Source organism: Chamaea fasciata, unplaced genomic scaffold (assembly GCF_029207755.1).
Source record: "Chamaea fasciata isolate MVZ Bird 193981 ecotype frontalis unplaced genomic scaffold, bChaFas1.0.hap1 SCAF_24, whole genome shotgun sequence".
NCBI classification, from domain to species: Eukaryota; Metazoa; Chordata; class Aves; order Passeriformes; family Sylviidae; genus Chamaea; species Chamaea fasciata.
Window position 1 is genome coordinate 753,203 of NW_027094109.1, and position 956,545 is coordinate 1,709,747.

At 51.2% G+C, this 956,545-nt stretch overlaps 15 protein-coding genes and 4 long non-coding RNA genes across 46 annotated transcripts; 10 read left to right on the forward strand and 9 right to left on the reverse strand.

Moving 5' to 3' along the window:
- Nucleotides 1-2,259: 2,259 nt before the first annotated feature.
- KCNJ5 (potassium inwardly rectifying channel subfamily J member 5) lies at nt 2,260-23,369 on the reverse strand. Its single transcript, XM_066203540.1, has 3 exons — nt 23,012-23,369; nt 14,366-15,312; nt 2,260-3,741 (listed from the first exon to the last, which is right to left on the reverse strand). The coding sequence occupies exons 2-3, from the start codon at nt 15,303-15,305 to the stop codon at nt 3,395-3,397; spliced, it is 1,287 nt and encodes a 428-aa protein (XP_066059637.1). The 5' UTR covers nt 15,306-15,312; nt 23,012-23,369; the 3' UTR covers nt 2,260-3,394.
- Nucleotides 23,370-39,783: 16,414 nt separating this feature from the next.
- On the forward strand, nt 39,784-59,575 carry KCNJ1 (potassium inwardly rectifying channel subfamily J member 1). The gene is made up of 4 exons (XM_066203378.1): nt 39,784-39,852; nt 40,063-40,166; nt 41,940-42,010; nt 54,705-59,575. The coding sequence occupies exon 4, from the start codon at nt 54,724-54,726 to the stop codon at nt 55,837-55,839; it is 1,116 nt and encodes a 371-aa protein (XP_066059475.1). The 5' UTR covers nt 39,784-39,852; nt 40,063-40,166; nt 41,940-42,010; nt 54,705-54,723; the 3' UTR covers nt 55,840-59,575.
- A 6,156-nt stretch (nt 59,576-65,731) lies between these two features.
- FLI1 (Fli-1 proto-oncogene, ETS transcription factor) lies at nt 65,732-138,040 on the reverse strand. 2 transcript variants are annotated; one of them, XM_066203376.1, is made up of 9 exons: nt 137,632-138,040; nt 103,977-104,185; nt 94,837-94,991; nt 91,425-91,628; nt 85,279-85,344; nt 71,557-71,622; nt 70,293-70,352; nt 69,146-69,193; nt 65,732-68,171 (listed from the first exon to the last, which is right to left on the reverse strand). In XM_066203376.1, exons 1-9 carry the CDS (start codon nt 137,647-137,649, stop codon nt 67,642-67,644), a joined length of 1,356 nt encoding a protein of 451 aa, XP_066059473.1. In that variant the 5' UTR covers nt 137,650-138,040; the 3' UTR covers nt 65,732-67,641. The 2 variants fall into 2 exon arrangements, with proteins under 2 accessions (XP_066059473.1, XP_066059474.1); XM_066203377.1 differs by lacking the exon at nt 71,557-71,622.
- A 2,679-nt stretch (nt 138,041-140,719) lies between these two features.
- Nucleotides 140,720-150,970, reverse strand: LOC136300761 (uncharacterized). Of its 2 annotated transcripts, none has more exons than XR_010723732.1 (3): nt 150,539-150,970; nt 148,589-148,670; nt 140,720-141,568 (listed from the first exon to the last, which is right to left on the reverse strand). It is a non-coding gene; the product is annotated as an uncharacterized lncRNA (long non-coding RNA). The 2 variants fall into 2 exon arrangements; XR_010723731.1 differs by lacking the exon at nt 140,720-141,568 and adding an exon at nt 142,526-143,848.
- A 37,967-nt stretch (nt 150,971-188,937) lies between these two features.
- On the forward strand, nt 188,938-198,323 carry LOC136300919 (uncharacterized). The gene is made up of 3 exons (XR_010723768.1): nt 188,938-189,023; nt 195,875-195,957; nt 198,185-198,323. It is a non-coding gene; the product is annotated as an uncharacterized lncRNA (long non-coding RNA).
- A 19,870-nt stretch (nt 198,324-218,193) lies between these two features.
- On the forward strand, nt 218,194-265,422 carry ETS1 (ETS proto-oncogene 1, transcription factor). The gene is made up of 8 exons (XM_066203656.1): nt 218,194-218,601; nt 241,187-241,306; nt 241,819-242,019; nt 245,256-245,333; nt 246,392-246,637; nt 250,451-250,711; nt 259,696-259,814; nt 260,740-265,422. Exons 1-8 carry the CDS (start codon nt 218,532-218,534, stop codon nt 260,953-260,955), a joined length of 1,311 nt encoding a protein of 436 aa, XP_066059753.1. The 5' UTR covers nt 218,194-218,531; the 3' UTR covers nt 260,956-265,422.
- Nucleotides 265,423-460,948: 195,526 nt separating this feature from the next.
- Nucleotides 460,949-461,512, forward strand: LOC136300723 (snake venom metalloprotease inhibitor 02A10-like). Its single transcript, XM_066203302.1, has one exon. The coding sequence runs from the start codon at nt 460,949-460,951 to the stop codon at nt 461,510-461,512; it is 564 nt and encodes a 187-aa protein (XP_066059399.1).
- A 14,699-nt stretch (nt 461,513-476,211) lies between these two features.
- On the reverse strand, nt 476,212-479,118 carry LOC136300917 (uncharacterized). Its single transcript, XR_010723767.1, has 3 exons — nt 479,033-479,118; nt 478,407-478,524; nt 476,212-476,795 (listed from the first exon to the last, which is right to left on the reverse strand). It is a non-coding gene; the product is annotated as an uncharacterized lncRNA (long non-coding RNA).
- A 15,343-nt stretch (nt 479,119-494,461) lies between these two features.
- On the reverse strand, nt 494,462-498,403 carry LOC136300889 (uncharacterized). The gene is made up of 3 exons (XR_010723761.1): nt 498,094-498,403; nt 497,859-497,961; nt 494,462-494,977 (listed from the first exon to the last, which is right to left on the reverse strand). It is a non-coding gene; the product is annotated as an uncharacterized lncRNA (long non-coding RNA).
- A 2,400-nt stretch (nt 498,404-500,803) lies between these two features.
- Nucleotides 500,804-855,614, forward strand: KIRREL3 (kirre like nephrin family adhesion molecule 3). 3 transcript variants are annotated; one of them, XM_066203572.1, is made up of 17 exons: nt 500,804-501,004; nt 727,389-727,466; nt 754,387-754,536; nt 756,397-756,546; nt 795,833-795,990; nt 799,532-799,682; nt 805,161-805,266; nt 828,048-828,196; nt 828,539-828,666; nt 832,407-832,533; nt 837,707-837,807; nt 837,884-838,082; nt 839,380-839,415; nt 842,210-842,317; nt 845,963-846,072; nt 852,704-852,790; nt 853,708-855,614. In XM_066203572.1, the coding sequence occupies exons 1-17, from the start codon at nt 500,944-500,946 to the stop codon at nt 854,149-854,151; spliced, it is 2,343 nt and encodes a 780-aa protein (XP_066059669.1). In that variant the 5' UTR covers nt 500,804-500,943; the 3' UTR covers nt 854,152-855,614. The 3 variants fall into 3 exon arrangements, with proteins under 3 accessions (XP_066059669.1, XP_066059670.1, XP_066059671.1); XM_066203573.1 differs by lacking the exon at nt 839,380-839,415; XM_066203574.1 differs by lacking the exon at nt 727,389-727,466.
- Nucleotides 855,615-855,789: 175 nt separating this feature from the next.
- On the reverse strand, nt 855,790-874,852 carry ST3GAL4 (ST3 beta-galactoside alpha-2,3-sialyltransferase 4). 11 transcript variants are annotated; one of them, XM_066203581.1, is made up of 12 exons: nt 870,802-870,816; nt 865,402-865,462; nt 859,800-859,930; nt 859,290-859,362; nt 858,721-858,802; nt 858,105-858,188; nt 857,901-857,998; nt 857,467-857,527; nt 857,132-857,227; nt 856,864-857,053; nt 856,623-856,766; nt 856,290-856,526 (listed from the first exon to the last, which is right to left on the reverse strand). In XM_066203581.1, the coding sequence occupies exons 3-12, from the start codon at nt 859,830-859,832 to the stop codon at nt 856,290-856,292; spliced, it is 1,098 nt and encodes a 365-aa protein (XP_066059678.1). In that variant the 5' UTR covers nt 859,833-859,930; nt 865,402-865,462; nt 870,802-870,816. The 11 variants fall into 11 exon arrangements, with proteins under 11 accessions (XP_066059675.1, XP_066059674.1, XP_066059678.1 ...); XM_066203578.1 differs by lacking the exons at nt 859,800-859,930; nt 870,802-870,816 and adding an exon at nt 855,790-855,968 and having other exon boundaries at nt 856,383-856,526; nt 858,733-858,802; XM_066203577.1 differs by lacking the exons at nt 859,800-859,930; nt 870,802-870,816 and adding an exon at nt 855,790-855,968 and having other exon boundaries at nt 856,383-856,526.
- Nucleotides 874,853-877,984: 3,132 nt separating this feature from the next.
- Nucleotides 877,985-894,418, reverse strand: DCPS (decapping enzyme, scavenger). Of its 3 annotated transcripts, XM_066203331.1 has the most exons (7): nt 894,226-894,418; nt 893,630-893,640; nt 892,554-892,720; nt 884,990-885,135; nt 882,362-882,475; nt 879,126-879,236; nt 877,985-878,319 (listed from the first exon to the last, which is right to left on the reverse strand). In XM_066203331.1, the coding sequence occupies exons 1-7, from the start codon at nt 894,412-894,414 to the stop codon at nt 878,053-878,055; spliced, it is 1,005 nt and encodes a 334-aa protein (XP_066059428.1). In that variant the 5' UTR covers nt 894,415-894,418; the 3' UTR covers nt 877,985-878,052. The 3 variants fall into 3 exon arrangements, with proteins under 3 accessions (XP_066059428.1, XP_066059426.1, XP_066059427.1); XM_066203329.1 differs by lacking the exon at nt 893,630-893,640 and having other exon boundaries at nt 892,554-892,722; nt 894,244-894,418; XM_066203330.1 differs by lacking the exons at nt 893,630-893,640; nt 894,226-894,418 and adding an exon at nt 893,739-893,977 and having other exon boundaries at nt 892,554-892,722.
- A 518-nt stretch (nt 894,419-894,936) lies between these two features.
- On the reverse strand, nt 894,937-900,010 carry TIRAP (TIR domain containing adaptor protein). Of its 8 annotated transcripts, none has more exons than XM_066203333.1 (5): nt 899,854-900,010; nt 896,826-896,909; nt 896,313-896,380; nt 895,164-895,769; nt 894,937-895,027 (listed from the first exon to the last, which is right to left on the reverse strand). In XM_066203333.1, exons 2-5 carry the CDS (start codon nt 896,867-896,869, stop codon nt 894,984-894,986), a joined length of 762 nt encoding a protein of 253 aa, XP_066059430.1. In that variant the 5' UTR covers nt 896,870-896,909; nt 899,854-900,010; the 3' UTR covers nt 894,937-894,983. The 8 variants fall into 8 exon arrangements, with proteins under 8 accessions (XP_066059430.1, XP_066059433.1, XP_066059436.1 ...); XM_066203336.1 differs by lacking the exon at nt 899,854-900,010 and adding an exon at nt 897,072-897,746; XM_066203339.1 differs by lacking the exon at nt 899,854-900,010 and adding an exon at nt 896,032-896,086 and having other exon boundaries at nt 896,313-896,428; nt 896,826-897,741.
- A 152-nt stretch (nt 900,011-900,162) lies between these two features.
- FAM118B (family with sequence similarity 118 member B) lies at nt 900,163-910,589 on the forward strand. Its single transcript, XM_066203366.1, is given in 11 exon segments — nt 900,163-900,238; nt 900,573-900,604; nt 904,068-904,146; nt 904,425-904,502; nt 906,425-906,677; nt 907,476-907,703; nt 908,865-908,993; nt 909,261-909,546; nt 910,022-910,096; nt 910,099-910,335; nt 910,338-910,589. Coding segments are annotated over 8 exon segments (1,299 nt in total). The 5' UTR covers nt 900,163-900,238; nt 900,573-900,604; nt 904,068-904,146; nt 904,425-904,431; the 3' UTR covers nt 910,358-910,589.
- Nucleotides 910,590-910,706: 117 nt separating this feature from the next.
- On the reverse strand, nt 910,707-917,002 carry SRPRA (SRP receptor subunit alpha). The gene is made up of 14 exons (XM_066203365.1): nt 916,852-917,002; nt 916,021-916,104; nt 915,046-915,209; nt 914,789-914,949; nt 914,506-914,659; nt 913,908-914,058; nt 913,649-913,755; nt 913,341-913,459; nt 912,971-913,057; nt 912,708-912,880; nt 912,404-912,617; nt 912,163-912,326; nt 911,939-912,037; nt 910,707-911,717 (listed from the first exon to the last, which is right to left on the reverse strand). The coding sequence occupies exons 1-14, from the start codon at nt 916,969-916,971 to the stop codon at nt 911,589-911,591; spliced, it is 1,926 nt and encodes a 641-aa protein (XP_066059462.1). The 5' UTR covers nt 916,972-917,002; the 3' UTR covers nt 910,707-911,588.
- Nucleotides 917,003-917,125: 123 nt separating this feature from the next.
- Nucleotides 917,126-920,937, forward strand: FOXRED1 (FAD dependent oxidoreductase domain containing 1). The gene is made up of 10 exons (XM_066203328.1): nt 917,126-917,312; nt 918,036-918,277; nt 918,362-918,472; nt 918,550-918,668; nt 918,757-918,851; nt 919,031-919,132; nt 919,210-919,277; nt 919,362-919,510; nt 920,280-920,409; nt 920,485-920,937. The coding sequence occupies exons 1-10, from the start codon at nt 917,126-917,128 to the stop codon at nt 920,842-920,844; spliced, it is 1,563 nt and encodes a 520-aa protein (XP_066059425.1). The 3' UTR covers nt 920,845-920,937.
- Nucleotides 920,938-921,687: 750 nt separating this feature from the next.
- Nucleotides 921,688-928,910, forward strand: EI24 (EI24 autophagy associated transmembrane protein). Its single transcript, XM_066203465.1, has 11 exons — nt 921,688-921,754; nt 922,658-922,805; nt 924,271-924,416; nt 925,188-925,248; nt 925,898-925,964; nt 926,365-926,489; nt 926,712-926,831; nt 926,921-927,032; nt 927,800-927,911; nt 928,004-928,078; nt 928,172-928,910. Exons 2-11 carry the CDS (start codon nt 922,764-922,766, stop codon nt 928,344-928,346), a joined length of 1,035 nt encoding a protein of 344 aa, XP_066059562.1. The 5' UTR covers nt 921,688-921,754; nt 922,658-922,763; the 3' UTR covers nt 928,347-928,910.
- A 338-nt stretch (nt 928,911-929,248) lies between these two features.
- STT3A (STT3 oligosaccharyltransferase complex catalytic subunit A) lies at nt 929,249-937,549 on the forward strand. Of its 4 annotated transcripts, none has more exons than XM_066203356.1 (19): nt 929,249-929,301; nt 930,286-930,462; nt 930,593-930,718; nt 930,816-930,876; nt 931,349-931,470; nt 931,643-931,788; nt 932,009-932,099; nt 932,728-932,834; nt 933,208-933,372; nt 933,901-934,081; nt 934,557-934,712; nt 934,881-934,972; nt 935,586-935,741; nt 935,847-936,035; nt 936,111-936,227; nt 936,308-936,410; nt 936,709-936,897; nt 937,011-937,126; nt 937,214-937,549. In XM_066203356.1, the coding sequence occupies exons 3-19, from the start codon at nt 930,631-930,633 to the stop codon at nt 937,250-937,252; spliced, it is 2,118 nt and encodes a 705-aa protein (XP_066059453.1). In that variant the 5' UTR covers nt 929,249-929,301; nt 930,286-930,462; nt 930,593-930,630; the 3' UTR covers nt 937,253-937,549. The 4 variants fall into 4 exon arrangements, with proteins under 4 accessions (XP_066059453.1, XP_066059455.1, XP_066059454.1 ...); XM_066203358.1 differs by having other exon boundaries at nt 930,286-930,449; XM_066203357.1 differs by having other exon boundaries at nt 929,256-929,301; nt 930,369-930,462.
- Nucleotides 937,550-937,551: 2 nt separating this feature from the next.
- Nucleotides 937,552-944,623, forward strand: CHEK1 (checkpoint kinase 1). Of its 2 annotated transcripts, none has more exons than XM_066203361.1 (12): nt 937,552-937,632; nt 938,486-938,709; nt 938,809-938,873; nt 939,051-939,120; nt 939,643-939,831; nt 940,731-940,835; nt 940,970-941,065; nt 941,137-941,245; nt 941,446-941,623; nt 943,166-943,297; nt 943,467-943,568; nt 943,738-944,623. In XM_066203361.1, the coding sequence occupies exons 2-12, from the start codon at nt 938,544-938,546 to the stop codon at nt 943,831-943,833; spliced, it is 1,308 nt and encodes a 435-aa protein (XP_066059458.1). In that variant the 5' UTR covers nt 937,552-937,632; nt 938,486-938,543; the 3' UTR covers nt 943,834-944,623. The 2 variants fall into 2 exon arrangements, with proteins under 2 accessions (XP_066059458.1, XP_066059457.1); XM_066203360.1 differs by lacking the exon at nt 937,552-937,632 and adding an exon at nt 937,692-937,852.
- Nucleotides 944,624-956,545: the final 11,922 nt, after the last annotated feature.

A 956,545-nucleotide genomic window follows, 5' to 3' on the forward strand; every position in this document is an offset into this window, starting at 1 on the left:
AAATGCAGCTTTTGGCTGCTCCAAAGCTCTCATGGATTGCAGGGCAGGAGCACACCCTAGAATCCGACTCCTTCCCTCTTCTCCGTTGCTGAGGGTGTTTGTGCTGTGCCATGAGGGGTCTGGCTCTGTGCTGCTGGGAAATCCTCCCAAAGGTGCATCTTTGCCTGCTGGGGACACAGTGTGCACATTTGTGTGTGTAGAGAGGCACCTGGGCTCATGTTTAATAAGCCAGCCCTCAGGTGCTGTGTTAAAATGCAGGATTCAGGTGGAAATGTTTGCACACACAACACTGGCAGCTTCTGAGAGCCCCTGTTATGCATAAGTGGCTCCCACATGAGTTGTGGATGAATTCTGCTGTGAATTTAGCTTATCAGTGATACATTCATAAAGCAGATGTTTTCCATGTTTTGAATATGTATTTTTAGCTTGTTTACTGGGTCCATTATAGAAATGGTTATTCATGGGTGAATAGCATGCTTACAGGTTATAAATGTTTCTTGTGGAGTATTAGTTAACGGTTTTTAAAGTACACTGATGAGTGTAGAATTTATATGGGATATTTACATGGGTGAATGTATCTGTGTGAGTTATTTCAACTCCCATAAGAGATTTGTATTTAAATGTTCATTACAGCAAGGAATGGATCTTTTATGCTTTTATTCCCGTAGGTTATTGTCCTGCACGTGGTGGTGAACAGCAGGGAAACGGATCCAATTTTTGGAGATGACAATTCTGGAAGAGGTGCTCTCCCTCACTATCAGGAAAGTTCGATACTCTCACTAAATTAAAATTCTTTCAGGAAAAGGTCAACCCTGGGGCCTGCCTGACAAGCTTCAGAAAGGGTCCCCTAACCCCCAGAAGCGGTGGCCAGGCTTCACAACTTGAAAAACATGGTCTGAAAATACAGGAAACACAGGGTGCCCCCAGCCCTGGGGCATTCTCTGCCCTGGATCTGCTCAGCTCAGTGAGGAATGCAAGAGGGCGTTTCTCCCATCCTCCAGAACCAGGGAAGTTCCTGGGCTCAGCTCATGCAGACACAGTTTGAAGCCTCAATTCAGGAAGTCACTGGGGCATATTTGCAGATTCCAAACAAACAAGTCTTGTACTACCGCCCACGCCCTGGGATGGATTTGCACAACCCACCCTCCCGCAGATATCCGGCCAGCAACAACCCGAACTCCTTACATGAGGATATATGAATTCCCAGACTCGACAGTCTTAGGAGGGAGCAGTTGTGTGGGATGAAATCTCGAGGGCCATGAGCAGACTAAAGAGCTTTTTGGATATTTGCAGATGGTCTCCTTCTCTCTGGAAGGCAAGAGCCAGGAAGGAGAAAGGAGCAGAGGGAGGCCAGTGCCATTTTCCAGGCTCTGTCTCTGGCCTCACAGGAGGGACCCATCAAACCTCATGTTCAGCTGAGCTGGACAAGGCAGCTCGTTGGGCAGAGCTTCCGTAACATCCCTCCAAAGGCTCAAACTGCCTCTGACTTGTACAGACCCAGTGCAGATTTACTTTCCATTTCCATCTCCTGCATTAGGAGATCAGCTACAGAGGAGAATCTGAAACCCAGTTCTGATTTTTGACACATAATTATCTTGCAGAGGTTGGATGAGACGGTCTAAGAAAATGAACAAACCATTCTAAGGATCTCATTTTTCTCTCTGTTTTGTTCTCTCTTTGTTCTATCCTCTGAGGCTCAGGATAGAAAAAGAACCTGAGCAGAAAAACAAAAATGAGACCTCTGGAAAAGTTCTGCCTACTCTGAGGCTGCAGGATGCTTTCTAGAACTGATGAGCATTTCCAGTGAGCTTCCTTCCCTTGAAATGTGCTGTATAACTGAGAGGTAATTACTGTACCCTGGAGGCCAAGCTGGCTGCTGCCTCCTGACATGGTTTAAGTACAACACAGCCATGTCATGGTCATTTTTCCACCCCCTCAGAAAAACCCCCACAAATTTCTCTCTTACCTACATTATAAGATTGTATCTCTAAATAAATGGTTTCTCTGACCCCTACAGATGGTATTCTCCTCCTTGTTTCTATGTCAATAGGACCACTGCTTTCTATTTCCAGTTTATCTTGTCTGTGTACTAAAATCAAGAGGTAAAATTGTATTTCAGATCCTGAGTGTGCAGCTCAGTCCAGACAATGTACATTTATTCCCCAGATAAAGATACAGTCCTTTCTCTATGGAAAATAACTCTTGCATATTATGTATTTTTCATTTTGTTTTATTAAAGAAGTAATTCTACAGGTAGCCTGTTTTTTCCACCAAAGTTTGAGGAGCAAGGGAAGAGATTTTCCCCAACAAGGCCATTTTTTTCCTGTGTTGTTGAAATTTGTGGAAATCTTTTATCTCACACACTGCTTTTCTTCATTCCTTTTCTGGATAAGACAATCCTCTTTGGGAAATCTGGTTTTCTGCCTCTTTCTAAAGACCAAAATTGTTGGCTTCAGTTATGTCAGTGTGTTCCCATTAGCTGCAGGAACATCAGCACCTCAACCTTTATTTTAAATATGTGCTTTGCAGAAGAGCAGTGAATTTTGTAAACTGCCACTTACCCAATCTCCCCACTCCAGAGTCTCTGAAATTCCAGAACATTCCAACCCCCAGGGGACAACATCCTCTGTTTTAAATCATCAATCTAAATCATCAGTTGGAACTGCAACATTCAGGCCAGAAAAAAGCCTTCACTGGGGCAAAATCTAAACTTTCTGACCATGGGCAGGCTATGAAATGTGTCAGAGATTCCATGAAAAGAGTACACGAAACACTTCAGCTGGAAAAGACAAAACATTGGATAAACATGTTAAAGGTCTGCAGGGAAAGGTGTCCTGCTCATATCAGACATTTTGCATGAAATAAATCCCAGTGGCTGTGATCCTGGAAGAAAACACTGAAATTTGTTTGTAAAATTCATGAAGGCAAAACACTTCACTACATAGAAGAGAGGTTTTTTCCTTTTCTTTTAATTTAGCTGGAACAATGTCTACAATACATTGACTCACAAATTAAGTGAAGGTATGAAATCACATTCTTCATACTGAGATGGGACATTCTGGACTGGTTAAACACCCTCGCGAGAGGGGCAGACTTCTGCTCGTCCAATGAACACCTTTTGAAACAACCAGTGGTAGGAATTTCGGTTTTAACAGTAATGAGAAGAGTGGGCCTTGTCCATGGAGATCAAGATGCTTTGCAGAGGAGGGCAAAGCTCAGAGCCACAGGAAAAGGGAGGGAAACTGAGGCACGGTGCAGTGCAGTGACTCCCGGGATGAGCAGCAGGCAGCAGAGCTGGACACGAATCCCAGCTCTGGCTGCCAGTCAGTTCCTGGCTGGCCAGTCCCGTGTCCCAGCAGGGTGTGTGGGTGTCTGTGCTCCAGCAGCTCCAGGGTTATACAGGCACCTCTTCCTTCCCCTCTCCCGCTGTCCCGTTGGCTCCGCTCAGTCCTGCTGGCTCCCTGCCTTCCTCCTCCTCCTCCTCCTCCTCCTCCTCCTCGTCCTCCCTGGCTGTCCCTGTGTCCTGGCCCAGGATGGGCAGGTGGCTGAGGAGCTGCCCTTCCCGGCGGGACTGGGCCAGCTCCTTGGCACAGCACACGGGCGTGTGGGTCTCATAGGTGCTGTGGAAGCTGTTATAGTCCACCTCGTAAAAATCCTTCTCCAGGGTGAGCACGGGGGTGAAGCGGTGTCCCCACAGCACCTCGGTGTCCATGTAGGAGCTGCGAGCCTGGCAAGTCATCCCTGGGTGGAAAGAGAGGGATGTTAGAGGCAAAGCTTCCTTATGTGCTTACCCAACCACGCCTGGCACTTAAAAGCACTTTCGTGTCATTTCCATACCTGATTGCTCTGGGACACAGAAAAGTCTTGGTTTAATAAACCTCACAAAAGCCTCTATCATGAACAAGCTGAGCACCCAAAGGGAAAGGATGCATTCACCTCCGCATCTTCCACCTCCTCGTGCTCTGGGGTTGGCAGACTGGGACCTCTAAGCAGCTTCTCTCTGCCTCCCCCTGCTCTGCTGTGGTGTTGTTTGTGTGGCTAACACCAACAGGTCCTGGTGGATCCTGCTGGAACAACCTGCAGCCCGGCAAGTGCTGCCCCAGTCCTGACCTACACAGCCCAGAGCACAAGGAGCCACTGCCCTGCCCTCCTCCGGGGCTGGGCCCATCCCTCCTCCTCTGCACCAGTGCCACCATTCCCCGTGCAGCAGTGCCACCATTCCCCTGCAGCAGTGCCACAATTCCCTGTGCAGCAGTGCCACCATTCCCCTGCACCAGTGCCACAATTCCTGTGCACCAATGCCACAATTCCTGTGCACCAATGCCACCATTCCCCTGCAGCAGTGCCACCATTCCCCGTGCAGCAGTGCCACCATTCCCCTGCAGCAGTGCCACAATTCCCCTGCAGCAGTGCCACCATTCCCCTGCACCAATGCCACCATTCCCCTGCACCAATGCCACCATTCCCCTGCACCAGTGCCACAATTCCTGTGCACCAATGCCACCATTCCCCTGCACCAGTGCCACTATTCCCCTGCACCAATGCCACCATTCCCCTGCACCAGTGCCACAATTCCCCTGCAGCAGTGCCACCATTCCCCTGCACCAATGCCACAATTCCTGTGCACCAATGCCACCATTCCCCTGCACCAGTGCCACTATTCCCCTGCACCAATGCCACCATTCCCCTGCACCAGTGCCACCATTCCCCTGCACCAGTGCCACAATTCCCCGTGCAGCGGTGCCACAATTCCCACTTCACACAGCTGCACACATCTGGATGGTCAGCCCGAAAGGTGAGAGGTTCCCAACCAAGCTGGCTTTTAAATTTCCTAGGAGGGTTCAAGGCTTCGTACTTATGGATTGTGGATACAGTGAACAGTAGCTCACAGGGAACTGATACTTGTCAAGCTGCTTCTCAGCCGCATGGATCAGAGCTTATTTACCTTGGAAAAGTTTTAAAGAGAGACTTTGCAGAGGAGGGATAAGTACACCTGTGAGCAAATCCTCTTGGAATCACCTTGCAGTGTCAAGGGTGTCTTCTCTTCCAGACATTTGTCTTTTCTTTGTCCTAATTATCTTTTGATTTTGGAATTAATTTCCAGTGAAATGTTAACCTCACAAAGTCCTCACCTTGTTCTCTCACGGAGGGTGAGGGACTGGCCTGGCTGGAATACATTCAAAACATGCACTTGATCCAGTTTCTGGCAATACTTTCAAGTCTAATTCCTGCAGCTCAGAGCACAGGCACAGAAATCTAAAGTAATGCATAGGGGGGGGGGAAATCTCAGTGTCAGATGCTTCAGGGAAGAGAATATCACATATTCTCACTCTATGAGCCCATAAGTGACTGAAATCTCAGAGCAATCAGAAAACCCCTTTCCTTTAAAAAAACCCAAAGCTACCTTTGTGAAAAGAGGGGTATTTTGTTCTTTTAATTGCTATAGACCATTAAAAGACACCCACACAGGCAAGTGCTCTGCAAAGCTGAAAGTCTCTTACTGCTTTCCATGGTTTAAAGTTACCAGGCCAGGAGTATTTTGTTCCTTGAAAGGGGAAGAGACAGTGACACACGCAATGCTGAGACATCTGCAGCTCTGTAGCACAGACTGAAAACCCAATCTTTCCCCTCAAGAAGATCTGCAGGAGTGTTTTCTTCTGGGCAGGAACAACAAGTACAGCGTTAGTCACAGTGTTCCAGCGTGCCTGCTTCCTGGGCTGGAAGGAACAGGGAAGTGCAGGGGCTGCCATGAAAAACACAGCCAGGGAATTAAAAATCACCCCAAGTGTTGCTGCCTTGAGGAGAAGCTCTGTGGAACCCCAGTGTCTTTTCAGAAAACTCTCAGCTTTTGCCTTAAAGAACAGGGCGAGGCCACTCCTGACTTTGGTGGCTCTACAACGTGCAGGATCACCAGCCCTCGGGGTGAAGAGGGTCAGCCCTCCTGCCCTGTGCCAGCTCCACACTTCCTGGAAGCCCAAGGAATCCTGCTGATTTCCCAGTCCTGGTACAGGTTTTCCCAGTGGAGCTGTGTCACTGGCACTGATCCTACACTGACTTCCCTGGGCAAGGGCTTTTATTCCTGTTGTTTGGGTGGTCAGGGCTGCAGGGCTAATCCCATTTCCTGGTGCTGCCTCATGCCAGGAGGTTGGAAACCAGCAGCTGGCTACAACAAACCAGTCCTTTTCCCTTTGCACAGAGCTGGTTTGGCACCAGAAATCCCAAAGGCCTCCACGTGCCTCCTCCAGAGCCAGCAAGGAGAGCAGGAGGGGAGACCCTGCAGGCTGCAGGATTGGTCCTATGACTGAACCAGGTGATTCTTATCCTGGTTTTCCAAGTGCTGCATCAAGGTACCGTGAAGGAGTCCCCAGGGCGAAGATGGGGTGCCCTTGTGAAATGTAAGGGCCTGGGTCCCTATAAGGCAACTCCTGCCTTACGGTCTGGCCCTGAAATAGCTCCTTCCCTGGGGGAGCACCTGGGTGAACCTGAGCTCCTGAGACACGGTCTCAGTCCCGCTCTAAGTATTCAATTAGGGCAGGAACAATGGAAAGCTTTCAACAACCAAACACTGCTGCTTCCAGCTTCCTGCAGGAGCTGCTTTCTGTAACCCCAGGGGGACACTGAGCCAGCACAATAAGACAACTTGTAATTGCTCCATAATCCCATTCAAATATTCCTTTTTAGCACATGTGCAGTGGTGTTTAATTGCGTGGGGACACACTGCTTGGCAACTCCCACATCACCCAGTAAACAACACCATTGTCTCTGCTTCAAATTCCATTAAGTGCCTGCTTTGCAGGCTGCCCTGTGCTCTCCAGCCTGGTTAATTAATGCATCTGTAATGTCCCTAGCTAATTATTGCCTCTGTGACTGTGAAAAGATGACAGAAGAGGTGTGGAAACAATAAACCTTATTTTTATTAAGAGCACATGGATGCAGCCACTTGCCACTGGAACACAACGTGAGCCCTCCGTGCTCAGAATATCCCAGTGCCACCTTGCAGTGGGGCACAGAAATCCCCAGACTCAGACCTCTGTGTATCCCTGAAAAAATCACCCGTTTAATTGCAGAATTCTGATTTATCTGAGTCTGTGGGATGTCTTGGGTATAGGGAATCATTTGCCATATGCTCCCATCCATCAAGAAAAATCAGAATTCAGAATATCCTGAGTTGGAGGGAAGCCACAAGGATCACCAAGTGCAACTCCTGGCTGGAAACAGACCCATATCTGGGTACCACACCAGCTGTGACATTACTGCTCTTCTACATCACTCATGCAGCCCTGAAGCACTGACCCTTGAGCACAAGAACTCAAGAGATTCCAGACTCTTCAAATTTCTTGCAGAATTAACCGTAGTATGTATGGCCCAGATAAAGGCTGTTGATCCTTTCCTCAAAGAACATATAATGACACATTTTGGGTTTAAACAGTGCAGATACAGAGAAGTGGTATTTGGGGATTTCATTTAATTCATTCAAACTTCATGCTAAAAGAATACAGAATCGCAGAGTGGTTTGGATTGGAAGGGACATTAAATATTGACACCTTCCACTATCCCAGGCTGCTCCAAGCCCTGTCCATCTTGGCCTTGGACACTTCCAGGGATCCAGGGGCAGCCACAGCTGCTCTGGGCACCCTGTGCCAGGGCTTCCCCATCCTCCCAGGGAACAATTCCCTCCCAATCTCCCATCCATCCCTGCCCCCTGGCAGTGGGAAGCCATTCCCTGTGTCCTGTCCCTCCATCCCCTGTCCCCAGTCCCTCTCCAGCTCTCCTGGAGCCCCTTTAGGCCCTGGCAGGGGCTCTGAGCTCTCCCTGGAACCTTCTCTTCTCAACAATCCCAGCTGTCTCAGCCTCGCCTCATAGGAGAGCTGCTTCATCCCATCATCTTCATGGCCCTATATCCTCATTTTCCTTCCTTCAGTCCAAGTAGAGGTACTTGAAGTCATAGACACGTATTTTTCAACTCTAACGTATTTTCTGGTTTGATAGACTATTAAAAGTTTCATTTTCTCTTAAACAATCTCATTTAAAAATGAAAAAGTATGTTTAATATAGATGTGTGCAATCAGTCTGTTGTGGAAAACCTGGAATGATATGAGAAATCTTCAGATGTCAACTTCTAGTTGCAGCTTTCTCATATCTTAATGCAGCAGCTCAGCTTCATGTTGCAAATAAAACTCAATTTTAATAGAAACCAAAGATAAAACTTGTTCAAAGTTAGAAGCAGATGCATCAAGTTTTCAATAAAGCTGGAACCAGTTCCAGGATTTATAGATGCTGGAGACCAGGCCACTGTGTCCTGTTTCAAGTTGTGCAATAAACATTTCACGGAGTTTGAATGATAATTTCATTACAGCAGAATCCTAAGAAGTGGATTTCTTGTCTGTGGGTTGGAGCCACAGATCAATAACCGAGCTGTGCCTGTTCCTGCTTAAGGCAGCCAGGGATCCTCCCTAAACAGCCTCCCAGCAGATGAAAAATCCAGAATAGATTGTGATGTGTATTAAAGCAGGTGTCTCATCACATCTGAGAGCAGAGGAAACGCCGGGGTGTTAAACAAGTGCCAGGGAACTCTCCAACAAGGCTCTTTCCTGTGGTAACAGTGAGTTATCAAAGAGCTGGGAATGTCTGAGCGTGCTGACAGGGAGCAGGAGCAGCCGGCTCAGCACGGGGCTGCTCAGGCTGCACGGGCAGGATCCCGCTGATCCTGCACTGGAGCAGAGCTCTGGGCTGCCACGTGCTGGGAGAGGGGACCATGCTCCTGGTGCCCAGATAAAAATGGTCCTAGTCACCCCAAATCTGCATCTGCAGCTCTTTGGTTGCCAGCAAAGGCTCTCTCCAGCTGCTGGAGGATGGTGATTTTTGGCAAACGTCCCATCCTGGCCAGGTGACCTCACTGGAGGGTTAATGGGAGAGCACAGGGGGGCACAGAGGGTGCTCTGCCAACCCCGAAATCTCCCCAGGCTTCGATGGGATCCCATCCCGAGCAGAGGCGAATCTTCCTCCAGTGCTGCTCCATGGCCAGAACCTCCTCAGTGGGCAGAGATAGCCCAGCCCCTGGGGCTCTCAAGACAACATTTTTCACCAGGCTAAAATTAACTGTGCTCATTGAAATGCCAGGGAGCTCAGAGATTATCTGCTGGGAAATGTCATGTGGCTGCCTGGGCTGGGCCAGATCTGCTTGGCCCGCTCCGACACGGACACTGCTGGCAGTGATCTCCCTCCTCTGCCCTTCTTTGCCCATTCTGTTGTGTCCAGGGTGACTTTTCTCCTTCTCCTGGATGCTCTGAAGCTGTGGAGCACCCACTGCCCAGGAACTGATGACTTCTGAGGTGCAGTGGGAATGAGGGAGGTTTACGGGTGACAAGGAAAAGGTACAAAAAATTTAAGTTCTATCGCTGTAATTAAGCAATATGTGTCTTTCAATTTGAAATAGCATACGGTAAGTTATAAAAGTTATTAGTTCCTCTGTGTTAATTGGACCAAAGAACACTGTAACCTCCAGAAAGTCAATATTCTTCCAACTTGAAAAGGAATATTAGAAGGTAGGAGCATGGTCCTCCAATTATTTGTGCTTGTCTCCTTTAGAGGACATGGCTGGGCTTGATTCACTTTGATATTTATGCCAGAGGAGACTAATAGGATTTTAATCTATCTGAATGCTCTCCAAGCATGCAAAACCTCCTAGGTAGTGGGAAAAAAATACAATAAAAGGACTTTATGACGTAAAGACCTTGGGTTCAATTGCCATGTCTCTACCAGGTGCAGCCTGAGCCAAGCTCACACCAGGTGACTTCTTCAGGGTTTACAGTGACTGCAGAGGCACCTCAGACACCACTGCCAGCCTCTGCCTCCAGAGGATAGTCCAGCTCATGAACACAATCACCTGAGACATCTCTTCCCTATAATTTTTTAGGCAGTTTCTGTAACAGTTCTGCAAGGTCCTCCTTGCAGAAGAAAACTTATTTACATGCAAAACGCAAAACAACACAAGACAACTCAAACCAGATGATGAATGCCCAGAAACTTCATTCAGTAATTTCACCCTTCCTTTGTGCTCCCATGAAAATCATGATTAATTTCAGCATATCTTTTGTTGTGACTACTCCATTTGGCCCTACAGTTACAGCCAGGAAACTGCGCTCTGTCCTCTGCAAAGGTGGATAAATCGAGGTGAAAACTCTGCTGTTTGCCTACACTCCCACAGGGACAGGATGGGTTAATTACTTCTAATCATTAAATCCCTTTTTATCACACTGACTCTAAGCCAGAAAAATATATACCTGTACTTACATAAGAGTTCATTAAAACTTCATTTAGTGACTGGACTAATCAGGCATCTGGAGTGTCTCTTATGCCTTATTTAATTGTGCTGGGAAAAAGAGGCAATGAAAACCAGGGAGGACCAGGAGCGGAGTAACAAGCTCTGCTACCTCCGTGCCCAGGGAGCAGCAGTGCTGGATGCTGTGCCGAGGGAATGAGGGCAGCAGGAAGCTAAGGAAAAAGCAGGATTTGGATAACTGTCAGCAAATAGCAGAGGACGGGTAAAGCTGGAAAAGAAGTGACTCCCTTCAAATTACTTGCCAGGAAGTCTTGTAGGATATGCAGAGTGTGTCAGCACATGGAGTGATGGCTTACAGAGAAAAACAGTGTTTAAAAAATTGGACTTGCTAATGTTCCCTAACTGGATCAGCTAAATCCTTCATCACAACCCAGCTGACTGCACCATGTGGGAGGGGGGCTGGACCTCCCCTGCTCCTCTCTGTCCCAGCAGCTTTTGAACACTGTTCAGTTTGGGATCAGCAGGGGAAGGGCAGGAGCTTTGGCCAGCAGCAACCAGGAGCTGTCCTGTCACCAGGGTGGCCCGGAGATTTTGGGAAGCAGAGAGGCAGGGAAAGCAAAAATGTATTCACTGTGCAAATAGATTTTCCACCTTTGCTTTGTTCCGTTTTACTGCAGGTCAGATTTGGGGCAGCTGATCTGGACAAGAGTCCCTTTCTGATAAGGCAAAGATAATGAATTCCCTGAAGTAATCCCTGTGCCTAATTCATCAGGGACCCTGAGAGTGATGCTGCTGCCCCCGAGACACCTCGAGACACGGAGCAGCCCTGAGAGTCACAACACTTGTCAGCAACACTCATTTTGTTTTCACAGTGCTTGTTTCACCCAGCAATGACCACAACAGGTCTGCCCAGAAACTCACTCTCCCTTTGGCCTTTTCCATCCGCTCGTGGAGCCACAGTGCCTCACCCATCCCAAATATCGATGGGAAAAGCTACCCCTGGCTTTGTGTCAGTGGAGCAGCCCTGGGTGTCCCAGAGCTCTCAGTGGAATAACACCAGGTTTATTATCTTTTTCAGCCAAATAAACCCACTGCATTTTAGGCTGGCTGGTGAGCTGCTGTTCTACAGTGTGCTGTTACTCAGGTCTTTGAAAAGCCAAGGCAACTTGAACACAAAATCTTTGTTTCAAGCCGCAGTGTTTCACTTTGTAAAAAACTCAACGACTTGAAGGGTGTGAAGTCCTCAGAATTTACTCTACACTTTTCATTTGAAGCTATTTACCATCTTTGCCTTGCACTGGGTCAGAATTAAACTTAAATGTCAGTAAATAGAGCTGCTTGTTTGAGAGGAGACAACACGTTACATTTGTAATACATGTGCGCCTGGTTGAATCTACTGAAAACAGCTATAAAATCACCATCCCAAATTATCAGTAAAAAATATCCCCACTCTAAGCCATGCTTAAATTTCTGTAGTCATTGATCTGTTGCCAATCGCCATTCTGACCTGCTTTACAAACACCTGATGGAAAACAGAGCTGTGTATTCTGACCAGTGGTACTTCTGAACTCTGGGGGTGGATTCTTAATTTTCTGTAGGGGTTGCTAAGGGAACAAATGCTCTGTTGTATTTTACACTGCCCTGAACCTGACCAGGCTGTGACTGTGTCAGGATTTAACAGGAGTCCTGCTGGGAATAAGTATCACACCACTCCTGAGAGCAGATGGGGCTTGAGCAGTGCTGGGAAGAACCTGAAGAATTTGCTTGGAGCAGATTTTAAGGTGTGGAGGGAGGGATTAATAACCCCAAACTGCTTTATCAATATTCCCAAGTGTGAGGATGAAGCAGGAAAGCACAAACATTATCTCTGCAAGCCATTCTTCTTGTGACAAAATATCCCACAGCCCTGGCTGCCACAGGTCCCTCAGGACCCATCCCAGCCTCCAAATCAGATCCTGGAATCATCCAAGGTCCACTCAGCTCTGAGTTCAGTGCAAAATGCCTCCTCCACCTCCAGTGTGGGACTTCCCAAGCTGCCTTCAGAGCCCAGGATAATTCATTTCCACAGATGTATGCTCCTTAATATCCTTCCAGCCTGGCCTGTGCAATCCCTCTGGGAGAGGAGCCCATTTGTAAGGCAATATTATCCCTCTGCCATGCTTTTAATTCCGAGGTTGTTATTGATAATGACTTCCTCTCACACATCCCCAGCAGAGGCTGAGCCTTCCTGCGAGGAAGGCAGAGCAGCAGGGGTTCAAAGCATTTATAGTGTCACTGTGCGACGAGGAAAGAGGCTTTGAACAAACAAGGAGCTGCATTCCATGCTCAGATTAGGAGGCTCCAGCCTCTAATAAATGTTTAGGCTGCAGAATAAGTCACTGTTACAAATCCTTGCCTTTGATAGTCTTTTCCACTCACCCCTTCCTTAGCCACATCTCTGCAATGCTCTGCTGGGGAAGAACATTTCCCTGGAAATGCCAGGTGAATTCCACTTTCACAGCACATATTCCAGCCCAAATGGAATGTAATTTATCCATCAACTCCCATCGGCTCTGTTTGGGAAAGTCAGCTACTGCTGATCACCTAAAGAGAGATTCTGGGACATTGAATTACCTCTCCAGACAGCTGCCTTTGGGAGCAAAGGTTTGGGATGCAGGAATTTGAGAGATTTTTCCGCCTCTGACTGTTGGGAGACTAATGAGCAAATCTCCAGGAGGGGATAACATCAACAGTCAGCAAGGGCTAGAATCTGTGAGACAGGGTGCTGACACCACTGAGTACTTGTAACGAGCTGAAAACCCCTGCTAACGACTCAGAGAGAACCTCATCAAGATGGAAAACAAAATCCAGCTACCATCCACAGGAAAACCCTGGGCTCATAACTAAAATCCTGAAACACCAAAGGAGAAAAAACTGCTTTTGAAAGCTCTTTTGGCACCTCTGACTTTGTTTGTCCATTTTTAGCCAGCAGTTCTCTCCTTGGGGCTGACTGCAGCCCTTTCCCCCTGCAGACCCTTACTTCCATCAAGACATTCTGCCCACCCCAGGCTGAAAACCCTCCTGGAAGGGCGCTGAGCATCTCAGGGGCTCGGACATGCTCGCTGTGTCCCAAGTGCAGCAGGAAGAGCTGCCAGCTCCTCTCCAGACCTGGAACAAAGGCATTCATGCAAGCTGAAATGACCCACGGTGCCATGACTGCCAGGTGTAGCCGCATGCCCAGGCAGAGCTCTTGTGGGAGACACCTTTGTGGGAGATACCTCTGTGGGAGATACCTCTGTGGGAGATACCTCTGTGGGATGTGGGAAGGAGCCTCTGTGCCCATCCCTTCCCTCAGCTGCCTCTCCCACTTCGTTGAAACCTGAGGCTTACCACTTTCCCAGATTCACTATACACGGACACAGAGTTCTTTTATCCTGCCACAAATACACCCCTAGGAGGAAACTGGGAATGGGCTGAGGATATCTCCTAATCTCCTATTACCCAGCTTTGCCTGAGCTGATAAACAGCTGCAGGGCTGCAAAAGTCACAAAAGCAGTTTCTGTATTTTTCCTCTTTTAGCTCATTCTGGGAATGTGTGTCCTGCACCACGTGCAAGTCATTCAGCCTCAGCACGTGCTGCTTTATGGGATACAGTGAGACTTGGGCACTTCATAGCCCCCATTAAAATCAACACTACAGCAGTACCTAAAATAGCACAGTTACAGCCAATCTTTAATAGGGAGGAGAAAAGGGAAAAGATTTGCACCATGAATTTTGATGACAGGAAAAAGGACCACCAGAGACTTCAAGAAATCCTTTAATCCATTGCTTGTTTTCTCCCCTGGATCAGTTTTAAGTGATTATGGGCAGCACCAGGGCTGACCCCTTCACCTCAATCCCAGACTTATAAAAGGGCTAAAGGCCCCACTTTTCACTCCTGGTTATCTTAGACACCCCACCTGAGTCAGGCACTACCCAAGGACAAACCTCACCGTGTTCCCAGTCCAGGTGACGTGGACAGTGAAATCCTAATGCCAAACTGCCCACAATGCACTGTGCCCCTTTCCTTCTCAAAACAGTGACTGATTGCTGACAGATCCTTACCTGTGGCTTCCACCATTCCTTCCAGAATGACCACAATCTCAAACTCCTCCTTCTCCAGCTGGGTGCGGGACATCTCCCAGAAGGGGCTTTTCTCATTGATCTCATGTGAGATGATGAGAGGGGACACCAGGAACAACCTGTCGTCTCCGGTGTCAAATCCCACGTTGATGTCCGTTTGATTCAGGGGAATAAACTCTCCTTCTTTGGTCTGTTTGGACTTAATCAGTTTGGCTCGAATGGAAGCCTCGACAATGTGGGAATTGCGGAGGTCCCCGACCCGGAACATGAGGCAGAGCTTCTCATCCCTCATGGAAATGACAGCGTTGTTGGAGAACATGAGGGTCTCCGCCCTCTTCTTTGGTTGGCTGATCTTGACGAACATGCATCCCACCATGAAGGCATTGACAATGGAGCCCAGGATGGCCTGGACCAGGAGCAGCACAATGCCCTCGGGGCATTTCTCTGTGATGACCCTGTGGCCGTACCCGATGGTCGTCTCGGTCTCGATGGAAAACAGGAACGCCGACACAAATCCGCTGAGGTTTTCAACACAGGGGATCCAGTTCTCGTCTTCCAGGTGGTCCAGGTCTCCCCGGATGTAGGCGATGAGCCACCAGATGAACCCAAAGAACAGCCAGGTGATGGTGTAGACCATGGTGAAGACCAGCAGGTTGAAGCGCCACTTGAGGTCCACCAGGGTGGTGAAGAGGTCGCTGAGGTACCGGTAGGTCTCCTGGACGTTCCCATGGTGCACGTTGCACTTGCCACTCTTCTCCATGTACCGCTGCCGTGGCTTCTTGCCCTCGGCAGAAATGAGCCGGGTCCTGTCCGTGGCGATGGGGACATCATCCCGAGCCTGCTTGGGGATCTTCTTGGGCTCCCGGGATGTGACCCCAATGTCCATGTCCTGGTTCATGAAGATCCGGGAATCTCCAGCCATGGCTGGGCTGCACAACAAGGAAAGACAGTTTCAGGCGGAAGGCAGAGAGACAGAAACCATTTTGTTTCACTGTCTGGACCATCAGGACGTTGTTTTTGGAGGGTTCACACTTCTCCCTCAATAGCCACTTGTTAAACACAGCCCTGCGGTGACCTGGAATTAAAGACTGATTTATAACACACAGGCCCTTCAAACATCAGCCGCTACTGGGGCGATGGGCACGCTGTGGGAGCATGGAACAGTTAAATCTTGGAACATTTTGGAGGTTTTCTTTTTGCCCTTAGATTTTTTCGCTCACCAAATTTGCCTGAGATCACAACTCAGAACAAAGTAAAGATACATTGACATCTTTTCAGGAGGGACTGGAGCTTTTTCATGCTTCAGGTTTTGGGTGCATATCAAGAGAAAACTTAAAAATTAAGAGAAAATGCTGAACACCATTGTCTATCTAAATCATGAGTCTAAATTATGCATGAAGGCTTCCCTTGCAGTCAGCAGAGAAAGGCATCTCTAGGGATAATTCAGATTTCAGGAGTGCTGAATCACCTTCTGGAAGTTTATTCGTCAGTCTGGGCTTTAAACGTGAAATAAACATTTAATTGAGCATCTTGAATCCCAAGTGTGAGGGTGTGATGAATCCAGGCCTGCTGTTAATGAGATCTATCAAAGCTCACCCCTTTGCTCCATCTGACACTAGACAAAATCTCTGGGAACTTTTAGGAATGCATCAGAGAGTTATTAAAAAGCCCACTGTTGACATTCAGAGTTTGCTTACCAGGACAGAAATAAGGAACACGAGATGAAGGTAGAAATGCTTTCTGCCAGTTATAATGTAACATCCTGTTTACTGAGATTATTAGATAGTCCTTTAAAAAATGAGAGTCTTGACTCTGGATGCAGGGCACAGACAAAATCTCTGTCAAAGACTACCTAAAGAGCCTTAGGGATATCAAAGACAGAGCAGCAATATTTTCTATGGCGTTCATTCCCTGCATTGTCCTCTGCAAATCCTATTAAAACCTAACTAAATCTATTACTGCTCCCTCTATCTTTAATCTTCTTATGCTCCTGTGAATGAGAAAAGGTGTAGAGATACAATTAAGAGTATCTTGGGAGAGACAATTTTTAAGACTGAGCAAAGTAGCTTCATCTTTTTGGTATTAAAAAGCACAAAGGGTGGGCGGGAAGGAAGCAGAGGCAGGATGAATAAATGAAGCAACAAATTTTCACTTCCATTCGGCTGCAGCCAAGTCTGGTTAACGGCAGAGAATACCTCATGGCCCTTGTCGAAATCACCATCAATCACTGCTCCAACGAAGCAGCCGAGCCTGTTGCTGGAACCAGCCCCGCTGGCTCTGCTCCGCAGGGAGCACAACCATCTGTGCCCAGCACAGCCCGGCGCTGCTCCTGCTGCCACAGCCGCCTGCTCGGCGGGGCCGGGGCGCTGCTGAACCCCGCAGCCACGGCCGGGGGCAGGGAACGGGGATCCGTGGTGCTGCGATGGGAAATCGGGGGGGATCGAGTTTGCCACCCACCCTGGACATGAGGTAGATAACCCCAGTGCTGGGTGTTGCCTTCCCCCAGTGCAGCCAGCATTTTGCCAGAAGAGTCACTCCTCCTCTGTGTCCCTCCTGAGAGCTGGCTCAAGGTGTACTCACACGCATCCTCGGCTGCTTTGCACTGCCTGCTGCAATGGAAACCTCCAGACCCCCTGGCCTGGCTCTCTCTGCACCGTGAAGTTCGTCTCTTTATACGTGTGCAAAGTGCTGCAAGATGTTGAAAAATTGACAAGGGCACAGCTTGACTCTCACTCCCCAACATGTGAAAGCACATGGCAGAACAATCACACACTTTTCCCCCCTCTTTAATAGGGAAAGAAGCCTCCCATCCACTGAGAATCAGGTGGTGAAGAACCTCCTCACTTCCTTCTTACAAATAATATTCTCAATGTATGTTTGCATTGATTGATTAATCTAAAATTACTCCATTTGGACTGAAAAGCTCGTCATCAATCTAAATGTAAAACCAGGCAAGTGTTGCACGCTTTCAATTTTAAAAGACTAGTTTAAAGATAATTTGGTTATAAAAGTAAATTTGAAGCTATCACTGGCACCATGAGAGAGAGAACAATCCAGTTCCAAACTTCAATCTGGAGCGGAAGACTTCATCTTCTAGATTCACACCAAAGAGACCAAAAGGATCTTAAAACTTACTACGAAGAACAGAATAGAGGAAAAGCAACCAAAAATCCTAAATCCCTGGAAAGATCACTCTAGTGGAGCAGGCTTGAGGAGCTGCCCATTAACGAATGCACAGAGGAACCTTTTTAACTAAAACACTCTCAGGGCTGGCAACATCTCTGGTGGTGCTACTGACCTCCAGCAACAGCTCAGCTGAAACATCTCTGCAAACCTTCAGGAGCACCTTCCAAGTGATCGAGTAAACCAGAAAGATTCCTGCTGGATAAGAAGTTCACTGACAGCTTCAGTGGCATTACAATTCCTACCAATATTTCATCTTTAACCCTCCCACTGTAGTATGAGCATAACCTCAGTCTGTGGTGATTGAAAATATTTAAGCATATGAATTTTTGCTTCAGAGTCTTTAAACGGGATGCTCCTGGTTAGCAGTATGAACAGAGCTTTGGATGGCTGTACACTATGGAGCTTTCTGCTCCAAGTGATTCTAGGGTTTTCTAATTCTGAGTAAATCACTACTTTTCCTTCTGCCTTTAATTCCTCAACAGCAAAATTATGGACGTGAATGGTCTGTGAGATCCCAGGCATGAGACTCTTCTAGGAAATTTGCTGTCATTCCTTTATGATTTTAACTGCCCTTGGGAACTTTAGCCCAAATGACAAGATGCTCTGAAAGGAGCAGCGTAACTGTGGAAGGACCTGGTTAACTCTTCACTGTGTAGTGCACAGCCACTGCTGCCATGCATAAACATCTCTGCCACACCATGGTAAATACGTTCGTGCATCTCCCAGAGATTTCAGCTCCTGTCTGTAAATCCCTGCTCCCTCCAGCGCAGAGAGCCATGACGTGAAATTGCCTCTTATAGTCACAGGCACTGTTCTGTTTCTTTGGCATTTACCACCTTTGGTTAAACGAGGCCAGGATAATAAAAATGTCACTTCTGTACAAAGCTGCCTTCCTTCAGGACAGGCTACTGCAAGAGGAGCTGTGAGTCAGTGCATTATCAGCCTTGTAGAGAGGTTTTTATCAGCCCTGCTGATGTTCAGCTCTGCCCAGATGACACACTCAGGGCAGGTGGTGACATTTAAGAGCTGGGATTTGCTGCACAAGAGTCAGGCTGGGGTTAGGTGAGAATCTTCAGGAGGCAGTGTTTGGCAGAGCAGCTCCCAACCCCTGTGACAGAGCTGATGTGCTCCTGGTAGGTCCAGCAATTTGCCAGAGACATCGAGGAAGGCAAAACTATGAAACACTTGAAGAAACTTCCTTCCCTTCTGACCAGGGGGCTTTTTCCATTTGAACAATTGCTGATCTGGCTGCAGTAAACACACAAATTTCCATGGGGATGGGATTTGATGCTGGAAAGGACTAAACTGGCAGGCAGGTGGAGTTCAAAGAGGTGAATTTGTCATCAAGTCTGTGTAAAAGCAGACTTCTTTTTGTTTCTTTTAAACCTGATGCCTATGTTTTCTCACATTAGGAGAATGATTGAGCAACTGTTCTTTATCAAACCTCCCACACTTTCCCAGAAGAATTTTTTTTTTTTCACTTAACCCTGTCTTCTTTTTTTTCCCCAGACAATGAGTCCTGAACTTCTCAACAAGCAACTAATAATACTGAACAGAGATCACTGAAAAACCTGACTTGGTTTTTCTGCTGCCCGTTGGCCCACACCACATAAACCAGGTTACTGTGCCCAGTTCCTCTGGGCCACATAATTCTGCTTTAGGTTACAGTGCTGCAAGGGAATGAAATTCTTAATTGTCAGACAGGAGCAACACGGGGAAGTAGGTGCAGGAACAAAGGAAATTAAAGCAGCACCCGAAGAGAACAAAAGCATTGGCTGCTGAACACAGAGTGCTCGTGGGAAGATGGAGGAAGGAGAAATCTCAGGAGAAGATGGCCTTTGACAATCTGAAGAAAAATTACTTGAGATAGGCTCTGACCGAGATGGAACTTCGATTTCCCTGAGAAAGGCATCTTTCCTCCCTCCTTTTATTTACTGCCTGTGTGTGAGTGAGACTGAACAGCCAACTCCACCAGGCTGCCTTTCCACACACACCTGTGCATGCCAGGTGAGGAAAGGCAGGTGGATTTGGGGTAAACCATGGAATATTCCATCTTTCTGACTTATATAACTAGAAGTTTGGGGTTATGGTGGCTGCCTCTTTGGGAAGCGCTTGAGGATCCACAGGTGGAGGGAAGGCTGCAGGAGAGTTGTGCTGTTGAAAGCCAGGGAAAAAGATTCAAAGGTTCAAAAGTTCCCTGATCCCAGTAATTCCCTCTCCAAGTGTCACTTCACTCAGCACTAAGGTGGGAAGGTGCCTCTCATCTCCTCTGTGAGTTTTTGGTAAGTCTCAGCACCACTTTCCTGACACTCAGGATGTGACAGCAGATTCCTCTGGGGCTGGAGGAGACCTCACCTTGCCGCCAGGTCACAAAGCTGGGTGGCTGCTGGTTCACCTGACGGGCCAGGGTGGCTTTGTGCTTGTCACAGAGCTGGGCTGTGAGAGCTCCTGTGTGCCCAGAGTGCCCCTGGCTCGGAATACCCCAGCAGAAGGTGCTCAGTCTTTTCAAAGAAAATCTCTCTGGCCACGGAGCCAGTCTGAGCCCAAGGAACTGTTTATGGACATTTGCACTTTCCTTTCACCTGTGAGTCACCTCTCAATCCATTCTTCTCCTCTGACATCCTGGGGCCCTTCCATTGTCGGTTGTGAGGGAGGAACGTGACTTTCCCACTCCCAGAGTATCCAAGTGCTTCACAGCACTCAACACAGGTATCACGTGCCGTGAAATTTTATTTATGTATTTTCCGAGATACCAAGGAAGGGCTCTATTTCCCATATTTCAGGATGGGGGAGTGACTCACAAAGAGACTTAGTTCTTCTACACTCAATTGGGAGTCTGTGGCAGGGCAGGAATTAAATTCAGCTGTTCCAAAATCCTCAATGAGCACCTGGAATCACTGTAGAACTCTTTCCTGCTTCCTCCACTCTAGCAGCAGGGAATGCAGTCCCTGTCTGCTTCAGGTGTGTCTGAAGATTGCTCTGCAAAGCCTCCACAGCCTGATCCATCAGATGAATAACCCAGCAAGATGATTTCCAAAGCCAGCGAAGGCAGTTTCTGTTCTCTCAAACAGCTACAGGTTTCAAATACATTTTCCCCTCAACTATGGATTGAAGTGTAAAACCCCCACGCATGACACAAATTCACAGCTGCATTAACTATAATGACTCCATTATATTTTAATGAAAACTCCTTTTAATAAAAACTCCGTAACTTTTAAATATAAACTCCTTTTGTTTCTCCTACACAGAAAAGAGTAGAGCAACGAAACTGTGATGAGGAGAGAGACTGGGTGTGGTTTTTTAACAGAAAAATAAGATGAAAGCTAGAAAATGCTTTTTGAGGCATCATTCAGGCTTTTACAACTTGTTAGAGCACAAGGACTGGAGAATCTGGAGTTTCCATGAGATTGGGAATGTCTCCTACAGCACAGTTCCACTGCACAGGAAGGATGGGAGGATTTAATCCATGTAACTCCCAGGCAATTCTCTTGTACTTCATTGCATTAAAGACCTTGAGCGTGACCAGTCCCTGTGCAAAGGATGCAGCCACAATATTGTGCTCTTAGGTGTTTTCCATGATTTGGAACAGTCAAATGATATTTTCTCTACCAACAACAAGAATGCCTGGAAATAAATCCATGTGATCGTTCCACCTCCAAGGAAGTGACTGCCTGAGGCACTCTGCAGCCTCTCTGTCCCTGGCCTCTCACCCAACTCTATTTAGGGACACCTTACGGTGTCATTGAAAATCTGACCATTGTCTTTCAACCAACACAACTGAACAAAGACAGGGACACCCTTGTCCTGATCAGACACTCCTGCTTTTTCTGCTCCTGGCAGTTTACTCTGAACAGCAAACACTGAATGTTGGGAAAGCAGAATCTCAGCTCTAGGAGAAAATCCTGCCCCAGGAGCAGCAGTGTTCCCATTCTCCACTGTTTAGGAATTCACCATTGCAGCAACAAAGAATCACTCTGTAATCTGCAGCTGCTTTAAAAAAAATACAATAAAACTGTTGAACAAATTCACACTTCTGCAGTACCTTGCACCCAAGGAATTCACAGATGGATTTACCAAACACAGGCTCTTTTTGCCCCAAGGCCTTCGGCAGTGCTTGAACCCACTGCAGAAAGGGGTCAGGAGTCACAGAGGAACAAACCAACCTCATACCAAACTGTTGGGCAAGGGCCAGTGCTTGCCCCAAGTGTCCAAGTGCCTCTCCTGACCTCAAACTCAGCAGAAAGTGGGTGACTTAAATAGTGAAGTCTGGAGATTTGCCTTGGGATATTACTCCAAAGTTCTGTTTACCTTTTGTTTTTTTTTGTTTTTTTTTTTTTTTTTTCCTTTCTTTTTTTGCAAATAATTGGGAAGGAACTTTCTAGAGATGGAAAATATTCTGCTCTGGGAAACAGAAATGATCCTGATCCTTTATCTCCAACTGAGAGAAGAATAAGAAGGGTAGGAACAGTCAGGCAAAGCACTGAATCCCAGAAGTGAAATAACCCCCCGCACACAAACACTGCCCCACACACTCCCCATCTTCTCGGGGAGATCCTGGTTGCTTGGACTGGACAGAGAACCAGTGAGAAAAGCCAGTTTGGTTCCCCCCGAGCCTGTCTTCCAGAAATCCAAGGTCTACTGTAAAGTAAAAGGGTGCAGGAGGAAGGAGCTGCTTGATGACAGTCTCCAAAAGCCAGAGGTAAGTTTTTCGGGACAGGGTCACTTGCTGCCAGTTTTCGGCTGGTCCCTGAAACTCCCTGTTCAAACCCAAGGGAAAGATGCTGTGTAAAAGTTAACCTGGTGCTCCCAACCACCATGTGCTGGCACAAAGAGAACCCCAGGCACCTTTCTGAGTGAGGCAACAGGACATTAAAAAAATCAGTCATGCTTTTACCTCCCAGAGCCATAACCCCCGAGGGATTCCCAGTGCACTGCATTCCCTGTCCCCTCCAAGGGCTGAATATTCCACTTCCTCCTCTGGAGACAGCACTGCCAGGGCTCTGTAACTCCAAGCTGACTGGCAAGTATCCTAATTATGAAAGAATTTAATCTTGGACTCCAGATAACAATTACGGAGTCGCTCCACACAATTCAGGGCTGTTCACAGATCGGTCTCCTGGTGCCCTTTGCGTTCCAGTGATCTCCAGTAATCCTGTATCTGAGCAGTTCCTATTTTTTAAAGTCTTTTCCTGCATCACACCTTTAGATCTGACAATGCTTTTGCCCAACATCAGCATCCAATCCCTGCCTTCCCAAAGAGTTCTGTGGCAGCTGTGAGTTGGGCAGGAGCATGTCCACAGCTCCCACCCGGGCAGCTTTGGGCACAGGAGCCTGGCATCCCGCTGGCCCAACAGCTCCGCGTTTGTCCTGCTGGGCTTCTGATCCTTTGCAGCCAGAGAAGATCGGGAGTGAGCTGGAATAACAAAGGAATCGGTAACTTACTTGCTACGAGCGGCTCCGCATCAGTGTGGCGCCTGGGCTCCGGGGGGCAGCTGGCCGGGGGCAGGACCGGGGCTGGCAAAGGCTGCGGCAGCAGCGGCCGGTCCATGCCATCACCAGGGAGCCGGGATCGTCCTCGGAGCCCCGGGCCGCCTCCTGCCTCCCTGTCGCTGCCCGTTCGCAGCGAACATCGATGTGGCACGGAGGGCGCCCACGCCCCTGTCCCTGGGTGTCCCTGATCTCCCTGCTCTGCTCCAAGCCCTCACCCTCCGCCGCTGCGGGGCCACTTCTGCCTCTCCTTCGCCTGTCTTTCCCTGCTCCTGCCCTCTCCCGTTCCGAGGGATCCGCGGTCGTCCCGAGCTTTTGAAGGGCTGGGGCAGAGGGAGGGCGCGGAGGCTGCGTGTGACGGCGCCTTATCTGTTCTCAATGAGCGCAGGGGCGGGGGGCGAGGGAGGGGTTTGGGCGCTGCCGGGAGAGGGGCTGGGCAGGGGGAGAGGCGAATCCCTGCCTGGGGAGCTCGGGATCGCAGGAGCTCTGAGCTCGGGGAAGACCTCCGAGCTCGCCGGGGCGAGCAGCGAGGGGTTCCCGGGCGGCTCCCCCGGCGCCGAGCGCTCCCTGCTCCTCCCGGGATCGCCTTTCCCGGAGTGCGGGCTGGGCTGGCATCCTTCAGGGGCTGTGGGCTGTCGAAATCACACGAACAGAAAGCAGTTCCTAAAAACCGGGAGGAAGGAAGAGCGCGGAAGCCGCGCATTTCACACGTGTGAAAATCGTCACCGGCACCGTGGAAACTCCGCCGGGCTGGAGCAGGGACTGCGGGGACACTGGGGAGAAGGGGGAGAGCTTGGTTCCCCTGGCACGTTTCCTCTGCCTGGCGCCCATCCGGCTCTGCCATGGTGTTTGCTGACGGAGTTGTGGGGTTTGCCTGGGATTCAGCCAGTCCCCGGGCGTGCTCTCAAACCGCTTCAGTGCTTTGCCGTATTTTTTTGTCTTCCTCTTTTTTCTTTTTCTTTTTTTTTTTTTTTTTTAATTTTATTTTATTATTTTTTCCCCTTTGTCACTGATAATACCACACTGTCTCCCCAGCTTAGTGAAATATTTCCTTTTCTGAAAAGCAAATGTCAGGCCAGCTGCATCTCTCAGGCAGATCTGCCTGGTGACTGCAGGTTACCCTCAGGCTTTGTTGCCCTGTTCCCGCAGTCCTGTCCCCCTGTCCTCCCTAATTCTTTATTCCAGGAGCACACACATTACAGCCCATCAGAAAAGCTTTCACAGAAGATTTGTCTGGTCAGGAAAAGAGAACTTACCCAAACCAAAGCACTGCGCAGGAATGTGCAGGTATTGCAGGAATCTGTGAGCTGTTTTTTGGGTTTTGTTCCGCTTTGAATGATTTTCAATTTTTTCTTTTTTAAAAGTTACACTATTACTAATGACATACATCAGCATTGGAATGATATTTTTATTTTCCTATATAAACTTTTTTTCTTTTCCTTTTTTTTTTTTTTTTTTGAACAGAGGAGAAAGGGAACTAATGGAACTTCATGTAGGTCAGAAAACTTGATTCTTAACCAGCTTAAATCTAGGCGACATAACACCTTATTATGGAGACTAGACTGGGAAAATCAAAGACAGACATGCTGAAGAAAGGGAAATAACCACAGGTTTGAATATTATTAGTAGTCATATTGCCCAGGGACTGGGAGAAACCCATCTCTATACAGACACTCCTTTTATCAGTGCTCTGGTTCTGGCTCTGGTTCTCTACTCTGGATGTCCTGTCCAGATGGGACAGGGATCTGGAGCCAGACCACGGATTTCAGCTGTCAAAAATCAGTTTTGCAGATGTAATTTTTGCCTTCCCACACGTTAGTTCATATTTGACACTCCAGCACAGCATGGGCAGCAAGCTCAGCCCAGCCAGCCTGGCTCCTGTTTCCCAGCAGCAGCTCAGGGTGGCCCAGCAAGGCTGCAACAGCTCAGGACTGAATTCCAATCAGCAGCAGAACCACCTGCAATGAAAGCAAAGGCCATGGTAATGAACTGTCGATCAAATCCGGTGAAATTCCATCGGATCTTCTGCCTGCTCAGAACTGGTAGGAATGTCTTTTCAGCAGAATTTTACCTTCTCGGGGCATGTCTATTATAAAAGTGCTGTTTGGGGAGTACAGTCCCAGTTTGGGTATTTTTAATGAGCATTCAAACTTAAAAAGCTCTAAAGAGTAAATTCATCCGGTGGGAGAGCCAGCCCCCCTAAATCACAGCGTTGGCTTTCAGAGCAGGTCCCTGGATGCTGCTTCCCCAGCACTAAGGACAGTGCCACCTTCAGAATGGCATCAGCTCTGCTTCCTCCTTCATCTCATCTCATCTCTGTTAATAAGATTTGGAATGAATTTTTGTGCTAGGAAATGTGGAAGGAATCTTTGTGCTGCCCAGCCAGGCGCCCTGGAGGAGCGGAGTCTCTGCAAGGCCGGTGTGTCATGGCCAAGCCTTGGAGGGGACCTCCCTTCCTCATCCCACAGGCTTGTCCCGTGTGTCCGCACTGGGAACGCGTGGATGGGGTCCCGGGAGGCGGGGTGGGCTCAGGAGGGGTCCCCGCTGTGGTCAGGGGGTGTCGTGGGTGTCACGGCTCTCATGGCAGTGGAGCACGAGTGGCTCCGTGCCTCGGGCATGTCGCTGACCTTTCCCGGCTTGGGCAGATTCCCGGGGCTCCGGAAATTCTGACAGGCACTGCCATCTGCCGGCACCGCGGCCATCCCTCCAAACCAGCCCCAGAACCACGACACAAGCCGGGTGAAACGGGGGTCTGGATTTTCACAGCCCTCCGCAGTGAAAATCCCAGTTTCCCCAACATTCTACACGGATTCTCCAGCTGGGAAAAGCGGCTTCTCCCCTAAGGACGTTTGTTCATGAGCAGGTGGATGATTTGGACCCTAGCCCACCTTTTGGGATTACACAGCACTGTACATAGCTCTGTGCAGGTGTCAGCCCGGAGCAAAGCAGAATTCCTGACCCCGGATCCATCCAGCACACACTGGAGGTGCATTTCTGTGCCTGTCCCAGGACCTGGGGCACCAAACACCTCACCAAGCACAGCCGAGGTCACACCAAGCTGGGCTCTTGAGGGGCACTGTTTCAATCAGCACTAAAGGCCTTTTAGGAGCATTTCTTTAATCACCAGGCAGGAAGCACCTCCCCCCTGGCCCATGTGAGTCCCTGCTTTTGCTTCCTTATCCCTACACTGCAAACTCTGCTTTGTTTCACGTATTATTTCAACAGACATCTCCCAGTCTCTACGGGTTAAAGACCAGCCAGACCCAAGAGCAGTTTTTCAGCTGCAGACCAACTCCAGTGACATCACTGTGCCCCTGCTGAGGTGGTGAAAAAGTTGTCAATGGCCTCACAGGTTTGAAATATGTTCCAGAGCTGCAGGGATCAGCGGGCTGCAGAAGGGCTGATTTAACACCAAATGGCAGCACAGTTTGGGTATTTTTGGGCTGGGATGGAAACATGGAAATGCAGAGGGATTGATTTTCTCTTCTGGATGGGATTCACCTCAGGCGGTGGCATTCAGGATGCACTGGTCTGAGTCTGAACAGCCCTGCTCCTTCCTTTCCAGCTGATGCAGAGAGACAGGTAGGAGCAGGAGGCAGCCAAATTAAACCTTGTGCTGGAATGGGATGAGTGATCCAATTCCAGGAGCATGGAGGTACAGATTTCACATCAGTGCAACATCTTGATTTTCCATGGGGGTGCTCATAAGCTCTAACAGCTGTACTGTTCAAAGGACATCCAGAGCTGAGTACGGGGGGGGGGGTTATGGCAATTGTGGAATGCTCAGCTCCTGGAACTGCAAGCAGAACAGCAAGCTGTGGAAGAACAAGCTTTAATCTCATTTTGGTATAACTAAATTGCTCTCTGAGGATCTTACCTATATCAAAAGCTTGCCTAAAATGAAGAGTTTGTATTTTTGCAGGTTGCTGTAGAACACAGCAGGGCGGCCCCATTTTTGATCTGTCAGGGACTCAATGGGGAGTTACCTGCATCTCCCTGAGGTTTCATGTCAATGAGCCACCGCCCCTGCTGAGCCCAGACTGGCCCTGACACTCGTCACCCAAAGGGACAGTGAGCCCCAGTGACAGGGGTACCCGCTCTGCAGTCAGGGCAGGCTTTGGCTTTGATAGGAGAGGGAGCAGCGGTGCCTCCAGGGAGCGTTTTAATTTGTTGTGCAATTTGATCTCTGGAATGAGAGATGTCTCTTCCCGTTTGTCAGCCATGAACAGAGCACCCCACTAGAAGAAAACAGAGTTGTAAGAGCTAGAAACAGCTTCTGTGCTGGAAACAGCTCCTAGGATTGCTCATCCACCTCCAGCCTTCCCTGGTACCCGCCTGAACGGGAACTGAGGCTCCGAGAATCCTGACGTGACAGTCACCCACTCTGTCTCGACTTCTTTTTTGTGTTTGGGCCTTATCCAGCCCCCAAGATCAAAATGAGGCTTGGGAAGCAGGCGCAGAGGCAGGCGAGGGGAAGTTTCCTCAGTAAACTCCCCCGCTCCGCGAGGCGCTGTGGAGGAGTCAGCCTGGATGTGCTTTGATGTGCTAATGAGGACGGCATGCAAACACGGGGAATGATGCGCTCCTCTCCCAGCCGCGCCGGGCCGGGGCCGGCCACTGCTTCCCGCAGCCGGCACACCCCGAGCCCTTGCATCCTTTCACTTCGGGATTGCCCGCGAGTGGGTTAGTCCTGTTCTGAGCGAGCTGCTGTGGTAATTAACACTAATTAAGCTCTTGTTTTGCAGGTGCAGCCAGCAGCACCTAAGGCTGAAGGGTGCCCAGAGACTGAACTTCCACGGTAGCTGCAGGGCGAGGAATCCCTGGGAGGGGCACAGCGTGGACTGGTACACGTGTGACATCTCCTCTGTGACACCTCCTGTGTGAATAAAGCAGCATTTCAGCGCCTGGCTTCTCCCTGCCAGGAGCTCAGGAACTACGGAATACAGCAGTCAGAGCACACTCGGATGATGGCAAATTTAGGAAGACAATTTCCTTGTTTGCCTGTCAGAATTCAAAAAGGTTTCTGAAAACCGCAAATGCCTCGGTGCTTTCAGGTGGGAATGTTGTTACATTAACTCCCTCCTGAAACACGCAGCCTTCCCTTTGCAGAAAGGGATGGGATGGGCGGATACAGAGTGTAACCTGGAAGGTACAGTCTAGTTCTCAAATGAGCCACTAATTAACTCCTTCACTGAAAACGGATCTCACCTCCAGCTTGTGGATTCCCAGCACTGGCAGGAGAGAGACAGGAGGTAGAGCCAGCAATTCCTGTGAGGATTCTTCCAGGGGATTTATTTGGTTCTGAGAAATTCCACAAATGTCTCCGCATGAGTGTCAAACACTGAACGTTGCCTTTGGGCACTGGAAGCAGCTCAGCCAAAGCTCTGTGTGCCCCATTCCAGGCCTGGATTTCGTCCCCCTGTGAACCAAAGATCCTCTGGAGAGGGATCACAGGAACCAAGGATGCCCTGGACACAGATCTGCTGCTGGACACAGCATTCCTGGCTGCACTCTCCTTCCCCTGCACGGGCTGGAAATGCTCTACGGGGGAATTTCCTTCTTTGTCACAATTCCAGCCCTTGGGCTGGGCACTGGATCTCCTCTGCAATTAGATTTTATTCTTTTACACGATAGACTTTCAAGCCAATTTTTGAGATGCACCCACACCTTCAAGGGAGTCTTACAGAGCGAAACCAACCATCCCATTTGTCGTGTCCAGGGAGGAATCTACATGCACTGCTTGAATTCAAACCCCATCACTCCAACCATCGCTGTTCATTAGAAAATCCCAGAAACAGTTACACAGCTTGGGTTTCCACATAGTTTACTAAAATTAGCAATATTTTCAGCAGTTTTTCAGTCATTTGCAAGCTTGAGAGAACTATTTCTAGAGTTTTATTTGCAGACCTTGCAGCAGCATTCAATATTTATAAGGAGTTCCCTGTCTTGGTAGCAGCGACTGACAGTTACAGAAAATAAGTACATTATAAAATGCATTAATATTTTAAGTCTGCCTGAGACTGCTGGAGGAAGATATTGCCAGCTTTTGCCTGACTGGCTGATATTTAGTTCACACAAGTAACTGACAAAAAGAGACATATCTAGGAGGGAAAAGAGAGGGTGTATAAGAAACTGCAAGAGCTACAGTGAAAGCTTTGTCTATGTTTACACAATAAATCAGCAACAGAATGAAGAAAAGAACCATTTTTTCCTGTTTTTGTTCCAGCCACTCATTCAGTGCTCTTACGCACTCAGATATTGCTTTTGGGTTCTGAATAAAACCCTTCCTGATCCTCCAAATAAAATGTTGAGGTTGTGCTGAATCCAGGTTTTCCCACAAAAATACAAATATCTCACGTTTAATGATGCAGCTGAGAGAAAAGATAAATCTGGCTGTAATAACGTGCTTTTTCCTGAACCCTCCTGCATGCTGGGTGCAGGCAGTGCTGGCCACGAGCCAGCTGTTTACAGTGCCAGCGTGGCTGTCCCACACTCCTGAGCATCTGCACATTTTGTTCCTGGCATATTTGTGTCTGTGGAGCCAGCTGACCTTGAAACTCTCATCAGAGGGAGAAAAATAAAATAAATAAATAAAAAAAAAATCAGCAGCCAGGAGCTACCACCCTCCATATATTCCAGTTATTATCGGAATATTTTTCCTCTGTTCAGTTTGCACAGAAATGACATTCAATAACACCGAAAATGTTCCCTTTGTCCCAAGAGAGGCATGTTCAGAGTGAAACCAGAGGAAATTAAAGACCTCTCCAGCAATCCCCCAGCACAGGTTCATAAATACAAAACTGCAGCAGTGACTGGCTCAAGCGCTGAGGACAAAGTGTGCCAAAGCTCTGGGGTGCCCCGGCTCCTGCCTCCCCGAATTTCTGGCTCTGCATGGGCTGGGAGGCTCCATGTCCCTTGTTACTCTCGCAGGGCAGAGAGGATGGAGCCTTTGCTGTGGGATTCAGGTGCCTCAGAGCTTCTGGCTGTGACAGCAGGGCCTGGCAGTCCTCTCCACACACACCCTCCTGTCCTCCAGGCTGGGCTGGAGGGGGGACACCCTTGGGAGCACAAGTGAAGGGTGCTGCACTGTGGGTTCTGAATTCCCTGGGAAAAGGAGGGATGCAGGCACTGCTGTTCAGGCCTGCCAGACCCTGCCCCTCTCCAGGTGAGACAGCTGGCTCTTCCTCCTGGAATTCCAGCTGCAGAATGGCTTTTCATACCATGGAATATCGCGAGTTGGAAGGGACCACCAGGACCAACAAAGTCCCACTTTTGGCCCTGCACAGACACCCCAACACTCCCACCCTGGGCATCCCTGGCAGTGCTGTCCAAAGGCTCCTGGAGCTCAGGCAGCCTCGGGGCTGTGCCCATTCCCTGGGGAGCCTGGGCAATCCCCCACCACTTTTGGGGAATCCTTAATTGGCAGACCTTCCTCAAAGGGGTGAACAGATGAGTTTCACTGTGATCTGTGTGAAACCTGATGCAGATCAGAGCCAAGCACCTTTCAGGGAGTCCTGGGAATGAGGCTGTGCTGCTGGGAGGCAAAATGGGTCCTCTGCAACCTCCACTCCTCCTGCAGTTATGTAGGATTCAATGGCACTGGAGGGCTCCCTCCCATGCTGTCACTGAGCAGCAACACCTCTCTAGAGTTGCAGCAAAACTGTTGGATTCACCCCACAGTCCCTCTGTGGGACTTTCTTTTCTGCCTGGATCTGCCTGGGGCTTCTTCCTGTGCCACTCCACGCACCAACTCCAAATTTTACTGCTGCTTAGTGCTAAAATTGTATGAGGAAAGATGCTTCACCCAGATGGATGAAATTTACTTTACTTTCTGGTTAGTCATGAATTTTATCCTCTGTTTGATGTATCTGAGCCCAGGATGAAGGAGATCAGTGTAATCTCAGTTTTATAAAACCTTCTCAGTGTGGAACACAACCACAGCCATAACTCAGCCAACTCCAGGGTCCCTCTGCTCCGAGCAGGAACAGACACAAGGAATTATTGACTGGATTTCCCAGGACGTACCAGTGTAAATGAGGCATAACACCAGAACTGTAGACATGTCAAAAAGCATAAAAATAAGCTTTCCCAGGAAATATGATGCCATATGGACATGGTCTTTGTTCTGGTGAGGCTTCTCACAGTCCCCCAGGCGTTTCCATGTCAGAACGTTTCCAAGCAAGAGCACTGGGTTGTGTCAGCTGAGCACGGAAATTGCCTTGGGCTGTGGTGTTTCCACACTGACAAAATCACTGGAACTTGCGGATTCTGCACTGTCCCATTCATGGAGAATTGATTCATTTGTGCTGATAGCCTGCACACACCTTGTCACCCGGTAAAGTCCCTGAGTTGTCAGAAGGGCCCTCGTTGTTACTTCGGGTGATTTATCCAAGGCTTATGCAGCACTCTGAGCCAAGGCCAAGAAAATTCCCCGCTGTCCCTGATCCAGATGCTGCTCTCATCTGAGCTCTGTTAAATCTGAGACAAAACTGCTAAAGGCAGCAAACAGGGAGTGCTACCACCACCCTTGTTTCGGGTCCTGCGTCCACCCCATCCCCAAAACATCAGCAGGACAAACACATCTGCGTGGAAAGTTCAGCCTCTCTGATTCCATCATTTGTTGTGCAAAAGGATTTTGACAAAAGATTGAGTGGTTTTTTTTAAATTGACGACACTGGCCCTATTTTGAGGAGCCAGATGGATCTTTGTAGGGCTCAGGCAGGTATGGAATGAAAACGCTAAAATATTTCCTGCCCAAAGCTTCACCTTCCCCCTGCTCCCCTCCACCTTTATTTCATGTTGCCCAGAGCTTTTCCCACCACAATCAGCCAGTGTTTCCTCCAGCAGTCCCTGCACAGCCCAGCAGAGGGGAGTGGGCCATCACACTGGTTTTTCCTCTCCTGCCCAGTCTCGGGGTAAAGCCACACATCTCTAGGACACTATTTAACCACACACCCTATTTGCAAAGAAAGATTAAACTTTTTTTTTTTTTGTTAAGCATAACTTTTCTAGTGGAAGGTGCTCCTGTCCATGGCAGGGGTTGGCACCAGATGATCTTTAAGGTCCCTTCCAACCCAAACCATTCCATGACTCTAAGCATGATGCAGATGCTTTACTGAAATAAGGTCCTTGTCCATAATTTGATGGCAAAGACACACTGATTTTAAATTCTCTGCCTGTATATGAGGCCTAGATAAGAGTTCATAGTTTTAGAAAGTACTGTGCAGAACAAACATGTTTTGGCACATCTACGGAAAAGATTGTGCAGGGTCAAGCTTCACCTCAGTGTGAGTGATGGAGACTTCCCAAAAACCAGAGCTGGAGATGCCTCCTTGGGCATAAATCTAGTTCCTCTTCAGAAAGAGTCTCTGTGGAATAAAAACTTTGTAAAGGGGAAACTTTGGCACAAAGAGACCTCAGGGTATGGATCCACTGTAAGAGGAAGGGCAGAGGAGTGTCTCATTTACCCAGCCTGGTAGGCTTTTATCAGGCTGAGCAAGATAAAGAGCCAGCCTGACTCAGAGTTGGCTGAATTCCTGCTTCCCATTCCAGCAGGAAGGCAGAGGCTCTGAAGCCAGCTGCTTCCTGAGGGAAGCTGTGTGGCACCCAGAGCAACCTGGCCCAAACTGAACTAGGAAGAGCCACTGTCACTGCCCCAGTGTTCTGCAGCCTTCCTTTCCAGCCCCCTGGCGGTGCTGATGCACATGGAGCACGGTGAGCGGATACCTGAGGCTGCTTTCTCTTACCCTGGGCGGCAACAGCTCCCTGCCTGTTGTCAGTGCCCTCTGGGGTGACTGCGTGGATGGGCTCACTCATCTGGAAATCAGCCATCCTTTATTCCTCAGGTGCTGACTGCCCAAAGCAAGGCCTGGGTTTTTGCACGGTTCTCTGGGAAATGTGCCCCTGCAAAGGGGGCACTGAGGCATCTGCAGGCATCAGCTGAGGGAAAAAACCTGCTGGATGCTCCATGCTTTTTTCTTCTGATAACAGCAACCACACACAAAAGGAATGGCAACTTTTCTGGGAGCAGTGCGGGACTGCCAGCCCACTCTGCTGCCCTGAGGAACAAGGACAAAGGTGCCACCCAGCTCTGCTGTTCCAGGGTAAAGGGCTGGGAAGCTCCTGAGGGAGGCAGGAATTCAGGGGCTCCATTTCCCCTTGGCACTGCCTTCATGGAGCACAGACTCCTGCAGCTGCCCAGAAGTACAGGCTTGGCTCCTGGATCCAGCTCTTCCTATGGAGGCTTTGCCTAAATCTCACAGTGCCAGGCTCCACAGGCCTGTGAACTACCCTCAGACCCCAACCAGATAACCCCTTTCCCAGGGAAAGAGCAGAACAAAGAGCATAATACATGTGAAGGGGATGTGCTGAAATCCTCACTACCCTGTCGTGTGTCTTTGCAGCCTCTGGGACCTCACTCCTCTCTCGGGAGATGACTAAATAAACAATCATTCCACACAGCTTGCTCACTTCCTCACCCTGCCTGTCACCGTGGGCTCCATCCCAGCCATTATCTGCAGAGGGAATTCGGCAGGGCTGTAATTCCTTCACACAATGTGCTCTCACTTTCTTCATGGCTCCCAGGAGAGATCAGTGCCTGACTTCGGTGGGTCAGGGTATCAAAACAGGCTTTCTCCCTTGCTTTGCCTGTGCCTGCCTTGGTTATCCTGTGAAAAATAGAATGGTGACTGATTCCTGCCTCTTTCTCTCCCTCACCTGCTTTTCCAAGGAGAGGGTGAGTTTCATTTATTAATGCTGATGGAGCCCTTGGGGACCTGCAGAGAAGGAGACTCAGCGTGAGGCACAGCGTGATGTTGTGCCTCGCAGAAGGATTGTGCTGCGCTGCTTCTTTCCAAAGCACCAACTGACACTGTCCTGAGTAAAAGCAGCAATAACAATCAAACCCAAGTAAAACCTGAGTCCAACAGTCTGTGAAATGCAGCTGAGGCCTGCCAGGCAGCCTGTTTAGGGAACAGGTGGGATGAATTCCTGAAAGTGGAAGGAAGGGAAGGCTAAAATGGTCAATTGGACATTGACCTTCGAGTGACCTAAGAGACACGTCCCGAAGGGGACGATGACCACCATCAGCAGGTCCTGCTGCAGAGGAAACCAGAGGCATGACAATATCTGGGAACTTCTGAGGAGCAGCAAGATCAACCCATTGGATTGTCAAGGGACTTCGGGAACAGCAGTACGAGGAGTTCCCGCTGCTGGGCAGAGTGAGGCAGGGTTGTAGCTACAACAGAACTCTTCCTTTCTTCATCTGGGAAGTACGAGGGGTGGAAAAACTCAGGCACAGAAAACAGAGTTACCAGAAGTCCGTATCTGGTTCTCCAGAACCTGTTCTCCAGGACCAGAGATCATATTCTGTTCCCAACTGAATTTTGCTGGTGATATTGAACACAGCCCCTAGAGGACAACTGAAGTAAACCAAACATACCCTAATCTGCTCCTTTCCTGTTTGGATATTCTCCCTCTGGCAGACAGGAGACAGTCCCCACGCCTGGCTGCGCCACCCTGCCCCTTAGCCAGCTCTCAGGCTGGCTCAGGCAAGCAGGATGTCACATACTCCAGAGGAAAACCTGTGTGGAGACACCTCTGTGCTCCCAGAAAAGCTGGATCTGACATCCCAGGGGCTCTCTGGGGTTGGTGTGAGGACAGCACCTCACAAATGGCAATTTAGAAACATCTGAGGCCCTTGAGAACAACTTAACTTCCCTAAATACCCTTTTTAGAGCTTCCAGGAGTGTGTTTATTTGGAAACCAATGAGAGGAAACATGCAGAGGATGAAATGAAGTGTGAGCTCATTTTAAGGCTTCAGAGTGTTTGATCAATTGCTGCTCAGAAAAAACCTTGGTAGGTTGTGTGTACCTGGGACATCTGTGCTCCTTCTTCTACCCAATTAATTAACTTTGTCACTGAGTTGCAGCTACTAATTAATACTTTCATTACCATCATGTACACTGGAAGAGTGAGAGCTCCAGTGTCCTGCAGAAGCCTGATGGTACCAGACAAACCCAGCTGAAAATCTGGAAACAAAACTTCAGCAGGTGTTACCTGCTGACCAGCTCTTCAATGACTCCAAGTACTTTCCTACACACAGGGTTTCAAACTTCTGTTTTCTGAGCTTCAAGCAGAAGAAGATATTTCAGATACCTCTGAGTCAGGTGCCAGTGCCACTGTTCAGAGCATCCATTCATTTTTTTCCCATGGATTTCTTTGCTAGGAGTGCAGGGAAGGTGACAAGGACACAACTGCCAATGCAGAAACCTTATCTTTTCTTCTGTAGGCTCAGCTTAACTCTCTGAAAGGAGGATTCAGTGTCTATAAAAGGGAAATGACCCTGCTGCTTGTGCAGGAGGGGATTGCACACCTTCTACCTGAGGTGCCATGAGGCCCTGATCCCGCTCCCTGCTCTGATTCCTGCTCTGATCCCTGCTCTGATCCCTGCTCCCATCCCTGCTCCGCTCCCTGCTCCCATCCCTGCTCTGATCCCTGCTCCCATCCCTGCTCCCATCCCTGCTCCCATCCCTGCTCCAATCCCTGCTCTGATCCCTGCTCTGATCCCTGCTCTGATCCCTGCTCCCATCCCTGCTCCGCTCCCTGCTCCCATCCCTGCTCTGATCCCTGCTCCGACCCCTGCTCCGATCCCTGCTCCGACCCCTGCTCTGATCCCTGCTCCGACCCCTGCTCCGATCCCTGCTCCGACCCCTGCTCTGATCCCGCTCCCACTCCAAGCCCCATCCTGCGCTGGCGGATTCTCTCTCCACAGCCCAACACTCCGTGCTGCGCTGCAGCTGAGTCCGGGCGCGATGGAGAGAGGAGCCTTTGTGCAGGGCACCCATGCCCTACATTTCCAGGGGAAGTAAGGACTCCCCCGGCGCTCCCTGCTCTGCCGAGCAGCTGAGTTACAAGTAAACACAGGTAAGGAGCTTTGCTCCTTGCAGCAGAAGTCGGGATAATTCCCTCCATCAGCGGAGTTGCATAAGCCCCACTTTCCCCACGTGGCACTGCCAGCGGAGGTATTGACCCGTCAGGCCTTGCCAGGAACCTGGGGACATTCCAGATCACGGTTTTTGGAATGTTTTTATGGCAGCTGAGCTGATCCAGTGCGCCAACCCAAAGATAGTGCTACATTCTCATCATCAGTTCTCTGAAAACCACAGAAAAATGAAGTGTGTGAAAGGGTCAGAAATACACAAAAAGCAACTTGGTTTGTTCAGCCTCTAGAGGAGGAGGCTGAGGGGAGAGCTCACGGTGGTCTTCAGCATCCTCACGAGGGGCAGTGGAGGGATGGGTTTGGACAACATTCTCAGGCACAGGGTGGGATTGTTGGGTTGTCCTGTGCAGGGCCAGGAGCTGGACTGGGTGATCCTTGTGGGTCCCTCCCAGCTCAGGGTATTCCGTGATTATGGGGTTCCCTGATAACTCACCAGGGCATCTCTCATGCTGTAAGTCCGAGGAGGGATTTCCTCTCTCTGAGCCCATCCTCAGTGCCCTGTAAAGAAGAGAGCAGAGAACACAAGGGCCCCGCTGCTGTTTCTGATCTCCAGGAGTCAAATCCCACTGGTCTCTGCCTTTTTGAGCGCTGCCAGCACTACAAACCAGCATTTAAACAGCCTATGCATTTAAATTTTGTCATTAGACTCGGAAGAGGAGGACAAGGCTTCACCAACCTGCTGCCTCAGAACACGCCAGACCGAAGTGATTACAAACCCTTTACTTTCATTACTAGCAAGGCTTGAAGGTGCGGGGAGGGGTGAGGGGTGTAATTTACTCCATCTGTAAGACCGTTCTTCCACTGCAGGAGCTCAGAGATTTACACTCTCTGCAGCCCTGCCTGCCTGCTCGGTTTCTGTAGGGAAGGCTGGCGGGGAAGCCAAGAGGAGCCAAAACCCTGCCCTCACGTTTCCCTGGGCTGTGACGGGGCTGGTTCTCGGAGAAGGAAGCTTGAGAGTGACTCAGAGGCGCTCAGACAGCAGAATGAGTGCTCAGCCCCCCGTCACTGCTGCTCCCGCTGCTCCACCACGGGCTGGAACTTGCTCAGCGCGTGGCTCATCCCCGGAAGGATGGAATCATCTCTCCCAGGACTGCGCTGGAACTCAAATCCCTCCCGTGCTCAGCACACAGTAAATAAGGACTGGGAAGCTGCCAGGATTCCTGCACCGAGGTTAATGAATAAACAACCGCCTGCAGGACTCACTCGCCTCCTATTTTTAACATCTGTATCTTTGATTGCATCTTCGAGAGACCTCTCCATAAATAACCATTCCCAGAGATAAAAGCATTGGATGTTTCCTTTGACAGAACAGAGATTATCAGCATTTAGACAGAAAAGCTGCCGGTAGGCAAGCAAGCTCTTGAACATCTTGCCTTTATTGTGGCAAGCAGAACACTGAAAGACAAGAAAATTCAAATATAGCAAGAGACATTCTGGAAATGGGAGCCCAGTCATGCTTTGTTTTCCCTATTTCTTTCTGGTGGGAGATGCTCTCATCACACACATTTCCAGGAAAATAATGAAGGAAGCTCAGAAAAGTGGGCAATGTTGGAAATGAGGAGAGCTGCCAGCACACCAAGGTCGCTGCTGAAAATGGGATTTTATTGCTTGGTTATGGATGCAATTTTGGGAATATTACCCAAATATTATAGGTGAATAAAATAAACAGTTTCACAAACGCAACCCCTTGGATTTCTGAGAGTGCCTTGGGTGGTTTGGAATGTCCAACATGAGAGACAAAGAGGAGAAATCCTTCTGCACTTTGTGGGAATCCCTGCCACCCAAGGGGGCTCTAAGCACCTTGGAGTCACTTGTGAAAATCTAGGTCATTTACTCCCCTCCTCCTGCTCTGCTTTTTTTTCATGCTAAATATAGAATGTATTTTCTGGCTTCAGACTGAATAAAGTTGTTAATTACACTCTTTCCTAAAAACCTGCAATTGAAATTCACTTGGGGAGTCTCTGAAAGCTGGGGAAGGCTATTCTTTTTTACAATATTCTTTTGACATGTCTTAGAGGAAAAAGGAAGAAAGCCCATTTGCTTTTAATTTCTCAGTTTTGAGGATAATATTTAACAGAAGTAAATCCCTTTAAGGGCTCAGCTATGCTCTTTGAAGCTAGAGGGGAAAATCCCATTGAGTTTCAGTGCAGGAGAGCCAGCCAGATGCTTTGGAAAATTATGTTAAACAATCTGCAGTGTGTTAAGTGATGCAAGAAAATTAATTTGTGCCATCATGAACTGCCAATAGGTGAAAAAGATGGGAATCCTGAGTGTAGTCAGTAGGGTATAAAAATAACCAGGTTCTTTCAGGGTGTAGCTCATCAATCAGCTCCTGGTAAAGGCTCTGGAGAAAATCCATCCTAGTTCCTGGTGCTGTAAAAGCCCAAAGGTGTTGGTGTAACACACCTGCCTTCCAGGAATGTCAGGAGGTGTAACAGATGGATTGACATGCTCTGCAGATGAAAAGGGCTGCCGGAGTGCAATCAAATTTGTTATTAATTACGGAGCTATTAAAACGAAGGGGTGTCTAATAACAGAGTTAATTCCTTGTTCCAGTGCTTTTGTCCTTGAAGTGCTGTGGGGCAAACCCTACCTCCCTGAGCCACAAAGCTCCTCTGAGCAGACCTGGCGCTGCTCAAGTGTTAAAAAACTTTTTTTGAGCGTACAAATCCTGTTCCCAGGTTCCTCAAGCCTTGGAGGATCCCATTTCCAGCTGTCCTTGGTGGTGGCCAGAGGCACTGGGTGCTTGTTGCTCTATCCCCAAGGGAAGAGCAGCTTCCAGGCTGTGGGTTGTTGAGGGAAGAACCCATTCATTTACAGTAGGGCCTCCAAAACTCAGGAATACAACACGCCTCAGCGATCCTCTGCTTATGGAGAGGGATGGGCACCTCTACAAAGCAGTGCAGCCTTGGACACCTGTCTGAGAGAGAGGAGATGCCTCCTGAGCATGGGGGCAACCAGAACTGCCTTTATCAGACACCTCCTTTCTGTGTGTCTGCAGGTGAGTGGGATGATCCCAGGCCTTGGTCCCTCAGGATGCAGAGGACTGAGAACTACGAAAGACGGACAATTCTTTAAGCTCCAAGGTGACAGCAGTGCAGAGAGAGAGACAGCAGCCTCAGTGAGGTCACTCCTGCAGCCCCTCAGCAGTGGGGTCACTCCTGCAGCCTCAGTGAGGTCACTCCTGCAGCCCCTCAGCAGTGGGGTCACTCCTGCAGCCTCAGTGAGGTCACTCCTGCAGCCCCTCAGCAGTGGGGTCACTCCTGCAGCCTCAGTGAGGTCACTCCTGCAGCCCCTCAGCAGTGGGGTCACTCCTGCAGCCTCAGTGAGGTCACTCCTGCAGCCCCTCAGCAGTGGGGTCACTCCTGCAGCCTCAGTGAGGTCACTCCTGCAGCCCCTCAGCAGTGGGGTCACTCCTGCAGCCTCAGTGAGGTCACTCCTGCAGCCCCTCAGCAGTGGGGTCACTCCTGCAGCCTCAGTGAGGTCACTCCTGCAGCCCCTCAGCAGTGGGGTCACTCCTGCAGCCTCAGTGAGATCAGCCCTGCATCACCCCCTCTGCAAAGGGCTCAGATGGACTCAGGGGTTCAGCTCAGATCTGGGGGGCAAGTTAGATCAGGAGTTTGGGCAAGGACACAGCCAGCTCAAAGAGCACAGCCCCATTAGATCAGGCTGCAGAGGGATCTGCAGCATATGGGGAGCATCAGGAGGCACCTGGTTCTTGCCCAAACCATCTCCCCATGCAAAGGAAGGGCTCACAGGTGGCCAAGGCACTTGTGCTGCTCCTGTGCTGGCGAGGTGGGACATGAGCTGCTGCTCTGGCAGCCGAGCTCTTCTGCTGACTTTCCATCCATCCTGCAGCCCATTCCCCTGCCTTCCACATGCCCCGTACAGATGAGGCCCAGCATTAATGAGCCATTGCATACAGATGAGCTGGCAGCCAGTCTGAGCTGCCACAGCCACACATAAAAGCCAAGGAGGGCCTTGGGCTCTCTTCCTTCGATGCAGGAGCTGCTGGACCCAAGTTCCGTGGAAGTTCCCTGGTCTGGGGGACACGGGCAGCTCCTCTCCCATCTCCCTTCTGCAGGCACCTGCACTGGGTAAGACACAAGGTAAGGGGCTATGTTCTACTGTTCTCCCCCCTATTTCCCTAGAGACTGTCCCGTCTGTCTCCTTGCGCAAATTTGCCATGTCAGGACTACAGCAGGGGAACCCAAAAACCCCTTTTGTTTTGTGGAATAGCATGTGTGAATTCTAGTCTGCTTTGTCACTGGCTCACCTCGCCTTGGGCAGTCCTTTGCCAGTTCTCTGCCTCCATCTCTGCTCCCACTAAGCAGCTACTGAGGAAAACACTGCCAAGAAAATCTCTGCATCTGCTGGAGTCACCTCAGATACTGAGTGCAGATGATGGCAATTCAGGCGTTGCTCCTCTCTGGGGATGCTGAGTGGATTTCTGACAGTGACTTGGGGCTAGAAGGGCCTTAAACCTCAGCTCTGTGAAAAGCTGGGGTGGGATAAGCTGGTACAAGCTTAGAGCACTTAGATTTGTGTGGGAACTGCCAGCATTGCCGTCCAGCCCTGTGTTAGCAGCAACCACCTGGGCTTCAGAGTGACTTAAGTAACTTCAGAGTAACTGAAGGGCTAATTAAGTGTCTGAAAGTTAATGAGCATCAGCTCAGGGTTCCCACAGCCCTACCTGAACTGGGAGGTGTTTCAGTTCCCCAGAACCAACAGCTCAGAGCAGAAGTTCCCCCAGCTCAGCTGCAGGAGATGCTCAGAGCTCCAGGAACAAGGTTCTCAAAACTTCTAAAGTTAAAAAAAGTAACTGCCCTTAAATTCTCTTCCATTTTGGGCATGACAATGTGTAGTGCGTGGTTCACTTCCTTAATCTCACAGTCAACTGCTTTTCTCAACCCCTAGAAACATCAGCAGGGAAAGAGAAAAATCTACATATGTGTTAGTAATAAATTTAAAAATCAGGGCATACCACTTAAGGGTTGACTTGTCAGAAAATGGTAATTAAAAGTGTTCCAGCTGACAGTGCTGCTTTAATGAATTATTAGTAATGTTCTCAGAGAACATTTGATGAAAGCCACCATAAGAGCTCTTGCTTAAACAAACCAATTTTCTGCATCATGCAACTTCAGTGCACAAGAGGGGGAAAATCTCCCTTATAGAATTACAAAAATAACCAGGTAATGGTTTGAATGATCATGAAGGAACAAGTGGCCATTTGTACTTGGCCTGTATTTCCTATCCCACAGCATTTTCCATAGGTACTTACCTGACAGCTGCCACTCTTGAGTTAAACTCTGTCCCAAAAGCCCAAAGAGGTGCAGTGTAAGGGCTTCTCACAGTTACAGGTGTTCTCCACGGGCAGTATTCCTGAGACAGGGACAGAGCTGTGATCCCTGCTCACAGCTGGGGCTGCTGGATCCCACCAGGCAGCTGGACAAGGCAACACCGAGCACGAGTGAGGAGCTGGAGGTGGATGCAGAGGGCATGGAACTCTGGGGCTTTTAGGACTTTAGGACTCTTTGAGTACCTAAATCAATTGTCCAGTGGCTCTTTGTGTCTTTTACTGCTTGGCATCTATTACAGCTCCTGCAGGAGGTCCTTAATTCCAGACAGAACCAAGGTTGGCAAGGAGACATTGAGGGGAGAGCATGTGGAGACTTGGAAACACAGCCCCGCTTAGTGGGAGCCATGTGTGGAGTGGGAAAGGATGAGGACAAAGGGCACTAAGCCTTAATCATGGATTTGTGTTTGGCTGTGAAGGAGGTGGTGGTGGGAGGTGGGGGAAACAGGGAAAATGCCTCATTTCCTTGCCATGGGATTCTTGATGGGTTCCAGCTCCATCCAGATTAGTTGTTTGTCCTTGACAGGAGAAATGTAAGAGTGCAGCTCTGGGAATTCACCTGTCTGGCAGAAGACCCGTGGACCCACCCCTGCACTGGTGAGCAGCACATCCTGGGGAACTGCAGGGTTCGTGCAGGGGTGGTGGTGGGAAGGGCACTTCCCAAGAGGAGTTCAGAGTCCAGAGGGCTGTTGTGGGTTCAGCAGCTCACCTCAGCCCCCTTGTGACCAAGGCACATCCCTAAATCTCTGGATTACGGCAGGAATGAGGGAAGTTTGACTCAGGAATGGAACTTCCCCAGCCCAGCCAGGCTGCCCCAGGAGTGCCCGCTGTGTGTTCCCTGGGCACGCAATCCCAAAGCTGCACCAGCACCACACACCCTTCCTGGACCGCAGCTCAGCCTGCCCGCCGAGAAAAGGAGCTTTAGAGCTCAGTTCCAGTGCTCTGGGTGCCCCCAGAGACCTTCAGGAGTCCTGTCCCCAGAGCAGGAGCTGGGAGCAGCACGGGGCTGATGAGGGCACACCCTCACTGCTGAGCCTTACTCAGGTAAGAAGGGTTTGTTCTCTTCTTGCTTTCACCGGTGTGGTGGCTTGAAATAGCTTGGTTTTTGTTGAGGAGGAAAGCAGGGCTGGGATGTGGGAACCTGCTTCCTCTGCAGCATTCCATGAGAAAGGCAAGGGAATTTAACTTGGCTCAGGCTTTAATAAACTCTCCCAACCACTTTCTATGCTGTGGGCAGAACTTGTGCACAGAGGAGCCCAGAATGGGTAACAAGCAGCCAGGTACTGCTTGAAGCCCTTGGAATGCCCGTCCCAAAGGGAAAACCAGACAGTGATAGAAGTGCCATGTACATCACAGGGCAGAGCTGCTGCCACCTGAATGGCCGCCCTGTGTGCGGATGTTTGTTAACGTGGAGAGGAGTCCATCTCACTTCCCTTTTTTTTTTGTTTAAATTTGGGGGCTGTGTCTAATCTTGTCACCCTGGGTGAGAGGATACGCCCTGAAGAACAGCTCCTTCAGCCCTCAGACATAAACTGCAGCTCTGGTGCCTCTCTTAAATGAGCTGCCTGGACTCTTCAAACATTTGAAAGGGTAAAGTGAGGTGAGAGTAAATCCTTCATGGGTTTTACACCACTTTAGCAGGACTCTGAAAAGCTCAAATAACATCCCGAGGTTTGCTGCATAATTGAATCCTGCATAAAGTGACACAACTGATACAAGATTTTTAAAAGCTCATTAATGGCTGAGGTCAGCACTTCAGTTTTGGAAGCAATTTAGTCCCGGGTTCAACTTAGAACAACTGAGTTGTTCTTAGACTTTGAACAACGAATTAAGTCTCAGGTTCAACTTCATAACAGAAGAAGAAACTTAAAATAGGAATCTTGGTACCTAGCAGTGCTTGTCTAGCTGATGATCCAGGGAAGTTTGAAGCAATTCACTTTGAAATGCCAGTTTCTGAGAACTGAGAGGAATTCTGAGGCACCGGAGTTGCTTGAATGAGTTCCCTCAGGTTGGTGGAATGAATCAGCAGCATAGAAAATTCCATCAGGATTTAAGATCCTAAATGAGTGGGAAAGATGTGAGATGCCTGGACAGGTTAAGCTGTTTTTCCCTGGAAATGAAACAGTGGGATATACGTGAAGGAAGTCCAAGAGGTCAACATTGCTCTCACTTTTCTGTCTGGTTCTGTCTGGAACATAAGGACCTCTTGCAGGAACTGCACTAGGTGCTGAGCAATAAGAGACAGAAAGAACCACCCGGCACTTGGTGATGGTGTAATTTAAATACAAAGCATTGCACAGTGTGGGAGCTCATCGTAAATCTAAACTTAAGACTTTAATTTGCAAAAGGATCCACAAATCAGCTTTATATTTGTCCCCCTCCAAAAGCCATTCTGTATTCCCTCTGTTTCACTCCTTGCTGAGAATATTGAGATATTATACACACAGAACTTTTTTCCCTTCACAGATAATAAACAGGTGCCTGCCAATATAACAATGGGGTATCTCCTATTGAGACTCTCCTAAAATCTGTGCTCCATCCCAACACTGACTACCGCAAGCTGATGCTGTTATCAGACCACAGCTCCACACTCAAGAGGTTTCAAAACTTTGCAGTCATTGAATTTTTCCACCCAACTCCCTCGTTCCTCTTCCGTCTTACGAGCTGATGGGGAAACAGGCACAAAGAGGAGAATATTTTTCCCGTAGTACACAAAAAAAAAAAAAAAAAAAAAAAAGTGGAAAGTTGGGAATTCAGCTCAGCTATTTGGACTCTGGGTAATGCTTTATCACTTGACTGCACTTCCTAGGTCCTGCAGCCGAAAACCATTTGATTAGGACAGATTAGTTTGGTTTTGGGTTAAGGCAGAATCTGCTCCCCAAGTTTACTCCTTGCTGCGAAATAGCAAGGAATGAATGTACTGAATGCTGGTCTCTGACCTTGGTAATAAGTTGATTTAATTGGATTTGATTTTTCAAATGTAACATCTCAAGTCAGCCATAAACTCTGGAATTAGCATAGCACATCTCGGCACAGGAGAGATTTTCAAGCGGCAGAAGGAGATGAAGTCCGTGCCCAATGAATTTCAAATTACACTGAGGATGAACTCAGCCATATGCATGTCAAACCCAAATTGTGCAGGCTCTGAGTGCAGCAGGCAGCACAGTTATTAATGGCTTACATTTGCTATTAGGAATGCAAAGTAGCTGCTTTGCACCCAGTTTGTTCTGACGTCTCCTCACATCAATGACCCATGTGACGGGTCAATAATTCACTCCGCGCACTCTGCAAGCCAAGAATGTCTTGCAAGTCAATTACACTCATAGAAATAATTAGGAGCACAAAAGTAACTGTAGGATTGGGATAGAAAGAGCCTTGCTGGTGAAATATTACATATCCCAGGCAAAGCAGAGTGTTCCTGCCTTTAGATCTGCAGCTCGTGCTCCCCAGCACCTTCCAAGGGCACTGAGCATGCCCCTGAGAGCAGGAAATGGCCTGAAAAGAGGCAATTTTCAGTGCCAGTATTTCCGGGAGTAATCGGGTTCCCGTGTAACTAAAAGCTATTTTCTTTCTGCTGGAGATGTATAAAAAAGTAGGACATTAGGCAAATAGCTGCCTGCTGAGATCTGATCCTCAAAATTGTTCCTGAAATTTGTTTAGCTTCCATGGCATTAAATTGTAATAAATCCCAGAAACATTTTAACCAATCTGCTGGGCACAAGCAGACTCTAATCCAGTTGGACAAAATCTGCTTTATCAGACCCTGTACCAGGTAAATGCCTTTACCAGCTCTGAGTTCAGCCGGGAGGTTCTGAAGTCAGGCTTCTCACAGCCTAAATCTTGGGCTGAGTCTAAAGGCCGGGGCAGGGGCTGCAGGTTGTGCTGTGCACCCCTGGAATTAGGGCTGTTATCCGCACCTTGGGGCAGGAGCCAGGGAGAGTTGAAAATTGCTGAGGTGAGGTTGGAATGGGACTAGATGTTGTTGAAAATCATGGGAATCAGGCCTCAGGGGCCAGGGGCAGGACAAAACCCATCAGTCCCAGTCTGGAGCACGTGTGGTGGACAGGGATCTTCCCCACCACTGGTGTCTGATCTGTGATTGTGCAGCCTGGGCTGCTTCAAGGTGGAGCATCAGCCTGTGCCAGCCTGCCAGGGCTGCACCTCAGGGGAGCAGGACCAGGGAGCAACAGGGGAGCAGGGAAAATCAACAGGTAGTGGCTGATGTGCTTCAGTGTCAGCTCAGCTGGTCACATGGGCAGACACTTAAAGGAATTCATAGGGCAGAAAACCTGTATAATCCAAAGGAAAGGTGCATATGTTCAGGAATGCAACGAATCCTTTCCCTTTTGAGCAATTCTGTGGGGTCACCAGAGGCCTCTTTGCTTCCTGGATGTACAGTGAGAATGAAGAGGTTGCATTCTCCCCCCCAGATGCTCCCATTCCCTGTGCGGCCACTGTGGCCCACCTGACTTTGACTGCAGATATCAGGGAGGGCCTTTATGCTTCTGAGGTAAAAACTGAGTTCAGAAGCTGAAGTGCAAAATGTCTGTTAATGGAGAGCAAGTCTGGAATGATGTTCCTTCCACCACATCTGCTGGGAAACTCCTGAAGGAGAGGCAGGACACATTCAGAGGAACTGAGCACATGATCATGAAGCACAGGGTGTGTTAACATTGCTGTCGAAGAGAAACTGATCCTACATACAGAAACTCAGGAAACAAGGACAACTTGATTGGAAAACAAAGGTAAATCCAAGGAACAGCAGAGCCAGGAACAGACAGAACAGTAGTAGAAGAACTATGAGTAGAAAAGCCCGGTGTTAACTACGTATTTGTGGGATTTACTATGAGAGTACTGTAATTTAATGAAGGGAACGAGAGGTGCTAAGTAATGAGCTGCACAGACCTCAGGCAGCCTTTAATCCCTGGCAAGTGAGGCAGGCAGAGCTGGAAAATGCTTCACACATAGTGCAGTGATGTAAATGATCCGAGGGAAGAGCTCCACACACACTTTGATCCTGAGAGAAAGCCTTCCCCACTTTGTTCTGTGTTTCCATGAAGAAAGGGATAAAATGTGAAAGAACTGCCTTCTGCGGGAAACAAATAACAACAAATTCTATTTATAGCACACCAGTGCTGGGGAAAGATCTCAGAATCCCTGACAGCCGTGCCCAGGGATTGCTGCAGATACTATTGAAGCAACTGTAGTACTCCGGCAGGGCAGGGCAGGGGGTGCTGGGCAGGAAAATAACACCTGGTGAAGCCTCAGCCTTAAAATAGCCTCACAGTTGCATGTAAAGTAGAGAAATGATTCTTATTTCCTTTGCAGACAGGGACCAGGAGTTAGAGATGGAAACATCTGAGCCCACAGAGTCAGGGCCCCAGCTCAACAACTGCTGTTTCCAGGCCAGTGAATCCTCCCATGAGCCATCCCAGGGGTCTGGGGAGTGCAGCTACCACCTATCACATCCTACTGCACATCTCCAAGTCTTTCCTCTCCAATCCTGCTGTCTGGGAAGTGCTCAGGGGCTGCCATTCCCAATGGAAACCCGGCAAAGCAGGGTTTGAGCCTGGCTTGTCCGGACCAGCGTGACAGAGCTCTCTGCTCTGCTCGGGTTATTGGCACCGAACCAGCACAGCACAGGTGGAGTTTGGCTAGTTTAGAAACCAAAGTCACCTTGATAAGCACCAAAGGCTGGGCTCCTGGAATTACAGCCTAAGGTGAGGACAGTGCTCCTCACATTCCAGGAAAATATTCCCTGGCTGACTGGCGTTTTCCCTGGTGCCGTAAGCAGGGGAGCGATGGCAGCAGAGCAATGATCCCCAGGGTGGCATTCACACCAGGGGCACCAGCAGCTTTTTGGGCTCTGCGTCCTAAAAACACAGAGCAGCTCTTTGCGCTGCAGTCCCACACAGGGCAGGGGTTTATTTGCCTTTCCCTTACCTTCCTCAGGCTCACACACAGGGAGTATCCCAAGAGCACATCAAATCCTGCCCCCAAGGATGCAGTTTGGTCGTGGCAGGGCCAGCCAGGCTCTTGGGTGAGTTCTGAGGTCCCCATTACCGTGTCTCTGGTCCAGAGCTGGAATTGGCTGCTCTCTGAACTACCATGGGGAGAGTTTCTGTCACTCAACGTTGGCTGTCTTGCTTTTGTCCTTGTGCAGAGCCCATAGAGGGGAGCTGCGATGCTCCTCCTGTGCCCTGAGTATGGAGAACCCTTCCCAACCCACTGAGTTCCCCGGTGCTGAGCTCTCTGGCCCCACCCCTAGAGCTGGGGCCTGTCTGGGGCAGAAGCACACCAATATCAGCTTGAATTCACTGGCACTTTGGAAAGAAAGCCGGTACAGGAACAGTGTTTTTATCTGACAGCTGAGTGCTGGGTGCTGAGGCGTCCTGACAGCAGAGCAAGGTTAGATCTGTCAGGGCTCACAGGTGGCTTTGCCTTGGCAAAGTCTGTCCCCTGCTGTGTCCCCAAGCCCAGAACCAGCTGCTTTTGGGCTCCTGCAGCAACTGGTGACACTTGACATTGCCAGCCTGGAGAAACAAAATGGGAGTTAATGATTCAACCCCTTAAATGCCTCAGCAAAGGACACCAAAATGGGGAATGTGCAGAATCGGCTCACATGACTCTGCCCATTTCCCCTGTGGCTTTTCGGGGGTGTTTATGCTGCATTTGCCTTCCAGCCCTCACTGCTGAGGGTTCACTGCATTCAGATCAATTCCACGTGTCCAGGTGAGAACCCATTTCCATCCCATTCCCTTCTCACACATTCACAGGGCAGTGCCTTCGTCTGGCAACACAGAACAGAAGTAACCACACAAAACCTGCCTTTCTCCATTAAGAAATTCAGCTAAAAGCAAAAGGCTTTATGTTCAAGGCTTCTCAGCCCAACAAAATCAATTCTCTTAAAGTAGAACACAAATCTAGTACAACACTGGGGGTGAGTTAAATCCCTATTTTTTTTTCCTCATGCAACCACAACATGTCACACACAACTCTGCTACAATGAGAATTATTTGTGGGGATTTTTTTGGCCAAATTAAAAATCCCAGAACATATCATTTTCTTGAGAATATCGTCTCTCCTAGACAGCAATTTCCTAATAAACCATGAATGGTTTCAGTGGAAACCTATTTGTCTGAAAATAGAAAATAGTTCTGTTGAGAAATCCTGCTGGAAAGACAGCTCAGCTCCCAGCTCTCTGTTGCCCAGAGGCAACATCCCAGCGTGTCTGCACCCTGAACTGGTGCCTGGGAATTCTCTGTCCCAGCAGAAGGTGCAGTGGGAGATTCAGTCCAAGCCATGGAATTAACCTGGCGCTGCAAAAATATCCAATAATGATGTTTTCTCTGGTGCCTCTGAAGTGGTTGTTGCTGAATGCTGGCAGACGGTTTTGTGCAGCCAGAGGTGTTTCCAAGGGCCACATTCCCAGGGGGATCATGGGCCAGGACAGGAGGAAATGCTGCTTCTGTTCCCCTACCAAACCCTTCCCAGTGTTTGTGTATGGGATGTGTCCTTTGCTCTCAGTCAGCTGAAGCCTTTAACTCTCCCCCAGCAAATTCAGCCCTGGATTAATTTATGTGCAGCACTAATTACAGTATTATTAATTGCTAACAATGACAGTAATGTCCTTATTGCTGTAAATCCTTTATTTATACGTCTGAGATAAATATTTTAACCTTTGAAGACCCCAAACACCCCTAAGCTTTCAGAAAACAAGATTTGCTTGAGTCCCAGTGCTGCAGTGCCTGTTCTTTCATCTATTCACCGGCCTCCGTTCCCATGAGGGAATTATTTCTTCCCCTCAGCTTTGTGGGAGGCACTGCAGCCCCTCCTTTCAAACCATGTGTACGGGGCACAACATTCCTGAGTGGAATTAGTGACTGTTTGTTATCACAGAAATATGATTGAGAGGTGGCCAAGGGGAACCCAAGTCACTCTGGAGCTGCTCAGGAGCAGCACATCAGGTGCCAAATCCTACAAAGCAGGTATGAAGCACAGTGAGGAGATCTCATCTAAGGCAGAGGGGCAGAACCCCAGGGCGGCACTTCTGAGGTGACTGAGCCCCTTGAGCAACCAGCTGCTGCTGTAGAGTCCCTACATCCCACAGATGTCAGAGCTGGCACGGTTCTGTTCCTAAAAGCCAGGACATGAGGAGGGGAAGGGAGGGGACAGTGCGTGTCCTGGTTATGTCCCTGCTGGGCTGGGGCAATCCTGCTTCATGCAGGTCCGAGACAGGAGGATGAAACCTCCGCCCTTGTCCCATCTAAGTGGGACAGTTTGGCACTTCAGGGATTTCTTCACACAGAGCTGTGTGCTCCCACAGAAATCTGAGGTGGGGGACACCTCTGCCAAGGATATTCCATTTTCCCAGTGGATATTATGGACTGATGCTCATCCCCCAGGCAGGCAGGTATCCCTCTGCCTCTCCTGCATGGAAAAGGGCATCTCAGGCACCTCACAGTAATTCTGTTGAGCAGGAGAGAGGGCAAGGCAGGGGATAAGATCCTTCGGGGTATCCACTTGAAATTCCACTTGGGCTTTAGGCAAATGCAGTCACTTGGGCTGGAGCTGTGACAAGACTCCAGCTTAGCACTGAGCCGGATGGAAGGATCACATTTCCCACATGGAACTGGCATTTCAGGCAGCACTCTGGAGGCACAGCCACAGTGCTCAGCGCTCCAAGCTGCTGCCAGGGATAAATATTCCATGGTGGCATTGCCAGGGCCAAGAAGGAACCTTGCCAGTGCCAGCAGGTCTGGTTCCTTGGCAGATGTGTTCCTCAGGAGGATGCTCAGAGAATGGTTCAAATCAGGTTCTGTACAGACAGATCCCAAGGCACACTGGCTGCTTTAGGGACCTTAGATTTTCTTCGCTTAGAATTGTTTCAGCTCTCTGTGACAGTCCTTGTTTCTGATTTTGGTACAAGCAACAAGACAGAATGGTGCAAGTGCTATCCTCTCCCAGCAGGCCCATTCCTGCTTCATCCCATCCCAAGAGGATCATTCCTGCTCTGCCCAGGGCAGCTGGCAAAGGGCAAATGAGCTCTCCTCCCCAAAGGGCTCAGTAGTGAAGCAGCCAGCAGATAATACACCATGAGAGTAAGTGTTAGAGTTTGCTATTCTAATAAAAATGGATTTGATAAGGTATTAGGAATTGGATATTTCCCATACTTTGTTCAGAGAAAGTTCAACAAAAAGAAAAATACAGGAAGGACTGAAAGAAGATCTGAATTTTGCAAAGAACTGAACAGGACTGAGAAAAAATAATCCTTTAACTCTGTATCCCCTTTCTTTTACCTAAGCTGCTTAGAACTTCCTCTGAATCCCTGACAAAGATGTATTTCTACAGCAGGCTGCAGGCTCAGGGAGCTGCTCTGTCTCCCCCTAATGATCCCTTTGTGCCAGCTTGGCTCCCACATCCACTGCTGCCAGGGAGGGAATGAGTGTGGAGCCACAGACACCAGAACTTCAGGGAAAGAGCAGGAGATGGAACCTTGTACCTGTCAGGCCCCCATCAAACATTCAACACCTTTTCCTTCCTTCCTTCCTTCCCCCTCTGATCTCCTCAAGAGCTGCACGTGGCTGGGATTAAAGCCAATTCCCCGGACTGAAATTTACCCAAGGAACAATTGAATGTTGTTATCCCCCACATCCAAAATTTTTCAAAACTGACCGGTCGAAAGGAAGTAAGAGCAAAGAGAAGTGTACTCAGTAACATTCCTGAGGGAGCAGAGGAACTCCATCTGCTCAGGAACTGCAAGGGTTGGTGTTATCCACTTGCAGGGCTGCAGAGAAGAGACAGAAACACAGGGACCAGCTCTCAGAAATTTGGGATGGAGGCAGTGGTTGGAAAGCTGAGAATGGAAACGTGAAAGTTTCTGCTTCCTCTTGTGATCACTGGGAAATACAAGACTGGGCCAGGGAACTGGGACCTCCTTGTTTTCACAGCTAACCTTGACAGGTCATGTTTATTCATGGAGTTTTTATTGGTGAATGTCCCCCTGTGCAGGAACTGGAGCAGTGCACCCTCTATAAACACTTCATGCCTGGGGACAGCAGCGCCTTCCCCAAATCCCACAGCACAGAATTCCACACTCCAGACAGACAGCAGTGCCCTGTTTATTTGGGCCCAACAGGAAACACATCCTGGTAAACATTAGCTAGGATGTAGTCGGCCACTTCGGCTGATTGGAATTAAAAGGCCTTTAATTGCTGTATTATATAACTTGCTTTATATAATCTTCTCCAGACAGTCGGTGCTATACTCACAGCATGCTTATCCAGGAGGGAATGTTTCTCCTGCTGAAGCAAATCAACACATTACAGCTGCGTGTGGGGGCAAGGGATTTGTTGAAAGGAGAATTCCTTTGTCATCCTGCCTGAGGAGAGGTGTAATTCTTCTGCCTCTTTGATCTGCTTGAGGGTAGCTTAAGCAGGGCTTGTAAAGGAGCCTCAGAAGAGGCCATGGATGATTTAAAGAGGCAGGAGAAGAATGGTGGAGCTGGGCACCTGTTTTCAAGGATCCAGGCTGAGCATCTTGTTCCCAGCTCTTCTGTGGTTGTTATCTGTTCAGTTCCAGGTCCAGATCCTCACTCAAATTCCAGGAGATTTCCAGTGGAGGCTGGATCAGTACTATGACAGTAATTTATCATGACCCCTGCTCAGAGGACATGGGCAGATTAGAAACCAAAATTCCTGCAGATTTCTCTCCTTCACACCTATTCCCTGAGGTTAGAAGCCCCTCTATGCCTAGGGAGCGCATGTGCAGCTCACAGTGTACAAGGTGAGGCATCCCAAAATTTCACCCTGCCATTCTGGTAAAGCCAATGTTCACATTCCTGCAGAAGAGGACAAAATGAACACAAGGGCCAGCTGAAGTTGGGTGCTTTCGCACAGTAAGTCTAAACCCCGGAAAATTTCTTGGAATAATGTGTTACACAGGAATATTTAATTTCTGCTCAAACTATGCATTAGCACGGACATATTGAAAGTGCGTCAGGAAAATAAAACTTAAGAATTGTTCAGGAAAGTGTGACCTCATTCCCCTTTCCTCCGATATGGGCTTAAAGTTTAACCTCTGTCAGCTCCATTTGCAACCAATAAATTCAACAGCAAAAGGGTGAAAAGGTACAGTACAAAGTGACCTTCATTTTTTTCTTTTATTGAGCAGGGGAGGAAGGCGATTCAGTCCAAGTGCACAAAGAAGGCAGCTGTAAGAGACATAGAAATAAGTTTATTCTTAGGGCTGCTGATACTAACAAGGGCATTAAATAATGGAGTTACTTCTGGCTTTACAAAATGTAATTAATTTGTACTTAGACTCCGTCCTTGATAGTTTAGTATTTTCTCTTTGCTACTGATTGACACATGTGAAGGTGTTTTCTGGTGCGTGTAACTGGGTCTGATGGGAGGATTTCTGCTTTAGCCAGCTGAGACATCAGGCAGCTTCTCTGAGTTAATATTACAGGGTAAAGGGACATTGCCAAACAGCAATTCTTGACTTCATAAAGCTGTCGGGGTTGCAAGGGGAGTCTCAGAGGGGGCACCTGGTCCTCTCCTGTGTCAGCTGTACAACTGGCACACATACTTCTCCAATGTTTAAATGGAAAAATTTCAGTGTTAAATGAGACAAATTTCAAAATAAACTCCCACTAGTGTCTAATGGCTCTCTTGGGATTATCCTAATTTTGGACATATGAAATTAGAGCTTAGGAGAGGTAAAGATGTCTTGCCACAAATACTTTTGCACATGAAATCAAGCAAAATTTGGGGAGTCCACTTGCCACGAATTTGAGCCCAAACATTATGCTGCTGACCAAAAGGAAGTCTGGGTGGGCTGGTGATAGGAGGCAGGGTTTGAGATAAGGGTGTAGCATCCTTAGCTTGCTCTAAAAAAGTCATTCCTAAGGCTTGTTTTGCTGTCCCTTCCTATTGGAAAGGTAAAGTAACAACAGAAACACAAAACCCTCAACATCTGATTCCAGGTGCACTCACAGGTTTTTCCAAAGGAAGCATCCCCATGGCAGCTGCAGGAACATCAAACCTGTGTGGCTGGGGATTCTCCTCCTCAGAGACCCAGCAGGTTCAGAACACCCCTGTGTGAGTCAGCACTGGGAATATTTTCCCCTCAAGTTCTCACCGTGTTCAGAAGCTGCAGCATTTTGCCCCAGGCAGGACACACGATCACAGCACAACAGCTCATTCAGCCACTCGAGAAGGATTTTGTTCAACAAAAGCTAAATAAAAAGGCACACATGGGTCGAGGCCGGGCTCTCTGTGCACTCTGGCAACCAAACACATTTTATGCTTCAAGGGTGATAGACTCAGAAATCAATTATTTCTAAGAACACCTAAGTTTTGGGTCAAAACCAGGCTCTAGGATGGTCCATGAACATCCCAGGCAGTGTCTGACTCTGCAGTGCATCAGCCTCTCCCCAAACCGGTGTGTCTGAGTAACTCCAAGACTGGGAATTTTTCAGATGTAGGTTGATCTGAATTCTAGTCTGAACACATGTGTAGCATTTTCTCCATCAATGACTCTTATTCCCCGCACCTCTTGTTAACATGGTCAGTCATAAAGGACAAAATAAGAGGGACAGAGAGCTACACTTTCCTTTAAAGGATCAGGTTCAGAAATCCATTCTTAGTCTTAGCATCACCTTTGTGGTGAGTAAACACCCAAATTCTCCTGCTGGAGTTTAATTTTTCTTTTGTTCTCACCTAATAATCCTGTTTGAGATGCTTGTGTGACTGCAGGGTCTGAATTTCACACCTCCAAACCTCGTCTCTAACCACACTAAAAATAACCGTGTGTCTGGCTTAATTATGCCTTCTGCATCTGCTCCCCTTTGTCCCTAAATTTGCTATCCACATTTCATCCAGGCTCTCCTAATGTCGAGATACACACAAAACTGCACCAGCAGACCAGGATTCATCTCCTAAAAGGCAGAAAGGTCTCCAAACTCGGCAGTTTCCCCCACACATGCCCACGATGGAGTTATTGCTGCTCCAGGCTTCACTTACACAGCTGTGCACAGGATGATATTAACACTTGACTGACTCAGTTTATTGAGCAAGCCTAAATGATTGTTTTTTTTGCTGGAATGCTCCTTAGGCAAGGAACTCTGAGTTTCCTCACCAGCTTTCTGGAACTCTTCCCCCCCAACTGTGGGAAAAAATGCAAATTACATAACTTTGTCCTAAACAAGCGTCTTGAGCCTGTGTCAGATTTTCCCCCTGGCCTGCAGGTGGAGATTAAACCCCACTGGTTGTTGTTTCTTGCCCTGCAGAGCCCTGTCAGCAGCGGGGATGTTCAGCTACCTCCGGGAACGCTTCACCAGCCACCTCCGGGAGCGCAGCCGGCGCCGGGCCAGGCTCGTCTCCAAGGATGGCAGGTGCAACATTGAGTTTGGCAACGTGGAACAGTCCAGATTTGTCTTCCTGATTGACATATGGACAACCATCCTGGACCTCAGGTGGAGGTACAAGATGACCATCTTCATCTCCGCCTTCCTGGGCAGCTGGTTCCTGTTCGGGCTGCTCTGGTACGTCGTGGCCTACATCCACAAAGACCTGCCCGAGTTCAACCCCTCCATCAACCACACCCCCTGCGTGGAGAACATCAACGGCCTCACCTCAGCCTTCCTCTTCTCCCTGGAGACCCAGGTGACCATCGGGTACGGCTTCAGGTGTGTCACAGAGCAGTGTGCCACTGCCATCTTCCTGCTCATCTTCCAGTCCATCCTGGGTGTCATCATCAATTCTTTCATGTGTGGGGCCATCCTGGCCAAGATCTCCAGGTCCAAAAACCGAGCCAAGACTATCACATTCAGCAAGAACGCTGTCATCAGCAAGCGTGGGGGGAAGCTCTGCCTCCTGATCCGTGTGGCCAACCTCCGCAAGAGCCTGCTGATCGGGAGCCACATCTATGGAAAGCTGCTGAAGACCACCATCACCCCCGAGGGGGAGACCATCATCCTGGACCAGGTCAACATCGAATTCATAGTGGATGCTGGCAACGAGAATCTCTTCTTCATCTCACCCCTCACCATTTACCACATCATAGACAAGAACAGTCCGTTCTTCCACATGGCCGCGGAAACCCTCCTGCAGCAGGACTTTGAGCTGGTGGTGTTTTTGGATGGCACCGTGGAGGCCACCAGTGCCACCTGCCAGGTGAGGACATCGTACATCCCCGAGGAGGTGCTCTGGGGGTACCGCTTCGCTCCCATCGTGTCCAAGACCAAAGAAGGGAAATATAGAGTGGACTTCCAGAACTTCAGCAAGACAGTGGCCGTGGAGACTCCCCACTGTGCCTTCTGCCTCTACAATGAGAAGGAAGCCAAAACCAAGGAGAAGAAAGGTTATGACAATCCTGGCTTTGTCTTGTCTGAAGTCAATGAAACCAGCGACACAAAAATGTAGTGCCAGCTCTTCATGGGACTGAGTTTCCAGAGAGAATTAAATCTTGAGAGGATTAATAAATAACTCAGTAAAACAAAATAGAAACACATGTTTGGGTTTGCTCTAACCCAGCATTTGTTTTCTCAAAAGCCTCCAATCAAAGAGGAGCAGCATACCCGTGATCACTATTTAACTACACTATATATATGTCATAGAATTTATATTTTTGTATCTATGGGACATTTAACGAAGCTGCTATGTTGGAATGTCCAACTCAACAAAGTTTTCAGGGGCGTGCGAAGGTGTTAAAAAGCCTGAAAAGATGGAAAGAAATTTTAGGACGTTAAAGATACACAGCTGCTGGAAGGAGAACGTGAAAAGGTGAGACAGAAGGCAAAGCTAAAGAAACCTAAGAGACTTAGGAGCCAAAACATCAAAAAAAATTCTGGTTGCCAAAGTCTTCTATGAAAATAGACTCTCTGGCTCTGGAGCTTGAGCACCTTTAAGTGTTCTGAAACAATTCCTTCCCTCTTTCTTTGGGGCTGGTACAGATGCAGGACAGAGCAGTGAGGGGTGAGATAAGCTTAGGAAATAGAAAAGACAGAGTTTGGGCCAAGGTGCAGCATCTCCAACTCCAAAATGTGACTTCTCCTGTCTGAAAGCCTTTGACTCCTTTTAGGGGAAAAGAGTCAAATGGAAATGAAAACTGAAAAACCAAGGAGAAGCAGAGACCTATTCTGGGACAAAGGAAATTTTGCAGCTTATTCCCAACTGTCCCAGCCTTCAGCTGCTCTTCAGTGCCCCAGGAGCTGCCTGGGTGGGGAATAGGGAAACATTTAAAGACAACTCTCCAGAAAGGTGGGGAGGTGGAGAACACATTGATTCCTTCACACCTGGCAGAAAGCACTCCACTGGGAGAAGAGAGGAAATTCCCAGCTCTGGATGTATCCTCCCAAAAAATCCCCAACGCAAACAGAGATTATCTTCCCCTTTGAAGCACAAAGGTCTTGTTCAAACAAAAACAGAGCCCGGGAACCTCCTACCAACATTTGGCTTCAGATTTGGTTCCAAACTCTTCATCTCCCCAGAGCCAAATGTGCATCCCTACGGAAAACGGGTCCTGCCCAGTGGGAGCTGAGTAGCGCTGGACATTTTCTGGGGATGATTTTTGACATAAATATAGCAAGAAGTCTCAATACTTTTTTGGTTAAATTCTAGTTCCTTGCAGTCAGGTTTCCCCCCCTCCCAGTTCATTCTGTTACTGAGAGTTCTAGTGGCAGACCAAAGAGTTTTTGGGAACTCTTCCCAGTGATGTAACTCAGCTCATCAATTTTCAATGCTGTGGTAAAATGGAAATAGTGTTAAAAGCTGCTGGACTAAGTGGTTTTAAAAGAAGGGGGAATTCAGCAGGTCAGATGATGACAAGAGAAAGTTATGCTGCAAATGAGCACAGTGTGAGTATGGAAATCAAACTCTGGGAGCCAGGAGTGTTCAGGTCCCAGTCCCAGTGTAGTGTGAACTCCTCTCTTGGGTCAGAACAAATCACTTCACTCTGTATCTCCAATTTGCCATGCGTAACACGGGACATAAACACTGACATTGTACAGAGAGCAATGTTATGAACAATTATGTCACTAAAGCACTTTAAAAGCCAATTCTCATCTGTGTCAATCTTTCGTTAGTGCACCACTGTCTCACCCTTCTGCACCTCTTGATGGAAAGGTCAGCACACAAAGTTCTGCTCTCATCACACATCAGAGCTACCAAAAGTGGCTGCTCCAGGGCCAGAACTGTGAACAGAGAAGCAGGAGTAAGACCTTTGATGTAACTCACAGATACTGCCTGATATTTTAATTGTACAGGATTGCAACCTTGCAAACCAACAGTATAAAAAATACAGTCCCAATCACCGCAGCACCTTAGTGCCCCTCATATAACCAGCTTGGAAGGACAGTTTTGATCCCCCAAAACAAACATCAAGAAATCAGTGGCCATGTTCAGAAATCTTGGAGGGAGCAGGGAAGTGAAATGATGTGTCCAGAGTCCCAGACTGGTCTGAACCAAAGGGCTGCTCCATCCTTCCCGGGCTGCTGCTGCATTTCCTCCCGAGGCTTCCTGTACAGTTCCCTGGGTGTAATGCCCCCAGAAAGTGGCACTGTCAGTGCTCAAGGCTTACAAGCTACACCTCTTACTCCTGGGAGAAGAGATCATCAAGATGCCTTAAATAGCAGCAGAAAAAGTGTCTCCACTAGACAAAAATAGCAAGTCCAAGGGAACTCCATTTGAAAGGTCAAACCCAGCTGTGCAATGAGGAGCCAGGGAAGATTCCTGCTTTAAATACTGGTTTGGGATGTTAGTGCTAGTGGCAAAAAATAAGTCAAATGCTCTGCAGTGCCTGTCCAAGAGGTGGTGCACACCCTCCAAAGCTGAGAAGGTCCCTAAACAGTGCACTTCCAGGTACTGCTCTAGAAAACCTCCTCAAAATCCTAAATCTCAACATTCTTCCTGACCCAGCGATGGAACCTTTTGCCCTGTCTCTGCAGTGTGAGCATGAGGACGTGTTGTTCCGTTTCTAGAAGTATGAAGTGCTACCACAGCTCAAACAGGAGATGGCTGATCCCCCTGCAGGGCTGGTTGCCTGGTGTTCCCTCTCCTGACAGTCACACCTGCCTCGAAACCTGCAACACAAGGAAGCTGAACCAGGGCAAGGGTTACTGTGTTCTTTTGAGTATTTTGGTGTTACTGGAAGGGATCCAGGACCAGAGGAAATTCGAGGGGATGGATGCACAGCTGACAGAGCCATGGCTGAGCTATCAGGCTCTCTTAGAGCAGGATCATACTGGGAGCTGACTGGGAATCCCAGTGTGAGCCTCCTGCTGGTTGTCACCCCAGGGAGCTCTGCCAGCCCTGCAGCAGCAGCAGATAGAGCTGAGGCAGAGCCCAGCAGCAGCACAACTAGTGGAATTTCCTCTGGCTGTCCAGGGAGAGCTGTTTGTCACCCGGCAGATAAAGGCCCGGCTGGGAAGGAGGTTATCGGGGACAGGCCACTCGGGACACACTCCAGAGGAAAGCTATTTTGGGGGTTGTCACCCCTGCTGCCATTAAAAGAAACTTCAGTTAAGAGGATGAAAATAAACATAATCTTGCTGAGCAGAAGTGGCTGGAGGGAACCACAGAGCTGATACTGGAAGACAAAGGCTGGGTTCTTCACCCTGACAGGGCTTCTGTTCTCCAGCTCTGCTCAAGCCTTGCAGGTCCCTGCTCTCTCGGGGTGCCCGTCCTGCCTTTAGGCCTTCCCACAAACTGGGACACACCATGGAGCTGACAGCCTGCTCCATACCCTGCAAAGGTCTAAGGAGAAAGTCCTGCCCCTTTAGGAGAGCAAATCAGACCATTCCTGCTGGATTAAGGCCTAAAGGATTTCGCTGGGAAAGCCAAGCAGGCAAGCTTGGGAATAATGTCTCTGCAATAAACTTAATTTATCTTCTCGTTTCACAAACAACTTGTTTCTTCTACTGTATTTATTTTAAACATTCATTCAAGCTGTGCATAATATTTCAATCATTTTGAAATAGATTTACCCTCCTGCTGGCAAATGAATAAGGCATCCTGCTGACTGCTGGAGAAAGGGCCATGAATTAAAATAACTGCTTTTGGTAAACTGACATGTGCTGGTTTGCTGTCTGTCTGCACACATGCTCTTGGAGGAACTGGTGAAAAGACACCCCTAAATAATAATAACAACAATAATAATAACAAAAACCCCTGGCACTCTGTTCAGATCCTCCCATTGACTTGCACTGCTGGATCTGGATTGTGGCAGACCACTGCTCACAGGCTGCCAGCGAATGCCTGGATGGCTCCTGCCTGTGCACAATTCCCTGGAAACTCTGCTGCTCACCCACAAACGAGTCAGCAGTGACCAAAGACACAAGTGGCAGCAGCCGAGGTGTCCCATCCCCTTCCCTCTCCCCAGGCAAACTGAGGTGGTCCTACCTTTGGGAATTCCCCTGGGAGCAGCCAGGATTTCCACCTCATTTTTTCCCCCTAAAATCACCCTGCCTTGATCCATGGTCATGATGCTGGCCCAGCTCCTGCTCCCCACAGGAGCAGGGAGAAAACACAGAACCAGGCCAGGAATGTGAGTAGAGAAAGGGAAGCAGAGAAGGAAACTGTGCAAGTTCCTAAACCCTCTGGTGAATTCTCCTGCTGCAGCTCGGGGAACCTCTGTCACCACCATCACTGGCCCTAAATCAAATTTAACCCCGTGACAGCATCACTGGAACAAGCGTGAGGAAGGCTGAAGCTCTCTCCGTGGCTGCTCGAATACACAAAAGATAATTCCTGAGGCCAAGCTGACATTCCTGTGGTGGAAACATCTGCCTGGGGACACTTGCACTTGGACAAACTCACTGCTGCACATAAATTCTGCCTGCTCAGGGGAGGTGGATGAGCGAGGGGAGGCTGGAGATGAGACAGACTCACTTGGAGGCTCCCTTTTTTATACTGCTGGCCAAATTTAAGGACAGAAAGCATTAAGCCCTCGGTCCCCTGGGCAACCACATCCCAACCAGCTGTGCAAAATCACCGCGTTAGTCTGTTGTGACGGGCCAGCACGGAGGCAGGTCGGGATGCTGGGGACCATGGGGGATGCTGGGGGGCACAGCGGTGCTGGGGGGCCGTAGGGATGCGGGGGACCGTCGGGGATGCGAGGGATGCAGCGATCCCCGCGGTGTTTTCTGAGCCGCTGCCACAGGATGGCACCGCTCACCTGCGGATCGGCCGCTCCGCGGCCCCAAACTCCGCACGGCGACCGCGGCAACCTTGAGAAGCAAAGCAAGAATTTATTGGGACTGTTCCGCGTTTTATTACACAAAGTTCAATGCATTGAGTGGCTCGGTGTTGGCACGGGCCGTGCTAACAGGGTATATTTAGTCCCTTCACAGAGGTGTTGGGAATTCTCGGTGGTGAATTCGGAGGAGATGTGTGAGTGGAGGGCTGGGGGCTGGAAACATCGGCTGCTGCTGCGCCCAAAGCGGAGCGAGGGGGATCAGGAACGGCGAGGTTGGGTCTGAAGAGACCCATATTCCATAGGGAACTCTGCTCTGGAACGTCAGAGCACACACTGCTCCCTGCTTTGTGCCTCAGTTTCCCCAGCAGTTAAAACCCAACAGCACAGTGCTGCTGGGTTAATTTATGCTTGGATTCCATGACCTCAGAGGGCTTTTCCAAACTCACGGATTCCATGATTCTACCACAGACCACCTCGGGACGGCCCCGAGTCCTTGCTGTGTTAGTTTTGCAGGCGTGCCCAAGGTTCCTGCTCAGATGAAGCTCCCCCGTGCTCTGGAAGCAGCAGGGAGCAAATTCCCCCAAGGAGTCACTGTCACTGTGGCAGAGCCTGAAATGCCATCATATCCCTTGGGACAGTTCTGAAAGCCCAGATCACATCCCTTTGTGCTGCTGTGCCTGGAGCTCCACAAACACTGCCGTGGAACCAGGCAGAATCCCAGGCTGGTTTGGGCTGGAAGGCACCTTGAAGCTCACCTCCTTCTACTCCCATGCCAGGCCCCCCTGCTCCCCTCTATCCCTCATGGAGCAGGATGCTGCTCCCCAAATCCCCACAGCAAGGCTGGAATGCTGGTACCCCTGGGTCTTCAGACCTTGGAATGTGCTGGCTGAGGATTTTGGGGAGCTGCTCAACTCCCTGTCAGCCTTGAGCCTCCTGAAGGGGAGCGTTAAGGCAAGTTTTAAATCCTCCACAGAAACATCTGCCCCAACCTGAACGCCCTTCTTAATTCGTTTTACTGTAACACTACAGTACACTATTATATCAAATATGTGTATATGCACACACACAATTACATCCAATATGTATTTATATATATCCTGTTCTATGAAATACACATAAATCCATATGAAATCACAGAGTGCTTTAGGCCAGAAGGGACCTTAAAGCTCATCCCGTTCCACCCCCTGCCACGGGCACTATCCCACGTTGCTCCAAGCCCTGTCCAGCCTGGCCTTGAACACTTCCAGGGATGTGGCAAGTGTATAGGTAATAGGTGTAAAAATGTAACATTTAGATGTAATGTATGTAAGGGATGGATGGATGGATGGATGGATGGATAGATAGATAGATAATGTGTGTATTACACATGGGTCCTGAGGGAGACAGAAAACCCAGGGAAGGTGTCCAGGTTTCCACAGGTGCCCTCTGCCAACACTCCCAGCACAGCCCCTGCAGCCGCTGCACGGAGACCTTGGGAACACCACCCCCGTGCTCCCGAGGGCTGGGGATGTCCCTGCCCAGCCCGGCACGGGCTGCAGAGAGGAGGCTCTGCCGGCCTGAGCACGGCGCTCGCAGCAGCAGGGAGGGGAGGGACGTGCATCTAGCACTGGACTTTACAGCTCCGGGAGACAGAAACTTCGGGAGAAGCCAAAGCAAGTAACAAGTTTGCAGCAGTTCCTGGAAAGGAAGGAGCCAGCTCTGGTGGTGAAATCGCATCAAACTGCCAGAGCCCCAGGCTCCTCATCCTCCTTCACCACTGCAGCTTCAAATAAGAACTCCAGGGCTGCATTCTTGGGGTTCCTTGGGGCAGCTCCCCCGCTGTGGGGTGCAGGGCTAATGATCTTACTGCTGCCGTGGCCTCAAAACTGCTCTGCCTTTGGTCTTCACATTCAGTGGGTTTGGTATCAGGCTCTGTTTGCTGCTCTTGGAGCCCGAAGAGCTGATTTTTGCCAAGGATCTCTAATTCTATTCTGATATATTAGAAGAATCTGAGCTTCACGCACAGGGATTTCTACCTTTGTAGTGGAAAAAATCCTAACACACAAGCTAAATTATGTGTTGTCATTCCCCACACGACCTTAATTCTTTTCTGATACAACAGAAAGGTCTGAGCTTTATTTGCCGTGAGTTCTGATTTCACAGATGAACATTTTCATGAGTATGTTATGCTGGGTATTGTGCAAAAATATACAAATAAGGTCTTTGAAGTGAATTTATAAACGCCAGCCCCTGACGTGCCCCTGGACTGCAGCTCTAATTAACACCAAATGCAGCCACGCTCGGTTTGACGTGGGAGAACAGACTTTGGTAGGCAGCAGGCTGAAGTCTCACCAACTAATTTCACAGAAGTTATTAAAAATACTGGATCAGCACAGCAAAGCAGCCTGTAAAAACTCTATTACTGTAATAGGATAATGAAGTAAAGCTGGCTGCTTTCATCCAGCATTTCCACACTGATGGCTCTTTCCCTGTGACGCAGAGGTGGGAAACAGCAGCTGGGTTCATCCCTCCTTTGAGCACAGAGCTTCAGGCCCAGGCATTTACTGCCATGGATGTGGATGAAGCATTGCTGGGCAAGTCCAGCCTCACATTAAATATTTACACCAACAGAAGTTCTGGAAGATTTCCCCCATAATTAATGCCTCAGCTGGGGGAGAGTGCACTTGTTGGGCATGAGTATGAGAAATCTGTCTTTGTCTTACTAAGGGAAGGTCTTGACACAGGGAAATCCCTCTCCGCTGTCCTGGCAGAGGGAAATCCATCTCCTTTGCACAGTACTGTTAGAAATCTGCAGCTGTTTGGAAGCTCATCCTCAGGGCTAAAATACAATTTTTAGGTATATAAACTAGGAAGGTGCCAGTGTGCACAGGGGGTGGGTTCTGGCATGATCTCAGGGACAGGAGTGATCTCAGGTGCTTGGCTCTGGGAGGATTTGTTATCCCCTACTTTAGTGCATCTAACAAGTGCTTAAGCTGGGAGCTCCATCTTCTAGTGGGGATAAAAAGCCTGCTCCAAAATCCAGTTCAAAGCAGGTTCTAAACCCGCTGGCTGTAATTAAGCAGGAGGAATTCATACACACAGAGGCAGGACCAGCTCAACCAGAGAAAAGCAGGAGAGAGATCCAGAACTCTGAGCCTGTAAAGCCATCGCCGATTCTACCCAATGTACAGGCTGCACTCTCTATTTATAGACAGAGGAATGTAGAGTTAGTTCCAGTTTGGCATGTTTGAGCTAGATCCCACTCAGGGTTTGAGGCTGGTGGAACAGAAATCCTGGGGAAATACCAGATCCCTGGAAATCAGCAGCTGAATTTACCCTGATTGCAACAGGAGCTGGGTTTCCTGGGGAGCTCTGTGTCCTGAATGTCAATGTAGAGAAGGTTTTTTGCTGCCCCTGTTGACTCCCAGCTCACAACCATGTGATCCCAACCATCTGTCTGGTAAAGTTTCTGATTTAAGCCTGAAACACTTGAATTCCATCTGCCTTGTCCTCCTGGGAAAAGCAGAAAGTAGCATTAGGGCTGTCAAATTCCTTGTTTGCTTTGTCCCAGTGTGCCCCAGAAACTTGGGATGGGAGGGGAGAGCCCTGTTCCCACCCCTGGCACTTCCAACACGGCAAAGTCAGGCTGATTTTGAGGGGTACAAATTACCTACTCCAAGCTCTGTCTTATTACTCTTTTTCTACATGAGGAATGTTAATTATGAAGATCTTATGAAAATGCTCTAAAAGGTGCCTGGGAAGTGCCCCAGCAGTGTGAGGCTGTCTGGCACTCCGGGTGGAGATCTCCTTGCTCTAATATCTCTGGATTCCATGGGAATGCTTGGAGTGAGAGGCAAAATCTGTCTAAAGCTAAATATTAGCAAATACTAGAAAATAAATTCATATCTAAAGCTAAATATTGGTAAATACTAGGAAGGATTAATGCCAGCAAGTACCCTGAAGGAAAAGATGAAAGGAGGCAGAGAAGACCTGAGCTGGGATGCGGCTGCTCACCTCCCATCTCAGGAGGGCTCCTTTAACACACTGGGCAGCCAGAATCAGATGCTTTGTAAATTGTTGGTTATTTTCAAGTGTCTTCTTTTCCCCCCAAGGTTCCTGCTGGCCAAATTTTGCTAACAGGGGCATCTTTGTACTCTGATAACCTTCAGACTCTGCCTTTAGATGCTTTTGGGCAATCTCCTCTTCTAATTTTCCTATTACTGGCAGGCGGGCAGGACACGGTTTTCAAATAAAATACTTGATATTTCCACTGATGCTGCACAGCCAGAATTAATCTCACTGGTGCTGCAGTGGAAAACAACGGAGATAAGCAACAAACCACTTGCTCTTGTGACTAAATTGAGCAACTCTGGTGGAATCCACAGAGGGAGCGGAGCAGCTCTGGGGTGCTGGAAGTGACCCTTTTCCCGGGCCAATCAAGCTTTGTGCTGGTGCTCAGCAACAAAAGGTTGTGTGCAGGAAGGAAGTTCTGTGCTTGTGCAGCCCTGGCTTCCCAAGGCTTTATCAGGTCTGCAGGAGCTCCAGATATCTCTCAGGACCACTGTGCAAAACTGCAGGAAGTGCCTCAGCCTGACCTTTACCCACAATCAGAAGATTCCTTGGCAGAGCTTGTTTTTGCAGCCTCCACCTCAGGAATGCTGTGGAGCACTGGCTTTCCCTGGGGTTTGGGGATAGGTGGGAAACAGGAGCAGGCTGGGCACACACTGACATTCCTGGGGGGCCCTGGGGCACCCCAAGAGCCACCTTGGCACTTCAGCTTCTGAGCTCTGGCTGCCCTTCCATTTCCTCTGTCTCTCCACGGACAAGAGCCTGGGCTTTAATCCTTTCAACAACCAAATCCAGTCTGATCAACTCTAGCGACAATTTTCTCCAATGAGTGGTCAATACTACAGGGATCAGGATGTGTTGCCACTACTGTGGAGCTGCTTGCTTTCCCTTTTTAGCTAAATTTAATTTCAAGTGCATGCAAGTGTGAGAGGGGAGGGAGAGAGTGGGACAATGTGATGCCTTAGAGAGGAAAGCCACCATTTATTTTGTCACTTTTTTTTTTTGTACATCATCTTCTTCATACAACTGTTTCACTGTAACATTAATACACAAAAAACCAGCAAACCACCAAGATAGCTTGCAAAATTATATATATATTTTAATATCCAAAAAGTACATTGCATATATATAGTAGCAAAAGCCCCGTTTCCATGGGTAGTTCCTTCATACTTAAATTTTGCGATTATTGCAGAAATGTTACTTAAAAACACCCCGAAAGCACTAAGACCTAACTGTATTAGCTTGATCTTCTCTTCCCACTTTGTTAAATAATGGCATCAGTGCTTGTGTTTAACGTTCTGAGCAGACTCCAACGCTCTGGTTTCAGACTCCCCTCCTGCAATTGGATGCACATGGACCAAATCCCACCCCCACAGAGTCCCAGGGGTTGGTCTAGACTAGATAGTTGTGATCCTGTTAATTGGCTGACACTTAATACAAGTCAGCTAATGGGTTGTACACGGAAATCTCGCCCCCCAGATATCTGTTCCAAACCCCAAATGCTTGTGGTTTACCCTCTGTTTATGGCACCAAACCGCCGCTTGTGCAGCGTCACATTCACACGTGCAAAGCTGGGGATGGCTGAGAGTTCTGGAAGGGGTCGGATTTCCACAGAACCCCCCAGCAGGAGCCATCAAAAAGAGGAGTATTTCGTTGTTTTATCTATGAAGTGGTTAAGATCTTCCCAAAGTTCAGGATTTGGGTGAAAAGCGATCACAGAATATTGCAATGGTTGCCTCGAGATGTTGGGCCTGTTTTCAATCAGCCTCACTGCAAACATGGGAGTAAGTGGAGGTAATTTGCAGACAGCCACAACAGACTAATACAGAAAATCCTCTCCTCTAGACAAACCCAAGGCAATCTGGAATGTTTCTGGCCACTTTGGGGGTCAGTCATGGATCCAATTGCAGGACCAAGCCTATCTCCAACAGATACATTACTCATGTCTTTTTTTTTTTTTTTTAGCAAAAAGTACAAAGCTACAGCCCAAATGTACAGATTGAAAAGATGTACAAATTACATTAAAAAAATAAACAAAAACAACCGAGCTGATAGTAAAAAACAAACCTGCATTTGTGACCGAGGTCAACTCGTTTTATTTACTCTTTCTTTTAAAACTGTGAGATATAGGGAAAAATAACTCTGCATAATTTATACAGTAATTTGCCTTCTGGTTTGTTGACCCTTGGTTTGACGGTCTGACAAACGCACAGCGTTCGCGAATCGGTGCTTCCAGAGCCCCGCGGCTCGGGCTGAGCCAGGGACCTGCTGTCGTTTATTCACTTCACTTCTGCTCTCGAGGAGTGTCTGTGCTTGACTTTGTGTTACGCTTTGTTCTGGTTCCTGCTGCTTTCTGAGTTCACACACAGTCGAATGAAGTTGTGGTCTAGAAAAGTTCCTTCAATGCCCTTTACTTCTTAAAATATACATGTACATATATATATATATATATGAATATATATATATATATATATTTAATTTCCAGTTGGGTGAAAATCCTCCTCTGCCTTAGAGCTAAGATTCCAGTTGTGGTTCCCAGCAGCCCAACGTCCTCCACTGAATGGTCAAATGGCCAGTGAGAAAAACCCCATTTTGGTCATCTTTTCCTATGACCCACTACTGGATCTATGCTTTGTCAAAAGCCTTTGAATTCTTAAAAATTCCTCTCATCCAAAAGCTAATAATCATTCCAGGGAATGGTGAACCATCTTCATCGTCACTTTCTACAGAGGACACAAGCCTTAAACACCAAAGAAAATGCAGAGTACTGGCCCACAGGAGCTTCCATCTCTCCGTTCAAGACACAAGAGGCAAAGTTACAAAAGTAAAAGTTTTGGTCCAGGAATAACAAATATCCAGTTTTAATTCTTCCCCAGAAAGGCCACAATTATCCATTAGGGGTCCCCCCAAAAAAACCATAAAAATCCCAGGAGTTAAGAAAAAGTCCAACCAGACTGCTCAAGGCCACTGGCAGATCAAAGCATTTAGTAATAGCTGCCCAAGTGTGGTGTGACGTGGGCGTTGGGGTGGCGGGGCACGTTGGGGTTGGGATAAATGCTTCCTGCAGGGGAGGTCCAATAGGGGGAGGCCGCTCCAAAGAAACTGGATGATGTGACAGGCATGGAGGAGGGGTGTGGGGGCACAAAGTTCACCTTCTGCTGGTGGGCATGGTAGGATGGCATGTAGGACAGATCCGACGGGTACTTGTACATGGAGGACTCGGTGGGGTGGGGCTGCAGGGCCTGGGCGATGCCGTGAAAGTCAAATTTGTAGGCATACCTCTTGCCGTGCACTTTGGTCATAATGTTCTTGTCGTAGTAGTATCGCAGCGCCCGGCTCAGCTTGTCATAATTCATGTTGGGTTTGCTTTTCCTCTCGCCCCAGCGCCGCGCCACCTCGTCAGGGTCCGTCATCTTGAACTCGCCGTTGGTGCCCTCCCAGGTGATGCAGCTGGCGTTGGAGCTGTCCGACAGCAGCTCCAGCAGGAACTGCCACAGCTGGATCTGCCCGCTCCCTGCAGACACGAGCCAAGGGGAAAGGAAATGACTCGGGCCTTCCTGCTCCGGGGCACAGACAAAGGCAGGAAACAGAAGGACTATCTCGATCTCGACTGGGAACTGCTCCTTCAGGCCTTGGAAAGGCGGCCCTAGGAGTGGATAAACTGTTCCCAGCAAACAAGTTACTCAGCCCTTTGTTCTGGGCCTGGGCCTGAGGTCACATTACATTTCATAACGGTTGCCTTTGGCCTTAAAATCCTCGGGCTATTCTTATGAACAAGGTTTTCTGTGAGGACACTGCTCTGCGGAGTTTCCACTGACTGGTTAGCACAGTGTACTTCACCCCTCCACTGCTCACTGTTTGCCATGGAGATTGATTTGGAATACTCCAGCTCTCTTTCCAGTGGGTGATCTGAGTTACACAGGATGATTTGTTCCCCAGATGACTCCTGGTTTTACTCTGTAGTTGTACAAGTAGTTAAGGGTAAGTTAGGAGCCTTACAGGCATCCCATGTGTACAAATTTGGTTAGTTGGAGCAGGATTTGCTCCAGGCTCACTCCCTGAAATCAGGGATTATTTACTGCAGATGATGTGCTAGGGACAGTTACACTGTGACTTTCAGAGATGTTTTGTGCCTTTTTTCTTGTAACCCACAGCAGACAGTGAAAAATTAATCTGTGCTGCAAATCTGAGAGACCAGCACTTCAGTCTCCTATAAAACTCTTCTTAGGGAATGCTGGGTTTGGGTCAGAACATCCAGGATGGTGATTTTGTCCTGACAGAGATGATGTTGCACCACTTTCCTCACTTTTCTTTAAGGATTTTGGCGAAAACACTTGTGAGGTGACAGCTACCGAGTTCAGTGGCTCTCACAGGTCCCCCCATGGGTGCAGGGACAGCAGCTGCTCCCCTAGTGCAGGCTGGAGCAGCAGCTCCAAGGAAAAAATCACCTGTTTGATAAGGGGGGTCTGAAATGTAAAATGAACTCACCTGGATTGGCCAGACGGCTGCTGGTGGGCCCCAGGATTTGGTAGGGATCTAAAAAATAAAATAGAGTTTAAAAATAATCACCCAACAAAATTTAAAGGATGTTTCATCAAAAAGAAACTCTGGGTCGTTATGTTTTTTCTAGAACCTAAATTTTCATTTTCTTTACTCTTTCTGCCCCTTCTCCCAGGGCCTGGAAATGCTCCTTCTTTCTTTCTTAGCAAACCTCCAAGTGTTTCTGGAATCCAGAATGGCACAGCCGCAGTTTCTGACACTGCTCTCAGATCTGCCTGCTTTTGCAGTTTGGGATCTCCTTGGACATACCCTGCACTGTGTGGAAACCAGAATACATCAAATGTGGGAAAAAACCTGTGCGATAGGAGAACAGCCATAAGGCAGGAGCAAACGCATTTCTCCTTACAAAAATGAACTAAATAAAAAAGAGAGCAGATGAGATTTTCAGATTCACTTGTTAGCAGCTGAGCTTGCTGCCCTGGGAGGGCAGGAAATATTCACCCAAGTCTCTCTTTGTGAAGCAAACACGGCTTTAGAGAGATGAGAGTAACAGGAGTTTGTTGCTGGCTCCGCCGAGACTGAGTGGTTCTTGCAAACCTCACAAAGCATTTATTAGGAATGAATTCCTTCCCTTTCTGTGGGGCCTCCTCAGCCCTAATCTCTACACTTCTCCTCTGCCTCTCTCTGGTTGTGGTGATTTGGATCTGCAGCATTTGTTCGTGGATTGAATCGGTGCCAAGAGAGCCAAGCCCCAGAGCAGAGGAAGGGGATGGAAAGCAGCTGTGTCGGGCAGGGAAGGTGGGAAGGCAGCGAGAACACGCTCTGCTCTGCCCAGTGGGGCTGCTTTCCTCCTCTGCTCTGCTCTGGAAGCCCTGCTGGGGTGGCTGGAGACGCTTGCAGCGCAAAGGGACAAGCTGGGATGCTCCACAGGGATCAGACACTGCAGATCCTGGCACAGGGATGTTCCTTTGGCTGGGGAAGGGCAGAGCAGCCACACAGAGCCCGCTGGGAAGAGCTGCTGGCACAGCTCAGTCCCTGTCCTGAGCCTTCCCCTGCTGTCCCCTGCCTGGGGCTGCTCCACACGGGAATTCCCCCAGGCTGCTCCCAGTCCAAGGCTCACAGAATCCACTCTCACCTGGCTGGGGCCGCTGCTGCTCTGTCTTGTTCACATTTTGTGTCCCTGTGACAGGAGGGCCTGGAAAGAGAGAAGGGGTTTATGGGGACGGAGAACAGGTACAAAGTACAAAATACATCCCACAGGAATCACAGCAATTGCAAGGGAAAGGTTTGCTCAGACTAAGAGCTGGTATTTTGGGGATTGCACTATACAATCAAGAGATGTCCCTGGAAATTTAAATTTTCAGTGTAAAATGAAAATACACCAATAAGGACAGCATTATTTAGATATTTATAATTCGCTAAATTGGCAGTGAGACAAAGAAAATATTATGTAGATACTTCATTAATTTTCTTTTATTGCAACTGAACTTCCATTCTAGTTTGCAACCATGTTGTGAACAAAAAATTGGATTATTAAATGTACAAATTCTGACTTCTTTCCACATTGGAGCTTTTCCCTTTTTTTTTTTTTTTTTGCAAATGCAAATTCTTTTCTAGAAAAAAAATAAAAAGGGGGTTATCAAACATTTAGTTGAAAATATCATGGTGATTTGTGAAAATCCCTTCACCAGGAAGATCTGCTCCTCCTCTTTGTATCATTTCTCACAACAGAAAACTGTGACTCAAAGAGCAATTTTCACATTCGGGGTGAGCACAGCTCAGGAAGCTGCAGAACAAAGGGAGGGGACTCTGCCAGGTGCTGCCACATGGATTTACACCAGGAGTACCTTGCTGAGGGTCAGATGTGCCCACCCTGCAGAGGGAGAAGCCCCAGCAGTGGGGCAGGGGACAGTGGCTCAGAGCCAGCAGGCTGTGCCACCACAACGCGGATTTTTAGGGGCAGAGAATTGATCTGGGATATCATCCCCCTCCCGGGGATCCAAGGCACTCTAAACCCGGTAAGAACAAGAACTGGGAGTGAGCAGGGCTCGAGCAGAGGGCCCCATCTGCCTGCTGGACTTTGCCTTTCTGGAAAGCTGGCAGAAACTCTCAGAATGTGCCTGGACTGTCCAGACCTGTCCCTAAACCCGTCGCAGCATGGGACAGGCCTGTGATTAACAGGGTGTCTGTGCAGAGGATTTGCTCCTGGCCCCTTAACCAAACCCTACAAGTATTACTCTGTCCATAACATCATTCTGCTTCTTATCTGTCCCCAATTCTACCTCTTATCTATCCCCAAATCTTCTGCCCTTCTGACACACCTAACACAGGCCAGCTGAGCCCAAGTCTCATTTTAATCTTCCATTGCACAGTTTGTGATTCCCACTGGGGCAACTTACTTTTGGAGAGGCCAGAATTCCCATTACTGCCCCATCCTCCTCTCCTGACTGCATCATAGGAGGGATCTAATGACAAAAGACAACAGGCACAGAGGGGTTGAAATGAACTTTTCCTAGAAAAAAAAGGTGTAAGAATCTGGCTTTGCTTTGTGGTCCCAGCTGGCTTCGCTGCGTTTTTTTCCTCTCCCACATCTCCAGTGCTCCCCTAACCTCTCACAGAAGAATAAAAAGGGGTGTAAATGCAGCAGTGAGGCTCTTTGGGCAATTCTCAAGCCTGACGCATTCTGACCGTGAAATGCTGTCATTGCACTCAGTGGAATTCAGTGTGACCCATCCCAGCCAAAAGGAGACCCCTTTCTCTTATCCCAAAATTCAGAGGACCACAGGCAGAAGAGGAGGAAGAGGTGAACCCTGTTATTATTTCACAGAAATTAAAAGAGGATTTTAAACCTGGAGAGGCCGGGGATTCGAGGACACAATAAGGAGGCTGTTTCCAGGAGAGGGAAAAGGGGGAAAAGCATCCTCCAGGGACATCCCACGTGCCCCTCTGCCCAGCACCTCCTGCCTGTGGGGCTGGGCAGCTCCCTGAGGATCCATCCCAGGCACTGGCACATTCCTCCAGCGCTGGGAAAGCCGCTGAGGCTTTGAAACTACAGCCTTGCAGTTACTGGCATGGGAAGGAAAACAGAGGGACGGGAGAGGGGAGGGTGGAGGAGCCAGAGGAGGAGGGAAGAGAGAGCAATGGGGGAAAACAGAGCTCGTGTAATCTGCCTGTTTTTATTTTTATTTTACTTGTTTATTTTTTTCCCTTTTTGCTGAAACCACAAACCCCACTGCAAATAGATCAGACTGGAAAACAAACCACTGTGGTTTCAGCTGGGACAGAGAGTGGGACGGGACAGCTCGGGAAGAGGGAGGGAACAGCCTCATCCACGCTGTTCCAGCAGGGAAACCTGGCCCAGTCTGGATCCCTGTCCCCAGTCGGGATCCCTGTCCCATTAGGGATCCCTGTCCCATTCCGGATCCCTGTCCCCATTAGGGATCCCTGTCCCATTCCGGATCCCTGTCCCATTCCGGATCCCTGTCCCATTCTGGATCCCTGTCCCATTCCGGATCCCTGTCCCATTCCGGATCCCTGTCCCATTCTGGATCCCTGTCCCATTAGGGATCCCTGTCCCATTAGGGATCCCTGTCCCCATTAGGATGCCTGTCCCCATTAGAAATTCCCTGTCCCCATTAAGGATCCTTGTCCCCATTAGGGATCCCTGTCCCATTCCGGATCCCTGTCCCCATTAGGGATCCCTGTCCCATTCCGGATCCCTGTCCCATTCCAGATCCCTGTCCCCATTAGGGATCCCTGTCCCATTCTGGATCCCTGTCCCATTCCGGATCCCTGTCCCCATTAGGGATCCCTGTCCCATTCTGGATCCCTGTCCCATTAGGGATCCCTGTCCCATTCCGGATCCCTCACCCATTCTGGATCCCTGTCCCATTCCGGATCCCTGTCCCATTAGGGATCCCTGTCCCATTCCGGATCCCTGACCCATTCTGGATCCCTGTCCCATTCCGGATCCCTGTCCCATTAGGGATCCCTGTCCCATTCTGGATCCCTGTCCCATTCTGGATCCCTGTCCCATTCCGGATCCCTGTCCCATTAGGGATCCCTGTCCCATTCCGGATCCCTGACCCATTCTGGATCCCTGTCCCATTCTGGATCCCTGTCCCCATTAGGGATCCCTGTCCCATTCCGGATCCCTGTCCCATTAGGGATCCCTGTCCCATTAGGGATCCCTGTCCCATTAGGGATCCCTGTCCCATTCCGGATCCCTGACCCATTCTGGATCCCTGTCCCATTCCAGATCCCTGTCCCCATTAGGGATCCCTGTCCCATTCTGGATCCCTGTCCCATTCTGGATCCCTGTCCCATTCCGGATCCCTGTCCCATTAGGGATCCCTGTCCCATTCCGGATCCCTGACCCATTCTGGATCCCTGTCCCATTCTGGATCCCTGTCCCCATTAGGGATCCCTGTCCCATTCCGGATCCCTGTCCCATTAGGGATCCCTGTCCCATTCCGGATCCCTGTCCCATTCTGGATCCCTGTCCCATTCCGGATCCCTGTCCCATTAGGGATCCCTGTCCCATTCCGGATCCCTGACCCATTCTGGATCCCTGTCCCATTCCAGATCCCTGTCCCATTAGGGATCCCTGTCCCATTCCGGATCGCTGTCCCCGCTCCCGTGGGGGACTGGGCAGCCCCTTGGTGCTGTCAGGACCTTTCCCCCAGGCCCAGTCTGCAGTCCCTGCTCTAAACAAGGTTCTGTTTTCAGGGGGGCATTTTCCTGGTTGGAAAACCATCGTGTAATCCCGATGTATCCCACAGAGGCAGAGCTCTCCCGGTGACCAAAACCAGGAGAGCAGGGACAGGGTCTGGAGCAGTCCCTGCCTTTTCCCATGTCCTCCCTGCAGCCAGGCTCTGACTTCCATTGCTCCCCTGGGATATCCCTCTGAACTATTACAGCCACAGCTATCAGAGCCGCGTTTGGGGAAACGCTCTGAAAAACCCAAGTTCTGCACTGAGAAAAGCAAAACTTTCAGCAGTGTCCACCAAGTGAGATGTTAATGTACATTTTGTTTCGTTCAACCAAGAAACAGTTCTGTAACGTAACATTAATGGAAATGTCATATGATGATTCTGTCAGAAGAAAGGCAGCAATTCTTTTTCCAACAGAAAAATCCTTTTTAAAATTGGGGAAAATTTCCTTCCCAAAAAGTAATAGAACCCACTGAAAATTTTCAGTTTTCTCTGATTCTTTTTGGGGGCCAGAGCATTGACTCAAGGGAGTCAACTGCTACGAAGGAGTTGCTTGATCCAGAGTCATCACTGTGTTTTGAGTAAATAAATAGGCCATGACTTGGAGAGATGATCTGCCCCCTCCTCTTCATCTTCCTCTTCCTCTTCCCCTTCCTCCTCCTTCAGGTTTAATCCTTTGCCTCAGTTTTTTCTCTATAAATCTGGATTATGGAGCCAAGTGTGGGAATGTATAGGAGCAGCCTTGTGTTGTAGGATGAGATTCAGCCTTGAGCGTGACTTTGCCGTAATAAGAAGGGTTAAATATGATATTCAGCCATACAGGCCCTGCTATTGAAACACTGTGTGCACTCAGCTACTGCAAGTTTCCAACTCTTTCTCTCCCCCTCAAAAAAAAAAAAAAAATCCAAATGCAGGAAGCTATTTTTATTTCACAAAAATCCCTGCAACGTGAAAGAACCACACCAGCCCTCCTGGCTTCCAGGCCCAGGCTCGAAAGCTGAATGTGTTTAAAGCAAAATGGAATAGGCAGAGCCAGGAAACCCGTCCAGAGACTCAGGTTCCTGCAAAAACAGGATCATTCCCAGGACCTGACACCCAGTGGCTCGAAGAGATCCTACAGAACCCCAGCCAGACGGTGACAGGGAGAGTCTTATCTGTCATTTCAACCATTTGGATTTTACACCAAAACTTGCCATGGGATGGAAATTCAATTAGAAGACTTGGACTGGGGTTCTCTCCTGGTGTAAATCAGCAAATGGCTACAGGGAAGAGGGGGCAAATTTATCCCAGAAAGGATCAGGTCCCCATGTCTGGTTTAGACTTAAAAGGCCCCATGGAACAAGAGCCCTATGACAAATGTGTGTTCAATACAAAATGGAATTAAAGAGCAGAAAATAAATCATAGATGCTTTCAAGAACTGTCATTCTGCAGCTGTCTGGTTTATGTCCAGAAATTCCCCAGCCTGAATGCTCAGTCTATTAGGAGGAAGGTAAAGGATATTAATAATGCTTTGCACTTTCACAGCACCTTTCAACTGAGGATCTCACAGCTTTGCAAACATTCACACTCACAGCGCGCCTGGGAAGAAGGTTAAATATAATTTTATTTATTCGCAGCCATAAATGCACTTTCTGCAGGCTTTAGCTGCCTTTTCCAGATGCACTGCCTTTCCCAGAAATCAGGCTGTGTGGGGCAGGCTGCAGCACTGGTCTCTGCACCCTTTTAGCCCTGGGCTCCACTTTCTCACCCCAAACCTCCCTCAGCTTCCCCCTTGCTGCTCTCTGTGCCCGGCTCTCCAGACAGCCCCTGTCCCCTATGGAGCTGTGTCCCCTCCCAGCACCTCTGGGGCATATTTAGTCTGAACAGACTGATAGATATTGCTGGGGCCAGATGGACAGACACACAGACTCCCTTCCCAGGAAACCAGCCTGAATATCCCCAGGTGGATTCCCACACCACGATCCCAAATCCTTGTCAGTCCTTCCAGCCTGAGTGCAGCCCAGTGAGGAAGGCTTTAGGGAGTCTGTGTTTGAGATATGATGTATTAGGGAGCAAACCCTCTCTGATAAGCTTTAAAAGATTAAAAAAAATTAATAAAAAAGCCACTGGTGTTTTATAAATCTGAGAGTTTGGGACAGAGGGGAGGCAAGGGGGGGGGTTCAGTGAACAATGGGCTCACAGTGCCTGTGCTTCCTGAGCTGCAGGGAAGTGCTGACAGCCCCTCCATCCTGCTCCCTCCGGAGGAGCTTTCTCAGTCAGGCCTGAGTCAGGCACCACTTTGTGCTACCAGCCCTGACGAGGCTTTCCAGGAGAGCAACGAGCCTTGGGCCTGGAATATCCACATCTCTTAGGCCTTTGTTTTTCTAGGATGGATACAGTGGGGGTGGGTCATTTATGGACTAAATACTTTACGGGCACCATGGGGGAATTTTATTTGGAATGCCACCCATGCTGGCACTACAGGCAAGACTGGGAAAGAATGGAGAGCCCATGAATTTCTGGAGCTGGTACCTTCAAGAAAATTCGGCAGCTGGAGGGTGGGAAGGGGCTTGTCCTAAGCCATGGAGACTGAGTCAGGAAGGGAGGAGGCAGACCCAGATGTCCTGGGGGATCCAGACTTGTGATGTGGCTAAGTGGTCACTTGGTGTCTGTTTTGTGGCAACCACTTTATAGGGAAAGAGGGAAAGGAGGGTCAGGTACTTGGAGAATCCTGTGGATCTCCTAGCCCACTTCAGATTTGAAACCTTCTCCTTCCTCTTCTCCTGATTTGCTTCACTGAAATCTCCAAGGCCAAGTCCTGCCTGGAAACACCTGTGCTCCCAGTCCAGGTGAGACAGGTCATCCCAGAACAGTTCCTCCTGCATTCCAGGTTTGGGCCATGGGCTCTTCATGCAGAACACAGACTAGGTTTAGCAAGGAGTCCTTCTGCTTCAGGAGGAAGAAAGGACCCTGGCCTGGTGACTGGAATTTAAATTAGCTCCCCTAAATGTGGAAAGCAGACCCAGGTGTCCTGGGGGATGCAGACCTGTGATTAATCCAAGTGGTCCCTTGGGGTCTATTTTGTGGCAGCCACTTTATGGGGAGAGAGGGAGAGGAGGGCACAGGACCCCAGGGCCTTTCCTGCCCAGGTGAGGCTGTGAGTGGTGGCACTTCCCCGGTGCCTTGGCAAAGTCCCAACGTGGGAACAAACCCCAAACCCCTCTTCTACTGCAAGCCAAGCACGTCAGTGAGGTCTGCTCAGGTCTGTGTGTCCAGCCCTCATGCTGCCTCCTTCCTCCTCCTGGAGATCCCATCGAGGAGCTGGGGTGGTGTTCAAAGCCAGCTGGAGACCAGAAACCCAGACTGTGGCTTTCTGCAGGGACCAGGGAGTCAAAACCACCACCTCCTCCTCCTTAAACGGACTGGTTTAAATGGTAGGAGCAAACATTTAAGCAGTGGAGCCCATAAGGTCCCTCCCTGGCTCCATGGACATGTTCTGAGTGCTCCACGCACACAGGACACCTCCTCCACACACAGAGGACACTTCTGACTGCCCCCCACAGCCACAGGACAGTTCTGACTGCCCCCCACACAATGCAAACCCCCCAGGGTCAGCAGAGAGGAGCTCCAGCTCCTCTCAGCACAAAGCTCTGAAGGCTCTGGGCTCCACCTGTCTGTAGCTGTGGGCAGGGATGGTGGGACAGGGACTGGAGCAGGGCACGGTCTGAGGACTCCTGTGGCCTTTTCCCATGACTCTGCCAACCTCCCATCACATTCACCCAGGTCCAGGGACACGAGTGTCACAACTGAGCACACTGAGGCCTTAAAACCCCACAGCATCACTGGTGCTGCCACTTCCTGAGTTGCTTTTCAACTTACTATCTCTGCTAATTAAAACAATTAATTAACACACATGCCACATGTCGTGCTCTTTGTCATTTCTGGCCTGTGTTACTGTGACTGTTCCCACTGTTACATGAGACTTCTCAGTCCTTCAGCAACAAACTCTTTCTTTTCTCCTTCAGGACACAATGTGCTGTTCCTTGAGCTAAGGAACCACCACCCCAGGGGTCAGAGGCGGGAATCAGTAATTCGGAGTCTCTTCACTAAGAGGAAGCAACTCAGTGAGTGCAGAATGATTTCAAAATCCCTTCTATTTTACATTATCAGGCTATTTGATCATTTCACAATTGAAAAATATTATCCGGCTATCTTTTGCGTCCACCTGGGTGCACTGTGGGACTCGATGATCTCAGAGGCCTTTCCAACCTGAGTGGTTCTGTGGTTCTCTGATGTCTACATTGCTGTTAACCTGTTTCACAGATCCCGAATCCAGGCCTGGAACAACAGTGGGTTTTGACCTGAGATCAACTCTAACCAAGTGAGAAGGGACTGACTGCTGGATTTAGGGGAGAAATCTGCTGCAGAGATGGATGTAAAGAACAGATTTAGCTTGGGGAGTGTCTGAAAGTAGCTGAGAGCCTGGTTATGAATTGCTGCCTTTATAGAAGTACAGATCAGAGGGATCAAACATTTCTGGCTGAACTCCTGTTCTAAATCAGTGATGGATTAAAGCCCTGTGGCTGAAGCCCACTTATTTCCAGAGTCAGACACAATCTGGATGGTGTAGGAATAGAACTAGGATTCAGTATTCCTGTCTCTGGAAGTGTCCAAGGCCTGGTTGGACAGGGCTTGGAGCAACCTGGGCTAGTGGAAGGTGTCCCTGCCCATGGCAGGGGTGGAACTGGATGGGCTTTAAGGTCCTTCCAACTCAACCAATCGTGGGACTCTGTGATTTCCAGAGAGGATTTCCTGAGCAGGTCCAGGCAGGGCACGCTCAGGACAGGTCACTCTGTTTGAGCCCTGTCCCTGGTCAGAGCTGGGGTGCAGGGAAGGGGCTCCCACAGGGCAGCTGAGAGCCCCAGCTCTGCTCCCCGCTCAGGCTCGGAGTCACTCCCTGCAGCTCCGAGCCAGAGGCGACAGCCCCCAGTGGTGCCTGTGGCTGGAAAAACATCCCCGAGCCACGCAGCGCTGCCACTTCCTGAGCCACGTCTGCCTCACCCCATGCAAGCCTCACAAAGACACTTTATGAAGAAAAGGAGGAAGTAATGAGAAGATTTTTTTTTTCCCCCTGTTGTTGCTTTTTTTAATATCAGCAGCAGAAATCCCAATGCACAGTGCACAGAGACTGAAGAATGTGTCCTGAGAATCCCTCCCAGAGCCAGCTTGGAAAAGCAGATGCTCTCCAGCCAGCAGAGATGTTCCTGAGCTACGCAGCGCTGCAGGCACAGCCAAGGCACAGCTGCACATCCTCTGCACACCTACAGAACCACCCGAAACACACCCAGCAGTGGGCAGGAATGTGCTCACAGCCCTGCGTGGATTTTACCCCCGGCACAGGGTGTAAAACCAAACCATTCACAGGCCTGGAAGCTGCTTTTGTTGAAAAACACACAAATGCAGAAGTAAAAACACCCCAAACCTCAAATCCGTGGAGAAAAAGGCCACGCACACATGAGAGAAAAGGGAAGACACACATGCACAGCCATGGCAGTTTTACAGCTTTTAAGTCATCATCAGGAAACAAATTAACTCTTGTTTTAGGAAACAGCCCAAGCACTTCCAAGACTTTGGGAGGGAGGGCCTGGCACCCCAGCAGAAGTGTGACCGTCCCCCAGCGCAAAAACACTCCTTGCACTGCACCCCAGGCAAAACAATAATGGCTCTTTTGCTGGGGGAAAAGGAAGGATAATGGTTACTTAGAAAGTGCTCCAGACAAGCTGTCAGGTTGAATTCAGAGAACTGGAGTCTACTCTGGGACAGCGCTGGCTCGGGGTGATCCCTTGTGAGTTGGGTTTCCTGCCTGCTACAGCTTAAAGACAACGATTCTTTGTTTCCAGTTTTTCTGGTGAAAAAACACACGCCTGCCTCCGAAGAGGGTCAGGGAGAAAGCAGACAAAACACTAACTCTGGAATTTCAAAGGAAAACAATTAAAAAAAAGAGAAAGTATAAAAAGCAAAATCCGAGCGCGCTGGCTACTGTCTCCCCTGAACTCATAAATCCCTGCTTGGCCACACAGCCAAAATGAAAGGAGACCTAAAAAGCCTCCCCTTTTTCTGCTGCCGAGCTAAAAATGGGATATTTCATCACCAGGCACACAAAGATCATCGTGAAATGTTTTAGCAAGTACAGACAATTAGGAGGGCACAAAGCTGCAGCTGCTTTTCCTCTGCCACAACTGAAGCTGGAGAGTTTAAAACCTTTGCTGTGAAGAGGGGCCCGCACTGACACACTCAGAGGAGAGTTTATTGAATGTGGTCAATATTTTTCATTGCAACCTTTTAGATCTGAGAAATGGCCTTTCCAGGAGAAGGGTTTTATGCAGGAATTTGAGAGTGTTTTCCTGTGGGGACTGTGCTTATGCAACCACATTCCCTGCGGTCTCTGCCCCTCTCCCCAGTCCCCCAAAATCTGAACCCATTGCCCCAAATTGTCACTCAATTTGACAAGTGGGAGAAAAGAGTTTTGAGTAGTTCCTACCAGTTTAAAGGGAACAGAGGTTGCAGCCCTGATGGTGAGAAAAGCAGCTGCACAGACTCATATTTTGTGAGGTACCAGGGGAATTGGAGTGAGAGAAATTTTAATTGATGCTCCAACACCAGGAAACTCTTTCTTAGGGCCTCACCAGGAACATTGGTACAAAGCCCCAGGAAATCACCCTGGATTTCAGAGTTCACTGGTTTATTTATCTTCTTAAATTTGCCAACAGCCCCACCAAAGGCACAAACACACACCTTGTACACAAACATCCTCATTGTTCACACAAGGACTTCTATAATGTGAACATAAACGTGGGACAGCCACAGAATAAACCCTTAAAATTCCCCCCCTCCATCCCTGTTCATGCATTCACATAGAGATTTCTGCCCTCTTTGAAAGGTTCCACATTCCTTTTTCTTGTGCTCTGCTTGAGTTTGGGTTGGATTTCTGGGACTTTGGGCTGGTTTGTCACTGTTCTCAACCAAATCTGGAAGGCTCAAGAAGGAGCCTATCCGTCTCTGCAACTCCCTGACAAGAGCCAGATGGGGGTTGGGATTTCTCCCAGGAGCAACTACAGGACAAGAGGAAACTCAGGCTGTGCCAGGGGAGGCTCAGGTTGGAATTTCTTCATGGAAAGGGCTGTTAAACACTGGCAGGGGCTGCCCAGGGAACTTTGGAGTCCTCATCCCTGGAGGTGTCCAAGGAACACCTGGAGGTGGCACTCAGTGCTCTGGGCTGGGTGACAAGCTGGGGTTTGGTCACAGGTTGGACTCGATGGTCTGGGAGGGCTTTTCCAGTTTAAAAGATTCTGGGATTCTGTTGCCTCGGGCTGAGCCTGACCTGTGCTGAATGCAGCTTTTGAACCAAGATCCTGGATGACCTGGAGACAAACAGCCCCAGGAACCCCTCTGGTTAATTCTCACCTGTGATGCTGAGCCTTCCTTCACACCCTCCGCCACCTCCCTGCACAAACACCACTTCCCTGGGAGCAGCATGTATTGGAAAGCATCACACATCCCAGCCCAGGCATTCCCACAGGTTGCATGGACACAGGAAACTTCACACATCCGCACACCAGGATCCTGCCATTGGGAGCCCCCAGCCCTGCCCGGGGTTTCAGCTCCCGCACAGCATTTCGCTCGTGTATTAAACACATGAATTACACAGACCCCGACACACTAAAAACATTAAAATTGTGCTGGAGAGAGGCCAGAGAGCTCAGAGTCCTTTGGGGACATGGCCCTTTGGCCTCCCAATGTTGTTGTATGTGAACACTCTATCCATTTCCCTATGGAAACCTGCTCAGCTGACACCATTCTGCAGGAGAGCAGTTTAAGGTCTCCCTGGACCGGGGCAGATCTGTGGGCTCAGATTCCTGTCCCTCTCTCCAGTAACCATAGCAGATCACTCATTGCTCCAAACAGTCCCAGAAAATGACCCAGACCCTCTCTGCAGTGGGAGGGGGACACAGCTCTTTCCATTCAGCCATGAGAGCAGCGTCGTTTCATTTCCCAGAAAATTGCTCTCCAGCCAAAAAATACTGGTGATTTTTATTAGAACAATTTACTCTTCAGAGGCAGCTGAAGACAATTTGTCCCAGTGACGCTCAGTCCCATCCTTTGGAGAGCTGCTGAGGCTGGGAAGGGGCAAAGCTGAGGCAGCAGCAGTCCTTGGAACAGGACAAGGGTTCTACCTGTCCGCTGTGAGAACACTCAGCTGCTCCAGCTGTGGGACTTACAGCATCTGCTGTAAAGATTCCTAAGATTTCTGCTGCAGAGATCTGCACTTCAGCTCCCCTAAAGCAGAGCTGCAGCTCCTTCTGTTTGCAGAGCTGGCACTGCAGGGAGTGAAAGGCCTGAAAACAGAAGGGGAAAAGGGAGTCAAGTCTGCAGCTGCAGCCAGGGCAGCTCTGCCTGCAGAGCCAGGGCACCAAACCCAGCCCTGGGACGGCCCTAGGACAGAGCCCAGGCTCCCTGTGCTCCTGGGGGAGGGAGCAGAGCCATGTGCTGCATCTGGAACATCTGCAGCTGTCTGGGCTGCAGCTGCACTTTTTTTGTTTCACGTGTGGGTTCTTTTTTTCCAGCCGTGGACAGAACATGTTGTGTAAAGCACAGTGTAAATGTATGCAAAGGGCTCCTGCTTCTCTCCTGGAATCTGCACAAGCAGGTTATTTGCACTAGTTATGTAGAGAAATTACAGGAGGAGTGAAGAAAATGGTATTTTTTTTTGCTATCTTTGGCAGGTTTGGTACTATTTCATCACCTGCTTTTGAATCCTCAAGGGAAAGTGGTTACAAAAACCCGTCTGTTTTTATTCACAGGACTAGAGAGAAGAAATATTTACAGGATTGGTAGATTCCAGATGCATTGACATGAAGAAAAATGTTTAATCTTTTCAGAAGTTAAACAATTCTAAAAAACCCCATAATTTTAACCTGAAATTCCTTTTCCAAACGAATATCATCTTTTGGAGTGAGAATATCATCTTGAAGTGAGCCCATTAAAAAGGAAACAAGGAAAATCCTGTTTCCTAAAAAAAACCAAACCAAAACAAAAACAAACAAACCCCCCCCCCAGACTGAGGAATTCCAAGTCCAGTTTTATGAGCATCACGAGTTTCTGCTGTGCTATTGGATGAGCCACTTCATTCTGCTCCCCCAGTTCCTTATCTGCCAGCCTGTCGTGTTCTCCTGTCTCTTTTCCTGACATCTTATCTCAGCAGTAACCTCAGCCAGCTGCAGTGGGTTGGAGTGGGGCAGTTTATGCTACACCAACATCCAATGTGGAAGGAATGATGGAATTTATGCCTTATGGGAAGAAATGGGGGAGGAATAGATGGGATTTCAACATTTCTACGTAGTTCTTAATTTTTATTTGCCTCTCCCCTGAGTGTGCTTGGTGCTTTATTGACACATGATGAAAGTTCCATGTGAAGCTGAGGGCTCCACGCTGACAGCAGTGAACCCAGAGCTCCGTCAGCTGCACTACAGAGACACTCTTGAGGCCACTAAAAATGCAGGGGGAGGGACACTTTCCCCTCAAATTTCCTTCAGCCTGAGCGACTCAAGGCCCAAGTCACAAAGGGTTTAAAAATTCAGAGGAGTGCAGTTCTACACAGAGACTTTCTCTTTAAGGGGAAAAAAAAAAAAAAATCTGACTTTTCTTGGCTTTATTTTTAGCAACTGCCTGGCCTGAGGCAAAATGAGCAGAGGTTTGGGTGTAAGGGGAAACTGTGAAGTAGCACATGTCCCTACTTTATTCACTCAGGAGCAATCCCAGCTCGGATGAACTTTAACTAGATGATTGTTAATGCCAAAGCAGCAGTCAGAGCAAAGCCTGAGGGGCTCTGTCCCTGTACCGCCCCTGTTTTATCAACTGATGCTGCCTCAGAGGAGAGAACAGTATGCTAGGGAGCTCAGGTGGGCATTTACACGCTGGACAAAAGGAGCTGCTGGAGGAAGCAGCCCTGATCTCATGTCCAGGTCCGAGGCAGATGTTGGGGGTGAAATGCAAGGAGAAAGGAGGGCTCTGAGGGCAGCACAGAAAGGAGGCAGTCAGACCCTCCCTGCAGGAGCTGGTTAAATGTGGGGTCTGTTTGCTGCAGCCCTTCAGTGGAATGGAAGGTTTTGTCTCTCCACTGCCTTTCCCCACTGTTCTTTTAAATCTAAACTTGTGGCTCATCCATGAAGCCACGTTCTCCTCAAGAGCAGAGAGGTGTTTGTACCTCACAGTTCACGTGTGACAGTGAGGGGACTGGCATGGGGACAGACTGGCTCCAGTCTGGAGTGGAGGAGATGGTGAGCAGAAGATTTCTCTGGCTCCAGTCTTATGGGCAGGAGATTTCACCCCTTCCCAGAAACTTCTCAAATGAGGAGCTGAACAGAGCACAGGGAACAAAGCCAATGTTCCTGCAGTAGCAAAAGGGAAAACAAAACCCCAGTTAAGGCTCCTGTCCCTCCACACCGAGTTACGGACTCTACACAGGAGTTACAGAGCACAGAGCAGATTTTTGCTCTTTATCACCCTACTTGGCCTTTGTCAATTAACTGCTCTATGTAGGTAAGGGATGTGCTTCAGCCTGTCCCTGCCCAGGGCCATACACTGGAACCAGATGATCCTTAAGGTCCCTTCCACCCCAAACCATTCTGGGATTCCGTGATCACACTCATCACACCAATGCTCACTTTATCATGACTGCAAGTCCAGTTTGTCAATACAAATCAGAACAAGGAGCAGGGCTGGAGTTGCAGAGGAAAACCTGAAACACCTGACTGAAGGACACACAAACAACTCCAAAGCCTGAAGGAGCCTCAAGAGGGTTATTAACTTTTAAACTTCAAGGTTTCTAAGCTATAGCTACATGGTCAGAATTTCTACTAGATTTAAAAAGAAAAAAAATTGAAACAAAAAAGAAAAACAAGCTATTCCAAAAGGAAAATGTAAAAAATATACATTTGGTTTTCCTTGCTGGCTGAAATGAGCTGCAGATCCATGGATGGGTTTGGAACACCTGAGTAGCCTTTACAATAGGGAAATTTATTGTGAGAAGATTTTATCCTTTCAGCTGTGAACATGGAGAGAAACAGTGTCTCAGGCCTTCCTGTCTGTGTGAGATTCCAAACTGTTCACATCAGGAACAGAAAATGTGCCACCAGTTCACCAGCTCAGCAAAACACAATGTGACAGTGACACATTTGATGTCATGGCGCTGGCTGGACAAGCAGAGATGGCATTTCCAGCCTGGGTGGAGCTGCACAAGGGAGAATTATTCCTTTTAAACTGTGCTATGAATGCAGAGTGGAGCAGAACATCGTCATGCCAAGGATATTATTAACAAGGTCTACTTTTAACCCAGTCAAACCCAGGACATTTATGTACAAAACACTGACCTTCTTTGGTGGCAAGACGTGAGGAATCTGTGTGGGATGGAGTGTTGTAGACCAGCAGTGAGCTACCTGCAAGGCAAGGAAAAGGAGTTAGGACAGTCTGTGCACACTGCCATGGGGAACCATGAAGGCAGGTAGGAAATGGTAATGGCATGAAAAAAAAACCCCTAATTTTGCTGCTAATTAGGCACACATTTTGTGTGAAATTAATCTAAAAGCTTGGTAGCTGCAGGTCACACGGGCTGCTGTTTCTTCACTTGCAAAAAATAAAGATATCTGTCTCCTTCACCGAGTGTCTTGAGTCCCCCATTGAGAACTGATCTTAAAGGGTGAGGTTGTACAGGTACAGAATCTATCCCAGCACAGTCTCCAGAAACGCCTGTGGCACAGGCTGTGTGACATGATAAGGAAGAAGCTTTTCGCTCTCTGTCCGTGATAGAGAAATTTCCTGTTTGAGGAACAGGCAGGAGAAAAGAAAGAAAAGACACAAATTGCACTGTCAGGACCTGGCCATTTTTAGAGTGTCACATGCTTGGTCTGGGGCCGGCAGCTGCACAGCTCTCCCTGGGATTCCAGCATCTCCCGTGCTCTGGGGAATTTGGGTACAGCTCTCTTGGTTCAGAGAGACAAGAGAGACTCTCTTGGTTTCCATCCAGCCCCACGTGACACAAAGTGCAGCACAAAAAGGACCCGTTGGAAGGGTCTCTGTGGGGGAAATGTTCCTTTCTAAGCATTTCCCTCTGGTTCTCCTGCAAACTCTCCTAGAAATGGAGGAGGAAATCCTGGGAGTTCAGGGAAGCCAGCATGAAATACACATTTCATGGCTGTCTGGTTAAATGTGCTCACGCCATCCCCTGGGCTGACCTTCGCTGCAGCTCCTTGGAGCAGCTTGTGCAGGGTCAGTGACAGCCCTGTCAAAGCAGAGGGTCCTGTCTGTCCTACTGGTGTGGCTGGAGCAGCAGCAATCCTGCCCCGAGAGTGCTTTTACAGCTCTCCAGATCCCCTCGATGAATGGGATCCTGCCCCTGAGCATCCCCAGGCCCCTCAGCAGGGCAGGAACACCTCTCCGCAGGTATTACAGCACCAGCTGAGCAGGATCTCGTGGCTGAGCCCTGCAGTCCCACCTTCCTCTGGTGCACATGATCCCAAATGACCTCAGCCGCCCCTCAGAGAACCAGTGTCTCTCTTTCCTGTGGGAGCTGAGGTTTAGGCAGTTCTCTGCCAGATTTGAGAGCCATCGCAGGTGCTGGGTCCTGCTGGCCCTCTGGCCTCTGCTGCGGTGGATTTCTGTCCTTCCCCAAACACAAGCAAAGCCAGAGACTGCACGGGCCAGCAAGGACACAGAGGCAGGAGGTGCTGGAAAACAAAGCTGCTCCCAGGGAGGGGAGGATGGATGGTACCAGGTGCTGCAAGTCAGGGGATGTTTCCAAAGTCCAGGATGGATGGTGAACGAGGAGGTAAAGAGTTCAGAGGGATCCCAAGGGCACCCTGGTTCTGAAAGCTGCCAACAGCCCAAGGGATTGGCTGAAATATTTAGAGAGATTGGCTGCGGGAGGAATTGAAACAACTCTGTCCACCTAACTCATGTTTTCATCAGATGGTTTCTGGCTTTGGCATTTCTTTCTTGAATATCTGTGCGGAAACTCCTGTCCACCGCTCTCTCCTTTAAGGTAATTTAAAGCAATCCTGGGTGCAACGCCCACCCCAGCTTCACCCTTGCCAGACAGGGAAGTGTTGGGGAATTCAGAAACGTGGTTTTCTATGACTAAATGGGCTGCAAATGAATGGCTGGGGCGGTGGGGGTGGGGTGATGAATAGCACTGAGCTAGCAGGGTCAACCTATAGCTACTTTAGGCTAAAAAATGCAGCCCAAGCCACTGGAAAGGACCGGCGCCTCCCCCGGTTTAATTGCTCAAAGTTCTCACCTTTGCCCGGCAGTCTGAGGTTTCTGGTGGGAACACCACAGAGAGGGAAATGTGTTTCCTATTAAGGATTTCAATGGAGGAGGGAAAGGGAGAAAGGCAGAGACCCAGATCAGGACAGAGGAAAGCAGACAGACAGACAGACGCAAGCCAGGCTGCTCCTCCCTCTCTCCTTCGGGGGCAGAGCTTTGGCTGTGATGAATTTTCATTTTTGTTCCTATTCCCCCTCCCTGGGTCAGCGACACCCTGGATGGATCAGCTCTCTCTGGTATGGTTAATGCAGTGAGGGCTGCTCTCCCATAATTAATGTTTAAACATGTTATCTTATGGCACCCCCCACCCTTCCCTTTCTTTTATTTCCCTTGCATTCATTACAAAAAGATGGAGATGGACTGGAAACCAGGAGAGGTTTTATTTTCCCCATAAAACCCTTCCCTCTCACAAGACAGCTCATCCTTCAGAGAGGCAGGAACATCTTGGTTCCACAGTCTCAGGGTGTATTTAATTTGAAATCTCTTTCACCCTCACCTTCCCCAGGCCCTGTGGCCCTCCCTGCATGGCTCCTGCTGGGAATCCAGGTCCTGCTGCACTTGGCAGGATGGTTTTGTTGGGCATTAACACATGGCTCAAAACCACTGAGCAGTTTTCTGCTTCTCACCACAGCCTCATTCTTTCCCCTGCAGGCTCTTCTCCTTTGTGCACACCCCACACCCTGGCCCCACCACCAGGGATGGAAAGGATGGAGGAGGCAGCTCAGCTTCTTTTGATCTTCATCCCAAACACAGCATGGATGGGTCCAAAACTCCCTTCCCGCTGCCCAACAGCTGCCTGGAGAGGATTCACCAGGCAAAATGTGCTTGAGAAAGCTCAGTCTGGAGCCCCAAGGTGTGCGGGGATGGACAAAAAGAAGGCGAATCAAAGCATGGCTTCACGGTTTTTGAGAGGGTACTAAAAGAAACGTGCAACGAAAGGTGATTGTTTGAGGAGGTGGATGGAGGGTTCCCTGAAAAAGCCACTGGGGTGTTTTGGGAGGCTCCAAAGGACAGACAGCGCTGCAGGACTGGGCTCTGCACCCTGAAATCTCCTGAGGATCAGAGACGCCAGAAATCCTGGCAGCTTCAATGGCTTGTGGCAGCAGGAAACAACTGCACCATTCTGATCCAGGCCTAAGCCAAAGACTGAAGGTGCTGTGGGATGAGTTTGGGTTACTCTCAACTGCCTTACACAGCTTGAACCTTCCATTGCTAAAACTGAGACTGAGCTTTTGTTGAGGTCATGCAGATGTTGTTGGTTTATTTTTAAGTCTGGACTCAGATATGCCAAAATAATGTATTTCATGGGCAGCTTTAAGGATGTTTTCACCCTGATCAGGAGTGTAAAATGTTGAAAACCTTTTGGGAAAGCTCATTGTCAGGGGGTCTCCTTGTCGGGCGAGCAAACAGCTCAGAAAGTTCTGATCAGCTTTGTTTCTTGGAAAACAAACCCCAAAGTTGAGGATTCATCACATATCCAGCTTAACATCCCGAGAGCACAAACACCTTTAGAGAGCCTGGGCAGAGGCAATCCAGCCTGTAGGTCTGCAATTCCCCCAAATCCTCCTGTGCTTGTGGCCATCACCTATTCCCTACCCTAAGCAGGAGCAGAGCTGAATGTCTGTGGGACAAACACCCCTCCAAAAGGGGAAAACTCGTGAAAACAAAAGCCCACGTCCCCATGGCTCTGAGCTCCAGGCTCGGCACTGAACATCCGCTGGAAGCTGGTCTGGAAAAGCCATCAGCTCCTCTGGAAGGCGTCACTCCATGAGGGAAACACCCAGCCCGCCCCAGAGCAGCCTGTCCTTGGGCTGGGAACAGCTGCAGGGAGGAGGAATGCTCTGCCCCGCTCCAGCAGACAGGAGCTGCTCTAATGAGCACGGCACTCGCAGCACGTCTGGGGCTCAGCACATACAGATCCATCATCCTAAAGCTGGGGATGGACTGGGATTGAATTCCCTGTGAAAAAGGAGTGAGTAATCTGCCTGAATCCAGCAAAGTTCCTTGGGTTTTGCGCTGGCTTAATAGCACAGAAATCACTGCGGGCACTGCCCTGGCAGGACAGGATATTTGGATGGTCATTATTGCAGCAGCACTTAAATATTGCGGCTGCACCAGCGCTCCAGTGCTCGGCTCTGGAGGTGTGAGGCACAGGCCCTGCTCCACAGGTCCACCATTCCAATGGAGGGGCCCAGTGAGAAGGCAGGATGGCTGGTGCCACCCTACAGAGAGCAAAACCTCCTAATTTCAGGTATTTAAAGGCAAGCTGTGGCTCAGGGACTGCTGTCCTGAATGTCAGCGTGCCTTGGTGCTTCCTTGCTGGACATGGAGAGAAACGTGACCAGACTTCAGTATCCAGGGGTAGGTGGGATCAAGCAGGAAGTTGCTTCTGAGCAAATGGGCAGCAGCAGATGGTAAATGCGGCCACTGAACCCAGTTTTTCAGGCTCATGCCATGAGATCAACAATGCAGTTCCCCTGATACTGTCTTTGAACAGCCCAAACAACGGGACACAAACACGGGATGATCCTGAGATGTCACCTAGAGAACTCCACTCCTCTGCCACGCTTTCCAAATATGTGCTTTGAAGCCATACAACTCCATCTCTCTGTCAATTCTCAAGCCTTATCAATAATAAGATTCAAGTGTTGCACTTGTGTGTTTATCTTGTGGGAATTTAGAAGCCTTTCCGGTTACAAAGTGCCTGATTTCCCCAGCCCCAGTCAGCAGGTTTGGCCAAAGCACTGCTGGCTGCACAAAACTGCCTTCCCATTTCCCAGGAAAGTATTTAATTCCACAGGCAAACCTTCAAAAGCTTCCTGTGGACCAGCAGCTCTTTGCTGATGGAACAGAATTAAATTTGCCAATGATTTTGGATGGGAAATTATTTTATTGTCCAGTCATGAGGGACAGAAACTGTTCAAATCCAACAGTTTGGTTTTTTTGTTGTGAATCATTTCCTTGGCTCGACTTCTCAAGAAAAATAAAAAAAGGTGGGGCTTCCAGGGGCACCCATCTGTGATCTAACTCCTGTGCCACTGGAATCTGTGAAACTCGCACTGATTTTAGGCAGAGAGAGATCAACTTTGAAGAAACACCCTAAATTCTGTATCTTTGCTTCTCTGGCCAGTGTAGACATCTTCAGCTGCCTTTTCATCACAATTGGATTTTCTAGTGGAGAAAATACACTTTTTACTTTCCCTCCCTCCTCTTCGACCTTGATTTATGGCACCTTCTGATTTTTGAGTGCTTAAATAATGATACTCCTATGAAAGCTGTTTCACTTGGAAAAACAGCAGAGCACGTGGGGCCCAGCTTCAGTTCTCTGGCTCATCACAGCCCCATTACCCTTAGCACACCTTTGCGAGGAAAGAAAATGCATTTAGCTCCATTTGTAGGTGAAGAGGAGACATTTGGATGCCGTGGATGTGATCATGATTGCACAGAAGTCCTGGAAAAACTGAAATCTGAGACTTCCAGCATCAAGTGCGTGTGCCATCCCTAAGATGATCATTCCTGTTTGGGTGCTGGGATAATGCTTTTCCAGACTGCTCACAGCTCCTGGGTTTGGGGCTTAATAGAGCGAAAAGGGGAATTGGATCCATCCCATTCTCAAGTGTGGGACAGAAAGGAGCAATAAAGAGCTTCCACAGCCTTTTTCTCAGAGTCCTGGGTCATTTGCACAATATCTGCTCCAGAACGTTTATATATGAGGAATCACTCTTGGGTTTTCAACTCTCCAAGAAACCTGGGCCTGCGGGAACACAGGAAATCTTCAGCCCTGGCCAGCTGTGGGTCCTGTTTATGGGGAGGGCACAGCCCTTTTAACTGTAAAGCTATGAAATCATTTGCCTGAGACAAATCAGTTAATGTCAGGTTTAATCTCCACGGCAAATATGTTTTTTTTTTTTATCACACAGCCACAGATGTTGTTATCTGTAAGATTTATCTAATCTCCTTCAGAGCCCTGCTCAGTTCTTCACCTCCCTGATAGTACCAGTAGCTCCATCTGCGTTCATCTGAACTTTCCTACACCATTTTTAGTCCTCGTTTCCCTGCTTGTTCTCTCTGCCTGCCTTTCTCTGTTCATTTCCCTCCCCCTTGCTGCAGGAAGAGCCCTGGGAGTTCCACACCCGGGGCACTTTTTCCCAGCAGTTGTCAGGATGGGGCTGGGATTGGCCAGGGCAATACTCACTTTCCCTGAGGTAACTGAGGTGAGACAGCAGAATTTCTGTGTTGTAGGGGGAGATGGTGCGCAGGAAGTCCTCCTTGTTCATTTTGCAGAGCTCTTTGCCATCCATGTTCTGGAAGATGGTGGTGTCGATCTCCATCAAGCCGTACTCCTTGATAGCCCACTCCAGCCACTGGCGCACGTGCTCCTGCGTCCAGAGGGTGGGATCTGGCAGGAGAGAAGAGAGGATGGGCACACACACACCTCCAGACTCCCTGCAGCCCTGGCAGAGCATTCGCCATTGTTTCCACGAGCAGATATATTGAATTTACTGATCCCGCTTTGCCAGGGTGAACAAGCACCGTGCTGGAACAGGGCTCGGGATGGATAATCTGGCCTGGTCAGTTCTGGCTGTCCCCCACCTGGCCAAACCTCCCTCCTCTGCCTGGGAACAACACTGGTGACATTTGACTCTTCTCTGTCTGGAAAAATCTTCCCCAAGGAAGCTGATCCTTTTGAGAGGGAGTTCCTGTCCCAGCTGTGGCTCTGCAAGGCTGTGCAGTGACATCAGCGCTGTGCCACCATGGGCACTGGGGAGCCCCACAGCTGGCACGAGAAACCCGGAGCATGGGGGTGTTCGTGGGCAGCAAAGGGACTCAGAAAATAAAGTGAAATATAATAAAATAAAAATAAAGAATAAAAATAAAGACTGAAATGAAATGAAGTGAAATGGTCTTGCTAAAACAGAGCAGGTTGCCCTGAGTGTGGGTCAGTTATTCACCCCGGGGCAGGAACACAATTCTACCTCCACTCTCCCTGTAAAGCCACCCCGCTCTGCACGGGCAGGGTGGATTTTGTGCTGTCTGGGCATCCCTGGCTGTCAGCAGAGCTCCAGCTGTGGCATCTTTATTGCTGCTGCTGACGCAAGAGACGCTCTGAGCCTGGCTGGAGCTCAGGCCCCGTGGAGATGAGTGGCTGCATCAGTGGTTAAAAAAAGAAATCAGCCTTTGAATTCTGAAAAGGGCATTAGATCAGAGAGCCCCAGCAAGAGCTGGTGCCACAGTACCACTTGACAGAGTCACTTTCAGAGCATATCAACATTTTCAGATGTTTCCTGTGCTGCTGCTCCCCACATATCCCATTTCTAAGTTTGAGCTGCACATTCATGTTCTGCTGCAGCTGGAGAGGATTGCAAAGAAGTTTAAACTTTGGAGATGTCTGATGTGTCATTAACAGCTGGTCCAGCTCTGAGACAAACTTCAGACACCTCAGATCCCAGGAAGCTGAAAACATGGACCAGGAACACACAGGGCTGCGGGGCTGCTCTGGACAGAACAAGAAATGCCTCTGCCTGGATTTTAGGGGGTATAAAACAATGCCTCAGCCCAGGGCTGGACACTGTTCCCAGGCTGAGGGCATCTCTGGTCACAAAAGGTCAGGAAGTGCCCACACCGGGCATTCCTGGGCACCTGAGTCCTGGAATAATGGCACCAAACGGGGAACTGAGACCAAGGCAACTGAAATTATAACTGAGACCTTTCCCCACTGAATCTCCAGAAAACCTGAGCTGCTGAAAGCTGAATTCAGAACAAGGAATTTACAACCCCGCACTTCTGCAAGTGTGCTCTGGGAACGACACAGGGGTTTCCTTCAGGCTTTGGCAATAGTTAATTGAAATTCTGCTTTCTAAGCACTGGCAAAAGACTGCAAATTTTACAATGCAAGTATTCAAGGGAGGATTCTTTTTCTTTTTCTTTCTTTTTTTTTTTTAATTGAAAGACTTATTTGTCTTGTGTTTTGAAAACAACCCAACATCTAGAGGGCAGAGTGAATTTGTGGCCTCCCTTTAAACGCTGTAAAAGACATTGAATGGTGTCTGAAAATCTGCTTTCTTGAAACATGGCTTAGAGCTCATTATTACTACTATTGTAAGCCTAATGTGACATTATTTTTGCTTATCTTCGCCCTAATGCGCTATAAATCTCCATTCTGGATTAAATTAAAATATCCAAATGCCTTTCTTGGATGACTTGGGCCTCCTCTCCTGCAGCCAGAGATCTGGGATGATGTTCATTATTGTCTTCCGAAGTCTGCTAAATCTCTGCTCTTTCACAAGTATCTCAAGGGCTTGATTTGTGGATGGTCATAAGGAGGGGAGAAGTCCTTTTCTCCACTTTCCTTCAAAGAGGAGATTCCAAACCCCCTCTTCCACTGGGGCCACTGAAAGCAATTTCCTCTGTTTCAACAATGCTCACTTTAGCTCACCCTTGTTTGTTTTTTTTAAGCATCCAGGATAAATCCTCTCCCTGGAACATCTTTAATAACACAGGGACTGGTTGGTGCCAGCTTTACCTTTCCAGGGTGACACTGGATATGATCCTGCTGCTGTGCCCAAGCAGCTCAGCCAGTCTCTCAAACATCAGCTCAATTGGGACTTAGAGATTTTGCCACCTATCTTTTATTGGCTTCTCCTCACTACATTCAGTTCAAGCTTTTCCTTTTCATCCTAAATGGCAAACAAATGCTTGGGAATTGTCATCTGTTCGTGGTCAAGCCACAGTCAGAGAAAGGAGCTGAATTCCACGAGTGCATTTCCCTCTGCCAGAGCTGTGTCTGCCTGGGCTGGCTCCAGCCCTCCCTGCCCTGGTGAAACCCTCAGAGCCAGGGCGAGTTCTGGGATGTGCACTGGGCCAGCACTTGGCTCCTCTGCTGGAAAATTCCTGGCCCTGACTGTTTATAAGGATGTTGTTTATAAACTTCACAGGGAAAGAGCTCCTCACTCCAGGTTCAGGCTTCACCCGTTCCCCCCACAGCAGCTCTCACCCCCAAGTGTCCAAATGCATCCAGAGCATCCTGCCAAGTCTAGGCAGCAGATGTGGATACCAAATACAAACAAAGCTGGACAGGAATGTTTCTGTGTGACAATTTTTGGAAGGATAATGCAGTTCCTGCAAAATAGAATTTTTCTGGATTTCTACTTCTAACAAAAGAAATGGAAACAAAATAGTTCATTTTGAATCAATCAGTATGACTTGAAAGTGCAGCTGGATCCTGAGAGCACCAGGGGAGTTATAACTTGGGTCCACTTCATTCCTCTTTGATCATCCCCTGCATGTCCCAGGAAGCAGATTCTCCTCTAGCACATGACAGGAGATGGATTTGGTTTAGCACACCAAAGCAACACTTCATTCCAGGAAAAAAATTAAAAAGAAAACTTTTAAAAAAGCAAATAAAAAGCACCAGTTATCAGCTGCCTACCCTGATTCAGATCATGCACTGGGACATGGGAATTCCCACCGGCCAGAAACTCTGATATTTTCCTTGTTTTTGTGTGGTTTGTAAGAGAGAAAATTCCTCTGTGAGCGGATAAACAAACTAAACAAAAACCTCTCCCAGGCAGAGCAAGGACAGCTGCCCCGGAGCAGCATGGTGGTACCTGCGGGGACGATGACTCTCCTCTCGTTGGTGGTCATGTTGGGGGGAGGCCCGTTCTTCTCATCCATGTAGGTGCTGTAGCTCATGGGGTTGGACTCGGTCCCTGCTCCCACCAGCTTCCCACACTTGTTCACGCTGCAGTCCACGGGGGACTCCCTGGAAGGCAAAGGGAAAGCTGGGTCACCATCCCTGCCCCTTCCACCCCTGCAGCACAGGAGGGGGCTGGCTCACACACATGGCCACGGGCCCAAGGTGGGACATTCGGCGAGTTCCTGTGTGTGGGAGAGGCCATTCCTGACACGTTGGGTGTCATAAGGGGGTCTGTGGGGCACAAGTCACACAGGGGATCTCTGATAATGCAACCAGGTGGAGTCTCCAAGGGAATGACTTCCAGACAAGGCAATGTGTGCAGTGGCTCTGAAACACCGACATCCCAAACTGGGCAAGGAGCCAGTGCCCATTACACCGGTCTGTGGGTTACACCCCACTCCCTCATCCTGGCTGCTCAGTGCGTTCCAGCAGTCCTGCAGGCAGGCTGGGTGCTCCTGGGGGCCCCTGTCGGGCTGTTCCATCCTTTGTGGTGCTAAAACACCCCTCGAGTTGCAGTGGAGCCTGGCAGTGGCACACAGGTGCTCTGCTCTCCTACCCTGAGGTGTTTCTGCAGAGCTCACAGGAACAGCCCTTTCACGGCGTTGACAAAGAACCCAAAAGACCCACCCAAAGGGACAGGCTGTCCCCAGGGAACACCCAATGGCAGCACAGAGTCTGATTTACACGGGATGGAGCTTGTCTGTTCTTGGAGCCTGCCAGAGCTCCAGGGGCATTTGGAGAACGCTCAGGGACATGGTGGGATTGCTGGGGTGTCCTGTGCAGGGACATGAGCTGGACTTATGATCCTAGTGGGTCCCTTCCAACACAGCCTGTTCAATTATTCCATTGTTCTATTGTTCAATTATTCAATTATTCTTTGATTAATAGTTCACTACGTGGTGGGGAAATCTGGGAATCTTGGATGCCCCAGGCATGAGTCAGGAACCTCAGACCCCAGCAGAGGGTGTGAAAAGGGGTCTGGCCCCAGTTTAACTCCTGAGATGCTGGAGTGATGACGAGGGGGCATCCAGCAGCTCAGGTGGCACCACGCTAAGGCCTGGCCTTCTGCAGACCCCTGTGGCGACTCTCAGAGATTTGGGAGCCTCCAAAGCCCAGAGAGGGAGCAGGGACTGTGCTTTTCTCCAGCTGCAGGAACAGCTCCTGCCTTTAGTCCCTTCAAAGCCCAGCCCTGAGCCTGCCAGGCACACACAACACATCCCATCTCGAGGGACTTCCAGGGAAGGGCACGTCATTGCCCTCACCTTTCCCAGGGGAGAATTAGTGCACAACCCCTGCATGAAGCAAGCCCAGGCTTTAATCCCAGAGCCGTTTCCAGCGCAGTTTAGGCCTTGCTTTAATCCCAGAGCCATCCCCCTCCTCTGCCAGAAGCCAAGAGCTTTGGGAGGGAACCATTCCCCACAGGGTAAGACTGGTGACAGCGCACAAATCCCACCCTCCGAGCTCAGCTGGCAGGAATTCCAAGCAGGACACTAAACAAATTTGTATCTTAACCTGAACTGGGCGGGGGGGAGGGAGAAGTGCCTGAAATTCAGTTATCATGGCTGGGAGATAAATGCTCCGCCGAGATATTCCAAGGCAGACGGTAATTTTTTCCTCATGTCTGACGAAGGGAATGTTGCTCGAAAATGGAAATAAGATGTATAACTTACACATGTTCGAATTTAAGGGTTTACTATTTCGCCTACTGTTTTTCCAGGCAGGGGACCAAAATCCGCCTTCAGAGAGGCAACTGCTGAAGGCTTAGAGGCAGCCGCGAGAGGCTGAGGAGCTGCGAGGACACCGGGATTTCCCAGGGTGAATCAGCAGTGCTGATTCCCTGTGCGAGTGTTCCTGCCAGGTGTGAAGCTCCTGCACTGGCAGGAAAGGGCCCCGGGGCAGCACCGAGGAGCTGAGTCCTGCTGGGCACGGCCTGGGCTGGGGAGGGCCAGGGGGGCATCCGAGATCTGGGTGTGACAGCGGGATCCGGGGTGTGACACTGTGCTCCAGGTGTGACAGAGTGATCTGGGTGTGACACTGTGCTCCAGGTGTAACAGAGTGATCTGGGTGTGACACTGTGCTCCAGGTGTGACAGAGTGATCTGGGTGTGATGATCCAGGTGTGACATTGTGATCCAGGGGTGACGCCGTGATCCAGGGGTGATGCCGTGATCCAGGTGTAAAAGAGTGATCTGGGTGTGACACTGTGCTCCAGGTGTGACCTTGTGATCCAGGTGTGATGCTCCAGGGGTGACACCATGGTCCAGGGGTGACACCACGCTCAGGGGTGTGACCCTGTGCTCCAGGTGCTCATACTGTCCTCCAGCGTGTCACATTGTCCTCCAGGGTGTGACAGCGTGATCCAGGTGTGACACTGTGCTCAGGGATGTGACACTGTGCTCCAAGGAGTCGTACCCTGCTCCAGGGTGTCAGATTGTGCTCAAGGGTGTCACATGATGCTCCAGGGTGTCACACAGTGTCCCAGGCTGTCACACCAAGCTCCAGGGTGTGACAGTGTGCTCCATGGTCTCACATTGTGCTCCAGGCTGTCACACTCTGTTCCAGGCTGCCACATTATGCTCCAGGGTGTGACACTGTGCTCCAGGGTCTCACATTGTTCTCCAGGGTCTCAGAATGTTCTCCAGAGGCTCAGACTGTCATGCTCATTGGTCACTGTCCCTGGTGAGTGACCAGCCTCCTCTCCTGCCCTGCCTGGGGATCAGGGTCCTCTCTCTCATCCTGCTCTGGAGTTAAATTTCCCTGGAAAATGCCCCAGCAGATGGGACAGGCACTATTTATGATCGAATAATTTTCTATATTACACTCATACAGCTCCATGGGGAAATGTTCCAGCACAGACTTCACCTGCAGTTTGGGGTCCAGTTCTGGGGCCCCCAACACAAGAAGGATGTGGAGCTGCTGGAGCAAATTCAGAGGAGAACATGGAGATGCTGCAAGGCTGGAGCCCCTCTGCCCTGGGGCCAGGATGGGGGGGAGCTGGGGGTGCTCGTCTGGAGAGGAGAAGGCTCCAGGGAGAGCTCACAGCCCCTGCCAGGGCCTAAAAGCTCTCCAAGGGAGCTGGAGAGGGACTGGGGACAGGGCCCTGGAGAGACAGGACAAGGGGGAATGGTTTCCCACAGCCACAGGACAGGGATGGATGGGATATTGGGAAGGAATTGTTCCCTGGGAGGGTGGGCAGGCCCTGGCACAGGGTGCCCAGAGCAGCTGTGGCTGCCCCTGGATCCCTGGAAGTGTCCGAGGCCAGGCTGGATGAGGCTCAGAGCACCCAGGGATAGTGGGAGGTGTCCCTGCCCACAGCAGGGTTTTGGATTTGGATTATGTCTAAGGTCTCTTCCAGCCCAAACCTCTCAGGGATTCTGGGACTCTGTGATATCCAGACTTGTTGACTACAACACCTTCTAAAGAGCCTCTCCATATCTCTGCTGGCATGCAATGAACGCAGGGACAGAGCAGAGTCCTCGGCTGGCTGTGCTCCCTGCTCGCATTGTGACCCTCACAGTGAAGTAACCAAAATAACCCCGGGGCTGTGAGATCCCCTTGGTGTTTTTGTGATGATTTTTCACATCACAGACTCTGCCCTGGCAGTTCAGACCCTGCCCATCCCTTGCTCTGTGTCTCAGCAGCCAAACCCGGACAGCCAAGTACCAGAAACATCTGGCAGGAAGGTCTGAGGAGAACTTTAAGGGACTGAGGTGCCCCTACCAGGCACTGTGGGCAGAGGAGCCGCTCCATTAATCCTGCAGGACACTGAATGTGCCCCAGGCGCCTGGCAGGGTCGTGTCCATGTGGCTGCAGAGCTGCCTCCCTTCCCTCTGGGGAAGTTTTCAGGCCGGCTGCATCCAGAGCTAACCCTGTAGGACACACATAGCATCACCCAAGCTGAACTGGGCAGGAGACTGAGCTGTCCCTGAGAAAACACCATGGAATCTTCAGTGAGAGCAAGTGAGAAGATGCTTAACTTTGTGTTCTCTGGAACTCAGCATTTCTTACCAAACACAGACTTTCCTTGGGAACTGAGACAGTTCTGCCAATCTGGGTCACCCCTGCAGCCCCTGCCCTGCCCCAGGTGAGGGATTTATCCCAGCAGGAGAGGAGTGTAGCTGTGGCCACGCAGGGGAGGATTCAGCCTGGGGAACAACAACAGTGTCAGAGGTGAGCAGGGAGCTGTGAGCTGTGGATGGTGTATTCATGGGATATCACTCCTTCCTCAGCTCATGCATCACCTACAGGCAAGCTGGGATTCATAGAAACACTCCCTCATCATTTGAAAGGGTTTATGTGAGGGCTCTGCAGATGCCAGATCAGTCCCTGACCTTTCCCAGAGACTCCAGATGTTCCAGTGGCTCTCCACGCTGGATTTGCTCAGGCTGTGGCAGGAAGCGTTGTGGATGCACACAGGTAAATGGATACAGGCTGATTTCACAAGCTCTCTGGAGCACAGTCCCTGTGGCAGGGGCAGAGTCCAAGGAACGTGAAGCAGAACTCATTCCCACTGTCCAAAGGCTCCGTGTTCCAGCAGCTCTCTCTGGGGATGCCAAGAGTTTGGTGTTTGGGAAAGTTTTTCTGAGACTGGCCAAAATGGACAAGCAGCTCGCCTGGCACTGACCAGTAAATTCTCTGTACAGCTCCAGCCTGGGCTCCAGAGGTGTGGAAATAAAGCAACCACTGTCCCAGGGCTCTGTCTAGGAACCACCTATGGCTTCTGCTTGAAAGAGCAAAATAACGGATTTCGGGAATTTCTGAACCTGACTCGAGGGAATATTTCCTCCTTTCTATCCCTGTTTTCCTATCCTTTCACTCCACCTTTCCTCCACCTCTCTTTTCCTTTTAAATTTGTTACGTTTTGGCGTAGAGCTCCATTTTAATTTGCTGTTGTTGAGTGAAGGAAGGAAGAACAAACACTGGGATTCTGCTTGCGGTTCCCTCTGTAAGAGGGAGCAGTCAGCTCCTCCAAACTCGCATCTGCCTGTGCTTCAACCCTGCTCTCAGGGGTGCCTCGGGAGGAGGGAAACTCCCACTGAAAGAGGCTGTCGAACTGCCAAAAGGATGGCGAGGTTCACGTTGTTTGTCCCAGCCAGGTAAAGGCAAACAGGAGGGAGACGCTGGGGCAGAAGGACCCGGCAAATCCCACTAGAGGGCTCACACGCTGCTCCGCGGGGAGTTCGTCCCTGCAGACGCCCAACAAAGTCCCTTTGGCTTGCTCTGCTCTGACACAGTCCCCGGGGAACAAACACCTTGGGGGGACCCGAACCTTGGCGCTACTTTCATGTTCTGAAGCAAGAGAAACATCGAATCACAGAATCTCAGAGGGGTTTGGACTGGAATGATCCTTCAAGCCCATCCAGTGCCACCCTTGCCCTGGACAGGGACACCTCCCCTTATCCCAGGCTGCTCCAAGGCCCTTCCAACCTGGCCTTGGACACTTCCAGGGATCCAGGGGCAGCCACAGGTGCTCTGGGGTGTCTCTGCAGAACGGCTCCAAAGCACTCCAAAAGCACTGACTTCATTGTTTCAGCTGGATAAAATCCGTGCCACAGCTGGGATTGCCCAGGGAAGTTTGTCCACGTCCATCAGCACAGGAGAACTATCTTTCATATTTGAAGATCAGACACATTTTGAAATATTTTTTAAAAATTGCTCACTGAGTTTGCTGCAAATACAGATCCAGAGAAGCTCAGTAAATACAGTCAAGATCTGGAATTCCTGTTGCTTGGTTCATTTGGAATTTATGTAAAATATAAGGAAACTCTATTATTAACATTGGTTGTAAATTGGGTTAAACTTTACCGAGCATTCCTCTAAATAATCCTCCTCCTTTATTCAGTAAAATTCCAAATGTGAAAGATTTTTTTTGTTTATTTTGTTTTGGTTTTTAAATATAATTTTAAATGGGTGTTGCTCTGAGCAAGGTGCTGTCTTTGAGGGCGAGGGCAGATTTTGAGGTCTTAACCTGCCTCAGGGTTTGATAAATTAATGAAATTTCTACATCTGAATCTTGCAATAATACAGAATTTCCACCTTCTGCCCTAAAACACTGATCCCTGCCTGAGCGTCCCCTACAGACAGTTGGGATGCACTTATCTGGAAAATTCTTTCCAGTTTGAGGGTAAACCAGGGGATCCTGACACGGGGTAGAAAGCTGGGTGGGTTTTCCACGTTGTTTAGCACTTGGAGAGGTCCTTCAAAGACCCTTCCCTCACCCTGCTGAGGGCCAAACCAGCTCAACACACCCTCAGCCCCGCTCCTGGTCTCTGAGAGAAAGAGAAAAGCTGGGCACTGTCCGTGCTGTCCCCAGCTCCGGCACCGCCAGGTCCCTGGAGCTGTGTCCGTGCCAGAGCACACAAACCCCCTCCAGCCGCCGGCAGCACTGCCAGCCCAGGTGACAGCACAACACAGGCTGATCCTGCTGAAGAGGCAGCTGCAACACGGGGACAGGGTACTTGAGGAACAAGAGAGGCAGGGACAGAGGCAGGGGGGCACTGGCTGTTGTTCAGCCTGCAGCTGGAGTTAGGTGGGATTGGCATTGGCATAGGGGCTGGCATTGACGCTGGGGCTGGCATTGTGTGGCATTGTGGGGCTGGCTCACGTGTGTGGGGTTGGCCAGGCAGCTGATGGGCAGGGCAATGAGAGATTGGAGTGGCCCAGTCCATCCCCAAGGACTGGGATGGACATGCAGGGAAGGGAGGAGGGGATGGAGGACTCAGGGGAATGTTCTCCTGTGCTGGGTGCCCTGGAGCTCCCATGCTAAAGAGTTGTCCAGGGGCAGCGTGGGAGCTCTGGCAGTGCATGGCCCTGACATTCACAACAGCCTTTTCTTCTTTCCTGACAGGTGGTTACCTCCCTTTAGGAACAGTGAGCACACATTTTGTGTCCAAGAACCCCAGAGCCTTGAGCAAGTGTGTAGAGGATTTCCTGTTCGCCCAGAACCAACACACTCCGAGGGCCTTTTCCGTGGCTCTCAGGGCTCCTACAGGTGTTCTTGAATCAGTTTGTCCAGGCAGAGCCATTTCCCCTTTTTCTGAGCAGAGGAGGAAATGGGCACACAGAAATCACCACAGAAGGACAGCCCAGGACGTTTCATTCCAGAGCACATGGAACACTCAGACAATTTGGGTGCACAAGTACAGACACACTCAGAATGATAGAGAACCTGTGCTTACAGGACCTGCAGCGCACAGACGTGTGGTTTATGGCAGCTCAGAGGATGTGGAAGGCTCCTTTTCCCTGCCAGATTTCCCTGGGACAGAGGGGTGGAAAGGGACAAACCCCTCTGTGTGTGTGGGTCTGGCATTGTGGGTGTGAGCAACTGCAGCAATCACAGAATCCCAGGATGGTTTGGGTTGGGAGGGACCTTAAAGCTCATCCCATCCCCTGCCATGGGCAGGGACACCTCCACTACCCCAGGTTGGTCTAAGCCCCACCCTTGATTTGGGCAGCCTGGCAATGCTGCAAAGACTCCTTCCCCCTTTTCCTAAGAAAACCATCCTTGGTAGCCAAAGGTAACCCCCATGATTATCAAAACCCCAGGTACTTTCAAGATCCATCCTTCTCTCTGTGGTGTGCTTTTTCAGGACATAATTCATTTTCCCATGTTTCACCCCAGTTCTAAGATTGGGAACACGGTGCAAATGCCCACATGGTTTTCATGAAGTCAAGAAATGCTATTGAGGTACAATCAGGGTGAGATTGAGTTCAGCCTGCAAATGATCCCCACGAGAGAGTTACTGCCACAAAGGCCTTTATCTGAGGGTAAAATCAGCATCTACTGTACACTCACGAGGAAAAAACAACACGCTGCTGTTTGATGTCTTTAACAGCATCATCTGTCTGTAGAGGGCTGAAAGTGCAAGGCTGCTTTCTGTTTCCAACTCTCTGCTCTGTTGTGTTCTCAGAGCCCAGGAAAATGTGCTGCTAAACTCACCTTTAAGTAGAAAAACCCTTGAGAGTTTCACTTGGGAAACACTACAAATGCTAGGGATGTTTGTGACTTTGAAATTCAAATCACATTTAAAATTAATGTGTACTCTAAAGGCTTTTGCTAAAAACCAAAAAGTGTATCTGTATTTTATATCTATATTTAAAATCGAAAAAATATTGAAATGTTTACACTTAAAATTATGATCAAGAAGGTGAAATTTGTTTCCAGGCCGTGGACTTGTAGTAATGTTTCTAAAGAGGCCTACCGAGCTGCTATACCAAAATGTTTTCAGGCCATTCGATTTCCCATTGGCCAGGGAAATGATTCACCTTTAAGAACAAATGACAGGAGCTGGGCTGTCCTTTGGCTGTGAGCTGGGCAGGTTACACCATCCCCAGCCACCCTGTGGGCGTTCACAGCCCTTCTCCAATTACTCCTGAATTCCCTGTGTCACCTCTATCCACTCAGACGGGGTGGGCACAGGCCTTTGGTTTTGTCCCACCCTGCAGACTCCTATAAAGGACTTTAGTCTCCTCCTTCTCCATTCTCCATCAAAGAACTTTCCATTTCCAGAGGTTTGCTTATGCCCTGGTAGAGCACAAATAAGAAGTGTCCTTCAGTGAAGCCCTTGCAGCCCAGCAGTGCAGCTTTCAGTGCTTCACTGGCAGAAACTCCGATTATTGCTGCATGTTCCCCTCTGTGAGGCCCTGGAACCGTGGCACATCCATGGGGTGCTGAACTCAGAGGTGAAATGTGGGATTCACAGCAGCATTTGCAGCGTGAGCTGTGCCCTGGCGGTCTCCTGCCCAGTGTGTGGAGCGTTCATGGAGATGGACACATCCTGCAGAACTGCATGAGCAGGATGCTCAGCCTGTTAAAAATGAGTCACAAAACTCATGGAATCGATTGCAGGAGAGAGGGACATGGTCCTGCACAGAGAAGTTTGTTGATGTGCAGGACGAGAGAACAAATGCACAGTGTGTGCTTTGCCTTTGTTTGGACTCGGGGTTTGGATTCAGGAGTTGGGGTCAATGATCCCTGTGGGTCCCTCCCAACCTGGATACTCTGTGATTCCGTGATTAAGACTCTGTGAGTGTGGAAAGGCTCTTTCCTTACCTGGATCCGTTCATGTGGTCGTACTCCCGTTTGACACTGACCCTCACGGGCTGGTTGATCCACTCCTGCTGGGGGGGCAGGGGGTTGATCTTGTGGGGCTGCCCGAAGTCGGGGCTGCCGGAGGCCGTCATGTCCTTGGGGAGCTGCGCGGCCGCGCCGTACGTGGGGTCGAACAGGGACTGGTCGTCGCTCACCACCGACAGAGCCTCCTGGGGAGAGACAGAACCAGCCCTCAGAGCTGTGACTAAAGCAGGAACTGCCCTCTGGTTCTCCCTGAGAGCTGGGGAGCACCTGCGGGGCCCCACAGCTGCCCCGCACTGGCTGCCACTACCACCTGCCAGGGGAACCAGAGCCCTGGGGTCCAGGAACCCCTATGCAAACCACAGCTTGCTCTGCCCTGCTCCGCTCTGCTGGTTGCAATTTCCACCTGCCAGGGGGAATCAGAGCCTTTGGGGTCCAGGCACCCCTATGCAAACCAGGGCTTGCTCTTCTCTGCTTTGCTGGCTGCTGGCTTTGGGTGGGAGCAGCGTTCAGGTTCAATGGAGCTCTGCAAACAGTGGAGGAGCTGCTGGGTTCTCAGAAACACAGGGCTCTGTCACGCCACTGGGGCTGTGTCACCCCAATGCTCGCTGTGAGCAGCTTCAGCCCCAGTCCCAGTGAGTGACCTGCCCACCTGCTGCACTGCTGCTCCAAACCCAACTAAGGTGTAGTGGCAACACCTCTGGAGCGGCATGGGAAGGTCTCTACATCTCCTTTCGGAGGGTTTGTGTGCTGTTTGTGTTTTGAGGTTGCTGCTGAGGGAGAAGCAGCCAGAGTAGGTCACAGTTATGGGTGTTTGTGGTGGGGGAATAAATGCATTACTTTACAGTTTTTGTTTATTTTGTGGGAAGTGAAGGGCTGGTGTGTTACCAAATTGTGCATTTCTAGAAATGCTTAAAAACAGGAAATTGTTATCCCCCCTTTCTTTTTTTAAAATTTTTCCTCCCCTTGCTGAAACTCCAAATATTGACAAAAAGTTCTGACTATCAATTTCTTTGGGTGGATGTGCTCGGGTTTTCCAAGAGGAGTGCCGGGCTCCTGATGGCTTTGGCACAGCCCTGCCTGACTCAAAGTGCATCTGGCACGGGCTGCCTGTTCTGGAGGGGGCTCAGTTAACCACACACAACACAGCTGCCTTTATGAGTGGCAGGCTAGAAACCGAAGGAGGAGCCTGCTGCACTGAAAGCAGCCCCCACTTGAATGTGAGCTGATGAAGCAGACTCCAAAACAAAGCTACAGACTCACCTACTCTGGGCACTTGGTGCTCAAAAGCCACCCAGCAGTGGCGTGTGGGCTGCAGAGGGTCACTGAACACACAGCTGAAACCTTGTGTGTGTTAACCCGCCGTGCTCAACATTCACAGAGCACAGCCTGAACAGGGAGCTTCTAAAAATAATAGATTATTGCTCTCTCCTCCCCCACCACCCCCCCAGTAGTTGTTTTGGAGGTTTGTTTTTTAAATTCTTCCCTAACCAGGGAGGGAAACAGAAATTCTGAAAGCTTAGAGAAGTGCAGCTCCTGGAATGACACGAGAATCTAAGCACAAATCAAATACCACCAGGCTCATGATATCATCACAAAAAATGTCAATAATTCAGTGTCTGCTGGGTAAACACGAAAATGCCCCTCAGCCTGAAGTTAACCCACTTAGAGAAAGTCAGGCCTACAAAAATCAGCACTTTTCTATCTCTGATCTCAGATCACATAACAAACCCAAACAAGCCAAAATGGCCCAGAATTGAAGTGGGCCTGACTAAGCTTGAATTCAAAGGAACCCTCAAACATCTGCCTAAGTCCTGCTGAGGTTCCAGCATTTGCTGCAATTTGTGGTCAACTTCTCACGCTGGTTACAGCCACTAAACAGCAAAAAGGAGGGTTTTTCCCCACACTGCCCAGTGGCAGCTGGTGAAAGGAACTCGCGTTGTTTCCAACCTTTCCTGCAGCTTTTCCTTGGCGGATTCACAACCTTTCAAAAATAGCCCTCCTTTATTCAGCTTTAGAGTGAGTGGAAGGTGTCCCTGGGAAGGATTGGTGTGAGCTGTGTCAGAAACCCCCCAAAGGGCTGACGTTATCTCCAGGCTGCAAACCTTGCCTGTGCAGGAAAGTACCGGAACAAGAGATGGTTTCTTAGGAGATGGAGTCTTAAAAGGGAGCAAGCCTTTCCATCAGAGATCAGGATTTGCTGCTGCTCTGATTCACTGAGGTCAGGATTCACCCAGGCAGGGGCTCGAAAATGACACATTTTCTGCAGGTTTTTATTTTCTTGCAGCAGGAAAAGTGTCAGGTTCCCTACCTGAGGTGGTGGGTGAACCCCACATTGGGCTGCTGGACTGGCTTAGGGCCCTCTACTCTAGACCCAGTGTCTGCTGGGCAGGGACCAGGGAAACGTGAGTACCACTGCAAATTCATCAGATAAAGATTCTGCATGTTTGCTTTTGGAGATTTCCAGTCTAAAAACATACTCTGAAAACATACACAAAATCGGTTTTCTTTTTAGGGAAACAATATCTGGGAAAATAACTATAATGACAGTTATCCCACAGAATCAGTGTGAGAGGTTGCTCTCAAGATTTTTACTGGCAATTCAGCAGGATTTATTCAGGGGTTGGAGGGTTCTTCTGAATTCAAGCTTAGTCAGGCACTCTTAATTCCAGGCTGCTTTTTCTGCCTAAAGCCATTTTTCTTCTGAAGAAAGGTTCTGGTGGTAAAGCAATCGGAAAGCAAGGATCTCTCTGGCTGTCCCAAAAACCCCCAAATCTGACAACACTCTACAGAACAACCCTGGACCAAGATCAATGGCTGGGGCTGCACCAAGTACAACTTTATATACACAAGCAAGTACACACTGCTCTGTGACACAGAGTATGTGGCAGAGAACCTCCTCAGATAAGGATCTTCCTTGAAAGACGAAGTGGCTGCTCAGACCTGCATGCAACTGGTGTTAACTGGGACAGCAATAACCTCACTGGGGCACTGGGACTGAGCTCTGCCTTGTGCTGCAGGAACAGTTTCAGTTCTGAAAACAGGAGAAGAAATCCAAATGCTCCAGCTGCTCTTGGCAGCTCCTGGGCCAGGAGTGGTTTGAGCTAAACCTGAGCTGGTGGCAGCACAAAGGCTCAGCCCCAGGGGAGCTGAGCAACCCCAGCAGATGAGGAGAGATAGGGCTGGTGACACCTGCTCAGCTCCAGGAGCACAGCACGAGCAGGGCCGGTGACATGCAAGGGAAGTCGGGTGGCACTGAGCCAGCCCCGCCGCCACCAGCTCAGCCCTGTGCCCACATCCACAGCTCACAGGAAAACCATGGGGCAAGCAGCAGGCAGCCTTTGCTGGCTGGGGACCTCCTGGATAAGGCCAGGGCTGGCTGGGGCTCGGGCTAGCTGTCCTGGAAGGGCCGGGGCTCGGCTCCGGGCTGTGGGGAACGTGTACAACCTCCCCTGTGCTCGCTGTGGGGCTCAGCTCCCCCGGCAGAGCTGCCAGGCCCACCTTCGAAGGCTCAGCCTGTTCAGGAGGGGTTTGGCTGAGGAGGAGAGCAGCAGCTCCATGAAATAGCGAGTGTCTCTCCCCTGGAATGGAGAGCTACTCAGTGTTTGGAGACTGGGGAAACACTCCAAGGTGTCCCAGGTGCCAACACAGCCTGCCCAGACAGGGCACAGCCCGCCAGGTCCCCCCACGCCGCTGCCTCAGCCTGTGGCCTTGGGCCGGCCAGCCTGAGGCTGACACAGGGGCTGTGTGTGCTGCTCTGGCATATATGTTACATTATAGTGCCTCTGGGAATAGGCTGGCCTCAGTTTTTCCAGGTTTTAATCACATTCCTGGCATAAATGTGGCCGTGGCAGCTGGCAGCACGTCCAGCTCCCTGGGCAGCCCAGGCCCAGGCTCTCCAGGGCAGCCCACCAGTGACTGCCACAAATGAGGCTCCCAAGGAGCTGGCACACACTCCTGCAATCCTCAGGCAGGAATCTGTGGTGTGGCTCTTATTTATACAGCAGTTTCCAGCTGTAAGAGAGTGAATTATCAGGTTGGCCTTTATTTGGATGAGCCCTCCTGACCCAGGTCCCAGGTGTGAGTGGGACACAGCGGGAGGCACAGTTTGGCTTTGGCCATGAGGGCAGGAACAGCCAGTCTGGGATTCTGGGAGGGCTGACAAGCCATCAGCGCTTCAACCAAGTTTTCCTGATCTCCTTGCAAAGGGAGAAAGGCCAGGGGAACAAGGGCTGGTGAGGTGAGGTGAGCAGTCAGTGCTCTCACCCCAGGTGTCCCCAATAACTGAGGTTATTCCATGTGTGTGCCATGAGATTTCACTGAATATCAACTTTTAGCTCTCTAAATTCACTTTTCTGGCCATAACCACATTTAAAAGGCATTGCTAAAGATCGAAGTTTCATCCTCCTCCACAAAGGCTGACTTAGAAGGGAAGACAGTGCTGAGTACCTGAACCATTGTGCCATGGAGAGATGACTCCACCACTACAGGGGTGGCTGTTTTCTTTCCTTTTTCCCTTCTCCCCAAAATTTCACCACTCCAGGTCCTGTGAGAAAATCACTCCTGAAATATTTTTGTAAAGAGAATGCTGCCAACACAGACCTGAAGAGCCCAGACCTAATGATGTAAAACACCAAAATCCGAGGTCAGCAGCCTTACACACAGCCCAGGGTTTGCACCGAGGAGCAACCCTGGAGTAGAGATGACTTTGGCACTGCAGTGTTACAAGTCAGCATTTCTGCTGCCAGCATCTCATACGAGCACAGAGATAACATCAGACTTACAAGAAAATGAGTCAAATAAGAAATTCAAAAAGAAGCAGAGTCTGTGCTGATCTTGGGGCAGTGTGTTAGGACGGATCAGGCACTGGATTGGGAGATGGAGTGTTCTCATCCCTGCCCCTGATCTTTGGCATCACCTTTAGGGAGCACTCCCCTCTCCCTGCCTTGTTCCTCCTCTATTGCCCTGCACTGTGCACACTGTGAGGCACCGAGCCCTGGCAGTGCTGCCTCTGGACACAGACAGGAATTCTTTGGACACACTCTCAGATATCCGCTCTTCCTTTGCTCCTAACCTAACCAAGAACTTCCTCTGCAGCTCTTCCAAATCACTTTTCCGGAGGTTTGCTCCTGTTATTCCACCTTCCTTACAGGATGTGATTGGGGCAGGGACTCCCCAGAACTCCCCCGAGAAAAGTGTAATCATCAACATTTGGTTGCCAACAACCACAATCCAATCTTGTGCCCTTCACAATCCATTGAAGTCCTGCTTAGCAGCTTTTCCTGGCTGCAGCTGGAGATCCATCACTCCTCCCACTGAGGCCAGCAGGGTGGGGGCTGTCACTTCCAAGGGGCATTGTTCCCTTGTACCCACTTGCAGCACTGCCCGGTGTCCCACGTGTGCTGCTCACAGCATTTCCCCACTGAGCTGGTGGTGGTGGGGCTGGGACATCCCAGCTGCTGGAATGCCCAGCCGGAGCTGTCCCTGCCCCAGGAGGGATGACACGAGATGTGGCCGCTGTTACAGAAACATGGAATGGTTTGAGTTGGAAGGGACCTTAAAGCTCATCCCGTTCCACCTCCTGCCAAGGGTAGGGACACCTTCCCATATCCCAGGTTGCTCCAAGCCCCTTTCCCTGCTGCAGCAGCACTCAGGGTTAAGAAGGCAGCAAATCATTAACACTGTGTCCAAGTCTCAGCAGATCTGAGGATTTCTGTGGGTATAAAGGAGGGATTTCATTTAATTATTTTAGGGCATCCCATCCTGCAGGTTTTGTGCCCCAGTCTGCACTGGGGACTCGCTCAGAGCCAGAGAGCAGGACAGTGACCTGGACAAAGAGCCACCCACTCGGGCCAGGCTGCCTTTCCTTCCCTTTCCTCCCTTTTTCTTCCCTTTCCACACTGGCTACTCCATCCAAGGGCAGCTTGGCAGCCTTGGAATACACCATAATTCCTTCACAATTTAAATTAATGGGAAACCACAACATGGTAACTCATGTTAGGGGAAACAAAGCAGGATTAAGAGCAGCAGAAACAGCAAAAACACTCAAAAACACCAAAACCACACTGAAATTAGACAGCTCAAAACTGGGGCAAAATGATTTGGCAAAACTCCTCATAGGGAAAAAAGCATGCATATCTTTTTCTTTTGGGGGTTGTTTTTATTTTCATTATTCCCATGAAATTTCATATCAAGTGAGTAAAAGAAGGCTGCTAAAATCAATGGTCTCTTATTTTCATCTCAAGATCCCCAAAAACAGATTCAAAAAGGATAAAAATATAAATCATTCTTCTCTATTTCACTTCTCAGAAAAGCACTTCACTTCAGGCACACTTTTATAGGATCTGGACCAATGACATATTTTTTCCTCAGTCTAGACTTCACATTAATGGTTTCAGGGCCTGCTTTGGTTTGTTTCCAGCCAACTGGGAATAACCAGGTGACAGTTTCTCCTTCCCAGCAAGTTGCTTCATTAAGCATACTGATAAGGAGGCTTAAACCAGGCCTGGAACTGTGGGAAATGCCCAGGAAAAGCCTCTGTGAGGTCTCAGCATACACCCAGGGATGGAGGTAGAATTTAAAAAGGACCTGCCCAAAATTATCTCTGTGGTCCCTTGACCTCTGGAAAGTAAATGCGGTGAAAGCTGAGACTGAAGGGACCTTCCCATCCGCATCATATACATCCTAAAATCCTGGAGCATGCTGCAGCTCTTCCTTTGGAACATGAGCAGCAGCAGCTGTGCTTGGAGCAGGGAACAGCCCTGTTAGTCCCCAGCTGGATCATCCCACCCCTGGGCTGTGGACAGGAATTCCCCAAGCACTCCTGCCTTCCCCAGCACTTCCCACCCTGCTGGGACTGATCCTGGGGTGAGGTGTGTGTCCACGGGGACAAATCACAGCTTCTGGCTGCTGTTCCCAGAGAATTCCCTGCCTTCTGTTCCCTGCCTGGTTCTGCCAACCAGGACACATGAGAGGACTGAGGATGAGGGTAGAGTGTGAAACCTGTCCTGAGTGCCGGAAGCTTTAGCTTTGGCATGGCTTGAGCCAGGTTTCTTATCTTGGCAGGTAATTTCACTGTATCACTGGAAATCTGGTATCTGATAAAAGCCAGAAAAATGGCTCTGAGTGGGGTGGGCAGTCCTGAGCTGGAGATTTTCCCAGGAGCCTGAAGTCACACAGAACACAAAGGGATTCACCTCCATGGATTAATCAGCCTGACCCTGCTCATGCTGAGGACTGTATGATCTCACAAGATCTTTTTCAAGTCATGTTCCCAGAAAATCAACTAGCGTTTGCCAGGTATTAACACTCCCCTCAGTCACTTTCCTGTGCTTGTATCTCCACTCTTCTGTGCCCAGAGCTTTTCTCCACCAAAGCTGTATCCCCTTCCCACAGAGACTGACAATGTTGAGTGATTGCTTCCCAGGGCAGAGCACTCCAATGCACCCAGCTCTAGCTCACCTTCTTTTTCATTTCATTTCTTTTCCCCCTCATGCTTTTAAAATAATTGCCTTGCTCTGAGCAGATGTGTTTGTAAACAGAGACACATGGGCCTAACTGCGAACATGCACCCTTCAGTAAATATTATTGTAGCATTTTTATGGTCTTCTCTGCTGAAGAAACAGGGAGGGAAACTGCAAGATGGTTTCGGAGTCTGGCTTGCTGACAAACCCCAAGAATCCCGGAGCACAAATGCAGAAATGCTGTGCTGACCTCAGCTCTGTCCTGGAGCACCCAGTGCCCGGCCCCTCGCCTTGATGTGCTTCCAGGGGCTCTTCCCAGTGGCAAATATTCCATCAGGACTTTGCAGACTGACCCAGCGCCTTGTGTCAGGAAAGCTGAGCTCGCTCCAAGCTGCATCTGCCACTGCAGTGGTGTCACCTTGTCCCTCAAAGCAGAGCTTCTGGGAGGTATTTTCACTTGTATCAGAAACTGAGACTGTAACGATCCTGCTGGTTTTGTTTCCAACATGCAGAGATTAATAGAAGCTTTTCAATAGAAATTATTTGGCCTAGAAAGGAAAACGGCAAATGGAGAACCCCCAAAATACTGAGGGATTGCCATGAGAGGAGGTTTGTCCCATCTCTGGGCTTACTCTCAGGCTGCCTTGGAAAAGGACAGAAAGTCAAAAGCACGAAGGAATAGGTGCAAACTGTGAAACCTTATCTTTTCTCTTTGGGTTCTACTGCCAAAGCACTGGAAACTGTAAAAAGAGTGTTCTCCCAGGAATTCAAGGGGTGGGAGGTGGCAGCTTCGGAGGACAAATATTTCAGGTAGTGACTCAGGGCTCCAGCAGTGCCCATTCATTATTTTTATTTCACTTTGATACCATTGTCCCCGTTACATTCACAACCCCGCCGCCGTATCCTGTTTTGTTCCCTGACACCATTCCCTGCACAATCGCAGGAAGCCCATCAGGAAACGGCCATCGGGGGCTGTTTTGTTTCCATCCGCAGAGAACAAAACAAGCTCCTTCTGCCCAAGATGACTTGTCCCAAACTGAGGAAAAACAACAGCATGAAAGGATCACAGCAGCATCTCCAGGAGTGGGCACAGCCTGCGCTGCTCCCCAGGAGCCTGGAGCACCTCAGCACCTCTTGAGGGAATGCGCAGCCACAGGAAGGCTCGGCTAAAAGGAAATACAAGGAATAATCCATCACTGACATCTGCAGTGCATAGTGAAGGTCTGGACACTCTGTGGGGGAGGCAAACACTAGTCCAACACAGTCCTGCAGCTGAATCCTAAACCAGATGCGGCATGGGTTGTCCAGAGTGAGGGCTGAAGTCTATTTGTGCCCTGAGCCCTCAGCCGGGTTTGCGTTAAATTGGAGCTCAGGTCTGGGTGCCCAGAACATCCGGAGCAGAACCTTGGGGTTTGAGGCCAGAGCTGCGTTTGGGTTAAATCTGAGCTTGGGGTCTGGCTGTCCAAGACACCCAGAGCACAAACTCAGGGTGTGAGCCCAGAGCAGGTTACTTGTGCTGGGTCAGTGCCTGCATCACACGGAGCGCAGAGATAAGAGGAGAGGGGGGAGGTGGTCCAGGACTCACAGGAACCTGTTGGTTCCCCAAGGAGCACATGCATGCTCCTGATCCAGCACCAGGAGCCTGATCTCTGCCCCTTCGCCAGACAAATGGCTCTGACTGGGGAAGAGAGGAGAGAATCTCCCAGAGGGAGAGATTCCCAAGGAGCCTGAAGTCACACAAATCACATTCCCATTAACAGGTGTTGGCAGCCACAGCGCCTTAAACTCCTCTCAAAGATCAGGTTTAAGTCTCGTGATTGCCCAGGTTTGCATTTCCCGGCCCCTGGGCACCCTGAGGTGCCCTTGTGCAGCCCTCCAGCTTCTGCTGGCTCCTGAGCCTGGCAGTGGAGCTGAGGGCTGCCACCCTGCTGGGATAGCACGGATCCATGTTTTCCTTGTGCACTGAGCCCAGCCCCTGTGGCTCCAGTGACGGGATTGTTTCTGCCTACGCCTAGAGCAAAAGCAGAGATTTTGTGAACAAGCCTGCCCGTGGCATTCCAAGGAAAACAGCTCGGCAGGATTACACTGAGATATTTTCTTTGTCAATCTCGATCGAGATATTTGAACAGGAAAACCCAGTTTACACCAGTGGAAGTTCTCAGGGGCTTTTGATTTCTTTACAAAGGAACACTGATGTTTTAACTTTGGTGCAAGAGGAAGGTCTTGGAAAGATTCAGGGATTGCCATCACTCCTACCCCTTGGACAAAAAGGCTGAATCCCATCCTGGCACCTGGGCTGGAACCAAAAGTTAACATTGCCATACATAAAGGAGTTGATAAGGTGTTGTTCTTCATCTTGATATCAAACATGGCAGAGCAAAGACCACCCCACCAACAGTTGCAGGGAGCTGCAGCAGGGAAGGAGTCTCTGCTGCATAAAGGTAATGAAGCTCTTGCTGATGACAGACATTCCCACTAAATAAACTCATCCAAGGCCTTCTCTGGTGTTACACCTACAAGAACCAGGCTTGAATCAGCAAGAAGCTACAAGAATCAGGCAGTGAATTCTGGCTCCTGGCTCACCCGACAGCAGATGTGAGAGTAAAAATGAAAAAAGGGCTCTTTTGCAGCTGTATTAATGTCCCCATGCCTCGCTTTCCCTGTCTGTGTGATGCTGTCCCTCAAAGAGCTCAGATTTTGTAAAGTCATCCCCTGTCCTTGGAAAAGGAAGCCGCAGGGCAGTCAAGTGTTATCCCAGGGGTAGGATTGATAGACAAAGCAAAACTGACTTTTCTCTGAGACTGAGAAAAAACCCTCACCAAAACCTCTTATCAATGGCCATTAACAGAGAGGGTGTTGGCTTTATCAGCATGGTACTGAGAAGGGCTTTGAGCCTGGCTCAGATAAATGAGGTCCCTTGCCACCTTGGGAAGCCCCAGAGTCAAAGTATGGTCCAAGACTGTGCCCAGGGATAGTTTTCCATGCCTGGGAGATCCAATGTCTGGTGCAGCAGGGTGTGTGGATGAGCCCCTGGCAGGGATTTTGGATGTTCTGCTGCAGGAAGGGCTGGCAAGAGGCTCCTGGCGAGTTTGGGAGGGGCTGGGAGCCAGAGCTGCCAGGAGGCAAATCCCAGCCCAGACCCCACTCAGTGCTGCAGCTTTGTTCAGGCCACTCAGCTCTCCATCCATCTCCTGGACTGGAGGTGAGGCTAAAAGTGTGTGTCCAAGGGCCTGTTTGGGGCTGATTCTGCAGGTTTCTGCCATCCCCAGGACCTTTGCTCAGACCTCCATGGGATTCATGTTATCCCTCAGCAGATCCCCACCAGTAAAATCAATGCGATGGGTTTGTTCTGGTTTATTTTATGAATGAAAATCATTCGCTCTGAGTTGATAACTGAAGTAGGGAGCTGTCGAGTTCTGTCACAGCAATGATCCCAAAACACAAAGCCACCATCTCAGGGGTGCCCTGCAGACACAGATGAGGCCGTTCCAGTAATTTTGCAGCACGGGAACCAACACAAAGCACCCAAACACAGCTCCAAGTCGTTGTGTCAGTGTAACTAAACCAAGACTAAACCTCAGGCCACTCCTGAAGATCTCTCTCCTGCAGAGCAGATCTGCCTTTCCCCCTGCACTTTGGGGTGTTTCCTGAGCTAACTGCAGCACGTTTTCCTTTAGATGGAGAGTTTCTTACTCTCAGATCATGCTCTGTAACACAAATAAGAAGCAGAACCCTCGGCACATCTCCATGTTCTCAGCACAGCTGATAACACTGTTCTTATCTCCAGCAGGGCAAGTCCCCTGAGCTGTGTTGAAAAGCCTTTTATCAGATGCAGTGTAAGGAGAATTCTCTCTGAGATGTAGCTCTGCAGCTTTGGCAGCAAAGTGGGGCTTCTGACTGAACCTCCTCTGGTTTTGTTTAGTGTTGAGGTGAGGGAGCAGGACAAGGTCCTGTTTGTGGGGCTGGCAAGACAGGGCTGCTCCTTGGTCTTCCCGAAACAACTCCCCACTCCCTGAGCCAGAGGAAAGCCCTGTCAGAAATGGCTTAACGATCTTCTAATATTTCCCTGCAATTAAAGGGCACATCTGTCTTGCAGACCCTGTCCTCCTTTGCTAAAGCACAGACATGAACTAAACAGTCTGTCGTGTCGGGCCTGGGGTAACAAAGGGGCCCATTCATAACGCAGCACTTGGCCACTTCGTGTGTGTGAAGTGAAAGAGAGTTTGCATTTGGAGAATAACCTGTGCTGGAGTGAGCAAGAGACTTCTACTCTCATAAATCAATCAGCTTTCCCTGCTAATAACCCAGCCTGCCTCCCAGTCACCCTGCAGAGACCCAGCTCTGCCTGCAGGGCTCAAGGGAGAACCTGCTGGCTGTTAAAACTCTTGAGAGGATAAAAAAAATTGGCATCTACTTGGGTTTTTCAAGGCGTGGAGGAGAAGGGGCTATCCCAGCCCAGGGAATTTGGGGGTCGCCTCAGTGGCCTGAGCTGTGTCAGTCATTGGGTTGGCATGTCACAGTGTCCCTGTGGCTGGGTCACAGCCAGGGATGGTTCTGCTCTTGTCCTGGCAGGAGAATGGGAGCACTACAGAGCAAACCAAACCAAACCAAACCAAACCAAACCAAACCAAACCAAACCAAACCAAACCAAACCAAACCAAACCAAACCAAACCAAACCAAACCACCTCTCAAAGACCCATTCCTGATTTTAGTGAAACTGAGGGCTTAAAACCAAAGAAATTGAGGTACACCTTGGCATAATCCTAAGCCAATCCTGAGTTTTGCCCTGATGCAGTGTTAGTCCCTGCGGATTTATCCAGATGCATTGTTTAACATTAATTTGTAAGTGCCTTGGGAATGGGCTCTTATGGGTTTGGTTTTTTTTTCTCTTTCCTGAGCCTGGCACCTTGGTCATGGGCTGTATTTCTGTCTCTTAGTGCTCTCCCCATACAAACAAATAGAGTTCACACCTCAGCATACCTCATTTCCTCAGCTTTTAAGCAAGCAGGAAATGGTTAGGAAGTGCCCACAAGATGGTCCTGTGGTTTCAGTACTACAGTAACATTTGGGAAATGGGGCTCATTTACCATCTCAGCAGCGAAGTTGTTTGTTCAGCTCTAGCCAAAGTTTTCTGTGTAAAATGAGGGGAACAAAGGGTGTCAAGGCCACGGGCTGAGAGATGGAAAAGCCTAGAATGTGCTGGGAGATCCTTGTCGTATCCTGAGAAAATTCTGGAGGTTGGGGGAAAGTTTTCAATCCTAATGTTGGACAGAATGTCAAAACAATTGTCCAAAGAATTCCACCTTAAATTAACCAAAGGTTTTTTGAGTGTTCTGAGTGTTTCGTTGCAGTTTTAACCTTTACAGTTTCCTTAAAATGTTGCAATCAGTTTCCAGCTGAAGTGGAGCTTTAAAGGAAAACTTGCCTGAGAAGGCACCAAGTAGGGCAGCCTGTCTGAACTCAGCCTTTCCAGGGAACAGGAGGGCTTAGATCTATTTGCATCTTTCTGAGGAGAAGACACCACATAGGAAAAGGCCAGACTATCCCACAGGAATCTCCTGTACATGTCCTGGTACAAACACAGTGAATTCTGTCACAGTCTTGGGGGACAGAGCAAAATTAAGGCTCCCCATGCCAGCACAGCCAGTGGGAGCTTTGCCTTTGCCTTTGGGTTGATGTGTGATCCAACCTCCCAACTCTTTGTGTATATATCTGCTTTGTGTGAATGCAAGAATGACTCCAGCTCACACAGGATCTGTCCTGGAAAACTTCCAGTATCCAAGCAGTTGTAGTCTGTAGACTTTTAATTATATTTTTAACACTTTATACAAACACCTAAAATGCTTAGAAATAATTTCAGAAAATCTATTTTGTTTTGGGCTCTGGCTGATGCCATTTGACTACACAGGTACCTCAGTATCAATAACATTTGGCATTTTGATATCATGGGGACTCAAACTACATCAGATTCTTATCTTGGCAGGACAATGGATGTCTCAGAGAGACCAAGGGAAAAGTGGATCCTCCTGGGATACCTGACACAGACTGGCCTGAGAAGCTCTTGCAAACCTGAGCTGAGTTTTCCGGGGGTCTGATTTTCCTCCCAGCCCTCAGCACTCTGAGAGCTCAGTGGGACCCTTTTGAAGGTACAGGTTCTCCTGGGTCGGGAATGTCCCACAGGAACATCCAAGGGAAGAAACAGGAGTGCCTCATGGCAGGTCTGGCAGTCACCTTCCTCATCAGCATCCTCTAGGAGTGAGAGGATTGAATTGTTGAAATCCTCAACAATTCAGCTGTGCCTCCCTGGGGGCTGCTCTGCCTCTTCCTGGGGGTCTGAGGTGACGGTGATGGTGGAATTTCCCTTCCATGGGGACAACAAAAAGATCTCAAACGTTGCTTCAGATGATGTTTATGGGGTTGTCAGGAAAAAAATCAGTCTCACACAGAAGAAAGCTTTGAAAGCACCTGGGGCTTGTTTGGGGACTTGCTGACAAAACACCTGATGGAGCTACTACAAAACAGGGGGAAGAGGGAAAATGGGTAAAGCCCTTCAAAATTAGAATCACAGAGCTACAGAGGGGTTTTGTCTGGAAGGTCCTTCAAGCCCATCCAGTGCCACCCCTGCCATGGACAGGGACACCTTCCGCTATCCCAGGTTGCTCCAAGCCCCATCCAGCCTGGCTTTGGACACTGCCAGGGATGTGGGGAGGAATAGGTTGGAAACAGAAATCAGCTCCCAGGAGAAGCTGGTGGGGCAAAAGCCTCTATTGATCACATTTTAATTACACACATAAATGTAGGTTGGGGGGGCAGAGGCCAGATAATTTTGCCTATCCTACGCTGGTGTAATTGCAGATGTTTTACTCTCCCCTCCTTCTCCACGTCACCCCAGATAGAACATGTTTGGGAATGCCAGGGGAACTCAGGGTTAACCAGGGAAACAGTCTTTTCAGTGTCATCGAGGAAAAAGGTTGGTGGGGATTCTTAAACATGTCAAAATATTGCCTGCCTCTCTCTCACATGCTAAAGGTCACCTTTAGGGGCAGATTTCACTCCTCTTTTCTCATCTCTGAACAACCTTTTTGTAACACACAGTCACAGGAGGCCCAAAGACGTCACACACTGGGGGTCACACAGCACAACTGCAGCAAAATCGGGCTGAGAACACAAGAATTTGGGTTGTCAGGGCACTGCCACAGGTGCTGAGCTACAGTGGGATGTGTAAACAAGGGATTTTTTCAGGGACATCTTTAAAGGGGAAAATCTGAATCAGGTAAGCAAATACATTTTATCCTCCATTTAAATCTTCTCGAATCCTACTCTCTGCCTTCACTCAGCTCATATAAAACAGCATGGAGGTAAAGTCTCAATCAGCCAGAGCAGGGACAGAACATTCTGTCTCTGTTTCATTCATTAGGCCTTTTCTCCTCAGCCTTGCCTGCAATTCCCATTTTCTTCCATGCCTCTCATGCCAAATAGCTCCACTGCACACACCCACTCTGCCTCACTGGTTTGCAGTCACAGGCAATTTGGTTTACAATGATCTTTTAAAAGAATATTCTGCTTCGGAGCATTTCTGTCTGATTTTGTGGACAGGAGCAAAGGGATCAGTTGGGCCCTGGTTCCTTCCCCTGTGGGGAAGTTTCAGTCAGTCCATGATCTCCTGAAAAATTCCCTTCCCATTTGCTCCTATAAACTGAAGGAACAATTTATAATTTCTGTAGTTTCATAAAGATGAGATTGACTCTCTGATTAGAACCAACCACAGAGACAGATCCAAGCTTAATAAGTCTGGACAATGTAAATCTGGGTTTGCTTTTCACTTTGGGAAGGAACTTCTAAAGACTCAAACAGCACAGTATCTTCTTTGGATGTGCCCAAATTATCTTTAATGTATGACCCCAATTTTATAGCTGTATTTGGGTAGAAAGCCTAAGTAAAGTATTTATAACTCAGGCTTCAAATTCATTCTGTTTAGCAAAAAGGACATTGTCAACACTATTAAAAAAAACAAAACAAAACAAAACAAAACAAATTAGTGGTTTGAATGAAATTGCTGAGCTAAAAATTCTGTAGTTGCAGAAACTTTCAGTCCAGTTCTCTAAAGACTTAATTCATACGTGAGGATCCAGGGCCCTCCCCTCAGTTTGTTTCCTTTCTCCTTGAGGTATTTCTCTGACTAACAAGCAGATGGGAGCGCTTTTGCTTCCATTTTCACTGAAATAACAAATCCACCTAAAACACAAAATTCAGTAAAACGAGCCAGGAGGAGTTTGCATTTCTGCTTCTCTCAATTCAGGTTAATGTGCTCCATTTCCTTTGACAGTCAAAATTAAGAATGGGTATAAATTGAAATAACCTGGGATGGAAATGTGGATGAATGTGGCAAACTGTGTCATAGGATCCCTGAATAGTTTGAGTTGGGAGACCTTAAAAATCATCCCGTTCTACCCCTATCCCAGGTTACTCCAAGCCCCACCCAACGTGGCTTGGGACACTTCCAGGGATGTGAAGTGTATATTAAAGTCTAATTAAGTAATGAAGTATAATTAATTTAACTCTAATTAAGTGTATGTAGCCATTCAAGTCAACTCATCTCAATAGCAGGAGATTTTGCCGTTTTGCTGCCCTGAATTCCTTCCATAAAGAATATTCCTGATTCATTAAGGATGAATGTTCAGCTCAGTGGCAGAAACCCCAGAGTGCCTGATTTTAGGCAGAAAAAGCCATTTTCACAGAGTAGGGGCCGTGTGTGCGACTGTGCGGATTCAGTCACACCCTCAGTCACCCCACACAGACACAAACCCTGTGCAAGCTGCAGAAAGAACAACAGGAAATGGCCGGGGGTATTTATAGCAGGATTGTGTTTATCCTGAAGTGATGTTCTGCACAGATTATGATGAAGCTTTTCGTGGGAGAGGACACAGCTTGTGTCAGCTGGAGGTTTGCATGCACTTCACCCCGTGTGCTCCTGCCAGACTCCCTCATCCCCCTCGGCTTTCCTTTGCCTTTCCCAGCTTTGCTGAGCACCAGGAGTCCCCACCACCCCCCTCTCCCAGTGCTAACAGGAGCCCCGGTAAACACCAGGGCTGGCCCAAAACTTGGTTTCTGTAGGTTTGCAAGCCCCCCTGAGCTGGCACGAGAGGAAAACCACCTCCCACACGGCAGTGTCCTGAGCCGCTGAGAAATGCAGGCCCTGCTGCAACCACACAAAAGTTCTCATCGTATTTTGGGTCCTATTAACAAAGAAACTGATGGCACAAAGTGCCTTTTGTCAGAGCTCAGCTCTCCAGCGCAGCCTCCTTCTTTCCTGCAATTCTCTTTGGGAAATCATTTCTGCGTCCTTTATTTGCAAATGGGGTATTGAAGCGCCTCCCTCTTTATCCCTTTTTTTGAGGGGAGGCATCCAGCAAGAAGTAATAATTTTCATGGACAGATCATCTTCATATCCCCAGCCGCACCTTTGCCATCTCTTTCTGATTTGAACACATAAAGAGATTTTTTCTAATTCATTCTCATCACCTAAGTTTCCCTGAAGAGGCAAAAAACCCCCAGATATGGGAGGTGAAGTAGATAATACAGCAACTTAATATCTCTGTAGGGTAAAGAGCCCTCCACCCTCCCACGGAGCCTTTGCAAGCACATGTCCATCCCTGCTGGCAGTTTATCTCAGCCACTGATATGGAATGGGGAACGCTAAAATAATGATAAAAAGTGGATCTCGAGCAGCAAAGAACCTGCTATTACTTCATTGTCAGAACAGTTTTTCCTTATCTGAGTCACATCTCCTGAGGTTTGTTCAACTCATGAGTGCTCAGCTCATTTCTCTGTTTACACCCCATGATATCTGAAAACCTTGATTAAAAGCAATCAGAAAAATCCATCACATGACACTGAGACCGTTTGCAGCCCATGACAGTTATTAGCAAATGTTAACCTTTCCTTTGAGAAAACACAAGGAAATCCTGCCTTAATTTAGGCTTTCAAACATCATCCCCCTCTATCTCTGCAGTAAATCAGAGCATCTCCACGAGGCCATTGTTTGCAAATATAATAAGTCCCGGGTTTGCGTGTTTAAAAAACAAACAGCGAGAGCAAAGCATCAGGAAGTGCCCGTGAATGGGAGCTGCGGCTCGGGATGGGCGCATTAATTACTGCAATTGAGCCAATGCCCCGCGAATGCCGTGCGAGGCATTATCAGTGCCATTAGTGCTTCATTAGGGCTGCAGCGAGCACGAGCAGCTCCCCGCGCTCATTTGCATCCTATTCTGACAGGTGCTGGTCCAGGTGTCCTATTGTCATCCCGAATTAATAAACACGCTCCCACCCCCTGCTCCTTTTATCGTCTGTGAGAGAGAGGGAAGAATAGAGAGCGAACGGGCTGCCGGGGCACGGAGCAAGGCGTCTGACCTCATCTCCCAGAAAGGCTTTTGCTGGGGCTTTGCCAGGTTTGATTTTGAAGTGGTGAGCTCGTACCTGTCAGAGCTCGCTCCCTCCCGGAGCGGGCGGCTGAGGCAGGGCTAACGCTGCCCCCCTGCTCTGCCCCGGGGCTTCTTCCTCCATCCTACAAATTAGTGGGGCTCGAGACACCCCCAGGTGTGGCTGCTTTGGGTCTTAGTCAGATCTCCTTTTTAAAGTCATCCTTGCCCGTCCCTGACCCCTCAGGTTCTACCTCACCCTCCCTTGCCAGTTCATCACTCTCAGGCTACAGTGAGACTCCTAAAGCCATCCTGCCCTTGGTTTTTACACTTCTATTCATGGCAGGTGCAGCTGATCCTTAGTAGGATGCACACAGCAACCCATGAGGGGCTTTGCTTTCCAGTCCCATGCTTTAGTTGAACATAATCTTAATTGAACATGGAACTGTATTTATAACTGGCTTTTCAAGCTTTATAGGATATCATTTCAAGCTCTTCCCAGCAATCTTTAAAAAAAATCAGTTCTATTAAATAAAAGTTAATATTCTTATCCAATTAGAGCGTAATTCAGGCTTCCCAGATGAAAACCAAATCCCACAAGAGCCGGCAGCAGCACTGCCACGTCACCCAGCATCCTTCTTACCATCCTTCTGCAGCAGCCGACTGGCCCCACACTGTCCCTTTTCCGGCTTCTCTTCTGTGTTCCCCGATTTCCCAGAGCCTCCCTGGCCTTGTGGTGTCCAGGTACCATCACCTCTGGCTCCTGCCCTCCCATCACACCGGGGGTTTGTGACACTCCTCCGTGACAGGGGAGCAGTGGCTGCAGAGGCCTTGGTGGCTGCTGTCACTGCCTGATGGCTCCGACCAGCTCCTGAACGTCCCTCAGTTTCTTCTGGCAAACAGGGAATGCATTCCAGCCTCATCCCAGCGCTGCCCTCTGTGCCTTTGGGAGGGGGTGCAGAAGCTTCATTGAATCTGCAATATTATTGTCCACACAAACCGCACAGATTCCAGGCTGTCCTCGTTTCCTTCACTAAGGTAACAGTTGAAGCTCCTGCTGTTTATGTGCATAGAATATTCCTGAATTTCCTAATATTCCAGAAATTCATCCCACACTGCCTCACTCCACTGAGGTACAATCAGAAGGCTTCATGGCACCTTCCTCTGCTCCTGCACTAACAAATGTCCTTGACCTACTGAGATAATGAGCACTTTTATAAAGCACACTATTTCATGCCCAGAAGAGCAGGTGAATGACCTTATCAGGGGACCAGGTCCTCCAGGCTTCAGGTTGCCTGCCTGAAGCACCTTTTTATTTACCCTGGGCATCTTTTTATACAACTTGGGCATCTTTTAATTTACCTTGTGCATCTTTTTATTTAGGATCTGCATCTTTCTGTTTAGCTTGTGCATCTTTTTGCATAACTTGTGAACCTTTTAATATAACTTCAGATCCTTTTCATTTGTCTTCTGCATCTTTTTGTTTAGCCCGTGCATCCTTTTTCCCCGGGGGTATGAAGCAACAGCCTCTCACACCTGCACTCCACTCTTGCACTGCCCCCGCACCCAACCAAGGCTCTGAGCCTGCTCAAAAACCAAAACTCATTTCAACTGCGTTTTTTTCACCCCTTTGTCTTTTAAGAATCAGCTTGCCACAAATGGCACTCGCTAAATGACTGTCCAGGCAGACACAAAGGTGCAGCAGAGGGGGACAGGCCCCATCAGGTGCTGCAGAAGAGCCCCTGGTTCTATGGAGCATTGAGAGACAAGAGCTGTTTCTTGTTACTGCAGCCTCTTGGGAAAATTTGCCTGCCATGTACCCGGCTGTGATCTGGAAGCAGATTTGCACCTGTCCCAGCAGCCCAAAATCAAACAATGACAGCGCTGAGAGAACCAGGGGCAGGGGAGAGGGAGCTGTGCTCCTCTGCTGCTCTCAGGTTCTGACCACCACATCAGCAGAGCACGGATTTTCTGTGCTTCCCAGACACCTCACGCACCTCTCTGCCCGGGAAGAGCAGCCCATGGCTAACGTGGCCTTTGCATCTCTGACTGTCAGGACTGCAAAGAGAAGTGGTGTCCCTGGGGGTGGGCAGGACTGAGCAGGCAGTGCCAGCTCCATCCCACAGAACTCTGGACGCGCTGTGGGATGCACTCCTCCCCTCCCTGCTTGGGCTGAAGGGCTGGCACTGCACAAGCCCAGTACAAATTGTCCCACGGGGCTCCTGTTAATGCATTGGTTTAGGCTGTAGGGCCGCAGAGCACAGACTGTTTCTCGCTGTGCTTCACAAGTACCAGAACACTTTATGTTCTATAAATAGTTCTTTCCTAGTTTCAAAAGCTGCAACTCTTACATCCAGCTGCTTTGAACTGGATCTCAGAGAGATTTTCTGCTGACATTTCGGGCACCTGCACGTTTTTTATCCAGGGCTTACAAAATTCTTCGTGGAGGTTTGTCGCTTCTCAGCTTTACCTCAGAGGAGCATTTCCCGTTATTATTTTACAATTAGGAAAATCAAGAAACTTCTAATAATTGCTCTGGGTTTCTGGCTACGGAGGAAGAATAAAGCCAAGGAGACTCCACTTGCAAGATTTGATTCTACCCAAATTTGAGAGTTTTTAAAGAGGGCCATGTGAACTGCTTGTTATCTGCTGAGCGGAGCAGATAGCAGTGGAGAGATCTCTCCTCATTATCTTCTCACTAAATAATAGATGTCTGATTAGGATCTCACATGCTTAGAAAACTTTGTCACAGATAATGGCAGGTTTCTGAACATGTTTCTCATCTAGAAGCATCCTTATCTCCATTACCCTTTAACTGAGTCATAACAGAAGGTGAATATCCAAGGGCAGGCCTTGGACACAATTCCTGGGGGAATTCCCACCTCCCATTCCAGGATAAGCAACACACATGTTGCCCCTGTGCTTGGTAAATATACCCTGGGGGATGGCTCCTATTCCAAACAGCTCAAGGAATGGGCAGGCAGGGGATAAACAGGGAATGATCAGGCCCGCCTGAGAGTTCAGTGGCTTCTTGAGGCTGCACAAAATGTCACTAGCAGAGCCAGGAATGAATGTCCACTGTCCTGGATCATAAATTCATATTTTGAGACCTTGGCACAGGTTGCCCAGAGAAGCTGTGGCTGCCCCATCCCTGGAAGTGTCCAGGGCCAACCTTGTCTAATGGAAGGTGTTCCTGCCCACAGTGGGGGGTGGAACAAGGTGATTTTTGAGGTTCCTCCCGACCCATCCCATGCAGTGATCCTGTGATATACGAAATTAGCATGGCCTGAGACAGCTAATTAGCATGGCCATGTTACAGCTGTTGGCTTAAATCCACCACTTTACCCTGCTGTTTGCACAGGGTGAGAGCACACCCGCCCTCCTTTAATCCCTGAGCTGATGACACTCCATAGCAGCCCTTTGTTTACTCAGGGCATTGCCCATCCACTGAGCCCTGCATGCACAAACCCTGTGTGTGCCCACCTGTAGCAGACACTGCTGCGTTTGCAGGTACCCCAAACACCCGGGCGGGCTGAGAGGAGCCTGGGGAGGGCATGAGGCGCTGATGGAAACATGAGGGGACCACAGAGTGGTTCGTGTATGCCACGGGAGAGGCTGTGAAAGCAGCACACACCTTGTGGAGGCTCAGCTCAACCAGAATGGAGCCCTCAGGACCTGAAAACAGCTGAGGGCATGACCTGGGTAAGGAGAGACCTTGGTGGCACTTGGAAGAATGAGCTGTCAGGACTTGGAGGGATTTCTCTGCACAGTCAGTTCCCTCTCTGCTCCTCTGCTACCCCCCACCTGTTTCCTTCCCATTTCCCTCTCTGCTGGAGTGCACACACCTTCCACATCCCACATTTCCAAAGGTTTGCCTGGCCACACGACCTCCCCCAGCCTGGCACAGAACTGCACGTGGTGAGCAAAGGGCTGCTCACAAGGTAGAGTTTCTGTGGCTTAGGGTTATGTTAATTAATGAATTCTTTTTTATTTTTGGAAGCCTGCAGCTGTTAGTTTTGAAACGACAGAACCTCACACTGCAATAGGGTAGGAAATGGATGGATGAAAGAGAGAATCAGAGCAGGGGCCTGAGCCTGTGCTGGCTGCTGAGTTTTAAACACATCAGGTTTGGCTCATGCAAGAAGCCAGCTGGTACTTAGACCCTGCTGAAACGCTGGCAGTGCTGTGTGTGTGGATCCATGGAGGAGCTCCACGGGCACACACACGACCTCTGCTCCCTCCTCCTCCTCCAGGGCACTTGCTGCAAGCCCCTGGAATACCTGTAGGCCTTCACACCCTGTCTCCTCCTCTGGAATGGCCTTTGGTCTGTGGGAAAACGCTCCTGCCATTCTCCAAAGCCACGTTGCAAATATGTGCAGGGACCCCAAAGTTTGGGAACTAGGCCCATCCCTCAGGAGAGGCAGAAGGTTGGGGAATGTTAATGAAGGACAATGATGGGAACAACCACTCATCTCTCTGTCCATGTCATGGCACTGCAGGACAGGCCTGCACTGAGATCTCTGCAGCTCCTGAACAGAGCCAAAGTCATTCCCAGCTTGGGAGAGCATCGCTGCAACCGGACCAGAGCAGGCAGGGAGGGAAGAGAGGATTTGCTGAGTCCCACGGATGAGAAGCTGAGGTACAGAGAAGTGAAGTGCCTGAGATCCTACAGAGGCACAACAACTGTCTGAGCCAAGCTGGACACTGCTGACACAAAGACTGGAGTCAATTAACAGCACAGATTTTTCTGATTCACCAGAACTTAAAAAAGCCAAAGCATCCCAATCCCGGGATTGCATCAGGGGCGCAATTCCAGCCAAGCCCTGGGAACAGCATGTGCCACTCCAGTGAGGCTGAGATAAGGCAAGTTCAGATGGGATCAGGTGCAGCTGAGGGCTAAGGAATAACCAGGAGAAGGAAGGTAGGAAGGGATCATAAGGGTTTTGTTTGTCCCAGCAAAAGCAAGGGGGAGGTACAGCAGTGGTCTGTAAATGCACTGGGGACAGAAGTCCTAGGAAGGGAAAGTGCTGCAGTGGTGCTGGCATGAGAAAGGCATGAATCAGTCATGAGCAAATGCCAGCCCCTAGTCAGAAGAAAGTGTCCAAACCTCAGAAGGAGGCAGTTACAGAAATCTTCTTCAATGGGGAGTGGTGGGGGTGGAAAGAAAATCCTTTACAGAAACCTTGGAGATTTTGGGAAAGCAATGACAACACGTGGTCCTGTCTGACAGCAAAGCAGGGCCCTAGAACTGCTCCCACTCTGGAGTTCAAATTAAGTGCCTTAACTTTTCTTCACTGTTCAGGAATTTTGAGGAAGACTCTCCTGTTACACACAGCAGAGACCACACTGGTCTCCAGGCACTGCTGCAGCACAAATAATTCCTCACACTAATGACCAACCATAATTACATCCTTCCTGCAGCAGAGATGACATAAGAGAATACCAAAGCTGAGGAGCAGGGAGCAAACTGTAAGTTTATTCCATCCATTACTGACCAGCCTGTGTCCTGTGGGGATGAGAGCACGTCTGCTCTCGGATGCCGTGGTGCAAATCCAGAGGGTTTATTGCAAGCGAGCTTGAACTTCGGGGCATTGCTTTCCCTTTCTGAAGGGGGTGAACTCTGTCCCTTTGTTAAAGCCTTTGCCTGCTGCTCTGGGAGTGCTGTGCAGGAAAAGCATCCCTGTAGCTGTGAAGCTGGGTTTGGGATGCCCTGTGGAAACCAGCAAAGGGGAGGGACACAACTTTAACGCTGACGGGCAGAAAATGTTGTCCCTGGCAGGGAAGAGTTTGAGTTTGGACTTAAAATTGGATTCACACTTCTCCTGCCACACAAAGGATCATATGGGGCTGCATATCGAGTAAGGTTTTTACACAGCCTTGCACACTCTGACCACACTCCAGAGGATCCAGCCTCATTGCCAAGGGCAGCACAGAGGAAAGGCCTGAGAGGTGCCATGGCAAAGTCCTGTCCTGCGTCTTCTCTGTCCAATTCCTGTGTGGGTAAGAACACTTTTCATCCTGGACCCGCCCATGCTCCTGCTCCTCTTTCTGCAGCCCAGACTGCAGGACAAAACCGTGTCCTGGGAGGTTGTGCACAGAGGCTGGAGGAGGGTGGGCAGGGCAGGAGCTGGAGCTGGACCCAGGCCATCCCGTTTCTCCCTTCGCCTTCTGGAGACACCTCAGATTTCCAGCACAATCCAAGTGTCCAGGGGAGTCCACCATCTCTGGGGTAAAATGTGGCTCACATGAAACTTGCACACACACTTGTCTGGCAGGAAAATGGATTCAGGAGAAGTGTGTGCAGTTCAAAGCAGCCTAGGCCCTGACCAGACATTCTGCACTCTTTGTCCCTCACCTAGGCTCATTCCTTCTCCCATCACTGGAGCTGTTTCTTGTTAAAGACAATTTTGATAATATTTGCAGGATGATACTGAGAGTTCTGGACTAACAAATCACTCCATCGAGTGCTTATTTTAAAGCCTGGTTGGTTCTAACAAAGTCAGATGTATGAGTTTAGAAATATCAGCAAAATATAAATATTTGTGCTGTGGAAAGATATACATGGGCATATTAGATCTAATTAAGGAAGGCTGTTGCGGCTCGTGTCATGTGAATTCTGCTTTGGGTTGGGAGTGTCACTGGCAGAACAACTGTCCCTGCTGCAGCAAAGTGGCCCTGAAGGACCTCTGGCTGCCCAGACTGGTCTGGATCCTCAGTGGCCTTGGAGACACCCACAGCAGCTGCTCAGAGCAGCTCTAAGGCTTCTGGGAGCGATGGTGAAGGGATCTGTCCCCTTTTCGGCTTGTCCTGTATCAATCATTTCTGCCTCTGGTGATTTTTCAGTGGTAAAACCGTGCAAGGTGTTTGAAATCCGCCAGTCCCTGGGCAATTCTAACACCAGGAACTGGTGAACAGAATCTTTGCACCACTGCTGGTGCCTTGCTGAGTGACCAGATGCTTCCTGCATTTCATCTCCTGGTTGTTTTTCCTTTTCCCTTTGCCTGCTTGGCTTTTGGGCTCTTATTCCATCTATGTGCCAGGGTTCTCCTTGATGGGAGCCTCTGGGGACAACTTCCATAATACAAGGAATTAATCCTAGAGCCACCACTTCTGGTTCTAATCAGGAGTCAGTCCTAAAGGCTGAGCTGCAGCACAACCCTCACGGACAAATCCTCAGAATTTAATAGGGACTAAATCAATGGAGTTTTTTATGGAAATTGAATTATACTGCATAGAAATTGTTCCATAAACAAAACACAGCAGAAAAGGCAAAACTTCCTTGATTTTCTCCAGGATTTTACAGAAGGGATATAATTTTCTGATGTCTTTTGCTGGGCATTCCAAAGTGATTTGCTTAAAAATGACATTTTTGACTGTGAAGGTGTATGAGAAGACCTCAAAGCAGTGCACAGAAACCTGCAGAAAGGCAGTTCTGTAGGGAGGCAATGATGTTAATTCTTTTCCTGGATTAAAGTAATGCAGCTCCTGCTGCTTCCTCAGTCTTGGGTGAGCAGGATTCCCTGGAAACTCTGCCTGCCTGTCCCTGGATGCAGTGCAGGAATCCTCTGCTGCCTCAACCTGGTGCAGCCAGTGCCTTGCTGTGCCCACCCTACCGCACCACAGACACGCATTCAGGCATATTCAGGAGACAGCCAATCCCAGAATCTCCAATCCTACTCCATATTCCACCATTCCTGAGTGCTGATGGTTTGAATAAATGCGCCTTGGGTTTCAGCCGCCTGCTCTGGGCTGGCTGAGTTGGCAAATTCCCTTTGCCTCCACACCCGGGTGGCCAAGGGGCTGCACAGCCCAGTTCCCCTTCTCCTTTCTAATCCTGCCGAGCTCTCGAGTTTGGATGAATGGATAAAATCTTAGCATGAGCTCTTTACACTGATTTCAGTGGGAATTTGCAGATATCCCATGTCTATTCCTTGGAAACAGGCCCAGCTTTGCTCTGAACTCTGCACTAACATCAACTCCACACTTTTCCAGTGGATCCTGGTAGTGTTTGAAGGATTTTTATAGGCATCTCCTCAGTCCTGCTCTGAGCTCGTGTTCCTCTGTCTGAACAGGAAAACGTGGGATTCTTGTCAGTCAAGTGAACAAGAACTTGGGATTTTTCTGCAGAAGAAGCCTCAGCTCTGAGATATGGGGGTTATGAAGGGATGGAGCATCTCAGCAGAACAGCTGGGAAGAAGGATCCTCACTGCAGGGCAGAAGTTGGATTTTGCAGCCATAGGCTGTTCCTCGTGTGAATGGCAGGACTCAAGGAGAACTGCAGCCCCTCAGAGCTGAGGGAAAACCAGTGCAAGAAGAGGGTAATCGCCCTTCAGTGAGGTGGTTTGAAAATAATCCAAATTAAAATATAACATACAGGGCTTCTGGTTCCAGTGTGTGCCAGGGCAGTGACTGTGCGTGTGTGACCTTTTTGGGGAGTATTTCCACCAGTGGCCCACACATTTCAGGACACAAATTCCCAGGTTCAAGTATCAAAGTTCACAACATCAACCTGAGCAAATCACTGAGACCTCGACACCTGATATTCGTTTCAGCAGGACATTAAAAATCCCGTATCTCCGGTGACACACGGAGCCTTTGGGTGAAGAGTTTCCCTTTCTGCTTCACTACATTTCAGCTACTAAAAGCTGCCAGTGGTGACGGCTCTGGCCGTGGTTTCCTTCCAATAGCACTGAGTTCTTGCCCCTCTGCAGCTGGCAGAGATGAAGAGGGCACTGGAACTCCAGGCAGAGGAAATACAAGGCAAAGGTTGGATGGTAAGAGTGTGTGGAGTCCCAAGGAGATTGGGAACAGGAGCAGCCGAGGAGTTACAGTTTCCTTTGTTCTGTTAAAAGGAAAAAGGAAACACATCAGGAAACCAGACTGTGGAGCACAGGAAGTCTCACTCTGGCTGATAAAAAGGAACTGATGTGAGGTTGGTTCAGATGCAGTTATAAGTCAATCAAGCTTGGAACAACAAGAAGAGATATTCAGAAGCCAGATAGCCAAATTCTGCATTTAGCTGTAAGAAGAGTATTTTAACCTCTCCTAATCTTTTCCTTATCTTCTTTTTTCTTTTAAGAAAAGCTGCTATAAAAAGCCATTCAAATAAGTATTTTCGCATCATACAGAAGTCAGTTTCCTGAACTCACCACACCTTCCCCTGACCCCACCGTACCTTACTCCAGTTTCTTTCTTTCACTCATCAACCATCTTAAAAAACTGTATTCTTGCTGATTTATCTCTTCCCTTCAGATCAAAACCAGCAGCATTAAGAAGGGCAGGTCTTTTTGCTGAATGAGGAATCAGCAGATGAGTAATGAGAGGCTCTGCTGCTTGCTGGGTTATTTTTCACTGCCTCTGGATGACTGACAAGGATGGTAATGTTCAGTTCCTGGGAGTGCAGCTCTGGCAGGCTGGGCTTAAGGCTTTCTAATTTGTTTTAATTTTTTCTGACTCCTTCGCAGCCCTGGTGGAATCCTGGGTTGGTCTGTGCTGGAAGAACGAGGAGGAGATAAATGCGAATAAAGCAGCAAGCTTATCCATGACACTTCCTCTCCTGGGCTGTGTTTCTTACTGGATTTTAGTGAAAAATCAGGAGAAGAAAGAATACCGGACACACATGAAGGGTCATTTTCTGTACAGCATCCTGAAGAGAAGCAAACGCTGGGGTTTTGCACAACCCCTGTGTGATCGAACCTTCTTCTTCTATTTCCCCTGGCCCTTCTCAGGGTGTTATTCCCAAATTTTGCCTTTGGTGCTGTTTGGAGGAGCAAGAGGTTTGTCAGGAGAGCCTGAACCTCCCACACCCACTGCTGCACATCCCTTTGGTTTGGGGCTCTGCCTCGGGCTGAAGGAAAAGCTTCTGTGGGGGAGGAGGGGCAGGAGGGAGGCACCGTTTGTGGTAACCTCAGTACCAGAGACAGGTTTCCAGGTGGGTGTTACTAGCAGGGGAGATACGCATCAGTAATTATGTGGCCTGGTAATGAGAGGAAGGAAGAAAACAAGCAGAAAACGCATCAACATCTTGAAGGCTTTGATACCTGGAACTCAGCAGAGCAGATCAGGCACTGTCCTGTTGCATACGTTGCTGTACAACTTTCAGGGTGCTAAAGGCACCCTGACTGCCCAAGTCTGAGGTGACACAGCACCCACGACTTGGCTCCACCTCAGACAAATGATTCCCAAAGGAGGCAGAAACGCACATTTGGGGGGGATATTTTAGTCTGTATTTCACACCCAGCTATAAATGTGCAGCCACAGTCTTGTCTGAAAACATTTGTTGGCTCAGATATTGTCTTTGGCCCTCGCCTAGGGTTGTGTGACAGGCCCTGTGACACTGAGGTGAGCTCAGGCAGCTTCTTTTAGGTCCCAGAGCTTCATGTGCAGGGGGCACCTGTGTTCAGGTGTGCACCAGAGCACAGGAGAGGCACAGGCAGGGAAACAGACCTGCTGTCCAATTCAGGTGAGAGATCTGAAGAGAATTTCACATTTCTGGAGCAAATTGGCTTCAAACCAAGTTGTAGAACTAAAGTCGATGTGTTAGACCTGCTTTTTCTAGGGGCACATCCATGCACACCAGGGTTCTGCAGATTTAGGGGTTCAGCAAAGCCACAAATACCTGAAACCCTGAAGGCTCCCTTGGCTCCTTTAATTCTCCTGCTGGTGCACATTTGCATTGAGGTGGGACACAGGGTCTCTCTGTAAGTGCTCAGGTGAACTCAGGCACAAGGAGAGACTTTTGTTTTTCAAGAGCATCTGATGAGGGGCTGTAAAGGAACCTCAAACACTGACGGGTTGTGGGGAAAAAAAAGACTGGGAGATGCTCTATGCTGAGGCTGCACATTCATGTGTTCCAGACCCGACCCTTCGGAGCAGTTGGGAGCTGAACTCAAGAGGAAAAAGCTCCTGTAAGTCCAGGAGGGTGAGACCTGAAGGAAATAAACTCTGCTGCCTGCAAACCTTGCTCGAATTGCCCTTCCCCCAGCACATCTCACCTCTCAGGGTGTCATCTAAGAGCTCATTCCCCTGCAGCCTCCCCTGTGCTGCTCCTGATGGTGACACTGCAAGAACCACATCCTGCACCCCACAGAACTCCCAGTGGAAGAAATGCTGCAAGCAGGGACAGAAGCTGTTCCTTCCCCCGTCTCACAGAAGGAATAGCCCGGAATTAAAATCAATAACTAAAATAAAAGCGTGAAATCCTCAAGACACGCGCTGCTACTCCTTCGAGTGACCACATCCTGTGAAGGTGAAGAGAAACTACACCAGGCTCTCAGCACCTCCTCAAAGTCTCCCAGCGAAACCCCAAGGGCTTCGAATCCAAGCAGTTACATTGTTTTGTTGGGTAAAGGTTTTCTTCAGGGCAATCGTGATTTTTTGAGCAGAAAAAAAATCCACTACAGGCTCGGAAAAGGCATTCCCAGTGTTTGCTGGCAAGTGGGAGTCAGGACTGAACACTCTCAGCTGGCATCACCCAGCAGGACACAGAGGCTGGAAGTTCATGCTAAGGCAGGAGATGTTCCTTTGCACACAGATCTCAAAGGGAAAACGAACCAGCAGCATCAAAATATCCCCATCATAAAACCTTTTGGAATAGTTTTGATGTTAGAAAGTTGTTATGCAATATAAATATCTTTGAACGGGGATTAGGGTAGGAGGGAATATTGTTGTTCATGCCCTGGAAATTCCAGATGGTTTTGTTCCAAATTGCTTTTGAGGGACAGCAACATGGAAAGTTGTTGTCCCTCAAATCTTTGTGATTTATTTATTATTTTTCCAGTGTGGAGATTAGGAGCCTTGCCCCAGGAGTCAACACCCTTTAGCCAGGAAAGGCCATCCCTCCGGGGCCAAAGCCGGGCTGATTAAAAAGAGCCAAACAGACATTAAAATTGCTCCAAAAGGAAACATTTTCTTAGTCTGAGATCCCGATGGCCAAGTTTGAGAGCGAGAGCAAACGCCTCCAGCTCACAAACGACAGTGATTGCTCCAAAACCCGACCCCACCCTTTGCTATGGCAACGCCAACACACGAGCCCTCTATTCAAGGACACGGGTGTCCTGCAGTTGAATAATGCAAAATCCTCACTGAACGTCCCTCAGAGGGGCTCTCATGGCCACAACATCGGGATAAATTTGTTTTCATGGAATGAAGGCAACAGCCACACAACATGTGCTTTTTCACGAACAGGCAAGCTCTGGCAAGTATATTTGCTTTAGTTATTCTCCACGCATAAAGTGGAACTGAAACAATTAAACCAGTTTGAAACCACACCATTTGTTATTGTGAGGAAGGCCATGCATGAGCATCTTGCTGTTGATGAGATGTGTCCTTTTCTGATTTATTGTGAGACAATAAAACCCAAGTCCCCCAAACACAATGCAAGCCAGTCAAAGGAAGGTGTTAACCCAAAGAAGATGGGATTTGAATGTTTAGAGGCGCAATAAAAATGTTGGTGACTATTTAAAATTAGTGCAAACACAAGAATCAGGAGTTTCACTGGCTCCCATCGTCATCTGCCAGGGCTGTTCACAGATTATGAACAGAAGGTGGAAATACCTCAGAAAGGTTTCCTGCACTTCTTCCTCCACAGAGCTCTTGGAGCACTGCTCCAGGGGGCACTTCCCAAGACAGCCAGTTCCACTCATGGCAGGTATTACACAGATTATTTAGAGAATGCAGCAAAAATCATCATCAACCTCCTCAGCAGGTGATCTGATTCTCTTCAAGATAAAGAATCCTTTGTGAATAAATAGAAATATTTTTTCTATAGCTCATTTTTGTGGTGCATTGGCTCAACACTGTCACCTGTGATGTCAGTCAGTGCGTGGTGGGGAATGAAGACTCAAAATCCTGAGCTGATCCTGTGTTCTATATTTATATCCATGGAATTCCCTGTTTGGGTTGAAAGCCTGGGGACAACTCAATTCATGCTTGCACACAATGTCCACAAAGAATCCATGTCCACAAGGATCATCCCACCCACATTTATTCTCTGACCATGCCCTGTTTCCCCAGCGTGGCTCCGAGCCCTTGGGACAGCTCAAGGCTCCAGTGGATTTATCCCTTCATCTGCAGCTGGGCAGGTGTGCAGTTAAATCACTCCAGGGAGGTAAAACTGGCTGTAAGAGAGTCATCAACACTCCTTCTGATAAAATGATGAAGAGGAAAGTACTAGCCTAATATTGGAGATTGCAGGCGAAGAGAGAGATTTGCAAAGTAGGCTGGACCCAAACCCCTGCGTCTGCCAGTCTGCAGTTAAAGCTTCAGCTCAATTAAAACAATTAGTCTGTGGAATAGTATTGCATAGACTTTAAAAAGTCACTTGTCAAATTTAAATTGCTCGAGAAAAAAAATCATCTGGAGGACACAGCTCTGCCCCAAGTCTAGCACTTGTCCTCTCCAAGGACAGGAATATTTCTGAGTTTGGGGTGGGAAGCGCCTTTCCCCATGCCGGAACTCAGATTTCATCTGGGCCCGCCCTGTGTTCTTGCTGTAGATGATGAAAGAACCTTTCTCTGTGTTTTTCTAGCTCTCCAGTCACTGATGTGCATCTTTCTGCCATATTTTCCCAACACAAATGCAGAGCTCTGGGATAAACCAATGCCTACACGGGAGAGCAGAGCTGAGGGCACGATTGCTGTTAAATTGCCTGCTCTGGATGTGCCCAGGTTTGCTTTGCTGTGCCCTCAGAGTCAGACCCACCCGGCAGCATAGGTTAAATGCAGAGCTCAGCACACCAAAAACGTTGCAGGATCTCAAGCCACATCCTCTCGTGCTGCCCTTCACCTGTGAGAAGCCAGGCAAGGGGGTCTCACCCTTTCCCCGAAGCAAATCTCTGTGGGGGGGGCTGGCACTCCCTGGAACCCACTGTTTTCTGCCCAGCATGAAAATTTACAAGAAATCTCAGCTGATCCTTTGGGCAGGACAGGAGCACCGATCTCAGTGCATGGCACACAAAGAGGGTACCTTGCCAGAGGGGACAAACAGGACACAGGGACCTGCAAAGTGCTGCTGATCCTGGAATGGCTCAGTGAGGGAGCCCAGGAGGAGATCCTGTCTCAGGATCCTGTTTGTCCCAGCCCCAACAGTGTCAGGATTCCTGCACTGACAGGGTAGCAGGGCAGTGGCAGAGCTGCTGCAGAGCAGCCCGAGGGCAGGCCCAAGCCCGGGGCAGTGACCTGGGATGTGGCCGAGTTCCTCCTTTGGCCGCAGCCTCCAACGTGACTGAGCCGAGCTCGGAGTGTCGCAGTTCCTCATCCCCAAACCGCAGCCTGGGGGGAGCAGCTCAGTGCAGAGGGGGAGAGGAGCAGCTCCCGGGGGCTCCAGGAGTTACAGGGAGAGGGGAATGGTCCAGCTCTGCTCAGGGCGTGGATGGGGCAGGGAGCTCCTGGCCTGTGCAGGGAGGCAGGTCCATGTGTGCACTGCAGCAATGCGCAGATGGGGAATTTCTGCACTTTCACTGCACAATATTTAGGGCTCCACAAATCAAAGAAAGTTGTGGTGCATTAAATAGATCCTGAATGAGGCCCAGGTTACTTCTGCTACAGATCTGAAGAGGTGAATGGGAAAATCTGTCTTATTCCAGCCATACCTCCCAAATATTGTGCTTTCAACACTCCTGCCTTCTCCCTTCCTTTCTGACATTCACCCTTTCATTCCCTTTTTCTTTCCTCTTTCCATTTTCTCTTCCTGCCCATCTCCTTCCCTTCCCCTTCTCTTTAAGACCCTTCCAAACCATGCACTTGCCACAAGCTGTAATCTAAGGGAGACAGTTTCAGTTCCTGCCCATTTGCAGCTTCATTCTACCCAGGTCAGCAAAATAAAAGAGAAAAAAAAAAAAAAAAAAAAGAAAAAAAAAAGAAAAAATTAAAAGAAGAGGAAAAAAAGCAAAAAAAGAGAGCACTTTTAAGATGAGCACGACACCCCACCCAGCCAGGCGATAGGCATCTTTCGAAATCCTCCAACCCAAACACACCCACAGCGTCTCTCGCTTCAAGGCTCCTCTGTTTGAGATGCTTCTGTTCCGCAGCGCTCCCCCAAGGAGAGCCCGTCAGAATCACACAAGGGTCCCCCAAAGCTCGCCCTGTGCTGCCTGGGCTCGGAGAAGCACCTCAGGGAGCTTGGAAGGGCTCGGTTCATCTTTCCAGGGACTGAAGGAGAGGCCGGTTGGCCAGAGGACAGGAGGGGGAACTGCTCTCCCGGCCCCAGCATCGCCCCTGGTTGCTCAAGGCCACCAGAGGTTGGTTATATTGGTGGTTTATTTGCCACACTCTGCTTCCCTTTCCCCCCAAGCCAGGGTGATGTTTCTCCTCCAGCCCGGGGCTTTTTCCCCGCCAAAAAACCTCAAAAAAAAAGCTGCCGGAGAAAACACACGGGCGACCACCAGAGCCAGAGTGCCCCTCAGCCAGGGCCGGGCGAGGGACCAGGGCCAGGGGCACCCGCACAGCTGGGGCAGCTCCGAGCCACGCCGGGGACAGGAGCTGGCACTGCCACTGCGCCCCGGAGCCGGGCACGGCCCCGGCCCCTCCTCGGCCCCCGGCCCAGGGCCACGAGCCGGCTGCGAAGCCCCGAGCACCGGGGAGGCGACGGGAGAGCCCCGAGACGCGACGGCGGCGGCGGCGAAAGAGGAGGAGGAGGAGAAGAAGGAGGAGGAGGAGGAGGAGAGAGCCCGGCCGGAGCCGGCCCCCAGCCCCGCGCCCCTTCCCGGAGCCCCCCCAGCCAGAGGGGACCCCCAGCCCCTCCTGCCCCCTTACCTTAATAGTGCCGTCCATCGGGAATAACTTCCAGCCGGGACCAGCAATATTCCACACATTGACCCGGTTTAGCCTGCGACTGACGCCTCCTGAAGTTTTTTATCCTTCTCTCTCTTTTCGCTCTTCTCGCTGCCCTTCCAGCGGTTTTGTTGCTCTCTCCGTACCCCCTCTCCCCCTCTCTCTCCCTCCCTCCCTCTCTCTCGGTCTCTCTCTTTTTTTAACTTTGGTTGTTGCAGCAGAGCGAAAAAGAGACAGTTAACCGGATGAAACGTTTTTTTCTGCTAATTTTGGGAAGTGAAGTCACTGAGGAGGAAACCTTCGTCTCTACGCTGGTCCTGCCTTCTAGATGAATATATATATATTTTACATACAGGATATTTGCTCCATTTAGATAAGAAGGGACAGAACAATAGCCACCTCTGTCACAGCTCTTGTTTGTCGCTGGGACAGCCCGGCCAGCGCAGACCTTGCCTCGCACCCCAGCCCGTGTTAGCCAGCCTGTGTAATCCCACGGTTTAGTTTAACGTGGGGTTTTGGTGTGTTTTTTTTTTTTTTTTCTTTCTTTTTTTTTTTTTTTCTTTTGGCTGGAGCAGCTTTAGCCTGACTCACTGAATTTCCGTCTCTTCCCACAGATTTTTTTATTAATGCGTTTTCCAGTCTACGGGAAAAAATTAAGGGGAGAAAACCGTAAACGCAATTCGGTGACGGCAGGCGGAGGGAGGAAAGAAAAAGTCTGGCGATTAAAACGTATTTAAAGCATATTTCGAGCCCGCTCCTTCACGCCTCCCAGCACGGAGCGTGAGCCGAGGGTGCAGCCCCTGCCAGGAGCGAGCGGTGAGTGCAGTAATGCAGGACAGACAGACGGCCCCGGCGGTTGAACACGGGCTGGGGCAAGCCGGGGCTCTCGGCCGCTTTCGCCCCTTCCCCTCACTCGCACTGGTCTCGCGGGGTGGGATATGGGGCTCGGAAGGGAAAGCACTGGGATGGATGGTTTTCCATCACTCCTTTCAGGTGCCCGGAGCCCTTTCCCAGCCTCCTCTCACAGCGCGAGCTCCTCGCTGAGATGTTAAACCCCCTCAGAGCGTGGGGGACACCCCCCCCACCCCCTTGATAAAAATGTCAAAACCTCACAATAATTGTCAGAACAGCCAAATTTACCGCTCCGGTGCCCAGTCCTGACGGGCACAGCAAACAAAACCCCTCAGCCAGCAGCCTAAATTTAAACCTCGCTTCAGACCTGGCGAGCCCCTGACGTGCAATTCTCCCTCTCATTCAAACCGGAGCGAGCAGCAGAGGAGAAACGCGCGTTTTCCTTTTTCCGGGAAAAGCCGAACCCTTCCAAAGGAGCCGGGGAAAGGAGACAATACCCGCCTGTCCAGCTGCCCCGCTCCCCCGCCCTTGCCAAAATAACCACGGCGGAACACATCATGCAACAGCCGGGGCGGCCCTTCTGCCCCGCTTCCACGAACCGGGGGACAGAGCAGAGGGGGAAAGGAGGGTGAAGGCAAGAAAGAAAAGTGTCAAGGCAGGAGGACACCCTGCCCGGCGGCGGAGAGTGTTACCTTGTCCAGTGCCAGTCGTGTCCAGGCTTTTTGTTTCCCCTGTCTTTAGTCCAGCCACGGGGAAGGGGATGAGGGGAAGCAAAATTATATCCAAAGTTATCCTGCCCCTGCCCCTGCCCCTTCCAAAAGGGAAATGCAATAATGCCACCAGTGTTTCTCCCCGGCTGCGGCAGAGATGCTTTATTAATACTTTATTTCTCCAAGCCCGAAGCTGCCAGGAGAGAGCCGCAGATCCCCCTTGCCCCTCCCTCCCCTCCCTCCCTCCCCCTCCTCTGAAATTAGCCTCATCAATTCAGCTACAATTTTTCAGTTCGGATGCAGACACGGGGCTGAACGTGACCAGACCTGGAGGTTTTTGGCTCGCTGCTTGCCAGCGATTGAGGCCGCCTGCAGCCGGGAGGTGAAGGGGGAGCGCAGGGACAGCCCGGCCGCCTCCCCTCGCCCCGCACCCCCGGCCTCTCCTGTCTGCTCCGCGCTCCCGGGGTCTGCGCCGGGGTCCCCCGAGAGCTGCACATCTGGATGCTGCTAGCGGGGTCAGGTCCCCCCTTGCCTAGGGCCACAAAACTGGAGCTCAATTAAAAGAAATCACGGTTAACCCTTTGCTTTCCTCATTCCTGTTGCTTTTCCCTGCCCTCTGCCCTGCCCTCCCCCGGCAATACTCAGGTCCCGGCTCCCCGCTCGGCATTCCCACATGGCAGGAGGCGGCAGCGACCAGAAAAGCGAGAGGTTAAAGGGAAGAGTGAAACGCATCCTTCCAAAACCCAAATGGTTTCCTCTCTAGAAAACGCTCCTCAACAGCCCCGACAAACAACGCGGGTGGGGGGTGAGGGAGAGGACAGGCTGAGGATCTCAACCGCGAAAAGAAGGGGAAAAAAAATCCCCTGGAAGGAGCGTCTGTCACCCACCGACCTCACAGGACACTTTGAGTCGGGGCTGCGGGACCGACAGTGGGGGACAGCTGAGGATCCGGGAGAGGAGGGGGGAAACCACCTGAAAACGTGCTCAGCTCACGGGAGAGGAGCCCAACACCCTCAAAACACCCAGAGCCCAACATCTTCAACCCCTTTTTGCCCAGCTCCGGGCTGAAGGGACAAACAAACTCGGCCCCCGCCTCGCGTCCCCGGCGCTCCCAAAGACGGGAAGTTGCCAAACAGACCCCCCGCCATCCCACCCGGAGATCTTTTAGGAACCCAACTCTGCATTTTATGGCCAGACGGGCACCGTGACCCGCAGGGGCTTATTTTGCATGTCTGGGGATGACTCGAACGGAGCCTGCTCAGGTCACTTGTGATACCGGGTCTGTCACGGATGCTCCGTGCTTTTCCTCCTGTGTTTGCTCTAAAGGAACATTTGGGAGAATCCATGAGATAAGGGAATGTGCGAAGGTGTTGCACACTCTAAAGACAAGCCGAACAATCTGCTATTTTCCTCCCAAATAACGAAAAATAGAAGCTTTGCTTTATTTTTTTTCTGTTTTTGTTTTAATCCCCCACATTCCCTCCCCCCTCCCTAAAAATAAACCACAAACAAATAAACAAACAAACAAACAAACCACAAAAATCCTCAAAACCAAACCCAAAGCCACCTTTGAAGCTATGCCATACTTTTTGGAAAAGGCTGGAATATTCATAACTTCGTACACCAAGCTGTGAATCATCCTAGGTGGTTGTGCCGTGACTCTGGGTATTTAACTGTTATTTAACAATTTAATTGTTATCTAACTGACTTCTGAACTGTTATTGAACTGCATTTAACCAAGACGAAGGGAGCCGAGACAGGCAGGGGAGAGGCGGGCACGGGGCTGAGCGGTTTGCGCCCCTCTGGATTGTTGCTCTCCCTTTGGATGCACATGTACGTACAGCAAAGGAATTAGGATCTGTTTAATGTGGTCACCACCAGACATCTGGAAAATCATTTGATCTTGGCAACCACGGAAGATTTCCGATGCTTACATCAGGACAGGCTGGTAGAAATCGGTTGCTCCTCAATTATTATTAGTGTTATTGTTTTTCTCTTTCACTCCGTTAATGAATGGAACGGAATTGTCGAGCGGCGCTTTTAATTAGTTCAATATTAATTGAACTAATCGAGCGCTTGGCACGTCCCCGCCTCAGTCCCGTCCTTAGGGCTGGGTCCAGCGGCTGCAGCCCCACACGGAGAAGGTGAAAACGCCGCGTTGGGCGCGATCCGAGCCAAAGGAATGAGGAGCCACTAGGGGGATGTGGCCTGGAGCTGTTCCGTGTCCAGACCCGAAGGAGTTAAACCTCGGTGTAGTTCGGTTCCAGTCCCTCGCAGAACCCCAAAGATTTGGATGTTCTCTCTGTTACCCACACGGGATTAGCGGGCATCACCTCATAATTAAAACCGGTTATTCCCTAGGAATAAGCACAATGAAAATCTTTCCGAGCCCCGCTGCAGGTTGGAAACATGACTTTCCGAGGATGGTAGAGGGGATTGGCTTCTGTCACCCCCTCTGACCCCAACATCATCAGCTGAGCTCTCCTTGAGCCCAGCCTGGAACTGTCGCTGTGAACGAACGCGGTCAAAAGGGAGTGGAGCTCAAAAAAACCCCAACATCCCTTTGTGGCTAGAAAGTGCCTCATTTCCCGCTAATTGTGACAAAGTGTCCCCTTTTTAAAAGCGCCTTTCAATACACGTGCATTTACACAACCCGCGCTGGGTACACTGTGTGTATTATGTATCTAATAATACTGCTGTCTAGATAACGCACATTCTATTCTCACTAAAAGTTTGTACAATCCCCATCAGCCCGTACTTGCAGGGGGCCGGAGTTTATCCCGCTCCAGCCTTCACTGGAGGGAAACTCTCCCCCAGCTCCAGTGAACGTTTTAAATTCCCGGCTCTGACTTTCCTCTGGCACCGACCCCATCGCGGAAAGAAAAACGCGACGTTGTTTGTTTATTTTCTAACCCCTCATTCTTACAAGCAAAAAGCCCAAACTGCAGCCCTGGGATTTGATCCCCAGAAACGAATCCGAATTTAGGTCCAACTAATTGGGCAAACCTCCGCTTTTGAGCTGCAGCAATAAAAGGGAATCAGGAGAGTGTTCCAGGCGCAGAACTGAAGGATCGGATCCCTCCTCCCTACAGGAACAGCCCAGGAGATCTGGGAACCTGAAGCCGGGAAGTTATTCCCCGCTAATCGGTACTAAGTAAAATAATGTCTTGAAAGTGGGGTGGAGAAGAGGCAGTAGCTTTGAAGCTGCATCGCAATGAGGGGCGAGCGGGGCGAGCCAGGGGTGTCCTGGCTGCTTTTGAGTTCCATGTCCCAATAAAACAGCCCCCGCCCTCCCTCCCTCCCCCATCCCGCAATTATTGAAAAGCTGAGGCACAAAACCCAAAAATACTGAAGGCCAAAAAAACAGACTGCAGTGCACTAGCTCCGAACGTCTGGCCCCTCGCTTGAGGCCATAATTAATTTGAGATTTATTTTTATTGGAGAACCCAGTCTCGTCTGACCTTAGCCAAACAAGACTTCAGCGAGACCCTTGATGCGCTTGAATGGAACAGAATATTTCTCTCTAACTTCTCTTCAGGCGGCCGTGCCTGCTTTGAATTTGTTCCTCAGACTTCATATATTTGGAGATTTACAGGAAAGATTTAAAGCATTTTTCCCCTTTAGCATTCACTCTCTCTTTTCTTCCATTTCTGCTCCCCTTTCCCTCCACACATCCTCTCCTTCTAAACACGGGGCTTGGAGGGCTGGAATACAAAATTCCCTGGATCCAGCATATTGGGAGGGGGGCGTTTTTCTGTAAATTGCGAAAGAATGGAGCCATTAAAAGGTCGCAGAGCTGGGGAGGGGGGTTGGTTGCTGCTGTCTAAAGACGGAGGTCCCTAGAAAAGCTCATCCCTTGTGCCCGGTTTATTTTAGAAAGCTCAAACATGCCACAATTCCAGGAGAAAAAAAAAAACTTTTCTCCCACCTCCACTTAAATTCAAGCCGTGTCTTGAAGGTAAAGCGGGGAAGGAACAATGCCAGCCCTTCCCCACTCAGCGCGGGGGCTGAGCACGGGGAAAAGGCAGGACACGGGGACACGGAGTGGGATTTCTCTCTTTAGAAAGCTCGGTGCCAACAAGACCTAAATCCTTAAGCACCAAGTCGTCATAAGGCGTTAATCAACGACTGGCTAAAGCTCGACGATTTAACAGCGTTTGTGGCCCGAGAAATGGGTGTCAGAAAGGGGAAAAAAGAGAAACGATTTGGTATGAACGTAATTAGTGATCGCCGAGGGTGAGTGACGTAGGAGTTCAGAGCAGTTCTGCCCCCGAAGCTACTGCAGACCCCACCCTCTCTGGAGGTGCGTGTCCCGTCCTCCCGAGCCCAGGGGACAAGGACTGGAACCCTCCGGGATGCCAGGAATGGGGAAAAGGGAAAAAAGAATAAGCAGAAACGGATAAAGCGCGGGAGGATGCACTCAGCAGGAACATCAGCACCCGGATTGAGGAAGAACCACTCCAGGGAGGCTTTGGTTTTCCCTTTTCGTTCCGGGCTCAGGTTCTCCAGCTGTTCCTGGGATCACGGGCGGGTTTCTGCCCGCTCCACCCGCGCATCCCTGAGCACCTGCGGGCTGATCCCTCACGGATCCCTCTGCAGCGCCTTCCCCTCGCTCGGTCCACCGGGCACCAATCCCGCTGCAAAACAAACGAAATCCCGGGATATTCTTTCCTGGTGACCTGTCCTCTGCTCCTGTTCAGCGGGAAAGGGACGTGTCCGTGCCAGGGTTTGGCAGTGCCCGCTCCAAAGAAAACTTCACTGTTTTGTCCTTAAAAAAAAAAGAATTTACCCCCTCTCTCTTTAGGGCTTCTGTAAACTTTCCAGGCGGAAGGAGAGCAAGAACAAACCCAATATTGTTCCCAGCCACGCAGCCCCTTTTCCCTCCATGAATATCCCTCTTTGTGCTGCACCACGAACCTTATGGCTGCGTTAAACCCGTGCTTAAAGCGAGAACCCCGCGCTTGCACAGAGATTCTGTCCCGGAGCAAAATCCATCTTCGTGCTGGGGGCCGCTCTCGGCAGGAGCTGGCGAGGGGCAGCAGGACTGCTTGGGACATTCCAGGCACGGCAGAGGGAAAGAGGAAAAGAGGAAAAGCGGGGGTGATGCCGGGACAGCCGCTCCCCACCGCCCGCTCCTTGCCTCCTTTTCCAAGGGACTTTCCCTGGAAAGTCTGGCCTCGAGCTGGCGGGGCTGGTACCTGGAGTGGAAACTCCCCCGGGAGGAGAAACGCCAGGAGCAGGAAGGGGATCCATGAGCAGGAAGAGAGCTCAAGGAACAGGAAAAGAGCTCCAGGAGAAGGAAAAGTGCTCCAGGAACAGGAAAGGGGATCCACGAGCAGGAAAAGTGCTCCAGGAGCAGGGAAAGAGCTCCAGGAGCAGGGAAGGGGATCCTGGAGCAGGGAAGGGGATCCTGGAGCAGGGAAGGGGATCCTGGAGCAGGGAAGGGGATCCTGGAGCGGGGAAGGGGATCCTGGAGCAGGGAAGGGGATCCTGGAGCAGGGAAGGGGATCCTGGAGCGGGGAAGGGGATCCTGGAGCAGGGAAGGGGATCCTGGAGCAGGGAAGGGGATCCAGGAGCAGAGAAGGGAGAGGTTGGCCCCGGCCCGGGCTGCCCCGAGGAGGGCAGGGCACGGGAAGCGAAAGCAGAAGTGCTGAGTGTGCGGGGAGGAGGCGATAAAGAAGGACATGAAGCGTTTTGATGTTGCCCAAGGGCAGAAGAAAAGCGCGGGTGAATAACGAACCCCCCGAATTATCCTTGTGCCGCCTTTACACTCATCTGAAACTACAGACTGGAGGGGCAGGAGGGGAGCGAGGGCTGCTGTGACCTGGAGGAGCTCGTCGCAATGGTAGTAATTAAAAAATCAGAATTCAGAGGTCATGTTGCTTTGCTTATCGCCCTAATTCTTTCCATATCCCTCCAGTCAGGATTCCAGCGCTGTCTCCTTTTAAAATTTAATTTCCCAATTATATTCCATGTTTCATTCTCTAAAGAAAATCCTCTTGTTTAGATGAGATTAGCACCCTCTGATACACTGTGAATTATTAAATACTTGCAGATCAGTCAGTCCCCAATGGTCTGAGAAACAGAAATTCTTCAACAGTAATGTAGAATGAACCACGAAGGATCAAAATATATTTTTATTTCTACGAATTCCCAGACCTCCATTGAATTAAAGCCCCTACAAGAAGTGGGTATGAGAGAGAAGCTTGCGTTTCCCTGTTAGGAGTTTCATGGGATTGGGTTTCCCTTTCCAGGAGTTCTGTGGGATCTGTTATCAGTGCTTTTGATAACCCCTCTGTGCTGTGATGGAAATCGAGGTTATAGCACCGAGAAGCTCCAATCCAAGTGACCCCACATAAAAATTCTTGTTAAAACAAAGCATTTTAGAATGAAATCCTTCTCTGCCTCCTGCAGCTCCCTCACCTCACCTCACCCCTCATCCTGCATTTGCAAAGCCATGACAAGAACCTCGTGGCCTGAAGGTGCTCACAGGATACTTGGTGAATTTGTTCCTCCTGGGAATTCCTGTGGAACACCCTGTAGCCACCCGCTCTGGGCTCCAGCCCAGAGAGATGAGACATTTTCTATCCAAGGCACAGAGTAACCCTGAAGCTGACGCGCGTTGTCCATCTGTTGTGGAGGATTTGTAGAAAAGATCAATCCCAATCTCTCTTTTTCTGGTGGGGGTGGTGTACACATCCCACAAAAGTAATGAAAAAAAAAATACTTCTCCCTTCCATAAGACAGCAAGAAAGGTTTTGTGGAGAAGGAATTACATGAATAATAATAATAAAATAATCAGAATAGACAAAAAAAGAGAGAGGAACTGGGACTCGATCATCTATCAATCTGCTTTTCAAACTTTGTGCTCCCCAGAGGTGGGAAGGCCTCCCAGGTCAGTGTGGGGCAACAGGAAAGGAAGGAAGGCAAGGGGGGGTCTCACTGGGACCTTGTTCAGCTGCACCCACACTCCAAAGATGGGGAAATGCAGCAGTGTACAGTGGACGGGTCCTGCTCAGGAGCACGGAGCTCACTCCACCAGGATCCACACCCACATTTCCCACTGCACGGAACATTCATCAACCCCAGCTCTTCTGTGAAGAAGCCAGACACTGTCAGAACCTCTCTGCTGCTTCTGGATGCATTTGAGTCACTGGAAGCTGCCACCAAACTCAGAGGGGCAGAGACTGACCTCACCCACGTGTTTAAGGTTCAAGCTTCCCTGAATTTCGCATTCCCACCCTCATAAACAGCTCTGAATGAACTGCCCAGGTACCATTTGGTCCCACTGGGACAGAGTTGCCCAACTCAAACCACTGAGAGTCCGTGGCAGATACTTCCTTCGTCTCCAGAAGATTTTGGGTCAGACTTCATCAAAATCCTGTTGATTTTTTTAAGCACAGGAACAAATAATTTCCCCAGTGCCATCGGTGTGGGAGAAACTCTGCAGACAAAATAGCAGAGACAGTATCCTTGCCCAAAATACCAGCAGCCGAGGAGGAAGGGTTGTGGAAGAGTCAGACTCCAGCATCCCACAGCTCATCCCTCCCTCCACACTGCTGAGTCCCACCTGAGGAGCTCTTCCTGGTGCATATGGCACAAATTTCTGGGAAGAGAACTCTGCCCCAGCCTTTTGCCTGCAGGACTGCACTTCTTGAGGAGGCTGCCCCAACACAGACATGGACAGGCTCCCTCAGTCCTACTTGGATGTCCAGTTATTCAGGCCTGGGTCTCAGTTCCACCTGATTCCAAAGGAATTTTGCTCCTAACAGGAGCAGCCCTGGCTCTGCCTCCCAACCCAAGGCAGTGACACGACACTGGAGGATGTCACAGGGCCTTCATCTCTTCATTGCAAACAGAGCATCCTGGGGCATTCCCAACATCCCCCGACTTCAACAGGCCACCGCCAGTCTCACACTGGGGAACATCTTCCTTTGCTTGAACTTGGAGGGGATTTGCCTTCCCCAGACTTGAATTTCAGCTGTTTTCCACTATTTCTGTCGTTATAGAACCTGGTCGAGAGCTATGTGAACTTAATGAGCAAAATTAACTCACCAACATTCCCTGAAACACTGAGATGGGAGTGGGATTTTGGGGGCTATCAGCCCGATGGGGAATCCTGCCTATTCCTGGTTGGATTTGTTGTAGAAATGTAGAGCAGCTGCACAAGCTGACCCAAAGCCACATGACCTGGGATCATCCCAAGCTTGCATTTCCACTGCTGATTGTCCCAAGAAGCTGCCCAAACTGAGCCATAACGTCGGGATTATTCACAGGAATCATTCAGTGGATCATCCCCAATAATGTGGATGCACATGAAAATCCCAGTTGGGGCACAGATCATTGAGAGAGAGAAAGAGAAAAAAAGGGTGACCAAATTCCTGTAATAAATTATTCATTACAAATTATCCACCCAGCTCTAGTTAACACCCTCCTGTGTTTCTTCACAGACAGGAGAGGCTTGTGGTTTAGATTTTCCCTAAGTGCTGCTGCATGCAGGGTTTGCCTCAAACATGTAACCCAGATGTCCCAGGCTTGGTTTATTTACATTCTTGGGAGCTGCTGTGAAAAAAACCCTATATGATTTAAAATATAATATAGAGCTCAACTGAGGTATAAAGGGACAAGGCTGTGCCAACCCTGCTTTGGTTTTTGTTTTAATCTTTAAAAAAGAAAGAGGCAGAAGTGGCCCATCAAAACACATAGTAAGATCCATTTCTTAAGCTATAAATAAACAAGTAAATAAATAAATAAATAAATAAATGCAAACAAGTATTTAGAGTGCAAGATCTGGTAATATCAGTTAAAAACCAAAACAACTGAAGTTAATTTCCCCACTAAATTGCATGGAAACATTCAAGCAGAGAAAGAAACATCAGGAGCACAGAAAAAAATTCCCAGTGTTACACAGCACTGCCCGGTGTGACAATCCATTGCCTCAGCAACTGAGAGAGAGCAGAAAATAGGAAGGAAATCCAAGGAACCACTATGACAGAACTCTGGGATATAACCCGGTAGCACAGCCCCATGGTTGTGTTGGTTCCAGAGCAATAAAGCAGGACCATACTGGAATTTAGAGCAGCCTGACCATAGGATAACCCAGCAAACCCAGCACCAATGAAGGATAAAAGACAAGCCCACTTGGACTCATTGTTTGTCCCCGATGATATAACTTCTGACTCAACCCTGCACACTTCCAAAACAATAAATTCGATATTTCAGTCTCTGACCCTTCTCCCACTGAAGAATAAGGGATTTTTTTTCCTGCTAAATTCAGTAAGAAAGTGAATGAGATTTTCAACCAATACAAATAACCGTGAATCTGGGAGGATTGTAATTTTTGACATTACCTGTTTAAAGATGCTGTCATGTCTTACCTTGACGTAAGACGAAGTGTCTGGTACAGTCTGAAACATCCTTACTTGTTTATTAGATATGTTTAAAGGTCCTAAATTTGACCTGAAATAAATAATAAAAATGCTCTCAGTCATATATATGCAAACAGAAAAATAAAGGAATAAAACCTGGTTTAAATAATAAGATTTGTAATAAAATTTAGAGCAGAATGATCAAGCATTAAAGGGTTACTTTTAAAGGACAGAGAACCACATCAACACAGCAGCTAAAATCAAGTAAGAGACTCACAGAGCAGGGATTTATTTCTCTTTTTAAAACCAGTTCGGTTTTTCCTTTGGGTTCTCCCTCCTCCTCAGGAAAAGAGCCTTATTCGCTTTTGACCAGAGCAGAGGGAAACGTTTGACATTTGATTAACTGAATTTCTTAGCCAACAATTAAAAGCCAGCTGAAATACTCGTGTTTTCATGTCGAGCCTAGTTAACCCCATTGACTCGTACCCCAAGGTTTCCCTTGGCTGAGTGAGGGGCAGTTGCCTTTCCTGGTTCATTGAAACCATCCCGAGCCATTAACCCGCCAGCCCCGACTGATTTAAGGAACCTTACTCAGCAACAATAATTAAACCATAAATTAAAAATGTATTCCGAAAGGAAGCATCGCTGCAAATATTAAAAGAGCTCTCAGGGTTGTCAATCCCGTTTCTATTTCGGGTCCTGCTCAGACTTTACCTCAGACTCAAGGCACCCCACCGGTTTTTCTGTACTCCTAAGACTTGATGAACTCCTGATTAACAGGGTTTTTTTGCCTTCAGCCCCCAAAATCGTCACTACAGAGACGCAGAAATTAACAACGATGGTGAAAAATGTGATGGTGTGTCACAGACCCGCAGCCCCCAAAACATCCGACAAACCGATTTTATTTGTCCTCCCCGACCCTCTCGGGGTGTTCATTCCTTCTGGAGGGCGCAGAAAACAATTAGCTAAGTGTAAGAGGCGCGTCATTAAGGATCACCTTGATTACCCTCACACACATCGCCAGCCTGCCGCTCCACTGCTGTCCCGTGTTTCCCGGGATGGAAGGAAGAGCCAGGCATTCACCCAGGAATTACCAGAGGGAAATGACCCGACAGGAGGAGAAGGATGCACCAGGAGCCGCGCACGAGCGGCCCGCGCCCCGAGGCGTTGGGTTGGGGCTTTTTCCCAAGTTGTTGAGGAAAAGCTGTGGGGTCCTGAGTGAGCCTTCAGCGCGGCCCGTCCGGGTCTGATCCGAGCCAGCCCCGGGGTTAATTACACAACTGCCTTAATGAAGCTGCCCGGCCGCTGGAGCTGAGATCCCGCAAAGCCCGGGGACACCTCCGTGCCCTGGAGCCACCGAACCATCCACGCAGTTAAGGGGAAAAAAAAAAAGGGAAAAAAACCCCCAAAAACAAACAACCAAGAAAAAAATCCCCACAGCCCAACAACTGGAAAATAAAAGTCCGCTATCTGCACGTAACCGCACTTTAATTGATTTTTAAAGTATTTATTGCCCGTCCAGCTGGCACGGGAGGGCAGGCGGCTCTAAAGAGGACAATGTGTTTCTGATAAGTACAATCCTTTTTTTCCCTGTCGTCCTCCCTCCTAACACATTCCAGTTTCTTTTGCTTCTGAACTTGCGACGGGGGGTGGGGGCAGGCAGAGTAGAGGGACAAGGTAATTTTGCCTCGCCAGTAAATTTTCTGGGGTCAAGGATTCCCATATTAGTTTCCCCTGCTCTCCTCTTTACCCCTGATTAGCGTCCCCCCTGCCTCCTCTACCTCCCTGCTGTAATTACGACTATACATGGAAATAAATACATCTGCATATCTTGGAGCCAGTTCTCCAGAGTCTGCAGCGGATTATTTATCAATTGCCAGCGTCAGCCGCGATATAAAAAGGCCTCTTAAACTCCTTTTAGAATCGCTTATTCTTATTGCTATGACTGAAAGGACTCACCTTTTAGACCCTTTCCCCTCAGCCAGTGGCAGAGCAGTTTGTAAAGATCCAGGCTGAGACCAAAGCCAAGCTCCCACCAGCTGTGGAGCGCTGCCTTTGCCGCCGCAGTTTTGCGGGGAGAAGAGAGATTTAAACTTGATGGATTCAAAGCAGCGCTGAAGTTAAAATTCCCAGCCCATCCAGACAGGCTGCATCAAGCAGGCATTTCCTCAGGGGGCTTCTGAGCTGCTCGCAGCTCCAGGACGTGCTTTGCTTTCCTTCCCCTTGCTTCTCTGCCCTCTACTTTTCATTTGATTTCCGTTTTCCCCCCTTATCAATATTCCAGCTGTTCGCTCAGATTATTCGTGGCCATGGGACATCCTCGCCCCACGAGCCCTCCTGGAGCTAGGAGCGACTTTTAAAAACACACCAAAAAGGAAAAAAAAAAAAAAAAAAAAGGAAAAAAATTTCACAACTTAAAAAAAAAATATTGCTGAGGAGTCAAGCCGAAAAGAGACGCTGAGTGGAGCTCAAGCGCTACTTTAAATCCCCCCTTTTAAATAAGGAAGTTTCAAATATCCGTTTTAAAATCATCGTTCCTTATTTTGAGATTTTCTTTCCTGAGTCTTACCTAGAAAAGAGTTAACCCGTTTCCCCCTGCAGCAGGACCGAAAACATAACTGCAGATGCACACGGCTGGGAAAGCGGGATGGAATCGGCTCCAAACAATTCTTTTGGATAAAGAATTCTGCATTTCTCCCTGCAAGCTGAAACCTCCAGCTCTTTATAGCTATTTCATAAGAGCCTGTCAAAGAGTAACGCATTCAGGAGGGAAAAGGAAACACATCTTCAATCCAGGGATGTTTTTTTTCCCCATCGGAGTCACGTTCCTGGTGCATTTTGTCATCTCAGACGCCTTCACAGACAATATTTTGGGATAACCTGGGCAAAAACTTCCAGGGATTTTAATACAACATCAATTTTAAATGCAACTCTCAGAAGGGTAACCGAAACAATTTGGAAAATGTTCTTCCATTCTCTATCCTCTTTCTCTCCTTCCCAGCTTTGCCCCAAATTCCAACATATTGAAACATTTTTCTCCTTAATAAGAGGAACATATAAAGTGAAGGGGTGAAAGGGCAACCTGGGAGCCGTGCCTTGAGCTCCGCACACAATTTACTCCCTGGTAGACGAGGCGTTTAGCATTCCTCCCAATTTCCAAGGAAAACAGACTCAGACCTGGACCCAGCGACCGAGGACCTCGCCACTTTTTAATATAGAAATTCTTTGGATTCTTTGTTGTTATTGTAATTGTTGTTGTTTGTGGCGAGAGAAACCCTTTCCTAAGCAAGGTGAGGGGATGGGGATTTTAGGGAGAAGCTTCCTTGGGATGGAAGGAAAAGCAAAGCGGCGGGAGAGACTCGCGAGGTGCGCAGGAGAGAAGGGATCGGGGGAACAATCAGCACAGAAAGGGAGTAGGGAAAATCTCTCAAAAATCAAAAGCAGCGTTGTCGTCATTAAAAGTTTTTCAAAAATCGCGTGCACGAGGTTAAAAATGCCCTTTCCAAGGTTTAATCTCATTATTCTGCGAGGATGGGAACAACTCTCTGCACAGCCGAGCCGGCCGGGGACCGAACGGGCTCACGTTTCAAAGTCATCGCTCATTCTTTTCTCACGTTTCCACGTGTGAATTACACAGAACACGGCACAGGAGGAGCCCCGGGGGCTCCGCTCTTGCGTTCACTGACGCCTCTTCCCGTTTTCCTGGCGGGGCAGGGAACCCGCGAGTGCATCTTTGCCCCGTCCTCTGATTTTCCTGCACTTTTTAAGCAAGCCCAGCCTGGCTCCGCCAGGGATCCCCGAGTACACGCACAACCTGCAGTGAAATATCCTTTAAAGGTTGGCTAGAACAGGAGTTTGGGATGCAAAGCTCTCCCAAGTTCAGGGGAAATGCCTGCCCCGATCCCCGAGCTGGGTTTGCTGCCCCTTGTAACCAAACCCCACAGCCGAGGGGAGAAACCCATGTGGCCAGTTCCAGCCATCCTGGGAGCTTTACTGGCCCAAAAGAAAATTGCTGGCAAATTGGAAACAGCTGTAGCGTCGGAGACTGAAAAAAACCCCCAAGCCCAGCACCCCCTGCTCTGCTGGGCAGGGAAAGTTGCGGGAGTTTTGTTTACACGAACATCCCGGAGGCAGAGCCCGCATTTCAACTTTTCCTGCCCGAACCGTGGGTGAGTTGTTTGTAAGCAACATTTCAGCGTCCATCGGCGGCGGTGATTTTTTCAAGATGCCAATGAAATCCTTCCCTCGGCAGCCGCAGCCGCCCGTGCCTCTGTCCCCTTTAACGGGGTGCGAGCGACGCTAAACCAGCGACTTCAGCCCCACGATGGGTTTTATCCTGGGCGCGGGGACCTGACAAGTGCCGCGCTCCCGTCAGCCCGGCAGACAACTGCTGGAACAAACGGAACGGTGGAAAAGCTCCGAGCCCTGCAAAATGTGCTCTTTTCATGTTTTCTATTTATTAGCTATGTTAAGAGAAAACAGACTCATATGAGTCCCAAATGGAGGCAGGGTATTAAAAGAGGCATGTGAATGCTCCAGCAATTACAGCTGAATTTGATTAAAAACGTCATGAGGGCTGCAAAAGCAGGAGTTACCTGATACACTCACCCCGAGGTTGCTTTAGGATGAATTATAACACAATTCATTTTATTTTAATAGGTCACTATAAGATTAACTGTTTAAGGATGGAGCCGCGCTATAAATGTTTACATCAAACCGGAGAGAAGCAAGCTTTCCTTTCGGCTTGTTTGGAAATAATGTTTATTACATTTTAAAATTCCTCAACATGTTAATTAGGAATAACGGGAAGGGCTGGGAAGGCAGATGGAGCTGCAGTGCTTGACATAGAACCACACACACACTGCTGTGCTTCAGTTTCTCTTTCCTGGCAGGGAAATGTGCCGTTTTTAACTGGTCACCACCGTTCCCACATGCTGTGGGGGAAATAATGACAACTTGGTAGCCCCTGCTCCTCTCCCAAGGCTTGGCCCATGATTCGATGGCACCTCAAAACCTGGGCCCGTGGGCAAGGAGAGCAGCCACAGGTGAGGTGACCGCTCTGTCCCTGTGAAATTGGCCACCGCAACACTCAGATTTGGGTGTTTGGGAGGGAAAAACAGGAAGATCCATCAGTGACCAAGGGCAGAACCTCACAGGAATGAAGGATTCCAAGCACCTTCCCCATCCTGCCCCCACTGCAGGGACTGCCACTTTGTGCTTTCAGGGGCACAAGCTTCGTATCTCACAGGTGAGGCCAGGAGCTGTAGTAAAACCAGGCTCCTGAATTGCCCTGAATTCCTGGATTCAGGGAAGAAAAGGTGAAGCAACTGCCATGGAAAGATGCCCATCTGGGTTTGCATTTGCTGTGCTCCTGGGGAGTTTGGGGATGAGATAAAAACCCTCTGTGACTGCAAATTCTGCCTTTTCCCTGTGCTATCTTGATGCAGCATCTGACACAAAGGTACTTTTGCATAGCTGGAGCTGCAAGGAGCAGTTAAATTGAGTTAAAATTAGCCATATTCCCGAAATTAAATTATTAGTCTGAAAGAAAAATCCTCCCTGTTAAAATTTATTTTCATTTTCCATCGATAAGGACAAATTTAGAATTTTAGCATGAAAAATATTTTCTGTCATAAATTACCAGTGCAAAAAGGTTTCTTTTAGAGAGTTCAGAAAGCCCCATTTCAGCAAGGATCTGCACCTTCATTTCCACTAATTAATTTAATCGTTAAAGGCACTTTGATGAAGTCCACTGAAAATCAGCAAACCCACTATAAATATTTTTGGGACAAATATTTCAGCTTTGCTGAATTACTCTCTAGCAGGAAAAACACCTTTGAAATAGAATACTCTTCACCCTAATATTATTGATGGATGTGATCAGCGTATTCAAATAAATAATCATAAATTATTGATAAAATCATTATCACAACACAGGGGAAGCTTCAGTTCCAGAGATAAAATGAGGGCATAGGGAAAAAGGGATTGCTGTCATTGTTGAATGCCATATTATTCCTGAAAAAGGAATGTTAGGTGAAGGTTCATGAATGCTCCAGGAATTTTAATTTCCTTGTTTCCCTGGCTGTTTAATGGGGATGAGAACCTTTCTCTTTTCACTGTCTGGATTTGAGGACATGTTTGGAGTATTTATTTTGAGGAGTGTTTTTTGTGAAGTTACGAGAAGTGGCAGTTTGGTGTTGTTGTTAAAGTCCCGATCATTTACAAAACGTCAGAGTTTCCACTCCTGTTGTTTGTAAACATCCAAGGAAATGATTTACTGTCTGTAGGATGTCGTGGAACTCCCATAAAACCGGTTTGGGTTGGGGACTGGTGTGAGCCTCAATTCATGTGGGTTTTTACCAGTCCCTAGAGAAATCCTCCTGAGGTTGTGTGGGGTGGGATAGGAGGGTGGCAGTGACATTTCCTGGACAAAGAAAGCTCCACGGACAAAAGGCAGGAAGGAAAGTTTAGGGATGGGGTGATAAGACCTCAGACCCCATGGCAGTGGGATGGGCAGAGGAGGGACAGGAATCCCAGGGCAGAGGGATCTAGTCCTGCAGGGGCAGAGGGAGGACAGGAATTCCTGTAGCAGAGGGATTTAATTCCGTAGTGGCAAAGGTGGGACAGGAATTTCATTCCTGTGCAAGAGGGATTTAATCCCTGAGTGGCAGAGGTGGGACAGGAATCTCTTTGGCAAAGGGATTTAATCCCTGTGGCAGAGGCAAGACAGGAATTCCTGTGGCAGAGGGATCTAGTCCCATAGAGAGAAAGGTAGAAAAGGGATTTCATCCCTGTGGCAGAGGGATTTAACCCCTGCGGGAGAAGTGGGACAGGAATTCCTGCGGCAGAGGGATCTAATCCCGTAGTAGCCAAGGCAGGACAGGAATTTTATCCCTGTGGCAGAGGCAGGACAGGAATCCCACAAACCCTCACCCCACACAAGCTGTGCCCCTCCTGAGCAGTCCCCAGCAGGAGCCTCCACTCTCCTGGGATCTCTCCCATGGACACATGGCCTTGGAGACTCCCCTTTCAGCCCAGGATTTTTGTGTTCAGGCCCTTCAGCGTCCATTTAGCGAGGGAACACCCTCACTGAAGTGAGGTGGGCCATGATGTCACACCTCGCAGTGGCACCTGCAGGGGCCCACCTGGGTGGCCGTGGCCCCTGGTGACAGCACTGCCACCCCTCCGAGGGCCTTCGCCACAGACATCCCTGGCCAGCTGATGCTGACTAGAAGAATAGAAGAAAAGAAGGAAAATAAATTAAAAGGAAATCCCTTCCTCCAGCAGAGTTTTGCCTCTTCAGAAAAGAGAAGTGGCCGTGACCCCAAGTTCCCTGCAAGATTCGCTGCTGCTTTGCTTTTTAGTAAATTTTGCATGAAGCACCTCTTCTAGAAGAGATAACAATCTTTTTTGAGATATAAAACTCGAGGTTGTCCTTGCCTCTGGAAAAGCTTCCCCTCCTTGTATAGCCCAGCTCCACAGCTTGAGGCCTTTGCTTACTCTGGGATTGCTTCTTTCCTCCTTTTTTTTAAGCAAAACCCTAAATTCTTGTCCTGATTCTCCCTTGAAGCCTCCCTGGCCAACCTGGACTTGAGCTCTCCAGCTCAGAAGAGACCAGACAGCCCCAGAGACCTTTCTGGAGCTCTAAAGGGGCTCCACCTGCTCTGATCTCCACAGAAAAACAGCCAGTCAAGAAAATACATCCATTGTTTCTTCCCAGAGATTAATTCCTTAAAAATATCTCACCTTGTGAGATCCACTGTGGATGGTACAGGAGGAGAGCAGGAGGGAAGGAAGGGAGAAGAAAGGCAACTCTACCAAAAACATAAACAGCTGGATGAACGAAAAGGATTTTAAAAACCCCAACCCCAAGGTGAATTAAAGGAAAATTAATGGCCAAAGCAGGAGCTTGATGCGATTCCAAGGGTTTGACATGGAAATGTGTTTCCCATTCCACTCCTCCACCGAGAAGGTTTCTCTTTCAATCAGATGAACCATAAAATAAAGAGGAAATTTAGAACAACCCGGGAAAATGGTGTTTCACAGCCCTTCCCACACAGGCCTTCCCTTTGAAGAGCTCTGATACCTCAGCTCTTGTCCCCGCACTGTCCCAACAGCTCAGGGGACTCCAGGCAGATTAAAGGGTTCCCGTGCCCACTGCTCCTGGGGCAGCCTTGCCATGGGAAAGGGCTTTAGGGGGAACAACTGCTCCCGGCTGGAGAGGAGCCACGATTTGGGAAACCTCCCTGGCTAATGTGAAGTGAGAGTTTGCCGCATCACTAAATGGCTCCGTGGGGGTTTGGAATGTGCTGCCAGGGCCTCCCGGGCATCCCGGCTGGAACAGGGACAGCAGGAAAGGCTGAGGGCAACTCTGACCTGCTTATGGGCCAAAGAAACTGTCTGGGACAAGGGAGTGCTGTTCCCTGTGCACAGGAGGAGACGGGAGAAATGCAGATCTCACAGGATGGTTTGGGCGGGAGGGGAACTTCAAGATCGCCTCATTGCAACCCCCTGCTGCGGGCAGGGAATCTTCCACCAGCCTCAGACAGCAAAAGTATGGAGGCAATGAAACCTGGGTTCAAAACATTCACAGGGAAAGGTGTGGGGGTGAAAGAGGAATCTGTAGAAGGGGGAGGGAAGGCTTGGTTTCCTCTGTGCCAATGATGGAAAGCACCTGAGGAATATCCTGGGACTCGTGGATGGACCTGGATGAACTTTCAGGTCCCTCCAACCCGAACTGGGACTGTGTGAATGCCCTCAGAGGTGCCTGGAGCAGGGACACTGCCTGGAGCACTGTTCAGCCCTCGTGGCCTGAGCACAGCAGCCCTGGCACCGTGGGGCTCACAGCTGGAGCTGGATCCGGGCCAGGGCTGCGGCAACAACGGCAGCAAAACGGAACCTGCTGGAGCGAGGAACCTGCAGAGCAGCACCATCCAACCCAGGGGCTGCAGCAGCACATGGGGAAAGCCCCAACAGCAGGCAAACGAAAATGCTGTGAACTCAGAGAGTTCAGACAGTAAAAACTGAACCAGATCAGAGCTGGGGTGGCCCAGGGCCCTGCAGCTGGAGGCTGTTGGACATCAGTGGCATTCTGCTCCCCATAAGGCTGCCTTTCCTCTCAGTAGCTCAGATATGAAGGCTCTGTCATAAATTACAGAGTTTAAGGTAAAACCAGAGCAGCTGCCCCAAAGAACAGAGTTTGCAGAAGTTTTTTGCTTAGAAACAACCATCAGGGCACGAAAGCTTCCTCCAGTTGGTTTTCCAGAGGAGAGCAGACAGCCTCACTTTTCCATTCCACAGCCATGCTTATGACAGTTTTTGGGCTGCCAGAACAATGTGAGCTGCTGTTCTTGGATATAATTAGCCCAGATATTTTTGCGTTTGAAATACATTACAGACGAAGCCCACACGCTTTTCCAGTTACCACCAAACCCCTTGTGCACATGGGGATAACAGGTGATTATAAAAATAACGTGGTGGTTATAAAAATCTCCTGGTGCCCGCGTGAGCAGCTCCTGCCTCGTGCCGTGCGTTCTGAGCCACGCTGGTGGCACATGGACAAAGACCAGGTGATCCTTTGGGGCCCAGGGAGCTTCTAGATTTACACAGCACGTTATAAACCCCAGGTGTGACCCAGTGAGCTGTGAGCTGCTCCTGGGCCCAGCTCCCAATCCTGCAAACCCTAGAGGTTTATTTCGGGGGCCTGCCTATGGGCTGAGGAGATTAAATTTGGGCTCTTCACTGGAAAACATTCCACGTGTGTAAAGAGGTCAGGGTGTTTCCCTTCTCCACGGCAGGCACGGAGCACTCCAGGCGCATCTGCCCTGCTTGCCGGGGAGCTGCAGTCGTGACAGGAGTCGTGACACTGAGTCACATCCTCGGGACTCCGGAGGTGTCCGGTTGCTCGCTCGGCTTTGTTGACTCTGCCCCAGTCCCCAGCCCTATTTCCTGGACTTATCTCCCCCGGCAGATTTCCCCTGCTCTCCCTCCCTCCTGTGGCCCATAAACACTCGCAGTCTCCTGCAGCCCCAATCGGGGCTCGCAGCTTGTCGGGAGCAGATAGCAGCAGATAAAGGGGCCAGGCCACATTGTCTTTTTCCAGGCTGCACCCGGAGTTCGCTTTTAAATCTGAAAATTGTTTGCTTAAGGAAAAGGAAATGTGCCTGTGTGTGCTGGGGGGCAGCGGGAGGGGAGGGGAAAGAGGAAGGGAGCTGGTTCAGAGACCAAATTGGGGCGCACGAGAGGGAGGGTTGATGGAGATTGATGAGGGAAGTTCAGTGAAGGTCCCGGTGCAACAGGCCCTTGGAGCCCCTGTGCTCCCGTTATCCTGCCCTGCTCCCAAACCTCGGGCCATTCCCAAAGGGAGCAGGCGTTCCTGCAGCACAGCCCTGGGATGAGCATCTCCCTGCAGGCTCTCCAAGGCCGAGTTGGCCTGGAGTGACACAGCTCCTCACACCGTGGGAAGGATACCCCATGAGAGGGGTTCTGCCAAGTCCCAAGGTGGGACTTGATCCCTAAGCCAGTCGAAAATTCCAGAGTAAACATATTTATACCCAGTCTTCAAGCTGGGACAGTAAGAAACCTCGATCCCTGAAAGCTGTCACCCTGTATGGCTGAAAAGTGCTCTAAATTCCATGTCCCTGCAGTACTGTCACTTGTTCTCATCAGCAGAACGAACTTATCTCATTTCCCAGGTCCAGAGCAGCTCAGGACTCCCTGCAGGATTTGGGAAGCATGGGACGAGCTCAGGACTCACTGCAGGATTTGGGAAATGCAGGAGGAGCTCAGGACTCACTGCAGGATTTGGGGAGCACAGGAGGTGCTCGGGACTCACTGCAGGATTTGGGAAATGCAGGAGGAGTTCAGGACTCACTGCAGGATTTGGGAAATGCAGGAGGAGCTCAGGACTCACTGCAGGATTTGGGGAGCACAGGAGGAGCTCGGGACTCACTGCAGGATTTGGGAAGCACAGGAGGAGCTCAGGACTCACTGCAGGATTTGGGGAGCACAGCTGATGCCTGGGAAGCAGAGTGGCTCCTGGTGGCTGCACTGCAGTGCTGGGGTGGTTGCAGTGCCTCAGGAAAGGCTTTGTCCAGGTGCACTGAGGGGACTCTGGTTCCACTGCACAGCCCCAGGGCAGAGTTGGAGCAGCTCCGGGTGTGGGAGAACACTCCTGTGCTGGCAGGATGCTCAGGGAGGAGGGGAACTGGGGAGCTCCGTGGCTATCAACCCTTCTATGCAGCGCCCCTGGGTGAGGCAGGCATGTGGCAGTGTGTGACACACTTCAGCAGAGATTTCCAGCACAGGTCTGCTCGCAGTGACAAAGCTCCTGCAGAAGGGCAAGTCAGAGGGAGCACATCCAGCAGCCCAGAATGCTTCTCTCTGAGCCGTGCAAAGTTTCCTTTTGATCTCTGAAGTCCGAGATATCCAAGGATCAGATAATGGCTCAGGGCCCGAGGCAGCCCAGGTCTGAAGGGAATGATAAAGGCAGTTCGTGAGCCCTGCCTGGGAAGGGTTGTGTTAATTCATGGATTGATCTCCTGATGGGGCTGAAATCAACAAACCCCACTGTTGTCTCCACTAGGTGCTAGGCTTAAACCTTCTCTGGGGATAAATTTGCAGATACAGATGGAGATGCATTCCCTGAGAAGTGGGATACAGCAGGGATACAGCAAGCAGCACAGGGAAACCTGAGGGGCTGATCTTCCTCTTGGGACACACTTAAGATCCAGGCAGCTTTAGGGTGCAGGAAACTTCCACATTTTTACAAAGCTCTGGCAACAAACATATTGGAAACAACCAGAAACAGGGGGAAATGATCATGGAATCCCAGAATCCCAGAATGGTTTGGGTTGGAAGAGACCTTAAAGCCCATCTCATTCCAACCCCTGCCGTGGGCAGGGACACCTTCCACACCTCATCCATTATGGGGCCTAAGAAAGCAGAGAAGAAATTGGGCTGGCCATTGATGCCTTCTTTATCAACGGGCTGGGCATGCCTCATTTGGAAAACTCATTTCCTGGGATCAGAGAGGCTCTGATTAAGCTCCAGGAGCCGGGAGGGGAACGTGAGCCGCTGACTGAGCTACCAAGTGAACAGCAGAGCATCCCTGCTCTGTGCTTTCCCAGAGAAACCGGAGCAGGTCTCACAGGGAGCACCACATGGGGTTATTTTAGGAAGGAAGAGCAGCTCAATCCATGGGGATTCGCTGCTTCATCACCTCCCCACACCATCTCTGGCCTCCCCCAGGAAAATCCCTCACCTGCTCATGTTTCCACAGGGCCATTGAAGGAGGAGGGCAATGAGAACAGATGGCAGCTGCAAACTCCCGGCTTTTATGGCTGAGCCATCCAAAAATGGCCTCAAAAATTCCAAGGTGGAATTCTGAAGGGCTGTGGAGCTGCTGAAATACCACCCTGAGTCCCTGGGTGAAGTCAGATGAGGTCTGGCTGGGTTTCCCTGGCTGGACCCTTCTGGCAGAGTGGTTTCAGCTCCCATTCTCCATTTCCTGCTCCCGCTCTGACACTTTGATTGACGGTGCCCGGCCACCTGTGACCACCCAGGGAAATGGGAGCTGGCCCAGGCAGCCAGGGCCCTTCGTGGAACCCCCAGGGGGAGGAACAGAGGCCACGATAACATCGCTTCATTTCAGCCAGAGCCCATTTGTCACTGGCCCATTCCCGAGTGATCCCTCCGGGAGCAGCAGCTCAGCCACCGCCGTCTCCAGCACCCAAACTCTGATGTGACCTCAGAGCCGCCTTTCCTTGGCTGGGTTCCCAGACTCTTCCTGGGGATCAGGTCATTCCGCTCTGCCACAGACACAAGGAGTGGCCCCGTGCCTCAGTCTCCCCATCCCTGTTCCTCAGGACCTTGGAGACACAAACCCATCGGGAGTGTCCAGGTGTCCCAGGAGCCCCGGGAGCTCCCCGTGGGAAGAGCCCTGGGGAGAGCAGGCTCTCTCCACTTCCCATCCCATTATCCTCCTCATAAAAAGGAGCTCCCCTCAGGCCCATTTCCCAGTGTTTGGGTTTGGTTTGCTACTGGAATCCTCAGTGATGAGCAGCAGCCAGATGGCAAAGGCAGCCTGAGCCAGCTTTCCTAGGAGCTTTCCAAGGAGCTTTCCAAGTTCCTGGCTAGGACAAAGACACGGTCGAGGACAAATAAACAGAGAGAGAGGAGCAGAACGCCAGTGAGAGCAGAGCCCCAGGAGGGGGGAGCAGGAGGGGCCCAGCTTGGACTCAGGATCAAAGAGGGGGAGGCTGCAGCCCTGCCTTGGTCCTTGCCCACCCCAGCTCCCAGCAGAAGATGCTTCCGGAAAGGCACCAGGAGTGTCCTGGAGAAGGATGAACCGCATTGCACGGCCATTGCTTTTCGAATTCTTTCTCTGTTACAGGTGTTCTGTGGACAGCAAACTGAGTACAGCCCGTTTTCCTGTGGGATCATATTCCTCGTCCCCTGCTCAACCCCTTCCTTCCACCCTGTCCTCTCCCACCGCCCAGGGCTGGGCTGGCCCTGCTGAGCCAAACAGGTGTCACACCAGAGCCCTGCCTGGCTCGCTCCTCCACCCAGCTGCTGATTTTTATAAAATCTGTAGAAATTTAATCATGATTGGGACATCCAGAATTTGGAGTATGGTTGGAGTTGGTCTAGGAGGTGGAGAGGAGGGGGAGTTAAGGCAGACGGATGAGCAGGGGGATTGCTCCAGGTTCCACTGTCAGGTGCCCAGCTCGGCTTCCCTGCAGCTCTGAAATGCCTCACAAATGTCACTCAGTTTCAGACTTCCTTCCAGTGTTTTCGGACTTGAGATGTCCTGGTTTGGTAACTGTCAAATGCTTTTTTATTTCCACACTGAGAACCATTTGGTTTCAAAAAGCCCTTTAATTCCATGCCCAACAGCACAACAGCTCAGGATTTAGGTGGTTTGATTCTGTCAAAAAGAAATATTTCTATTTTCATGATTCCTTTCTCCTTTTTTTTTTTTTTTTTTAATATCTGGAATAGTCAAAGCTTCAAAATCACTGATGAATCAGAAAGTGCATTTCTCACCCTGCCTGGTGGAGTTGCCTGTCCTGGGGGACTTGGCCCGTGGCTGTTCCCTGGCCTGCTCCCACTGGGATGCTGCTGTTGACTCCCTGGGACCAGGAGACATCCAGGTGTCAGGCATGGGGAACTCTGGGTTTGGAAGCTCAGGGATGGTGAAATTTCTGCTGTGAACACCGAGATGCTGACTCTGGTGCCATAAATACAAAGATTTACCAAAGGCACTTTGTTCCTGAGGCGTCCCCAGTGTCAGAGGGCTTGGCAAGGTTGGGCTGAGGGGTGAGGATTGCCTGGGGCTGAGCCTCGGGCAGGGCAGGGCAGTGAGGGCATGCTGCCCAGGCTCCGTCTGCCTGGAATACAGCCCTGAAGTCACCCAGGGTGGAGATTTGTGTCCATCAGCAGGAGATTTCTCCTGGGCAGCACCACAGGGATGGTCCCTCTCCCAGCTGACGGCTCTGTGAGGGAAACCATCATCTCCCACCCCACACCTCTCTCCTTCCGTTCTTCTCCAAAGCCAGGCCCCAGGCTTTGTCCCGGAATGAACCCAAATCCCCTGAGGGTTTGCTGTGGTGTTCACAGAACCTTCCTGAGCGTGCTCTGAGTGTCTCCTGAGAAAGGGCTTTCCCAGGGAAGCTCTCCATCGCCACAGCTCCTCGCCCCTTCTCTGGGCAAACAGCACCTCCCGAGCCCTGGAGGAGGGTGAATTATTCCTGCTGCTTTTCCTGCCGTGGAGGTCACAGCCTGACCTCTCCTGCTGTGGGAGGCTTGGCACAAGCTGAGGCAGGAGCAGGTGCCACCCCTGTCATGGACACAGCCCTGGGTGTGTCTGTGAAGGGGCTCCTGACGCTCCAAGGTCCCCTGTGCCACGTGCTGTGGCTGCCGGCCGCTCTGGAAAAGGGATCACTGAGCTGGCCTCAATGCCTGCACCACTGAAACAGCAACACCGAAGGGAAAAGTGTGCCGCCTTCTCTCTAGGGCTGCCTCAAATATGGGAAAATCCACATTTCCCAGCATGACTGGGATCACAGCTCTTTTCGATTTCCCCAACCCACTCACGCACTCTGAATTCAGATCCTCTGCTGAGGTGACGAGGACGGGCCCAGCTCCAGAGATGTTCCTGTCCCTGCGCAGGGGCACAGCCTGCTCCTCTGTAATCAGACTTTTCTTCATATTGACAGAAACTCACAGACACCCCGAGCAGGATTCTGTACCTGGTGATGTGTGGAAATACCGGGAAATGCCTTCAGTGAGGCTGGGAACTGAGGCCGATCCCTGCTTTAGTCAGACTCCTGCTCTCACAGCAGCTTCTCAGGAACATTTCCTGATTTATTTATTACTTATTATTTGTTTTACTTTATTTATTACCTTTTATTTATTAATTCATTGTTTATTTATTACTTATTATTTACTTTATTTATTACTTATTATTTATTTTATTTATTAATTTATTGTTTATTTATTACTTATTATTTATTTTTCCTAACCCCTCACTCTGGCAGGATTCAGTGGTGCACAGAGGAGAGTTCTGACCTGGGCAGAGTGGCAAGGAAACCAGGTTTGCTGGGGCCGAGAAATGTCTCTGCGTTTCTGCCGGGGCCTTTTCAAACGGCTGTGGAGGAATGAGCAGGACAGGCTCCAGAGGGCTGGGGAAAGGCTCAGAGGGGACACCTGTGTGTTTCAGCTGGAAGCTGCTCTGCTGTCACCTTTCCATTGCCTGCCGAGGTCACCTGCGCAGCACGTGGCCCCTGTGGGCTCTGGATGCTGGGACACTCTGCCCACGTGGGGGATTTTCCTTTGCCTCACCAGGCCCTGGTCTCTCCAGGAGAGCTGCTGGAAAGCTAGAACCTGTCACCAAAGCAGAGCTCCAACTCTGCCAAGTGATTCATTTCTCCTGACTTCAGACATTAAATGCATTTATAGACATTTGCAGATGTCAAAGCCACCGCCGTGGTGGCTGGGAGGTGCGGGTGTCCTGCTGTCCCCTGGCTCTGCTCCAGGGATCCCTGTCAGGGCTGGGATGGGGGTCCCGTTCCTGGGGCAGCTGCTCTGAGCAGGGTCACAGGGTTGGGTTCAAATCCCAGCTGCAGCGGAGCTCAGCCCAAGCAAGACAAAACATCCCTTCCCTGCCCCAGGCCCACACACAGGGTCAGAGGAGCAGAGCCCACCCTCCACTGGTGTGTGAGCATCATGCAGGAGGGTCCAGACCCTCCAAAGGCTTTTCCAACACGAATGATTCCCTGAGCCTGTGACCCAATCCCAGGCTGCCAGCTGTGGTTGCTGGGCTTTCCTTAACCAGCCACAGGCCCTGGCATGAAAACTGGAAGCAGAATCAGGCCCCTGAAGTGGCCAGGGGTGCTGTGAGCAGGGGCAGGGTCGTGGTTTGATGTCCTGGGACCTGTCACTGATTGCTGAAGTCAGGCTGGGGAGAAGATGGGAGTTTTCCCATGGATTTACACCTGGAGAGCTCAGGGGCTGAGCTTAAATCAACGATTTTGAACCAGTGCAGGAGGTGGGCTGGGGCTGAGGCCGAGAACGGGCCCCATTTCAGTCGGGCTGAGCTCACCCAGGGGTCAGCACCAACCCAGGATGTCCCATTGGGGAGAAAATTGGGACAGGATGTCCCCACAGGGGATTGCCCCAGCACTGCAGTAACCCAGCACATTTCCCTTTCCCTTTCTGGGGCTGTTTCCTCCTGCCTCTGGAATGGGGTTTGATTTTGCTGGGGCTTCCAAGGCAGTATTTGCACAGGCTCAGGGATACCCCATGCATTCACCTGTGCTCAGAGCATCCTGGATCATCCCAGCAGGACCCGGGGCTTGGCTGGACACTCCTGACTGGGTGATCCTGGGTGAGGTTTGGGCCAGGAGCCAGCGGGGCCCTGCCATGCCCTGCTCCCTGCTGACGCCCAAATGACATTTCCCTGGAGCAGCAGCACGGAGCACGTGGGCTGTCTGCACCCTGGGATCAGCCTGCAGGAGGGGATGAGGACACTTCCTCACCCCCAGGGATGCTGGAGGTCCAGACCCCATTCTGTCATGTGCACATGGAAGGGGCCCTGAGTCCATCTAGGGCAGCAGGAGGGATGCAGATCCCCACGGAGTCACCCTTTGGAGTGTCCCAATCCCCCTGGGCCCCATGGCCTGCTCACAGGGCTGGGAGTGCTTTCCCTGCTCACAGGGATGTCTGCCCCAGCTGAGCTCTCCCTGTGCCACCAGCCTTTCCTGGGACGCCCTGCCACGTCAGACAGATCCTGCACCCTGCAGGATCCACGGATGCTCCTCCTTTCCCTTTTTTTTTTTTTCCCCCAGTTATTTTTTGTTGTTGTTTTTGCTTTGCTGGTCTGAGCAGATGTTCTACACATCTGGCCACAGCATGTTTGTTCTGCAGGCTGCTCTGTGCTGCGTTGGTGACGCAGCAGCAGGGAAAGGAGCGGGGATGTCTCTGCCACATCTGCTGCACAATGCAGAGGTTTCGGTGCCTTTGCTGCTGCTCAGGGGCACCCTGTGCCTGGGGGTGCTGCCAGCAGGTCCCAGTTAAACTGGGCAGCCTCCAGGATTCCCAGAGCCAGGCGGCCTGGGTGTGGTACAGAATAATCAGTGGCGTTAGGGCTGAGGTTTGCTCTGGACCGTGACCTGGGGAAAGTGTCTTTCCAACTTGCCACGTACCAAAGCTCTGGTGGGAAGTTTTCCCTAAGGAAAGGTGATTATTAAATCCTCCTTTATTTTCTGAGTGCAAAGACTTCGCAGTCTCAACTGCAGAACAGAAATATTGTCAGGAAACTACAAATCAATAATTTTTGATTGCTTGAAGGAAGAGATAAGTTGCTCTGTAACAAAAATAAATTAGGAGCATACGGTAAAACGTTTGATTTTCCACTCTGGAGCAGAGAAGTCCATTTCATGTGAGTGTGTGTGGAAAAAACATCCATTTCTGAGCATCCCTGTGTGTCACAGGCCAGCCCGGGCTGTCAGCTCCAGCTGAGGGTTTGAGCTGCCAGCCTGTGGTGAGCAGGAAAGGAATTATTGCACGGCCCCATTTCACAGCTCTCTTTTATGGAGACAGCATTGTCTGGAAGCAGTGTCTGCCTCCCTAAATATTCCCTGATAAAGCTGTGGCTTGCTGCTGCAGAAGTGAAACAGGAAATTTATCCAACACCTCTGAGGAGCTGTGGAAAACAGAGGGCTGGAAGACTGGGAAGCATAAAAATCATGGCAAGGTACAAAAAGTCCTTGGCCTGGGCTCTGGGCTGTGAAAATTGAGTTTTTGCTGACATCAATCCCGATTTGCTGTAGTGAGGTGAGGAATTTCATGATTGCAAAGGCAAATTCCCAAGCATAATTGTCCTCCCCTGCCGTGGTCTGGCTAATAAAGCTCCAAACCAGCTGGCTGCCCTCAAATCAAGCGGGGATTTGGGTTTTTAGTACACTGTCCATAATTTCCAATTATCTCCCTTATCCCTCTGGGTGGGAAGGGAGATCCACGAAGTGAGACAAAAGGGGAAGGAGCACATTTATTTATAGAAACAAATACTACAAAACCAAAGGTGTTGGTGCGCCCATCTCCCCATCTCTGGGGGAATGCACAGAGAGGGGGATCAGGACTGCTGGATCCTGCTGGAGAGCTGTTGAGGGGTGCCAGGGGGGGTCCTCCAGCTCACTGCCACTGTCGATGTGCTGTTAAGGTAAAACAGGAGCCGTGGAGCTCCGAGGGTTTCAGCTGCCGTGGGCAGGTTCCTGGGGGCTCATCCCCTGCAGAAGGGATGGGCTGGGAGAGCCCACGGGGGGTTTGGGATGTTTGGGGGATTAGGGGAATTACCCACGGCTTGCAGGGGCTGCTGGTAGACAAGGGGGGAGGTCAGCAGGTTATCGGTGTGAGGGAGGAGCTGTATTTCTTCCACGTCTTTCCACAGGAGGAAAAAAGCTCATCCAAGTTGGAAAAGCGTCTTCAGCTGCTCCTTCTCAGTGGCACCCTCAGGTTTAGGGACATGCAGGAGTTTTGTGCCCCAGGGCAGCGACTCCTGAAGGAGAGCTGGGCCCACAAAGTCATTCTTCTCTGGAACCTGCTGGAGGGCTGAGGGTGGAGCAGGTGGGGCAGGAACAGAACTGAAAGAGAGCTGGGAGCTCCCCAGGGCCACCAGGGATAACTGATACGAGAAAATGGGGAACTGCTTCGTTTGGCTCTCTCTGTTTGGGGAAGTGAGAGGGAAGACTCCCCCTGCGAGTGCCTGTGGATGCTGAGGAAGGATCCAGAGAAGCATGTGCACAGCTCAGGAGGAGGAGGAGGAGGGGGAGGAGGTTTCCTCTGAGCATGGAAAGAGGTAGCCTCAGCCCAGCCAGAGGAACCGTGGCCTTCCCAGGCTCAGGGAGCCCTTCCCGCATCCATAAAGCCCGGGCTGTGCCCCGTAACAGGGGAGCCAGGGCTGGTCACCGGCAGGGAGCTGCAGAGCCTGCTCCGCCTGCAGCCCAGACAGCCACGACTTCCACTCCCAGGAAAGGGCTTTTCTCCATTTCCCAGGAAGATATTTCCCCCCATCTCCCTGGGAAGATGGTTTCCCTCACCTCCCACGGAGATGCTTTCTTCCATCTCTCACGGAGACGCTTTCCTCACCTCCCACAAAAATGCTTTTCCTCCACCTCCAATGGAGATTCTTCCCTCCACCTCCCATGGAGACGCTTTTCTCCACCTTGCCCATCCTCGTCCCCCGTTCAGGAGGGGACGGAGGGGTTCCGTGACATCCCGGGGGGAGCCGGAGGAGCAGAGGGGCTCAGCCCTCCCCGCGGGTCCTCCCGGAGCTGCGCTCCCTCCGCCGGCTCCCAGCTCAGGAACTCTCTGAAATGCTGGCATCTTGTGGCAGCTTGCGAAAACAACATTTCTACTGAGGCCAAAGCCGCTGCTGTGGGAAATCCCCGGTGGTTTCGGATCCCGGTGGATGTGGATGGAATTTGGGGAAGCAAAGAGAGAAACTGGGTGCATTTGTCCGGGGAGAAGAGGCGACGCGGAAGCCCTGCTCCTCCCACCCCCCTATTCCTGCAGCAGCCCTCTCCCTTTCAGAGGATGTGGTTATCCAACAACGAACTCCCCAGATGGATTTTGATCCCCGTTCTTCCTCCATGCCGTATTTTGCCCTGCCTGTGGTCTCTGGGCTGGGAGGTTGTGTCAATCAGCCGAGGAGCTGAGACCACATGAGACATTTTCCCCCATCCTGGAGATCTCTCTCATTTGATTTTGGAAGATCTGAGGGAGCTGAGATTTGATGGCAGCTCTGTCCCTTCCTGCCAGTGCCAGATAGGGGTGAAAAATCTCTGTGGGTTTGGCTCGGATCTTCTTCAACTCCTTTTGCCAGATGGACGGTCCTCCAAGCTCAGCTGCAATGCTGGGAGTACTCGTCCAGAAGGGGCAGGGTTGTTTAATCCATTGGAACAAGGGAGTTGCTACAGCTGCAGTTTCAGGTGGATTCACCCAGGAGCTCAGTGGGTGCCAAATCCCGTCCCTCGGAGCCCTCCTGGATGCAATTTTATAAGATAAAGTCTTATCTCAGGGCATTTAATCACCAAGAGCAGCTCCCCTCCCTCCCTCCCTCCCACTCTGTGCCGCTCCTGGCAGGGACACACTCGGGGATGCTCCAGGAGCTCCTGTGGCCCTCGCTGCTCTGAAAAATGACATGGGGAGCTGGAGCCCTTGAAAAAAAGAGGAAACATCAAATATTCCAGGGATATAAGTAACCCAGGAGAGGCAGACTACAAGAACATCTGGTTCTGCACGCTCCCGTATGTCTGATGGCACCAGGACAGGAACTGGGAGAGATCCCAGCTTTGGTCCACAGCAGGAACACTTCAGGGTGTCAGCAGGGTCCTCTGAGCCTGTCCAAGCACAAGTTCCCTGTCAGCCCCAACAGGAACCCAGGATTGAGTCCAGGGCAGGAGCACAGGGAGGGGACACAGGTCCCACCTCCAAGGCAAGTCCCACTGGTCAGCAGCCCTCCCGGACCCTTTCCCTGCTCCCTCTGCTGAGTGTCCTGTCCAGGTGAGCTGAGCCGTGGCCAGGGGCTCTCCCACTCCCGTGCCGAGGGGTGTGAACTCAGAAAACCTGGGAAGGATGAGGCAGCCCCAGGCGCCCATGTCTGTCCTGATAACCCAGCAGGGCTGCGAGTAGTGGGCTCTTCCCTGCTCCTCCAGGAGGATGGGAAAGAAACCAGAGGAGCCATGGATTAATGGGGATTGGGGGAGTTCTGGGGGTGTTTTCTGCAGGACTTCTGCTGGTCTCACAGCCCACGGGGCTGGAAGGACCAGGGTGGCTGAAGGCTCCCAGGGAAGATGTCTTGTGTGCGTTGGCAAAACGTGCCGGGATTTTTTTCCGGGAAAAATAACCAGCTTCTAAGGAACGTGCTGAGGGAATGTTTTCACAGCCACAATGGGCTCTGAAAGATGATGCTCGTAGAGAAAAGACCAACTTAAGGTACTGCAGCATTGGAGAGAACAGAACACACTTGGGGGCAAATCCTTCTTCTGTGCTTTATGTGAGGGGGGAGGCAGCCTGGGAGCCATCCTTTACCCAGAGACTCTTCTGACATGTAAGCCCAGCTCTAAATCACTTCCTCCTTTATTAGAAATAACCATTGGCACAAGCTGCCACGGGAAGTGATGGATTCTCCATCTCTTGAAGTCTTTAAATCAAGACCGGATGCCATTTTGGGAGAGATGTGGAGCCAGGCAGGAACGGTCGGGCTCAGTGCAGGAGCAGGGGGATGGACTCATCTGGCCTGCGTTAGAGGGGAAGTCAGCCTGCATAATCTACGGTCCTCCCTGGCTCGGAGGGCTGGGGAGGTTCAGATCTGCAGCCAAAGTGGGAGGCTCCTCACGTGCCTTTGCCAGAGCAGCGCCCTGGGGTGCGGGAAAGCCTCTGAACTGCCTGGAAGGCTCCCAGTGCCTGCAGATTTATCCTCGCTGGTACCTGAGGCAGTGTCATTTCCCAGGAAATGATCTCTGCTCTGGACTTAACTTGGTTCACTCTACCCCCAAAACCCTCCCAACGTTGCAGCTTCCTGCTCCCAGGTTGGGCACTCAATGACTGCCAAAGGTTCTCCATCATCCATCCCCTTCCCAGCTTCTCAGCACTTGGAGGTGGCTCCCTTTCACCCTCTAATCCCAAGCAAACTCATAGTAATTAAACTCGAGCTAATTACAGCAGCAGGGAAAGCTGGTGCACACTCCCCAGCCTGCAATCCAGTGGCCAAAAGGAGACAAGCTTGGAGAAATGATTTTTGGCTCTTTCCAGCACTCAGAAGATGGATGTGGAAAACAAGCCAGGAAAGCCAGGAGGGAAGGAATCCACTGAGCTCAAAATGAAGATGAAAAGCTCAACCCAGGCCTGTTAACAACGTTAACTCCAGGTCTTGCACAGGTGAAGTGAAAAGCACAGAGACCAAAGTTTGGAAGATTTAATCCTTGGACAAATGTGCCATGATTTAATAGGAAAGGAGCATCTCACTTGTGACTCCTGCCTCCCTGGAGGAGAAAAGGGAGAGAAAAGGAGCCTTTATTCAGCCCTGACACTGTCTGCACCTGCCAGACCTCATGATGGGAGGTGGTTTGTGCTGCCCTTGGCTGGGCTAACTCATCCCTCCCTTCCTGGAGAGCGGGGGGCTCCAGCTCCATCCCTCCCTTCCCGGGAACTCGGGGGGCTCCAGCTCCATCCCTCCCTTCCCGGGAATTTGGGGGGCTCCAGCCCTGCCTTGCAGTGCGGCCGGACAGCGGCAGGCGGCTTCCAGGGATGCTGCTGGCTGCAGGCTTTAAAAAACCCCAGAAACACAGGGGAGCGGAGAGTGTCACTTCAGAGAAAAGCAAAATGTGAACTCCGTGCATACATTTAGTCCTGGAAAAAAAGGAAAATACAGCAAAAAATAAGGAGAGATGCTGGGAAATGCTGCAAGTGATGAGACGCACCTGGAGCTCTCCTGGCTTTGCTGCAGCTCGAGGCTTTTCATGTAGGATTAAGTCTTTAAAGTGAAGTCAACAGTTTAAAACTGCCTTAAGGAGCTCAGATCCACCTGAACCTTCCAAACAAGCAGCTCCATCAGCGGAGAAATGCCTCTACATTTCCTCCTCTTTTTCATTTAATTTAAACAAAACCATAATGTTGTAAGCCAACCACTCGTGCTGATGGATGAGAGGTTGGAAGTGGCACTGACGGAATGCTGAGAGCAAGGGGAAGGGAAAGGGGGTAAAATGTGTTATTTCATACCCTGGGGGGAGAGAGAGAGAGAGGAGAAAAAAAGAGAGAAGAGAGAAGAGAGAGAGAGAGAGAGAGAAAGAGAGAGAGAGAGAGAGAGAATGAAAGAAAGATTCTGATTTTTCGGTGTAGGAATGGAGAGGCTTTGCTGTAACACCGGTGGCGATTTTTTTTTGTTCTTGCTTTGAGTTGGAAAATGGGCTTTTAGCACAATTCAAACACATGTCAGCGAGGTGTGTGTGTTTGCTGGAGGGGGAGCACTGGCAGCGTCCTGCACTGAGCCTGGGGGGGTTGTTGAGCTCAGGGAACTCAGCAGCGACTCTGCCAAGCCACAGGTGACAGAGGACAAACCCTAACCCTTTCCTTGTGCTCCAGTTTCCAGCTGAATAATGAGGATAACAAAATCCGTAAAGGATCAGCTGGCTTGTGCTGGGGATGAGGATTGCAGCAGAACTGGAGCTTTGTCCTGTGCTGTCCCCGTGCATTCTGCTCTGTATGAATGCCCTGCATGGACCTGGCCAAGTCAGTGGATCCCTGGCAGTGTCCAAGGCCAGGCTGAACGGAGCTTGGAGCACATGGGACAGTGGAAGGTGTCCATGGCAGGGGTGGCACTGACTGGGCTTTAAGGCCCCCCCCCCACCCAAACCCCTCTGCGACTCCGTGATCCCTCGACGAGCTGGGGTGCTCCAGCACCTGGAGGTGCCTGCCCTGGCACTGCTGTTCTCGGAGCCAGGCTCTTGACTTCTCCCTGCAGCTCAGCTCCCCACGTTTGGAAAGTCAATCCCCTCCTTTCCGACCGAGGGGTGAGAGCAACCCCTGCCCTACAGATGTGCAGCGGAGATAAACAGCCCCAAGGCTCTGCGCTTCTCCAGATGCTGCGAGGGGGAAAAAAACACCCCAGCAGAGCAGGACAAAACCCCACCTGGGTGCTCCTGACCTGATCCCCGCGAGCGCAAACCTCAGGGCAGCACAGATCGGATTTTTGCCAAAGCCGGGATCGCCTTGGGCACAATAAATTTCTTTTGTCGCAGGAGTGCGGAGCCTCCTTGATCAGCCGCGGGGAGCTCAGCGGAGAAGCCTGGGCGAGGATCGCCTTCGGGAGGCGTCCTTGTGCTTCCCGAGCTGCTCGGGAGGCGCGGCACGGATCGCTGCTGCTCGGAGCAAAGCCTCTCCCGAGCTCCGGAGCTCTTGGCTTTCGGGGGAGGCGCTGCCGCCCCGCCGCCGTGAGCTCAGCCAAAGAGCAGCATTTAGTGGGCAACGACAAAGGTTTGGGGCTTGGAAGATGCAAAGCCAACTTTTAGGATGGCAAAATGGGAGCAAACTCTGCCAATAGCCGCGCTGAGGATCTGAGCTGGCTGCCTGTGGGATGCGGGGTAACCCCGACCCCAGCGGGGTCTGACCTGAGGCGGGGTCCCTAAAAGGATGTTTTTTCCTCATTGAGATGGAGGCTGGGGTCATGTCTGCCCCCCCGGGGTGGTTTACAGGGCTCTGGGTGTCTCTGGGTGTCCCAGCAGTGGCTGCCCTCTCCTCACTCACACCGTGGAGGGAATACCTGCCCCGAGTGGAGGGAGGGGAAGTGGGAGTGCCTGGGAAGGACTGAAGGGAAAACAACAATAATTTGGAGAAAGTTTAAGTCTCAGCCCCAAACGCCCTTATTCCATTCCCCAGGGCTACATTCCCTCTTGGCATCCCCTTCCCCAGCTTGGGAAGCAGCTCTGGCAGTGCTTGGATCCTTGCTAGAGCCTTACAAATTTGTGATGTTTCTGAGCAGGATCACAGAATTCCAGAATAGTTTAGGTCAGAAAGGACTTAAAGCTCATCCAGTGCCACCCCTGCCACGGGCAGGGACACCTTCCACTAGCCCAGGCTGCTCCAAGGCCCAGTGTCCAGCCTAGCCTTGGATACTGCCGGGGATGGAGCAGCCACAGCTTCCCTGAGCACCCTGTGCCAGGGCCTGCCCACCCTCACAGGAAGGAATTTCCTCCTGACCTCCAATCTGAACCTCCTCTCTCTCAGTTTCAGGGCCACTGTGAAAGCACCAGATGGAGCTGAGGGGACACAGCTCTGGCTGAACTCTGCCCTTGATGAGAACCAGTGGGACTCTCACCAGTGAGGCAGAGTGAAAGCAGGGCCTCGGCGTTGGCTCCTCGTTATTAAATTGCTTCTGATTCTCAGCAGTGTCCCAAGGGCTGCCAAGGGCTGTGTCCATCACACAGTGAGATAACAGCCATCATAATTAATGAACTCTAATGGGAACGCACAGAAACCAGAGCACAGGTGAATGGCAGGGGCACGGGAGCCTTTTAACAGCCCCAGGACTGACCCTTCACTGCCCTCAAAGCCACATGCACCAGAAGTATTTTCATTAAAGCCAGGAATGGTTTGGGTGGGAAGGGACTTTAAATCCCATCTCATTCCACCCCTGCCAGGGGCAGGGACAGCTTCCACTATCCCAGGCTGCTCCAAGCCCCATCCAGCCTGGCCTTGGATGCTTCCAGGAATCCAAGGGCAGCCACAGCTTCTCTGTGCCAGGACCTCAGCCCCTTCACATTCCTTGCCAATCTCCCATCCATCCCTGCCCTCTGGCAGTGGGAAGCCATTCCCTGTGTCCTATCCCTCCATCCCTTGTCCCCCGTCCCTCTCCCGCTCTCCTGGAGCCCTTTAGGCCCTGGAAGGAACTAAAAGGTCTCCCTGGAGCCTTCTCTTCTCCATGCTGAACAATCCTATTTCTCTCAGCCTCTCCTTGCAGGAATCTAATTTCCACATTCCCTTGCACTGCAGCTCCACACAAACAGGGCAGTTGAGATTCCCAGGGATGCCCCACTGGGAGCATCCACGGATTTGCTGTTCCAGGTTAGCCTGGAGCGGGTCAGATCCTGCTGTGGTGCTGGGTTGTCCTCTCCTTTCCGGCCAACCCCATCCCAGAGCACCCCCGGCCTCTGTGTGAGCACGGCCAGAGGAGATGGGGAGGAAGGGAGGGTTGGTGGCCACTGGGACTGGGAGAAAAGGGTCAATCAGGGCACTGGAAACAACCCCAATCCACAGTGAGTGTTATTGCAGCCGTGCTGGGTGAGGCCGCGGTTGTGTCCCTGGAGAGGAGTGCTGGCTGCCAGCAAAAATCCTCTTAACAACAATTAATGGCACCTAATTACTCTTTCTTTTGTCTTTTATTTAGCAACGGGGCTCAGCCCAGGAAGCCCCGGCTTCCACTGTCGGAGTGTTTTGACTCGGGACTGCAAAGGGCTCATTTCTTGCACAAACAGGACCAGAAAGGTCCCCAAGCTCCTGAAGGTCCCCTCCTGCCCCTCGGACCCCCGGGGTGTCACAGGGACATACCCTGCGCCACCAGCACCCCCTCCACTGCCTTGTGTCTTGCCACAGCCCGAGATGGAAAAATTCCCTGCCTAGATCCCTTTATCCCAGAGTTCTGTCCCATGGAAGAGAGCCCCCAGCTCAGAGGGGTGTGGAGAAATGGTTCTGCTAAGCCAAACCAGCAGCTCCACTCTTGGCTCCTGATCCATCCCCGGGATCCTCTCCCAGCTCCAAGAGCCACAGCACTGGGATTTCCTGACCCAAAGCTCCTTTCTTTAGTAGCCCTGGGTGGATTTTTCTCCCTTGAATTTCTCGAGCTGGTTCCTGTTGCCATGTCAGCCTTTCATCTCTCCTGGCAGTTTCCAGCAGCATCTGTTTTGTTGTCCTCCTGGGGTGGACAAGTGCCCTCGAGGAGGAGCAAGATCTGGCTCCTGGCACAGCATCACTGCAGGTCAGGGACGAAAGACTGGGAGCATCTCCATGCGGGGAGGGGACCACAAGGATCTGTTTAAACTTGGAACGAGCAGCCTGAGGCTGAGCATCAGTGTGGCCAGCACGAGCAGGAAGAGGCGTCTGGGATGTGGAAATGGGTTTTTTTGGGAAATGGTGAGGGATAACCACAAGCCACTCCATGCCAGAGGAAAAGGCTGCAGGGACTCCCCGTCCCTAGCAGTGTGCATGGAAAAGGGGGCGAGAAGTTCTGCTGCCAGGGACTGGGGGTGAAGCAACATTTGGGGAGGATGGGAGGCAGAATGGGGATGAAAACGGGGCCAAACTCTGCCCTGGAGCTGAGGGCGGGACAGTGACCCCTCCTCTGCCACGCACCAGGGCAGGGCAGCGGCCACACGAGCAGGCAGGAAGAGGCAGCTAAAATAAGCGGAGGGGTGGAAAAGGCAGGAGAGAGTATCAGGGAGATAACAGAAAGGTTAGAGAGGAAAGGCAGAGGAAGTGAGCTGAAAACAGCCTGGATGTCATGGAAAGGTGAAGCTGCGCCTCCCGCCCAGCGCCGTGATCAGCCCAGCCCTGTCGTGATGCTCGGGGCTGCGTCAGACACACCGAAATCTGCCCTCTGCCCTCCCCCTGCCCCCGGCAGCGACCCGGGGGCACCTGGAAATCATCCGCGCTGTCCCCTGGGCTGCCGAGGGCAGGACGCAGGCAGGGGCACCGCCTGTGCCGGCCAGGCTGCTCCCCTCCCGAGGGAATGCCTGTTTATTCCCTCCAAAGGACACGCAGTGTGTCACTGGCATTCGGGAGCCCATCCCAAATTAATGATTGGCTCCAACCCTTTTTACGTGGGTTGTTTTTTTTATTTCCACGGCTCATCCCGGTGTGGGAACAGAGCCGCTGCGAGCTTTGCCGCTGCTGCCACCTGATTGCGAGCCAGTGAAATCCTCGGGGGGCATTTTTGCGTTTGTGAACGCGGAGCAGGCTCAGGGCTCAGCCCACAGGTGCCATTACCTCATGGCTGTTTGCTCGGGCTGGGAATAAGCCGGCAGCTTTTGGAGTCAGAGCCCCGCTAGACACCTTTTCCCTGGCTGCGATCCCGGCGGCAGCACCCCAGAGCCGGGGATGGAGGGGGAGGATGGAGGGGGAGGATGGAGGGCGGAGGATGGAGAGTGGATGATGCTCTTTGGCCCCCACGCTTTACTCCCATTTCCTGGCTGCCAATCTTGATTTAACTCCTCGGGTTCTGCATCACGACACGGCCCGGGGGAATGAGGCTCCTGGGCTCGGAGAGGGGCCGGAGCTGCAGCAGCTGGAGGGAAAGGAAGGGGAGAGGAGCGGAGAGATAAAGCCCCCTCCCCAGCAAGGCTGTGCTGCAGCTGATAAGAGCCCTGACGGGCTGTAATGGGAGCCCTGGCTGGCTGCTTCCTCACAAAGTCATGACTCAGGGATAATGTTCACATCCTCCAAACGGCGAGGGAGCTAAAAATACAGCCAGGAAAATGAGAATGAGAATGAGCGAGCATGAATGAGAGCGTGAGTGAGAAATGCACTGGGGAAAAGAGAGAGGAAGCATGAATGAAAGAGCCTGGGAGAGAGGGAGGAAGAGAGTGAAAACAGCCGGAGCCGTCCAAGTTTCCAAGCTGCAAAGCTTTGCTTGCAATCAGCGCTCTGGCAAAGGCAGCCTGCAGGAATGTAAACCCAGCCCGGGAATCGGGCTTTGCAGGCAACGCTCCTGGCATCACCTCCCTGTCACCTGGGGCACGGGACACGGCGCTCCCAGCGCGGGGGACACCCACGGGACCCCTCATGCCACCCGTGCCCAGCACGGGGTGTCCTGCCCACTGGGGTGCACCTGAACATACAAGGACGTGCTTGTCTGTCCGTCCACAGATCCAAACTCATTCCAGTTCTCCTACAGACCCTGGGGACATTCCGTGGGAAGGAGGGATGCACCTCTGCCCTCGGTGTGGTTCCTCACCAGGGTGGGGTGGCCCTGGGGAACCCCACTGCTCCCCCAGCCCTGTTTCTCCATCAATTCCTGTGGTTTTCCCCAATATTGCAGTGAAAATACCTGCACACTGCCCCGAGCTCATTCTCCTGGAAAGACAAACGACTTTGCCCCGCACCGCTGCCCTCTCATCTCACAGACATCCCTTTGGGGCTGAAATGTGTTTCACGGATTTATCCCAGTGCTGGGGTTCCACCACAGCCCCTGGCATTGGGCTCTTCCCCCATCCCCAACAGCTCCCCTGCTGCAGAGCCAGGACTGATAAAGGGGCCTTGGAGCAGGTCTTTAGGGTTTGGAGACCCCCTTTGCTGGAGGAGAAGGTGTATTCCAGAGCAGGACGGTAAGAAGTGGGTCTGGGTGCTTGGGAAGTGCCTGAAACGCTGTTTGTCTCCGGCTTTGGTGGGATTGAGAGGAATCTCTGGGGGAAAGCAAAGCCCCCTCCGTGGAGACTGAGCAGTTGAGGCACAGAGAGGTTTTTCTACCAAAACACCATTTTCTGGTGTCTCCTCTCCCTCAGCCTCTCGTGGGCTGGGGCAGGGGAGTGGCTACTCCTGCCTGCAGTGCCCGGAGAGGGCTGGCAGGGAACGATCCCCCGGCACATCCCATCCCCAGCACATCCCATCCCCGGCACGTGCCGGAGCCTTGTTCCAATTATTTCCTCCTGGGGATCCGGCTGATCTGACACAGGCCCTCTCCTGCCGCTTCCCCGCTCCTGGATTTTGTTCTGAGCTTCTTTTGTCCATCATTTCCCCGGCCGGGCTGGGCCGGGCTGGCAGAGGGATGCTGGGGGGATGCTGCTGAATGGGGCTGGGAGCCCGGGGCAGCCCCGGGCTGTGCCAGAGCCATCGGACACACACTGCCCGTGTTGGACACCCCCCTGGGAGCAGCTCTGCGGTGTTGTGGGGGTGCTGCGACCAGGAGGATGCTGGGCCAAGGCTAAAAAATGAGGAGAAAGGTTCACGGCTGATGGGAATGTGTTGCCATCCTCGCGCCAGTTCCTGGTGCTGCTGCAGCAGCTTTGGGGCAGAGCCCTTCGTGACAAATGTGATGAGAAACCCCAAGGGACAGGACGGGCTTTGACACCACCTAACTGGGATTTCCTTACAAGGAGCAAATGCACCCCAACCTGTGCTAAATTCATTTTTAAAAAGGGCAATTCTCTGCCCCCCGCCCCCCTCCCTCCAGCCCTCACAGGAGCAGGGATGCACACCCTTAAGCAACTTTTTTAGGGCAATAAACAGAACGGGATTGCTGGCTCCTGAGCCGTGCGGCTCCTACAGGCAGTGCAGGGCTCCTGCCAGCGGGAAGTCGCTCCCGGCCGCTGTCTGGGCTCTGGATCCCCGCGGGTCACGGAGGGACGAGCGCGGCCGGGTTAATCCAAGCCCGATCCCAGATGGGAAGCGAGATTAGGTCCTTCTCCGTCATCGCTGCCGGGCCCCGCGCTCCTGACAAAGGCCCCGGGGGTGAGCCTGGTGCTGATCCAAGGAGCCAATTTTAGAGCCCGCTCTCCGCAGACAATCTCCGATTGTTTGGGCTGGTTTGAAGCTTTTCCCAGCCGCGCCGTCATCGCATCCTGTGACTTGGCAGGAAAGGCTCTGTGCACAGACCCTGCTGCCAAGGAGCCCGCGAGGTGTGACAGCGTGGGCTGCACATCCCTCCAGGGGCTGCACATCCCTCCAGGGACTGCGCATCCCTCCAGGGGCTGCGTGTCCCAGCCGTGGGCTGCATGTCCCCCCTGGGGGCTGCATGTCCCCGCGGGGAGGGGCTCTGTGGTGTCCGGGAGAAGGGGAAAGTAGGGAAGAGCAGGGAAGAACAGGGAAGAGCAGGGAAGAACGGGTTTCTCCAGGCACGGGATGGCCTGAGACTGGCAGGGGACCGAGCACAGATGTGGCAGCTCAGGGCCACCCACGCCCTTGTCGGGGATGCTGCAGGTGGGTGGAGGTGGCTGCAGCTGTGGGACACCCCGAGGAGCTCAGCTGGACCAAGGGATGTTGGAAGGAGCAGGGAATTTTCTCCTGGGCTGGGGGAAAAGCCAGCACAACAGAGCACAACTCTTCTTTCTTTTTCCTGCTAGATAACTTTGTTTTTCCTCCTCCACGACCTCCCCGGGCACCCCCAGCCCCGCTGCACCCCCTTCCCAGCCCCTCTTCACCCAGGCAGATCCAGCCCTGCCTTTTCCCTCTGGCTGTCAGCAGTTCTGCCAGCCCCCTCTTGGAATGGGAAGCAGCCAAAGCAAGCAGAGATACCTGAACCTGCCATCCACCCACTCCTTGTCTGGACTCAAGATGTTTCAAAGCTCCCCCCTTTCTATTTCTATCCTCATTGTCATCCTCCTTTGAGAGGAAGGTCTATTATTCCCCTCCTCCTTTTCTTTCTACAAAAATGGGACATTGTTTCTTCTTTCTTTGATTTAAAAGCCAAAAACAGTTATAGGAAACTGTTCAGCAGATGTTTTACAGAATGAACCTAGAGAAAAAAAAATTAAAGAAAAAATAAAAGCTCTCGGATTTTGCTTGAGGAGCTAAATTTAGCCTAATACTTCCTCCCATTCAGGGTTTGTGTTGGCATAGGCGAGGCATAGGTTTGAGCACTTCGATTGTAGTATTTATTTTATTTCTCTCATTTGCTGCATCCAAAAAAAGCTGGAGCTAATGAAGCTCATTGAGGGAGGAGGAGAATCCAGCCTGTGGTCCCTCTCAGCCCACAGGATGGGATTGAAACAGAATAATTCCTCATCCCATTTGCAAGGCTTATCCATGCCCATGGCAGTGCCCAGGGGGCCCAAATGAGATAAAACTCCCAGCTGAGGTCGGTGAATTCTCAGGGGTGGATTTACAGGCACTGAAGGAGCCGGTGCTGGAGCCCCGGCTGCTCTCGGTGTGCTGGAAATGGCCCTCGCTGACTTCTGGAAACAGCTTCAATCAGCACTGCCAGAACTCATCCCATAAACCTTCCCCAGGACGGGCTCCTGCTGACTTCAAAAGGCCCAGGACGGCACCAGCTGAGTCCTTCCGAACAGGGACAGGGACAATGTCCCCAGCGGGGTGTGCTCCTCCTGCCGCCAGGAGCAACACCCGGAGTGGGGCCCTGCACCCGGAGCTGGGCTCTGGCTGGCAAATCCCTGAGGGCTGGGAAAGGCTGGCCAAGGACAGCATTTCCCCCTGGGAAATCAATTCCCTGGCACCCACCACCATTCCCAATGCTCACAGGACCACTTGACAGGGCAGATCCAGGTGGAAAAAGGGAGGGAAATCATGCTTGGATCTCTCCCAAGGGACTGAGGGAAAGTTAAGGCTGTGTTATCACTGCCTGGTGAATGCTGGGGCAGTTCCCGTCTGGGAAAAGCCTTTGGAGCAGGAGTGACAGCCCTGTGATGCTGCTCCATGATTCCTTCCATCACGTGTCCTGTGGGCCAGGCTCCCCTTCTCTCCCACTCTCAGCCTGAGCCCAAACTTCCATATCCTGCTGCTGGGCATCCAGTTGGAGCTGCCAACTGCGTCTGGGAATATCCAGGGAAAGCCTGGGGAAAAGCTGCAGCTTTCCACAGCTTGGCACTCTGGATATGTGCCCAGGGGTTTGGAGTTGGGCAGGCACCCTGCAGATAGGAAAAGATGGGTAAAGTTTTGGAGTTATGGATCAGGCTGCCCAGAGAATCTGGGAATGCCCCATCACTGGCAGCGTTCCAGGCCGGGTTGGACAGGGCTCGGAGCCACTTGGGACAGTGGAAGGTGTCCCTGCCCATGGCAGGGCTGGCCCTGGATGGGATTTTAAGGTCCTTTCTATCCCAAACCATTCCATGAGTCTATGACTCACCAGCAGAAGAAACCAGGGGTTATTCAAGGCAGAGAAGATTCCTGTTAATGAAGATCCAGATCCAGCAATTAGCCCGGAGATCCACTGCAAACTTTCCCAGTGGAGAGCCAAAAGGGGTCAAAAGTAAAGTCTGTGCTTGCTCTCTTTTGGAAGTTTTCCATCAGGAGAAGGCACGCTGGGATCTTATTTCCAGAGCTGTGAACCCCGAGTGTCTCCCCTGGCACGGGAGGTGGAGGTGAGCAGGGAGGGATTAATCAGCACTGGGACACGGGATTGGATGTGGCACTGGGCATCCCTGGCAGGGATCGGAGCTGTGCACTGGAGTGAGAATCCAGGCTGTGTTTCCAGACATTAATGGCTTATTTGTTGTCTAAGAGGGTGGAAAACCAGAGAAAATCCGAGGTCCAAAGGACCTGTTTGATCCCAATAGGGCACTGTTGGTGCAGCCTGGGCTGGAGAGCCGGGCAATTACCGAGGCAAACTGCCCCAAACCCACGGGCTGGGCTCTGGGGGGCTGGCAGGATAAAGCTCTGATTCATGGACACATCTTTGGCTCCTTTCTTTAGGATCTCTGTATGTTACACATGCAGACAAGCAGGAATGTCATTTTTTCCAGACTGCTTTTTGCATAAATTAGGATTGTTTGCTGTTTATCGGCTCACCCCGCCGTGACCCCTCCCTCCAGCCCTCCAGCCCCATCCCCCTGCCCTGCTGAAACCCCACGGATCCACGCTGGCTGTGGAAGGGGGAAGGCAGGCTGGGACATTGCCAGCCGCCTTTTTTGGGAGCTGCACTGAGGGTGGGCAGGTTGATGAAGCACCCAGAGCAGGCTGTCGGACAGCGGGAAGGGTTTTCCTCTCCGGGATGGGTGTGCCTGCCCCTGCCATCCCCGAGGACAGATCCTGGGATAGGATCATGCCCTTGGGGTTCTGCAGTGCTGCCTGGGAGATGTGGAGAGCTCCATGAGGCAGCCTGGATCCGGGAAAGCTGCTCGGCCTCGGGAGCGCTGATAAATGGGATGCTGCTGCTTCCCCTCCCACCCACACACTTCCACTTTCACTTCACATGTGGGACCCAGCCCTTCAATTCCCAGCCCGGCCATAAATAACCCCTGCAGCACCAGGCAGCCGCGGGGACGGTGTGGATTCAGCCAGAACGTGCCTTGTTTATCCCATTTCTTCCTCTGGAGCTCTGGGTGTCCTTCATGGAGGGGATGTCACACCCTGGGGATGTCACCTGTGTCCTGTTATCCTGCCTGAGCTCCCCTGACAGTTGACAGAGGAGACAAAGGAGAATGTGTCCAAAGACCCTTGGTGCAGCTCAGGAATTAAATATGAAAAGCTACAGCTGTTCCCAAAGCCTAATCCTTGTCACAGACAAACTTTCCTTGACCTGGAACCGTGTGGAAAATAAACAGAGAGGTAAAGGACATGTTAATAACTCATTTCCACAAAACCCGGCCTCACTTTTTTGCTACCGGAATTTTTCCCTCTGCTGCTCAGTCCCGTAACAAAAAGCGTTTATTAAGGTACAGATCATTTTGCACTGGTTTAGATGATGCAAATAAAGCATTGAAAAATGTCCGGTTTCTGTTCCACTGGGAACATCTCCCACCTTCCATGCCCTATGGGAGAGCCAGGACAACATTTCTTTGGCTGAGGGTATCCCTGCCCTTCCTGGGTGGATGGTGAGACCCAGGAGGGCTCAGCTGCCACCTCAGCCCTGCTGAGGTTGTGGCCCCAACCACTGAACCCTCGCTGTCCTTGTGTCTGTCAGCTGATGGAGAACACAAAGGTCACTTTGAGACTGGGAAAAGGCCTCAGGAAAAGGAGAATTTCCCAGGTTTATCAGCTCCTCACGGAACCCAACGCAGAGAAATCTCTTCATTCCTACGTCATCCACATCCTTTCTCCTCCTCCTCCCCACACAGTGGCATTTCTGACGGGAGGAGATGTGAACCATGGAAGGAGAGCCCAGGGATTCAAAGGGTGAGCTGAGCTGCGCTGGAATTGAGCCATGAGTCCTGAAAAATGGAGATGGAGCCTGGGATCACCCCTGGGGAGCAGGAGCTGGTTCATGGGTCCAGCTGAGACCTGTGCTGGCCACTGCTCCCGGGGTGTCCCCGTCCTGGGGGGAACAGACCCCACGAGGCCTCCAGGACCACCCTGAGTGAGCCACATGCAAAACCTGAGCTCTGCCTTTGCAGCCCCTCCTCCAGATGCTGCTCCAAGGCCCTGGCTCAGGGAATAAGGGATCATTTGGGTTGGAAAATTCTCTGTGACCATCCAAGTGTTCCCCCAGCACTGCCAAGGATCCACCCCTGACCTTGTCCCAGGTGCCACATCCACTCTGTTAAAGCCCTCTGGCAAGGGGACTCCATCCTTAGGAGCTTTATCACTGCTCAACCCTTCCCCAATATTTTTGGAGTCGCTGCTTGCCAGGAAGGCGGAATTCCGAACCCAGGACACCGAAGCCACCACACTCCGCTGTCCAGGCAGGGCCACCTCCACCACAGACACCTCTGGGGACACAAAGCTTGGAGATGTGTCCTCAGAGAACCGCCAGCAATAACAAGAATTCCAGCTTCCCATTCATTCCCATCCTAGCTCAAACCTCATAAGCTGCTGATTATTTTCTGAATGGGTTTTATGTGACATCCTCAGTGCAGTACCAATCTCATTTTTTGAACAAGAAGATGCAAAAGGAAGCAGCGAAACGATCTCAATTCACCCCCTGCATTATTACACAGGCTTGAGAAGAAGTTGACTTTTTAAAGATGTCCTGATTTTTATCAAGGCTTTGAATTCCACCCTGCCAAGATGCAGGGAATATTTTAACAGATAAAAGAAAATAAAAATATCTCTTGGGGTTTTTTTTTTGCCCCCAATGCTAATAGTAAGTTAAGTAATAAAGAGCAAGTGATTAACTGGTTGCTGAATTGGTTTTGAAATCTGGCCAGATGTGTTCAAGAAGGAATTGTTGGCTGATAGCATTTTTATAAATCTGATCTCTATTTATGTGCCTGCCTGGGAAAAGAGCACTTCTGAAATCTGGCTTTATAGTCCTCGATTAAATGATTCTGGATGAGGATTTTAATTTACAGTTTGAAGAGGGTGTGTGTGATGAAATCCTCGCTGTTTTTTTGTCTGAGTGTATCAGACTAATCAAAGATCCTTCTTCCAACAAAGAAGCCAAATTCTTCTTGCAATGGGAGAACTTGTGAGTAAGGACTGATTTCCCAGTTAATATTGACAGAAATGATAATTAATTTACCTCGTTCTTGCAGCTTTCAGGACTTTGTTAATGGTGTGAGTAGGGCAGGCACCTGCACAGAGCAGTTTGCAATGAAAATGTTCACACTGGCCTCTAGAAAACGGATCGGGTTTTGTGCCAGCTACGCAAAAATCCACAAGTTTGCATCTCAAGGGCGCGGGCTGGAGATGTTCTGCTTGGAACTTCCCCAGAGATGTTTCTTAACAGCAGAGTTAGAGCTGAGTGGAAACTTCTCACTTCCCCTTCCAGAGTGAAAACAGGACCAAATCTCAGAATGCCAGAATGGATTGGGTGGGAAGGGACCTTAAAGCCCCTCAGTGCCACCCCTGCCATGGCAGGGACATCTCCCACTGTCCCAGGTTGCTCCAAGCCCCAGTGTCCAACCTGGCCTTGGACACTTCCAGGGATCCAGGGGCAGCCACAGCTTCTCCGGGCACCCTGTGCCAGGGCCTCCCCACCCTCCCAGGGAAGAAAATGTTGTTATCAGTGTGATTTTGGGTTTTCTCACCTCTGTACACATCCATGTATTTTTATCCATGTGGACAGATATGAAAATGGAATTTTCCCCCCTGTTGTTTCTCACCCAGTCCTGACACCTTCAGATACCCCCTGTTTAAAGCCCATCTTTACATGGATCTGGTCTCCCTTAGAAAAGTGGGATAAACCACAGATCGGCCAGTTCATCACAGTTATCTTGGTTGATGTGGAGGAGATCCACGTGCAGCAGCTCCCAACCGAAAAGAGCATCACAAAAGTCACTTTTGGGCCAGTTTAAGTATTCAGGATATTCCTGTGCACCCCAAATTTTTCTGGTTTAGTGCATACCCTGCACCTTCACATCCAAAGTAATGGACATCCAAGATCTGAGCTCCTGTCTGATCCAAGGGTAGAAAAAGCTCCTTCCCCTGCTTTGGCGGGCAGAAATTTCCCCTTAGCTCGGACGGTCAGCACCCTTGGGCTACATACAGGAGGGAATTCATTGGGGTTGGTCCAGAGGGATGAGCTCTGGTGCTGTCCTTGTTGGCTTTTGTGGCCAGGCAGCTCCAGAGGGTGTCAGCGCCTGGATCCCAGATGTGCCCAGCTCTGGGACCACTGAACATCTGGGCACAGGCTGTGAGTCACGCCTGGGTTCTGAGAAGGGGCAGAGGGAATGTTTCCCTGGGCAAACCTGCCATGGATTTCCAGGCACAGGCAGCTCCTGATCCGGCTGTGTCACCTTCTCCCAGGGCAAACACTGGGAAGGTTCCTCCAACTCAGGAGGAACTCCCTTGCCCTAGGGTAACACCAAAAGCAGAGATTTGGGTGCTCAGGATCCTTTTGTTGGTTCCTTTCCTGTTTCCCCAGAGTAAGATGGAAATGGTGATCCATGAAGGGCTCTGGAAGCTCATGACATGCAGCTTCCCCCCTTTAGTGGTTTGTGATCCACAGGCAGGAGCACAGGGACCTCTCCCTGGAGAGGAACCTGGGGGCTGCGAGGGGTGGGTGAATTGGGGTTAGGTAACAGACCCAGGACTGGGCCGAATTTTGCCCAGATGATCCACGCTCACTGCCCAGCTCCAGCAGACAAGCCAGGACCAACTCCAGTTGCAGCCACTCCCCCAGAGATGCTGCTCTGAGCTCCCATCCCAAATGGTGATGAGGATTTCCCCGGTTTCTGGGAAAGGGGCTGTTTCTGCCAACACCAATGGGCTGTACCTTTCAACAGGAGCCTGAGTGCCCCCAAATTTAAGCATCCTATGAATGCAGAACCTGTGAAACATCCCCAAGACATCTCCAATTTGGTGAAACCATCAATAACTGCTGCAGGGAAACATTAAGGGATCGCTTCATTTTTTTATGAGCACAGTGCAAACCCAAAGCAGCTGCCATGAAAAGTGCAATGACTTTATGATCAATTCCATGAGCTGCCCGAAATTTAACCCAACTTTTTGTTTCAAGCTGAAGGAACTGCTTTGGGTGACTGATGTGAAACAGTGAACCTGAAACCAGGCGACCACGTGGAACCTGGTGATCTTCATGGTCCCTTGCCACCCAAAGCATTCCATGACTCTGTGATTCCATGTCCCAACCTCCCAGCTGCCTGCACAGCCACTCCACAGAGCTGTTCATGTCTGGGTTGCTGCATCCCAGCACCCTCCTGAGCAGAGCATCCAGGCAAGGACATCTTGCTCGCAGCTGCCAGCGGGGTTATCCTAGGAAGAGTTGCCCAGATAAAAATTGATGGCTGAACACATTCCACTCCTTTGGAGCTCAGATGTGGCAGAGCCTTTGTAGCAAAGCCCCAGGAGGTTGGAAACTTTCCTGGGGAGATGGAACCCTGTAAATGATTTCCTGTGTTAAAACAGCTACAAGAGGGAGCCATGCCTAGCAAGTCCAGCAGGTAACGGATTTGGGCCGCCTGGAGCTGTGTGTTTCTAAATCGGGGCTAAAGGAGGGATTCATTCATCAATTGGGAGCTCCTGAAGGACCTGGGAATAGTTTTATGTGCATAAATAATGGGGCTTTTTGCTATTTGTCACTTTGTGCATTTTAACAACCTCCTGGTCTGGGAGAGGGGGACAGGAGGGACCTTTATCCTGTGAACACTTGTTTGGCACATCTGATTTCTCTGGGGAACATTTGGCAGCAGGAGATGCCACAGGAGCCCTGTGCAGGCAGAATTTATCCACGTGGGAGCAAACACAGTCCTGGTTAGCACTTTGCAAATGTCCACTGTGCTGAGAGTACTCAAAATACCCAGGGTTGTGCTGGGGAAGGAGTCTCCAGGGATCATTCCTCTCCCCACACGCTGATCCTTCAGCAGTGACACAGCTCAGATGTACAGGCTGTTTTGTTTTATTCGAGAGCGTGCTGCTAAATTCCCCGCAAATCACCCCTTCCTGCACAGACTGCAAGTAGGACTTCATGGTGTCAGTGCAGCCAGGCAGTGAGGGCTGAGCCCCAGGGCTGGGGGCTCTTTGCTGCTGCTCTGGTACAGTTCCCTGCCGGGATCTCCAGGGAAAATCCCAGCAGCTGCTCCCAGCCTCCCGTTTTGTCCTGGAGCAGCACACAGGGAACCCTCGGTGCCTGGGCTTTGCCCCTGCCAGGGGCTCGTCCAGGGCTGCTCAAGGAGAAAACGGGATGGGATCCGTGCTGGAGCCGGGTAGGATTTCCAGCCTGGAGCCCTCTCCTGGAGGAAAAGGCAGCTCTGCTGTCTGGAGAGCGAGAGGGACAGGCGGGATGGGCACGTCCTCCTGCACCCGGGATTTGGGGGAGCCGCTGGCGTTTGGAGCTCCCTGGCCAGGCTGTGGAGAGGAAGACAGGGGTGCTCGGCAAAGGCAACCCCAGATCATGCTCTTCCCAGAGCCTCTGGATAATTCACAGGGGCGTGAAAGGAGCGAGATCACTGCAAGCTGTGTTTCTGCCCCACTCGCTGTCCTGGCCAGCCGGGAATGTTCTCTCCTGCCCTTCTCCTGTCTGGAGAGGCCCCGGACACTTTGAGCACCTGCCTTGAGACTGGGCATTGGAGAGATGCGGGCTGGGACCATCCCCCCCTCTGAGCTGATCCGGAGGCTCCCAGCGCTGCCCCAGCGAATTCCCTCTCCAGTCCTCACGGAAGGACGCTTCCTTCAGCCTTTAGGGTTTTAAAAGCAAGCAGCGGCTGCCAGGGCGTATTTCTGGTTCCAGAGGTACACGCCAAGGGTTTGCAGGATTTGCAGCGGGCCGGATCCTTCCCAGGGCTGGGGGTAAGGCACGAAGCGGAGAAGAGAGCCCTGGAGCCGGCGGTGCCCTGGGACACGCACGGGATCAGGGTCGGTGCCAGGGGCCCTTTAGGAGGGATTTCTGCCATGAGGCACCATCCGGGCTGGGATTTGGGAACCAGGGCTGTAACCACCTCACCTGGCCGTGCTCTGCGAGCCTAAATTTGGTCCCTGGGCAGGAATAAACTCTGCTCACGAGACTTTGGGGGCTGCAGCAGCTCTGGCTGGGCAGGCTGGAGCCTCGGATGATTTTCCAGGGCACGGCACCCAAAGGCCACTCCACAGCGGGGCTGGCAGGGCGCGGTACCCCATCCCCACCTCCGGGCAGCGGCTGTTTTGTTTCCCCAGCGCCGTGACAGCGGCCAGAGGTGGCTCTTTCCTGGCTGGCGGCGTTCGCAGCGCCCTGGGTGCGGGGCTGACCACTCCCCCTCCCTTTGAATAGCAGCCCTGCCTCAAACACTATGGTATTTCCATCCTCCCCGGCTCCAGCGCGGAGAGCACCAGGTAGTTGGGAGGAGAGCGGACACAAGTGTGGGACGCCGTGGAGAACATAAAGCTTTTCCCCGGGTCCTTCAGCTGAGCCGTAAGTGGTGTGGGGAGAGGCTCTTGGAACTCTTTCGGGGGTTGGAGGTACCTGTGGGCATTTTCAGGACAATCCGATCTGGTTTGTGGTGATTTACTTCTCCTCTCTCCATTTCCAGCTTCCCCCAGTGATTGATTTGTGTATTTGCTGCTGCAGGATCTTCTGTAAATGTCTCAGATGACGCTTCCCTTCAAAACTTTACATATATATATATATATATGTAGATATTTGGTACATAGATTTTATATGAAGAATTAGGAGAAGGTTATTATTTTCCTCATAGAGGTGGAAGGCTGTGCACTGGCATTAGGACAGTGAATTTAATTTGCAGTTGTTTTGGCGTTTTGAATTGTAATTTGGTTTCGGTGTAATTTGGTTCGGTTTTGCTGTGAGGGAGGGGAGATCCGAAATGCCTGGGGTTGGACAGACAGACCCAGAGCCGATTCCTGCTTTGCAGGGACGATTGGAAGGATTTGCTGTGACTCCTCCAGGTGTTTTCCGTGGTGCTGTCATCCCCTCAAGGGCCCTGAGTGCCACAGGTGCCAGCATTTGCCTTTGGGAGAAGCTGGAGTGTGACAGCTGCAGGGATGTGCTGCCGAGCCGCTGCCATTCCTTGGGAAGAGCAGAATCCTGTCCACCCAGCCCAGGCAGTGGGAATTGTGAGTCCCTGAGGAGTCCAGCCAAGGCCTTCCCCCTTCCCTTTCGCCTGTAAATCATTGTTCTAACACACTCACTCGGTGTTAGAGTCACCATCAACTTCCCATCCTGCACTGTCAACTGTCGCCTTTGGGGGCTGTGGGCTGGGGCCGGGCCGCTCTCCTGCTCCCGCCCATTCCCACTGCCTCCTGTTCCACTGGGTTTGCACCTTCCCCTGCCTGCCATGAAAATAATGTTCGGGCAAGCCTGATTTTTTGGGGCATTTTCTCCTTGCCCAGGGGCTGGGGGTGTGTGGAAGCCCGAGGTGCTTTTTGTACCCGTGCGCTGGGATGTGTGTGTCCCTTGTCCTCGGGTTCACCACAGAGCTTTTGGGGGGAACCGTGTGCCCCTCCAGATCACAGAACTCTTTCCCAAGTTGAGGGACAAAGACACACAAGGCAACCCCACCTTCCCCAGTGGTTTGGAGCCCTACAAAGAGCGGGGTTTGGTGGGGTTTTCAGGGTGGGTTTGGGCAGACTGGTCCAGGTGTCCTGCTGAAGGTCCCACAGGGATCCTGGGGGACTCCCAGCTGGGCTGGGCAGCCCTGCCCAAGCCCCTGTGCCACAGGAGAGGCTGGGCTCTGTGAGATGGGGTCAGATCCCACCCCGGGGCAGGGATCCCTCTCTGAACAGTGGGACACTGATCCCGTTCTTTCCCCTTTTGCTCTGCCCCAGCTGAGGGCCTGGCCCATGGCACTGTGCTGTGAGTCTACGGCTTCACGGAGGCAGATTCGTGAGTGAAATAACAGCTGACCAAATTAACCCCCCTCTCACATCCTCCTGCAGTTGCCAGTGGCTGCTGTGAGCCGGGGCAGAGCAGGGTGATTTAATGGCAACAGCTCTGGCATCCCACCTAAAGCCTCTCCTGCCTGACCCGTGCTGTCAGCTCGCTGTGCATCTGCTGGGGCATCACCTTAGCTGAATTAGCAGCTGAGTAATCGATGAAAGAGCAGAGAGCAGGAGAAACGTAGAGAAAAAGCAGTTTACTAAAAGCACAGAGAGCGAGGGCTTTGTGAGACTGGGTCAAACTTCAACCACCCTGGCGCTCTCCCACGGCCGCTGTCATACATTCCAGCCAGAGTCTGTCCAGGCAAACGGGAAGGCTCTTGAGATCCCATCATATCCCCCTCAGATCTGCCAGGCACCGGGGGAGGGAAGAGCCCCACGTTGGAGCAGCCAGGGATGCGCTGACAGGCAGTCCCTGCCCCATCCTCCCCAGCCAGCTCCTCACCGGCTCTAATCCCCCGGCAAACAGCGCCCTGCAGCTCGGACAGCGGCCCGGGGGCTCCGATCCTCGGCCTCGCCCCCTCACTTTCCCTGGGTGACCTTATCCCGGCCCTTTAACCTCCTGGAGTATTTACAGCGGGTGCGGAGGGGCCATCGCCGCTCTATTGTTTACTGCAGCACCACCTACTGCCCCGCCCGCTGGCCCTGCAGGAAATCGGGTGCGAACTCTCTGAAGTTATAAAATCGTAAGAAATGTGAGATTTAGTGTGGCCCATCTGTTAAAAACCATGGTTGTAAGTGGAAAAAGCACTCTCCTGTCCACTGCTCCGCTCCTGCCTCATGGATGCTCCTTTTGTCCGAGCCGGCTGCCAGGACTGATGGACGGGAGGAGGTTTCTAAGATGCCAACAGATCAACGACGCCTAATTCCGCCGGGAACGGGGCTGGCAGGCGGCCTGGAAAGTGCCCGGACCGCAAGGGTTAAAGCCTGGCGGAAGGATGTCATTTCCACCCGCTCTTTGCCCCACCCCCTCAAAGATGATAAATTATTGCTCGATGCGAAAATGAAGTGGTTATCACTGAGCAGCGCTGGGTCAGACAGGCCGCCCGGGGAGGGTGCGGGTGTGGCAGGGGCTGCTGCAGGTTTTTAAAGCCTTGATTCACCTTCTTGAAGCCAGAGATACTTTGGTGGGGTTGCTGATGCTGCCCCATCCTCCTGGCTTCTCGTCAGAGCCCACGGAAATGCAATTTTCTCGGTTTATTGGGATGGAGGAAAGCACCCCAACAGTGTTTGGTGGCTGTTCCAGGTGTGCCACCCTGCGGTGACACCTTCCCTGGGTGTCCAGCTGCGCCTGAGGGATGTGGGATGGAGCTGAGCGTGGTCCTGCAGCTCAGAAACTGGGGAACAGTCTGAGCCTCGACTTTGCAGCAGAGCCATGGATGGAGCATTAAACTGGAAAATAGAGATGGGACTTGTCTCTGCCACTGGGAAGTCACTGTGGCATTGCTCCATTTCCTTCTTCCTATCCTTGAAAAAACCATAAAACCAAAACATTGCCTGAAAATACTCTGAAATGTCTTTATATATCCATCAGAAAAAAAGTTCACTATATTTAAAATTTAATGCCACCCCAACTTCTGGAGGGGTGTGTGTGTGTTAATCATGAGCACTAACAGCTTTTCCCTTTTTAAACCAAGCTTGGTAATCGACTTAAAATTAAAAAAACCCTCAGCCTTGTAAAGGAGGAGGGATGGATGTTGAAATGAAATTAAAATTTTAATTTAGTTTAGAAATGACCCAAGAGTGTAATAGCTTTGACTGGTACTTGATCAAGTCCCAGAATAAATGCTGGTTCTCCCACACATGTTTTCACAATAGGACAGGAATAATAAGAGCAAACAATAAGGCTGAAGTCAAGCTGTTAAGTCATTAAGGATTTTACCAAATGGTTCTGATTCCCCTCTATTTGCTAGCAGCTCTCAGCAAGCTGTGGCTCTGGATTATCTTGATGTAAATCTGCAGTGATTTCCTCAGTACCAGCCAAATTACCTGCCCAGAGAGCTCCAGCCTGCAATGGAGCTCAGCTGAGCCCCCGACAGCATCCAGCGGAGGAGAGGAACTCTTTAGTCTCTTATTAGAGGAAGCTGAAGAGAAGCAAAATATCACTCAGCCATCAGGGAAACTTGCTGACAGTGAGAGATGTTTTGGGCTGTGAAGTAGTTTCCTCTGGGAAGTGGTGGAAGTTCTGTTAAAATTAGCCTGGACAAAGCACAGCAGAGCTCCCTCTGTCCTGTCTCTGCCTCCTCTTCCACACTTGCTTTTCCAGAGCACAATTATTCCATGCACAGGATCTGCTCACTCGCCTTTTCCAGCAGAGATTGTCACCTGCTGGGTGCCATCCCTGCCCACACTGGGGGCTTGGAATGGTCCCTTCTGGGGTTCCTTCTTCAGAGATTCAATGATTCCTGGTCCTTTTCACAGCCTCCAGCCTGTGTTTCTCTGTCCTTTAACCATCGTCACCCACAAAACCGGCATCAGATTGGGGAACTGGTTTAATTTGTGTTTAACCAGGACTTCTCTTGAACCCACAGATATGGGGATGCAAACTGTTGCTGAGTTTTGTGTTGTGTTCCTGCCTCTCTCTTGTGCTTTTTAACAGCTCAGCTTGGAGGGGAAGAGAAACCAGAAAGCAGACTGGTTCTAAATGTCTTGGAGCTGCTGTCTAGAGATGCTAATTCACCTCTTGCAGGCTGGTGTGGGAGCTGCTGGGGCTGCTTGGCGGCTCTGGTTAAATCCTATTGCTATTCCTTGTTGCATGAAGCCTGTCCTGGGTGTCAGGAAGGGTTTGGTGCTGCTGATGTCAGTGCACACCCGCGGCCTCGAGCAGCAGCGTGCGGTGCCTTGCTGGAAGGTTCAGCCTGAGAAAGATGCAAACGACACCCAGCGAGGCATGAACGTGGCTCTCGAGAGCTGCTGTGAGTGAGCTGCCTCGATCAAAGGGGAAAAAACCCCAAACCAAACCCCAGCTGCCACTGCACGAGCTGCAAAGCAGAGAACAGAGCTGCTCCTGGGGCCTGCTGTTTGACTGCTCTCTGGGGCTGTGCCGCCTCACTCTCGGACACGTGGGTGTCACTGCGGCAGGTGAACAGCCCCCAGCCCTCGCTGGCTCCATTTCACCCTGTCTGTCTTGCTTTGTTTGGCAGCATCAGCCTTTGCTTTAGGGTGAGATCAGCCCATGTTTACCTGAGATGGTTCCCATGTGCTGAAGGCTGGGGTCGGGTGTGTGATGGGCTGGGGTTGAGCACCTTGCCCTGCATTGGGGGATGCTCTCCATGCAGGCACTGGAGCGCTCTGGAAGTGCTCAAGGCCAGGTTGGACAGGGTTTAGAGCACCCTGGTCTCATGGAAGGTGTCCCAAAGGCTCTGTGCTCACTCAGGTTGCAGCAATGGGCTGCATGCACCGTCTTTGTCTGGCGCAGCTGCAGCTGCCCCAGCTGCAGGGAGATTTAAGCCAAGGCGTTTTAACGCCTCGTTGGGGTGGGCTGGCAGGCTGTGCACAGATGCCGAGGTTAGTTAAGGCTTCTCAGCCACAGTAACTCGTACTCAGTGTGGTTTGGGTACAAAGAGAAACAAGCTGGTTGTTCTTCCACCATGTAGGGGTAGTTTTCAGTCTCGTGAATTAAAAAAGAGAAGTTTGAAAAAAAAAAATCTGTTGGTGTTTGAGGCTGAGTTAGTAATAACCAGCAGGAAATGATGATGATAATTTAATACTGTGCACATGCAGGTGTTTTGTGTTGGGCCATTACTCACAGGGCGCAGGGGAGATGCTCCGGGGGTCCCTGTTTGCTGAGGTGCTGAGTGAGACACAGCCAAAGCAGCTCTGCCCTTCCCCGGGGGTGGAAAGCTGCAGAGAGCTCCGGCAGCAGCAAAGCCCCCGGGGAAGGGGCGGAGGGAAGGCTGGGAGAGGATCCCAGGGCCTTCAGGAGATGTTCAAGAGTCCAGGGCAGCAGTGGAGGCTGGAGGTGGCGTGGTTGCGACGGTTCTGCTGAGGAGAGCTGAGCACCAAACATGTGGAGCACGAGTCTGATGGGGGAGCTGGGGAAGGGGCTCAGCCTGAAGAAAAGGAGGCTCAGGGGGCCCTTCTGGCTCTGCACAACTCCCTGTAAGGACGGAGCATCCAGGGGGAGTTCAGTCTGTTCTCCCAGGGAACAAGTGATAGGAGTAAAGGAAACAGCCTTGGGTTGCGGCAGGGGAAGTTTAGGTTGTGTATCAGGAAAACTTCTTCACTCAAAGGTTTGCCAAGCACTGGCACAGCTGCCCAGGGCATGGTGCAGTCATCTTCCCTGGAAGCGTTCAAAAAATGTGCAAAGTGACACGTGGGGTAGTGGTGGGCCTGGCAGAGTCAGGTTAAGGGTTGGGTTGGATGGTTCTGGGATTTTGTTGTAAGATAGTACAGCCAGGTGTTTGCAGCTGCAGTGGTCACAGCCCAGGGCTCTGCAGGAATGCAGAGGTGTTCCCCAGGAGCTGGAGCTCTGTCCTCAGGGAGGCTAAAGCAGTTCCTCTGCATCCCCAGGCTGGGAACAGCCATTCCCTTGGCTCCAGGTCCCATCCTGCCCGAGCCAGCCCTGCTGAACCCAGGCTATTCCCCATCCCTCTTTCCTCCCAGCACCTTGGAGTCACGTCCCCCAAAGCACAGACAGTGCCGTGGCCCTGCGCTTTCCATTGGCACTGCAAGGAGAGAGGGAGAAACATCCAGACCTCTGATAACACAGACACATTGCAGCTCCTCTGCCTTAGCCACACAGATGGGTTCATTGATGATTAAAAATCTCAGCTAATGAGCAGCTCTGGCAGGATGACTTGCTCAGGGGAGTGAATCCCGTGTGAGGAATGCCATGAATTGCAAGGCAGAAATTCAGCCAGGGAAACCGAAGCTCATGTGCAAAAACAGAGAATGTGTCCTGAAAACAGCAAAGTTCTTTGTGAGACAGACTGGGCCTGACAAAGCTTTCACAGGAAAGGTGTTGATCTCAACAAACTGCCTTTTTTCTTTTTTTCTTTTTTTTTTTTTTTTTTCCTCTTTCAAAAGAAAAAAAAAATTGGCAGCAATTTCCCACCTATTCTCCAGCAAAGGAAATATGATCTCATCTTCCATCAGAGCAGCTCTCTCAACTTGCAGGTGATAATTCATTCCCCATTGTCAGGCTCTCCCCTGGTTACACTCCTGCATCTGGGTGCTGCATTGTTGATCCGACCCCTCTAATCACAATATTTCCTATTAATCCAGATATTTTTCCTCTCCGCTTTTCCAGCCTAAACTCGTTAAGGTGACAGTCTGCTCCAAGCTTTACACAGCTGTGGAAAGCATGGATTTAGCTGGTGCTGTCAGTTTTTATGGCATGGAATCTAATGCCCATCTCCATTCCTGCAGGCACCTCCAAGATGATGAGTTACTATATGGACACAACCATTGGCAACACAGCTCCTTATCCTTTGGCTCGGCCTGGAATGATGGTAAGAAATGGACAGGACAAGGGGGAATGGCCTTGCACTCAATGAGAGTGGGCATAGATTAGATTTTAGTAAGAAATTTGCCCCTGGGAGGGTGGTGAAGCCCTGACACAGGGTGTCCAGAGAAGCTGTGGCTGCCCCTGGATCCCTGGAAGTGTCCAACACCAGGTTGGACACTGGGGTTTGGAGCAGCCTGGGACAGTGGAAGGTGTCCCTGGCCATGACAGGGGCTGGAGTGAGACAGTCATTAGGGTCCCTTCCAATCCAAATCTTTCCATGACCCTATAAAAGACAGGAACTGGTGCCCATTTCCTACCCCAGCAGTTTTCTCTCAGGTTGATGTGTTTTCTCCAGCCCTGACCCAGCTCGGTGCCATCTCCTGAGTATCCAAGGTTTTAGGTAGTTCAGAGCAGCCCTGAATTCCAAGTGTTTACCCAGAGCTTCTCTGACTCTATGGAGCCTGCAAACCTCTCCTGGATATGGGATCCTGTATCAGATTTCCTGTGCTTGTGTCAGGAGGATTGTCAGGGGGAGCATTGTCTCGCCGCCTGCTCCCCCTGCTGACCTTCACCTGGGATCAATGGGACCAGCGCAGAGCAGGGCAGCATTTGGGAAAGGTTCCCGTGTTTTCTGGAGTTTTGGGACCACTTCAGTGCTCCCTCTCCCGAGCCAGCTCTGTTCTGTTTGCACCTGGTGGGTGGTTGTGTATAATAAAGGTTGGAGTGTGATCCTGGGACAGGTTGGGCAGGGATTTGAGCCTTTTTTAGGAAAATCAGATCCATATTTAAGGAAATCTGATCCATATTTAAATAAATCAGACCTATAGTCAGGGAAATCAGGCCTCTTTTTAGAGAAATGACATTTTTAGCCATTTTTTTCCAAAGAACTGCTGAGCGTTAGAGGTCAGATAAGCTCCGGGCTGACACCTCAGGCTGCACAGAACTTGTGCTAAAACCCAACATTTTCCCCAAACCGGGAAGAAAAGCCCACCCTGAGCCATGAAATATTCCCAAGGCAGCTCCATAGCTTTCCTTTAAATGGTTCCAAGCAAGCATTTGGCTTTTAAATATTGATTTGCCATCAAGGAAATCTATTCCCCCACAGGGAAATGGTAACAATGATAAAAAATTCAAACATCCTGCATTTATTTATAGGTATGTGCATGGTATTGTCCTCTTCTAGGGAGACAAACGAATGCAATGTATTTACAATATGGTATATATGGATATGTGTGTGTGTCCATGGTAAATATATATATAATATATACACACAGATGCACAAAATAAACATGGTGTGTACATGTGAACACACACACTGTATACATAAATGAACATGTATAGAAATAGGTGTACAGAATAAAATGAAAATTATACCCTGAGATCATTCATTAAAGCTTTGCTCCCAATCTAAACAAATCTATGTTTTTAAATACCTCCATGTCTGTGTCTAATAAATATATATTTTTTATAAAATATAAATTTGGCTTCATATGCAATAAAAATAAATGTGTAATTTATACTGAGTTCTAAGCTAGGATTACATAGGTGTGGGTGTACAAATGCTCATATCACACATATAATCAGTAAATCTATAATATATGGTGTGTTAACACATAATAATATAGTATATTATGTAAGGTTTGGGTAATAATACATTATATGATACACATTATATGTGCACCTGTGCATTTCATATGAGGTGTATAATTCATATACCCATGTGTGCAAACCACATGTGTAAATATGTCTGTGGACACAACAGTAAAACCAATATAAATATAAATACCCAAATATAAAGAAAATAATCCCAAATACTATCCCTATAAATAGGAACATAAATATGACAGCTGGGACCAGGCTCCCCCACAGTGCCTGGGCAGGGCTGTGGCTCTGCACCCCATGGTGACCCCCCCACATTTTGGGGGTTTTGGGGCCTTCTGCTACCTAAGAATGACATTCCCAGTTATGGGGAGTGGAACAAACCCCTGCCACAGAGGGTGTTCCCATGGGAGAGCCCTCAGGCTGAAATCCTGCCAAGCTCAGCCTCACTCTGACCTTCACTTTTCTCCTCATTTTGGTTTAAAAAAGGCCCATTTTGGCCCCATCCCAACACCCCTCAGCCAGACGAGTTGGGATCTGCCAGAGCAGGACTTTCTGCCTGACTTTGGGGGCAGCCCCACCGCCCGTTTCGGGGTCCCGCTCCCCTGACAGTTCCCCTCTGCTCCTTCCAGAAACAAGGAGTTCCCGGTCCCTGCGAGGATCCCTGGGTGACGTGTGGCTTCCAGGCCTCCTGCTGCCCACCCCGGCCGTGCTGCCCGCTGTGGGATGAGCCCGCCACGCAGGAGGTGCCCACGGGGCTGGAGCACTACAGCACGGGTAGGACACGGAGGTGGCACGCTAGGACATGACATGGGGGTGGCACCTTCCCTGTGCTGGGGGGCTCGGAGCAGCCTCAGCTGGAAAAACGAGCCTGAATCCCCACCGGGCTCTGTTTTGTTGTGTCCCCCCCTGGTGTCCTTCCAGATTTGCTTTCTGCCCCAGTTCTGCCTTCATTTACTGGGGTTTTTGCCCTTAGTGCCTCCCTCGGGCACAGCAGCACAAGGTTGGTACCTGCCCTGATGGTGTCAGGGGTCTCCCTTAGTGAAGACTGGCCCAGAAAGCAGAAAAAACCCCTTAAATATGGGGTTCTTTTGTATCTATTGTCCTCCTTTTGAAGTGATGCTGAAGGGTGGGAGCTTCCTTCTTCCCTGCCAAGGTGTGGGAGAACTCCTCTCCCCTTTCAGCTGGTGATTTTGCTGATTTGTGGAATTTTGAAGTTGTGTGTGCACCTCCCTTGCATGTAGGGGCAGAAGCAGGGTCTCTGGGGGGATCCCATGGGCAGGGTGGACCTGCCAAGCTGCAGGTTTCATCCTCTGCATCTCTCCTGGCATTTGCAGGACTGATGTCCCGGCTCCTGGTCAGTGACTTTGGAAAGTGGTGTCCATGGAGGCTTGAAAGGAAACAGGGATTCCCAAATTTCCATTCCACTCTGGCGGTAATTTGGGGTCTCTTCTCACTCAACGCTTCGCACTGGCACAAGGTGCCCAGACGACTGGCCCAGCCCTGGAAGTGTCCAAGGGCACTTGGAACAACCTGGGATAGTGGAAGGTGTCACTGCCCATGGCAGGGGGTGGTACTCGATGGGCTTTAAGGTCCCTTCCACCCCCGCTCTGGGATTTTGTGATTCTTTGGGAGGTTAGTGGTCACTAGAGCTGGAGAGGAGAGGCCACGCTGGGCCATCAGCTAAAGCAACTCCCTGCCCGGGTGTAGGGAATGTCTTCCCCACCCAGGCAAAGGGAATGTCTTCCCTACCTCTGCCTAGCTGATGTCTCATCCTACACTTTTATAGTTCGGAAGTTGGTAGAAAAGCACCAGTGTCTGATTCTTGCCCCAACACATGAATTTTCATGCTGAGCTTGCACTTTGGGTCGCTTCTTGTGATGTGGAAGGTGGGGTGGAATGAGATGAGCTTTCAGGTCCCAAGCCAGACTATCCTGGGATTCCAGAACTCCTGTACGAGCAGCTGGCAGGGCAGATGTTCTCTGGCCTGGGGTGGGTGAGGAGGGAGCAGCCCGAGGCTCAGGCACAGCCCGGCCACAGAACCAAAGAGAAAGAGTTCAAGTTGCACAACGGTGACCTTTGCCGAGGGCCAAGATGAAGTTTATGTTTCACTTCAGTCCCACATAAGCCTGTCCTGAAGCACTTAAATCCCATGTAAGCTTTCCCGTGGTATGTGCTGCTCTCCTGTGAGCGGTTCCTGCTCGTTAGTGGTACTCATTGGCCCCTGGGGAGGGAAAGCCCTGATGTTCAGAGACTTTCTGCAGCTGAGGAGTTCAGCAGAACCAGTGACTGCTGCGGTCAAATGTACAGTTTGAAATCTCTCCTTGGCAAAGGTTCAGGCATTTGAGTTTTTTTTTCCCTCTCTGCCTTGGTGAGCGCTTGAGTGTGAGCAGGAGATGGACACAGAGAGCTGTGCCTGTGGCCGGAGCAAAGCCCCTCTGCTATTCCCAGGCGTCCTTATTCCAGCTATTTGCTCAACTCCTGTGAGTGACCTCTCTCAGCATGATGTCAGCTCTGCTCTGATGAAATCTGCCCTGGCAGCATTTGGATTTGCTCAAACATTTTGCAAGTCTGTGCCTGGAAAGTTTTTTTAGGGCTTTTTTTCCCCAACCCTCTCCCGTTTTCTGTGAAAGTGCTCTCTCCAGGGACCAACATATCTGCAACCCAGATCTTCCTTACTCCAGGATGGCTCTGTGAACTTTCTTGTTGCAGAGGCTGGAGCCTGCTTCAAACATTAGTGAAGCCAGGGAAAGAAATCCAAGCTGCTGCTGTCTTCTACAGGTTTTGATCCAGCTTCTAGTGAGCTGGGATGAGCAGGACAGGCCCCTGGGTCTCTTGCAATACCTAAAAATTACTTTTCAGTTCTTCCTGTTGAAATGCAAGGTGCTCTTTCTCTGATTTGTTTTTTAATGTTGCTGGTTCTTCAGTCTAGAGCAGTTTCTAATTTTAAATGAGAGGAAACTCTTATTTGTATATGGGGCCAGGAACAGCCTTTCATTTCTCCTTTGTGTCTCGGCTGCACATGAAAACCATTTGTCATCTATTCTTCTGCTGAACCAGAGGCTATTTTGGTTTTCATGGTCTTGATGTTGGTGAAAGAAACAAGTCAACAAGGAAAATGCAAGTGTGAATATATCCTCCTGCAATAGAAACCCACAACATTTCTAAGAGCTTGAGGGCTGCTTATGTTTAGGGAAGATGCTTTGCCTTTGAAGTTTGGGCGAGTTTATTTGCATTGTGCTTGAAGCTGATAAGATTATTCTGTGATATGGATAAAGGAAAGCCTGATGTGGATTTAGCTTACAGATAAAGCAAGAAGGGGTGGAGTTTTTTTGCTTGAAAGGCCAACATTTGAAAATGGAGTGGAGTCAGTTTTATTTGTCAGCTTGTACCACAACGTGTGGCGCACATGTTGGGAATGTCACTGCCCGGGGATCGCCACAGCGAGGGAAAGGCCCGTCCCAGAGGTGACAGGACAAGGCCATCCAGAGGGGAGCTGCTGGCTGCTCATGGACAGGAGCTCTGCTCCTCGCATGGGTGCCATCAGGACTGTAAAGGCACCTTGGCTGCTCCATCTGCCACCCAACCGCAAGTGCCCCACGCCTGCCCAAAGCATTGCTGAAAGGACGCTGAAAGCCACACTTAGCACCTTATGGTGAATTCATAAGAAAATAGGATCCTAAGATTCCTCCCTAGGAATACTTTTTGGATTATACAATGTTAGCTGGAAAACTGGAGTGGAAGAACTGATTTGCTAGTGGGATTATCAAATTAATGTGGGGCTCTGAGCAACCTGATGGGGGGGGGCATCCTGCCCGTGGCGCAAGGGTTGGAATCAGGATGATCTTTAAGGTCCCTTTCCACTCAAACCACTCCGGAATTCTGTGATTCCATTACAATTTCAGCACGGACACAGTGCTGGCTGCGCTGCCTTTAGGAGCCGAGGCCACTTTAACAGCCCCTTCCACTCAGAGTGGGTTTGTTTTCCTTACTGATAGGGGAGATAAACCTGTTGTTAATGGCAAGTGAGGGGTGGAACAACTCTGACTCCAGCAGAAGAGGTTTCTACAACTGTTGTGCTGAATTAGCATCCTTGGACTGAAGGTATTCCCAGCCTTTTGGATATTTCTGGAGCATTTGGGGGATTGCTCCTGGCTTCACCGAGAAATTAATCACAGAATCCCGGAAGGGATTGGGTTGGAAGGAACCTTACGGGTCATCTCATTCCATCGCCCTGCCACGGGCAGGGGCACCTTCCACCACAGCAGGTTGCTTTAAGCCTGGTCCAGGCTGGCCTTGAACAATTCCAGGGATCTTTCGGACAGCAAAAAAGCAGAGCTGGTACTTCATGGGCATCAAGTCCTCACAGCCTGGGCTGCCCTGGTGTTGAGCTGGTTCGGCCAGGAGAGCCAAGCCCTCGCAGCTGGAGAAACCCCTCGGTGTGCTCTGTCCCCACACAAAGCGGGGTGGGCGCTCTCCCCGTGCCCCCACCCTGCTGACCCTGTGATCCTCCTTCCAGCCCGGCTCCCAGCCCTGCCTGGGCCACAGCCGGGGTCCCACAGGGCCGCCCGCATCCGTGGCCAAGCCTCCCTGCTCTTCCCCACGTGTCCCCCTCCTTTGCCTGCTCTTCTCCCGGTGGAGAACCCCGCAGGAAAAGGTTTTCTGTGGGCGGTTTCTGGGCCGTCTTCCAGGCCCACGCTCAGAGGAAGGGGGCTTGGGGAGCAGGAGGAGAAGGGGGGAAGGTAAAGCTGACCAGGCTCAGCCCGATGGCTTCTCCAGCTGCAGAGCATTTTCCAAGCAAAGCTTTTTTCTTTCTTTTTTTTTTTTTAATCTGCCTTTTTTTTTTTTTTTCATGTGCTTTTATCCTATTTTTAACTGCGGCCTCCTTCCTTTTCTCAGCCTCCTCCAACACTTCCCCCTCCCCTGTGCTGTGCTGCCTCCCCCGCATACTCTTGCAGAGATGAATGGGCGCCTTCTCACAGGGCACGCACAGCTGCTGCTCCTGCCTGCAGGATAGCCAGCCCTTCCCTGGGCCAGCCAAACCTTCCCTGGGCCAGCCAGACCTTCCCTGGGCCAACCAGGATCAGCCCTGGGCCAGCCAGGATCAGCCCTGGGCCAGCCAGACCTTCCCTGGGCCAGCCAGGATCAGCCCTGGGCCAGACAGACCTTTTCTGGGCCAGCCAGGATCAGCCCTGGGCCAGCCAGGATCAGCCCTGGGCCAGCCAGACCTGCCCTGGGCCAGCCAGGATCAGCTCTGGAGCAGCCAGTCTCTCCTCACCCTCTTTAACAAACCAGGAGCAGGCAAAGGAAGATGTGCAGGAAGGTGAAGGGAAGCAGGACGAGGGACAATCGGGGTTTGCCCCCACGGGGAGGGATGCACTGGATGGGAATTCACTCCATGGCTCAGAGAAAGCCCTGCACAAAATCCTGCCCCTTCCCGACCTGCTGCAGCATTCCCTGGTCCACAGCTCTCCCTGGCCCAAGGGCTCAGTGATGATTCTGGGCTCTGTTGTCACCCTCTGGCTGCTGAGGTGACACAGCCTCTCTGGGCCTGGAGCTGTTTAGGGCCTGGCTGGAATGGGGGTTTCTTTTCCTTTTGGGACCTTTGGGTACTCCACTGGCTCCAGTTAAAGGCCAGTCCCAGCTGCTGTGCTGGGACAGTCTGGGCTGTTGAAGGACACACATCATTTTCTCTGTTCAGGGCACTTTCCAATCTATTGGTGGAGACAGGAGATCCCTCTGTGCCTTGGGAGTGAATTACAGGGCTGTGGGATGCCAGAGGTGTGTTTGAATCTGCTGGGAAGGATGAGGCATCCCTGCTTTGCTCTCAGGTCAGTGGGAGCTGGAGTGCCTTGTTCCTGTGGATCCCGTTGTTTCCCAGGTGAGAAAAACACACACAGGCGTTCCCATGACACTCAGTGATGCTGGGACCTGCTGCAGCTCAGCACTTGGAGAGGATTATTTGCACTGAGGCAATAGAATGACAAAAATCCAGACTTTCACTTTTCCATTTGTTTCCTGCCTGACTCTGGAAAGTTCCCTGTGTCGCCTCCCCAAGGCAAAACCCCAGGGAGCTCCCTGTGCCTTGGTCATCAGCAGAGAATGAGCTCAGAGCTCTTTTCCCACTTGGGCTGCAGACTGGAGTCAGCTGGGGATGAGGGATCATGCCCAGGGCGTTGGTCCCTGGGATGAGGCTGGGAAAAAGCTGGACTGTTGGTTTTGGGAGAAGCCTGGAGATGTGTTGGGATTCTCAGGTGCAGTAGGGGGGTGGGAGCTCTGCAAGACAGGAAACCCAAGTTTGGGAGCTGCAAAAATGAGCAGCAGCACCAAGAGCTCCAGTGTGTCTTGAGGAAGGGATAATGGGATATGGAGCCCAGGAGGAAGGGAACTGAGCCACAGCCAGTCCAGGGCTGCTGTGATGCCTTGAGGCTGCTTGCAGAAGAGGTCTCGTTTTGGGGTGCCCTTGGAGCAGGACTGACTCCTCTACAGGAAGGGAGTGAGCTGGATGTACCTGTTTGGTTTTCCAGAGGAGGAAACCATCCTGCACCACCAAACACTTCAGGCAGGCCACACAAAGCGAAACTGGGGGGGGGGGGGGAGAGGGGGGTGTGGTGTTTGAGCTTTCTCGAGAAAATTCCTCGGAACCATGACCAGAGGGTTTGGTTCCCCATGGGCAGTCCTTGTAGCAGCACTGAGGAGGGTTTGCTGGGCTGGTGAGGGGCGGGGAGGGCAGCAGAAGTGAGGAGAGGTATTTGGAACAGGCTTCCCAGAGAAGTGGTGGAATCTCTGTCCCTTGAACTGTTCGAAAAATGTGTAAATGTGGCACTGGGAGACACAGTTTAGTGGTGGACCCGGCAGTGCTGGAGGATGATCTTAGAGGGTTTCTCCAGCCTTCAGGATTCTCTGATTGTGTTTTCTCCCTGGATGGACAGTGGGATGCCAGGAGAGCACAGCAGGGCAGGCAGAGGGGCTGTGAGGAGCGGGGAATCCGGGACCCTGCAAACAGCCTGATCCTTTCAGCTCCTGGCAGCTCGGAGCACCTCTCTCTCCCTCCAGATGTTCCTTGTGTTTATGGCTGCTGGAGCAAGAGCCTGAACTCTCTCATTAATGCGTTTCTCTCTCTCTCTCTTCCTCACATCGAAGCCAGAAGTCTCAGCTCTGAGGCTGCAGCTGGGAAGGAGCTGGGGTGAGGGGTGGGAGAGGGGAGGGAGGTGTGCGCCAGCCTCCCGTCCCATTCAATCCCCCTCCGCTTCCCTCCCCCCGAATCCTCCCAAAATACACATGCCCTGCAAAAAGAAAAACACTGGCAGATTTTTTATTTCAGAAAGTAAACACTTAGGCCATGGGGGTCTGGAGGTTATGGGAAAAGAGGAAACCATTGGGCTAATCAGGCCGGGACACACTTCCCCTGCTGAAATAAAGCAGAAATCGCTGCCTCGCAGGGCGCTGCTGTGGTTAACCCTGGGGCTGCCAGTGCCATCCATGGAGCATTTTCCCCCAGTCCCTGGGATTTGGTGCCTTCTGGTTCACTCTGGTGCTGGAAGCCAAACTCTGCCCTCTTGTTTTCCATCAATCCCTGGGATCTGGTGCCTCATGGTTAACCCCATGGTTAACCCAGTGCCGTGGAGCATTTTCCCTCAATCCCTGGGGTTTGGTGCCTTGTGGTTCACTCTGGTGCTAGCAGTGCTGGGAGCTGGACCTTGCCTGCAGGTTTTCCCTCAGGCCCTGGGTTTTAGTTCCTCATGGTTCACCTGGTGCTGCCAGTGCTGCAGAGCCCTGGGAGCCCAGACCTGCCCACGTTTTCCCTCAGTCCCAGTTTTCTGGCCAGGGTGAGGCGCGGGGTGGAAAGTGGAGCCAGCACTCCACAGCAGTCCTGTGGCCCTTTGGGAATGGGCCGCTGGGAATTTTTAGTAGGAAATGAAATTTTTTTTCTCCGGTTTATGAGCCATCCTATAGAATTTCATCGTTATTCTTGCTTGAGAACTCTGCCTGCCGGCTGCAAACCTCTGCAGAGAGGAAATCTCTCTCTGCTTGGATCAGCGGGATTTGGGCAATTTCTGCAGAGCTTTGGAAGGTTTTCAGAAAGCTCCATTTTCCCATCCTTGCCAGATTTGCATGAGGTGTATAGATGATTAGATTGTGGATTTTTATGGTTGCAAACCCTCCAGGGAGGGATCCTTCTTGCTCTCTTTCACTCCAGTGTCTGTAGAGCACATGGAATATGGGATCTGGCCAGGAGATGGGAGATCCTTGGCGCTCCCACGGGACAAGGAATGGTCTTAGCCCAGGTGAGCCCAGGGGCCTTTGTGCCAGCTTACAAAGAGATCCAATTATCCTTCTGGGAGCCTGGCCTTGGAGTTCCCAGCTCCTTTCCCAACCCAAGCTGTGCACTAGGAATGGATGTCACTCCCAGGTCTCATATCTTTTGCAGCTCTGTGTGTTTATGGAAAGACTGGATCTCTAAGCAGGAACGTTTATAAGTGAATATCAGAGACTGGTCATTGCTGGGAGTCAGGTTTGTTCCATCAGACCCAGGAATTGCTGACTCTGCATCCTGCCAGGCCGGGATTGTCAGAGAACCCGGGAAGACTTTGCACCCAGATCCCTGTTGCACCCAAGAACCCCAAATCTTATCCCGATGCCCACAGTGCCATTCCTGAGGGAATTCCCAGCACTCTGAGAGGTCCCACAAGCCTTCCCTCTGCCTGGAATCACTGAGCAGAGCCTGGAAGCAAAAGCCAACACGGAACATTCTCTAGCCAAGGGAAAGTGATCTTTCCATCAGAGCAGAGAGGGTTTTCCCTCAGTCCTGGGAGTGTGAGCAGGGGTGGTGAAAGGGGCCGTCACCGGTTCCTTGAGCCATCAGCCCCGCTGTTGCAACATTCCCACCAGGAGGCAAATCCCAGATAGCCGCAGTAGGGGAGCCGCAGACCTGCCGGGTCCCACCCTGCTATCTCAAGAATGCATTTGAACAGGAGCTGTTTCTGTAGTCTCTGGAGGTCGGGGCTTCAGATGGAAATCAAGCTCCAGAGACAGTCCCACGGGGCAAATTTCAGGAGTTTTGGAGTTGGTGTTCAGCTCAGATAAGCCCTGGAGAGCACAGATACTTTATCTGAGCCTTATCTGAGCTATTTGCATCACTTCAGCCTGAGAAACTGCTGTCAGACGTTTGGGGGAGGAGGGGGGCAATTAGAATGGTCTGTCGGTTCTTTTAATTGCTATTTCCAACACAGAGACACTTCCAGGAGGATGGGACTATCCTGTGCCCCAGCGCAGCTCTGGGAACTTGTCCAGGCTGGAGAGAGGAAGAGCAGGAAGAAGTGCCAGGCTTAGAGAAATAAGGATAGCATCAGGAGAGATATTCCTTGAAAGCCCTGTAAGGGATTGTGTCTCTGCTCTCCTTCTAAATGAGATAGAAATCAGCCCGAGCCGCCCCTGCTGTCAATTGGGAATGGAAATAATTCCTCCTTTTCCGAGCAGAGCCAGGGCTGAGCTTTCCAAAGGAGCTCTCTGCACCTTGTTTTCCAGAGCCTGCTTTGTGCCTGGGATGTTTGTCACCTTACCTGGAGCCTCTGGGGGAAATGCGGGGTCCCTGATCTCTTGCTGCTCTCCAGCTCTCCTCCTCATCCCAGCTCTGCAGCAATCAGCTGCTGGACTACAAGGACCCCGCAGTGCGACCTCCTCTTCCCACAGGGTGGGGGGTTCATTCACCCAAGCTCCCAGTCCTGGTGACTCTTCCCAGCACCCATGGTCATGGAATCAGAGAATCCCACAATGGTTTGGGCTGGGGAACCTTAAATCTCATCTCGTTCCCTGGTCAGGGACACCTTCCACTGGACCAGGCTGCTCCAAGTCCTGTCCAGCCTAGCTTTTTGTGGGAGAAGGGTTCTCAGGGATAAGATCTAGGAGACCAGACTAAGTTTTACAGCTGAGGTTTGGAACTTACCAGAAAGTCTTTAGGCATCTAAACCTTGCTGCCTTCCATTGGAGTGAGATCCCTAAATCCCTGCAGCCGCTCCTGTGAGCCCCTGCACAGCAGTTTCTCACGTTGGAGATGCAGATGATTAATTCAGTGCACATTTTATTGCCATACTTAATTCAGTGAGGTCAGAAGAGTGGCTGAGGGTCCCCGGAGAGCGGGGCTGTGCAAGTGCTTCAGATTACACACAAAAAGAGACGTCTGAAGTGATCCTTGGCTGCCGGCATGGCCAGCCCTGGAGCTGCCCGCAGCCTCCCCAGCACGTGCTGGAGTTTCCCAGCCCTCCAGATGGACCCTCCCCTGTGGGCTTTGGGATCAATAGCTTGGAAAAGCAGCAGTGGGTCAATTCTGAGCTGTTTGACCAGAGCTGGAACGTGGTTTCTCTCTGTGCAGCTGGTCCTGGGGAGAGATGGGCCTCTGTGGAAGCAGGCAGGGATAACGAGGTCCTGTGTGCGTTGGGATGATGGTTTCTCTGGGGGACAGTCATGGGACACTCGCTTGCCTTCTCCAAAACGGCTTCAGTGAGGTGTGGGAACAGCTTGGGATGGAGGCTGGACTTTGCACATGGGCTTATTTCCAGCTTTAGGCTCACAAAAGGAGCTTCTCCGTTCTCTGGCAGTTGCCTTTGGAGACCTCCTCTCCCCGCTCTGAGACAGGGCTTGTCTTTTGTTGTTTTTCCTTCCCCTGTGATGCTGCAAGGGCAGGTTGGGATGCAAAGCTGGGGTCCCCGCAAATCCCTGTCGGGAGGGTGGAGCCCAGTGGGGGTTGGTCTTTTCCCAGGGCTAACAAGGGACTGGACAAGGGAGAACAGCCTCAGGTTGTGCCAGGGTTTAGTATTCAGGAAAAATGGAGAAAATAAACTGCTCCACCAAAGGGGAGATGTGATTTCTAAGGAGATCGAGCCCAAACTCCTTCTCCTTAACTCAGCAGCAGTTCTTTTTCAGGAGTCAGGAAAGTCTTTCTCCCACGTCTGTGTGATTTACTCTCCGCATCTGAGGTTCAAGTGGGGCCAGGGGGGTCTTGCTTGGTCAAACTGATGTCAGTGTTGAGGTAGAAAAGGAAAAAAAGGAAGAGACGCCGCAAGGGAGCCTGTTCATGGAAAAAAAATTCTAATTTGGTCAGTTCTAGGCATCTTGCAGAAGAGTCTGCACTGGGGAGATTTCAACCCAGTTTTCCAGACTCCAGAGACAGGACTAATTCTGGAAGGCAGTGATGGAAATAAAGCTGGCATCTCCCCCTGCCCTGGATCAGCTCCTCACCACGAGCAACCTTAGGGGATCTGAGACATCTCCAGAGGTGACCAGACCTGCTGCTCCTCTGCTGTGCATCCAGCCCCTGCCTGACCCCAGGAGAGCAGAGGCCTCCTGTGTCTGGCAGCTCTGGCTGTGTTTCCACCCAGGCAAACAGCCACTCCATGGAAGCAGGAGCAGTTTTCCTTGCTCTGCAGTAATCAGACTGACAGGATAATGAGGCAGCCCAGTAGCTTTGCTTTGCCTTCCCCTTGTGTCGAGTCCCAGGCTGGGTGTTAGCTCAGACCCCATATCTTGAGGGAAAACCTCTCTTTTTTTCCACTTTTCTCCTTGTTGCTGCCAAAAGTGACAGATTGTTGGGCGGAAATCATCAATATTTTGTCAAAACCAAATCCAAATATTTCCAGCCAAACCTCAGCGTTTTCTGGTGCTGAAGCAAAAACAAATCTCCATGGGAAATGCCAGCAGGGAGAGCAGATGGAGCAATGGGCTGGAGCGTTCTGCTGTCCTGGCTCTCTGGTTGGGATGTGTGGCTGAGGGGCTGCCAGGCGCGGGGTGGTTGAACCCAGGAGCTAAATTTGGGCTGCTCTGTGTTTATTCAGAGCACAGTGGTGTAAACAGCCGTGCTCTGCTGACCTGCACGAGCAGCCCGGCCTGGGCGGTTCATCCCACAGAGTCTGGAGCGCAGCAAGCACCAAAATTCCCTCCCTCCTTTCCAGGAGCAGGATGTGCTGCTTCGCCCCAGCCACACTCTGAGCTCGGGGAATGATTTTAGAGGTTTCACCCACCTGCTCCTGCCTGGCTGTGATCACCCTGCCCTTCTCCCCGCACATTTGATCCCAGCCCCTGTGTTTAGCACAGCCATACTTCCACAACAATCTCTCTTTCCAAATCCCTGCCCCAGGCCCTCACAGCTCCAGTGGCACTGCATCTTGGTGGGAGGACTTTCACCTCCACAACCACCTGAAGTCAGGGTTTTTGGGGCTCTCCCACGCCTGCCAAGAGCACCTCACCCTCACTGGCCGTCACTGCCGCTCCTCACTTCATTAGCACCAGGGATGTTTATAAATGGCAGGATAATATTTTTCCTTTCCAGTTTGGGTTTCCAGGGCAGCCACTTTCTGAAGCACTTAGGAAGTTTAGAGAAGATGAGGTTATATAAACGGTTTTTTCCCCCTGGGCCCTTATTAATCAAGTGGCTGTGGAGCCATTCCCAGAGCTTGGGGATCGAGGGCACTGGCTGGGTGAGGGGAGGCAGCTTTTTCTTGGCTCCTGCCCTTTATTTGGGAGTTTGGGATGAATGGAGCTCTCAGACCTGGCTGCAGGGTTTGAAGGCTGCTGGAGGGCTGAGGAGGCTGCTCCTGCGTTGTGTTAAACTGTGTTTGGGGCTAGACTCTGTGTAGCCCCTACGTGTGAGCCGTGGCACATCTTTTAATGGTGTTTCTCCTGGCCCTGTGGATGCATCCCTGTAAAATTTGGTTATTTGGTGTAAAACCTTTGCATTTCCTGAGTGCAGGGCAAATATGATTTCAACAACAGTGTGCATCAAGTGATCCATTGCCTTTTCCAATGAAACCCCATGGGTGTGCACATGCACTGATTAATAATTCCCCGATGCATTCCTAAAGCTTCTCAGCTTTTCCCACCCAATCTCCACCAGCAGCTGCTCCCCAGGGTGGGTTTGGAAACCAGGAGCCAGCTTTGGTTCACAGTAGAACGAAATAAAGCTCTGCCTCCTCCTCCTCTGTGTCCTTCCTCCCTCTGCCTCCTCCCCACAAGGGATGAGGAATGGGGATTTTCTGTTTTCCTTGGGTGGATGGAGCTCTGTCTGCAGCAGCAGGTCCAGCTGCTTCCAGCCTGGAGCCACAGGTCCACAGGAAATCAGCTCATTAATCTCCTGCCCCACCTTCGCAGCCCTCCAGCCAGGCTCTCCCAGTGTGAAAATGATGATTGAAATAGTCAGGGGTGGGAAATGATGATTTAAAGGGGGTAAAAGGGGTATTTGCAACTTTTGCTGACTGGGAACTTGACAGAAAGAAACTGAGTTTCTTCCGGGTCTTGGGAGTGTGTGAGGAAAGGTGCTGAACATCTGGAGTGATTTAGGAGTTCTGGGCTGTTGTGCTGGAGCTCAGCCTGAGGAACTGGGCTGGGATGGGGAGAAAATCCTCCTGTGGCTTTTGGCTCGAGCTGGTGGAGGCTGGGTGTTCAGAAGGTCCATGTCCATCTCCCCCAGAGATGCCTGTGGTGGCCCAGGACATTTCAGGCAGCCCTAAGGTGTTTGATGCATCATCTGAGGGGATTTTCTTCACTTCCCAGAACTTCTTTTCAGATTGGAAGGAAACTCCAAGCCCCAGAGGTTATTTTATCTCACAGAACACAAATCAGCTTCCCTTTGGCCTCATCCTCATCCAAGACCTTCCCCTCCCACTGAACCCTCCTTGAAGAGGTGAACTAACTGGGTGAAAAGACCTTGTTAACAAATTACTTTTAATAGACCATCTTTTTTTTTTTTTTCTTTCCATTTTGCAATCCCTTCCCATATTAAAAGTGCAAAAATAGAAAGTTTTAGTTCTGGTTGAATGACACAACATTTTCCTTGTTTATTTTCTTCCCACTGCTTTAACCCAACAAGAAGTGTGGGAAAAGGAGAAAAAAAAAAACCCTACAACAAACTGGTTTGTATCAGCCAGGAACATATTTAGAAAAAATATTTGCATCTGATTTTTTTGTCCAGCCACCAGGAAAACATGAAAAATAATAAATAAATCATCTGTTTTCACGGCTTTTGCTGCAGGCAGTTGGGAGGTGCATAGGGAGGCAGAGTGTGCTGAACCCTCTTGGATCCCAGGATCTCCGTTCAACAGCTTCCTGAGAATGGGATAAGGGAATGGCTTCAAATTGGAAGAGAGTGGGTTTAATGGGACATTGGGAAGGAGTTAATCCCTGTGTGGGTGGGCAGGCCCTGGCACAGAGAAGCTGTGGCTGCTCCATCCCTGGAAGTGTCCAAGGCCAGGTTGGACGGCACTTGGAGCCCCCTGGGATGGTGTCCCTGGTGCCACTTGGTGTCCCTGCCCATGGCAGGGGTGGCACGGGATGAGCTTTTAAGGTCCCTTAAAGCCCTGAAATGAGCCCGTGGCTGTCCCGCGGTGACCGTGTCCCCTCGGGAGCCGCAATTCCCTGCCCAGCAGCTGCCTGTTCCCATTCACACCCGCAAGGATTTAGGACCTCGGCGAGCTCATCAGGAGACGCTCCCGGGGAGAGAGGCGTGTTATTTAATTAGCTGCACAATGGGCTGGCTGGGAGGCACGTGGTGGCTCTGATGGCAGGAGATAGATGTCCTTTTAGCCGGGCTAATTGTTGGGAAATAGCGGGGGCTTTGTTCAGCCCCAGCGTGGGCTCTGTGATCTCGCAGAGCCCGGGGGCTGCCCGCTTATAATTTTAGACAGATCTATTCAAGCCTGCCCCGCAGCGCGGGGCCGAACAAGCCGGGCATTGTTGCAGAGCCAGGAGCGGCGGCCAAGAAAACCACCCCGAAAAACCCAAACACGTGTAGGGAGGAATATTTCCCTGGCGTTTATTCACTGCCAGGCCAGGTTGCCAAGCGCGGACAATTGCGGGAGAGGAGGTTTCCAGCTCCGGGCGAGGGTTTCTCCTCTTTGAGACGCATTTGCAGGCGGGTCCCTCATCCCAGGAGCGATGCTGGGGGTGTCTCTGCTGGCAGAGCCTCTCAGGGCTTCCAGGCCTGGGAGTGTCACCCTGGAATTTCCGTGCTCTGGGCACGGTGTAGATGCGATAACCGTGCCCACCCCGGAATTGTCTCTCTAGACTGACTGTGTGCACCTGTCACCGCGTGGCCTTGGCAGGACAGTGGTTTGGGGTGGAGGGACCTTGGCTGTTGGATCTTGGTTCGTTGTGCCTCCCAGGGTGCTGTGGAGCAAGGGATGGAAATCCCAGTTCTCTCTCCTGAGCTCTCCCCTCAAATCTCTCTCTGGTGAGACCCCATCTTGGTCCCCAGCCTCTGAGCTTTTCCTTTGGGACTGCTGAACTCCCAGCTCCAAGGGAAGGGTGAAAATGTCATTTAAAAAAGGGATGGCAGCCCAAAGGTGGAAATATTGACCAGGAATTAAACTTCCATCACTTTAACCCCTCTGTCCTGGCCCCAGAGTTAACCTGGGGGTCACTGCAGTCCTGTGGTTTATTTTCTTGGGCTGATAACTTCCAACTGGCTGCGAGCATGGATGGGATTTTCCTGGTGGCTGCCACTTCTCAGGATGTGGATTCTATTCCAGAGCTTGGAGCTGGACTGACCTCCCTTGGGAGATGCTTGTGTGTCTTTTGGACCTTGATAAAGTGAAATGTGGCTGTCCCTCGGTGTTTGGTGAAGCAGTGGGTGGTGTTTTGGTGGTGATGGGTTTTTGAAAGATGGAAACAGCAGATAAGTGTCAGTGATCACAGTCTGGCTGTCAGGAGATCGTTTCTGAGCAATGATTCCTTTGCCTCTCCTTCGTAATTCCTCCGTGTATCCCAGGGAAGGGAATTTCAAGGGCTACCAGGGATCAGTTCAGTACGGAGAGACTGGTGAACGCCAGGAGTGCAGCCACAAGCAGAGCTGTGCTCCTTAAACCTGAGCTGCTTTTGTTTGTGCTCTGAAGGAGTGAGAACTGAGGCCAGAGAGATGCGAGCAAAGCAAGAGAGATCTGAGCAAAGCAAGAGGTGTCCTGCAGGTGAGATTCGATGTGTACTGGCTGCACGTGCTCGGCGTCATTAAGAATATCGGGAGTTCAACAGCAAAAGCCTTCAGGATGTGTTTACCAAGAGCTCAGTGCTGTGACCTGAGCGGAGTGGGGAAATGTCCGGAGAGCAAACAGTGCTGCAGGGCGGCCTATGAGGATTTTCCACCTAGCTACTCCTTCCAGCAGGGACACGAGTGAGTGAGAGCACCCGCGCCAAGGGAATTCCCGTCAGGATGGCATTGCAGGAGCCCGGAGCAGCCCCTCTGGTGAGCCAGGAGCGGGAGGCGCTGGGAGATGCTCAGGCAGCCCGGGAGGGTGGCTGAGGGTGGCTCGGGGTCCCCCGGCAGGCGTGTGACGGGGCCGTGGCTCCCGCAGCCACGCGGGCTCTGCGTGCCGAGCCCTGACCCCCGCTGGCCACAAAGCGGCTTTTGTGAGCCCTCCCCGCCGGGACTTAATGAGAGCAGGAGCCGCGGAGCCCGGGGACAGTCACTCACAGGAGGGCATTGTGGCAGCCACGGCTCGGGGCTGGGCCGGCCCCGGGCTGGAGATCCCAGCGGGAACACTGCCCCGCTTTTCCTGCCGCCAGCGCCCAGGCTGGGGCACTTCCAACGCCTCCAGCCTCGCAGCGAGGGGACCCCAGGAGCCACGGAGCAGCCCCGCCCGGGGCACGGTCATCACCTCCGGGACCCCTGCGCTGGGTGTGGGAGCGGCCCGGCTCCCGCAGCCCGCCCGGGGCACACGCAGGATGTGCCACTAACGGGTCCTGCTTCCATGCCCGAGCCAAAAACGGGAGGCTGGAGTCAGCAGGGCTGATCCGGCCTCCTCCCTCCAAAATACTCCAATACTTCCCAGCTATTACGGCGCTTGAAGGAACTTCTCGTATCATTTTAAATTCCAGGAAAGGTATCTCCCGGGGGAACGGCCGTGGCAGCTGCCTGCTCTTTCCTCTCATTGCACAGGGCCACCTCCACACCCAGGGCCACCTCCCTGCTCTTTCCTTTCTTGGAGTGGTGGCTGCTGCTCCTTCCAACAATGTCCCCGTTACGATAAATCCTTTCATGTCTCCGTTTCTCCCTGGAATTGCAGGACAGTTTTTTTTTTTTTTTCTTTTTCCTTTCCCCTTTGCTCCTGATTTTTGTCTCATGCCCTCTGGGTATTGTTTACTTGACAAAACATCAAACCCAATCCCTGACCGCTCGCGGTCATTAAAAAATCCCATGGCAGTTTTGGGGAAGGCTCCAATTTGGCTAATTACGTTCTGCCATAAATATCCCCCTGCAGTTTTAATTGGATATGGTGTTCTTCATTTCCTGGCCATTACAGCTGGGTGGATGCTCCATGTTATTACGTGGCCGTTGTATTTCACCCCATGTTTTGGTAGCAGCAGTGCTCGGAAAAGCTCCCTCTCCAGACCAGAAGTTACACCTAATTCCTGCTGGAATGAGAATGAGGAAATGTGAGGGAAAGGAGAAGCTGTCCCAGCTCCATGACATCTGAAGGAGAGCCAGCAGCTGCCCTGGGCTGGGACAGGAGTGAATTTGGCTGTGGAGAAGTGAAAGAGCCATCCCAGCCAGAAGAGAGGTCAAGGAAGAGCCGTCCTTGCATTCGGAAATCACAGCAAAGGCTCCGCTCTCCTACCACCTTCCCTTAGTGCTAAATGAATAATTGTTGTTGTTCTGTTAACCCAAGGTTAGTCGGTGGCCCTGGGAACAATGGGGCATTACTGCCCGTCCTTTCTTTGTTCCCAGCAGTTGCAAACAGTGGGGCTGCACTGCAGAGGGAGGGCAGATGGTTATCGCCCAGCTTTGGGCTGCGGGGCCGCTCTCCAGCCCGCCAGCCTCCCTCCCCGGACAGAGCCTGAGTGGGTATTAACGTTCGGGAACGACGCAGTGGAAAACGAGGGTGAGACTTGGATGGGTAAGAGGAAAGATTTTCTTAAAGCCTGTGAGCAGCAAATAGGAACCAGTTGCTGAGGCGAAGTCATGTTTGGCAGGTCTTGGACTCGGAATGGTCACATCCCAGCTGAAGAAACTAATCAATGGATTCCTTCCATGCCTTCTGCGAACACTGAGCCATTGAGCGGCTCAGCTGGAGCTCAGAGCCAGGGCTTTCATGTTGCAGCTCTGAAGTGAACACAAATTAAAGCGGCTGCTGGGATGGAGTTCGAAGGAGAGATTCAGCTGCCCTGGGAGGAAACCTCTGTCCGCAGCCTCTCTGTTCTCTTCCTCCCCTTTGGGGATTGTTGCCCTAGTGTTACTTTTGGAAGCATTTCCAGTTTCCCTGTGTGTAGGGGTTGCCGTGCATTGCACCAGCAAAATGGAACACACATTTGGGGAGGCACAAGAGGGTGAGGCCAAGCTCAGAGCTCCTCTGCAGCCACCCTGCGCCAGGCTGGGCTCAGTGTCATCAGCTTTGTGGGATCAGGGCTCAGCCGGGATGCCAGGAGCGTGTGGATCTCTCCTAATAAAAACCACACAGGCTGTGAGAAAAGTCTTTAGCAGAGCCTCTGTCCTGGTCCAGAAGAGAAGGATCTCCAGTACAGGTGCCCTGGAGTCCAGCCAGTCCCCAAGACTGTAACAGTGCAGGAGAGGCTGAGCCAAAAGCATCGGCCCAGGGGAGCAAGGCTAAAGCAGAGACACCTCAGGGCACCCGCTGCCTCCTCGGTTGCTGCATCCCAATCTGTGGCAGCTCCATCCAGGGCCTCTGCCCAGGAGAGCCTTGTGCTCTGAGCCTTGTGCTCTGTGCCTGTCCCAGTCTGTGTTCGGGCGAGTCCCGGTGACCTTGCCGCGCCTCCTCCTCTGTTTCGGTCCGGGGCTTGTGGTTTGCTGCAGCCGCGCTCCGAGCGCCTGAACGATCCGCCCGGGGGGGTCATTTCCATACGGTTGGGACCGCAGGTGCTTTCTGATGGCTCCGTCAGGCAGCTGCACAAACCGGCACCCCCAGGCAGCCCCCTGCTCTCCCTGCCGCGGGATCCCAGCCCGGCCGAGTGCAGGAAGGGAACGACTGGGGGCTCTGATAATGCATCGGGTTTCTCTTCCCAAGCCTGCTCTGGAGGAATCAGAGATCAGACAGAAAGGCAGCTGTTTCTCCTGAAACCCCTTTTGATTTTCAACTAGAAATGTTCTGCTAAATCTCCTCTCTGTAGTTTCTTCCTTCAATCGTTGCTGTACGGGGAAGAAAGAAACCCAAACCGAGGGCAGGTGCAAGCACATGATCCTGTCTCGGGGAGGGACCACATTTTATCCTTGCACCATCCTTTTTCCATCAGGGCTCATTCCTGTGGTAGGTTTCAAACCACCAACCCTGTGCTTTGCCTGAGCACGGCTCAGGTTCTCCCGAGCCCTCGGGAATCAGTGGAGGGAAGTTTTTCATCACGGCAAATTGCTGGTCCCACTCCACTGCTGCAGGAATAGGTTGCCCAGAACTGAGCTTGCAAGTAAATTGGAAACAACATAGACTGTAAAACTGAGAATGTGAGAGGTTGTCACTGGGTGAGGAAGACGAACTTTGGGCTGGAGCTCCCTGCCCAGCTTTACCAGCTCTCAGCCCTCCTGCTGCTCGATCTGCCTGCCTTGGCAAAGCTGTGTGTGCAGCCTGAGCCGGCTCTCCTCGTCTGGCCCCAGCACCTTGCAGCTTCTTTCAGTTGCACAAACTCTCCTGCTATAAATACGCCCATGGTGGCTGAGAAAGGCCCCGCTGCAGAAGCGAAATAATCTGAGCTGCAGCGTTTGCATCTGCAGTTCATCTTTTGGGGTCTTGGGAGGTTTCAGAGGTGTTTGCAAGCAGGACCCTGGTCCTTCCTAAAGGCTGGGCAGTGACCGTGACCCCGGGAAGCTGCTCCTGTGGGCCTGTGTTCACTTGAGCCCATCTTTGATGAGAGCAGCCTGATCTATGCCAGAATCGGAAGCTGTTAAAGACTTTCAGAGTGACAGAACCACAAGAGCTGGTTGCTAATGACTTTTTTTCTCCGTACCGGTAAGCTGACATCTGTGAGTCATACTCTCGTTCTGCTGTGCCGTTTGTGGTCTGAAGTTTGTGCTACTTAAATACAATCAAAAAGATTTCATGTGAAAACCAATATTCTTCTGCTAACTCCATGCCACGCTGGCATGACACTCATCTTGCATCTTCAAGATGCTTTTTATCCAGTCAGTTCCCAACTCTCTTTGGCCTCCCACCTCTTCCAAGCAGGCCTGGGAACAACCACCCCTGGCTGTCACCCACCACAGCACGATGTGCAGTGCTCTGCCCGAGCTGTGCCCCGAGTTTGGATGTGCTGTGGGTGGGAGAGGATCAGGCAGCTCGGGGCAGGACGATGGGAATGTGAAGGGGTGATGGAAATGTGAGGAGATGATGTGAGCATGAAGGGGTGACGGGAGCTGAAGGGGTGAGTGTGAAAGGCAGCGGTTCATGTCGAGACAGGCAGGGTGAAGACAACTGGCCTGGTTTCAAGAACCATTGGTTTTGGGCAGCGGCTCCAGCCAGGGCTGCCTGCGGCCAGCGTGCTCAAACTCTTTATCCCGTCGTGTTTGGGGGCCGGGATGCGGGCAGAGGTCGAGGCGGAGGAGCCCTGGATGCGCTGCTCCCCCTCCGTGCCCGGACCCCCGTTCTCCCCGGCAGCGCCGGCTCCGCTCCCCGCAGCGCCGGGGCCCGGGGCCGCCTCCGGGGCGGGGCGGGGCGGGTCCCTCCCGCCGCTGTCACGGCTCGGGGCCGGCCCAGCGCCCTCCCCTCGGCTCAGCCCGGCCGGGGCGGCGGCGGCGGGGACGGGCGAAGCGGAGCGGAGCGGGGAGCGCAGCGCAGCCGGGAGCGGAGCGAGGGAGCGCGGAAGGAAGGAAGTAAGGAAGGAAGAAGGAGGAGGAGGAGGAGAAGCAGGAGGAGGAGGAGGAGAAGGAGGAAGGGCAGCGGAGGAGGGAGGCAGCGCCGGCCGCGCTGCCCCGGGCGCCCCGCTCCGCGCTCGGCGGGGCTCAGCCGCCGCCCCCCGCTCCCGGCGCGACGCCCCCGCGGCGCTGCCCCAGCCATGAAGGCGGCTGTGGATCTGACCATCATCAAGACGGAGAAGGTGGACATCGAGCTCTTCCCGTCCCCCGGTGAGCGCCGTGTCCCCTCCGCGCCCCGCTCCGCGCAGCCCCGACCCCTTCCCCCTGCGAAGGCGGCGGCGGGAGAGATTTGCCTGGGGGGGAGAGGCTTGGCCGCTGGGGAGGGGGTCAGAGAGGTCGCTGTGGGGTGTTTTGGGGGTGTCTTTTGGCAGAGAACACGGAGCGCACCCCAAGTCGCAGCGCAGCGGCGCCGCCCGGGTTCTGCCCGCTGCCGAAGGCGAATTGACTTTTCCGAGCGCTTTTATGACTTTCCATCCCCCTCCTTCTCTTAAAATCCATCCCGCCGCCCCTCCAACCTCCTTTCCTCATGCTCCTGGCATCCTTGCCGGGATGTAGGGGAGCCCGTCCGGCGGGGAGGCAGGAGAGATGCGCTCCCCGGGACTCCCCGCCCGTTCCCATCGTTAGCTGGGATGTGCGTTCCCCCCATCCCTCGCTGGAAATGTCTTGTGTGGTCCAAGCCCTCGTGGTATTTGGGACACACAACTCCAGCGGTGACTGCTCTGGATTTAGCACGTTTAATCCAGGAAAACCCGCCGCTTTGATTTTTTTTTTTTCCTCGCCCTTCTGGAGAAATGGGTGGAGGGAGGGTGCAGAGAGCAACACGTTACTGAAGGGAGGCAAGAAGGTTTTTTTTCTTGTGTGTGTTGTAGCGGTGAGTTCAGCTGCTGCTGGCTGTGGTTACTGCTCCGAGCCGAGCCCTGAGCAGAATAAGAGCTGCTGTTCACACACTGGTGGCGTCTGGCTGCTCGCTGACCCCAGGCGCTCGACTCCTCTCTGCCCTGCCCAGGCGAGGTGGAGGATGGAGCTTGGAGGACCCGCAGGAAAATAAAACAAGCCTTTTTTTTTTCTGCATAAAACTAGTCATGTTGCTTCATCTCTCCCTACTGCAGTTCCCACGCTGCCAAACTGGAAGTTTGCTGGATTTTGTGCAGCGCCAGTGTGGCAAAGAAAATCAAACTAAAGATTTGAGTTGTACGTTTCTCTGCGGGTTAGGAAGTTTCTAGGAAAGCCAGAAGGGAGGCACAGCTCCTCCAGGCATTAGGATTTTGGACTGCATGTGGAAATAAAATGATAGATGAGGGCCGCAGCTACACAGGGGTTGGTGCTTAGACTGCAGTAGATGCTGGTGCAGCATCAGCTGGGCTGCAGAGAGCTCCAAAGTCAGCACTCGCCTGGGCATCAGCCCTCCACGGGCTGTGGAGTGTCCAGTGCAGGAGTGTCTCCCTTGGGATCCCTCCTCCCGTCCTCCCTGGCCGCAGGGAGCACCCTGGGCTGGTCAGAGGGTGCCAGTGCTCCCTGCCTCGGCAGCAGGGCTGAGCCTGGCTCCCAGCCGTGGGCTGGAGAGCACCGGGCTTCAAAATGCCTGAGAGATGCTGAGGATGCACCTAAACAGCTGAAGTGGGAGGCTGGAGTGGAGCTGAGTACCTGTTTGTGCCTATTTCCTAAAACTTTGATGAAGGCTCATTCCTGCCCTTCAGACCCTGAGGGCAGCCTGGTTGCTTGGAGGGGAGGAAAATGGGATCGGAATAAACACCTGGACCATCAGGGTGGGATGGGGTTTGCGTTTCACTCCAGAGTAAAGTATCTGTTTAAATTAGCACTCTCCTGGTGTGGGTGGGAGCTCTCACAGAGGCTTTGTGTGCTCCGGGTGTCTGAGCCCCGGAGCAGTGGAATTCCCTGGTGCCTGAAGGGAGGACTCAGAGTTTCACCCTGCCTTAAGTTAATTTTCTTCTGTCCCTGAAAGCTCTTCTGCAGCTGATGTCAGCAAACAGTTCTTAGAGCTGACCCCAGGTTTAAACTTGGGCAGGAAGAGCTCTGAAAAACACAACCCCAAGAGGTAGAACAGAGCTGCCCCCCCATCGGCCTCAGCTGCAGCCGCTCCTGTGCTGGTGGCTGCGCTCGCTGGGAGCCACAAAGGTCAGTGCTGTCAATTAGCTGGCTTAACCTCATTTCCCCTCCAACTCGGAGAGAGTGCTGCTGCTCTCTGGTTTGGTGGGATTGATGGTGAGGGAAGGAGTGTGGATGCTGCTGGGCTGTGTTCCTGGGATCCAGCCATGCGGCAGGGAGGGAACATCACTTCTCTCTGCTCCTGGAGGACTCATCTGCTCCTTGATAGCTCCTTCAGCCATGAATCTGCCACCAAACGTTCCCGTTGTCCTTAATTCCAAAATGGGCTGAGAAGGACTCCAGCCCCTTGTCCCTTCACAAAGCAGCTGTGCCGATGTGATCCACGGGGTTAACCTCGGGCAGGGAGGGTCCCTGCAGCCACAGGATTTCAGTTGTGCAGGACGTTTGATGTGCCAGGTGCCTGATGTCCCATGAAACTGCACCTCTGTCCCGTCTCACCCTGCTCCACCCCACACCTCTGCCTGCAAAACTCCGGGGAGATTTGTGGTGTGTCTGAAGGGTTTAAAAATAACCTGGAGGGGATGTGGAGTTGTAGAAAGCTTCCAAAGCCAAATCCAGCCCCCACCCCCGCTATAAGCAGCAGAAGTGTGTGAGTGAGATGGGCAGGTCAGAGCCAGAAGCTCATGGGAGTGGGTTCTCCATCGAGATTCAATTCTCTGTGTGTGGATATTTTTAACAGGATGTGCTGGAGAGGGTGGTAACATCATTCGTGGTTGTAGATACATAGCTGATCCACAATGGCTTGGTGGGACATCTTCTGAGACAGTAAAACCCCAAACCACGCAAAATTCAACCCCAAGGGGAACTTCACCTGGGGGCTGATGAACACTGCCCTCCACAAATCATTTTGTTTCCTGCAGCTCTGCCAAGCTGCGCTTGTTGGCTCTGGGTAGAGCGGGAAGCAGCTCCCCGGCCCTTGCTGGGAGCTCCGGGGTGTAACTGGGGCTCCCAAGTGCTCCTTTCTTGCTAAGGAAGCTGCGGAGTTGCCGCCCCCGCTGTACTAGAGCAGGGCTGTAATCCCAGGTGTTGTTCCTGGGCATCCCAGGTGGAGCAGGGATGCTCCTGCATCCAGCCCTTCTTTTGCCTTCTTTCCCTGGAGGTGTGTTACAGGAGCAGGGGTGGATTTGTTGCTGGCAAAAGGATTGGCTCCGTGCACACGCAGCACAGAAATCCGGACTTTTCGGCTTTTCAGCTCTTCCCATGCCTACCCTGAGGACAGCTGGGACATGGACACGTTGTTTCCATTGGCCTGTGCGTGGGTGGCATCCCAGGGGTGTGTTTTTATCTGGCAAGAACCTTTCCCTCTGTTTAGGATTTGGGACATCAGTTAGAGCTGAGGCAAGATTTTCCCTTCCAACCCGGACCTCTGTAAGATCCTGGTTCTCCTGCCGTGGTGGTGCAGGGTGCAGGAAAGGCCTTACACAGCTTTCGTGCTGCCTTTGGATGTCGGACCTGCCTGAATCGTGCTTCTCCCCCTTCCCAAGCCAGGTCAGGCTTTGCTTTCACTTTCAGCGCAGACAAATAAGGGAGTTTGCATTTAAAGCGAGCCTGGGAAGCGCAGAGCTCCTCCACAGAGCCTCGCCGCGGGCAAGCGGCAGAGAAAATCGTTCTGCTTTAGGTTTTAGGAGGAGATCCTTCATTCTGTCCTCTACCTTGTCTAGGGAGGACAAGTTTGCAGCCATCCCTGGTTCCCAGGGGTGCATGGAACGGGGTCACAGCTGGATCAGCCCCACCGACGGGGGTCAGTTTGCTGAGCTGGTGGGGTTAAAAGCGCTCAGGGACTTGGGACATTAGTCTCGTCCAAAAGAAAGATTTGATCGTGCATTATCCCCTCAGGACTGAGCCCTCACGCTGTGTCAGCTGCTGTGTGACTCAGTTTCCCTGCTGCTGACCGGCGCTGGCTCCTGCATGGCCACGTTTTCTTTCCAGGCGGGATAAAACACAGCAGAGAGCACCGACATTTCCCTCCCTGCTGTGGCGTGTTCTCTGTCCCTCCCTCTGCCTCAGTGGCGCTGGGAGGGCGCTCACCTGTCCTCCCGGGGACACACAGGACGCCAGAGCCTGGGAAAAGGAAAGCACTGATTGGTGTTTCCAGGGATGCAGGGAATTGCACCCGGATCTTTTGGAATGCTTTGCCCTGCAGTGCAGCCAAGGTGAGAGCTGGGCTCGGCTGGGGATGCTCTGTGGGGGCTGGAATCATCAGCAGCGAGGCTGAGGCTCAGAAATGGAGGACTTGGGGCTGCTCTCGCATTTTCGGTGCTGATTGCCTGCGGAGGAGGTGAGAACTCAGCTGAAGAAGAGCAATTACCTCTGTATGCGCTGACAAAATGCCCATTACTGTGGTATCCAGCCGGGATGCGGGAATGAGAGGTTCCCAGGAGGGGGGACTGGCTGCATTTGGATGCCACCAGCTTCAGCTTTTTTAGTGTCAGCTTCACACCAAAGCTCTGAAAAGGGGTGGAAAGAGGGCAGCTCACGGAGCTGTCCTTCAGGGACACATCCACCAAAGCGCATCCCTGGTTTTTAAGCTGGGTCCAGGGAGGGAGATTTCCAGGGAACGGGAGCAAACCCCCGTTCCTTTCACGTTTCCATCCCGAACTCCCCTAAGCACGCACCAAGTGTGTAATTACAGTGTCGTTACATGAAGTGGCCCCTAATTTGCCATGTAATTACAGCGTGCCATGCTTTGATGGGCCTTACAGAATGCAGGGATAACACAGGCTCAGGCTGGAATGCTGCACTCCAGCTCTCCAAAGCAGCTGCTGAGACATCCTTAGATTTCCTGCACTCCCAAATCCAGAGCAGACTGCTGGCAGGCAGGCAGCGAGTGGCTGGGACTGCCGCGGCACTGTGGCACGCTGAGCTTTGCCACGGGGTTATCACAGAATCCCAGAATGGCTCGCGTCGGAATCCCTAAAGATCTCATGATTCCACCTGGGAGACCTCCCACTAGCCCAGGGTCCTCCAAGCCGCGTCCAACCTGGCCTTGGACACGGCCAGGGACGGGGCAGCCACAGCTCCTCTGGGAGCCAGCTCTGGATTTGCTGCTGGCAGAAGTGCAGTGGCTGCATCCCCTGGAATGGATCCTGCTGTGTGAGGAGCTGGGGGCAGCTGGATCAGGCTTAAGGCGCAGAGGTTGTCCCATAGATTAAACCCTCAGGTGGGTGTGAGCAAGACCAGACTGTCTGAGTTCATGTCAGGGATGTGAACTGGCAGAGCTGTCACCCTAAATGGCTCTTGTCAGTTGTGGCACCAGGATCTTCCCCAGGATCCACTGGGGCGTTGGGGAAGAAGGGAACAAATCCAAGTAAATCTGTCCCAGATAAGGCAGGAGAGTCTTTTCCTTTTTTCAGTGGTCCTTGCATGGCACAAGGTGAGCAAATGGCATGATTTAGGACAGCAAGCGTCACTGCTGTCCCTGATCCAAAGGATGGAGCTCTGGCACCCTCCAGGCTGACAAATCTTGTTGGTGGAGCACCTGTGCTGGGTAGGAGCATGCCAGGATGCTGAGGAGGTGCACAAGGAGGGGATGATCTGCTTCACTTGAGCACTAAAATTCCCCTGGAGCCAGGGCCTGGCTGTTCATCCCACTGTGACTGGGGATCCCTGTGGGAACTGGGATATTCCGTACGTGCAAGGTTGTGCCTCTGTAGGCCAAGCCCTGACTGCCCAGTTTGCTTTTTGGCTGGGAGTTTCTGGTGGATCCCAGTGTCTCTCCAGTGCCTCCTGGTGCAGCTCCAAGCCCCATCCCAGCAGGAGCCAGTGGCACTATCTGCAGCTGATCTGAGCAGCACAGCTGTCTCACAGCCAAAAATCAGGCCTGCAGCCCTTTTTTTGTAACCCCATGCCACAGTTATCCATCTCAGCTCTTTTGTTCCTCTTCCGTGACTAAGCTGCTCGCTGGCTGTGTTTCTTTTTCTTCCTTTCATTGTGTAGTTTATAATCTTCCAACGAGATACAGACAAAAATTTGTTTGCAGCGCTGGCCAAGAAGGCTCTTGTTTCCCTGGCACAGGGCCATGCTTACATCTCCAGTCAAAATACTGCTGGTTAAACAATAAATATTTATTGATTCTCCTACGAGCTCCTACATTTTTCCCAGGTGCAGTGGAATTTGAGGGGGGGAAGCACTTGAGTGCTGCCCATGGCAGAGCTAGAAGATGGCTCTGGAGATAATGGGCCTGGCCTGGATCTCCTCCTGCAAAGGTGACCCTTGGAAAGCTGGGATGGGTCCTGCTGGGTCCTCTCATCTCTCCAGCCCAGCTTTCCCAGGTTTGGGGATTTGTGCCTGCCGGTTTCCGTGGCAGTGATGGGAAAATGTGGAAATCTAAAGTTGCTTGATTGTGCCTGAATATCTCCTGGAATAGGGGAGGGACAGTCTGGGATGGACACAGAGCTGGAGGCCAAGTGCACAGGGTTGGCCAAAAAAGAAATGAATCAATCTCTGAATCCCAGAATGGTTTGGGTTGGATCAGACTTTAAAGCTCATCCAGTTCCACTGCCTGTCATGGGCAGGGACACCTCACACTGGACCAGGTGGCTCAGGGCCCTGTCCAGCCTGGCCTTAGGCACTGCCAGGGTGGTTTCAGTTTGTAATGTGGTGAAAGGCTCAGCTGGTGTCTCAGTGCAGCCACCCCCGGAGCACTGGAGCCATTCACGGGCTGCAAATGCTGCCTCGAGGAGTCTGAGCCCTGCACGGCTGTGCTGAGGGGGAGCAGGGCCCTCGGTGCTGTTCTCAGAGCTGCTCCAAGGGGTTCCGTCCTTCCTCACAGGGGTGGCTGGCTCAGAGTAGCCCTGGATGGGTCAAACCCTGCTCTCTCACTACCGTCTCTTTCTGAACTGAAACTCTGCATTTTGATGTTGAGGTTTTTGGGGGTTTTTTCACTCAACCGCCAAAAATCCATGACCTGATTTGCTCCTCTGTCCCACGAACAGCACCAGTGCATGGAAGCAATACCCTCTGTGCAGAACCAGGCAGGTGACACGTTTTTCCCTGTCCCCTCCCCTGGCTGTGCTGACCTTGCAGTTTCCTGGCTCTCCAGGCCGTGTCCCGCTCCGTGCAGGGCAGGTGGACCCGGTGTTTGCAGGAAAGCAGGAAGCTGGTGCAGCACAGCCCCTGAGTCCCACATCTGGTTCCTGGAGCCTGTGGATAAATATAACCTGCCAGAAAAATATCACAAACACACCGAGAAACAGCAGCTTGCTTTCCCAAAGAGAAAAATCCCCTCATTTCTGTGGCTCCCTCTGCCTTGGGAATGAGGATTGGAGTAATTGTGACAGCCCCGGTTTGTGGATTGGGATGTGCAGAGTCACAGGGCTCTGTCTGGATCTGAACTGGGCTCTGGGGCTGTAATTCCCATTCACTGCTCTCCCAGTTGCTGCTGGGCACAACAGCAATACCTGCTCCAGCAGTTCCCTGCTTTCCAGCTTTTATCCTCACGTTAAACCTTCCCTACAAAGTCAGAGGAGGCAGAGACCTCCAGCTCAGGTAGCTGGTGCAGGAACTCTGGGGTTATTTGGGCTGGAACAGATGTCCTGGGAGGGTGTGCAGGGAGCACTGCTCTCCTCTGGGCTCTAGCTGTGTGTAGGATATCTTCCCACTGGATCCCATGTTTCTGGGATGGCTGTGGGGCTTGCAGGCTGCCTCCTCACCCCAGCTGAGCATCCAGAGCTTTTTAATGAACAAAATGCATTTTCTTACACGGAGGGGATTCTAAATTGGCTCCACATGGATTCTGTAGGTTGTCGCACTTTCCCGGAGGGTGATGGCATGAGCAGGAATGTGGGATTGATGAAAGAAGCCAGACACTGAGTCAAAAGCTCCCCCTCTCCCCTCGCCGTGCCCCCTCTCCCCCCATCTCATCTCAAATACTTGACGTGATTCCAAGGCATTCTTCACATGGCTGGTGGGGAGTGCAGGAGAAGCCAGCCCAGGCACTGGGCTTTTCTTTAAAAGCTTTTTTCTAAAGGTTTGGGGCCTTTGACCCCAAAAGATGTTGAGAAAAGGCTTGATGAGACCTTGTTTATAGGGGAACTGAGGCACAGCGCTTCCATTCTGCCACATCAGGGAGGTGGGAGCATCCTCATTTGGGTGCTCCTGGTCTCCCTCTGCTTGCAGGATTCCCATTCTCCACGGTCTGTGTTCCACTGTCTAGCTCCTCTGCAGCAGCGGGCAGGCCTGGGCCCATCCACCTCCTGGAATTCCCAGTTTGGGGGTGCTGGGTGACTCGGGCAGGCTCAGCATCCCTCCAGAACAAAGTGTCTGGCACAGCAGGATGGGGCTTGCTGGAATTCCCACTGGGAATCCCACTGCTGCCTCTCCTGGGATGGCCTTGCAGGATAGTGCTGCTGCCTCAGGGAAGCTGCCACTGCCACCAGCAGACCCCAAAAGCTGGAGCTGGACACTGGGCAGTGCTTTGGGGGTTGTTTTCTATTGTTTCCCCCCCGTTGTCAGCACTTTTTATCACAATAATCAAACTGCGGGTTTTTGACCCACATGAAAGTATTTTTCAGAGGTGCCTGCGTGTGTTTGTGCAAAGCCACTGAATTTTGGTCACTGCTCTGGAAGCAGAAAAGGGGATTTTTGTTTTCTTACCTTTTAGTTTTGAGCAATTGTTTACCGAAACCTGAACCCTCTGAAGAAACAACATGCAAAAGCTGAGTAGTCCTGGCTTTTTCCACTGGAAAATTAAAAAAAGCTGGAGTGGGACACGTGAAATTTGGGTCTTTTTTTTTTTTTTTTTCCCCTTCTTTTTTTACCCATTATTGTTAGAAGCAGTTTGGAAATGCAATGCCAAGAGCTTTCTCTTTTCAAGTGCTCGAGGCACGTTACCCAAATGCTCCATCCCTCAGACTGCTCCATGAGGTCAGCAAACGCAGTTCCTCCTGGTCTGCAGCTGGAAATGAGGAGAAACTCCTTTGCTCAATCCCTGGCATCAGCCCCAGGCAGCAGAGGAGCCCAGCAGGTTGGGAGCGGCACCGCGGTGCCCCGAGCCCGTGGCATTTCCCAACCCCGTCCTTGTGAAGGGTTGCCAGGAAGCTTGGGCTCGGTGCCCGAGGTTGTGCCGGGTTCTGGGAAGGCTGGGAAAGTTTCCCTTTCCAGCGGCAGCAGCGAGGTTTGGGATTCGGAGCTGTCCCGGTAGCCGCGGCCCGGCGGGGCCGCTCCTCGCCGGGGCTCTTTCCATCCCTTTAAGCGGCTCCAGATTTGAATTTGGCTCCAAAGGCCGGAACATGAAAGGCCCCGGCCCTGCGCCTGTTTGCCTTCGAGCGGGATGACTCGCACCATTCCTGCTTCCAAGCAGCCGAGGCCGGAGCAGCCGGGGCCATATGGATCCTGTAGAGTGACCCGAGCGCCCGGCAGGGCGGCACAGCGGGAGGGGACGGGAAGGGATCGGGAGGGGCTGCCCCGAGCTGTGTCACCCCCGGGCTGGACCCTTTCCCCCTCTTTGGCGTCTTCAAGGGCTTCTGTCTTCCGTGGCCGGCTGGCTGTCCGTGCCAGGCGCTCACCGAGAGCCAAAGTTCGGCGGAAAGAAATTGAAAAAATAAAAGAAGTAAAAAGCGAGATAAAGCCCCGGAGGAAAAGGAGGGAAGGGAAGGGAAGGGCAGGGAAGGATGATGTGCCTTTAAGCCGCGTGTGTAACTGCTCGCTAATCTGGTGACTAAGTCCGTGCGCGGCTGCCAAGCCGGGATCCATCCCCAGCCCAAGGCTCGGGAGTCATCGGGTCCCCTCCCTGCCCCATCCCGCGCCCCGCCGGGCGCCAGCCCCCCCGGCCCCCCGCACTCCCCGTGGCAATTTATTTACTCATCTGGAGGGCACAGCCCCGGCGGTCTCTTGACTCAGCAGTCCGGGGCCGATGGGAGCTGCGGGAGCAAATTCCAGGCAAGAAATAATCTCATGACTTGTCTCGGAAAAGATTGCTCCGCAAAGATCCCCTGACGGTCACGGAGCGCTCCGTGCCGGCCCCTCCGGCAGGGCCTGACCAGGCTCCCGATTTCCCAACCTCGGGCAGCCGGCCAAGGATCCCGGGGGGACTCGCTGCAGCTTTCTCCCTTGGAAAAGCAGGGATGGATTTGGAGATAGGGGATGGCATGGGGGCTTCGGAGCCCAAGCCTGTCCCCTCCGGCACACAGGGAATGGGGAGCTGGAGCTGGCTGGCAGGGGCAGGGAGCCCAGAGCCTGGGGCTGTGTTGGTTTTTGGGGCAATCCTCCTTCCCCTCCACTTTCCAGGGAAGGTTTAAGCCCTTCCTTCATCCCCAGGCAATTTTGGTTCCTCCATCTGTGTTTTTGCCCAGGCACTGGCATCACCTCCGGGAGGGCTGGCACCAAGGATGACTTTCGAAGCATTTATCCTTCGGAGTTTTTTCCCCTCCTGTTGGCTCTTTTTCATCCTACATTTCTCTCATCCTGGTCTTTTTTCCCCACCTCCTCCCCATTCAGAGTAACTGGAGTTCCATCCCTCTCTGAGGGCTCTTTGGGAGGTCTGGTCCCATACCCAGTGCCTTCCCATGGGCACTGGGAATGGGGTGGGATTACACCGAGTTGGGAATTCAGGATCTTTATAAAGCTGCATTTTTGTGGGAGGAAAGCCCCGGGGGTGGGCAGGGCTGTTGGGCTGACAGCTCCTGTGCCTCCTCCTCAGCTGGGACCAAGGCTTGGGATCACACAGGTCCTGGGCCCATCCCACCTCTTTGGAAGGGAGCTGCTCCAATGCACGGTGCCCTTGGAGATGAAGGGAGAGGAACCAGCCTTGGATCACTGAGGAGTCACTCCTGGAGCACCAGGAGCTCTGGGCCAAGCTCCCAAGGGAATCTCACACCCTTCCAACCACACATCCAAGTCACTGCCAAAGCTCCTCCAGCCTTGTTAGGGTTGATGGAGGATTCCTGGAGTTCCTGGCAAGGGCTCCCAGCTCCCGAGTCCCAAATGCCGCCCCCTCCACCCCCTCCTCCACTGAGCCTCTCCTGAAGAGCCTCTTGGCGCGAGCAGCCGAATTCAATCAGCCCTTTCACCATCTGCTCCCAGGCACTTCTGCCGGGGAGGGCTCGGGGCCAGGGAGGCTGTAATTCCTTAATAGCTTCCGGATGCTTCGCGGGGTGGATGCGAGGCCTGGGAGTGTCTCAGCCTCTCTCCCCCAGCCCTTGCAGAGGTTTCCAAGCTCAGGCTTCCTCTGGGCAGATCCGAGCCCCTCCAGCCACTCGGATTTATCCCTGCCTGCCCTTCAGCCTTCCCAGCTGAGGCCAGGAGGTGACATAATCCCATCCTGGACAACGCTTGGCTCTGGGATGCGGATGACTGAGGCTGATGGGGGAGCCCAGCTCGTCTTTGGCTGCCTTCCCCAGCTCACTCCCACCTTCATCTTCCCAGGGCTTGGTCTGGCCCAATCCCTGCACTGGTCCCTTCCCTGGTGGGAGGTTTCCTAGAAGTAGGAGTTGGAAAAGAAGAACTTCCTGGGGTCGATTGGGAAAACCCTTGCTCCTGTGTCTCTGGATACTGGAAACCTGGATGTTGCATGGTGTAACACATCTGTGCAAACCCTGTGCGCAGCCTGGGATGGAGAGGATTGATCTTGGGCCTCTCCTGAAAATTCCCTTTTGTTGGTTTTCTTGTCTGCTTAAAAATTAATAAAACCAGGAGAATTGTTCCTGGGAAGTTGTGAAATGAAATTACTTTGGCACCACCGTTCCTGAGGCTGGTGTGGGCTGCAGTGCTTTGGTTCCCAGGTTTCTCCCAGGCCCCTTCCTGGCCTCCATCACTGGGGGAGCTGAGCTTGGACAGGGACAGGGGATTGAAATGGTGTAGGGCTGGCAGGAGCATCCAGGGATGGCCTTGTCCCTGGTTCCCTCCTGGTCCCAGATGGGAAGCTGACCCTCATTCTCCTCTTAGCAATCCCTTGGCTTTCACAGCTTCCAGCCCAGCCAGGAAAAGGCTCCTGTCCTGTTGTGGCTGCTGGGATCATCTGCTGCTGTGCAGAGCCTGTCCTGGGGCTGGGGGGATGTGCAGTGTGTGGGACACGAGTGGTGCCTGTGGAGGTGTCAGGTGGTGGCATCAGCAGAGCCACAGCCCCGAGGAGAGCTGAGGAGGTGGAGCTGGCTCAGGTGGCAGAGCAGAAGGAACACTTTTTCCCTCTCCGGTCCAGCTGGTTCTCCCTCCCCTCCCTCCCTGGGAGATGCTGCTGTGCTGGGAGATGCAGCTTGGGAAGGTGCTTGGAGCGTGGGGTGGCTGCTCCCTGTGAGCTGCCCTGGGTTGGGATTCAGCTGCAGGGGGGTGCTGGGTGTATTTGTGTGTGTTCGAGTGAGTGCTTGTGGGCCCTGGCCAGGGACGCCCTCAGAGAGGGTCAAGGCACTTGCGAGGGCAAATCTTCAGGGCAGTAAATCCAAGGATGCAAAGGAGTCAATCCATAAGCACACAGGGGAATTGGAGGCTTGTGGATCGTTACCTGCCATCTCTTGGCAGCTGCCAGCAGAGTTGACTGTTTGCTCTAAAGAGTTATAAATAATTTTGTTGATTAAAATGATTGATTATCCTCGGTCTAATATTATTTAGGCAGCGCAAACAGTGCTGAGATTTACCAGCTGCTCTCTGACCTCCCAACCCTGATCTGTTTGCAGAAAGCCTGTGCAATTATTTGTTTGATTTCAAAGCTAAATATCCTAATCTTCCCCCTCCGCCTTTGGAAACTGCAGCTGGCACCAGGACAGCTCGGGCTGATAAGCGAGGGCAGCCCGGGAGCTCTCGTGTGCAGCGACACTTCCCTGGGCACAGAGGGGTGAGGGGGGACACGGGGACCTGGCGGTCACAGGTGAGGGCAGGGTGAAGCTCTTGGGCTCCTCCTCTTCCTCCTCCTCCAGCTCTGCACACTCTCGCGGAGCGCTGCCCGTGGGCAGAGCCGCAGCGGTCCCAGCTGTGTGGAGAAGGGGGAGAAGCCGTCGGAGGCTGGCGGGGAGCGGGGGCTGTCTGCGGGCACGGCCGCCGCCATCCCCTGCCAGCCGCGGGGACGCGATGCGCCGCGACTTGCAGCTGCCATTGAGCAATCCCGGCCGTCTGCTGGCATTGCCCTGCGGGGAAGGGGTGGCCGGGAAGGCTGCGGAGGAGGGGGTGGGACAGGCAGGAATCTGCAGCTGCCGAGCGGTGCAGGGCTCGCCCAGCGCCCGTCGCCCGGGGCAGCGAGCGGAGGTGACCTGGAGCTGCCGGGCCTCCCTCCTTCGTCATCCTCTGATCCTTCCGCAGCGCCGCCTCGGTGCTGGCAGCATCCCGTGGGGATGTTCTGGGCTTCAGGAAGCCATAGGAACATCCCTAGGGGCCCTCCACTCGGGAGTGCACGGACACACCTCCTCATCCCCACGGCAGGTCCAGCTCTGGCAAACATTCCCGGGGGATGAATGGGAGCTGGTGAGCAGGGCAGGGGCTTTGATGTGGACGGACATATCTGGGGGCTTGAACATCATCCCAGCCCCAGGGCAGTGCCACTGTCCTGCCATGTGCTGCCCTCGTGTCTGGCGTGACTCGGCCTGGGTTCAGCCTGGGGGCAGGGGCGGGGGGCCAGGACACAGAGGGATCAGTCTGTGCAGGGAAATCAAGGGAAGGTTGGGGAATCCCTCGGGACAGACAGATCGGAGGTGCTTGGCTGAGCATCTCTGTGTCTAATCCCTTCCCAAGGCAAGGATAATTGAGGTGCCTGTTAGGACCAGCGATTTCCCAGCAGCGGGGACAGCTCTGGACTCCATCTGCCTCAGAAATGTCTTGTGTCCTGGTGATGGGCAGCACAAATGACGGGGTTTTAAACAGGGCACGGAGTCATTGCACATGGATCATCGGGATTGTGGGATGAAAACATCCCGAGCTGTGAGGTCATGCGTGGCTGCTCACAAAGTGTGCTGGCACAGTTTGTTCTTCAGGTATGTTGGAGCCAGCTTGGAGGGTTGGGATCCTTTGTGAGTGATGAAAGAGCTCAGCTTGAGTGAAGGTTCCTTGGCCCTTCTCCTGCTGCGAGGGGACAGCCCTGCCAAGAGATCTCAGCCTTCCCTTTTCACACTTCCCATCCTGACAGCATCTTCCCCACACAATGTTCTGCCAACTATCCTCAACCTGGCCTTGCTACATCCCTGCTCTCCCTTACTGGGAGACTGTGGTGCGTGATTTGGCAGCGTCAGCCTGCTGCAGCAGCTGGGGGTGTTGGACCTGAATCCCCTTTGTGTCTGTCCCTATTCCTGGATGATGATGAAGGGGAGGCAGATGAGTATCTGCAGAAGAGTCTGAGGGTTTGTTTGGATGGATGGAGAAATGCTCCCTCTGAACTGTCCAGGGAGTACCTTGGGAGCATCCCATGGGTGCTTCTGCAATCCAGGAAAAGTCCACGTCAGGGTTCTGGGATGGGTTCATCCTTCCTTTGGGACAAATCCTCCAGTCCCATCCCTTCTTCCTCAAAGATGTCAGAAATGGCAACATCAGCCAGGGGCTTGAGGAGAGAACAGCAGAATTCCTGGGTTTAACCTGGCTGGAAGGGAATGTGAGCTCTCAGGGACGGTGGGTGTGGGTGACCTGGAGCACCGTGTCCTCCCCGAGTGCCGGAGCCCAGCACGGTGGGATTGCTCAGGCTGGGCTCCTGGAAGCCTCCAGGGGCACAGCTGGGACTGAGGGCTCCTGGCCCAGCCCGGGGACAGGGAGGAATTTCAAGCGGCTTCTGGTCACAGGTGTGAGCCCCGTGAGCACGCCGGGCTCCGTGCCAGCAGCGCGGGAATATCTGTCCTTGTTCGCTCGGTGCTGAGCCTGGGGCTTGGCAGGAGGGGTTTTTCCCTCTTTTCCCCAACTGCTGTTGAGCAATCCGAGCTCTGTGGGGTGCGAGCAGCGAGGTTTGGTTGAAAGGAGCATCTCCCGGAGGTGGGGCAGTGCCACGGGCATGACCCGGGCGGGCTGGTTACACTTGACCTGCTTCCAGGCGGGCTGGGTGTCCATTACAGGATTTTCCAGGCTCCGGGAGCGCGTGTGTGCCCGCGCCCGGGGATTAGAGCTCTTTAGCGGCGCGGTTAGCAGGGATTAGGGCGATTAGCCCGGGGGAAGCGTGGCTCACAGGTTTGCGCCAGCCTGGGAGGGTCCTCCCAGCCCTGCTGAGGAGCGATCCCAGCCTGGAAGTGAGGTGCTAATCCTGCCTCCAGAGGGGACGCCGCTCCTGGGATATTCCATTGGGAAAGAGGGAGGGACGGGCACCAAGGGCCCGATGGCTGCCAGAAGAAGCTTTGCCTGCTGAGCAGGAGGGCTTTGGGCAGGTGGAGGCTGCTGCTCGCTGGCTGCAGCCCCCTGGCCTGGCCGTCTCCAGCCTGGAGCCTGCACAGGGGTTTAATTAACCTGGACTCTGCGCTCAGGCCAGCGGGCTGGGAAAAGGCTGGGGGAAGTTTTAGTCTGTGATGCTGTTAAATGTAAAGGAATTGCAGAGGCCATTTAGAGCTGATTCAAGGGTGGGAGGGTCTCAGGCTGAGCTGGTGGTGCTGCTGGAGCTGGATCACTCCAGCCTTGTAGCCTCTCATCCTAGAACCCTCGGATGGGTTGGGTTGGAGGGACCTTAAAGCTCATCTCATTCCACAGGCACCTTCACTATCCCAGGTTTCTCCAAACCCTGTCCAACCTGGCCTTGGACTCTTCCAGGGCGGGGGCAGCCACAGCTTCTCTGGGCAACAGTGATGGAGTTTTATTGATGACCAATCTTGTTTCTGACTTCTTTGATGGTTCCAGTGAGTGCAGTTAAACCATGGCCACGTTCCCCAACCTCAGAAGTGGTTGAATCTCCCCAGGGTTTGCTTTATCTATCTGTGCTCCTTCCAGCAGCTGAAATGGGAGGATGAGGTGAATCCCCAGGCAAGGGAAGCCCCTGAGCTGCTGAAGGAAGAGGAGCTGTGGGGCCTGGCCCTGCTGAGCTGGGGGAGCTTTCCCATAATTGCAGCGAGTGTTGACTCAGGGGCTGTGGTTTAGCACAGTTTCAGCCCTGGCCTTTCTCTAGCACTTCATTCCCTCTTCTCTCCCACAAAAGCCAAGGACGGAGCGAGTTGCCCACCAGGCTGCTCCCCTGCAAGCTCCTGGGACTCTCAAGGATGCTGCTTTCCCAGGATTGCCATCCAACACCCACATTACAAAGCAGGGAGAGGGAGGGAGGAGAAGGAGCTGCAGCCTGAGCAGGGCGGGCTGTGACTGATGGTGGCTGCAGAATCCTTTCCCCGAGCCTGGTTCCTCACAGCTGCCAATCCCCAGAGCCAAACCCAGCCCTCCCTCACCTGGGGGCTGCTCTGTGCCCACTTTTCCTCGTGGACACCTCTCTCCCAAGCACCCACCAAGCCAGGGTGTCCATGGGACACAGGGCTGAACACCAAAATCCGAGGCTGAGCAGAGCATCCCAGCTCCTCACCCGCAGCGGAACCTTCCCCTCTGGGGCTCCAGGTGCTGAGAGCCCAAACCTGGGGCAAAATGCTTTTATCTGCATTTAGGGAGGACAGTGTTCAGGCCCACTTTTTTAGGGGAAAGCTGGCCCCCATGGCACACCACATCTCCCTAAGAAAACTGCTGAGGGCCGGAAAAAAGCCGGCTTTGTTGGGCTTTCTGCAGCGCTAAGCACTGTGGGCTTTCGGTTTCCTCTCTTGTTTTTCTCTTGAAGCCCAGCTTTCATCTCACAGTATTTATTTTTCACTGCTTGAAGGAGGAAAAAAAAGGACTTATTTTTCTTCTTCTTTTTTTCTTTTTTTTTAAGAAATATATTTATTTTAAATTAAAATAGCTAATGTCTGCACCTTTTGTGCCATCCTTGCAGAGGGAAGCAGGGCTGGTCTCTGGCAAGTTGCTGCAGGAAGGGGACCCAAATCTCCCCCTACCTACTCCCGTCCCATCCTCACAGTCCCAGCAAACACCTCTTGCTGTGCTTATCCCTCCTCCCCATCCAGATTTCTTTCTGGTCCCTTTTTTCCAGCTCTCTGTCCCACTTTCCCTTTCCCCCCCTCGAATCTCGCTGCCCTTTGGGCCCGGGGAGCCCTAATTGGAACAGGCCGGCTCCTCTCCTGCTTCCTGCGTGGGAGTGAGAGGCAACGCTTGTGAAAACAGTTCAAAAGTGCACACAAATTTTTGCTTAATCCTGCCTAAATAACAGGGGGCTCAGCCAGGGTTGTTTGCCCGGGTGTCCCTGCTCCAGGGCGGGGGGGCACCTGGGAAAGGCGGAGCTGCCCGAGGGGCTGGAGGTGCCTGGGGGCGCTGGAAACCCGAGCTGGGCACACGGGGACCTTGTGGGGACGTGGTGGGGACGTGGTGGCTCCGCGGTGCCCGGGCAGCCTCGCTGGGGAGCGTGGGAAGGGTCTCAGCTCCCGGCCCCCTCTCCTCAGCCTCCTCTGATCCTGAGAAAGGTTCTCGACTGCTGAACCCTCCCAGCTGGGGGACGTTGGGAAATGTGTGCTCCAGCTTCCCCCAGCTCCAGCTCTGCCCTGCTTTGGCTCCTGCGGAAAGCTGGGACAGAGGGGGCTCAGGGAGAGGAGCTCGGTGTGGGCTGCAGTGGGAAACTGTGGCTTGGTGGCCACGGACTCAGTGTGCGCTCGTGGGAAGAGGGTGGGAGGGTGAACCCCTCACAGAGCCTCTGGGAAACTCCGGCTCCATCGTCATCCAGCAGTGGGGGGACATCCTGGAGCGTAGGCAGCTCCAGAAGGATGGGATGGGGGCTCCAGGGGGATCTCAGCGGCCTCAGGGCTCAAGGATTGAGGTTTCCGAGGGACACAGGTATGAATTCATGGAGCCCTTGGATGCACAGTCCCTGCAAACGATCCAACATGCATCTTCCCCCCTAATTAAAACATGGAATCCTGGAATGGTTTGGGTTGGAAGGGACCTTAAAGCCCATGCAGTGCCACTCCACTGCCCTCAGCAGGGACACCTCCCACTGTCCCAGGGTGCTCCAAGCCCTGTCCAGCCTGGCCTGGGACACTCCCGGGGATGGGGCAGCCACAGCTTCTCTGGGACCCTGTGCCAGGGCATCACCACCCTCACAGGGAGGAATTTCCTCCTAAAATCTAATCTAAATCTAAATCTAAATCTAAATCTAAATCTAAATCTAAATCTAAATCTAAATCTAAATCTAAATCTAAATCTACTTGGTTTCATTTTAAAGCCTTTCCCCCTTGTCCCCGTGCCTCTGCCAAGCTGTGCAAAGGCCTGGAACCTCCATGACATCCGTGTGCTCCAGGCCTGGGAAGGGGAGGCTGAGGAGACCTTGGGTTCCTGCCCTTGGTGTCCATCCATCCATCAGGGCAGGGACAGGAGGTGCTTGTGGGGTCAGGTGGCTCCACCCTGACCCTCCCCACATCCATTTCCAGCAGCTACTGGGTGAAACTCCACACGGGGACACACTGGGGCTCCAATGGAAAACAAAGTGAGTGGCCGAGGGGAGCTTGGAGGAGTCACTGACCCCGAGTGGAAACTCGGGTGAAAAATGACTTTGCTCCCATCCTTCTGCTCGGAGCATCCTTTTTTCCCCTGCCTGTCATTTATTTTCCTTCTGCAATCAGCTGCAAATGGCTTTGGCGTGCAGAGGAGTTCTGTGCATTTGAAGGTCAAAATCCCTGAAGTTTGTAAATCTGGGTCCTTTAAAAAGATCAGATGTGTGGAAATAGTTTACACATGCAGAGCCTGGTGGGAGCTGAGTGGGAATTTGGCTGGGAGATGAACTTGGTGATCTTGGCCTCTTTGCTCCTGGCTTTCTCTCAGGTTCCACGTGCCCCTGGCTGGGGGGTCTGGGCAGGTCCCCCTTAGCACAGACCCCATCCAGGGCAATGTCAGGGTGTTTTATCCCCTTGTCTCTCTGAAGTCCCGTCCCCAGGGATGTCAGGGAGCTGAAGGGGCCTGGTTGGGAGAAGCCGTGGAGCCCCCAGATCCCTCTTTGCCTTGGAAAGATGCAGCCAGAGAAGAGCTGTCCCCATGCGAGGCAAATCCTGCAGCTCTGCTCTACAGATGCTGCAGATGCTGCCGACATAATTCTCCAGGGCGACTGCAGCTCCTGGCACCGTTTAAAAATCAAACCATAACTCCCTGCCTGCTCTCCCAGGAGGGAAATCAAAGGCGGCGCTGTCGGCGCAGGGCGAGGACATGGCACCCATGCGGCCAAGTGCACGTGGCAGCCGTGTCAGGGGGGCTTTGATGGGCTCGTAAAAACCAGACAGAAATCCCAGTCTGGCCCCTGCTGCTGAGCTTGCGTTTGGGATTAAAGCCGTGGCATTCCTAAACTGGGTTTAGGTGGAACAGCTGGGCCTGGGGCTGGCTCCCGCCCCGGCCCCTGCGCACAGCCCTGTGCTCTGTGGGCAGCACGAAAGGAGAGGTTTGATTGGTGCAAGGTTTGATTAAAATCTTGCAAACAGGTTTCAGATGGCACTGAAAGCTGATACCGGGGCCGCTAAGCCGGGCTTGTTGCTTTTGTTCCTGAAATTCTGCTCAACTCTGACCTTTAGGCATCCCAGGATGGAGGCAAAGGGCTGGAGGACATTGCCAGGGCTGGGCTTTGCCTCCACGGGACAGAATTTCCCTGCACCCAGCAAAGTTCATAGAGAGTTATAGGACATTCCAGGTTGGAAGGGGAATATTCCCAGGGAGCACTAAGTCAGACTGCTGGCCCTGCACATAAACCACCCAGTTTTCGAATAAATACTGAATTATTTAAATAAGTTCAGCACCTCCAAAGCAGAAGAGGCAGAATTTAGGGTAAAAACTGACCATCCACCCCGTCTTTCTCAAGCCACCCAGCCAAGCCTTGTCCCCAAACACGTCTGCAGAGCTTCACACTCACGTTTGGCTTTCCCTGGGTGAGTTTCCCACAGCCCTGGGACACTGCTGACCCAACCAAGGCTTCTGCAGGCTCAGGGCTTTGGGGCTACTTTGTGGAAATTTGAACAAGTGGCTGCAACCTCGCAGGAAGAAAGCAGATGATGTTTCAGTCCTAAATGTGCCGAGCACAACATATTTTGGAGAAGCCTTGAAATGCACATGTGGGTTGATTTGGGTGTTTAAATAGAAACTGTCCTCTGGCATGTTTTTTTTTTTTTTTTTTTTTCATTTGGGAACAGACTGTTTGCTTCCCTGTGACCTCTCCCTGGGAATCACTTTTAAGTCTCTCCTGTTTTGACAGGTTGTTTGTGCAGAGCTCAGCATTCACCTTCCTAAACCGAAATCTTATCCTCCTGCTACTGAAAAATTGATTTGCTGGGTTTGTGCAAAGCCAACCCCATGGATCCTGCATGACCAAACAGCAGGATCAGGGATGGGCCCTTGCTATTGCAGAGATAAAACCACCATTTTTCACCCTGCTCTTGGTGTCTGGCCTGAGGAGCTCACCTCCACACAGGTTTTCGTGGGTGATTCAGTGTTAAAATTTGGGTTAGAACTGTTTTGTCAGCCTGGCTCTGACTCATCTTCCCAGGGCAGGCAGGAGCTGCTGTTGAGGCAGGCGGAGGGAGCAGATTCCTGGGTGGTCCCTGTGACCACAGAGCAGGGAGAGCAGAGCATTCAAATGTAACTTGAGGATGAAGGGAAAGGGGCACTGAGCCACTTTCTCCCAGTGTTATCTCAAGCAGCAGATGGGGAACTGAGATAGCGACGTTGGCTGCTCATTTTCTGTGCCCTCTCCAGCCAAATCCGGTAAATAATGAAGTGTAATTTGCCAAAATAGCCTTTGGATGTGGGATTTGCTTTCAAAGGTCCTGATCCTGCCATTGTGGAGGCAATCCTGGATTTGTGTGGTGGGCTGAGGTCAGGAATTGTGTCCTGAGAGGCTCCGTGTCGGGAATTTCACTGTTCCTACCTGAGCCAAGAGTCTGCAAATCATTTCTTGAGAGCCTTGGGGACTTGGCTGGAGGATGTGCAAAGGGAAGGGGGAATTTTTGAATTGGGGCTGAGAGGTGGAAGGGGCAGAAGTGGGGACAGAGAAATTGCTCTGTTTGGCTTGGCAGTGGAATTGAATTGGGAGCATCCAGTGGATGATCTGGGGATGCTTTGCAGCATTGTCACCCTCACCCTGTGCTACAGAGCTGTATGTGGAGGTTTATCCATGGAATCACAGGATTGTTTAGGTTGGAAAAGCCTTTCAAGATCATGGGGTCCAACCATCCCCCAGCACTGCCAGGCCAACCACCAACCCATGTCCCCAAGAGCCACATCCACACATTTTTAAAAACATTTCCAGGGGTGATGACTCCACCACTGCCCTGGAATTCTATCGACCCAACCCCCAGATTCCCACTTGGAAAAAAAACAGTGTTGGGTTGTTTGGCCTTTAAATGATGCCCATGAATTTGGCTGGGGAGGAGTTGAGTGGAGCAGAAATTCCAGACTGGGACAGGCTGGGCTGTTCCCAGTGGCTGCAGCGCTGCTTCCATCCCTGACTCTGTGCATTATCAGGAATACACCAACACTGCCTGGAATAAACCCTCCGCAGCACTTTGCAGGTGTAATGGTTTATTAAATCAGGAGCTTAATGAACTTGGAGCGATGGGAAACTGTGGTGGCTGAGTTTCCACAAGACACAGAATTCTTTGATTTTCAATGTCTGCGTCCAGATATTCGTGAGAACACCGAAGACTTTGCCCATTGTGTCATTTTTCCACTGAGTTTTCATGGAAAATTTCCACTAGGCTGCAGAGCTAAACCAACCTCAGGTGGAAGATTTCCATCTCTGCTGACCAAGTGCAGTTTTTGGGATGGTGCTTGTTCAGGACGTTCCTTCTCCATCAAAGATGTTTTTCAGGAATAATGAAAGAACGGGAAAAAGAGCCAAACCTCTATCCAGATATTTTGCCTCAAATGATTGCTTTTATTTGTGAGACTCTTTGGCTACAAAGATCCTTCCAAACAAATTAGAAAAAGGGATTAAGTAAAGGAAAGGAAGAGGTTTGGTCCTGGTCATGACTTAGTCCTGGCCTGGCTCTTGGCTTGGCCCCGCTGTCCCATGGGATGGCTGGCGTTGTCCATGACTCACCCGTCGCTCCGTGCTGTGGATGTGCATGACGTAACTCTGGGCTAATGTGGGATTTTCCAGCTCTTTGTTTTCCTTCCCCCCTCAAATGGGTATTCTGCTGCTTCTCCATCCTGTCCCAGCCGGCTGTCAGCTCGCTTTTTCATGGAGTCGCAGAATCAGGGAATGGTTTGGGATGGAAGGGACCTTAAAGCCCATCCCATTCCACCTCCTGCCTTGGGCAGAGACACCTTCCACTATCTCAGGATGTTCCAACCTGGTCTGGGACCCTTCCAGGGAAGGGGCAGCCACATCTCCTCTGGGCAGCCTCTGCCAGGGCCTCCCCACCCCCATAGGGAAGAATTTCCTAGGATGAAGAAATTTCTAGGATTCTTTAATTTTCTCCTTGCTTTTCTTTGGACTGGGATGACAGAGTGGTAATTCAGGGATGCTTTTCTCCCTCTTTCTTGCTCACCCTGGTGTTGGACTCTTTGCCTTCCTCAGTGCCTGGAACTGCTGAGCCATTTCCCAGGCTCCAGACACACCCGGAATGCTGAAGCCGAGCAGGCTGATGTCTGGAAAGGCCTTGATATCATCATCCAGTAGCACATTCCAGAAGTGTAGGGACACCATGTGCACCTGGCTAGCATTCCCTGACATCTTTCCCAATCCTGTGTCCTCATGGCCCTGTTTCTCTCCTGCTTCTTTCAGACATGGAATGTGCGGATGTGCCTTTATTAACGCCCAGCAGCAAAGAAATGATGTCCCAGGCACTGAAAGCCACGTTCAGCGGCTTTGCCAAGGAGCAGCAGCGGCTGGGAATTCCCAAAGGTAAGACATGGCTTCCTGTGAGCAACCACAGCACCCACAGGGGTTGTGTCCTCCTTCCAGGCTGCCCAGAATTCTCCCTGTCTGCCATCTCCCCTGCTGGCTCTCCTCAGGTGGTGCTTCCTTCCAAATACCACCTGAAGTTTCTTGGAAGCTTCAGCTGGAAAAACGTGGACGAGTCATCTCCACTAAACAGAGAAGCAGCAAGGACCATTTACCAGAGGCTGGTGACAGGGAGAAACTGAGAAAATTGGAGAAATGGGTGGGAGAAGGGGGTCAGAGAAGTGATGGGGCTTTTAGAAATCCCAAACAAACCCAAAGCTTGTTCCTTGGATGAAATGTGTCCGTATTAAGGCTGATCCAGACTAGGCACAGTGCTCCTCACACCCTGATGCCAGTGGGCTGCCAGTCTCCATGGATGAGGCTGTGCTAGTGCAGGGCAGCTGGAGCACTGTGTGTGTCCTGGTTTCCTGGGAAAACTGCCTGTGGATGCTCACTGCTGGATCCCTCTGCAGACCCCCAGCAGTGGACGGAGACGCACGTGCGGGACTGGGTGATGTGGGCAGTGAACGAGTTCAGCCTGAAGGAAGTGGATTTCCAGAAGTTCTGCATGAATGGAGCTGCCCTCTGTGCCCTGGGCAAGGAGTGCTTCCTGGAGCTGGCGCCTGACTTTGTGGGAGACATCCTTTGGGAACATCTGGAGATCCTGCAGAAAGGTGAGTCCTGGAGTCTCCCGGGTGAACAATTCGCGGCATCCTGGCCAGCCTGGTCTTGGGGCTTTCCATAGACCAGGAGGTGTTCACCTTGAGCTTTAATCCCAGGAAAAACATCTTCCAAAGCCCAGCTTTTCAGCAGGATTCCAAATGGGCTTCCCAACATCGGCGGGCAAGGCAAATCCTGGCAGTGCCTCAAAGAGTCAGAGTGTTTGTGCTGGCTGCTTGGCAGGGATCCCCAGTGGGCAGGGACTCTCTGCCTGCCTGGAATCCATGGTGGGGTTTTCCAAAGCACTTTTCCTCAGCCTGTTCAGCTCCTGTTGTGAATTTTACTATTTCCTCCACTGGAACTGGGTACAGGAATACAGCCAAAATCCTACCCGATTTTCCCAGTGGCGATTGGAAGCTGTTTTGCTTTGTTCCATATCCCCAAAAAAATGGTGTTTCATGTCCCCAAAACCAGCATTTCTGGGAGGAGAAGCCATCTGTGCCATTCCTTGCATGACAGCATCCAAGGGCATTAACTTTCAGCGTCTGGGAACACACACTTTGATTCAGGGTATTGATTTTCCGTGTCTGGACACCCAGGAGCACTGGGATGGTTTCTAAGGCGCAGGTGAGGAGCTGAGCACCTCTACCTGAGCCACAGGCAGGAGCTGCAGCACACCTGGGCTCTTTTTCCAGCTCCTTTCTCTGCAGAGCTATTTGCTTTCCTGGAATGTCCCCTGTGCAGTCCTACTGACCCTGGTGGCAGGAAGGGGAGGGGGAGCACAGTTATTCCTTCCAGGAAACCATTGACAAATGGATGTTAATTGCCCATTACTAATTTTACTGCTACCTGTGGTTTGCAGAAGGTAAACACGGCTCCTCCCAGGCTCTGGGCAGGCCAGGCTGTTTTGCTGCTCTTGGGCTCTAAATCTGGTCTGCCCCTTTTGTTTTGCGTATTTTTCATGGAGCGCTTGGATCAACACCAAGCAGTTCAACCAAACAAAGCCAAACCTTGTGGTCAGGCAAATTTCTCCTTGCAATGAGCCATTGCTTGCACCTTCCCACAGCCCTTCTTCCTTCCCAACCCTGTCAATGGTTGGGAATAGGTCGTCTTCAAGGTCCTCTCCAACCCAACCCATCCTAGGATTTGGTAATTCTGGGCTTTTTTGGGCTGTGACCACTGGAGAGGGTGGGATGTGCTGCAGGTACTGACTGAGTGAGGCACCAGGGCTGGGTTTGCATCTCCTTCCTGCAGAGTCCCCACACATGGAGCTGGACTTGGTGCTGCAAATTTATGGCAGAGCAGGAATCATAATTTCAGAGAGCACTGACATGTGGGTACTCAGACACTGCAGTATTGATGGTACAAAGGCCTGGGATTGCGAGGAGTTTTTCAAGGAAGCTGAAAATCTTTGTGCCTGCTACAAGTCCTCTTCTGAAAGGCTAAAAATGAATGAAGCTGAATTTCTGTGTCTTCACCCTGTTGGTGTTGCCCTGGGAACGAAGAAATCTCTGTTCCCCGTTTGGTTTCACTGGTGACTTTGCCACTCTTGCACAAGCAGGGCCTGTGCTCCTCTGATGGGCCCTGAACATATTTCCATTGAGGTATTTAGTGAGTAACACAGAGCTTCCAAGAAATAACCAGCCTCCCCACCCAGGACTGGTTTCTCTTCCCTGTAAGTCCTGGGGCTCATCTCCAAGCCTGACCAGAGCTGGGCAGTGCTGGTGTTGTACAGAACAGAGTTGTCCCTGCCACGTCTCTGCCCATGCAGGAGGAGCTGGGGGTCTCCCTCTGCACCTGGATGTGATGTGGGAAGAGATCCAGGTGTCTCCAGGCTCAGCCAGGGCTCCAGCTTGTCTCTCCATCTTCCCCACCATCATCACTGTGGCTTAACCCCAAAGTGCCTCTCACCTGTGCTGCTGGCCCGGGGTTGTGCTGGGACGGGCTGTGACCCCGCTGTCCCCTGTGAGCACTGCGTGACTCACGTACCACAGCCAGCTCAGGGTTTAAAAACAGCATATGGGCACCTTTTCCCTGCATGGATTTAGGTATTTTCAGGCTTATTTTTCCATAATTCTTCCTAAAATAACCTCCTCAGTTACCAGCAGTCAGCAGTGCCCTGCACTTGACTCTAAGCACAGCCAAAGGTTCTCCCCTGCTCTGTGGTCACCCCCTGCCCCTTGGCAGCCACTGTGGAGGGAGGGACAGAGCATTTCTCATTAGTCCTCTGTGTTTGCACAACCCCTCCTTTTGTTAGGGAATATTTTCCAGCCTGCAGTCCCCAGGGGAGAGGGCCAAATTTAGGCTGCTCCAAGGCGAACGTGCGTTATCTGTGCTCCGCTTCTCCAGAGCCTCCAGAAACAAACCCAGCCCAGAGCCGCCCGGGAGCATTGCTTCGGTTAAAGGAAAGAAAATCTCCCATCCCACTATCCCTGCCCAGAATGCCAGGCTGGAATGAGCCAGGTGTTCATGGAAAAACTGCTCAGGGTAGGGGCAGGGTGGCTTTTACATGGGAAAGCAAATTCAGCTCAGCCCAGGAGGAGCAAAGCACTTGGAAAAAGCAATGGGAAGCAGGGAATCCTTGCTTTCCTGTGCTCCATGCTCTTTCCCAGTGAGTTATGCCCATGGAAAGCTGAAATTTGACATTTTGACCATAGAGGAGTCGGTGTCAGGAGCGGGGTCAGGGAAAGTGAGACAAAGCAGTTTGAACATGGAATGTCCTACCTACATCAGGTGCTGCACAGGCTGGGAATTCACACGGGTTTGGGGTTAGAGGAGCTGGGTTTGGGATGGGTTACTCACTCCTTCATACACACCTACAGCTGTTCTAAAAATAGGGCTTTTCCAGGAAAACAACTATCCTTGTGCAGGGAGTTTTTGCAGGAGCTCACACATGGAAGTGTGCTCAGCAACCCCCAGGAGAACAAGAGGCGATAAAGCCTGAGGCAAGCAAGGAAATGATGCGGCTGGGGGCTCAGAGCCTCCTGCAGCCCTGATTGAGAAAGTTGTCGCTGTTTGGGTTGGTTTGGTTTAAGTCCGGCCATACCTGCAGCAGGATTTCCCCAAGGACCCCACGTGCCCCAGGTTTCTGTGGGATTTCAGCTCTGAATTAATTTCTGTTGCTCAGAACGTCCCAGTTTAACCCAGGGAGGAGAATTTGGGAAGTTCAGGGCTCTCCGTGTCACAGCAAGTCTTGCACAGCTCCGTGTGCCTTCAGACTGGTGACATTTCCTTCCTTTCCTCTTTGCAGAAGAGGTGAAACCGTACCCAGCAAACGGAGTGAACACCACGTACCCCGAGTCCCGCTACACTTCAGACTACTTCATTAGTAAGTCTCAATCAGCAGTGTCAATTATCACAATTACCATGTCTGAAAGCACCTTTGAGGAGAGATTTGGCTGCACCACAATAGGACTGCACCATGCAAGGGGTGATGTTGTTTTCCCAAGGGTTTAGGGTTGATTTGGAAGCCTTCTGTATGTTTTGGTGGCTGCCTTGTGTGCCAAAATCTGATTTTTTCAAGCACTATTTGTTTGAAGTTGTAGCTCAGCAGACTTTGAATGTGGCCTCAGCACAACTGAGCATTTGGAATTGTGAAAAACCTTTTAAAAAAGGGAGGGAATGGGGGTGGGGGACAAGGCTTAATTCTGTATTGCCAGGGAGGAGCCTAGCAAGGAAAGGGATGAGTCTCCACCTGCACTCCTGCACTTCCCATTGCCATTGCTTTGGAGATGTTCCTTAAGAGCATTGGAAATCCGGGAGATATTTCATGAACCGTAAACGGCCTAACTGACCTGAGGAGGAGAGATTTAGATGAGGTGCGAGGGAGAAATCCTTCGCTGTGAGGGTGGGGAGGCCCTGGCACAGGGTGCCCAGAGAGGTTATGGACTCTACATCCCTGGAATTGTCCCAGGCCAGGTTGGACAGGGCTTGGAGCAACCTGGGATAGTGAAAGGTGTCCCTGTCCATGGCAGGGGTGGGATTAGATGAGCTTGAAGGTCCCTTCCAATCCAAAACCTCCTGGGATTCCATGATTCTGTGGATTGGGATTCCAGGCTCTGGCACACTGGGGAGAGGCGGCTGTGGAAGGGACTCACCCTTCCCAATCAGCAAGGCAATATTTTTGCCCTGTTGCTCCTTTGCTGAGACTCCACTCCCCAGGATTTTCCAGCTTTTCCCTCTGGCAGCTCCTCTGGGAGGAGTTTGGCGCAATGCACATTGAGGATGGTTGGGGGAGGGGGTCTTATTTTGCCAAATTGCTGCATTTTTTACACCCCATCTCTGTAGCTTCTGGAACCCTTACCCGCAGCAGTGCCCAAGGGTGGAGGATGCTCTGGTTCCTTGGGGCAGGTTTTGGGCGGGGTTTGACTCCTGTTGTGTCCCCAGGTTATGGCATCGAGCACGCCCAGTGCGTGCCCCCCTCCGAGTTCTCTGAGCCCAGCTTCATCACCGAGTCCTACCAGACCCTGCACCCCATCAGCTCGGAGGAGCTGCTGTCCCTCAAGTACGAGAGCGATTACCCCTCGGTGCTGCTGCGGGAGCCGGCGCAGGACTCGCTGCAGACAGACTACTTCTCCATCAAGCAGGAGGTGGTGACGCCCGACAACATGTGCATGGGCCGTGCCAGCCGAGGTAAAGCCGGGCTCAAACGCGGGGCTGGCTTGGATTCCTGCTGTTCTCACCTTCTCTCCCCCGGGAATGGCCCTGGGGACACCAGGGAGCCGGGCAGTGCTAACACAGCCCTCCCCCAACACGTGCTGGATTCCCTGGTGGCTTTGAGCCCTCCCTGCCCTTCTCTCCAGGGGAAACTCCAGGAAGGTCTTTCTTTCCTCTCCTCTGCTGCCTGTTTTTACATCATCTGCAGAAAAGGCTTTGATGTCAAACCTGAGTGAAACTGAACTGAGCTTTCATGTTGTCAGGGAGCAGTTTGTCAACTGCTGGGTCCTTGTAGAAATCCCATTTTTTTAGGACCCAGGCAAAGCCCCACAAATTCTTCACAAGTTGTCATCAGGAATTGCTCTTCAAGGCTCTGAAGAGTTTGGCACTCTGTGATCCAAAGTCTTTATCCATTATGTCCAGGGATTTGACAGCTGCTTGTTTGAAATATTCTGCTGTAGCCAGTTCCTGAGCTTTGTTACGAGGTGCAGATGTCAGGGGCTGCGGCAGCAGCAGAGCTAAGAACCCCCGCATGCTCCTCTCCAAAGAGTTACAGGTACATCATTCCTGTTTGAGATGGTGGGATTTAACCACCTGAACACTTTGGAGGATCTGAGCCCAAATACCTTCCCCATTAACGTTATGAGGCTGGAACACGTGGGGCCCACATGTCTGGTTGCTTTGTGATCACATCCGTGATGCCAGGCTGGGGATGTGGCTCTGTCTCTGCTCAAAGCAAGAGGTTTAATCCACAGAGCTCAAAGTCCCTCACAAGTGGGATCATTATCTCCGGATTCCAGGTAGGGAACCTGAGGCACAGGGAGGAGATGTGACCCACCTGCCATCCCCCTGAATGGAATCCAGGTGTCTCCAGGCCCAGAATTCATTACAGTGACGTGTTGCTGTGAGCCAGGTTTGATGTGGAGCAGATAAACCCATTTATGCAGAGAGCTGAGGATGAGCTGCCTTCCCAGGAAAGCCAGAGCTGCTTCCCAGGGCTGAAATGCACGTGCAGCTCATTTGAACTTTCTCACTCTTTTTCCAGGCTGGGAGAGCTAATTACAGGGAAGTTGCTATTTGTGTTATTGCCTCTCTTTCTGCGAGAGGTGACCTGAGCCAGAAGGGCAGCAGGGTTTTAATTTTGGGTAAACTTCTCTTTTTGGGGTTGTTTTTCTGCCTAAGTTTCAGCAGTGTCTTTCCCTTTTCTTGGCCTTTTCTTTAACACAGGTGATTTCATCATTCCCACAGTGCAATGGTTCAGAAAGGCTTTTGCAACTGTGCCTTGAGCCTGTTCTCAGTGGCAAACCTGAGAATGGTTTCAGGGGAGGGAAGAGAGAGCCCTGGATGCTGCTGGTAGCAAACCTGAGCACTGACTGCGAGAGGCTGTGCTCACACCAGTGCTGCATTTCAGCCATGGAAGGGCCTCTGGGGGACACAAATCTTCCCAGGAGTGGGGAAGCCTGAATATAAAGCAGAACCTGGTTAATTTATATTTATGTCCCTCTTTACCTTGCTCTGTCTTACAAGGTTAGTCTGACACAAAGTCAAGCCCTTCAGCATCACCTCAGGGTGAAGGTTTTCCAGACCTGAGTTTTTCTGTGGGGCCTTTAGGAGGAAATTTTGGGGTTCCACGGCAGTTGTTTCTCTCTGCCCTGTCAGCGAGGGTGGCTGCTTGAGAAGTGGAGCTGCCAAACTCAGTTAAGCTCCTCCTGAGTAAGTGCAGGGTGTGATTGTTCCAGCTAGGTGGAACTTAGGTGAATTTGCAATGGATTGACACAAATCACATCCCTGTCAGATTTGAATTCCTTTTCTAAATGAGCCTGTGCTGCAGGACTGCTCAGGGAATTGGTTATGCCAATTAAGATACACACACACACACACAGAGCAGCGTTGTGTTCCCCTTAGCAGGATCCAGGGAAGGATTGGTGTGTGAAATCCTCAAAAAGCTAAAAGAAAATAGAGAAGGGTTTGAAATAGGGCTGTCCCAGCAGAATGAAGCCAATGGATCCCAGCTCCCAGTGATTCCAGGCCGGCAATCAGGGCAGGGCCTGCAGTAGTTGAGTCTTTTCGCTGCAAGTGCTCTTCAAACTACAACACAACAAATATTTGGGGGCGTGTGCCAGCACCCTTCCACGTTCCCCTTCCCATGGGATTTGCTCTCTGGGCCCAGGCTGTGGGTAGCTCTGCCAATGGAAATTTCTCCAGGAGCTCTTGCACAATCCCAGCAGCTGTTTTTAGCCGGGTTTGGGAAATTAGTGAACTTGAATGATCCTGTTACGCTCGTAGCTTGTCAGGAAAGATGTTGAGCAATCGGCAGCGTAGGGAGATCAGAGGCAGCAATTTCAGTTTGTTCTTTGGGTCCTTTTTTAGCTCTGTTTCAGTACAGAGGCTGCACGGGCTGGCTCTGGGGGGTGTAAATCAGCACTGCTGAGGATCTGGCTTCTCATGTTCTGGCTTCGACTAAAAATACCCCAGAGAGTGACTTTGACACAAACCAGCTGTGCTCACCTTACCAGAGCTGGAAAAAGCTCTTGGAGCTCTCAGCCATTGGCTCTCCTCCTCCATCAAACCTGCTGCTGGCTGGGGATTTGGGGCTGGCTGGAACAGATGGCAGCAAAAGGCTGCTGTGTACTTTGGGAAGAAACATCAAAATTAAAGGAGCTGGGTGTGCCTGAGCAGAGTTTGAATAGGGCTGGCAGATGTAATGGGGGATTTATTGGAGACCTCCAATATCCTTCAGCAGCAAGAGAATCACAGAAATCAAAGAGTCATAGGAAGCTTTGACTTGGGAGGGACCTTAAAGGTGATTCTACCCCCTGCCATGGGCAGGGACACCTGCCACTGTCCCAGGCTGCTCCAAGGCCTGTCCAACCTGCCCTTGGACACTGCCAGAGCTGGGGCAGCCACAGCTTCTCTGGGCACCCTGTGCCAGGGCCAGCCCACCCTCTGAATAAAGAGGTCCTGGAGTGCCCATGTTTAGGCTCCTGAGCTCAGCCTTGAGTATCTAAAGTGAATTACATCTCTGACGTTGCCTTTTGGAAATGAGGGACCATTTCCAGTCTGCCCCAGGCAGCAGTCTTGGGTAGAGAGGCCAGATTTGGGTTTTTCCCCTGTCTCTCTCAGCCTTGCTCTTCTGCCTGCAGTTTTCCAGGGCTCAGCCCTGCTCTGAATGGCAAAGGTAAAAGTATTGCAGGTCTGGGTTACATAGGCGAAGCATCCTGTGCTGGCCAGGTGAAACACTCTGTGCTGGCCAGGTGAAGCCTCCTGTGCTGGCCAGGTGAAACACTCTGTGCTGGCCAGGTGAAGCCTCCTGTGCTGGCCAGGTGAAACACCCTGTGCTGGCCAGGTGAAGCATCCTGTGCTGGCCAGGTGAAGCCTCCTGTGCTGGCCAGGTGAAACACCCTGTGCTGGCCAGGTGAAACACCCTGTGCTGGCCAGGTGAAGCCTCCTGTGCTGGCCAGGTGAAACACCCTGTGCTGGCCAGGTGAAGCCTCCTGTGCTGGCCAGGTGAAACACCCTGTGCTGGCCAGGTGAAACCTCCTGTGCTGGCCAGGTGAAGCCTCCTGTGCTGGCCAGGTGAAGCCTCCTGTGCTGGCCAGGTGAAACACCCTGTGCTGGCCAGGTGAAGCATCCTGTGCTGGCCAGGTGAAACACCCTGTGCTGGCCAGGTGAAACACCCTGTGCTGGCCAGGTGAAGCCTCCTGTGCTGGCCAGGTGAAACACCCTGTGCTGGCCAGGTGAAACACCCTGTGCTGGCCAGGCCCCTCTCACGTGCTGTGCCTCCTCCAGGTAAGCTGGGAGGCCAGGACTCCTTCGAGAGCATAGAGAGCTACGACAGCTGTGACCGCCTGACGCAGTCCTGGAGCAGCCAGTCCTCCTTCCAGAGCCTGCAGCGCGTCCCCTCCTACGACAGCTTCGACTCTGAGGACTACCCTGCCACCCTGCCCAGCCACAAGCCCAAGGGCACCTTCAAGGACTATGTGCGGGACCGGGCCGACATGAACAAGGACAAGCCTGTCATTCCTGCTGCTGCCCTGGCTGGCTACACAGGTAGGGCAGCATCCTGGGAAACCCCCCTGTGCCCCCCAGCCCCTCGGGGAGCACCTCCGCACCCCCAGAGCAGAGCCTCGGGGTGCTGGGGGCTGCCCCAGCTCGGTGTGGCTGGTGCAGGGGTGTGGGGAGGGTTTTGGGGGGTCTCTGGGGTCAGCCCAGGGCTGCATCTCCTTCGAGCGTGGGCATCCCGCACATCCCACTCCTCATGGGGGATGTGGCGCCTGGCTGAGCACGGGGCACTCAGTGCCTTGCTCTCCATGTGCCTCAGGCTGGCTGTGGCAGGAGCTGCTCCGGTTTGTTCCTGAGCACGAGGCGCTGCAGAGCCCCCAGCCCCCGTCGTGGTGACTGGTGGCATCTTGGTTGTGGATTCCCCCCGCGGCAGGAGCAGCCTCATCTCCAGCACTGCTGTGTGTGTGTGGTGGGGATGGATCCTCTCCCCTCCGGCACAGAGGAGCCCTGCTGTGCTCTGTACCTTGGTGAGAGGCAGGGATGGGGCCCTGCCAGAGCCATCCCAAACATTTTCCATTCCCTGCTCTGGGGGAGATGAGAAGGTGATAGGCCACGAAACTCTGGCTCTTTATGACAGCCCTTCGGCAATCTGGCATCTCCAAGGAGAGAAACGTGGTGGGATGGGACTTCCAGCTAAAGCTGAGCTAATCCTTTCCAGCCCTTCTGTGCCATGGCTTTTCCCCGTGCTCTGAGGAAAACTCTGGGGCAGCCTCCTGCCAGCTCCCCTGGCTCTGCACATTCAGATCTGGCCTGCCCCAGCTGGCAGCAGCTGGTGGAAAGAGGTTGTGCTGATAAAGATCATCCCCAGGTTCAGGGCAGATCCCGAGATGTGACTGTCCCTGGGTCTCCTCCCACGCACAGCTCATCTCAGGGCTGACACCGAGCCTTTGTGAGGGTGGGGAGAGGTGCACGAGGGAGGAAAGGTGGGGGGATAATTTTAGGAGTGTAAAAAAGGAAGTGGTTTGTTGCTGTAGCTTTAGTTAGAAAGAGAGCTCAGCCCTTCCTGCTGAATGAGACTCTACCAGCTCCATACAAAATATGAGTGTGCTCTGCATTCCTGAATGGATTGGGGCTTGGGGGTGTGGTGGGGGGGGAGAGGAGGGACTGTGACGGGGGGGTCCTTCTCTGCTGTGCCATGGAAATTGATGTTCCTGAGAAAAGGGACCGCTGAGCACAAGTTGCTCTTTTTATTCCTATTTTTATTCCTATTTTCTCCTGACAATGACTTTCCCTACAGCACCTGGAAGTGCTTTGGGTATTGCAGGAGCCTGGGATGCGTTTGAACAGCTGGGGAAACTGAGGCACGGAGGTGCTGGCAAAATCAGGAGCATTCTTTTCCAAGCTGGATATTTCCCTCCACGTTTGCTCTAGTTCATGGAAAAGAGTGCAAAAGAACCACCCCCGGAGAAAGGCGAGGAACTGAAGTCAGCAGCTGGGCCCTGTGTTTTTCCAAGGAATATTAGCACCCCAAAGGCTGTCCTTGGAGCAGTGCCTTCGGGAAGGGGAGACTTGGGTTCATGCAATGCCAGAGCACAATTCCAAACGCTTTGCTCTGTGTAACATTTTTCCTCCCCTCATTTCCAACCCCTCCTGGAGCTGGGAAGAGAATCCCTTGGCCCAGGCACTTTGGTGGGATCAGTAAGTGGGAACACCTGATTTTTTTATTTTTGCATTGCTCCACTTAAGAGGCTTTAAATGTGGAGAGGAAAATCTGGAATCACTGGGAAATGCTTGAGCTGGAACTCCATTTGTGTGCTCCAAAAGCTGCTGAGCAATATTCAGTGCTCTACCCAGCAGAGCCAGCTTTTGCCATTGGGAAAGGTCCCTGGACAGGTGATCCTGGCAGGCAGTGACTCCAGAGATGTCCTCTGAGCCATTTCAAAGCCCCCAGACCTTCAGCGCTGGGTTTTCCAAGCGAAGGGAGTCGGAGTTGGGTCACTGTGAGAGCAGGTCCTGGGGAGAGTGAGTAGAACGTGTTGGGTTTCCAACTTGAGCAGGTCTGAGCGCCCTCCACTCTCTGGGTTTGTGTCAGTATGAAATACGCCACTCAGGCTGCCCACTGGGAAGTGCTGGAGGTCTGGCCTGGGCCAGCTGAGCTCAGAGCAGGGACTCAGGCAGAGCTCAGGCCTTTTTGCTGTGCTTTACTCTTACTTTACGCAGTGGAGGAAGTTCTGTCTGGCAGCCAGAGCAGAGGAACTCAGAGTCTGGGCTCTGCTTGTGGCCAAGGAGGTGGAGCCTCCCAAGGAGCAGAGCAGGGCTGTGCCAGCCCAGGAGCCCTGGATACCCAAACCTTGGGGCTCCATTTCCCCCGTGAGGACACACCAAAGTGGCCCTGCTAAACCTGGCAGGGTGAGGAGGAACATCTTGTCCCCAGAGCTTTCTGTGCTCTGTAAGGACCTGACAACCTTGTTCAGGTTCTGTTTCCAGGCCCTGTTTCTGTGGTGCCCAGGGAGGTGGCCCCAGCACATCCCTGATGGTATCTGCCCCCGAGGCGCGTTTTGGGGTGAGAAGGTGCATTTTGGCGGAAGCTCCGTTTGCGTTTGATGTGTTCTTCACCCAGCTCGAGCGGCCTTTCAGAGCTGCCTTATCTGCCCCCACATCTTGACCTATTTTAACAAGTTGCCATGGCTGCTCACAGAGAGGTTGATGCAACTTTCTTATCTTGTGTTTGAAGGAGAAATGTAATTGCTCGGGAGTTGGTGAACTTCAGTTTCCATCACTGCAGGGAGGGCCAGCCCTGGACACCTGGGTTTGGGCTCAAAGCTTGGCCAGCTTGAATTTTACCAGAGGGAACAGCTGGAGCTGGGCCAGGGCAGGCTCAGGCTGGGGATCAGGGAAAGGTTCTTCCCCCAGAGGGTGCTGGGCACTGCCCAGGCTCCCCAGGGAATGGGCACGGCCCCAGAGCTCCGGGAGCTTTTGGACAGCACTGCCAGAGATGCCCAGGGTGGGATTTGAAGGTGTTTTGTGTGGGGCCAGGAGTTGGACTGGATGATCCTGGTGGGTCCCTCCCAGCTCAGGAGATTCTCTGATTCTGAGATTCTACATTAAGCCAGGTTTTATTTTTTTTGCCATGACACAGAGTGCATCCATGAGACCCAGGCGAGGGCTATCTCAGGATGTGTGTTCACTGCTAAACCTCACGCTGGCTTAGCTGAGCTCATTCTAAGCTCCCTGCCTCAGCAGCAGAGCTGTGTTTGGTGTGAGTGGGCAGAGTTTGGCTAAAGCAAGCTCAGCTCTGCCTCCACATCCCCTGGGGCTGGATCCTGCTGCCTCTGATGATTCCCATGGCCACCAGCATCCTGCAGGAGCCCTGGCACCACATGGATAAACTCAGCTGGATCTTTGTGGCCTGTGTTGGTGTTTGCAGACTGTGCTGCTGCTCCCCTGGTGCTGCAGGGCCACAGGAGGCTCAGACTTGCTGGTTTGCTGTGGCTGTTCAGCACTGAGCTGGTTTTGGGTTCCCTCGAGCAGCTGTGTGGCTTGGCAGCCAAGTTACGGGGTTTGTTTTCTCTGTGGTGGGCAGGACTGACACCCTGGGGCTTTCCATCCACGGTGTCGGTGCTGCCATGGCCTGGAGCTGCTGCTCCACATCACTGAGCACACGGCAGGGCCATCTCCTCGTGTTCCAGAGGGGAGGGGAGGGGAGAGGGATGGGAGAGGTGAGGTGAGTGCACACCGAGCCCTGACCCCATAGATGCATGGCTGGGGTTGTATGGGTGCTGCTGCCTGTCCTCTGCTCTGGGCCTGCCTAGGGAGGTGCTGAACCCTTTAAAGCTAGTCCCAGCGTTTAAAGAGTTAATGCCTCTTCCTGATGTCACCCATGACCTGAGAGTCCCTCTGAGAGCGATTCCATCCTCATTACCCTGCTGGGCATTGGGAATTCAGGAGGCAGTGCAGGAACAGCCTCCTTCACAGATGTTTTATCCCACCCGGAGCCTCTCTCCACCGAGCTGTGCCTGCCCAGGCCAGCCCTGCCCCTGCCCCTCGCTACCAGCACCCACAGGGCTGTGTCACGGGGCCCAGTGTGCCTCTCAGCCCCCGTGCAGCGTGTGAGCTGGCTGTGCCGCACGGCCTGAAGCCTCCCCAGCCTCTGTTTGTGAGCGATGCTTATCTGTGACCCAGCAGCGAAAGAACAACTGCTGTTTTGCAAGAAAGTCGAGGCAGTCTCAAGGAGAGTTGGTGCCTTTCGGGACAGCTCAGGTGCTGCTGCCCCTCCCCCTGGTGCTCTGAAGCCTCTACAGGTGAGATCCCCCCTGTGCTGTGGTCATCAGCACCCAAAAATCTGCCAGCAGCTGCCTTGCTGTCCCCTTTCCTGCCGCACTCCAGTGGTCTGGCTGTCCTTGAGCATTCCTGGAAGCACCAGCACCCTCCCTGCCTGCACTGCTGGAGCAGAGTGTCCGTGTGGGCGTCTGCAGCCTCGGCACGGCAGTTTGGGAATGCAGGCACCCCCTCCCTGTGCACAGCAGCTCCTCTGGGCCTGCTGGGAGCAGGGCATGGTGTCACCCTGCTCCTCCTGGCTCGTGCCCGTCACTGCCCCTGCCAGTGGGCCCAGTGCCCTTCTGGCCTCCCCAGGGTGGGGACGTGAGGGTGGGAGCAGGGCCGCTTCAGTGGCTCCTGCCCCACCTGCCAGACGTGCAAACGAGAGCAAACCCAGCCCCACGCGCTGCCGCCCAACCGTGGCAGAGCTCAGCTCTCCCCAGGGCTCCTGCAGCCCGGGGTGGGGGTGATGGGGGGCAGCAGCTCTGGCCGCCTCCTCCAGACACCCAGCTGGTGCTGCTCAGCAGCTCGTGGCCTGCAGGACCGTTGTCAGGGGGATGTGGAGCTCACAAAACCCTTGGAGCTTTTCCAGGTGCCTCTGGAGTCAGCCTCTGAGTTCAGGGACAATGCTCTCGGGCACGGGGTGGGATTTTCGGGGCTGTCCCACGCAGGGCCAGGAGCTGAAGTTGATGATCTGTGTGGGTCTCTTCCCACTCATGAGACTCAGAGATCAGCCCTCCCGACAGCCCCTTCCTGAGAGCAGAGGAGCCACAGCAGAGAGGCAGCTCTGGCCTGGAGTGGCCGCCTGGCTGCTCTGTAATCATGGCCATGTTGCTCCCTAAGGAGGGGGCTTCCTGGATCTTTTCCTGCTTTTTCACACCTGTCCTTTGGAGATGTCTCTGTCCAAGCTCCAGCGCTTTGCAGTGTCTGCTGCCTGCAGCAGCCTGGGCAGGAGCTGGGGAGGAGTTCGGGGAACTGGTCTGACCAGGGACTGATGGGGACCAGCACTCCCAACCCTTTGGGGGATTTGGGGACCGTGGTGCCATCAGAGGGAGTGGGCAGGGTGGGCAGGCGAGTGGGGCAGGAGCTGTTTTGGAGACGTTGCCAGGGCCGATTGTTTTGTGGGGTGGGAACCACAAACCGCAGAGCGCCAGGCAAAGGTGCCTCGCTGGGGGTTGGTAGGTGGGGGGTTTTTTGTCTTCTTGTCTTGTTTGAACCAAGAGAAACAAAACAGAGGCCGTTGCAGGGGTGGATGTGTAAAACCGTCCCGAGAGAGGTGCCGGGGCTGGGGTTGTGCCCTCCCCGGGTGGTGCCACGTCACCGCGCCACTGGAACAGCCCCATCCAGCGGAGTCTGGTATCCCAGTGGTTGGGAGGGAGGGGGGGACCTGTGCTGCCCAAGCAAGGATGGAGCAGGGATTGTGTGGCACCAACCCCTGTGCTCTGGGGACACCATCAGGGCTTGGTGCTGAGGAAGCCCCACTGGGCCAGCAGTTCCCAGTTCCCACAATTCCGACTGTCAGCCGGCTCGAGAGGAATATTTTCCCCCTGACGCCACAAAATTCCTGTGGTGTGACAGTCCCTGCAGAAGGACCCTGTTCAGTGCCACCAGGGCCAGACAGGGCCCCCATTGTGGGTGCTATTTTTAGCAGCCCCATGGGCGCAGGAGGTCGTGGCAGGGTGGGAGGACACCCCCTCCCTTCTGAGTCCTCCCCTTGTCTTTTGTGGAGCCAGGGCTGGGTCTGCTCTGGGAAGCCCCTGGATGTGTGTGACATAAAAGCTGCCTTGTGCCTCTCCACCTCACGCTTGGAGCTGCATCCCAACCCAGGCTGCGGGAGCAGGTGGTTGTTTTGGGATAACCAAGGCAGCAGATCCTGTGGTGTGATGCACCCGCTGGCCTGGGACAGCCTGGCTGTGTGTTCTTGGACCGTGGAGTGATCCCAACCTGCCATCCTGATGGGGATTTCCAGCCCTGGCTGGGATGAGGGGAAGGCTTGCAGCAGAAGGGATGGAAAATGGGCACTGCTCCCAGCTCCGGTGGATGAGGAGGTTTGGGGTGCAGGGACAAGCCTGGGAGCTTCCTGTTGCTCTGCGACACTGAGGGGAGTGGCATTGCTGCATGAGCCACCTTGAAATCCTATGGGAAGATATTCCCTGCTCCTTGCTGGCTGCAGAGTGGCTCATTTGTGAAGATCTGCCTCCCAGCACTAATTATATCTGCACAGATGATGCCCTGAGCTCCAGCACTGCTCCCTGCTCTGTTCTCCTCCCTGCCAGCCCTGATTTGGGGCACAGGCCTGGGCATGTGCCGGGGTTTGGCTCCTGCCACCTCGCTGCCATCTCCAGTGTGCCACATCTGCCAGGCTTGGCTGCCTCCCCCTTGGGCAGGGAGGGGGTGTTTACAGGAGCTGGGACATGCCTGGAGCCCTGCATAAACACATTCCGCACATAATTGCCTGTCCAGAGAGAGGAATTTGGGGTTTTACGCCTGTCCTGCAGACAGCTGGGAATAGACCTTGGGAATCCCTGTTCCAAGGATGACACCACTTCCTTGGAAATCCCGAAATACCCAGCAGAGTGGCCCTGGGGGCGGTGGCAGGAGCCCTACCTTGCTTGCTGGAGAGAGGGCAAGAATTCCTGGGTTTCCCAACACCTCTCCCTGCCAGCTGGCAACCGAACAGGAATGGCACTGGCCATTGGCTCAGGGTTAGCGAGGCTGGAACCTCCAAAGATCCTGCAGGGCCAGGATGGGCCGGGGCGGTTTTGAGGGCCCAAGAACCTGGCACCCAGGTGATGAATTTCTGTTCCTCTTATTTTGGGGCAGGAATCAACTAAAAATCCTTATTCTTCAGTTGGGCAGGAGCGAAATCAATGTGGACCTGGCGCTGGACTCCTTGGGCTGTGTCTCTGTTAACTTAATTTGGGTGTTGGATGCTCCCTGGCTGTGTATGGGGAGTTGGTGTAAGGTCAGATGGGCCAAGAGAACTCATCCCCTTGGGAATTCACCTGTGGAAGACCTCAGGCAGCCACAAAACCTTTTTCCCAGTGTTTTCTCTGCACCTAGAGCTCACTGCTATAAATAGACCTGAGCCTGGAGATGTGGTGGCACTTCAGGCCAGGCTTTTCACTCTTCCCTTTCAACAAGAGGCGAAGGCGTCGTCTGAATTTCCTCCCTCATCTTGGCCTGGATAATCCGGCTCCATCCCTACTGGAGAGCGCGGTTGTGGAGTCAACATCTTGGCAAGCTCCAGAGGAGCGACGGGCTGGAGCCTTTCCCTGCCGAGTCCCTTCCCATTTCCAGCAGAATGAGCTGGAGCTCCCTGCCTTGCCCTGCTCGTGGCTGTGATAACCCCCAGGCTTGGCGCCGGCAAACCCCTGGAGCGGTTCCACAGGGATGACAGGAGGGAAACAATTTGGGAAGGGCTGATGGGACATGGCAATTCCTGTGTCCTGGAGCCAGCTCTCTCATTTCCTCCTCCCCAGCAGCTTTTGAGTAATTTTAAACTTTGTGGAGAAGGGGAGCAGTCCTCCCTTCCCTCCGTGGGTTATCCCACAGCCACAGCTCAGACAGCATCCATTGTCATTCCTGGAAACAGGCTGGGCTCCATCCCTTTTTCTGAGTCCATTTTTTCCCTGCTTGAAGCTTCGCTCAGTGCTGTCAGCACTGGGATTACCCTATCTAATTCAGCCTGTGCAATTCCCTGTGGGATAAATAATTTCCTCTCTCCTTTGGCTGTCTCATTATAACTATTGTCGTTATGAGTGATCTATTGCAAGCTGGGTTTAAACCGTGGCAGGGTCTCTCCCAAAACACCTTGCCCACGGCTAAGTGCAATGTTTGGGGCATGGCCACATTTGGAAGCTGCTCATCAAAGAGATTTTAGCTCCAGAGCTTCTCCTCTACCTTGGATTGCAACACAAGCCCAAGGAAGAGATAAGTATTTCAAAATTTCCCCATGACTTCAGCCGAACCCAGCCTCAGGCTCTTACTGAGTGCACTGGGACAAATTGGTGATGGCCAAAGTGAGCGATTGGAGGGGAGATGGAGACCAGGTGTGGAAGGAGAGGTGGAATGCCCATGGCATGGGATGTTCTGCATCACCTCATGCCTCTCCAGCTGGGTCAGGGGAGCAGCAGCCACAGGGAGTTCCTTATGGATTTGCTGAGGCTGTGCCAAGGTGGTAATGAGGAGATCCTGGGCTGGGGAGCTCTGTGTGCCCCCGCCCTCCCCATGAGCCAGTGGAGCCCATTCCTGTAGCAACACGCCCTGGAAAGAGGCCAAGGAATTCTCGTACCTGGGTCCCCCTTATCTGGATCAGCAGCACGGAGCAAAGAGTCAAGGTCAGGAAGCGGAGTCTGCCGGAGTTCAGCCGTGGCCGGCGGCTCTTTGGCACAGAGGGGTTGGTGCTGCTCCGGTGCCAAGGCAGTGGCTCCTCCTGTTTGTGTGCCAGAAAAATAATCCTATTTATGTAACTCCACGTGAAGCATTCCAGGGCATGAATATTCAGCTCTTCCTGCAAATAGGAAGCTCTGTTACCTGTAGGGATTAACTCCCAGCTCAGCTCCTGCCCTGTGGCTGCTGGTGGCTCTTTTTGACAGGAGAATGCTTTATTTTATTCAGTGAGCACCTTTTGCATGGGGATTTTTGCCCCTCTGAGATAGAACGAGCTGTGCTTTTCCTGGCATTAATATCCTGTGTTCCCTTTGTCTTTCTAGGCAGTGGACCCATCCAACTGTGGCAATTCCTGCTGGAACTGCTCACTGACAAGTCCTGTCAGTCCTTCATCAGCTGGACGGGTGATGGCTGGGAATTCAAACTTTCAGACCCAGACGAGGTAAAGTGCCCTGGAATTGAGTGCACAACCGAAATTCCTCAGAAATATTGGTGTGGATAAGCCTCTCCTCCCCCCTTTGGGCAGCCACTTTGTTCTGGTCTTGGATGTGTTGTGGGGAACCAAGGAATCAGAGTCCAAGCGAAAGTTTGTTGAAAACTGGGATGCAGTCACCCTTTGGAAGCAACAGTTTGCGCCCAAAGTTGGTGGGAAGTAGTTAAAACACCTTAGGGAGAGGAGCAGTGGCAAAGCTCTTCAGATAGGCTGGGTACATGAGGGGTGACTGTCCCCTGGTTTGGGGAGCAGATGGGATCTTTGTCCCCTTCCCTGACTGGAAGGTGGGGGTTGGTCTCTTCTGCCAAGTACCGGTGACAGAACAAGAGGATGTGGCCTCAAGTTGCACATGGGGAAGTTCAGGTTGGATATTAGGGAACATTCCTTCATGGAAAGGGCTGTCCAGCCTGGCACAGCTGCTCATGCAGTCCCCACCATGGAGGGATTTAAAAGCTGTGTGGATGTGGCCCTTGGGGACATGGATCAGTGCTGGGGAACGGTTGGACTCCATGATCTTAGAGGGCTTTCCCAACCTAAACAATTCCATGAGTACCTGGAGCCTGCCAAAGTGCAAAAGTGCATTGGGCCATTGCATGTTGGTTTAGAACTGGCAGAAGGTGGAGGGAGGAACCTTGGGAAAGGGATGGAGGACTTGGGATATGAGGACATATCTGAGGTAGGACACAAAATTATCCCAATAAATCCTCACGGAATGCTCTGCCACGTTGTGCCGTTGCACGGAGGTTGGTTATCCCAAGCACCAATTCCTAACGACGAGGAAAATCCTCCCCCTCCCTGGTGGGAAGGTGACATCCACAGGGATGTCCCAACTGATCCAGGCTGACTTTCCCCCCCCTGTCCCCTCTCCCTGCAGGTGGCCCGGCGATGGGGCAAGAGGAAAAACAAGCCCAAGATGAACTACGAGAAGCTGAGCCGGGGGCTGCGCTACTACTACGACAAGAACATCATCCACAAGACGGCCGGGAAGCGCTACGTGTACCGCTTCGTGTGCGACCTGCAGAGCCTGCTGGGCTACACCCCCGAGGAGCTGCACGCCATGCTCGACGTCAAACCCGACGCCGACGAGTGACAGGGACACAGGGACGCCGCCGTCCTCCGGGAGAGCCCACGGGACTTGGTTTTGGTGGTTCTTTTTTTTTTTTACTGATTCTTCGCTGTTCTTCTGCTTGTTTTTGTTCGAGGGCCACGCAGATTCGAGGCTTTGAGGATGTCGGGGGAGAGGGGGGAGGAAGAGGAAAGCTTTTGGGAAGGATGGGCTTTTTGTTGATTTCCTGAAAGCTCCAAGACAGGCTTTTCTGGGGGAAAATTCGGAGTTTTAAGGAGGCCAGAAAAATGTAGCTCACTTAAAAAACCCAACAGTCCCCTCCCCACCCTTGGCTGTTTAGAGAAAAATGCGATCGAATGGATCCCTTTGGTTGCTCACACACAAACTGACAGGTCAGAAATGACAATATTCCTGAGGAGTTGAGGAATTTAAACTTTTTTTCTTTTGGAAAACCAAAATGGGTGAATATTCTTGCTTTGGGGAGGGGCAATATAGGAAAGAAGCCAAGAACTGTTGTTCTTGTTCCATCACCTTTCTGTCCATTGTCTTCTTTTCTATGAGTGATAGATTTTTTCCTAGGAGGGATCAAGACTCTTTTTTTTTTTTTTTTTTAAGGGTTTTTTTTATTATTAAATTTTGTGCCAGTATTTGTTGGGGTTTTTTTTTGTTTGTTTTTGTTCGGGTTTTTTTTTTGTTTTTTTGGGTTTTTTTTCTAAATAGTCTTAAGCTCTAAGATGGTCTCAGTATTGCAATATTGTGTGTGTTTGTTTCTGTTCTGCCAGCAGAGAGTTTTATCCCAGGGAGGAAAAAGAGGAATTCGTTTATGTAGACCCCACTGGAGAATTGGAATGCTGGGACTGGGACGGGAAGGAAAATGAACTCCAGAGTGGCTCCTGCTGATGCTGGCTGGGGGTGCCACTCATGTTCCCAGCCCCACACGCTGTGCTGATAATGCTGGTTGAAATCCCTGCTTTTTATTTTTTTTTTAACGTTTGGCTGCACAAATCCTCTCAAAACGTCTTTTTGCATTTTCCAAATCACTTCTTTTGCTCAAGGAACACTTTGGTGCTTACAGAAAAGTTTTTGGGAGGGGGAAAGGCGAGAAATTCCCATGTTTTCAATGTGGTAAATGGAAAATATGCAAGTTAATTGAGGGGAAAAAATCAGGAAAAAGTTCAAAACCCAAAGGGAAATGTTTTTTCCTTCCTATTTCAAGCAGCTCTGTGTTTATGGCCGTGTGTGGGCACAGCAGAAAGGAAATTGTCCCTGCAAATGGGCTCTTTATGGCTCTTGGGCTGCTGCTCCCACCAATCCTGTCAGGGTGCGAGTGACACGGAGCACTGCCGGTGTCACCAGGGATGGCTGCGGGATCAGTCCCGGGGCAGCTGCTCCCTCTGGCTTCCAAACCCTTCCTGCAGCTGCTTTGCTCTGGAGGGGTCACTCCTGCTGTTCCCAGTGCTCCCTGGGATGCTCTGGGCAGGCTGAGGACAAGGTCCCACCACCCTTGGGTGAGCTGGGTGGAGCTGGAGGATCAGAGGTTGTTCCCATATCCCGATATAATCCCAAAGCCAGCCCCCCGCAGATTTGGCTGCCCGAGGGAATCTTTCACCATCCTGGGCGTTTGCATTTAAAGGCAGAATTTTGTACTTTACCAAAATCCCTTCTCTGTGTGTGCTTTGTCTGTGTCTTTGGGGCACAGAGTTCATTGCAGAGGCACTGTGGGACAGCTCTGGGAATCAGGGGGGCACAGCCTTTCCAGAGGTGCTGCAGAGGGATTCCTGCCTGATCCCAAAGGATCAGGTTGCAGGACAGGAATCTGTGTCAAATAGCCAGAACATTCAGACACAAACCCCCCCCACACAGGGGCAGAGCTGGAGGGGAGCCCAATCCCAAAGTGATGCCCAGAGGTGCTGGGCTCTGCTCCTTTCCCTCTGGAGCTGGGGGGACCCAGCGCCTCTGTATCCTCAAACAGGTCATCCTAGGGAAAGCCAGCCCCAGAACTGCTGTGTCCTAATAAAAGGTGGTGTTGGAGGGGATTGGGAAGGCCAGGAGGGAGCTCCTGCCAGGGGGGTGGAAGCAGAGGGGGGTCCACGAAGGGAGGTTGTTACCCTCAGGTGCTGCGGGTTGTCTGAAGGAAAGGGTGGGATGCAGGGAAAGGAGGGAAGAGGGGATGAAAGGAAGGTGAAGGGAGCCCCAAAGGAGGAAAGGAAAGCTGCCCACTGAGAAGTGGAACTTGGGCTCATCTCCTTGGGCAGGCAGGGAGGAGGAGGATGGAGGCAGCCTGGCCAAGCTGGAGGGAGGAAAGGAAAATTGGGATAGCATGAATGAGACCCCCAGAGGTGAGGCTCTGGGACAGATCCAGCCTGAGCCGAGGCTGGGCAGCTGGTCAGGGAGCCAGGAGAGATGTGAGGGCACAGAGTGCACAGGGAGGAGCCAGTAAAGAGCATCCCAACAGGTAGGGTTGGATTTCCAGCACTCAGATGGAGGTTTTGGGATGTTCAGAGTTGCTGCCAAGTGCCCAGAGCTTGCCCATCATGAGTCACTTAAATCCCCCTTCCACCCTTACAAAGGACTCCCAGACATCCCAGCTCCTGCCCCTGGCAAGGGCCGTGTCCCAGGACATCCCTCCTGCTTTGCTCGGATGCTCCAGCTGAAAAAGAATGGGATAAAATTTCCCTGCAATTGGAGGAATTGCAGGTTTGGCTACAACCCCATCCCCCTGCCAGGCTAAATCCCTCATCCACTGTGCTTATTCCAGGTTTCCAAGCTGAGCCTGTGTGTTCCCAGAGATTTTGGGGAGTTGGTTAAAGGTTAGGAAGGGTGAGCCATGGGAAGCAGCTCTGGATTTTTGGAGGCTGGCGTTTCTTGATCGTTTCTCCCAGCTCTTTGTCCTCCCACCTCACAGCTTGTGAACAGTCTCAGACACATCAGCTCCACCACTTCCTATATTCCTTTGCTTTTATTCCCATTCTAGAGGCCATCCCAGAGATGGGTGCTGTTTATACACTGGAAAAGTGCAGATTTCTCTTTGTTTCTTTTGCTTTGGTTCCTTTTTCCTTCTGCTTTTCATGGCTGGCCTTTGGCGAGGGCTGTGCTGAGCCAGACGAGCTCAACCCAAACCCTCTGAGCTCCTTCAAGTCCACGAAAATTTGGTAAATTCCCACCTGCTGGCCCAGAAGGATGGATTTGGGAGGGATAATGGAGATCTGCCAGGGCCAGGACTCCCTCCTGCGCTGCTTCCTCCGCACAGGAGAGGATTTCCCCTGGCAGACACTGTTGGAAACGGGACCATTTTGTCTTGGTTTGGAATGTCTCAGGTGCTTTGGGTGAGTTTTTGGGATATTTTCTGTGTCCTGCTCATTTTCTGCTGTTTCCGTGTGGGTTGGTGTCCCCTTGGCCCCTCTGGCACAGCCTGAGCCCTACTTGCAAACCGCTTTGGGGGCCTTGACAGTTGCTATTTGAGAACTCAAAAAATAAAGGGAAAAAGCCCCAATAATGAAAAAACCCACACCAATGACAAAAACCACAAGCACTTTCCTGCTGCCAGTCCATCTCCATGTGTGGGATCACCATAATCCTTGGACACTGGGGGAGAAACAACCAAACAGGGCAAAAAATAACGTAAAATTTCACTTTCTCCTGTCTTCCCAAACCAACACCTCCTCCAAAAAGCGGTCCCAGAAAGCACCAGTAAATCCAGATGCTGCAGAAAACATCTCCACCTTCTGAGTTTTGATTTTTGGAGGGGTTTTCTCTGAGGTTTTAGGATTCAACTGCTGGTTCCTTGTGAACATTGGAAAACTGGGATGCCTCGGTGTGCTCTGCTCCCTGGCAGGATCTATGTAACACCCAGGAGCTGTTGTCTACATTCCAAAGAGGTTTAAATAAAGGATAAATCTATGTATACATATATGTTATAATGGAATATCTCCAGGAATTAACTGCCTCAGTAAAAAAAAAAAAAATAACAACAAAAAAAAAGCCAAAAAAAAAGGAAGTCTTTTTTTGTTTTACTTTGGTTTTACACATTTTTTTAAGCTGATATACTTAGAAGAAGTAAAAAAAAAAAAAAAGAGATTGTTATATCGTGCTGTTCGACTATTTTCCAACGTGTATTTTCATATAATTTATATTTTTTAAAAGTGGGGGAAAAAAAAGTTTAAAAGTGAGATTTAAAAAAAAAAAATAAAAAAACCAAGGAAAAAGCAGGTGCTTTTTTAAAAAAAACCTGAGCTGAGGTAGCTTAGAGATGTAGCGATGTGTGTGTGTGTCCGTGTGTTGTGTCTGGTTCCGTTCGTTTTTTTTTTTAAAGGATTCAAGAAAAAAAAAATAAAATCCCTCCTCCACTGAATTCCTAGAGAAGGAGGGGATTGGTTTTGTTTTAATTGCTGATGCTGGCACATCATTTTGCTGGAGAGTTTTTTATATACTGTAGCCTTATTTCATATCGTATTTTAAACCATGTGAAATTAAAAGAAGAATAATTCCTAACTCTTGGCGTCCATGTGATTATTCCTTGCCTTTCCTCTTTAGATTTGGGACAGAAAGTGGGAAAACAATGCAAAAACATAGAAATTCCAGCAATTTCTCTATTTTCCCCGTTATTGAAATTGGAGTTTTATGGGAAAGAAAGGCCTGGCTGACATCACAGCTCATGGTGAGCTGATGCTCCCCATGACTCCCTCTCACTTTGGGATCGTGGATCCACATTCCAGGCTTTCCAAACCCTCTTTCATCCCGAGTCCTCCCTGGGAGTGTGGGGTGTCTGTGGTTCACCAGCCCAAATGAGCCCTGAGAGGGGCATTTTCCTCAGCAGGACCTCAGGGAATGGGTGAGGCAAACCCTCCAGATCCCGTGGCCACCGGCGGGAAGATGTGCTGGGAATTCACTTTGCTCCTGGAGACCTTGGGCTGTGGCCCATGGGGAGGAGAAATCTACCTCGGCACTCTCCAAATCCTTCACACTGTGCTTCAGATATTGGAAAAAAAACCACTTTTGAATCTATTATGGAATATCCTGGGTTGGAAGGACTCACAACGATTCCAACTCCCAAGCCTGCACGGGAGTTCGGATGTTTATTCCAGGGAATTTTACACTGGCTCTGGTGTTTCCTTGTGCCCCTCAAGCCCGGAGGAAAACTGCTGGGGCCCGATTGGAGCCTGAGCCCCTGAAGTGGTGATTAATGAATCCGGCATCTGGGAGACGTTCATGGAGCAGCAGCTGATGCTTATCCATAAGAGTGTGCGTGATGGGAAGTTCCCAAAGGACACCCGTGACGCCGGATTGACTGAGTCAGCACCAAGTGGATCAGACCCATTGCTCAGGAATGTGACGCTCGGGTTTGCTGGATACCAGGAAGAGCGGACGAGTCACGGGGCGGATGCAACGCGCGGATCCAGGAGGAGGAATTCTCTCCATTTACAACAACTTGTAGCCATGCAGGGAACAACATCCCGGGATACTGAAGGATGAGGGTGGAGAATCCTGGTGGTCCTCACGGCAGCCGGGGCGTGGTCCCGGGACATCGCTGCATTCCCGAGGCGATCCCTGCCCTCGGAGGGGTCAGCGCCGGGACAGCGCCCAGCCCGCTCCATCCTTTCCCTGGAGCCGCGGAGCTCCAGGCGGGAGCGGGACTCGCCTTTCCCTTCTCCTCTGGAGCGGCCGCGGGCTCTTGATCCTGACGCGGCTTTTTCATCTCCGCGGGAGCCGCCGGGGCTCGTGTTCGGCTGTCCCGGGAAAATAAACATCCAGCGGCTCCTTTCGGCTCCTTCCCGCTCCTTTCCCAGCGCCGCTCCCAAGGGCGGCCGCTGCGGAGACTCCGGCTGGGGGAGCAGCCAAAGCCCAAAGGGGTGAAGGTGCCCCAGCTCTGGGGATTTTCCCTCCTTGCAGAACCTGTGGATGCCGCAGGTCCCCGCAGCCCGAATCCCGCATTCCCAGGGATTGTAGCCTGTGGAACACTCCCACTAAAAACACCCACGGGCCGGGGCAGCCCCCGCGCACCTGGAGCTCCGCGGGAAGTGACGCCAATTACCGGCCCCGCGTTAATTATTAACCCCATTAACCGCCCTGCTCCCCCAGCGGACGCACCGGGGGGGGACACACGGAGCGAATGTGCCCCCCTTGATGCCCCTGCCCTGTCCCCACGCCTCCTTTTGCCGAGGGTCTCTGTACCACCACCGGCTGCAGTGAGATTTGGGGTGGGGAAGTGGAGTTTGGGGAGGGAGTCGGAGTTTTCCCACAGCACATCACAGCCACACTCTGCTCCCCCAAAATCCGTTCCCTTTGCAGCATCCTGCAACCAAGCTGTTAATAAAGGAACATAAAGGGAATTTGGAATCATAGAATGTAATTATTCAGGTTGGAATTCAGGCTGCTCCAAGACCATCGAGTCCAACTGTTCTGTAGAATCATGGAATAAATGAGCTTCGTGATAGAATTGAGCTGAGAGGAAGGGATTTGCTGGGAGTGATGTCCTCCCCAGCAAGAAAATCCTGCCAGTGTGGGGAATGGCACCTGGAGGAGGATTTTCCCGGTGTGGCGGCCCCGGGTGCTGCTGTGTGGCTGCTCAGGTGTGGGACAGAGGAGAGCCAGAGCGGGCAGAAGGGTTTTCCCAGACTCCAGCATGTGATTATCCAGGGATGCACACATCCAGCAGCACAGAGGAGCAGGAGGCAGCGTATCCCGAGGGATGCCTGCGGAATGGAAGGGGTTTCTGTGCTCCGAAACAGCTGGAAACCCCGTGAGCAGCTGCTCCGAGTAGAGGCCAGCGAGGAAAAGGGACATTTTCAGGTCGGTGTCTTCAAATGAGACACTGAAAGTGGTGTTTGAGGGAACTTGAGATCGAGACGGGAACAGGAATTACTGAAGGCTGAAGGGAGGGAACGGCTCTGGAAATCCCTGAGGTCCCAGGGAGGTGGAAGGAGGCAGTGAAAGAGGAGAGGGGTGAATTCAAGGGGAGGCAGTAGAGGGTTGCAGAGGTGTGAAGAGGAGGATGGGACTCTGAGCAGCAGGGAATGAGCTCGGCTCCTTCCTGGGCGATGTCTTCTGCACGATCTTTAAGATCCCTTCCAAGCCCAAACCATTCCGTGATTCCATGTGGGATGTGCACGCCCTTCCACACATCCCGCTAGTGGTTCCCGGGCACAGCAAGCACTTTCCCCCTAGCAAACGGAGATTTAGGGCTGCTGGGAGGCACCGGGACGCTTTTGGTGCCCATTCCCCGTGCCGGGCTGGCCGTGCCGGGGGTGCTGCCGTGGGATGCCGGGGTTGCCTTTCGGAGTCAGCACTTTCCGCTGTTTGCTTTCCTCCCCCGGCTCCCTCCCGCCGAGCCCCGGCCTCTGAACCTCGTCCAACAGCAACTTTCCGTCTCTTCCAGCGGCCTTTCCCCGCTGCCGGCAGCGCGGCCGTTCCCTGGCCTCGCTTGAAAGCCGCTCCCACAATGAGCCTTTGTGCCAGGCTGCTCCGGAGGGCAGGAATTCGGCATTGCCGGGACACGGGGCCAAACCGCCTGGGGCGGGGGCTGAGGGCCTCGTGGGCAGCCCGGGGCCAGGGGTGCTGCCCCAAATTCTGCATCCCTGGGTACGGATGCTCCCCAAAGTGTGGCATCCCTGGCAAGAGGTTGGTTCCCAAGAGTCCCTCTGATGCTCCCCAGAATTCTGCGTCCCTGGGGTAGGGATGCTTCCCGATTTGCTGCATCCCTACAGTAAGGATGGTCCCCAAGGTGCAGCGTCCCTGGCAAGGGGATGCTGGCCAAGAATCCCTGGCACAGGGATGTTTCCTGGATTTCCACATCTATCAAAGAAGGATGCTTCCTAAAATTCTGCATCCCTGGGGTGGGGGTATTTCCTAAAATGCTGCATCCCTGGGGTGGGGGTATTTCTGAAAATGCTGCATCCCTGGGGTGAGAATGCTCCCCAAAGGTCTTCATCCCTGCGGTCAGGATACTCCCATGGCTGACACACCCCTGGGTGAGGATACTCCCCAGAATTCTGCATCTCTGGCATAGGGATACTCCCCAAATTTCTGCATCCATCAAAGAAGGATGCTCCCCAAAAACATCATCCCTGGAGTGAGGGTACTCCTTGAGATGCTGTATCCCTGGGTGAGGATGCTCCCCAAAATTCTGTATCCCTGAGGTGAGGATGCTCCCCAGATGTTGCATCCCCCTCCTGCCTTCAGTGTCATTTTGGGAAGGGGACACTCCCAGCCTGTTCATGCTGGACTGAGTTTATCTTTTCCTTAAGACAAGCCTATCTTTCCATGGGGTAAATTTCCTGTTCCCTGAGCTTGGCTTGCCCTTGATGGACCCAGGAGAGTCTCTCCCTCCTCCTACATGCTCATGCCTTAACTGCCCTCCCACATTCCCCTTCTCCCCCACCTCTCCCACCATCCCAAACACTCCCTGCTCCTCCCGAGCTCATCCATGGCATCCTCCATCCCACATCCTCCTGCTCCAGCTCCGCCACAGTGGAAACAGCATGGCAGGAACGGTGGATTTTCAGCTCTGATTATTGACATTTCCCAGCTGGAAAGCACGAGGTGAAGCCAGAGCCACGCAAGGCCTTGGCTTGGGGCAGACCACCAACGTGCCCACCACAGACCTCCGGAGGGTCCGCGGCTCCAAGCCCAAATCCAGGCTTGGAGGGAGCTGGGGGCAGGCTGGGAAGGCTGGAGGGGAGAGCAAAGTCTGCTGGGCTCCAGCCCTGCCAGAGAAGGGGTTTCTTTTGGACCAGGGAATCATCCTCTCCAAGAAAAAAATAAAACCAAAATTCCCCACATGGAGGTTTTTCTTCGGGGTTTTTATGTTTTTCCCCTTCCCTGTCCTGGCTGCTCCTGCAAGATTCCCAGCTGGTGCTGCCATTGCTGTCCTTGTGTTGGGGGCTCTGCTCCAGGGGGGATAATCCTTTGCTGAAAGAACCCAGGAAGCCAAGCAGGGGGATCTGGCACCAGGGAAAGACTTTGCTTCCTGTCTGAAGGGCAGGAGGGGCTGGCAGGGATCCCCCAGGGGATGTCTGGGATTTGGAATCTGTGGCTTGGGGAGCTCTTGGGAAGTTTGGCCCCTTTCATCATCTTTGTCTCAGTTTCCCCAAGTGCAATCCCAGATCCCAAACCTTCCCAGCCTGCCTTAAACACACAAACATTGTGGGAGTGGGATGGGATGGGATGGCTGCTCCTTCCAGCTCCACCACCACTGTGATGTTTCATTTTTCCAATCCCCTGAATCCTCAGACAGGATCAACCCAGCACAGCAGAATTAACCCATTCCAACATTGCTGCCACCTTTCCCCACCTCTGCCCCAAATATTTCCCCGGAAAGTGGGATGGGAGACAGTAGGGGATGTTATTTGGGGTTTCCCTGGTGACACCACACCCAAAACCTGGGAGCTGGGACCATCCCTGAGGGGATCAGGATCCTGTGGGAAGCCTGGTGGGACACCCTGCCCAAAGAGCTCGGGGCATTTGCTTCCTGTGAGCAGCCCTTGCCAGTGGTTCTGTGTTCCCAAACACATCCCAAATGCTTTCCTAGGAACATGGGGGACTCTCGGGACATCAACACAGAGGACTAAAAATTAGCCTGGGTCATTTTGGATCTTAATGATGTGCAAAAACTCTGCAGAGCCTCATCCAGCTGGATTTGTCTTGCTCTTTTGGGGTCGGGGTTCAGGGACACTGGAAAAGGGGTTGGTGACAGTGGCTGCACCTCAGATACAGGGAAGGCACCTCGAGGCACTGTGTCCTCATCCTGTGCCCCCAAACCCTGGGACAAGGTGACCCTTTTGGGCCTGGACTGAAGGTGTTTTGCAGCATCTGTTCCCAATTCCCTGCCATCTCCTCTTCCCACACCCCTCCAAGCCCTTCTCCTCAGCACCGCCCAGTCTGGCCAAGTGGAAAGTCCTCCTTGGAGGAGAACTCCCCATAAATCACCGGGATCTGCATCACCACACTGGGTTTTCATCACGAAATCCCCCCAAAAAATAGCAAGTGGGGGAAATCTCACTCTCAGCACGAAGCTGGCACAGCCCTGGCTTGGCTTGTCCCTCCTCCATGAAATCCAGCCTTGGCTCAGCTGCTGGCACAGGGTGAGATGGATGTTTATTTTTCCCTCTCCCCTTTACAGGATCCTGGGGTTGCTCCTGTGAGGTCTCACTTTCATGGCAGAGCCAATTCCTGATGATAAAAATAGAAGGCAGGAGCTTCCTGCCAGCGAGGGAAAGAGGAGAAAGGGGGATGAAATACCAAATAAATGAATAAAAGCGAGTGAATGGCACTCACGGAGCTGCAGGAGGATTTGAGGAACTTCTGGCTGGGTGCGATCAACACAGGCAAAGGGATCAAATGGAGTGATTTTGTCACCGTCCCTGGGTAACGCGGGAAAAACCCCTTTGCTGGTGTGAAGCAATGGATTTATGCCCTTCAGTGTGAATCCAGACCCTCCAGCACCTTTCCCAGTTGGATTTGGAAATCTCTGTCTCTGTCGACCTGTTTAAAGGCTGTTCCAAACTTCGGTCTGGGATGTGCCAAAGGGTTTGGATCCCACGGTGTCCAGCCTGATGTGTTTCGGTGGGATGCCAGCAGCTTCCCAAAGTCCCCTGGGACCCCCAGCACCCATGGGTGCCTTTCCAAAGGGTGAGATGAGATGTGTGAGGTTCAGTTCGGTGCTGCCCTGGGATTTGCCAGGTTTTGGGAAGATCTGTCATGGAATCCTTGAGAATTTGGGCCGGAAGGGACCTTAAAGCTCAACCCATTCCACTCCCTGCCACGGGCAGGGACAGCTTCCACTATCCCAGGTTGCTCCAAGCCCCTCCAATCTGGCCTTGGACACTTCCAGGGGTTTAATGTCTGTGCGTCCTTATCTCCCCAGTAAAACAGGGATAATAACCAAAAAATGGTGCCTGGTCTCACAGGTCTGCCAATAGAAGTCTGATTTTGGGGTGAAAAAGCAGGAATGTGAACCGGGAGCAGCAGGAGCATCCCGGAGCTGTGACAGCTTTTGGGCTCCAAGAGCACCAATATTTACAGCCCAAGAGGAGGAGCTGCAAAATTGGCAGCAGTTCAGGAGAGAGTGAGGAAAATTATTGGAATGAAGCTCTGGGAGCTCCGTTTCCCTCCCTGTGTGTCGGAAAGGATTTATCCAACTCACAGGCTGAAGGTGGCCATGCAGGGTTGGGAGGCAAAAACTGATCAGTGAACAAACAGCGTGGCAATGAGGAAGGTGTTAATTGGTGAGGCTCGTTAAGCTCTGGAAGGGTTTGCTCAGGAATGCTGTGGCTTATATGGAGCCGGGGCTTGATTTTGGTCCTCAGCCCCCAAATATCTTCTGCAGCTCAAAGAAATCATTCCTTGCAGCAGGACACAGCAGCTCCTTGCAGGGATCCCGTCTGGATGCCAAGGCTGAGATGCTGACAACAAACCTGGGATTTTCAAATAAGTTTTGGGAGATTTTCTGCAACTGAACCTTATTTTGAGCTGGAAATGTACCTCGGTGCCAATGGAAAATCCATCCTGGAGTGCTGTGTCCAGCTCAGGAGTCCAACAGCAGAAGTGGAGCTGATGGAGAGAGTCCAGAGCAGCCCTTGCAGCTCCTCCAGGGCTGGAGCCCCTCTGCTCTGGAGCCAGGCTGGGAGAGCTGGGGGTGCTCACCTGGAGAGGAGAAGGCTCTGGGGAGAGATCAGAGCTCCTAAAGGGGCTCCAGGAGAGCTGGAGAGGGACTGGGGACAAGGGATGGAGGGACAGGACACAGGGAATGGCTTCCCACTGCCAGAGGGCAGGGATGGATGGGAGATTGGGAAGGAATTGTTCCCAGCGAGGGTGGGCAGGCCCTGGCACAGGGTGCCCAGAGCAGCTGTGGCTGCCCCTGGATCCCTGGCAGTGCCCAAGGCCAGGCTGGACGGGGCTTGGAGCACCTTGGTGTTGGAACCCTGGTCACTGAGAATTTCAGACTTTCTGTGCTGACGGGCACTGACCCTCAAGCAAACACTGCATTGGACCTGAGGCCGTGGAAAAGGCTCCCAAAATTGAGTGACAGCACTGGGAGTGTGGGTGTGGGGTTTGGATAGAAGTGTGTGAAATCACAGGGTAGAAAACTTAGAGTTTAAGGTTTTAGAATACAGTAATACATATACAAAGCAAGATGGAGGATTTAGGGCAGAGGCTGAGTCCCTCTTTTTCACCTTCTCCTTCATGGGTTTGGGTGGGATTTTGTAATTGGATAGAAAAGTCTGCATTGTGGGCCATGGGAGGTTGGTTATTGGGTTAAAAGTAAAAATAATTTAGGTGTCATTTCTTAATTGGACAGTTTATCCTTATAAGGCCTTGTAGAGAGAGAGATGGGGCCATTTTTACTTTGTTAGCTTGAAGTGCTGTAGAACTCATGGCTTGTGAGAGTGTAAAATAGATAAGAATTAATAAACATCTGAGTCCAAACAAGAAATACCATCTCATGCATTTAATTTCGACTCTGGCACCTTGGGATAGTGAAAGGTGCCCCACTGGAACAAGCTGAGCTTTAAGGTTCCTTCCAACCCAAATCAGGGATCTGATTCCATGATCCCTCACTAATCCCAGGATTACCATGTTGTAGCAGTAGCAAAATGGGATTTTGTGTGTCTCCCTTCCCAACCACTCCATGCTGCTAATCCCAGGATTAGCAAATAGCAATAGTAGCAAGAGCAAAATGGGATTTCGCATGTTTCCCTTCCCAACCACCTCGTGCTGCACCAACCCAACCCAAAGCAGGTGCCCATCCCCAAAACCTCCCAACCTGAACCCAAAATTCCCATCACAACCAGACAGACAGATCAAGAAGAACTGGATCCATCTCTGCCTGGTCATGGTGAATCCTGGGTGGTGGCTGTGCCAGCTGCTTGCTCAGCCACCAGCAAGGAGGGAAAAACTCCAAACCAACCCAACAACTCAACAAAAACCCATTTGCAATTCCTCTCAGGAAGAGCCACTCTGTGTACGCACAACGCTGGCAGGAAAACACGATGCTCTTTCCATAGACATTCCTGATATCAGCCTGGGGATCTGTGCAGTTCTTCTCTGATAAAATTAGCAACGAGGAATGTGCAATTCCTACTGGGACGGCTTATGGAAATGATAAACAGAAACAGAACAAATCCAGGTTTGGTGTGTGGATTTAGAAATCTCAGCAGCTGCAGTGCTGGATTTCCCCTCTCTGAGCTTCGGGACTGTGGGAGAGGGGGAAACTGGAGCACAGGCTGCTTCCAGAAGTGGCACATTTTAGTGAAATTAGTTTAATAAACAGTTTGGGTTGTGATTCAAACTTGTTTAACCACACAAGAAAAGCTGAGAGGAATCATTTGGGGCTGGTTTGCTTGAGCCTAAACCAGGGGTTTGCACAAATCTGCAAGTGGGGCGTCCCTCCTCAGTGTGGAGATGGAGATGATCCCTTGGAGATAAGGGCTGGGTTAGCTCAGGGATCTGGGTACAAGAATTTGAAGGATTTCACCCCAAATCCTGCCTTGGCCATGACCAAAATGAGGTGGCACAGGAGGGACACCAGCACAGAGCAGCTGATCCCAGAGCTGCGTGTCGGGAGGACCTACATCCCTCCCTCTGGAGAGCAAATCCCACCCAGTCTCCCAGCCCCGCTGACAATTTTCTCAGACATTCCTTCTCAACCCTAGTGCTCCTCGTTTGGGGTTGCTGTGATTCCAGAAATAAACACAGGAGGTTCTGCTGGGGGAAAAAAATGCCGTGTGGTTTTCCCTGCCTGACTTCTGTGTGCTCGGCTTCCAGATGCTCCGGAAAGGTCGGCCTTGGGAGAGCAGTGGTGACGTGGCCTGGGAAAAGCAGGGCTGCTTAAAGCCCGGCAGTGGAGTCCCAAAATTCCAAGCCTGCTGTTAGGAGCAGGAGCTGATGGAGCTGTGAAGAAGGGGAGTGAGCTTGGCAACATGAAGGTGCAACGGGAAGGAATTCTAGTGTTCTATGTGCTTTCCCTGTGGATGATGAAGGGTTTTTTCTGCAAAGGTGGATTTGTTCCAAAAGCACCGAATCAGGATAAATCACATCCTGAGAGAGATCAGAAGAGCTGGACAAACATGAGCTCAGTTTTGTTTTCCCTGTTCTCCTCACAAAACACCAGGAGTCATTGGAGACAACTCAGTTCCCGTTTGCTTTCCTTGTCATGCTCTGGTGACATGGACAGGCCCAACCCAGGCATGTCCTGGGTTTTGTGGGACCAACCCTGTCCAGGAGCTCCATCTCACCCATATGTACCCACCAAAACCACTGGCACGGTCTATGACTCAATCCTGAAGCCCCAGCACTGGGATGGGATGGATCTGGAGTCCCATGGTGTCTTCCCGGGAATGGAATCTCAGCCTCCAGCCTTTTCAGGAACATCCCTCTGAAAACCAGCCAGGGAGGAGACCAATAGATCTTCTTGGGAAAAACAAAGAGTGGAGTAGGAAAGCTGGTGGCCAATGAACGGGAGTCCAGCACAGGGACTCTGAGCTGGGAAGATCCCAGCCTGTGAGTGGGGCTGCCTAACCCAATCCAGATTTCCATAGGAAATAACTCCAGGACACTTCCACCACAAACTATGCGCTGCTGCTGCTTGGATGAGTTTGTACATCGTCATCCCGAGCTATTTTTTCCCCATCCTCGTTTCCAAGCATTGTTCCAAGGGTGAGCTGCTGCTGCAGCCAGCTGGGTGCCCTGGGAAAGAACTTTCCCAGCACTTTCCCTGTCCCCGGGAAGGACACGGCGGGGAGCAGACAAGAGGTCTCGCTGAAGCCAGCGGGAAGCACACGGGGGGTGTGGGGTTATTCAGCAGCGTGGTTCCGAGGAGGGAATGCAGCTCTTTATCCCCATCACCAGAGGGACAAAGCTGGGATCCAGTTGGTTGCTCAGGCTCTGCACACGGAAGTGTGGGCTGGGATGGGCTGGGCTGGGAAGCCAAAGCCTGCCTTGGGAAGACAGTATTCCTGTGCTCCCCAGGAATGAGGATGAACATGAGGGACCGTGACCTTCAGCAGGGCTGAACAGGCCAAGGCAGCCCCAGCTTGTTCTCCTCTTCCCAGCTGGATCCTGGGAGCTGTGGAACGTGTGCCCCGGAATGTCCCGGCTCTGGCAGCTCCTTGGAACCTTGAGCTGTCACACAAAAGGAAAGCCTGAAAAAATTCTTCCTGGGAAAGTAAATAATCCCTCAAGACAATTTCCAGGTGAAGAATGGGATTCCTAAGAAGCTGTTTGTAAAAGTTGTCTGCCTTCCATAGAAATTCTGGGATTGGCATTACAAAAGAGGGGAAGGAATCGGCACAGAATTACAAATTGTGTGGGAGTAAAGGAGGAGAGTTTGGCTTTGAGCTGACAAAAACAGTTTTCTAGGGGTGGAGAGAAATCAAATGAAATCAAAACATGTCTTGATCAGCTCTCCAAAAAATTTCAGGATCTTTTTCTCCCAAAGGCTCCTGGTACTGGAGTCTGTAACCAAAGTAGCTTTAGCAGCGTGGCACAAGGGCTTTGGAGGTACCCAGAGGGAGGGAGGGAGGGAGGGAGGGATGGATGGATGGATGGATGGATGGATGGATGGATGGATGGATGGATGGACGGATGGATAAATGGATGGATGGATGGATGGATGGATGGATGGATGGATGGATGGATGGATGGATGGATAAATGGATGGATGGATGGATGGATGGATGGATGGATGGATGGATGGATGGATGGATGGATGGATAAATGGATGGATGGATGGATAAATGGATGGATGGATAAATGGATGGATGGATGGATGGATGGATGGATGGATGGATGGATGGATGGATGGATGGATAAATGGATGGATGGGTAAATGGATGGATGGATGGATAAATGGATGGATGGATAAATGGATGGATGGATGGATAAATGGATGGATAAATGGATGGATAAATGGATGGATGGGTGAATGGATCTCCCTGGGAAGAGCAGGTGACTCAGCCAACCTGACAAGGTTTTGTGGTGCAGTGTTGCCACCGATGTATCCCAAATAATTTGGTGTCCATCCAAGGCTTTGGAGATGCCTGAGAGAGATGGGATAGATGGATCCATCTGTCTGGGTAGAGAGAGCAGATCCAATCAACCTGACCAGGTCTCAATGGAGCGTGGTTCGGCCATCAACACATCCCAAATTATCCATGCACTTCCATGGCCCCCTTGTTTTCCTGGACAAGGAGAAATCCTGTTTCCAGGAGCTGCAAACAGGGCAATCCCATGGGATTTAAAGGCGTTTGGGATTTTTTCCCACAGGTCCAGGCTGGCTGGGGTGAGGGCATCAGGAATGAACTCCCTGAGCATCCCTTGGCCCCTCAGCAGCAGCTGCCCTGGCCTAGAGCCTGGGAAAGGATTTACAGGGACAAGAGCAAAGGATAAATTTCACCTCTGGATCGCTGACAGCTGGAACTACCTGGAAGAGGAAACTTCCCTTTTAGTGTGCTGTTATTGGAACATCTGTTGGAGAAGGAGTTTGGGGAGCCTGGGTATTTCCTTGTGGGGCTGATCCAATGAATCCAGCATTGGGAAAACTGTGAGCACAAGCAGGATAACTGTGGGGGCGGCTCTAAGGTGCCTTTAGCAAGGCTGGTGGAGAGTTTAGCCATCCCAGGGGAGATTTGGCTTGGACTGGACAGCATTGCTTTCATACCAGCTTTTCGGATTCCTCCTGAAATCCCCCGTCACCCAGGATTTGGGAGCAGCCAGCTGTGGTCTTTGGGAACGAAGGAAAGCAAATAAAAATATAAGGAATAAAGAAAAGTTGTATTTAGTGATGCTTTTCCCAGGAAGGAATTGAAGTTAGCTGCGAATCGCTGGGGGGGAGGAAGAGGCTGGTCCTGGTGGTGGTCCCTGGATGTTTCCAGGACTTTAAAGGCACACAGGGGAGAAGGAAAATGCTCTGACCCTCCCCTCATCTTAGCAGTGGCTAAGAACCCGGGATCTGAGCATGGAGAAATCCTTGGCAGAAGGCAGGGAAAACTTGGATTTGAGGATGGAGGAATCCTCAGCAGAGAGCGGGGAAAGCAGGGGGACCCAGCAGCTCTGGGGTTGCCCTGCCCTGCTCCCACCCTCCTGGAGAGCAACTTCCACACTCCAGCTGGAAACCTGACCCTGGCTGCCCCACAGGAATGAAGGGGTTCACCAGAGCTGGTACCAAAATTCCCCAAATCCCTGAGCAGCGTGGAAAGCCTGGGATCTGAGCATGGTCCCTGGCATTAATCACTGTAATAGAAACCAGAGCTGGCTCTGGGCCCACTGAGTCCACGCAGCCCCTGCCGAGGCGTTGGGAAATTCACAGGCTGAGAACGGGCAGCTAAAGAAATTCCAGGCAGGGCTTTGACTTTTTTTTTCTTTTTTTCTTTTTTAATTAAGTGGAATTTCAAAATTGGAAAAACATAAAGGGAGTAAAAATAAAAACAGCAACAGCAAAACCTTCAGCAAGCTGCTGGGCTTGAAACTCCCTCCTCTTCCTCTTCTCCCACCCTTTTCCAGCTCCCTGGATTCTGCTTCCCACTCCTACACAAAGGTCAGCTGGGATGGTGGGAGCAGGGAGGAAGGACCACGGGGAAGAGAAAAGGACAGGTGAGACAGGGCTTGGAGCAATGTGGGGTAGGGCAAAGTGTCCCTGCCCATGGCAGGGGGAGGGACTGGAGAAGCTTGAAGGTCCCTTCCAACCCAAACCATTCTAGAATTCCATGATTCCACGAAAAACCTCTTCTGATCCAGCTGAGGAGGGGTTTCATGGCCTGGGGATCGAAGGAGGGTGGGTGGTGTCAGAGCCACATCATCCTACAAGACCTCAGTGAGTCCCACTGGGATTAATGGCTGGACTTGATGACCTTAGAGGTCTTTTCCAACCAAAGTAATCCCGTGATTCTGTGATTTCAGGTGCTGCTGCTTGACAATAAACATCTCATCCCAACTCTTTGGTCAGGTGAAGCAGAGATGTCACCCAGGGCGACAGGATTGGGTCTAAATCCTTGTTTCTGACCCTTCTCCATCCCTGGGCATCTCACATTTGGATTTTTCCCACTTCCACAGCTGTGTCAGATGGGATGAGCTCAGGTGAAGATTGCTGCAAGTGCAGGGATCACTGCAAAACTTAGGAGAGAAGGATTCTCAAAACACTTAATGAGGCTTCAGTTAATTATCTCCACTCCCCACTCTCTAGGAGCTGGTTGGAAGATGATGGGGAGAGAAATCTCTCCAGAATTTTATTGGATTATGCCAAAATGCGAAAGGATTCTTTTTCAAATCAGTGTCCAGAATCATTTGGAGTCACTGGGATATCTTGGAGCATCAGGGCTTGACATTCAGACAAAGAAAATCGCAATCAGGGAAAAAATCCACCCCAGCTCCCCCATCCTCCCTCCTGCAGCTTTTTCCCACCAGAAGAAAACTTGGATGTTTTATGGAACTGTTTAATAACGTGATGACATTCCCAGCCCCTGCTGCAGCCTCAGGCTGATCCCTGGGGGATGCTGAACTCCAACCAGCTCCAAAAGCCCTGGTCGCTCCTCCTGGAGTTTTCCCTCCAGTAGAGTTTTCCATGTGGAGTGGGGAATTTTCCCTTTTTCTTTGCATTCCTGCTGCCGGCACATCACACGTGGGGGTGGCACGTGGAAATGTCACTTTAAACATCGGAATTTTTGTTAAGCTCATCTGGGCAGCATGTTTTAGCATGTCCCAAAGATAAACAGGGAAACTGAGGCACACGGTGCCTGTATTCCCAGGGATGCTCCTGGGGAAAAAGGCCAAGAGGGATTGCCCCTCTTTTTTCTAAAAAAGAGAAAATTGCCCCTCTTTTTTACCTTCGTCATCACACTCTCCTTCCCAAGAATATGACAGAAAGAGGCTGAAAATCCTCAGTTTGATCAGAGCTTCATTCTTAAAACTGTCCTGAAAGCACAGCCTCGTGTGTTTGCCTTATCCCGGCATCCCGGAGCCTCTCCAGGGACGGGCCTCGTTTATCTGGGATCTGAGAAGAAAAATGGGGCAAAACCCAACAGTTTCTGCCCACGCATGGCAGCGTTGAAAGAGATCCTCCATCCCAGATGGATGCAATTAGGGGCAAGCAGCAGAGAAAATATTCCACAGGTGCCGTGGGAGCTTTGTGGAAACTTCAGACGCTGATTTTCCCAACGCTCCCAGTCCCAATGTCCTGAATTATGGCTGTTTTCCCGTGTGTGCCATCCGGCCTGGGGGTTAAGGAAACACTTGGATAGTGCTGGAGGAGATTTTATCTTTTTTTCCCTTTTTGTCTTCTGTTGTTTTTTCCCAATTTTATGCCCAGCTCCATCCCAAAAACGTGGTTTTCTTGGATTCTCCCTGATTTCACAGGTTTGATCCCAGACGTGCAGCCAAGTATCTCCCTCTCACTACCTGGAATTCCTTTCTCTGGCACTTCTCCTCATAGCTTAGAAATAAGCCCCTTTTTTGTCCCAATTATCCTACATGGATAAAAAATCCCAAGTTTTTCCAAGGAAAGCACCACAGGGAGGCTCTGATCACTGCTGGCCGTGAGAACTGGGGCTTTTAGGAGGGAGTTTTTGACTCGGCTCGTTTGATTTATTTTTCCTTCAGTGGATGCAAAGTGAGTAGGGCAGCCTTGCTCCATGTGGAGAGCATTCCACGCGTCCACGGGCAGCAGCTTTGATTTTGGCCAGGGCTGTGTGAAAACTTGCATGAAATTCCCTGTCTCGTTCCCAGAACATAAAGGGGAAGGCAAACTCCACCCCTGCTCCGTGCCTCAGTTTCCTCACCTGAAAAATGTTATCAAGAATAACTTTTCAGCGCTGTTTTTTGGTGGGTTTTTTTTTTTTTGTTGTTGTTTGTTTGTTTGGTGGTTTTTTTTGGCAGAAGGGATCCCCATGTTCCTTATTTTAGGTCCAGGGCTCAGAGCTGAACACCAATGGAAAGGATGGAAGGATGGGGAGTAAAACACCAACTAAAGTGGGGCCAGGTTTTTTCACGGCCATGCAAACAGCACAGCAAATTCCCCAATTTTTTGCGGGGGCAGGAGGAGCCAGTTTTTTTGTCCCTCCCGGTATTTTGAGCAGCTGCTGCCCGCGGGCAGCTCTCCCCAGTCACTCAGCCCCGTGTCCCTTTGGGGACTTTCGGTGACAAGGCATGGTGCCCAGGGTCATTTCCTGCGGGCACGGCCCCATTGGGAGCTTCTGTTTCCCATCTGCTCCCGCTCCTCCCGTGGCCTCTTGGGTCAGCGGCGCTGCTCCCCTTTCACCCCGGGAAGAGGGACAGGGAGCAGCCTGCCCTCCCATTCCCCCCTGGCTGCCCCAAAGCCCCCACGAGGAGTTCTGGTGTCGGGATGAGCTCCTGGCCCCCACGGGAGGTCACCCACGGGGGCACATTTGGTGACCTTCGATCCATTGATCCCAAAGAAAGCAGCTTTGCCCGCCAGTGCCTGGCTGAGCCTGATGGCATCCACCTTTCCTCTGGGAATTTGGAGTCCAGCAGCCAAATTTATGCTGAGGGTGGAGATGTCGGGCTGCAGCACGAGCTCAGGCCCTTATAAACCACCAGGGAATCTCCCCTGCAGCTTCCAGGAGCCTGTAGGGAACTCTGTGGATCTTCCCTGGTAAAATAGAGGGTTGGGCTTCCTACTGAAAGTGATCAGCTTTCCTCTTTTCAATAAAATGGCTCTGGCAGCGAGATGAGGGGATCCGGTCCTCAAAGGAGCAGCGGGGACGGAGATTCGGCACCAGCAAAGTTCACGGCCCAGGAGCTTTGGGGTTTTACATGAAACCACCCCAAAGCGTCAGGAAAATTTCTTCTCCCCTTTGTCCAGTGTGTGGACTTCACCTTCTGACTGATTGAGTGTCCCCATGTCAGGACAACCAGGTCCCTGCGGGCACTTCCAGGCTCGGGCAGGACGATGGAACATCCCTGGGAAATCCAGCGTGTGGTTTTAATTTTCCTCCTGCTCCAGAGAGAAAAGGAAGCCCAGAAGATTTATGGGCTCCCTGTTCTTCCTGCAGGTTTATAAATAGCCTTTCTCAGGTGCTGGGCACATGGGGGCCTTGGGGGAACGCCGAGAGGGATCAAAAGCAGCATTGGGTCCCTCCTCCTCTTCCCTCTCCACGTCTGATCCCTGCTCCCATCTCTGAAGGGCCACACCAAGCTCTCTGCTTCCGACTGGAGATTCACTGGGATGATTTCGCTGCCTGAAATCCTGAAATCCCAAAACAAGCCCCCTTTGGAGCCCCAGAACTCCCCCTGGCTTTGATGTTTGCCCTGGGAAATTCAGGTTATCTCAACTGCTGTGGGGGAGAGAGGGAGAAGCTCCAGGAGCCCCAGGAAGGGACTCCACCTCCACAGTGCTCACAGTACTGAAAGGGTCTTTGGGTTGAAGAACAGCAGCTCTGGGAATTAAAAAGAAAGCAAAATAAAAAAATAAAAAAAAATAAAAAAAAATAAACCCGAGGAAGTTGATTCCACATCATCATTGCACAGAAGTGGGTCAAAATAACTCTGTCCATACCTTTGGGTTTTAGCATTGATTTTCCCTTGAAACAAAATTTATAATTTTTACTGAGATGTTTTCCCAGTATTTTTTTAAACTGAAAGTTTTTTAGTTCTAAAAGAAGAGTTTCATTTGACAATGAAAAGTTGAACCCCACTCACAACCAACTGCTCCAGGAGAGGAAAGGGAAGAGCTGGAGAAGGCCGAGGTGGCAGAGAGGGGAAAAGGGTTTTGAAAAAGTGAGGAAAATAATTTCTATGTTTTTGTTCCTTCCTCTTTTACCTGAATTTCTGCGTCCTTAATTACAGCATCCAGCTTCTCTGGGAGGCTGGAGAGCAACACCTGGCTTTTCCAAGGAGCTGTTGAAGGAAAGGGAAAAGCAGATTATTCATACCAAAAAGTAAAAGCCTCTAAGGACCCTTTATAAAAAGAAAAGAACAACTTCAAACTACACAGAGCTCAGGTTTTCAGTGACATTTCTAACTCGAGCTCCGGGTTTGCAACACCACCCGATTCCCCCCGGAACTGTCAGGGGCACCAGGACAAACCTGGTGGGGATGTCACCTTTCAGTGAAGCCACCACCACACAAACCGCAACCCCTGGGTGGGGACAAAACTCCCCGAAATCCTCTTTGGGAAAAGTCCCGGCAGCCTCTGGAAGGTGTCGTGCCACAAAAAAAAAGCTCACTGATGGTTTTCTGCCAATGTTTTAATGATTTTTAGGGAAAGGGGAATTTCCCCCCAATGCTTTTTAGGGCATGGGGCATTTTCCCCCAGTGCTTTTCAGGGCAAATGGAGTTTTCCCCCGATTTTTTTTTTAGGGAAAGAAACCCCAATGCTTTTTAGGGTTAAGGGAGTTGTCCCCCAAGGCTGGAGCTGTAACGGGGAATATTTCTCTTTCCCTGCTGCCAGCAATTATCACACGATCCTTATCTCTCACCATTAACGGGAGTTAGGAGCAAACACAGCTCGGGGCTAATCCTCCTCCTGCCCTGCAGCACCCAGGGACACCCCAGCCCAACCCAAGATAACATTTTCCATGGAGAAACAGCTTCCAGAACGGCTGATGGTAAAATTGTGCCAGGATTAACCTTTCCAGACCCCTCTTGGAGTTTGGAAAGTGGTTGGGTATTTTTTTTTCCCGGGAGATGTCAGGCCCAGGAATAAATAGATGAGAGAAGTTTTCCAGCACTCGATGATTCAAATCTCCTTCCCTTCTGCTTACAAAGGATTTTTTTGGTTGGGTTCTTTTTTTTTTTCTTTTCATTTTTTTTTTTTTTCAGATGCCTTTCCTGATTTCAGAGAAGATTCGCAGCAGAGGGGCTGTAAAAGGAGGATTAAAACTCTTCAGTAAACAACGCTGCTCCACACACACTGGGAGAAGATTTCCAGGTGATATAACTCCACCAACGTCAGCAGGGATGGAAAATCCTCGTCAACAGAATTGCAAAACGAGCAGCTGCCGGTTTAAAGTCACTGTTTTACTACCAAACGATGAAACAACGGGGTTTATAACTAATTAGTGTGGTTTAAATCTGAGCTTAAATCCTTTTTATTTGGAGCCCGAGCCGTGCCGGCAGCCCTCTCCCCGCTGCTGGCCGACACACGGGGCTGGTTCGGACGGGCAGGGGCACGTTTGGGCTCAGAGATTAATGACTCCCAGACTCGCAGAGAAAACAGGCTCCTGCACACCCGCTGACCCGGGGGCAGCCGCACTCAGGGATCTGAGCGGCTCCGCCGAGCCCCACGGCCCCTGCCCGGCCTCTGCGGGCCGGGGTCTCCCGGGTTCGCCAAAGACGTTTTCCAGGCGGACACGATCCCTGGGGATGGTGGTTCTCAGCACATCGCGGTGCCCCAGGAACGGGCAGATCCCCCGAAAGCAGCAGCTGAGCCCCGCTACCAAACCCCCTCCCCGGAGCTCCTCCTTGGAGCGCCCCAGGAGCGGTCCGGGCGCTGCCCGCCCGTGCTGCAGCTCCCGCGGGGCCAGCAGCAGCTTTGGGCGGCTCCCCTGGGCTCCAGCCCTCCCGAGCAGCGCGCTGGGAACACGGATTCAGCCTGGGGCATGTCTTGGGATTAGGCTGGAGCAGAGCTAAGGCCGGCCTGGCAGGGGTGATGGAAAGCAGATGCTGCCCTGGTCAGCTCTCCGGTCTGAGCGCCTGCCGGGAAAACAGCACCGGGAGCGGGTCCTGGAGGTTTCCTGCTGGGAGAGCATCCATGGAAGCTGGAGAAGAGAGGGGAAAGGCAGAACCCCCCCCGGGAAGCAGGGAGGGAGAAAAGGGAGAAAGGGAAATAGAGAGAAAAGGGCACAGAAGGATGGGAGCGAGGCACCAGGACAAGGCACGAGAGGCTGATGGAGCAGCGCTTTCCTTGTTGAGAGCAAAAATTTCCAAAATATATTGGTGTTTTCTTGATCTTCTCTGTTTCCCTTCCAAAAATAAGGTGAGTTTCCACCTAACCCCAAAGCCAAACTCCTTCCCCACAAGCACATGTGGCAAACAGGGCCATTTTTAGGATAATTCTTATTTAACCTGAGCATCTTCTTTTTTTTTTTAATATATAAGTCAAAAAATAATCTTACAAAAATGTGGTTTAGGTAAATGGATAAAAAGAAAGAAAAAAAAAAAACAACCAAAAAAACCCCCCCAAAAAAACCCCAAAAAAAGCAGCCATGGAAAATGTTGTATATTCTGCATAATTTTCTGTGTTGGCAGTTTTTCCTGTCTTCCAGGATAAACTCAGGACTCAGGGAGCTCCTGCCTATTTCCACCCCCTGGCTGTCTCCAGCCCCAGTGAATGAACGCTGATCTATCCCGGCAGGAGACCTGGAGTGCAGCCTGGGAATGGGGGATGGAGCAGCCCTGGCCCCGCAAAGGTGAGCAGGGAGAAGCTCAGCTCCTTTTGCTGGCACTCCCACAGCTGCAGTTGTCTCTGCACAAGGTCTGGGTGATCTATTAAACCTCTCAAATCAGGATTTAATTTAGTTTTAATAAGACAGTTTGGGAGATGTTAATTAAATTGAGTTATTAAAGCCACATGGGCTGGACTTGGCTGATACATTTCCGTCTTTATTAAGTCCATTAAAAAATAAGGGAAGATAGAAGGGGGGAAAAACCATTTGGATGCAGCAGCACATTCAAAGAGTTTCTTTTTCCTTTGTTGAATTAAACATGTGGGCATGAATAAACACCAAAAACCAGGCAGGTGAGCTTGAATCCTCCCAAGATCAACAAGGCTTGGCTTAAGGATGAAGCCAAAATGATGAAATCTGTTGAACCCGAGTGTCCAACAGATCTCTGCACACTTAATACCAAAATTTCCTCCAAATTCCATCCCCACTGCTGGATTACCAATGTTGGATTATCATTTCCATCCATCCACACTCCAGCAGGGAAAACCTACAAGAATGCAAGTTTTTGTCATCTTGCTTAATCAGATTTTTCCTACCTCTGGCAAAAAATGCTTCTGGGAATGTCTTCAGTTGCAGGAATTGTCAGGGTGATTGTGTTAAGCTGAAGAAAAACTCCCACGTGCCTTAGAAATGACAAATATTTTATTAGCTGGAAGTGTAAGCAGCTCTAATTAGCTAAACAGGCCTGAGTTAATTGATTTATAAGCTTTAGAGGATGTAATGCACTGGTGAGACAACCCAAAGGGTCCTGGGGAGGAAATCCATCCTGCACTTCTCAAATTGTCCTGTTCTTTGTGTCTGGGCTGAGCACAGAGAGCTCCTGGTCCTGCCCCTCTAGCTATTATTTACGGTGTATCAACACTGGCAGCTCCTGTCCCCTCCCTGCCATTGACTCCTGGCTGATTTTGGTCTTTCTCCACCTTTTCTGTTCAATGCATGGATGGAAAGGGATTAACAGCACCAGGGAAAAATCCTGGGCATCTTTCTATCCACCAGAGCTGGAAAACACAAGGGAAAACACTGGAAAATAACCCAAACCCCCTTCTTTCCATGCCTGTTCCCTAAAAAGGGCTTTGTGCTGGATTTCTGATGGCTCCCAGTGCAGACCCCCTCTGCTGGCCTCTTCTTCTGAGGATTAAGCTCTAAAGAGCTGAAATTCTAGTAAAAATTCTATTAATGAAATGTGTCCTTTGTGCCATACAGATGTTCACTTTACCAGGGTGGAAAAGATCCTAAATCCCAATGGAATTGCTGGGGAAATGGAGGCAGGAACGGGAGAAACTCTCTGTGGATGTTCCTCGTGCCTGATGGCACTGAGACATTGCTGGATATGATGGATCTGTTCCCAAGGACGCTGGATTTAAGCTGAACTTCTCCAGAGCCAGGTTCTGCAGGAGTAGTTGGAATTCCAAAGCCTCAAGCTTTTTCCAACCTGCCCAGAGCCACCAAGTGTTCCTGCTGATGTCCCTGTTCCCTGTGGATAACAGGGAGATGCCAGTCCCCTGTGCAATAATCTGCGTTTCCTGATTCCTCACAGCCAGGATGATCCCACAGGGAATAAAGGAGGAAAGCCTCTGGGCTTGGGGAACTTTCTGTGAGGGCGGGTGAGAAAAGGACTTGCATTTTCCTGGTGTGGGGAGAGGGATGTTGCGACTTGAATGGAAATGAGAGGGTCTGGGAAATCTGAGGTTTTTATTTGGAACCTCAGAGATTTCCAGGGGACTGGTTTCCTTCCTCACCAGAGGAAAAAAGGGAAGGGAAGGGAAGGGAAGGGAAGGGAAGGGAAGGGAAGGGAAGGGAAGGGAAGGGAAGGGAAGGGAAGGGAAGGGAAGGGAAGGGAAGGGAAGGGAAGGGAAGGGAAGGGAAGGGAAGGGAAGGGAAGGGAAGGGAAGGGAAGGGAAGGGAAGGGAAGGGAAGGGAAGGGAAGGGAAGGGAAGGGAAGGGAAGGGAAGGGAAGGGAAGGGAAGGGAAGGGAAGGGAAGGGAAGGGAAGGGAAGGGAAGGGAAGGGAAGGGAAGGGAAGGGAAGGGAAGGGAAGGGAAGGGAAGGGAAGGGAAGGGAAGGGAAGGGAAGGGAAGGGAAGGGAAGGGAAGGGAAGGGAAGGGAAGGGAAGGGAAGGGAAGGGAAGGGAAGGGAAGAGAAGAGAAGAGAAGAGAAGAGAAGAGAAGAGAAGAGAAGAGAAGAGAAGAGAAGAGAAGAGAAGAGAAGAGAAAAAAGAAAAGAAAAGAAAAGAAAAGAAAAGAAAAGAAAAGAAAAGAAAAGAAAAGAAAAGAAAAGAAAAGAAAAGAAAAGAAAAGAAGGAATTTTTTTGATTTACCCACTAAATGTAAATCTCTGCCCAAACTTCCCCTGCTGTAGGGAGTTCCTGAGTGCCCAGGCTTTGCAGCCCTGTTTGGCATCTTTGGAGCTCTGCAAATCCTCCCCACCCCATTCCAGGCAATACCATGGATCACTTTCCCTCCTCTGACCCTTCTTGCTCTTCCTTCCCCTGTCCCGGGCACAGGGAGCCACCACCACCTCACCTTTTGAGTGGAATTAGGGATATTTTATGGGAATCCTGGAATGCTGAGCTGCCTTTGGTCCAGAGCTGCTTCCAGCTGAGGAAGGGAAGAAAGGTTCCTACATGGGAAAAAATGGATGGATACTTGTGGGATTTATCCAGCAATTTCCCAGCTTTGAAATCTCCACAAATGCATGTTCCTGGCTTCTTCCCATCTTTGCTGTTCAGGTCTCCTGTCTGTCTTTATCCCATGTGCTCAGAGCTCCCTCCTCCAATCCCATTCCAAGAAGGAAAACCCATCCCGTAAATGAGACATCTTTTCCTATCATGGGTAAAACTCCTCCCACAGAAAACTCTGGATTCCCCTGGAGAAGCTAATCTCCTCTAAATCCCTTTTCCCACCAAATCCCTGCAGTGATCCTGTTTACCCTGGAACTTCACCCTGTCTTGGAGGGCAGCGGAGCTGCATTCAGGATCTTTTTGCAGGAAGGAAAATCGTCCCATAAACGATACCTCTTCCCCTACCATGGGTAAAAGAAATCACTGATCCTGGAAATATTCCATGGAGCCATCTGGAAACATCTGTTATGGATTGTCCAGGTGTCTCTTGCCATACCTGTGCTGAAGACACCTTTGCAAGACCTGGAGCACAATCCTAAGCATTCATAATTGATGTTTAAAACAAATTAGCACTCTTGGGGAGCAGGAATTGCGGGGCCAAATGTGGGGAGGCTGGGGCTGGACAGATGTTCCTCACAAAGCCTTGGCTCTCTGCTGCACCCAGGTGAAGGTCACAGAGCCAGGAGTGTCACTGAGGAACCGAAACTCTTGGAAAACCTACTGATATTCCAGAAATACCCCAACCAGCCCATGGCCACTGATAGCCAGCAGTCTGGACCCCACACACACAATAAAGGTGTGGATCTAAAAGCGATTCAGGAGGTCAGGCCGGTGTTCAGGCACCCCTGTGTCCCTTGTGACCACAGCCTTGGTGTCCCCATGTGCTGAATGGGTGGCACTGCATGGGCACTGTGTGGGCTCTGTGAACTCAGCCTGGCGCTGGGGATGGCTGGGGCTCTGACCTGGGCTCTGTGAACCCAGCCTGGCATTGGGGATGGCTGGAGCTCTGACCTGGGCTCTGTGAACCCAGCCTGGCGTTGGGGATGGCTGGGGCTCAGACCTGGGCTCTGTGAACCCAGCCTGGCGTTGGGGATGGCTGGGGGCTCAGACCTGGGCTCTGTGAACCCATCCTGGCATTGGGGATGGCTGGGGCTCTGACCTGGGCTCTGTGAACCCAGCCTGGCATTGGGGATGGCTGGAGCTCTGACCTGGGCTCTGTGAACCCAGCCTGGCGTTGGGGATGGCTGGGGCTCAGACCTGGGCTCTGTGAACCCAGCCTGGCGTTGGGGAGGGCTGGGGGCTCAGACCTGGGCTCTGTGAACCCATCCTGGCATTGGGGATGGCTGGGGGCTCTGACCTGGGCTCTGTGAACCCAGCCTGGCATTGGGGATGGCTGGAGCTCTGACCTGGGCTCTGTGAACCCAGCCTGGCGTTGGGGATGGCTGGGGGCTCTGGCCTGGGCTCTGTGAACCCAGCCTGGCGTTGGGGATGGTTGGGGGCTCAGGCCTGGGCTCTGTGAACCCATCCTGGCATTGGGGATGGGCTGGGGCTCTGACCTGGGCTCTGTGAACCCAGCCTGGCATTGGGGATGGCTGAGGGCTCTGGTCTGGGCTCTGTGAACCCATCCTGGCATTGGGGATGGCTGGGGCTCAGGCCTGGGCTCTGTGAACCCAGCCTGGCGTTGGGGATGGCTGGGGCTCAGACCTGGGCTCTGTGAACCCAGCCTGGCATTGGGGAGGGCTGGGGGCTCAGACCTGGGCTCTGTGAACCCAGCCTGGTGTTGGGGATGGTTGGGGGCTCAGACCTGGGCTCTGTGAACCCATCCTGGCGTTGGGGATGGCTGGGGGCTCTGGCCTGGGCTCTGTGAACCCAGCCTGGCGTTGGGGATGGTTGGGGGCTCAGACCTGTCCTTGTTTCCATGTCCTACCCAATGAGGGCAGGGAAAAGCTGCTGAGTTTCCAAAGGCAGCTCTGGTTTCCTGGGTCCCAGCAGGGTCAGGGCAGTGCAGGGGAGGCTCCACATGGCCTTGGGCAGGTCCTGGTGACGGCTTTGCAGGGCTGGACCTGGGACATGGCAGCTCCAAGGGCTTTGGGTGATCCCAGGGGTGTTATGGCCAAGAGCTGAGACTGATTCCTTCCTTCTTTCAGCAAAATGGAACCTGTGTGTCCCAGTTTGTTCCCCAGGGAGCCCAGCCCCTGCTTGTTCGGTGTGGGGAGGATGTGGACATGGGACCAGCTCCTCCCAACAATCCAACGGAGGTTGCAGAGCACTTTGAAACTCCTCCAGCAATTCCATGGATCTGGGAGCCAGGTCTCTGTGCCTCCTCAGTGCAACCACAGTGACCTGCACCGAGCAAGGTGGATCCCACACTTAGTGATGGCCACAAGATAAAGAAACCAACAACTGTCCAGGCCTCATCTCGATGGCCATGAGGGAGAGGAGCCCACAGCTCGTGTGTTTCCTTCTAATGACCTGCATATAATGAAAGGGCAATTCCACTGCCTGTAGCTGCCCCTCACCAGGCAGTGAAATAAAGAGCTGTCCCTTTCCAATCCCTTTAATTCTTGTTTATTCAGATGTTCCATATGAACCCAGCAGGGTTTGATGGCCACGGAGCAGGGATGCTTTGGGAAGCCTCCTCTGGACATGGAGGAACTGTGGGTTTTTCAATCTCACCGTCAATGTGTGACCCTCGTCTGTGTCTGCTTCGCTTTAATAATTAGGGATGAAGTTATGCCCCATCCCTGGCAGTGTCCAAGGCCAGGTTGGACAGGGCTTGGAGCAACCTGGGATAGCTGAAAATGTCCCTGCCCATGGCAGGAGGTGGATCTGGTTGGTCTTTAAGATCCCTTCCAACCCAAACCAGTCATGATTCCATGGACCTGTGACTGCAAACTTCAGGTGAAGGTAGAAATTTCATTTTCCTCCAAATGAGGGAGGGAATCTCTGTCTCCTGAGAGCTCATCCGTAGCACCAGAACCATCCACACTGCTGGAGACTTGTGCAGGAGCTCACCCAGGAAAGTCCAAAGTGGGAATGCAGAGAAAATACTTGGCATAACCCTCCTGGCTGCCATCTGGGAGGGACGTGGGTCTCCAGTTTCACCTCCACCAATTTCCCGGCTCATCTGAGGCAGGTTGCCATCACCATCCTGATTTTGCCCTGAGAAAATCCAAATTTTCCTGCTGGAAACTCCCCCATCTCCCCACCCCACATTCCTTGATGCATCAGTTCTCCCAAAAGCACTTCCAAGGAGCCCCTTCCCCAGCTGCTGCTTTGCAGAAGTTTTCAGGGGGCTGGAGGGGATGCAGGGTGGGATTTGTGCTGGCAAAGCTCAGTTTGCAGTGCCTGGAGCAGGTCTGGTAGAGGAGGGAAGAATCCCAACCCCGAGGAGCTCCAGCCCACACTGGCACAGGCTGTGGGTGGGATGTTTGGATCAGGTTCATCAGCTCCACTTCACAGACGGTGACAGCCAGACATGGGCTTTCCATGGAAAATATTTTGCTTCAGAGTTAAAATAAAATTAAAAAGTGAAAACTAAAATCTATTTTTTTTTAAAATATTTGTTTTTCTTAGGAGTTCTCATTCTGCCAAAACCAACACATCCAAAACCATTCCAGGAGCTGTTTGATCCCATCCCTCCCAGGCATCAGGGAAACCTGTGGAGTGCATGCACCAGCCCTCAGCTTGGTTTCCATCCTGGTGCCATTCCCAGCAAGGGCAATTCAGATCCTTACATGAGGCTGGTGTGATCCCACCGCCTCCTTTATGTGGGATTATTCCTGTTATCCATCCCTCTCCCCATAAATAATGGTATCAATGACCTAACAAATTAGACAGAACATGAGATTTTATTTTTATATTAAATATTGACTAACAGGAGCTGCATGGAATATTAAAATGTTTTCTTTCCTATTTTGGGGGGGAAAAAACAATCAATATTTGCAGGCAGCTGCTCTCTCCAGATGTCCCAGTGCCCGATGAGCTGAGCAAACACTGAACAACCCAAAACAACACTGAAAAACCCCAAAACCTTGGGCTGAGCTCCGGGGTAGGAAACATCTGGAATTCTGTTTGCCTGGCCTGTCAGGGGCAGATAAAGGATAAATGTGGAGTGACAGCCGTGGGCTCTGCACATCTGCCAGGGCTGCAGGTGGGATTTCAGGGGAAATTCTCCCTGGACGGGCTGGGACCAGGAAAAACCCACACAAACCTTGCAGCTCCGTGAGTCAGGGCTATTGTTTGCTTGCACGTCCGAGGGGAAAACACGCCTCGAGTTCCTCCAGGGATGGATGGAGGCCGCGGGTGACGTCCCCACCTGGAGCCGAGGCTGAGGGCTGGGGACAGGCAGCGGAGATAATGATTTATCCAGTTTGGATTAATTAATGAATGGCCTGGAATGGGGGTTTCCTGCAGTGCTGGCTCCACCCGGCTCGTGCAAGGGGGAGATTAACGCTGGCAGGGTTCATGTTTGCCTTTGTTCCATTCCCCGGCTGGGATTGCTGCGGGCTCCAGGGGCTGCCCAGGGTGGTGGGACAGGCTAGAGCTTGGCCCTGGGGTAACCTCTGCAAACTGTGGGGTTAGCAATGGCTCTGGTCACCAAAAACCTGGGGCAATGGGGATAAATCCCCTGTGCAGTGCAGAGAGGAGGGTGGGGATGGGCCACTCTTCTGCCCACCCTGTTCAGAGCAAACCCAGAGGTTGGTTTGCTCCTTTTGGCAATTTTTCCTCTTTCTGGCACGAGTCAAACACCATTTCCCTCTGCCTTGGCTCTCCCTCTGCCGGGACAGCTCTGCAGTCAGGGCTGGGGATCCCGAGCAAGAGCAACTGGAACCAGGGTCAGGTCTGATTTTCTTGCCACACCTTTTCCCATTAAACACTGAGTTCTTTTTTGTCAGGCTGAACTGAAGCCCTGCAGCAGAGAGGAGCCCAAAGCCCATCCTGTTGTGGCCCAGCTCTGTCACAGGTCACCATGAGCTCTTGGCAGCCCCAGCTCTGCCCCTTGCCAGCCCTGATTTACCTCCCCCAACAATAAAAACTATCTGGGAAAAAGGTCTCTGCTGTTGGAATGAACAGTTCTGCACACAGGATCAGCACATAATAGAGATTTTTTCCACTCTTTAAAATATAAAACACATCCAAGGCTTGCCTGTGTCAAGGTGTGGCCATGGCCTACTGAGCTACAACACTGCCTGTCTAGGGGACAAAAAAATCCATTTGGAGACCAAATCTGAGCCTGGATGTGGTTTTGAGGTCACAAAGTGGTTCAGGGAGGTCAAAGAACTTGAGATACCCCAGATTTTATTGCCTGAGCAGTCCCAGGACAAACTCTCCAGGGTTTGAAGCTGGTGCAGTGCCTGACTTGGTGGCAATAGCAACAGGGTGTTTTAGAGCTCATCCCTGCATAGCCCAGCTATTCCCAAACATAGGGGGCTTTATGGTTTTGCTGGATCCATCCCAAGCCACCGTGTGCGTCCCTGCTGGAAGGAGAAGCAGAATTGTGTGGAGGTCTCCAAGGAGGGGCCGGGACTGGCTCCGCCCGAGCGCTGTAAACAGGAAAGCGCGGAAGCGGGGAGCGGAGCCCGGCTCATCCAGGGCTGCGGCACACAATGCCGGCCCGGAAAGGGGGATTATAAATACCCGGGGTCAGGGCCGGGCTGCGGGAACAATGGGCAGCGGGAGGATGGAAAAGGCTGAAGAGGACGAGCGCAGGGCCAAGGCCACCCCGCCGGGTGGTGACGCAGCTCAGCCTCTGGTGTCGGGGGCTGCAGCTGGTCCCTGCAGGGTAATGGGGCTTGTGGGGTGATGGTGTTCCCAAACCACACGGTGAATCCCCGGAAAGTCACTGAATCCTGGAATAGTTTGGGTTGGAAGGGCCCTTTATAGGCTGGGCTCTCTGCAGAGTTGGGTAATTCAGAGGGAGCTGGGAGCTGGGGTTTGGGTTTAACTCTGAACATCCCAACAGGCTGGGGAGGAAGGGTCACACTTCTGCTACACCCCAAACCTCCCAGCACGTCACAAGGACACCCTGAATTTATCCAGGATCCCCACCCCGGGAGTGTCCAAGGCCAGGCTGGACAGGGCTTGGAGCAACCTGGGAGAGGGGAAGGTGTCCCTGCCCATGGTAGGGGCTGGAACAGGATGAGCTTTGAGGACCCTTCCAGCCCAGACCATTCCAGGATTCTCTAGGACCTTACATCAACAGGGGGGTTTGGGAGCTGCTCATGGATGATGTGGGCAGTGGAATTTGCCCTTCCCAAGCTGAGTGGAGGCAGCAGGATTCCCACCCTGCTCCAGCATCCCATGGGATTATCTATGCCCGTGCTTCCCGAGGACACGGGAGACTCCGATCCTCCCCTGCTGCCTCCTCCAGCCCACGGAGCCACCTCTGCTCCGCGCTGGTCCAAAGACGTCAAAGGAAGCGAAATCCACGGAGAGATAAACCCGAGAGCGGGGGATGCTGCAGCCCGGGCTCGGCGGGAAGGTCAGCGATAGCCCAGCCGCAGCACCTCGATAATCAACGCCGGGTCAGGGCCAGCAAGAATTCCAGGAAACATCCTGGCAGCTCGAGAGCCCCGGCGAGAGCACCGGGATGGCTCTGGAGGGGAGCCCGGCCCCTTCCTGCGCCCCGGCCCCGGCGCGGTCCCGGCACGGGGATGCTCAGGAAGCTGCTCCGCTGGGAGCTGCCTCCCGACAGAGGCCCGTGGCTGGAATTCCTGCGTGTGCTGGATTTCCCACCCCGGAGAGGCACTTTGGGAACGGCACCATCCCCTGGGTCTCGCACTCCTGCTGGAAGGGCTCTTTAACCGCTGGCTCCAACGTGGTTGGAGCACTGCTGGAGCATCACCGAGATTTCCACGAATTTGTCCCTGGGAGTCCCCAGATTTAGGTCAGAAACAGGGCTGGGGGTTGCTCTGCTCGCTGGATTTGCCCTCCCCCATCTCCTCCCATAAATATCCCGTTTCCCATCTCGAATCCTTAATGGTGTCCCCGAGGAGCCGCCTGAGCTCTTAGTGCTGTCCCCTGGGAATGCTCAGGGATGGTTCGGGAGGGGCAGAGGCTGCTGGAGGCACAGATATCAATCGGGAATGACAGATAATGGCTGGGAAAATATCTCCTGACATCCCTGCTCGGAATTATCCCTGTTCCCGGGCCTGGAACACCCCCAGAGCACTCCTGGGGGGGCCTTTCTCTCCCTGTTTGCTGAGCTGAAACTCAAATATCCAAGAGAAGAACGGCAGGAAAAGCTGCTCCCTTCCCCATTTAATGGAAAAAGAGTTTAAAAAGTCCCAGGAGGACTGATTATCAGCCCCAGCTGCCAGGAGGGTCCTGCAGCCCCCAGGAATTATCTCTGGCAGGAGGATCACCGTGAGCTGAATTCCAGCCTGGGAAAGGGAATGACATCCATGCAAGTTATATTGATCCCAAATAACTTCAATCGGGTACAAATGTGCCCAAAATACGGATTATAAATAAAATAATGATATTGGCAGCTGCAAACAGGGGCTGAATTGTGTGAGATTTGCTGCTGCAGGAGTCTTGGAGGAGCCTCTGTATATAAATCCTCCCAAATAACTCCTGGGACTTTATTTGGTTTTTTAATTTATTTTTTTGGAAGGGATCGAGTGATGCACGAGCAATTTTTAGGGCACTGGATATTATGATGAGCATAACAAGGAAAGCACCAGCATCACTCAAAGCACTTTCTGGGCCCTCTAGCGGTGCTGGCTGTGCTGAGGGTCAGCTCTGCTTCCTAAAATAACACCAAAAATCCCAGTTTTAACACTTTGCCAGCTATCTTTCCTCAAATAAGGAGAAAAAGGCCAAATGTCTCCTTTTCCCTTCTTTTCTTAAAGCACATCTATGGGAGGAGCCATGGATCTGATGGGTTGGGATCTTTCTCCTGCACTTTTTGAACCAAAACCAAGGAGTGAAATTCATTTTAAAATTGAAAAGAAAACCCTTTGGAAACTCTGAAGGGGGAGAGGTGCAGTGGGAGGGGAAACTGGGCTATGTAGGATCAGCCTCTTTTCCCAACCTTTACTTTTCCCACTTTCCACTTCAAAGGAAAATGATGTTCCCAGGAGCTCTGGAAGCTCTGAGAGATGAGGGATTTATGAGTTTCTTTCCAAGCCATGTTTCTAAAATAAACAAAGGTTGAGTTTGGCTGCAGGGGGCAAAATATTTGAGTTTTATTTCCTGCCTGGAAGCCACAAGCGGTTTAACAAAGGGGAGAATGGGGAAAGGTGACTTGGAAAACACTTTCCTTTGGGATTTGGGAGTTAAATATATGGTAGAAATTAAATATATGAGATGTATAAAATATATGATAGAGATTAAGTATCTATATAAAACTGAGATATAAATAGATGATAAAGTATTCCCCACTCTGGCCATAATATCCTATCTCAGTGTTTAATGGGAAACATCCAGTTTAGTTAAGGACGGAATTTTTTTCTCCCCAGATAGCTGTTTCTAGGGGTTGCAGAGCAGAGGCAGCATTTTTAGTGTGGCCCGGATAAGAATTTGGGGTGGCTGTCTGTGCTTGTTCCCTTCTGGCATCTCCACAGCCTTGGGTGGGGGGTTGGAGAGGAGGATGCAGGGACGATTTGTTGGATATCCAAGGGAATAACTCTTATGGATATCTACAGTCCATCCTCAGAGTGACTTCCCAAAAAGTCCTTCATGCCACGTGGAATCACCAGTGCAAACCCCCTCTCCCATCCTTTTCACACCCTCTCTGGTGAGGAGGGGTTGGGGATGAGCACATGGCATGAGCTGGGTCAGTCCTCAGCAGCTTCCCTGGGTCTGCAGGGAGAGGACACAGGGAATGGCTTCCCACTGCCAGAGGGCAGGGATGGATGGGATTTGGGGAAGGAATTGTTCCCTGGGAGGGTGGGCAGGCCCTGGCACAGGGTGCTCAGAGCAGCTGTGGCTGCCCCTGGATCCCTGGGAGTGCCCAAGGGCAGGCTGGACACTGAGGCTTGGAGCAGCCTGGGAGGTGTCCCTGCCCATGGCAGGGGGTGGCATGGGATGAGCTTTGAGGTCCTTCCCGACACAAACCATCCTGGAATTCTGTGATTCTGTTTTCTTGAGTCCGAGCCTCCCTCTTTCCCCGCTCTGTGTGGATTGGGAAGGACTCACGGCACCCCCTGCATCCTGGGACAGGGCTGTGGGGTGAGATCCCAGCCTGGAGAAGCTTTCCAAAGCCAAGGCTGTCCTTGGGTTGTTCTGGGAGATATTTAAGCTGCAGAGTTGAGGCATTTGGGAAGGTTTGGGTTCAGAATGTATTTTTCCAAGGGGTGCACACCAATGGCATGATCCAAAGGGGTCTGCACAGGGAATCCCCAATTCAGCATCCCCAGTCTGCCCTTTGGAATGTCCTGGGCTGTGCTGAGCGTCCTTCCCTGGAGTCATCCAGGAGCAGGTTTGAACAACCTGACCCAGCTGAAGATGTCCCAGGTCAGGATTTCATGTTTGCCTCCAGCTCAGGGGATCCTGGTTTTCCAGGGTTCTGTGGCCGTGCAGGCAGCTGGGTGGTGCTGCTCCATTTCCAGGGGAATTCCCAGGATGGCAGGAGCTGGGGATGCAGCAAAGGACACCCAGATTTTTATGGCTTTTCCCTTTTCTGGAGGAGAAGGCAGGAGGTGGGGAAGGTGGATCCGGGAGACTGGAGCCTGGGAAGCAGGAGCTGGAGCAGGAGGGGGATCACCAACACCCCCACTTCTTGGGATAAAACATTCCTGCTTCCTGCTGCCTGGAACTGGGGACTGAGTCAGAATTCCAGGTCTGAGTGTGAGGGTGGTGCTGCTGTCCTGCACCTCCTCTCCTGATGTGGGAATTTGGGAAGGTCCCAGGTGGGATCCAATCCCCCCAGGGAGCCTGGGATTCCTGCTGGGATATGAGGCACAGCAAGAAACTCAGAAGTTTGGTAAACATTGAAAAAAGAAAAACAGGATTTTTCCATTTTCAGGTGAATTCTCTCCATCTGCCCAGACACCTGGACACATCTGGGTGGTGGGGAAGAGGTTGACATGAAAACAGACAAAGTTTTTTTTTCCTTTTTATCCCCTCATTTTTCCAAGGAAATACTGCCCAGTTCAGCTGTGTCTCTGGCCCATCATCTCCATTGGAGCAGTGGTTTTTTTGGGAAAAGAACCCAAATCCAGAGGTTGCCAGGATCCCTGTGGGGGCAAAGGTGCTCCCAGTCTCACCTGCCTCATTTTCTAAATTATCCAAGAGTTTCCTTTAAGGAGGTGACCCTCAGGAATGGGGTATTTGGATAAATATTTCTCCAACATTAGATATCCAATATCCAATAAATATCCAATATTTATTAGATAAGATTCTGTACTTATTATTTATTGCTTTTTTATTATTCTTTATTTAAATACATATTTATTCAGCAGATATTTACATATATATAGATCTCCCTGTTCAAGAAAATTTACAATTGTTTAATATTATTTTATAATTTTTATGCATCATAGTATATATTACTTACGAGTATTTAATATATACAATAGATAGGATGAATATCATACACAATATACAGAATACACAGAACGTTTTTATATAAATGGGCATTTGGGCAGGGTTTTCCCCGTCTCTCCATCATTCCAGAGGGATGATGGTGGTCCCTTCCCAGGGCTCTGGGGGCACAGGGAGGGAGCAGCCGTGCTGTTATTTTTGGATTGCATTACACAGCTCCCAGATGGAAAAACCTCCCTCTCCGGGGGCAATAAAATGGATTAAAAAAGGAAAAAAAAAACCTAAAAAAGAAAGGTCTTGACCCCATCAACAAAGCAGGAGCAGCATTTCTTGGGGAGAAAATCCTTTTATGAGGTGGGGAAGAGGAAATTTGGAGCAGGGGGATGGAGTGAGAGGGAAAACGGGGATCAAATGCACCAATTCCATTCATTTGGAGCCTGTGCAATTTTACAGGAGCGTGAGGAGGGGATACAATTCCACCAGGCTTCATTAATGAACCACTTTTCTGTGTGGAAACGGGCAAAAAAGGGAATCCAGACAAAGTCCTTGGGCCCGGGATGCTCCAGCCCTTCCCTGCTTGGAAAACTGGAGAGAAAGGTGGGAGCTCTTTGCTTTTTTGTTGGTATTTGAGTGGAATTGGGCCCAAAAATCTCCTTCTGAGATCTTTAAAACATTTCCTCGTGGAGGGAAAGGACTTGTGGCCAATCACAATAAAAATTAATGGATCCGTGGAAAACAGGGATTTCACAAAATGCAAATTGTCTCAGGGGGGTGGATGCTTCCTTCCCAGCTTTCCCATAGAAACAAACTGGAAAATTTGAATATTTCTGATTCTGGAGGTTCCTAAAGAAACACCTGGATTGGGGGGGAAAGGGACTGGCAGGGAAGGGGAGAATTTATTTTCCTCTGAAATTCCTGCTGCTCCCAGGCATCCTCTGAATTTCACCGAGGGGCAGAAAGGGACCTGCTAAAGATGCCTAAAAATAGCACTTGTTAAACAGATCCTTTAGGATTTATTTATCCAGCGTTTATCAGGATATTTGAACAGGCAGAGAAACTTCTCCTCATAATGAGCAAAACACGGCTTTTCATGGGAAAATGTCCTTTGCCTCCAGAAAAAGGGGAATCTGTCCAAACAAGGGGTTGATTTTTGGAGCTGAACTTGACCTTTCCAGCACAATTCCCTCCCCTGATCCAGCAGTCCAAGTTTCCCTGGACACAGGATTATTTTCTTACTGGTTTATCACCAGCCCCTGGTTTATTCCACCAAGAAATGTGCTCCAAAAATCCTCCAATAAATGTGGAATGTTTGAGCTGGCCAGGATTTTTCAAGTCCTGTGCTGTGCCGCAGTTTCCCTATTTTTTCCAAGCAGGGATTTTCTTTGCCACCGTCCTCTGAAGAAATGATGCAATCCAAGCTTTGATCAGGAAAGAAATTAAAATCCTCCAAAAGAAAGTTTATTTGAGCCTCTGGGTCTGGAGTTTTTGAGTTTTTATCTCTAACCTCAGCCCCTTCCAGTGGATTTGCAGAGATCTGCGAGTTTTTGTGGGAAGATCATGGAATCACGGAGTCCTTTAGGTTGGAAAAGTCCTCGAAGATCGTCAGGTCCAACCATTAGGATTCCTCAAGGAGCAAATCTGGAGGAAGGAGTTGGAGCTCATAAATCACTTTCTCCACCAGCTGCAGCATCCCAGAGGTTTCTCCACCCTCAGGAGCTGGAGCAGGAGCACCAACCCAGGTTCCTCCAACCCCTCCCCCTGTACTGACTCCTGTGGTTCCATCCCCTGAGGTCCCAGCTCCTGGAATGAGAGAAAAAGAGGGAAGATGGAGAGGAAAGGGCTCAGCTGCACGAAGCTGCTCAGATCAAGGAGCATCTGGAGCTGGTTTCAGGTCCAGATTGGAGCAAACTTTTATCAAAGCCTGGTTAAACCCAGACTTTCATCGCTGCAAAGTGAAACTTTGCTGCATCTTCAGGAGCCAATAAAGGACACACCATTTGTGTTATATTCATATAGTTTCTCGTATCTTGAGGAGCCAATAAAGGACACACATTTCACATCATATTTGTATCACATTTTGCATCTTCAGGAGTCAATAATGACCCACATTTCGGATCATATTTTGTACCTTCACGAGCCAATAACGGCCCCACGTTTCAGATCATGTTTGTGTCACATTTCACCCATCACAGGGTGCTCTGTTGCCACGCAACCTTTATCTTGATCTCGAGAGTTTCACTCAGCTCCTGGGCAAAGCAGCTGCAAACCAAACCCCAAAAAACTCAAAAAAACCACCTTTGTGTCTTTAAAGCAGGAGCTGTAACCGAGCTGACCTGCAGGCAAAAGTGAGAGGGGAGCTCTTGTCACATCCAGCCCAAGCTGGTGTCACGCGGGGCTCCGAGTCACTGCTGTTTGCTCAGAGTTTTGGGTGCCCCTGGCAACATGCAGACCCACAGAAATCTCTCCTCTGCATCTGCAGCGTTTGCTTTTTTGGAGAGGTACAACAGAGAGAGAGAGAGAGAGAGAGGTTTGGAGCTGCTCACGTGGCTGGGTGCATCTCACCCAAAACCTCCCGGGCCTCTCTGAAAATGGAGCCAAATATGGCCCAAATTGTGGGGCCTTTGTTGGCTCCTGAAGATGTGAAATATGATACAAACATGACACAAAATGTTGGTCCTTTATTGGCTCCTGAAGATACAAAATCTGATCCAAAATGTGGGTCGTTATTGACTCCTGAAGATGCAAAATATGATACAAATGTGGTATGAAATGTGGGGCCTTTATTGGCTCCTAAAGACACAAAATGTGGTGTGAGTGTGATATAAATATATGGGTCCTTTATTGACTCTTGACGATACAAAATATGATATGAAATTTGTGTCCTTTATTGGCTCCTGAAGATATGGGAAATGATATGAATATAACACGAAATGTTATTGACCCCTGAAGATGCAGCAAAGTTCAATTTGCAGTGATGAAAGTCTGGGTTTAACAAGACTTAGTCTGTTAAAAGTTTGCTCCAATCTGGACCTGAAACCAGCTCCAGATGCTCCTTGACCTGAGCAGCTTCATGCTGCTGAGCCCTTCCTTTTCCCTCTTTTCCTCTTTTTCTCTCTTTCTCTTGCTTTTCTCATTTTCTCTCATTTTTCCCAGTTACCAACCCCCTCCAGGTGCCTTTGGGGTGGCAGCTCTCAGGTGTGGCAGGTCCCTATTTCAGCCCCAGGGCACCCAACGGCTCTTTGGGCTTGGGGGTTTCAGAGGCACCACCCAAAATCTCCTGAACCCTCCCTTCCACCCTGCCCCCTTCCCGTGGTGGGGTCTGTGATGGGAGCCGCACCTGGGTGAGGGTGGAGCTCTGAAATCACCCGGAATCATGGAATTATGGCATCCCGGAATGCTTAGGGCTGCAAAGGGACCTTAAAGCTCCTCCTGTTCCACTCCTGCCAATAGCAGAGCAAAATTCCACTATCCCAGGTTGCATCAAGCCTCATCCAGCCTGGCCTGGGACACTTCCAGATCCATCCAACTTGTGCCAGAGCCTCACCCCCCTCATCCCACGGAAACCCCGATGCTTTGAACCCTATTTTCTTTCTAATATCTATGCTTTATTATTTTATTTCTGTCCTTTTGGTGAACAAATTCCTTCTTTTTTTTTTTTTTTTTATATATATTTTTTTTAATTCTCCCCTGTTCTGCAAATATTTTCCCGGGGCCCTCATTCCAAACCGTGGAAGGGCAGAAGGTGCTGGAGGGAACTGTGGGAAAGAGACATGGAAATAGGAGAGTTTCAGTGCCCTCTGAGGGGATTTTTCCTTCTCTGGCCTTTCCCCACCCTGCACAGCAAAACAAATCCACACATTCACAGGGAGAATTCCTTAATTAGGGAGAAAGATCCTCGGGAGGCGCGTCCAGGGCTGGGGAAGATGGGGAGAAGAGGAGCTTGAAGGTGACACTGCTCCTGGGAATTCCCTCATGGTCTCCTGTGACTCCAATGGGATGGGATGGGATCTTCTCCTGTGGGAATATCCATGTTAACCCTTTCCCTGCTACTGCTTAAGATCCCTGGTTCCCACTGGGGTGCTCGCAAAATTCCCTTTGCCTCAGCAGATGCCAAAAAACCCTTTGCAGATCCACCCCGGGGAGTGTCAGGAACGGCTCCAGCTTGGAGTTTCCTTCCACGCTTTATTCTGATTGAAGGAATTTTCACCCCCCCATGAGTGTGGTCCATACCTGCAAATATTCGCCAAGGAATATCCCCTGGAAAAATGAAGGGGTTTTGGCCAAAGATGATATTTCTGGGGAAAATCCAACAATTCCCCTTTGTCTCCGCAAGATGATGGATTATAGATCGACCTGCGGGGGGTTGTGAGTGACACCAGCCCCTCCCAGCTCCGCCGGGCTGCTGCTCCCGGGGGGGTTTTGTGTCCTGGCAGGATGGGGCTGGACAATGACCACCTCAGAGCCGGGATCTGCAGGACCGGGCCGGCAAATCCCTTCGGCCCCACTGCAGCCACTGCTGGAGGCCCCACGGGGGCTGCGCTCCCGTTTATTGGCAGGGTCCTGACCTTGGCCCGTTTATTTTCCCGCCGGGATCTGGGCATGGAAAGGGGATTTGTAACGTGACACTCACAATAACACAGGGGGGACAGCCGGGACAGGGCTCCCACACGGCACAGCTGCTGCCCGGGACCCGGGATGGACACTGTGGCCACGGGACATGCTCCGATCGGGAAAAGAGGGGGATTCTCCCGCAGTTTTGCTTCCAAGCTCCTCTTCTGTTGGATTTTAAAAGAGAGGAAGCTCCTGGACACCAGGGATGGGAGGGTGATGGGAGGTGGCTGCTCTGTGCTGAGCCACATCAAACAATCAGTGACCAAAAGGAGTTTCCCAGAGGGTTTCCCTTGGCTTGGTGGGAGAGTTCGGGTGGGTTTGAATCTCCAAACACGTTCTTCTTCCCTCCCTTTGGACTGTGGGGTAAAGGAGGGGAAAAATGAGAAGAAACTATGAAGTGTGGGAACGCTGCTCATGGAGAACCCAGCCCAGTGCTGGGTTTGCATCCCTGTTCCAGGCCTGAGGACTCAAGGTGGAGAAAGCAAATCCTGGGGATGCCAGAGGGAAAGGAGAGGGATGGAAAGGGCCTGGAACCCGTCCCCATGCCACGGATCCAACCCTGTTTATGACTACAGCAATCCTGGGACATCCCATACCTCAGGCAGTATTTCCTCACCTGTCAGGATGGAAACCTGGATCAAAAGTTCTCATCCCTTTTCCCCCCATTCCAGATTCCCAATCCAGCCAAACCCTTGCAGGCCTCAGTTTCCCGACGTGTGGCTGTGTGGATCCCATCATCTCCCTGACATTGTTCCCTCATCTGAAATGTTGCCCGGGAGAGGCCGAACGGTGGGAAACACGATGCCCTGGAGGGTTTTCCTGCACTTCTCCTGCTCCAGTTCAAAACTGAAGCCTTCCCATGTGCACTGGGTCCAGCTCACCCCACCCTGCTCCAGTTTGGAGAGGATCTCAGAGCTCCTGACTCTCTTTATGCATCCTCTGGGGATGGGCAGGGATTTTCCAAGCCCTGAGGTGCCTGAGGTGAGGGTTTTGGGATGGAATGAGGTCTGGAAACCTCTTCAATTAAAAGGAAAAGAAGTTGATGTTCATCTGGGGCTTTGGGAGAAGTGTGAGGAGTGGGAGACACAGGAGCAGCTCAGGGGACCTGACATGGGTGGGAACATCCAGTGAGGTAACAGACATGGAGAAAATTCCCTTGGCTTTTATGGCTCATCCCAGCTTCCAGCATTCACTGGAATGAAGCCAGAGGGGGTTTGCTTAGATTTGAATCCCCGCTGAGAGGTGCTTCCTAAACCCAGCCCTTCCACACCCCGGATTTGCAGGGGGGCTGTAATTCCTGCAGTGATGGCCCACGGCCCCACCCCCAGGGGTTTGGGGTCATGGACACCCCCAGATTCCCAGCCTGCTCCTGCCACACTCCCTCTCCTGGCACCCTCCAGGGGCAGCAGGGTCAGAGCTGCCTCTTTCTTTGGGATTGGGGTCAGGGCTCCTCCTCCCGTTCCTCTAGCCTGGCTCCCCCCCTTTGGGAAGCTTTGGGATGCTGAATGTGGGAAACCCAAACCCCAGATGATGGAGAGATTTGGGGAGAGGGAAACTCCATCTCTCCTGCATCACAGGATCCCAGGAAAATGTTTCCAGGTGACCCAAGAGGTTAAATTCCAGTGCACCAGGAATCTGGTGTGAAACACCGATTTTCGGGAAGCACCTCTTTCATTCTTGCCCACCTCCCCCAGCCTGAAAACAAATCCTGTACGAAACTAAATTCCCACTTGGATAACTCCTTAAAATTATGAGGAGGCTGGTTTTTTCCTGGAGTTTTCTGTCCAGAACAGAGCATTCCCTCTTCAACACCTGCACAGCCCAGCCCTCACTGCTTTTAGGGCATCTTAAAGAGCAGAAAAGGGGCTGTTTCCACCATCCTGTGCTGGATCTTTTCCTTCCCAGGATTGCTTCCTATTAAATTAACACAACCCAAACACCTTCCCGTACAGGGGCATTCCTTAGATCCAGTGTTTGCCAATGATCCTAATTTAGGAGCCCCAGGAATAAGGAATGAGGAATGAGGAATGAGGAATGAGGAATGAGAAATGAGGAATGAGGAATGACGAATAAGAAATAAGGAATGAGGAATAAGGAATAAGGAATAAGGAATAAGGAATAAGGAATAAGGAATAAGGAATAAGGAATAAGGAATAAGGAATAAGGAATAAGGAATAAGGAATAAGGAATAAGGAATAAGGAATAAGGAATAAGGAATAAGGCTGCAGCTCTTAGAAGAGGGAACATAAAAAGGTGCTTTGTGCATTTATGGTTTTTGTTTTGGTTTTGGTTTGGTTTGGTTTTTTTTTAATGAAACCTTCAAAATCTGCTGGAAAAAACCCAGTTTCCCTAAAAATTCAGAACTGGAGAGATCACTGATGATTTTTCAGACCCTGAGGATGGATTTCTGTGCTCCTGTCAGGAAATTCCAAATGAAGGAACATAATTCATCTGGAATGGAGAAAACTGCTGGAAAGTTTTAATTTCCAGGACTTTGGACCCCCCCTCTCCATGTCTCTATTTCTTACAGTTCCTAGGAAATTCCATTTGTCCCCAGAAATGTCCAGGGATGCGTTTCCATTGCTGGCACATCCTACAGACACGGAGCCAGTGGAAGCAGCAGCTTCACAGCACCCAGAATTCCCTGGTGAAGACAGAGCTGGGAGTGTTTGTAAGGAAAGGAGATTTTTACACGGAAAATGGGATTTCTGTTGGATCTGAGGGAGAGCAGGGCTGGCTGAGGGATTGCAGGGGAGGAAGGGGATTTGTTGTGGGTCTGCAAGGCATCAGAGGGATAGAGAGGGCTCTGGGGGTGATGGATGTTTGGGGCTGGATCCAGGGTGATGGATGGAGGTGGCCCTGGAGGCTGGGAATGTTTTGGGAGTGTTTTTATCCCAACCCCTGCACTCTCCATAACTCAGGAATGAGCTCCTGTTCCCCTCTGGACAGGGAGATCCGGGGAAGCACCAGAGGAGGGGAGATGGGAACTGCCATCCCTCTGCAATAACAAGGTGGAGAAGAACCTCCATTAATTCCCAAAAAGAGATATATTAGTGGGTCCCAGTGTCCATCCCCTTCCCAGACCTTCTCCTCAACTCCTCCAGGATATTTTTATCAGTCACAAAGTGAGGCAGAAAAAGCCCAATTCTGTCACTTCCTGTTATTCCCAAATAAAAACCAAATGTTGGGCCCGGAGTTCAGATCAGGGGAAAATCCACAAATCTCTTGGCCGTCTGGGATCTTTTGTTTATCACTGCTCTTAATCCCATTTTTTGGGTCTCCCGGGCTCAGGGAAGATAAATGAGGTGCGTCAGGAGCTCACCTGATTAACTTGGCCCATTCAATGGGGTTATTCTTCTCCAAGGCTGGGCTGGAAGGGGAACAGCAGGAATTTGGGAGTGCAGAATCCCAGTCCCACTAAGGCAAAAGAAAAGGGTTTGGGGGTTGGTCTTTTTTCTGCCCAGGACATTCTGCAAGGAGAATGTCAGCAAAAAAACCTCTGGGTAAAGTATTTTTTCCCTGGATTTTCACTGCAGGTCTGATTTGATCTTGTGCTGCCACCCCGTCATCCCCCCCAAATGGCAGCTTTTCCCAAGAATGTCCGTGGAATCTGTGCTGTGGGCAGAGATCACCCATTGCAATGCCATATCCACCCTGTTTCCTCTGCTTTTTCTGAGCTCAGATGGAAAATGAGGGAATTTTGCTGTGCTTTATGGGATGGGAAGGTGGTTCTGGAGGAGCCAGAGAGATGGAGACCTGGCATTCCTGGCAAAGTCTCAAAACCGATCCCAAAATCCTCTCCTGTGTGTCCAAACAGAGCTGTGGGGAACACGGGGGCACTGCTTCCCATCCCAGCCAAGGAAATCCCCACATTTTCCCCAGGACTGAGGCAGCCAGGACTTTTCCTTGTATTTTCTCCATTTGGAAGCCGAGGCTGGCAGAGGCAGGAGGAGGACGCTGTGTCCGTGTCTCGCTGCTGCTGCAGGATCCGAGTGAGGGATGGGGAGAAAACGGGAAGGCAGCCCTGGGATCTGTCAAACCTGCCACGAGCTGGGGCTTGGGAAGGAGTGTGGATTAACTCTGCTTCCCGGCTGGAACGAGCTCTGCCTCCCAGACGTGTTTTTGGGCATCCCTGCAGGAAGATGCAGCAAACCCCGCCCTGCTTCATGAAGCTTAATCCCAAATTTTCTCCCCCGACCCTGAGGCATCTCTGCTCTCTTTCTGCACATGATCGGTTTTAATCACTTTATCTCCCCAGGTCCCTGGAAAAATCTCCCTCCCTTCCCATCTGCTTTGGGTTAGGGTCCCGTCTGCGGGGAGGGCTCCGGGATGCCCCGGGATGCCCCGGGAGCCCGGAGTTGCCGGCCGGGATCGGCCCCGCCGCTCCCCTGCCCCCGCCGACATCTGCGTCCCATCGCTCCTGCATCTGCCCAGCGCCGGGAGAGCCGGGATTTCAGACTAAACCCGCCCTGCCCCTGCTCTGGGACAGCCAGCTTAAACATTCCCACTCCAGCAGGAGCTTCCCTTTCTTTAACAGCAAGCCAAGTCTTGGTAGTCCAGGTAAGAAAGGCAGAGTTGAGATTCCAAAATTATTCAGCTTTTCTCCAGCGCTGATCCTTGGGCTTTGTGGTGGATGAGTGCTGCTCGTGTCCGTGCAGGATTTGTGCCTTTGGAATTCCTTTGGGACAATCCCACATTAAAGGCAGACCTTTAATTCCTGCTCCATGTCCCAACAACCCTTCAAGCTCACCCCGTCCTCAGTGTGGAGCTGAGGCCTGGCAAAGGCACCATCCCAGCTCCTCCCTGGAAATCCTTTCCAGGCCTGGCACAAGAGGGAGACAAAAAACCCAACAGCAGCAACAGATTTGTGTTGGACACCTGGTTTGGGAGGGAAAAAAAAAAGGGAAAATATTGCATTTCTGTGATGAGAACACAAGGTTTTAGCTCCTCTTGTATTGGAGATTGAGTAGGGAAATGGATCCAAACAGGCCCTGGAATTCAATGTTCATTTTCCACTGATGGACTAAAGAGGAATTTTGTCTCTTGGTGAATTAAATCCCTTTTCTGAGCGGCCCAGGAATCTGATCCAACAGGCAGAGCTGGAAAAGGCAGGCAGCTGTGCCAGGGTTGCACTCCTGGATCCCTGTCCTGCACCCCGGGATTTTAGGAGCCCAAACCCGGCCCGGATTCCGCCTCATTCCAGCAGCAGCACATCCAAAAGCACCGTGATCCGTGTCCCTCCCTGATCCCATCTCCCTCGAGCACTGAAAGCTGGAGAGAGCACGGAAGAGCCTTTAAAGCACTCAAGATGGACCCAAAGTGTAGCTGCAACGAGCTGTGAAATCTCTGGGCAGAGCCAGGGCTGGGAAAAAGCAGGGGGAAATCTCTTCCAGAGGTTCTGAAGGGCCAAATCCTGAATTTCGTGGCAAGAAAAGAGCAGACAGTAATTCCACTGCAGGAAAACTCTTCCTTTCCCCCTCCACAAGTGGGATTAAGCTCCGGAGAAAACTTCTGGAGGGGCTGATTGCTAAAATTAGCTTGGAGAAAGTTTGGGAGATGGAGGAGGGAGAAGCATCCACACTGCTGGAAGAGGCTGAGCTGCCCTTGGGCTTTGTGTGGAGGATCTAAGTAGGGATTGAGCCATTTCGGTTGGCAAATTTAGCGCTTTTTTGCCCCAAAATTGAAATGCTGGCAGACACCCTGCCTGTGATCTGGCTGGGAAAATTACTGTGGATATGAAACACTGCCCTTGGTTTCAACTTGCTGACACCGTGAAGATGGTTTTAATTAAAATTCGTTAACAGCAACCTGTTCCTGAAAATGAGCGTGGCTAACCCAATTATGGAGCCGGTTCCTTGGAGATGCTTCTCTTCCCAGAAGCCCAACCTGGACACGGGTGTAAATCCTCACTCTGTTCCTATTCCCAGCCTACAGAGGGGGAGAATCCTGAAAGGAAACAGGAGACTTTGGGGTGTTGCATGACTTTGGAGAGCGGGAGCACAGGGAAGGAGGATTCTGTCACATGCCAAGCGCAATCCTCTCCGCAGGACCCTTCTCCTGGGAGATCCGTTCTCTGTGCAGAGCAGCGATCTGAGCTCTGCCACAGTTAGAGGGGTGAAATGGATATTTTGCGGTAAAATATCAGTTTGTGTCTTGGGCATGAGCTTTGGCCTTGAGCTCAGCTCTGGCGTATGGAATTCCCTCTACAAATCTTTCCTCTAGGGCAGGGTAGGCAGGAACATCACACCCACCCTGGGGAACAGGAAACCCCACTGAGCTGGAGAAACAACTCAGCAAGGTGTTGGCTGCACCCACAGGTGGGCAGGTCCTGAGAGCTGGCTCTGGGGTGCCGAGCATCCTCAGCATCCCCGCTGCCAAGTTCTTTGGGCCCCCCATCCCTCCGTCCCCCGGAGCTTTGGGCAAGGAGCAGGAATTATGAATGGTCCCTTCCCCCGCCGCTCCGTCCCTCCCAGACAGCTGGTTCCCATTACCAGGAGGCTGACAAGGTGCAGGAGCCTCCTTGGCAGGGAATTGTGACGAGAGGCAGAGGCCGGCCGGGTGTCTCTGATGGGTTTCCGGGGCTGTTATCGGCCCGGCGTGACCCCTCCCGTCTGCGCCCGTGCCGGCGGGAGCACGGGCTGCAGGGATGGTGGGATTTTGGGGATTCCCAAACGTCGTCTCCTCTCGCTTCGGTCCCGTGATGAGCGTTTCACCTGTCTGCAGGAAACATAGCCCTGCTGCACCCGGCCTGGATAAACTTCCAGCCTTTTATCTGGTGGCAGCAGAAATAACCCAGCTGTGTGCTGGGAGGAATAATCTCCACAGGCCTTCCTCCATCCCGGCGTTTCTTGTTGTGCCAAGGTCCCGGGGCCCTGCCCTTCCCTTTGGCACGGCATTCCCGCCCCCAGCCAGGGATACGGGCAGGCAGGAGCTGCCCTGCTTTGGGTGGGATGGTTTTTTCCCAACAGGGCACCCATCCATGCAGGAGGTCAGCCAAGGCTTAAGGATTAAATATATTTATTCAATAAAGCAAATAAATAGCTGCCCCAACTCCTGGGTGCCCACAGCTTCTCCTGCGCCTCCCTGGATGAGAGCAGCCCCATGGCCACAAACGCGACCAGCACTTCCATGCCCCCAGACAAATTAATCAGCTCCTTCCCAGGCAGACACATTAAACATCATTTTCCAGCTCAGCCCAGGCGCTGCGAGACGTGCTGGAAGCGGCGGCGGCTGGAACATGCCCCGTGCCGCGGGGGAGAAGGAATCACCGGGGGTCTGGGGCAGCAAATGCGATTTGTCTTCCCTCTTTTCCGAGCAGGCTGTGCGGAGCTTTTGCTTTGTTTTAGCTGGGTTTGTGGGGTGAGGTCATCCCGTGGGACGGCTCCGGGACGGGTCAAATTTGGGGATCGTGAGTCAGAAATGGGATTGTCCTCCCTGGCCTGGCCCAGCAGGGACCTGCAGCCTCCCCTTCCCCTTCCAGCTGAGATCTCGGCGGTTTGGTCTCCCTAGAAACTCCTTTGGTTTTTCCAAGCTCGGCTTATCCATTTCAATTGTCCTTCATTAGGCAGTAATTAGGTAATTACTGCCCCTTTAACTCTGGCCCAGGCTGCCAGCACTGCACACTCCTGTCTCCAGCGTCATTAGCGGGGAGATGCCATCCTTCTCCATCATTCCATCCCTCTCCATCATTCCATCTTTGTCCCTCATTCCGTCCTTCTCCATCATCCCGTCCTTCTCCACCTGCCATCCTTCTCCAGATGCCATCCATCCTTCTCCAGCATCTTTCCATCTCTGGCGACCCTGCCAAGACCCTGCTCCCTCTTCCAGCACCTGACCTGATGGGGCAGGGGCAGATTTTTGGGAGAAGAGATGTTCCTGATCTCAGTAATGGAGGGAATAATGTCATAGAATCTGAGAATCCCAGAATGGTTTGGATTGGAAGGATCCTTAAAGCTCATCTCAGTCCATGCTCCTGCTGTGGGCAGGGACACCTTCCACTATCCCAGGTTTCTTCTAGCCCGTCCAGCCTGGTCTTGGACATTGCCAGGGATCCAGGGGCAGCCACAGCTGCTCTGAAGAACCTGTGCCAGGGCCTCACCATGCTGTCCTGCTCCCTTCCAGCCACACACACTCGCCTCCATTTCAATCCATTTGCATTTTTCCAGTCAAACCCACTGCTCCTGTCCTGTTTAACATCAGCCACACCCCAGTGCCACACTCCTGACATCTGCCAGGGCCTGACAACACCTGCATGTCTGCAAGAGGGAGGAAAGCTCTTGCAACAAGCTCCCAGCTAATTTTTTTCCAAATTTCCTTCATTTTTCCTGGCAATCCTGCCTCAATTTGCATGGATGCTCCTCTGGAGCCTTCCTGGAAACTGATGCTCCACAGTATCCTCCAGAACAGCACAAACTCCTGGTCTGCTGGAGCCAAAAGCATCTTCTCCCACCCCAGAACCTCCCTGGAGTCCAACAGTGAGAAAAACAGGATTTGGGGGCCAGTCACCTCTTTGTGGCAATTTTAAGGAAAACAGCGTGTTAAATTCCTGCCTGGAAGGATCAAGTCCAAGGGCCCCCTCTGAACGGGGTCTTTGGCACCAAACCCTCTCTGCGGCTGCTGTGACCCAGCGCTCTCCTGGGGTTTCCACCCCGGGCTTTGTGCAGTGCTGGGTTTAGCTGTGGGGTCAGGGGTGGATTTGATCCCAGGTGTTTGTTATCGGTTTATTGATAAACAGGGAGGGTTAACCATGTGTCTTGGGCTGCAGTATGTAACCAAAAGCATGGATTCTAGTCCCGATCTGTTGAAACCAATTGAAGAGGTGTTTTTTCTTTCACCTCTGGGGGAGGAGGGGGCAGTGTCTGCTGTAATGGCTCAGCTGTTAAACCAGCAGGGGCAGTGCTCTTTATCCCTTCCAGGACCCATCCTCCCTCCAGGGGATATCTGCTGTTCATGGGCCATCCAGGCTCACTGCAGGGCTGACACAATTCCATCATCCCATGGGGAGAGGCTCCACCCAGGGGGAGGAGCCCAGCATTCCTGCCTGGATCAAACCTGGGATTCAGAACAGCAGCACAGCCTGTGTGCACTGGATTCCCAGAGGGAGACCGGATCCATCTCAGCACCACTGGACCCTTCTACAGGATCATCTCTGCTCCAACAAAACCACACCTGTCACTGCAGGAGGACTGGACTGGGCTTACACCAACAGCCTGACCAACTAAATTGGGCCACCTAATAAAGTGGTGGGGACAGGACAGGGAATGGGTCCCCATGGACAGAGGGCAGGGATAGATGGGATTTTGAGAAGGAATTCTTTCCTGTGAGGGCGGGGAGGGGCTGGGATGGAATTCCCAGAGAAGCTGTGGCTGCCCCATCCCTGGGAGTGTCCGAGGCCAGGTTGGATGGGGCTTGGAGCAACCTGGGACACTGGAAGGTCCCTCCCTGTCCGTGGCAGGGGTGGGACTGGCTGAGCTTTATGGTCCCTTCCAACCCAACATCCCCTGGGATTCTGTGATTCCGTGATCTCCTGGCACTTAGGTGCAGAGATGGAGCTTGGGGGTCTCCAAGGACGCAGAATCCACTGAGCCAGGCTGGGGTTGTTGTGCCTGCAAAGCTCCCTCCTGTCACTGAGTGATCCCAATCAGATCACCATACACCTGGGATTGCACATCTCATCAGTGGGATCACAGGGAGAGCAGGAAATGAGCCAAGTTAATCAAATTAGATGAAAGACGAGTCTGAAAATCCCATCTGTGGAGCAATTTTATTGGTGTTTTGCACTCCTGTGGAATAGTTCTGATGGGCAGTGCTGGGACACTGATCCATCCCAGCAGTGCCAACTGGACTCTGCATGGTCAGAGGGAAGGGGGTGGAGGAGAGCATCAATTCCAGCACCACAGCCCTGTTAATCTGGGCTGTACAAGAAAAAAATCAAGGCATTTCTCACTGCAGTGTTCTCCCACTACTGAAATTCCGGTAAAGCTGCTCTTCTCTTCCTCGCAGCTCAAGGACAGGATTTTGGTCTCTCCTGTCACAGCCCTCGTGCTGCTGTTGCTCTTTGCTTGTATCCAGAACAATAATGAGGAGCCAAATCCCTCCTCTCTCTGCTCTGGGTGGCAGAAATACAAACGGAACGAGCAGGACACCTCTTCCTTTCTTGATCTCACATTTGGTCAATTCCTCCTGCCTTTCTCTGGATCTCCTTGACAGAAGGAATGAATCTTTCCTTACATTCCGTCTGATATAGATATTCTGACTTCTCCTGCAAGTCCCCACAGAAGCCTGGCCAAAACAGAGAGGAGGAATGCAAAGAACTGTGGATGGATCCCATTAATCCCAGAACTTCCAGACCACCCAACTATACAGAAACCAGATGGGGAGCCCCATCCAATCGATGGTGATTTCACCTTTCCCACTCTCTTTGTGGTCCTGCTGTGCCCACCAGCCTCATTGGTGCTCCCTGGGCTTTGACAGAGCTGGGATCTCATGGAGACATCCCAGAGCTTTGCCATCCAATGCCCAGGGTATGTTTAGAAGCCTCTGGAGGAGCCACATCAACCCAGCACCTGCTCCTCTGTCATTTGGAGTGTGGGGTGCTTGTTCTGCCAAGGACCAGATGAGACCCAGCCGAGGTTTGAAGCCAGGCTGGAATGTGTTGGTCCCACAAGGAGGTGATGGTGTGAAGCCAGGCTGGGATGAGTTAATTCCATCTCTGAGAAAATAAAAGGCAAAACTCTTGGAATATCTGTGCCTGAGTGTAAACCAGATTGGTTTTCCCATTCCTGTATTGGAGGTTGTCAAAGCCAGGCTGAGAGAGGGGGAGATCTGGAATGGTTTCATTAATGCCCCCAGGTTCACATGGTGAGATCCAGGGATCCAGAGCCTCGGGTCCATTTTCAGCGGTGACAGGGCTTGGGTTTCCTCCTGCTGCAATCCCCCCACCACGGCTCAGGCTCAACACCTGGGAGGGGCAGGGCTCAAGGAACAGCTCTGAGGTTCTCTGCAGGACCCAGACATTGACATTGGAAAACACCCAGGATTTTCCAAAGCCTTTTCCACCACCCAGACCCCCACCAGCTCCTCCCCTGTCACCCACCATGAACACCCCACCTTCTTCTCAGCCCCCTGGAGCTGCTGGAGCCTCGTTTCCCTCTGGGTGCAAAGAGGGGAGAGAGTTTGACTTGCAAATCTCGTTTCGGTTCCTTATTGAGAATTGAGCATCTCAGCAGTGCTGTTTCACTGATGTTTCTCCAGCATCCTCCATCCCTTTGTGTCCAAAGAGGTGCCACGGGGATTTGGGGATGCAGCAGAGACACCTGGATTGCAAGGGCACAGATAGATCCACTTTAATGACCTTGATCTCCAAATGTCCATGACAGACATTCCCATTCCCAGCTGCTCCACAGCTCAATCTCAACATATTCCCTTTTAATGAGCTTTTTAAGGAGAGAAATCCACACCTGCCTTCAGGACTGGGTAACCTGGATGGGTTTTTCAAAAATTTTTACATGTGGCATCTTTTTGTATAAAATAACACCCCGAGCTCTGTCAGAAAGTGGCGGGTTTGTCACAACTGAAACCATTTGCAGGAAAGGGCTCTCAGACGAGTTTCCTGTTTCAAAAAGAAAACAAAAAAAATGCTCTTTGAATGTCCTGAGATTGTCAAAAACATCCTGTTTTGACATTCAAAGAAAATTTGTCTTCTGGCTGGCAACAAGTTTGTTAAAGAATAAGGATTTTGAGAAAAAATGGGGGGGGGGAAATTAAACACTACCCCACCCCAACCCAAAGTTTGCTTCAAGGATCTGGGTGAGCCCAGTTCCAATTCCAAGCCTGGGGGTTTGGATTTATGGGTTTTGAAACAGAGCTGCTGGCTTTGGGAAGCAACCAGGTGTTTGGTGGCTAAAAATACAGGAAAAAAATTCCAGCGTGGTTGGGTCATGTGCGAGGTTGGCCATTGACACTTCAGGGATCCAGGTTTATGTGGGGAAAATCCAATAACAGCATCATCTACTGCTTGCAGGTCCTGGTGAGCAGTGGGAGCCTGCTTTATCCTTGGAAAGCAATACAATATTGATTTTAAGGAAATAGGAAAGGGCAGGTTTTGAGGGACTGAACGTGGGTCTGTCCAGGCTGCCAGTACTTCTCTTCCTGGAAATGTCCCTGGGATGCTCCTGCCCCAGGGTGCCTTTGGATCACTGGGAACCCTCCAAAATCTTCCACCCACTTCAAATCTGGGTGCTCCCAGCTCCCATTCCAAGCCTGGATGTCAGGGATGTGATCCCAAGGCAGCTGAGCCCGAGGTGTTTGCAGCCATCCCTGGATTTTGGCCCAAGGCACAGGAGTGAGAGCAGCAGCAAGGAGCCAAGGGAAGTTCAGGCCAGGTCAAAGCAAAGGGATTTTGTGCCAAATTATTTATTTTCGGAAGAAGCAAATGGTTCTTTTGACATTCAAGGGGAGTTTTTTGGGTGAGGAGTAAACCCTGCTGTGCTGGCTGCTTTTAAGACTAAAATATCCATAGAAAATTCTTTAAAAACCCTACACCAAACATTCTTCTGGGCAATGGCAAGAAGGAGTAAGGTTTGCCCGGACTTTTTTTTTTTTTGCCAAATTTGTTCAAAATTTTAGGTTCAATCTGAGCCGGTGAACAATTTCCTTCCTGCATCTCCTCCAAATCTGCCATATTTTAGCAAATTTGAGCACAGCAGACATTCAGATAGCAGATTATCCTCATAGCACCAGCCCAGAGTGGTTTTAAATGTCTTCGTGGCTCTTGGGGATTCTTGGTAGAAAATGGGATGCAAAGAGTCACTGGATTTCATGATTTATAAGCCCTGACACTCTAAATTCATTAGGCACCAGTGGACAAAATGCAAATCCAGGAGCAGGGAGGGAGAACACAGCCCTAAGTGGATTCCAGATGATGGATATTCAAGTTCCCACGTGATGAAAGAGCCAAGCTATGGAAGGTGTCTGCAGTCACAAACCAAAGTCTATTAAAGCTCCTTGTTCTAGGAGTATTGAGCAAAGCTCAGGAGAAAAATTGGATAAAATAAATGCTTTTGATTTCCTAATGTGTTTTGAGCTCAGGCCAAGGGCTCAGCTGGTTTTCCTGGGAATTACACTCGGCTGTGTGCAGGGAAACAGCTCTTGAGCCTGGAACACTCTCTGGAGCTGCTGAAATGCGTCCCAGCTGGGGGATGTCACCCTGGCCTCAGCAAAACCTCCCTCCTCTGCAGATGGAAACGGCATCAGCCTGGGACTGCTCCACACTCAGCACCAGCCCTAAAACTGTGGGGTGGTGCTGTTTAAAGCCAAAAGCCCCCTCTGTGGGAGAGGTGCTGCTACAGCTTGTAAGGGCTGAGCAACCTGGGAGCATCTCCTGGAAATGACGGGAGGGGACCAGGAGATGCTGTGGAACAACCCTGCAGGGTTTGCTGGAAAATGGGCCCACAGCAGCTGGGTTTGGGCACCCTGGGGATGAGATTTGGTATCTGTGCCCCTTGGGGTGCCAGTCCTGTGCAGTGGGCTCAGCAATATTGCACCTCATGTCTCACTTCTTCCACGTTTTCCTCTGGAAGCTTTGTTCTTCCCTCAAATTTCTTCCCCCCCCCCCCCCCCCCCCCACTTCTCCCCTTTTGCCAACATTTCCTGCTTGTAAATGAGAGCAAGAAGGAGTTTTTGGGGGGAGCAGGGATCATATGGACATTTTTGGGCTCTGATAGAGGCTGGAGGTGCTGGCAGTTCTGTCAAAGCCCGGCTGATGGCTTTGTGATGTGGGCTCTGGAATGTCCCATCTGGGAGGGAGCTGGGGCCAAGCTCACCCACTCACATATTTTTCCAGGGATGTGTTTCTGCACATATGTTCAGGGACAGGAGAAACCTGTTAAAGAGATAACCCCAGCTCATCCCAGCTCCATCCTCCTCCCAGGCCTGCTCCGGATCCTTCTGCTGCTCCCAGCCCTGGCCATGGACACGGAGCAGCCCTGCCAGGAGAGGAGGAGGGGAAGCTTTCCCTGGAGCCCCGCCTGGGATAGCATCACGCCAGAGCCCTGGTGCAGTGGGTGACAGGAGGGCTCCACGCTGGGAGCAGCAGGTTGGTGAGGGCTGGGAATGCCATCCCCGCGCTGGTTCTTGGCACTAGGGGCTGGATCCCGCCCTCCTGAATGGAATTTGCAGGATTTATCCCCCTACCCTTGAGGAAATGCCATCTGAGGTAGAGGAGAGGCTGGAAAGGGCTCACAGCAGTGCCCCATTCTGCTTTGCAGGGGGAAGAATGGTCCTTTGGTGGGCTCAGGGACACGAGATGTGGCTGAATAGCAAAGAGGATATTAATTATCTATTAATTATCTATTACTTATCTATTAAATATCTCTCAGCCCAGCATCTCCCAGGTCTGGACTAAAACCTTCTCTCCAGAAATCCGGGGCAAACAAGAAGCAACACAATTCCCCCAAAGCCTTGGAAACCCCTCTGTTTCCTTGAGATCCTCAGCTGAGATGGAGAAATCCCAATTCCCAGCAGCCTTTTGCCCCTCCATCCCTCAGTTTGTCAGTGCAGGGAATACCCGAGGACATGGTAACAGCCTGGAATATTTAACCAAGAGGAGGAGAGGAATCCTGTGGCACTGGGGGATCCCCATAGGAGGAACAGCCCAGGCAGGGTTGATACCTCAGAGTTTTGTGGCAAAGACCTGCCATGGATATTTCCCTCCTTGCACATGGATGTTTTCCCATGGATATTTTCTCCTTTGCACACCTTTTGTGCCTGGGTTCACACGCTCGTCTGCCACCCCGGGTGACCCAGGTGGTCTTTTCTGACAGGTTTTATGAGTTTGGGAGCATTGGGAGTTTTAGGTTCAGAGTTAAAGCCTTCAGGAGACCCAAAACTTTGAGTTGAGTTCAGTTGAGTTGGGTTGAGTTGAGTGCCCAGAGAGGCAGGAAAGATGTCAGGAATTCTTCAGCACGTGGATCACACACTGGGGGCTTCATCCTCCTCCCACCCCGTGCAGCTGAGGTGGTGGCACTGCCTTGGTCCTGTGCCAGAGAAATCACCCCATGGCCTCAATGCAGGACATGGGAATGGCTTGGAAATGGCCCTTAGGTGGCTTTGAGGCAAGTTCTCCCGGCTGGATAGCCCAGATGGAGCTGGGAACAAGGGCTTGGTGAAGGCTTTTATCAGCTCTCCTCATCCCAGGGCCTGGCTGCCAGACTGCTCCAGGGTCAGGGACTTAGAGATGGATGTTCAAGGAGGGTCATTTCCTTCCCTCACTCTGTTATTATGGAAAAATGTTCCCCTTGATCCATTTCATTTTCCACCAGGGATAGCCCGGCTGGCCCGGAGCTGGCAGCGACCTCCCCTCAGTGTGCCAAGACTCTTTTGCACACAGGCAATAAAATAAATCACTGGAGGTACTCGTGGTGCAACTCATTCTCCCTCACACCTCAGCACCAGGAGCCTGAAGCCAAAATCCCATGGCCGTGGGAAGCTCAGGCCTGGGCTGCGTGTGGGATTTGTGCCTTCGAGGGGAAGGGCTTTAAACCCCTTGCTACAACCCCCTTGTGCTCCTCCCTTGCTCTTAATTGATGGTAAATTACCCCAAGCTGAGCGTGCAAACAAAGGGTCTGGGGAAGGCGAATGTGATGTTGCAGGTGGGAGGTTGCTGAGGAAAGAGGCTTGGAAAACGTCCCCAGGACTGCATTCCAAGCCACCAGCTTCAGGGATGCATTTGCACTTCAGGCCAAGCCTAAAGAGGATAACACCAGGCACATACCCAGGCCTGGCTTCTCCCTCCCACCATGAGCATCCCTCAGGGAGCCTTCTCAAAGCACTTGGCCAAAATCTGCTGGTGGGAATCCAAACAAGAGCCTTTCCAGAGTTACAAACCCCGGGCTTGTCAGTGGTGATGAGGGGAGAATTCCAAGTGCTCCTGGTGCTCAGGGGTCCCCTCTCCATCCAGGAACACCCAGGAGGGTCCGGGCAGAGACACTGAGGGAGCAGAGCTGGTCCCTTCCCAAAGCCACTTTGGATCCCATCTTTTGGCTCCCCTTCACTGGCAGTTGGGTTGGAAAGCAGAAGCCAGGGCAGGTTTGGTATTTCCTTGCTCTGAGCACTCCCACCCTGCAGCCTGTCCTGCCTCTCCTGAGGGATGCTCCTGGCTGTCTGGGGAAGGATTTGGGCTCACAAACCCAGCCAGGAGTTGAACTGAGGGTGCCACTGAGCAGGTCACCACAGGGGACATTCTCAGGGACTTACATCAATGGGCAGAGGAGCAAATCCCTCATGGGCACTGGATTGTGGGCTCCCAGGACTTGGTGCCCTGGCATCACGTGGCTGCAGTGGAAAATGACTCCCAGTTTCCCTGAAATCATTTCTTTGGTCCCGATGGCTCAGAGGATACAGGCAGGGGCTGTGCTGGAGTGCTGAGTGCCATCCTTCCTGCTGTGGGCAAACCCAGCATGGACAAAATTGATCCTGGTCTACAGAGCCAGTTCTGAAAGCTCCTGATTTCCCACATCAGCACCAGATACTCTCCCAGTTTTCCACCACAGCACATTTGAGCTTCGTCCCTTCACACACCAGAAGGTCCCGGCCCCCTGCACTAGCCCAGCCCACAGGGGCTCAGCATGACCCATCCACCTCTGCTCCCCAAATATCTCCTTGGCTTTCTCCATCAGTCCTGACTTCACGGAGCACCATGTGAAACATCCAGCCTCAGATATTTCTGGAAGAGGAGCAAGAGCATCCATTAATGAAATGCTCTCCAGGCTTTTCCAGCAGCATCCAGAGGAGTTGGCCAGACATTTCCACGCCTTGTGCTGTGCAGGGCAGGGTTTCCTTGGAGCCAGGCGGTGTCCTTGGATATGCCAGATGTTCTGGAGCTCTCTGCTGTGCTAATTGACATGCAGGGAGCGACTGCAGCTCTGGAATTTGTTCCCTTCACCACCTTTCCATGCTGGCCTCTCCAGGCCAAGTGCTGGCACCCGGCGTTCCCTGCGTGTGCCTGGAAGATGTGCAAGGCTGTGCTGGGGCAGGCTTTGATGTCTGCAGCATTTGCCATCATCTGTTTTCTGATCAGCTCATCCTCCATGCTCGGGGGGACTGGATTCAGGGATGCTCCTGCCTGATCCCAATTTCTGCTGGCTTTGTGCCACATCTGGGAATTCCCCACGTGCACAGGAGGGCAGGACGCCGTTAATTGGACAGCGCACATTGTATTAATTACTGATGGTTAATAACAACCTCCTGGCCCCAATATTTATAGAATAATAAAAGCTGTTCAGGACACTGCCCTCACATCTGCTGCAACTGGCAAACACATTTTCCCTTTCCTCCCTTTCCCGAGCGTGCTGATGGCTTTCAGATTTCCAGGGGGGCAACGGGAGATCTCTGGCTCATGGACACATTGCTGGTGGCTCCGGAGTGAAGGGCGAGTTGGGTTTTGCACTTCAAACAGGTCTGAACTCCTCTATTCTTCCCCTTGTCCGTGGTGGCATCACAGCTCCGGGATGAAAAGCCGGGATTTTGGTGTTTTTCTGACTCAGATGTTTACAAACAGTGCAACTCCAGTTTGGAAACTTTCCCGTGCTGTTGCAAAAAACAAAAGCATCCCTGTATCCCTGTACACATCAGTACTGCTAATGCCCATGAGAAGGATGCTGAGCACCAGCTCTGCAGGGTCTGGGAGTGGGTGGTTTAGGTCTGCACAGAATCATGGAATGATGGAATGGTTTGTGTTGGAAGGGACCTTAAAGCTCATCCCATTCCACCCCTGCCATGGGCAGGGACACCTTCCACTATCCCAGGCTGCTCCATGCCCTGTCCAACCTGGCCTTGGGCACTCCCAGGGATCCAGGGGCAGCCACAGCTGCTCTGGGCACCCTGTGCCAGGGCCTCCCCACCCTCACAGGGAACAATTCCCAGTTCCCAATCTCCCATCCAGCCCTGCCCTCTGGCAGTGAGAAGCCATTCCCTGTGTCCTGTCCCTCCATCCCTTGTCCCCAGTCCCTCTCCAGCTCTCGTGGAGCCCCTTTAGGCCCTGGCAGGGGCTCTGAGCTCTCCCTGGAGCCTTCTCCTCTCCAGGTGAGCACCCCCAGCTCTCCCAGCCTGGCTCCAGAGCAGAGGGGCTCCAATATAGACAGACAATGCCCTTCCCATCTGTAAGGAGCACTTTGGAGAAGAGAGGGTGTTCCATTATTTAGGAGAGAGTTTCTTTCCTGTCAGGAACTCTGCTGTAACTTCTGAGAGCTGGGAAGTGGAATTTGGGGTGCTGCAGGGAACAGCAAGGCTGATGCTGCTCTGAGATCTCCAGGGACATTCTCAGGTAGGACCTGAAGGATTCTGTCCTGCCAAAGGCTGGGAACAGAGCCAGGACAGGCTCCTGAGCTCAGGATCTCTCCTGATCCCAAAGAGGGGCTGGAGAATGGCCTATCATGGGAGAACTCCGTCTTCCCCCTCCTGTTCTGGAAATCAACTGTTGCAGAGCCAGGTGAGCTCCTGGAGTGGATTCCTGGCTGGAACACATTAAATCATTGACAAGGCACTTCCCATGTGCCCAGCACTCTGCTCCCCTCCTGGGCTGGGCTCTAAAGCTCTTGGCAGATGCTAAAGGAATCAGCATTTCTGTGCCAACAGCAGGCTGGGGAAAGGTGCTCCAGGGATGCTGAGGTTGTGTCCTTACCCTAAATGAGTAGGGTCCACTTATGGGAAGGTCAGCACAGGGAATAGAATGGTATCAGGTGTAATGCTACAGAATATCTGGAGCAGTTTCGGCCCGAGGCTGATGTGAACCTGCGTAAATCCCAAGGAAATGGCAATTCCTGGGGCAGTGCCTTCCTCCAGTCCTGAAGGATCAGAAAGGCTGAGCTGCCGAGCTCCAGGCCCAGGCTCCCAAATAACCCAAAAGCAATGGAGTGCAATGGTGCAAGTACAGGATCACAGAACACCAGAACATCCCGAGCAGGATCCACAGGGATCATGGAGTCCCACTCCTGGCCCTGCACAGACACCCCAAAAATCCCACCCTGGGCACCCCTGGAGCAGTGTCCAAAGGCTCCTGGAGCTCTGGCAGCCTCGGGGCCGTGCCCATTCCCTGGGGAGCCTGGGCAGTGCCAGCACCCTCTGGGGGAAGAACCTTTTCCCAAAATCCAACTTTTTACTTGCCTGTACCTCTGAAGGACTTTGCTGTCCAAAGGGTTGCTCTTCTCTAAAGCTTTTGGGAAAAAACCTGCCATGGGATTTGGTTTTGTACTTGTTGGGGCAGCACAGAATAAGTTAAGGATGGAGAATCCATAAAGAGCCATCAAAACTCCTCATTTCCTAGGAGATTGTCCAAGCTGTTCCACACACATCGCTGGGGGATGATCCTGCTCCTCTTCCCCTCTCCCCTCCCTCAGACACTAGCTGTTCCCTGGGATGGAGCCCTGGGCTGTGTCAGTGATATCACCCCGCAGGAATTGCAGGCGATGGTGGCGCTGGGGGTGCCCCTGGCCATCACCCTGGGCACGGGGCCAGGGTCCCCTCCAGGCCATCAAAGCCTCTCTGTCTTGCTGCCAGTCGGGAGGGGATGATGTCACTCTGTCACCAAAGCAGGAGCCACGGGAAAGCAGCATGTTTCCATGATCCCCTTGTCTTGCAGTGGAAATCCGTCTGTTCCCTGCAAAACATTTCCCATGGCCATTCAGGGGGTCCCACTGCTGGAGGAGTGGCCAGGAACAGCCTCTCTGTTGGTGCCTGGAAGCACAAAGGGCACTGAGATGGGACAATCCCGTGCACCGGGGTGGGAAACAGCTCCCAGTGAAGCCCTGGGTTTCCCTGGAGTGGCACGTGCTGGGATCAGTTTTGGATTGTCAAAGAGCCGTGGGATAGGTTGGGTTCAAAGGCGCCTTTAAAGGTCTTCTAGTCCAACCCCTTGTAGCCAACAGGGTTTTGCTTGAAGCCTTGAGTGATCACCTGGGAGAAGTACAGAAAACATTTCCATTGCAAAGGGAAGTGCCCAGATACAGCAAAAAGGCCTCTGGGAATGGAGCCCAGCCCAGCCAGTGGTGCCAGAGGCTGTGTGAGCCCCCTCCTGTGCCCTGTCCTGTGAGAACTCCATGGCAGGAAGCTCTTGAGCTTGAAGCCCGTGATGGTGTCAGTGTGGAGGGATATACTCAGATCTTTGACCACGTTTCCCAGAGAAGCTGTGGCCGCCCCATCCCTGGAAATGTCCAAGGCCAGGTTGGATGGGGCTTGGAGCAACGTGGGATAGTGGAAGATGTCCCTGTCCCTGGAATGAGGAGGTCTCTAAGGTCCCTTCCATCCCAAAGCATTCCAGGATTCAGTGCTGATCTCCCACGTTCGTGTCCCTGGTGAGCAGCAGGATGAGGCTCGTGTAGGGAATCACAGAGCACTTTCCCCCAGCCCTGGACCTTCGGGGCTTTTCCTGTCTCAATTCCCCTTTCATCTGCTGCCCTCCCCAGTGCCTTTCCCCCACACACACTTGTCACCACCCCTTCTCCCAGCTCGGAGACATCTGCTCTGCCCGTGGCCTCTGGAAACACCGAGGGGAGGGAGAGCTCCTTGGGAGAAATGTCATGGTCCTCGCTGCCTTGAAACAATAACTTCTGGAAACATCTGAAACGCACATAATTCTCCTTTTTAAGGGCTCTATCAGAACAGCTCCCAAATGCTTGGCTCGGGCTTCAAAGTTGGCGTTTCGCTATAAATAAATAGCTTTTCATTAAAAAAAAAATAAAGGAGAGAAATTAGCCAAAAAAACTTCGACAAGCAGAAGCTTAACCAATGCCAGATAACGGGGCAATATGGGGTTTTTATTTTTATCCACATGGGTCCATGTGCTCTTTATCTCCCACTGTAATTTATCCTTATAAATGAGGCTCATGATATTAAAACAACATTATAGCCTTTACCTACCACAGTGAAAGGCAGCCGAGCCTCATCAAGGGCTGTGAGATCCTCAGATGAAAGGGACAAGGACCTTGACCTATTGCTGATCGTTAAATGCGTGCCAGGGCTTTGCTGAGCAGGGAGAATGGATTTAAAGATGAACCTTAATTGGTCTTTAATTGGCAGATTTGTCCCTAATTGGCAGATTTGTACCCATTAGGCTGATGCTGGGGAAGAAGTCCACAGTCCCCGCTAACATCTGTCCTGAAGCCAAGTTTATCATCCCAGGACAACACTTCTGGTCTCTTTTTCCTCTCAAAGTGTGGCCCTTTTGCTCCTCCCCACCCCAAGGGCTCCTCAGGATTCCTCCACCTTCTCCTGTGTCCTTTAATGATGCCCATTCAGGATCCTCAATAACTACAGGGGGGTGGAAAAATTTATCAAGTACCTGCCATCCCTAAACGACGATTCAAACTCTGTGCTTGGGAATTGCCCTCCCCTCCCATCCAAGACACATCCCCAGGGTCCAGGAGAGCCCTCCTGGAAGCAGGAGCTTCAGGGGTTTTAGCAGAAATCTCTTGGAGTTGGGTCTCTGTTCACAGAAGCCAGTGCTGCTGGGTCACAAAAATAGCACAAGGGGTACAACTCAACCCCCCAGAGCTATAACCTGCCTGTGCCACTGGAATTTTCCTCACTGTGTCGCTCTGGATGTTGGGGCCTGCGTTTTCCTTGTGTTCAGGGGATTTCTTGGCTCGTTGTCTGCTTCTCTGTGTGTGGCACCAGCAGCATTTGAGTTTTTTCTCTGTGGACCCACTGAATGTGCTGCTGCTTTCTCCAGATCCCCTCCAAGCTGAACATCCCCCAAGATCTTTGAAGCACAGGAGCTCTCATTTCCAACGATTTCTGACACGGACATGTCGATTCACGATTTTGCCCTTTCTGATGCCTTTGTCCAAAAGGCACCTCTGATACCTTAACTTTTATCCATCAACTGTGAGAACTCAGAATCAAATCTAGAATAGATTTTTCACAGATGGGTTTAAACTGCTGGACCCTGTTGATCACAGCAGAGGAGATGCACCTTTCGCTGGAAATGCACCTTCTCAAGGAGCTGTGGTTTTCCACTGCGTGCCCAACCCCAGGAGACCCCACACTTTTCCCTCCCCATCTGTTGTTGCTGCACAGAGCCCTGTGAGCCTCTTGTTTCCAGCACAGCTTCTGATCTCTTCCAAACTTCTGGGAACCACAGGTATTTTAACCCTGCCCAGATGCTCACGTGAAATGCATCCACCACTTTCTCCTAAGGAAAGGGATCAGCAGCTCCTCTCTGCAAACACACCTTGGGATATTCACAACCAAACCAGGAAGGTGTGAATGATGTTTTATGGAAGATGGGCTCTCCAAACCTGCCCTGCTTAAAATAGGTGCCCTCTTTACCTTTCTTCCTCTTATTCCCCAGACTTTTGAGCATTTTGGTGCAGGAAAAGCTAAGCAAGGACTCTGTGGTGTCTCAAAGTGTCATCAAATGGTGCTTGAGAGAAGAGCCTCAGAGGATTGATCAAAAGTGTCTGCAGACAGGGGATTTCCAGTGACTCATCTGTGTCAGAAACACTGAAGATGTTGAGGAAAGGGGAGCCTGAGTGTGCAGGGCTGGGTTTTACCTGCATCCACCTCTTTATCACACAGGCCTGGCTGCCAGCGTACAGTTTTTTTGTTTTTCTGTGAATAAAAGTGGGTTTTCTTCAAGCTCGCCACGGACGTGGCTGTGAAAGCCCCGGGTGCTGTGCAAGACACCCGACCAAAAGTGACTCCTGATGTCACAGAACTCTGAGCTTGCCCCCTCTGTAAACCTCTGCATCCTGTACACCCCAAAGGAGAAAAAAACCTGGGTCAAGATGGACCAGGAAATAATCTGCATTTTCTGCTAGGCACAGCCAGCACTTTTCTCTTTGCCCCTCAGACCTCCCATTCCACAAAGCAATCGCGTTTTCTTTACCAGGAAAATTCAGTTCCCTCATTTAATTGAATTACAGCTGCCTTTGACCGTGGCCTTCAGACCTGGAAGTTGAGGGCCACATGCTGGGGGTGCTCCCCTGGCTCCTCAGGGCCTCGGGACAGACACAAGATTAGCGGCTGAGAAAGCGACATCCACCCGGAGTGCACCGAGATAAGAGATAAAACCGCGCCTGCCTCGGGTCTGTGCTGCGCTGCCGGCGCTGATAACGCGGCTGAGTGCACGGCAGTCTGCCAGCGCCACCTCTCGGTCCGGACTGCGGGATGTGCCAACCCCACCGCCTCGGGAACGTGCATCCCACCGCCTCGGGAACGTGCATCCCACCGCCTCGGGAATGTGCATCCCACCGCCTTGGGAATCTCCATCCTACCGCCTTGGGAATCTCCATCCCACCGCCTTGGGAATGTACATCCCACCGCCTTGGGAATCTCCATCCTACCGCCTTGGGAATCTCCATCCCACCGCCTTGGGAATGTACATCCCACCGCCTTGGGAATCTCCATCCTACTGCCTTGGGAATGTCCATCCCACTGCCTTGGGAATGTACATCCCTCCGCCTTGGGAATCTCCATCCTACCGCCTTGGGAATCTCCATCCCACCGCCTTGGGAATGTATATCCCACCGCCTTGGGAATCTCCATCCTACCGCCTTGGGAATGTCCATCCCACCGCCTTGGGAATCTCCATCCTACCGCCTTGGGAATCTCCATCCCACTGCCTTGGGAATGTACATCCCTCCGCCTTGGGAATCTCCATCCTACCGCCTTGGGAATCTCCATCCCACCGCCTTGGGAATCTCTATCCTACCGCCTTGGGAATCTCCATCCCACCGCCTTGGGAATGTACATCCCACCGCCTTGGGAATCTCCATCCTACCGCCTTTGGAATCTCCAAACCACTGTCTTGGGCATATACATTCCAACACCATGGGCATCTTCATCTCAAAATCTTGGACATTCCCATCCCAACACAACAGGAATCTTCATCCAACTTTGGGGGCATCTTCATCCCACTTCCACAAGCATCCCCATCTCACCACCATGGACATTTCCATCCAGCTGCCTTGGACATCTCCATCCCAAAACCTTGGACATCTCCATCTCACTGCTATAGATGTGTCCATCGCAACATCCTAATATCTTTGTTCCACTGCCTTGGGCATCTCCATCCCAACACCATGAAAATCTCCATCCCACAACCATGGGCATCTTCATCCCACAGCCATAGGCATTTCCATCCCAACACCCCAACAGCTCCATCCCACCACCTTAGACATCTCCATCCCCATATCACGGCATCTCCATCCCACTGCAATGGGTGTCTCCATCCCATCACCATGGACATTTCCATTCCAGCATCATGAGCATTCCAACCTCACCACCATGGGCATTTCCACCCCACCACTCTGGCGTCTGCATCCCAGCACAATGGTCATCTCTATCCCACCGCAATGGTCATCTCTATCCCACCGCAATGGTCATCTCTATCCCACCGCAATGGTCATCTCTATCCCAGCACAATGGTCATCTCTATGCCCCCACAATGGTCATCTCTATCCCACCGCAATGGTCATCTCTATCCCACCGCAATGGTCATCTCTATCCCACCGCAATGGTCATCTCTATCCCACCGCAATGGTGAATCTCTATCCCAGCACAATGGTCATCTCTATCCCACCACAATGGTCATCTCTATCCCCCCACAATGGTCATCTCTATCCCACCACAATGGTCATCTCTATCCCCCCACAATGGTCATCTCTATCCCACCACAATGGTGAATCTCTATCCCAGCACAATGGTCATCTCTATCCCACCACAATGGTCATCTCTATCCCACCGCAATGGTCATCTCTATCCCACCGCAATGGTCATCTCTATCCCACCGCAATGGTCATCTCTATCCCACTGCAATGGTCATCTCTATCCCACCGCAATGGTCATCTCTATCCCACCACAATGGTCATCTCTATCCCACCGCAATGGTCATCTCTATCCCACCGCAATGGTCATCTCTATCCCACCGCAATGGTCATCTCTATCCCACCACAATGGTCATCTCTATCCCACCGCAATGGTCATCTCTATCCCACCACAATGGTCATCTCTATCCCACCACAATGGTCATCTCTATCCCACCGCAATGGTCATCTCTATCCCACCACAATGGTGAATCTCTATCCCAGCACAATGGTCATCTCTATCCCACCACAATGGTCATCTCTATCCCACCACAATGGTCATCTCTATCCCACCACAATGGTCATCTCTATCCCACCACAATGGTAATTTCTCTTCCACTGCCTTGGGCATCTCCATCCTGCTGCCTTGGGTATCCCTATCCTGCCATGTCCCCATCCCTCCACTGTGAACATCCCAATCCCACCACCACAGACACCCCAATCCCACTGCTGGGACACCCCATCCCTGCAGGGATGCTTCCCACCTCCCTCCTCTGTGCCGTTTTCCCGGCGGGTTCAGGCTCGGGGTAGGATAACAATACCTGAGGTCTGCAAAGCATTACCGGAGGATCCTGTCAGCTCCATGAGCTCATCGGGGGAGCAGCCAGACACATTTGTTACCGGGAGGAATTCCTGCTGCCGTGACCTGCTCCGAACCTGCTCCGTCCTTATTGGTATCTCTCAGCACTTTGTGGATTCATTTGGAGTCTCTGCCTAATCCTTCTCCTTGACCACTTTCTTCTCCCTGCATCCTCAGCAGCTGCTGTAGGACCTGGAATGTCAGGGAGAAAGGGAATTTTTTCTCTAAACGGTCTGTTCTCTCTCGATTCCACGGCATTATGAAATAATAGTAGTTTCCAAGAATATTTATTCTCCTTGTCATCTCCATCACACCACCACGTGGAGATTTTGGGAAAAAATGGAGATTTATGGGGTTTTGCTTGTTTATTTGAAGGAAAATATCCAATGAAAGCTGAGGCCAGGCTGCTGTAGGAAAACAGGAAGGTCTTGGCACAGCAAGGCTCCGCCTGGCAGAACTGGGATATGGGCAGAGCTGTTTTCCTGGGAAAACTGAGCAAAATCTCTCTGGTGAAGAGGTCCCAAAAGACACCCAAGCTGGATCTCTTGCTGCCATTGAATTTGTGAGCTTGTGAACTTCTGCTGCCAGCTGGGGATGTTCTCTCTGTGTGCTCTGGGGACTCCCTATAGGATTTGGGAGAGGAAAACTCTTGACTCCCTGTAGACACTGGGAAAGGAGTAAAAATTGGGATCCTTCCAAATTTTTGAAAATAAAGGAGGTGCTCGAAGATCTTGCACTACAGTGATGGCCAGATACAGAAGAAGGATGCAAAATTCACTGAGTGATGTGGAACTATGGAGAGAAATAACTGGAAATCAAAACCATGGAATAAACCTGTCAAGCTGTGCTGAAACAGGGAAACTTCTCACTTTACTGTGTAAGTGTTAACTAAGTGTTATCCCTAAGAAACCTGCCCAGGTCTGTGAGCCACAACTGACAGGGAAAAGTGCTTTTTCCATCCATGGAATTCAGGAAACACAGTCCTACAACAACAGACACCAGCAAGTGCTCAGAGATCCACAAAATTCTGAAGATGGTTTTGGGAATGGGTGCATTCCTCAGATTTTGAGTCATCCCTGTCTTTTTGGAGACTTCTTTTCTTCCTTATCCTTTTCCTTTCCTTTGTTCTTGCCTTCTGCATTTTTCTTCTCCAAGGACTGAGCAAAAGGAGGGAAGGGGCAGGGGCTGGTGGGGGTCCAGAGGTGAATTTTCTAATGGATTTGGCTGATGGGAAGGGCACCTTGGAGGATCCCTCGATGGCAATTTAATGGCAATTCCAAAAGGCAATTAAAGCATTTTCCAGCTCTTTCACCCATCACTCTTTGAAATGCTTTTCTGAATTTAGGGTGCTCCAGTCTGGCTTTCATGGCAGTAACTAAATCCAGGGAGAGTCTCTGGAAATCCAGGCTGTGCTCACTGATGCCCACTTTGGGATCTTCCAGCTGCTCAGCCTCACCTGGGGCCTTGGCAAAACAACGAAATAAATAAAATTCACAGAAAATAACAATAAAGAACAAAGGAGAAACTCTCTTTTACCACAGTCCCTTCCCTGGTGGGACCTAAAGGATGGGATTCATTTCGGCAGAACTGGAGGTGTTGGCATCTCCTTAAGGATGCCCAAGGAGGGGAAGGAGAAGGCGTCTGCCTTGTGGCTCTCCAGTTTCTCCAGTCTGCCACCAAATGAACTTCCAACCGGACTTTGGGATCTCTCAGAGCTTGTGGAGGGATGTGGGAAAAGGCTTTGGGATCAGGAGCTGAGCCTTCTGCAGTTTCACCTTCCCAAGGGAAGTTGGGACTCCCTCAGTCCGTGCAAAGCTCCAGCTGCTCCACGGCCTGGTTGGAAAAGTTATGGAACTCTCAAAACTGGGACTGGGATGAGTCAATTCCCCAAAATGCTTACTGGGTTTGGGGTTTCCTCTTTGGGCTGGAAAATGAGCCATGAACACCCCCACGTGTGTGCACACCAGGAATTCATTAATATACATAGATGTGTGTGTATATATATCCATATCCCATCTGTGTGTGCAATTCCTGGTTCTGGAACTGCACCTGAAGAGAGATCCTACTCATCACCATCCCCTAAAACAGTCCACCTCTCCCCAGATAAGGCAAAGGAGACGCAGATGTGGGAGCCATGGGCTGCAGCCCGGGATGGTGCAGCAGGAAATCAAGGGTAGATCCCGATGAACCTGGAGATCAAAGCTGCCTCCCGAGACCCTGAACGGGTCCACTGGTGTGGAAAATCCACCTGTGAGGGGCAATTCCTGCCTTGCTCCCCTGAGCAGCCTCACGGAGCACCCCGAGCTCTCCCCGTCCCGCTGTTCTCCAGGTGCCTCTGGATTTCAAAGGGAGGTTATGACTTTACATGCATCACTTTAATCCACATCTGACCTCCAGATAGGAATCAGCAGGCTTTGGAATACAAAGAATTACAAGTCTCCTGGGATTTTAGCTCTTTTTCTATGAAAAACCCTTGCCAAAATGATTCTCTGGCAGAGAGTGAACTCCTGTGCATAACACATGTTCGGTGTGAAGGGATTTTTGGCAACTCAGGGTGGATTTGGAAGCCTGTGCTCTCCTTCATACTTTCCTCATGGAAAGAGGAACAGGTCCAAGCCTGAGCTCTTGAGCAGCTGCCTTTGGAGTTACAGCAGGGAATGTTTTTGACAGGGAGAAGCCATCTGGGTTAAGGGATCCAGAGGGTGCAGACAGGAATGAAGGGAAAAGGGTTTGGAGCAGGGACCTGGGCTGGAGAAAAGTAACACCTGAGCTCAGGGTGAGATCCTGCAGCTCCCAGGAGACCTCACAGTTATCCATGAAGAACAGAAGATATTCAACACGTTGGAGAAAGCTGGGAAGTGGAGAGAGCATCCCACCAGGAATAAAGCCTGGGTTAAAAGCAAAAAGCAAGAGTTCATTTGAGGATGCTCCTAAAGCAATATGTTGTATTTTGGATTCCTAAACCTGCAGAATTTTGCAAGATGGGATTGGGTAACACCACATTTTTTGAGGATTTTGTGTCTTCTTGCCCTGGAGCCCAAGGCCTGAGCCCAGGAACACTCTCTGGCCGGCTGCTCACGGTTTGCTGAGATCAGGGGTGCTGGGACCCTCAGGATCTCAGCTGTGCAGCTCCCATGAATCCTCCTGAATACAGCAAATAGAAAAAGGAAAAAAGAAAAAAAATTGAATTAATTGGAAGATAAATGACTGAGCTGCCTGGAACCAGCTGCAGACACAGCGCTGGCTTCCAAAGTCAGCACTTTCCCCAGCCTTTACTTCAGGCTATTTTTATTTTGTGATGGCACAAATCAAGCCTTTTGTTTTTTCCTGGTCACAAAGACAACGTGAATGGATGGGGCGAGGTCCAAGAAAGTGAGAGAACGAAATCATGGAAGGAAAAACCCCCTTGAAGAGCAGAGGAGCTGCAGGAGCTGAGCTCAGCACTGACCTGGAGCACGTAGCTCACCCTTTCTTTGCCTAATTTAAACCCGGCTTAGGTGGATTAGGGGGAATATTTGGGTCCCTAATTAAGAGTAATGATGTGAAAGGAAGTGCAGGCATAGTGAAAATGGATCAGAAAAGAATTAATTCATTAATAGGGGTGTTCAGAGCACAGGCTGGATGCTATTTTAGTTCCTCCCTGGGCTGGAACAAAGCCAGGATAGCTCAATGGGATGTGCTGGGCAGGGAGCAATGGTCCCAGTGCACCTCCAGGGCTGATGTCACTGCTCTGGTTGCATTCCCAGGTCATTTTTCCATGTGGATTCAGTTCAACCTCCTGTCCTCAGGCCCTCCAGTGAGCACTGGTAGCATAAAAATCACCTTCCTATAGAAAATCCTGGTTCAAAAAGGGGGGAAAGCCCAATCTCGGGACAATTCATCAGCCACAGGCTGGGGTGCATGGGGCAGGGTGCTGGGGATCCATGCAGGAATAAATCCTGGAGAATCACTGCTCCTAAAGCAATTCTTGATTTGCTGGCTGTTCCTCACTGAGCTGACCTCAGAGCACAGATAATCCTGCAGGACTCTGGAGGTTTCCAGCCTGTGCATTCCCGTGTAATCGGCTTTGGCATCTCCAATGGGTTTTTTCCCTCTTGGCTTCTCCTTTGGGCTCAGACAGAACAAGGTCAGAGCAGTCTTGGAGCAGAGGGATGCAGACACCCCTCACTTCAGAGTACAGAGTTATATCAGCAGTGGCCAGAGGTCACATCCTGCTGTCTTCTGGAGGATAACTCCGTTTCCCTGGATCTGCAGAAACCTGGCTCTCCCCGTTCCCTGCAGCAGCGAAGCTGCACGGAGCAACATCTTGGATTAGTTACGAGCTCCTCAGATGAGCTCCAACTCATATTTCATCTGCTTCCCCCCAGCCCGGAGATCCGAGCCTGTCACACTCACTGGAGGCTGCAGCCCCCACATGTTTTATTCATTTTCTGTCCTCTGCTCCTCACCAAGCACCTGCAACACATTTCAGCCGGGCCGGGATCAGCGGGGCTTCATTAGCCTGACACTTTCTCCCTGCTTGGATGATGGAGCTGCATTTTATCCCTGCACTTCCAGCCTGGAGCACTGCCTGCAGATCAGCACCTTGGAAGACAGCAGGCTCCCAAAAGCTCAGGAGTGAGGTGGGGAAAAGGATTGAGGAGATTGCAGAGCCCAGATCCCTGTGAGCTCAGGGACACGGAGTTGTTTTAGCCTTGGAGGGCCCAGAGGAAAGCAGAGTCCTGATTTACCCACATGGGAATGGAGCTTTTCCGCAGCCTCCAGCAGGGATTCTCCAAGCTATAGGGAGCAGACAGCCTCTCTATGATCTCGATTTGACCAGGAGTTGATGTTAGAGCAGAGGTTCAAAGCTCTTTGCCCACTGCAGCCTCAGCCTCTTCCCGATTCTTCTCTTCTGTCCAGTGAATATTCATTGGATGCAGAACAGAAAAGCTTCACCAGGAGAGGCCAGGAAGTTGTTTCCCCAGCAAAGCTCACAGCTCTGCCTTGGAAATGAGGGAGGAGTAAGTCCCTCCTTGCTCTGAATCAGGCACAGCTGGGGTTGAAGTGTTACTTGCCAAGCTTAAATAACTGAGAAAAGCATCTGGGAATGATATCCAGTGCCAGGACACCTTGGGAAGACCGGGATCCATGGACCACTACTGCCTAAAGGGGTCCATGAGCATCACTTTGATTTTTGGCCATTTTTGCCCCACTCCAGCAGCTCACTTAGACCCTACATCTGTCCTGTCAGCTTTCCCTGGTGCCTGAGCTGCTGCCAGCAATTCCCAAATCCTCCCAAGTCCCGGGGTTTTATTCCTCTCCGTGATCACGTTTAATGCTGTGCTACTCCTTCCACACTGCCCCTGTGCCCCAGGGGCCTTCCTGACGTTGTTTTCCTTTTCATTATCCACAAACATCTTTTTCCCCAAGTCTTTCATCACTTGTCTTCCATTTCTTCCTGATATTCCTGACACGTGCCAAAAAAATGCTGGTTAAATATTCGTGAGGAGAGGCTGATCTGGGATCAGGGAGATGCTGCCGATGAGATGTCTTGCAATGTAATTAAAAGATATCACCGAGAATGTTGTGAGGAGCTCTTTAAGAGGGGCCTGGGAGATGCAAAATCTGATTTCCAAAGCTCTCCCTATTTAAGGTGACAGCAGTTCCTTGTTAAACAGCAGGAAAAGGTGGCCCCAGGAGAGAAGAGTCGATGGCAAAGCAGAGCTGGGGATTTATTCAGTGCTAGTGCTGAAGTGAGCTTGGAAATATTAAAATGTCACTTTCTTTTGGAGGTAAAAGCTGAATTAACCCCAAGAATTACAATATTCCACAGGCTAAGGGCTTTATCTTGACAACAGGACTGAGGGATGCAGGGGTCTGTGTCCCCAGCTCAGGAGCTTCCACGGATTTTTCATGGAGGACCATTTCCTTCACCATTTTCAGCCCTCTGTGATGCCTTTTACACGTGGTTCCTGCTCCTTGCTGGCGAAGTTAAGAATGGAAGGAGAGAAAACTCTGGAATAATCTCTTTGGATATCAGTCCCACCAATTATTCAGCATCTGAGCCCAGCCAGCTCTGGAGAGAAGATGCTGCTGACACAAAATCTCATTTCCTGCTCCCTTTCCAGGCAGGAAAGGGGCATTCCAGGAAGAAAGCTCCACTTTGGCATTGTCCAACAGTGCCTTAACGTCTTTTCTAAGGCTGCCAGGAAAAACCAATGGTGATCTGTTGGCTGAGGAAAGCAGGGAACACATTCATCCATGGCAGGGATTTATCCAGGGCAGGAATTTACCCATGCCAGGAATTTGTCCATGGCAGGGATTTGTCCATGGCAAGGATTTATCCGTGCTCTGGCACAGAGAAACGATGAAAGACCAAAAGCTTTTCCTCTCCACTTTGGTCAACCACCATGCCGAATTCCAAATTCATGGGAAGAGAAGGGCAGGAGAGGAGCTGATCCCATCCCTTTTCCATCTGGGATGGCACAGCGCAGGTTTTGGCGGGAATAGGTGGATTTTCAAGGCGGAGAGGAGTGGGAAGAGCCTTCCTCCATCCCTTCCGTGCCTCAGGCCCGTACCCATGGCCCCGCGGCATTCCCATCGTGTGGCTCCAGCGGGCTTTTCCCAGCTCGCTGGGACGGTGGTTCCCGGTCCCTGAGGGAACGGCTCCATCCGCTCCGAGCCCCGGGCGTTTCCCTCCCATCCCTGACTCCCTCCCTGCCCTTTCCTGCCATTGTCCCGCCGGCCCTGAGCAGATGAAATCCCCAAAAACGCCTTTTCCCGGCCTGTCCCACATTGTTCTCCAAAGGCATGGGCAGGACGGGCCCAGGAGCAGCCCAGGATCTCGGGATAGAGAATTCCTGCCGGTCCCTGCGGCACCGAACCCGGATCGGACACACCGCTGGATTTGCTTTTCCAATTCAACACCAGGGTTGTCACGGACATTTTTTCTTTAGGGTTTTTTCCTTGATTTTTGACTTTCTATTTATTTTATTCTGGTTTTTGTTTTTGTTTTGTTTTGTTTTTTCTCCACATTTTTCCCAATCTTCTTTCTATTTTTTTCCTCCCTATTTTCCTACTTTTTTATTTTTATTTATTTATCTCTTATTATAATTTTTTCTTTCCATTTTCTTTCTACTTTTCTATTTATTTTTTTCTATTTTTTTCTTTTTTTTCTGTCCATTTTGATTCCTATTTTCATTCTGTTTTTCCGTTCTGCTTTTCCCTTTCCTCTTCTTTTTTCTCCCTTTCCTTTTTCTCTAGTATATTCTTTCTTTTCTATTTCTATTTTTCCTTTCTGTTCTTCCCTTCCAATATTTTAACTTCCATCTATTTTTTCTATATTTTTCTTTTTCTTTTCTTTCTTTCAATGCTATCTTGGGGGTTTTTTTTGTTTTGTTTTGGTTTGTTTGTTGGGGTTTTTTTTAATCCCCCTGGATTTTTTTGCTCTCCCCCTGTCCCCCCCTATTTTTCCGCTATTAAATGTGATCCCACTTTTCACAGGCCCCCTGGGAACCCTTTGCCCTGCAGAGCCCTTTGATGGGGACGGTGCTGCAGGTTTATGGTGGCTTGGAGAGGGGATTTTACATCCATTAAGATTTTCTTCTGGAAAACACCTCCCTAAAGGGCTGAGAACTTACTGTGGGTTAATATCAGTGGGATGGGGAAGCAGAGTTTTGTTTTCCAAGGCTTTGGGGTCACACAGGCAGAGGGATGAGGAGTTTATTTATGGGATTTTTTTCCCATTGGCGATGGATAGGACGATGTAATGGCATTTCCAGAGATACATATATTTTTAAAAAATCACTTTTCACCCTCAAACAGGAGGCAGGTGAAGGTTGTTTTCCCTGTTCCTCCTGTAGATGGATCTTCTGTGCCACGCCACAATCCAGGGAGGGGAAACTTCCCTCCAGAGATGACGGAAAACAAACCCCAAATTCAAAACTGTCCCACCCCAGGACACCCAGAATCCATTTTACAACCGTTTCTTCCACCCTCTGTGCAGGCAGGGAGTGGTGTTGGAAATTTTTCATTCCCAGAGCCTGGAGCTGGGATGTGCAACAGGAAAATGTCCCAATGCCAAGGGTCTGGCATGCCAAGGGTCTGTCCCTGGTGTCCTTCAGCAGGGAAGAGCTCTCGGATGTCCTGGAGCAAAGGGATCGGGGCTGGCCCTGCCATTCCTCCCCAGATCACTCCCCAAAATCCCCACATCTCCCCACAGATGGCAGTGGGAGGAGTTTTTGCTTGGAGAAGATAAATCAGGATGGGGAAATGGACCCCAGTGATGTTCTCATTGAGCTGATGAGCCAAAACCTCCTTCTCTTCCCTGTTCCTGCCTCGCCATCCTCTCGTCCTTCTGAGGGACACCAAAGCCTCTCCACCCCATCCTGCTCCTCCACTGGAATGGGCAGCATCCCAAATTCCTCCATGGGTCCTGCTGATCTCCGCAGGGGACTTGGAGCACCCCCACTTCAGGGAATCATTTATCCCCCAAAAAAGCCTTGCAGAAAAACCTGGATGCGTCGCTCTTCCAAGGGGCTCTGTGGTATAAACCCAACCGGGAATGACAATTCCAGCCCCACGGGAAAACCCAGCATTTGTTGCAGCCTTGCACCGGGGACAGGGAAAAAAGATCAAAACCAAAGCTGCTTTTTGTGAAGGAAAGGGTCATTTTTCCCTTTGGAATCACCGAATTGCTTCCGATGGAGCCGATCTTTAGGGCTGCTCTTGCTGTGTGCAGCGTGTGGTGAGCAGGGTATGGAGAGCATCTTCGTCAAAAAACTCCAATTTCTCATTGCACTTCTTCCCCAAAAATGGAAAAGTTTTGCCTTCTCCAGCACCTGTCCAAATCCATGGGAATTCTACAGCCAGGGAAATTTCCTTTCTCACAAGACAAAGCATCCAACATCCCCCTCTGGCTGCCGCCTTAACCCCAGTGCCCAATGAACCCATCTCTCCCCCAGCCCGTGGGTAAATCCCAACCTCCAACACTCCCTGGAGCACTTCCAGGGCTGGACAGCCCTCCCCAGGTTCGTTTTTCCAAGGGGTAAGCTGATATTCCTGCAGCAAGCGCACATCTGCAGGGAAAATGCCAGGAGTGTGGGTGAGTTATGGTCCCGCAGCACCGATCACTTGAGCCCTAATGCTACAAGCACCCTCAGCTTTTCCTGACTGAAGTTCCTGCTAATCGCTTCCATATGATTCCTTTCCCTTTATTTCTTTATTTATCTCTATCACTCTGTTGTTCGTCCTGCCACGTTCGATTTTTCAAATTAAAAAAAGAAATAGAAAATGAGAAGGGAAATGAGTTTATTTCCTAAAATTGCTGATATCATTTAATAATTATTTTATTTGAGCCAGGGTTGATGCTCGTTCACGGGTGGGTTTTTGCATGGAGTTGCTCTCACATGGAAAGGGGCTGCTCTCAACCCTAAGCCAAGGGAAATACAGAGAATTCCATTAAATCCTTGAACGGTTTGGGTTGGAAGGAACCTCATAAACCATCTTGTTCCTACCTAACTTCAGGGACACCTCCCACTACCCCAGGTTGCTCCAAGCCCCATCCAGCCTGGCCTTGGACACTCCCAGGGATCCAGGGGCAGCCACAGCTGCTCTGGGCACCCTGTGCCAGGGCCTGCCCACCCTCACAGGGAACAATTCCCTCCCAATCTCCCATCCATCCCTGCCCTCTGGCAGTGGGAAGCCATTCCCTGTGTCCTGTCCCTCCATCCCTTGTCCCCAGTCCCTCTCCAGCTCTCCTGGAGCCCCTTTAGGCCCTGGCAGGGGCTCTGGGCTCTCCCTGGAGCCTTCTCCTCTCCAGGTGAGCACCCCCAGCTCTCCCAGCCTGGCTCCAGAGCAGAGGGGCTCCAGCCCTGGAGCAGTTCCGTGGCTCCTCTGGATCCTCTCCAGAGCTCCACATCCTCCTGATGTTGGGCTCCCCTGAGCTGGAGGCAGCTCTGCAGGTGGGGTCTCACCTGAGCAGAGTTGAGGGGGATAAATTCAGGAGTTTTCCCCCCTAAATCCATGGACTGGAGTCCCACCCTCCTGCCCAGCCCCACCCCTTTGGCAGAACCTCCTTTAGCCCCTTTTGGTGCCTTCCAGCTCAGTTTTCCCTCAAAGTTGTCTCTTTTCCCCCCAAGGTAATTCCATGCTCTTCATCTGCCTCTGCAGCTCCAGCTGCGCTGTTCCTTTCTCCCGGAGTCCTGCATGTACCCAGGCAACTGGAAACAGGGGAAAAAATACCCCAGTGAGAGGGAAAAAAGGGACCTTGGGGGAGGAAATCTTGTGGATCACGTGAAGAAAGATGAAGACAGATCCCTGGAGGATTTGTAGCCATTTCTTACCCACAAAAGCATCTCCAAACCCACAGTGATTCCCGTGTGTATGGGCAGGAGCAAGGCGCCAGGCTCTGGTGTTTCCCCTCTCAACATCCAAATCTGATTCATTGTGGCCTCAGCTCTGAGTAAAATCCCTGGGAAATCAAACTTGGACGTCTCAGCCTGAGCCTTGGCCCCCTCAAACCATCTGAGCATCGATACAAACCCCACCAAAGAGACAATTCTGCATCCAGGGTTTCCCACATCCAGCCGTGTGAGTCCCAGCAAAGCCTTGATTCTGCCTTCCTGTCTTTTCAAACAGCAGGATATGAATGAGAATTCCCCAAAATTTCTCTTTTTGAAGGCTTTTTTTTCTTTCCTGGGAATGCAGGAGAGTGAAGCTGTGCTGGTCCTTGCAGCTTCCCCCCGCAGAGGTGGAGGGAGCTCTGAGCTGGGGTCGGCTCTTGGGAAATCCGTGCCCTACCCAGCTGTAAAAAAAAAAAAAAAAAAAAAAAAAAAAAAAAAGGTTTTTTAAGGCAAACAGGGCCTCGTTAAGGTTTCTGGAGAGGTCTGAGTTCACCCCCCGCCCGGCACAGCCCGAGGGAGAGGGAGGAGGGCAGAGCAGAGCCCTGAAATAAAGCAGGAGCGCTGGGTGAGGGATCTCGGATTTCCAGCCGGGGCTTTTTACAGCCAGGGCTCAGGGCTTTCCACTAGAGCCCCAAAGCAGCCAAATTAATCAGGCTAATGAAGAACCCCGGGCTGCTGGAGGCTTTGGCTGTGCATCACCCCTTAATTAGGGCTAAATCCCTGACTGGGGGCATGCAGAGGTGCAGCTCCTCTGTCTGGAACATGATTAACCTCAGTGCCGGTGTGGGGGGAACAAAACACAGCCCAGAGGATGGGATGAGGGGATTTGGCTCTGGCTGGAGTTCAGCTCAGGTCAGGCTGCACTGGGGACTGGGCTGGGTCTGATATTCAGCCCCTCCGAGCGCAGCCAGGACAGGTAAAAGCTTTTGGCAGCGGGCGGATGCCCAGGGATGCTGGAATCACCAACATCTGCAGTTGATAAACCAGCTGTTAACAGCGAAATGGGATTGATTGATCCTAAACCGCACAAAATCTGGACTGATTCATTGATTAATTCTGAGCCTTTGTTGCGTCAAAGTGCTTTCCCCTGGGTGAGAGGGGGACTGTGTATCCCAGGGAAATGCTGATCTTTGGAGGGGAAAGTTGGGATGGGAAGTGCAAAAGGCACTAAGGAGTTGAGGCAGGGAATTGATCACGGGTTAATGTAAACCAAAACCATTCCATCACGGAATGTATTTGGCCACCAGGGCTGGTTTTTCATCCACCTGTGCCCGTGTCACTTTGAGCTGCAGTTCTGTCCCCAAGGGTGGCTCAGTGGGGTTGTCTCTACAGACAACTCTTTATTTTTAGATATTCATTATATATAAATTCTATATTCATGTGACTGCATTTGTATGTGTTTATGTCCTCACCAGTGTGCAAAACACAGTTTAATGGAGGACAACACACACAAGAGTGAATTCTTTTCTCTGGAGGGAACTTCATGTGACCCAAGGGAGGGAGTTACCTGAACCCAGAACTGCCCTTCCCAAAGTTCCTTCTCTGATCCGAGAGTGGATTGGGACCAGCTGCATCACCGAGCTCCTCCTTTCCCTCAGTGGAAGCTGAGGAGAGCTGCCCTTGGTTTAGACCAGGCTTATCTGCTGGCCTAAGCATCGAAGGCTGCATTGCAGGACTTAGCTGGACTTTAATTAGCCAGGAGGAAGTTTACCCCGACCAGTCAACCTCAGCAGAGAGGGAATTCATTAAACATCTCTGATTTGCCAAGCACAAGGCTGATTTTGCAAGCCAAAGAAGGTTTTTGTTTTTAATTGCATTTTCTTTAGTGGTTTTGCCAGGAAAAAAAATCCATGCGTGTCCTTTCCAGCAGAGACAGGCACTCGGCCTTCCCAGATTTTGCTTCTTGGCTCTAAATCCAAGAGATTTACTGATTCCCATGTGACACAGTGACATCCAGAGCAGGGAATGTGGAAGGTGGGCTGATTCTGAGCATTGCTGCCCGGGGAGGTTTGCAGGGAAAGGCAGAGCAGACAGCAGAGAGTGGGATTGTTTTGGCTCTCTCCTGGTCCTCCACATGGGCTCCAGATCCCTTTCCAAGGAAGGCTTGGCACAAGTGGTCGGCACCAGGGGGCTGCAAGGTCTGAGCTGCCGTTTCCCAGCACAGGTCAGCAGTGTCCAGCTCTGGGTGCTGCTTTCTGACCTCCCTCATCCCAAACCTCCCCCCAGGAGCTGGTTTATCCTATCACGGAACAGTTTGGGATGGGAGGGACCCTAAAGCCCATCCCATTCCACCCCCTGCCATGGCAGGGACACCTTCCACTATCCCAGGCTGCTCCAAGCCCTGTCCAGCCTGGCCTTGGACACTTCCATGGAGCTTCATTCCATGGCCCAGGTGCTGGGGCTGGGAATGTGCCCTCTTCTTCCTGCTTCTACCTTCTGGTTATTCCCAGCCAGCTCTGCCTAAATTTCCATGGCAGCTGAATAAAGCCAAGCCCGCCGTCATCATCCTCACAGAGCTGAGTTCACTGTCCCTGCAGTTCCACCAGGAGATTCCTTTGGCTCCAGGGCTGGCCTGTGTGCCAGGAGCTGCCGGGCTGCAGGCCCAGGGCTGCCTCCTCCTCTGCAGGGATTTTCTCCAAGAGACTCTGGAAATCCAGTTCCTTGGAGAGGCAGAAGGCAACAAGCTGGTCCAAAGGCAACAACACCTTCATGACTGATGGCTTGGCCCTTCCTGACGCTGGGGCTTCACCAGGTGGGTCTGTAGGGCTTTCAGAGCCAGCAGGATTCCCCTCTTTCCTCCTGGATGATCCACTTGCTTCTGCTTTGCGCTTCCAGTTCCGGCTATAGGAATAAACCCAACCAGAGGCTGGGAAAAACTCATTTCATGTTCCTTCACTTCACTCTGCCGCATTTCCTCTCCAGATCAATTTTCTTGGCAGGGTCAAAAGCTGGTGGTGGCTTCCTCATGTGTTTTTTTCAACAGGGAGCAAAATTACCTTGAGAAATCCAAACATCTCAGGAACACGCTGGGGCAGAGGAGGCAGAAATTGAGGGGGCCTGGAGGCTTGGCCTCAGGACTTTCATTAAATCTTGTCCTTGGGGTCTGACCTCGGTGCAGGGGACATTTTCCAGTCCTTTTTGGGAAGCACCATGGGGGATAAATAATGCTCTGCTGGACAGGTTGAGTCAGGTCACCATGGAGGACCTTTAGGGACACGTTTCCCTGGGCAGCTGCGGCTGGAGCTGAGTCAAAGTCAACAAGAGGAGCCCATCCCACCCTCAGTGTGGGATTTCCCCAGGCACAGGAGACTTTGGAGCACACCCAGGGATTCTGGGAACTGAGGTCACACCAGAGGACCTCAGTATCCAGGGGCCAAAATCAGCCAGGGGGACAACAGTGTCTCCTTTGGGTGATGAGCCTCGGCTTTGGGGCCTTCACTCCTTCAGCCAGATGTTAAGAGAGTCCTCTTGTAAACACCTCAAAATCCCTTTTTTTTCCCTTTTTTTCTCTATTCCTGGAGAAAAACCCAGCTGAATATTCCCATTTTGTGGTGTTTTCACATAGGGAAGGAGAAGTGTGAGAGCTGCAGACAGGCCCTGGCTGGGAGCAGCAGGGCTGGGGTTCTCACAGCAGGAAACAACCCCAAACCTCTCAGCCGAGCCCAGCAGGGAAATAAAACCCACTTCCAATATTTAACCTTCTTCCCTTTTGCCTTTTTTTCCTTGGAAAAATAAGAGATGCGTCAGTTCCCAGGGTAAACCTGGATCCCTCGAGCCCCAGAGCAGTGGGAGCTCAGCCCTGTGCGAAGCAGCCCCGAATGGGATTTATTTTCTGATGGATTTCCAACGCAGGAACTGGATTATCCCTGCAGGCTGAGGAGCCAGCATGCCTCTGTGTGCCTTCATCCCGTTTCCTGCAATTCCCAAGCCTTGTTTTCCAGATGGAGAAACTGAGGCACCGAGCTTGAGCTATTTCCAGGTCAATACAGAGGTCGGGCCTCTGATGGGGCTTGTTGGGTTTTCCTGACGAGGATGTGCATTCATTTAGGCATTTAATACTTGAGTTGGATGGCAAGTGGTCCCATTCCCTCATCCCAGCTTCCTGGGAGAGCCAGCACAGGTCTCAGCGTCAGCATCCCATGGGCTGCACAGTCCTGGGGCTTTGGGAATGCTCTCCTTGGAGAAAACAGCTCCCACCTGCTCACAGGAATGCTGGGAAGTCTTTGTTTTCAATGAAAAAAGGAAATAAAACTAGAAAATTATGTTCTGGAAAATAGCCATGCTGACTCATCTTGCTCTGGGACAAGGGTGTGATGGAACACCTGCCTTGGAACACCTGCCTTGGAATATCTGCCTTGGAATATCTGCCTTGGAATATCTGCCTTTATTCGATGAGATTGAAATGAGTCTGTTTAGACAGGGGTGCACAAACTTGACGTGGGGATGAGGGAAAGCCTTGGATGGTTCAATTCCCTGCACTTCAGGATTTGTCCAAGGGGGAACCCAGAAAACTCCCCTGTGCCCCAGGGCAATGAAAAGAGCCAGAATCCATTCAAAATCTTGACACAAACAAGAACTTGGCCAAATCAGGATTAAAAAATGATTATATGGAATCATTTGCTGAGTGTGGCTGTGCTGTACCAGATCCCAAATGTGGGGTTTGGCTGTAAGGGTTTTGTCACGGGAATTTGGACGGATATTTTATTCCCTTTGGAGTGTAACTGGGATGGCTTCGTTTCACTTAGCAGGCATGCTGGCAGCAAAAGGTTTCAGGATCTTGGAGCAGCTCATTCCCCTGGATTAATCTCATTCCTGAACCCCACACAATAAACCCCCACAACCCAATTTCCATTTTCAGAGTCGCAGGGGATACGGAAAAGAAGAGGAAAACAAGAGTTTGGCTCTTGAGGCTCGTTCCTGGCGTCTCCAAGGAGAGGGATTTGGGATGGAGGGAACGGGCTGGGGATGAGGTTCTCCATCCGAAGGGCTGCACTGCCATCTCCAGGTCTGCCTGCACAGCCCCGGCTGCGGCTCCCACCCCGTCCCCATCACTGTGGAGTTACCCAGGTGTGCCGGCTGGATTTTAGTGCTAGGAAAAGCAGTCAGATGTTTTTGTTGAACAATATTTTAACAATCATTCTTAATTTAAAATCTCGCTCACCTTCTTTTCCCTCTAAGGATTAATCACTGGGAAAATCTCCAGCCTGGGCATTTTGCTCCAGCACAGGTGTGGGTGCTGACAGAGATGGTGGATGCAGGGATCCTCCATCAGGCTGCTCCCAGCCCTTTCTGCATCCCCCAAATCTTAGCAGAAAAACATCATTTTCTAGGAAAATTGCAATTTTTTTCTGATTCCTTTTTTTTTTTTTCTGCGTGCAGAAATTCCCTGCTGGGGGCTGTGTATTGTTCTCTGGTGCCATGACCTCCAAATCCCGGTGTCCCCCAGTGTCGTCCCCCCTGCTCCACTCCATCCAGGCGACCACCTCTCCTCCAAAAGGCTCTGGAAGCGGCCCCAAAAGCTTTGGATCATCCAGGCACGGCCAGGGCTGCAGCATCCCGGGATACCCATGAGATGGCACTGGAGCCGCAGCCTTGGTGCCGGGAAAAATCCACCCGAGGGATTTGGTCCCCCAAAATTTCCTTTGCTCCAATACCTGATACAGGGCTGGGGTTTCTCGTCTTTCTGGGAGCCCAAGTGAGGAGTGGAGTAGCTCCTGCAGGCAGAGGATGTTGGAAATCTCAGGAATTGAGGCATGGGGAATGCAGCAGGTCAGAGTTGCCGGGGAGCTCTTTGCACACTTGGTTTATTCCCAGCCACTGAACGGATGCAGGACCTGCCAGGCTGAGCCAGGAACCCCCAAACTGCCCCCAAAAGGGGCTGAGTGCACAGGTGTGGTGGTTTCACGTTTGCCAGTTTCTGTTTCCCAAAATTATTGTGGTGGTTTGAGTGCTGGCTAAACTAGCACAACGGGGCAGAGGCTGGGAGGGGGATTTGGGCCGCTCAAATGTGAATTAATGCCAACGTTAGTGCCTTTCATCCCATTCCAGGGCCTCTCTATTCCCAGCAGGTGTCCAAGCATTATCCCTGCCGGGTTCCACTCCCCAGCCTCCTGCTGTGGACACAACTGGGATCTCATGGATGTCCCAAAATGCTGCCCAGCCCTGCTGGCACCTTGGAATCTCCTGAGCTTTTCGACTTGGCCACTGGGGCAGGATCTGAGATGGTGCCGTGACCCTACAGGTTGTGGTGTGAACATCCCGTCCCTCTGGGGGGCTTTGGGGCTCACCCTGTTCTGAGGCAAATCCTTGGAGATGGAGAGGTTGGATCATCCCACCAGATGTCAGGTGAGCACAGATTTTGGAGGGATGGACAGGTCAGCACAGACACCTGCGAATGGCTCTTTGTAAAGTCAGGACTTGCAGATTCTTACAAATACCCCAAAACCTTCCCCAAAGTTATTTAGTCCTGTCCTCCCAAGGGGCTGGGGCCAAGGCCACGGAGCGGTGACACCGATGTCCCGCTGTCGTGGCATGATCCCCTTGGCTGTGCTCCACAGGTCCATTTGTGCTTCCCACAGCATCAAATCCCAGAACTGGGTTGGAAGGGGCCTCAAAGCTCTTCCTGCTCCACCCCATAATTGGGACAACTTCTGCTACCCTGGTTTGCTCCAAGCCCCATCCAACCTGGCCTTGGACACTTCGGGGATGGGGCAGCCCCAGCTTTTCTGGATAACTGGTGCCAGAGCCTCCCCACCCTATATCCATGGGGTTGTTTCCCTCAAAATATACCCCAGGGACTTTTGGGAACAGATTTGGCACCCCAGGGTATTAAATTTACCAAGCCCTGAGTCCCACCCTAGGTCACATTTCTGAGTTCCACCTCCTCCCCATCTCTAATCTGAAGGTTGTTGTTCATGGATCCTGGGAATCTGGCTCTTGGGGTCAAGGAGAGGCTTTCCCAGGTGTTCTGGAGCACCTGGCACAGGGATCACCGTGGAAAAGCCTCTCCCCAAAGCCAGGGATTCCCGTATCCTCACATTCCCTGCTCTGCATTCCTGCAGACACTCAGACACAGACCAGTAATGGGATTAACAGACGTTTTCCCACTGGAACTAAACAAATAATGGAAAAACCCCCAATACTGGCACCAAAACACACACATTGACATCACATTCCCTGGGAAACCCCAGCAGGGAACACCCCAGCAGGAGCCCCCCCAGAGAGCCCACGAGACACTCCCTGCTCTGCACTCAACAGCTCCGAGGTTTCCCACTGGCTGCCATATTCCCAAGGGAAAACTAATGGAATTCTGACCAGGCCCCTCCTCTGTGCCCTGTCTGCGACTCAATGCAAAGAAACTGAAATAAAGACAGGAAATGCAAACAGTAGGGAGGGATTTTTTTCTTCCCCAAATCCTCCTTTCATCCCTGTGTTTGACTCCTGGAATTTTTCCAGGCTGCCTGTTCCATCTGGGGCATAAATACATAGAATAAATATATTAAACAAATTAACAGAATCAATGCATGGAATAAATACATAATAACACATATAATAAATACATAGAATAAATGCATACAACACATAACACATACAATAAATACATTTAATAGATATAATACAGATAATAAATGCATGTTAGACCTATATAATAAATACATATACTACATATAGAATAACTATAATAAAATAAACAATCTGGAATAAATATAAAAATAAATATAATAATTTATTACATTCATCTTATTTGTAGTATATGTATTTTATATAGGTATTATATGCATTTATAATAATTTCTTTATTATATTAACTAAATAATGTATTATTATATTAGTTAATATAATAATAATCATTATGGTTAATCATATTATTAGTTAATCATTATAACTAATAATAGATAAGTTAATATAATGAATTCATACAATACATATAATAAATATATATAATGCAGATAGTAAATGCATATAATAAATATATAATAATACATATAATAAATACATCATGGAGATATTTGGGGCATAAATACATCACAGCTTTCACTAGACATACACACATTATATATTTTTTTATAAATATATATATGTTATAGAGAAAAAGATACATCCAGGCTGCTCCACAAATGGAAACACATCAAGCTCTATCTTGCAGATCATGATTTCTGTTCTTGTTTTTCTTTATCAAGCTCAGGGAAAACAATTAAAACTTCTCCCAAATAATAATGATAAAAACAAAAAAACCCAAACAACAAACCCTGCAAGAAATCCGAGCCCACATTTAATCTTGCAGTCTTCAAAAGTTTCTTGGAAAGCTTAATTAAATGGGAATTCATCTGTGCATTGGCTCTGCCTTGTAAAGCCTGATAATGCCGGAATCTTAATTAAAAAAAACGAATGCAGTTTTTGGTTTTTATTCTGCCACTTCAAGGGGAAAAAGCGCCGGGCAGGGCTGTCAATAGAGCTGAGACGCCTCAGCCCCACATTGATTTTGTCATGCTCAAACTCCCACTGTCACTTCCACGGTTCGTATGAAGATTATTCCCGATTTGTTTATTTTGTGGGTTTAAAGGGGAAGAGGAAACAGGGCAGGAGAAGTTTTAGTGCCTGGAAAGGTTTCATCCCAAAAGTTTCATCCCAAAGCTGTAACCCTGGGCTCAGCATCTCCCATGGTGAGGGATATTGGATCCTGCAATTCCTGACTCCATTTGGAGTTTCCCAATAACCTTCAGAGAGCACTCCAGGGCAGGGAAGGGCTCCTTCCCCTTCAAATCAGGTTATTTTTATGGAAAATTGGAGATCAGTGTTCTCCTGACCACTGGAGATGTCCCTGTTGGATTGAAAGGGACTTTTCCCTCTCCTTCCATCAGCAGCATTTCCCAGCACTTACCCCCAAATTCCACCAGCACTGATGGACCCTGGAAACCGCCCCAGGACTTCCTGCCCTGTTCTCTCCAAACCCCCAAACTGCCCTTTCCCCACCCCATTATGGGCACAACCTGCCAGGAAACCAGGAATACGAACGCACCCCAAGCCCGAGAAGCTCCTTCCAGAGTGTGGCCTGGGAAAGAAGTCCTTGGGACAATGCTCTGCTGCCCAAAAATGCCAGAAAAAAGCCGATTTTCCCAAAGCTCCTACTGTGCTCCAGCCCCCAAGGAAGTTCTGGAGAGTCTTAAGTGGATTTGGTGGGTTTAGATAACATTGAGATAACAGCAACAGGGCTTTAAGGCTTCCAGGGAAGAAAAATGTTGTCAGGGAGAAAATCAACTTTGTCCTGGAGATACTTTCCCATCTCAACATCCTCTGGGATGCTGCATTGCTGCATTGCTGCTGGGAGATGGTTTTTTTTGGGAAAAGCCTCATTCGGATGTTTTCCTTCCGCCTTTGTGTCGCATTCCGATGGGGAATATGGAAAAGTTGTGCTGACTTTGCTGCTGGATCCGGTTTCCTTCCAGCTCTAGACAGTGATATAAGGATCTCTTTAATGCTAATTAATGCGACGACACAAGGAATTAATTCTGTATTAGGCAAAGCTGTTAATTATCCCCAAATAAAACAAAGGAAAAAAGGGAATCAATGCGGGGAGAAATGACAACCGATCCTTGGCTTCCCTCTCCACATCCTTCCCAATACCCTATCCCGGAAAAAGCAGCCTCAGGAACATCTTCTGGGCAGCCCTGGGAGCTTCAGGTTCAGTTTGGGAAGAGAAGGAATTCTTCCCTGCCCTTGGAGGGAGCTCCAGGTGCTTGGCCAAGGATGAACGGCATCATCTTCCTTTTATCTACAGGGAAAATGGCAGCAGGGTTTTCCCAGGGACATTTTTCTCCTCCCAGGGAGGAGGTGGGATTCAGGCTCGGATCAACAAACAGCATTGATAAATACAAGCACAAAGGCATGATGGGGAGTTCAGGGCTTGAAATTCCCATCGTCTGAGATTCCCATTGCTGTGAGATTCCCATTGGTGTGAGATTCCCATTGCTGTGAGATTCTCCTTTCTTTGAGGTTCCCACTGCATGGAATTCCCACTGCTTTGGAATTTCCATTGCTGTGAGATTCCCATTGCTGTGAGATTCCCATTGCTCTGAGATTCCCATTTCTTTGAGATTCCCATCGCTTTGGAATTCCTATTGCTTTGAGATTCCCATTGCAAAAGGGAGCCCAACCAAGGGGGTTACAAAAGCTGAGTCTCCCTTCCCTGTGCCTCAGTTTCCCATGGGATGCAGGTCCATCACATTCCCGGGATCCCTCTTTAGCTTCCCAAAATACTGATTAAGATAACATCAAAGGAACTGCTGTGTCTGAAATGCCCCTGACAGGACCGTGGTCCATAGAACACGGAATTTGCTTTAGAAAGGAGAAGCAATTCCTGTTTTTTTAAACTCTGTTCCCCTTTATCCCCTGATATTGATTCAGGAATAATGAGGCTATGGAGATTTAAAGGTGGATTTTCCTCCTTTTTGTAGCTAAACTGAACAGGGATAAAAGATATAAAATTTTTCTGGTGGTTGGGACTTGGTGGCTGCTGGGATCTGTGGATGTGCACACCCTCATGACTTGTCCAGCCGTATTATCCCAAAATTTGGCACAGGCTGGGGGTATCAGTAACAAACTCCTTGATGCTCCCTCCACCCAGGGTTTCTCTCCAACTGGGCATTTCACATTTTGCAGCTCTCCCTCTTTATGGATTAACCTCATCCAGGTTCTTTCACCTGCCTCATGCCCAGGGAAAAGAGCAAAGTGAACACTTTCCTCCTGGAACACAGGATTGGATGGATGGCTGTGCTCCAGGAACCCTGGAATGGGAGAGGAGAGGAGAGGAGAGGAGAGGAGAGGAGAGGAGAGGAGAGGAGAGGAGAGGAGAGGAGAGGAGAGGAGAGGAGAGGAGAGGAGAGGAGAGGAGAGGAGAGGAGAGGAGAGGAGAGGAGAGGAGAGGAGAGGAGAGGAGAGGAGAGGAGAGGAGAGGAGAGGAGAGGAGAGGAGAGGAGAGGAGAGGAGAGGAGAGGAGAGGAGAGGAGAGGAGAGGAGAGGAGAGGAGAGGAGAGGAGAGGCAGCATTCCTCTGCCATCCTGGATGGACCGGGCCCATCCCTTTTTCCTGCCTGGAGCTGCCTCCAAACACTTGAGGATCAAACCACAGAACGAGTAAAGTGCTCATGATCATTGAGACATTCAGGCTTGCAAATAGCAGCAAAAATTTGGGGCTATGGCTCCCCCCCCCCCCCCTTTTTTTTTTTCCTGTCTTGCCTAGTGCCTGAAGTTGGGAAAGGATGTTCTGCACCTTCAGCTGGGGAGGGCTTTAAGTAAATCCACCCCCATCAGAGTGGGTTTTAAGCAGAACTGGGTTCTAACCCTACCTGGATCTACCTGGAAGGTGCAGAGCAGCTCTGGGCCCATTCTGTTGCCCTGGAGCCCAGGACAGTGTCCAGAAGGAGATTTTAGGGTTTCATGGAGGGACAAGGAGAAGATGGATCCCCATCCAGGATCCCAGCAGGACACAGGGAGCAGCACCAGCCAAAATCAGTGAAAGCAGGGGCAATGGGCCAGTTAATGCTGTCCTCAACCCCTCCATCACACCCCCCAAAAACGGTAAAAAAACAAGGATGCAACCGGCTTGTAGGAAGTCAGCTCAACTCCTAAGCTTCTCCAGGCTGCTTTTCCCTCCTCTCCCCTTTTCCCAGCGTGTCTCTCCAGAGATTAGAGCCCTTTAATGATGTCCTGCCCTGTCTATTTGCTGCAGGAGCCGGATGAGCCCCGCTCTCCCTTCTCCCCTTTCAGTGCCATTAAGAACATCCCTTGCCGGCTTTTCTCCCACAAAAGGGGCTTTGGAAAAACCATCTCGTGGCTTATTTCTCTTAACTTGTTTTTGCTTCCCCTCTGTCCGTGAGGGCGGCTGGGGAATGCAATCCTGCTCTGCTTCCAGGGAGGAAAATCTGGGGGGTTTGGGTGCTTTGAGTGGAAGTTGGTGGCTCTGAGGTCAGGAGGATTTGGGGGTGGAGCGGGAAGGGGCTCTGGGCTCTCAGTTTGGATAAGCAGCTTTGGGGAGTCTTAGAGCAGGGAAAATGAAACAGGCCCAAGCTCCTGGGTTTGGAATTAGAGAGGGGATGGCAAGGGATGGAGGCGAGGGGGGAATAATGCTCCTGATTCTGTCTGGGTGGGGATAAGTGCATTAATAATGCTCCTTTTGGTCAAAATATGCAGTGAAATTATGGATAATCCACAAACAAGGAGCTGGGCAGGACAAGCATCCCCCACCTTGTCCTTACAGCTCTTCAACCCTCCCTAAAACCAAGCAGCCTTGAAAGGGTTAAAGAGCACCACTGCCAAATTGGCATTAAACTGTGCTAATGTGGGCTAAGTGACGGTTCAGGGGAACAGAGAGGAGAAAAATGATGTGCCATGTATTTATAAATAATAAAGGGTAATTTATTAATAATCTGGAATTGAACAAAGAGTCTATGAAGCTCAATTAATTATTACTTGTGAAGTGCTTCAGAGATTACTGGATAAAAGCTGCTACAGAAGTGAAAGGTGTTGCGAGGGAAATGGATCAACATCCAGCAGGAAAAACCGCTGGCACCACATTCCAGGGAGCTGGCAGGATGTGCTGCCAACCCAGGGAATGTTTAAATCCCCAGGGATGGAGGGTTTGGATGCAGGGCTGGGATTGTTTCTCCCCAGCACCACGTGCATGGCGACAGGGAAGGTGTCACCCCATCCCTGGGGAAGGGCAGCTGGTGGGGAAGGATGATCCCTGTGGTATGGGAATGTGGGATCCAGCTCCTGGTCCTGCTGGGAACAGGCAGCAGGATGAGGGCTGGGTTCATGCTTCAGCGCTGGAGCTTGGATGAAATTGAAACCATCACTTAAAATTAAACATGTTTTTAGTGAAATGAGACAAAATTGGGAAATGAGCAGTTCCCAGCCTCCTGCTCCCCCTTTTTTGCTCCTAAAAAGAAGAAGAAGAGAAAAGCTTCTTGGATGTTCCAAGCCTGCAAGGGAACAGAACAAATAATTCCCACCTTTTTCTCCCAACAGCACGCTTAGCACTGGTCTCTGTCTGGAGATGATTTCTGAGGACAACCATTTCTGACAGCCCAAAAACACTCCCCTGCCCCAATTAGTTCCCTCTTAAGGCTCTAATTTTATTATAACCCAGAAGAAAACACAACACCAGTCAATTAGCCGGACATTAAATTAATTTCATCCAGCCTTGAGTGAGTTCACATCACGAAACATCTCTCACAAAGAACCTCATGGATGAGACTGAGCTGACCTTCTCCTCCCGTGGGAGCTTGTGAAGTCCTTCACCAGCCGCCAACTGTTGGAACCCTGGAGGCTGAAAACTTCAGGCCTTCTGTGCTAAAAGGTGCTGACCCTCAAGCAAGCACCACATTTGATCTGAGGCCTTGGAACAGGCTCCTGAAACTGAATGATGGCACGGGGGTTGTGGGCGTGGGGTTTGAATAGTATTGTGTGATCTCACACGAGGAAAAGCCGAGATTTAAGATTTTGCTACACAGTGATACATGTGAGTCAAGATGGAGGAGTTTGGGTGTTGTCTGGGTCCTCTTCTTCACCTTCTTCTTCTTTATTCTTTGTGGGTTTGGGAGGTTTTCTGGAACTGGTTGATGGAGCCAGCTTTGCAGACTTCAAGTAGTTAGTTATTGGGTTTAAAGTGAAAATAATTTAGATGGCATTTCATAATTGGACAGGCCGTCCTTGAAAAGACCTGGTACAGATAGAGAAGGGCTCCATTTTACCTCTTTTCCCAAACTTGCTAGTTGGAGCCCATGGCTGGTGAGTCTGTAAATAGATAAATAATAAACATCCAAGTCCGAACACGAACTTCGACTCTGTGTCCTAATCCCAATCCTGGCAGGGAAAGAGCAGCCAGAACCGTCACAGCCAACAGCCTCTGGATGTGCCATCTTGGCATGGAGAGGGGCTGCCCAGGTGTTCCAGGGACCCCGCATCCCCCAGGGCCTCTAACCCCTATGACTGCGGCTGGCCGTCAGCTTTGAAAACGGGCCTGGAGTTTTATTTAAGCCTGTGCACTTTAAGCCTGGCCTAGCTTTTGGCTGGGACACAGTTCATTAGGCCCTGCCTGAAAACTTGTGAGAAAACTGAGTAATTGAGTTAAAAATGCCAGAATTATCCCAAAGTGATCCTGTAGATTGTCCCTAGACAGGGGGCAAAGCAGAAATGTGGTGACCCAGCAGTTTAGGGGCTGAATGTGGTTTCTGTTCCAAACACGGGCAGCCCTGAGCTGTCCATTCCTTCCCCAAAAAATCCCAAAGATTCCACCCCCTGGCTCTGTGCTGGTTCTCCATCTTCCCTGTGCTCTACAGGACCCGTATTTTGCACCTTCTTGTTTCTGTTTTTACTAAAACTTTAAAGCATTTCCCATTTCCCTCTCTCCAGCAGCCTCCTCCGGAAATATCCTCTGGAGAAATGCACAGAGCCATTGTTGGATAGAGCACAAACAACAACTGTTATTTGTTATGACTTTGGAATTATCCAGACCTTAACAGGAAAGGCTTGGTGGAGGTGAGATGAGGGGAAAGACCTCTGCTCCCTGGGAGAAGCTTTGGTTTATGCCAGAGAAGGTTTCTCCAAGCTCTGAGGAGCAGGAGAGAGGTGATGCTCTGAAACCTTTGAAAACTCCCTTTGCCTACAGAAGCTCCCAGTTCATAACCATTGACCAAAACCTTTGGGTTTTACACCAAAAACCACCACTGGCAGCTGCATCAGGCAATGAAGGGTTGGTTGGCCATCACATCTCTGATTTCTGCTACTTTTGTGCTTTGGGTGTTTGCTGGAGAAGAAGCTGTGGATAGGTGGGATCTGTCTTCTCCTTAGCCTTGATTTCTGGAGTAAAATAAGCCTGGGCTTTACAATAATCAGAGTTTGAAATACAGGAAAATCTGTGGAAGTTAATGAAGGCCTCGCAGAAATCCCATTATTGCACGGGGATGGTGACGAATGATACCAAAAAGTGTTGAAGGGCGGCAAATAAACATGGTGACCTCCCTCCCTCCCCACATTCCTGGGAGAAAAGCCCAGTTTGGCAAAGGCATCACATTTCTATCCCCCACCATTCCGTTATCCCGTTATCCCGTATTCAAACAAAAAAACGAGTGTTGGAAAAGAGGGGTTTGCAAGTGATTTAATGCCAGTGTCCATTTGAATGTAAAATATCCAGGTTGGAATTTGTCTGTTGTTTAAACTCCTGGATTTTCTCCATGTTTCCCCATTTCCTCCATGCTCATCAGTGGCTCTGTGACTTCTTCAAGCCTGAACTATCCTGGAGTGCTGAGAAACACCCCGGTCTTTGGCTCCTTTGATTTTTTTTTCCCCTTTTAAATGCTTTTTTAAGTGCCACTGTGTTCTTTTGGAGTCAGATTAACCACGCAATAAATTTGCATAATGTGGATCCATAATGTTTAATCAAAGCCTCTCAGGAAAGCTGTTATTGTCCAGGAGCTCCCATAAATCCTCACGATCACCTCCATGTTAAAGACTAAAGCTGCCCGGGGTATATTGGGCACTAATCACTTGCAACGTTGAGTTGAAAGGAAATTATCCTTTTCCTTTCCCTTCCCATTCCATGTGGAAACCTCAACATCTTCAAGCCCCGCGTGCAGGCATTTTCAGCACTGGACGGGAGCGGGTCACCCCCAGCTTTCTAAACCTTTCTGGGTGTGTCAGGATTAAGTTTGGACTGCTCTAAATTTCTTCTCCAGCATCCCAAGGCTGGGTTATTCATCCCCACCAGGATGAACAAGCAGAGGAGGAGCATTTTGGCGTGCCAGGAAGAGATGGAGAGCCGTGTGTCAAAATCGTTTGCACTTGGAAAATTATAAGACTCAATTAAGTCCCGAGTTTCTCTTTTTTTTCGAGCTTTTAATTTCCTTTAGATGAGTCAGGCAATAAGGCATGACGGGGAGGCTGGAGATTCAGGGTGAGCCCGGAGAGGTGACCCAAATCCTTCCCAAAGGGATGTGGCCAGGAAAATCCCTCCCTGGGGCTGCAGGACTGGGGAAACACAGGGATTCCCTTTTAGGGAAATACAGGGATGAGCAGAGGGGGAGAGCTGCCCCACTGATTCCATCTGCATGATGTCCTTGTCCTGACACTCCTGATGGTCATGGAAGGTCTTTCCCAACTGGAATACTCCTGTCCATTGCCACCACTGTTTAGATAAACAGCCTCTGGGGCTGCCCACACCAGGGTCCCTCTGGAGATCCTTGGTGAACATCCTCAAGCTGCAATAAAATCCACAGTGACACTTGGCTGCCAGCATGGTGGGGAAAGGACTCCAAGTGACAGAGGGGAAAGCAGATTAAATTGGGAATTTGCCTTTGGATGCCTCTAAGAGTGGAATGGGAGTAAAACTGAGATCAAAGGCACAGGTGTTTCTGGAGCAGAAGAGTTTTCCTGCCTTTCCAAGGTTTTGAATAAATAGAGTTCAAGAAAGCCCAACCCCTGGTGTTTCCTAATTCCTGTAGGATACCCAGTGATGGGATGAGCTGAGCTGGTCCTTGTGAGCACATTCCAGGAGGGTTACAAATAATGGCATCTTGCAGGAGGTGACATCTCCAAGCCTCTTAGGAGCCTAATTCTATAACAACATTAATTCAACATAAAGCCTTCATGAATAGGGATCGGGCTAATGCTGGGTTTGGATGTTAGGCAGCTTAGTCTTGCCCGTCTTCATTTAACTGAGTGCCTGGTTCTGAAAGGCAGCACAGTTCCAGCTTATTTCAGGAATTTCCATTGGAAAAAAACCACCTTTTTTAGGGATTTCTCCACTCTTGCTGCTGGGGTTAACTGTCCATCCTAAACCAGCCTAAGTTTTTATTTTATTTGGCTTTAGGCTCAAGCCCAGACTCATCATTCAATAAAATGTGGAGGTGAAAATATTCCTTGTTGCTCCTAGCTGTAATCCAAGAAGGATTTGAGCTGGAAGGGCAGTAGATCAACAGCAAATGCAGGGGTTTTGGGGTTGCTGCTGCTCCACAGATCAAACCCACCTCATTTAGGATCATGACTTGGCAAAAACAGCTCTCTGCCCTTTTATTTGAGGGGTTGGGTATTCTTCCATCCTTCTCCTCTGGTGCCAACAAGGCTTGGAAGGAATGCTGGAGCACGTGAACATCTTCCTGTATCAGGAGTTCTTCAGACACCAGGATCCCTTTGAGACAGTCCCAGACCTGACTGAGCAATCCCTGCCCTCCACAGGAGCACATTTCCATCCCCCATTCCCAGCAAGCAGCCACATGGATCCCTCTGCCCGGGGACCCTCTCAGGAAACCATCTCAGCTGAAGAGCCACCACCAGGCATGGAAGGGTCAAAAGATCTCAAAAATGGAACTAAAATAACAAACCTAATCTAAGAGTGTTGTCCCACATTATTCAGTATTAAGGTCGATTTTGGAAACAAAAATCCAGATCAGTTCTATAGGCTGAGGATGACAATCCTCAAAATATTCCTGTGCCTGTTTTGCTTTCACTTTTTAGAGATTGGCAGCATTTCCTCTTTCACTGCCCTCCCATCGGAGGGACTGAGAATTCCTCGGGCTGCTGCAGCAGCACAAACCTTGGAGAGTAAAGAAAGGAGTGAAAAGGACCTGCCCTACACTGGAACCACCTTTCCGGGTCACCCCAGTCCAAGGGGTTTGTTTTGTTTGTCTCCTTCTCTTTGGCTTTTCAATTCTTTGAGCTTGAATTCCCTTTGGCTTTGTGGGGTCTCAATCTCTGCCTTTGGAAGCCATGAGTGCATTGCTCAGGGATGTTCTGACTTTTTTCTCTTCCTTATCAAGGGTTTGCCACCTCCCAGCCCAGGTGGGGAGTAATTCCAGCCAGCCTGAGGTCATCATGAGCATCCATCAACTGCAAGATGCTGCTTGTCCCACCTGGGGAATCTTTAAAGGTGCTTTCCCCCACCAAAGGAAAGAACTGCCACTTCTCATCTTTGCTTTTCTCCCTTTTCCCTCAAAATTGGGGTAACGCTGAAAATTGGGGTTTTCTCTCCTGAAATAAACTTCAAGAAGTTCTCCTTAAGAATAGAATTCCAGAAGGATAGAGCATCCCAGAACGGTTTGAGTTGGAAGGACCCTTAAAGCCAATCCAGTCCATTCCCTGCCATGGACAGGGACACCTCCCACTGTCCCGGCTGCTCCAAGCCCTGTACAGCCGGGCCTTGGACACTGCCAGGGATCCAGGGGCAGCCACAGCTGCTCTGGGCACCCTGTGCCAGGGCCTCCCCACCCTCACAGGGAACAATTCCCAGTTCCCAATCTCCCATCCATCCCTGCCCTCTGGCAGTGGGAAGCCATTCCCTGTGTCCTGTCCCTCCATCCCTTGTCCTCAGTCCCTCTCCAGCTCTCCCGGAGCCCCTTTAGGCCCTGGCAGGGCCTCTGTGCTCTCCCTGGAGCTTTTCCTCTCCAGGTGAGCACCCCCAGCTCTCCCAGCCTGACCCCATAGGAAATTTTCTACCCCAAAGTCAGTCCAACCTCCCAGTCCCTGCATGAAGAACGGGATGAACAAACTCCTCGGATCAGATTCCGGTGCCACTGGTGCCACAGACAGCAGCTGGAGGCATTTCAAGGTTGCCTCAATGTAAGCAGGAACATATTTTAGCACAGAGTTTCCAAGTGACCTCAGATGCTGCCTTAATTACAGAAGCAGGGAAATAATTCCGAGTGGGGAGGCAGGAGCAGGAGAAGATGAACAAGCAGTGATAAGGCTCTACCTCAAACACAGATAACGGCAGAGATTATCCCAGCAGCCCGGCCGGGTCTCAGCACAGAAGTCAAATAGATGGCTTAATGCTGGCCCCCAACTAAAAAAATGGTATTTAAGGATTTAAATCTTGAAAGACCTCATTTCCCAGCCGGCCTCCTAATGGAATTCCTGTTAGTGTGGGGAGCGGATCCTGCACACAGCACAGCTCATCCTTCACCACAGCATTAATGTAAAGCTCTGCAATGCATCCAGAGCCTTTGGATAATGGGCCTGCGATGGAACGATCAGGAGTGGGGCCAATTTCTTTCTATAAACAGAAGCTTTTTAGAAGATGGAAAGCAAAGGTCTTCCCTGCTGCCCCCTGGACCTTCGGGGCTTTTCAGCTTGTCCCTCTCCTGCCAGGATTGCTGCTCCTGATCCCGTGTCCATCTCTCTGGAAGGCACTGTGTTTCCTTTTCTCTGAAACACCATTTTTGGGTAGTTTTTGGTGGCCCTTCTGCTTAAGGCTTGGGACATGTCTTCCCTCTTCCTATGTGGCTGTTCCAGGTAAGAGTCAGGAGGGATTGGGCCACCAGGGAACCCCTAGAAAGCTTAATCTTGTGAAAGAAAAATGCCTTTATTTTCTAGACTGGCTTTTAAAATGAAGAGTTCCTGGAAGCCTGATTTGCAAACCCATCCAAAATTCTCTATCGGACCATCCACGGCGCCTCTGGCCTCCGTCTGATTAGGAGGCAATGATTCAATTTAGCAATATCTAATTCCTAGTGCAATATCAATGAGGGAATCTGCCAGTCAGCGGAGCAGTTCCGAGCACTGGGAGCGAGAGCAGCCCCGACGCCGGCAATGGGAAAGCGGTCGGGAGCTGACGGCATCGGCTCTGACACCGTGTGAGAGAGAGCACAGCCCTCAGCCAGGGTGGGGGGGTCAGCTGGAAACATCCAAAAGGTTTCTGGGGTGTAATTTAGGGATTTTTAAGCGAATTAGCTGCAAAAATGCTCCGACCTGAGGGTCAGTCTCAACCTGTGCTCCTCAGCTGCCGCCAAAAATGGGCAGATTTACTAAATCCATCCCTTTTCCACCAAAGACCTGAGTTCCTGTCCTGCTTTTTCCTTGGTCCTCCTCAGCATCTCCCTCTGAACCTGAGCCAGGAAGCTTGGCCAAGGTCAGGGAAGAGGATTTGGGGCACATTTTTGAGAGGCACCACTTTTATCTTATCGATGTTTCTTTTATTCCTCTTGACTTGCAGCAAGAGAGGAATGGAGTCCCATGGTCTTGAACTTAGTAAGGTTTCCTCCACACCTTATCCGGCATCCCAAGGGATTTAAAGGATTTAAAGGTACCTGAGTTACGACAGATGAATGGACTTGGATAAAGAGACCCTCTTCATCTCAGGCAGAAGAAATCCAATATTCCCAGAGGCAAAAGGCTTGCTGAATTTGATGGATCTAGTTGGATCTGGTGGAGCAAATCCCAGGAGCCTAAAGGTTTAAATGCCTTACAAGTTTAAATATTAAAAAGCACAGATTTATTACACAGAGTGACCTTTAAAACTTGTCTCATTAAACTACATCTCCTGGCCCTTCTGGGCCTCGGTGCCTGTGAAGACAAGGCTGGGAAGTTCAAAGCAATGAGCAAAAATGGTTAAAAATGTCACCATTTTATGGACTATTCTGTAAAGCTTAACTTGAAAAGGGGGAAAAAAATCCCCAGAGTGTGTTAATGTCCCCATGGGCTTCTCCACTGCCTGGAATATTTTCTGTCTCTGTTATTGTTTTTTTCTTCATGGAACACCCACAATGAAACCATGCAAAAAACAGGGACAATTTTATACTGCCCCCATTCCTGGAGAATCCCACCCTGGGGATGTTTTGGGGCATGGAGCATCCCTCCAAAGCCAGTCTAAACCCCAGGCTGCCACTGTGTCCATCAGAAGAAAAAAAAAAAAGCCGAAACAGATTAAAATGTTTAAATTTCTTCTGTCTGTCTGTGGAGAGGAACATGGACACGATGGAGGCCGGATCCCTCTCGGGCGCTGCGTGTGCATCCCTAACGCGAAGCGAAGGGCGCCATCCAATTAGGGACACGCCGGGAGACGGGATGGAATCAGCCACGTGGAGGGACGGGATAGCTCCTGCCCCTTCCCATCCCTCCCTCCCCAAATCCCACTGAATTATGCATGCTGTCTGCTCGGATTAGCCCGACATCCCAGACCCTCCGCCAGGAGAGGCGGGAGGAGAGCGGCCGAGTGATGCGGGATGGCAGGAGCGAGCTGCAGGAAAACCCCCGGGACACCAAAACCTCCCAAAGAGGTTTTTTAGGAGGAGTTTCACGGCACGTTTCGCTCCCCTTGCTGACCTCCCAAACTTCTCAACTCCACAGAAGGTTTTCAGAACGCAGGGGTTTGTGTGATATCCCAGATGGAGGGTGTTCCAAGCACAGCAGGGAGGTTCAGGCAATCCAGCGGCCAGAATGGGCTGCTCCAACTTATTTCAAATTCTTTTCCCACCGTTTTATGGGATATTTTCTCTAGGACCAAGGTCTCTGTCCTGACCACAGGGCAGGAACCCACGCTCGCACTGCGGTTTGTGCCAAGTGGACTCGAGCCCTCAAAAAGGAGAAATTTGCTTCTTTAAGAGGAGTTTGACACAAATTTGCAGTGATGGGGCCATTTGGGCACTTAACGAGTGAAAAATCTCTTCCAATGTCTTCTTCTGCTCTGATAACATCAAAAAAAAGAATGAATTTTATCACCCTTCAGATCTTCCATTAAGTGTGGGATTGAGTTATGCCATTTGATATTAACACACATTTTTAACACCCGGTGTCATGTAAGTGCCTGTTTCTAAATTGAAGCTTTTTGGAGTCTCACAAATCTCTGACTTCCCTCTTTCTCGCCCTGATTTGGAGCAAAAGCACAGATTTGAGAGGTTGGAATTTCAGACACTCTTGTTTGTGGCTGATTTTAAGGCATAGTTTGCAATGCAGATGGAGCAGGGGTTGGGAGGGGGAGGATGTTTACTTGCTCTTCTCCTCAGGCCCAGGTAAGTCTGTCACTCTCACTAATTAATCTACAATTAAAAAAAAAGAGTTTGCACCAAATTTGCCAAGTGCATCTTCATTTTTATTTCCTCACCTGCACCCAAAAAAAAAAAAAAATAATAATCAGGAGCGTAATAAAATAATGTGATAACTTCCTTCAATGCAATTTGCTGCTCTTCCCTGGAAAATCAATCTAATTATAGAGCCAGGATTAAATGAATGTCACAATCACTGCCGAGGCACCTGAGACTCGATGATTTTGAGCACGGGGGGATCATTTTTGCAGCAGGAAAGGGACCAGTCCCAGCCTGCTTTTGTGACTTGTAATTTGTGCTCCTGAAGTCCTGAAAAGTGGGATTTAAGCCCCGACTGAGGGGCTTGTATCCAGAGCACATCAAGAGGAACTTGCACTGCGAATTTTGAGCAAAAACTTGATGGTTTGGAAGTTTCAATCCTTTTCATGGCTGGGCTTGCAACTGAAAAGCAGAATTCGATGAGTCCATACAATCACAGAATGTCCTGAGTGGGAAAGGACCCACCAGGATCATCCAGTCCAGCTCCTGGAACACCAACAATTCCACCCTGGGCATCCCTGGCAGCGTTGTCCAAAGGCTCCTGGAGCTCTGGCAGCCTCGGGGCCGTGCCCATTCCCTGGGGAGCCTGGGCAGTGCCCGGCACCCTCTGGGGGAAGAACCTTTCCCTAAATCTCCCCTTGCACATCTCCAGCTCTTCCCTCAGGTCAAACTCTCTCAAGTAGGGAAGAAAAGATGGAGAAGGGGGATAAAACCCCAGCCCAAATCCCCAGCCAAGGAGGCTGAAGTTGTCAAATTATTAATGAAAGGAAATCCTGTTCCCCAAGCCCCATTTATCCAAAGAGCCACAGAATTCCCTTTGGCATGGCTCCAGGTGGCTCTGTGGGGGATTAGGTGTTGGAAAACCTTCTTGAGGATGACACCACTTAAAAACGTGATATTCCAAATGACTTCCATTAACATCATGGATCATATGAACAGCGATATTCCATTTCCCCATGGCCTAAGGTGTCCCTGTTAATCCGAGCTGAGCATCAACCCCGGGATGTTCCCAGAAAAGTGGGACCCACAGGGATGCTTGGCCGGCACCAATGACAAATTCCAGGTGATTCCCACCCCTGGAGAAAAGACACAAACACCTCCATCCCCACCTTTCCCTGCCCCTGGGTTTTCCTGAGGACATGGAAGGGGAAAGTTAGGATATTTTTCTCCCCTGGCATCTGTCTGTGGGGGATTTTGGGGTGTTATTCCTGCAAAGGGAGGTTTGCAGGACAGGGGAGGGGACAGAGGACGAGGGAGGGTGGGTGGGAGGATGTAATCAGGTATGGGGGAAAAAAGCCATAAATCCTTTTCCAGCCCAACACTGACATTTTTAGACATGTAGAGAATTTCAACTCCAGAATATTGTTGGAAAGCAGAGGATGGGGGTTGGGATTGGTGCAGCTGTCCCCAAAATCATCTCCAGACCCCAAAATCACCACCAGAGCCCAAAATCTGAATTATCCTAAAAGTGTCCCTTGTGTTGGGATCTTGTGGTGTCACATTATAGGTGAGAGTGGATTCTCCAGTGTCTGATACGGATTGAGCTGATTAGAGACAGATTACCTCATATTATTCCCTGAAATAAGTGGGACCTTTTGGCCAAACTGGAGAAAAGTGTGTTCAGCAGTGAGGCTGCAAAGAACAACCTCTGGAAAGGTGTTTTTTCAGGAAACCCCCACTCTCCACACATCAGCAGTTGCTGAAAACCTCTGGCTCTCACTGAAACTGAAGCAGGTGTTTTGCTCAATCTGGAATTCTTTCATATTTCCTTGAGGTCAGGGACCTGGATTCAGGGGGGCCTGAAGGGACATGTGCAACCTGGTGCTGATTTTTGGGAGAGATTCATTCCACCACCTACACTGAATATTTCACCAGGTTTCTCCAGAGGGAGCAGCGAGAGCCTCCAGACACCTGTAGGAATTATTTGAGGTCTCAGCTCTCTGCTGAGGCAGGAAGGAAAGAGCAGCCTGGCTGAATGCCACACCAACATTCTGGGGTGGAGTTTTTGAGTTTTTCTCACTCCAGACTGATTTGTCAAATCCTTTTTAAAGCCATTTAACCTTTGTGGGGACATTTCCTGCAGAACATCTCGCTCTGCTGCAGGCACAGCCTGTGGGGTTTAAGCTCTTAAATTAATTCAGCTTCTTTTTGTGGTCCTGTTTGTGGGAAGGGCTGCCCAGCCTGATTTTTATCTGAGCTCCCTCTCAGACTTTACCAAGTAATGAATTGCAGGAACACGCAGAGTGGAGAGGGGAGTTAATCGGGCAGGAAGGACACAAGGCCCTGTTCTGAGGAAGACCTTGACACCTGAAACAGGTGATTTATGACCCCTCCAAAACTCTCCCTGTGTGTAATAAACCCCACAGAGCCCCAGCTTGGACTGATTTGTATTTCAGCCACCTGAACAATGTAGAGCATCCAATTCCCTGGGTAGGGATTGCAGGTCCTTCAAGTTTCCCCTTTTTCTAGCTAAAGGTAGGTCAGTCAGGACTTATTTTTCCAGGTTGCTCCTAAAAAGTTGGCTTGTGGCGGTTGTGTACCAAGAGCTGCAGCCTAGATTTTTATCCATTGCCCTTAGATCACCACACACCCAAGCGCTGGGGGGTTCCTGGGGGCTGACAAAATGCTCCAGTCCTGCTGGAGACATCCCACAGGTTTAAAAGGAGCAGGAATAAGGCAAAAAACCTGCCTGGATGTTCTGAACCCATCTCTCTTCCCTTCTGTACCCATCTCCTCTTCCACCTCCATGTCCCCTTGGGATGTCTGGACACGGGTGATGATTTTCTCCCCTTTTTCCCCCTTTTCCCCCCTTTTCTCCCCTTTTTTCCCCCTTTTCCCCCCTTTTCTCCCCTTTTTTCCCTCCACCAACATGTGATAGATTCCCTGCTTTCCATTTGTAGCTATGGCAACCATTGATTGCTGCTAATGAAGCCTCCCCACCCTCCCAGACTGGTTTGCAATGCGAAGGATCCGTGTTGGATGCGCTGGGATATTTTCCAGCAGGATCCCACCCTGGGTTTGCAGTGAGGGCTCTGGTGCAGATTCTGGTCCGTGCACACCCCCCCCAGTGCTGGAACCCCCCAGGGCTCTCCAGCATCTTTCCAGGTCCCTAGGTATTTGCTGAGATGATGAAAATTGGGATGATTTCCACCAAACTCTTCCAGCTTTTGGCAGCAGATTGCTTCCTGCAAGGATTGGGGCAAATCCTGCCTGGTTTGGGGACTCTCTGAGCCAGAAAAATTGATGCACCTCGACAAATACTCACTCAGGGACCAATTAATCCCCAGGAAAAAATCCACTCTGCTCGGATGGGAATTCTGGGCACAGATTCTGGGCACCTCCATCTCAGCTCCTTCAGGATATTTCCACCTCTGTGGTTTTCCACAAAAGCTCCTTCCAAGCCTCAGCTCCCACCTCCCTTCTCTCCCCAGCCTTGCCTCCACCAGCCACTCCAATCTGCAGCTGCTTGCTGGATTTTTAGTGAATCTTCTTTATATTTAAAGCAATTTTGAAAAAAAAAAAAATTAAAAATAAAAAAAAAATGAAGAAGCAAAAAGTTTATGGCAAATTACGCTGCTTTGTAATTAGAGCCAGTGATTAGAAAATCTTTCGCTTCGTGATGGAGTTTTCCTTTAAAGAGGAAAAAAAAAAAAGGAAAAAAACCCAAAAAGGGAATAGAAAAAGGCCGCCAAAAGAGCTCAAAGACTGGAATTAACCAGATTATATCTCATTACTTCCAAATGGAAAGGAAAGTTACAGCCTATTAGAGCAGTTGCATCTGCAGCTGGGCAGGAAGGGAAGCAAATTCCCTCCATGGAAGCAGGCTCGGGCACGGCACTGGGCTGCAATTCGCTTTGGGGCTGATATTTTTCCAGCTTTTCCACTCTTGGAAGGGAATCAATGACTTTTTATTCATTTATCTCTCTTTTATTCTCCTGGGGAAAGGCCACCCTGGTTCCAGCCCCTTTAAAGGCCACAGCTAATTAAGCAGCACATCCTCAGCCTGAGCATCTTCCCTCCACAACGTCATTCCTGGGTGCTATTCCTGCATCCTGGGGAGGAAAAGGAAGAATTTGGGCATCTAAAAAGTAGGGGTTGAACTTCCCTAAGGTGTGTTTTGGTGAATTCCAGAGGGATTCAGGCAAGGGGGCTCCTGTGCACCAGTGTGGATCCGGGGCTGGTTGGATGCTGTCCTTGCTGCCATCCCTCCCGTGCCACCAGGAGTCCATCCCGACCTCATCAGCAGCTCATCCTGATGCCAGGGGAGGGCTCCAGTGTTTATTTTTTCCTGGGAGAAGTTGTGAAAGCACAAAAAAAATGGGCTCAGCAAAGCAGGGAGGGTTTTGTTCCCCGCTCTGGTGCTGCTCGAGCAGCACTTCAACACACAAAGGCTTTGGGGGCTTTCATTTCCCAACTGCATCTCAGGGAAGGCTTCTCATTACATGGGAAGGCTCCCAGGAGATTCATCCTGATGGAAAAGGGTTTTGGTTGAGGGAAGGAGCAGCAGAGCTCCTTGGAGGGGAGGCTGTGCAGCAGAGACCCAACACAATCACTACACGTGGGGGAGGTTGGATGAGGCTTGGATCAACCTGGGACAGGAAAGGTGTCCCTCGTGGTGGAACGGGATAAGATTTAAAGTCCCGCCCAATCCAAATTAATCTGGGATTTTGAGATTCTGTGGACTCACATTGTGGCAGTCCAGCTGTGAAATCACACACGGTGCGCCAGGACTTCTTAACCTTCAGGTTTTGGGGAGTTTTCAGCAGGAAATTTCCTTTTGGGGGGAAACCTGAGCTCTTCTCTTTGCTTTTATCCCAAAAGCATCAGGAGGGAGCTGGGTTGGCACACCTGGAACTCTCTCCCCCCCAAACCAGGGCTTGGTGCCTCAGCATCCTCTGGGTGTCTGCAGTCCTTGGAGGGAGGACGATGCTGAACTCTTGGAATGATGCACAACTCCCACCCTGCTCTGACCTTGCCGGAGCAATTCAGAGCTGCAGACAAATTCAGGGCGACAGGGAAACTCATTTAATTGGAGCTCAGTGTCTTTATTGGCACCATCTTCTCCTTTTTTCTCCTCCTAAAGAATTCTTTCATTAGCAAACAACAAAAATTATTTGGGTGCCTGACATCTCCCGAGTGGTGGTGGATTTGCAGCCGGCATTAGCTGGGAGGTTTATCCCAGCCCTTAATGGGCTGGAAGAGGGATGGATGCATTTTGCCTAAACCAGGGGAGCTGATTGGGACCTCAAAATCTGATTCATCTTCAGAGCAGACACCCTTCAGGGACCGGGAAAGAGGAGTTCCAGCCAAGGTCGTGCCAATGAGCTGTGCAAGAGAGCTGCAGGCTGGGAAACCGGGGGAGAAAACAGCCTGGGATGTACAGGGATGCTTGGAGCTGAAGAGCTGGGCTTGGAGGGGATTTCTGCTCCTCCATGTAGGAGGATCTCCTGTCAGGGGTGCTCCAGGTCAATCCATGACACTGTTACAACAGCTATTTTTAGTGTCGGGGAGGAGAGGCTGGAAGCCTGGAATGGTGTTTGGGAAGTGAAAGGGTTACTTGGGGCTGCCTTGGAAACACTGGAATGAGAGGAGATGCAAAGGCTCTGCTTTTAAAGGTATGACAGAGGAAATGGAACTGCTGAGGATCTCGATGGGTCATGGCAGAAGGGCTTCTCCAGGGTTTTTAGTGCCACATGGAGCCTCCTATCCCCTCCTGGGACAACTCAGCCCGTTGAACTCCACTGGAGCTAGGGGCAAATTTCAGCAGCTTCCAAAGCTCTGCCACAAAGGGGGAAAACAGCCCCAGACAGGATTCAAAGGTCCTAAACCCTGGCCCTGAATTTGCCATCGAATTCTCTTCTTCCCTGGGGATGTTGCAATGAGGCAGGTGAGGAAAGCCCCATGTCCAGAGCCCAGCTTTGGGCAGGAGAGCAGAACAAACCCTCCATCCCGAGGGACCCCAAACCCATCCTGCTGGCCCCAGTCCCACTCTCCACAGGACAATTTTGCCAGCTCAGGTGTGAGCTGTCACTCTGGCAGCCTCCCGTGGCTCCTGCTGCCTCATGGTTGAAGCTTCCATTAACTTACATTTCCATTTTGTTTTATTTTCCTGTTTTTCTTTCCTATTTTTTTTGCTAGAAGCTTTGCTCACCTTAATTTGGTGATTTTTTTTTTCCTTAAGTTCGGTCACCATTTGACAGGTACAAAAGTAGTTGATCAGTTCTGGGGAGTTCCTGCAGCCCCTCTGCTCCCGGCCAGGCTAAAATGAGATGCCCTGAACAATTCCCCCTAGTCTTTGTTTTCTGGGAATTCACTCCAATAACTCCCCTCTGGTGTGTATTTCCAAGATATTTTTCCCCATGGCTGGTGGTCAGCTCTGGAGATTATTCATTTCCCAGGATGGAGACGTGCTTGGCAAAGCACAGAGGGTGGTCTGTAACTTCTCTTACCTGCAAGAGTTGCCTGGGAACAACAACAACAAAAAATCAAAGTAAATGAAACCCTTTCTCGTGCCTTTTAAGAGGGTTTTTCGGTCAAGCTCTTGGGTTTTCCCAAATGGGGACAAGTGGCCTTCAATCTTTGCCTGCTCAGTTTTCTGTGCTTGTTTTCCCTTGGGTTTCTTGCTGGGATCACTCCACCCTTCACAGGACTCTGCTCATCACACTGTGGTGGGAATATTGATCTGGAATTGCAATGGCCAGAGACAATGGTTAAAGAGTGGAAAAAACCTTGGAAATAACCAAACTGGGCTTGCTGCTGGATCCTGGGTGGGAAAATCACGGCTGTGATCCAATAGATCCCACAGCGCAGATCCCTCAAAGCATGAAGAAACTTCAGATTTGGTAAGGGGGCCAAATCCCTCCTGTTTTCACCTAGGAAAAGGTGGAATTGGTCAATTGACAAATTCTGATTTGTTATTCACAATAACTTTGAAAGCTCTGCGAAGGTTTGGAGGGAGGCATTGGGTCCTGTATAGCCCTGGAGTGGTTCATTTTCCACAAACCCCCTGGAAGTGACTGTTCCAGGGATAATAAAACTCCCTCAGTGACCTGGGTTCCCATTTTAATTCACTCTGGAAGAGCACCGAAGCTTCCTCTTGCTCGTGCAGACCCTGCTCAGAGCAGCAGATAATGGACCTGGGAGTTAAAACTGGTCAAAACAAAAATAATGCACAGGTCATGGAATCGTTATCAAGTCCTTCCTCTGGGAATGTAAACTGTGGTTTTCCTGGAGTTCTGGTTTCCCCCATGAGCAGGATTTTCCAGCCAGGCTTTGGATCAAGCAGAGAGGGTGTGTGGGAAGGGAGAAAAGCAGTTAATGGGATTAGATAAGGCCAAACAATTCTGAAGAAATTGGGACGTGGAGGCAGCCACTGGCAGCTCTGGGCTCTCCTCTGCCTGTGGGACTTTTCTGGGGAGACAGAACTGATTTTTTTGGCTGGAAACCAGGAATTTACCAGTCATGGGAGGTCTACTCCATTTATCCACGTGATAAGAGCAAAACTCAACACCCTCGTTGGGCTCCATCACCCAGCCCAATTTCCCAGCCATCACCATTCCATGTTTTCTGCCTTCCCCACTCCAAGAAACACCTCAGTACCTCAGCAAGGATCCAAACCCTTCATGAGCTGGAAGTTGCAGAGTGGGATGGAAGAGTTGTGTTCTTCCATCTTCAACACCTCCTGCTTCCCACTGCCGAAGGAAATGGAAGGCTTTTCCAGAGCGTTGGGATCAGCAGCGAATTCCTAAAAGTTCATTATGTGGTCTTCTCTTTTTGGGGTGTTTTTGAGCTCTTTGAATCTCCCTGGAGATGAATCTCTGTGTTTTAAAGGATAAAGCTCTCAACAGAAAGAGTGGGATTTGGGGTTATGGTGCTCCTGATGAGGGTCATTACAGTCATTTTTAATAAAGATTTATTCTAAGAGAAATAGCACTTATAAAACTTAGATGAATCCACAGAGCTGCTGGGGAAAGGGACAGGTTCTTTGCCAATTATTTTTCTTCAAAAACACTTCAAAGATTAAAAAGAAAAAAAAAAAAAAGAAGAAGTAGAAGAATCAACCCTCTCCATTCACTTATTTATTAATGAATAAAAGCAAGAGAGAAAGAGCAGTTAAAATGCATAGATTTGGAAATCCGGGGGGATTTGGGGATAATGGAACCTGACCTTCTGCCTCGCAGCGTTGGGTTCCAGGGAGGGACTTCTCCACCAGAGCTGAGGAGCTCTGGGGCCGCAGCCCAAGTGTTCTCCAAAGGGATTCTTCACACACACGGGCCTGGGAACCCCCATGTGGACACTTCCCAGCCCAAAAATCCTTCTTTGGGATTTTTTCACCCCTCTTTTTCTGTTTTATTATTATTATTATTTTATCTTACTCAAATCAAAACTGAGGAAAATGGCAAACTTCTGTGTTTCTCTACATAACTCTTCTGCTATTTGGTCTAGAAAAGCTTTTGTGCTTTAAATTCTCTCACGTTCATTAAACCTCCATGTTCAGACAATAAAAAACGCTGTCACGCTGAGCTCCAAAGCAGCAGGGGAAGGTTTTCCCTGTGCCTGGAGCATCTCCTGCCACAGGTGCCTCCTTTTCTCATCAGGATTCTCCAAGGTATTTGGTCTCACCCATTTTGGGAGCAGGATGTGGGGGCTTTGCCCTGCACAAAGGTCTTGTTCCCAGGTTTGTTCCATACAGCTGGACTTTGCAGCTCAAAGATAATCCTTAACTCTCTTTTAAGATTATTTTATGGTGTTGAGGATCTTCCTGAAATGTGAGAAAATGCCACAAATAAGCAGAGTTTGCACTTCGTTTATCTCATGAATTAAATCAGATCTGGACTTTGCTGAGACAAATCAGTCTGTGGAACTCACAAGAAAATAATTAGGAATATTCAATTTATTTTAAACAATTTTTTTTTTCCAATCAGAGAGTTTTGAGAGATAAAAATCCATATTCTGCAGGTTTTAATGCTGGAGACTGGGCTTTTGCCATATCAAATTTCCATTCCATCAGCTGAAGGAGCTGTTTGTGTTTGAGCTGAGGCACAGGTGGATGCTCTTTGCATGGAATGCTTTCCTGACCCTTTATGTGCATCCTGACCTCCGCAAAGGTGCTGAGGAGACCTGGTACCTCACCAAATTAGGGCCAGAAAATCTCATAGGAGATTCTTAGAAGGCAGCCAGCTTGGAACCTGCAAAGCCTTTCCATGGTCACCAAGACCCAGGGTTAATTCAGGACAAATTCCCCTGGGATGTCAGGGCCCACAAGCCTTGTTGGGGAGCTCAGTACCTTGGGCCACTCATTTGCTTTCAATTTTAAGGTAAAGGGAGAAATTTTAATGAAAAGGGAGGAGGGGAGGCAGCAATTGATACCTGGGCCTGAACATCTTGTGTCTCCAACAGGAGATTTCAATCCCAGTTAATTCCCACTCCCCCTTCTCAACAGCTTTCTCCTCTTCCACGCCACCATGGATAACTGATTCCCACCAAACCCTTCTTTATTCTCCAAGCAGGATCCATTTCCCACTGCCTTTTTTAGACCAGGAGGGCAAGGGAAAATAATAAGCACTCATGGCACTGTGTTCAAGTTAAGGACCGTGATTACCCTTTTGGAGTGCCGGAGTCAGTATTTTAACGACACCGGAGGTTTATTTTAAGTGCATCTCTTTTGAGGGCAGAAATAGGTGTTTATGCTTGGAGGAGGTGGAAAAAAGCAGGCAGGGCTGCTTAATCTCCCTGGAAAATGCGGGGCTGCGACCTTGTGTGGGGATCCAATTTAAAACCATCAAGTCCTAGCCATGGGAGAGTCACTCTTAAAACTGAGATGAAAGAATGGCTCAGGATTAGTCAAATAATGGTCAAAATTATTCCAGCTGGTTTCATAATACCTGATTATTTCATAAGGCCTGATTTAGTTTGTTAAAACTGAGCTGGGCAGGTCTACTCTGGCTTCAGCACTGGCTTGTGGCTGCAAAGTCTTGTGAAAAAAAAGCGCCAGTAAGAAGGATATTTCTGAATAAATAACTTGGCTTCTCAAAGTGACTTTGGAAAGATGAACGGAGATCACAGGATTCTTGCTCTAAATCAGATTTGGGTCTGGGCACCAAGCAGGGCACCAGAAATGGGTGCTGAGGGGCAGATACAGCTGGTTCGGGGCTCAAAAACAAGTTGTTCATGCTCGCAGGTCACTTATGGATCTCACCTCCTCGAGGACCTTTTCCTGCATCTTCATCCTCCGCCTCTCCCGGGGGCAGGGAGCAGAACCTCTGGCAGCGGCTCATCCCCTCCCGCCTGCCATTAAAATGTCAATATTTGCAGCCCTGCTTGATGACACTGCGAGGTCCCAGTGCCACCCAGGCTGGATCAACACCTGCCAATCCCACCCTGCCGGGGCGGGAACCTGGCCGGGCTGCACAAAGGCGCCGCAATGAGAATAAATTGCCTTGTCAAAGAGGAGGGCAGCTCTGCTCTTAATGGAAATAATGGTAGATTACACGGGCTTTTGTCACACAATATAATCAAAGACAGGATCAAAGGGAGGGAATACAGCAAATGGTTAGCAGGCAAGACATGCTAATGAGATAAAAACGCTCGCCTTGCCACCTCTCCAAGCTTCAATCGAAGGATAATTGATACTAAATAATGTAATTTTGAGCTGTGGTGAAATGCACTTAAAACCAGCAGACAAGGCTGTGAAAATGTTTTAGTTTTTCTGTTACTTTGCTGTCATTTCTAGCACTTTTTTTTTTTTTCCCCAACGGCTGGTGATTGTGTGTGTGGGAGCTGCTAGAAAGTAAATAGGTGGGAAAAGCCAATTTTGGTGAAATGTTAGTGCATTTTACACCACTTTAACCCCATTCCTGGGCTTGGGGCAGGAACAGGTCACCCTGCTGGGTTGGGTTTGGGTGTGGACAGTGGGACAGTGGCACCGCTCTCTGCAGAGCCCTGGCATGGCAGTGCCACCTCCACTGGTACCAGGAACTCTCAGGCAGCAGCAAATTTTGGCTGCTGCTCCCACCTGCCACTGGAAATGCAGTTGGAAACTGCCCTGATTTAAACAGGAGCCAATGCAGTCTAAAGGATTTGCCAGCAGTAATGCAGTGAAGTGCAAAGGCTCGGTGTGGGGCCGTGTCCAAAGGATGGGATTTTATCCCCTGCAGCCATGTTGGCTGATGCTCCACTGCGTCTCAGGCAGCTCTGTGCAGCCCCAGGAATTCCTGATCATCTGAAACACTTCTCCCCCTGGAAAGCTTCTGCGCTGCCTGCTTTGTGGGAAAATAAAAATGCCAGGTTAGACAGAGCTTAAATATTTCTAAATGCTTTCCCATGGCCTTTTCCTATGTGTTAGGGCAAACCTAAACCCTGCTGCTGGTGGATTTCAGACCTTGCCGTCCATGCTGGATTTAGCAGCTCAGGGGAGACACAGAATTCCCTTCCTCCTTTGCAGGACTCCTCCATGTTTTGCTTCCCAGCTCACTGTGGGGCATGAAAGATTCACAAAGATCATTGAAGTACCAGCTCCAAGGGCCCTTCAATCACCACCCAACGCACCCAGCTGGCAGCAGCGGCTCTCCCGAGAGCATCCCGAGGCTGGAGCAGATGGGAAGATGTTGTAAAGTAATTCCCTGAGATCCAAAGGCAAGGAGCAGTGCAGGAAGCTGGATATGGCAGGGGGACAGCAGAATGAGAGGCCGTGCTTGAGGCAGAGCTCATCCAAGGAGGAGACGTTTATATCCAGCCTGAGAGATCCCACGTGTGGAAAAACTCACACAGGAATCCCAGCCTTCAAGCAATGATTTCATGTCCCAAAATACGAGCATTACAAGAGGGAAAAGCTGTAAATGAAAAAATAGGGAGCTGTAATCCTGTGAGGAGCCTCTCTGGAGCTGGAGGGGAAATCTTATTCCCTGTTATTATAAACAACCACCGGTCCCCATCCGGCTTTCCTGGGTGTATCCATATTTTTAACATGTTCCAATTGCAGCAAGGATCTTGGAGGAGGAAGATCCACGAGTTCTTTGCTGAGTGTGGGTGGAGGAGAGGTTTTCTGGGGTCCAATAACAGCTGATCCATTCAAGAGCATTCCTTGCTCTTCCCAAGGTAGGAAGAGCTCTGTGAAAAATGCAAAGAATGACAACTTAAAAATGAAAATTACTTTGGTAGTTACAGATTTGATTATTTTTTTCTACTTAGAAGTTCCTTGTGGCAAAATTAATCAAATCAGGACGTCCCCCAGAAACTTTTGGTGTTGTTTATTTATTGCATGAGATTGGCTGAGCAGCTTCCCTGCAGAAAGAAAACTGTTCTCTGTCAAGGAAAATAAATAATGAAAAATAAAGGATCTCTCCTCCTGCGTTTCCAACCCCCTCTTTGCTGACGGATGCCGCAGGCAATTACTGAGGATAAATTAAGACTAATTATGCCAGTTCTCCTCTGAAGGTTCTGAAGAACCTTGGAAGCACTTCTTCACATCAGGATGCCCTGCAGGGTTCAACAGCACAGGAGAGCACATGAGATCCAGGTTCATGAAAGGCATGGTCATGGATTGAGGAGATGAGGGAGGAATAATCCACGAATCCAGCTCAGCTGGACTCTCAGAAGCACCAGCAAGGCCTGAATCTGAGCGCACTCTCAGATACAACCACCAACCCTTTGTCATTTGAAACTTTCCGACCCCAATGTGCTGAATTCCTCCCCTGAGAAGCATTAAAATCCCCATTTTTCCTCTTTCCCAGCTCACTGGCGACCACTGCTCCTCTCCTTGCCTCCCTCTCCCCTGGTTCTACACAAACAAGTCACTGCCTTCCATGGCCTCTTTTCCCTTTGGCCCAAGGTTTCGGAACTATCTTGTGTCCCATGAGCTGGAAAACCTTCACCTCATCCACTTGGATGCAGCTGATGGCAGAGGCTGGCACAGGCTGTGAAGCCAACTGCTGCTCCTGGGGCGGAGCTGATCCAAGGAGACCCAGCCCAAGAAGATCCCACATGTGGAAAAACCTCCCTCAGGAATCTCAGATGGGCCCTGAACAATCTGAATTCTGCAGCTCCTCAACATCTCCTCTGGAGTTTTGGGGGAAAGGTCAATGACAAGAGCCTATTGAAAGAATGGAATGGAATGGAATGGAATGGAATGGAATGGAATGGAATGGAATGGAATGGAATGGAGTGGGATGGGATGGGATGGGATGGGATGGGATGGGATGGGATGGGATGGGATGGAATGGAATGGAATGGAATGGAATGGAATGGAATGGAATGGAATGGAATGGAATGGAATGGAATGGAATGGGGTGGGGTGGGATGGGATGGGATGGGATGGGATGGGATGGGATGGGATGGAATGGAATGGAATGGAATGGAATGGAATGGAATGGAATGGAATGGAATGGAATGGAATGGAATGGAATGGAATGGAGTGGAGTGGAATGGAGTGGAATTAATTGAACACCTTTTAAAAATCTGGTCTGGTTTTAAGCATTCATGAGTCAGGTGAGAATATTTTCATACTGGAGCCATATTTTATAAAATCATGGAATTGAAGAAGGGCTTGTGTTGGAATGGACCTTAAAGCCCATCCACTCCCACCTTCCATCACCTTCCACTGTCCCAGGTTGCTCCAAGCCCCATCCAACCTGGCCTTGGGCACTTCCAGGGATCAAGGGGCAGCCACAGCTTCTCTGGACACCCTGTGGTGCCCACAGGGGAGAATTTCTTCCTGACATCCAACAGCATTCCAATGGTTCATGTACCTCCAAAGCCTACTGGGATGTAAAGGAAACAGAGAAAAGTGGGATTTGGGATGGGATGAACTCTTGACCTGAGCACTGTCACCTTTTGGCAAGTCAGTGTTAGAATTCCTCTTTTCTGGATAACACTTTCTGTAGCTGCCTTCATCCTCTGCAGTAAAAAACAAGGAAGACAAAACACACAGAGGAAAATCTAGTGGGGTTCTTACACCCTGCTTGGACAGTCAGTTTGAAGTGTTGGTGCAAATCTGCTCAGGGAGAGGATGAACATCCTGTCCCTTGGGATGCTTTGGCCAAGGCTTTGCAGCCCCTGAAGTGTCTGCACTTCCCAGAACAGAAGGATTCATTCCCTGGACATCTGATTGTATGGTTGTGGTTGTTATGGGGATGCTGAAGTGATTTCTGACAATATCAGAAAGGATCCAAGTGGTTTGTTCCATTTATAGCCTCATGCATGCAGATGGTGGGAGCAGTTCACAATGCCCAAGTGAGATCCACCACCAGCCACGTGCTGAGTGTGTCAGCTGTTCTGCTGAGAGGACCTGACCACTTCCAACAGCCTTTTCCCACTCTGCTGAGCCTGAGAGGGTCTCAGAACTTGGCATTCCTTTTCTGGAGGGAAAAAAAGAGCAGGGAAAAATGGTTCAACTCAGGCCAGAACAAAGAGAAGTTGTCTCTTCCTGAATTCAAAGTAAATCTGGGGTTAAAGGGTGAAACCTTTATAAGAATTTTTCCTCTGCTGCCATTTCCATCCATTCTGATGTGAGGTGATAAAGCTGCAAACCAAACAGGCAGAAGCCACATTTTAATGGTGTAAAAATATGTCCCTTTGAGGTGGTTGATGTCTTCCTTGCACTGTTTTTGTCCATAAGGTTGAGGTGGAATTTGGGATGAGTCAGGGTTTGGAATACCCAGGAGGGCATTTCCAAGTAGATCTACTCCTGTCTGGAAGGTAAAAACACCCAGGTCTTATTCTCAATGCTTTTATTGGCTTTTGTGAGCGGAGATGAGAGCTGGAGGACAACAGAGGCTGCCTGGGCTCTGCTGAGCTGAGGGAGAGAAGCCGAGGTGACAATTTTATATAACTCGCCTGTGGTCAGGAGCGGAGCCGCTGCCAGACGCTGGCTGGGCAAGGTATATTTAGAAATGAGTTAAATAGAGCGTTCAGCCACCTGGGATGGGAGCAGCGGCTCCAAGTGCTGCTGGAATCACACACGTGGGCTTCCCACAGCCATCATCCCCCGTGGCTCCCTGAGTGGAAAAGGGATGGAGACACCAGGGTGTCCTTGCTCCTTGTCTGCTCTCCAGGCTCTTCCCAATGCCTCATCCCGCTTTATCCTCACATGAAGCAAAGCCTGAACCTCCTGTTTTTGAGTTTTGACATTGAGGAACTTTCTTTGCAGCGTGAAGAGTCCTGCAGGAAATGTTTTCAACCCATGGGAGTGGAAGGAGGAGATTAAACATAAAAGAAAGATAAAGTGCTTGCTGCACCTTAGAGCAGCGGTACCTGCACTCAGACAGTGCCTAATGAAGGGATTTGTGCAGAGCCTCCCCGGAGAGGGGCTGAACATTGCTGCTCTTCCAGCCCAACCCTGGAGCCAGCAGCTTTGAACAGCAGCTTTATTCCCTGGAAAGAGGGAATCGAGAGGTTGATGCTGTGAAATAGGGGTTGGGAAAGATCCTGAGGTCAGGGATTACTCAATGCTGCTGAAGAGCTCCCCTTTCTTTCCCATGGCTGGAAAGGGATGGTCCATGAGCTACACTCGTGTGTTGTTCTCCAGGGCACTCCTTTCCTGCTTTTCGCCCTTTTTTGCATACTTTTGGAGGTTTCTGGATGAGCCTGTGTTTATTGATCCAGCTGCTCCCAGCTCCTTTCTCCAGCCCTGCACTAAATATCGGCTTACGCTTTCTGAAGGTCTCCCTCAAGGTTTCTTGCTTGTGGAAGCCAAACGATCACAACTGAGGCTGTTGGACTTGAGACCACACTTGATATTTCATATTTTATTTAGCGCAGAGCAGCTCTATTTACCAGAGGCTTTCTTTTCACACTTGTTTTCCCCTGGCCTGTGGAGTGGGGAGGAAAAAGAAGGCTCCTGAATATCCTTCGATGCCTTCAGTGATCAGTGTATTTTAGGGTTTCTTTCATTTCTTTACAAACAAATGTAAGAGAGATGGAATTTTCTGGGTTTTCCCTTTAAAGCAAAAAAAGGTCACGTTAATTAACCATCCTCATTCTGACAAGCAATGCTAAGGACTGAGTGAAGAATTTCTCCTGTTCCTGCCTTCGTGTGGGAGTTTGGATGATAAGGCTACTCCAGAGCACATAATCCCATCATTGTAATGTCTTTGGACTGTCATGTAAACTCAATAATGTGTCACTCTCTTCCTTTTTCTCCTATTAAATTAAATGACTGGAGTTTGAAAAGGGAAAGTGGGAATTAACTCCTTAAATTCTGAATTCCAATAAGAGGCTTCAGGAAAAGGTCCATGGAAGTTTTCCCTGCCCTCTAAAACAAAGTGCTGAGTGATACCTAAAACAAATCTCCATCAGCAGGAAAAGCCACAGCTTCCTTTGTGTCTTTAGTCCCTTTTTGTTCTGCTCATTTGGGGAAAGTGTTTCATTTGAAAAACACCTGCCCTCATTCAGAAAGGAATGAACTGGCATAATAAATTCCACTCCCTTGTCATTCATTGAACTGGGAGCTCTCGGATTTTTTTTTTCTCCTTCCAACTGTTATAAAATAGACCAAAAGAGGGCTATTTTAGATCAATAATCTTTTTTTCCCCCCTCTCCCTTGATATTCCAGGTCAGCTGGCAAATGGAGAATTGTTCTTTGCACAGTTCTAAAGCGCTCCCGTTATCACCCATCAGAGACGGCCACTTGCCCCAGATAAGGGAGCCCTGTCTGAGCCAATGGGCAATAAAGGGAATTGCCTTTGGAATGAGCAGCTGTCAGGTCTGCCCTTGACAGCGCCTTCTTCCCTGCTGCATCCCAGCCCTGTCTTTGGATGCCTTGGCACAGGGATGAGCAGCCCTCGGTCCCTCCCGGTCCCGCTCATTCCTGTTTGCTGCGCTCGCTTCCAGCCCGAGCTGCTCCTGCCGTGCCGCTCTGTGTCAGAAGTCCATTAAGGAACTTTGCATTTTGATGGGAGACGTGGAAGTGCCATCTGCTACCCCAGGGCTGCGCTTCCTGCGCTGCGCAAATCCTGCCCAATCCTGCCCGTGTCACCGGGAGCGCTCCAGCCGCCCCTCACATTCCCATTATTACCAAATTAAGAGACGCTTCCTGCTGTTGATTTCCTCATCTAAAGGCTGCGCTGGGACAAAAATCCCCCTGTTCCTGGGCCAGGATGTAATTTAGCCGCAGCACTGATCTTTGCTGGGCTGAGACGGGTGTTCTTCCACAGCTCGTGTTGTTCTCCACGGCCGTATTCCTAATGCTGGGAAAGGCATTTCCTTATCAAACAGCTTCATTTAAGTCTAATTAGACAGAGGCCCACGGGTGACTCTGGAATATCCTCCCTTCCGGCGGCGCTCCCTGGAGAACCCTGGGACATGTGCTTGAGGAAATCTGACTGCAGGAAAAACACTCAGCTCCAGCAGGGAAAGAGCCACTTTATTTGGGCATTAAATGCAGCCAGGCAGCGATTTCCATGCTGATGGAGAGCATTGGATACCATAAGGAATAGCACTGGAGTCATGATGGGCTTCCCGTGGAGCGGGATATGGCTCGGGGTAATGGCACCAGCATCTGCCTCCTCGGAAAGATCCGAGATCCCAAACAGTGCCAGAATGTGGGGAGGAGAGGAGGGGAGCAGTTCAGAGCGGGGATTTGATGGTGTGGACAGGGATTTGAAGGCCTCCTGCTGCTTTCTCAAGGTGCAAGAAGCTGGTACAGTGCAAGGGGGGATTTTCTGAAGAGTGGCATTTCAAAGACTTCAAGCACTGGCACAGGTTTCCCAGGGAAGTGTTGGAGTCCCCCTCCCTGGATGGATCTAAAAGATGTGTAGATGTGGCAGCTGGGGACAAGGTTTAGTAGTGGCCTTGGCAGTTCTGTGGTAACAGTTGGACTCGATCTCTGAGAACTTTTCCAACCTAATTCCATGATTCCATGATCCTTTTCGTTTGCCGTGCTGATGTTCATCCGGGTAACAGAGAGAAAAAGGGATTTTAAGGTCGGGAAAACAGTGGCCCCAAAATGCCCCTGTTTGGCTCTGGAAAAAAGGTTAAGGGAGTACATTAAAATCACGGAATCAGAGAATCTCCTGAGCTGGAAAGGAACCACAAGGGTCATCAAAGTCCACCTCCTGTCTCTGCCCAGGATAATCCCAAAAATCCCACTCTGTGCCTGAGGGCACTGTCCCTACATTAGGCTTAGACAACCTTCCTTTGGACCCCCAAGGACAGCAAAGATGGAGGAAGGGCTCGATGGAACTGGCCACCAACTCCCACCCCAGTCTCCCTTCCCTGCTTCTCTGGAGCTGGGTCGTCTTTCCCAGCTCGATCCCTGTCCATCACTCCTGTGCTCTCCTGCACCGGGGTATTGCTGCAGACAGATTGCAGAAGGTTTGAGAGGCAAGAGGAGTGGCAGTTACTTATTTGTATCCTTCTCCTCCCCAAAATGGACTGAATAATGACTTCTGTGAGTGCCGTGACAAGTGGGAGCAAAACTCCCTCGTGCCAGCTGGGAATGCCACTCACATTGGTGGCTTTAGATCAAGAGAAGGGTTTAACCACTCAAATCTCATACAAAATACCCAGGATTTCAATCCTCTGGCTCCTTGGAGGCTCTGATTTCATATGGTGGAGGTTTCTGGGATGTGTCCCTGTCAGATCTCAGCACATCCTGGGGACCAGTGGGATGCGATGCTCCATCCCCACCCCCACGCAGGTCTTGGCAGGTGCTGTCATTGTCCTATCAATGTGATTGGAGAAGGCAGAGAAAGAGAGGGGTATGTTACGAGAAATGACCAGGAATGAGAGTCAAGTTTCCTGAAAACCTATGACTCCTGCTTCCAATCCTGTCACGAAGCCAGGACTTGGAGACTCTGCAGAAACCATTCACGGCTTCATTTGAGAGTCTCATTTTCTTGTATTGACCCAGAAGGGTTTGGGAGCTCAGTGAAATCAGTGCTTTTCTGTCAATTGATTCAGCCTCAAAGAAGCTGCCACTTCCAGCATTCCCCAGCACATACAAAATCCTAAATATTGCTGCTTCAAAGGTTTGGGGCTTTGAAATCCATTTGGATTATTTAGCAGAAGCAAAAGGCTGCCCTGAGTGTGAAGGGACCAGACAGAGATCACAGAGCCCAGGCCAGACAGACACAGGATTTGTCCCTGGAGTCACAGCTGAGGTCAAGACAACCTTGGCCCCCTCCAGAACTCAATTAGCAAAACCAGAAGTGAAATAAGAGGCAGGAGGATAAACCCTGACCCTACTCCCAGCATCAGGCTGTGGGTTATCAGAGGCACAACTGGGCACAGGACCATCCCAGCATGTCACAGCATGCGTCTGACAGAAACCAGACTGCTCTGCCTCTGAGGACTCCAGTCCACTCAGTTGTTACTGGGTTTTTATCCCAGGCAATGCTCACAAAACCTCCCTCAGGGGCCTCACTGTGCTGTGGATCCATTGGACACTCACAGCTATTCCCAATGATTGTGCCCTGAAGAAGAGAGGAGGGAATTCAGCTCCAAAACACCCTGGGCAGGGACCCAGGGAGTTCAACCCAAATTTCCCCATCCCTGGCACCATCTGCCTGGCAAATGCCACGGGACAAGCACGGCCAGAGGAGCCCAATCCCTGCTGATCCCTCTCGTGGGATGATGGGCTTCGAATCCCTGAGCTTCTCCAGAGGAAAATGTCTCTCCAAGGCTCTTTAAAATCCCAAATGTTGCTTCACCCTGGCGGTTGCAGGCAGAGCCCTCCTTTGGCAGAGCTGTCTCCCATCCATGCTCCCGCTGCCTTCCCACCGCTCCCGGCTACCGATCCCTGCCTCCTCCGGCGATAATTTCCCGAGGTCGTCGGATCAAGCGAAGCAATTTGGAATAAATTGTGGTCACTTCAGACTTTTGCATTAAACTCTGAACTTCGGGAGCTTCTCTGCACTGGAACTGTCAGCAACGGGCATCCCAAGGGGGGTTGTGTTTATTTATATCCAAAGCCCTTCCTTGCAGAGCAACCTGCAGGGGCTGAGGAGATGAGGGGGAAGGAGGGAGAGAGGGGGAAGCAGGGAATGTGTCTTTGGCCTTTCTTTCCTCTCTTAAAACCCAAAGGCAGCTCCAAGCTCAATGACCTCGGTTTGTGCAAGAGGCCAGGAGAATGTCAGTGCGGGATCAAATTCAGCAAAAACGACCCTTGAAGGGGATTTTCTGCCTCTGAAACTCCGAACTGAGGTTTGGGCCCTGTGCTATAGCAGGAGGGCAGGGCCTTTGCCCTCCTTGCAGTGAAGGGAACGTGGGAGAACCTCCAAGGACCCCCGAAACCAGGAGATAAAAGGAGAAAACACAGTAAGACTCCAAATATCTTCCTCTTTCAGCAGCTTTTGTTATTGGGAGTGGAGGAGAAGAGGCTGAAAATTGTTATTTAGAGATATTTCATTCCAGCATCTTCTGAAATAGATTTTTAACTCTGTGTTTAAAATCACTTTTTTTGGTATAAAAGCTGAAAAATCATGGAATCATGGGAAGGTTGGGCTGGAAGGGATCTTGGAGATCTTCTGTATCCAACCCCCTGCCATGGGCCGTGATAAATGTCACACTTTAGTCCCCCTTTTTTTTCCCCAGTTTGCAATACCTTGGATCACCCCTCAGCGAATCTACCTCAGAGTTCTGGGAAACTTTAAATATTAATGGCAGAAGGAGTTTATTTTTGACACCTCTTGCTCCAGTGGCTGCTGGCACTGCAGAGTCCACTCCCTCCCAGGGTGTGTTTGGATCAAAGGAATGATGGAATTAGAGTCCAGCTCCATGACAAGCCCATCTGCTGGCGCTGGGCTGACCTATATGAGGTGAAATGAGATGTGCTGAGCTCCATCCAACTCCTGAGGTGGGCACGGTGCCCCATGGCCAGCAGAAAGGAGCACTGTCCAACTGGAGCAATGGAAAATCCCACTGGGACAACAGGCACAACAGACGCCTTTTGGGTCCCTAAATCCAAATTCAAACCCATTTTGCACATGTGTTTGAAAACCCACAGAAAATGGAAATAAAGCATAGACAGGGGATTTATTCCCATTCACCTGAGTCCAGGTGCTGTTTATTTTAGGAAAACTCCAAATAGACTGGATTTAGTGGTGCCTGATCCATGGCTTACACCCCTACTAAAATTTGAAGACCTGCAGATGCACTTTTCCTTCCTCATATTCCCAACCCATGCCTATTAGAGCAGATTGAAAGTTTACCCTTCCCCATCTCGTGCTATCTCTGCATGTAAATGAAGAAATTTGAGCTTAAAACCTGTCAAGCCAACACCTTCCCCCAGGATTCAATTGACTTTGAAATGGTTCGCTTCAAAAAACACCCAAACAAACAGGGAAAGATCCCAAAAGGAAGAGAATTAATAAGGGCAGTGTTTTCTAATATGCACACTAAACAAATCCTTCAATCTAAATGAAATCTATATTGCAGGCGTTTGCTGGTTTTGAGCTGAGGCTGGGCTGCTGTGGCTCCACATCCATCCAAATTTCATGCTTCCCTTTGAACCTGGCTTATCAGAAATGGTGCCTTTCTTTTCTCCCTGCCTTCCGGAGGGTTTTGGAATTCAAGTCAAAGCAGGAGCCTACATAGAAAGGAAGAAATTAATTGTCGTGTGTCCTTGCCCCTCCCACGTGTGTTTTGGTCAGGATGGGCAGGGTTTGGGTGGCACCCTCAGTGGGAACCCACCCTGCCAAAATCCCACTCTTTTCCATCATCCAGGGGAAGAAATCCTGGATTTGTGTGTTTTGAAGATCACTATCAGACAAATCTAATCTTGCACTCCCATGGCTGCTAGGGATTTATTCCCATACCTGTGAAATTTGCATCTGTGACAACAGGTTTCCATCAATTTGGGGTGTTTCATCTCTCTCTGCAAGGAACTCGATCACACATTCCACAGGGATTAGGTGCCCACAGCACTCATTTTCTAATGGATGTGTACTTTTACCTCTTCCGGTGCAATAAATCAAGGTCATTCCTACTCAAAAAGGTTTTTGTTATCTCTGTAGGTAATGCAGGATATCCACACATCTTGACCATCCTGCACATCATCCCCAGTCTGCCAGAGAGGGAATTAGGAGTAAAATTCCTGACCTGTTCAGTTCTTTCTGGGACAATTTTTGCACCAGCCACTGCTCTGCTGTGTTGAGCAAACCAAGCCCGAGATATTTTCTCAGTGGATTTGGTTGTCTTCAGTTTTCTGCCAGAAAATGCAGCACTTTGGATCAGATATTTGGAGATGTGACTCCAGTGAGCACCAAAATTTCACTGTTTTCTGATTCCTGGTGGTGTTGGAGCAGGCTGCTCAGAGAGGGTGTGGATGTCCCATCCCTGGAAGAGTTCAAGACCAGGCTGGATGCAGTTTGGAGCCATCTGGGATAGTGGAAGGTTCCCATGGCAAGGAGTGGAACAACATGAACTTTAAGTCCATTCTCACCCAGACCATTCCATGACTCTGTGACTGATCTGAGTGTGGGATCATCATGGCAGGGAAACTGCCACAATCCATGAAGGACCTTCCAGCCTGTCCCAGATTTTGTCTAAAATTGCCCAAACCTCTTCCCAAATCCAGTGGGAAGCCAGCAGAGATGGACACCCTGCAAACCACCATGAGCAGGAACGGGGGGGAAAGCTCTGCCAAATCCCTGCTGGAGCAGAGCAGGAAATCACAGAGAGGACAATTTTTATGTCCATTATCCATGGCGGGTGGGTTCTGAGCATCTCCCGTGTCCTGCAGACACACCCAGGAATTCCAGCCGGAGCAGAGAAGGTGGCAGCAGTTGTTCCACTGGCTGCCAGCACCTGCCAGATGAGTTCCCTTCCCTTCCCTTCCCTTCCCTTCCCTTCCCTTCCCTTCCCTTCCCTTCCCTTCCCTTCCCTTCCCTTCCCTTCCCTTCCCTTCCCTTCCCTTCCCTTCCCTTCCCTTCCCTTCCCTTCCCTTCCCTTCCCTTCCCTTCCCTTCCCTTCCCTTCCCTTCCCTTCCCTTCCCTTCCCTTCCCTTCCCTTCCCTTCCCTTCCCTTCCCTTCCCTTCCCTTCCCTTCCCTTCCCTTCCCTTCCCTTCCCTTCCCTTCCCTTCCCTTCCCTTCCCTTCCCTTCCCTTCCCTTCCCTTCCCTTCCCTTCCCTTCCCTTCCCTTCCCTTCCCTTCCCTTCCCTTCCCTTCCCTTCCCTTCGCTTCCCTTCCCTTCCCTTCCCTTCCCTTCCCTTCCCTTCCCTTCCCTTCCCTTCCCTTCCCTTCTTCCAAGTGCTCTTGAAAGCAGGAGGAGTTGGCAGCTGGCTGCTCCCTCCCCGTGCTGTGATGGACATGGATTTAGGGAGCAGCCTTGGGGAAGATCAGCAGAGCCACACTGGAGGGGCTGGATGCTGTGGGGGGAAAGGATGGGAGGGGTGGAAGGAGAGGTTTCTTGAAGAGCTGGACATAAACCCCTCTCCCATAACAACGTAGAGAACAGAGGGAAATTCCCACAGCAGTTCTCAAGCCCCCCCTCTTTTGCACCAAGGAGAATCTGGTGGATCTGAGACTGTTTATTCCCTAACAGGCACATTTTGCTCGTCCCAGAGGTCTTGGCTTCCCCACGTAATAAAAAATCAAGATCCCAAACCATCGTTGGTTATTCCTGCAGATATTTCCATGCACACCCTGGCCCTGCTGAAGCTGGGTTTGTTATCAGCGTAATAGGGCCAAGACTTCAATTCATCCTGGCAATAAACTGCAGAAATATTGGTGCTCCTGCCTTTTCTAATCTAATAATATTTTTTCCTTCCAGAGGAGGCCATTCCCTAGCCCTGAGATAGTCTCGCGGCCCAGCATGTGGAATTACAGATACTGCCAGCGCCTATTAACTGTACAAATCTTTGCATTGATAAATGAGGGAGAGATTTATGTCTTGAAATGAGAAATTCTATCCCCAACAACAAAATTGAGCCGGTGGATCAATCCCGATCAGAGGCCGTCGAGGAAGTGACTGCAGCAATTGACATTAATTGCTGTCCCTGGCATTCCAGCAGCCGGCCAGGAACGCTGGGCCAGAGGGATGGAGCCTCTCCCTGGCCCTTGGGGGACTTCTGGCCATGGCCAAGCCACTCTGGCAAATTACTGGGGAATATTTACGGAGTTTTCTTGGTGGTGCATTCTGGCACCTTGAAGGAGATGAATCAAAAATCTCCTCCCAGGGCTAAATGTGCTTTAAGAGCAGCCTCTCCTTGCATATCAATTGCCTAATAAGCCCCAAACTGGATTTGCTCAGATTAATTCCCAAACACTTCATTTACTTGCCGCTTCTCATCCAGCAGCCTTCCATCCCCAGGCAGGATTCCTGTAAATGTGACCACTCCTGGGGGCACCATCCTGCCACATCCTCCCCAAAGCCCCAAAATCAAAACCCTGAGGGCTTGAACCCCAACATAATTCTCAACCTAAACGTCCACGGGGTGTTTTTAAAGGAGCTTTGCTGTTTTTATTTGCATTTTTCATCTCAGAGCCCAGTTCTTGGGATGCCCCTGGGTAACCTGTACGAGCTGGGGATGTCTTGTAGTCTGAGCTCTTGTCCTCAAGCCGTCAAATCCACCTAAACTATTCCTGACAGCTGCTTGTCCAAACTCCTGGATGGAGCCAACGGCCTCCCCAGGTGACTGTTCCCACATCAAAGCCGAGCTCTGCAGGTCCTCTCTTCCTAATGTGCCCTGGAGGAAATTCCGAGGCATCACTAAAACTTTGTAGGTGTTTAATCTTCATGATGGAACAGTCCCGAACTGCTGCCTGGGTAAAAGTTGGGTCTCCAGATCCAGCTCTGCAGGTCCCAGGAGGTTTGGCATGTTCTGCAAAGCCCTATCGCCCCCAGGCGCTGTCTAGGGCAAAAACTCAGGTTTTGTTAAGGAGAAAATCCATTTTTAGGTCTAAAAGTTGCAGGGGAAAAAAAAGGGCTGGAAAGTTTTACCTCATTCCTAAACGCTCAGAATGAAAATTAACCCTGTCCTCCAATTTTCTGTTCCGTGTTTGTGTCAGCCAGCACTGGGGCATTTCCCAGGGAGAAACAAGGATCCTAACCAAGCATCCCTTGGCCATTCGGAAAGGAAACCCAAAAAAATTTAGAAACTCCTTGAGCTTTCCTGGGTATTTTCAAGTGACCCAACAGGACTAAGAGAATCCTCTGGAGCAAACAAGAGGGATTGCTCCTCTCCCTCAGCTCTCACTGGACAGGTTTGCTCCATTTTGCAAAACCAAATCTTCTTTGCCACAAAATGAAAGAGGATTGTCCCTCTGGAGGCTGGAAGGGCTGCAGAGAAGAGCTGTGCCATGAGGGGAGCTTTGTGAGCTGCCTCACGTGGGATGAGGTTTAGGGGAGGGAGCAGGGACAGCCCCGAGCTGGGGATTGCTCATTCCTGCTCCAGGCTCTGGCTATAAATAAAGACCAGGATCTAAGACAAATAATAAAAGGAAGAATGACTGGGTTTATTCTGCTTCATCAGTGACAGGACAGCTTTAAAGAGACACGAAAACAACACAGAAAACGACAAGGCTGGTTTCCTAGAAATGAGGACTGAGCTCAAGATAAACCAGGGTTTTCCCAAATTGTCTCCTTTCTGGCCATTCCCAAGGAGGATTGCTGGGCTTCAGTGCGAAATACAGAGCACGAGGAGGCTCCAAGGAGGGGGTGAGTAGTGTCAGAGATGTTATGGCCTCTCTGGGGCCTCGCCAGGATTTCCCCTCCCGGGCAGTCTGTTCCCAGCTGAGCATTGCCAGAGGGCAGAGGGTTTGGATGTGGCCTGGGCAGGATGGGCTCCAGCAGCCGTAACAAACCCAGGGCAGAACATCTGAGCATTCACCACGTGGAATGGGAAGATCTTGAGACAAGGGGGGTTTGTGGCCACGTTTGTTCCATCCCAGGAGCCGACTGCTGCCATGGAGCTTCCACCCCTCCCAAAATGGCCTGGGAAAGGCCTCGAGCCTGTCATGGGGAGCACATCTGTTATTAGACCCCACGTGCTTCAGAGGGATTTCTGAGGAAAGGTCTGGGGGGTTAAATTTAAAGGGATTTCCAAGGAAAGGTCTCCGTGCAGCCTCAGAGATGGGGTGACTGTGGGACTTTGATAAGGGTTGTCCACCCTTCCTGTCATGCAAGGCCTTTGTCCCCGTGGGCTCTCAGCTTTTCCCTTCCCCCGCACCCACTGATGGTCCCCATTCCTTCCTCCTACCACAGCCCCATATCATGGAATCAGGCTGGAAAAACCCTTTAAGGTCATCCAATCCAGCTGTTCCCCCACAGCTGCCAAGGCCACCACTGCCCCATGTCCCCAGGTGCCACATCCACACAGCTTTTGAGTCCCTCCAGAGACTCCAGCCCTTCCCTGTGCTGCTGCTGCACATTTGGCAGCTCCCAAAGACCTTGTCTTTGCGCTGCAGGTCCCACCCAGCCTGGCAGGGATCGCTGCCACCTTCAGCAACCTTGAAACCCCTCTGGTGGCCGCAGCATCTGTCACTGCAGATGCCAGCAGGGATGTTCCCACTGCAGTCCTGGGGACCTGCAGGGCGGGATGAGCATCCAAGGATGCAGGAGGCCCCATCTGCATCCAGGAGCATCCCTGAAGGTCAGACACAGAGAGGGGACCTGGGGGTGTCACCTGGCTCTGGTCACAGCAAACAGACATCTATGTCATCACTACTTTCTGAATGGGGAAAGCAAATGGAGCCCAAATTGTCCTTTTCTTTATCCAGAGGGGCTGATGTGTGAGCATTTCCATCCACAGCAAGAGCCCAGCAACTGCTGCTCTCCTTATTCAGGGAGATGCTGCGGCAGTTTTGGGGCTCTTTGAATGCGTTACTTGTAAATTCTTGTACCTTTCTGGGAAAAAAAGTGCCTCATCCTTTCTTATCACAAGGTGAAGGCGTTTTTCTCCTATAACAGAAGCTGAAGGATTCTCATATTTTGTTGCACTAGCTGGACAATAGGGATAGAAAGGACATTTAATGTTCCAGGTAGATGTCCAAGAAAAATCAAAAGAGTCCAATAAAAGAAAATTCAGCCAGCTCAGCTTGTCTCTCCCTGCTGTAAAGAGATGAGGTTCAGCAAAGGTGAAGCAACTTATTTTGCTCCTGGTTTTAAAAATACCTGTCTCAACATAAGCAAATCAGCCGTGAGAATCCTTAATTGTTTGGTGCTGTCAGCAACGAACCCAGCCCCCTTTCATTTGCCTGTGGGGAGGACACAAAAATATGGGGGCCTCCACCCTCACCCCTTCTTTGGCATAGCTTTGCCTGGTTAGGTTAATTTAGGGGGTGAGGGGTTCGTTTAGAGGTGCTGCTGAACCAGTGCTGGCTTTGCAAGGGTATGAGCACAACCAGCTTGTGATGAGCCTTGTCACCAGCCAAAAATAGGGACACAAGCTGGAAATAAAAGAGCTGCAGCTTCAGTGGTGGGGCTGTGGGCAGGAGCTGGTTTGGGCAGAGGGGTGTCAGCTCAGCCTGAGGAGACGTCACCCCTCTGGAACACGCAGAGTGGGACACATGGGTTCTACCCGTGGCCCCAGGCCCGGCTGGCACCTCCTCACCTCACCTGACAGAGGAGGCGTCACCCCTGCCCGCTGCCTGGAGGTTACGCTGCCTGGAGGTGACACTGGTTGCTGTTTTCCCAGCAGGGAATCCTCCCCCAGCTTCTTTCTCACCTCTGTGTGTGTGGTTGGAGTTTTTCCCCCATTCCCCTGGGGATGTCAGAGTTAACAAGTAGATGTGAGCAGGAAATCAGTGCCTTTATCCTGGGTGCATTTCCAGGCACGGCTCTCAAGGCTCAGGCACTGAAAACACTCTGGGCACCTGTCAGAGGTCCCTTCGCCCTCAGCATTAAAGAGCCACTTTTCCCACATCTCTCCAAGTCAAGTGTCCCATAACTTGTGGTGGTTGTGGCTCTGATCTACTTGAAGGTCTTTTCACCCCAAACTATCCTCAAATTCTACAACAGCTTTCAAGGCAAAGTTCTGCACCGTGGTTTGCACGTGGCTCAAATTCACAGCTTCGTGCTGATGGGGGGCACTGGAGCCAGGAGATTTCCATCTTGCTGAATTCCTCAGTTCGAAATGAAATTAAATACTCTGGATGAGATAAATACCTCTCCAGCAGTGGTGGGTGGATGGACACTGTCCTGCCTCCATAGGCATTCCTCCTCGTCTTCCCACTGCCCCTCTCACCCATACACATTTATAAAGTGAGATGAAAACAGTTTTAATGTACCAGACCCCATGAATAATGTACTGGAATAGCCTCGGTGCAGCCAAGCGTGTTCCATCCCATCAATATGATAAATGCAGGTACAGTTGTTTTAATTGTCGGGATCGTGTTGGAGTGCAAACACATCTGTGCTTCGCCTGGGGGGACATTAATGTTGTCCTGATCCTGACAAACCCTTTCATTCACACACCAGCATCCCACTGCCTGGAGCTGGAGAGCTGGAAATAGCCAGAATAAATTTGGAATAGCCAGGATGGGTTGGGAACTGGCAGGATGGGTTGGGTCCAGCAAAGGGTGAAGGCATGGACAGCTTAGATCCCTGCTGTTCCAGGGAAACTGGGAGCTGGGCACTGCCTCATGCCCTAATTCCCTTAGTGGTGATCCCAAAGCCCAGGAGAGGCTCAGAGCTGGTGTGAGGTATAGCACAGAGTGTGGGGTTTGTCCAGAAATGTCCTTTGAAGGGTGTCTGTTGTATCCTTCACATCACCTCAGAGATCTTGGCTTGGCCTTCCCAGTCCTGCTGGAGCGACACAGGGAAGCTCATCTCCATCTCTGCCCCCATCCCAGGAGAGGTGGGAAGGGGCTTGGAAAAACCTGGGACAGTAGAAGGTGTCCCTGGCCAAGGTAGGGGAAAGAGATTGGCTTTAAGGTCCCTTCCAACCCAAACCATTCTGGGATTCTGAGATATGGTGACATCAGCCCTGTGGTCTGGACCAACAACAGCCCTACAGGGAAAAGGGCCACACTGGACATGCCAGATCTGCTTCCACTCTGGACTTGGCAGCTCCATTCCCATCCTGGAGTGTGACAACTCTGTTCCCACTTTGGAAAATGACAGCTGCATTCCCACCCTGGACACAGCAGTTCCATTCCCAGTCTGGAATACAGCAACTCCATTCCCACTCTGGAATGTGACAGCTCCATTCCCACTCTGAAATGTCACAGCTCCATTCCCACTCTGTAACTCCACAGCTCCATTCCCAGTCTGGAATACCACAGCTCCATTCCCAGTCTGGAATACCACAGCTCCATTCCCCCTCTGGAATACCACAGCTCCATTCCCCTCTGGAATACCACAGCTCCATTCCCCCTCTGGAATACCACAGTTCCATTCCCCTCTGGAATACCACAGCTCCATTCCCCTCTGGAATACCACAGCTCCATTCCCCCTCTGGAATATCACAGCTCCATTCCCCTCTGGAATGTCACAGCTCCATTCCCATGCCGCTGTGTTTTGCCATCCTGCGGCCGCCGCAGGCTCGGGCCAGAGGCAGCAGTAAAATATCTCCGTAATAAACGGAACCATTTGGCTCTTGAAGCCGGTGCCAGCTTTTATAACAATTTCCATCTTAAGCTGGCTCAATCCATATTTAATGAAATCTTCTATAAACCCTTTAACAGCCCTCAATTCATTTCAAGTGGTAAATGAGTCAGCACTTCGAAATGATGAGCAGGATTCAGACTCTGCTGCCGTTACTTAAGGAGAAGAAGTGATTCTTTTTAAATGCTTTTTCTCCTAAATAACGTTTCCTTTTCATTTTTTTTCTCTCTCTCTTTTTTTTTTTTTTTTTTTGTTGCTGCTGTGATGCTGCTTGATAGAGGTGAGGGCAGGCACAGGGGCACAAATGCCCCGGGTCTGGCACCATCCCTCTGGTGCCTGCAGACAGCCCTGACCACCCCAGACCGATTCATCTGACTATCCCTCATCCAGTCTCCTGGCTGGGTCAGCTCCAAACAGGATTCTTCTCTCCCTGCCTCAGTTTCCCATTTACTTCATGCTACCAACCTCCTGCCAGACATTTTGGAGAGCACTGGAGGGCCATCCCAGCTCTCTGTGCAGCCTGAATTCCTCCAGCATGGAATGTGGAAGCGTTCCGGAGGGAGATATCACATCCACCAAGCGCAGCCCACCTGAGGAGCAATCATCTGCCCTGCTATTCCCATTTTCCCTTGGAATCAGACAGCAAAATCCCCTAAAGAGCTGGAGTCTCAGGGAAAGGCATATACCAGCTGTGTAATCACCACTCCACGGTACCTGCTCATTTGAATAATGAAATGGCATCTTTGTTAAAGGCGAGGAGACTTCCAAGCTGTCTTGTTCTGCAGCTCACCTATAAAAGCCAAGCAAGCTTTGCAAAACATTTCAATTCTCCTGATCACTGTAATTACTGGCCAGGATCCAGCTCTGCTCTCTGCTCAGCTTTGCCAGCAGGTTACACACGAGGGCTGTGGGCACACGCTCTGAAATAAAGTGAATCATGGCTCGGTTTATTTTTGAAAATGCCTTTATTTTGCGTGATATTGATTTTTTTTCTTTTTTCTCTTACTCCACAGCACGCAAAGCAAGCCCTGCCTGTGTGGGGATGTGTCAGCACCTTTCTGGTTGGGGTGAGCTCAGGCTGAAGATGTGTGTCACTGGCTGTAGCATAAAATTGAGTCAGGAATCTCCACAGGGCCTTTAAATACTGCCTTTAAGTGGCACTGCGTGGATGATGGTGGCACTAACGCTGTCCTAAGACTGCCGTGGCTCTGCTGTGGGGGTCGAGTCACCTCAAACAATTCCACGGCAGGCTTTCCAGCACCCCCCTGGCTCCAGTCATTGAGTATTTCCAATTAACTCTGCATTTCAATGGCCTGAATCCTGCTGAACTCAGAGCAGATGCACGGCAGTGCCTTCTCCTTTATTCCAGCACCGCTGGGAGCCAGTGACACAGGGAGCAGATTTCTGGGCAGGTTTGGGCAGGGTCTGTGCTTGGGAGGTTGTGTAAGGAGGTGAAGTGGCCACATTAGGCCTGGCTTGGAGAAGCTGGAATGAGGGGACAGTTTGGGCCCTGATATCTGCTCAAGTGCCAGGGGAGGTGTGGAGCTGTCTGGGAGGTCAGCGCCCCGTGGGACAGCTGAAATCATGGAATTGTTTGGCTGGAAAAGCTCTCTAACATCATTGTGTCCAAGGGCTGACCTAAAATTGTCAACTCCACCGCCAGCCCATGTCCCCAAGTGCCACATCCACGCAGCTTTTAAATCCCTCCAAGGATGGGGAATCCACAACTGCCCCGGGCAGCTGTGCTAGGGCTGGACAGCCCTTTCCATCGAGAAATTTTCCTTAAAAAATAAATTTTCCCATCAGACCTCCTCTGGCACAACTTGTGGCTGTTCCCTCTCCTCCTGTCCCTGTTCCCTGGGAGCAGAGCCCGACCCCCCTGGCTGTCCCCTCCTGTCAGGGAGTTGTGCAGAGCCAGACGATCCCCCCTGAGCTCATTTTCTCCAGGCTGAGCCCCTTTCCCAGCTCCCTCAGCAGCTCCTGGTGCTCCAGGCCCTTCCCCAGCTCCACTCCCTTCTCTGGACATGCTCCAGCACCTCAATGTCCTCCTTGCAGTGTGGTACGTCTGGAAAAGAAAAGAAAATAAAATCCACTTGCTGCCCTCACTGTTGGAGGCATTTTCCTCCAGGAACATCTGGAAGGAGCGATTTCCAGTCGGGATGACGATGGGTTCCTGCTGGTGCGCCAGCCCCGGGTGAGATTGTCCCTGACACCCACAGGACACTTTTAATATCAACTGGAGTGGCCCAGGAACAGCTGCTACAAAGAGAAACCTCACTGTCCTTGAAAAGGGAGAGCAATCCTGGAGGGGGAAGGATCAGAGCCGGGCTCCTCCAGCCTTCCCAGGGACCCGGCTGCTCTCTATAAATATGTCAGGGAAGAGAAACAAAGGGAGGAAATAATGGCTGAAGTTAAAGGCCACGATTGAACAGCAGCTAAATTTAGACTGTGAGACAAAGGAAAAGGCCTAAAAGGGAAAGCAGTTTGGTTCAGAACCAGCTGAACTCCTTGGAAGACTGAACTTGATCTGCTGGAGAATGGGATGAGGCCAGACCCATCCTGATTGTTCTTCCCACAGCTCCTGGTCAAGGCCAAGCCCTGGGAGATGACCAGGAGCCACTGGAGTCCCAACACATTGCAGAGCACTCCAAGGAGCAAAACAGGAGAATACCCCAAATCCAGCAGGGAATCTCCCAATCCAGATTGCCATGTTATTCCAAGGTAATTTCTCTGCAGCTGTTCCAGGAGTGCCCCTGCTAATGAGAGAGGGAGATGTTAACACAAGGGCTGGGTTTAAATTGTTAATCCCGCCCCAAATCCATCAGTGAGGAGCGCAGCTGCCAAAACCAGTTGACTCCCAGCTGATCCCATGCATCTTTCATGTGACAGCAGCGGCGGCCACCGTGCTGGGATGGGACCTGTCATGGTTTGGAGCCCAGGGAGCACCAGGGAGGGCTTTGTTAAACAAAAGCCATCGCAAGCTGTTCCCTTCTACACACATCACCCAGCCTAAATGGCACTTAATGGAATAATGAACCACGGGGAGACACAGACAAGGAAACGTCATTAAATCTGCTTAAAAATGGATCAAATGCTGAATCAATTCCCATTAGTGAACACACGGATATTTCACATATCCTTAGGAGTTTTATCAGGCATTCATGCAGAATCTGAGGTAATGATGGAGATTTCCCCCCAAACTGCTTTCTTTCTAATAAAAATGAGCAGGACCAAGGAGCCAGGACTTTATTCTCTCAGGCCTCTTTTTTTAAAAAAAGCATTTTATGAAATATTTAAGCAATGTCTTTTGCTTCTCATGGTCATGCCCTTATTGTGTCAAGTCAAATTAGTTAAGTATACAAATGAGAGTAAACAAAGGTGACAGATAAATGAAACACATGGTTCCCAAAGTGTCAGAGGTCCCCTCTGTGTGGTCAATCCAGAGGTTCCTCGACGGGCTCTTCGTGCACAGCCCTGTGAGAAGTTGAGAGGAAGAAGCTCCGAGCTTCAAACCAAGTTCCTCAAAGCACCAGATGCCCTCCCTCCCTCCCTCCCTCCCTCCCTCCCTCCCTCCCTCCCTCCCTCCCTCCCTCCCTCCCTCCCTCCCTCCCTCCCTCCCTCCCTCCCTCCCTCCCTCCCTCCCTCCCTCCCCCTTCTTTTCCTTTCTCCCTCTCATCCACACTCTCCAATATCATTTAAACACTGAGTGTGCACTGAGCAGAGCCAAGAAAACAGTGGAAACCAAATTTCCTTGAGTATTCATCTTTAATAATATTTGGACAACAGCAGCATGGAGAAGTTCCTGCAGGATCCGGGACTCCTGGGAAGAGCTGGAAGAGCACGGCACAGGAAAGATCCAAGTCTGGAGCATAAGCAGTTTGTCCCAGAAAGGTGCAAAGGCTGGAAGAGATAAGGTAGCAGGAGCATTGGAGAGTTTGGACTGGAAATCCACGGCTGTAAGGACCAGATATCCCAGTTTGTGCCATGCCCAGCACTTTTCCCCTGTGAGCTCAGCAAATATCTTCAATTCCTTAAACCCAAACTCTACGTGAAGTTTTAATGCATTTTTTCCCTGATTTGTGGCCCCAGTGTGGGACATGCCAATCTCCTGTGAGAGACTGAGCAAGCTTTTAACAAAAGGTGCCTGAGACAGAAAAAAAACAAAGAAGTGGGGATGTGCAGACAGATGGAAGAGCACGGAGTCACACGGAGGCAATATTGGCCAGCATGTTCACCAGGAATCAAGGATGACAGCCAGGGAGCCTCCAGCTGCTGGGCTGGTGTCAGGAGTTTAATAATAATACCAGGCTTGTTTTGCATAACCTGGCTGTGTGCATAATTCATGGATGTAATGAGCTGATTATTAGCAGCAGTCTCAGCTCACCTCGGAGCTGCGTGTGGTCGGAGCGGGATCCGGCAGAGCAGAGCCATTAAGGAGGCATCTGAAAGAGGATAATTTATTCTAATTCCAAAGACAGCTGCAGCTTGACCCTTCTGTGCTCACTCACCTTGAACAGAGCCAGCTGAGCTCTGCCGGCATGAATTTTCCCAGAAAACAAACTTTTCCTCCAGATCTTCCCTGCCGGGGATGTTTCATAACCTCTCCTTGATCACCAAATTCCCGGTTTGTGGTGGGCCAGTTGGGTTTTAGCAGACGTGCTCTCTTGCTTTGACTCCAAGCTTGGTTTGATTTGGAACCCAAATTTGCAAATGAAGGGTCCTGGCTTTGCAAAATCCAAGTGCAGCACTTGGAGTGGAGGAAAATTGTTGGTCCATGGGCAACCACAGTGGGAGAAGCTCCAGAGAGCCAAAGGATCTTCAGCAAAGCTGTCACAAGAGCTGAATGTGAATTAGAAATGTTCAGATACAAATTAAACAGGAGGGGAAATAAACCTCAGCTCGGCCAGTTGCAGAAGGCGGTGAAGTCTTTACCACTTCAAGGTGCTGAATCCAGGCACTGACTTTTCCTAAAAATTGCTTTTTCGGGAAGTTTGAGCAACAACCAACAGATCTTTGGGAAGTCCAGCTGGATGATTTTGTTCCTTTCTAGCTTTAAAAATGACTTTCAGACTCCTTTCTTGTGTATTTATGGTGCAGAAACATCAAAAGGCCATGGCTTGGCCAGCGGGAATTGTGCGACTGGGAATTGTAGATTCCATAATCACATTTTGGACTCCAACTGATCCTCAGACCATGAAGAAATTTGCAAAAATTTTCCAACAAGGAATATGGTGGGGACTTCTCCAATCTGTTTGCAGGCAATTTGCAAACAAAAACCCTTGGCAGCACTGGTTGGATATGGAATTCATGCTGGGATTTGTGTGCCAGGCTCTAATCTCTCTCAGCTTCCCTACTCCATGTTCAACAATTTGGGAAAAGAACAGCTGGTTTGCCTCATGTTCCACATGCACTGGAAGAGGTTGCCCAGAGAAGCTGTGGCTGCCCCATCCCTGGAAGCGTTCAAAGCCAGGTTGGACAAGGTTTGAAGCCACCTGGGATAGTGGAAGGTGTCCCTGCACACTTACACCCCTAAATCCCCAAATTCCTTTCCAATTTGTCTTTTGGATTCGTATCAGTGCTTTAGTGATGCTCAGGATGTGTGGGAAGGGGACACATTGGGGAAATCAGGACAAATCTCCCCCATCTCAAAACATTTGGAGAAAAAAACCCGTGCCTGAAGATTTGATTTGTTTTCCATCAAACCAAAGTTGCTCGCAGCATCCCGGGGTTATTCTCACACAGGGGGGTTTAGAGCCTGGTGCTTGCAATTCTGGCCCATTTCTTCTTCCTTGGGAATGTCCTTGAAAAAAATCAGGACCAATCTCATAAAGTCTGGCTGTAGCTGCTTGAAGAAAAGTGAATTTTCCTCATTTTTCAGTCGAAAAACACATTCCTGAAGAAAGAGAAGGAGGGAGAGAGGCAAAGAGCCTTTTTTTAACCCAGCTACTTCTTCTTCCTGACACAGGCAGAGTATGATTGATACAAAGAGATCCAGCACTGATTTTAAGACATCAGGTAATGGAGAGCTCCCCCAGCTCCTGGTAAGACTTTACTCAGCTCCTCATTTGATTCCTGTGTATCTATTTTTCTTCTTCCTGCAAATGGGGACAATTACATTCCCTATTTCTTGCTGAGTTGTTGTGAGCCCACAGTTATTAAGGTCTGTAAAACATCTCCGAGCCATTAGGGGATTCTGCTTTTCTACCACCCTGCTCTTAGAGCAAACGGTGTTGACTCCAAAATCTCCCTTGCGTTTAGGGGAAAACTGGGATGTCCAGACACAGAGGAGCAGCCTGGCATGTCAGGGTTTTATGTAGGATTCTATAAATCCTTGATTTTCCACAGGCTATTTCAAGACACAATCCCTAACTTGGGGTTCTCAGAGGGAAAACGTGCTTTTGCAGCTGCAGATATGGTGGGGTCCTCTTCTAGGGAGCCAGAAATCATGGAATACCCTGAGCTGGAAGTGACCAACAAGGATCTCCTGGCCCAGCACAGATACTCCAACAATCCCACCCTGGGCATCCCTGGGTGTCCAAGCTCTCCTGGAGCTCTGGCAGCCTCGGGGCCGTGCCCATTCCCTGGGGAGCCTGGGCAGTGCCCAGCACCCTCTGGGGGAAGAACCTTTCCCTAAACCCAACCTAAACCTCCCCTGGCACAGCTCCAGCTGTTGCTCAGGTCCTGTCACTGTCACAGGGAGCAGAGATCAGAGCTGCCCCTCCAATTCCCTCTGGAGGAAGTTGTAGATATCGATGATGTTGTACTTCAAAGGACCATGTGAGATGGAAAGTCATTTCTACCTTCATTTTTACCTGGAAAACTGCAGCCAGGGGACCCCTGCTCTCCCATCCCAGCTCCATCCCCATCACATCCCCATCACATCCCCATCTTTGTTGAACACGTAATTAAATCCATCAATCCAGGGAAGGTAAATCCATTGATGAATCTCAGCCTGTTCACAAACCCCATCAGGCTGACCCAAAATTCCACATCCCCCTCCAAAAGAAGACAGTTTGATAGTGAAATAAATCCCTGGGGGCAAGTTGGCTGCTCCAAAGTTTGCTGGGGAAATCCTGGGATGATGCAATTTGTCTGTCAAACGAGAGCAAAAAGGAATAAATATCCTGGGAGCGGAAACATTTATCCTTTCAAAAAGTGACACGGGAGAAGTGATTTATCCATGCGTGGGTGCAGCTGGGATGGAGGTGAGATAATCCTGAGAAATACCTTTAAAAGAAAAAAAAAAATCCAAATAAAGCATCCCATTTTCCCTTCTGAGCTATCGCTCCATAATCGTGGGATGCTGGGAATCTTCCATAACAGAGTTTGCAGCTGCCTATCAGGAAATATTGATAAACAAAGGGAAAAGAAGGTGAATTATCCCAAAATATCCCCCAGGCTGCTTCCTCACGGTGCTGGGGATTGTTCTTCTGAAGCTCTGGGTCAACTCAACTTGGACAACTCCTTGAAAAAATTTGGAAGCTCCAGAAAATCAAAGGAAAATGTTTTTATCATTGTGCATTTCCACAGGAAAATTTCCCTTCTTCCCTTCAACTCCAGGAGTTTCCAGGGTTCTGATGGGCATCAGTGATTCCAGAACCCCTGTGACTCAGTTTCCCTCTTGGAAAATGCAGATTTTAAGGCTTTTAAAAGAAACTTTTAAAAATTTGCTCATTTTTAGGACAGGTGAAGGGGGAGCATGGCTCAGCTGTTGTAGGGCCCCAAGCAAGGCCAGGGCAGAGCCCCTCGCTCCCCTTCCCTGGCATTTGGATTCTCCACGCGTTTAATTATGCATCATTCCCTGTTCTCATTAGATCTTCAAACAGCCTCGAAAATCTCCTCATTCAGGGCTTACTTTGTCCTCGTTAAATTTTGATCTCAGCTAAAGGAGGAAGAGAATGGCAATAAACCCTGCACAGGAACACAGGGGTGGAAGGGTGGGAGGAAAGATGGAAGGCTGGGACAATGGAAGGATGGGAGAATGGAAGGATGGGAATATGGGAGGATGGAAGGATGGAAACATGGAAGAATGGAAGGACAGAAGGGTGGAAGGAAGGATGGGAGGATGGGAGGAAGGGTGGAAGGCTGTCCAGAGCTGCTGTCCATCAGAACCCTCGGCTGTGCAGATCCCCTCCGTTGGCTTCGTGGCCAAACCGTGATATTTTTAACCTGTTTGGGTAGCCAAGATCCTGAAAACAGCATTTCCGAGCCATAGGCCAGCACCTCTGGGTATAAAACTCTTGGGCTGGACTTCGAAGGAGAAAGGGATTTTTTTTGTTATTTACATTTTTATTACCCCCGTCACCCTTTGAGCCCTGTGCCCCTGCTGAATGCTCATATTTCCTTGTAATTTTTGCACTTTTGGGGCCTGGCTGAACCAATTAGAGCTGTTTGGAGACTCTTGACTCATGAGCTGCTCTTCCTCTCCCTCCCCCAAATTCTCTCCCCAGTGAGAGGCAAGGCAAGGGGAACCACAGGTTTGTGATTGATTGCCTAGAAAGCAAAAGAAAACACAAAAAAAGCCATTTCAGGAGGTATTTCAATCCCAAATACATCAAGAAATTTTCCCTCCATCCTTGCCCAGCTCAGTGCCTTCTCCTTGCACTCCTCTTCACCTTTTCTCCTTAAATAGAAGATTGAGTCTCCCTATCACTAAATTCATAACTGTTTGCCTGGAATTTCTCCCCGGGGAATGTTATTAACAGCAACTTAGTGGCTGATGGATGGCGGCGTTGCCCAGGCTCTGTTTTGCATCCAGGCAGCCGAAGATCCATCACCGAAATTCACGTGGGCAGGCGTGGATTAAATAAACACCCCGAGAAATATTTATTGCAGAGGGGAAATTGGACTGGAGCCTTGTACAGATGTGTATTTATAGTGATTTAATAATCAATTATCGCACTGGCACTCAATACCCGCCTGATTAAATCTTCGCAGGGAGGCGTCTCGAGAACTTTCGCTTAAAAAGGTGATTTTAATTCTATTCTGTAATTGCTTTTTAGGCTCTTTGCTGGCTGCCCAGGAGCTGTAGGTACAGGAATGGACTGTGGTGAGGAGCTTTGTGGTTGGGTGTTAATGGAGCCATGAATTGATTTTATTTTCTGCTCTTTATTCCCTTCTCCCTGCGCTCCCCCAAACGTATACTTTTTTTTTCCCCTGGTAAGGGATAATTCATCTTATGATTGCAAATAGATCACAGTAAACTCGGTGTAATGGAGCAGTAATTACCTAAAAAGTGATGGATTTGGGGGGATTTGGGAGACTAAGCGATCCAACAGGTACTGTACAAAGTAGGAGCAACTATTTTGATGCTGATCAATGAAATGCGAATTTTCCGCTGATTCCTCTTAGAACCAGCTGCCGATTTAACCTTTCAGAGGCACTCGAAGCTCCCCAGGTCTCCCTCACAGTGAATTCTGTGTATTTTATTAACACTTCAGGAAACAGACCCAGCTGTGAGAGTAACTCAGCAAACACCGGGTTGATATTCCAGAGGATCTGCAAACCCAGCATTCCCAGGACATCCTGGAACCTGCTATTTGGTGGGCAGGCCCCTCTTTCCCAGGGAGATCTCAGCAAGACAAGGGTCAGGTCTTGTCCTGGTAGATTTGGGCATCTCTTGGGCTGTAAAGTGACACAAAAAGGCCTTTTTGGGGAGCAGTTTGAGAAGTTAAGCTCTGGTGAAATGGGGTTCCTGTGTTCCTGCTCTGTGCAGCATCCCTGTGCAGCCCGGGGCAGAGGAAAGCAGGCCTGTGGTCCCCCAAATTCCAGGTTGCCTAATTCCAGGCATCCGGCAGGCGAGTGCGTTTGGGAGAAGCCACTAGTGGGAGCCGTGATCCCACAGAACCCCCACAGACCCCGGGAGGGAACGGCCCCGGGCCCCCTGGGCTCGCTCCTCCCTTATTGTCTGGGAATCAGGGAATCAGGGAATACCAGAAATGTTTGAGTTCTTAAAAACGGGATCTTAGAATCCATCTCCTCCCACCCCTGCCGTGATCAGGGACACCTTCCACTATCCCAGATTGCTCCAAGCCCCTTCCAACCTGGCCTTGGACACTGCCAGGGATCCAGGGGCAGCCACAGCTGCTCTGGGCACCCTGTGCCAGGGCCTGCCCACCCTCACAGGGAACAATTCCCAGTTCCCAATCTCCCATCCAGCCCTGCCCTCTGGCAGTGGGAAGCCATTCCCTGTGTCCTGTCCCTCCATCCCTTGTCCCCAGTCCCTCTCCAGCTCTCCTGGGGGTCCTTTAGGCCCTGGCAGGGGCTCGGAGCTCTCCCTGGAGCCTTCTCCTCTCCAGGTGAGCACCCCCAGCTCTCCCAGCCCGGCTCCATTGGAAAGGGGCTCCAGCCTTTGCAGGATCTTCATCTTTCCCATTGCTCCTGGCTGGCCTCTGCCTGCATTCAAAGCTGGGGTTCCTGGGAGGAGGAAGGGAGGAGTGGGAAGATGCTGGGGGAATGGAGAGGTCCCCTCTGCCCTTCCCACCCTGGTGGAGACCCCAGGGCACCAACCGGGAGCACATTCCCATCTGTCCCTGGAATAAGGACAAAGTTTGCTGCTCCTGCTGGGTTGTTTGAGAGACAGAGGAGGATGCAGGACACAGCCAAGCCTGGGAGTTTGATTCACTTGTGGGATGGAGGGAGCTTTCAGGAGCGTCTCTGGAAGACTTTACCCAATCCTGTCCTTTATGGCCTTGCCTGTGCTTCCCCCGTTCTCCTGCTCTCCTCCTCCAGCCCAAAAGCCTTTTCCTATTGCTGCTCCTCTTGGGCACGGGCTCCTTGCCGGGCAAAGCTCTTTTGATGGTGTATTTTGGGAGTTCCTGGCTCGGTGGCTGCCCAAACACCCGGCAGCTGTCCCATCCCAAGGCTGCAGTGCAACAAACCCGCTGGGATGAGGAGCAGGAAAATCTGGGATGCCTCCACTTCCAGCCGAGTGCCTCTAAAGCATGGCTGAAGAAGCAGCCCCACATTGTTTGTTCAGACTTTACTGAGTGGCCTTGAGGAGGAAATGAGATCTTATTAGGGACTCTAATAATGCTCCAGATCATCCTCCGTACGGAGCAGATCCGAAGGATTAGCAAAACAAATGAAGTAATGACTTTTCTGTGAAATTAAAATTTTGTAAGATAATCCAAAGAGGAAATAGAAATTTTATTTCAATTATGCATTAAACTTTCTCAGCTCGTTTTGGGTCAGGGTTTGAACACCAGAGAAAATTTACAGGAGCGCTGGGGCAGCAGGAGCTGAAATCCTGGAGCCTGCTCCGGGCTGGAGCTGTCATGGTGCTGGACTCCTGAGCACCCTGGCGTGTTCTCAGACACGCCCGGCAGCCCCAAACCTGCCTTTTCCCAATTCAAATCCGGGCTGCGGAGCACGGACACGCTGCACGGCCGAGCTGATTTGTCCTCAGCAAGAGCTGCAGGAATAATTGAAATTCCTGGCAGCGCTCTGAGCTCAGGACTCCTGGACAGAGAAACTCTTAACAGATGGACCATCCCTTTTCGTCACTGATCACAGAGCAGAGCAGTGTCAGGAGGGTCTGGGGCTTAAACTGGGACAGAGCACCTCTTCTGAGTTGCTTTTAAATGCTGAGCCCGTGGCAGTGATTCCAGCCCTGCTGGGGTGACTGGGGACAAAACCACCTGGGCAGGGGCAGTTTGTGTTTTACACAAGATGTTTTTATTAAAACAGAATTCAGTCAACAGCTTGGATTGTCCCCAGATGGAGGACAAGGATGTGTCACTCCACGGTGGCCCTGAGCAGCTGAGCCAGGTGGGTCTCCATCACCAAATCCACAAGAAATTGCATCCCAGAGCTCCTTCCCAATGGGATGCTGCGCTGAAATGGGGGGAAGTGAGGTGTGGGAGGGGACACTTGTGACAAGAGCCACATTTGCTGTCACCTAACAGTGCCATAAAAGCCCTTCTGAGGGAGAAGCCTCCAGAAGAGATTTCATCCCACATCCTCGCAACTCCCAGGGCCTACTCACACCCAGGAAGGAAAACTGGGTAAATAAATCAGTAAATAAATTGCAATTCTGGCCCATTTCTTCTTCCTTGGGAATGTCCTTGAAAAAATTTGGACCAATCTCAGAAATCTCAATCAAATAAAGCTGGTAATTCATTAGGAACCACAATCCAGGGAATGTCACAGCTGGTGACACCACAGCCTGAACTGGGAGCCTCCAAAGTGAGGAAATGAGAGGTTAAAGGCATTTCCTTGGTTTTGTGAGCTGCCTCAGACAGGGCTCTTATCTTAATTGATACAGCCCCAGCCTTTCCCTGCACGCCTCCGACAACAAGCGTGGCTCTTTGTCCTCTCCAGTTATTAAAGACTCCGCTCTGGATCACAGGGATAACTGACGGGCTCGCTGAGCACGTGGCTCTCAAGGCAAAGCCCAAAAATCTCCTTTTCTCCATCTTCTCAGGGCAGGAGACATCCCAGGATCACGGAATACACTGAGCTGGATGGGCCCCACCAGGACAGTGACCATATGCCCAGGAGCATTGGATCTCTGGGATTCTGTCAGGCTTGGGGCTGTGACCATTTCCCTGGGATTCAGTCCTTCTGTCCGTGTCTGAACACTTTGCTTTTGTCCTCTGGAGCAGAGGGTGGGGCCCACCCTATCCCAGCCTGTGTGTTGTGGAAGGAATCCGAAAGGCAGCCAGTTTCCCATCCCAGATGGGAATGTGTCCCGGCCATCTGGAGGCAGGTGGCTGTGAGCAGGGAGCATATGAAGCTCACTGACGCTTTGTGTGAAATATCTTGATTTCAGCTTTTTTTTTTTTTCTTTTTTTTTCTTTTCTTTTTTTCTCTTTTTCTCCCTGGGGAGAGAAAAGCTCCACACAAGCAGTGTTGTACTGGGAGATTCCCAGGAGCTGGGGACAGTCCTGGAGAGAGGATGGAGCAGGGATCAGGATATGATGGTGAGGGATCAGCCTTTCCATCAGGGCTCAATAAGGGTGTTGTTCACCTTAATTTAGCCACTCATTCTTAACCTGCCTTGCAGTGTGTCCATCTCCTCCAGGAGGCACAGACAAGTCGCCCTGGACAGGTCATTCCCCACCAAATAGTTAAATTTCCAACGCTTTCTCCACCAACCTAATTTTTATTTTCCCCAAAACTTTCCATTCCTCCAAGAATAAAAATAAATCCCTTGTTTATTTATATTTATTCTTTATATATTTGCAGGGGGGTGCTGACAATTTGGGACCCCAAATCTGCTGATTAAAGTGGAGCTTCCCCACCAAAGGGCATTTCCCAGCAGCTTTGGGAGGACAAGTGTATCCCTGTATGTGGGACAATGGAAAGGGGATTTCTTCCCAATGTTTGGTGACACCCAGGAACTGCTGTGGCTCAAAAGCACAAGGTGAAGATGCTGAGCCAAGGAGGAGGATGGTGGGGCTTTGTTTCTGCATCATCCCAATCCCACAGGATCCCTCACAAGCAGTCAATGGGCCCAGGGTGATCAGGACACACCCAGGGATAATAAAAAAATCCATGCGGGATTGAAATAAAATAAAATAAAGCAGTAAAATAAAATTTAAAAATAAAATAAAATAAAATAAAATAAAATAAAATAAAATAAAATAAAATAAAATAAAATAAAATAAAATAAAATAAAATAAAATAAAATAAAATAAAATAAAATAAAATAAAATAAAAGATAGTAGGATTGCTATTAACCAGGATCTGAACAGGGACATCCAGTGGAGAAATCTGTCTGGGATGTGGAATGGGGAATGGCATTGGCAGCATTTACTGGAACTACATCCCAAAATATTCCTAATGTGCCACGTCAGCACCTGGCATGGAAAGCAGTCCCTGTTGATTCCTTCAGCCTCCAGCAGATCCATAATGGGAAACAAATTGCGTGCGACTCCCAGGGTGGATGATGGCAATGGGCGATTGTGATAATGGGCCTCGGTCAGGAATTCCATAAATCCCATAAATACCCCGAGAGTCGATTCTCTGGAGCATTCCTTCGGAGCTGGCTGGGACTGACAGCTGTCACTGGAGCTGACATCCCTGGGATGAGATGGAGAAGGGCAGCCCATGGATGTTGCATGTCTAAGGGAGCAAAAATCACTATAAGGAACGGGCACCCCCGGAGCAGCCTGGGAAAGGAAGCAATTCCCTATGGATATTTATATTCTAGGAGGTCTGCAAGTCTTCTAAATTCTGTCAGAAGGAGAAAAAAAAACCAAAAAACACTAAACTTAAAAACCTGCTACAAATGGGGCATGTCAGAGTTATTCCAAGAGCAGTCTGGCTCTTCCCTACACATTTCTATTTCTGATGGCACAAACAGTGGCTCAGGTTGTCTGGGAGGTGTCAGGAGTGATCCATGATTTTAAGAAATCCTTACATATCTCCAGCTCCTTTGGTGGGTGGTTTTCATTCCCACCTCCTCCTTGACCCCTCTGCAATTTCTCTTTCCAAGCTTATTCCTGCCAAAGCCACCAACTCTGCTTTTCAATAAAAGCCGGGGCTCCTGAGTGACTCCCGGATCAAGGGATTTGAGGCAAACCCCACCAATTTTCACATTACTTTGACCCTGAGCACCAGCAGTGCCTCAGCTCGGGGCTTTTCCCACCTGAAGTTGATTACAGGGAAAACTGGAGCGCTGGAAATGAGCCGTGAGAAAGGCTGGGCTGAACTTTTCACGGCACTAAAAGGGGAAGTGGCCTTGTGTTGTTATTGTGCACATCCTGGAGTCCCAGCAAGGGCTCCTGAGTGGAGTTGTGCATCCACAGGGAGCCACCCAGGAACCCATTCCTGCATCCAGAGAATAGATGGACTGTGGTATGTTCCCAGCTGGAAAAGCATTACTTAATCTCCAGAAATCCCTGGCATTGCTGCAGGTTTTGGGGAGGCTCCTTCTCCTTCAATCCTCCCTTCCATGGGATGGTATTCCCAGCTCCTGCCTCCTGGACCATCGTCACCTTTTCAGGGAAACAGGGATTTGGGATCATCCTGCAGTGATGCACTTAATGTTTATACACAAACATTTGCAACTCCAGCTCTCTCCAAAAAATATCCATAGCACCAAATCCAGATTTCCTCCTCCTCCTGCTAAGTGCTGTGGCTCTGGGCAGGTTTCAGCCTCACATTTTCTTCTGGAGAGGAGGATTTTTTGGCAGTTTCTGCATGTTGTGAACAAGATTGTGTCTCATTTTGGATAAACTCCTTTTTTGGCCAGGGCAGCCCCTCTCCCTGCAGAGCAATGGGAATATTTGGGAATATTTGCACTGACACAGTGCAACCATTTGAATTCACATGGAGACCGAGGTTTTCCAGAGGAGAAGTTTAATTTCAATTAGTGGCCAAGATTGCTCTTTCTCATCTGCCGCCTCTGTAATCCTCCCCTTCAATTAAAATGGAGTTTATGCAATGCGAAACTAGAAAAAAATACCGACAATTCCATGGAATGGCAGCCTGTGCTTGAGGCCAAGTTGCTGCACATCCCTTTTGGGAAGAAAACTGGGATGGGGGGGGGGGGGGGGGGTCGGTCATCCCCATTTCCTTTCCTTTTCCTTTCCCTTTCCATCCCCTTTTCCTTTTGACTCCCCACACCTTTGGTTCCGAACACACAAGGCTTGATTGAGTTATCCCAGCTCTTCTCCCCTTTCCAGCGGGGTGGGTCTCTCCTGAGGGTTTGAACCAGAACAAATTTCCTCTTTCCCAGGAGCGATGTCCCCGGGGCGAAGCTCTGCGGCAAATTAGGAATTAACATCTGTAGGGCCGCGTTATCCACCACGCCAATCACGGCGCCGGGCACCGCCCGTGATGTCTCCCCTGAAGGATCCCTGCTGTGTGTTTAATAAAACAACCAAACCGGGGCTCAAATTTCCTTGCTCCTATGAAAAATTCATTGCTGCAGCTCCCGGGAATGGTTGATCCGTCGGATTGCTGCGAGGGAAAAGCCAGAGCCCACGGAGGTGCCGCCGGTGGCTCCGTGGTGTTGAGCGGCTCCTGTCCCAGGGCATCCCTAAAAACGGACATCGGGCAGGCAAGGGGGAAACTAAGGCAGGCAAGCAGACGCAGACAGAGAATTTGGGGTGAAATTTGGCTTAGGGATTTGGGCTGGGAAAGTCAAAAGGGCCCTTTCTGCCAGGAAAATTCCATCTTCAGTGGATTTTCCGCTTCCAAAGGGCACAGGAGCAGCTCAGAGCCAGGTCCTCGTGCTGGAGCAGGAGGGAGAAGTCCATCAGGGAAAGGAACTTCCCTTTTTGCAGCATCACGTTGGTGCACATTGACTTTAAATATTCCCCAGTTCCAGAGGCCGCAGCACCAACTCTGCCAAACTCCTGGGCGACTCCAACAGATGATTTCCAGCTCAGCTGCTCAAATATGCACCCGAAAATGCAACATCAATTGTGGTTTTGATTGTAAAAATTGCAGCTCCTGCTGTGCTGCTTGGTGACTTAAATCAGCCAGTGCTGGGGCAGAATCCCAACACTCTATGCTGGCATGGAGCAGCTGAGGGAAGGATTTATCTCCAGGCCCAATGCTGTTCCCAGGAGAGCAGCTTGAGCAATTCTGCAGAACAAACATTCCTGGGCTGTGGGATACAGGGAGACACACACCTTGCTCCCTCCTGACAAACTCTCTGGGAGAGGCTGAGGAGGAGCAAGTTTTCCACCTGAGTTTGTGGTGCTGATGGAGAAACCATTGTGCTCAGGTCCAAAGGCTGGTGTGGCATCAGGACTGGCAGGAATCTGAAATGGAGGGAAGATCCATAGGAAAGTTTTGTTGCAATTGGTTTTTCTTACAGAGCTTTATTTCCTGGCTGGGGCTTGCAGGTTCAGTGTCACAATATCCAAATTTTGGTGGGGGAAACTGAGGCACAGGAAGGAAACATTCCATTGTAAGCTCAGGATGAGCTGGACCCACCAGGACCATCCAGTCCAACCCCTGGCCCTGCACAGACACCCCAACAATCCCACCCTGGGCATCCCTGGCAGCGCTGTCCAAAGGCTCCTGGAGCTCTGGCAGCCTCTGTGCCCATTCCCTGGGGAGCCTGGGCAGTGCCCAGCACCCTCTGGGGAAAGAACTTTTCCCTAAATCCAGCCTGAGCCTGCCCTGGGTGTGGATGAGCCTCCAGGAGATGCTGCACAGAGCTCATCCCTCCCAGTTTGGGGTTTTATCATCCTTTTCACTTCTTTAAATCACTTCCTATGGCAGCACCTGCCTCTGGATGGGCTGGAGCTGCCCTGAGCCCCATCCCTGAAGCTGGCAGCTCCCAAAGGATACAGAAATCCCTGGATGCTTTACAAAAAGGCGCTGGGCTCTTTGAAATCCCCCTCTGCTCTCTGAAATGGCAGGGAATCAGAACTGAAGGGAAATCTGAAGTGAAGGAGGAGATTCTCAGGAAAGCTTTGTTTCCATTTGTTGCTACTAAGGAGTTTTATTTCAGGGCTGGGTTTGCAGGTGGAGCAACGAGCTCCACTTTTTGCTGGAGGCACAGGAGGCCCACCGCAAACTCAGGGTGACTTTGGATGTGGATGAACATCCAGGAGGTGTTTCCAGGAGCTTTATCCCTCCCTTTTTGCCCACCTGGTAATTGTCCATCTGGCTTTATCATCCCTTTCAGCTCTTTAAACGCTTCTCATCCCCCTCTTTGAAGCACTTTATCCCTGGATGGGATGAAGCCACCCTGAAATCCGTCCTGGCGTCTGGCAGCTCCCAAAGGACACAGAAATCCCTGGGTGCCCCACAAAAAAAAACACTGGGCTCTTTGAAATCCCCCTCTGCCATCCCGGGAGCCGAGCAGCCAGCTGGCAAGTTGGGAGGAGAGCTGTGGTTAATAGTAATTAGAGATGTTAATAATTGAACAGATGATGAACCAGGGCGTGGGGAGATTAAAGCGGAGATTTGCCGAGGGGGTTTAGATGCATGAGTCCAATTAAAAAGAACAAGAGGAGTTAGACAAAATTGAGGCTGAGTTCCCAAATCCCTTAAGCCTTGGCAGGAGGCAGGGATGGAGTTTGTCCATTCTCTGCTCCGTCCCGGTGCTGGGTTGGGCCCCTGGCAGGTCCCATTGTGGTGCTCATCCAAGGGCAGAGTTCAGCAGCACCACAGATCAGCAGGACGGGCCATGATTCCCAATGTTCCCATGGATTTGGGGGATGTTCCCAGCCCCAAGGGTGTTCATTGTCTCAGCACGTGCAGCCAGTGGAGTCACCTGCTGCTCCTGCCAAGAGCAGCTCCACAAAACCTCCCTGGGCTCGGCATCTCCGCGGCTCCTTCTTCCCAACCCGCCCTTATCTTCCCCGAGCTGCTTCCTCAGGCGTTGCAAATACCACGATCCCTTTCTGCCCAAACTCTCCACAGGGGAAAATGGGCATTTAATTTCCAAACAAACCCTTTGGATTTTTTTTTTTTCTTTTTTCCCCTGCTGCTCCCCAAGTGGTTGTAATAATAATAATAATTAATCATAAGCAGAGCTGACTCCTCTGAATGGGACAATAGTGACACTGGTTGGCAGCTCTATCGTCCTTCCCAGACAGCGACTCATTAATCCTGGAACAACAGGAGTTGTTTTTAACAGCCCAGTTGTCATGAACAGGGCAACATCCCCGGGATCAGTCCTGTCTTCCTGACCCAAAAAAGTGATGGTCTGGGTGTGGAGGTGGTGGGAGATGCTTGGAGCACCCCGTGGGGCTAGCATGGATTGGATGTATTTAAAATAAAATGAATTAAACACAACCCCCAGGCTGGAAAAGAGGGGGGAGCAGGAGGCTTGGAGCACAACACCCCGAATTTTCAGGGAGGCCCTTCCCACCATGGAGTTGCTCCTTTAAAAATGAATAGTTTATTCCACTTTTCCCCCTTCTTCACTCTAATTGACTGGTTCAGGGTTTATTTTTCCTCTCTCAAGTAGAACAATGGGAGGGTTTTGAAGCTGGCGATGCAATAACGCCGGAATCTTCACTTTCCCCATTATGATTCCTCATTAGAAAGTTATTTCCCCACGATTTGAAATATAAATGACGCCTTTGATGTCTGCCTCCTTGAAATGGCTCTTTCTAATTTCCTTATTTTAATTTTTTTTTTCCCAAAAAGATGCTTTCTCCCCCCCTTTTTCCCCTCCCCAACCCCCAGCACCGCTTAACTCACCCCCAGTGCTCCGATGCGCCGCTGTAAACACGGCTTGGGCAGAATAAATAAACTGCCTCGAATTGCAAGATTTTGCTTTGAACAAATGGGATAATTGGGGCAGCTGGAAAAAAAAATAAATAAAAAAGGGGAAAAAAAGAGAAAAGAAACAGCCTTGGATGCGATTTCTTTTATTATATTTTTTAAAGGAGGGGGAAATAAAGGCTGAGCCTTCCTGCTTTGGCGCGTGGAGCTGTGAGTGGTGTGAGCCCAGCTGGGTGGGCGGTGCTGCCGCCACTTGTGTCCCCACCACCATCTCCAGCTCCTCCTGCCCTTCCCTTCCCCAGTTTTGCTGCTGGGGCGGGACACGGGCTGCAATGTGCTGGTGGAGGCTCCAGATAAGGCCCTGCCAATTTTGCTGGGAGTTAATTAAAGCCGGAGCTCCTCGCACTGGGGCAGTGCCAGCTTCTGCTGTCACATATTCCCCTTTCCTTGAGCATTGTCCCTAGGGCAGCGGGGACAGAGGGAAGGAGGGGTGTGGATAGACAGGGAAAGCCTCTTCCCACCGTCATCCCTGGGTGGACAAGCATCCCACATCCCATAAAGATTTCCTTGGCAAAGCCAGTGTCTGCCCACGAGTGCCAGGCTCTGCCTGCCTGATGCTGGTGATAAAACCCTGATGTCAGAATTTAATTAAAACCCATTCTTTCCCTGGCATGGCAGGATCCCACCCTCTGCTTCCAGATGGATCCAGGGGAGCGGGTTCAGCGGGGTGTGGGATATCCGGAACGGCGACTCGTGGAGTGTGGGACAGAGGGGGAACTGTGGGAGCACATCGGGGAGAGGGGAGAGGAAAAGTGGTGCCAGCCCAGGCTGGCAGCATCCCTCGGGATTCTGGGAGATGGGACATGCTTCCTGAGCAGCAGGGCCGGGCTGGTGCCAAGGCAGGGAAGTCGAGGGAAAAGCCACTGTAGTATTTTTTGTTTCCTTGGTTTAACCTTTCCCTCTCCAGATCCTCCGGCTGAATTTGCAGAGGTGACGAGTCCCATTGGTGCTGAGCATCCCAGGACTGCAGGGGAAGCTTGGGGCCGTCCCAGCTGCACAGTCCTGCCCTGGATTCATCCAAGGCATGCTGGAAGGAAGCATCTCCCTGAGAAATTATGGAGCAGATTATCAATTATCAAATGATCAAGGTGTATTCTTCTACCGTGTAGCATCCCAAAAATCAAGGCTGGTTGTGATTCCAATTGTGTCTACCATGGAAAGGGAGCAATGCCTGGAAAAACAGGCTGGCAAAAGCCTGGAAGCAGAGACTAACTCTGGAAACACCTAGAAACTCATGGGAACCCCCAAACAAATGCATGAAAACTGACAAATAAACTCATGGATCCCTCAAATCCGGGGCAATTTTGTCCCATCTTGTGCAAATCTGGCCCAACTGACAAGGACTGAACACCCCCCTAAGTCACTGGATGGAGAGGGACATCCAGGAGAACTTCCCTGACTTCGTGGGCCATGGATACCTGGACAAGCTGCAAATGAAGATGGGAACAGACAGGACTGCATTTCACATCTACATCAGGCTTGTTTTTACCAGCCCTGTGAGCTGGACGATGATTATTTTATAAAAATAGGATATTAAAGAGAGAATCAGGCTCAGATGAAAAATTCAAGAGCGACTCCGATTTAAGTTTTCATCTCCCAGTGATGTCCAGAGGATGGATGTCTCCAGGAAAAGGACAAACCGAGCATTAAAGTGAGAGTCAGATGATAAAAACCTTCACTTAAAATATACATTTCTGCCTCACGTTATTAATAACATGCGAGATTAATATTTTAAATGGGATGAATTTTAAAAAATGTCATTTCCGAGCCATATTGGAAGTTTTTTTGCTGAGATTATGGCATGAGGGGAGGACCCCTCCCTGTATTCATTGCAAGAGTGTGATGTATATTTAATAGATGTTAAATATAAATATCATATTCCATCCCCTCCTCATCCTCTCCACATTTTCCTGTGTCTGTTTGCACTTTGGAGACAACACTGACCCAGCTACTTTCAAATGAGGCTTAGGGATTTGGGCTGGGAAAGTCAAAAGGGCCCTTTCTGGAAGGAAAAATTCCATCTTCAGTGGATTTCCCACTTCCGAAGGGCACAGGAGCAGCTCAGAGCCAGGTCCTCGTGTGCTGGAGCAGCAGGGAGAAGTCCATAACTCACTGCCGGGCCCGGGATGCATAATTTATCCCCAGCAATTCCCATCAATTGGTTATTAAAAGTGCCCTCCCTGGATTAGGCACGAACAAGTGAAGAGATAAATCTCGTTCCCAAGGTAACTAACTCCCAGTTATGCTCCACAGGGAAAACTTTGCTTAGTTTGCCCATTTTGCAGTCAAAAAGGAGCGTTTTTGTGCAAAGCAGGGCAGCATTCCCATCTATAACCTCCATGAAGGTCCCTGATCCTCATGGGCTCTCCAATGACCATGGGAGTGTGGAAAGAATAATATCTCTAAAAATAAAGTGGAGCTGGATCCGTTGGCATCCAGGACATCGTTTTTGCGGAGCTCAAAGAGTCATTTCCCTGGATGGCCTCTGGATGAGGCACAAAGAGCATCCTGGCATCACTGAGCCAAACAGAATGGAAATAATTAGGGAGAAAAGACAATTTCCTGGAGCAAAGCACCCTCCGAGCTGCCATTCCCTTGCTGCTAAATGCTGAGGATTGGAGCTCAGGGTCTCATTGAGATAAGGACCATGAGCTGCTGGGGCAGGAGGAAAGATTTGGGAGAATAAAACTGGGAAATATTCACTTCTGGAAGCTGCAATCCTGGGAAGTGTCTTTGCTGAGGAAAAGGTGCCCTGAACGCCTGGGATGGAAATGGGGGAGTTGAATTCCCTCCCTCCCATCTCTGGGTGGTTTTGTGCCAGGAGTTTGAGGTTTTTATCCTTCCTGAAGTGACTGTTCGGACAAGACCCACCTTCTCTTGCCCAGGTGTGCTCTTTACCCTGTGAGCTGCAGGTGTGCTGGTCTCTTGGTTGGGTTTTTGGAGGGTGACATGGAGGGAAGAGGTCAAATCGACTCCTCTTTATTTACAGCAATAAATAAAAAGTCATAAATGTCCATGGTAAATATTAAATACAATTAAATCCCAGAGCAGCTGATCTTGCTGCATCCCAACTCCACTGTTTCCTCGTGGAAAGCCACATCCAACAGCCCCGGGCGTAAAAGCTTTGGGTGTCCTGATCCTTGCCTCATGTGGGGTTTATTTCCTTGAGAGATTATGGAATCTCTCCTGTTCTTCCTATTTCCAGGCATTCCATCTCATTTTCAGTCATTTTACTCAGCAATTTTTCTCTTTCTATTTCCTCGAGGTCAGTAACACCCCCTCCAGGTACTGGCACAATCTGGGGCTCTCCACAGCCCCCACTGCTTTGCTTCTCCTTATTGGCATCATGTGAGAACTGAGAAAAACTTGTCCTGATACTGGTGCCATAATAATGACCCCTCTGCAAAATAAAAATAAATAAATAAATAAATAAATAAATAAATAAAAGTGACAAAAAGGCAACAAATCCAATAAAATGGGAGTGAAAGAACAATTTATTCCTTTCTTTCCTGAGGGAGAAATTATTTGGACGCAGAGGAAGAGGAGTGGGTCTGGACACATAGAAGTCTAAGTGGGGATGTTTAAAGAATTCAGGCAGAGGGATGAATAAAAAGCAAGAGGTTGGCCAAGGCAGGGATCGGCTCAGGAAGAGGCAGGTCCAGTCATGGCCGAGGCAGAGGGAATCTGGGCTGGATCCCATGTCTGGGAGGGAACAGGTGGGACCCTGCCCAGCTCCGGGGGCTCTCCTGCACCTCCGAGGAGCGGCATCAATAGATGGCACTCAAGAACTGCTCCTTCGTCCCGTCACACATGTGGGGACGCTGGAGAGGTGATGGATCGGATGGGGAACAACTTTGGGAGCTCAGATGTCCTCCCAGCCCTTCTCGCCTGGCTTGGGAAGGCAAAACTCTGAGCTCGGGGTATTCCGGGTCGCCAGGCGTGACAAGGAGTGTTTAAAATAGAGTGAAAACTGCTCAGGGCTTCCCAAGGACACACGTCCGTGCCGGTGTCGGGATAGTCCCGCATTCCCATCTCCCGTGCTCCCGGTGCAAGGGCAAAAAAACAGCGAGAGAGGGAGGGCAAAACCCCTCCAACCTCCTCCACCAAATTGCTTTTATTTAACAGCTTCGGTCAGCCTCAAGTAGGTCACAAGGCTGTGTGTGTATCTTCAGAATAAAGTCTTTAATCGGCTGATGGATATGAAAAAATAAATTACAGTGGCAAAATGTAATAAACGTTAAAGGGAAAATGATGAGAGTAATATAAGTACATTGATTTAACTAGGATGATATAGAGGAATTGTCTGCTTTATAGGTCTTTAGATGTCTATTAGCAGCTCTGTATTAAGGAATAGGGCTGTTCTCTTGATATACTTAAGAGCTGTCAGTAATTCCTATTTCACACTCCACTGCTTCAATTCAGAGAGCTCCGTGCAGCCCCAGCGACCCCATCCCGGGCTCGCTGGAGGGTGACCGCCTGCCGAAGGTTTCCTTTGCAGCCTCTGGATTATTCAGAGCCCGAGGAGGAGCCGGCGGGGCCGTTTGCCTGAACGACGCTTTCCCTGAGCCCGGCTCTTCCTCCCCTGCGAGAAAACCGGGCTTGGTTTGGGGGAGAAATCCCCCGAAGCTTCACCCTGCAGGATCCAAGGTGTGTTTTCCCTGTGTTTGGGATCACACCTGCATTTCATTTTAATTTTTACATCTGCCTCCATGGGCTTATTTTCACCCCAGGCGTGGGAAACGTGGGAAATCCATCCTGCTTTTTCCTGTTGTCCACTCCTTTCTGCTGTCAGGTGTTTCAGCCCAGCTCCCAGGCCAGCCTTAAGGAAAATACAGAACTGTTTTCTGAAAGCAAAGATAGAGACAGGGAGTCAGGAGCAAATTCACCCTCTGGGTGTGCCTGATCCGTTGGGTTGGTCCTCAGCCAGCTGCAGCAGAGACTCTGCCTCTCCTTCACCTGAAAGGACACTTTAAATATGAAAAATATATTTTTATTTAAGAAAAAACAAAACCTGGCTGAATTTTCTGGATGGAAGAGGCTCTTGGCCTGGACCTCACAGATACTTGATGTTTTTCCTTTTCCCTTTGCTTTTTAGAGCCCCCGAAGGGAGGAGCAGCCCAGCCCAGCAGCCTCCATCTTGGAGACACCAGAAAATTCATCCATCCCACATGGAAACGTCTAACATCATGTCTTAAGGTGAGAAAAAGGTGGATTAGCACATTTTTTTTTCCCCATTTCCCACCACAGAGTAATAAAAACCCTCCTAAATTAGACCTGCAGGGTCCGTGTCCCTGCTCAGGAGAGGCTGGGATGCAGCTGGTGGCAGTAGCTTGGAAAGAGCAAGCATTCCAGTGCCACCAGCCACTTTTCCCTCTGTTTGCTGCCCTCCCCAAAAATAGAGATGGTTTCTTGAAATTGAAATTTTCAGTGGGGAAAAAGCAAAAGGGTGGGAGCACTGAGAGGTTTGCAGACACCTGACACAGCCTGGGGAGGAAAAAGCAGAGGTTTTGGGAATGTTGCGTCTTCGTCCTTCCTGAAAGAAGGCAAAGCCAAGGCTTTCTCAAAATCACAGGGAAAAAAAAAAAAAAAGTGCAACAAATGTTTTTTCCCCGGGGTTAGTAGCTGTAGATGCCATGTGGTTCCTACCAGCCTCAGGATGTTCCTGGTGGGATGTGTTCCATGATGTCCTAGGGAGAAAAGCCCATGTCATGATAGAGCCCATTCCAGCTGGAAACAGAAGGGTTCAACCCTCTGAGGATGGAGCAGGAGGGATGGGACAGAGTTCAACTCCAAAATCCAAATGAAACTCTGAATAAAAAAGAGATAGGATGGGTTTGATCCCAAACTGCCCTTCCTGCTTCTTAGCAGGAGAGAAACATTTTGGAAAGTATCAGAAACATGATAGAAAGTTGTTTTCCTTGATATTTCATAACATTTTCCCCTGCAGCGTTTTGGTCGCTTTCTCTTTCTTCCTTTTTTTTTTTTTTTTTTTTTTTTTTTTTTTTTTTTTTTTTTATGGCTTCCAAGTAAAAGAGGTTATTATCGAAAATCTGTTTTTCAGGAACAGGAAAATCAATAAAAATATGTCAGTTCAAGCCTTTTTTAAAGAACCAGGAAAGGTCCCCCTGTGCAAAAAATAAACCCAAAATGTCTTGTTTGGGTCGGAAAGGGAACTTTTAATGCCTCATTACAAGAGAGGAATCCTGCACTTAACACCGAGGTTTTGCATAGAGTTTGTAAAAATCCCAATGCCATTGTGAGCGATTCCTAAACCAAATAAAAGAGGGCAGAGATCATCGAAGAACTGGTTTGCAATGATTGATTTGGCCAATTCCAGCCCTAACCGAATTTCTGAGGCTTCAATAATCTCTTTAACATCGTCAGGTCGGGCTGTGCACGGGGCCGCTGATCCGATGCCGTTCCCTCCCTTCTCTTTATGGACAGCCCAACGCCAGGGATGCAGCGGAATTCATCTGGCACTTCCCTCTGAGTCTCCTGCCCTCCAAGTGTGGCTGTTTCACCTTTGGGAAGGACTCCAGAGAGCCGGCAGTGTTCTGCATCCCGGCTGGATCCCTGGGAGCCGTTACAGGGATGCAGAGCTGCACTTTGGCTCTGTAAATCAGCAGCTTTTAACCCCCCTGAGCACAAACACAGGGAATTTTCCCCATCCCTCAGTCCAAGCCAGAGAGCTGAAGGACAAAGGTGACTTCGGTATTTTTAATTTATTAATCTCAGCTGCTCTTTGCTTTTCCTTCACAGGGATTTTCACCTCTGTTTTCTTTTTTTTTTTTTTTTTCCTTTTTTTTTCCCCTGGCCATATTGCAGCTGATGCAGGATGTGTTTGATATTGCTGTTCCCATATCAAAGCACTGAATGTGCACAGATTTCAGTGAATTGTGAAGGAAAGCAGGGGATGCTTTTATCTCTGCGCCTCCTCCCAGGATCGCCCGGAGCCCAGACTCCCCTCTGCCTGAGCCACGTGATCCAGCTGTGCCCCAAAGCCTCTGCCAGCCCAGGGAGGGGCTGCTGGGATAGGGAAAGCCTCACACCTCTGGAGCTGGGAACAAGCCTTTGCTCCAGCACGGATTTCTGGACAACCTTCCAAAGGGCAGCAGGCTCGAGCTGTGGTCTGGATCCCAGGAGGAGGGGGAGAGCTCCTGGTGCTCCCATCTCACTCCTGACACTTCCATCTCACCCCTGGGACTTCCAGCTTTACATCTCCTGCCACGTGCTGGCATGTCCCTCCTGGAAGTTCCATCTTCTCCTTGGTGGTCCTCTCATCTCACCTCTGCTGTTCGCATCTCTCTTTGTGTTTCCGTCTCATCCTTGGAGCTTGGACCTCAGCATTCCTGTTTCCATTTCACCACTGCCATTTGCACCTCCCCATTCCTTTTTTGCTCTCCCTCCTGGTACTTCCATCTCCATCTGATTCTTCCATCTCCCTCCCGGTATTTGCATCCCACCCCTGGCACTTCCACCCCACACTTTACAATTCCACCGCCCCTGGTTCCTGTATCTCCCTCCTGGCACTGGCATTTTGCCCCTCTCCTGGTGGCCACAGGGGGTTCGTCATGCAGAGGTGACCAAGCCCCTGAGCCCAGACTCTGCCCCTACCAGGTGAACAGCTCCAGGAGTTTGTATCCTCCCCACAGGAAGGGGCTCAAACATGGGATCCTTTTGGTTTTGTCCACCTTCCCCCACTTGGGTTCCATCAAGGACCATGCACTGAAGAGCTGGAAGAGGCTTAGATGTGCCAGGCACTGCAGGGGTGGGAACAGGCAGGATCCATTCCAGCGCAGCAGGATGGAGGAAGAGGACAGCAGGGAAGAGGTGCAAAGTCACCCCTCTTCAAGGAATGACTTTTAGGTGAACATCCAGAACGTGGATGGGTTTGCTTCACTAAAATGAAAACTCTCTCGCCTGCCATGATTAACTCCACAGAAGGAGACTGGGAATGCTGAAGATTTGCTCCCCAAGTGCTCTGAATCCCAAAGAGGGGGTGGCTCGAGTGACCCCAAACCCCTCACTCAGTGTCCCCTCACCTGCAGCGCAGCTCCTTTGCATTCTCCTCGTAGCTCTAACGATGCCATAATACAGCATTTCTATATAATAACATTTATTGCTGCAGCCACAGAGAAAGAGCATTTCTGAGTGCTCCAGGAGCCAAATGTGCTCAGCACAGATTTGTCTCCATAAGGGTTTTTCCAAGAGTGCTGCAGGAGAGAAAACTGAGGAATTAGGAACAAAAAAATGGGGAGAAAAAGAAACCCTTCGTCTGTCACCAAAGATGGAGGTGGAATGTCATATCTTAATGACAAAATATGCAAACTGTGGAGAGAAAAGACTTCATGTAATGGAAGTATTTATAGATACAAAGGATACCATCAGCACCCAGCTGGTCTTGTGGAATAATTGTCAAAGCTAAGGTTGCATTCAAATAAAAACTTAACCATCACATCAAAAGTGACACTTCATGTCCAAAAACTTCTGGTCCAGGATGCAATTGCTGGGATTTGGGGCTGGACACATGCCCAGGAACTGTTCAGAGCTGGAAATGGAGCTTGTTTTTCCCTGCTAAACAAAGACAAGGCTCCACAACTCTGCTCTGTGCCCGTGTGCCCATCACCACCATTAAAGGGTATCCAGAGGATGAGGAAACCTCTGTGGCAATCCCAGTGGTACCAGCCTGACCCACTCCAGCAGCATCATGAGGTCACAACCAGGCACAGAGGGACACACTCCTGCTGTCACCTCTCATCAGCCCTCACTCCCCAAATGCCCTTTAATTAAGGGTTGTTAAAGACTTTCACTGCTTGGAGCCGGTCCCGAGCCCGGGTTTGTGTCTGCAGTGGAGAAATGGGCAGGGATTTGTGCAGCGAGGAGATGGGGTGAGTGGTTAAAAGTGATGTTGCATTAATGGACATTAATGGACATAAAAATGAAAACAACCCACTCAGGCTCTCTCATCAGCTCCGTGTCCTTCTGGCTCTGCCGGCCTTTGGATAAATAAAATATCAGGCTCTGCCCTGCACATGGAGCTGGGAGAGGCAGAGGCACCACTGGGGGCACTGCCCAACCCTCCCCTTCCCTGCATGCTCAGCTAATCCCAGATGCTGACAGACCCATTGGTTATTGTTAATAATGAGCGATGACCATTAGTGGCAGGGGCTGTGTCTTCCTGCATTTCCTCAGTGTCAGGAGACAGGTCTCCATGGGACAGGGACACTCCTGGTCCTGCTGTTGAGGACATCTCCAGGCTGCCTGTTCTCCATGTGCACCTTCAGGTGTTGTGTCATTGAAGTTGTGGATGCTCCATCCCTGCAAGTGTCTAAGGCCAGGCTGGATGGAGCTGTGAGCACGCTGGGATAGAGGAAGGTGTCCCTGCCCAGGGCAGACGGTGACACTGGGTGGGCTTTAAGGTCCCTTCCAACCCAGGCCATTCCATGATTCTATAATCCTATGGTTCTATGGTTCTGTGATTCTTTTATGACTCCATGACTCCATGATAGGTTCCATGACTCTGATTTCATGAGTATATAATTCTATGGTCCTATGATTCTCTGACTCCATGACTCCATGATTCCATGACTCCATGAGTACATGACTCCATGACTCAATGACACAATGACTCCATGACTCTGCAGGCCAAGCCACTGTAAAGCTGTCATGGAGGTGGCCAGAGCCCTTGGGGAATTGGGGCCGTCCTTCTCCATGGCCAAGAAATTCCAGCTGCAATGGGAAAAAGTCGTGGTGGTGGCTTTGTGTGTCAGTGCAGCTCAGTGCTGGACAAGTGACCTCATGAGAGAAGGTGGAGATGAGGGAAGGGATGGGATGTCTCCTTGCAGGGCATTTTGCCCTCTAAGGAGCTGCCTGGAATAAAATCTCCGGACATCTCAATGCCTCTGGCTGGGAAAGGAGATGTGGGACAAACCTCTTCATTCCGGGCTTTAATCCCTGGGGCCCAATTCCAACCTCATTTCCAGAGACACAGACCAGTCCCAAAAACATCTTTCCTGAGGAAAGGAGTGGAGAAGGGGCTCCAGAGTCTGCGTGGAGAGGAAGGCAGCACTGTAAGCCCAAGCTTCACTGGACATGAGAGTCTCCCCTCCAGCAGGAGGCGTGAGCTCAGAGGAGCTCCTGGAGGGGCTCAGACAGCCATAAATCCCAAAATCTGGGGACTCTGTGCTGATAGCAGCTCATGGCTGGCTGCTTCCAGAGGCATTTTGGGGCTGGGGGCATTGGCAGGGGTGGAAATATTCCCATCCAGGAGCTCTATGGGCTGGCCAGGCAGCAGCCAGGAGCCACCTGCCTGCAGCAGCTGGAATATGGAGTGAGCTGGAGTGAGAGCCGTGCGTGCAGAGGAACATCTCATCCCTGGAACTGCCAAGCTGCTCACAGAACAGATGGCTCCAGGTTAAATGTGAATTGCAAACCTAAAAAATAAAAATGGTGTTTGTGCCCTTCCTGGCACCTTTATGATATATAAAGATACAGCAAGTGGTTTTATTTCCTTCGGAGGAAACGTGGTCAGGTTTTTTTATTCTTTTATTGGGTTTGAGGATTTTTTTTTTTTGGTCTTGCATTAGGGAAAACAAGGCAGGGTTTTCCTGCTGGGAGCCGGGGAAGCTCAGCTGGATTTTGGGGGGTATTTCAGCTCTGGGAAGGGGCAAAGCTTAGGAAAATGCTAAAGCTGTAATGCAATAAGTTGCATGAAATGTGGAAATAATGCAAGTTCTCCCTGCAGAAGACGAAAGGAGAGGAGGGAGGGTGTAACAAGCTCAGAGTGGGACTGGAGCAGGGAAAAGCCATTGGCACCTCCAAAAGAATTCCCAAAGTCAGTTTGTCAGGCAAAGGGTGAAAGGGCCCTCTCCTCCTTCAGCTGGGTGTCACCGTGGAGTTAAGGCACATCACAAAAATTACCTCTCTCAGCCGTGGAGTTTGTCCCTGGCTCAGATTTGTTCTCCCGAAGTGGAATTAGCCAAGAAGTGATTTGGAACCACTGTGTTTTACTTTGGCTTAGAATGAGGCAACAGAGAGGTGAAAGCACTCCTTCAGCCCCACTTTCCCCTTCCTCAGGGCAGGTTTATTCCCTGTGACAATCCCTCTGCCTTATCCCAACAACAGCTTTAAACACAGGTGGGACAATTAAATGGAAAAATAAGATTGTGGTTATTCCATAATCTTTCATTAATGCAACACTCGCTATTCAGACAGAGACAAAAGAGGCTGTGTGTCTTTTTGGAAAATAAATCTCCCACTGCTTATTTTTTCCCCCATGTAGCGAGAAAAAATATATTATTCATATGGAGACAAGGACCAGCTGAAGGACTTGCAGCTGAGGCTGTGGCTGGAGCAGCAGGAATTGTGCCTGGCAGGTTTGGAGCTGGGGACACTGCGAGGGAAAATCAGCATCGGGGTAAGCAGGGAGAAAAAAAAAACATCGTGGCTCAGCCACGTGGCAATTTCCTCCTGCAGCCAGGGAAACGGAGCCTTTGGGCTTGGCTTTGTCAATTAATTCAACTTCTGGTTCACCTTTTGGAGAGAAGGAAAAGGGGGGAAAAAGCTTTTCAGAGCTTTCAAAAATAGCGCAGCAAAATGTTTTGGCATTTGTGAAACAAAGCCTTTCACTTCAGAGGTACCAGCATGAGCAGCTCAGCGTCTTTCAAAGGTTTGCTGCTCTTTAATTCTTTTTTAACCTGAAATTATTCATCTCATTAACATAATCCTGAATTCACACTGCTCCGGTCCTCCTCAAACATCACTTCCAGCAGATGCACAAATTGATCACAAAAACCCCTTCAGAGTGGATTGACCCTGAGGCTGTGGCTTTTCCCAGATTCCCACCTTATTCCTAATTCTCCCATCAGGAAACCCATCTGTGACCTGGTGGTGAGAGCTGCACCTCCATGACAAACCCACCTTCGGTTTCCCACGTGCCCAGGAGGGTTTGCAGCCGCCCCCGGCAGGTTCCAGCTGTGGGAAGGACGGGACTGAGGTGGGGATACACCCTCAGTCACTGAGCTGTAACAGAACTGTGGGAGAGGGGGGCTGGATTATGGGGCTAAATTCAGAGCAAGTTCTGCTGGAGATATGTAACATCAAGACAACCTGTGCTTGCTTCTGTCACAGATATAAATATGGACAGGCATATATAAATATGTGCATATAGTGTATAAATATGTAATACATATATATAATATAAAATATATAACATATATTTTCTATATTATATATAAATATAGTATTAATATAGAAATATATTTATATTACATAATATATAAATATAATATATGAGTATATCATACATATAATATATAATATATAATATATAATATATAATATATAATATATAATATATAATATATATGATACATATATAATACATACAATATATGAATATGTAAATCTCCATTTGGGAGCATCCTTCTTGCTTTCTGTTTGCTCCCATTAACTTTCCCTCCCCCAAGTGTCTCCATGGCCCAGACGAACGTCTGTGGCCACAGCTGGGTGCTCTCCTTCAAACAACACATTCCCACCTCCTTGCATCTGGATATGCCTGTGGGAAGATGAGCCTGGGATTAGAAACTGGGAGGTCTCCATAAATCTTCATTTTGGGCGTGTGGTTTTGGGCACGCACACGCCCAAATCCAGGACTTCAACCAAAATGCTTCAGGCAGGGAGGGTCTGGGGGATTTCTTTCCTCTCCAGTTGGTCAAAGCCATTTTGTTGTCAGCATAATTTCGTGGATTTCATCGGAAATGTGTTGAACAGACTTCCATAAGTGGTGGAGACACTGATTGTGGAGGGATTTAAATGACATGTAGATGTGGCACTTGGGGACTTGGGTCACAGGTTTAACCCCCCTTGGCAGTGGGGGGCTAAATCTTGGACTTGGTGATCCTGGAGATCTTTTCCAGCCTGATCAATTCTATGATTCCATGCAAAAGCCCTCCCAGTGAGGGCAGTGCCAAAGGACTGATGCAAACTGGCTGCCACTGGAGCTGGAATCGGCACAGGGTGATGTTCATCCCTGTCTGGAGCTGTGAGGATTTGCAGTGGGATAGGCAGCTCACAGGGCAGGTCTTTTGGGATGTGAGTTCTTCCTAAAAAGCACAAAGGATCTCTCCTGGGTTCTTTAGGACCCCCTGCCCCGGGTGCTGGCACCTGGACTGTTGTGGAGGAGGGAGGCTCCGAGCCCGTGCCTGTTCTGGAAGGTGCTGAACATCTCGTTAGCTCAAGGGCTGGATCCTCATTTCCACTCCAGCCTCTCCAGGCTGCAAATGCAGCTCCCAGAGCCCTTTAATGTTCAGAGCAGCTCAAGTGTAAATGAGAATCAGGCCCTCCAGTGCCATCTCTTTTCTTCCAAAGAGGAAAAATCTCCTTGACTACAGGGAGTGAAGTGGGTCAGGACGGTTTGGCGTTGACTTAAACCTCTTCAGTGCTGTGCTGGGTTATGGCTGCCCTTCACTGGAGAGCTGGAATGTTTAAGCTGCTTTTGGAGGCAAAGAGAGTTTGCAAACCCAGGCTCGGCATGTGTGCAAGAGAGAAGATGCTCTCCCCAACACACCAGCACCAGGCAGATGGGTTTTCCCAGATTCCCTGGGAGCAGAGGTCTCCGAGGAGGAGCAGACAAGCAGGCAATGGTCAAGGACAAGGAACTCGCGTGGCCTTCACTGCCAGAGCAGTGACATTGCCCAAGCGTGACCGGCACAGCCGTTCTGCTGCTCTGATCTCCTGCATTTTGTGCTCCATTGCTCTACGAGAGGACACAGTGTTTGGAGTGTGGAGACATCAATCTGGGCAATGGCTGGGGCTCCTGCTGTCAGGGACTGAAAGGTTCTGCAGTGGAGAGGGAGATGGATCCATCCACAGGGTAAATACCTGGGGATGGTGTTAATTAGTGCAAAAGGAGGGGGAGGGAAGTGATTTGGCTGGGATACACGAAAGGATGTTCATCTGCCAGGGTAATGAGGCTGGACCAAGTTAATATCTGGGGCTGGAATGTGTTCAGATGAGGACGTGGGAATGAGGATTTTGGAGATGTGGCTGTAAAAGCTATCCAGGATCTTCAGAAACCCAGGATAAGGTCATTCTGACCCTACTGATGATTGTAGGCACCCCTCCCACAGAGGGTGCCAGCAATGTCCCTTCCCCATGTCCCAGCACTGCCACAGCCCCTGGGTGACTTCAATCCCCTGACCTGCAAACCAAGGCAACCTGTACCCACCATCCCCGCTCCCAAGGCAGTCTGGATCTTCCACCCTCCTCCCAAGACTGTCTGGATCTTCCATCCCCGCTCCCAAGGCAGCCTGTATCACCCATCCCTGCTCCCAAGGCAGCCTGGATCCCCCATCCCCACTCCCAAGGCAGCCTGGATCCCCCATCCCTGCTCCCCAGGCAGTCTGGATCCCCCATCTCTGCTCCCAAGGCAGTCTGGATCCTCTACCCCTCCTCTCCTGCTCCCACCCTCCCATGCTGACGGAGCCATGGGATGGGATGGGATGAGTTGCATTTATAGATTCATCGCCTCTCCAGCGACGTCAAAGAGCCCTCTCAGGAGCTTTTCTTGGCACTTCATCAGAGAAGAGCTTGGCTGTGGCATCTGAAGGACTTCTCAGGTGAGGCACATCCTCCCCAGAATAAAATCCCAGTTAATGCACAGGTGTGGAAAGGACAAGATTCCTTTTGGCACCGCATCTCCCAGCATCTGATTGCAGCCTCTCCCCAGGAGGGATGCAGGGACAGGGAATGCCTGTGCTTTGCTGCACAACCTATTTACTGTCTGCTCACCATTCCCACGTCACTAGACCCTCCAGCCTCCTGCAGGATCCCTGCAGGGTGAGACGGGGTCCTCCCCACCACAGGGACCCTGCAGGGATAAGTCAAGGGACTTGTCAGGGGTTGCCATGGATCTCGCTTTGATTTCCCAACAGAAATCACCCTAACAACTGACTTCAATCATCACAGGAGAGATCCAGCATCCTTATCCTCCCTTTACACCGAGGAGAATGTGCCAGGGGAATCTGAAATTCAGATTCCTCCCATTTGAATGGTGTCTGTCCCTATCACTTGTGTAACAGCAGCTTCCAGAGGCTGTGGAAGGGACTCCCCGTGTGCTGGATGCTGCCCACATCCAGCCCTTCCGTTATTATCATCGCTATTGTTACGGAATAAATCATTCCTTAAGCTTCTCTCTTTCACTGCAAATTGTCCATGAAACACTTGCAATCTCTGCAGAGAGACACCTGGCTTGACAGCCTAAATCAGATCAGTAATCAAATCCCGATCCCAGCCCCTGCTACCTGCTCTGAGTTATTGGGACCACAAGGTGTTGGAAAAAAATCAACAATCTCTGCAGCAATAAAAAAAAAAAAGAAGAAATATGTAGGAAAGGTTTCTTCCACTTGGAGCTGGGCTGGAAAGATCTGGATCTCTCTCTCTCATATTTGTTATTTACTCTTTATTTCTAGATGTTTGAGCTCTGTTTCTCAGCAGACCTCAGACTCATGACCTGCAGCAGCCAGACCAAGGAATCCCAGTGTTGACCAACACCAAAGAGATACAGAGCACAGGGAGCAGGGCCAGCAGGGATGGAACAGCATGTCAGCTCTTTAGGCTACTCCTAATCCTGGACAAAAGCTAAATTGTGCGAACCCCGCAATGTTTTAATGACTTGCAAAACTTGTCCTGAGTAAATTCCTACAATTCCCTGACTGGGTATGGCCTGGGTGCCCCATTTGGTGCCTTGCTTGGGGCATCAAGGAGCCAAAATCTGTTCTCAGTGACGTATTGTCAATGATTTTTGGGTTTTTGAGATTTAGCACCTCCTGTCCATATATGATAATGAAAGCTTTGCCCCCTGTACCCAGCACAGCTGTAATGTTGTGGACGAAGGACCCCAGGGATCAGAGCAGCCACAGCTGGATCTGTACCCAGCCTCTGCCTCTGCAGTTGGACTCCTCATAGAGACAGATAAAGCTGGGGGCTCCAAACTGCAGTTGCACCTCCTTCTAGGATTTTTTGGCTCAAAATATCCCTGCCTGGAGAGATCAGATGTTGTTCCACAGGCTGAGAATGGGGAGAGAACAGTGGTCCCTTCCAACCCAAACCTTGTTGCACCCTTGATACCCCCCTTTTAGTTATTCAGTTGCACCAGAAAATGAATTTTTCTTCATTTTCAAGTGGAGCTCCAAGGCTTTGTTTGTAAGATGGGCTTTTTCTGCTGTGTTTGTCCCATTCCCCCAGTGCTTTGCTTGGCAGAGCAGCCAGAGCTGCCTGGGCTTGCAGCCTCCACCTTCCCACTGCTCCAAAAAAGCAGCCTCAGCTCCAGAGAAAGCAAATGGGAGGCTGGAATTTATTTTCTACCCATTTAATCAAGCGCCAGGGAAAGAGTTGGATGCACTGGACCCCGATTTCACATTTGTTTCTTTGCCTGACTGAGCACTAAAGCCTCAGCAAAGGCTTAGAGAAGTCCTTTCACCACAAAAAAAAAAAATGGCTCAGAAGTGGTGGAGGGAGATCAAGCACCCAATTTTTTCTTGCTGGAGAACCAAAGTCACTCATGGAGAGGTTTGATCCCTGCTCTGGAGGAGATATTTCCACCTGCTGGATCCGTGCTGCCTCCCACTGCCTTCCCCACTGCAGCAGCACTTCCCTGAGGATTGTGGCTAAATGGGATTTCAACTCCCCCATCCTTATCGCAGCCTGCTGACAGCTGACCAAGCCTCGGGCTGATTCTTTCTCACTCTTGAAAAGCCATGTTCACATTTATATATCTCCTTTTTCCCAGCCGCTGTGGCGCTGCCTTGATCCTCTCCTATTTGCACTTGCTCATTCTTCCCGGTTTTCTGCCTCGCTTGGCGAGGGCCAGGCGTGTTTTAAACACTGTTTCGAACACTGCAGTGGTGTTGCAGCGCCTTTAACAGGAATAACCCTCCCGGGTATTGCTTGGATCTCGCCCAAGGCTGGCAGGAGGAGCATTTGACAGCCCCAGGGTTGGGGCACGGCCACTCTGAATTTGTAGGAGGGAATTTACAGGGACACAGGGAGGAGATTACATCCCAACAGTGGGATAAGGTCTATAAAAGGAGAAAGTCTTGACTTGCCCCGTGTAGCACATACCCAGCTGTAAAAAAATCCTCTATTTTCTTCTCTCTGCTGGTAATAAAATCACTGGCTTCATGTTCCAAATCCTGCGCTTGGGAAGGCTCAGCCTGTGTCCTGTGAGGGATTGGGGTGCCGGGGGATTTTGGGATGCTCGGACATCAGAGGGTTGCTCTGTGTGCTGATCCTGTGTGTTCATCCCTCCAGCCTCTTTCCTTCACAACGCTCCCACTCATGGAGCGTTTAAACGTCCTTACTGTGACAAAACTGGGCTACAGGGCAGGAATCGGGGTCCCAGCGTTGTCCACTTGGAGCTCCAGGTTTCTATTCCAAGGGCCTGGAGCAACAGGATGAGGGGGAACGGCTTCCAACTGAAAGAGAGTAGGTTTGGAGGGAATATTGGGGAAGAATTCTTCCCAGGGTGCCCAGGGAAGCTGTGGCTCCCCCATCCCTGCGAGGGATCCAGGGCCTTCCATGGGATTCCCTTCCATGGGAATCCCTTCCCTCCTCCCCCTCCGGCTCCTTCTCAGCTTGGGTGAGTACAGATACAGACAGAGACACTATGGATATGGTGAATATGGATATGGATATGGATATGGATATGGATATGGATATGGATATGGATATGGATACAGGTATGGACATACACATAGACATGGATATGGACATGGATATATGTGCTAAGGGCATAGATACAAACATGGATGTTAGGGATATGGATGATATGGATATAATGATAGATACAGGTACAGCTAGGGATATGGATTTCATGGATACAGATACAGATTATATGGATATAGATTATATGGATATGGTTATCAGTTACATGGATATGGATGGGAATGACATGGGTGGAGCAACAGATGCAGATACAGATAAAAAAAAAAGTTGATATGGATATAGATAGTAAGAAAATAGATACTGATATTAAAAAAATTTAAATGGTCACAGACATGGACACAGGCATGGACATGGATGTGCATGCTGAGGATATGGGTATAGACATAGATTTCATGGATATGGATATAAAACCAGATATAGGTGTAGCTACAGGTGCAGACTCTGGATATAGATACAGGTTGGATGAATATGGATGTAAATTATATGGATATGGATACAAATTATATGGATATGGATATGAATGGTATGAAAATAGCTACAGATGCTGATGAAGATACAAATATAGATGATACAGATACAAGTATAGATAAAGATAAGACAGAGATAAAGATAAAGAAAGATACAGATACAGATACTAGAGCAAGGTATAGATATACAGATATAGGTATGGATATAGATATGGATCCAGGCATGATGCCACGAGAAAAGGATGTTATTTTGGGCCACTCAGCCCCTGCTCATGGGGAGAAAACCTCACCCCAAGCCAAGAAATGAAGGAGAGGGAAGAGGAGGGAAGTGGATCTGTCCCACTGGAAGCTCCTGCAAAAGCCCGTGCTGGGACAAAAGGCATTCGTTACATTAATTGGTGCTGGAGATAGTGCCGAACAAATGAAAGTTATTAAAGGATGGGAGATGGATGGAGCTCAAGGCATCCGTTTGTTTTGCCAGCGCCAAATTCATTTCCAGAAAAAGCCCTTATCAATTCCCAGGGAATAGTTTGCCCTGTCAGTGCCGAGCGGGTGTTAATGTTCTTTACGGCCCCGTTCGAGCTGCTGCAGTGACACCAATCTAAATAAGGGAGGAAGGAAGGCTTAATCAGCCTGTCACTGACCAGTTATTAACATTTGAGAACAAGGGCATTAAAGGAGAAAATTCTGAGAGGTCAATTTGTACTTGAGGAGAGAAGCCAAAAAAGATAAGGAGGAGAGCGACCACATCCTCCAGGCAGCGGCCACGGTGCCGGCCATGAGAGCGGGATGGACCCGCCTGCCACAGGGACCCCCAGGAGGCACAGAGGACACAGGGATGGCCCGGCCCAGGATCCACACTGAGGGTCCCCCCAGTGAGGGTTTCCAGCTGCCACCCGGCTCCCCCTATGCCCTTGGCAGAGGTCTCCCCCCTCCCCCTCTGACTCCGGTCCCTGCGCCCCAGAGCGGCTGCGATTGCTCTGACAGCCCCGTGGGATGAAAGCTGTGTGCTTAGATATGGTTTATCCCTTCCAACCCCTGATGATAATCCGGGATTAGTCCTCCCTGGATATGATTACGTTTTGCCCACTCTCTTTGAAACGACTCCGTTCTGGCCCTTTTTGCTGCTGCTTGTCCCACCACCCCTCAGGAAAACCGTTTGCCAGGCTCTGACAAAGCCCTGCTCACAGCAAAGTCCCTCCAGGATCCCAAAAGGCCTGACGTGTGTCCCTCACAGTCTTGACGGGATCTCATCCCTGCTCCAGAGCTCGGCACCCTCCTCCTCCAAACACCCATCACCCTCCTGTCCCCATGCAGACCATGCAGGGACCTGGTGTATAATCCATATATTCACCTTCCATAGTACAAAAGCTCTGCTGGTGCCTCTGGCCCTCACTTCCCCAGGCAGCTGGATCTGTGGAGAAACATCACCGGCTCTGCTGGGGAGCATGGAGCCATCTGGGAAGGCAGCGCTGCTGCTCCATGTTGGATTTATTCTCTCTCTGTGTCGCTGGGCCATCAAAGGAGTTGTGTGGGAACTCTCTGGCTGTTTGCAGGAGCAGCAGCAGAGCCAGCAGCTGTCCCTCAGACCATTTCTCCAGGGGGAAGGAAAAGGGAGGAAAACAAAAAATTCAAAATAAGAAAAGAAAAAAAAAAAAAAAAAAAAAAAAAATCAAATTTGCACCGGAGGAGTCAGGAGGGCCAAAGTTTCTAGTGTGATTCTTTATTTTAAGAGAGAAGATGGGATGGGATGGGATGGGATGGGATGGGATGGGATGGGATGGGATGGGATGGGATGGGATGGGATGGAATATGTTGGATTGGGTTGGACTGGGTTGGAAGGGACCTTCAAAGATCATCCACTCCACCCCCTCTGCAATGAGCAAAAGGGATGTTCCTTTTGTTTTGTTTTCAAGCTCAGTGCTCACAGGGGACCTGATTTCCAGGGCCTGGACTCTGGAAAGGCCTCAGGATGCTCCTCAGGATGGCAGTGCCTCTGGTGGGTAACATAAATCCTACCACAACAACCACTGGAAGGGACTCCTGGCTGGAAGGAGATTTGGGATGCAGTATTTCCACGGTGGAGCTGCCTTCAGCCCCCAGCTGTGTTACACAGATCAGTTCTTGTCACACACAAACCTCCATCTGTGTGATTTGGGGGCTCCAAAGGGTGCAGGGATGCACCCAGGATCAGGCTGTGATGAGAAACAGCCAGCATATTCCAGCCTTTGGGACAGTACCTTGTCCTCTTTTTTAATCCCACTTTTCCTTCTTCCCAATGGGGTCCACACAGCCAGGACCTGCTGGAAGGTTTCACTGTGTTTCACACCATTTTGCCAGGATATCCCTCTTTCTCCCCACTCCCCTTATCTCAGATGCCCAGCCCATAATAACTGACCCAGCACCACTAATAAAGGGAAAATCATTTGATCTGGGAGGGTGCAAAGAACAGCTGTTAATTTTGATGGAATTTTTTGCTGGGGAGCATCCAACCCCTCCAATCCTAGGCTTGGCACAGCCCTGACATCCCTGGATGGGGCTTGGGGACCAAATGAGGATATTTAGTCCTTAACATCTCACAGGAGGGGGGAAAAAAACATAACACCGAGCCTCCAGTCCTGGTCCTCATTTCTCTGATGGCCCCTCTTGGAAGATTTGAATCCATGAAAGATGGTTTTAATACCCGCTGTGCCGCAGGGAGATTTGTTTGGTGACAGCTCGTGTTAGAGTCAGCCAAGCCCAATCCACCCGCTAAATAAACGACACCAAAACTTGGGCTCCCCTCGCCACGCTGGGGGGAGATGGATGGGTTTTATTATTGCCATTATGTCAATTATTATTATTATTATTATTTATTGGGCAAATGGAAGGCAAAGCAATTCCTTCTGCCGGTCCCAAGGCCCAACTGGCAGGGCTGGCTCGGGATGATGGAGGAGCAGCACAATAACAGCAAATTATAAATCATCGCCTTTTGTTTGTGGCTGAGCGCTGCGAGTCAGCATCAGGGGATGCACCCTCCATCCACTCCCCAAAAAACGGGGGCTGGAGGAAAAGTGGCACAGCACTGATCCCAGATCCAGCAGGGAGGCTGTGGCCATCACACCCCAACTGCCTTCAACACACATGGGGTGAAGGAGCCGGGTTTGCCTGCAATGAGCCGGCCCTAACAGCCACTCAAAGTGTGGAATTTGGCTTCCCTTTCCTCATTAGAGCTGATTACACTAATTGACATGTTTGTTTACAGTGGGATATATTTTGTTGTCCTTTTCCTTCCCCAGCTTTGTTATTTGTTGGAGCTAGAACAATGTGGCTGTTGCCAAAGAGTTGGAAAAGGAGCAGATCTCCAGGGAATGGCCACCTCCTCCTGCAAGGCAGGGCTGGGATGAGCGAGACTTTTATACCAAAGGCCCTTGAGCCCAAACCCTTTTATACCAAACACACCTGAACCTTTTCAGCGCAGAACTTCTTTTCCAAAATGCCCCGAGCATGTTTAAAAGGATTAACTGCCTCCTAGTGACCCAGCCATGACTTTCCATGAGGAAATCTCCTTGCACTCCCTGTTTTCCCCCATGGAATTCCACGTCTTGTTCTCACCCCACAATTAGATGTGGCTAGCCTCTATAAAGCAGAGATGCAGGGATGCTGGAGGAACATGGGATATGGTACGCACGTATGGAATATGGTACCCAGAGCAGCCCAGAAATGCTTTTCCCATCCCTTTGATTCAGGCCCCTCAGCCCAAGCACAGCTGCTGAACAGCTCAGGTTTTCCGCCTCTGCAGCAGTGAGACATGGGTGTTCACACCCTTTGATCCTCAAAACTGAAATAAATGATCCCCTTGGACTGAGCAGGGACGTGGCAGTGGAGTCCATTTGGAAGCTCAGCCGGCGGGAGCGTGGAAGTGCCCCCAGCCCGCCGGGGCGCGTCGGGAACAGCCACATTAGCGCCTCAATCAGCGTTAAATTCCCGATCAGCCTGGCTGGGTTCTGAACATCTCCCATCTAAAGGTCGGGCAGATCATCTGCTGTGCAGGCACGGAGAGGGAGCAGCGGGGAAGCGGCGCTGGCACAGAGGGAGCGAGGGGATGCTTTGCCGGCTGCGGAGCGCCCTCGGCTCCCTTTCGGGGGCTGATTCCTGGTGCTCTCTGAGCCCAGGGATTGAAAGGGGCAAGAAAACCCCTGAGGCAATCCCAAATCCAACACATTCAGTTTTCTCAACAACAACAACAAAAAACCCCAAACAAACAAAAAAAAATAGAAAAATCTTAGGGTGATGCAACAGGAACATGGCACTGTCAGGAGCAAAAAGTATGATTGAAGTGGAATCTCTTATCTGTACATCTTAGAGGTGAAATTTAAGGCAAAATGGAGCTGATTTTGAGTCAAAAGCTGAAACCTGAAACCCTTCAGCAGAAAAGGAGCAGGAACACAACCCTGCTTCAGCCAGACCCTCTGCCTTCCTCCTCCTCCTCCTTCTCTGGAAGCATCCTGTATCCAGCCCCACAGCCCCTCTCCCTGCATCAGACACCCCAAAGCCAACCAGGCCCTCAAACCCCAGAGCAAACCAGCCACCAACCTGCCGCCCTCTTCCCTCATCCCCTCCATCCCGGCTGCAGAAGTGCCGGCAGCTCATTCCGGCCGCATCCCGGCTCCTGCCGGGCGGGTGCGATAACGCGCGGCCCGTTCACAGATTAGTCCCATTGCGCCGCCGGCAGCCGGGGAAACCATCAGCGAGGCACTTACGGAATTAGGAGCCAGCATTTAATCGCTTTGCTGGTGGCTGAGTGTTATTAAATTCCCCTGAGTTCAGCAACTTCATAGCCCGGCTCTTTTTTCTTTTTTTTTTTTTTTTCCCTGTAAAGCTCAGGGCAAAGCTCGGAGCTTTGGTTGGGGTGGTTGGATCCAGCACTGCCTCATCCGTACTCCATCCCCGTGCTCCCAAGAAAGGCCAAGGCGGGGCAGCTTCATTTGGAAACCAGAGGAGGAAAAGCAGAGCAGGAGCCCAGACTAGAAGAATATTAATATTTAATCACAGCAGGGCAGAGGTCACCCAGGCAATCACTGTTAAATGTTATTGAAACAAAACATTCATATTCCCACTGTAAGGAGAGTTCAGGAGAGCTGCCTTTCTCCCGTCTGCTCTCAGGACTGGCGCCAGGAGAAAATCCGGGAGTAAATCTTCCTGGGAGAACTTTTCCCCATGGAGGGGTAGGATCCTTGAATAAAAGCAGGGGTTCAAAGCTGCCCTTTTGCAGGAGCCAGTTCTGCATCAGGGATGGCTTTGAGAACTCCCAGATTTCCAGCAAGAAACTCCAAATACACTGAGGAAGAAGGGACAGCCCCAGAGAATCTCAGAATCTCAGACAGGTTTGAGTTGGAAGGGACCTTAAAGCTCATCCAGTCCCACCCCCTGCCATGGCAGGGACATGTTCCACTATCCCAGGTGGCTCTAAATCCCATCCAGCCTGGCCTTGAATCAGAATCAGAATCAGAATCAGAATCACCAGGTTGGAAGAGACCTCCAGGATCATCAAGTCCAACCCAATCCTAACCTCAACTAAACCTGGCACCAAGTGCCATATCTAGTCTTTTCTTAAACACACTCAGAGATGGTGAATCCACCACCTCCCCAGGCAGACCATTCCAATACTTTATTACCCTTCCTGGAAAAATCTTTTTCCTGATATCCAGCCTATATTTCCCTTGGCGCAGCTTGAGACTGTGACATTCTGTCAGTCTTGGACACTGCCGGGACTCAGAGTCTCAGGGGCCGCACATTTCTATACCAGGTTCTCCCAGGGGGCTGTTGCACACTGGGGGTGTACAGAGGCACAGCGTCCATCCCTCTTCTTGCCCTCATCCATGCTCTGATGTCCGTCTCTTCTGGCTCTCCACAGCTCCCGGACAGGAGAGGGCAGCTGGGGTTGGGCTCTGCTCACAGGGAGCAAAGGACAGGACAAGAGGAAAGAGCCTCGTGTTGCTCCAGGGGAGGTTTTTGTTGGATATTAAGGAAAATTTCTTCATGGGAAGGATTGAAACTGCCCAGGGCAGTGGTGGAGTGACCATCCCTGGAGGGATTTAAAAGCCATGTGCACACAGGACTTGGGCACATGGGTTAGTGGTTAGGGAATCATAGGACTTGGTGATTTCTGAGGGCTTTTTCAACCTAAATGATTCCATTATTCTGTTTTATGATTCATGAGCCAGGAAGGGCTTTCTCCACCCAGCTCTGCTGCAAATACCCTCCACCTTCTCTCCTCATGTCTCCCTATTCAATATAAGATTATCTATTTAAAAAAAAAATAATTAACGAAGCTTTGCTGGTATTTCACTCCCTCACTGATTTTCAGCAGCAACCTTTCCTGAACGCTGGGAAGCCCTAGGAAGCCCCATGGACAGGTTTTGGAAGGAGTTTCCAGGGGTGGCGTCCCAGCCCGCAGTTTGGCACCGTGTCTCCAAACCACTGCGCTCAGAATCCCACGAGGGGTCAAGCCTGGGGCAGCAGCTCCTCAGCACCTGCTTTGACAGGTCGTTAGCACGCTTGGTGTCTCACTTCCCTCAAAGCGGGATTTCTTCCCCGAGAATTAATTCCCGTTTTTTGCCCACACACAAATCATTAGCCAGGCTCTCCAAAGTGCTAACGCTTCCTGTCACCTTCTGCTGCTCTGATTCCTCTGAGCTGCTGCAATCAAGCCCATGAAAAGCCAATCAATTAAGGCCCAAAGTATCAAGAGCTCATGAGCAGCAGTGAAGAACCCAACACATCATTAGGGAGCCTGTGAAATTCCTGCCTGGAGAGCAGATGTGTGGGAAGCAAAGCACTCTGCAGCCCAAGGTCCTTTTCCTTCCCCACGGCCTCCACCCCCGAGCTCCCACCTGTGTCAAACCATCCATGTTTTCCCCAGAGCTTCAGGAGAGGACACATCTCCTCCCTGCTGGCATCAGGTGGGAGTTGGATCTTCCTTTACCAACACCTTGAGGGGCTGGACGTGCCCCAGCTGACTCCACAATTCCCACTGTTTGTGAGTTCTTTTCCTCTGTAAAGGACTGACGAGGGTTTTCTTCCCCCTGTTCAATGGAATCTCCCCAAATCCTACGAAACACCCCCCACACCAAAAGAGCCCCTCCGAACAGCTCCAGTCTGAGCCAACATTTTCCCCTAAAGTTAAACACAAGCATCAAAACACCAAATCCAGAGCTTGCCTGCCCTCAGATTTTAGAACAGAACCCTTGTCTCCATGGAAACACACACTTTTGATTTTTTTTTTCCTTTTTTTTTTTTTTTTTTTTTTTTTTCCCAGTTCAGAAAGCGGAGCATCAAGACATGGAGCAATCCAAGGGCTGAGGTGAAAGTGTGGAAGTGTCTGGTTCAGTCCCAGCATTGCAAGAGGGATGCACCTCATTTTTCTGGAGAAGAGCTCTTCCCACCGGACACATCTACAAGCTCTTTCCAAACAGAAAGTTTGGTTAAGGTAAAATTTGTTTCTCCAAACTAAATTGGATGTGGGCTCACAGAGAACAGGAATCGCAGCTGGGCAGCCCCATGTCAGCATGGGGTGAGCCTGGATGACACCTCTGGGCCTCCAGACTGACCCCATTCCAGGTTTTTCCATCTCAAATTCCCTTGGGGAGATGCCGGATTCCCTCCTGAGGGCGGGCATCAGGACCCTGGTGAAGGTTCCTTTGTGCCCTCAGAGCTGCTCTTAAAGCAAATCTCCCCCGGACTTGGGCAGAGCTGAAAACATCAGGAATGAAGCAACAGGGATGAAGACAATATTTCCCCTTTCAAAACATTTTTAGTTTCCAGAGCCAGATATCTTTCCAAAGGGCAAAATCCAAATTTTACTTCCAAAGTACATCAGATGCTGGAGCAAGGAGGTGACAGATGAGCTGTGGCTGGTCTCACTCAGCACCCTCCAGTGCCCTTCCTCAAGGTCGTCCAGCTCACCCAGTGCCTCACATCTCCCTCCAGGCATTTGGCACTTGAGAAAAGACTCCCAGATTTTCATCTGGTGATGGAAAATTACATTTTCAGTAGTAACTGTGCTAATGGGGCTGCACCTCTTCAGGTGAGGCCCGGAGTTACAGCTTCTGTGCATCCTCCAGGTCTCCATCATTAAGGATGATCCAGTGTCTGGCATCCTTTGGGGCTTTATCTGGTGCTCTCAACCAGAAATTTCTGTCCATAACACATCCAAGATGCTTTGTCCCGTCAGGAACCTGGTTTTGAGGCATTATCATTTAAATTATCCCTATATCTGAGGAGGACACTCACTGGTAGAGATTGTGACCTTTGTGATGCTATAGGAGAATTTCTGCCAGCAGCTGTTCCAACATCTGGAACATCTGGAGCTCTCTAGCCTGCTCAGCTTCCTGATGCTTGTGCTCGGTTTTGAGCAGATGACTTTAATAGACACTCGCAAACATCTGGTCCCCAAAGGCCCTGATGTTTTGGAGGCTGAAAGCTGCTCTATATTAATACCATTATCAATAAGTCTGAAATATAGCTGGGCTTCCTAATTATTCCTGGTGACCTCTCAAATGACAGGAGCGAAGTATAAGGTCAGCCGCAGGGAAAAAAAAAAAAAAAATTAAAAAAAAAATGAACAGCAGCTTTTGCCTCTTGAGGGGACAGATGGAAACCACAAAATGGTCTCAGACTTTCCCCAGCACCCTGTGCCCCACTGGGCTCTGCTCCACCAGCACAAAATGTTCTGGAGAGTCTCCTCCTCCCGCTGATTCAAGAAGTTTGCAGTGGCCCTTTCCTGGCAAGGGATATTTACAGGTGAAAATGCAGGAGGGTGTTTAGGTAAGTGGTATTTATAAGTACATCTGCAGGGAAATGTTTACAGGCAAGGTACTCACGAGTAATTATAGATCAATACTTCAAAGCAGAGTAAATAGAGAGGTAAAGGACCTCTGCTGGTGCGCCACAAATAAATATTTAGATATAACAGATGCACATAAGTATGTGCAGGCTACATGGGCGAGATAAAGATTGGGATTTAGCTGGAGCCCTTTTCCCGGGAGGCGAGGCTGTGCCATTAGCGGCGCATCCATAACTCAGCGCCGCCGAGCAGCGCTATCACATCAGCCCCGCGCTCCATCAAACCCGGCGGCCACGGCAGCTCCAGCAGAGCTGAGTGTAGGACTGAAGGACAAAGAAGTCTCCTTCTCCTGTTATGGGAGGCCTGATGTCTCCCCATCCACACCCCGGCACAAAACCTGCCGCTGGAGCCATGTTATGCCTTTCCAGCTCCCTCTGACTCGGCGGATCCAAAACCTCCCTTGACAATCACGCGTCAGTTTGCGTTTCACGAAGTTCAGCCAAGCAACAAGCAGCCTGGAAGGCCCTGAGATCTCGCCGAAATCCCCATCCAATTTATCAAGTCAAAAATTCAGCCAGGTGGGAGCTAAGTGGGATGAAGCTCTGATCAAGGCGAGAGATTAGGGCAGAGCCGGTTACACAAATCGCGGCTCTGGCTGGAAGGGGGAGCAGCAGGGCCAAGGGAGCTTCTCCAGAGCTGGGCAGAGCTGCAGATAAGGGGCTGGTGTTGGTAAATAAAACTGCTGGGGAATCGCGTGTCTGATCAGTGGCCGCTCCCGTCAGGCTGCCGGGAGCTGGCAGCTTTATTTCCAGCCTTTTCCCCGGGAATACTAAGGGCGTTTGGAAAGGCAAGAACAAAGCTACAACTTTATTTGAGAGCAAAACAAAAGCAAACAAATGCATACCCAGAAGACCGAGCGTTGAAAGGGAGCGGGAGACGACTCAGGCAGCATCTGAGGCGGCCCTTGGACACCTCATGACTGTTAAAAAGTTTCCTGAGGAGCAAAGGCTTTTTGTTGGTTGGTTTGTTTGTTTGTTCACAGGGAGAAAACAAAGTGGAAGGATTGCTGATGCCTTTGGTGGTAAATAAAGACAAATATCTCTCGATTGAGGAGATTGCCGGCGTGGAAAAAGCTCTGCTTGCATCATTTTGGGACGAGGCTGAGCAATGCTTTCAGGGTCCTCAGGCTGATTTTTCAAAGACGAGCTCCTGCACCCCAAACCCCGGGGGGATGTACACCCTGCAGCTCTCGGGAAGCTGGATACTGGCACATGTCCCCTTGAGAGACATCCCTTCTTGTTCCCCAGATGTCTAGAGCCTCGGAGAACCCTCCTCCCCTGATGCTTTCACAGCCTCAATATTTTGGGGAAAATTGCAGTTTCTCACTTAACTTTGCTCTGTGGCTGCCTTTAAACTATTTGTTCCCATTCTGCCTTTCTCCGAGGGCTTAAAGAGCCCTTTAGTATCTGGTATTTTCTCCCTGTGAAGCTACTTAGACATGGTAATCAAGTCACCTTTCTGTCTCCTTTTTAATAAATTAAGCAGATGGAGCACTTTAAAGCATTTTTTTTTGGCCAGCCCTTGAATTATTTTCTGTGGCTCTTTCTCAGCCCTGCCTTTACTGGCAGAGCTCAACGAGGGCACAGCCAGCACCTCTGCCCAGCCCCATCCTACTCCCCAGATATCCAGGTCGGGAGGCTGTGCTCTGCCTCCGGGAGGTTTTATGGTTTCAAAACTCTTGCCAGTCAGATCCTTCAGACAATCCAGCTCATTAAATGGAAAGAAAGACTTTAAATTTACAGCCTCCATCAATGTATAAAGCCCTCGGCTTCCCGACGGCCACTGCCTGGCCGGCATTATAACGTAATAGCCTTTTTCTTTATTTTAAAAGCAAGAGATAATAATTAAAGATTGGATTATGAGCTAGCCCAGCATCACAGAAAAGACACAACTTTATCGTATTACACAGCATCAAAATTAATTAGAAGCGCGTTAATCTCTAATCTAGGAAAATATTGCAGGATCTCTGGCCTCAATATCACATCCACCATCCAGTGCCTGACAGCCTGGCCCCTTTGAAAGGCTCCCTGCATCGTCCCTGCAAAGAAACCTTTGCAAAACTGGTGTAATCAATGTTGCTTTGATAGTCAGAGCTTGCAGACACTCCGGCTGCTGCCTTTGTGCTCGGCTCAGTGCTCCCAGGGACTGGGAGTGAGTCAGGTCCCTCTCCTGCCCTGCTGGCAAATCAGCACTGAAAACATTTCAGAGCACAGGGAAGGGGCCTAAACCAGCGCTGATCACTCGATGCCTTTGGGCAGAGCTCAGCAGGGTGAGGATCCAGGCAGGCTGCAGCTCTTTTCTGCTGCTTTGCTCCTTTCTGCTTCTGCAGGGCCAGAGTGGCTTTGGCCCAGCGCTGATGGTGCTGCCAACTTCACCCCATGTTGGCCATGATCTGGGGACTCTACTGAAGCTCCAGACCTCGGGCTTATTTGATTTTCCAGCCCCATGTCTTGGTTATCACCGTCACCCAGGAGATGTTACTGTGAGGCTGGGCAGGCCCTGGCACAGGGTGCCCAGAGCAGCTGTGGCTGCCCCTGGATCCCTGGCAGTGCCCAAGGCCAGGCTGGATGGAGCTTGGAGCACTCTGGGATAGTGGAAGTTGTCCCTGCCCCTGGCAGGGGGTGGAACTGGATGAGCTTTAAGGTCCCTTCAAGCCCACACCATTCTGGGGCTCCACAATTCTCTGCTGAGCATGAGCTCTCACCCATGAGGCGGCTGCATCCCCCAAATGCCAGGTGTGGGTCCACGTTCCTCCTCTCCAGGTGTGCTGAGCACGGATACATCACTTGATGCCATCGTGGGTCATCAGACATGATGATCCTTGTGGGTCCCTTCCAGCTCCAGATATTCTCCAGTTCCATGACTGAGGGATGACTGAGGCCACAGGGCTGCATTTAATTCCGCAGGGAGTTCCCACAGCTGCAGAGACATCAGAGTGTCACACAGAGCAGCAAATCAAGGACAGCAGCAACAATGCAATTTTAGCAACAACTATTCCTAAAGAAACCCTTGATTTGAGCAGCCTGGAAAACTTGCAGTGGGCACAAGAGGGTTTGGGGTTTGTGGGATTTCAGTTGTTAAGGAAGACTCACTGGGAGCTGGAAAAAGACTTGGGACAAGGGATGGAGGGACAGGACACAGGGAATGGTTTCCCACTGCCAGAGGATATTGGGCAGGAATTGTTCCCTGTGAGGGTGGGCAGGCCCTGGCACAGGGTGCCCAGAGCAGCTGTGGCTGCCCCTGGATCCCTGGCAGTGCCCAAGGCCAGGCTGGATGGAGCCCAGGTCCATGGGAGGTGTCCCTGCCCATGGCAGGGGTTGGACCTGGGGATCTTTGAGGTTCCTTCCCACCCAAACCTTCTGTGATTGAATGATCCTGGGAAGGGCTTGGGCCTCAGTTGCTCTGAGCAAAGCTGTGCCCCAAACTCCCCATTTCAGGCCTCAAACTTCCCTTACAAAGCTGAATTCCCTTTGGGATCACAACCTATAGAATCCTGTATGGTCATCAGCCCTTGGGACCCACCCATCAATATTTGTATTCCTCACAATAGCCTGGAAGAAGCCGGGAATTGGAGGTTGCTCAACACCTTCTCTGCAAGAAAGAAAAGAAGCTTTGTGACAGCAGCATTTTCTTCCCTGATCTAAATATTTACATTACTGAAGTGGAAAGGGGCTGGGGGGAAACCAGCCTGGGAAGGCAGGATCCCTGGGAGTTGGGCTGGGAGCTGCTATTCAGCAAAGAGAAGTGCAAGGTAATGCGATGTGGGGAGACCACTTAAACTGTTCCTGCACTCCAGTGGTTTGTGAATTAATTGTAGCCTGGCAGGAAAACACCCAGGCATCCTGCGGAATAACCTGATGGAAGGAGCTGCTGGTAGCCAAGCAGCAATTAGGAGGGGAAACAAGTCATTAAGCTGCATTAAGCCACGGATAGGAGGTTTTAATGCAAGGCTAATGCCCAGCTGGGTAAATTTGTGAAGGATTGACTCCTTCCCTGTTCATCTTTGGAACAGCCTGTCCCAGGACACCAGAGCACTGTGCTCCCCATTGTGCTGAGGCAGGATTGCCTCGTGTTTGATGCACAAAGTTTCAATGCCTGCCAAAAAGATGGGAATAAATCCAAGGTCCTGCAGGCTGCTTGCTGCCATTGAGACAGATGAGGCTGCTCGGAGCTGGGCACATCAGCTCCTGGAACTTTATGGAGTCAGCGAGACTCCCGAGACTCCCTGCACCTCCCCAAGCTGAGGGACAGGGATGGGAGATTGAAAAGACTTAAATTTGTGTCTGCAATTTGGGTTTCGCATTCCCTAAACCACGGGGATCAATTTGTTCTATCTCAGGGAGATCAGACGGAATGGCCATACATAAATACAGATGAGAGCCTGCACATGGCTGCGGGTCCCTCCCTGCTTGAAACTCCCTGTCAGCCTCCTTCTGATCCCAGTTCCTGCTACACATTGGCTTTAGAGCATAAATATCTATTTATAAAGTGCAGGACACCCTCCTGCCAGGTGTGGAGATCCCCTGTGGGTGTCACCTGCTGCCGCCTGACCTTCACAGAAGAAGAAACTGCAGCTTCATGTTGCTCAGCCACCAACCTCGGTGGTGTCAGAGCCTGCAGTGGGTTTGGCCCCAGTTTCCATCCTTCATGGTGCCAGAGACTGCCCTGGGATCCACTGAGGGGGACTTAGTGCTGAGGAGCTGGAAAATCCTTGTGAAGGGTGGGAGAAAGTCGTGGAGAACAATGGTGCTACTTCTGCACAGCATCCCTGAGAGCCCCCTCAAAGGGGATTACTGGACTAAAGGTGAGAAAATCCCTCTTGATTCCCTCCAGCATTCCTCAGGGCAGTTATCCATCCCATCCTGCCCCGTCAAAGTCCCATCCTGTCTCATCTCATTTCATCTCTTCCCAATCCATTTCATCCCGTCTCATTCCATCCCTACCAGTCCCGTCCCTTCCTGTCTTGTCTCATCTTGTCCCATCCCACCCTCATCCCATCCTCATCCCATCCCATCCCTTCCTATCCTATCCTATCCTATCCTATCCTATCCTATCCTATCCTATCCTATCCTGTCCTGTCCTGTCCTGTCCTGTCCTGTCCTGTCCCGTCCCGTCCCGTCCCATCCCATCCCATCCCATCCCATCCCATCCCATCCCATCCCATCCCATCCCATCCCATCCCATCCCACCTCACCCCTTCCTCACTCTCCTGCTCCCTCAATCCCTGGAGACCCATATTTTCCCAGCCAAGGATGGCTCTGATTTCCCAAAGGCAGAGGGCAGCAGCCGCTGCTCCACCCTCCTCGTTCCCTTGGAGCAAACAGGCAAGGATGGAAAAGCAATGGAGCAAGGCAGGGCTGGTGGCAGCAGAAGGGCAGGAACTGCAGCTCAGGGCCCCCCCCAGCACATCCAGCCCTGCTGGCAGTGGGATCCAGCCTCCCATTCCCACTGTGTCCAGAGCAGATCCATAGCAGAGGAGCACGAGCCCAGTTTGCCAGCAGGGCCTGGAAAAGCTGAAGGTGACCAAAATATTGACCAGGATGCTCACAGAGCACTGAAAGTGCAGCTTTATGGATTCCAGTGGCTGCAAATCCCGGCCCTCCCTGCCTGGAAATGCAATAGTCAGGGAACTGCTGCTCCTCCCCTTGGGATTTTGGTCTGTTTAATGAGTCTGAGTGTGAGAGAGTTCACACACCTCTCCCTCCAATCGCTCTTCAATCGCCCTGAATCCAGCACCAACAGAGCCTTCAAAGCGTCCTGCTGGGATGGGAGAGGCTGGATTCAGTCCAAAATGGGATGGATTCAGTCTGGAATGGGCTGGATTTAGTTTGGGATGGGTTGCATTTAGTCTGGGATAGGCTGGATTCAGTCTGGAATGGGTTGGATTTAGTTTAGGATGGGCTGGATTCAGTCTGGAATGGGCTGGATTCAGTCTGGGATGGGCTGGACTCCATCCAGGATGGGCCATTCCCAGTCACCCTCTCAGGCCAGGCCCTGATGAAAAGTCCCTCTCCAAACCTGACCCCAGAGTAAGAAGTGACCAGAACACAGCAGGAGCTTTTCCTCCATGGGATCACCTCTGTAAATCCCTCTTCATTCCCACCCTGCTGCATCATCTCCAGGTCACTGGATCCAGGATGGGCCAGGAGCTGCAGCAGTTGGGCCCAGTTTGGATGGAGGCACATTTTGGGTTGCATTAACTCTCCCAGGATCAAAAGGAACCTCTCCATGGATTTGTCACTAAACTGAGCAGCTCCAGCAGCAAAGCTCCAACCCAGCCTACAGCTCTGGATGGAATCTACTGAATTTCAGGTCACTGCGGGCTCCCAAGTGTCCACTCAGCCAGAGGAGAGCCCCAGCCTGCCTCATGCTGTGTCCCAGCTCCATCCCTGCTCCATCCCTGCTGTATTTCCTTCCCAACACCGAGAGCAAACCAGATCTGCTGTGACTGAGGGTTTGCTCCCTGCAGGGCTTTGCCAGCTCCTGCCAGCTGGAAGTTTGGCCTCTGTTGGATTTAATACCTTATGTCCAATGGATTTTACAATTAATTATTACTACCAACAAAACCCCCCCTAAAGTTACTCATTTCACACGAAGAAGACTGATTTGATTTGTGAATTTTTGATAGCAGATTTATTTTTTTCTTTAAAAGACAATTAAACCCCTGGAGGAAAGGGGAAAGGGGTTTAAATCCAAATAAACAGGCTTTCTGTCAAAAATTACAGCTTCCAAAGGGGGCAAAGGGCCCAGGATCCATCTGCTGAGGGGCCTTGTCAGCAGCTCCCCCTAGTAAGGGATCTCTGAGAAAAGCTGAGCTTAATTAGAGCCCTACATGTTGTTTTCCCCCTTGCATAGATGTTTTCTCCGTCGTTCACTCCTTGTTTCATCCCTGAGTCCAGTGGAAAGTGATGTAAAGCTCCTCTCTGCTTTGGGCGCACGTAACGAGTGCTGCAGACATTTGGGATAAAGTTGCCCAAGGCAACAGATGATGCTTTGGCTGCTCCAGCAAATTTCTCACCACCCTCCTAAGGTCCATTTTGGGCTTTACAACCTCCAAACTGCACCTGTTGGAGTGAAGGTTGAGCTTCCATGGCAACACCAGGGGGTGGGGAGGGCAGAGGGTGGAGAGCAGGAGGGTGGGAATGAACAGGGATTTAGAGTGGTGATCGCATGGAGGAAAAGCTCCTGCTGGGTTCTGGTGAATTCTTACACTGAGGACAGGTTTGGAGAGGGACTTTTGGTAAGGACCTGGAGTGATGGGATGAGGGGGAATTGCTTTAAGCTGAAGAAGGGCAGGGATGGATGGGATATTGTGAAGGAATTATTCCTTGTGAGGGTGGCGAGGCCCTGGCACAGGGTGCCCAGAGCAGCTGTGGCTGCTCCATCCTTGGAAGTGTCCAAGGCCAGGCTGGACGGGGTTTGGAGCAACCTGGGATAGTGGGAGGTGTCCCTGCCCATGGCACAGAGTTGGAATTAGATGAGCTTTAAATTCCCTCCCAACTGAAACCATTCTGGGATTCCAATTAAAAAAGGCAAGGAATGAAAAACATTTGCAGTTTGGATGTGCTTGGGCGAGACGAGTTTGTCTTTATTGGCTGCACTCATTAAAGATCCTGGTGAGAGGAGAAATCCTGACATGAGTGATTGGAAACACAGGTGATGGAAGACCAAAAGGAAAAGGGTTTTTTTTCCCTCCCCTCCCCTGCTGAAGACAGCAGGAATTGGGGAAGGATTGACTTAGCTCTATCCATCAGGAAAAGACTTTCCATCAAAAAGTGAGCAAGAAAAATTGCACCTGGGAAAAAAACAAGAATCCTGCAAGGAGAGCAGCAAACTCTCCTCAGAGGTCAACAGAGTTCTTTTGGGAAGGACTCAGCAGGGCAGGAGACCTGGGCAAGGCCTCGAGGAAGGCAGAAAGAACTTAAAAAGTTCTAAAAGGACATGAAACAGGTGAGGGGAGATGGAAGGAAAGAGGTGCCCCCGGAGCATTTTGGGAAGAGAGATGTTCTCATGCAGGATGAAAGGAGAGGATGTCAGAGCCGTGCCAGAGGCGAGGCCGGGCTCGGAATTGGGAGAGATGTCTGGCTCAGAAGCTCTTTGAAGATTTTTCTGGTCGCTTCCAGCTTGGGGAATGTTGCTGTCTGCTCAGTGGGTCTGCTCTGCCCTGGGAATAACCACCCTGGGAGGCTGCAAGGGAAATATCCTCATTTCAGCTCAAGGCTGGGGTCCCACCTCCTGTTTTTGATCAGTCCCGCCTGAGGTGCCCCACAAAGGCTGGAGGAGCTGGAAGGGTTTGGGGAAGCTGTGCCACTGCAGAAACCCCTGCAAAGAGCTGACACGGCCCAGCAGAGACGGAAAGGCAGAACTCTCCCTGGATCCCAGAGGAGACCTCGCAGAATTTGTTGCCAGCCAGGAAAGCAGAGCAAAGTTGATGGAGTGAGGTTGAATTTGAAGGCAAGGACATGACCTGCAAGGACAGTGAGATTTGTTACCAGCCCTTTCCATCACTCTCCTACTCTATTCTGTCTTTTCTCTGGATTAATCAATTCCTGGGATTAATTGGCTCTGCTCCCACCCAGCTGCACGGCGGGGAAGACACTCAGAGGCTCCCCTGGAAGGACACAGCCCAACCACATCCAGCCTCAACACTTCACCCTGCTCAGGTCCTGCTACAATTCCCACGGAACATTTGCATTATGCAAATTTGGCATATGCAGATCAGCCCTTCCGAAAATAATGTGCAATCAGGCAATTAACAAGAGCCTTGTCTTTAGCTCACAGGTAGGCTCAGTTCCTGAGACTCTTCATTCTGGATTGGCTCTGCAACCTTAATAATGGCATTTTTTTAATTCCCTGGCAGCCTTTTTGGGACGGATTTTCACTTTCTTTTCCTGCCCCGAGCCCTCTCTGCCACCCCTGGCTGGTGGAAGGGAGGGTGACAGAGGGATGCTTTTCTCACAGCAGAGACTACAGCCATAAATTCCACTTATATCCAGTAAAATACAGGCATCCAATTAAACCCATAATCCTATAAACCTGCCAGCAATCAAGCACACTTTTAAAAATCAAGCCCGACAGATACTTTAAATCAATATATCCAAGTAACAACTCACAGCCTGTAGGATCATCCAACACTGCGTCCTCACTAAAAGAATAAATTTTCCAGCCTGTGCGTTGGTTTTATGGCTTTTTTCCCCCACTTTTAACTTCTCCAGAGGAGATTCCTGAATGATGAACGATGGTCAAGGACTGAGGGGAATCAGGAGGACTTTTGGCCATTGCAGCCCGTAGGACACCACCCCTCCTCAGCTCCTTTTGGCTGGAGATGTTGGGGGGACCGATGGTTTGCAATAGACTCTTATTACCCAGGGTTTGGTTTTTTTTTTTTCCAGAGAAGGAAAAAAAAAGAGGATTTAATTTATGAGCAGCTTTCCGATAACAGCTGAGGGCTCTGCCAAATTCCGGAATCTTTTCCACCAGGTGAGGTACAAAGTGTTTGGCACTGGGAAGGGACAGGGCAGGTGATGGATGCTGAGGAGCATCATTGCCACTCATCATCCCAGAGAAAAGAGGAGTCACCGGGTTTGTGGCCATCCATCAGGTCCCCATGGATAAACTGTTGTGTTCTTTCTCCTTTTAGGGAGTTTTTACCCCAAAGATGTCCAGCCTCCTGCCCCCTGATGGTGGCATTTCCCTGGGGCTCTGCAGGCCTTGAGAGGGGCATGGGAAAATCATGGAATTACAGAATCAGAGAAACACAGAATGACAGAACTTGGCAGTGGGAAAGAGAAAGGTTTTAGTGTCAAATCCAGGCCTTTGGGCTGCCACCACCAAATCAACAACAGCAAACCCTGCAACAGCTCCAGGGTTCACTCCCAGGCCATCCAGAGCCCCAGTTTTTTGGGAAGAAGATGCAGTTGTGGCTGGGACAAAACTCCAAGAGCCTCTTTGGCTCTGTCTTGATATGATGCACTTTGAACTTGCTCAAAAGAACTTGGAAATGATGGTTTCACCTTCATTCCTGAGGTCACCTGGGTGAGGCTGGCAGGCAGAGACAGGAAGCAGGGAGGGCAGGGAGGTGGGAGTCAGACAGATTTTCACACCTCCCGTTCTCCTGGGAGCTCCACCTGCTCCAGCTCACATCCACCAACAGCTTTCCAGGGAGAGCAGCGTATTTGCTGGGAGCTAAACCCCGTGTGCAGCAGCAGGGAAGTGTCTGAAGCACATTTCAGAGAGCTTTAAACAGTTTTATAGGGGCTGTTTTCTTTGTGTCCCCTTACCTGTTAAACCAGGTACTTCCAGCGTCGGACTCTGAATGCAATAAACACACAGAGCCATAAAAAATCTCTTAGGCTGCCCTGGAATAGCTTTTTCAGACCTCACAAAGTGGCTGGTGAGGCTCAGAGCCTGCCAGGAGAGCGCTGCTCACCCAGACGAGGGAGCAGCACGTGCCCAAGCCAATGGATGGCACAGTCTTCCTTTTTTTTTGTAAGTCCGTTACGGTGATAAACCATAAACTTGAAATTAATGATCACTTCATGGAGAGAAAATGCAGCCATTGACCTGGGACTGAACCTCAGCCATTCCAGGCACAGCATTTGCTGCTGTTCAAGTGTTCCTTTCCAGGAGTTGTGGAACAGAACCTTGATCTTCTGAATACAAAATGTTCCTGATGCCACTGAGCTGTTTCCTTGCATTCCCAAAAGTTCATTTTTTGTGGAGTGTCCAACAGGTTTTCATTCGTTGAAGACCAAAAGGCAGCCAAAAAAAAATTTCAATTACAAATATTCCATGTGGCTACAGCTCCAAAATATGATTAAGTTGGTGAAATAATTATCCAAGTGAGGCCCATGGTGAGGATCCCAGGATCTGAATCCCAAGATCCACAATCCCAGTATTTCTCTGGTCACAGAAAAAAACCCAAAAACATTTTCTCTTCTCACAGGTTATTTGCACCTGGTCAAAGCATCAGCCCAGTGCAGAGTCCATGGGAAATTATTCACATATTTATCCCAGAGTGTGGCCAAATCCCACCTCCCATCCACCCCCATAAAACACCACATTCACAACAGGCACCATGACGATGATTCACCTCATCTACTGTTTAATTGACTGCAGGCCTGGAGTTAACAGGGAAAAAAACCATAAAACTGTCATTGCAGGAGCCCTGTCTCCTCTCTTGGATAATAGGATTAGACAAAAATGTTTTAAATCAAAATCCCAAAGCTTGGTGCTGGTTTTCAAATGAGGCTGAGGCTTTCTGGTGTGGATCTTTTTTTGATCTTTCTGCTGAATGATGACTGCGAGTCAGAGTCCCAAAGCTCTTTGGGAGTTTTAGGCAGCTTGGAGCCAGATTGTTTGGAAAAAGTGGGGTCTTTGGGGTCAGAAAAATCCATGGTTCTCAATCACAAGAGCCAGGAAAAGCATCCCAGGGGCTGGAGAGGCAGTTTGAGCACAGCAGGGTTGGGGACAACTCTGAGCTGCTCCCGTCAGTCCCAAGGGATGCACCTGGCAAAAGGAAAGGATGCTGAAAAATTGACCAGAGTGCAGAGAAAGGCCCAGAAATAACCTGAGGACCAGGAAAAATGCCTTACAGTGGGAGACTCGAAGAGCTTCACCTCTTTATCTTATCAGGAAGAAGAATGAGAGTGATTTGATTACAGCACACGAGCACCTTCTCAGGGAGAAAACACCGGGCACGGCCAAACCTCTTTAATCCATCAGCCAGAGGCAGGACCAGAAGTAAAAGCTGGAAGCAGAAGCCAAATCCATCCGAACTAAAAATTCGAGAGTGGATTTTTATTTTGTTTTAATTTTTTCCCCCATCAGCAAGATGGATTCACCATCAAAACAAATCACCTGTGAAACAGCACGTCCTGTTCAGACATGGCCCGGTGGGGAGCAGCACAGGCAGAATATTGGGGTTCATCCCAGTGGGTTTGGGGTCTCAAATTCTCTGCCAGGCAGGGGAGGGCTGCAGATATCCCCAAGCCCTTCCCATCTCCTCCACCTTTGGATCTCTGTGCTAGACAGCAAAGTTTGCCACTTCCCAGCCCCTCGCTCTCCTCGCAACCCACAGATGCATCTGATCCACGCTGCAAGATAATGATAGAAAATTACAGTGTAATAAGATAATGGGATTTATTTATAGAATTTGCTTTCCAATCACGCCCACATGATCTATGTATCCCCACACACTCACACACACACACAGGCACTTTCCATGTGTGTGTATTTGCATAAGTGCTTGGCTTTGTGGAAGCAAAATGCCACCTGGGGGATGTCTCAAATGGTTAGATCCCAGCGAGAAGGGTGCTGGCACATCACAAATAGTCCCCTCATCATCATAACAATGACACCATATTTCCATCACACTTTTCTCTCAAAGCACTTGACAAAAAAAAAAAATAGAAAAGAAAAAAGAGGAAACAAAAATATAAAATAAATGTAAACTGCTACCCAAAGCCCGGTGTGCAGAGAGGAGAATTGAAATGCAATGACAGCCTCAACTGGAGACAAATCCTGTCTCCAATAGAAACAAGCCAAGGGAAATTTAAGGAGGCAGCTCATAATTAGCTGGGGATGGTCAGCACAGCAGGGCTCTTAATGAGCTTTCTCCCCACGGGGCTGTGTCAGGTTTGAGCAAACAGAGGTGCAGCAGGTCAGGGAATCCAAATCCCAGCCCGGAGGGAAGCAGCCCAGCAAACCCAAACTGAGAGGGATGAAGCACCACAATAACTGAGCTGAGGATGTGGTGGTTCTGTCACCTCTGCCTGGAGCTTCCCAACCCACAACAACCTGGTTTTACCACCCAAACAAAACTATGGAGCTTTGGGATTCATGTCCTGGGAGGTTTTGCCCTCCTGCCATGAAGTCCTTGGATTTATTATTGCATTTGTTAATCCCACCGCAATCTGCATCCCTAAATCCAGCTACAGAGAGAGGACAGAAGCTGTTAAAAAAGGTGAATGGGCCAGTTACTCCCTGCAAAATAATTCCTGTGGCCTAAGAAAGCCTTGGCCATGGACACAGGGATGTCTGCAGGGAGGGTGATGGCAGAGTTGATGAATCTCACAAAATTATGGAATGGTTTGCTTTGGAAGAGACCTTACAGCTCATCCTGTTCCACCCCCTGCTGTGTACAGGGACACCTTCCTCCATCCCAGGTTGCTCCAAGCCCCGTCCAAACTGGCCTTGGACACTTCCAGGGATGAGGAGTCCACGATTTCTCTGGACAACTCTGCTTCTCCAGGCTGCTCCTACTCTGATCATCCCCATCAGGGGCTCACTGTGCTGGTCTCAGGTTTGGTTCTCCCACCCAAGATTCAGGTGGTTTAGAGTCTTTTGCCCTCTGAAAGCCCTGAGCCAGACACGAGAATGAAACTGAGTCTTCAAGGTCTTGTTTTTCAAGGTTTCTCACGTAGTTTATTGTTTCTTATCTTACAGTGTTCTCTGTGCCCAGCCGAGGTCTGTTCAGCAGCTGGGACACAGGACGACTTCCCCCGCAATGGGAGGTTGCTGCCCTCTTATACAGATAATTACGTGTCTATTATTTACAGTTATGTGTCAATACCTATCACCTGTACTAAAGGGGTCGTCTCTACTCTGACCCAATCTCCTTGAACTACTTTGTGCCACCGTCACCAGAAGATGGAGGCCAAGGGAGACGAAGAAGAACCTAGGGCACCGCCCCAAATCCTCCGTCTTGTTCCCCATTCACCTCCATTCTAAAAAAACCAAAATTACAGATTTTTTTCACCCCGTGATAAGCTACACTACTGTTTTCACACCTTTGTGGTTTGTAATTCTTCTCTCGATCTTGGACGCCGTTCCCATGGGCTGAAGTCAAAGGCAGAGTCCTCCTGGGCTCTGTGCCAGGGTTTATAGCCCCCCTGCACAGATTCCAGACCCCCCGTACAGATCTCAAACCCTCTTGTTTGAGTCCCAGACCTCTCTGCCGAGGTCTGTGACACTCCAAGGCGACCAAAGGAATGCCCTGGACTCCGACATGCTGCAGCCACTGACAGCCACGGCACACTCAGTACCAGCTTTTGGGGTGAAACATCAACTTTTTTTGAAGAAAATATAATCTCAGCACTTTCAGACTTAGCAGCAAACACCTTTTTCCCGAATAGTTCACTAAGAGCACACCAGGATTGTACCTGCCCATCCACAGGGTCTGATTAACCAGGGGCAGGAGCGGGGTGAGACAGTGGGTGAGGATCCCTGTTCAGAAATCCCTGCTCAGAATCCCTGCTCAGATTCCCTCTCCAGTGCCCCTGCTCAGGATTCTTGCTCAGGATCCCTATTCAGGATTCCCTGTTCAGGTTCCCTGCTCAGATTCCCGGTCCAGTGTCCCTGCTCAGATTCCGTGCTCAGGATCCCTGCTCAGATTGCCTGTTCAGATTCCCTGTCCAGTGCCCTGCTCAGGATCCCATCCCATCATCCAGCCCCGTGGAGCCCACGGCAGGAGGCCGTAGCAGACACGTCTCTCTCTCCTCAACTGCAGAGAGGTGCAATTATTTTCCAAGGGCTGCTGAGCATCTCCACCGAGCCGGCTTCTCTGGGGAAGATCAAAGCCAACCTCTGATCAGGAGAGCTGAGCAAGATCCCTGCGCGGAGAGGGAGAACAGGGAGGAGAGGAAAAACATAAAGAACCGGGGGATGGCTGGCAGCGAGGGGAAGTTTTCCATTAGTGGGGTTGGATAAACCCTAAACAAACTCCGCTGGAATTAATGGTCACCTCTACTGACCCGGGCCGGGCGTGGCTGGGCTGTGACAGCCCCCAGTGGCTTTGGGGCGCTGGGCACTCCCCTGTCCTGCAGCATCCACAGCCCACCTCAGCTCGGCTCTGCCGGGGAGAGGGGGCAACCAAGCCTTCGAGGGATTTTTTTGGAAATGCAAAGGACCAAGAGGACCCAGATCATCTTTTATAGATGCTGTTGCCTCTGGCAGAAAAGCCGAAGCAAATTCCAGCACTTCACTCCTCCTTTGATTTCGGCACTTTGAACCAGGGGGGAGGGAAAGCCCCCCACAGGCCAGACCCCAACCCTGCCGGCTGCTGTGGGTGCTCCGGGATGTCCCAGCACCTCATTCCCTCCTCCAACCCCCCAGCAGCAAAAATCTCATCAACAGCACCCAGCTGGGGGCTCTTTCCAGGCTCCGGGGAAGGGAGGGGAGAAGGTGCAGGGCTGGTTCGCTCTCCCTTCAAATGTAGTTGTGCTCTATATTCAAATGGCAGTTTAATGAGCCTTTCCCTATTTCGAGCAACTTTATCACATCATTAAAGCGCAGAAATGAATAATACATCTAGCGGGGGGTTCTGCTGAACTCCAGACCTGCTGCAGCTTCAAACGGAGGCAGAGGAGAGGCAGCTGGAGGACGGGGCTGTGCTGGGAGAGGGCGCAGCGATGCCGGCTCGGGGGCGCCAAGCCACGCCCGGGGACACCTGAGCTCCTTCCCGGAGCGCCCAGCTCCTGCCATTTCACCTCAGCGAGGGGCACCAGCTGCTTGTACCCAACCTGTCCCTCTTCCTTTCCTCTCTGGCCTGAAGAAATAAAGGAATAATGCTTTAAAACTGTTTTAACATGACTGTTAATTGTTGCTTCCAGCAAACTGCCCGGGGGGGTAAAGAGCGGATCCCACACCAAGCTCTATGTGTGGGCCCATCCCCAGCCTGTGTCCATCTCTTCCCGTCCTCAGAAATGAGGCAGAATGGGTAAAAAGGCCTGATCCAGGTCACATCAGACCTCAGTGAGCGCTGGGTGAGGTCTTGGCCAAATGATCCCCTTGCCAAAGTGGAATGTTCGTGGGTGGATGGGCAGGGGAAGGTTTTCCACTCCTGGAGGCAGGATCTGTGCCCAGGCACCCAGGGGTGTCCTGCACCCCAAGGTGGCTTCAACACAGGCTCAGCACCTCAAGGAAAGAAAAATTTCTCATTTATTAAGCTGAAAGCTCATTTAAAACAAGAGAAGAATTAAAAAAAAAAAAAAAAGATAAACCCAAGAGGTCAAAACAAACCTCAGCTCAGGATGCGAAGTATATTCTCCCCAGGGGAAAACTAAGCAATTAATGCTGGAAAAATTCAAAGATTTTTTTTTTATGGTGTGGGGCAGTTTTTAATAAATTGTCCTCATCAAAACTAGTCCGTACGCATTTTTTGGCCCATTGTTTGTGGCCATTGATTTGTTTTTCTCTTATTCTTTCTGACTGTTGTATTTTGGATGGTGCTTACTGATGTGAAAAAAAGCCATCTTGTGTTGCTGATAAGGCTGGAGATAACTGCAGAGGTCAAGAAACAGCTGGGGAAAGAGAAAAGAGGAGGGGAAAAAGTTTCAGCATCTCCAGCTCCATCCTCACTCCCCCCAAAACCTGCAGAAAAATCACATCCAGTGGCCCAGAATGGTAAATGAGATGGATTTTCCCCTGGGTCAGCCCAGAGGAAGAAAGGAAGGAAACAATTTAACTGTATTTCCTCATTATCTGATCTCAGTCGCTTTAATTTGTGCTCTCTTTGAGGCTTCTCCTTTTTTCCTTTTCTCGTGTGCTCATCTCCTCCTGTCGGGAGTGTTGAGCTGAGTAATGGATGACATTGCAAGAAAATGGGAGGGTTTTGCCCAGCCCAAAAAAACACTTCCAAGGTCGCACGTGACAGAGGCAGACGCTGCTTTCAAGGTGAGGCAGGAAGGAGGAGAAAAACCCTTCTCTTATCAGAGCTTAATAAAATAAATTTGCCACTGTATTCCCATCATGAGGCAAGAACAGCCTCATCCTTTTCTATTTCTTCCCCCTTTGAGGACGGCAAAGCCAGTGCTGAGTGACCACCCAAGGGCAAGTAAAAGTAATTGCTGGGTAAGAGAGATCAGACTTTAAGGAGAAAGAATCACAGAGTAATGGAAAGATTTGGGTTGAAAGGGAGTTTAAAGCTCCTCTCCTGTCATGGGTAGGGACATCTTCCACTATCCCAGGCTGCTCCAAACTCCCTCCAGCCTGGCCTCGGACACTTCCAGGGATCCAGGGGCAGCCACAGCTGCTCTGCATACCCTCTGCCAGGGACTCACCACCCTCACAGGGAACAATTCCTTCCCACTATCAAGTCTAAATCTCTCCTGTTCTAGTTTAAAACCTTTCCTTTTGCCCTTTCCGGGGGAGAGATCGAAGGGAATTGTGTTGGAGGCCCAGGAATGCAGAGGGCACATCAGCTGAAAACAGAAGCAGTAAGTCTGGAGAGATGGAGGAAGGCTCTTTACTTGGTTTGAGGGTTATTTTTTTTCATAGCGTTTCAAAGAAGCAATTTGATAAAATGGCTATTAATTATGCTTGTCTTTGTTTAAGCAATTAAGGGGCCGTTTCACTTCTGGGAGAGCCCAAACGGAGCCTAAATGAGGTCAAAGCAAAGCAAAGCCACCTCAAGCTTAATTACAAAAGCAGTTTGCCGCTCTGAGTTTGGCCTCTGGAGCTGGGTTTAGTTCCAAGACCAAGGGAGAGGCCTCTGCCTCCCAAACCACTCGGGGCAGCAGGGATGAGGATGTTAACAAACCTTTCAGCGGCAGAAACAACGGGACGGGAGCAGCTGCCCAGGAGGAATCTCAGCCCGACGAAGCCTCAATGCCGGCGTGGAGACAACCTTACGGTGCCAATCCAGAGTGAAACGGAGCCCTGCAGCTCTAATTAAAAGGGCTGCTGTAGCTAATGATCTGCCCAGTGCTAATTAACTTCCAAACGTGGCGGCTCCATTCACTTTGTGCTCTGCTGCTGGGTTTGCTGTTGTTCTGCAGGCTCCTCCTCGGGTCGGCGTTTTCTCTGAGCCATCCCCGGGAAGATCTCCTAAGCACGGATAACTAAATCCTTGCAAACCTCTGAGGTCTCTCCTCCTCCTTCTCCACTCTCCTTTTATTTAATTCCATTTTTTCTTCTCTAATTTGCCCAATTCTGCTTCCAGAAATTGGTGACTTATAATAGAAGTGTCTTCTCAGCCATATTTATAGCACGGCGCCAGCGTGAGGCTCCCAGAAGGTTCAGGTAGCTGGGAAATTCAAATTTAGCTCAGGGAGGCTGCGAGGATGCAGCCATGTCCTTTGGGAGAGGATTTTCCCCAATTTGCCCCCAATCTGAACCTCCCGCATGCTGCTTTGGTGGGGTGATTTGGATGTCGGTTGGGATGTGGACTTTGCACCCTGGCTTTGTGTTGAAAATCAGGTTCCACATTGGAGTCAGGTGGAGAAACCATCAGATTTAAGTGTCAGATCTGGGGTTGGTTTTTTTTGTGATTGATGTCATGGGTGAGGGGCTTTTGCACACGGAAGAAATTGGTTTCCCAACCCAAAAACCTGACCTGTGAGGTCCTTTCCTGTACCAATCCCCTCACCCAACCCCGCTGCGTGCTCCTGAAATGCAGCGCTGCGGCAGCGTGACTGGCAGCCAGCCTTTGCCATCTGCTCCGGCCCCTCATTACGGATTCCCAACAAACAGACGCCGCAATTAGATCCCCACAAACATCTCGTGGATCATATGCGGTGGGAACGCGGGCATATGCTCCCTGCCCAATAAATCCCACGCCAGAGCTGGGCCTGCTCCCGGAGAAGACACCGGCAAGAGCGATGAGGTGTTCTCCTCGCCCACACCCGTGAGGCACAGGGAAGGTGTGGAACAGGAATCTTGCTCTGCCACAGGGGAAGGGAAGTAAAGGGTGCTGAGGGAGTGCTGGAACCCTGGGCACTGAGAATTTTAGACTTGGAGGATGCTTGGAGGCGCTTTGGGCTTTACAAGGGGCTAAACCTTTTGGCTGAGTAATTCCCAAAATGCACAGACTGGGTTCAATGAACCAAATCCGGCACAGAGGTTCAGAGGAGCATCCCAAGGTTGGCACGAGGTCTCTACATCTTCCCTGTTGAAGGAGCCCCTCTGTGCAAGCCCTGCTGGTGGCCCCAGTGACTGAAGTGATGACAGCTGCTCTCAGGAGCTGGAGCTGAATGACTGCTTGGAAAGAAGTGGCTCAGAGAGAGGACAGACACAATAATAGCCCCTGACTCCTCAGCTGCTCCTCAGGCAGACGGTGCTGGCGCCAACAGCTCCACTGCTCCACCGTGGAAACGTGCTCGAGCGACAGAACATCAGCCCTGTCCCTTCAAACCCCTCCAAATCCAGCCAAAAACTGTCATGGATGAGGCGAGAATCTTCCTTGGAGCCTGGAAGGGCATCTATTAAATCTCCAATCTCCAGCCTTTGGAGGAAGCCACTTCCTGTCGTCTCACAATGCTCAGTAAATTCTTAAGACACGGAGAAATCCACTTTTTTCCCCATATTTTCCCTTCCAGACCTACTCCTGCTCTCTGTAAAGTTGAAGCTCTCCCTACATCCTCCTTCCCCTTCCCTGTGATATTCAGGAAGGGGAGACAACTCCACAGCACAGGCAGCAGCATGTCCATAAATATCCCCTTCTCTTTCCCCAGATTTCCATTTCATCGCTCCCGTGGCTTTGTTGTAGCAATAAATTGGGAGTGCAACATCTGCACATCAGCTGCTTCCAAGCTTTTGATAAAGCAGGCATCTGATACCTTGTTATTTCAGTTCCCTCCTTCCCCAAAAAATGAATGTGCCACAAGGTTGCCAGGCCAGAGGGAAGCGATGGAAAGCTCTGAGTTGTTAATTTTCATTTAGAAGTTTAAATTATCCCATCCCTGGAAGATGTTCCTGGGGTGAATCCAAACCAAAGGCTTTGCTGGGGGTTCTGTTTAGTCAGCAGCTCAATGGAAGGAGAAACATCTGCTCCAGCCAGGCTGGAAAGATGCTGGGTATCCCAAGCCAACAGATAAAAACATTGGTATTTCAGGGAGAGATTTCCTTCTTTCCTCAAGATGAAAGTATGGAAAAATTAATATAGTTAGTCAAGCCCAATCTCAATATCTATGGAAATAGGGAAAAGCTGAGTTTTAAACTAATGAAGGCACAAAGCTCAAGGATCAAAATAAAAGGGAAGCCTTGAGAAAAGCCCCTCGGCGGTTGGGAGGCATTAACAGGGAGCTGGAATTGTTGGGGAGGACTGTGAGGAAAGCACTGGGGTCTTCTCAGGTGTGAGGGTTTGCAAGTCCAGGCTGGGAAGAGCTTCCATGGAGGATAAGGAAGATGCCTTAATTCCCATAGCCCCCATTGCCTCTGCCCCAGACCAGGTCCATCCAAGGGAAGCACATTCACCATCTGCAAGGGATATTCAGGAATGTTTGGAAAAGGCCAGCAGGAGGGTGGAGGATGCATTTTGTGCTGAGGGGATGGGGAGTCCATCCAGATCCAATGGGATTCGCATTTCCATTGCACCACCTGGAATCAGGAGATGCTGATGGGAAACAAAGGGATGAAGCATTGCCCTCCCAAGGGGACAAGACTTGGCTGCATGGGAAGTGCAGGGAGGATTTTGTTTTCATTCCCAGCCCTCCCAGTGCTTGCCAGGGAGGGGGAAAGGCACTTTTTAGGGTATTACACCACACCTCATGTCCCAGTGACCAGAGGAAGGGATGGACCTGGTGTGACTGGCTGGGGAACAGAGGGTGAGAAGCAACAGGAGTCCTGTGGAATCTGCTCCCCAGATTCCCCAGTTAATAAATTAAGCCAATATGCTGGAATCAGGTGACCCCAGGGTGCTTTTCCCACACATGTTTTCCCCCGGGGGTTTCATCCTCCTTCAGTGCCAGTGATTGAAACTTTGGATCCCAACCTAAAGCTGGAAAGTCTCCCTGAAAATCCCCCAGGGGCTACACAGGGAGGAGGAAAATTCACTTTTCAGCAAGAATTTGCTGAAACAACTTGTTTGATTTTTTTAATCTTTACACTATCCCTGTGAAAAAAAAACCAAACATTTTTTTTTTAAATGAAAACAATTTTCTATTAAGTTTGTCTTATGAAAAATCAGTTGGGGTTTTTTTTCCCTAGAAAAAGTCCTTGTTTTTCCACTGTTAAATAAAATCTTCTGCAGGAAAAGGTTTTGGATCCCTGTGAAATGTGGGCATGAACACCATTGTTTTTCCCTCCAGAAGTGGAAACTGAGGCACGGGGGTGTTTCTCCACCAACCTCTGCAGAGGCTGGGAAGCCTGTGCTGCACCGAGAACCAGCAGAGTGAGAAGCACGTGATGCCCAAGAGGTTTCACAGCAATCCAGAATTATCCTTTTTTGGGAAATAATGTCTGTGTGGCACCAAGGGGAGCCATGGATATATGGATTAAATGCTGGAAAATATTGTGCCAGTGAACTGCTGATCCCTGGAGATCAGGGTCAAAATAGGGGCAAGACTCCCAACCCCTTCCCACCCTCTTTTCCTCTCCCTTTCCACATCCCTCAGCCCTCAGCAAACACCGCGGTTAAACCTTGCCCAGGGAAACAGCTGAAGAAAGAAAAACAAAGTCACTGGACTCCGAGACAGATCATGGAAAGAGAGGAGATAAATCCTGAGAGTGCAGCTGGCACAGGGAGGAGAAGACAAATACTGAAATAAATATGAAAAGAAGACAAGTTTGGGCTACAGGGAGCGTGTGAGCCAGAGAGAGCGAGAGGAAATGGCACTAAAATAGACGAGCTTTCCTGGAGACAAAGGTAAAATTGGAAAAAATGAGATCTAAACCGAAGGGGGATAAATCATGAGGGCAGCAATGTCTGAAAATTATTGGAAATGAAGCCTTCCCAGCAAGTGAGACATCCCCTGCAAGACGGATCTGCTGCGAGCAGCAAACACAGCTCTGGCGACAAAGCCAAAGCTGGAGGGGAATGGACAAATTGGGGTGGTGGCCCTGACTTGGCTGCTTCTCCTGAGGGATTTCTGCAGCCATGTTCCCAGGTTTGGGCTTCAGGAAGCTCCTCCTGAGAAGCTTTAGCAGCACCTCCCCCAAAAAGAAAAATCTGGGAGAAAACCAAAACAGGGAACAGGTGTTCTTTCACAGGGAGATGTGTTCCAAAACATCAGAAACTCCTCAAAAATAAAGGACAAAAAAGTGGCAAAAGTTTTCTGAGGCTGCGGCTCCCTCCTCTAGAGTAGGGTTCAATAATGAGACCATAGAATCATATTATTTATGATATATTATATATCATAATATATATGTCAGTGATTTTCTAGGTTGGAAAAGACCCTTTAGATCAACCAACCATTCCAAAAGCCCAACCATTCCCCCAGCACTGCCAAGGCCACCACTAAACCACGTCCCTAAATGCCACATCCACTCGGTTTTTAAATCCCAGGTTGGGAGATGGATCCAAGGCTTTTTGCCGAAGGCTTTTAGCAGAAATACTGCATTCTACTGCTTCCTCTCCCCTGCCCCCCCTGAAAAAAAAACCTCAGTTGCTAAACATCCCCCAAAGCCATTAAATCCCCCAGAGACATCGGCAGTGTGAGGAGGAGCTGGGGGGGAGCTCTTCAGCCCTGTGACTTCTGAAGACCAGCAGCTTTTCTTCCCCCTCAGGCTCCTCTCCTGCTCCTTGTCTGGATGACACCTCACGGATAAATAACAGCAGCGATCCTAAATCGAGATCACAACATGCTTTACACTTCTGCCTTGCACTTGGAGCAGGGAAAGCTCTCTCCAGGCTGCAGGAAGACAGCATGGGAATTTTTTTTTTTTTTTCCCTCTGTGCCAGGCAAAGCTGTGACATAAAGCCTACGGCTTGTTACAGGCTGGGTTGTTTTTTTTTTTTTTCTTTTTCTCCCCCACTTTGCTTTGGCACAGCAAACGAGTTTTCAGCTGGGAAGAGCATGTGGCACGCCAGACACGCCCCCAAATTTCCACCAGGAAAGCAGAAATCTGTACACCAACACGAGGAAGCTTGGCAGCTCTCTTTTATTAGGAGGGGGAGAAGTATTAAAAATCCATGGCTTCAACTGAAAAAATGCTCTTTTCCCACAAAAACAACAACTTGCTGCTTGCTCATAAACCTATTACAACATCTTGGCTCATTTGGCAGGAGTTTGTGGCCAGCATGAGGCTCTCGGTGTGGGTTTCTGGTAGAATTAGGGAAATTTATGGGATTTTGAAGGTGGATTTGAAGCTGATCTGGAAGGGGTCAGGAGGATTCCCTTAGGGAGGGGTTGCTGCACCCAGAGACTTGGGGACAAGCTCACGGTTGGTGTCCCCTCAGCAGGCAGCTCAACACTGCGGTTTCCCCAGCCTCCACCATTTTTCCTGGGGGGTTTCCTCTTAAGCTGGGCACAGAGAGGAAAATACATGAACCGAAAGAAAGAGGAGACACAAAAGCTGGTGTCAAAGCTCAGCTCAAGTCTCCATGCAGCACGTCCCACTGACGTGTCCTTGTGTTTGTGCATCCCACGCCTGCTTCCAGCTTTTTACGGCCACGTTCCCTCTGCGCTCGCTGCTCTCCCGGCCTTTCCCCTCTCCTCATCTCTCTGATTTATATAATTTGAAGTCCTGCTTGGGAGCTGATATTATGACACGTCCAGACTTCAAAATAAACCTCCCTCTTGATACCGGGTTATTTTATTGGGTGCATCAAGGCTGAAAACAACCTCATTCATCTTAAGAAATGTATTTTCCCATTTGCTGTATAAATACATACATGTTTCCCTGCATTATTCACCTGGGCACGGCAGATAGATGAGCAGCAACAAAGGCACCACATTTTTATTTCTCATTCTGTAACAGAAAAGGCACCAGGGAGCTCTGTGGAAGGAGCTCGGCAGTGTGGAAAAATCAGCTGGGGCAAAGGGTGGCAAGAAAATTGAACACAGAAGAGATATCCCAAAATAGTCCAGGGATGGGGACAAGGTCTGGTCTTCAGGGTCCTTGTCCAGGTCAGAGAGACGGTCTGGAAACACAGGAATTAGAGGTGAAGAAAAAGCCAAAGAGCAGATGAAAAATAAGACAAGGAGGCCAGAAAAAAAAAACAGCAAAGAAGAGGGAGGGATAACAAGAGAGGGGAAAAAAATGAATAATTGAAAGGCTGTAATAAACACGGTGTAGAGACAGAAAAAATGCCCGTGTGAAAATGTAATTACTGCCTGTATCAATAACATCAGCACTGCACCCGCTGCGCTGGGGTTGGGACCAAAACAAGCCATAAGTCTTGGGAACACTCGGTTCAGATGTGCCACAGAAATCATCCGTGTCCAGGTCCAGGCACCTTCATTCCCCCACACCTCCACAGGGATTCCAGGAAATAAAAAAGAGGAAACTCAGCCTTTCTTCAAACCGGGCTCATACACGACTCTGAACCCTGAGGAGTTTTAGCAGCAGTTCCAGTGGTCCTGTAGAGACCAGGTGAGGTCTGTGCCAACAGCCTCAGTGGCCAGCAGAGCTGGTGGCCAGCACAGCCGGTGGCCAACAGCCTGAACAGTCAACAGCCCCAATGGCCAACAGAATAACGGCCAATAGACTCAGTGGCCAACAGCCCTGATGGACAAAAGACCCAATGGCCAACAGCCCTGATGGCCAACAGCCCCGATGGCCAACAGCCAAAATGGCCAACAGTCAAAATGGCCAACAGCCCCGATGGCCAACAGCCAAAATGGCCAACAGCCCTGATGGCCAACAGCCCCGATGGCCAACAGCCAAAATGGCCAACAGCCCTGATGGCCAACAGCCCCGATGGCCAACAGCCAAAATGGCCAACAGTCAAAATGGCCAACAGCCCCGATGGCCAACAGCCAAAATGGCCAACAGTCAAAATGGCCAACAGCCCCGATGGCCAACAGCCAAAATGGCCAACAGTCAAAATGGCCAACAGCCAAAATGGCCAACAGCCCAAATGGCCAACAGCCCCAATGGCCAACAGCCCCAATGGCCAACAGCCCCAATGGCCAACAGTCAAAATGGCCAAGAGCTCTGATGGCCAACAGCCCAAATGGCCAACAGCCCCAATGGCCAACAGCCCCAATGGCCAACAGCCCCAATGGCCAACAGCCAAAATGGCCAACAGCCCTGATGGCCAACAGCCCAAATGGCCAACAGCCCCAATGGCCAACAGCCAAAATGGCCAACAGCCCCAACGGCCAACAGCCAAAATGGCCAACAGCCCTGATGGCCAACAGCCCCAATGACCAACAGTCAAAATGGCCAAGAGCTCTGATGGCCAAAAGCACCCATGGCCAACAGACTCAATGGCCAACAGCCTGAGTGACCAACAGCCAACAGTCCCCAAGGCCAACCAAATAGCCAACAGCTCTGGTAACTAAAATCACCAATGACCAGCAGAGCAGTGACAGGGTTTGCCAAGCCGGCCTGGGAATGCTCTTGGTCAGAACTCATGGATCTCTAGTCCTGCCTTGCCGCCATGAAGCGAAGAATGCAGGAAGAGTTAAACCCCTATTTCCCTTCCTTTGGAGCCCAGGATGACTCGGAGCCTACAGCTGCTATTTTTAAATCACTGCTGGGGATATGCTGTGGATTTCTCTTAATTGGACATCACTGCTGACTGTAATGAGTCCAAAATAAGACTCTCTTTCTCTTCATTAACTTCCTGCATGAATTTGGAAGTTGATTTCTTTGCACCAACAATTTTCACTCCCCAGTGGCAGCAGTGCTACAATGGGACACCGGATTCTTAAACTCATCCCAAGTAATGGGATATAAAATCAAATTCTTTATACCAAGAAACTGTGACCCGCACTGCCTCAGCCTTGTGCAGCCTGAGGACCTCCCTGACCCTGCAAATTCCTCACCTTCTGGGAAACTCAACCCACAGGTGTCCTGGGCTAGTCCTGCTTTATCCTCACCCAGACTCAACTGGGAGCAAACCTGAGCAGGAGCGTCCGTGCTGCTCTGCCCTCTCCTCGCACACCACAGCCTGTGCCAGAGCTGCTCCTTCCCTACACCCCCGCCCCTCCTGTGCCCAGAAGTGCCGATAAACCCACCCGAGATGCAGATTTAATGTTATCAGGAGATGCAGGGCATGTTTAGCAGGAACTTGAAGGATCATAGCAAGAGGCCTGGATGTAATCCAGGCTGCAGCAGATAAGGAACTGAAAAGCCGCTTCTGCTTCTGCCTCTTTTCCTTTTTCTTTTTTTTTTTTTTTTCTCTTTTCTTTTCTTTCCTCTTTTTTTTCTTCAGTGGTTCAAGATTGCAAAGAGGCTGAGAAAGAAGAAAGGGAGACACGGGGCCCGAGCGATAACGGGTGATGGACGTGACGCCATCTCCTGCCCGAGAGTACCAGAGATTGCAAAGCATTGAGAAATCAAACTGACAAGTGGGAACACAGGCTCAGCATAAGAAACGGCGGCTTGTTCCGAGCTCCTGCAGGCCTGGAGAGCTTTTCACTTCTCCTGACGATGGATTAAGTGGATGTTGGTGATAGATAATTTTGAACTCCTTCTGCAGTGTATTCTGGCTTGTCATATCCTGGGGGAGGCCTGAAGCCACAGAGACGGCACCCGGTGTGAGGCTCTGGAAAGTCTCTGAAACTCTGAAAAACCAGCCATGAAACTCCTCAAACCTGGCACAGGGAGTGGGAAAAGCCGAACCTTGCAAGGCTGGTGACACCAGGGAGCCTTTCATGCATGGCCAGCATCAACTGTGGCTTCCCCACACCAGGGATGGGTGAGGAGCAAGGCCATGTTTTCAGCTGATTTGGCTGCAAAGATTTTTGGTTTAAAAGTGGCTCAAATCCAGTAGATTCCCCACGAACCCAGGAGATGGGAACTTTGCCACCCTTGGAGTAGCAATTTCTAGCACGTTTGGGAAGAGAAGTGACCCTGAGCCCCAAGTTGCTCAGCCATGGGTAGCACTGGAGGTTGCAACACAGCCAAGAAGTGCTCTCTCCCTGCCGCACCCATCTTGGCTCACTCTCTTTGCCTGAGTTTCCCTCCCATCTCAAGGAAAAATCACTCCTACATCCTGCAGGAATGGGGAGGCAAAAGCTGAATTTCAGGAGGAGAAAAGAGAGGTAAATCCCAATATCAGCACAAAAAAAAAAAAAAAAAAAAAAAAGGAACCTCCCAGCATGAGGCAGGTGTAATGCTGCCCTGGGGGAAAAACATCCTAATGACAAAACCCACAGAAATGCAATCCTCCTTCCTAATTATTTTGCAGTCCCATGTGTGCGGCACCAACTCGGATCCAATCCTTGTTCCCAGGAATTTTTTATGAGGCTTTCCTCCCTCCCCCTTTCCCCCATCCCTCTGCTCCCCACAGGCTGAGCTCCATCCTGCTGCTGAGCGCGGCAGAAGGAGCTGCTCCGCAGGGCAGGGGATGCTCGATGTGCAGATCAGAGCTGGAGGCTCCTTTGAAATTCCCCGGGGCAAAGGAGCGGGGCTGGAACGAGATGCCCCAGCTGAGCGCCTTCCACTTAAAATTGGCCGAGAAATCTGGCAGCTTTGATGAAAAATGCCTTCCCTTGCCTTTGATGCTCCTGTCCAAACAGCGTGAGGAACCAGGCTGATAGCACGGCTCGCACCCGAGGTAGAGGCAAGGAAAAACATGCCTGGATGGATATTCTGTCCTCTGCTGAACTGGGAGTGAGGAGAGGGAACGTGGAAGTTTTAATTTATAGGTTCTGAGGCAGCCAATGCTGGGAAGTGTCTATAACCCAAGTGAGAAATAGAGATTGAAATGTGAGAGCCTCGTCAGTGTAAGTAGCAATTGCTCATCCAGGCACAAACTTAATATTCCTGAGCCAGAAAACCAGGATTGAGGAGAAAATAAAAACATATACAGAGTGATCCCTACTCACATCCATAAATGCATAATTTATATCAAACCCTTGAGATTTCAGAGCACCAATGTCTTTTAGGAGGGGGTTGTACTGAGTGTGAGTTTTGGGATTAGCTGTTTTCTGCCCATTTTCATGGAATAACAGAACACATTTGATTGGAAGGGACTTTAAATCTCATTTTGTTCTGCCCTCCAGCTGTGAGCAGGGACACCTTCCACTACACCAGCCCAAGCTGGATGTGAACACTTCTCTCCACATATAAAGAAAAGGTTTAAATCCCACCAGGATAGAGCTGAAACATCTCCGAATCCTGATTATTTATGAGATCTCCATACGGGATGCAGAATCATCCCATCCCTGCCTGTGCCACCCAGTCAGACACAGGTCTGCCTGCGATACTGATCTCCAATAAACCCTTGAGCACTGGGAGAGATCCAGCAAGCCGAAAGAAAACGAGTGTTGTGCCAATATGTGGGAAGGATAAACAAGATGACCTGTGTAATTACAGCCCTGTCAGCCTGACATTGATTTTGGGTGAAATAATGGGATGTCGGCTACGGGACTTGTTTAATAAGGAATTAAAGGGAATAACATAAAAGATGACAATCAACAAGGATTTATGGAAAATAAATCTTGCCCAGCTAAGTTGATATCTTTTTTTTGATGAGGTTATAAATTTGGGCTGATAAAGGTGAGGCTGTCAGCACTACGTACTCAAGCTCCGGCAAGGTTGGGTCCTGCGTGTCATCTTGATTAAGAAACTGGGAGGGCAGGAAATCACCGTGGCAGAAATTAGATGGATTAAAAACTGCCTGGTTGACAACTTCCAAAAAGCACCTCTTGGAGTGGGAATCAACAGAGTCTTGTGCTCCTGCTGCGTGCCAGGGCTGGCTGGCTCCAGCTGACATTTCTATCAATGACCTGGAAGAAAACATCCCATCACCCCTGACAGAGTCTGCAGCTGACACCAAGATCAGGGGAGGGAGAGGAAAGGGCATTGATTCCAGAGGCATCTTAATAAAGGGATTCAGCAGCTCTGGAGAAGGGAGAGTCTTCCCCTGGCAGCAGGGATGGGAGAGAGGCTGATGGGCAGCTGGGCAAGGATGGAAGCATGAGAACTGAATAGGATCACGGAATCCTAGAATGGTTTGGGATGGAAAGGACCTTAGAGATCATCCCATTCCACCCCCCACAAGGAGAAATTCCTTCCCAGTATCCCATCCATCCCTGCCCTCTGGCAGCGGGAAGCCGTTCCCTGTGTCCTGTCCCTCCATCCCTTGTCCCCAGTCCCTCTCCAGCTCTCCTGGTGCCCTTTAGGCCCTGGCAGGGGCTCTGGGCTCTCCCTGGAGCCTTCTCCTCTCCAGGTGAGCACCCCCAGCTCTCCCAGCCTGGCTCCAGAGCAGAGGGGCTCCAGCCCTTGGAGCAACTCCATGCTTTTCAGGAAGAAAACCCTCTTTTCAGAGAGAAAACCCAATTTTCAATCTTTTTGGTGCGAAAAGGTAGAAACTCCAGGGTATTTGGGAGCACAGCTGCTTTGGTTCTCCCCTGAAAAAGCCGTACAACACCCTGCTCCACTTTCACTCTGCCCTTCTCCCTCAACTTCAGCTCATTCCTCACGCATTTTGCAGGATTTCAAGGAATTGCAGCTCTTAGATGCTATTGCAAATCCCACGAGGCACCTGGCTGAACCTTTAGGCTTCCAACTATATTAAAAACGTGTCCTGAAGTGACTTTCCTGAGCCCAGCACCACGGGACTGGCTCTGTATGGGGAGGGCTTTAGGCAACGTGCATCCAATTCAGTGCTCCCTCCCTGCTCTCCAGTCCCCTCACTTTTTTCCAGGATTGTGTCTTTCCTTGGGGAAAAAAGCCCTCTTGTAAGCCCCAGGTACGAGGGCTGCTGTGGTTTTGAAGCTGCCTCGTGTGATTTCTCCCAACACCCAGCGCATGACACTTCAGGGCTCTCCACAGTGAGCACTATATTGCTTCCAGAGTGGGTTTTTTTCTCTGCTCCTGCAATCCAATGCCCGAGAATAATGGACAGATTTCAACCAAAGGAATTTAATTCTGCTCCTACTCCTTTCAGATCAGAGCCTGTGTCAGCGGGGTGCTCTTACAACAAGAGACTATTACAGCTTATCCAACACTTGGCAAGATCTCCATCTGGAGAACTGGTTTGGACTCGGCGATTGTTGCTCCATGGCACATCTTAATGGAGAGCCACAGCTGTGCCTGGCTCAGGAGGAGAAAGTCTGAACGCCTTTGATACCAAAAAAATACACTGGAAAAAACTTTGTGGAGGTCTGGGGCCAGTTTGAATGGGAAAACCCACGTCAGGTCTGGTGGTTTGGAATTATTGAGCTGAGGGAACCCTTTTCATCCAGCTGTTCCTATCCATGAGAAAAAGCCAGAGATACTTGCACCAGAGGTGAATGAAGTTCCCAGGTCCGTGGAGCATCATCACGCACTGCACCACACCCATATTCAGACAAAAAAACTATTTTTAATTTTTTTTTTTTCAGGGAAGCCCTGGAAGCAAACTGTCCTTCAGACCAAAGTCCCACCCGATACCAGCTCACAGCAGCCCTCAAATCCAAGCCCCCACACCTTTTCCCCTCTAATTATTGTTTGCATTTCCCTGCTGTGGCCAGGCAGAAGGGAATGAAAGCCAGGAATCCTATTTGCTGGGCTCCTGCCTTGCCAAAACAGCATATCTTCCCTTCCTCTGGCCTGAGCAAGCATCCAGCTCTCTGTAACTGCAGCTAAAGCTCCCCAGGCCCGGCCGGAGAGGTAACCTGAGGATGCTCAGAGTGTCACTGCAGATGACACATGCCTCTCTCTCAGGATGTGGGATAATGAGCTTCTCTGTGGTCTCCCAAGGCAGGAATGTACTTATGGCACAAGGGGAGATTTATAGAGTTTTTCTTTAAAATCTGTCAGCTAATAATAGCCGCGGCTGGGCCGGGGTGAGCTGGGCTGGCACACAGGTATAAATCAGGGGTGCTCCCGAGCCCTGCCAGCATTTCCTCCTGTTTGGACACCAGGGAGATCATATCCTGAGCAAACCTGTGCACCAAAGAGAGGAGAATAGGGAATGTCCCAGCCGGGTGACAAAACACTCTCTTATCTATCCCAGTGCTCCCCTTGTGCTTCCCTGCCACAGCATCCAGCCCCAAATCAATGGGATTTTCCTACAGACCTGATGTTGCTTCCCAGGGCAGGGATAGTTTTGGAAGAAGAGGTTATCCATGCTTAGAATTATTCATTTTCACCCTACCAAGTGACCCGTACTCCTTGTCCTCCACCAGCAAGAGAAGTCAATGAAATGTTTCCTGTTGTCCCCTGGAAATCTCACAGCCTTGAACAGCACCAATGCCCTGAAGAGAATTTTTTTCCAAACAGAATAAATGCACAGTATTTATTTCTTTTTGTCAGCGGGGGTCTGAATGAAATAGCTAACAGGTTCCAGAGGGATGTGCCCTGTTAATTCCACTCATGATAAACGTCTTTAAAATGCCACTGGTGCCTGGAGCACTGGTGAGTTCCCATGTTTGCTGATTTGTGGACCGTGGGCCGGGCTCCCAGTGGAGCCCATTAGGTGGCCCAGAGACAGGCCCTGGCTGCAGAACCACGATGTGCATCCAGACCAGGCAGAGCTCAAAAGCATTCCTGAGCAATCCCAGGCACTTCCCAGCTCCCACAGCGCGGCTGAGGGAGGGGAACAGGTTTGTGAACAGCTCCCGCATTTTCTCTTCATGCCTCCCTGGGGAAGAGAAGGGGCAGACACTGCTCTGTTCCCTCTGGTGTTCAGTGACAGGACCTGAGGGAATGGCCTGGAGCTGTGTTGAGGGGGAGGTTATTTTGGAGATCAGGGAAAGGTTCTTCCCCCCAGAGGAGGGTGAGGCACCAGGCCCCCAGGGAATGGGCACAGCCCCAAGGCTGCCAGAGCTGCAGGACACCATGCCCAGGGATGCGCAGGGTGAGACTGCTGGAGTGTCCTGGGCAGGGTCAGGAGCTGGAATGGATGATCCTTGTGGGTCTCTTCCAGCTCAGGATAGTCCATGACTCTGTGATTATTTTAGTGTGGAGGGCAAGGTGATGCTTTCCTATGGGGACAGGCTGGGAGAGCGGGGGGTGCTCACCTGGAGAGGAGAAGGCTCCAGGGAGAGCTCAGAGCCCCTGCCAGGGCCTAAAGGGGCTCCAGGAGAGCTGGAGAGGGACTGGGGACAAGGGATGGAGGGACAGGACACAGGGAATGGCTTCCCACTGCCAGAGGGCAGGGGTGGATGGGAGATTGGGAACGGGAATTGTTCCCTGTGAGGGTGGGCAGGCCCTGGCACAGGGTGCCCAGAGCAGCTGTGGCTGCCCCTCAATCCCTGGGACTGTCCAAGGCCAGGTTGGACAGGGCATGGAGCAGCCTGGGACAGTGGGAGGTGTCCCTGCCATGGCAGGGGATTGGAATTGAACAATCTCTAGGGTCCTTTCCAACCCAAACCCTTCTGGGATTCTGTGATTTACAAATATAAATGCCGATTTGAAAACGTAAATGCAGGCTTTAAAATAGGCATTTTACCCCAAACTCTTGGGTAGCAAAGCCTCCCTGACAGCTCCAGGCAGATGCAATGGGTCACATGTTCCATCCTTTTCCATTTCCCCTCACTAATTCCTTCCACTGGAAGCAAAACCCCAGCAAATGTGGGGAACCCTTTCACCCACCCAACACCTGGGTGAGGAGAAAGTCATCTCCTTTCCAATCCAAACCATTCTATGATTCTGTCATTTGGCGTTGGGGAGGGAGAACCTGAAGACAAACAGGCTTTGCATTTTTCCTCAAAAAATGGGGCATCTCACCCCCTCCTGCTGCCCCTCACCCACTGCCCCCCAAAACTCCTGCAACCCACACCTCAGGCCTCTGGTTTCTATTTCCTGCCCAGGTCATACATTTTTGCAAGTCCGTCTTGCGAGGTCCCCGATGTCACATCCTCATGTCCATCATGTCCACTCATTTCTGCTCCGGGCGGTTTTATCTCTTCCTGCAGGGCCAGCCCAGGCTCGGCGGTGGACTGAGTAATTCAATAGGTTTGCAGATCTGTCTCGAGTCAATTTTAATTCTATTTAAAGGACAGTCGATAGGAGCCTCTCTGGGGGGTTCTGAGCAGGAATTTCATATTGCGCTGAATATGCGCTGAGTGCCCCGGCTGGCGGGGAAGGAATTTCAGCTTCAGTGAGACAGAAAGGATTTTGGAAGCACTCTGAAACCTCCCTCTTTTTACCTATTTTAGGCTTGGCCTGAGACCCTCAGAGCTCAGGCTTAGGAAGGGGCCAGACAGGAGATGGTTCCCGATCTGATTCTTGTGCAATGCTCTGCTCGCCTGATGCTCAGGAGGAATAAACCATCTGCTTCTTAAACGTCAGCAGCCAAAAGTCCCTCCTGACACCAGATTTTCACCACAATGAACCCATCCCTGAGGTTTGGTGGAGGTGACACCCAGTAAAAAGAAGATACCTCAAAAGAGGAGATCCGAGCAGCACTACATGGCCATTCCAACCTGCTCTACTTCCCTGTTCACCATAAAACAAAGGGCAATGTCCCAGATTAATAAAGGAGGAAAGCTTTCAATGCTGCTGCTCCACTAAAATGTTCCCTTAAGTGCAGGATGAGATGTTCGAGCACTAAGATGCCATTTTTATGCAACTTAATAAAAGGGAAAAATGATATCACCACTGGAAAAAACAGAATGCGTGCAGGGGAATTGGATTGCATCACTTTACCCTCGGATCAATCCCAGGATCACATGGCACAGGCACAGGGGGAGTTCTCAGCACTGCAGGAAAGCTCAAGGAAAGCTTCGCTCAGGCATTTTTAGGGGGGACAAATCCCATGGACCTAGAGGGAAATATTTTCCCACTGGCCAAAGCAGAAAAAAGTTCCAGTCCCATCGAATAAACCGGCTGCTCCAGGAAAACGGTCACCCCAATGAGGGATGTGGGACAAATCCATTCACCTCACATCAAGATCACGGCAAGACAGGGGTTAAACCCCTCGGGATTTTCCAGGGGGGTGGGGGGGCCCCCTATTGATGCTTCCACTGTTTTTATGGCACGTCAGGTGATTGGCTCCCGTTGCGGGGAGCATCCAGCCGGCTGCTCCAAATGAAATTGTCCGTTCCCTGCTGGAGATAATTAACGTATATCAAAGAGGAATTTAGCTGGAGTGGCTATTTCAGTCCCACGCCGCGTTCTCCCTCACTTTGGGTTTGTTTTCGAAATTGCACATAAAGTGCAACTGCGGCACATTTACTTTTCTATTATGCCTCCGAAATTAAGTTAGATGGCCCTAATAATAGCATTGCCTTTAAAATAACGTTGTGTTTAAAGAACAAACTCTCCAATGTCGCCGGCGCAGCAGATTTGTCTTGTGCTTAATTTCCACTTGCTGTTGTATTATTAGACATTAACATGATAGTTTTGTTTAATCTCTGGCTCCGTCGCCCATGGCTGACTCCGAACCAATCGCTCGCCCCTGTTGATGAAAGTCCTAATTCATCCTTGTTAGTGCAATTAGGAGGAAATTGGATCACGGTGCCTCTTCCCACAAAAGGTCTGGGAGAGGGCGAGGCTCTCCCCCGAGAGGTGACACCGGCTCTGGGCTGCAGGAGGATTAGGCAGCCCCTGGTAAGGTGATGGGGATAAATGAATTGAGACTCTGGGAAGGCTGGAAGTGGGTTTTGACGGATTTCGTTGCTCTTTTCCCAGCGTGGAGTGGGTAGGAATCCATCCCCAACAGCCAGCGAAGGTCAGCAGCATTTTGAGGTTGTTTTGAGCACACCTACGCAAAGGCTGGAAGAAATGGGAAAATAACGAGATTATTTTTTTTCCAAAATCCAAGTCCTCCAAAGCTCTCAGGAAAGTGGCTCTGGTTTCTTTCCAGCATTTTCTTTCTCCCAACCATGAACATGAGCACAGAAAAGAAACTCTCCAACTGCAAACAAGGTGGGTGTTTGCAGAGTGGTTCCCTGGCCTCCACACCTCCACTTTCTCTCCTTTCAAGCTTTCCTGGGTTCAGTTAAAATCCCCACATCCAGGACCACATGGAGACCTCGGGATTGCTTTGAGTGTTGCTTCCCATCCTGCTCAACATGGAGCCTGCAGCAAAGTCAACTGAAAAAAAACCAGCTTGTGGGATCATCAAACCTTGGGACGTTTAGCAAAACCTAAACCCATAATCCTTTATGTTCAGGATATCAACTTTATATTCCAGACTTTTGGTAGGAATAAATAAAAAGAGGGAATTCAAGGTAAGCAAGCAGGAATTCCTGTGGCTCTCACCCCACCTGGGTGAGTGCCTTGCTGCGTCTCAGAAAGTGAATTAAGCTAAACCAGATAAACGAACTTTTACTGCTTAATGAAATCAATTCCTCCTGGGTACAACCAGCAAAGGCACAAAAGGTTTCATTCCAAAGCAGATTAGATAACTTGGGTTTCTTTCTCCAGGAAAAAAGCAGACGAATGAGGGTCTGATGGAAGTTTACAAACCGGGGATGGGGTAGAGAGGACAAAATTACAATCCTCATTTCTACGAGTTTTCATTTAAAGTGGAGTTGGCACTGGCTAAAATTAGCAAGGGGCAGGTTTAAAGAAAATAGTTGTTGAACTGTGGAACCCATTTTCAAAAGGTTTTTTGGAAATACAAATTATAGATGAACTGAAAATGAAGGATTGGGCAAACTCAGGGGAAATGATTCATTCCAGCATTAAATGAATAATTTTTTATTCACAGAATAAGCTATTATTTTTATTATTAATTATTATTAGTGTTGTTGTCGTTACTATGTTATTATTTATGTATAACTTGCAGATGTAATCATGGCATGGGGAGTGTTTATTTAGGACTATTTATAGGAGTAATTTATTCAGAATAGTTTTGTATGTACATTAATCAATTTTCTCACCATTGTTTGCTGTCACCAAGACCAGATCTGGTCCCTCTGACAAACCCCAGGGGAATGTGGAACCAGCACGCGTGGACATGCATTGTCCAAGGATCCCAAAGAAAAGTAATGTATTTGGGTGATTAAGGCAATAAATGCTCAGAGAGGGAGCCAGTGATCTGAAATTGTTCAGGATGGTTAAGTGTGTCCTAGTCCTAACATCCCTCTCCCCCAAAATAGGTGTTTCCTGGCAAGTTTGGGACATTTTCCAGGCTCCACATTGGCTGTGTTGCTAGTTTACAATGTTTGGGATTTGGGCACCATCCTTTTATCCCCATGGCTTGTACCGTGTCCACCACGGTGGCCCCGGGTGCTGGGACACTGACCTGCAGAGCCAGAACGAAGAGCCGTTCCCCAGGGGATTTGCAGATGTTCCCCCCTGGAGGAGGCAGCCGGTACCACTGAGCCCAGGTCAGGTCTCAGCACAAGCAGCTGGGAAAATCCCAGGGGCAGGAGCAAAATTAGACTGGGATTTGTGGAGAGATTCCCCTTCCCTGCACTCCCAGCTCTTCTCAAGCTGGTCTGTAAATCAGAGGTTATTCCCACTTTAAGGTGGGCTCATTATCCACACCAAGAACTCCAACAAGAACTCCATAAACCCTCAGCTGCTGTCACCCACAAATTCTCCCTGGTTTTTGCTGGCATTTCTGTCCTTACCCAGGGAGAGGAGACCACGTGTGCTCTCAGCAGCCACAAATGTGTCCTGCTCATCCCTCGGGAATGGCTGAAGAGGCTGGAGAAGCTGCTCAGGGAGGAGACATCTCCATGGAGCAATCATGATGGGGAGGCAAAGCTTGGAGAGCACCTGGATGGTCATCTCCAAGGATCTGTGTGGCAATATCACCCAGATATGAACCCCTGCTCGGCTTGGGGCAGAGGGGTGAAATTCCCAGCTGGGTTCAATCAGGATGCGCTGTGCTCCTGGTGTCCTGTGATCCACCATGGGGAAAAGGGGGGCTGCTGCATGTCCACATGTGCTGGACCTCAAAATGATGATTTTCATTTTCTCCTCCAAGTCTTTTGGAGAGGAAGGGCAGAAGGGGATGCAGAAAGAAGGGCAAAGAAAGAGCTGAGATGGGTTTTGAGGGAGCAGAAACTCTGATTTCCCAGCGTGTCACCAACTGGCACATGGCAGGGTGGGGGCAGTGTCATCACACGAGGCTGTTGGGTCCAGATACCCCTTTTTGGGGTGGTTTTTTTTTTTAAATTTTCCAGCCAGTTTTTCCTTGCAGAGCTCACAGTGTGCTTGATGAAGCATTAACTGGATTTGATGGGCTGGGGAAAATAGACTTGGACAGTGAAGGGTGGAAGGGAAAGCCCCGTGAATAAATGCCCTGTTGTCACAGTCCCATTAACCTCCCCTCAGTCTAATCCTGTCCTTAATTGACTTTATTCTGATTATAGCCTTGATAGGCCTGTATCAGCCTGGGAAGGTGAGATGGGAAGTGGCAGTGAGGGATGTGAAAAATACGGAGTTAGCTGGAGGAGAGCAAAACAGAGGAGCAGCAAAATGCATCCCCTGGTGTGTCTGCATGTCTGCTTCCCAGAACAGCCAGGAAAAGGAAAGAAAAACTTCCCAGAAAGGCTAAAAAACAAACCTCCACCCCAGCAAACCGCAAGCTGCTGTTGTAATAATTAAGAGGCTTTAAACTCTTCTTTTAATACAGACAAAAATCCCATCTGCAGGTAACGGGGAGACGGGGCTCGACGCCTAATCAGCCAAAGCCTTGGAAAAGCAACATCCCCCCATCTGTCTGCAATCAGGGCCGGAGCAGAGGCTGCCATTCCTTGAAGTGGCTCTCGGCGAGGGTTCCGTAATTGTCTCGGCGGAAAGTGAGAGTTCCCCCTAGTGCAGAGCAATAAATCAGGGATAATAATAACTCTTTCCAAAATAATCCTCAGGCAGGAACAAAATCCAGCGGAGAAGGTGGTACAGAGTCAAAACGTGGCACCTGGATCCCAGGGTTCGTTGGGTCTATAAATACCCCGAGCCCTTCCGTGCCCCTGCTCCTGCCATAATGTGTTGTTACTCGGAGCACTCAGTTAAAGCTTTCAGATTCTTGTAAATCTAATTATTTCTTGGCTCTTTCTCACGCTGTGATGCTTTTCCCACCATCTCCCCGAGTGTTGGACCTTGCACGGCCGGTGCTGAGTCCCCAGAGTCACCACGTGAGGGGAAGCCGGGGACACCCCAGGGCCGCCCTGGGGGCTGGGAGCTGCTTTGGCAAAGCAAGACTCCAGCTCAGCAGCTTCAACAGGTCCCTGAGCTGCAGCAGCTGTTCCAGCCAGGCGGAGCTTAGAGCCAAAGCCCCCGAGATGTGTTTGAGGCCTTGTGTCATCGTGGCAGCACAGGGGTGGCATGGGCTGAGCTGAGGGATGCTCTGAGGTCTGAGAGACAGACAGAGAGACAAACCTGTGCTGGGATCATCCGTCCCTGCCCCTCTGCCCTGCTCAGGTGAGACCCCACCTGCAGAGCTGAATCCAAATCCAGAGCCCCAAACATCAGAAGGACCTGGAGCCGCTGGAGCCAGTCCAGAACAGCCCATGGGGATGCTCCAGGGCTGGAGCCCCTCTGCTCTGGAGCCAGGCTGGGAGAGATGGGGGTGCTCACCTGGGGAGGAGAAGGCTCCGGGAGAGCTCAGAGCCCCTGCCAGGGCCTAAACGGGCTCCAGGAGAGCTGGAGAGGGACTGGGGACAAGGGATGGAGGGACAGGACACAGGGAATGGCTTCCCACTGCCAGAGGGCAGGGCTGGATGGGATATTGGGAACTGGGAATTGTTCCCTGTGAGGGTGGGCAGGCCCTGGCACAGGGTGCCCAGACCAGCTGTGGCTGCCCCTGGATCCCTGGGAGTGTCCAAGGCCAGGCTGGACACTGGGGCTTGGAGCAGCCTGGGATAGTGGAAGGTGTCCCTGCCCATGGCAGGGGTGGAATGAGATGTGCTTTAGGATTCCTTCCACCCAAATCATTCCAGGATTTTGTGATCCTACTGTCATCTTCTGGGTGATCCCTCAAAGTGAGAGGCCCTGCCCAGATGTGGCTCACAAATCCCTTTTGAGCAGTGGGATGCTCTGCAGCTCTGGGCTGGAACCCTCTGCCTCCCCATGCTCTGCTCTGCACCCCAAAACCCCCAGGTCCCCTTGGCAGGGCTGTGGCTGTGCCAGGGGCTGTGTGACATCCCCACTGCAACACTTGTGGTTTTTTTCCTGTCTTACCCCTTTACCTCAGCCAGCAGAATATGCCCAGAGCTGCCATTAATTTATTTTTCCTTATTTACTGCTCCAAGCCCACTGTTTCCATTCCCAACCAGCAAATGTTGCCCAGCTGACTCCGGTTCCATGGAGCTGCTCATGAATCACCCAGCACTGAAACTCCGGAGTTTTGTACCTTTGAGCCAAAAAACTCCAGCCTCCCGATGGTTTGCAAATTGTTCATTTGCTCCAGCATTCCCAGCTTGGTGTGTGTTCTCCCAAAACCCCCTGTGATTCCTGCTTGGACAATCCTGTCCTGATGTTCTTGTGCAGCTGGATCACAGAGGGGACGCCACGGCAGGAGTGATATCCCTGCCACGTCCCTTTAATCCACCCTCTTCAACTGGAAAGCAATGCTTTTTCCACAGGACAATGAAAAATAGGTGAGTAAAGACATGGAGAATGAACTCTGAGCTTTTCATTTGGAATATTGCAGCTGTGTGATGATTGATGTAGAACTTGGGAAAAATCTGGCGGAGTTTTGAGGTCTTGGGGATCTGAATCAGCCTCTGCAGGAAATAATGGCACTGTAAGAGGAGTGCCAAAGCCACTGGTTCCCGGTGTCTCTTTGCCTTGCTCCTGACAGCAGGTTTGGCCTTTTCCTTTGCTCCCTTAGAGGTCACAAAACACCAGGTCAGGCTTTCAGGAAGACAAGAATTCAGGCTGGAAAGAATTTCCAAATCGGGGCAGACCACGAACAACGTGTAGGGCTGGGGTGAGGTTTCCCCTTGGAGAGATGCTGAGGAGGGGAATTTTGTTTATATATTGGGAGAACAAACCTGAGAGCTCAGGAAGGAAGGTTTGAGATCAAGAGACCCCAAAAGAAGCTTCTCAAGTGTGTGCTGTTCCCACTAAATTCCCTCTGTATGTTCTGGAAAGTGAACTAACCCCAAAAAATGGCAGTTTTGGCTTGTTTGCAACTTTCCACCATATTAAATGAACAATTTATGAATTGAATGTTTGGGTTTTCCTTTGATTCATAGTTCTTTGTAAACAAAACCCTGGTTCTCTGATATTTTCTTCCCCTACTCCATCTCTTCTAAAGGAAATGGCATAAAAAATAAAGGTATAACAGAAAAAAATCCCCCCACCACCTTGAAGGAAATACATAAGCAACTAAAAGTTGATTATTTTTCACCAAGATAGTGTTGCAAAAGGTCTTTTGGACAGCGAGGTGCTCTTTTTTTCCTCACTCCTAATCCCAATTTCAGCAAAACAATTCCCAGCCCTTCATTTTCAGCTGGCCACGGATTGAAGTTGCTCCTGGCATTAGAATTCACAGCAAAGCGGCCCTGAAATCAAACACTGCTGCTCTGCTCCAGGATCTCCTTCTCCCTCTCTGCATTCCTCATGTTGTGTAAATCAATCCTCTCAGCTCTCAGTAAATAGGATTGCTTCAAAACACTGAAATAACTCCACACGTTCCTTATTTTCCTTTAAAAAAAAAAGAAGAAAAATCAGAACCAATAGCGGAATGAATAAGGAAATACAAACTAATCTGGACCTTTCTTTTGAGCTTCCTGGTTTTCTCCTCACCCAGGTGTTGGGTGGGTGAACAGGTTCCCCACATTTGCTGGGGTTTTGCTTCCAGTGGAAGGAATTAGTGAGGGGAAATGGAAAAGGATGGAACATGTGACCCATTGCATCTGCCTGGAGCTGTCAGGGAAGTTTTGCTGCCCAAGAGTTTGGGGTAAAATGCCTATTTGCAAGCCTGCATTTACGTTTGCAAACCTGCATTTGTATTTGTAACACAGAATCCCAGAAGGGTTTGGGTTGGAAAGGACCCTAAAGCTCATCCCATTCCACACCCCTGCCATGGCAGGGACACCTCCCCCTGTCCCAGGCTGTTCCAAGCCCCAGTGTCCAGCCTGGCCTTGGGCACTCCCAGGGATCCAGGGGCAGCCACAGCTGCTCTGGGCGCCCTGTGCCAGGGCCTCCCCACCCTCACAGGGAACAATTCCCAGTTCCCAATATCCCATCCAGCCCTGCCCTCTGGCAGTGGGAAGCCATTCCCTGTGTCCTGTCCCTCCATCCCTTGTCCCCAGTCCCTCTCCAGCTCTCCTGGAGCCCCTTTAGGCCCTGGCAGGGGCTCTGAGCTCTCCCTGGAGCCTTCTCCTCTCCAGGTGAGCACCCCCAGCTCTCCCAGCCTGGCTCCAGAGGGGCTCCAGCCCTGGAGCATCTCCATGGGCTGCTCTGGACTGGCTCCAGCAGCTCCACATCCTCCCTGTGCTGGTGACCGCAGCCCGGGGGTACTCTGGCTATTCGGGGTGACAATTCCCAGCCCGAGCTGAGGGAGGTGCCCCTCCCTGGTGGATAAATCCACACGGATCCGAGGTGTCGGTGTGAGCACATCCCGGCCTCAGCCCCCTTAGCCTATATCTTCATTTTTTGGAAGAGGATTTTTGGATGTTGCAAGAGGCTCCTCTTGGCGAGGGAGGGTTTGTCAGAGACAAAGGAGGGAATGATCAAACCCGGCGGCTCCTGCCTCTTGTCTCCCGCAGTTGGCCGCTCCGGCAGCGCTGCGGAGGAGCCCGGCTTTAAACAAAAGCTAAACGCTGTCAGTGGGGGAGCCGAGCAGGAGCTCTCTGAAATGCAAATGCCTTCTCGAGAGCAGCCGGCTTTGAAGGCAGGGATCCTGCTGACTCATGCTTAGGGACTGGGGAGAGATCCTGCTCCCTCACCCCGGCAGCCTCCTCTTCCTCCCGGCGCCGCCGCAGCCCGGGCCGCGACCCCCGTGCAGGTCAAGTGGACTGGATGGATGGATGGATGGATGGGTGGATGGATGGATGGATGGATGGATGGGTGGATGGGTGGATGGGTGGATGGATGGATGGATGGATGGATGGATGGATGGATGGATGGATGGATGGGGGTGTCCGTGGGGACAGCAGCCACAGCCCAGGGAGGATTCTCCCTGCAGAGCCACCAGCTGCTCTCCCAACAGGGCAGGGCCAGCAGGGTCTGGCAGGGTGGGGGATTTAGCCATGGAGCACCAGGAATTTAAGCCCTGAGACCACAGGAAGCTCTTCAAATCCCTTTCCTCACCTGCAACTCCATTTTCCCTTCCCGTCTCCCGGTTGTTGCTGAGCTCAGCATCCCTCCAGCTCATTTTTGGTGCGTTAGGGTTGAGGCTATCCCGGTTATTTCCATTTGCCAGCGGATCCTGCACGTTTTGAGGATGGAAATGCTGTTCGTACAGCGAGGTGAAGGCTGAGGGCAGGGAGGGGAAGCACAAGGAGGGGGTGCTTGGATCCCTTTCCATCAGGACTCTCGTTTTCCCCATCGTGCAGTCCCGAACACGAGCATGTGAAGCTGGCACCACAGAGCCACCGAGTTCACAGAGGGCAGAACCCAAATCACGCCTTTTTCTGTCTTTCCTTGTGCTTTTAAATCTCCCTCATTATTTTCAAGAGCAGACTGAAAACTCTGGCTGCTTAGACCCGATTTCCGAAGGCATTTCCAGCGCCGTGTCCGCGCTCTGAGGGGGCAGGAGGGTCCAGAGTGAGCTGCAGCACCGTGACTCAACACACCTGCAGACGTCTGCAAACGCCCTTCCTCACTCCGCCTGTGATTGTGAGCCCGAGAGGTTCGAAATACGGGTCTGTTTGCTCCCCCCAACCTTTGTAACAATGTTTTATCTATTATATTTATTAATATAAATCAATTCAGACCTGCAGGGTGCCTCCAATCCTTTGCAAAAGTCCTTTCCTGAATGATGGGGAGAGCTGTCCAAAGCCACCAGCTCCTGACACCTGCCCACGGACCCCACTCAGACCTACACGGGGTGAGACACCCCCAAGACCTCAATTAATGTCACTGTGTAAGTGATTCCCATCTCCTCCCACCCCCAGATTAACACCCCGGGATCTGAGCTGCTCCCGGGTGGGGTATTCAAAATCCAACCATGGAATAACAAGCAGAGCCCTGATGGAAATGCCATGTCTCCCAGCGATGTCGAGCTCCAGGGGCAGAATGGAAAGTCAGATTTTATTTCTAATGCGCTTCTGCTCTAATAACCAACCACTTTTTTTTCCTCCTCGTTGCTTTCCATCTGAAAACACTGGTGTGCTGCACCAGCAGCAGCTGATCAAGACTTCACACGTCCTGCTCATTATCCCCTGCTTCACACGAGGGGAAACGAGGAGGATTTATAGCACCCAATTTTGCAGAAGTGTTGCCCAAAGTGCAATACCCGGCGTGTCTGCTCTGGGAAAGCCGCAGCTGCGCCGGGGCTGAGGCTGCCAGAGGAGACGCTTTATAGGGGCAGATAAAATCTTTTATTAGACCAACTGATCTAGCGAGGAGAGCAGACAGGTTTTAGGTGCACGGACCAGGTTGTCTGCACAACACCATGTGCAGGCTGGCTCCACCTCCCCAAATCCCAGAGGTGCAGGAGTGAACTAAACCAGCCCCCTTGGAAATGTCTACAAGCTCCAGCACTGCCAGAGTCCAAAATCCTGCCTGAATCCTTCTTTGGCATCTCTGGCTGACCAAAAAATCATGTGACTTTTGTCATTTTTCCCTGTATCCCATTTTTTTTTTTTTTAATCTCTGCTGCCTCCCTTTTTGTAGAACCCACCTCACAAAAATCGATGGTGATGGGCAGAGAACAGAGGGACAATTCAGTTCGGGTCCTGGAGCCCCAGGCAATGAAGGCAGTGAGGAAATGGTGAGGCTGGGAATTCGGAGTGGGCAGGCTGGTGGGATGGGGTTCCTGGAGTGACACCCACCGCCACATGGCCTGGTGTCCCTGTGGGTGTTTGGGCGGCTGTGGATGATGAAGAGCCAGATGCACAGGGCTGAAATCATGTTCTTGTGCTTTCGTGCATCTCTCCACTTCCATCACTTCCACCCCTGCCAATTCCCACCCAAAACACCCACAGCCCTGTCCCAGGCATACCCCAGACCCACGGTCTCAGAAATAAAGTATGAGCTGCCATGTGGGCTTTAACCATTTCCCTCTCCTCTCCTCTCCTCTCCTCTCCTCTCCTCTCCTCTCCTCTCCTCTCCTCTCCTCTCCTCTCCTCTCCTCTCCTCTCCTCTCCTCTCCTCTCCTCTCCTCTCCTCTCCTCTCCTCTCCTCTCCTCTCCTCTCCTCTCCTCTCCTCTCCTCTCCTCTCCTCTCCTCTCCTCTCCTCTCCTCCAGCCCTTTGCCCCCCCCCCCCCAATTATTTGTAACTGCACCAACCACATCACTAAGATTTCTCTTTTATTTTTCAAAAAATAACAAAAAAGGGTTGATCCTGCCGGGAATTCGTAGTAATTGTAGTAACCTGATAACAGTTTCTGGCAATTAGCACAATACTAATTCACTCATTTACTGAGTAATGTCTTGTCTGTGTTTATGGGGGCTGAGCCGAGTGTAAATATCTTACTCACTGTGGTGGCTAATGAAAATTTAGTAAGAGGCTTTTTTTTTTTTTTCAAATGTTTATTCATTTTAAGCTATTCTTGGTAATCACGTGTGAATAAGGAGTAATTGCTTGACTTTAGGATGGTAATTAGGAAGTACTAAGTCATTGTTTTCTTCTCGAGAGCGGATGGTTTGTTTAAATGTGCATCTGCTCTCCCAGCACTAATTCAACCTGCCAGCCCCTCATCCTGCTCCTCAGCCTGCGGCGGCATCCTGCTCCCTCCGAACGGGAGTTTCCCAGGATTGATGGGCTGGAGCTGCCGGGGGTCGCGCCGAGCACAGGCCGAGGTGTCCGAGTGGGAGCTGAACCGCTCCATTCGTGTCGTCGTGACCCTCCCTCGGGTCCCGGCGGCTCCGGGGCCGGAGTGGATCCATCAGCATGCAGGGCAGGATTTGCATCTGCTAATCAGAGCCGGATCCCGGGAAACAACTTCCAATAAAAGAATCCCATTACAAAGCAACCAGCTGTGAAATACTGTACCTGTGTCGCACCCTGCAAACCTGCAGCCTCCTCGCTCCCTGCCAAGGAGGTGGGAGCGTCTTCTGAGCGTGGAGATGGGGAAGGAAGGGGCAGGGAATGAAATAAAAATGGGATTGATATGCACGAGCAGGACTGCTCGTCTGGGGAGCCCGCACCGCTCCGTCCTCCCGGGACGGGAGGGATGCTCAGGGGAAACGGAAGAAAAAATGTGGGGTTTTTGTTTCCCAAAGATCACCAAATGAGCCAGAAAATATTTATCCAGCCAGAAAATACTCATCCAGCCAGAAAATACGTGTTTCTCGTCAGCATTAGCCACGGGACTGGCACTTTCCAATCCGGCCAAGCCGAGTCACGGCTCAAACACCACCTGGAAGTGTCTGGAGCCAGCGCACCCCTGGAGCTGCATCTCCAACCCCAGCCCGGCCCGGAGGGAAACGAGGCCAACTGATGGGAATTCAGGGCTAATCCACAGCGGCCCTCGGTCTCCCCGTTTGCAAACTGGCGTTAATTGTTCTGTTCTCCTTTGGGAAGAGCACCGGGATCTCCTGGGGAGGGACCAGACTCCCACAGCAGGTGGCTGTGGGGGATGTTGGGCACGGCAGCCGTTTCGAGGCGGTTCAGACACGAGCACTGGACACGATCTTTAAAACACCGAGTGATTTTTAAGTGCTTCTCTGAGAGCATTTACAGGGCCCTGATTTAGTGAGTGCTCAGAGCAGCCTGTTCTTGTTGGAAAACAGGGCTCGGGATGCAGCCAAGCATCCAGAAACACAAGCTTTGCACTTTTAATCTCTGCCTTTCTCAGCTTTCCTGTCTTGGAAAAGGGGATAACCCGGCTCCACTGGACACATTCCCAAATACTCCCACAGTCGCTGCTGCACAATCTGCACCCACCCCAAAAACAGGCAGGAGCCCAGAAAAACTCCCATAAAAAGGGAAGGAGGGTCCTGATAGGGAGGATGTGTGCCCTTGTCCTTACAAACAGTTCCATGGGTGAGGTTTTGGGTGTTAAAGGCTTTGAAATGGGTCTGACTGTCTCTACCAACATCAAGCAGCAGGTTTGTTGCAGAGCCTGGACAGCTGGGCTCTTGAAAGAGAGAAGTGGGGTCTGCACAAGCCTGAGGTGCTGAACTTTGGGGGAAAATGACAGGTTTAAGGGGGATACGGGGAGGCGGTTCGGGAAGGCTGCAGCTTCCTGGTGCGTCGGCCAGTGGGGAAAGGAGTGAGTTGGGATAAAAGGGAAGCTGCGCCCTCTGAAACACCGAGAGAGAAAACCTCGCGGGCGTCTGTCCCGGTGGATTCTCTCTCTTTATTCCAATAAAGTTAAAAGACTCCTCTGTCTCCCTTACGGCTTTTCCCACATGTTTTTCCTCACAGTCCCTCGTTCTTTGTTCCATCCCAATGTGACAGCAAAGATGGGCAGCATCCCTGAAGGTGCTGGGAGCACCAGAAATCAAGAGGAAGCCAAGGATGTCATCAAAAAGGGTCCCATGGAGGAGGATTAGGAATTGGCTGATGGGGATGACCTGCAGGTCCGTCCTGGGAGGTTTCTGGGTAGGATTGGAATGTCCTCCATACCCCAGTGTACCTACATCTCACACCCCCGGAGGTCAGGGCGGCAAAGGAGGCGTTCAAACACCCCTGAGAGCCCCTGGGGGTCTGAACCATCTCCTCATCACCAAGCCTTGTGTTCCATCCCCCAGCCCAGCTCCTCACAGTGACCATTGGCATTTTCACATTCCCACCCCTTTCCCAGCCATCCCTTTCCTCCTGCCCACTCCCGGTGCCTTTGTTGTGCTCGGAGCCGCGTTGTGGCCACGAGCAGCCCCCGAAATCACCACGGGGTGACCTGGACACGCCAGAGAGTTCCTGTGTCCGTACAACACCAACGCATCATCCAGGAATTCCAAAGCGGAGACCGAGAGAGGGCAAAGGAGACGACTCCAACGGGTGTCGCCTCCAAGATACTTCAGCACAAAATTTCCATGGGATTGCCCTCGGCAAAACAAAAATGCCCTTTGCACCCCTCCTTCCACCGCCCCTGTTGGGGCTGGCGCTCCGCAGGTGCAAGGGAGCTGCTGCAGGAGGAAGAGGCAGATCCGGGGCACCTCGATAAATCCCTGCAGGGCTCACGTCCAGCGCGCCTGCTTCCCAGAGATAAAAGGGAAGCGGCGCTGCTCCGAGGCACGGACACCGGGCTAATCTCCTCCCGCGCCGGGGCCGTCACCGTGTCACGGGAAGCAAAGACGGGCGAGGGGAGGAGGGAGGGAGGGAGGCGGCGGCGATGGGGCTGTCAGCATCCCAAAATGTTCCAGGGAAATCAGCCCCAAGCAGCTGCTTGAGGAAGGAGCAACGCCTCTTGTTTATTTTACACGGGGAACTGAAAAGCGTTTTTCCATCCTGAAGTGGAAAATTAATCCTGCAGAAGGGCCCCGGGGGGTGCAGATATTATTTAGGTGCTTTGAGATCTATCCTAAGGTGTGATGAGGCTCTGACAGGTCCCACGATGGGAATCCAGGAGGGCAGAGAAGAGCCTGCCAAAATTGCAGATGCTGGAGGAAAATCACTCGAGGGCCAGAAAAAAAGGGAGCTGTAATGACATCCAAGAGCTTCAGAGGGAGAAGAGGCTGGGCAGGGAAAGAAAGCGAGCAGTCGCTGCAGGACGTTGGTGCCAGACACATTCAGATCAAAATTAGGCTGAATTTTTAGCAGGGAGGATGATTAACCCTGGGAATAAATTATCAAGGAAAATGGGAAATGCTCCACCTCTTGATGCGTGTGGCTAAAACCCAGGTGCCTTTCAGCAGGATGAGCTTAAAGGAGCCCAAGGCTCCCTCTGGACAGGAGCCGGGAGAGCCGGGCTCGTTCCCGGGGTTTCAGCAGCACCGCCAGGACCCTTGGACCCTGCCAGTCCATATAAAATGATTGCTCTCCTCTGCCCCAGGAAAGGACTTTGGAGAGGGTTGTGAGTCACAAAGGAATTGCCAGGTGCCAAATGGGGTTTTTCTCGCTGTAATAAAAGGGAATTTAATTGTCAAGGCCAAATGAAAGACCCCGCCAAGGCCGTTGTCAGTCCAGCAGCACAATAAAATTGTGGCTCTTATTAAACAAGTGCAGGAAACTTGCAGTTTTATTTTGATTTTTGATTTTTCTTCCCTTCCAAACCCAAGAATGTTTTCTTTAATCTCATTCCCAATCTCTAGGCTCTGTTATATTAACACCTCTCAGCTCTAATGGTGTTTGGTTTTAACCTTGGGATGCTCGGAGGCCCTTTCGGGGCACTTTGGGGGTACAGGGCACAGGGCAGGGGTGACAGGTGGGTTGCTATTTCTGCTCAATGACTTCCAGTTTAAATTCCCTACAAAATGCCCTGATTATTATCCAGGTGCCATTTTAATCTTCAGGAGGACGGGGCAGGCTGTCTTTGCTGATGTGGCTGGAGGGGGTGGGAACCAGCAAGAGCCCAAAGAAGGGTGGAGAGGAGGGTGGGAAATCACCCTGCAGAGCTGGGTTATGCTCTTCCCTACACCTTTTTCCCCCCAAATGGCAGCACAGCAGCAGGAATGAGCAGTGAGACCCGCCCAACATCCCAGCTCCATTCCACACCCAATGACAAGAGATGCCCCCAAATTGCCATGATCCCTTCAAATTAGGGGCTTGACCTGGTGCCACACCAAATAAATTCGTATTGTTTATCTACATGGCCAATATTCGAATGTCATTCAGGAAGTTTGGGATTTTTCACTCCCCTTCCCACTCCTGTGCTCACAATCCATTGGGAGTACGTGAAGCAGGTGGGTCCTAACCCAGAAAATCAATTCCTCCGCCTAAAAACAGATTTGCTATTTAACCCAAACCAGTCAGGAAGGGAAAAAAACCCCAGTGAAACCAAGACAAGGTGGAGTTTTGCTTCTTCATGCTCCATCTCAGGAAGAATTTGGAGCGTTTCCGATCAAAGGCAGCCCCGCAGGGACCGCTCCGGGGCGCCGCGGGAGCCGTTCCCGGCTCAGCGCAGGGACGGCTCCCCAGGGACCCCGAGGCAGAGCTTTGAGCAGAGCTTAGAGCCTCTTCCCTCGCAAAAAGCCTCTCGCAGTGAGAGCTTTGGTCTGCGGCGCAGGAAACACGAGGGATATTTTGGGACCGGTCTTGTTCTCCTGCTGCCTTTCTTCTCTTGCCTCCTGCTGCTGCCTCACTTGTTTTGATCTCTCTCCTCTGCCTCTTCCCTTCATGTCTCTCCTTTGGAGGTGAGATGCAGCTCCCTTTTCCCCTGCTGTGGCCACGTCCCAGTCTCCAAATCCAGGAGACGTGTGGCAGTTTGGACCGTCCTCCCTAGGGCTTTGAAAGCCGTAAAATCTCTGGGATGAGTGAAGTAGGAAAGCCAATATTCAGCACATCCCACCCCCCTCAGCACCCTCTGAATCCACTCACCCATCCCCAAAATCTTTTAGCATCATTATTTACCCAGTTGCTCCCTAGCACTTTGCAAAGCCGTCACAGAGCCCAGAGGGAAGACGTAAGAGACAGAGGGCAGGGTTAGATGGGATATCGGGAAGGAATTCCTCCCTGTGAGGGTGCAAAGCCCTGGCACAGGGCGCCCAGAGAAGCTGTGGCTGCCCCATCCCTGGCAGTGTCCAAGGCCAGGCTGGACGGGGCTTGGAGCAACCTGGGATAGTGGAAGGTGTCCCTGCCCGTGGCAGGGTGAGGTATGGGATGAGCTTCACGGTCCTTTCCACCCCAAACCATTCTGGGGTTCCATAATTATTGGGCTGCAATAATCCTGGGTTGATAATGAACCCTGACTGATAAGTACACGCCAAAAAAGGGGTGTCAGTTCCATTCCCTTTGCCTCCCCACTGCAGCTGAGGACAGATGCAGAAGGTGTGGGGCCCATCCCGGTGCTGGGATCCTCCAGGAACCCCAGGGTCTCCTCAGCTGCCAGCACAGCTCAAGTGTCACCGGGAGCGGAGCCGTGCACCCCTCAAGGAGCTGAGCTGTTTACTGGAGCAGTAATGAGATAATCAAGGAATCATTTAGGCTCCTCTGGAAGTGGTTAAGTGCCTCTGGCAGGCTTTCCTTGCATCCATCCCACACGGACCTGGTCCATCCATCCCACACGGACCTGATCCATCCATCCCACAGGGACCTGGTCCATCCATCCCACAGGGACCTGGTCCATCCATCCCACACAGACCTGGTCCATCCATCCCACACAGACCTGGTCCATCCATCCCACAGGGACCTGGTCCATCCATCCCACACAGACCTGGTCCATCCATCCCACACAGACCTGATCCATCCATCCCACAGGGACCTGGTCCATCCATCCCACAGGGACCTGGTCCATCCATCCCACACAGACCTGGTCCATCCATCCCACACAGACCTGGTCCATCCATCCCACAGGGACCTGGTCCATCCATCCCACACAGACCTGGTCCATCCATCCCACACAGACCTGGTCCATCCATCCCACACAGACCTGGTCCATCCATCCCACACAGACCTGGTCCATCCATCCCACACAGACCTGGTCCATCCATCCCACACAGACCTGGTCCATCCATCCCACACGGACCTGGTCCATCCATCCCACAGGGACCTGGTCCATCCATCCCACACAGACCTGGTCCATCCATCCCACACAGACCTGGTCCATCCATCCCACACAGACCTGATCCATCCATCCCACAGGGACCTGGTCCATCCATCCCACACGGATCTGGTCCATCCATCCCACACGGACCTGGTCCATCCATCCCACACAGACCTGATCCATCCATCCCACAGGGACCTGGTCCATCCATCCCACACGGACCTGGTCCATCCATCCCACACGGACCTGGTCCATCCATCCCACAGGGACCTGGTCCATCCATCCCACACAGACCTGGTCCATCCATCCCACAGGGACCTGGTCCATCCATCCCACACGGACCTGGTCCATCCATCCCACACGGACCTGGTCCATCCATCCCACAGGGACCTGGTCCATCCATCCCACACAGACCTGATCCATCCATCCCACAGGGACCTGGTCCATCCATCCCACACAGACCTGGTCCATCCATCCCACACGGACCTGGTCCATCCATCCCACAGGGACCTGGTGTCTTATCCATGTTCCTGACACCACACATGCCATTTTCCCCCACTCACTTCCACATACATGGAGTTTGCAGAGTTTGCCCAGCACTGGGGAAACCGAGGCACAGAGAGGGAGAAAATTACACCCAGCAGCCGAGCTGGAATAAACTCCTCTTGCCTGTTGCTCACAGGTTGTGACCCCCTCACCATCCAACTGACCCTTTTCCACCTTGTCTTTTCCAAGAGCTGGCCAGATCCCTGCTCCCGGCTAACGCCACAGCCCCTGCCAGGATTCCCCTCTCAGGGGGCTGGCCAGGAACATCTCCAGGCACATATGGCAGCCTGACTCTTCTGAGCACATTTTTAGGGCAAACTCCTCATCCCACTGCTCGCTCGCCTGAAAATAGAAAGCTGAATTTGGGATGAAATGCGTTGCTGTTGGCTGGGGAAGCGGCAGGCGGTTACAAAGGAGGGGCTGCCAGGAATATTTTACACCAAAAAAAAGAAAAAGAAAAAGAAAAAAAGAAAAAAAAAAAAAGACAGAAAAGCAAGAAAAAAGGGATTACAAAAAAAAAAAAGAGAGAGGAGAAAATATTGTTTATGATTGGGGCCTGGGAGGATCATTTTGGAAAAGCTGTTCCTTTGCAGAGAAATGCAGGGGAAAGGGGGATTTAGGACAGCAGTGGGTGATGTAAAGAGGTGGCACATCCATACGGAAGAAGCAGAGACAGCTCCATGGTTTTACTTTTCTAGAATATTCCATGTTCAGCCCATCTCCTCTCCAAGTCACATTTTCTACCTTTGGGCACTCCCAAAGTCCTGGCCTTGGTGGCAGGTGACCTCAGAGGGTGGCACGTGTCCCTTTGGGGATGCCTTTGCCCAACTGGGGCCACACTGAAGCGGGCTCTCCGTGAGTCACTACAGCAGGACTGAGAGAGTATATTTAATACAAAATATGGAAATTCCCATTTGCGTGGAGGATTTCATGATATTTGTCAACGTTTCAATGAAATTCGTGGTGAAAGCCGGGAATTTTCCGACACCGCACAAGGAGCGTCTGCCAAGAAAATTAATTTACTCTTGAGCAAAACTTTGCATTTCCTCCAAACTTGGCCCTTCTCACTCATTGTAAATGTGGTGGCAAAGCCTTTTCAGGGTAAAAACAAGGAAAACAACAAACTAGACCGTGCCAAAGGGCCATGGGAAGCCATCCATCCTGGATGGGGGCTCAAGGTGCTTTGGGCAGAGATACCCCCGGGAGTGAAGGTGATCCACCCTGCAGGTCTGATGTCCCAGGGTTGTCCCGAATCTTGGAGCTCCTGGCACTTTTCAGGGTGTTTTACCCCACCCTGTACCCACCCTTGGCTGGGCACAACAGTGATCTAAAAAATGCCCCCAAATGCGCCACAACCACAGAGCTGGGCCGGGCTTTCTTCAGGCAGCGAAGAAAAGAGCCAAGGAAGGGGAAAGAAAGGCTCTGCAAAAAGCCATTTGTCCCCTCGGCTTTATTCCGGCTGCAGAGCTGGAGCAGCTTGTAGCTCCAGAGAACTTTTAATAGAAATCTTCAGAATGAAATGGGCTACAGCTGTTTGCCTTGATAAATATATTTTATGCTACATGCCTCAGCCGCCATCTGTTTGCTGATACGAGCATTTCTGCTCGGCGGCAGCTGAAGGGAAGGCATCAAAGGAATAGCAGGAGCTGGGATTCCTGGCAGGTAGAGGGGAAGAGGTGAAGCGGCCCGTGCAATGGACTTATTCCGGTGGCTTAATGTGCCAGAGCAGGGACAGGAACAACAGGGAGGGCAGCGGGTGGGCCGGGCTGCCTGGGGGAGCTGGGGGTTCAAGGGAATGTGGGATTCTGCTGCTGTTATCCCAGGGGAAGTGCTCTGGGCAACACCACGGACCAGGGGCTCCAAGGAATTTAGATGAAAAAGATATTGGGAAGAAATTCTTCCCTGCGAGAGTGGGGAGGCCCTGGCACAGGGTGCCCAGAGCAGCTGTGGCTGCTCCAATCCCTGGAAGTGTCCAAGGACAGGTTGGACATGGGGCCAACCCTGGGACAGTGGAAGGTGTCCCTGCCCATGGCAGGGGTGGAATGGGATGATGTTCAGGATCCACCTCCAGCCCAAACCATTCCGCCCCTCTATCATGGATGCCTCTTTGGGCTGGTAGTTAAACCCTTGCCTTGCTGCTCTTGTCAAACTTTCCTGTGGGAGAGCTGGGTTTGTTTTCCTGCTTCTCCCCTCCTCACACCCAGGCCTGGCACCACTTTAATCAAGGTAGGTGTGTAATAGCTGGTTGTCACTGCCACTCTGAGCCCAGGTGACAGGTGCCCTGGCCAGGACCTGGGTTATTATGATGATTATTGCTATCAGTGCTGTGATTATCAGATTATTTCATGGCCTGCATGGCTCAGCTGAGGTCAGGGCTGCGGGAGATGCTGTAGGAGTGCATAAAAAAGGGGAGCCCCATGCTCAAGGGGATTGTGGTGAGGGAGCTGGGCAGACAAGCAGGCAGGGGTGAGGTGCCCCGGCTGGGCAGGAGAAGGGGAGCAGGAGGTCGGGTTTAATTGGGTTGTGCCCAGTTCTGTCAGAGGTTGACATCACCCGCAGGGTGAGGTTGGCAGGAAAATGTGGGTGTGAGCTCTGTCTGCAAGCAGAGATGCTGTGGGTGACTCGGGGACAGGGGCCTGGAGCACTCCAGGGTCACCCTCCAGGGCAGTGATGGTCTCTTTATTACATTTATTACAGGAAAAGCATCCTTCCCCTCACCACTGGCTTGTCTGTGCTGCTTGCCAGCGTGTGCCTCAGCACAGCCCAGCTGCAGGAGCAGGAGGAGCCTCTCTGCCCCTGGGAGGGAAAATGCTGCCAGCCCGATCTCCTGGAGAAAATCCCCTTTCCTAGTGGGCCACGGAGGGTGTGATGCTGAGGATTTTGGGCCACAATCCCCACAATTTGCCTCTGATGCCTCCGTCACTCATGGGCACAGAGAACGCCCTGGGGCAGAGTGGGGCTGGCCTGGGGGAGCCACCCTGGGACATGGTCCCTCCTTGATGTGCCCGGGGCTGGCTCACACTGGGACGTGGGGAGCAGAGCAATGCCAAGCTGGTCCAGCTGCCCATGGCTGTGTCCTCAGCATCCTTGTGCCAGCCCCCATCCTGCCACTGCCCCATCCTGCAGCCACCCCGGAACCGTGCTGGCCCCTCATTTTGGGATGGCCTTGGGATTGCCATGGGCTGGTAGAAGAGGAGAGGACCTCAGAGCCCCAGAGGAAGTCTTGGGCCAGCTGTCCTCAGCAGGGCTCTGCTCTAAGCCTGTGGGAGAAGTCCCCAGCACCATCTGGATCAGGCCCTACCCAGAGCCGGAGCAATTTGCCATGTCTGGGAAATGCTCCTTTTGTCCTGTCTTTTCTCCCTCTCCCCACTTCTATTCTTCCACCCAGAAAGCTTCAAGCGTGAAGCACTTTAAAATTCAAGGGAATTCAATACAATGCAGGAGGTTTTATTTTTTTTTTTTTTTTTGTCTGTTCCTCCTCCTCCCTCATCTCCAGCATGTTTCATTCAGTGTCTCCAGGCCCTTTTCTGGGGCAGATAAAGGCTGAGCAAAGCCCTTTTGCAGATCTGGGCATCCTGGTGATTCAAGAAAATGCCATGGAGCAGAGAGGAGGAAAAGGCGGCTGTTCCAGAGTGTGGGCTCTTCATAGCTCCCAAATCAGGTTGGAAAAACCTGGAGGTACTGCAGGAAAGGAGCCCCTTCCCTTTACCATCACTCAGCACCGTGTCCTCTCCCTGCATCTCAAACCACCCATTCCCCAGGATTTCCTTGGCCTCTTCCCTGTCTCAACCCATCAGTTCACACCAAACCAGGTCTGCAAGGGATGATTTGATCATTCAGCATCCCCCACGTGGGTGCCCCACCCTTGGCCCACCCCAGCACCTCGGTGTGACCCCTTCCTGCCCTGCTGCCTGCTCTGGCCCGGGAGCTCCTGGCTGCACTGAGGTGCTCTCACGTCAGCTCCCACTTATTGCTGTGAGTGATTCCTTTCAGCACCACCAGGCACTGAATCACTGGTCTGTGATCCTGTAAAATTAACATGGCCTGCTATAAATAACCTCTCCCTAATGGCCTGTCAGTCCAGGCCTCTTGGACAGGCTCAGCTCATGTGAGCGAAGGCTTTAACCACTGTAATTGAAATTAGATGAAACCCATTGAGCTGGGCTTTCTCTGACCCATGCTAGGACAAAACCTGTCATGCAGCAGGGAAAAATTCCCCCTCCAGGACATGCCAGGCCTGTCTGTGTCCTGGAACACGGTCTGGAAGTGCAGCCAGTGGCTCTTAGTGCACAAAGTGCACTCAGGGTTTTCCCCTTCCATTCAATCCCAGGGTGGCTGCAGCAGAGTGGGATGTGGCAGAGGAGCCGGTGGGTCTGGGAGGCTCTGATGTCCAGGGATGTGCACAGAACCAAACTTTTAGCCCCAACAGCTGGATATTGAAGAGGAAACACAAGTTATTGTGGCTGATGATGAAACAGAAGCTTCATTTTGCATTTGGGCCCAGCAAGCCGAGCAGCAGCACCTTCCACAAGGTATTTGCTCTCTTCCAGATTCCAAGGGAGTTTCAGCTGCTGCCACTCCAGGATCAGGGCTTGGATGGGATTCCCCTGGCACACATCTCCGTGTTTTGTTGTCTTGTTTCTTCTCCTCCCCTACAGACCCCAAAGGCCCCCAGGCTCCTTGGGGCTGCAAATCCCACACCTCCACCCCCAGCCCTCATTGTACCCCCGGGAATGGGATCAAATCCCCCAAGCACCTCATGTGCTGCTTGCACAAAACAAAACACCTCCTCTCCGGGGACACAGGGGTGGCACGGGGCAAATCAGGAGATGCCAAAGTGTCCCTGAAGTGCTGCTCTGCCTGCATCACCAGCGAGCCTTGGGATGCACAAGGATGTTGGTAACGAGGTGGCTGGGAAGGGGGGATTGCTCTGGGCTTTAGGGTTGTTCCTAAAGGCCAGGAAAGAGGACAAGACAAGAAGATTTACTTCTTTTTTTTAGTCTTAATAGGCCCCAGGAATTTACAGGCACGCAGAGACACCCAGAGAGATGCTTGGCTTTCATTACCCAGGGAGAGAGGCGGAAGGCTCGGCAGGGAGGCGAACAAGGAGATTGGAATCATTGCTGCAGGAGTTCTGCAGCAAAAAGGCCTGGAAAACATTCCTTAACTCCCCCATCCAGGCACCTGTTGTGTTCTTGGGGACACCAAGGCATGGGAAGTTTGGGCTTCAAGTCCCCCAGCCCAAAAGCAGAGGCAGAGGGGAGGGTTTGGGGAAGCAGAACTTGGCAACCTGGCCCCAGATATTTAAGAGGAGATCCAAGTTCGTGTGGCTGCAGGTGAAATAAAGGGTTGGTTTAGAGTGTGGTCCCAGAAAAACAAGCAACAACATCTTCTGGGAGGGGCTGGGTAAGCAAACAGCATCCAAAGAGCCATTTCATCCAGGCAGGGAGGGACAGGGATGAGATGGAGATGGATCAGCTCAGCCCCCAGCCTCGATCCCAGCGTTTGCTGCTCATCCCCACACTCCCCTTCACTTTAATCCTTGCTTGTAAATCTTTCCAGCCCGTGGGAATGAAATTCAGACTTTTGTGTATTTACTAATTGAGAAGATGGATGGCTCAGGGTGTGTTTTTTCCTATTAAACTTTTTCTGCCAAGCAATTTACCCTGTATGATAAAGATTTTTACTCCACTTGTGCAGTTTTATCGGGTTTTAAACTTGCTATTAATATTTTTCACTGAAAAGATTAGATGGTAAAGAGAGGGCAAGTGTTTCCAAAAGTCACAAAGAAACACAAACTCTCAAAACAGAAAAAAATAAAAGTAGCTTAGAGCTATCAGGGTGGACTGTCTGGTTGGTCTGCAGCAAAGCACCATTTGATTTTAGCAGTTGCAGAAGAATTTGAAAGGGATTGGTTTTACATTCGCCACCAGAGACAATGTTTTTATTTCCAAATTGCCAGCAAACCCAAAAAATTTCATTTTCTTCTCTGCCTATTTGTAAGGGAATATTCACTGGGGTATTTGATAGCTGTAATTTACTTTCCAAGCTGTGTAATTAGCCACCTCAATCAAACAGCATCGTTTCTATCTCTGCTCGAAGAATAAACTATTCCAGTGCACAACAAATGCCTTTGCCTCGATTTGAGCAAAGCCCAGGGACAGGCTGGAATTTTGCAGCCAACTTTTGCTTTCAGAGATGCTCACGCTCATCACGGGCTCTGAAAGCTTCCTGGGAAAAAAGAGAGGGAAAAGTGGGGCTGGATATTGGCTCCGAGCTCTTGCTCATCGCCCTGTAACACAACCAGCTCGGAGAGGTGGCTGGAAGGGTGTGGACACACACTGGGGAATGTTCATTCTCTAGCAGATGTTGGGATTCAGGATTGGGAGACAGGGAAGGAACATCAGGGTTACCCAAAAGTTTCCCTTTTTACACCAGAAAGCACCAAAAGTAGTGCAGAACCATTTTTTCCCCTGTTTTTCAGTGGATGAAGTGACCCTTCTTTCCCACAAAGACACATTTCCCACGAAAGTGAGGACCTGGAAATCTCCAGCGTCCCATTCCCCCCTCTTCGATGGGCTCGGAGTTGTCTTTTATGTGGGTGTAAAACCCTGCTGGGGCCCATTTTCGACTCTCAGCGGGTCTGGTTTGGGATTTCGGGCTGTGGCTGGGCGAGAGTCCGGGCGGTGTCACCTGAACTATTATTTATTTACCGGCAGAGCTGATCTGGAGCCGGTCCCAGGAGACTCCCGGGCACCGGGAGCTGCGAGCTGGAGTTACAACCTCCCCCTAAAAACAGACAGAGGAAAGTGAGGGAAATTGCCTTGTAAAAACCACAAGGACTTTTGGCTTTCTTCACTGGGGCTCTTAAATTCAAGGCTGCCTCCGGAGCCTGCGCAGTCCCGGCCTGTTCCTGGCAGACTTGAGAGACAGAACTTTTCTTCCCTCTTCTCCTTAGCATAACAATCCCTTGTTAACATAATAAGATTAATTCTTGCGCTGCAATCAAGAAGCCACACTTTCACCAAGCCCTAAATAATATCGTTCCCTTGCCACGTTTATGAAGTAGCAGGGTTTTTTTTTCTTTTTTTCTTTTTTTCTTTTTTTCTTTTTTTCTTTTTTTCTTTTTTTCCTTTGCATTGAAAAAAAATGGAAATCTTGTAATCTTGAGATAAATATAACGGTGTGGAAGCTTCCCATTCTCCTCCAATCTGATTGCAGTGGCAGCAAAAGGACATGGGCCTAATTAAAGTGCCAATCAAGCAAAAATGGGATTCATTGTTTTTATACAAATGCTCCCTTTAACCCTTTGCAGCTCGTTCATAATTTTCTAATGCACTGGTTTTTATCTCCTCAGCCAAAAAATGTCCAAGCCAGGTTCCAGAGCGAGTCTGGGGGATGAAAAATCGCCAAAAAATATATTAAAAAGCATAACTGGCGATGAGGACAGTGTCCAGCAGCCTCAGCGCATCCCTCCCATCACATTTTCCTGCTGCCAGCTCCTCTCCTGCAGCCACGGGAGGAGCTGCAGAGCTCTCGCCTTCCCTCCAACGTCCCTGCCGAGCTGGGAAAGTTCCGTGGGACCTGGAAAACGTCAGGATCAGATGGTAATTCTCAGCAAGCACTAATGCAGTCCAGTGTTTATCATGTTCAGACATGCAAACAACACCCCGACCCCGAGTTTTAGTAGTTTTCCAGTGGATTGGGACAATCTGCCCAGATCTGAATGTCACCGACAACCTCGGGGCAGGTGCTGGAGGGTGAAATCGGGCCCCAATTCTCCTGCAACACCAGCAAGACACTGAGACAACCCCCAAACACATCTGGGCACATCTGGGCAGCGAAACAGGAGCCGGGACTTTCGAAGGCTGTCTGGTGCTCCGTGTCTGTTCACAGCCAGGAGTGCTCGGACAGTGGCAATTCCCTCTTGATCCCAGGAAATATCTTGTGGAGCTTCACCCTGGGGTTCAGGAGCCATCCCTATTCACCATCAACTTCTCAGAAGTGCCCCATAAATCCCAAATTCCAGCAGCAAGCTGAGCACACCCAGCCCATCCGTGCACAACATTCCAGCAGGTCCAGCTCGGCTGCTTTAACCTTGTGTGGCAGCAGCCGCTGACAGCGGAGAGGGGAAGCAACAGAATGCAAAGCACAGCATTAAAATAACTTTGCATTAAAAGACCTGCATGAAAGGCAGCCAAAAAGCCTCCAGGGAATGGCCTGGGGACTGATCTGGGTGAAGTTAAGAAGGGCCCAACAAGACGCATGTCAGCAATAGGGTTTGGCCACCTCTGTGCCTTTGATCCCTCAGGGTCCCCAGCGCTGGCTGGGATGGCCCGAGGGTGTGAGCAGAGCAGGGTGGGTGTGGGAAGTATGGCCAGGCAGGAATTCATAGATGGTGGAATATTCTGAGCCAGAGGGACCCACCAGGATCATCCAGTCCAACCCCTGGCCCTGCACAGACCCCCCAACAATCCCACCCTGGGCATCCCTGGCAGTGCTGTCCAAGCTCTCCTGGAGCTCTGGCAGCCTCGGGGCTGTGCCCATTCCCTGGGGAGCCTGGGCAGTGCCCAGCACCCTCTGGGGGAAGAACCTTTCCCTGATCTGCAGCCTGAGCCTGCCCTGGCCCAGCTCCAGCCGTGCCCTGGGTGCTGTCCCTGTCCCAGAGCAGAGATGGGAGCTGCCCCTGGGGAGGAGCTGCAGCCCCCAGAGCTCTGCCCTCATCTCCTGTGCTCCAGCTGAACAATCCCAGTGCGCTCAGCTGCTCCTCGTGTGGCCCCTCCAGATCCTTTCCCATCTCCATGTCCCTCCTTTGGATGCTCTCCAAGGGCTTAATGTCTTTTTTATATTGTGGCACCAAAGTGCCCCCAGCACTGGAGGTGAGGCCAGCCCAGCCCAGAGCAGAGCAGGACAATCCCTCCCTGGCCCAGCCAGGCCTGATGTCCCCAGGACACTTTGGTGGCCTTTGGGCTGAGGGCACTGCTGTCTCATGTCCACCCTGCCCTCACCAGGACTCCCAGGTCCCTTCCCATGGTGCTGCTCTCCAGCCCCTCATTCCCCAGTCTGTCCCTACATCCAGGTTTGCTCCAGGGGCATTTGACAAGGCCCTGTGTGTCCACTGACACTGCTGCAGCCTCCAGGGCATCACCCGCAGCACTGATGCAGCAGGAGAGGTCCCCATTCCATTCCTGCTCCTCACACCCAGCTCCAGCCTTCCCAGCTGCCCTCAGACAGAGCAGGTGCCAGGCTGGCACAGGAAGTTCTCCCCACCTGAACCCAAAATGTCATCAGGGCTCTTTTCTTTTTTGTTTTTACCCCTCAAAACTTCTCCCTCCCTTCCCGGTGGCCGTTCCCAGGCCCTGCCTATCGCTGCCCATATTGCTCCAGCCCCGCTGCACAAGAGCTTTATCGAGTGCCACAAGCTGAGGGGCTTTGGCAGCTCTCCACACAGCCGGGAGGAACAGGAGACAAGGAGAGAAAAGAGCCCAGGCTCTCCCCACTGATCTGCTTCCCTGGCCTTCCCTGGGCTGTTTTCAAAGAGGATCCGGTGGGAGGTGTGGAAAGGGACTGGCACTTTTTGGCTGGGGTTGCTCTGGGAATCGGGGCAGCACCAGAGCAGGAACACTGGAATTCCTCTCATGTCCTGGGCAGAGGGGCAGGCAGAACTGGGGAGTTTTGGGAGGCAGCTGCCTTCACTCTTGTGGGGAAAAGCAGTGGCAGCTGTGTCTACCTGGGCCAAGGGAAAAGCTTTTCTTTTTCCTCCCTGTGCTCTGCCCTCTCCAAGGGCATCCCAGGAAGGTGATGACCTTTTGGGAGATCAGCCTCCTGCCCCCGTGTCCCTGGCTTGCTGGTAGGAAAAACACAGCCCCAAATATCCCCCCAAAACCCCCAACCTGGCGTTGCTGCATCCTGCCGTCCTCAAAGATGTCCTTGGCACCTCCACGACCTCTCAGCCCCAAAACTGCAGCAGGGTCCTGCAGCGTGGGACAAGGGCTGTGCCTCACTCCTATTGTTTGGAGGGACAGCTGCTCCTTCCTCATTTCCTTTATCCAATATTTTTGCTTTCTAATCAGGAGTCAGCCCACACTTGGAAGCATTTGTGTTGCAAACAGGTGACAAAGGGGAGCAGTGCTCTGCAGAAAGGAAACTGAGGCACAAGGGATGAGTTTCCTAAAATCACAGAGAAAGCTCTGAAGCAGGAGCAGGGAAAAACTCCAAGTCCCAGCTCCACATTTTTCCAGCAGGACTCTGCACAGCTTTCACTTGTCATGTGTATTTTTAAATGACAAGGAAAAGATTTTCTAAACCAGAGAAATGTGATTATTTTCCCCTCTCTCTCTCTTTTCCAGGTGCTTGGCTTAGCGTTGTAATACCACAAGAATGAAATCCATCTGGGTTGCTGTTGTCCTGCTACTTAAAACCCCATTTTCTGTCAATATTGCTTCATTTTGATCAAGCTGCTTACATGTTTTATATTATTCTGGGTTTTTTTTCCCCTCCATTTTGCTGCAGCATTTCAGAACATTTTGTTTCTTGCACTTCCCAGTAAATACTTCTCAGTAAATAGCCTGGAAGTAAGAGAGGCAAAGGCATGAGAAAGTCTGGGCTTCCATTGTTGTGGAGTTTCATATCTATTACACTTGTCAGTGTGGAATACAAAAAAAAAGGGGGGGGGGGGGGGAGAGGGAAGAGGAATTTACCTGTTTTATCCCCACTGGCGTTCAGAAGGAAGGGAGAGGTTGAGCATCTGCTCTTTCCAGCTTCTGGAATTGCTCTTTGCCTTTGGATACCGCACAGGGCAGGTGTGTGACCCCGGATTTCACAGGGAGACATGGACACAGCCCCACACACCCAGGTCTGGGAGCAGGGGCTGCAAAGGGACCCCAGGAGGAGTTTCCAGCCCCAAACACACCCCAGTCCCAGCACCGGGGCAGAGCCGCCCAGCACCAGCTTAATATTCCTCCCCAAAGGCTGCTCCCCTCAGCTCCCTGATTTTCTCAGCTTTTTTTAATTGGAATGATTCATTTCCTTCCACAACACAGAGCAGATTTAAATGAGATATCCGAGAGGAGAAGCTAATAATCAGTTTGCACTCGATTTGCTCTCCTGAATCAGGTGGAGGGGAGCTGATCTTGCAGGACACTGCTCAGGCTGCAGCAAGCCAAAATTATGTCAGAAAGCTGATTTTTTTTTTTACGTGCTTGGTCCTCTAAATCAAATTTGACTACCAATGTAGTCGAAACCACAGAGGTAATCAGTTAATAAAACTTCGCACTTACCTGCTACTTCCACTCAAGGATTTAAAGCCCTTTGCAAAGGTCAGTATTGCAATGATGAGAATTTTCCAGCTGAAATGTTTTCACTGGGAAGGAGAAAGAAGAAGGAAAATAAAAAGGAGAGAAAAATGTTCATGATTCCTGGAAGTTAAAAATTCTGCTGTTTCGGATGCAGGCAAGGAATAATATTTTTTGTGAAAGGAAAAGGAGAAATTGCCATGCAAATGTTAATGGTGTTTTGAAGCTTCACAGGAAAGCCTGACTTGTGTAGCAGCCTTAATATACATTAGTACCCCTCGTCTGCAAGCAAACAACATTTTGCAGAATAAACTGAAACACAACAGGGAGAGCCTGGGAATTATTTAGAAATCTAATTCCCACTGAAATCAGGCACTGAGCAATTTATTCCATGCACATTTAAATCAGTGCTGCTGCCAGGAAAAAAAATACACCAAAAAATGCACCACCTGTAACTTGCCAGGCACGGGGACACCACTGCGGTTGTGGCCGCTGCCAGAATCCCTGCCAGGGCTGGAGGTGATGTCCTGGTGGAAAATGCATTCCAGGAGTGCCACTGTCCCTTGGAGTGGAAAAATGCAGGAATAGGACAGTTCCCAGCAGCCAGCCCCACTTCTGCACCTCTTTCTCCCAGGGACACGAGTGGGCAGGGATGGGCAAACCAGCACATGTGGACAAACACAAATAAGCTTGATTTCCTTAGGGATGCAGGCTAATATTAATAATAAAAGCTCTTTATTTGCAGGGTGACTCCCCCTGCGCTGAGAGCAGAGCCTGCGTGCGGTGCTTGTGTTTCAATCAATAAAACTCAGCTCAGTGCTGTTCCTAAGCCAGGTTTAACCACCTGGCACCAGTTTAGCTTGTTAGCACAAGTGGATTTTGGAAAGTTATATTTTTTTAGCCAGACCAGGGCTGGTGGCCATGGTTTAACCGTGGTTTAGCTGTGGTCCCACCAAGGTAAGCAGGAAGCCCCAGAACAGCAGGGAGAGCTGTGCAGCCTTTTTACAAACTCACCTCGCAGTAATTAGAGTCCACAGCTGTAATTACTTTCTCATTTTGGTTTAATAATTGCCTCAGCCATCCCTACATGCCCCTCAGACTGGTGATGAGGGAGGCTCTGGCATTGGTAACCACACAATGTGTCGTAGTAAGTAGTGATTTTATTGCTTGGGTTTGATTTTTGGGCACCTCTGCTCTGCCCCAAACTCCCACTGGGTGAAAATGAAATTAAAGAAAGCAAAATAAAATAAATAAATAAATGCCCAAAAGGATAAAAATGGAGATTAAAGGAGAGAAAAGGCCCTTTTGTCCCTTGTCCCACTCCTGTAAAATGACAGCGGGAAGTGCTTGCACAGGGTTCCCCCCTTTACAAACAAAACTTTATTTTGGAGGGCGGTTGGGGTGTATTTTTATTTTTTACTCTCAGCTCCAGTGTAGGTTTCTATGGAGGTGTGAGGAGCTGCTGCTCCCCTCCTGGAAGAAATGAGGGTGCAGCTCTGGGGCTTTTCCAGAAGGCCCCCCTATCTCCAGCTCCCTCTGGACTTGTGGGAGGTTGTTGGATAAAAATTTATCTCCGGGGGGGACACAACATACACACATTATTCCCCTCCTCTCTTTCCCCAGGATTTGGGGAGTATTCCCCTGTATTTCAGGGTGAGGCTCTGGCTGCCCCCTCTCCTTTCAGAGCTCTCCCGGGAAGGCACGGGCTGCCCCGCAGGGAGGTGAGGAGGGGTCCGGGGGTGCGGTGACCGTGGGGCAGCGACCCCCCCACACCTTCAGTTCCGAGCTGGGGCGGGAGAGCCGCGCAGGTGTTCGCGCTCCGGCTTCAGGTGCCCCGCTGGGGCGGCGGCAGCGCCGGGCGGGGGGCGAGCATCCTTTCCTCCCGCACACCTGAGGCAGGAGCAGCCCCGACACCCGCCCGGTTCCCCCCATCGCACCCCGACCCCCCCACCCCGCCCTGGCGCGCAGAGCTTTGGGGAGGGGGCGATGCGCGAACGTTCCTCCCCGCGCCGAGCCGGCTGCGCGCAAGTTACTCCCCCTTTCCCCGGCACTTTGCCTCCCTCCCTCCCCTTCCCCCCCCCGCTCCAAAAGCCGGGCTGCGCCGCCGAGGCTCCGCCAGTGAAGGCAGCGCTGCCGGGGGAGGAGCTGGGGGGGCGGCGATGGAGCCGCGAGAGCGGAGCCGGCGGGCGGCGGCCTGAAGCCCCCGCCGGCAGCGGCAGCGGAGCCCCGACCCCGGCGCCGAGCCCACCCTGAGGAATGAGCGCTTTCCAGGCAGACCTCCTCCTCCTCCTGCTCGGGTGCCTCCTGCTCAGCCACGGTAGGACCCCGCACTTTCCGAGCGGGGCGGACGGGAGGAGCCGGGATGGGTGGGGGGGGTCCCCGCCTCGGGGTGGGGTGCGGGGGCTGCGTGCGGGTTTTGCGAGGGGAGAAGGGTGCGGAGGAGAGAGGGAGGATTGCAGAGTTTTCCCTGCATCCCCGCCGAGGCAGCTTACCTTTCTTTCCTTTAAAAATAAGGGAAAAAAAAAATCTTTAGTATGCAAATGAGTGCTTTCTGTTCCGGCTTGGTTAATTGGATCGTGTTTGTGTGTAAACACGGCTTGGCTGAGCAACAGCCTCCCCCCGCACTCCCCATCGCCCCCATCGCCGCCCGGTGCTTCCTCCGGTGCAGGAGGCGATGGATGCTCAGTTTCGGTGGCAGCGGAGGAGCCGCTCGGGCTGGCGGCAGCAGCTCCAGCCCGGGGACAGGAGCCTGCGGCTGCGGAGCCGGGGTCGGGAGCGATTTGCGCCGGGGGGGTGCAAGGAAAGAGAGTTCTCTCCGATGCAGCCAGCCCGGGGGAGGTGGGCACCCCGCGGGGGTGTCACCGCCCCATCCCACCTCCCCACAGCGCGGGCAGCAGCGTGGGAATCCGCAGGCATTCACCCCGCAACTTTACAACCTGCTTGATTCCCACGCAAAAAAAAAAAAAAAAAAAAAAAAAAAAAAAAAGAAAATTAAAAAAAAAAAAAAAAGAAGGATTTGGGAAGGGAATGCGTTTTGGGAAGCTGTGTCTGACAGGCTGCTGTGTGCCTGCTCCCTGGACTATCTGTCACCTGTGGAGGACACTGAGCTGCAGCCAGACCCCGGCTTCGCCTCTGTGTTGCTCATCCCCCTCCCAACGCCGGTGTCAAATCCCATCTGTGTCACGCCGCCGTGGTCCCCACGCCAGCTTTTGTGAGGGTACGGCTTGGGGATGCTTGGGGAAAAAAAAAAAAAAAGAAAAAGAAAAAAAAAGGATAAAAAAACCCCAAACCCACGCAGCTAGTCCATCTGTTGATTAAATGAAGGATAAAACTTTTGGAGAGAGTAGTGCTTCTCCACGGGCAGCTGGTTTTTTGCTCAGCCAGACATTAGTGCTGAACATCCCCCACCATACGCTGGATTTCACCCTATTCCCCGAGCAGGGACGCCGTGTTTGTGGTGTCTGTGCTCCTGGTTATCCTTCCCTCTCCTTTTCCTAGGCTCGGATGTGATGTTGGGCTCCTACACTGTCCTCCCTTCCCCTTTTTCTCTTCCCCTCACTCTCTGCTTGTACTAATATTCCTTCGGGGAGAAAGCTGTGTTTGCATTTGCCTTTGCTGCTGCACAAAAGAAACCCACTGTGTCCTCCGTGTGGGTTTCTGGCTGAACAAATCTGAACTCTCCCTGGTACAGCAGGGCAGCGGCGGGGCCGGGCACAGCAGCAATTTGGAAGCTGCTCCCGGCCTTCCCGCATCCCTCCCTGCTCCCACAGATCCTGCCGGTCCCTGCAGGTCAAATGGCACTTTGCTAGCGGGGCTGGAGAAGTTTGAGCGGGATCCAGGCGGGATTTGTCGGCTTCTCCCCCCGCTCCTTCCTTTTGCAGCCATGATTTTAATGTGGGTTAATGCACTTTTTAATAGCGCTCGCGTTGGGGAGCCACGGCGGCTCCTCGGCTCTGCTGCCTGAGCTCAGCTGATTTGTCTCCTGCCTGTTCCAGCAGGATCGTGCTTCTGGTACCTGCTTATTCATGCCGGGTTAGGAGGCACAGAGAGTGCCTTGCAGAGCATTTTTTCGGCTGTTTTCTCCCCCAGGATGAGCCAAGAGCGTTTCTGTGGAGTTGCCGCTCTCCGTACGCGACAAAGGCGCTGTCGGCAGCACCGCGGCTCTTCCCGGTGGGGTGAAACCGTGCAGAGGATCCCTAACAGGATTTAATGCACAGGATCCCTTCAGCCACACGGTGCTGTGGGGGAGGAGAGGCCTGGATGGAGGTGCTGAAGCGGATTTTCCAGCACGTGTTGTGTTTGCCTCCCCTCGAGCAGCCCCTGTGGTGTGTCCAGGTGTGGTGGCACTCGCTGTCCGTGACAAAGGTGTCCCCAAGGTGTGGGGATGGGGACATGCATGGGGCAGCCCTGCCTTGCTCAGGAGGAGCTGGTGATCCAAAACTCACTTCAAGGGACTAGAATCACCTGGCTCTGCCCTTCGGCAGTTTCAGGAGCTCCTTTGTGTGGGCAAGGGGCAGGCAGGGCTGTGTTTTCTTGCCAAAGTAACTTGAAGGGATTTGCCATAACTAAATACCCCCGGGCCAAGGGCAGCAGAGCTGGAAGGATCACCCCTGCTGAAAATCCCACTTGGGATCTCTGGTCTGGACACTACTTTAAAAAAAAAATCTCCTTATCCCAAACCTCTCCAAAAGGACATTTTTCCATCATGGAATTTGTACACCTGTGCCCTTGGGTTTGTATTTCATGGGCATCCCAGCGATATCCTGGCATCCTGCTTTTCCTGCAGCCCACGCAGGCTGGAACTCGGGCTTCCAATGGAGCTTGCAGGAGGAGGAAGCTGCTTTTTGCTCCTCTCTGGGGCCATGCTGCACCTGGGCACCCCAGGCACGGCTCAGCCTGGGAGAGAGGAGGATCTGTCCCACAGCTCACTGCTCCAGGGGACCTGGGCAGAGCACTTTGCCTTCCCTGGGGCATCCTCTGTCTTTCCCTCTTGCAAATGGTTTGGAGCAGCCTGTGCTGGCTTTTTCTGGGGGCTGATAGGTCAGTGCTCCAGGGCTGGTTTTGCCCAGGTGCCACCCCGTCAAAGCTGTCAGGGTCACCACTTCGGTGGAAGGGAGAGAAAGTCCCAGCAAATTTGCCTGCTGTGGAGATGGGATGCGTGGTACCCTTGGCGGGAAGGAATTGCTGCTGCCATGAATCTGCCAGCCTTTGCTTCTGCCTAGGGAATAACTCACCCATCCCTCCCCTGCTCCAGTGCCAGCCAAACTGGGGGAGGTGGAAACCACTGGGGAAGGTGTCTCAGTGTGGGAGGTGGGGCTGTGGGGAGGAGCACCACTGAAGATGCACCTACAGCCACCTCCTCTCACTGGCCTGTACTAGATGGATTTGGCAGCATCTTAAATTTACCTTGGATGGGAAGATTTCTGCCTGTCTGGGGCTCTCTTTCCAAAGGCATGTTTGCTTTCCCCTCCGGGTGATGAATACAGAGTTCTCTGGGTGTTGCAGGGTATGTTTTTCTCCTTCACAGTTCACTTGGTTCCTCCCTGGAAGCAAATGCTTTACAATCTTCTGTCAGAGGGGCCCGTTATCAGCAGCAGTGGCTCAACTTCCCACTGGCTCAGCAGCAGCCCCCAGGTGGAGAAGGGTGCAATTATGGTGATGAGAGAAACCAGGCCAGTTCCACCCACCAATACTGGTTAGGATCAAGAGATGAGGATTTTCACATCTTGGGGGTGGTTAGTGGGTGAGGAAAAACACAAGGTTTGGGGTGCTGGGAGTGTGTGTGCAAGAGCTGGGACACTTGGGGGTTTCTGTGTCTGACAACCACAAGTCTGTTAAGGAAAAGCCTGGAAATCTGTGGTTGTGGTCCCTCTTCCATGTTAATTCCTCCTGCCATGTGGAGAGCAGGGCAGCTTTGCAAGGGAAGTGTGTTGGGCTGTTCCCTAAACCCAGCAGGTGAGTGTCAGCACTGGCAGCTGTTTGGGAAGTACGAGGAGTGGAAGCGTCCAGTGAGCTTTAAAAATGATGGTGAGGAAGAGCTCCTGAAGCCCAAGAGGCTTCAACATCCAACCTCAGGATGTTCAGTGGTTTTGTGAACTGAAAATGGTTGAGTAGAAGACAGATGGTTTGGAAAGTGTTTTGTGAGGTGCTGCTGGTGGAAAGGTGCAGGCTTGGCAGGGGCAATGCATTCACAAGTGGGCTGCATGGGAAGGAAACTGAAATAAGCCTCAAGTTAAAACTGGTGTTGTCCAGTCTGTGCTGTCCCAAAGGAATGGTGCAGAATTGCCTCCTCCAACGCCTGTTGTGTTTTAACGCAATTTAGGTTTCTCATCTCCCATCTGCGCCTCCTGCAGTGAGAGCCACGTGAGGACCACCGATGACTTTGCTCAGATCAGGTTTTCTTGCAAGGTTTCAGCTCTCAGAAAAGCACAGGAGGGAGGAGTTGGGGTTTTGTTCAGGTGCCCTGTGCCGGAGGGAGGGGAGCCGGGCAGATGTTCCTCCTCGGAGCTAACGCTGCATCCCCACCAGCCTCCCCCTTCCAAGGTTAAGCAGAGGTGCCCAGGCAGTTTATGCACAGCACATCTCGGGCTGATGTCGATTATTTCTGTGCTTTCCTGTTGGTTTAGGGGACACCAACTGGAGTCTGAACGTGCCTAGAAATCCCTGACAGGTTCCCAACACCGCGTGTCACCGGCTCCAGCCGCTCTGTGGTCGGACTGCAAACGTTAGGATAAAATAGCTCCGTGCTCTTCTTTCTTTTGTAGCTGTAAATAAAGAGGGGAGAGGCCAATGTGCCCCTTAGGTTGTGAGTTGGCTGAGGATCAAGGGCTTTGAATAAACTGGTTTTTTCCTGTGAACAGCCTGTGATGGAGAGTGTGCCTGCTCCAAACCTCTGATTTAATGATCGGCTTTGCGAGTTTGTACAGTGCTCTCAGCTCCTCAGCACGCTGGGTGCAGGGGGCTTTATGGAAATGCTGCTGGAGAATTGGCTTTACATCACTTCCAGAATCCTTCCAGTAGGATTAAACAGCTTCTATTTATTTATTTATTTACTTTAAAGCCCAGCAAATTTATACCAACAATTGTTGAAGGCCCTAATTTATCTTCTGTTCAGAAGCAATACAAGTCTTTCCTTTGGCTTCATTGAGAGCTACCTCTGGCCAAAGTGAGCAGCAGAGCCACAGTGACCGTGTACAAGCTTATTTTATAAATCAGTAGGTAGTGAAACAAATTGGTTGTAAATCAGTCTCTTATTTGCTGAGATCTAAGGCGTTTGGTGGGGCTGTGAGTTTTCGAGGCGGTCTGCCCTGCCTTCAGGGCTGGCGCATGGCCTGGCTCTTGCAGGGATGTGGGAAACCAGTACTCATTTCAAACGTGCCAGGAGATGTGCAGGATTTCTTGGCTGGGAAGAAATAAAGTTTAAAACCTGTGCTCGTGTTTCCAGGCAAAGGTTGAGCAGCAGGATCCTGATGCTGCTCAGAACTCGTGAGTTTCCATTCCTCCGCTTCACCTCATGGCACATCTGTACTCCAGACTGCTGGAAGAGGAAACTATCCATTTCTGAATTGTGCCTTGTGGTAGGACCGAGAAAATGCTGGGATTTGGTCTTGGAAACGGTGGCCTAACAGATGTCCTGGTTCAATATGCCCTTTGAGTGTAGCCGAGCCTGTTTATTCATTGCCTCGCTGGCAAGACCCACACTCAAGTGTTTGCCTTTCCCTGGTGGCAGCAGCAGCCTCCAAAGTGGAGCAGAAGGAGCTGGAGGTCACTTGGCTGTTACATGGCTCTTCCTTTTACCGACTTGCATTAAACAGCTTAAAATCTAAATGTGCTTTTAGTGCCTGTGAGCGATGGGCTCTGGGCGTCCTGCCTCGGGTAGTGTCACATGCTGGAGAAGTGGGAGGTGGAACACTCGCATTGTTAAATTCAGATGCTAACTTGGGGATAAGATCTTGTCTTAATGTGTTCATTCAACGCCCCCACTCGCAACAAAAGCTACAGCAGCTTTTGGTCTGCTGCATTTGGGGTGGAGCAGGATGTAATTGGTTTTTGAGGGCTTTGCCATAACTGCTGCTCATTAACCATTGATGCAGGCACGGTCAGACTTTCAACTCGGATAATAGATGCTGTCTTTTGTTTCCAATTACTTTGCGTTGGGTGGAATTGCCGCACGGGTTTCACGTGTGTGTGTGTGTGGTCGTGTGGTGGCTAATTCACCTCCTACGGGCTGCTGGATTGATGTTCTGGGGTCTGGGGTTGTCATGCTCAATATGACACCAGGTAAAGGCAGTGGTGAATGCCCTGCCTGGCTGGGCCGGCTCTGGGAGGATGAGGCAGCACCTAAAGCTGAGCGTTTCAGGAGCCTTCTGGGTGAGCAACCCCAACGTTATGGGAGGGGAAATAGAAATGGAGAAAATGTTCGATAATGTGTTTTTTCTGAGGAGCTCTGCCCAGCAGGACACACACTGCAGGCCAGAGGAGTCCTGCTAATTACAGGTGAAATATGTACTGGTGGTGGAAGGGATGAGCTTCCTCAAACTTCCCCAAGGATGAGGGATCGATCTTTGTGCTGTGGGCCCAATATAAGCAGGGAGTGAGTGGAAGAAGCCACAGGGTTTGGAGTCCCACTTTGCATTTTGGGCAGGTTATCATTAACCTAAAATCACCGACTCATTAAAAGACCAGAAAGGAAGGGCCTGAATCCCTCTCAGGTGCCTGTTGTCCCCCTCCCACCCCCAGCATAAATGAGTATTCAAGCAGTCTGCTGCCAGTCAGTGAATGTCAATATTGGATAAGTGTTTCCTTTATATCACTGCAATTTAGCATAAGCTGCTTGGAAACAAATGTCTTCCATAAGCATGAGGTGTTTCAGTAAGTACACAGTCAACATTACTATGAGGATTAAATAAATGTCAGCCCCACTTGTATGCTCAGCAGCGAGTTAAGACAGCCGAACTCGCATAATGGCCAGCACGGCAGGAACAACAGCAGGGATTTTGAGAGTCTCTGGAAAAAGTGGAATGGAAGAAGCTGCTTTGGATGGATCCAAAGCCCCTGGATCAGAAAGGGACGTGGAGACAGGTGCAGAAGGTCCTTAGAGAAGGGTAGCTGATGATGGGAAGAAATCCTTCCCTGTGAGGGTGGTGAGGCCCTGGCTGTGGGATGCTGTGCCCTATCCCTGGGAGTGTCCAAGGCCAGGTGTGATGGGAACCTGAGACTGTGAATGTCATCCCTGCCCATGGCAGGGGGGTGGAATGAGATGCATTTCAAGGCCTCTTCCAACTCAAACCATTCTGATTCTATGGCATGGAGTGCAAAGAGATGCATGGAACTTCCTTTTGGACCAGCAGGCCTGCTCTTTCTTTGGCAGCGGCTGCAAACCAAGGAAGAAAACCTGATTTGGCCAATATTGGCAGGGTCTGGTGAGGCTACTGGCTCAGGAGGAGCAGCCCCCTCCTGCAGCTCTGCCCAGGTGACCAGGGCTTGGCTGGATCTGCCCCTGCTTTTCCCAGTGCAAACTGGGAGTTTCTTGGCTGCAGCTGGTGAGGCCAAGGATGAAGTTTGGCTGTCACTGCTTTGTGAGCCTGTAAGCCTTTATTCACCTCCGGCTCAAGGCTTCCCAAAGCCACAGAGATGCAGCCCGTGAGGAAAGGGTGACACTGGCCCGTGTTGGCAATGCTGTGGGGCCTGCAGGTGCTGTAGGGAGATGGTCACCTCCAGCTGCTCTGCCTTCAGGTGCTGGGTGAGATTTTCTCCCTGCCCAGCAGAAAAAGGCCTGCGGCTTCTCCAAAGGGATTTAAACCCAGCCAGCACATGGAGATGTTGCTGAGACAGCCGAGGCTTGAATCTTTCCCTCAAGCTGTGTCTGCAGGAAAACTCTGCTCTTCACCGCTCCTGGCTTTGCATCTTCACCTGTCACCCTGAGATGTCAGTTGGTGCTGTCTCGGTCAGCCCATGACAAGTTCTGCCAACGAGGAGAAGAAAAAAAACAGGGAGCGTGGTGGGGGGCTGAGCTGGCTGCGTTTCCATTCCCGACGATGCAAACCCGCCGCTCTCTCCCCAGCTGGCAAGGCGCTGACTGTAGCCACTTGTTCCCCAGCTGCACAAAAATAACCGGAGACAAAATCGTTATCACTCAGATGAGCCTTATCAGCTCCTCTGATGTCTGCGGCTGCCTCCGCCCTGCGAGCACTCGTTCCCCGCTGGCTGTGTGTGATGACCGGCCGTGGCTGCTCCGGGTGACCCGAGCCGAGCATCCCAGCCCTGTCCCGGCAGCCGCAGCTTTCCCGAGGATCCGCCCGCGGCTCGTTCGGCCGCGCAATTCCAGCGCCGAGGAGCAGCTGGAGGACGCGGGGGGTGTCTCCGTAACGCAGACTGAGGAGGGGCGCGCAGGGGAAAGGATGCTCGGGTGTTTTGGCTCCGGAGCAGGTCACCTGGCGGAGCTGCCGCAGGTTTTCCCCTCACTGTTCCCGTTCAGCCTGGCGGTGGCAGCAGCCGCGCTCGCATGGAGCCGAGCGCTGCGCTCCCACCTGCCGGTGTCACGCTCCTGTGGAAAGGTCCAAGGTGACCCGCTGGGCTCCCGCTCTGCGGGGATGCTGAGAACGCCGCGCCCGAGGTTTGGGGCTCAGCCGCCGAGGCCATTCCCTCGGAATGGAGAGGTTGTTCGAGCGCTGGGTGGGAGGAGAGTTGGGGCCCCTCTGAAGTTGCCACCCCAGTGCGTGGCTGGACGCGCGTCCAGGAGGAGCTTGAGGTGACCCTGCTGTGAGCGCATCGTGTGTCAGTGCCATGGGCTGCTGCACAGGCAGGACGGGTCCGGCTGTGGGAGGGGGACGTGGGGCTGCCTGACTCAACTTCGTGCACCCCACAGTGATAAATATACACAAGGGGCTGCTCACCTCCAAAAACAGCCCCGCCCCTCCCTGTGGGTCCGTGTGGGATAACCTGCAGTTGGGAATGGCTGCCGTTCCCGGCCGGTGGTGCTGTGCTTGCTCTCTCCCATGAGCTAATCCCCGGAGTGTGATTCAACACTCGCCTCTTTTCCTTCTGGCTGTGTCTTTAATAAGCCAGGAGTGATGGGGCCACCCCCCACCCTCCACAAGTGCTGGAGAAACAGAACCAACAGATGCTAAAATTAGGCACAGCTGTTTGCAGTGTTTTGTCCTCCCGATCACAGAGTCTGACACTGTCTGTACTTATTCCTCATCTTGTCCAGACACTGAAAAGGTTTAAGATATCAAAGCTTGGAGTGGCTGTAAATTAACTCCTTCTGTCCAAGCTGAAGCTTGACTTACTGATGGTAGATTTCTTGTGATTTCCTTTATTTGCTCTTCTAATAATGGGAATTGCCAGGGAACAAGACAGGGCCTTCTCTCTGTACCTGGGAGACAACACTGCTGGATTGGCCTGCTCAGGAGCTTCCCCAGCAGGGACCCGGGGGAACATCTTCAGTCCTGCTGTCTCTCAACCTTTATGTGCCTAAACCCTGTTCTACGTGCGGCTTGGACAACCTCGGCAGCCCAGCTCAGTCTCTGCATGCCTAAAGCTGTCCCAGTCCAGCCCCACATCCTGGCCGTGGTGATTCCAGCCCCACATCCCAGCCGTGGGCATCTGCTCTTGCTTTGCTGAGGGGGAAGTTTTTCTGGACATTTTTGGTCTGTGCAGGCTTTGTGTTGATGGTTTGGGTGTTGGGGTGGGTGTCACCCCACAGTTGCTCTTTCCCCCCCTGCCTGCTGTGTTTGGCCTGGTAGTGTCTGTAAGGAGTATTTTGGGAGAAAGTGACTCTCTCTGTTACCTGCCACCCGTTGGAAAACATTTGTTCCTCTCCACTGGGGTGGCAGAGCTCTAACACTCTGGAAAGGGCAGCAGGAGGAATTTCGTGGCAGAGCAGAAATGTCTTTTCTGTCAGGCCTGGAGCAGTGTAAATGTCCCTCCTGACAGATCTGCGCTGATGGCAGCAGCACAGCTCTTGGGCTGCCTGTGTCGGGGTCTTCATGGGGTTGTGAGTCTGAGGGGTCTTTTCTGTCTCTGTGTCTGTCTCCTGCAGCAGGAGCGCCTGCTGAAGATTCCTCTTGCTCTGGTCACGCTTAAAATGATAATGTTGGTTTAAGATAGACACTCGTGATAAACTGGGGAACATTGCGCCCTTTGAAATCCTCAAAGCTCTCTCTCTCACCAAGTGGGCTGGCTGGGAAGGCAGCAGCCAGAGCAGTCCAGGGTGTTCAGATGGCCACGATTCCATGTGACCTGCTCCTCAGGGTGCTGTGCCTTGAAAGAGCTGCCACCTCTCAGCCTCATCCCCTCCTGACTGCAACAAGCTGCTGCAGAATCCTTGTGCAGCTTCCTGTGGTCTCCCCAGATTGCCTTTTTCACTCTTTCTGTGATGGAAGCAGAGGGGAAGTGCTAAGGGAAGGCTGCTTTTCCCTGGGGAGGAGTAGGGGTGGTGGGGAGGAGAGGGGGGAAGAGTGAAGCTTCTCAAGGAAAAGGACCACGAGCAAATGCCAAGGGGTGGATGTCCCTTGGCGATCTCTTTGCAGGGGTGGTTGTAGCAAACCTTTCATCCAGCACAATGATTTTTTCCTGCAGCAGGGAGGTTTCTCCCCGTGGTTTGGCTTTCTCCCAAGGACAGACAGAAATCTGTGTAGTCCTCTTAACCCCTGCAAGTTTCTGCTGACTCGAGCAGATCGGAGTTGTTGTCCCAGTGGGAGCATCTTGTTCAAAATCAGGAAGAAAAGTTAAACTTTCGAAACTTGTAGAGCAGGAAACATCCAAGAGTTAGGGATTGGAGACTTGGAAGTAGACTTGGCAAAATACCACGTTTTGATATCTGAAATTTTAACATGGAGTGTAGGAAGGATTTTTTGCACAAAGGATGATGAGTATCCCTGTGGTGGATGAAGGGGAAACTGTTGTAAAAAACATTTGTCTGCTGATTGCTGGTTTTTCTCTGGGGTTTGGAAATGGATTTCAGGTCTCTTCTTGCCTTTGGCCTGGCCAGTGAGCCACGGTGGTGGCTCTCTGAACATCCCAATTTGTCACAGTATATTGAATTCTAAACCAGTGTTAATCTGATCTGCGTGTCTGTAAAGCATCTTGTGTTGGGTTTGATAAAATTAGGTTTTATTGTCTAACACAGTTTATTTCACTTGGTCTGGTTGCGTGCTTTTATTGCCTGTTCTGCTCTGCACCACGAGGCCATCGTGTGCCAGCATCTGCCTCCCTTGCACGGCTCTGAATGCACCTTAAAGTCAGCCCCTAATTATTGAAAGTACGGAAAGACTCTGAGGGTGCCAATGATATCTGTCTGGCACTGGTGCATTGAGCAGGTAAAGAAAGGACCTAAGAGGCAATTGAGGAGATTGATGGGCAGTAATGGGGATAATTGTAATTTTTGTCCTGTGTTTTTAATAAAGTGATTGACGACAGGCACAGCTGGAGCCCCCGTGCGGAGACCAAGAGATGCAGTTAAATTACAGAGGCTTCTTAACTTAATGAGGCCAAGTAATAAAAACGAGGCATAATGAGCAAGGTATAATAGTACTATTATGCTTAGAGTGCTCTCGCCGAGGGCTGAGCAGGCGGTGCCTGGGAGTGTTTGGGATGATCTCACTGCAGGAAGGGCTTTCCTCCCTGGGGAAGGATCAGGAGTGGGAGACTTGGGAAGGATATTGGGTGGCCAAGTGCTAACCCAGGACTGAGTGTGCAGGTGGAGCAGCAGACATGGTTGATGCTGGTTCTGGTTGTATTTATGAGGTTTGGGGCAGCTCTGCTCCAGGTTTTAACAGATGGCATAGCCAGTGGGTCAGATTTTGTGACATGAAGGAAAAACAATGGAAATTTAACAGCCTGAAGGGAGGATGTGCAGGGAGTTGGTGGATGGGCTCGGGAAGGTTGCCCAGGGCTGCACCAGGCCCATGTCACACCTTGATTTGGAGCCTTGGCAGGGAGGCTGCAGCAGCTGGATTGGGACCTTTGTGGGGGTGGATGGAGGTGGGAAGAGGATTAGTGCCTGCAGAGCAGTTGGGTGTCTGCCGCTGCTAAATGTGGTTAAACTTGAGCGACTTCTAATCTAATAATGAAAGGAAGAGAAATAAGTGTTCTCAGTGATGCATGCCCCTCACGGTAAGTACTAATTGAAAACAGATATTTACTTTAAAATGAAAATGTAATACGATAATGGTGGGTTGAGAATTTCGCACACGTAGGAGGGAGAGATGAACATGCACAGCCTCCCATCTGCTCTGCCCGGGCTCGGTGTGTCCCTCGGGGCAGGATCTCCCACACCACGGGGCTGCTGGGCCTGGGGGCCTGGACAAAGGGCCTGGGACTTGTGCTGGAGCAGAGCTCAGCCTTACTCAGCTAAAATCAGGTTCATTGGGGGTCTCTTGAGCTGACCTTCATCTGCAGAGGACCTTCCAAGCTGGGCTTCTGTCCTTCCTCCCACACCTTGCAGAACCTTCCCAGCCAAATCTCCATGGGAAGGAGAGGGGGGATAGAGTGGGGAAGCATCACCTCCCTTGTCACTGAGATGGGGACAGTGGTGTGACCCCCTTCCGGGTGGTCTCTGCTGCTTGAGACGCCCCTTGCTGCCCCTTTCTGGCTGTCGTGACCCATTTCCCTGGCTTGGTGGGTGGACCTGGCTAATGCTGCATTTTGGGGGCTGCTGGAGGAGCACTGGGGACACCTTTGCTCTCTCAGGCCGATCTGAACAGGTGCTGATCCCCTGGGGAGACCCTTGGCTGTGAGTGCTGAGACTACTGCACCTCTTGGTGTCTGTTTGTCCACCCTCCCTTCCTCTCCCTGAGCCCGTTTCAAGGCAGCCATTGCTCCAGAGCCGGAGTCAGGATGCTTTTCCAAGTGTTTGTAACAAAGCTCAGTGCAGCGTGACTGGTGGCCATTAAAGGATCCTCCCCAACGAGAGCCCCCCCAGCGCTGGAATCTTCGGAGGGAAGTAGCCTGGCCCTAATCCCTTTGTGCAGAGTTCCTGCTTGTTTCTTCCTATGGGTGCATTTGTATAATTTGCATTTTGCACTCTGATCGTATGCATAGAATTCAAATTGAAATGGGGCTCGAATACATTTGCATGCTAATGAGGCAGTGGCTTTATTTATTTATTTGGAGCCCTCTCAAGCAGGCAGCCGTGTGCTGGGGAGCAGCTCGTGCAGCTCTCCTGGTGACAGAGCTCTGTGGCAGCACGAGGAGCCTCAGTTCTGTCCCAAGACCCACTTGCCCCCTGGGTGTAAACAGGGCTCTGCTCCAGCACCCTTGGCTCAGCCTTTCTCAAGCCGTGTGGAGATCAACACTTTCAGCCCCCTGAACTACCCAGAAGTGCCTCTTTAGGTTATCCCAGTGTTAACTGGGTGTGGGTGAAACATTTCAGTGTTAGAGTTGGGTGCAGCCAGCATGAGCCACTTACGGGGACTGCAGGAGTCCGCGGGCAGAATAACCAGTGCGTGTCCCCGTTTTCTCCTTGGCTTTGGGGTGCTGCTCAGGGTGCTGCCCACAGCTCCCTGTGTTCCATCTCTCTGTTATGGGGCTGGTGTTTCGGGAGCCCTTGGGACGCTGCACAGGCCTTGGGCTGTGCTGGCCATCACTCCCCAGCTGCCGAGCCCAGCTTCCCTTGGTGCTGCCCTGCTCCACCCACACTGTGCTGCCTCAACAGGAGCCCCTCGGCCTCTTGCAGAGCACTAGCGAAGAAAGTTTGGGACTGTTGAGAAGGAGAAGTCAAGGGCTGGGAGAAAGCCAGTTCCCAAAACTCCGCAGCATTACTGGGGGGGAGAAAGGCACCAAAGCCTCTGAGCTGCAGCACCGAGTCCCTTCGTGCTGTGACTCGGTGCCCCAGCAGACATACCCAGAGCACAGCTCGCTGCTCAGCCTTTCCATGCCAGCTCTCCCTCCCGGATGACTCCTGCTGCAGCTGAGTTTCTTGCTGGCACAGGGAACACTGGCCAAGCCAGGGCTCCTGAAATGGCAGCAGGAATTGGGTCACATCGCGCTGCCCCAGGAGAGGGAGTTTCTCTCAGAGCAGTCTGGCTTCCAGTTATTATTTTACAGAGGATGTTAGAGGTTGATAAGAGAGCTGTTCTGACTGCCAGTGGGGCTTATTTGGGGCTTATTGTGTGCTCCAGTTTGTATTTTAATATAGTCAAAGGTGACTTACAACTTTAATATTAATTTTAAAACTGATTGCTCAAGATGTTTTTTTATCTATGTTAAACCAGATTAATCTCAGCCTTCCTTGATCCTGTTGGTAGCTTTTCTCTCCCTGGCTGGAGCCACACGTGGTCTGTGTTGCACCAACAAAAGCTGAGGAGGAAGATGTTTTTGTGGCGATAAATAATTGTCGCGGGGCTGCTTTTCTTCCAGAGAAATCTCAGCTCTACGAGCTCGACAATGGCATCAGTGGGAGCTCTTGCTTTTGTCCAAGGCTATCCTCCTGAGCGTGCAGAATGGGGCTTTGCTGAACAACACCTGGCTTTGTGCTTCCCATAGAAACCTCCTCCTTGCTGTTGTGTTTCTCCCCGGATTTCCAGACGCTCCAGAATCTGTCTCCTCCTGTGCCGCTTTGTGCTTCTGGCATTACGATTCCTGGCACGCTCACTCGCCTGCTCGCAGGGTGTTCCGTGCCCGAGGTGACAATGTTCTGAGGGTTGGGAAGGTGGCCTTGGGGCAGCAGGGTGTGTGGAGGTGGAGCTGGAGCCTTGTCCTGTGTCTGGCTCCTTGAGCACCCCTGGGCAAGGCTGGAGGAGCCAACAGCAGCCTGAGCTTGGTGATGTTCTGCCTCTGGGTGCCTAATTCGTGGTGGTTTGGGTGTTTGCTTGATACTCTGAGGAAATGTCACACCTTTCAAGGTGCCCACTTGGCTACCCAAAACTGAGTTGCTCTTGGCAAAATTCAGCATTAAGTTGAGCTGCCCAAAGTGGAGGCTGGTGCTCTCCAGCAGTTTTCTAGGTAAACCCAGAATCCCAGAATGGTTTGATTTGGGAGAGACCATAAAGCCCGTCCAGTTCCACTCCCTGCCACAGGCAGGGACGTCTTCTGCTAGACCAGGTTGCTCCAAGCCCCATCCAAGCTGGCCCTGAACACTTCCAGGGATGGGGCATCCCAAATGACGTGGTTTAAGTGAATCCGCTTGACTTGACTGTTGGACTTGATGACCTTAAAGATCTTTCCGATCATAATAATTCCATGACTCTATGACATCTCCAGGAGACTCAGTGACCATCCTTGTTGGTGCTGCCAGTCTGTGGAGCATTGGCGGGTTGTTGATCTTTGTAGTTGGAAGAAAAGGAGCAGAGTCATGGCTCTGGACACCTGTGGTCATAAATCTTCATGTCCTGAGTATCAGCCAGGCCAGCCTGGTACCAGTAAAATCATCCCAGATACTGAGTTTACAGGATTCCTGTACCTCTGGGAATGACTGATGGAATCAAATGCTCTGTAAGCAGCCGTTCGTTTTTTCCTGGTTTGTGTGTGGGAAAGCACTTCACTGATGGTCCACATTCTCCAAAATACCTCCCAAATGCTGCCTGTAGCTTTTTTCCTGCCAGTCTTACAAAGAACTGAGTTTCCGAGCTTGTTATTCCATGCACAGTGCTGTAAATAAACATGCTGGATTGGTGGGCTGGAATTTGAATGAGCCGAGTGGATCTGAGAGTGGCATGTGGGGGGAACTGAGGCACGGAAGGTTGGTGTGACATCTATGAGAGCTGGTATCACAACCTGGGGGGAAACAGGAGGATTTGTTTGCTGGATCTTCCCCTGGTCTGTCTGTTCTGCACACGCTGTTTCAGCCTGAGGTGGGGAAGCACCAGGTACCGTGTTGGCTCAGGAGCCAAACGAGATAAGACAGTGATAAGACTGAAAAGCCACTGAAGGCAAGACTTGACTCTGTGCAAGCAAATGCCGAGCAGCAGCCACATAAATCCCATTTGTTTTACATTTCAGAGCTTAATGAGACAGAAATCGCATGGCAATTGTCACATGTGAAGGCAGAGACTGCTGGTTTGCATTTAACTAAAGCAAGCACCGTATGCAGCACCGGCAGAGCCGGGATCCCACTCCTGCTTCCATGGGGAGGGCTCCTGCAAACTGCTGCTGCCCTGGAGCTCAGCACCAATCCCGGCTGGAAATAACCCCCCTGGCAGCCACACCATGCTCTCCTGGAGGTCCCCAGCCCTCTCCAAAATACTGAAACGTCACGTTCTTTGTGTAGAGAATCATTTGGGTTGGAAGGGTAATCAAGTCCAGGAACTGAATTCTCTGTGGTTTCCCCAGGATGTGGGTACTGAAAACCTTCTTTTGGAATGATCTGTAGGAAGTTTAATAGGACTGAGGGCAGGTGCTGCAACCCCCAGGATCAATCCAGGCTGGGGATGAAGGGATGGGGAGCAGCTCTGGGAGAAGCACTTGTGGCGCTGGTGGGTGAGAGCTGGACAGGCCCTGGCCCAGAACCGCCCTGTGCTGGGCTGATCCCCCAGCGTGGGCAGCAGGGGAGGGGGGATTCTGCCCCTCTGCCCCCTCAGGGGAGACCCCACCTGCAGAGCTGCCTCCAGCTCGGGGGTCCCAGCACAGGAAGGACCTGGAGCTGCTGGAGCCACCAGGATGGTCAGAGGGATGGAGCAGCTCAGCTGGGAGGAACAGCTGGGAGAGCTGGGGGTGTTCACCTGGAGAGGAGAAGCTTTGGGGTGAGTGAATTGTGGCCTTGCAGAGCCTGAAGGGAGTTGACAAGAAAGATGGAGAGACTGGGGACAAGGGCTTGAAGTGACAGGACAGGGGGAATGGCCTTAAGCTGAGGAAGGGTAAATTTAAATATCAGGAAGAAGTTGTTCCCTGTGAGGGTGGTGAGACCATGGAATGGATTTCCCAGAGAGGCTCTGGCTTTCCCTGGATCCCTGGAAGTGTCCAAGGCCAGGTTAGAGGGGCTTGGAGTAACCTGGGATAGTGGAAGGTGTCCCTGCCCATGGCAGGGGGGTGGAACTGGATGAGCTTTAAGGGCCCTTCCAACCCAAATCACCCCAGCATTGTGTGCCTTGTGCTCCAACGGGTGGAAACCCTCCTGGGAATCATCTCCAAGCTGTGTTAACCATCAAACTCTCCCTGTTTGTCACTGCAGACCTGTAGCTCTTTCAGATGAGTTGAACAATAGGAGGATATTAGTGCCAAAAATGCATTAACTCGGGTAACTTCCTTCATCTCTGCTAATTTGTGCCTTCGCTTTCCAGATAATGTTCATAAATTGCTAAAGCAGTACTTTAATATTAACATAAGCTGCAGTCTCTGTGACAACTGTTACAGAATGGGCTGTTTGCGGCTCTGAAATTGATTTTTTTTTTTCTTTTTGCCCTTGTCTGTCTGAACTGAAAAACTGAAGAGAAAATTCTGTATTGGGTTAACCAAAAACACGACCAAAAATATTTGTTTCAGGTCGAATAAAACATTTCATCAGACACGATATGTTCTTTTGTTCAGACTTTAAAAACGTTTATTTTTAAAGTAAGTTAACTTCAGAGATGCCTTGGCGGGGGAAAACATCCAAATGTTTCATGTAGAGGAGAAAACGTCTAAATAAACCACTTTCACTTTTGACACCCACTCCTCCCCTTTCAGGCCAAATGAGCTTGATGGGAGCTCATGAATAGCTTTGTTTGACCCACATCTGTGTTGGAATTATTGTGCCAAAGATGCAGGGGGAAGAGTTAATGACTCATTTTTAATGGGTATCTCAGTTGGTGAGAGAAGGACTGAAATTATCCATTTGAAGGAATAATAGGACCCTGGTTAGGTGACTAAATCCTGCTCTTAATCATCCTGGGGGCGGTGAAGAGGGGAAATTGGGGGTTGGATCATCCTCATTAGATAAGTTGGGGGTGAACAGTGTTTTGCAGCTGGCCTAGAGCTCTGCAGGGGGTTAGGCTGGATGCCGGGGAAAGGCTCTTCCCCTGGAGAGTGTCAGGCACTGAACAGGGAACGGGCACTGCCAGAGCTCCAGGAGCCTTTAGACAGCACTCTCTGGCACAGGGTGGGATTGTTGGAGTGTCTGGGCAGGGCCAGGAGTTGGACTGGGTGATTGATCTTGGTGGTTCCCTTCCAAGAGAGGGAACCAAAGCCAGCTGACAGTTCTGGTGTTGGTCCTTCCTCATCCCGAGGGGCTGTAAGGCTGTGGCTGGTGGTGTGCTGGGCTCCCAAAGCCCTGCTCTTGACTGTGTTTCACTGTCAGTCCCTTCAAAGTGTTGGCTGGTGAATCCTTACCAGGGAATTCGGGGCCTTCTCAGTGCGAAGGGAAACTCCTCTTCCCAACATCCCAACTCCTTTGTTGTGAAGCACTCAGGGAAAATCCTGCTGGGATCTGCTGCTGCGGTGTCTAAAATGTGCAAAGGGAAATCATTAGGGTAGGACCTTTGTAGTGGTGCAGGTCTTCTGCTGAACAAGAGCTGTTTTTGTGGGCACATCCATTTGGATGCATCTCCTCCAAGTTTGCACATGGAGCACTGGGAAGGCTGTGATCTGTTTTAGTGCAGTAATTGAGCAATCTCATTGTTCTGGACATAGCAACTAATGATTTTTTTCTTTATGATAATGCATCTTCATTACTCTGGGGAAATCATTTGCTCCTGTGAAGACAGGCCTCTCATTCCTGGGTTAAGGGGGAAGAGACTAATGGCTTAATTAAAAGGTTGGAGAGAAAAATCTGTCTTAACCCTTTTTCTGTGTGTTTGAAGCGTGCTGTGGGTAGAGAGATGCACATGCAGGCATGGCACACCCTTCATCTCAGAGAGTGTTTGGGACCAGTGGACACAAATTCCAGGTGTTCCATCCATCACCTGTGTCTCCCACAAGCCACCTGCCCCCTGGAATGGGTCAGCGAGGGCCGGAGCTGCATTTGTTTGTGGCCAACGCTGAGATTTATTCCGTGTGAAAGGGGAGCGTTATTTAAATCTGCACATTTTGCAGGATGTGAAAGCAGCTCCCTGTAATCTACGGCCCTGGTGTCCGCTGGGAACGCTCCATTAGCATCTTTCATTCCTGGAGTTGGATGCTTTGCAGCTCCTTTTAGCGGTGATAATCCAGCAAAGGCCCTGTGTTGTTCACACTGCAATATTTATGGAGCCAGCCTTCCTTTGAATTTCCACGCCGGCTTTGGCCAAAGGCAGAGGGAGAACACAAACAGTGGCTTTAGCAACACAGTAGTCCAGGCTTTTCCCTCACTGGGATGTAGGGCTTTCAGCCTGTTTGGAGCTGACTTGGTATCCTTTGGGAAAGGATTAGGAAGGGCTGAGTGTGTCTGACAGCGATTGTGCTCTCCCAGCCTCCATCCCAACGAGACAGTGGTGCAAAGCCCTTTCCTGCAGACAGGTGAACAACCATAAGCAGAGGCAACAGGACCAGTGGGTGAACTGCCGGGACTTTCAGGGTGCAGGCGACCTGTATCCTTCCCTCCAAGCCTTTGAACAGAGCAGTGGCAGTGCAAGACATCTCTGTGTGCATCCCAGGGTCATCAAGGCTGGAAGAGATCTCACGATCACCTAACCCCCAGCACCACCACAATCACCCCTACACCACATCCCCAAGTGCCACATGCAGAACAGTTCCAGAGATGGTGAGTTCACCTCCCTGCTCACCTTCCAACAGCTGATGACAAAAGCCATCCTGCAAAGGAGCAGTGCTTTCCCTGTGGTTGTTTTGGGCGAGCCCTTCTCAGGCGGCTCACACCTCTGAGTGATTTTCTATTGAGATGTGGATGCCCATAGTTTCCTTATCCATGGGGCTGGATGGAGTCCCTGGTCAGGTCCTACGGAGATGGATTCCCCATGTTTGTTTTCACGGCTGCTGCATGTGGTGCCTTTCCCTTTCCCTGCTCTGCCTGCAGCACTCCCTCCACAGTTTTTCCAAACTGGAGCACTCCTTCCCGTGCCAGGGAGAGGGCAGGGGGAGCACCCTGGGCACGTCCCAGTTGGTGCTGCTGGGGTTGGTGCTTTGGCTCCTTTGGGTGCCCGACTTGGCTCAGGAGGAGCGGAGCCCCCGGCACGCACGTGCCTCTCTCTGCAGCTCCGATTCCCCAGCTCCTCTCTCTTCATTTGACACAATTAAATATTAAAGCCAGTAAACACTTTAGTTCGTCTGCACAGCACTGTCTGCCCAATTATCCTCCTGCAGGGCTGTCAGACTCTGCCAGTTGCTTCCCTGGGCGCTGGCAGCCTTTAGCCTCTACGCCAGCATCGCTCCGAGGAAAACCCTGCTCTCCAAACCTCCCTTCCCACCTCTCTCTGCAGCTCCTCATGCCTTGAGGTTACCTCAGGTATCCCAAGGCAGTATTGGCCTGCCTGAGTCTTTTCAAAGGGACAGAAGGAGCTGTTTGTTCTTCCAAAGCTGTTTTGCAGCTATTGACTGGGGAATAAAGAGGGAGTTTAGGCAGTGGCTTCTTAGAAACCTGTGAATAGAGGTCAGAGCTGTTGTTGTCTGTGAAGTGCAGAACGGGTTCTTCTTCCCCTGGAGCTGCAGGATGGTGCTCCCGCAGTTTGTGTGGCTCTGCAGCACCCCAGAAATACTCCTCTGAAGGTGAGATTTTGTTGCTTCCAAAATGTTGGAGTTAAGGCTTCTCAGGATTGTGGTGTGGAGTCTCTCCTCAGCCCCTGCCCCAGTGCTGAGGATGCGCCCCTGGCAACTTAAACCCCTTTTGTATTTTTATGAGGCCGGTGAGATTTTGCTGACAAGTGAAGGGAAATTGCTGCAGTCCTCCCAGCCTCAGTCAAGCAGACCTGGCTGGGGATGGTTTTTTTTGTTGCTGTTGTGTTCTTGCCTTTCAGGGCCTTGACATTCAGTGGAGTCCATTTCCAAGAGGGATGGGACAGCAGGATTTTACCGTGGTTTCAAAAGACAGTTTAAGTGCTTGAACTGCTGCCATCACTGAGTTACATGCCTGACTCTGGCCTTGACTGTGCAGGTTGAATTTCTTGCTCTGATTTTCAAGGCAGTCGGCATTAGCAGCTTGTCCTCTGCCAGACAGATCGCTGGGAGCAGCTAATGGGGTTTCTCTTTTCATTCTCTCGGCAGTGATGTGCATTCCCAGACCTTGGCACCTGAGCTGGTGGCTGGGAATATCAGCAGATATCAGTGAGAAGTCTCTGCCTTGCTCCTGGGCTGAGATAATCAGCGTATGCAGAGTTCCACCCCAGCACAAAATTCAGATTGGAATTTTTCCTGGTCTCCATTAAAACTTATTACCCACAGGGGTTACTATTGACCAGCCTTTCTCGCCAGTCTGTATTTCCTTCCTGGATCAATAATCTCGGCATTGATTTCAAAATAAGTTGGTATCTTGGAAGTACAGCGATGCTGGCTCCGGGCAGCTCGGGCTCTGCTGCTGTGGGAATTCCCCACTGCAGCTCTCCAGGTTTTATCTGTGGGCTGCCACTTCCATTGTCAGCAGCAGGATTTGGTGTCTGTGTCTCAAACCCCTCCAGAGATGGCACTCCAGCTGAGGGGAGCAGCCTGGATTTGTTGTCTCAGATGTAAAACACTCCTGTCCTGTGGTGTGATCCCAGCTCTGCACAGCCTCAGCTCCCAGGGCTGTGGATCTCCCTCTCATCCCTCGGGATGGCTCCCAGCCCTCCCCTGTTAGAGGGTGCTGGGTGCAAACTGCAGGCACAGGGAAGGACAAATCCCTCAGGTTTCTATAAATCTTTCATGGCATCTCCCCAGGGGGAGGCTTTTGGGAACCTGAGACCTCAGTGCCACCTTCTCCTGAGTCTTTCTGTAATACCCCTCTGCCTGCAGCCATCCTTGGTTATTTCTTTTCCCCCCCTGTGTCTTGCAGGGCAGAAGCTGCTCCTCTCCACAGAATTGTTCTCAGCTGCCTCTGGTTTTCAGAGCTGTTGAATTGACCAGCAAGCCCCTTTGCACACTTTATCCTCCAGTCCAAGAAGGCCTCCTGGAACTCCAGTTAATAAAGCACAAATCTCTCCAGGCTTGATGAACTCACCCCTGTGATGGCTTTTGTCCTGTGTGAGGTGTTTCATAAGAAGCTTTGCTGTTCTGTAGCACACCAGAACCTGCAGGCTGAGCTGGCTGAGGAGCAGCTGAGGCACCAGGCAGGATCCCTTATGAAATCTGTTGGGAGTAATGAACCACAGATGACTGTTTTCTGAACCGATGCGGAGCTGCTGTTTCTAGAAAGCTGCCAACCACACAAGTGTGAGGTTAGAGATGGAAAAGAGCTTCTGTGGGGAAGCTGGGAAAGCTGTTGGTGCTGTCAAATGTCTCTGCTTCCAACCCAAGAGGTTTCTGTCTTTCTGTCATGGACAAAGTGTCTGTTCCCGTTCTCTCCCTTGCTCCTTCCAGATCCTGGGAGGTTTAGTGCCGTTCATGCTTGCAGAGCACTTGGGTAAAGCATTCTTGAAAAGTGCAAAATATTTATTAGTATTTGCATAGCAGCCCCTGACCTGCTGTGAAGAAGCAGCCCTTCAGCTCTTCTGAGTAAATATACCTTCATTAAATAAAACTCTGCCTGTACTGCACGGCACCGCTCTGTCTCACCTTCATCTGCTTTTTCATGTGTAAAAAGTCTTAGGAGTATTTGACTTTAATGAATTTTGAGCTTGCAAAGTGCCTGCCTGGCCCAACAGCGCAGATTTTGACCCTGGTGACAGGAATGAACAGCATCCGAGGGGCTGCTGAGGAGTCATTTCCTTGAGGAGCCACCGAGCACTCAGTTTGGACATTTCCTTCTGGCTGGAAACCTGCAGGACTGCAGGGTTAGAGGGGTGCAGGGTCAGAGGGGTGCAGGGTCAGAGGGGTGCAGGGTCAGAGGGGTGCAGGGTCAGAGGGGTGCAGGGTCAGAGGGGTACAGGGCTGGTTTCCAGCTTGCTTTGCTGGGAAGGTGTGTGGGTTGGGGCTGGGCAGGGCTCCTTGTGCTGCTCCTGGGGCATCAGGGCCACCCTTCAAACCTCCTCTGTGCTGCTGCTGCAAAGCTGCCCGGATTGCAAATGGGATGCCAAGGCTTTAGATGCTCTCAGTGGCCCATAAAATCTTCTTGAGCTTTACATGACGTTAAAGCTTGAAGAGGCACTATTTAAAGCAGAGTGTTTTCACAAGTGCTCGAGGTTGGCTTAATGCTGCTCTTGTTGCAGTTAAGCCCAGTTCAAACAAACTTTGTTCAGCACTGAGCACCCTCTGGAAATATTCCCTTCTCCCCCAGCCCCCAGAGGAAGGCAGGCAGATATTTGTATTAGAAGAGTCTCTGTACAGCTCAGAGGCTCCAGCCATTTCCAGGCTGACTGGAAATGGGGAGGACAGAAGGCACTGGCCATGATCCGCCAGCTTTGCAGCCTTGGCACAAATGGTAAATAGGCTGCCAGGTAATGCTGGGTGTTAAGGGGGTATTTCTGCTTTATAATTCATTGAGCAGCTTACAGGTTCAGCTGGGAAGCTGCTTTCTCTTCAGCATCTTTCGTAAAAAAAAAAGTTGCACAGCTCAACAGATTTCCTTGATAAATTCCTGAAGTGTATCCTCATCCTTCCCTCTTGTCAGCTGACAAATGACTGTTTTGTCTGGCACTCCTTATTGACATAGTTGTTTTTAATACAATGCAGGGAGCAAAGAACCCAGGCAGCACGAGCCTCTTGCTTGTAGCTTTGGGGGCTCGTTTTTCACTAACTGAGGTGCTTTTTTTCTTTTTTTGTGGTTCCTCATTTTCATTCAAGGCTCTGTTGCAGATTTTAAAATACAATGTTCAGAAGAGAAGTCCGCTTGTTTCCCTCACCAGTCACCTCTTGGTCCCCAGTGCCACACTTTGGGACACTGACTGTGCACCTGTTTGTCTTTGCTTCCCTCTGTCCCAGTGTTGGCTGTGAGAGCCAGGCTGGGGGTGTGCTCGTAGCTGTTGTACTTGGAGAGTCTTGTGAAGCTTCTCCAAGCCCCAGGAATATGTGAGGGATAGAGAATAAACACCAGATGCTGCAGTGCCACTGAATAAAGCTGAAAAAGCATAATCCACTCATATGTGCCAGATTCATCCCATCCGGGCTTTGTTCCCTATGCAGCCTGCTGGTCTTAGAGAATCCTAAAATCCCAGACTGGTTTGGATTGGAAAGGACCTCAAAGCTCATCTCATTCCTGCCATGGGCAGGGGCACCTTCCAGTAGCCCAGGTTGTTCCAAGGCTTGAGGGCTTTGCAGCAGGTTCTTGGTGCTGTGAAGGATTTGTGCTCCTGCTGGCTTTCTCCTTAATCTGCCAGAGATGGGATTTGCCAAATCTTGAGCTAAAATTCAGCTGGCTTGCAATGGGATTAGAGCTCCTGAAGAGGCGAGGGGTTTCACACATGGGTGTTGCTGTCACTTCTGTCCTGGAGCTGCCAGGCTGGGGGGATGCTGGAGTAATTTGGATCTGGGTCCATCTTCTTTTTAGTCTTTGGTGGCTGAGTGTCTCTTGTCCCTTTAAGACAAGATCACTTTGTTTTCTTGCCTGGAGCACAAGCCACTGTCATCATCTGCCACATCTCCCACCAGTTAACGACAGGTGAAGAAGAATTAAATACCAGGAGGATTATAAAAAGACAAAATGTAATTACTTAGGGAGAAATCCACTAGGATTCTGCCGAATATCCTGTCTTATAAGGACTTTTGGGGCGTCTTAGCTGTCTGGGAGCTTTGGGATCTGCTAAGACTGCTTTGAGAAAAGTAGCCTTAAGTCTGCAGCACTGGGGGGCAAAGGTTGCTGGCCTGGAGGTGATGTTGGGATCGTTCTGGATTCAGGGATGAGGTTCAAACCCCCACATTTGGGGCAGTGTGAGTGCCTGTGGTGCAGCCTTTGGTGGGTTCCTACACCAGTGAAATGCTGCCAGGCTGCAGGGTTGTGTGGCCTGCCCAGCTCTAACCCAGTCTGAGGGTGTGAGTCGAGTCCAACGGAGAATAAAACACCTCCAGGGCTAAGGAAGGGTCGGGCTGTGCCTTTGTGGCCCCACCAGCTCTGGTGGCCACAATGTAAGGATCCAGAACAGAGGTGCAAAGCAGGATCAGCCGTTCTTGACAGAGAAACCCTCAGAAAGTGCCTTTTCCTCTGAGTGGGAAAGGCACCGACTTTCCACCAGCTGTGGGAGAGGTGAGAGAAGAACTGAACACTCTGCTGGACCAACTTTCTCCAAGGTCATCCTCCTCAGCTGCCTCCCTCACCACCCAGTTGTCTTCCAGGACCTCCCCATGCGTTCTGCCCGGCTGTGTGTGGTGTTGGGTTTCCGCTGCTCCCTCCCCCTGTCCCAGCACCATATGTCATTAAAATGCTCAGACGTGTGGAAAGGGCCTTGACAGAGATGCAAGGAGACAGGGGAGCCGTGGCTGAGCAGAGACTTTGTCAGATGGAATGATTCTGACATTAGCCACCGTAACCAGGGGAGAAAGATACAACCACGGGAGGGGGAGAGGGCCGGGGACCCGGAGTGACAGGACACGAGGAGAGGCAGGGAAAACCAGAGCAATTTCCAGCTGCAAATGGAGTGGAAAGCAGCAGTGGGGTTGGTGGACTCGAGCATTGTCTTCCTTGCAGGGCACTCAGTGACCCTGCCTCGCCATCAGCTTGGGCATGTTTAGGTCTGAGACCAGCAGCAGGAGGGTTTTTTTTTTTCCCTTCCTCCACCCTTTGCCATGCCAGGAGGTAGTTTGGGAACCTTTTCTCACTGAGTGTCCTCCCACAAGCCTGTGAGAAAGATGTTAGCCAGTTCCAGCCTCCACCTGGGCCAGGTGAAGGTGGAAAAAGAACCCTGGGAGGAAAAAGAACCCATCTGGGGGGTGGAGAAAGGCGAGTCTTGTGTGTGCCCACTGCAGTGGGGAGGTGCAGGATTCCCTCTACTTCCTGCTGTTTGCATGGAACCTCCCTAAAAACCGCAGACATCATTGTTTTGCTGGTTGTTTATCATGTTTTGTAGGTATTTTTTCCCTGCAGAGAACACCTCTGAAATTGCTTTGTGAACCTGTAAAGAAAATAAATGAAAGGAAACCTTCCCTGCTCCCATTGATGGGGAGAATCCAAGCATCCATGTAGGTGGCAAGCGTGGATGTACGGCCCTGAGTGTTTGATATTCAGGGCAGGGAGCTGGTGGGGAAAACCCAGCAAAGAATTCCTTGTATCATTACTGCAAATATGCCTGTGGTTCAGCAGAATCAAACAAACGAGACACTTGGAGCTGGGAGGGGAGGAAAAAGCAATTCCCAAACTCCGTGCAACCTGCAACAAAAACGCAGCTCCCGCTGTTTGAAGAGGCTGGGCTGGAGAGCTCCGGGAGGAATCCCATCTGGGCGGGCAGGGAACAAAGGAGCCAGCTCCAGGTAATGAGTCAGGAGTGAGCCAGGGCACACAACTCCACTGGAGGGAACATTCCTGCACAGCCCTCCTCACCATCGAGCTTGGGAGAAGGTTATTTCTATTTATTTATGAACAGCTGGAGGCCACGAGTCTCCAGCCAGGAAGGGGGAGCTCCAGCTGTGCCTCCATGCCTGGTGTGGAGGGACTGGGAGCCTGCTCATCACGGCCCTCACTGGGAAGTTTCCTTTCAAAATTACACACCAGGTGGTAGTTGGAAAAGGATTAAAGGCATGTGATTCCTCACATGAGGAGTGGTGAAGGATGGTTGGGGCTCTGATGTCCTCTCAGGTGGCTGAATTTCAGCGGGTCTGAAGTTGGGGCATTCCCACTGCCTCCCAAAGGGTGTCGTAGTCTCCTGCCTTTATTTTCCCCAGTTTCCCGTGTTCCCTGAGGGATGTGTTGATGTGCCTTTAGGTTTGGGGACAGGTGTTTGCTCCTGGGCAGGAGCTGCTTTAGGGAGGCTGGGCAGTGATGGTTTATATGGTTTTTCCTGGAACCTGGACGTAGAGCTGTGGAATATCCTGAGCTGGAAAGGACCCAGCAGGATCACCCAGTCCAGCTCCTGGCCCTGCCCAGACACCCCAACAATCCCATCCTGACATTGTTGTCCAAAGGCCCCTGGAGCTCCGGCAGCCTCGTGCCATGCCCATCCCCTGGGGAGCCTGTTCCAACTTATATTTACCAGAACTTCATATTCTACCTAATTTCTGGCCTGGTGGCTGATTTCTGGGTGCATTTCTCCTCTCTCCAGGCTGCCAGCACCGTGGTTTCCTTCCATGAGTCACTCCCAGACAGGCTGTTACTTCTCTCCAAGTGGCCTATCTAACACAAACTTTGTACTCTTAAGTGCCAAGGGAAGCGTTCTTGGGGGAGACGAGCTCAATTTGTTTAACACTGTAATTCACTGTTAGAAATCTCTCTCTTTTGTCACAGACAGAGTCACTGGATGCGTCAGCCTTTGATCTCAGCTGCTGATCTTCTGCGTGGAAGAAATTTCAGTAACACTTTAAATTATGTCTGAGGTACCCATTACCAACGTGTTGCGCTCGGATTTAGGGAGACTGTTGAGCAGTAGATAAATAGTACATGAGGTGCCTTTAAAAATACTTTTATTATACCAGTATTTTTCTCCATGAGACGCTCTAAAGAACTGGGAAACTGCATTTCCTCTCCTGCCATTTTAAAAAATGCTCCACAAGCCTGGCTTTATGGTACTCTGCCTAATTTGATAGATGTTGATAAATGGCATGTCTTATAACGAGTGGCTTTGGGGCTAAGTGTGCATCGTGGTTGGATTCGAGTTTGCTTCCTGCTCTGCAATTAATTCCTTAGGTGACCTTGAGCATATTGCTTCAAAGCTGTCTCATTTTACTGTCTTATCTCCAAATGAAGTCCCTCCGTTTGGAGAGGGAAGCCTAAATGAAATCTCTCCTGGCAGCTGGGAGCTCACCTGGTTGTGTGCAGCGGGCTGCAGACCGGGGTTGCATTTCACCCTCCGGTGACACGTTGCGCTCTGTTGTGTTACACTGGAGTTAAATCCAGCATTTTGCTCTCATCTGTCAGGCTTCTGCGCTAAGGAGATTCACCTTGTTGCTTTTACACAGCTTCGGGTCCCTCTGCTTCACTTAATGGGATTGTCTGTCCAGGAGACAGCTTGGGGAAAATTTAAAGATGTGCTTTCTGCCTCCTGTGTTCTCGCCGCTGCCTGCCTAGGAAAATCTGCCGGAGCAAATCTCACCGGGTTCACAGGGACTGCTCAGGAGCACACACCGAGGCTTTGAAATTTCCTCTGCAAGTGTCCACCCAAGTGCCAACTGCATTTTAAGCTCAAGCTTTAGGCTGAGAGGTTTGAACTCCTCTGCTTTGTGTGCATAAGCTGGGAGAGAGGTGGGCATCAAGATCGTGGAATCAGGGAGTCACTCAGCATTCTGAAGTCATAAAGCTGTTTGAGGTATTAAATGAAGAGCCCTAGAGCTGGGAGAGGCTGTGGCCAATTTGGCAAAGGCTCAGCGTTCCAGCTGAGGAAGGGAAGGTTTTGATTTGATGGAAGGAAGGAATCCTTTACTCTGCAAGGGTGGGGAGGCTCTGGCACAGCTTGCCCAGAGAGGTTGTGGATTCCTGATCCCTGAAAGTGTCCAAGGCCAGGCTGGATGGGGCTTGGAGCATCCTGGGCTAGTGGAAGGTGTCCCTGTCCAGTGCAGGGGGATTGAATTGGATGGGCATTAATGTCCTTCCAGGCCAAACCTTTTGGGGGTTCTGTGAGTCTGTGAACCTGGACTCGCTTTGGATTTGGGAGCAGCTCCCTCTCCCCAGTGCCCCAGACTTGGAGCTTTAGGGTCTGGTTCCCACCCATGACCTGAGACAGCGAAGAGCAGCAGCCAATGCCGTGGAACAGCTGCTGCTCCCAAGGCCCTTCCTGCTGCACCCACGTCTCCAGCACCCACCCCTTCCACATGGTGCTTGAGCCCATTTAATGACCCACAGCAACAAAAGGGACTGGACTCCTTGACATATCCGATGGTGTGACAAGAGAACGGCAACATTTTCCAGAGCTAAGAGCCAGGAGCTGTTGCTAATAGCATAATTTCCAAGCTGGTGTTCTCTTTTGAAAGCCCATGAATGGAATAGGAAGTGTCAAATTTGGAGCTTTTAGCTGCTTGACCTCCAGCTTTGATTTTTGAACAGGCTGTGCTCGTGTTTTGTTAGTGACCAGCTGCAAAGGAGAGAGATTCAAGGGAGCATTGCCTGTACCACAGATCCCTCCCAAAGGGATTTTGGGTCCCAGTGGTGCCGGCTGTGTTGTTTCACAGGTGACAAAGGCATCTCTGTGGAGATGGACTCCAGTACAATAAGGTACGTTTCTAAAGGAAGGCTGTTTTGTTAAACACAAACGTGTGCCAAGAGATGATGTATTTCTGATCAGAGGAAGGGTCTATGCTTCTGGAGGCACAGACACAGAGAAAAGGATAAAAAAGACTTTCCTTAGGTGGGTGTTAAGAGCAAAGACACATGGAATGCTGGAGGCAGTGAGGGCTGGTTCCCACCCACCGGCCCGGGGCCTGTGCTTTTCCATCTTTGCCTCGTGGATGGAGCTTTCCCCTTTTGCAGCACGAGCACAGCGGAGCTTGTTTCCCTTTGAAGTGCTCCGAGAGCTTCAGGAGGTAAAAAAACCCGCAGTAGGTGCGAGAATCTCTTCCAGTGGATCATTATTTGGTGTGTCTGGAAATACTTCAAGGGGGATGCAAAGCAGAGCTGGCTGTGGGGCACACTGGGCGTACCTGTGGGCAGAACACCTGTGAGCAGGGCTGCTCTTCAAAGTTCTTTATGGACTGGTTGCAGTTCCAGGCAGCAGGCACAGGGAATGGCTGCTGGAGCTGGGGATGTAGCCGAGACACTGAACTTTTTTTCAGGGCAGCTGCTGTGCTGTGACAAGAAGTGCTGCACAGTGCAGGTTAGCAGAGGTCCCTGCGAGGCCTCGTAATGAAACACAGAACCTTTCACCCTTAGCCAAAGCTCCTGTAAATTGCAAACGGGGATTAAACCAGGAGCAGGAGCTCAGAGCCCTGTTCCTTGTGGTGCAAGACACATGGGGAATTTTGCTCCCGCGGAATTGAAAAATCCATAGCTAAGAAAGCAAGTGTTATGGGCCAAGGGAGCAAGTGTAATGAAACCAACTGTGACTGTGTTCCCCAGATTAAATCCAGAGCATTTGGTTTGCAGAGAACTCCCTGGGCACGGGTACTCCTTTATTCTTATTAAATAAAGCAGTCATGCTGTATCTGGAGGAATTGCAGAGATGGAGCCACTGGGAGGGGGGAGCACAGGGGGAGGAGATCAAAATGGGTTTGTCAGTGCAAAGCTCACACCGAGCACAGCAAAGAGACAGGGAGAAGCAGATCACACGGGGAGAATGAGACTGAGCCACAGCCAAGGTGTCAGAGCAGGTTTGTTGCTGCCAGAGCCAACTGGAAGTGAAAGCGTCACGGGGAACCAGAGGCAGATCGAGCCTGTCAGGGAGGTTTAACTCATCTGAGGGCTGAGAACACTCCCAGCCCCACTGGATTGGACAGGAGAGCAGGGACAGGCAGGTGCCTCTGCCTGCTGGAGGTGGTGGAGGTGCCCAGCAAAGTGCCCGGCTTGGGAAGAGCTGCTGCTGCACCTCCAGACACTGGCTGGTGTCCAGGGGGACAGGGAGTGGCTGTGCCACCCAGAGAGCCTGACATTCCTTGGGGGAGTCCCAGGGAATGCTCAGGTCTTGTCTTGAGCTCAGTAGGAGTTGAGGGAAGATTGGTGGCACGTGAGGGCCTGGTGGCCCTCTCCAGGTGGAGTTTGGGTGGTGGAGGGGCAGAGCTGTGCCCCACACAGGGTTTGCCTTCCTCCCTGCATCCACTTGCCAGCAAAGTCCCTTTTAATATTCCTCCCAGCTCCCTTCCCCGTGACAGCCAGGGGATGCTGCTGTGCTTTATTGCCACCACATTAATGAAAAGGCCATTGTAGCTGAGGCTCCTTTGGTGACTTGGAGATGGATTTCCTCTTAAGGCGAGTAAAATGAGCCATCCCCAGCCCACGTGGAGATAAGGAATGGTGAAGGATGGTGGGGACTGGAGCAGATTTTACTGGGTGGAGGCCATCCTTCTGCCTGACGAGTTGTTTAAAATCCTGCAGACGGTCCCTTCTTGTCAGGCGGAGCTATGGATGGGGCAGGTGGGGCTTTTTGAGAGTCACTGAATCATTGAGTCGTTGGAAGAGACTTCAAAGCACATCCAGTGCCACCCCTGCCATGGGCAGGGACACCTTCCACTAGCCCAAGTTGTTTCAAGCCCCATCCAACCTGGCCTTGGGCACTCCCAGGGATCCAGGGACAGCCACAGCTTCTCTGGGCACCCTGTGCCAGGGCCTCCCCACCCTCACAGGGAACAATTCCCAGTTCCCAATCTCCCATCCAGCCCTGCCCTCTGGCAGTGGGAAGCCATTCCCTGTGTCTTGTCCCTCCATCCCTTGTCCCAAACCTCTCTCCAGCTCTCCTGGAGCCTCTTCAGGCACTGGGAGAGGCTCTGAGATCTCCATGGAGCCTTCTCCAGGGCACTGAGGACCTCACTAAAGATTGGGAGGAGAAACCCCCTCAGCTGTTGGGGTACAGAAGGTCTCCTTGGGGTGCCCCAGCTCCTGGAACCAGGATGGACAGGGCTTGGAGCAATCTGGGATAGTGGACTGGGATAGTCTGCCAGGGGTGGGACTGGATGGGCTTCCTTTCCAACCCAACCCATTCCATGATTCTCTGATAGTTTGGGATCACAGAGCACTTGGACACAGGGCAGAGACTCTGGAAGGGCTCAAAGTGGTGCTCAGTCCACCAGAGTTCGGCCTTCGCACTGAATCTGATGCATGTTGTTCATTTTTGCACTTTCCTACTGCAGAAAGGCTGGGTTTAAAAAATAAGGAGGGGAAAAGTTTCCTATCTGCTTTAAATTAAAATAAATCCAGAGCCGAGAAGGCCTTTTGTAAGGTCTGCTGAGTTAATGGATTCATAATGACTTTTAAAGCTTCACTTGGGTAAGAAATACTGTTCATTTCATAATTGCATATAAATATACTTTCTCATAATCCAGGACAGCATAGCAAAAGGAAATCTACTGGCTTAATTATAAATCTTTTTATTAGCTGGAACCCCGCTGGAATAAAAAAAAAAAAAAAGCACCACATATTGTTTTTATCTAGGAGGGAAAGCGTGGGGAAAGGAGGGAGGGGGATGTCATGGGAATGAGTTATGAAGAGTTAAACAGGAAAGAAAACAACAGTGAGTCCTGGGGGGCGGCAAGGCAGGTACCCGGGGCTTCTGTGAGCACTTTTCCACTGGATCCATGGGCAAGGAGCATTCACAGCCCCACTTCCCCGGGAGCCTGGAGCCAGCACAGCAGATCAATTCTATATCCAGTCAGTGGCTTTTCCAACATGTATTTTTTTTATCTCTTTGACCTACCGTGGCCCCAGCTGAAGCAGATTTGTCTCTCCCCAGCTCCTGTCCACCCCGCTGGCACAGGCAGATTTCTCTTTAGGAGCTGCATCCCCAGGGCTGGAGCAGGCAGCTGGGCTGGAGGAAGGGATCGGGGAGCGGTGTGGTGCCTGGTGCACCCGGGGATGCACAGAGGCCTCCAGGGATGTGCCCTGGCTGGGAGGTGCCACACTTGCCGTGTGTGGGTGGCCCGGGAGCAGAGGGACGTGGAGGGTGGCTGCCACCAGCCCTTTCTCTGGGGACAAGCAGGGCTGAGTCCAGTTCCTTGGGCATTTACTGGAGCAGAGCTTTGGGATCGCACCCCGCTCCTCCCTGGCGGTTCCTGGGGCTGTTGTGCCCAACCCAACCCAGCCCATCCATCACTCCCTGCTCCCCTTCCGGGGGAACTCGGCACCCAAGTGCTGCTTTTAAAAACAAAAAGGAAACTAATTAAGCGCTTAAAGGTTGAACAGCCCATTCGCACCTGATGGAGACAAATGAGGCTGCCTGGTGCCCAGGAAAGCTGGCACTGCTCTCCTTTTCCCAGGTGGCTTTTTTGCAATTCTGGGCTGCTGCAAAGGCTGGCAGTGCCAGGCACCTGCTGCCTGCTCTGTCTGCAGAGCCGGGGTGGCTGTGCCAGTCCTGGCATCCACCTGCCCAGGGAACATGGTGGGAGAGGTCCCGTGGCATCACGAGTCTGGAGAGGGAGCTGAGGGGGCTCAGCCTGGAGAAGAGGAAGCTCAGAGGCACCTCCTCACCCCCCACAGCTCCCTGACAGGAGGGGACAGCCAGGTGGGGGTCGGGCTCTGCACTGGACTAATGGTAGCATGAGAGGACATGGTGTTGAGGTGCACCAGGGTAGGGATAGGTTGGACACCAAGAGGAGTCTCTTTGGGGAAAGGGTGATCAGACATGGGGACGGGCTGCCCAGTGAGGTGGTGAAGTCCCTGTCCTTGGAGGTGTTTAAGCAAAGGCTGGACGTGGCACTTCATGGTCTGGCTCATTTGGTGGTGGTGATTGTGGCTCACAGGTTGGGCTCTCTGAGCTCAAAGGTCTTTTCCAACCCCAGTGATTCTGTGGTCTCTATACACGGTCTCCTCACCGTGCCCGGATGCCCCACTGTGACAATTTTAATCTTCACAGACAAAGCCAAGCCCAAGAGCTTCCTGCTGCTACTCCTTGTCCTGCTCCTCTCCTGAATTTGGGTGCTGGTGTCCTCTGAGTTGTGTCTGAGAAGAAAGATATCTGCTAAGTGGGAAATTTGAGGGGCTACAAGCAATTTCAGCTGAAAGAATGTATCATATTCTCTATCTCTCTGGATACAACCCAGTTCTTTGAGAGAATTTAAAGTACCAGCATGGCTGGACAAATAATTTCCCTGTTCATTTTGCCTTGTGTGTTGAGAAATCTGATGGTAATTTGTTCCTTTTTAGAGGAAACCAGGAATGTTTTATCCAAGCTAAATTGTCAGCAGTTTTGGCCAGATCTTCCCTGGATCTTGGATGTACTGATGGAGGTGGGAGGGAAAGAGAAAGCCAGAGCCAAACCAGAGAATTGAAGAAAAACGAAGCAGAGCAGGACAGTAATATGCTTTTGGATTTCTTTTTCATGTTCTGAAAAGGAAATGGGGAAGGAAAAAAAAGAAAATCTCCCACCCTTCCCTCCAGACCATGGAATTAAATCTATAACCATTAGAGAAACATTTTGACCGAGACATCTTTTTTCTCTCCGCTCCTTCTCTGCATTCAAAAGCCTCCAAAGTGTCAGCATGTTTCCATGCAGGCGAGATGTGCATTGCATCTAAACAACATCATGTCAGTGTGGTGCAGAAAATTCCCACTGAGGGCCCTGCAGGTCAAAGCAAGCTAATGTATGATGCCCTCCCTTGCACTACTGAGCGTGAGTTGTGCTGATAAGGCTCCGCTCTCTCTGTCTATTAAATCTTCTCTCCTGTAGAAGCAATGCAGGCACAGAGTTATTTACTTATTTTTCTGGCCTTCCTCCCCCCGTAAATTGTTATCCTCGAGCAGGGGGGTCCTGCTCAGCCACGGGATCTGGTGGTAGCCATCCTAGTTGGTTTTATTTTATTTTTATTCCGTGTTTTCCCCACTCTGTGATGCTGGCAAGTTGTGTCTGGTTGCTTTATGTGCTGCTGTGATTTAGCTCCAGGGCCTGTCCTCACTTCCCTGCTGTCACGGGTGTGAGGTGAGTGCTGGATCCCCCTCAGCTCCTTTGGAAAGTGGCTGTGGGAAGCAGCTGATATTTCACCGCTGTCTCAAGCTTTTGATGTGCAGGATTTTTTTGGAAGGGACCTGATTTGTCGGGAATTGTTGCCCTTTCCCTCCGCCCTCCCTGTTTTGCCCTCATCCTGCACTGCCCGGGCAGCGAGTCGCTCTTTCTCATGCTGCTGCTGCTCAGCGCAGGCATTTTGGTGCCCTTTCCCTATTTTCTGAGTCTTTTTTTGTCCCAGCCTGGGGGGTACCTGGGCTAATGAGGAATGCCCCCTCCATGGATGGCAGTGGAATGCTTCCAGCTCGGCCCAGCCCTTGCACAGGGCTGGCTCATTAACCACGGCTGCGCCGGCGCTCGGCAAGGAGGGACAGAGGTCAAGCTGTGAAAGCTGCTCAAGTGGGGCTTTTTTAGGGAACTGTTGGAGCCTCTTGGAGGAGAGGCCTTGGGGACTCATTATGTGCTGCCTGTGTTGCAGGGAGTGAGCTGGCTGCGGGTCTGTTGTTCCGTGTAAACAGGTACACAGGTCAGGCGCGGAGTCTCCTGTGTCTGCTGCAGGAGCAGAAGGATTGGTGGGCACAGGGAAATTGCAGGGGTTTGGGTAGGAAAGGTTAAGAGCAGGAAAAGAAGGGACTCCTGTGCATTGAGGACCTGCTGTTCCCTGGGCAAAGAGGGCGATGAGTGTGCAGGTGAGTGGTTTGAGTGCTCCCACTGTGGGGATAAGGATGTGTCTTCAGGAGTGATGGAGGGAGCTTGTGCCATGGAGAAAGGGCAAAAGAAACAAGGGAAGACAGCCAGATAGACACCTTTAATCTTTTATATTAACTGAGTCCTTTTGCCTGTGGATTTGGGGAAGGCAGCTGGCTCCCTCAGAGCCAGTCTGGCAAATGAAAAAAGGGATGACAGGAGATCTCTGATGCTGAGAGTGGATAATGCTCGGAGAGGACAGAGTTGGGGAGGGGATGAGCAGTGGCGGGGGGTGGAATCACTAACATCTGCTCTCACACTCAGTCTTCACACTGATCCCTCCTCCAATCTGACAATCCGCTCCCCTAATCCCTAAATCCCAGCGATCTGTGCAGCCACCCGCCCGGACACTTCATCCCTGCAATCCCTCCCGTGCTGGGGGAGCAGCTGCTGGGCAGGACAGACCCAAATGAGACACTGCCCTTGTTGTCTGCCACTGATGACTTTCCCCACCTGGCTGAGAGAGGTGGAGACAGGAATTAATCAAACCAGCCTCAGCTGCTGTGAAGAACAGCTCCCAGCAGGTCCTGAGGCAGTGGGGCTCAGCCGGGTTTGGGGTAGAGAGTCCACAAATCCAACCTGCTGACTGTGTTCTTCTGCTCTCCCCCTGGGAACCACAAAACATATCAGTCAAAACACAAGGAAAACCTGGCAGCGTTGCTGTGACTCCCCCCTGCCCTGTGAGTACCTTAAATGTGTGTTCAGGCCCAGAAGTACAAAGACATCTTGGCAGGAGGCTCAGCTGAAAGCAGCCAAGTCTGGGGAAATCTGAGTCGGTTTTGAGGAGCAGGAGTTGTGTGGGATTGTCACATCCCTGCCAGTGTTTCATACAGTTGGAAAGGGAAGAAAACAAAGAACAACTCCCAGTGGGGTCTGAGACAGTGGAGCTCAGCTGGTTTTAGGGTGGGGAGCAGTCAACCCAGAGCCTGCTGACTGTGATCCTCTGGGATCCACAAAATGTATCCGTCAAGATATAGGGAAACCTTTTCCCTGTGGGGCTGGTGGCTCAAACACTCTGCTGGAGCTCTACCTGTGCAACTCCTCAGGTCCAGACCCAGGCTTACTTCCCTTCCTCTTTGCCCTCTCAGTAATGGCGTGGTTGCTGCTGATGTGCCTCTTTCAGTGGGCAGTGCCGCTCCTCCTCTGGGAAATGTCAGTCTCCCCAAACCCAGACTTCGTGTGGACACCAGGGGTTTGCAGGCAGCCTTGGCCCTTCTGCACAGGGACATCCCAGGGGGACGCTGGGGGCTTGGATTCACATCCTGCATCGGGCTGGGCAGGGGAGTAATGCAGGTTTCCGGGGAGGAGAGGGACATTCCCTGGAGGAGAAGCATATCCGTGGTTGCTGCAGGGCTGCTTCCACCCCAAGGAACACACTTGTGTTATTTTAAGGTTTTAAACATTTTTGTTTTCCAAAAGCCAGGCCGTGGCTTCTTCAGACGGTACCTGGGGCCCCCAAACAAACCACAGGCTGGTGCAGCAGAGCTCAGGGACGGACTGATCCCACATAAATATCCCAGTCCCTCTTCTTAGGGAAATGGATGTGAGGTCCTTTAGGAGGAGGGGGAAAATCTCAGCTGTCTTTGCATTGAAACCTGTTGGCATGGGAAAAGTGCTGAGATGCCACCCGTCATCTCTTTAGCACCTTGTCAGTGGCTGAAGCCTCGTGCCCAGCCACAGGGGCTATTAGGGAATAGCTCAGGAGCTATTTTTACACTCCAGCCAGCTCTCTTGGGTGGGATTTTTCCCTAAGATTTTTACTCCCCCTCTGTCCTCCCAAAATTACCTGAATTTTCAATGCTTGACACAAAAGAAGTGATTGGAAAAATATCACGCAGAGAGGCCTCTTAAACCTTTCCTGACTCCTGGAATCATGTCCCTATGCAGAAGAAAAATGTCTGTGCTCTCTCCAGGAGGGAAACTGATGTTTGTTCCGTGGCTTGTGGGCATGTTCATGGTATTTAGGGCTGGCAGTGACTCTGCTCCCGGGAAAGCAGGTGGATGTCGCCTGTCTTGTCCCCTCTAAAAGTGTGATCTGGCTCCAGGGAAAACCTCTGTGTGCTCTGGGAGCTCTATTGAGCCTGTCCAGTGTGACAAGTGCTCCAGAACTGCCGTGGCTCACCAGATGGAGCAGAGCAGGGTTTGCTCTTTGGGGCCACGTCCTCGGCTGCTGTTGGGGTTTTGTTGCATGCAGTGTGATTTACTGCTGTGGGAAGAGCTGGGAATAGCCTACCCCCGGGCTGATGGTCAGTACAGGACATCCCGCAGCACAGGTGTCCTGTGGATCCCTGGCTACCAGGCCGACGTGCGGGGATGTGCCTCTAATTACTGTGATTAGTGCTGCCCCACCGCCAAGGTCAGCTCTCAGTTGTAGTTCCCGGCACAGCCCTGCCATTTCGGTGGGAGTGATTTAAATGGCACTCAAAGGCTGCAGGCAGTTGGATGGGAAGGGGAGGGAGGGTAAAATGCGCTGTATGTGTTGCAGGCCTGTGCAGAGGCACAAACTGGCACCGCAGTGATGATGCTCCTTTGGTCCCTTCCCTTTCTTGGGAAGGAACGGAGGGATGAAAGAGCCTTTAGAGCTGAGGCTGACCGTGCTCGGCTGGCCCTTGGGGTCCTGTGCCATGCCCTCAGCCCAGGGAGAGCCAGGCAGTGAGAGCAGAAACAACTCAGGAATACCAAAAGCCCTGGCTGGGTTCCCAGCCTCAGAGCCAAGGGAAAGACCTCCCGAGGTGGGTGGCAGGAGCTCATCAGCAAAGCTCACACAGGGATGGGTGTTTGCCTCTGGTACCTCAGGGCCCAAACCCTTGGTCAGGACTGAGGTGGCAGCGTCAGAGCCTGGTCTGTGACTGGGGAAGGGGTGGGTGACCAGCTCTGGCCAGGGTGGGCTGGCTGGGAAGGCTCCCGTGGCACTCCGCCTGCTGCTCGGAGCTGCCTGTGGAGCAGATGAGCTTTGGCATTCTTGAGGGCAGGGCAAAACTCTCCTGGACCCCAGAATCTCCCCTGAATTCAGCTGCCTGGTTTAAACAAACCTTGTTTGCAGACATTTCCTCATCTCTCCTTCCCTGCTCTGGCTCCCCAGCAGTGAGGCCACAGCTTCTGCCAAGTCTGGGGAAATTTGAGTCAGTTTTGGGTGCAGAAGTTGTGTGAGTGGGATTATCACACCCCTGCCAGTGTCTCTCAGTTGAAAAGGGTAAAAAAAGAAAAGTTCATTTTCCTCTCTCCTCCTTGACAACAAAACTGAGGCTCCTTCTTGCTCTCCTATGGCTAAATCAGCTGAAGCCTTCCTTTTTGTTTAGGTAACCTTCTCTTATATTAAACATATACCCAGCCAGCCAGATTCATTACTTATTAATTTGCAAAGTGGTAAATTTCAAAGCTGTCATAATGCTGAAGTCATGTTCACTTTAGTTATTCTGCATAATTAATTACAAAGTAATAATTTGTACATCATGATATTTTCATTCCAACATGAAAGCCAAGGACTCGGAGCCGTAACAGCCTCAGGCACCAGTGAGGGGCAAAGGAGGCTTCCAGACGTGCCTGACTGAGGAGAATTTCAACTCAGCCTCTCTTCTGGCCTTCTGGGGAGGTTCTCCTTCCTTCTCATTGGAATGACCTCTCCCCTGTGTCTGGAGGAGCTCCCTGAGGGCACTGGGATTGTTCAGTTGGAGCAGAGGAGATGAGGGCAGAGCTCTGGGGGCTGCAGCTCCTCCCCAGGGGCAGCTCCCATCTCTGCTCTGGGACAGGGACAGGAGCCAGAATGGCTGGAGCTGGGCCAGGGGAGGTTTAGGTTGGATTTCAGGGAAAGGTTCTTCCCCCAGAGGGTGCTGGCACTGCCCAGGCACCCTAGGGAATGGGCACGGCCCCAGAGCTCCAGGAGCCTTTGGGCAGCACTGCCAGGGATGCCCAGGGTGGGATTGTTGGGGTGTCTGTGCAGGGCAGGAGCTGGACAGGGTGATCCTGGTGGGTCCCTCCAGCTCAGGACATTCTGTGATTCTCTGGAAAGGTCACAGGGCAGGAGGGAAGGTTCCTGTTTCCCAAACCTTGTCTTGCACGGCTGGTTTGCACAGCCTGGTGCTGAGAACAACTCGCTGGGTGTCACAAAGAGCTTTCTGGTCCTCTCTTCGTGGTCATGTAGAGCTGAACCTGCTCAGGGGTGCCTGAGCACCTGCAGCGATGCTGCACCTCTGGGACCTTCTAGGGATGGTAAAGGAGAGCGGGGTGAGGGCTGGAGGGGGTGAGCATAGAGCAGAGATGGGTGAACACCATCACGTGATGGAGGATGCTGAAAAATAAATGTTGCCCTGGGAGGGAAGAAATGCCAGCACTGGGGGAGCTCCACAGGAAACAACCCCCAAGATTGTGTCGATTTGTTCTTTTTCATGCTTGTTTTCATAAACAAAAGGAGCACTGGATTGTGTCTGGAACTCCTGAAGAGCTGAGACAATGGACACAGGCTACAAACACATCAGCAGGGATGGGGCAGCAGCTTCTCCCTGCTGCACTGAACCCCTCTGAAGTGAGATTTACACTCAGTGCTCCTCTCCACCCCTGCTGAGGGTGCTCTGAGCCTTCCTTTCTGCCCATGTTGCTTTGGAGGGGGTTGATCTCATTTCCCAACTTCTCAGCCATGGAATCAAAAACTCCTCACTGACAGCAGACAGGACTGGACTCACCTGACCTGCAGAGCTCAGCTTTGGGTAAAACTTCAAGAGATTCCAGCAGAACTCCCCGTGAGCTCAGTGGCATTGATTTCCCTCCAGACATAATGAGCCTTAGCAGCTCCGTCAGCTGCACATCTTTGATCTCTGTTTTACTACGAGATTCCTTCCCTCTCCAAAAAGCTCTGGCTTTTGGTTCCCTGTGAGTCAATTCCTCTCGTTTTTAGGTTTCCCTGAGACAAGCATGGCAGTTCCTGGCCCTTGAGGAGAGTTCTGTTGTTGGTCCCTGATCCAGCTCCTCCTCGGAGACCTGGGTCACACCTTCCCCTGTTGGTGCTGTTGGCCGGGGATGTCCCCAAGGTGATGTCACCTGAAGAGGTTTCCCCGGGAGACTCTGGAGGCCCTTCAGGCCATGGTGAAGGGAGGAGGTGCAAAGGAGGATTTGTACCGTGAGTGCAGTGAAGATCCCCTGACCCCGGGTGTGCACCACAGGGGAAGTTTGACCGTGCAAGTGGATAAAACCTGGTGTGTGCACAAGGACAGCCTGTGCTTGCTTTTAATTGCCTGGCCAGGGGTGATGGGTGGATCCCTTTGGATGTGGGCCCTTCACAGAGCAGCAGGGTGCAGCGCGATGTCACAGTGGGCCGTGGGTCACTCGTGTTTTGCTGCCTGTGTCCAGCCTGCCCCTGGGGGAGCCTCCTGAGCAGCACCAAGGAAAGGGTAAGGCCATCCATCTCCCGCAGCAGATCCCTGCTCCCCAGCTGGAACTGCCTCCAGTGGGAATGTCACTTACCAGTCCTACTGCAGGAAAATATCTCCTGTGACAAGTCTCATTCATTAATTGTGGTTGATGATGTCACATGCAATTGCAATGGTGAGGGGAAGACGGGACGTGAACAGGGAGCGCTGGGAGGATTTCCCAACTTCCCTGCACTTCATGTCCTTCAGCACAGCCAGTCCTGACGTCCCATTAGCAGGGAAACGCACCCGGGCTCATCCAGCAGAGCCTTTGCAGCCCTCTGGAATCAGGGCTGCGGTTTTGATGAAGTCTGCCCATGTTGATTTCCTGGGAAAACAAAAACAAGATATTGAAAGCAAACAGCTTTCAGAAATTGAGTGGTGTAAGGGTAAACTTGTAATTTGGGAATGGTTGTTACATTCACCATTGCAAAGATCAATCTATAGCCTTTGTGAGCTGGTGATTTTGCCCAGTCTTGAGAACTTATTTTAATCACTTGACGCTAATCTCATTTCCAAGCCTGAAAATGGTCCCAAACATTGAAATTATATGTTAATATAGCGAGATTGACAAAAGGAAGCTGCTTGTATCGACTTGGAATTAATGAAGCAATTCAGCGATGAACAATATCGCTGGCAGGAGGTGTTAAGGAGAATTGTTGCAGTTGTTAAATTTTGGCACTGAGAGGTCTCATTGCTCTGAGGAGACGCTCAGATCACAGCGAAATGAAAATTACCTGGGAACTTCACAGGGTTTTAGTTATTCTGAGTCATTTCACAAGGAGCGCAGCAGAAAACAGGGAAACGGGGGTGGGGGGATTCCTGGTTATCCACAAGTGCTCTGGTTATCCACAAGTGTTTTTCTGCAGTGAGGGAAGAATCCTCTCTGCAGTTCTGTGATGGGGTGGAAATAACACTTTCCTCACCCAGGCTGGGCTATGCCCCACTCCAGCCCGTGAGGACGAGCTCAGTCTCACCCTGTGTTACAGCAAAGACAGCTCTGGGGCTGAAGGGTCCTGACCATTCGGAGCTGTGAATCTGCAGGTCCTAAGACAGAATCACAGAATCTCCTGGGCCAGAGGGACCCACCAGGATCATCCAGTCCAGCCCCTGGCCCTGCACAGACCCCCCAACACTCCCATCCTGGGCATCCCTGGCAGCGCTGTCCAAGCTCTCCTGGAGCTCTGGCAGCCTCGGGGCCGTGCCCATTCCCTGGGGAGCCTGGGCAGTGCCCAGCACCCTCTGGGGGAAGAACCTTTCCCTGATCTCCAGCCTGAGCCTGCCCTGGCCCAGCTCCAGCCGTGCCCTGGGTGCTGTACCTGTCCCAGAGCAGAGATGGGAGCTGCCCCTGGGGAGGAGCTGCAGCCCCCAGAGCTCTGCCCTCATCTCCTGTGCTGCAGCTGAACAATCCCAGTGCCCTCAGCTGCTCCTGCTATGGCTCTATTCCCCTCCAAATCCTTCCCCATGCCCATGTCCCTCCTTTGGATGCTCTTTAACACTTTTACATCTCGTGCTGAGGTTCCCAAAACGGCCCCAGGTCTGGAGCTGAGGCTGCCCCAGCCCAGAGCAGAGCAGGAGCATCCCCTCCTCACCAGGCCGTGGATGATGATCCTGATGTCCCCAGGGCCCCCCTGGCAAGTCCCAGGTGTGTGTTCCCAGCTGGTTGTGGCTCAGGTGTGTCCCCCTGCACAGCTCTGTGGGGCTGTGGAAAGCTTTCCTTCGCTGTGGGTCTCCCTTTTGTGGGGCCTCTGTTTTGTTTGGGGCTCCTTGCACAGCCTGGTTTGCAGCTTTGGCTCTCTGCAAAGTGCTTGAGGTGTGTGGGGCTGCCGACAGCCTCAAAGGGTTTTATCTTCCCCAGAGCTCAATTTGTGCTGCTCGGTGGTGTCAGCAGAGTGAGGGCTTGAAGCAGCCTGAGCCAGCCTTTGATTCCTTGACCGGTGATCCAGCCCAGCCAGGAGACACAGAGCGTAAAGCTGCACGTCAGGAGGAAAGGAAAACTTGTTAAGAAATAGAGTTTCTGTTCTTGGGCCTAAAATTCCCCGGTAAGGCTGCAGAAAGACGCCAGGATGTGTTGCTGCTGTTAACATCTCGAGGCTTTGAACTCGTACATGCAATACTTGAGAGACAATTTGGAGCAACTGAATTCAAGGCACAGCAAAAAGCCTTTAGAAGCTGCTCGCTGACAGTGATAAACATGTGAAACGGGGAGGGAGGTGCCCGATGGAGTTTGAAGTAGCTGCTGGTGAATCTGTTCCTCCAAGGGAGCCGGAGTTGAAAGTTGGAGCATGTTTACCAATTATTGACTCACTGATTGATGGCTTAGGAAGGTGAATGAGACATGAAAACAGCAAGTTTCCCTCCAGATGAGGGAGATTCTGCCGGGGCGGGGCAGGACCATCGCAGGCAGCCCTGGTCCTCCCTTTCCTCAGCACCGTGGCTGCAAATCACATCTGGTTTGGGAATGTGCCTTTCCTCAGCGTCCTGGGAGCGCAGGGACTGATGTCCACCGACAAGTTTTTGCTCATCAGTCTTCAGCTTCAAATGGAGCTCGTGTTCCCTGGTGTTAATCTGTGCTCAGAGGCTTTTCTGGGCTGCAGCAAAGTGCCCATGCTGCTTCCAGGTGTGCCTACACTTGCAGCCTGGGGTTTTAGGGATAAGGGAGATTGGCAAAGTTCCCTTTTTTTTTTTCTTTTTTTTTTTTTTTCCCCCGTTTTCCTTTGCAGGAGGAGGGGCCAGGGCTGCCTCTGTTTCCCACTGGTAGTTTTTCCTGGAGCTCTCTTAGTGACAAGCCCTTATTGAGGTAAAATACAGAGCACTTTGAAATTAAAGCTTTTTCTAGTTTTGTACCTGGTGGAGGGTCCCAGCAGGCTGGGGGGGTCTATTCTGGTTGGAAATTAAATACAGGTGGTTTACATTCACCAACGTGAAGTTTCCTATTGATCTGTCAGGAGTATACTGCAAACAAAATGTTTATTTTTAAATCTCCAGGTGACTAAAAAATGTAGATAACTTTTTTTTCCCCTGCAATAAAGAATGCTGGGGTTGAAAATACTTTCATTTCACGAACTGAAGGTGTTCTCTGAATGTAGCTCAGATTTGCAAAATTACTTCCAGCCCCCTCTCTGACTTTTTTTGCTTGTCAACCCCCCTCAAAAACCTGAACTGTCTGAAAATATCAATTTGAGGAAGCACTTTTTTGAATTTCAGACTGGAGAAAATTCCAGATCTCCCTGTGAAAGTGTCTGTCAGGATTTTGGTGCCCCCCTTTATCCCTGTGCTCTGTCTGTGGCTCTCAAGTGTCTCCTCATTCCCTTGGTTCAAGGCACCACGACCACATATAGATGATGGAAGAGAATTTGTCTGAGGTCATGGAGTGGATCCATGGCTCAGATGGGACCTCAGTCCAGAGCAGCTGTGTCCAGCCTTGGCTTTAACCACGACCCCATCCCTCTGCCCTGAGAATTAAACTCATCTGGGATCAGAGCCACAATGCGGGATTAGGGTGGAGTGTAGGGAGTGCTTTTGGTGGAAGGTTGGAGATGGAATTGAAACCTTCATCTGGGACTTATTCCCAGGTGCTGCAGGGTCTGTGTCAGGGACAGCATCTCTGTTCCTGGGAAAAACAGATGTTCCGTGCTTTGGTATCCCAAAATTTGCCAGGAGGAGCTCTGGGTGTCCCCAGGATGAAAATGATATGCAGCTCCACATCATGGAACAGGCTCTCCAAGGGGCAGCTGCACCGTGTGGGAGACAGATGGATTGTGCTGTGTGATTCCAGTGATCCTGACTGTCCATTCCCAGGGTCCCGCTGTGCCCTGGGAAACGCGCCTTGGTAATTAATTCAAGGTACCTCAGCACATCAGAGCCTGCAAAGAGAGGGAAAACGTCCTCTTACAGCCAATCCTGGGTGCACAGAAACAGCCTCAGCCTGCTGAGATCAGGCACAGCAGTGCAGAAATTGCTTACTCCATATGCCAGGGAAATCTGGGGCCTCTTGGATGGATCTGCCCTTACAGATCTCTGCCAAATCACTGGCAAAGGGTCTCGCTGGCTGCCTGGAGTTCAATGCCGGCCCTTTTAGGCCCTGGATTGGTTCAGGGTTCTCTTAATTGTGACCCTCCCGGCTGGCAGGGCTGCTGTCCCGCCCATCCAAGGATTGCCATGGGACGCAGGAGTGCCCTGGCAGAGCTCCCAAGGGCCAGCATCTCCAGGGAACCATTGGCTGGCCTGTGCCTAAACCCCACTGGCATTTCTGGTGGCACTTAATTGACTTGGCATGCCTCTGCAAGTGCAAAATGATGGGATTGATAAGGTTTAGTTTGGATATGATGGAAAATTTCCTCACTGAAAGGGTGGTCAGGCTCTGCCCGGGGCAGTGGTGGAGTCAACATCGCTGGAGATGTTCAAAAATGCATAGGTGTGGCCCTTGGGGACGTGGTTCAGTGGTGGCCTCGGCAGTGCTGGGGAAATGGTTGGATTTGGTGATCCCAGAGGGCTTTTCCACCTTTTATGTTGGATCTGTTGAATTCCTGGGGCTGGGTGCTCACAGACCCTCTGTGATGGTCCTGGTGCTCCTCGTTGGGAGGACTCATTTGACAGACATGGACTCTGCTATGCCAGCAAAGCAAAGCCAGGTTATTACACCGGTTTACCAGCATTTATAAATTTTTATAAAATTTTCCACTCAGACCCCTTTGTCCTGGTGCCCCTTGGAAACACAATCTTCATGATAATCCCTCTTAGGCCGGTGTCTTGGTTTAGAAAGACAGGTGTCTGCCAGGGAAAGCTGGAGCTTCCCTTGGAATGCAGAATGTAAACAACCTCCCTCCAAATTATAATTTTGTAATTAAGGGGCTTTCAGTCAAAGATAGGGGAATAGGAATAACAGTTCTTTACTGAGAATATTAAAAATACAAATGTAGTAGTACACAAAAAAAAAAAAAAAAAAAAAAAAAACCAAACAACCCAACCAAACAAAAAAGCAAACAAAGAAAGAAAAACATCCTAGGAACCCTGACAGAGTCAGAACACAACCTGACCCCCTGTTGGTCAGGGTGTTGGTGTGAGCCCAATCCAGTCCTCCTGCAGTGACAGATGTGGTTCTGGTGGAGCAATGATCCTGTAGGAGGGCGGAGTTTTCCTCTGAAGGTCCAGTGGTGCTGAGATGGGTCCGGTCTCCCTCTGGGAATCCAGTGCACACAGGCTGTGCTGGTGTTCTGAATGCCAGGTTTGATCCAGGCGGGAATGCTGGGCTCCTCCCCCTGGGTGGAGCCTCTCCCCATGGGATGATGGGATTGTATCAGCCCTGCAGTGAGCCTGGATGGCCCATGAACAGCAGATATCCCCTGGAGGGAGGATGGGGCCTGGAAGGGATAAGGAACACCGCCCCAGCTGGTTCGAACAGCTGCCCACTAACACCTCCCAACCCGGTTTCGGCAGATGTCACACCCCTGGTTACATCCTGCATTGCAACCCAAGACAGCTGGAAATGTCCTTATTACCTTCTTTCACCAGCAATGGCCCAGTTATCTCTTCTCTCCTCAGAGCAGCAGAGGGTCAGAGTGACCAGACATGGTGTCCTCACTTCTGTTCTTGCCTTGAGAGGAACAGAAGTGTTTATCTTTTTATGTCTCTCACGGCTTCCACTGCTCCAGGGCCAGAAGGTCAGAGGCATTACCCAGATCAGCTTCTGCAGCTCTCTTGTCCTCCACACCTCATCAGGGCTGGCTGTGGCTGGGGAGCTGCTGAGGAGTCACTTCTGAGGAAAGATATTTTATCTCAAGCCCACATGGGAAATGTCCTCAGCTTTATTTCCACAGAACCACAGAATGGTTTGGGTTAGAAGAGACCATAAAAAAATCTCATTCCACCCCCTGCCATGGACACTTTCCACTAGAGGAAGTTTTTCTCTTTGGGCATTTTTTTGGAATTAAAAATCAGTGCTGTTAGGGAAAAGCAAGAAGAGTCTGCCGGTGAGGATTAGAAATGGACACAGGTGAGCAGTGAGAGTCCAAGGTAAGGACAGGCAGGGGAAAATGACGTTTCTATTTGCAGGGTCTGTTTGAAACTAATGGAACAAGGAGGGGGGAAACACATTGTTTTTCTGCTCTGCAGGAGTTTGAATGTTAAATAAAGCGAGGCACTGAAATCCTCCTGCCAAACCCCAAGTGTCGGTGTTCTCAGGCACCTCTGTGTGTGTCTGAGGGCATCACGGGGGTTTGGAGCACAGACCATGGAATCCCAGACTGGTTTGGGTTGGGAGGGACCTTAAACCTCATCTCATCCTCCCCCGGCATGGACAGAGCACCTCTCACCAGCCCAGGCTGTTCCAAGTCCTATCCCACATGGAGCATTTCCTGAGCTGTCTCTGTTTCGTGCTGGCCTCCAAATTCTCCTTTCCTTGCTCAGAAATCAATCCTGAGAGATGCTCAGCTCCCCCCAGGCAGCCCCCAGCACGGGCAGCCTGTCTGAGCCCTTGTGGTGCCTTTTTTCTCTCTTACTGCAATACTCAGCACCCCAATTCTCTGAGCCTTTTTTCTTGCCTTTATTTTCACTGTAAAGACACAATAGGTGTGTAAAGGTAAGAGGCAGTGGAGGGGAGGTGAAGCTTTTAGGAGTCCTGGGGATAGAACAGAGCAGTTTATCCTTCCTGGCTTATTAGTTCAGGATTTTGCTGCCTCTTTGACAAAAGAAAGTCCAGCTTGTCACTGGTTTCCCTCTGATGATTCTGGGGTTTTGTGGGAAAAGCCAATCTTTTCTTTGGTGGGAAAAAGCCAATCTTTTCTTTAGTGAAAAGCCAGCTTTTCAGTCAAAGCCAGGTTTTCAGTAGAAAATGGTTGGAAATTGATCATCCCAAAGGAAAACCTGCCTCTGCAGCTCCCTGTCACCACAGCTCAAGCACAGAAAAAGCAGCAGCTGCCCTTATGTGCTCCCTCAGCAGCTCCAGCAGGATCTGTGGGCTCCAGGCAGGCACATCCAGCATGATCCATGGCTTTGGACAAGGGATGAGAAATGCCCCGTGTCCAGCTGCAGTAACCTGGGTGCTGCTCAGAGTGGTCTCTGCTGCCAGAGGGGATTGGGTTTGGGCTGGGTGGGGTGGGAAGCTCTAATTATTTGTCAGAAAAGAATCCAACCTTCTCTGCTCACTGCTTTAGTTAGGCGGTCGACAAGCTGGGATTAAAGACTTTGCATTATTGGCTGAAGATAAATAAAGATGGTTTAACATGATTTCAGCAAGGAACCTTCAACAGCATCTGTTTTCCTGCCCCAAATGCTGTGTGTGAGTTGAACCCCTGACCCTGAGGCAGTGAGTTAGTGCTTGGAGATGTCTCCTGGACATTTTTCTGAGTGCTCGAGACGATGGCCCTGAACCTGACTGCTGGGGATGCTTTCTCTGCGTCTGGCTTAATCGGTTTGATAGACTGTCTATCATTTATTTTTATTTATTTGTGTTTAGGAGAGGGGGAATTTGTTGCTTGGGCTCTGTCAAAGAGCTGTGGGCAGTGGCAGAAAACAGCATCTGGCTTGGCCCTCGCAGGCTTAGGGCAGGCTCAAATAGACCAGGGGGTGTTTGGTACAAAATGGGGGGCATGAGGAAAAGCCATAAGGGGAGGGGCCTTTCCTGCCTCAGCCCAAGGACAGGGGGGATCAGGCAAAGCAGGAAATTTCATCTGCCTTTAGTGGGGTTTTTGGAGCAAGATTCTGCAGAGACAAAGCCCAAGTGATCATCCCCTGAGAGCTGAGGCTTGGAAGACGCCCCTCACCTGAGGTTGGGATGTAGTTGTTTCACCTGGAGTGAAACCAACCCTCCTGCTGCAGGCAGAGACCCCTCAGCTGTAATGGTCCTGCAGTGGGAGGGTGGCCTGGGACGGGATTTATGCTGCTGTGTCCAAAAGGCTGCTGTTCATATAAAGACTGGAGTGGGCTGAGGTTGGATACTGGAAAGAAATTGTTCCCTGGGAGGGTGGGCAGACCCTGGCACAGGGTGCCCAGAGCAGCTGTGGCTGCCCCTGGATCCCTGAGAGTGTCCAAGGCCAGGTTGGACGGGGCTTGGAGCAGCCTGGGACAGTGGGAGGTGTCCCTGCCCATGGCAAGGGGTGGAAAAAGATAACCTTTAATGTCCCTTCCTGCACAAGCCTTGATATGATTCTTTACTGGATTTCTAGACCAGGATACTCACAAATGGTTAAGCTGAAGTGGAGTGGAGTTATGTTTTTCCTTTTGTCAGTGATTTGCAGGCCACAGTCGGGGCAAGAGGAGAAAAGCCTCTCCTGTACCACAGCAATAACAACTGGGAAGCAAGTGTCTGGTGATGTTCATCGTGTTACTGTGCTCCTTAAAATACATATGCCTTGAAGTCTGCCAGGCGTTTTGTTCTACAAAGCATATGGTTTAACAGATAAAATGATTCCTGACCTGGAGACCTGAACTGACAACTTTGGAGACAAACAAAAACCAGGATGCCTTCATCTGTCAGGGCTGGTTCATGTCCATGCTGCTTACTGACATTTATGTGTGTGCATCGGGAAACTGCTTCAGTGCCCCTTCCCCTCCCCTCCCCAGGAGCTGCTCACTGTCCACCCTCGTGTTCCTGCCTTGGTGCTCCAGCTCTCCCCCAGGCCCTGGCCACGACCTCTGCTTGGAAGGGCTTTGCCAACCCTGTTTCTTTAGCAGTTCCCTGCTCAGGCAATGGCTTGGTCGCTGGGCTCAGTCTGAAGCTTTGAGCAGGGTCTTTCCTCGACCTTTCCGTGCTCAGGAGTTTATTGCAAGTCAGCTTAGCTCCATCCCCATCCTGATGCCAGAGAGCAATTCAGGCATGTCATTCTAATGGCAAAATCTTCTGGGAGACAAAGCTTTGGGTGCTGGCCCTTGTGCTCTGCCTCCATTTCAGTTTGTCACACGTGTGTTTTGATATCCGAGATCCCCTCTCAGCTTCCTGGCTTTGGTCGGTCTCTGTGGTCACGTACTTGTAGAGTGAATATTGTAAAAATTCCCTGAAATACCCCCTGCATGTGTCCCAGCCCTTGCAGAGGTGCTTGCTGGATTAATGACTGGTGTCACTGTTGACTGCAGGGGCTCAGTGATGGTTTAGAAAGTCACCTCCTGCAGACCACAGCCATCCATCAGCCTTGGCATGGTCACTGCAGCCAGGCCAGGGCTGTGGAAGGGAGAAGTAGTGTCCAAAATTGGTGTCCTGTCATTCCACACGTTATCCACAGTCTCTCCCCGTCTTTCTTTTTGGCTCACTCAGGCTCTGCAAGGCCACAATTCACTCACCCCAAAGCTTCTCCTCTCCAGGTGAACACCCCCAGCTCTCCCAGCTGTTCCTCCCAGCTGAGCTGCTCCATCCCTCTGACCATCCTGGTGGCTCCAGCAGCTCCAGATCCTTCCTGTGCTGGGACCCCCGAGCTGGAGGCAGCTCTGCAGGTGGGGTCTCCCCTGAGGGGGCAGAGGGGCAGAATCCCCCCTCCCCTGCTGCCCACGCTGGGGGATCAGCCCAGCACAGGGCGGTTCTGGGCCAGGGCCTGTCCAGCTCTCACCCACCAGCGCCACAAGTGCTTCTCCCAGAGCTGCTCTCCATCCCTTCATCCCCAGCCTGGAGGGATCTGTAGCTGGGGATGGTCAGTGAGGGGTGGGTGCCACCAGCTCTGTGATGCTTTGGGTGATGAACTTTTCCTCTGTTTGCCTTCTAGAATAAACTTCCTTTCCCCTTTCCTCATTATTCTCTCAACATCTCCATTGCCCTGTGCACATCCAGGGGTAGAACAGCTGAGGGGGATTATTTCTGCTCTCACCAGCAAATCCATCCACGTAGTTATTTAAAGCTGAAACTAAAAAGCCAAGCAGTGTCTGAGAACAGAAGCTCTGCTAAGAAGTTTTAAGCAAACATTATTAGAAATGACCTCTTATTTATGAGCGACTTTGCAAAGGGAAGTCTGTTACCCTCTCACTGCCTCAGCAAAAGACCTATTTTCCCAGCCATAATATCCCCGCCAGCAATCAGTCTGATTGGAGTTTAGGATGATGCAGTAAATATACCAAAGCTGAATTTAAACAGCGGAGAAGCAAATAATAATAACTTGAGGCCTTTGGCCATAAAAATGCAGACGTTTACCTTGAATGTTGACTCAAACCATTTCAATTTTGTGCCAAATGAGGCTTGAAATGTATCACCCCGTGTTCAGTGTCCAACTAATAAAAATGGCCTTAAATATTGCACCTTCCTGCCAGCAGTGCTGCAGAAGTGAGACTACTCTCTCTTGGTCAGGGCCTCCTGGACACAAGGCAATAATGATGGGGTTTGTTGTTTGTTTAGGAATCTCAGAGCAAACTGTGAATATTCACTGATGTTGTGGAGGCTTTTTGCATTCACCTGGGCTGCACTGCAAGGTAAAGCTTTGTCTCCCTGCTCTGACATCTCCAAACCTGCAATTCCAGGTGGAAGGAGCGGGATATGGTGCAGGAGGAGCATGGGTAGGTAAAGGAAAGCAGCCAAAATCTTTATCTCTGCACTTTACTGAGCTTCCTGATTCATTAGCAGGCCTGATTATCCAGTTCCGTGGCTGTAATCCCTAATTAAACACCACTGCTGACAGCGTGTTTGTGCCAAGCTGAACATAAGTGGCCTCTTCTTAATAAACGTGTAAGTCTGATCTCTGTACTGTTAACAGAAAAATGAGAGCCCGAAGTTCCTGGAGAGGTAATTGCCAGAGGGACTTGCTCTTATTTTACCCCTTAAATGCACAGTCGATGACCATTAATGTTCAATATCCTTTAAATTGCAATTCCTCGAGCCAAAAGCTTGTTTGGAAAATGGAAGGGAGGCCTCTGTGTGTGCCCATCAGGCAGCGAGGTGGTGATGAATCCATCTGGAGGAGAGGCCAGGAGCTGGAGGTGCTGTCACTCGTTTGCAGCTCCTGGTTTCTCTGCAGGATGCTTGAGCAGGCGCTGGTTCCTGACTGCACTGAAATGTTCTGTTGTCTTGAGAGTGGGTTAAAGATGTTTGGTCTGTTTGAATTTCTGTTCCCTTTCGGGGTCTGTGTTTGGGTGGTCCACGTAGCAAAACTATTTAGGGGAAGAAGTGAGGGGATGTGGTATGGGTGGGGTGATTTTTGTACATTACATAATGTTATTGCTTTGGCAGCAAACAGCTTTGAAACGGGTGAGACAGGATCTCATCAGCTCTGGGAGGGCTTGGACCTGGTTCCAGGAGCTCAGGTGATGCCACCTCACCCCCGTGTCCATACAGGAATTTTTCTAACCTCTCCTACCACACTGCCTGAAACAAGACCAGCTTTTTTACAGACAGCACTGAGGGAAAACTGATTTGCAGCTGGTGTGGGGATGTTTATGTGTGACACAGAACTAAAGCACTGCTGCCCTTTTGTTTCCAAAACGTGGGATTACCCCGAAAGCTTTTGGCCATAACTTTAGAGCCCGTGGTTTGGAGAGGCTGAAGGATGAGGGTGCACGTGTGGGTCAAAGCTGCATCCACCCGGAGTGGTGCTTGGGAAGCACTCAGGGCGTACAACTCTCCCTGCCTGCCCGGACCTGCTGCTTCCCTTGTGCTTTGCAGTTCCTGTCTCCCCAATACCTGCTGCCTTTCCCTCCCTGTGCAGCTGTGCTCACGCCGGGCAGGAGCAGAGCCCCTGCGGGGCTGGGTGAAGGGGTTTGCAGAGCAGACAGAGGGAGTTCCTCCCTCTTTGCTGTGACCCCGCTCCTCCTTCTGCCCAGCCCGGGGCCGTGGTTCAGCTGCAGAGGCTGCAGCAGATGGAGAGGCTGCCCCGGGGCTGGAGGCACTGCTATAAATTCCCTGTGCCCTCGGAGCTGGGAATGTCTCCTTCTGGCGCTCCGGGTCCAGCCTTTTGCTGTCTCCATGGAAAAACCCGTCTTTGGGGTCAGGGCGGTGCTCTGGGTTTTGCAGCCCGGTCCCAAATGTGCTGGAGAAGGGCCGATACCTGAGGCTGTGCCCCCCAGCCCAGACAGGTGCTGTGAGGTGAGATTCCCCCTCCCAGCTGTTGGGCACCGCATTTCCTACGGGGTGGCCTTCTTTAAAGGAGCCACGTGAGCAATATCAGTCCTCCCCCCATCACCGCCTTATCTTTTATATTTTATTTTCCCTGAGCAGATGTGAGGATCGTGCTTTTGTCAGCTTTCCTCCTGCTCCAAAAAGGGAAGAAGAATTTGAAAAGAATATTAAATTCAGGAAGGGTGCACAGAAGGGATGGGAGCAAGTTTTCCTATCTCACATCAGAGCCTCGTGTCCCACATTACCCTCCTCGAGGCGGATCCTTTGCCTTGATTTCTTTACCTTTTTCTTTCTTCTGTCATGACTCCTGGAATAATTAGTTACTAGCAACTGTGTGTGTGTAGTTTTAAAGGCAACTTTTATATCAGCAGCATGGGTTCCTTTGCCACAGCTCTGCAGTGCCTCATTCCCTTGAAGATATGCAATCAGCACTTCTCCTGAACCCACTGATATACTTGGCCATCACTTAAATATCATTACAGGAAAGATTTCGACGAGATCACTGCACGTTAGACTTTAAAGTTTGACTTTAAAAGAATGTCTGGGCTTTGCTAAAAGGCATTAGTAATGGGATTCTCTATCTTTGAGCTTAATTTATTCTGAAGAGAAAAAAGGCCATTATCTTAAATCTTTTTTTCCCCTTTTCCTCCTCGTACGAAAAAGAAGAAAGGGAAAAGCAGCCTCTGAAGTCCAGCACTTATGGCAAACCCATTGTTTAATTACTTGCTCTTTTCATCCATTGGAGGGAGGCGAGCTTTGGGGGGAGGTGGCAGCCAGCGGTGTTTTGGCGTCATGGCTCCTGTTGCTCCACAAACAGTGCCAGGCTTGGGGTATTTTTTAACCCACCCTTCTCTCCACCTGCTTTGCTCCAGGATTAGTGAGTTATGGGTCCATTTTCCATGCGAAAAGCAGAGTCATTCCTGTCATGCAGTGTTGTGAGTGAGCCTTGACTAAGCCAGGACAGGCAGAAAATTTGGGATTTCTCAGTGTTGGCCAACACCTGCAGGCTGGGAACCTTCCTCTAAAAGAGTTTGTGACAGACCCTCCTTTGCAGAGCTCTCATTAGCTATGCCAAAGAATAGACCAGGAGTGAGTCCATGGATGTGCTTTATGTGTGGACACTGCTGGGAGCACCTCTTGGCTTCTGGAGGATTTGATTTCCATCAATACCATCAGAGCAGAGAGATTCTACAAACCTCCTGTTATTAGTGCTCAGCCAACCTTTAAATCTTTGGTGCATCCCAAGCCTGCGTTGTGCTCATGCATCAAAATTGAGCAAAAAGCCTTGCCTTGGGTTTCATTCCACCTGAGGATAGGTTTAGCCTCGGGTTACAGCATACAGAATTCTTAGATTAGGCCAGAAACAGAACCCAAACAAACCAAAACCCCAATAGCTTTCAGCAGCAGAAGTGGGTTTTTTTTAACAAAACTGAGGAGAGAAACCCTGGGAAAGGTTCAGTTCCAATTTTTCCAATTCAGATCCAAATGCAGTTCCCGGGAGCATCCATTCACATCAGTGCTCCGAACTTGGAATGTCTGTGGGGCTGGAGCGGGGAAGAGCAGAGGCTTTGCCCCGGGGCCATGGGAGCTGTATTGATTCCAGCTGTCCTGCACTTGGGCTGTGACTCTCCCGTTTCACTGGGGCTGGTTTGTGCTCCTCGGGGCCCTCCTGGCTACAGCATGAGGACTCCATCCCTCAGAGCTGTAGCTGCTGGAGCCGGAGTTATCTGACGAGCTAAGGATCAATTATGCATTAGAGACCTGGTAATGATGAGAATTAAATGAGCTTTTGCTGAAGTGTGCCGTGCTTCTGTTCACCTTCACATGGAAACTGCTCTGAAGAGCACCAACATCTGCACAAGTAATCCATCTTCTGGCAAGCACACTGATCCCGTGTTTACAGATGGGAGGGCTCTCCTGCTGCCTCTCCTGGGACAGGGAGCTCTGCACTCAGGAGTGAGGGATGTGGTGGTTTTCCGTGCCTGGGATATGCACATCAGCACTGAGTCACAGTTCTGGCGCCATGGACACTGCAAGGTTGTTAAACGTCTTTACACTCTTCCCTCCCTCCTGCTTCCAGGCAGTTTCTCATCATGGAAATGCTAGGAGGGCTGGGAGAGCCGGGAGAAGTGAAGGCTGTGGGGAGAGCTCAGAGCCCTTTCCAGGGTGCAGGGCTCAGCCTCCATCCAGGAGGTCAGGGCTTTGCCATGGAGCAGTGTGGAACACCTACCTGGACACCTATGGCTGCTCCAGCTGCTCACAGGCAGGTCTGGAGGGAGTTGCCAGATTTTGGAAAAGGTGCAAAAGGGTTTTTCTGCTGCACCACTGCCTTGTGAGCCCAGGAACCAGCCTGGGTGTCCTGATCACTTTTTGTGCTGGTATTTGTCTGTTGTTCCTTCAGAGAATCCCAGAATCTTTGAGGCTGGAAAAGACCTCCCAGATCATTGAGTTCAACCTGTGTCTGATCCTGACTTTGTCACCCAGCCCAAAGCACAGAGTGCCACATCCAGGCCTTCCTTGGACACCTCCAGGGACGGGAACCCCAAACCTCCCTGGGCAGCCCCTGCCAGTGCCTGACAACTACTTGAGTGAAGAAATTCCTCCTGATCTCAAACCTGAACCTTCCCAGGCACATCTTGAGGCCGTTCCCTCTCCTCCTGTCCCTGTTCCCTGGGAGCAGAGCCCGACCCCCACCCTGGCTGTCCCCTCCTGCCAGAGCCACAAGGTCCCTCCTGAGCCTCCTTTTCTCCAGGCTGAGCCTTCCCAGCACCCTCAGCTGCTCCTTTGCATAGGACTGACTCTCCAGACCTTTCCCCAACTTCACTGCCCTTTTTCTCCAACTTTAGGGCTGGAGCCAAGCCACCTTTAGCATTTTGCTTGTCCCAGGCCTGGATGGTATTAAACAAGGTCCTGGCTTTGGCCATGACCCAAGGATGTGTTAAGACGTCCAAGGGTTCCAGTACTTTGGGTATTTTCTCATGGGTTTGGTCTTTTGCAAGATTTAAACCTTGGTCTCCTGACTCCAGCCTTGATCTCCTGACTCAAACAAGTGTCACTGGGCAACTGTAGCATTATCTTTAATTTGTGCAACTTGCAGAGATCGATGCAGGGTCCCCAGGACAGCCCAGACCAGTGGTTAAAACAGCATCAGTTCAAATTTTCCTTGTTTGAATCCCTGAGATTCAGTTCCTCCCCATGGCACAGCTGCATGATGACACTTCCCTATTGCAACGCAGTTCTGCAGGTTAATTTATTTTTTCCAAGGCACTTTGCAAACATTAAGTGTTACATAAATCTCGGGTATTATTATCCACAAGATGCATTGATTTGCAGTGTGGTCGTAGTGTCTGGATTACTTTTTTCCTTTAAAAATTTCAATCCATTAGAAAGAAGGGGGAGGAAGGGGGGGAGCCCCATAGGTCTTATATGAGACCAAATAGTTCCATAAACACAGAGCTGAAAGTGGCTGATCAATGAGAAGGCAACTGGGGCCAATTGTGCATCAGCTCCTGCCTCCAGTTACGGTTTGCACTGGGGACTCTGGGCTTGCTGGGATCAATGCATGAGTGGGGGGACCAGCTCCCACAGCAGTGGGATGTTTTTCCACCTTTCCCTTAATTCCATGCCCCCTGTGCAACTGTGCTGAGCCCGGCTGCCTTTGGTTTTTAAAAGGAGCAGCTCACATGTCATTGGGAAAATCCAATCCTGCCAGCAGTGCTATTTGTGCTCCTGTGGCACTGTTATGTCTCTGGGGACAGGGAAACACACACCAGCATTTTGGGGGTTCTGAGGGTGCCCACGGGGAATAAATCACGAGGGAGCAGTAGTGGAGAGCAGGGCTGCTCCTACAGCTCCTCCGTGATGCTGTAACTTACGTTATCAGGAACAGCAAGACAGCAGAGATAACTGAATGCTTTCTTTTAGGCTGGGGGCTGACAAACTCGGGGGGTTATTTTTCGGCTGAGTGACACCATAATGGCAAGCATTGTGTTCTTCTCTGTTTTTATTTGGAAAGCTAAGATGGAGCAAGCAGGGACTATCTGTCTTTTAGGCATGGAAAGGTGTCCCCTCCCCAGCTCCAATCAATCATAACTCTCCAAGAGTCATTGATTTACAGACAGCACCAAACCACCTGCTCGCTGCATCCCCAGGCTATTTTTTTTCTTCATTTTTTGTGTGTGAGAAACTCCGAATTCTGCATTAGTGGGAGGCAGAAAGAGGCAGGACAGTTGTAACCAGCGAATTGCGCCTCCCTTGACCTGCTGCCCTGGCTTGCAGAGCCCAGCCCTGGTATTCCCAACTCACTGCTCACATCTGGGCTGAGACCAAGCAAACTTGTCTCACAGTCTGTAAAATCTGAAGTTTTTGAGTGAATGAGATGGGAATTGCTGATCCAGCGGGAGCCAGTTCATGCCAGTGGTCCCTAGTTTGGTGTTGACGGTTCAAGTGTTGAGTCTTTTTTGGAGCAGAGTCATCTCAATCCTCTTGGATTTTCACTGGAAAAGGGGATGTGTGGTGATTGCAGCAGGCTCTTGCGTGTCTCTGCCCTAGATTCTCCTGTTGAGAGTTTTGCTGTGGAGCACTGGTTTCCCAGACACAGAGAACTGCAGAAGCAATTGTTTTCCAGCAAGCCAAGAAGCCATGCAGGGTTAGAGTTTGTTTATTGGATGGGATTGGTGTTTGCAGAAGTGCTTTGAGATTCTGGGCAGATGGACCCGACAGAAGTGCGAAGCTCTGTTGTTCTCCTCCAGTGACAAGATGCGAATGCTGAAGCTGCACTCGTAAGAAACTTGCCCCAAATCTGAAGTGTGCCAAGGTTTCCGAGATGATCCGCCTCTGCTCTTGAGAAGAGTGGCCCTTGTGAGGCAGTAGATTACAGCAGTGCGTAGTGCTGGGAGCGGGATCTCTCTCCTGCAGAACACACTCCCATTGTCCCAACCACAGTTTGGTATTTGCCATAAGCCACGCACTCTTATGAAAAACCATTTGCAAGATAAGTAAAGGAAAATGTAATCCCTGAGTGGAATGAAAGGTGCTTTGAAATGAATGGGGGATAATCCTTTTGTTGTCTGTTACAAATGCACTTTATTTCTGCATTATCTGAGCATGAGAATAGACTGTTCTCTCAACCAACAAATCCACTGCAGCACCCTCTCCTCGGCGCTCAGACCCCAGCGCCGCGACAGAGCCGCCTCTGAGCTCCCTCAGCTCGGCGGGTTGCAAAAAAGGGCTCTTTTGAATTTCAAAATCCTGCTGGCGTGATCATTTTGGCGTTTGCAGTGTGCAGAGTCTTGGCTTAAGTCACGCTAAAGACGCGGGTTGGGATGCAGGAAGGGGTCTGAGGGATTTAGCTGCCTACCTGCCCCTGCCTTCCTATCCAAACAGGCAGTGAAATCTGCCTAAATTGCTTTTAAAATCACAAAGCCTCTGCTCCCGGGACTTGTAGTCGGGGTCGAAGGATTTCTTCCATCTGCTTTCAGTCTGTTTTTCTTTGTTGGCAAATTTCTCTTGGCAAGTTCAAGCCCGTTGATTTATGCAAGGAGATGCTTCCAGCTTCTGCTGGACTTCGTGACCCCTGTGGCAACAGCCGGGCCGGATGGATCCGGCCACTCCAGCAGAAAGGAACGCTCAGAGCTGAAACACTGAACACTGCAGAGCCTGGAATGATAGCAGCTCTTTCCAGCTAATGTTAAAGTGCTTTAGTTACTGCAGGCATTGATTCTCGGGCCCTGGAAAATGCATCCCAGCAGGGCTTCTCCTTGGATTTTCAGTGAGTGACCCAAGTTCAGGAGATAAGTCATGAGTCATTTGTTCACTCTGGTTTTATGGTCTGCCATACCCAGCCTCCAGCCAGTGGTTCAAAACTTCTTTATACTCTTCCCTCCCTCCTGGTTTGATGCAGTTTCCCATCATGGAAATGCTGGGAGAGCAGGGGCTGTTCAGGCTGGAGAGGAGAAGGCTCCAGGGAGAGCTCAGAGCCCCTGCCAGGGCCTAAAGGGCACCAGGAGAGCTGGAGAGGGACTGGGGACAAGGGATGGAGGGACAGGACACAGGGAATGGCTTCCCACTGCCAGAGGGCAGGGATGGATGGGATATTGGGATAGAATTGTTCCGTGGGTGGGTGGGGAGGCCCTGGCATAGGGTGCCCAGAGAAGCTGTGGCTGCCCCTGGATCCCTGGGAGTGTCCAAGGCCAGGTTGGACATTGGGGTTTGGAGCATCCTGGGATAGTTGAAGGTGTCCCTCCCATGGCAGGGATGGAATGGGATGAGCTTTAAGGTCCCTTCCCACCCAAATCATTCCAGGATTTTGTTTCCATTCTGTGCTGAAGACAGGATGCAGATTTTCTTTTGGGTTTTGCTTCAGGAAAATCCTTGCAATGAGTTCTGTCCTGGGTTGAGTTGTTGCACATCTTACAGGCTGGGCAGTGCCTTTACCTGGGTGAATTCCCAGCAGCAAAGCTCTGCACTCCAAACTCTCTGAGATCCCATCAGAGCCCAGCTGTGCAGGGACCACGGTGGCTTCCCCAAATCAACAGGTCCGAGCCTGGGGCTCCCATTATTCCCAGTGCCTATGGCAGGCATGGTTCCAATCTTGGAATAATCCAGTTGCTTTTAGTAAAACAATTATAGCTCTTATGATTTTTCTTTGCAAGCAGAGTAATTAGAGGAGAATAGGAAATTAATAAAAAGCTAATTATTAAGCCCATGAATGTTGTTTTCAAATTTTTTAACAAATTTACTTTTGCCAAATGCTGCCATTTCCGTTCTTTCCTCAGCTGTGGTGGTGCCTGTAGGTTGGGAAACTGAGGGAACCCAAGTGTGGGCTCCTGACGTGGCGTGGTGCCGCGCTGGCTCCTAAGGGGATTAGGACACAGATGACGGAAAAGACACAGGAACAGCACTAAGCTGCCTGTAAGCCTGTTGTCTCCCAGCTTTTTCCATTGCGAAGCACAAAGGAAATTCAGGTTTTCTGCCTCCTGGAGTCTCATACCATTGTAATCTCAAACTAATCCCTTCAAACAAGCATTTCCCTGCCCTTGGAGCAGGTTTGCCATGGGGTCTTGCTTTCTTGGGAGCCACGAAACGCTGCAATTAATCGGGGTGCTTAGGTGGCTTCTTCAAGACCACATTAGGCTCAGCAGCAATTTAAAGCAAGTGCCCACTGGTAAATGGTGAAAACCACCCAGGGAAAAGCCGGGATGTTCCCATGCATAGCAAACGAGTCATTAGCATCCAAGCGATTACGCGGAATACCAAAATGACCTTGCAGTCATTAGGAGAGAGGTATGTTATGACTTAAGTTTAGAGGGACTTGCATTACAATGTAACATCTAATTAGTGTTACCTCTGCTAATTGCTACATATTGCTGAGGTATATAAAAATAAATGCCTGAGTGATACCGGGGCCAGCAATGCCGAGGCTGCGCCCGTGTTGGAACGGGGGGAGAAGTTTCCTGCCATAATGAGCAGCAGCAGCTTGGTTCCCTTCACTGGCAGCTTGTTAATGTGGCTTTTGTTGTCTGCTGACTGTAAAGAGAGGTTTTGTGTGGGGATTGTGACTGTTGGGTTCTCCAGTGCCCTTTTGAGGCGGGTTCCCACTGCTGGAGTCTTGGTGGAACTATGGGACAGCTGGGGGGAATTACAGGGGAATTCCTCCAGCAGTTGGTGCTCGTGGTTCCGCCAAAAAGGTGGTTCTTGTGTGAGGCTGAAGTCATGGATTTGGGGTCAGAGCCTTCACCTGTGCTGCCAGCAATAAATCACAGGATATTGCAATTGCTCAGGTTGGAAAATATTCCAAGATCAAGTCCAACCATCGATCCAGTGCCACTGCCATGGGAGAGACCTCTGCTCCCAGGGGACAAGCACAGAATGAGAAAAAACAGCCTCAGGCTGCAGCAGGGGAGGTTCAGGTTGGACATCAGGAGGAATTTCTTCATGGAAAGGGTGGTCAGGCATTGGAAGGAGCTGCCCAGGGAGGTTTGGCGTCCCCATTCCTGGAGGTGTCCAAGGAACGCTGGGATGTGGCACTCAGCTCTGGGCTGGGGACAAGGAGGGGATCAGGCACAGCTTGGATTCCGTGGTCCTGGAGGTCTTTTCCAACCTCAGTAATTCTGTAGTTCTCTGTTCACCACTAAACCATGGCCTCAAGTGCCACCTCCAGCTGTTCTTTGAACACTTCTGGGTTTGGTGACTCCACCACTGCCCTGGGCAGTCTGTGCCAGTGCTTGACAAATCTTTCCATAGAGAAATGTTCCCTAATCTAAACCTTCCCTGACGCAACTCATAAAAACAACATAAAGGGAAGAAATAAAGGGAAAATAAAGAGAAATGCTGAGGCTTTTATCCCTAAGGGCCTGTGAGTCCTCTCCCCAAAGCTAAAACTTTTGGAAGATCAGTCTCTTTGGATAAGCCAAGAATAAGAGACGGGTTGACCAAGGAATAATCTCTGCAGGAGGCCATGCTCTGGGTATTTTTCTGTATACAGGTGATCAATTGCTCTCTTAGTAAAGAGAATAATTTTGTCTTCATCCTGCCTTGCTGATGAGTGGCACATGGACAGGAAGGCAGGCTTGGAGTTCAGTGAGTAGACCAAGGGTGACAATGTCAGGAGCAGCACTGGTGTGACCAGGACAGTTTTCTTTCTACTGGAACTACAAGCAAAGGGGCAGAAAGCCACTGGGAATGTTAAAAACAAAACTGCCTGTCTGCATTCCTGGCTTATGAACACATTCACTTCTCAGCTTCACAGCACTTCAGCTTCCCAGCTGCCTGCGTGAAGTTTTGAGAGGTTGGTTTGTGGGGTTTTTATTGTTTATTTGTGATTTGTTTTGGTTGTTTTTTTTTTTTCATTTTCAACAACGGCGCTAGGAGAAACGGATATGCTGATAATTAAAGTGAAATCTTTGTTCCATGTGGTCTTTAGTCCTAAGATCATCATCAGAGCCAGACAGTGATATTTTGATATTCTAGACAATTTTTTTTTGATATCTGGAGGGAAGTTACAAAGCAGGGAAGGATGGCAGGCCTGGCAGTTTTATAATCTCTCTGTCTAATGTGCAGTATCATGGGACACCTCTCAGATGTCTCCACGGTGGCTTCTGTGTGCTTCAAACACGTGTGCTCTTAACTGCAGAAACCAGCTCCTGAATTAATGACTGCGGCTTCAAAGGACCCTCCCCCTCCCCAAGCTGGAGATCTGAGGGCCATCTCCAAGTGGGTGACATGCCTTTGAAAATTATGCAGCGCAAACAATAAACCTCATTAAAAAAAGTCAGCAAAAGCAGCTCAGCAACCCAGCGTGGGGACCGGTCACGGTGGGGACACAATCCAGGATCCAGGACCAGGCAGTACCAAAAACCCTGTGTGTGAGGGCAGAGTGCATGTGAGCCCAGAGTGAAGTGCCAAGTCCTGCCCTTGGTCACTCCAATGCCTTGCAGAGCTCCAGGCTGGGCTGGGAAGTGCCCAGTGGGAGAGGAGCTGGGAGTGGTGGTCAGCAGTGGCCGGACATGAGCCAGGTGCTCCCAGGGGGGCAAGTGGCCAATGGCCCCCAGGCTGTGCCAGCCCCAGTGTGGGCACTGGACCAAGGCAGCGATTGTCCCTTGACACCAGCTCTGCTGAGGGACCTCCAGTTCTGGGCTTTCACGACAAGAAGAACATTGAGGGGCTGGAACATGTCCAGGGAACGGTCTGGAGCCCCAGGAGTAGCTGAGAGAGCTGGGAGAGCTCAGCCTGGAGAAAAGGAGGCTCAGGGGGATCTTCTGGCTCTGCACAACTCGCTGATAGGACGGGACAGCCAGGTGAGGGTCAGGCTCTGCTGCCAGGGAACAAATGATAGGATAAGAGGAAACCACCTCAGGGTGCAGCAGAGGAGGTTTGGATTGGGTATTGGGAAAAGTCTCTTCACCCTAAGAGTTGTCAAACACTGAAACAGGTTGCCCAGGCAGAGTCCCCATCCCTGGCAGTGTTCAGACGTGTGGATGTGGCACATGAGGACATGGTCTGGGGGTGAACATGGTGCTGGTGTTGAGTTGATGGTTGCATTTGGTGATCTGAAAGTTCTTTATGAACCTTAACGAACATTCTGCGATTCTCTGAGTGCCCATCCCCATGAGGCTGTAGCCTCCCCTCCAAGGAGCTGCTGGCAGGCAGAAGGAGCCTGGTGGGATGTGGTTCATGGGCAGCTGAGGGGCTTGGATGGGTTTCTTGTCTCCTGAGATGAGTTGGGCAGTGCAGGGCGGAGCTGCTCACCTGCTCCTTCTTCATCATGGGGTTGTGGGGTTTTCTAAGCAGAGTGAAATCAGTGCCTCGACAGGCAGCAGTTCCACATTGACCAGAACCTCTGTTAGCCTGGGCCACCTCACTGAGCTCCATCACCATCCCAAAGAGAACCCACCCCTCCATCAGGCTTGGGGCCAGCTCGGCCGTCCCAACACTCTGCCCATTTTGAAATGAGGATTAATGAGTTCTTCCATCTGATACTTGTTTGAGATTTGCCATTTGGGTTCATTTTAAACTAATTTTATTCTCCGTGTCACTGGCAATTTATGCAGCAAACGCAATTATTGGAGATGAACGCCTGCCACAGCTGAAGGCTACAAGTGCCACTTCCTTGGATGCGTGAGGAGCAGAGAGCTGGGGAATTGGGGTGGGGGGGAGGGAGAAGGAATATTAGAAAAATAATCTTTCCCTACAATGCTCTCAGAGTTGATACACACACCTTCATAAAAAAGTAATTTAATTTTCCCAGTGCAGCACGAAAAGGAGATCTAATTATCCACTTCTAAATTGCTTCCTTAATTTTTCAAAACATGGCTTTTTGTTTATGCCTCTCCCTGAGCCCTGCTCGGAGCCTGCCGTGGAGCTCACCTCCATCTGGAGGTCAGTGATAAAGCCACCTGGAAGGGAACTTGCTCCTGATAGCAGGTGTTGGAGCTCCTAATGTGCCACGTGGGCCTTTTGTCCGTGCTAATGGGACTTCTCCACAGGCGGCGTCCTCTGGTGATTCTGGGAATTTGGGAGGCAGCCCCGGAGCTTGGCTGGGATGTGCATCAAACGTGGGTTCTTTCCTCAAGGCTTGCAGGAATTCTGCTGCCACAAAGCTCTGTGTTTTGCTGCCTTCTGGGTTTCTGGGTCTCACTAAGCATCGTTGCTCCAGTCCCATGTCTGTTCAGCATCCGTATCAAAGACTGTAATCCTCCAGAACGAAATTTCTGGAGTCTCCAAGAGATTCCCGTGGGTGCTGACTTTTAGGGTGTTTATTTACCTTGGACCTGGACAATGAGTTCTGCCGAGTCCCCAGAGGCCGGCATTCCTGCAGGAAGCTCCTGTAAAAACCATCAGCTGTGTTTGAGGCAAGCGTTTGAAAAACCTCCCGGTTTTGATCATGTTGCATTGTGCGCCTCTCCATGCTTCGTGTATTCTTCCCATGGATTTCCCTAAAGTTCAGCTCACAGGCTTGCTTTGGAATGTGAAATCATGTACACACACGCCTCCTCTAATATTTATAGGATAAATACTAAGCTGTACTTCAGTGATTATCAGGAGCTTCTCAAAAACAGGTTTCAGGTGTTGGAGCTGACATGACACCTTCAATTATTTACTGGGAACTGGGTTTCAAATTGTTGGCTGTGGTTTGTTCAGGCATTTAGAGGCTCACAAACGGGAGCTGTTCAGACTGGAGAAGGCTCATGGGACACCTTGGAGCCCCTTCCAGAGGCTAAAGGGGCTCCAGGAGAGCTGGAGAGGGACTGGGGACAAGGGATGGAGGGACAGGACACAGGGAATGGCTTGCAATGCCAGAGGGCAGGGATGGATGGGAGATTGGGAAGGAATTCTTCCTTTTGAGCGTGGGGAGGCCCTGGCACAGGGTGCCCAGAGCAGCTGTGGCTGCCCCTGGATCCCTGGCAGTGTCCAAGGCCAGGTTGGAGGGGCTTGGAGCACCTGGAGATGTGGTAAGTGTCCCTGCCCATGGCAGGGAGTAGAACAAGATGGTCTTTTGAGGTGCCTTCCAACCCAAACCAGTCAGTGATTCCGTGATTCTATGAAACCACTTCCAGTGTGTGTTGTCCAAATTTTAAATTTTTTTTTGTGTTACATCCTACAGTTAAACTCCCCCTCTCTTTGTCCCCTGCCTTGTTGGGTCTGAGTTCTGCACTGAAAGCTGCAGGGATGGGGCTTTTCACTCCCTGTTGGTCTCACTGGTGCTGGATTGGATTCTTTTGCTTCACCCCACTTTTCCCCACAAATATTAATGGCAGTGTGCAGGTAGCTTCTCAGCATCCCAGAAAGGCTTGGGTTGGAAATGACCTGAAGGATGATCCAGTCCCAAGCCCCCAGTGTGGCTGGTTGTGGCAGGGCAGTGTGGGTCAGAATTCCCACTCCTCCAGCCCGACACGAGGGGGTCAGGACGGCGTGAGCCGGAGGCGGCAGCTGCCGGCAGAGCTCTCCCGCAGAGCCTGGCTGTTCAATAATGCTCTAATTAACTACTGCAAACTTCAGAGGACCCAGCTAACTCTAATTGAGAGATCAACAGAGGCTGCAATGAAGTTAGATGTGCATACTAATTACTGAATTATCTAACACCTGCTTTGGAGAGCAGCACCAAAATATAAATACATTTTGCATTGTAAGGCCTTGCTTTGAGGAAGGCGAGATCTTGCCTTGTCAGACACATCTCAGATCCCTCACGCTGGCTGCAGCTTCCCAGAGGCGCCTCGCCGGAAAAGCTTAATCCTTTATTTTTGAGGCTGTCATGTTGCAGGCTCAACTTGTGAGCAGCCAATTAAGCAGGACTCCAAACATTAACTCAGATGCTCCCAAGGTGGCGTTGAGGATGATGATGATGAGAGTGATGACAATGACGTCCTTCGCAAAGCCCCGGTGAATTCTCGTGGCGCTCTGAGTTTCGTGTCAGTGTCCAAATGACACTCAGCTTACTGGCAGCTCCCAATGCTACTCTGAAGAAAGAGTGAAAAAAAAGAGGATTCATTTTTCAGCTGCTGAGTGGCAAATACAAAGGTTAAGTATCCCAGGCATTAGTTCAGGGATCCACCGAAGGGCTGTGGCCAAGCACTCTCGGAATGGGGAGGAGAAACAAGAGAGGGGAGAGGAAAAGCTGGTTTGGGGTTTTTTTATTATTATTATTCCATTCTGCTGGGGTTTTTTTGCATACTCATCTGAGGTGCGATTTCCACACCATCAGCTCAGTCAGCCGTCACCAGCAGCCCTCGGAAGGCAATAATTTTCTGCTAAGCAATTTTGTCACCGTGCTGGAAGGATAAATGAAACCAATGTTTCAGTGCTGTGTCCAGCCTGCAATCAGCACGTGGCACATCTTCCCTCAACAAGTGGTTATTCCCTATTTTCTTTTGTTGAGGATTAAGCTGCTTACCACGGCAAATGCGTGAGCTTTGCTATTTCCTCCCCCTTTTTTCAGTGTATCTGCTCAAGTGAGACTCGTTGGCTGTTTTGATGGTTTCAGTAGTGCTGTCTCCATTTGTTACAGAGCTGGTTGGATGTTTTCCTGCTCACAGCTGACTATTCCATCCCTCCTGAAAGGCAGGAGCTGTTGTGGAGCCTCCTGCTCTCAAAACGCTGCTTTTGCCCATGTTGTGATGCACAAAGCCTTGAGATCTAAAATTCTTGACTGTACTGAACTAGAGCCAGGTAGGAGAGGGGATCTGCAGAGCAAAGAACCTCCTCTTTGGAGGCCCATCCTGACTCCAGGTTCTCGTGTCACCCTCTTGGAAAGACAGACACAACTCCTCTGTCCCTGCCTTGTCCCAACAACCCTCTCCCCTGGCTGCTGATCAAATGGCCTCACGTGCATCCCCACGAGGTGTCTGCGCTATTTTGGGGAAGGGGTTGTTAGAAATTCCCCTCGCGCTCCTCTCACCCGCCACAAACTGGGATTATTGACTGCCTGTGATGCTAAACTTCCCTCAGCCTGCTGCTTACTTGGAAAATCTTTCTGTAACCGCAGTTGCCAAGCAACTGTCAGCTGTACTTCCAAGATGCTCAGGATGCCTTCAAGATGTTTGGACCCAAATGCTGCCTCTCCACTCTCCAAGATTGCCATTTTCCCTGGGCAGGCAGCTTTGGGAAGGACAGGTAACCTTCTTCCCATCCTGACATTATCTTCCCTGGCTTTATTAGCATGTTTTCCCGAAGCTCTCTCCCCACTCATCCCATTGATTATCCTGCTGGTTGGGGCTCCGAGGTGGTGGCTGGCTCTCCCTCCAGCATGTGCTTGGACACGTGGTATGGTATTGAGTGTGAGAGAGAGTTGGAAATCCAGGTGTTGCACCTCATCACTAGTAAAAGAATTCCAGTCATTATTACTATTATTATTATTATTATTATTATTATTATTAGTATTAAAACAAAAGGGATTTTTTATAGGAGCTAAGAAAATTATAAGGCAGCAAAGCTGGAGGTGTAGGTTTAGATGAGATATTAGGCAGCAATTTGTTACTATAAGGGTTGTAAGAAACAGCGCCCAGAGTGGTTGTGGACTGCCCTTCCCTGGAAGTGTTTAAGTCCAGGCTGAGCCGGCTGGTCTGGTGGAAGGTGCTCTTGGCAGGGGGGATGGAACGAGGTGGGCTTGAAAGTCCTTTCCCAGCCAAGCATTCCATGATTCTATGATTGTATTGAGGCCTTAGGGTTTTAGCTTTCTATTTTTCATCTATTTGTAACCCCGCAGTTCTTTAGTGTGGAACTCTAAACTCCACACACAGTGGGAGCTGCTGCTTCCCCATTTTGGGCAGACACAATTTCTTTCCAGGCCTGGCACTCAAGGACACCTCAGTGCCTCAGGCCTGAGAGATGGAAACAAAAGTGAGTTGGGGAGGAGCAAACTTGTGGTAAATTACTTCATTACTTGGAGCTGTAATTGGAAGATTAACCCCCAGTATGCAAATGGACCAAACTTACAAAAGTGTGAAAACCTGTGGCCCATCATCCATTTTGGGTCTAGCCCCCGGGGGGCTTTGTCTGCCCTAAATGTATCTGAAGACCCTTCCATAAATAGAACTGGTTTTTATCCTCTTAATTTTGTCTGGCCTCTGTTTTTAGGTAGTGCCAACAAAAGGCATCAGTGTCATGGGGCCGGTGCCTGCAGTGCTCTGTGGATGCTGTGGCAGGTGTTGCGGGCACACCTGCCAGGCTCCAAATCCTCCATCCTCACCTGGGATTGCAGCTGCTCCAGGTTGTTTTCCTGCGGCAGGAGCCCAGTAACGCCTGTGCTGGTCTGCACGGAACGAGAAGGACGGCTGAAATGAGAAACCCATCAAACTTTGCCTAGAGAAGTGCTCATTAGCAGCCTCCCCCTGTCCATGGCCATGCATGGCTTAGTTCACTTTGGAGCCAGCCTGTTCCATTTGGGTTAATAGAAGGAATCTCTGTTCCATTAGGTGCATTACAGTGACAAAGCGCCGAGGGAGAGGGAGCTGGTGCCTGTCAGCCGCCCGAGGACCGGGCTGTCACTTGTGCCATCAAGCCTTCCTACTTATTTGCAATTTTATTTTCAGACGTGATTGACATCTGGAGGCTCTGACATTCTCGGCACAAACATACAGCCTGTTATTATGCTTGCATTAACATTTTGATAAACACACAGTGCAGCATTGAAAAAGTAATTACATGTCATCACATCTCTGCCTCATCAAAGAAAACTTTGCTGTGTAATTGCTCCAAGATTTACCCAGGTACAATGTGCTCCTTCCAGTAAAGGCTCCTTTCTCTTGAAGAGCTTACATTTACCTTTTAAGATGCACAATATCTTTTCCCCACGGGACTTTCCAGGGCTAAAATAAACTCGGCAATATAATTTAGCTTTTCATAAATACACTTGGATATTAGAGCACGGTACTCTTTGCATAATATTTATTTAATGCTGGATGTAAATATGCTGTGTATTATATGGGTGAAGCTATCAAGGGAAGTTTTTTGCAGACAGGTAGAAATAGCACATTGTTACCCTGGCTCCTGCATTAGCACAAGGGCCCTTTGCACTTGTATTTATATGGGTACTTCTCACAATGACATCTAATTTTACAATAAAGTGAGCTTAGCTGAAGCGCCTCGCTGCAGATTCTAAAATATTGGCTATTTCCTCGCTTGTAAAGGACTTTTCTGATGGGTCTCTGAAAGAGGTATTATATGGAAGAATACAAATAATTTCAAGAGGGTTCTTTTTTTTTCCCCCTTCCTTCAGAGCCGAGTAAGGAAGAGAAAACCTCATTGATGTTCAGTCAATAAATCTTGCGAGATAGGTGCTGATAGACCTGAATAAAGGTAGAAAGGAAAAGCAGTGTATGATGATAAACCAGGTGAAGTGGTCAATGCAACAATTGCTGGCCATGGAGTGTTTCAGCTTCTTTTCTTTAAGGTGCTCTGTGCTGGCTGAGGCACATCCCTCCTGCCTGGGAAACCAGGATAATAGAAGCCTGTTTCCACTGCTGGCTGATGGGATTTTATCCCTTTTGCTAAAGCAGTGCATGTTTGAGCTCTGGAATTACAAGTTTCATGTTGTGCCCCCAGTTCTGATGGGATTGAACCCTGATATTTCCTACCAGAATGTGAAGTGCTGAATATTTGGCCTGGGTGGTTCAGTTCTCATATTATGAGGTTTCTTCATGATCTGTGGTTACGGGAGGGATGTGGAGGCTTGTGCATTGCAAAAATTGGTCTAGTGCTGCTTCTGGAGTCGGGAATAATTCTTTGGATTGTTCATGAGAGGACAAATATGAACAAATCCTTTTGGAAGCCTCTTCTCCCGTCCTGTAGTAATGAGGGAAAGGAGTGAGGAATGGCCTTAACAGTCCTTACTTCCCATCTTCTGTCCCCTGCCTTTATCAGGGCTTCTGTTTCCAGAGGAAAATAGTCCCCCTTCTTCTGCAGGAACACATTTTCTCCACTTTCTTCTGGAGATGTCAGGGAGATAGTGTCTGATCCTTTTCATGCAGGGTGGTCAGGGAATCACAGAAACCACTTAAGATTGAAAAAGACCTTTAAGATCACCAAGGCCAACCATCAACCAAGCCCCACCATGTTCACCACTAACCCACGTCCCCAAGTGCCACATCCACGTGTTTGCTGAACACTTCCATGGGATGGTGACCCCACCTCATCCCTGTGCAGTCTGTTACAATGTTTGACAATCCTTTCCATGAGGAAAATTCTCCTAATACAAAATTTTTCTAACCTAAACCTCCCCTGGCATGACCTGAGGCCATTTCCTCTCATCCTCTCAGCCTGATCCTGTTGCTGCCAGGTGGGACAGGAATTGTGCCAACCTTAGAGCTGCCACCACCTGAGCATATTGGCTTAACCAAAAAAACAATTCCCTTTCCTCCCTGGGCCGGGTGCTGGCTCTAGCAGAGGTGTCTGGTGTTACAGAAGCCAGGCAGCACTCCTGGGGCTGGGATCCCCCAAATCCTTGCCCTCTGGGGGATAACCTTTCTCCAGGAGATGCTAGCATGGATGGAGTGTGGCTGCTGTGTGCCAGCAGCGAGCTCAGCATCCCTCAGAATCGCTGACCTTGCTGGGAATGACCAGGGCCACGGGGAGCATTAGGGCCGGCCAGCGTGATCCCAAGTGTGTTTAATGGTTGGATAATGCCCTGTTAATGTCTATTAATCCTCCCAGGAGCTTGGTATTAGCTCAGCTTTAGCATCAGACTGAGTCACTGCTCTAACAGGATGCACCCGGGCTGGCGCTGGGAACATCTGTATCTCACATCTGTATTATCATGATTATAGGCTTGTGGCCTATATACAGTGTCTATGAAATTAGATCTGGTATTATACCTCCCCAGCAGCTGGGGGGGTTAATTCCCTCTCCTTCCTGCTAATGAGGGCTGGAAGGGCTGGAGGAGGGACCCTGGGAGATGCTCAGGGATCATGTGTTGCCAGGGCTGGGGATGCACTGGATTGGTTTGGGGGGTGAGGGGAGATGCCAGGCTCTGACCTGCTCTGTTGAAGGACAAAATCTGTCTGGGCAAGTGAAGGTCAGCCAGAAATTTTTGGAACGCTCTCAGACATCGGGTGGGATTTTTGGGCTTCTCCTGTGCAAGATCAAACACTGGACCCAATGATCCCTGTAGGTCCCTTTCCAGCTCAGGGACATGTATGGAAATCTATGAATTACAGCACAGGGGGGTCTTTTTGTTGCTGCGTTTGACCTTCTCCTTTCTTGCTTACTGTGAGGGACAGCTCCCTGGATTTTATTCTTTTCCATCCCAATGAGTTGTGAGCTTCTGCTTTGCCCAAAAACTTCTAAGTGTGGTCTCCCAAGCTCTCAGCTTTGCCACCATGAGGAGCTGAGGGATTTGATTCTCTCAGGTGAGACACCACCTGCAGAGCTGAGTCCAGCTCTGGGCTCCCTGTACAGGAAGGACCTGGGGCTGCTGGAGGAGGTCACAGAGATGCCCCAGGGCTGGAGCCCCTCTGCTCTGGAGCCAGGCTGGAAGAGCTGGGGGTGCTCACCTGGAGAGGAGAAGGCTCCAGGGAGAGCCCAGAGCCCCTGCCAGGGCCTAAAGGGGCTCCAGGAGAGCTGGAGAGGGACTGGGGACAGGGAATGGAGGGACAGGACACAGGGAATGGCTTCCCACTGCCAGAGGGCAGGGCTGGATGGGAGATTGGGAACTGGGAATTGTTCCCTGTGAGGGTGGGCAGGCCCTGGCACAGGGTGCCCAGAGCAGCTGTGGCTGCCCCTGGATCCCTGGGAGTGTCCAAGGCCAGGTTGGACATTGGGGCTCGGAGCAACCTGGGATAGTGGAAGGTGTCCCTGCCCATGGCAGGAGGTGAGACTGGCTGACCTTTAAGGTCCCTTCCCAACCCAAGCCAGTGTCTGATTCTGGGATTCTGGGATTTGGCAGCAGCAGAGCCTGGCTGTTGTCTTCCAGCAGGAACACATCCACACTGACGTAGGAAGAGTCAGGGAAGTCCCATGTGCCATCCTGGCCCGTCACTGTTTATTGCATTACTTATCCCAAGGAGCTGTTGCAAGTGGCTCACGATTCCTCTTCATCTTTTCCGTCCTTACCCATTTACTTTCAGAACATTTACATTTAAATGTGTGTTTCTGCAGAAGCTTTACAGGAAAGCAACGTTGGACCAAAAAAAAAAAAAAAACCCAACAAAAAAACAAAAACAGAGAGAGACTCTAAAATGCATTTTTCATGCTCCTTCATACTCTATTGATTTTGTTTTTCTCATTTTTTCTTATAAAGGGAAGGTTTTCTAATACATTTTTCAGAAATAAAGGAGTCAGCAATTCCACCCTCCTAAAGCAATAGTTATTCACCAAGATTACAAACAGAATTTGGGAGGGAGGACTATTTATATAAATTTCCCTTTTCAATAAAATGAATGTGGTGAAAAGCAGGCACCTCCAGAGCCATGTTCCCAAGCAGAGAGTTCTGGTCCTGGGTTTCTCCCTTGCCTGGACTGCTGGTGATGGGCAATGCACTTCACTTCCATGAAATCACAGAATGTCCTGAGCTGGAGGAACCCACCAGGATCATCCAGTCCCACCCCTGGCCCTGCACAGACCCCCCAACAATCTCGCCCTGGGCATCCCTGGCAGCGCTGTCCAAAGGCTCCTGGAGCTCTGGCAGCCTCGGGGCCGTGCCCATTCCCTGGGGAGCCTGGGCAGTGTCCAGAACCCTCTGGGGGAAGAACCTTTCCCTGAAATCTGAAGGATATTCCCTGATATCTCACGCTCTGCCCCCATGTGAGAGCTGGCGAGGAGGGAGCAGCAGCCGCTCAGCGGTTCCCTCGACAAGCACCTTGTAGGCAAAAATCAGTTTTCTCTTGTCACGAGGCGAGAACTTATTTGTAAGCACTGGATTGCTGTGGTTTGACACCACTGATGTCCAAAATTCCAGCTCCTGGTTTGAAATGGCTGTTTTCAAATGCTGTTTGTGTTGGTCTGTTTGAAGAAGGAAAGGGAGAAAAAAACAGGACGACAAACAGCATGTCAAAGTTATTGAGAAGAATTGCTGTCACTGCCTTGCCTGCCTAATCTCCCAGGGTTGGGTTGTTTTTGGTTTTTTTTTTTTTTTCCAGCTGGGGACTGTTTTTGAAATGTTGATAGTATTGGGTGGGTTTTTTGCATTTGTAGAGCATCATTATATTTGCTGCCTCAGAAAAAAAATCATCCCAGGCCCTCTGTGTAGCTGCGTTTTGCTGCAGCCAGCCATGTATCTTGGTTAAACTCCTGTTGCTGGCCAGCAGCCGCCAGTGATAGTCAATAATGTGCCCTTTTAGACAAAATCTGCCTTCTCACTTTGGTGGAGCACAAATGGGAGCACATCTCTTAAATGACAAAGTTTGGCTCAGAAGCTCTGGTCCTTTGTTGTGTGTCTGGCTCTGGGAATATTGAGCCGGGCTCAGACAAGGGAGTGGTCTTGTGCTCCCACCTTGGGCAGTTGGAAACGAAGAGGTTTGGGCAAGTAATACAAATTTGGAATTAAACCTCACGTTCCACCTTCCCCTTCCCCTCTTCCCCCCATTTTTATACTGCTGCTATTATTAAAAGTATTAATTGTTTTAAATAGCAACATTGCTATCATTTTTATTTAATTTGTGATGATTTTTGCTTGCTAGGTGCCTCTGGAATGTCCTCGCCCTCGCTCTGAGTGTCTGCAGTCTCTCCCTGTTTGCTGCAGATGAGCTCTGCCTTCCTTGCCTTCTTGCTCAGGGTTATTTCCTCCTCCCCCACTCTCCTGGACCAAAACGTCTTTGCCGACTGCGGGAACCTCCCCCTTCTATTTATCCTTGTTCTTTGTAATCTCGTACAATGTAGCTTAATCAACCCACTGGTGCTCTGCTGAATCCTGTCTGGGAGACACAAAGGAATTAAAGAGGTTGAGTGTTGAAAAGCTTTTTCCAGTGTCTGAGTTGGCTCTGGGAGAGCTGATCCTTGTGCTGCTGGGCATCAGCCCTGACCTGGCCTGGGGGCTCTGCCAGCCCCTGCTCCCCAGTTACAGACTGGCACCCCTAAAACGTTCCCATCAGGAACTGACGGACCCAGAGCTCCTGCAGAGCACAAAGAGGGCTTCTCCAGGAAGCAGAAAGGGACCTGGGAGTTCTGGTGAGGGCAGGGTGGACATGAGACAGCAGTGCCCTCAGCCCAAAGGCCACCAAAGTGTCCTGGGGACATCAGGCCTGGCTGGGCCAGGGAGGGATTGTCCTGCTCTGCTCTGGGCTGGGCTGGCCTCACCTCCAGTGCTGGGGGCACTTTGGTGCCACAATATAAAAAAGACATTAAGCCCTTGGAGAGCATCCAAAGGAGGGACATGGAGATGGGAAAGGATCTGGAGGGGCCACACGAGGAGCAGCTGAGCGCACTGGGATTGTTCAGCTGGAGCACAGGAGATGAGGGCAGAGCTCTGGGGGCTGCAGCTCCTCCCCAGGGGCAGCTCCCATCTCTGCTCTGGGACAGGGACAGCACCCAGGGCACGGCTGGAGCTGGGCCAGGGCAGGCTCAGGCTGGAGATCAGGGAAAGGTTCTTCCCCCAGAGGGTGCTGGGCACTGTCCAGGGAATGGGCACAGCCCCAAGAGCTCCAGGGGCCTTTGGACAGCACTGCCAGGGATGCCCAGGGTGGGATTGTTGGGGGGTCTGTGCAGGGCCAGGAGCTGGACCGGATGATCCTGGTGGGTCCCTCCAGCTCAGGACATTCTGTGATCTGTGACTCTGGGTGTCTGTGCCTCAGCTGGTGCCCAGGATGGAGAGACGAGGCTGGGACTGGGGCTGGAGCTGGGGCTGGACTCACCCTGCAGGTGTTGGAGCCCTCACCTGCTAACACAGCCATTAGAGCTGCCTGCCTTCTATCACTGTGAACTGTCCTTTAATTCCACTCCCCCCATCCACTCTGAGTGCTGATCCCAGAGCCCAGCACACTCCCCAGCAGCTCGCCGGGAAGGGTGTGGAGGTGCCCCACGGGAATATCGCCTTCCTACGTCCCATTGGATTCATTAATAACAACATTATGTTACGATGTTTTCCCCTTGTATTATTCTATAGATCATTTTTATTATGTAGATACAAACCCTTTGATATTGTAATTGTGAAGTACACGTTATGAAGACAAATGTGTTTGGCTTAATGAGAATGGATTGCCAATAAAAGCTGAAATAGAGGAAAGCATTTTATTATTTTTTTTAGTATTAGCCCTCGCAGGAAGTGTTGTCAGACTGAGCATGCAGCAGAAAAGAGCCACGATGCAAAGAGTCTTTTTAGACTGTTGATGGAGCACTGGCTTCCGGAGTGTTGTGGTTATTTGATCAAAAATAAACTACCTCAGGTGGCTGCACAACTGAGAAAATCAACAAAAAGACGAAGTGAAGTGTGATGTGTGCACTGCAGAGGTGGAGCTGGATCACTCCCAAGAACCTGGAAATTCTTTTGGAGAAACTCCTGAGTTTGCAGGTCTGTCTGGTGAAGGCAGAGGATAAATTCAGTGAGGTTAGTGAGGTGCTGGATATCACAAACTTGGAGGCACTGGTGGTCATGCAAAGGAGGCAATAAATAATTTGCCTGAAATAGAGAGGTCAGGGCATTGCCCAAGATCCTTGCTGTGGGCAAACTACAGAGAAAGTGTGGGGTAAAGTCATAAAAGACAAAAACCATCAGTCTTTAGGAGCAGGGAGCTCTCCAAGCCCCTTCATCATCCTTCCAGTGCCTGAAGGAGCTGACAAGATGGAGAGAGACTCCTTGCAAGAGCCTGGAGGGACGGGACACAGGGAGTGGCTTCCCACTGCCAGAGGGCAGGGATGGATGGGATATTGGGAGGGAATTGTTCCCTGTCAGGGTGGTGAGATCCTGGCACAGGGTGCCCAGAGCAGCTGTGGCTGCCCCTGGTCCCTGGAAGTGTCCAAGGCCAGGTTGGACAGGGCTTGGAGCACCCTGAGATAGTGGAAAGTGTCCCTGCCCATGCAAGGAGTGGAATGGGATGAGCTTTATGTCCTTTCCAACCCAAACCAATCCAGGATTTTATTATTTCAGTGGCCAGCAGCCCTGTGTTGAACTACCCTGCAGCGTGGGGAGCATCTCTGTTCCTGCTCTGCAGACAGAAATGGGAGCTCTTGCTGCACTCAGGGAAGGACCCAGGATTTCTGGATGTGAAAGAACTTGCAGGGTGTGGGTGGGGAGAAGCCAGGTGGAGATGAGGGATGCAGGGGTCAGCAGGTGAGCTGGAGCAGAGCTGTTCTGACCCTCCATGCCCAGATTGCCCCGTCAGGAGCAGTTTGCACACAGACAGGCAGCTCCAGGCCGGGCTCTGCTCACCTGTGGCTGCTGAGCTCACTCGGAGCTGCCAGCCAGGGAATCGCTGGCGAGCAAACAGATGGAAGGAGCCCTCTCCCCATCTGACGCCAGCGCAGATTTAATCAGCTCACACTTCCCTTTTCCACCTGGCACAGACACCGGGAAATGGATCTTGATTTGCGTCCTCCCAGCTCTCCCCGTAGACTCTTGACATCTTTGTTTTCTTGTGACTTAACAGCAGCAATTGCAGCCCAGCACTTTGCCACCTGTCGCAGGGACGAGCCCGGTCCCTCCCTGGCTGTCACTGCTCTGCTTTTTGATTTTGTGACTCTGCTTTTGTTTTGCTTTTTTTTTTTTTGGGGGGGGGGGAGCAAGGGGAAGTAGGATAGAGATACAACAGGATGAGGAAGAGAGCTGGTCCAGTGCTGGGACTGTTGGCTTTTTATGCTGGCTGTCTGGTTCATTTCCACGCTCCCTCTCTTTCTTCCCCCTTTAAAAAAACATTTAGGCTCAGCTTTGTCCCAAATATTGCTAAAAGTGGGGCTGTTCCACCCTTGTAGGTGTTGCTGTTGCTTGTAAACTTCTTAATATTTCATGTCTTGCTTTCCTGGAACCCACCTCTTGGAACTGGTTACTGAACGTTAAAGCTGTTTTCAGTAGGGAACAGAGGGGGGGGAAAAATCCCAAATGCCCTCAGGCACTATATTAAAGCTTAAAAATATGATTTCTTTCCCTTTGAGATGGGAAAATGAATGAAAACCCCAGCAAAGGAGTTTTGTTGCATGGGAAGGACGACCCCAAAAGAGCCCTGCTTTGAACAGAACTTGCTAAGGGTCTTCAAGGAGAGCAACCTCTGTGGTTGGCATGGGGAAACTGAGGCACACACCCAAGCTGAAAAACACGGAGAGAAGCCAAGTCCCACCAGCTGCACACAGTGGCCTTTGAACGTGGTGTCTTCCTGTTAGAAAGGAGATTAATTCATGTTGCTTAATGTGAAGTGAGGAGGGGAAAAGTCCCTCCCTGCCTGTGCTGTCAGAGGGATTTGTGTGCCTCAGCAGAGCTGTCAGAGTTAAATCCAAACACAACCATTGGAGCCAAGGAAACTGAGAAGTGAAAAGTCTTTTATTAACATTCTGCTATTGATTTCTTAATGACTTTTCTTCCAGGAAACAGGCAAATATTTACTGTGCTTGGAAGATGCTTGGGGCAGGGGCCGGCGTGGGGCAGGGGCTGGGAGGTGCCTCCAAGAGTGACTCCCAACCTGCCCCTGGAGAGGAAATGCCCAGTGTGGGAAGTACAGGAACTTTGGCAAGGTTGGATTTGGTTTCCACCCTCATGCTCTCCCTCCCCCTTGAACGTCTCTGTTATTTTAAGCTTTCAGTGCAGCAAGGGAAGGGAAAGGAAAAAAAAAGAAGAAAATCTCTTTCCACTTGCAAATGCTTGTATAAAGCACATCAGTGCTGCAGTGCGAGGTGAGGAATCTGGGATAACAACACCAGCCGGGAAGGAAACTCCTCCATTGGCTTCGCATCCGCCCCACCAGTGGAAAAGGGATGCATCCAACCCAGCTCTGCTGGCTCCTGGTTGTTCCACTGAGCAGCCCGGTTGCCTGGAAAGCTCAGTACCTTGTTTGCTCTGTTTTTGACTTCTGATTCGTCCCTCTCTCCACCTCATTTTTACTTCAGGACTCTGTTATATGAATATCCCTGGCTTAATTTGCATTGCATTAGAGTAAAACATTTTAAATTTCTTCACAGCAGAAGTAAATCTGACAGACTTTATGAAGCCATTATACCTGCAGGTATTTTATACTTTTAAAATACATTCTTGTCAAGCCATCTTAATTATATTATTATATGTACTTTTGAACTCGGATCCACTCTCAGGTGATATATTACGCTTCTGACAGTGCAGTCCTAAAAAGCTACAATTTATATCAAAGCTTTGTGGCTGAACAAAGATGTATCTATTATGGATTCGGGGGAATTTATTAATTTACTGTTTTGGAACACTTATTCATTGACAAAGCTTGCTGGCTTTAAATTTCCAGCGGGCGATTACGGCGTGCAGCGATTCCGTGGCGTTGGAGGTGTTAGGTTTGGAGCTGAGAATGCAGGAGAGCAGCTGGAGGTACAGAGTGCTGCAGCCTTTGCCTGGCTTTTAACCAGGGTCAAAGTTTACAGCATTGCCCATTCCTGTGCCAGTGGCCACACTATGATCCCCTACAGGACATCCCCAACGCTCTGAAGGACCTGCCCTGGCAAAAAACTCTTCAACAAAACTTTAGTTATGGAAGCTGATGGGAGTGCAGAGCATGCAAGGGAAGTTCTTTGCTGCAGCACAAACTCTGTTTGCAGGCGGGATTTTGCTCACAGAGAATTCCAGAATGGTCGGGACGGGAAAGAACCTCAAAGATCATTCCAGAGTGTTCCACTCTGTGCCATGGGCAGGGGCACCTCCCACTGTCCCAGGCTGCTCCCAGCCCCATCCAACCTGGCCTTCAACAATCCCAGGGATCCAGGAGCAGCCACAGCTTCTCTGGGCACCCTGTGCCAGGGCCTCCCCACCCTCACAGGGAACAATTCCCTCCCAATATCCCATCCATCCCTGCCCTTACCCTGTCATTCCAGACCCTCGTAAAAAGTCTTTCTCCATCGATCTTGTCATCCCCCTTAGGCACTGGAAGGGGTTCTAAGATCTCTCTGGAGCCTCCTCTCCTTCAGGCTGAGCAACCCCAGTCTGGCTCCAGCACAGAGGACTCCAGCCCGTGGGGAATCTCCATGGCTTTCTCTGGGCTTTTTCCAGCAGAAGAGCAGAGTAGAGGAGGAATCTGTCCCACTGGCTGGAGTTGTCTTTGAGTGTCCCAAGGATTGGACATCAGGAGGGGCCCCAGGGCTGCCCATGGGGTTGCTCATTCCTGTGACCACAGGCACAGCCTGTGCCCCGCCTGGGCTTTGGGCGTTATCACCCAAAAAAGAGGTTGGTGGTAAATCTTTATCAGTTCAGGATTTACTGAACATTACTCCAAACTCTTGGTGAATGGTTTTGCTGCAAAGGGAAGCCGTGTGCTCCTCCTGAATCCCATTTTCCAGTAAATCAGCCCGTGGGTGTAGGAGAGCTTCACTTGGCCCTGGCAGTGGGGGTGGAACAAGATGACCTTTAAGGTCCCTTCCAACCCAAATCATTCCATGGCTCTGCTGTTCTATCAAATTAAGATTTGAAAAGACCTCCAAGATCATCAAGTCCAGCATGTGACCAAACACCACCTTGTCACCCGGACCATAACCCTAATGGGACACTTCCGGGGATGGTGACTCCCCCCTGGGCAGCCCCTTCCAATGCCCAACAACCCTTTCCATGAAGAAATTCTTCTTGATGCCCAGCCTAAGGTCTGCAAAGAGCTTGGCCAGTGACAGGGGGAGGTGAAAGTCCTCTCCATCCTTCCCTTACAAACTCTCCCCCAAATCCATGCTGGCTCCAAGGCTCAGGGCTGGCAGCAGCAGCTCCTTGGGCTCCCCCGGACATTTTCCCTCCTATTTAACAGCGAGAAAAGAACAACTGTTCCCACACTCATTTAACTGCATCAACTTCTCCCCTGATGAGCTCCCGTGGACGGCAGGTCTCAGCTGAAGTAGCACCAAGGGGAGGGGACATTCCCCTGTCCGTGTTGGGTGCTGGCAGCTCCAGGGTTGGAGTCACAGTGAGCCAGGAGCGTTTATTCCAGGAACTCCTCCTCCAGTGAGTATTCTCCTTCCGCCTCTCCTCGGATTAAGGAGGCGAGGGGAGCTGGAGGAGCAGCATTAGACTTTCTATTCTGAGCAATCACCAAAATCCACTCAGGAAGTTTAATTGCTTCAAGTAAAACTTGTAAATACCGGCAGGGCACAAAGCACTTGAGCTGGCAATTTTCTTCACTGCTTTCTGAGGATCCAAATGATATTTTTCATTCCCTATTGTTGTTCTAAAGGTTTTGGAAGAGCACTGATAATTTTTTTTCCATTCTTTTCCTTTCCTTTCTTTTTTTTTTTTTTTTTTTTGTAATTTTTTTACCTCTTCAAACCCTGCACTTCCCTCCCAAAACATGTTCCAGTCAAGTTCATTGAAATTGTCTTGGTATTGTCAGAAAAATCAGTTTGACTGCTTCATCTTGTAAAACTTTCAAAGCTAAAAATTAACTGACATTTCCAAGTGAAATGTCATTTTGCTCCAAATAAATAAATAAATAAATCCAATGTTTTGACATTTTTAAAGCACTCATCCTTTGTAAAAGGGAAAGAAGTTCTTTAAATGAAAGTCTTGTCAAAACTGACTTTTTTTCCCCCTCTTTTTTCGCTCAGAGAAAATTTGACTTTTATGGATTCCTTTCTGTGAGAAGATAAGGTGTGGTTCACCCGTGGGGCCAGGCTGGCCCCCAAGAGGGACTGAGGGAGGATCCTGTGAGGATCCAACCAGAGTGGAGAGGCCCTGGAGGAAGTCTTGAGTGGGCAACTGCATGGTTCTGCATGCCTGGGTATAAATGCATATATATAAATGTACATTTCCCATCCCTGGAAGTGTCCAAGGCCAGGATGGGGCTTGGAGCAGCCTGGGACAGTGGAAGGTGTCCCTGCTCATGGCAGGGCATGGAACAGGATGGAGTTTAAGGTCCTTTCCAGCCCAAATCCCATTCTGGGATTCCATGATTTTATATAAATATATATAAATCTTTGTTTTGTGCTGGTTTGGCTGCTTGTTTAGAAGTTGAGGCAAATTTCCAAAGCAGTTGAGCCACCCAAGTGTTTCGGCCTGGGATACAGAACCCCTGGAATGTCTCTTCTCTTCCACTGGGCTCTGGAAAAGTGGAGATGTCTGATCACAGAATCATTAAGGTTGGAAAAGACCTTGAAGATCATCGGGTCCATCCTTTGATGGGACACCCCCACACCCACTAGGCCATGCTGTGCAGTGCCACATCTGCTTGGTTTTGAGCACCTACAGGGATGGGGCCTTCACCACTGCCCTGGACAACCCCTTCCAGTGCCTGACCACTCTTTGTGGGCAGAAATTTTCACTAATATTCAACCTGAACCTCCCCTGGTGCAACTGGAGGCTGTTTCCCTTGTCCTGTTGCTCTTACCTGGAAGAAAAGCCTGATCCCAGCTGGCCCCAACTTTCAGGGACTTGTAGGGAGTAAGAAGCTCCCCCAACTTGCTGTAGTTTGGGTCAGCCTTGGAAACAGCAGCTTTTCCCCTGATTTTGTTTTATCTCACTATGTAGTTGCTAACATGAACATAAAGAACAGCATCTGAGCAAAGAGTTGTTCTCAACCCCAACTCCTCTGATTTTCACCCCAAGAACAGCACTGGGATGTGCCTGAATGTGGGTTTAGTGTTCGCTCACCCAGTCCCGCCGAATGTATGACTTAGAGCCATACAGGGCTGGGCCTTTTTTATGATTTTTACATTGATTGATGTTCTCCCTGCCTTCAGTGGAAGCGGCGTGCCTTGCTGAGGGCAGCAGATCCCAGTGTATTAATTCAGACACATTCCACGGCCCAGGGGGCCCTGAGAGCATTGCAGCAGGGCTCAGGTTCAAGGAGGGTGGGCAGAGTTCTCCAACAACCTCCAGGGTGGGATCTTCAGCTTGAGGGCTGGGCCAGGGGAGCTGCTCCCTGTGCCCCATGGGGCAGGGCAGTGGGAATAGCTTGGAGAAGTGGAGAACAAACACTTCTGTAGCTGCTTCTCTCACTTTCATGTCAGGCAGTGCAGCTGATGTTGGTAAATCACTGCAGAATGTTGTAAATGATGGGTGGAAGGGGAAAAGGCAGAAATAATCCCTTCTTCATGCAGGGAAATCTTCTGTGTTGGGGGCAATTTATGGCAGAGGTTTCCTGTAATGACAGGGCAGGAAAACCTTCTGCTCTAAAGGGGTGAAAAAATTCCCCCTTTGTTTTTATTTCCACCTTAGGGTTTGTTGTTGTTGTTGTTTTTTTTTTAATATCTTATTTCCCTGCAAACCATCCTCACAAAAGACTCCTGGGCCTCCCCAGCCAGTCCACGGGTCAGCCACACTTTTCATACACTCCCATGGTTTCACCCCCATTTTCCCTGCTGCTGAGGTTTTAGAGAGTTTCAAAGCCAATTCCATTTTCCTTCTGGTGTTTTGGGATTTTTCTTTGTTTGTTTTGGGTTGATTGGGTTGGTTGGGGGTTTTTATGTTGGAGTTTTTGATTTAGCAAGGCCGTGCAGTTCTCAGGCCTTTAACTCCTTCCCTTGTGCCTTTCTGGGGTGGTCTGGAAGCAGCTGAGCACAGAGAGAGGGAGAACAGCACCAACAGCCTTGTACATGCCAAAAAACTGCTGCAAAGCAGAGGGAAACCATGACTGACCACAGTGGGGAAGGGCCATAATCCCATATTTAAATTCCAGTGGGGATATTTAGCTTGAGCATCTGGAAAATCCTTTGCTCTGTGAGGAGAGAGAACCCTGGAGGGGTTTGAGGCAGCTCAGACATACCTGAGCTGGTTTTACTGGGGGCACAGCTCCTCCTGGTACTTGGAGAAATGCAGAATAGGAAGAATGGCTTGAGAGGACCTGGAGGGATCACATAACTCATCCATTTTCCTCCAAGTCATGGGTTAGGCAGTGCTGGGTTTATCAAGGATTAGGGACCATCTCACTGGAGGGAGGGTTTGGTTGTGGCAGCTGGAGATGTCCGTTTGGGAGGCTGGTGGAAGGGAGCCCATCCACTGCTCCAGGTTGCTGCAAGCCCTGTCCAGCCTGGCCTTGGACACTGCCAGGGATCCAGGGGCAGCCACAGCAGCTCTGCACACTCATCCTCTCAGCCTGCTCAGGCTCCATCTGGAGTGGCCAAATCACTTCCCCGGCCTTTCCCAGATTTCTCTGGCTTGGCTGGAACCCTCATATCTCACCTGAGCAGGGAATGGAGCAGGAGCCTCCCTGGGGGAAAGGCAGTACAGGAGCAAACCTGCCATAGCTCAGTAATTGGAGTAGGTAAATCAGGAGCTAAAACATCTCCTGGAATCATGTTCAATAAAGCTCTGCCTCTCACCTGTCTCGTGCAGCCTCATTTCCTGTGCCAGTGCCTAATATCCATCTGGTACCTGCATCTCCCACCCTCCCTTGTCTGTCTCGCTCCTTCCAGCAGCCCTTCCCAGGCCTGCCTGGTGCCGGGGCAGCATCACCAACCCTTCAGCAGTTACTTCAGAGGAAAGAAGAGTCCTTTGACTATTCCTTGGCGTGTGTTCAGATCATCTGAGACCGGCCCAAGCGGGAGCTGAAGCCCAGACAGGGCCCCAGGCCCGTGGAGCAAAGCTGCTATTCTGAGAGGCGAAGGAAGGCGAGGCTCTATTGGGGATCTGTCAGCGCAGGCAGGCCGGGAGATGAGAGGTAGTCAATGACATAAGAGATGTCAGGGTTTATTTCCAGTAAGAGCCGGCGAAGCTGGGAAAATTGCTCATTAATGCTTTATTGATATTCATGTTCCTATTGAAGAAGTCTGGGGTGGGAGGTGGAGCAGGGGGGGGCGTGCCCCTGTTAATGGGGCCAGGCTGAAAATAGGTTCTTTTATGCCTGGGCAAAGGGGATGCACTGACCACGGGAGGTTTGCCTGTGTCAGTCTCTCTAAATAGAGCCTGGATCAGTGCTGTGGCTGAGCCAAAAGCTTTGGAGGGAAAAACTAATAACTCAGGTCAAACCATGCCAGGAGCGCTGGAGTTCTTGCTCGCTTTTTTTTTTTTTTTTTTTTTTTTTTTTTTCCACAAAGGAAAATCTGAAGCAGATTGTTGTAAAACTATGCAAAATGTTCGTCTGTGGGGTTTGGGACTATTTAACCCTCATGTTTGCTTTAGCGTTCTGTTTTTAGAGTAATTTGAATTTAAAATGCTGTATCAAAAGGAATTTATTTCCAAAATGTCAAATTACTTTATTCCAGAAGTGCTGACAGTAAAACGTTTGGCTTTTGAAAAACAAGGCAAACTCCATTAGCAGTTTGGCATTAGCGACATGCACAAATATTTTCTGTTTCTCAGAAACTCTTTATTCCATACATTTCCTATGTCCTGCTCGGTTTTGTAGCCAGGAACCAGGCTGAGCGCTGCTGCTCCACAGGGAGTGTCCCCAAACCAAGCAATTCCCAGCATGGTCAGAGCTTTTGGGGCTCACTGGAAATGGGATTTCATAGAATCACAGAATCCTAGAATGGTTTGGGTTGGAAAAGACCATAAAACTCTCATTCTAACCCCTGCCATGGGCAGGGACACCTTCCACTAGACCAGGGTGCTCCCAGCCCCATCCAGCCTGGCCTTGGACACTTCCAGGGATCCAGGGGCAGCCACAGCTGCTCTGGGCACCCTGTTCATGGCTTTTCATGTGCCTGGTGCTCATGCCCTGCACACTCATCCTCTCAGCCTGCTCAGGCTCCATCTGGAGTGGCCAAATCACTTCCCCGGCCTTTCCCAGATTTCTCTGGCTTGGCTGGAACCGTCATGTCTCACGTGAGCAGGGAATGGAGCAGGAGCCTCCCTGGGGGAAAGGCAGTGCAGGAGCAAACCTGCCATAGCTCAGTAATTGGAGTAGGTAAATCAGGAGGTAAAACATTTCCTGGTATCATGTTCAATAAAGCTCTGCCTCTCACCTGTCTCGTGCAGCCTCATTTCCTGGGCTGTGGATCAGCAGGGAGCAGCCGGTTGCTGGAGCTCTGTTGGCACATCTCAGAGGTCTGCCACGCATAATTCCCATTTTTTTTGAGTTTTGTCTCTTTTTTTTTGTTCTTTCTGCTGTTCCCATGCATGTTCACATGTTTGATCACAGCAGGGTTTGTGGAAGGGCAGGATGTAACATCCCAAATGCTGAGCCAGAGCCCAGTCTCCCAGCTGAACCATGAACCGCCCCTTTTGATTGTTATTTTAAGCTCAGTTCATTCCCTGCTCTCCTGCACCCAGTCTGATCCTTCTGTCTGCTGGACATCGTTTTAATGGAGCACTGGGCATTCCACAGGGGGTAAGAAGTTTATCCTTGTTGTTCCTGGTGTATAAAAGCAGAATCACCCTTCCTGTTTTATAGGTAGAGAACATTTTCCCTGGTGACGTCTCCTGCCTGTCTGCTTCCCCAAAGCAGGACAGCTTCCCACTAAAGCTGTGCAAACTGGAGCAAACTGGGAAAGGGCTGGGTGCTCCCCCTCCGGTGGGGCACTCAGAAGATGGAAAGCAGCTTGCAAATCCCTTCCCCCGTGTAAGAACAGGGAGTGATGAATGTTTATCGGTGCTGAGATGATGGAAGATGCTCCCGTCAGGGTTATGGCACTGCTGCTCCCAGACCTAAGGCCATGGAAGCAATAACACGCAGGATATCGCTCTCCATGGTTTTATGGTCCTTTTCATCACCACAAAGGTGCTTGGTTCAGTTGGAAGTTGATTAAACTTGCAGGGAAGGATCGTGATTTATGCCTGACCAGTCCTCCCAACCACTTTGTAGCCACTGTGCGAATTAAGGCTGATTAAAAATCGAGGGAAGGTTCCCTCCTGCCTCACGCTGGGTTTTTGGATTGGGATGTTGGGAGCATCCGTCCATGCCTGTGCTCCACCAGGTCCTTGCCTGCCAGGCACTGATGGGAGAGGAGGGCATGGGCCAAAACACAAGAGCAGGACACTTATTATTCCAAATGAAAAGCTGCTTTTCTCATTAAAGCTGAAAATTATGGTCTGCAGATAACTCTGGTGGTGGTTCACAGAATCAATAAACCCCCAGTTTGTTGTGAAAGCCAAGTTGCCGAAATGCCAAAATACATATTTTGCAAATTGCTTAATTTCCATTTGAAAAGATCAAACCTTATTTCTTCTGAAAGCTGAGAGGTGGGGTGGGGGAGGTGACACGCACACAGCAATTTCAATCTTCTTTTTCCTGAAAGATCATCATTTGATGGAAACTGAGAGCAGTGGAGAAACTGCTTCCTTTTGTTTTTATTTTGCTTTTTAAACAACCACCCTGCAGGGAAGCTGATGGTCTGAGTTATCAGGGAGTCTGGGCTGATTCCAAAAGCAGCCATAGCTGATTTTTGGAAGCAACATTTCTGGCTTTCAGGGCACCTTCCCTTGGCAGCTTCTGCTTTTTGGAGGCGTGATGGTCACTGGGGCTCTCGTGGACGCTCCTTGCTTCTTAAAACCCTTGTTCACACTGAAATGTAGGATGTAAAACTCCTGTCAGGGATGCAGGCTCACAGGAACATGTGGAATCAGAGGCTGCAGGGTAGCTGCAGGATGGATGAGGACTCGGAATGCTGAGCCTGGAGATTTCCAAGGAGTTTTGAGCTGAGCGCACGGGCAGGTGTCAGGCGTGCACTTGGCATGTGGGGCCTGGCTCAGCCCAGCTGTGGAGCTGAGCATCCTTCAGCCCCTCCAACGTGTCAATAATATTCACATCAATTGGCTGCTGACTGCTCAGGAAGGGAGAAGCAATGCAGGGGGGCAGAGGAACAGCTGGAAGGATGATTTACCTCGGAGGTGCCCGTGGCACGCACGGCCCTGCCCTGTGCCTCCACACCCAGGGACTTCTCTTTCTTTCCCATAACCACTCGAAAAATAAAGATGTATGATGCCTACTTGAGCAGAATAGATTGTTTTCGATTGCTATTCATCTATTATTTTAGAAAGTAAAATGAATAAAACTTATGCAGGTCACAGACATTAAAGAGCATTTTTATATCAGTTTGGGAGCGCTTGTCAGCTTTGATTTATTAAGTAACGTTCCTCGACTGGCTACTGGTGTGTGTTGTCAGTCTCCTGATAATGGATAGACCTCACAGCTGAATGCTCTGTGATTAGACTTCTCAACTATATATTTTTAAATAAAGGCATTGCTTTTTTGGGTTTGCTCATTTCCCTCTCTTAGGCAATTTCATTCATCTTCCCTCGCCCTCCCTCTCTCCGCTGTAAATTTGTTGTTGTTGGAAGCTGTGAGGATGCTAAATGGGACACATCTTAGAGGGTTTGGGTTGGGATTTTTTTTTGTTCCTCCCCCCACAAGCTTGTTTCCAACTTAGTTTGATGGATTAAATGTCACGGGGGGACAAAAGTGGGTAAGAGCAGCTGTAGAACACCTTTCCAGAGCGGACACAGCACGTGCTGCTCTCTTGCTACGGCTGTGTCAGCATTTTTACTGTCACACTACTCTTCCCTGAGGCTTAAGGATGGAATTGCCAGGGCTGCATGGAGAGACGGACGTGGGAGCCCTCAACCTCTCCTAAGGGAGCAGGGGCTGAGCAAACCCAACACTGCCAGCCCTGATCCCTCCTCCGTGAGGTTGCAGGGAGTTAATGGGAATGTGAAGCCTTGCCTGGCTGATGAGGAGTGCTCAGGGAAGTTCAGAGGCGCTCTTGCATCTCCTCTCACCACAACAGTTTGTTTTCCCTTTGGAGGATGGCCATGCGCTGCCTGGCCGAGCTCAAATCCCACTGCTGGGAGTCTCTCCAAGTGTGGCTCGGGAGCCCCTTGGCCGCCGAGGGCAGGGATTTGCAGGGCTGGCTCTGAGCTGCTGTTACCAGGCACGTGCTGGGATCTTCTCCTGGGAACAGCAGCAAATGGGACTGAAGATGAGTATCCTGGGCTGAAATCCTCAGCTAGAACTGTAATTATGCTTTCATAAAGAGCTGAGCTGGAACGAGGATGAGATTGTTTCCCCAGGGGCTTCAGGAGCACCGGGACTGACTCATTAGCGTGGAATTGCAACAGCGCAGGTGGGAGGCCACCAAGTGCCTTTGTAAACGACTCCTGCAGCTCCTTCAGGAAGGGCAAAACTCAACAACTTCCCCGGGATGCTGGGATGAGGCAGCGACCTCTGCTTTTGTGTTCCAAGGCTTTGGTCTCAGACCAAAACTGATCCGTCTGACTTGGGAAAATGCAGAATGCACTGATAAGAAAAAAAAAAAAATTGCACTGATTTCATAAGCCTTTTCACTCTTGTATGACTCTAAAAATTGCTTTTGATTTAAAGGTTAAAAACTGACAAGCCAACAGACCTTACAGATCTTTTCTTTCCCCATCTCTTTTCCTCCTCGACTCCTTCAAAATTTGAAAGATGAGAAAATCTGTGTAAGACCGTCTGTATGGGGATGAGGGGCAGCAATTCCTTTGGGAAGTGCTTCCTGCTGCCCCTCCACTGCCTGCTGGGGACACGTTGGTCACACAAGGACTTGGCTTCCCCAGGCTGCATCAGCCTCTGGTCCCTCTCACAGCAAGATCCAGGCCTGGGCTGAGTGACCCCATGGGGAAAAGGTAGAGGGGGTGAGGGAGTGCCAGGAAAGGACAGAGCAGGGTTTGGAGCCGCGGTTTTGGAAGGACAAGTGACGCGTTCGTGGTGATTTGATGTGATGGTTGGCTGCAGGAGGCCCCTCTCAGAGCCGGGGGTGTGCTCCCAGCAATGTCTTTGCAGTTCATTAAGTGTCTCCTGCTGCTGTTTCTCAGCCTGAAATGGCCTTAGTGGCTTTGCATGTTCCAGTGACACTGCCATTACCTCCTAATAACACACACATTCATCATGAAGCCAGATTGTTCATTTACACCTTGAAATGATAGCACCACTGCTCACTTAACAAATCCGACCCCAGTGTGCTCTGAAGAGGTTCATTAGGGGCATTTTTGGTTTCTCCCTACTGACTGTTAAGCTGCCCTGGTGACAGGCAGGTGGGAATGTCATGGATAGATAAGCGCCTGAGGCTCTCATGCCAGGAGGGTCCCTGCTCCTGGGCAGGTGGATTTGCTGTCAGGGAGAGGAATCAGCTGCCAGGCCCCCCAGGTGTGAAGGGAAGGGTCTCTATTGGGATGGGGCAGCAGATCAGGGCCAAACTCCCTCGGGGTCAGTGGAGTTGGTGGGGAAGCACCCAGGGAATTCCACTGATGTGTCCCAACCTTGGCACTGGGGGAAGAAGCCCTTGTTCTGGCTCTTGGCAGCAGCAGCTGAGTTGGTTGTGCCACGTTTGGCTCCATGAGGAGCTCCCTGCCAGGCTCACCCTGTGGAGTGGCAGTGCCACGTTTTAGGTGGGAGCAGGGCTGAAATCTGGCAGAGTATTTCCCATGGCCTGAGAGCAAACAGCTTCAGCCCTTCGGTGCTTTAGACCCAAACTGAATGCAGGAAAACCTCCATGTCCTACAGCAGAATCCACCCAACCAGGTCCTTTAGTCCTCTTTTTTGTCCTTTTTCTTCCTCCAAATAAAAATGTCTACACTTCCTCCAATTCACCAGGTAAAATCCTGGAGCATTCCTCCCTGACAATGTGTAAAACAGCGTTCTCCAGTTTCCCTGTGCCAGTGGTGGTTCTCCTCCCAGATCCTTTATTCCTCTTTTTTTTGGTTCTTTTTCTTCCTCCGAATAAAAACGTCTGCATTTCTCCAATTTACCAGGCAAAATCCTGGAGCATTTCTCCCTGACAATGTGTAAAACAACGTTCTCCAGTTTCCCTGTGCCAGTGGTGGTTCTCCTCCCAGCTGAACGTCCTCTGCCTGCCCTTCTCCGAATGTGACGCCCTGTGGGGAATTCCTGGATTATCAGCAGGAGTCAGGACTTCCAGGTTAGGGACAGTGAGGGACCACAGACGTGCCAGTGGATGTTACCAAAGGGAATCTGCTGCCTGGCCCCCCAGCCCTCCCAGTTCCCGCATGGCTCCTGCTGGAGCACCAGATGGGCTTTAATCGGGACCGCCGCGGCGCCGCAGGGTTATTATTTAGAGACATCTAGTTCTGGATGAGAGAAGATTATCCAGGGTTTATTTCCAGCTGATAACACTCTGCCCTTCCATAACACCTTTTATCTGAGGATCTTGGAGCTCTTCACAGACTCAGTTAATTAAGACTCACTTTGCCCCCTGGAGCCGCGGGTGAGACCCGGGCGAGGAGCGCTGGAGCTGCAATTAGGAGGGATCGGCTCCGGCAGGCAGATAAGGCACACGATCTCCTGCCTCGTCTTATTTGCATGTTTATCTCCCCTGTGCAGTTGAGAAAAGTGAACCCGGAGGTTGCACCGCCTGCCCGAAGTTCTCATAAGGTGCTGCACTGCACTGAAAAGTTGTGGATCCCCTTTTCCAGCCCCAGCACGAGCTGGATGCAGAGATTCATCAGTGGCGCATGATGCTGACTTTGTCCTCTAAGTCTCCCTTTTCTCCTTTCCCAGCGCTGGTTTTCCGTGGGCTCCACACCTTGGCTCTGCTCGAGTTTCCTTCCTGCAAACCCAACCTCCAAGTCTTCCTTTGCTCGAAAATAACAACAAAACCCCTCGCAGGCCTCCAAAAAAAGAGCTTTTGCTGCCTCTCCCCACAGGGCCAGATTCCTCAATAGTGATTTCTCTGGAGAATAGCTGGGCCCGAGGTTTCCTTCCCCTCCTCTTTTCTTTTCTTTACTTTCCCCTAACTAAAAATCAGGAAGCTCTAAAATCCTCTTTGAAGTAACACTGTATGAAGAGGATTTATCCTTGTCCACTTAAATATTCATGACAGCTCGCATTTCTGTTCAAAAAGACACTTGTTTATTTAGATAAGATTTAATTTATTCATAATTTACCTAAATTTGCAGGAGCGTGCATGTACATTTTAGCTTATAAGTAGCGTAATACATAAAACATTATTGAGGCATGCAAATTACACAAATACAGCATTGGAAACTGCCTGCTTGTTTTAGGCAGATAACTAATTTCTTACCCTGAGTAGAGACACAAACACAATTGCCTGGGCTTGTTGCCTGGGATTTGGCGACTCTGCATTATGCTTCCCTTAATGCAGGAGGCACAGCTTTAGAGCAGGGCCGTGGCAAAGCCCACTTTTCTTGGACTGTGAACTGTAGTAATGCCAAAGCCCTTTGCTGGAATGGTTTCTTTTCCAGTCCTCTCTCCGGGGGCTCAGTTTGGGTTTGTGTCAAATCTCAAAGTTCCTTTTTTGTTTCCTTGGGATGGGGTTAGAATTTCTAGCGGGGCGTTGTCTCACCAGTGCCTGGTGGGGGTGATGGAGGGAGCAGATATCCCTGTTCCACACCATCCTCTGGCAGTGTGGGATCTGCTTTTCCTCTGATGGAACTCATCGGAGTCAACAGTGGAGCCACTTGACACTAATTAATCCCTGCACCCCTCAGGGTGATACGGCCACTTGTTGCTTTCCTTAGGGCAGAGCAACAAACGGCCCAAAAGTTCTTCATAGCCCCCAAATATCCCATTTTCTACTTGCTTCCAGTTAATAATTGCACAAATTAGGGACCACACAATGTGCTAGGCTGGGGAAAGCAGGCTGGGCTCCCTCCCAAATCTCCAACCCCCTGTGCCATAGGACAGCAGCACGGGGGCTGAGGCTGGAGGTGCAGCAGGGGATTTTGGGCTCCGGATTTGGCAGCTGGGAAACAGGCACTCACTTATCAGCATCGCTGCTCTTAGCACTGTTAGAAATTGTTCCTAACAGGAGCAATTGCGCTCAGGAATGAAATGTTTGCAGGTGTATATATGGAATACAGGGTTTGTGTCTCTGAAGCCTGTAGGAGATCCCTCAGAGACGTGAATATCGGGCAGACCCCGCTGTGTGGGGCTGTGTTACCCACAACGTGTAATTAAGGCTCTGTGACACCTCCCACGGGACTCTGCACTCCCTGCCTCTGTCTGTGCCAGGCTGCAAGTGTTTGGGCTGGAGCTCCCTGGGCCAGATGTCCTCCCGAGCTCACAGGCTTTGTTTGTTTGTTCTGCAGGGATGGACGAGGAGGGATGGGGACAGCAGGGCTGCTTGGTGCTTTTGCTTTTCCCTAGCGGAAATCAGAGCCAACATTTTCTGTCGTTTCCAAGACTGAGTTTAATGGGGAAAATACATTTTCCCTGGGTTTGCCTGCTGCAAAAATCACTAACGAGTATCTCCAGAGTCTGAGCACTTCGGGACAGGGACAGGTGGTTTTGGTGGACCGTGAAAATGCTTTATTTTAATCTTGGAAAAGCCCTTGCACCTTGGGATAAAAAGAAAAAAAAAAAAACAACCTTTTTGTGGCATTGGGAACAGCCTTGAGTGTGCAGGTGGATAGGGAGGGTAGAAACTGCTGGGGAATTCCCCCCAGGGAGCAGTTTGTGGTGGCACTGTCCCCTGTGTCATTTGTCCTCATGAGCTCAAGGCTGCCAGGTAAACCAGAGCAGGTCCAGCCTTATTTCCATGGTCCTGCTGGGTCATGCAGTGAGGAGACGGAGGTGGCTCTGCTGCATCTGCTTTATAAGAGAATTTAATTACAGAGGCTTAATTACACAGTCACGGCACATTTGGATTTCCAGCAGGTCATGCCCTCACGGGGTGGACAGAACTCACCGAAGGAGCTGAGCTGGTTATGGTGAGCTCCAGGAAAAAAACTGTCTCAGAGTAATGGGAAGCAAAATAAGACCTAAGGAGAAATGCTGGTATTAAACACTACCTGATGAAAGGAGCTCTGCCTGTTGTGTGGGCTGGAGATCCTGGGATGAAGCGGTGCAATGCACAGGGAAGGCTTTAGTGGCCTTAACCTGGCAATGCTTAATTTAGTCAGAGATGGTGTTATCTCACCACAATCTTCCAATAGCTGCATCCCTGTCTGCAGAGGGGCTTCACAGGAGGATCAGAGGTGTTTTTATATAGCCACAATCCCCATTTTGTCTTTTCTTCACCTGGCCTTAGCGGGAAATCCTGCATAGGCTGTGCTTTGAAGTGAGAGTTTTATGATGGAGTGGGCAGACTCCAAAATCTGACTTCATTGGGACCTGTTAGATCTGTAGAAATGCAGTAGAATTGTACATGTGGCACTAGGCTACTGGGAATCATGGAATCCCAGAATGGACTGGGTGGGAAGGGACCTTAAAGCCCATCCAGTCCCACCCCTGCCATGGGCAGGGACACCTTCCACTATCCCAGGCTGCTCCAAGCCCCAGTGTCCAACCTGGCCTTGGACAATTCCAGGGACCCAGGGACAGCCACAGCTTCTCTGGGCACCCTGTGCCAGGGCCTCGCCACCTTCAGAGGGAAGAATTCCTTCCCAATATTTAAATCTCTTCTCTTTTAGTTTATTTCAGCTTAGAGTAATTTTAGTTTTCATTAATGCCATACAGGTGAAGAAAAACAGTCCTCAAAAACCTGTTGAGGAGAAGATGTTGCCCTTCCCCACGATTTTGGAGGGAGCCGAGATAAGGGACTTTGTGTTTAGGAGTGGGGTGTGCGAAGAGCGTCCGAACAAAAACTTCAGATTTCAAATCATTTCACTAAAATAGCTCATAATGGTGTGAGTTTGACCACCTTGGTGCCTGCCCTGTACAGAAGGGGAAATGCAGTGTTTGGCTATTCCTGAGCACACATTAATTAAGGGAAGAGATGAATATTTACTGACCAGCACCGAGCAGGGAGTATCGGGAAAGAACACGGCATCGATCGGAGGGAAAAATAAATAAATAATAGAAATGTCCCCCCCCAGCACCACCTGTAGATGTATTAGGGAGAAAATATTGAACTGGGCTCTCCTGGCTCCCATGCAATTGATGCAATTTATTTTCAATTTGTCAAATGTGGCATTGGAGCAGCAATTGGTTTTGGTGATTTATTAGGAATTTTCTAACCAGGGCACTCTGTCATTGGAGTTACTTCACTTGTGTTCAAGTAGATTTTTGTCTTTTTGCAAGCTCAAGGTGTGAAGCCAAGAAAGTGAGTTTTTCTATATTACACCCCTGCTTTTTTTTTAAACCAAAAGGGAAAACTGAAAGAAACTCAGCCAAAAAGGGAAATGGGGAAAAAGTAGCAGAATTGACATATTTTAAACATCATGACAGGATGGGCTGTTTAAATTGCCTCTGTGAATTGATTTAAAAGCTGTTGGAAGGCATCTCTATTTCATTAACTGTCTTTCTCCTTCATTTCAGTCACCGGAGTCATTGCCTCTTATTACCTTCCAGGTTCGTGATATTCATCCACATGGTTATTTTAGTTATTACTATCTGTATACAGAAAATGTACGAGGCAATTTTGGGACAGAAGCAGCTTGGGAGGGATGTGGGGATAGTAAAATAAATAATTTGATTTCTGTGTGACACCCATGGTTCAAAGTCATCAGGATTACCGGAGTGTTTGTGCTGGGTGTGCACTTTGGTCAGAACCTGGGGGAAAAGCGTGGGGGTTTGTGGTATCCAGTCTGGATCTGGTTATGAAATTGAATAACTTGCATACATTGAATAACCAGTAATGAACCCACAGCAAATTTTCTCCTGAGAATTAGGTGCTGCAGTGTGCTCATGGTATTTTTCAACCCTTCTGACAGTGGTGGTGTCAGGAGTTTGGTGAGTTTGAAGTGTATTTTCATTTACCTTCCTCCCTGAGGTGGAGCCTGGGGAGCAGGAGGACCCTTTTCTTATCCTTGGGGGCATTGACGATCCTGTCCCTCAGGGAACATCGATGCTCCCCTTATTTAACAGGTGAAAAGGTGCATGTGGTACCTGCAGAGGCTGCTGGATGTTACTAAGGTCTGTGGGGGGAAGAAAAGAGGAAAGCTTTCGGGATGTTTTCCCAAAGCTTTTCTTTTCAGACCTAAACAACACAGCGAGCTCCAGATTATTTTCACATTTTCAAAAACACTGGAGCTTCCAATCTGTTTTCCCAGAGCTCTGCAGAGTCATTAGCTGCTTACAGCACTTAAAAGAAAAATGTGGTGCTTCGGAGACTTCGCTTCTGTTTGCTGTCTTTACCACCAACTAATTGGTTGGATAACGAGCAAATATTTTTCCTCTGTTCCTCAATTTCCAAGATTTTGACTTGCAAGCAGGAAGAGCAGAAGCTGCTGGTGGTTGGCAGGCAGTGAGAGGGGAACGAGCTGTGGGGAGGCCGCCGGAGCCACGCTCGGGATGGGATTGCAGGGCCTGGATCCAGCTGTCCCCGCCGTTTGTGCCTCCTCTGCTGTGCTTTTACATCCACTGCTCTGGGCTGACTCATCCTTGAAAGCAGGCGGGGAGGGATGGGGTGAAGCTCTGCGGGTCAGGGTGACCAACAGTTCCCATTTGGTGGGAACAAAGCTGCCTTGATAGGAGGATGTGGATGATCCTATTAGCTGGGTAACTGTGGCGAGGAGAGACAGCTCCTGGCTGCACGAACCGGCATTACCTTGATTTAAAGGCGCTGTTTGTGGCTTTAAATGGAATTCTCTGGCCTGGCTGGGGTTGATTCAGCCCTGAACAAGAGCTGTGTGTGCTGCCAGAGGAGGCTGTGTCCTGCTTTGCTCCAGAGCGTTGTTGCTCACTGTGAGGTTCCCCAGGGCTCTGAGCACAGAGAGGTGAAAAGGCAGCAGCCATGGGGAGCAGGGACACCCTGAGTGCCCCGAGGGAACAGAGAGCTGATCCTTTGATCCAGCTCAGGCTGCACCAAGGGAAATCTAGGTTGGATATTAGGAAGAAGTTTTTCACGGAAAGAGTGATTAAGTACTGGAATGGTCTGCCAGGGGTGGTGGAATCACCATCCCTGGATGTGTTTAAAGAAAGACTGCATGTGGCACTCGGTGCCAGGATTTAGTTGAGGTGTTACGGCTGGGCTGGACTTGATCTTGAAGGTCTCTTCCAACCTACACATTCTGTGATTGTGTGTGATCCTCAGCACAAGGACACTCCTGCAGTGAACAGCAAAGCTTCCCATGCACGTGACTGGGCATGACTTGCAAAGTGTTCCCTGACTGGAACCTTCACCCAAATTCTGGGACCTGAGAGAGGCACCTTTGCCCTGGGCTCTTGCTGGGTTATCTTGCAGATAACTGATTTCTTACCCTTGAGTAGAGGCACAAACACAATTGCCTGGGCTTTTTACCGGGGATTTGGTGACTCTGAATTATGCATCACTCTGAATTATGCTTCACCCTGCATCACCCAGACCCAGCACCCAGGAGCATCAGGAGCCAGGGTTTTACCCCATCCTCTGCTGCTGAAGTGAAGCCAAGTCTGAGATGGTGATGGATCTCAAGGGGCTAAACGAGGAGTGGCTGAGGAAACTTGGCTTGTTGGAGGAGGCTGAAGTCAGACATCACCAGGGGCTGCAGCTCCTCCTGAGGGGAAGCTCCAACCTCTGCTCCCTGTGACCAGGGACAGCACCCAGGGCACGGCTGGAGCTGTGACAGGGCAGGCTCAGGCTGGAGATCAGGGAAAGGTTCTTCCCCCAGAGGGTGCTGGGCACTGCCCAGGCTCCCCAGGGAATGGGCACTGCCCTGAGGCTGCCAGAGCTCCAGGAGCCTTTGGACAGAACTTCCAAGAATGCCCAGGGTGGGATTGTTGGGGTGTCTGTGCGGGGCCAGGAGCTGCACTGGATGATCCTGGTGGGTCCCTTTCAACTCAGGATATTCTGTGAAGCCTCCTGGCTGCCTGGAAATGTTGCTTTGACACCCTTCTGCTCTTTGAGTACCATGAATATGTGTTCCCAGAAGTACAAACACACCTTGGCAGGAACAGCAGCCTGGTTCCATCTCACCTGCCCCTCACATCCGGTTTTGGGAATAGCATAGGGAGAATGTTCTGTGCTGGTTTAGCTTTTTCCTATCACCATCTGAGCTGTTTGGGATAGCCTTGTTTATCCTCTAGTCGGTGTTCTGTGCTCTGCATGAAGGGAATACCAAACTTTGGGAATTTGCAGGACCAATCTGATGCTCTGGGACCGCAGAGCTCCTGGCCTGAGGAGAGCCAGCTGCTGTGGGAACTGCCAGTGGTCAGAACACGGATTCTAAGGCTCCATGCAGTGGCTTGAAGCCTGTGAGAAAGCCAGGTACAGAATTCTCTCAGTCTGGCCTGAGAAATCATAAGGAGGAATCCAAAACAATCCTTGTAGATACCGTCCACTTGACGCCTGGTGTTTTTCTAGCTTGTTGTTTACCTGTCAGAAGACAGTCGAGAAGTGTTGCTCTGAATGACCAATCACATTGATTGCTGTATAAAAGAGTCTGTCTCTCAATAAACTGGTGCTATAAGCCCTCGGAAGAACCAGAGTTCTGTGTATCGTTATGTGAGTCATCCCAAATCATAACGATCAGGTGCTGCCTGTGGCATCCCTCAGACTCACCCCTCACACCCAGCTACCTCCACACCCACCCCAAGGGCAGCAGATGTGACCCCATTGTCCCACCACCTGTGGAGGGACCCCGTTAACTGTGAACATCTCTTGAAGCACACAGTTTCCACGGCCCATCACTGGGAAATGTCAATGCTGTTTCCTGGAGCACGTGGTGGATAATGGCATTTCCCAACTTCTGCTTTCATTTAAAATCCACAGGTCCTTTTTTTGCACACAGCTCTTGGTGCCGGCACCACCTCACACTTGCAGGGTGGCAGAATGGGAAGTGGCAGTCTCCAGCCCAAATAAGGCACATCCTGAAATTTTATTAATGAAGATCTGCAGCTGCTCCTGGGACTTGGTGGCTGCCTGCAAAGGCTGGTGACAGGATTCATGGGGTGAAGCATCCCAGTGATATATATCAAGTGGGAGTGATGAGCAAGCCGTGGACAGTTCATGAGTGGGTTTTTCGTGTTGGCTGGGGAATAATTTGGTTTCCAGTCATAGCAGAATGCGTTATTTCTCCTCTCTCTCCCCTGCCAACCTCCTAAAGACGCTGCAGGACTGAGCTCGTACAGGAGCAAGTGTTGCAGGCACTCACCTCGTTTACAAGCCAAGGTTGATCAGCCTTGAAAGGAGGAGCTGGTGAAGGCTGAAAGCTGGAACGTGCTTTGGGCAGAGAGGGAAGGGCTGTGGAGCCAGGCAGGGTTTTCTGCAGGTGAAGACAGCGGTGATAGTTATGGTAGATAATCGCCCTGCTCCATCTGGGCTGAAAAATTTGCTAATTGAGGCAGGCCTGTTTCCCGTGGGAGAAATAACCTCCCTGTTCAGGGCTTTACTGTGAGGGTCAGGGGTCCCTTAGGAGATGCTCCCCACCTCATCCTAGGGCTGGTTTAGCTGAGATACTATCAGCTATTTTCCTTCTATTTTCATCCATCCCTGGCACTCCCCATCTCCAGCTTGTTACAGGCTTGGCAGGGCAAAGAGAATGGGAGAGAAATCTTTCATTTCCATTTCCAAAGCCATGCTTCACTCCCGAGGAGCAGGCGCAGAACTGATGATGCTCACGGAGCTGTCTATGACAGCTCGATGCCAAAGGGAAACCTGGGCTTCCATTTCCAGCCCTGTCCCCCCTGGGCAGAGCTGAAGAGTTCATGGGCATCAGCAGGGAGAAGGAAAACAATTTGATCAAGGGGCCCTGGAGTCAGGCACATGGAGAAACTGGTCTGGTGGGGTTTTTCAGCTTTCATCAGTGTCAAGTTGATTTTATTTTTAGAGCAGTGATGATATTAAAAATAAAAGGAAGGAGGGGGTGAGTAAAGCACCTACAGGTACATGGGGCAGAGTCCCCCTCAGCTGCTCAGCTGGTCCTTCCTTACCAACTCAAAGCTTTCTAGAGCTGATTATAGGATGCTTTACTAGGTGGGTGGGGTCACAGGTGTATTATTTTGCTGTGTGTAGCCACACTTACCTGTTGGCTTGGCAATATCTTGCATTTTGCAGTATTTGGGAGTGGGGAGAACATTTTGTGCCATGGACAGTGTGGTGTTGGGGGAAGGGGAATCCCAGGGAGAGCTGCTTCACTCTGTCAGTGCGCGGGGACTGGGCTTGGTGTCAATCCCCACAGCTGCCAGTGAGGACAATCCCAGTGAGCCACGTCCTGTCACTGCCTGGGACCAGCATTAGGGATTTCTAAGGAAGACTGGAAAAAATGCTGCAGCAGGCAGAGGTGAGAGTCCCCTGCCTCCAGACAGGTGCTGCCCTGACTCTTGATTGCCAAAAACTGCTTCAAGGCCTGAGGTGTTCATTGTCTGTCCCAAACTGCTCCTCCCTTTCAGCACCAACTGCCCTCACCCACCCTCAGCACCCAAACCAACCTTTGGTTCCTTCCACCAGGATCAGGCTCCTGCTGCCACACACAGCAAGAGAAGTGAGCTGGTGTTTGGGGGAGACACATCCCCTTTTTACAGGCAGTGAGTGGGGACTGTCTCCAAATGTGTCCCTCGAGTTTCTGAAATGTTTTTCATCTGTAAGAGAAAGGCAGGCAAACCTGTGGGTGGCAGAGAAGTTGCCTGGAGAAGTTCTGCTCTCTTCTGCTTTCACTCAGCCCCAGTTTCTTCTCTGCTAATGATGGCCATATGCACATATGTGAGACTATTATATATTTATATTTTTAATCATCATTATTATTGTGTTCTGAATTGCCCCAGCAAAGCTGCCCTGCTTTCTGTGCCAACGAATATGGAAATAGGAGGGGTTTCAGACTTCTCTGATGTTTTTCTTGCCTTCTGAGCAAAAAAGTAGCAGGAAAGCAATAAAATAAGGCTTCCAGTCAGGACTCCAGCTGCCAGGAGAATTATTAGTCTTTTACAGCCTAGGCTCAGGAAGGGCTTTTTTACATCCCAAGCCAGGCAGGTGAGACGAGACACTGGTGCTCAGTGGTGCAGGGCAGGGCTGCCTTTCACAGGGCAGCTGCAGCCAGCAGTGAAGAGGGCAAGTCCTCAGTGATGCCAGCCCCGCCCTGAGCCTCGTGTCAGGAAAAACAAAGGAAAAACAATGTATTTCTGTGATTTTCCTCTCCTTTGTTGCAGAGCTCGTGCTGCTCTGGTGCAGACAATGAGGCTGTGCAGTGCAACCGTGACTCTGCGCTGGCAGAAATGCCAGGGTGGTTTAATGAAGGATCTTGAGCAGGGCATAAAAACCCCCCACATTAATGCTGGCTCGGAGCCCACAGAGGTGAGCTGGTCCTCTGGAGAGAACAATGGGTAAAAATTGGCCTGTACAGCTCTTACCCAGCCTCAATTAATGGAAATAATGCTCCACTCGCAATGAGCCACTTCTGCTTTGCCACTTCCCGTGACCTCGCTGAGTTTCATGGCATTGGTGGTGACACAAACACATGAGTCCTGTGCCAGGAAAGCCCAGGCCTTGGCTGGGAAACAGGGAGCAGAGCCATGGCTTTGTGGCCAGTCGACAGCGGTGGTGGGCAAGCAGAGGCTCTTCAGTGGAGCCACAGGTGACTTGGGCTGAGCGCAGCAATCAAGAGCTTATTTATCCCAGCTTGGAGTGTCACGCTCTGGTAACCAGGCACTTCTTGTTGCTCATCTTGAAATCCCAATCGAACGCCTTCATTATCACCCAGCAGTGTTTCCTTTGTGGATAACAAGTCATACTGCGAGCATTAATGGAGCGTCGGATGGATTTGTGTTGTGGGATTGTTGTAAGCGCTGATTGAAGTTTTGCCTGTGATTAGGGGACTTAGTCAGGTGTGAGGGAGGGAGTCTCTGCTGCCTCGTAAGAGCTGGGTCTGCAGTGCCTCTCTGAGGGGTGTTATCGGGGTGTTCCTTACAAAGTCAGCTTAATGAGTTCCATGCATGAGATTCCAAGTTTGCTTTATCCCATCTGGCACCCGTCACTGGCAGTGTGTCACCACCCACACAGGAACCAAACTCCAGACACTGCCTGGGATTTTAGCAGCTGTCTAGAGGGGTTGTGGTGGAGCATCATCCTCCCTGTGGGATGCAGACCTCATTCTGCAGAGGTGGACACAGAGGAGGGGGGAAGGTGTGAGCTCATTTTCTCACCTGCTCAAAAACAAGAGAACATTCCAGGGACATGAGAAACATTCTTTTCTTGCTGTGTGGAAGAAACAGGACATCAGGTGGGGTAGCAGCTTTTTGTCCAGCAGCTGTGGGAGTTGGGAGGCAAAGTTGCTCTGCCCCAGCAGAGCACTGTGACGCTTTTGTTCCTTGAGGAGATCAGCCGTGATTCCTTAATTGGGATGAATGTGGAGCTGGGGGAGAGGCTGGTGGCACAAGGTATCAATTTTAACAATGAAAAATGATAGGAAGTGGCATCCTCCCTGTCTGGCAGGCTCCCAGCCTCCTCCCCTGCACACCTCATTATCCCGTTCCACTGTTTCATCTCCTTAAATTCATCCCTAATGATGGTGGAGGGATATTCATTGTCTAGAGTGTTTTTTGATTATTACCAACCCGGCCCCAGTTCCCTCTGGAATGGCAATGGGGAATATTTCCAAGCCATCATGGCTTGCTCAGTCTGGACTGATGGAGGAGGCTGAAGGATGTCCAGAAGGATGTCCTGCCTGGTGTGTGTAGTATTTCCAATTCAGCCTTTCCAGCAGTGTTTTTGGCCAGATTCCCATTTCCTTGGCTTCAGGAGAAACTATAGTAGGAGAAGGGTGCTCAGACCTGCCAGGGTGTTGTAGAGCTGAGTTGTGGCTTAGACAGAAAGCTGGGAGGTGCAATAAAATGGGCAAAGCTGGGGGTCACACTACAAATATGTGTCCAGATGATAAATTCATTAAATGACCCTGCAGGCTGTGGGCAGAGTGGGCTGTAAAACTGCTCCTCACCTCCCCGCGGAGCCTCGCACAGGATCTCAGGGCAGTCCCAGACACTGTGGGGTGTCCTTGTGGATCTCCTTTCTCTCCCCAGACTTTCCCCCTGGTTCCCCAGGCCCTCCAGGGTTCCCATTCGTATAAGCCCCATGGGCTGGACACCGCCCGTGGCTCCCTGGCCAGCGAGAGGTGCCAATCACAACTCCCATGTCCCCCGACTCAAGTAATCTCTTTGAAGGCTCCTAACAAGTTAATAAGGATTGATCTGCTTCTCATCAGATCATCTTGCCTGTTCTTAATGAACCTGGGCTTTTTCAAGCCTTTCTTTCCCCTTAAAAAATGAGCTTCCAAATAAATACTCTTCTTCCAGTCGATGGGCAGCTGACTCCATCTCCATTCCCCCAGCCTCAAGGTTTGGATTGAAGGAGGCAGCCCTCAGCTTTGTGGTGGTCACGTGTGTTGGTTTTGGAGGGAGGCTTAAGTTAAGCAAATCTTATATTTGGTCTTAAATAAAGATGGATTTAATTACAATTAACTGTCTCGCTGAGGGGTGGTTTGAGAAAACCGGCTCAGCCCTGATTTTTCTATCTAAGATTCAGTTGTAAGCCCTGAGAAAACACCCGAATTTTCATTCTCTCCTGGACAGGCTAAGCCTTGAATAGTAAAAAAAAAAGGTGGGAAGAGCAGTTCAAGAGGAGCCCTCAGAGCAATGAAATTACTGACTTTTTTGTCCAAAAAGTTATTGCCTTAGGCAGATGGGATAATCCACCCTGCTGTCTGTAGCATCGCCAGGAGAGAGTTTTCAGAGTAATGGGGTCCTTGAGAGACCACTGATGGTTCTGGTGTAAACGTCCACCTGCTGCAGGAACTCTCTGTTCCCCATTTTACCCGTTTTCAGGGAATCCATAGGGCTGAAGTCCTGCCCTGTCATTGCTTCCCCTGTTTGGTAAATCCCTCGTATACATCTTGCCATCTGGTCCCTAATGCTTTGTGTCAGTTTAAGTTTCCCTAAGCTCTTATTGACCATTTCTTGTGTTATCTGCACACTCCCTAATTCCTCTTCTCCTCTCCCCAGGGATTTGATCCCTGACTTAGGCAAATCCTCATCCTCTTCATTTGTGAACACAGATGCAAAAGTAAATATTGTAAGTGTCGGTGTCAGCTTCTTATCCTCTTCTGCCTCCAATTTCCCTCTGTCAGTCTTATCTGTGCTGGATCCACTTATCTCCTGTGTCTGTATAATGGTCTTTTCCTTCTGTGTTTTTGTGAAAGCCGGGAGATTCTCATCGTTAACTGTCGTTTCTCCTTTAATTATATCCCCGTGTGTTTACCTTCCCCAACCCATGCCCCTGCTTCTAACACATCCCCACTTCTAAGCAGGCGAGTTTGCTTTGTAGCTGACTTTGATTAAAGATCGGAACGTCACAAAATCCCGTGTTCTGGAAACTCAGAACCTGGGGCTGTTTGAAGCTGAGCCTGAATTCTGTGTGGAGCCAGCACTGCTGTGGGCACTGCTGTGACTCCTGGGGTGGGGCACAAGGGAGGTGTGGGACATCACACAGCCCTCGAGTGATGAACTGAGAGAAATCAAGAGGGGATTTATCGCTGAGTGTCTGGATTTCCCGACTGTGAGATGGGGAGAGTGATTCCTACAAAGAGTAGGAGTCATGAGGGTGAAAGCAGGGCAGAGGCAGAGCTGAGCTGCCCTTTCCTTTGTGATTTTTTATGGATGCAGGAGCATTTTGGGACGGGCCAGAGCCAAAAGGCACAGGGAGTTTAAGCCAAAACACCAACATCAAACTCCCCAGGTGCTTTGGAGTGTGTTTCTCCTTGGAGAGCTGCAGCCTGGTGGGTGCTCTCTGCTTTGTGCTGACATCAGATCCACCCCAAGCCCCGGGATTTATGGTCTGATCTTGGCTGATGTTATAACCTGGATAAATCGATTTATTTTACCTGGAAGTGCCCCACAATCGTGTTTATTACATAACAATTCCTATCAGGAAAGTGTCTCAGTGTATGATGTACAGCAACACTAAACGCCGGTGTAGCGGGAGGGCCCTGCTTTTTGCAAGCTGTAGCAGTTTGTAATTTCAAGATCAATATGATGATGTGTTTTTTGAATTTTAATGAATAAACTACACTGGTGTTTGTTGTTTACCTGCTTTCTGATTTTTTTAACAAGTGGCTCTAGTGATAATTACCAAAATTCTGTAGTCGCAGAAGGAGGGAGGAGGGCGGGGGGGGGGAACCTGGATCCTTCAATAACTCTCCAACTGGGCAATTATCTCCATACTGTATGTGCTGCTTTTCTATAAATGTTGAAATTCAGTAATTACCACTAGAGCCAGCCGTGACATTTCGAAAGCAGATACATAACAAATAGGGATGCCATGGAGTCATTAAAATTCAGATATCAAAACAGCTCTCCCTATTCTTCTTTGCATGAATCCATCTCTTTGTTTCATGAAGAATTCAGTTGCCAATTAAATACCTTTTCTTTCCTTTTCCTTTTTGTTTTTTTTCTATTTTATTTTATTTTTTCCCCCATTTTCTTTTTGCTTTTGCAAATGAATTATAATCTCCATGAAAGGAGCCGAATTGACAGTCGTGACAGTTGGTGCTTTAGGAAAAAACATGGACGAATTTAGTCCTTCCTGAGGAACCCAGCCAGCACCTCCCCAGCTTTGGAAATGGTGAGGTTGTATCGAAAATCATGGGAGAGAGGGATGTATTTCCAAGCAATTCCCCTTCTCTCCTTATGGCACCTTTTTCTCCTGCTCATCCTAAAAGGAAAAGCATCTTCCAAGGTGTCCAATAACTTTGGGAAACCTCTTTTTGCCTGTCCCACCAGAGCTGTGGTTTCATGGTAGTTCAATTATCTCCCAAATTGTTATTCCTGCTGCAGTCTCGTAGCAATCCCTGGCATCTGGCAGTCGGAGCTTTTTATTAGCTGGGTTTTTTTAGCAGTTTGGGTTTTTTGTTTTTTATTTTTTAACAATGTTGTCTTGTTTACGGGTTTGACTCTTGGAAGACAGGATGTGATGCCTCCCAATCAGTCGCTAATGAAACGGAGGGATTGACAGGCTGGAATTGATCCTTCTTTTGTAATCCAGGAGCAGGCAGACAGGTCTGACTGGGAACCTGTCAGGGGTTCTGTGTAAGACAGGTGTGATGAGGAGCCCGGGCGCTGAAAACAAGGAGAACAGCGCCTTCCAAAACCTCACGAGCAGAAAAACCTGGAGGGTTTCAACTCCTCCCTCCTTGCATCTGAGTGCTGCTCGTGTGCTTTGCCAGGAATGTCTTTTGGAGACAGCAGGATGGATTTGTTCAGAGAGGGGCTGGCATGTGGAGTGCTGGTCCTTAAGCATGGGAAAAGCACCACGAGCCAAATTAGTCACAGTGGCAGAGTCATGGAATGGTTTGGGTTGAAGAGACCTTAAAGTTCATCCAGTTCCACCCCCGCCATGGGCAGGGACACCTTCCACTATCCCAGGTTGCTCCAAGCCCAACCTGGCCTTGGACACTGCCAGGGATCCGGGGGCAGCCACAGCTGCTCTGGGCACCCTGTCCCAGGGCCTGCCCACCCTCACAGGGAACAATTCCTTCCCAACATCCCATCTAACCCTGCCCTGTGGCAGTGGGAAGCCATTCCCTGTGTCCTGTCACTCCAGGCCCTTGTAAAGAGTCTCTCTCCATCTTTCTTGTCAGCTCCTTCAGGCACTGGAAGGATGATGAAGGGGCTTGGAGAAGTCCATGCTCCCAAAAAACTGATGGTTTTTGTCTTTTATGGCCTCACTCCACACTTTCTTTGTAGTTTGCCCACAGCAAAGATCTCCTCACGTCTTGGACAATGCCTTGACCTCTCTATTTCAGGCAAATTATTTATTGCCTCCTTCCTCTAGGAAATCATTCTTCTGGGACAGGGAGATCTCCTCCTGCATGGCACTAAAGGAGGAGCTGCAGTAGCTTGTACAATTTAAGGAGGCCTCAAGTCCATCCTTTGCTTTTCCAGCAGTGGCCAGATTTGCTTCTCCTCCACCAGCTCCTCTCTGGGAGCAAAACCTTGGATGAGCCCACTCAGGGGGAGCTTGGCTAAGGTTTATTCTCGAGCCTGGTGCTTATACATTAAGGTGAATAGGAATAATATTCACTTCAAGGAGAGATGAGACCCTTGTGTTGACTACATTATCATTTATACGAACAAAAAGAGCTTAAAATGTTAGCATATCCTTTTGAAAACAGAGCTTTGCATCCTATTAGGAGAAGGAAACACAACCTGCGGCGCATTATATTTCCAAGCGCCTGTCAAGAAACACTTACGGCTGTCGCCTGCTCACGGAGCATCCAGCTTGAGGAATAAATTGGGAATAGCTCCCCGAGTGCTGATCCCCCAACAAAGGGATGGGAGAAGCCGCTCAGTTAAAACCCAGCCAAACACAAGGCTTGGATCTGTGTCGGGTGCAAGCTCAGGGAACTTGGGGGATTGAGAGTTGCAAACGTTTCCTGGCGTGGAGGAGTGGATAGGAGCACATCTCCCAGCTTGGCTTTGGAGGGCGGGGGGATTTGGGTGAGATTTCCTCATTTCATGACACTGTGGATTTTGGCAGTGTGCTTTTTAGCCTGGCTGGAATAGAGAGGAAAAACAAACTTATTTTGACCCCTGTGATTTGGGAAAAAAAAAACATTTCGGTATAAAAATTGCTTCCTGCTGGTATCAGGCGGCTGGGGGATTTCAAGGGAATGAGTTGGAAGTCCTCAGTTCCAGGTGGAGAGAGGTGTGCAATACGTAGCACATGGCTCATGCAGGTGTGTGACACCTAAACTGCCCATTGGGACTGTGCTTCCAGTTCCCTAAATCTGTGCCCCCATCCCCTGCACAAGGCAGTCATTTCTGCCTGCACCAGTGCAAGCACTCTTTGTTTCAATAAAAAATTGGGAGAAAGCCCTAAATCTCAAACAGAAAACCTCCAAAAGCCTTTCCCCAAAAAGGGCTTTTGGAGATAAGCTGCTGCTTGGCAATTTGCTAATCTGAACTTTTAGCCCCACTGGAGTCTTTGTAGAGCCAAAATCCACCTGGAAGGGAAGAACCGGGATATTCAGGTGCAGAATTGCTGTATCAGGCTGCTGAGTCTGCTGCTTGAAGCTTTCTGTAGCTGCATCTTCTGCTTTGGAAGGAAGTCCCTCATGTGCCCTTCCCACTCTGCCACCTCTGCTGAGCTGCACGGGGAGGGGGGATGGTCCTCCTGTGCCAACTCAGGTGCATTTTCGGGGAAGGAGGGGATGCGCTGGGTCTGCTGAGCAGGAGTTCATTTCCCACAGGAGCTGTCCCCGTGCTGCGCTCCCAGTGGCAGCTGGAAAGGTGTTTATAATCCACCCATGCTCTGGTTTGGGCACGGTCTGTCAACACTCCTCACATCCAGGGGCTGGGGTGGGTGAGATCCTGGGATGGGACACAGCCAGGCCACTTGACCCACGCTGACCAAAGGGACATTCCAGAACCCCAGCTCAGATCAAAGAGCAAAAGAAAGGACGAGGAACGGAGCGACACCCATTATTTGTATTTGTCCCCTGGAGCAGCCGCTCCATGTGCTGAAGCCCAGCTTCCCAGGAAGTAGCTGAGCATCCCTCACTGATGGGAAGGAGAGAATAAACCTCATTTTTCTCTTTGCTTGTGCGTGCAGAGTTTGGCTTTTGCTTTAGTAAACTGCCTTATCTCAGCCTGTGAGTTGTTTTCCATCTTATTTTATCTCCCTTGTCCAGCTGGAAAGCTGGAGCAGCTCTGTGAGCACCTGGTGTCCAGCCAAGGTCAACCCACCACAGTGGATTGTGAAATCAGAGAATCCAGGAATGGTCTGGGTTGGAAGGGACCTTAAAGATCATCTCTTGTCATGGGCAGGGACACCTTCCACTATCCTGGGGGTTCCAAGCCCCTTCCAACCTGGCCTTGGACAATTCCAGGGATCCAGAGGCAGCCACAGCTGCTCTGGGCACCCTGTCCCAGGGCCTGCCCATCCTCCCAGGGAACAATTCCTGCCCAATCTCCCATCCAGCCCTGCCCTCTGGCAGTGGGAAGCCATTCCCTGTGTCCTGTCCCTCCATCCCTTGTCCCCAGTCCCTCTCCAGCTCTCCTGGAGCCCCTTTAGGCCCTGGCAGGGGCTCTGGGCTCTCCCTGGAGCCTTCTCCTCTCCAGGTGAGCACCCCCAGCTCACCTAGCCTGTCGCAGTTCCTGCTGTCTCATCCTGAACAAATGTTTCCTTTCAGGCTGGGGTTCCAAACATCCTCATAGAGCAACTTTCCTGAGCTGCAAATCCAGACACTTCTATTTCAGTAAAGGCCCTGTGTGTCCCTGCCTGCTGCTGGGCAGATTCTGGGGATCTCCAGTTTTTGTATCACTGCAGGGTGTGTTGGCCAGCAAATCCTGGGTGGAGCAGTGGGCATGGACAGGTCCTTCCAGAGCTCCAGCGTTCACAGGGTGCAGGAGATGAGGCAAGGAACTGGTACCAGACTGGGAGCATCTCCACGGGGATCTGTGTTCCCCCGGTCCTGGCTGTGGGCACACGGCTGGCTGGCTCCACAAGGGATCAGATGAAATGAAGATGTCTCACTGTCCTTTCTCATCAACACTGATACATCCAAGATCCCAGTGATAGGCAGAGCACTGTTCCCTCACCTGTCCACTATGATTAATTTGGTGCCTCATTCCTGGGCTCTGTGAATTTGTCTTGGTTCTGCTCTTCCCCTTGAGGCAGAAGTTTCTCCCCCTCCTTTTAACCACATTCAGCCACAAAGCTCTACCCAGGCTGCACAGAGAGACCTACAGGAGACGATGTGCAAAGTCCCTGTGCATTGGAGAGCACAAAATCCAGCCATGAATCCTCTTTACAAGCCTCCAGAAAGCGCTGCTAACACCAATGCTCTGGTCGGAGAACCAGGAAAAGTGCTGCAGCTTCCAGGCACTTCAAACCCGGCGCTATCAGGAGGGCTCTGGGCTCACACAAAGTACTCCCAGCTTTAACACAGAGCGGGGAATAAAAGCTGGAGTCCGTTGGAAAGGTTTCCTGTGTGTGCAGGAAGATAATTTATGGTAATGAGGACAGCACCGAGTTGCTGTAAGTTACAAGAACTTATCACTGCTCTCTGCTGTTGCGGCACATTCCCGGGATTTGGTCTCGCCAAAGCAGCGTGAATAGATTTATTTTGCATTGTTAGACTGTCAAGTCACTGCAGAGCAACAACTTCCAAATGATAACTTGTGCAGCATGCAGGAGTTGGGAATTACACGCTTTTAGTCCCTGCAAAGAGCCAGAGTGGGCTGACAGCTGCTCGGCAGGAGCCTCCTCCTGATCCTGCTCCCCAATCCCTCTCCGTGCTCAGTGCACATGGTCAGCAGCTAGACATCAGCTCCCTCCTCCCAACCCCATGAGGCTGTTTTTAAGGATTATATACATTTATTATTAGTGGCAGAGCGTGCCAGAGCAGCTGAGGTACAACCATGGAGAAGAGGGCAGCATGTTTTCCTGATTCCTATGAGATGTTGGCGGGGCTGGGGCTGGTTGGGTTTGGAGCAGGGGAAGAGGCCCAGGCAAGAGGAAGTCTTGTGGTGGGACCTCTGGAACACGAGTCCCAGGAGGAGTGGCTGAGGGGAATGGGGCTCTTCAGACTGGAGAAAAGGAGGATCAGGGGGGACCTTCTGGTTTTCCACAGCTCCCTGGCAGGAGGGGGCAGCCAGGGGGAGGTCAGGCTCTGCTCCCAGGAATAAGTGACAGAATCAGAGGAAATGGCCTCAACTTGCACCAAGGGAGGTTCATGTTAGTTATTAGGAAGAATTTCTTCATAGGAAGAGTGGTTAAGCATTGGAGCAGGGAAGTGGAGCAGTCATCCCCCCCAGAAGTGTTCAGAAAAACAAGCAGATGTGTCGTTTCAAGATACGATTTAGTGGGCCTGGAATTCAACTTGGTTAAAGATTGGACTTGATGATCTTGGAGGTCTTTACCAACAGTACAGATTCAATAATTCTGTGATCTCCTCTCCTTGCCTGATGGATCAGTGTCTCACTTCCTGGGTTTTGGCACCTGCTGCTGTCCCTGGCACCGGAGATTTGAGTGTAATGGTGCTGGGGGTGACTTCAGTGTGGAAACCACCAAACTCGGGCCCCACAGCCACAGGAGCTGGGGGTTGAGGATGTGGGTGTTGTTTGGTGCTGCCACCGGCCACAGCTGTTGGTGACACCCTGGAAATGTCCCCATCACAGGGTGTCCTGCAGCAAGACGTGTGGTCCAGCCTTTACACAAACCCCAAGGGCATGGAGAGCATTCCTGTAGGAGCAGGGGCTCCTCTTAGACGTGGGATAAAAGGGAAAGAGTGACACATGGAGTCATGAAGATGAAACACATTAAGAAGCCTGGGAGGAGAGCTCAGACTCACATAATTGCTCTTGAGCTTTCATTTGGTCCTGAAAAGGTAAAAATAACATCTGGTCCTACTTGATTATGACTACATTGCATTTTTTCCCTTTGCTTTGGCTCCTCTGAATGTCCACACAAGTTTATTTCTTCTTGTGGTGGGTGTTGTGCACCAGCTCTGGTCTAAACCTTTTTCTGGATTCCTGCAATTATTGGGTAGGGTGTAACTTCACAGAAATTGGTGTTGCAGTGCCGCCTGCCTTGTGCTAGGGACGTACAGGCACCAGCTCAGGAATGCAGAGCACCCTGCAATAGCCTTCAGGCTGGAATATTTTGCTATTATTTTTTTAATATTCCACTAGAGTTTGAGACTGTATCAAGAAACTTCCTTTGAAAAGGAAATAAACCCATAAATTATAGCATAGTCTTTGCAGAAAGGCAAAAAGAATACAAGATTGTTTAAACGTATTATTTGCTGACCTTGACAGTTTACTTGTAATGTTATTTAAACATTTGGGTTTGCAGGGCGGGGGTTCTTATTTATTTATTTAATAAGCTGCCAGCTTACAAATTGCAAAACTTTTGCGGCTCCTCTTATCTTCTACAGAACCACTGAGATGGCAAAATATATTCTTGTGTCTCAACAATTCCGCCTGCATTTGCATGAGGAAATTGGAAAGTGAGTTGTTTTCCCTCGTCTGCATGACAATACCCCGAGCACAGTGCAATTCACCCTTTAATTTGGGATAGTTAGCGTGGGAGAAGAATGGGCCCAGCAGTTTGACTCCGTTCTGTTGCTGATGTTGTCGCCGTAATTAAAATTGATTTATTAGTAAAGGCAACAAAATCTGTGCTTACCTGTTTATTCAGCACCTTGTCAACCTGCAGAGCACAATAGTCGGGGTCACCAAGGTCAAATCTACTGCAGTGCTGGAGGAGTTTCACCAAATTGAGTTTTCACGGAGAGCCTTTAATTAGTGAAACATTCCAGATGGCTGATGGTGAAAATACCAGACCCAAAATGGGTCCAGGACCTCCACTGGCTCTGCAGGAGCATGACCTGGACTCCATCAGGACATCCCTACCTGGATGCATGCATGGATTTTGTGGCATAAAACATTCCAGAAGTGACTTAATCCTTGTTTCATTAATTTGGCAGCAGCGGCACATCTCTGCTGATAAGAGCTCAGGGCAGTTAATAAGCACTTGATTGGATTGAGAAATCTCTTGAATGCAGGGAAAACGGCTGAAACGAAGCTGGGATGGAAAGCAGCCCCTGTGGTCTGTTAGGATTTTGTGAAAGACTGGTGTTTCTGAGGATGGTTTAATGTTCCAGGTGGAGTCACCAAGCATGAGCTGTGAGCCCTGTGCTCCCAAACTCGTGGGATTTTAGTCAATATGTGAGAAACGACCGCTCACTTTAAAATTTTAGAAGGTTTATTGAAAAAGGAAAAAGCACAGCGCACTGGAAGCCCTCAGCTCATTTACCAAATGGCCACTCCACCTTTTATGCCCCTGGCATTGCATCAGGTGACCCTGGCCCCGCCCAAAGTCTCTGCCAATCAACTCTTCTTCGCCGTCCATTGGTGGAGACTGCTTTCTTGCAACTTGATTGGAGGTCAGGTGTTGCCATGCCACGCCCCCTGGTCACACGCCTTCCCTCCTCCCAACTGCCCCGTGCAAGGGCACAGGCACAGCCCTCCTTCCACAAGTCCTGGCTATCACGGCCATCCCTTGGCAACCATACAGGGGGGATGGGGGCTGTGGAGACAACAAATTTGTTGTCCAAACAACAAATCACAATAATATAACAATACATCAATAAAACTTCTCTTAACATACCCACAATATTCATCCCCTAATTGCAATAGCCAATCTTCATATTACCAGTTCGTAACAAATGGAAGGAGACAGCCTCGGGGATGATTTGTCTCAGCTGAAAATGGGCATTTGAGGAGACCTGCCTGCTAAAAGTGCTCATTTCTTTCTTTTGGCTGTAAAAGAAATCTCAGGTGATGGATTCATTCCTCAGTGTCTGACTCAAGCTATCCAGCCTGCTTGCTCCAAACAGCATCAAAGTTTTTTGGTGCTTTCTGAGCGTTTTAAGAGGAATTGAATTCCCCAACTTTGGCTGTACGTCACTGGATTAATCCTGGAGCTGGAAACAATCTGTTTGGAGTGAGACAGCGCCGTCGGAATTATGAAGCTGTAGAGACAACGAGGAGTGTGTTGGACAACCGGTTTGGTCACAAAGGAGCTTTGAAAGGCAGATTTAGGCCGATGCCAAATAGGCTTTCAAAATCCCCCTATTTGCTCTTCAAAATATGCAGGAGCAGAGATTTTATGAGTAATCCTTGTACTTCTTCAACACAAAGAAATATTAATATTAGATAGGGACCCACTGACTTTGTAAAAGGATAAATAAGGGCAGAAAGATTGAATGGTTGGAGAGAACTGTGTAGCAAATGAAAATCCATTTCACTTGCCTTCAACAAGCACAGGCCAAGGTTGGAAAAAGGCTGGAGTTTTGGAATGCTTTAAATAAGGGTCACTGAGGAGGAGCAGAAGGAAATAAGTGTTCACATCCTTAATGGCTGCAGTTACCTCGAGTGTGATTCTTTTTCCTTGTGTTCAAGTACTGGGGGTGGCATAGATTGAAAGTTATATTATGAGGGGTTGAAGTTTATGATGTGAAAGAGAAAAGATACAGCAGTAAAAAAATAAGACACTCCTGCAGTGCTGCTGCAGAACTGAGGCTCCTAAAAAATACTAATAATCCTTGATAAGAGTTCCCTTAAAATAAGGGATTTCTCCAACCTTAGAGTGCCATCCCTGCCCACTGCGGGGGACTGGAACTGGATCGTCCTTAAGATTCTTTCCAACCCAAGGCACTCTGTGATTCTGTGATACTGCCAATAGAATGGCTGTGAGACACCTATTTTCTGCTCCCATACAAAAACAACCTCTGGGGATGTCAGGGGTGTCAGGGAGGGGTGGGAACCTCCTCCCCTCCATCCCATGGAAGAGACCTGGAGCTGGGAGTCGCTGCCCACCAGACCCAGCCCGGAAAGGGGAGCTCCCAGTGGAGCTCAGGCGCTGGAAATGCCCAGTGGTTTTTGCACACCTCTGTGTAGTGAGCAATGTTTGCCATTTATGATATTTCAGGGGAGACCTGACTTTATAAAGCATTCATGAGCCTGGCCTCCTGGAATACATTTTTTTTCCCCTGCTTATTAGGAAATATTCAAATACTGCAAACAAATGTCAGTCTGTAGAATATTCATGAAGTCTCCTGTTCAAGTGGGTCCCCCAAGTTGCTGCTGGCTGGAATACATCAACCTAATGCTGATTGCATACATTTAGGGTTGAATAAAGATATTCCACTAAATAAGCGTGGAATGGCTTTTTCAAGTTCTGAGACTCTGGGAATTGAAAAGGCTCACACAGGTCCCGGTGCCAGGGAGCTGCTAATGGAGGTTGTTTTTCTGTGTGCTTGGCCATCATTTGGAATTGAGGGTGAAATTTATCCCCTCTGGCTCTGGCCATCTGAAATTCCTGCCCCAAGGTTTTAGCTGAGCTCCTCTTTTTAGTGAAGAAGGGCAATTTCAGCCCAAAATGCGACAAATTGACAACATTTTGAAACATTGTGAAAACATCATTCAAAGCAAATAAAAAACCTCAAACCCCACCCAGAGAAACCCCTTCCTTCAAATGGTTCATTCTTTCATTCAACATATGCAAACTGCGCTCTGGCGGTTTTTGCTTACTTTTGAAATAGCATTTAATTTCAAATGAAGTACTTGGAAATACTTTTACTTACTTTTGTAATACTTCTAAAATACCATTTCATTTCAAAAGAGCTCAGGCCCGATACCAAATTGCCAGAATAGGATGTGCCACCACTTTGAAAATGACTTTGTAAATGTTTTTTGGCTTGGTCAAGCTGAAAACGGTTTTGAAAAAAGAGAAATGTTTCAGACAAAATAGTGTTACAAGGTGGCAAAATGCTTAGGGGAAAAAAGGAAACGTTTAGGGCTTGGTCTGCCCCTAATTTTTCTCTCTCTTCTAGGTTTAGATAACATTCAGAGAGATGAGAGGCAGGGATAACCTGATCCCAGGGCAATATCAGGAAGGTGGTTTGGTCTGGACATCAGGAAGGCACTAAAACCCAGTAGCTGGAAAATGAAAACTACCCTGCAAACAAATTCAGGCTAGAAAATAAGCAACACCTTTAACAGGAGCCTCATTATCTCCTGGCACAGGGTGCCAAGGGTTACAGTAGATCTTTTGTAAGGCGTTTCAGTGCAAAGCAGAGGTTCTGCTCACACCCAGGTGGTGTGGTTCAGCTGGGTGTTGGCAGGGGAAGCCCTCGTGGTTTGGTGTTTTCTCAGGTTCCTTCCACCCCAAACCATTCCTGTTGAGCCAAGAGGTGGAAATAACTCATCCCAATGGTCCTGAACACCTCCAAAACCTGTGGTGGCCCAGGCAGTCCATGAATGCTGCTGCAAAGCACATGGATTACAAAAGACTATTGTGATCCCTTCCTGCAGCAGCCACTTGCTTTTTAGTGCCCATCTTTAGCATGCAAGCCGCGGGGAGAAATAATTACATTTAATAGAAACGGGCTCCCAATGAAGATGTACAGTGCTGTACACAGCGTGCTCCTAATCAACAGAAATGTCAGGCCAAAATAAGAGATGAGAAGGATTAAATTCTCTGAGGTGGGTTGTGTGATTACCCTGCTTTTGTGTGAGGCTGTCTGGAGCCACCGTGCTGCAGCCGGAGGCAGGTGTTGGATGGGAAAGACCAACGAGTTGATCAAAAAGAAGGGAATCCCACAATGCTTTTGAGAGCTGCTAATTAAACAGTTTAATCTCAGGTTGTTTGCTGAGAAGCACGAGGAGGGGCTGCGAGGGGTCATGTCTTTGTTTGGCCACTGTAGTCCCGAGTGGAGATGGGCAGGACAAGCTCTCCCGGGGCTCAGGTGAGACCTGCAGGTGGAGATGGGCAGGACAAGGTCTCCTGGGGCTCTGGTGAGACCTGCAGGTGGAGATGGGCAGGACAAGCTCTCCCGGGGCTCAGGTGAGACCTGCAGGTGGAGATGAGCAGGACAAGCTCTCCCGGGGCTCAGGTGAGACCTGCAGGTGGAGATGGGCAGGACAAGGTCTCCTGGGGCTCAGGTGAGACCTGTGGGTGGTGGGAAGGCAGGGCAGGTCTCCTTTGCTTGCTCCCTCCTCCCCTTTTTATCACCGTGGCCTCCCTCAGCCATGGGAGCTCTCTGGAGCCCACAGTGGGACTGGGGAAAGCTCTTTGCAGTCCCTGTGTTTCCTCCTCCTCCTCCTCCTCCTCCTCCTCCTCCACCTGGTACTGAAATTCCTCATATTAACCACAGCTTATGACCCTGTCCTGCTGAATTTTCATGAGGTGCTTGGCAAGCTGCTGTTCTTCAGCCAGTGCACCTACTCAGAATAAAATCCAAGAGACCTTAAACCTTGCTCTTAATTTTTCACTCCCTGGTAAAATTGCTGCATAAGGATATTTGAAGAAGTCATTGCCCCCTGCGGATATTATCACTTAATCTTTTTTTCCCTCTTAATAAAAGCCTGGCACAAAAGTCACTTGCTGAAAACAACCGTGTCCTGTGCTGCCAGTGCTTCGCTACAGTATTTTTTAAGATCATAGCTCATAACCACAGGGAGAGGTCTCTGCGGAGGGAGTGAGGAGTAACTTTCTGTTTATAGCCATTTACCTTCAACTGTAATGTATTTAAGAAGGAAAATTGCCACTTAGACTTGCAAAGCAAATTGGCTTGTGCTCAGTAACGGCTTTCTAGTGTCTGTCTAGGAAAGGTCATCCTGGAGACTTCCTGCACTGCAGAACTCGGTGCTGGTGGCCGGAGGGACATGGCATGGCCCCAGGCTGGCATCTTTTCCCTGCCATAAAGACCTCAGCGCCAGCCCTCTCACATTTTCCAGGTTTCTCCATCCTGGCTGGGATGCAAAGCTGTCCTTGGTGTCTCCTTATGGAGCCCCCCAGCACGGAACCCCCCAGTGTGTGTAAGCTGGAGGCACCAAGACCCGTGTCCCCCCTTGCCCCCATCTCCCCCGCCTTGCAGAGGCATCAGCCCTCGTGTCCCGCTGCAAAGAGGGCCCGTGTTCCGTTCTGATGTTATTAACCATCGCCGTGGCAACAAATAGAGATGTTGTGTTTGCAGTAGCACCGTTTCACAGGTCCCCGAGGAGTCTTTACCCTTGAGTGCATTTAGTTGATAGCGAAACCAAAGCCAACGTAAAACAAGCAGGTTGGAAAAGAGGCACTGGCCTTTCTCGCTCCAGTCGGGCTCCCAGTGCAAATTATCAGGTGTGGGAATGCAGCTGACTGTCAGGCTGCGTGTAAATCTCCCCCACTTACCCATCCCCGCAAGTGTAAAACAGGCAGCATTACCAGCTCCTAGCAGCCGCTGCTCTGGCAAGTCTGGCACAGCAATTATCTTAATAACTTCAATAGCAACAGCAGTAATGGGAAATGCAGCTCTGTGTGTGTCTGAGGTATTCTCACCTTTATCAGGGATCAGTCTGGGGCAGCAGCAGGAGGTGGGAGAGAGGTTTTGTTCTCACTGTGTGAAGCAAAACCGTCTCAGGTAATTGTGGTTTGGACAGTGGGCATCAGCCTCCAAGTGCAATCCAGAAATTCCGGCTAGGTGCCAAGGGCCTGGTGTTGGACACGGTGGAGAGGAGGCTAAAACCTCCCTGAGGGCTGGAAGGCAAGGACAGGAGGGTGATGAGGGTTCTCAAACCCAGACTCTGACAGACCTAATCCTCGGAACAGGGGCCAAGTCATGAGGGCAGTGGCGAGAGCTCGGATTTAACAGGAGCCCTCGTGTCAGCACATTAATTGGGCAGGAGAAACTTCCAGTGATCCAACAATCCATCTGTGCCTCAGGAGACAGTAGCCTGCCCCTACATCTCCCTCCTTTTAAAGCTGTTTTGCATCTCCCCAGCCCTTCCCAGAGTTTTCCTCTCATCCTGCACCATCTACTTGAACCCGATGAAGTAAAAACTGGCATCACCTCATATTTCCATAATTTTCCTTGCAGTGATGCCCTGATTCCATCTGTCCATCTCAGCCCAAATGACACCCAAAGTACATTTCCTGCAGCGTGCACTGGCAAACTGTGGGATGGCCCCTTCCTTCTTCCATCAATCCATAATCCACAACTCCATAAAATGATCTCCCTGGTCTTTGGAGCCCGTGGCATCGTTAAACTTGGGCACGAGCAGACCCGTGCAGCTGAATTTGGGCTGGAAAGGGGAGATTTGTGAATGATCCCTGAAAAACACTGAGGAAATGTCCTTGTCATCAGCCAGAGGAAGGAGTGTCACAGCAGGGGTTGCTCATGGATCCTGCTAAAGGGATGCCTGGGGCTCATTACAGTGGGAGTGAAGCTGGAAGGTCAAAGTTCCATGGGGATGTTTTGGGCTTAAGGGAGAAAAGAAGGAATAAAATGTATTGGAATTGTCTTTTGTCTCTGGAGATTCCAGGCACGGCAGGCTCAGAGGGCAAACTTCTCACAGGAGGCTTTTCCTGATCCTCCTGCGCAGAGGAATCTTAATCAAGGTGATGTGTGTTCCCCCTGGCACATCTCCTGTCTGTGACAGGGATTTCAAACAAACATCCTGATGAAAGTTTTCCATTTATTGCAGTTAAACTTTCCTGGGCACTGTCTCATGGCCTGTGCTGGGGTTTTCTTGGGAGGAGAGCGTTGCCTTCCCCCTTCCCAGGGCACAGGAACAAGGAACTTGTGCTGAGGGGGGAAGAAGTTTTGTATTTTATGTTTTATATTCTCTACCTCCAGAGAGAGGAGGCATTTCCCATTACCCATCCTCTTTTTACATCTTGCATTCTTGTTGCTGTTTATTTTAGGTTTTCTCATATTCTTTTTTCCCTTTAACAGTGAAGCCTCATCATCCCTTGTCAAGTTCAGTTGAGATTCACCAAGAATTTCAAAAGTACTTACAAGGCACTTGATTGATGGACCAACAAGGCTGTCAAAACAGCTTAAGGAAATGAGGGTGAAACTAAAGATAATAATTAATGAAACGGATAAGGAGAGAGGCTGGAAGGTTTTCCAGCTGCTAGATCCAGTGGGGATCATAAAGGATCCAGCACCTGGAGTAGAGAGTGTAGAAAATGAGCTCAGAGGTCTTCTGCTGAGAACTGTGAGGCAGACAAAGTCTGACAATGTTTTCATCATCTGCCAAATACATTTTTTAGGGAAAAAAGGCAGAATATTCCCCTAGAAGACACTTTGATTGATGTACCTGGAGTGCTGTTATACCTTGGTTTCCTCTGCAGATGGGTCTTGGCTGCTGGCACCTCTTTTCTGTGATGCAGAGGCTGTCAGAGCTCTTAGGAAGGTGTCACAGAGGCTGAGGGAGTCCCAAACCCTCCAGGGATTCATGGAGCAGTGTGAGAGACTGACAGGTACAGTCCTGAGGATGGTTAAAAGCAAAGGTGGTTGGATGTCAGATTCTTTTTCCGCCAATTGATTATCTTCTGATCAAGGATGAAGGGCTCTGAGATAGCCAAAGGCAATACAGGTTGTTCCAGCCCCTGCACGCCGATGGATCTGAGGTTTGGGGAGGCCTGGGAGGTTGCAACAGGTCTGAGCTCTGCCCCTTCCAGCCAATCCCTTCCCTGAGTGCCTGAGCATCCCCTGCCCCGTGAGGGAGGGCAGCAAGGGCTGAGTCTGCCTTGGACAGCTTAATAGAAACCAGAGTATTTTCTCTGCATGTGAAAAGGTGTGGAGCTGCTGGAGCAAGTCCAGAGCAGCCCATGGAGATGCTCCAGGGCTGGAGCCCCTCTGCTCTGGAGCCAGGCTGGGAGAGCTGGGGGTGCTCACCTGGAGAGGAGAAGCTCCAGGGAGAGCTCAGAGCCCCTGCCAGGGCCTAAAGGGGCTCCAGGAGAGCTGGAGAGGGACTGGGGACAAGGGATGGAGGGACAGGACACAGGGAATGGCTTCCCACTGCCAGAGGGCAGGGATGGATGGGAGATTGGGAACTGGGAATTGTTCCCTGTGAGGGTGGGGAGGCCCTGGCAGCTGTGGCTGCCCCTGGATCCCTGGCAGTGTCCAAGGCCAGGCCGGACAGGGTTTGGAGCAGCCTGGGATAGCGGAAATGTCCCTGAGGTGGAACACGATGATCTTTAATGTCCCTTCCCACCCAAACCATTCTGAGATTCTGTGATTTGTGTGTGTCCCAAGGGCTGGGAAGTGAGGGCTCTTGTGAACAAGAGCAGAGGTGAAGCAGCAGAGCTCAGGTAAACCTGTGGGAGTGAGATGGACTGACTGGGCATGGCCCAGGAAGATGCCAGAAGCAGGACAGTCCCAGTTTGGGGCTCAGATGTACACATAGGAATGTTTTGCTCTGGCTGTTTTGGCTTTGATTTTCCCTGAAACACTGATGAATTCTTTTGGTTTCTGGGAGGCCAGATGGGAATCCCAAACCCTTGGCCAAGTTTTGCAGGAGGAGCCTTCTGCCCTGGCCATGCTGCACAGCCCAGCCTGGTGCTGCCTGATGAGCATGACAGAGCCTTTACACCCGACACCTGTGTTTATAAATATGGAGGAATTGTCTCAAGCTGGTCAAAACACAATTATTTCATTTTCTTCCCCATTCAGGATTGTTGTTGTTTAGGAATAAATTGCCGCTGCTGATTTACAGGATCAACAAGGACAGCATGAAATGGGCTCAGTGAAGTGATTTTGAATTTCCACTACAATTACTCTTCTCTTCAACCATATGATTCCCTTTTGCTCACATGCACCAGCCAGGGCCGGGTTTGTTTTCTCGCTGCTGCCCTGGGAGCTCTGCCTGCCCTCGCTGTGCAGCAGCCCCAGGCTGAGCCTGCACAAACAAACCTGAAGTGCTAAATTGCACTTTATTCAAGGAAGCTGGCAGAGAAGGTACATCCCAAAATCCCACTGCTCTGGCGCCCAGGGATGGTGATTCTCTGGCTTCAGCAGCGAAGTCAAGAGTAAAGACCCTGGATTTGTTATGCCGGGGTTGTGTGTATCTACTGAGTAAATTCTTCCTCTTCTTGTCCCTCAGTTTCTCTCCCAGTACACCCTGGATGAGCTCTTCTGACTCCACACTGAGCTTCTCACAAATCCCACATGCTTCTCTTGGCAAGAGGAAGGCTTTGCCCACACAGATGGGTGACACTTTGTGTGTCACCATTAAAACTCTCTGTGGCCTGAAGGGCCCCAGGGAAGGAGCTGCAGACTTGGTAGAAATTCATCTCCCAGGGCTCTATGTGGCCTCCAGCTCATTCAGTGTGCCCAGGGTCACACCTGGGCTAAAAATTCCATGGTCAGGATGGCAAGTGAGGAATGCTGTCACAGGTCTGTGCATCACTTGGAGTAAAGGGGCAATTTAAGTGAGCAGAGAAATAATTGGTAGGAATTCAGCTTTCCCTGCTGTTTCTTGGATTAGTTTGGTGTTGGAGAAGGGAGTGACCATTGCCTTTAAGCTCTGTTTGTTCCTTTACATCTCTTACCTCTCTTAAGCCTTTCCTTCCCCTTTACCAATGTCTGCAGGAGCTCTGTGGAATCCCAGAGTGGTTTGGGTTGGATGGAAACTTAAAACTCATCCAATCCCACCCCCTGCCATGGGCAGGGACACCTTCCACTAGACCAGGCTGCTCCAAGCCCCGTCCAAGCTGGCCCTGAAGCCCAAAGCCACTCTCCTGACCCTCCCATGACACTGGGATGTTTGGATGGTGTTGCTAATTCAGGACTATTGTCCCCTCTTGCATTGTTTAATGAAAGATGTGTGCTGGGGACCCGAAGTTATTAACAAACCCTGAGCTCTGGTAACAGCACGAACACAAACCCACGCCAGCGATGCTGAGCTCTAAATAGTCTAATAAATGTGAACATCTTGGGTAATGTGATTTATTATTGACAGCATGAATAGGGAAATATTAAAACAATGTAATGATTCTGCAAGAAAAGTGAGGGGGTTTTATTATTATTCATACTTGGAAGGGTGTTTACAAGGCAGGAATGAGGTCAGACTTTTTAAGAGAGCCACGGATGCCAGATCTCAACCTCATGCGGGTGAGGAGATGTAATTCCCCCTCCTGCAAGTTCATTTGCGTGGGGAATTGTGCTCCCCAGTTTCATTAGCACTAACAGACCCTGCCTGTGGCTGAGCGGCTCTGTGAATATTGCGGTGCCGGGTGCGATGGAGAGCTGAAGCTGCACGTCCTGACAGGGAAGTCGCTTTTCCACACCTGGCAGAGGGAGCGATGGGGCTTGGAGTGGGGTTTGTTGCTTTAACTCAGGCTAAGAGATGGGACTTGGGGGGCTGGGGTTGGAAAAGAGGGGTATCCAAAATGCTGCACTGGTCGTGGTGAGAGGGAAGCTGAGGCACAACGGGTGATGCAGAAAATCTGCAGGACTGTCAGCAGAACTTCAGGCTCCATCCAGGGATGGTCCATCAGGACACAGCCTGGCACGGGTGTTAGCAGGGTACTGCTACTGGCACTGGCACCCCAACACACCCTTTCCCTTCCCTACCAGTTACCCTAGGCAGTTTCCAAAGGTCCTGCTGTTTTCCCAGGGATAACTGAACCCATCATCTTCCCTCTGTAGTGCCTGGTGTATCCAGAAACTGAGGGAACAGCTGGAGCTGTGCTGGGCAGGTTTAGGTTGGATATTGGGAAGAGGTTCTTCCCCCAGAGGGTGCTGGCACTGCCCAGGCTCCCCAGAGAACGGGCACGGCCCCAAGGCTGCCAGAGCTCCAGGAGAGCTTGGGCACCGCTCCAGGGATGCCCAGGCTGGGATTGTTGGGGTGTCTGTGCAGGGCCAGGGGTTGGACTGGATGATCCCTGTGGGTCCCTTTCTCAAACAGGATATTCCATAATTCTGTGATTCCAGAGAAATGTTCCATCTGTGGTTTTATTTAGCATTCTGTTTCTTGCCCCACACGGCAGCACTTCCCGCAGGCAGTACTAAACATCCCTCATTTTCCTCTTTATTTTACATCAGCCCAGCTCCACTCCAAGCCCAATTGGATTTTTCATTACTGTGGCAGGTTACGATCCTTTGGATACTTTTCCTGTAATTTTCATGTTTTCCTTTTAATATTTCTCATGAGATTGAAAGCTTGGGATAAGAGGTGGGAAGCTTTTGCTCAGCACGTTAGAGAGGAACCTCTGGAATTTGAATGAGGTGAGAGATGCCAGCGCTGGTGGCTGTGGAGATGAGGGGAGGTGATGGAGCTGAGCTGGGGAAGCTGCAGCACACGAAGAGCATCCACAAAAACAGCATTTCTTAAGGCCCAGCAGTGCTAAATCTCTGTGCCTCTCTGACAGCTTCTACTGCCATCAACATCTCCCATGTTTTTCAGCGAAGTAATTCTTTTAGATGCTTCAAATATAGATAGATTTTTGTGTATAGAGGGTATTTTTTTATTTATATAAATATATATATATCTACTGTCAGCTGGTATTACAAAGAGCATAAAGCACATCTCCAGCTCCTGCATGTTCAGCTTGGTTGGGATCATGTCGCGGGAATGAGAGGACAAATGAGCCAAACTCCAACATGTCCCCTCAGCAGGGGACACCCAGGGGGTCCTGCTGTTTGGATGGCTCTGGGACGCTGCTGGTGGCTGTGGGATTTCTGGTAATCCCGGATGCTTTGGCAGGGAATACGTGTAACTGAGCATTTATGGCCCCTTATTTCCCTCTGCATGAGAAAAAGAGCACTCTGGGCTTTTTTTCTCGAATTACTTTGCCTGGAGCCTGCCAGCTTCTCTGCCTGCATTCCTCTGGGAAGCAGGGGCTTGTGGAGCTCCTTTTTATCAGCAAATTAGATAATGGCAATTATCTTGATGATCTTTAAGGTCCCAGCCCAGCCCATTCTACAGTTCCACGATCTTACTTTTGTGTCATTAAATGCTGGCAATGACTCTCAGCTTCCCCCACCTCCTGTGGCAGAGAACATCATTTCACTTGGCTGCAGAGCCCCAGCCACAGAGGGATACGGTGTCGGTCCGCAGGAAATCTCAGCCATGGGACCCAGATATTGCATTTAGATGTAGTTGCTTTCATTAACTCCCTATTTTATAGCACTCATCAGTCTTTCTCCCCTGCCAGAAAGTCTCCAACGTACTGAGGAATATTCAGGCCTCTTTTGGCAAGCGTCAGAGATAAGTGGATAATAAAACACACCTTGAAAATATTCTCCATCCTATTATTAGCCACTTTCTTATTATACTTGCAAAGAAAAAATTCCAGTTATAAAGCAGCGCACTCCTCTATATTGTCAGTCCATCGTGCTCAGACACTCGCAAAGAAAGCCTTTCAATAATATTCTCAGTATTGTTTGTTGATTGGCTCTATTAATCACTTTTCACAGCCTCAGCTACACATTTCCATGAGCGTGCACAGTTTAAACCCCCCTCCCTCCCCGCAGCCTCCTTTTATGCTCCCATGAAACTTTGAGGATGCCTAAACCCCTGCTTCAGCAGGAATGAGAGGAGACAGATCTGCAAAGCTGCCTGCTCTCCTTTTAGCAAGAACAAAAGCTCCCTGGAATAGCAACTGTTATTTACTCATCTCTCATCAGCAGATTTGACCTAATTTTGCTCTTCCCATGCCTTTGTTTCAAACACCTGGCTGCGGCATCACCAGCGGATCCGGCTCTTTTACAGCGGCTGGATTTACTTGGTGAGGGAGGCTGGCTCCTCCTGGAAAAGCTGAGCCTGCTGGCCTGGAGGAGCCCTGCAGAGCAGCCCCCAGCATTTTGCTTTTAGGGAGCTTTTCCTTAGCACCCCGACATGCCCACAGTGGGTGCTGGGCAGCAGTGCCCACTCAGCCTCTGGCACAACTCTTCGAGCTCAGTTTGGCTCAGGTGAGGGCACCTGCTGCTCACCTGCTCCTAAAAATACACCCAGACCACAATATGGAGAGGTCCCAGCTCAGGTGAGGGCTCAGTGCTCGCTGGTGGGCACCCACCAGGTCGTGTTTGCAGCAGCTCCTGGGGCAGGAGCTCTGACTTCACCTCAGAAGCTGCCCCGAGGAGCTCAGCCACAGATTTGTCCTGGTTTTCCATTTAAAATAGCCTCCAGCCCTCCTGTGGCAGTGAGGAGGCAGCGGGAAGGGAGATGCACTGATGAGAAATGCGGGGGCCCGAAATTCATTTTTCAAAGATGGCAGCAAAGCCAGTGATTTATCTGCTGTCACCGCGGTCCGAGCAAACCTTCCCCACCAGGTGAGCGATGCGGGAAAGGTAACTCAGCAAACACAAAATACAACCAAGTCCTGTCAAGCTTCCTCACCTAGAGATGACTTTTATTTTCAGCCCTGAATGTAATTAACAGCACTGACTTGAGAAAAGTAATGAACTCTCTCCCATGCGGTCTCTGGGATCTCTTAGCCAACTTCCCCTGCTCTTTGCCTCATGCATTCCCCATCAGTTTTCCCTCTGTCATCTCTGATTTATTACCTTCAGAGCAGGATCTTCATCCCCAGGGCTCAGCAGCTCTGAACTGGCTAAGAGAGACCTTTGGTGTCATTGGGACAGACCCACTCAGGCAGTGTTAGAGTTTTTGGAAGTTTTGAGTCCCTCGAGGCACTCATCCATCCTTTAGGCAGCCTTCTCCAGGGCTAGCTGGCTACAAATGTTTCCAGCAGATGTTTTGGCTCTTTTAGAAAAGCTGTGTGCCGTGGAAGCCACCTCTCCCTCCCTTCATCTATTTGGGAACCACGGGGCATTCCAGCCTCCACTGCTTCACCTCCTGTTTGTGTGGGGCAGCCACAGCCCCATGCCCACAGCCAGGGTGCAGAGAGGATTTGATTTATTTATATATACTTATTTGTTATTTCTATACATATTATTAATATTTTTGTATATCATTAATAGAGTGTATAATATCATGTGATATATAATATATAATTATATATTGCTAATATATATTCTATTCTATTCTATTCTATTCTATCTTTGTTATTTATCAATATGTTATTTATTTCTATATACTTATAATGCAGTATATATTTATATACTGTCTTTTCAAACCACGGGGTTTGAGGTGTTTGTGAAGCTGAGGCTCAGAAAGGAGCAGTTCAGGCAGGGAGGGGGATGCTCGTGGAGGCTGGAGAGGGACCCTGCTCAACAGTTTGTGCGTGCACATAAATCCTGCAGTGCAGGGAGGTCCAGCCTTGTGGGAGGTGAATTCTGCCTCGGTGCTTCTGGATCTGCAGTGTTTGTGCTAATCTATCCCCACAGCCCTTCCAAAGGCATGAAAGCTTTTTGCAAGGAATTCCTGGGAATGGTGTGTCCGGGAGGTGAGGGAGGTGAGCCTGGCTGGGGGGAGGTTGGCACAGCTGATGCGCAGCCCTGAAGGGAAGTCCAAGGTGTGACTGTGCTCTTGGGAAGTTGTAGGAACTATGGAGAGATCCAGGGTGTTTGGAGGTCATGGCCAGCGTAAAGGGGTTTAGTATTAAAGGTATTTTTCAGTTGGTCCCTGCTGCTGGAGTTGGGGTCTGACACTCAGAAATCCAAGTTAGTGTCTCCTGCTGGCTGCATCTCCTGTGCCCAGAGAGGTCGTGGAGTCTCTGCCACTGTCTCTGGAGACATTTAAAACCCACCTGGATGTGTTCCTGTGTCACCTGCTCTCTGTGACTCTGCCTCAGCAGGGAGGTTGGACTGGATGATGTCCAGAGATCCCTTCCAGCCCCAACTGTTCTGGGATTCTGTGATTCCCAGAGCAAGGCAGACATACCAGCTGAAAGTCTCACTGGAAAATAAATTATTTAGTGCACCCTCAAATAAAACCAGGGGTCTTTGCTCTCATATCGTTACAGTTTTCTAATAAAGGTGTCAAGAAACTGTTCTGCCTGGGGGGTCACTGCTGGTGCACGGAGATCACTCACTCTGCAGGCGGATTGGGAGGGAGCTGCACGAGCCAGGGCTGCCATCCTCGCTGGGTCATCCCTGGTCAACAGCTTAGCTGGGAAATCAATCAGAAAGCTCAAGACGCTGTCAAATAAGGCTGGTAATTCCCTCCCTTGTACCCAGCAAATTATGGGGGGTTTTAAACAGCCATGTTGGGCTTTTTCAACCAGAATTGAGAAAGTATTCACCTACCTGTGGCTTGAAGGAAATTTCCAGAAGCTTGAAGGTGCAGGCTGTGGGCTCTGCTCAAATTTTAGATTATTTTAACTACAGCATTTTTCCCTCAATTCCTTTTCTTTTTTTTTTTTTTTTTTTTTTTTTTTTTTTTTTTTGTGGTGGTTTTGGATGGCTGAGTCGTTCTTGACCTCCTGCCTCGAATTCTCATGGTTTGTTACTGCTCGTCGTTAAAGAGCCGCTGTGCTCTACACCAGAATCGATGCAGCTCAGGCCCAGGGAAATGAATCCTGTAGCCAGTCAATTCTAATCACTTCGGGACTCTTCTGAGTGCAAGGAAGTTCTATAAATGCAAGCAGGACAGGGAGATGCATGAGCTCTTTCCAAGTGCCCAACAGGTGTGGATAGTGATTGCTCTTGAAAACCTTTCACCTGAGGCTTGGCTTCATTATTAAAATTATTTCAGAAATTCCCCAAGACCTCCTTTCTTCCTCCATGATGGCAGCACAACCTGGGATTGGGCTGGGCTGTTCTAACACCACAAATCAGGTTATTCAATTTAATTACATCTGCTGAGGGGTGCCTGGAGAAGGAACAGGCCCATGTAAACCCTGTTTACCTGGATTTAATGAAAACTCTAGTTTTGCAGTCTGACTCTCTCTGTTTTCCTTTTTTCTTGCTGTGTTGGGTGCAAAGCCTGTGCTGAAGTTTGGGTTCCCAAAGCTGATTTTGGGTCTTTATTGCCCTATTCAGTCAAAAACCTGGAACAACCCTGCACTGCCCCATAACCTTTGACATAAAGGGCCTGGAGTGACAGGACAAGAGGGAATGGCTTTAAGATGAGAGAGGGATAAATGGGATTTTTGGAAGAAGTGCTTCCCTGTCACGGTGGTGAGATCCTGGCACAGGGTGCCCAGAGAAGCTGTGGCTGCCCCTGGATCCCTGGAAGTGTCCAAGGCCAGGTTGGAGGGGGCTGGAGCACCCTGGGATAGTGGAAGGTGTCCCTGCCCATGGCAGGGTTGTGGAATGAGGTGTGCTTTAAGGTCCCTTCCAGCCCAAACCATTCTGGGATTCTGTGCTGAATTTTGTGAGGTAGCTGCTAATTTATTAACGCTCCACTCACTTTTATTAATGCTCCTAATGTGCCGCTGACAAAGCCAGGACTTTGGGAGAGGGGATTGTTGTTATCTAAAGGAAAGGTTATATTTTACTCTGAAAAGCAACACAAACCAGCGCAAGACTCGCGATAAATCATGTGCTCAGCATCAGCCGGCTGCGATGGAAATTAATGGGAGTTGCAAGGCAAAATTCCCCATCATCTCTTGCAAATCTCAACTGGAGTTTGTGTTCCCGGCCTCACTGCTGTGTGCAGCTCATGCTCCCATGCTCGTTCTTCATGGAGAAAGGGCCCTCCAGCAGCCTGTAAAGTTTATGACGAGATGGAACCAACCGGAGCTAAACTGTGAGCTTTTTGTCACCGCCAAACGCAGCCACTCTGGGGCTCGGCGGGGACCACTGGCTGTGAGAGGGAAACAGAGAGAAAGCAGCGGAGTCTTCAGTCACTCACAAAATATGCAGAGCTGGTTGGGAGTGAGGCAATAACCTTGGAGTAGCTCTCCCGACTCTAATAACCCAAATGTTCAAGGCACTGGGTTGTAGCTCATCAGGAACAGAGCTCCTCCAGCTCAGCGTGCTCAGCACCGCACCGGAGCGCCGGAACTGGGAAAGGTCCTTAATGAAGCATTAATTCATCCCGCACCGCCTGCCAGGCCTGCTGCTCACAGAGGGGGCCACACGGTGTGTCTCTGCTGCAGGAACCTCTCTTGCTTTTGCCTTTTCCTTCTCTCTTGTTGCTTTTAGGAAGGTGCCGTCTTTGCAGGTAACGAATTCAGCGCAGGTGGCAAATCACCAGATCCTGCCATGCCCATGGCTGCTGTAAAAAATTTAAGATGCCAAGTTGTGTGAAACTGCCTGTAATGAACCATCCCCTCGTTACCTGCAAGGAACACGATGTGGGAGGCTGCTCTCCCTGGCACACGTGTGCACTCCCTCTTCTGGAGTTATCTCACAGCAGTGTTGGGGCTTTTAAAACCTCTTTGATTTCTTCTCTCAGAACGCAGCTTCTGCTCAGTTTTCTTAAAACCTAAAGAGAATATAAAGGATCTTACCGCCAGAAGCATCACATCTCAAATTCCATGGAGATATTTTTCTATTTATCATATTTTTCTGTGGGCTTTTTGAACCCTGGTAGTACAGCAGGCAATGAAAAGGCCAAGCAAAAATGCCTAGAAATATAGTGAGGAGAAGAAATCATAGAATCATTGAATCCTGGAATGACTTGTGTTGGAAGGGAACTTAAAGCTCATCCAGTCCCACCCCCTGCCATGGGCAGGGACACATTCCATGACACCAGGTTGCCTCAAGTCCCATCCAGCCTGGCCTTGGACAATTCCAGGGATCCAGGAGTAGGTAACCACAGCTGCTCTGGGCACCCTGTGCCAGGGCCTCACCACCCTCCCACCCAAGAATTCCTTCTCAGTATCCCATCTAACCCTGTTCCCTGGCAGTGGGAAGCCATTCCCTGTGTCCTGTCACTTCATTCCTTGCCCACAGACTCTTCCCATCTTTCTTGTCAGTTCCTTCAGGCTCTGGAAAGGCACAGTTCACTCACCCCAAAGCTTCTCCTCTCCAGGTGAACACCCCCAGTTCTCCCAGCTGTTCCTCCCAGCTGAGCTGCTCCATCCCTCTGATCATCCTGGTGGCTCCAGCAGCTCCAGGTGCTTCCTGTGCTGGGACCCCCGAGCTGGAGGCAGCTCTGCAGGTGGGGTCTCCCCTGAGGGGGCAGAGGGGCAGAATCCCCCCTCCCCTGCTGCCCACGCTGGGGGATCAGCCCAGCACAGGGCGGTTCTGGGCCAGGGCCTGTCCAGCTCTCACCCACCAGCGCCACAAGTGCTTCTCCCAGAGCTGCTCTCCATCCCTTCATCCCCAGCCTGGATTGATCCTGGGGTTGCCCTGATCCAGGTGCAGCGCCTGCCCTTGGCCTCGTTGAACCTCATGAGATTCCCCAAGGCCACATCTTGAGACTGTTGAGGTCAGGGCAAGGATGGAGGGCCTTAGCATCTGCTCTGCTCAGTTTCTGTTGCCAAAATCAGTTTGGAGGGGAACCAGTTTTGTCTTTCTGGTGTTTCTTTTCTCATCCCTCCCCTGTAAGGACACTGTGTACATGTGATGGAGATCGCTGAGTAAACGGCAGCATATGGGATTAGGATTTCTCCCTTTAATAATGGTTGAGCTGATAGCAGATTGTGTTCTCTTTTTCTCCCCTTTCCCACAGAAAGTAAGTTGGGGGTTTTTTTTAGCATGGGCTCTTCAGCAGGAGCTGTCTGTTTTCCATCAAACATTTGAGTGTAGCAAAGAAAGAACATATTGCTAATTTTGGCCAAAACTTGATGGCTCGTTTTTAGACCAAGCATTCCTTGCTTTTCAGACCCACCAGCTTGGAGCATAAAAAGGGACTGTGGTGAAATCCTCAGTGCCTCCATTGTGCTCTGCTGCACTTTCTCATAGAAGTGAATTTCCCAATGAGCTGTAAACCTCCGTTCCTGTTCCCCTCCATGAATTATCTGGTGCTATTCCAGCACCTCGTGGCAGAGCTCAGGCAGTGAATAGGCACTGTCATGAAACACTCCAGAGCTGTAATTAATAGCTCAACCTGCAGAAAGAGCTTAAATTTAGAGCTGCAAACTCTTGTGATGCTCTGCCTGGAGCAGGGACTTCTCCCCGTGTCTGCTGGGTGACCTGTGCATGCAGCTTGGCTTCTCTTCAGGATACAGATGAGCATTTGTGCCAACCCACAGCCAGGAAATGGCAAGGAATTCCATTCAGATTCAAGGAATATGGGGACTTTAAAAGGAGCAGCCAGGGAATGGGACTCCAGGGTATAAGTTAGGAGGATAAGGGGATACAGGGATACAGGACAGCTTTTGCTTTTTCCTGTTGGGAAAATGAGCTGGTTTTCCTAAGAGCTGGGAAGGGGCCACACTGGGAAGCGCCTGTGGACACATCAAACACAGCTCTGTTTGGTCAGAAATGTGATGTCCCACCTGTGCCAGCCTCATCCTCAGTCCCAGCCCTGCCCATGCCCCCGCAGAGTGAGGAGCTGTCCCTGCCTCTGCCTCTGGCTCTGGCTTTTGCACCACAAGAGCAGCAAGGAGATAACAGTGTCCACTGTTCCTTGGGAGGTGGTGTGTGGAGCGCAGAGACTCCTTCCACTGAAGGAAACAATAAATCCCAGCTCTGGGAGCTTGCTGGAGCACACCTGGTCTGCTGTCCCCTCCCTGTGCTTTGCCCTGGCCCCATCCCCGTTATCTGCTCATCCTGAATTGCACAGGAAACATTCATGTGGGAAAATAATCCTTCCAACAGGCCAGCTGAGAAAAACAACTATAATTAAAAACAATGATGCACTGGGTTTCGAGCAGTGGTCTTTATTTCCCGTCAGGCTGCCAAAGACCAGGCCAATTAATCTGTTACAGGTGGGAGTTTATTTTAATATCATGTTGAAAGTCAACCAGGCTGTTTGGCTTCATTTTCCACCATCTGACTTGGTCCTCCTGCCCTCTTGCCTTCATTAGTGGGAGACAGTAAAGAAAATTACAGTCTATCCCACTCAAGGCAGCTGTGCTGGGAGGGTTTTTGAAAAGACAGAAGTAAATACCAGTGACCTGGCAATTACTGGAGCATTGTTTATTCCAGTGCTAAATGCAGAAGCCACAAACCTGTTAAACTGTAGGAACGTGGAAACCCATTATAAGGAAGATTAAAGCAGCTAGCCTTTGAAATAAGGCTTTGTTTTGTTTCAAGGTGATGCACACAGGATTATTTCTTTCTTCCCGATGCTTTTAATTCTCCCCTCTGTAGCATCACACGTAATTCACACAGAGGCCAGCTCGATGTGTGGAGGGACATTCCCTGACAATTAGCTTAAAATAACTTTCCCTGGCTGCACCCTCAGGTTGGAATACCCTGAACTGAATAATACTACCCGGTTTTACAAAGCAATTCATTAGTGGGCACACACAGGGTGATGGTGGATCTGGTGGCCAGGAGAGGAGCAGGTTGTGTTTGCCTCAGAAATTTCCTTCAGCTGCGGGAGTGGGAGGTGAATCCTGGAAAACAATGGAGCGGAATTTATTCTGACTTAAGTACCTTTTTAATGCTCAAATGCATGAATTATCTTCCCGTTAATTGGAGGATTTGAAATATCAGTGAGCATATGCAGAGCCTTACCTCGGCTGTTCCCTGGGAAAGGGTAAAGGCAGAAAGGGCCTTGCAGGGAGATGGGGGAAGCAGGGATGGCTCAGCCACGGTGGGAGGCTGGGCCAGGCGAGGCAGTGCTCCTGCTCTCGGCCTCCCCAGCATCTCTCCACCAGGCTGGGGAAATGCCTGGGAAAAGTCACCCCTTCCTCCAGGGCGAGCAGGGGCCCTGCTGTCTGCTGCGAGCTCTGCAGAGGGGAGCTGTGGCTCCAGCAGTGCAGCTGCCAGGAGAGCTCAGCTGCATGTTTAAGGGGGCTGGTTTCTGAGAGAGAAAAGCAGGGTTTGCCTCACCCTTACCTTACCTTTGTGTAGAAAGCCTTTCATTCAAGCTCCTGCTAAGGCTTTGTTGCTTTGTCTGCTGGGAGGAAAGGGAGACCTGCGTCCCTCCCTGTGCATCCTCCTCACAAAGCCCTGCTCCTCCTCCCTGCCAGAGGAGCTGCTTCCCGTGGCCAGAGCTGATCATTTCCCTCTGTTCCCTTTGCTGTGGATGTGTAGCACTCCTGCCTTTCCCTGATCTGGAGACAGCCCAGGAGCATTTCCCCATCCACTAGGCTTTCATTACTCAATTTATCTGTTCGGGGGCTGCAGTGAGAATTAGTAATTAGCAGTGCCCTAATCCTCAGTAGCTCACTTGATTTGACTGGAGTCAGGGCCAGATTTTAATCTTGGTTGTAGTGGTGTAAATCCTCAGTGAGCTTCAGTGGAGTCAACCCAGGCTTTATAACAGTGTGAGCAAGATAAGAGTCCTCTGTGTCCCTTCCTCCACCCGAGCCCTTGGAGACACTAAGTCAATATCTACCCCCACCCTCATAAATCTGTATGAACTTGGCCAGTATTCCCCTAGGGAATGCAAATCAAGATGGGATTTTTTTTCTTTTCCCCCTTTCATTTCAACAGGACTATCTCAGGAAAATATAAATCTAAGTATTAACTTGAGCTGCCAGCCCAGAGGGTCATAAAATGAGGGGAAATGGTTCTGACATACCGTTAACTGGGAGTGCTCCCCAAAAGAAAGGAGAGGCTGAGGTTGGAGGGGGAACAGCTGGCAGTGGTGATAAGGCTCTGCTGGAGCTGGGGGTGTGCAGCTGCACCTACTGCTGCTGAGGCTGGCTGGAGCAGTCGTTAAAATGCTGCTTTAACCAGCAGGAGGGATGCTTAGATGGGCCCTTCCTGCAGGAATCTGCCCGTGGGACACGGATGTGTCACAGGAGACCTGTGGAGCAGGAAGACAGCCCTGGGTGTGGTGGCTTTCAAAGGGAAGTGCTCCCAAGGCATGCTGGAGCCTGGAGTGGGATGGTGACAGAGCAGAGGCATCCACCAGCCAGGCTTGGCATTCATCAGTAATAATTTTCCATCCTGGCTCAGCTGAAGTCCCAGAGAAGAGTAGAGGATGACTTAGGAGGAGAGGTGGAGGGCAGCTCATGGAGCAGGGACAGGGAGAGACCATTGGCACCCAAGGCTTCCACAGATGGTCCTTCCAGTGAAGCATTGACGTCCTAAAGCTCTGACCAGCTCCATTATCTGGTGCTGCCATCCACATTTGGATTTAATAACACAGCAGGAATTAGCATGTCCAGGCACCTTGGTTTGTTTATTAAAGAGCACATTTCTCCCCAGTTCTCCAGCTGACAGAGCCCTTGGAAGGTTAAGTGCTTGCATCCCAGTTCATATTTCCTTGCTCCTTATAAAAAAAAATTACCCAATTCATTCAAGTCATGGATTTTTCTGCAGCTGAAGCAGTTTCCCGGAGGAAGTTGTCATGCAGGCTCACAGTTATGGAAATGCCAGAGTTATTTCTGACACCAGTAAATAATAGTTCTCTATGCACTGACACTGTTTTCTTACCTTACCAGGCTGGGGCTCGAGCCGTGATTTAGATGTTTGCGGCTGATTAGCATTTTTGGGGCTGTGGTAAGCAATTTGTGCTGTGTGTTTCAATCTTATTTTATGCACAGGAAGGAGGAAAAAAGTGATTAGTGCTCTTTGGAAAGAAATGTCTGCTAAATTGTTCTGATCAAGGTAAATCAAGGCATCCCATGGAATGATCTGGGAGCCAATCCTCCCCCGTAGCTACTCCCCATTCACAGGAGAATTAAGACCTTGTGGTTTTGTTTGCTGGGTTGTTGTGCCATTTCTGCCAGGGAAAGATCTTTCTCCTGCAAAATCTCTTTTCCTGAACCAGGGAAAATAAGATCTGACCTCTTCCATCAGGAGATTTCAGTGCCTGTAGAGGGCTGAAAAAAGGCTTGGGGAAAGCGCTCGTGCTTCTGCTATGGGCAGATCAAACGTAATCCTGGGCAGAGGAGCTTTGCTCAGCAACACCTGACACAGGTGAGGAACAGGAGAAAAGAGCCTGGGAGCCTGCACTGTTTGTTTGGTTTCTTTGCCAGTGGGTGCTCTTTTACGCCAACTTTTCCATGGCTGTGCACGGGCATGGTTTGACTGAACAGCAAGTGCATCACCAAGCCCGTCTGACAGGACTCCTTCACTTTGGCCACACCTGGGTTAGGTTTGTCTAAGCGGTGCTTAAGAACCTGAAGCAACTGAGATTGATTGCTGCATCAAGGGAAATATAGGTTGGATATAAGGAAGAAGCTTTTCATGGAAAGAATAATAAAGTCTGGAATGGTCTGCCTGGGGAGGTGGTGGAGTCACCATCCCATGACGTGTTTAAAACAAGACTGGATGTGGCACTCGGTGCCATGGTTTAGTTGAGGTGTTAGGGCTGGGTTGGACTCGATGATCTTGAAGGTCTCTTCCAACCTACACATTCTGTGACTCTGTCATTCTGTGACTCTGTGATTGTGAAAAGCTATATTTGTATTTTATTTCTTTTTCAGGAAGCTGTTTCTAACATCTTTCTTAACATTTCCTTGCTGCAATTTAAGCTTATTATTTTTTTATCCGATCTTCTGTGGACACGGAGAGGAGCTTTCCTCCCTCCTGCCACTGGTTGTTTCTGTGTCGGAAGACTATTCCTGTGGCTCTCTCCAGTCATCGCTTGTGCAGACAAAATGGCCCCTGGTTGCTTGCATAGTCCTTTTTGGGGTGTTTTCCACCTCAGGGCTGAGTTTGCAGAGGCACCAGAGCTTGGACTGCAGCTGATTCAATTCTTTGCTGGCATCACCCAACAGCGCTCTCAAGATGCTCTTCCAGCACTTCACCCTTGTCACGGTTCAAACACTCTCACATTTCCCAGCTGAAATTTATTCCCGTGGCAGGATCAGTCCAGCTAGGGGCATCTCACAAGCCCCACTGTCGTGCTGAAATTAAAGGACAGCATGGTAATTAATGCCAGGACTTCTGCATCCCAGGGCCGTTTGACCCTGCTGAGAGGTGGGAATGTAAAATTAACTCCGAGCTCTGGCTTGGGCTCCTCTCTGGCTTCAGGAAGCTCCTCTCCAGCTGGGAAGGAGGAGCTTGGTGGTGATTGTTTGAGATGAGAGCTATTCCTGCAGCCTGGCTGTCCTCTGAAGCTCAGCTCCATCCTCTGGACCCCTCAGAGCACTCCCACCAGCTCTGGTGTTCGTTTTTGAGTTCCCCTGCTCTGTCCCTGAGGCAGTGGAGCTGTGGCTGCTGTGGCTCCCTCGGAGCCTTGGGGGCTCCGTGCCCAGCACCCCTTTGTAGTTATCTCCAATCCAACTGCTCATTTCCAGCAGAACTTTAAACATTGTTCCCTTTTATGTAGCACTGCTTTTTAATTTCCCTCCCTAGCAGAAGCAATTGTTTATGTTTTAAATGCCACATTAGGCCCTGTGAAATGGAGATGGAATTGATTTTCATTTCAGAGATTTCACAGCTTGCCCCAGAACTTTTCTTCTTGATTGCCGGTGTTCGGGGAGTCACGGGGCTCCAGGAGTCGGGAACGGCCTGTGCAGTGTGGGACATACAAACACCAGAGTCTTCCTCCATGGAATCCTGGAATAGTTTGGGTGGGAAAGGACCTCATCCCGTTCCACCCCTGCCATGGCAGGGACACCTTCCACTATCCCAGGGTGCTCCAAGCCCCGTCCAGCCTGGCCTTGAACATTTTCAGGGATGGGGATGGGGCAGCTTCTCTGGGCACCCCATGCCAGGCCCTCCCCATCCTCACAGGGAACAATTCCTTCCCAATACCCAATCTAAATCCCAACTCTTTCAGTTTGAAGCCATCCCCCCTTGTCCTGTCACTGCAGCCCCTGATGAGATTCCCTCTACTCACCCGGTTCAATCCAGGACTGTTACAGCTTCCAGGACTCAGTCAAGGAGCTGCCTGGTGATTTCTTTTCTCTTGAGAGAGGTGCTTGGATCAAACTCTCCTTTCCTAATTCTGACAATAAGGATGAGGTGAGAGAGGTGCTTGGATCAAACTCTCCTTTCCTAATTCTGACAATAAGGATGAGGTGAGCCCAAGTCAGCCCATCCATGTGACATCCAGTCCTTGACATGTACCAGGGCCTTGCTTCTGGTTGCTCCATGTTCTAGTGGGGCAAGCCATGGAGATGCTTCTTTTTTAGGTAGGGGTGTCATGGAAACTCCGTTTTCCTCACCTGTGCTTGCAGAATCAGGACAAGCTCTGAGGAAAAGGAAGCTGTGTGTGTCACCCTCCTGCTGGGAACAGGTGGGATCATCAGTCCCCACTGTCCAGCTCTTGTCACCGAGGCTGGGAACACACTTTGGAGGATGCTTGGGCATGTAAAAATCCCCCATGGAAGGAGCAAAAGGAGCTCTTCCCAATTTACAGGGCTGCAAGGATGTGATTCCCTGTCCTATCTTAGCCCAAGCAGTAGGAGTTGTGGAGGTCAGGGGTGTTTTTTGGGAAGTTGGTCCCTAAACTGCACAGAAGTTCCTCTCAGCTGCCACAGCTCCTTCTTTTAACAAAGTGTTCATGTTTGATCACCCTGATCCCGATGGATCCCAGGCAGGGGCCTCAGTGATATCACAGTGAATTATCCCGGCAACACAAAGGCTGAAATATGTTTGCATCCCCCATTTCTCCAGGAATGCTACAGAAAGGATCAGCTCATAAATAACGAAGCTTGAGCACGGGAAGTTCATAAACACCAGGGCCTGTTGAACCATTTGTTGCCAATAATTCATTATTTTATAGAGGGCAAAGGGAAAAAATACATAAATCTCCTATCACCTTAAAAATGAATTGAAAGAAGATGCAGAATAATCTGTCCTCTCCCCAAAATGCGTCTTTGGAGCAGACTTCCTCAATTCCCATGTAAATACAAACTCCCCTCTGGCACTGGAGCCGGATCCGCCGATGTGAGCGCAGAAGGGAGGCAGGAGGATCCAAGTAAGTGGCATGAAGACAATTTGCTTGGACCGGGGAGGAAGATGCACTCTGACAAGGATAGATGGAATGAGGTTGTTGCCAGAGAAAATCTCAAGGAATTGTGAGCCAAGTTGGGGGGAGCCTTGGATGCAGCGAGCATGCAAATCTCCTTGTGGTTTTTTTTTTGGTTTTGAAGGAGTAGCAGAGCAGGGGAGGGGGAGGGGGGAAGGGGTAAGAAAAATCCAAAGAAGCTTTGTCAAGTCTGACATTCCTTTTGCATCCAAAAGTGGGTATTGATTTTCCAGCCGTGACTGCTATAAATGAGAATTTCTGTGTCGCAGCTCAGGCCCGCGCTCCTTGTGTTTCTTATCTCTTTAAATATGATTACCTGCACTTCACGGCTTCACGGGCAAAATCGTAATGAACTTTGCCAGCCCAGGCAGCCCCGCGTCGCCTCCGTGTGCGTGAGCAAATGAGTCCCACCAGTTCCTCCTGCTCTGTCTCCGGGCTACAGGTTTATTGACTTTCCGCTAATTTTCTTGTCAGGATAATTCTCCCAATCAAGATTTAAAACAAACTGGGAGGTTGCTAAAGTGCTGGTGGTTCAAGTCCGAAAGCTTTTTGTTTTGATCGAGAGACATTTGAGCGTTTGTGTTATAGGGGGGCAGGTGGGGGAAGGGGTTGAGGGTGTTGTGCTTGATTTTGGTCTGGTACAAAGCTCTTTGTGGAGGGAGTGGGTTGTTTGTTTAGAGCAAATCCCTTCTTCCATGCCAACATCTGCTGCTCTGTATTTGCTCGCAGGGGAAACTATAAAAAAATAGAAAAAGAAAGAAAGAAATAGATTATTCCCACTGCATCAACCTACAGGCATCTGCTGGCTGCAATTTTCTTCAATTTCTCGCCGTGAAAAGCAAGAGCGTTCATTTTGTAAGTGCTGCTTTTGTGTGTGACCTATATTTTGAAAACTGATGGGGTCACCACCTCCCTCCTCCCAACCTGTTGAACCAAAGAGTCTCTGAGATCTGTCCTAGATTGTATTTATCTCAGAGATTATTTAAAAGGCAAGGTAGCTATTACTAATAAGACGGTGTTGTTCTGGTGAGGTTTGAGGTTTTGCTTTTTTTTCCCCTTTTCCCCTTTACTCTCCTTTGGAAATGAAAATCCCAGCCTGGCTCCACCTGACCAGGAAAGTGCCTCCCTTCCTGTCTCCATCCTTCAGAGCTGATTTAAAAGCACGTAATCTTCCTCCACTCATCATCTCCTGACCCTCTTTGATTTCCCCCCCCCCGTGGGTTGCTATTACGCTGGCTGGCAAGAGTCGGGAGATGTCGGAGCCTGTCAGGTGGATTTGAAGACATCCCATTTGTGCATATGGATACACACATTTCAGCACTCCAGTTGCTTAATGACACATCTCATTCCCGTTTGATTGGAGCTTGGAAGCGGCGCAGGCAGAGCCAGGTGAGCTGCAGCAGCCCAGATCCATCCGTGTTCAGCACTTCCTTTGCTCTTTATCGACTTTGGGGTCTTTTTTTTTTTCCCCCATCAGAAGTTCCTTTTTTTTTTTTTCCTTCCCCTTTAATCTCACTTTCTATTAAAAGTCTTCCCAGAGCTAATGTAATAAATTTAGATCCAAAGCCAGATGCATAGCAAAACTTTTGGCAGAGAATACTCCATCAGAAGACATTGCAAATGAAATATGCTTCCCCTTGGGGATTATTCTACAGTTTAATTTAATTTGATATTTCAAATTAAATTAATTCAAATGGTTATGCAGTTTCCAGGGAAAACAGACTTCATTTATGATGTTCTGCCACCAAATTGTTTTGCTCCTATCATATATCTTGTATTGTTAACTGGGAATGATAAGTAGTGACAACGTAGGATTTTTTCATGCCCTTTGTTTTGCAATTCCCATCCTAAAAGGAGCAGAAACATCTCCTTGTGCAGGGGTTTCTCTGTGGGGTTATTCCAACATTTCCACTGAAACCTTACTGTGGCTGAAAATTAGATTTTCATCGAAATGTGATTTAAAAAAACAATATTGTATCTGTTGTGAGAAGGTTTAGGATTTGTGAGACTCCTTGCCTGGTTTCAATTTACAGAAGAAAAAATAGCAACTCTTTGTTTGGGATTGGGGTTTTGATCTTCCAGGCTTTGTGGCAAAGGCAGGGAGGATGTCAGGGAAAAAGTCTGAGCTGCTTTTCTAGCTGATTTGGTTGGCTTGGGATTGGTTTGGACACTCTGGGATTCAAAAGCAGAGTGGGTAGGACATTTAGGGAGCTGATTCTGCCCCTGTGCCCTGCTCAGGTGAGACCTCACTTGCAGAGCTGCCTCCAGCTCGGGGGTCCCAGCACAGGAAGGACCCAGAGCTGCTGGAGCCAGTCCACTGGACAGGGAAATGATTATAGAGATGAAGCACCTTTGCTGTGAGGAAAAGCTGGGGAATTTAGGATTGTTCAGCCTGGAGAAGAGAAGGCTCCAGGGAGACCTAATTGTGGCCTTCCAGGACCTGAAGGGATCCTAAAAGAGAGCTGGAGAGGGACTTTGGACAAGGGATGGAGGAATAGGACAAGAGCAAATGGCTTCCCAGTGCCACAGGACAGAGTTAGAAGGGATCTTGGGGAGGAATTCTTGCCTGTGTGGGTGGGCAGGCCCTGGCACAGGGTGCCCAGAGAGGCTGTAGCTGCCCCTGGATTCCTGGGAGTGTCCAAGGCCAGGTTGGATGGGGCTTGGAGCAACTTGGGACAGGGGAAGGTGTCCCTGCCCATGGCAGGGGGTGGAATAAGGACTTTAAGATCCCTTCTAATCCAGGCCATTCTCTGATTCTCGGTGTTTTGGCCAGAAGTGATTTTCTTTTATAAGGGGCAAGCTGGGGAAATTTCTGCCCTTCCCCACCAGATACAGCTTCACCACGGGCAGAATCGAGGGGGTTGTGTTGCACTTGAGGGGATCCATCTCCTTTCATCCTTCACCAGCAGGAGGGAACTTCCTAAAAACACCCCAAACCTGGATCATTTTGCCTTTAGTGTGTCCTGCCTGGAATGGGATTACTGATGTTGTACCAGCCCTAAACCAGCTTCCCAAGACCTGTGTGGACTCCCACGGGATTCCTTTATCATCATCTTATCCAGCTTTACAGTGAGTGATTGATTTAACATGGCTTTTCTCCACAGGCTCTGATTATCCAGAGTCATCAAGGAACTTGCTCCAAACTCTGAAGTACATTAAGACAAGGTAATTCAGGGAAGTCTTTGCATCTGGAAATCTCTGTAAGCACTTTCCTATCTGCTGGCCTGTAGAAAAGCCATTATTCTCGACAGGGGAAAAAAATATTGCTAATATCACAAGAGGCTTTGGAAGAGAACATAAAGCTGGTTTCATTTTCCAGTCAACTGAGATCTAATATTTCCTGTACAAGATGTTGAGATGTTTTAGAAAAAGGAGCAATGTTTATTTGTCTAAAGCACCACACGCACACTCACACCAGTTCTATATTGTGCTTGTGGCTTTTTTCCATTGTAAATGGTTTTGCAGGGGGAAATCTCTTTCCCATCCATCACAGCCAGTAGATTAGAAAAATATAAATATCATCTAAAGAGAATGGAGCTGAGGCTCCTACAGAATGCACAGGAGAGAAATGACAAATGCAGCATCCCTGGTGGTGGGGAAGGCTGGGGTCTGGGTCAGAGATAGCCTTGTTGTCTCCCTGGCTCCTGGGGATTTATTTGCTTACACTCTCCTGGGACAAGGCTCCCAGAGTGATATTTCTTATCAGACATGTCTTTTGGGCTGGTCCAAACCCATTTCATTGAGCAATCTGCCATCAGCAAGGGAAGGTTGGTCAAAACATTATTTTTTTTTCCTCCTTTCAAGTGCATCCATTTGGGGTTTTTTCTCATTGTTTTTCAAGTCCTGCAAGGATTTGTTCCGGAGTAACCCCAAAGCACTCCGGGGAGGGTTGGATTTCGATGTCCCCATGGTGCTGTTCTCAGCCAGGGGCCTGACAGCCAGGCTGAGGCTCCAAGCTTTTGTCTTTTGAGCCGTGACTGTTCCCTAACCACTTTTAGGCATGATGGGAGGCAAGTCTGTGCCCCGGAGAGCTCATGGATGGCTGGACGTGTGTGATGAGGATAAAGCTGCAGCTACAGGGCCAGGGCTTGGAGTGAGAGAGGGCCCTCCCTTATCACTTTGGCCAACTCATCCCCATGGCTGGGAGCACTGGAATGTCTGACTGCACTTTGAAGGTTTCAAGTGTTGGGATTTTCATCATTTTTCCTTTTCAAACTCCTCCTTCTTCTCCTCTCTTTCTCCTCCTCCTCCTCCTCCTATTATTACTATAACTATTACTATTACTATTATTATTAGACAGTGTTTTCCTCTGCTTCCCTGACAGCCAGGAATTCTTAACCTTGAAGCTCCCAGTGCTTTGATTTGATGATGTGCTGCCAGTGGTTTTGGTGTGGAAACCCTGCTAGAGCTGAAGTGGCTCTTTGGACACAATCAGGGTAATCAGGGAAGTCCCCTCCTCCAGCTGAATTAGCCCCAGGTTTAATCGGGCATACAGCACCCTCCAGCAATGGATGTTCCATTGTGTCTTGGGGCTGCTTCTCCTCAGGCAGAAACCAAATCCACCCCAGCACAGCTTTTGCTCTTCTCATAGCCGTGATTCACCTTGCAATCCATCTTCCCTTCCCCAAAACCTCTCCTGGAATGGGAGAGCACATTCTCTCCTGAGCACAAGCAGAGAAAGCAATGGGCAGCACGGAACATCCAGGCCATGGCTGCCTCTTCTGGCTCGGCTTCCTCTCCTTGGACGCCTTTTCTTTGGAGTGGTGCTGATGCCTTTCGGGCTACCTAAAAACAGAGGGCAGACAAAACTAAGAGAATAAAAAGCAGTTCTGTTTATTGAAAGGCCTTCAGGTAAATTTTGGGCAGACAAAGCCCCCCAGGGGCTGCACCCAAAATGGACAATGGGCACGGCTTTGCACACTTTGATCAGTCTGGTCCATTTGCACATTGGGGGTTCATCTTCCAATCCCAGCTCCAGCTAATGAAGTCATTGACCCCAAGTTTGCTGCCCCCAACTCACTTTTGTTTCCATCTCTGGGGCCTGAGGCAGTGAGGTGTCCTTGACTGCCAGGCCTGGAGAGGAATTGTTGTGTCTGCCCAAACTGGGGAAGCAGCAGCTCACAGTGTGTGTGGGGTTTAGAGTTACACACTAAAGAATTGCAGGATTACAAATAGATGAAAAATACAAAAGCTAAAATCCTAAGGCATCAGTGCTGCCAGGCCCCGTGGTCCCACAGGCCGTGTTTGCAAGGTCAGGCCCTGGGAGGGGATTTCTGTGCGAGGTCTGTGTTGCAGGAGCTCAGGCTAGGAGCAGCTGTGCCCTGCAAACAGGTGCTGGAGATGACAAAGTGCAAAGGACTGCAGGCAGGTGCTCCCCTGCAGCCAAACCTCATCCTGTAATCCGCTCAGGTGTCTCTCTTCGGAGAGTTTCTCAGGGCACCATGTGTTCTGTGACACCCCTGCTTTTATGGTTTCGTTCCTCTCTGCTGCAGCCTTTTGTCTCTGAGCACAGGCACCGTGTCAGAAAGAGAGATTGCCCGAGCCTGGCTCTGCTCTGGGCAGTTTTGTTTTCCCCGTGTGCCTGAGTGGCATCCACGAGCAGCGCACAGTGAGCAGCTGGAGCCCTCCAGGCCACCAGGGACAGGGCAGGGATTTCAGGAGAGCTGATCATCGAATCCTGGAATGGGTTGGGTGGGAAGTGAACTTAAAGCACATCTCATTCCACACCCCTGCCATGGGCAGGGACACCTCTCACTACCCCAGGGTGTTCCAAGACCTGTCCAGCCTGTCCTTGGACACTGCCAGGGATCCAGGGGTGGCCACAGCTGCTCTGGGCACCCTGTGCCAGGGCCTGCCCACCCTCACTGGGAACAATTCCTTCCCAATATCCCATCTCTCCCTGCCCTGTGGCAGTGGGAAGCCGTTCCCCATGTCCTGTCCCTCCATCCCTTGTCCCAAGTTCCTTTCCAGCTCTCCTGGAGCCCCTTTAGGCCCTGGCAGGGGCTCTAAGGTCTCCCCAAAGCTTTTCTTCTCCAGGTGAACACCCCCAGCTCTCCCAGCCTGGCTCCATGGGAGTATTCTCTTCAGGGGGCTCTGTTTGGGGGGTCTTTAAATGGGAAATTTAGTCACAAGCTGCAGGATGGGTTTCTCAAGGCCATACAGATGTGCTGGCTGCACTCAGAGGATGGGGACATTGCTGATATTTGTAAATCCCTACAGAAAACCTCTGCTATGGGCTGGGTTTCTCAGGGAAGTGCCTCTCTGCTCCTAGAGGTGCCTGGTGTCCTGGGGAATGGCAGTTCAGGTCAGGATGTTGCTGCCAGATCCCATGAGCAGCCCACCCTGCCTTTCTTCTCATCCCAGCTGTGACAGACTGTCCCTCTGGGCCTTGGGGTGAATTTGGGGTGTCTCTGGGGTGTCTGCTTTGCTCCAGAGCGAGCTGTGTGCCACAGAGGTTAATGGCCACTGAAGGAAACACTGCAGAGTGTTTGTCCCAAGCACCTCTGTGTGACACAAAGCCAAGGAGAGGCTCCTGGGGACACCCCAGCCCTCAGAGGTGGCTGAGCTGGTCGTGGGTGGCTGTTGCGGCCAGAATCCCACACACAGCCCTCCCTGACCTCAGGAGCATCATCTCTTTGTGTTAAATACATCAGTGCAGCTAAAACCTGTGATCTAGGAGACTCTGGCTTCAAAACCTGTTGGGGGCGAGCCTGCTGCCCTTGAGGTGCTTTAGGAGTTATTGATGGAACAACCTTTGGGGGCCCAGTCTCAGCTCTGACAGAGGCGAAGGAGAAATCATTGTTTAAATAACCCCTGGGGACTGGAACTGGTGGTGACCCAGAAACAGTTTATTCTTTTTATTGCTTTCCATAGCTTCCCCAGGCTAAAGCTGTCTCCAGTAAAGGAAAACCAGGTTGTTACTGGGGGAGTAAGCAAATTAGCAGACGAGGGCAAAAGCTGAGCAGAGCCGAGGACCTGGGAGCTGTGACAGCTGAACAGCATTTGTGCCTTTCTCTCTTCTCTCTTCTCTTGCTTTTAGTGTCCCACTGATCTGTAGCCCCTTCACCAAGTGATCCATCTTTTGTTCCATTTTTATACCATTGTTTCAGTATTTCAGGGTGAAACCAGATGCTGAGTCTTCCTTTAATGGCAATTCCACTTTCAGCCTATGGGATGCTTGGTCAAGACCAAACTGATTTCTCCATCACTGGAGGATGTTTTCAGGAGCTTTATTATTCTTTAGCATTTCAGCCACTGTGTGGGTGCTCACTGGCCAGGCAGATCTCCCAGCCTGCTCCCTGCTATTTCAGGGAATGTTGGGGGTAGGAGCAGGAGGGGATAAATATATTCTCCTTCACTCATCACTTTACCTGAATAGAGACCACCACCATCTCTACTATTGCAGGGTTGAATTTGGGGTTGCATTGGATCAGTCTGGCCCTCAGCCTCCATGCTAGCCCTTCATGCCTGTTCTGTGGGAGCTGCTCATTCCCTGTGGGATGTTCCAGCTCCCAGTCCCACCCCGCCAGTGGCTTGGCCAGCACGAAGGGGTTTGTTCACTTGTTTGCTAATTGGATTTTGCACTGAAGTGAGCTCCAGAGAGCTGCACCTCTGGCCAAAATCAGCATGGTGTTGACCCCAGGCCATCAGCACTAAAAGCACAAGCCGTGGCTTGGAGGGCTCCAGGAGATCTCTTGTCATCTTGGATCAGTGTGAGCCCTCACACGCTCCTGAGCACCCCCCATGAGCAGGGAGCAGGACAAATGCAGTGGTGGCACAGATGGAGAGAATAAACAAGTCTTTGCCCACGTTATTGGGTTGCTAATGAGGAGAGACCTCATCAACCTCCCAGCCATCTAATTTCTCTTGGCTCCCATTTCAGCCAGTCAGGAACCACAGCAGCAACAGCATTTCCTGGCATGAACCAGCTCTGTGAGGGGAATGTTTCCAATGGGGAAATGAGCAATTCTCCCTTTGTCCCCTGTCCCTGATATCAGAAATCTCCTTCAGAGAGGACATTCCACATGTCTTCTGGAAAAGGACTGAAGTCCAGTCCCAACTGCCTGTCTCGATCGAGCTCCCACATTTCCCACTATGTGCCTCCAGCAGCATCCCAAGCCTCTGTAGGATGGAAGTGGGAGACTTTCCATCCTCACCCTGCAGTTCTCATTTCAGGTGCTGCTGCTCAAGCCCAGAGCATTGGGGGGTTATTTTTTTAACCACGACTTCACCTCCATGTAAGCACAGTTCTCTTGGAATTCAGCCACAGAACAGAATCCACCAGTGCCCCTTCAAAGCTCAGATAACTCCATCCCTCTGCCAGGAGTCTTCCTCCTCCCTGTGCCACCTGGAAGCATTGGAGTTGTCCCTGTCCCCAAACTGGACACAGCCCCCAGAACTCCCCACGAGCTTCTGGCACTGGTCATGTTACACCGATATCTCTCGCTCTCCCAGCAGCGTCTCGACTCACAAACTAATTAAAGTTCATGTCACACTGGGAAGATGCAAAATGCTCTCTGAGCACTAGATGTTATTATTTTAAGCTTCTCTTCTTTTTCCTGAGGCACAGCAACTCCCTGAATCCCAGCTGGCACACCACATCCAGCCACAAAACACCGCTAATTGGGTGTTTCTCCTGTTGACCTCATTTCTCCAGCATACTTTGGCTGGGTTTATTTCATGGGTTTTTTGGGATATTTTTTTCAAGAGGGCCTGGGAACCAGATAAACAGAAACACTTTGCTGAGTGTCTTGGACAGTTCTTAGTTGTTCCTCTCCTCCAGACCTTGCCCTGTTTCAAGGTGGGATAACGCTGTTCTTCCACCATCATCATCTGTTTTACACATCCAAGGAGATAAGAGGCAGAGGGAGATGGGAAGAAAGAGATCAAGGGCAGAGTGATGACTTTGGAGAGGTTTCATTTGGAAGAGGTCACAGACCTCTAGTCTAGGCAGGATCTACACTGTTGCTCCTTCCCATCATAAGGCATTGGCAGGTCCATCATCCTTAAGAAGAATTCCTGGGACAGGATTTGGATACTGAAGGGCTTTTGGACTGATTCCCCTTCAAAGGAGAAGGTGACTTGTGCTATAAACGCTGTGAAGCTCAGCCAGGCTCTGGGACAGCTCCTGCCTGATGAACGCGTCAAGTTCATTAGCGACGACTTTGTTCGAGTGTCCCCGACCCGCTTCACCTCCCAAAGAACTGAGGAGTCTCCCATTAATTCCTTAATTGTGTTATTGGGAAGATGCCTCCTCAGTGTCACCTTGCGGAGTTGGAAGGTGGAAACTTCTCCTTCATGTTCTCCAGGTGGCTTCTTTCCTTCTTATGGTATTTGTGAAAACAGATTTGTTTTCCTGTGTGGGATTCTGCCCCATCCACCTTCCCTGGCATGAATTCCTCATGCTGTTTCCCCCACACCATTCATTTCGTCCTTAAGAATGAATGCAGAGAGAAAACACAATTAGATGCTGCTTTGGTTAAATAATACCTTGGAAAAAACCAGAACAATGACTTGAAAAATAAGGAGAGAGTGAAGATCGCACAGTTTGAACTAATGATGGAAATTACCTCGAGTTAAGTTGGATTTTAAATCCAAGGTTTGGGGGATTGTATTTTTTACTTTTCTTTCCAGTGAATTATGACAAATATAGAGGCCTGCTGGATGGATGATTAGATTTTTTTTTCCTCTCTCCCATCGCATTGAAAAATGAAATATTTCTGTAATATTAAATCCGTCCAATTGATCAAAGTGTGGTGTCAAAAAATGTTGTAAGTGCTTCTTCTCACCCAACCCCTTCAGCAACTGCAAACCAGAGACCTTTTCAATCCCTTTCTGGAGGCACCTGGAGGTTACCTCTGCTGAAAGAGTCTGTGCAAGGAATGAGTTTGCATTTCTCCAGCACATTCCCACAGCAGGGACTTACAAAGGGCTGCGGATTTGGCACGTGGAACGACAGCACATGTCCTCAGCTTTGGGGTTTGTCTCCTCATAGGGCCATAATCTGTCCCAGTACAGCCCTGCCAGTGGTGGGGCACGAATGGGGGGATGGGGTGGCCAGAAAATGGGTGAGAAAGGGAATTTTTTCTTCTCTGGCTCAGCTTGGTGAGCAACCACTGGGAGATTTATGGGTGTTTCCCCTCCCCTTATGTTTTTCTTTCCTTGCTTACTTTCACTGGAGAACAAGAAAACCAAACAAACCAGAAACCTCAAATATTTGGTCACTGTTTGAGGAAGCAAACACAGAGTGTATCCAAACATTTGGAGAGGTGGGAAGCTGGGGTATCGCACAGCGGGATAAATGCAAAGTGTGTCCAGGAAAGAAAGATTTTTTGGAAAGCTGTCAGTGAGGAAAAGCTGAGAGGGTTGGGGGTTGCTTTGTGTACAAAGTAAGGGATGGTTTCCTTCAAGTGGATAAGACAGAACAGTCTTCCAGTGAAGAGAGGAGAAATCAGCTTGGTTTCAGCCAGAAAGCTGAAAGAGGAATAAACCCCACTTCTGCTGGGGTGGCGGGGTATGAAACAGGGAACGTGGAATGTTCTGGACTCACTTTCATCAGCAGCTTCGTTAGGAGTAGGTCACCCAAATACCTGTGGTTGTTTCCATGTTCTCATCCAGCCCCTGGAGCTGCGTGGAGAATGACCCAATATTCCCTTTAATTCTCAGAATACAATTCTCCAGCACCTTGTATTGCTTTTGGTTCTGCTGTTTTGACATGAAACTCTGGTTGTCTTCAAAAGAAAACCACGGGGGAAGAAAAGGACCCGTCTCTTGCATCTGTTTGCATATCAGGGAAGGTGTTTGCTCACTCCAGGAGGATTCATTTATTCCTGTGGCTGCATGGGGAAGTGCTTGGAACTTCCATGAAATGTGTGAGGAGCAGTGAGTGCTGCTTCATCTCTTGGTGAATGAGCAGCAATTTCAAAGAGCAAAGCAAGGGAGTGAAAGGTTCCTGTTCTCTCACTTTGTGCCTCAGTGTCCCCCCGCTCCTGGACGCGCGTGGGAGATCAAAAGGTGGAAATCTCCACTCCCCCACACATTGATCCCTTTGCTTTAGGAGCTCTTTGTGCTATCGACTCACCCTCCTGAGGGGAAATAAGCATTTTCCTTAGTTACACACAGGGGTAAAAGAGGTGAAGTCATTTTTCAGAAAGTCACCGACAGAAATGAGGGAAAGTCAGGGAGCTCTCCTTCCCTGGCACAGCCCCTGGTGAACCTCTGGATAACCCAGGGGAGGGTCTCAAACAGCTCCACAGAAATGCAGCAAAGAGATGGATTGCTGCAACTCTGCTGCTTACCAAATTAGAAACAATTTAAGGATTTAAGGATTAAGTACCATTAATTACTGCCCAACAAATGCTGATCTACAATGGAGCACTTGTGGAAATGGAGAGAGAAGTTTCTGCGTGAATACTAAATGGCTTCATTAATGCTCAGTGCAATTTCATTGAGTGATAAATTAATTAGCTTGATGCTCCAAGAATTACTGAGCAGGTCCATGGGCACATGTGATGAAGGGACAGCAGGAGCCCAGTGTCCCCTTGCCTGGGCAGAGCAGGTCACACAAGTGTGGGACATGCCAGGGCAAGGTAAAGGGAGTAAAGAAAGAGGAAATGGGGTTTCTGAGAGAGGAAAAACCCAAAATGCCGATCTGGATTTCCCATCTGGATTCTCTGATCTGGAAAACGCTGGAGGTTCCAGAGGTCAGGATGAGAGCAGTGAGATCAAGGTCATTATTTTCCCGTTGCATCTGGAGATGATGCTTTACCCTCTTGCTGTTGTGCTGCCGATGGTGGGCTGGTCAGACATCATCCCTGCTCCTCGTATTTCTGTTCCCTCCATCCTCTCTGTTCAGCCATAACCTCGGGGCTGAACAGACTTTCCCAGGCACTGATTTCCTTCGGCTCCACAGCTCGTGCTGAGTGCTCCTTCCACCACAGACCAGGATAAGGGAGGTTGCAGTTTGCATCCTCTTTATCCAACACTTGTGGCAGACACTTGGAGCATCCCAGGTTCCTTGGCACTGCTCCAAGGGCATGTTTACCTGGGCCCGGAGAAAGACTTTGTGCTTCCAAAACCTGGGAGAGCCCCGTCTGGCGTGGCAGCCCAGCGAAGCGGCGACAGCTTGAGCTGGAGTCTGCTCCCCGGCAGCATTTCCTCCCCGAAGCAGTGGAGGAGGAGGAGGGAGCAGCATCCAGCCAGGATGTCTGGCAGTGAGTAATTTCAGTTTCTCCTCAGGCTGTCATGCCATGACAGCTGCCTGGGCAGAGCCTCGCCGCCCCCCTTCAGCACGTTACCTGGAGTTCAGCATCGGATTTCTGTCCCTCAAGACTTTTTAGCCGCCCGTGCCGTCGCAGCGTTATTGATTGCTCACCCAGCCGTGGCTGGAGCTGGATTAGGTGTGAACACAGCACTGCCCCGGCAGGCCCAGAACAGGATGCTCAGAGCCTCCTTTCGCCATCCGTCTTTTTTTAGCTCTTCCCTGCATTGCTTTTTGTCTGCCTCCTGTGCCTCACTCTGTGCCTCACTCTGTGCCTCGCTCTTCCCCAGCACATTTGCTGTGCCTGTAAAAGTTGTGTGATTTCGTAGCTCTAAGCTGATCCCTCCTTGTCCCAAGGTTTGGGTTCCTTCAGCTCGTTTGGTTCCCACTCCTGAAGGCAGAGGGTGGGGAATGGCAGAGAGAGACTTTGTTCCTCCCTGCTAAAGGGAGATTGAACAGCGAGAAGGAGTTTGTGCCCCTCCATGGCTCTCCACGTCCCTCTCCATCGCTCCTCTCCCCAGCCCTGCAAGAAAACCCACATTTAAGGTCACCAGCTCTTGATATCATGAGACATTAAAACTCTTGGCTTGGGGCAGCCTTCAAGACTCAGCCCAAGTATTCTGGGTCTACTTTGGCCAAGTGGGGTGGCTGTTCAGGATGCCCAGGTGGAGGAATGGAGGTGGATGTGGAGACTCCTCTCTGCTCTGAACGGCCCACCCTGGCTCCTGGTCCCGGCCTGGCCCACATTTGGGAGCTCACAAATGAGATGAGATGAGTTTCTTACATCCCCCATCCCTGGCCCTGGCCATGGAGATGTGTCCTGGGTGGGCCATTGCAGACCGGAGGAGGAATATCAAATTAACAGCCTTCACACTCACAACATGCAGAACTCACACCAAAGTTTTCCTAACATAATGAGCTGGTATAAAAGCAGCCACGGGGAGACATCCTCGGCTTTATTGGGCTGGCAAAGCCAGGCACAGAGCTGTGCATTCTGGAGTGCCATCTTCTGGCACCTGCAATGTGAACTCATTGCATTCCTGTGTGGCTGAAGCAATCTGGTAACACAAGAGCTGTGCCAGGCACGAGGAAAGAAGTGGATTTCCAGGATTTTCCAGTGTATCCTTGAAAGATGCATGGAGTGCAGAAGGTTTTTTTTAGACTCCCCCCCATCCCTTTGGCTGCCGGGTACCTGCCTGTGCCAGCGCGAGGAGCCGCGCATCTGCACAGAGCTGGTATCGGCTCCCCATGCCAGCTTGGGAAGCATCTGTTTTCTGGTTTATTTATCCCCTCTGCAGTCACCACGGGAGGATAATCTCAGTGACATGCCACATCTTGTTTACAGCCGGCCCCTGAAAAGTTAGAAGTGCAAGTTGTGGGGTGGGGAGGAGGCGGGGGAGAACGCGGAGCTGCGTACGCTGGGGACGGAAAGGGGACTTCGGGAAATGTATAAAATATTCAATGACATCGTGGCAAGACACAGACAAGGGGAGAACAATAATTAAAGTAAACAGCACATCAAAAGCCTGGCTAAAACTCACATTCAAATTTCAAGACAACGCAGAAACAGCTCATGTAGCCGTGTGTAAATGTGTTTCCAGGAACCTTTTAAGAATATTAACAATGATGGAAGCAGAACAGCAATGATTCAGACTTTATGTTATGTGACAATACAGGAGGCCACCAGACTCCTGCCTGGCTGTTGGCATAAGAAAGCTGATGAGAGCCTGGATCTTGCCAGAAGAGCAGGTTTCTTTCCAGGGAGTGAGAGATCCCGAAGTGAGCAAGAATGGAGCCTCTTCTCTTGCCAAGGACATGCAGGGTTTCCTTCAGCCCCACGGGGAAACTGCACCCCTAAACATTAACGTGACAGGGCTTCTGTAGGTTTGTTCCCTACATCCAGTCCCATGTTGTATCCTGCTGTCTGCTTCCCAGGCTTTGTCCCAATTAGTTTTAAACATTTCTGGTCAGGTTCCTGTGTGTTCTTGGTTGGGATCCTCCAATATGTTGCTGCATTCTTGACTTTCAATTTCCTTGCAGTTGTTCCTAGTGTTGCCTCCTCCCCCATTCCAGCCTGGAGCGTGTGGAATAACCGCACCTGAGGCCTGAATATAGCAGAGAACATAATTGGAAAACTCAGGTCAGGCCCGAAGCAGTGCAAGACAAGCTGAGCAACTCCTTCCCTCCCCAGCACATTTGAATTAAGGGCCAGAAATCAGTGTCAGATTTGTCTGGACTCCAGCACTGAGCACCTTTGGGCTATAGAGCAAATCTCTTAATTATTCCCCGTGCCTTTTGCCCTCTCCTGTACAAGGACTACAATAGCTCTGTCCTTGGGGAGTCCGAATTCTCCTTAGTCTGATAATACCGTGATTTACAGAGGATTTCCCAACGAGCCTTTAGGGCACGGTGTTACCTAATGGAAGTAATTAAAAGGCATTGGGAAGTGACCCCCTGAAAGTGCAGGCGGCTGCAGACGGAATAAGGGGATTTAGAGGCTGCAGAGAGCTGCAGGAGCACGTGCCCCTACCCTGTGCCACGGCGAGATCGTGAGCTCAGAGTGGGGGCCTGAATAGGAACATTTCAGGTGGTTTATTTTTTCACTTGACTCTGTATTTTCATGAGGCCTTTTGGATGTTTCAAGCTTAGGAGGTTCTTGGGGGACTGCATGAAGGTTTAACTTCCCACAGGGTTCAATTTTCCATTAGTTGAAGTCTCCAGGCTTCCCTGTTTTCTTGGAACAGTAGAAAATGCTTCACATCCTTCTGTGCTGCAGCTCCCAAGCTGCTGTTCGAAGGAGGGCATTGACTCCCACTGACAGCATGGAACTGTGTCAGGAGAGGTTTAAGTTGGGTATCTCTGAACCTCTGGTTTTTCCCCCAGAGGGTGCTGAGCATTGCCCAGGCTCCCCAGGGAATGGGCACGGCTCCTGCCAGAGCTCCAGGAGAGTTTGGATAACGCTTTCTGGGATGCCCAGTGTGGGATTGTTGGGGTGTCTGTGCAGCACCAGGGGTTAGACTGGATGATCCTGTAGGTCCCTTCTAGCTCAGGATAATCTGTGGTTTTCTGGTTCTATGATTTATGTACTTGGGGAAACTGAGGCATGGCATGGGGGGGGACAAGTCTGAAAGGGACAATGCCCATTCCCGGGGTCTCCATGCCGCACAGGGAATCCTGCTGCTCTCTAAGCAGGCAGGAAACAGTGCTGGCAGCTGGGGTGAGCCTCAGGACAGCTTTACCCATGAAATATCTGTGTTGCTGCTCCTTCCCCGAGCACTCGAGTGCAGCCAGCAATGGGGGCCCTCCCTCTCCAGCACCAGATGGACACCACTAACAATTTCCAGGCATGATTGTCTTCAAAATATTCCAGTTGCTCCTGGGCTATTTGCACCCCAAATTCACAGGAGGTTGGTCCCACATCCCAAGAACAAGCATTGATGGACCAAACACTTTCTTTGATGGACCAAGCACCTCCTTTGCTAAACTCTTTGGCCCTCAGTACAGGAAAGCATAACTTGGTTTTGGGAAAGAGCAGCTCAAAATACATTCAGGGCATTTTGGTGCCTGGTGAAAATCCAGCACCACACAAAGCCCTTTCCCAAAGCCATCATAGGTTTAGCCAGGACAGGATTTCCCTTTTTTCCTCTTGCACAGAGAGTGGCTGAGTCTCCCGTCAGGATTTTCCCAGCATGCAGGAGTTGTTGTGACCTAGATGCTTAAGCATTCATTTACTGCTGAAGTTTTGTATTTAGAGGTCTTAAGAGTTCAGATTGTGGGCTGTCTGGAAAGCTCCAAAAGCGAAAAATACCGAGGGCAGCTCACGAGTTCCGAGAGAAAAGCGATTTGACGTTCTTATGCCTCCATTTATTGGCAGCCCACAATGAGACGTAAAGAAATGTCAGAAAATCCCATGTGCACATTGGTTTGGATCGGGAAAAAATTGCTGTTCACCTCTGCCTGGAGGCTACGAGTCGCTCTGCTAATGCGGGAGGCACTAAAATGACCCCTTTGTTTTTCCTATGATCACTTCTGATAGCGCGCTCTGCCAGAGATATCATATCTTTGATCTCTCCGTGCTGATGTTAAGTCTCTCTTGAGTTCAGTAGCATCTCCTTGAGATTAATACTTCATGGCATTCTCAGCACCAAGCTGTCCTAACCCATACATCACAGGATGTCACGCTTCGCACTCGCCTCTGCCTCAATGACTTCACGCTGGCACCGTAAATAACCCTTGGCCGGCTCCGCTCCCGCCGCCCGCGTGTGCAGAGTTCCACGAGGAACGCGGGAACTCTCCCGAGGTGAGGAGGGAAGGGATGCTCCCGTGGCCACAGCAGGCATGAGGATGGCCCTGCTCCCCTCCCCGCAGGGAGTAGGGTGCTGGGGTTTTGCCAGGGTTATTCCTGATCCGTCTCCGGGCGGAGGGAGGGATCGTGTGTGGCGCTTGCTCCGCGACGCCTTATAGGGAGTGACAAACCGATGTACCCCAAGGGGACCCATCTGCCAGGCAGCTCCTTCCGCATCTCCTCCGTTGGCCGAGTGAGGGAAATCACTGTCTGCTTCGGATTGCACTTCGGCTCTGGCTTTTCTGCTTCCTGATTTGTTTTCCAAGGGCTGGGCGGGCAGACTGGGCTCCTTTAGCAGGACAGGCTGGGTGTGAAAACACCTGCCCCCTGCTTTGGGAGATGTGTGAAATGCTGCCAAACCCGGTGCTGCAGCCCTGCGAAAGGCACCAAAATTCAGCTGCAGCTGACTCAGAGCCCTCTGAAACTCTCTCATCATCATGGGAGGCTACGGGTGCAAATCCCCCACCCTGCTCAGAGCAAAAAATTTTAAGGGAATTTAGAACACCACATCCAGCAGATATTGCGGTTCTTGAAATTCCCAATGTTGAGCAGGATCTGACAGTGTGGTGCAGGATCCAGGCTGCTGAGGCCTTGGTGCTCTTGGGATTGAAACAAGGTCATGGCTATGATCCAGACAGAGAGCAGTGCAAGCCCTGGTCTAGGGCATGCTTGAGTATGAGGTTGGGAGATGTCCCCAGGGCATGAAATCTGCCGTGGTCTGAGTGTTTGGAGTAAAGAGGACTTTGAAAGGTCTTTTTTTAATCCAGGGTCCATCACTTCCATCTTGAGTATTGCCCTCAGGCACAGGGTATGTCCTGTGCAGGGTCAGGAGTTGGACTCGATGACCCCTGTGGGTCCCTTCCAACCCAGAATGTCCTGTGTTTCTGTGGTTTCCATGGTTTTGCTGGTGCTGCTGATGTTCAAGGTGCTGTTCAGTGACCCTGTTCTGGGGACATGAGTCTTGTCCAGTGCTGAAAACATCTCGGGCTTCACCTCTTCAGCCTCAAAGACTCTGTGAACTCGGGTCCATGATGTCCCTGTGACTCACACCCCACAGGCTCCCTCCTGCTCTGGGGTGCACGGGGTGAGGGGGGAGTGAGCTGCTCCCCTTCTGCCCCCAGCCCAGAACAGAGGCTGTGTCATTTCTGCATAGCGTGGGGTCAGTGAGGAAAAGTCCTTCCACTCCCTCAGACTGGATTTCGAGAGATAATTGAAAGGAAGAGAGGAGGTCTCAGGGGAAGGAGTGAAAACACTGGCTCTCAGCAGGGCTGAGATGAGATGTCCTGCAGTCTGTGATCCTCCTGTTTGTGTCGTACGGGCTCTGTGTCCCCTCAGGTCCCTCCATAGTTCCAGTTGCTGCTCCCTATGGACAAAGGGGCTGTTCCCTCTCATTTCTGTTATAATCTCCTCTTTTAATGCATATTTAATCCACCCTGGGAAGTGTTCAAGGCCAGTTTGGATGGGGAAACAACTTGATCTAGTGGGTGACATCCCTGCCCATGGCAGAAGAAATGATCTTCAAGGTCCTTCCAATCCAGACCATTCCAGCATTCTCTGACTTAAGGTTGGAAGCACCACTTGCCCAGAACCAAAGGCTGCCTGGCCCAAAGAGCACCCACCAAACAGACAAAAGAAGGGATGCTCGCCTAAAAGAGGCCCTGAGGGCACACCACGAGGCTTTTTCTCCCCACAAGAAAAAGGATATATGGGATGGGTTCAGCTTAATCCTGGCTGCATTGGCCAGTTCTGTGCTGAAGTTGAGATGTGAAGCAGACTGTGCTGCACCTCCTCTGCTCCCTCTAATAGCAACCCAAATAATTAGCACTGATAAGCCTGGTCCTAATGAGAGCCTGTTGCTAATGGGGTGCAGCAGGCTGGGAGTGCAGGTACCACGTGTGCCTCGCGGGCTGGGTGGCCGCTAACAAGGAGGGACAATGCAATTAAAAAGACCCCTTTTTTTCCAATTTTCCACCAGTCTCTGGGGAAAAGGGTTTCATTTTTTAAAGTTCTGTCACACCAGGTTAGAGTATTAACAATCACGGTTCGCTGCTATCTGTATTTGTTCCATTTGTGGCATTTATGATGGTTATCCACATTAATTATTTCACTGCTTAAGTCCCTTCTAATTTCAGCGCACTGTTATTTCCAAGAAAGATGGATATTAAATATGCCACACATCAGCACGGGGTGGCATTACACCGTGCTATTAAGTTCTGATGCGAGGACTTGGCAAAAAATAACTTTGCTATTTGTAATCACCGTGAAGTGTTTTAGTGTTGCAGCTTGGAATAAGAAATAAAGATGATGACAGGAACTGATTTCTTATTAGGACGCGGTGCAGGAGTTTACATAAATCAGGAAGGAAATAACAAGGTAACCCTTGGCTGGCCAAATCTGTGTGAGTGCCTGTTGGATGGGGCCTGATGGGGAATAGGTGGGTGCAAAGACTTTGAGGGGACCTCATTGAGGGCTGGAGCCCCTCTGCTCTGGAGCCAGGCTGGGAGAGCTGGGAGCATTCATCCTGGGGAGGACAAGGCTCCAGGGAGACCTCTGAGCCCTTTCCAGGGCCTAAAGGAGCTCCAGGAGAGCTGGAGAGGGACTGGGGACAAAGGATGGAAGGATGGAGGGACAGGATGAGGGGGAATGGCTTCCCACTGCCAGAAGGCAGGGATGGATGGGATATTGGAAAGGACTTGTTCCCTGGGAGGGTGGACAGGCCCTGGCACAGGGTGCCCAGAGCAGCTGTGGCTGCCCCTGGATCCCTGGAAGTGTCCAAAGCCAGGTTGGACTTGGAGCACTCTGGGATAGGGGGAGGTGTCCCTGCCCATGGCAGGGGTGTGGGATGAGATGGGCTTTAAGTTCACTTCCCACCCAAACCACTCGAGGATTCTTCAGTCTCTACCCAGTACCAAGGTTCTTTATCCTCACCAGCGAGGAGGTGAGACCCTGGTTGAGTGGAATAAACCTTCACCCCAGGAAGGGTGGAGAGGCCCCCAGGGACAGAGCTGATACCCCCAGGGCTTTTGGGGCTGGTGTGTGGTGATGCAAAGGTTTGGCAGTGTTTTTCCCTGGAAAGAAGGGGCCTTTCATTGCCCACAGAGCTGCATTTTGCACACACAGCCCTCTTACCCTCCCTGGTGTTGCTTATAATAATGTTAAACTCTTTGGAAGCTGCTGCATTCCCATGGCTTGGAGGTGCTGCTCCCTTTCTGACACAAGGGTGAAGCCCCAGGGCCCACTGTGAGCCATCCTGTGAGGGTCATGCATTGCTGGGAGAGCAAAGCAGAGGGAATTTCACCCATGAGGAGGGAATGGATTCCCACATCACTGCTGTGTCTCTTAAGAATGTGTTTCCTGTGCCCGACTAACACGGGGGGACTGCCAGGGAGCCGGGGCAGATGCCACTTTTGGTTGGCACTTGACATCCGAGTGCTGCAGCAGCTCCTGCTGGATCACCCCTGTAAATATGGCTTGATCCACAAGGACACCCTTACACCCTGCCAGGGAGGCAGGACAGGGGTGATGCTCCCACGTTTTGGGCAGTGGTGATGAACCCCGGGCTCCAGAGGCGAAGGGCTGAGGCGGATCAGCAAACGGAAGAGGGAACAGGAATTGTGTGAGGAATTGCTTTTGCAGGTTGCCAGAGGCTGGAGCAGCAGCTGGGGGTGGGGTTAGGGTTTGCCTTGGGTTGAGCCTAAGGAAGATTCTTTGTGATTTTCAGCAAACCAGTGATAGAAAAAAACAAAGAAAGGTTGAGATCAAATGCAGAGCTTTGCTCAACTCCCAGGTGCAATGTTCCCTCTTAGCAACGAGTGTTTGTGTACAGGTTTCGCTAAGAGAGAGGAATAATTTGAAATTAAAAGTAAACTAAAGGGGGGAAATGTGTCCCTCTTATTTTTTCTGCCGATGTCAAAACAAATCCCTCTAATTCCTTGGGGGAATTGTTTGTTTATTTTATGACTGCTGTGGTTTTAGCTCTTCAAGCCCCAGAAACTTTGCCAAGGCTTTGGTGAGGCATTCCAACATCTCCAGAGTTGTCTGTGTGTGAGCTGCATCCACTTGGCAGTCTCAGGTCCAGGATGTGATCCCAAGGGATCAAACTATATTTCTGGACTGAGGTGGGTGCAGACCAGGAGTGTTGGTTGAAGGTCCAACATCATCCAAGTCTGGATGCAGACAAGTCCTTGTGTCCCTCTCTGCTTCGTGTCTCACCTCCTGCTCAATACAGAAGGATACACCAACCTTTCTCAACTGTTATTGTCTATTAATTAAATGCTAATTAATTATTAAAAGGGTATTTATTGAGATTTAACAAGTCTGCAGCCAGAAAACAAGGAAAAAACCCATTGGTGGCAGGTGTTCCACTGCAGTAATGAGGTTCTTAATAACCAATTGGCATTTGTTTGACTTAGAATAACATTCTTATTAAACCTAAATCAACTCTTTACTTGAGACACTTAATTACATGGGGGTTATTTTTTTTCCCTGCCACCTTTCCTTGGTGCAGTGGGATTTCCCCTCCCGCATCTCCCGGCACTGACGGAGGAGTCTGTGCCTGAATAAATGTGAGAGGTGATGGTTATTCATGGAGAGTAGCACTTATGGAATGATTTCCCTGAGCTCCTATCCCCACTCCTGCTCACAGGAGCTTCCAGGGCTCCTTCTCCTTTCGTTGGGAAAGCTGGCACATGGAGAGCTCCTTGGCTGTGCCAGCTCCATCCTGGGGCAGCTCTGCTCCCGAGCATTCTCCTGCCCTGATCCAGGGAGGGAATTACCAGCCTCGCCTTTCACTTGGTTGTTTGTTAGAAATCCCATTTAGCACTGGGAAAGGTTGCTGGTGCAGTGCTGAAAACCCACGGGGGGGGAAATAAAACTTCTTCCAAGCATCTGCGTGACCGTGGTGCCCTGGAGGGAAGAATGAGCTGCACAAAAAGCCACGGGAATCGGAGCTTTGTGCTGCTGATGCGGAGGGGAAAGGCTCCCCAGCCCATTATCCAGACACTTTGGTTCCTTCGGGGTCAGCAGTGACTTCTGAAACGTTGTTGTTGGGAACATTTTCGCCTTGGAAAGAGATGGGAAGGCAGGCAGGGGAGCGACTGCTGCCTTTAATCGGGATTTAATTACTTCCCCTTTTAATGTGGCTTTTAAAAAGGAAACAAGGATCCCAACCGGGTGCTCTTGTAGCACAAATAACAACAGAGGGGGGGAAAGGAAAAGTACCCGACAACAACAAACAGTCTGTGTTATTACAGGGTCATTATTCTGATATTATTTATTTCAGACTTTTTGATACTCTCCAATGCTTGACTTCACAGGCTCATTTAGTTCCTTTCAAAAGCAAAGCAGTGCTGCAATTTGCCAGGAGAAAATGTGATAAACACTGAGAAAGGGGGAAAGGAAATAACCTGGCGACCATAGGGATAAATATATTTATTTTTTACAGGCTGCGGAGATGTGTGGGTGTGAGGCGAGCATCATCCATGGCTTCAGAGCCACAGGACAGGGAGCACCCGAGGGTCTGACGTTCAAGCAGTGGTCATTCTGTCACCTCCCAAATTTTCAATTGCTTGGGAAGATGGTGGCAGGCAGGAACACTTTCCTCCATTCCCAGAGAGATTTGGAACTGTGATACTCCAGCATTGTCAGGACAGCTCTGAGGCAGCCTTTGAGAAGTGGCCAAGGCCTGGAACAGGCTGCCCAGGGCAGTGCTGGAATCACTGTCCCTGGAAAGGTTCCGAAAACACGTGGATGTGGTGCTTAGGGACAGCGTTTTGGGGTGGCCTTGCCAGGGCTGGGTTGAGGGTCGGACTGGATGATCTTGGAGGTCTTTTCCAATGTTAATGACTTTGGGATCGCCAGAAGTGCTGGGCACAGAGTGAGTGGGACAGGATTGCCCTTGAGGCAGGGAATGCTGCAATCCAAACACCTCCAGCCTGAGGGGAAACATCTCCTGCTTCCCTGGTGTGAAACACACTTCACTTCTGTGTGCCAAGGCAAGGTGTGTGGCTCTTTCCACAAGAGGCTGGAAACACTCAGGTCATTTAATATCAAAGGCTCTTTGGCCTTTCTTGGGCAAAAAGCCACACGCAGGGATCTGTGAGCTTATCCAAAAAATGAGAGAGATGGGCCTAACCCACCTTCAAACCAAGGAGAGCAATACGCTCTTTGTTCTCCCTGGGTAGTCTTGAACATTCCTGAAATTTGGGGAGTTCCTGGGTGTTTGCGTCAGCAAGATTTAGATCACAATATCATTAGATCACAAGGCTGTGCCTGGATTATCATCGATAGGCAGCGAGAGCTGCTGCATCCAATTAGTTGTATGGATTAAGGAAATCCCTTCTGAAGTTTACTGTCCCAAGAAGAAAAAAAAAAAAAGGCAGAAAAAAGGTGCGATTTGGATTAGAAAAACCAACTGGAATCTAATGATCCTTAAGGTTCCTTCCAGTCTGAAGCATTCTGGGATTCTGGGATTCTGTGATAAAAAGCTCTTTAAGCTTAAGGTGAGTAATTGGTTGCCCAGAGAAGCTGTGGCTGCTCCATCCCTGCAAGTGTCCAAGGCCTGGTTGGACAGGGCTTGGAGCAGCCTGGGGTAGTGGAAGGTGTCCCTGCACATGGCAGGGAGTTGAACAAGATGAGCTTTAAGGTCCCTCTGAACCCAAACCATTCTGGGATTCCATGATCCTGGTGCTTGGCGTAGTGGAGGGATAGCTTTGGACACGCCTCATCCCAAAATTCCTCTTGGAAATGAGTCTGAAAAATCGCCCCACCACAAATCCTGCAACTCATTTATCATCCGAAGGACCTTGATATTGACAAATGAGCCTTGATGTTGTGAAATGATGGAAGTGCATGGACATCATTTATCTGGAGCTGCCCTGTTCAAACAATAGTGTGAGGGTTTATTTATATCTCTATTTTTTATATATCTATTTTTTTTCTGCAAAGACACACCCTGCTACACCCTTTCAAAGGCTCTCTTGGGATGAATATGGCCTTTGTTGGTTTCTTTTCTAACTGTGGGGCACCTCGAACCTCCCTGCTGGATTCATTTGACATTTCTGGGTTGCGAAGTTGTGTCAAGCCCCCAGTTTCCCACCTCACCTGGATTTCCCAGGGGCTGGAGACAACCCCACAATGCCAAACCTCCCTGGATAGAGCATCCCCACCTGCTTGTGGTTGGGAAGGGATGGGAGAAGAGGGTAAAATCAGCCAACCCACTGCCAAACCCCACTCCTGGGCTCTCTCTCACACCTCGAAAGCGCCAGCACTCCCGGCTGGGTTTTTATCTCGGCTCACTCCAGAGCCAGTGCTGCCGAGCTGCTGCAGCGCGGCCAGACTTACTGAGAATGAATTAAAAAAGGAGCGTTTCCTAAAGAAAAAAATCAAACCCAGCCCTAAAGCAACAGCAAACTGCTTCAAACAAACCAGCCCCTCGGCCCCTCCTGCTCTGGCACTGGAATGCGGCTCGTAGCCATTGTCCGAGGTTTATAACAGCGCCTTCGCCAGCCCCTGAGAGGGATTTGCAGTCCCCAGAGCCTTGTCTTTGGGATGTGTGTCAGAAACATCCTTAAATCTTAAAAAAAAAACCCACCCAGCCCTGGCCTGGCTGCGGGGCTGAGCGCCGGGCTGCCGTCGGGAGCTGTAAAAACCTGCTGATAGACAGATGGAGCGGTGTAATTACACACGGGGAGGGGGACGAGCACGCTGAAATTATTGGTGTGGGCAGACAATTAGAGGCTTTTCCAGAAGATTACCCTCTCCCTCCCATCTGTGCTCCGGGGAGGAGTTTGAGGCTGCCGTCTCTGTCCTCAGCCGTTTGCTGCTTTGCCCAAACCAGGGTTCTGCGTTCCTCGGGAGCATCCCCTGGTTTTCAGGAGGAGGGAGAGGCACTGGTGGGGCTTTGGCACAGGCTTTGCTGGGAGTTCAGAGCCCCCACCATGGGTGAGGATGCCATGGCAGGGTTTCCATGGGAAATCCCTGGTTTGGGGTAGGTTTGGTGATTCCTGGGTTTCTCTGGCTCGCCAGGGACATTCTCAAGCATGTTTAGACTGCGTGATCTTTATAAGGTCCCTTCCCACTCCAGTTACTCGATGATTCCACGTGTACGAGCAGCAGGGAGGGCAGGCAGCTCTCAAGGACAGCAAAGGGAACAGCTAATTACAGCCCCGTTTCAGCCCAAATCACTATTTTGTGTAAATTGTGTATTTATTTTCAGTATTTGCTGAGGAGTTAAACAGAAATTATTTTGGATGGCTCACCACTCTTTTTTTTTTTCTTCTTTATTTTTTTTTTCTAAAACCAAGTCAGGACATTCGATTTCAGCACTGAAGGGTTACTTCTCGCCAATTTATTTTTCACATTATGGTCACTTTGGTTTGAAAACATTGCCACTGGCCATTTGTTGAGCTTTCTGAGTCAGGAAAATAATAATAATAATAATAATAATAATAATAATAATAATAAAACAGAGTATTTGGGTGATTCACGATGTCCTTTGTCAGCTTTTCTTTCTCTTGGAAAGAAGATGATAAATTGGGTGTAAACTTTCTCCCATGATAATACTGGGGATGGTGTTTGTGGTGAACCTGTGACTGTTTCCTGATGTCCCACATTGTCCCTGGCTCTTATCAAGGGGTGACAGCAGCTCCTTTGGAATGGAAACGACTCTGACACACAAACCCGGGTATTTATGTGTATGTAATACATTTATTTTCCCTCTTGACGTGTCTTAAAAGCCCTGTCAGAATCCTTTGCTTCAAAGTCCTCCAGCCAGACTTTGAGGCTACCTGAAGCCTGAGGACTCCTCATGTCCTGTAAATCAATGTAACATGGGGAAATACAGAAATAAAATGAGGATTCAGTAACATGAATAAGTTGGCATCAAAATAAACGGGCTGCAAGCAAAATATGGGAAGTGGGAGATGGGAAGGGAATTGATTATTTATGATGAAATTGGTGTTTGCAGGGTAGGGGCAGCCTTTTGCCCTTCACCCTTAGCTGCTGCAGCAGGGAACCCTCAAGTCTCTTTTGCTCTTTCTTTATGGAGCTGTGAGCCAGAAAATGCTCCTTTGGGGTGGTTTTACTCTTTGGAGGTGCTGGAGCTCCTGGAGGTCTGAGTGTCTCTGCCTGTTTGCCCAGGGTACCAAAAGCTGATGTCTCTCCATTGCATCCTCCATTTTGCTCTCCAGCTTCCCATAGTCCCTGTCCTTCCTCGATGGGATTCAGCACCCCAAAATCTCTTCCCTGGTCCCTGCCCTGCTTCCACGGAGCTCAGACCCCAAAACCTCTTCCATCCTCCCTGCCCTGCTTCCACGGGACTCATCCTCCCAAAACCTCTCCCATGGTCCCTGCCCTGCTTAGTTGGGGCACTCAGACACGTTTTGGGGTGCGTTGAGCTCACACCCACCTGTCTGACACCCTGGGGCAGCAGCCTGGACAGGGGCAGCTCTCAGACCTGAAAAACCCCTCACATCTCCTCTCCTGAAAGATGCCGTGCAGAGGCACAGCCCCCGGGCTCTGGTTTCAGCTGGGGCTGGTTTTGGCACCGTGAGCTCTGGCCCCTTGGCTCCTGTCCCCATCCCGGCCGTGCAGAGGGGCCGTGGGAGGCTGCGAGTGTTCCTTTGCTGTCAGACTGCCCTGCCGGGAAGGAGCAGCTCAGGGACCAACCCCGCTGCTCCTTCAGCATTCCTTGATGCAAACAAGGGGCTCCAGGCGCTGTGAGAGGGGGTTTAGGGCTCTTTGTGGCTGTCCTACTGCTCCTCTGGCCGTAGAAACCCTGGCAGGAGCTCCCCGGGCAGGGATGTCCTCTCACCTCCCGGCTTCTCCCTCCCGATGCCTGCACTGCTGGCGGCTCAGGGAGCATCGAGATTTCCCTCTTTCTTTCTGGGCTGGATTACAACCTCTCCCTGCAATTTAATTGTGATTAGATGCACGAGTGGTGCTGCTCGATAAGGCTGGAGACACAGTCGGGGATGTGTTCACCCCTCGGATCATTTCCACCACAGCTTATTTCCCTATTTTTTATTTCCCTACTTTTGTTTCTTTCCTCTTCCCTGCTATTTTTTTTCCCACCCTCACTGCTTTGCCAATTGTCAGTTCCCCCAGCTTTCCCAAGCAGGAAGAAGATCCTCACACCGTTGCTACTTCCAGTCAGATAAACCCGTGAGATTCTTTGTTTTCCTTTTTCTGGGTATTTTTCCCTTCCCTTGCCCCTGCTTCTGCTCCATCCTCCTTTTTCCCTACCTTTTTCATTCCACCCAATCGGTGCCAATCTTTAGCAACCGATACACTTTACACCAAGTCCCGTTAGAAATAGGAAAAGGGGAATTTAGGGATAGTCCTGAAATGGGAAGAGGGTTTTTCTCTGAGAAAGTGCAGCTCGCAGCCCAAATTTGAAAGAAGTTTGCCAAGCACCTCCCAAGGCAGAGATGGATAGGGAACGATCTCTCCCGGCTCCCTAATTTACAGCCCTGACAATACGATGCCGTTAGTGAGCATCCATCTTCATGCACAAAGGGGGGGGAGGAAAAATGAAAATAATAAAAAAAAAAAATCATTATATGCCTTTCAGCATTGACCAGCCCGAGGAGACGCGAGTTATTCTTAAGAAAGTCATGTATCTTCTTTACTTTGGCATCAACATAAATAAAATTACTTATCTCTCGGATTTAAATGCTCTGCACCTTTAGCAGGCAATAAATTCTTCTCTCCTCTCCCTTTATGTATTTATTTCTCCCTCCATCCTTCACCTCTGAATATGAAACTGCAGCTTCCCTCCCCGAGCAGGGGGAGGACCCCAAAGTTCCTCCATCCTTCCACTCCTGTTTTCTCGGGAAGGACGCGCAGTGCCCGAGCGATGTGTGGTCCGCCCCAAATCCAGCCTCACCTTTCCCACCACCACCAGCCCCACTGGGGCCGGCAGGGCTGTTCACTTCCCCAGATGATGGGTCAGCCTCAACTTTCCATCATGTGGGGGTTCATTCCTGCCTGGGATGGCAGCTGGCGATGTGGGATGGGGCTGGGGGGACCCTGCTGATGCTGTGGGTGCTCCTGGGCTGCCGTCACCACTTAAATCCCAAGGCTTGTGCCCTGCCGGGGTGGCAGTGGAGAGGAACAGAGAGCTGGGAGCACACGCAGATGGGCTGAGCTCATAAACATTTCATCCTTTCTTCCCTCTCTCCTTGCTGCTTGATCTGACATGACCAACTCTGCTTCACTGTGCTTTCCCTCCTGGATCTATAATGGAGATAGGACAGGAAAAATAATCATTGTCTTGGAAACCCAGGTGGATCCTTGTCATGGTGAAACCACAAAGCCCAAAATGCTGCCGTCAGTGGGGAAAAGTGAAATTGGTTCATGGCACCACAAAATAGTTCGGCTTGGAAGGGACCTGAAAGATCATTTCATTCCAATCCCTCTTGTTCCCACAAGGAATGGCTCAGCCCTGAACCAAGGGTGCACAGGTCCCATTGGCATCATCCCACTTAGCAGGCAAAGAAAATCCTGCTGGAAAATCCACATTTTCCTCAGAATGAAATTCAGGCAGAAAACCCTGAATCCCAGGACATCTTTTGTCAGGAAGATTTTGCTCTTGCCCTTGGAAGTCCAAGGGGGATTGGGATGAGCAGTTTGTCTCACAGGTAGAACTGCAACAGGAAACAGGCCCCTTACCTGTACTAATTCTTTTTTAAGAGTCCATGTTTTCCAAAGCTTTCTTTCCCAACCCCAAAAAAAAAGCTGGCAGCAATGACATTTTAACAGGAAATTAAATGAAAACATTTATTTTGAATTGACATTTTGACTTGAAATGCTGATTTGTTCCGGATTTTTAAGCCAGAGAGCAACAACGCATGGTTGTTGTAAATGAGGAAAAAAAGGAGGAATGTATGAAAAATAGCCACGAACTCTCAGGACAAAGAGGGGACACTTGGCTCCTGGGGAGTTCTGTAGGGAAGGACACAGGAGGCAGACTCAGCTTCTGCTCCAACCCACCTTTGCATCTAATTTGAAACAAGCAAAAAAAGGACAGTTTTCTGTTTTCATGAGAAAGGCAGAAATTTCCGTGAGGCACAGAGAGTGAGAATCGATTTTTCCCATCTGCCGTTCTCCACCGCCGTTGGAGGGTGATGCTGTTGATGTGTTGAGGTTTTGCCTTCTTTAAATATCACTGGTATTTATTTTCATTACTCGCTCTTAATTCTAACGAAGCTGAAGTCTCCTCTGTGCCCTGGTGGGGAATTTATCCCAAAAAAGCATCTAGAAACATTCAGATTCTTGGTCTGCAAGCATCCTTTCATCTCTCCAGCATCCCATCTGTCTGTCTAGCTGCTCCTCCACCACTTCCTTCCTCTTCCCTGTGATCGCAGCCACCACGACCTGTGAAATGAACATTTTCATAAAATCTTCGTTTGCATTTCAAACGAGGCAGAGGCACGGAAACCCACAGGAAAGGAGAAAAAAGCACAAAAACCAACTTTGCTTTCTCGGTTCCTCCTCATTTCTTACATCTGAAGAGATTATTAAAATATCCAAAGGTAAGATCTCAACTCTTCCCTACGTGCCTCCAATGGAAATGGCTTTCCTTGGATGTTCTCTCCCCCTCAGCCTCTTCTGGTACATTTTGGATGGGCTTTTGTGCTTTTATGATGAATTTGTGTGATGTTGCCCTCTAATGGCTGATAAACAGGAATTTTAGGAACCCTGCCCAAGAAATCCTCCTTTATTTTCTTGTGAGAAATGATGGGAGTTTGGAGATAAAGGGTCTGGGGGTTTCTCTGTACCCAACAGAGGAGTGGGAAAAGCACATGAAACTCTTGCGTTGCCTCTCCAACCCCCTTGTCGCTCATCCCTCTACCCCAAAATAGAAAGAACCAAAATTAGATGTTTAGGAGTGCCTTCCCCCCTCCCACAAGCCCTTTCTTGGTTGCCTTCATGCTGCAGAAGATCCTTGAGGACCTCAGCAGATGGCTCCCGGCACCGCAGCCTTCCGACGGGAGCTCCTCCGCTCCGTTCCTCTTTGAACAAGGGAAAACATTTTGACTTGAACTTTCATACATAATGATGAGGGTTGGTTACCCAAATCCACACATTTTCTTTAGTCGTTTTCATTTACTACTGTTTTGAATTATTTCACAGCCTTGCAAATCTCCTCCTGACAGCCAGAGACCAGGCAGGGAAAGGGGGAGAGAGGAAAAAGCCCCATTAAGCGTTCATTTCTCACATAATATATTCCAATCCTGTTAGGTCGTGCTGGTGAAGGTAATATTTCTGGCATTCATTTAATGAAATTGACAGTGATGAATGGTTAATTATACAAATTACATTCTTATTAAATCCCCTGGAATCACTGCCTTAGAAAGCCTTAGCTATGGACTTCTCGTGCTAGATACTTTTTTTTTCAGGAGCATCTTTACTGCTGGCTGCTGCAAAACCGTCTTCCAAAAAACCTTGAAAAGCATTAAAAATCCCCTAGTTAAGTCAATTACTGAAGATAAGTTAATCTTAATGGGATGCTTAAACCCCTGTCCTTGCACGAGTTTACTTTTCATCCCTCGCTCTCGGCTCCGGAGAGGCTGGAGAGAAAAGTTTTCCGACGATTGTTGTGACAAATGGATTAAGTGTGGGTAAACGGGGCTCGATGCAAAATGTGCATTCAAACTGGTTTTTGGCAGAATTTTCTCCCCGAGCTGGCAGTGAAATGTCCCGTTTGGGGGTGGAGAGCAGCAGGATGCCTGTGTGTCCCACTGGGTCAGTCACCGGATGGGGATGCAATGCCCTGGGAACTGTAGGCTGGTGATAAAGAATCATAGAATCATGGGATCATTTCGGCTGGAAAAGCCCTCTGAGACCATTGAGTCCAACCATTAACCCGTCACTGCCATGTCCACCACTAAACCCTGTCCCCAAGTGCCACATCCGCACAGCTTTTGAACACTTCCAGGGTAATAGCACCAAACTCCCCTCGGCAGCTTGATTCTTCTGTAAGGTGGACAAAACCAGCCACAATCAAACCTGATTTCCTAAGAGGCGTTTTTAGGAAGGGAAGGCACCAGCCTTTAACCCCTGCTTATTCCCAGAGCACTAAATCCCATTCCCAAGCCCTCCAAACACATGGAGTGGTTTTAATTGCAGGGCACGGGATGAGCTGGGGTTATTAAGCAGGGAGGCTCAGGAGTAAATGTAATAAATAGACTGTTAAGTTAAGCAAGTTTTCAGCTTCAGCAGTGAGAGCGGCCATCTATCTTGCATGGCTTTCTGCATGCTTCATTACCACATGTAACCACACTGGAAAAATCAGCTTTATCCCTTCTAATTAGATGATAAGTTCCCTAAGATGTGTGTTAGTGCTGCCAGGCACCTGACGCTCCGCCACGGCGCCCACTTCCCACAGCTCCTGGGAAAATTTATTACCCAGCCTCATATTAGACTTAAGTTAACATCACTTAATCTTCTTACTCGACAGAGTTATGTATGAGGCACTCAGGATATATTGGCCAGGATTCAGGGACTCTGAAGAGGGGGAGCTGTGCCTGGGGGTAGAGGTGGGTGCAAGAGGGGTGGAGTGCTCTGAAGATGATCAGGATGCACTTATTCCCCCATCCCCTTATTTCTTCTGACATCCCAAAGGGACAGAGCATCTCCTGCAGCCTCTCCTTTTTCTTTAACTAAACTTCAGGCTGGTTTTGCCTGGCTTTATCCAGAGAACAGCAGCAGTCAGTAATTAAGAAAGAAGCCATGACCTCTTTGAGGAGGGAGGAGAGCATGTGGTGTCGCTGGCCACAAACAGAGTGTCAACAAAAACCAAAAACCCTCTAATGATGTAGGTTGCAGAACAGTGTTCATCAGGTCCAGAAACTACCACTGGGTGCATCACCACCCCCTCCCAGCAGCTCTCTGGTCCTGGACTGGCCCCAGGTTCTTTCAGCCCAGAGAAAAATGGGCGTTGTTTTCTTCCTTGTTTTCCAGGGAGCCTGGAGACGCACAGAGGTTGCAGGGAATTGTCACAATTGAACAACTTGTTTTGATTTGGATTTGGGGTTTCATCCATCTCCCTCCTCCCTTCTCCCCAGGATCTGTGTCTCCATAGCAAAGTGCTGAACCCCTGGTGCCTTCTGGAGCCTGGAATAAGCTGAAGGCAGGAGAAATGATGGAGCTGCCATCACATCTCCCTCTTTTGACTCAATAAGCTTCATAATCTCTGTATAACCACCTATATCACACCAAGACAGGAGGAGCAGGGGGAACTTTATGAGCTGGTTAGAGCAGGCAACTCCATCACCAGCCATGACTATTATTATAAAATATTCTGGAAGTTAACTCAATAAAAAAACTAATAATGAGAGGAACCATCTCTGCCTTTGTTTATGGCTTCTTTAAGTGTATAAATGAGCACGAGGTGATTAATGAGGGTGATCTGAGAGAGGAAGATTTGCATGCACAGTGCTTGAATTATTTCCTTATTGCATGTGCTTCCCAGTCCCTCTGTTTATTGTGCTGCTCGACGCTATTTAATACAGAATGACTAAAGTTATGAGATCCTATTTATTCCACCTGACACTGTCCCCTCTGCCAGCTCAGCCCCTGGGACAGATAGCGCATGCACAATGAATTCAGAAAATATATTAAAAAGCAATTATAAACTCCCTGCCTTCGGTGTCCTGGCCTTATTCTTCACAGCGCTCCCTGAGCATTTGCATAATGTCTACAGGCTCTTGTGGAGTTATCAAAACATGAGCAGTCTCTCTCTTATTTTCAAGAACTGATGGATTTGGGAGTTAAAAGTTGCCAAAGGTGCTTTGGTACCCTCCTTCTCCACACCCTGGTAAATGTTACTGGTGCAGTGGCTCGTTCCCTGCCCCACCAGTCACCCCAGGAGATGGTGGCAGCCGGAGTTTTGCTCTCTCAGCGCGTGTTTCTTGCATTAAACAACGTCCTTTGCTCTTCCCACCACAATGACTCTGATAAAAGAATTTCATTATCTTCCTGGGCTGCTTTCCTCACTGATTTCTGCTTTATGGACTTCTCAAACCTCTCTGAGCGACAGGAAGAACATCAGACCCAGCCGTTCCTATACGATGGGTCATTTTTCTTGCCTCTCAGACATTGCAGGGTAAGATCCTGTTGACTGTGAGCTGGATTTCACCTCTCACCCTTTCTCCAGGGCTCTTCCGCCAGAGAATTCCTGTTCCACATTGGATGTGCTCTCAGTGCTAGTGTGGCACTGGGAGCATCCTGCACACCCGTGGCCCATGGGCTGCTGTGCTGAGGCACAAACCCACCAGTCAAAGACTGCTCACCCCAGCCAGCCCTGCAAGGCTGACAGGCACCAAAGAGCCAAAACCACAACTTCGGGGCTTTTTGTAGTTGTAACAGCACATTGTGTAGTTTCAATGGGATTTTGGAGTTGTTTTGGGATGTTTCACCGTTCATAACTGGGGAAAACTGCAACAATACCAGTGCAACTTTGCCAGCTCGCGCTGGAAAAACCTCTCACCTGGATGTCCCACTGGTTTATTATTGATGTCTTCTCTTACGCATAATAAAACATGGATATGTTGCAAATCTGAGGTGGTGTTGAACCAGCTGGCACTGTGTGTCTCCATCTAATTACACACAGTCCTTTGGGTTTCATTCCAGCTCCGCCATAATTCTCTTCCGCAGGATTTTAACTCACTCCCGGCACAAAACGCTTCATCTCCGTTAAAAGTGAGGGTGCGAGCAAATAAATTTGCATTTCAGGAAGTACTTGAAGGCTTTCACAGCCTGTCTTTCCCCAGAAACTGTTTATCAAGCATCTTAATACCGACCAATTTGTACACCTCAAAAATACATTTATTCTGTAAATTGTTTATAGAAAACCAACAGAAGGAAATGGGCTTTGCTGCTATTGAATTCATTAGTAGCAGACTGGCTGATTGCTTTTATTCCTCCTAACCTATTGTATATTTGATTTGCTTGGAATATTTTATACAGCTCTATGCTGAATGCATTCTGTGCCGGGGGTTTCAGGGAGTTAAATCAGCCCCAAATTGAGGAATCAGATGGCGCCGCTGCTTTTTGCCCCACATGTTGGTTTTGTTGGAATAGCTGAGAGAAGATGCAGGGCTCCCAGAGCAGCTGTGGCTGCCCCACCCTGCAAGTGTCCAAGGCCAGGCTGGACAGAGGTTGGAGCAACCTGGGATAGTAGGAAGTGTCCCTGCTCATGGCAGGGGCTGGGATGGGAGGAGCTTTGAGGTTCCTTCCAAACCATTCTGGGATTCTGGGGTTCTATGACAAGTTAGATTGTTTATCACCACTGTTCTCTTGCAGTTTTCTCCCTCTGCAGATCTCCTCTGCATCCCTGTCCCACCCAGAGCTGTGGGTTCACCGCACAAACACTTGTGGGGGGTGCTGCCATGGCGAGAATTTGGGGTGGGGAGACAGGACTCGTATTTGGTGATGGAGTTTGTCTCATTGTGGGTTTGCTTCAGGGAACACTCCTCAACTCCCTTAATCCTTCCTGGCTGCTCAGGTTTTATTGCTCCTTCAGAAGAGGGGAAAAGGCCCTGGGAAAACACTTCCAAGCTGGTGTCTCCTCACATCAGGCACACGGGGCTGCTGGGGGAGCAGGCAATAGTGGGAAGTTCCAGGTGCTTGGGAAGAGCAGCTCTGCGAGGAGCAGTTTGCCAAGGCTGCGTGAGCTGGTCCAGAGGAGCAGTTTGCCAAGGCTGCGTGAGCTGGTCCAAGGTCACCCCAAACAACCGAGTCAGGCACAGAAAACTCGCTGAGGAAATGAGGCCACCCTTGGATTCTGCTGAGGGCTCTGGTGAGTGTCCCCAGCCTTGGCCATCCCCACTGCCTACCCTGGCTCACACACCTGCACCCTAAGTGGCACCTGCAGGATATCTTGGAGCACAGATCCTGCAGGTTTGTCCACTTGGTTGGACGTGGTGGGCACTGCCACGGGGTGCTTTGCCCCTCTCTGCCCAAAGTCACCCCATCATCACCTGGAACTGCATGAACCCCTTCTCTGCAGAGCTCTGTCCTTGCAAACTGCCTGTTCTGGAGAGCAGGTCAGGGTCTGAATGCTGCTCTGGCTGCCAGTGCCTGACATTTATAGGACCCAGGCTGTGGATCTGTGCTTATATTTGCATTTGTTTCACTGTGTTTAACCCAGTTTGTAACAGAGTTCACCTGCTGGTTTGGGTGCCACGACCTCCAGGGTATAAGAAGTCAGGGCTCCCCAAAACTTTCTTGCTGTCTCTAGAGTCTTGTTCTGCTGTCCTGTATTGGGGGATCTAAGGAAGAGGTGACAGAAACAGAGTTCCTGGGCTAGAAATATCCCCCCAACGCCCTTTTTTGTGATTTGACAGTAATTCTGGTTCCACAAAAGAGTAATTACGGAATCCACTTTGACCCAGGAGCTGCTACAGCTCTCCTGTGTGTGGAGCATGTCTGTCCTCGCTGCCTCCCCTGTGCCACATGGGACAGGGTCCGTTGGGAAACTTTCATCCCTGATCCCGCGGTGCCAGGCACTTGTTTGGGATGTGGTGGACAGGAGAGCTCTTTGGTCACAGCCCTGGGCACCTTTAATCAGTCCCTCCCTGTGCTGTGTGTGCAGAGGACGAGGTTAAAGAGGAGATTGATGGTGTTGAATCTGAGAGGCAAAGGGAGACTTTCACCTCCAGGGCTCCAGAACAAACCCCTGGAAAGTCAATCCATTAATTATTTGCATTTCCCCAGCTCCCCAGTACCCTTCTCTTCCATTTTCTTCTCCTCCAAGGCACTGGGCTTGAATTTGAGTGTGTGAGTGAATAAAATATATACATTTGTCTGCCAAATATGCAATACTGAAGGGAATGATGTTGAAGGGCAGCAGAGCAGGGGCCACATGTTGCTTGGCTGGTGCCTCACAATTTCCCAAAGCAGAGGGACGAGATCACCTTCAAAGGTCAGAGATACCATAAAAATAATTCTTCTCCCCAAAACACCAAGTGTGCCCCCAGCAGAGGCTCATCTTTTGCTGCTGTGGATTTGGGTTTGGTGGAAGAGGAATGGCACAGGGAGGGGATGTGCTTTCACAGGGGGAGGGTGTTGGTGCTGGTGGATGTCAGTGACGCAATCCTAACATAATGTTGTCCCAGTCACACAAAATTCCCTGTGGACATTAACACAGACTCCCAATTATCACATCACCGTGTGTATCCCTGCCAGCACCCTTCCTGAGGGTGATCCAGAGCTCCAAGTTCAGATACCATCCTTTGCAACACTTTTTGGATCCTTTGAATCCAACTGCACTAATGGTTGCACTCAAGGATCTCAGAGACTTTTGCTAACTTAAAAAAGTTCATGATCTTCAGCTTCTCGCTAAAAGCCAAGTGCAGAAAGCAGAAGGGAGAGGAGGAAGGAAGAGGCCAGGACTGTCTGGCTTCAGAAAGCGGAGGAGGGAATGCAGGGGAGCAGGGTGATGTTGAGGGGGTGGAAGGGTGGCATTTCTCAGCCAGTCAAAGTTTGCAGGAAAACAAACAAAACCTTTTCCAGACCCTGAGCCTCCCGTGAAGGGAAGCATTTAGCTCCTTGGCAGACCTCCTTTGGAAGCCTTGGCATGACCCACTTGAGAGAGAGCAGGAGCCAGCAGGAGACCTTTCCCCCTCTTTGAATAGATGTAAATGGGAGAAGGAAAATAAAAACAGAAGAAAGAGGCAACGGTTCTTGGGAGAGAGTTTTGACACTGGGAAAGAATATTTGCTTTGAAGGGGCAAATCCTGCCCTTTTTTCCCTCTCTTCTACCTAAAAACCCTCCTCATCCCTGCACTGCTCCAAAGGGGGATGTTTGCACCTGCCTGTGGCATTCATGTTCGGTCTCCATTCCTCCTGCACTTAGGCTAGCTAAAATGCAGGTGTTCTTCTCCTCCTTCTTCACTCAAATCCTGGAGAGTTCTGGTGGTCTGGGACATTTTCTGGGAGGGGCAGGGAAGTCTGGGTGCAAGCAAACCCCTGATCTCCTGCATTGCTGTGAGGTGGGCAGGGCATACCTGGAATGCCACAGTCCTGCCCCAGCAGTGGAACAGCTGAATGGTGTGGCCACGGGGGGATTTAATCCCACATCCCTTTCCCTTCCCTCTTGGCATGCTGGGGAAAGAAGGGAGACTCGGCAGAAGAAAAGGGTGGATCCAGCCCAAAGCTGTGGTCTTGTTTTCTGTCAGAGAGAGACAAAACTTTCTGCTGAGCTCGACTTCAAAGGCGAGCGCCGAGCCTGGAGATATTCATTTTAGAAATTCATGTACAGCTGCATTAGTTCGGGGCTTCACATGTTTTATCCACTTGTCACGATTAGACATTATTATTATTGCTGCAAACAGAGATGGCTGAGAGATAATAATTCTTTATGAACCTCCCGTCACAATTAATGGAAGCTCCATACTTGTCCATTTACTGAGTTTTAAGCTAATCATTCCTTATATGTTTCAAGCCTTTAGTGAAGTACAAATAATTTGAACTAATTAGCTTATTAAAAGAGGGGAATGAAAACAAATGGCACATGAATGAATTGTGGGATTTCGTATGGAATTAATATCTCACTAATACATGTGGATTTGGTAAATTCATTATGCATTCATAATCAGACCTGATGAATCACCTAGCTAATTCAGGAGTAATTAGGCATGAACCACTGACACTTATTTTAAAGTGCGACCAAACTACTTGGCTCCATCCTAAGGACTCAATTACAATCTCCAAGGCACAGGGGAGCTCTGCTGTGTTCCCTGTGAAACTGCCAGGGTCACCCAGTGAGACCCTCTGGGAATTGTGGCTGTGCTCTGCAGATCAGGTGTGAGGTGTCCACACTTCAGCCTGGCAGCTCACACTGGGAGGTATCCATGTCCCCTTTCCTGGAGTTAACAGTGCCATTGCTACCCTTGGAACCAGCTCATTTTTCACTCCTTGGCAGCTGATGCATTAGCAGTCCTTGTGATTATTTACTTTTCGTATTATCACTATGGCTCATGCAGTGCAGCACCTTCCTTTTTCCAGCATTCCAGGGATTGTGGGGCTGATCCAGCCCCCTGGCCCAGCCAGCCTCAGAGAGGGGATCAGGCACTCAGGGATCCACAGAGGTGACGTGGGGACACAATCCCAGCCAGCCAGAGGGGTTTGGAGGTGTTGAGGCAAAAGGAAGCGCTGGAGGAGCCCCTGTTGGGAGCCACAGGGGGTGGAAGAAAGCACCAAGGGTGTGACAGGAGTGCAGTGGGAAGCTGGAATCAGCTGGCATAAAGGCTGGGAGGAGTGGCTGTGTCACAAGGAGGGCAGAGCATAGTGACAGTGATCTTTGAGCTGGGACTCAGGCAGGACACGGGCAGGGAGAGTTTTCATTGCAAAGGTCAGAGGAAAGGACTGTGGTAGCCAGGGAGGAAGGCTCAGGGAAGGGCTTGGGCCCCTGGCAGGGGGAGGAGGGCGATGGAGGGGGAGGATGATGCAGGCAGGTTTTGTGGGGACAGGAGCAGGATCCCCAGGCTGAGGTGGCATTGTGCATGGGGATTCGGAAACAGTCTGAAGAGCTCTGTAGCAGCTGGGTTGGGCTTGGCGCGATGGTGAGGCTTCCCCGAGGAGAGGCAGGGCGGCAGCTGGGGCCAGGTGGGAAGCGCCCACAGCTCCCTCTGTGCCGGAGAACTTCCCATCCCTGAACGGAACCTCCGCTGCCGATCTGTGACTCATCTGCCTCCAGGTACCAAATTTGTGTTTGCAGATAAGATTATCCAGGGATTAATTGTAGAGGGAGAAGAGAAATGTAGATTAGTCATCCCTTGAGAACAGACATAGATCAACAGCATTTAGAATTACCTTTGGGTGTTTAACAGCCACGGATCACCAGAGTACCTGAACACCTACCATGTAAAATCAACAGTCTCGTTAATTATGAAAAATAATTCATGTCACACCAATCTAAACCCACTAAAATCTCTTCAGCATTCATCCCAGAGGCGGCTGTATCATTCCTGCACTCGCCCCAGGGCCAGCAGAATGTCTTGAATACCATTTCTTCCTACACCTTCTCCAGAAAACCAGGGTGGGAAGGCCTGGCAGCAGCACATTTCCATGGCTTAATCCTCCCTTTTGCAGGAACCACTGCTGCTGGTGGCTTTCAGAGCCAGGAGTGCACCTGGGGAATCATCTTTGATGTCTCCACCCGTGCTCCTCCCTGCAGTCACCTTCTCTCTGTGCATCCAAGCTGCCCCTGGCCCTGCAGCCGTGGGAGAGGATGGATTTGCTCTATTTACCCTGCACTGGGTGTGTGTCCGTAGGTGCTCCATGATTCCCAGCCCCTAGAGATGGACAGAGCTCTGCACCCCCAACATCCCATCCCTAACAAAATCCAGGGCAGCAGGCTGCATAAATTGGGTGCTTTGGTTCCGCTTCTCAGAGCACGTGTGTGACAAAAGGATCTTTCCTTACCTTAGACAAGGAAGACAAAGTGGGGAATCACATTCCCTGCATGCCCACCGAGGGCTGGAGCTGCCTGGATCCTCCAGGAGGGCTGGGCCCCTCTCGGCTCCCGCCGGGTGCTTGCCATGCGGATCTGAGAGTGGTGCAATCACCAAGAATAAACAGTAGCAATTACTTAATACTTGTGGTGATGGGGTATTGAAAATTAGCACCGGAGTTGAGCGCTAATAAGACACGTAATACACCGTAAGCCTGTGCATTTTATAGAGTGGAATCAAGAGTAAATAAAATTACAATTTAAACAAAGGCAGATAATTTAATTATCTTGTAGGCACAGTACTAAAATTTGGAGTGATTGGCTAATCAATACGTTATTACACAATGCAACAGTGCGACCTGCCTGGGAGCTGGTGGGAAATGGATACTCAGGAATCAGAGAGAGTCACAGGCTGGGGTGGTGGGAACCAGCAGTGCCAGACCCTGGCACGTCCCTGGGGCTGGAATGTCTGGGAAGCACTGTCAGCATTCAGGGGTACCCATGGCAGCAGAGGTAGAAACGCAGAATCATTGAGGATGGAAAACCTCTCTGAGATCATCGAGCACAGCAGTTCCCTGCCAAGGCCACAACTGTCCCCAAGTGCCACATCTACAGCTTCTGGACACCTCAAGGGATGGTGATTCCACCATTGCCATGGGCAGCCAGTGCCAGTGCCTGACCGAATTCCAGAGGGTTGGAGCTGCAGGAGGAAACAATGTTAGGTGCTTTCTCTCATCCCTTCACGTGGTTTTTTTTTTTTTTTTTTTGATTCACAAGTTTTCAGCACTTTGACATTTAAATTTGACATTTAAATTGAACTTTCTGGAAATGAGCAAAATGAGGGAGGTAGGCACAGCTCTGAGAGCAGCGAGGAACTGCCACCTGCAAATACGTGTGTAAAGCCCTTCCCCAGAGCAGCAGCTCAGCCATGGTGTACCCGTGCAAAACTGCCCAGGTGTAATGCCTGCCTCCACCATCAAAATGCACACAGGGTCTTTGGAGCTCTCCTGCCTCAGGTGGCCTTTTCAAGGGGAAAAGTCTTGTTCTCTCTTGGTGTTTCTTTGTATTAAGCCTTGAGGTGTGTTCTCCATCCCTGACGTCCTTCAGGCACAAGGAAGAGCCACTTCTCAGGACCGTATGAGCTCACAACCCTTTAAAACCCAGAGATTCCAACCCCTGAAGCTCCTAAACATCCCTCTCCACATGAGACACGCAGACACGCAGGACAGCGCTGTCCCCTCACACACATCCCATTGGAAATGTGCACGATGAGTGTTCCTCCAGCAGGATCCTCACTGGCAGGATCTGGTATTGCCACGCTGGTGTTGGGGGGCTCGTGCCAAATTCCATCACCTGAGGATTTGGCCGCTGTACACGAGATTTGGGAGGAGCAGAAGCTGCATGCCAGCGTGAAATGCCGGGCTTTGGTTCCACACCGATGCCAGTCTTCTAAGGGAAAGCAGCTCTTCTTTCCAGCCCATTGTATTTCGCTAATTTAATTCCATTCTGGATGTCAAATCACATTACATATTCACACCGACGGAGGATCTATTTTTTTTTCTTTATTAATATTAAGACATTTATTTGTCATTTTTTAACAAAATTGAAAAGGAATCAAAACCTCATTTTCTGGAGAAGCGGCATTGTTGGCGTGCGTGCGCCACTGCAGCTGTCTCGCTTGTGTGTGGCTCGCCTCTCCCTGCAATTTTTTTTCTTTTTTCCCTTTTCCAAAATCCAGCTCTGGCACACAACTCCCCCACCAGGCCCCCACGGGATTTCATGCAGCCAAACCCCGTCCTCCAGGGAGCACATCCCAGTTTGGAAGGACCAGCAGGGAGGGCACCGGGCTGCTGGGGTGCAAATGTTGCTCTCTGGTGCAGGTGGGACGAGCTCTCTCATCCTGTGCTCGAAGAACCCACAATGAGGAATCGTGGAGTCACGGAAGTGTGGAATGCTTTAGGTTGAAAGGGATTTTAAAACTCATCTTTTTCCAATCCTCCTGCCATGGGCAGGGACACCTTCAGCTATCTCAGGGTGCTCCCAGCCCCACCCAACCTGGCCTTGGACATTGCCAGGGATCCAGGGGCATCCACAGCTGCTCTGGGCACCCTGTGCTGGGGCCTCCCCACCCTCACAACTAATCCTTTCTTTCAAATATCCAGCCTAAACCTCTTTCCCTTTATTCTGTCCCTCCATCCCTTGTCCCCAGTCCCTCTCCAGCTCTCCTGGAGCCCCTTTAGGCCCTTGAAGGGGCTCTGAGCTCTCCCTGGAGCCTTGCCTTCCCTTCCAGGTGAACACCCCCAGCTCTCCCAGCCTGGCACCAGGGCAGAAGGAGCATTCTCTGAAGGCAAGGATAGGGAGCAGAGTGATTAGGAGAGGGGATTTGATTTGCCCCATGAAAATCCTCCTGCAGCTCTGCCACAGGTGATTCCAGTACCTTGTGCTGGTGCAATGACAAGATGAACATTCCACTTCTCATGAGCACATGAGACCATCCCATTTATTTTGTAATTTTCCCTCCTAGACTTTGCACTTCTGTCTGCACAGAGAATATTCAAAGCAAGCAATGAGAGCCTGGGAACCCTCCCAGCCTCTGCAGTGCTGAACTCCTCAATGCCATGGCTGGGAATTGTCCAGGGAATCAGTGGACAGGGGCAGGAGATGGGCTGGGTGGGCATGGAGGTGCTGGGGGCTCTGAGTTTGGAAACCCCCTGACTGAAAGGTTCTGGGGTCCAGCCAGACCCCAGTTACAGGGACTGAACCACACTCCTCACACTCATTAACCACAGGAGTCTGGGACAGTATGGAAAACCTCCCCCTGTGACCTTGGTTGGGAGCAGATGATCTCTCCAGCTGCTGTAAAATAATTTTAGTGATGTTTCAGGGAGAAGATTATTATTTGACTGAGAAACTCTGGCATTTTGTGCAAAACTCCATTTTCCTGTAAAAGGTGAAGATTGACAGCTGAGGGAATGGAGAGAGAAGTGGCAGTGGCCATCTGAAGTGCACAGGAGTGTTTTCCCTCTGTCTGCTTGCCCAGTGTTTTCTCCCTTTTTCTCCAGCAAAATTGTCCCTGACAGCTTTAATTTTTCCCTTTTCTTAAACACATCATCAGTTTGGGGGTTTTTTTGAAGGGTGTTAATTCCATGTCATGACCAGGGGTAGCCCATCATGTTTTACAAGGCGCTGAGCTCCTCTCTCCACTTCCAGCTGTGAGCTGGGTGGTTTGGGTTGTTTCTTCCCTGTTTTGAAGGTCTTTGGGGGCAGGTTCTTGGGAGAATCAAATAGCTTGGAAAAACTTTGTTTGGCTCCAGCTGCCGTGGATCTGAGCTTTGTCACTTCTCCTCCAGCAGAAGCGTTGCTGGAATTAAGGACACAACATGGAGCTAAGGTGGGAGTGAAGGGACGTGCCTGCCCTGTCTGTGCACATTCCCACAGCACAGTGCCTAGGAAGGGGTTGGGTGAGTTTATGGAATTTTTGGCTAATGAAGCAAAGATCTGCATTGCAGTAATTGCAGGGAGGGGTGGAGATCCCAGCAGGGGCTTTGCAGGGAGTGCTGAAGCAGAGGCGGGAGCAGCCGGGGGACGTTTGCTGAGCTGTGCAGGTCACTGTGTGACACCTGGGCTGCTCCAATGCCAGCACTGGCAGTTGTGCAGTGGTCAGTGTCACACTGGGCGGGTTTGGGCAGGGCTGGCACTCACAGGTCCCCTTGTGGCCTCCTGCCAGCAGACAGGGCCAGTTGTGAGCTCCTCCATCCCACCCTGACTCAAAGATGCTCGGCTCACCCTGGCGTGACCCCACAGGGCTGGCACTCGGCTCCCCAAGTCTCCCAGCTGACAAATCTTGGTGCCCCCCCGAGGTTTCTCTCCCCCTTATAGGATGGATGTGCCAGCAGGGTGCAACCATTCCCTGGCTGTGGCTGCCCCTGGATCCCTGGCAGTGTCCAAGACCAGGTTGGATGGGGCTTGGAGAAACCTGGGATAGTGGGAGTTGTCCCTGTCCACGGCGTGGGTGGGACTGGATGGGCTTTAGGATTCCTTTCAGCAAAAACCATTCTGAATTCACCAGATTTTTCTTCAGCCTTACTGGCTGGTTGGGGACCAACCAACAACATTGGCTGTCCCTGCTGGTGAGATGCCACAACCTCTTCCAAGATGCCAAACTTCTCCCATTAAACCACTCATCTTGTTCCCAGAGCTGAGAACTGGCAGCTGGCACCCCAAGAGAATGGCAAGGAGGTGTGTCAGGGCTAGGTTGGATATCATGGAAAGGTTCTTCCCCCAGAGGGTGGTGGGGCACTGGAACAGCCCCCAGGGAATGGTCACAGCCCCAGGGCTGCCAGAGCTCCAGGAACGTTTAAACAACATTCTCAGGGACAGGGTGTGATTGTTGGGGTGCCTGTGCAGGGCCAGGATTCGAACTCAATGATCCTTGTGGATCCCTCCCAACTCAGAATTTTTCATGGTTCTGTGATTCTATGATTTCTTCTTCTATAGGAGACTCCAACACAGCACAGTTCACCTGAAGCACAATAAAAGATGGGATTTCTTGTAAAATCAGATGTTTTCTAGAAGTCTATATTAAAAAAAAAAAACAACCCTCCAGTTCTTTTCCTGCTATATCAACATAACCTGATAGCAACCCATTGCTTTGATGAGGTCTGTGTGTTTTCTTTCTGGTTTATGGTATCGTATGATTATAAAGTTGAAACAATAAAAGCAAATCAAAGCCCTTTGATAGCATGAAAACAAAACATTTGGGGTTTGGCTAAAATGAATTATATTGCTGGAGCTGCACTGAAGTGCTTGGATTTTTAGGACTGCCTTGTGGTGCTTCCAAAAAAAAACCTTTACATTAAATTTAGGTGAATTTTAAAACAAACCATCATTTCAAAGAAGAAAAAAAATCCTGATGCTGTGCTTTGAGAAGGCAGAGATAAAAACTTCCCAATTTTCCCATAGAAGAGGAGTATTTCCAATTAGAAGTGTTTCAAGCTGGTTGTCAACGATTTTGGGACATTATCTGACTCTTCAGTTTTCAGAAAATGAGGTTTCTGATTGGAAGGAGCTCACCCATCTGTAGGAGAGTGTCCTATATAGAGGACTAATAATGTTGGCATGAATAATTCATTGATCTTTATTACATCGAAAGGTATGTGTGGAGTGTGATGCACACACAGTCTCATCAAAGAAAGGCACATTCAGTTAAAAATAATCAGTTTGACTGTAGATTTTTAGAGTGTTTGATGGATTAACTCCAGCGAATCAACCTCCAAACTCGACTTTTGTTTGTCTCTCTCCCTGATCTGTAGGGAGATTATTAATATCATGTAACATTCAGTTAATAGGTCAGATGTGAGACCTTATTACAGATCGGGGATAAATTGCCTCTCCGGTAGCACATCCCTGACCTTCACAGACTTCAGAGTTCAATATTCAGCCTTCATCCATCCAGCCTTAATTACTGTGTGCACGAGCATTAGCACCACCATGAAAGGGCCAAGTTCACGCAGCCAGGACCCTGCTCTGCATCGTCTCTCTGCCTGGGAAGGACACGAAAAAGTCTTTGACAGGGTTAGACCCGGGGTCTTCTTCATGTCTAGATTGTCTTTTAGCTGTTTTTCACCCAAGTGTTTGCTCTGGGTTCTGTGGAATTGAGGGACTATGGTACTTTCTGCCTCATTAATAACCCTGAGAGCTTTACAAATATCCGTTAATTGATCTTCTTGCACCCGGATTTTGAGGGTGCTTTTCCAGGGCGTTTTCACCCGGGAGAGGTTCTTAGTGATTGCACAAAAGAACCGCAGGGGCAGAGCTGGTTCTCCCAAAATCCCACAGATCAGTGAGGATTTGGTTTGTTCAGGGGGGGCATCACCATCTGCAGCTTTCTCCCTGGGGCAGGTGCCAATCTCTTCTCCCTGTGACAGGGACAGGACCCAGGGCACGGCTGGAGCTGGGCCAGGGCAGGCTCAGGCTGGAGATCAGGGAAAGGTTCTTCCCCCCGAGGGTGCTGGGCACTGACCAGGCTCCCCAGGGAATGGGCACGGCCCCAAGAGCTCCAGGAGCCTTTGGACAGCGCTCCAGGGATGCCCAGGGGGGGAGTGTTGGGGTGTCTGTGCAGGGCCAGGAGCTCCTGAGCTGGAAGACACCCACCCGGATCATGGTGATTCTCTGATTCTGTGATTTACACAGGAGGGCTGTTGGGCTTTTTCTTCGCTTAGGAGCAGCCGGAATGATTTGTGGTGTTGTCTCTAATTGAGGATGGATGAGACCAGGGGTGGTTGTAAGGCGAGAAATGGGGGTTTGGAGATGGATTTGAGGATCCAGTCTGCCCCATCCCTGATCCAGCTGCGTGAACAAAGGGTGGTTGGCAGGTGGCCCCCAAGGAAAAGCTCAGGAGGGTCCTCAAAGAGAGCTCCCCTGGAAATGTATCTTTTCAGTTTTACTCAATTCTACTCATTTTGCCGGGGGAAAGTCGATGGCCTTCATTACGAGTCAGAGCAGGTGACATAATTCTCCTTCTGTGCTTTCAAATCTATGAACACACGAACTTAATATTAGCAACACAGATACAAATAGCATTTTAACGCAGTATTTATCACTGCGCCTTCTCAGGAGAAAATCTATCAAAGCTTTAAATCTAAAACACTCCCATTCTTCTCGAGCAACAAGATCAATTCATTAATATTTGGAAAGCTCTCAGGGTTATTAATCATCTGTTATTATTTTATTTATGTACCTCTTAGTAAGAAAAAGTGGACGAACCAAGGCTAGTCTCGCTGATTGCAGCTTTTAACTTGGGGAAACGCGATGGGAGAAGGATGGGAACAATTTTATTGGGGAAAAAAACCCAACCTTTGTGCTTGCAATTTGCATGGCAGAGGTAATAAAAGATGCAGCAAGCCATCTATAGGCTGAGAAAGGTAGCAGGTTAATTGTCTTATCATTATGAATTCGCTTTGTATCCGTGGCCTTAGCAGAGATCATAGTGAATTTATTTAGTATTCACGGGGCCATCGTGGCACCTTCCTTGCATCAGGGTGGGCACACCTGTGTTGCCCCAGGGTGGCTGTTTGGGAGCTGGTCCGAGCCCAGGCTGGAGTGGATGGAGCAGAGGAGTTATTAAACCATGCCACACATCAGCCAGGCAGAGAGGTCAACCCCCTTAAATGAGTTTAGCTCCTTCCCTGGGTCTATCTCAGATGAGTACCCACAGCTTGAAAATAAGTTTGTAATTGACTGATCCAGACAGATGAGTTTGGGAAGAGGTGATTGATGTCAGCAATATATCTGAACGCAATCAGCCTGGCCCAGAATACTAATCTGACAGCCTTTGGCAGCTCAGAGCTGCTGCTCAAACACACTTTGGGGAGGTCGATTGTGCCACTGGTGTCCAGCCCCAACCATCGCCTTGGGCTTCTGCTTTTTCCTGCCTCAGAAGCAGTGAGGGATCAGGAGTTGCCGAGTCTGCAGTGTTTTATTTGTGTTGAGCTGTAGTTTTGCTCTTCAGGTCTTGATGTCTCCAAGTATTTCAGCATGCGCTTACATTTAAGGCCACAAGCAGTCGGGCTGATCTTGGCATAATCTGCCTCAAAACATCAGGGACAGGTGAGGACTGTGCTAAACCAGAGGCAGGACTGGGAAGTTAAGCTGATGCTGGAAGGCTGGAAGCAGTGGGGCCTGCACCCTCGAGAGGTTTACACAGGCCTGTGCAGAAGAGCGGCTTTCCACACCCTTTGTCCTGGGCAGCCTTTTGCTGAGCCCTGTGCTTTAAATGGCAGAGAGACAAATGCCGGGGTTACCACCGAGGTCCTTTTCGGCTGCAGGACATGGAACTGTATCTTGGTACCTGGAGCTGCATCCACCCTGTGGTGGCTGAGCCTCTGGTTCCCAGGTCCTCAGGGGCTGCCACCCTCGCCAGGTCACCAGGCTTGGGAAAAGAAAGCTCTGGGAAATCAAGGTGGGGCAACAAAAGCAAAGCTTTCTGCTCCCTGGCAGCTGGAAAGGGGCAGATGGCAACGGTAGGGTGGATAAACAGGAAAATCCACATTTCGTGGATTTCCACTTTTGGTGCAGAGACAGCTCAGACAAAAATCATGGCTTAGTTGCTTTGTTGCAAGACCAAAATTAAGTGCTGGTGATTCTTCACTCTGAGGAGCAGCATAAGGAGCCTTTCCCTGGGTATTTTCTGGCTCCTTAGATCAATGGTGCACTCCGGGTGAGTGTAAATGTTTGAAGATCCCTGTCTTTACCAGCAGACAAGCTCAGAGCCTGGGATGCATGTGGGAAGGTCAGGGCTCCCGCCTGGCTCCCTTGGATAAAGCAGCAACGGGCACTGCACAGCCACCATGAGGAGGTGAGGAGATGCCACAGACCATGTGACCTTTCCCTGGGCTTTGTGTTCTTTAGAAACCCCTCATTCCCCTGTGCTGTCCTGCCAAAGCTCCGCTGGAGCAGCAGGAAGCAAGGAGGGGCAGGCAGGGATCACTACGGAGGATCCAGGAACTGGGGGATGGAGCTTCCTCACTTCCCCAGGCTGTTGCACCTCTCCTCTGCCATGCCAAGTGCCTGGCTGGCGTTCCCAAGCCATGAGCAGTGTCCCTGTGATCTGTGTCTGTCTGTCCCCACCCTCAAACGCCGCAGTTGTGGCCCCACTGACCACAGTAAAGGCCTCGTTGAGCAGCAGCATCAGCGTGGGCAGGAGCTGCTTTATTCCTTCACCAGCTCCTCCATCACCAGCCTTGGCTGACACGGGGCCTTTGATTCATGTGTGAGGTGATGTCTGTGTCACTGTTGTCCCATTTCTCCTCCCTCTGGGTGCCCTGCCCCAGGGCCAGGGTTGGGATGACCCTGGGACAGCAGGCACGAGCTGTCAGGCATTGTTAGAGCTGTCCCAGACTTGCGCTTTCCCAACAGTGATGGAACACATCACCCAGCTGCCTTTCCAGGGAACACTCACCCATCCAGCTGCCAGGAGTATTTTCCTTCCCCTACCCACTTGCTCCTCCTCAGGACAAGTCCCTCCTGCCCGTCCTGCCCTCTCTCAGCTCTCTCATGCTCGGCAGTGTTTGCCACCACTGCAAGCCTGTCCCCACCTAAAGGAGCTGGTGCCCCTTTCATCTCTGCATCTCTTTAACTCTTCCTTCTTTTGCTTTGTCTTCCTCGCTGGCAGGATATGAAAAAGCCACAGAAATCGAATTCCATTTAAAAGCATCCACCAAGAGAGGATTTTTTTTTAATCCTCCTTCCCCTTCTCTCCTCCTTAAAATGAAGTTTCTTGCACTGCTCATTAGATGATAAGTGAATACAGAAAAACCTTTGAGCGAAGGTAATTCCTGGCGTGTGGAAGAGGGCTCTGGTGCTGGCTCCACATTTATGAATGCAAACGAGTCCAGGCGTCCTGTGGGGATGCTTTGTCAGTCCTTTTATCTCTAAAACCAAAGTTCAAACTGACTTCCTGAGTCAAGAACCATAAAATTATTCTGTTGAAAGAATTCTCAAATGCCATCGGTGGAGGGGGGAGACCTTCATTTCCCAGCCTCTGAACTGGTCCGTGCATGTGCGGGGGAAACGAAAGAGCCCTTCATTATCGGGGTGCTATTCAGCCCCCTGCTGCTCTCCTGTAATTGATGGAATATATTATGCTCCAACAGGGAAAGTCCAAATGGAAATCCCTAATGATAATAATAATAATAATAAAAATAATTCAATGTGCTTCAGTCACCCATTTAATCCCCAGATCTCAAGGTGCTTTTGAGGCAATTAACCAAGACCCACAGAAATCCTCATCAAGGCAGGGTGTCGTTATCACAACATTTGTCTTTATCACAAATCAAAGGAGCTGTAATCTGAGGGGTGTCCCTCGAGTTGGTGCTTCATCCGAGCACCATCAGCACCCCAAATCCATCTGGGAACAAGGATAACTCTTAATAAATCATTCTCTTGGTGCAAATAGGTTGGAACTGAAGTGAGGGGATGCTTTAGGTGCCAACACAACCATGGACACGGCAGCTAAAGCTGCCCAGGTGCCTGGCCATGCTGGTCTGGGGTATTTTGAGGAGTGTTTCCAGGATGTGCCAATAAAGAGCTGCAGATCTGTAGGACTGGGGCACTTGCACATGACTTTGGAGCAATAAATCTCTGGATCACCATTCCTGTGTACTGAGATGAGTTTCTTTGGGGTGCAAGCACCCCAAAATCAGTCAGACCTGCTGCATCAGAGGCAAACCCTGTATGCAGGCTGCACATTTCATCTGGGACGGTGTAAAAACACATGTGCAAACACGCCAGAAGGTGGATAGATAAAACAGGAGCACAGGGCAGGGAAATGACAGCCGAGAAGGAGAAATACAACTGGAGTGACTGCCAGCACATCTGTCCCAGCTACCTCCCACCAAGGAGACGCAACAAGGCCCCAGTGCCAGCACCATCCCTGTCACAAACCACTCAGCCAAATACTGTCAATATTCTGCAGGTCTGGATTTCACTGTGGCACCAGTTAACAGAATGTTTACAGGCAGATTGCTGGATTTTTTTTTTATTATTATTGGTGGATTTTAAATTGCATGTCTTTTTTAGTAGCTTTTCCTGTAGAGACAAACTGCTGCAGTGTGTTGGGGACTAGAACAGCTTCTGATACCTCTTTAGCTGAGCATCAGAGTGGCAAAGACATCTTTTCCCGCCCAGTTGTGATCTAAATCCCATTGGTGCCAGCACAGTTCTCAAGCAGCTCCTGAACACAGATTACCTGGAGCAGATGGAAACTCTCCAGGAGCTGAAAGGAGAGCTCAGGCTCTGTTCCCTTTCGGTCTGTGGATATTTTACTGCCAAGCAGGATGCAGCCAGGCAAGGAGCTTGGGCTCTCCAAGGCAATGCTGAGGTCCATGTTGCTTTCACAGCCAGCATGGAGCAATACTGGGGAATGCTCCTGTTCCTGCTCAACCCTCCCTCCAGCTGGTTCCTTCCACCACCTCCCAGCGCAGCCTAAAGGTGCAGGACCCTATTTAATTGAATAATGAGAATCGAATGTGATAGCTACAAGCATCAGCTAATTAAAAGGAGGGGAATTGCAAATGAGAAGTGCCATGAATTCACTGAAAATCAATCAAATTAGAGCGTCTCATCATCCCCTCAAATGGGCTTGATCTTCTCCCTCTTTCTTGCTGCTTAACCCTTGGTACCAGCATATTTTGTTCGGTGTTAGGGGAAGGTGCCGCAGAGACGCATCGTGGGGAAAGGCAGCATTTGGGGCTCCAAAGGCACGTGGCCACCCCAGGGCTTTGATCCTCTCTGGGGCACGGCTGGATCCGTGTCTCCTTCCCTCTCTGCAGGTACTGCCTGACTCCTGGCAGGGCCCTTCCCCCTTTAATTCCTCACCAAGGAGCACAAACGGCAGCACCACCAGAAGAGGAGGAAGAAAAAAATCTCGTTTAATCAAAGAGAATATTAAAGCTGAGCTTTTTGTACAGCAACGGGCCTCAGATGGAGAAATCCCCTCCATCACAGGGGGAAGAGCGAGGGAGAGGGAAGGAGATAAAAAAGCATCAGAGTTTTAATTAAAAAGCTGCATCCTGCCTTCGTTTGCAGCTTGTTTCTGGATCCCTTCATTAGGCTTTACCCTTTAAAGGCTCGTTATCAAAGTTGTATGATTTCCACTGACTTGGGATGTGCGTTTGTTTGGAAAAGCCCTTTTTGTCTGTGGGTTGGATTGCTGATGGGGTACAGAGGGGCCAGCAGGAGAGGGAAGGAGCAGAAATTGTTGTCGCAGGGGGAAGCATCCAGGCTCCAGGGATTTTCTTCCACTGGTCTCACTGCCAGGCTGGCTAATGGCCAGCTCCAGCCAGGCCGTCTCCCTGTGGGGCTGCTAGTGACCTTGCACGAGGCAGAAAGGAGAAACCAGGTGGGTGATCCTTAAATCCATGCGTGTTGGAAAGAGCTAATTTGTCTGCTGGAGGCTCAGGAGGGCCTGTTAGGGCCTGCAGCTTCCACCACACCTTGTCTGACACAGCAGGAATATTTCCAGAGGAACTTTAGGTCTGCAGAGATTTTGCTGAGCATCTTGCTATTAATGTCCCTGTCTGTGCTCATGGAAGTGAAGGGAGTTCCATGTCTGATCCCTGCAAGCTGTGTCAGAATGGGATTTAGCCAGTGCCATGGTCCCCAAACCCTCTTCTTGTACAAACCCTCTTCTTGTCCCTCTTCTTGTGACCTTTCACAGCCACTGCTCTTTGCCCTATTTTCAATTAAAGCACTAATGATCCCTTTCAAATTGGGCTGCTGAAGAACACCGTCCTTTCCCCAAGGAGACCAGATGCACTTTAGAATCCAGAATTAAAAAAGAGCCTATAATGTGGGTAAAGAATCCCCTATGAAATCCCCCATTTCCTGTATATCCCCCTTGCTGGTGCTTTTCCAGGCCTGTGGCTGTGGCACTGGGCTGGGAAGGGGGACGTGGCAGCTCGAGCTGGGGGCACAGCCAGGCTGTGTCCGAGCCCGGTGTGCAGCAGTGTTAAATGTTTAATCCTGGGAAGAGCAGAGAGGCTGGGACACCTGGGCCTGGCATTCACCCGTGCCAAGCTGTCTTGCCTAATCATTAGCAGAGCAGCAGCAGCCAGGGTGCACAGGTTCAGTCCCTGGATGTGTCAAGTCCGTTTTCCTTTCATGCATGATGGTGGGAACTGAAAACTCGTAGCATCCAATGTGGCAAGTGACCTGGAGGAAGATTGTCCATCCTGGAGACACTTTCTCCATCCCTTGTGCAGGGTCACGGGGGAGCCTGAACTCATTTCTGTTTGCAAGGCATGAATGAATGCTGGGTGCTGCTTTTGCCCTCTTACAAGATGAGGATGAGATGGGAAAACTTGCTTCCCTCTTTCCACCCAGCCCTCAGACAAAAAGCCCAGCTTGCCACCAGGGTCAAAGCCACCATCACCTTACAATCCTCAGTTTATGATCTTTTCCCCTTAAATAAAACCTTCACTACAATGAATTGCCACCTAGCCAGGTGGCCCCGGTCCCTGAGCTGGGTCCCAGTGACAGCTGCTGGGAGCGTGCTCCACAGCCAACCGCCGGACCTGACAGGACGGGTTAATTAGGATGTGATGTTCCTCGATGTGACACTGCTAAAGCACAGCAGAGCTGGCAGTGTCACTCACCACGGGGAGCAGGGGCTGCAATGCCACCTTTAATTAAAGGGAGCAGAGCTGACAGCGAGGGGGCCGTGCCAGCACAGGGACCCCATCACCCCAGAGAGGGCCTGGCGTGTTCAGGGTCCGTGGCTGTTGTCCTGCTGTCCCCCAGCTGGTCCAGAGGGACCGTCGCTGCCTGGGTGCAAACTCAGCCAGCAGTTTCTGCTTTCTGTCTTTCCTGAAGGAAGGGCAAAGCCAGGGCACCAGCTGGCAAGGGACTGTGCCATCACTCAGATGTGGGTACCTCATTTAGGTGCAGGGTCTGTCGAGGTGGGAGGGTTTGACTTAAACCCTCTCTCATCCTCTGCCTTCACACAGGCTGTCCATGGATCCTCTCCCTTGTGCTGAGGCAGAGCCTGACTGACCTGGAAGTGCCCAGGGAGAAAAGCTGGGTTGTAGCTCCAACAATGCATCTACTCACAGCTCCTGCCCTCTGCCCTGTTCCTGTCTGGCTGTGCAGGATGACCTCAATGTCCTGTTGGGATGTCGGGGTCACAACCCCCATGGCAGGGAGGATGTCAGGAACCCAAGCCATGAGTGAACTGCAGGGCTGGGGGGTGAGACCTGCAGGGGTCATTGTGCTATGTGTGTTTGGGGTGGGTCACCTCACTGCTCACAACCTCATCAAGGTTAATGGGACCAGCAAAGCTCCCAGAGTGACTGAAGTAACATCTGCACCAGCTGATTTTTGGGGAAAGCCAAGTCTTAGCCCTGGACTTCTCCACCTTTTCCAGATTTCAAGCCAGATAGTTCCTGACTTTACACCAGAAGTCCACACCCACATAAACCAGGGAAGGATCTGGCTCTTCCTTGGTGCAGCCGTGATACCCTGGGTCTGGTGCTGGTGCAATCCTTGTCTCCATGGCTCCTGGTAGCGCTGTGCTGCTGGATCAATGGAAGTTATTTCCCAGTACACTCTGGACTATGCACACGGGCCCTGTTAGGCAGGTGAATGGTGCAGCTCGCACGTCGTTGTTGCTCTATAATTGTCATTGCTCTACAAGGAGCTCTGGATGTATCTCAAGTGGAAATAATAACCCCCAGTTTTATGGGAAAGTGGAAATACATACCCAGCCTAACTCCATACAAGGGCAGAGCCCCCTCCCCCACATATCAGTTGTGATTGCTCTCCCCAGCTCCAAGGGAGCTTTTCTTGAGCAAATGGCACATATTCCCATTTCCGTACAACAGGCCTCAGGGAAAAGGCAGAAGGTTTTCAGAGTTGTCAGTGAAGCCTCTGCAGGAGGATTCTCTCCAAGGTGCATCCTTGCCTTGCCTTCCTGTGTCCGGTGGTGGCTCTCCAGAGCCACGAGGACCCTGGAAGGTGTGCTCAGTTCTCAGATGATAATCCTGTTTACATGGAAGTAAAGACCCCAGAAGAGACCAGTGCCATGACTGGGTCAGGATCCGAGTGTATCCACAGGGAAACACAGGCTCTGTCTTATGGAGTTAATGATCCCAGTGGAAATCACAGCCTCAGGCAGTTTGGAGATGCTTTCCCCGTGTGATCAGTGGTTAAACTGTGTGTTGGAGCCACATTTGGAAGCTCCAAAGGAGAGGTTTTTCCTTGAGATCCTGTCCCATCCTTTGCACTGAGCCCTTGGCTCAATCCATCTTGGCTAAGTGCCCCGCCCTGGGTGCCACAGGCATCTCTGGCTTCCACTTTTCCGTTGTTGGCCTTGGATTGTCCCGATTCCTTGGATTCCTTCCAAAAATAGGAGGGGGTATTTGGTGCTTTGAACCTGATGTGTCCTTTCTCTATTTTCCCCCTGAGCTGCTTCCACCTTCTGGTGTTCCCGTCAGCTACTGGAGTATTTTGGCTCCGTATTCTGTTTTGGAGTACACCTGGCTCTGTGCCACCTCTCCCCTCCATCCTCCTCCTCACCTTGTCCTGTGCCCCACCGTGGTGTCATTCACATCCCACAGACATCACCATTCCCCTCCTCTCAGCTCCAGGGTTCAGGGACAAATTTCCAGCAGCCAAAAAACAGAAGATGGTGGTTGCTTGGGTTTCCTTCTTCCACTGCCAATGGGTTGAAAATTAAAAAATAAAGGACCCTTGTGTTTTGGGATGGGAAATAAAATGTTGGGGGAAGAGAGAAAAAGTATTTCTCAACATAATGAAAACACAAATGGACAAGATAATTATCTTCATAAGGGCTTGGATCCATGACAATACATCTCATTTTATAAAGCCCATTAGAGTTGGAATTTTATGCAAAACACTAAAAAGAAATCTAAAAATATAAGGCAATAGAGGCAAAGCAATGGGGATTATTAAAGGGGGAGGAGTGTTATATTGGAAGCAATAAACCCTGGAAGAACCAGGAAAACAATGTTCTAGTAAAACTGTAATAAATGACTGGGGTTTAATCACTTGGTAAATAACTAAGATATTTTTGCAGGTTTTACACTGTCACTAAAAAAAAAAATAATCCCAGCCCCTTGTACATTAAGGATTCAGCCAAGATGTTTTTTCTGAAGACAGAATCAGGGAAGAGTGTCATTTCAGCAATTCACTTTTTTAAATAATAGTGTGTTATTTTCTGCATGGATCCACTTTTCCAACCTCTCCCTTGCTTTTAAGAGATCATTTACCATTAGCTGGGTTTTTCTCCTGCTCCCCACTCAGCATACTCTTGAGTCTTTGAACACACAAAATTATATTATTCCGAGCAATCTTCCCCACCACAGCAAAAAGCAAACACTTTAGGAAACTCCTGGAGGGTCTCATTTTTAATAATGATCTTTCCTGTGCTTGGACCCTAATTGAAGATATTATATGGGTGTTTTAGGAAATAGAAGCACATTTTCTGTGGCTTTTTCTTTACCTATTAAATAGCTGGAATCTAAAGAGTCCCTGTTCTTCCACCCCCCAAGTTATGGTGCATTATATCAAAATGAAAATAGTTTAATTTAATATCCTCTCCTTTTTTGGCAACCACCCCCATGCAGCTGAATGAAACCCAGCTCACAGTTTAATTTTTAAGGAGGTGGGGGAGGAGGTGCCCAAATCCTGAGCCTGCCCCATCACTGGTACCAGCCCAGCAGGTGCCAATCCTGGGCAAAACTTGTCTGTCCATGGCAGGACTGGCAGAGGCTGCCCAAGGAACTGGTTGAGTCACCATACGAAACAGAGTGGTGGCAGATGTGGCACTTGGCGATGTGCTTCGGTGGCCGTGGTGATCTTTGGTCAAAGGTTAGACTTGATCTTGGAGGTCTTTCCCAGCTTTGTTAATTCTGTGATTCTAAACCCCACACTGATGAGTTCATGGGGCCCTGATGTGACCCCTTCCCTGGCAGAGAGGACAACCTCCCCGAGGCACCAGGGACACATGGCTGGGGCTGGGGCTTTTGAAAATCTCACATCCCTTCCAGCAGTACCAATGCCTTTAGGGGCTAAACCTTCATGCTGGAGTCTTTAAATCCCCTCAGCACTCAAGGCTTTGCCAGGAGAGCTGAGGTCAAAGCCCCACCGCCACATTCCCTTAGCAATCTGTTAATGAAGGAAAACTGCGATGGAGCATCATGGGGAGAAATTCAGAGTGCTGTTCATGGGGAAACCAGGCCCGGGTTCACCCCTCTGACTCCTCCAGTGTCACTCAGAGCTGATCCCTGTGCTGTGCGTGGATTTAATCCTCCTGGATCCTTCTGTGTGCCCAGGACATGCACACCAGCTCCACCAGCATGAATGGGAATAGCAACGGGGGAACCCATGCAGTGGAGGTTGATAAATCAGCCAGGAGGTCACCCCAAGTCCCTCTATAAAGCAAATAGGGGGGGTCCTTCACGGAATCATGGAATCTTCTAAGCTGGAAGGGATCCACAAGCATCATCAAGTCCAACTGCTGGCCACGGACAACCCCAAAAATGGCAAAAAGCAAGCAGCTTTTAGCTACAAACACTCCTTTTGATTCATTATGAAGTGTGGAGCTACACTTACCCAACTGTGCCGGGGCTTTGCCGAGGTCACGGCGGGGAGAGGCTGAATTTAAGACCCAACATATGTGTGCAGCAGACCCAGCTCTGATGTGGCCCCAGGGAAATTTGTGTCAGGCTAAAGTGGAATTACAAAATCTTTGAGTGTCTCCACACCTCGATTCCCCCTCCTGTTCAGCCGAGCTGGAGCAGCCCTTGCTGCTTGGCCAGTCTGGGGACAGTCACCCCTCTGTCCTGCCCCGGAACTGCTCCAGCAGAGAAAGTCCACTCTCCAAAGAGAGCTGGCACACATTTGTGTGGAGATTGTGCTGTTAAAAAGAGCTTGTTTGCCTGGAAGTGGCATAATAAAGGGAGTTTAATGAATGCCAGGCCTTACGGTTTTAGCATCCCCCTTAAATATTAATCCTGCTGTGTGCAACTGTTAATCTTGCTGGGTGCTGGGACCCAGGGTGGCCTTGGAGGTGGGAGCAGGGACTCTCTGGGCTTCTCCATGTGGCCCCACTTGTGGCACATCTGTAAAATGAGGCATTTGCAGTGCTGTGCCCCTCTGTCCCAAGGGTCACACCTGCAGAATGGGGTCAAGCTGCATCTTCCCATCAGTGGATCCTCCTTTCCCCGTCAGGAAAAGCCCCATCACCCTGTTTGTGCTGGTGTCTGAAAATCCCTGGAGCTGTGTAAATAAGAGGGATAAGCAGCATCTTAAAAAGTTCTGGTCTCATGCAGTTGCAGAGAGAGAAGACTTTAAAATACAACCCTTTAAAAGCTCGAGGCTCAGAAGGGAAATAGAAAGAAACTACTAAAATTTACTTTTTTTATAAATGCCTGTGATTTCCTTTTTTTTTTTTTTTAAAGCCGATCCCAAGAGGTGGGGCCATATATCACGGCTTTATTTGAACACTTGGCTTGGGAAATGCAACTCAGACAGCAATGGATGCTCTGAGGTTGTAAAGCCCCTTCAAAAATGGACTTCTCATCTAACACAGACCTGCTCCCGGAGCCCAGCTCCCAGCAGGAGTCTGCCCATTGCCTGAATTCCCGGTTTCCTCATTTCTCCCAGCAGCTCGACCCTCTCAGTGCCAGCCCCTCCATTTCCAGCAGCAGGACACGCTGTTTCCTGCATGGATTGTAGCCTGCAAAAAACCGGTCTCTGCCCTAAGTCAAAAATTACTCTTAAAAATAAAATTTGAAGTCCCAAACACAGTTCTATTTAAAAAAAAATAAAAATTAACATCAAACCTTTTAGGCTTACTCCCCAGCTGGCTGGCAAGGGAAATAAATATATAAAGGCCTAAATTAAAATTCCAGGGAAGCCATCCAAAATAAATATGCAATATTTTCCTGCAAAGGACCATAATATTATTTTTATTTTTTGCTCCCAATATGATCCGACTACTTTACATTTTAATAAATGCATAGTTTCGAAGAGAAAATAGTTTTGCTTTGATATGGCAATGATTATTTGATCAAATAAACTATTAGAAGTTTTTGTGACTGCATTATGGGGGGAAAATGTTGGCTTCTTTGGAGGATCTGTCTATCTAATAGGCAATGATTGCAAACAAATAGTTATATGCCAGAACAAATGGGGAAAAATTAAGGTTATCTGGCGTGGAACAGCAGAAAAAATCCAGGAAGATAACAATAAGGGAGTAATGTATAGCTGAGTGTTTGGGAGGTAATTGCATTTCAATGGGCTGATGGCAGAGCAGGCTGAAATATTAAGACAGTGTGGCAGAGGAGGCCTCTGTCCTCTCGCTCCCACCACCTCCTGCTGGGGGCTCCTCCTCCTCCAAAGCCACTGGAATTCTTGGTGACTTCTCCTGATGGCAGTGGTTTCACCTTCGTCCCAAATTGTCCCGTGTGGTCCCACTCTCTGCTGAGGAGTCGGGGTGGTTTGAGGGGTTTGTGTCATCCTTGAGCCGTGGCGTTCCCAGGGGTGCTGAGCCTCCATGTCTCTGGTCAGGCAGTGATGTGAGACAGGAGCCAAACCCCTGGAGAGCAGCCCTTGGAGAGGCCTTGGCTGAGCTGTGGCCACGCTGAGGGGCCTGGGCAGGTGCAGGCTGCAGGTTTTGGAGGAATATCGTGTGTGATGGATCTCTGCTGCTTTGGTGAGGAGTCAAAGGATGAGAACAATTGTGCCAATCGCTCTTGGTGTGCTTTGCTGAAGTGTCCCCAGCTGGGCTCGGTGTAACCCCAGCTCTTGTAAGCAGCTGAGGAACCTGCTGGGCTTGCAGCTCCTCAAGGACAGCCAGGGAGGGGGGAATGCCTGGGATGGAGCCCCAGAATCATTCATATCACATGCACTGGCATGTAGAGAAGCAATCACAGATCATGGAATATCCTGAGCTGAAAGGGTCCCACTGGGATCATCCAGTCCTGGCCCTGCACAGACACCCCAACAATCCCACCCTGGGCATCCCTGGGGTGGTGTCCAAAGGCTCCTGGAGCTCTGGCAGCCTCTGTTCCCGTTCCCTAGAGAGCCTGGGCAGTGCCTGGGTCTGGGACGATCCAACTAACATCTGACAGCCCAGCAGGTCAGGGGGCCACCCCAGGCGGGCTGTAGGGCTGTGCCCCCCTCACCCCAGGGAAACCACTGGGGGTCCCTGAGTTTATTTTCATTGTTTGATCTCTCTGATCACATTCTGAAAGCCCGAGGGCGGGGGATGAACCCCTTTGCTGCCACCCCCGTGTGTGCAGCGGGCTCGGGGGGAGCATCACAAGCCCCAGGGACAGCCCAGTGCTGCTGGTTTTTCTGCTGCTGCTGCGTGTGTGTGTGGAAATCGAGGCTCCTTCTAGCCAGGAACAGGAGGAAAATCCACCCAGCAGCTGCCTGGGCTCCTTCTCCTCAGCAGGCAGAGGTGCAATGAGCTGGATGAAGACAGAAGTGGGGACAGTGTTGTGTTGAATGAACCCATCCAAGGGCTGACAGCCACAAGGCAGTGGGAAGACGTGCCCAAACTTTAGGGGGAAGGAGAGATAAATCCTGTGTGTTTTTAAAGGTCTGATTTCCTGCTTTTTGCTGATCCTGGATGAAAATACCTCACAGGGCACTGTGGGTTTAATGACACTGATTTTAGACTCTCCCCAGCAAACCTGGTGCATCCTCATTCACTTTGCTACCGGGCTGAGATTTATCCCACCTAAATTTTGCTGCCCATCTGTCACAGGCAGGATGTGTCACCTGGCAGAGGTACTGATCTGTGTGTGCTGAGGAGAAACAGCCTGGTCAAACCCATGAGACAAAAACCTATTCAGCACCTGGAATTATAGGGAGCAAAGCACATCCCTGGAATACTTATTCTGCCACCGGAGCTCATCTTCCCCCCATCCATCCCCCTCTCACACGCCGTGTGTGAACAGCCTTTTCCGGCACGGCGCAGAGCAATTCTCGCTTTCCCTTTGCAGTCTGCCTTCCATAATCCACTTAGAATTTGCAGCTTTTTTCCCCCCTTTGTAAGCCTGCCTTTAAACTCTTGATGTAGCGCTTTTCCCATCTGTTTCTGCCTGTGCATCTTTCCTGTGCGCTGCCTAATGACTTGCTCTCGCTAGGAAGAGGCTGTATATTAATATTATCATTATAATTCTCCTTTCCACCACTTCAGATCTTGTGAGGAATGTAATTGCTAAAGCAGATTTTAAGTTACATCATGATAACCGAGCGAGTTACGGGGGAGGTTAGACTATCACTTTGCTCAGTAGTTTCAATTTCCCTTCGGTGCTGCTTTCTGAAGGACCCTGATGGCACAGTGCAGGCAAATCCCGCATGAGTGGATTCATTATTAATATTGTTGTTAACTGGCATTATTAAGTTGGAGCCTGGCAGCCCCAATTATGGGCTGAGAGCCTTTTGTGCTGGGGGGCCTGTTTCCCATAGAACTCCTCTTCCATCAGCTGCGGGTCCCTTATCATTGGCTAATTCTGCATCCCAGAATTTCTCTCTTGCTTCAGCCCACGTGTTCCCAGGGGAGTATTTTCCTCTGCTTTTTGCCCTGTCCCCAGAGGACCAGAGGATGACGTTCTCGTGCCAATAATGCGCCTAGAGATGTTTATTCCGCTCCACTGAATGGAGTTAACAGTCTCTGTGGGTTTTACACCTGCCTAAAATGAATCTTTATTTTGTGTAGGGTGAGGTAACCGAGGGAAGTGGCTTTGCTTTCACCCTCAGAGCAGGCTGGAAGTTAATGGGACGTGAAGGAGGCAGCACACCCAGTGCAGGGCTTTCCACCGTGCCAGCCTTTGGTGCCTCTCTGGTGCCAACTGTGTCCTACTGCCCCAGCAGGGCTCCCATCCTCCCTCTTGGGGCTGGGATTAATCTGGAAATGGATGAGGGAAAGGATGCTCTCCTCTGCCTGGTTTAGCTCCAGGCTGCAGTGGCACTAACGAACTTCCCATGCTGGAAAACCCTGGGTTCAGTGGATTAATGGCTCGAGCCTGCACTGTACTTACTAAGTGGAACAGACTATTTTCATTAAGAGACACCGACATTATTAAAGGCAGTTAAATGTCTCCTGGAGATGGTGTGCCCAGCGTGAGCTCGGTACAGCGTGTCCTCTAGTTTGGCTGGGACATCCAAAATCCATCCATCAGCCCTCGACTCATTTCTGTCCCTTTTCCCTCAGCTGCTGAGTTTCATTTGGCCAGTCCTCTTCTCTCCCTCCTCTAATCCAGTTCCAGGGACTCAGGTGGATTGAGAACCGGGGACTCAGAGACTTTCATTATTCACATTGTGTGCACCTGAAAATCGCGCTGCCTGCTGGCTTCCAAATTGAGTACATTAAATACAATGCATTAAACTGCCGAAATATGGAAATATCCAGGGAGGGCCTCAGATTTAAGACACTCCCAGCCGAGTCCCAGTTTCCGAGAGCCGTGAGTTCCGTTAGCAGCGGTTGGTGCGGAGCCAGGCAGGAGCAGGGGGATGTGGCTGCAGTGGGGTGGAAGGACAGGAGCCAGATGGGGTCTGGGCAAAGAGGAGATGCTGTTGGGATCCTGGTGAAGAGGAAGAGTCGTGCTGGATTAAAATGCAACAAAACCCAGGCTTCATCCCCTGCCTGGCCGTGTGTTCTGTCAGCACCTGTGTAGGGCCTCACCTGCGATGCTGGAGGGGCTGAGAGGGTCTGAAGGGTGCAAAGCCCCTCTGCAGAGCTGGTGGTGAGGCTGGGCTGGACACGCAAAAGGCCCATTTTTCCCGCCTGTTCTGCCTGAGCACCGCATTTGTTTCATATATGAGAGGTGGAGCTCATTGCTCTGCACTCAACAAGGATTGCTCGGCTGGGGAGAGCTCCGGGGGTGTCAAACTGCCCTTTCAGCCCCTCTCAGGGCCTGTGAAAGGGTTTCATCATCACTGAGCAACTGAGTGTGAGGTTGTTCCTGGTTTTCAGTTGGGGAGAGTGAGGCAGAGCAAGGAAAACAGCTCCTTGTCAGAGGTCAAGAGCCTCTAGCAAAGCATGGAGCAAAACCCAGGTGCCTTGTGTTCCCCGTATGGAAATCAGGTTGGGTTTTTTACCCACCACTTGCCTGCCCCAGCCATCTCAGCACTGGTCCCTTTGTTACTTTTATTGATAAGCTCCTGTCTCCCTGAAACGCATGATTTCTCCCTTAAACATGGCAAAACCCAAGCAGGAGTGCTGCCATTCAGGTGGACTGCTCAAACTGCCTTTGGATTTATGTCTCCCATTCCACACTCGTTTGTGATGGATCTCTCAGTGCTTCAGGACCTTCACAGATGGATTTCACAGCTACCACGTGCACAGACCCACACCTTTGGAAAGGTTTCCCATATGTTTCCCATGTGGTACAACAGTGTGGCCAAACAGGCCAGGAAATGAGGACGGGGAAAATATCGAATTTCAACTGGGAATCTAATTAACCAGGATTTAATTGAGGTAGTGGATTTCCTCTTCCGTGATTAGAAAAGTGGTGTGGGGTCTTTGATGACCAATAGTGATCAAGATTTTGATTAGGATTTCATCTTGAGAGGAGAACTCTTGATAATTCATCTGCTCTGGGCAAGAGGCACCTGTGCCTCAGAAGAGGACAGAGGTGTCCAGCAGCACTGACAGATGCTCCTGCTTAAAAAATCATGGCAAACCTCTGTTTGTTGGCCAAACCTCCCTACTCTTTGTTGGCCTGCACCACAGAGCCACTAAACAAAGCCAAAAGACTCCTTTGGAGTCTGGCTTCTAAACTGACCCTTTTCACAAGGAAAATAAAACTCTCCCATCCCCAACATTCCTAGTTTAGAGAGAGGCCAAATCCAAATTCAGATTTCCTCATCTCAACATTGTTCCAGTCTTGGGGTTTGCTTTTGAGCCATCTCTGGCTGAGTTGCCAAGTTCCACCTCGGTTAAAGCCAGTCCTGGTCAGCTGTTTCCCATTTCCTGGCTGGAAGTGCATCCCACAGCTCTGCTCCCACTGCCCCCGCTGCCCTGGGCTCCCGCAGTAATTGAACAGGATATTTTAATGCCAGGCCTGGCAGCTTGGCCTAAGTGATTGTAAACAGGGAGTCAGACATAAAAGGAGAGACGGCAAAACATAAAATTTCATGGCTTTATACCAGCAATTAGAGGGGAGCACGGGAATGCTTTGGAGCAAAGGTTCCTGCTCCCTCCCTGCAGAGAGGCTGCTCCATCCGCAGCCATCCCTGGATGCTCCCGTCCCTCGCAGCGCTGTCCCTGCCCCGGGCACGCCCGGGGGCTGCGGGAGCGGTGCAGGTGGGCACACCTGGCTGCGTGGGAGGCCGAGCCGGGCTGCCAGGAGCTCGGCAGGAGGAAGGAGCGGCAGCAGATGCCGCCTGTCAGCCCGAGCAGATGCCTCATTAGCCACGGCGTGCGCCGCAGCCCAGCTGTGCCGAGGGACCCGGCGGCCTCCGGCTGCAGATGAAGTTGTTGAGCTCGCCTTGCTCACCTCCCTTCTCCTCACATCCTTCTCCCTTCCCCACCCCGCTGCTCGTGGCTTGTGCAGCACCTTCTCGCATCCTTCCCCCTCAGTGCCGTCGCATCCCTGGGGCAGCCATCCCGATTTCCCCCCAAAGCATCATCCTTTGATGCTCGAGGCGAAAAGGGCTCGGAGCCGGATCAGCTCCTGCCGGAGCCCAGCACAGACTGGGGAGGGGGAGCAGCTTTTGGGCGCGGTGCTGGTGGCCAGGGGGGTTTGGCACCCAGGACGTGTGTCTGTCCTTATTTCACCGGGAGCCGAATGCTCGAGTGAGAGCCATCACTCATCGGTTTAAACAAAGTGTAGTACAAGACAATTCAATTAACTGCGGCGGGAGTCAATAGCGCGGGGCCGGGAGCGCGGCGCTTCCCGAGCCAGGGGAAATCATCCCGGCGGCCAGGGCTGCCATCCTGGGGCCACGGAGCCGTGCTGCAGAGAAAAGCGTCCCCCGGAGCATCCCCTAGGGCGGAGAGGCAGCCTTGTCTGTGAGAACAGCCTGGCTTCTGCACAGCCATCCCTGCTCCAGGGATAAAGCCCAGGAATGCGGCAGTGTGGCCAGTAGCTTGGGGGATGCAGATTGTGCCCCTCTACTCCACTCTCCTGAGACCTCACCGGGAAAGCTGTATCCAGCTCGAGGGTCCCAGTGCAGGAAGGACACAGACCTGGTGGAGCCCAAAGAGGCCACGGGAATGCTCCAGGGCCGGAGACCCTCTGCTCTGGAGCCAGGCTGGGAGAGCTGGGGGTGTTCACCTGGAGAAAAGGCTCTGCAGAGATCTTAGAGCCCCTTGCAGTGCCTAAAGGGGCTCCAGGAGAGCTGGAGAGGGACCGGGGACAAGGGAGGGAGGGACAGGATACAGGGAATGGCTTCCCACTGCCAGAGGGCAGGGATAGATGTTTTTGTTCCCCTTCCTTTGGGCACTGTCTGCTTCTCTTTATAGACCCCCTCTGTTATGAGACCTCCAGAAATACACAAAGATCCTCCTATTCACGCCCCATCTTCTGCCCATCCTTGTATTCTCCTGCATTCCCCCGAGCTTCTCCAACAATCCCCCCTCCAATGCACTTGTAATGCTATTCCCGTGTTTCCTGGGGTTTGCTTGTGTTTGACGAAAAGACCTCATCATTCCAGATTTGTCTTGCGTGAACTATCACAGGGCTGGCGAACTGGAAATCTTTCCGAGTTTTCTTTCAGAAGCTCGTCCCTCGGGAGCATCGCTTTAGTAAGTGATTTTTCTGTTCTAGCCCAAGGATTGGATCCGCATCCAGTAGCCAAATTGAATTCATTCGGGCAAGGTTAAGAGCCATTTGATACAGTTTTAGATTAGGTGAAGGCAGACATATATATTTCATATTCTGCACTAACTGCTGCACAGTTTCCAGGGATGGACCGGTGTAGCACTTATTGACTGCTCCCCAGCGATCCCGCTGTTACAAATGGATGTTGCTAAACAGGGAGATGGATCCTAAATCTTTCCCTGCTGAAAGGTAATGGAAATAAAACAGAGCGACAGGCAAAGGGAATGGCTCGAGACTTAATAAAAGCTTGGGGTGGCTGTCGGGGTGGCTGTGAGCAGTGGGCAGAGCTTCTCCCTCGGCTGAGGGGGGGCTGTTTGCATTCCTCCCCTTGGCTTGAGCTCTTTCCCAGCCAGGATTGAGTGGGACCGTTAGAGAAAAGTATTGCTGCAGTCACCAGCGTGGTACCGAGCAGGGCTGCTGTGTTACCGTAGTAACAGGGAGGTGCTCGGGAGCCTTCCTGCTCCCCTTCCCCGGCTCGCAGGGAGCTGATTGCGGCGCCCTGGCCGCGTGCACCGATGAGGCTGAGTTGTGTCAGCCAAGGATAGAGACATGGTTTGAATAGTAGGACAAATGGGTTTCTCTGTTTCCTTAAGGTGAGCCCATCCACGGTGGTAGTGATGCCTGAAATGCTCATGTGCCATCGCCATCTGCTCCCGCTGGAACGCTCTCAAAAGCAGGATCCCCTGGGGCCGGAGCCCCTTCTTCCCTGTGCTTGGCCTGTGGCAGGAAAAAAGGGAAAAGAAATTGCCCTGACATCTCAGAGAGGCTGCTCAGGCTGTGAGATACACACGGAGGCACAATGAGCCGGGGCAGCATCCCGTGGGTCCAGGTACAGCCGTGGAAAGCAGAAGGGGAAATCTCTGTTGTCAGTGTGGGAGAGCTCACAACCCCGTGCACAGCTTTTAGCACAAGCCAGGTGAGAAAGGACTTTGGAAAAGAAGCAAGTTATATTTAGGATAACCAGAAGTCCCCCCGAAGGATCCTAAGGACAGTCAAGGCCCATAAAATTCTGTTCTCACTCACAAATCTCACCAATACTCTGGAGCATCAGGCCCGGGATGTTTATTGCTTTTCCAAAGGGCCCAGATCCTGAAGTCATGACATGAAATGAGGGGCTCAGCCTTCCTTGCCTTTTGACTGTTTGATCTTTACAACAGCGGGGAAAATTTGGAAAACATAACCTTTACATTCTGCAGAGCCAGGGAGCAAACAAAAAGGACGTAGAAGTCGCTTGCTATTTATTTCTATTTCTGAACAATTTCATCGGGGGTTTTTTTTTTGTTTGGTTTGGTTTTTTGGTTTTTTGTTTTGTTTTTTTTTTTGAAAACACCTCGGTCTCACACACATTTTTTAAGTGCTTGGAATGGTTTAGGGGAGTGGAGGTGTGTAAAAATGACATGGTTTGGGCCTTTTTGTGCATCTTCTGAGCTGTTCCTTAACCTGCTAGAAACTGGGCAAAAAAGAACTAAGGAAGGAAAAGCTGCCTAAAGATGGGAGGGGGAAGAGCACAGATCCTCTCCTCCTAGAAATGTGTTTCCCAGGAGTGGATGGAACCGGTGGAAGTGAGAACACTTGACCTGAACCCTTGTGTCACACCAAGAGCTCTTCAAAGCAGGAGATAGCAGAGAAGAGCACTTCAGCTTCATGGCACAAGTGGCTCTAGAAATGGTGTTCAGTGTCAATTCCCACTCTGTGTTGTCCAGGGGACGTTTGCCGAGGCTCTTCTGGGTGGTTTTGTCAGACAAGAGTCCCGGGAGTCGCAGGCTCTGACTGTGTGACATCAGCATCGAGATGAATCCACTTCCCCTCCAGACAAAGCCAGGGATCAGAGGGGCAGGAGGTCACAGCGGGAGGACACGGGGCACTGCCATGAGAGGATGTGACATTTAAGCTCCACTTGATCTGTCTTTTGTCAGTAGAAGCCTTCCTCCTCCTTTTCCTCCTCCTTTTCCTCCTCCTTTTCCTCCTCCTCGCCCTTCTCCTTTTCCTCCTCCTCCTCCTCCCCCTCGTTCATCACTCAAACTGCCCCTGTGAAATTCAGGGTGTCTTTGATGACTCTCTGGAACAGGCATCTCCTTCCCTGTGCTAATCCATGATGTCTCCTCCCGTGGGGCTCTCCCATCTCCTTTTCCCAGCTATAAACCTGTTTCTCCCCATTCTCCCCATTTATTGACCCTGCTGTTTAAAATGGCCAGAGGACTGGCAGGGGAAAGGGACAGTTTTGTTCTTGTTTGAACCAGAAAAAAGCAAGCCCTCCTCAAAAAATTGCTCTGCATCGTTGCTTGGTTTGTTTTCTTCATAAACCAATTCAAAACTGCCAAGATGTTTTTTTGTTTCATTTTTTGGGGCTTGGCTTTTTTTTTTTTTGGGGGGGGGGGGTTCTGTTGGTTGTTGTTGTTTGTTTGGGGGGGGTGTTGTTGTTTTGTTTTGTTTTGGGGGGGTTGTTGTTGTTGTTTTGTTTTGTTTTGGGGGGGTTTTTTGTTAGAAATGAGAGCAAGCCAGGTAAAAATGTTTTAGCTTGAAGGATTTTCCATCCTGAAAAGGAAAAAAGCAGACAAGGAAGTGCGGAGGAAACAAAGCTCAAATAACACAGTGCTGCGAATCCCACCGACCTGGGAATTAAACGTTGCTCCTTTTCCATCATTTCCTCAGTGAAGCCCAGCCACTGTGAACAGTTTTGACAAATGTGTTTGTACTGTTTGATAGGAATCTTCTAGTCAGTACTAAAATACAACATTGTGGGGCAGGAGGGGGAGGGAAGATGCACATTCATCTGTCCGGAGAGCAAACAGCAAATGATGGGATTCACACGGACACAGGCGGATCCAGGACATGCTGGGCAGTAGCCAGAGGTCTTTGATTGAGGGTATTTGATGGCTGTGTATCCAGCAGTGTAAATGCAAGGGAAAACGTTTCCCTGTTGGCATCTGCACGGAGAGAAGCGATAAATTCGGGATGAAAGATCGCGCTCATCACCGCGAGACCCTGAAGGGACGGCCGGGCATGGAGATGGAGAGTGATGGCTCACCAGGCCCAGGAGCTGAGCTGGCAGGAGCCTGCCTTCCTCCCAGAGCCGGCCTTGGCTCATGAAAAAGAAAGCCACAACATTTTTGCTGCTCTTCAGGAGCAAATTCATCCTTTTTTCCAGGGTCCCAATTTCGCATCATTTGGAGGAGGAGGCAGGCTTTGGTGCTGACTCTGGATGTCTCCCTAGGCCAGCTTCAGAGGAGGCTGTGTCATCTCCAACCTTTCAAGGAAGCCACAAGGGCTTAATTAAAACCTAAACCCGCTCACCGCTATTCAGATGAGACCATCGGCTGCTCTGCTGACGGCAGCTCAAACTTGTCACTTTGCTCGTGCTGCACATCCATGCTGGAAGGGAGGAAATTCCAGCTGAGAGACAAGCCCGGGGCTGGCGTGGGCTGAGCCCCTCTGCTGGGCTGGCAGGAGTGGGTCAGGGGCTGGCAGCATCCCTGTAAGGCCAGGGAGCAATCAATCACTGGGGCTTCGTTAAAAGAGGCATTGGAGGCAGCTGCCTGACAGAGCCGGTGTGCAGAGGTGACACAGACCCGGCTCCAGTCACTAGGACTTGAGGGAGAGGGAAAATCTGCATTTCCTAATCACATCTCTCTGGTCAGAAGTCACTTGTTTTCAGCTCCACTCTGGGCATTTGCATGCTTGGAAGGAAAAAAATGTGATATTAACCATTGCCTCCCATCCCTGAGGAGTCAGCCAGGACATGAAAAGGAGCGGCTACAGAGAGAGATGGTTTGGGGAGGTGGGAGACCCAGAAGAGTGTAGCTTCAGGGAGCAGCTTAAAAACAGGGTGGAAAATCCAGCCCGGCCACAGAACATCAGTTTGTGGCTCCCAGCAAAAGAAGAAAGCAGGCAGTGAAAAGGGACATGTCCATGAGATGCTGTCATTCCTGTGTGTGGCTGTAGCATTCACACCTCTGTGTGTGCTCACAGGGGTGTGCATGGAGGGGCTGCACCTGTAGGACACAGCTGTGTGACACAGGACAGGTGTGCACCCCAGGAACACGTGTAGGGTGTGCCTCTGCACGTGTCTGCATCCAGACAGGCCAGGAGAGACCTTAGTGAGACTGAAGGGACCACAGAGCGATTGTAAAAATCATGGAGAAGGTGTAGAAACTGGTGAGGCTGAGGAGACCACGGTGATGGTGTAGAGACCAGTGAAACTGTAGAGAGTCGATTACCCTGTGGAGACTGTGGTGATGCTGAAGACGCCATGGAGAAGTTGTAGAGACCATGAAGAGGTTGTAGAGACCATGGTGAGGTTAAAGACCCGTCAGGGAGTTGTGGAAACCCAGAAGGTCCCCCCTGAGCCTCCTTTTCTCCAGGCTGAGCCCCCCCCAGCTCTCTCAGCTGCTCTTTATCAGACTCGTGCTCCAGCCCCTTCCCCAGCTCCCCTCCCTTCTCTGCTCATGGTGTCTCGCTTCTGCCTGGGGGACTCACGAGGTGCTGTAGGAGGTGGTTCCATCAAGAGGCCACCAGCCATTCCCACTCCCCTCTGATTTCCAGCACACAGGGCCCCTGTGCCAAGCAAGTGGCTGTAGGAAAGAAATTTCTACATTATTTGATGCTCACATGTTGGAAACCAGGTTGGGCCTTGCTCAGGTGCTTCCTGAACAAGCACAAGAAGGGATGTCAGATTAGATATTGGGAAGAAATTCTTCCCTGGGAGGGTGGGCAGGCCCTGGCACAGGGTGCCCAGAGAAGCTGTGGCTGCCCCTGGATCCCTGGCAGTGTCCAAGGCCAAGCTGGACGGGGCTTGGAGCAGCCGGGAACAGTGGAAAGTGTCCCTGTCATGGCGGGGTGGAATGAGACAATCTCTAATGTCATTTCCAAACCAAACCGTGCTGGGATTCCAGGATATCCAGCACCACATCGAGGTGAATGAGATGCTGTCAGGGCACCACACACATCCCAGCCCATCCCGCTGTCACTGATCTCTCTTCAAGGAGATCCCAGCTGCTCTCCCCGCTCCATCTGCAGCCTCCAAACAGCCACTGCAGGGAGAAAATAAAACACTGAGTTCCAGGGTGGGGAGGGGAAAATGATTTTTAAAAAATCCGCTGTTCTGGCATCCCATAAATCTCAATTTATTTGCCCTTTTCTCTTTATACAAGCGTGGAGGGAAGCAAAGCCATGTGTGCAGAGCCTGCCTGGGGTCCCCGTCAGCGTGGAGGGGGATGTTCAAGGCGAGATGCCTTCAGTCCTCAGCCACCTGTAGCGAGGGGAAGGGGCTCTGTGGAGTTTAGTTCATTTTTTCCCCTCAGGTGTCTCTGTGGTGGGATCATTCACAGTGATTTTTGCCCCAGGGAAGAGGAAGGTGCTGGAAGGGGAAGGAGGAGCTGAAGAGTAGAACTGTGGGAAGGGACCTGAGGGCTCTGGTTGAGGGCGACTTGGACATGAGGCACCAGTGTGTCCTGGCAGCTCCAAGGCCACCGTGCCCTGGGGACATCAGGGAGGGATTGTCCTGCTCTGCTCTGGGCTGGGCTGGCCTCACCTCCAGTGCTGGGGACACTTTGGTGCCACAATATAAAAAAGACATTAAGCCCTTGGAGAGCATCCAAAGGAGGGACATGGAGATGGGAAAGGATCTGGAGGGGCCACACGAGGAGCAGCTGAGCGCACTGGGATTGTTCAGCTGGAGCACAGGAGATGAGGGCAGAGCTCTGGGGGCTGCAGCTCCTCCCCAGGGGCAGCTCCCATCTCTGCTCTGGGACAGGGACAGCACCCAGGGCACGGCTGGAGCTGGGCCAGGGCAGGCTCAGGCTGCAGAGCAGGGAAAGGTTCTTCCCCCAGAGGGTGCTGGGCACTGCCCAGGCTCCCCAGGGAATGGGCACGGCCCCGAGGCTGCCAGAGCTCCAGGAGAGCTTGGACACTGCACCAGGGATGCCCAGGGTGGGATTGTTGGGGGGTCTGTGCAGGGCCAGGAGATGGTTCCTGGTGGGTCCCTTCCAACCCAGGATATTCTGTGATTTTCTGTTCCTCAGGTGCCCAGTGTGTGGGGCTCCTCAGCCCCAGGTTCCAGGGCTCAGCTCAGAAGGGCCCTGGGGCAGCTGCTCCCTCCATTCCCCTGGGCTCTGCTGCTGGAGCAGCTGCTGGGGTGGCCGTGTCAGGGTGATGCTGTGGTGAGGTGAGGAGATGAGGCAGGTGCCGTGGTGAGGAGCCACTTTGAGTGTGGTGGGTGATGGCGCTGCTCCCTGACCCCACTGCAGAGCACCCTGTACAGACAGAGAGTGCTCTCCCTCCAAAAGCCCTGCAGGAGGGGTGTGGATGTGAGCTTTGCTCCCAAACGCCGCAGGATCTGCAGCCCCAAGGTGGGGTGGGGTCTTGTGACTGCCCTCCCCACAGGGCTGTTGGGCACGGGGGTGTCTCAGCCCAGGTGAAAACACCTCTTCAACTAAACATTTATTTCCTGGCTTGTTGCTGAAGCAGTAACTGTGGGGTTTTGGTTGGTTTTAAACTTTATTTTGCTTCTTGGATTAGCTGCTGTTTTTCCTGAGCTCCCGGCAGGATTTGCTTAGGAGTCTGCCATCCACAGCACCTGGATTTGATGTAGCTGCAGAGAGGTGGGACTGGGATGCTCCCAACCTTGGAGGATCCCTGGGTTTGCTGCAACCATCTCTGTAACCTCTGCAAAGCTCTTGCTGAGGGGTGCTGCAGCTGCTGTGGGCCACAGGAAGTTTTAAAAGGGTTTTGCAGGTTCAGGAGTGCACAGCCGAGAGCAGGCAGTGGACGCTGCTCCCCATATCCCTGCACTTCAGCTGCCGTGCAGCATCTCCCATGCATGGGGTGTGGGGACAACCTGGTGGCTTTTCCCTCAGCACGGTGGGAGCTGGCACAGACTGTTTAACACCCCTTTTCTGGCTGTTTAACACCCCTTTTCTGACTGTTTAACATCCCTCTCTCCCCCTCTTTGCACAGAACTTGTATCCAAATCTTCCTTTTCCCTGGACTAGGACATTCACAACTTGCGCGCGGTAGTACAGCAGTAATTACACTCTCCATCGCTTTCCCATCAAGAAATAAATGGAAGAAAACCACATCCCAAGGTAGCAGCACTGACCTTCATTTCGGAAGGTTAGTCACAGCCAGCTGGGCTGTAATCCAGCCCTAAATTTACCCAAGACCTTGCTGTTCCCTCGGGCTGTTCACGTGGGGAGATGGGGAGCAGCTGCCAGTGCATGGGAGGCTGATGGGAGAAGCACAGGTGCTCTGGGAGGTGTTTTCCATAGGAAAAGGTGTCTGTGAGGAGGGGCTGGGGGTGGATTTTGGGGGTCACTGTGTGCAGCAGGCAGTTCCTGACATGTGCTTCACTCTGGCGGTGGCTTTGAGAGCAGGAAGGTGTTGGGGTCCCCTGAGGTCAGACATTCAAAGTTCATTAATCCCGTTCTCTTGCGTGGCCTGGCAGGGCTGTGACACTGTCTGTATCCCTCTGAAATGTCACCTCTGCCTACTGATGATGGATAAACGTCTTTCCTAAGACTTTCCCTAAGGTGTGGTGCCTGATGTGACTTTAAAAGGACATGGGCTTCCTTCACTCTGTCCCTCATAGCTCCCGGTGATGAAACTCTTCCACCAGGGTTGGCAGTACTGGGATAAACCTTGGGAAAGGTCAGCAGGTCTGTCCCATTCCCTCCAGCCTCTTGGCTGCTGCACCACGTTCTCACCAGGGTCACAAGCCTGCTGCTGGCTGCAGATATGGGAATGTTCCACCAGGGAATGTGGTCACCAGTTTATTCCCCACCCTGTCCCCAGACCATCTAAAGCTTGCTGAGGGAATGTCTGTTTAAGGCCATCAGGACGCCACTGTTGTGTCCTGTAGTCCAGGGAAAACCTTCCCTGCTGTGCTCTGATGCTGTGATGGAGGGAGGTCTGGCATTTCTCCATGTTCCCTGGGGAACCCACCAGTCCTACTTTACAAAGGAACTCTGTCTCTCCCTCCCAAAGTCATTCCTGTGTTTTTCTGCCCAAGAAGGGGGTTTTGGGGTCTGTGTGGAGTGGACAGCTGTCCTCTGTGCCCGGTCCTGCTTCTTTTGGCTGTGGAAGGGAGGGAGATGTTTCTGCCATTCCCTGGGAGGATGATTATGGAACATTGAGGTGAAAGACACTGTCTTGACGTGCTGTAAATCCAGCTGCAGTCCTGGACCTCAGCTGCCCTAACATAATGTGCAGGGCAAGAACTGGTATCTTTATTATCCCTCTAGACTTGTTCTGCGCCTCTCACTTGCTGTCTTTGAAAGAGGAGCCGGGGGGAAATAGATGGCCACAAGAATTGTGTTCAGCTATTTCATGTAAGTCATAATCATTTCTAATCTCAACGTGCGGGGACTGCATCACACAGCCCAATCAGTCACTGAGATTGTCCTGCAGTTGCACTTTAGCCAGAAGTAAAAAGCCATCCAGACACACAAGTACGGGAAACAAGTGTCTCTGGGGCTGTGCAACTTTTTAATGGTAGGGCAGCCCAGGTGTCTGAGCACTGCTGGGTCACCCAAACTAGTCCTGCAGGTCAGAGGTGCCTCCCTGGGATGGGAATGGAAGAAGGAACAGCTGGTCTGTGGAGTAGTGACTTGCTCCAAGTGTAGCTGGAGGAGGTGGGCAGCCTTCTGTCCTCACTGCAGGCAGGGCTGACAGTGCAATTCCCTGTGGGACACCCACAGAACCTGAGAATCCCAGGATGGTTGGGTTGGAAGGGGACTTAGAGACCACCCCATTCCACCCCCTGCCATGGGCAGGGATACCTTCCACCAGACCACGTTGCTCCCAGCCCCATTCAACCTGGCCGTGGACACTTCCAGGGATGAGGAGGAGTTTCCTCAGACAGCGAGTTCCAAACTAGGGTATTTCATCTGGGCAGGTGGCAGGGATGCCAGACCAGAACTCTGCCCATCTCATCCAAAGGGAGCCCTGTGGATCCATCCCTCAGCATTCAGGGCTGGAGATATGGAGGCAGCAGGTTTTCCATTTGTGCCATTGAGTCTCTGTGTGTCTGTCAGGCTTTAATGCAGATTGTTGTCTCTTTTCCCACACCAGGAGGGCTGAGTGCCCTTGGTGATGGGATCTGCCTGCACAAAGAGCCTTCTGGCAGTGGTGTGAGTGCCTTCACGTGCCGCAGGACTCTCCTCTGGGAAGTCCCTGAGCTGGCAAAAGGAAAGGACACTATTAGGGAAGCTGGAATCCCTCCAGCATCTGTGATCCTCTCATGTTTGTTCCCTGTGTGTTTGCCAAAAGCACCCTTATTTATTTCATCAGCTAAATGCTGCAAACCAGATGCCTGAGTTCCATCAAGGCATTTAATGATGATGATCATTGCTTCCCCTAACGCAGTGTCTCCTAGCGAGGACGATGCCACAGCAGCGCACAGCTGTTGACCAATGGGGGCCTGTCTGTTTTCTCCTGTGTTTTATGGTACTTATCTATTTTTTCTGATAGGCCTCCTTTTTTTTTTCCCCTCCTCTTTTACTTTTTTTTCCTTTTTTTCTGCTGAGTTGCAAGAAGTGGTGAGGTGGAACGTGGCAGCTGTTTAATGGTGCAGGAGCCTGGCGAGGCAGATGAGCTCAGGGAGCGAGGAGAGCCTCCCGCTCCTCTGTAGTGCTGCAGAAAGTCTCCTGTGTGACAGAAACATGTCCCTGCATCCTTCCAAAAGCAGGAAAAGGATGTGGCTGCTCTTTCCCAGCTAAGCTGGGAGTAAATAACACAGATGAGTAAATAATACAGACCAGGCTGCGTGAGGAGGTTTTGGCATTGCCAGAAGGGAAGATTGATCCTAAGGGGTTTGTTTCTGGTGCAGAGCCATGTTTTTCCTTGGCTGGATGCACCAAGATGAGCTTGAGAGGACACGAGACAGGGCACAGATGTTGGGAAAGGCACACGTTGGGCCTGCTGGGATAACTTGGCACAGGAAAGCTGTATTTCCCGGGGGTGTGCTCGGCTGTTCTGCTCCGTTGATGAGGATTGAGAACCTCGGGGCCAGGTCAGGTCGCTTCATGTTATCTGGTGGGAAGGTGGGAGCAGGAGGGTGTCCCTGCATCCCAAGGTGTTCCAGGCTGGACGTGCTGCAGCTGCTGCCGAGACAGGCAGAGGCACTTCCCAAAAGGTGTGAGGAGACCTCCAGGCTGCTGCCACGCTATAGGAACCTAAGGAACTTCGAGGTTCCTTTCAGGAACCACGCGTGGCTGCTCAATCCGGCTGCGGTGTCGCCTTCCTGCTGGGAGCTGCCGTGTAACTTCTGGAGGTGTCTTAAGATCTCTTAAGAGACAATTAAGAATTTCAGTGTTGCTTTGATATTTGTTGAGCAAAACATTGACACAACACACCAGGCTATTCGGGTTTGTTTTAACTTGCAGCTTAGGTTTCAAAAAAAAAAAAAAAAAAAAGAGAGAGAGAGTATGAAATGAATTAGCAAATTATTTTGATTGCTTTGTTCATTTTTCCAGCGAGAAAGTTACCCACCTGGAAAATACTGACTGGCTGCAGGCAGGAGCAGAATTTATTACCTGAGATAAATGGATCTGGGATAAAAGTCCTCTTTATTTTTTCATTTTAGCTGCAAAGGATGATATGCTTCTGTTCTGCTCTTTGTGCCTGAGATCAAATGGGAAGGAACTTTGCATAGGTATGCCAATGCCTTTCAAGGGGAGGTTCCCCCCCCCACCCCAACCTTCCTTTTCCTCCTGGAAGCAGCACCTTGGACTTGAGATGAGAGCAGTGTTTGACGTCCTTTTCACAGTGATGCCGGCACGACTCTGAATGCCAGCACTGGCACTCATTTTGCGTTCCATCCCATGTGCACAGGCTCTGATCTCTCTACCTTGGCCTTGTTTTATTCCCTTTTTTCTCCCTTTCTTTCCCCATTTCCTTGGCAAAGAAGGCTTTGTGGGAGAAGCCTCGTTTCGTTTCCCCGCGGGCCCCGAGGGGCGGCTGGCGGATCTCATATGCAGGGTGTCAGCTGCATTAAATGAACACGCTCAGATCACTGTAAATCCCTATTTACACATAATAAACACGGGGATATAAAACATAGAGGAAATAATACATTATTGATTACAGCAGTGGCATGTAATGTCCTTTGAAAGGCGGGTGGGGCCTGCCCATCCATCAGCGCTCGGAACGCGGATCCTCCTGCTCCTTGGGAATTCAGGGCAGGTCAGCTGTGTGTGCCCGGCTGCCCTGGCTGCCTGTGCGGAGAGGATGGGCAGGAATGGGGAAAGCTGGCTCAGAGCTGTTTGCAGATAGAACAGCAAAGGGTGATATCGGCCTACAAGGAAGAAGTTTTGAAAGTGACAGTGGTGAGGCCCTGGCACAGGGTGCCCAGAGAAGCTGTGGCTGCCCCCGGATCCCTGGAAGTGTCCAAGGCAGGGCTGGACAGAGCTTGGTGCAGCCTGGGATAGTGAGAGATATTCCTGCCCATGGCAGGGGATGGCACTGGATGGGCTTTAAACTTTCTTCCAACCCAAACTGTGCTGTGATATTTCCCTGACCTGCAGCCCTGTCTGTTGGGCATGTTGGAATTTTCCTTTAGGCAAGAAGGTGCTTGAGAAAAATTTTCCTACAAGTGCAGCCAGAGCATCCAAATCTCATAGCCTTTCCCCCTTGGAGCAGGCAGTGTCTCCCATAAGGGTTATGTGCACGATGACTGGTCACATCTATATGTGAACAAAATGAAAGCTTGGTACAGGACCTGGGGGGTGCAGAGTCAATTATTTTTTGGGATTGGGAAGGATGGCTCACAAGCCCTGACACCACTCTTATGGCTATCAGTCCAAAACTGCACTCCAAAACAAAAAGTGTGGTGGTTTTTTCTCTGTGTGCGTGACTTTTTGTTAGGTTTTGTGTTTGGATTTTTAAAAAATGGTGATGTGCTCACCAGCTGAGGTGCCCTATCAGCATCACTGCCCTGGCACTCCTGTTACAGTGATGAAGAGCAATGTTTTGATGGTTGCTGAAATTGTAGGTGATGATTCCCTCTTTCTCAACAGCAGGCACCATTCCTCATCTCCCATGCGATTCATGAAACTCATTCCCTTGTTTTATCTCTGGCTGAGGTTGCAGGCGAGTGAGGTCGGTGAGGCTTGACAGGCATTTGGAATAGGTTTTGTTGGGTTTAAATGAGTTGAGAGTTCAAAGCCAGGCAGGTAATGGAGCGGTTCTGCTCCCCTTGTTCACTTTGAGGGGATTGCAGACCCTGCTGCTCCAGTCAGGAGAGTCCTGAGGTATGGCTGTGTTAGAGGGGAGAGCAGGACGAAGGGGAATGGCTTCACACTGATGGGGGGCTGGGTTAGGGTGGATATTGGGAAGAAATCCTTCCCTGTGAGGGTGGGGAGGCCCTGGCACAGAGTGCCCAGAGAAGTTGTGGCTGCCCCTGGATCCCTGGGAGTGTCCAAGCCCAGGTTGGAAGGGGCTTGGAGCAACCTGGCATAGTGGAAGATGTCCCTGAGGATGGACTGAGATGATCTTTAAGGTCCCTTCCAACCCTTGATTTCCATGGTTCTAACAGAACACCTCCATGAAACATGGATAACTGGACTGCACATGGGGAAAGCTCCTCGCCCCACGAGCTGCCCCAAACGTGGGTCCAAGCTGTTTGCTCACTTGTGGGAGCTCTGCAGTGAAAACATATTAAACTTCCCTTTCCTGCAGCTTTTTTTCCTCCAGGTATTTAATCTTAGTTTACAGATGAAATGTGCAGTGGAGAAAAAGATGCTAATCACACAGTTGCTGCACTCTGCTCCAGCCACTGGAAAATTTATTACCATCTGTCCTGGTCTGGACAGGGCTGGAGCATCACCCCACTAACAGCTTTGAGTGGCAGCAGAGAGACCCAACATCACATCAGGGCACAGCCCCGAGCCCCTGGGGCTACCAGAGACCTCGCAGGGGTTGGTGCAGGAGAGCTGCACTTCCTAATCTGCTCTTGGCTCAGCTCAGAGGCAAGAAAAGTCCAGGCTGGGCTGGAAGCTTCCAGCACTTGCCTGTGAGCGTCACCAGCAGCTTCCTGGTGTTTTATGGTCACAGGAGATTTTTATCAATCATTTGTCAACACTCTCAGGCACCTGGTGGGATTCTTGGGGTGTCCTGTGCAGAGTTCAACTCAGTCCTTGTGGGTCCCTTCCAACTCAGGATATTCTATGATTTAACTACTCAGCTCTTCCCACTTTTTTTTAGCCAGCTGTTGAGATGTCATTATTTCAGTCTCCTGGATATATCATTATGTACATCCCTAATAGCTCCCTTCCCTGGCTATAACAGGGCACGTGGCTCTACATGATCAAGTTCTGACAGGCTTTTATAAACCCAGAGCAGAAGGCGAGGTCAGAAATCAGACCAGAAATGGGATTTCTCCGGCTCCCAAAGAAAAGTGTTTGGCTGCGCAGCTTTCTGAGCATCTTGTAGTATCAAACTGTCTTGGAAGCAAAGTGGTTTGATTTTTGGCCTGTCTCTGCCCTCAGTGGATTATTGGACTTATAGTTCAGAAAGTCTCAAACTGCAGCTCTTGTGATGCATCTTAAATATACAATTTTCACTTGGCTTTCTGCAAGACCAGGGTTTCTTCTTGGCAGATCCTCCTGCAACTGTATATCCCCTCCAGCACCAGCAAGCCCAGCAGAATCTTGAAGCACACAACCATTCCATAAAGTCCCTCTCCTGTGGCTGTGTTTGCTTATGTCTCTCCTTTTTTTTTTTTTTTTAACTGACTTGGACTATTTTCATAAAACCTCACACCTTGGAGAACCCAAAATTGCTGAGCAAGGAAATAATCACCAGTGGTGCAGGGAATGCTCTTGTCTCTCCTGCAGCAATTAGCAAACCTTAACGCAGGCTTGGCTCTCTTTCCAATTAAACCCTGGCAAGCTGGAATACACGATGTGCTAATGAAATGGGGAGTTTTGGAGCTCCTCTGCTGGCTGTTTGGAGGATATGGGAGCTTTAGGCTGTCTGGCTGATACTAAGCCATTGAAAGTAATGGGCTGGACAATCTCACCCCATTACTTTTAATGGGATTGAGAGAGCGCACGTGGGAGCAGCGCTGGGGGAAGCAGAGGAGCTGTTTCCACAGATCATCCAGGTTATGGCCAACGCTGGGAAGATGCCCCCCTGGCAGTGGGAGCTGTGTGCAGTGCTAGGGTTTGGCAGGGAGGGAGCAGGGAAGGTGCATAAAGGCATCAGTGCCACGAGTCAGCCCTGAGTGGGGGCTGATTTCGGTCAGGGCGTGTCCAAGGAGGGGATCTGCTGGGTGGGGAAATCCCACTGCTGGGTGGGACATCCCACTGCTGGATGGGGAGATCCCACTACTGGATGGGGGAGATCCCACTGCTGGGTGGGGGAGATCCCTGCTGCGTGTGCCTACTTCGGTCCCTCCCTCATACCCATCTTCCCCGGTTTACCTTCCTACCCCTTACCTGTGCTAATTGCACCTGTAGAGGTGGAAGGAGGGTTTAATGTGGTGTGAACGACACTGATTTCAGCTGAGGCAGTGAAGATCCAGCTCGTGGGACCAGTTGCAGAAATCGTGAGTGTTCAGGCCAATTAGGTAACTGAAAATGCTCAAAAAGGGGAGAGGGATGGTCATGAGGCAGGAATATCACAAGATTTTGGTTGAATGCTGCAGTCTGAAGTTGTCATGGTTGCTCAGTGCCTTTGGTGTCCTCTCTGGAGCCGGGCAGGGTGAGTGAAGCACCCCAGCCTGAGGTCGCTGCTGTGTTTGCCTGCATGGCCTGGGTGATGGGTTTGTTCCTCGTGGTGGGACCGAATCTGCTCCCACTGGGACATGGAAGGAACGTGGTCTGGACAGGGCAGCAATCAGCCTCCCACAGCCCGAGATTTGCCCACTCACTTTCCTTTCTCCTCCTGCTGAGCGTGGCCAGAGCCTTCCCTGCCAGCGCGCTTAAACCTCAATACCTCAATCAAAGCAGAAAGGGACGGAAATGTGGTGATGAGATAATCCCTTCAATCTTCTGGCTTTCTCCCCCACCCTGTAATTGGTGCCTTGTTCCTTGGTGGAGGGTTGGGACCTGTTCTCATGCTTCCCCTTCCATTTAGCACCACAGCTCTTCCAGAAAATTTGAACAGAAAGGGGAGGAGCAGGGACTGCAGCAAATGCACCTCCAATTAGGATTACTCTGGAACTGCTTCTTCCTCGGCCGGTTTACTCATCTGTGATGGTTTGGTGACACCACCACGAGGTTCCCCAAGCTGTTCAGGAACCTCAGCTCCCGTTCCAATTCCTGGGAAGTAATTCAAGTTTGGATATCTGAGGAGGAAATGGAGATTAACCTGTGCCGTGGGTCTGCCCTAAGATAAAACATTCACGTCACTGATCTCCTTCATCTTGGAGAGGAGACAGCACAGCGTGGACTGGTCACAGCAGGTCTCCTGCCCCTTCCCACCTCACAGGTAGGAATGCAGCTAAAAGAGACAGCTGAGAGTTGCCAAGGAGAGGAAAAATGAAATAGCAGCTGAAGATCAGAAATATTTTTAAAACACCTCAGATGCGGAAGAATTGCAGCCGTGCTGTGAGGTAACCAGCAAATAGAATTTAATTATACGATACACAGGAGTAATGGAGCCTGTGAGTCTGGAGTGTGATTTCCCAGTAATAGGAGGACAGCAGGGATCCCTGCTTGGGCTGTGGTGTGTGCTCACAGAGAGCAGGACGGTGCTGCAGTGCTTTCCCTGCCTCCAGACGGGAGGGGAGGGCCACAGCTCCTCCAGCCTGGGGGAGCCAGGCACTTCTTGGGGTGCCCAGCACACGCAGCCTTTGGAGCAGCTGGGCAGTGGGATTCTCTGGATCAAGGGCACATGGGCTTGAAGGCAGTGATTGAGGTCAGGCAGAGGAAAGCCGTGATCCCAGCACGTCTCTGAGGGCAGGAGTGGTTTGTGCTTCCCTGTGCTGCTGTCCATCTTCCAGACTTGTAAGAAGGATGGCTTAGGCAGAAACACGTCCAAGGTGGGAGGTGTGAGGAGCCACTGTTGATCCAGAGCACGGCTATAGATGTGACCTTTACGGTTCTGTGGGTTTATTTTTATTATTTTTCTCTCCACCTTATCCACAATCTGTCAGAGCAGCGTGGGGACTTCCAGGCTTTATTGCAAAGTGTTTCCATTGCCATGTTCTCCACCCAGTTGAGTTTATTTTGTTGGATTTTCACCTCAAGGGGGTTTGTTTGTTTATTTGTTTGTTTGTTTGTTTGTTTTTACAAGGTGCTGTGGGTAGGGTGTGAGGCAGGGACACTCCTGCTGTTGTGTGGAACTCTAGACCTGCATGTAAATGTGGCTCTCTGAGTGACAGGGGAACACAAGAAGTGTTATTTATTCCACCATGAGACGTTCCCACCAGGCTGCAGGATAATGTGCTGTGGCTGATGTTGCTTGGATTGGGGTGGGACATGTGGGGGTCCTTCAGCAGGAGCAAGGCACAATGCAGGGGCTCTCAGTGAAATAAGAAGCCCCAGGGAAACCAGGCTTTCAGAGAAAACACTGCACTCTTAAGGAATCAAAATATGTGGATTTTGTATCTTTCTCCCTGTCAGTTTTGTTCTGAGCCGGTTTCAGATCGTCTCAGAGTCTGACAATCCCTGCTGTTGAAGGTCCTCCCAGTTTGAAGGAGCACATCCTGATCCAATCACTGAAGATGGAGCAGGAAGGCTCAACACAGCTTTAGACCAGCTTGATCCATCTTCCCAACACCCCTTCCCATGCAGCCCCCCTGGTTCACACAGACCCCTTGTGCCGCAGACTCTGGGGCTTTTCCAGTCTCTGGGCCGTGTCCCCATCAAGGCATTTTATTTCCCTGGAGAGTTTTTTTCAGTGGAAGAGGTGCCGCAGAAAGCTGGGATGGGTTTCATACGTGGAGGGTGGGGTCACTTTTCTGCTCTCTGGGATTGAATGGGCAGCCCCTGGATTTGGTGGGGTGGAAGAAGGTGGGTGGAGGAAGTAAGGTGGCATCGGTGCCACCACAGCCCTCAGCAGGCAGGTCCCCAAGTCACTGCAAGCCCAGGGCTGAGCTGCCAAGCAGAGCATGGGGGAAGTGACAGACAGGGCCATCCCAGCCCTTGGCTCCAGCAGAGGAATTCCTGGAGGGGGTGGAGCTGTCAGACATGGTGAGGGACACTGCCTGTTCCCCTCTCCTGCCCTGGCCATATCCCAGGGGGCTCAAGAAGCTCCATGGAGCACACGAATCTTTGTGGGCTGGTGCAATGCAGCCACTGCAGTGAGGCCAAGACAGATGTGCCCAGCACCTGGCTGCCCTGCCCTGCCCTGTCCCTGGCTGTCCTGCCCTGTCCCTGGCTGTACTGCCCTGTCCCTGGCTGATCCTGCCCTGTCCCCGGCTGATCCTGCCCTGTCCCTGGCTGTCCTGTCCCTGGCTGCCCTGCCCTGTCCCTGGCTGCCCTGCCCTGTCCCTGGCTGTCCTGCCCTGTCCCCGGCTGATCCTGCCCTGTCCCTGGCTGTCCTGTCCCTGGCTGCCCTGCCCTGTCCCTGGCTGCCCTGCCCTGTCCCTGGCTGCCCTGCCCTGTCCCTGGTTGTCCTGCCCTGTTCCTGGCTGCCCTGTCCCTGGTTGTCCTGCCCTGTTCCTGGCTGTCCTGTCCCTGGCTGCCCTGCCCTGTCCCTGGCTGTCTTGCCCTGTCCCTGGTTGTCCTGCCCTGTCCCTGGTTGTCCTGCCCTGTCCCTGGTTGTCCTGCCTTGTCCCTGGCTGTCCTGCCCTGTCCCTGGCTGTCCTGCCACCTCCCCAGAATCAGCCAATCCTGTCAGTTCAGATCTTCTCCTGGTGGGACGATGTTGATGGTGATGTGTCCTGGTTTCAGGGGCTGACCTGGGGAAACACCGGGGGAGACTGGGGAATGCACAGGCAGGTGCTTGCCTGTTGCATAAATTTCCCTGCCAGGTTTGTTCCAGCCCTTCCTGCAGCAGCTGGCTGCACGGGAACAGAACATTTGAAGACTTGGCCGGAGCAGCAGGCACAATGGGCCATAGTGTAGCAGATTCCTTCCCTGGGAAGCCCTTGAAGGGCAGGTCAGAGCCACCAGCAGGGGAGCTGGTTGAACAACCGAGGAATCTCACAAGGAGGATCCGAGCTCCAGGGCTGCAGCAAGGCCAGGAGCATCGGAGGGGCTGAGTCAGGTGAGGTGCCCAGGAGAGCAGCTCTTGAAAAGCACTCTAAAACTTGTGTGAACTGGGCTAAAATGCTGGAGTCTCTGCGAGGCTGTGAAAGGAAACACCATCCCCACATGAGTGGAGCTTTCAGAAGTGGGATTTGGAGGGAGCAGGTGTGACCCAAAGTCACACGGGACTGCTAATTGAATTTGGGATCATGGGCAGCCCCACCAGCCTTTTCCAATGCCCGGGTGTGTTTTTTGCCGTGATGTGGAATTCTCTGACTGTGTGGGGCACCTTACCCAGCTCTCAGCAGTGCAAACAGGAGTGGGTTTGATATTCAGTAGTGAAGAAAACAGATTGTTTCTACATAACCTTTTATTTGGTTTTCTTTCACATAAAGCCCTGTGTGGAAGTTACGACTTTTATAGTAGGAAATAGAGGAAAAATACTTTTCCCTGCACATGAGGCGTAGTTAAGCTGTGGAACTTGCTGCCCCAAGGCCTTAGCAAAGCATTTTGGACAATTTGACCAGTGTAAACACATGCCTGTGCACACAAAGCTGTGAAAGCTGTTTGTGTGGGAAGGTTCAAGTACCAACAGCCACCTTGCTCTGGGGTGAATTGTTTTCCCTCCTGCAGCTCCATCAGATTTCTTAACTTCAGGAAAAGGGAAAAAAAAAAAAATTCAAAGAATGACTGAATTTGAGGTTTGTGAAGATTTTTCTTCACTTGTCAGATGGTGCCCAAATTGGACATGTTTGTGAGAGGTTCAGAAAAAGTGCATCAGCCATGAAGGGCTGGGGAGGAGAGTGGGGAATACAGACGGATTCAGTTCTGAACTTTAGGGACCAAAGGCTCTCTGTTGCCACTAGAGAAAAAAAACCTCTTCAAAACACTCCAGTGCTGAGTTACAACTTGGAGGTGCCTCTTTTCCCTTCATTAGCCAGGGAACACAGGGGATATCATTCTCTTTGCTCAGCAGCACAAATCTCTCTTCTTTCTTTCCCCTTCTGCCAGTTGTGTTTCCTGCTAAGAAGCAACTTTTAATTGTCTGGTACCAGGGCAGAGCTTGTTCCTGGGAAGAGCTGCCTCCCGTGAGTTTCTCTGTTCTTCCTCTTGAAGCTTCAAGGCACCTGGAGAGCTGGATTCCAGTGTACTCCAATATTCAAGGCATGTGCCTGTCCAAAGTTGTTTGTCCCAAAGATTCTCCTCTGGGTAATGGAGACTCCGGTTTTCCACTGGGTTGTAAGAGGCACAGCGAAAATCAGCACATCCAAGCTTTCCTTTTTCCGTTGTGGTTTTTAACACAAAAGAAATGTTTGAGTGAAGACTTAAGGATCCTTCCGACCATCACCCTTCAGCACCAGAAATTCCCAGTAGGGATTACAGCCCTGGTACTGGTTTGTGCTGTTGCTGTTCCCAAATGCAGGTGGGTGCCTCTCCAGTGGCATTTGAGGCCAATTTAGGTCTTAACAGAGGTTCTACGCAGGGCTTCAGTTCTGGGGAGTTTTCTCTCGCCGTGCAAAGTTGAGCTGTCCTCTCCAAGGTCTTCACCCTGTACAGCAGTAGGAGAGGAGACTGGAATGATAAATTCTTCTACCAGAACTGGCTCCTGAATGGGGGCAGTTTTCCCCAAGTCCTGCCGGATGTCCTTCTCTCTTTCCAGGTCTGTGGGCTGTGGGAGAATAGCCAGTTGTTGTTTTCCATCTCGGAGCAATGAGCTGGCAAACATCTCTGCTCCATCTGTTTTCTTTCATTGATGGATTCTTTAAAGTCAGATTGTGGTCCCACAGGGACACACTCAACTAATCCTCTGCTTTTAAGATTTTATTTGTGCAATAAATGGATGACAAGGTGGTTTGCGAGTACATAATACAATAAATGGGTTTATAAATGCAACTTTTTTGCAGAGCACTGTAGAATAAAATACAATACCACTCTGGCATTTAACACTGATCTCTGCTTCATTCATATTTCAAACAGTAATGTGCTCATTTTCTCATCTGGGAAGCCTCTTAGGTTTTTTAATACATTTTTATAAATTAACCAGGCACAGATTTAATAATAACGTGCATTCCTACGGCTTTTTTCATCTCCGAAGATCTTGGATTGCTCTGCAGACTTAACAGTGTAATATAGAAATTCCGTGCCAAAGGATCCGTTCGCTCTCTGCCGAATTGCAGCAGGAGTTTGGATGGCTCAGGAATGCCCGTGGATGCAAAGGACATCGAGGGAGGAAGCTTGAGCCCAGCACTCACGGCAGGAGAGCTTGGAGGGAAAGATGCTCCGTGGGTGCCCAGGGCAGAGTCCGCTGAAGAAGAGGTCACAGGGATGTTTGGATGGCTCTGGGCCTGGAAATCCAGATGACGAAAAGCAAAGAAAATGCTCCTTCACATATTTATTCAAACTTTTGGGATGCAGCATCCCTAGACACAGTGAAGCCAAGAGCATGGAAAACCATGGGAGATCAGGCTTTTCTGTCCATATTGCTCCTTATTCAAGGCACCCATATACAGCAGGCTACTGCATCCATGAGGACAGGGAACTTCTAAGCAGGAGGATGAGGTTTTTCCATCAAAGTGTGTAATAACCAAAATCTCTTTGATTTGGTGACGTAGGATCTTCTCCTGTCACCTTCTCCTGTCACCTGTCACACTGGCCAACTTGAGAAGGTGTTGAGCTTCTTTCCTTGGAGAATTACATGCTCTTTGAAGAGCTCCCAGCTGAGTTCTTTGCTTCTGGGATCCCCAGGTGAGATAAGGCTTTTCCAGCCCTCTGTCTTTCCCAGTTGCCACATTTTGGTGTCACTGACAGTAGGATATCTGCCGTGGAGGTTGCCCACTCCCCATCCCAGAAAGTAGAGTTAAACTCATGGATGTAACACATAAACAGAAAAAATTATTTACAGGTAGAAAATTGCCATCACTGTAGAAGGAAAACATGACAAAATGGAAACGTGATATTTATGTTAATACAAAGTTTTAAAAATTTAATTTAAGAGACCAGCTGTTTCTGCTTCTCTTATAAGAGTTTAATTGGTATATAATAGCATAGTTAATTAAATACAAATCAATAGTTTAAACCAGCTAATTGATATTTAATATGTATGGGAAAATATAACTTAGTTGTAATATCATTAGCTCAATATTAAATAAGCAATGGAATTGCAATTATGCCTTTACAACGATTATAAAGTTTATCGTTCTTTAATAAACTTGCAATTAGACAGGGTGAGCTGAAAAATTATTAAACAGGTATTATTGGGCTATTAAATGTTTATTATCATTCCTGGTGGGATACAGCTACACAATAGTACATATTATGATTATGTTAATAAACCCTTATTACAGCTTTGCAGCTTTAGCCTTTAGTGCACCGGTGATCGGATATTTTCTTCCCTTCCTGAGTGCTGAGGGAAGGAATTGCCTTGAAATTGAGTAAAGATATCCCATACAATGAAAGAAGTGAGGAAAAAGCAGGAGGAATCCATAGTTTAGGCCAGTACTGAGAGATCTTTCTTCCTAAACATCTTTCCCCTCTGTTTCTCAGGCTGAGGATGCCTTTCTGGAAAACTCCAAGGTCTTGTTGCTTTTAATTGGCTTTTGCTTCATTGTCATTGGAAATTTGTGGTTTGAAGTTGCTCCTGCTTTGCCCAGTGAGTGGCTCTTCTGCCAGTTTGGAGGTGAATGAATGCAGGTACTTCTGAGAGAGTTGGAACCATGGTTCTGTGTGTTTTCCAACAAGGATACTTTAGCTCCCACTTCACCACAGTGCGTGGGATGATCAACGCAATTTCAATTGTCTTCACAATGAAATGGGTGGAATTGATTTGGAGGAGACGGGGCCACGCAAGGGTTAAAAATATTCTGGTTTCAGTGTGTCTCAGCAGCCCTCCTAAAGCCAAGACATTTAAAATGCTGGGTATCTGCTTAACTATTTTAGCCTTAGGTAGCCACTAAAAGCCAAAATGGTGAGACATCCTTAAGCAGCAGAGTCATCTTGAAGTATTTTACCTTTTAAAGGCGCTCTCAAGTATTTAAAGGTGCCTTTAGCTATAAAGATTTTTGCATGTTCTCACAAATTTATGGTATGAATTATTATAATGCAGTGCTTTTGTACAGCTCCTTTCATCATGGGATATCAAAGTGGTTTATAAGTGTTAATTATAGCACCCCTTGGGGAGGCAAACGGGAGACAGGCACCCACAGCAGCCTGCTGAGCCAGGCTCCAGAGAGGCAGGAACTCACATTTCCTCCAGATCCAGCTCAGCCTGAGCCTCCCTCTCTCTCTGAGGGCTCAGCTGGGGCAGCTGGTACCTGTTGGGCAGCGCAGTCGTTGCCTGGGGCTGGAGCCCCTGCCCACAAACCCCTTTTGGGGAGCTTTTTGCTCAGTGCAAGGGGAAGGTGAGAGCTCAGGTGACACCTGAGTGGTGGGATTGTCCCAGGACACTGCAGCTCCTGCTGCCCTCAGCACTGCCCTGGCTTGGGGTGCCCTGGGGCCACCATGATTGGAAGGACCTGGAGCTGCTGGAGTGAGTCCAGAGAGCCCATGGAGATGCTCCAGGAGTGGAGTCCCTCTGCTCTGGAGCCAGGCTGGGAGAGCTGGGGGTGCTCACCTGGAGAAGAGAAGGCTCTGGGGAGACTTTAAAGCCTCTGCCAGGGCCTAAAGAGTCACCAGGAGAGCTGAGAAGGACCTTGGACAAGGGATGGAGGAACAGGATGAAGGGGAATGGCTTCCCACTGCCAGAGGACAGGGATGGATGGGAGATTGGGAAAAAAATCCTCCCTGCGAGGGTGGTAAGGTCCTGGCACAGGATGCCCAGAGAACCTGTACCTGCCCCTGGATCCCTGGAAGTGTCCAAGGCCGGATTGGATGGGGCTTGGAGCACCCATGGATATTGGAAGTTGCCCCTGCTGATGGCAGGGGTTGGAATGAGATGAGGGTTACAGTCTCTTCCAAGATAAACCATTCCATGATTCTATTGATTCTGTGACTGAACTGGGCACAGATCTGCCCGCAGCCCTACAAATGGCATTGCATCCACGCTCTGTGCCCACCACGTTATCCAGGATTTCAATATTTGTGACACGCTTTAAAACTTAAACCCGGTTTGGTGTTTAAATCCATCTCCTTTCCTCTTTGTCCTCTTTGGTATTGCACTTCCCCACCTCAGCACTGCTGCCCAGCTCCCCAGGGACCTGTCAGGGTGGCGAGGCCCTGGCACAGGGTGCCCAGAGAAGCTGTGGCTGCCCCTGGATCCCTGACAGTGCCCAAGACCAGGTTGGACAGAGCTTGGAGCAGCCTGGGATAGTGGAAGGTGTCCCTGCCCGTGGCAGGGTCCTTAAGGTCCATTCCCACCCAAACCATTCCATGATGTTGGTGATGTTTGTGCTCATGGTGTGTGCAGGGTGTGGCAGCCCCCTCCCTCCAGGTCTGTGTGGAAACCCAGCCGGCATCCACACACAGCCCCCGTGGGCACACTGAGTCAGAGCAGTGCTGGCTCGCTCGGCTGCACTGTGGGCTCTGCTGCCTTGTCTGACGCTAATCTAATTGTGTTGTTTTAATTACTTTGATACCTTGGTGCTCGTTGGAGGCTCAATAGCAATCGATGGGGTTTTGTTTTCCTATCAATAAAGACATAAAGGCTCTCACCTGCTTTGCTGGCTCTGCGCAGTCGGCCCTGGGGGCTCCAGGCAGGCTCACAGCCCTGCCAGGCACACGGAGTGCGTGTCCTCACAGGAGCCTGTGTGGAAACCTCCCCCAAGGTCAGCAAGGTCTTATCGATTCTCCTTATCAGGCAGGGCTGAGGGAGGCAGCCTGAGCTGGGTGTCCCTGCAGTCACAGACATCCAACACTCTGCAGGCCTACACCTTCCTGAGTGTGTCTGTGCGCTTTGTGCAGACCATGGTGGGGCACGTTATCTCTGTTCTGGAGAGCAAGAGGACTGCTTTCCACCACTGGAGGTGCACAACAGTTGCTTATTACCACTTCCTGTTAATTCAAAAAACTACTGAGAGTTCTGGTGGTTGTTTCATCTGCCCTGGTGCTTAGACATCTTCACCTGAGTTAGTCTCCACCATCTTTTTTTGGCTGATGAGAGACTTACAAGCACCCCCAAAGACATCGTGACAGCTGGAGACACCTGTTTCTCTCCAGGGCATTCCCTGCAGGACAAGGCGGATTTAGGGGACCAATTACATTTCAGCTTACTCTGTTTATTTCAAGAGACTTGCTTTTGTCTGAGCATGAGCCTCAGTGGGATTACACGTGTGATTTGTTTTGGTTAGATGCTGATTCCTCCCTGGTGGGAGCCTTCGGACCAGGAGCTTCCTGCAAGGTGGAGCCCTGTAAAATGCTAGAGGAAGTGCTTTGACTGGGCTTGTGTGCACCCTGAGTGCCCCAGCATCAAAAGAAGTCTGGTTTTTTTCTAGGTCTAGGCTCAAATTCTGCTTCACACTGTGCACAAGAGGAGGATGTAACCACTCTGCTGGGACGCCATGGCAGCGAGCACTGTTAGGAAGGGATTCTCTATATCTGGGTCTATACCCACATGGATCTGGGGATATTCCCTGCACACCACATCAGATCACACTTCCCTCTTCCTCTGGACATGCTCCAGATCTGCGATTCAACCCTGTGTTTGCCTGGTGGCACTGAAGGCCAAGTCTGCCGGGCAGGTCCTGCTGCACTCTCCAGCCACTCTTCACTCTCCATCCTCCTGCTCCGCCGCCTTCCCCTCCTGGGAGCGGCGCAGGAAACTTCCCAGCGCTCCTCCCGCGGCACAGGGGGCTCTGCACAGTCCACAGTCCACATTAAGTAAACATCAAAGGGGCTTTGATCAGCGGGGCTCTGCAGAGCACAGAAGCCCCCGAGGAGCTCCACAGGTCCGCAGGCAGCGTTGGGGACACGGTACCTTAATTTTCTGCACTGTGGCGCAGGAGGATTTGTTTGAAGAACGAGAGCTCTCTGCCTCTCTGAGACCCGCACGGGGAGAGAGCGCCTGTGCTCGCAGCCTACTTCTGGAAAAACCAACGCTCAGATCTCGCTGTTTGTTACCAAGAGTCAAAAAGCCCCATTAACAAATCAAGGCATCAAAGGCCTGTGCCTCCTCAGACTCTGGCACTCTCCTGCTCATAGGGTCACTTGCTTGCTTCTAAAGAGCAAGATTCCTCAGGCCAGAATTCTCTTCCCTACTGAGGGCCGTTTCCCGTTTCACTTTGCTGCCCACTAAGGGAGAAAGGGATAAAAGAGTCCTGTTGTTGCAACACGCTGCTGTGGAGGAAGATGCAGCTCATTCCCTCACTTGGAGTAGAGGAGTGCTTAAGGACAGGCAAGGGAGGGGATGCTGACCCTCCTGTCTTTAGATACACTGCCTTGGGCCCCGGCCCAGCCCAGCTCTGTGAGGCTGACCAAAGACTTCAGTTACGTGCCCACCTTCCTGGCGCTTTTCCTGAAGGGTGTCTCCAGCAGGATTTGCTCCCTGCAGCAGCCCCAGGTGCCTGCTCCTGTCCTCAGCCCAGTCTAACCCCGCCCTCTCTTCTCTTGCAGAACTGGGGCTCCCAGGAAGAGGATGCTGCCTAGTACTGGGGTTCATGTACAAGGAGAAGTACCGCAGGATGACTGAAGGTGAGCAGTTCCCTCACCTTCTCTTCTTCTTCCTCTTTAGCAATCTCATTGTGAAGGGCTTCACCTCTAAGGATGTGCTGGGTTCTTGTACCCACCCAGGAGAAAATCCTGCTTCCCCTTTGATCTCTGGAACATCTTAGAGGGCAAGATGTGGGGAGGCCCTTCCGTGAAGCTGCAAGAGAGGAGCAGGAGCTTTGTAGTTTCATACGTCCAAAACCCACTGTCTTTTCCTACAGAAAGCATTTGTCACACAGGAAGCTCTTGCAGCAATTGCTGCCTCTACTCTTCTTGTCCTAGTTGGGTGGCAGTGGTCACCATGACTCTTCCAGAATCCCAGTTTCCAGTGCCTTTGAACCTCGCAGAGTCACCGTTATATTGCTCTTCAAACTTCTGCTAAAATTTCCCTATTTTATATTCCAGTCATTCCTCAAGTACTTTATGAGCATTGATTAATCCATAGAAATATCATAAATAATTATGAAGCATAATAACTAAACAAAAACTATTTATGCTCAGAAGAACTGACATCCTTGCTTCTGGTAGCTTCCTTTCCTGGAGCCAGCCCTGGTGCAGCTCCTTCTGATTAATGTTGGATGAGAGAAGCAAGCCCAGAGCCCTGTGAGATGGGAGGGTCTCCAGGATGTGTCACAGGGAGTTTGGCTTCTGTGAGGTCACTCTGGGAATTGGAAAATTGACTCAAGCATGGATTTAACCCTTTTTAGGGACTCAGATTGGAAATAATTTGGACATCTCTTGCCCTGCTGCTCTTCCTTTTCTGGAAACATCCAAGGTCAGGCTGGATGGGGCTCTGAATAACCTGGTCTAGAGGAAGGTGTCCCTGCTCACTGTAGGGGGGGTTGGGTTGGGTGACCCTGAATGGTCCCTTCCAATCCAAACTATTGCATGATTCTTTTTCCCTGCATGGGATGGAGTGTTGTCAGCAGTTAGCCATGGGGGTGTCTGCTCCTGCAGGAAGCCTTTTTCTATGAGAATAGAAGGTGAGTTTGTTTCCATGGAGTAAAACTCTCATAGAGGCAAGTTTATGGCTCAAATATCCCTTAGAAGATCAAAGGTTCACTCACGTTCCCAGGAGCCCTGATACTGAGCTGATAACATGGGGAAAATACTTCACAAGACTTCACCTCGTGCTTGTTAATTACCACACACTCTTTAAACATTGATTAAAGGATGTTTTTAATGGGAAGGGGCTGCCCCACGGGACAGGAGTGCTGTGAGAAGGTGCAGCCTCCCTCTCAGTACGTTCCTGTCCCTCAAGCCTCTTGGACAGGCTGCCTGTGGCTGTGCCCAGACCCTGGGGATGCTCATGAGGTGTTGGAGAGCTGGCAGAACCCTGGGCATCCTACCAGCCCTTTGGGATTGCTCTGGTCCCCTGATGGACTCAGAGCCTGCGTCAGCCGACGAAGTGAGCCCCCTTTTCAGGCCGAGCGTGGCTTTGTGTGGAGAGAACAAAGAAACATGAAAGGCCAAAAGTAAAGCTTTTGTGAGGGAAAGGGAACAAAGTGTTCCTGCCTGACATGCAGCCAGTTTCTGGCCCCTGCAGGCTGCAGGGCCATTATGTTTAAAGGTACAATCTGCCAAAAACAAAAGTCAGGGGGATTTCCGTGGCTACAAAGACCACCTAGGACTTGTGTTTTCATTAGAAGCAGTTACAGATGACAATTGCAGACATCCAGCCTCCCAGGGTTTTGGAGGATTGCAGTGCAGATCCACACTGTATGGTGTGTGAGCTGGGGTGGGGTCAGATGTCTGGTCATCTACAGGAATTTCCTGCCCAAAGTATCTGAGTAAGACTCTTTGGGCCAGTCCCGTTGCCAGGGTGAGGAGAGAGAGCAGCACCCCTTTCGTATTTGTGCCAAGTGAGAGCTTTTTCTCCCTTTATAAAGAGTCTGAAGAAGAGCCCTATTAATAACCACAAGGGAGCTGAAGGAACTGAAGGCACAGGAAGGCAGTGGGGCAGTGGGATAATATGAGATGTGGGGTCTCCATGCCAGAGGAAACAGGTAATTGCAGGGACCATTAGAACCTTCCGTCGCTTACTGGAGACTTCTACAATGGCTTGGAGGTAGATAAGCACAAGAGGAGCTGGGAGCCTTGACAGTGTGGAAGAATCATTTACTGATGGGAAATCATTTCTTTGGTTAGATGTTGGGAAAAGGTTCTTCCCCCAGAGGGTGCTGGGCACTGCCCAGGCTCCCCAGGGAATGGGCACGGCCCCGAGGCTGCCAGAGCTCCAGGAGCCTTTGGACAACGCTGCCTGGCATGCACAGGGTGGGATTGTTGGGGGGTCTGTGCAGGGCCAGGGGCTGGATCAGTGATCCTGGTGGGTCACTCACACCTCAGAATATTCTGTGGTTCTGTGATTCTGTGAACATGGTGGTTTTGGCTGTCCCCACGGAGAAGATCCAGTCTGGATGCTCACAGATCCGTTTGGCAACCTCTCCCAGGGGGGTGAAATAGATGTGGGTTAGAGATGACCAGCAAAGGTCTTTGGTGACATTGTGCTTGTGTTGGTTGACCAGCTGGCAAGGGATGATATCCATTAGCACAGCTGGCTGCAGATGTGGCTCTTGCAGCTGAGCTGGGCCCCAGAATGAGGTGTCCATGGATGTGCTTCTGCCCATGTCAGTTCCACCAGTTCCTCCTCTCAGTCTCTGTGTAGTGATCAGACAGGTCCAGGTGCAGTGTTGGAGCCTCTCCCAGCTGTCAGGCACTATGTGATTGGCACAGTAAACCCAGTGTGGGCATTGTCCTTGCTCTGCTCTGCTGTATCAGGTGCAACCACTTCTTGCTTTGTAAAGCCCTCAGTAGGAAAAGTCTGGATTTGGGGGTGGGATTTGGCTGGGGAGCAGGAAGGCACAGCTCCAGCGTGGCTGCTCTGTGCTCGTGTGATTGATGATGGGCTGGTCTCGTGCTGGGCCCGTGCTCTGGTGTGCACTGGGAGCTGTGGTGTGAAATGGAGCTGGTGACAGTTGCAGACAGAGGGAGAGGGAGAGCTGTCTGCAATGACGGGCCGTGCAATGAAGACACTTTGGAGTTAATCCTCCACCATCTGTCTTCATTCTGCTAATAACCCACTCAATCAGCTGCTGCCGACTGTTTGTTAACATTCAGAAACAGATACATAATCAGGAGGAGCGTGCTGTTAGCCCAGGAGGGGCTGGATTGCTCCTTGGGAACGGCTCTGCCGTGGCCATGAGGGTGGAGCAGTGGGAGCCACGCAGGGTGGGCTGGATGTCCAAGGCACCTGCAGTGCAAGGGAGGTTCTGCAGGGGCTGGTGGTGATGCTGAGGCTGGCAGTGACTGAGTTACCCTGCTTCCCCAGGGCTTGTGCCACCCTGATTCGAGGTGATTTTGGAGTAGAAAGATGTTTTCTAGGAGGTGGGTCACCTTAGTCCCCCCAAAAAAGGGATTTTGAGCTACTCTGAAAATTTGAGCTTGTTCTTCTATTCCCACTTCTCCTTTCTCATGCAGTCATCTCCCCAAGGGCAGAGAAGGGGTGTGCTGGAATATCTCTCCCTGCTCACCCATCATGCTTGGTCCCTCCCTGTCCATACCTGCTGCTCCCAAGCTGGGCTTGCTCTGCTCTTCTCTACAGGGGTCCAAGGCAGGAATTCAGACACTGCTCCTGCAGTTTCACTTCTTGTCTCCTCTCTCTGACTACTTGCCAGATCTAACTCGAGTCATTAGCAAGCTTCACTGCAGCAATTATGGCACTTTTTGGCTGCCATTCATAAAGCTACTAACGGGAACGATTAAGCACTGAGAGGTGTCAGCCTTCACCTCCACCACCTGTTCCTGCCAGCCACCAGCTGCTGGAAGGTGCCTACAACAATGTCCCCCCACGCAGGGCAGCGGGGCAGGGCAGCTCCTTTGTCTGCCCCCTTCCAGACACTTCGCTAGCTCTGGTGTCCTCACATGTGGAGGGCAGGTGGCATCTCCACGGGATGAACACAGCTCTTGGAGAATGAGGGGTGGGCTTCATCCTCGTGCCCAGCATGGAGCGGGGAAAGCAGGCACGGCTGGGGAAAGGGACAGAAGGATTTGGTGCAGCATCTTCCTCCTGAAGCAGTGAGTGGTTAATGATCTGTGCTCAGGGAAGGACAAACCCTCCTCTTCAGAGGGATGCAAACACTGCCTGCTGTGCCAGGAAAAGGTTGTGCCGCAGTTATCTCCGGCAGCAGCCGCTCTCTGTTTGTGTCAGAACGGGATTGTGCATTCAAGGTGTCTCCATTCACCACACAAAGCACAGCAGAACCAGCAGCCTGTGCTGCAGAGCTGCAGCAACGAGTGCTCTGCCTTCTGTGCGATTGGGAGAGCTTGGCAGATCATCTCTGCTGGGTGAGGGCTGCAGAAATCAGCTCAGGGAAGGGCTGCCCAGATCCAAGGTGCACAACTTTTCTTTGAAAGCCACGAGGGCTCTTGGGCAGCGTAAGACAAATCTTCAGTTTTGGAAGGGTGAAGAGTGAGGCCTTGGAAGTTTTGCAGTCTGGGCTGCAATCTCACCTTGACTCTTTGTTCTGAAGGTTTGGGATCTTATTGGAAGGCACTGGGGCTAATGAAAAGCTCTGTTCTTTTGTTCATAGAATCCCAAAATGTTAAGGGTTGGAAGGGATCTTAAAAATCCTCTGGTCCCAACTTCCCCTGCCATGTTCAGGGAGCCTTCCCACTAGACTCAGGTGCTCAAGGACTTGTCCAACCTGGCCTTGGACACTTCCAGGGATGGGGCATCCACAGCCTCCCTGGGCAACCTGTGCCAGTATCCGTCCAGCCTTACAGTGAAGAATTTCTTCCTGATATCTGGTGTAAATTTCCATTTGTACCCATCCCCCTTTGTCCTATCACTACAGTTCCTGACAGAGTCCCTCTCCAGCTTCCCTGTGGCTCCTTCAGATACTGAAAGGTGCTGTAAGGTCTCCACACAACCCAGTCTTCTCCAGGAAGGTGCATCCGTCCTCGTGTCAAGTTCATGGCCTCCTCTGGACTTGCCCCAACAGCAAGTGGTTGGGAGAAGGGGGAGGTCCTGCAAAGATGGGATTCAACCGCAGATCTCAGACATGGGAGAGGGGTGAGCTGGCCCAGAGAGACAGGGACAGTGGTGGCCAAAATCCAAGGAGAGCCACCAGCCTGCTCTGTTTGGGATGATTCCTGTGTCCATGTAGCCCTCACAGACTGCAGCTTCTAGGGATCAGAGAACCCTATGGTTCTCCTACGACCGGAGTCCTACAGTGGTTTGGGTTGGAAGGAACCTTCAGGATCCCCTAATTCCAGCCTCTGGAAGGTTGATTCTGACCAGCCCTGCCTGCCTGCAGAGATGGGCAGCTGCCAGCTCCTGCTCCCAGCTCTGGCTTCACATCGTGACCTGTGAGCACTGCAGCTCCACGTGGGGCTTTGTCCTGAGCTTCAGGGAGTCTCCAGTCTGCAGCAAGGTTTTGGTGCTGCCAGACATGGGGAGAGAATTGTGTGTGTGTGTATGAAAGCTGGGTTTATGGCTTGTAATTATCTCTTACCCATCCTTAGAATAATTATAGCTCCTCCATTATTAATAACTGGAATTCCAGTCCTTGTCATAGATCACAAAATGGAGAGGAAGCGCAGCCCAGGGTTTACATAATCTACCTTGGCCTAAATTGAATAATTGGTAAAATGGTGAAAATCATTCGTTTTTCCCCCATTCCTTGGTGCTGGAATTAGTGAGATATTAGTGCAATTAGCCAGTGCTTCCATTTGAGGCTGCAATCATTTGGTTTGTAATTTAGAATAAATGTAAAAGCCCACTTATGCTTCCAAACGGATTATTTGTCCTGGTTAAAAGTATCTAATGGGGTGGCTGTCATCTAAGCAAGATACATTTGACCCATTTCAATTTGTTTCCCTTTTAATCTGCTATCTGTTTTCCTGGATCTTTTTTTAATAAAAACATAAAGAAGAAGTGGGTGAGAGAGACCAAAGAGGGAGAGAATAGAGGCGTTACAGATCCGGAGTTTATCATAAGCCAAAGTAACTTGAAATCAAGGCTGTTAAACTGCAGAAAGCAATAAAAAGAAAACACTATTTGGAATCGTTTAAAGGGCCGAGTGCCTTGTCAATGAAAGGTTGCTCTATTTGACTGCTTCTTAATAGCTTCTCTGAGGCAGTCTGCAGCTCCTGCAGGGACGAGGGCTGCGGCTCCTGCTGCAGCAGCACTGCTGCGGGGCACAGTTGGGGTCCCTGGGGAGCTGGGCAGCAGTGCTGAGGTGGAGAAATGCAATACCAAAGAGGACAAAGAGGAAAGGAGATGGATTTAAACACCAAGCTGAGTTTAAGTTTTAAAGCGTGTCACAAATATTGAAATCCTGGATAACATGGTGGGCACAGAGCGTGGATGCAATGCCATTTGTAGGGCTGCAGGCAGATCTGTGCCCAGTTCAGTCACAGAATCAATAGAATCATGGAATGGTTTATCTTGGAAGGGACCTTAATGCCCATCTCATTCCACCCCCTGCCATGGCAGGGACACCTCCCAATTTCCCAGGGTGCTCCAAGTCCCTTCCAGCCTGGCCTTGGACACTCCCAGGGATCCAGGGGCAGCCACAGCTGCTCTGGGCACCCTGTGCCAGGGCCTGCCCACCCTCCCAGGGAACAATTCCTCCCCAGTCTTCCATCCATCCCTGCCCTCTGGCAGTGGGAAGCCATTCCCCTTCGTCCTGTCCCTCCATCCCTTGTCCAAGGTCCTTCTCAGCTCTCCTGGAGCCCCTTTAGGCCCTGGCAGGGGCTCTGAGCTCTCCCTGGAGCCTTGTCCTCTCCAGGTGAGCACCCCCAGCTCTCCCAGCTTGGCTCCAGAGCAGAGGGGCTCCAGCCCTGGAGCATCCCCACGGGCTCTCTGGACTCACTCCAGCAGCTCCAGGTCCATCTGATGTCCCACCCCTGATCATCCATCCCACCATACCCTTCCATTTCTCCAGCGGAGAACAGAGGGACTCACAATATTTCTACAATGGTCTGATTTGCAGCTCCTGTCTCTGTCAGGCTCCGTGTTACTGCCTGGAGAGAAACCAGCTGGAGCTCGGGGATGGAGTCCCTGCTGCTCTTTTGGGAAAAAACAGCTTGTTCAGAGAAGCTGGCTGTGCCTCTGCTCCAAATGTCTCTCTGCTTGACCGCCTCTTCTGCTCCCTGCCATAGTTCAAACTGGGTTCAGTGAACCCTTCCTGCCAGGAAAACCTCTGATTAGAGCATGGCACTGAGGCACAGTGGCATATTTGTGCCACCCATTAACAGCCCAGCAAGGCAGTTGCTGCCTCAGAATTGCTTGGATTTATGGGAACACTTAATCTGGATCTTGCAAGTGACTTTTACATCTGCAGCAGCACAGGCTGAGCATGAATCTTCCTGAGCCTCAAGGATAAATAGGACCTAGTCCCTCGTATCCCTGTAAAACGTGACCTTTCTCCTCTACCAGATGCCAACAACCTCAGTGCTGCTGCAGAAGGTCAAACTCCTCTTGGTTCTCTGGCCTGACAGTGGAAAGGGTCTGTCCTTGGGGAGCAGACCTGTGACATGTCACTTGGTTCAGTTCAAACAGTGTTGGCTCTGCTCAGCCTCTTGTGCACACAGCAGAGCTCAACAGCCCAGAAACAACTCCAACAGCACCCCAGCATCTTCCCACAGCTTTGTCCTCTGGGCTTTGCGCCCTGGGAATGGGATTTCTGCTGAGCTTTGCTCCAAGCTGCAGGATCCCTGGCACAAACTGCCCCGGGAGCCGCAGTGGTGGCAGCTCCGTTATCAGCTGATCTCCGAGCTCCCCGAGGGATGTGGTGGGAACTTTGCATTGTTCACTCTGCTATCACTCCCAGCGAAGGTGTCACCCCCTCCGGGAGGCTCCCAGCTCCATGCTGGGGGAGCTCCCCTCTCCCAGTGCTGTCACTCGTGTCCCCAGCAGACACTGTCACAATTGATCAGGGCCGGCAGCTCCGGGTAAAATGCATTGAGCCTTTTGTTCTTTATCTGTCAAAGGCATTGGGAAGGAAGAGTGGATAGAGCCGCTCCCTAGGAGTTGTTAGGGATGCGTTGTTATCTCAGAGGTCTCATTGATATTTCCGTGATGCTTTGTGTGTCTGGGAGTTGAACAAGGCAGGGATGTAAGTGAAACCTGAGGAAAAGCAGTGTAAGATCTGCCTGTGTCTGCTGTCGGGGGAAACTGCCTGGGTTGGGTCAGCTGGAAAACTGGGTAAGGCAGGACCCCTCTGGCTATGAGCCGAGTCCCGGCTGGTGCAGCACACACATTCCCGAGGATGCTGCCGAGGGAGAGATCCTGTGTTATCTGCTCTTCGTTCTCCCCAACTTCCTGCTGCTCTCTGCTCCTTTGCAGAGGGGGAGCAGAGCTCCATCCGTGATGTTCCAGTTGTCTGCAGCGGCTGTAGAGCGGCTGAACAACTCTGCTGGTCATAAATCTGATGCAAAGCTCGGGAGCTTTACGGTAACGGTGTTGTTGTAGCAGTTAATGGTCGAAGGGTATCATTTTATCTATTGATTTGAGCAGCAGTCCCCTGTGGAAAGCTATTGCTGCGTGGTCTTAAATAAATGAATACGATCCTTCCTCACTCCCTGAGTACCAGTGTCAGACATTTCAGGAGCTGCTTCTCTCGCCGTTCAGCCTGCAGGTGTGTGCAGGAGAGCCTGGATCCTGCGGAATCTGTGCACTGGTTCTTTGCAGGGACTCCCTTTGGGGGGCCCACTAAAAACATTTCAGGAATCTTAGGCTGGAGAGGGACTCTTCACAAGGGAATGTAGTGGTGGGACAAGAGGAGATGGCTTAGAGTTGAAGGAGGGCAGCATTAGATGGGATACTGGGAGAAAATTCTTCTTTGTGAGGGTGCTGAGGCCCTGGCACAGGTTTCCCAGAGAAGCTGTGGATGCCCCATCCCTGGAAGTGTTCCAGGCCAGGCAGGACAGGGCTTGGAGCAACCTGGGAAGGTGTCCCTACCCATGGCAGGGGGTGGAACAGGATGGTCTTTAAGGTCACTTCCCAGCAAAACCATTCCGGGATTCCATTATTTATATACATGGATCAATATCTAGGGTGGGATATAGATTATTTCAGCCACTTGAATTCCATTGCCCTTGCCATGCCCCTTTAGATCCTTTCTGGCACTGAAATGGGATGTGCACCTGAGGAATATAGCAAGCTGTTGGTAAAAGCTTGTCCTGTGAACTGCACCTGGAAGCAGGAAAGGATAAGGTTGTGGACCTCACCCTGCCACAGCTGCCTGGCCATCTTTTGGTGCTGTGGGCTTTGGGGCAGTTTATTTTCAATCAGGAGGTGGGGGGACATGAATGACAGGAGGTCCAAGGCTCCGTGGCAGCTCTGGCTTTCCCACCTCCACTCTGCTCCAGGTTGAATTTCCCTTGGAACTGCATCTGCTGATAGTTTTCCCCTCTCTGCAGAGCTGCTGCTGCAGCCTGGGGTCTGTCATTTAGCTTTCCTCCCTCGTGTCCGTGGGGACCCTGCCAGGGAGGCTGCTGGCAGCAGTGTGATCAATGATCCCAGTCACACTGCTGACACAGAATCATGGAGCTGTTTAGACTGGAAAAGACCTCGGAGATCACGGAGTCCAACCAATAACCCAGCACTGCCAGGCCACCCCTAAAGGACATGGTGACCACCAGAGCAGAGCCTGGACAGGCAGATCTGGCTCTGCCATCAAGTCAGGTGCTGATGATGCTGTAAACCCCCCTGACATGGACACAATGGCCTGGCTGTGTGGAAGTCTCATGCCCTCCAGGTATCTGCAAGTCATTGCTTTCAAGAAAACAATCCAGATTTTGGTCAGAAAGGCGGCAAGATTGTGACAGGACATCTCTACCCAAGGCTGGAGAAAGGGAGAACATAATTTCTGCTATTTTGGGAGGCACTTTTGGGGCACAGACACGCACACATGGCTGCAAGGAGACACCGGGATTGTTCCTGCCTGCTCTGGATCTCCAGCCTCCCTCTCCTGGAGGCAGACACATGCAGAGGTGGTTTGCTGCTGCCCAGACTGGAGCAATGAAGCAGTACCAAGCTCCTGTCACTTAGAATATCAATTAAAACCACTGCAGCCTTGTAAGTCCCACCCTGAGACACACTCTGGATCGACAAACAGCCAGGCCTGCCATTGAAACGGCTCTCAAGCCAGCATGAGGAAATCTGCCGTGCAATTGTGAGCAGAAACTGGAGTGCTGGAGCACTTCCAGGCCAACAGGCTGTGGGGTGGGAACTAAGACTGGTGTGAAGATGAAATCCTCTAGTGTTCTGGGCACCAGGGAGCTGATGCCTTTTCTGTGCCTGGAAAAGGCTGAAATAACTCATTTTGAAGCTCCATCCCCAGGGTTTCCCTGTGTGTCACATAACCCCATCCCTGCAGTCCCAACCTGCAGCATGAAGCTCCTCTCTTACAGGAGCAGTGTGAGGCAGCTCTGTTTCACTGCTATAATGACAAAACGGGATGAAATTTTGTGTTTCAGGCCAGCAAAATGATCCTGCTTCCATTCCTCAGTGAAGTGGGACTGTGTTGGATTTGACTGAAAGACACTGCCAAGCACCCAGCAATGCACATGTCTGTGTTTGAGCTGACTTGATTTTAAACCCCTCTCAAAATGCTTTCTTATCATAAGGAAATAAGGAAATCTGGTTGTGAAGTATCCAACTGAATGCTGCAAGTCCTGCTTTTCATGTTTGCCCAAGTTATTTGCTGTACCTGGCCAAACCCCCAACCCACCTGTGTTCACTCAATGTGATTGAAGCCTTCAGGTTGAGGCTGATGAAGATGGAAGGATGGGAATGGTCAAAAACCTGCAGGATGGGTGGGGACCATGTGTGAGAGGGTGGGTGAGTGGAATCCCCCCAGCCAGGCGGCCAATGCCAGGATTATTTAGTACTCAAGGCTACCACCATGAACCTTCACAGAGCAAAGAACATCCGGCACAAAGCTTCCCAGTTCTCTCTAGTGCAGCTCCAGTCTAGGGGTCAGTGTCTCCGTGTCCTTTTACACCCAGGATTTCCTCCCATGGGTATTTACTCCTCTAGAAATGTATTAATAGAGCTAATCTTAAAGCATATCCAGAGATACAACTTGAGATGGATTCTTTTTTTCTCCCTTTAACAAAGATGAAGCTTTTATATAGACGGGGAAAAGAGAAGGGAAGTGAAATGTTCGGTGACTAATGATCCTCATCAATATTCATGAGAGTCAGTAGCATTCCGAGATTTAAAATAAAGGAAAAAAGAGAGAAAGGCATTGACTCCTTTAGAAGCTAAATAAAATATTTAGCTTGACCTGGAGATAAGTGTGCTGGGTCGTTGTTGCTGTCAGTTCAGACCAGTGTTCAATCCTGGAGCTTTCAAAGGGGTGCCAAGCCGCTGGTGGATTCTTCTGGAGACAGGAAAGGACTGGGTGGGCTCACAGAGCAGCAGAACCCTTCAGCTGAGGGTCAAGTCCATGCTGGGCCAAGTGCTGTGGCACCTCCCAAACAGGGAGGGAACAATCCCTGCCCCAGGAACCTGCTCGCTCAGCCAGCCAGAGCCGGGGTACGGAATTTCATCCAGGGATGTTGTACACCACTAGGCTGGGATCAGGTGTGGCCTGTCCCAGGTGAGTCCCAGCTCACATTACCCACCAGAGGACTCCTGTCCCAGCCATTCCCTGCAGTGAGGCTGCTCCTTGGGACAGGGTATGGCCTGAAGTGGTGGCTTGGAGGGTGCAGTGGACATCAATGGAGCTAAAGCAGCAGGGCTCAACTGCCTGGTGAGAATACCCTTCCTCTGAGCTGCACACAGCTGTAGATACTGGGGAGCCGATTTGCTGTTGTGGGAGGTGTTTCCATATCTGTTGTGCTGTTTTCCTTCCTTCTTGTCCATCCCCCAGAAAATCACCCCACATGTACCTAACTTGAAGGTGAAGTTTTAAACCTGTCAAGATACTTGTAAATAGATGGGGGAACCTTAATCCTTCCCCATCTCAGTCTTTTGGCAGCTGGGTGGGAGGAGAAGGAAAACTTCTGCGGAGAAATAGCTGAAATACAGGTTTGTGAGGATGTAACTCTGGATGTGCAGCAGTGATGGTGGAGACGGACAGAGAACCAGGACATTAACAAATAGACTTAACTGCTGACAGAGCACTCCAAGCCTGGAAGAAAGGCTTCCCCAACCTTCCGAATGTCTCCTCTTCCAAATCCTTTTCCTTTCTGCTCCTGTGAGTTGCCCTTGTCTCCCTCCGTTTCTCAGGCTGCTCCTTTTCATTTCCGAGCCATCCCTTCCCTCCTCCGAGTGACAGCTGTCCCACCCCTGCCGAGGTCATTTGCCCTTGAGATCATCTTTGATCTGTGCCCTGATAGAAGGGCCGAGTATTGACTTTGGCTGCGGCTTCATTAAGAGGCAGCCTCATTTGTCAACTTGTTTGTTTCCAGAGCTGCCTGGGAGATGGCAGAGCTTGCATCCCCTCCGAGCCGAGCGCGGCGAGAGTCCGGAATTAACTCCTTTCTCAAGGGTTTCCATCAAGGTCATTGCAGGTGGCCCTGCACAGTTCTCTCCTCCTCATTAATCCATGTCACTGAGGTTTTAAGCAATGTGAGCTCCAGTGGGAGCGTGGATGGGAGACCTGCCCAGGCTCTGGGGGCTGCAAGAACCCAGGCACAGGTGTGTTAGTTAATCCAAGGTGTTCCCAGCTGGAAAAGAGGTCTGCTCCTAGGGAAGTCAGGGCTGGGGCCTTGGATGAGCTCTCAGTGGTGAGATCCTTGCAGGGGGTTCTCTAGGTCTGCCTGTGTAAGGATTGTGAGTAATGAAGATGAATTCCTCCTGTCAGTTGTCATCAGGTGGCTTGTCTGCCAATAACAGTCTCTGGTTTCAGTCCAGGTGTTCAGGTGGGAGAAGTGAATGGGTTACCCAGGCCTTCCTGCACTCCTGGTGGTCAGTGAATAAAGCACTCATGAGTGTTTGCTTGCAGGGTTTGCCCTCTTCAGGGGTCAGGGACCTCAGCTGGTGCCAGCTGCAGAGATGCCAGTGATGGATGTGCCCCATGGGCTGGTCCTTGGAGGGTCTGGGGGGGAACAATCCTGCCCTGCAATCACATGAAACTGAAACTCTGAACATCGGCAGTCTCAGGGTTCTTCAGGGGTTTGGAATGGCTTCGTAAAACAGCCCAGGGAAGAAGAGAGGCTCCTGGCAGGGCAGGAAGGGTATCAGAGAATCAAGGAATTATATCAAGGAATGGTTTGTGCTGGAAGGGGCCTTAAAGATCATCTTGTTCCAATCCTCTGCAATGAGCAGGGCCACCTCCCTAAATCCCAGTTTGCTCCAAGCCCTGTCCAGCCTGAACTTGGGCACTGCCAGGGATCCAGGGGCAGCCATAGCTGCTCTGGGCACCCTGTGCCAGGGCCTCCCCACTCTCACAGGGAACAAATCCTTCCCAGTATCCCATCCATCCCTGTCCTCTGGCAGTGGGAAGCCATTCCCTGTGTCCTGTCCCACCACTCTCTTGTCCCCAGTCCCTCTCCAGCTCTCCTGGAGCCCCTTTAGGCCCTAGAAGGGGCTCTAAGGTCTCTCCAGAGCCTTCTCCTCTCCGGGTGAGCACCCCCAGCTCTCCCAGCCTGGCTCCAGAGCAGAGGGGCTCCAGCCACAGGGCATCTCCATGACCTCCTCTGGCCTCGCTCCAGTGTGTTCATGTCCTTCCGATGATGAAGACTCCACAGCTGGAGGCAGAGCTGCTGGTGGAGTCTCACTTGAGTGGGCCAGAACCTCTTCCCTCCCCCTGTGGCCACACAGTCCCATTGCTCAGGGCCAGACCAGAGGATGGAGCTTTGCTGCTAGGGGCAGTTGCTGCCGCACAGCGTGTCTCCAGATCTGTCTGACACGGTGCAGGAGAAGCAGGTGAAGACAAAAAGCCAGACTTCACTGGGGTCCAGTTTCCTGCAGACCCTGAAGTCTCCTTGCCCTCGTGAGGAGGGGCCTAGTGAGGCTGTTTCCATATTCCTGAGAGACGCAGCAGCCGGAGCCGGAGGTGTGGGAGCACCAGCCCAGCCCGCATGAAGGAAAGCAGCTCAAAAACCAGAAGCTCCACAGCTGAGCCGCGCTGCAGGGGTTAAAGCTCTTTGAGCGCTGGGTACTTCCACACTCCTGACAGCACTGAGGGAGCTGAGGGAAAGATGTTCCTGGCTGTTGCCACAGGCATTTTGCTTCGGCAGGTCCCGAGGTGATAAGGCAGCGGTAATTGTGCAGCTCCACGTGGGCTGCGATGGGACCGGCACCGCAGCAGCGCCCGGCCCTGCAGCCGGGCAGCACGGAGCAGAGCCAGGGAGAATTCTGACTGCGGTGGCAGGAATGGCCCTGGGATTAGAGAGCAGGTTGTAGGAGGAGAGAGTGGAGGAGGTAAATTTATATAGTCTGGAGGAGGCTCAAGGGGAGACACGACCAGAGTCTATAAATACACGCAGAAATAGAAACCAAGGGAGGAAATTATTCAGAAGGAGGGAGGACAAGGAGCAGTGCCTGAAGCAAAGCTAGAAAAGTTTACTCTGGGTCTTACATGGAGGGAGAGCAGCCTTCAGTACCTGGCAGCCGGCTGGGATGGGGTCCCAGCACTGCCAAGCTCCTGCTCTGCTCCCCACCCCTCTGATGCCTCACAAAGCTGGATACTCCCCCTCCTCACACAGCTCCGCTGTGTTTTACAGTCGCCCCACCTCATTTCTTCCCTGCCAGCCATCTCACACGGGCGTCTGGCACCCAGCCGCCCCAGGATGCCTTCGAAGGTTTAATCTAACAGATTGAGATGCACTTGGGCTTGTGGCTTGACAACTGGCTCCCCTTGGACAGGAACATTTGCCTTCGCTGGGTGACAATGCTTTGAGTCCGTCGCCTTAGGCACTGTGGCTCATTGCTAGTCATCTCTCCAATGAATAATACACAGGCCTGAATATCTGTCTGCATACATCTTCCTTTTCTGTAGGATAATTTAATGTTATCTTTGGGCCTCCTGCTTCAAAGATGAAGAGATTACTTCAAACCTGCAGCCCGCAACCACAGCCATTGGTTTCAAACGTCATTAAGTTTCATTATAACAAATAAACACTCCAATGACATTTATAAGTTACCAGAGAGCACAGAAACACAAATATGAAGCAGATAAACTGCATTTGATCCAAATAATTACTGCAGGCAATATCAAGCTTAGGCTGAGCTGGCAGGCGGGTGCTGGGTAATTTATAGGTGTCCGTAAGGCACTGTGGTGCACATTGCTTCTTAAAAATGATGATGATGGTTATGTGTCTCTCTCTAAAGCCTCAAACAGGTTATTTTCCTGCCTCCTAGAAGGCAGGGAGCTTTTCCTCAAGCCAGAAATGGACGTGGCACAGGCAACTGTTACTGTTTGGGGACTTTCACCATTCGTCAGGATTTCAGCCTGAGGAGGAACCTGCATTTGAAGTTTGCTCTGATTTAAGCCACAAAAGAGCCTTATTTTTTTTATTTATGTATTTGTTAGTTTATTTTTCCTTAGGGATATTTATCCCCACTGCGGATAAGTTCTCAGGAGTGAGGAAACCTTGGGGAGAGATTTCCACTGATTTACTCCAAGAGAGTATAATTCTATACTTAGAGCATAATGCAATATTAGAATACACTGACCTGGAAGGGTTCTACAAGGGTCACCGAGTCCATTAATGATTACGATTGTTATTGTATTATTATGATTATTAATGATAATTAATTCCTTTCATTTTTGAATCTCAACTTTACACTACCAGATCTGAACCTTGAGCAGGGGCTCCTCTACCAGCAAACCAGGTGGAAAATCATTTCCTCCAGCTGTCCCCCAAAAACCTGAGTGAAAGGGGGTTTGTTGCTGTGCTGGTTGTGGGAACCCTCCCAAAGCTTTGCCTCTACTCTGGGCTGAGAGCACATCATCTCCTAAGTGACCCCAGCGGGGCTTGTCATTCCCCAGTCCTGCAGGCAGCGGCCCAGGAGGGGGGTCAGACACAGCTGAGTTTATTGACAAGCATCTCTCATTACCTGCTAATTAACACAGCAGGCTGGAATGTGCTAGTCTGCTCTTGGACCGGGGTTTTGCACCAGGCAGCCATTGACTCTGCAGTGGGGACCATTGAGAAGGAGCCGGTGACAAAACAAACAGCAAGATCCATGTTAAATAACCCGAGTCCCCTCTGAGCCACCGCTTCTCCTCCAGCAGGGAAGGGGAGAAGCCACGGGGTCTGTCAGCAGTGATAAGGCCAGCCCTTTCCCTGCGCCTTCTCCCAGGGCTGCACCTGGGCTGATTAAGCAGTTGCAGGGCTGTAAATATTGACTGGATTCACGTTGTCTCTCATTTTTCATGGTTCTTGGCTTTACTGGGTAAAACCCAGGTAAAAAAGCACCAGCTGGTTGTTGTCGGCAGTGGTGCAGGTCACTGGCCTCTTCCCTGATGGATAAATGCACTTTCTAGGCATTTCCTTGGCTCTGGGGATAGTGTGGCCAAGATTTTCATGGAGGGGAGCTTTTATTAAGCTTCCAGGTCTAGACAGAGAAGTATGTGAATTTTTAAGCACCTTCCTGGGATGACAAGATGGGCACGTGTGTGAAACATTTCCTGCTCAGAGATGATCTGCTCCCTGTCTGTTCATCTCAGCATCTCCAACCCCTCCTGCCTTCCCCCTGCCATTTTTTTTATGTGTGTATTGCATATACTTCACTTTAGGCTGTTTTTCCGAATAATTTGTTTTAATTTTAAATATGAATCTGGCATGTGCAAAAAAAAAAAAAAAAATGCACATATTTACAATCACTTCCACTTGTAAAAATCCAAACAAACAATAATTATGGCAGAAACCTGCTAATTCTCACTCCACTTCATCTTCAGAGCTGATAATTCTCGCAGCACAACCCCGAGCAATCCCGCCCTGCTCTGGTAAACAGTGGGAGCTGGAGTGAGTCCGCAGCCTGCTCTGCAATATCCCGGAGCTCATCCCAGGAGCTCCCCCAAAAGCCACCCAGGTGATGTTTCATGCAGACAGCAGCTTCTCAGCCTTCCAGGGCAATAATAAGATTTATTCCTGCCTTCTCTGCCCTCCATCTGTGAGCTTTGGTGCCACCAAGACATTTCTTGTTCAGGGTGGCATCTGGTAGGGGAATCTTCGATGGTGGCACTTCCAACACATGCAGAGATGGAAACACCCTGTAGGGAGACTCGTTTAACCATTCCTTGGATGAATTCTCCAATCTATAAAATGTCTCACCAGTCTGTAGCAAGACTAGTTAAAATTATTTTGAGAAGGAGCAGAATTTTCCACTCATTTTAATATTATAGAATCCCAGAGCATTTTGGGTTGGAGAGGGCCTTAAAGATCATGCAACCCCCTTCAATGTGCAGGGAATGTAACATTAAATATCTGCATTTTCTGTTCTGAGCTGCATCTCCATTCTGATTTCTCTCCGTGCCTCAAAGCGTGCGATAACAGATTTTGAAAAACGAGGCTGGAAGTGAAACATGGTGCGACCCAAGGCAAGCTCTTTGCTCTAATTTTCCACCCCGTGAACTGCACAACTTCCAGTTGCCGCTCTTCCTGGGAGCAGAGCCAGACTTTGAAATCTCCAAATCGTTTGTGAAATGGATTATTCATCCTTCTCGTTTTCCTACGGACGAGTGTCCTCTGTGCCCTCTAACTCAAAGATGAGCTGAGATTTAAAGGACTCTATTTCAAAAGAGCAACCCTGCCCTGGCAACAAAGGGGGGGCAAAGGGGATGCACTTGGATTGAGTGTAATCCAGGAAAGAGGGATCACCTGAGAGATTTCAGAAGGTCACAAGGGATAAAATCCTTAAGGATTTTATCTGGGAGACTTGGTGCAGGCAGGTTGCTGCCCACTGGTTTGCATGTCGCTGTTATTTTTAGAAGGAAAAGTTCCTTTTCTTCTCTGCCGATTCAAGTGGGAGGTTTTAGGTCCCCGGAGTGTCTGTGCAAGGCTCCTGTGGCTGGGGACCTTCTATCTCCTTTCTGAGCTACAAATAGTTATCATCCAAAAAGCAGCTGGAGTTGCCACAGAGAGAGCTGCTTGGCTGGAATTACTGGAGCAGGAGCATCCCCTGCTCTGTTCTCCCCCTCCGAGCCCATGGGCCTGGCCCCGGGGAGCTGTGCCAGGACACTGCACCTTGGCAGGAGAACAAATGGTGATTTCTTGTTGTGCCACAGCTTCCTCAGGAGCGCCAGTAACAAAATATTTCTTGGAGGCATTGGCAGTGTTCAGTGGAGCCAGGCCTGCAGGTGGATCAATGTGAGGAAATCTATTCCCCTCTGCTCTTGTCTGCACGAGGGATTGGTGCTCAGCACCTGCCCGGGGTTTCCAGTGCCTCTGGAACAGCTGCTGGTGCCACTGTCCTTGTTCCCAGCAAGGACAGGCAGCACCCTGTGCTCCAAGCAGCCTTGGCAGAGGCTCAGAGCTTACAGCTGCCCTTGGAGAGTGAGCCACGGCAGCCCAGGCACTAGGATGAGGTGCTGGCCCCAGCCCCGGGCGTGGGGAAGCTCTCACACCTCTCCCCTCTGTCACAGCTACAGTGACACCACCAGCTTTGCCTCTTGCTGACCCTTCAGTTCCTCTGCCACCCCCCTGCAGCACCTCACCTGCTTTCCCCCCTCCTCCTGTGCAGGCCCCTGGGTAAAACACCACCTAATCCAGTTTGCTGCCTCTACCTCCAACCCTGCAGAAGTCCTGTGTGCCCCGAAGCACGCATTGCAGCTCTGGCAGCTTGGCTAATAGGAGATAAAGCTGCCTGCTCAGAGCTCGGTGTTATCCGGGCAGCAGGTGAGGCTGTGAGAGCGGGGCAGCCAGGAGCCATGAACAGAGCCTGGAGCCATCCATGGGGCCGGAATATTCAGCGTGATCCAGTCTGTCAGGTCACTCACACACTGCTTTTTGGCACCTCGATGCAGTACATTAGTTTGTTTCCTATCAGTGCAGGTCCCAGGAACAGGCGTTTCATCTCACAAGAGGTAATTCTCCCAGCTGCTGCTGGGGAAGAGTTTGCTCATAAATATCCCACGGTAAGGATACTCTTACACCTTTCCCAATTGGCAGCTAATAACAGAGCAGGCGATGACATTTCAGCCCTTTCTGCATGGCTGATCAAACTCCTCGCAGCGACTTTGAAAGCAGTGCTGGGAATTCATGTGGGTATCAAAGCCAGCAGAACACTCGATAGTTCAGATCTCTTGCCTGTGTGACTAATAGACAAAAAGATCTCTGAAAGGTTTAATATCTTACTCAAAATTTCCCTGTTTCCTGTTTGAAGCTACTTAGTGGACACAGTGGGATGTTGATGGTTCCTCTCAAAGCAGAGCTAGGAAAATATCTGACATCACTGCAGGATGAGCTCAGCTCAGCACGTGGGCTTGCTGAGAGCTGGTCATGGCCAGGAGACAACGTGTTCTCAGAGGCCAGGCAGGAGAGCAGAGCACCTTGAACTCCACTCTGGCAGCTGGCATTAGGACCACAGGATCATTTCGTTTGAAAAAGACTTAAGATCATCGAGGCCAGCCCTCAACCCAGCACCTGCAGCACGTTCACCACTAAGCCATGTCCCCAGCTGCCACATCTACACGTCTTGTGGACACCCGAGGGACAGGGACCCCCCCACTGCCCTGGACAGCCCCTTCCAATGCTTTGCAACCCTTTCTGTGACAAACATTTTCCTAATTATGTACCCTAGACCTCCCCTGCTGTGACTTGAGGTCATTTCCTCTTGTCCTGTCCCTAGTTCCCTGGGAGCAGAGTCTGACCTCCACCTGGCTGCACCCTCCTGTCAGGAAGTTGTAGAGAGGGAAAAGGTGCCCCCTGAGTCTCCTTTCCTCCAGCCTCTCTCAGCCTTTCCCGGTGCTCCTGCCCCATTCCCTGCCCTACCTGTCATTGCTTTTCCTGGGCGTCTCTTTGGCTTTGATTTCACCTCAGTGCATCCCACGCCTTCCCCTCCGAGCTGCACAGGTGGCTGGAATCAGTGAGGACCCCCCAGGCTGTAATTCCAGAGAAAGCCTCATCTCCCTGTATGTTGGTGGGTGAGCAAGGCGCGAGCTCAGCTCCTGCTTCCCTCTTGGAGCGGGGACACCTCTGCCAGGTCACACAGCTGGTGGGTGACCAGCGCCATTCCAGACACCTGAGTCATCCCTTGACTGCTGTGCTTTGGTTTCTTTCAAGTCAAATAATTCAGCACTGAGGCCATGTGAGCTGGACTTACGCAGTCACAGTAAAAAAGGCCAGACTGACATTTTTGTTCAAACTGATTTGATTTTATTTTCTCCCCAAGGAAGCCAAATTTTTAAAAAATGGAAATCTTATGCAAGGGCTGAACTCAAGCTACCTCTCTTTCCGATTTGTGCCGTGAAGCCCGAGGAAGTGCCTGACACGGCTGCGGCCATCAGCAGCAACGGGCTCTCCGTGGGGAGGCTGCTCCACATCTCCTCACTGCTCCTGTCTGGGCAGCCACAGCCCTTTAGCTTCTCTGATGGTGTAAGAAAAGCTCTCCTCTGTCCTTGTCTGGAGAAATCCTTGCCCCTGGGAACATGTGGCACCCTCTTTCCTTCCTGTTCCCTGTGCTCTGTACTCAGCCAGGCCTTGGGCTCCAGCTCAGTGCAGTCTGGGTGTTATCTCCCAGCAGGGAGGGAATTGGGATGCAGGCAGGTAATGAGCAGCTCTGCCGCCTGCACGGCTCTTCCCTGTGCATCCCTGTGACTGACAATTCCAGAGAGCTTTGTAAATAATGTAAGGCTTTTGTCTGCTTGCTTTTCCTACTCATCTGAAAATCAATGTGGGCGCGTGTTCTGGAGCACGATGGGCCCAGTGCAGGGGGCTCGGTGTCCTTGGCTCCAGGGAGGGGACCCAAAGGAGCGCTGAGAATCAGCCTGCTTGTCACGGGGCCATGGCAGGAGCTGAGTGGGGTGGTACAGAGCCAGGGCCTGAGAAAGTGTGAGCACGGAGCCATCTCCTCCCAGTCCTCTCCATGGCCAAGAGATGGCTCCATCTCCAGACATCGTGCCACAAGAAACCAGCCCCAAGCTGGGCTGAAATGCCCTGATTTCCAGCAGGTGGGATCTGCTTGGTCTGAAGAGGGACCCTCCTGGGATGTTGTGTAGGATTACGATGTCAGACAAGAGCCCCTTGATCATCCTCCTACCACGCGTCGTGACAGCTCCAAGCTGAGGGAAGGATCAGCTCTTCCCACTGAGGGACAAGAAGAATGTCCCACCGCTCCTAATCACCAGGCCTTTCATTTCAGAACAGCAATATTTTGACAAGGAGCTCATAGTCCTCCTTCTCCACTTCTATGCTCCCCTCAACAAAAAGGACTAATTCTTTTCAGAGCACAATGGACATTCAAAGCTTCACTTACATAAAAGCAGCCACAATGTCTCCATTTCTAATGAGTCATTGTTCCCTCGGTGAGTCCCTCGCTTCCTACTACAATACTCACTCCTCTTGGGTAATGAAAATTTAACTTTCTGCTGCTCCCGCTTGCTGCTTTGGGCACAGGAGGCTGCAAGCTGAAATAATTCAGCCAGGAACTCATGCAAACAGATTTCAGTCTTCAGAGAGCTTTAAAAGCCTGTCACCGACTCTGGCTTCAGCAATGGAAGGGGCTTCAAGGTCCTGCTGCAGCACAGACGGTGGCAATGTCACTGTGTAGGTGCCTTCCTCTGTTTTCTGGGTTGTAAAACAGGATTTTTGGGCCTTCTCTCCATCCGTGGGCGTTGGGACATCTGAAAAGCAATGCCCTGGCGCTGGCAGCGTTATTTCTCTTGGAAGTCAAAAACAGAGAAGAGTATCAGCCTTTGTTTGAAAGAACAAGGCAACGTTACAGAGAAACACTAAAAAACAGGAGCTACAGGTGCAAAATCCATTAAGGAAATATAAAGACTTCTAAAGTGGTTCTCTCTTTATTCCTCTTTTTTTATTCCTTTAGCTTTTATGACACGCTTGTGACTTCACAAGGATCCTGCCTGGGGTTTTTGAAAGCAGGGTTAGTGTTCTTGCCTGCTCGCTCTTCACTGTGGTGCCTTTATTGTTCCTTTTTGTCCCTTGTCCTGGGGATTTCAGTGGCTGCAGAAGTGCCCCCCATGAGAGAGATTCCTTGAGGGATGCAGGAGCAAGGGGGTCCCGCTGGTGCCTGGCAGTTCCTCAGGGAGCAGAGCAAAGCAGCAGCCAGGAGGAGGTGGGAAGGCTCTGGGATCAAGAGCTCCTCTGACACCAAACCCTCACCTACAACGGCAGGTGACCTGTGGTGACAACACACTTCCAGCTGCAGGGCAGCTCCAGAGTGCAGCTGGGACACTGGAGTTGTGCTGGACCATGGCCAAGTGGCAGCGTTAGCATCTCATTTCCATATCTGTTTGCTTTTAAAACAAAACCCAAAAACTCAACAATGGATTCAGAGCCCTGATCTTTGCTTCTGCTCGAGGCATGGCTGTGCTGGGTGAACAGATCCTCATAGGGAGACTCTCAGGGGCAGAGTCAGTGCCCAGTGACTCCCAGTGAAGCTCCCAGGAAGGCGGGCGTTAACTGAGTAATTTTTTTAATAATATTCCAAGTCTTTACACTTGAGGGAAGATGGGGTGTGGAAGGGCTACGCTTGGGTTGGGGGCACATGGACATGCTGCTGCATCTCCCTGCTTTGCTGTCCAGCACTTCCCAAATCCACCTTGGGGATTTGGGGATCCTTTGTACAGCAGGAGCTGACAAGGAGATGGGTGATGAGGGTGCCATGCTGGACTCTTGGTTGGGCTCATGTGGTGAACTGTATCTGCCTCTGGGTTCTCAGCGCAGGGAGGACGTGGAGCTGCTGGGGCAAGTCCAGAGCAGCCCATGGAGATGCTCTGAGGGCTGGAGCCTCTCTGCTCTGGAGCCAGGTTGGGAGAGATGGGAGTGTTCACCTGGAGAAGAGAAGGCTCTGGGGAGAATTTGAGGCCTCTGCCAGGGCCTAAAGAGTCACCAGGAGAGCTGAGAAGGACCTTGGACAAGAGATGGAGGGACAGGACAAAGGGGAATGGCTTCCCACTGCCAGAGGACAGGGATGGATGGGATATTGGGAAGAAATTTCTCCCTGTGAGGGTGGAGAGGCTCTGGCACAGGGTGCCCAGAGAAGTTGTGGCTGCCCCTGGATCCCTGGGAGCGTCCAAGGCCAGGCTGGAAGGGTCTTGGAGCATCCTGGGATAGTGGAAGGTGTCCCTGCCCAAGGCAGGTGTGGAACTGGATGGTCTTTTAAGTTCTCTTCCCACCCAAACAATTCCATGATTCTATGATGAGCTCCTATCTCTGCAGAGATTTGGATTAACCAGTATTTTTTCTGGAACTCTGTATAGTGGAAGGGGAGAAACTGGGAAGCTCCTGCTTGCCCAACAGGTTGGAATCAAACCTCCTGCTTTGAAACCAAAGCATCATTTTGTAATACCATTTTAAACATTCCTGGAAAAATACCCAACTGACATCTTTCAGCCCACTTTTTTGTAGTTGAAAACACTCAGCCTGCATTTGTAAATCACTCTCTCCCAATCTCCCCCTTTTCAGTTATTTTCTGTCAAGTATCTTATCTCCCTTAAAACTTTTCTGCAAATTACTTGTTCCTTTGACATTAAGACATAAGCTGTAACGTGGACGGGTCTCTGATCTTCCAAACCCAGTTAAACCCAGTAATCAGACTTTAAGCTGATTTGAAAGCGAGTTGAGCTCTGCCTTCAGTACTTTCTTCTTTTTTTTTTTTTTTTTTTATCTGTGATTTAGGGAGAGATGATCCTGCTGTGGAGCAGGGACTGGGCCAGGTAATGCTCTTAAGGTCCTTACACCCATCTTTCCTCTCCTGTGACTGAGTCTGAGCTGTTTGTAGTTGAAATGGAGCCTTGGATGAATAAAAAATGGGTTTAAGTGACAATTCTTCACAGTGAACAAACACAGAGAAGGAAAAGACAGGAGACATATGCCATGTTTCTGCTCTGATTTTCCGTGGCTATCAGCTCGTCTTTAAAACAAATCAAGAAATAAGAGAAAAAGGGAAAATAAAACATAAAAAGAGCTCCATTTCCAGCAGCAATTACCAAACGAAGCCTGTGCTTAATGGGCATTTGCAGAGGGCACAGACACCACTTTGTGCCTCTGCGTTCTCATTAGGGCTCGTGCAGCTCCCAGCTGACAACCTGATAATTCTCACTGATAAAACAAATCTTTCTGGGTTATTGCTGCCTTCCTGCGCTGTCCCTGCTCGCCCGGCTCTGCCTTGAGAATTGTCAGGATTACAGAGTGAGCTGTGAAAACCCAGTTAGTGGGCGGAAGGTATATATTAAAATAAAACAACAAAACAACAAAGCAAAACACCCACTTTTTCTGCTTTCTGAGTTTTCTCTCTCATCCCACTTTTCCCTGCTGTCCTATGAGTGCTTCTCCTTTATGAATCCACAAACAAAAAATACAGAGCTGATTCATATTCCCTTTGAAATCAAATATTTAAATCTTAACACAAGGGTTTGTGCTGGTGTCAGAGGCCACCGTGACTTCTAGGTAATGTCTTCCAGCAGGAAAATCTGGAATCTCCTCTGGAGTTAACCTGCCCTGTTTTGCAAGCAGCACAATGCCAAGTGCCACCACTGTGGTCTTATGGAATATCTGGGGTGAAAATCAGAGTTCCTTGGAGATATGTGGATGCTGAGAGACGTGGATTCTCTGAAATACCCGGGAATAAGGAGCCCAAGGTGCTCCTGAAGATCTGCAAAAATTTCAGCTGGGCTTTTTGCCTTCCTGTACTGCAAAGCCTCTTGAATTTAGAAAGAGCATCTCTGCTTTTCCTTGTGCTCCTTTAGGTGGCTAAGAGCGAGCTGAAGCTATAATAAATTAAATTGAAATATAAGCACTCATGTGGGGGCACACGTTGGTTCAACAGCATGAGTTGGAAAATGATGGAGCTTTGGAGCCTTGCCCTGTAGGAAAGGCCCAGCAGCTCATCTGGAAACAAGTTCAGATGCAAGAACTTGTGTCACACTTAACCTTGGTTCCGGATTAATCATCAGTCAATGATTAAATGGAGTCGGTGTAAATTAGGATTGGATTGATTTGGGGTGGATCACATGGAGACTGTCCCGCTTTGACAAATTGGTTTTAAAGAGCAATTTTTCCTCCAGCCCAGTCCCCTTCTGTGGACTGAACAGACACTCAGTGAAGGGCACCGGCTCCGAAATCCTGCCTCATGCAGGGCCATAATTCCCACCCAGAGAGGCTCCTGGTCTTACAAACCCCACAGGTAACTCTGTGAGGGGCAATTCAGTGGTTCTGCCTTTCCCCCAACACCTCTCCTTCCCAGATCACCTCCTGAATCCAGAATCAGAGCAAGACTAAGTGGTGGCAGAGCAACTGAAATGCTCTACAACCAACTCACAGAAAAGCCTGTATTCACAGGAGCCCAGATATCAGCAGATCTGCCTGAAATGGCCCCACATTTAGGATCTTCCCGCTTTGGACTATGGCTCTGTAGGGGGTTTGGGGAGTTGTCCTATTCGCTTACTATAGAAAGAAAAAAAAAATAGCAGGATTTTACACTTTGAATCCCTGGAACACTGAATGCCTGGAATGTCCAAGGCCAGGCTGGATGGGGCTTGAAGCACCCTGGGATAGTGGAAGGTGTCCCTGCCCATGGCAGGGGGTGGATTGAAATGGTCTTTAAGATCCCTCCCAACCCAAACCATTCTGGGATTCTCTGATTCTCTGAACGATTTTCAATCATGGCAAAGCCAAGGGAGAATGAAAATAAAACATAATGCTCAGGAAATCCTGCTGTGGAACAGGTTACAGTGACTGGAGTACTTCCCATGGAAAACGAGAAGTGCCATGTCATGCCTGAGGTGTGAGACATCTCATCGTGGCAGGAGATGACCCGGGGCTGGGATTTGTTATTGGAGCTTTCCAGGTAGGGAAGGGTGAGGAGAGAGATTTACGAGTTTGACGATGCAGCTTTGGCGAAAAGCAATGCTGAGGCAGAGCTGGGCCTTCCTTTCCCCTCCAGATGTGTGGGAAGCTCCCAGCAAATGCCAGGAGGTTACACCTTGGGAGGGAGGAGAACAGCAGCAGTTGGTCGTTTCCCTGCATGTTTTATAGCAGGTTGTAATCTGCACATCCTGATTTCAGAGAGCACACGAGGTGGGAGCAAGGCTCAGAAGCAGAGGACCAACATCCTCTTTTATTATGTGTAATATAAAATATTGCTGCTGCTGGACATCCTGCTGCTTCTCTGTCTGTGATCATTGTGGCTGAAACACTACCACCACAATTTGGAATAAAACAGTTACAGCAAATGCTGGTGCCTCTTGGTTGGAGCCTTTTTCTGCCCCAGGGAGCAAAAAAATATTGCAAATATTTGTCACTAAGTGCTGTGTCCACCTCTGGGTCCTCAGCACAGGGAAGATGTGGAGCTTCTGGAATGAGTCCAGAGGAGGCACAGAGATGCTCTAGGGCTGGAGCCAGGCTGGGAGAGCTGGGGGTGCTCACCTGGAGAAAGCTCCAGGGAGAGCTCAGAGCCCCTGGCAGGGCCTAAAGGGGCTCCAGGAGAGCCGGAGAGGGACAGGGGACAAGGGATGGAGGGACAGGACACAGGGAATGGCTTCCCACTGCCAGAGGGCAGGGCTGGATGTGTTATTGGGAAGGAATTGTTCCCTGTGAACAGGATGAGCTTTAAGGTCCCCTCCAACCCAAAACATTCCATCATTCCGTGGGGCAATCACAAAATTTAGCAATCACATAACTAGGAGCTGCAGAGCTCAGTCTCCCATTTGTGCTGTGCCAGGAGCATCCTGGACTGTTGCATCCCAAAGAACTTCATTGTGCTGGAAACCACAGGAGAACTGACAGTGCCCTGTTCCTCTCTCGTTCCCCTGTCCAGGCCAGGCGTCGTCGTTCACGCAGCAGCCGCAGGACCAGGTGGTGATCGCGGGGCAGCCGGTGACGCTGCTCTGCGCCATCCCCGAGTACAATGGCATCGTGCTCTGGATCAAGGACGGGCTGGCCCTTGGAGTCGGGCGGGATCTCTCAAGTAAGTCAGGACACCACCCATAAACAAGGAGCTCTCCTTGCCCGACATTTGCTTGGGGATCGATATTTTCATTTCAACTCCAACACCTTCCAGTCCACCCAAATATAGGCACTGATGTTTGGAATAAACCAAAACCTGTTCCACTCTGAGCTGAAACAAAACTGTCGGCTCCCACAGATGTCGCCTGACCCTTTGGAAAGCCCTGGTTTGATTTCCTTGAAAACTAATGTCACCTTTCCAAAATATGGGATAAAATGTTTTATAAATGTTGAAAGTGCCTGTTTTTACATTCTCAAAAATGAAGAGAGCCATAGAATATCCTGCTTTTGAAGGGACCCACAAACCTCTGTTTGCTTTGGACAAGTGTTTGTGGTTTCCTCTAGCTTTAGTTTTGGCAAATTATAGTTGGGTGACCAAATTCCTCAGAACTCACATTCCTTAATCCCACACTGTGATTGGGGGCTAATTGCAGCTGGTGAAGACTGGTGCAAAACTGGGGAAGTTTAGAGTTTATTCTGTATACTTTGCTGGAAAACACTAATTTGGAACTGAAATATTTCATATGAGTAAGGAGAGCGTTTGCTAGAAACAGCCTGCGAGGACATGGAGCCCTTCAGGAGCTGCAGTGTCGTCCCCCCAGGCTCTGCAAAGTGTGACACTGCTCAGCTCCTGGTGACCTGAGAGTGTTTTCCCCAAGGCAAGAAGCAGCATTCAGAAACCAGGGGAGGATCCATGATTTTTGGTCTCCAGGGACCCTGCTCTTCCCTAAAGTGCAGTGCCTGCCTCTTCTTTTCCTCTGTTTTTTATTAATACATATAATTGCTCATTTACAGCCGTGCCCGAGTGAGCAGCCCCATCTTCGCCTGTTTTTCAAAGCTCCGAGCCACAGTTTTTGCATCTATTAGAGAGCTGAGCTTTCCATGCAAGACCTTGCAACACGACTGGGTAACAAGAGCTCCACTGAAGTAGGGAGCTGATGTGAATGACTTCCACAATTAACGGAGCCGGGGCTGCTGGAAGCCACAGGAGCTGCCAGCTCGCGTGATACCAGCTCAGCCAGTGTCTAATTAGCACAATACAAACAAACCCATCATTTGTACTTCTCACGGTTCAGGAGAGCAAATCCTGCTGTTGATAACTCGAGAAACAACAGAAGCGCAAGTGTGTGCCAGTGTTGGGTTACACAGGGCATTGGGCACCAGCGGGATGGGGGGATGGTGCCTTTCCTCCTGTGTGCCCATCCTGTGTGTCCAGCCAGGCTGACCAGGGCTGCTGGTCCTCCCAGATCCCTGCCCAGGCTTTACACAGACCTAACCGTGGCTGTATTCCAGGGCGTCACCACAGCTGATGTCAGGAACTGAGGATATTCCATGATGGGTTGCAGAGGAGCAGGAGGTGCTGGGTTTCCTGGTGGAAGGGCTCATCCCTTTTTCTTGCCCAGGGAGGTTGGGAATGCCCCAGCCCTGGGAGGGTTCAAAGCCAGGCTGGAGAAAGCCTTGAGCAACCTGATCTAGTGGGAAGTGTCCCTGCCCATGGCAGGGGGACTTAGGTCCCAATGATCTTTAAGGTCAAAACCAAACCTTCCAACACTTAACATTCTATGATCCCATGATTCCTTGGGATTTCAGTTAATGCTCCTTCATCAGCACTTCTTTTTTGAACCTGTAGAGCAAAATGTGCAGTCTCCTGAATTCGGCAGGTTCTTAGTCTCTCTCTGGGCTGGCTGCTAAGGAGGGGAGGAAGCTGCCTGGATCCTGGAAATTGCTGTGGGATGCTGGGGCTCTGGACCCATGCTCTGCTCTCCTCATCCCTGGGCTCATGGCTCCAGCCACCTCCTGACCCACGCTTTGCCTTCGGCAGGTTATCCACGCTATCTGGTCGTAGGAGACCATCTGTCGGGTCAGCACCACTTGAAAATCCTGCGAGCTGACCTCCAGGATGACGCCGTGTACGAGTGCCAGGCCATCCAAGCCGCCATCCGATCCAGACCTGCCCGGCTGACTGTCCTCGGTGAGTCCCGCTCCTCACACCCTCAGGGGTTTTTGGGGGGGTTTTGCTGCCTTCATGGTCACACTGAGTGGCTTTTGACAAAATGTTTTGTTGCTGGATCAAGAGGACCGGGAATCAATCCATTGTGAGAGCAGTGGGGGGAGTAGCTCAGTCCTGAGAACAGGATCAAAGGAAGCTGCCTGGGGAGGGAAGCAGTTCTGGGGTGGAGTATGACAGTTCCAGGAGTAACAGAGGCACCAAGTGTTTGGTACTTCAGCTTTATGGATTTATGCCCCAGTTCAAGAGAGTCTGTCCATAAATTTAAGGATATGAAGAGTGTCAGTGTCATCACTTATGCATTACCCTGCCTACAGGACCGGGACAGCTCCATCCCATGAGGAAAGGCTGGTTTCATACTATTGCAGTATTTTTAAACTATCTACATACTCATATTTTATCACCTGTGTTTCTCAGTAATTAATCTTTCCCATGAGCAGCGCGGGAGGATATTGCCTGGGATTGCAAACTGGAAGTGGCTCCCAAATTCATGTAGAGGACCTTTTTGTGTGGGAGATGGGTGGGGGGCTGGAGGGCTTTGTTGGCCGTCTGGCAGAGCGGGAGGGAGCCTCTCCCCGCAGGAGTGCTGGGAAAAGGCAGGCCCGTCAGCGAGGCTTCCCGGCATGGACGTGGCTTCAGAGAAGTTAATGAAAATGGTATTTTTCTTGAACAGCTTGGACAAAACCCAGTCTGTTTTGCTGCTACCAGATTCATCCTGATTATTCAACCCTCAAAGTGAAACCATTTGCATATTTAAGTTTGTTTAAATTGAAGATTGGATTTCTTTTTTTCCTTGTTGTTTTTATTCCTGGTTAGTTTCTAGGGAGAAAAAAAAAAGAAAAAAAAAAAAAAACAACCTTTTAAAAAGATCCAAATCAAGAATTTCGATGCTTTTAGCCGGATCAACACTGATTAGCTTTAAGCAGACAAAAAAAGGGAATTAAGGTACCAGCTGTGGTTGAAGGTGCACCTCACAGGAATCTGCACTATGAAAATGAGTTCAAATTCCTGGTTTGCAATTTCCTCTGCATTTGTTTTCCTCCCTCGACAACCCTACAATGTTCCCTACACCCAAACTTTCGCAGCTGCCAGCCCTTCCTTCCCTGACCCTGACAATAATGATGATTTTCTTTTGATTCCTCCCTCTGCTCAATCAAACCTTGGCAGCAGCTCAGAGCTCTGACATGTGCCCGTACATGAAATAATCCTGGAAATGAATGGGAAAGGGGAACGTTGTCTTGCTCACCGACGACCCCTCCTTTGCCCGTGCTCCCTTCCTTCTGTTGTGAAAGCAGAATACATTGCGGGAGCCAGACAAAAGAAATAATGTTATTTAATTAGAGCTAAAGATTTCAAAACTAATTTAGTCCCAGGGTGTACGTCAGAGCTGCTGCGAAGCGTTGATTGAGCAGAGAGATGTTTTTATGGATCAAAAGGAAATCGTTATTATCTTTGGGGTTATGGAATGTGTTGAATAGCTGGTAGTTAATGTTTATGTGGATATACATGGTAGTTGCTAATTGGTACATTTACCTAAGATGTTCAGCGACTTATATTTGCAGTGTTTTCCTTTTAAGAAAATTAAAGTTACACAGTGTTCAATTTAGGCCCAATCGATGAGCCAGTGTGGGTTTGGAACCCACTGGTAGCTCGTCTTTAACTTTAGGGCTATTTATGCAGACATTCTGAGGGAGGAAAAATGGTCATGGCCCCAAGGCTGCCAGAGCTCCAGGACCGTTTGGACAACACTCTCAGGCACAGGGTGGGATGGTTGGGGTTGGATTCAATGATCCTTGTGGGTCTGTTCCAGCTCAGGAGATTGTGTGATTCTGTGACATTTCAGGCTGGTTGGGGAGGTAGGAGTGATGATCCCGCCTTTGCAGGGAGCTGGTGATCAGCAGCTCACACCGTTCCTTTGGGATGGGGTGTCCTGTGCTGGCAGCGAGGGCAGGGCTGCTGTGGGATCTGTGCTCTGTGTTTTAGCCACCCCGGTGGAAGGGACAGAAGTGGCACATGAAGAGTAGAAGCCCTAAGCCCCGGTGTTTCTGACAGCTGGGGACAATGTGCAGCCTTTCAGGCTGAACTCATGGCCTGACAGGGGGGTAACACGTGTCTGGGAAGGGGGAGAGACATTTCTGGTGCTTCCAGATGTGCAATACCACCAGCTGTGCAGACATCTCTGCTCTTAGCATGCAGTGTGTGAGCCTGCTGTAGTCATGAGCTAAGCAGCTGTGTCTGGAGGAAGCTGGATCTCCCAGATTTCATCTCCCTGGGTTGGGAATGGATGTGCCAGGCTGCCTGAGCTGCTCACAGGGAGATGCCGGGGGGGTGTTCCTTCCTCCCAGTCTTCCCAGCTTCACCTGAGGCTGCAGACTTCCCCTGGGCAGGAAAGGATCCCTAAGGCATCCCTGGAGCCAGGTGCAAACCATGCAACTCCCAAGGAAGCGATCGATCACAGCTGAGGCAGAGCTGAGAGGTTCTGGCGGCTGGCAGCCCAACATCTGCTGCTGCTTTCTTGGTGACTCAAGAGCTCTTCAGCCAGCTGGGTGTTAGAGGCAGTTCTGGGGAACTCTACCGCGCTCTATCATCCCCCAGCCTTATCTCTGGAAAAATAACCCTGCCTGGTTTTTTGTATGGCTTGGTGCTGCCTTGTCTGTCCCTGCCAGTTTTTCCACTTCCTTGGTATCAAGAAATCCCCTAATGCCTCCCGATTCAAGCACCAACTGCTGTCATTCATGTCTGACAACAGCTTTATGGGGCTGATGCCTCCTACTTCCCTGCTCAGATGCAGAGCTACACCATATTTTAATTAAATATTTAAGGTTTTGTCACATCGTTTTCAAATCTACATGGTTAAATGTAGTGGAACAGATCATTCCATAGCCTTGGAAGTCCAAACACTCGAAGAGACGAGCCTATTAATGTCATCAGCATCAGGGAAAATCTTTCCTTTGTGGAGTTCCAGGGACAAATATTGCTGGGAAATGTTGTTAATGCATCCCAAAGCTGGAGGGTACCCCTTCTTCAGGTCTCCCTCACCCTCCCTCCTACCATTGCCCAAACTCTGGGGAAGGAGTCACTGCCCAATCTCCTCAGGATAACCGCCCCAAGCAAGAAAGCTTGATAAATCTGATGGGATGGGATTTGAGACATATGGAGGCATCCAGATTTTCTGCAAGCAAAGGATGTCAAGGCAGCTTGGCAGGGGAGCCCAAACCAGGCAGGCTCTGGGAAGCCACTGGAGGGCTATTTGATACCTGGTACATCTCTAATGGCAGGGCTGCTTAATTTATGATCTATTTAACTAAGCCAGGGTATTAATTAAATAAAGTAAGAGCCTGATTAGGACTTGGAGAAATTTAAAAATAAAATCAGGCAGCAATCGAGTGAAATTGCAAAGCAAACACTTTGGCTGTAACCGCTGGAGAGTTCCCTCCGGTCTTCCATCAAAGCTCAGAGCAGGGAGGGCAAATACAAGAGATTATATTGCCAACAGATGTGTGTTGTTAAAATATGCATCTGCCAGCCGTGTAGCTTCAGGAGCCAGAGGGATCGCTCGTGGATCCTTCTGCACTCGCGGGACCGTGAAGGAATTTGAGGCCCCGGCAGCCGAGCTGGGATTTGCAGACACGTTAATTAGTGTTGAGTTCCCAGATCTTGGAGGCAGCCAAGCGAGGAGAAACTTTGAAGAGAGCTTTGGTTTCCCTGGGAGGGAGCGAGGAGGGAGAGGGGAGCCCCGGCTCACGGTGCCGGCGTGGCCACAGCACGGTGACAACCTCAGCCTGTGGTGACACCTTGTTCTGCAGTGACACCTCAGCCTGCATTGACACCTCAGCCTGCGGTGACACCTCAGCCTGCGGTGACACCTTGGCCTGTGGTGACACCTTGGCCTGCAGTGGCACCTCAGCCTATGGTGACACCTCAGCCTATGGTGACACCTCAGCCTATGGTGACACCTCTGCATGCGGTGACACCTCGGCCTGTGGTGACACCTCAGACTGTGGTGGCACCTAGGTCTGCAGTGACCAGGGCTGGCAGCACCCATGGTGCCCGGAGGCTGGAGGAACCAGGACAGTGAAGCAGGTGGATGACGAGGTGTTGGGAAACTGGATGGCTCCTCTCCGTCGTGGCACCTTGGCAGGAGGATCCCAAGGCTGTCCTGGTCTGGGCTCCCCATGGGAGATGTGACACCTCCAGCCTGGCTATGTGCCTCGGGCTATCCCAGGAAGCTCCCAGGCACCTCTTGCTTGGCACAGGGAAAAGGCTGGTCCAAGAGGTGCCAGTGGGAAATCGGCCACAAAAAGGAAAAGGGAATATGAGGGTGTGAGGAGGGAAGCAGGGGAGCTACTTCCAGAGACTTAAGGTGAATAATTGATAGGCAATTAACTTGTACCTTCACCTTTTATAGTCTAATTCTCTCTCTCCTCCCCTCCACGGCCTCTTCTAATATTAACTCTGTCTTCACGTGTGTCCCATTAGGAATAAAGCTTTCTTAAATCAACATGAATTATTTAACTCTACAGATTAAGTTAATTTGAAGTGAGAGCTCCTGTCTCTCCTACAATGGCACAAGGCAGGGACAGGAGGAGGGTCACTGGGGTGTCAAGTGCATCCACATTCAATCACAGCAATTTTCCTCTTTTTATTTTATTTTTATTTTATTCCAATCTTCATTCTTGCCAAGTCTTTCCAGCCCTCCCCTGCAGAGCAGAGTAAGAATTTCCATTACCAAAACGATGGTTGGCAGCTTGAGACATCTTCATTTCCCAGTTTTCAAGCTCTTCAGTGGAGTTTGATCAGAAAATAAAGAGGTTGTGTCCTGGGTAAGGCCCTTTCTCAACATTTGTTTGTAATGCTCAGCAGCAAGGAGAAAATGTGAGGAGGTGATGTTTCAAATCCAGAAATAGTTCAGCTTGGAACCCTTTCTCCACACTTTTTAATAGAATTCAATCCTCTGAATGCAAAATTCAGAGCATGTAGAGCTGGGATGTCAATTCAGAACAAAAAAAAAAGAAAAAAAAAAAAGTGATGAAAATGTGATCATTTTCTTCCAGACAGTCACTTCTCCTTGAACAACTTTGGGTCTTCACAAAGCTGCATTTTCTGCTGGGAATATTTTCAGTGGCAAAACAGCAACTGGCTCTACTGGGAATGAAACAGAAACATCAAACAATCGAGTGCAAATCCCAAATAACCTAAATATTTGATGTCATGTCTGAGCAGCTTAAGTTTACAGCTCTCTGAGCTGGCTCCTTTTGATAGCAGAGGGTGGCCGGGTTTCCTTGCTCACGTCCCTGTGTGGCTCTGGGGTGGGAAGGCATCTCCATGGGATTGACCATTGCTGCCAGGCAAACCCAAGGGCTCAGAGGTGAAAGGCAGCCGCTGCCTCAAGCAGTCTAGACCTGGAAAACAGGCCCCAGAGAGGGACTGTGGGCCAAAAAAATGGGTTTTGAGATGGGTCCTCCCAAGGTGGGTTTTACCTGGGTGTTGGGAAGTGCTGCTTCCCCCATTCTGGAGGGGTTTGCACCCTTCTGTGAGGAGAAGGTGGAGGAAGAGGAGGAGGTGGAGGAGAGGAAGGGAAGGCAGCATCTACATGAGCACTGTTCTCCTTACTTTGAAGGAGACAAGCAAAATGACGTCTTCACATCCCCAGTAAATCCATCTGTGCTGGTGGTGGGTGCCAGGATGAAACACTCCATGGGACAGAGCCACCCACCTGGGGCTCTGCCAGGGTCGTAGCAGTGGAGTAACGACTTTGCGGTCGTACAAACATGGGGAGAAGAAAGCTAAGGAAGGGGGTTGTTTCACCTCACAGACATTAAAAATTATAAATATCATAGAACCATGGAACACTTTGGCTTGGAAGGGATATTAAAGATCCTTTAGCTCTGCGTCCCTGCTCTTCCATTTTCCCAGGATGCTCCAAGCCCTGTCCAACCTGGCCTTGGACACTCCCAGGGATCCAGTGGCAACCACGGCTTCTCTGGGCACCCTGTGCCAGGGCTTCCCCACGCTCATAGGGAACAATTCCTCCCCAAACTCCCATCCATCCCTGCCCTCCAGCAGTGGATCCAAAATTGCTCCCCATCTCTCTTGGAGCCCCTTTAGGCCCTGCCAGGGGCTCTGAGCTCTCCCTGGAGCCTTCTCTTCTCCAGGTGAGCACTCCCAGCTCTCCCAGCCTGGCTCCAGAGGGGCTCCAGCCCTTGAAGCATCTCCATGGGCTCCTCTGGGCGCACCCTGACAGGTCCATGTCCCTCCCCACAGGACAGGGCTGTGTCTGAGCAGGGGCTGGTGTTCAGTCACATCGGGGGAAGGTCAGCAGGGCCAGGCCAGCACTAAGCAGCTGCTGCCTCTGTTCCCTCAAACCCTGCTCCAGATGGGCTCACACAGTTCTTACAAACTTTGTGTTTTCTTAATGCCTTGGGCCCTGAGGTTGACTGATGCCGCCTCTCCCATCAAAGCTTCCCTTCTCTAAGCCCTCAGAGCCGCACCAGCATTCCTACCTGCACACTGAAGACTGAAGTACCACAGAGTAAATAGGAAGAGACGCGGATAGAAATGATTAATGTTCGTGTTCCTGTGCCAATCTGTGATTCCTTGTCTCGATGCAGGGAGGGCATCGTGGTTCTGACCCCTGGTTTTATCGAACACAAAGCATTTGGTTTCTCTCTGCAGTCTGCTGGGCTGGGCTGACCTGATGGATGCAAAGCACAGAGGGCTGATAAAAAAACCTTCCTGATTTTTAGTCATCCCTTCATCTCTTCCCAGCCCCTTCTGCTGGCTCTGCCACTGCCCCGGTCCCCCGTCACTCCGGGCTGTGATGGCCATGAGGGTGCTGTGAAATGATGTGGGAGTGCTGCGTGTCAGGACTCCTCTGTGTTGCTGTGCTCGCCACTCGTTCCCGTGTCTGCACCCTCTCTGCTCTGGGCACGACCCCTCTACACCTCACTGCAGTTCCCCCGGCCTGCACAAACCATCTACGGGCCAGCGGCTCCCTCCGCATCACACCAGCCTTTCCCTCTGCTGCACCCAGCATCTCCCTGGGCGCACTGTGGACAGCAGGCATTATTTTGCTTCATGCGCTTCTGAATCGCTGACACCTCGCATTCTGCACCAGCCAGACCCGCCACGCACATGCAAACCTCGCTTTGCTTTCACTCCTACGCACGATTCTCCCTCTTGCCAATCGAGACCCAGCTCCCCCATCTGCATCCTCCCTGTGCTCCTCTGCATCTGCGTCTGTGCTCGCAGCAACCCCTTTTGTGCCTCGCCCAGCTGCGCAAACGGATGCGATGCCGATTGCAGCGCCGGGAGCCGCCGCCGCCAGGAGCTCGGCGGGTTGTTTAGTGACCTGACACAAGTATTGACTCGCTCTCCCCTTGTCAGCCGGCAGAGAAGAACGAGGCTCTCGGAGCGTGACATCACCTGAGCGACAGCCCCCGCTTTGCCATCGATCGCCCTGGTGACAAATGAACCGGAGGCTCGGCAGGGCAGCACCGGCCGCGAAAGCGGAGGAGCCGCTCTGGGAGAGGCTGCCTGAAGGGACCCCAGCCCTCTGCCCGTGCCCAGCCCGCAGGAATGTTGTTTCCTGGTTCCAAGAGCTTGGCCAGCCCTTTTTGCTTGTCTTGCGTTTCCCTGCTCCGTGAAGTGTTGCCCAGCCTTGCCCCACTGTGCCTGAGCTTCTGTGACATCCATTGGATGGCTCAGGCTCCCCAGCAGAGCTCCCAGCATCTCCCAGCACAGCTCCCAGCTCAGGCAGCATCTCCCAGCTCGTGGTGAAGGAAGGGTTGGGAGCCCCGTGATGGATCTCTCTGCTACCCATCCATCACGGCGCGTTCCCGGTGCCGCTTGCTTTTGGTGCCTCTGTCAGCGTGGTGGATGCCACCCTCCCATTCAGCAGGAGCACTGGGATGGGTCTGGAGCTGTGGCATTCCTTTTGGCTCCAAATGGGCTGTAAAGCTGGATAGTCATGTCTTAATAACTGACCTGTGGGTGTCGTTGGTAATTAACAGGAGAATAACTCTCCTGCCCCAGGGTATTTCTCACATGATGAGATGGACCAATGACCCTCTGGAAGGGGCTATTACACTTTTTTTGACATTAAAGGGGCCTGGTGTGCTCAATTTTGCCCCCTTCAGCAAGCAAAGAGAGGTGGAAAGCATGGACATGGCACTGGATGACCCACCCAGGACTCTCCAACCTCCTCCCGCTCTGTGGAATTGGGCTGGTGCTCTCCCGCAGGGACAGCCACAAAGCCACAATATCGGGTTCCTTTAAACTCAACTCTGACCTCCACAGAGAGAGACAAGGGATTCATGGCAAATTATGGATTTAACACCTATGATGAATCCCCATTACAGCATGAAATGAGAAAGGAAAATGTAGCTAAATGGAAGATTTCCCCTGGGCAGCAGGAGGCTGCAGCTCCTCAGAGGCTGGGGAAAATAGAATGAAAAAAAAAATGGGGAAAAATAGAGAACTAGGAAAAACCTTGTTCCATTAACTAAATATTGCAAAACCTTTGCAAGCCACTGCTTGCAGGTTAGTGGGGTTTAAAGGCCAGGGCTCAGACCCGTGACACATCCAAGGTTTCCAAACCCATCCCCTTGGTTGTCATGACAAGGGGAAATGAAATACTGTTGATGATGGTCCCTTGGGGGCTCAGAACAACTGATCCCCTGTCTCTGGGGCCAGGACCTGGCCTTCACTTCTTTCTGAGTGTAGCCTGACCCTGCTTCAGTCATCTCCCTTTGGGAAATGCCCATGGAGCATCGGAAGGATAAAACAATTGCACTGGAAAGTGCACTTTTATCTTAGACCAGGCTCCTGGCTCCCTAACATGAGGTTTAAGGCCAGGTTGGACAGGGCTTGAAGCAACCTGGTCTGGTGGAATGCGTCCCTGCCTGTGGCAGGGGGGTGGAATGAGATGATCTCTAAGGTCCCTTCCAACCCAAACCATTCCAGGATTTTACAACTCTAGGATAATGCAGCTGGAGATTAATTCCCCAAGGGAGAAGCTGTCAGTAGCTGTCACTGGGTGGCTTTCCTGGAAGTGCAGAAAAGAAGACAGGCTTTAGCAACCAAATAGGGGAGGAAAATTGGAGAGGAGGCTCTCAGAGTGCTGCTTCCTTGGCTTGTCCTACGGGCAGAAAGGGAATCTGGTCATTTATGGCCTCAGTGGAAACACACATGGCCTGAGGTCATTACTGTGGTGCCAAAGCCTCCACGTGCAATCCTTCAGGTCCCTCAGGCTCAAGCCCTTCCATTAAAGAACAGGACAAAGGAGCAGGGTGAGGCAGGAACAGGAGCCTTTGGGTCACGGATAGGGCGCCTGCACTCCCTGCAGCTCCAGCTGCTGCCGGAGGGCGTCCAGGAGCTTGGTGCAGTCACTCACTCCTGGGGCTGGGCAGCAGCCAAGCAGAAACACTGCAGAGTCACAGTTGTGGAGACAAGTGTCTATAACCTCCCCTGAGTCATAAATCATGAAGGAGCTGAACTCTCCCCCCTGTGACCCCGTGGATCCTCTCCCCGTCCTCATGGCGATGAGCGCCGGACAGCCTGCGGTGGGTTTGGATAATCCCGGGAACATCCTCATACCCGAGGTGGCTGTTTCTTATTCAGGTTGTTGCTAGGGAATTCTGCAGAGATTTCTCTTAGTGGGTGAGAAGTGACTTTCAAATCAGTGGCAGCATGAAAAAATTGCGACGGAAAAATAAGAGTCTTTCATGAGATCCCATTTAATTGCTAACGAAGACAAAAATCACAGCTCTCACATTTGGTTCCCCAACAAAACCCAGAGAGCAGCTGCCCCATACATATCAGATTCCAACGGGTAGGTTTAAAAGATACAGAAGGTGTTTAATGATAATGATAATGATTTACATTTATATAGTGCCTTGTATCCGCTGGGATCACAAAGTGCTTTATATATGTATGGATAAAAATATACTGGATAACAAGCACTCCATCCATCACCAAATCACAGCCCCTTCCCTGGCGAGGCTGCAAGCTGTTCAGGAAGGAGTTCCTGCATTTCCAGAGCCGCTCTCCCTCTTCGCTCCTACAGCACTTGGGGTGCTCCACGGTAATTTAGTAATAAAACCAGGTGATAAAAACACTTTAAAAACAACAATGTCATAAAAAAGGAGAACCTTCAGTGTCATAAAATGGCATGCAGAGGAACAGGAGGGGAAACTTGAGAGGGAGAAGGTTATAATGATTTTAAAATAAAACAGAATAGGTTTGGGTTGGATATTGGGAAGGAACTCTTCCCTGTGAGTTGGGAAGGCCCTGGCACAGATTGCTCAGAGAAGCTGCCTAATCTCTGGAAGTGTCCAAGGCCAGTTTGGACAGGACTAGGAGCAACCCGGGATATTGTAAGGCATCCCTGCCTATGGCAGGGGAGTGGAACGAGATGAGCTTTAAGGTCCCTTCCAACCCAAACCATTCCATGATTCCACAATAAATAGGAGCAGTTGCCATCAGGAAGATCAGCTCTGGAGGAGAAATTTCATCCAGCTGCTCTGAGTTAGAAGGTGAAGAGTTTGGCCAGCAGGAACAGCCCCAAAGCATGGGTACCATCAGAGCTGGGTAGTCAGGGACCTCCCAAAATTACTTTGGAGGTAACAACACAAGAAAATATCCTGACACCTGATGCTCAAATGCCGCTTCTTCTTCCACGCTCTGCTTTATCCTTCTGTGGAGCAAATCTGTTCCCATGGGCTGGGTGCAACTCAGCCGTCCCCCAGCAAGCTCTGCCCATGCCACTGTGTTTTGGTGCCTCTCCCCAGCCCCAAACCCTCCATCTGAAAGGTACCGCTCACTTATGCCCCTTTTGGTGGCAGCCTCTGGCTCAGCTGGGCCTGGGAGGCAGGCGAGGGGAGGGGAGGACGGAAGGCAGAGAGAAATCGAGGCTCTCAGAGACATTCATTCAAAATTCATAGGCGCAAAATTGCAGTCTGCATGGATTTGTTTCCTTTGGAAAATTACAGGAAGCTACAGGCACCAACAACTGTTATTCAAATAGCCACTTTGGATGATTAGGATGGCAGGAGGCTGTACTTACACATGCAGACCCAATATAATCAGGCACGAGGCAGGGTAGGAAGGCAAGGCCGGGGAAGGGAAGCTGGAGGAGCTCAGAAGCAAAAACAGCAGCAGGGTGGCTCTGTGGGAAGAGCCACGGGGCCAAATCCAGCCCCACTGCTGGATGCAGCAGGAGCAGCCAATTAGCTTCCAGGTTTGGGGTGAGAAGGAGAGCACAGAGCTGGGAGGTGGCTCCTGGGGGAAGTTTCTCAGCCCTCCTGGGTTAGCAGCAGAGAACAGGCAGTGCACAAGGACCAGCATCATTCCTGCAGGGAGGGCTTTGCTCCGCCCTGCACCAACATCACAGCCCAGGAAGAACCACAGAGTCACAGAATCCCACAAGGGTTTGGGTTGGGAGACACCTTAAAGGTGCCTCATTCCAACCTTCTGCCAGGGCACCGACACCTTTCACTATCCCAGGCTGCTCAGGTTCACCCTCCTCATCTGCTCTCCTGCCTTCCAGCACAAAAATCCACCATCACTTCCCTGCCTGTTATAAACCAAGAAAAAGAGTTTTGCACAAACTGAATTTATTTTTTAAAAAAAAGAACTTTAAAGCCACGTAGACGCAAAACCCTGAGCAAACACTGCTTTGAGGATTGGCCTGCGGGTCAGCAATGAAACACGGGCAAAACATCTGAGCCATGAAGGGTGAAAATTGTATAATAAAAGTAAACTCTGCAGTACAAGCGGAGGAAAAACTCTTGGCTTTGTACTGGGGAGCTGCTTCTCTCCCTTTTAAAATGCTTCTCTGCACGACCAGAGGTGTCGTGCAGTGCAGAGCAGCCAAGAGTGTCTCACCCTCCGCCAGCAGCAGCTCCCGCCCAGCCCAGCGCTCCCACGGCTGCGTCTCTCCCGCGGATGGATGGGTTCCAGCCGCGGCTTCGCGGGTGCCTGAGGTGTGGGGGAATGTTTGCACACAGGCCCTCGAGGCCCATCTGCAGCGCCGGGTGCCTCGGCAGCAGCGGAACACGTGTCTTGGCAGGGTTTGGCTGGAAGTGCTGCGGGAGCAGCGGGCACAGGCATCCAGAGCCGTGGATCCCGACCCGCCGGGCCCCTCGCAGCCTGGCGGACCCACAGCCCTGCAGCAGGAGTGCCCCACCTCCTCTCCCTGGCTGCAAGGGCACCAGGGGGGAATGGCTTTAAACTGAGAGAGATTAGGATTGGATATTGGGAAGAAATTCCTCCTTGTGAGGATTGCCCAGAGCAGCCGCCACGTCCCTGGAAGTGTTCAAGGCCAGGTTGGACGGGGCTTGGATCAACTTGGTCTGGTGGAACGTGTCCCTGCCCGTGGTAGGGGGTGGAACTGGGTGGGTTTTAAGATTCTTCCCAGCCCAAACCAGTCTGGGATTCTGAGATTCTGTGATCTCTGTGATGTCACTAAAGAGAGAGAACCAGATGGAAGATCAAAGCTGTATTTATGGTGAAGGTGGATAGGAGGGATGGTGGCCTTGGGATTTTCTGGGGCTTGAGGCTTGGAGCAACCCGGTTGGGAAGAAGGGGTCCCTGCCCATGGCAGGGGGTTGGAACAAGGTGATCTTTAAGGTCCCTTCCAACCCAAACCATTCTGGGATTCTATGATTCCATGGGTTTATGTTCCATCAAGCTCTTTTCCTGGCAAGTCAGCACCGTTCTTAAGCCTCTTGGTGATGGACAAAGGTGGATGTGGATGCCTTGGAAAGGAGGGAGACCTAAAAGGACAGAGCAGGAGGTCTGGAAGGCGTTCAGTTTTAAGCACAGTTCAGAAGGCAGCTTGGACATCCTGCAAAGTGACCTTCACAGAGCCTGTGGACTCTCCTTAAACAAAGGTCTCCCCCTCCCTGGAGCTTTTTGGGGTGACCTTGAGTGTGTGTTGGCAGGACACGGATTGTGATGAGCTACTTTGCACATCCAGCCTCTTTCTTGTCTTTACAAGTGCTTCTCTCTTATCTGGTAGTATTTTGCAAAACTTCACAAGCTTTTAGTGGCAAGACTTTTGCTAAGAGGCTGTTGATAAATCTGGAGTAGGCAGCGGGAAGGCTTTAGTGACGTATTCTCTTCCTTTTGACTGGAAAAAGCAGCTTATCTGCTTTGGAGAATACAGGTTCTTCCTCTTTATCCACAATGAAATCTTATCTTAACTGGTTCAGGTGGCAGAGCTGAGAGAAGGAAATAATTAAGCAAGAGACAGGTGAAACACTGACATTATTATTACTTAAATGGCCCAAACCTTTTACCTCGTGTATTTTTTATTATTGTTTTACCTTTTTTTTAACTGCTGGTGACACATAACAAGGGAGAAATCGGTTTTTCCAGGTTATCTCACCCATCCACACACTTGCCACTTCACCCCCCTCCTCCCCACCCAAATATAAATCTCGTTTAACTGGTTCTGTTGGCAAGACAGAGAAATAATTAAGGCGAAGGTGGCTGCAGTGTTGATGTTATTACTGTAATGCAGCAGCCTGTTTAGTTTCTTTGCCAATGAAATGCAACCAGGGGAAAATCAGTTTTAAAGATTACCTCCCAGAGATGCAAATAAAGGAGCGGAAACCATGTAGTCAGGAAGAAATGGTCTCAAACTAGGAAACATTTCAAAGTCGGTGACAGTCTCTTAGGGGCTTTTAAGACCACAATTTACCTTTTGACTGCATTCTATTTTCTCTGAAATCCTTTATTTCCCTCTTATTTATTGACTGGAGAGACAGCACAGAAACGAGAAAGTGATTCTCCAGCCGCTGGTCTTAAAAATCCATAGAAGGAAATTGTTCTCAAGAGTGTGGATTTTTGTTGTTCTTGGGCACTTCTTTTTTTCTCCCTCCTTGTTTTTAGTCCTCTCTGTGAACCAGGGCTTAATTGAATCACTTTTCCATGGAGGGGCCTCGAACTGGAAGGGATCAAGGTCAGCAGCTCTGTCTGGGAGCGGGAAGCCCTGATTAGAGAGGTGGGAGCCATGGTGATAACGCAGCACATCCCGCTCCAGGCCAGCTCGGGATGGAGGTGGTGGTCTGTCCATCCACACACAGCAACAGCAGCTGAACCACAGCAAGGTGCTTCAGGGGGATTTCTTTTGTTTCAGGGACGGCACTGCGGGTTGGGAAATGGGCATCTCTGTACTTGGATTAGCATCCTGGTCTTGGATTAACATCCTGCTCTTGGGCTGGCATCCTGCTCTCAATGGAACATCCCGCTCTCAGATTAGTATCCTGCTCTCAGATTAACATCCTGATCTCAGATTGCTATCCCACTCTAAAATTAACATCCTGCTCTCAGATTAGCATCCTGCTCCTGGTTTAGCATCCCAGATTTAGATTAGCATCCCACTCTTGGATTAGCATCCCACTCTCAGATTAGCATACCCCTCCTTGTTTAGCATCCCAGATTTAGTTTAGCATGCAACTCTCAGATTAGCATCCCGCTCTCAGAGCAGCATCCCACTCTCAGATTACACTGTGCTCTCGAATTAACATCCCGCTCCAGGTTTAGCATCCTGCTCTCAGAGCAGCATCCCTCTGGACACGGTGGCACCGTGAGCCCCATGCCTTGCCTGCTGCCTCCTGCTCCCCTCGCCGTGGTTCCCCCCACCACACACACGTGCGCTGCTCACAGGTTCCTGTCTGCGGATGTTCCCTGCTGGAATGATACTGAGACGTGCAGAAAAAAACAATCCCAGAGAATTCCCGCAGTGCTGGCCTAGTTAGCCCGTTCCCAGCTGCGAGCTAACGCTGCTGCCCAGGCGAGGCCCTGGAGACGGCTCTGCTTGGAAGAAATAACTAGATTAAAAAATAGAGCATCAGTCCAGGGTCAGAATTGGTGCAGCCTGGTAATTAGAGCCTGGATTTCAGAGATTAAATCCTTTAAGGCCAGCTTTCAGTAGCAGTGTTTAATTACACCTCACATCTCCCAGCCCTGTCTTCACAGAAAGGACCGTGTCAGGACAGCTCCCGCTCCATCACTGGGGTTTCCTGCTTGTTGATTCTTTTCTGCCTAATTCCTGAGGTTGCACCATTTCTTGGCAGTCTGGGCAGATTGGCAGCAAAGTCCTGCCTGTCCGTGCTGCAGAGGCTGAGCTGGGCAACTCCTCCAAAGCACGTTGGGTGGTCCCAGGTCATCACAAGGATCCACAGTGGGATGGTATTGGGGTGGGGAGGAAAGGGAGCACCCACTGCTCTGGGTGGTGCCTCTGGAAGAGCTGAAAAAGGGGATACAGGTTCAGGAAACATCCTGGAGCAAGAATTTCTATGCAGAGGCTCCTCAGATCATGCTGCTCCATTTCCTGGCACTGTTGGTTTCTGCTCTTCAGGCAGCACTTGGAGGTATTTTGCTGTTCAGAGACAGCTTTGGCTGGTGCAGAGGAAGCAAGAAGAGTGGGAGAGGAAAATTGCAGAGGTTTGAAAAGTTTCCCGTTTGGAATGAAGGATTCTGCTACAACTGAACTGAGCTGAAAAACAATTGATTTGGGCAGACCTCCACTGGGACAAAACCAGTTCGTCCAATCCCACCCACCTGGAAAGCTGCCACACCCTGGGCGTGCCTGTGTCCCTTTGTCTCCCCGGACCCGGACGTCTCCCGTGATGTGCTCGACGTGTCTCGGTGGTCGAGGGCCCCGGGCTCTCTCCTGTGTCACAAGGAAGGTTGGGGGGGATTGCGCCCATTAACACAACTGAAAAAATGAAACGGGAGCCATTCCCAGCCGGCTCCCAGCTTTCTGTGTAGCCTCTCCTGTCTTCCCATCTCCCCTAAACCCTTTCTGATTTCTGCTGCTGTTGCAGACTCCGGGAGGAGCAGCATTCCTGGGATGTGGGTCGAGGCAGCAGGGCCCCTCACCCTGCAAGCCCCCAGGACACCTCGTGTCCCTCCAGGTCTCCATTGCTGCGGCGAGAGCACCCTCTCCTGTCACAGCTCTGCCTGTCTGCCTGTCTCCCTGCTCCCTCCCCTGGCAGATGCCAGGGCCGAGGCTCCATCTCATCCCGGGGTGAGGCCGTGGGGACAGGGACACAGCCGCCCAGTGCTCAAACCCTGTCCTGGCACCAGTGTCACTTAAGGACCTCCTGACAGCAGCACAGACGGCTGTGTAGGAGGACCAGGGGAATATTTGAGTAAAAAATAATTTCTAGGAGAGGTCTGCTATAATTACTAATTAGATCGGGTTATAATTATCTCTCTTTGCAATCCCATACCTGCCTCGGAATAGCTCCAGTGTCTCCTAACAATTAACAGAGAAAGTCTATTACGACACACCGGGTGATTACATCGCAATCACAGCCTCTGTGGCCAACGCTGCCTTATTAAAGAAGGGCTGATATTTACAGAAGAACACTGTGATCAAATTAGACTAAAATTAACTGGAGTAAATTAAGAATAAGAGGGTCTCTTTCATCTGCTTCCCTTTATTTTCTCCCACAGAGTTGCCTCTGGGTTGGTTATAATGCTCTGGGTGTTGATTGTGATATTTGGGCAAAAAACACAGAAAGTGGCAGCAACTCATTTCTCTGGTTTGCCTCAGAGTGAAATCTGCATTTGCATCTCCTCACTCCTCCACCTCCTCCTGCTCCACGAAAGCTCAGGCTTGAAGCCTGCCCAAGCTCAAGGAGCTCAATGCTCCCAAGCACAGGGTGGGGTTGCTGGATGTCCGTGCAGGATCTGGATTCGATGATCCTTGCGGATCCCTTCCAACTCAGGATATTCTATGAAACTACAGGGCCAGACCCAAACCTGTGGTGTTTCAGCCCCCCCAAGCTTCAATGAGCTCTGCCTGTGAGTCTCTGCCATGCTGAGAGCATCCCAAAGTGCTCATCCCACACTTCCTGCTCAGGGTATGGCTGTGCTCAGAGCAATAGCAGAAATGGGGTGGATTTCCCCCAGCGATCCTAAACCCAACACTCGCTCACATTTAACACGCGGCTTAATAGCCCCAGAACCAAGGCTGGTGCTCAGCATTACAAACAATCATCCAACGAGGAATTGGGAGAATTTTTTTTAGTAGCAGTGGGCCAAACAAAATAATCATCAGGTGGTTTGAGGGTTTTTCATTTCTTTTTCAGCACGAAGGGAGTTACTGGTGAGCAGAGTGTGGTTTCTGGGAGGGTCAGCTCTGTCCATAGGGCTCCAGAAAATGGATGATCACACTTTTGGCAGCGGCAGTGTGGGGTGGGTACATGGACTGTTGCTTTGCCTCTCCTGAGTAGGAGGCTGAATCATCCTAAAGAATAGCGTGGCAGAGGCTGCTGGAGGGAATAAATAGCACAGTCTCTGACCCAAGCCTTTGGATAAATCATTCTTCCAGTTCAAACCCACGAATCTGACAGTGTTTGAAAATTGTGTCTTATTACAGTTTTACCAGCTTCTCCACCTTTACCTGATGGCTTCATCCCTAATCCTCATATCAAAGCCCCACTGGATATGGGAGCTTCATTGCATCTTTAGCCAGTCCTGGTTTTTCCCTTAATCCAGGAGCTCCACCCCAGTTCTGGTTTAGCCCTCCACCTGCAGTTCCTGCAGGCTGAGTCTCCATCCAGGCAGCTCCACTCTGAACTGGGATTCCCAGTTGGCCTCTAGATGGGCAAACCCAGGCCACAGGCAGGGAGTGGTGGCAGTTCTGCAGTGCTAAGGATGCTGTTAACACAGACAATGCCATCAGCATGGGCGGGAGATGGACACAGGGCATGCTTCCCCATGGGCTTTGGGGAGATACTTTGGGAAGATGCAGCAGCTGGGATGAAAAGTTTATCAGTGAACAGGCCAAGATGCTCTTTTTCCTCCTTGATTCCAGTGGAAGACACTCATGTGAAGTCGTTGATAAGGTTTTAAGCTTTGTCCTCTTCTTTCTTCCATTTCTTTCCTCCAGAGAGGAAGAAAGAAAAGAAATGACTGAGTTAAAATTAGGTGAATAACCTTCATTTTTCAGCTTTTTTGTCATTGGAAAACTGAAAAATTCCATCTTGTCTGTCCAGAATGAAGGGTTGGAGTTTATTGTTCGTTCTGTGCAGGCATGATGACTTCTGGCGGGGTTTTGCCTCTCAGCACCTGCAGAGCTGGCGGCCAGCAGGGACCCCTGCCCTGCTCACAGGGTGGCAGGACTGGAGGGGCTGGTGCTGGCAGTGTTCCACTGGGGACACGTGTGATGCCTCAGCGGTACCAGGGTGGAGGGACAGGTGCCAAGAGGGAGGTGGGAAGGGCAGAACTCTCCGAGGGTGTTTGTGCTGCTCCCATTCCTGCACCCCACTCGTTTGCACTGTGGGGCTGGCAAAGGTTGTGTCAGAGGATTTCCCCCCCTCCGCAGGTCCTGCCCTGGGGAGTCAGAGAAGGAAAGTGGGTGTTCTTTATTCACATCACACCTGAATATTCGCGAGAGCTGTGAATTATCCAGCTGTGCCACCCGGGCAGGGCTGGGACGTCTGCCTGGAGCCCCACCCCGTTCCTCCAGCAGCCTTGCTGCAGTGAAGGAGAAAATTAACAGCACTTCTTGCTTTGGGGACAATTCCTTCATCCAAATCACTTTTGAAATCTGGCAGGTGTTGGGGGTTTTATGTGCAGAGAGCACTCGGGGTTTGTCGGGAACAGGCAGCCACCTCAAGCCTTTAGGTTTCTAAATCTATTCGACCCATTCGAGGACCCAACTAAGGAGAAACCAACCCTGCTCCAGGAGGGCAGAGCTGAACCCCCGTGTCAAGTGTTCTCCCTGCCCTGCCCCTCATCCTGCCTTTGCATCAGTGCAGCACAGCAAATGGTGAATTGAATTGGTACAAAACGGGCCCAGGGCAGGAGCAGCAGCTTCCTTTTCTCTGCATGAGTCATTTCTTCTGAAGTATTCCTGCTCTCCTGACCTCGCAGTGTTGCTCATCCTGGTCAGGATCTCCAGACGATCTTAGCAGCCCATTGTCAGCTCTAATCGCTGTCTGCTTGGGCCCCATTTGGACAAGAGCAGAGCAAGGACAGAGGAATTGGTGTGTTAATCCCTGGCTTTGCTAGGGCACCCGACAGGCGGGTGGACACTCCTCTTGGACGAATGAGAACAGTCATCCCTTTCTCTTCGGGGATGTTGGAGAACAAAATCACCAGAGAAATGACAAACCAATTTGTCACCTCAAGTGGCAAATCCCAATGTGAACCACAGTCCTAATGAGCTTGTGTGAGCCCCCCGAGAGGAGCTGGCAGGACTTGGCATGGCCAGGGTGAGCCACATCCTGGGAAATCATGGAATGATGCTGGTGGGTGGCACAGTGTGAGGGAGGGACCTGCAGGGAGATCTCTGTGTGTGGAGCAAAGGCACAGGCTCTGAGGATGCTCCTGGCTTTGTGCCATGAGCTGGCATGGTGCTGGTTCCAGCCCTGGAGTGCAGTGGCCTGAGTGGCTGAGGTGGCCACTGGCACTTGCTGGTGTCTCTCCAGCAGGTGAAAGTGGCACCTGTGGTCCTCAGCACGGTCCCAGTATGTTGGTACTTGGGACTGGGACTGTGAGTCCATCCCTTCTGTGCTCTCAGGGGACCCATCCAAACCTGCAGCACATTCTTGCCCCTGGCTCCTGCAGAGTCATGTTCCCCAAAAACCAGTGCCAGCCCATAGCTTCCCTCACAGACAAGGCTCTCCCTCCCTTCCATGGCTGCAGATGTTGTAAATGTGCTGGCAGTGTTACAGCCAGGACTCTGGAGTGTGCCGTGGGTGCTGTCCCAGCATGGAATGCAGTGGGAACAGCAGCCATGGGGGCAGCCCCATGTCCGTGGTTACAGTGACTAGAGATGGACAGCCCAACAAATGCTCCTCAGTGTGGTTTTTTTTCCTCCACAAACAATCCTCCAAACAAGCTCTGACACCAGGGTGGCTGTTTGCAGACATGTATAACCCTTTTTATTGGAGCTGGGTTTGTTTGGGAAGCTGCTGTTGTGAGGCCCTGGTATGAGGCTTAGAAACAGCTGCGCTGCACAAGTGGCACTCCAGAATCAGATGTCAGGTCCCCAAAGCCTTGAAACTGCATGAAGAAGTGAGGGGATTTCTAGTGAAAATAAAACTGCTTTGCCTCTGTTAGTGGTGGAACATGCCAGGGTCATGTTCTGAAGCTTTGCAGTGCTGAGGGCGAGCAACATGTTGGCTTTTCCGTGATGAAAAGCTCAGCTCCTCCTCGCCTCTGATGGTTTTAGAATCTGGGCTGGAAGAAGAGTGAGAGATGATGTGACAAGCAGGGCACAGCTGCTGTGGATTTGGTGACGCTCAGTTTGCTGGCAGATGTTCGCCCCCATCCCTTCTGCTCTGCAGAAGCCGAGCAAAGCTCTCTCAAAACCCATCCCAGACCCCTGGGAGCTCTCTTGGCAGTGCCATAGGCCCCATTTCTGGGAAGGGGGTGATTTCTTAGGTGGACAGCTGCGCCCTGCATTCCCTGATCCCCCTCTGGGGTGGAAAGCAGAGCCCAAGGTGGAGAGACCTTCTTGTCTGAGGTCATTTTTCCCAAAATGCAGTGCCCAGCCTGGGAGCAGCCCAGGGCACCTGCCAGAGGCAATTCAAGAGCCTGTGCTGAGTCAATCCACCTTTCCCCCTCCTTTCCATCTGTCTTTCCAAGGTCCTCCTTCTCTGGTGTCAACACAAGCTTAATGAAAAAGCAGCAGATGTTGCTGTGATTTCAATTTACTGATTTACTGATTTTAACCTAATGCAAACGGTAGTTTGCATCCAGCTGTGACGAGGCAGCCTGTGCTGAGGCCTGGCATCTCCTACCTGTCCCATGGCTGTGATGGCAGTCACTGGCTTCCAAAAATCTCCAGGAGGTTGTCTTGGGACGAGCCCTGACCCAGAATGTGCAACAGGACTTGCAGCAACTCCTGGTGAGGCAGAGGTGGGATTTGTGGGAGAGCATCGAGCATTGCTGTGGCCTGGGTGGAAATACTTGTGTGTGTTTTGGAGGTTTCTCGTGAAATGGAGGAATAACCGAGAAGAAGAGCAGTCAATAGCGAGTGATTCATCTGCCAGATTGAGCTTTGCTCTCCCCCTTAGGACTGCAGAAGCCAACTATGATTTCCTGACCTTATCTCTTCTCCGAGTGGGTAAACAACAAACCAACTCCTCTGCCGCTGCCTGGAGTAGCTGGAAGATAGTCGCAAGCAGATCTGGTCGGTTTGTTTGTTTGTTTGTTTGATTGGAAACAAACACCTTCTCCCCTGCCTTGTTTTTCACCACCCGAATTCCTGTGTGTGGGCAGAGCTCCCTCATCACTGCGGTACCGCCGGGTCTGTGACCACCGTCCTCACCCAGGACGTGCAATGCCATGATCACAACACACACCTCTCTGGGTATGAGAGCCTCCCCTCCACCTCCTGCCCCCCATTCCTGAAAAGCTCTGTGCCATTCACAGCCCGCAGGGCCAAAGGTCTTCAGCACAGGAGGAATGAGCCCAGGGAAGACACAAATTCACTTTCTGGTCTTCACCGCCTTCCACTTCTCAAAAAAAAGACAGGAACAGGAGACAGCCATGTGCTTGCAGAGCCAGAGCAGTCGTTTGCCTCCTTGTGAGACACTTTTCAGATGGTGTTGGTGGTCTGCAGGCCAAAAAAGGAACGGCACTCCAGTCCATACATCCCTCCCCAGAGACTCCTGCCTCCCTCCTGCCAGAGTCCTGCAAGCCCGTAATGGACTGAGAGGGCAAAAGGGGAAGGAAAATCTTCTGTCACTGGAGAAAACATCCTGAAGCAAAGCAGGGGAGGAAGAAGCGTGGTCAGCGTGGAGCCCATCAGAAATCTCAGCCTGATTAGGAACAGTGATCCCCTGACACGGAGCAGCAATTTACAGGCACCATTAGCCCACGCCAGAGAGAGGGAGAGATGCCGAGAATGTCCTATTTTCCACACCTCCGGAATGCCACACGACTCGTGAAGGATAAAAATAATTAGCTGGAGCATCTCAGGGATAACTGACAAGCACCCAGGGGCTGGGAGTTCCCCTGATGTGCCATCCTCATCTCCAGCACTTTGAAAGGGAAGGAGAGGACTTTGCCGGGAGCCAGCCCGGGGCAGCGGATGCTGCCAGATCTGTGGGAATGGGATGGGCTGAGGGGAACTTGGGGAGTCACTCCAGCCTTCACACAGGGCCCAGCTGCCTCTGCAGGGGCTGCATCCTGGGCTGCTGCCCCTAAAGCTGCTGCTGCCAGAGGAGGTGGGTCACACAGGGACGAGCCAGGCTTTGGCTGTCCCCTCCTGCTGCAGGCAGGACTTGGATCCCGCTGTCTCTTCCCTCCTTCATCAACCTCTGAGCGGCCTCTCTGCTTTTGAACCTCGTGGTGTTTTCTAATTATTAAGCTTGTTAAATGGCACCGTTGGGCTGTCATGAATAACGGTGAGGGTTCAGGGACAGGGCTGGGAGCTGGCTCCATCGGATACAAGGATCAGTGGGAAGTTCAGGAAGGAGCTTTGCATCACTCCCCTGCCTTCCAAGCCCACACGTCCCAACAGGACCTCATCCTTTTCAGCCAGATTCCCACCAACCACTGCTTGGATCCCTCTTCTCCCAGCTTTTTTGCCTCTTCTTCCTCAGTCTATTCTATTTAACCCACCACCTCCAGGCCTGCATGCCCTGTCTCTCTGGTCAGGCACAGCTTGTCCCAAAAGGAGAGCTCATAAAGTGATGGAGCCAGTGGTCCAGGGCTGGGTGACTGATTTTCCATTAAAACTCACTGAGAGCTGTTTGTTGTGTGAGTCAAAGCTGGGAAAACATTCCAGCTGGGACAGGGCAGCAGGGGGGTTTATGTTCCTGAAAGCAGACGCAAATTTCACACGAGCCTTCCAAAATGAAAGGCAGGCCGGGAAAAACCCAAAACCTGTGTTTTGACACCTTCCAAACATCTTCTTTTGTGCTAACTCAGCACATCTTGTTAATAAATAAATAAATAAATAAATAAATAAATAAATAAATACTAAATTCCTAAGTAGGATTTTCTTTCCGTTCCCTTCCCATCCAGCAGAGTTTCTGTCCCGCCTTCTCCCTTCAGCTGTGACCCAGCAGGGTTCTGTCCTTCTGCCCCTCGAGCCAACTAACTTTGGACTTTCTCATCTCTCTTCCTTTTCTCTTCCTTTCAGCAGCCGGGACCCAACAGATTAAACCCTCAGGAGGCAGGAGGTGATGGATGCTTTGGGTAGTGCCAGTGGCATCGCTCTCTGTGCTCCCCAGCAGGGAAATCCATCTCCCCAAACAGGGCTACCAGCAGCCCTGGGCTCGTGGCCAGCCCTAAGGGTTGGTACAAGCTGAGCATTTCCAGTGGCCTCCCCACGGCAGTGGGAGCAGATCCACCTCTCCTTGGGGCAGATGGGATGGGATAGCTCACGTCCCATCCCACAGAAGCAGCATGCAGCAGGATGTCTGGCTGCCAGTGGTCCAGGAATGCATCCCAAACCCTGCAGCTCTCGGCTGGGCTGTCTCTGCCACCAGGAAAAAGAGCTGTGGCCACCAATGGCTTGGCAGCAGCTCCAAAAATTTGTGCTGTCCATGGCTGCTTTGGGAAGAGATCCAAAACAGCTCAGAGCCAGGGATCTAGAGCATCCCACAGGCATCCCCTTGGGGCTCCAGACCAGGGGTACAATGATGATGTTTATTTATCTGTTACCATTTACGGGTTTATGACATTTAAACTTTGGGATCAATTTGTGAATCAAACTGAGCAAGAGCTCCTCATGCACTTGGATAGTGGGAATAATGGGAAAAGGTGTGGTAGAACCCCTCAAAGTGGGCTTCCCCATGGAATGAAAAGCTGATGCTCCATTACCAACAGCAGCATCACCTCCCAGCTTGTTCTGTGTCCTTGGAGGCTCCTTTGCTGTGACTGAGCAAGGTCATTTCTGCTTCAGCCTGGTAGAACCAAACACACCTGGGGAGCAGGGACTGGGTGTGGTGGGATTGGTGAGCAGGAACCTGCTGTGGTGGGAGCTGGGATTGGTGAGCAGGAACCAGGAGCTGGGATGTCGTTAGTGCTGTCCTAATTGCTTTGTGCATGTCTCAGTCTAAGGAGGGGAACAGCGCTAGGGGAGCTGCTGCTTCTCAGCCAAAAACATTTCAGAGGTGTTGGATGGAGAACAATAATGAGAACTGCCAGAAAAGAGAGAACAATAATAAAAAAAATCAAGCAAAAAAGTCAGAAGGAAACACAACTATTTCTCTGCAGAAGCTCCTGGGAGCCGTCACTCAGATACCTGGTGCTCCCTCCCCTGCTCTTTCCTCGCCTCATTTCCCAGGTCAGGCCAAACCTGCTCAGATTTGCCATCACCTTTCAAGAGGAACGAGACCAAAACATTTCCCCTATTGACATGTTGCTGCCTTTTTTTTTTTGCTATTGATTCCTTAATTAAAAAAGAATAAAATTCCACCAAAGCAGACATTTCTCCGAAACACTCCATCAGTCAAAATAAAAAAAAAATAAAAATAAAAATAAATTTTAAAAAAGAGGAAACAAAATCAATATCTTATTTTAAAAAAACCAAAACACATTTGGGAGCAGATTTTGGAGCAGCCCCAGGAAGTATATCTACTCCCTTCTCTCATGAGTCCTGTTTGTTCTGCCTTCCCATGCTCTCTAGTCCCTCTTCTCTCCACTGGCATCCTTTCCTCTGGACTTTTCCTACAAATCCCACCATTTCTGGTAGGGTTGTCACCATTTCTAGAGGGTGAAGCCCAGGGAACCTGCCTGTTTCCCTGCAGGTCCTGTGCACAGGCACCGTGTCCCTAAGGATGGGTGACACCTCTGTATTTGTGCTCCTCTGAATGAAAAACCTTTGGCAGATCACGGAGGCAGAGCAATCCAAAGCCAGCATTCTCAGGATCCTTGTGTCATGGCTTTAAGCAGGATTCCTGCTTTTCCAGCCCCATTTTCCTGCTACTATGTAATTTGCAGGCTCTCTGGGAATGCTGTATTAATGGCTCTGGCTCCATAGGGATGCCTTCACAGAGGGACTTGACTGTCAACAGCCACCCCAGGGGATTCCCTCCGAGCAGAGGTTTAAAGATTTGGGTAATTTATCTTAAAATGGGGGTGTGCTAATGATCTGTGCAGAATGAATGATCCTGGGAAAGGCTGCGGGACTGGAGGAGAGACAAGGGCACTGAAGTGTCTGTGAGGCTGAACCTTTCCCTTGTGGAGCTGTGCTGCTGCCTGATAAGGGATTCAGACCAAACCCAGACATGTGTCAATGCTGGGACATTGGGATTGATCGTGCTCCATCCTGGACGGGCTGGGTTTGGTTTCCTTAGAAATGTGTGGCCCAGCCACACTGGAGATAAGGAATTGCACGGCATTGATCAAACTCAGCTGATGGATGCTGGATTCATCCGTGGGGATTTGCTCAGCCCTCACTGCAGAGCAGCTGAAGGTCTGCAGAGCCGTGACCTCTGCAGCTCACGGACACAACCTCAGCATCCAGCAAGCTCCCATGGGATCTGCCACAACATCATCAGTGGCTGGGTCTGTTTGATCTTTAAATGATCAGAGCTGGGGGTTGTTCCTCGTTTGCCAGAGCTGGATGTCCAGTTCCAGCTACACTTTTCCCTGAGGAGATGGTTAGCATGGCATCCCTGGGACTCCTGAATGAGGGAGAGGGTTCAGGGCCCTGTCCAGCCCAGCAGTGGGAGGATGTGGGGTGTGAGAGGCCTGAGGTGGCTCAGGCCAGGTGTGTTGAACAGGGAGTGTTTTTATCCGGCTGGAGCTGCCGGACCAGACGCCACAGCGGGGTTGAGTCCAGCCGTTTGCAGACCCGTGGTGCTGGGGAGAGGAGAGGGAAGCAAGGCACTGACAGATCTGGGACATGGGATAAGTCTCTTTCTAAGGCCATCATTTATTATTTCTGGTGGCGTCTTACACCTGGGAGGGTTTGGCTGGTACCCAGACCAAAGCTCCCAGCCTAGCCCAGCCCTTCCTGCCTCGTCCATCTCGGTGCCACCACAAGGCAAGAGCAAAGCACTGAATTTCCATGTCCCTGTGGGGCTCCCTGGTGGGAGCTGCCCTCGATTCCTCTGCAGCAGCACAGCCAGGGGTCTGAGTGGGAATGTCCCTGGTGGAGGCTGGAAAGAGCATCACTCAACACGATGCACAGCCTGTTCCTGCCAAGGAAGGAGGGATGCAAAAACTTCCAATTGGTGACCTGCAAATGGGAGTATTCACAGAATCCAACAATGGTTTGAGTTAGAAGGAACCTTAAAGTTCACCCCATTCCATCCCCTTCTGCCACGGGCAGGGACACCTTCCACTACCCCAGGCTGCTCCAGGCCCTGTCCAGCCTGGCCTTGGACACTTCCAGGGATCCAGGGGCAGCCACAGCTGCTCTGGGCACCCTGTGCCAGGGCTTCACTGCTATGGCCTGGAATGGGTGCTGGAAAGGGACAGATCTGTCATGGCTGTGCTTTGTTTCCAGCAGCCACAGCATAGACATGAGCTGTAGGCATCACTCCACATCCTCCTCTGATCCCACATTAGCCCATCTCCATCACAGTCAGCCATGCTCTCAGCTCTTGGAAACCTCTCCATTCCTCCAAACTCAGTCTATGCTGATGTCAGGTGCTCAGCACTTAGGAACAAGGATCCATGCCCAAGGAAGGATAGTTGGGTCAAGAAATCTTCTCATCATTCCTGCAGAGGGAGGTAGGAGCTTTCCCAGCCCTGGTGGGTCCATCCCAATGTGTCCATGGAGAGCAGCACAAGGCAACAGCCTAAAATCCTCGGGAACCTCCACCCTTCCTAGTGACCCAAATTGAACAGGTGTGAAAAATCTTCACCCTTTCCTTCAGTTTGATCCTCCTGCTGTGCAAACAGGCAGGGACAGAGAAACCACAGGGACAAATCCTTCCCTGTGAGGGTGCTGAGGCTCTGGCACAGGGTGCCCAGAGAAGCTGTGGCTGCTCCATCTCTTGAAGTGTGCAAAGCCAAGTTGGACAGAGCTTGGAGCAGCCTGGGATAGTGGAAGGTGTCCTTGCCTATGGCAGGGGGTGGAATGAGATGGTCTTTAAGGTCCCTTCCAACCCAAACCTATTCTGAGATTCTACAAATGAAAAGGCATCCTTCTTCCTTGAAATGGGAGTCATACTTCAAATCCTAGGCACAGGAAGTGCCAGGGAGATTTTTCCCAGTCTGGCCTAAAGTCTTGTCTTCTTCTCACCCTTTCCTGTTCCTGGTTTCCTCAGTGACACATCCCAGCAGCCAGATCCGGGTTTTCTCCAGCCCTGGGCTGCAGCTGGGAAAAGCAGCAATAGCCATGGCTTTGGGGCACGGAATGGTTTAAAGGGGAGCACACGACCAAGATGTGGCCTTTAAGGGAAAGAGGAGAAAAAAGGAAAAATCAACCTTTCACCTTCAAAACAAATAAATAAAATCAGTCTTTCCAGACCCAAAGGAAGGTAGAATCCCTCCACCCTTCAAAGTGCACTTTGGGAATGACAAAACACCCCTGTGATGTCTCCATCCCGTGCTGGAGTGCCTGCTATTGGTGAGGGCAGGTGCTTCTCTGTCGTCCGAGTCTGGAGTAGCTGGATCAGACCAGGTACCTGCACATCCCAGCGGGGCCAGGCAGGGAAATGCCACGGGAGAGAGGAGGGCAAAGCCTCTGGCCCTGAGCAAGTGCATCAGCACCGGGGCCACAACGGTGAAAATGAGCTCCTGAGCTGGAAACTCACATCCCCTTCTGTCTTCTTGTCCCTGAGCACCAGACAGGAGCCTGGGATGATGCTAGAGATGCAGCAAGGCTCAAAATACAAACCTCCCGTCCCTCTCCTCAACCTGCAGGGGATTGGCAAGGGCTGTGCTCATCCCTGGGATCACCCACCCACCGTCTGCCCTGGATGCAGGCTGAGATGGGGAGGTGCTGCACAGTGGGAGGAGTGCCTGCCTCGCTCTCATACCCTTCCAGCTCCTTTACATATGGGTTGGTGTCCCAGGCTCCCTGCCAGCCCCATCCCAAGGGAAATGCAGGATTCAGCTCTGCTGAGGCTCCCAGGCCTGTAAGGCGCTGTTCAGATAGTAAATACCATGGCTAATTAACAGAAGAGGTGTTGGCTAATGAGCTCAAGGCACGTGCAGCCTGAAAACAGGTCCAGATAATCAAGGCCCAAACCTTAATGACTAGGTCCCAGGCTCCCATGTCATCCTGCATCACTGAATTTCCATGGCACATCCTGGGAGGAGGCAGGCAGGAGTTCTCCCCCCCATCCTGCAAGAGGGGGGATCTAAGAGCAGCTCTCAGCAGAAGAAGGGGACCAGCTCAGGGTTTTGCTCCTCTTTTCCTTTTTTCCCTATATTTTAATGAACAGTAATAACCCCCCTCTTTTTTTTTTCTCTATTTTTTTTTTAACAATTTGAAACTATCTGACATATGGGAAAAATAATGAATTCGGTTTTTTGCCTGCGTTCTCTGATCTGTCAGTCTGCACCCGGGAGCCGCGCGCAGGGGGAGGAGGAGGCAGGGGGTGCTGGCCTACATTGGGGAGATAATGATGTTCCTGCTGATCCCCCTCCCAGGAGAAGGTTCAGGCATGTCCTGCAGCTGAGGAGAGCCAGGGTATGCCACAGCCTTTTCCTTCAGCTTTGCATTTCTCTTTGTGGGAGGGTGTTTGTAGCTGCAGTAAAGCGAGATGTGCTTGGAGCGTCTCTGCAATCTCGCGGGCTCTTCCCTGATTCCCAGGGGCTCCATTGGATCCAGGTCCCTTCTGCCTCCAAAGGACCCAGGGCTCTGCTCTTTAGTTTCAGCATCTGCCCCAAAAGCATCTCTAACCAATTCAGTGTAGGATTGGTGAGGATGCTGCAGCCTCTGTGGAGTCCCTGAGTCATTTGGAGAGTTCCAGAAGTATTTTGGCTGGGAAGGACTCCCAGACCACTAAGTCCAACCTGTGACCAATCCCCCCTTGTCAGCCCAGAGCACTGAGTGCCACATCCAGCTGCTCCTTGAAAACCTCCAGAGGTTGGGACTCCAACACCACCCTGGGCAGCCCCTGCCAATGCCTGAGCACCATTTCCATGGGGAAATTCCTCCTGATGTCCAACCTGACCCTCCCCTCATGCAGTCTGAGGCTGATTCCTCTTGTCCTGTCTGTTCTCTGGGAGCAGAGCCAGACCTTCACCTGGTTCCACTCTCCTCTCAGGGAGTTGTCCCCCCCGGGCCTCCTTTTCTCCAAGAAGGTTCTGTGTGGGATGCCCAAACCTCAGCCCCCGCCATCCCTCCAAAGCAGGTGAGGGTTTTGCACGGGGCTGGCACAGGTCTTGATGCAGGGCAGCCAGGCAGAGCAGGAGACTTGCACAACAGCAGGGATGAAGGGATATTCCAGCTGGGAAAGCCTGGGATTCAGAACACCTGGTCTATCTGTGCCTCAGTTTCCCCTGTGCCCAGAGAAGCCGTGGCTGCCCCATCCCAGCCAGTGGCCAAGGCCAGGTTGGACAGGGCTTGGAGCAAACTGGAATAGTGGAAGGTGTCCCTGCCCATAGCAGAGGGTGGAACAAGATGAGCTTTAAGGTCCCTTCCAGCTCAAACTGTTCCACAATTCCATGATTTTATACTCAGCTGCCTGTGCTGGGAAGGAGCATCCCCAACACAGGGATCTTGTGTGTGATAGGGGCTCTTATCAGTAAATTTGATTACATCTGTGGTAACAAGGCTGGGTGGGCAGGTAATTTTTCCTCCATTCCTCTCCCATCCCTGCTGACACATCTGAGAAGCTTTACCCTGACTTTCCACCATCCTGACAGGCAGAATTGGAACCATTAATCACGGTTGTCCTGGATCACGGACCCACCTCTCTCAGTTGTGGGCAACACTCTTCACTTTACGGGCAGCCAGAGCAGACACAGCAAAGCGAAACAGCTCCCTCCGAATCCCCCCCACCCTGAGCGAGGGCTTGGCAGTAGCTGCTGACATGATCCATCCAAAAACACTGCCTTGGTGGGGAGAATCGAACGAGGACCTGACAAATGCAATCTATTCTTTGGCATTGTGCTGCCCTTTCAGCCGGGAGGGAAAATTTTAAGTTTTTTACTCTTTGCAGAGTGAACATTCCAAGCAAACAATCCATACCTGGCCAGCTACCTGCCTGCATAGCAGCTGGCTCTTTGTTAAAGTGTGGAAGGGGGCTGCCAAAACTTCTTTCCCCTCGCACAGAAGGCTTTTCAGTAGAATACAAACGCTCGCTTTATCCCATGACAGATCTGCTTGTGTGCTCTCCAAAATGGATCCTGCCCGGAGCCAGCTCTCACAAAGGATTTCAGAACTTTGACATTTGGTTTCGTTCCAATCCATTGTGAAAACTGAATATTTAAAACACTCTCTAGCCAGGAATCTGGGAGCAAACCCCTCTTCAGCATGAAAAAGCAGAGTATTCCAGTGATATTCCTCGAAATGACCTGGAGAGGGCTTAGATGGAGGAAAATCAGCTCCTCCAGGGCACTGCGTGGGAAGGCAGAGCTGAGGTTTGCTGCAGTGAGATGAAACCATCCCTAGGAATCATTTCTGAATTTTAGGGATCTGCATTCTCCAGCGAGACACTTTTCCACTGGAGAAATCCACCCTGCTGGCCCTAGAAATGTGGAACATGGGAGACTTCCAGCAGCTGGATGAAAAAAGAGAGAAATCATTAGCAGAAAATAGAAAAAAAATAAAAGGGGGGGAATTTTAGGAAATATTAGCGGTTTGTTTCTCATGAGCTCCTTAATGTGAGGAGGGTCCATGACTGAGGCTCAGCTGCAGAAACAGGAGGGAAACAGGGATACAGGTGTCTGCTTGGGATGGAGAGGAGGCAGCACTCCTGGCAGCTGCCCGGGCCCCTCCCGCTCACACACACACACACACTGAAGTGCCACAAGACAAATAGGACCCAGAGAGAGATGCACTATTTAAACTTTCATCACTATTTTTCTCCCTGGCTCGCCTTGTTTCTTTTGATTTATTTTTTAGCGTGTTTTCCCCAGGCTGTGCTGTTCGCCTGCATCTCTTTCCTCTCCTTCTTCTCCCGGCAGCAGCCGGCGCCGTCCCGGGGCACCAGGGGCTGCCCAGCATTTTTCAGGCTGTCCAGGCTCAGCTCCCATGGGTAGGCAGGAGGAATGAGGCAGCAGAGCAGCATCAGGCTGGGGAAGATGTGGCCAGGACACAGCAGGGACAACAGGGATCTGTAGACACGACATCCTCCTTTTCCCATCCCTCCCTGACTGAGCAAGGACTAGGGGACAGCTCTAGAACAAGAATCCCATCCCACTGCCACCCGTCCCAGGGCTTGGCCTGGGATTGATGCAGGAAGGGGGCCAGTCGTGCAGGCATCCCGCAGAGCACCAGCCTTCCACGCCATGCCAATCTCAGCAGGGCCAGGGGCTGGCAGCACACAGAGGGGGCTGGATGCTTGGAAACAATGCCAGAGCTCATCCCAGAGCCAGCGTAGCCTCTGTAAATTGAGCGTGGACAACACGGGCTGAGTTGTTTGCAGCCTGTCTTGTGTAGGGAAGGTACAGACAGCTCCAGGGGATGTTTTTCAGAGTCACAGAATCATGGAATGGTTTAGCTTGGAAGGGACCTTAAAGCTCATCTCGTTCCACCTCCTGTCCTGGGCAGGGACACGATCCCCTAGACCAGGCTGCTCCAAGCCCCAGTGTCCAGCCTGGCTTTGGACACTCCAGGGGATCCAGGGGCAGCCACAGCTGCTCTGGGCACCCTGTGCCAGGGCCTCACTACCCTCACAGGGAAAAATTCCCTCCCAAAATCCCATCCATCCCTGCCCTCTGGCAGTGGGAAGCCATTCCCTGTGTCCTGTCCCTCCATCCCCTGTCCCCAGTCCCTCTCCAGCTCTCCTGGAGCCCCTTTAGCCCTGGCAGGGGCTCTGAGCTCTCCCTGGAGCCTTCTCCTCTCCAGGTGAGCACCCCCAGCTCTCCCAGCCTGGCTCCAGAGCAGAGGGGCTCCAGCCTTGGAGCATTTCCATGGACTCACTCCAGCAACTCCATGTCCTTCCTGTGCTGAGGACTCCAGAGCTGGACTCAGCTCTGTGGATGGGGTCTCACAAGGGCAGAGCAGAAGGGCAGAATCCCCTCCCTCATCCTGCTGCCCACACTGCTGGGAATGAGCCCAGGATGTCAAGGATGAGAAGAGTGGAGCCTCCTCCTGCTGAGCAGCTGCAGACAGGAATGGTTTCCAGGTTTCAGATGTAGGACGCAAAGGAAGATCTGATCAGTCACACTTGGAGGGGGAATATTACACACTGCAGCCAGGAAGGGCTCTGAGCCCTGTGCTGACCCCCTTTAAACTCAGACCACTCACTCCGTGTTGTTCATTTTTCCCTACCTGCCAAAACAAAAGGATGGAAATCCTTATTGCATCAGGAAGGGGAGAGGTAGAATGGATGCACATCAAGACAGTGAAGGGGAGGATGCAGTTGGCATCCAGGGCTAGGTTTCCTCCAGATTTGAGGTCACCAAGCCCCACAGTCCTGCCCCAAGTCCCCATTTGGCGCTGCCCTGAGGAGTCCAGCCCATGACAATGTTCAGACAGCAAAATCCCAGCCTTTCAAGTGTTGGACAAAACCTAAGAGTCTGTTTATATCCTTCCTAGCTCTGAAGAACTGCTGGAAATCTGAATCCTAAATGTGTGAAGGCCTGATAAATGGAAAGCTAAACACTCTTGGAGCTGTAAGCTGCTCTGCAGTGGTTTAGGCCCTCACAATTCGCAGCCTTCAGGGTTGATAATACAGCAAGACCCTGAGCAGTCTGCTAGAAAACTCTGCCAGAAAAACAATCCCTGTAAGGGGATTCTCTTATCCAGTGTAGCAAGCTTCATCCTAAAAGCAGTTTTGTGTTCTAACCCTTTTCCTCCCCTTGGAAAGCTTTCCTAGACACTTGATGAAACAGAGAACCTTCTTTCTTCCCCAGCATCCAAATTTTCCCGCTTTCACCTTTGTCTTCTCCTAGCCTTCTCCTGGTTCTTTCACTGTAACTCACCCCAGTGAAGCCTCCCAGCCTTCATTTTGCCAATTAAACAAGCCAACCTCTGCTGATTTCGCCTGGTAGGGGGGCTGCTCTTTTCCTTTGATCAGCTCCAGGGAGTTCAACATCCATGACTGTGGCCAAAACCCCCCAGAATCTAAAAAGCATCGTGCAGAGCAACACCACTAAAGCTCCAAAACGCCCCCAAGGCTGGTGGGGAAAGCAGACACTGTCTGGGAAAAGGAGGCAGCTCCCTGCAGTTCTCAAGCAGAGAAGAGGATGTTCTGATCCCAAACGATGCACAGAAATGATACCACAGCCAATTAACTCTTCATTCTGCTGAACACCGTCAGCAAGAGCTTACTGCCAAAGTCACATCGCCGAAGTCTTGATACAGTGACCACCTTTTGGACCAGGACAGGATAATAATACACAGAATATGTGGGGTTGGAAGGCCGCCTAGTCCAACCCCACCTCCCACTAGATCAGAGGATCACCATCTTCCAGGCAAGCACCTTCCAGAGGCTGCAGGTTGAATCCTGCTTCTTTCACAAGTGCCTTGCCAGCCAGCAAAGCTGGACTCCGAATGCCCCAGCGTGGAGCAGAGCTGGGATTTGCCAAGGCAAGCTCTGTTTGCAGGCTTTGTATTCCAAACCCTCCCCGAGGGCAAGCGGCTTGTGCGGGTCAGGGCAGCGCCGGATCCGGTCAGGCCCAGCAACTCTTCTGTGATGCCTCATAAGCCTGACTTGTCTACAAGAGCTGAACATGCCTCCCTGACAAGCTGCAACGCCGTGTCTGAATGCACAAACACTTCTGCACAGCAGAGCAAAGCTCCCACATCCGCCCTGGCTGCACAAAGGCTCAGCTGAGGCAGCCGAATCCCTCTGGGCTGGCTCCCCAGGGCTTCCCTCACTGCAGAGACAAAATACAGGAGCAAAGGTACCTGTGTTCAGCTTGGCTTTTTCATCTCCACAGGGCCTCGTGTTCTCACTGCGAGGCAGCTGTCCCCCCTGGGGAGGCTGAGGATGCTCTTGATTCATCACAGAATCACAGAATAGGTTTGGAAGGGACCCTAGAGGCCATCCAGTGCCACCCCTGCCATAGGCAGGGACGCCTTCCACTATCCCAGGCTGATCCAAGTCCTGTTCAACCTGGCCTGGGACACTCCCAGGGATGGGGCAGGCACAGATTCTCTGAGCACCCTGTGCCAGGACCTCCCCATGCTGACAGGGAACAATTCCTTCCCAATATCCCATCCATCCCTGTCCTCTGACAGCGGGAAGCCATTCTCCCTTCTCCTGTCCCTCCATCCCTTGTCCCCAGCCCCTCTCCAGCTCTCCTGGAGCCCCTTTAGGCCCTGGAAACAGCTCTCAGGTCTCCCCAGAGCCTTCCCCTCTCCAGGCTGAACACACCCAAATGATTTACCCTTGCTGTCTCAGCTTTGGGGCCAGGAAGCACCTTCCAGTGGTTCGTGGCACATTGTGATCACCAGGAGCATCCTCTGGTCACAGTTATTTGTTTAACTCCCGCATGAGCTGGGCCCAGAGCCCCGAGTGCCACAGTTCCCCTGGGGAAGGGGAACCATGAAGATGAGCAGTGCATCAGCAAGGCCTTATCCAGGGGGACTCTAGTGCTGAGTCTAACACCAGCTGAGCATTCCTTGCAGATATTTGGCTCAGGGCAACCCGCAGGGGCTGCTCAGTGTCTGCCTCTCCAGCCCAGCAGCTGGGTGGCCCTTGCCCACCAGCAGGTGTTGGGGTTGAATCAGTTAACACTGAAGAAGAGGTTGGCCCCAAGAAGAGGAGGTTGGTTACACAAACCCGGCAGCAGTCAGGTACCAGCCACAACAACACAGAAAAACAGCCTTAATTAGGGAAAATGTGCTGGTGGCTGCAGGGCTTTTTGCTTCCTCCACTTCCAGGACCTGGCTGCTGGAGGATCCCGTTGTCTCGGTAAATATTGCTAATGACTGAGGCTCTGTTTGCTTGCCACATCCTCGCCCAGCTGCCGGGAGCATTTAGAGACGTTCACGTCATTCCTGACTCAAAGGCAGCGTTAGCCTGGGGTCTCAGCCCAGCGCTGAACAATTCTGTGGGGGTCACTAATTAATCGCAGTGTGCAGGGTGATTAACAACTCATTTTAAAAGCTGAAGAATGCACCAAGAGCACCATCATTTAGTTGTGTTTCTTTATGATGATGTGCTGTGAGTGCACTTTTCCAAAGGGCAGGGAGCAGAGACCCCAAGCTGGCCCCTCTCAGCCAGACAGCCCAGAGCTACGGAGAATGGATTTAAGCCTGTCCAAGACTGGTTTAAAAATATTCAGCAATTCCTCTATTTTGACAGAAAATGAGGGGTTAGGCAGGGAGAAGCTTGTCAGCATTTCTTTGGAAAGTTTTGTCTGCAGTGAAGAGAGGGGCAAGTGTCCAGCTGAGGTCTTGAGGGCAATGTGGGGAACAGGAGACCTTCTGCTGGGGTGATCCACCTCCAGCTCAGAAAGTCTCACTATCATGTCCATTTGGGAATAATTTATGGGGACACCCACCCCATAAAAAGCTGCATGTCCTAGACTGTTGGAATCATTCAGGTTGGAAAAGCCCTGCAAGCCCATGGAGTCCAACCATCCCCCCCAGCACTGCCACCACATTCACCACTAACCACATCCCCACGTGCCACATCCGGGGATGGGGATTCCACCGCTGCCTTGGGCAGCCTCTTCCCACCTGACCACCCGTTCAGCGAAGAATTTTTCCCTAATATCCCAACTGCACCTCCCCTGGTGCACCTTTCCATCCAGCTTTCTGTTCCTGTGGGCTTGAGCTGTCCTGGATCCCTTCCCCATCATTTTAATCTTCCTGGGCATGTGCGGGTTAACTCCATTTGCTTTGCTGTCAGGAATAACCACCCTGCAACCCCAAACAACTCTTCCTATTTATATCCCTGGTTTAATCACGAAGGCTAGCGCTTCCATAGCTACGTGATTAAAAATTAGGAGACCAGATTCTGTAGTGGTGCCTCATAATAACAACCAATCCTGGGAGCAGAGTGGATGAATAATGGATCATGGCTCCATGCTACTGCTTTCTGCTTTCCCTCCTTTCTTCTTCTCCCCTTTTCATCTTTTCATTCTTCTCCTCCTCCTCCTTCTCCTCTCCCAGGCTGGAGTTGGGGTGGGGAAGGAATAAATCCATCCTTCATATTGCAGAAATTTGAGAGACATCACTGATTCCTCTTCATCAGACCCTCCACCCCAAGCAAATTCCCTGTTAGGGAGCCTGGAGACATCAATAATTCACGGCTACCTGGAGGACTGGGCGATGAAAACCACTTACTTGGGAAGAGGTAGCCAGAACCCATCCTCTCCTCATTGCCACAAGCAGCTCCTCAAGGCTGGCTGCTGATCCCATAGGGAGAAACAGGAGCAAAACTGTAAAAACCGAGGATTTCTGGCACAGGCCAGACAAGTGATTCCATGTTTGTTTGTGGTTCGTTGTCCCCTGTCCCATAATATCCCCTAGTGGACACTCTAGATTGCTTTGCAGGGGAGATATTGCCGCAGGAATACCAGGAAAAAAAAGGCAGGGATGTCAAACATCCCACCATAAAAGTTCCTTTATTAAACTCCAAGATGGTCTTCAGAGAAAGATTTGTGGGTTGGTTTATTCCCCATTCTACAAGATGAATTTTCAATATTTTTCACAAGCAGAGGTCAAATTCAATTAATGGATTCAGTGAGGGGAAAAAAACTATTGAAAAATGCCAGATTTGGTTTTAAAGAGCATAAACTCATCCAATGAAATAAAATAAACAATTTTTTTAAATGAAAATTCATACTTCCTTATATAGTGAAATAACATCAGAATGGAGCAAAATTGTTCCCACTTCCACATCTCAGTGACAGGCATTCCAAGTAACCCAAACCACAGATTTTCACTTTCTTTTTCCACTCTTTTAGCCTGGGAAAAAAAAAAAAAAAAAAAAAAAAAAAAAAAAAAAAAAGTACATTTTTGGATCCGTGTAGAAAAGCTTTTCTCCCCGGTCCTTGGGTTCCACCCACTGAGCTGAAAAATCCCATTACTCCCAGCTCTTGGCAGCCGGTGTGCGCAGCGGGGTGTGCCCGCAGCACATCTGCCTCGCCTGCAAATCCCGGCCTGGGGCAGGCTGCCACCTCTGGATTGTCAGGGAACATAATCCCTTCCCAATTCCCGACCCTAGCCCGGCGCTGGAGGAGCCAGTGAGGAGTTTTTAAATCCTCCTCAGCCAACCACGACGTGGGGACAGTTCAGGAGTGGAGACGAGCTTGGGGATTTTGGAGGGGGCTTAGGCCAACCTTGGCTCTGAGGGGGAACAGCACTGACTTGGAACGAAAGCAGCTCCACTTTGGCACAGAATTGTTGGATTTCACCCAACATCCCCTCTGAAGGATGATGAGGGTCAGAGGGTTCTGCCACCCACTTCTGAGCAGGGTGTGAAGGAGCAATTTCCCATTTCTTGAGAATGATTTTCATGTGTCCTTCCAATTCCCGCTGGCCTCCCACCCCCAGATGGGCCCCAGGAGCCCCAGACAGGCCATGGATGGACGGGCAGCACATCTGTCTGTAGCATGAACAGCGTTTGGCTTCCCAGGGGTCGTGGTTGGGAAGAGCTCAATGCCTTTGGGTAGTGGTTTGGGCTGGAAGGGCTCTCAGTGACGGGGGTGCCAGCAGCTTTCCGCAACGAGGAGGTTCCTCGCTGTTTCCTTGGAATAATGTGAGGTATCCATGGGACTGAGGATGCTGTTAGAGAGCCAGGGAGAGGGAGGGCCAAACTCGGGTCTCTCACAGAGCAGAAATAAAAGTGTTATTTGTCTTTACTTAGTCAGGAACATTTCATCTCTTGATGAAATACCAATGGTCAGTAAGGCCAAACTTTTCATGGTGCACCTCTGGAACAGGCTGGAGTCCTCATCCCTGGGGGGATTTAAAAGCCACGTGGATGTGGCACTTGGGGACATGACTTAGTGGTGGGCTTGGCAGTGGTGGGGGAATGGTTGGACTTGATCTTAAAGGTCTTTTCCAACCTAGATAATGCTCTGATTCCATGAGGAGGAGCTCAACAAAGCTCCATCTCCAGCACAGATCCCGGATGGAGCAGACCCATCAGGGTAGCGGAGATAAAAGCTCCTCCCTGCAGGATTAAAGAACTGCCCCTCCCTCCAGCTGGATTTCCCACCTCTTACCACTCTGGGGTGCCAGGTTCAAGAGCTGGTCCCAAAAGAGAAGACCATGCTCAGGTGCCCCTCCTCTGCTTCCCTGCTTCCACCTGTCCCTGTCTCTGGCGTCATTTCCAGCAGAGACCCCCAGGGCTGTGTGACACCAGCAGGGCCATGGCCTGGAGCTGCCCAAGGCCGTGCCACTTCCCATGGGCTGTCAGGTGCTTTCAAAGGAAGACCAAGGTCTTAAATATCTCCATGCCCCGCTGGCTAGACCTGCATTCCCAGAGGGAGGTGCTGAGAAGCCTCCCTGTGGCAGGAAGTGACCACAGCCTGCTTGTGGGAGTGACAGGGACATCAAAGAGAGCAGGGAGTGCCCAGGGCTTCCCCCATTCCTCCGTGGTCCCTCTGGGACAGAGGGCTGCCAAGGGAGCTCTCCTCCAAGGCAGGCACCTGGAAGTCACATTCCTGATGCCCAGAGGTTATTCCCCCCCGAGCCCTGCAGGCCCAAACCCAACTCCCCCTGCCCTTCTACCCCAAAACACCCTCACCACCCGCACTCCTCGCAGTCGGGAGAGCAGGGGTCACACCCAGTCCTCTCCAATCCCTGTATCCTGTGTCCAGCAGCAGTTAGAGACCCCCAGGGAGGAAGAGAGGAGCAGGCACAGGAAGCAGGGGGATATTTCTTTCAAGCAGGGATTTTGCTTTCAAGTACTCCCCATCCTCACAGAGTTTGCAGCTCAGGGACGTCCAGGGCTTTGAGGATTTAGTAGCCTTGGGTGGATTTATCTGCCACAGGCCTGATCCCTCATATTCCTGCAAAGCTTCCAGCCACCTGACTCAAGTCCCCTCAGAAACTTCTCCAGATGCTGCTGCTGGAGTTCAAATCTGGGGCGCAGCTTTCATCAGAGCAGCAAAAGGCAGGTGGCTCTAACTTGGGGACAGGGGCAGCCCTGCCATGGCCATCCCAAACCACCTGCAGAGTCTGAGAGGTCACAGGCCAGTCCTGGCAGCACAGCCCCCACAGGTGTCTCCAGGAAGGTGGGTTTCACGCTTCAGATGACATTGTCTGCCCTGCTCTCTTTCCTTGCAGTTCCTCCAGACGACCCTGTCATTATGGGGGGGCCCATCATCAGCCTGAGAGCAGGAGACCCCCTGAACCTGACCTGCCACGCAGACAACGCCAAGCCAGCAGCCTCCATCATCTGGATGCGGAGGGGAGAGGTCATCAATGGAGCCACCTATTCCAAGGTGAGGCTGGGACACGGCCTGTGCTCTTCCCTGGCTCGTGAAAGGGGTACCAGGGCTGACACTTCACACAACCCCAAAACATTTGGGGCAGCACCCTCAGCTCTGCAGAGCTGAGACTCTCACCCTGCATCCCCCCATAAAACCTTCCCGGTGAGGAGGCTGGGAGGAAAACACCCAGGAGGATGCAAGTGAGAAGCCACAAACTGTCACCAAAATGGGCTCTGCTCTGAATTAGGCTTTTTGTACCTTCTCACAGCTTGTAATCTCCTGGTGTGGCCACTTCTCCCCTGTTAATCCCACCTGGGTGTGCTGTTAATGTGGTGTACAGCAGCACTGACCCAGCCCCGGTTCTGGTTCTGCAACAGAACCTCTGGATCAAAGGGGTGGTCGCAGTGACATGTGCCCCCTCCTCCAACTGCGATTTTCCACGAAAAATTGTCAGGGTTCTTGGCATTTTTTAATTTAGACAGAAAGTCTTTATGGGGTCATGAAGGAAATCATCAAAGAGCCATCAGCAGCACACTGGGAATGAGACCCCCACATGTTCTCCTGTTTATGGGCTCCTGATGGGCTGGTGAGCGTGAAAGATTCGGTTACACTTGACAGTTTTAACGAAAATTTCTAAACGGCAAAATTCGAGACCTAAAATGGGTCAGTTTGCAGCCAAAACTTCAAAGTGGGCAGTCAGAGCCATTGCTCGAGCTCCCGAAGATCTTTAATAAACATTTCATCCTCTGCTGCCACTGTGAAGCCTCCATCCAGCCTCATTCCAGCAACACCCTGATTTGCTGGGGAGAGCAGAGGAGGCAGAACACCCTCCCTGCCGCCTCCTCCTCCTCCTCCTCATCCTCCTTGCTGAAGCTGAGCTGCTTCCCTGCAGCCGGGGGTGAGCAGAGGGGAACCTGCCCTGTCTCCCTGCATGCGATGCAAGAGGCAGCACTAATTAGAGCCAGAGAGAACTGACCTCTCTCTCTCTCTCTCTCAAATCGAGTGGAATTAATTAAAATCCAGGCCGTTGACGTGCAGTTTTTCATAGCTTATCCCCCTCACCCCCAGCCTTCCCTTCCAGGGCTGTCAGGCCTGGCCCTGAGGAGACAAATTTTGAGCCCTCTCCCTTCCAGACCCACAAGCAGTGGGGGCCAGAGAAGGGGGAATGCCCATCTTTAAAATATTCCCAACAAAACGCCCTTCCAGAGCAGAGTTTTCCAGATCCATCTCCCACAGCACAGAGATCTCCATGGCATTTTAAGCAGTTGGCAGGGATGGGCTGGGAGGGGAGCCCTGTTCTGCTTGGGGGAAGCAGCCTTCTTCCTCCTTCTTCCTCTGTTTCTGAGGCTGAACTTCATTTTCTTCTGACGTCCTGAAGGTTTCCATGAGGTGCTTCCACATTAAAAAAGAAAATCAGCCTTTAGAAAAACTAGCAGACAAATTAAGACATTTTTTGAGTGGGAAGTTTGGGTCTTTGGGGTCTTTGGGGTCTAGAAACGTTTCCCTTTTGAAGCTCTCTGTAAAATAGTTCTTCAATTTGCCTCTTTCTGCTTTTTCAAGAAAACTGAAACCCAACCCAGCTTTCCTTTGATCCAGATATTCCAGCCAACCAAAAAGAAGCCCTGTTCGGGTTACTGACTGCCTGAAATCATTCACACTGAGTGATAATTTCTTTGTTATTCTGAATTTCCAGTCCACCAACTGATCCATAAGCATCCCCCTGCAATCCCAGCCAGGCAGCACAGAACAGCCACAGCCGACTGAAATCCCCCTGATCCATATGGAAGGGGACAGGGAACGTTACAAAATCCTGCAGGATTTGGAGGTTAACCTCAAATAGGGGAAATCCTGCACAGACTTAGGGTTCACCTCAACCCCAGCACCAAAAGTGGGGCTGTTGCCCAAGGGAAGAGCACATGGGGTGACAATAAAGCAAGGACAGAGCAGCATCCTGTGTCCAGAGGTGGGAACACAGCTGGGAAAGGGGCTGGAGGACCAGGAGTGTCTGGGGGAGCTGTGGGGGCTCAGCCTGGAGAAAAAGAGTGTCAGGGGAACCTTCTTGCTCTTCACAATTCCCCGACAGGAGGGGGAGCCAGGGCAGGATTTGGGCTCAGCTCCCAGGGAACAAGGACAGGATGAGAGGAAATGGCCTCAAATTGTGCCAGGGGATGTTTAGATTGGATATTGAGAAAATTTCTTTATTGGAAAGGTATTCAGACACTGAAACAGGCTCTCAGCGTGGTGGTGGATTCCCCATCCCTGGAAGTGTTCCAAAAACCTGTGGATGTGGTGGAGAGGGAGGTGGTTTAGCAAGTCAGTGCTGTCAGTGCTGGGGAAAAGGATGGACTCGATCTCAGAGGGCTTTTCCAACCTTAATGGCTCTGGGATTCCGGGCTGATTGTCACAGGACTCACTTGTGTCAGAAATTCTGACGATTTCCCAGCATCATTCCTTGTCTCATGTGCTTGAGAGGCACAAACCTGTGTGCATGAGGGCTGTGCCACGGTCAGCCCGGGGAAAGCATTCGTCTTGGAATCAAGGAATCATTTAGGTCAGAAAAGCCCTCCAAAATCAAGTCCAACCACTCCCCCCACACTGCCAAGGCCACCACTAAACCATGTCCCCAAGTGCCACATGCACACATCTTGCTGACATCAGTTCATCTCCCAATAAAGCCCTGTCTTACACTGTCAGGAACAAACTTGAAGAATACCGACTTAAAAGGAAAAGCTGCCTGGCAGGGTCCAAAATCCACTGTTGATAAACCAGAGAGAGGTCAGAGGTTGAAAAATGATTAGAAGACTGAAAACCAAACAACATCTTGAGAGATCCCAGGGCTCGGTTTATCAAAGTCAGGGTTATGGGGTGACGTGACCTCGTGTAAGAACTTGCAGGAGGATTAGGGGATGGTAAGGAAGTGCTCCCAGGCTCCTTAATGTAAGGAAGTTCTCCCATAAGAGGCACGGCAGGGCACCACAGCTGAAGTCAGATAAAGCCAGGGAAGAAGCACTGTGCCAAGGCTGAGCAGGCAGAGCTGGTTACCACCAGGGTTTGGATCTCTGGCCCCCATCAATGAACACCTGAGAGGTGATGCTTTACCATAGGCTGGACCAGACCACAGCATGGCAGCCAAGGACCCACGGCCAGGCTCTGTCCGTGCTGCTGGCAGCTGGCATCACCACCCATGGCACGGGAAGTGCCCAGGCAGCTTTGTGCACTCACCTGGCAGAAGATGACAGCAGGGTCACGAAGCCATTTGTCTCTGGCTCCCTCTTTCCTGGGGTGGTGGGTGATGTGTCTCACTGGAGCTTTCCTCCCTGGCCTAGGCACAGCAGGGCTGCAGGGAAGCAGATGGGAATTAAGAGCCCAATTCCCAGAGAAGTGCAGGGAAATTTGTCTTTGTTATTCCCCTAAGGCTTTTGGCAGATTCCAGCCGGAGGAATTGTTACTGCAGGAAGCTGCTTGGCTGAGCAGCTCTTATTGAGCCTGGGGATGGGGAAAGGGCCCTCTCCAGTAGGAAAGTCCTTTCCTCATGCCTGTTTCCCCCTCACAGACACTCCTCCGTGACGGGAAGAGGGAGAGCATCATGAGCACCCTGTTCATCGCCCCCTCGGACATTGAGAACGGGGAGAGCATCGTGTGCCGCGCCACCAACAAAGCCATTCCCAGCGGGAAGGAGACTTCTGTCACCATTGACATCCAGCGTGAGTACACAGCCAGCTGAGCCACCTCTGGCTGCTGGGAGAGCCCGGCCTCTCTGCCCTCTGCATCGCTGCCCCAGGGCTGTCTGCAGCGCTCTGGCTCCAGCCAGGAGCAGCATGCAGGGGCTGGGGGTTTCTCTTTACTGGGGTGTACTGGTGTATCGACACAGCAAAGTCACAGCCGGGAGATTTCATGAGCCCTGAGCTCTCTGGGGCACCGAGGAATGTCCTACACTACAGGGATATCCTGCTTCCCATGTGTCCATGGATTTGAGCAAAAGCAGTACCAGCTGCTGTGCTCTGGGTGGCCCAACAGTGCCCTGATCCAGGCCCATGGGGGTCTCTGGAGCAGGGATGGATCCCAAAGGGTTTTGGGTGAGCTAACAATATCTCTGGGCGTGGTCAGTAGCAGAGATAAGCCCCATTAGGATTTCTGGTGCAGTTTCCAGACTTACAGGCAGTTCAGTGATGTTTTTTGTGAGACACCTGATGGGGACAGTGTCCCTCCACGACACAAAGCCAGCACCACCTCAGGGGGTGGAGCTGTGTTCAGAGCTGTACCATTCACCCTTTACTGTAAATCCACAGAGCAAAATCTGCCATCCTTCAAAATCCACATTTGACAGGCCTCTTCCCTCCTCCTCTGCAGTAGCCATTGCTCTTGGGCTCCTCCTGACCTCCTCCAGCCACGCTCCATTCACACACCCATTTCCTGCAGCTGTTATTTACCCACGACTTGCAAAAGCAGGATGTTCAGTATTAGCATGCCAGCTGCTTTCCAGAGACCAATTAAAACTGGCAAACTCAACTGAACAAACCCAAGCACAGCAGAAAATTCACCATTTAAGACTTCCAGCTTTTGCTGCCGGAAGATTACCAGGCTCTTGGGTTGCTGGCTGCATGTCCTGACAGAACTGGGCAGATAAAATGAGATAATAGCTTGGGTTATTTCACAGCCAGCAAACAGCTACAATAGCTGGAGACACACTCACACAAACAACGTGGAGCAGAGACATCATTACACCGGGCAGTACAGTGTGGGCTGGAGACGTGAGCTGAATCCCCGAGCCACATGGAATCTGCTTGGGAAAGAGAAAAACCTGATAAAGAACACCAATTTTCACTCTGAGCTATTAAATACTCCATGCTGTGAATATAATAACAGTAATATTCTACCCAGCTACTAAAAGTATGTTGTTCTTAATGGGGGCTAATGAGGATATCAATTTCCCAAAGCTGGATGGGTGATGGGATAGAAAAATACTAAGATGGATTAACCAAGCTGAGGTGGGGTAGACTTTGACCTGGATGCAAAAGCCTGCTCTAGCTGCATCTAGTAACAGAATCACGGAATTGGTCAGTTTGGAAAAGACCTCTAAGATCATCAAGTGCAATTATTAACCCAGCTCATTAGGTTTCATTCCTCAGCTGCATGCACTTTGCAAAGAGCTAAAGGTGCTTTTCCTAAGCAAAAAATATCTGGGCCACTCATTTTTTTCCCTAGGGAATTGTTCTGGGAAGGCCTGCTCATGGGTCTTCTTCCGATATCTAGCAGAGAAGCAGCACCTTGGGGAGAGAAAGAAATGGTTTCTGCAAGAATAAGGAAAAGCAGGCAGCACTTGCTGGCTGGGGAGCTCTTCCCAGCCCAGCATGAGCTGCAGCATCCCCCTGGATCCTGCACTCTCCACCTCCAGCAGTGGAGGTTGAATTCACACCATAGCAAACATCACCCAGCTGCATGGTTTGAGAGGTGGCCTTGCAAAACAGTCCCAGAGATCCAAAAATAATCCTTCCCAGGAAGCAGCAGCCTGCTAAATCACTCCTACTGCTTTCTTTCATTTTCTTCTGCAACTCAAAAGAACATCAGCCAGTGTTCACAGGCAGCAGAGAAACACCAGGATGGAGGTTATCCCTAGGAAGGGCGTGTGCATGGTGGGAGAGATTATCCTCTTTCAGCTGATAGAAAAACTCAAGTTGGGGTCCCATCAATCTCATGCCTGACCATCAGAGCAGCAATGAAAGAGCTGAGTCATAAAACCCTCCTCTTCCAAATGTATATTAAAAAAGGGGAGTTGGCAGAAAGAGAAAGGAAAAAACCCCAGTGCAGGGTCTGTAATGGAAACGCTAAGCGGCTCCAGCTGGAACATCTGTTCAATGTGATTTCCGTTCCACCAGCCACATCAAAGTCAGCCTCCAGTGAGTTACGCGTCGAACATCACAAGTGGGATTAAAATCATGTTTAATAGTTTGATATGCCATAAACTATTTATACTGCAGGAGCCCAGTGGCTCCATGGAAATGCACGCCCGGCGTGCCGGGATGGGGAGGAGCAGGGTTATTGCTTATCCAAAGCCATTGCTCCAAGCCTCTGCACACACATGTGCAGTTGCTCATTTTTACACCTTCTTTTGTCGTAGCAAGAAGGGATTTGGCTGCATCGGTATGTTTTCGCAGGAGGTAGGAGGAGAAGGAAAGTGGAGGGTGATGAGGGGCACATCGCTGTGCAGGAGGGTCTCCTGCTGAGTTTATCCTTGGAGCTTTGCGGTGTTTGTCTTTGTGCTTCCCACTGGGGAGTGGATAGCCCAGGGCTGAAGTGGCATCTTAGGCTAAGTGAAGAGGTTTGGAAGGGCTTGTCCACAGAGGAGAGGAGCATTCCCTCTCCATAGAGGGAATCTGCACCTGGCAGGGCAAGCGCCAGCACAGCCCATGCAGCTCAGCCTGCAGCCATTCCTCAGGTGCTGAGTGGGAACAGTGGGAGCTGAGGGGTTTGCCAAGGTGTCTCCCAGGCTGTGGGGCCTGTGAGGAGTGATGCCGGTCCTGGTGCCAGTCCCGGTGCCATCCCGATGCCCGTGCCAGTCCTGGTACCCATGCCCATGCCAGTCCTGGTGCCAGTCCTGGTGCCCATCACAGTACCCATCCCGGTGCCAGTCCTGGTGCCAGTCCTGGTGCCCATCCCAGTGCCCATCCCAGTGCCAGTCCCAGTGCCCATTCCAGTGCCCATTCCAGTGTCCATCCCAGTGCCCATCCCAGTGCCCATCCCAGTGCCCATCCCGGTGCGACGTGGCACCTGCACAAGCACTCGCACCCTCCCCTCCCACTGCCTGTGGGCTGGCTCTATCTCGTTCCATCATTCAAATTCATTACAAGAAGCCAGGCAGGAATTATAATTGTAACCGAGTGGAATTACATCCTGATGAGTTACAATTTGTGTCTTTTTTCCCTTTAAAATGCCCCGAAACACACTGGCACACACAAGCCCACGCTATCCGCAGCACCCGCAATACTCGAAAGCCCAATCCCATTTCTGAAAGGCGAGATCAAAGACTTTAATTCATTTCCTTTGCTCTTTTTTTTTTCTTTTCTTTTTTTTCCATTTTTTTGTCTTTTTAATTTTATTTTTTTTATTATTTTGAGTGCAGGAGGGAGCCGGGCTCATTTTAATACAAAGAGGCTCCTCTCTGTAAATCGTAGGCACAGCTCCTAACCCATCAAACAATGGGGAAGCTACTAAAGAGAAGTGTGATTCATACTTAACAAAGGAAGGTGATTAGCTGTTGTTGTCTAACAATAGGGAAGTGTCAGGATGCCTGGAAATGAATTAGGAGCCCGCTATACATCTCTGGGCTGCTATGTCAGGGAAGCTCATTTATATTCCCAACTGCGCCCATCTTTATTGTCATTTGAATTGCACATTTTAAAATGAAATTAGGGTAAATTGAAAATACCTATAATTTCCCCGTCATAATTTCCCATCAGGAAGGCAGGTGGCTGTGCTCACAACAAAGCCAGGCTCCCGGCTGGGTAAATACCGCGGGGTGGAGGAGAAGGAGGCACTGGAGCACCGCCGGGACTCCGCCTTTGCTTCCCCCTCCCGCCCAGCCAAGGTCACTGCCGAGGCCACCTCCGAGACTCTGCTGCCGTGCCCAAGCTGCTGACCTTGCACCTCGCCGGGCTGGAATAACCCGGGGCTGCTTTGGAGTCACTTCCCACACCAGCACGTCCAGCTGGAGCCTCCAGCAAAGGCACTGAGCAGCTGCCAGAGCGGGTCACTCCAGCAGGAGCCTGACCTGTGCGTGGTGGAGGGAGAGGCCAGCAGGGAAACTCCCATCCCTGTTAAACACAAGGACACTCCTTGGGCTTGGCTGGAGCCGTGGCTGCTCAGCATCCCTGCAGGAACTGGAGCCCTGGGCCGTGTCCAGCCCTGACCCCACAGCCCAGCCCAGGGCTCTGGGGTGCCCCAGCACACCTGAGACCAAGGGAGGTGCCCTGGACCAAGGGGTACCACCCTGGCAGCTTCTCTGCCCCCCTGCCCTGTCACCTGCAGCCTTTCCTCATTTTCCAGCTGGGAAGGGTATTGCTGGAACACTTGGAAGAGGAGAGAGGCAGCAGGTAAAGTTGAACAAAACATGCTGTACATATGCAAAAACACATCCTCTCCCACCTCAAGGGCAGGAGAGCCCCTCAGCTGTGTTGATGAGCCCCAACACCCTCTGCTATGGGACAGCTCGTTCTTCAGGCACCAAAATAAACCCTCCATAAAGCCATTTCTTTCTGCTTTTTCCCCCTCAAATGAGGTCCCATGCTTAAAACCTAAAGCTCAAGGCCTGACACCCCATCTCAGCCATCACAAAAAATTAAAACAGGTCTGGATACTCTTCATCTGAACATTTTGCCCATTTCCCACTTGCTTTCATCAGTTCTTTCCTAAATTTTATTTGCTGCTAAAGCGTTTAGATGCTTCTCACGTGAAAAGGAAAGAAACTGAGGAGCAGTTGGAAGACTGGCGCTGCCTATGACACCAGAAAGGCCTTGGCAGAGATGATTAGGCTGATGAAAGAGCAGAAATGCCACTTTAAAGTTAGAGGATAGACAAAAGATCATTGTTATATAGCAAGATATTAAACTGGTATGTCTCAAAGCAGGCAAGTTTATGTCCTTAAATGAGAATCAGAGCCAGCAGTCACATTTTCCAAGTGAAATGTTACATCAAATGGTGTCTGTGGCTCCTCTTCCTGTCTTATTCGCTGAAGCCCTTCAAGACAAGAGCAGCATTCATGGCATCAGCCTGTCTGACAATGTTATATGGCTTTAAACTGAAAAATGCCTTCCCACTGCCAGAGGGCAGGGCTAGATGAGATTTCAGGGAGAAATTCTTCCCTTTGAGAGTGGTGAGGCCCTGGCAGAAGTTGTCCAGAGAAGCTGGAAGTGTTCAAGGCCAGGTTGGATGGGACTTGAAGCAACTTGGTCCAGTGGATGGGGTCCCTGCCACAGCAGGGGGTGGAACTGGATGGTCTTTAAGGTCCCTTCCAATCCAAGCCATTCCGTGATTTTGGGAGATCACAGCATCAAGGAGTCTCAGTGCTTTTGCCAGGCTTTCTTACAGCCAAATTTCGCTCTGTAGCCTGAGGGCCCGGCAGGCAGCAGGTGGGGGGATGGTGCACTGTGTCTCTGGGCTGCTCATGGGCCTGTCTCTGTCTGCAGACCCGCCCCTGGTGAACCTGTCCGTGGAGCCGCAGCCGGTGCTGGAGGACAACACTGTGAAGTTCCACTGCTCCGCCAAGGCCAACCCTGCTGTCACCCAGTACAGGTAAGGTGGCACCCCTGGCACCACTGCTGAGAGCATCTCACCTCCCCCTGCAACACTTCCCCCCCAGGTGACCCAAAAGAGCTCAGCACCTCTGGCTGTGGTTTCTGGTGACCATTCCTCCTCCTCCCGTGTTTCTCACTGCGTGGTGCTCACTGTGGCTCATCCCCACGGCCTCTGCTGCCCCCGTGCCGTGCCCAGGGATGCGATGGCTGGAGCCAGCCCCTCCTCCCTGCTGTGGCAGGGTCCTTATCCCCACTCTGGTGGCTCCCTGGTGCTGCTCTGGCCTTGATGGTGCTGTTGAGAGGCTCCTCTTCTGCCCCTCGCCGGGTGTCTGCTGCGTTCTGCCGCATGCAGCTGCTCCTCGGTCAGGGATCCATCGGTGTCTGGAGTGGATTAAGAGGCCTGGCACTGAGCTGGCACAGCCATCTGTCTGGGGACATGGCGAGCAATGCACACCAAGTGAAAAGTCTATTATGGGAAAAATGCCTCTCCTTTTTTTGCACTCTTTTGTGATTTGAACAAAGCAGTTCTATCACCATCTCCATGTAACCCTTAAATAACCACCAAAACTGTGCCCAACACGGTGGAGCTGAGCTCAGGAGGGGCCAGAGGAGAGGTGCAGGTGCTGGAGATGTGAGGGGACACAGGGGATGGGGTCTCCTTGAGTGGGACATTCTCCCGGAGTGGGTGGGGCCGTCTCTGCTAGCCATGGTCTGCAGTGTCCCTGCACTGGGCACGGTGAGCTCGGAGCAGGGCACAGGTGGTTGAGGAGATTCGGAACAGGAGGAAATGTGTCGCTTGTTGCTGTCAGAGGTCTGGGGTGCAGACGGTGTGTGGAGTTCGTGCGAGCCCCAAGCCTCCCTGGGTCCTCTCTTCCCTCTGGTGATCAAGGAAAGGACTTGAAGGAACAGCTGAAACTGTGCCAGGAGAGGTTTAGGTTGGATATTGGGAAGAGGTTCCCCCAGAGGGTGCTGGGCACTGCCCAGGCTCCCCAGGGAATGGGCACGGCCCCGAGGCTGCCAGAGCTCCAGGAGCCTTTGGGCACCACTCCAGGGATGCCCAGGGTGGGATTGTTGGAGTGTCTGTGCAGGGCCAGGGGTTGGACTGGATGATCCTGGTGGGTCCCTCTAGCTCAGGAAATTCTGTGATTCTGTGTGTGCTCATCCAGGGACTGATGAGCAGAAGAGCAGATACTCTGCACTGAGCAGAGTCTCTTGCCATGGGCTCTTGGCTTTGGGTCTGAGGTCTCCTGCATCAGAGAACACCCCTCCTCTCACAGGTTGTTTTTTTTTTTTTGGTCTGAGCAAAGTATGGGTACGAGGAGTGGGGCAGGCTGTCAGCACACTTTGGGGGAAAAGAGCTTTGTGTAACCAGGTCCATCCCTGTCCCACCTCATCCATCAGCCACTCACCCCTCCTGCCTGGAAGGGCTGAGCATGCACACAGGCTCACCATCCATTCTGGCTCTGCAGAACCATACATGGATAATAACAGAGGAGGCACCTCCGGGGACAGGTTACCATGACCCGCCTCGTACAGCTTAATTAGTACAATCAAGTTTCCTGGTAGGAACGATTCCTTCCAGCTGGATATCATCACAACAAAGCAATAATTGTGTTCCTGGTTACACAGAAGAGTTATTAATTCCAGAAGTCAATTAATGTCAAAGATACAAATAGCCCTGGTTTCATATTTACAGCTGGTAGGAAAACAAATTGCGTGGCAGGCTGGGGGAAGGTCCCACGTGGTTCTTACACCAGGATTGATTCTGGTACAGTCCAAGGCAAAACAATCATCTCTGGTCAAGGAACCTGACAGTGGCAAGACCCTGGCAAAAGTTCTGCTCCATCAGCCTGATTCTCAACAAAGAAACCTTCCACATCATCCCTGAACCCAGCTGGGCTGATCCCTCGTGCACTGGAGCAGGCTGGAAGGCTCCAGTGCAGGGTTTCCACTTCCTTGGAGAGGGACTTTGGACAAAGGAGAATGGCTTCCCACTGCCAGAGGGCAAGGATAGATGGGATATTGGGAAGGAATTGGGAAGGAATTGGGAAGGGTGGGGGGTCCCTGGCACAGGGTACCCAGAGAAGCTGTGGTTGCCCCATCCCTGGCAGTGTCCAAGGCCAGGTGGGATGGGGCTTGGAGCAGCCTGGGATAGTGGAAGGTGTCCCTGCCCAGGTAGGGGTGGAACAAGATGAGCTTTAAGGTCATCTTGCCCAAACTATTTTGGCATTCTGTGATGCCTCTTGGCTGTTTCCACCCTTGGGATCTGTGCCCAAGCCAAGCTGTGTTGCTTTTCTCCCCCAAGCAGAGGTGGACCCAACACTGTTCTCACATATTTGCTGCCATTCTGGTAGCACAGGGTTTTGCTGTCCTCCTCTGCCCTCTTCCTTCCTTCTCACCCATCCTGAGGCCACAGGTCTTGTCACCCTTCCTGAGCCTCCAGGATTCTACTTTGCTGCAAATGGCTTTGGGATTCATTTCATGACGGATTTTAATCATAAAACTAATTGCATGGTTTTTCAGGCTATGCTTTCCCACAAAAAGGGTTTTGAGGGGAAAAAAAAAAAAAAAAAAAAAAAAAAAAGAAAAAAAAAAAGCATAACAAATGTAATCACTTTGGGTTTTTCATTTCTTGCGTTCTCTTAATATGTAAACTTCACATGAGGCTTTTTCCCTACCACTGTGACAAGCAAACAGGACTCAGCGGTGCTTGCTGCGGCTTCCTTCTGCTTAAAGGCTCTGATTGATGGAGGGGGGATTTGTTTCCCTTCCATGAGATCCCACAGCTCTTCACTATGTGGAAGCAGCAGATGTTTCAGCACTGAAGCTTGGAACCCTCTGGGGTGGGACGTCCAAGCAAGGAGCCCCCTGCACCTCAACACTGGCCAGGAGAGAAGGATGGGGTGTGTAAAGCCCCAGGACCAAGACATCTGGAGGTTTGAGAAGGCAGAATGTGAGCTTGGTGCCATCCTCAGGGTCACTCAGGACCCCACCACTGGTGAAAATGAACTTATTCTGCCTTAAAAACAAAAACAGGAAGCGTGATTTTTGTTTCTCCTTGGGCAAGGACCACTCTGATGTATCTCCTATGGCTTCCCTCACGCTCAGACAGGGATCCCAGATCTTCAGACAATATTTATTTTTTAATCCCTCTCCAATATGTTTGTCGGTAAATAACTCTGAACACAAAGGAAGAGTGTTTAAACAACCTAAATCCCCTTCTGTGGGCATAAATCCACAGCCAGCTCCACAGGGCCATCCCTGCTACCAATAAACCAGCAAGCTGTCACCTTGCTGGAGTTTTTGAGGAGCCATAGGTTTTGCATTGGGTTTTCTTCCTGGGAAAAGCAGATGACGTCAAATATCTCACCCATGAATGTTCCCTTGGGAAGCATCCAGGAACTGGGGTCTTTGTTAGGATGAAGCCACTAAACCACCTCCGTGGTCCTGCCGACCCAAGGTTTTAAGCCCAGACATCTTATTCTCTTAGTTAGGAGAGCAAAGGAAAAGAAACAAAATTCAACACAATTTCCCAGGAGACAAAAATCCCCCTCTGCCCCTAGAGAGAACATGGCTTTGATGAAATTGAGCTGCTTTTTCCTTAGGAAGTTTTCTTCATGCTCGCCTATATAATCACACACAGGTCGATTTTAATGCAAGAAAAACCTGGTTGGAAAAGAGACCTCGGAGCGATCCACTCCCGGAGCCAGAGTGGAAAGTTACAGCCTGCACTGTGTGTTCTCTTCTGAAGGCGGAGGGTTAATGGCATTTTCTCAAAACTGACAGATTTTCAAAAAAATCTTTGGCCTTGGTGGCATTTTCTAAGTGAGACTCCCTCTTCTTTAAAATCTGCTGGCATCTCAGGGTGTTGGGAAGCAGGCAGGGCTGGGGCAGGCTGTCCTGTGCTGGAGGCACAGCTCCTCTGCTCCTTTCCTTAGCTGAGGATGCTGGAGCTGCAATCCCAGCCCTCCTCCCTCTCTGGCAGCAGCTTCCTGACGAGGAGCAGCATTTTCCCCAGGGAGGTTTGTTTGCCCACGATGTCACCTGGGCTGTCACTTGCTTTTGGACACAGGACAGGCCGGTGTCACCAGAAGAAAGTGGAGGGCAGAGGCTGGTGAGGCGTCACAGTGACCCTGAGCAGGGGGTTCTGGCACGGGGTGAATTAACCCTCTGGCAGCAGGGGTTTGCTCATGTGGATGTTTTCCCTCCTTCCATATAGAGCAAGCTTTGCACAGACACATCCTACAGCTTCTGTAGGGTCTTATACCCCATCTGGCCTGGGTTTACCCCACCTCTGTCAGGCTCCCTTTGGAGCTGAAGAGCAGCTCAGCCCACCAAAAAGCTCCTTGGTGTTGCCAGTGCAGCATCCTCCACTTGGAAAAGGCTCAGGGGGACCTGGGATCCTCAACAGCACTTCCATGGATGCGTCCCAATCCGCTTTAGCACCATGGACGTGGGGCTGGAAGCCCAAAGAGGCTCCCTGGTGTCCCAAGGGTGGTAGGGGACAACACTAACCTTTCCTCTCCCCTTCCCTTGAGGCACTGCCAGCCCCTGGAGCTCGTTTGCCGTTGGAGCATCCCAGTGCCAGACTGGGGCAGCAAACGGCTCAGGCTGGCACCTGTGGGCACATCCCACCTCAACATCCCACCTCCATGCGCCTCTGCAGCGTCCTGGACAGGTCTGGGGTGGGGAACCTTGGGAATTTACTGGGTTTCTTTTGCTGCAAGCAAACGGGCAGGAAAGGGAAAGGGAGAGTAATTAGCTGTCGCCGTTGTTCTGCTACCTGCGATGGCGGCTAAAATTAATGGAAAGCAACAGAAGTCGGGGCTACGTGAACTGACTCCCAACCAGGCCTCCTCTTTGCTCCCTTCAGATCTCTCTATTTGCCAATCTTCTCGTGGCTTTTGATGTCTGTTGTGTGTCTGTGGGGTGTTTTTTTGCTGTTATTATTTATCACTCGCAGTAAGAAAGAGAATCTTTAAAGTGGCAGAAGAAAATGGGAAGGTTTAATATTGCAGGAGGCAGAGTCCCTGAGCCTTTCGGGCTCCTCGGCTGATGATTATTTTTGCGGAGTGATGGGGAGTTGGTGCAGGCAGGGCAGTGATACAAATCTCATTCTGTGCATCCACACAGAGCTCTCGCCCCCAGGGCTGGCAGAGACCTTTGCAAATAATGTTATCTGTGGAGGCAGAGGGGGACATGTGGAGCCACCCTCCAGCACCAGCTGCAGTTCCGGGGACCACTGCACTTCCAAAGAAAGATGTGGGACTAACAGACACACAGAGATAGCTGGGAAGGGGGAGACATCCCTCCCGGCTGCTGCAAGGTGTTGAGCACAGCAGCTGTGAGCAACACGCAGCTCTTCATAGCTGAGGGAGGTTGCAGAAGGTCCAGCAGGTGCTGCAGCAGGAGCAGAGGTCAGGAGGAGCTGGGGGGCATTTATTTGTCAGCCCCCCAAGGGATGGTGCTGTCGCCCTTCTTCCCATCCCACGGCCAAACAGGGATCACCGCAGGTGCAGTCCGAGCAAGTTCCACTCCCCTTGCTTGCTGAAGCCCAGGGTGCTGCCTGCCCAAATCCCCCTGCACCAACCAGCTCTGTGAGTGCAGCCGCAGGGCTTGAGCCCCACCATGCCCCTGGTCATGCCGTGCCGAGCTCAGAGCCATCCCACAGCATCCCCCGTCCTGCCCTCCGCGTGCTTCCCCCTGGAGCACTGTTTGTTTGTTGGCTCAGTAAGCTGGGGCCAGCAGGAAAGCCTTTGCTCAGTAAATACTGTTTTATCTCTGAACAGCAGCTCGCTGTCGCTCATCAAATATTAATCCGAACTCAACTGCCTCTTAACCAGGTTTTCTTTAAAGGCGTTGGGACTCAAACACACCTGGTGGGAGGGAGTGTCCTGGCTTCCCCCTGACTTTGCCCAGGGCAAACAAAGGGACAACAACAGGGAAAAGATCCCTGGTCCTGTTCCTCCAGCCCCCTCCACAGGATAGGCATTTCCCACCCAGCTTTAGGAAAACAAGTGGATGAAGAGCCCGAGAGCCTTTGGTAGATCTGGTGTCTCCAAGGGTTGTACATGCCCAGGTACAGGTTTGGGGTGTTTTGGCTGCTGGCCTTGGGGAAAAAAAATGGCAGATTTTTGAGGGTTCAGGTAGATACAGAAAAATTTCACCTGATATCAAAGAGCTGTGAGAGAGAAAGAGAAAATCACAATGTGCATCTTCTGTGCATTGGCCTGCCTGCCTTACACTGCGCATCTTGGAGGCACATTCCCACAGTTGGTTTGAACAAACCTGGGGAGAAATTCAAACTCCACAGAGCTTTGCTGCTCTTTACCCTTCGAGCCTTGTCTGCCCCATCTGGAGACCTGCTGGCCTCTCACCAGATTTACTCATGAGATGCCTCAGCTCCCATGGGGGATCAAGTTCTTCAAGAGCACATGCCCCATGTCCTGCTGGAAACAGCCTGGAAGTTTGCTCGGACACTTGAACCAGCTCCCCCGTGGCTCAGCATTGCTCTGGTGCCTGGCAAAGAGCAGGAAAAGCAGCAGAAAATGGGGAAAGCCTTATCAAAGGGATGGGGAATGGAGGAGGGAATGAGCAGCTGGCCAGCCCTTGCTTGTCTTGGCAGAATCATTGCACTTTCACTGCCCCAGTGGATGTGGCTGGATGGACCAACTCACTGCCAGGAGCACTTTCCATCATCAGTCAGTCATGGGCTCAACACACAGACCCAGCTTCTCCAAAACAAATCCCAAGGAAAGAGCCAAGAGACATTCCCTGCCGTCCCTGAGTGGTTGATTATGGCAGAGGGGGAAGCCCAGAATGAAGGTCAGCAAGTCATGGAATCACAGAATCAATCAGGTTGGAAAAACCCTCTAAAATCATTGAGTCCAGCTGTTAGCCCCGCACTTCCAAGGCCACCACTAACCCATGTCCCCAAGTGCTACATCCACACATCTTTTAAATTCCTCCAGGGATGGGAACTCCACTACTGTCCTGAGCAGTCTGTTCAAATGTCTGACCCACATTTTAGTGAAGAAATGTCTCCTAAGATTCAATCTAAACTTCCCTCCATGAAATTTGAGGCTGTCTCCACCTGTCCCACATCACTGATTTGCATGGAGGACCCAAGGAATCCCATCCTTAATTCCTCACACACACTTTCCAGTGATCAGACCTGTTCCCATGCCCCCAGGGATACATCCTTAGCAGGATAAAAGGGAAGGTGAAATAAAACTGCCTCCCACATCCAGGCACTGAGGAGAGCTGGGCTCATAAATGCATGTACCCTGTTTCATCTGAGCATGAGGAAGCCACATCTATAATAGAGTCAAGGAATTCAGGTCTTGGAAGGAAGAGCCACAGGAATTTTTTGCTGCTGCCAGGTCAGATGAGCAGAAGGACAAATCGCCCCAGACAGTGGGAGCAAGATGTCTCTGTTCCAGCTAGTTCTCCATTGCTTCTTTGCTTGGTCAGTCAAGCTTCTGGGTCAGCCAAGCTTCTGGATGTGCCCTGATCCCTGTTCCTGGGTAAAAGGGAAAGGCATATTTGGAGTTTAATACCCTTTCATGACACCAGTGTTGTCCCTACATGTCCCTCTTCCATTCAGCTGAATATTTTCACAGATCTGTAGGCTGTAAAGGCCAGAAGGGATTCTTGGATCGTGGGAAGCTGATCAGAGATTCAGGGCAATGATTTCGTTGGCAGCTTTTGAGAGAGAAGTGGCAAACGATCCATTTAATGGGCACTGCTTCCAGCCAAGCCAGAGCAGGGGCTGTTTTCCCTCTTCTGGCACTATAAAACATAGATATCTTTTAACATACCCTTCTGGTGGCTTTGAAAAGTGTCTCCCGGGAGTGTTTTTGTGTTCCTTGCTTTCCTCTGCCCCTTCATGGAAGGCCCAGGATAAAAGTGACCAACCCCTCGTGCCCTGCATTCCCAGAGCTTCTGATCACGGAGACCACAGCCAGACCAGCCAAGGAAGGGGGATCTGCTGTAGTAACTCTTATTAAATTACAATCATTCCTCTCTTAATATTTAAAAGGGACTGTCAAGGGTTTGAAATGCTGCAGGGCCCCAGTGGCTGCAGACGAGGTGTGAAGTCTGTGCGTGTGCACGGGCACTTTTCTCCACATCCATTGTACTCAGTGTCCCACTCATGGGAAAATCACCCAGAGTCCTCCTCTGGGAACTGCCCAGGGACCCTTTCAGGGCTGGGTTGGATGGGCCACGGAGCAGCTTGGTCTAGCAGCCAGCAGTGGAAGGTGTTGATGAGCATTAAGATCCTTTCCCACACAAACTGTTATGGGATTCTATGATCTGGGGCTGATGCCTTAAGTTTCAGCTTTCATGTTTTTCAGATTCTGTGCTGCCTAGGGGTGTAGTTCTGAGTCTCACATTCAGTGTCACTCAGCTCTTCACAGAGTAGGGAGACAAAACAAATCCTTTTTCTGCTGGAGACCCAGGACCATGAGTACAACTTTCAGGCCCAAAAGCACAAACAATGTTGGACTGAAGAGAGAAAACAAGAAGGATGTGACTTCCTAACCTGATGCTGTAATTGGACAATTAAAGCCCAATATGCAAATGGACCAAACTTAGACAAGTGTGAGACCTTGTCATCCATTTTGTGTCCGTTTTGTGACCATTCTAAGTCCACCTTGGGTGTAGCCCTGGCCAGGCTCTTGTACTGCCCAAGGTGGAGCCTTAAAGGCCTTTTAATAAATATTTACTTTATTCTCTAGCTCTGTTCAGTCTCTGTTCTAGGTCAGCCTTCCCAAGGCATCCCAAGCTCCTGCAGACTCTCAGGGATCCCAGCTGCCCAGAAGGCTGCAGAGAGATGAGGTGGGGAGCAGCTCAACAAATGCCTGGTCCAGACCGGAGGCATTTCAGCATCTTGAAACGGAATGGTCAGTTTGGTTTTGCTGCCATTTCTTGGCGCGCTTTGGACCTTCTCCCCCCCCCCCCCCAGCCAGCTCCCTCCTGCAGTCCAGCTTGGGAAAGTTCTCATTTATGCCAGTGTGCGGTTTTTGTGGCCCTCCTCCCCCCGCTCCCATCTGCTCCCTCCCGCCCCAGTGGCCGGGGCTGCCGTCTGTCCAGCGGCGGGTGCTGTGAGTCCATATGTTGTCCCTCGGCAGGGCTGTCACCTCTCCTGCTGCCTCCCGCAGCCAAACTTGGCAGGGAAGGGAAGAGAAGCTGGAGTGGGGAAGGGGCCCGCAGGCATTTCACAGCAGTAACAGAATAAATCTAATTTATAGACATAGCAAAATGCAGCTAAAGCGGGAGTTGAAATAAATGCAAAGCACACCGAGGTCTCAAGTTATCGGCACTGTAACATTTTTCCTGACTATCTCTGTTTTCCTGCCTGGGTTTGTCTTTGTAGCTTCCTCCCAGACAACTGGACCTTTGCTCTGAAGTGAAAATGAAAGCTGGGGGAAAAAAAAAGGAAAAAAAAAAAAAAACAGGAAATGAATTCTTCAGATCTCCTTTGTGATGCATCAGCCCCATCTGCCAGCTCCCTGTGACAGGGAACGGAGCGTGGCTGGGTGGCAGGTGGAGAGACAGGCTTTTAAAAAAAAGGAAATAAAGTAAAATAAAAGGCACAACTATCCCTGGAGCTGGGAAGTGAGCCTGGGCTGCTGGGGGGGCTCTGCCGAGGCACAGAGCTCCAGGTGAGACTGGGAAGACAGGGTTGGAAGAGCCTTCGCTCATGGAGGTGTGAGGACAGGGAGATTTGTCTTCCCATTCCCTGGCTTGTCAAGGTAATGGGAACAAGCGGGTGGGAGATGTTCGGAGGCAGCTTGAACTAATTAGGAGAGAGCGTAGAGGAGACAGAGTCTGATGGAGGGGGGAAAGGAGGGGGAAGGAAAACGCTTTGTACTGGTGAGCACCATCCCTGATGTAGAGAGGATGAAAGGTACCAAAGCAAAGAGCGATGGAGCAGCCAGCCCGGGGCTGCCAGAGGGGGTTGGGGAGTTCCAGGGGAGCTCACAGAAAGGTGGGGTGCCCCATGGTGTTGTTCATCCCCATCCCAGCCAGGACCACCCCGGGAGTCACCAGCATCGTGGGTTTTCCAAACTCTGCTCCAGCCCTTTCCCAGCGTTAGTGGGAACCTGTCTCCAAAGCAGAATCTCATTTTCAGCAGATCTTAGGGTTGTGGTTGTGTTTTCCCAGCCTTGTCAGTCACCCCTCCTTCAAGACTTTCTCCTGGAGCCGGGAATGTGATTTGGAAGGGAGCATCATTGCCTCCTCTGGCCAGATCTCCTCTCCCTTTGCAAGAAGTGGCAGCATTTTGAGCCTAATTTAGCAGTCTTTAATCTGAGTTATTCCAAACCACACTTGCCACTTCCTTCATGCGTTCCCACAGGATGATGGGCTGATTTCACAGAACGAAAAGCCTTAAGCAAATCTTGTCACACAAGAAAATTGATTTTTCAAAACTGACTTTTACAAGATTACTGGTGGTTTTCTTCCCCTCATCTTTCTTCTATATCATTCCCTTCCAGTCTCACGAGGTGGCTTCAGATCTAAGGAAATTAGAGATGCTGTGACTAAATTGAAAATGTAAAAAACTGGGAGAAAGAGGGGGAAAAAAGACACCCAGCACCTCCTCTGCTGCTGCCTCTGAAGGATACGGCTGCGCGTGCTTGTGAAGGAGCAGAGCTGTCTCCTTGACCTCTCCCACTGCCATAACATTGATGCCACATCACAATAAAGTCTGTCCAAGGATTATGCCAACACCTCACAGGGAACATCTCCTGATGGGCATCCCTTGGTGACCCCAAGCCAGATTACAGGGGTTTTTTTCATTCTGTCCCTCAATCTGTACATATTATTTTATCTTTTGGAATTAAAAAAAATAGTTTCCCCCTGCCGCTCAGTTCAGAGACATCTCAATGTGTTTTGTTAAAAAAAAAAAAAAAGAAGACAGAGGAAGAGTTGCCTTGAAGTTGTTTCAGACAGCTTAAAATATGCTAAGCTTTTGTGTTTCTGCCCCATAAATAATGAATCCTCTTACAGCTTCTGAGTCAGGAAAGACGTTGATTTAAGAGGTCTTCAGCTCTGTTTGAGGTTTTTCTGCCAGAAGGGGAAGAATGTGACCAGGGATGAGCAAGGCGTGAAGGTGAAGCAGAGTGTGCAAGGAGGATGTGGGATAGGGACAGAGGTGGCACCCACCAGAGCCCTGCAGGAGCTGTTCTAAGGAATTTCACTCCTTGATTCCCTCTTTTCTCCTCCACTGCAGATTTTGGGGGCTTAGAGGTGTGTTTAAATGGAGGACAAATCTGTGAGCATCTACTTCTGTCACTGTCTCTGCCCCAGTAAACCAGTGGGGATTTGGTGACTGCAGCAGCGTCAGTGGTGGGTCATTTGACTCATGCCCCAAGTGCCACCCTTGGAGACATCTCTGCTGAAAGAATGGTCAGGAGAGCTTCAAAATGCAGGCCAGCAGGCATGGCAGGAGAACGGGAAACCCAGTGGGCCCCACATACCCTCCAGGACCACCAGGTGTCCTGGTGACTTCCCCAGTACCCATGACTGGACACTGGCAGCCAGAGGGCTCCTCCTGCCATATATCAGCTGCTGCAATGTGGATCCACTGCCGAGCTGGAGCTGGGAAGTCAGGCTGAGTTCATCAGGAAGCAGCAAAAAGAGGAGGAACAAGCTGGCTCAGGCTGAGCTGGGGCAGGGGAGCCTTTCCTCCCCAAACCTGTGTGACAGTGGTACCTGTGCCAAGGACATGCTGTGCATCCTGAGCATCCTCCCCCCCGGCATGGAGTTATTTTGGCACAACTCTTTGGGGTACACAGCGCCTACCCTTGTACACCCCATTCCAGAGAGACCGCAGAGAAATTCTGGTCTCCTCCAACATGAGGCAGTGGAGTGACCCTGTTCGCTTCAGGTCTCAAAATTACCCTTGGCTTTCTGTTCCACTCTGCTGGCTAATATTAAAGCAAAGAGAAAAGGCAGGATGTTGTCTCTGGATTAGAAAGTTGTTTGTAAAGCATCAACCAGCATTTCTTGCTCAGCTCCACTTTGTTACTGAAGTGGGTAGTGAAGAACTTAATTGTTGTTTCTTCTGGAGAATTTTTTTTTTTTTTTAATGCTGTTTTGTGCTGCTTTATGGAGAAGTGGATAGATAATCACAGAGCTCTTTGAGTCAGCCTGTTGTACCAGGGCACAGCCACATTGGGTTGTTTTCTTGTGACATGGCTGAGAAGGGCAGAGTTGTTCCAGGGTGACAAGGGCATTCCAGAGGCTTGGGAGAGAAGAGTGGCTTGATCATAATTTTGGGCAGGGATGGATGGATGGATGGATGGATGGATGGATGGATGGATGGATGGACTGATGGATGGCTGAGAGAGCTGGGGTTGTTTCAGCTGGCAAAAAGGAGGCTCAGGAGAGACCTTATTGCTCTCTACAGCTGCCTGAAAGGAGGTTGTAGTGAGGTGGGGGTTGGTTTCTTGTCTCAAGAAACAAGTAATAGAATAAGAACAAACAGACTCTCATTGGACCACCAGAGGTTTATACAGGATGTTAGGAACATTTTCTTTCTCCAAAAAGGCTGAACAGCCCTGGCACAGTCTGCCCAGGGCAGTGGTGGAGTCCCCAGCCCTGGAGGGGTTTAGGAGGTGTGGAGCTGTAGCACTTGGGGACATGGGTTAGTGGTGGCCTTGGCAGTGCCACGTAACACTCAGGCTCAATGATCTTGGAGGTCTTTTCCAAACTGAGCAGTTCTGTTATTCCATGGATGAATTTCATACTGAAAAGATGAACAGATCTTTTTTGGTGAACTCGTAACTTTATCCTACTCCCCTGTGGAGCTGCCTGTGTGTTTGCATTAGCACAAGGGGGCACACTTTGGATATTTATTATTCCTCCTCATGACTTGCCAGATCCCCAAGCTGCTCACACTCCAGACAGCAGAAGTCCACGTTCCTTACACAGAAATCCCTGCCCCTGGCATCTTCTGTGAGGAGATCCCCACAAAATGAGGGCTCAGCCCATCTCACCCAGGGTGACTCAGCTGCCTCTGTTGATAATCCTAACGTGAACCTGATATCCTGTTGATAATCCTAACGTGAACCATCTGATCTAGACACAGTTGAGCCCTGAATAATTAACTGTTCTGGCAGGGCAGGCCAGGGAACCTGCCAGAGAAGGGGCTGTGCCTCACAGCAACCTGAGGACACGCCAGGAGTCAGACAGAGCACAAGGAACAGGCCTGAGCCATGGGATGGGAGCAGTGGCTGTCATAGGGAAGGAGGGGCTTTAGGGGCGCTGCTGGGGCTGGAAAGTCAGACAGAGCCGGCCCAGGCTGGTGGGCACCATTCTTGGTGGGCCAAAGCATTGCCTGGGCTGTTTGACATGTCCAAGGTTGGCCACCATCCTTGAAGAGTTAATAGAAACTTGGCCTGAGGCCTGTCTCCTCTTGCCGTGCCAGAGAGGGCAGACCCTCTCATGCTACAGAGATCAAACCACAAAGCCCTTGAAAACATCCCAAGCTCAGGACCAGGTCAAAGCCTCAGAGGAGCTTTAGGAGCCAGCCAACAAAAAGAAAATCCTTGGAGAAGACCCAGACACCCAGCAACCCTCTGTTGCATGAGCTCCATGTGCAGAAAGGCCGTTCCTGCCTGCTGTGCCAATCATTTCTGCCCTGAAATGTGTGGATTTGGCAGCTCCAGTGATCTGGAACATGAGGGCCCGGCCCAGCACCACTTTCAAGATCCCCAAGCAGCAGCTCTCTTATGCTGATGAAGACCTGTGAGTTTCTGTCTCCATTCAGCATTGTCTTTTTCCTGCCGATCTCAAAGGAATTGCACTTGGAGGTGTAAAGTTGCAAAAGCCTCAAGCGCAGGTGGAAAATAAGAACTGGAATAGGGGGAAAGGCAAGTTCAAGCAGCTTCACAGCGCTAAGATTCATTTTGCACTAAGGAGGAGGATAAACACGGCGGAGAATTAGCTCTTCAACACGCCAGCATCCATAAATCTGGCTAAAGACATCCTGCTACGGGGGTGGAGTGGGGTAGGAAGACCCCAGAAAGGACTAATCCTGTTAAACGATTTGAGAAAACACAAACCACGTGATGAAATTGGATTACCCAAAATAATAGTTAAGCTATTAGTCACGTCTATTGTGCGGCGGGGTAAGTCAAGATGATGTAGGCAGGGAAAATGAAATGCAGCATCACCGCCAAAGGGGTAGAAAAGTCCCCGAGGACAGGTGACATCTCCAAGCACTTCCAGGACTGGGGGGTGACTCACATCCCCAGTATTTCCCCAGGATAAGCGGTTTTGGCAGCTGGCTGTCATAGTCTGAATGGTTTTAAACTTTCTCCACATACATTAAAATGAGGAAATTAATGTTCATAATTTAACGTCGGGGAGAAAAGTACAATTTTCTTATGATTCCATGACTCTGGGGCCAAAGATTCTTAAATCTAAAGTCCTCTACTTAGAGGGAAAAGGAGTTATTGCAAAAGACGGTGAACTTGTGAAAGGGGAGGGACAGAAAAACATCCATAGTGGCAAGAGAAGTGTCAAACAGGCATTAACGAGGACAGGTTTGGTGCCCAGCCCTGTCATGTGATGGGGTGGAGGAGGAGGGGGAAGTTTAAACAGCAGGATTAAAACAGCACAACTTCTAAAGCGTTTGCATTTTGTTGTGGTATGTCACAAAACCAGCTCGATTTGCAGAAGGAATCACCCAGTCCGTGCAGTTTGATGCTTTCCCTTTGAAACAGAAGCAGCTTTTCCAGCAGGGCCTCTCTGGTTTCTTTCCAGGGGGGGGACGAGGGTCCTGGTGCAGGGAAGGAGCCAGGGGGACACGATGGGACGGGCTTTGGCCATCCCCTGCCTGCTGCTGAATGCCGTGTCCGCAATCCTCCCTGTCTGCCCCGCTCTGCTCATGCTGGGGTGCCCAGGGCAGGTTTTATTCCCCACCATCCCCCGGCCAAGCCCAGCCCGGGGGCTCGCGGGTCTCTCCTTGTCTCCGGAGCTCGGTGCAGCACCAGCGGCAGCCCGGCACTGCCGGGTCCATTGATTACCTGCACGGCTCATCAGCCCTCTCCAACTATTCCCCACGGTTGATCAGTCAAGTCATTGACAAGTTAACAGCTTTGTTTACTTCTCCCTCTCGCTTCTGCTGCCAATTTGTTCTGATCACTGTGCTAAGAGAGAGACTCTTTTGATTGTTTTCTCACCAAAAATGAGCCATGGTGGGTGCGTGGACTGGTGGCATGGCTTTAATTGTGCCATCTGGGAGAGAGAAACCTCCTCACCCCGTTTCTTTCAGGTTCCTGTGCCTTGGGCAGCACAGGCCTGACCCCAGGGTGTCCCTGACAACCTCTCCTCCAGTACCCCAGTGCTCCCCTGGGAGCTGAACTCTCATTGAACATCTTCAAGTGTGATTTGGGGAGCTCTAAGCAGCCCCTCATGGATTTTGCCCACCCACGGGACCTGCTGATGACAAGGAGGAGATGCAAAACCCAGGCACTGCCCTTGAAGACTGCAGCTGATGAGCAATCAGGCTCATCCCAGCCTCCTGGCTTGGCAGGAGTGGGAGCACTGGAGCTGAGATGGAAAATCAAGCCAGAATTTTCCTCTGCAGTGAGGTGTTATTATTATCATCAAAATCCCAGAGTGTTTAAAAACAATCCAAGCCCAGTAGCGGCAACTGGCGCGTCGTGGCGAGCGCAGTCAGACACCAAACATGTCCTCGTCAGGGGTAAAAGTCTGAAATTTGGGAAAAGGTTGCAAACTTTCTCCTTGTTTGTTTGTTTTCCAAAAATAAAAAAACATATGGGGAAAAAATAGGCAGGAGGAGATGAGCAAAGTCGGCATCTCTGCATCTGAGCTGTGGCATTTCCACCTTAGAACTCGAGGTTCTCTTCGTAGTAGAGCCGAGATCCCTAAATTGGGATAGAGAGGTTTGGGAAGAGGTCATCACTGCAGCAGCTGTATGCACAGAGGCTTGTCAGGATGGGAGCTGGAGGCTTGGAAACCTTTCCTTGAGTACAGTGGATACGATACACAAGGAAATCCTTTTCCATGTGCTTCCATCCCCTGTAGTCAGCACAGGTGAGGCCACATCTCAAACCCTGCGGCCAGTTTTGGGCCCCTCACCACTAAAAAAAGACATTGAGGTGCTGGAGCATGTCCAGAGAAGGGAGTGGAGCTTGGAAAGGGGCTGGAGCTCCAGGAGCAGCTAAGGGAGCTGGGAAAGGGGCTCAGCCTGGAGAAAAGGAGCTCAGGGGGGATCGTCTGGCTCTGCACAACTCCCTGACAGGAGGGGACAGCCGGGGGGATTGGGCTCTGCTCCCAGGGAACAGGGACAGGAGGAGAGGGAATGGCCTCAAGTTGCCCTAGGTCAGGTTTAGGTTGGATATTAGGGAAATTTTTTTTCATGGAAAGGGTTATCAGGCATTGGCACAGCCTGGTCAGGACAGTGGTGCTATCACCATCCCTGGAGGTGTTAAAAAAGAAAGTGTGGATGTGGTGTTTAGGGATGAGGGTTAGTGTAACCTTAGCAGTGCTAGGTTAGCAGTTGGACTGATGGAGGACATGAAAGAAGCACACTCACCCGTCAAGTTGAGAAGTGAGGAGAGAAAGAAAGTTTATTATGATTTGGGGTTTTTATAGGGTTTGGAGTTAGTTCAGGGATTGGGGGGCTAGAGTAACACCTCTCTGACCCCAGTGGTCAACTTAAAAGTCCATCAGTTTGTCCTTCCCCCTGGAAGGAATGCGTATTTACAAAACATCAGTCTTTGTTTTTTGTCACAAGTGTGAGAAAGCTCCAGCCCAAGACTGAAAAATCAGGGCAACGCTGATGATCTTTCCAACCTGAACAATTCCCTGGCCCTGTGATTGCACACCCCCGTCCCCGTGCTCGAGGGCCAGCCAAGCCTCAGCCAGAATTCAGACTGGGGAGAGGTTACCCAGGGCCTGCCCGCTGATAAATGAACCCACACTCAGAGGGGGAGGCGCAGGAGCCACACGAGGCCCACACGTCTTCATTAGGGAGGGAGTGGGCGGGAGAAGAGGAATAACCCCATACATCACCATTATGAAAATTTACCCGTAATAAAGAAATAATTTGTGCGATGCATCACGCCGTGCGGGGGGTACCGTGACGCCGCTCGGGCTGGGAACCTCACTCCATCATTTCTCACCAGGCTGTCACTAGCAGGAGCCATCCGTTGTCCCTGTCCCCTCTGGACCTCCTAAAGAAGCCAGAATGTCATCATCAAAGCACCATCTCCTCCCCGTGGAGGATACCAAGGCTCTGGGGCCTCAGGGGATTTGGGGTGGTGCTCACAGCATCCCGCTGGGGACAGCTCTCCTGTGAGGAGGAGAGGAGGGAAATGTCATATCACACACTGGGAAGGTACTGCTGGCAATAAAGCAACAAAACCCATTCTCTGAGCAATTTGTAGCAATTAATAGCCATTCCCAGGAATGAAATGTTAATTAATTCTTTCCCTGAGCCACGCATTTATTTAAGGTATTTGTGGGTGTTCTTGGTACTTTTATTAAGCAATTAAAATGCATCCAAGAAAATATTTATCCATTTTAAGTAATTCTTAGTAAACACGATTTATATGGCAAGCAACCACTTTATTTTGCATTGTTAATTAAAACCGACGACACACTCCACTTCCCCGGGTTATTCGCCACCAGAGCAGCCGTGCTGCCAGGAGAGCTCGTTCAGAGCTGCTGGCAGCCCCACAACCCTCCCTCAGAACCTGCAGGCTGGCTTTGTGCAGTGCTTGATGGGGCGTTTCAGAGCGCAGAGAGCCCCAGCAACCCCATGTTAAACCCCCAGGAGTTCCTGTGCTGCTGGAGGGAGCCATGGCCTGACGAAGACCTTTCTAAAGAAGATTTTGTAGAGTCCTACAGCTTTCCCAGGGCTGGGGAGTCCTGGGTTTGTTCTCACACGCTGGGTGTTGAAGGATTACAAGCCTTTGTAGGGCAGGCAGAGGGAAGTGTGTGTTCAGGTGAGCGTGAGCACGGATGAAGTGCATGTTAGCAACGCTCCTCCACTGACTGACACCCTGTGGGGTTTGCTGTGCTCTCACTGTGAGCGTGGGGAACTCTTCGAGGGCTCCCCCAGCCTGGAAGCCCAGCCAGAAGCAGGATTCATGGGAAAAAAGGGATGGAACTGCCAGGTAAAACCCCTTGTGCAGAAGGAGACACAGCTGAGCATCCCACTGAGAGCCCGGGGAGAAGCACAGGTGTGTCATCCCAGCTTTTGGCAGGTTTCCTTCAGAATCCAGAGCAGAAGAGGAAAAAACACTAAGACATGAAAACTGAAACAAAGCCCCAGCATTGTTTAGGAGCTGTCAAATCCCAACTGTTCTCTGTTATTTGCTTGTGTGTACTCTGAGTTGGGAAGGAATCAATGGAGTCAGAAAAATGCTATTTCCCTGAAGAATGTCTCCTAAGAAAAGTTCCTCCCTCCCTCGTCAGTGTTAAAAGGACCCACTGCAGGTATTCTATTTTTGTTCATTCTTTAATCACTGGCTTTTCAGTGCTGACTGTAATAACCCCTTTGAAACTTGGATCAAAATATCTCTTTCCTGGTTGAAATTTGTTTTCTTCCATCACCCGAGCAAATTCAATTTGCAGAAGATACTGAATTGGGAGGCACCTGGTACTCCCTCCAGAGAGGCCAGAGGGAAACAAAAGCACATTAGAAATATGGGAAAGGAAACAACAGAATGAAACCCAGCCTGGAGGGGAAGAAATGCCCATCTGGGGACACAGGCTGAGATGGCGCTTGGTGAAGAGAAAGGAAAATGAGAAAATGTGCACATCTCAACCCTGGAGCCAGCCTGGGAGAGCGGGGGGTGCTCACCTGGAGAGGACAAGGCTCCAGGGAGAGCTCAGAGCCCCTGCCAGGGCCTAAAGGGGCTCCAGGAGAGCTGGAGAGGGGCTGGGGACAAGGGATGGAGGGACAGGACACAGGGAATGGCTTCCCACTGCCAGAGGACAGGGATGGATGGGAGATTGGCAAGGAATTCCTCCCTGTGACAGTGGTGAGGCCTTGGCACAGGGTGCCCAGAGAAGCTATGGCTGCTCCTGGATCCCTGGAATTATCTAAGGCCAGGTTGGACAGGGCTTGGAGCCACCTGGGATATTGGAAAGTGTCCCTGCCAATTGGACAAGATGAGCTTTAAGGTCACTTCCAACCCAAACCCTTCTGGGATGGTGATTCTATGATCTGCATTGGTCATACGACATGGGATGGTGGGGGCAGGGGTGGTTTCAAAGCGGGGTGCTCCAAAGGTGCCTGTCAGTGGTAGAGGGCAGGAAATGAAGACACCCCACTGTCACCCTGTGGGGACCACCCAAGAGGCACAGGGGCACTGGGATAGGTCCCACGGCATCCCCTCTGCCTGTGCTACCCTTCAGCCTGGAGAGCCCAAGGGAGTCACAGAAACGGGTCCTGTGGGCAGGATCCCCACAGACAGACCCTCACCCCTCTCCTGGCACAGGGGAGCCCCCCCTGCCCCTGCAGCCCCTGCAGTGGGGTCTGGCCAAGGGTGAAAATCAGCAAACAGTGACAGGCGAATTAGTGCCCAAGTCACCCGGGGAGAGGCTAAAGCAGGTAAATTTATAGAGTCTGGAAAAGACCCTGGGTGGCACATTTGCAATCTATAAACGCCTTCAAGGGAACAACATAAACGAAAGGAGCCCCTGGTCTCCAGGCTGGCAGCACCAGGAGGGCTGGCTGGCAGCCAGGCTTGGTGCAGTACAGCCACAGAGACGGGAGGAAGAAATCACAGAGAGCCCAGGCAGTGGAAGTGGTGGATGGGGCTGCAGGAGCATCCTCCCCTCTTCTCTGCTCCATTTTATTCAGGTTCTGTTTATAAATAACAACTGAATGGTTAATAGGCGAGCAAGGCACGTTATGGGCTCGTTAAAGCCCTCAGTAAGTTGCCTCCTGGCTCTCCACGAGCCCATCACGGGAAGCTTTACAAGAGGGTTATCAGCTGCCATTATTAAAAACCAATTTGACATTATAAAAGATCTATACTGCTCGTTCAGCCACATTGATTTAGCCATGTTAAGCCTTGGAAAACTGGAGCAAGAACCTTGATCTCTGCTGAAGCACGAAAAATTGGTGTTTGTGACACATCTCCGCGCTCGGGAAATCCCGTTTTGCCGCAGCAATGGGTTTTGAACAAATCCATAAAGCGCCGTGCCACGGTTGTTGGGGGGTGTTTTCCCAAGCAGCTGCGATGTCAGACAGCCCTTGGAAACCTTGTTCTCTGTTTTGCAACACCCAGAAGGATCTCATCTGAAGTCTGCCCAGCTCAAACCCACCTCCAGACTCTTCTCCGTGTGGTTCCAGTTCAGGAACGTTGGGAGGATGAGCTGCAGGCAGGTGCAAGGACATGACCCAGGAAGACCACAAGTCACTTTTGTTCTCATCTTGAAGCCTCCTTCTTGTCCTTTGCACAGCAGGGAGGGTGGATTTGTGCAAAATAACCAGGCAAGTGCCTGGCACAAGAGAAGCTCTGGAGAAGCTCCCAAAAGTTTGGTGCCACACCCTGTCCCACTGGCAGCTGAAAAAAATGGTTTCATGTACCTGCTGCCTCCCTTGAGCACCTGAGGAGCAGAACAAGACCCTCCAGAGGCTGGAAAACTGCTCATGGCCGGGAATCTGTACAGGGACAAAGTTGTAAAAGGAGCTTAATGGAGCAGAAATATTCCTGACAAAGAGCACGGGGCACTTCCCCATTCACCTGCTGGAGTTCCCCTGTCACTCTAGCTTTGTACCTCCCCTCCTTCTTTCCCTCTTTGCTTTCATTCATCCACAGCTCCTGAGATATGGATTCAGGCCTTTTGGACCAGCAAACCAAACAGAAGATGTCGGGAACGTGTCTCCTCTCCATCCCACAAACTGTGCTAAGCTTTGGCCATGAGGTAACAGACCTCTGGCAGCTGTCCCCGTCCCTCTCCTGCCCCATCCCCAAGGAAGCAGCGGCTGCCCCAGCACTGGAAGATGCCGTCCACAGCGGGCAGCGGCGTTCCCGTGCCGGGGAGGCAGCAGGGCAAGGCGGATCCATGGAGAGGCAGGGAAGCGGAATGCTGAGCTCAGCCTTGCAGGCTGACCCCGAACAAGCCGCTTGGCTTGGGCTGCAATTCCCTGCGGGAGGAGAAAGGCGTCACCAAAGCATCAGCGACCACTCAGACCCTCGGAGCAGCGCCTGGGAGGCTCCGCTCGTGCCGGGTTTTCCGTACGGAGCCTCCCTCACTAACACACGAAGTGCAGCCCTAGAAAAAAGCCGGCGTCTCCTGATTAATTATTGGAGGGGGAGGCGAGGGAGGAGGGCGGCAGGGGAGGGAAGCTGAAGTGGCCAGTCAGCATCTGTTAGAAGTGCAAAGATAAATGGGAGGCGAGGGCAGGTCAGTGCATACAAATCCCTTCCATCCCCGCGGGAGCGCCGCTCGGAGCCGTGTCACCACGGGGGAGGCTGAGCAGGTCACTGGCGGGAGGCGCTGAGGTTCACAGGGGCAGGTGCTCGGGGAATTGCCTCTGGCAGCACTCGGAGAATTCTCCAGCCTGCCACGGACCAGCGTTCCGCTCTCTCTCCAGCCCCACTGAGGCACGTCAGTGTCTGTGCACCTTCAGCAGGAGCTCCCCGCGACTCCAGTTGTCCTTGGCTGCCTTTGGGGCCGCATTGGAGCAGTGTGGAACCATGGCAGAGTGACAGGAACAAGCAGAGGGCAGCAGGAAACTGATGGGAGGACCAGGAGCAGATGCTGCTTGCCTTGAAGGGGACAGCTTCCCCCAAACCACCGAGTGTGGGCAGCAGCCTCCGCGGCTCCTTCCTCTCTCCAGAGCCCAGCTCCCAGTGCCTGCATCTTTCCCAACCCATCCAGCACAACCAGAAGGGCAGCCCCAAAACAACAAGGCAGAGACTCCTCAGGGAAGCCCTCTTCTCTCCAATTTACCTGTCAGTTGTTTGGGGAGGGTTATTATATGGTTTTTTCCCAGGCTTTTTTTTTTTCCCCTTCCCCAAAGAGTGGCTGGAGTTTCACACCGCCTGACAGCATCTCCCGCCTTTCCCACCCGTTCCCGAGCGGCAGGTTGCCAGATGGTGCCCCATTAGGTCACATTTGCTCATTGTTTGGCAAACAGGGCTTAATTCAAGTGCTGAGTTGACAGCTTGTTCTCCAAGACAATTTGCAAGTTGCAGTGTTGCAAATGCCAGCTTGGCTTTTCGGGAAATGTTATTTCAGCTGCCTTAAAGGGATAAAATTCTCTTTGACTGGGAAAAAGAAAAAAAAAAAAAAAAGGAAGAAAAGGGCCAAAGTGGGGGGCAGCAGAAAATGTTTTTAATGGTTTTGATGTGGAAGGACCAGCAGTGTTGTTGGCAGATGTTCAGGAACGGACTGTCATTCCCCATCAAGTAGAGACCCTCCACGTCCCATTCATCCCATCACTGAGGTCCTTCACAATCCTAAAGGATGAGGTGCATTCCCAGTGAAACAGGGTAAAAGAATTCTGGTTTCTTTTGGAACGGTTTCTGTAGGGGTACACGTACACATCTCTCTGATGGATCCTCTCCAAAACCTGTGGATGTAGTCCCTAAATCCCTGGGGAGGGAGAATGCTGAGAACAAGTGCACAAGCCTTTTGAAATCAGGGATGCTCTGGGCGTTCTGCCCCCAACACATCTACACAACTGCCCCAATCTGCCCCCAACACAACTACACGTGGAGGTGGCAAGAGACACAAAACAGCACCATGACAATGCTCTGTTTTCTCCAACAGGTGGGCAAAAAAAGGCCAGGTTATAAAGGAAGCCTCCGGTGACTTCTACGAAACCATCGTGGACCACACGTTCTTCTTCGAGCCGGTCTCCTGCGAGGTCACCAACGCTCTGGGCAGCACAAACATCAGCAGGACCGTGGATGTCTACTGTGAGTAACCTGTTGGCTTGAGTCTGGCTTCCAGGCTCAGCAGAGCTGCTGAAAATCAGGAGGCAGACACAGCTCAGTCTGCCTTGCCCAGGGTGGCAGGACTTGCTGGGCTCTCCTGCAGCTCACGCTTTGTGAATGCTCCTGTGGTTGGACCTGTGATTTCCTTGCCAGCTCGTGGGGTGGTCACTGGGGAGCTGGTCCCTCTGGAGTTGCAGCAGGCACCTGCCTGAGGCTCTTCTCTATTTGGGGCCCATCAAGATGTATCACTGCTCTCTCTGCCCTGTGTGGTTTGAGGGTTTCTGGCTGGCAGAGCCCATCACTAACTCCAGTTTCCTCTGGCAGTCGGGCCCAGGATGGCGACAGAACCACAGTCCCTCCTGGTCGACCTGGGCTCGGACGCCGTGTTCAACTGTGCCTGGACTGGGAACCCCTCCCTCACCATCGTCTGGATGAAGCGAGGCTCGGGCGTGGTAAGAGCAGCTGTGGGGCAGGGGAATGTCCAGGGCATGGGGTGGTGCAGGACATTTCCCATGGAGCAGAACTCACGTGGTCTGGGAGCTCCTGACTGGATGAATGCTCACTCCTCCGAATGCAGAGGGGTCCCGAGAGTGGGGGAATTTATTTCCATGATGATGGACAGAAGGGTTGAATCAGAGCATCACTCAGCACCTCACTGATGAGGAGCAGATCTGCAATTCACCTGCATGTGGTTCCTTCTGGGATGGTCCGATGTGGCATAGTCCTTTCTGGGATGGTCTTCACAGGGATGCTCCTTTCCAGGACAGACCTCCATGGGATGTGTGGGCCTGAGAGAATTTTAGCCTGCTTAGCAGCTGCCAACATTTTCCCAAGGAAAAGTTTCTCAAGAAAGTTTTCTCAAAACAATCTTGGTAAACAACTGTCCTTTCTCAGAACAATCTTTGTCCAGCTGGTGTTTTCTGGTTTTGTAGTTTAACCAACGGCATAAAGAGGTGTCATTTCTATTCACCAACCATGTTAAGTCTGTATCAGAACACCTTATAAAAGGTAGTAAGAATTAGACAATTTGCCTTCTCAATTATTTGGAGTTTTTTGTGTCTAACAGTGACAGGATGGACCTTCCTGGGATGGTCCTTTCTGCCCCCAGGCCTGGGATCTCACATCCCTACATGTTCACCTCAGCACTCCCTGCTGTCGACTGGGGCCTGCTCCAGGGAGCAGCTTGGATCTGTCCCAGCAGACTTCTCCACGTCTCTTTTGTACTGAAAATCGTAAGGAGCTTTGCCAATCATAATCGCAGCTCAGTCAGCCCCGGGAGGCAGGAGATGCTCTGATTCCTCTTCACAGACAGGAGGGCTGAGCAAAGCCACGGGAAAAAGCTAAAGGAGGGCTGAGATGTGAAACTGATTCAGAAGCACACACAGGTTTGGGTTTGAAAAGCATCTCCCAGCCTCACCTGGGCAATGAGGATCCTATGGATGAGGAAACGCTGCTGTTTCAGCTCAAGGCTGTAATTGGAGAGCTGGACCCCCACGGAGAGGCTGAGTCCTCTCCTCCTCTGGGGACACTGAGGCATTAACTGCTGGGGGGTTTTTTCCAAGCCATAATAACCTTGGTGAAGGCCATCTCCTGGGCAGAAATTATAGACTTGGGAGAGCTGATGGCTTGAATCAGCAAAGGAATCCCAGTGGGTCAGTAATTCCTGGGAGGCTTCCCATCCCACAGCTGCTGTGGCTGTTTCTCTGGGTTATCACTGTAGACTCTCAGACACTGACAGTTCTTCCACTGCCTCAGGGTGGCTGCAGGAGCTGGGAACAAGGGCAGCCTCACCCCCCTGCCCCAGCCCCAGCCCTCCATCGGGGCTTGCCTTTGCTATCCAACAGTGCCCAGGAAGAGCTGCCTTCTCCCTTTATATCTGCCTCCCTCCAGCTGAGTTCCATCACTTTGGAACTTCTTGGAGGAGAATGAAGGAGATGATTCTGCCCTTCCACTATGCCCTCATGAGACCTCATCTGCACTGCTGTGTCCAGCCCTGGGACCCTCAGCTTCAGAAGGACATGGAGCTCTGGAGCGAGTCCTGAGGAGCCCACAGAGATGCCCACAGGCTGGGGCCCTTCTGCTCTGGAGCCAGGCTGGGAGAGCGGGGGGTGTTCATCTGGAGAGGAGAAGGCTCCAGGGAGAGCTCAGAGCCCCTGCCAGGGCCTAAAGGGACTCCAGGAGAGCTGGAGAGGGACTGGGGACAAGGGTCTCACTGAATGGCTCTCACTGCCAGAGGGCAGGGTTAGATGGGATATTGAGGAGAAATTCTTGCCTGTCAGGGTGCTCAGAGCAGCTGTGGCTGCCCCTGAATCCCTGGAAGTGTCCAAGGCCAGGTTGGATGGTGCTTGGAGCAACCTGGGATAGGGGAAAGTGCCCCTGCTCACGGCAGGGGATTGGAAGGAGATGTATTCGTGGTGTTCAAGGTCCCTTCCAAGCCAAACAATTCCCTGATTCTGTGATCTCAGGACAGACCCTCCAGCTGTCTGTGTAACCCAGCAGAGATGGTTATGCTGGTAACCAGAGCCCCCTCCATTTTCCCAGAGGGATGCTGGCAGAGGATGCTGCTCTGTAAAGCCATGAGCACCCAGCCATCCCAGTGGGATCTGGAATCACGGCTGCTTCTTCCCCAGCCCCCCTGTTTTCAGAGCCAGGTTGAAGTCCCTCAAGATTGCCTTCTTTTCTCTCTCTTTTTTTTTTTTTTTTTTTTCCACTAAAAGAAGCAAGTCAGAGACCAAAGAGAGGTTGAGGCCAAGTAAACACAAGCGTTTTTATGGCTAACTCTGCAATCGATGCTAACACAGTGGGTTTAAAAGGGATCTGACCCTCTGTGCCTCTGCCTCATGCCAGGTTAGGGCTGAGACCCCCACCGTGCTACAGATCCACATCCAACCACTGCACCAGCACTGATTCCTGGAGCTGTGGGAGCAGCAACCAGCAGAGCCAGAGGCTCACCCAGCAGTGGGTGCTGAGGAGGAGGAGAGATGCTGGGCTGTGACCTGCAGAGCCCTCGGGGAGAAAGCCACGGGCAACTGGAGGAGTTCGCTCCCAGTCATTGCTCCACAAACCACTCTGTGTTTGAGATCTGCCGTGTGTTTTTCAAACCCAGCAGTGCCAAGATCCTGCTGACAGCCTCAGCCAGATCCCTCAGCTTCTGTGCTTTTCCAGGTTTAATGAAGCTGCTCATTGCACAGCAGGGCAGAGGAGCAACAGGGATGAGAAACCATCAGCCAGTCCATGGCAGGGGACTGGCCAAAGCCAGCTGAGATTTCCCTGGGTATCCAGACCCCGCTCCAAGGTGTCTGCCACCTCTGCCTCCACTTCTGGGCTAAAAATCCCTGAATCAATCCCAGCAGCCTCCCCTGTGCCTGTGAATGTGGAGGTGCAAGTGTGGAGGTGGTTCTCTCTGAGGTTTTTCTGCCTGTGTTACTGCAACCACCAAAATTTTTCTCTTGTATCTTGAACTTGCAAAATTGGAGTTTATAAAAATTCAAATGAATAGGAACAAGATTTCTAATTCCGCCCAAAAAAAACCTGTGGTGTTTCTTTATTCTTTTGGTCCTTCGGAAGGCTGACCTGGAACAGAGACTGAACAGTGGTAGAGAATAAAGTAGATATTTTTTGAATTTCAATTTAATTTACTGAAGGGCCTTTAAGGGTACACCTTGGGCAGTACAAGAGCCTGACCAGGGCTACACCCAAGGTGGACTTAAAGTGGTCACAAAACGGACGGCCGGTCACGAGGTCTCACACATTTTTTAGTTTTCATTCGTTTACATACTGGGGTTCAATTGTCCAATTACAGTTGTGGGTTGTGAAGCCTCATTCTTCTTGTTTTCTTTCTTCAGTCCACCCTTGTTTGTGCTTTTAGGCCTGAAAGATGTCCTTGGTCTTCAGCAGGAAAAGGATTTGTTTTGTGTCCCTGCTCTGTGAAGAGAGCTCACTAGCACTTAATATGAGGCTCAGAACTCTGCCCCTAGGCTGCACAGAATCTGAAAAACATGAAAGCTAAAAGTTAAGGCATCACTTTGGTCAGCAGCAGTAAGTGATATTTCCATGCAATGCCAGACTTTGGGCTCATCCACTTGCCTTTCCTAAGGATGCTCAGCTGGTGACACGGTTCTTGTAACTCAGGCAATTTGTTTTGTCTGTAATTTCTCAGGACCCACCTGAAAGCCCCCTTCCTCTCTTTCAGGTCCTGAGCAATGAGAACAAGCTGATCCTGAAGTCAGTCCGCCAGGAAGACGCCGGGAAATACGTGTGCCGAGCCGTGGTGCCGCGGGTGGGCGCGGGGGAGCGGGAGGTGACGCTCACCGTCAACGGTACCTCCTGCTTCCCTTCCTCCATTCCCTCCTGCTTCCCTTCCTCCATTCCCTCCTGCTTCACTTCTGCCATTCCTTCCTGCTGCTTTTCCACCGTTCATTCATTCCCTCCTGCTTCCCTTCCACCATTCATTTCTTCCTGCTTCCCTTCCACCATTTGCTTCCTGCCTTGATCCTCTTGCTCTGACAGCTCCTCTTCCCAAATTATCCCCTCAGATAATTCCTTTTGGAGTGAATCCCACCCTAGCTGTATAAGGGATCCAGGAAATTGCTCTAAAGTAGATTTTGCCTGGAAATGCACAATTTAAAGCAAAAAAAAAAAAAATCAACATTTGCTCAGCCCCGCATAGTTCCTTATTATCAACAGGGGTTTATTGAGTAGTTGGGAGCTGGCAGCTTTAAATCTTTAATAGATTAATCTTGCAAAACCCTCGCAAGGTCGGAGAGTGCTGTTGTCTCTGTTGTACACCTGGAGAGCTGGGAATTGAGTCTGGATCCAAGACCAGCAGCCTAATCACTCTCTCCAACCCACATGAGGATACCTGTGAGGATTCCTGTGAGGATACTTGTGAACATTCCTGCCAGGATTCCTGTCAGCATTCCTGTCAGGATTCCTGTCAGAATACTTCCATGGCTGCTTGGGGCTCATCCAGCACTGTGTCAGGATGTGCCCTGGACTCACACCCAGAGCTCTGGAGTTTAATGATGCCCTGGCCAGGACCTCACAGCAGCTGGTAACAAATTTCAGCATAAATAGGGCAGGGAAAGAGCCAGGCGGGCTGCAAGTGGTGTAAGCAGAGGATGAATTTTGCATTGTCTCTCACCTGCATGACAAACTGGCAGGTTTCACTCCCCACTCGCTGTCACAAGAGGAGAACAGAAGCAGGAGGCAGCTCAGGCAAGCATTGATTTCAAACACAGATAATGCAGATGGTGGATGCCCCAGTTCCCTGGAAATATTCAAGGACGGGCTGGACAGGGCTCTGAGCAACCTGATCTAGCTGAGGATGTCCCTGTCGTGGCAAGGGAGTTGGACTGGATGACCTTTAAAGGTCACTTCCCACCCAAAGTACTCCACGTTTCTATAATCCTAGAAAAGGAAGCCAAGGGCAACGCAGCAGGGACTGAAAACCAACCACTCCCTCGACTTGGACTCAGCTCCTCAGCGCCTTCAATCTCCTTCCCCAGCAGCTGCTGGGTTTTAATTACAATTAAATGAGCTCATGGAAAACAAAGCAACAAATTAGCACAAAGAACATGCTCCTTCCCTGACACCTAGCAGGCACAGGGATGCCCTGAGAGCAGAGCAGAGCTCCCCACGCGCTCGAGGCATTCGGAGCGTGCAGCACTGACTGGAAAAGTTGCTCTCCAGCAACCTTTATTTTTTCCCCAGCTTATGCCTGGGGAAACTGATGGGGAAACTGATGGGAAGCAAATGAAATCCATGCATGGGGTTCACTGCTCAGCCCTGAGCATCTCCCAGGAACTGACTGCCTTCACATCCCATCCCATGGGATGTGCTGTCAGGGGCTCGGTGCACCCCGAAGGTGAAAGCGTTGGGACATGTCACCACAGGTGTTGGACCAAGGGAGAATCCCACACCTCCAGGTCAGGGTGGTCTCCTGGCCCTCCAAGTGAGGAGAACCAAGCCCCCGAGCAGCATCCCCCCATCTAACATCCACCAAAACCCAGGGCTGGCAGCCTGTCCTGCAGCAGGAGCAGCGTTCCAGCTCCAGAGCACGGCACAGTGTGTCTAATCCAGCTAATGAATTCTGCTGGAAGCCTGTTCTGATGTAATTCAAGGGGGAAGTTGAATGCCTCATATTTTGAAGTGATTTTAAATCAAGAGGGTGATACAATTGTCTTGGTATCAGCAGATGCCTCCCTCTGTCACAGAAAAATCTTCGCATTGAGAAGTTGTGTTCTGGGCTGGCTGCGCTGCCCCTGATCAGGGCACATGGACTTTTGGGGGGCTGATCCATCCCGCTGAGCACAAATATTTCCAACTGAGGGATCACCCCACCCACCCCGAGCCTGTGGCCCATCCACTCCTAAAATCGTTGAACATCATGGCAGGATGATGTTGGGGTGGAGGAGCATCCTCCTGCCCTTCCCACCCAGCCTCACCAGACAGGGCTGTGGCTGCAGAGCAGCTCGATCCCATGCCAGAGCCAAGGCCGCCAGCCTGCAAGGAAGCAGATAGGATTCAGAGTCTGGTGAGTGGGAAGGAGGATTATGCAAAGCAGCAGCATTTGGCAGGGCCGGAGCAGCAGAGGCTCAAGGGAAGGGAGGAACTTGGTGCCATCATAAATCAGCAGCAGCTGGATTTACACCCAAAGCCTCTCGATGCTCTTGACTGCACCCAGCCTGGTTACAGCTCCCACCCCAGCAGAAGCCCCCCAAGGTCACCTTCACAGGCAAATCACCAGCAGTCCCATCTGTCACTGCACCATCCGGGCTTGGCAGGGGCTGCTGAGCAGGGACCACCACCCCTGCCCGCCTTGTTCTGCAAGAGAAGTTTGTTGGAAGGGCTGGACAACTCCAGGTGACTAATTCAGGACGTAATTTGCTGGGCATTCACCTCAACAAGGAAGTCAGGCATGCCCAAGAGCTGGGAGCAGGGCAGGGGCTGATCTCCACCCCGCTTGGTCAGGAGCACATCATGGTGTTGGGAAGTGCTCAAGGCCAGGCTGGAACAACCTGGGAGGTGTCTCGGCCCATGGTAGGGGATCTGGAATGAGATGGGCTTTAAAGTCTTTTCCAACCCGAATCATTCTGTGATGTTCCTTTGCAACACCAGGCAGAACCACCCAGCCCAAGACTTCTGCAGGAAGCAAGGAGTTAAACAAAACTCTCTTGCCAAATAATTTGAGGGCTTGGGAGAAAGGTTCAGATGGACTTGAGCAGACTGGAGAAGCCAAGGCCATCCTATCCTTTCATTCCTGAAGTCTCTCACCTCAGACTTCTCTTTTGTGTGAGCTGCCAGGACCGCACAAATAAATTGGCACTGAGGTGCTAAAAATAACCTCCACCAATAGCTCCATCATTTATATCCATAGCAACATTGCTTAGAGCCTTTTCCCTGCCTGTGGGCTGTCTCACACTCGGTGCTGAATGCCAAGCTGGAGATTGGCAGCTTTCATAAGGAGCCAGAGCCCGGTGGAGAATCAAACACTGTCCCTGAATGCGAAGAGGCTGCAACTTCGTGCTATTATTTCTGGGCATGTTCATCTCACAAATAGTCTTTAGTCATCCACTATTATCATGATCATAAGCCTTCGACTCTGAACTCCTGAAGCAATAATAAAAGCCAAAGCCACTGGCATTTGTGCCATTTAAAATCCACTTGCCTTGGGGAAAATGATCCTTTTAATGATTATTAAGCCATTTTTCTCTAGCGTCACCCAGTCTTGGAGCACTTCCAGAATTTATAAGTAACACGCAGCCATCAAAATGGAAAGGAGCTGGTTCTTTTTATTACTGTTTAGGCCTGGCCTGCAGATCCCATCACTGCTCTTGCCTCTGCTGGCTTTGGAATCATCAGGTGGGCAGGAGCATCAATGACCACAGGAGGCTCCTCAGGCAAAGCAAGGAGTCCCCTCTACTGAGACCCTTCAGAGAGCCGGGCTTTCAGCGATGGATAAACGAGAACTCACACCTTGGGATCGTGCCTAGAACAACATCTTGAGCATTTAGAGAGAAAAACACAACAAAATGTCTCTTTTTTTTTCCTTGCCTTCTTCGATCAAAAAGGGCACAACAGTCTCCACTACTGCACTGCTATGCCCATTACTGAAAAACAAGTCCTGACCTTCACGCCCAGCTCCTGCTATTCCTGATGTTGATGGCGGCTCCCTTCCAGTAGCAATTTCCTGAGCTGCCAGAACCGTGGTCACTGGTCAGTGAATTGTGCTTCAATGAGCTTGTTTTCCATCCATCTCCCCTCGGAACAGTGTAAGGAAGCAGGGACAGGGCTGTGCCTCAGTGGGAAGTGTGTGGGGAGTGTGCAAGCTTGGTGCAGGAAGGGGTTACTGGGACAGTTCCAAAAGGCAGCTGTGTGTACAAGCGCCCGAGAGTGAAGGATTTAGCATTTTGGTACATTTTTGTGCGTTATTGAAATATATAAATGGGTGATTTGAATGAGGACCAGGTAGGAATACCCAGGCAAGTCTTTCTTCCCACTTTACCCCAAATCCCTGAGACTTTTTTTTGAAGGAACATGTCAGGTGCAGGGCAGGGAGGTGGGGAAGACGGGAAAAAAATCCACAAGGCTGTATTACTGATAAACCCAGTGATGTACTCCAAACTAGGCATGACAACCCCGAGTGAACACCCCAAGATCCAGAGCCGGAGCCGGGGGAGTTCTGACAACCCCTGCCACCCCTCTCTCCCTGCCCTGCAGCTGAGCTGCTGCTGTTTTCTTTTCTGCCAGCAGCAAGCCACTCATGGAAATGCAAATCTGCTTTAATTAAGGAGGTTAATAAACAGCAATTAGGATCCCAGCTCTTGTGCTGCTCCCCTGGGGTGATCAGAGCTGTTAGAAGAGTGAGGGACATGCTGATCTCACCAAGCCATGCTCTCCTCTCCCAACCCTTTTCTCCCAGTCACAGGATGTTCACCAGGGCAGGGCAAGGACATTTCCCATCCCAAGCTGATTTAGCTGGTGTTTGGCTCAGGCAGAGCCTTTCCCACCCTTTCTCCTTGGCTCCTTTTATGATCCACATGGCACAGCAGAGTCCAGCTGATGGGCATCAAGGTTTTCCAGTAGAAACTTCTCCACCATACCTTCCTTAATGCCCTGGAGAGCAATTAGTTTAATGGTTGCTTAATGAATCTGGGAGAGCACAGAAGAGGAACACCAGGTGGAATGGGATCCTGCCTGGCTTCTGCAGCAAACAGCCCTTCTCAGAGGCCAGGCTCACCAGGGAGATTTGGGCAGGATCCTTTACACCAGGGATGGGGGTACAGAGATGGGGGACCCTGGTGCTTTGTGGGGGCTTTGCAAAAACCCAGCAGAGCCCAAAGCCTCCGCTCAATGTTCTCCATCGCAGGAGGTGATGGGGCTGCTTCTCCATCCCTGCCCTTCAGAGATGGACCCCAATATCCATCCAGGGCTCCCCTAACAGCCCCCATCCCCGCCATGGGGTGCCAGCAGCCTCTCCTGTCTCCACAGGGCCCCCCATTATCTCCAGCACCCAGACCCAGCACGCCCTGCACGGCCAGAAGGGGCAGATCAAGTGCTTCATCCGCAGCACTCCGCCGCCAGATCGAATTGTGAGTATCGCCCTGGGGCACGGGGTGCCTGGAACACCCCGGGGTGCCCCGGGCTCACCCCTCTCTCGCTCGGCAGGCTTGGTCCTGGAAGGAGAACGTCCTGGAATCTGGGACCTCTGGGCGCTACACAGTGGAGACGGTGAGCACAGATGAGGGGGTCATCTCCACACTGACCATCAGCAACATTGTCCGGGCTGATTTCCAAACCATCTACAACTGCACCGCCTGGAACAGCTTCGGCTCCGACACGGAGATCATCCGGCTCAAGGAGCAAGGTGGGCACGGCTGGGGAGCTGCTGGGGGCTGGTGGGCAGCGGGGATTAGCACCTGGCTGGGCTGTGGGAGTGGGGAGATGCTGTGAGAGGCAGGAGGCGTTCAGGAGAGCTCTTGGGATGCCAAAGAGGAAATTAGGAAGGATGGTGACAAGGCTCCAGCTGTGCTGGCTGTAGGGTTGCGTCCTTAGGGCACATGAGCTTGGTAAAGGGGCAGGAGCAGGGACAAGCCCTGCAAAGTCTCTGCTTGTTAAGGTGCTCCTGATTTTACCTGTCCTGCTAAAGCTGGAGGGCAGGGGCTGATCCTGCACCCCTTACTGCCTGTCCCACAGTACAAGGTGATGTCACTGCCCCAGGCTGGAGGATCATTTATAGCCTTGGAGAAACAGGAGTGGCTGCTCCCAGCAGACCCCACCGCTCCACGGAGATGGGAGTGAGCGGGAGGAAGGCATCTGGGCTGGTGGCAACTCTCCATCCCGGCCACCAGCCACAATGCCAGCTTGTCCTACAGAGCTGGGCTCACACACCTGGCAATTCCCAGGGGATGGCCAGGGAAATTCCATTCTCGGGGCTCTCCCCAGCAGGAGAGGGAGACGGTTTGTGTGAGGAATGCTTAGCTCCTGGAGGAACTCCAGTTCTCCTCTATTTTATTAAATGCCAGGGCAGGCAGGTGGATTGTTCTCATTAAGCCGTGATTTATAGGCAAGGCTGGCATCCAGATTAAATCAGAGCTAAATGAACCCCTTAAAATTAGCCTTGGGCTTCTTCCAATGCAAACAGAGCCAGTGGTTTTTCCAGGTCGTCTGCCAGTCAGCGGGAGCGCTCGGCGGCGAGCCTGGGTCCCGGCGGAGGGTGGCCGGGCAGCCCAGCCGGCTCTGAGCTCACATCCAGGCGTCCCTGCGGGGCCAGGGCAGGGGACAGCCCTGCCCGGGCCAGGGGACACCGCAGGGTGGCAGAGGGGACAGTCCTGCCCAGGCCAGGGGACACCGCAGGGTGGCAGAAGGGACAGCCCTGCCCAGGCCAGGGGACACCGCAGGGTGGCAGAAGGGACAGCCCTGCCCAGGCCAGGGGACACCGCAGGCTGGCAGAGGGGACAGCCCTGCCCAGGCCAGGGGACACCGCAAGGGTGGCAGAGGGGACAGCCCTGCCCAGGCCAGGGGACACCGCAGGGTGGCAGGGGCCATCCCCTTCATGGGGCCAGCCCCGGAGCAGAGCGGAGCCGAGGGCTGAGCGCTCAGCAAGGCTGCGGTGGGCACGTGGGCTGTGCAAGGCTGTGGACACTTGCTTTATTTTCAAACAGGTACGGAAATGAAATCAGGAGCTGGTATTCAAGCAGGTATGGAAATCATGAGCTGACGGTGAACGTGAATTGTCCCCAGCCGTTACCACACCTGAGGGCCCGGCGTCCTCCTCCTGGCCCGGCAGCTTTCCAGAGGGCAGGCAGGGCAGGAAGGGGCGTAGGGAAGCTGCAGGGCAGTGACTGGGGCAGGACTGGGAAGCTGGAGTGGTCCAGTTCCCCCTGTGCCACTGACACACTCTGGAAACCAGCACTTTCTTTGCCCCAGCGCCCCAGTCACTGGGAGGGGGTTGCTGTTACTCAGGCAAGTTTAAAATGTTGTGGAAGTCCCATAGAGTGCTCCTTTGGGACAAAAACAAAGAGGGAGAAGTACAAGTTTCCAGGGTCATTTGCAGCCATCAGCTTGGCTCAGCGTAGTGGGAGAGTGCTGGCCAGCATCAATTGGCACCAGAGCAGGTTTGGATGGATCTTGGGGCAGATGCTGCGGGATGTGCTGCCCTTGTGGTTCCTCATCCTGTGCCCCAGAGCAGGATTTCTGCCCCTCCTCAGCTCACCCATCCCTACAGGACAGTTTGCCATCCCCACCATTCTGTCAGTGCCCCTTTGCAGTTATCTTTATCCCAGACCAGGAGAGCCCTGGACATTTTCCCCACCCTATTCCTTGCATGGTTCTTCATCATCTTCATCCCCATCACCGCCTGCTTCTCTCTGAGCTCTGCCCTGCAAATACCATTCCCCAAAGCTGAGAGCCAGCCAGCCCTCCCAGGGTCTCCAGGCTCCTGTCTTTCCATCCCCTTGCTCCATATTCCCCTGGGAAGGCTGAAAAAATCCCACGAGGAACTACCACTGTTGGCAGGAGCACTGCCCAGCAGAAAATCCTGGTTTCTTTGTGCCATGGCTCAGCTGCTGTGTTGGAGGACGCTGACTTTAGGGTGAGCTTCTTGGGGCAGCTGGACCCAGCTGCAACACCTCTTCCCTGAGCTCCAGCTCGAGGCAGCAGAGGACTGAGGGGATTTGCCTTTTCACCACCTGGGCACTCTCAGAGGTTTGGTGATAGATTAGTTCAGTGCCACTTGAGTCATGTCACCAGTGGCCCAGCTTGAGTGACATGTGACACAGCAAGGGACCAGCAGGCCCAAACAGGAACTCCATGAGCAAGCCACAAAGTGAGAAACATCGGTTCTTTTTTGATCAAGTGTGAGCAGAACCTAAACTCAATCAGCACCACGTGTTTATTACCCTGCAGTTCCCAAATTAGGGCTCAGGACCCAGGAGCTCCACAGCCATGGCTTGAGGGTCCCATGAAGTGGCTTTAGAACTCCCCTGTCCCACCTGGGGTAGTGTAAACAAGGAAGACACCCCTTGCTGACTACACAGCGGATGCTGGTGGAATGACAGTGCCCCCAGTCCCACCAGCAGGGGTTTGGCCCCCTTGGGAAGGATGAAAGGCACAGATGGGATCTGTGATCTCAGGTCCAGGATGAAATCCGTGCCCAACCCCAGCTCCACACCAGTGGGCAATGGGAAATGGTTCCTGTATCACCCAGTCAAGTGACAATCCCTGGGCTTTGCTTCTCAGATGGGACACCCCCCTGTGTCCCCAGGGTCCAGCAGCATTCATGTCCCCCACCTGCACAGACCTCTGAGGAGAACCACCTCTCTGCATACATTCTTCCATAAATCCATCCCATCCATTTCCAAGGCAAGAGCTCCAAGGAGAAAACACCTTCCAAGGAGGTGTCCAGGAAAGTTGTGAGGACACACTCACCCACCTTATCTGCTCATCCCAGACAGGGTTATCCCTCTTTTGGTTCACAAGATCCTACAGAGTGTTTAGAAAGAGAAGGAATGGGGACCTAGAGACACCTGCAGCTTTAGGGGAGAGGGTCTTTGGGATGTAGCTTCATCATCCCAGCCAAGGAAGGCAATCTGTGGTACCCACAGCTGTGATGTCCTACAGTGTGAGTACTGCCCATCTCTGCCGCTCCTTAATCCAACCCAACACTCACTGTAAAGTCGGAGCTGTGCCTGGAGGAACTGGAGAGACAGAGCAGAGAGATAACAAGGCTTTGGGGCTCCAAACCTGACCCTCTCACAAGAAATTTTCCATTCCACCCCCACACCTCACAAGCTGCTGCCAGGGCCTGTGTAGATAAAACTTCTTTGCTGGCTGAGCCACAGCCCAAAATCCCCACCAGGAACTTGGTGACAGAGCTCTTGTAGGCGGAAAGACGTGAGGATGCATCCCCTGCTCTGCCTCCCACAGACCCTGCCCACACAACCCCACCCTGCAGTGCTCAGCCCCGGCATGGGCCATCCCTCCTGTCCCAGTCTTTGTAGCACCCTCAGGAGTTTGGGAAGGATGACAGTTGATAAACCACGGGAGAAGGCAGGAAATTGGGATATAAAATAGGCAGGGGCTGTGAATGATGGCTTGGGTTAAGTCATCCATCAGCCTGCTCGGATGTCATTTCTCTTTCCTAATAATATTAACGCACGGTCTTCTAGTGCACTTCATCCTTCAGAGAAGATCATTCATTAACCCACAGGGCACTCACAAGAGCAGTTGCTAATGTGGTCCTCTGGCTCCCCCCTCCTCTCCTCCCAGGGTAAACTGAGGCACAGAACGAGCAGGGTTGTACAAACTGCAGTGTCCCACGGGCAGCCCGTGCCGACATCACCACGCAGGGATGGGGAGCAGGGAAGGAGGCCCCAAAACCCTCCCCGGGCTCATCCCTGAGCCTCTTGCCAGTAGCCAGGGGTGGGTCCCTGGGGGAAGAGCCCCCTGTGTGACCTTCATCCCGCTTCATGCTTCCTCTCCTTCCCGTTGCAGAGTCGGTGCCGATGGCGGTGATCATCGGAGTGGCCGTGGGGGCCGGCGTGGCGTTCCTGGTGCTGATGGCCACCATCGTCGCCTTCTGCTGCGCCCGCTCCCAGAGGAGTAAGTGTCACCCCCACCACGCCGCATCCCTTTGGAAGGGCTGGGGAGAGAACTCTGGGGAGAGCGTCAATCCGGTGGAACAGGGAGAAAATCAGAGCCTGAATTTAGTGGCACAATTTACTGCTCCGCACAAGCTGCTTCTCATGTTTATCCACCAAGTGTTTGCTGCAAATGGCAGCCCTGTGGGAAAAGGGAAGGTTTTGTGGAAAACATGCCGGGGTAACTGCTGTCAGCAGCACAGGCAGCTCAGGAGGTGTGCAGGGGACCTCTTAATCTCTCCCTTGGAGAAATCCTGAGGTCCAAGAGGGAGAAGCATCCTCACTGTGCCACATCAGTGCTTAAAAACCCTCCACAGTTCTGTTTTAATTCCAATTTTCCTGACATGTATATTCCTGGCAGGAATGACAGCCAGCAGAGGGGTTTTTCATGGGACTTGTGCATTTTGGAGTCTGGCTGCAGTGGGAATACAAGTTAAAGTGACATTAGAGACACAGGTAGAGGAGGAGGAGGGGGAAGCAGTGTGGCATTGTCTGGCCTCATTAAAAAGACACCGGGAAATTAAAGGAGGATTGTTGGCTCCATGAAAAGGCACCAAACCAGGAAGGAGAAGAGTGTGATTGTCTAGAGTATTCCAAGCCTCTAGGGAGAGGAGGAGATCCTTGGCGCTGCTCCCGGCTCGTGAGACGCCTGGTACGGATTCCGGGATGCCAAACTCTCCACGTGTGTGCCAGAAAACCCAGTTGTTGTTCTTTTCTTTTTTTTCCCCCCTTGATGCTTTACAAAGCCATCAAAGACACCAGGCTGCTTCTGGATTCAGTGAGGACACACGGCCCCCCACTGCAGAAATGTGTTTAATTTTCAGCGTGATAATGATGCCTCTCCCTGTTTTATCCCTTTTTTTTTTGAACTCTCGCAGCCTCCATTAGCAAGAACTAATTAATTAAATAGGGGAAGTCATTTATCTTGCTTTTTGGGGAAGGATTGCTGATGGACAGGACCCAAGACCGGGCCAGTTTGATGTCGTGGAGGTCATGTGGCAGCAAGGGACAATGCAAACACCTGAAGGAAGCAGGGCCAAGCCATGTTCCCGTGTCCATGGGCTGTTTTTTCCCCATGCCACATCCTTCATTAAAACAGAGAGTGTGTGGTTCATTATTTCTCTCTCGTTTGATGGAACCAGATGGTGCGGGGCTCTTTACAGGACACACAATTTCACAGGAACGCCATGACAACAGATCCCAGACGTGGTGAAAACACCAGGTTTAGACCTCACAAGCTGAAGGCATGCAAGGATGGGCTGCTCTTCAAGGGGAAAGCCAGGAGGGGACAAGGCCATCCCAGCCAAATGCCTTGTGCTATTTATCCCATTGATAAATCAGGAAGAAGAGGCATTCTCCTCACCAGGGCTGGGAAGATAGGTTCTGGAAAGAAGGCACCGGGGACATGGTGGCAGGTTTCTCCACTGTGCTTCTGCTGCTGTCCTGTTTAGAAAAGGGGTTTGGGTCTCCGATACACCAGAGGCTGCTGGGTCTGGGCAGCTTCCCTGCTCTGCTGCTCCTCTGGCACTGTGATGCCCTGGGGAGAGGTCAGCAGCACCCCCAAGCCAGGGAAGGGGTCCCTGTGCTCCCTACAAGGCTTCTTTGCCACCTCACTTTGGGATCAGAACAAGTAAGAGATCACCCAAGAGATCAGCGAAGATCCCTGCCCTGATCTCCCTTCCCTCCCCAAAACCTCATGGGAAGGGCCAGACCCAGCTGGGGACAGCAGCAAATCCGGGGGGCAGGTGGGATTCCCCAGCCTGAGATCCTTGCCTGGGGTGCTGGTGGAACTGAGGCCACTCAGTTCCCCTTTTACCTGGCTCCAAAAGCCACTGGAAGCTACCACAACACAGTCTCTCCTTGGGTTTGGGGGGAACTGGGAGCATCAGCAGCTGAACCAGACCCCAGTGGCACTCAGGGTGCAGAACCCTGCAGGGAACGACCTGGATGTGCCAGCTGGATGGGCTTTTACCCCAGTTTTAAGGTGCTGATGCCAACTGAATGCTGTGGCCACTGTCTCCAGTGGCAGGAGGGTAGGAGCACCAGGCTGAAAGGTGAGGAAAGGAATTCCATCACTGTTAGTGGTGTGCAATGTGCAGAGTTATTACAGAGATCAGCTCAGGAACTGACGGAGCACTTGGATGTCAGGCGAAGGACCCGTTTCCTGCCAGGATGACTGCAGATTCCTCTCCCAAAACAAATACCGGAGCGTTGTGCCATCATTTACAACAACAACATGGTGCAGGCTGAAGGAACAGTTGTATCGAGGGGACACAGTGACCCAGCAGTAACTCTGGAGAAGGAAACTCCTGACCCAGCCACTGGCCACAACTAACAGCAATGGGGGAGGCAATTCCTGACCACGTTTTGGGAAAATGCAGCAAAATAAAAGGGACCAGGTGCAGACACACCGAGCCTGGAGGCTCTGGAAAAGAAAAAAAAAACATTTACTGCACATCTGTTGTTATATCTTCAGTGACTTAACGGCCCAGAGTTATGTAAGGGGGAACACTCCTGGGAGAGGGGCTGCAAGACTCTGATTAGCTTCTCCTTGTGATTAAAGACGGAGGCTCCAGCACCAGGAACGTGGTCTCAGCAGGACAACGTTAAAAAAAATAAGCTGTAGAAACTTCCCAGTGAAAGGCTTTGCCTTGTACCCTGAGACTTGGAGAGGTCTGGGGGCTGCGGGTGTGGAGGACAAGGGATGCCGGGAGAGATGAATTCAAGGACAGAGCTTGGAGCTGGTGTGGGTTACATCATTCAGTTTGGTTTAGAGATAAAACTCCCGGGGGGTCTGGTCTGGACTGATCCCCGCAATCCTGGCTTGGCAGGGCACTGCTGCATCCGTCAGCTGGAGGTAGATCTGACAAACCAGCGGTTCAAGGCAGTTTTTGGGCTGGCACGGCCATCCTGGGAGGTGAGAGCCAGATCCGTGGCTCGGGGCCGGCTTCAAAGCTGTTGAGGTCTCGCTGCTCAGATTTGCCTCCATCTCTGCTTTTCATCTCGGCTTTGCGCCGCCGTTCTGCTCCCGCTGCTCCACGTCTGTGGTTTAATTCTGCTAAAATGACTTGTTCAAAGCACGCCTGACACCTTCAGGGAAAGCAGGGAGTCTCTCCAGGAATGTTTCTCTCTCCTCTCATTGTCATTTCCAGGCTGCTTAGAGATGATAAAACCATCCCTGGCTACGTCTGTGCTCTTTGCTTGGCCTTTTCCATGTGTTGTCTGCACCCCAGACTGGGGGAGGCTTTTCTCAGGGGTTCCCAGTGCCTGGGCAGAGCTGGTCCATCCCTCAGATGCGGTATTTCCTATGGACCAGCAGGCTGGACAACGATTTCGCTCCCTGTGGGGGCAGTTCTGCTACAGCCCAGCCCCTGGTAACAGCACTGTGAGTGTGGCAGAGTCCAACCGAGCTCCAAAAGGAATTCCTGTAGGAGTCTGAGCCGTCCGTACCTTATGGCATCGCAAACATTGCTCCTCCAGCTCTCCAATGGGCTCGCTGAGCCAGGTTTATTTTCTCTGGTGCTGCCAGGAATCCTCAGTCAGGTCCCTGGAGAAGCTCCACCACTGCCTCAGACTAACGCCCTTTTCCATCTCCCTCTTTTCCCAGATCTCAAGGGTGTGGTTTCTGCCAAGAACGATATCCGTGTGGAGATCGTGCACAAGGAGCCGGCCTCGGGCAGGGAGGCAGAGGAGCACCCGACCATCAAGCAGCTGATGGTAAGGAACTCCTTCCCCTCCCTAAGCGATTGCTCCAGGCAAAGTTTGATGGTAACAAGCCCACACGCGTCGTTCAGCCCCGCAATAACCACTCGGGGCACAGATGCTCTTCCAAAAATCCTGTTCTCGAGATCCACATTCCCTTGCCATAAAAACTCCTCGAGTGAAACTTGGCTAATGAGGAGGGAGAGCTGGTAGGGGTTTATAGCAGTGACCCACTGCCCACCGAAATAATTGCGAAGCAAATCAACCACGTCACTCTTGGAAAGCTGCAGAGGGCAGGGAGACAAACAACGGGTGAGCGCGACGGGATAACGAGCTCATGAACCAGCAGGGCTGCGCCCAGACACCTGTGTGGGCAGCACCAAGGTGTGTGCACAGGGCTGGATGCACTCCCGGAACGCCGGGGGTGTGGGGCCAGTCTGCACCTGGGTCTGTAAGAGCCGGGGAGGTGTCACCCTCCCGAGGCCACTGCCTTCACCCGAGGGGACCGACAGACACGGGCAGGGCAAGAGGTGGATGGCTGAGATCCCAGGAAACACAGCTCCTCACCACCAGCCCCTCTGTGTGCTGTGGCCGCTGTTCTCTGTGTCTCAGCCCCAGTTTGCCTTGGCTTTCACTCGCTGCTGACAAACAAAAGCTGAAAAATGGCAAAGAAACCTGAAAAAAAAAAAAAAAAAAAAAAAAAAAAGAAGAAAGAGATAAAAGAGCTGATGGGAAAGGGAGAAGGGATTGAAGAAGCCAGCCGCTGTTTTCTTGGCTGCTGGGTGGTTTTTTCCTCCTCTAACTCTCAATTTTTTGGGCAGCAATTGTATGTCCTGCCTGCAAAAGCTGTTCCATGAATATGTGGTGGGAAGGCAAGGCTGATCATCGTAGGGTGGGTGGAATTGCTTGCTGAAATTGTCAGGATTGCCAGAGTATTTAGACAACCAAAGAGTCTCCAAACAATGAGGCAGGAGGAGGTGGAGATCTGGCGACTTATCCCAGCACCGCTGAGGTTCCTGTGCAAGACCCTTCATTCCCAGCAGGGCTTTGCCTTGAGAAATCTGCAAGTCCATGGTGGGGTTTGCAAGGCTGGAAGGACAGAGGAGGCTGGAGTTGGATTTGGAGCAATCTGCTGGGATGAAGGGGAATAAGAAGCTTACTCTCCATGGGACCCTGTACATCATCTGTGTGATCAGCAGTGCCAAGGCCAGATCTGGCTCCCACAGGGGCATGTGGGATCATCCCAAATCCCACTCCAGGCTCCCACTCCACCAGGCTGGAAGCACACACAAAGCCTCAGCAGAAGAGAATATTTACCAATGTGAGTGAACAAGGAAGAGGACGGTGGTGGGATCTTGGGAGGGATCTTGGAAGGCATCCTGGGGACTTCCTTAGGTTATTTGCAAGAGGCAGGGCGTGATTTCACATCAGCCTGTGCCCTGGTGAGGCTGGGAGTGGAGCAGGGTGGAGCTGTGCCGGGCACGTTGCAATGAGGATTCTGGCAGGGTGAAAATGGTGCAGAAAAAAAATGACAACATTTGTTTGAGAGTTGGGGAAAAACGCAGTTTTTTCCCAGGGAGAGGTTGTGGAGCTCCTGGGCTTATCAGCCAGACTGGTGAGAGGTGGTTTGGTCATGGTACAATGGAACTGTTTAAGTGTGAACAGGGGAGGCAAAGCTGAGCACTTCTTAGACACAACAGAGACTCACAGCCTGGCTGGACTGGAAGAGGGCAATTCTCCCCCTTTCCTGGCCAAATCCAGGCATTTTTCCTGAAAATCCAGCAGCTGGAAATGACATCATTGGATCAGTGCTGTTCAGGAGCTGGAAGAGATGGTCTGTGGTCCCTGGCCCTGATGCTGGCAGGTACAGCTGGGACATCCCACCTGCGGGGAGAAGGCATCAAAGCCCCTCCCCTGCCTCGATCAGAGCCTCCCCACCTTCCTCCGCCCTCGGCAAGCACATTCCTAGGAATTCTCCCCAGTTCCTTCTCTCCTCAGAGTCTGCAGGGACCCCCTCTGTCCTTCATCCACATCTTACTCTGTCCAACAGCTGGTGTGAGCATCCTCCTCGGGCCATCAGACACCCAGCCTTGGATGCCAAACAGGTTCCTCATAAATTGTTCCAGCTTTGTCAATTAAATTAAGGATCGAGTTTAAAAATTCCTCTTGCTGATGAGGAGCAATGAGATCTCTCCAGTAGGATGAAGAGGGCAGAGCCCAGCACCTCCCTACCCTCACCCCAGGATTTTCCAGCTCTCCCTCCTCCCAGTGCCAGCATTATTCCTTCTGCTTCCCCATTGCCTTCTCTGAGTGTCCTGGGAGATCTCCATCCCTTGAGATGATCTCCTCACCCTCGTCAGTGTTCATCACACCTTGCAGTTTAATAACAACTGTGACTGTCACTGCCATGCCCGGGGCTCGGGATCATTGATGTGGATGTCAACGAGGAGCAGCCACGCTGGCAAACAGCTCCTCACTGCTCTCCATCCTAACCCAATCCCGGCCTCTCGGCCGAGCCCCTGACTCCAGCACAGCCTGACGTGCTCCTGCTGGATTTCAGGATCCTCAGCACCGTGGATGTGCCTTTGCTGCTCGGTTTCCCACAGTGTCCCGCTCTGCCGGAGCGCTCCCGGCCGCGGAGTGCCGGCGTGACTCTCCGTGCCCCCAAACGCTGTTTTGTCATTCTCCAGCCATCCGTGACCTCCGCAGCCCACCGTGCCTTTCACAAGTAATTATTCATGCATCTATAAATTCATTAACACCTTAGGATACGCGTCACGCTGCCTGATTTGCATGTGTTCACATTGCCTCAGCGGCGTTCCCACCCCCTGCTCCGAGAGCTGTTCCGCCAGGCAGTGCCTACGGGCGGGGAAAAGGCTGCCAGCTCCAGTGGCTGGAGGCCAAAGAGCCTGCTAAAGGGTCTGATCCTGCGGAAAACAAACCACAACGGCCGCATTGTCCCTCCTGCGGGATGCATTGCCCGGGCACGGCAGCTCTGTTGAGCCCGGGCTGTGAGGAGGGAGATGAGGAGCAGCATCAGCTTCGGCGTGGCACAGCCTCCTCCCTCACCACAGCTGGGTTTATTCCTGGCTGATCGGACCCCGTGCCTCCCCACCTGTGAAACGGGGCTGATAATCCCAAAAGAGTCATCCTCACTGCCATGAGCAGTCAAAGGTGATCCCAAAGTGGCAGGCAGGCAGAGATCTCCATCTCTGGATCATCCCTTCCATCAGAGGGGATCCAGGGTGGCCGGGCAGATCCCGGCATCACCTTTAGTTCGTATTTGGAGTGCAACAGTCAAAATGATCAATCCAGTGTTAGGTTTATCTTTTCCCATCTCCTTAAACCCATCCCTCTGCTCCAAGGGCTGTTCCTAGTTTGTCCACAGCCTTCCTGGGTGATCAGCACCAGGCACCTTTTCCAGACAGGTGCTCAGCTCAGATCACACACACACAGAATCACCAGGCTGGGAGAGACCTTCAAGATGATCCAGTCCAACCCATGCCCTAATACCACCTCAGCTAAACCACAGCACCGAGTGCCACATCCAATCTTTCTTTAAACACATCCAGTCTTTCCTTGAACACATCCAGGGATGGTGGCTCCACCACCTCCCCGGGCAGACCATTCCAGTACTCTAGCACCCTTTCTGTAACAGACTTTTTCCTAATACCCAACCTATATTTCCCTTGGTGCAGCTTAAGATCCCCGTGGAAGAGGAAAAATCAAAGAAGCAGGATTTCCGTTCTGGGCGAGGCTCTTTCGTACCTGCAGCCCGGTGGACACAGCATTCCTTTCTCTGCCTTCCCCCCGTGCCCGCGGGCTGGGACACGTTCCATGTGCCCGGTGGCCACCGCCACCCTGGGAGGCAGCGGCAACCCTGAGCTGTCAGAGCCGGGTCTGGATTGGAGCCGGGCTGCACCTCCACAACATCCAGCCTCGCCCGGGAGGCCCGAGGAACATCCCTCCCTCAGAGCCGACCCCTTCCAGCGGCACCAGCCCACCCAAAAGCATATTTTGGCGAGAGGTGGGACAAGGCGCTGTAGCTTCTCCTGTGGTGGGCAGCCACACCCACCCCGGGAGCTCACACCCCTGGGCCACCGAGGCCAGAGCCGGTGTTTGAAGGCGACAAAGCTTCACCGAGCTGGGAATTCCCAGAGGGGTTCTTTACTCATGGGTTTGTTCCCTCCCTGAGAGCAGAGGAAGTCGCTGTTCGACAATCGTCATCAGCATCGCTCACCCTGGTAACGTCTGGCCCGCACAAGTGCTGCCGGGTGGCTTCCAATTACCCAACCAGCCGGAAAGATTGTAATTAAACCTGGAGCCAGGCGGGGGAAGGCACTTCGAGCCCGCCAGGTCCGGCGGACACTCAGGGACCTGGAGCAGCATTTTAAAAAAACATATTGTGTCCACTGATGAAAGCCAAGAACTTAATATCCTGTCGGATTCTCCGTCTCAGGGGCTTCGTTTGGTGGCGTGAAACGCGGGAGAGCTCTGCATTTCCAGAGCGGACCGGGAGGCACGGAGGGCGCTGCCCGCTGCTTCCATCCAGGGTTTCCCTGCACTGGGTGACCTGGGAAGGCGCTTTGCTCTGCAGGGAGGCGCTCCCTGGGCGGTGGGAGCCAGCACAGCGAGGCTGAGGTGATGCTTCAGGATCTGGAGGAGCTCCCTGCCTTTGGCGGCGGGGGAAAGCGAGGCAGTGGCGGTGGGGATGCAGGGATGCAGTTTGTCACATCCCTCAGCCACGCTGATTCAGGAGGCACCGGCCAGGTTTGGGAATGGTCAGGACTTTACACCCCACCTGCGATACCTCACTATTCTGGGCATGGGGAAGGCTGCCGGCACCCGGCAGTGCCAAGCAGGATTAAGTCCTGGCATGAGGTTCCCAGGATGGGAAGGGCGCTGGCAGGAGGGGAATGGTGGGCACGTGGCTCTAACAGGCAGGTGGGTGTATCCCCAGCCATCTGCACGGCGAAGCCCGGAGCATATTGGTGCTGTCACCTGGCTGCAGAAAGCCATGGCTCTGGAAAAGAGTCCAGGAATGACACCGGGGCACTCAGACATCTCTGGCTTTTTTTTTTTCCCCCGTATTTCCCTCTCCCCCTCCATAACCCCCGTTAATACTGGTGATATTGAGTTAACTTCCGTCCCTTCCCGGTGTTTACTCACTGATGACAAAGCGGAAATCACACTAACGAGGATCCCACCGCCCACTAATTAATGGTGTAAAACTTTAATGAAGTTGACGTTAATGACCGGCTGTAATGGGGGAATTGGAGGTTCAGTGATGTGATGGCGCTTAGTGGATCTCATGCAGTCCCCAAACCCACGGGGTGCAGCCGAATTCAGAGCGGGGACAGTCAGGGTCCCCACGGGGCTCAAGGAACATCCCAGTGCCTGGATCGTTCCCACCATCACTTCAAGAGGCGACATAAAATGGCTTAAAACACGCCATCAAACCCGACATTAATTCCAGGGAGGTTTGGTCACAGTGGGACTGTTCCCTTGGTTCCTACCTCCCTTCTTCCCTCTCCATCTTTGGGTCCGGCCCTGGCCACTTGGGTCATCCACACCAACACGAAAAAAAAAGCGCCAAATCCAAGGAGAATTGGTTTTCCCTTTTCATTCCGAGCTGGGACCTGTTAAATCCTTTCGATAGGGTTTACACCCCCAGTCTCTGCCTTAGAGAGGGGTCTTTAGATGCTTTAGGGGATCGAGGGGGTCGCCGCGGCTGGCAGAGCAAAAAAAAAACCCTCCACGTCCCATTTTAGCTGCACTCGTTTAATCCTCGGCGACACTTGTATTTATCCTGGTAAATCAATGGCTGGTACAGGCTTCCTTTTCCCGAGGAAAACTCAGGTACTCTAATTTATTGCCTTTAACAGCCACATCAAAGGCTTTCGGGAGATGAACAGCAAGTGCCGCAGGGTGAATTTCCACAGCCACTTACCATCTTAAAGAGGAGAGAATTTGGGCAATAAAAGGGGATTTTGGGGCTGATGTGGGGCTGTAATCCCAGAGAAGCCAGGCTGGAGGCGTCCGGTGAACACGGGAGAAGCTAAAAAAAGGCAACTGAGAAATTGGTTGATAATTATCCTGCTTCCTGCTCAGCCCCGCGTGCTGAAGGAAGGGTAATTAAAGCCGTGGTGTAATTAATGTGCACCTTGTCCCTCCTCTCCGCCTCCCCCCGATCACAGCCAGCCTTCAAAGGAAAACTAATGAGGCGGCCAAGTTCAGCTGAGGAGGAAAGGATGAAAAGAAGGGGGAAAAAAAAGATTAAAAAAGGGGGGAAAAAAATTAAAAGCACGATTTTGGGGATGTTGCTTTGGGCAGGCGGGTGCAGCCCCAACCCTCACCACGGTAAATAATTCGTTTTCTACATCAGCCCGGCTTTTTGTGTCCTAAACAGGGAAAACCAATCTGTAACCCAGGGAACTGTGTGGCTTTTGGGCGTCTGCTCGGCTCCACCGCCCTTGGACACCGCTGGGGCAGCCCTGGGCAAGTCCTTGAATCCAGCTGGTGGCAACTTCCCAGTGCCCTGGGGCTGATGGTGGATGTGGGGCTGGCCCCACATGGCCTGGGGTGAATGGGGAAGCCGGGGTCAGGCGGTGCCTGGGATGCTGACCCTGCCTGCGTCCTTTCCTAGATGGACCGGGGGGAGTTCCAGCAGGATTCGGTGCTGAAGCAGCTCGAGGTGCTCAAGGAGGAGGAGAAGGAGTTTCAAAACCTGAAGGTGAGTTGGATCCTGGGGTGTGCCTTTGTCCCCAATGAGGAGTTGGGGTCAGAGCCCCCCGACCACTCCGGGCAGAGGGGCTGCACCCCGGGGTGCTGAGAACCCCTCCGGGTGCCCACCACCGGACCGAACTAGCTCATGCCTCACTGCTGCTGCCAGGCTGTCTGTCCTTGGGCCATGTCCCCAGTGGTGGCCTGTCCCAGAGAGCTGTCCCTGTGCAGGGAGAGAGGCTCTGGCACTGTTCGGTGGCCCCAGCAGCTTTTTGGGATAACACAAAGGTGTGGTGCCAGGACAGTGGTGTGCAAGGGGCACTTGTGTCCCGGCCTGGAGGCGGCTGAACAGATTGGAATCCATTGGTGGCACAAGAGGACATTGCTGGGTTTGGTTGAGGCGTCCTCCAAAGCAGGGCTATGAAAATGGGGAAGGGTCTGCAGGGCTCATACGAGGAGCAGCTGAGGTGATTTGGCTTGTTCAGCCCGGAGGAGAGCAAGGGGAGACTCATCAGGGTCTGCAGCTTCTTCCTGAGGGACAGCTCTAATCTCTGCTCTGACCAGCAACAGGACCTGAGAGAACAGCTGGAGCTTTGCCAGGGCAGGGTCAGGCTGGAGATCAGGGAAAGGTTCTTCCCCCAGAGGGTGCTGGGCACTGCCCAGGCTCCCCAGGGAATGGGCACAGCCCCAAGAGCTCCAGGGGCCTTTGGACAGCACTGCTGGGGATGCCCAGGGTGGGATTGTTGGGGTGTCTCTGCAGGGCCAGGGGTTGGACTGGATGATCCTGGTGGATCTCTTCCAGCTCAGTATATTTGATGGTTCTGGTAAGTCTCACAAGTCCCGGGCGGATGGGCAAGGTGGGCACCCCAAATGCCTCAGTACCCAGGGAGGCCACCACCAACCTGCCCCGCTTCTCCCACTCCCCAGGACCCCACCAACGGCTACTACAGCGTGAACACCTTCAAGGAGCACCACTCCACCCCCACCATCTCGCTGTCGGGCTGCCCGGCTGACCTGCGCCCGGCCGGCAAGCAGCGTGTGCCCACGGGCATGTCCTTCACCAACATCTACAGCACCCTGAGCGGGCAGAGCCGCCTCTACGACTACAGCCAGCGCTTCGTGCTGGGCATGGGCAGCAGCTCCATCGAGCTGTGCGAGCGCGAGTTCCAGCGCGGCTCCATGAGCGACAGCAGCTCCTTCCTCGACACCCAGTGCGACAGCAGCATCAGCAGCAGCGGCAAGCAGGACGGCTACGTGCAGTTCGACAAGGCCAGCAAGGCCTCCGCATCCTCCTCCCACCATTCCCAGTCGTCTTCCCAAAACTCAGACCCCAGCCGGCCCCTGCAGAGGCGGATGCAGACGCACGTTTGAGCCCCTCCGGGGCCGCTCGGGACCCTCCGCGCGGGCGCCGTGGCTCCGCGCTCGGACAGTCGCGCCCGCCGGCAGCGGCGGTGGGAAGAGGCCGGATCCAGCCCCCGCCGGAGCGGGGCTGTGGGGCAGGGGGCCGGCCGAGCATCCTCCCCTCCCTGGTACATGCTAAGCACAACCCCGCCGAGGACGCGCTGAGCCCCGGGGAGCCGTGCCCTCCGCGGCGCTGGGGACGGCCCCGGCCCCACCGCGCACCCCCGCGCCCCCCCAGCCGCTCGCCCCCGCTTCCCGCCGCCCTCTCCCACCCGCCTCCTCCCCTTCCTTCGTGGTGTTCGGTGTCCATACTTATAGAGTCCGTTTCGAGGGGGTCGGGGGGTCCCGCCCTGTGGGACAGGAGCGGGGGGACATCGGTGGGACAGGGACCCCCCGGGAAGGGCCTCTCCAGCTGTATCGCGGCGCCGCGGTCAATACAAGAGGTGTTTCTCGTGGCACGCCTGGGCTGATGGCCACCCCGCGGGGACATCGGCCTCCCTGGCACACAGAGCTGCGTGTGCCGTGGCCTCCCCGGGGCAGGCCCCATGGGCGCAGAAATGGCCGGTGGTGAAGGGAAACTGAGGCACGGGGCAGCTGGGCCCCCACGGCCCCAGCGTGCGAGCCAGGACGTGGGGCGTCACAACAGGTAAGGGGATGTGGGGACACAAGGGCATGGGGACAGGCCACCCTCCCTGCATCTCACAGCCCCAAAACTCCCTCACATCCCCCATCGTGCCCCAGGAGTGCGCAGCCCATCCCAGCCTCACCAGGACTTTATTGGGTGCCAGCGTGAGCCCCAACACCCCCATCCGTGGGTCCCCCCAACACCTGCAGCCCCACGGGGGCAGAGGGGACCCGACACCAGCAGGGAGAAGGCACCGGTCAACCCCTCCGTGGTGGGGGGACGTCCCAAATGCCCAGCCCTGGAGCCAAGCACACACCAGCCCACCCCAAGGCCTCTTGTCCCTGACACCAGAGGCGTGCGGGCCCTGGGTGAAGGCTCCACCATAAATAAGCATTTAAATTAATTAAATTAATCTGCACCACCAAAGGGCCCTGGCAGACCCTGAAGCCAAGCACCCCAGGGTGCCCCCACCCAGGGGGGCTGTGGGGACGAGTCCCTACGCCAGCGCTAAGGCACAGGACAGGGCCGCCAAGTAAAAAAGGAAATTAAAAAAAAAAAGGGGGGGGAATTAAATATTTGGGGAGAGGTCCAGGGCAGGAAGGAGGCAACATTAGCCTCCAAAGGCTCCCATTCCCTGGGTGGGGAGGGGCCAGGACCCCCAAAATCAGCCCGTCAGCAGGGCCCTCGTCAGTGTATGAGGGAATTAAGGGAAAGAGAATGTCCAGGGCCAGGGCTCCTGCCCTGACCCACCCCCTCAGGCCCGCTGGGAGGGAGGACCCCCCTAGCCCAAAAACGCCCTCCAAGTCCTCGTAGCTTCAGTGCGTCAGTAGAAAAGGCGCTGGGCCGCGGCCCCGCCGGGCTCCCTGCACCCCGAGAGCTGCCCCACCCTGGGCACCCGCGGTCCAGCGCGGCCCCCCAGCCCCAGCCCCGCTCCCAGAGTCCCAGGGCGTGGTGGCGGCGGTGACAAGGATGCTGTGCCTCGGTCACTCCGGCCGTGCCAGCGCTGTGTCCCCTCAGTGAAGGGGACGGTGTCTCCTGGCCCTGGGGACGGTGTCCCTGTGCAGCCCCGCCGCCCTCAGAAGTAGGTGAGGTTCTTGACGAGTCCCAGCTCCAGCATCCGCTTGATGGCCACGGCCTCGTGTGACACGTTGTGCTCCGACGCCTGCGGGACGGGGAGCAGGGGGTGACGCCAGAGTCCGGCCAGGAGGGGCCATGAGCTTTCCTTCCACCCCTCCCACCTTCCCACCCTCCAGCTTGCCCACCCCACCAGCAGGGACTTCAGCCCCACCAAAAGCAGGATCGGAACCCTCCCTGCCCAATTGTCCACAAGCTTTTCTCCTCATGCATAAACTGGGGATGGATCCAACTCTCCATGCCTCCAAAGACATTTGGCTACCAAGAGAAGTTGGATGATGACCAGCCAAAGGTGGACTTCAGACTTCAGCATGGGAGGGGAGTGAGAGGGAAGAGCCTCCCACGCCATTCAGCATCCTGGCACTGCTCTCCTGGGCTGCCATCCCCAATCCTGGGGGAAAAATAGGGGGAACAGGGACAAAACTGTGGGGCAAACACTTACGGCCATGGACTTGAGCGTGATCTGTTCGTAGTAGTGGATGGTTTGCTTCTTGTTGGCCGAGTCGGGGTAGCCAAAGCCCGCGATGTGCACCAGGTCACAGAAGTGCAGTGCCAAGGTGATGGCCAGCAGCCCCGTGGTGGGCTTCTGGGGAACACAGAGCCACAGCCTTCAGGGAGCTGCACGGGGACAGGCTGTCCCCCCTCAGGGGGTGCAGGGGGACTGGCCATCCCCACCCCTTACCTGTTTGATCTTCCGTGGTTGCTTCATGGGGAGGTTGAGCAGTTTAGCAGCAGTTACTTCCATGTAGTAGGGGTTGAGGATACGCACTTGCTCCGGGTTGGCATCCCAGATCAACGGGGGCTGTTTCCAAAACCCTTTCCGAACCTGCAAGAGGCCAGATGTCCCCAGGTGTGGGGTGGCATGGCAGTTGGAGCCTGGAGCAGCCAGGGAGAGGTTGCACCCCGTTCCCCACCACGCTCACCCTCTTCTTGTCGTTCAGGATGGCCTCCATCCACTGGAAGTCCATGGGCTTGAAGGGCACGAGCACCAGCAGCGTGTCGGGGTTGTTCTCGGTCCTGGGGTCGAAGTGGGCTGACTCCGGGTAGAAGAGGCGCATGGTGGTCTTGGAGCCCACGTCCTGCTCATAACCATGGACCGGGGCGTTGTTCAGCCTTTGGGACATCACAGGTGTCAGCCCCAGCTGCGGGTGGCACCGGGGAGGGAGCGGTGGGCCGGGCCCAGGGCTGTACCTGATCACGACATCGTAGGTGTTGATGGTGTCCCCCATGGAGCTGTTGCGGAGCCGGTGGCCGTTGCCCACCACGGCACACCTCCGGCACTTCAGGCTGCGAGAGAAAACCCTGTCTCAACCAGACCTGTTCCAAAACCGGGGTGATTTTAACCCCCAGGGGGGTTAAACCCGGTGTTGTCCAGTCTCCGAACCTTCCCGTGCTCCATCCACCACCCCTGGGTTGCAGAGGTTTGTTTTGCCAAATCCTGGGCCCACAGCAGACAAATTCCAACCACTCCCCAAGAGAGCAATGATGAAGGAAAAGAAAAGCCCCTAAACCCACCCCAGTGTTACCTCTGGATGCTCTCAGGCACAGAGTAGTGGGTGATGGACAGCAGGCGCAGGAGGACGTCTTCTGCAAAGCAAGGGCAAGGACAGGGTGAGGGAGGGGAGGAAGGGGAGGAAGGGGAGGAAGGTAGCTCCTGCCTGGCACAGCACTCTGAGTGCTGCCCCAACCCTGCTGAATTTGCTCCTACTGTTAATCCCAGTTTCAGGCAGATAATCTGTCTCTAGTAAAATCTGGCCCATCCTAAACTCTTTTAGAGGCATCATGGGCACCCAGGGTGAGGAGATACACACTGCAGAGTCTAAAAACCAAGAAAATATCTCGAGAACAGTGCCCAACAAAATCAACCTGCAGATGTCTTTAGGAAAAGGGAAGCTGAAACCCCAAGAGCAGCAGCAGGACAGACAGACAGACAGACCCCGTGGAGCATTGTCAGGCTTACCACTTCCCTTGGTGCCGTAGGGCAGCTCGTAGAGCGACGGCGTCTTCACCCAAAAATAGTCCTTCAGCTGCAAGAACAGTGGGTGGTCCCTCGAGTAGCTGCCAAGGAGCAAAGGGTCAGTGAGACTGGGATCTGGGATGGCCCAGGGAGGAGGGTCCTGGCTCTGCATCCCCCCCACTCCCCTCTCCCAGCCCCAAAACTCACTTCCCAATGAGCTGCGCCGCTTTTTTTTCCACCTCCCCAAGGGGACACGTTGTCTTGTTGTTTTCTTGCACAGGGAAATAAAAGCTGTAAAGGAAGAGGTTAATTAAATCAAATTATGCCTTTTCCCGTGCAGCCCCCTCCTGGCAGAAGGGGCTCTGGCACCCCCAGGCATCTTCACTGTGGGATTCAAGCTGTGAGAGAGATTTCCAGCCGGATTTAAGGCCGGCACTGCCTGGGTATTCATCTGCTGGGCTTGCACGCTTGCATCAGAAGAGGTCTCTCTTGCTCTGCTCATGAACCTCACACTCCACTTTCCCCATCTCCATCAGCATCACTGGCACTGGGAAGAGAGCAGAACTTTCCCATCCTCCTGGGCTCAGAAAAGCACCAGCATTTGCAAAAAACCCCGCAGAGCCCAACCACCCACACACACCCGGGGGGGGATCTCATTTGTGTCCCCCATTCTCCAGCAGCAGCCGAGGATGCTGCCTCCTCCCCAGTCCCCTCAGATCCAGGGAATCTGCCATGCTCTGGCATCCCTGGGCAGGAAGAAGCTGCCTCCCAAGAGTGAAGGAAAGGGCAGGAGGTCCTTTAAACTTGAGTAAGAAGCACTCACAGCTGTATGTACCTGTCTTCCCGGTAGATCGAGTACCAAACCATCACCAGAAACAGCGCCAGCACCCCGAGTATCTTCCCTCCTGCATGCCCAGAGGGGAGCGGGAGAGAAAAACCAACGTCAGCCGTGGGGTTTAGATGATTGCCTGTGGGGTCCCACAGCATCCCTAGCTAGACCCAGGATGGCAGAGCCTTCTCCCCGGGGAGCAGGGTTGGCTGGCACCAGAGAGGAGCAGTGGTTTTGTCCAAAGTTTAAAAGCCACTGTGACATTTCTGTCTCCTCCTGTCTGCTTTGCATCAAAGCCTAGGCAAATATTCCCTTTTCCATTGTGCCTCCGCCCCATTTCTGTGCAACAGAGTCCAAGGGCTTCCAGGTGCCCAAGCCCAGAAATCAACATCCCCAAAACCACCCCCTGCCGCTGTGACCTTCTCCTGTGATACCCCAAAATTCCATCACTCAACTGGAACCACAGCAAAGCAGCATCCAACCCCCACGTTTCCAAATGCAAATTCCCCAGGCTCCCCAGCCCTGCCTGGACAGGGGCAGATGGGATCCACTGTGGGACTCACGAGACTTGTTGATCATTTTTATCAGCAGGAAAGGGATCAGGAGAGGGCCGAAGCTCTCATCGTGGCTGGTCACCTGCAGCAGGAGAACAGGGAAAACCCATCAGAGCTGAACCTAAACCCCATCCAAGAGGCACCACCCCCTGCTTGTCCACATGCATCTGTGGACAAGCAGGTGCAAAGGTGCCCCAGAGGATTTATTTATTTAAATTCACATTTCTTTGCTGCCAAAAGGTTGGTTTAGAGAGCTTATCAAAGCCAGGCAAGCGGCCGCACTTCCCAAGGAGCTTCAGCCCTACAGGTTAGAGGCCAAAGGAAAAAGAAAAACAGAATTAGAGAGGAAAAACAAGCCCTCAGAGGGGTTTCAACCACGAAATCCCTTGGGGGGAGACTTTAAGCCCAGCTTAAGCATCCACCTGGCACCAGCAGGTACGAAGCCCAACGTGCCACCACAAAGCCAGTCAGAGAGGACAGGAGCAGCTGAGCAGGATCAAACCAAAGAGCATCACGTACTTGGGGAACCTCCAACGCCTTGAATTCACCCATCCCGGCCCGGGGAAAAGAGGTGCCACGAGTTTAGTGCCCACACAAACACTGCCCAGGGAAGTGGGGCCACTTTTGTCCTCCTCCAAAACCTCTCCCTCCTGGAATAAGGAGCAAAGAGCCGTGGTCGGAGCCATCCCGGGGTCGGCTCATCCCATCAGGACACGGCAAGGACAGAAAATGAACTTACCAGGTTGGGGGAAGCTTTGGGGTACAGGGGAGGCTTTGCTCCCAGGGTGAATCCTGCTCTAAGCCAGGCTCAGAGCTGGGCTTGGCTTTGCCCCCGGTAAGTGAGATCCTCCCGGCTCCGACCAGCCACGTCTCCGGGTTTTAAGTGCCAGCCAAGGGGAAAGCTGCACGCCAGGGCTGGGCAATCCAAACTCAATCAGAGCCTGCCCATCAGAGTCTCCAGGGATTAGTCACCTGCCGAGGGAGGGCACCCACCTCACCCCCTCCCTGCCCAAGGAAGTGCCGCTAACAAACCTGACATCTGCCAAACACCCGGAGGGGCCACGGCCTCAGCCAGCCAAGAACACCAGGTTTGGGGGCAAAAATGTATCAAGAACAAGGAGAAATGCGACCAAAGATGGCCCCACAAAAGCCAGGCTCTTCCCTTCCCTGTCATGGGCTTCTGAAGGTAAGAGGGCAGGAGAGCAATTAATTAAAAAGAGCAGGAAGGGCAATTAAAAGGGTAATTAAGGACAATTAAACCACACCAAAAGTAACGGGACAGGACACTGGAAAAAGAAAATTGTGTCCGTTTGACAGCAGAGGGATGGGGACAGGGATGGTGACAGGTGAGGTGGTGCCCTAGGAAAGCCCTCTCTCCCTCTGAGCCACTTCTCCTTCATAAAACATGGATAATTGTGCCCCACCGTTACCTGGAGGCTCCAGAAAGGGGAAGCAACCCCCCTCCCAACTTACACCCCGGCTCTCATCCTGCGTCTGTATTTCCAGCTCAACAAGCCCCTCCTGCTTGGGAAGATAAAACCCACAGCTGAATCTTCAAGGGTGGGAGCAATGCAGGAAGAAGGCACGGGGGGTCTCACCCCTTTACACGTTACAATTTCTTGGAAAAAGTTAAAAGTAGGGGAATGTAAAAAGCAGCTTGTGCTTCCTGGGGGGTTTTGTTCTTAGCAAAACTGGCCACAAAAACCCCAAGGGGAAATCCAGCGCCTCAGCTGGAGGCTGGGGATGCTTCTGGGGGGCCTGAGTACCCCTGTTTGCCCAGGGCTGGGAAACTGCTGGGCATCAGGATCTGATTTTAGCACCAAATTCACCCCTCAGCTTCATCCTTGGGTGCCAAAACACCCAACCAAGTTCACTTCACCCCTTCCATCAGTGATAACACTGGGAAAAATCTCATCTGCCCACAATGTTTGCCTTTGCATACCAGCTTTTTTTTTTAAATAATTTTTTTTTGACAGCTTTATGATCTTTTCCCAGGCTTGCATACACAAGCTGGGCCTGATGCAAAACTTATCTAAAGGCAAACACGGCTAACAATCCCCGAGGAGAAGGAACGTTGTTTAGTGAAGCGTTCAGGGAATGCGGAGCAAAACAGAGCACACCCGCCTGCCCCCACACCCCTGGTGCCTCTGGAATGACTTCAAGCTCCCCACAGCCCTCCCAGATCCACAGCCCAAACCAGAGCAGCTGCTGAAAGCAGGAAGGTCTGAACTACGCGAGCCAGGTCCTGTGTCCTCCTCGTAGGGCTGCTGGAGGGAGCAATGCCAAAGGGTCCTGCTGGTCCCCACAGCATCCCCAGTCCTGCAGCATCCCTGTCCCATCACAGTATCCTCAGAGCACCCCAGGGCAATTTGGTCTCAGCATCCTCAGAGCCCTCCATAGCATCCCCAGTCCTGCAATGTCCCCGTTCCTGCAGCATCTCTGGTCCCTCACAGCGTCCTCAGAGTTCCCTCCCATTGGCATCCCCATCCCATCACAGCATCCTCAGAGCTCCCACAGCATCCTCAGTGCCCCCAAAACATCCCTGTCCCCTCAGAGCATCCTCAGAGCCTGTGCAGAATCCCTCAGATCCCCCAACACAGATCCCTCACCACAACATCCTCCCTGCATCCTGCACTGCAGCATCCCTGCCCAGCAGGGAGAGACTCGGCCCTGGCTGGGATCAACCCTCGCTCCTCCAGGGCTGGTCCAGGGCATTGTCTGCCCTGCCAAGCCCTGAAGCTGGGAGGAAAGTCCCAGCTGGATTCAGCTCCCCGCACCTGGAAGAAGTGACTGGAAAAGCCCTTCTTTGATGTTGGAGGATGCACCCCCTCAGCGCTGCAGGCTGCAATTATCCCTGCACAAAGGATCCAAACGCCCCATGGCCCGTTCCCCCTCTCCCACTCCCTTCCCCACCCTGTCTTCTGGGAAAGCCCCATCCCAGGATGCTGCAGAGGCAACTCGTGTCCGAGCCTCATGGAGTTTCCTTGTCTCCCTCTGAGCTGGAGCAGGGTTTTGCCTCCCAGTTTCACCATGTCCCCTGGGAGACGCCAGCAACATCCATACAGACCAACCCACCTGCCAGAGAAGTTCATCCCTGTATCTCCATCCACCCATTCCCCTCTCCCCCCACGGCCTCAATGGCTCCAACATTTCCAGATTTAAGTCGTGTCAATTCACAAACTGGCAGCAAGCACCAGCCAAAAAAAAAAAAAAAAAAAAAAAAAAAGGGAAAAAAGGAATTTAAAGGCATGGAAGAAGCACGGAGGTGAGAAGTGGTTATAAATTCCCCCACAATATCCCAGCATGGATGGATGGTGGTCCCAGGCCATCATCACGGACCAGCAGGCTTGGCACTTTTATATTTCCATGGTAACCTATGGATTGGGAAAAGCGTGACACGAGGCAAGGACACCTCCCCTGTGCTCCCACCGTCCCATCCCACGTGCCCACGGGACACGGAGCCACCCACTGCCTGGTCCAGCTTCCCTGGGTAAGAAGGATGCTCACTGAAAAAGAAGCATCTCTGACAATTTATCCAAAAAAAACCATGCCTTTATTTTTAACTGAAGGAGAGTTGGATAGCACCCGAGGAAGGGCTGCACTGGCAGTCCCTAAGGATTCACTCTCAGCAGTGGGAACCAGAGGGAGACAGACAGACAGCCAGGACAGCACAGACCCCTCCAGCCCCAGCCACACCACCTCTCCCGAGCTTTCCAGGCACACGGAGCTTTGGGGAACCAGCAGGGCAGATCCTGTGCTCCCTGGAGGACAACAACCTGGATCGACCCCCACAGAAGCAGTTCACAGCCGTGGGATGTTCCAGACCCCCATCCCGGGGGTGTTCCGCACCCGGGAGGGCGGGGATTGCCGGAGGAGCCCGGCACATGCCGGCTGGCCCCCCACGCCGGGCCCTGCCCCGGCACAGCCATCGCCTGCCGGAGCCTGAGCGCAACCTGGGAGGCGGCCGGGGCCATCCTGCAGGGAAAGGATCCAGACAACTGCAGGCACTGCCTGGGCTTGGCAGAGCATCAAACACACCCAAATCCCCCAGCCTGGCATCCCAAACCTTCCTCGCCCTGGCTGCTGCGAGCTCCCGGTGCTCGGGGAATTTTTTTTTCCAAGCTGGGAAGAAAATCTTTGTGGGATCGCAACAGCCACCACTGCAGGCCCAAAAAGCAGCAGGGATCAGATCTGAGCCCCCTCCAAGAGATGTGGCATGGGATGGGGATGCTGGCAGGGAAAGAAGGATACCAAGGGGGGACCAGGGATGCTGGGAGGGAGCAGGGAAAAACCGCAGAGCAGGGCAATGTCACAAGCCAGAGCTGCAGTGCCGTGGGCCGGGGGGATGGAGAGGGTCGTGAGGACACAGCACTGCAAAAATCAGCTCCACTGGACATTGGGCACGACCCCACAGAGGGTGTGGAGCCAGCCTGGCCTGTGCACTGATAGCCACATTTATCCTATTTTAAGAGCCCTTCGAGTCACTTTAAAGGAATCTTTAAAGGAATCTTAATTGCCTCTTACTCAGAGAGGCAGTGCTGTTTCCTTTGCCGTGGTATCCCAGGCACACAATAACCCAGCCAAAGATTTACAGTAGGGGAAAACAACCCCTCCTTGGCATGTGAGTCTTAACAAAACATTTACCCATGACCAGGCTGCAATTTTGAAGGTGGCAACAGCAAATAAGCTCAGGTACAACAAGTATTTCCACAGTGGCAGGTCCTCAGGATAAATGCAGGCTGCTTCTGCATTACCATGGCACTGTTGGTTTTAATGTGCTCCAGAGCAATTCAGACCAGCTCTGGCTTCATCCTCTCCTCTCCCCCTGTGTTGTTTTTGTTTTTTTTTTTTTTTCAATCCTTGCCACAGAAAAAGCAAAGGGATGAGACACAAATCCCTTCCTACAGCCCCAAAACACCGGCTGTGTGGGTGTACCTGATCATCTCACAGCTCTGGGGTAACCCCGGGCCATCACGGAGCTACAGGGTTACAGTTAAGCTACAATTTTAGAAATTATATATTATTATTTTTATTATATAGGTTTAATCACTCTTTTGCTATTTAAAACACTAAAATAAAGACCTTTTCTGGCTGTATGCAGCTCCCTACACCCTGGTGGTTACGGCCGAGCTGCTGAAAAGAGCAGAGCCACCCACGGGGTGACAAGTCCCTGCTAAGGAGTTGAGGGCAGTGATAATGATGTCCCACAGTGACCTGTGGGATTTCATCCCTGACCCCCTGACATAAATCCAGCCACACCCTTCTCTCCTACCTGCCCCGTCCAGCCTCCCTTTGCTGCCACCCTCCCCTCAGTGCCGTGTTTACTCTCCAGTACCTCCATCCTCAGGGATCACCCAGGGAGATACAGCAACAACAGCAAAAGCAGCTTTAGCAACGCAGCTTTGAATTCGTGTTTTGGACTAAGTGCCCCTAAAAAAGCGGCAGAAAGGGGGAGGCAGTGAGCTGGGGGGGGAGGCAGTGAGCTGGGGGTGCAGGCAGTGCTCGCAGTCTCTCCTGGGAGCAACAGGCAGAACATCCACCGGGAGCACCACTCCCTTAGAGTTCTGGGAGGTAAAAACTAAACCATGGAGATGCTCCAGCCCAGCCCCAACCCAAACTCAAGCAATGCCCCAGCTCTTACGGGAAAAGAGGTGGGAAATTAAGGGATATCAAGCCCCTGGGCTGAGTTATCCTGCAGGCAGCTCCTGCTCCCACTGGCTTTTGATTCTGGGGGTCCCCTTTTGGGGACTCGAAGCTGCCTGCAGTCACTATCTCCCTTGCAAGGCTCACGTGCAGCCCTGACTCCGTGCCGTTTCTTGCCCGTTTCCTGTTTTGCACCGGATTCAGAGAAGCAGAACCCCCAGGGCAACCCCACAGCCCGATCTGGCCAGCCCCAAATCGCGGGGGTTCTTCTCTGCTCTTTTCTCCCATGCTACGAAAGGAGATTCCTGCTAAGCCCACCACTTAGCAGCCCCAGCATCACCTCCGTGCTCCGTTAACCCACGCCGGGAGGAGGATTCCCATCCCAGGGAGAACTTTTCCTGCATCCCCAGCAGCGGGAGAGGCCGAACCCAGCCCCAGCAGGGCGGGGATTAGCTGGCAACAAGTCACGGCTACTTACGGCCCGTCCTCTTGGTCCAGGCGGGAGCTCGGCGGGATCTACGGAGCCGTCCTCTCTTCCCCTAGGAAAGGGAGAAGGGAGAACATCCTCAGGGCTGCAGCCACCCACAGCGGCAGGGCAGCCATCCGCCTCCGGCTTCCCGGCCAGGGCAGCGGGAGCGGGGCCCCGACGAGCCGGCACAGGTCGCACGGGAAGTCTGAGCTCTCCGAAAAGCCGCCCACCTCCGAAAAGCCGCCCACCTCCGAAAAGCCGCCCACCTCCGAAAAGCCGCCCACCTCCACCCACCTCGGCCCGCAGCCCCGGGGCCGGACTCCCAGCCCTCTTAAGGAGGAGGTGTGGCCGATGGGAGCGCAGAGCTCGCCGCCGCTTTCCCCAACACCCGAAATCCCCGTCCGTGACTCGCTCGGGCTTTCAGAAGACCCCATGAGATTGGAGCGATGCCCTTTCCTAAGGAAAGGGGAATGCAGCTTTCCTGCCCTCCTGCCTAGAGAACGCTCCTTATTCCCGCATCTCCGGCATCTCTTCCTCTAAAACTTTCCAAACTGCACATCCTAGCCCAGCACTGCAAAATCCTTATGACTGGGGGGAGGAAAAGCCCTGCCGAGAAACCACACCACGCACAGAAACCCTCCTGCCATGCTGCCACTCCGAGAAAGCCTCTCTGCTCTGCATCCCCACTAATGTTCCCAGGCAGGGGAAAATGACCCAGCCAGAGGAGCGAGCCCGCTGCTATCCCAGTCAGCCCCTGGGCAGCAGCTTTGCTCTTCCCCTGTGTCCCTGGGATGGATGGGATGTGGTGGAAGTCACGGCTCTCCCCCCAAAAAACACGTGAGAGGGAATGTCAGCTCATTTCAGAGTGAGAAACAGTGCAGAAACAGTGCAAGAAATAAACCGTGATGCAGGTGAGGAAGACAAGCCTCTCTCTGACAGCTGCTCCTTTAGCCCTGGCAGGGAAGGTGCTTCCAAGGGAAAGCTCCGAAGGGCCAGAGGTTTCCTCACCTCTCTCCTGCAGCTAGAAAAAGCAGAGATGAGAGAGGTGCAAGCCTTCCCCACAGCACGCTCCCCTCTTAATATCCCATTAATTTTACATCCTTGTCTGAGGGGCGGGGAAGGAGACCACCCAGCAGCCTGAGATGGTTTCTCATGGATACTTCTCGCCAGGGATCAGGCTTTCTGCACATGCCCCGGGATGACAGGGATGGCTCCAATCCAGTGTCACACCTTCTCCCTCCACCCAAAGAACTTTTGCTTCATTCTTCCATCGCTGCTTGCCTTGGGGGCACGATTAATCCCAAGGGCTCAGGGCAATCAGCTGCCAAACCAAATGCACTTGAGGCCACAAAATTCACCTTTGGCACCCGGGTCTTTCCAGAAGCCCTGAATCCACCAGAGCATCCAACATTGCTGCCTCTGACAAAGAGCCTTTTCATTTACATCTGTGAATTATAGGAGCCACTAACAAGGTTAAACTCTCCCTGGGGAGCTCCTGCTAAAGCACTTCAGGGCACAGCATCAGCCCCTGCCCATGGAAACGAGGATGTTCAGAGCTGCCTGGGGGTTCCAGGAGGATCCTGCAGCCCTGGATGAGCAGGAGACTGCAATACCTTAAAGCACATCAGCCAGGCAAGATCCTGGTGGATCCAAGGTCTTGCCCTAAGCTGGTCTTTCCAGCTCAACTGGAAGAGCCTGGATTGCTGCCAGTCTTCCCAGAGTTGTTTTCCAGCCACCCAAGCAGTTTCTCTGCCATGAGCCAATGCGATCGGTCGTTCCCAGCCCAAGGTCCAGAAAAGTCCCATCACGGTTCCAGCGTCCACCAGGTCAGGAGCCGCTGTCTCCACCACTCGCCGCAGGCAGCTCAACCCATCCGGCAGCTGATCCCAGCAGGAAATGAACGTCGCATATCCCAGACCCCTCAAGAAACCCTAAACAGGCTGGATTTTCCCTAAACAAGCTGGATTTTGTTCCTTTCCTTCTCCAGCTGCGTTGCTGGCCTCAGTTTCCTCTCCTGCCCATCAGTTAAATAATTTAAATGACAATTTCCAAATCTGAGGGGGAAAAGGCACTTTCAGCCCGCTCCCCAACATCTCCCTCTGGGATGCTCATGGCTTTGGGCAAAAGAAAACAAGAACCCAATGGGCACATCCTCTTCCTGTGTTAAAGACTAAAGCCAGCCAGAACTGGCCCTTTGAGGAGCTCAGCCCCAGTGTAGGAGCATCCTGGCAGGAACGGATATTCCAGAGGCAGGAGGGGACACACACAGTGCAGGGATGAGCCTCCAAATTCCTCCTGTCATCATCCTCCCCCATCGAGGACCAAATCCCCCCAGGGCTGTTAGAAGAGGGGAGGGGGAGATGGAGACGAGTCTCTTGCCCTCGTGCCCGCCAGACCTGCAGCGAGGCCGCCGTCCCTCCGTCCGTCCCTCGGTGCTCCATCGCCGGCACCAGCCTCCCTCGGTTAAAATTACCTCCCGAGGGGGGAGAGAGCAAAAGCCAGGCTGGGAGGGGAATAAAATCCAGGTGAGCTCATCCTCCTCCAGAGAAAACGTCTCCAGCTGGCAGGAGCAAGGTGTTTCCAAGCCCGGCACATCCCTCACGTCACCCCAGTCGCTATGGCCCCGGGACCAGCAGCTTATTCATTCAGCAAGTATTTAATGGGAGATAATCCAGCCGCTTCCCAACCATCCTCTGGCCGAGCCAAAGGTGTAATTCCAGTGTGGGAATTACACTTTGAGAAGGGGTTTTGCTAATGGTCATCCCAGTGGATGCTCCCTGTTCAAGACAGCACAAAAGGGCCACCAAAAGCAGAACCCCCATCCTCCAACCCTGTGTTTCTTTAATTCTATTAATAGTTTATCAAATTTATTAAACTATTTTAATAAAACTAAAATAATTTAATAAACCTATTTCTATCAAATCCCCGAGAATGAGAAGAAAAGCAAAGCTGCCCAGCCAAGCCGGATTATCCAAAGCAGCGACCAAGCTAAAAATAAATCACCGCTATTTAAGGATGAGCCTCCCACAATAACCACCCCCCACCTCAAAAAAAAAAAATAAATGAAAGGAAAAAATAGACATATTCCCAAGCTGGGGTGTCGAGCATCACCCACCACACCAAAAAAAGCCTATTTTGGGTTTATTTCCGAGCACAAGTCTGCACTTCCAAGAGAACATCGTCCCCATGCTTAGTGCTGCTGATTTCCAGACACCCCATGCAAATAAATAATTTAGATTTAAAGCTGCTTTTGCATAATACAGATAATCGGTCGATTTAACTTGTAAATGCAGCGGAGATTATGCAGCAATGTTGTTAATTAGGCAGCAAAGGGGCCGGGGAAACCCCAGCTCCAGGGCAGATGCTGATGGACCACCAGGATGCTGAAGAAGCCGAACATGCTGGGGACTTTGGCAGTGGGACATGGTCCTGGGACAGGTGCCGGGGTGTCAGGGCTCCAAAACCTTTTGTTCATCCATATTTTGACTGAAAACCTCCCCATTCCTTCATCAGGAGCTGCCCATCCCTTCCTTTCCCTTCCCACTCTGCCTGCACCACCCAAGCCCTTGAGGGCTGCCGTCACCCCACGAGAAAAAAGGCAGTGGAAAAGGAGCCCGGGGTAAGGTTTCTGAGGACAAATCACATCTTTTTTTGTAGCATAAAGAGCCTGCTCTGACAGCCGGGCTCTTGGCCGCCCTCAGCTCCCCCACCCCAAATACCAGACCCCGCCCGGGAGCAAAACCTGTTGAGCCCGAATATGCCCGAACAGACAGTTCTTTGTGATTCTTTTTCCCCCGTCTATTTTTTGGTTTGGAAGCAGCACTGGTGATCGCACAGGGATGGGGCCGAGGACTTCCCAGCCCTTGGCACTGCTCCTTGTTCAAAGGCAGCGCCACATTTAACCCCTAAAGCCCTCACTGCCCTTCATTTCTGACACCATCCCACTTCCCACACCCTAGTCCTGTTCAGTCCTGCATCCCCAAAGTTCGCTTGCATCCTCCCTCTCTGCATTTTTCTCCCTCACTTCTCACTTTCCACCTCATTTTATCCCCTCAGTGCTTCAGCACTTTCCTCCATTCCCAACACAGGCAGGTCTGATCCATCCTCGTGCCACAAAATCCCACCCGCAGACCACAAGCCAGGGGGGTCAGATGAGCCCAACAGCCACAGAGCTGCTGTGCTGGAGGTTTAACCCCCATCCCGGGGTGTTTTATGATCCCCGGTGGGAATGCTGGGCTGCCTGGGTGCACACAGCATCAGCAAAGCCCCAGAGCAGTGTTTAAGACTCCTCATCTCTTGCTCAGCACTCTCCTGCCTCAGTTTCCTGTCATTTTGGGGCTCAGAGAAACTCTGCTCCATTAGCAATGCAGGCAGAAGGTGCAGCAAGGGATTCCAAACCCCAAACTCCATCCCAGCTCATTTATCTCCATTTTAAAAGAAATTTAAAAACCACCCGATGTCGCAAGCAGCTCAAACCCTGACGGAGGATCCACCCCGGGGCTCCGGCTTGTGCAACACCACGGGGTGAGTTCCAACCTCCCGCCACTGGCATCAGGCTCTGGTTAAAAAATTAAGGCTCGGCTTACTCAGCCTGGCCGGATATCGGGATGTCGAATCCGGCCGGGAAAACTTTGGCGGGCTGGGGGAGACATTTTGCAAGGGGAAGAGCTGGAACGGGAATGGCATCTGGAAGCGATTGAAGGCAAGGAGCCTCTCCCTGGCGCAGCAGGGAATTCCAACGGCGTGAGCTCAGGTTAAAGCCTCCTTCGCAGACCCACGATTAAAGAGAAGAACCAACAGCACAGATACGTGTTTTTAAACCTACAGAAAACAAGGGAAAGGGAGCCAGCTTCCTGCTTGATCCTATCTGGACGTGGTTTGGTGATTTAGGGTTGTTCTGACTTGAAATAAAAAGAAACCAAAACTCTGAAAAGGAGCAGAAAACTTTCCACGGATTTGTGGATCTGACTTCTGGTGTGGTCAGGAGTCTTCCTTCAGCACTACACCATCCATCCCTTGGGACCACTGCATCCCACCTCCGGCACCCCTTGCCAGCACAGGCTGCATCCCAGGATGGTCCAGGCGCATTCCAACATCCTCAGGATGGCATGGAAGAGCCGAAGGAGATTGCCAGCCTAACCTGGACCGTGCAGTCCTCCGCAAGGAGCTGATGCGGTGGGGAGTCCCCGGCCCCTTGCAGTCTTCCCCGAGTCAAGGTGCAGGGAGCAGAAGTTGGTCAAACCCACCTTCGCTGGACATCCCAGCAGAGCAATTTATGGCAGGGCAGATCCACGTGGGATGGGCAGACTCCAGCCCCATCCCGCTCCCCGGGGTGGCCGCTCCGGCCCCATCCCGCAGCAAAGAGCCCGGAGGCAGCGCCGGCTGCAGCCCTGCCCCGCTGCCACGCACCTCCCCGGCGGGGCCGGGCCCTTCCCGCGGCGATCCGCGCCTCGGCGCAGCCGGGAGCAGCTCCGGGGGCTCCGGCAGACGGCAAAACACATCCTGGAGAGCAGCCGCAGCCTGCGCCGGCCCCAAACCGCTCCGAGCATCCGCCAGCCCGAAGGAAAACCAGGATGGAGAGCAGCTCCTTTGGTTTTTCCGTTCCCTCACAGCCGAATGCCTTTCTCCTTCCTCCGAGGAAACTTTCCAGCCCAACCCCAAGTCACATGCAAGGGGTCAGCAGCTGGAAAAGCAAGACATCAGCAAGTACTGAGGATTTTTTTCCTCTTCCCTCCCAAGCAGACACAGGGTTTTCCTAGAAAAAGCTCAATAAGCACGAGGATTACAGCTGGAGGACAGAGAAGTGTGAAAGCAAAGTGACGGGAACTTAAGAAACACCAAAAAAAAAAAAAAAAAAAAAAAAAAAAAAGGAGTTGCAACAAGCAGCATGAAAGCATCAAATCATTTCCTTTCTTCACTGCAAAACCAAAACCACTCAGGGCAACTGTCCCTGGGAGCAGTGTATGGGAGGGGTCCCAGCCTGGAATGCGTAGAGAGGGATGGGATCCCAGAGGGACCCTGGTGAATCCAGGATCCCAGCCTCTGCAGGAACAGGACCACAGCCCCGCTCCTTACACAGCCATCATGCTACATCCAGAGGTAAAAAAGGAAAAGGGAAAAATAACATTTTTTTTTTTTTTAAAAGCACAATAGGGAAAGCTGTGAAGAAGCAGATTCCACGCTTCCAGCCTGCATCAGCTCTGGAATATTCAAAGGTAAAGCAATGGGACCATCACTTCATCAAAGAGAATAAGCAACAGAATACATGGGATTTAGAGATATTGCCAAATAATTAATTAGCAGGATTCAACCTGAGAATTGCTGCCTGCTGAAAACCTCTGAACACAGGCATGGGGAGGGCACTGGTCTCAGCATTCCCACATCCTCTGATGGTGGTTGCAAGAATGGGGACAACACAAGCTATAAAAATACGGACTTGTAGACATCAGTACAGCTGCTCCAGAGTTTGAAATGGATGTTTTCCCTCCAGGGTGGATCCTCCAGGAGGATGCTCCAATCCCAGCTGTGGAACACACCCTGCTTGCAGATCTCCATAGTGGAAATCCCTTAAAATCAGTGTCCACAGACAGTTCCTCCTTTTATGTTTACATTTGCAGAGCCATTATTCCTCAGAATTCAGTGCCTTGCTGGAGCAATTGCTAATAACTCCCTGCCTGAAGCTGGATGAGCAAACAGCCCTTAAATGATGTAGATAATTAGGGACAGGGGTTAGGAAAAGTCCAGCAAAGCATGTTGATCCCATCCTACAGCTTATAGCGACATGAGGAGCTCATTAAACATTGGACACATCATTAGGAGCCAGAGAGGAAGAGGACACTTAAACCATCAGTTCTATCACTGATGCCAGGTTCTGGCCTGCCTGGGGTGCCTGTCCCACAGACACCCTTGGCAGGGACAGCTGGCAAAGCCTGGGCAATCCATCACCTGCCTCCAGGAGCATCCAGAGGGAGAGCCCAGCAGAAAAGACAGGGAAATTCAGCAGAGCTTCCTGAAAAGCTCCACCACAAGACTTTTTTCAACTCATCTCACCAAGAGATGGAGATCAGACTTGCCAAGCAGCTAGAATCATCCCATCGGGCATCACCCTACTGATCCAATGGGAAAGAGGGTGTCTGAGCTGAGGAACACAGAAAAAACACACCCAGATGAAGAATTTTCCTTTGTTCTCCACTCCCCAGAACAATAAGACACCACTGGCTCACCCTGCAAAGACCTGACATGAAAAGATCAATGGGGAAAGGTCCAGCTGGTCCTTTTCCTGCTGGTCTCGGGGCAAGCATCCTCATCTCCCCCTGGAAACAATCCTGTCCCGTGGGAGAAGAGGGCTCCAGGCACACAGAGTGGGACAGGACGGGGCTTATCCTGCACGAACGTGCCCAGATCCCGCTCCCAGCAGCTCTGTCCACACCAGCATCGGGTGGGGGACCGGCAGGGACCCCTCCTACCCTTTTGGGATCACCGGGCCACTGGAGCACATCCATCCACCAGTCAGAGGATGCTCAGGGATGGGGTAAAAAGGTTCAGACCACTTAAATCCTCCTCAGCCCGCTGTTCCACACGGGAGCGATGCCGTCCTGAGCTGCACACGGGGCACGTCCTCCCCTCCCGGGGCCTCCGGGAGGCTTTTCCCTTCCTTACCCCGGCTCCCGGGCATTCCAATCAGCCAGACCCATCGCAAGGAGCCCACCCCGTGCTATGGGGAGATGCCAGACCCTCTCTTCCCGGGGCTTTCGGGGTGGGATCTCCTTTCCCGGGAGTGGCCACAGGCAGGAGCGATGCCAAAGGCCGTCTTTTCCCGGCGAGATGAGGGGGTTTGTTTTGCCGGGAATGGGGAGACAGCAGATGGAAGGGCACTGGGAGAGCGGGGGTTTTCCTCTCGCCGCTGCCCACACTCACACTTCAGGCGCCGATTAATTGCGTTAATTAGAAAAATAATCATAATAATTCTTTTTCAAAAACCCACAAAACGTAAAAATAAAGCCGCTTCCTCCCTTTCCGATGTGCCGCGCTCGCCGGGACATCGATGCCAAAGGCGTGGGATGCACCGGTGGGGGTCCGGGCTGGGGTGAACGGGGGGTACCCCCACAGCCCCAGCTTGCACCCCCCATGCCAACCCTGCCCGGGAGCTGCCAGGCGGGCAAAGCTCCTGCCCTGCCCTGCGCCCTCCCAGCGCGGGGTGCCCCCCTCCGACCCCTCCAGCCCCCCCAAAAACCACCGGCGCTTTGCTTCTTCCCAGCCCTCTTCTTTCGCTCAACACCCCCCGACCCGCAAACCCGCTTTGGACACGCGGCCCCGGGGGAAGACGAGGGGACACGGGGGGACAGGAGGGGCCCGGGGGGACCCCCGGCTGCGGACTCACCATGGGGCGGCGCGGGGGGGTCGGCGCGGCGGGAGGATGCGGGGGGTGGGTGCGGGATGCGGGGCCGGCCCGGAGGGGCGGGCGGGGGGCGGACACGCTTGCGCACAGCGCGGGATGGGCGGCCGAGGGAGGAGGAGGAGGAGGAAGGAGGGAGGGTGGGGAAGAGCATCCCGGGAGCTGAAGGCACCCCATCCCTCATCCTCGGCACGGGAGAGCTGGGCGGGGGAGGGCAACAACGCCATCCCCGGGTCCTTCGGACCCCCAAAAATCATGGGGCTGGGGGCAGCCCCTCCCAAAGCAAGCCCGCCCCCCACACCCAAAACCCGCCAAAACTGGCTCGCAGCAAATTCTGGGGAGTGGGCAAAGCTCATCCTGCGGGAGATTTACACTGAGCCAGGGGGTTTGCACTGTTCCCTCATTGAAACAACGCCATCCCCGGGTCCTTCGGACCCCCAAAAATCATGGGGCTGGGGGCAGCCCCTCCCAAAGCAAGCCCGCCCCCCACACCCAAAACCCGCCAAAACTGGCTCGCAGCAAATTCTGGGGAGTGGGCAAAGCTCATCCTGCGGGAGATTTACACTGAGCCAGGGGGTTTGCACTGTTCCCTCATTGAACCCCCATGAGATGATGCTGGAAGCCCCATGAGATTACACTCAGACCATCGTGAGATGACACACAAACGCCCTGGGGATGGCTTTGCTTAGAATCATCAGTTAATATTAAGTGTTTTTCTTTTTCCTGAAAATAAATTAATCCTCACCACAGGAATGCCCCATGTCAGGCCACCTCGCTCTCCCACGGGATTCCATTTCCATCCCACCCCACAGTACACAAAATTAGCAGTCGACTTTTGAAGATTTTTTAATTCCCTTCAAAAGTTGTTGTTTTTTTTTTTAAATTACTGCAGCCTCAACCTCATCCCTCCTGCCCAGAGTGAGTTTTGGCAATCCCTCATACAACATCTCTGGCGCCAGTATAAATTGATAAAATACCTGTCGAGCTGACACATCTGATTTTGCCAAGGGAACTACATCGATATTTGAAGAAAATTCTTGCCTCCTTCCTCATCCTCCTTAGGCTGGGATTTCCTTGCTGTTAACAAGTGGGGCAGAGTTTTACCCGTGGTGACAGGCAAACTCGGCGTAATTAGGTTTTAATTGCCATGGGCTTGTAGACAATCTGGGACAATTAGTGGGGCCACAGCTCGGCAGGGATTTGCTTGAAGGATATTTTGACCCTTCAGTCTCATGGGTTGTACTGCTTGGTTTATTGCATCTGAAAATAATAAACAGCATTCAATGAAGCTCCAGCAATAATAATGCATCCCAAATGTCTATTTTTGCTGTGCCCCCAAGACAGAATATTAAAAGAGGCTGCACAGCTTTGCTTCCCATGACCTTCTCAGTTCCCAGCAGCTGCATCCTGCTGGTGATGGTGGATGGGCTCGTTTTGGGGTGATGGTCTCCATCTCCATCTCCATCTCCATCCCCCCATGGCCCAGGGCAACATCAACAGGGCTGGGAGCAGAATAAAAGCCCTGGCAGAAGTGCAAATCCAGGATCAGGGATTGCCCAGGCCACTGTGCTAAGAGGTCACGGTGCTGTGGCTCAAGCATCACCGAGGTTTGAGGAAGCAATGGTGATCCCATACCAAGTGTTGGACACCAGCTGTGTGCATCCCACAGGAATCTCAGGACACCTGCTTGAACCCACGGAGCAGTCACAAGGCACCTGTGTTGTACCCAAAAACCAGCCGCAAGCTTCCTGCAGCCACCACAGCCTCAGCAGACAGCAGGGGTTTAAAGCCCACCAGAAAATGGGAATGTATTTGCTGCCATAGCAGAGTGCCAGGAGCCTTCGCTGGGTTGTTAGTCACCATTAATGACTACACCCTGCCCTAATATTTAATTTACAAAGGATAAATTGCCAGTTGGATTAATTCAGCATGATGAGCGCTGAGTAATTTGGAGAAGAAAAGAGGGGGAGAAAATGCTGTCTGTTTGAGAAGTGAATTTGTAGTGAGCTCTGCCATCACCCTTTGGAACTCACACCGACAGAAGGGTTTGGGGAACGCCGCGGCTGCCGCAGTGCAGGACAGGGCTGGTGTCCTGCCCCACCAGGGCACGGGCAGAGGCTGTGCCATCCCTCACACCACAGCCAAAATGCTCCCAAAAGGGTGACGAGGCCAAAGCAGGAGCCAGGCTCGCAGGATCTATTCAGAAAGGAGGAAGGGGCTGCCCTCAGCCAGGCTCGCAGCATCTGCTCCAGAGGGACAAGAATGTGGCGATTCATGCCCAGCACAAGGCGGCTTTGTCCTGGATCACCTCAGGCTCACCCGTCCTCAAGCCACAGCCTGGGAATGCCATCTGGCTTTGCAGGCCCAGCCCCAGGACCTCAGTTAATACTTTGGAGGCTCCAGATCCATCAGAATGCTTCTCCCTGACCCGTTCTTTTGGGACAGGCAGAGGCAGCCTCCATCCTGGGCTCCACGCACCTCCCTGCGCTCCAGTGCAGTCTCCCAGGAAAACGATTCATCCAGCAGGAGCCAGGCAGATGGTCTGTGGAAGATGTGCTGCTTGGTCGTCTGTCACAGCCCTCTGAGTCTATTTTCAAGACTGAGGGTGTTCTTTCAATACCTGAGAACCAGGGAGCCTTCCTTGGAGACAGGATGAGCTTGTGTTGTTTAACCATCTCCATTCCTGGGCTGGCCTGGGTGGAGATATAAAACTGGGATCTTCCCCTCACCAAAAGAGACCAACCAAGCTCCCCCTTGGCAGAGAAAATGCTTTGCTATGGAAAAAAAATTCATCCCTGTCCCTTAGCAAATTTAAAACCTAGGGAAGGGGAGAGCCATGGGACAGGCAACCCCGCTGACTGTGTCCAGATCCTAAAGCTTCCCAGCTCCCCAGCTCAACTGGCCTGCTCTGCTTTGCCCAGGAGGTGGGTAGAGCTGAAGCAAGAGAGAAAGGCTCCCGCAGCAGGTTACTGCAGCTTTCTTACTATGGATTGCACTTCTAGGTGCCAAGAATAATTTGGAAAATACCTCTAAGATCATTAAGCCCAACTGTTTACCCAGGAAATGGGAATTTCTGCAGAGAAATAAGGGAAGGTGGCTGCATCCAGCTGCTCTGCCTCTCCCTGCTGCTAAAAGGCACCAGGGAGCTGCCTGACCTGAATATTTATAAATGGGCTAAGCTGAGCAGAGCCCCAGGGCAGCTCCAGTGATGCCACTTCTCTCCAGCCAGCTCGGGGCTGTGCTCCTGCACAGCCAGTAGCCTGGAAAAAATAAATCACATCTGGGTTTTCCCCCATCAGCAAAAAAAACCCCTTAGAGCTCAGGGTGTGGAAAGGAGCAAAGAACTGGGGTAGCAGCAAGATGATTCCTGCAATTACATCCCTGGTTACCGACCAGAAACCAGAGCCCTTTCTGGCACCAAGAACTCATGAAGTTTTCAGAGGTTGGTGCTCAGTGGAGAAGGTGCCAGGGAACCAATGGCAGGGTGGCCAAGCAAGCTCCCTGCACACAGAGAAACTGGGTCTTTCACCACAATGGATCACTGAATCCAACTCCTGGCACTTGCCCATCCTGCCACCACCTTAGCAGAAGAAAGAGCACTATTACTTATTTCTGGGGGGTTTTAACCCATAATCCTTGCAAACCCTTAGGCCTTAGCCTCTGTCAGAAAGGGGCTGCCCCTGCACAAGAGGCTGCTTCAGACACAGATGACTAAGGAGCAGCAGAGGGGTGATGGCTCTCAGGCTGGGGATCAGGCAGCACACAGTGCTTGTCTCCACACAGCCAGACAGGAAGGGTGAGGACTCGGGTTAGTCACTGGAGTTCTTTGGAGCAAGGCACCCCTCCCTGCTTGAGGAAAGCTGCAATCTCAATCCCAGGGGTAAATCTGTAGGAAACACATGAAGCTTTCTGAGGACAGCAGGGTTTTTTGGACCTGTCCATCTACATACTACCCTATTTGGGCCGACATCGGGGGACGGGTGGAAAAGGTGGCTACATACAGCCACACCCACCCAAACCCCTCTGCTCCCTGCATCCCACAGGTGCCCAGTCTGAGGCAAAATCCAGCACACTCAAAGGGGTTTATTCAATCAACGTTTTAATGGACTTGAACAGACAACACAGTTTCCATAGCAAAGGATCATCAGCCCCACCTTGTACAAAAACAGAGTTGAAAAACATAAAAGGAACACAACCTTAAAAAAAAAGCCCAAAAATGGGTATTTATTGAAAAACAAAAATTATACAAAAGTACCTCTGCCTCCTCACACTTTTCCTGCCTCCTGGAATTTCTTAAACAGGGGCTCATCAGCCCGCAGGGGGAAGGTCAGAGCCCGTTTCTGGTAGTACGTGGAGTCCATGGCCAGGTTGTCAATGACATCAGCCAGGAGATGGGCTCTCTCCACAGAGCTGCCCGGGGCATCATAGCCCAGGGCAGTGAAATGCACGTGCAGGTGGTGGTAGGAGGGCTGGTAGTGCAGGTAGATCCGCAGCTGGGAGCCGGGCACGCCAAAGCGCTTCACTATGGCCTCCTGAGGGGAAACAGAGAGCTCAGCATCAACAAAACCTTGGAATGGACGGGAAGGAGCATCCCTGGATGGCAGGAAAGGCGTAGAGAAAGGTAAAAGGGAGTTTGGCTTTCCTCACAGCAAGGGAAAGAGGGAAGTTTGGAAGGACAGAGCTCTTCCCCACCCTCCATTTCAGCCTCTGCGGGGATAGAGCGAGGCCTCCGGCTGCCCCACTTTTATCTCTCCATGATGGGATGTGCTATCCACCCCTATCATTTTCCCTTTCACCCTTATCACTCCAACTCATTGGAAAAGTAACAGGGATCCATTACCAGCCAGTGTAATTAAAGCTATAAACAGCAAACGGCCAGCTACGGCACGCCGGCTCCGCTCGCTGCAATCCCCTGGCTAATCTCTTAATTAATCTCCCACCTTCCCTAGAGCAATTACTTTCCAAATTCTAACACAGTGAGGGAAAGAGAAGCTACTGCACATCCATCTCCCAAACACACCCTGTGGAAAAACACATCAGCCGGTGAGAACAGGTGAGGGATCGGGACAGGGTTGTTAATATGAAGAGCTCACTGCTAACGGGAAGTATAGAGCATTCCTACAGCACCTGGATGTGGCATGATCTGGGGAAGGTGCTGATGGAGAGCAGGAGCCAGGGTGTCTGGGCAGAGAGGGCAACACAGCCCTGTTTCATGACTTATCTCCTGAGGAGCAGCCCCCAGGAAGATGCTGTACCAGAAAAAACAGGGAATGCCTGTGTAGAGGCAACCGAGCTCTCCCTGACCAGGACAGCAGCGTGGGGCCAGCCTCACACTCACCTTCCCTTCCTGCAGGACGTTCCTCAGCAGCGGGAGGTGCTCGGCTGTGAGATCCCGCAGGGACTTGATCTCCCGGCGCTGCACGAGGGCGATCAGGTACAGGTCATCCAGCTGCAGGGACACAGCATGGGCATGGAGGGGACACACACAGAGCACATGGAGGCAGCAGTGCTTTGGACCTGACACACCACCATTCCCAGCTTCCCAGGCTGGGATCCAGGTGCCATACAGGGATACTTGTGCCACACAGGGATATTTATGTTATAAAGGGATTCTTGTGCCATACAGGGATGCTTGTCCTCAACACCCACACTGGGCTGAATCTCCCAGTATGGGATGTGCTCACCCACAATCCCACTGCATTTCAAAGCATCATTTCTGGAGAAACTGGGTTTTGTCCAGAAATAACCAGAAGGGAATAGCCTCATCCCAACCCATAAACTGTGGGATCACAAATACCTTCTCAGCTTTAGAGGCAGCTGGAGTGACCAGGCCTCTCATACTGTGAGCATCGTAGTCAGTGCTGCCCTTCCACCTTCACATCTTCCTGAGCACCTCAAAAATGCTTTCTCTGTGTGACTGAGGCTGGAGCCCAGGTGCAGGCACCCACCCAGGTACGTGGGGTCACTCAGCCCCTGCCATGCACACCCCACAGTGACCGCTGATGTGCAGCATGCTCAGACAAGCGTTTACAGCGAATCTCAGCAGCCAAAACTGAAAGTGAAAATTTCCCCAGTGATAAGTTCTCTACTTTTCCACTCTGCAAACAGCTGGCCACTTTTGAGTCACATCAGTTCTATAAATAACAATTTTCAAGACTTAATTGGTCACTGTACAAACTCAGGGCAGTTAAAAGATGTCCCTTGAGCAGCTCCCAGACAAACCTTTGGCATCCCCCAAAGCACTCAGCACGTTCAATGTTTAACATGACACAAAGTTGTGGATCATTACACTTGAAAAAAATTAAAATTCCAGTCTCCACCAGCTCAGTTACTGACTTTATAATATAAACATTGGAAAGCAAAGGGTTTGAATATTTGAGATCTAGCAGATCTCTTCAGGCCTGTGAGAAACCCAATGCAGCTCTTTGGAAATAGATGCTCGTCTCAAAGGATCCTCTCAGGACCCTTCACAGGGCTCTTGAAGCACGGAGCTGTTCCTGCACCTAGGCAGCACAGCCATGCTCATGGTTCCATTTGATTCCCACGCACAGCTCCAGAAAAAGATGGTGTATCAGCTTGTGCTCTTTGGCTCCAGGCTGGCTGGTGAGAGGAAAAGCAAACAGCCCTTCTCCTTACAACAACATCTGCATGTTGCTGTTTGAAATAAATAAGCCTGTTGCTAAAAAGGCCTGGAATGATGTCATGCCAGGCATCACTTCAGGCAACGCCTCAGGGCTCCTGCAGATTTGAAACCAACTCAAAAGTGGTGAAAGAAAAAAAAATACAAAAATACCCAAAAACAACAACAACAAAAAACAACCCACACCAAAAAAAATAAAACCAGCCCGAGAAACCAACTCAAACCACTACCAAGGTTGGGCAGCAGCACCCAGAAGGCTGAGGCCAGCAGACTTCACAGTGCTAAAGAGAAATGTCCCCCGCCGCCATCCATTAGTGTGAAATAACTGCAGGTGAATTCACAGGGTCCGTGGGCCAGGAACTAAAGGAGTGTGAGGCCACACTGCTGAAAGGACTTCTGAGGGAATGCTCAGAGTCCTGCTGGGAGCTGCATCTCACTTCCCTGACTTCATTCAGCAGCCCTGCCTGTCAGGTGGGATGTGGCAGAAGGATCCAGTGTTCCCAGGCCACCCCGGGGCTGTCAGGATTAGCTCTGGCTCAGTGCCACCCACAGCCAAGGAGAAATTCTTTGGCTCAAAGGCAACTTGGATGCTGTCTTGCCTGCCTGGGAAGGAGATCAGCAGTGCAAAGGGCCCAGATAGCTCCAGGGATGACTGGGGTGCAGACAGAAGCCCAGCAGTTGTGGAGAAGTCCAGAAGATCCTGTTCAGCACTCCAAGAGGCAACGGGAACATGTGGAAACCTCCCCTAAGGACAAATCCTACCACTGAGGCACTCCCTGACCATGCCAATTGGGAGATGTGGATGCAGCAGGTCTCTAGAGAAAGCCAAAGCACAGATTTTTAGCCCAATCCAGATGTGAGTTGCAAAGCTTGGTTGCAGCACACAAAGATTTCCACCAAGGCTTTGCTCACAGCCAGGAAAGGGACAACATGCTGCATGTTTTAGAACCCCTCAATATTGCCCCATTAGGAGGGCAACGAACAGGGCACATCCTACAAGCTGGACATGTAATCCCTGTGCTGCAAAATCTCATCAGGAAAAAGGTTGTGCCTCTGGTGACCAAGTGGAAATTCAAGCTTAGTTACCCCATCACCACTTGACAGGGGGTTTTTGGAGTAAGTGATGTGCAGACACTACCCTGCAGGGACTCCCCAAGACAACTCAGCTCCACACCACAAACAGCTGCTCCCTGCACAGATACACACAGGATGGAGCTGCCCACCAGTAACCTTGTGTTCCCATTTCTTTGAGTTTTATTTTCTATTTCTAAGTCTTAATCATACAGCAACTCTCCCCATGTGCCTCCTGCAGAAGCACATGAGGATCAGAAACACCATGGGAACTTTTTTGCTGCCACCAACTTCAAGGGAGGGGTGGGGGTATGGAGTTTCACCTCCTCAAATTTAAAGCATGAAAATGAGCTGGAACCCAAGGAATAATTCTCAATTTAGAATTACAAAAATCTGGTCTTAAAAATCACTTTCACCTAGTGGCCATTCCCACAAGGGGTAAAGCAGCTGCTCATCAGCCCATAAGCATCTGTTGAACACTGTGGAGGAGAGTTAAATGCAGCAACCTAAGGACAACACAGCTGCCTGGTTTACACCTCAAGTCAAGGCTTGCAAAAAAAAAAAACCCAGACAAGTTCAGCAGAACAAACACACGGGATTTTGGTTTGAACACATCCTGACAACCTTCGGGCTGATATGGACAAGTGAAAGTGAACCTAATAAATACATCTCAGCAGCAGAGAGAACACCTGGGTCTGCAGCATCCCTAATCAGCAAGTGCTAAAAGGCCCTGGCAATGTAATCACTAACAACAGTGCGCACAGAAACCTACTCAGACTCTCTCAGAGTGCTCTTAGTAGTCTGAAAGTGGACATTTCCTCTGGATTACCTTCAGACAAGCAGCATTAGAGGAGCAAACCAACCTGGTTTTGATTCCACTTTAAATCTGGAACCAGAACAAAGCCATTGGAAGGATCTGGGTTTTCATGGACGATTCGATCAGCCTCAGCTTTCTTCTCCAGGATATTATACACCCACTGAAAGAGAAATATGTGATTTATAAATCAGCAGAGAATAAAAAAAACAGCATCTCAGGTGAATTTAGCCCAAGATCATGGATTACTGCACATTCTCTGCAACTAGAATAGATTTTTTAAAAACCCCAATTTTATTTTAGGATGACCAAATAATTTGTAATAATTAGCCATAAAACACTTTATCAACCAATAAACTCCAGAATATTATGAGCATTTCAGTAAAAAGCAGTGGAACCCAGCTCCTGTGGGGCTCAGCACACACCTCTTGCAGCACCACAGGGCTGTTTACATCTTTTTTACCCTGCAAGCTACAGCAAAATCTTTACAACCAGGTCTGGGAACTCGGCTGTTTTTGTTCCCTATTCAAGGAGGAAGGAGCAGATTTGGATGTGGCTCTGGCTGCTGGCAGCTCTCTGCAAGGATATGAAAGGCCCGTGGTTTTTTGGGCAATGCGTGTCTCTCAGCTCCCTGGCTGATTAGAAAACAGCTCACCACTCTTCTTCTTCCATACTTAAGGTTCCAGCCTCCAGCCTGCCTGTAATCCCTGCTCTGGTTATCCCCCCGTGCTCCTCCTGCAAGGCAAAGCACCATTCAGAGAAAAGTTATGGAAGTGGAAGACACCAGAGATAAGTGATAGAATAAGACCAGAGAAAAGTGTCTTTGCTCTCCCTGGCTTCCCGTCACACCTCCAGCATCCTTCTTTACACTTCCAAATGCATGTTATGCTCTAGCTTAAGCCCATCTTAAGTACTGAACTGGCAAGAGAGTCCTCAGCCGGGTCCCTGGAAGGTGGTAACACAGGGCAGCAGGAAACTGCTAAAGCTTGGAAGCTGAAAATGTTTGGAAACATCATTTTCCCCACCAAATACCCAGGTGGGTAGGGAAGGTGCAGCCAGTTCCACAAATACACCAAATGAACTGGGCTGGCGGTGCTGTGCACACCAGACACACTGGGGGAAATCCATCAAGAGTTTAATTAATCTAAATCAACATTTAGGATTGCTGTGAACTGACCTGAATATGTCTGGAGGGAAAAAAAACCTATTTCTCGTCCCTTGATGTGGGATTTTTTGCTTAAATCACTATCTTTTCTCCTTAGAATAATTTTAGAGATTAGATTCTTCAAGTGATTCCCAAAAGCATGGCACAAGCTCACTCTGTTCCATAACCCCGGGAAGAAAGTTCAGGGGGAAGCTCAGCAGAAAATGTCCATTTGTTGGGCTTTTTATGCCTGCTCTAATCACAAGTGCCAAGCTATCAGTGCCCTAAATAAGTTCACTAATCAGATGAGCTGAATTTTAAACCCAAGGCTGCCTCGTGATGGGCAGGTCCTTGGCTGACTGCTCCTGCTGCTCCCAGCACAAGCCCAGCAAGCAGAACACATGTCCAGGGACTGGCACCACAATAAAACCCTTATCCTGAAAGCATCCACACTTTGTATCCTCCAGCAGGAAACACAGACGCCTCTGTAGTCCCCTGGTATTTCTGTCACCCCTCACATTTCCCCTTCCACTTGGCAAAAGCAGCTGGATAAAGACAAGAACAGCATTATTAAATCCCAGAGGTCAAGGACTGACCACGATTTCTCAGCAGATGCTCTTGATGGTCACCAGGAATATGTTTCCATGTACTGAAACCAGCTCACAAGCATTTGGGGGAAGAGGCAGTGAGAGCTCAAGTACTTCCTGAAGGCAGCTGCTACACCAGGAAAAATAAGGAATTTGTGAGAAAAAGCAGAGAGAAAAAAATCCATGAAGGCTGTGGCCTGGTGGAAACACACACTTGCCTTTCTCCAGCTAATAAATGCTGCAGTTTAAGGCAGCAGGAAAGATGGGGTAAGGGGAGGGGGGCATCCAGGGCTCCTGCTTAGTTTTGGGGAGTTATTTTTAATGGAGAGCCTCAGCAGCCCCAGGATTTGGTTTATTCCTCCTTCTGTAGAGGCTGGCATGAATTGATCCCTACAGACTTGTATTCTTTTGGTCTCTAAAGGAGAAAGACAGGGAGAGAAACAGTCAAAAAAGGATAAAGCCAAGGAAAAAGCTGGGGCTGCCTGGGGCAAGTAGCCCACTAAAAGTAACAGTTTCACCACACGGAATATGGACTGAGGGGCTGAATGGCAGGAGGAGTGAGTTGTGATGCAGGAATCCAAGAACAGTCTGTGCCTTTTCATTTCCATAACAACCCAGAGACTCCTAAGCCCAGTGAACAGCACCAATGCCCAGGAAGCCAACCTTGGAAAGGAGAAAAAACTCAAAGACTTTATCCAGAAACCTTGGGAAAGGCAACTTGAAGTACAGCTCCAAGGCAAACATTTTTCTACAAAGATGGAAAAGGATGTCCCAGCCAACCAAGTAAGAAGGGACAGCACCACAGAGCTGACAACACAACCACCAGGGAGATGGGGCAGAACACTCCCAGCTCACCAGCCTGGGCTTCAGAGAAGCCTTCTGACAGCAGTGTTTAGACAGAGACCAAAGGCATCCGTGTCTGCAGGAGAGGGCATGGTACCCGTACCTGGATGCTGAAGCTCTGGGACTGGATGAAGGGCAGGGTTATGTTCTTGTAATCCTCCCAGGTTTCGCGGATGAGGTGCACTTCCTGACGGAGGTATTTCTGGATGTGTTTCTCCGTGGCAGGGTACACCACTGTAGCTTTGATCTCTAGGAGCAAACACGTTGACCGAGTTACCACCCACATTGCTTCCTTCAGTCCCTAACAAATCTGTTTTCCCTTCCAAAAAGTGCCACACTGAGACATTTTGAAGAGAGGGTGAGGGAGAATGGACGTGGAAAGCAAACAAGTGCTTTAACCTTCCTGCACTGCTGCTGCTTTTCTGGAGGAAGAAAAAGCCAGTGGCACAGCCAGGGCCTGTCTTTCCAGTTCAGGTGCAAGAGTTTGCTGTCTTAATTTTTCCACACTCGCTCTTTCACGCCTATAAGCAACACTGGGGCAGAGGTGGGGCTCCCAGGGCAGTGTTTATGTGCAGTCAACAGCCAGGATAGAAACATGACCCTGGGGACAGAGACACATCCTCTTCATACTTAAATTCAAAGCTCACAGGACGCACCCAGCTACTTCATCCAGCCACAAAGCCAGATGAAGTCCAAGGAACAGCTTCTTCCCAGAGCTCAATCAGAGTGCTTGGCCTTGAGCCCCAAGTACAGGAGGCAGAGAAGTCAAGGGCACAGGGACAGATCCAGAGCAAGCAATGTGAGCTGATAAGTCAACACAGCTCAGGATGAGCCAAGGGAAGAGGGCTGAGTGACCCTCTGCCCACAAAAAGCATTTCATCATTTACCCTGCTAAAAACAAAACATTTTCTGTTTGCCTCAAGATTAGAACTTTGCTGTGCAATTTCTGTGGCATTAAACAGGATGCAAGTGCTCACCTTGTCAACCTGGCAGCTGTGATGTCGGCAGCAGTAAATCCTACCCACAGGGCTAAAACACACGGAAAACATCCGTCTTTGGCCAAGATTGGATGTGCGATACAGCGCCTGCCACAGCTCCAAGGTGCTCCAAGGGCACGGGAGAGTCTTTGCCTTCCTAGCTGACACAGCTGCTATAAACTTCAGTGTAGGAAGGAGAAAAGCCCCATGAGCCTGAGCAAACCCCATACAGACCAGACTGAGGTGAGAGACCGGGGCACTGTGAACACTGCAGTCTGTGCCCAGGGTCTGTCACGGAAAACCAGGGGCTGCACACACAACAGGACACCAAAGTTGTGCTTCGTGCCTTAAGTACGTATACAGGCTAGCTAGACACTGAATATAAACACCTACTTGTTCCCAGAGCCAGGATTTAGGATGGTTTGAATCTTTTTTAGTTTTCTGCTTTCTGTTTTTTTAAGGTCAGTGCTGCACAATCTGAGATACTCTGCCTTTTCATTCCATGCCAAACCCAGCTTAATGAAATCCACAGGAAAATGCTGGTAACATGAAATATGAAAATGCAAACCACAAGGGCAGTCTGGTCTGGTTCCCACCATACACATGTTCAAACAAGGTTGTTTTCCAGGACTCAATTAGCACTTCTAGCAGGATGATGTAATACCGAAGAAAAAAAGACAAGGCTGTAGCTCTCCTCACTTAAGAAGATCAGCAATGCATTAGGGAGAAAACAAAAAAGGCAAAAGATAAAATACCACAGCCAGCCTCAGGCTGAAACTTTCACAATTTGATTTTTTACCCCAAAAATAGAGCGGGAACTGCGGCAGAAGCCCCTCAGTGCTGAGGAGTGATAAGCATGGTGTGTGGGGGTGCAAGGGACCCATAATGGCTTCCCTGGCACCTCCCCAATTCGGGGGTGGCTGCTCATGGTGGGGAGAGAACTCAGGGCGCTTTAAATGAGAGATCACAGAACTCCCTAATGTGCAGCTGCAGCTGAGCAGATGTTTGGAAGAGGAGGCAGGGGAAAGGCTGTGGTTCACTTATGATTATTTCCCTTCTAAAAGTCTCATCAAACCCCAAATGCCCCAGTGATGCTAATTAGCATCAATCGCTGCAGCCAGAGAGGCTGATACCTGCTCAGAGCCTGACAGTCCTTAGGAGTCTCACACAGGATGCAAAGTTACAGCTGAGCCCAGGCTTGGCTGCAGGAAACATCCACAGCGAGACCAGGCTCGCCCCAAAGTCTTTCCAGTGCTGGCACACGGCCACGCTCCAGTTTCCAAGTCTGCTCCTGGCAGGCTCCGTGTGCACCGGAGCAGCACGTAGGCCGTGGGGCACCCAAAACCTGCCCTGGCCTGGAAATGGGGCTAGGGAACCGCTGGACACGTGATGTGGGTTTCTAAGCTGGCTGAAGCATCAGGGATTGTCTCTGCTCACATCTGAGTCACATCAGCCAGCCTGTTCCTGAATGCCAACCCGGGGCCACCGCAGAGCATCTGTGGTTTATTCTGGAAAACAGGACTGACCATTAACTAACTGGAGGTTATAAAAAGTCAGGAGGTTTAATTGAAGGAACTTGGATGAGCAGGAGGCAGAGAACAACTGCCCAGGCTGGTCACTTTACAATGGGCATTTGAGGGGAAACACCACAGTGCTGGGAAACTGCCCAGGAGAAAAGGAGGCTCAGATTGACCGGGCACACACTTCTCCCCTCTCCTGCTAAAAACAAGAGAGGAAAATACAACCCAAGACAAAAGGAAAATCAGAACAGCATAAGGGGAAGGAGCAAGAGGAGAGGACGAAATATGAGCAGAGAGCTCATGCAGGTAGGAAAGGGCACACCAGGCTCACCAATGATGCCTTATCCTCTTCTGTGCCACACTGTCCCCAGGCTCTGCCAAAACCCCCCTCCAGCTCAGCACATCAGTGAGGAGAGGCCTGGCACTCTCTTCTCCCACCCCACTGCAGCATTAACACCGACTGCCAGCCCATTTTAGACAGATTTGACCCTGCTAGGGAGCCAGGAGAAGCACACAGGGCAGATACAACCTATTTCTCCTTTTGAGCAGGGTGCTTTTTCTTCTCTTTGCTAGCAGGAAGTAGAGCTTTTACTTATCAACCTGACCATCAGGTGCAGGAAGGTGCCAAGGCCAGGGAACAACAGGCAGGTCAACAGGTGCAGTCTTGCAGCTTTTCTTTTCCTCTACAAGCCTCGTTCCTGCTGCCCCCAGCTCTGAGATGCCTTCCCACTACCAGGTAGGAAGACAGCACCTTGGATGCAGCCCTAAGTCAATAAATAATGCCCTAAGTAAATCCATAACACAATCTCCTCCACTGCATGAAGAGTCTCTCGTTTTTTGATCCCAACTGCACAAGGGTCACACGGGAACACCGGATTCCAACCTAGCCCCAGCCAGGTATGCCCATGGCTTTGTCCCAAACAGCTGGGGCACTCTTTAGTGAATGAATTAAAGCTGCAAAGGATAAAGCCTGCAAGAGCTCACAGTTTCCAAGGCCAGCACATGCCAGGGCAAGCCAGGCAGGCAGAAAGGGACTCAGCAAAGGCTGCCTGGCCCCTGTGGCTCATGGCCAGGAGGACTTGGGGGCTCAGTGGACTTTAGCTGCAACAGGCACTGTAAAGAGGAAAGTTGCAGTTTACCACCCCTGCAAAACACAGAGCAAAGCACAATGACACCCCCCACCACCCTCCAAACCACCCCACACACTCACACAGCCTCAGGCTCGAGCTTTTTGTTTAAGTGTAAACGCAAGAAGTTCCCTTGGCTGGGCAAACCCCAGAGGCAGCCAAAGCATGGAAGTGCAGGAAGAAGAACCAGCCTTCCCACTGCAGCTCCTGCAAGTTTCTCCAGCTCTTCACTGCCTGAAACCAGACTCTTTTTAGGACGTGGATTGCTTCCTGCATGACTGAAAACTTTCCCTCCACACTCTACCATTTTTCCCACAATTTCTCCACCCCATGTTGGAGCAGTGGAGCCAGAGCTTCTCCCATTGAGCTTGTTTTAAGATGTTTTTAATGAGCTTCAGCCTGCAGCCAGCGAGCAAAGACTCCTTAGAGGACTGATAAGAGCCTTTAAATCACACCAGTACAGCTTTGGAGAAACACAGTCCTGCAGCCAGGCACAAAGAGGCTGCTTTTTGCCACAGACATCAAGCTCTCCTTGGTAAATGGGTGTGAGAAACTAGATATCATCAGGGAATGTGTACATTGAACCATCTGGCTTCTGCAATCCAGCCTTTGGCAGCAGGCAAGTGGTTCCTTTTCTGTGAAAGAGCCCTTGCTCTCCCTGAAGGGGAAAGGCAAGGCTGGGAGTTCCTCTTCCATCTAGGGTTAAGCTGCCTCTTAAATCAAGGCAACATCCAGAAAGTGGCCTTAAAATAAGTTGCACATGCCTGCCTTTAGTAGCAGCAGAGTCATGTCAGCTCTGACACACTACTCCACACAAATTCACAGAGTCCCCTCCCCTCATTCCAGGGGTTTGGGTTGCCCTTCAGACAAACTCCGACCATTACTGTCTGCAAATGTTATTTCCCATTTTAGCCTTGACACATGCAGCAAAATCAATGAGATAAGCAAGATTCATCTGGTGCTGCCTTCACACTGGTGTGCTCCCAGACCTAAAAATCTCATCCGAGTGAAATTCATCTTCCCCGAGTGAATTCTCTGAGGTCAGAGGGGAGTCATTTGCTCAAGTAACATGCTTTGGGCTCCCTTTCCCTGTGCCACCACACAAACAAGTTATCATTGCACGGAGCCTGTGCTGGTCTGACTGTGCAGAGGGAGCTGCGCCCAACTCTCTTCAACACGGAGGCGGGGAGAGAGGGATGGAAGTCTCCACGTGCAGCTGAATGAAGAGCCCCAGGTAAGTGGGACCACAGAGGCAGCACTGAGAAACAGGCTCTGGAGGCAGCTCCTCACAGTGTCAGCACGAGTCACACCCTGTCCTCGAGACAACTTCCCCTGTCTCGAGGTCTAGCTTACCTCAGAATGCAAGAGACTGAGCATGGCAGGACTCAGCTGTGAAATCCCCCACGTGAATTCCTTCAACACACAACGCAGGACTGTTCCATGAAACTGCTTAATGCCAAAGTCTGGCCTTTTCTACAAAATATTTTACTGGATCTTGTACCCAAGTGTAAACTTGCAAGGACCAGGAGATAAAACCTGTAACTCTAACCCAGCAACCAAGGAGCTGACAGACCCTGTGCAAGGGCTCCCTGGGCCTCCACATTACCACTCAACATCCCAGGTCAGTCAAACCTGACTGCAGCTTTGCAAGAAATTCCTCTGTTTAGGTTTTTAAGCTGCATTCCTCATGTCAGTTACGGTGACTCAGCTCCAAAGGGTAATTTCCTTCCCCTTCTGACACTCAGGGCTGTTTCCCCCGTGCCAGCCCAGCTGCCCACCAGCAGCTCATGCAGTGTGTGCCCACCAAACAGCTAATTGCTGCTAATTGCTTCAAAAGAAGAAGCCTCTTTGCTCTCCACTCCAGCTCAGTGAGCCTGGACAACAGCTCCAGGGTCCACAGCACCCTCCTAATCTCCTGCTTGGCATTGCTCAGCACCCAGAGTTGAGAGGTACCAAGGAGAGGGGTGGAAAGCAAAGATGCACCACTGGTTAACATTTCTGCGAAAACTTACCTTTTAAAGACAGATTTAAAAGTAACTAAAAAGATAAAGAAGAAAGCCACAGGCTTGGACCCCACTGAAACATGCAGGAGGGGGTTCACAGCTGGCATAAGCCTTAAACAAAACAAGGAATTCTGTTATCAGAGCAATGTGGAGTTACACAGCGCTGCAGCAAAGTGTTGTAAGGAAGGCAAAGGCCAGCACAGCTGGAGGCAGCCCAGGGGATTTCAGTCTTGCAATGCCACCTCGTGGGAATCACTGCAACTCCTGCCGGGCTGGAATACAGCAGGCACCCAAGCAGGAGCTTTCCCAGCCAAGCAAGAGGAGCTTTAACGTCTTCCAATAACACCCATGGTGTTATGGTGGTTTCCTCAGACTGAAACTCACTGTAACAACAAAATCTTTAATTTTAAGTCCTTCACAGGAGGAGTTTTGCACAACGGAAGCTGACAAATCCAGACAGTGCTACCTCCTACACCATAGGAACAGAGCTAAAACAAGTGCATTTTAGGGAAGGCACATCAAACGTCCTGAAAATTTAACTTGGCCCTGTGACAACATGTTACTTAAGGCATTCAGATTAATTTTAACTATTAAACCTGTTTGGGTATTATGGTGTATATGAAAGCATTGACATGGAATTTATCACTGCACTTCTGGAATTTAAACATATACCAGCATTCACATGGAATTAATTGTGGAAGGTGATTGATTCTGCTCTGCTCAGGTGAGGCCCCACCTGCAGAGCTGCCTCCAGCTCTGGGGGTCCTCAGCACAGAAAGAATATAGAGCCACTGGAGCAAGTCCAGAGGAGGCTGTGGAGATGCTCTGAGGATTGGAGGAGCTCTGCTCTGGAGATGGGTTGGGAGAGCTGGGGGTGTTCAGCCTAGAGAGGAAAAGGCTCTGGGGAGACCCTTAGAGCCCCTGCCCAAGGCCTAGAGGGGCTCCAGGAGAGCTGGAGAGGGACTTAGGACAAAGGGCTGGAGGGACAGGAGAAGGGAGAATGGCTTCCCACTGCCAAAGGGCAGGGCTAAATTGGATGTTGGAAGGAATTGCTCCCTGTGAGGCTGGCGAGGCCCTGGCACAGGTTGCTCAGAAAAGCTGTGGCTGCCGCATCCCTGGGACTGTTCAAGGCCAGGTTGGATGGGGCTGGGAGCAACCTGGGATAGTGGAAGTTGCCCCTGCCCACAGCAGAGGGTTGGAACAAGACAAACCTTAAGGTCCCTTCCAACCCAGAACAGTCTGGGATTAAGCCAAATTTAATTCTGTGATTAAACAGAAGTGCCCAAAGACCAGCCCTGCTTTTCAGTGGCAGCTGGACACCAGCACTGCAGGACACCTTCCTACTGGGACCAGAGTCCCCTCCACAGGGCAAGAGCCTACCACTGCAGCTCCCCAACCTGCCCATCTGTCCTTGTCATACTTGGTTATTAAAGGTTTTACAACACAGATGTGTGAAATCAGCAGGGGAATGGGGCTCATCTGCCTCAGCACTTGAGGTTACCAGCACTTAAATCCTCCCCCAAATACAAGCTCCCTGTCATTACCAGGTGACAAAAAAGCCCATGAGATGCTACCCTGGGGTGAGAAGCAGCTCCATGTGCCCTGCAAACTGTTTCAAGAGAAACATTCTAGAAGGAGACAACTCTTAGCCAAGTAAGAGCACTGCCAATCACCCACAGAGAGCCCTCACACCCCTGAGCCTTCCTGCACCTTCATATCCAAACAAGGTCATCAAGCAATGGCCGTTCAGTGCCTCATCAGCTGAGCCATGTGTCCACGGCATGGGAAAAAGAGGATGAAACAGGGCAGCATTCAAAGCCTCGGGATAAGACATTGCCTGCAGTGTGGCAGCAACAAACTGACCTCCCCACCTGGGCCAGGTGTGCTGCTGTCACCAAACCACAGCCAGGGTGGCACAGCCAGGTCCAGCAGTGGCACCTGCCCATCTCACTGCATCCTGCCCTCTGGAATGGGTAGGAACCAAATCCCAGAATCCCAGCCACCCTCCCAAGATCCCCGAGCAGGGCTGAGGGCACTCACCACTCAGCTCCGGGGGAGGGCTCAGGTAGAACGTGCAGTAAATGTCATTGTGCATCTGCAGCTCCGCGTTCATGGGCTTCTTCAGCAGGTCTGGGATCTTCTCCTCCTGGAAAGGAGTCTTTTCCAGGATGACTACAGCATCTGTGCCCTCTCCAGAGAGGCCAATCCTCTGGAATACAAATGGATAAAGTCATCAGCAAACACCTACCCAGCCCTGGGTGGACAGTCTGAGGTCAGGGATCACGGCAGACACCTTCTAGCCCCCCAGTCCTCATGCCCAAACCCCCTTGCAGGCCAGACATCCAACCAAAAATAAACAGCACGTTCGCCCAGAAGCACAGCAGGAATTTGCTCCTCACCAAGAAACACAGGTGGTTTTTGGGGGAGATGGGGATGTGGGCAATGACTCAGCCCATCTGCACGTCCCCGGATGCTCCCACGTTTCCTGCTGACCCACAGCACCGATTTCATCTCTGGCATTTGCCAGAAAGAGGGCAAAGGCAGGTATGGGGACTTGCATTAGTCAGGGAGCAACTTCTGGGGCAGGGGGCACGTACTGCTGCCCTGCAGGAACCCCAGCCCCAGTCCAGTGGCCTCAGCGTGCTGGTTTTGGGAGGTGCTGGCTGTGGAACAACCCCCAATATCATCCTGTCTGTACAAGACCCAGGAGAGGCCTCACCACACCACCGGGAGAGCAGTGGGGCTCACCTGGGGCTCCCCCAACCCTTTCAGGCTTGAGAAGGAAGATGGTTACTAATGCCTTTACAAACCATTTGATGGGTGTTAATGTCTTTGAAATGGGTCTTTAACGTCTCTACTAACTTTGGGCAGTTTGGCTCCTGAAAGAAACAAGGGTCTGCACAAGCCTGAACTTCTGAACTTTGGGGGAAAACGACAGGTTTAAGGGGGATACGGGGAGGCGGGTCGGGAAGGCTGCAGCTTCCTGGTTCCTCGGCCAGTGGGGAAAAGAGGGAGTTGGGATAAAAGGGAAGCTGTGCCCTCTGAAACACGGAGAGAAAACCGTGCGGGCAGCTGCCCCGGTGGACTCTCCCTTTATTCGAATAAAGCTGAAGGACTCTTCCATCTCCTCTTTGGACATAACCTCTGGCGTTTGCGGATTTTCCTGACACGCTCACAGGGCAGAGCAGGATGTCTGTGCCCGGTTCAGTTACTGCAGCAACCCACCGCCTCGAGGCCACAGAAGCAGCCTGGAACTTCCCTATCCTCATCTTCTGCTTGGACGCACACCTTCAGAGACAGGACACAAGGCAGCTGCATGGTTCCTCCGCCATGGACAGACAGACAATCTCAAGAGTTTTTACAAACTTTCCTGTAATGGCTGTATTGTTTACAGTCCCAGAGTCGGCACGCTGCTTGCATTCCAGTGCCACGTTACCTACCAAGCACGAACAACATGCTTGAATCCAAAAGCACCAATTTATGCCAACAAGAAAGAGGGTTGCAGTAAGGTCTCCAGCCGCCTCCTGGGCCGCCAGCTCAGCGGGGTTTGGGCAGCGCCCGGCTGGAAGAGCGGCTCGGGCCCAGGCCGGCAGGGGACGCGCGGGGCTGGCCGGCTCTGGCGGCACGTGCTGCGGGGGCGGGGCCTGCCCCGAGCGCGCGCCCGGGGCGGGGCCGGGCCCTCAGCGGGGAAAATGGCGGCGGGCGCGGCCGCCCCCCCACTCCCCGGTACCTCCGCGTGCAGGAACACGATCTTGTCCCGCGCCGACTCCCGCAGGACGCGCCGCACCCGCAGGTCCGACAGCGTGAAGGCGGCGGCGGCTCCGCCGCCTTGAGTGGCGGTCCCGCCATTTTTCTCTCCCTCCTCCTCCCGCTTCCTCTTCGGCTGCGGGCCCTCCGCCATGGCTCGCGCCCGCCCCCGCACTGCGCACGCGCGGCGCCTCGGGGGGGCGCCTCGGAATCTCGCCCCCTGGCGGCTCGGAGGTCGCGCGCCCCCGCGGCTCCTTCTCCCACTAACTCCCGAACCGGGGATTGAGACAAAAATACGGAAAACCACCAAAATTTTAAAACTTCTGCATTTTCCTAGTCGCAACGATTCCGTGCAAAGTCACTGCCTGCCTCATCTTGTCCTGCCCACAGCCCAGCAGGCACCTTGTCAGCTTGGTAGGGGTCCTGGAGCCCTCAAGACAGAGAATGCCAGCGCAGTAAAGAGCTGTCGTGACTCCGAGAAACCACCCGATGTCAGAGCTTAGTGTTTGTGTGATGGATGTCGCTGTCCCCGCTGAGAAGATTTTGGCCACCGGGACGCGGTGGGTCTGCTGTCCCTCATGGATGTGGGGAACTCCCCATCTTGAGTCCCACGTCTGCTCTGAGCAGCTCAGGTTTGACCTCAAGGTCCAATGGAACATGCCAACACCCAGATCCAATGGCGACAGCTCCATGATGCCCATGGGGATGCATCTGCTCCCAGCACTACTCCATCCTCTTTGTGGAGCTCTGGCACAGTCCCTGGAGGTCTGCAGAGAGAGCAAACGAGCTCCATTAGCAAACAATTAAAAATCAACTTCAAATAAATTTATGGAATTTGGTCCTTTTCCCATGGTCCTCATCCCAATGGACTGATGTTTCATCAGCCTCCCACAGGGCACTCACAGCGCATGACAGTGTCTCTGATCTGCCTGAAGCTTTGCTCCTTCAGCGCCATGTAGATGTAGTAGATGTTCCGCAGCTCCCTGGGATAATCCTTGCGATCCACATCCTTCAGCACCGGGATGGTGCGTCCATTGGCCATCGGAGCCTCAGCCAAGGCCTGGTGCATCTGGTACCTGCACCAGGGGTCCTGCAGGAAGCCGGGGGTTATGAGCATGACCCAGCAGTGGCTGTTCTGCACGGCGTCACACAGCTCCGTCACCACCGCGCTTCCCGCCACCGCATCCCGCAGCTGGAGGAAGCAACGGAAGCTCTCAGGTTGGCCCTCCAGGTAGGACACCAGCTCCTCCACCAGCTCCACGTCCCCCTCGCTGTGGCAGATGCAGACATCGTAGCTCTTGTCCCACCGGGGACTGTCTGAGGCATTGATGTCCAGTGCTGACACGGGTGACAGGGAGATGGAGCTGGTGGCCAAGCTCGTGCCAGGAGAAGAGCTGGAGCTCTTGGCAGAAGATGAGGAGGAAGAAGGCGAGGATGAAGCAGAGTGGCTGGACTTGAGGCTTTCCACTGAGCTGGGCTTGGGCTTGTGCAGGAGCCGCCTAAACCAACCTGCAGAGTGAGGCCACAGTGAGTTCTGGGGGCTCAGCACCCCCCTGGACTTCCCAAGCACAGCATCATTCAATCTGTAGAATGCCCCCAGATGGAAAGGGATCTCACCTTGACCCCCAAAACCATCCTGGTCCCTAAAACCTGAGCTGCCACCAACACCTGAATGCTGTGGCATCATTGCCCATTGGTACCCTGGTGTTCTGTTGGGGAGGGGATGCCGTGAGGGAGGGGACAGAGCCAGAGGGTTTATTCTTAGACTCACTAGCCATAATGGGCAGCACACTGGTCAGCCACCGATTGCCAGCAGGACACCTTTCCTGAGAGCAGAAAAGAGGGATAAAAAACTGAGAGCAAGAACCACTTCATAGCAGGTCTCAGCCCCTGTGTGGTCTCAGTGTGGTCTGTTCCAGGGACCTGCACCTCTGGGGTGCTCTCTTACAGCCCCAAAATCACTCCCAGCAGGGTTTTCTGCATCTGCCTCCCCAAAATGTTCTGGGAAGGAACATTTACCTGTTACTGGCACTTTCCACTGGAGATACACACCTGCAGCAAGCGAGGCCGAGAGACAATGGGGAGATGAAACCCTCATTCCCATCCGTGGGAAAAGGATCCTGTGGAGAAGTGGGAATCAGCTGGGATCGCCAGGGATGGACTGGGTGCTGGCAAAACAAAGGCAGTGTGGGTGGTGCCCAGAGCGGTGCATCCTTGGTGCTGCCTGCTTTGGCATTCCTGTCTGCTCCCTACCATCCCATGCCCCCACATCACGCTTCCAACACAGTTTAGGGTGCCCAGACACTCCCTGTGGACACCCAGGAGCAGCAACACCGGAAACAGCTGCTGTTTTCCACTGCTGGCATCACCCCTTCCGAAATGAAACACCCCAAGTCATGCTGAAGCCTCTCCCCTACTCCAAACACAGGACTGCAGGAAATGCCAGCAAAACCCCAGCACGCCCACGGAAACCACAGTGCCCAAGGGTCACCACTTAGTGACAGCCAAAAGCTCAAGTGTGACTGAACAATGAGCAGTGGAGGGGAAAGTTGGAGGGATGCTTACCTGGAATGCAGGAGTCTGGCAGCGGAGCAGGGAAGGGGATGCATCAGCCCCTGGGTTTGGCAAAGAAAGATCTTCTGGGATTATCTGGGTGGAAAAGGACAGGTAGAATGTGGTATGTTCACTGTGCAGTCTAACGGGATCTGCAGTGAATGGCGAGGCTGATCCATCCTTGCAGCTTCCACATCCAGGAGCGGTTCCCAGTGAAGCTGCCTTGGGGTGGAAATGAGGGCAGGAGCACCCACCTACCTGCCTCCCCAGGGACAGAGTGGAGGAGCTCCCTGAACACCCAGGTGCCCGCAGCTGGGGAATGTGAAAGCACAGGCTGGGTAAATGGGCCGGGACAGCAGGAGGGGAAGCCAAGCCCTCCCAAGGGCCTCCTCCCACATCCGCCACATGCCGTCACTGTCTGGGTGTCAGAGCGCCCAGCCCTCAGATCTATTTTCCCTCCCTGGTTTCCTGACTAAATACAGACAGGTCCATGTCTGCCACTCACGCTTATTTTAACGAGTTACTTTTACCAAACAAATCATTTTTTCACCCCAAAATCCCCCGTTTTTCTCCCTTCCCTAGTCTCATTCCCCTGGTGCTGCTGGTGGTGGCCAACAACTGATGCTGCCTGCATCTCCTCATCATCCTCAACGCCCCCCAAAGCCTGGCAGTTCCTCCTCTGTGAGAGATGAGCTCCAGGTGAGTCCTGGTTCCATCTGCCAGGAGTCTGGGGGGTCTCCAGGGCCTGCATGCCCATCCAGCTCCCTGACAGGCTGTTCCTAGCACGGAAGATTTCCCCATCTCTCCCCTGTCTAGGGGACAATGCCGGGACCTTTGATGTGGACACTGAACCCTCCATCTCCACTGCTGCAGTGTCACTGTGGCCAAGCTGGTGGCCCAGCAGAGTGTGGAGGTGATCCAGGAGCTGTCCCACACCCCGTGTGACACCAGGAGATGGGGGCCTGGGGGTCTAGCCCTGGTGCTGAATGTGTCCCTCCTTCTCCCACCCGAGTCCTCACCCTGGATAACAGCAAAGCCCCCTGACCTGGGATCCCCAGAGAAGCTGGCCCTGGCACTCACATGGGAGCCTCTCCAGAGTGAGCCCAGGGGAGTCCAGAGTACAAAGCCGGGTCAGCATCTCCCTGACTGTTAACCCTGAAGCAGAGCGGTGGCCATCACACTCCCACTGAACCACAGCTCCAACTGTGGGGTCCCCAACCTGCAGGAGCTGAGCCAGGACCCACCAAGGTGGGTCCTCACCTCTATCCCAGCAGGGAGAATCACAGAATCCCAGAATAGTTTGGGTTGGAAGGGATCTTAAAGATCATCTTGTTCCAAGTCCCTGCCACAAGCAGGGACACCTTCCAGTAGTCCAGGTTGCTCCAAGCACTGGCCTTTGAAGGCCTGGCCTTGGCAGATGGCTGTGCTCACCTAACTCACCGTGTTCACGGAGAGGGCAGTCCCTGCCTAGTGCCCATCACTCCAGTTTCAGGACTGCTGCACCTGCCCCCAAAACACAACCCCAGTGTTCCCCATCTGCTTGCAAGTTGACTGGGACAAGAACCCCCACACCTCCATGCCTGAAGGGAAATATTTTCCTGAGGGAAAAGTCCCATGTCCTCTGACCCCCCCCATTTAACCCCAACACCCCATGCCAAGGGTGGTCAAGACACCCTTTCATCAATGCCACCGTGCCCCAGGGCTGAATCCACTTCTTGTTCAGCACACTGCTGTTTGCTTCCTCACCCCCAGGGACCTTTGAGTCTCCTGGGAAGGAGGGATGAAGGTCAGGAGATCCCCCAACACCCACCAGCACCTGTCAGGCTTTGGGGAACCCCATGCCCACACCACCGTGTCCCACAGGTCTTTAAAGAGCTCCAGTTGGACACTAAATGTTCCCTCCATACCACCACCTGGCTGTGGCTTCCACAGCTATTTCCTTGTCTACTCACCCACCACCTTCAGCAAAACTAGGGCACAGTAGCACGAAACACAAAACCATGTGAAATGGGGGGTGCTCCCTGATGGCTTTTCCCCCTTGCCATAAACACCTCCCCATCCCCGAGGATTTCACCAGCCAGTCCATCTCTGAGCCCTGGGAGGCACCTTGGGGGTGCAGGAGCCGGCAGGATCCTCCTGCAGGGCTCTCAGCCCACCCTCAAACACGGTGCTGAAGGCAAGGAACCTGGGAAGCCTGTGCCCAAAAATGCAATGAATTCTCTGAGAGACACTGGGCTCCTCCCCACCTCCTGCCACCACCTCGGCTTCCTTTCTCTCCACCAAGCAGGGGACACCAGCTGGCCTCTTGGTGGCCAAATCCCAAAGAAAAAAGCCCAAGGCTGAGTGGTGCTGAGCCCCACAGCGACCCACAGACTACCACCAGTCACGGGCCCAGCACCACTCAGCCCACTGGGACCTATTTTGCATTAGTCCCTGCCCTGGCGCTGCTGCCACCACCCCAAAAATCAACTCCTCACCCGAGGACAGGATCCAGAGGAGGGGGAGTCACTTGCCTGTGTGAGTCACCTGGAAACCGCGGAGCCGCCCCAGAGAGGGAACCTGAGCAAGGGTGAACCCACAAACCCTAGACCCCAAGAGGCAGCACCCTCTGGATCGACTTCCACCCTACCTCAGCAACAATATAATCATTATTAAAGGAGTAACTAAGCAGGCACAGCTCTATTCACAACGTGCCTTGACCCAGCAGCAGCAGCACCACGCTGAAATCCCTGCAGCAGGAGTTTCAGGCTGGTCATCACCAGGAGCCTGTGGTCTACAGGATTGCCTGTGGAATTAAGAAAAGGGGAAGACCAGGTGCTGCAAGGCAAGGCCAAGGTGGTTCTGGCGAGAAAATAAGGCTATTTTTGTCCCTAAAAGCATCATGAATATTTCATTGACGGTGCCAGTACAAAACAGCGTGCAGTTCCCCAGAAAAGACAGAATAGTTTTTCTCCTGGAAAGCTCTAAGTGCACCCAAATTCTGCCACACATATGCTTGAAGGCATCACAGCGGCCGCCCAGGCCCAGGCACTGCATGTACCTCATAGGGCTGGAGAAGCGGTGACCCATACACGAACGCAGGCAGCGGCAGCTGGCGGAGAAGAGACCCCTGAGGGGTGTGAGGGCACGGGGACACGGCCGGGCCCGGCGCGGCCGCAGCTCGGGCACAGGAACCGCTCGACGCCGCCTCCCAGCCCGCCGCTACGCCACGCCTGCGCCTGCGCGTTTTATAGCTCCGCAAAGCGCCGCGAGAGCATCGCCGCGTTCCCACGCCTGGCCCCGCCTCTTCCGCTGGCGGCCAATGACAGGGCGGGGAGGGAGGGGGCGGGGTCATCTCGCCGCGCGGGGCGGGGCGGGGCCGGGCGCGAGGCGGCTGCGCGCGGCGCGGCGGCGTCTCCTCAATGGGGCCGCGCGCGCGGCGCCAGGTGCGTGCGGGGCGCGCGGGGGCGGGGGGCGGGCAGGGCGCGGTTGCCATGGAGACGGCGGGGGGGAAGCTGTTGCCATAGCGACGGGGACCGCCATAATGGGGGGGGGTCCCATGGCCGCCGGCCTGAGGGGACGGAGCGGCCTGAGGGGAGCGAAGGAGACCGGCGGGGCCGGGGGTGAGCCGGGGGGCCGGGAAACCTCAGGCGGCGGCGGGCGGCCCGGCTGTGACTCGCCCCGCCGCGCCAAAGCCCTCTATAAAAGCTCGTTTTTATTGAGGGTTCCCCTGGTGTCCTCCCCGCCTGCTGAGTCCCCGTGTTGTTGCTTTTCCCGCAGGTTTAGCGAGGAGGGCATAACGGAGAGGACAGGTAAGGGCTCGACTAACCCCGAAGGTGTCACCCCCCCCCCCCCCCCGCTTCCCTTTCCAGAGTCAGTCCTGGGAAGCCAGCGTGCTTCTGTGGGAGTCTGTGGGATACAGAGCTCAGCCAGGCTTTGCTGTGTCACTCCCTCTCCTTGTTCGTGGAGCCATTGGGAAGCACGTGGAGAATCACAGCGTTGAATAAAAACCTCTGGTGTGTTTTGACTCACATCCAAGGAGGCTGAATCCCGTGTTTTTGTGGCTTGGACAGGAGCAGGGCTTGTCCTCGGTCCCATTGTCCCTGGAGCCTGTGTGTTCCTAGGATGGTTTTGATCCAGCTCCAGTGTAGCTTCCACATGGAAGGGTAGGCTTGGGAGGTGGCCAGGGACAGCTCAGCTTTTGGCTGAAACACAGTGGCTTTTAAACTATCTTATCCCAACACCTTGAAGTCGCTGAACTGAAAAAGAAGCTGGGAATCCAGCATCCCTGGGAGTCCAGCATCCTTGGGAATCCAGCATCCTTGGATCCTGGGAATCCATTACATCCCTGCTGGTGGCAGTGCTCAGCACTCAAAGAAGCTAAAAATAATGGATGAGCAGTATGTTTGTACTTGTTTCTTTCTGGAATTTGTGGAGGCTCTTCGGGAGGAGCCCATCTTCCAGCACGGAGCTGGATCACTTGGCTTCAATTTTAAACATCCAGGTGTAGCTTTAGTTGTGTGTTGGGTGCTGAGCATGGAGATGGTGTCAGCAGCAACTTCTCCTTGACTTGGGGAAGAAAAATGTTCCATTAATTCCCCATTTTGGTTCTGCAGGTTGGACTCTGGTGTTGCCTGTGTGGCGTGGTCGTGTTTTGTAGAGCTGCAGGGAGTTTTTTGTAAATACACACCCTGTGTGAACCTCGGCCTTCATTTGACACACCTGGTGTTCAGGTGTTTGCTTTTACCTGAGATACACCTTCATATTTCCAACATTTCTGCAGCTGGATATGTCTGTGTCACACAGGGAGTTGCTGTGGTTGGGTTTATCCAGCCAGTTTTGGTGACTTGGGCACAGTTTAAAGCTGAAGTCTGGAAGGCTTTAGGATGAATTAAGGGATTTCTGTGGTGTGGAGAGAGAAAGAGAATGCAACGATCTCACACAGGCAGCCTCTTAGTATCCTTGATAAAAGTGGTGGGAACAAGGCTGGGATGGGGCAGCTGAGCCAGGAATCCATGGAGTGTTGTGTTTACAGTCTTCAACTCCCTGTAGTCCAAATAGCTGGAAAGTTCCCAATGTCTGATGAAGGCTGGAGAGACACTTCTTATCTTGTAAGTGCCTGTGTCTCCCTCTCCTCCATGGCACCTGTGTTCCCACGGGGAGCCTGCAGTACCTGGTGTGGTTTTTTCCCCCATGGCAGTGTCATGCTCTGAGGTAATTCCACTTAATTTTGGCTACCTCAGCTGTGTCAGTGTGATCCATCCCCCTGGGGAGCAGAGCTTCTTTCCAGGACTAAAAACCAGAGGTTACTATTTCTTGGCTGAATCCCCTTGAATTCTTTTTAAGACCAGTAATAACTTTTTTGGAACTAGGCTGTATTTATAATGGGGGGTTTTGTTCCTTTATGGCTCTCTGCACTAAATAATAGACCTGAAGGCTGATGGTCATTATATGAGAAAACCTTACAAGGTGATTATAATTCCAAAAGGTGTTTCATCCTAAGTTTAAAATTACTTTTGAAATGTCATTTAGAGGCACTTAAAATTGATTTGATGGCTCCATTCCTGCTGTTAATAGCATGGGAATGTGCAGGGTGAGTGAGATGGGAGCAGTGCTGAGGCAGGTGGAAGCAAACAGGGGAGCTCTTAGGTGGGAGTTTACAAACAGCCTCGGTATTCAAAGCTCAGCTGATGATTCACAATGCAAAGATAATATAAGCTTAAATTATATCCAGTTTAGAAAGTGAGGAAGAATTTACCTTCGGCTGTAGCTCTGCTGCTGCACAGGGGCCAAGGGCAGACGAGCAGGAGCTCAAACTTCCTCTGAAACACTCCAGTTATCTATTGTTAGTCCCTAGCTCGTCTAAAGCACCTTTGCACCACTACATAAAGTCTGGCTGGCTTTGTGAAAGCAGCCTGTCCTGCCAGAAAAAAATCAGCTAATCCAAAAGGGGAGATGGGAGCCTCCTGGGAAGGAAAGAGAGGGGATTTTCCCCCCTTTTTCCTGACTCTGCTTGGCTGCACTCACTCACCGGGGATTTGATGGTGAATCTGACAGATCCTGGGTCCAGCAGGTCCTGCTGTCTTCCTGAGAGGCCCTGCTTTGGTCTTTGGAGATTTAACCCCCCAAAACAGTTCACCGTGAGGCCTGACAGGTTGCAGGTGTTCAGGGCTGATGAGACTGCAGAGGTTCATTGTCAGAACAGCATTGAAGGGCTCCTGGGCTCAGTGTGGGTTGGAAAAATACAGGGTAAAATGTTCACAAGACTGTGTGATGGAGGAGCCCTGCCTGGCATGCAGAGTGGGGAAAACCAGGAGATTCCTCACTTGCTAAAGTCCTTTGACACTTCTATCCAAAATCTGGGCCCTACAGTAAGATAAAAAGGTGATTATTTGAAGTGATGAGCAGCACGTGTTCAGTAACGTTTCAGGAGGTAGGTGGTGAAAACAAGCTCTCTGAGGCGGTCTGCTGTTGTTACAATGATTTATTATTGAGCAACCTGGTGTGGTGGAAAGTGTCCCTGCCCATGGCAGGGGGGTGGAACGACACGAGCTTTGAGGTTCTGTCCAACCCAAACCATTCCTTAATGCCATTGTATAAAGTTTTCCGAAGGGGGCAGAAGGTAAAGGCTGCACACAGGGTGTATCTGAGCGTCTGACAGTGTCACTTTGCCCTGCTCTCATCATCCAGCACTGAAAGGTGGTGGTTTCCTAGAATACTGGCTGATTTCTCACATGATCCATGCCAACACTTGCAGCAGAGCCGAGGTGTCCTACCTGGAGGGACCTGCCCATTGTCTCCTGCTCTGCTGCCGGGGAGCAATAACAAACCCTCAGATCTCCCTGAGATGGAAAAACCTGCAAAAGCTCTGTGATTTTGAGTCAGCAGCTCTTCCTCAGCATTTCCTCTGGCCAAAAGCCCTTGTCTAACAGAGTTTTTGCTGGACTCTTCATTACAATTGGCAAGGAAAAAGCAGAGGAGGTCGAACAGTTGTGTTCATTTTCATTCCCTTTTCATAGACTTATTTGGGAGAAGCAGAGTGGGAGAGGACTGTGTGCTGGCAGAGCTTTTGTATTTTATGTCACAGGCTGTTGAAAGAGTTCTCAAACTGCACTTCCTTTCCGTGGGCTCTAAGGTCATTTCCCAGTGCTTGCAGACGCATGGCGGGCTGGGAAACCCTTCTCTCATCACCGGGGAATGAAATGCTTTCCGTGACTTTTTGGAGCCAACAAAAATCTCTTTGTCTTCTCTTCCCTCCCACTGTTTCCCAAGCAGCAAGTTCGCTACAGGCCTTGTTGGGAAGCGGGGAGTGCTGCTCCAAGATCCAGGCTCTCTGGGAAAACAAGCGGCTGAGGTGAAACGAAGGGTCTGACAAAGTGTGTTTTGCTGAAGCAATCACACCTGGGCAAAACAGCCAAGGATTTTATGATAAAAGAGGTTAAGGAGGTGGATGAGACTGTGGAGCAAAGTTCAGAGACAAAAACATGCAATTCTCAGCCCAGAGGTGATCTTGGAATGATAACAAACCTGGGATTTATCCACCTGTGCAAAGCTGGTTCTGTAAAACCTTGTTGTCCCAAGTGGTGTTGTCCATGTGCAGTGACTTCGCTTGTGGTGATTTGTCTACTGTAGAAACTGGATGGCTTCTACGGTGAGCCTGGGCAAGGAAACATTATTGGAAGATGGAATGCCACCTGCAAAAAAGCCCAGGTAAATTTAATTATACTCCATTGAATTTGTTCTAACAAGAGCCTTTTCCTTGCCTCACATTGTTCTTTAAGGATCGTGACCCCTGGCGACCAAAGCTGTTTGGCTTCTGGATCCCAGAACCGTGCACGGGCTTCTGGCCATGTCCTGGGCTTTCCTGCTGTTTGTGCAACAAATGCCTTCACACCCTGAGTGTGCTTTTTGGGGGTTTTAACCCTCAGCCAGGGGATGGGGTCACTCTCAAAGCTGTATTTTACTGTCCTGTCTCCATGGTCCTGTTCACTCGCAGACACGGTGGTTGTGTTTCTTCACTTGAGTTGGATTCTCAAATTAGTACGATTGAACTGCATGTAAAGGCTAAATAATTCACTCTGAGGCTGCCTGTGCTTAGAAAGGTGGTCTTACAGTTCTGTGAGGGGGGGCCTGACTGGTGGATAATTCTATCCATTGGAGACTCTGGCTGCTGCAGGCTCAAAAGTTCTTGTGAACAAGCAGCTAAATCATCTGTGGGGTTGTCTCCCACTTATTTGATTCATTTGCAAGTTCTGGAGGGCTGCAGGATAGTTCTGTGTGGTCTCGAGGTTGATCAGTGACCCTGGAATGTGCAGAAAAGACACTGGGAGATGATTTTTTTCCTTGCTCAGGATATCAGGGTAGAAACAAGTGCATTTATCAGCAGGGATAGAATGCCTCTTTCAGGCATGCAGGACATTAAGACATTAAGACGTTAATATTTGTTATTATTTTGGATTTCAGTCCCTGTATTTCCAATAGTGTTTTTATACTAGCTCATTAGCATGAATACTAATTTATTCCTCACACAAGGCTTGCAGTCCTCAATTTAAACCCTGTTTATCAGCAGTAACAGTGAAGCCCTCCTCGAGGAAAGGGTTAACAAGTCTGTTTTCGTAGGCAGGAGCTGAGGGAAGGCACAGCTCCATCTGTGTGGTGTTGGTTTCCTCTCCCCTTCTCACTAAATATCACGTGTTTGCTGATAAAGCCCATTTCTTCCACACAAGCTGCTTCCCTGGGCTGCTGCTCCAATCCTGGGAAGCTGCAGCAGGTCCTTGCTGCAGAAAGCTGCTGGACACCAAGCAAGGCAAGAAGCAGCACATCTGCTTAATAAATGATAAAGGTCACTTTTAAAAGCACTATGCAGGTGTAAAGGCAGGAAAATAGAGCGGAGGGGAGGAGGAATAAGGAGAATACAGCCCTGCAGCCCCTTCATGTGACTCTGTATCATCTGGGATATTCCTAAAGATTGGCCTGGAGCATCCTGCTGAAATTGCAGGCATGACAGGGAAGGGATTGAGCTGAGGGGCTTCTCAGCAAACTGGGGCTGGGCCCCTCCAGGACAGAGCTAGGAGGAAGCCTTCCCTTGCTTTTCTCTGTGCTGGGATAAATGGAGCTGTTGTCTCCAGGCCCCTGTTCTGCACCTGGTTTAAACCAGGTCACATTTCTGACCTGCATGGGATCTGACCCATGTTTTGTCTCGGGATGTAGAGCATGTGTGTGTGTCTCATTCTCTAGCCCTCACCACACCTTTCCCATGCCCTCCAGCCTTCCAGGTAACTTTTATTTATAGACTTCCCTTATTCCAGATTTTTAGTGGATTAGCTTTGCTGCAGAAGCACCCCAGGGCATCATTGACTTCCCCAGTAACCGTCCTGGTAATAGATTTGATTCCCAAAAATGCTGTAATTACGGACCTTGTATTGGGAGCATTTGTGCTGCTGATCCATGCAGCTGCCTGCTGTCTTTTAAGGATACCAAGCTGCTCCTCTCATGCTCTGTTTATCAGAGAGCCCCAATGGATATTTGATTCAAAATTCAGGCACAGGGTACCTCCATCTCCCTCAGTTTGCATGTGCCAGACACCCTTCCACTCGTGGTGGTACCAGCTGTGCTCCTTTCTCCTTTTGCAGGAAGCTGTTGCCAAGCCTCAAAACCAAGAAGCCTCGGGAACTTGTTTTGGTGATTGGGACAGGAATTAGTGCTGCAGTTGCTCCCCAGGTCCCAGCACTGAAGTCCTGGAAGGGGCTGATTCAAGCCCTTCTGGATGCTGCTATTGACTTTGATCTCCTGGAAGATGAAGAGAGCAAAAGGTTCCAGAAATGTCTTCATGAAGACAAGAACCTGGTTCATGTTGCCCATGACCTTATTCAGAAGCTGTCTCCGGTCAGTGTGCTTGTACCTGCCCTGAGTGTAGGATTTGGCTTTTGGAAATAGCCAGATTTGGTTCTCCAGCAATGGTGCCCCCACCCCAACCATTCCTCTATGTACAAGGAGCCCCAATGCAGTTACTGTGCCAGGTGCCTGAGAGATAACCCTGCTGCAGATGTGGGGTTTGGGTGTTTCACCTGGACCAAGATGATTAGAGGGATGGAGCACCTTCCTGTGAGAAAAGGCTGAGAGAACTGGGATTGTTAAACCTGGAGAAGAAGGCTTCAGGGCTGACCTAATTGTGGCCTTCCAGTACCTGAAGGGAGCTGACAAGAAAGGTGGAGAGAGACTGTGGACAAGGGTCTGGAGTGACAGGACAAGGAGGAATGGCTTCCTACTGCCAGGGGGCAGGGTTACATGGGATATTGGGAAGAAATACTTCCTTGTGAGGGTGAGGACATTGCCCAGAGAAGCTATGGCTGCCCCATCCCTGGGAGTGTTCCAGGCCAGGCTGGAAGGGTTTGGAGCAACCTGGGATAGTGAAAGGTGTCCCTGCCCATGGCACAGAGTGGGATGTGATGGCACAGAGTGGGCTCTAAGGTCCTTCCCAACCCAATCCAGTCTGGGATTCTGTGATCCCATGACTGTGGTGAAGGAGAGCACCCACAGTAGTGCAGCCAGGGCTCTGTGTTTGCCCTGCAAGGACCCAGAGCTTTGCAGGGTATTGGGGAAACGTGGGTAGTTTTCATGGAGTCATTTGGCATGAGGTGTTAAGGGGCTGGGCTCTGATCTCAATCTGTCTCCCCTTCTCAGCGCACAAGCAACGTTCGCTCAACCTTTTTCAAGGACTGTTTATACGAGGTATTTGATGACCTGGAATCCAAAATGGAAGATTCTGGGAAGCAGCTGCTTCAGTCTGTGCTTCACCTGATGGAAAACGGGGCCCTTGTGTTAACCACAAACTTTGATAACCTGCTGGAGCTGTATGCAGCACACCAGGGGAAGCACCTTGAGTCTCTTGACCTGACTGATGAAAAGAAGGTAAAGGATGATTATTTCTTTTGTCAGGGACTGTAGGGTGCAGGATGTGGTTTCATGCTGCCTGAGGACATTGTACTGATTGTAGTGGTTTAAGTGGTGGCAGACAAGCTGCAGGCAGAGGCTCGGACTGTCCAGGGCAGCAAGCAGAGGAATGAGGGAACACTCCTTTCTGGAACACTGGTTTGCTGGCTGCCATCCAGTGCTCAGGAGGAGTCCTTAAGTCTGCTATTCCTTTGATCTCTGTCCTTGAAACTTCTGGCTTGGTCTCGCTTCCACATAAGGCTCGGGTTGATGTTTCTAACTAATATGGGAAACTCCACACAAGATGCAAAGCTGAACTTTTTATAAGGTGCTGCAAAGTGCTTTTTTGTGGTGGGCATTCAGGGCTGCAGCCTTTGAGGCTCCCCTCTTGTCCCATGTCCTGTGCCTTCAATGGCTGGAATGGCTCCTCCTGCTGCACTCTCAGAGCTAGTCTCTTCATGCAAACATCCCTCCCCCTGCCCCAGTCAGGCTGTGAAACTCTGAGTTCTTTGCACCTGCCTACCTCATCTCTCCATCGTGGGTTTTACTGGTGGGGAGCATCTCATCCTTCTGTTTGCAGGTTAAACACCCCCAGTGTGTGTGTCCTGTGCAGTCCTTGCTCTCTTTTCATTCTCATTTCTGTGCTTCACGTTTCCTGTGTGACCTCTTAATCTACATGGCTGGAAGTACTTAAAGTGTTACAAATAAGCATTCTAATTATTGCAAGCTTAAACGAGCTGAGGTCTGCAGGAGTAAACCGAGAGCCTCGGAAGCAGCTGTCTGAAATGGAGGTCAGCTCAGCTGCTGACTCTCTCAGAGCCAGTAGGGGCCACAAAATAAAACCTGGTAGGTTTGAGAAACATGCTGACACAGGATTCGCAGTTTTTTCCCCTTTTTCTGGTCCATCTTGCATTTTGATTCAGTCTTCTCATCACATTCACCAGTCAGCTAAAGTGTTGACCCAAACAAGCCACAGGCTGTGGCTGCAAGCCATGGTGTAGAGGCTGATGGAGGAGACAAGATGAGGAGAAAGGATGAAGCAGCCCTTTTGGAACGCTTCCCCACACTGTTACATTTAGCAGTGCTGCAGTAGCCGATGTGACACACTCACCGATGTCGCTGCGGGTTTGTGTTGTGCAGGTGCTGGAGTGGGCACAGGAGAAGAGGAAGCTCAGTGTCCTGCACATCCACGGCGTCTACACCAACCCCAGCGGCATCGTCCTGCACCCGGCCGGCTACCAGAACGTGCTGCGCAACACCGAGGTCATGGTGAGCCACGTGCAGCTGCAGCTCCCACTGGGGCCAGCCGGGCATAGGCTCAGCTGAGTTTAGACCGGCTTCACAGAGGGTGGGGGAGAATTAATTAGGAATGGAAAACAGGAGGGGTGAATTCCCATGCCTGCTAAGGTGGTGGAACTCTTCCCACACCTGCTAAAGGATGGCATTGGTGTAGAACCTCCCCAGGGATAGGGCAGGTGCTGTCTCTTGTGAGGATGAAGCTCACCTTGACCAAGAACATCTTTCCCTTTCTTAAAGCGAGAGATTCAGAAGCTGTATGAAAATAAGTCCTTCCTCTTCTTGGGCTGTGGTTGGACAGTTGATGACACCACGTTTCAGGCCCTGTTTTTAGAGGCTGTCAAGCACAAATCAGACCTGGAACACTTCATGCTGGTGCGGAGGGGGGATGTGGATGAGTTCAAGAAGCTGCGCGAGAACATGCTGGACAAAGGGATCAAAGTGATTTCCTACGGGGACGAATACGCTGACTTGCCCGAGTACTTCGAGCGGCTGACGAGCGAGATTGCCATGCGGGGCCGCACAGGTACGGGGCCAGGGGCTGGGGGACCCTTGGCTGTCACCATGCAGAGCAGACACGGTTAGCAGCCCCTGTTCTCCATGCTCTATAGAGATTCCTGAAGCCTTTTTTTATAAAAAAGCAAACGTGTCTTTAAGCGTAGCTGGATTTGTGGGTTATTTTTCTGAAATCACTATGTTTTAACAGTTTAAACGGCTGTGCTGTCTCCCACGCCTGCAAACTTTGTTCTTCATGTGCAGCTGTTTGTTCCCTTTTTAGAGAAGGGGTATATAGTCTCACTGACCCTTGTGCTGCTCAGCCTGAGCCAATGCTTTTATACAAGAGGTACCACTAATAAATCGTAAAAATGGGGGAAGTGGGTTCACTGGCCAGAGGCTCGCTGGCAGGTATTCTGAGGGTTAACCCCGCCAGGAAAGCCTGTGTGAAACCCCCACATGGGCAGCTGGCGCTCCACCTGACACTGGTCTCTGCTCTGCCCCAGGTGTGCCCAAGGAGGGGCAGCAGCTGAATGGCTCTGCAGCTGCCCACACTGAGGTAAAAGGTAAGGAAGGCTCTCTGGAGGCTTCACCCTGTGTTGCTCCCTGGAGTCGCAGGCAGGTTTTCAGTCTCTGCTTCCACGCAGGATGCAGCCCCTGAGCCTCAGCCCTGCCCAGGCCCTGAGCCGTGGCAGGGGCTCCTGGGACAGGCCCAAGCCAGGCCAGCAGCCCTCAGGGAGGCCGGAGCCCACCACTGTCCCACTGCTGTCCAGCACCGAGCCAGGACCCTTCCGGCAGGGAGGAGGCCAGGACAGCGCCGCCAGGATGAACACCTGGTCTAACATAGTCATTGTGGTTTTACTGGGGCTGCATGTGCCTGCGGAGCGCAGTGTCCCCGAGGGAGCTGCAGCCTCCTCTAACTTCATACCTAGTGCTTTTATATTCTGTATTTCAATTAAAAAATGAAACTTGAGCTTTTTTTTTTTTTTACTGGAAGCTCTAGTTTTCTAGTCCTGTCTTTTTACTGTACAGTATTTTGTATGTTGAAGTTGTATTAAAGGCCTGCTCACTGAACTTTGGCTGCTCTATCATTTAAAGGCCCTTTCACACCTCACATTGGGGGGAGTTCATCTCCCCCAAACCCAGTAGGAAACAGGTCCTGGCTGGAGGCAAGTTATTTATACACAGAGAACAAATTATGAAGTTTATTTTATATAAATTATGTCTCTTAGCAGACAGCATTCAATTTATTGCACTATAGCACATCTGCAATACAGAGCTACAAGACATCGTCAGAGAGGTTTGTATTATTCAGTGTAGCACTTCCAACTGGGATCAAGAGGCACTCGGAGGGGGGAGAAAGGGTGCAGGAAAGCAGCAAGCAGCCACCAGCAGAACCATTCTCTTCCAGTATTAATGTGGTTTGGTTCTTTTTTGTTTTTACTAGTAAATAATGCCAAGACCAGCAGGCAGGAGCCAGGCAGGGCAGGCTGCCTTCCTCCTCTGGACCTGGCTGCTGCAGCTCTCTAGCTCCTGCCCAAATACATGGTGCCTAGGGACCCTGCTCTAAAGTCCAGGTGAGGACAGATATGGGTGACTTTAAGGCAATTTAGCATGTCCCCTCCTGCCCAGCACAGGCCGTCACCTTTTTTTGGTTTATCAGCTTCGGTGGAGCTGCCACGAGCAGCGACATTACCAGCCAGATCTAGTGCTGCCCCTAAGCCCAAGTCCCTCTTGCCTCCACCCTAAACTGGTCTAAAAATCAAAAGCAGCTCAAAAAAAAGCCTTCAAACCCACCAAAAAGCACAGCAGATCCTGGCACCACCCATCCCCCCGTGCAGCACGAACAATACAAAGCTCTGGATTCGGCCTCCCTGCAAGGGATTCTGCATCACTGGACACAGAATGGAGGAACCCAGGGAAGGGCTTTTTCTGGATGAAAGGAGGCTTATCCAAAAAAAGTACTCCTCATGCTGCTATTCCTCCATTCTGTTCTGCACTACACGGGAAGGACTAGTTGGTGACAGGGTAAAGCAGGTTCTTCTGGGACATCTGCACACAGCGATTTGGTGTTTAGGCCTTCATGAGCGCTGCGACCACGGCCTTGGCGTTAAGGCTTCTCAGATCACAGTAGGTTTGTCCGGTACCAACGAAAACGATGGGCTTGCTCGTGATGTAGGTCATGGAGATGGCGGCGCCCACCTGCCGGGGACAAGCAGCACCATGAAATCCAGTGCTCCCCCTCAGGGAGCCCATCGTTCATTCATCCATCCCCCATGTGTGGAGACCAAACTGCTAAATTCAGGTTCAATGGCTAAAACACAAGAAGGAAGTGCAGGAGTGCCCTGTGTTTGACAATTCCCGGCTCTCCCCACCTCTCACTGGCAGGAAGCTCTGTGCAGTCACCCCAGCAGCCTCCTTACCTTGTCATCGATGGTATCGAACTTGGTGAGGACGATCCCATCGATGAGCCGCGGTGTCTGGGCCATGGAGTGATCAGCCAGGGCCTTGTTGAACTTGACCTGAGGGAGAAAAAAGATCCCAGAAATGCATTTGTGGTGCCGTCACCATCCAATCCACTGGTAAAACCTACAGAAAAGTGTTCTTTTCCCTCTTCATCTCTCCAAAGCAAAGCCTCCACACTCACCAGCTGATCCACAGCCTCGTTTCCCACCAGTGCTTCTCCAACAAACAGGACCAGGTCGGGAGCGTTGACAGCGATGAGTTTGGCCAGCGCGGTCATCAGGGGTGCGTTGTCCTGCATGCGTCCCGCCGTGTCCACCAGCACCACGTCAAAGCCCTGGTTCCGAGCTGGGGTGGCAGGGAGGGCGGCGTGAAGGACGGCGCTGCTGCAGGAACGCGCCACCCGCCCCCGGCTCTGCGCATACCGTAGGAGATGGCCTCCATGGCGATGCCCGCGGCGTCCTTGCCGTATCCCTTCTCGTAGAGCTGCACCATGGTGCGCCCGCCGTGGCTCTCCGGGGGGTGCAGCGCGTTGAGGCGGCGCGTGTGGGTGCGCAGCTGCTCCACCGCTCCCGCACGGAACGTGTCGCAGGCGGCAATGAGGACGCTGAAGCCGTTCTCGATGAGCCAGAACGAGATCTGCAGGTAGCAATAGATCAGAAAAGCCCGTTAGTAGCTACACGGCCTGATCCCATCACCCCGGTCCTGCGAGCCAGGATCCTGTCCTACCTTGGCCAGGTTGGTGGACTTCCCGACACCGTTGACACCACAAAAGGTTACGACGTAGGGCCGGCGATGGCGCTGGGCATCCATGACATCGCGGAGCACGTCCACACGGCGCTGGGGCTGCAGGATCTGCACCAGGGCCTCCTGCAGCGCCTGCTTCACCGTCGAGGTTACCGCTGGGAAAAGGGGAGGGAAACAGGACATGTCACGCATGGGGAATACTCCTGAGCTCCAAACCACACGCAGGATGCCACATGGACACTTACTGGTGAATGTTCCCATCACCTTCCCTTCCAGTTTCTTGGCCACAGATTCACAGAGCTGCACTGCAATCTCAGCTGCCACATTTTTAGCTTTGAGGAAAACAGAGCAGAGAGTCAGTGCTGCAGAGAAGGTTATGCATGACCCACACTGGCATCAAGGGAAGGATGAGGTCAGTGTGCAGGGTTCCCACCAGACCTGACTGCGGCCCCCTTTTTGCTGCACTCTCGAGGGTTCCTCACAGGTGAGACAGGAACTCACCACAGTTCCTGTGGGCAAGAATATCCCAAACCACGGGCACTACCCACACTGGGACCCAACTAACAGAGCACAGGGAACCACCACTAATCCCTCACACCACGGATCCAGACATACCAATCAAGTGATCCTTCATCTTCTCCAGTACAGGGTCCATGTCGTCTCTGGTCAAGCTCTTGGAACCCACTAGGCCCTTCAGCATGCCAAACATGCCCCCCAGGCCACCCTTCTTCACACTGTGAAGAAGCAGAAGAGTTACACTAAGGTTTGAGAGTGACCATCTGCAAAGGTCAGATGCAGAAGGGCTGCCCTGAGTGGACAAATATATCAGTTTGCGCTTCCTGCATTCCTGGTTAGACTGGAACAGGAGTTATGGGAGAGAAATCAAGAACCATGTGACAAGCAAGGGCTGTGACAGCCTCTACCTGGGTTTTGAAGGGTTCTGGACAACTTTTTCCTCTTCAGCTTCATCATCACTCTCATATTCCAGGTCATAGAGGCGGCCAGGCTCCCGATTTTTGTCCCCCAGGGCCTGCAAGGGGAAGAAGCAGCTTTATGGGCTGAGCGCCACAATCTTTGTTTCATATTTCTCTATGATCCTTTCTCATCCAGGCACAGAGACTGGTCTGGGCTCAAAATGCCCAGAGGATGCACAACAGCAAACGGAGCCTGACTTTTCCTTACCATGTCAGGGTCAAACTCCTCCACAGGACAAGCCTCCGCGCTGCCGTTGGTAGCGGAATTACTGTAATCGAGTACTTTGGCATTAGAGTTCCCCAGATCCCACACCCGGGGCTTCTTCCCCTTCTCCTTCTGTGCGTCGGGCTTTGGAGATCTGGCGGAACAAAGACCAGAAACATGTTGTGTTCACTGCAGGGAAGCAGCAGCCGTCACCTCCTTAGGAGATGTGAAATATAAAAGCCTGGATTACCCAAAAAGGGAGAAATTGATCTGACCTCCAGAGCTTATTTATCTGAACTTTAACCCTGTATGGCACCACTTCCCCTCAAGCCAGGTATCAATGCACTGCTGCTGTCTGCTCAGTAAAGACAGGTCTGAACCTCTCCCAGGGTTTCTGGATCTCCCAGCAAAGAAAATCAGGTTCTATTACCCCTCCAGGACCCCCACGTGTCTTCTCCCAGTCTTCTCAGCACGGAGGGAAATCAGGAAAATAAGGTCCAGGAAAGTGAGGTCTGGCTTCCAGGGGTCACCAAAAGGAGGAGAGATTCAGCCATGGCCTAGTTCAAAGCATAGGCAGACTGACCATCCCCTCATCACCCACCTGGACTTCTCCCCAGCTTTCATGTGTCTCCTGAAGAATTCCTCCCGGTTCTTCTGCAGGATTTCATCCTTGGTCAGTTCCTCCTTGTCCCCTGCTGCTGAGAGCTTCTTGTCAGCTGCAGATGCTTTACTGGGCACTGCCACAGCTTCTGTTCCTGACAGGAAGAGGCCCAACACAAGCTCAGTCCAGCTCCAAGGGGATTGGGAAAGCACAGACTGCAAGACATTGCTCTGGAGTATTTATTTCCCTCCCCTGGGAATATTTATCTTCCCCATCAACTCACCATCCTTTTTGGAACCTTTGTTCTTCTTGTTCTTGACCTTCTCCTTTGGTTTCTCCCCTCGGGTTTCAATCATACACTTGACAGTCTTCTGGGATTTCAGAGACTGCTCAAACGTCTTCATTACCGTGGGAGCTCGGACTTTGCTGCTCTCCTCTGCATCCCTGCAGGGAGGTGACCCATTAGCCTGGATTTCAGCTCTTCCCCCGCTCCCATCTCTGCTCAAAACAGAAATTTAAGATAAAACCCAAGCTCTCTACCGGAGGAGGCGCATGAAGTCATCTTTAAAATCAAAGGTGCCATTTAGGAGGCCCAGGGCGCCTTTCTGCTGGAACTCGTTGCGGTACTTGTCTCGGAACTCCTTATGGACGTCGTCTATCAACTTGTCCACGTAGGTTAGAGTCAGGATCTTCTGGAAGCCCACCTGCCAAGGAGAATGACCAACAGACACTGCACTTCCAGCTCATTCAACAGCAGCAAGAAAAAACCTCTCTGTTTAATTCAGAGCTCTTTAACTTGCGCAAGCTTCAGCCTGCACTTTCTGCTCCACCTTCCCAGGCCTTTAAAATGCCCCCCAAAAAGGTGAAAAACAGCCCAGAGCTTCGCTTCAACAGGTGTCCCTAATACACAGAGGCTGTCTCATGGCAAGAAACACACACAGGGCAAGGGCGGAAAACCTCTAGCTTATCTGTGGGTCAACAGGGTAGGTTGTATGGATTTATGGAGATAAGGTGCCAGGAAACTGAAAAGGAGAGCGTTAAATGCTCTGTAAAGTGACAGGAATGACGCATTTCTAGCTTTTCTTTTCAATAGATCTGGCCAAAGTGAAGTTTTGCAAGGCTGCAGCTTCTATTTGAGGTTTGATTAGTTTTAATCCTGCTGCAGATGATTAAAATAAGCTGCTACTGCAGCAGCATTCAGCTGACAAGACACCCATGTCCCCCCTCTGGGGGGAGCCTGGCTAGACTGGGGTCACTGCTCAACATCCCCCTGAAATGTTAATCACAGCCCCTCACCCCCCAAAAATCCCAGAGACAGATGAGGTGAGACAAACCAGTCTGGGAGCCAAAGTCCAGCCCCATGCAGTGCAAACAGCTGTTTGCTCAAACCTCAGCACAGGGGAACTGTTCCCCGTCTTTTCTGAGGCAATCCCCTTCCTTTGGGTTTGGGGGCACAATGCGGGGTTGGAGGGACCCTCCTGCCACCCCAAGGGCGCCTGGGGGAGGGTCACTTACCACAAACACCAGCTCAAACTGGTTGTCCAGTTTATACTTAAGTGTGAGGGCTTCATGGGTGAAGGAGTTGTTGCCACCTCTCTCCTGGGGGAGAGGAGCTGTCAGAATGGGGGTGGCAGCAGCAACCACCATCCCCTCATCCCTGCCATCCCCCTCTCCCCACCATCATCCCTGTCACCCCCCTTTCCCAAAGTGGTCCAGCATCCCTTACACATGACCCCACACGCCCTGGGCAGGTGGTCCCATCCATCCCCCCACAGCCGCTGAGCCCACCCACCCCGGGGTGCTCGTGCCCCCTCTGCCCCGTCCCAGGCAGGTGGTCCCAGCCAAGTCTCTCCCCTGCCCAGGGTGACAGTCCCATCCACACCCCCAAATGGGTGACCCCACACCCGTGCCCCCCCCGAGCTGGTCGAGCCTGTGTGTCCCCCACAACAGGTGGTCCCACCTGTGTGCCACCCCTCTCCTCCCCGTCCCCACGGAGACAGTCCCACTCATGTGTCTCCCCTCCCCATGCTGGGCCTCCATCCACCTCCCCCTCACCGGGCTGATCCCATTCCCGCAGAGACGCTCGCGCCCGCGTTTCCCCCGCCCAGGCAGGGGGTCCCAGTCCCCATTCCCCCGCCAGCGACGTGGGCTCCCGATTTTCCTTCCCAGGTAGATGGTCCCATCCCCGCCTCCCCCGCCATGTCTGTACCCTCACCCCTTCTCCCTGCCCAGGCAGATCCCACCGCCGCCCTCCCTCACGGCAAGCGGGGCTCTCCCACTCCCCCCTCGCCAAGGTGTGTGACCCCTACCCAACCCTCCGCCCGCCGGCAGCCGGTCCCGTCCAACCTGCAGGAGGACGGAGCGGATGAGGGCATTGACGGGGGCGGTGGCGGCGGGCCCGCGCACGCCCTGGAAGCACCAGAGGACGAGGCCGCCCTTGCTGAAGATGGTGAAGAAGTCGAGCATGGCGGCGGCGCCGGGCCCGGCGGGGCGCACACGTCGCTCTGCCCCGCGCTTCCGCCGGAAGCCCCGCCCCCCCGCGCCATTGGCGGGACGGCGGCGGGCGGGGCGGGGCGGAGGCCCGGGCCAGGGGGCGGGGCCGCGCGGAGGGGGCGGGGCCATGCTGCGGTGGGGGCGCGCGGTGCGCACGCCGGGACTGGGGGGGGGAACCCCGGGATGGACCCCGGGATGGACCCCGGGATGGGGGAGGACCCCGGGGGGAACCCCGCAACCGGCGGGGATCCCGGCAGGGGGCTCGGGCCGCCCCCTCCGCACCACGGGGCCGCGCACCTCCGACTTCTTCGGCGGTGAGTTCCCGAGGGGTCCCCGGCACCGCAGCGGGGATTTGGGGTGCACGGGGCGAGGGGCACGGGAAGAATGGAGCGGGGGTTGCCGTGTGGGTCGTTGGGAATGGGGAGGGGGTCAAGTAAATTGGGGTGTCCCAGGGAATGGAGGGATTGCTGGGGTGTATGAGGATACATGGCGAGGTCGGGATTGCTGGGAATGGGGAGTCCCAGGAAATGGGGCTGGGGGTTACGGGCGTATATGGGAGGGTGCCAGAGGGGCTTGGGGTGATCCCTGGGGACCGCGGGAGATGACGGGAGATGAGGGGTCGGGGCAGAACTGGGCGGCTGGTGGTCTCAGAGGGAACTAGGGGATTCCAGAAGGCCCCGGGGAAACTGGAGGGGGGGTTCCCAGTGGGGGCCGGGGGTCCCAAGGGAGCACGTCGCAGGGTCCTGGTGGTGATTCCCAAGAGCAGGCTGGGGGAGCGGGAGGGGCTGGTGGGGATTTCAGGGCACTGGGGAGCGGTTCTGGTGGTTCACAGAGGGTCCGGGGGCGTTTTCCCCATGACCCAGGGGGACCTGGGGGGGTTCGCAGAGAGGCCGGGGGGGAGGCTGAGGAACCGGGGCTATCTTGGGAATGTCCTAGACGGGGCTAGAGCGGTCCCAAGGGAGGCAGAGGGTACCGGGGTGGTCCGGGGGGGCTGCCAGCTGTGTCCCCAGGCTCGGCAGCCCCCATTCCACCGGCAGAGCTGGGGCAGACCCTGGAGCGCATGGCACAGACGCTGAGGGATCAGCTGCCATCCTCGGGGAGCGGAAAGCGGGGCTGGCTTCCCCCGGGGCTCCACCCCGACCCCCGGCCCCCCGACGAGGCCGATGTGGTGGTGGTGGGCGGCGGCGTGGTGGGCTGGTCCGTGGCGTACTGGCTGAAGGTGCTGGAGGGCCGGCGGCGGCACGGAATGAAGGTGCTCGTGGTGGAGCGGGACCCCATGGTGAGACACCCCCTCTCCCAGGGCAGGGTGGGGCCTTGGGGACCCCCCTGAACCCCCTGTATTTTGTCGGGTCCTCTCCTTCAGTATTCCAGAGCCTCCACGGTGCTGTCGGCGGGGGGCATCCGGCAGCAGTTTTCCCTCCCGGAAAATATCCAAATGTCCCGTTTCTCTGCCAGCTTCCTCCGTGACATCAATGTACGTGGGGTTATATGGGCAGGGGGTAATTTGGGGAATGCAGCCCCACTCACTGTGGTCCCCCTGTTTCCTTACAGGAGCACCTTGGTGTGCCGAATGAGCCCCCCATCGACATCCAGTTCCAGCCCTCTGGATACCTGTTCCTCGCATCTCCCCAGAACGCTGCTGCCCTGGAGGCCACCGTCCAGCTCCAGAGGTGGGGGACCCACATGGGACCCTCCTGGGGGGGAGGTTTCAGGGGCTAGGGGTCATCCTGACTCTCCTCCACATGCTGGCTATCCCAGGGATGAAGGGGTGCAGGTGGCCTTGCTGTCCCCCACCCAGCTGAAGAGGAAATTCCCCTGGATGAACACAGAGGATGTGGCCGTGGCATCCTACGGTATGTGGGAGGATGGGGGAGGGCATGGAGACGCCCCTCAACATCTTTCTCATCCCCATCCTCCTGTAGCATCCTTCATCCCGGCTTTATTTATGGAAGGGAAGGTCTAGCCCCCCAAAGTCCGTGTATTGCGGGGGGGTCCACACAGTAATGCCCCCCCCCCATGTTTCCCTGCCCAGGTCTGGAGGATGAAGGCTGGTTTGACCCCTGGACCCTCCTCAACGCTTTCCGGCGCAAAGCCATATCCCTGGGAGTGCAGAGCTGCTCCGGGGAGGTGCGAGGTGAGGGACGGGGGTACACAGCGAGGTTTGCCCCCTGCCACCCCCAGGACCCCCCACCTCACCCCAAAACCCTCCAGCTTTTGTCATCTCAGCCGACCACGTGATGGCACCAGGACAGTTGTCTGCGCGCATCAAATACGTCCACGTGAGTGTGTGTGTGCCCTCCCCCGCTGCCCAGGAGTGCCCGTGACCCCCCTGTACCCGTGACCCCGTGTCTGTGCCCCCCCAGGTCCACATGCCAGACAGCCTGGAATACCAGCCAGTCACCTGTGCCATCGTGGTCAACGCTGCAGGTGCCTGGGCTGGGAAGCTGCTGGAGGCGGACGGGCTGCCCAGGGTGCTGTGCCGGCCCCTGCTGCCCATCCAGCCCAGGAAGAGGTACTGGGGGGGCTCACAGCAGGGGCAGCCTGGTAGCACCCCCTCTGTTGTGGGTCAGCTCCTGGGGTCAGAGTGGAGGCACATCCCAGCAACTCCTTTTTCGGGGGGGATGCCCTTGGTACTGTTTTGGGGGGGTATTTTAGCACCCACCACCCCTGTGTCATGGGGGAGCACCTCAGCACTTTTATTTTGGGGGGGTGTCATCCTGGCACCTCTCTGTCTATGGGGGGTGACATGAGCCCTGGGGGCTCTTTTGGGGGGATCACAGAATGGGACACATGCCCCAGCACCCGCCACCCTCCAACTTCTGGGGGGGATGGTAAGCTCCCTCCGTTTTTTGTTTGGAGGTGGGGTCTTGCATCCTGGAGCTCCCATTATTCCTCAAGTGCCCTCAGCCCCAGTATCCCCATTATGTCCCCATACTCCCAATCCCAGTGTCCCCATTATCCCCCTTAGTGTCACCTGTTGTCCCCCAGTGCCACCAGCCCCAGTATCCACAATATTCCCCCAGTATTCCCAGTACCCCTATTACTCTCCCGGTGTCCCCATTACCCTGCCAGTGCTCACAGCCCTATTATCCCCATTACCCCACAGTACTTCAATTATCCCCCCAGTGCCCACAGTCCCAGCCCCTCCAGTGTGCCTAGGAGTGACGTGACCCCTCAGTGTTGTTTTTTGGGGGGGACAAACATCTCCACATCCCAGCCCCACCCCACCATACTGGGGGGCAAGGGGAGTACCCCTCACGCTCTCTTTGGGGATTCCCCAGGTACGTGTTCACCTGGCACTGCCCCAATGGCCCTGGCCTCTCCTGCCCCTTCCTCGTCGACACCTCCGGTGCTTATTTCCGTCGGGATGGCTTTGCCGGGAATTACCTGGGCGGGATGAGCCCCCCTGAGGTGAGCCCGTGGGGTCCCCTCAGATCATTCGCCCCCCTATTCTTTATCAGACACCTCCAGTCTGTCCTTTTCCAGGAGGAAGAGCCGGATCCCAGCGATCTCTCGGTGGATCACGATTACTTCCAGGAGCAGATCTGGCCCCGGCTGGCTCGGCGGGTCCCAGCTTTCGAATCCCTGCGGGTCAGGGGGTCTTGGGCGGGATACTATGACTACAACACCTTCGACCAGAACGGGGTGCTGGGCCCACATCCCCGGCTGGAAAACATGATTTTAGCTGCGGGTTTTAGTGGCCACGGGCTCCAACACGCGCCGGCCGCTGGCAGGGCCGTGGCCGAGCTGTTGATCAAGGGCCGCTATGAGACCCTGGATCTGCGGAGGCTGGGCTGGGACAGGCTGGTGGAGGGGGAGCCGCTGAAGGAGCACGGCGTGGTTTGATGGGGGCGGGGAGGGGGGAAACTGAGGCACAACCGTGGACCCCCTCCCCGGGCCAGAGGTCATGTCCCGTAGGAATAAAATGGATAAAATGGATGATGAGTGTCCCAGGGAATTCATGGGGTTCACACCTGCTATGCTCCCTGCACCAGTGCTACCAGTATGCTCCCCAGTACCCTCAGTTCTCATGTCCCCATTGACACCCTCCACAACTTCAGTGTCCCCACTACACCCCATTCCCTCCCAGTATCCCCATTAAGTTCCCATACCCGCAGTGTCCCCAGTATCCCACATTACCTGTTGCCTCTCCAAATTCCCCTTAGTTCCAGTGCCCTCACAGTCTCCATTCATCCCTCCAGTACCCCCATTACGTTCCTATCCTGTAGATCCACTGTCTCTGTTATTCCCCCAGTGTCCCGCGTTGTCCCCAGTGTCCCCACTAACCCCCATCTCCCCCAGTACTTCCATAATGATCCAGTGCCCTCAATATTCCCCCAGTGCCTGCAGCCCCAGTAGCCTCATTATCCCCACTACTGTCCTGCTGCGTCCCCACCTCCAGTGCTCCTCTTATCCCCAGTATCCCCGCAGTGTTCCCAGTATCCCCGCAGTGTTCCCAGTATCCCATCGTTACGCCCCCGTTCCCAATGCCCCTCCCCGTGCGTGTGGCGCCCTCTGGCGGCGGGCAGCAGCAGTGTGCACGCGCAGCATTCGCGGCGGGAAGAGTGCATTGGCCTTTGGCGCATGCGCAGGGGAGGCAAAGGGCGGCGGGCGGGGCGCGGTGAATGGGCGTGTCCGTGCGGTGGGCGGGGCCGCGGCAAGTGCGTGTGCGCGGTGCGCTCGGCGCATGCGCGGTGGGCGCGGCCGGGCCGTGTGAGCCGGGCCCGTCCCGCCGTGCGCCCCCGGCCCGGCCCCGGTGAGTGCGGGGGGACCGGGGGGCCGGGGGGCGGCACACCGAGAGACCTCGGGGGCCAGCGCCGGGAACCGCGGGCCTCCCGTGCCGAAACAAACCCCGAGGGGATTCTGGGCACTGCGGGGGCGGCTCTGAGGGCATTTGGGAACCTTTCCCCCCTCAAGTACACTGTGTGGGGAGACTGTGGGGACAGCCCTGAGGTAAAGTACGGCCCCCCCCGAATTATGGGGTCACGCAGATCCCCGGCAGCCTCGAGGGGGTTCTGCCCCTCCCCGGGTGCCTGAGGGTCAAACCCTCAGCTGTCAGGGCGAACAGAGCCCCGGGTGACCCCTCAGCGGCGGGCGATTCCCGTGGGTGCCTTCCTCCTCAGCGTGTTCCGTGACTCGGATTTTTAGGAGGAGGCTGCCTGTGATTAACTCGGTAATAAATCTGGAGGCCGGGTCCGGTTCTGCAGCTTAGATCCCGTCAGCGTCTGACTCGGAATAACCAAAGTCCTTTTTAAAATGATTTTTAACCGTGTCCCGCGGCTGCAGCAGCACCACTGACCTGCCGGGGTTTGTGGATCCAGCCTGCTCAGAGCTGCTGGGAGCTCTGCCTGGGAGGAATGAGCCACTTGCATCCTGGTGGGAAAACACGAGTTTTGTTAGCTGGTGGTTTATTTTTTTGACTTGTTTCACATGCTGGTTTTATTTCTCTGGTGGTTTACTAGAGCTGTTCCTCTAACAGTCTGATATGAACAGGATGGGTCCGTTCCCTGGCCTCCTGCAGGATGGTTGTGCCCAGTGGGAAGCCAGTGAGGGCCGGGAATCCTGTTGGAAATCACCGGGGTGTGACTGAACTTGCAATTCCTGATGAGCCCAGTGTGAGCAGCTCTGCCATGGCCCTGTGTGCTCTCTCTCTCCACAGGCTCCATCCGTTTCCCATCTCTCCAGGATGAGAGAGGCTTGGGCCCGGCTCTCCCCCTCTCCCTGTAGTTGATAGTTTGGGAAGCAGAGGTGATGCTGGAGTCGAGATGGCTGACAGCGTGAGAATCTTCCTTCATGACCTCGTCAGGGTGAGCTCCGGGCCCTGGGGCTGCTCCTGTGCCCTTTGGGAGCACCCTCCCTCCCATGGCATCAAGGAATTTGAAGGAAAAGGGTCTCCAGGTGTATTTCAACACACTTGTGTGGGGTGTTTATTGCAAAGGGCTCCGTGTTTGCTGCTGAACCTCTGACAGATTTCCTTTGGCCGCAAATTAATGAAAAAACTCAATAATATTAATAATGATATTAGTTATAAAATGACAACAAATAACAACGCACCAAGTTTATAACATATTTTAATATAGAATGTGTAATATTGTACATAATCTAATAATAATAATAACAACAATAAACTACTGTCTGTGAGCACAGCAGCTCTGTCCTTGCAATAATAAGGTCTGTGTCACCTCAGTGCTCCCACCCTGTCTTCCATCATTCAGGGTTAAATACAGGCTAAAAGCCACTCATGCTGTGACACTGAGCAATAGCTCCTGCTCAGAAATAACTTGGTTTGGAAAACAAAGGTTAGATCGAAGCCCGTGGCCACGACCTAAAAGCAGGAGTTGAGTCATTTCCCAGTGCTCCTACACCATCAGCTGGAAGAGCTGCCTGCTCAGGGCCCAGCTCTGCTCTTTCACACATGAATTTGGCACTGGAATTTATCCTCTTTGGACAAGAACTCTATGAACCCTGCTGCCACCAGGGTGGTGACACCGTCCTGGCTCATCCTTATAATCTTTATTTTGAAGGGAAAGTGTGATGACAGTGGTTATGGGATCACTTGGAGCTGGAAATGATTGAACAGGATCCCAGAGTGGTTTGGGTTGGAAAGGACCTTTCTTGTTCCATGTTTCTGCCAAGGGCAGGGACACCTTCCACTATCCCAGGTTGGTCCAAGCCCCGTCCAGCCTAGCCTTAGACACTTCCAGGGATGGGGCAGCCACAACCTCTCTGGACAAGCCAAGTCCTAGGAGGCAGCTCTGCAAATCTTCCAAACATGGAGTAAGGGAAAACTGCTGGGCACTTTCCTATTAACAGGCTTGTATGGCTGTGGCTGGTGGGAGGAAGTTCCTGGGATGAGGACAGATGCTTTTATTTGTGAAGGAATAAGCCTCGAACTCCAAACATCCAGTCAGACTTTGCACATCCCAAATATTGGTGTAATTTCATTTTATTGGCCTCAAAGAGCTGGCAGGGGATGAGGGGCTTCCTGCCAGGCAAGGCTGGGAGAGATCCGACTGATTTTTTGCCAGGGTTTTAAATAGTGCAGATTGGAAAAGAAATTACACCTTTACAGAAGAATTTGCTGCTGGTCGTGGAGGTGCTGGAATGTGCAGTGATTGAGGTCACTGGGCCATGGAAGAGAGGTGGTGTTGCTGCTCCAGGCCTTGGCTCCAGCTGAGCCCAAGCAGCCAAGGAGCGAGGCCAGCCATGGCACCAGGAGGGTTTGCCCTGAGTCAGCCGCAGCCCATTGCTCCTCTCTCCTCGTGTCCACAGGGAATTAAGGACTCCATCTGGGGCATCTGCACCATCTCCAAGCTGGACGCCCGGATCCAGCAGAAAAGGGAAGAGCAGAGGCGGAGGAGAGCCAACAGCGCGCTCGCCCAGCGGAGGTTTCATATGGAAGAGAAGAAGCAAGAGAAGTGAGTATGGGGTGTGGCTGGTGAGAAATGGGGTAATTCCCTTCTCCTCTGGTAGTCAGAGCCAATAAATGGGAAACACGTGGCATGAAACAACCATTTTCCACTGCATAATGGAGCTGGAGCTGTTACCATGAGATAAGAAGTCCGACCTTTTACGTTGTTTGATAATCAGTTTGAATTACCTCTGAAAGAACGTGGATTTATGGGCTTCTTTTCTTCCTGAATCATCGTGCTGTCTCAGATCCATTGTTGTTGCTGGTAATTGTGGGATCTGGGAAGAAACAGCAGCTTGGATCCAATGTCCATGTTGGGGCAGCTTGAGTGTCCCTTTTCCTCAGCCCTGCTGCTCTTGCATGTTCAGAGACACCAAAACCACCCTGAGCTGAAACAGCCTCTTCCAAGACCAAAAAAATGCCCAAAATTTTCTAATTTTATTGTGGCAAGAGTTTGGAAAGAACAAAGCCCATGCTTAAAAATCTGGAAGAGAGCTTTGCTTTCTTCTGTTTCAGTGCAGATTTTGGGAATTAATAAAGGTTGAAAGAGTCTCCCTGATATAAGTCTTGTAGAGACTGCACTGGCTGAGACATGGTGTGAGTCTGTGCAGGGATTCCCTCCAGGATTTCTGTGTTTGGATAAAACCAGGTGCACAGTTGGTGGAGCTGTTTCTTGGTGACTTTTCCAAGGTGTCCAAAACATGGGGCAGAAGCCGTTGACACTTGTGAGGGGACATTTGTCCACGTGATGGGACATTAACACGCCTCTCTCCTGCAGTGAACCCCGGATAGTGAGCCGGATATTTCAGTGTTGTGCCTGGAATGGAGGTGTCTTCTGGGTATGTGAAGTTTTTTCTTATTTATTATGTTTTTTGTTTTTTAAAAAATGTGAAAACCTGTGAAAACCCATGTCCTGCTCCATGTGGAAACTCAGGCTGTGGGTGGTGAGCCATCAGCATGGCAGCAGGAATTGCTGGGAACCACCACATTCCCATCCCAATGCTGTATTTTAAGGGATTCACTATGGGATACAGGACCACAGACTTACTCAAGAGAGCCACATATGAAACCCAAGCTGCTTTTCCAAGTCTTTGAGACTGCTCTCCACCTGAATATTCAATTCCTCCTTTACTGCAGCCTGGGATACTGTTTTGCTAATTGGGCATTGACGTCTTAAAGACATTTCCTCAGCTCTGACTTGCTATGCCTGGTTCATACGGCTGATCCTTAATGGAGCCAACATTTCATAAATCAAATAACCAAATAAATGGCTTCATTTTCTCATTACAGTGGTGCAGAGTACAAGGGATTGGCATGGAAATGTTAAAGTGTTCAGCTGCGGGTTGTGGCTGTATTTAAACAGAAATCCTTGCTCCTCTGTATTTGCTGGGGGAGGAGAGGCACACGTGCCTTTGGATCTGTTGCCACCGGAGCACAAAATGCCCGTGCAGTGCCTCACTGAGAGCCCTTGTTTGTTTTTCCCTGCAGCTTAGTCTCTTCTTGTTCTACCGAGTGTTCATCCCCGTCCTTCAGTCGGTCACGGCGCAGATCATCGGTGGGTGCCTTTCCCCTGGGGGTGTTCCAGGGTGCTCAGCAGCCCGTGGGATCAGTTCAGAGTCTGTCCCATTGAGCTGTTCCTCACACCTCTGTCTCCTTGTATTGTTTTCCTCTTCTTCCCAACCAATCCCATCATTGATCATCCAGTAGAAAACCAGGGGTGGATCACCCTGCTGACAGCCTGTGCACGTTAGGGATCCAGCCCAGGGGTCTTGCCATTTCAAACACATTTGTCTGTGTGTTTCTGCATTTAAATAAAAATCAAGGGGGTGGAAATGTGCTTTTAAAGACATTTAGAGAACTAGAGCCAGGAGAAACTCCCTGATGGCTGTGCCAGGAAGCATTTGGAGGTTCCTACACTAGTTCCTCATGTGTGTCTCTCCGTCTCTCCTCCGAAGGTGATCCTTCCTTACATGGTGACGTCTGGTCCTGGCTGGAGTTCATCCTCACCTCCATTTTCAGTGCTCTCTGGGTCCTGCCCCTCTTTGTGCTCAGTAAGGTGGTCAATGCCATCTGGTTTCAGGTAGGTGACAGGAACCTGCCTTGAGCAAACGGGGATTTCCCTCACTGGGTGGGGCTTGATCAGGTGGTGTGGGGGCACGAGATGAAATCCCACCCCAAAATGGGCCCTAGGCCTATTCCTGATGGGCATAAGCAGCTCAGGCGCATCATTGTGGGTTAATTTCCCTGAAGCCCCCATTGCTCTGGAGCTCCATTTCCCTCAAGCCCCTGTCTCTGCTGGCAGGACATCGCGGATCTGGCGTTCGAAGTGTCGGGCAGGAAGCCTCACCCCTTCCCCAGCGTCAGCAAAATCATCGCTGACATGTTGTTCAACCTCCTGTTGCAGGCGCTTTTCCTCATCCAGGTGAGACAAGCAACCACCCCACAGCTCCAGTGGTGCCCTCCCCTAAATCCTGAGCGTCCCCCTCTCAATCTGCTCCTGTTCTATCCCAGGGAATGATCGTGAGCCTGTTCCCCATTGACCTCATTGGGCAGCTGATCAGCCTGCTGCACATGTCGCTGCTCTACTCGCTCTACTGCTTCGAGTACCGCTGGTTTAACAAAGGTGAACGAGGCTCCCTGCATGGACAGGGGGAATTTACCTGGACTGGGTGTTTCTCTACTGAAGAAGCATTCAATTGGGGTGTCAGAGGTTGATCTTCCATCAGTCTTTATATGGAATGAAGGGTAAATGTGGGCCAGCAGTGTGCTCAGGTGGTAAGAAGGCCAGTGGTGCCTGGCCTGTAGCAGCCCCAGTGTGGCCACAGCCCCAGGGCATTGGGCACTTGTGAGGCCTCCAGTGCTGCGTCCAGTTTTGGGCCCCTCATGACAAGGAGGACATTGAGGTGCTGGAGCATGTCCAGAGATGGGTACAGAGCTGGGGAAGAGTCTGGAGCACCAGGAGCAGCTGAGAGAGCTCAGCCTGGAGAAAAGGAGGCTCAGGAGGGACCTCCTGGCTCTGCACAACTCCCTGACAGGAGGGGACAGCCAGGTGGGGGTTGGACTCTGCTGCCACATAAAAGGTGACAGGGTGAGAGGGCATGGCCTCAAGCTGTGCTGGGGAGGTTCAGACTGGACATCAGGATGAATTTCTTCACTGAAAGGGTGGCCAGGCATTGGAAGGGGCTGCCCAGGGGGGTGGTGTAGTCCCCATCCCTGGAGTTGTTCAGGAGATGACTGGATGTGGCACTCAGTGGTCTGATCTATTGACAAGGTGGGGATTGGTCAAAGGAGGTGATTGGAGATCTTTTCCGGCCTAAATGGTTCTGTGATTCTGTAGTGAGGGTGTCTCCTCCCCATGGGTTCATTTCCATGGGATTTTCCTCTTGGCAGGAATCGAAATGCACCAACGGTTGTCCAACATCGAGAGGAACTGGCCCTACTACTTTGGCTTCGGCTTGCCCCTGGCATTTCTCACAGCCATGCAGTCCTCCTACATCATCAGGTGGGAAAGCCACTCTGGCCCCTCCTCCTCCTGACACCCACCGGACCCACCAAGTGCCCCTTATTTTATTCTATTGTATTTTCCCCTTGCAGCGGTTGCCTCTTTTCCATCCTTTTCCCTCTCTTCATCATCAGCGCCAACGAAGCCAGGACCCCCGGCAAAACCTAGTGAGTATCCTTCATTCCCACCCCCGATCCTTGTCCAACACCCTGCGGGGGCGCTCCCGGCATCGGCAGCTGATGGACTCTCTTCCCTTTCAGCCACTTCCAGCTCCGTCTCTTCTCCTTGGTGGTTTTCCTCAGCAACAGACTCTTTCACAAGACCGTTTACCTTCAGTCCGCCCTGAGCGGTGCTTCCTCCTCCCCCTCCTCCTCCTCTTCCTCCTCCTCCTCCTCGCCCTCTCCTGCCAAACACGCGGCTGCTCCGGGGCACTGAGCTGCCCCCAGACCCCGGGGAGGGGGGACACCCACGGGCTTCTCTGCGCCCCCGATCTCCGGGGACAGGCAGGACCCAGCCTGACGAGGTGTCACTGTCAGTTCTCCATCTCCCCCTGGAAACTTTTTTGGGGAAAATCTGGGTTTTTAACACCTTTGTGAGTTTCCAGGAGCCGGGTTGTGCCCTGCGCTTGTTTTATAGTGGACTCTTTTGTACGCCTTTCCCGTGCCATCTCCCTGCCTCGGGCCCGTGGGTCGGAACCCCGTCACCCCGTTTTGCCGTTGTGTCCCTCCCGTGTCTGCCCCGTGTCCCCCTGCCCCTCGTCCCCCTTCCCGCTCCCTCCATCTCCCCTAACTCAGGTCGTGGGAGGGGGGCGGGCATTTCTGGGAGCTCCCGCTGCCGTCGAGCACAGCGTCCCCCTCCCGTGCATGTACCGTTTCTGTCGGGTCGGGGAAGGAACCGGTGACGTTCGAACCCCTTTGGATATTTCGGGCCGGTTTATCAACTTTTCTCTAGTATTTTCACACTGAAACATTAAACGGAGAAACCACGATTCTCAGCCGTTCTGCGCCTGCCGCTGTCGTTACTCCGGGCGGGGTTCCCGGGCCGGGCTCCCCCCGCGCCCCGCAGTGGTTCCGCCGCCCACGTGGCCAGGCCGGCGCGCTTCCGCCTCCGCCCACGTGACCCGGTCGGCCCCGCCAACCCGGACGGACACGTCACGCCTCGTTCCCCGCCGGTGCCGCCCACCTCCCGCTCCGCCAATCGGGAGACGTCTTGCGCCGCAGGCACCGCCCCGCAATCGATTGAGTGTTCGGCTCTTCGGCCAATGAGCGCGGTCGCGCCTGGAGTGGCGTGCACTTCGGCCAATGGGAAGCGGCTGGGGGCGGGGCGCGGGCTGGTGGCGGCGGTGGCAGGGCGGCTGCGCGGGGCGGATGGACGGGGCGGCGGGGCCGCGGTGAGGGACGAGACCGGCGCCCGAGCGGGGCTGGGGGAGCTGCGGGTCCTCGGGCCTGAGGGGGGACGGGTGCCCGGGCTGGGAGGTGCCCGGGTGTGGGGGGTCTGCGGAGTGAGGGAGCTGAGGGGTCATGGGGTGCCCGGGCCTTGGAGGGTGCCCAGGCGTGTGGGGAGAGGGAGCCCGGGGGACTGAGGAGTCCGCAGGCGTGTGGGTGAGACCCTGGGGCTGACCAGGGGCTGGAGCCCGGAGGTGCCCGCGGGACTTGGGGGGCAGCACGGGGGGTCGGGAGCGCTGTGTGTCACTGCGAGTTCCTGACGGTGAAGCGTCTCCCCGAGGACATCGGGGCACCCCAGGGCAGCGCCACTCGTGCCCGGAGGCGTCTGCACTGAGCTGCATGATGCCAGGGGAACCAGGAAATAACCCCCACACGGTATTTCTGTACCAGGCAGTGCCCAGTCTGCGCCAGTCGGAATCACTTCTGGGCACGGGAGGGCTTTTTCAGGCCCAGATTTTTGGGTTTTAAATGTCAGCCTGTCCCAATGCCTCCCCCCTGATGTTGTAGCTTAGAGACCTGAACTGCACGTTTACCCAGCCGTGCTGGGACTGAGCCTGCCCAGAGCAGCAGGAAGGGTTTTCCTGACTGATTAGGCAAGAAAGGATTTGAAGAAATCTGAGTGTTTTTAAAGTAGAAAGATGTTAAAGCTGATTCCTCAGTAAGAGTTTCACTTCCTTGATGTGCAACTCCATGATTTCTGTGGCTTTTCCTCCCCCCAGGGAGTTTGAATTAAGCAGCCACGTTGTCTGGTGTGAGCAAAACCGATTTTTTGTCCTGGTCTCCATTAACAAACTACTGGGATATGTATATTTGACATAAGTAATCCAAAGTGGGAGTAACCAGGAGCCATTCGGATCTCCTGTGTGTGAGAAAAAGCAACCATTTCTTGCATTCTCCATGGATTATATTTTTTTGTGCATTGTTTGCAGGTGATGGTTAAACTGCAGAGAGCATCCAGAGGGAAAGCAGGGGTTTTGTTCAAGTTTACACTGGGGTTTTGTTCTGTGCACAGAGAAACAGGCACGTCCTCTGCCCTGGAGAAGTTCTGGGCTCGGTGAAGGAAGGAAAACCAGCCAGGATTTGACCAGCTCAGGTCAGGACAGGAGGTGAGGGGGTTGTGGAGGAGGCACAAGCGCCTGGCAGGGGTGAAGGCTGGGCCAGAGTGGGGGATTTAAAGTCCAAAGGCTCGTGAGGGCTTTAAAGACAACTGGTCTGAGTCTTCCTGATTGTGTGCAGGCGTTCAGGGATCCTCAGGCCCTGCATTTGATGTGAAAATGACCAAGCTGGGGTTTCTCCGCCTCTCCTATGAGAAGCAGGACACGCTGCTCAAGCTCCTCATCCTGTCGATGGCAGCTGTCCTGTGTAAGTCTGTGCCCTCAGGGGTGGCTCCTGGTGCAGGAAAGCTGAGGGTAACTCGTGAGCTCTGTGTGTTCACTCTGCCCCTTCTCTGTGTTTGCAGCTTTCTCCACGAGACTTTTTTCCGTCCTAAGATTTGAAAGTGTCATCCATGAGTTTGACCCGTAAGTGTTGTCCTCTCATTTCCTGGGGGTCTGTTGGGCTTTTCCTTTCCTGGAGCACAGAATTCAGGCAATGGTGCCAGGCTCAAGTTAATCCCCATTGAGGATGTGGGATCTGGAGGGAGTGTTTTAGTACAGCTTGGTTTTCTTCTTCCCCACCCAAATTTACTTGGTACCCAGGGCTTTTCCTGCAACCCAGATACAAGAATCACCTGTCATTGCTTTTCTCCTGGGAGGTGATTATTCCTGACCTGGCCATAGCAGGAGAGAGAGCTCCTGCCACAATTTTTGTCAGTGTCCCGAGCTTGTTGCTGATTGACTCACTCCCAAGAGACACTGTCACCTCTGTAGACACACTGTTAGGCCCACTGAGAGGAGGACTGAACCTTTGCAGCTCAGGTTTGGGCCAGTTCCCTGTGCGTGGAGCACACGGGAGCAGCCCCCACAGTGCTGTGACACTTTGTCACCCTTACAGGTATTTCAACTACCGCACCACCCGCTTCCTGGCCGAGGAGGGCTTCTACAAATTCCACAACTGGTTTGATGACCGAGCGTGGTACCCCCTGGGCAGGATCATCGGGGGCACCATTTACCCAGGTAAAGGTTTTGCCAGGCTGAAATGCACCTGGTGCAAGGGAAAGTCGAGGTGGGGACTGCATCCAGGAGTGCCAGCTGGAACAGAGGGCAGCTTGGGGATGCATCCTGGGCAGCAGCTCCTGCCTGGTGAGTCTTTGAAGCACTCTGATAACGGTGTCATTTCCATCCCCAGGCCTGATGATCACGTCAGCAGCGATTTACCACGTGCTGCACTTCTTCCACATCACCATCGACATCCGTAACGTCTGCGTGTTCCTGGCTCCCCTCTTCTCCTCCTTCACCACCATCGTGACTTACCACCTCACCAAAGAGCTCAAGGTACAGGGGCCAGCAGGGTGTGCCCCGCAGGCTTTGGCTTTCCAGAGGAGCTGTTTTCCATTTGGGAGAGCAGCTGCGTCAGAGGTTTGGAGGTGACCACCACACTCCTCAAAACCTCAACCTCCTGGGAGGTGGGAGATCTATTTGAGATCTTTGTTTCCACACTCAGTTTTTATTCCTTTGAGTAATAAAATCCCTAAACTCTCACGTCTTTTCTCAGGATGCAGGGGCAGGACTCCTCGCTGCCGCCATGATCGCTGTTGTGCCTGGATACATCTCTCGATCTGTTGCTGGCTCCTATGATAATGAGGGTGAGTTTGTGACCCTTTAAGGAATGTTGGGTGCTCAAAAGTGGTGCTGGAAGATGCTGCAGGACACAATAGAGGCTTTTTCCTTTTGCTGGTGATCCCTGCTGGGTTTCTGCTGTACAAACCCGACCCACCAGAGATCAGAGGTGGTTCTCGGCCATGCCATGGAGTAGAGGGACTGTTTCCCAGCCATGGCAGTGAGTTTACTCCAGTATCCTTGTTTGCCAATCAAAAAGGGTTTTGTCACCTCCCAAACCTGGCCTACAACTGGAGCAACTGTGTGGTTCTCCTGTGCTTTTATCCCTGTTCCAGCAGTGACACTGGGACTAGCAAAGACAGGAATCTCACTGCCAGTGCCTGGGGCAGAGGAGGATCCAGGTTCCTTTTCTGTAGCCGGGCTTTTGGTGGCTGTGTAGGAGTTCTTCCAGCTGGTGTGGCTGGAAGAAGCCACGTGAGCTGTTAGACACAAACTCTGCAGTGTTTCGGTCTAGAAACCAGATATCAAATGCTTTTCCCAGGCCTGGCTCTTTGTGTGATGGAGCAGCAAAAGCATTTACAAATCTATCTTTAATGGCTTGAGTGCTGTTCCGTGCCCCAGGGATGGCGTTAACGGCTCCGGGTCCTTCCGCAGGTATCGCCATATTCTGCATGCTCTTGACCTACTACATGTGGATCAAGGCCGTCAAAACTGGCTCCATCTATTGGGCAGCCATGTGTGCCCTCGCCTATTTCTACATGGTGAGTGTCCCTTCTCCCAGCTCTGGGGTAAACCTGACTCTGGATGCACTCACCAGGAAGCCATGGTGTGCTGTTCCTGTGTCTGTGTGTCCAGAGAGCTAGAACCTCTATGGAAGTGGAAATGGAATGAGTCTTTTCTTCCCAAAAGTAGTGGGTTTTGTGTGAGGTGTTCTCAGTAGCATTGAAAAATCCGTGTTTCTGACAGCTGGGGTGTGGAGGATGCCCTAAGATAGAGCGGATCCCGGCTGGTATTGCTACTGTCTGAAAATGCTGCCTGTGATCCCAGGAAAGCTAAACCTCTGTGTTTCACCTCAGCTCTGCAGCTGTTCAGTCCTGGAACTTGTGGGTGTGTGTCTGGTTTGTGTCCTGGCAGGTCTCCTCGTGGGGCGGCTACGTCTTCCTGATCAACCTCATCCCCTTGCACGTCCTGGTGCTGATGCTCACCGGGCGCTTCTCCCACAGGATCTACGTAGCCTACTGCACCGTCTACTGCTTGGGAACCATCCTCTCCATGCAGATCTCCTTTGTTGGTTTCCAGGTGGGCACCAGGAGGCTTTGCAGGCTCGGGGATGGGTTGTAACAAAGCAGCAGCGTGCTAGTACCCAGTTTTAATTCTTGTCTTCATCACTGAGGTTATAAGTGGGTGCTGACTCCTTGTTCCTGTTTCCATTATGCTGATTCCTTGCCACCTTTGCCAAAATGACCCTTTGGCTGTGCTGGATGACTTTCAAAGCTCCTAATAACCTTCCCAGCACCAGTTGTCTTTTAAAATATCTTTGGTTTTGGTGGAGGATACACTCATGCCACGTGTGTCTTGTTATGTCAGGAAACAGGCCTGCCCGGCTCATGTTTTCAAGAGAATCCGGTTAATTTTCCGTATGGATTCTTATCAGAATCAAAGTGGATGTAGGAAAAGGACTCGTGCCAGCTGTGCCAATCACAGGGAGGGAACATTTGAACATTTTCCTGCGACTGGCGCAGATTGTGCCAAGCAGTGATTTGTGTGAAAAGCTGGTAATGGCTCCTGTTCATCCCCGTGTCTGACCACGCTCTGCCCCCCTCCCAGCCTGTCCTCTCCTCCGAGCACATGGCTGCCCTTGGAGTCTTTGGCTTGTGCCAGATCCATGCCTTCGTGGACTACCTCCGGAGCAAGCTGAACCCCCAGCAGTTTGAAATCCTCTTCAGGAGTGTCATTTCCCTGGTCGGCTTTGTCCTCCTCTCCGTCGGGGCCGTGCTGATGCTCACAGGTACCCCCCAGGCTGTAGCCATTACAAGGGTGTTTCGTCCTCTTTCCTTGCTTCCAAAGGCATGGAATTTGTCCATCCCAACTCTGTGTTACTGTGGTGCCAGTGCCTGTGAGTCCCCTCGAAAGGGGAGGTTGGGACCTGCCCAAATTTGTGCATTAGCAAGGAATATTTATGCAGCAGCTGTAAGATAGGAGGGGCAGAGACTCTGGGGACACCAGGCTGGTGCTGCAGATAATGATTGTTGCTCTGTAGTAGCAAAGAGATGCTGAAAAAAAAGATTGGGGAGGGAGGAGTTTTTTAGAGTGAAAATGCAATTTATTTCCTTTCTGAAATGGCAGGTTTGAGTAATAGAAATTCTAAATGAGGTCTGGGATCACCGATTCAGCCTCACATGGGCTTCCCTGGGAGAGTGCGTGTCAATATTGCCCGTTACTTTGCTGGATCCAAAGGGGATTTGTTTTCTCCACTTACCTAGGGAAAATCTCCCCGTGGACGGGGCGTTTCTATTCCCTGCTGGACCCTTCCTACGCCAAGAACAACATCCCCATCATCGCCTCTGTCTCTGAGCACCAGCCCACCACTTGGTCCTCCTACTACTTCGACCTGCAGCTCCTTGTTTTCATGTTCCCAGGTGAGTCACCGGACCCTGAGTCAGTCACCAGAGGGTTTTCCTGCCTCTTCTGGCTATGCCGAGCCTGCTGGGGAGTGCTGCGTCCCTCTGTGTCCTTGCGTGTCTCTCAGTGCCTGGTTTTATTTCATCTCTGAGCTGAACCTGACCCCTTTGTCTCCCCCCTCACAGTTGGTCTCTACTACTGCTTCAGCAACCTCTCGGACGCCCGTATCTTCATCATCATGTACGGCGTGACCAGCATGTACTTCTCAGCTGTCATGGTGAGGGCTGTGGGCACTGGCACTGCCACCGAGTGCTCGCAACAATCTCGTTTGTTTTTCTGAACTTAGTGATGATTCTTTCACCCTGAGGGCTTTTCTCCCTTCCATAAATGTGGTTTTGTTTCGCCGCTCTCTGCAGTGAGGGAAGGTGAAGTTGCAAAACTCAGTGGTTTGGGTGTTACTCCTGTCCCTGTGGCCGGCACTGCCTGGTCAGTGCTCTGTTCTCTCAGAGCCAAGCTCCCAGTGCAGTCTCAAAGAAATCCTCTGGCAGGGACTGGTGACAAACAGTTGCTGATGAGTCCATTTCCACTCTTCTGTGGCACCCTGAACACTAAATGTGGTTGAGTTCTGCTGTGGAGGCAGCTACCACTCCTTGCTTCCACCGAAGATTGCTGAAGTGACCTCAGTGTCCCATGTGGGCCAATTTTGAGCACTTCAGGGCATTTCCCTCTGGGGTGTCTGAGATGGCGGCAGCTCCCCACATAAATAAACTGCCACGGGTTCACTCTGAGGCTGATATATCCGCTGAGGTGCTGGATTAGGAATGGCATCCCTGTTTCTTCTCTTGGGTTTCTGCTGGATTCCTTCTCCGACAGTTCTGCTGTTGCCATAGGTGCGGCTCATGCTGGTGCTGGCTCCGGTGATGTGCATCCTGTCCGGCATCGGGGTCTCTCAGGTGTTGTCCACCTACATGAAGAACCTGGATATCAGCCGGCCAGACAAGAAGAGCAAAAAGCAGCAAGACTCCACCTACCCCATTAAAAATGAGGTGAGCGGCGGGCTGGCTCGGGAAGACACCTGGTCCTGACGGACTGAGTGCAGGAGGCTGACAGCCCCGTCCCTCCAGTGCTGAGACCCGGGGTTGTTCCCACAGGTTGCCAGCGGCATGATCCTGGTCATGGCGTTCTTCCTGATCACCTACACCTTCCACTCTACCTGGGTGACCAGCGAGGCCTATTCCTCCCCCTCCATCGTTCTCTCTGCCCGTGGTGGGGATGGTAGCAGGATCATTTTTGATGACTTCCGAGAAGCTTATTACTGGCTGCGGCACAACACGCCAGAGGTACTGGGGGGTTGGGGCCTTGGGCACCCAACATTGCCCACTGAGGCACTGATGCATGGCTGGTGTTTGGTGCAGGATGCCAAGGTAATGTCCTGGTGGGACTACGGGTACCAGATCACTGCCATGGCCAACCGGACCATCCTGGTGGACAACAACACCTGGAACAACACGCACATCTCCCGCGTCGGCCAGGTGAGTCCCTCCCTCCCCGCTGCCATGGCCAGCCTTTCTGGGCACCGCGTCAGCACTGGCTGACGCCACGTCTGCCCCAGGCCATGGCATCGACGGAGGAGAAAGCCTACGAGATCATGAGGGAGCTGGACGTCAGCTACGTGCTGGTCATCTTTGGCGGCCTCACCGGGTACTCGTCGGATGGTAAGATCCTGCTGTGAGCCAGGTCAGACCCAGCCAGGAGTGCTGGTGGCAGAGTCCCACCTGCAGCTGGGGCTGTGGAGTGAAAACAGGGCTTTGGAGCTCTCCCTCAACTCAACCTTGCTTTGGTACCCCCACATCACCTTAACACTCCCTCCCGGCCCCCCAGCTAAACTCGACTCCTCGTTCTCCTACTTCCTCCCAACTTCTTGTTCTTTCACCCCAATCCAACCCCTCGCTCTTTGCCCCCCAAATCAACTCAAGCCCTCATTCTTTGCCCCCCCAACTCTCTGCCTTGCAGACATCAACAAGTTCCTGTGGATGGTGCGGATCGGGGGCAGCACGGACACGGGGCGCCACATCAAGGAGCACGACTATTACACCCCCACCGGGGAGTTCCGAGTGGACCGCGAGGGCTCCCCGGTGCTGCTCAACTGCCTCATGTACAAGATGTGCTACTACCGCTTCGGCCAGGTCTACACTGAGGCCAGTGAGTCCCTGAGTCACCCCCAGGCCGTGGCACTGCTGCAGGGGGAGCCCGCTGTGCCCTGACATCTCTGGGGCGCGATGCAGCAGCACTGCCTGTCCTTTGCCCTCTCCTAGAGCGACCGCCAGGCTACGACCGCGTGAGGAACGCCGAAATCGGCAACAAGGACTTTGAGCTGGATGTGCTGGAGGAGGCATACACCACAGAGCACTGGCTGGTCCGAATATACAAGGTACGGCACCAGAACGAGCCCAGACCCGCCCAGTTTGGAAAAAAAACCCATGGAATTCTGCCTAATGAACTTTCTTTTGCTGCCCAGGTGAAAGATTTGGACAACCGCGGGTTGTCAAGGACGTAGAAGAGCCGGCGCCAGCTGTGCCGGACACCGCACTGACCCAGCCTTGGCCTGTGCAGCAGAGATTTGGGGGTTTGGTGGGGTTTCGAGGGGGGCTGTTTCGGGTTTGTTTTATACCGTTTGTAAGTGCAGACAGCGGCGGGAGGAGCCTGCCCGCCCCATCCTGCCGGGAGTGATTTTTATATACACGCGGAGCCGTCGCCAAATCAGGAATTGCGGCTCTCGCCGGGGGCTGATTGAGCAGGAATTGTGAAGAATACAAATAAATAAATCTGGTGGGGTTTTCCCCTAATTCTGTCAGAGGGGCGTTGGGGCCGTTGAGCTGCTTTTCGTCGATTTGAATGGCAATAGAGGCGGGAGGCGTGGCCTGGCGCGGGATTCAGGTGAGGGCGTGGCCTGTGCGATAAGTGGGCGGGGCCTGTCCCCTGCGCGCGCAGGGCGGGGCGGGGCTCGCGGCTCTGGCGGGAAAGGGCGGCGTGGCCGGGCCGCAGCCGGGAGCGGGGGGTGATCGCGGCCCGGAGCGGGCCCCGGGCCGGGGATGGCGGTGCCCTTCGTGGAGGACTGGGACCTGGTGCAGACGCTGGGCGAAGGCGCCTACGGGGAGTGAGTGCGGCGGGGCCGGGGAGGGCGGGGTTGCTGTCGGCCGGGTCCGCCCCTTGCACGCCCCTTCCCTGCCCCTTGCGCGACCCAGGCCCCTGCCCTGCCCCTTGCGCGGCCGCTGTTCCCCCTTGCCCCCACTTTGCGCCGCTTCCACGTCCACTGCTTGTCCCTGCGTGGTCCTGCCCGGCCACTGCGTGCCCGCTGTTTGCTGGCCTCTTGGCCGTCGCATGCTGTATGTGTGCCCTCAGCTTGTCCAGTCCGCGCTGCTCGCCCATCACGTGCCCACTGTTTGCCCACTCTGCGGTCGCTGCCTGTCCTCTGTGTGCCCGCTGCTCGCCCATCACGTGCCCCGTCCGTGCCCCCCTTCGTGCCCCCTCCTTGCCCATCACCTCCCCTGCACACCCGCTGTGCCCCCCCCGCGTGCCCATCGTGCACCTGCCTGTGCCTGCATTCCCTGCCTCTTCCCGCCCGCTCCCTGTCTCCAGGGGCAGCATTTGCTGACCATTCCCTGCCCGTTCCTTGCCCCTAAGTGGCAATATTCCCTGCCTGCTGCCTGTCTCTGCGGGAAGCATTCCCATGCCCGTTCCCTGCCCGTTCCATGCCCACCGTGCCCCCACTGACCCCAGCCCACCGCAGGGTGCAGCTGGCCGTGAACCGCCGCACCGAGGAGGCCGTGGCCGTGAAAATCGTGGACATGAAGCGCGCGGCCGAGTGCCCGGAGAACATCAAGAAGGAAATTTGCATCAACAAGATGCTGAGCCATGAAAACGTCGTCCGGTTCTACGGACACCGGCGGGAGGGGGCCACGCAGTACCTGTTCCTGGAATACTGCCGCGGCGGAGAGCTCTTCGACCGCATCGGTGCGGCACGGGGGTACCCGGGGATGGAGGGGCAATGGGGCATCCGAAATCGTCGTCCTCACACGGCTGAGGACTGCTCTTCTTCTTCCCCACGTGCAGAGCCAGATGTTGGGATGCCAGAGCCGGAGGCGCAGCGGTTCTTCCAGCAGCTGATTGCCGGCGTGGTGAGTGGTCAGCGGCGGCGCTGTTGGTGGCGATGCCACTGTGGCCAGTGGTGATTCCCACACGGCGCTGACCCTTCCCGTGATTCCCACACGGCGCTGACCCTTCCCGTGATTCCCACACGGCGCTGACCCTTCCCGTGATTCCCACACGGCGCTGACCCTTTTCCTCCTCTGCAGGTGTATCTGCACAGCATCGGCATCACCCACCGCGACCTGAAGCCAGAGAACCTGCTGTTGGATGACCGAGGTGGGGGCAGGCGCGTCCCTCTCTGACCCCCACGAAGTTTTCTGTTCTTAATTTGTGTTTTTTATTTGAGTGTTTGATTTAAAGTTTTAATTTGAAGGCTTATGTTTTGCATTTGAATTTTTAAAGCAGAGGTTTAATTTTATTCTGAATTTAAATTTTACTGTGCATTTTTAATTCAAAGTTTTTAAAACTTTTTAACTTCATTTCTTAATTTACACTTTTGTTTAAATCTGAGACTTAATTTTAATTTCTTCTTTCAGTTCTATTTGTGTTTTAGGTTGAAATTTTAAGTTCCACTTTTAAACTTAGGACTTTAAAATCTTAACCTGGATTTTTATTTTAAATTCAAATTTTTAATCCAGAAATTTTAGGCTCGAATTTGTAATTAATTTTCTTTTTACTTAGGCTTTGATTTAAATAGAAATTTAATTTGCATTTTAAATTTATTTTGTTGAGGAGCGGGTTAAAGTCGATTTTCGATTTAAAGTTTTACTTTGGCATTTCGCTTTCGTTTGGGCCCAGACAACCTGAAGATCTCGGATTTCGGCCTGGCCACGGTGTTCCGGCACAACGGGCGGGAGCGGCTGCTGAACAAGATGTGCGGGACCCTGCCCTACGTGGCCCCCGAGCTGCTGCGGCGCCCGGAATTCCGCGCCGAGCCCGTCGACGTCTGGGCCTGCGGCGTGGTGCTGACAGCCATGCTGGCCGGAGGTGGGAATTCCGGGATGGATGGAATTCCCAGAGGGTGACCTGGTGCTCATGGCCATGCTGGCCGGAGGTGGGAATGTTGGGATGGATGGAATTCACTGAGGGTGATGTGCTGATGGCCATGCTGGCCAGAGGTGGGAATGTTGGGATATACAGAATTCAGAGAGAGTGGCCTGGTGCTGAGAGCCATGCTGGCTGGAGGTGGGAATATTGGGATGTTGTAGAGAATTCACAGGGGGTGACACACGGCCAGTGGAGGTGGGAACATGGGAATGCCTCCGGGAATGTTTGGAATGCATGTGACGTGTTCAGGGGGTGTGGGGCAAATGCAGGAGGGGCACAGAGGACACGGGGGAGTGTTTGTGGAATGTACAGGGGTGTATGTATGGAATGCAGAAGGATGAAATGTGTGAGGGGAAGTGTGTGGAATGCACCAGGGGATAAATGGGATGGAGAAGGAGCACACATGAGATGGGAGGGATGTATGGAGTGCACAGGGAAAGGGATATGTGAAACAGAGATGGAAGGTGTGGGATCCATAAAGGAGATGTGAAATACATGGAGGGAGATGTTTGGAATATCCGTAAGGATGTATGGAAGGAATAGAGGGCTGCAGAAGGGGAATGGATGTATGTGAGTGTAAGGGGGGTGTTTGGGAGGCAGAGGGGAGGTATGGGATGCATAGGAGAAGTTTGGGATGCATAGGGAGATAGGGAATGTGTGTGAGAAACTATGGGATGCACAGGAAGGTTTGGGATGCAAGGAGAGGTGTGGGATGCATGGGGAGCACACAGGATCTGTGGCAGGGCACGGTCACCTGGCCCACCACATCCCCACAGAGGCACGTGTGTGCCCAGGGGGTTGTGGCACTGGGGGGTGACAGCAGTGGGATCTCCCGGCAGAGCTGCCCTGGGACCAGCCCAGCGACAGCTGCCAGGAATACAGCGACTGGAAGGAGAAGAAAACCTACCTCCCACCTTGGAAGAAGATTGATTCGGCTCCCTTGGGTAAGCACCCGGCACCCAGCAGCTCCCTAAATATATACATATATATATATACACAAACATACATATATAAATGCACACAAATCCATGCATACATGCACACACCATATTGTATTCCACCCCCTCGTCTCCCCCAGCACTGCTGCACAAGATCCTCACGGAGAGCCCGACAGCGAGGATCACCATTCCTGACATCCAGAAGGACCGGTGGTACAGCAGGCCCCTCAAAAAGGGTAAGGGGCTGCGGGGGAACGCGCTCGTGCCCCCGGATTTGGGGGTTATTGGGTGTCCTGTCCCTTTGCAGATGTCAAGCGGGCTCGGCTCTCCTCGGGGGGGGTCACCGACTCCCCTGGAGGCTTCTCCAAGCACATCCGATCTGATACAGACTTCTCACCGGTGAAGGGAGCACTGGGGTGAGCCTCTGCTTCCCTCCGCACGGCTTTGCAATTCCTTGCACTCCTCGGGCTTTTCCAGGCATTTTCTCCAGGAGGTGGTCGGGTGGAAACCCTGCACCACCCCTGCCGATAGTCCCAGATCCTGCGAAATCCCATGCAGTTCCCACATCCGGCTCTCTCCGGCGCTCCTAACCCTTGTGTCCCCCCTTGCCTTGCAGTGAGGACAAGGCAAGCTATTCCACGTCACAGCCGGAGCCCGGCACGGGCGGGATGCCTTGGGAGAGTGGCGCGGGGAGCATCGACCAGCTGGTGCAGGGCTTCAGCTTCTCGCAGCCCGCCTGCCCCGAGCACATGCTGGTCAACAGCCAACTCCTGGGCACCCCAGGCTCCTCCCAGGTCAGGGGCTGCAGGGGGCACCCGGCACCGCTTGGAATGTCGGGATGCTGCCTTGCAGTGTTTGGGATGCAGCCGGGTGAGGTTGATCCTCTTGGGATTTCACCTCGCAGTGTCTGGGGCGCAGCTCGGCCTCGGGGATGGTGTCAGGGTGCACCTTGCAATGGTTGGGGGCTGCTCTGTGGTGTTTGGGGTGCAGCTTTGCCTGATGGGGAATATCAGGGAGCGGCTTGGCAATACTGGAGGTGTAACTTTTTGTTATTTATCACCTCAGGTGCGACTTTGCAGGATTTGGGGCCCAGCTTTTCAGTATTTTTAGTATCGGGGGACACTTTGCCGTGGCCTTGAGGTGTTTGAGGGGCAACTTCACATCCAGTTTACACCACTGGGGTCCAGTGTTGCATTGTATAAATCGGGGTGCAACTTTGCATCATATATATGACGATGAGGAGCAACTTTGCCGTATTTATAACATCAGGGAGCAGCTTGGCAATGTTTGGGGTGTGGCTGGGTGAGGTCTATCATCCTGGGGCGCAACTGCAGCATTTGGGGTGGGCAGAGTCTCACCCAGTTTACAACATCGGGATGCAGCATTGCACCTTTTATACTGGGGTGCAACTTTGCCTTAGATATGTAAGATTAAGAAGCAACTTTTCTTATATTTGTAATACCAGGGAGCAAGTGTTGGGGCTGTGGCTGTTGAATATTTACCACCTGAGGGTGTGAGGTGCAGGATTTGGGGTGAAAATTTGCAATACTTCTCATGTCAGTTTGTCACTTTGCCGGGGACTTGAGGGGCAGTTTCACATCTCATTTACAGCGTTGGGGTGCAGCATTGTGCTGTGTAAAATACTGGGGTGCAACTTAGCATCGTAAATACCACATTAAAAAGCAACTTTGCTGTATATGGAATATCAGGGAGCAACTTGACAAGGCTGGGATGCAGCTGTGAGTATTATCACTCGGGGTGCCTCCTCCCACGATTTGGGGTGCAAATGTGCATCACTTATGGCATCAGGGTGCGCTTTGTGCAGTGGTTGGGGGCTGCTCTGGGGTGTTAGGGGAGCAACTTTGCATCAGGGAGCAGCTTGACAGCATTGAGGTGCAGCTGGGCAAGGTTTGTCATCTCTGGGTGCAACCTTGTGCTATCTGGGGCACAATTTTGCAGTATTTTGAGTAATAAAATGCAACTTTCCAGTTCCAGGGTACAGCTCTGCTGCATTCGGGAGGCAGCTCGCATCCAATTTACAATGTTGGAGTCCATCGTTGCACTATTTATACCATTGGGGTGCAACTTTGCATCATAAATGTGCCATTAAAGAGCATTTTTAGGATACCAGGGGCTGACTGCACTGTTTGGGATGTGGCTGCGCAGCATTTCTGGTGCTTGGGCTGCGGTTGTTGGCTTGTGCCATCAGGGGGTGCAGCTTTCCAACATTTCCTCACCGAAGGCCAGGATTTGTCAGAGCTGAGACTGGAACCTGGTGGGGTTGATGACCTTTCTGGCGGGATTTGTAACCTCTGGAGCTTTTTTTGGGGTGGCAGAGCCCGTGGCAGCGGCTGGTAAAGCGGATGACGCGGTTCTTCACCAAGCTGGACGCCGACGGCTCTTACCGCGCGCTGAAGGAGGTGTGTGAGAAGATGGGATACGGCTGGAAGATGAGCTGCACCAACCAGGTGGGGGTCAGGGGATGGAACTGGGGCTGTGTCCAAAGTCCTACAACCCCATCTGCATCCTAAATCCTCTGCTGCATCCCATGTCCAAATCCTAAATGCCCCATCCTAAATTGGGGCTGTGCTGGGTCATCAGTGAATAATTTGAGGCACCCCCCCCACTCCTTTGCAGGTCACTATCTCGACCACAGACAGGAGGAATAATAAACTCATCTTCAAGGTGAACCTGGTGGAGATGGAGAGCAGGATTTTGGTGGATTTTCGCCTCTCCAAGGTGTGCAGGGGGTCAGGGTGGGTGGTGGGGGCTGCACGGCAGGCGCAGGGTGGGGAAGGGCCACGTAAAGTGGGTGCAGGGTGGGGGTGGCCACGGGAGGTGGGTGCCAGGGGATGGAGAGGTGCAGGTGGGTGTAGGGGGATGTAAACCCCTGTCTCTCCCCACGCAGGGCGATGGCCTGGAGTTCAAGAGGCATTTCCTGAAGATCAAGGCCAAGCTCAGCGACATCGTCAGCACCCAGAAAGTCTGGCTGCCTGGCACCTGAGCCCTCCAGCCCTTCTCTGCCTCTTCCTCCTCTTCCTCCACCTCCTCCTTGTCTTTATCTTTCTCTTCCTCCTGGCTGGCCTCTGGTAGCAGCACCCAAACGCTGTCAAGGTGTCCAACCACCCGTTTTAGGTTTTGAAGGTTCAATAAAGCCCTGGGGGACACAAAGCGAGGCTGGTTGCTGCCAAGGGGCGGCTGCAGTGGGCTGTTCACTCGGGAGCCTACTGATGGCGCAGCTTTGCTCAGCCAGCATAAACCCCACTGCGGGATCTCTGCCGAGCCGTGCAGCCCTAAACCAGCCCCAAGGTTTGGGAGCTGACCCCCCCGCCCCCCGTTCCTGCCCTGTCACAGGGCAGAGGCTGCCCTCATTTTCCAACCCCTCTAATTGCTTTTCGGAAGGACTAACGAGCCCGAGAGCTGCCAGGGGTTGTTAGCGCTGGAGCGAGAGAGGAGAGCCAGGGATTAACCCCATCCCCCCCCAAAAAAGAGCATCCCCCCCAAGAAAAAACCCTCCCCAGGGTGCAAGCCCTGAGATATCACCACAATTTCTCCCTAAAGCTGCATCACTGTTTAATTACTGGACTAAAAAATCCACTTTTTACTTGTTCACCCCTTCTTAAGTTTTTGTTGGTTTTTTTTTTTTAATATCCCTTTCCCTGGCTTTTTTGTTTCCCCTTGTGGGAACCCCCCTTGGGCGAAGCAATTAGCGGCGATTTTTTAATTGCATATTTATATTGCAGCTGGGGAGCGAGACCCCGGCAGCGGGCAAGGGGAAAGCAGGAAGACGCCGCGCTCCGACCTTGTTTGCTTTTCAGCTGGGATTAAGCGCTTTTAATTGTCCCAGAGATCACAGATTGCGGCCAGGGGGGATAATTAGGCTGAATACAGGGTTTTCTGGTTCATTCCCCCCAGGAATTTATATTTCTAAGGGCATAAAAAAGAAAATCTTTGGGAATGCCTCGGGAAGGGAGGGTTGTGCAGGGGTATGAGGCTGGAAACAACTCGTTGCATGAGTGGGTCTTGCCGTCAAAACAAATTAATTTTTCACCTGTTACCTGCTGTAAACGGGATGTTTTGGGGGGTCACAGGCACGTCCTCTCCTCCCCAGGATGCTTCAGGGAAGGTTGGACGCTGCTTCTGCTCCGCCTCGTGCGTTAACCAGGCTCCATTCCCATGGGAATCATATTCAACCCTAACTTTTAGGGTCCTTTTGGTTTTTGAACTCGGCGCAGGGGATTCTTTTCCGCTTTTCGGGGCGTGTGGGGGAAACTCGCGGGGGGATAAGAGGTTTGTGTTGCTCTGTGGCCGGGCGGGGGGGGCCGTGCCGAGCGGGGCCCTGAAAGCGCCCTTTGTGCGGCCCCGCCGGGGACCCGGCGCGCTCGGAGGCACCGGAGCGTGGAAATCCTTAAACCAACAGCACGGCCGGGGCGGGCGGCCCGGGGCTCCTGCCCCCGCCTCATCCCCAATTCATGGCGCTCCAGCGGGCACGGGGGGTTCTGCCGGCCCTCGGACTCCTCGCGGCATCCCGGGAGCCGGGTGTGGGATGCAGAGCTAGGGATGTGGAGCTGGATGCAGGATGGAGGATCCAGGATGCAGATGGAGGACGGGGGATGGAGGATTTAGGATGTAGGTGTTGGTTGTGGGGCAGAGAATTTGGGATGCAAATGTGGGACATGGGATTTGGGATGTAGACACAGGATGGAGCGTTTCGGATGTAGATGCAGGATGTGAAATGGAATTTATGATGCAGATATGGGACTTAGGATATAGGCTGCGGATGCAGGGTTTAGGAGGTAGATAGAGGATGTGAAACAATTTATGATGCAGATATGGGATTCAGGATTTAGGAGGCAGATACAGGATGTGAAATGGAATTTATAATGCAGATATGGGACTTAGGATATAGGCGGTGGATACAGGATTTAAGATGTAGATTCAGGATGCAGGATAGAGTCTTTAGGATTTAGACATGGGATGCAACAGAGGCTTTAAGATGTAGATGGGGTTGTAGGATTTAGGACACAGGTGCAGGTTACAGGATGCAGATATGGAACACAAGCTTTAGGATGCAAATGTGGGACATAGGATTTGGGATGTAGACACAGGATCTGGGACAGAGAACCTGGGCTGCAGAGATGGGACATAGGATTTAGGATGAAGATGCAAAACATAGGATGGAAGATCCAGGATGCAGCCGTGGGATAGAAGACAGGATGTAGATGTGGGATAGAGCATTTAGGATCTACGTGGGAACTTAGGATTTCAGATGTAGATACAGCATGGAAGGTTTAGGATGCAGATATGGAACACAGGATTTACGACATAGATGCAGGATGGGGGATGGATGATGGAGGATTTAGATGGGGACACAGGATTCCGTGTGTGGGTGCAGGATGCAGGACAGAGAACTTGGGATGCAAATGTGGGACATAGGATTTAAAATGTAGGATTTAGGATGCAGGACAGAATGGAGATGCGGGATATGGGATTTCGGATGGTGGATTGAGGATTCACAGTGTAGATACGGAATGCAGGATGGAGAACTTAGAATGCAGATGTGGGACATAGGACTGGGGATGGAGGATGGAGGATTTAGGATGCAGGTGGGGGATGTAGGATGTTGATGCAGGACACAGAATGGAGAAGCCAGGATGCAGGTTTGGAATGAAATATTTGGAATGCAAATGGGGACATGGGATTTAGGATATAAACACAGGATGAAGGATTTAGGATGCAAGTGTAGGACATAAGATTCAGGACATAGATGCAGGATGGGACGATTGAGGATTTAGGATGTAGATGCAGAACACAGGATGGAGGATTCAGGATGCAGATGTGAGACACAGGATTTGGGATGCAGATACAGGGTGCCAGATGTAGGGCACAGAACAGGAGCTGTGGAAGCATTTAGGATGTGGGATTCAGGATTCAGGATGCAGACACAGGATTTAGGAAAAAAACCAGGATTTTAGGAAGCAGATAGAAAATTTAGGGTGTAGACACAGGTTCCCAGATGCAGGATGGAGGGTTTAGGAGGCAGATGCAGTTTCCCAGACACAGAACTTGTGACATGGATACAGGCCACAGGACAGGGGCTGCAGATGTGGGATGCAGGACCTGGGATGAAAGGGTAGATGGAGAATATGGGATCCAGATACAGAACATGGGGGTCCAGAAATAGAATTTAGGATGCAGAGGTGGGATGTAGGACAGGTGATGAGGGACGTGGAATATAAGATACAGATGAAGGATGTACAGGGCATGGGGTTGCAGAAGAAGGATTTGGGAGGCAGAGGAGATGGGATGTGGATGCAGGACATGGAATGCAGAAGTGGGATGTAGGGTGCAGATATGGGATGGAGGGGCAGGACATGGGATGTTGCAGCACCAGAGCACAGCCCCAGCTCTGCACAGGGATTTTGCAGCACCCCTGGAGATGGGGAGTGCGTGCCATGAGCCGGGAAATGCAGATTTCCAAGGAAAAAGTTATCGCTTTCCAATCCCATACAGACATTTTGCAGCTTGTCCCCCATCTGGGAGGCAGATCCCGGCCATTTGGCCACATCTGCCCGCCAGATGTGCCGGGGAGGGGAACAGAGCCCCTGTGGATGGGAAACCTCCCCTCTCCCCTGTGTGCAGGCCAGGTTGGGAATGCAGCTCTACCATACCACACCTGCTCTGGAGAAACGCCTGGATGGGTCCAGGGAGCAGTGGGAAGGAAGGACCGGATGGGACCAATCCAGCCTCACAGGTGATTTTCATTGCAATGAACTTTTTGTCCTGTGGCTGGGGGAGGTGGCAATGAGACACAGCCAGGGTGCAGCTATAGGGAGCACAGCCCAGTATGGCCCAGTGTGCCCCAGTAAGGACTATGGGCTGAACTTACCCAGGGCCCTGAGTGGGCTGGGAGATCTTAGAGAGGACAACTGGAACAACAGGAGTTGTTGGTGCCCTCGGGATCCAGGCAGCGGGAGGGGGATGTGGGATGGAGATGTGGGATGCAGGGGTGGGATGGAGATGAGGGATGCAGGGGTGGGATGGAGATGCGGGATGCAGGGTGGGAAGATGTGGAATGCTAATGCAGAGTTTGGGCTGTAGGCACAGGATGAGGGATGGTGCAAGGTGCAGCTGTAGGAGGGGGGCAGGATGCAGGTACAGATGGAGGACGAAGGCTGCACAAGCAGGACATGGTGCAGATGCGGGATCTGGGATGTAGATTTGACGTGCAGAGTGCAGGATGCAGATGTGGGTGCAAGAAGTGGGATGACAGGGCAGGATGGGAAACGAGGGGTTCAGCTGCAGGGCATGGAATGCAGGGCACAGGGTACAGATAGAGGATTTGGGATGCAGATGTGGGATGCAGGATGCAGCTGCAGGGTGTGAGAAGTGGGGTGCATGGTGCAGGATGTGGGATGAAGGATGCAGGTGCAGGACATGGGGTGCAGGGCTGACGGTGCAGATGAAGGATTTGGGATGCAGCCACAGGACACTGATCCAGGGGATGGGTGTGGGATGCAAAAGCAGATGCAGTTGGAGGGTGCAGCTCTGGGATAGAAGAAATGGGATGCAGAATCCAGGGTGCAGGAGTGGGATGCAGGATGTAGATGCTGGATTCAGGATGTAGATGCTGGATTCAGGATGGAGATGTGGAGTACCAATGAAACTCCAGGGTGGTGATGCACCACTTCAAGCAGAGGAGAATGGTGGAAGCATTTCCCATCTGATTTTTGGGGGCAAACGAGAGAATTTCCCAATAACACCAGCTTTTTGGGGACTGGAAATCCAATAGGATTCCAGAAGCATTTTGATTTTCTAAGCTGCCCCCCATCAGCTCGGTCTGTCTCCAGGACAGAAATATTTATTTAGAGAAAAAAACCCTAAAGCTGGAGCAATTCCATCTGAAGACACTCAAATCCAGCATTTTCCTCCTCTCTCCTTAGCATTTCCCACTGTGGAGGTGCCTGAGGGGCTGGATTTGTTGGATTTTTAACTCAGGAGATGTTTTAGCTCATGCAAAAGCACCGCAGCAGCCTCGGGAATGCCGCCACATTAATAAAAGCAAAAATGCAGAGGAGTCTGTTAAGGAAACTCCTGCAAAAATCCCTTCCAGAAACATCGTGGGCAACATTAGCTCTTGGTTTGAGCTTTTTTTCCTGTTTCATTTCATTGGGAAAATGAATTTTGGAGGTCATCACGTGCCCAGAGGACGGTGCAAGGTGGGTTTTTGCAGCAGGGTTGGCCCCTGGACCCTCCGGTCAGTATCAGGGAGGGGTTTTGTGAGGAAAAACCTGGAATTTACAGCTTAAAATCGGAATTTCCAGGTTAAAACCTACAACAGTCACCCTGAACTGGAGGACTGGCACTGTGGATGGAGCCTGGCAGTGGTGCCGGGGACACGGATGAGGCCCCAGCAGTGCCTCTTGCCTGGCAGGCAGGAGAGGGAGAAAAATGCTTTTAAAAGGTAAAAAAAAAAAAAAAAAAAAAAGAAAAAAAAAAAAAGCTCCAAAGCAAAAGGCTGAGGTCATTTTCTTGGCGAGGAAGTCGGCTCCTTCCAAATGCCTCCGGGTCAGGTTTAATATCAGCAGAAACATTCTTGGGTAGGGTGGGGAGAAAGCGCAGCTCTCACCATCGAGAGCAGAACCCTCAAACCCCCAGATGCCCTAGAAAAAAAAAACCCCAAACATTCTAAAACCCCCAAAATCAGCTCCCCAACCCCCAGACTGCTTCTTTGGAACCTCTAGGTGTGGAGTAAATGAGTATTGGGGTGGGAGAGGTACAAAAACAGCTCATGGAGGAGGGGGAAATCCCCTCTGGGAGCAGAGAACTGAATCTTTAAAGTGGCTTTTGAGCATCATTTGGCCACTGCTGGGATTTTTGAGATGTGGAAGAGGAGGAAAGTCAGGGGGTCTGGCAGGGAAAATGCCATTTTCCCCATTGTCCTGGAGAGCTTTATCTTCACTTCAATCCCTCCTTGATTTAGCATCATCTCGGCAGGCTCAGCACCCAGCAATAACCCCCTGGGGCACAGGGACCTGCGTGCGAGGAATATCCTGCTGGAAAATACATCAAAAAGGAGGGGGAAAATTAAATGGATTTCATCTGCTGTGCTCTGCTCGCAGGGCTGGCTGAGCTCAGGGGCCTGCCAGTGCCTTGTGCAAGCCCTCGGCCGCCCTGTGGAGCTGTTGTGGCTTTTCCAGGGATTTTACACATTAGGAGGGGGTGGTTTGACCGTGTTTGTTTTGTTAAACCTCACCAAAACCCAAACCAGAGCTCGGAGGGAGGAGGAGGTGGGAGATGCAGGGAAAGTTTATTAAAAATAGAGGAAAAACAAAAAACAGGAGGTGAAGTGGGGAAATGAGGCTGGGATTGCAGCAGAGCAGGGATGTGGCAGTGGCAGGGATGTGGCACTGGGAGAGCTGCCGTGGGTGGCAGGGGTGTGGCATTGGCAGGGATGCTGTGGGAAGCAGGGATGTGTGGGTGGCAGGGATGCTGAACCTTGCTGGGGGTGTGCACCCCACCAAAATCAAGATGGAAAAAAAAAAATCCCCAGGAGAACTGGGAGGATAAGAAGCATCAGGAGGGCTCTGATCCCCCTGGGAGGCGATGCTCTGGTGTGGAAGGGGATTTTCCTCCGTGCTTGCACATTCCTCCCGTCAGCAGTATTTACAAGACGGCCCCAGGAGAAATCCCAGGTCGGCTGGACCTCCTCCCGCCGGGGATCGCTCCAGTGCTGCAGCCTCACAGCCCCTTGCTCCTTAATCTTGGGGCTTTCTCCCTGATTCCTTTGGTTTGTGCCATCTACACCTCATAGCTGCAGTCCCTCCTATGCTAAAGTCCTGCTCATGACATTCCCGAGCAGCCCCTCCCAAAATTTTCCCCATCCCAGCACCCATAGCTTCCCCTTCAGCCTTTTATAGGGACAGGGCTGCTGCAAGGCTGCTCTCGGCTGCAGGGTTTGGGATGGACTCCACGGGGTTGCTCCATCTTCAGGCAGTGCTGGGAAGACTCAGCAGAGATGTCCTCCCCTGGAAAAAGGCCCTGGGAAGTGTTGCAGGATGCAGAGGGGTTTGTAGGATGCAGGGATGCAGCACACAGGGAGGCTGGCAATGCCCAGGGATGTTTATGGGATGCAGCACACAGGGAGGCTGGCAATGCCCAGGGATGTTTATGGGATGCAGCACACAGGGAGGCTGGCAATGCCCAGGGATGTTTGCAGCACCCAGGGCTGTTTGCAGGGATGCAGGGATGCTGGCAGCACAGGGGAACGTTTAGGGTTTGTGGGATGTTAGCAGCACACAGGGATACTGGCGGTGCACAGGGATATTTGTGGCACACTGGGAATACTTGCAGCATGGGGGGGGGATGCACGAAGCCACTTCACAGGAGCACCTGCAGCAGCTTTTCAGGCCTTCCGTGCCTCAGTTTCCCCTTCCTGAGAGCCAGGGCTGTTGGTGTTTCCCGGCTCAGCCTCACGGGACGTGAGACCTGGCCGTGCCGCGGCTCCGCCCGGCTGTCGGCTCCGTGCTCCGCGCTTGGCCGGCCGCCAGGGCAGCACTGGGGGCCCGCTGCTCGCCAGATGCGATAAGGAAAGGTTTGGCTGAGGCTGGAAAAAAGAGAGAGAAATAAGGGGGGGGGGGGGTGAGGGAAAATTGAAAAAAAAGCAAAAGCAAAGCAAATTCCTTGGCAAATCAAAGCAAAATGCTTGCACGCGGCCTTGCATCCAGCCATCCGTCTTGATAAGGGGCTCTGGGGAGGAGGAGGAGGAGAAGGAGGCAAGCTGACACTGGGAACCTGAGAGCAATCCCACTTCATGGCAAAAAACCCGTCAGATTTCCCACTGCCAGGTGACAAGGGGCCCAGACCCGGTGTGCCTCAGTTTCCCCACTGCATGCGTGCTCTGAGGTGTGGCAAAGGGGTTAAAACTGCCTTGGAGGGGTTAAACGGGGCGATTTTCTGCCGGGTTTTATCCAAAACATATGTTTTCGCCACTATTCGAGTTATCTGGGATATTTCCTGCGTGTTTGCTCCTATGGCAACCGGCCCAGCATGAAAGACCTATTTACTGGGCCCGGGGATAAGGAGCAGCCATATGGTGTCAATTTTGAAGGCGCTCCATCCCCTCCGCCCGTCTCCGGTTCTCCCTCCACCACGCTCCTGGCCCCTCGAGAGGCGTCCACCACGAGCCAGGTCCGGCTGGGAATGGGCACCATCCGCAAGGTGAGGTGGTGGGCTGGGTTTTGGGGAGCTCAGGGAAGGTGGTGGTTGGCTGCAGCAGCGGCCTGAGGTGCTGCGGGATCCTTCAGGAGATGGGGATGGAGTGAAGGTAATAGCAGCACCCACCTGAGATCCTTCAGGAGGCAGGGATGGAGGCAGGAGACCCATAACACTGATCTGGGATCCAACAGGAAAATAAGGATGGGGAAGACATCCCTGCAACACTGAGGTCCATCCAGAGAGAAGCTGCCTGGATTGTGGGCCCAAGGTGTGACCAGGAGACCAGGTTGGAGACAGCCTCCAGCAAGGCTCATTCCAGCCTGGCCTGGGGCAGGCAGGTGCTGGAGAAGTCACAGGCCACAGAAACTTTTATCACTCTCAGAACCCTCTACAGGGGTGCAGGGAGTTCTGTCCCACCCCAGCAGTGCGGGTTCTTCTCAGAGATAGCCCCAGTGCCCTGGGAAACCCAACAATCACTGCATGGGGAGGTTCTTTGCTCCTTCCTAAAGACTCAGGCAATTTTTGGTGCCAAAGCAGCTCCATATAGTTAAATGACCAAAATACAGGAAAATCAGACAAAACCACTCTCTAGTCTGGTGGAAAAAATAAAAAATAAAAAAGATTAAAGTAAAAACGTATTTCCTAATAATTCTAATTTTCTTTTGTTGCCATTGGGTGTTTGCTGCAGGGGAGATGATAAAGCTGGGCAGGACCAGGCACGGCGTGGGACAGGGGATTTTGGGAATGATTCACTCCTAAAGCCTCCCGCAGAGGTATTTCTGATGAAAAAAAAAAATAGATTAGTTGGGGCTTTTTAAGAAAAAAAGAGGTTTTACAGAAGTGACCCTTCCCACCAACCTCACCAGTTTTCTTTTTAATAAGGAATAAAAAGCCTTTCAGCCAAAAAAACTGCTCGCTATGAAAATGTGTGTTTGGGTCAAAAAGGCACTTTTCACTGGGGGGAAAATAAACCAACAAAACCCCCCTGACCAATGAATGAAGTGATGGGTTGGCAAAGCTCACAGGGAGATACAGCTTCTTTAGAGGCAACATCTCTCCTTTTCTTCCTCTTCCTCTTCCTCTTTCTACTTCTCTTCTCTTCTCTTCTCTTCTCTTCTCTTCTCTTCTCTTCTCTTCTCTTCTCTTCTCTTCTCTTCTCTTCTCTTCTCTTCTCTTCTCTTCTCTTCTCTTCTCTTCTCTTCTCTTCTCTTCTCTTCTCTTCTCTTCTCTTCTCTTCTCTTCTCTTCTCTTCTCTTCTCTCTTCTCTCTTCCAGTCCTCCTCATCCTTTAGTACTTCTCCTTCTCCTTTTTCCTCTCCTGTTGTCTCATCTTGTCTCTTCTATCCTCATCATTTTCATCTTGTCTCTTCTCGTCTCTTCATCTTCTCTTCCCAGGTGATGTTTCTTTCCACGTGTGCTCCATCCCAACACCCCTCTAGACTTTGTGCCCTCTTCCTGATCCATTCCCTTGGAGTGGGAATCCCGAGATTCCCCACTCACACACACCGCCTGCCACGCTGCAGGGCACATTCAGCAGCTGATGCCACCCAATGCCACCTGCACTGTCAAGGCTGGGGGGACCAGACTGGCACCTGCTGTCCCCGTCCCAAAAAGGACCCACAAACCTTCCCTCGATGGAGAACATTGGATGCCAAAGGGCATCGGGGTGTTGAGCTGGCCCCGTGGAGAGACACAGGGACTGGGACATGGGACTGGGACAAGGCACCTGCTGGGATCTGGGCCAGGCTGATGGGACAAGGACAAGGTGACAGGGACTGGAATGTGATGACGGGGACAAATGATGGAGACTGGGATGAGTGCTCTGATGGGGACAGGGGTGGGATGATGGGACTCGGCCAAGGCACTTGGTGGAAGCAGGAGAATGGGAACTGGAAGGAGGTGCCTGTCAGGGACGGGACAATGAGAACCAGGACAAGGAAACTGCTGAGGATGTGGAGGTGGGAACTGGGATGAGGTACTGCCAGGGACAGAAGCAAGGAGACCACAACAAGAAACCCAGTGCAGCCCAGCATGGGGCGACAGTGACCAGACCACGGCGGCGGAGACAATCTCCCAGCCTCAGCCCCTCCACGCTGGCCCCGAGCTCCGCACCCAGCCCCGCAGCAGCGGAGGCGAGTCGGGGGTCGGCGCTGGGCTCAGGCCGGAGGAAGGCGCTGCGGCGGTGCCGATGCGCTCCCGCGGGGAGCGGCCGGCTCCGCGCCGGGGCCTCACTCCCACGAGCGGATGAAAGGCTCCCTGTCCAAACGGCATTAGACGCGCTGCGAAGGCTCATTCCCGATCGGTCACGCTCCGAGGCGCAGCTGCAAAACCCCCTCCGGGAGCCCGGGATGCTCCGGGGGCTTTGTTCGGAGCAGCCCCGCTTCCCGGGGAACCGTGACAAGACGATGGGATTACGGGGCGGGAGAAATAAAATAAAATAAAACCCAACCTCGCTGGGACCACGCCGGCTGGGCGGAAAGACAAAGGGGGACCCTCAAATTCCCTCGTGCTCCTGCCAGGAATGATGGCCCCCACCTGGGCGGGGGGAAGGGGCACGGGGAGGGCTTCAGGATGTCCAAGGAGGGAGGGTGGCTTTTTGGGGGTGTCCTCCCCCATTTCTGCTCCCAAAAGGCAGCACTGAGCCCTGTGAGGAGGGGAAACCTTGCGTGGAAGAAAACTTTATGAGGAAGGAAACTTCACAAGGAGGAAAACTTGCAAGGAGGTAAAGTCTTGAAAGGAAGGAAACCTCCAAGGAAGAAAACCTTACAAGGAGGAAAACTTGACACGCAGGATAAATTTGGGTGGGGGAAAATATCGCAAAGAAGGAAAATCTCACAAGGAAATAAAACCTTGCAATGAGGAAACCCTTAGGAAAGGAGTTTTGCAAGGAAGAAAATACTTGAAGGAGAAAATAATTTCAAGGAAGGAAAAACTTTCAATGTAGGAAAATCCTTGTACGGAAGAAAATTTTACTAGAAGGAAAACCTTTGACAAGGAAGGAAATCTTGCAAGAAGGAAAACCTTAAAGGAGAAAAACCTTCCAAGGAAGGAAACCTCAGGTTTGGAGGAAGTGAGCAGGTTGAAGGGAGAGGTTCTGCACCTTCCTTCTGGGAGCAGCCCGATCCCTCCTGGCACAGGGCCCGGCACGGTTTGGCTGAAGTTAATTGGGTTAGTGAGCGGCTAAAGGGCGTAGCTTGTCCGGGCGCCTGCTCCCTAATGAGCATCTCATTTGAATCTATGCAAAATAGCAGGGAGCATGAAGACATGCTAATTAAAGTGATTGCTGTTCGCTAATTAAGCAGCAATTCTCCTGCCCAAGAGGGTATTCTCATGCAAATGTGCTCAAGGAGGGGAAAACATCGCCCCAAAAATTGTACAGGGAGAAATTGCAATTTGGCACCACCCCTGGTCTGCAAAACACCTTCATTATGATCCTCATTTTGAGCATTTTTTATCCCAAAATCCAGACTTGGCCGTCTCTTCCGTGCTGAGAACAATCCTGAAACCCTCATCTTTTCCAGCGGCTGCCATAAATCAAGTCATTTAACTCCTCAGCTGTGCCAACCCCGATTTTGTTTTATTTTGGGATGTTTTGTTCAGATTATGGGACTTTTAATCTGCTGAGGATTTTTCTACTCTTCATTTTCTTTCCTTTTTTTTTTTTCCCTTTCACACTTGTGGAAATAATGACGTCTTACAGGAAACCTCCTGGGGGATAAAATTAGGGCTGGTAAACACAGGGTAGCGCAGAGTTTTGGTCTCACAGGTTTGTCTGAAAACCATGAGATTTTATTTCAAGTCTAGGTTTTGGTTTGGGTTTTTTTTGGGGGGGAGGGGGGATTTTTAGCTTATTTTTTCTTTATTTTTAAACATAGCAACTGTGTTTCTTTGCAGAATGCTCTGTGTGCTGCTGAAGCCTTTCCAGGTGAAACTCTCCTTGGGATAAATCCCTTTCCAGCTACCACTCGCGGATGTGACCAAAAAAATAGGAAATTCGCAAAACCAAGGCACGTTGGGCATATTTTGGGCGTATCTGGGTGTTTTGGAAGGGGTCAATGATTTGGGCACAGTATGAGCCCTTGATAAAGCCCCTTTTTGCTATTTTTAGCCGGAGTACGGGGTTCTTGGTGGTGTCATCTGGAGAATGATGATGCACGGAGGATGTGTGGTGTGCGGAGGCATTTCCCAGCCCTTTGGAAAAAAGCGAGAGCCACTCCCTCACTCCAGCGACACTCTGAACATACAACTGCTCGCAGGAGAGTCGGAGTGGGACCCGTGGGCTGTCCGGCGTGGAAACGAGCGGGCCGGGCACGGCATGACCTGTGCACTGGCGGAGGCTCCCGGGAGGCCGCACAGGTGACCCGCGGTGCGGTGCTCAGGTGCGCTCGGACGGGGGCACAGGCTGCCGGGCGGTGCGGGCGCTGTCACAGCGGAGCGGAGCTGTGGCAGGTGGCGAGGCCGCGCGGGTGCGCAGCCCTGCGTGCTCCGTGCCTGCGCGGC

Excerpts from the sequence above, each read along its gene's own strand:
- FOXRED1 (XM_066203328.1), top strand. The coding sequence starts at position 917,126 with ATGCTGCGGTGGGGGCGCGCGGTGCGCACGCCGGGACTGGGGGGGGGA. Across the intron at positions 917,313-918,035 it reads CACCTCCGACTTCTTCGGCG|AGCTGGGGCAGACCCTGGAG; the intron begins GTGAGTTCCCGA and ends TTCCACCGGCAG. Across the intron at positions 918,669-918,756 it reads GCCACCGTCCAGCTCCAGAG|GGATGAAGGGGTGCAGGTGG; the intron begins GTGGGGGACCCA and ends TGGCTATCCCAG.
- EI24 (XM_066203465.1), top strand. The coding sequence starts at position 922,764 with ATGGCTGACAGCGTGAGAATCTTCCTTCATGACCTCGTCAGG. Across the intron at positions 927,912-928,003 it reads CAGTCCTCCTACATCATCAG|CGGTTGCCTCTTTTCCATCC; the intron begins GTGGGAAAGCCA and ends TTCCCCTTGCAG. Across the intron at positions 928,079-928,171 it reads AGGACCCCCGGCAAAACCTA|CCACTTCCAGCTCCGTCTCT; the intron begins GTGAGTATCCTT and ends CTTCCCTTTCAG.
- KCNJ5 (XM_066203540.1), bottom strand. The coding sequence starts at position 15,305 with ATGGCTGGAGATTCCCGGATCTTCATGAACCAGGACATGGACATTGGG. Across the intron at positions 3,742-14,365 it reads AGGAATGGTGGAAGCCACAG|GGATGACTTGCCAGGCTCGC; the intron begins GTAAGGATCTGT and ends CTTTCCACCCAG.
- DCPS (XM_066203331.1), bottom strand. The coding sequence starts at position 894,414 with ATGGCGGAGGGCCCGCAGCCGAAGAGGAAGCGGGAGGAGGAGGGAGAG. Across the intron at positions 879,237-882,361 it reads TAAAGTGGAATCAAAACCAG|CTGGATGACCTGTACCTGAT; the intron begins GTTGGTTTGCTC and ends GTGTCCCTGCAG. Across the intron at positions 878,320-879,125 it reads ACGTCCTGCAGGAAGGGAAG|GAGGCCATAGTGAAGCGCTT; the intron begins GTGAGTGTGAGG and ends GTTTCCCCTCAG.
- CHEK1 (XM_066203360.1), top strand. The coding sequence starts at position 937,788 with ATGGCGGTGCCCTTCGTGGAGGACTGGGACCTGGTGCAGACGCTGGGC. Across the intron at positions 938,710-938,808 it reads AGAGCTCTTCGACCGCATCG|AGCCAGATGTTGGGATGCCA; the intron begins GTGCGGCACGGG and ends CCCCACGTGCAG. Across the intron at positions 938,874-939,050 it reads AGCAGCTGATTGCCGGCGTG|GTGTATCTGCACAGCATCGG; the intron begins GTGAGTGGTCAG and ends CCTCCTCTGCAG.
- ST3GAL4 (XM_066203576.1), bottom strand. The coding sequence starts at position 870,893 with ATGTGTTTTGCCGTCTGCCGGAGCCCCCGGAGCTGCTCCCGGCTGCGC. Across the intron at positions 859,363-865,401 it reads CTGGACCAAGAGGACGGGCC|GTGACCAGCCACGATGAGAG; the intron begins GTAAGTAGCCGT and ends CTCCTGCTGCAG. Across the intron at positions 857,999-858,104 it reads GCGGCGCAGCTCATTGGGAA|CTACTCGAGGGACCACCCAC; the intron begins GTGAGTTTTGGG and ends GCTCCTTGGCAG.
- ETS1 (XM_066203656.1), top strand. The coding sequence starts at position 218,532 with ATGAAGGCGGCTGTGGATCTGACCATCATCAAGACGGAGAAGGTGGAC. Across the intron at positions 242,020-245,255 it reads TCTGGAGATCCTGCAGAAAG|AAGAGGTGAAACCGTACCCA; the intron begins GTGAGTCCTGGA and ends TCCTCTTTGCAG. Across the intron at positions 245,334-246,391 it reads CACTTCAGACTACTTCATTA|GTTATGGCATCGAGCACGCC; the intron begins GTAAGTCTCAAT and ends TTGTGTCCCCAG.
- LOC136300723 (XM_066203302.1), top strand. The coding sequence starts at position 460,949 with ATGGCCAACAGCCCCGATGGCCAACAGCCAAAATGGCCAACAGCCCTG.
- SRPRA (XM_066203365.1), bottom strand. The coding sequence starts at position 916,971 with ATGCTCGACTTCTTCACCATCTTCAGCAAGGGCGGCCTCGTCCTCTGG. Across the intron at positions 915,210-916,020 it reads AGTTTGAGCTGGTGTTTGTG|GTGGGCTTCCAGAAGATCCT; the intron begins GTAAGTGACCCT and ends TCTCCTTGGCAG. Across the intron at positions 912,327-912,403 it reads CATGGAGGCCATCTCCTACG|CTCGGAACCAGGGCTTTGAC; the intron begins GTATGCGCAGAG and ends CTGCCACCCCAG.
- FLI1 (XM_066203376.1), bottom strand. Across the intron at positions 94,992-103,976 it reads GACCACATGAACGGATCCAG|GGAGTCCCCCGTGGACTGCA; the intron begins GTAAGGAAAGAG and ends TTTGCCTTCCAG. Across the intron at positions 70,353-71,556 it reads GAATTCTGGCCTCTCCAAAA|GCCCTCCTGTCACAGGGACA; the intron begins GTAAGTTGCCCC and ends CTCTCTTTCCAG.
- KCNJ1 (XM_066203378.1), top strand. The coding sequence starts at position 54,724 with ATGTTCAGCTACCTCCGGGAACGCTTCACCAGCCACCTCCGGGAGCGC.
- KIRREL3 (XM_066203572.1), top strand. The coding sequence starts at position 500,944 with ATGAGCGCTTTCCAGGCAGACCTCCTCCTCCTCCTGCTCGGGTGCCTC. Across the intron at positions 754,537-756,396 it reads AGTCGGGCGGGATCTCTCAA|GTTATCCACGCTATCTGGTC; the intron begins GTAAGTCAGGAC and ends TGCCTTCGGCAG. Across the intron at positions 852,791-853,707 it reads AGGAGTTTCAAAACCTGAAG|GACCCCACCAACGGCTACTA; the intron begins GTGAGTTGGATC and ends CCCACTCCCCAG.
- TIRAP (XM_066203332.1), bottom strand. The coding sequence starts at position 895,947 with ATGATGCCACAGCATTCAGGTGTTGGTGGCAGCTCAGGTTTTAGGGAC. Across the intron at positions 895,028-895,163 it reads CAGAGACACTGTCATGCGCT|ACCTCCAGGGACTGTGCCAG; the intron begins GTGAGTGCCCTG and ends CTCTCTCTGCAG.
- STT3A (XM_066203356.1), top strand. The coding sequence starts at position 930,631 with ATGACCAAGCTGGGGTTTCTCCGCCTCTCCTATGAGAAGCAGGACACG. Across the intron at positions 935,742-935,846 it reads CCTACCCCATTAAAAATGAG|GTTGCCAGCGGCATGATCCT; the intron begins GTGAGCGGCGGG and ends TTGTTCCCACAG. Across the intron at positions 936,411-936,708 it reads CACCGGGTACTCGTCGGATG|ACATCAACAAGTTCCTGTGG; the intron begins GTAAGATCCTGC and ends TCTGCCTTGCAG.